The 1,153,433-nt window shown below is 35.7% G+C and overlaps 3 protein-coding genes and 1 pseudogene across 4 annotated transcripts; 1 reads left to right on the top strand and 3 right to left on the bottom strand.

Moving 5' to 3' along the window:
- Positions 1-59,009: 59,009 nt before the first annotated feature.
- On the bottom strand, positions 59,010-59,624 carry LOC145665122 (uncharacterized). The gene has a single exon (XM_081732398.1). It carries the CDS (start codon positions 59,622-59,624, stop codon positions 59,010-59,012), a length of 615 nt encoding a protein of 204 aa, XP_081588524.1.
- A 441,192-nt stretch (positions 59,625-500,816) lies between these two features.
- On the bottom strand, positions 500,817-1,023,598 carry LOC145664063 (kin of IRRE-like protein 3). 2 transcript variants are annotated; one of them, XM_081730403.1, is made up of 13 exons: positions 1,023,469-1,023,598; positions 857,119-857,327; positions 818,129-818,239; positions 769,406-769,609; positions 765,464-765,609; positions 739,971-740,115; positions 701,744-701,874; positions 650,089-650,248; positions 571,445-571,738; positions 538,016-538,312; positions 523,097-523,360; positions 516,678-516,820; positions 500,817-512,268 (listed from the first exon to the last, which is right to left on the bottom strand). In XM_081730403.1, the coding sequence occupies exons 1-13, from the start codon at positions 1,023,555-1,023,557 to the stop codon at positions 512,113-512,115; spliced, it is 2,349 nt and encodes a 782-aa protein (XP_081586529.1). In that variant the 5' UTR covers positions 1,023,558-1,023,598; the 3' UTR covers positions 500,817-512,112. The 2 variants fall into 2 exon arrangements, with proteins under 2 accessions (XP_081586529.1, XP_081586530.1); XM_081730404.1 differs by lacking the exon at positions 538,016-538,312.
- On the top strand, positions 725,850-727,857 carry LOC145664410 (cullin-3-A pseudogene; annotated as a pseudogene).
- Positions 1,023,599-1,088,107: 64,509 nt separating the features above from the next.
- On the bottom strand, positions 1,088,108-1,091,233 carry LOC145665121 (uncharacterized). Its single transcript, XM_081732397.1, has 2 exons — positions 1,090,685-1,091,233; positions 1,088,108-1,089,493 (listed from the first exon to the last, which is right to left on the bottom strand). The coding sequence occupies exons 1-2, from the start codon at positions 1,091,231-1,091,233 to the stop codon at positions 1,088,108-1,088,110; spliced, it is 1,935 nt and encodes a 644-aa protein (XP_081588523.1).
- Between the last annotated feature and the right edge of the window lie 62,200 nt (positions 1,091,234-1,153,433).

Genomic DNA, 1,153,433 nt, shown 5'->3' with positions numbered 1-1,153,433 from the left:
CATATGGAGGGGAAATCAATGTCGGAAAATCGAAAGTCATGAGCGTATCCGTGGAAACGTGCTTTTACGGGACAGTGTAGAACAAAGAGATCTTAAGAAATCTATCATTTCACATATCTAGAAAGTATCTTGACGAGAGATTCTTACTGCACCGAAGACACGAGTCAGCAGTTGCAGTAGACAAAGTTGTATTCAATAAGAAAAGATCACTCTTAAGTAGCAGGCTTAATATTGGGCTAAGGAAGAACTTGGTCAAATGCTACATATGGAGTATTGGACTGTATGGTTCAGAGACTTTGAACATTGCGGAAGTTAGAAAAGAAATATTTAGAGAGTTTCCAAATATAGTGTTGGAGAAGATGGAGAAGATAAGATGGACGGAAAGAAGATGTTTCAAAACGGGTAGGGAAGAAGAGGACACTTTTAGCCAGCATTCTTCTTAGGAAGTCCAAGTGGATTCGACACTTCTGGCGAAGAAATTGTCTTCTTCATTCCGCCATAGATGGAAAATTGGAAGGAAAGCGGTGAGTGAAAAAAGAACACAACTGATCGATGATTTGAAAAATAAAAGAAAATATTGGGAGGTAAATGAGGAAGTTGAAGATCGAGAAACGTTTCCAGGCTCGAAACTAAGAAAGAAAAACTCATTAGACCCAGGACCTGTCAAGAGACAGTATACTTTAATGATGATGATTAATAATAATAATAATAATAATAATAATAATAATAATAATAATAATAATAATAATAATAATAATAATAATAATACTTATTATTATTATTATTATTATTATTATTATTATTATTATTATTATTATTATTATTATTATTATTATTATTATTATTATTATTATTATTATTATTATTCAAAAATAGTATTAGTGTTAAACTGAAAAAGTTTCAAAGATGGAACCAATCGAAATGTAATAATGAACAATATTGCGTAGTAAGAGAAAACAAGATTAAACAACAAGAACAGTAGACAACATATTGTTCTAAATTTTCCTGTTCAATCTGATATAAACACACAACTAAAGATGAAAACTTTAAAATTATTCTCGCTGATCTAGTGGTTAGTACACGTACTTTCGATACGAGAAGTCTGTGGTTCGATTCCCGGTGAAAAACCATTGAATGAGTTAAGGTGGTTCAGATCCCAATTCGCCTGTTCTGTCCGATAACTCCGATACTGAAAGAGGACTAAACACCCATCTATTAATCAATCTCGCCTCATTAATAAAATATATTGAGCCCAAAATCTCTCATCAGTCAACAATTCTGACTCGTTTTTTTTTTTTTTTTTGGTTCTATCTCAGCTTCCTAAGGAAAATGATGATGTGAAATCTGTAATATAGATTAACCTTGATCAGCTAGTTACTTAAAAGCGTTTATAATTTTTCATTCTTGAAATTATTTAATATTTTGCATTTCTTTTTCACCAAGATTGTGTCAGACCTTGATCTATTTATAGATGGTACTGATGACTTTCCTTTTTGCAACCGAAAGAACGCCAAAATAAATGATTGGATATTGCAGATTTTTGAGCATTATTTCTTTTTTAAGAGAGAGCAGAAAGTAATCACTGTATTCAGAGCAACAATAACATATTCTCTTAAACATTTTCAATTAACTCTCCCAACCAAGAGAAACATTAAATTATAAACTCTTTTATAAGTGTTGCACAATCGAAATTCCCATATCTGAATTTCTTGACAGAAGGAGAGTAACATATTTTTATTTATAATACAAAGGTCATATTATTGTAATTGATGTAACGTGAGAATTGTCAGAGCATTTCTTTTTTTAATTTTGACCTGTATCTATGCGATTTTAGAAATGTGTAAAACAAGTAATTACTACACTTGTGTTATTCACAGAATGAGGTGTGAACACACAATTTATCCACGCTTATTTTTTTTTTCAACCTTCAAACAGTAAATCTCATATACTGGTTTTAATTTGTGGCTTAAAAATTTAAACTTGTTTGCTTTGTATATGCTGTCGATTGATTTATCCTATTAACTTATGTATATACAATGCACATGTTTGTGAGTACAAATTCTGAGTAAGAAGCGTATGTAAATACCTCTTTTCTTTGGCGAGTAGGACGCTTTTAATGAACTAGCCTTATACACTTTCTTATGTATTCAGTTTTTACCGTATAGATCGAAGACAGAATGAATTTTTTATACTTTTCTTCTTTGCTTAAAGCTTTCTTTTAGCTCTGTCCTAACGTAAAAATCTTGTTGAGTAAATCTAAAGGGGATTTCCTTTTTGAGAACGAACCTATATCCCCTTTTTGCTTAGGAGATTTCCTAGTAACAGAGAATCCTAGCCTCTGCTTAAAGCTTAGGATAAAGCACCTGTTAGAAGTAATCTAAAGTCTGATCACGTTTTGTGCATCGTGATTGGTACGTCTCCGACAATGGTTACTTTCCTCTAGGTACCTAGTATATTTTCTGCCTTCCTTTCGCTTTCAAAGGTTTTTTTCTTTTTTCCTTTCTTCCAATGCGAGTTCATCCAATAACCGCAAAAGAGGAGCGAAATCTTCTAACGCTGACCCTTTTCAAGAAGGAATGCTGCCATTCATTTTGCCTAAAGGTAGGAAAATGGCTTTACGCCATGGAACCTTCGACAGATTTCTTTCTTTCTTTTTCTGCGGAAGCTTTTCGAAGATAGCTGACACTTTACAGGATTGGCTGCCTTCAATGTCCAAATCTGTTAAGTAGCATTTCACTCTTGTTCTCAAGGAGATACCGTGTATAGACACAATGTATTAACCACCAACAGGGAGTGTTATATACAGTTGTGTATGAAACAAAAATATACGTATAGACATACTTAATGTATTTCGTGCATTTGGAGGAGTGAAATCCAAAAGTGACTTTTAAGGCAAGTACAGTGTTTGAACACAATTTTGTTTAATTTCCTAATGTACGTTTAGAGATACAATGAGAAGTCTCAACTTTTGAGAAATATAAAAGTTCAAACGTAAATTCTGCAAATGAAGGCCATTTCTAATTGTACTCCACAATATGCACTCTAGGCTAGAAATGAGCAATGAAACTGAAAGATTTTGAAAGATATGGTTGGAATGAAAGTGTGGAAGGAGTGTGGGAGGATCTTAAAATAAAAGCAACTTCTGCTCGGTGTTGATAGAATTCTTTGAACAACTAAAGGGTGTCACTTAAAGAACGCAACTTTTGAAATACTCGCAATTTAGATTCTAGTAAGTTGGCAGCACTGAACATTACACGATCTTCGTCTGTTGTCTTTGTTGTTAATAGTCACTTAGAACCGAATAGCACATGATCGTCATCTATTCTCTATGCGGGTAGAAAATGAAGCGGTTCACGAACTGACAACTATGCCGGTCACTGGATGCTCTGCATCTTGTGGTTTACTCTCTACTATACATTTGTACCTTCTGCAGTCTTTTTTTGTTGTTGTTGTTGTTGTACATTTGTTCGTTTCATTGTACGGATTCCATAATTTCTCAATTTTAGAGCCACATATCTCCCTTATTTATCAAACATTGATAACACACCTTTTGCTTATTTTCTTTCACGTTTCTTGCTAATTGTTTTTATGTCATAAAATGGTATAAGTTCTATTTGAAAACCTATAACTTTGTGGTGGGGTAGCAACACTGCTTATGTGACACTACTGCCGTGGTCTTGGTCACTTGTCCCCTTTCCATAGGTGTTAGATTACCTGCACACATTTTTCATTTTCGGCCTTTTTCCGGCGTTTTTGGGGTATAACTCGGCACAGCCTCATACGACCACAGTTTGGTATGTGTATTATAGGTAGCAGGGAAACGAGGCATTTCCGCATCGAGTGACTATCACCGCGATGATTAGGGATGCACAAATAGTCGGGGTACCAATTTTCATAAGTATCTAGCTGTCACGGTTCACATACGTTCCTTGTTAGCATAGTATATTTCGGTTACTACATAAAGGGCAGGTATGTAATAACCTTAATATCCTGAGTACGGCATTGTCCCCATAAAATAATTCCTGTGCCTGGCCCTGTTTTCACTATTTGAATTGTTGTTATTTTTCTGGGTGATAGTAATGCAAGCAGTGATCATCCTAAGCAATGAATCGCAAATGAAAATTGTCCACAGCATGTTTAAACAATCTTCAATTATTCAATGACGTGATGTACTGAGTTTAAAAGACAGGTGTGGGACTTGGGCGGAGGTGAAATCTTTCATAAATGAAGTCTATCTTTTAGAATGTGATCGAATTGCTACTGTGATATGGGTCAGTCTATCGGTTGAGTTGAGTTGATTTTATGCCAGGCTATATGAGACGTGGATCTACTGATTAACGTGAAATCTGAACCACATAAGTTCCCGTCGGGAATCGAACCCGAGTCTCCGCGCGTACGCTAACCGCTTAGCCACGAAGGAGCTCCAGTCTATCTGTTACATAATGAATTTTGCAAGTATCAGGGTAATGTTTTCCTTAGATCTACTACTTGATGGTTTCACTGACCTTGAGTCATTTCTAATAATCTCCGTACCATGCTTGAATTCTTCTATTCTTTTTATTGTGGATACATCTAAGGAATTGACACGATTGATTTGAATGCACCACACTGATATTTTTTTTTTTTACAAGTGTAGGTTCTTCATGGTGTCCCTGTATTAAATTGTTTCAATTCCCCAAATTTCAGAAATCTGAACCCCCTTGACAAGAAAAACGAAATTTCATAGAATCATCAAAGTGGCACATGTCACTAACAAAGATTCTGTTCTAGTTTATTTGTTTGTGTTATGCTATATATATACAGTAGAGCGTCGATTATCTCAAGTAATTGGGGGACATGGGTGTTCGGAAAAATGGTGTGTTCGGATAATCGAACTGTACATGTTTATTTGCCAAAAAGAAGTACTGTACAGGGGGGGGGGCGCAAACCTTCAAACTGCGCGGAGCGGCACGCCTCAACTCTAAGCTGGCGCAGCTGTTGCTGTGAACAGCTTTGATACTGCCGCTACTTTTACAGCCAGTGCCAAACCGACAGAAGTGTGCTGATTGTTGAAACACAGCGACTGGCGGCTTGGCCGGTCAGCAGCGCCTTATGAAGGCTCCATTAGAAGCAATGTTCCGCCAGCGGTGGCTCAGTGCGGCGACTACTGTGGGAAACTTGGTTTGGGAGTGAGGGTAATGATGGACGGTAGGGTGGGAGAGTAACAGGTGCGAGCGAGTACACAGTTCGGTTAAGCGGTCGTTCGGTTGACCGACGTTCGGATAATCGACGCTCTACTGTATACATACATATATATATATATATATATATATATATATATATATATATATATATATATATATATATATATATATATATATAGAGAGAGAGAGAGAGAGAGATGTATATGTAGATATATATCAGTCAATCCTTGTATGTATAAGCGACTGCGCTTGTGCGTCGGCTTTCTGCCCCTCTGCCCCTTATTGCAAAAAAAAAAAAAAAAAAATCCTTCGGTCTCCCTATTCAACATAGCCTACATATAGGTAGTTAATTCTATTTCGTATACTGTAAAGGAGAATAAAAAATAGAGGGAAATTTGTGGATTCTGATATAAAGATGACTCCTTGAAATAACGCTTCAAGCAAAATAACGCCATCCGGAAAGTATATTACACTAGCAGCGTTCACCCCGCTTCGCTGCGGTCACCCCGGAACGCAATAAACGTTGTTACTTAGATAATTTTTACTTTTTCGCTTTCAAGTGATATGATAAAAAACCATAGAAGATTGCATTAAATGTTAACATTATATCGCCTGTCATTTATGTTAACCCGCCCCGCTTCGCTGCGGTCACCCCGGAACGCAATAAACTTTGTTACTTAGATAATTTTTACTTTTTCGCTTTCAAGTGATTGCAGTAAATGTTAACATTATAGCGCCTGTCATTTATGTTAACCCGCCGAGTGACACGGTCATGCGGGTTGCATATAAATACGTTTATTTTTACCTATGATGATCTAACAAAGGATTTGTACGTTATGGACACTTGAATGGTCAATTATCTCAAGACACTGGTAATTAAAAATTAAAGTGATATGATAAAAACCATCTAGGGTCCAAATCCTAATAACCCCCCAAAAATAAAAGAAATTGGTTCAGCCGTATTAGCGTGATGAGGGAACAAAGGATTTGTACGTTCTCTTTTATATATATAGATTATCTATATTCGGATTTCAAGAAGACATGGTTAATACTCTTGTTCTTCTTTGAATGCATACAGTTCTTGGTAATAATATTTATTGTCTCGGTGACACTCTGCTCTAATAAGAGGTTTTCTTTTATTTTGCTTGTTATGTTTGTGAAAGAAGGCGAGAAGAAAATAGCTGTTTGTATGATTTACGCTCTGTCTCAAGCACCATTGTTGTGAATTTGGAAGTTGTATTTGGATAACCTCATATTAACAGTCTCAATCTCAAAAAATAAATAAGTAAATGAAAAGCTAAATTTTCAAGTGAAAGATTTGTGCTTGAGTTAGGATAATACACCAATATTCTAAGTATTCTTGAGCAGAAACTAATTCTATATCAGAGGGACAATGTTGCATACTCTATAATTTATTAATTCTCTGAATAAGAATATGAAATTACTGTTCTTTTGTTCAGGGTAAGTTTTTAATTTAACTCTGTGCAAACGGTCTTTAAAATACCGTGTTTTCCCCTCAGCAGTCGGAGAATTTAAGATGTTTTTCGCACTTCGTGTAAGTTTTTCTAGACGCATTTCTGAAAACTAAAAATCTTACTCTTTTTAAGTGTACAAAATTTCTTATACTTACAACACTTGTTCTAACACCAATTTTGAAATATTTTTCGTTAACACGTTTTGCAAATAAAAGCAAGAGATGCAAAATTATAGGTATTAGAACTTAACTTATTATACATGTATTGACAATAAATAATACAGAAATAGTTGTTGAAAGATATCTTAAAACATGAACATATAGCTAGTTTACTGTCTACTAGCTGAGCCTCCGTTGTCTATTCAGTGCATCGTTCTGTTATGACCATAAATCTCTTTTCCATTGTGCATGTCTCCTTGCTCACACAAGTAAAGGATAGGAGACTCACAAAGGAAGCGAATTGCTAAGTATAGATATTGCAGTGAATTTGTAGCAAATTTGTAGAAGTATCACGATATCAAGTGGATTTTTTTCCCTAATAAATCAATATCCGCCCGAATACGCCTCATTGCGTCTCTTGGGGCCTTTGAAGTTGCCAGCATGCAATAGGTGTTGCTATTCAGATTTAAGTAAAATGCCTGCAATATCCGTCAACTCACCATACATAACTTCTCTACTGGTTGCCTAACACCATAGTTTCGGCCTGCAACAATGTTAATCTTATGGGCCCAAAACGGCCCTTAAAATGTTGAATAAAACAATAACCACACGGTTTTTGAATATTTGCATGAGTACTAGACAATCTACCCAAAATTTGGAATTGATCAGTGAAAACTGCGCGTTTCTACCACTTGTGGTTTTCGAGATCTCATTGTCGAAAGGATTGGAGAGAAACATATAAGCCTAGCATTTTAACCTTTTGACTACTATTTTTTTTAATGTGAATATTCTTTTATATGTGCAACAACTTTAATGTGGGATATTCCTGATATCTGTACACTGTTTTGGAAACTAAATACAGCCTTCTGAGTATTTTTTTAAAGAATTTATTATAACAAATTCCTAACGATGATTAAATTTATCTTATGTGACACATGTATCCCGTTGGTAGTCAAAAGTTTAATATATAGGGGAGAGGTCGGCAGCGATCACCCAAGAAAAATGGGTTATTACGTAGTTTCATTTGCAAAATATGTTAAAACAAATTTGTAAATATATACTCCAATCCTTCTACAATAAGTGTGTAAAATAAAAAGAGGATCATTCTTTCAGTTCGGGAACACGATTGAAAACAACTCAAATTGTTACTTTTGTCGCCATTCCCATCACATGTTGGTAATGGCGAGCACAGTACAAGCTTAATAAACACACATAGTTCCATAGGCATTTTTTTTGTTGTTGTTAAACTGCACCTTCGAAAGACTGAGAAACGTCAACTAAATGTTTTATTGACGTTTCCTTTTCAAAGAAATATCACAGATATATCCACGTGGTGAGTCCACATCAGTACAGTCAGCATGCACCCACGATGCACAAAGGTCACACTGAAACCAAACTTTCAGTGTTTGACTCAAGTAGGCGTATTACTTATCTTAGGTTTAGCCTCTTTTATAATTTTTGGCTGGAGAAGTATTCCAAAAGTTTGTTCGGAATGGCGATAACCATGATGATAAACCGATCACGTTGATCGGCATTCCCAACATTGCGCCATTTTGAAAATTGAGCTGGTTATATTGTAAAACGAAGTTTATTTGAAATATAACTATGTGTGGTGCATTAGACGTAAATATAACTTTTTATAAATCTTAGTAACTTCAAGATTTTACAACTTAAAATTGTTCCTATCGTGAGTTGAAATATGCAGATCCTTATAAGAGAATCAACAAAAACAAGTTTCAGCACGCTGTAGACTTCAGTCTTCTCTGACATCTTCCTCGACAATACACAAGAAACCTTGCTACAAGAGGCAGATGGAAGCACTAATTTGACTTCTTATCGGGTCACGCAAGAGGGCAAAGTGGACTGATCGCCATTCACTTCCTGTCCCCTAGATTAGAAAATTATCAGACACGGAATTCTTGAAAAGAAGTTCCAAAATTTGACCAGCATCCATTATCAATAACATAAACGTGAAATTTTGTGCTGAAGTAAGCTTCTCTTGTAAAGAAAAAAAATCTCTGTTATCAAGTGTGTCAAATTTGAACAAAGTCGTGTCAATAAAAGTGCACAGGCGGACTATGCACAATCCTCGTCTGGAGAATGTTAAAGTCCTACGATAATGGCACTTGGAGTTTCGGTGGCTCAGTGATATAGCGTTCACTTCTTGTGTATGAGGTCACTGATTCGATCCCAGCTCGCGCGAAGTGAACTTTGTGCTTGGGTTTCCTCGGGGTTCTACTTTCTTCATTCCACCATTTCACTCATTTCTCAACATCAACGTCTCCTTTAACCTAGCCAGCGTATTCGTGGGACGTAAAACTCAGATTTCATTTCATTTGTTTAAGGCACTTATATTAACATAAACAAAGGATTAATGAAAGTAAATCATTACAGAAATTGTGGTGGAATGAGAGTGTGGGAGGAAGCTGGAGAATATCAAGAAGATCCCACGAAAATAATAAGTGGTGCTGATAAAGTAATTGCCAGAGCAACAATTTCGCGTAATTAAGATATTTTACTTGGGATATCTTTCCTCCTTACTCCTAAAAATTGAAAGAATCTTACCTGTAGTCCAACATTGTCTTCCTGTGTCCCTCTCTAGTTCTACCTATAGTCTTAAATACATTACATAAAGTCCTTATAAAAGGAGACCAGCGGTCTACGTGTCAAACTGCATGGTCCGAATTTTGAACACTATTCTTTAAAATGAAATGTTCTGCACATATTAAATTACCTCTTATTCTAATCCGCTAAAGTAAAAGCGCTTTAGTGAAATTCCTTTGGGGTTGCAACATTGATAGTTTTAAGAAAGGGAACATTTCTATAGTCTGCCGTTGACAGAATATTGAGAATCAGATGAAAGAGTTTTAGGATGACTAAGTAGAAATACTTTTATTTTCCGACAAGTAATAATACAAGTCTTCTGCCAAGAGATGGCAGCACGTCTCTGGAACATAGCTGAATACAATGTAATTAACATGGAACAAAAGCACATCATTTTCTTCGTATACTTCCTTGTATTAACAACCCATGTCTTGGCTTTCAACGCATTAATGCACTACGACACAGTCTTGCTTATTTCTGTTGTGCATTTTTGACACGTGCTGGCAGCACCATCAGTATTTTCTTCTACAAAATGGTGTCTAATGGCAGTGACGTGAATTCCTCACCCCATAATCTCGAGAAGCGACTGTTTTAATGCGATGAGGGTGGTTGGGAGATACCAAATAAACAAAACAAGACTTTAAAGTTGGTTTCATGTAATACGATGGAATTTCTGAATGTGAGTAGTTTGTAATTTTGTCAGGTCTTTCATTCAAATGTAATACGTTCGTAATAAGAAGTATTTTCGTGACATCTTGCGGTAGTTTATGCAAGAAGAATATTAATGACTTGTGAAAGTAATTTAATAACAAAAAAAATGGAAGTTATTTAGATTATACTTGGTGGTATTGTATCTAGTCTTCTAGAGTAAAGGATAAGAGTGTTTTGAGAAACAGGGTAATCTTTTTTTGAAAAAAATACTTCTTGTAGGATACAATTTGATGTAAGTAGTAACAATAGAGTTTTAATGAGATCCTGCAATATGCGGGGCATAGTTCTTCTATGTGTTGGACTATTTAAACCTTCGAATATATATAGAATACATATATATATAGAATACATATACGTATCATATCTATAGCGTGATTTCAGATTTTGACAGGGGGTGAAGAAGGAGTTTTCACGTTTTTTTTATTAGTATCTTAGGTTCAGGGGTAAAAGTGGATCTGAAAAGGTAGGGGGACTGTAGGTAGCGGCATGACGTCACGCTGTTCCCCTGCCTATCTTTGCCCACTGTAACGTTTTGGGAACTGGGGGACGCTGTACATACTTTTTGGAGATGGGGGACGACATTCCCTATGTTCCCCCTCACTTTTACCCCTTCTTAGGTTACAATTCATTGAGAACCATGTATTTCTCAAACTCAGGAAGGGATAATTGGAGCCCGCGCTCCCCAAATGACGCCCATGATACGTATACATGATCACATACATAGCTACACGAACACTTCTAGAATTTATTGAACAAATACAATTAATTTGTCCACAGTAGTATGGAAATTATAACTGGTGTATGAGTGAGGAGGTCTAGGGGGGCCCAGCCCCCCTAAAATTATCACGACAGGTTTGCAATTGAACTATAATATGGTGATGAACTATCATATGGTTGGATCGGGCCCCCTAACTTCACCCCCCCCCCCCTAGATTTTTGGGCTGGCTACGGGCCTGTGAGTGAGATAAGTAAGCAAATTCTTACTCTCGTATGCTTTCTCCTCATATTTTCACTCAAGTTGATTTCTCAAACACTGTTTATATTTGTAGCATGTCTAATGCTGGATTTAGGTTTGATGGAGCCCAGAGCTATTCAAGGTATCAGGACACTTTATATTTCGAGCTTTCTTTTTCAGCGACATAATGTTGCCTTTTTTGGTTTGAATATATCCTATATGGTAATTTATGGACCTAATAAATATCTAAATATGTTTACACGTAAAATATATTTCGTTAACTTACATATTGATCAATTTACAACATTTTATAATCTTACAACGTTTTCAATGCATTGCAAAAGTTCTGTAGAAACACAACATACAGACTCATAATCTAGTCTCTGGAAGCTTGTTATAAGATGATACAATAGAAAATGTAAATATATTATGCAAACTACCAATAATTATATATAGCATTATTAATATGATATTATGTTATGTATACAATGCAATTGTAGTTAATGGAATATATAAATATAACACTAATACCACCATAGTAGTCTACATTGTTCATTGAATGTAGACCTTGGTACCTTGTTCTACTGACTTCGTTGGTGTTAGTTGAGTTGAGTTGATTTTAGTTTAGCGTCCCTTTCAGCAGCGAGGCTATATGAGACGTGGACCTACTGATTAAAGTGGAATCCGAACCACAAGAGCTCCGGCCGGGAATTGAACACGGATCTCCCACTCATTGGTGTTAATAATATGTCATATTCATATAAATTATTCCCCTTCAATTTGAAACGAAGAATTCCGTCTAACATCTTTCCTTTCAGAGGTCCCGATCGGACAAAATTAAACTACCGCTAATTTTACAGTTTTTCTATAATATCTTCAGAATACATAAAGGTAATCAAGAAGTGGAAATACAGTGGGCTATAAAATATTATTTTGCATAAGATGCCGTTATCACGACTCACCCATCTTCTTTCGCTGTGCAGCTATTTATAGATTCGCAAATAAGTGCCGAATTCATAAACAGCTGCAAAGCTTAAGCAGATAGGCGAGTCATGATAACAGTATATCATGCAAAATAATATTGTGTAACCCACTTCTTTCCACATTTCGAGATATTACAGAAAAATTATAAAATTAGCGGTAATTTAATTTCGTCCCAATGAAGCTCCTTGCTGATCTCCTCTGTTTCCTTTTGTTCAACACTCCATTCCATGCTTCAATATAGAAAAATATATGTGGAGGCCGCACCATTTCTAATTTCAAGCTGTTTCTGTTCAGTTTGGTAAATTTTTAAACGTTTCCAGGGACCCAATGTCAACTCCTATATTTTTGTTAATAGGTAAATACAGTCTGAATATTATCCAGGGTTGGTAAGTACTGCCTGAAGCTCAACACCGCTCTCAATTCACCGTGTGAGCTTTAGCAAGGTCATGTTACTAAAGTAATTCAAAATTTAATGCAACCCTCGAAAATTAAACAAGATGTCATATACGACGCGAATTCCCTGGAAACAGAGGCGAATCTACGAAGTAAAAACTACTGGCGGAGGTAACCAGACCACTAACTGTTATAGGTATATCGTGAGTTTACTATAAACTTTCAAAAATATGTAAGTAATAGCTTCAATTAGTGTTGTCATTCAAGAAACCGGGACTTAGACCCCTGCGGCTCCGTGCTAGTTTCCCTCTGGTTGGAAATAATCAAAATATCGTTGAAAAATATCAGTGTTGCAATACAATCATTATAAGACCTATAAATGTACATATCTTATTTCTACTGTGACGTGAAAACATGGTTCCTTACCTTGCTTTGTACTAACTAGTGTCGATCGTCTAATGTATTCAGACTGCTGTATACTAACTTACACAAAATAAATTCACGTGGGCAGTTCTGAACGTAATAATTGAAAAAATAATGTTAAAACATACGAACGAACGTCTCATATGCCTAGAACGAATTGATCAAATCACTATGATCCATGCTCCTATTCTTGCCTTTCGTGACTCATTATTGGCACTCAATAGACCACAGTATGAAATCCATACCAAAACTAGCAATTCTGAATGTTGTGGAAATACTTCTGCACTCTATTTCTCATACATACGTACAGCGAAATATCTGTAACTTTGTGATATCAAAAATATTGCTGCTTAGGGCTGTAATTCATTTGTATTTTTTTCTATTATTTCCCCAGCATGTCGTTTCATGTCTTCTTATTACGCATTTACTATTACCCGATTCAATTTCTTGTCAAATTGCAAAAAGAGTACGTGAAAGAGTAGCAGTAGAGTTCTATCCACATACAAGTACAAGGTACCATATCACTTATATTGTGAAGTGTTATTAAAGTAGCTGGGAAACGGGGTCCCCGTTACAGACGGGGCTCTGAAAGACGGGCCCCATTACAAGTGGGGCTAGGAAACAGGGACCCCATTACAAGCAGGGCTGAGAAACGAGGGTTCCATTAGAAGCGGAGCTGGGTAACACAAGTTCCATTGCAAGCAGGTTGGGAAACAGGACCTCATTTCTTGCTTCATAGAAGCCAAGTACATAACAGTACGGAACACCGTTGTTGTATGGACATTTTATCTTATTTGCTTTTTCCTATTTTATTAATATTACAACTAGATTTCCTTTAAATTTTTGGTGCTTCCAAGAGAATGGGGCCAAAAGCTATAGCTTTGTTTAGCTTGTACGTAAATCAGGCACTGTATCCAGTGGCGTATTCAGGATTTTGTTTCGGGGGGACTATGCACAACACGTGAATAAGCACTCATATTCCTCCTTCCGGGTGCCGACAAATTTTACTGAAGTTGTGCATATAACAAATTTACTTCGAGGGGGCTTGACCCCGATAGCCCCTTAATACGCCACTGAGTATACTTAAACTATCTTCCTCGTTTTTTTCTTAGATTATTGATTCGTATGAGAAGAAGCTTGCTTTATTCTTTCATTATATGATTTTTTTCTAATGTGACGTAGAACTTCAGTTTAAAATCGAATCCAAACCACTGCAATGCGTTTAAAGTAATCTCACCGGATATTGAACCCATGATCACGTGAGCTGAAATCGTGTACGGGAGTTAATAGATGAGCGTAGGAGATTGGACAGTTTTTGAAATCCTCGTTGTTAATATCAAAGAAATTAAAAGTTATAATAATAATAATAATAATAATAATAATAATAATAATAATAATAATAATAATAATAATAATAATAATAATAATAATAATAATATGAAGGTGACCAAGAAAGTTCTGTCTCCTTTGTAGAGGTCTGTGTTATTAGGGGGGCGCGGTGGCTCAGTGGTGGAACGTTCACTTCTGGTGCGTGGGATCTCTGGTTTGATCCCAGCTCGCGCCAAGTGAATTTTGTGGTAGACAAACGCTGTGTACGTGGGTCTTCTCGGGTTCTTCCGTTTCCTCCCACTTTATTCATTCCACCAATGCATTCATTTCTCATCATTATTGCCTCCTTTAGGCTTGTGGGGCGTAAAATTAAAAAAAAAATAATAATATTATTACATTTTAAAATAAAATAAACAGTGGCGGATCTACGCCAGGGCTGGGGGGCCTAGGCCCCCTGGTTTTTCAGTGACAAAATTCCTTAAGCTATTATTTATATATTTTTGAAAGTTTATATATACCTACCATAATCTGGATACAGGCTGCCCCTCCCCCCAGTTTTTACCTTCTAGATCCGCCACTGAAAATAAAGCACAATTTACATCTTATTGTACCTATTATGTTGATGTGGACTCTGGTCGCTAACTAAGGTTTCAAAATAAGCTTCCCAGGGAATTAATTTTCGTGAAAAATTACAAATTAACGGATAAGTGAAAGAACTTACACTGGTATACACTTACACATTACTTCGTAAACGCTGCTACCAAATATTATGAAGTAACAGTGTAATTTCACATTTTGGTTGGAAGTAGGTAGGAAGGAAAGCAAGATCCTCCACCGATATGGTTAGAGTATTAAGTTTTTTCATAACTATTGATTAAAATAGGAGCGTCAATTGTTCCCAATGCTCTCCCCAAATGACGCCGCTGTTATGCATACATGAAAATTGAGATATGTTAAGAGTCTTCATCCCGGCGAAATTAAAATACCGCTAATTTTACAGTAATTATGTGATATCTTCAAATAGATAAAACATAATCGAAATGTGGAACAAGAGCGCCCTAGACAATAATATTTTGCATGAGAAACCGTTATCACGACTCACTTATCTGCTTTCGATTTCGAGCCATTTTGAAAATCGGCATTTATTTTCGCGTTTCTAAACAGCTGAAAACGGAAAGCCACTAGGTGACTTGTGATAACGGTACCTCACGCAAAATAATATTGTCTAGGGCGCTCTTGTTCCATATTTCAATTATATTTTATCTCTTTGAAGATATCACATAATTACTGTAAAATTAGTGGTATTTTAATTTCGCCGGGATGAAGACTCTTAAGTGGGTGAGTGACATACATCGCGCGAGATATATAAATAATTACGGTTGCTTACAAACAAGAGCTGAGGTTGTCTCGTTGCAAAAAGATATCGTGAAAGTAATGTCTCGTCTCGGAAAATGTTTGTTCCTATTGGAACAGTTATGTCTCATTTCGCTTATGAAACAAGAGTTGAAATTGTCTCGTTGCGAAAAGATGTTGTGAGAGTAATGTTCCGTCTCGGAAAATGTAGCTGTTTCTATTAGAGCCTCGTCTCGCCTGTGAGACAAGAGTTGGCCGTCCCATTGCCAAAAGATGTCATGAGAGTGATGTCTGTTCTAGGAAAGTGTTCCTGTTTCTATTAAAAGAACTGTGTCTCGTTTTGCCTATCAGACAGGAGTTGAGGTTGTTTCGTTGCGAAAAGACATCGTGAAATTGATGTCTCGTATCGGAAAACGTACGTGTCTCTATTGGAAGAACTGTGTCTCGTATTGCCTATGAGACAAGAGATGAGACTGTCTTGTTGGAAAAAGATCGTGAAAATAATGTGTCGGAAAATGCACCTTTTCCTATCGGAAGAGAAGTGTTTCGTTTCGTATCTCTTCTCGAAAATTCTGTATTCGTATTAAATTCTGGTTAGCAACCCTACTGATACACTGTAACCAATAACCGTGAAAATAAGTGTCTCCTACCATGAAAAATATACGGTTTACCGTTTTTCTAAAATAATGATAGGAGACCGTTTTCCTGTCAGATGCTTGTGTCGGGCATGCGCATTGGAGAGAAAAAGCACATGTTCGAAGCGAGGATTGATGGCGCGTAGATTCGGATGTGTTGTGCTTTGTTTTGTTTTGTTTCTTTCTTTTGTTTGTTTGTGTGTGTGTGTTTAGTGTGTGGTTTTCTGGTGTGATATATGCAGTAGGCCTACTATTGTTGAAGATATCCTGGAAATTCAACATTAAGGAAAGTAATGTATGGGAAAGCACCATGTTAATATTTGAACTTTGTTCGGCGACAAACAAAACTTGAGTTGGCTATCGTGGCAAGCAGATCACTCCAAAGTGCAACGATTCGAAACCAAAAAGTTGCTGGATGTATAAACTAGTCTTATGATAATGTAGCCAACTACGAGTGGTGATGAAGCTAGAATCAGAATCACAATGTTGATATACTTTTTTTTTTAATTTTTTTTAGGGAAAGTGCTACGTAGTTTACCCTACTTAATACAGCATTACATAAATTGTGTTGCATCAACTGGAATTTTTTGTTACAGAAATAAAAGTATACTGTCACTCATGTGTGCCCGAAGGAGGGGCAGCGGGTCGCTCCCTAGCTAATGAAAACGTATTAAATTTCTTAATACAAATAAAAAAATATCAAATGTAATAGGGTATATAGTAACCATTGAGATGAGTCCCCTAGAAAATTTTCATCGGGCGCCCATGCTCTCATTATTTTTTCTGGATAAATGAATTGTTAGATTTGAAAAATATTCCTATACATGTTTTTATCTTTAATTTTGTTCTGAGTACCTATAATCTGTTCTGGTGTTTTGTTAATACATTTGAGCGTTTAATAAATATGGAAGTTTGGTGACTTTTTTTTTTTTAAAGCATTGATGCCACTGTTACATAATTATGCAAACACGTATCTATTGATTTTGGATAGCAGATACTGGACACCGTAAGTAGTGTTGTGAGAAGTCATATAGTTTTACACTTGTTTAGTCGTGCTTGTGGTCATTCTAAGCTATGTTGTCGGGTGCCTTCTTAGTTATCTGAAACGTAATAATGGGACTAATCGAATGAATCGCTGATTAGAATATTTGAGGCCTATTAGTCTATTGGTACTCATAGCGAAAATACATGCAATAAAGCTAGTCTTAACACTGCAACAGAATATCGATTTATGAATATCTTAAAAGGACATGGGCTTGTTCCAACCATATCTTCAAAGCGTGCGAGAACTCAGCCATAAAATTCAAGAAGTGTTTTTTTTCTTTTTTTCTTTGTGTGTGTGTGTGTGTGTGTGTGTGTGTGTGTGTGTGTGTGTCATATCGAATCCTCTTCTAGTGTTCTGTTCAATACATGACAAAATTGGTAATTTTGAAAAGGAAAAGCAATGTATGTTCAAGATGATACCGAACAAGGGTTCGATATTACAAACTAAGAATTAATTTCAACTTTTATTCTTATGGATATTATGCACGTCGTAGGTGCAACGCTTGTTTCGTTCACTTTTGTGTTTTCTTTAGTTAAGTAGTCTTTAACACCAGTGGACCAGTGTGCACTCTAGTTGCATCCATCCAGGAAAAATTATTGCTAGCCAGTGTGTGTACTGATACAGTTTCCAGCAATTCGATGAAAATTGGGTCAATATATACAGATGCCCAGCAATAATTATTACTGGATCTAGCAAGAGGGCATGCTAGACCGGCAACACCTCTAGATAGGGAATCGGTGTGATAATTACCGTAAATCTTGTACGGTAATAACACACCTATGCTTTTTTTTTTTAAAAAAAAAAAAGTCCCCTAAATATTACGGTAAATTACCGTACGGTAAAATGTACGGTACCAAATTTGTTTCTAAACACGGTCAGTATTATTTTGCTTCTAAATATATGGTCTGTCGTTTTTATGAAAAAACGGTGGTCCGTAAAATTTAGGGTAATCCGATGGCAGCGAGAGTAATCGCTCAGTAAATTTAAGGTGAAATTTTTACAATTCAAACAACGGAAGCATCCGTAAATATATGATCACTAGCAGCGTTCACCCCGCTTCGCTGCGGTCACCCCGGAACGCAATAAACTTTGTTACTTAGATAATTTTTACTTTTTCGCTTTCAAATTGCAGTAAATGTTAAAATTATAGCGCCTGTCATTTATGTTAACCCGCCGAGTCACATGGTCATGCGGGTTGCATATAAATACGTTTATTTTTACCTATGATGAACTAATAACAAAGGATTTGTACGTATGGACACTTGAATGGTCAATTATCTCAAGACACTGGTAATTAAAAATTAAAGTGATATGATAAAAACCATCTAGGGTCCAAATCCTAATAACCCCCCAAAAATGAAAGAAATTGGTTCAGCCGTATTAGCGTGATGAGTTCACAAAGGATTTGTGCGTTCTCTTTTATATATATAGATATATCAATGAATATATTTGATATATGATCCTTGTGGGTTAGCAATAATCTCACAGAATCTCACAGGGAGACAAACATGTGTTCGTTGTATGTTCTATGGTAGTAATGAAGACTCAAGGCAGTATAAAATGAATCTGTATATTCAGTAGGGCACATGTTGGTGTGTAAAATGGTGGCCTCTCAAACAAGGAAAAACCTGAGTGGGTGTAAGATTTGTTGGAGCAAGTACTCAGCACTGCCAGTATGCTAGGTGCATGGAAAGCAAATACGTACAATATGACGAAAGGATAAAGAACTTGTCCTTTATACAAGACATCAGAGAAAGCCGATAATTGATTGATAAGTAGAGGTTTAGGGAGGATATCAGCAGCTATGTAATTTCTCTTCGTCAGAAGAAAGGAAATAGTGAACGAATACTAAGTATCGATAAGAGAACCGGTAAACGCTGAAGACAGTTTTCATTAACTGCCGTGGAACTAATGACATAACTGACTGCAGCACTTTTCACAGTGTAACGCGAGCTGTAAACTTTTCTATTTTATTCAAATGTACAACTCACTACTGTCAACGCAGCAGCGCAAAAAAAGTAACATACGGTCCCCGATAATTGGAAGAAACTAATATTGTGGGATGAATTATGTTTCTCTTTGTTTCCTATAGACCAGCTTGATGTATACAATGGCATCTTTTATTTAATATTATTTAAACCAGAGATTAAGGAGTCCAGAGAAGGAGTTAAATGTCATCCTGATGGTCCTTAAACCACCACTCAACAAATTTCACTGTTTTGATGGATTGTCAACCTGGAATCATGAGTCGTTGCTAGAGAAGATTTGCACCATTGAATATACCTGGTATCACTGCACATAATTATTTGTAGGAATTTCATTTTTAAGGAGTTCGGTTATACAGGGTGTTTCGAAGCAACACCGACAACGTTTGGGAGGTGATTCCTCACACCAAGACAAGACAAAAAAATGTATACCAACCTGGGTGCACAAATGTCTCCTTTCGGAGTTATAAGCTGTCAAAAATATGAAAAAAGATCTTTAGAGGTTCATAGCTCCAAAACTATGGGACCTACCGTAGTCGGGTCAAGACTTCGCTTATGAACTAATGTGCGCTATATAAAAATGCATTGGCTACGGGCATACAATTTGAAGTACTTACAAACTACCTCAATAAAAATTGTTGCGGAAGTACCGCAGAATTCTGAAACACGAATATTTGAGCACATACTAGTTTCTAAGTGAAGTCTTGACCCGACTACAGTAGGTCCCACAGTATTGGAGCTATGGACTTTTTCAGTTTATTTTTTTTTTCATGTTTTCGGCAGCCTATAACTCCGAAACAAAGCATTTGTGCACCTAGGTTGGTCTATACTTTTTCGTATCTTGGTATCAGGAATCCCTCCAAAGCGTTGTCGGTGTGGTTTTGAAGCACCCTGTATATAAACTCCATTATATAGAGTTCTTAACTTCTTGAACTCCAATTTAAGAAAATTATAATCAATTATAAATGCTTCACATTTCAATTTATTAAAATGTGAAATTATTTACATGTGACTACAGTTCGTTCCAAGGATGTTATAAATAGAAGATCTACCCATATGTATCTTCATCCTATTAAATCGATGAAGCCAAAAAACAACCGAGCATCGGCACGTCTGATTGGCTACTCTCGTATCTGCCATCGTCTGATTGGCTATTTTCGTTTCCGCCATGATTGTTGGCTCAAAACATTGCGATCTTATTGGGCAGAGTGGGCAGAGTAGGGGTGGCGAAACTGTGACGTGTGGCTTCAAGGTTTTGTTGTAAGGGCAGATCCTCTATTTTATAAGATCCTTGGTTCGTTCCTACATAAGAATGAACTACAGTGTTTATAACATTTAGAGAACATATTGGAAATGCTTATATCAACTACTAGGCACAAATTAACACGAAAACACATATTGGAGGTCACTCCATGCAGTGAACTACGAGTGGGTTTTTTAATTTGTTGCATCGATGAATGAATGAATTAAACTTTAGCTTTCCTTTCAGCAGTGAGATTATATGAAATAAGAAGCCTAAGCTTAAACATGGAATCCGAATGACATAAGTTACCACCAGGAATCGAATGAGGGTTTCCGCCCCGTTGTCCCCCGCTAACCATATAGGTACTAGGAAGCTGAGGAGTCAGGAAAAGAATACGATCAAATTGAAATTATCTTAATTCTAAGACAGTGATCCTTTGTTTCTTCAGTGGCCCCGGGTAGCGTAGTCGCTAACACTCTCGCCTTCTGTGCGAGCGCTCCCGGGTTCGATTCCCGGTGGGGTCACTCGGTCGAAAAAGTGTAAAACGCTCCTACATAAGCCACCCTGAATGAGATTTTATTGGGTTTTCCTCATTCACACCAGGCAAATGCCGGGATGGTACCTAACTTATAGGTCCCAGGCCGCTTCCTTCCTTCCCCAATCCTTTCTTCCTTCCGTTTTCCCGGATAGCGTGATCGCCGAGGGACATCATCCCTCAAATCGTGAAGGGCTAAATGGTCATAGATGCCGGAAGCCCAGAAATCTAAATCCTAAATCCTTTGTTTCTTCATTCCACATAATAACGACACCTAAATAAAAATAAAATCACACACTGAAAATTGTTCGAAATATTTGTGTATTTTAGTCCGAGCAATATTTGACGCATTTAAAAAGAAATCTGTGGAACAATTTGACAATAAGACCTTATTTTGAATTTAGAATTGTCAAACTATCTGGAATTGTAAATTTCAAATAGTAGCAACAGAAAACAACAATATAGTGAACTTGCTACCATTGGACTCAACATGTATCTATTTCTGTGTATGTTTCAGATAACTTTTCGCAAAATGCGTCTAACTTCAATGAAACTTGGTACAAAGTTTTCTGCAAGCTTTTTGAAAATAATATGATGATTTGAAGTTTAAAATCCTTGAATCTTCAGCGGCAAAAGAAACGGTAAAACGAAGCTCATGTTACAAGTTTGTGCATATAATGATTTGGGAATGGTATCAAACGTTTTCTATAATCTTGGCGTAGCTAGTCAATGGTCATTGTTGGATTCAAGATGGTGGTCAGAATACACCCACCCAGGAGCGTCATTTCAGATTTTGCTTGGGGGGAACCCCTTGATATTAGTAAAATTTCACGTTTTCACTGATTTACTACTATTCTATTGATAAAATCTATATACATCTCAAACTCAGGGGGGCAAATGCCCCTCCCTGCCCCCCGTAAATGACGCCCCTGCACCCACCATGCCGTGCACGTGTTCCATAGGGGAGAGTCGGGAGATTAAGCAGGACGTGAGAGAAGAAATATATCGCGTAGAATACGCTATGTTGCCCTCCTACAGTATAGAGACACACGTTATTCTGCAGGAAATTTTCCGCACAAAGTGTACAGATAAGGTCGCGGAACAAGAAGTAGTGCTCATTAATCACGGTTCCCTGAATAAACACCAGAGCCGAGCGGGAAATGTGGCCTATTGCAGAATATATTGCAGAATACTGGTATAGTGATTACGAAAATGAAATTAAATGAAATATTTCAGTTTAACATCCCACAATTATGCCCTTTAAGTTAAGGGAGACCGATGTATAATCCAAGCGAATGATGATGGAAGAATTGGTGGAATAAGAAAGTGGGAGGAAACGGGAGTACCCCGAGAAAACACAGAGACAGATATTGTCCACTACAAACTTACTTGGCGGGGTATCGAACCCCACACACCAGAGATAAGCGGCCTACCACTCAGCCACCGTGCTATAGTGACTAGGAGTACATGATTGATTCTGTATAGTTAATTTGCATTGCGAACGGTATTGTTCAACTATACGTCTAAGGAGTATACACGTAAAAAGGAAAGTTCCCAATCTCACATTCCTTGCATCACACTAATTGCTAATACTAAAGAATCACACTAATAAGTCTCGCTACGTGAGCAACTTCCTTCCTGAAGCCTGTACAGATACATCCTAGTCTGTAGGCAAATTATTCAACTCAGTGTTGAATTCAGACATTTTCACTCGGGGGGGGGGAATGTCAACTCCTCGGGGGGAGGGTTGTTTTTCTGTATTTTTGCAAGAAAGCAGCATATTTAACAATTCCATTCACATGCACATCTTACCTAATATTGAGATTAATTACTGATAAATATTCAATGTCAAATCATTTCATTATATCTAAAACATTAAATAAAGACTGGCAAAAATGTTTTGGACTAAACTTTAACTGCTATTTAGAGTAGCTATTGTTATTATTTCCTATATTCAGTAGTTACTGTTTGTTACTAATACAGAAGTTTTTTTTTAAAAAAAAAAGATTTAAATTAACTCAAATATTTTTTGTCCTAAAACAAACATACATAGGAATATCTCAACAAAAAGTTGTCATTCTTTCTCACACTTCTGATTCTAAATCAAGCATATTACCCTTGGTTTCTGCACTGCAATAGTTTAGTTTACGAAATATTCAGTAGGATTAGTGCCATGTCGTGCAAAATCAGCTCTTGGCGCGAGAGTATACGACTGCACCCCCGTATATATGAGTGAGGTCGACAGACCAGCCGCGAAAGGTGAGAAAATTTTAAAAAGTAAACCCTGCTTTTCCTTGATTTTGAGCACTTTTTATTAATTTTTTTCTTTCATTTTATATATGTGCACATGCCCACGTATGCACATTTGTTTCATTCCTCTTTTTTTCTTTCCTTCTTTTCTTTTCCTCCCGAATTTTGCGCCCCTTACTCCGGCGCCCGGGGCCGTCGCCCCTTACTCCCCATGGCGCCGCACTGAGCAGGATCTTCATCACCTTCAATAGCAATCTTTCACTTATATACTACTATTATATTGATAAATTCTATATAAATCTCTTACCCAGGAGGGATAACTGTTCCTCCCTGATCCCTCTAAATGATGCCCCCTGAATCTCACCCTTTAACTGACTTTTTTTTTTAAGTAAAGCAAAGTGTGTTTACTTTAACAATCGTAAAACACATTTACGTCTGTTACTTCCGATGCGAGAAATGGGATTTAGGTGCTCTATTTCAAATAATGCAAGAACTGTACATTTTCAAGAACTGAAGTCTGCTGACATCAGAGATCATATGGAATGATCGAAAGATCTTCCCTATCTTTCCTTTCCTATCTCAATCTGTGTTAGTGCTATCTACTAATATATAATATAGGGCGAGAGTATAGTACCTACTAAAATACAAACCTTTCTTCAACAGTTAAGGTGAATCACTAGGTGTTCCCAGTGCTATGCTAAACGCTGCTTAAATAGTGTGGTGTTGCCAGATAGTGTCGAATATTTACTGAAGCCAGATAATAAAGGAAGTAATCATGAAATTCTGTTTGGATACTTAATTGAGAAATTAGTTCTCGACATTTACCGCAATTCCGCTTCTCGAACTGCAACGCTAGAATCCAGGAATTTTCTTATTGTGACTACTACAGTAAACGTACAAATTTGCAACAACACGTTATGGCGTTCTGCGCAAGTTTCGTCTCAGAATCTATTTCCTTAAATGTAAATTAATATTTTAATAAAACATGAAACATAACACGAAAAACTTTCAGACAATATATTTGTTTCGTAATAAGATCCTTACTTTAAAATACTTTACACATACAAATAAACATTTCGTAAAACAGAGCACTTCTTGTAAGATCATAATGCAAGTCATCTTGTGTGCTCATTGTAAAACGAATCAAATATTTTCTTTTATTTATTACATTTTTCGATATCAGGAGACACAACCAAATGAATCCGTGTCTTGTGCTGTAGCTGAAACATTAGTCTATCATATAGTACAATATTTATAATATGTAACGTTTCATTGCGCAGTAGTTAAGGCAATGAGCTAAAATATGTACTGACTTCCGGGTAGTAATCCACCTTAACAATTTCATGTTCTGTCAAACTCGGTCATAGCGTTAAGAAATAAAAGTTTTTATGATTATTTGGAATTCTATCTTAGATGTTACATGTTTAATATTTATATAGAATGGGTCTGTGTCATTTATATATTTTATGAATGATCGGATTTCATCTGCACGTGCACGGAAAGAAAAGCAAAATTTTGGGTGAAGTGATTTCTACATTTTGCGACTGAAATTTTTTGAGTTTCTCCGGGGGAATGAATTTTTTCGGGGGGGAGATTCCCCCTCGGGCTACCCCCTGAATTCATCCCTGATTCAACTTCGAAACTTCATTGTTCCAATTTAGTTATTTAAAATTGGGAGAAGGGCTATAACCTATTTAGATTTAACATTCCTGTAACGGCAAGGTAAATAGTGTGCACTCTAAAAAACGAAAGTTTTAGTCAACAATTAGAGTCTTTAATCAAGGACGAATTTTAATCTAGTGAACAGTGGCCGAAGGCTGGGGTGCAGCCATTAGAAATAATAATATAGTTTAAACTGATTTAAGCGTAGTACCGTGCGTTTTCCATGGGGCTTACGAAAACAGAAAAGATTTGAAAACGTTTTTCTTTCTCCTACTTAGCATAACTGCATTAGATACATATTAATAAACTGCATAACATATGTTGATTTTTTGAGGCTTTTTAATTTGGAGAAGGGAATTATGCTCGATTCTAACATGATGAAATATGCGAATTCATGTTTGCGATTATTCTTAGCGTATTTACTAAACCTATTCTTCGTGTCGGATATATTCAGCCAAAGCTATTTGACCTCGTAAATCATAACGCATAGAAATATCGGTTTAAATCCGTTTCCATGTGCGTTTAATTTCACATATAAAACCACAAGGGTGCTATTTTCACTAATATGATCATTCCTCTTATGACCCACCCACTAACTACGAAGATGGATATACTTAATAACCGAATTGATTACCTGCGGGTTCTCTATTACCCTTATTATCATCGTTTGTGTACAGGACATTAAGGGGTGTGTTGTGAGAGTAGTTGATGAAGTGCAATGAGTGTACGGGGCATTAGTGGACAGGCAAGATAATACGAAGCTATAGAATGTTATTAGGGTTTGGAAAGTAACAACTATTAATACACAACATAGAGAGATGATGGTCTTCATTCGAGTAAGGATATGATTCACTCTCCAAATATATTTATTTTGTTTATTTATTTAATTTTCATACTGAAAGTACAACTACTCGGACGATATCGGTAAATTAACATGTATATACACAGTGTTTCGAAATAACATCGACAACATTTGGGAGGTAATTCCTGACACCAAGCTAAGACGAAAAGTATAGATCAACCTGGGGGCAGAAATTCATCCTTTCGGAGTTATAGGTTGCCGAAAACACGAAAAAAATAAAATTTAAAGATATATAGCTAGCCGAGTCAAGACTTCACTAAGGAACTAATATGAGCGCTGTCCAAAAATACATGCTTCAGAATTCTAAGGTACTCACGCAACAATTTTTGTACCTCTATAAAAATTGTTCCGGAAGTACCGCGGGATTTTGAAACATTGATATTTGGATGTGGAACATACAAGTTTCTAAGTGAAATCTTGACCCAACTACGGTAGATCCCATACTGTTGGAGATATGGATCTTTAAAATTCATTTTCTCATGTCTTCGGCAGCCTACAACTCCGAAAGAAACCATTTGTTCATCCAGATTGGTCTATACTTTTCGTCTTAGCTTGGTGTCAGGAATCGTCTCCCATACGTTGTAGGTATTGTTTTCAAACACCCTGTATATTCCATACCCTTCGACATGGCGTGCTGACTCTAAATTGAAATTATCTGTCAATTTTAGCTTACAATATTATTTATCATTGCACACATTCTACAGCAGTATATATTTGCCCTCGTCGATTGGTCTACTGCATGGACACACCCATGCTGGGGATCCACCGGGTTACGATCATCCTCCAAACCTATGTAACTTTACATACATTTCAACATTTTCTTAGTAAAGCTGTACTTGTTTAGCACAAAAATGATAGGGTTTTCACTTCAGCGTCTACTTCAGAAGCGAGACTATATGAGACGTGGATTCCGAACCATCTGAGCTTCTGTCGAGAAATAAACCTAAAAGTGCTAAAAGTGCATACGCTAACCGCTTAATCATAAAAAAGCTTGGTAGAAAAACGATGATGTAGCATAAAGATTTCATCGTTTGCAATGTCTTTCGTTATGAAAACAATTTAGTTTTATTAACTTTTTTTCTGAAAACAAGTGCCAGTACTTAACTATTAATCAATCATCTTTTCAGGCGAAGATTAATACCGGTTCAATACTGCATAGACATTGTGTCTTGTAGTATCGTGCCCCCTAACTTTTAGACCTCTTCCAAATAAAAATTTACTAATCTCACTTTTTCGAAAATTACGCAAAGGAATTTATCTTTATCCATTTCATTTTGTTCAGCTCGGTGTAGTCTATGGGTTTGATAAATATTTTACCTTTAGTCAAAGTTATATTTAAACAAAAATTAATTAAAAATTAAGAGTTATATATTCACACCACATTAACTTGACACCTAGTCTTCCGTTTCGGGCGCTGCTATTGGCTGAAGGAATTCCACTCTCTTTCGCTAAGGCTCTCTCGCTTGACAACTGCTGACCCCTTATTGGCTCAACGCGTGGGTATGAGCTTTAGCTCGCATTTTTTTCCACGGCTCCAGACATTTTGGCAACACAATAGTCTGCTTTTGGACTATTTTATCATTAACAATACTGAATACCGTCACCTTGCTAGCGTTATAATTAAAAGCTTGTGAGGGATATATTCGAGCATCAGTTTAATCTTTGTAGTTGGTATATTTATAGTACATCAATTATTAGTGTAAGAAAAAAAAATATTTTTTGTGATATCGCATTTTATAGCCATAAATTAGCAAAACTTGCGGTAGAAATATGCTGCTTGATTTCACAATATAATTGTATAAGTAGGTAATCAAAATATATCGGGATCTAACCTCTCATATTTGTAGTATAGAAGAAATATGAAATTGCAATGTGCGTTCTTTACTACTTGTTGCTTCATAAATAAGACATCATGAACTGAAGTACTATGTGAAGCAGTGCTGAAAGTGATTATAGAAGTGTCGCTAAGCTATATCAGACATGTCATGTGTTTCTATAGCATTGAAGTGTATCTTCCACGATCGTCATTAATGTGTATACCCACCGTCGCTGATACGCCTACTCCGTACAGACGAACCCCGCTCCACTGTTGCGCTCCTGCCCTGGCTCTGTTAGATAGCATTCACGTTTTCTAGTGGAAACCTAGCACAATATATTATGCCCTGTAGTTTTTTATACGACATGTCCACACGCCGTGCTTCTACCCAACCCTCCTTAAGTCAATCTTCACCCATTCATGGAACTCCTCTTAAACAGTTTTTAAGATAGGAAAATGAATTTACTGCTAAAAGAAATTCATTTTTCATGAATATAAATACTCCCACATTAAGATGAGTAGTATTGTGTTTTTATCGACTTTCTCGCATGAAGATTTCCATTGTCCAGTGTCACTTTATTCAGATCAGCGGCGTGCCGTCAAGGGGACTAGGGGACTAGGCTAGTCCCCTGGAATTTTAATTAAAGTATTTTGTGATAAATATATACCAAAGAAAACGAAAACATTGTTTGTATTTCTCTATTTTTGTAAAATAACGCTATTTCAATTGTTCTGACACAACTATAGTCAGCGCCCGTGTGCTGGGTGCGACAGCGAAGTGGAGATCGGAAACGCTCGGGTTTTAATCGGCTTTTCTCGGGGAAGGGAACAGGGTCCAGTCAGCTAGTCCTCATATTATGTTGTCTAAGCTCTAAGCATGGGCGTTCTGTCGTAAGCGAATTTAATGCTCGTTTGCTTTTTACAGTTAATAGTCTTAACGCTATTAAATTTACAGTATTAATCTTGACACTTTAAGAAATCTAGTGAAGTGTGAACTTTTTAGATTATCAATATATTTTGAAAATGACTCAAAGAATAAAGTACGGAAGGGGACTCGTTTGAGAAAGCGAGTCCCTTGCAGCAAAGCCATGGCGCAAGCAGTGATATTACTTCAATTGGTATAGGAGACAGTAGGGGCGGGGATCGGCCGTTTCAGTCTTGTATTCTGGACCATTGAATTCCTTAATTTTCAAGAAATGCAGCAAATAATAACCAGTAGTAGGACAACTCCAAGCATTTCCATTTAGACAAAAATGAAAGATTATATACATAATATCAAAACGGATTATTTTGCTTCTTCAAAATAGTTAACTGCATGTAAGACAAGAAACAAACTGTATTGCTGGCCTTGTACTCTGTTCCACATAGAAAAGAACGTGTGGAATAATGATGGCTTTTGTGACATGAACAATTTTCACAAACCCAAGTTGCGCCAAGAAAAATGTTATTCACACCTGTCCACAATAACTAAATTGAAAACTTTCGGGAAACCAGAATTGATTTTTAATTGAGTAAGCAATGCAGAAGTTGATTCAAACCGAGAACTAATAAACCGATTGATTTATTCCTCTTCTTTTATGTCTAAACAAGAGCTATCATTTAGAAGTCATAACAAACAGGAAGATTCTGTCAATTAGGGAAATTATATTGAAGTAATTCCATTACTTTTTAAGTACGACACTAAATGGACTTTCAGAGGCGCCTGAAGAAAATTTTCTAGGGAGGGGCCCATCTCCATGGTTGCTATGTTGCGTCTGGTATTTCTGGTATTTAATATACGTGGTTTGCTATATTACGTATACATTTTCGTGAGCCAGAGGAAGGTCCGGGCCCCACCCTACCCTCTCATTCGGGCGCCCATGTTGACTTGTCATCTTCACAGCATGGGACTGTTTAAAGGAACGTCAAACAGAATTCAGAATTATATTATTAAATGTGTTTGGTGAGTAATTCTGGATAAAATTAAGACCGAAATAAACAATACACTTCTTACAGCAATAATGTTGGACAAAACTACGGACATCGCAAAGATCTCTCAACATTCAATCGGTACGTGACAGACGACAATTCATGAAAGACATTTGGTTTGCAGATGTTACTAGTGATTGCACTGCGACTGCTCTAAGTGAGCATGCTTTCCAAATTCTCTCTCATTTTAATTGTAAGCAAAAGCTTGTAGCACTAGGCTATGGATGGAGCTGCCACATTTTCTGGACATTTGAACGGTCTACAATCTTTTGTGAAAAGGTGTTTGAGTGCACTCACCATACACTGCTATCATCACAGACTCAATCTCGTTGTTCCACAGTATGTTAATCACATCAAGGAATGTAAAATATATATATATATATATATATATATATATATATATATATATATATATATATATATATATATATATATTTAGAATAAATGGCATTCCAAATTTCTTTTCATATTCATCGAAACGCTATAACGCGCTTGCTGAATCAGAAGTAACTAAGCGATTTCCAACGGTTGCCACTATAAGATGGAATTACAATTCCAAAATTGTGAATATAGTAAATGAAAATCAAATAGAACTCTTACGGTGTTTTGAGAATATTGTAGAAGATTCAGATAATTGCGACACCGAAGCTTTCATGGTTACAAAAAAGAAAAAAAGAAAAAAATGTGAGAGTTATCATTGAAAGATTTCGATTTTGCATTTCTCCGTACGGATATACTATTCAACATTCTTTAAAGTAAAACCTTGGATGTGAAATATTGCATCCAAAAAGTACAAAAGATGGTATCTCAACTTAGAAATGCAAGAAACGATTTTGAAGACTTATAGAAAAGTAGATTTGGATGACAACGGGAACCTTCTAATAAAAGACGTAAAGTAGATGACTCAACAGATTCAGAAATTAAATATGTGCGTATCTTCAATGACATTATTGATACTGTGATTTCAAGATATCAGTGAGTTACAATTTCTTGAGTTGTTAGATTTAAAGAATTTTCAGTGCTTGAAATCTCGATTTCCTGATTGCTTATTTTTGACCCTTAAATCAATTTACGGGAGTTTTCTTTTTAATTTTAACAATTTGCGGAGTGAATTAATATAGGTTTAGAGACTCTTAGATTTTTCAAATAAAACTGTGACTGAAATTATCCATTTCTTGAAAGAAAGAGGCTTGGTAGAAGAAGCGTTTACAGAAACATATAAATCGTGTTATTTGGTGTCAACAATACTACTCAGGACCTCCACTCTACAGCACACATTCTCTTCGAACCTAGTCCCCTGTGAGAAAAGTCACGGCACGCCACTGATTCAGATGAATGGAATTAATGATTGGTGTAGGCTATACGACATGGACAGTGTTAGTACCGTTAAAAGTTTGGCATTAATGACATCTTAGTTCAGCAGGTGACACCTTAAGCTGTTGAGACAATTTCCTATTTGAATTCAATTGTATCTTTACTTGCTATGTAGTTTTATCAACGCGTATATGTCTTTTAATGTTTTCCGTTACCTCACATGTGCTCAGAAGTTGCTAAAAGTCTCTCATCGTTTGTTTGAATATTTTATAGCTACATAACCTGTATATTTAATTTTCTCTTTAGGGATATTTTGTTTTTCCATACAGCGGTATTGTTTCTGTTGAGTGAACAACTTGAGTTTTAGCAATGATGAAATCACGGAAATTTGTTACTCAAGTGAGAAATTCTGGGACAATAAAGTTGTGCCCACCAGGTTCCTAACTCCTCATCCTAACTAGTGTATGAAATACAGTGAAACCTCTGTAAAACGGACAGCCGTGGAGAATAAAAGATTGTCCGCTATAGAGAGGTGTCAATAATTCCTTTCGTAAATTAGTAATCAATGTAATATCCAAATAGAAAAATAATTGCAGGAATCATGTATTTACGAATATTACCAAAATGATGCTGAACCTGAATTATCCTCTGTCGTTCAATACTCCATGTTCTAGACACAACATGGAAATAAGATGTTATAGTTTTCTGCACTTTACACTTATCACTACTTACTACGTTTACAGTATGTTCCTTTAATTTGTGGGTTAATAGCAGTCCAGTAGTGTCTGTTTTTAGACAATATACGTACCCGAGGGCAGAAGATACTAAATTTGTCTTTTGCTTGGTCAGAGATTCCAGAGGAACAGTAGAATAACGTGTCATCTCAGACGGCAGGCAACTGTCAATCATTTTTGTGTCTAAAACAGGTTGAGTGTGAGTGAAATGCAAGCAAAGTACATGAGGGTGTTGTTAAACAGATAATGCTTCGTCTGGATTGCTGAGTAGACAGTTGAGGCGGCAAAATATTGTCACAATGCTTCCTTGATGACACATGTATGAATTACTAAAAATGTATTTTTACTGTATTTTTCAACTTGTTTCTAGAGAAAGTGTCCTAATACAGAGGTAAATATTACCTATAAAAGACAGAAAATACTGTCCGTGTCCATACTAGAGAGTGTCCGTTTTAGAGAGGTTTAACAATATGATTTTTCCTATTACAGTGTTTGGGGATTACAAAATATGTCCGTTACGGGAGGTGTCCGCTTTATAGAGGTGTCCGTTAGTAGAGGTTTCACTGTAATACAAAAAATCAGTGATTGTTATAATTCGATACAAACAAAATGTTAAGAGTGCATGGTATGCACAATGCAGCCACAGAGTAGAAACTTGAAAGTTGTACGCAATATCGTGTGTCATGTCTCCTGTTGGAAAAAATATAAAAATATATCCATGTTCAGTGAAGTCTAATGGTGAGAAGAACGAATCGATTCTAGGAATAATACATTGTAGCACTTTTTCATACATACCTCTCCTAGCACCAACACGGATTTGCTGTTGGAATCCACTATGGATATCATGTGACGATATGCAAAGTGACCACTCCTGCACTGTGTCTTTTTACCGACTACACTGCGGCAGTATTTAAACAGACTTTGTGGAGAAAATGGGTACAATAGTAGTCAAAAAGTGTTCTGTGCTTACCCCAAAAAGCGCTAATTCTCGAAACTTTGTTCAAATAGTTCCTGGCAATAACTTTGAAATCAAATTTATATTTTTTGCAGACGTAGTTGGACATATCTGGGACAAAATTGGAAAACAGAGTTATAACATGGTAACTTCATTTTAGCCTAATAATAACATCATATAAGAGCATGATATGCAATTACTTCACTATTGAGGTCCTCATTTTATTCTTAAAACACGTAACCGAAATCAACTTTTAAATTTATTATTTGTGAAGTAGTAGTACTTCAGAGGTAGGCAGCAGACAATTAACTACCAGCCGTTACTTTTCGAACTTAGTCGTTGGACAGAGTTAAGAGTAGCCAATCAGCGAACTCAGTGAAACCGAAAAACAATCGAGCATCGTCTGAGCTGGCACGTCTGATTGGCTACTCTCGTTTAAGCCATGATTGTTGGCTCGAAACATTCCGATCTTAGTGGCGCAGAGTGGGCAGGGTAGGCGTGGCAAAGCTGTGACGTATAGCTTGACGAATTTGTTGTATGGGCAGATCCTCTATTTTATAACATCCTTGACATTATATAATGAAATTATATCACTTGTCGACTTCATTTGTCTTTTTTTCTTGTCGGTCAGAGTCGGGGGTCTTCCACTGGCTATGCCTTAGCTTGGTTTCAGGGTCATTTCTGTAACACCAACTTTCATCGCCTGTAATGAACTTCTCCAAAAGGTTTGGGTCACTTTCAATCTGATTTTTTCAGTCCCGGCTCAAATCCAGATAAGTGTTTATTTTAATTATGTGTAATTAGACGAGGAACTAACTTAGCGACAACCCGTCTCACTTGCAAATCCTCAATTGAAATCCGGTGGTACGAGATCCAAATCACTCCTGTCTGTTCTGAAATTTAGTTGATCGTGAAACGACGATTCTAGTTGATTTTTGTCAGATTGTTTCAATGTAATCGTCATTTCGAGATTATGAATACGTTTCAGCAGGAGCATGATTGTCGACACTCATCTACCACGTTTAAAAGACCCAAACCAATGGAAAACTTCTGATTGACTTATAACATCCTTCTTAAAGGCCTGGTGAAGCATATGGTAAGCTGCCGTTGGTGATAATTCAACCAAGAAGCAAAATTTCAAACTCATTTTGTTCTTTTAAATCTGCCGTAACGATTTCACAGGTGGCAAACGAGAATATTTGAAAAAAAAAAACACTACTATCATCAAATGTTAACCCTCTACGCAGACGCAGCTTGGGCAACTATGCCTAGGAACAGTTCAATCCAGTTTCTTTTGGGTCCTTCCTCGTAACATTGCACAAGGATTTCTAAAGGAGCAGCGATGTAAAGTCGCGAGAGTTGCTCACGGACTCCATGAACCTCGAGTACAATATTTGAGAGAGCAAACACGTTCAAACACAAGAACAAAATAAGCCTATAGCGAGTGAGATATCGAGCACGAGCCCCAAAGAGAGTAATGAGCATGATCTGCACGAGTAAGTGGTATCCCCGTTAACAGTGAGCACTCGTCCTTTGGCGAATTCGATCCTAGTGAAGTAAATGGCTGTGAATTCAGATATATCATTTATGCCTTATTGAGAATAGCGCGCCCGAGCTCAGGCGAGTTCAAATATGAGCCTATGAGCATGAACCTTTTTAAGGATAGTAAGCCTGAGCGAAAAGACTAAAGAAGAAGTTGAGGGAAACGTATTTTGTTGTGAGAATATGTGTCATTATTATTATTTTGCGCTATCACTTTCTGCTGAATACAAATATATATTAAAATATTAGTAATGAACGAAGTTACTTTAATTATGATCAACATTAACAATCAAGTGTTGCAATGCAGACAATAGTTGTCCGTGACCATGCTTTCTTTTGCAAGTACTATGTGGCTCAGCAGTCCCAGCCCTATCTGCTGATGTAGTGGCTAACGCTAGGTCGTTTCGTGTACGTGATCTGTGGTTCTATTTCCACTGGAAAGGCTCTTGAAGTGTCACGTGATTTTTCTTTATTTCTGTGTTACCGTTCTTTGAGTCTCAAAGCTAAAAAAGAAACAATAATTAGATATTTTGTGAAAATGGTAAAGGTTTTTTGAAACATTTATTTTTTGTAAAGAAAAAAAGAAAGACAAATCGGTAGAGTGTGCAACTCTTGTCCATTTGGTTCTGGTTCAATTCCGGATCTCACTTTTTCATGTGTAATTTGTATTATTTTAACAATATTTTTTAATGGCTCTATGTGAAACAAGATTTGATACGTGCCAGATAGGTGCCCGAAAGGCAAACAAGTCATCAAGTGTTGTTCGTTGAGTATCAGTAATGTGTAAAGCAAGGATACGTATCCGGAGATGCATGCACACATTATGCAGTTCACATGACAACAATGGATTATGAAACTAATGCGAATTAGAGGAAATACCTTAACATTTCCTTTCTTTTCTCCCTTTTTTTCTTTTTCTTGCATTTGACAGATTTCGATGTATGTACTTTAGCTGGCCTTTGATATGTTCAACCGATTTGTTCAATTTTGGTGACCATTGATAAGCTCAGCAGATTTTATATCTCTTGTTATGCTCGTGTTAGCATATCTGTTAGAACGGATGCAATTATATTCGTTTTTCACTGTTTAAGGTGATTTAAATCTTGTATTTTCTGAGCATACGCTAGATTGTTTACAGAGCTCCTTCGTGGCTAAGCGGTTAGCGTACGCGCCTTTGGCGTGGGAGACCCGGGTTCGATTCCCGGTGGGAGCTCATGTGGTTCGGATCCCACGTTAATCAGTAGGTCCACGTCTCATATAGCCTCGCTGCTGAACGGGACGTAAAACTCAAAATCAAAACTCAGCTAGATTGTTTACATTCCTCCAAAGGAAAGATCTCAATGACGTCAGCTCAAGGCTACGAGAAAGCCAAGCACCTAGTCCTCCTCTGTGGATTGATCTGCTACGAAAACGTCTACCCATAACTTTCCTTTCAAGGTACTTTCTGCTTCTTTAAATTGTTTCAGTCAATCACGAATAACCTTATCTGTTGTTAGGGATCTCCCACACTCACGACAAAATATTGTAAAATTTCTTGGGTAGAGCAATAAAATTTAATCGGGATTTGGACTTTCCCTTCCCCTTTTTATTACAAAAAGTTTTATGTACACAAATTATAATAAGTATTCCTCTAATATTTAGGTAAGATTAGATAGGAGCCCAATGACCAAGCGTCGTGGGCTTTGAGGTGAGGTACTCTCGGTGACCAAGCGTCGTGAGAGGGGTGTAGATTAGGTATCTCTCTCTCGGTGACCAAGCGTCGTGAGAGGGGTTTTAGGTGTTTCGATCAATCCGGGAAGATTGATGTTGGTCGAGGTGTGCAGGTCCTTTTTATCCTGTCTTGTCGGCTTCCTTCGTTGATTCTTGTCCTTCCGACTGTTGGCGATGGTGATCGACTCCTCTTCGGGACCGGGTCTGTTTTTATTTATTTCTAACACATGTAGTTCACACGTGGTTATTGCCTGGTACGGCAACGTGGGGATCCTTACACCCCCGGGGCGTAGAAAAAATAAGCCACTGGATTATTTTTTGTTTGTGCCATCATGTGGAATCTGCATATTGGGCACAGTATACACTGTAAATGCACTATAACACTGAAACACAAAATAAAGTTAAAAAGCACTGGTCACTCATATCACTGTTTGAGATATTATCACATAAAGAAAGTTTAAATGAAAGTTGAAGTTGGAGCACTGACAGTTTGTCCTCTTAATCTAAGCGGGATCCGTATAATACGTCATCTCCCTCAAAGGAGACGCTGTCGAAGCTCTGGAGATTACAGTTAATATGTATAACTACGCCACTGATGGTAATGTTCGTAGTATATGTTATGAAGTTCGCATGTCATATGGTGCTATTATATAAAAGGTTTCAAATATTGGTCTAGTTCTGGCTAGTACTAGTTAATTGATGACAGAACACACTTAGAGAACGCTTAAAGGCATTACATTGATAAATGTAGTCACGCTGGAAAAAAGGTTGCCAATCAAAAGTCCTGATTTTCTTAACACTCTGTACATGTAAGTTAATATGTTAGTGACGTTATATGATACGCAGCAGGGAAGCGAAGATAAGAATGTTGTAGCTGGCCTTGTGAAGTTCTTCGCTCGAAGCGGAAAGAAAATGCTGGCTTGCAATTTTGTTCACTGAAAGAAATTGTATGTATGGATGCTTGTTTATATGACAGAATGCAGGTTGGTTAGGAATTATGAGTGAAAAAAAAGACAAGGGTTCGCTTGCGATTTGAATACTAAGGTTGGTACTAGATTTGGTCACTTCAAATAGTTGTATCAGATGGTGTATCTTGTTTTCTTCTATTCCATGTTTTATTTCTTTTCTCGCTTTTTTTTGTATGTCGCGGAAACATGAAGAGTGCGCTTCGCATGTCGCACGTGTATATCTGCTGGGATGATGATAATCTTGGTTTTCTCTCTTCTTATCTTCTCTTTCCTTCTTCCTAGCTTGTGCGTTCGTCATCATTATCATTATATATATATTCTTCGGCGGCATGAAATGGCTTAATCCTGTCGATGGAAATATTCTGTTCTCTCTCTCTGAAATTGTGGGGCATGCGAACTCGATAGAGATTATTGTAGCTGGTCCGCAGTATCTATCGGTCCATTGTGATGACTCTCCAATTCTTCGAAAGGGAAAGTAAATGAGTACTTTATCTCCAGTGTGAAAAGTTTGTTGTTTATGTCTTTTATCAAAATCGTTCTTTTGTTGTTCGTGAGCCTTCAGTAAGTTATGCCGTATCTTTTCCCGAAGTTTTACGAGTTGGTCCCGTTCAAGCTGTAGCTGAGTGGTAATCTGTAGTCTACAATCGCTGATTGTCCTGGGTTCATATCCAAACATGAGAAAGAAGCTGGATTTCTTCGTTCCTAATTGAGCGAAACTATTTAAACCAAAAGTAATATGAGATAATAATTTTGGCCATATTTCGTGATTTTGTTAGACGAAAAATTTTAAGGAATTCTGCAGTGTTTTGTTCATAACTTCGACTAATCCTTTGTCCTGATGGTTGAAAGCAGGGCAAAACTTATATTCAAAGTTATATATCTCTGCTAGTTTTTGAAGTTTCTTCGCTCTGTGCACAGGATGTCTGTCCAGATGAAGGAAACGAAAGGCGCCGAATTTCAGAATTATTTCTTCCAATAAGAACTGTTCAATTGTGTCTGTTGTAATCCCATTAACAGCCTTTGTCACTATATAACGTATACTTGTTTCGATGGCGTCTAAGACATATTTTGGTTTCCCTTCTTCGTGCGGATAGGGACCTAAGTCGTCAAACATCCATCTTTCTCCTATATGGCCTATCGAGTGGTGCAGAAGTTCTCCCTGTCGTTTTCTGGGTAGTTTTTTCAAGAGTTGGCAGTCCCTACAGTTCTTGATTCTGAATGCCAAGTATGATTTCATATTTGGCATGTAGTATTTATTAGGGACAGTTTTATATGTCTTTGAAAACCCAAAATGGGGAGCTGACGGGTGTTTATAAATAGACTCGAACCAATGTCCTGCCAAGCTTTTCGGGATGCACAAAAGATGAAGTAACCCAAGTTCAGAATGTTTTTGTGTACGATACAATATGTTGTCTTTTAATTGAAAATATTTGGCTGCCCTCGTGGTGGAACTTTTTGCTGGTTCTCCCCCTTCTAAAACTGTTATAATATCAGCGTATGCGTTATCCTTACGCTGCTCTTCTCGTAAGTTCTTCAAAGTTCCTGAGTATTCTATTTGGAGAATGGGTTCCTCTAGAGAATTGGATCTGTATGCATGTAGATCTTCAATTGCCTGATGTGGGTCCATGGGTTCTGAAGTATCACTGCTATTCTGCTCTAAGCGGCTGATGATATCAGCCGGATGTTTCTTTCCTTCGATGTGACAGGTATCGAAATTATAGTCAGCTAAGAAAAGTCTATAGCGAGTGTATTTTCCTACTCTGTCTGGGTGAGTACGTAAAGTAGTTAGACTTTTTGCGTCTGTAAACAATTTAAATTTACGATTGAGAAAGAAATATCTAAATTTGCGTAAAGCATATATAATAGCGTATAGTTCTTTCTGCCAGACTGAGCTCTTGGTCTCAGTTTTTGTGAGACGTCTGCTACAATAGGAATCAATTCTTTCTTCGTTAGTTTTGGGGTCATAACAGGCTAATAGCCCTCCGATCTGGTGAGAGGATGCATCTGTGTATAGCCTTATCTCTAGCTTTTCGTCGAAATGATAGAGAGATGGGGGATTCAAAATGTCTTCTTTCAACTTCTCAAATAATTCGTCATGTTTTCCTGTCCATTTAAATTTGGCATTTTAGTAAGAAGCTGCTGGAAAGGTTCTATCTTGGTCGTGTAGTCCTTGATATGACTTCGTACATAAGAGCATAGGCCAATAAAGCTCTTAAGTATGCGTTTGGTAGTCGTTTTTTTTAAAATTCTTGATCTTCTTTGCGACTTTTGGTGAGATGCTTATCTTCTCTCCGGATACAAGGAATCCTAGTACTGGGAGTTCTCTATATAAGAGGTGCGTCTTCTTGGGGTTGGCTCGGAAGTCGTATTTCCTTAATTTTTGGAATAAAAGCTCCAAATCTGAAAGTTGTTGTTCCCACGTATAAGAACCGATTACGATGTCATCTGCAAAATTGGTTATGTGTTTTGGTAAGCCGTCTAATAGCATTTTTATTACTATAGTTAAAGATTGGGAAGAGGAACAATGACCCATTACGCATCTAAGGAATTTATAACTTTTGCGTGTATGATTTACCTCAAAAGTCATGTATTTAGTGCTTTTTGGATGCAATTTTATCTGAAAATACGACTGAGAAATGTAAACGTTGAGAATAGGTTTTTCCCTTTTAAAACCTGCAAAACGTCCTCTGTATTTTGAAATGGTATCCTTAAGTATTTTGTATAACTATTACATGCCTGGAGATTCAACACAAGCCTGAAAACTGAACTGTTTGGCTTTTTGATCGCAATTAAAGGCGAGGAGAAATTACTAGTCTGTGTCTCCGTTATGATTTTGCCATCTAACAGCTGTTGTATCTGCTTATCAATTTGATCTCTTATCCCTAATGGAATCGGTGGGGAACGGTGATGGAATGACGCACTTTTATCTATACGAATTTTGTGTTCATATCCTTTAAAATAGCCTATATCCTCTGGGCTGTATGGAAACACATCCTGTATTTGTACAATAAGTTGGTTACAGCTATGCGCTGGTATTCCGGTAAATCCGGATTTATATAAAAAATGTTAATGTTAAAAGTTTTAGCAGTTTGTCTTAATCTTTCCTTTATCCCCTCTTGAGTACGAAATTGGTGCACTTTCTTTTCGTCTTCTTCTATTCTAAACAAAAATTCTTCTACGCGCTCCTCTGTATACGCCTCTGGTGTACCATTATTTAGCGTTATTATTCGTGCCGTGGGATTGGAAATTAGTAACGTAAGGTCGTTACTCGGTACTCTCATGGTCATTGCCTGTAAGCCGTATCGGTCTAATAATGATTGTAGTGGAGTAATATAAAATGCAGCGTCATGAATTGTTTCTCTTTGAATCGATACAGGGAAGTACAAATGTGATTTCGCCGGAATCGTAACTTTACTTGCTGTGGTAACGTTTGCATTCCTTTGCAAGTGCAAAGAGTGCGTAGTGTCTCGTGACATTTCTTCCGATTCTTGTTTTTCCATTGGAAACGTAGGTTTCCTAGGTTTTCTATATAATGATATGGATTTATTCTCCAAGTCTATTTGAGAGAAAAGTCTTGTGAGAATGTCATTCCCAAAAATCGGATTAAAGTCAGCATCTATGATGAGGAAGTAATGTGAGAAGGTGATGGTGCAAATTTTAAATGGCGATGGAAGTGCAGAAAGTAACGATTGCGAATAACTAGGAGCAGGTTGGGTGTGATGCACAGTAGAAGTTGGCTGTTGTACATAGGTTGGCAAGTATGACATAGGATTCGTTTGGCTATGAAAGTCGTTCACAGGAAATGTTGAGAGCCGGTTAGGTTGGCCGATTAAAGAATGGATTGTCTGTGACTATTCTACATAATTCCTCTTTTGCATGAGATCTTGAGCTTTTTCCAATTCATGGAGTCGATCCTGCAGCCGCTGGATTGTTCTAAAGGACTCTAACGCTATCTTTTGCAGCAAATTTCTTTGTAGTTCTAACGAAAGAAAATGAATTTTCTGTTCCTCTGAAGACTCTGGCATCAGCTGTCTGATAGCCCTTAATTTCCTTAAGAAATATGAATCGACCGATTCATTTTCGCTTTGTTGAATTTGGAAAATTTCTAATTCCGGCTTATACGCTGGTAAATTTGGGGGGGACAGAGAAATTAATTTGGTATTCAGTTGTTCGTAACTTAGTGTGTCGAATTGATTCAGATTTTGCAATTGAAAGACAAAGTCGAGAGCTACGTTCTGTAGATACATAGGAAGAATTTCTTTCTTCTTTTCGGGGTCCAAGCCTGAAGTAAAACCAAATGATCAAACAGCATGAAAAATCGATCGGGGTTGCCTGTACTGTGATCAGAATATCTAGTTAAGTGAGGAATATTAAGAGGTATACGGGAGCCTGATTCTGCCATATTATTATCACATTCTTTATATGTATTTTCCCAGTCGGCAGATCTAGTTGTCGGCATAAATACCTGCCCGCCTGTAACGAATCAATCTACCGTTAAGAGTAATGAGAGTATTTATGACAATACGGATACTCTCTGCTTTTAATAACATTTACACTGTATTGTGAACAAGTCTTTAAGTCTGTGTTTTCGTTAATAAAAAGAGCGCCCCGAGAGGAAAGTCCTTTTAATGTCTGTAAATACCCGCGCCTCCACCATGTAAAATTTCTTGGGTAGAGCAATAAAATGTAATCGGGATTTGGACTTTCCCTTCACCTTTTTATTACAAAAAGTTTTATGTACACAAATTATAATAAGTATTCCTCTAATATTTACGTAAGATTAGATAGGAGCCCGGTGACCAAGCGTCGTGGGCTTTGAGGTGAGGTACTCTCGGTGACCAAGCGTCATGAGAGGGGTGTAGATTAGGTATCTCTCTCTCGGTGACCGTGCGTCGTGAGAAAGAGGAAAGGAACCCGGTGACCAAGCGTCGTGGGTATAAGGATAGGTACCTCTCGGTGACCAAGCGTCGTGAGAGGGGTTTTAGGTGTTTCGATCAATCCGGGAAGATTGATGTTGGTCGAGGTGTGCAGGTCCTTTTTATCCTGTCTTGTCGGCTTCCTTCGTTGATTCTCGTCCTTCCGACTGTTGGCGATGGTGATCGATTCCTCTTCGGGACCGGGTCTGTTTGTTTTTATTTATTTCTAACACATGTAGTTCACACGTGGTTATTGCCTGGTACGGCAACGTGGGGATCCGTGGGGAATATAGAGATGTATATACTATATGTCGTATGCTTATATTATAAATACCCACCAGCCAAAACGTAAGGACCTTTCCAATATCTTATATGTTCACTTTTGGCTTACAGGATAGCAGTAATGAGATTTGGCAAGGAAACAATGAAGCCTTGTTAGGTGGGTGTAGGCATGTTACACATCTGCGCACACAAGACACTTAGTTCCTATATATTGCGTGGCAAGGAGGGCGATGAGTTCGAATCTGACGTTCAATGATATAAAAAAGATATTCATTTCGGTAAGTCATTATTGCAATTGAAATTCATTACGTGCGCATTGAACCACTGCACATTAACATTGGTGTTGCGATCCTGCTGAAAGAAGCTTTCTCATCTGGAAAGTTGGCTGACACGAATGGGTGTACGTTATCAGGAATGACATGCCAAAAGGTAGGATCTATTATGTTTCCCTCAACACACACTACTGGGTCCATGAATAACGATGTGTGAAAGGGGTGAATCATAATGAAACGACTACCGTTCTATCTTCGCCCTATTGTGCACCCAGAAGACGAAGTCTTACCAGCCCATAGATGTGACGAAGGCAATATGGTGCTTGATTGAACAAGTAGCGTTGTGCCATTGTTTGGCAGTCCAATACGAAGAGCACGTGCTCATTATATTCGTAATTGACGAAGCGTCCGGTTTACATTGGTACACTTGCGGCACGTCGGGTTCGGAGGCCCATGTCTAATAGTGTTCGGAAAACTGTGTGCTCTGACACACTCGTGCTTTGTTCACTCTTAAAATATGCTGTTAATTACAATAGAATATATGACCTTTAATGTTTTATTAACCTCGACAGTCTATGACGCGCATCTTGTTTAATGATCCGAGGCCGCCCCACGCCTTGTTGTTTGGTGCTAGTTTAATGGTCCTTCTCCCACCTTGGGTGACCAGAGCAATGCTGCTGAGATGTATATGGGACGTAAGTTTTATTCATTGTTAGATTGCAAATGGGTAATTAATTTAAGATTATTGGAGGAGGAAACAAACAGTGAAACTAGCTAATATAACAGCTGAAAATATTCAAAAATCTTGCATAAGAAATAAAAAGATGTACAAAAATTAACGATTTACTCCTATTTTTGAAATAAATGATGAGAGATTATGACAAATTTTAGAAAGCATCCTTACATAAGTGGTTTAATCAGAGACTATCGCTTTCTTATTCAGGTCCATAACAAATTGTTAGTTTCCCAACTCAAATACCGTATGGCTACAGTCGGTTCAAAATCCAACGATAAGTTGAAATAACATGTAGAGATACTTAAAAATGATCAGGATCGTACCGAAGTACAAGGTCACTAAGAATAGTGGAAATAGCACTTAAAATATTTCAATTATTATAGATTAATTTTATATATTTGATTATCATTGCATATTTTAAAAAGAGATATTGTTCTAGTTCTGTACTCTACAGTTTTGCCGAGATTTCTATACAAGATAATTCCTTAGGTGTTCATTTGATCGATTCTTTACACATGAGCTCAGAAATTAGTAAGTAGAAGTAGTGTCTGAGATGGAATACCTACCAAATCTTAAGTCATCCTTTCCATTATTGAATGGCTAATTTTACAAGTTAGGTAACTTCAATTAATGACAAACCGTGTCTAATTATACCTGGAACCGCCAATGCGCCGCTACCTTGCATTTTGCCGTTTAATATGTGCGCAGGTATGCAACATTGCAAATGTCTGATACGTTGCGCTGTATCCGAGATGCTCGTTCCCAATTAGCTGGACATCACAATCTGGCTCGTACCAAACTCTGACGTATGGCTGCCCTTTTCTATTCGATGAACAGGCAGAACATTGACTGATGAAGTGAAATCTCTGTTACTGTCTGGCTAGCATTTCTTCTCTACCATGTGACTGTCATGTCTGCTCAACAACTTGGTTCAAAAAGTAGCGGATAGTCTCACGAACTGACTGATGATTTTTATAAAGATTTGTCTTTTAAGACTTGTTATATTGGTGCCTACCTCAGAGCTATTACCACGCAAATAACAAACTTAAAATTTGGAGACGGTTTCGTGTTCTAAGAATAAGCCATAGCTTGGAAAAGTAATTTGGAATTAGGTTTTATATTATATTATAATTAGGTCAAAATGAAGATACCGTATAAACCTTGTGTTCTTCAACTTTATCCTAGATATGTGTAACTAAGGCTATGTCTGCAAAAATATAAATTTGATTTCAGTTATTGTCAAGAAGTGTTTAAAATATATCTTATTTCAAGAAAGTTTCCAGAATTAACACTTTCTGGATAAGCACACAAAACTTTATGACTATTGTTTTACCTATTTTCTTCACAAAATCTGTTTTTAAAGTGTTTAAATACTCTTACGTTTTGCAATGTAGTCGGCGACATGATACACTGCAAGTTCGATCACTGCATATTGCCACATCTAAGAGAAAATCCGTTTAGTGGTATGATGAGGTATGTATCAGACAGTGCTGCAATCTAGTATTCCATGAATCGATTCACTTTTATCACCGCTAGACATCGTACAACACGGTTATATTCAGTGGTGGATCTAGAAGCTAATAACTGGGGGCAGCCAGACCCTAGAATATGATAGGTATATCGTGAATGTACTATAAACTTTAAAAAAATATATGTAAATAACCTAATAGCTTAAATTGTTTTCGTCCCATGAAAAACTGGAAGCCTAGGCCCCCAACAATAGCCTAGATCTGCTATTGGCTATATTGTTATTTTATAAATAGATGATAGATACATGATACCCATTAGTATTACAATTTTCAAGTTTCTGATCTCTTTCTGCATTGTACTATGCCCTTTACACTACGTCTGCATCGAAATATATCAGTCACTGATTTCCAGGTTTTACCATATGTTTATTAGCATGTAGAACCTCTTTTCTGTTCTACTTAATTATCCCGTTCTTTTGGGTGGGTGACTTACAACGCTTTTTTGCATTTGAGTAATCATTTTACACTTTAAGTCCAATAGAGCAGTCAAAAAATTTTCAAAGAAACACTCAAATATATAGGTTATGTAGTTGTAAAATATTTAAACAAACATTCAGAGACTTCCAACAACTTCTGGTCATATGTAAGGTAATGAAAAATATTAAAAGACATAAACTGTTTCTAAAACTAGGTGGTCAGTAAAGACGTGAAGAGTTAAGAGGAAAAAGTATGTTCACAGTTTAAAGTGTCACCTTTTACACTTAAATATCATTAACGCGATCAAAATGATACTTGTTCTTTGATGTTTATACTGTCCACGTGATACTTCAAAACGTATTAGAAATACCATTAGCGTTTAACGGTAAGAAAACTGTCCAAAATGTCTTCTAGTTCTGTACCAATCATAAGATTTCATTCGTCTAAGTAAATGATACTGGCGAGTGGAAATCTTCATGAGATGAACTCGATAAAGACTGAATGCTTTCCCATTTTATTGTGGCATATTTATATTCATACGAAATAGGTTTCTTTTAGCATTGAATGCACTTTAGTGCCTTAGAAAGTGATTCTTAAAGGATGATTTGCTATAATGGTTCACATTGACTTAGGGAGGATTGAGTATAAACACAGTGTGTGGATATACTGCATAAAAACTACAGGGCATAAATAACAAATCAACTTAAAAACACACACACAAAAAAAACTTGCATGAGGTATCACCTATAAAGCACAAATTCTATGTAAGCGGCTCACATTTTAAGTGCAATAGGGGGAGGGTACAAACGTGAGTTCGTCTGTAGCAAGCAGGCGTATCAGCGAAGGTGGGTATACGCATTAATGAGGATAGTGTATGAAACATTTCAAAGGCATAAAACACATAACGTGTGTGGTACAGCTTAGCGACATTTCCGTAATCATTTCACATAGCACTTCAGTTACTCTTGCACTTGGTACATTTTACACAATATTGCATGAAGTACTTCGTAGGTATGTTCCGCTCAAAACGTCCACTAGCAACAAATATCCTTGCTGGTTCACTCCCTTATACTACAAAATTAAAACACTAAGATTTTAAGAAATGGAAACGAAGTCATTAAATATCAGATTATCACTTATCTTACAAGTAAACCTTACGTTTGGGTGAATCGAGTTGCTGACTGAGATACATATGAGAAAGTAGTACTAAATGTGGTCAGTATTTCAGTGAAGTTGTAGGTGCGAAGCTCCAGGGGTTTAGGAGATACAGCCACCAGAACATCACATGGAAGTACAGAATAGTCTTCATACAGTTGGAGGTAAAAGCTCTGTAAGACCTCTTGTAACGACAAAAGGTGAATAACAAATATATGGGTACATATTAGGACTAGGGGGAAGTCATATAGTAAAGGTATACCTGACGGTGGCCATCTTGAAATCCGCCATTTTGAATTAAGGTTAAGTCTTTAAAATAGGAATAGGGTCATGTGATACATGATTTAAGGCGCAAATTTAATCAGAAGAACAATGGTGACGTTAATTTTGATTTACGCGCAATTGGTAAAAAGTTACAGGGAAATTAAATATTGTTGCAGCATATGTATTAGTTCTTTACCCCACCTTGTAAATTTTGTGTTAATGATAATAATTAAATAAAAAGCAGGTGGATAAATATTAGGTCTATGGTAAGAGTTGTCTTGATGGCGGCCATGTTAAAATCCTCCATTTTGAATCAGATAAATGTTTTAAAGAAAATGCATAACATTGACACCTTTTTAATAGCAAATTTTACCATAAATCCAACGGTATAACCATTTTTGCTTTATCATTAATCAGCATTTGTTATTGCATAAACAAGTTTCTAATTTAAGGAAAAATGACCAAAGTGGAATTGTCATAATTGAACATGGGTCTTTCTTCCAGAAAAGTCCTCAATTAGTACAATCAATATGTAGTTCAGAAAAGAGTGCATGACTTGGACAAATGCTTTGCACACAGTGAGCACACCTGACATAGGCAATCGAGTTACACTTGACACATAATATGTCGTTAACAATTCCGTCAAAGCAGTAGTCGTAAGGAGCGATCCAACGTCCAGGTTCTTCATTCAAATATCCAGCCTGATTGAAAACGAATCGAATGGTAAAATTGTCTATTAATAAGGTGTCATTGTTATGCGTTTTGTTTAAATCTTTTGTCTGATTCAAAATGGCGGGTGTGAACATGGCCGCCATCAAGACAACTCTTACCATAGACCTAATATTTATCCACCTGCTTTTTATTTAATTATTATCATTAACACAAAATTTACAAGGTAGGGTAAAGGACTAATACATATGCTGCAACAATATTTAATTTCCCTGTAACTTTTTAGCAATTGCGCGTAAATCAAAATTAACGTCACCATTGTTCTTCTGATTAAATTTGCGCCTTGAATCATGTATCACATGACCCTATTCCTATTTTAAAAACTTAACCTTAATTCAAAATGGCGGATTTCAAGATGGCCGCCGTCAGGTATACCCTTACTATATGACTTCCCCCTAGTCCTAATATGTACCCATATATTTGTTATTCACCTTTTGTCGTTACAAGAGGTCTTACAGAGCTTTTACCTCCAATTCTATGAAGACTATTCTGTACTTCCATGAGATGTTATGGTGGCTGTATCTCCTAAACCACTGAAGCTTCGCACCTACAACTTCACTGAAATACTGACCACATTTAGTACTACTTTCTCATATGTATCTCAGCCAGCAACTCGATTCACCCAAACGTAAGGTTTACTTGTTAGTTTAATAGACTTCGTAATGAAGTTAAAAAAGACACAGCAAGCGCTTATAATGACTTTGTTAAGATAGCTGAGAGCAACATAATGGCAAACCTTGGTACTTTCTGGAATTTTATTAAAAGTTAAACGAAACATGTTTCTACTGAGTAAATTTAACCCAATGGAAATGATGAAGTCGCTAAATATATTTTCGCATCTCATTTTCAGTCAATTTACAAGCAAAATCGGGCTAAATATAATATTGAAAAAGTCCTACATCTAAATTTAAAGTATGAGTTATTGATCACATTTGTTCTTTCTACAGTGAGTATGGAAAACGTTAAAAAAGCCGTTAAGAATTTGAAACCAAAGAAGTCCCATGATCCTGATCTCATCCCGCCTTATTTAATCAAAGGTTGTGGTGAGATTCTAAAAAAAAATAGTTTATTGTAATCTCTACTTTTCCAGACAGATGGAAAATAGCAATTATAGGTCCAATTCTGAAATCGGGATAAATAATTATAGACCAATATCTATTTTATTCTCATTCGCTAAAAGTATGAAAATATTATAAATGAAGGGATAATGAATCTTGTTCGCCCTGCCATTTCAGCACATCAGCATGTTTTCCTAAAGAGCAGGTCAACTACAATAAACTTGGTCATAATTGATCTTATATCTTCTATGCTTGATAAAGGCGGTCAAACAGACTTGATATACAGGGTGTTATTGAACTATACCGACAAACTTTAAAAGGTGATTCCTCACATCAAAATAAGAGAAAAAGTTCATATGGACCCATGGTGAAAAATGCATAGTTTCAGAGCTAGGGCTGTCCAAAATCGCGGAAAAGCCAAATTTCAAGAGGCCCTATTTCAAATTTGAGAGACTGTGGATGGCGGTCCTTATCAGTGTAAAGGGAGTCACGCATACGCAATCCAAAAATGCATATTTCATTAGTGTTCAATAGAAATACGGATTATTCCCTGCAGAGTGAAATTCCCAGACATGCCATCAACCGAAGTTTGGGATATGCTCTGAATTTATGATTGGTCCAAATTAGGCAAACGATAAGCCTTGATAGTAGTGAACATGGAATCCTTTAGCACGATGTCGGAAGTGTTAAGGATCGTCAGCAGCACAATCTCTCATACATCATACGTTATTCCGAACACAAAACATGGAGTTGCCGGTTTCTAACACTTCTGCCTTGTCTGCGAAGCATTGGATGTTCATTGTTGTCAAGGTTTACCTCCTGCCTTCTTTGGACCCTTCTTCAAATCAGGATATGTCTGAAAACTCTATTGAAAATATATCTGAGAATTACACCCTGTAGGGAATAGTCTTTACACCTATTGACAATTGATGAAATATTCACTTTTGGATTGTGTATGCTTGGCTTCCTTTACGCTAATAAGGACTACCATCCACAGTCTCTCGAATTCGAGATAGGACCTCTTGAAATTTGTCTTTTTCAGGATTTTGGATAGCTCTAGCTCTGAAACTGAGCACTTTTCGCCATAGGTCTATATGAACCTCTTCTCTTATTTTGATGTGAGGAATGACCTCTTAAAGTTTGTCGGTATAGTTTATTAACACCCTATATATAGATTTAAGTAAAATATTTGCAACGGTGGATCATGATGTACTATTGAGTAAACTTCACTCCTTCAACTTTTACGAGCCATCATTACAGCTAATAACCTTATAATTGAGCAATCGTAAAGAAGCAGTGCTTTACAAAGATTTTGTCTCAGAGGCGAAGATGATAAATTATGGAGTTCAGAAAGGATCGGATCTAGGTTCGCTATTGTTCCTATTATTTACTAATGTTTTGCTATAGTGTGTTAAGATATGCGACAAATTGCTGTTTGCTTATGACCTAAAAATCTATTTGCCAATAACATCTGAACGTGACTACGAAAGGCTGCAAGATGATCCTAATAATATAAATGAATGGTGCTAAGAAAATGGTCTCAGGTTAAATATAAACAAATGTATATATATGACATTTACAAATCGAAGACATCATTATACATTTCCATACTCGATAGAAGGAACTCCACTTAAGAAAAGAGAATCAGTGAAAGATCTTAGTGTAACCTATGATAGCTGCTTGTCATTTAAAATACGCGTTAGAAATATAAATAACGAAGGATACAGAAACATAGGTTTGGTAGTAAGAATGGGTAGCGACTTACATACGATGCATGAGTTTAAGACATTGTACAAATCTTTCGTGAGGTCGAAATTAGAATATGCCAGCCAAATGTGGAACTCGAATCATGTTACCTACACAAAAGAGATAGAGATGCTACAAAATGAATTCTTAAGATACATATCTCATTTATAAGCAGACATGTCACTACCTTAAATTTGATTTGTCTGCTTTCCTAGTAGCAAATTTTCATTTTGAAAGGAAGGGGAAATATTCTTAATGTATTATTATTTTTTTTAATTCAAAATCATTAAAAATGAGATAGATTGTTCACACCTAACGGATGAGATTAAAACTTCAGGTTCCTACCTTAAGAACGAGGCTAGCAAACACGGATTTCTTTTTGTCAGAAAGTCAGTACAAATTTACTAATGAAGTCTCCTATGTGGAGTATATGTGAGTGTTATATGAGGTACAGCAAAGTAAATAAACGTCTAGAGATTCCTATTGTGCCTGTAAATGATTTCCGAGCTGAACTGTTGAACCCGTTAGAACACTATACAGAATACAATAATTAACCCCTGAAGGCCTGTTGTATTCTTCAATAAATTAACAATACTTTTTCTTTGAGAATACTATGTGATAAACAGTTCAATTTCCATTTTATACTCTACCATATTATAAGTCTGAGAGGTTAGATAACAATATATTTTGATTATCTTCTTATAGAATCTGATTGTGAAATCAAGTAACATGTTACTACCGTAAGATTTATAAATTTATGCCACAAATAAACTGGGATGTCACAAAACACTTACTTTCTTTTGTAAAACTAATAAATTGTTGTTGTACGATAACTGTGCCATCTAGTGAGATGAAATAAAGTACCATTTCTCAAGCATTTAATCATAACATCAGCAAGTTATGCTTCCTAGTCTGGTTAATGATACATAGCTCTTAAGGGATCCGGGGTTTTGGGGGTATTTTTTAGACTTTCAGTCAAGCAGCTACTGCACCGTCACTATTTATTCTATGATCATGGTTCATACTTCATTCTCTTCAGAATACAGCTGGCTTTTAAATGGTACTACCTTCATGCTCATACCATATACCAGGAGACAGAAAAATGATGTCAAAAGGAAACTTTCGGGGAATTTTTTTCTCACACTTTGAGCCCCTCTGGAGCAGCCCTGTGTAAAGTAGAGATCTCAAAAAAATCTGATAAATAGTACGTGGCATACTGAATGAGTGTGCTAAATTTCAAGTTTCCATCTTGAATACTAAGGGCGGGAGAAATTTTATCAAGAATTCCTACAATGCACCAATTTAACGCAAAACACCATGATCTCGGGTAAAAAAAAAATCCTGACACATCTCTATTTACCCTAGGACTATAATCCGCCAATCATTCTCTTTAGAATAGAACTGCCTTTCAGCCGGTACCATTCACATGTCTTCATCATGTATCTAAGGCGGGAAAATCCCGAAAAAAGTATTTTTTGGTAAAATATATCCCTTTTTTCAACTTTTTGCCCCTCTGGATCCCTCCTGCTTTAACGCAGAAATCTGAAAAAAATCTGGTAAATACTACTCGGCGGACTGAATGTTTGTGCAAAATTTCAATCTTCTACGTGCAAAAATAAGCCCGCCAAAAATAATGAACATAGGCATAATAAAAGAAAATATATTTTAGAATTATGACGTCATCACTTCCTATATCTCGATGCAGGAAGGTGTGAAACCATACGTAAGGTCTTCTACAATGCCTCTGGACTTGAAAAAAAAAAACGGACGAAAAAGCTCAAATAGAAGAATTATAACGCAATGTACCATGACACAGCCGTATGGTACAAATTGTACCATCGGATCCCCAAAGGGATAGTCCAAAAGCAGATAACTCTTAACCTTTAACTAATTTTGGTTTTACTATAATATTGTCTAAAGGCAGTACACATATTAACCAATAAATTCCATTCAGCGGAACAAAATGAAATCCTTAAAGATAAATTGCCTTGTGTAATTTTCGAGAAAATGGAGTAAAATAAATTTTACATAGCGCTAAAATAGTTATTCGAAAAGCGCGCCGGTTTTGTTACATCAAATTACATAATTGTATTGTTTTCAAACACTGACTAAATTCATAAGCATGTTCATCACATATTCCGATTTCAGGTAGGGCGAATGCATCTGGCACAGGGGCGGACGAAAGCAAAATTTTCACCCGTATAAAGTTTGGCGCCCCCTAGTGCTAGCCTATATTTGGAGTATGTTTAGTACAAGGGGTCCAGAAGCACGTAAAAAAACACAAAATTTACAAGAGAAATGAATGATGCAAGTACTTAGACGTAACATAGGGTAACCAAATCTAATCTAACCTATCATACACTAACCTAAGCTAACCTGAAGTAACCTAAACTAACCTAATATTAGTAGAAATAAGAGAAATTCGATCATTTTTTTTTTGGAAAATTATGCGGGATCCCTACACTAATATAACATAAAATAAACTAACCTAACCTACCCTAAATTAACCGATTGTGAACAGAAATTACCAAAATTGTAACATTTTTTAGAGAAAAAAGCTGGACCCCTTCTGCTAAACATAGACCCTATATTTTACATTTTATTACAGTGATTTTAATATTTTAAACCCATTTTTCCAAAAAGAAAAAAATAATATTAAAATACTCTCCATTTGTCGATACATCCCACTAATACTATGAAACTCTTTTCTGATGGAAGAATGGAAAAAGATGATGTAAATGACTCTACCTTGCAAGAATATAAACTAAAATGTCCGTAGAAAACACGACATAAAATTTATTTTTGCGCCCCCTGACTGTGGCGCGCAGGCAGTCGACCGGGTTCCCCGGCCCGTTTGTCCCCCCTGGTCTGGCATATGACCTCCTCTACTGCGCTGGCATTCAATAACTCTTTCCGTGAAATTCGCTATGACTGCCTGCCAAGTTTCCACTTGGATTTCGCCGACGACTTGTCAAATTTCTTCCTTTAATTCACAGATGGAACGGGGTTTATTGGCAGACACTGATAACTTAAAAGTACCCCAAAGATGGAGATCATACTGGAGAATTCACTGTACTGAAACACATCCTATGCCCAATTCTTGAGAACGGCAAGGAACAGATTTCATGGGACTAACAGCCAGACTGTCACGAACCACCGCAATGTTCTGCTCAGAACGACCACTACGACGACTTTTAATGTTCACCGTTGAACCCGTTTCAATGAACATTTTGATGAGTCTACGAACTGTTGATTCACTGAGTGACTCATTTGGTCCTAGAACCGCGCGAAGTCGCCTGACAGTTGCTGCATAACTTTCTCCGTTCTTATAAAAAAAGTTTTCACAATTAGCTCACGTTGCGCTAAGGTAAACTGATCCATGGCTAGACACAGACTGAAGAAATGCTTGAAATTCGGACTAAGGCTACAATCTGAATATTTGTAATTAGAGCAACAATACAAAAGAATGTCGGTAACCGAGAAAGAAACAATTGCCAGACGATCCAAAATCGGCGTGCTTTTTGAAGAACCCTGTATGTGTTGTTCCTCGGAGAAATCGTCAATCAATACAAACGTCAATAAAACCCGGAGAAACCGATTACAATTGTCAATCATTCGTCTAATGTATGTTCACGGTTATTCATAATAAATGCACTATAATTTGTGTAAAGATGTTTGTTCTCCTCTAGAGATTATTAGCGTTTCTCCTCTCACTTTACGTAAGAGACTGGAACATTCGTAGTTTTATTTCGTTAAACACTTCCAGCCTGAGATTTTTATGACACATTTTGTATAAGAACAAACAGTGGTCGAAGAGATAGCATTAAGAAGTTATTATTTCAATTTACGAATTCCAGAATGCGGATATTTAGGATTTTGGCAATTTCGTAATTGCAGAAAGTGAAAATCCCATTATCTAAAATATGAAATATGGCACAAATTTAATAGGATTGCAGTAAAGAATTCGTCCACACTTTCACTAATTCAGTAATGGAAATAAATTCAAATATTTTTATTGCCAGTTCAAAGATTTCCTATATCGAGACTCCGGCGTTTCAGAATATTACATTTTTAATACAACATTTTCAACGGATATGAATATCATTGTCACCGAACACCTGAAATTCAAAGTCATCTTCCTTCAGAATGGGATTGTGTGTGTGTCCATGTAAGCTCACTGCTAGCGCATGGGATTCCCAATAGTAAAGTGTTGAGTTCCTTATTGGAATTGGACAAAAATATGAAACAAGAAGTAGTTGCTACGAGAAACATTTTCAGAAAAGTTTAGGTTGCCCTAAAAGGGCTGTTTTGGGAGTTAAGGTTAGGACACTTGTACTGAGTTAGGACACTTGGGAGTTGAGGTTAGGACACCAAGAACCCTCTGCATTTATTACACTTCCTTTCTTCTGGGCATGAAATCTATTGGATGGTCGACAAATCTGTCTCCTTACTCTACCTCCAGCCGTGACTCGGAAATAAAATCCCACAGATCACCCCAAGTTCGTGATGGATCTAACTTAGGCGAACTGTCACTTAGAGTAAGCTTCACCTCTATCCAGACGTTGTCCATAGGATTGAGGTCTGCTCCATGAGCTGACCAGTTAAGGCTGCCATGCGATCCCTTCCTGAACCACGCGGGAAATATGTATAGGGGAATGAACTTACTTGAACTGAATGATGCTAGAGGCTAAAGTATTCGTACTGTTAGCACCATGATGTTATTCACGATGTGTAAGTACTGAGCACTTCCCAAATGCCCTTCAATTCAATGAGGCTGTCCTGCATTGTGTCTGGAAATCCAACTCCAACATGAAATAGATACATGGCCACTGTGATAGCAAGCAGCCACATATCCAAGGTCATATCGGATGCCTCTCAGACGGTACACAAAACTGTGCCCTCTCATTCGATGTTGTGAGTAAAGGATCCAAATTTGCATGTACCGTACAAATAGAAAAGATTGGCAACTTAACTTTGCCTTGCTTCTACAATATCAATAGTTAATTTTCAATTGGAAAGCTTTATATTATGCATGTCGTTTCTCTGAGTTATTTTTCATTTATTCAGATAATTTTATTTAATAATAACTCAGAAAGAATTTTTATATAGCTTTATATAGTAGATTTTACTAACATGTACATGCACACTAACTTATATAACTCATATGATGAATAGGTCATGGAAAATATTTGAATCAATTTCCTCTTGGAATATTTACTTCAGTGAAAGTTTAATCCAAAAACTACGTAAAGTGCTCTACTTTGACACAAATATTGATGCATTCTTCCCCCACCAAATATTACTTTAATATAATTGATATGACTAAAACGCTTAGCTTGAAGTGATCACTACCTACCTTTCAAAAGTCATTGAAAACTAAAACTATGAATTTGAAGAAAATAAAGTAATTTTAACATCTTGTTCTTCAACTCATTTCCTCGTCGTCTGCGGATGGAGATGAACTGTCACTATTCATTTCAGTGACTCCGAAACCTATGGATTACACACTAGTATAAGTTATTTTGCATTATTTTTACGTGTCTCTTCCCAACATATCTCTTAAGGCATCTTACAATCACTTCTTTCAAGATTTAGTCATAGTCTATGTGTACTAAGTTTGGTTAAGGTTGCTTCAGACGTTCCGGAGTTACACTGAAACATACATTTATACATATAATTCCAAATATTTATAGATATCCCAGAAATGTCTTTCGTCCTGCTCCTATAGAATCCCAATTCAGTTTACACGCTCGTTCATGCATAAACTTGGGAGTGAATGTCTTCAATGAGAATAACCTAAAGCTAGATGAATCCGAACTAGGTATTCTATACTAATCTCAGTCATTCGAGATATTTTATTTTTCATTTCTTCTCACCTCCATGCAGAAGGCGGCTGAAGTTGGACTTTAACGCTCTCGAGAATGTAATTATTAATCTTAGCGAGATCTAGAACGATGGATTCGAAGTCAATTTTTATTATTTTTACATGTAAATCCCTTCCCACTACCTTTGGGTGGCTATTGCTGTGTAAACATAGACTTAAATGATATTGGTAGAGTTATAATGATTACTGCGCATGGGAAAAGAAATCAACGTGATCACCAATCTCGGTAATCGAACTTGGAATCCTTTCAGCACCCGTGCACTGACCGCTTCGGTAATGTAAACCTGAATTTTTACAAAGCGATTTGTACACATTTTTTGTACAAATTGTTATGCGATTCAAAATGTGACGACGCCTTTCATCTATTTAGACGCCGTGGTGCAGTGTAAAAAAAAACCACACAAAATTATTAAAAAGTAGACATTATAATGGAATTTGGGTAATTGCTTTAGAAATACGAAAAACGTGGTGACGATAGAGATATCAAAATTTTAATGTATTTTGCACAAATTTCACTAATTCCACTAGTACACCAAAACTTATAATGATTTTGTTCAAAATTTTACTAGAGTATCCAATATAGTTGTATCACTTACACCAAAATCTGATTTAATAATCCATCGATGAATCATGATAATTAATGTTATATGTTCCCTTGGATCACACGTTACCATATCTTTTTACACATATTTTCTTAATTTTAAAATTCATTCAGATCACACTTTTGGTATTTAGTAAAATTCTTCATTATTACTAGAATTATTACATAGTCAGTCAAATTAGGAATTGAAATTGCGAACTACACTCGTAATTTTATAACACGAAAATGCCTCGAAAGACTATTCAGATACAACTCCTATTAAACCTCAATTGATTTCACTAGTCACTTTTCAGAAAATACTATGAATACTTATCCATATGATGTTGAACATATAACAAATCACCAAATTATATAGATGTTAAAGACAAAGTCCTATAGTTTCTCTGAAAATTGCACCATTTTCGACGCTTAACAAGAGCATGTGCTCTCCGACTGTATTTCAATTTTCCAATGACCACAAGGTCTTCGGTTAACTACCTCCAGAACAACACTAGTTCCTATTCTTACCACACATTCGAAGTGGCGCTAATATTAAGTGTTTTTTTTTTCAAAAGAATTTTAATCTTACAACATACTACAAAACAAAACCAAGCTTTGTTCCAAAATCACCACAAACAATCACAATAAAACATTACATTTGAAGTTATGAATTAAGCAGTTATTGTAGATAACACATTCTACAACGAACTATGCACATAACGTGTATATAAAAATGTGAATTAAATACACACATTGTCTAATTTACTATACCTGTATTATTCGTATTCTTAGCTTTCTACATATTTATACAAAGCTTTAAAATGTAAATGAAAAAATTAAGAAAAGAAGAATTTAACACGACGCACAACGCAGGACTATGCGTTAAACCACCATCTTGTAGAATAAATATCACTCTTTACATTTTTCTCACGAAGCCCTGCGAAAGGGTCTAGAACCCAGGCGTAAAATGAAGTCTCAAACCCCTCATAACATACGAAGTTTTATTCATTTCGTTTGCTCATGTATTCTCATTGGCTCGATCATTATCATGACGCAGGGACGTAACCACAGTTCTGAGTTTGGGAGGGCCATATTTGCCTCCATATTATATATATATATATATATATAGTGTACTCCGGATAATTTGCAGACTCTTTCCCGCTCAACCGCAGTGTAAATTTACATTCAATACCTTCTTGTAAAACAATTAAAACAAAGTATTATGTTGCAAAACCCAGCAATGGGGGAGCCTCCTCCTAGCCTCTGAGTCGAATCAAACTTTCAATTTTGTCTTAGTTGGTTGCAAAAAGGGCATTCGCATAGATTGTTAACTGTTAGTTCCTCAAGCCGATTATAAGGCTCTAATGAGTCTAAGGGCTGGAGAACCTCGCAATTTTAACGAAGATGACGCCCGGCCCCCAAAGTTACTGATCTTATACTATTGTTACTGTTCGTTTAGCGTTTAAGAAATAGCCTGTAAATGGATTTAAAAAATAACTTTTTTTTTAGAAGTATGAATAATTTCAGTTTACTGTGGATATTCTTTTTTTCATTTAGAGGAAAGTACCCAAATTTCGCCCACTTTTTTTTTCTAATTTGCATATCTCTTGTTCTTAAAGCTATGAGAATTAAACAAATATTGCTACATATTATACACACTTTTACCTAAATACTCATGACACGTAAAAGTTAATCTAGGCAATATTCTTGAAGAAATTATTTATTATGTACATGAACACGAAAATAGTGATTTGGGAAAAGCTCTCCAAATTTCGCCCACTACATTTGTCCATATTCTTCAAGTGTAAAACTAAACTAAACAGAAATATTACATCTTTAAACATCAAATTAAAAATAGGAACATATCAACTAATCAATACAAGTCATTCTTCACAAAAATGAAACATGCTGTATTGTATTTATGCTGTTTCTTTCTTCAAAAGAGACATTCAAAAATCAGAGATTTATTTTGTTCGCTGGAAGCTCTTGGGAGACAAACCCCTAGTTAGACGTACCAAGGCAAGATTGGCAAGTAAAATAAGGATCTTTGGCTGCATACCCAGCGCATTCTTCATAAAACCAGATGTGACATTTTGAGCATGCAACCCAGGGTTCTCCTTTTTTGTCCTCAGAATAAAATTGTCTGCAAATAGGACATTCTGTATCATATTCACTGCCAGTCTCGCTATCTGTTGAACTGGATGTGTAGCTGCAATTAGACTTATCATCTTCGCTGTCACTGCTAGACGACGTGTCACAGAGAACACGTCGCCTAGCTTTCCTTCCACACAACTTTTTCTTTATTTGTTTTGGTGTTTTCGTAGGTCTTTTGCCAGGTAGTAATTTAATCGTCTTATTCGAGTGCTCCGTTAAACTTTCTTTGTGGGGAGTTCCTGTCACAAGAAATGCTTCAGAATCGTTAGAACGTCAAAGGTGCAGGGTCCTCACAGGCAGTCTCAGGGATTGTATCTAACACGGATGCATCTTCTGTGAAAATTGTTGGTTGACATGGAAAAATACCGGTTTTTCGAAATGCATTAACTGCATTTTCGATTGTTGCAGCTCGTGCGTAAGCAGTATACAACACTGATGATACCTGAATATGCATCATGTTCGACCTGGATGAGATTTTAACCATGATTCCACACCTTAAGCATAGTGAGTTTTGAGTGGACCCATAAAACCAACATCGAGATGTTGCAGTTTATGGGTGGAATGGGGCGTTAAGCAAACAATTATTACCCCGTTGTTGCGAGCTTTATCGATGACCGAGATATTTCTTGTATGAGAATAATGACCATCGAGTATGAACATGACTGGATCTTCTCTAGAAGGTTTCACTATTGAGATGAAGTGTTCTAGCCACTGTGTAAAAGATTCACATTGAATCCACCTAGACACATGACATGCTGCAATTGACCCTGGGGGAGCCCCATCCATCAATTCTGCTTTCATATTCTTTCTGGGAAACACAAGCATAGGAGGCACATACTGTCCGGATGCACTCATGCACGTTACCACTGTTATTAGCGCACCTTTTTCTGCGGAAGATAAACTGGCAACTTGCCTTTTCCGTTTGAGACCAACAACTTTACTAGTTTTGTGTTGCACAATCGTTATTCCTGTTTCGTCCACGTTCAACAGTTTATTTGGTGAAAAGTTTACTTTAGACAACTCCGGTTCTAGCACAGAAAAAAATTTACTCACATTTTCACGAATGAACCCACGAACTCTAGCGGCTGAAATTTGTTGCTGTTTCCTCATTGATAAGTTCGGGTGTCGGCGAAGAAACAGTTTCAGCCACTTTTTTCCCTGCAGCTCCTTTCTCTTCCGGGAATGGGTGTTTCAATCTGTTTCTTATTGCTAACTGATAAGCTGGCCGCCTTACGCCCCTTGCACTTACACCATAAAATGTATTCTCCATCAGCAGGCAGTAGGAGACTAACTCATCTTCTACTTCTTTTGGCAACACTGGTTTCCTTCCAATGCTAGCGTCCATGTGGTTTCGTCCATTGTCATTCACATAATCCTTCAGTGTCGACCGAGGAATTTTAAATACTTTCGAAGCTTTAAATACTTTAAATACTTTAAATACTTTCTACAGAAATTTGTGTCCTATTTTCGCTTATGCGAAATTAGGAATCACCAAGTGGGCGAAATTAGGGTCTTGTGTGCACGAAACCATCGACCTCCATAGCGCAGCTTCGCACTTCTTTCCAGCCAAAGTATCACTATATATGATATTTCATCTATTACTTATTAGAAATATTAATTTGTAATAGAAAAAACAACTTACGTTTAAAATCTGGTTCCTTAGAAGAACAAATCCTCAAGAAAACTCCACACGAGGAAAACAAATACTTTTCGTCGCTATGTACGCACAACACACGCCACGCTCTTGACTCTCTCACAGATTACTGTGTAGGATTACTGTTCCACGTGGCACGTAGTCGATAGAGTTGCCAACTTATAACAATTGAAAACTCCTGTTGGGCGAAATTAGGCTACTAGGCGAAATTTTGTGACTTTCCTCTATTGTCCTCTATTGATAAAAAATTGTAACATATAATTTTAAATAAATATTTGATGGGACCAAGCCAAGATTTGGGGAGGTCGATGCCCCCTCGTGCACCCCTTACCTACGTCCCTGTCATGACGTATGATAAAGGTACGTTATCGGAATAGTTTTCACGAGGTGAGGTTTCAGACGTGAACAAAGAGTGCAATGTAACTTAAAATAAAGGAAAACGAAGAAATGAAACGAAATGCACTTTTTAAAGTCCAATGAATAAAATAAAATGAATATTCTCAACATTTGTTCATAATAAACATCACTACAAAATGGCTACGAAGGGCTTGAATAAGAAAGTTCAGTCTGGACCACTAAAAATGTATTAGGAAAGAAACCACTTAAAAAACAAAATAAATTGCTCACTAAGTTTTCCATCCGCAGTACACATCATAGTGTCAATAATTAATTTAGGAACCACAAAACTATGGATTTAGTACTAATATCGGTTGTTTTTTATTATTTTTTTCATGTCATCGTTCCCTACCACCAGCAGTACCATTGCGGATTGAACTGAACTCAGATTTTAAACTGCATAGTGTGTGTCGATATTCATGTCGGCGATCCCGAAAACTATGGACTCTACACTAATATTAGTTATTTTTGGTCATTTTCATATGTCTCAACTTCCCAAAAGTTTAGGAGTGCTAGAAGTGTTTTTACCCCAGCTGGAAACTTACCTTGGACGTCAGGACTTCAGGACTTACCACGGTCAGCAAAATTGTTACCAATCTATTTAAGGTACCAAACAACTATGTATTCGTCAATACTCTTCGCCGTTTTAAATATTTTTCATGTCACCCCCTTACTCCTGTTAGGTGTTTCATTGGGTCTTACCCTTACCGGAGATCTGTACTTATCCCGACAGTACTCTTTTCCAGACTATAAGTAATACGTGTAGGACGTAGGATTTACATTTGATGAGGCTCTAATCTATTAAAGGTAATGGAGGCCCTTTTTGTGTTGAGCTCTTCTTTATATACGACCAATTGACTGCACTCCAGTCCTCAGCTGTATGCTACATGTTGCCATACAAACAATCCACGCAGAACATAGGTACACCTATATACAAAGATGAGCAAACTAGTGATGTATATTAGTTAGAAGCTAGCAAGAGGGGCCCAATTACTTTCTTTCAATTATCGATCCTCGTAGCCAAGCGTGCTAGCGCAACATGCTAGTAATAAAAATCGTTTTTTCCTTTCAATTTTTTTAGGGTCCCCGATACAGAGAGCTGCCCTAAGCTATAGCTTGTTTAGATTATATGTAAATGCGACACTGAAAATACTATTTAGAAAGAGTTGATGACATCTTTGTAGAATAGATAGCTCCGCGGAAGCTAAAGCAACATTTTACACGTAGAAGCCACACGGTGTTGCTGAATATGTAATGTCATCAAGAGAAAACTGTCTTTTTTACGCTTCTTCTAATTCTACATTTATCTAGTAGCGTTTGGAAGTAATTCAGTAAGATTAGATATTTTAACACTACATTGCCTGCTTCGGGTTTCATTTATAATGAAATTAAAATCGCGTATTATTGGCTCAGTTAGAATTTCTGTTTTGTTCTTGCTGATCACATGTTAAAGAAACAACAATCGAAAAGAATTTTTATTTGCACGAAAAGTTGGTATACATGCGAGATGCGTCAGACCAGTGCTTCTCAACAAGCGTACCGCAGAACTTTTAAGATCATGCAAATGAAGATGAAAATTATCCTACATGTTAAAATAATGTGACTTAATTACGCAGTTGAAGAAAATACCCCAAAGGGAAATAATATTTTCGACAGATGGCCAAGACTAGTCATTAATGAAAAAGTTGAAAAAGTTCGTGTTGTCAAAAGGCAAGTTAGATCCAGGATACACAGAGAAAAATCCGTTCTCCGGACAGTGGTATATTGTACAAATATAAGAAATCCGCTTGCCTACTATAGAAATCAGTACGGAGCATACGTTATCCGTATGCTACATAGGCACTGCCCTTAGATGTTACAGCATGCCGTTGCAGGATGTCTGACATCTAACAGTTTTCCGTATATCACATGCAGATACTTATGTTACCTTCGTCAACTATATGTTATATACGTCCATTTGTATGTGATATCCTGACCGCCTACATTGTTTCATGCAGAAAGTACGTATAGATGGAACACTTATACAGAAAGTATTATAAAACATGCGTTTTCAGTTATACGTCTGCTGTACGTTAAGTCCAAAAACTACAGGAATTACGCATGTAACCTATCTTTTTAAGTACGCCACCTACATTTTTTCTCAGTGCAGACTGCTACTTAGAGCTACTTTTAAGAGCTCCACATTCTGGGATTTGTTTTATTTATATATAAAATAAGAAAGTTTCCTCTTCTCGGGGGGAGATCGCCTCGCTCGCCTCCCCCACGGATCAGCCCCTGCCAACATGGACGTAATAGATGGTATATGTGGGTACAAGGCTTATATCCACAGAATATTTTTACTATACAGTGTACGCTCACCTTAAATTTACGAAAAAATTAGCATATAACGTTTGGGCATATGTTATATTTTAGAAAGCGGTCGAGCGTAAACCGATTGATAACCGTTGATTTAGACCAATTAAAATATCGTGAAATGGTTTACCAAATAGATTTTATTACAAATTTCTAAAAATGAAATTAGACCCCCCTAATTGTAATTTTAAATTTTACAGAAAAAGGTAATGCTGAAGAAAATTAAAGAAAGGAAAAAATACAATGAAAGAAGAACAATCTATATCTTGAGTACGTGAATTATGTTTAATTTTTCTATCCAATTTTTCCACTTATCGTTAATTTGTCTTTTTCTATATAAGAAAAAGATTAAAGTCAATTTGTTTGCAGACATGTCTCTTCTTGCCTACACTTGGGCTCAAATGTTATTACCAGCGTCACCAATCAGTTTAAGGACTACGAAAACTAATTATTTGAAACTAAGATTGGTCGTTTTTAATTATTTTTACATATCATCTCCTTTCCCGATCCCAACCGCTTTCCGTCTGGAAAAGCGAATTGGGATGAAATGTCATAGAAACTGTCACAGCGATCCCGAAACATTTGAAATGAACACTAATTTCAGACATTTTGCACATGTCATTTTTCACACACATATCTCCACGACAATCTCAGCTAATGTGAAACTTCAAGGACCTCTTGAGCGTCACTATTCATCTCAACGATCCGATAGCTACGATTTGACACTAACACCTGTCTGGTGAAATTGAGGGGGGGGGGGCGACATGAAAAAACTTCCATCAGCATTACCAGTCGCCAGACTCAAATTCGAGGTTTCCCAGTTGTAAAGGTACAACGTTGACCATAAGAGTACACCGTCTTGTATCTCTGAATATCAGAGCTATTTACGTCTTCCTGCAAACAACGTCTAAACGTTTTATATCTAAGCAGTGTCTTTTGTCAGCAAACGAACTTCAATGTAACATTTTGAGAACACGATAATTTTTTTCTACTAATCCTTTGAGTGTTTGCTCTGAATATTGACACTAGATTGTACTTATGAGCCCAAAACACCACATTAATACTTCGAGCTGTGCTTTGTACACAAAACTAATTTAACTTAAGCAGCTGTAACTAAATAAAATTGGCATTACAATAGAACAGAATATTATATCGTCGGTCATAAAATTGTGGAAATACTTTTAATTCCTTTTCTAAAAGTCTCCATAAATATTATGTAATAGCTCAGTTTATTAAAGTGCTGAGAAAAAACAATAGATATTTTTTTTCGTTGTTTAGTGGATTGTTTTGAATATAGAGGTATTGCATGCACCTTTTGATATTAACTAGCAGCGATCATAGTGTTTAAACTCGCTCTGAGTAGCCCCAGAACTGAAGATTAAAATTTTCGTTCAACATCTTACATCCTTCTGTTGTTACCTCCACTTCACTTCATCATTTATTATTATTTGTATTACATGCCATGCTAAAACCCTTCTGATCTATACGAAAATAAAAATTCAATGAAAAAAATAAAATCCCGATACTCATCTTCAAATAGATATACAAGTAAGTTCATTCTCATAGCTCCAGAGAAGGTGTTACTTTTTGCGGCCTGCCCATTTTCGGATGGGAATGAAACTGCACTTTAAAAAATATCCACTCAATCAATTTCAACAAAATATAGATTATAAGTTTGCATGTTTTATTGGTAGACTTTTAAGGCTTGACTTAAACATGTACGCACTTAAAACAACCATAGGTAATTGTCTGATAAATAATGTTGGATAGTGCGGAGCAAGGTACAATGCGAGAGACAATACGATAGGATAAATCTCTCCAAGTTCCAAGGATTAGCTACAATGCATAAAATGGAACGTACAGCCATTTATAATCCTTAATATAATTGTGCTTACAAAGGGCCAAGGTGGCTTAGTGGTGTTTTCCCCGCTAGTCTAGTGGGTAGCACGTTCGCCTTTGACGTACGGAGTCCCAGGTTCGATTTCCGGTGGGAAAGCCTTTCAAATTTTAACTGTACTCGATAATTCTGTACTCATGTTCCTGTCGTTCTAAATTACTGGAAAAACAAGTTAAGTGAAACAAGTAAAAACTCGCTAATATTCTGAAAAATAAAAAAGTGTTAGAGCATTCACCTCCGGGTGCGTGGGGTTCCTGGTTCGATCTGAGCTCGCGCTTAGTTGGTTTTGTGGTGGACAAATACCGTGTTCTTGAGTTTTCTGGGGGTTCTCTCGTTTCTTCCCACTTAATTCATTCCACAATTTCATTCATTTCTCATCATCATCTTCCCCTTTAGCCAGCCGACATAATCGTGGGACGTAAAACTGAAAGATTTCATTTCATTTCTTACAAGTGTTTATGGGTTTCATTCATATCACAGTTTTATAAGTACTTGGTATTGAATAATTATTTTTGTTAGTTGACGTTACATGTAAACATTACATTACGTTACGTCCGCGCTATGACTCATAAGCTAAAGCAGAGAGATTAATGAGGACGAAAGACTACGTGAAAAGTCAGAAAAAATCAAAAGTCAAATGACAGTGCACCATATTTTTTTTCCTTTGGCTGTGTTCTTGAGCGTATTATATACTGTAAGAACTAAAATAGGTTACGTTACGTTTCCGAAAAAAAAAACTCTAGTCCTAATAATATTTCTGAAATTACTCTCATATCCTTAACTCCTATAACAAATTGTGTACGCCTTCCAAGCACATCACTTTTACCATTTAGAAATAGCACTATCTCCAATCACACATGTTTATTCAGTACTCTTTTCGTACAATTCTTTACACTAACTTACCAAGTGAAATCTGACGTTCTTTAAGACACTTTCTTTGTTCGGTTCTCCCACAAAAGCATTCAAATGCTGTATCATTTAATAACACGTCTACATAACCATAAACAACAAACATTTCTCTTCTTAAATCAATAATTGTTCATTTGTCCTTTTAACAAATAAATTCAGTGTCACTGTAAGCGAGCTATTTCTCGCTATTATACATTTTATATCCATTGATTGTCCATTTCTTCCACGTTAATATTTCTTGAGTGGCATATAAGCAAAAGGAAATGAAAATGAAATGAAATCTTTGAGTTTTACGTCCCACGCTTATGCCGGAAGGCTAAAGGAGACGGTGATGATGAGAGATGAGTGAAGTGGTGGAATGAAGAAAGTGGGAGGAAATAGGACAACCCCGAGAAAACACGCGAGCACGGTGTTTGTCTACCACAAAGTTCACTTGGCGGAGCTGGGATCGAACCCAGGACCCCAATTACCAGAGGTGAACGCTCTACTACTGAGCCACTGCGCCCCCTATAAGCAAAAGGAGACAAACAATTAATGAAATCAATTCGTTATGATTGCAATTGAAGTACTTCAGTTTAACGTCCCACGTTTATGCACATAGATTTAAGGGAGAGACAGGATTAACACAAGGGAATGAAAATTGATTAATGGGTGAGATGACAATTGGGAGGAAACTAGAGTATCCCCAAACGATATTCTCCATCAAACTTATTTGACAGGGTATGAACCAAGGACCCTGTGCAAAAGAAGTAAGCGTTTTACCTCTGGGCTATCGTGCTCTCAGTTTATTATGATTGAATTCATGGCGGAAAATGTAGGAGGAAAGTGGAAACCACGGAGAAAACACATGAAGACGTTATTCTTCACTACAATCTTTCATAGCCTGGGATAGAACGACAGACCTCCTAACATCGAGTATTGTAATGTTTAGGGAAATTTTGAAACGCCTGAAGTTTGGGGATTTTTTTGTATACCATTTCTCTCAACATACATTACCTTAATGAACTTTAAAATGTAGTATTTTCTCCTTCAAATTTGACAGCTATGATGAAGGCAAGGCTCCTAGCTATAGATATGCTACATTGACTTGATCCCTAGTCTTCCGTTGCAAGCGCTGCTATCGGCTGAAGGAATTCCACTCGCTTTCTCCCGCATAGCAACAGCTGAACCCTTATTGGCTCAACGTGTGGGTGTGTCAGCGTTAGTTAGCATTTTTTCCACGGCTCAAGACATTTTGGCACCACAATAATAATGATGAAACTGAATGAAGAATCTATAAGATTAAATTAATGACCCATTCTCTCATTAGTAAATCTTTAAAACTCTTGAAAGTAGAACCTTAAAATCTTCCAGAAATGATCTCATTGTACCCAAATTCCATTATTTTAGATGGAAGTTTGGGAGATTCTACTCCGAAAAGGTGAAAATCAAGTCCTGAAAGTTAAAACATCAGATCTCCGAAACTATTAGACGTGAAACTTCGATCTTTTTAATAAATATTCCCCATGTAACCTGTGCTAACGATGACATGACAGTTTTACGAAATGTGGTCCTAAAACATGAAAATGGTTGAGAGTGTATGTAACTTGTTTTGCATCAACAACTATTCTGAAACCCAAAAGATTTTAACCGTGTTATATAATTATGAGTAGTTTCAAGTACTCTACAGAAACGTTATTTCCCTTAAATCAAACATATGACATTCTTCTAGTTATTTTATAATGGGGATTAGATGAAAAAATCGTAATGGAAAGTACAAATTGGTACTGGTTTCTGTAAATCAAAGTCTTCGTATTATATTCATTGATCACTTTGTATATGACAAATATTTTGTATTTTAGAACTTTCTGGATTATAATTGTAAACTGTTTAGTTCATTTCATTCATTTTTCAACAAAATCATTGTCAAGCATTACAAAATCAAACATACCGTACGCGCTCAACACAATTCATCTGATTCAGGGGTAAAAGTGAGGTGGAACGATCGGGTATGTAGTCTCCCCACTTCCAATTGCCTCCACTTCCTAAAATAATATAATGGGCAAAGATAGGCACGGACCACGTTGTGCTGCAATGCCTCCTCCTACCGTTTCAGATCCATTCTTACCACTCATCTAATGTGCGCTAAACTTGGGATGGAGATATCCCTTAACTTGTTTAATAAGTATATAAAATATCTTCCTGAGTAAATATTTGATTCTCGATGAATTTGTCACGAAAATTCGCAATTGGACGTATCAAATTTTCGTAAAACACATCACTAATTGTCGGTAAGAAGAGAAGTTAGAATATATATTAAACGAACTTCTTAGATGTTAAGTAAAATGCAGTGTGACTTTACGAAAAGATTTATCAAGGAAGGGCGAATTTATACTGTCAGACTAATTTCTACTTATTCAAGTAATACTGACAGCTGAAAGGCTAAGAGAGAAAGATTTCGATATTACACACAACTGTTGATCCGGCCAGAGAGTTATTGAAAGAATAGCGATACGGATTATAAATAGTACAATGTACTCAATAGGGCACTAACAAAAAGAAATAATAATTTTAGTTGATGTTAGTTAATCACGTTTTATGTGAAAAGGAAATATTTAATTTCTATGGCTCAAGTAATTCTGCCCTCTATTAATCAGTATACGTATATTTGCATACAAGAATGAGTTCTTATTTTGTTTATTTTTATTTTATTATTATTATTATTATTATTATTATTATTATTATTATTATTATTATTATTATTATTAATATTATTATTATTATTATTATTATTATTATTATTATTATTATTATTATTATTATTATTATTTGCTAGTGTGACTGTTTGGTGAAGGATTTGAACTAACAGTCAATTTCGTCTCTGGCACCAATAAGTGTAGATATGCAACTGTATACAACAAGAATAGGAGAGTGTTGTACAAAATTTGGTACTCAGATGTAGTACCGGTATTGCAACACTATTCCAACCGTTTCTAAGCACCCTACTTTTAAGGCACCATCACTCCACTTTTTGAGCGCTTTTAAGACACCTTATACCTACACGTAATAGACTGAAATAGTGTGACGTCATATCCGTCTGGTTGCCATGGTGATCGTAGTTTTATTTTCTAAACGACATGGCTTAAGAACCTTAGTACAAAGCGAAAACAGGGACGTGTTAACTTTCGGATTGCAAACACTAGAGTAAAAGAAACACTTATATATGTTTAATATAAGTTCCAACAAATGAAATTACGAAAACATAGAAAAGGTAAGCAATTAGGTAAATAATATGTTAAAATGTCAAATGTTGAAAGTGAAATTTTCCCCTGATATCGCAGATTTTGTGATTTATACCTTTTGGAGATTACGTTAAGTGTCAAAATATAATTAGCTTATTTATTATCGAATATTAAATTTAAATAATTCTGGGAAATTTTATTTACTACCATCAGTATCACACATTACATTCCAAACGTGTAGGTCTATAGAAATAGTGTTTGAATCTTATGCTGAACCACTCATAATTAGATGTTTTCTTGTACTGTCAGTGTATATTTTTAAAGTAAGTAGGAAATATAAGGAAATATCTAATACATGTTAACCAATCAGACATTGGTCCAGATTGAAAATTCTTAGAACGCATATGATGACAAGCTTCGTGGTTTTTTTTTTTTTTTTTTAGTTAATTGATTGCTTGTTTCTTTATTTTGTAGCCACTGTAACTATGCACTCATATTTTAAACGATGGACGTCAAATATCGAAATGCGCCAATATAATTAACATTATTTTCAAACTAGACAATTATTTTTCCTTGTAGACGAATCGTATATTTGTAATATTTTCATTGTGCCGACAGCTGATCAATCTGTACCTTAGAGTTTTTAAATTGCGTATAGTTGCTTTTGTTCATTGTACATTATGTGGTAATGGCGCTGGCATTACTTACGCAATTTCTATCTTATCAGATTACCTAGAAATGTGGACCCTGTAGAAAAAGGTTCCTTATATGTTTCTTCGTCAATTACTAGATTTCACTCGTTAATTTTCTAAATAATGGGCAAATATTTTTAATCTGTATCTTTTCCTGCCAACTTTACTTTGTCCTCAAAATATTCTAAAATTATTATTAACTGCGTGTTCTTATTAACAGTATACTTCATATTATTCCTATAGCTTCATGCATTTGCTTAGAAAAAGCATGGCGATCACCATGGTAACGAAGAGGACATGACGACATCACTATTTCAGTCTATTATAAATATTTATGAGAATGATAACACTGCTCGACAAAATGAGGCTTTTTGACTGTTTTTGATTTGATACCTGATTTTATATAATTTGAAATTGCTAGTTACGAAAATGATGATAGTTTTTTTCATCACGTCAGGTTTTTTTTTTTCACAATTCGGGAAACGTAATTGCGTAAATTGTGCTATTTACACAGGAACGCTGCTAATATAGAGTAACATTACGTCTATATGTTTCTAACAAAGGAACATAATTTTGGTTAATAACTAATCTGAACATCGATATTCTAAATTATTTAGGTCATTGATAAAAAAATTACATCATTTTTGTCTCTGCCTTTCACTTGCAAACTCCTAAACCTAGACTTCCTTTTGTGAGTAGTTCGTGAAACTTCACGCACCAACGTCTAACAATAATCCGCTAACATTGTTGTACTCCAACGTCTCTGATAGCGGCATTCAATTGCTTTGATGTTCTGGTGAGAAATCTTCAATCATGTTCTTCACTTAAATCATCCAAGTTAGAAAGAAAGCTGTTTAAATGTGAATACAGAAAATGAATATCAAGACTTATGTTGCACCAAAGTTTTAAACTTCTGGCCTGTATATTGTTCTCAAGGAAATTATGACACACGTCCCTGAATGCACTCCATGCTTCCCTTTCAGCACTTGTCATACAATATTCAAAGTCTGAGTTCCTAAACAACTTTCTGATCTGAGGACAAATGAATGTTGCTTCTTTTAACTTAGCACTTGAAAGTTCTGGGAATTTTGTCACTAGATACTGGAAGCACTGCCCATTTTCAGAACTTTGACAAATTGTTTCATTAGGTCCAATTTAATATGAAAAGGTGGTAATATGACTTTTGAAGAGTCTACGAGGAAGACGTTTTCTCTACAATTTTACTTCCTATAGTTCGGCTCTCCTTGACTAGCCAATCAGTTTGAGAACAGTGTTTATCACGTTCTCTCCTGTCTCATTTGCAATTGTGGCACGGATATTTGGTGTACCATTGCTGCAGTCCAAGAAGTATACATATCACCTTTAGGTCGCCGCACAATAACCACTGATAATCCTCATATTTAATTTTTTCAAAGTATTTCCATATTTTCGTAAGTCTCCTTTAAATATACAGAACGAACAATGCGTAGAGAGGGTTGTTGGTTGCTGTTGTGAAGAAACACACCTTTTAAACTTCACTTGTTGGAATCGATGAAAAGTCTCCATTTGTCTCCATTATATTCATCCTCTGTGAGTTTTATAATGAGATTTCTGACCTCCTTGCAAAAAACTAAGTTTTCGTCAGGAGGATAGTATTGTACAAATTCTTTCTCACGATATCTAAAATATGAACATGGTGTCTCTGAAGCCAATGGATTCTTTTCACTAAGCCTTGAGCCTAAGAGTTCCGCTGCTTGCTTGAACAGAAGAACAGACTCAAGTCTCGCAGTAAATCGTTGAACTCGGGTTGTGTAAATAATTTCGGCTCAGCAGTTATTCGCTGCCGTACATCTCATCACTACATTCAGTGCTACTAGAAGCAGAATCTGTAGACAGTATTTCTTGCAGCGAATTAGGTACTGAAATACCGGGACCATGTGGTACAGGTCGTAATGCAGATGGCAGGTTTGGATATGTAAGGCTTTGTTTGTTTTTAGCGGTAAAACCCTTAACCTTACACAAACAGAAATAACAATCATTACTATGATTTTTGCTTCACGCCATATTTTTGGTATTCCGAAACATAGAGATTTCTTACCTTTTATCCAGTTCCATTTAGATTGAACAACAAATAGCATAGTTAGACACAACAAAACATATGGCGGCCCGTAGTTCTCGCAATCACAGCTTACACAAAGCTGTAATTGCGTTCCCGATGTGTAACGCGTTATGATATCATTCAGTGCTACCAGATACTTTACATATTTTTTAATGTTAACAGAATAAGTAAACTGCACATTTTTATTACAAATTCAAAGGTAATCAGAAGGATATAGCATCGAAAGTATCTTTTTATATTTGTAATTATAATCAGTACTTCTTCCGAAATATATACTTATACGAGAATTTTCCTCTCCCCGCCCCCTCTATTTTAAGTAAACTGTTCGTAATAGAGTAAAACTAAAGTTTTGGATTCCTCAGGTCAAAAACATTTAAAAAACGTTAATAATTTCCAAACTCCAATATCCGTAGAGAGTTATGTAATCTGAGCTTTTAACACATGTATTAACTTCTTACTTCAGATAAAATAGATACTGTTCGTTATTTCTTGCGCAAAATTATAAGAGCTGGTAACATGCTGCATGAAACAAAAGAAATGTGCCACTAAGATGAAAATTTTAAGAAAGTACTGTATTTTGTTGTACACTTATCTTTACTTTATATCTTACAAATCACTTTTAACCATAGTCTCTGTATATTGTCTCATTAATTAAGTCAGCCACCTAGAAGCAAAATTTTCCGTCTTTATAATAATAAAACACTAGAACAGTGTTTTCCAATCAGTGGTAATTTCAAAATATTTTATTGATTAAGAAAATTTTCTCCAGGACGGTGGAGTAATTGCAGTACAATGCTGGTGGAGGAGGAAGTAGTGTTACGAAAATACTGAGAATCTACATTGAGTAGGATATAGGGTCTCCAGGGGAAATTTTACCCCCCGTCAGTCCCCTGAAATCATCATTGTTTCCAACAGGGATCCGCACGAGTCGATATTTAAGCCTGTCTCGACTCGTCTCGAGAAAATGTTGTCTCGACTCAAGAATATGTTTCTGTCTCGACTTGTGTCTTGACTCGACAGTTCCTGTCTCGACTCGACGAATTCTAGACTTTACGTCTCGAAATTCGAGTCGAGACAAAATATATCAGTTAAAATATACGCATACATCAGCCAGACCATTACGACTTCCAGACCAGCCAGACCATTACATGTAGGAAGTCGCGAGTAGACAAAGGGAAGCACGAGGTCGTACCAGCGAGCGAAAGACAGAAGGGCTCATATATTTCAATTCCCTGAATACTATTAACTGGCTTCAAGAAGGAACAAAGATTCACAGATCTTTTTCTAGAAAAAATGGAAAAGAAAATATAAAACTCTGATTTTCTATAAACCTATACATATACTATTTCGTATCTTTTAAATTTCATGTCAACTCATTTTTAAGACAGAAAAGTAAATATTTCGGCTCATCAAAAAGGTATCGGTACGATGCGTACCACCAGACTATATATATATATATATATATATATATATATATATATATATATATATATATATATATATATAATTTCATTCCCCTACCCCCAAGTTGTGGGGCTGAATTTGGATTTAAACGACCGAAAGTGTAACTGCTCATCTTAGCGGCATCGGAAATGTCACTGTTCATTTCGGCGAAACCGAAAATTATGGATTTGACATTAATATTCGTCATTTTCCCCTCTCCCCTTCCCTCAATTGTACCTTCAAAGTGAAATGATAAAAATCATCCCCAACATCATCTACGTTGAAAATTTTATCGAGGTCGGTCTGATGATTCAAGAGTTATTAAGTTACAAACATAGTCACTTTCATTTTGATATGTAGGGTCTAATAGATAACCTGTTGCACTAGAAAACATGTAAGCCTAGGGTCAGTCCTTAAAGTAGAAGGACTGATTTTTTCTTTTCTTTTTACAGATTTGGCGATTACTCCACCTGTTGTTGGTTGAGGTGGGTCTAAGGAAAGACAGGAAGCAGCGCCAGTCGGCTGCCAGCCATTGCAGGGTAAAGATTGCTCGTCATCGTAACCTCTGCGAGTGACCCTCGTCACTCTGCGTCATGGCCAATCTTTTGGAACAGCGTTACGCCATCAAATTTTGCGTGAAGCTCGGTAAAACTGGGAAAGAGACTCATGAAATGATGAAGAGGGCGTACGGTGATAACGCCATTGGAAATCGAGTGTGTTTGAGGGGCACAAGCTGTTTAGGGAGGGGAGAGAAGAAGTTGAAGACGCTCCACGGTCAGGACAACCTTCGAGCTCCAAAAGGGAGAAAAATGTTGCAAGAGTGAAGAAGTTGCTGGACAGTGACCGAAGATTAACTGTTCGCATGATTGCCGATGAACTTGGCATTGCTAAAACCCAAGTTCACGAAACTGTGCACAAACAATTGCAAATGAGGAAAATATGTGCAAAGTTGGTGCCGCGAGTGCTAACAGGCAAAACAAAAGGACGTTCGCAAATGGATCTGCCAGGACCTTCTCGAAGAAGTGAGTGAAAATACAAACTTATTAGACAATATGGTGACTGGGGACGAGACGTGGACGTTTGAGTATGGCCCTGCGACCAAACGTCAAAGCGCGGAATGGCACACCCGAAATTCCCCACGCCCCAAAACGGCGCGCATGGCGAAATCAAAAGTGAAAAGCATGCTCATTTGCTTTTTCAATTCACAAGGAGTCCTGGCGACTGCATCATGACAATGCGCCGAGCCACACAGCCTTCCGAGTGGTGGCGTATCTGGCCCAACATAACATTGCAACCTTGCCTCAGCCACCCTACAGTCCCGACCTTGCTCCACCAGACTTTTTCCTCTTCCCCCGCCTCAAAACCACCCTGAAAGGGCATCATCACCGCTCGGTGGAAGCATTACAACAGGCCGTGACGAGGCAGCTGAACAGCATTCCAGTTTCCGCCTTCCAGGAAGCGTATGAAAACTGGAAATCCCGCTGGCAGTGTAACGAAAATACTGAGGTGTGTGGATATAGGAGGATCATATTTCGAAGAATATTGAGCGTAAGTGTTATTTCTGTCAATATCTTATTTTTAATTGACTCAGTCCTACTACTTTAAGGACTGACCCTGTAAGTGTCTATATTAGAATATTAAATAATAGTAATTATATGTTTTAGTGTATTAATATTAGTGAAAGTTGCCTACTACTCTTTCTCTTACGGAGTAATTTAGTTAAAATTAACAAAACCTCACCAGATCAAAGAGCATATTAGGAACTCAGTTTTATTCGAGAGACTTATTTGCTGTAACAGAAACACTTCATGATGGTAGGCTTGTACGTAACTGTAAAAGTTCTGTAATTAATGCACAAGTACGAATAAACGACATAACAGAAATGAATGCAGACTATTAATTTTCAACTAGCTGAACCTGCGCTCTCTACACAGCACATCATTCACATATGAGCATGAATCTCCATGTCATTCCTTATATCAATACATGTCCATTTACAGATATAAGTGAAGGACGTCTTCATAAAAATCGGCAAGTGTTATCATAAAGGGGAAATTTTTTCGATTATTTTTTTCAATACCTCACACCGTTCCCAGTTCTGGTTTTAATGTCTATAGTAATTCATATGTGACCAGTGTTTTCTTTCTTTTTGCATAGAATATGTAATAAGTAAATAAATTACACGCACAATTCATTACGTCAGTGATATACGGTGTTCATTGGGCAAAACACTTCAAACAATGAAGATTCATCTTAGACTGGAGGAATGGTTATCCTTCGTTTTAATTATCATTTGCCCATGAAACAAACACCTAAGAGATAAACAACCCCTATATACAACTATGTGATGTTGGAATATACATAACTCGTAGGGTATAACGCATTACATTTTTTTAAAAAAAATTCAGTACTTCCAGTGCTAAAAATGGAATAATGAACTAATGGCCATGTTTTTCTTAAGTATTCAATTAGAACTGGACAATTTTTTCCAAAACTTGGACTCGACCAGTGAAAACGACACATTTCTAGCACTCTAGGATTTCTACATCTCATTGTCGAAAGGATTGGAGACAAATATATTAACTATTCTGTGGAGAAAAACATATAAACCTAGTATTTTAATATATAGATAATATTGGAATAGTTTTATTTTTGAGTGCTTTTTCTTAATATTGGAAATATTGAAATTTCTGAACTTATATTTTTCATGCGTTTGAAAAAATCCATTACTAGTAAAATTATTCTAATATAAACATTTTTATTTTTTTAAATTTTGCAATTTTTCCGGAAAGAAATAGAAAAAAAAAAGTTTTTTACCAACAAGTTCAAAATGTCCGGAAATCTTACAACACTAGTTCAGACAAACTTGTACTTTACCTAGCATTAATGTCTGATGTTAGTCCCGACACAGTTCGCTGCCTGTCCTGTTTTACCAGTCTGCCCAGCCTATGACGTCCAATATCTGTAATGAGGTGGGATGCGCCGAACCCCTCGACGTTTGGACGTCGTTTTCATTGGTTTCGCCACGTAAGACACTCACCCCAGCGCTGCTCAAACACCCGACAAGTCCTGCAGATTCCGAAATTCTCCGAGTGTTGCAGAGTCTTTCCGACTTTTACAAAATAATATTAAAAATTATAGAGGTCTCGACTCGACTCGTGTCTCGACTGGAAAATTCGAGTCGAGAAAGACGTTCGTCTCGACTTGTCTCGAGTTTTACAAAGTGTGTCTCGAAGTCGAGTCGATATTCGAGACATGTATCGACTCGTGCTCATCTCTAGTTCCCAATAACTTCAGAATGTATATATACAGTTTTTATTTTTTTTTATTTTTAAGGTAAGCTGCGGATCCTACATCTTTAGAATTTGCAATATGGATAGTAGCAGTTGCTGTTGAGACATTACACTTCTTAAGTTTATGTTACAAGAATATGACTTAAATTAAGTACAAGAAGTTGGATGCTACGATAAAAATCCCATATCTTTTCGTTTCTGGCAATCTTTCCACATTTGGTTTTACGTTTTCTACTTTCAGCCTTAAATCAAATTCAACATCGAGACAAATTTTATGTTTATCAGAAAACAAATATTTAAAATGAGTTTACAAAGATATGTACTACAAATTAGAACTAGGTGTTTCAATGCCTCTTCAACTATTGAGCTGTACTCACAGAATATCTTCACCCAATATTGATCAGATGTACCTCATTTGGAAAAAAAAAAACTTTAAGTGGGCAATTTCAAGTAATATTAACAAGTCAATCTTGCCTCTTCTTAGACAAAACCAGGGGCGGATCCATGTCCCCCTCTAGAAGAAAAAACTTACTTATTTTATATATAAATAAAACCCATCCAGAGTTTGGAGCTCTTAAAAGTAGCTCTAAGTAGCAGTATTACAACAAATCGTCCCTCCCCAGATGTCGGTCGTGGATCCGCCCCTGGACAAAACTTTTATACCACATACTCCAAAGGATTTTATATCTAAATTTTAAGAATCTGATAGATAGATAATCTCTGAATCTAGTCTTTAAATCATTTAGGCCCTAAATGATGACATGCAGAGTCGTAGCTAGGGGGAACAAATGGGGCGGGGGCCATGGCCACGCTGACTACAACAGGGCACTGAAAGACCATAAGAAAGAAAAAAGTACTGGGAAATAGTAAACGACAAGACGCCTCGTTAAAGTATTGGCACTCTGTTAAAGCAATATTGTTGTCTGTCTGCAAAGAAATAAATTTGGAAAAAATTCCTCGCTCGCAATTCAACCGTTTCAGTAAGAGTCACAAAAAAGTTTCTACTTATTACTTAATGAAAGTTACTATATATGATTTGTTAGTGACGATGCGATATACAAGATGCCAAGTAATGACTTATAGTGTACGCAGGAGAGTCCTCAAAATAGAAAACGGTCAAAGTCTGAAATACGTGTTCAGCGTTTTGATGGTGATGAGTTTGCTTAGTTAATCATGCTTTTCTATCTAAACGGGTTAATCACGATGGAGGGAATGAAGGTATGAAAGTGAGAGGTGCGCGGGGATACTAAAAGTGAAGGTAAACAAGGGGAATAATAACATTTTCGAACTTGTAGAATAGGGACTTAAGCGGAACTTAACCCAACGAATGTCGTCCTTTTCAAAGACTGATGGATCAGTGACCTTTTTTATTCCATTGACATAAAAAATGCTTCCAATTCGAAGGAATTTATTGGGATCATTTATCCATCAACTACTTGTACCGCCGGGATATTTTTTTCTGTGCATACATATCTAGTTACGTTTTATCTATCTATATACCTACAAACATAATATAAACATATATGTTTACGTGTGTGTGTGTGTGTAAGTGTGAGTGTATTTTTAATATGTTAATAATAACTAACCTTAAATTCAGAACTTTCATTTAAGAAATTAAGAAATTACTATAATTTGAAACATATGTAATAGCCAAACTATATTTTGGATTTTAAAGACAAATATTAAATACATTTCTTCACCTTCATCGATCAATGTTGAGAAATTCGCAAAGATGGCGCTTTTGGAATTTCCATTATATTTAACTATATATATATATATATATATATATATATATATATATATATATATATATATATATATATATATATATATAACGTAAACAGCTAACTACTCTATGACCTATGGTACCAGGAGATTCAATGCTGCTTTCATAAAACTTCTCCAAAGACTTCTGTCATTACCCAACTTAATCCAGTTTCTACTTTGTATTCCTATTTCTTCGAGATACATATTAGTATTGTCCTCTCATCTGCGCCTAGGTCTGCCCAATAGACGTTTTCCGATTGGCTTTCCGGTCAAAACTTTGAAAGCTTTCCTACTTTCTTCCATTAGGAAGCGTTCCTCTTGAGTCCGAATATTTTCAAATACTTTCTCTCAGCGTTCTTCCCGTAAAGTAACCGACCATGTTTCTCAACCATACAGAAGAGCAGGCAAGATCATCGTTTCATCTATATTAAGATTCAAATTCCGCGGAGATTTTGAACTGAATAGTAACGCGAATTCCTTGCATATGTAACCACCCTGAGTTCGGGTCGCTGTTCGGGCTCCCATTTATTTGTGACCATTTCAATTCGTGTAATATGGTCGCTATTTGTGGTTCGTGGTCCTACCAATAAGTATTCTCCTCAGGCCTGAACTTACCTGAATAGGACGATGGAGGACCTCTCCAAGAATAGTTACAAACTGTTTCCGAATCGCTCGCCGGTCTCAATGATGAGATGAGCATTAGGCGCCGAGAGGTTCGGGTGTCTCGCCTCGAAAACCTCACGGACGATCAGACGGTCATCCAGACCATAACGCACACAAACATGACTCACACAAACAACGAAAACACACTAGATTAAATAACACCATACTTATTTATTAGAACACTATTATGTTAAAAAAGAAAATAACAAAGAAGTAACACAATATTGAACACAGAATATGTATAATGATTTTCATCACTAAAATCACACTTTGCCTTTTTATGCAATGTAGCCCTTTATATATATATATATATATATATATATATATATATATATATACATGAGATTATAATTCAGATTTCACTGCAAATGCTTCTCTCACAGCATTGATGCACTTGGGGGATTAGCACTGGGGAAAAGTTGTCGGGACGATCTTGCGTAGGAATTAAGTTGCTGCGCCAAACAATCCTGAAGCGTAAAGATGAGTTTTCAGCAAATTAAAAAGAGAAAGTAGAATGCTGATGTCGGAGGGCGCGTGTATAACTTGCATGTACGCACAAGGTCTGCAGACCTGGGACTTCACTAGTTGGGGGTAGCCGTAAGAAAACGTCCTTCACCGGCTAATAGCTTGTGCCCCTTAACACAAATTAATACTTGATTCCCAACGCAACATGCGTGGTGGCTGCATACAGCACCGGAGTCAAGCTCCCTGAGCACCAAAGCTCAAGGTACGGGCTGCAGTGGTCGATTAAAGAGGGTTGCAGTTCATTTAAAAAATCACTCAGTTAACTCACCTGTATGCACATACAAACAGAATACGGAAAATAATTTATGTTAATTTTAGTCAACTGCCTTCAATGCACTAGACACGGCGATAACTCTGGCGTGAGAAAGTACAGATAACGAGCTGCGAAACAACGCAGTTGGTGCCACTTTGGTCACTGGAACATCTGGTCAGCCCCTATTTCTCTAATCTACTGCAATATTTCCATAAGCGATTAAATAAAACACTTAATTCAGTCCCCAATAACTATAGAATATATACTGTGTATATAATAAGTCAGGGAGAGACACTGAAATCGTTTGTCACTAACTGAAATGTTTTCACCAAATGCAATGTTTTAAATATATATATGAAAAAATGATGAAAGACGTCTTTGTCCAATTGTGTGGGAAGGAAGCAATTCCAACCGAAGAAAGAACTTATATGCGTCGCAGAATAAAGTACAAATCGAAAATAATAATCACTGTCTTTACGAAATATACAGAGTGTCCACAAAAAGTATATTTCTATAACCTGGTTATTTCTATAACCTGGTGGCGGTTATACATAAGTCGACATTTAATTACCTTCTGGGTATGCTTTTCGTTTGTTAATATTGATTGTAGGTACTTGAAAGTATCCACTTTATCGAAAGTATTATTTTATACTTTGATGCATCCATAATTTGCAGTTTTACGATCCGGACGAACTTCCATGTAGCCTATTTCGTTTCTTCTGCATTTACTTCAAAACATGCAAGCGTTTCATAAGGCCTCTGCATTTCTTTGTATTGTTCTCCTATCATTTCCTCAGATTTACATCATCAGTATATGTCATAACCTGGCGAGTACCATTCAGTTCTAGCCATTGGTTGCTATATTTGTTTCTCATTGTAGTGTGCTTCAGAACAAAGTTGAATAATAAGGGTGATAATGCATTTCCTTGTTTCAGGCCTTTCTCGACGTGGAAGACTGTGGACAAGAATTTTCCTACTCACACTTTACTTTGAGATTCATTTAAATACATCTTAATTAATCGAACTAGCTATTTCAGTATTCCAAATTCAACAAGAATACCATCTTAAACCTAATAAATAGTTGATGTACCGGGGTATTATATTCCCATTTCTTTTCGAATATTTGTCAAATTGTAAATATCTGGGCGATAGTTGATTGATTTTGTCTAAACCAACACTGATAAACTTTAATAATTTCATCTGCATATGGGATCAATCTTGCTAATATAATTTTGGAGAGAATTTTATGGGGTGTTGGCAGAAGAGAAATGCTTCGATAATTAATACAATCCGCTTTGCCATATTTCTTGTTAATTGAAACAACCCTCTTGGCCCACGGTCTATTAAGCTTTACAATGTTTAAGTGCTGGGCTGAAATTCCTACAGAAGGAACTTGCATATGCAGGAAAAGGCAGTAAACATGCTGAACACATTAGACCAGTGATTGCCAAAATGGCGATCGGGAGATACTAGTAGCTCGTGGGGACATTCACGATAGATCGCGTTGACGCTCCGCTTGTCTAGCTTTAATTCCTCCACTTAGCTGACGGTAATGATAGGGGGCGCTGACGACAATAACTGCTTTTTCCTCCCGCGCAACTGCCATTGTCAGTCTTATCTTACAGTTGATTGTATACGCGTGAGGTTGTGTACGTTACGTTTTTCGTGTGTATATTAGACATTTTCTAAACGTTACGTTTTTCGTGTGTATATTAGACATTTGCTAATCGTTACGTTTCTCGTGTGTATATTAGACATTTGCTAAACGTTACGTTTCTCGTGTGTATGTTAGACATTTGCTAAGTTGGATAGTTTGATTTAATATTTACTAGAAATGTAAGTTTATAGGCAACAAACAAATGTATGATTTTTTTTTTAAAAATGGTTGGTAGTACTTTTGGTTGGTAGATCACAGTAGGATTTAAAAAGTGATATGAAATGAAAATTTTAAATTTTACGTCCCACGTTTATGCCGCCTAGGTTAAAGGAGAAGATGATGAGAAATTAAAGAAATGGTGGGATGAAGAAAGTGTTAGGAAACGGGAAAGCCCCGAGAAAACCTACGCAAACCATGTTTGTCAAGCACAAAGTTCACTTGGCAGGAGCTGGGATCTTACCAAGAATCCCATGCACTAGGTGTGAACGCTCTACCACTGAGCCACCGCGACCCCGATTTAAAAGAACGATTCGGTAGCTCAAAAGCTTCATAAGTTTAGCAATCACTGCATTAGACCAGCGAAAACACTCTCAAGAACAGTATACACTATCATCATATCTTTAGTAAACATTCAAGGAAAAATGAGAAAGGAGAAAATAAAAGAAAATAAAGCTTGTATTTTAAATATAAAAATAAAAATAGCTTCTCAATTCGAAGTTCTTCCACCTACGGTAATTTATAGCGTTACTTTAAAGACAAAACACGATAAGAATGTTATTGATTACAGGACAAGTTCCTCTGAAGAGCCTTTTAAATTACTCCTGGGTCCGATTCCCGGCGGGAGCTCATGTGGTTGGGATTCCACGTTAATCAGTAGGTCCACGTCTCATATAGCCTTGCTGCTGAACGGGACGTAAAACTCAAAGTCAACTCAACTCATCTCTTTTAAATTACTGACAAATTCCTTGAGTTTCCAGATCGCAGCTATTAAAACAATAATATTTTATTAGTTTCTGTGTCTAGTCCTAGTTCAACCAATAATTTCAGAACTTCGCAACTAAATAATATATTAACTAATAAATAAAAACTTGATTTAGGTAGTCCATCCAAAGGAAGGGGTAAGCAACCATTTTTGGTTCTTGACATTGATGACTATAGAGTAGAAACTGTGATAGAAGCGAGAAGCAGTTTTCTCCAGTCGATTAAGCGTTTCAAGGATTTATTTCGTCTCTATTCTTAACCATTAAAATCCTCTATTCAAACCGGAAGTGACGAAAGTCAAACAATTCTATTTTAACGTTGATTGATAAGGTGTAACGAAGTTATTAGATAGTTAGATGCTGTTGTTTTGCATTCAGTCCAGCTTTCCAAGAATATATATCACATCTCCACTCTAATGTCTCTACTAAAACTGGAAGTTATAGAAATTTATTCCCATTTCCGGTTTCAATATTTATTTTGGGAAAAATCACGTCATACAAACCAAACTCTTTCACGTGGTTGTAAGCTAAATGTAATCCTTAGCGGAAATCACCAAATTCATATAACGACACTTATTCAAAATAAAGTTATGCGATAAACCACCAATACATATATATAGAACGTCGTTACTCAAAGTTCCTCAGTTTTAAGTTTCATACAAGCAAGGCTACGAAAACCTCCATAAAACACTTTTACACATTGCATTTTAAATATTACCTTTTATTATGGTACATCACAAATAAAATAACTTCACTCGTTAAATTAGGCATGTAGTTTACATAAGATGAATCCGGAATTATACCTTATTTATTCTTCGTTGCTATGACAACGAATCTCTATTATAACAAAACAGCAAGGTATATCAACTGCAAAGAAATTACATCTATATATCCCTTTTTCTTTCATATACTTCTTCCTTTTCTTAAATAGCTTGTGTATAATTTAAAAGTATATTCTGCCCACAAATACAAATAAAGGTTGAAATACAAGTATCGTTATATGGTTTGCAAAAGACACTACCTAACCCGACTGAGGGTTTCATGTGAGATAGGGTGCATATGACTTGAGTACATGTGTGGTTAATATTAAAACTACAACTGTTGCTGGTTTTTAACGATGTTTCTTTAAGATGAGACATGTGGCTCTGAGTTGGCAGGAAGTATGTGAAGCTGGTGTCAAAATTGAATGCAGAAGACTACATCGAAATGATGTTAAGTGCTCAAGAGATAAGATGAAGAATTATGGTAAACGTGGACAGGTATGATCATTGGCACAAAACTATTTTTAAATATTAATCCCAGCCTGTTTAATGGCGGCCATTTTTGTTGTGCACCTCATGCCATTTCCAGATAATAACATAAACTGATTTATCTTAAGACTCGATTATTCCAAAATAATACAACAAACAATTTTCTTGAGCATTTTTCTTCCTTAGTTTTATCTCTAAGTAGAAAACTTAAATCGAACCCTACTAGGGGAAAATTGAGCAGTAAATTTAGTAACAAAACTTAACAATGTCCAATTTTTAGAGTTTATAATGATGGGATGAAACATATAAGTTGTGTTATGTTACACGTACATATGATACTCACTGTAACTACAGTAACTACACTGAGTGCGTGTACTGATGCGTGCGTTATATGTTGTAATTCTTTTAAAATTTGAAATTTTATAATCTTTGCAGTTTGAAATATTTCACTGGTAAGGCGTGGAATAAAGATATTCTTTTTACACAACATAAATCTATAGAAGGAAAAACTATAGTAAAAGTCAAGTATTATATGTCACGTGAAAGAAGTTATGAATTTTTAAAAGTTGGACTATTAATGTGAATTCGTTCGTTAACTAAATGTCAAATGAGGGCTCATTCCCCTTTTGTTAATTTCCATTATGGCTACCAACCGGACCGTACTAATTAACTTATTATGTCAATTTTATATTATCCATTGGCGGCAGATGAATTCCCGTTTTACCTACTCCCGTTCCGCCTACACTTAATCGACGAGGGATATTTAGTGTTTGGGGAATTTTCTTACAATGATTTATTAAGAAGATTCATATCGCAACCTAAACAACAGCTCTGACGTGATTGGTTATGATTCAAGCCAATCACGTTTCACAAGTGCATCACTTCAAGAATGGCTCCCATTCTTTAGCGATTCACTCCAGGAAATATAAAGTCATTTGTACGGATTCATAAAAAAACTCATTTTTGAATTAAGCTAAAACAGGGGTAAATATGAAAAATTATAATAACTAGACTTGCATTGTGGTTAACAGATAACAATTTGTTTTCCATGATAAAACTTTGATTGTAACCATGTTTCATATAGTTTCATAAGGGTCGAGAGTTTATATTATGGCACTCAAGTGCAGAAAATATGTAGGGGAAAGTCGGATAAAATCGGGTAGGTGTTAAAACCGGGACCTGAGTTTTCTGGCTATATTTGTGCCACTATCTGTGGGCCAACGCATGAAATTAGTTGCAAACAGCCGCAATGTCATTCCTAGTTTAAGAGAAATCTGAGTAAGTGGCTCCTTTGTCGTTGGCGATGTGTTGAAGACTATGTAGAAAACTTGATTTGCTCCCATCGATAATATACTGTTGTCCGTAACCACTGGAAGATTGACTTATGTAAATATACAACACATAATAATAACTCTTCCTGCTATTATTTCATGCCTTGAATAAGGATTTTTGTGCTCTTTGAGAGATGCTAGGCTTGTAGTTCTGAATAATGGCGCAGTAGGATAAAGCCGTTACATCAACGGTCGGATAGAACCAGATAGTACAGTGTAAATCTGAGATGGTTAGATACAGTGTGTTAACTGTAAAGGATTGGCACACAAAGCTTGTAGCAATGTGGACGAATATGATGAAACTTTTATTTGTGAGTTTGTTCTTAGATTTAACAAAATCGTGACCTAAAGTTATTTTTTCTATGTTATTGGTCTAATATAATTTAGCCCTCTATAGTTTCCGTACATTTTAAGCTCACGTATTTTTCCAGTTGTATTTATTCTTACTGTACTAGTTCTTGAAGTAATTACATATTTTTCTTGTAAAAGAAAAGTTTTTAATAATTATTTTATGTTTACCCGGTTATGTCCGACCTGGTCCGACATAACCGGGTTTTTGCATACCCTTTAAAAATGTTTTGCACTCGAAAGTTAGCACCTTTTTTCCACTAAAATAGACATTTTTGTGTCAATACAAATCTATTTAGCATTTGAAAACTAATTCAAGCTATAATAACCATAGACCTATAGATGCTGAGGAACAAGCAAAAACATTTTGGGTCCCAGTTTTGTCCGACTTTCCTTATATGTAAGTCTGATGAATATTAAATTTGACCAACGTGATTAGGCGTAAATTAAAAGTGCATAAAGTATGAACAAACAATTTGTGATGTATATCAAACAGGGACTCATCAGAGCTGTAACGAAACATTTGGACATGGATTAATCTAGTATTGCCTGTTTCTACAAGAGAATGTTCTCTTTAATACTAGAAATTAAACAAAAAGTGCGTTTGTTCCTCATACAATGAAACCTAAATTTAGCCATAAAATTACCTGAACACTGGTTAATGCCCTTACGCTTCGATAGTTACTATTATTGGACCTTATTGTTCATATTTGCCAAAAGATGTCTGTAAAGTATTTCATAGAATATTTAAAATAAATGCCGAAAACGTTACTCAGAGTTAACGCCAAAGACATAAGCTTGTAAAAACTAGGTAATTTCTGTTAAATATACAGTTAAACAATTTATATGTATATATATAATTTCTCCATTCTTTTGTCTCTGTTTAGTGACTCCCCAAGCAATGTGCTTAATTTGGAAACTTTAAAATAAAGGTAAAGAATGTTACTTTCAAACTCAGATATTTTTTCGCTTGAATCGTTGGGATATTTTTAATTTATCATATTACGTTGGGTCAACAAACAGTAATCGACCGAATTGGATTGCAAAGAATTTGCGTCGTTAATTTGAAGAAATATGTGTCGAACACCGTGCTCTGTTATAATCGGATTAGGTTAATTTATCAAAACATTCATTAAAGCAATTTCTTTTAAATTTTAATATAAAATATGATAGATTGTGCAGTTGTCGACCGCACAAAAACTACGTTCGACCACTACGTATACCGGGAGTCGACCAGGATCAGCAAGTTACAGAAGTGCGGAGTTAATTTTAGAATTGATGTGAAACGTTTGCATAGAGCTACCGTAACCAACAGAAGTCTTTTAGTAAATATAGTACGAAGTAGTTGTATTGTACTTGACCAATATGTGCAAGTTATAGCTAAATGTATGCAGGTAATTTGTGAAGTTGAACGAAAAACTACAAATGTAACTGAAAATATTACAAATAACAATTTTACCTTTGTGCCAGAGACACAAAGGTCCCTTAAAGTGAATATATGTGTAAATCTAGCTATTTCATAGGGCCATATTAACTCACTAGAAAATCTTCATCGCCTGTTGTCGCATACTTTCCCTATATAGAAACCCGTTAAGCAATGAGTCTTCGTATTGCTCAGCAGTACCAGCTTCCAATGAATTCTGAGAATGCATTGGAGATGTGTTTGCAATTTTTCGCAAAGGACCCTGTGTGGGCAGTTGCAATATATGGTTGGCATTGGCGTATAAAGCGTACATACTAATGCTATTCTCAGAACAAATTATCTGTACGTCAATAAGGAAAAGCAGAGAACCTCGCGTTTACTTGATCAAAACGTTGTCAATACATTCATAGAATTCCTCAGATTTCATCCACTCTGAATCAAATAATCCTATGTCTTATTCCTTTTTCTTCTAGTAAAATATTTACCAAATCTTTAGGTGCTTCACATAAATGGGACCATATCATAGTTGTTAAAATACACTGCACCATTGAATTCAGCGGATTGTGAGTCCAATCTTTCACTTCCAAAACTACCCCATTTCATAGACATAATTAAAAAATGAAAACTTCAAGTTTTACGTCCCACGTTATGCCGGCTAGGATAAAGGAGACGGTGATGATGGGAAATGAATGAAATGGTTGAATGAAAAAGTGGGAGAAAATGGGAGAACCCCGAGGAAACTCATCTGCACGGTGTTTGTCCACCACAAAGTCCACAGGGCGCTAGCTGGTATAGAACCAGGGACCTCAAGCACAGGAGTTGAACGCTCTACCACTGAGCCACCGCGCTCCCGACTAGACATAATTAAAGATATGCTTCGTTGGCGTTAAGGATTCTTTCTGAATCTTGCAACAAATCTGCATAATTAACACTATTTATATACTCTTTCAGTTCTTTAAACCAACATATAACTACAGTTTTTGTAAATCACGTAGGACGTGCTTTGGATACTGTTTACGCTGTTCTCAAAGTCATTCTTGAGTCAGTCTAAGAAATGCATGGTATCAGCGAGCGCCAGATATTCCCGTTTGGTTAATTTACTGAATTGTGTTGAATGGTAAACGTAAATCGTCCTTCCTTGTGAAGCCGAGTTTCGCCACTGATATTAGCCATTCAGCAAGCTTATTCTCCTTTCTTTGGACCATACTGATTTCGATCCCATTTGTCGACTTACTGGACACTGGACACACCACTTACCGAGTAATGTTCTTCTGGCCACATCGTAGGTTGCTGAAGCTTTACGCACACTCGTGTTTCTTGATCGTATAGTAATGTAGAGCATCATACAAAGCATTCTTACTATATCTGAGTAGTTGTTTCTCAATTGGAGCTCCAGGTAGTCCTATCTTAAAATAGTCTACCTGTAAACTATAAACTAAAACATAATTGGACACATGCCATATTATGTAAACTAACTACATCAAGAGGGTTACAATAATCGTGTGGAGGTTGGCCACTTACATTTGTCAGACTTGCAAATGAGAAAACAAGATTGGGAACCTATAGCCTTTGGTCTAAGAAATTAAAATGTAATAATTAATTGGAAAAGTGCCTTCATAGTCCGGATAAGTTTCTTTCTCACTCTTAGCAACTTTAGTAGTGGATCTATATTCTGCAAGGAGAGAAAACTTGACATTCTTCAGAATTTAAAATCAGAGAAGTGAAAGCCAAGTGTGAATAGAGCATACAGGATGAGCACTTTACACGTAATAGTAATGATACTCTCTCTGTTCTGCAGTTTTGTAAATTTTATAGCTCTGTTCAAAGTTATCCAAATTCATTTTATACCACTCTCTTACTACAAATATTACTATTTTCCAAAGTCGACCACCTATAGTCGACCTCCCCGGTCGTCTACTGTTTCCTTTGCTTTAATTTTATACTTCTGCTATGTAAACAGCATATTGACTGCAGACATTCAAAGTTGATTTGAAAACCTACAAAATCATAGTAGGCGACGACAGTTGTCGACTATAGAAAAATGGTCATTTGCAAGAATATAGTAGTCGACCACCATATTGTTTACCTCAAAGTAAACAAATGTCCTCATTTTTGAATATAATACTAAATCACTAATCCCATAGAAGATTCTTAAAACGCTAAGTTTGAATAAGTTCTTACCTTATTTCCATAATTACCTTTTCCCCACCTCTCGTCAGGATTATGGATAGTTTTGATTCTTCTCTAATTCTTCAGCGTTCTGCTATGGTCTCTCACACACATTGCCGCGATCCAGTCGAATGGTGACGAATCAGTCAATACAAGTTTGCAGCGATATTAGGCAATGTCTAAAATTTTTACCAAGTCATTAACTGTAATTCACCAATGAATAATTCTGATCTTACGAACTTAACTTTTCCAAGCTGTCTACTACTAGCCTAGGTCGACCATAGGCGGTTCCACCCTTTACGTGGAAATATTGCAATTTTGCAGTTCTCAAGTATGGAGAGATGATTTAGATGAACTGGAAAATTATTGTATGCATGTCCCTGTTTTACCGAATAAGTTGTTCGAGTTGTATCTCATCCTCATAACCCTTATAAGTTCTAGCTTCTTAAAGGTAAATTATAGACTTTCAGTCATGCAGGTACATTATCATCCCTATGTATCTTAGGATCATGTTTTGTGCCTGATTCTCTTTAGAATTGAATAGCCTTTAAAACGGTACCATTTACATTTACTTATCATATCCCTAAGGCGGTAAAATGTGAGAGAAATTGAGACTTTTCTTTGAATTTTTCTTAAAATTTTAAGCCTCTCTCTGGCCCCCCTTCCTGTGTTAACGCAGAGACCTGAAAAAATCAGATAACTACTATCAGTAGAATGAGTGTTTGTGCCAAATTTAGGTCAGGTTTCATTAAACGTGTCAATTGTATATCGTAAGTTACTGTAGAACAAGCTAACCGACAGATACATAAAAGCGTCTTCTATTTGCTGATAGAAGCTCACTCGCGATTGAGTAATATTAAGTTACACAATATGTTGTATACTGTCGTGTAGTCGAATGATTAGCACAAGTGACATTCAATGCATATAATTCGTAGCAGGTTCAATTCACAATAGAAAAGATAATTTCCGTCGGTTGAGAAACTAAATCATTTTGATTACAACAAAAGACGTAGAAAAGTATGTTATGAAACATTGTCAGCAAAAATCTCTCCCCTTAATATCGAATATACAAGAACTAAGTAACATGTTAATATTCCATATATATATATATATATATATATATATATATATATATATATATATATATATATATATATATATATATATAACGATTTCAGTATTAATTTCTGTAATTTATCAAAAATTTCTGTAAATAATAATACTGAACCTAAACCACAGAACTTTCTGTTGAAGCAGATTTATTCCGGCAGTTAACGAGATAGGAGATTTAAGTATTGATTTTAAAAAAATGGTAATACATAATTCTTACCACTTAAATAAAGTGAACTATAGTGTTTTCCGTGTAAAGTAAAAATAAAAACAAAACTTTAGGCTTCTTATCCATCACGTATGTACTCGAATTATTAAAATATCCTGGAAATACTTGTCCAGTTCCAAATTTTAGGGAGATGATTTGCACGTACTGGACCACTATTGCATGTGTATCCTGCTAAATAATCAAAGAAGATTGAGTTGGTGCTTGAAAATAACTTATTCTTACAATCCAGTTTCCGGAACAAATACTGCTTCTTATAGTTTCTGATGTTCCCTGGTGGTTTAACAATCTCTTTTATTTAAAAGAAAGACAAATTGAAGTTCTAGAGAGGATAAAAAGCTGCTAGAATTACAAGTCAATTATATTTGTTGTCACAGACAACTGTTACAGCTTATGTTTACGTTGAAAAATGAACCTTCGTAAGAATATTCTCTCAGATATTAAGTATATAATATGACATACTACAATCCACAGCCAAATATGCTTTCATATGCCGAGGATGGTGGCCTACTAAAATGCGTGGCCCAAAGGGGTCTGTGAGTGCCTAAGTACGAGCCCGTGCCTTCTAGGCAAGCATCTCACAAGGAATAAACCCTGTGGAATAATTGACTATTAAACGTTTCCGGTACCAATTCACTCATAATTCGGCCGGTACACCCGGAAGTGTCAGTGTAGTCTCTAATTTAGAATTTTCAAATAAAAAAAATTATCTGACCCATCAGAAACTGAGAAGAGTTTCGAGGAAAGTATGGAAACCTAAAGTTAATAACTAGAAAAAATCTAGCAGGATTTGCCAAAATTTAAAAAAAAAAAACTTTAAATAAAATAAATTTGGTGAGAGTAACTTGTTTGCCAAATCTTACTAGTAGCACGCACTCCGCAAGGGTGCCAACCTTGAGGTATAAACTAATTTCCAACACTATATACTAGAAATAAAAGAAGTGAAAAATCATGGGTATTAGCACGTTCTGGTACAGTAATACGCGTTTATACTGTAATAGATCTTCTATATTATTCGATCCTGTCTACTTCGTCACCTCTGCGGCCAATAGTGAACTTAGTTTAGACAGGTGATGTGGAAAAAAATAAAGTTGCAGAGTAGTATCGCAAAAGTAAACTGAATGAGTGTTTTTTAAGTTGTATCAATTCTGCAGACGGTTATTCTATTCTTTGATTGACTCGAAAATATCCGGAATCATTTCGAATATCTCATATGACTATTATGTATATTGTCAGGCCAATTGATCAGTTAACTGGTATATTTACTATTGAATGTGGAGCCACGAAGTAAAAATATTTTTATTTTTAAGTATTACACTATCCTCATACAAAATTCGAACGTGATAATTAATGCACTAAGAATTTGTCAATATATATACACAATCAATACCTTGTAGCAAACTTTACCACTGGGCACATATACACATGAGCGTCCTACTATTTATTCATACTCTCTACTATGCACATCTATATATTAATAATATTATCATTACTCACTTATTCATTTACATATTTATTTTTTGTCTACGACGTCGATTTATTTTCAGACACCCCATACTGTATCATTATGCTCAAGACAGTTCAAAGCAGTCTTACTATCTATCTTAAAATCAGCAAATTATCATAATACATTAACTAACACGTGTGATTTTATATGAATTGAATATGAAATTCTTTCACAACAAACTATAGTATATTTCACTTCACGGCTTCGAATTTACTTTGTATGCAATGAGAATTCAATGTTCTGATATATAGCATGCAACTATATATCAGAAAATGATAACAATGCAATTGCTCACAGAAAGTAACGAGAAGAGAGGATTCATGGCCTGGCAATAATAATAATAATAATAATAATAATAATAACAATAATAATAATAATAATAATAATAATAATAATAATAATAATAATAATAATAATAATAATAATAATAATAATGTCATATAGACGATACTTCGAGTTACTAAGTAGAAACGCAAAGTTTCATATTCTTAATAATTTGATTACTAGGCTACATAAATTATCGTGCTTTTCCGGAAAATTAATTTACGATATGCGTTATCTAGAAATCCATTCTTATGGACCTAAACTAATATTTACAGTAAAAGAAGTGTCATTTCTGAGTTGACCAGGTCACTAAATATTGGAGTAACAAATCACTAGCGGCGAATAATTCTCAACTAGGTAGGGATGGTACCGAGACGCACTTTTATGTACCGAGACGAGACCGAGACCGAGACGGACTTTTACATACCGAGACGAGACCGAGACCGAGACAGACCTTTATAAATCGAGACGAGACCATGGTCAGTCTCGAAAGTCTCGGTCTCGTCTCGAATATTAATAGTTATTTTGCCTTTACTCAAAATTTGTTTCGCTGCTTTATGAGATAATATGGGAACGGTTGACTGATGTACAGTAGCGTATTTAGGGGATAGGTATCGGTCTCAAGCCCTTCCCGAAATAAATTTGTAATCATTTTTTCGCATTGGACGTACAACACAAATGTTTCTTACCCGTTCCTCAAGCCTCTCCCGAAACAAAATCCACTGCTGTTCTATATAATCTCCTCTCTCTCTCTCTCTCTCTCTCTCTCTCTATATATATATATATATATATATATATATATATATATATAGATATAGATATAGATATAGATATAGATATATATAGATATATATACAGGCGCGGATCCAGGATATGATCAAGGGAGGGGCTAAACCATACTTTGCCTCTTTATCCAGTGTAAAGCAGGATTGAAGCTCATTTTATTCAGTATACGAGGTGTGACACACACACACACACAAAAAACGAGACTAAGTGTGTAGCTTGAAAACAGAGTGGAGTTGACAACAACTGTTTTGCTGACGTCATCCCACACACCTCCTCCATCCATGCGGCCAGTTTCGTCTTAGCCGATCACGCCAGTACGGAGTACTGCGTCATTGAGTGAACACGTGCAACTGCATTCTGGCGGAAAAATGTCTAATGTAAAAACCGACAACGACAACGAATCAACAAGTTTCTTGTGAAACTAAGATATTTGTTGGAATTTGTTGTAACACGTAATGATACATGGATTTTTACCTATGATCCAGAAAGTAAGGGCCAGTCGATGCAGTGGAAGTCTCCAGGATTCCCAAGACCCAAAAAGCACGCATATCAAAATCAAAATTCAAGGCAATGTTAATTGTCTTATTCGACATTAATGGAATTGTAATGATTGAGTGAGTTCCCAGTGGTCAGACTGTTAATCAAAACTACTACATTGAAGTACTAAAAAGACTTCGTTGAAAATTAGGAAAAAAGGCGACAGTTGTGGAGTGATGGATGGCTGTTGCACCAGGACAATGCAACACGGCCCTATCTGTCTAGTAGTTTCTGACCAGCAAAACAAATTCTGTGATGGGGCATCCTCTTTATTCACCTGATTTGGTTCTATGCGACTTTTTTTTTATTTCCTAAAGTAAAATCTTGCTTAAAGGGAACCCATGTTACCTCAGTTCAAGAGGTTCAGGCAAAACCGGAGAATATCCTGAAAGACCTTCCAAAAACCTCATTCCAGAACTGTTACCAGCAAAGACAGCCCCGAATGCAGAAGTGATTGAATGCTGAAGGGGACTACTCTAAAAGTGATAATGTCACAGAGAACTGATTCTGTAAGTACAATGATTTATTGAACCAATCTCGTTTCTTTTGTGTCACACCTCGTATACCTGAGCGTTAAGGGGAGATATAGTCCCTATAGCCCTTCCCTTGGATCCGCGCCTATATATTGCAAGGTACGTCTTGCAACCTTGCTGATATTATATTCAAATATAAATGATATAATTTAAATATTGCTCTATTTAATAATTGTGTTTAATTATAGGTTAGAAATCCAGGCCTGGATTATATTAATTTATTGGTATATATATATCTATTCATTTATTTTATTATTATTAGTGTAAGGAAATATTTAATCAATTTATGTTGTATATTTATGTATATATATATTAGAGCATAATCCCCTATTATTTAAGAATTAACCATATTATTATTTACAGTTTAGCTAGTTCTATCGTTGCTTTTTTCCATGCTAACTTTCTCTCTTAGAAGCCTGTCGAGGAGGCTAGCTGCTAAATCCATTGTATTTCAGTCTCCCTTACTGGGAATTTTCCATTCTAGAAGTTGGCGCTAAAAAACTTTCTAAAGAATTTTTGTTGCTTTTTTTTTAGCAGGTCAAAACGTATAAAAAGGCTGCCTCCCCTATCTTCGTGGCTGTGCGTTTTGAGGATTCCTGAATGCAGGATCTTGGCCAGCCAGTCCGCTGCACTGTAAGAGAATAGTGCAGTTTGGAGAGAGTCCCCTCTAGTTAGAGACTGTATGTAGAGAGAATAGTGATTCTACTACATTACAGATGCCCGCTTAAGGAATTGAGCTTTGGCCGTTTAGATAGGATATTCAAATGATAGGGATTTAGGAAATAAGTTCTTATTTTTAGATGCTTAATCCTACGCCTATAACAGAGGCTATTGGATTACTATTGCTTGTTTAGAATGGGAGTATATAAGCTTCCTAAGGGTCTATGGCGGAGGTGAATGACGCACGTATAGACTCAAGGTTTTGGTTCCGTCCTAGTGGTGGAGGAACATTAATTTTAAAATCCAAATGCGTTTGGGTTCGATCCCTGCTTATGTAATTATAGCATAATTAGGTGCTGTAAGAGATTAGAGATTTCTCACTGCAACTTTCATTTAAGAGAGTGTTAGAGTGAGTATTTAACCAAATTCCTTTATTTCCTTGAGCGAAAGGAAATTTAGAGCCGTGAGCAAAGGCTGACAATCCTATCCCTAAAACCAACCTATCCTATATGATTATTTGCTTAAGCTAGATAGAATCCTTTTGTGGACTTATCTTGGAGTCCCAGAGACAGGTTTAGGCCAGACAGTGACCTATGAGTCAAGGTCCCGTCTTTAAAAGCAAGGAGTACGGTCCAGAAATAACTGAATTCTGTAAACCGTATTTCCACAGGTCCCTGCTATAATAGAGAGTAATTTGATTAATAAGGAAATTAGGATTTCTAGAGTTTAGATTAAAATACTTCCTTTCTCCATTAGTTATTGGGGAAGGGTAAGAAGGAAGATAGAGTGCATATAGGGCGGAGTGGCGTCCTGAGATAAAGTTAGTACCCTACCTTTAAATTAGAGAATTCTATTTGTAAATAAACGAATAATCTCCTAGTTAATTTCTCGAAAAATTCATTTAATATTCTTTGATATGACCCATATACCCTAGACATTACGAGCAAGTACTTTGTAAGGACGTAGATAGAAAGTTATGAATATTTAGAGAGTTGTTATCGTAAATTATACGGAACTGATATTCATACTTGGAAGATTATTAGCCTAAGAGAATAGGAGGAAAAAATTTTTTTTTTACCTTCCAATATAAACAAGCAGTGTTACCAACACAAAATAAAGTTGTATTTTCTCAAATTCCACTATGTAAGGTATTACCTATTTCTAATTTAGATATTAAATAAAACCACAATACCACATACATTATTCAGTGTAACAAAGGACAATACAGTATCACTAACATCAACATTTTGGAGATCTCTAATAACTCAAATAGCATAGACGGTGCAATGCGCATCATTTGCATCTTAGCGTCAACTACTATGATCATGGTATAATAATGTATTTCGAGTGAATGAAGGAAAAAAGTTCCAAGAAATGAACATTTTAACTTTTTCTAAAGACTTTACTTCGAAAACGTAATGACATATCACGTCTCATCATGTAGATGCTTCCAAAAGACTTAAGTGATCATAATATAATTTACAAAAATTGTTATTTCAAACCGTTTCAGAGATACCAAATACATGGACAGTGATTGTTTTATTGCTTAAAATAACGCATTTGTGTTAAGTTTTTATAATGATTGTTGTTTTAGTTTGCTTCTATAACATTACAACAATAGTTTTTGGTTGTTTTAATTACAAGTTGCAGTTCCATTATTTTAAGCAGTGTTGCCAACTTAAATAAATTGCTAAATATTATTCTAAATATAGTGCAAATAACGTAACTAAGCTGCAAAATATTTTAATAACTCGTAATTTACTGTATGGCGCAAGAATGGTTTCGAAAGTCTTTGCGCTATTTATAATGTTAATGTCAAAGTTTTCGTTCGAGCAATACATGTAAATGCAAATTGTAACTGAAATTAAATGTAACCGATAACTTCTCAGTAACACTAGTTGTTCTCCTAAGCCTTAGGCCTGATGTACACAAAACCATGCTTAATTAAAAGTTCTAAATACACCCTAGTTACATTTCACTTGTTTTAGTTTGACCACCGAAATTCGTACAGCGAAAAACCAATTTGATCCTTCATATTGCAGCTAAACTACGAAAATTAATACAAAAGAAAACTAAAAAGTTAAGAATCACTTGTTTTGACGGGACAGAGAAAATAGATACATAGCTCGAATTACCTATATACATACATAATATTTATGTCCATGTTTCGCAAGTAATTTTCAAGCAATATAAAATTTCAGCATAATGAACGCATGATTAGTTTTCTCGAATAAAGATCACATGCACCGCTGAGAAAAATTAAATGAAATCTTTGAGTTTTTCGTCCCACGATTATGCCGGTTAGGATAAAGGAGACGGTGATGATGAGTAATGAATGAAATGGTGGAATGAAGAAAGTGGGAGGAAACGGGAGAACCCCGAGGAAACCCACGCACACGTTGTTTGTCCACCACAAAGTTCACTTGGTGGGGATTGGAATCGAACCCGGGACCCCAAGCACCAGAGGTGAACGCTCTACCACTAAGCCACCGCGGCCCCATGCATCGCTGAGAACTCAGAAATAAGCTTAATCTATGTTACGGCACTGGATATATGCTTATATAATACATTACGACCTTATAAACTTGCATAAGAAACAAAATGTTCTTAAAGTGAGACGTGAACTATACGAAACATAAGACTTTGAATCTAACTTGTTTGGTGATCCAACCCAAGACCACAGATAGCAAAGATGAGTGCCATAGCTCCCACCATAAGGTTAAGGAAGTGCCTGTTTTAAAGTGTTAATTAAATACTGAGATGTGAAACGGTAATAAAGGAATTGATCAATTTGAAACAAAGTATATGGTAGTAATAATTTACTCTATTTGTTACGATAATGAACGTTATATTCTGTTTTTAAAATGACAATCAAAGCAGAGTGTTTGGGTAATAACTGAAAAATTTTAAAATTTCAATTTCGGTACGATTAAATACATTCGTGCTGCTATGTGTTGCGTTATGCGTTAGAAGGTATTGAACAATTCTGATTCAAAGGAAATAAATAAACTACTGTATAGTACTGGACTTAATTTAATAAAGTTTAATTGTATAGGCAGTACTGAGGCTATTTGAGACAAAGTCTATTGTTGAAAGTCAAATATGAGTTACTATTAGGGTTTTATCCCAGGTATGATATGCCCACTGATGATTGAAACCGGAACACACGCATGGAAAGCATTAGCGCTAGCAAATTAGCTACGAAGAAGTACATCATACCATAATTCTTTCAATAATGAAGGCAAAGTAAGAACCGGAAAGGATAGACTGTACGATAATAATACTTTCACAATTTTAATTTCATACTATTTATTTCGAGACTTTCGAGACGAGACTCGAGACGAGACCGAGACTTGGCCTTCGAGACCGAGACCGAGATCGAGACAAGCATATGTTGACCGGGACGAGACCAAGACGGCGATTTTTGACACAAGGCGAGATCGAGACCGAGACCGCTACTTATCAACCGAGACGAGACCGAGACTGTACAAAGTCTCGTCTCGTCTCGTCTCGATACCATCCCTACAACTAGGACGAGACGGCGTTAGTAGTATGAAAACAACCCTTGCACTACTAATCACATTTTGAACTCTCATCGTTAAATATAAGCAACATATTACGTAGTTACGGTAGAGAATTAACTATAACTTTTAATTATGGATCAATGCACTTACTACAAGGGACCAAAGGAAATAAATAATCAATCAACAATACACTATCCCTGAATAAATAATTCATACTTTTACTGACATGTTACTACAGTCAAAATTCTACATAATACACACACACATGCACGCCACATACTACATAATCTAAGTAACTTATTTGAACACATATTATTCTATACCTTAAATCATGTTATCACACGAATTCATTATATGTACACTGACTTACTATTTTCATCAATCTAAATCGGCTCTATGAACTGAGAAAAAGAGACTGAATGATCAGAGCCCATTGGCCCTACTACTGATTAGATCATGGTTTTGAAGTACTTTTAATTCCCCAGGAAGGACATATTAAAACTGCTAATGGTAAGGGTCCCTTTCGTGAAGGGAAAAGAACCCTAACAAAAAATCGTTCAACCCATCTCTGTTGGAAGCTTTGGCCAATTCAGGAGTAAGTGAGAGCCTCTGCTAGCGTTTACACTGACATAATAAAAATCATCCTAACTACAACGAAATCATATACCGCCACGTTAATAGTAGAAAAAAAAATCACACTTACTACATATACAAACAAAAGCTATATTAGGACAGGCCTATCGCAACCTAACAGAAAAATTATCTAGGATAACAGGAGTTATCTAAAGGAAAACATTAATCTTCATACAATTTTGAAATGGTTCACACACTGCGACGAATCCTGTTTATAGCTATCTGTAGATGCACGAACATAGCATCCCTGACTTCAACTTAATATATTATTATTTTCTGTCTGTTTTAAAATGCAAACTCCAATTGTCTTGGTACTCTGTAGGCTCCCAACGGATTTGTTTCTTAAATGAGGGTTTTACCTTATATTACTACATTTTTTGTCTAGAAATCCCAGTATATCTCTGCAGCACACGAGCAGGATGTCGTTTGATCCGGTCCCAGGCATAGAATGAAAAGAATCGCACCTTAGTACTATCGTTTCAGAAATAGTTCCCATCATAACAAAGAGTTTTGGCGCTGGAAATAATATAATATTAATAGAACCCTGGGTAAACACTGGATGAAACAGGATTTTGGGAGGATATGGGCATCTCAGAGGGACGAAGGGGGTCTAAATTGTTCTGCCAAATATCAGATTGGTGGATAATTTCAAGAATTTCTGTCCAATTGCGGGCCTATGTTCTCATATAGCAGTAAGGTGTATAATTTTAAGACTCATCCATTTGAAATGCCTATATACAGGGTTTATAATAAAATAAAGTATAAATAAAGATATTGTTCTCCGAAATATAATTACTATTATATTATTCAAAGCTTCCACATTGACTTAGGTTTAAATAAAGAACTAATGAATAACTACATGAACCGAAAAATATATTTTGAAAAATCGTATAGTACAATACGTTCAAAAATATTGGGCCCCTCCAAAAAAAATCATTACATGACTGTAATAGTACATTACAATTCCTTACTACTTGCTACAGGTTTCATACACCACTCTGCTTGCCCACCGCTCTGTGGAGATCCTGTTCTACAGCTGTTAAGTCTTGGACTACCTTTTCTCTATCCAGCATTGGAGGAAGTTATATTGTAGTATTTCTGTAAATACTGTTGTATTTTATTAAAATATTTTTTATAATAAACAGATAGTGGGAGTATTTACGGACTCTGATTTACTCAACTTAGCTCTACCTACCCTGCAAACGGAAGAACTTTTGTAACACAGAGGTGTTTCCTACTCAGTGTTAACTGATTATCCCCCTTATGGACACTATTTTGCATACAAATTGAATAATTTCGAGTATTGCTTTTGTCTTCTTTAAAATACAAAACAGATGCGTGAACAGTTGCATGGTAATTGACCCATTGATATACAGTAGGTCGTCGCTAATCCGAACGTCAAAAATCCAAACGCAGTCCCCAGCAGCTAGTGACAATACACTAATTCAATTTGTGTAAAGTCAGTATTTTTCAAAAGCTTATTCATATGTTATTGTTTGTCATACATATTTTCATTTTCATTTTCTCTTAGAACTATACAAGTTAAGTTTTAAGTGTGAGTTACAAGAACAGTGTAATTTAGCGTACGAGCTGATTCTTCAAACATTAAATGGATCAAGGGCCCCCCCCCCCCCGCAAAGCTCATGCGACCCCCTCATTGTATTTATAAATTTACAATATTTGACATAATTTGAATGTAATTTGTCTTAAAATCCTCATATATGCTTTCTGCATCTGAATGTCCCCTCCCCCAAATTTACAGAGAAATCGATATCCTTGCCTGTGATCCTAGTTAGTTCGGATTTTCGACTTCCTATTTTATATGTGGACTACAAAACTAAAATTGTAAGCAAAATCGGCCAAGGTTATGCATTCTTCATTCTTAGTACTTTCTTTCTTTAATTGTGGAAACATTATGGTGATTTTTGAAGTCTTCTAACTTTTCAATTGGTGATTCAAGATACTCAGTTTGTGGTTTAATTATGGTCATCGTCTCTGCCGAGTCCGTTGTCAATTATTCTTCAATTCTATGTTGTGATGGAAATCTCTTTCAGTCTGAGCACTTTACAAACTTATTCACTTATGGTGTTGTCTAGGATTTATACATACAAATTCACATATGCTATTCTGATTTTAGATATAACTTGTGAACTCTACATGAACAAGAACTATTTCATATTTTTTTTCCTTTTCCTTCTAACAAGTTACTTCCTAAGACTAATATCATAAATGAGAGGAGTGATTACAAAAGGAAAATTTCGTCCAAAGCTTTTCCCGGAGGAAGAGTTCCTAGCATCGCTGCTACGTTCCCTCTTTGCACCACCATACTTATTCTTTGTATAAGATAGGATGAAGCTCGGGTGTCTCCTGTGTTAATAGTTATGCGGTGTCCAATTTCCTTAATGAAGTTTAGACCTTCCTGACCCCAGGACCCACAAGTTTCGATGGCTATGGTGACGAAGTGGTATTTGTCCAAGAGGTTGTTATATTTTCGTCTCTTTTCATGTTCCCTGCGAGTTGCAACCGTCCCAGCTTTTGTGGAAGATGAAGGGAGATTAGAAGGGGCTAGGGTATCTGTACAAGTAAAATCCCATATTAAAGCCTTCCCTCGTTTCCAAGGCACCAAAGACATTCCGTCAGGTCTCTTGCCATCAGAGCGACTACACCCCATTGGCTCTCTCACGGAAGGCGTTCCAGAGGAGATGAGGGCTCTCATAATGAGATCGTTAACAGTGGAGTGTCGAGAGTATCTGCCAGCACTGTGAACGCATGATAGACCATGTATACCTTTCTTATCCACTAAACTTCCGCAAGCCGGGCACTGGTGTTGTTCACAGACATCTGCTCCCAAACGTAACGCACAAGCGATTCGAAAACTTTCGTCGGGAAGATGTAGCCCTAGGGATGAAGATGGGGTAGCTTGTAACCAGGCCCCTGCTTCAGGAGAAGAAGTAGCAAGAAGACGTGCCTTATCTTCAGGATTGGTGGAGGACTGAAGAATAGAAGGTAATCTGGAGTTTGTAAGAGGAGCGTCCCATGAAGTTTGAAAACTTCTCTTATCAAATTCAGGTAGATCGAGTCCGCCGCACGATATCCACTGGGAGATACAATCATTTATCTCAGCTTCTGAATCCTGATGAATATCCTGGCGAAGAAGAGAAGTGATCAAAGGCATAGAGCTATACATGGATGAAAGGAAAGATGGAGTGGCCAAGTCAAGGGCTCGACGAATTCCTAGACCTCCGTGATCCACAGGGAGAGATGCTTGTAGCCATGAGTTGTCTGTGAGAGAACAGTTGAGAAGAGATTCTAGGCCAAGTCGGATGGATTCATCATATTGTTCCAGAAGATCTGTCTCATGCCAGGATGGAGAACTACGAAGGAAATATAACATCTAGGAATGGCTAATGAGGCCCGTAGGAGATAAAAAGCTGAGTGGGTAGACATCTTAGATAGGCGAGTGAAGAAGAGATCTAATTTAGATATCTTGTCCAATAACAAAATGCGTCGAGTATCAGTGTGTAGTGCGGCACCTAAAAGGGAGGCTCTGTCGGATGATATAAGTTGAATTCCTGGTGCAACTTCGTTGAAAAGGGAGTAAAGGGTGTTAGCCTGCTCGTTTGAGACTCCCAAGAAACCGACTTCACATTTGCAGAAATTGAGCTGTAATCCAATGTCACGAGATTGAGTACGAATCTTTGACAAAGCTTCGAGGACATCTTCCTTGTCTCCAGCTATAGTCCCATCGTCGAGGTACCAAATGTTTAATTCAGTATTGATATTTCTGACAATAGATTGAAGTGTTAGCGCAAATAAAGCAGGTCCTAGGGGGTCGCCTTGTTGAACACCTCGCTGGGAGAGTATGATATCTTCACCAAAAAATAGATGACTAGGCTGTGAGTAACACTGATGTATGAAGTTGTATATATAAGGGAAGTGCGTTTTTACGGCTGTAAGCATAGAGTTTCTGTTGATTTCGTTGAATGCATTCCGGAAATCTAGTTTCAAGAAAATTTTCTCTTGTTTGTGGGGATGAGAATAATACAGTCGGGCGACATGGGCTGTAACCTCTGAGCCATGAGGAACGCACACTCCCAACTGATGTGGTGACAAGAAAGTAGATAACGGTTCCCTAATTCTTTGGCATACTATCTTAGCTGAAAGCCGTCTCCAAACGTTACCGACAGCGATGGGGCGTATATCACCACCTTTCTTCCTTAACGCTATAAGCGACGCTCCGAAAAATAGTGGTCTAATTTCTGTAGGTACTTTTCCAGTGAGGATTATGTGAAGAAAATCACTGATAGTGCTTAACAGACGGTCTCTAGAATCGATGTCCTGGCACATCAGAAGGTCCCTGAGAATGGAAGGGCGTAAACTGTCCATACCTCCTGCAGAGCCGGAAGAGAAGGATCGAAGAGCTTTCTGTACTTCTTTGACAGAAATTCTAGGGACGGCTGGAGCGTTGTCGATGAGTGCAGGGGGTATGAAAGTATGACTGTGTGCAGGGTGTTTGTTGCGTAATGCATCTAGCACTGTAGCTTCCGGAGGCGCCAAAGTGTCATCAGAGATGAGAAGTCTTACTGCTCCATGGACATCGCCATCGGAAAGTTTGTTCTCGATAACCTTGATGTTGAAGGAAATTGGGTCTGTCACACGGCGAGGTTTGGAGGGTCGTTGGTGGCGATAAAGAAGGGCATCGCAGCGAGAATTAGTTCAACATATGATTCTTTGTTTCACCCATGTAGTGAGATTGGACACTTTGTTCGTTCTTGTTGGTAAACAAAGTGTTACGTAGGGGAAGAAGAAGAGTTCCTCCCACGATTGCAAGTTATTACTAGATATAATATTCTGCAGAAGTTGACAGAGGGAGTCAGCTAACGCTGGTCTAGCTCCTCGAGGAACTCTACGAAGAATAGGAGTTATGGACTTGAGTTTTACGAGGAGGTTATTGCATGCTTCAACTGACATCTCGTTGGAGCTAACATTACAGTTGTTCAAGGCAGTGTGTGAAGTAGAATTGTGTGAAGAAGGTGAATGCATGGTAGTGACATTGGACGATGAGGGTTTGGCTTTGGCACTAGTGAGATGGCACTTACTGTTGTGGATTGCTAGGCCTCTTGCATTGAGTAATTGTTTGTTACACTGAGAACACACTGAATCATTATGTACAGATGCACCAGCAGTATTGAAATTATTAATGTCCGGATCATCTTTATAGTTCAATGACACAGAGTGGTCGACATTGTCGGGCATGGCGCTACTATCGTGTCCGGTCGACATATTAAACAAATGGTAGGTAAAGTAAACAAACATTCATGTTTGAAACGGTTTAACAATAGAAGAATATATTTTAAACTTCTATTTCATATACACACAATTCACTACCATTGTTAGGAGTAACGTATTTGAAACGTTATTATGGCTGAAGAAAGCAGTAAATTAAAAGTTAAATCAGTTTCTGAGAATTATTGGAAACGAGGATTTCACTAAAGCAATCCTGAGATGTTCACGCACGTTTTGACACCACACTCGCGAAATTAAACAAGGTTTTTCCCGCAGTAAGCTGTGAATCTTTACGAACATCATTAAAATTAGAACTTGCAAATTCAACAATATCTAGATATGATTCCCAATTTGAAGTGCATTCTAAGAGAATGCTGAGATTCACTTCCAGATATTTCTAATGAAAAGCTTTTATACTGTCACTTATGTCACTTATGGAATCGTTCCTGTCAGCGAATGTGCAGATATATGATTTACCATATGTGCATTTTCGTAATTTAATTACGTCAATGAATATTAAGTATACCGTGTTCTCTTTCTATTTTATACGATTTTAACACTTTATATTATTTTTATTTCTGATTGACTATTTATTTTATTTAACTTACAAAATTAGCTTTTTATTTGATTGTTGTAAGTCTATTATAAATTGTAAGTAATTCTATAGTAAAATACAAATAACAAATTAAAACCCTGCCATCTGTTATTCAAGTTCATATTTAGTATTTAGTTCACAAGGAAACGGTTGTAAAGAGCGTATATATGAGTTATCGTTGCATTATTTTTTTTTTTTTTTAGAATTCATAACTTTGTTCACAGTAATATATCAAATCTGAATATTTTAGTCTAGTTTTCAAAGTAGCTTTTTTTTTACTCCATGTGCCACGAGATATATATCATACTTCAAACTTTGCAAAAATTACCGAAAATTTGACAAATTATTAACGTTATAAATGACGTACGTGTAAGTTTTCTTATTCTATCTTAGTGAGTATAGTACCATATGTAGGCCTAATTATAATTTTAAAAACGTTGATATTTCACCCCCTTCATTCTAAACTTCAGCTCTAAAAAGTGGATGTTATTAAATTTTGATACTAAAGCTAAGGAGAATTGTAATTTAATTTACGATATTCTTGCTCAGAGACAAACTTAAAGAAGAAGAAAAAGTATTGAAGAAAATGGTGTTTGTTACAATATATACAAACACCATTTCTACATCTACGCATGCATGGACATTTCTACATCTACGCATGCATGGCATATACAGTCAAATAGTGCCAGGAGTTACCAACAGATAGGACAAAGCACCCTATAAAGCACGCACATCGACATTCCTTGATTTTTCCCCTTTCCCTTCATTTTGCAAATCACATGGTTTAGAGACGAAGCATGGTTCCACTTATTCGGCTATGTGAACTCTCAGAACAGGTGCATGTGCGCATTAAAAAATCTACAACATCGAATTGAGATATAGGTCCCTGCCCTCAAAATTGGAGTATGGTATGCTGTGTCGACATCGCGGATAGCGGGACCCATTTTTTGAGGGGACAATGAATACAGCTTATTATATAGAATGTGTCCAATAATTGGACGACATTGAGCTAAAGGAAGGGCATTATCAGCACGATAGGGCCACAGGTTATACGTCTCATTAAAAAAAAAGTTAAATAAAATTATTGAGTTTTACGTCCCAAGGTTATGCCGGCTAGTCTAAAGGAGACGGTGATGATGAGAGATGAATTAAATGGCGGAATGAAGAAAGTGAGAAGAAACAGGAGAACCCCGAGGAAACCCACGCACACGGTATTTATCTACCACAAAGTTCACTTGGCGGGGGCTGAGATCGAACACGCCTCATTAAAGTATGGTCTTTATCAACAGTTACTTTAGTCAGCATATGGTTTCTAATAACCCTTAGCCACCGATATCTCCTAATCTAATGTTCTCATGTTACTTAATATGGAGTTATCTAAAGAGTCATGTGTACCGTGATAATCCACGAACACTGGATTGCCTGCGAGTTAATATCAAAAAAGAAGTTGGAAACACCGGAATATATTTCGGGTTACTGCAGCGGAAATGGAGAAGGGATTCGACTGTGCCTAAGGGAACATGGATTTCTCTTACAACATCTTATTTACAGCTAACAAATAAGTAATTACCATCCTCCTACATAATATTTTCATGCTTCCAGCGTTATTTGCAATACTAAAATTGAATAGTTTTTTACAGATATTATGAACGAATGGAAGCCCCCAGTTCTAAAACAAAATCGAAAAAAAACGCTATTTCAGCGGTTTTCTGGATACCACACTCCTTCCTTACAGTAGGCAATAGTACAATAGATGGATAAAAGTAATAAAGTAACAATCGTTCTGCGCCATTTACAACAAACTGCATTAAAATTGAAGAATTTTTACAAATGTTATGACCAAATTAATTCTACCTATTCTAAAGAATCATTCTGTAGAATAGGTCTGTACATAACAATGATGTACGTTCAGAAATTATCAAGTGGAACTAAATTATTCAGTAGTCTCCAGTAATTAGGGGTAAAAGTGAGGAGGAACGCTAGAGGATGTCGTTATCCTAGTTCCAAAAATTATCTATGGCGTCTCTCTAGTTCATAAAAAAATTACAATGTGCAAAGATAGGCACGGAGGACGGGGAGACGTCACGCGTCCCCCTACCTTTTCAGATCCACTTTTACCTCTGCCTCTATCACTAAGCTTCAATACTCAGTGATAGTTTTATTTCAAGAAAGAGAAATGAACACGTATTCTAGCATTTTCCACTAAGTGAGTAGACAATGTAATGAGTATTGAATATTAATTTATGGAAAGTAACCGATTCTCATGATCTTAGTTATATCTTTAATGGTATTTTAAATATTTCGGTTGACCTGTAACTGTACAAATGACATTTTTCCTCTTATAGTGTTACGTCCACGACTATGCTTTAGATGGCTCCAAGATGGTAAATGAAAGTAAGCACTTGTGATAGAATAGGTTAACTTAACCTATTCTATCACAAGTGCTGACTTTTATTTAGGAATGTAGGAGGAAACGGAAGAATCCTGGGAGAACTCATGGAGACAATGTTGCCCATCACAAATTCACATGACCTGGGGTCAAACCAGGAATTCTCACACTAGAGGTAAGCGCTCTAACACTGAACCACCGTGTCCCAATTTTAGATCTGCTGCATCTTTAAAATGATTATTATAATATTTTAACCCTCCCTACTGATGAAGTGGCCTCGCTCTACAGTGAGCTCAAGCCTTTGGTGTACAGGGTTCCATGGTCAATTCCAGTGTGGGAGTTTGAAATGCATCACGTTAGTCCGAATTCCATCTTAAACTGAAGGAAGGCCGGCTGAAGATTTTATAAGCACCCTCACGCTCCATATAGTTGTCAAATTCTTTTTGTTTAGATAGTAAATTAATATTGTTTGTAAAACATAGCTGAATTCGTGTATTATCAGGGAACTAAATTTTATTCATCTCACAACTGAGAGTTTAGAAAGTCACCAATTTCACATAATTAAAATCGAATATTATTTAATTTGTGCTTAAGAAAGTTCAGCATTATATTGTCGCTGTCGTGAACAGCATACTTGGAAAAAATCACAATTCAGTAAAGAAAACGTAAAATGAGATTTTCTAAACAGTCCCAAAGATGTTGTTGAGTTTGGCCCCATTATCGGAGATTATTTTATAGATCCAAAACTCATTGACTAGACGGTGTCAAAGGACCAATAACAATAATAAGCATGTAACCTGAGTGTTATGTGAACGTGTAATGTCATGATGTAAATGATGAAGTGAAGTGCAGGTAACAGACCACAAGGACGTAGGATGTTAGATGGAACGATGGTGTTAATCTTCTGCTTTGGGGCTACTCAGAGCGTGTTTAGATACTTGAAGCCCTGTTATTTAACGAGAAAGGGGTGTATTGATGAAGTTATATGCAATGAATGCAGGGATTGCGACAAAACATGCGACGATGGAGCTTATAGAGAGCAGCAGTCTTATCACGTTCGTGGATAGCAAGAAGTTGATCTATTGGTGAATAAGCAAAACGTGATAAAGCTGTTTGTTTTAAGAGTTTATGCAGAATCGGGTGAGCGTCTGATGTGCAGCGTTGACTGTAGCGAAAGCGGAGGTTGTACAGATGACAAAAGTGTTGCTATCGTTGTGCTACAATAAATCTCGGGAGTCGGAGTGTTTGGCAGCAATGAATAAGCAATGCGTAAGACATGACGTTAAAGGACCTGTAGCTTGACATAAAGGTTTGTGGATCTGTTAACCAGGCGACATGGCCATGCGTAAGAGTAGGAAGAACAGAAACTTTATGTGTATAAAGAACGAGTTTGATGGTAAGACCCAATTAATACCTTTCAAATTCCATATCAAGTTAATTCGACGGTAAATATTAGCTTGTAAATTGAAAAGCTGGGTGTTCCAAGAGAGACGTTTTTCGAGAGTGACATCAAGGTACTTCATACTATTTCGCAAAGGTATTGGTGGGCCTAGTAAGGTATAAAAATTACGGATTTCGTGCTAAGAGATACTTGTTTTGAGTCCATGTCTAAATATCGTCATTTGTATTTTTAGATGGATTTATTAAAGTTTTCATTTTTAAAAAACTGACAAATTTATCGATTTTGGTTGCAATGCTGCGTTTATTCTATCTTTTGAGCAACACAAAGGGAGATATGCCGTATCATCAGCAAATTGAAGTTTATAAATTGCTGGTTCTTATATTGGCATATCAGCAAGATATATTATGTATACTAGTGGTGACAAACTGAACCTTGAGGTACAGCGACCTGTGGGATGAAGTGACGTGATTGTGAATTATTTATTTGTATAAAAGCTGATCAATTATGAAAAGGCGGTAATTTGAACATATGGTAATGATAGAATCCAGATTGATTTGAAGAGAGGCTCTTGGTGTCAGACTGTGTCAAATGAGCGCTCTATATCAAAGGAAATGACAGATGGCAACCGTATATTGAAATGGTTAAAAATATAACTAGATAGTTTTAACAATTGAACAGTAGTGTGAAATAGGTCTAAAGCCTGCTTGAGTTGATGGAAGATGTGAGTGAACAAGGGGATTGGAATGGAGTCGATTTGTCAAGTATTTTGATGAATAGTTTGGTAAAACTGATTGGCCGATATAGTAAGTAAGTATGAGTGATTCCGGACAGTCGCTGAATCCGTACATCTTAAGCTTACGATAATACTGTTCTTCGCATCTGTAATGTGGAGAATTGTATACAGTTGAGTGCTGAGTAGGAAGTGCTAAGAGTACGGTAGTTTCGACGGTGGGGGAAATAAGAAGAAAAAGGTAGGTTCGTGCACGTTTTCTGACTTGATGTAACTTTTAAGTGGAATATGTTAAGGTTTTATACAGAAATAGTTGTCAGCAAACGGTTAAGTAAGATATATATCGAACCAAAGACCCTATTTTACTCGTTGCATGTTCTAAGAATTCCATGACTTTACGCGCACCTGAACAACGCGTGAACAAGTTTATGATACTCAAATTGGGTGACTCCTTACACTTAGGGAAGGATGAATCCGTACAAATTTACTACGTTAAGGTGAATCCAGACAATGTGATTAATCGACTATGAAAATTCAGAACACTGTATTCCTTTTCTATTGCGATCCCTGTAGTGAGATTACAACTACAGTATGTCACTGACAATGCATCGCACAAAACATCAAACTGAAAATGCAGTGCAAGACAATTATGTTTCGTTTCTTCGGCTCCATATTCTCCAAATATAGTTTGTGGTTGTGAAGTGAGCAAAATTGCAATAAAGTTATTAGTGTGTTGACTAACATCTTATTATCCAACTACAAGAAAACACTCAATGGATTTTTATCAGTGAGGGCAGGAGACACAGCAAGGAAGCTGAAAAAACACAAGTAAATCTGTAGAGGTATTTGTTATGCTAACGTTAAATAATTTGCTAACGTTTTCAAACCATTATTTCTAAGCGCTACAAAGTGTAAAACAGTAAAGTACAAATAATAGAACCATAGCGCCAGTCCATACTCTTTTCTACAACAAAATATCAACAAGAAAAATATTTTCGAAAAAAGTCCTGTATTTCCGTACTGTTGCATGCTGACGTCACGGCGAACTCCACTGACGTGTCTAAGTCAAGTTGGAAGACGGGCCGGTGATGTCACGCGTTTCTCGAGGAGTGGAGGGAAGGTTCTCACCTTCAGTGGAGTTCGCCGTGGCTTAGTGCACTGTACTAAATGTCCTGTCAGGAAGCATCACGTTACAGAATCTGATGGCAGAATTGAGAATGTCTTTTAGAAGGGATCGTCACATTCTCCACGATATTCTTCAGTACCGGAAAGTTTGTTCACAATGGGTTCCACGCAAGGATAGGACTTTTATTGGAAGGAATCTTCAAACTAATCCCACGATGCGACAAGAGCCTTAACCGATATGGAGGGCATGTCGAAAAATACCCTAATGTATATATGTACTATCTGTTGACTATGTTGGTTGTATGAAGTAATATACACATGTTTCACTGCAGACTTTGTAACCTTATTTTTTGATCACTCCTAGTATTAGGCCGATGTATTAACGGAGACAACAACAGAATCAATGATACTGCAACGGCGCGAATTCAATAAATAACTAGTGTTGTCAGATCTGGAGATTAAAAGATACTGAAACAAGAATTGAACTAGTATCAAAAATGGTAGTTTTAATAGAACTATTGTCCATTATGAATAGTATGTTTAAACAAATAGAAGTTTTGTTTTATTATATAAAACAAATAATAATTTATGATTTCTGATATGGAAATATGAAAGTAGCACATTCTTAAGGATTATTGCCTGCAAGTAATTAAAAGTAGCCCAAAAAATATTATTGTCGCTCAATTTGAAATTTTCGGAGCTCGGGCACTTAAACAATAGCACAATCCGCTATTTATAGCTCAATTTTTCAGCACTCGGCGTGTCTCATGTGGCGTGATGAATCAACGATAACGGTACATAGAAACACCTACTCAGAATACATAAACATCTGAACTAGTGTTGCCTCAGCCGTAGTAGCTCTGAAGTGGGCTGAAAAATAGTACCAAATTGAAAGAAAAAGGGCTGAATTCATTATTTTATACCAGGGTAATACACGGCTCTATAACAGGAAACTAAAAGAGGTAAAGTTCTAAAACACTCCCTCTCTCCCTCTTCCAAGAGTCCAAATCAAGAAAGTGTCCATTTTAAAAATATCCAAATAGGAGGACCCCGAACAACCGCGGAAGTAGATGAAACTTTTTTTTTATAAGTAGGATGTATAACAGAGGATAAAATTAAAAGGAGAAACAGTTATCTTCGGTGTGCATTGTAAGGAAACCAAACGAGCTTCTATTTCAAAGTTACCAATAAAGCAAAACTGTATTATGGCCATATATGAAAAAATAGTCTTTAAAAAAAATTAAGAAATCAATCATCTCCGAGTTTGTGTGTTAAAAGTACGTTATAATAAAATATTAAAATGTGAATTGGTTCACCTTATTCTCGCTTATTTCACAACCGAAGTTGGATAATAGAGTGTAACAAGTATATAAAGTAAGAAAACTGACATTTGTAGAAAATGTAAAACCGGTTCAGGGCCCTAGAACCTTCCCTGATATACATCACAATACACTATTAATAATTTTAAGTCTAACACATAAAATCACAATATCTATATGTATACAAGACTACAAGAGAAACAGAACATACTAATCACATGCAAAATTTTCTAAAGCTATCGGTATAGCTTTTTATGAAACAGGCAGGATACCGAATCCCAGAAAAAATACAAAATTCGAGAATGAATGTTCAACAGCAATTTTTAAAAGTCCAACACACAGTATGAGTAATGTGAGCTGTAGGAAAAGTCTTACTGACATTTTTGAAAATGTGACAAGTTTTTGTTAAATGGTGCTGAATTGAGTAGAATTGTACCAACTTTCTCACGAAACGGGCTGAAAACGCCAGCGTTGTACCAACGGGCCGGAGAATGACAAAGAGGGCTGAAGTTGGTATAATTGTACTAAGTATGGCAACAGTGCTGAACATTTAACAAGAGAGAGGCCATCATCAAGTTTATTAATGGTGATATTAATTAATGGTGGTATTACACCGGTTATATTTCATTAAAAGGAAAAGTACAATAACGTGATGACTCAGCAATAAAACACTCACTCACGCTCAAAAACTTACAAATTTTCCTAAGTACATGTAAAATGATTAGACATATTAAAGCCCAATTTTGTTCTTGATGGCATTACATGTTCTGCAACAGCACGTGTGTACTCAAGTGTTAAAATTGTTTTACCACTCGGATATCCATCTATCTTATGTGAGTGTCATAATACATTTCCAAATATGATTTTAATTCTTTTTGTTAACATTATTCACTTGGCAATTAATAAGGAGAGAGAAAAATAGAAATTGAGAAATTGGAGTGTTGTATAATAGAACCAAGAAAGAAAGAATGATACTGGAGGGAAGAGGAACCGTTTACGATATAACAACACAAAACTCAGGTTTATATTTTACGTGGATTCTAAAATATAGTTCGGATTGGAATTTTGGATTACGGACAAAATAACATTGCCCTGTGGAAAGTTGCACAGAGTGAACTATGAAGGATTGGTGTCATATTATATTCTTATCCTTACACATTGTTACCAAGAGGTGAAAATATGACAGAATATACCTACTCCCACGGTAAAATTACGCAAGCATGTTCTTACCTTCTGGAAAAAATGTGATACTGTAATGTTAAGCATAGGCACAAATCTGTCTTCAACATTGGGGGGGACGGGGACGGGTAAGACGTTCCCATATATATATATATAAGCGATGTTCAAAATATTTATGAAGTTGAAAAACAATGCTGTGAAGGATCACGGGAGCAGAATTGTCTTCAGTGACGAATTTAGGAGGCTATCGGGCTCATTCTCCCATCGAAATAATTTGTTAGTTTTACGCATTCCACGTACAACAATAATCCTTCTGACCATTTCTAAGAATGTCATTGACTTTCCATTTTCTTATGCTTTTTGTTCCGAAATAATACTGTATTTGTCAAATTTCATTCCATGTAAGAACTGCGGCCTTAATTGTTCTTTCTGTCATCCTTTCTATTTTTCTGTTTCTTTTTCTTGACGTTACTACTTTCATTTCGCCTATCATACTTCATCGACCGTTGTCAGTTGTGATTCAAGTTGGTCGTCATCAGTAACACCAAAACTAAGAGGAGTTGATAAGCGAAACTAGTGTTCCACACCAACATGCGCGGATATCAACATGACAGGACTTTAGTTATTATAACAAAGGAACAATTATATCGTTTAGTTATTTTTAAAAGAAGGAAATGTTTGAATTAAAGAAAATCAAAACGGGGGAATAATTAGCCCGGGAAATTAGGGCGGCCAAGAGGATGCTTTCTTTTTCTTGTATGAATAGAATAAAGGGTTAGATTCACTTCTAAATTTTTGTATCATATCATAGCCTATAGGATTTATCGATCTGTAATTCTTGCAATTATAACTTCAATTTACGCATAAATTAAAATATATTTAATTTTCAAACTCAGGTGGGCAAATACCCACTTCCTTCCTTGTGTTGGGCATAGCCCTCGAAAGAAAATCCTAAATACGCCATTGGTTTTCTTCAACATTGAAAGATGGGCAGATTTGAGGCTTATTCTAGATAAGGGAAATGAAACTCATATTACGGTAGATGAATCTGATCAACTGTTGTAGAATATATTATATATTAGGTAATGTAGATGAAGTAGTAGTACATATCAGTATTACAAAGAAACATCCTCTCTCAAAAGAAAAATTGGGACACGCGAAAATACATAGGAACAAACCATGGTTCGAACTAGCAGAGAAGAGAAAACAGGCAAAATTACGTTGGCTACAAAAGCCGAATGAAATAACTACACAAAATTTCGTAGACATCAGGCGAGGAACTTCCCAAACTTTTAGAACAAAGAAACGCGATATTTTGAAAGCTAAAATTTAGGAACTTCAAGATAATAGTAAAAATAAAAACATTCGGGACATGTATAAAGGGATCAACGAATTTAAGAAAGGCTATCAACCTCGTTCTTATATATGAAAGAAAGCTGATGGAACAGTTCTCACCGATACAGATAACATTTTAAATAGATGGAAAGATTTCTTTGACGATTTGCTTAACAAGCAGTCAAAAACTAATGTGAGTGGACAAGGAAGATACACACCGCAGAACCATATATTCCAGAACCCAATCGAATAGAAGTAAAAATCGCTATAAAGAAATTAAAGAAACACAAATCTCGGGTGCAAACGAAATTTCGGCTGAGTTACTTTTAGCTGGAGGCAAAAAATTGTGGAACAAGATACACAAACTCATTCTCCTTATCTACAACAAGGAAGAATTGCCTCAAGAGTGGGAAGAATCAATGATTGTTCCAATCCACAAGAAAGGCGACAAAACTGACTGTAATAATTACCGAGGAATTTCTTTTCTGTTAACATCCTATTAAAAATCCTTTCAAACATTCTATTAGCAAGATTGACCCCATACGCAGATGAAATTTTTGGAGATTATCAGTGTTGATTTAGTCGAAATCGATCAACCATCGACCAAATATTTACCATTCGCCAAATACTCGAAAACAAGCGGGAATACAGTAGTCTGGTACATCAACTATTTATTGATTTTAGAAAGGCTTATAACTCGGTTAGGAGAGAAACATTATACAACGTTCTTACAGAATTTGGAATACCGAAAAAGCTAATTAGATCAATTAAGGCATGTTTAAATAAATCTCAAAGTAAAGTCCGAGTAGGAAAATTTTTTGCCACGAGCTTTCACGTTAAGAATGGCCTGAAACAAGAAGATGCGTTGTCGCCATTATTATTCAACTTTGTCCTGGAATACGCTATAAGGAAATACAAAGATAGCAACCAGGGTCTAGAGCTGAACGTTATTCACCAGGTTATGCGTACGCTGATTATGTAAATCTAGTAGGGAATGATAGGAGAAAAATAGAAAGAAATGCAGAGGTCTTATTAGACGCGCTTCCAAGGACATGGGTTTAGAAGTAAATGCAGAGAAAACTAAATACATGGAAGAGCGTCGGGACCGTAATACGGCAAATTATGCATGTGTTAAAATATTAAATAACACTTTTGATAAAGTGGATACTTTCAAATATCTAGGATCAATATTAACAGACGAAAATCATATTCACGAAGAAATTAAATGTCGACTAAAAACAGGGGATTCGTGTTATTATTCAGTTCAAAACCTCTTCTCGTCGCGAATTCTGTCGAGGGATTTGAAGTTTAAAATGTAAAAAACGATAATCATACCTGTTGTTCTGTATGGTTTCGAAACACGGTCGCTTACTGAGTGCAGAGCATAGACTGTAAACAAGATCCCGAGAGAAATATTCGGACCAAGAGGAACGGGAATGGGGAATGGTGGAAACTTCATAACGACGAACTACGTAAATTATACGGCTTACCAAACATTGTTAAGGTCATCAAATCTAGGAGGCTTAGGTGGGCAGGACATGTAGCCAGGATGGAAGAAAGTAGGAACGCTCAAATAATTCCAATCGGAAAACGACTATTAAGAAGACCTAGGCGCAGATGGGAAGACAATACTAAGATGGATCTCGCAAAGTAGAACCTGAATCCAGTTGGCTAAGAATAGAAGAACGCGGCATTGAACCTCCGGGCCTAGTTAGCTTACGAAGCATGAGTAGATGCCTAGGCTGATACTACAAATAGATTAAATTCCCACTTACTGAAAAGATGGGTTCTACTGACATTGTATAGTCTATATACTCTTCGTGTGCTAGGGCCTAGGGGAGAGGAGGAGATAAGATTTCATATCAGGTTACGTCACGCACAGTCGTACGCCTTCATTTTCATTAAAAATGGAAAAGCCAAGAGAAACAAATTTCATCTCACTTTCCTTTGTGGCAGTCGGACACAACTCATCAGAGTTATCTGCAAAAAGCACGTTTCAAATCGGATTATTGGGAGAGCCTCCAGTTCCAATGTTGGGGGGGACATGTCTCCCCATTTCCCCGGAATTTGTGCCCGTACCACAGCTGAGACAACTTTCCAGCATGAGGAGAGGGGCATATCCTCCTCTGGCATTTATTACAATTTGTGCCCAAGTAGCGAAAGTGGAATTAATACATATTGACGAGACTACTAAACGCACTACAGCACGAAGTTCAGTTTGAAATACTAAAGAATACGATTCTTTTTTTTTTTTAGAATGGGGTAATGTTAGAAGTTTGTTCGCACTTAAAGCTTCATAACACTTTGTAGATTGCATGTAAATTCTGAAAACCGTATGAATCATGCGAGGAGAGTAGTTTTCCTTCGAAGTGAAAAGCAAGGAAATTTGTTCCGATAAAAATTTTAATCGTTCTACTAGGGTCTCATCGTCTTTTAATAAAGTGTCTTTTAAATTTTGAATCTTGGATTAAAAAAAAAAAAACATTCCACTGATTCTAAAGAAAGGAGGTCACTTTCGTCAAGGAAATTATTCATTATTTGCTTCAAACAGTTCCATTTCTTAAGCAACAACTCCGATCCAAGAACACCACCTAATTCTTCATAACTAATTGGATTATCATTCAAATATGCAGATACTTTTAAATCCCTTTCTACGTTTAAATAAAACTCAACTGTCACAGAAATAAAATTGTAGCGTACATAACAAGTTTATCATTAAAGATCTTGTACCCAACAGCTCTTCATTCGCATTCCGTTTTTGACAACTTGTCACCAATTCCCTCCACTAATTGTTCGTAAGTTAATATTGTTTTCTTAAGACCTCGTTTTCTGCTAATTGGTTTCTTTTTTCAATTCCTAAAGATCTGTCATAGGGATTGTTCTTTTTAAAGGTGTTTTTGTTTGGTAGATATGAAGCAAGTCTACTAAAAATAGTCAGCACAGATCCAGCTTTCAAACGTGGTTTGTCATTTACAAAATGCTGCAAGTCACCTTTGGAAACAACGTAAGAAACTTCATTTAAAATGCAGTCCGGTTCAAAATGTTTGACACACAAAATACTTGATACGGAAAGGCTTCATTTTTTCATGGGATATTACGGACCCACACTTCACGTAATGCATCCTCTCTAGGAAATGAAAAAATACGACACGTATTCACAAACATGGCCTTTTATCGAATAATTACTTTTGCAGCCCAGAGCTCATGTTCCCGGCATTTTTGGAATGGTCAGTGAACCAAATATATCTCATCCCTGTCCTCGTGACTTATGCTGGTCGACCGTCTCCAAGAAGGACCGGGGACGGCATACTTTCCTCTACCAAGTTCCCGGCTTCAGGGGAGTTCGTCAAGACTAAGCATAAACCAAACTATCAGATAAGTCCACTTAGTATAGTCCGTTACTTCCCACAGTGTTTTTCTCAAAACAAGCTTGATTACAAGACTATGACACAAGTCCCTGATAACTGTTCTACTTATAAAACAAGTACATCTCAGTCCATGAGTAACGTTAATATGCAAACTTCGAAACATTTTAGAATTACCAGTGAAGACTTGGAGGGAACACTACGTTGTTTTAAAGAGAAAGCAAGATAGTATTGACCTACGTATTACAAGACAGGTTCCTCAGAACAGTATCAATGTTTTCCTTTCAGTCTGCATAATGCAATTATTAATGAATAGTTTCCATTGCATGTTAGTACAACAGTCAACACTAATTTTGATCAAAATAAATTTTCAGATCTCCCACAACCAAGTACTACAACAGACACAAATATTGTAGAATCCGAAGAAATTTTGACGTTCACCAAGTCAAAATCGCCTCACCTGAAAATCATTATAAAACTTAAACCAATTGTTAGTGCTACGTTACTGTTGGTTAATAGTACAAGCATAACCATAGTAGTTTTACGCACAGAAAGTTATTAACAATTAAACTTGCGATTCTCTGGCTTGACGTGAAGCAAAAGTCGCTACTTTTACAAACACGCTTTTCGAAAATAAAATCAGTGTCAATTGTTAGTGCTATGTTAGTGCTTACATAGTCTAGGGTCATTAGTAGAAAAGTATCTATTGTTAAATTTGATTGGCGCAGGATTTTCAAAAGATTTTGAAAGATTTAAAATTATTTTTGACACTATTTTAACATTAATTAGTTTGAAAAGTTTTGAATTACAGTCATGACTCCTAGTATAACATGATTGATGAAAATTTCTTAGAACTTGAAACCTGATATTTAGTTATTCCAATTGATTAATATGCAATATCAAAAATTTGATACTTTTCAACTTTAGGAACAAACCATAATCTGTCATTTGTGTAAATTTATCCCTGATGCTATTCGATTGGCTGATAAGTTTCAATTGTTTTTGGAAATTTTTTTAATCACATTTTTTTTAAATGTTTAACGTCTTTGTTTAAACTTTTCATGTTTGAAAAAGTTTGCACTTATTGAAAAATGTTCATAATTTTTAATTTAACTTCTTAGTTTAAATATTCTATACACTTACTGAAAATTTTGAACATTTTTGATATAAAATTTTTAGTTTGACATTTTGGTTAAAAATGTTGCAGTTAATAAAAATTGTAGCTTACTAAAAACATTAACAAGTGAAAGAAAAATATTTGTTAAGAAGTGGAAGAAAAGGTTGTTGTTGAATAAAAAGTTGTAGTATCATAATACACAAGAATTGTATCATCATGATGCAATCATACATATCAGAATAAATTTATGCAACGATAGTAAAATTGCATCACATCCATTTATAATACCTTTTATTTCCTTTTAGTTGTACTTAAAATGAAAATTATTTAATATTAAAATAGTAATTTTATTTCTTCTCTCTATAAACATATACCGTATATAAACTGGTTGGTTATTGTTACTGTTGACTACATACATCCATTCCGGATAAATAATTTTGATAACGTTTATACAGCTTATTTTGCTCTTCTTTTGTTTTTAGCGTTTGCCCGTTTATTGTTAGCGCATAATTGTAATCCGAATTGAAGTCTTACCAAATCTATGCCAATATCTATAGAGGAAAATATATGCCTTTATTGTCACAACTCATTGATTGTGGATTGGCAATCAATTATACATATGTGTGTGTCTACGAACAGTGCCTACAGACTTTGTATAGTTTATATGAATGTTGTACGAGATATAGTACACATTTTTCAAAAATAGTACTTTTTCAGAAATATTATTCTCTTGCAATACTACAACAGAACGTTTCACACTCTCTAATAAACTTGTTCCACTCAGATAGTGATAGGCACACAACATTACAAGACATATTCATTGCACTTTTCTTACGTAAGTACCCTTTCTCTTATCAACTATTTTATACGAAACACCGCTTTACTGTTTATGCCTAATAATTTTGCAATTGTTACATCAAGTTCACCATGAAACTCATAGTTAATATGGCCTACTAGATTAAGAAAGGTTTTGGCTTACCCAGTCTCTAATTAATGGTTCATACGAGGTGAAATGTATGGTATACCGGGAATCGCAGGCTTCGTTTTCACTGTATTCACTGAAACTAATGGGACAATAGATAAATAGGAATTGTTAGTAAGCTTTAACTTTAACGGTACTATTCATCTGGAAACTATGAAATATTTGTGAGTGATGTCGCCTTGTGCATAACGCAAGTGTACGTGAACAACCAAATATTGTGTACTGTTTGTTGCTCTTTAAGATATGTAATAATATTTAGAATATTATTAGATTGTATTTTCGTTTCTATTCTCAGCTTCCTTTACCCCTTGCGTTTATGTATTTCACGTTCCCAACAGAGCAGCGAGCGTGATAGACTGCTCTGTGTGTAGTAAAGAAAGGGAGCGCGGGTAGCTAAGGGAAAGAACGTCGGTCTCCTGACGTTAAAATAAAGATTTTGAACGAGAAGCGTTGACAGTTATTATTGACTAATTTCCAGTAATGTGGCGCTTTAAACAGGATCCAAAACTGAATTGCAATTTAAAATTGAAGAATATAGTAGTATATAACTCATCACTTCAATCAGTTATCTCCATTTCTTCTTATCTCAATTTCTTGTAATGAAAATAATCTAAGGGAACAAACAAAATCATGGCTTTCCGAGGTCGTACCTAGGGGAATGGCAAGTTTAGAAGAAGACGAGTTTGTTTTCTGCAGTAAAGTACGTTCTGCTCTTACATTTCTAAAATACTACTACTACTAGTACTACTACTACTACTACTGCTACTAATAATAATAATAATAATAATAATAATAATAATAATAATAATAAACGAGGATTGGTTTTCTCTTCTTTTTGCGGGGAGGCTGAACTTACTTCGGAGATTGTACTTTACCCACAGAAACATTATTTTCTTAGTGTATTTCAAATCAATCAATTAATTGCTTTGCAACCAATTAATCAGTCATGAAATATTTCTAACCCCTTCGGATACGTACTTGTTACAATCTTTAGTCGTAAGCTTGGTTTTCTAAATATAAACAAATTAACCATGAATGTTCTAGCGGTTTATGGTCATCACAAACAGACAGACACAGTGCATGGCACTCAGCGACACAGGGGGTCATGGAAGCAAATATATCCATGAGTGAGTGCACTGGTATGTCACATTGTCGAAAAAATATCACTGATGTTGTTATTCAGGGAAGAGAACAGGAGGTAATTTGACAGAAGTAGGTCCAGTGACTATGGTAAAAAGCACTGTGTCTACTAAGTGAATGATATCCCTGTTTTTTGGTTGCTTTTTTTTGAACAAATGGTATCAGGAATATTCGAGATCCAATGCTGGCTTCCTCTGCTACAATGCATTTTGTACTAGTGCAATTACTGCGGGTACGAGTTCCCAGTGATTACTTGGCCTGGTGGTAGTAGCTCATAATGTCCTACTTGGTTACTAGTCCACCAGACACAGAGAATGAAATTACGTGTGTGCAGTGATAGCCTTGAGGTGTGAAGCGTATCGTCACGAGGCAATATCCAATGTCTGGTTCCCTTGGAAATATCATACTCGGCCCACTTGCTATTCGTTAACTCTTAATCAAATATGGGTGCGTAGACATCAACTACAAACAAGATGTCTCTAGTTGTTATTTGTTCTCTATCGACGATATGAGGAGTATCCATTTACTCAAAATGTACACCTTCTCTATGCAGTACAGACAAGTCTTGACTGTTTCTTTGCAAACCTGGAAGTGTGCGACTAATTCAATTCATGTTTGACTGCTATCACCCCTGTGGCTGCCTTTAGGGCCTGGCATTCCAAGGTCTATGGTCTCCTATTGCATGGTTCGTCACAAACTTTCAAATCTCCTGACCTAAGCTTCTTATACCCATAGCAGTGAGTTCATTCACGGCATACTTCTCAAATGCCTGACATATTTGAGGACTTGATACGGCTGCTGAAAGGCCACATTAATGTCTTACAGCAAACATTAAACAGGAAACAAGGAGCCGTTTTGTTCTCCATTTCTTTACTATACTGGACAAGCTGAGATTTCTTGTGCCTACAACGTACGTGTATTGGCGCAGCTGAATAGTCAAACAAAACCCCCATCGCTTTTCGTGAGTGTAAGTCACTTCGTGTCATCTCTGTAAGCACTGCATCAAATGGAAAATCAAATTATTTTGGTTACCTTGTATACATTTAAGAACATACAATTCCGTACAAGCTCCCTCTATCGTACGGGGATCACCAAGTTATTATTGCGTAGTAATGCATTTTGTATTGATATAGTATATGTACAATTTACCGAAGTTCATTATTTTTTAAGGCAAAATTCCACATCAGACTCATATATTTAGAATCCACGTAACGTGTACAGTGCGAAGAGCCTAAAGATTTTCGCTATTATACTATAAACAGTTCCTACTCTAAAATATTATTTGTTATTTCTGTTTTCTCTACCGCTTCATTGCTTTCATTTTCATTTTTTTTTATTCCCACTTCATTCTTGTAATTTCGATAATATAACCATTTGGAAAAAATCAATGATAGATATGTTGGGTAGATGGCTCCATAAACATTGAAGCAAATTTTATATTTAGGTATAAAAGTGGTTTCACGAAAGATAGAGTGCCACAAAAACTACTCTTTAGCTTTATTAACAATTTCCATATGTCTAGAATATACCTGGAGTTACTATGGTAGAACGTCTAACCGCTGTTTCACTTTATTATTTCATTTTCCTTTGGAAATAAATTAGACGCGTAAGTGTGTGTTGCTTTCGATAATGGGTTAATCAACTCTCCATTAAGTTGCCATAATGAAAAAAGTGCCTAGAAGGGGAAATTTTGCACATATAAATAACCGGCTTGAGTTAAGCAATGCTGTGTTTGGAAGTTGGGTTCAACTCCTATATGTAAAAGGAGTAGATTGTGCTCGACAACGCAATACACATTCAGGACCCGTTAAACCATCGAAAACACTCTCAAGTACAGTATACAATGTTGTAGTATCTTTAGTAAATATCCACGGAAAAATGAGAAAGAAGAATAAAAGGTAAAATTTTTAATAAAAAATAACAAAACAAAAATATCATCTGATTTCGAAGTTCTTCCACCTGCGGTAGTTTATAGTATTACATTAAAAACAAAACAATATAGAAATGTTATTGATTCCAGGGCAAGTTCCTCTGAAGAGTATTTTAAATTGCCGCTTTTTTTTAATTTTCAGATCACAACTCTTAATAGAAGTATTTTCCATGTCTTGTCCTAGTTCTACCAATATTTTCAGAAATCCTTAACTAAATAATATTATATTAACTAATAAATAAAAAAAATGTTCAAAGCATAGAATCATCATGTAGCAGATAACTATAAATTATAAATACCTCTCAACAACTGAACTTTGAAATCCGCCATGTCTAACCGAGGTAGCTGTTACGAAATTAGTGGAATCTAAAGCTAACCATCTCAAAGACATATTTGCATAGATAGTCGTAATTTTTATTTTATGTGAATATTTATTCTAGTTTCCATATTATTTGAGGAAAAACACACCAATCAATCCAGACTCTTTCTGGTGGTTTGCAAGTGACACTAGAGAATTTACGTTGAGTGCCCAACAGTTAAGATGAATATGACAATGGATAAGCATAAATATTGGTAGTACATAGCCCTTTTTTTAAAGAAAAAATAATCCCAACCTATTTGTTAGTGGCAGACATTTTTGTTGAGCACCGTGTGCTATTTAGTGACTTTCCAGACGCTAGCATAAACTTGTTTACTTTAGGACTGTGTTATTCTAAACAATACATCAAATATAATTTTCTTGAGCATTCATTTTCTATAATTTTATCTCTCAGTAAAAGAAATCTTAATTGAACCCTAATATGTGAAAGTCATTCTCATTGTTTAGTAACAAAATTAAACAAGATCCACTTTTTAGAGTTATTCAAGTTTATAGTGAAATGGTTGGACTACCGAACTTGTTTTATATTACACTTACATATGTTAATATACCCATATAGCTGGAGTAATGTGCTTACTACATTTTTGTGATTCTTTTAAATTTGAAATTTTGTAGATATCTTTGGTATAAGGCATGGAAAAAGATAATTGTTTTACACAACTATATTGGTAGTGACTTTTGAAATTGATAAATATTGGTAATTTATTTGTAAATATTAAAAATGCAAAATTCGATAACGCTCAAACGAGTTGGAGCCTTATCAATACTAAGCGGATTTCTCCATAGTTTACAAATATAACTGAGGGATCTTGTATAATATGTATGAAAATTTACAAATTGAGACCCAAGGATGAAAGAGAAGAATAAATTGTCAATAAACAACAATTTAAAATTGCACAAAATTAACGGATTCTATCAAATATAGAGCCATTAACAGAATTAAAAAGGTACCTCGTTTTCTCCATTCATTTTTCTTCCTTCATTTTCATGATTACATCATCAGTAACTTTCTCCACTGGAGGTTATCTTTCATTTAGCAGCATCCAACTGGAGCTCAGCCTTGTAAATGGAATATTTTAAGAAGTGTAAAGGGTGAGATGGAGAAACGAACACGGACCGGATGATTAGGAAAATACAACGCTAACCCCTCATCTAAAACGTTACTTATTCCATCTCGCCTAAATAAAGAGCCTTTTCTGCTCGCTCAAAACAGTAGTTTGTAAATAGTCAAATTGATGGCAAAACATAGGAATATGTAATTGAGGACTCAGAGAGAATTATATTATTATATTCAGTAAATTATCAACATTACAGATTGTTTCAAAACAAAATACATAATTCATTATTTTGAGTCAAATACGGCGCGTATATTATACTCGTAAACAAATTAAAGACGAATCAATCGCAGTGTACTGGTGACATCTAAGGAGAATGCAATGCTACGGAATTCGGTCTTAGCGACCCTTCCTGCTGAGATTGTCCAGCTACTCCCGGATGTGGAATTTTTTTGCAAGGTTGCCAGTTTTATATCTAAATTTCTTTCTAGAAATCACAATTTAAGGAAACAAAAAAGATGCAAGTGATGGAATAAATATTAAATGGTTAGAATGTAATGACGTAATTACATAATTTAATAAAGATATAAAGTACTTTCAATTACACCAAAAGCTGAATCCATTATATGAACTACCTAATCCTTAATAGCCTATGGTTTTATTCTTCAGTTTCTATTTATATGTTTAACCTTGATATGCTAATTTCGTTAAAATATAGGAATGTCATGTTTAAGATGGAGATAACTCTTTTCGAAATTATCTTTGTCGTTAGCTCAATTTACTTTCTTAAGCAATGCTCATCGTAATTAATCGTTATTACGAATGAGAGGGAAACGTCTCAGCCTGTGACTAATGCCAATTCTTAATAATTTATAGACATGTTTAGATACCAATAGATATCGTTATCTTGCAATATACTTGCATATAAAACTTTTATATATGGCCCCGCGTAGCGTAGTCGCTAACGCTCTTCGGTGCGAGCGGGCACGGGTTCGATTCCTGATTAGGGCATTCGCTCTAAAAAGTGTTAAACGCATTTTCAGGGCAGCCACCCTGAAGGAGGTTTTCCTGGGAGTTTCCTCATTCACACCAGGCAAATGCCGGAGTGGTACCTAACTTGTAGGTCCCAAGCCGCTTACTTCCTTCTCTTTCTTCGGATAATGTGCTAGAAGAGGAACGTAATTCTTCAAAATTTGACGGGATAATTGGGCTTAGATGCCGAAAGTCCAGAAATCTAAATCCTATAAGACTATTATGACGATTTAATTGCAATTTAAAAACAATAGTGTTTCAAGTTGATCATTTGAAAATAGGACAAGCTCTGTCATCATACTTAGATTGGAGCATTAATACTCGTATTTGTGGATTTCTATAGAAATATATTGTGAGGATGTAATTACAACTCTTAACTGAAATATCTCAATTTCAGTATTGAAACTGTATAAAAATAATGAATTTTATGGTTTGCTGTTTATTATTAAGATAAGGGCTGTAATTATATTTAGATCTGAACATTAATTTTCGTGTAACCGCTAGTGGATAAAATTAAAAGGTTAAATGTTAACAATTGGAACGTACAGTTAAGCAATTTTAACTTATAGCGTACAGTAACCCGAAGGCTTCTGGAGGAGGGACAACTAGTAATAAAAAATCTTTAAGCTTTCCTTAAATACCGAATAGCTGGCCGAATACCTAGCACGGGCCAGTGGTGCGCATGGTCCTGGGTTCGATTTCCGGAGGGAGAGCATTGATATCTAAATGCACTTCAATTGTTTGGATTCCAGTTTAAATTGTTGCTTCATACCCTGGTACTGAAAACAAAATATTTTACTTTAACGTCCCACGATTATGCTCATTCTTTTAAGGAAGACGAATGATCAAGGCAAATGAATGATTTAATAATTTGTGGAATTAGAAAATGAGAGGAAACAGGAGTAGCCCGTGAAAATCGACGGACACGATGTTGTCCACCATAAGCTTACTTTTTCGGGAATCAAACCAGGGATCCAATATACCAGATTGAAGCGCTCTGCCACTGAACCACCGTACCTCCTTCCGCTACTGAAAAGGAACACTAAAAGCCGCTAATAAAAAGTTATTTACACTGTAAAAAACTAATAAAACATGAGAAATTATTTTAGGAGGAAGTATATTAGGACTTTATATCAAGGCGCTAATATCAGTATTCACCGATTTATTAGTTAAAACCGGTCTAAACCAAAATACTTGAGTACTCTCTAATAGTAATAAGAAAAGTCGTTTGAGTCGATAATGAATGCTGGTTTTGAGAAGCACACTTTTAGTGTACTGATGCAAGGTAAATTGGTGTATAATTTCATTTTCTGCCTAGATATTAAAGTATCAAGACTGGAAAATATGCCAAGTAATTTTTCATCACTTTTAAAACAATATCTTTAGATACTCCGTGGGATTCAAGTAATATTAAACTAGAGAGAAATGCGTAACGTATTTATTCTCAAATAAAATATTTTCATTAATAAGATTTCAACCGTTTTTCCACTTCATTTGAAAGATTAAGACGGAATTTGTCTGCTCGTTAGCTGCTGTGTGGTCATGTGTAAGGTGTCACTGAAGCTTGTTTAACAGCATATCTTCCCTCAAATGATTGAAAGGGTTCACTATTTTTCCTTGGTTTTCCACACAAACATGGAATTTACCATATACCTGGCAACTCCGAAAAATATTGTCTCTTTAGACACTCATAAACTATCCTGACAGTTTTTGCGAGAGCAACAACTAAACCATCCGTTCCCCACTTCCTCACTCCTAACTGGTTTTCTTCTCCGATGCCAACTATAGTAATCATGGTTCAGTGGCCATACGTTCGTGAGACTTCGTGCTAGTAACATTCTCTCCCTCGCTTACCGTTTGTGTTGTAACAACAAGTGACGAAATTAGTTTCTTACTGTGTTAATATCCTAATGTGATATTTAAGTTTTTCTTAGTGTTTTGATCTGCATACTTTTCTTTTCGAAGTGATATTTGTGGCCGTTGTACGACGAAAATTCAACATGAGTTGCTTGCGTGAGAATATCTTACGTATCGATTTTGATCAAGTAAGTCACATGCCTACTTCAATTTTTATACAGGAAGGGATACAAAACACATTCAAATTAACAACTGGTCAAATCCATAGTATAGAAGTGGATTACATAGGGAAACTACTTTATATTAAGCTATTCAACAATGTGTTGATTGATCGAATACCCTCTTCAACTAATGCTGAATTCATATACACCGATAGTGACACGGAAGATTTACTTCCTATTGATCTCGCTGACAACAATTTAAAGTAGTTAAGGTGTCTTTGTGCACCATGGAACTTAATAATAAACAGTTATCACGTTTTTTTCCTCCTCACGCTGAAATACAGTCAATCCTAAACGAGCAGTATTCTGCGGACCATGTATAAGCCACCCGTACTGGACGAAAATTAATTAAAATGAATGTTAAACAAAATATTCCTTATTTTATAACAGTGTGTGGTTTACGGCTATTTTCTAGTTACTCAGGACAAATCCAAACTTGCGCGTTGTGCAATTCACAGGACCATTTTGTTCAAGAGTGTCCCCGTAACAAATGTCCGCAATTCAAAGTTAATCCACAAGTTCGACGTTTCCTACCGCCACCACTTCGTATACTTCACAATCTTTCGCATGAAAAGGAATCTTTGCATACTCATAACTACACGGAGTTTGCTTTACTTATTTTTACTCGTCCTGGTACTTCTTCCAGTCATGATATTCCAGCAGTTGAAACATCCCACGATCGTGTCATTCGCCCCGACCCACCTATTGAAGGAGTTCGTTCTACTAACCCGGAAGTTCTTGCCCCTCTGGAAACTACTGCAGTACCTCCATATAATCCTGATCGCAAGGCCGAGGAAATTACTCAGGAAGGACAACCTGCTCAGATAGGTGACCAACAGTTAGTTCATGATATAAAAGTTGATTCGAGTTCTCCCATGGACCATGATAATCAATCTGATGTAAACTTGGTAACAGACTTACACATAATTCATGACATGAATGTAGTACCATCTACCTGTCAGAATGCCAGTGAATCTTATCACAGTGCCCCTGTATACGAAAAACGTAAACTTTCCAAAATAAAGGCAAATGTTAGTGGAGCTTAAAATAATTTTCAAGAATGCCGTAAAAAAGATATTACCCAAGTTTCAGATGCACGAACGCTGGCCGCTTTGAAAACGTTGAAATCTGATACCCCCATTGGGGACGACTCAAAAATTTTCCTTGTTATATTGTGGTCTCTATTTCAACCATTTCTGAAGTGTTTACCATTTCGTTTAACTCTGTTTTTGTTTATGTTTATCTTCATGTATAGTTTTAGTTTTGTCACCATTAACATAAATGGATTTACATCCCCTGTTAAACAAGAAGCGTTAAAAGATTTTATTTGCAAAGCAGATATTGATGTGTTGTTCGCTCAAGAAGTGGCTTTCAAGGGTATGGTAATATAACAGCTACCAGGTTATAGAAGGATTTTTTGTGGACGCTCTGTATATTTCGTAAAGACAGTGATTATTATTTCCGATTTATACTTTTTTCTGCGACGCATATAAGTTCTTTCTTCGGTGGGAATTGCTTCTTTCCCAAGAAATTGGACAAAGAAGTCTTTCATCGCTTTTTCATATATATACTTAAAACATTGCTTTTGGTCAGAACATTTCAGGTAGTGACGAACCATTTCAGTGTTTCCCCCTGATTTATTATATGCACAGTATATATTCTATAGTTATTGGGAACTGAATTAAGTGCTTTCTTTAATCGCTTATGAAACATTGCAATAGATTAGAGAAATACAGACTGACCAGATGTTCCAGTGACCAAAATGGCACCAATTGCGTTGTATTGTAGCTCGTTATCTGTATTTTCTCACGCCAGAGTTATCGCCGTGTCTAGTGCATTATAGGAAGTTGACTAAAATTAACACAAATTATTTTCCGTATTCTGCTTGTATGTGCATACAGGTGAGTTAACTGAGTAATTTTTGGAATGAGCTGCCAACCCTCTTCAGTCGACCATTGCAGCAAGTACTTGAGCTTTGGTGCTCAGGGAGTTTGACTCCGATATTGTACGCAGCCACCACGCACGTTGCGTTGGAAATTAAGTATTAATTTATGTTAAGGGGCACAAGCTATTAGCCGGTGAAGGATGTTTTCTTAAGGCTAGCCCCAACTAGTGAAGTCCCAGGTCCACGAACCTTGTGTGTTTAAAAAGTTATACACGCGCCCTCCAACATTAGCATTCTACTTCTTTTTTATTTTGCAGAAAAATCACCTTTACGCTTCAGGATTGTTCGGCGTCGCAACTGGATTCATCGTGGGACGATTCAGACAACTATTCCTCAGTCCTAATCCCCCAAGGGTTGTAATGCGCCGCTTTTATCGATCTGTACCTGGCGTATTACATTTTGAGAAAAGTAGTGACATGCATTCTGTTCTGCACCATAAATATACATATAAAAAGAATAATATTCTCGAATCGATAAAATATAAACAAAGTGTGAAAGTAGATATTGAAAGTTTGAAGATTATTAAAGTGAATGTATAAAATAAAGGAAACCCCTCATCGTTAAATGTGATTTTGAACTATAAAAGCGATATCAGGTAATATATATATTTAGGTGTGAATTTTGTTAAGTAAAGGAAATAAAACAAACATGAAGTGCTAAAAAGGAATTTGTTTGGGGGAGACTTTTCTCTTCCCACATCTGTCTGCCAAATTCAAAATCATGGAATAATAAAATGTAATATACAGCTTTCAAAATCTTACGTTTTAATCAAAACTAGTCAACATGTTATATTTTGGTATTCTAAACAACCTCAACGAAAATTCAGACATATAATACCGTGCTGCTAAATGGCCTAAATTTACAAACTTCAATTTGGAATTTTTAATGATGCTGTTTTATTTATGTTGCTTAGAATGTATTATAATTTTATTGAGAATAATCCACAAATGCATTATAGTACATACGCCGTCCTTGTCCGGAATATAAAGCAATGTGGCAGAAGCTTATTTAAACTAAGGAAGAAAGAATTAGTAACATATAAAGAAATGAGAAGAACAAGTATTTAAAGTTGATGCAATATATATATATATATATATATATATATATATATGTTTCAAAAGAGAATTAATTATAAAGAATTATTATAAAATGATGGAAAATATGTCAAGTATATGTATTAATGATGGTATTTGCCACTTAGCTGCATATGATATTTACTTCGACAGGACGCGCTGTAAATATACTTACAGTCAAAACTAAATACAAAGCTAGAAGTGAATTTGTCATACGATATACTGCTTCTATATTATTATGGTTAAAACTTAAAACCTTCAGTACATAATTTATACATATAATTATAACGAAATAAAGTCTCTAAATTAAATTATTTAAATTTTGAGGTTATTAAGATTATTCTTAGAAACTAATGTCCAGATATACGGTATAATGTTATGTCAATGTTCTATTTGGTTACGTAGAAATTCTGATCGCATAAAACTTGTTCTGATGTTGCCCTTCACATTACCTCTTGAACCTTGGTTTTCATTCTGGTTGATTTTCCCGAACCATTACATGTTTGGGTGGCGATTCCGATGTGCCGGGCCAAAGTCTTGGCTTAGTTCCTGGAAATACGTGGTAAGTGCGTTTTCATGGTATAGCTGAGCCTATGACAAAATTTTACTTAGTTATAATTACTTTGAACTGTTATTTGTTGTTGTATTGCAGAGGATTGATGGGTACCTGATAACATCTTTATGCGTCGACGCACAACAAACCTGCTATGACAATACAATGTTATTTATAGAATTCTAATCAATTAAATACTAGCATTTTGTTTTGCAATTTATTTTTCATCAAATCTTCCCTATACAATGTAAACATTGTATAGCCAGGATTAAGAATAACTATTACAGTAAAACGGTTAATCACAGCCGCGATATAAATTGAGCACTACAGGGTGTCAATGGTATGAGAGAAGCATTTGTCGTGAAATCTGAATTATAATCCCATATATATATATATATATATATATATATATATATATATATATATATATATATATATATATATATATATATAAAGGGCTATATTGCCTTAAAAGGGCAAAGTGTGATTTCTGTGACGAAAATTATTATACATATTCAGTGTTCAGTGTTGTGTTCATTCCTCTTCGCTATTTTTTATATAATAGTATTCTAATAAATAAGTATAGTGTTATTTAATACAGTGTGTTTTCGTTGTTTGTATGAGTGATGTTTGTGTGCGTTATGGCCTGGATGACCGTCTGATCGTCCGTGAGGTTTTCGAGACGAGACACCCGAACCTCTCGGCGCCTAATGCTCATCTCATTATTGAGACCGACGAGCGATTTGGAAACAGTTTGTAATCTCTTCTTGGAGAGGTCCTTCATTGTCCTGTCCAATTAAGTTCAAGTATCAGGAAGATACTTATTGGTAGGATCACGAACCACGAACAGCGACCAGATTACTCGGATTGGTTACAAATAAATGTTCACTAAAATAGAGACCTCGAACTCAGAATGGTTACAAGTAAATGGCCCCCTAGAAACAGCGAAACGAATTGAAATGGTTATAAATAAATGGCCGCCCGAACAGCTACTTGACACCCGGGCGATTTCAAATAAATGGCACCAGAACAGGGACTCGAACTCCAATTGGTTACAAATAAATGGCAGCCCGAAAAGCGACCCGAACACTCGGGCGGTTACAAATAAATGGCGCCCGAACAGGGACAGAATTGAAATGGTTATAAATAAATGGCCGCCCGAACAGCGACTTGACACCCGGGCGATTACAGTAATTTATCAAATCATGCATGCTACGCTTTTTTTACGAAGAATGGGCTAGGTACAGATATCATCTATCGTAGTGATCTAGAGTTTAAGGAGGTTAATGATCACCCAAATGAACAAATCTTCGTTGGGAAGCTTTAACACATCAAATTATATAATATTTATGTCCCATCTGGTTCTCACCAAAAGCGAGAGAAGCATAATTTCTTCAACACTGACGTAGCAAGGTTTTATTTAATGGTACCAACCCTTGTATATTAGGTGGAGATTATAATTCCGTTTTACAGCCTATTGATCAGACTCCGAACTTTTCTCCTGAACTCTAGCGAATAGTAGACACATATATTCTAAGTGATGTGTGGTGTCACTTTCGACCCATTGACCCAGGTATCTCATTTCACATGTCAAAATCATCCAGTCGCTTGGACCGTTTTTACATAAGTCGCCAACTGCTTGCACAAGTTTGAAATGTTACTCTCGAACCTGTCTTTTATAGCCATCACTATGCTCTTATTACTAAAATAGCCCTACCAGTGTCAAAACGTTTGAGAAGTAGTCCCCTGTGGTATCTTAACACTTCTATACTTATGGACCTTAAATATTAGCATTTAATTTGAGAGTAATAGAGGATCTTGTTTCCGTTAATATCACGCTATCATGACAAACTTATGTATTTTTGGGACAAGGAGTTAAACCGAAATTTTGATCCATACGTAAGCAATATTGTATCCAGATGAACTAGGCATACAATACTCAATACAACTATTACTCGCGCCTACTCAAAGAATACAAGAACAGATGCGAGGCCGTCTGGTAAGGTCTCAAATACAAGAAATCAAAGCCCATCTATTGCCATTGCATAAACCACGAATACTCGTTTTTTGTTTGAAGAAAAATTGCCACGGAACAGACTAGCATTGTACAATTTAAAAAAGAACGATTCAGAGAAAAACAAAAGTTGATCTCTTCCATTAAGAGCAAGAATGACCAAATTTATAAAGGTTTGCAGGTACTTTCCGAATTTGTTCAGCATTATAAGAAAATGTATTCAGCACCTCATTTAACGAATGTTGATGAATCTCTTTCAGATTTTATTCCATCAGTCCTACATGTTAGTGCTCAAGAGTATATAAACAAATCCCTTTACCATCGATGAAATTGAGACTTCCATTAGATTAGGAAAATGTGGGAAATCTACAGGAATTGACTATCTTCCATTAGAATTTTATCTTAGTTTCATTGATATTCTTGCCCTCTTTATCACGGATCACTTCATTGAATATTGAGAAAATTTTATTTTAAAGAGAATATCTCTCTACAGGTATTACTGTTTTAATACCTGAAAAGCCTAACTCTACGTCTATTGATAACTGTCGACCGATCAGTCTTTTATGTACAGATTTAAAAATCTTAACCCGATCTCTAGCGCTTCGTATGAACAATTATATAGAAGAGTTATTTAGTTCCTGTGAGTATGGCCATGAACGCTATGCTTTACTTTATGAAGCTTTAGCTAACGTAAGAGATATTTTAGCCTATGATGAGAGTGCCGTCACCGCCCCTATGGCCATTTCATCCCACGATTTCTCAAAATCTCTCGACAGGGTATCACACGACTATATCTTTAAAGTTCTCGACAAATTTGGATTTAATAGCACTTTTCTGTCCATGCTTCAGGGAGTGTATCACAACAGAATAACTAACTTAAAAATCAATGGTAATCTAAGCTCCGTTATATCTTTGTGTACTGAAATTCTCCAAGATAACACCATGTCCAGTATTTTATTTAGTCTTTCAATCGCACGTCTAATATACGCGGCGCAGACCAAACTCAATGGCATCAAAATTAACCACGCTTCCATTTCAGTCGCGAGCTACTTAGATGATGTACACTCATGTCAAAAGTGATTGTCGCACATCTATAACTGTCTTCGTGTAAGCAGATAATTTGATAATTATTTTGCAGGATACTTTTAATACTGATACTTTGTGTATAATCCGAAAATGTATAATTGTGGTAAGTTTCATAGAAAAAGTATTATAAATACGAAAATTAGAATGAGTAAAATAAAATGTTGCTAAATGGATATGAAAATTTTATTTTCGTTTTATGGTTGTTATTTACTGTTTTTTGACATAAAATTTGCCACATGCATGTCTTTGTCGACTATACACATACTAACATTATAAAAGTACCAGGTGAATTCGTTATCAAATTATATTCCTACAACAACATATTTATACACATGCGACAATAATTTTGGACATGAGTGTACATTCAATGTGAACAGTATTACCACTATCGATGATATTCAGTCTTTTAGACACATATAAAAGTATTTCAGGAGCAAGATTAAATACACAAAAAACAAAACTCCTCTGTATTCATCCAAAATTCCAGGATCAAAACAGTGCGTACTACACGGCTGTTAATTCAGTCAAAAATCCTGTGTATTGAATGGTTTCAATAAAATCCAACAAACCATTACTTTCAATTATGATATAATAGCACGCAAAATACGTGGTATTCTAATACGACATAAACCTCGCATTTTGAACATGATTAGTATAAATTTCTTTCTTAAAAATACTTTCAGCCTTTTGTGGTTTGTTTGTTCTATTTTTCCTCTTCCCCTACAAACATACAAATTAATCACTAATCAAGCTTTGTTCTTTCTGTGGTATAATAAAGTGGTTCTCATTTCACGTGAACAACTCATGAAATCCCCGCCACATGGTGGCATTCCAAGATAAAGCGATGCTATCTCAAGCACTACTATTGAAAAGAAACATATATTTGCGAAAGATACGAACAGTGTACCTGGTAATGTTATCTCCGGGGTGAAAAGTTGTCGGCCTGACAATGAAAGACTGCGAATTCCTGTTCAAAAATATTTTTTTCAACTTCATCTCCTTTAACTTCAATATACTTGGTCCAGCGTTTCTCCAACATCAGTATTCCTTCCCGAAAGTAAGAGATGGAAAGTTGTGCAAATAGTCATTCCCGACACCCTCAACCTCTTCATTCGATGTGAAGCGCTTCCCAGAAAGAAATGTCTTTAAGTTTGGGAATAGATAGAAGTCCGATTGTGCCAAATCAGGAGAATATGGGGGATGGCCGAGTAAATCGTGCCCCAAATCCCGCAGTTTTCCCATCGCCAATGCACCCTTGAGCACAGGTGCGTTGTTCTGGTGAAAGATGATTTTCTTCCTCTTCAAGCCTGGTCTCTTCTCGCGAATTTTGGCATCCAGCTGGTCAAGAAGTTTGGAGTAATATTCGTCTGTAATTGTTCTCCCTTATTCAAGGTAATCAATTAACAGGATCCCTTTTGCATCTCAGAACACACTGGCCATTATCTTTCCGGTCAATACGATCGTCTTCATCGCTAAACTACCATCTTCCACCCACCGCTTGGCCTGCTGTTTCATTTCTGGCGTGTTGAACCTGTTTCTCATCTATTGTCACAAATCGTCGCATAAAATCGGTCGTATCCCTTTTGAATCGGTCCAAAGATTGCTGCGAAAATCCTTTTCGCATTTGCTTGTGGTCGGCCATCAGCAAATGAGGCACTCACCTTGCGCAGAGCTTTCACATCCCTAGCTTTTTGTACAAGGTATTTTTTCATCCGTTCCTCCGACATCAACACACTCTCAGCTACCTCACTCATCTACACACGCCTGTCCTTGAACACTATATCATGAGCTTTTTCGATTGTTTCCGGTTTGGTTGGGGTTTTGGCCTTCGTTTTCGTGGATCATCTTCGAGGGAAATGCGACTACGTTTAAATTCAGCTGCCCACATTTTAACGATTGACATGGAAGAAGCAGAGTACCCGAAAACTTTTGTCAATTCGGAACTTTTGTCAACTTTTGTTAATCCATCGAAAAGGAAAACAATTGATTTCCGCACTATATTCAAGTTTTTTCAGAACTAACGTGCAAGACGTCTAACTGCAGCAATACCTGCACACAAAGTGCTTCAGAGAACAAGTTGACACTTGTTATACGAACAACTGAAAAGCACATCCAGGCAGGAACAATACAATTTTGTTGATTGGAGTGCCATCTCTGGGTCAGACCGAGAACTTTCAGCCCGCCCTCGTATAAGTAAGATTTGTCTCTCGTCTCCATACTACATTACGGCTACCAATGTTCTTATTTATATCGTGCTTTTAAATATTTTCCTAAAGCAAAAAATAATAGTGTAATTTGGATCGCTGTATATACCCTTCTATATGTGGTTACCACACATCGAACGTATCATATCAATGTGTATTCGTCTTTTCTCCGATACCATTTGCAGAAAATTCTTGTGCAGTATAACAAAAACGTTTTACAAATTATTTGGTTGATTTAGATTCATTAACTAGTATCGTAAACATTTCTCGTCTTATATCGTTTCGTCGTGTATGTCCACTCTTTAAGTAACAATTATCTTATATGCTATTTTGTTCCTTTGTACTTCGGAGCTCATTATATTTATTATGGTATGTATACAAAATTGCACATAAGTAGATCCTCAAATTAAAGAGATCTGCATATCCAGACTCCTAACTATGAAAACATTTCCGATCACTCCAACCCCAATCATTTCACTAATTCAACGTGTTGTTTATAAGCTATTAGGACGTACAATCGAATGTAATTTATGCTAAAACGACTTTTATACATTGCAAGACCTGTAACATCCAGATATACACCATAAACGTATAATCGTAATTACATACGTGTGAAACAGAAAACCACTTTACACAAAAGCCAAAAGAGGCGCTGTAAAGCTTACTTAATTGCTGAGCGGTTTGTCAATAGTAAGTCAATCGGAAGTTTATGTGTTCAAACCCAGTAGGAAGTATTCTTTTTTTCAAAGTGTGTAATATTTTCATCAGAGGACTCTGAACATTTCTTTCAATACGTCTTTGGTAACTATTTTTATTTCATATAAATTATTAAGGTATCCTCGTCGCCAGAAGTGCCTTTACATCGCAGTGACGGATATGTGACCGCGCAGTACTCCAAGGAAGGGATGGTTGTATAAGAATTTTTGATTATTTTTGAAGAGTTTTTATTTTGACTAAAGAATTAACATAGTTATAGGGAGTGAAGACACAGATTTGAAGCATCAGTGCACGAAAAGATTCGTATTCTCAGTTTTCCTAATTATTGTTTATATGTTAAGTTAAACATCACGATATGTATCACTGATATCGCAGATCGTATTATTTTGTAAAATCGTGTCTGTAACCTATTGTCAAAACATTCATCTTCAGACATGATGTAGAGAGAAGAGAAAGAGATAAGACATCTGTAATATATGTATATGTGACTCAATAAGTAATTGTAGAAATTAGTTAAAGGACACGTAAGAGAGCGAAAAGGAGGTCTAGAAGTCTGAACTTTTTAGAAACGTCCTAGATAGGTGAAAATATAGTTAAAAATTGCAGAAGGTATCATGTAATTTATCTTTCTTTTCTTATATCCTAGTATACTTTTTCTTTCACATCCGAACATCTCTATTCAGAATTACGAGATAAAGGTGAAGAGAGAAACATTTCCATCTCAAGAATTGTATCAGAAAAAAATCTTTTGACTTAGAAAAGATTCGAACTCGCAACCCTTGAATCCAAGAGTGTGCGCTCTACCGATTGAGCTAACAATTGCTGTTGCAGAAACCTGATTTCTACAACTACCGGTTGCTGAATGGTGTGTATTAACGAAATTGACCGAGGTAATTGCTTCATATAGCTATTGCAATAATAATAATAATAATAATAATAATAATAATAATAATAATAATAATAATAATAATAATAATAATAATAATAATAATAAAGAGGAAGAAGAAGAAGAAGAAGAAGAACAGAATTTAAAAAGTCGCATTGTTAAAAGTTTGGTGTGCGAAGTTAGTCCTAATATGATATTATATTTATTATATATAATAAATGTAAGCGTGGTTTATTCGTGCGTGCTACTCAAACTGCGCAACTCACTACCGTAGTCTCATAAGGGTTGTACGCATATGGTACAGTAGCCTTGTGTCCCCCAACCGTGAAGAAAGTTTCGGTTTGAACCTATGCGTGTCCTAAGAGGAAGGAGGAGATTCAAAGAAAGAGAAGTGGTTTAGAAATTATGCAAAAATAGAATATCTCACGAGGTGAGGTGATATAGAGTTCAGCGTGTCTTTCAGCTGTGACTCTATACAAGGTGTGCATCTACGACTTAACGTGGAACCCGAACCACACGACTCCTGCCGGGAATCGAAACCCGTATGATCTCTAGCTCAATCATGAGAGACACACAAGCGACATTTCAAATATAGTTGCAAATTTTGGGGTAAATATTCAAACAATTTTATTTGGTTTTCGATCTTGCAAAGTATAATTTCCTCTAGATTGGGCAAGCGCCCCCTCTTACCCCCTTAATGGGAGCCCCTGGAGACACAGGGACATGCAAAAATAATCGAAAATAAACGATATTAATGTTAAATCCATAGCTTTTGAGTACATGAATTATGAAACCTTCTATATCGTTCACATCAAAGTTTAGCATTATCGGCATTGAGGTTTAATGGGAAGGGTGAAAATTTAATAATTCTTAATTGAAAGATAGGAGTGTCTATTCTATAGTTTTCGGGGTTGCTGAAATTAATAATTACACTCCCGATACCATTAAAGCGCAAAGCTTTACTCTTTCGTTAGCAGGAAGGTTATTCATTTACTTAACTCAGGAGACCTTAAAGTTAAGAATATGAAACTCGATGCATGCATTTCTAATTCAAAATTATTAGATACGTATTGTAGCTTAGACTTTTTAGGGAAGGGAAGGGTCAATTTATGCAATGATTTCCTTCACATTCGAATAAAATACTGTTCCATTATATTGCGAAAACTCATTTCGAGTAGTGTCATTGCTAATAGTATTCCGTATTTGTTAAGACCCCTACTCATTTATAACAGAATCTCACTTTTCCTGTGACGAGAGTAACACCTAAGCAAGCACTCAGTAAAGTAAATGCCATTAAAATCTATATTCATAGGAAAGTGGTGCAAATGCAGTTGAGCTCTTTGGCAATCTTTAGCATGGAAAGCGAAAAAAGCCACCACATTGATATTGGAAAAGTAGCTAATGAATTCCTCCCCGAAAAAGATCACTCGCACATTTATTTTACAGATGGTGGTTTATAGCTATACGTAAGTTTGTTGAAATTGCTCCATAGTTGTGGGGGCGAGACACTGATGCCATCCGTAATAAGAGGGGAAGTGGCATGTAAAAGTACTCAATATGAACAATATTAATATCGAAATCGTTATGGTATTAGTTTTCGTGGTCTCAGATGAATAGTGACGCTGTCGATGTTGCTTAAGTTCAAGTTAAGCCTTGGTTGGCATGGAGGTCAAAGTGGGAGGTTGACAGGCTAAATAAATAAATAAATAAATTAAATTAAATCGTAAACATCCTTTATTTGTGTCGAATATATATTTTTCGGGATCTCTGACATAAACGGTAATATTCCAGATGTGGTATATGACCAAGGTTGGCCCCATTCGCATGCGGTTTCAGAGGAGAGAACCGGTGAAGATTTCAGAACAGTTCCTTTGACTTAAGTTTCAATACACTGAGAGTGAGGAGTGGTAATACACAAATACTGGTGTCACATCCGGACCTATCAGAGGTATGATTTCTGGGGAACTGTCGTTGCTCCAGGGAGGCATTACCCCATGATCAGTCCCTAAAATTCTTACTGCTTTACAGGAGCGTAGGCAGGAATTTATTTCAGTGATCGAAAGCATTTTTAGGGTTAAATTGTTCAGATGATAATGTATACGTATTATTCGTTTGAAATCCCTCTGTAATTTTTTTCTGATTCAAAACTTTCTCTCTCTCTCTCTCTCTCTCTCTCTCTCTCTATATATATATATATATATATATATATATATATATATATATATATATAAACAGTAACAGGATCGGTTGTAGACATTTTGTAAGTGTAAATAAACAATATTTAGTCGCCCTCACCTAAATGATAATAAAAGATTAGAATGGACAAAAATTTTTCAGATAAATGTTACAATTTCAAATTTTTCAATATATAATAATTCAGTCTTCCTGTAAGTATTAAAGGAAAATGGCGAAATTTAACCTAATTAACTGTGGATGAATCATGACCAAAGTTCCAATTTTAATAATTTATATATTTTTTTATTAAATAAGCACACGAAACAACGAAAATGTATACCTAAGATGAATTTTGACAAATATAGTTGAAACATAAAAGTCGAAATAGAATAAAACTCATGAGTTTCAAGTCTAAGATTATCACAAGTTTGATTTTGACAAAGAGATATCCTCTTACACTTCATTAAAAGCATATTTAAATAGTGTTTTCTAGTGATACAAATATGGTAATTAGCTTAATTTCTCGTTTTCTTTGTTAGTGAAAAGTTCATGTTATAAAGACACTTTTCTGGTTTTCAATTTGGCAAAGTCTCTTATTATTGCATCAATATAAATTTCATTCAGAATGTAATTTTCAATGGCCATCAAAGCTAGTCCATTTAATCATTCTTGAGATACACTTGATTTCAAATAATTCTTTATTAATTTTAGTTAAACTAGTTTAATACACAACAAATGACAAAAGTGTCTGTCTTAATTGATATTTAATTTGTCCTCGATCCAGTGGCAGAACTTTAAAATCAGGTTCTTTCGCAAAAATTCTTTTCAGGGCCCCTTAGTCCTATAGAACAATTCAATTCTTTCATGTTTTTTCCAACATAGACGTACGAAATCAGGCAGAAACACAATGTAAACACAAGCAAAGATGCACCCAAGATTTATCTTTGGGGTCCGAAGATTTTTCGGATTAGCCTATAAATGCAAATAATTTTGTGTATCTGCCCCTGACATTGTGCTAATTGGGGGATCCAGACTCTCAGACTACCTGTGTAGTGTTTCGTCTACACATATTTTTAGGGGGACATTTTCCCCCGGGAGGAGATCAAAATAATACGTCTGTAATATAATAATAAATAAGAGAATAGCAGCAGTGGCCCTCTGATTACTAAGTGTACCCCCCGGAAGATTTTTTCTGAAAGGAACACTGCACCTATTAGGGATGCCCACGAGACAAGATGTGTAGCTGTCTCGTCTCGAAAATGTGCTATAAAAGTGATGTCTCGACTCGGAAAATGTATATTTCTCTATTGGAAGAACCGTGTCTCGACTCGAATTTTTTCTGGAAAATCCTGTCTCGGCTCGTCTCGTGCGCATTTCTAGCACCTATGTCGGTGCATCCCTGAACACAAGTAACTAATAATCAAAACTCTACTTTGCATTAGAATTATTACTAATTTAAAATATCGCTCCGTCTAAATTTAATACCAGAGAATGGATTAATAATTACTGTTATACTGTTATAATTAAAAAAAAGCATTGTATACGCTGCTATGATTGGAAGTGAGGGTACTGAAAAAAACTACTTGTCATCCAAATGACCTTTCATCGCTTTCAATTATATCCTTTCAAGTTATATACTTATATGCCGCGTGAAAACTAATTGTATTCAAATATATTTTGAAATACATGAAATTTAATTCAGACCTGTAACCGAAATGACCGTATCGTACCATTTTAATTCAACAATTAAATTACTGCAATCAGGTAAAATAACCTTACAGTTTCAAAAGAATGTCGACCTGCAAATGCTTCGTTAACAGTGACTAGTATTGACAAGTCCCCACCTCAACATTTGTATGATTTTGTCCAGAACGCGAAGAAAACCTTGCAGAGCCTTCGGTTGCATCTTATCTTCTTTCATGTTTTGTAGCTTTCTTTTCCGATAAAATGGTCACTTGGTTTTATATCGTTGCTCATTATTATTACATGAAAAACTAAGTACTATTAAAAAGTGAAAGCGCACATCATTATAAATTAAAAAAATAAAACAAAAACGAAACGACTTAGGATAGAAATGAAAATCTTGACGAATCACAAATGAACCAATAGATATTAACAAAGTGAGCATTAAGCAATGGTCAGCGATTTGAGCCATTAGGAACTTAAATTAAAATTTCCCTCAGAAATGATTTTTAAAAAATCCATTTGTACCGCCCGTCTTTTCTTAGTATTCGCTCCACTCCCTGGGCGAATGTATAAGAAAAGCCTACTTGCTTGCATGGGGGCCCAAAGAATTTTTAGGGGGTCATCTCCCTGAACCGGGAGACTCTCAATTACGAAGCGTCAACACCAACCAGTAACCTACGTTCGCTCAGTAAATGTCATCAAATTACTTTTCTGTAATTATTTTTCAAAAATGTTTATTATTTTCATGAAGCAAAGAGTGCATCTTCTACTTGGGTTGAGAACCATATCTACTATACTTCTAACAGTTAACTAATAGTTGATGTTCATTATTTCTATCGATTTTCTACGTGTACTGAGTTATTTCAATTTTTTATGTTTTCCCTTCCGGTTAAGACAATGATTAGAAATGAAGGCTCCTCATCTTATACAAATCTTGATCATTGTAACATTTTTTTAGTCAAAATTCTGAATTATTGAAAATATTTAAATTAGTTAGAATGAAGAGGATAACACTAAGAACCATGGTTAGAAAAAAAGAAACATTGTTTTTTAACGAATTGATAAAATCAAGCTTTTTCAAAACATAAAAAAATACTGTATGTTATGGGATGATCATGGAAAAAGTAAAAATAGCCATCGAGGACACACTAACCAACTACTGTACGCAGATAAGTCAAGGTTCGTTAACTTGGTTTGACGTACGTATATGAAGAAACCACTAACAGAAAATAGCTGATAGCTTTACGCCTAAATATTATAGCGACCTCGAAACTATGAACTCTACATTAACATCGGTTGTCGTTTTGGATCATTTTATATGTAACTTCCATTGCCCCAAGGTATGCAAGGTGTCTTACCCCTTATCCCAATGCATGAAAAGCAAATAATATTTTCGCAAACAGCCAGGGACAGGGAGGAACAGAACGCACACAGCTCGCTGTATAGCTTTAGGGCAAATACCTAAAGGCATAAGCAATAGGCCACTTGACCAAGAGCAATGTTGGTAAACGTAAGACAACGTAAGCCCACGCGCAGCCTGTCTCTTCGCGTGACATTACCTTCGACACAAAATTACTGACCGTTCGAAAAAGATAACATTGTTCCGCTCTCAGAGTCAGGTTTTAATTGCATTTGTGTTAAAGAAATGAAATGAAATCTTTAAGTTTTACTCCCCACGGTTATGCCGGTTAGGCTAAAGAAGACGGTGATGATGAGTAATGAATGAAATGAAGAAAGTGGGAGGAAATGGGAGAACCCCGAGGAAACCCTCCCACACGGTTTTCGTCCGCCACAAAGTTCAATTAGTGGGGCTGGGATCGAACCCGAGGCCCCAAGAACTAGAGGTGAAAGCTCTGCCACTGAGCCACCGCGGCCCTAAAGGAAAAGAAAAGAAAAGCGCACCCAAGACAATATCTCTAGAGTTGTGGAGAAACTTGTCCAAATAGACTTTTCTTTTTATTTACATTTAAAAAGAAATAAAATATATTTCCATGATGGAATAAAATTCCACTAATATAACTAAATTAGAAATAGCAAAGACAGCTGAAAGTAAGGATAAAGCAGTAATTTCACATCAGGTTCCAAAGAGAATAGACAGCAGCAAGCGAGTAAGCAAACAACAGTGTTACTCCTCCTGTGGTCCTGTCCCGAGCATGTATCAAAGGTGACGTCATTGCATGAGTATGAAGGAAATAGTTCAGTGATGAACTTACCAAGCCAGTAAATACTATTTACGTCACAGAGTCCGACACTCTATGAAGTGCCTTTTATCTATACAGGATTATGCGCGATCAACATTATAACTGTTATATTTTTCATTCTCTGTTGCAAGAAAATATCGCAAAATTACATAAACGGTCTGGTAGTTTTAGTTAGAACGATCCGTCAAGTGGAGGTGGGGTAAGTTCTCAAACATTTAAATATACGACGTCTTATATACTGTAGGTGCAGTACGCAACCAGTTACTAGAGAACAAACCCCGAAGTAGGACTGGTATCAAAACTAGACAATACGAGACTATTTACAGTATTACCTAGTCTCCTTTCAACCGACAAATAGCGGTTTCAGTCTCGTCTCGATAGTTTCGAAATAAATTGTGTGAAATTATTCCACACTAAATTCGACAGTAGATATAATAAAATATACCTTCGATAGTACTCCCTATTGCTTCAGAATATATAATGGGTGCACCATTTTCTACTAGATAAAGTATGAATTAGCAATGCATACAACATTCAAAAATACATATATCTGTTTAAATTAAATATACTAATTGTTTCTTAAATTATTTATTACTAATTGAAATACCCGGCGTTGCACGGGAAGAATAGGTTTATATTTCAAAGATATATTTGAGATTAGTTTTCCCAGTAGAATACACATTTGAATCGGAATGAAATAGTACGAATCCATTTCCAGCAGGAGCAAAAGAATCAACTTGCCGCTAACGAAGAATAAAAACATGGGCTTTTATGGTATCGGGGGTGACATTATTTACTTCAGCGATCCGGAAAACTATTGAATAAACACTCACATCTTTCAATTAGGAATTTTTAGGACCTCAAAAGCTATGGATTTAACATTAATATCGTTCAGTTTCGATTATTTTTACATGTCCCTGTGTCTCCCATGATAGAGCTAGAGGTGATACGGGTTACGATTCCCGGCAGGAGTCGTGTGGTTCGGGTTCCACGTTAAGTCGTAGATGCACATCTTGTATAGAGCCACAGCTGAAAGACACGCTGAACTCTATATCACCTCACCTCGTGAGATATTCTATTTTTGCATAATTTCTAAACCACTTTTCTTTCTTTGAATCTCCTCCTTCCTCTTAGGGCACGCATAGGTTCAAACCGAAATTTTCTTCATGGTTGTGGGACACAAGGCTACTGTACCATACGCGTACAACTTTGAATAGCACGCACGAATAAACCACGCTTACATTTATTAGATAATAAATAAAATCTCATATTACGACTAACTTCGCACACCAAACTTTTAACAATGCGACTTTTTAAATTCTGTTCTTCTTCTTCTTCTTCCTCTTTATTATTATTATTATTATTATTATTATTATTATTATTATTATTATTATTATTATTATTATTATTATTATTATTATTATTATTGCAATAGCTATATGAAGCAATTACCTCGGCCAATTTCATTAATACACACCATTCAGCAACCGGTAGTTGTAGAAATCAGGTTTCTGCAACAGCAATTGTTAGCTCAATCGATAGAGCGCACACTCTTGGATTCAAGGGTTGCGAGTTCGTATCTTTTCTAAGTCAAAAGATTTTTTTCTGATACAATTCTTGAGATGGAAATGTTTCTCTCTTCACCTTTATCTCGTAATTCTGAATAGAGATGTTTGGATGTGAAAGAAAAAGTATACTAGGATATAAGAAAAGAAAGCTAAAATACATGATACCTTCTGCAATTTTTAACTATATTTTCACCTATCTAGGACGTTTCTAAAAAGTTCAGACTTCCAGACCTCCTTTTCGCTCTCTTACGTGTCCTTTAACTAATTTCTACAATTACTTATTGAAATAAATGAAATGAAATCTTTGAGTGTTACGTCCCACGGTTATGCCGGTTAGGCTAAAGGAGACGGTGATGATGAGAGATGAGTGAAATGGTGGAATGAAGAAAGTGGGAGGAAACGGGAGAACCCCGAGAAAACCCACGAGCACGGTGTTTGTCCACCACAAAATTCACTTGGCGGGGGCTGGGATCGAACCCGGGACCCCAAGCACCAGAGGTAGACGCTCTACCACTGAGCCACCGCGCCTCCCACAATTACTTATTGAGTCACATATACATATATTACAGATGTCTTATCTCTTTCTCTTCTCTCTACATCTTCACTGGAGATGAATATTTTGATAATAGATTAGAGACACGATTTTACAAAATAATAGATCTGCGATATCAGTGATACATATTGTGGTGTTTAACTTAACATATAAAACAATAAATAGTAAAACTGAGAATACGAATCTTTTCGTGCACTGATGCTTCAAATCTGTGTCTTCACTCCCTATAACTATGTTAATTCTTTAGTCAAAATAAAAACTCTTCAAAAATAATCAAAAATTCTTATACAACCATCCCTTCCTTGGAGTACTGCGCGGTCACATATCTGTCACTGCGATGTAAAGGCACTTCTGGCGACGAGGATACCTTAATAATTTATATGGCCCACTGTACACAACAGCTCTGACGTGGTTGGTTGTAATTCAAGCCAAACTATATGTCACTAACAGATTCAGAAGTGCACCACTTGAAGAACGACTCTCGTTCATACGCAATTAAATCTTCGAAATGATGATTCACTTTGGAAAAGTAATAATTAATTCTTCAATACACACATAAGCAGGAACAAGTAGGAAGAGTAATAACACTAGTTAACAAATTTGAACTTTTTGTTTGTTACATGAGAAAAATCACCTGATCTTAAAGGAACTTTTTGCGCTGAATTTGAATATGCACCCGGTTTCTCTCCGTCACGTACAGTTTTCCCGTAACAGAGAGATTTTCGGGAAATTCCCTCAAAAATTTCCCTTTTTCAGATATTTTATTCCCCTAGCTCCTGTCCCCTTACATATAGTAACATAGAAATAATACCTAAGTATGACTTGATTTATATTTAATAAACCCTAAAAGTTTCGTAAAAATCGCTTTGTTCTTTCTAGAGAAATAAATATATTTGTATGTATACTGTGTGCACTGTTTATTGCACCTGATAGTAATGCTTTCAGATCTCCTGAGTTGGGGTAAAAACGATTTGCTTTATTACTACAAACACAGACATAAAAATGAATAATTACAATAGTCAACAACACACTTGTATTGTTCTCTGTAAATTAGAAACGTGTATAAAAATAGAATGTACTTCCAACGGATATTTTTTTAAACGTACAGTATATGTATATCTTAATACATATATATATAATTATCCAAGTTTTTTCGTTTTGTTCATGAAATGGTTCATGAAATCCGCAATTAGACCTATTCCGCACGGGGATGAACTTCCACTTCCCGAGCCCCTACCAACTGGGAAGAGATATGGCCAAAAGACTCTTATGATGATCATGACCTTGATGAACCATCGACATCAACATGTACATCCAAGGATCCAACGTTCATCCCTGACTGTGTTCGCGAGCCACATTTCATCCGGCAATGTGAACTTAATGATCTAGTCCGTGATTTGCACCTGACAAAACAAGAGGCGGAACTTCCGGGATCAAGGCTCCAGCAGTGGAACTTATTGGATGCAGAAACGAACATGTCAGTGTACAGGAAAAGGCATGTTCAATTTTCAAGCTATTCCTCAATGCAAGATAATGTGTGCGTATGTACGGATATAAATGGGTTGATGGCGGAGCTAGGAATTCCTTACGTTCCAGAAGAATGGAGGTTATTTATCGACGCGTCAAAGGTCAGTCTTAAAGCTGTCCTTTTACATAATGGAAATAAAAAAAACCTTCTATACCACTTGCGCACTCAGTGAAGATTAAGGAATCCTATGACCCCATGTCAACTTTGCTAAATCTTATAAATTGCAAGGACCATTGTTGGCAAATATGTTGTGATCTCAAGGTAGTTGGTATTTTATTAGGACTGCAGTGCGGTTACACGAAGTACCAATGTTTTTTATGTTTATGGGATAGCCGAGCTGATGACAAACACTATGAAGTGAAGGAATGGGAACCTAGAGTGAATTACGTACCTGGAGAATGCAACGTCAAATACGCTCCTTTGGTAGATCCTAATAAGATATTACTACCGCCACTTCATATCAAGTTAGGACTTATGAAAAACTTTGTCAAAGCCATGGACACATCTGGTGAAGGTTTCAAGTATTTGCGAGATAATTTCCCTAACCTGAGTGATGCTAGGATTTCAGCGGGAGTGTTTATTGGTCAACAAATTAGGAAATTAATGCTTGATGATAGCTTTGACAGCAAGTTAAACAGTGCTGAGCTAGCAGCCTGGACAGCATTTAAGTGTGTTGTGCGCAACTTTCTGGGCAATAACAAAGCTGAGAGTTACACAGAAATCGTACAGGACATGATACAGAAATACAAAGAGTTGGGTTGTAGGATGTCTTTAAAAATCCACTTTTTGCACTCCCACCTCAGCTTCTTTCCTGCTAACCTAGGTGCTCTCAGCGACGAACAGGGGGAAAGATTCCACCAAGATATAATGGCAATGGAGAAAAGGTACCAGGGACGATGGGATCCTTCAATGATGGGGGACTATTGTTGGGGTCTTGTTAGAGAATGCAACATTTCTTACAAAAGAAGGAAGTAGTGTACGTTTTTGTAACCCAATGGAAGTTTAATATATATTGATAGAGTTTTGAGTGTCTTTTCATGACCTTTTGGTACATTTGTATTATTGTTTATTGTAAATTGTCACACTTGTAAATTATATTGTATTATATTTTATATATGTGTTTGTGGTAATAAAGCAAAACGTTTTACCTCAACTTAAGAGATCTGAAAGCATTACTAGGCTATAAGGTGCAATAAACAGTACACACAGTATACATACAAACATATTTATTTCTCTAGAAAGAATAAAGCGATTATTACGAAACTTGGAGGGTTTGTTAAATATGAATCAAAGTATACTTAGGTATAATTTCTATGTTAGTATATGCAAGGGGACAAGATCTTGGGGTGTAAAATAAACGAAAAGGGAAATTTTTGAGGGATTTTCCCGAAAATCCCTCTGTTACGGGAAAATCGTACGTGATGGAGAAAAACCGAGTGCATATTCGAATTCAGCGCAAAAAGTTCCTTTAAGAACAGGTATTTCCTTTTATATAATAAAACCTTTGTTAACTAGTGTAATAGTTACAGCTGGAATTTGGTTAACTCATAAGAATTTAGTCCTATGTGATTTGGCGTAAATTGAAAGTACATAACACTTATATTACTAAACAGGATTGATCACAGCAGTAACGAAACATTACGATACGGATTAGAAGTATTGCCTATATCTACATGAACATTTTCTTTCTGAAACGAGAATCTAAACAAAGAATGTGTTTATTATTTATACAATGAAACTGAAAGTTACTCATAAAATTACTTGAATACGAGTCAATACACTACTCTTCTTTAGTTTGTTACTGTCATAAGACTTTCTTATTTATTGTTGCGAACAGATGTCTGTAAAATATTTTATCGAGTATTGAAAATAAATGTGGAAAATGTTCCTCACAGTCAACACAAAAATTATACCGTTATGAAAACCCAGTAAATTTCTATGAAATATAACGCAAAAGTACTTATATTTGTATAATTTTTCTAATTTTTTGTTCCTGCTTGACGTCTCTCCAAGAAAAGGGGTAATTAGGAAATATCAAAAGAAAGGTGCAGTATGTTACTTTAATAACTTTTTCACTTAAATATTTGGCTTTGTGTTTAGTTATCACGTTATGTATATGCGGAAACACTGTAATCACGTTCTCAAGTTTGGGAAGATGAGTCGGAGGTACTGACTTACTATCGTGTGTGTGTTCCTGCTGAAGAATCATAGATGATTACTCATTCTTGACACCACCTCATCATCATAATCCAATTTCCAAAATGAATATTGTTTCCCATAGTTTTTGATATTTTTCCACATTTATTAGTTTATTCATTGCGTATTATTTAAGAAATTAAAAACATAATTATCAGAATGTCCACCTTTTTAGTTACGAAGAGGACCAATTGAAGTTAAGGTTTAATTTTTCTACTTTTCCTTAAATGATTTTCAGTCTCAGCCAATAGGGTTCTTTTTAAACATGAAAAATTTTCACGTTATGTTTCACTAAAAGCTAGAGTTGTATTCCTGCAGAAGAAGCTAAACGACAGATACCGTACGTAAAGTGTCTTCAAATGGCTGGTAGAAGTTCACTCGTGCTTGTTCAATAATTTCGAGTTCTAAATTTTTTAAAAATAAATTTAATCTTTTAATTTAACTATCCGCGATTAATGCCATTTAGACTAAGGGAGACGATGATTAAAGCAAGTGAATGATGATGGAAGAGATGGGTAGAATGAAAAAGTGGAGGAAACGGGAGTCTTTCGAGAAAACCCACGAACTCTATATTGTCACCACAAATTGGTCGGGAAAAATTCGTGTTCTAAAGATAAATATTAAAGGAGTAACATTAAAAGGAAATGAAACCTTTTCAGTTTTACGTCGATTAGTTATGCCGGCAATGCTAAAGGAGACGGTGATGATGAGAAATGAATGAAGAAAGTGGGAGAAAACGGGATAACCCCTTGAAAACCAACGCACACGGTGTATGTCCACCACGAAGTTTTCTTGACGCAAGCTGCGATCGAACCAGGACTCAATGCTCCAGAGGTGAACATAAGGATGTTATAAAATAGAGGATTTGCCCATACAACAAAATCGTGAAGCCATACGTCACAGCTTCGCCACACCTACTCTGCCCACTCCGCGCCACCAAAATCTCAACGTTTTGAGCCAACATTCATGGCGGAAACGAGAGTAGCCAATAAGACGTGCCGGATCAGACGATGCTCGATTTTTTTTGAGTTCATATGTTGAAGATACGTATGGGCAGATCCTCTATTTTATAACATCCTTGGGTGAACACTCTATCACTGAGCCACTTCAAGGAGTAGTATTGAGTTACAAAATACAACCATATCGTGTATCATTGCTTTAGATTGCGTTAGATTACTTTCATTTTTATAACTTGGTTTTCGGCAACGATGCATAAAAATACACAATCTATCGTGTAGAAGAAAAAGAAGAAAAGAAATTATGTTGTTGATTTTACATAGAAAGAAATACACTTTGTAAAGAAAAAATAGCGACACTTCCTCGGATATGGTTTTTACAACATACATTAACCAATATGAGTTTTTACATGAATTGCTGATAATATTACAATGCATATTTTTAATGAGCAGTTCATTCTTAATACTTGTGCCGCAGTTTCAGGTTTTTTATATGCATATAATGAATTTATATGCATATATTAGTAGCAATGTGTGTTTTCAGCAAAAACAGCTGTGGGAAGAACTATACATAAAAGTATGAAAGATCAACAATAATAGCGCAAACCAAAAAAAGTAATTTCTTAAGAGTAAGGTATATTGTGTAGATCATTGAGAGGTACAATACATGAAACTAGGTTTCGTATATGGACCATGGGCTTTAGTAATAGTCGAGGCCTTTTGTTGACAAGGCTATTGCAAAATGCAACCTTGATTTCATGGAATCACAACCAGATTATCTGTTCCGTGAGTTCCATTCTATCTGAGATGGTTGTCTATTGAGTCTTCTACTCATATTGACCCAAATTTTACAATTGGATTCATGTCAAGTGAGTTTGGAGGCCACGTGAGTCTTAGAATATTCATCTTCTTGCACCACGTATTAATGATTTTCGCTCGGTGACATGAAGCATTAACGTCCTGGAAAACGAAGTAGTCCATATTTTCTTTGGAAAAGTTTTCTTTAGCTGTTGTAAGAATTTTACGTACCAGAATTTGAAGACGTTTTTGTGTATCAAATGACTCTTCACATATATCCATTGTTCTGACGTCTTTGGCGGTAAGCAAGCCCATACCATCACTCAGTAACTGAATATTTGCATCTCTTAAACAAAATCCGTATGAAGTTCCTCGTTCATTCGTATCCATAACTTCACACCACTATCGTTTTCCACTATTCTAAAGACTTCAACGGAGAAAACAACATGCTTCCAGTTGTCATAAGTCCAAGTAGCATATCGCCTCACAAACCTACGTGTTGAAATCTTCTGTGTTTTTGTCAGTTTCGACTTTCCAGTCGTTTTTTTCTTCGTAATATCCTCTTCATACAGTTAAGATAATACAGTTGTACGAGTTACTGCCGTTTCAAGATCATCTCAAATTATAGGAACGATTTTTGGGGAAGACATTCCTTAATTCTGCACTACTATTGATTTTATTTGGCTATCTACTCTGGGTGATGGTTTTTTTTTGCTATCACAATGTTGAGAAAGGGAAGATTTCTTATACTATTTTTGCTTCTAAATTACTCTTTCTGCGGTCGAATGGTGGATTTTGAGTATTCCAGCCATGTCCCTTAGAGATGTAACTTAGCTGTGCAAAGCAAGAATTATGTCTTGTTCACGTGGCGACAAGTTACAATTCTTACCTATCATACTTGTTTACAGCCCACATGTAGCAACAATTTCATACAAAAACAACGCTGCACAACAACAATATTGCCACTTGACACTGTTCAAATTATGACAAAGCAGAGAACAATCACAAAATGCTAATTACCTGGGCCTACACATCACAAATGCAATGCAGAATTCTCTCTCCAATAACTTAGGAGACGTTCTCAGGTGCCATCTGGTGAGAATATTACTGATACATAAATAATTAGTAACCGCCGTTGTACACCATAGGTGTCACAGATAATGCAAATGAACTATCACACTCATAATTTTCTTCTATTCCTCTTCTAGTCGGCTGCAACTATGGTTTTCTGTGTAAGTTACCTTGAGAATTGAGGTGTCGCTATTTTTTCTTTACAGAGTGTAAGATTTAATCTTAATAGTTAAAAAATATATGTTGGTTTTATAGATGTAATCTGTATTGATAGTTGTCATAACATCATACAGTTGCTTGTTTAAAGACGTTACTATGACAACTGAAAAAGAGAAGAATAATTAATGGATTCTTGACAATAAAAAGGTAATAGTGATATAAGTGGTCTTGCCTGATTTTTATGTGATTTGACCGTGTTGATATATTTTAAGAATTACACGGACTGTAGGCTAAAATATAAAAATGTTTATTATAAAAATATGTTATATATTGTCGTGTAGTTGAATGATTAGAGCACTTGATTTTTGAATGCATATACGCACGTAATTCGTTGCAGCTTCGATTTACAATAGAGAAGAAAATTTTCCGGGGATAAAAGAGCGAAATTATTTTGACTTGAAATAAAAACGTAGGAAAGTTATATTATGTTTGGAACATTCTCAGCAAAACCTCTTCCCTTAATCGAATATGCATTGCCTAAGTGATATATATCCACATAAACCACTTGAATGTCAATTTTTGTAATTTATTTTAAAATTTCTGTAGCTATAATACTCCTAAACCTGAAACACGGAAATTTCTATTGAAGAAGACTTATAGGATAGGACTCTAGGGAATATAACATTTAAGTACTGATTATATTATATATATTTAATTTTGTTTACATAATTATCATTTAGAAAGTAAGCTAATTTCAGTGTAAAGTAAGAGTAAAAAAGACCTTTAAGTTTGTTATCCATCTATATGTTCAATAATTAAATTTTAATTGCTATTTTCACACATAGGTATAACAAGAATTCTGTTGAAATAAAAATCAACGTATTGCTCATCAGTAAAAAGAAAATACTAAGAAATATTAACCTATTAGTCTTGGTTACAAAATTAAGTGAACTTTTTGCTAATACGAATGACCGTTAAAGAACATACCTATTTCTTCAGATTGCCCTTGTGCCATGTTATATGTGATCTGCCTGTTGCTGCTATAAATTGAAGAAGTGATATTTGTGTTACAATATTTTGGATATGTATCCACATATAATTGCTGGCAGACTACCTAATGGCATTCTAACTCCTGCAAGACAATAACATCATACATACGCATCATTGCTCTCCAGTCTGAGGTTTTCAACCTCTGTCAAACATCATAGACACGTGGAACTGTGTCATTTCTTTGTAAAATCCAGGATACAATTTGACAAACACAATGTTGTATTTTGAAGAGCACATAATTACATTTTGTAAAACGCCATGAAATTTATAGTTTATTATCCCTTTGACTCGTATATACATTTTAATATAGTTTTAAATATTCCGATGTGTGACAATTTCTCCTTATGTGACAAGAAGATAGATATTACGTTTAATATTTTCTTATCAGAAATAGTACAATTTCTCTACATTGAGGACTTGATCCCCTGCTGTTCTTTACCAGCTGGCTTCACTTACTTCACGCTTTGTTATGGCTCTATTACGTTGGAGGCATTCTCGCCATGTCACGAGTGAGAGAAATGTTTCTCACAAGAAAACGTCACGTTCGGTTGAATCGAGTTGCTGCCCAAGATATATATAATGGAGTAGTACTAAGTGGGCTCAATATGTAAGAGAAGGTTTAGGTGAAAAACTCAAATGGTTTAGGAGATGGAGCCACTAGAACCTCACATGTTACAGTACATTAATGTTGCAGTTGAGGTACATGTTACAGTCGTAATAGATAATAAGAAATATAAGAGAGATGTCTTATTGCCTCTAAACTAGATCATGTTCGTCCTTCCAGCATGTTTAAGTGATAAAACATAAGAGAAAATTGTTTGTTTTGCATATCCAAAGTAATTTTGTTATTGCATAGAAAAGTTACCAATTACTACAATCAATATGCAGTTTATAAAAGAGTGCGTGCTCCGCACAAATTCTCTACTCACATTGAGCACACTTGACAAACACAATCCGGTCGCACTTGAAACATTTGTCGTTCTTAATTCTGTCAAAGCAGGCCCGTGCTGGCCCACCGGGACACCGGGACGTGTCCCGGTGCGCCCTCCGAAATATCACATTATAAATAAAGGTACAAGTTTTTAGTAATAAATTCTTACAGTTTTATTGGTAAAGAACCCGTGAAAGGTCCAGTGCGCCCTTTACATTAGGCGCCCTTCCGAGACCACATCAAAGATGAACGATGTTATTTACTCTTCTGTATAGCACAGTTTTCTACAATAAATACACACAGTTACTGTTGGCGAAGAACCCCTGAAAGGCACAGTGTGCCCTTTACATAAGACGAGCTACGAAACATCACATTATAGATAAGTAGTTTTAGTTATCTTGTATACCAGCTTTGTTTAATAAATCCTAATACTGACTGGTAGTACAGAACCTGTGAAGAATACAAGGCGCCCTTTACACAAGATGTACTGCGAAGTATCACATTATTTTTTTTATTTTATTCTTCTGTATTTCAGTTTTGTATTATAAATTCATACAGTTGCTATTGGCAGAGAGCAGGTAAAGAGTATAATCTAACTAACTAACTAACTCTATGGCTTATGGAACCCGGAGGTTCAATGCCGCGTTCACAAAAGCTCTCCACTGACTTCTATTCTTAGCTAACTACATCCAGTTTCTATTTTGTATTCCAATCTCTGCGAGATCCGTCTTAGTATTGTCCTCTCATCTGCGCCTAGGTCTTCCTAATGGTCGTTTTCCGATTGGTCTTCCAGTCAAGACTTTGAAAGCGTTTCTACTTTCTTTCATTCTAGCTACATGACCTGCCCATCTAAGCCACCTAGACTTGACGACCCTAACAATGTTGGGTAAACCGTATAAATTATATAGTTCCTCGTTATGAAGTTTCCGCCGTTCCCCATTCCCGTTCCTCTTGGGTCCGAATATTCTTCTCAGGATCTTGTTCTCAAATACTTTTATACCTATAAAACGAAACAATGTGATACATCAAGAATAGTTCGAATGGTCAAATGTACGATGCATTTATGTAATACTACACTGACACTAGTCTCTAATTTACGATTTCTACGGCATCGAAGCTTTCACACTCTTAATATGCATCCATATATCCGAGCATATTGATTGATCCTGTGTGTTTTAAAGCAGTGTTCGGATAATCAGTACCTGTTGTATTTCTGAAATAAAGCTGTATTAATTTCCGTAAAATGTAGTTTTCTTGTCACCACGGCACGGCGCGTCCTCAGGTTGTGGATCGAGGAGAAGGCCTCTGAGATATAGAGGTTAGCTGTGAATATACTGAGTAAGCAGTCGCGGACAGACAAGGGGTGATAATCCAGCTTGAGAATTTGGTGTGAGGCTAACAACCTCATCCATTTAAAAAAAAAAGGATTTTCAGATAAGTTCGCAGAATCCTCGGATCAGAACTGACAACTTGGCACGAACTCCGCAAAGTAAAATCGATTTGAGATTTGGAATATAAAATATAAGAAGTCTCTATAGGACAGGCGCGTTAAAATTTGTAAAAAATGAGTTTAGAAATAGAGGTTGGACCTAGTGGGATATCATGAGGAAGTTAGATGAGAAGGAAATGGAGGAGTCAAGTAGGGAAATTTTACGTTCTTTTACGGGGAACAAATTAAAAATTACCAACTAGAAACAGGGCTTTCCGTTCACAAACGAATACGTAATATCAGCAATTACATAGGTTGAATTTATTAATGATATATTTTCTCTTAAGGGTCGATGGTGTAATATTATTATTTTAAATGCACATACTCCAACAGAAAATAAGGATGGCGTTTTAAAAAATACAGTTTTTACGAAAGAATAGAAGGGGTATTTGATCATATCCTGCAATACCATATGAAAATTCTGTTATGCGGTTTCAATGCGAAGGTAGGACCAGAGGGTATTTTCAAACCGATTATAGGGAATAAATGTTTGCATAAGGAAGGTTGTAACAACGGCGTTAGACTCGTGAACTGTGCAATATCCAGAAATCTTATCGTGAAGATTACAAAATTCCAACAAGCGACATTCATAAATATACTTGGACCTCATAAGATGGAAAAACACATATTCAAACTGATCATGTTTTACTAGACAGAAAGAACAGTCTAGCACAACTAATGGTCGGTCGTTCAGAGGAGTTGATTGTGATAGTAAGAGAGAGACTATCGTTGAATAAAGGAAATATTCAATATCTGAAAACGGTGCGGTATTTTTTTTAAATAGAGGAGAGTAAGGTGAGAGGGGAGACAGATTGAAGTGTCGAATAGATTCTCAGTTTTATAAGGTTTGGAGTGCACTAGTGTTGATACTTGGTTGAAATTAGAGATAACATTAAAATTTCAGCAAAAGAAATACTGGAGCACGCAGAAATATGTAGGAACAAACCATGGTTCAACCAGGAATGTACTAAAGTAGCAGAGAAGAGAAAGCAGAAGAAACTGCGTTGGCTAGAAAATCCAAACGAAATAACTGCATAAAATTTCATTGTCATCTGGCAGAAAACTTCTAAAACTTTTAGAACAAAGAAACGCGACTTTTGAAAGTTAAAATCGATTAACGTGAAGATAATAGTGAAAACAAAAACATTCGATATATGTATAAATGCATCAGCGAACTTAAGAAGGGCTATCAACTTCGTGCTTATATATTAAAGAAACCTAAAGGAACAGTTCTCACTGAAACAGATAGCATCTTAAATAGATGGAAAAATTTCTTTGACGATTTGCTTAACACATAGCCAAAAACAAATACGCGTGGAGAAAGTGAAATGCATGCAGCAGAACCGTATATTTCAGAACCTAAACAGACAGAAATACAAATCGCTATTTAAAAATAAATAAAGAAATAAACACACATCTCCGGGTGTAGACGAAATTCTGGTTGACTTAATTTTAGCTGGAGGGGAAAAATTGTAGAGGAAGATACACAAATTCATTCTCATTATCTGGAACAAGGAGGAATTACCACAAGAGTGAAGAGAATTAATCATTGTTCCAGTTCAGAAGAAAAGTAACAAAACAGATTTAATAATTATCGAGGCATTTATCTTCTGTCAACATCCAATAAATCCTCTTAAACTTTGTATTAGCAAGATTGACTCCATACGCAGATGAAATTATTGGAGATTATCAGAGCGGATTTAGGTAAAATCGATCAACTATCGACCAGATATTTAACATTCGACTAATACTTGAAAAGAAATGAGAGAATACATCATCCTGGTACATCAATTATTGACTTTAGTCTCTGGTAGGAGGGAAACATTGTACAACATGCTTACAGAATTTGCAATACCGAAAAAGGTAGAATAATTAAGATATGTTTAAATGAATCCCGAAGTAAAGTTCGAGTAGAAAAGTTCTTGTTCACGAGCTTTCACGTTGAGAATGACCTGAAACAAGGAGATGCGTTGTCGTCATAATTATTTAACTTTGTTCTGGAGAACACTTTAAGTTAAATCAAAGACAGCAATCAGGTACTAGAGCTGAATTGTATTTGCCAGGTTATAGCGTATGCTGATGATGTAAATTTAATAGGGAATGATAGAACAATAGAAAGGAATGCAGAAATCTTAATTAACGCTTGCAGGGATATAGGCTTAAAAGTAAATGCAGAGGAAACTAAATAAATGGAAGTTTGTCGGGATCGTAATACTGCATTTTATGGATGCGTTAAAATACCAAATAATATTTTCTTTCGAGAAATTGATACTTTCAAATATTATTAAAACACCAAAGCCATAATCACTAAAAAAAATGATGTCAACTGAAAGCAGGGATTTCGTGCTATTATTCTGTTAAAAATCTTTTGTTGTCGCTAATTCTGTTGAGGAATTTGTAGCTCAAAATATAAAACGATAATCATGTCTGTTATGCTGTATGGTTGCGAAACATGGCCACTGACTCTGAGGAAAAATCGCAGACTGAAAGTATTTGAAAACAAGATTCTTAAACCAATATTCGAACTCCAAAAGGAACGGGAATGGAGAAAGGCGGAAACTTCATAACGAGGAACTCCATAATTTTATAAAGTTTACCAAACATTGTTAGGGTCATCAAGTCTAGGAGGCTCAAATGGTCAGGTTATGTAGCCAGAATGAAAGAAATTAGAAGCGCTTTCGAAGTTGTAACTGGAAATCCAAATAGGAAAATGACCGTTAGGAAGACCGAGGCGCAGATGGGAGGACAATATTAAAATGGTTCTCGCAGAGATTGAAATATAAAGTAGAAACTGGGTTTAGTTTTCTAAGGATAGAAATCAATGGAGAGCTTTTTTAAACGCGGCAATGAGCCTCCTGCGTCCATAGGCGTGCTATATTAAGTTGTTAATACATTTAGCTTCTTTTTATTTGACAGAAATGTTATTACAGGAAGTAAAAAGTTTTTCTGTAGTAAAGAGGATTTCGATTCGAGGTTAGCTATTTACGTTAATACTAAAACAAATTTGGTGGGGATTTTGATATAAAATGGCACCCATACTTTCTTTCAAAGTTTCTCTCTCTCTCTCTCTCTCTCTCTCTCTCTATCTCTCTATCTATCTATCTATCTATCTATCTATCTATCTACCCTTTTGTATGGGCGCCGTTTTAGTAGATTTGTCCACCGCCCTCATTAGTATCCCATCACGGCCCTGCGTCAAAGCAGTAATCGTAATGAACAATCCAACTTTCAGGCTTCTCATTCAAGTATCCAGTATAATGGAAGGCAAATTGAATCATGCTGCAAAAACAAGGAGCACTGAACTGGTAAAATGTGAACGACTGAAGTTATATGAATCTACCACGATGTCAAATATTCACTTTACTTCCTTTTATGGGTGTATCAGTGTTGAAGTGTTTGTATGGAAGGAAGAAGTGAACATCCAGAGGCTGAATCATGCCACTACATCCATCAGGTATCAATCGTTTGATCAATGCAAAGCCATCTGGCACACACTGTGACGAAAGACTGTAATCTTTGTTTGCAAATAATGAATCAAGTAACAAGAAGACTTTCTTCCCATCACTTGGAATGCTTTTCCACACGACGTCCGAATAGAAAATCTTAAGATACTGATTGTTCATGTTTGCTTCTAATCAACAAACGAGACTAGATTATATTAGACGAATAGGCTGGCTTCACTGCAAAGAACCTACCGTTTCCTTTCAACCATCAACATATATTGGAAGCAGAATTTCTTTCTCCTCCATGGACACAACCGTCATTATCATGTAGGAATGAGACGCCGCATTCACATATCCCACTGTTGTTCTGATCTTCACTGATCCTTTCCCCCTCAACTTCCGGTGCAAATGCAATTCCTTCTTGAAGCGACTTTAATCAACATTGAAGATATTTGCAGATAGAATGTCATCAGTGATCATAAGATCACGTACTAAAATAGACAATGACATGTATCTCCATGTGACCTTCTAATAGCTGTATCTCCTAAGCTCTTTGAGATTTGCACCTAAAACTTCCCTGGCTTATTGACTACACTTAGTACTACTCTATTATATATCTGGGTGTGAGAAGTAAGGTAGTATAAGTCAGAAAATGTTAATTTCACAGGAGAAGCGAAAAAGTGTTTTCAAGACAATATTTTGTTGAATTGCTTCGATTGTCTATTGATGGAAAAATTGTTCACCTCCTGCGTTCCAGTTTCCACGTCTCAAAACATACCTAGTGTTCCTCGTACTAATGTAAGTAAGAAAAATATGATTTCGGCCAAAACGTGACCTGGCATATTTTACCCCTCAGCCACAGATATGTTGTATTCTCAGAAAATCAGACAAGGTTATACATTCTTCGTCAGCAGTACTTTCTTTCTTTTTCTTTTCTTTCGGAAGGTCATCATGAGTTGCTGAAATATTATGGTGACTTCTGAAGTCTTCTAGCCTTTCAATCAGCGTTTAAAAATACTCAACTTGTGATTTCGTTATTGTCATCGTCTCTGCGATGTTTGTTGTCAATTGCTTTTTAATTCTATATTGTGAGGTAAATCTCTTCAACATTCGTTGAACATTTCACTAATGCTTTCTTTGTCTGAGCACTTTACAAACTTACTTATCACGCGTTAATAAAACTGTTCCTGTACAGGTTTCTGATGAAATTGCAAATAATTTACCATATGTGCATATTCGTCATTTAATTATGACAATTAGTTACATGTTTTCTGTGTGCTCTTTCTATTTTATACAATTTTTAACACTTAATTTTATTTTTGTTTGTAACGGATGACTTACTTTATTTAACCTAGAAAATTGGCCTTTTATTTGAATGCTGTGAGCTTATTATAGGTTCTAATTCGATCAATATTAAAATAGAAATAATCAATTAAAACAGTGTCCTCTATTATTCAAGTTGATATTTAGTATATAGTTCAAAGAGAAATTGTTGAGAATAGTGTGAACATGAATTTCCCTTGCACCTTTTCAAAATTCTTAACTTTATTCAGAGTAAAATATTAAATTTGAAATTTTAAGTCCTTTTTGGTTTATATAGATGTATATTATTTTAAATAAATATAGCCTTTTTGTTTCATGTCCCACCATAGCAACTTTAAACTTCACCAAGCTTTCGGTTGTTTTTTAAAAAATAATAAATTGTAATTATTTTCTCCTATTAGTGTTTAAATAAGGATATCTTTGCTGAGAGAAAATTAAAGAAGAATAGTGCTAAAATAAATTATGTTTGTTACAATGTTTTAGTTTTTAATAATGTAGTTCATATCGGTTGAGAATGCTCCAAGAGCATTGCCGGAACGAACCTAAAAAGAATTAATTTTTTATTAACTTCTGTAGGCTTTATATCAACTACTCTATGTACTTTATTATTATACTCATTAAATATTTCTTGTAATATATCTTTCCATTTATAACTTTCCATTTATAGTACTAAATGTTTTCAAGGTGTTTTGTTTAAGAGTTCTGTTAAAACGTTCTACGATATGTTGCTTTCCGAAGTCACACTTTCTAAATGGTGGGTTCAAAATTGAAAAATTCGCAAAATATCATCTTTCTATGACTTCCCGAGACATTTAAATTTTAAATTTTCTCTCGGAATATGAACTCTCTTGGCCACTATCTGGGGAACGGTGGAGAGTGGCCATCGGTTACTATTTGATACGAAATATTCACCATCCTATTAGGTATGGATCGATACCAATATCATATTTCTAGGACTTACGGTTCCAGTGATATGGCTCCTTAAATCTCCAGAAATCGGAACATTTTTGGTCAATATCTCGGGAATGGTAAGAGTGACGGGAAAAGTTCCATCACTGCTTTGAGTTAGTCTTTGACGCTCTATCAAGTGGAGGTGTCAAAATTGAAAAATTCGAAAGTGACAAACACACACGCACACACACCAAGGTAGAGAGTTCAGTAAGGAACTACGTGACCTAAACTCGAACTCCTAATTTGAGAGTTTGAAAGTCAGAGCTCTACTCAGTTAGCTAATGACTGACTGCTTTGACAGAATAATATCTAATGGCGCTTGTTTCAGTTCAGGAATCTACCATGACCGGTTCGCTGGACATTCTTCCAAATCTTAAGGGTGCGCGTGGTTTATTACATTCGCCCCAGTCTCTTTATTTAAGAATATAAACTGATTATACTGAACAAGCATATGTTTTGCTGTCATAAATCAAAGATTGAAATAGGTGTAAATAAAGCTCTAATTATTATATAAAAGTACACAAGTATATATTCCATGTAAAACACAATATAATACAGTAACTAAACATCCTGATGACGAGTAACACCCGCATAATAATAATAATAATAATAATAATAATAATAATAATAATAATAATAATAATAATAATAATAATAATAATAATAAACACATTTAAAAACCAATATAATTTACATTCATGAAATTGAGAATTTTTAAATCATTTTATAACACTCCTTTACCATGAATATGAAAATTTTGATTGAAACCAAATCTTACTTCCAAAGCAAAACGTAAAACTAATATCAGTCGTCTAGAACTAAAATAAAATATCTGAACTTAGAAAGAACACGCGTAGAATAAAAACTAAGGAAAAACTATTTTTTTTACCAATATCTGGGAACGATGGCCAGTTGGCCAGTGGCCACCGGTTTCCATTTGGTACCAAAATGTTCACCATCCTCTTAGATATTGAGCAACACCAACATGACCTTTGCATGACTTACAGTTGCCGAGATATTGGTCCTAAAATAGTTCGAAATCGGAAAATATCTGATCAATATCTCGGAAACAAGTGGCCAGTTGGACAATGGTCAGTGGTTATTCTTTGCTACCAAAGTGTTTAGCATCGTCTTAGATATTGGCCAACATTAATATCACCTCTCTATGACTTACGGTTCCTGAGATATGGCTCCTTAAATCTCCCGAAATCGGAATTTTTGGGCAGCATCTAGGGAACTGTAAGTATGACATGAACAATTCGATCACTTTCTCAGATAGCTTTTGATACTCTATTGGATGGAGGGGTCAAAATGGAAAAATTCGCAAATAACAGACAGACAGATACATGCACGCATACACGCACGCACACACACAGACATAGAGAATACTGTAACGAACTTTTTAATTCTGGAGAATTCTTGGGAAATCTTTAGACACGATGAGCAGTAGTGGGATTTCTACCTGAGACCTAGCGATTACGAAGCTACGACGTAAATTAATAATAATCAATAACCCTTTCGTGCCTGTCAGTATCAGCGGTTTATACGCGTTTCTGGGTACAAAATATAAGTAGCAAATTTTAAGTGTGAAATACGATTTTTAGCTTTGAAAGGACCATCAAGACAACATAAATAAATTCTTTCCTCCGTTATTTGCGTGTTTTCTCTTTTTGTTGGATTTGATTGATTATAGAGGGAAGTAAGGTAATTAAAATTTCTTGTTTAAATATAGATAGACATTTCGCGCATAAAGAGATGCTTGTCTTCCGTAGATGAACCGAAATAAAATTTGTACTGCAGTTGATTGTAGAATTTATTTAATCGCTGTGATGTTTTAAAGGTACTTTTAATAATTTTTAAATATCTCGGCATATGTATTATAGTTCTCATGTTTATTTTGATACTGCTAAGCGTTTCAATGAGTTCTGTATTTCCCAGTATACCGATTAACGTTTTTTCAAACATCGCTTGCTCCGAAAATGTGTTTGATCTAATCCGGGATGTACTTGAACCTGAACCCACAAAGAGAATGTGATGTATATATTTCCTGAAAGCTTGTGTCAAGGTATGATCAAAACCGGTTACCAAAATTTGGAAGGTCTCAAGCATTCCGCTTGGGTGCAGCACTTTACTTATTTTTATTAAAATCTTTAAGCGTGTCTATAAAGTCCATTGCAACCCCGAAAAATCTGAAACGTTGAGACAGATATGAAAACAGAAAAACATGTCTTTGATCATTTCAAAAGTACAACCTATCAAAATAAAAGAAATTGTCCCAGACGGGGGCCAACTCAAATTTTTTAAATGGAAAGGGGGGTCAACTTCCATATTGTATGAAAGTTGATGTTAAATGAAATAAGATAAATCAAGTCTAACGGTGGGTCAAAATATCAACACAATCTTCATTGAAAAGTCTATGCTCACTCCTATTAATCTAAAACGGCGAGACAGGTATAAAACAAAAAAGTAAAAACTAAAATGTTTAAATATACTTGTGTTGACATTTTGACCCAACGCCATTTTGCACAGGTTTATCATCAAGAGTCGAGACTTGTTTCATCCTTCACTTCACATCTGGTTTCATACGATACGCAAGTTGAGCACCTTTCCCACTTTAACGTTTTGAATTGGACCCCATCTGGGACCATCTTGGAGAGAACCTGGAACATTTTTTACTTTGAATCATTATACTTTTGAAATAATAACATATCCTTGTTTTTGTTTTTACACCTATCCCACAGTTTCAGATTAATGCGAGTGGTCATAGACTTTGTCATGAAGATTGTGTTGATATTTTGACCTGCCACTATTTTGCACAGCCTTATCGTAGAAAGTTGAGACTTGATTTATCTTCTTCCATTTAATACCAGCTTTCATACGATTTGGAAGTTGGCTCCCCTTTTTATTTAAACATTTTGAGTTGGACCCCGTCTGGGACCCTGCGGGGAACCCTGGGACAATTTCTTTTACTTTGATAGGTTGTACTTTTGAAATGATCAAAGACATGTTTTTCTGTTTTCATATCTGTCTCACCGTTTCAGATTTTTCGGGGTTGCAATGGACTTTATAGACACACTTAAAGACTTTAATAAAAACGAGTAAAGTGCTGCCCGCAAGTGAAGTGCATAAGACCCCCCAATTTTGGTAACCGGTTTTGATCTTACTGCGACCCAGGCTTTCAGTATATATATAAATCACCCCCACCTTGTAGGTTCAGGTTCAAGTACATCCCTAGTAAGTGACCATAATTATTTTTGTAGTTTGCGCATCTGTGAATAATAAATGTCAAAGTATGTAGAAGAGACAATATGATGGATCAAATCTTCTGAAATCCTGACTGTCCAGGCGTCTTTTATAACTTTCATTCACACCACAGTTATATATATTTTTAGGTAATAAGTACTACCCTGTAAGTGTACATTACGTAATACCTTTTGAAACACTTTTTATTGTATATGAAGAACAAGCTTATAAAAATATTTAAGATATATTTTGGAATTTTTCTTTCCCGCAAGGATGGGTATTATAATCAGCATAACTACCATCACGGAAGATTAATATTTTCTGAGATTCATTTGAAACGGAGTAGACGTTACTATTTGTGGGAACTTTAAACTCCCTTCCCCCCATGTAATACATGTTTAAAAGTGAAAAATTAAAAGAACGGGTCAAATACACTGTAAACTTCTAGTATTTCAAAAACTTTTTAAAATTGTTATACAATTATCTTACATTAGACATTTTATAAATGTAAAAAGGGAAATTCAATTGCCTTTTCTTTTACCATTAGAAGTGCATTCTATGGGACTTGACTCCAATTATTTCTGAGAGGTTTTCTTTTAATGTTTTATTTTCTAATACGAGAGATCCTGAGATACAGTATTCTATTTGACGCATAAAGTTTGAACTCATTCTTTCTTAGGAGAAGCATTTTAATCAAAGCAGCATGATAAAAACGCAGTACTCGATAGATATTTACTATTTTGTTTTGAAAATTCAGTTCAAATATTTCAATAGTTGAATTACTACTATAGCGGATGAATATTCAAACTAACTTGCAAACGTATTCAGCTTTATATAAAATATACCATTTTGGTATTTTGTGTATACAGGATGATTTTGTTTTAGAGCGAGTGGATTTCATTTGGTCATAACATCTGTAAAAATCTGCAATTTCAAAGCAAGTCTGTTGCAAATGACGCGGCAAAGATGAACATTTTACGCAGTATTGTTGGGGTAGTGCCCATTGTATGTAGACTTTAGTAACCTGAAAACTGTAAAAATGACGTGTTTCTTGAGTTTTAAGAACGAGTAGATTTCATTCAGTTATAAAGTCTATAAAAATGACCAATTTAAATGAGATATGTTGCAAATGATGCAGGAAGGGTACGAAGTTTATGTCCTATTTGCTATGGTAGTAAACAGAGTAGGTAAGCAACGTGGTAATGGAAAAACCTCCAAAATGCTTTAGCTCTTTAGAGCAAAAAAGATGGAAGTCCTGACCGAAAAAAAGTTTTAGCGTCTAGTAACATCAGTAAATGACAGAAACATTTTCACGTTCAGATTTTAGGACGAGCCGCGTTCATTATAGCTGACGGGATAAGCAGTTCAGACCGGTTTCTCAGTGAAATCTAACGTCCGTAATGTTGTATGTCTTGACTTTAATTCTTTATCATGTTATATATTTTTAAAGAACGTGTGTTTTTAGTGAAACCTAACTGGGAAACTGATTCTATCATTGGTACGCACCACCTTATAAGCGAGAGTTTGGTGTATGTCCACCTAAACGGAACACAGTATTTGCTATGAGAAAGAAACTGAATGCAACTAGGTCACTTCTTAGTGAAAAAGGTAAGCATCGATCATGACGTGAATGTATTGTTACTGACAGTATTTCTTCCAGATCTGTTTTTCGGGAGCATTGCCACCTCCCCGGAGCTCTGAGAGTACCCCCCCCAGGAGAAGACTAAAACAATACGTCTATAATATAATAATAAATAGAATACTGTAGTATCAACAGTGTCTCCCCGGGGAAGACCAAAATAATACGTCTATAATTTAATAATAAATAGAATAGTATCAACAGTGCCCTCGAAATAACAACTGTGCCCCCCAGAACATTGTTTCTGAAAGAAACACTGGTTACTGATGTGTCGGCACGTAGCCTTAGAACACCAAGAAAGTCTCTCCAGCGTAATATCGGGAGACAGAATACAGCTACTCTATATGCCGGTAAGCTACCACGGCAGCACGATTTCAATCTTAAGAAATAACTGCTGTTCAGGAATTGAGTTACCCAGATCAAGATAAGCAGGATACCTACAACCAATAGTTCGTTACGCTTATCCCACACACTTTGCAAATCAGACGTGCAAATTTGGTCCCGAGATTTCTTGATCTTACGTCCCCAAATTACGTTATATGAAATTTGTGTAAAGGATTGTGTGTACTGGGATTGCCCATTAATACTGGAACGCTTTCAAGCTAACTTCAGAAGAGAAAGTAGAAACATTACCCACAAGATACTGTGCGCTGTAGCGAACATGGAGCAACGGTTTTGTTCGACAGTTCCTTGGGAAAATAGAGGTCTTATCCAACATCTGATTTAAAGGTAAGTAATTACCATTATTCCTGTATTACATTTTCATGCTTGCGGTGTTATTCGCCACAAATCACACTAAAATTGAACATATTTTACACATATTATGACCGAATGGAATCCACCCATTGGGTTCTACAAAAAGTCAAAAAAATATACTCCATTTCGTGTGAAAAAATACTTGGTTATCCGGTTACCACATTGCTGCATAGACTGGACACTAACACAATAGATAAATAAAAATAATAAAGTATCATTCTTCTTATGCAATTTACAATAAATTATATTAAAATTACACAATATTGCGGATGTTATGACTAAATTAAACCCGTTTTGTAAAAAGTCACAGGCCTATTTATAACAATGATGCAAGTTTAGTAATTACAAAGTGAAACCAAATTATTCTCTTGTAACCACTAGGTTTCAATATGCAAAGATAGTATTTTTTAAAACAAAAAGAACACGTGTTCATGTTTCTTTTCCTTTTAAGTTTGTAGTCAAAGTAATAGGAAATGACACGAGAAGGTACCGCAAGTTGTTGCTAAAATCTCATTTCCACATAGCACATCTGATAGAGCATCATGAGTAATGAAAATGAGCAAAATTTAACGTGATATGGACCAGAAGGATAAAAGCTAAAAGTCTTTTAAATTTGAATATCCAAAAAAATTATATCATGCAATTATGCACGTTTAAAGTGAATATCTTGAAAACCGTTAAAGCAATCAAACCAGAAGTTGCAGAAGCCAGAAGAATCAAGCCAGCAGAATATAATGAGAACAAAAAGCTATCGAAAGCTATAAACAGTGTTGCCATAGGTGAACCAGTGTTACCAACACAGCATAAAATACTTTGTTTCAAATAGCACCATATACAAATGTGCCAATTTAAAATGCGCTATTATCTCTAAACATAACAGGGAAACGTAATGATACAGTATTGAGCACTGTTGGAGCTACGTGTGCTGAAAGTGTACAATGGAGAGGTCTGATATGTGGCAATAGAGGTTAATAAGGAAATGCATTAGAGAAAAGAGAAGGATCTGCATTACACTTCTGTAATACCGGTGAATAAACAGACAACTCGCGAAAACAAAATGTTACACGTGAGGAAAACACGTGTTTTATAATTCTGTAAACAAGTTCTCCAGATTATCTTATCAATATGTGGAATAGTATTTTCTTGGTTTATGTGTTTCGTGTTAAGTGACATATTCTATTACCTCCTCTCCTACATACCATATGATTATGTTCGTACGCTGTAATATTACCATATTCACCTTAGAAGTATACACTCGCCCTGGAAATCCTGGAAAACCTGGAAATGTCGAATTGATTTTGTCCTGGAGACATCCTGGAAATATCCTTTAAAATGCATTTCTGTCCTTGACATTTGCAGAAGTAATGAATGCCATATTTTTCATAATTATAATGAAGATTTTATTTATTGCTATTTTTGTTTGCTATTCCTATTTTTGTGCTGATGCATGTGTGAGTAGTTGGTGGGCTGTCTTTCTCCCAACAATGTGGTTGGCTGGGAGAATTCTCTTCTTATTTCATCCACTAGTCTCTCAACCCATTCTAGGATGTCTTCACTATCACTATCCTCCAGAAACTGTGTTTTGTACCAGTATCAATACTCCATAATCGGTCTATTTTCGCAGCAGTACTTACTCTTCAGTAAAAATTTCATATGAACGCTATTTGTGACAAGGTCATAAAACAAGAGTAAAGAGTTAAGTGAAAATATATAGCAGCTGCAGAGAAAGAAAAGGAAATTGATGGGAACAAGCGAAACTTCGGAGACTGAAGCAAACCAGTTTGCACATGAAGCAGAGCAGAAGTCTTGCTTTACTTTATTGACAAAGTCAAATGCTATCCGTAAAGCAGCTTCGCTAAAGAAGAAAGAGATTATGTCTATAGATGAGGAAATCACAGAACTTCATACTCAGTTGTGAAACTTGTAATATAATTTCTTTTCCCCTAATTATATGTCATACTATCACACAATGAAGATGCCATGAACGAAAAATATAATTTTTGTTTTTTGTAAATTTGTTTAGTACACAATTAAAATGTAATATAGAAAGAATGAAAATACATGTGCTGGATGTTTGTGAATTAGGTGGCTATAAGGGGGAGTTGAAAGAAAAAGCCCATTACGCTCCGCTTTGAGTAACAGTATTTACATTAATATTCATAGCATAAGCTACTGTACTTTTCATTTCACTGTTGTGAGTTTTGAGCGTACAGTTGCAATCCTGTTACATTTCCCTGTGTCGAAGTCCTGGAAAGTGGGTGATTTGTCCTGGAAATGCCCTGGATTTTTTGGGTAAAGATAGTTGGAACCCCGAATATAATTATTGAACTACTAACTCATTTCGTTTTTAGTCGGCCCGGTTAGCCGTGCTGTCTAGAAGGCTAGACAACCGACATATTATAACGTATTCAGCCGATGCGTCCCTGCTAAAAAGCACGTCAATGCCAGTTATCCGTGCTGGTTTACCTATGATATAATCAAAAAAATCAAACGGAAATCTTACCACCGTAAAAAGTGGAAAGAGGGGCTAAATAATATTTCATACCATCATGAACAGTTCCTGAAACTACGAAAAGAAATTAAATCAGAAATTTCGAGAGCGTACAAGGTATTTATTTCACATTCTGAATTTACTGTAAAAAAAGACCCACGGCAGTTCTGGTAAAGTAAAACCAAGCATCTTTCGTCAGATTCTCTAACATATAATGGTAACGAATTAAAACATAACAAAGAGATTTCTGAGGCATTCGCACATTATTTTCAGTCGGTATATAGTAGTGTACCCGCTAAATACGACACAGATTATCTAATAACAAATAATTCGGAATGTAGTATATTAGACATCTTTCATATAAAGGAAATAGAATTAGAAGAAATTCAGCAGGCTATTAAAGCGCTGAAACCCAAAACATCTTGTAGTATAGAGGACATTCCACCGTATGTGGTGAAGGGCTGTTTAGATATATTCAAGCATCCACTCCACATTATCTTTAATATGTCCATTAAAACCAATATATTTCCGAATAAATGGAAAGAAGGTCTCATTTGCCCTATTCCTAAATCTGGAAACAGGAATGAGATAGAGAACTTCAGACCCGTAGCCATCCTATCTCCCTTTGCAAAAGTTCTTGAAACCATATTATACAACAGAATTTTAAACCATGTTAAGCCTGTCATATCTGAACATCAACACGGATTTTTAAGGAATAAATCCACAACAACCAATCTAGCAATAATAACGGATTACATAGCAAGAGAGTTAGACAAAGGCGGTCAAGTGGACGTCATTTATACGGATTTCAGTAAGGCTTTCGACAGAGTTGACCATGACGTGCTACTACAGAAATTGGTATCTTTCAATTTTTCTAAACGAGCAATAGAGTACTTCGCTTCCTACTTGTGCGATCGAGATCAAGCTGTCTCTTACAAGGGGTATATTACCATGAAATTTATCACATTATCAGGTGTTCCTCAACTATCCCATTTAGGTCCGCTATTATTTCTTCTTGTAATTAATGATATCTCAACCTATGTTAAAAACTCTCATTTTCTGTTGTTTGCCGATGATCTCAAATTATATTCTAAAATAAGCACAATAGATGACTGCACACAACTCGAGCAGGATTTACAGGGTGTTGGGCAATGGTGTGCCAAAAACAAACTTTCATTGAATATCTCTAAATGCAAGTCTTTATCGTTCTCAAGGAAAGAAAATCCCATCAATCATCTGTATATAATTAATGGCATATCTCTGTGTAAACAAAATTCAGTTAAAGATTTAGGAGTAATTTTTGATTCAAAATTGACTTTCTCTCTTCACATTGATGCAATCTCTAACGCTGCATTCAGAAATCTCGGTTTTATCTATAGAATGGGTAAAGAGTTTAGAAACGAGTCAACATTCATTAAACTTTATAATTTGTACGTAAGGTCCCGATTAGAATATGCGTGCGTTATTTGGACACCGAATGTAAATAAATACTTACAAGCTATAGAAAACATACAATTTAAATTTCTAAAAATGCTTACGTACAAGAAAACAGCTTTCTATCCCAAACAGATTCCCTACGTGGACTTAGTAAGGAGTTTGAATTTCCTAACGTTGACGAATCGACGAAAGATGTTTGATTTACTATTTTTATATAAAGTATTAAATAATAAAATTGACTGTTCAGAGCTACTCACGAAAATATATCTGAGTGTACCAACAGGCAGAACAAGACCAGGGAATACTGGTATATTTTTCTGTGAAAGGGCACGAACAAATATTCTCAATAAATCTCCGCTGTGGAGAATGTGTGACTCCTACAATGAATTAAGTCATAAAACTGATGTATTAGATATATTCAGTATGTCAGAATATGTATTTAGAAACAGGATTATTACCGAGTACCGGTACCTGATACTCGCAGTGCATTGATTAATTGTACGGGTAAAAGTATATATGTATATGTGTGTATTATACGACACTATAATTAGGCATTAAGCCTGTTGTGTTGTTTTCTAAATAAATAAATAAATAAATAAATATTAGGGATCGTGGGTTCCAATCCCGCCTCGAATGTTTTTATTGAACTTTTCATCTTAAATTTCCTTGTTATCTGTCTCTTTCATACTGGTTAGGATCCCAATTTACACTATAGGTTCCGTTCTTTAGAGCTTCGGAACTGACACAAGATGTAAAAATGACATCACTTAATTTCGTGTTTGAAATGTTCAATATTTTGCGACACTGATAACATTTTGCTATGTTATACTATCGGGGTTATGCATTTGAACTAAATCCATGTATGAGATCCAGGTTCCTTTATTCTGTTGTCACATATCAGACTTTTCCATTGTACATTTTCAGCACACGGTAGCTCCTGCAGTGTTCAACACTGTATCTTTACACTTCACTGTTATGTTTAGTGATAATAGTACATTTTAAATCTCTGCATATTTGTATAAGGTGCTATTTGAAACAAAATATTTTTATGCTGAGTAACACTTGTCAACCTATGGCAACACTTTTTGTAGTTTTCGATAGAGTATTTTGTTTGCATCACATTGTGCAACTTTTGTTTTGATTACTTTAACGGTTGTCAAGATATTTACTTTAATCTTGCATAATTCAATGATATAATTATTTGGATATTCAAATTTGAAGCCCCTAGCTCCTATCCTTCTGCATAGCACCTTAAATTTTGCTCATGTTCATTTCTCATGATGCTCTATCAGATGTGCTATGTGACAATCAGATTTTAGCGACAACTTGTTGGACCTTCCCGTGTGATAATTAATTTATGAAAAGTGACCTATACCCATAATCTTAGTTAAACCCTGAATTACATTTGCAATACACCATTTGGATTGACTTGTAAATGCAGAAATGATATTTTTCTTCTTATAGTGTTATATCGCACGATTATGTTCTGTAGGCTACAAGAGATTGATTGTCAACGGAAGTAAGTACTTAAGAATGTAGGTGAAATTGGAATAACTCATGGACACAATTGTATCCAACACAAACTCGCGTGGCCTGAGAGCGAACCGGGAACTCTCGCACTAGAGGTGAGCCCACTAACACTAAATCACCGTGTACCCATTTTTTGATATATTGGGAGTTTAAAATGGTTATTAGATATCTTACCCCTTCACACTGATGAAGTAGCCCACTGTAGGGAGCCCATACCTCTGGTGTACAGAATTCCGTAATCGATTGCTTTACAGTAGTCCGAATTCCATCTTAAACTGAAGGAGGGCAGCTCGAAGATTTGATGAGCACCCACACAATAGCTTCTTGCAGCTGCCAAATTCTCTTTGTTTAGGTAATAAAGTTGTTGAAATATCGCCGAATTTCTGTATTAGCAAGGAACTAAACTTTATTCTTGTCACAAGAGAATGTTTAGTAAACCTTTAATGTTATTAGAGACTTAAAACTTTAATTTATTTAATTTAAGCTACGAAAGTCTAGGTTTGTTTTTCCGCTGTCGTGAACAACATACTTGAAGAAAATCACAATTCAATAAAGAAAACGTAAAAGAGTTTTTTTCTTAACAAACCCAATGTTTTTTCGAGATTGGTCCCATTATGGGAGACTATTTTATGGCTCCAAAATCCGTAGTCTAGGCGGTATCAAAGGACCAAAAGCAATAACAAACATGCAACATGATCGTTATGTGAATGTATAATGCCATAATATAAATTATGTAGTGAAGTGCAGGTAACAAAACATGGCGACAGTAAATGTGAAGATGATGTTATAGGGAGCAGCAGTATTATCATTTTTGGGATAGCAAGAACATGATCTATTGGTGAATAAGCATTGGTAAAGCTGGTGTCTGCTCTAAGAGTTCATGAAGAATCGGATAAGCGTCCGCTATGCGGTGTTGAATGTAGCGAAAGCGGAGGCTGTACAGATTACATAAGAATGCTAATATTGTTGTACGACGGCAGATCTCGGGAGTCGGAGTATGTGGCAGCGATGAATAAGCAAGGCGTAAGACATTCCAGGACCTGTTGTCATAAAAGTTTTGTGGAGCTGATAACCAGGCATGTCTATGTGTAGGAATAGAGCTAACAAAATCTTTATATTTATAAAGACTGAGTTTGGTACTGGTTTTGCAATTAGTGCCTTTCAAACCGCGTGACTAGTTAACCCGAAAGCGAATATTAGCTTGTAATTAGAAAGGTGGGCGTTCCAAGAGAGATGTTTATGGAAAGTAACACCAAGGCACTTCACACTATTTTGTGACTGTATTGGCGAGATTAGTAATCTAAGGTGTAAACGTTACTTATTTCGTGTTAACCAATACTTGCTGGGTTTAAGTCCAAATAGCGTCATTTGTGTTTTAGGTCCATTTAATAATTTCTATCTAGAATATCAACTGACAAGTTCATCAATTGTGGTTCCAATGCTACGTTTATTCTATCTACTGAGGAGCATAAAGCGGCATATGCTGCATCATCAGTGTAAAGATTTTTGCTTCTGCACTGTAAATCAAAAAGGTGTAACTTTACACCAAAAAGGTGGCAGCATTTAGGTTCCACCTCAAGGTGTAAGTGAAGGGTGTAAAGTTTCCACCGGCTGATTTGTTACACCCCAAAGGTGTACAGTATCGAGTTCGCACAACTACACCCACGAGGTGTAAGGTTGCACACAAAAGTGTTAACTAACACTTGTAAGGTGCTACCTAACACTTTATAAGTGTAATGAACCTGCAAATTTTGCCGCCAAACTATCACCCCTTGGGTGTAAACAAACACCTTTGAGGAGTAACTTCACTGCCTTCACTTACACCCTTAGGTGGAACCTAAATGCTGCCACCTTTGAGGTGTAATTGACAAGCTGGAAGGTGTAACTCAAAAGGAAGGTGTAACATTACACCTTAGGGTGAAACAATTTTTTCTTGTTTCACCCTAGTTACACCTTAGGGTGTAAATGCTTCCACGCGAAAGGTGTAATGGAATGTGCTCCCACCGAAGGTGTAAGATATCACCTTTCAGGTGCTCCCCCTTCGTACAGGTGAATGCTGGTTGCATAACGTTACCTGCAATGTATTGTGTTGATCTGTATATTGCTTTACATGCAGTGCACATGATAAGGCGTGGAGGCCTGTAGTCTCTAAAAATTGGGTTCAATTGGCAGATTTAATCAAGAGTAGCAAGCATGAAAGCTTATGCAACTTTTCAGGTCGAACTACTGACTAAACCATTTCTCATGATGGGCTGTTTTCACTTTGTCTTTACTTGTTGGTGTGTTTTTCCTCAAACACGAAGAAGAAAACAAAATTTGAAGCACTAGTCCATCATGCGAAATCATGTAGTCAGCAGGTACATATAAAAAGTTGCATAGCCTTTCACGTATACTACTCTTGATTAAATCCGCCAATTGCACCCAATTTTTTAGAGACTACAGGCCTCCACGCCTTATCGTGTGCACTGCATGTAAAGCAATATACAAATCAACACAATACACTGCAGGTAACGTTATGCAAATAGCACATACCTACGGGAAGGGGAAGCACCTGAAAGGTGATATCTTACACCTTCGGTGGGAGCATATTCCATTACACTTTGACAAAGTCTTGATTACAAGTGAAAATACATACAATAAACGTACATCATTTACTATTCTACAAGTTGTACACTTTTAACAAAATGAAGAAAAAAATTTGTTATACATAAAGTTATTTCGTTTATTTCACTTAACTAAACATTACATTTACATACATGGAGTACAAACTATAGAAGAAATATATTAGTAACCTACAAGGAAATATGACAGGATTCCCACTTTTGTGGCGACCGAAAATTTTCTGCCTTTTCCTTGTCACAATTTACAAGTTTTCAGGTGTATACAGGGTGTTACATTAATACGTATACAAAAAATGAATGTTAGATACTGGATGTGAAAACAAGCAAAATAATAATAATAATAATAATAATAATAATAATAATAATAATAATAATAATAATAATAATAATAATAATAATAAACTGTTCTTGAACTTTGAACAAAATCTACGTTTCAGAGATATATGCTTATAAAAGGGTGGGAAATGAATTTCAGAGGCCTATATTTCAAATATCATCCAACGTAGAAAGAAGTGCAGCTTAACAAATCACTTACAAAATCATAAATGTTTTATTTTAAAAATACGTTTCAAAACTGTGCGATGCGTGCGCAAGGGATTCCCCAGAGCTATGATGAACCAATGAAATTTACTGTTGGTTCGTCAAGTTCTTTCCTTGCGCACGTACCGCACAATTTCGAAACATCCATTTCTTAAACAGAACAGGTTAAAATTCAGGTAAAATAGTACTTACATTGCAAACAAATTGCCGAAGCTATCGAGAAATTCTTTGAACTTTATAAATATAGACGGTGCACACAGAACGGAAAACAAAATGGCGGTCATGGCGAGGCCCCCCCCCAAAAAGATATATATGCCTTCTTAAGTGATTTAATAAGCCACACTTTCTACGCTGGATAAATAGTACTTCAAATAAATAGTACTATTTATCCGTGACCTTCCTGACATTTGGTAGAATAGTCCTTGACTTTCATGGCAAGTGTTGGATGACGATACATAAATAAGGAATAAATAACGGTGAATATTTATATATGAGAACATTTAGAGACAAACAGTAATCAATTGCTCATACTTACATTCCACTTACCACCCATATAAATCTGAGTAACGTTCCATACTGTGATCATTAATGGTTGCTAAGCCGAAATTGGCGTAGCTACAATTAATGTTAGAAAAAATATGTTTTATAAAATTTCCCTGACTTTCCCTGATTTCAAGTCATTTTCCCTGACTTTCCTGGCCACTAGGAACCCTGCATAAATATTAACTTATGGAGGTTTTTAACATTTTTGTTATCTCTGACAATTTTAGATTTAGCATTTGTCGTTTTATTAACTACACAGGTTTAAATATATGCTGGAAGATCTTTGCTGAACCAGCTTAATACAGTAAAATTTTCCAGGATGTCTGTCGGCTTTGAAACCTGCTGTTGCATCGAGCATATTCAGCAAAACCCAGCAAGCTTCCATAATAATTCCAGCTTGAATTCTTGATGAAACCAGCAACGTATTTTAACCTGGTATAGCTTCTATTTTTCCCCGAGGTTACGGAAAGCCGACACGGCTTCTTTTATTTCCAAAGAAAGCCTTACACCACTGCAAATAGTTTGTTCAACCACCGCAATCAAAAGTGATTCCCTTATTTGTTTGATGAACTAAATAAAAGAGACACTAAAAGCTGAAACAGGGCTGCGGCCTTCGAGATTCGAAATATGCACCCCGTGGCCCCGTAGTCCTGAGAAGTTAGCCATCATAGGTTTAAACTCTTTTTAAATAGTTTATACCAAAAACTAGGGCAACAAATAGTGTGAACTTCAGGCTCACATTTCTCTATATCTGAAAGCCAATCCATCTAGGTTGATTGTATCTAATTTTCGAATTTTAGTCAGAAGATTCCGGATTCGAAACCCAGTGGGCTACAAAATTTCTAAGGTGAAAACTGGGATCAGATGGTATTTAAGCAGTAAGTTCCCTTTCCCCAACCCGCGGTCAAATAAGGGTGTTAAGCCTAAACAAACCAATCGATATCAAACTATATATATCTGCTTGCCTAGATACTTATTATTTCAGAGAGAAGCCAAAGCTAACTGTGCTTAAATATACAGGGTGGGCATGAAGTCCGCTGCCATCCCCTAAAAGAGATGTCAAAACGAGAATATACGCATTTCTTCATTTCTATACCGTAAAACGTATCGAGGTAACAAAATTTGCCCCAGAGTTCCGCGGATTGTTCCAGGCAAGGTTCAACTATAGAATTTTCAAATGACAAGAGGAGCCATCGTTTACAAGGAAAAAGAAAGAAGATGGAACAATTCCCGGAATCTAAAATCAAAATTAATGCAATGTTAGAAAATTTGAGGAAAAGTTGCGAAGAGTACAGGATGAAAGAAAAAGCTACGGCGAAGATAACTGCGCCTATTTTAAAATCAGAGGGAAAATCTAAGAACAACTAACTTGTTTCCAGTATCTAAATACTGCCTCGAGTCTCTACGCTAGTTCTGTAGCCAACTGGTGGAAGATCAAAATCTCAACACAGTTTTCGGTAAAGTCTATGGCCAATCCTCTAAATGCGAAACGGTGAAACGGATAGAAAAACAGAAACAAAGTGTATCATCATTAAGAAGGAAAATACCTTGCTTTAAGGGTAAGAAGTTTTGAAGTTTTGAAGGGTAAGAAGTTCATATATTTTTTGAATTACGTAAAACAGTGGTGATAGTTTTACCTAACTCCGTTTTGCATAGAAATGAAATCTTTCAGTTTTACGTACCACGCTTATACCGGTTAGGCTAAAGGAGACGCTGATTATGAAAAATGAATGAAATGGTGGAGTGAAAAAAGTGGGAGGAAACGGGACAACTCCGAGAAAACCCACGAGCACGGTGTTTGTCCACCACAAAGTCTACACGGCGCGACCTGGGATCGAACCAGGGACTCCAAGTACCGGAAGTGAATGCATTACCACTGAGAAACCGCGAACTCATCTATTTTGCATAAAGCATGACGTTGAGACTCGATTCTTATTTCTTATTCTATTAGAGTATTTCAATAACAAAACGGCTTGCATAAGTTTTTTAAAGTATCAACCTTGAGAAGAACGAAGTTTGTCTTCCTCTCTTACCTCAGTGCTCAAAGATACCGGTGATGAAACAATTTGCCACAAATCACGCGGACATTTCTTACACCAATTCATGAAGAAGATGAGTGCCAATATTAGGTACCTAAATTCAAGATTAACAACAACAAGAACAAAAAGGCACCCAACCTTTTACAACCATACGAAGCACAGTTTAATACTTAAACTTGAAAAAAAACAAAAAAACAATTGGTTGATGACGATTGCCTTTGTCTTTGAATTTCATATGTGGATAACAATACAGGGCTTTTCAGGTAGAGGAGGGAGAGGGTGAGATTTTATTAAAGACGATCGTACGTCTGATATGTTTGTACTATAGTCAAATTGTGCTTATGGGTTAAACTCAATCCTCTGAAATCAATCGACAAATTAATACGTATTACAGACACAAAGATAACATTAGGTTCCCAAGTTTAAAAATTATATTGTATGTTAAAACAATAAAATTAATTCTTTCCATTTGAGACACAGAATGTGAAAGAAATTGTAAATTTATTATGTGTTGAAGCAACTACACTTACCCTTACACAATCCACACTCTGATGTTTTATCAATACTTTTATTCCATATTTACCAAAATGCTGGATTTCAATAATAATCCTAAAAGAAAGATGTACTATAATCAAGTTTGACTAGTCAATCCCGACAGACAAGCTATCCAATCCCATAGCCTTTTTGAAAAAATAAAGGAAAATTTCTCCTTCACCTCCTTTTCCCTCAAAGAATTCACATTCATAGAAAAAATGTAATGAAAATTCGTTAGTTTAACTTCCCATGCTTATGCTCTTTATGATGGAGAAGACAGATGTTTAGCAGGTAAAGGATTCTAAAATTAAGTTTTGGTTCTCACTTGGAATTCAACCCAGAACCACGTACAGCAGAGGCACATGCGCTAGCCGATAGTCCAACGGCGAGGACTTCCACAGTTCTCAAGTGGAAACGTATCTGAATCCTTCCCTGGCTAAAACAAGAGAAAATAATTTGTTAACCGATAAATGTATACTTAAAACAAACTCAAGCATAGTGAGCCTTAAATTGATTTAAACTTACAGTTACAAGATATTGTGTAAGTCTCTAAGTTATCAAACACTAAAGCAATCTTTTAGTAATTGATATCGTCGGTGCTGTGTTTTACGGGTTGCTCCTGTTTTATAATGAACTCGAATAATACGAAATATTTTTTTTTACCCAATCTGCTTTAGATAGTGGTGTAGTTTTGGCGCACCACATTTTGAAAGATTTACAGGTAAAATTTAATACTTTGTATGAAAAGATATATTTATAAGGAACATATTTCTGCAGGCGACAAAATTTTATGCAAAGTAATACACCTGTAGTTTAGGTTTACAAATGTAGGGGTACTAGTGTACAATCATTACAAGGGTCTTAAGGTGGATAAAATAAGTGAGTGCATATGAGAGATTACTCCATTAAATGTTATTTTCCACTTGCGGTGTATTCTGCACAATGTACAGAAGCAGTATTTTATGTTTGCAAGTGGAACGTTACTAGTATGAAACCATAATAATTGCTATTGAAATTCATATATTTGCCAAAACCCATTTCTTTTTCACTATCTTCGCTTACGCGTATACACACCAGCACTGACGCGCCTGCTCCCTTCGTACACATCGCGCAGGCACACCAGCTTCACCGTACCCTGACTCGGTTACATAGCATTCGTGCTTTTTAGTGACCACCTATCACAGGTTGGTTTATGCTTTTGCATTGTAGTTCTTGTGCTATACATCCGGAAACTGTATTTATAAGCAAATCGAAAAATAATTGTAATCTTTCAACAATTATTTCTGGTGGCCTCCTTGAATTTTATCTGCGCAAATTGAGATATTTTCATGTCGCCCAGCACAAATCTTTTAGGAAACAATAGGGAGGATATTGGTGAAAGAAGTATATTTTTTCAACAATTAATTCGATTGGTGCGTCAAACGTAAACTCGCAAGGTGCTTAATACATGGTAGTATCTCACTTACGTAAGTTTTACGTTGTTCTTAAATTGGTAATTTCCATGCATATGTCATCATACACAATAGTTCTGCATTACTACAGGAATGATGAACCATTCCTCCATTTAATAACAACTATATAATTTATGGCGTTCTATATTAAACGCAAACAGATTGGGCTACTTATAACATGTAGGCCTAAACTGCAACCTTTAAAAAGAGTTAGATACACTGCAGAGTGAAACTCTTTCTCCCGTTATTTAGTTTCGTCACCACTGTTTTTATCGACGCAGAAATTCACAGAAAATGATAGAAAAAATACGCATTTCATGCTATACACTAACATACAGGTAGGTTGCAGAGCGAGCGTTAGCGAGTGAAGGCGGGTTAGAGCCCCGCAGGATACGTTGTTTTCTGCCTTTATTACAACTCAGTGGGAAGGGGGACCTGTGTTCTAGAACCTTGCCTACTAAACTTGCTACCTGAAATAATAAGCCTACCTGTGGCAATGTTCTTCCCAGTGTTACTGATATGTTATTTGGCAGTAATGCCAAGCGAAGTCATGTATGAAAGATGTTTGTTTAACAGCAATATAGAACCATCCCATTGTAGTCGTTGTGCTCAAGGTTCAAAGCAGAGAAAAGTGCATCTCGTGTTCCAAGCTTTGCAAATTAAATATAACAACGTCTATTCCAGCTGTGAATGCACCATGCAAGAGTTGTTTCAATATACCGTAACATTCTTAAAAAATGTTAATCACAATGGTACTAACATTATCAAATGCTATATTTTACCTGTAATGTTGTATTTCTTTTCCAAAAGCGCGTATGATACACGCAAAAAAAAATATGTAATTCAAGTCAGTTTCCGGCACTACGTGAATCAACCTTTCATACTAATTTCTTACACCGCACTATATTATTTACACTTGTCCTATATTTCGTTTGAAGACCAACGTTAAAAATATTTATATTTGAAAAGAATACTATATTTGCATACCTGACTATAATATATACTTACCAGAGTAATAAAACGAATAATGTGAACTTCCTGATTGAGCAGTTTACACCTCTGCGTAATCGTTTACATCCTAGCCTACTAACTTTACACCCTTTTCAAAGGGTGTAAAGTAAAACCTTATGCTTGCCTTACACCTGTATGTGGAACTTGAACACCGAAAGGGTGTATACGTGACACCTAAGGGAGTTTTATTCACAAAAACACCTCATAGGTGCTACATCACACCTAAAATGGGTACTTTGGGGTGTTTTATTACACCATACGATTTACAGTGTGGTATTGGCATATCAGCAACATATAAGATTGTAGTAGTGATGACATATAATAGTGCTTATTCTACCTTGATGTACTCCTGCCCCTAGGATGAAGTAACGTGATTGTGCCTGATTTTTTGTAGGAAAATTGATCGATTATGAAGAAAATTAGTTATAAGTCGAACTATAATAATGTTAGAATCATGAGTAATTTGAAGAGAAGTACTTGGTGCCAGACTGTGCAAATGAGCGCTCAGGATCAAAGCTAATAAGGAGAAATGACTGCTTTTTATTGAAGTGGTTAACAAGAAAGCTCGATAGTTTTAACAGTTGGTCAGTTGGGACGGTCTAAAGCCTGTTTGTGTTGAAGGAAGATGAGAGTGAACAACGAGATTGGAATGGAGTCCCAATGTTTTGCTCAATACATGGTAAGACTGATTGGCCGATAAAAGACGTTGTTAGTAGGATCCTTACGGGATCTTAAGAAAACGACGATGTTAACAAGCTTCCATAAAGTAGGAAAGAAGCCGATAGTGAGTATAACCGTGTACATAGCAAGAATAACATGAAAAGCTGTTGGTGGCTGACAAAGTTGGTTATAAGTCATAGTATGTGTCCTGTCAAGTGATAACAGTTATTGTTAAGATAAACAAGATGAAACGAAGATACAGAATATATGTCGTAAGGACAAAGAATAGAAAGATTATAAAAAGATTATATGAATTAGTAAGAATCAAAAAAGATTATTGTTAAAATATTTAAGAACAAGCATACGATTAAATAAAAGAATAAAGAATTCGGGTTTATATAAGGGTGAACATATGATTTTGATTTGTGGTGCATTATGATTACGGATGGTTTAAGATAAGTATAATTTCAAGCTAACTAACACTATTAAATCCCTTTAGAAAGTAGAATTTTACATTGTTTAAAATAGCAGTTAGTATAATCGTGTACAACATAGCAAGGGTAACATTAAAACCTGTCGGTACCTGGCGAAATTGGTTATAAGTCAAGGTGTGTATTTGACTGGAGCTGTATTTGGGCGACCAACAATATCAGTACACATGATTGGGTTTTTGAGTGGTTGAGTCGGATCTACAGAATGGTTAATAACTGGTGTGAATAATGTCGTACAGGTTTGCAAATGCTGCTAATATGTCGATATGTTGGATGAGTATGTAGCAGAATAGAATGAGGACCGAAGATGTCCTCGAAGTGATTGACGATCACTGCTGCCTATTCTACCTCGGTGACAGGTATAGTATCAACCTGAATTATATAGTGCGATATGTGCTTCTAATAGGTAAGGCGTTTGAATAAGTTCCAAAATTTCGTGGAGTTTGTTTCATTGTGTAATTGATTACAAGAAGTTATTTAGTTCTGTCATTTTCGAGGGATGATAAAATGTTTGATCATGCGCTGGCGTTGACGATGAAACAGTAGAATGTGAAGATGGTTTGTCTTCTTATATTCGTCTAAATAGCCATGAGAACCGTGAAAAAGTGTGATGGCGTTAGAAGGAAAATTAAGTCGATGAAGATACCACCTACTTTTTGGAACTGCGTACTCTATAAAGTTAATGATGATAATTCTTTACAATATCACAGAACATACTAAACAGAAAAAGCGATCAAATATACATAACTTTACAATGATACACAACACACTAAAATTCATACTTACTTGTTAGTTTATGTTTCGCATGAAAGATTACCTTCCTGGGAAAAGAAAGTGTAAGGAATAAGCTACATGCTGGAAAGGTACAGCTTTCTCAAGACCATACTAATTTTAATATTCACATATACATGCGTTTTCATCCTGCACATTACCTTTAACCTTATCTGTAACATGTTACCTCACTAATTAAGATGGCCATCTAGTGATAATTTTTTTTGCACTCTTTATAAGAAGACAGCAGCAATTAGTGTCGTCTCAATTGCTAGTTCTATGGTGTACTTCCTCTTCATGTCTTGTTGTGAAGACGTTACCTCTCTATCTTAAAACAAAAATAAACTACGAGGATATAAGTTATTTTGTTAGCATAACTTGTCACTTGTAGTAGCTTCTTAGATACTAAACTATCGGTATCTATGGAGTTTGGATACATTACACAGCTTTTTCCTCTTTATCTGTATATTATTCAAGTAATATTATACTTCTCTTTTGTAATTCAGAGTAATCTCAAGAATAATTAGTTTCTTCTCATAGCAAATATATTACTAAAGACACATTTTTGGATTTAGGCGGCCAGAATTTTTTGAGTGAAAATTTCTTAATTTCTTGACATACAGTACTTACATTATCTTTTGTTGGTACGTATTAGGATCGGTTACTTTAGGTTGTTAGGTTAACTTAGTACTGGATCCCATAATCCAAACCAATACTTTATTAATTTTAATACTTCCAGAAAATGCAGTCGGAGAAATATTCTAACGACAAATAATTGTTAATATCTGTTCAATATTTTGTATCTGTTTATGTTGTAGATTACTTATACAGAGGGTATTGTGATGTTTTTTTGTTTCTTTTATGTTAATTTTACGACAAATGAAGATATATTACAACGTATTATCATTGGGACAAATATCCGTTTCATTTTATAGACATATCGAAACATAGAAACACAACCCATTCATTAATTTATGGGAAGCGTCCTCTTGCTTATCATCTGAGCTGTATTCTTATTATATATGTATTATGAATACTTGTTTGATTTATGTGTGATTGCTGCAAACATCTCACAAGGGAAGATCCCACAAGCTGTCGCTCAAATCTGATTGCCACATAATACAACTGATTGTCTCTCTGATTGAACCTCACGAGAAATGAAAATGAACAAAATTCAAGGTGCTATGGACCACAAAGATAGGTCCTACGAGTTTCAATACCTGAATATCCAAAAATATTATGACATGAAAATATATGTTTTAAGTAAATATGTTGAAAACCGTTAAAGCAATCAAAGCAAAAGGTGCAGAGTCTTAAGACAACTTACCATGACTATACAAAACACTATACGAAAACCGAAAAAGGTTTGATATTTACTATACTTCCGATTTCAATACTGATTTCCGTAGAACAAAAAGGTACAGAATATAGAGGTGCAGTTTTATTGAAACCAATTCAACTTCCCAAGATTAGGTTCTATCTTCTTCCTTAACTCTCTATTGAATTCGGTATTAATTATAATTAAGCATTTTCGGTTTCAATATTTATCGCCATAGAACACAAATGGTAACAGATAGCAACAAGCCGTGGTTTTGTCATCGATTTTGAGTCTTAAGAGTATGTTCCATTACAACTCGCAGCACACTATCCAAAACGGAAATAGAAGTTAATTTATTACTACTTTCGATTTAGGTACTGATTTCCGTAGACCAAACGCGGTAAGAGAGATCGAGATGTTGTGTTTTGCAATCGATTCAGTTTTCGAGGAGTGGGTTCTATTGCATCCTTTAACCATCTATTCAATCTGAAAGTGGTTCAAATTAACGATTTCCTTTTTTAACCTTTATTACTATAGAATAAAATCAGTAAGACACAACAAGTAAGAACATTTTGATATGGATTCTGTGTCCAAAGTACAGGTTCTAGCTTTGATCTTACCACTTTATTGCAACCATCAGTAATGGATATAGTACTTCAAGTTTCAGTATTGAATCCCCCTAGTTTGGAAATCTACTATATTCTCCATTATGAAATGAAATTTTGTTATAAGAAAGGAAAGCCTACAGATGAAGTTCAAGATAAAATCTTGGTTTTACATCAATCGTTTCTTTGCTAGTCAGATATAGTCTTATTAAGAAAGTGTTCATATAAACTTATGCTGATTTACATAGTTATTTGAGAAGGTCCCGCTCCCACTGGACTCAATACATTGAGGTGCCTCTACTACAACAGCAACACCAAAAGCATTTACTACTGAAGCTTCTTCTTCTACTACTACTACTACTAGCGTTATATTTTACATATAAATAATGGCCAAAAAGAATTAAATTATTAATTAAAATCAATTAGCACCTACAATAACATGGATGGAATTGGTCAAATCTTGTACTGGAATGCATCATCCTGCAGGGCGTCATTTAGGGGGGCAGGGAGGACAATTGCCCCACCTGCGTTTAAGATCTATATAGATTTTATCAATAGAATAGTAGAAAATCAGTGAAAAACGCGTAATTATGCTTATATGTAAATGTCTCCCCCCAAGAAAAATCTGAAATGACGCTCATGATCATCCTGGTATTCGCCTGCTGGAAATAAGGGAAAATGGTTTATAATTTATTGTAACTCTCTCCTTATTTCAAGTGGGTGTGGCATATGCTGTTCAATATTAATAAAACAAATGCGTACGTAACATTCAAATATAATTACTAAAAAGTGTGTATATCCAAATTGGAAACAAAAAAAATGAAATGGAATACTTACAAGAAAATTATCTCTCACACAAAGATTAATATTTCTTATGAAATCCCTTATTCTTTAACTCTTTTATCCTTTGTGGCATCCTATGCACGAGTTTAGCACATGTTGCCTTCAATTCAGCATCGTAATACCTCAAATTGATGATCTCCTTGATCAATTGAAGTTTGGTTCTAATGTGCTTCTTCCCTAGCTTTTCTTTCATGAAACGCCACAAGTTTTCAATCTGGTTCATATCAGGACTAGTGCCTGACCACGGAAGAACGCTAACTTCGTTGTCCTCGACGAATTTTGTCACAGCTTTGGCCTGGTGGAATGGGGCTCCATCATGTATAAAGATGAATTGTACATCATCAAACCAGGGTGCAGTCTGGAAAAGAAGTTCTTCTTGAAGAACTTGTAGATATTGGTCGTGCTTCATTGTTCTCTCTACTATATATAGTCTTCCAGGCCTGAAGACAGAGATCACACCCCAGACCATGACTGAAGTAGGATACTTCACGGTTTATTAAAGACATTTCAATTTGAATTCCTCCCAGGTCAACGAATATTGTGAACATTCATCAGACACAAAGATACATGATTCATCACTGAAACACACTATTCTCCAATCGTCAGCAGTCCAATATTCTAGGCCTCGTGCCCACTCGAGGAGCATCCTTGCCATCTAACTTTTGTTTTCTTTCATGACCGTGTACTTTTATTCCCTCGGCACAAGGAATCCTTCGAACACTTTCAGGCCAAATGTCTGCGCCATACTCAGACATTTTTATGCTTAAGTCTATTAGAAGTTGCACTTCTGTTTCCCAGAGTCAATCTTTTTAGTTTTCTGATACCTCTTAGCGACAGCTTTGTTTTTCGCCCATACTTCCCACCCCTATTCTGGCTCTTGTTCGTTTTAACAAAGATTCTACTCACAGACTTTTGTTCTATCCCAACTCTACTAGCAATGTATTGCCGTGTATATCTTATTTCCACCTGAAGTATTTTGTTAACTGCCATTTTACGCGAAGAGAGGTCTTTTGCTTTTCCCATTATGCTGCAATTACAGGACTATGCAGAATAAAATATTGATACACGATACACGATCATTTAAACTGGCCCATTCGAACTGTTGAACGCGTTGAATGTCGTTAACTTTTTACGACAGCAACCACAACACTTCAGACTGTAGCTTGTTTATGTGAACCACATTAGCTATCTACAACTGAAACACCACTTTCAGAATTCCACCCACCCCCACCCTCACTAATACCATCTGCTGTTCATCGGTGATATCACCACCTCAACTGTACCGTAAACAAATGAAGGATCCTATATTGGTGGTGGTTTTAGAACTCTAAAATTAGGACTCCTACATCAATTTTGCATTTCTTGTGCTTGAATCTAATACTTTGAATACATCTGTACACTTTTAGTATCCATGTAAAATATACATTCCAAGGATCCTACATTTTTGTCACTACTATATCATAAAACGTTCCTCTTCTCTCCGGTAGAATTTATTCTTTCTGGCTTCTTCAGCACTTCAATGCTTCTACACAGTGGTCCGGAAGTGGACCTAACCCCCTTTAGCTTCAACAGTATAGTGTTAGTTATGGTAGAATGTCTGTACAGAGTTACCTTAAAGTCGTAAAAGTCTTAAGAGTAATAAATATCCGTGTGATCATCATCCATGTCGTAACACATCTGAGTTCTGCGTCAAGTTCTCGCAGATGTTATGCCTAGATACTCCGAAGTCACGAGGGTGAAGGCGTATTCCAAAGCTGCTCTTAATTCCTGGGTTGTATGATATCGAGTGTTTCTTACTTATAGCTTTATGAAACTCCAGAGAACATTGTCTGGTGTCGTCAGATCAGGACTTCGTAGGAGTACACAATTAGGGGTACGCCCACTTCCGGGACACGCTAGCATTATGTGTTTAACCATTTGGAAAGATGTGATGCAAATGTAGGATAGATGCCTACCTGAGCAATGAAGCAAATTAGGTCTAAATACACATATAGTATTGCTGATCGTGTAGCACTATCAACAAAAAGAATACGTGTTTTAATATGTTTATTTACTTTCCACGTTTCTAGAATAATTTGTAAGTTTCGACCGTCAGTAGATTTTTCTTGCCTCTAAATCATTTGTGTATTTCAATTTTACTTTGAATGAAATCAAAAGGGTGTAACGTTACTTGTGTACTTCTGTTTTTCAGCCCCGTGATGTTTTTTGATTGTTATCGTGTGCCTACTTGTCTTTAAGTATGACTTTTCTTAATGTCGACCCAAAATTACATAATGTAATATGTTTATGTGTTGAGTTCATGATTTTGAGTTTAGTATATTTTTCAACAGCTTGACTAAATGAAACGTGATTCTACAGCTTAACGAGAGATCCGAAACACATTAGCTCGGCAGAAATCGAACAAGGATATTCTATGACAAATTAGCATACACTAAAATCTTAGCCACGTAGAAGCTTTGACTCTTTTATGTGATACCTTTAAAATGTAAATAGTCATGTTTTAGAACCTTTCAATTTGTATATTGCGAAGAATTCTTCTTCTTTTTTATGATTATATCCAATATTGCTTACTTCTATTGTCCCAGACACTTACAAGTAGACCTCACCACTTCGCCGTTGCGTTAGCAAAAGGAAACAACTACTGTCCTTGAGTAGGGTTGAATATAAGATATTGACAAAAATTTTAGCTGCTAATGAGCACTAGAAATATGGGAAAACGAAATAGAAACACGAATGTAGGAAAGGCATCTACAATATAATAAGATAGTTGCAACACCGATATTTTTTCGAAATAGATGGAGGAACAATAGTTATGACTTCAACTATGTAAATCGAGTTAGGAGGGATGTTTTTATATCATTCCAGATCATGGCCGCCATCTTGAAATCCGCCATATTGGATCGACATCAACTTTCTCAAATAGAAAGAGGGCCATGTAAGGCACCAAACAACAATGATTTCTTCCACTCAATCTCATACACTAATTAGTTTGCCCATATCTAGAACTGTTTACAACTTAGAGTTCTTTCAATGTTGAAAAATTCGTTGTTTGTAGCAGATAACAGATAAGTACAGTGGCAATGACTATAGCTCCAGAGACAGCATTCTTACAGAACAAAATTACGGCAATGCAAGAAATGAAAGTCCTCAGCATTCATAAAGTGGTTCTGATCTCACCACTTCGTGTGTGCGTTTGTAGATTCAAACAGAAACTATAAGCAGTTGGGGCAGCACGATGAAGAGAATAGCAATATTGGTTGCCAATGGCATTCCTGGTCGTAGCAGCCACGGTATAAGGTAGCAGCTTACGTGCATCGTGTACCATTCTACAGCGACAAACTCTTTGTAAGGAGACAAGTGCAGGAAATATATTACTCTCTCTGTGAGTTCTACCCGCGAACTTGGAAGTGTTTGAGAAATAGTTATTTCGTTTATTGCATTAAGCCTGTAATTCTGTGAGGTGCGTGCGTGTGTGTGTGTTAGGTAGAGTGTGTGCAGGCAACAATTATAGACTAGAAAACGACACACCATGGCGCTAAATAAGGCAAACATTGCTATGTACCTCCTGCAGCAGTTACAGACATTACGGTTCAAGCAGAATGCAACAAATGCATCAGAACAGGAAAGACTAATCGCAGATGACATAATTAGATTCCTAGCAGACAAAGAATTGGAATTCGAAATGGAATATACTCTGAATATTCTAGAGGAGGCACATCATGAGATAAACAATCAAGAAGCTAGTGTGGAAGCGGAATGGTATGTGAATTGCTATTGGTCGAATACAGGGAGCAGAAATTCACATATCTGAGAATTATTTAATAATGAAGAGGTGCGAAGTACAATAGCTCCACCTGGGAAATCAGTGGGAGTGTGACAATTTCCAAAGGGTACCACCGGCATATTTCAAACTTTGAATGTATTTTTTTAGACAATACAAAACATTGGCGTACTATATGTGATTATGCAATAAAGGAGGAACATTTCTATTCAAAACTGCATGACAGAGATACTCTTGTCACTCTGCATTCCCTTGTGTACAATCAATTTCAGTCTCCTTGCTTCACAGGAATGATTCAGTAAGCATTTGTAAATCAGTATATATTGATGAGCCGATCGAATGGTTCGAAGTCCCGAAGAAGCACGCTTTCAATATTCCCGCCATTAACTTTTGTGATATTTGTGACGCTTCATTTTTTATTAGGTGCTCATGGTACTCTGCAAAATTCTGTGTTGACCATTTTATGAATGCTGAGGACTTTCATTTCTTGCATTGCCGTAATTTTGTCCAGTAAGAATGCTATCTTTCGAGCTATATTCATTGTCACTATAGTTATCTGTTATCTGCTACAAACAACGAATTTTTCAACATTGAAAAAATTTTAAGTTGTAAACAGTTCTAGATATGGACAAACTAATTAGTGTATGAGATTGGGTGGAAAAAATCATTGTTGTTTGATACCTCACATGGCCCTCTTTCTATTTGAAAAAGTTGACGTCGATCCAATATGGCGGATTTCACGATGGCGGCCATGATCTGGAATGCCATAAAAACATCCCTCCTAACTCGATTTACATAGTTGAAGTCATAACTATTCCGAAAAAATATCGGTCTTGCAACTATCAAATTATATTGTTCATTCGTGTTCCCACATTCGTGTTTCTATTTAGTTTTCCGATATTTCTAGTGCTCATTAGCACCTAAAATTTTTGTCAATATCTTATATTCAACCCTACTCTAGGACAGTAGTTTTTTCCTTTTGCTAACGCAACGGCGAAGTGGTGAGGTCTACTTGTTAGTCTTTTTTTTTTAGATTATTTTTGTGTAACTATTTTAATGTTTACGTGTACAGTGTGAATAGTATAAACGTTAAAAATTCAAGCAACATTACCTTTAATGACATTTAAAATAGAATAGGTGCTTCATAAACTCTAAAATATACTTTACATGCTGCTTTGTGGCTTTCATGGAAAAATAAATAAATCAACAGGAAGATTGAATTTAATACTTTTCAACTTGTCGTATAAACGTATTCGAAGTTTACTCATTTTCTTCTTGAAGAGTTTGAAGTATATATTACTTATATTTTCGTATTTCACGTTTAGGTTCTAAATAAAAATTTCTTCGTCGTTAAGTACGTTAAGTACGAAATCGTCGTTAAGGGAGTAGGGGGAGCTTGCCCCAAAAGTTACCACTTTCTCAACAAGTTGGCAAATTAAAATTCTAGTTGGCAATTTGAAGAATGCAATTTAGTTCAATTGACTTATTTAGTTTAACATTGTCTTAGGTACATTTTCTTTGTTTCTGTAATTATTATCAGTTCTTTTATAGACTTGGCATAAATTTTGTGTAGTTTCCTGTCTTGAAATAAATTGATATATTCGTTTAAAGCTTCTTTCCTTGTTGCAAGTGATCACATTTCACTTTTGTTCATTTGATATTCCTAAACATTTTGAAGAACCGTTAATGAAAAACCTAGAAATTGTACCAGTGACAACAGCAGAATAGAGGTGGCGTGCAAAATTAAAACAAAGACAGACAGAAGAGGCTTTTCGGTGGCAGGTAGAGCATTGGACCGCAGAAGCATTTAATACAAGAGCGTATACAACAGGCAGATTGTGGAGATTAATAAGAATTGATATTAATAAAACAAGAATAAGGCAGTGACTGGTTGTATAAACTTTTTACTATGTATGGCAGGTGCAAAAGTGAGGGGGAATACGGCGAGCATCGTCCTCCCACCTCCAAAAAATATGTACGCCGTCCGCCCAATCCCTAAAAATTACAATGGGTAAAGATAGACCAAGGATGGCTTGGCAACATGTCCCTACCTACTATCCCCCTACCTTTTCTTATCCAGTTTTACTCTTGCTGTTAGTATGTAAATTTGACAAATTTAAGTTTCTTTCTAATAGTAAAATTTCAAAGGGAAGTAGATTTTGATACTAGAGTGAATATAATGTCTAACCATGTCTGCTTTGTTTCTGAATAGACTTTTCGCTTTGAAACAAAAGGTGATCATAATAATACAGACGACAATAGCAGCTTATTTCAGTGCTATTTTGCAGTGGTACTTTCTATTTACATTGTTTTTCGAGTAGAGTTGTTAGCGGAGCTGAACAAAAGTGTTTTGGGAATGGTATAACAGTAGGTTTCTAGGGGTGTTGTTCATTGGGGAAAAGCTAGAACAGAGTCAAGTCATTTCGTCGCTTCCGCTGTGAACCTAAGTGCTAGATTCCAAAAGTCACATTTGTGGGTTCCAAACAATATGTCTTCTGGATGAAGGTATAGACCGGTGGGTGTTTCACTTCACTTTCATACAAATGTGTTGCCTTTCTACCTTATTTTTAATCTTGCAATTGCTTCTTACGGAAGTTAAACAAACATTGCAATTCCTCCTTTCTTTATAGTATTTATAAGGCAAAACATTCCGTAACCATTGTATTTTACTTAAGGGCCGCAACTATGGGGGAGAAATGGAAGCACGTGCCCCTGACGCCTAAAAGGGAGGTTATATAGAAAATATTAGTATTTTCCTTACAGGTATTTAACACTTTTCATCAGAGTGCGAAATCATAAAATCGAAGTTGGAGGATACTAGAGGACTGAAGAGAGAGGATAGACAAAAACAAAAGCTCTGCGCACGTTTACACTTCAAAGTTTCGATGTAGAAAGTTCGCGTATTTGGGCATCCGTAAGTAGTAAACTATGCAAAATTAGGTATTACGAGTATGCCGCCCACCACTACTTCACATAATAATTAAATATGAAATACACTTTGTTTATATATGAATTATTGCAATTATTTTGCAAACTTCTGACATTATTTGACTGTATCCCCAAGCAAGATTTTTGTGAGAGGAATTTTGTCAAAAATATTTAGTAAGGGGAATTTCCCTGTCCACGAAGGATTTTACACACTGTTTTTTTTTTCATAAATTCCACTATTTCAATTCGATAATTAATAAGGAATTTAATGTAGAATCATATCTCATATATTAAAATATGTATTATAATGTATTTTTTCTTCTTTAATCACACACATTATTCATTTTGGTACAAAGACATTCACTCAGGTGTTTCCTCCTTCTCTGCCAGAACCTTGTTCCGCACTCAACCCAAGAAATTCCCGCAGTTTACCAAACCAACCTCATAATATGAATTAGATGAGCTAAGGAATTATTTTTGTGCAATATTATTACGTTGGGAACAACACTCAGTTTTACGACGCTGTTAACTACAGGGAGAGGCTATAAGATTTTTGATTTAGTTTAACGTCCCACATTTATGCCGGATAGGCTAAAGGAGACGTGGACCTACTGAATATAGTGAAATGCGAACCATTTTGGTCCTTCAATGCTCTCTCATCGGGAATCGGACTCGGAACCCGAAGCGACAAAGGTTCGCGTTCTAGCCACTAAACTAGTGGGGAGGGCAAGATTGTTTGTTGGTGGCGATTCAAAGGTGGGTGTATGTTATAAAAATGTAAAAGTACGTCAGAAAGTACAGAAATAGTCCCAGGGAATATTAAATATATGCACAATAGAACTTTTATATTTTTCATTCATAATTCAATTCAATATTATCCCCACAATGTCGTCATGGGTTCAGATTGATTCATAATTTGGGGGTCAGCATCAAGGACATTTGCCCTCGTCCCAGTAAAAACTGCCGAGATAGTTGGATTGCCAAATAAAAGTCAAGTATTTAATATGCAACATGAAATATAAAAAGCCAAAACAAAGCATTTCAGACGGTGCATTTTCTTTAATGGAGAACGTATGGAGAAATACTTAAAAAATCAAGTCTTTTATTGCGCAATTATCTTCAGTTGCACTGCATTTAGTATTTTCACATTTAACTATTTGTTGAATGTATCGGTTAATTTTCGAAGAAATAAAGCGATACATAATTTTCACTGACTACAATTGCTTCGTCAAACCACACTTAGCATAAACGGAATCAGCAGGGTTACTAAACATTCCCTCCAAGCATTGTTGTTACTTGTAATCGACAAACTAAATAAACATCCAGGTTCTTTTCTCGAGCAGCCTCTTTATCGCATTATTGCTAAAATCAAAGTATGTCGCTACATATGATTTTCGAAACACTTGGCATTTTTTTCTTTTTATCAAGACTTTACAATTTCAAGTTTAATCTCCCCCCAATCTTGTAGTGCTCGCTACGCCAATAATTACCAGCCACCAGATTCAAATTTGAGACTTTCCAATTTCAAAACTAGAACATTGACCATTAGTCTACATCGTTTTGTACCTGAGTGTCAGAGCTATTTATGTCTTCCTGCGTACAAAGTATTACCTTTTATGTCTAACAAGTAAGAAGTATTATTTTTGTCGACAAATAGACTTCAATGTAACATTTTGAGAACAATAAATTCTTTCCTATTAACCCTTAATTAGTCGCATGCGGAATTTTGTTCCGCACTTTTACATTTCTCTTTCTGTTTTCCTTACTTTCCATCGTATGCTTTTGAACTTTTGTCTAGCTGTCTTTTAAAGTTTCATGATTAAACAACAATACATATTTGAATTGTTGCCCAAGCCACTGGTGAACATTTTGTTATTTATTTTGGAGTGATGCAGTTTGCGGAGCAAAGTTCCGCGCGCGACTAAATAAGTTACCCTTTTTTTCTCCTACAAATTCTACGCTTTCTTTCAGTTTATTGTTTTTAGCCGACAACAATTAAGCGATTCGGTGACTACGAAACATATCACAAGCAAACGCCACCACCACTATTTTTTAAAATTTATTTTACAAAAATATATTTTCAGGTACAGTTCATTTGTAAGCAACTGAAGTTATAAGCGGTTTATATGTGCATTGTGCGCTCTGAAAATAAATACATAGAGAAGAGAGTCAGTCTTTTCTTTCAAAATGGATCATCATGAACGTGATGTGGACAGAATTAGAAACATGTTGCTGGAAGTTCTGGCTGAAGACGACAATTTAGATGTTCCGGATATGGAAGATGGTGATGAAGAAGATATCATTGAAGAAAGCGACCATATCTCTGCCATTGAAGAATTAGAAGATGAAGGTGAAGTGTTGCCACAAGCAGATCATGTGGAATCACTCTCAAATACTACTGCACGGGGACCATATCTTCTAGGAAAGGACAATGTCACTAAATGGTACGCACATGCTCCGCGGCAATTTATACGAAGAAAAAGTCAGAATATTTTGACCCATTTACCAGGAGTCAAAGAACATGCTAAAGAAGCGAAAACGCCGAGCGAATGTTGGAGTTTGTTCTTTAGTACGTCTATGCTGGAGAGAATCGTTGAATATACAAACCAGTGGATTGAAACACATAGGGACGCTTATAGCAGAGAAAGAGATGCTCAAAATACTAATATAACAGAAGTAAAGGCCTTGCTGGGCCTTCTGTATCTTGCAGGAGGACTGAACTTGCAGGAGGAGGATAATTAGCCAATAGCATAAAATAACTTAAGACGACTATTAAAACAAATATTTTAACCTAAAATTAAATAAAAATTTAAAAAAAAAACAAATATTACACGAGTTTTACTATGTAGTTATTATGCGGAACAAAATTCCGCACGCGACTAATTAAGTAAGTTTTTTCACGCGACTAGTTAAGGGTTAATCCTTTCAGTATTACCTCTGAACGTTGACACTAGATTGTGCTCATGAGAACAAAACACTACTTTAAAATAATTAACAATGTACGAATTCCATTTGTGTGGAAGTAAACTTACGTAGATAACGTTGTTGTGACTTTTCGTTTACTTTCCATGTTAATTTTTAAAACAATTTGGGATATTTTAAAATAGAGTATCATTGGGATAAATATTTCTTTATAATACAACACAATTGGTGAAAGAAAGTAGGTCATCTAAGGAATAATGAAGAAGAAGAATGTTGTGACTTTGTGTGAATCATGGGAGGGGAAGTAAAATGTGGACGCCATCTTATTTCAAACCAATTAAAATGTCAATGTTCTCTGTGAGCAATTACAACCTTTCTTTTGCATATTCGAGAAACGACCTTTCGTGGTCCACTCTATGCAACTTCCAGAAATTTATTATTTTTTTCATAACCCAAAATTTCATCCGATCTATTCTTTTAGGCCTACATAAAGTGTACAATCCGTAGATAGCAAACTTTTTTTTTTAATATTTATTTTCTCTGCTTTACCAGCACCTCAATGCATATATTTTCCTCTTTGTATTCCTTATTACTATTATAAAAATATTTTGCAAGTATAACTGAAATAAGCATGTGATATAAAGCTAAAACACCAAACTGTATTGAGTAAATTCCGAAAACTTCGAGATGCATATACAGGAGTTAAAAGTGTTAGATAGTGTATTTCTTCTGCTGTCCGAGCTGCATCTTCAGCAAACTAATCGTGTACTATGTGTATATTTTCACTTTGTGTTTGTAGAGCTATCTACCCTACGTGGATGTCATCAATTCTTTCCAAATGATGTTTGTTATACTCAATAAAAACAAAACATTCAGAACTTACACCATTTGGAAAGAATTGATGACATCCACTTTGGAAAGATAGCTCAAGAAACACTGAGAGAAAATTAATATACAGTACACAATTCGTTTGCCAGACGAATCGTACTGTCAGCAAGAAAATACATAATTTAACACTTTTGATTACTAAATAATGTGCCTAGAAGTTTTCGGAACATACTCAGCCTAGTTTGGTGTTTAACCTACGTATCACATGCTTATTTCAGTTTTAATTACAAAGAAATTGATTACGTGTGTTCGCGCGAGTTAAAAGAATAGTCAGTAGCTAACTACTTTTTGATAGTGATGGGCAAACCGATTCACTTCTGAGATCGCCGCTCAATAGTTCGTTCACTAAAATGAATCGATTCATTTGAACGACTCAGTGATTCACTTATATTTTTACAACGGGGAGAGGGGTAAGTTAAAAACTGAAATTGTATTATCAGATTAAATGCATTACATAAAATGAATTTAAAAGGTATAACTCCAATTTTAGATTACAAGCATAATGCTATTATCAAATTTAACTTTAAAAAATCACAGGAAGTTACACTTTTAAACTAATGCAAATTACAATTAGTAGATGTAACACACAATAATGCAATTCAGATACAAAATATATATACAAATTAGATCAAATAAAATTACTATTAATAAGTGTGAAAGTACGTCACAAATGCAAAGAAGCTATACGCAAATTACAGCCTAAACGAATCAAAATACGGAATGCAAAATATTACAATTTTAAACTCAATGGTATAGCAATACAATTTTAGAATTACTGCAAAATTGTTACAACTTTAAATTCATTGCCAAAAAATATTATAATTTTATTACAACATCGTGAGGAACTAAATTTTTCCTAAAAATGTCGGCGACCATATCCCCCTTAGAATACACATTTTAATCAAAGTAACGAGTTCCCTGTGGCTAAGCGGTTAGCGCACGCGCCTTTGGCGTGGGAGATCCGGCGTTCGATTCCCGGTGGGAGTTCATGTGGTTCGGGTTGCACGTTTTCAGTAGGTCCACGGTTCGGGTTTCACGGTTTCCACGTCTCATATAGCCTCGCTGCTGAAATAAAATTAGGTATTTTAGTTAAATGGCAAATGATTAAGCCCTGTAGGCTAAGGAAGACGATGATTAAAGCAACTGAATGATGATGGAAGAATTGGTGGAATGAGAAAGTGGAAGGAAACAACGTACTTGAGAAAACCCACTGACATGATGTCCACCACGAACTAACTTGGCCGGGGAGCGAAACAGGGACCCCACACACCAGAGATAAGCGCTTTATCACTGAGCTACAGTGCCTCGCTACTTAAAAGGACACTAAACTCAAAGCCAAATCAAATCATGCCCGTAGCCAGCCCAAAATGTAGAGGGGCTCGGTGGATGTTAGGGAGTGGGATCCAACCATATTAAAGTTCATCACCATATTATAGGTCATTTGCAAGCCTACGGTGAAAATTTTAGGGGGACTGTAAAAATTTAGATGTGGCCAGGCCCCCGTGCCCCCCGTGGATACGGACCTGAATCAAATCAAAGTAACATGATAAAAACTGAATTCGAAGTAGGTGTTAATAACTATCAAAAAATTAATTTTAAACGGTTCAACTGTTTTACCTTGGCGTGATTACAAGATTCTTGTCATTTTTATATAATAGACTTATTTTGTCAATAACATAACATTGCGTTTTAAGAACTGTTATAAGTAGAGAAAACCTTAACAAAGGTCATCAGTCCCATCCATCCCAACCCGGTATGCTTCCATAAAATTCAGTTATGTTTTTAGGTACAACTTACGGGAAATACGTTTTGAATTTTGTACATCACAGTCTAAAAATTTTCATATAGGTCTATATTATAAAAGTATCTTAAAATACCCTTAAGTAGACCTTCGTTATTTAAGCTGAAATTACCTTTTGCAAAGAAAATAATGAATTAAGACAATCATTATCAATTCTCTACTATTATAAAATATATTTAAAATTTACTGTAGTTAATTATTACGACTTTATTTGAATTGCATATGCTCATTTTAACATACCATTTCCCTTAAGAATTGTATAACACATACTTTTGTTTAAAACTAACAGTTGCACAATATTGATGTGCAAATAAACGCAGTGACTAATCTCTACTACTAGTGCGCTCTCGTTTTCATTAATTTCTCAACTGAATATTCAATTGTGTATTTAATTGTGTATTCAATTGTGTATTGTGTATTGCAAGAGCGGATCCAGCGAACAGGAAAGAACCGGCTCTTTCGGGCTTTTACGTACTTGACCTACTCCCCTATTCTGCAGATTCGATTTTAATTGATAGTTAAAAGTTTACGCTTTATATGTAAATATCAATGTGAGTCCAACTGCCACATCAAAGCGCTAAACATTTAAATTGTTGGTACTCTTTTTAATTTATTCATGTCAGAGGTGCAAATGCATTAAGGCAACGCACATTTGCCGACCTCAACTGAAGAGGCGCTGGCCATAGTGAGAAAAAGCGAAACTACCCCTTAAAAAACAGCAACTAACTGAATCAACCAACAAGTTTAAAAAGCAAGACGGCGGTTCGCGAGTGAGCGACGTACAAGATTCACGTTCTCCAAACATTGTCACTCCTAAAGAATCGTCCCTTCTAGAGAACAGTGGTTCAAAAAGAACCATGACTCCTGAAGACCCACGACTCCCGAAGAATCACGATTCCCGAAGTACCACGCCTCCCGAAGAACAACGACTCTCGAAGAGTAACGACTTTCGAAGAATCTTTGCTCATTTCTAGTGAACAACGTCTCACTCACACATCCAAAAGATTTAGTCAGAAGAGTCGGCTCACTCGCGAGCGATACATCACTACCTTTTGATAATATTCTGTGATGATAGTGTGTTAAAAGTATATATCTAATTTGAGGTCAAAGTGAAACTCCGGAAATGATTTCAGGGGTAAATTTTTTTTCTTAAAAAGCTTGTATTTGCTCGAAATAGTATTACACAGGCAATATTATTCAGATTAGTTGTTCATAACAGAGTGCTGCGAAATTTTCGAGAGAATATGAAAGGGGTCGTCCACATATTACGTAACTCGGCAAAGGGGGGAAGGTGTTCGGCCTTGCGTTACGAAATGTGACAATTGTTAGGAAGGGGTTATGTTCCCGTTACATAACGAATATTTGTTGCTGTAATTTTTATTTTTATTCTCAGGTTTATACGCAATATTTTAAACAAATAATTTTATTCAGTTCTTTTCTTTCCTTTAAATAAATAAAGAAATATGTGTATTGGTTTGGGAAATTGCGAACATATAACCTATATTAATTGAATCATGCGGAAGGGATTTGAATACTTTACTGGACACCAGCATGACTAGTGACGAACACTTCCTGCATTACAATACAATAAAACTCCGTTTTATGACTATCACAGCATTGCACTTACGGCAAAGGCTTTTCTGAAATTAGTTGTTAGTGATCGTAACCACCGCATGAAAAATGCCCTCGGGTTCCCACTCGTATCGCTATTTCTAAGGATATTATTTAAAACTTCAGATTTGAATCATTACCCCACTCTGTTCTTCGAAGGGATTTCGCATGTGAAACAGAAGAAAGTATTTTTCGTAATATTATATTTTCCGCGATTTGGAGCAAAACAAAATATTAAAAATTTAATTCGTGTAATATTCCTCTCGTACTGAATTTTTGTACTTTTGGATTTGAATATTTCTGGACAATTTTTTCATTTGCATTCTGGTACTAATTTAGGACTATTTAAAAAGGGGTAAACTGAAATACAGAGTCCAAAGGAAATGCTCGGAAACTTGTTCCAAAAAATGTCCCTGCTCCTTCAAGTGTACAGTAACTTCGAAATTTCTTTGCGTCAAGAAAGAGAATTTCTTTGCATCGTCGACACTGGCGAACTTCAAATGCACGAAGCATTCTGGATCCCGGAAAATGAGGCCAATATCAGTTACTTAGATTCTGTTTCATCTGCGGAGGTCCGGGTTCGATTTCCGGCGGGACCTTATGTAGTTCGGATCCTACGTTGATCAATAGGTCCACGTCTCATATAGCCTCGCTGCTTAACGGGACGTTAAACTCAAAATCAACTCAACTCTGTTTCATCTGCATTTATCCGGCAGTATTTTCTTCTTACAAATCATCGATGACCTGGAAGGATGGATGCGATCTCCTTGAGAAAACAACAGTATGCAATTTCAAGAATTAAAACTGGGTAATTAAACAATCATATGAGATTAAAATAGTATTACGATCTACAATTTTCTAACACTTTGATTTGTTAACGAGAAACAATTCAAATAGCCATCCACAGAGGTATATTCAGAATACAAATATTTTGTAATAAAAAAGTTGTGAAAATACCCCGCAAAATAAGCAAAATTGATGAATAAAAAAATAAAAAAATACGTAACAAATGGAGAAGGGGTTCCTTCTTGCGATACGAAGTGTGACAAGGAGGAGGGAGAAGAAAAATTGTAAAAACTAGCGTTATATAATATGTGGATGGCCCCAAAGTGATCGAGAAAAAATAAAATCAATTATAAAATTAAAAACAAAGAAAATATTAAAAAGACAAAAATATTTACTCCTTATACATTCAGGTATAAACACAAATAACCAACCACGTTATCTGGAACTTATTTCGGGAGAGGTCTAAAGCTTTTTGGAAGTACAAATTAAATACAATAATAAATACAATAATAATAAGTCATTTTACAGTTTTTAAATTCCTTCCTGAAATTACATTAAATGTATAGACAGGTCAGGGTTTCAGGATAAGTCTAGATCCGCAGGACTAATGCACCTGCTGTGTACGTCCCTGATTAACTAATGAAAAAAGTTCAGCTTATGTTTGCTACTTGTGTGTTAGAGTGCCGCGCGTACACTCAACAAAGGAGGCTATGCTGTAACGAAAAGCAGGTTGAGAAGCTCTGCTTTATATTAATTAAATAACTATAAAATGTACAATATTAACATATTTCATAAACGTCTGCTGGGAAATAAAGAAAGGAAAGACAACAAGTAAAGCTTTTAAAAGAAACAATACAATAATAAAAGAAAAATTTACCACTTCAAACCAAAGTTCTTCCAATTGTGGGATATTATAATATTGCATTAAAGATGAAGTTAGATAATAGTGCAATATTGAATACAGGGTAAATTTCTCTGATAAGTATGCAAGTTGCCACCATATCTCATGTTCCTTGAACGCAATTATTATTATAATATCCACTTGCTTTTAATTAAGAAGTTTGGATAATCAAAATTCCTTTGTAAATGGCGTGCCATACAAAACGGAACTTTTGAAATGCGTGTCATTTCTGTTCTAGTAAGTTCAGGGCCGGATTTCCCAATAGGCCCGGTAGGCCCGGGCCTATGGGCGCAAGCTCCCAGGGGGCGCACGGCCGAGAGAAAAAAAATAAAAAATATCTAAAACTAAAAATAAATAGCCATAACTTAACATATTTTTTGAATTGATTTTAAAAAATCAGGCTAATAAAGCATTCTGATTTTAAAGTTCATTGGAACAAATAACTGTTGGTAAAGTTAAACTATTTTTCAACATTATGCATCAACTTCGTTACAACATTGATCTCAAACACGGCAGAACTGGCTGTAATTGTTTAATAAAGGTTTTTTAGGAAAGTAACTTTAACCAGACTAAGGGGCGGAAAAAATTATTGGGCCTAGGGGCGCCAAAAATGCTAAATCCGGCCCTGAGTAAGTTGGTAAGAATGGCGTGGTTCACGACGGATCACCATGTTGTCATGGTGAAAACTTATTACAAATGTGGGGGGGATGTTATGCAGGCAGAGACTGCTCGCAAACTTCGTGGAATATTTGGTCAAGGTTCAGTGCTGCCAAACTACTAGACATTAATGTTGGGAATTTCAATAGTTGTGTTTTTATGGGACATTTACCCAGTATGTCCATCTGTTCTGAAGAAAAAAAAAATCCAGAACTGGTTAATACATCACCACCAATTTTGTTCTGAATATGAATCACCACCACGTAAATGAAACCAGACTTGACTTGCTACATTTTTTAAAAAACAATCATGCATTGTAGAAATAATTCATTACCCCTTCCCTCCCGCAATGTCAGTGACAAGCATACTTTATTTTGTCTCTGTGTTATTCATTGATTTGTGTTCGTTTTCCTGTTTGTGTTTGTATGTTGTTTTTTTTTTTTTCATTCTTCACTTGTAGTATTTGTGTGTGTGTTTTGTTAAAAGTGCCAGTTCCTTTTCTTTTTTATCATCTTAATGTATACCTCTACTTTTTGTTGTATATCACCATATCTTTTGGACTTAACTGATTGTATCTTTTTTTTGTATAACTGAATGTATTTCCTTGACAAGGGTGAGGTGATAGAGCAGCAAGATGCTGAACCTCGCCCGCTTGAATAAAGCCTTTTCCAATTCAATCAATTCAATTTTGTAGTTTATGTTCAGAACAAAATCCTTGCAAATTCTTTCTGAAGTACATTAAAATTATTTGCTTTTATGATGATTTTTTTTTTCATTTTAATTTGTATGAATGAAATATTTTCTTTTAGTAACGTGTTCATAATATCATGTCTCTTGCAATCATTGTGCATGATGTAAGTTGTTTAAAGTATATACTTAATATTACGATTACATATGCTGAGAATATTTATTACAGTAATTTATCCTTAACCTTGGACCCGGATTTGAACCTGTTTCTCTTGTGTTTAAGTCAGCCGTGTTACCAAGTGAGCTAGGGCAACCCAACGTATCATTATACAGTAGTACAGGTATATTTTACTTTGTCACAGCACAATTCGTTATGATAGTTTTCATAAAAGATTTTAATTAAAAGAAAATCAATCAAAAATATCGAGACTCCCCTGAAAACATATAACACATCCCGCCATTGATATGCACCCACATAAATTTGGGGAAGTCAGTGCCGTTGACTTCCTTAATATCACTATGCATGTATTGAATGCTCTATATAGGTTACATTTTTTCTAGAATGCACGAAGTGTGCAGCAATCTTTTATTATTACTACCCATCAACTGTGCTCTCGATACATGAATAAAGTCTCGGAGCTCGAAGCCCCACAGCATACAGTTACTGCTAGAAGCAGAAAACCCACTACGAGCTCTGACGTCATGCGCGCAACAGCCAGAATGAGAGGGTTTCGTTTCTCATGACGTCATACCAAACTAACGCCACCTTAAACTCACATATCTACCGAAATACCAAAATTTAATCTAAAATCTTTGGAGGGATGTTTTGAATGGACATTTTCTCCTATAAGGCATGTAAAAATGACGTTTTTGATCGTAGTGGAGATCTGAATTTTCTGACTTTCGAGTTAGATGAATTCCCTCAATTTCCCAGTTTACTAGGCCGGAGGGAACCCTGTTAAATACAGAGAGGTGGTAACTTGTTGCAAATTTCCTTATGGTTAACATAAAAATGTAAAACAAATACAGAAGGATCTCTCTGGTTACCTCCATATTGAGAGACAAAAATTCCACCAACCTCCCACACACGAACACTGATACATTTACCTCATTTTGATGTGGTTTTCTATTAATCAGTTTGAGCGTCACTTTTGATGCGACTAGTTTAAATGGCAATACGATCCATGCGAACTTACCACTGGAGGACAGTATGCAGAACTACTCAACCTAAAGGCTACTTTTATATAGGACTATAATATTATTTTATTCTGATTGCATGTAAAATTACATATTTCATGCCTAAGGTTATTGTCCAGGATTCAATCAACTTCCTCCGAACAACTCTTTTGGATCCGATAGTGACAGGCCACTTAACATATTTTTATTTCATATTTTGTGTCCTACTCTGTATAATTTCATTAATATTCTCTTCGTTCCCCAATATTTCATATCTGATTAGCAAGCCGGAAGCCAGCCCAAAAATTTAGGGGGGGGCCGGCTGAAGTTAGGGGGGACCGATCCAAGAATATTATAGTTAATCACCATATTATAGTTCATTTGCAAGAGTACCGTGAAAATTTTAGAGGGGGCCAGCAAAATTTAGGGGGGCCGGCCCTAATAGACCCCTCCCTGGATACGGGCCTGCTGATCAGTATTTTTAGAATCCAATAAAAGTTACACTGCGAATATCCTCAAACTTTCTTACTGATTTCTTGTAAATAATTCCTCTTATTTCCAGTATTATTTACTCTTTCTGTTTTTCCCGACATTTTAATTATTCTGTTTCCCTCTCGCATTGTATTCTGTTTTTAGTATTAGTTCTTATGGACATGATATAAAAATATTAGGTATGTAAGCAAAATTTGGAATTAGATTATGATATTTATGCACAATATATGTCTCTGCGAACACTGAAGAAAATTTTATATTCATTTATACTTGTAGCATTACAAAACACATAGCGTAGCCAACAAAAACGTTATGAAATTTAAAATGTCTTATAATCTTTTGTGCGCATAGAAACTTTTGGAAACTACTAAGTGCGATTGTTACTTTACCACTATGTCAGCTGATTATTAGAGCGTTTCATGCAAGAAAATGAACAAGGCGTCATTCTTGCTTTAGATACATACAATCATTGTCTGACATCTATTAAATTATATCGCTGGTCCAAGTAAAGCTCTAGATTTTTTTACAGGGTTTGAAATTTCTTTAATAGCATGGACATATATCACTAGAGGTACATTTGGCTGTGGCTGTGTCAACTACGTTGGTTTTTGACCAAAACGGGTCCATTAATTGTAGTGCGAAATCTTCAATTCGAATTTTAAGTAGCTCAGAATTTTGTTCAATTTTTGTCCAACCAAAAAAAAAAATTACCATTCAAATTCACAAATTAGGGCCATTTCAAAATTAAGCCATTTCGATCATTTGTAGTGTGACATCTTCAAATTAGAATTTTAAATAGCTCAGAATTTTATATTATTTTCCTTCCTTTTTGTACCACAAAGCATAAAATTGTAACATTTAAATAAACAAACGAAGAACACTCTAGAATTTAGGGGACACATTTATTTATTGTTGCGCAACCTGAAACTTGCATATTGACCTACTCAGAATTTTGTACTGTTATGGTTTTCCTATAGAACTCGAAAATCAAGGAATGTCAGGAAACACACACACACAATATATATATATATATATATATATATATATATATATACTAGCAGCGTTCACCCCGCTTCGCTGCGGTCACCCCGGAACGCAATAAACTTTGTTACTTAGATAATTTTTACTTTTTCGCTTTCAAGTGATATGATAAAAACCATAGAAGATTGCAGTAAATGTTAACATTATATCGCCTGTCATTTATGTTAACCCGCCCCGCTTCGCTGCGGTCACCCCCGAACGCAATAAACTTTGTTACTTAGATAATTTTTACTTTTTCGCTTTCAAGTGATATGATAAAAACCATTATAACGCCTGTCATTTATGTTAACCCGCCGAGTGACACGGTCATGCGGGTTGCATATAAATACGTTTATTTTTATACCTATGATGAACTAACAAAGGATTTGTACGTAATGGACACCTGAATGGTCAATTATCTCAAGACACTGGTAATTGAAAATTAAAGTGATATGATAAAAACCATCTAGGGTCCAAATCCTAATAACCCCCCAAAAATAAAAGAAATTGGTTCAGCCGTATTAGCGTGATGAGCGGACAAAGGATTTGTACGTTCTCTTTTATATATATATATATATACTAGCAGCGTTCACCCCGCTTCGCTGCGGTCACCCCGGAACGCAATAAACTTTGTTACTTAGATAATTTTTACTTTTTCGCTTTCAAGTGATATGATAAAAACCATAGAAGATTGCACTAATGTTAACATTATATCGCCTGTCATTTATGTTAACCCGCCCCGCTTCGCTGCGGTCACCCCAACCCGCCCCGCTTCGCTGCGGTCATCCCGGAACGCAATAAACTTTGTTACTTAGATAATTTTTACTTTTTCGCTTTCAAGTGATTTATAGCGCCTGTCAGTTATGTTAACCCGCCGAGTCACAGGGTCATGCGGGTTGCATATAAATACGTTTATTTTTATACCTATGATGAACTAATAACAAAGGATTTGTACGTATGGACACCTGAATGGTCAATTATCTCAAGACACTGGTAATTGAAAATTAAAGTGATATGATAAAAACCATCTAGGGTCCACATCCTAACAACCCCCCAAAAATGAAAGAAATCGGTTCAGCCGTATTAGCGTGATGAGCGAACAAAGGATTTTTTGTACGTATTGACACCTGATTGGTCAATTATCTCAAGACACTGGTAATTGAAAATTAAAGTGATATGATAAAAACCATCTAGGGTCCAAATCCTAACAACCCCCCAAAAATGAAAGAAATCGGTTCAGCCGTATTAGCGTGATGAGCGGACAAAGGATTTTGTGCGTTCTCTTTTATATATATATATATATATATATATTGTACGTATACAATGTATTGTGTGTGTGTGTATGTGAAAGCGGTTCAAGTTGAGAGCCTCTTTCTCACTAAATCCGATTAAAAGTTCGTATATCAGCTCAGAACATTAGAGACGCGACACTGTGTTTATATTACCGGATTCAAGATGCTGTAACTGAACTGATTTCAAAGTTAGGAACCTAACCACAAATGACGGCCCAACACACCTTGATATAACTTAATGCATCGGTAACCTGCTATCCTATATTGTTTCGTAGCATGGTCTCTAAATCCCAAATACCCCTATTACTGCAAAGGTGCCTAAATTTTCGAGAACAGCCTCTCTTTTCACTATTATTAAAAACTTATCAATTATTCCTTGATATCAAATTCATTTCAGATCAAAAAACAGAGTCTATCATTTGATCTTGACAGTTTATTGCAGCGTTTCCCAACGTTTTTCAAGTTGCGGCACACTACAGGTGTAACTTGAATTCTCGCGGCACACCCATATATATATATATATATATATATATATATATATATATATATATATATATATATATATATATATATATATATATAATTGCTATTATTATTTGTAATTATAAAATACCGTGGTATTTTTATGTGATTACTGATCTCCTTCTTACAGAGAAAAAATCTCGATCACTGATTTTCCCCCGTGGTAAATCATTATGCTTATTTTTCATTCTAATTTTAAAATAGAAAACAATTGCAATGAAATATATTAAACTCGGGTTTTTAAAAATCCACTTTCTCTTTTGAAAACTGTATATAACCTTTCACTAAAAGGGAAGATCACTAAATAAGAAACAAATAAACAAATCTCCTACACTTTTAAAACACAAATGTAGGTAATTTGTATGCATGTTTGCTTTGTTGAATTTATTGAATGATATGTTAAAATTTCAAGTTACGAAATAGTCTGCAACAATAAAGAAACAATAATGGTCATCACAATGATAAATACGTTTTTCAACATTAAAAATATACAGAAAAGTAAAGCAGTATGAAACTTAAAATTGTAGTTTAGTAGAGGTTCATAGTAATGTGAACTACAAATATACATTTTCCCCTATATCTTGGAATTTGGTTCCTATAGAATTAATAATTTGTTTCGATTTCCTCGCGGCACACCAGCGGCCCATTCGCGGCACACTGGTGTGCCGCGGCACAGCGGTTGGGAAACGCTGGTTTATTGCAACTAGTACTAATAAGATGTACCATTGTACTTCAAGCTTGAGTATTGAATACCTATAGTTTGGAAATTTACTATAGTCTCCATTGTGAAATGAAATTAATTTGTTATAAGAAAGGAAAACCTACAGATGAAGTTCAAGACAAAATCTTTGCTCTAGATCAATCATTTCTTTACTAGACAAGTATAATTTTATTAAGAAAGTGTTCACATAAACATAAGGCAAGTTACGTAGTATTTTTGAGAAGGGTCCGCGCCCATACTGAACTCGCTGCATTGAGGTGTCTCTACTAAAGCAGGAACACCAACAAAAATTCCTACTGCAACTACTACTACTATTATTACTGATGTATCTACATATTTTATAAATAATGGCCGAAGAGAATTAAATTCTGATATTTTTTATATATATATATTTTGACAAACTTTCAGATTCAACCTGCCAGACCAGTTTCCACCAATCAACTATAATAACATCTATAAAATAAGGATAGGATTGGTCATTGCTTGTATTGGAATGCATCATCCCGGTATTCGCCTTGATTAAACGAGGAAAAAAGAATGGTAATTTTTAGCGGGGATAAGCAGATCTTGGTTGCGAACCTACAACGCAGGTTCGCAACCAGTTTTTTTTTTGTTTTTTACTAGGAAGCGAGTCCGATTTTCTAAGGGGGGGGGGGGAATTGCCCAATACTACAAGACAACTACGTCTATGTAGTATTGATAGAAATAGTAAACACTTCTGACCAGAGTATATACACTTGTTTATTAAAAACTAAATTACAGTGTAACGGTTTCGACAACTCCGTTACGTTACAAAATGAAATGAAATCTTTGAGTTTTACGTCCCACGGTTATGCCGGTTAGGCTAAAGAAGACGGTGATGATGAGTAATGAATGAAATGGTGGAATGAAGAGTGTGGGAGGAAACGGGAGAACCCCGAGAAAACCGACGCACACGGTGTTTACCGTTACATTACACTGTAATTTAGTTTTTAATAAACAAGTGTATATAATCTGGTCAGAAGTGTTTATTATTTCTTTACCGAGTTCCACAGTCGTGATGAATAAAGTATTTTTAACTACTATCACCTACATTCTCGCTAAAGATGATAGAATTAGATTGGTTCTTAATAATATAGAGTACAAATGAAGATTAATTTCGATCCTTTAGACCAGTGGTCGCCAAACGTATAAAGTTTCTGAACTACCGTAACTACTCTGAGTTACCAACCGAAAGCACTAACAACTTTTTTTTTTTAAAAATAATCTTACATTTTTTTATGCCTGTAAACTTACATTACTAGTAAATTAGAAATCAAACCATCGAAGTTGGCAAATCTCTAATAAACATGCGAAAAATATAACATGCACAATCCCATGCGTATACAATCAATTGTAAGATGAGGCTGACAATGGCAATTGCGCGGGAAAAAGAAGCAGTTGTTGTCATCAGCGCCCCCTATCACTACCGTAAGCTCAGTGGACGGATCAAAGTTAGACAACTGGAGCATTAACGCCATCGTAGATACCTCACGAGCTACTAGTAGCTCGCGATCGATGATTTGGCGGTCACTGCTTTAGGCTATGTAAATCATTTCTCTGCTATAACAAAAGAGTCCCCTATATTTTATTAAGAAACAAAACAAATGTCTATCTAGTAACGGAATTTGAAGAGACAAGTACCCGATACACCCCTTCCCTTGGTTACGCCCTGTTACAACATTAACCATTAGTCTACATCTTCTCATGCCTGGTAACATCAAAACTCATCACGTCTTCTTGTATACAGAAAAGAAGATTTTTTATAGGAAAAAATATTTTGATTTTATTAGTTAAAGTAATATCTATAGAACATAAATTTCCTTTCTCGTTCTTAATTGCATTTCCTCCTCCTTGTTATAACTGATTGACACTAGAGGCCATTAACTTAAGTAAGATAACTTGTTGCCTTACAGATGTATATCCAGGACAAAATTGATCATTGTCTTCTATTCGTGAAACTAAATAAACTTTTGTGAAAGCTGACTGGATAATTTATTTATTATTTTATCATTATGAAGACACATTTATTTATTTCCCCATATTTCGGTAGTTTCTTTGTAATATTAAAGATTATTCCAATAGAAAATTTAACGTGATATTTAATGTTACATATTTCAAAATATAGTCGATAGTAAAGTGTATCTGAACTACATTAATTCTCTCCTTAAGCAGGAGCTGTTAATAGTAAGAAAATTGATTATTGGGTTACGTGCAGCAGATGGTGGCCCCAAAATATATACTTTACGAAGAAATCAACATCATCAGACGAAATTTCAGCATGAGAGTAACAAAAAAAGGTAATAAAGATCATCAGTGCAAGGTGATTAAATAGAAAATAGACAGAAGTCAAATTTTGGACTACAAGTCAAATTTTGGACTATGTACTGACGGAATAGTAGGTAAACAGACAATAGAGCATATGGCGAAATGAGTCAATAATTTTAATGAAATCTCAATTTATGGGGACATAAATTTGTAAAAAAAAAACAGCTTAGAATTATGTTATTTCATTTCGCAATAAGATTATATAGTCACCAGCAGAAGTATCTCCCTCCTGAGAACTCTAATTCCTTTCCTCGGTGTCCTGAACGCCAGTTGTGGAAACGCCTGAACAGATGCAACCCAACTTACATGAAAGTTTTGTCGACACTGACAGCATTTGGTAGCACTGAGCCAGTTGTTTATGCAAGTAAAATTGTAAAGTAGGTGACGAACGAAACATTTCTCCATTCTGAGATGAATCTCGATGGTGCAGGGCCTGTTTCCAAATGAACACCATATATCAATCTCAATATTGTTGTCTATGTAATGTAATATTTCATTATATGCTGTATGTTCAAGGAAATAAAAACACTGACAACCCATGAATCAGAAAAAGCTTGAAAGTAGACGAAAATATTAATTGTAGAACAACTGCAGGAAATAAACTTTTAAATCATTGCCTCCATTGACAGACTTTCTCCAATTCTCCTCAGTCCAACATCTTTTTCTTTCTGAAGAGGAGAAGATTTTGCTTGTCATAGTGAGTATGTATTGAAATTGAAATTCAAGCAATTGAAAGAAATTGAACGTTGCTGGAATCGAACCAGGGACAGTGGGCATCAACTATCACATCCATTTTCAAATTATTCTTTATAGAGCATAAATAGTATTAACATTTTTTTTTCGGATTGAATTCAGACCCGCGAGCAGAGCCGTGACAATCTACGATAGAAGACACCATGGCCACATACTGACTGTTTGAAAGTCATTTTATTTATTGCTGAATATTTAATGTAACCTTTTATTTACTTTGTGTATGTAAAATACGCACATTATAACATTTCAGCTTAGTAACAAACTCATTTTAATTCCTTCTTCTACTATTAAGATGTAAAGTCTGGTCAACATATATGAAAGCATTTGAATATTAAAATGGCTAACACAGGTCGCATTCTACAATACACAACGTTTTGCAAATACCCAGCTTAGGATCGACCTTAGCACCCAGAAATGCAAAAGAATTACGGAAACGACGGCACGGTGGAACTAACTATGAATACTATATCAATGAGTTGAATACGAACACTTTATGAGTAGTATGACTTTGCTAAAATCGAAAGACTTAGTTGGCTAATTGGATTTATTTTAATTGTGTTATCCATTCATTGTACTATCAGAAAGAAAACCCTTCCTCTACTAAAGGTTCCAAGGACAGAAGGCCCCTCAGAACCAATCGGTGTCCCATGTATAAAGGAGTGGCATCGAGAAAGTCTGTTCTGACAGACTGTAAAATGAAAGACGAAGATCAGAAAAAAACTATTACTATAAACTTGGTTTTCAACATGTGCACCAACCATCTTGAGGCATTTGTAATAATATAACACAATGTTTTGTATGCTTTGTCAAACAAGTCTGCCGCTGAAGATGGGAACTTGATGTTACAACTGGCAGCTCATTTGTGCTGTTCATAAGCTCTCCGGCCAGAACGTAATTCTATGTGCAGTGGAGGAAGAAGTGGAAGTCGCTAGAAACGAATTCGGTGGTGTAGAGATATAGTGAAAAATACCTAAACCATATTGCTGCAGAATAGCCAGTGAGAATCTAGCTATGTGGGGATGTGTGTTATCATGTAATAACGTTTCCTCTTATCTCAATATTCTAAGTCTCTGATTTTGGATCACCTTACACAGGTGCCGCAAAGTGTCATAATAACGTTGCAGAGTGATGGTATCCCTGCGGTTAGAACTGGCCTAGGAGGATATCTTGATGGTTTGAGAAGATCATAACATCTTCCGGAGAGACCATGTTCGTTTGAATTGGACCTTGACGGTTGTTAACGTTAAGTTTCCTGTACATAAAGTGTGGTGTTACGTATAATACCCATGTTTTGTCATCGGTGCGGAAGCTAGTCAAGCTCCTGGTAACAACGCAGCAGAAGATCAAAGTAGACGCTAAACAGTTCTTCTTGTGCCTCGCTCTCAGTTGCTTTGGCACCCATTGTGCATATAACTTGCGAAACTGCAGTCGCTTGTTGACGATTTCGTGAAGAGCGAACGGTAGATTTGTGGACATTGAAGGTTCAGACATTTTGAGTCGCTTCTTAAAATATATATATTTGCTGCACTCTCTCTACTAAGTAAGCCAACCATAAAATAATCCGACCACTACGTTGTTCATCGTGCATATTGCAATGGCCTGCTGTGAATTTTATGTATCATCCTCTGAAAACACTTTTACTCATGATGTCACGAAACTGCACGTGAATCTTTGATCCTCAGAACATCTTAGCGTGGATAAACCTAACTACTAGGCACACTTCGCACTCAACCGTGAACTGCACGCACAAATGTAGACCGTACCACAAATCTCTAGCCACTGATTCCACTCAGTTTCACTCACACCAGGTTTTGGCTACCTGTTCCCCCTCCTTCTGTACAAGCGCGTAACGGTTTGACCACTCCTGCCGTCTTGGAATTCTTTAGAAACTTAGTTTTTGGATGCGTGTCGTATATGTGAAAGTATGTCTACATTTTCTGACATCAGATCTTCGTACGGAAGTGAGTCACCTACAGTCACCATACTTTCTACACAGATAAACCCTCACATCTTCTAATCGTTTTTTCTCTCGTTCAAGTTACAGATCTTTGAATTAATTTGCATAACATTCTTCTTCCTATGTAAAGAACGGAGATTTCTGCTAAGAACGGAGATTTCAAAGAGAACCGCTGATATGGTTTCTACCAAGAAAATCAATGTCAAGATGTGGAAACCATGTTTTTATTGCTATGAAACTGAATATACTTGTCGAAAAACTAATGATCAGAAAAGGGAAAAATAAGTGCATATTATGAAGAGGTTGTAGAATACAGAAAAGAATCTTGTGCTCGAAATTGGGTATTTCAGAGAGAAATCCAACGAAACATAAAATATTTGCCAAGAAATATTGTGATAAACTGCTTCCTGATTAATAGACTTGATGTATCGGAAGGACGTTTCATATTACTATGTTATTTTCAGTTTTTGCTTGTATATAATTGAAGAGAAAACATTTTTCTAATCTTTTCAACACCAAAACATTATTACATTCAACCTGAGGATAATTTTTAGAAATCGCAATACCACTTTGCTACAAAGTACAGCAGCGATGTGAGTTCATATTTTCTACGGAAAATAGAAGATCTATCGCTTTAGAGATCAAAATAGAGCTGAAATTAGTATCGTGTAATCGAATCTAGAAATAATCACTGTACTTCTTTATTTAATGTCCATACTGAATCAGATGCGAATCCAGGACTTCTGGGGGGAGGGGGCGATTGGTTGTAATACTGCTACTTGGAGCTACTTTTAAAAGCTCCAAACTCTGGAACGGGTTATATTTATATTTAAAATAAGAAAGTTTCCTTTTCTGAGTGGGGCGATTGCCCCGATCGCCAGCCCCTGGATCCGCCACTGTACTGAATGTATAAGCTCTCTCGGCTTGTTCATTGGCTACGGCGCGGTGCCTTTTTCTTCTTTCGGCGTGAATTTTGTTAAATTATTGTTCTGCAATGTTATATTCTATCACATTACAAACATGACGTGAGTAGGTTGACTCAGGAATTCCCATGTACCCTACTTGAGTGTCTTCTATTCTTCCCAAAAGATATTTAAGTTCTTAATGTTTTGTTTATATTTGTTATAGAATGCAGTTGAGAAGACTTGGGAATTCATGATGTTAGATAGCTCTGCAAACACTGAGAGAATATTTAGGAACAGTACACAATTCGTTTGCCAAACATATAGTACCGACAGCAGGAGAAGTACATGATTTAACTATTTTGTAACTGTATAATGCGCCAAGTAGTTTTCGGAAAATACTCATCCCAGTTTGTTGTTTTACATGCATATCACGTGCTTATTTCAGCTTTACTTACAAAGAAATTGAACACGTGTGTTCTCACGGTTCTAAAGACAGTGTTTTGCAACAGCCTGGTAATATTCTTAGATAATAATATAGGTAGGTTAATATCAAATTTGAGGTCAAAGTCAACCTGCGGAAATCCACTCAGGGCTTAAAAATTCCCTTAAAAAGAAGTTACACTTGCTCGAAATAGTATTACACATGAAATATTATTTAGATTAGTTGTTCATAACAGGTGTGCCGCCAGATTTTCGACAGAATGTGAAAGTGATCATGAATTTTTTTTAAAAAAAATCAATTATAAAATTAAAATTAAATACAAAGAAGAAGAAAATATTTTAAAGGTCAAAATTATTTACTGAATAGATGATCATTTTGTGAAGAGTATTAACCAGGAACGTAATCAGGAATTTATTTCGGGAGGAATCAAAATCTTTTGGAGAGTCTACATTCAATATGAGGATAAGTTGCGTTAAAATTTGTAAATATCTTCTCGAACTACACTAAAAATATAGAAAGATCGGAATGAGTCCAGATCCGCAGGACCAATCCCCCCGCTGTGTACGTCATTGATTAACTAATCAAAAAAAAGTTCATCTTATGTTTTTCACTCGTTCATACACTCAATAAAGGAAACTAAACCAAAAACAGGTTGGCAACCACTGGTTTATATCAATAAAACAACTATAAAATGTAGAATATTAACATTTCTCTAAAGGATGTGAAATGAAATGAAATGAAATTTTTTAGTTTTACGTCCCACGTGGGTGGGAGGAAACGGGAGAACCCGGAGAAAACCCATGCACACTTTGGTTGTCCACCACAGTTCACTTGGTCTAATAGATGTCTCCGGGAAACTGAAGAAGGGGAAGAAATAACGAATGCAGCTTTTAAAAAATATAATAATAATAATAATAATAATAATAATAATAATAATAATAATAATAATAATAATAATAATAATAATAATAATAATAATAATAATGATAGTAAAGACAAGTATACCTTTTCAAAGCACAGTTCTAACAGTTACGCAATATAATACCGGTAAATATTGCTTTAAAGATGAAGCGAGATAATAGTGCAGTATTTAAATACAGAAGTTCCTCTGATAAGTCTGCAAGTTGCCACCAAATTTCTTAAGTTTACAGAACGTTATTATTATTATTATTATTATTATTATTATTATTATTATTATTATTATTGGTATTATTATTATTATTATTATTATTATTATTATTAATAATAATAATCTACAAGCTACTAATTAAGATGAATGGTTTTAGTCCAGTCAAATTAAACAAAAAATAGCTAAACCCGAAAAAAAAATCATAACCTGAAATTTTGCACATGCCTTTGGGAAGGTGTATATAACAACATACTAAAAGTCTTGAAATATCTGGTGAGGGTTTTTTCCGCCATATTGGAAAATGGCCGATACACAGTGGTTTTTAAAAGTGGTTCTCACGTTAATAGCAATAACTTACGTTGTATTTGCACTATTGATGTAATTTTTAATTCATTAGAATAACAAAGGATTACGCTTACAGACACTTACCAGTGTACCACACACATAGGGGAAGTAACGGAGGTAGCTTTTAAAAATCCCAACCTTTCCCTTTCTGCGATTACTTTTTCTTAATCACTTGACAATCGCGTCCCCTGGGAGTAGCACTTAAATTTACATTAAGTACAACATAATACACACGATATAACACCCAAGTTTCATTGAAATCATAGTGATAGAATCGGAATAACAAATAAAGCTTCGTTAAGTACTAATTCTTGACTACGCATAGAGCGAATAAGGCGTTCTGTCAAGCTACATTCCCCAACTGTTATCTTTACTTCTTCAGTTGACACATTTCATGAGAAGTTCCTTGCGAATCTACATTTATTGAAATACTTTCTACGCATCTCATGGCTGTTGTCACTAGTGTTCTTCATGCCTTTGGGGATGCAGATACCCCCATTGTGCATACAGCAATAGAACTCTCTCAAACGGACACATATAGTATCAATTATTGGGGGAGATATTGATCTTCTTGTACTTTTGGCCTCATTAACAAGTGAGGAAATATAAAAACAACGAGGAAAATTCTGTCGCTTTTTTGTAGCTCTGTGTTCAATTGTAACTCGCACCGTGAGTTGAACACAAATGAAGATAGGTTATTATTATTATTATTATTATTATTATTATTATTATTATTATTATTATTATTATTATTATTATTATTATTTGCGTACTTTCCAACTTGCATGCCGAAATTACTGCATATGTTTTTATTTCTGTAATTTTTCCTGGACTGCATGTTATTTCGTTTATAAGTGGAAACTAATTTGTCTTCAGGTCGTCGAATAAATAAGTATCGTTATACACTTTGCTGTAAATAACCTTGCAAGAAGAAGTCGATTCGTTCCAAAGATCAGAGCTGGTTTGTAATACCTGGGTTTCATTTGCAAGAGTATGGTGGTGTAGGGGTAACATAATGAACTTATAAATAATTCAGCTTTCTAGCGTAGGTTCAAATCCAGTTCACGCCAAAGTTGACTTTTTCAGAAAGTGATTGCGAAGAATCGACTTCTCATACTAGACGAGCAATGCTTAAGAATGTGGAAGCAAACACCTGTATCATGATAGAGACAATTTACGAATATGGGTTGGGAAAAGTCAATTGAATTTCCAGGACATATCAAACATATCATTGATCTGCAATATACACTCTTATCATTCTCAGAAAGAAGCAATACACCATTTGTTAAGTAAAGTTTGGGTAAAGCAATCGGTGGTAAAGTGATATACCTCTAAATGGAAATCTCGGTTCGATTCCCTATCAGGTAGAATGATTTTTTCGCATAGAATAATGACTGCAAACGGAGATGCATCTTCTATTAGGGAGCTCACAAGGCATCACTGGCGATAATTCGAATACACAGTGTGTGCGTTCTATATGATACACTGTAATGATAAGTATGTGCCATATTGATATTCATCCCCTCTCTCTCTCTCTCTCTCTTTCTAGACGTTTCCCTATCCTGTCTTCGCATCTTTGTACTAAATCCTCCGCGCAACGTTGACATTTCATTTTCTTCCAGTTTATCTGTCCATAGCGTGGACTTAAGGTGAAACTAATCTAATTTGGCCCAGTGTTCTTAGTCGCCACCGCAGCAATCGCTACGGAAAATTAAAAAATATGTTGTCCGGGAACGTAGTCGCGAAGATAAATGCCGACAGTGAACATATTTGGATTACTTTATACAGATAAACTTATCATATGTTATTTATTAGCTAATTAATTCAAAAGTAAACAGAAACATACAATTACTATTAAAATAATATATGACTGTGAATTTTATGAAATTTTATATTGCTTTCGATTATTCATGAACATACTAAAACATGAAACACACAAGAGTAATATCATATCTAACTGCAGTAAGTAGCAGGTAATTGACAACAGTAATTTATATATATAAATATGGCTAAATAGGACAGATTGTGGGCTTATTGCACGCAGTAGCATTTTTCTTTATTTAATGTGCTTAGATTTAGCTATAGTATGTTAACGCATATTTGCACAGTAGCGTAGGATATTAAGTATATAGTAATGCTAGATGCTTCACGTAGTTTATGTACAATTAGTAGTAAATATAGTATCTTCTGTCGAATATTATATATTTGTAACTACATTTGTTATGTCTCATCTTCGTTTCAGGTATCCCATCCTCAACATACTATGCTGTTTAACCACGACTTGTAAGTATTCTTTTTATTTATTTACCATTTATATCCTTTCTTTTATTTATATTCTATTATTTTACTTTTATCAACTCATTTATTATTATCAATTGTATTTTATATATCTTCGCCGTACTTAATTACATATATGTATATATTCCTTTATTTATTTATTTATTTATATCTCGCCGTATCCTTTTATTAATTGAATTTCTTAATGTCGTGTTACAGGTTAATGCAGCTAACTCAGGTGATACGCTGAAGTAAGAATTATGTAACTACAGAAGACAGAAGTAAGAAGTCGACAGAAATGTACATAAGAAGCAGATATATTGATTATTATCGCTCTAATGCGTATTTAGATTGCAATTGCTACGTGCATATTATAGTAAACAGAAATTAGCTAAATTTGTATGCCACAATCTTTGTCAGTGCCATCATTTTTTTTAACTGCAGATTATACTAAACAGTAAGATTCAAATAAATGTGAATAAGTAACAGGATTGAACGAGGTATTCAGTCACAGCAAATTTAGTTGATCTGTTGATCGAGATAAGTATATAATTTACCTCATTTTACGAGTGGATAGCAGATAAGAGGAGGGAATGAAGATTCCACTCCCCGAACCGGTGACTTCTTCAATGATACATAATTTTTGTTATCATCATCTCACGAAATATATGAATAACAATGAGTAACATTGAATATACCTTGAAGTTGATTTTACTTTCAACAGCTGTCTAATGTTTAGCCCTCTGGATATACATATACAAATTCAAACAATAGTAGACTGTCTGACTGCAAAATACATGTAAATTCCTCAGAATTTTGGTTAAATTCTTACCTTCACTTTTTACGTTTTTCGTTTTATATTTTTTAAATTCAAATTCAAGATGGTTTATATTTTCGATGCTATATTATTTTTCTTCTTTTTCTTGTGTCGCAATTTATTTCCATAGCGCTATTCGCTTTTCAGTTCATGAAATCTTAATAAATAATGAAAAATATTGAAATAATCACATATAAACATTGAATAAATTGAATAAAAATGAAGAATTAACATTTTAGTAAGATACATTATATTAGAAAATTTTAGTTGTAGTGTCGACAATGACGGATCACTACATCTTTCACTTCTTCCCTCTCTCACACACACAGACACGCACTTCATGTGCGTATGCGTGTCCAAAGGTTAAAACGGAGCAAGAATATCTAATTAACTGGGAACCTCGGCGTTGTGTTTTTCAGTGCTGGTTATCTCTGACAGAAATACAGTTTACATGCAAGGAAATAAGTCAAATCTAATTTTTATCCTCTGGATTACCGAGTCTCTGTCGAATTACTGGGTCACTACAAGTTTGAATCCTCGACCAGTGGTGGTCTATAACTTTACCAACAACATTCGACTGGCACGATGATCCGTTTGAGCTGTAGCGTGATCATTCTATCTGTGCAAATTACATTACATCCGCCAGAGAGGAAATCGATGCTGCATGATCGGAACAGATAAATCTTCGGAAAAGACTAGAAAATTGTAATCTCTTTGGTTATTTGAGAAGAAAATTTTATTTATAGTAGCTCGAGACAACATTTGTTTCCATCTTATAATTGAATGTGTGTTTCTTACGTTTAAATTTGAAACATGCTACATCTATGAGAAACATGAAGTTTTCTTTTCCACCATTTGTAACTTTTCATTACTATACAGTTTGGACTTTTAATATAAGGCATTTCGGATAGAAATTTAGCACTAAAATAGCACTCTTCAATCTTCTCTTTCTTTCTTTATTTTGTTATCTTTTCTTTTCGTGTTTTTTGTGTTAAGTTTACATTAGTAGTCTGAAATGGAGGATATGATCAATGCTACCTACTGGGTTTATTAGGCTGTATTTTGGATCAGTACCTCCAATGAACACTACCGAATTTGCAATCTAACCACGCGGAAACATAACATGTGTGTTAAACTTTTGACATTACCATAGATGTGTCTCGAAGATTTACAATGCTACTGGAAATCGAGCATGCTATTCTTTATGAAAGTGACTTAATGAATGTTAAGCATCCTCTATATATTCGAATAGTTCTGAAAAATTGTAAAAACAAGCGTTATTTCTGTATTACTGTTGAATGTTTGGAAACGGAACTTTATAGAGTTAGACTCTTTGCTTACTACCTTTGAATTACACATTTTTATGTTCTCCCTTTTTTCCTTCTTCGCGACTCTTTTGTCTCTCTCTCTCTCTCTGCCTCATTTCTGAATCTCTGTGTAATAGACACCTATTGGTTTCAATTTTTCATTCTTTGTGTTTCGTTTTCTCCCTACATCATATTATGAATCTTCTTTCCCCTCGGTTTCGTTATTTCATTTTATCGAAACTAATACATGTGTAGTTTGAAATAATTATTGCTCTCATGTTGTTAGCTAATTTTAGTATAGGAGAGAAGAAAGGAGGAGAGAGAGGGGGCCTGTTTACCAGACACGATTATGGCATAAGAAGGTGTATATTCGGTGGCCTAACTTTTCGGCGTTAGCTGTCGCAATTTTTTTATGCGGATTGTACATATCCAAATGAAAAAAATTGAAAATAACTCAACGTTAAAATTGAACCGGCGGGTTTAGAAACAATGTGAGTCCAAAATAAGCCATTTTGAGGTAAAGGCGAAAATAACACTAACGATGTAGTACTACAAGTTGTAATGAAGAGCAGTACAATTTGCAAGACCTCGCACGTTATAGCATAATGCTGTAATGTCGACTGTAGATTTGTGGCATTAACAACGAAAGTTCTTTCTTCAAATACCTCAAAATGCGTTTTGTGGACTAGTAGTGTTTTTCCACTCACCGATCCAATTCAATTTTCTATATTTCTGCCCTTTTCCGTAAGTAAATACCGTATTATTCAACAATGGCCTACTTGCTTTCGGCTTTTGTCTATGAAAGCGCCGAGCTTCTCAACTCGCTAATGTGACAGATATAAACAGTAGATTTCTTCAGTTGGTGTAAAGCTGAAACGTGGAAGAACGCAGTTTAGGTGAGTAAACATTTCATATTTTTTATTTTTCTTTATTTAAGATTATTTCTGTCAATCCAGTTTCTTTCTGAATTTGTACACACTTTGTTATTCTTTTTGACGGTATTTACTTAGAGAAAAGGGCAGAAATAGAGAACATTTAATTGAATCGGTGAGTGGAAAAACACTACCAGCGCACAAAACGCATTTTGAAATATTTGAAGAAAGAACTTTCGTTTGTTAATGCAACAAATGTACAGTTGACATTATAGCGTTCTGCTATAACGTGCGAGGCCTTGCAAATTATACTGTTTTTCATAACTTCAAGTTCTACGTCTTTAGTGTTACTTTTGACTTTATCTCAAAATAGCTTATTTTGGACTCACACTGTTTCCCCAATAGCCGATTCCATTTTAACGTTATTTCCGAAAGTTCTTTCTTTATTTGGATATGCACAACCAGAATTCTAAATACACATAAATACAAATGAATAAACACATAATACTAATTAATGGGCATGTAAAAAGTACACATTACGGGGCCTATCTTGCGAACAACATAGCCCCCAAATGTCATCCTCTCTTTCTCGAAAACTATCAGGGTACAAACATTTTTTTTTCTGCACAAACGGTACAAACGATTTGGTTTCGAATGGTGTATTTCAATTTTTGTGCTGTGATACGAGGGGCTATATATGCCTGAAGATATCCTCCCGAAATGTCATCCCCTCTTTCTCTAAAACTATCAGGGTACAAACAAAACTTTTTTCGGTATAGTACAGTAAAATTAGGCAGAAAAACACCTAAACCCGGGCACCCCCAAAAAAACAAAGGTTTGACTGTTCCAAATTATTTATTACCCTTTACTCTAAGTGTGATAAAAAGTCTCCGCAGAAATAGTGTCGGGTTTGGGAGAGGGATGGGATAGAAGGAAAGAAATTAGAATTTTTTTTTTGTTAAGGATACAGTTACATTTTTGCTCCACATGTGTCTCCAAATTACAAAATCTCGATATTTCCTCTGCGTATTATTAATTTTTTAAATCAACATGCATAATTATTATTTTAAGATTAATGTTTAAAAAATGTAAACGACATTCTCTTGTGTATTTACTTTACCTTTTACATTTAAAACCTATTTTGTCTTCTAAACAAAGCCACACTGATCAAGTATAAGAAGTAGTATTACCGGTAGTTGTTTCATAACAGTTTTGACTTGCTACCTTGTGTGGATAAAGGTGGTAAACTTATTCGGTTAACTCAAAAAGGGAGAGAGAATAATAGAGTGTAGTGGAATTAAGCAAGATGGTGTGAAGGAAAAATTCGAAAAGAAACCAGTGTTGGAAGTGCATAAGGAGTGTCGAAGGCACTACACTTTAAAACCCAAGCCACCGCCAACAGTTCCAAATCCTGAGCTTAAACTCCCCGTGCTCCATTCGACTTCAAAACACAGTGTTTCTTGTGTGGTCGCCAATGTGTAGACGTATCGAAATGCAGATATCCATACCAAGAAGAAGGAGTGAGGTACAGACAGTTGAGTTGATAAAAGGTATGAAGACGCAATATGAAGAAATTGCGCTTGGGGACGAGAAGAACTTCTCAGACTTAGCAATGTCATTGACCTAGTCCAATGTGATAATAGGTACCATAGGTATTGTTTGTTAAGATTCAAAGTGGAAGGCTCAAGTAAACCTGGAGAGCAAGCAACTAGAGGCGGATCAATAGCATACTCTGAAAGAGCTGCAGCATTTGATAAATAATGTCAATATTTAATTGAGAATGATGAATGCCAGTACACGTTGAAGGATCTGAACGCTATGTATAACGAACTGAACCCTAACGTGGAATCATACGATGTCAGACACACCGAAAAGAAAATTGATCTGGCGTTTTGGTTCCAACATGTAACAGATCTTCCCGGAAGAAGGACCGTAATTTGCTTCAGTGGAACAGCATCCAGGATCCTGTCGGACGTCTGGTACCAAAATCGGCAAGCTGTTGAAAAAGATGATGAATTGAGAGTGATCAAAACTGCAGCAGCAATAATTCGACGAACACTGAAATCTCAAGCTTATGATTGTTCTCAGTTTCTAACTCTTGAGCAAATTCAAACGGGAAGTCCAGATCTTATTCCAGAATTACTGAGGACACTGCTTTATGAAATCATTAAGCCTACCAGGATAACAGAAGAAAATAAAAAAAGTACTGAACGGAAAACAATCGCTATTGCTCATTCCATAATTGCAGTTTCTCGACCAAAATCATTTGTGTCCCCTGTTCAATTTGGTACAGCAGTATTCCTTCACAGTAAGTTTGGGTCCAGGCTCTTACTGGCAAATATGGGGTTCTGTTCTTCTTATAACGAAACATTAAAATTCGAAAGGTCAGTTACCAATGAGGACAAATTAAACATAAATCAGGGCTATGTTCAGTATATCTTTGATAATGCTGATTAAAATGTACATACTGTGGATGGCCATGCCACTTTTCATTCCATGGGTGATGTACTGTGTGTGACACCTGAATCTGTACTCAGTGTTGACACCTGTGTACCTCGGAGGAAAGTCAGAACAAAAGAAATTGAACACAGTGGGTTAACAGAATTACAGATATACAAACGTCCAGATACATCTGGGTATACACGTATAACTGCTTTAAATTTGAAAGTGATGCAAATTAAACCATTATCAGCTATTATCACCCACACTTTGAATATGTTTTTGTTGTCTGGTATTTGGCTTAATGGTTCATGTACCGATAGTAGGCCTGGTTGGAGTGGTTGTATGGAAAGGTTGCATGCTGGACAACCGTATGAAACATCAGCAGTTTTGGCTCTTCCATTTGTGAATTTAGCACCCTCAAACCCTTTAACTATTTACACCTTTCTCCTTTATGCTGCTCAGAAAGGTGCTAAACAGGATAAGGCTTGCACGATGGCTACGTTCGATCAACCATTATATGCCAAGGCTCGGGAAATTGTAACTACAGCCCCTCTCAGTAGCCCTCTGAATTCACTATTCATTCGCCTCGGAGGGTTTCACTTTCTCCTTTCTTTTATAGGATTAGTAGGTCACATAATGGCTGGAAGTGGTTTGGAAGAGTTGTGGAGTCAAGTATACGCAAAAAACAACATTCCGCAAATGATGCAGGGGAAATCATATTCCAGATCTATCCGTGCTTTGTTCCTAACCCAAGAAGCCCTTATGACAGTTTTCATTGAGACACACAATCCTGATGTTAACAAGGAAGATTTAAAGGCAATCTATTCGCAATTAACTTCTTGGATAATAGGTGTTGATGAGATAGTGAGATCTAGCTACTGCAGTCAAGAATTTGGCAAATATTTTAGATGAGCAGCTGCAGAATTTCAAGGAACGGGGTAGAACACAAAAATTGTGGATTCAATTCATAGAAATGGTACATCTTATCAAGATGTTCATAAAAGCAGAGAGAACTGGAGATTTTTACCTCCATCTTCACTGTGTGCAGCAAATACTGCCTATTTTCCATGCCATAGGACATTTCAATTATGCGAAATCAGCGCATGTGTACTTGCAAGATTGACTACAGCTACTGAGTATATTACCCGAAGAAGAGTTCGACAAATTTATCACCAGAGGATTCATCACCATTCGCCGAAGTAACAAATTTTGGTGCGGTGTTTGGACCGATATGACCATCGAATAAGTGTTAATGCGGACGATGAAAAGCAGCGGTGGGCTGACTGGTGGCAGAGGAGTTACTGCATCAACTATCGTTACTTGGATGAAGTCGATGCCTGCTAGCTCCAGAATCGTAGAGGCAGTTGAGAGATTTGCATCTATTAATTATGCTTCCTCAGAGCAACACGTAGAGTTACGTGATGCGAACCAGAATCTAAATGCCAAGTACCTAAAAGTTTTAATAACTTGGCTTCGACTGCACAACCCTTTCCTCAGATTTTTTTTCCATACAGTAAACTCTAATTATCCTTGTAATTGGGTGGGGCGGCAAACTTATACCGTACAGTGCGCAAAATGGACAACAAAGAACACATCTACACGAAATTTCTTTTGGACAATTTAATCGATCATTTGAAAACAGACACATATTATGTGCAGCTACAATGCAAAGTGTACCTCTTCTTAATGTCAAATTGAATTGAAATTTACAGTAGAACCTCTACAAATAACATTATTAATATCTAAAGAGACAAGGTTATTGATTTACTTTCTCATAAAAAAAAGTCCACTGTCTTTGTTTTAAAGTGTTAAAATACCTTTTCCTTTTAATGATTTTATTTTCCTACGAAGATTTTCTTCAGTAAAGAAGATCGCAGATAATCGTGAGTTTACTGTATTTGTTTTATAGGTGTATATTTAGATTAGATGTCAAGGATTTTATATTAAAGTATTGCTTATACTATGAATATGCTTTTGATCAACAATATTATCATTTTTCTAAACTAATTTAAACAACTCATACCAACCCCCCGCCCTCCTTTCTCCCCTCCAAAACCCGACAGTCTTTTGGCGGATACTTTTTACCACATTTAAAGTAAAGTGTAATGAACAATGTGGAACACTCAAACCTTTGTTTTTTTGGATGCCCGGGTTCGGAGCTAATTTTACTGTACTAGTAGAAACGATTTGCTTTCTGATTTGGTGTATTTCAATTTTTATGCTGTGTTACAGGGGCTATATTAGTGCCAAGATAGCCCCCCAGTAGACCTCTCAACTAATCCTATAAGCAAAATGATAGAAACGAATATATTTTCGGTACAAACGTGGTACGAACGAATGACCTAGTCATTGTTTCAATTTTCTAAAGTCGGGGGGCTATCTTGCCATACGTCTTGATAGCATTAATTTTTTACTATGCAGATTGTTTCGCTTAAATATCATGAATATTTGGTTAAATGACATTGAAAATTTACAGTTGTTTGTATTTTTCTGTATAGGCAGAGCTTTAAGCAGCATATTTGACACTTGCACCATGTAAAGAACAATGGGTTATGTTTTCTTTAATATTTCACTTAAATAGTTTTTTTTAGCTTATGAATGTTCTTAAAACATTGCTGGAGCACAAGTACAGCCATCTACTCTCGATCTTTTAAAAGTTATTCACGATGTATTCCAACTCACAAAGATCAGATTTGGGTGGTTTCATCAATATCATTTACACTTTTTAACCAAAATCCAGCTGAATTTAAGTTTGGTCCAGGGAGATGTCAACATTTAACACATCTAACATAATACACTTCTATTGCATTGAATTAACCCAACCAATAATTACTTAAACGGAAAAGATAACAAGTAAACTACTCTCATTGTTAATAATATGGTTTCTGGTCTTTATGATCTGAAAAAGTAGGAACTAAATATTCATTCCATTAACTTGTAACAGAAATCCCCATTTAGCAACACTATTTCAATAACAATAATAATAATATATATTTCATAGGCTCGAAATATTTCATAGAATCTTCAATAAATGCCACTAGTATAACAATACCTGAAGAATTAAATTACTACTCACATCTAAAAAGTATCCAATTATGGACTCTTTTCCTTGGAATTTGATTTATTCCTTGTTTTCTATCCCAGTAAGAGATCGTTGTAGTTCTGATCCAGCGTTAAGCTTTAGACCCATCTCATGTAATCGTGGTGCTGAGAGGGAAGCTAAACTCAAATTTAATTCATGTTTCCAATGTTGATCTAGACTTTCAAAAATTCTTTCTAGTTTTGCTTTAGAATATCTTGAATCACGTTACAAGAAGGATAAGGAGTTAAAGAAGTGGTTATAGACCATAATTTGGAGTAGATACCATATACGTTTCTGCTCAAGTCAGTCGAGGATATTACTATACGACTGTAAGTACCCTTGCAGAATGTTGACACTTATGGGGAATTTTAACATTTGTGCATATGTGAACTTCTAGCATGGTAATAGAGTCATACCAACCTGCTGTGCAATATATACCGGTATCTTGTTTAATTAAAACTGATCAATCAGTATCAAAATCATGATATATTTCTAATAGCTTGTTATTTCCTAATTAATAAGAATGAAACAAGAGCTACCCACCAACATCTGTTTAAAACGCCTTGCACTCTAATAAACAGCTGGTATTAAATAAGATCTCTATTTAAAGCCAAAGCACTAAAATTTCCAATATACAGTAGTATATCCCTAAAATCTTACGACCTCCCGAACTAAATTTTCCTGTGTACGTCCTCTGTGATAGTAGTCCCTTTAAGCTGATAGGAAGTGTAAGAAAGACCATATTGAATATATGATTGCAGAAAAGAAACAAATATATTTAAAACAGTGATCATTGTTTCTTCTTATTAACTAAAGCATTTAGTGCATATTCGCACGTCATCACAAAGTGATTGAAACCACAATAACGCGTCAAAGTTCTACAAATTAATCTTTGCTGTCGTTTTCTGTTTTATTTTAGTTCATCTAGATAAGACCGAGGAGTAGCACACGATTCTTTTAAAGTGTAATATATAAGTGAATTATGTCTGCATTAACATACGGTACTGCATGAAATAATACGCACTAAAAATATGCACCAAACATCCTGACTACCACGCGCATCTCTCACTCACTCGGAGACTATGCACCAATATACACCATAACATAGTTCTCTACCAATTGATTCCACATAGCTGTGCTTGCTTCATCCTACTCCTGTAAAAGCGCGTCCTGGCCTGCCCACTTCTGCCATCTAGGGACACTTTCGGAACTTACTTTCTGGACCCATCTCGTATATATAGAAGAATGTCTGCATTTCTCTATCATTTTTTTATAGAAGGGAGTCACCTAGTCATCATATTTTGTACATAAATAGACCCTTAAAATTTCGGACTGAAGGAGGAATTGAGGGTCAAAATATATAAAAGTACGTAGTTTATGTGTACAGTGTACCATACTATCTATGTGTTAAGCCAATCAATCGCTTTTCCTCTCGTTCAAGTCCCAATATATTTCGAGTGATTTTTTTCCATTAATCTTATTCTTTCCGTGCGAAAAACAGACATTTCTGCAACTGTATATTGATATTTTATATATTACCTCAAACTAACTCGTAGGCATGGCTGCTGGCAAGAAAATCAGTGTCAGGATGTGGAAATCATGTGCAACTTTGCTGTGAAAGTGAATATATTTGTCGGGGAACTAAAGTTATCGCCTAATAGTCGTGCCTAATAGTGGATTATGGACCGTGCACGTAGCCGATTACGGGTCGTTAAAATGTCAAGTAATATTTTGCTTTCGACTAGGACTCATCCAAATATCTAGGATCGACATTAATAGTCCAAAACCATATCCGAGAAGAAATTCAATATCAACTGAAAGCAGGTAATTCATGAAAATTATTCAATCCAAACTCTTTTGTCTTCGCGAATTCTATCGAACTTGTATCTTAAAATATATAAAATCTATAATTATGTCCGTTCTACTATATAGCTGCAAAACATGGGCGCTTATTTTGAGGAAAGAATGGCCTACAAAGGAAAAGTACTTGAAAATGAAATTCTGGGGCGAAAACTCGAACCTAACAGTAACAGAAATGCAACATGGCTGAAATTTCATAACGAAGAAGTGCATAATTTATACAATTTACCTTACATTGTTAGGGTCATTAAGTCTAGCAAGCTCAAGTGGAGTTGTGATGTTAGCAGTAGGGAATAAACTAGGAACTATTTCAAAATTTTAACTAGAGATACTACCCGAAAATGCCATTAGGAAAATCCAGGCTCAGATGAGAAAATAAAATTAAGATGGATTTGGCACAAATATGAATACAAAGTAGAAATCAGGCGCAGTTGGCTCAGGGCAGAATTCAATGTAGAGCTTTTGTAAATGGTACATTGAACGCTTACATAGGTCATAGGCCATAGAGTTAGTTAAATGATTTTCTAGTAACGTTATTCTTGTTGAAGTTTGTTAAAGTATTACCTTCTTTTTCATGAAGTTTACTACTAGATAGTTATTGGCAAAGTAGTTTATTAGTCGAAATTAGGATTAGGTACCTAACATAAAGCATGTAATAGGAACATGTGTATACCGCATAAAAGAGCGGTATGTATGTCGTGAATTTTTTTTCAATTAATAATGAAAACGGAAGGGGTAGTAAGTTTATACCACTTGCAGTTTTTATACAAAGATTAGAATGGAATTAGAACATATTCTTGGGAAAGGTAATTAATTGCAGAAAACCGCTTGTATCTATCTCTTGTAGTAGTTTTCACTCTATAACAGTGGTAACGTGGTGAACGAAATTCCAATTGAAAATACAGTAACTTTCAAGACTGAAAATCAATGTATCTTTTTTTAAAAGGAAATTCTCTTAATAAACAATGTTCTCAAATGTGGGGTCACTAATATGAGGAACGAAATTCTTTCTGTTTTTCCATAATTGCACTGAAATCCGGAATAACTTTTGTCACCATTAATCTTAGGTCCAATTCCAGATTAAGACGACTTCGCTTTCAGGCTTTAATATTGCAAAGAGTAGAAAAGGTCTGTTCACCTAAATAAGTGGTAGGGAAACGCATCAAATGTTCCAATGCCTTTTTAAACATCTCTTCATACTCACAGGGCAGAAATGAACCACTGATTGGAAAAAGGGAATAAGTACAATTTTTTGCGATTTTAACCTGAGATAGCAGATGTGTTCCTTTAAGATAGTTGCATCGTTGAGTAGAAAATTGGAATGTTTGGGCAACTCTATGTGACCAATGTAGAAGACAAAATCTCTCGCTGATTAGAAAAAGGGAATAACTACGTTTCTTATTTCTTTCTTACAGTCACTAGAGGACACGACCACAACTGTGAGACTGTGTGTAAGTAGACAACCACCAGAGCCCTCTGCTTTCGTTACGATACTTCGCCTTCTTTTTGGATTGCACAATCTATGGAGAACTTTTTGCTCCAATCAGTTACAGATTTACATGTTTTCAGTGATACAAGTGGTGGTCAAAACTGTAATCATTCAATGACATGAATGTTTTTCAGCCTGACCGTATCATAACGGTTCCCACTATACACCAATATTTGCCTGTCAAAGGTCACAGTTTTTACCATGTGACCGAAATTTTGCTGTAATCAAACCAGAACTCAAACGACACAATCGCATTTATTTACCAGCACAGTATAACCATATGATTACGAATGCAACAAATACTGATCCTCCATTTCAGGTTTACGAAGTTGTCAATGAAGAAATCTTAGATTTTAAACATTGGTACGCTTTAGAAATCTTCAGGTAGCATTGTGGACAAAACAGTGAAATTCCAAGTAAGTAAATAGAGACACTGTTTACAAAGCAGAATCTCCAGGTTATGTCCAAGCTCATAAGTTTATCAATGGACTAAGAACTGATATTTTTTGATTACTCAAAAGTAATGTCACAAACGTTGCACTGCCAACGTCAAAGGCATACGATTGGCAAGTCTCGATCAATCAGAAAAAGATCAACGATTCTTCACAAATCATCAAATACATACCTGACCAATACAAACAGTTTTATAGGATGATTTGTTCATGGAAAACCACTGGTCAAGAAACTGTAGAAGAAGAAGATGCAGACGGATAGGACCCTATGTAAACCCATTCTACTGTGACAACGTATTTTGCTACGTATTTTGTTCAGTTGTCTATTGTATTACTTTTCTTCCTGTACGAATAACATGTGCTGTACAGAAAAACGAACGGTGACAATAAAAGTGTTAGAAGCCTAATATGCGTGATAGTTCGAATACATATATCCAAGATTAACATACAACATTGCATTCAACATGTACATTTTCATAGCTTTCTATCAAACTGCACATTACATACCCTACACACAATTACAATTGCACCCAACTTTAATTGATTGGAAAAAGGGAATATTTTTTCTATTTTTAAGCTTTTCTAACCAACTCCAGGGCTGCAATACAAGATACTTCTTGTTGTCTTAGTGTTTGTTAGTTGTTTTGCTACAAGTAATCAATTATACACTTTTTGCAACAAATACAAACAACGCCTCTAGAAGGTTTTTTTTAGCGTTATTGAAAACTTAGGTCTGATGCACTTATTCCCTTTTTCCAATCAGTGATTCAAATTTAGTAAAGTAGGAAAACATTTAAATTTACAAACCTAAGTATAATTTCTAATTGGTATCTTTTTAGTAACTGAAAAAAATAATATTTCTTGCAAAATAGCTGTGAGTTGCATTTTGTTATAACACATTTCAATTTTTAGGCGTAGCGGACCCCCTGGCTACGACCCACGGACCCCCAGGGGTCCGCGTACCTCACTTTGAGAACAACTTATCTATAACAATTAACGTTGAGATCAGAGCCTTTGAGTTCTCCTCTTCCTCTGTGAATAGAGAGATTGGAACGGAGATGGAATATATTCTTGGAAAGATTAATAATTTACAGAAAATCCTTTCTCGTTACGTGTTATGGATTTTGTGATCAATGTTACAACCAGAAGCGGTTGATTACCATAATTTCAGATTATAATAGAGTTAAGGATGGAATTAGAAATATTATCTCTTACCATTTTTCCTGTATCCCTTATCATACTATTATCTCTTACCATTTTTGCTGTATAGTGATCAACGTCAATATCGTAAGTGGTTGATTTCTATCACTTCCGGTTTCAGTGCAGAAGTAAGGTTGATGTTAAAATATATTCGTCTGACGCTAATTCGATTACAGAAAACTATTTTTCAAACACACACCCACACATACATATATATATATATATATATATATATATATATATATATATATATACGTTGTTTATTTCTGTTTTTATTCTATAAAGATCAGCTTTAAGGCGGAGAGTAGTTGATTTCTGCCACTTATAATTTTAGTAGTGGGACCAGGGGACCAACCACGGGTCCGGATGTCCTCAAAAATTGTAACTCGACATACTTTTGTCACTGGCTTAATAAAACTATAATTGAGGCCTATTCCGGAAGAAGGGCACATAGACCGTTTTCGTGAATGGAGAAAAGGAGCCTTAAAAATTTTATTAGAATATATAATAATAACATAAGCTTGCAAATACCTGTTACAGGTTTTCTTAATATAAAGGACCTGTTTGTCTAATAAATAGCTTGCATTAAATGAAAATATTATTTTACTTTAAATATTTATAAACATATTTGTATAAAATGTTATGTGCCCTTTTTCCGAAAATCCTTGTTGGTTGAAGAAATAGCAAACTATTAATGCATCACAATAATGTCTTTATTCTAAATAAAGCAAATATAAGCTATTACCCATGGCAATAGATGTATTATGATTTAGTCCTGTTCATACTCATTCAATATATATTCAATCCAGTTGTTGTCTTCAGCTGAGAAGAACTTCATTATAGACCGACCATCTTTCTATTTCTGTTCGCTCACTCCAACAAAACTGGCAGGCTTAGGGTCAATATCACTCAATTCTTCGATATTAGTTTTTGAAAGATAAGATGATGTTGGCATGTTGACATGCTGTGTGACGTAATAAAACACAGCAGAACGACTGATACAGTGTACTTTATCATTACATATTACATAATGGTGTAGTTTGAAGTTTTTGATGATGAGTTGGAACGAGAGAAAGGATCAAGAGCTGAGTCCCAATTCTTAATCAAATCTTTATCCATTGTCAGTTCAAAAGGAGATAGATTATGTCCACAGGTAACAATGGCTTCTAACTATGGCTTAGCAGATCCGATTCGCTCCAAGTTTTTTATTTTGTTTAGAACAAATCCGAAGTTGTGGTCGCAATGACTAAACGAGTGTCCACGCACAGGATATAAAAATATTATTTCCACTTTATGAACTTTAGCCAACCAAGAACAACATTTTGTTATTGTAGTGTTTCTGGTTTGTCCACCTGTAGCATCTGACAACAATACTACTGTTCTTAGTTCTGAAACTTACTGAGGTTCTTTTATAAATGGTCAAATAAAAAAAGAAGCTACTGCTGCTAGGTCTGAACTCAGCTGTGCGACAAAACAGTAGTGCAAATCTTACAAAGACAATATCACCAGTCCGCCAAAAATAAAGATATCTAAATGAAATTTTCACACCACCTACAGTATAACATGGCGGTTCGTTTTCAATGATTTCCGGAAAAAGGGCACATAGGCCTATGTGCCCTTCTTCCGGAATAGGCCTCAATTGTTTAACCCATCGATACTTTTGATTAGAACTAAAGATTTTACCTTACCCATCACAACTATTTCTTTTCTGATAAAAACTATCTAATTTTATCATTTTTCACGAGACTATAGGTGTTACTACTTAAGTATAACTTATAGAGCTTTTTTTCCTCTAGAAAAACGCCTGTTTGATACTATATAAACATAGGTTTTGTATTATTGAACCTTCCACATACTTTGGACCTCCCCCAACAAAAATCTGGGTGCGCAACTGGTTGGGACTCTTAGTCGATTGTAGTGAATCGTTTCATTGGATCTTCGCTACATAGTGGGTAAACGTAGAACACCAGAAATGGCTTGTTTCTACCAATTTTGGTTTCAGTACTTCCTACATTAACGAATTTGATTCCTCACCTTGCCCCTGCAAATCTTCACCAAATTTGCTGGTGTTTTGCCAATCAGTTCTTGACCTTTTTCTCTCCCGGACAGATGAACGGACAGGGTAAATATAAAGGGTGTCCCATAAAGAACACAAGTTTTGAAATGCTTACCATTTGTGTTCTAGTATGTTGGCAGTACTTAACGTTGTAAAAAAAACACTCCACTTAGTTTGGGAATCCACATATGACGATCATGCGCTATTATGCTTCAATGCTGCCACCTTATTAGAAAAAATGTCGGACATTTCAAAATTAGCTCTCTTTATGGAGCACACTTTATAAAGGAGCTTTTCTAAACCAAACTTCTTAATTAATAGCATGTGGATAATATAAGAATAATCGCGTTCAGAGAACGCAAGAGATTTGGTGGCAACTTGCAGATTTATCAGAGGAATATGCCCCATATTTAATAGCGAACTATTATCTCGCTTCTTCTTTAAAGAAATATAACCTATAATATCCCATAATTGGAAGAACGTTGTCTTGAAGTGGTATATTTATTATTATTATTATTATTATTATTATTATTATTATTATTATTATTATTATTATTATTATTATTATTATTATTATTATTATTATTATTAAGAAAGCTTTACTCATTGTTTTTACCTTTCTTTACTTCCCCGTAAACGTCAATTACAGAAATATAAATAATAATGTTGGTACATTTTTAGTTGTTTAATTGGTGTAAACCAGTGGTTTTCAACCTGCTTTTGGTTACAACATAGCTACCTTTCTTGAGTGTACGCGTGGCACTCTAACGTATTACATGGAAACACAACCACAATCCTTTAAAAAGTTACAATTAGAGACTTGCGCAGTGGGTGGGTTGGTCCTGGTACTCTGGACTCATCATGAAGTAACAATCTTTCTATAAATTTAATGTAATTATAGAGATAAATTTACAAATTTTAATATAACTTATCCTCATATTAAATTTGGATCCCCCAAAAACTTGGAATCCCTCAAGAAATGAATTCATGATTACGTACCTGGTTACTAATATTCATTCCTGAACGTTTTTGGAGTAAATAGGTTTTTCCTTTAAAACATTCTTTTCAGTTTCATAATTTATTTTCTTTAGTTTTTATATGTTGACTTTCACGTTGTCTTGAAAGTATCCGCGATGCCTGTTTTGAACCACTGATCTAAAGAATGTTGAATGTGTGTTAATTTTTGTAACTTCCTTTTAAGGGAATTTCTAACCCACGAGAGAAGTTTCGGAGGTTAACTGTGACCAGCAATGCATACATATTTAATGTATCTATAAAGAAGAAAAATTCATTTAGTAAGCGAATAAAACATAACATAACAGAAGGCATTTCATTCCCGTCATGCGACGGGCGGGCCGTAGACGGTTACGCCGTCTCTGTGGCCAGAGTAATTACGGAAACTGTTGAAGCAACAGAAGATCGATGGTTAAGAGGATGTGATTAAAGCTGGAGGAAGATGTTATTCAGCCTTATATGGTCAGCTACGGTGGATAAGTAACCATTTGAGTAAGTGTAAATTAGAAATTATGTGGGATAGATGGATGGATGGCTATGATAGATTCGGCGGTCCGGGTTATAATCAGCCGTCTGCGCCTCTCTTTCATAGATAGCCAGGAGATGATCCAGAGGAGGATATGCACGGCGAGGAAGTGCAGGTGCCTGGTCCAGAAGTTCGGCAAGAATTGGGTGGTTAGTATTGATATGCTGGGTGATATAGCGGGTCCGGAGGCGATAAATGTGGTTTAGAAGTAACGGCATAGATGTTTGCTGGTAAACAAGTGCAGTGGGTGTGCGAACTGGTAGTGAATAGGCAATGCGAATGGCGCGGCGTTCCAGAACTTGGAGGCGATCATAATAGAATTTACAGGCGGATAGCCAGGCTAGATGGCCGTAGGTGATTACGGGACGAACGAAAACCTTATATGTATAAAGTAGGAGTGCGGAATCTAAGCCCCAGGTAGTGCCCTTCAACCGACTCAGTAAATATAAGCGCTGGCGGACGGTTTGCTCCAAAGTTCGAAGGTGGAATCGCCACGTCAGATGGCTGTCAAAATGTACACCCAGGTATTTCAGACTATTGCTTAGAGGTATGGTGGAGTCCAGGACGGTGATATGGAGGCGGTCCGGATTGCGTGTAGGGCAATATTTGTTTTTATTTGGTCCGAAGAGCGTCATCTGTGTTTTGGTTGGGTTGATCTTTAGTTTCCACTTTAAGCACCAGGCGATGAGAGTATCTATGGCTGTTTGTAAATGAGTGGAGATGCGGTCCACCGATGACCCCAATGCAAGATAAGCGGTGTCATCTGCGTATTGAAGCGCATGCACCGGTGGTGGTGGGATCGGCATATCCGAAACATATAATATATATAAGAGTGGAGATAGAACTGACCCCTGAGGTACCCCAGCTCGTAGTGGGAAATGAGTGGACTGTGCACCGTTGATATTGATAAAGGCCAGCCTGTCAGATAGAAAATTTGCTATGAGACGGACATATGTGAGAGGTAAGAGCCGTTGAAGTTTGTAAAGTAACCCTTCATGCCACACTGTATCGAAAGCCCGTTCAATATCAAATGAGATCAGGACCGCCGGAAGATGCTTGTTGTAGTGGTTGATGAGGAGTGAAGAAAGTTTGAGCAACTGGTCCGATGTAGCAAAAAAGGGCCTAAAGCCGGCTTGTGAAAGCGGAAGGATGTTGTGGCGTTGAATATAAACATGGAAGTAAGCGAATACCTACAGACTCAATTTATTTGCAAGTAAAACTGAAATAAACACGTGATGCAGATGTAAAATGCCAAACTGTGTGTGAGTAAGTTACGAAAGCTTCTAGGTAAACACAAAGTAATCAAAAGTTTTCAAGCGCGTATTTTTGTTGCTGACGGCATTACATCTTTGGCAAAAGAGTTTTCTACTAAATGAAAAGTTTTACTCATTCTCTGTAGAGCTATCTATTCTACGTGTGTGTCACCAATTCTTCCAAAATAATGCTGAAGTTCTCAATGTTTTGTTTATATTCTCCATTGTTACAACTAAACATCAAAACAGAATAAAAGGAGATAGGAAAACAAAGCAGTCAAATACTGAGAAAGCAGAAAAAGTTAAGGCTTAAGTTTAGAGTTGCCCCTCCAGTCTGAAGTTGCCCTTGGACTTTGCAACATACAAAAAACAGTGCTTAAAGTATTAAACATTGTTACATTTCAATTAATTTCAGTACTCCGTGTGTTTCACAAAAATTTAAAAGGTTTTCTTCATTATTTTTGCGCATCCGTTACACCTGTTCGCCATATTCGCCATATTTTACAACTACCATGCTGCTGAAACCTTCCGTAATGCTTCCGCATCCGGCAAATAGTTCTAACTTCCACATATCTTTTCTCGTATTAAACATAACTCTCCTGCCGAACTTACATTCCTAAACATCAAATAAACACTTCAAATTATCATTTCTTACCTCATTTCTCCTGTAAATTTTCCTGATTTTTATAAAAAGCGGAGGGGTTACTCTAAACTTAACCCAAAGTTTATAATATAGAACATCACTACCAGGCCGGTAGCCAGCCCAAAAATGTAGGGGGGGGGACGATTCAACCATATTATAGTTCATTTGCAAGCCTACCGTGAAAATTTTAGGGGGACAGCAAAAATTTAGGAGACGGCTTCCCTAGACCCCCCTGGATACGGGTCTGCTTACTACAATATACCAAAGAATACTTGTGCGAATCTACGGATTGTACACTTTATGTAGAATCTAAAAGCATGGATCGTATATGAAATTTTGGGTTACGAACAAAATAACAACAAATTTCGGGAGTGCACAGAGTGGATCAAGAAATCTCGTCTCCTGAACATGGAAAAGAAAGGTTGTAACTGCGCACAGGCAACATTAGCATTTAAACTTGTCTGAGGGAGGGTAACATCCGTATTGTACTTCAAGAACACATCTTTGATTTTATACAAAATGCAATAGTTTCGTACATTTTCTCTGGAAAATATTCTTCATACATTTTGATTGTATCTTCCAAATCAAAACTATCATCAATTTCTGGACTAGTATAGTTTGGTTCTTGGGGAAGATTTGGTGCAAAGTTGAAAATTAAAAGAAATGGAATTAGTTGAATCAAATCTTGAGCCTTGAAGGAAATAATACAAGTTTTTTTCACATATCAAAAATCACATTACCTTTACCTTGTTGTTGTGTTCTACTGAAAATTATTTGTTTCGACAGAAAATAGTTGCTGTCTCCCCTTCACTTCCACTACTTAAGTCAATATCTGAGTCGTCTAATCCATCGTAAAGTGCATCAACTACGGAGGAAGATACCGTTTGGTGCAAGATCGTGAAGGACGGCCTACGAAACAAAAGAAAGTACTAAAAATATAATGAATACTAAAATCTATTCGCACAAGTATAGTGAATCCTGCAAAATCGAAGAATAAAGAGTCGTATCATGAAAGAAGAAGAAAAATGAGATAGAAATTTGAGTTTTTTCTATGTTGCATATATACGTCACCCAGTGGATTATTAATAAATATAGTAGTGTGCAAATCCCAATGTACTCCATATATTACATGGTTGTATATTAAATACAATACGAGCAAATGAAGGTCTAAGGCAATGCAGTCAATACAGTACATCGTACAACACAACGCATGAAGTCCTCACGTACTGCATGCAATACCTCCTAATTAATAACACAATATCTCCGATTTAAAAAACGCAATTGAGATATGAAGTACACACGACTAAATTATTGTTTTCTGACAACATATGCATATGAAATCAACTGATTTGAAGAAACTATGAGAGAGCAAAAGTAAATTTACCTGACGAAGTTGACGCCTTGTTCGCCTCCATGTCGACCACAACATTCACTGCTTCACTAACCAGGAAGCAAATGCAGAGAAGTCAAAAGCACAGTTGCCACTTCGAAAACATTCCATCCACTGGTGACAGCATAAGAATTACTATCGTTTTACTTTTTGCTGAGTTGATATATAGCATTGACTGAAACTGTATGCAATAAAAGAGGACCCAGGAGGATAAACCATATTGGCATGAGGAAGGCATGCCCAAAAATGATTTCAAAAGTGCTCACTGACGGCCAAGAGTCACGCTGCGTTGAAACGTGCCACGAAAACCTCGACATGTACAAACGTGATCGAAAATTGCCGATATAATAGAGCATGTTCTTTGTAATCAGTCTTTATCATAGTAACAGTTTCCGTGGTGGTTTCGCAGAGTTTCACGCAAAACTTTATCGCAAATCTTTGTTCTAACTAATGCTGCAATACAACCCTACCGGGCAGCCCGTCGTCACTCTCCGGATGCTCGGAGCACACTGAGTGACAGAGCGCTGCTTAACTGGGTTTTCCCTCTACCAGTTTCAACCCGTTAGTCAGCGCTCCGACGTACAGTAGGGTCACAATAAATTCACTGACTAGAGGACATACCTTGTGATCGTGGGACCTTAAGCTGAAAAATTTCGTTTCATTCGTTTCTCAGGACAAATTTAATACTAATGGTGACAACGTTCATTTTTGTTTGAGGTCATTCTGAACTTGAAAGCTCGTGGACAATCATTTTTCTCCTCGAACTTTACTTTTGCTTTCATTTCAACCTTAATTAATCTAACAATTTTTTAGTATATCACTGTTGGTAACAATATGATATTATGTTGTCTTCCTAAGTCGTAGATATTTCTGAAATCAATAAATAATTAATGTGGTGAGCTGTTATATTCACATGTCTTTGAGGATTTAAGCAAAATCAGTCATTATCGTTCAAAAATTTACATATCATATCAATAATAACAAACAGATCCTTCAAGTCCAACCAGTGCGTCTGACACGAATTTTGGCGAATCTAAACAAACTATAGCTATCTTAATCATTAATTAACATAAAAGTTTCAATGTATTTGTACTTTTTACTAATTCCAGAATATTTTTTTCATGGGATAAAAGGGTGTTAAAGAAGAATGAGATTTAAATTTACACCAAAATATTTAATAATATATATTAAATGTTCGTATTACCTACCTATATGTCTACGCACTTTAAACTAGCGAATTTTTACACATCGAACAGAAAGATATTAAATCGCCACTCACATTTAGACTCAACCTTATCAGTCATCTAATCTTTTGTTTATTCCTCAACAAAAGAAGTTTGTTTATTGTTTATTTATTTGTTGTCAACCTCTTCTAATCTTTTGTTTATCTATTCATTCATCTTTCAGATACGGTATGCAAAGCCAACTAACACTGCAACCATACTAATAAAGTCAACTAATATCTACATCATTGAGTGTTAGCTAGAATTTGTATTGAAAGACATAATTTTGGAATTTTCCTGGTGAAATTGAGACAAATCCTGCGAAACTGTTCGTCAAGATAACTAGAGACCAGATTCAAATCTGAGACCTTGCAATTGCAAAGATACAACATTAAGCATTAGTTTAGGTCCTCTTGTGTTTTTCTGTATAAGAAATATCCAGTCTGTTTGTACATAAAGGTCTAAACAACATTTGTGGCTCCCAAAGAATTTTTTATTTAGTTTTGATAGAATCATAAAACCCCAGGAAACGTTCTTTTCTGCTTGTGTTTGATTGCTTCCAATGGATATTGTAGCGTGTTGACACTAGAGGGCAATCATATGACAAAGATTCCTCATTAAAACGCAAACTTACGTTTTGTACAAAAGAGTCATGTAACTTTGTAGATGTGGTTACATAAAATTTACCAAGCAACGGAATTTAATATTGTATTAGTAGTCTATTAAGTTGTGGAGTTAACTTTTGTCTTTCTAAAAGTGGTCGTTAAGAATTTTGTAGTATTAAAGCTTAATAAAGTGACGAGAAGCATTTCAGCTGACTTCAATCGTATTCGAAATTTTAAATATGCAACTTGCTGTAATATTATTATACGGTTAAATCTGAACTTTAGCCATATATGTACATTAAAAAAACATATTTTTCTCGTAAGCAACATTGGGGAATGAGGATTAATTTTGAACGTGGGAGATAATAAGAAAACTCGAAATTCTCAAGCTTTCTATGAATTAAATGTGACGTGAATTCCATTTTCAGATGTTTAACCAACAGTAGTTACAGGTTTCATTCATGTCAAAGCTGTACAAGTGTTTGTTAACGAATGTTTGTTCTTGCAAGTCAATATTATAAGCAATGTAAATTTACCAATACAAGCCTCCCTGTTAAGAGTACGCATATGACTTTTAAGACTATGTCTGGCGTTATTAACCCGGCACCGGGCGCGTGGTTACTAGGAACGCAAGTGGGCGCGTGGTGAGATTTTCTCTCACCTATGAAAGTAATGGAAAAATCCCTCTTATTAACACAGTTTAAGATTTAATTGTGAATTTTATTGTAAATTTACAACTTTAGAATATTTTAGTCATATATGCAGGGTATTTTACATTATTGATTGATATCACTACACAATAAAAAAATCAATAATTTTCCAACACTGAATAATACAGTAAAGCTACAGAATCACAAGAAACAAACAAATGAACAAAATGTTAAACAGTTTATTCAAACCGAGCAAAATCCTCTCGGAATGTGGCAGTTATCACTCACTGCCTTCATGTTGTTCACGCCCTCGGCACCTGCAACAGAGAACAGCTGGTGTGTGCAACTTGCACACTGGGACAAGACAGTCTGCACAACATTTTTTGGTGTATCGATTTTTCTTCCTGGGACAGAAGCCACATTTCCTTTTATCACTATTCCCTGCTCTTGCCTCGGAGTGCACAGGTGCTGGAGAGTCACCCAGGATCCTTCTTATATGTGATCGCAAAAGTGTAGGCAAGCATGGTATTGTTGCTCTTCTAGTGAGGTATGGCTTGCAGAGTTCCATTACTAACTTTTTCTGATAGAGTCTTCTTGCGTCAGCATTTTCACAGTTAAATCTATATATGATGTAGCTGTTTAGAGCACCAATATCAAGGAGAGTGTAGAAGATACGTAACGGCCACCTGTTGGTTTTCCTTGCAACTGTGTAGAGACTCTTCAGTCCATCCACACAGTCTACACCACTCTTCGTCATATTATAAAATGTAATGATTTCCGGTTTAGCCTGCTCCTTTGTTTCTTCATCAATGTGTTCTCCTTCATGTATTGTGGAGAGTAGTAGCATATTTTTTCTTCTGTTTGACACATATGAACAAAATAACATATCTTCTCCATGAGCGAACATGCTTGAAAATGCCGGTCTTCCCTTTACTCAGGAACTCAACCGGAATCTGAGGTTTGTTACTTCTTAGAGTTCCAACCAGTGTTAAGCCGTGATTCTTTAGAAGATCTAGCGCTAAAGGAACTGATGTGAAGAAATTGTCTGTTGTCACATTTCTGCCAGATTTAGTAATGAGTTCGATGAGACGTTTGACAACTGCGTGCGCACTGTTGTCCTGAACATATGGTCCTCGCGGCTGTTGTGTTCCCGGATAAATCTCCATTTTCATTGTGTAGTAGACATGTGCGTCTACTAAGGAATATATTTTAATGCCATATTTTGCCGGTTTATTTGGCATGTAACATCGAAAAGAGCATCTTCCCTTGAAAGATTCAAGCATTTAATCAATAGTTACATGTTCATGTGGTGTCCAGTAGGCCGCACATTTCAATACGAATTCTTCAAATAATGCCGTATTGGAGCTAAATTGTCTTTTTCTTTTCTCTGCTGGCTGGTGTTGATGTCATCAAAACGCAGGGCGCGTAGAAGCATACGAAACTGTTTCTGAGACATGACCAAACGAAACAATTTTGGAGCTGTTCCGTCAGTTGCCCATAAGTCCTCCAGATTTAAACGAGAACTCTTCATCATACCCGATAAGTACAGCAAACCTAATATAGCTAACATTTCTTCATAATCAGTGTTACGAATATCTCTTTCACGTGTTATTCCTATACGAATTTCTGCTAATTTTAGATTCGTATATTCCACAATTTGTTTTATAGTGTCTTCAGGGAAAAATAAATGCCATGCTTCCATTGGCGATTTTACATTTCGTGCTTGTCCTCTGACACCTGGTAAATGTCTCACGAGATTTCTATGCCTAGTTTTATGTGTCGTGTTTCTGGAGTGAACATTCCACGTTGTAACTCCATCTTTCGCTGTATATATAGGTCTATCTCTCACAACGTGGTCAGAATTTACAACATCGGGTTCTGTTTCTATTCCCGAAAACTCACTTCCACTACTTTGTTCAACTTGGTCAAAGTTATCCCCTTCATTGTCACTGCAACTGTCCATTATTTCACTTGCACTTTCATCTGCGTCTTCCCTTATGTTCATATCCCTTTCCACCTCATCCATCCATTGTAACACTTTTTGTGCAGTTTTGTCATCCATAGTTTAATATATTTACCTACAGTCAATGTATTTGTAGTATTCAACACTGCCAGATATAGTAACGTAACAGGGCGCAAGGTGAGATAAAATCTCACTGAATTGCAAAGCTTCTAACAATGCACTGCTAACAAAAACAACGATTCTTCATCAACAAGCTGTAGTTGCAGATTGAAGCTAAAAATAGTTAACTTGGAATACATAGAAGGATATACACGTGCGCATAACCATTGCGCAGTAGTACATGGGGAAAGCAAGGAGTGAGGGATTGCCTCACCACGCGCCCAGTGCCGGGTTAAGTATTCATGTGTCTCGATGGGAATAGACTCATCAATAGATATCACCAATAACAATAGAATCTTCAATAGATATCATTAATAACAATAGACAAATCAATAAATATCAACAAATCACATCAATAGGTATCATTAATAACAATAGACATATCAATATATATCATCAAGTCACATCAATAGATATCATTAATAACAATAGACATATCAATAGATATCATCAATGACAATAGACAAATCAATAAATCTCATCAAGTCACTTCAATAGATATCATCAATAACAATAGACAAATCAATAAATATCATCAAGTCACATCAATAGATATCATTAATAATAATAGACATATCAATAGATATCATCAATAACAATAAATGCCTTCTGCTATTTATCAGTGATTATTTTATTTATTTACATCTACAATATTTAGGGTCTACATCTTTTCTAGTAGAATGAGAACTATACATCATCATTGGCAACGAAAAGTATGCCTTTTAGAGCTAAAGATTTTAGCCCCGCACTATGGCCACCGTCATTTCAGTTCTCTCTGAAACTATCTGTTATTTGTTGGTGCGTATGTAACAGTGTACCTTGCATTTTTTTAAAGCACATTTAAAAATTTTCTCGGCACAAATTAATTTATCTGGCTACGACCATATTTTAAAGCTATACAAGTTAAGTTTTATGTGTTCTTTTCTTCAATAATTCTTCATAACAATCTTCCTTGTAGCAACTAAATTTGTTTAGCTTGATGTCACCAATTCATATCTATGTATATATATGTCTCATCTTAGCACAATGTTATAGTTGAACACAGTTAATCATAACCATAAGTTAAAACTCATTAACTATTATTTTGCTATGTTATAATGAAAAGCTGCTTAAAATGCACTTTACTGACAGTTTTATCTTTATATTATTACGGATTATTTACCAATGATCCGTTCATTTTATATATCTTAATTCATGAAAACACTACCATCATTCTCCCTAAATGTGCTGCATGTTGACCATACGAATGTTTAGTATATTGACAGTTTATCTGGTATAAGCAACATTGAGACAACCGCAAGTTGAACGAAATTTTGTCATCTTGTTTAAATTGAAGTAAAAAAGTGGTATTTTCTATGTTACAGGACTGATTGATGATGCAGTCTCCATCACCAAAGGAACTGGTTTACATAGCCATATTAAATATTGATATAATGAAAATACTATTTTGTATAATATGAAACTATCTGTATATCTTTCGTTTTGGAAACTATTCTTGAAACAGTAGAAAATGAGGCATTGATTAGTTATATGAAAAAGAAATCCTTTGTTACAATCCGATTTAATTTTACGTGTGATTAGCGTCATGCATTGAAGGATTTGAAGCATTTTTAGATATTATCCACGGCTTTTATTGAAAGAACCAATAAACGACTTTACTGCACGGTTATCCAAACATATTATGAGAAAATCGTAAACAAAATGTTTAATATTCTAGCGTACCTTGTTTTCTGCTATTCTGTGGACACACTCACGAAAACTTTGTGGCTTTCTTTTATGAATATAGGAATCAGTCGTCGATAACATAATGAAAATGTTTATCAATGCAAAAGTTATAGCAAAACGTTAATCAAAGCTTTAGTACGACGCTAACCACACGTAAATCTGTTTCCATGTGAGGCCCAATGTATCTTATAGTAAGCTTGTCACCTGTCTTAACCGTACGCGTTCTGTTGCAAAGAGATGAAAATTTCGAGTGGAAGAAAAAAGACTGTCATGTATATCTACTAGAATTTAATGGCTTCTAGTGTTCTGTGTCGTACAGTATACGAAGAACGTGTGGGAATTACAATATCTTATGAGCTTATAAAGTATCTCTAACAGTCATGTGTAGCTAAGAGGTGACATGCTTACATGAGAAAGGGAAGATTTTGTCATGTGTTAAATTTTTAGTGGCTTATAGTGTTGCTGTGGCGTCTAGCATGGGAGGAAAGTATGGGAATTAGAATACAACAGGATTTCTTGAAATATCTTTAACCCACAATCTTTGCCAAGAGATGACCACTCTATGTGGTGAAGGAAAATCTCTTTTATATTATTCAGTGGGTTATAATGTTCCTCTCGTATATAGTGTAAGAGAAACGTATGGGGTTAAGAATAGATAGAAGTTCTTGAAATATCTCTAACCCGTTATCTGATGAAAAAATATGTCCGTTTTGTATGAAAAACGGAAGAGTTTGAAATGCAATAATATTTTATTGGTTTTAGTTTTCGTTTGTCGTAAAGGATGGAAGAAACGTGTGAGTATAGAAATATGATTGGACTTTTTATATACGTTTAACTCGTTGTCTGTTGTAAAGAGCTAGCCGTTTTGTAATTTAAAGATAGAAGATTTTGTTATGTACTTTGTATGTTGTGGGTTTTAGTGATCATCTGGCTTATAGTGAAGGGGAAACGCGTGAGGTAAAAATATGATGGGAGTTAATTAATATGTCTAACCCGCCATATATTGCCAAGAGATAATCTTTCTATATGAATAAGGGAAGATTTTGCCAAGTGCTAATATTTTGTGGATTTTAATGTTGCTCAGACGTATTGTATGGGAGAAATGTGTATGAGTATGAATATGATAAAATTGCCTTGAATATCTGTAATAAAGGTGTAGCAGTTGGTTTTATTTGGCCCTTTCCTACATTGCTGGACACACAGTCGTTTTGAGTTGTATAATTATTTTAACATTCTGGCGATTGGTTATATAAATAAATATATTTTGGTTTCACAGTAAGTAGAAAAAAAAACATAGTTTCGCATTTTACTTCAACCTGTTTGAGATCACGAGTCGTAGTTTCTAATAATATATGTAGATAATGTGGTTCTTAACGATTCAATCCTATTTTAGATTTTAACTTTCTGTTTGTAATGTAAAATATCATTATCGCATTTTTACCAGGAGGTAAGAATATCCTGAAGTAATTTTACTGAAAGGATAGGAATATGCTGCCATATTTTGAACTCCTGGTAAAAATATGAAGTGATAAGAATACAATATGACACCGGGCTTCGATAGCCCACTCTGTGCAACTTTCCACAAGCCAATGTTATTCTGTCCACCTGGCCCAAATCCCGGAGGAGGTGAGCGGGACATGTGTCCTCCAATCTTGGAACTGGGGGTACGATCACTGGGATCACTGGGAACTGGGGGGATCACTGTCCCCTCAATAATCCGATTTGAAATCTGTTATTTAAGGAGAAATGAGATGATTTGTGTCCGATTTTCACAAAGGAAAGTGAGGAAATATTGATGTTCCCCCAGAATAACCTAAAATTTGCCCGCCTCCAATGTTGAAGATAACTCTGCTCCCCTGATCCTCCACAAGATTGTTTTTCAACTTTATAATTATTTTGAACATCGCTTACTAAAGGATTATGATAACGCTCTTACCCATCCCCCCAATGTTGAAGACAGATTTGCGCCGCTGTAACCCGAAATTTCACATCCATATATTTTTAGAATCCACGTAAATCATACACCCCCATAGATCCTAAATTTTTTGTCACTAATTTTGTGTTAATTTCCTCTTCTCTCCAGCGTCATTTCTTCCTTCTTGGTCCATTCGAGCAGACAATGTTAGCAAATAGAAAATTTATAGGTAAAACACGATGTAAAACGTTTTTTGTGGAGGAACGAAATCGTGGATGTAAGTAATTACTGTCAGTACGCAGCATATTTTAATGAATTTTGAGTGATAGTGAAAGTATTGTATCTGTAAGTGAGATCTTCCACTATCCTAGTTTGTGCGTATACTCCCCGCCGCTGATGCATCTGTTTCCTACGGACGAACCCCTACTACCGCTCAGGCTCCCCTGCCCTGAGTCGGTTAGATAGCATTCATGCTTTTTAATGACCACCTACCATAAATGGATTCGTGTGTTATGCACTGTAATTTTTATCCCATAATCCTCACTGTATTTATACTGAAGTCAGTCTGCAATTAGTAAAAGAGCTCCCCATTTCGTGCATGCTCTGCTAAAAGAAATACAAAACTCTCTAACTTGAAAACGAAAGAAATGAGTCAAAATTTGGTAGAACCGTCTGCTCTAGTAATGCCTTCTTTCTACGTTTTACAATACCGCAACGCTTCTACTTTCCTCTCTCCTCATTAATTGCAAAAAAAAAAAAAAAAGCAATGTTAACATTAAGAATTTCTCCAATACCATTTGGAAAAATCTTATGATATTTACGTAGTATAGATGGTTCTCCGAGCAGCAAAGCAATTTTATCGCTTTGGTACACCTGTGATGTTACTGAACATGTAATGCCGTCAACAACAAAAATACACACTTTAATACTTCTCTCCATTTTATATGTGCCTAGAAGAATGTGTAAATCGTTGAAAGTAAGTAACTCATTTATTAGTGAATTATCAGGTAACTTCAAGTTTGCTTTCAATGAAATGTAAACGGTGTGTTAACATCAATCATAAAATTTATGTTATGTCCTTTTCCTTACATAATGTCAAGTTGTTTACAGGTTATGAATAGATATTTCTCAGTACGATTTCCGTTATAGTTGATTCATCGAACCACATGAGCTCCCGAACCGTGCTGCCAGATTGGGTTATAAGCAGCAGATTGTTTTATTGTCTACGTGCCCTTGCTCCTAAAATTTCAAATTGAACGACACGCTACATTTTGGGCTTGTTTTAATTATTTGTAGGCTATAATTCTTAAGAAGTGCTAATATATGAAATAATAAAATATCCATAGTTTTACATAATAAGTTGAAACTTCTGGTTGTTAAGTATTTTATTCATAATGAACAATAGTTTTAGTAAAACTAACATTTTTGATACTAGTTTAATTCTTGTTTCATGACTTTTCATGTACAGATCGGACAACACTAGACTTTTGTTACGTTTGCGCTGCTGCAGTATCATTGTCCGTGTTATTGTCTCAGTTAATGCATATGCCTAATGCGAGGAATAATCAGAAATTAATTTTACATAGCCTGCAGTGGAAAGTGTATATATAATTTCATACAACCAACAGATATTACAAACAATACGTTATTTTCTGTGAATGCATAGCCTTCATATCAGTTGAGTCACTTGTCGCATTGTGGGATGAGTTTTAAGATTCCCTACTGATAAAAGTACTATCCTTGTGTGAAACCCATCGAGAACAAACTTTTCGTTACTGCAGAATATGGTGCACAATGTGAAGAACGCATTCCGAATGACATTCCCAATTTTGCTATCATCGTGCACAATGTGAAGAACGCATTCCGAATGACATTTCCAATTTTGCTATCATCGTGCAAGATGTGAAGAACGCATTCCGAATGACATTCCTAATTCTGCCATCATCGTGCACGATGTGAAGAACGCATTCCGAATGACATTCCCAAATCTGCCATCATCGTGCACAATGTGAAGAACGCATTCCGAATGACATTCCCAATTCTGCCATCAAATGCCTTAATGTGATCCTCCTGTTGTATTGAATCAGCTTCTCTACGCGAGTTGTGTTCAAACCTGTTAGTGGCGTGCTGGGACGGTCACTGCGCTTCTCGTCGGTGATATTTCTCTACGAGCCGCAAACTTTCGATGTTATTCTGCGGCCTGCTAACGACACATTACAGTCTCCCTGTGAACCTCTACTAGCTGCCGGTTAATTTCAACCACGGTTACATGTTTCGCCCACAGAAATCGAATAACTGAGTAGACTTTTTTTAGTGAGATTAGTTATCCAAATAAGTCATCGTTTGTGCTTAGCTACAGCTAGCGTTGTAGGTGGTGGGTACGACAAATATATGTACCACAAATATAGCATTTATATACATGGCCTAGTTTCGCACCCTAACAGTCATTTGTTTCTATCGTCACTTGGGTCATACATCTGTAATGTTCTGGCCAAGTCGAAAGAGCACGCGGTTAGTAATAAAAAGGTTGGTGGTTTTCGCTCAACCTAGGGTAGCCCTACTTTTTTTTACTTGTTTAAAGTGTTGTTTAGACTCACCTTAATGTAAACACATACGCATATAAGCGATTTAACATATTCTTGGGGAGTCATTTTGTGGTTCATTGACGCTTACGGCAAGGGGAACATACTAGGCACCTTCCCCAGGTACATAGGCATGTGCCTAGGGGCGGACATAGACCCTGACTATCATTTACTATCCTTGTGATTTCTCTCTCAGAGATACATAAGGCACATACTGGACATATTCCCATGTACCTGAGGGAACATGATAGGCATATATGGTACATGCTATGCAATTGTATTATTAGGGTAGGCAGAAAGTCAAATTTGGAAATGCTGACTTTTTGAAATAGAACTAGATGGTAAACATCTTGTAGCACAAATTTTTAAAGACTATTTGTTCTTAGGATGGTGAATGCCAGCAATATTTATAGTAAACAAACGGCGAACATTAGGTCAATTAATATACGGATGGTATTTTATCAAGTGAATAATGAAATATGAGATAAACCAACAAAAACCAGAGGTGTGTAAGAATACACTAAAACGTTATTTATGATTCACTTTTTGTTCCATATTTTATTCTGCCCACAGTTCGGTCAATACGATTAGGTACTTTAATTTTTATATGTAATTGCAAATTCTAATAACTTCATACCTTGAAAATTAGGCAATTTAAATGCATAGCACAGCTAACTTTATATTCTCAAAAATCCATGATTGTAGCAACACGAAACAAACAATTATCTTTAATTACAGCACCTACCATTACCTGAATATCTTTCTATCTCAACATATATTCTACATTTTTCTTCTTCTTCATAAGATATTGTGCAATTTTAAGCATTGTTGCCCAAAATAGCTACAATTAAAAATGGAAGTAATTTATATATCAGATATACAATATCGTTATATATATGGCTCCCGATGAGGACTTCTTAAATTTATTACAATTTAAGAAAGAACCATGGACCATTACATATCTTACATACGTGGTTACCTTACTTTCCGAATAGCTCTCACAAATATAAATTATATATATATATATTAATTTCATTTTGTTTTAACAATAATCTTACATTCACTTAATAATCAATTTCATTTTAATTTTATATTATCGACGTAGAGGACTTATTCAAAATACGATCCTTTTGCTGATTATTTAGGTCCTAAAATAGATTTTTTAATTCAAAATTTTCGGAGCTCATAGACAAAATAAATTAAAGTTTATTGGAGTGTTACATAAGGTATTTCTTCCATTTGGGCATAATTAAGATCATTATAAAAGATTTTGAAAGCTCAATATTGACAAGTGAAGCGAATTACAAAGAAATCATAACGATATTCAAAGCGAAACAAAACAAGGTTTGATTAATATCATTAAAAAAGAATAATACATATAAGAAATTTTATACTAAGAATTAGCAAACTTTTGATGGGTTAGAATACAGTATAACATATTTTGTTTGTTAAAGCATAATAGGAAGCATAACTTTGATAGGCACTATTAGTATTCATTTACATTAAGAACATTATTTATACCATCTGTATAGAATTCAAACAAAGTACGAATGGCAAATGAAATCAATACGATATTTAAAGGGAAATAAAACAAATATCAGTTGAATATATTTTTTCGGACGTCACAACATTAGCTTAAGTTATATTACCAAAGGATTGGATTAGGTTGCATTGAATGGTGCAATCTTGTATATTATGAATTCCCCCATTTCTTTGGATTCTATTTTGAGAATTTATGCCACCAATGAAATTGTTACGAAATCCATTTCGAGAAAAATTAGAAGTACTGTTTACCTGATTTCTAAATATTGTACGATTACTATTTCTATTTCTTCTGAAATTAGGTTCGGTTCTATTACCGATATAATTGAATCTATCATCACCTCTTACTACTAGGTGATGAATTAGGACTACATTCTTCACACACATTGATATTTTGGGTTGGAAGGTGATTGGCTTGGGTTCGGTTGTTATTAGTTTGGTTTGAATTAGTATTACTTTGCACCATTGATTGATTTTCAAAATTTTGTACTATCATAATTAGATGATTGAAATTATCACATTATGCAGAAATCAATATTTACTGCAATCTAAAAGGTAACAATATCCGGATTGATGCTATGATTCGTGATTCCTGTTGGTATAGATTAATTAATTTCAACTCATTATATACGGAAGTCACAAAATCAGTAAGATTCTTAATTTTGGGATCATACCGTCTGTTTCGAACCGAAGCGTCTCGGTTTGCCAACATAAAATCATTCTCAAAATTGGAAAGCCATGCGTTCTTAAAATGTAAATAATTGCGTAAACTCCCCCTGATTGCTTTGAGCCAAACAGAACAGGGTGGTCTTAAAACGTGTGGTAAGATCGTAAGAAATTTAGACTTGTCTACCCGAATTAAATTGAATTCTTCTTCGAACTTTTCTAAACATACACTCGCAGGTATGTCTTCTGAGATTCCACTAAATTTTGTTAAAGATCTTACTTCACTAAATCTAAAATGGTGATGATTATGAGACTGTTTCATATGATTAGATTTTATATATCTGATTTTCCGGCGATGTGATAAATACGATCTTCTTTCTTCTTTCCTTGTGCTAGAAGGACTATCATCCCTCTCAGTACCGCTTTTCAGTATATCACTTTCTTCCAAAGCTAATCTGGGTTCATTCGGCCTATGATCACTATTGGAGATTTGATCAGGATTATCATTTTTGGTAATGATTCTTTCCTTGATAGCAGTGATGGCCACCCCCTTTATGTCCATGACGCACCCCCCCCTCAATTGCCTATCCGTAGGTGTTCTTCCATGAAAAAAATCTTTTCGATTAATTTTTACACCCTCTCAAACATATTTATATAGATTTTTAACCCCCCAAATAATTCAATGACGCAGTTTGCGTCTTGCCCCCCCTTGTGGGCACCCCTGTTGATAGTGTTTATCTCTTCCTGTAATATTTTATTTTGGTTGCTATGCTCATTACCTTGGGTTTCAACCACTCAATTGTAAATCTCTATAATTTGTTCCATCCTACAGTCGGTTCGTTCCAGTTTAATGTTCGTTTGCTGCGTAATTTGTTCAAATTTGTTATGTACTTCTTGAAACCTAATATTCAGTTGCTCAAATTTAGTATTCATTTGCTGGGTAATTTGTTCAAATTTGCTATTCATTTGCTGAAATCCAGTATCCATCTGTTGTGTTTGCTGAGTCAATTGTTCAAATTTAATATTCATTTGCTGTGACAAGGATTGACCTAGCTGTTTTATAAGGTCAGCCACATTCGTTGATGTATCCGATCCTGGTGTTCCAACATCACCAACTTCATTATTATTACTTTCGACACTGGGTAAATCCATTTTAATATTCCAATAAGTTTTCCTTTTACTTCTCAGTAAAGTGTACTCCGTGTTGACGGTTATTTATGAGATAGCTTACTTTACTTCACACAAATTTCAAGGTTCCCTGGCGGAAAACACTATCTAAAACGTTATTTATGATTCACTTTTTGTTCCATATTTTATTCTGCCCACAGTTCGAGTAAGTCAACACGATTAGGTACTTTAATTTTTATATGTAATTGCAAATTCTAATAACTGCATACCTTGAAAATTAGGCACATCAAATTTATAGCACAACTAACTTTTTATTCTCAAAAATCCATGAATGATAATCTTTTTGTTATCATAGCAACACGAATTAAACAATTATCTTTAGTTACAGCACCTATCACTACTTGAATATCGTTCTATCTCAACATATATTCTACAGTTTTCTTCTTCTTCATAACATATTGTGTACTTTTAAGCACCGTTGTACAAATTAGTTACAAATAAAAATGGAAGAAATTTATAAATCAGATATACAATATCGTTGTAACACCTCACTACAGAAATGAAGAAAGAAAAATATTTCTGTCTCCAAGAATGCATACACCACCAACTGCACCAACATCTATAAAAAACATAAAGAAATTAACAAAAAAATAAACAGTCTGGGAAAATCACGTGAACACTGCACTGGATGAATCGTAGGAAAGAAAGCACATAGCATCAAAAGAAAAAAAGAAAATAAATCACGTGGATGTTGAGTACTGGTATCACTACCCAAGAACATACTAACAGCAGGTTCTGTAACAGCACATTAATCACGAGACTCTACTGACGTAGAAAGTGTGTTACAAAACATATCAGAGTCAAGGTCACCACCACCTATATTTATCTCCGGATCGTCACACAGTCTTGGGTTACTTGGTTGCCACTGTTTTATTTGAAATCACTTTTCGTTTTTTTCATAGTGTCCTCCTGACTTGATTTCCAGGAACTCTAGTCAGGGGTGAAAAAGATTGTCAGTAGTTGTTGTTGGGTTCTTGCTTAGAAGGACAGTTGAGGACAATGGGATATCTGAAGGTGAGCAGTGTCCAGTTTAATATAATTACAGAAATCGTCGTTGTGTAATTGGATAGCAATCACTTAGTTCATAAGATCAAGAAAGTGCTCACTTTATCAAATATTTAGTTCCGCCGGAGATGGTCGTAATGGACGGAAATTCTTGTCAAATTCATATTTTAACGTGTTTTGTCGAATAGTATTCATGACATCGTACGACCTAACACAATTTACAGTATATAAGACTTAGACAGTCCTACTCACAGGACCACTAAAACTGAAGAAAAACAATTGAAAGCACATACGATGCTAACACGGAGCTCTCATAATCACCTCTACTCACCTTGAAAAAAAGACGGTGAGCTAACACTGAGCCACTGCCCCTCCCCCGCATAGGAAGAGAGTAGATGGCTTCAATGTAGAAACTTTTGCGTTGGTGGTGAATTGTTTCACGGTGTTCCGCATTTCCTCGTCTCAGACGAGAAAACTTTGTAGAGTCTTTTTCACGGATCAAAGATGTGGGAGTTACATGGAAATATAGCAGGGCTTTATGGACTTTTAGGGATTTTCCATCTAAATGTTGTGAGCAGAATGAGCTTGTTCTTGTCCATTAATTATCTGATCTGAAGGAATCCATATTTTATCCAATCGTACTAAACAATTTTCACCAACTCAGAAATCAGCAGCCGATACCATTTTTCTATAAGTGCAAATGGAAAATCACAATCTATCGGTAAACATATGTTCTCACTTTCATTAGATACAAATTATTAGGCTTCAGCCAGTCTTCTTTTCACTTGGGCAACCCTTATATTCATAGACCTGAAACACTTCATACAGTCTTCACATAGATAACCTAAGGAATAAAGAAATACAGATAAATCACTTATTTTTGGTTTCATCATCTTCTTCTTGGCTTTCCATTCTTCCTTATTCTGATTCCCACTAGTAGCTTATATGGTTCTGATCACTTCTTAAGCGGTAGATTTACCTCATATAATCTAGGTACTATAAAGAGTTCTAAACGCGAATTCAATAATTTTTCCCTATCTTTACACTGTTTAGTTCTTTTTAGGTTTTCTTCCTTAGATCTTGTATCACGCAATACGTAGTTTAACGGAATTGCATTAGTCGTAGGGACTCTTTAAGTGCGTTTTTGGTGCACATACATGAGTTCCCTCTGAAGTCAGTGGAAGATATCTGAAATGATTGCAAGAACTGGAGGACAATATTGGGGTTTTGTAGAATGTTGGCACTTGTGCATACGTGATCTATTAGCACTACCATTCTTCTATGCAATGTACAGTATTTTTCATTATGATTGGTCAATCAAAATGAAAGTTATTTAATATTTCTCACAGCAAGTTGAATATCATTAACTATATATATTAGGTTGGATCAAAAAAATTTTTTTTTCGAAATCGATAACGGCTCATACGTGAAAATTTGCCACCCATAACAGTAGTTCACTGTTTTTTTCTTTTTTTTTACATTTTTCGGACAATGTCTTCATCCCCATCTGAAAATGATTGGACTTCAGACGGTAACGCCTTCTCTTGGGTCATGTAGAATATAAAAAAGTCTCATATATATATTAGGGCGGATCCAAAAATCTTTCTTTTTTCGAAATCGGTAACGGCTCACACGGGAAATGTTGCCCTCCCATAACAGTAGTTCACTATTTTTTTTTTTTTTTTTTACATTTTTCGGACAAAGTCTTTCGGATGCCTCAATCGGTCTAAAGTTTTGGAAAATTCAACATAGCCAACACGCATTACACAGTATGTAGACAATCTGTTTTATCTTCAAATACGGTTCGGAAGTAACATATTTCACCACATAATCGTTCTTCAACTTCTTGTGTTGTACTGACATCACCAATATGTGCAGTTCTTTAATTATTTTAACCATAATATGGTTTAAAATATCCCAGACCTCAAAAGTGGAGGTCACTGCACGTCGTGCTTCGCTCACTCGCCTACCCAGTAGACAACAGATATTTTGTTAAGGTCTAAAATTTAGATGACGAAGTATTGTTTCGACTCAAAAGTAGGTATTCTTTTTCCCTGGATAGCAGTCTTGCTCGAATGAAGCCGTCTTTTTCTTAAAATCCATATTTCTTCTCGGACGCTACAGTAACTTCGTGTATCATCGTTTCAACTGCCTGGGTATGACATGGAAATTGCGTTATGGACTTAGCAGCGATTACTGCACTTTTGATGTTCTTTTCAACTTCTTACAATGTAAGTGCTTTAGTCAAGGGCGGATCGGTGACTTTCACGGAGGACCAGCTTATCATATAATAGTTTTCACTTTCAAAGTTAATGTTAGGTACGACAATCTCTCAAATGGATTTCTTGGGTGACATGGCGCAGGCCTTTTTCATTCGCCTCCATCCAAGAGTCCGAACAACTGTAGAAGAGTCGATACTCATAGTCAGCAACATATTTTCAGGATGTGCGAAAAAGTCATTTGTTTGGAGCACCGAAAAGACTATTTTGTTCAGGTTATCCGGTAAAATTGCATACGAAAGCTGCCCGATCTTCCACTCGTGTCGCGCCCTTCACTGCAAGAAGGATGCCGTCGAATCGCGAGCCACATCGTTGCGTAGACCTTCACAATGAATTTGCCAAGCCAAAATAAAAAAGGACTAGGCGACTCTTTGCTTATGTAAAGGAACAGAATGCGCCATGTCGCTGTCATCTATTGGGAATGACTCACGCTAAATATATACGAAGGTCAAATATATGCGAAAATCTAATATGGCGGCATCATCATAGAAAACAATCGATCCTAAGTTTTATGATACTGAACATAGCACTAATTTTCTTTCTATGAGGTATCATCAGCACTAATTTAGCCCTAATTTTTTGACATAATTTACAAAATTAGTGCTGTTAAATAAACACCAAAATAACAACAACAACAAAAAAAAGATCTGGGTGGGGTTAGCGTAAACTTAGACTCACACTAAACGCATTGAGATTAAACCTGTATACAAAGTTAGTGTTAAATTAGTGCTGACAATAGCGCATGAAAAGAAAATTAGAGCCATTATCAGAAGGCCAAATATATTCGAAAATATTTAGTGGCAGCATCATTAAAGAAAACAATCGATCCTCATTTTTATGATAGTATTATAAAAATGAGGATCGATTGTTTTTCTTTGATGATGCTGCCATATTAGATTTTCGAATATATTTGGCCTTCTGATAATGGCCATATTAGATTATATATGCATTATCGTTAGGATCTCGATTGTTTTCTATGATGATACCGCCCTATTAGTTTTTCGAATATATTTGGCCTTTTGATAATGGCAATAATTATCTTTTTGTGCCTTATCGTTAGCACCTCGTGCTGGGTGGGCGGAGCATGACGTGCAGTGACCTCCACGTTTTGAGCTCTGTGATATTTTAAACCATTTTATGGCTAAAATAAGCAAAGAACTTCACATATTGGTGATGTCAGTACAACACAAGAAGTTGAAGAACGATTACGTGGTGAAATATGCTACTTCCGAACCCAATTGGAAGATAAAACAGATTGTCTACATACTGTGTAATGCTTGTTGCCTATGTTGAATTTTCCAAAACTTTAGGCCGCTTGCGACACCAGAAGACATTGTCCGAAAAATGTGATAAAAATCAGTGTACTACTGTTATGGGTGGGTAACTTTTCCTGTGTGTGCCGTTATCGATTTCAAAAAAAGTTTTTTTGGGATTCGCCTTAATATATATATATATATATATATATATATATATATATATATTGAGATTTTTTATATTCTACATGACCCAAGGGAAGGCGTTACAGTCTGAGATCCAATCATTTTCAGATGGGAATGAAATTTCATTTTAAATAAAGGGCTTCTTTAGTATGAAAGCATATCTTTAAAATATTTAAAATAATGAAAATTATATATTGTCTATATTACAATATAAGAATATAAACAAAATATTAAAAACTTAAGCACCATTTAAGAAGAATTAATAACATCCATGTATGATAGATAGCTTCACAAACACTGAGTGATTACTTACATATCGTACACAATAGATTTGGGGAAGATATAGTGCTCTCTGCAGGGAAAATACTCGCTTTAACATTTTTGGTTACTTTCTATGTACCTAGAAGTTTTCTTAACTTACTCGGCACAGTTTGGTGTCTTTCCATTATAGCACGTGCTTATTCCAGTTTTACTTTCAAATAAATTGAGTACGTGTGTTTTCATCAATTAAGAAAAGTTGTTTGGTTTTTTTTAAACGCAAAGGTAAAAATAATACGTTGGAAATAATTCAAATGATCGATCAAAACTTTTTCACGTGGGTTAGAAATTGTGTTAACAAGAAGTTGCATTTGCACGAGAAAGTACTACATATCAGTGTTGCCAATTTGGGGGAAAAGTCGCTAAATCTAGGTGATTTGCATTCCAGGATAGCGACAAAAAATAATTTTTCCGATTAGCGACTTTTTTGGTGATTTTGGAATGACGATTTGGCGACTTATTTACAAATCTAGCGACTTTTGTACTGCGAGCAACTTATCATAAAATAAGTAGTATTAGCATGAATCATTTCAGATATATATATGTTTACTTTCCCTTTGCTTATTTGAATCAGTGCAGATGTGGACGAGCTGGGAAAGTACATAACATTTATCTCTATATTCCCGCTTTGATATCTGTTATCTCTTACCTTCTAACGGGGACCAAATCCAGCTTTTAATGTCCTTTAGTTTACAAAGCTTCCGTTTAGAGGCACAAATAATTCATTAACGATAGCAAACAGATTATCTGTAGAAGCGTGAATAGAAGTGAAATATGATTTTTCCTAGACCTTGAATTTTGTTCTTTTCTCTAAGTTGAATCAAATTTGATCACAAAGTTTTATATATATATAAGTGAAATTATTGTTAGTTATACATGACCAGGGTCAGATCTAGGATTTTCTGATGGGGGTGCACCAATAACTACCAGTACATTTGAATTCAGTTGGATTTTTTTTAAATGCCTTTAAATCTCTAGTGTGAGTGAGGAAATGCCCTGGAAATGCTAAGTGTCTGTTCTCTGTAAATCATATTCTTTCAACTTTTAGAAAATTGATTTAAACTATCGATTTAGCAAAACTTCCCTTTGTTTTAAGACCAAACGGAAACATGACAGCAGAAATTTTCGGAAAGTGTTGCTATTTTCACTGTTACCTTCTCACTTTGTGTTGTGTATATTTACAACGAAGGGGTGTGTGCACGTGCACCTTTGCATCCCCCTAAATCCGGCACTGATATGAGTCTTTCATATACGTTCTTTAAGCGTATATATATATATATATATATATATATATATATATATATATATATATATATATATATAGTATAGAAATGGCAAAACTCCACGAAATTTTTTAGCGACTTTTCACCCAAAATTGGAGTCATTTCATCTCCTATTTAGCGACTTTTTGTATCAACTTGTTGGCAACACTGCTACATATACAAGATTGTTTAGATCAGTGGTTCAAAACAGGTATACCGCAAGATTTTTGAGGTTATGTGAGTGAACGCGAAAAAATGAAGAAAATCATTCATAAAATTGAGAACAGGAGATATTACATACATCTACATGTACACACATTACTATTAGATATATGTATGAAGCTATTATGTATGCATGTATTACTGACATGAGAAGATAAATCATTATAAATAATCTATAACAATAGACACATCATTAGATATCAATAAAAACAAATACTTCAATAGATGTCTGCGATAACAATAGCCACATCAATAAATATCATCAATGACAATAGATACATGAATATATATCGTCAATGACAATTGATACATCAATAGGTAACATCAATAGCAACAGATACATGAATAAATGTAATCAATAACAATAGATACATCAATAGACATCGTCAATGACAATAGATACATCAATAGATATCGATAACAATACTCACATTAATACATATAATCAATAACAATAGATACATCAATAGATATCGTCAATGACAATAGATATCATCAATAACAATAAACACAGCAATAGATTCATCAATAGAAATAATCATCAACAATATTCACATCAATAGATATTATCAATAACAATAGATGTCATCGATAACAACAGGCACATGAATTGGTATAAAAATAGCGATAAATACATTCTGCTATTTATCATTGATGATTTATTTAATTATTTCCATACCTTTTCTAGTAGAATGAAAATGAAATGAAATCTTTGAGATTTACGTCCCACAGGTATGCCGGTTAGGCTAAAGGAGACGCTGATGATGAGAGATGAGTGAAATGGTGGAATGAAGAAAGTGGGAGGAAACGGGAGAACCCCGAGAAAACTCACGAGCACGATGTTTGTCCACCACAAAGTTCACTTGGCGAGGCTGGGATCGAACCCGGGACCCCAAGCACCAGAGGAGAACGCTCTACCACTGAGCCACCGCACCCCCTCTAGTAGAATGGGAAATATCCATTGTCATTTGCAACGAAGAGCGTGCCTTTTAAAGGTTGAACCGTGCCCTATGGCCATAGTCAGTTCAGTTACCACTGAATCTCTTGGTTACTTGATGGTGCTTATTTAAAAGTGTATCGCGTATTTGTTTAAGCACATTTAAATATTATCTCCACACAAATGGAGATAATATTTAAATGTGCTTAAATTCTTCATAAAAATCTTTCTTGAAGTAACTAATTTTGTTGAGCTTGAGGTCACCGATTGGTTGACATATATGTCATCTTTCCAAAGTATTATAGTTGAACATAGTTTAAAATTTAAGCATTAATCATAATAATGGTTTAAACCTTATTAACTGTTGTCTTGTTATGTCATAATGAAAATGCTCTTTTGTGCTAGTGTTATCTTTATAGTCTAACAGACCATTTAGCAATGAACAGATAAAGTAAATTGTTTCATTTTATATTTTTTGATTCACGAAAACACAAATTATTCCTCCTAAGTGTGCTTGATGGTGGCTGTACGAACATTAAATAATTAACATGGATTTAGTATGTTGACACTAGATGTTGCATAAGAAGCCTTTAGCCGACCGCAACTTGAGCGAGGTTTTGCCATCTTGTTCAGGTTGAAGTAAGAAGTGGAATTTGCTATGTTACGGGAATATTCTTATCACAAAGCAACTGGTTAATACAGGCATATTAAATTCTGATATACTGAAAATACAATTTTATGTAATCTCAAAATAGGTGTATATATATATATATATATATATATATATATATATATATATATATATATATATATATATATTTGACTTTGGAAACATTTTCTGAAACAGTTGGACACAGTAGAGGATGAAGTGTTGAATATACATTTTTGATAATTTATGAAATAAAAATAATAGATCACATTCAGAAACAATTTATATGTGATTAACGTCATGCTAAGGATTTGGTTATCACATGATTATAATTTCTGTATTCAGAAACACTTTTTTGATATTTATTCACGATTTTCATCGGAAGATGCAACCGACGACTTGTCACAGGAATGCCCAAATACATTATGTAAAACATCCATAATATAGCAAGGTCAGTGGCGTATTTAGGGGGGGCTTCCGGGCTTAAGCCCCCCCCCACGAAATCTTACTTACTATAGTAAAGTATATGAAATATCTTGCAGAATTTTCACATTTTCAGGCAAAGCCCTCCCCGAAAGTTAGCAAAGCCCCCCGAAAGAAAGTCGTAAATACGCCACTGAGCAAGGTATTTGTTAATATTCTAGTGTACCTTGTCCTCTGTGAATGTTAGGACAATCCTGCGAAATCGTTCTTGCTTGCCTCTGTAGCTAAATATAAGAATCAGTCGTCGATAATATAACGAAAATGTTCATCAAAATGCAAATTATAGTAACACGTTAATCTAATCCTTATTCCGATGTGGATCAGGCCAGTACCCGGCCCAAAACTGTAGGGAGGGCCTGGTAGAAATTAGGGGGCCAGACCCAACTATATTATAGTTCATCACCATATTATAGTTTATTTGCAAGCCTACCGTGAAAATTTTAGGGGGCCAGTGAAAATTTAGGGGCGGGGGCGGCCCACCCTAGCCTCCCCGTGGATACGGGCCTGATGTGAATCACACGTAAATTCCTTTCTATTTAAGGCTCAATATATCTTAGCCAGATCTGCTGTCTGGAGGCTAACGTATCATTTCGTAACTCATTCGCTATTTTAATTGTACGATTCCATTATTTATTTGGCTATCATGGAATCAAAGAGGAATATTCACTACAGGAATGCTTTGTATGATGGGTAACATAGTTAATACTCGAGAAAATTGGTATGATTGTTTTTGGTTGAAGGGACGTAGGCAGGAATTTATTTCGTGGATCTACTTTTAATATGAGGATAAATTATATTAAAATTTCTAAAATTATCATCAAAATATGACTAAATTTACAGAAGAGTCAGATTTCGGGAGGTGTGAATCTCCTTAGTCGGTGTCTATCTGGTAACATGAACTAAAAGTGCATAAAACTGAATAAAAGATACAGGTAATATATTGGACTACTCCATGGGACTACTCTTGCTACTTAATTCTATCGGAGTAACTTTTTCTCAAAATGTACGTAACAATGACCGTTAATCTTCCAGAAATAAATATATTTCAACGACATTCTTATTTACTCCTAGCTGATCTGGTGGAAACATAAAGTATTTAAATTGTGTAATTGTGTGTTTAAATTGTGTAGGACTTATTTGATTGGCCCTAAGCTACAAGCGAAGTTTACTTTATCCTAACGTCACGTACATAAGAAAGTGGTCATTATGACTCATGAAAAGCGTTGGATACTTAGCATGCAAAGTTAGTCAAGCAGCAAATGTTAGGGTGCCAAAGACACAGATATGGGTCAACTATAAACTACACTAGTTTTTATAAAAGAAGAATTGTGTACGGCTTACCGTTGTAGCGTTATAGGATAACGAACTTGTAAGTAGGTAAATAAATTTGTGCTCTCACTGTGTTTTATTTATGTATCGGTGTACTTCTTTCTCGTAACATGAAGATGGACAAGAGCTTACAATAAGTATCTTGGTTATTGTGTAAAATTATAATGAGATTAAGTTTATGTCCATCTTTTCGAAAACAAAACATGAGGATTTATACGTACCCTTATTATTTTGGTAATCCCAACGAGGTCTCTATTAATTAGCATTTGGAACAGTTTTGAAACCATCTTTGGAACATTTTTTCCTGCTGTACGTATTGTCTGATACTGTGAAGCTATTTTTATACAATATATATAGAAATAGTGCATTTTTACAACTTTGATTTCTCTTAGCAAGATTATAATGTAACTGTAGGCTCCAAAACTCAATGAGAGCTTACCGAAACACTTATCTTCCTTTCGTCTGTTAAGTAGGAACATCATTTCTAATACTCATTTTGTAATAGTTTATGCAAAGAGTACGGTTCCTTATGATCGTAGTTGTATCTCTAGTTGTAATTATATACTGCCAGTGGCGTATTTAGGATCTCGTTTCCGGAGAGGCGTGAGCACCACTAAGAAGCGTTTGTGTTGTACGTATAATGCGAAAAAATAGTAATTAAATTATTTCGGGGTGGGAGGTTTGAGCCCGATAGGCACCCCCTAAATACGCCACTGTATACTGCAATATTCTACATGTGCTGTCTATAAACAACTTCAGACGACAATCACGGAGAAGAAGCAATAGACAATCGTCAACAATCATCAAATAACAAGATAAATGAAGTCAACAACATTTCAGGATAAAAGAAGACACAGCACTGCAGAAGGCATCAGGTTGCCCCGATTGATTGTCCACCTCATCACTCTCAAGGACGTTCGTCTTTGAGAGCTTACCCTGCTTGGACGTCTGGTTCTCGCCATTATCTCACCACTCTCTGGGAAGCCTGGTATTTGAACGCTTTTTTTGACTTGGACGCCTGGTTCTGGCGATTACCTCACCACTCTATGCGACGCCTGGTTTTGAAAGTTTTTTGCACTTGGACACCTGGTTCTCGTGATTACCTCACAACTTTCTAGAGCGCTTAGTCTTTGAGCTTCACCCCTTTCTCTAGGATTCAAGACTCCTGGTTCTCTCACCATCTCACCAACAAACCCACCAAGCATCTAAGGACAGTATCGGAGATTATAATTATTATTACAGTATATAGGAGGAATTTTATAATGAAAGGTGATTGAGAAAGTCCAAAAATACCCAAGTGCCATTTTTTATGCTCTGCTATAAAGATAACTTTATAGCCTCACCAGGTTACATAAGTAATTTTTGTAGACGCTCTGTACATTTTTGAAAAAAACGAAAGTTATTCTTCAATTTATACTTGAGTTTTGCGACGGAAATAATTTCTTTCTTCGATTGGAGGTGCTAGTAAACCGATTTCTCTTCCACAAATTAAAACAAAAACTCTTCAATCCTTCACTCATACATATACGTGAAACGTTATTTTCACTGTCAAAAAATTTTAGTGAGTAACAAAAACCACATTCATTTTCTAAACTATATATATATCGTATTTTTATTACTTGGATCCTCAATGTTTCTTCCTTACTCACTAATATGCAAAAATTACGTTCTGTAGTTATTTGGAACTAAATTAATTGTTTTCTTCAATTATTTATGGAAATATTGGCAGGCCAGAGCAAAGCAGGTGTTTAAACAACTCACCAGCACCAACCATATCATTCAGTCCGTTTTTATCTCCACGTTCTCACAACGAGTTATTGTATTTTTCTGCATTGTGGCCAGTAAACTGTAAATTAACGCAATTTTTTCACATTCATTTAATTTGCGTATCCATATAGGTGACTTAACCTGATTACATTTTAAAATAAACTGCCAACATTAACCAGTCGATCAACCCAACTCACATCTTAAACACCTCAACTCTGGAAACTTTCCCCACGCGCCAATATAGCCAGCACATTCGTTGAATTCGCAATAGAATTAAGTAAAGGGGCACACATCTTGTGACCGCTCAAGAACTGGTATGGCGGCTAGCCCCCACTTACTAGGGATGATTCCATATCGGGACCAAGTACCTGGGGAGAACCTATATATAGTCTGAAAGCTCTTGCTATAAGTAGTACGAAACTGTTTTCAAATTGTGGGCAAACCCGCAACTTTACACTATAAGGGGCCGGTTTGTTGGTGTTTGTGACCCCATGTATGGCATATTCTACAGAATAAAAATCAATGTTACGCATAAGTACCTGAAGCCACCATGTTCCTTTTTGGCTCATTGCTAGAACGTGACTCGGACAAGTGTTTGATAATATCACCTTGCTCCCAGACACACCCATTTGGTCAGTGTTACCAACGAACTATAAATACAATGTGGAAGATGGTTTCCATACCACTGGATGTATTGTAAAATTTGAAAAATGAAAAGAGAAAGATCCCGGTGGTGTTCGTTTGTAGCGCCAGATTTTTGTAATAATAAAAGTAAAAAAAAATTAGACAGCGGGTTTTGGGTTCACATTCCGTCTGTCACTATTTATTCCTTGTGCACCACCGTTAAAGTCTCCGTTCCCCGAATTAAAATGGTTTGTGACTCGATAAGGATTGGTCTCACGGTTTGGAAATCCTATTTCCCCGCGGTGTCCCAGGGCTTTAGGGAAATAAGATCCCTCTAAAACCGTGTAAGCAAATGAGAATTGATATTATTCGCATACGTATCCTGAATTCACATGTTGCAACGCTGAAAGAGAATTTTGCTCTAATGTTTGGTTTGTGTGGACGAACTAGACTGACTTTCACTGACTTTCTAAATGGACTGAATGATAATAGTAGTAATAAGAATAAAACCAGAAAATAAACGAATATCTAGAATTTAAAATTTAGTTGAAAATTCTGAAAATCAGTCTAATCCCCACTATAATCGAGAAATGCTTATATTGCCTAATTTGCCTAACAGATCCTTTGGAAACCAATGACATGCTTAAGGTTAGGGATACAACTTGTTTATTAAAGAAAAAGCTTACGAATTTGGTTAACAATGTAATAAAAAAAATTTTAATGAGCAAACGAAAACAACAACAAAAAAATGTTTTCTAAAAAATTTAAGCAGGCCGAAAGTTAACATTGACTTTTGAGTTTTTTGACAACAAATGTTCAGAATAGGGCATAAGGCCTTAAACAAAAAGAAATCAATTTAAGTAAATTACATTTGAGCTTTCTTTCTTGAACTATGTAGTGAATGAATTGTTATTATTAACCTGACACAAATAAACAAACTGTGGAATTGATGTTCATAACTAGTGCTAGATGCAATCTTACATTGTTTACATTTTATATGGAGCTTTCCTGATTTACATAGATATCATACCAAACTGGTTTAATTACAATTTTGCATTTGAGAAATATCTAATTATTTGACATTGTATGCTAAGTATATAGTTTACGTTGATCAGCTGATATGTTTTGACTATAACCTTTTTAATATTTACGAAATTAAGATATTATATAGCTTGATGGAATTTGAATGTAACTACCTATATCTTATTTGGGTGAAAACTAAATATTGGGATGATTTAAAATAAGTAAAACGAGTTAAAGTAATTGGAAGTAAGATGAAGTAACTTGAAATAAAAAAAAAAGTTGAGAAACAAGTCATGACCTTGATTTGAGATTCGTGGGAAGTATGAAAGAAACATAGAATGATTAAAAGGAGTTAAGAAAACCTACTGCCTGACTGCTAACCATTTCTAATTATTTAAATTAATAACTGAGAATGAAAACAAGTACACTAAATATGCAATTTGACATTTACCTAACAAGAATACACCATCAAATACATAAAATTAATGAGTGTAGCATTACTATTTGGTTATGCATAAAGGCTACATATATATACACATATTAACACCAGTAGAAGATCAATAGACACCAACATATATAGATATATATAAAAATCATAAGTAAATACATGCATGCACACATAAAAATCAAATGACATATGAATATAAACAATAAATGTCAAGACGTCTCTCGAGATTTTTAACCTGAATATATTGAGTTTTAGTGATTTTCTCTCTCTCATTAGTAAGATTGGTATACGGCCGGACCTTTTCATGTATTCGTCTAGTTTATGCGCATAAACGTCTGATCGCTCGATTTTTAGAGGATCAGACTGACGTTATAATTGCGGCTTTACTTAGCCTACTTCGTGTTTTTCCATCCGTATTCTATCTGACTGAAATAATGTCGGTTCCGCTTTCTTTACGGATTATGTATGTCTAACCAAGAAAATGATTAATTGCGAGACTAGTCGCATATACATCATAGTTACTAATTAATCCTTTAGCTCTCTTACTTAAAATATTTTTGTTGAGACATTACAATATTATTTATTAGAGTTTTACTAGCGTATAGATCGAAATAGATTCATTTAGTGCGTTCACTTCTATGCAAAATTACTTTACAAACACAATAATCTTTGGACAATTGGAGCAATGTCTTGAATATATTTTCTAGTAATACCTATAATGCCTTGTTCAAAATTATCTTAAAATTCTAATATTACATGTCCATAGCGCAGATGATGCATGTTCGCTTCATACCAACTTCAACATAGTAGAATGCATACTTCCTTCATGACAAATTTCACAGTTCGAGTCGTTAAAGGTCTACAACCTGTTATTCGATCTACTTTTAAATTAACTTTCTTTATATGTTATTAAAAAAAATTAAGTGACGAATAGAGTACTGACATAAACTACTATCTTTTTCATAAAAACAACGACATATTCACTAAAGTTACAGAATATATATATATATAAGTATCATTGTAAAAAAAAGTATCTCTATTTTCAATGAGCCTTGCTCAAAAAGAAAGAAAAAAAAAAGAATTCTAATGTTTAGTAATCATAGTTCGAGTTGGAGAATCTTGCGTTAACAGTTTTCAAATAGTTCCGACTTTTATATCGCGAACGTCTTGCATTTTATTTAATGCCGAAAATTTCCCTTTTAGCATCAACAAAAAAATAATTTGGATGGGTCCTACCTTTCGCCGTACACACTGCTCTCACCACCATAGATCTGATCACACACATACAGATGTCCCTGCGTTTGTTGGCTTCCTTCTTTCTTGAGAAGTGTCCTGGATCCGGAGTTCCTCTCTTCGATTCCTGCTGTGTCCTCCTCTTAAACTGGAAGGGGCGTCGCTCTTGGGCGTCTCCTGATCCATCAAGGTGGGGCTTCTGTTGTTCCATCTCTGATAGGATGCACTCTCACTAACAGCACTTTCAAACGTCACACTGCACCAACATCACTCTCGATGTTAGAAGTGTAGTGTTACACGGATAAATAGTATTTATTGTTTTTAAGTATTGTGTATAATACTTCAAAACTGATTGTGTATGATTAAAACTAGTCCAAGTGCTTTCGGTGCGTATGTAGGTCGTCCTAATTGTCTGTAATAGCTCGTGAATATGTTTATAAGTACGAGATTCTGTCACTCAAAAAAAAAAAATGTTTGTAAGCGTTTCGCGATCTATATATATTAGCAGCGTTAAAAAAGTTTATGTATATATGTTTATATATAAATATATTTTGAAGAAGATCAATGTGTAACTTATTATGCTTGGGAAAGATTGCAACTTCGTACACTCGGCTTCGGTAAGTTTAGCCGCACATTATTATTATGAGATTAACTTTTGATTATAAATGTAGTGTGTGTGTAAGTTCCGGGTATGTTTTTGTGTTGCGGTGGTACGATGTTTCCCGGTGAAGAATTATTTTACGACTGACTTGGAGTTTTGAATCTTTAACCTGCCGATCTTTTTGGATACGCCTCTAACGGTGTCTTCAATTTCGTCTCTGCTCTCTTATTCGTTAACTTATTTTGGTGTCCTAAATTTTGATTCTCTTGGTCTCCGCCTATTTACGGTGTTCGGGCGTCGCTTCTCCAACGTACGTGTTTTCTTCAAATTTCACATGTTATATCGAAAATTTTTATGAGGGTTGATTTGGCACCTAGTTGTCTCGTGCGTGGTCTTGGACCATTTCACAGTTCTATGTTAAAATTTTATCTTGGTTCTGCGTGGCGACATATGGTCTATGCTGTGATTTTGACAAATTCGCAGAGATTATATTTCCACTTGGATTCTATTCAACGTGTTCAGACTTTATTATTTTTCTCAATTTCACAAAAAGATGCTAAAAGCTGTTTTGTTCTTCTTTCTTGGGTTCACGCCGGGTACTCTGTTGTGTGTGGTCTTCTACGTATGTGGCTAGGCAGTGGTATTAAGAGACAATAGAAGGGTCTTTTAACTGTCCTCGCCGCACGGACAGGTATACAGAAAAAAAATAAAACATGTTACTTCTCGGATAGTAAGGAAAAGTAGAGAATGTCCTTTGCCTCTTTAAACAAACAAAAATGAAAATGAAAATTATATTCACTAATGTTCCTAATTATACGCAAAATTGAATTTAAAAGATTTATTTAAAAATTTAATAAAAATGGTAATGATGCAACTGTCACAGTTATCCCCCTCCTAAAATGGAGCAGATGATGCAACTTAGTTGAAGCAGATCTCCATCCTAAGAGAAACTTTGTGATTGACATTGCATCATGAATTCTAAGTGCAAATTGAACATTACATAAAAATCCGAACCCTAATCAGAAATTTCAAAGTTCACAAAGGTATTCTGAAGTACATGAAAATCTTATCCCTAATTTTGACGTTTATAGAAAAGTTGAAGTACATAAAAATCCGAACCCTGATTGATTTTACTTCGTGTGCTCTGATCTTCAGTGAGGATGATAGGTCTCAGGTATCGAGTTTGTGGTCAGTTCAAGCTGCTGGACACAAGCTTATGAGGCATGTTTTAAATAATATATGACATTATTTCTAATTATCTCTTGGAGTTTTTTTTAATGTTCTTTCTTCTGGTCTCCATCATCGCAGGTGTAATAATTGGAACTCTTCGTTATTTTATCTGCGCGGGATACGACTTCTTACTTTTCTTCCAAAGTGCTGGCTGCCCTAGGTAACAAAACAACAAAACAATAATATTATATCATCTTCAGCGTCTGGGATCATCGGGAAAGAGAGCATTGGTTACAGAGGGTGGCATGGAGCTTCAATTTCTCCATGTGCGAGGGCAAAGCCACTGCTCGCACTTCTGCTTTTATTTTTCGGCCATGATTCTTCTTCAGTAACACAACTTTAAAATATAGGGAGAGTAAAATGATTATGGCAAAGTTCCATGTCGCGAACATCTAATTGTGGGAACTTGCAAACATCTTGGTGGAATTGTCATCTGCTCGCAGCTCGTAGCTCACTATTCTTTGGCTCGGCGCGTTTTCGCAGGTATCATCACCAAGGGGAAGGGGTGCGTTGAGTCTCTGCTCTAAACGCAAAACTCCACTTCAGAGAGCTCAAATCGGGAATCCTTCTCTACCGATTGCTCTGTATATAGGCACTTTTTCGTGCATAACAAAAATTATATCTCCTGGGCCGGTTTTAATGCTGGGTTGCGCACATTGGTGAACGTCTTTTTCCAATCTTCCTCTGTAATTTTTATTGCCTCACATCCGGTATCTGAAATAAAGTTAAAGTAAATACGCTGGTAAACAATTTCACTTCTGGGCATGATGCATCCATATAATTCATCTTCTTATTCTTTATGTTTATCTTCTAGGGTTAGCCACTTGGATAAGAGATGCAGGTACATTCAAATGCGCTGTGCCATAGACAAAATTCTCTTATATTTCTTTCATCAGTTTTCCGCTAAATTTTCTTCTCCGCGCTGATGTTTCAGTTTTCAATTCTTCTTTTCTTGCATTATCTTCTTGCAATTCTTCTTCTTTACTTCTTGCATGCAATCATTCTATTACTGTGCTTCCATTTGTTTTCATGCCATTGTGTATTTGAGGTTGTTTTCTATCAAGCTGTCACGTGACCTTGACTCGAACCTGGACCGTTGGAGTCAGTTTTTAGTAAACAAATGTCATGGCCGGGTGAATGGTGACAATGCCGGTACCATTCTTGTCATTTTCAAGGTTTTCCTCTCTATCATCTGGGTACCTCCAATTGTTATTACTCACTTCTTGAGTTCTCACCACTTTGATAGGAGCAATCATTGTATCGCCTTGGTCATTTTTACATCGTGCGTTTACCTTGTGTTCTCCTCTCCTGGTACCTTCATCCTGAACGGTAATACATTGCGGATTTGCTTCGTTCTCCCAGTTATCATCGCTCATCTCTTGTGTTTCATTTGGTCTGACTTGACTGTGAATCTTTTGTCGGTCACATGGACTTCTCTGGCTGTTGTAACTTATCCATGAATCTTTTTCTTCGAAATCAAGTACTCCTTTTCCTTCTACATTTCTGGAGTCTTCTGCCCCTTTTCTCCGTGCCGTCAGGTGATTATTCCTCCTGTAATAGTTATGGCTGCGTTGCCATCCCGGACGTTTGTTGTGGAAACATTTCAATCTTGCATCTTTGTGCCGTATTGGCTGTATTCTTGCCTTCCCAGGGACCATTCTTCCACGCAGTTTGCGTTTAATCTTGAATTTCGGAGTGTTCAAAGCGTTGGAAACGCTTGTGCTTATCTCTGCAGGTGGGTCAGTCTGTTTGGCCTCCTGGTGTGTATCTTTCACAATTTCTTCGGATGGAGGTTCCTCCAAGATAATTTCTTTCGGTTCACTCCTTTCTACTATTTGATTGTGTTGTTCTCGTTCTGGAATAACCTCAGCGTCTTGCAGATTTTCTTCCTGACGTGGTTCTTCTCGAATCTCATCTGTCTCATTTTGCTTCTCTCTGAGCTCTTCTCGCTTTTCTCGTTCTCTCCTCATTTTTTGTATGTTCTCGTTAATCTTCCTGTTTAGTCTTCTTATTTCTTCTTGGTGCTCATCTAACTTTTCGTTTATTTTTTTAAAGTGTTGGTCGAACATCTTGTTCAGGTCTTTGCAGAATTTCTGCAACATGACCATCATCTCTGCGTGTGTGGGGCCTCTATTGGAAGCATCTGGCTGTCCTCCAGTCACCATTTTGCTCCCTTATCGCTTGTGTCTGAGTACGCAGTCTCTGTATCTGAAACTAAAAATATACGGCTTTTGTGCCGAATTATTTTTGCACACACATTAAAGAATAAAAAGTATTTACTGCTTAATAAATTAATTTTTAAAAACAGTATTCTTGCAGTATACAAATGAAATATTAAGTTTCGTCGTTTATAATTGTTCACACACACAACACGTTTTACGTTATTTACTTATTTATTTATGAAATAAGCCTGAGTGTACGATCTTTTGCAATAATTCCAAAGCATAGTAATTCACACTTTAAATCATCTTATCTTAAAATTTACTAAATGCTATACTTAATCTACATTGGTGTTGATACATTTCTAGCTTAATCCTATACATACTGAAAGTTCAAATGATAAACGAATATATGCATACCTTAAATATAAACTAATAGAAGAAAAGTTATTTCTATGTAAATATATATATATATATATATATATATATATATATAAATGACTATTTTATAAATATATGGATGGTAACAGGTTCGATTTGATTTTAGCAACTTGTAGTTATTATCCTATTTCTATTTTCCTCACCTGGTTACCTTATTTTTCTTCTTTTTCTTCTTTTCCTTGTTCAATCACCCATTTTCAATACAAATAAATTTTGCAACTTGAATATTCTCTATTGCTAGCCCAACGTAAACATAACTTACATTCTTCTGGCTGAAAAAGAAATGAAATTGGAGGGGAAAAGAACGTTGATCGTTCCTAGAAGTACTGTTCAACTTCCGTTGAATTTAGTTCGATTCCAAGGCTCATTATGTAGCCGATAATAATCTTAGCAAGTAGTTACTTTTTTTTTTTAAACCCTTCAATGGTAATCGAGTTATTTGAAGTGTATTCGTCGAGACTGTAAAGTAATTATCGTGTCTGACAATTAATTATCGCATCTAAAAATAAGTTATCGAATCTGAAAGTTAATTATCGGGTTTAAAAATTAATTATCGAGTTCGAAAATTAATTATCGGGTTTAAAAATAAATTATCGAGTCTAAAAATTAACTATCGAGTTCGAAAGTTAACAATCGAGTTTGAACGTAAATTATCGAGTTTGAGAATGAATTATCGTGTCTGAGCATAAATTATCGAGTCTAAAAATTAACTATCGGGTTCGAAAGTTAACAATCGAGTCCCTGTTCGGGCGCCATATTTGTAAAATTTGAAAAATGAAAAGAGAAAGATCCCGGTGGTGTTCGTTTGTAGCGCCAGATTTTTGTAATAATAAAAGTAAAAAAAAATTAGACAGCAGGTTTTGGGTTCACATTCCGTCTGTCACTATTTATTCCTTGTGCACCACCGTTAAAGTCTCCGTTCCCCGAATTAAAATGGTTTGTGACTCGATAAGGATTGGTCTCACGGTTTGGAAATCCTATTTCCCCGCGGTGTCCCAGGGCTTTAGGGAAATAAGATCCCTCTAAAACCGTGTAAGCAAATGAGAATTGATATTATTCGCATACGTATCCTGAATTCACATGCTGCAACGCTGAAAGAGAATTTTGCTCTAATGTTTGGTTTGTGTGGACGAACTAGACTGACTTTCACTGACTTTCCAAATGGACTGAATGATAATAGTAGTAATAAGAATAAAACCAGAAAATAAACGAATATCTAGAATTTAAAATTTAGTTGAAAATTCTGAAAATCAGTCTAATCCCCACTATAATCGAGAAATGCTTATATTGCCTAATTTGCCTAACAGATCCTTCGGAAACCAATGACATGCTTAAGGTTAGGGATACAACTTGTTTATTAAAGAAAAAGCTTACGAATTTGGTTAACAATGTAATAAAAAAATTTTAATGAGCAAACGAAAACAACAACAAAAAAATGTTTTCTAAAAAATTTAAGCAGGCCGAAAGTTAACATTGACTTTTGAGTTTTTTGACAACAAATGTTCAGAATAGGGCATAAGGCCTTAAACAAAAAGAAATCAATTTAAGTAAATTACATTTGAGCTTTCTTTCTTGAACTATGTAGTGAATGAATTGTTATCATTAACCTGACACAAATAAACAAACTGTGGAATTGATGTTCATAACTAGTGCTAGATGCAATCTTACATTGTTTACATTTTATATGGAGCTTTCCTGATTTACATAGATATCATACCAAACTGGTTTAATTACAATTTTGCATTTGAGAAATATCTAATTATTTGACATTGTATGCTAAGTATATAGTTTACGTTGATCAGCTGATATGTTTTGACTATAACCTTTTTAATATTTACGAAATTAAGATATTATATAGCTTGATGGAATTTGAATGTAACTACCTATATCTTATTTGGGTGAAAACTAAATATTGGGATGATTTAAAATAAGTAAAACGAGTTAAAGTAATTGGAAGTAAGATGAAGTAACTTGAAATAAAAAAAAATAAGTTGAGAAACAAGTCATGACCTTGATTTGAGATTCGTGGGAAGTATGAAAGAAACATAGAATGATTAAAAGGAGTTAAGAAAACCTACTGCCTGACTGCTAACCATTTCTAATTATTTAAATTAATAACTGAGAATGAAAACAAGTACACTAAATATGCAATTTGACATTTACCTAACAAGAATACACCATCAAATACATAAAATTAATGAGTGTAGCATTACTATTTGGTTATGCATAAAGGCTACATATATATACACATATTAACACCAGTAGAAGATCAATAGACACCAACATATATAGATATATATAAAAATCATAAGTAAATACATGCATGCGCACATAAAAATCAAATGACATATGAATATAAATAATAAATGTCAAGACGTCTCTCGAGATTTTTAACCTGAATATATTGAGTTTTAGTGATTTTCTCTCTCTCATTAATAAGATTGGTATACGGCCGGACCTTTTCATGTATTCGTCTAGTTTATGCGCATAAACGTCTGATCGCTCGATTTTTAGAGGATCAGACTGACGTTATAATTGCGGCTTTACTTAGCCTACTTCGTGTTTTTCCATCCGTATTCTATCTGACTGAAATAATGTCGGTTCCGCTTTCTTTACGGATTATGTATGTCTAACCAAGAAAATGATTAATTGCGAGACTAGTCGCATATACATCATAGTTACTAATTAATCCTTTAGCTCTCTTACTTAAAATATTTTTGTTGAGACATTACAATATTATTTATTAGAGTTTTACTAGCGTATAGATCGAAATAGATTCATTTAGTGCGTTCACTTCTATGCAAAATTACTTTACAAACACAATAATCTTTGGACAATTGGAGCAATGTCTTGAATATATTTTCTAGTAATACCTATAATGCCTTGTTCAAAATTATCTTAAAATTCTAATATTACATGTCCATAGCGCAGATGATGCATGTTCGCTTCATACCAACTTCAACATAGTAGAATGCATACTTCCTTCATGACAAATTTCACAGTTCGAGTCGTTAAAGGTCTACAACCTGTCATTCGATCTACTTTTAAATTAACTTTCTTTATATGTTATTAAAAATTCTAAGTGACGAATAGAGTACTGACATAAACTACTATCTTTTTCATAAAAACAACGACATATTCACTAAAGTTGCAGAATATATATATATATAAGTATCATTGTAAAAAAAAGTATCTCTATTTTCAATGAGCCTTGCTCAAAAAGAAAGAAAAAAAAAGAATTCTAATGTTTAGTAATCATAGTTCGAGTTGGAGAATCTTGCGTTAACAGTTTTCAAATAGTTCCGACTTTTATATCGCGAACGTCTTGCATTTTATTCAATGCCGAAAATTTCCCTTTTAGCATCAACAAAAAAATAATTTGGATGGGTCCTACCTTTCGCCGTACACACTGCTCTCACCACCATAGATCTGATCACACACATACAGATGTCCCTGCGTTTGTTGGCTTCCTTCTTTCTTGAGAAGTGTCCTGGATCCGGAGTTCCTCTCTTCGATTCCTGCCGTGTCCTCCTCTTAAACTGGAAGGGGCGTCGCTCTTGGGCGTCTCCTGATCCATCAAGGTGGGGCTTCTGTTGTTCCATCTCTGATAGGATGCACTCTCACTAACAGCACTTTCAAACGTCACACTGCACCAACATCACTCTCGGTGTTAGAAGTGTAGTGTTACACGGATAAATAGTATTTATTGTTTTTAAGTATTGTGTATAATACTTCAAAACTGATTGTGTATGATTAAAACTAGTCCAAGTGCTTTCGGTGCGTATGTAGGTCGTCCTAATTGTCTGTAATAGCTCGTGAATATGTTTATAAGTACGAGATTCTGTCACTCAAAAAAAAAAAAATGTTTGTAAGCGTTTCGCGATCTATATATATTAGCAGCGTTAAAAAAGTTTATGTATATATGTTTATATATAAATATATTTTGAAGAAGATCAATGTGTAACTTATTATGCTTGGGAAAGATTGCAACTTCGTACACTCGGCTTCGGTAAGTTTAGCCGCACATTATTATTATGAGATTAACTTTTGATTATAAATGTAGTGTGTGTGTAAGTTCCGGGTATGTTTTTGTGTTGCGGTGGTACGATGTTTCCCGGTGAAGAATTATTTTACGACTGACTTGGAGTTTTGAATCTTTAACCTGCCGATCTTTTTGGATACGCCTCTAACGGTGTCTTCAATTTCGTCTCTGCTCTCTTATTCGTTAACTTATTTTGGTGTCCTAAATTTTGATTCTCTTGGTCTCCGCCTATTTACGGTGTTCGGGCGTCGCTTCTCCAACGTACGTGTTTTCTTCAAATTTCACATGTTATATCGAAAATTTTTATGAGGGTTGATTTGGCACCTAGTTGTCTCGTGCGTGGTCTTGGACCATTTCACAGTTCTATGTTAAAATTTTATCTTGGTTCTGCGTGGCGACATATGGTCTATGTTGTGATTTTGACAAATTCGCAGAGATTATATTTCCACTTGGATTCTATTCAACGTGTTCAGACTTTATTATTTTTCTCAATTTCACAAAAAGATGCTAAAAGCTGTTTTGTTCTTCTTTCTTGGGTTCACGCCGGGTACTCTGTTGTGTGTGGTCTTCTACGTATGTGGCTAGGCAGTGGTATTAAGAGACAATAGAAGGGTCTTTTAACTGTCCTCGCCGCACGGACAGGTATACAGAAAAAAAATAAAACATGTTACTTCTCGGATAGTAAGGAAAAATAGAGAATGTCCTTTGCCTCTTTAAACAAACAAAAATGAAAATGAAAATTATATTCACTAATGTTCCTAATTATACGCAAAATTGAATTTAAAAGATGTATTTAAAAATTTAATAAAAATGGTAATGATGCAACTGTCACAGTATATCCATGAAACGTGGGATAAACATCATTCGCCATTAGAGAAAATATACTGTGGACATATTCCTCTCCCAAGTACCCCAGTTTGTCAATGTTGAAAACCAATTATAAAATGAGAAGTTGTAAAGCAGGTTCCGTACGATGAGACGTTTATACACCAAGCGTGACAGAAATATCACACGACACTGTAGCATAAAGGCATTGAGTGTTACCGTGTTCCAACCATTCTAGGTTGTCAGTGTTATATACATCCAGTGGTACAGAAACCATCTACCACATTGTATTTATAGTTCGTTGACAACACTGACCAAATGGATATGTCTGGGTGCAAAGTGATATTATCAAACACTTGCTCGAGTCATGTTGTAGCAATGAACTAAAAAGGAACATGATTGCTTCAGGCGCTTACGCATAACATTCAATTTTATTCTGTCGAATATACCATACATAGGGTCAAAAACGCCAACAAACTGGCCCCTTATAGGGTCAAGTTGCGGGTTTGTCCGTGATTTGAAAACGGTTTCGTTCTTCTCATAGCTAGATCTTTCAGACGATATATAGGTTTTCACCAGGTACTTGGTCCCGATATGGAATCATCCCTAGTTAGTGAAATCCCGGGTCCGCAGACCTAGTGCGTATAATTAGTTAACGGGCCTACCAATGTCCTAATTATGCAGTGCAACTGTCTGCGTTCATTCTGCCGGATACTACTATTAACTTTTTACGGATTCTTCTCGCAGCAGCCAGGAACTTACATCGTGGGATTACGTTAGTGTTTCCCCACAGTGTTAACCTCACGTGCATTATTTATTGGTGCAAAAAAGTGTTTGTGGTAAACTCCCAAATATAAAGTTTCATCCACGTATATGTGTAATAAAAAAGCAAAAGTCTATAATCGTGAAATGTGAAGTGTAGTTTTATATCAGTGGAAATAGTTAAGTGTTTACGTCTATATCTGTATTTAGTGTTGTAATTGTTTTCTTCTACGTATTTTTATACATAGTGCATTTAATAAAATAAACATAGTGTTTTATTTAATGTATTTTTGTTGCATATATAAATAATAGTTTTTTATGGGCCGTGGTCTGAGCAATCATCTAAACGTCCATGAAGATTTCAAAACAAAATACCCAAACCTCTCACTGATTATGCTCATCTCACTGTTAAAACCAGAGGGCAATCCGGTAAAAGTTCTATAATCCAATTTTATCCGCTCCAAATGTCTGAAGTAATTGAACGATAATATTTTGATAAGTCAAATACAAAATCTGGACCGGGCTAAATATTTGAGAAACTGTCAATGCAGTCTATCCAAAATCAACTGGGATCAATGTTGGTGGGAGAGAGGAAACATTATGACGTGCTAAAGATGGTTGTCCGCCATCTTGGTGGCCCCCATCTTGGAATCTGCTTGTTTATTTTAAAAGGCAACATGGACTTGTGACATTAAACAACAAACTAGTTAGAAGAGAAACCAACGGTAAGGTTATTTCTCCAAACCCTGCTACGGTTTTGGAGTTGTTAATACATTTAGGATATATTATGTGTGAAATGCTGTAAAATGTGCTGTGCGAAGAATATTAGTAGTTAAGAGAAGGATATTAGTGGTTAAGAGAAGGATATTAGTAGTTTCGAATTGAAGGATAAAGATAAAGTACAAAACAAGTTTTGTGACATCTCACATTATGTAGTCTTTAATAACCTGAAAGGGAGAGAGAGTTAACACAAATAAGACAATTACAATCACATGACATGTTTAGCATGCCCACCGTTCTGTTCTATGCACATCGTTAACCGTGCGACCCATTCATTCTGCAAAGCATAGTTGTTGATATTTGTTCACGGGCCGAAATGATCCTCCTTTTCAGGTAGCCAATGCCATTAACTTTACATTGGTAGACAATAGCTTTAAATTATCCCCAAAGATAGAAATCCAATTGAGTTTATTTAGGGAACCTTTCTGGCCACTCAAGCGGTCCATACTAATCTATCCAGCAACTGGGAGAGGGTTCATTGAGCCATCGATTACATTACGACGGTAATGCGGCTTTGACCCATCTTGTTGCCACTATTGATGAAATCAACCTTCCTCGTTCAATAAAAGTGACATAACAGTGTTGTCAAGCATATTTGCATATTGTGCAGCATCCAAGGTCCCAGCAATAAAAATAAGTCCAATAGATCCCATCAATGGAAAGAGATCCAATAAGTTTTTCGTCCCATATTCCACACCACACCATTACCCTACCTGCACGTTGCATCTTTGATGCATCTGTCTAATCAAGATTTGTATTAGTCTAGTACCGAACATTTTGCCCAGTACCTAGAAATCCTAAGGTAATTTTTTTTTAATCTGCAACGGTTTTCAACTTGTGAGTGGATTTAGGATAGACTATGTTATGAATTAGACTTAATTTTGTTATGTGTGGAACATTGTATAAACGGGAACCGACTGTCTCGTTACTTTTTCTTGTAGGTAGGACAGGTTAACATGAGAGCAAAGAACCGAAATTATCCTTTACGCTGGAGGACGCAGATCAGCAATAATAACGAGCGTCTTCAAAGAGCGACATCTTAATCGCAAGCTGTTGACAGACAGTGCTGTACGAAAACTAATCCGCAAATACAGGCCAACGAGAAATGTTGACGATTTACATCGATAAAGACGACCAGGAAATGCAACTGATCCAGACACATCACCAGCTATGTTGGATGTATTGGTGAAAAGTCCTACGAAGAGTGTGGGATGTCTATCAAGTGAACATAATGTCAAAAGTCTTCAAAGAATATTAAAATGGGAAAAGTGGCACTCTTAATAATTACAGTTGAAACAAAAACTATCAGAGGATGATTCTGATATATCAATGAAATTTTGTGAGTAAGCGTTGGCTGAGATAGCTCGTGACCCAGTATTTCCTTTTAATATTGTTTTTAATAATGAGGCAAATTTCTATGTAACAGGTGAGATTAACAACCACAATGTCCAGTACTGGACTAATACAAATCTTAATTGGATATATGCATCAAAGATGCAAGGTGTAGGTAAGATAATGGTGTGATGTGGAATGGGGCGAAAAACTTATTGGACCTGGTTTCATTGATGGGACCTTGGATGCTACACAATATAGGGATATGCTTGAAAACACTGTTATGCCACTTTTATTCAACGAGGAAGGTTGATTTCATCAATATAGGCAACAAGATGGGGCACCGCCGCATTACGGTCGTAATGTAATCGATTGTTCAATGAACACTCTCCCAGTTGCTGGATAGATTAGTATGGACCAAATTTCACAAAATTAAATCCCCACGTTAAGCGGGTTTGCATATCCAGGCTCCTAACTATGAAAACATTTACGCTCAGTCCAACCTCAATCATTTCACGAATTCAACCTGTTTTACGTATGTTATTAGGACATAATATCGATTGTGATTTATTCTAAAAACACTTTTATACATTGCAAGAGCTGTAACGTCCAAATATTTACTGAGAACTCATAGTAGTATCGGAATAACAAAAGCGAGTATGGAACAGTAAACTCCTTTCACAAAAGGCAAAAGAAGGTGTTCAAAGGCATACAAAACGGTCGAGTGGTTTGGGTCGATACACTATCAATCACATGGTTGTGTGTTCAAACCCGGGAGCAAGTTGTTTCTTTTTTAAGTGTCTTCCTATTTTCATCCGGAGGCTGAAAATATTTCTTTGAGTAACTCATTGAAAACTTCTTTTGTTTCAAATTCGATTAGAACGGAACATTATATGAATTGCGAATCTTAAATCCATAGCTATATATATATATATATATATATATATATATATATATATATATATATATATATATATATATATATGAAGTATACTCACTACTCCATTATCCTCCGATTTGTAACGAAAATCTATTTATAAACACTGGTGACTTCAGAAAATTATCCTCGGGGGGAATTTCAATATGCGGGTGGAGGGCAAACATTGGTAGTCCACATTGAGCACGATCGAATATATGGTCCTGAAGGCGGAAATTTCTTAGCTCGAGAGGGGTCTCAAATTCTCCCTCAGATCACATCCTGAAAGCATCATTGCTTAAAAGCTTTTCGTAACAAATATAATATTACACTTGTTTCTCGTTCTACATTTAGAATTGGTAAAATCATAACTTATAGAGGATTATAATAAAAGCATAAAAATTACAATACCAATCATGTATAAATAAATTATCCTGTAAGTTACCAACTTTGGGTCAGATTAAAACTCAAAAATATTTGTTTTCGGATTGCACTTAGAAGTAAGTCCTCACTATATAATCCTCATTGGAAAGCCATGTATAACTCTAATTAATTAATCAATATTTATACAAATATTTTTTTTTATTTTACTATTTTTACTATTCAATATTATATACACTTCATTTCCAAAATCAAAATCTCGAAAATGTATATTGTACGAGTGCAGATTCGCAAATAAATGATTATTTATCATATATATTGGTCCCTATTCGAAATTCTATTTAATCGAATCCGACAAGAACACAGACAGAAACATCGAGAACAGGTGAAAAAGAGAGAGAAAAAAGTGCTGTGTCCCGGCGGGGACTCGAAATTAGCTCGAATGGTGCTTTATAAGCCGAACGCCTTAGACCACTCGGCTATGGTAACAACTAGTGATTGTAGCAAAGGCTTCGAGTAGTAGTTCTTATTACAGAATAACATTTTCTATTGCCTAAAATTTAAACTTAATTTACTTTGATATAGTATATCTATTAATTTGTTTCATGAACACGTTTTCGTTACTTTGATGAATGATGTATGTTGTTGATACAGATTCTATTACACGTTCTTTCGTAAATATTATAGAAAGTATCAGGGTTATTTATGATTTTTTATGGAAATTGACTGGCGCATGCGCAGTACACAGACAGTTCAATTGGAAGGCGAGGAAGGAAATGCTAACACACTGTTAGAATGTTTCATCGCTGTGAAGTATAAAGAACAGCTAAAATGTATTTTACGCTTGTCATTGCGTAAAGAATCACCAGGTTAATGTTTGTCCAAGTTCTCACTGATCAACTGGACTCATGAAAAATAATTAATATTGTCATTACTGCACAATATGAAGAATAAAGAACGTAAATTACACCACATTATTCTCGAATTCGAACCTAGCTAAGGAACTATAAACAAAATGTGATTTATTCATTCGAATTGAGATAATTCAATGAAACTAGAAATTACACTTTCAAAAGGAAAAACATCGTTAAAAAGACAATAATACTTTTATCCGAGATGTGAAATAAAGTTATTAATTAACTGAAATGAAAGTAATATTGGGCATGATATAGAGTAAGAAAAAAAGTAAACGTATTCTTAGAAACGTTCAAAGTAAATTCACAAATACTTTTTGAAGATATACTACTCTTCCTTAACGTTTTAACGAACTAAAAAGTAAACAAGCAAAGGAAAAGAATGAAGAACTGAAGTATTACTCTTGAAAAAATATAATAAATAAATGAAACTTAAATAAATGTTTACACAAAAAATAACACACTAGTACTTCGTGTAATCACCTCCAGAGTCAATAACTTCTTGAAGTCTGGAGGGGATACTAGATACAAGTCTCGATTCCCGGCGGGAGCTCATGTGGTTCGGATTCCACGTTAATCAGTAGGTCCACGTCTCATATAGCCTCGCTGCTGAACGGGACGCTAAACTAAAATCAACTCAACTAGATACAAGTCTCGAGCAATACGACGATGTGTCTCGAAAATGTTGCCACAGTTCCATAACTTGATTTTGAAGAGACTTTCGGTCTTTGTCTTCACGTCTCTCTTCCCATTCTTGCACCATGTAGGCCCACAGATAGAGGGGGCCACTCAATACAAATTAACTCTGGATGTTCACTTAGCCACTCTCGTGTTTGCCGGGAAGTGTGAATAGCACTGTTGTCATGCATAAATATATATTCTTCCTGTTCGGGGAAGTTTCTTTCTAAGGACGGTAACAACGTATTTTCGAGGATTCAGCTGTTTACTGCTGTTCATTCTCTCAGGCACCGCAACCAAATCTCCAGGACCAGCAGCCGTCATGTATCCCCAAAAGTGTGCTGATATTCGTCCTGAACAAGAAGTTCTGATAATATTTTGTTCAGCATACCTGGTTCCGCGCGGTCTATACAATATAACTCTGCCTTGTTGGTTAGACTTGAAAACCTCGTCAGTCCAGATGACTAAGCCCCAGTATGACTGAGGTTGGGTTATGTTATTCTGTGCCCATTCCATTCGTCTGGCCTTGTGAGTTTCAGTCAGGAAAGTCTTCCTAGCGAGTCTTGAACAGTGTAAACCAGCCCCCAATAATCTTCTTCTTATTGTTTCGTGAGAACAATTATATTCTCTGGCTTTGTCCAAGAGGATTGACGTGTGGCGTAGAGGTCTGTTTATTACTTCTGTAACTAAAGCTTGATCTTGACTGCAGTTGTCACTTTTGGCCTTCCACTTCTTGACCGAGACCTGAATCATTCACCACCTTCTTCATGTCGCTGAACCCATTTCTTGACCGTTTTCTTGTCACATCCCAGATCTCTACCAATCTGAGGCACAGTTTGTCCCATTTTTGCTCGGCCTATGATTTCTCCTCTCAGAGCAACAGACAGTTCTCCACAACCTTTAGAGCGAGGCATTTTCAGAACCTGTTAGAAATTTGCGTTCTGGCGTGTATGACAAATGTCGGTAAAGTGCATCTTTCTGTTTCTACTGCGCATGCACCAGTCAATTTTCATGAAAGATCATAAGTAATCCTGACAATTGTTGTAATATTTATGAACGAATACGTAAAGAACCTATATTAACAACATCATTAGTCAAAGTAAAGAATACCGTAAACATAAAACAATTTCAACAGACTATTACATCAGGCCAAAATAGGCTTAAACTTAAGAGAATACAAAATAAATTTCATACTGTAACAAAAGATTGAACATGAAACACGCTTACTACATTTTCAGCTTGTCACATTAGCCGAGTGGACTAAGGCATTCAGCTAGAGATTCTGAGGCACCATTCAAGAGTAGTTTGAATCCCACCACAGTACAATTTGGTTTTACCTCTTTTTCACGTTTCTGTTTGTGATCCTGTCGGATTCTATTAAATATAATTTCGTAATACGCTAAAATATACGTAATATTTAAAATTCTTAACCTCCCATTTTTACATTTTTCAAGCTCAATTGAGAAGAAAGAGGGAAAATGAAAGTACAAAGATTTACAATAATTACTTAGCATTTACTGTCATTGTAATTAGGGATATTTTATTTATGAAAATGTATAATGAACTAAAGATATATTTAGTAGGTCACATGTCTCCATTTTTCGATTCTAACTTGAAAGTTACAGTTTAGGCGGTGACATATCAAAGACCCAGGGGGTTGAGGGGGTTGTAACCCCTCCCATTGAAACTTTTATATTCTATTGAAATAAAAAGTGTTTCAGTTTATAATCTTGGAAAAGCAACAATCACTGTGTGTGGAGGACGGTTTATTTATACTACGATTTATACTACGAATATCCAAATGTGTAGAAGATGTGACTGGATATTGTGCATAATCATTCAAGAAATATAACACAACGAAGGGACTTCGCAAACCCTTCACGCCACCCCAGGAGGAGGAAGTGCGTCCCGCCGTCCCTCGGTTGGGAACTATTGCTTGCGAGGGAAACATTCTAACAGTGTGTTAGCATTTCCTTCCTCGCCTTCCAATTGAACTGTCTGTGTACTGCGCATGCGCCAGTCAATTTCCATAAAAAATCATAAATAACCCTGATACTTTCTATAATATTTACGAAAGAACGTGTAATAGAATCTGTATCAACAACATACATCATTCATCAAAGTAACGAAAACGTGTTCATGAAACAAATTAATAGATATACTATATCAAAGTAAATTAAGTTTAAATTTTAGGCAATAGAAAATGTTATTCTGTAATAAGAACTACTACTCGAAGCCTTTGCTACAATCACTAGTTGTTACCATAGCCGAGTGGTCTAAGGCGTTCGGCTTATAAAGCACCATTCGAGCTAATTTCGAGTCCCCGCCGGGGCACAGCACTTTTTTCTCTCTCTTTTTCACCTGTTCTCGATGTTTCTGTCTGTGTTCTTGTCGGATTCGATTAAATAGAATTTCGAATAGGGACCAATATATATGATAAATAATCATTTATTTGCGAATCTGCACTCGTACAATATACATTTTCGAGATTTTGATTTTGGAAATGAAGTGTATATAATATTGAATAGTAAAAATAGTAAAATAAAAAAAATATTTGTATAAATATTGATTAATTAATTAGAGTTATACATGGCTTTCCAATGAGGATTATATAGAGAGGACTTACTTCTAAGTGCAATCCGAAAACAAATATTTTTGAGTTTTAATCTGACCCAAAGTTGGTAACTTACAAGATAATTTATTTATACATGATTGGTATTGTATTTTTTATGCTTTTATTATAATCCTCTATAAGTTATGATTTTACCAATTCTAAATGTAGAACGAGAAACAAGTGTAATATTATATTTGTTACGAAAAGCTTTTAAGCAATGATGCTTTCAGGATGTGATCTGAGGGAGAATTTGAGACCCCTCTCGAGCTAAGAAATTTCCGCCTTCAGGACCATATATTCGATCGTGCTCAATGTGGACTACCAATGTTTGCCCTCCACCCGCATATTGAAATTCCCTCCGAGGATAATTTTCTGAAGTCACCAGTGTTTATAAATAGATTTTCGTTACAAATCGGAGGATAATGGAGTAGTGAGTATACTTTTTTTTTTTTTTTTTTTTTTTTAGCTGTGGATTTAAGATTCGCAATTCATATAATGTTCCGTTCTAATCGAATTTGAAACAAAAGAAGTTTTCAATGAGTTACTCAAAGAAATATTTTCAGCCTCCGGATGAAAATAGGAAGACACTTAAAAAAGAAACAACTTGCTCTCGGGTTTGAACACACAACCATGTGATTGATAGTGTATCGACCCAAACCACTCGACCGTTTTGTATGCCTTTGAACTCCTTCTTTTGCCTTTTGTGAAAGGAGTTTACTGTTCCATACTCGCTTTTGTTATTCCGATACTACTATGAGTTCTCAGTAAATATTTGGACGTTACAGCTCTTGCAATGTATAAAAGTGTTTTTAGAATAAATCACAATCGATATTATGTCCTAATAACATACGTAAAACAGGTTGAATTCGTGAAATGATTGAGGTTGGAGTGAGCGTAAATGTTTTCATAGTTAGGAGCCTGGATATGCAAACCCGCTTAACGTGGGGATTTAATTTTGTGAAATTTGGGACCACTTGAGTGGCCAGCAAGGTTCCCCGAGTTAACTCAATTGGATTTCTATTTTTGGGGACACTTTAAAGCTATTATCTACCAATGTAAAAGTAATGGCATTTGCTACCTGAAAAGGAGAATCATTATGGCTTGTGAATAAATATTAAGAAATATGCTTTGCAGAGTGCGCAAACACTCAGTTCGCATCAAGCCGCCGTCGAGTCAACACGGGTGCTCTGGTGCTTCCACAGTGTACTATAGCCTATAGTATCGTAGACCATATATACGTTAAGTGTATTTCATAGCTCTGATTACTATATCAAAGCAAAACTACTGAAGTAGGAGTTATACTCCGTACTCTCAATTATTGCCGTTTCGGCGTAGTGTCGGTGTATCAGTGCAAACGTGAATATGGAATATAAAAAAGATCTTCAATTTAAACTAGAATTTGACAAGAAGTTCCGTGCAGTTCGACCAGTTCCCTTGGAAATCTACCATTGGATGAACTCCACTTTCCCAGGTATTTTTGATCACATCAGTGCCATGCAGTTAAATAGTGAAAATTTTTGTATTTTTCTAAAATTCAAAACGCAACAGGAATACGATGACTTTGCAGCTCATGCCCCTAGTGAGGTACCATTCACTCATTCAAATAAGGAAGTGAGTTTTGTTCGAATTATTTCCGCAGCAGATCCGACTACCCTCCTTCGTGTGTTTGAGTATCCTATCGAGGCACCGAACAACTTATTGAGTGAGGCTCTTAGTGCATATGGTTCAGTGATTAAAATAGAAGATCAGGAATGGGCCCCTCCTTATCCCCCTGGTATTAAAACTGGAACTCGCCATGTACATATTAAACTGACATCTCATGTGCCATCCCGACTTCTAGTCCATGGTTATAAAGTAGGAGTATCATACAGTGGACAACCGATTACATGTTTCCGATGCCAAAGCTCTATGCATACCGTAGCGAACTGTGTACTGAAACGGGGGGCTCAACCCCGAGGGGCAACGAGTGTAATCCCGACCACTTCTCCGTCAATTCCTCGCATGACAGAACTCGGAAAAGTGACTCCTAAGACATCCTACAAATTAGCCCCACCTGTCATTTCTACGAAATCTGGTAACCAAGAAGATGATCTTGAGCATCGACCCTCGGTTCCGGACCCAAAGGAGTTCCCTGCACTTACAATAACGTCTCTTGAGAAAGCAAAGGACGATACCCAACTTCCCAGTAAACGAGTGCCTTTATCGCCTACATCGGAGGCCTCCGGCATACGAGTAGAGCAGCATATCACCTCACACAACATGGAGGTTGAACCACATCCCTCACCAGTTGAGGATAGTGAGATCCCGAAAGAGACACAGGAAGAGCATCTTGAACCCTTTGAAAGCGAGTTTCTCCAGCATGAGACACAAGGAATTAAATTTAGCGATGTTATTTCTAAACAAAAAAGACGCAAATTATCCCGGAAGGAAGAACTGAATTCTCACTTGGAAGGCAGCCAAGTCTCTCTGTCTTGCGATCGAGACCCACGGACTCGCCTACAGCAGGTGTTTGAAACAGATACATAAGGTATTGGTCTTCAAGGTCAATGGATACGAATTCACCCCAAGTAGTGTGGTGTGTGCCTCCGTTGGTTTGTTTTTTTTTTCTCTACGTCACGTGTGTACAACACAAGTGCCCTCCGATTCTAATAGTGCAAGAGTGCAGAGTGGAACAGCGGTATTTATCACGTATACAAACAGGAAATCCTTGAGTGTTAGTTGTGTTTAAATCTACCATTGCCGTATGGTTATAATTTCACCTGCAGCACTTATATTCATAAACATCTATCATGGATTTTGTAAGTTATTTTTTGCTTCACTTCTTAGTTTTAAGACTCATATTAACTTTGAGTAGCATAAACTTACGTAGATATCGACATTGCAGAGAAGTGTTATACTACGAAATTTTCCTCTATATGACTGTGATAAACTCTTTATCCTTTCTCACGATAAATTTAAATCGCGCAAGTAGTGACGATAAAAAAGCATATTTAAACCAATTTCTCGTATGTCATAAACCGGATGTAGTTTGTGTGCAAGAACTTATACATGATTCATTTCACAATATGATGGACTATGATGTGTTTGCTAATTTAGGACCCACCACTGGAGTAGGGATGTTTATCAGAAAAGGATTGGGGCATACCAATCTTACTCTCTCCCCTGACGGACGTATTATTCATTGTGTCATACAGGGGCACCTGGTCGTCGGACTATATGCTCCTTCTGGCTATACAGCTAAGAAGGAACGGGCTGAATTTTATGGCCAAAGTTTGCCACAATTCCTGCCTCCTAATATTTCTCGTATGGTAATCATGGCTGATTGGAATACCACTGAAACCAGTGCAGATTCAATTCCGCCCACCCCCCCTTGTCCCGCATTTTTGGAATTTTTGCGGGCTTATCACTTACGGGATGTAGTCATTGTTTCCAATTCACCGAGGACCTATACCCATTGTACTTCACATTCGAAAAGTAGGATTGACAAAATATACGTAACTCCTGACTTATTTCACACTATTATTGACGTACAGACTATTATACCATCTTTCAGCGATCATGCAGCGATCAAGCTCCACATAAAAACAGATCAACCCTTGCCAGCCCTTAGCAGGCGAGGATACTGGAAGTTAAATACATCCTTACTTCACCACGACGGTTATCGGGAGGAACTGGAACAACAATATTCCTATTGGGAAAGGATGCAACAATATTTTCCAGATCTCGCCTCTTGGTGGACGACATTTCTTAAACCTAAGATCGCTCGGTTCTTCCAAGGTAAAGGACACGAAACACGACACGATCGGCAGTTGATGTTTGAATTCCTCTATGAAGCATTGCGTCAGGCATGGTGTGCGGCCCCCTCACTACAGAATAAACGCACAGTGCAACAGCTCAAACTACGACTCCAAAATCTCCAGGCTCCCACACTCATGCCTTCTTTTATTAATGAGACCACATATTATAGGCTTGCCCAGGAAACTGTCACTATTTACGACGTTGCACGTCTATTGCACCGGCGGAAACAGGCTACAATAGTAGCTTTCCGACTCCCGAATGGTGATATGACTAGTGATTCGATTCAGATCCTAAATGTTTTCCGTGAGCATTACCATAAATTAGTACAACCCCGACCTTCTGACACCAATGTTACAACTCAGTTTTTGTCGATTATTCCCAAACTGATTACGGAGGAAGAGGGTCGTGATCTCATGCGCCCCATAACTTCTCAGGAAATATGGATGGCCCTCCAGGCAACAAAAGGAAAGGGCGCGCCAGGATATGAAGGTCTGCCGTACGCGTTCTATAAACAATACTGGACTTTTCTTTCCGATACCCTAGTCAAGTTATTTAATACATATTTACAGGGAGGCCCCATCCGCGGTAACGTCGGAATCACAATCTTTATCCCGAAATCTGCCACTTCCCAGACTGTACAGGAGTACCGACCCATCACTTTACTGCCTACCGATTTGAAACTTTTTACCAAAATTCTGACGGCACGTTTAAAACCCATATTGCAAAAGTATATTAGTCCATATCAGGCAGCCACCCACCCCAAATATAACATCTATTATGTGTTACGTTCGTTACGGGATTTTATAGCGTACGTGCAAACTCGGCGCATTAAAGCGGGGGTCCTTGGCATAGATTTTTCTTCCGCATATGACTGCGTTGATCACGGGTTTCTTCTTCAAACTTTAGACGCTTGGGGATTTCCTCCTGCATTTCAACAAGTCATAAGACAACTATACCAATCGGCCCAATGTCGAGTACAGATCAACGGTCATCTTTCTGACATATTTGCTCTGCAACGCGGATTACGGCAAGGTGATAGCATCTCGACGAGCCTCTTTGTGATAGTTCTAGATACCTATCTCCGGGCTCTGGCTAACATTACCTCTCCCGGTATACCGGAATACCATCAATTACACGTCTTCGGATTTGCGGATGACGTAACCTTAATAGGAACTACGCCCAAAGATATGCTCACCGCCATCCGCATAACTGACGAGTTCACCCAGTGCTCCGGCTTGGCATACAATAAACACAAGACCAAACTCCTGTCATTTCACGGATTCTCCCTACCCTCTTTACCTGATTCACGCTCTCACATTCCCACGGTTGATGTTTTAACAGTACTCGGCATAACTTTTCATAGCGATGTACGCAAACAAATGGATGCTGTCTGGCGTCCTATAGTTCTTCAGATTAAGCAGCTGCTATACTTACAACGGTTCCGAGGTCTGCATATCATACATAAGGTCCAATATCTTAACCAGTATGTTGCTGCTAAACTTTGGTACTACGCGCGTATCTTTCCCCTCCCTTCTGTTTACGCTCGCCAAATTGAATCTGTATTTATGTGGTTTCTTTGGCGGGGCTACTACTTCCGCCTCCGCCACAACACTATTTATCTTCCTCGCAGCGAAGGGGGCCTTGGACTCGTAAACATTCGTCTTAAAAGTCAAGTTCTATACATGCTAGATGCGTATCAAGACGTTGAGCCCCACATGGACTATACACGGGTGTGGATCGAATGTTTCTGGCCCGAATACTCCCAACCAAGGAATCCGCCTTTCTGCAGATTTGGCAAATTATGTCCTACCTATGTCACCAATCTTGTTCAAGCATGGACATATTCTGGTGCGCTTGCTTCCCCTACTACATATACTCACCAAACCTTATACCAGCAATTGTGGAGAGCGTCACTTGTAGATGTGAGAGTCCGGGTACAGGATATGTTCCCCAATAAACAATGGCGCCATATTTGGCAAAATCTAAGAACCAATGTCCTCCCTTTGCACACACAAGCGGTATGGACGACCATAGTTCATCAACTGCCTGCCACACAAGAACGACTTCTGCGCATTGGACGTACCACAACCCTCACCTGCAAATATTGTGGCCACTCCGACACACTATCTCATCGCTACATGTCATGTTCAGGTGCCGATATTATTTGGAACCTCCTCCTTCGTATGTTGAGCTTGATCTGCCGTACACCTGTTTCTTTATTTACAGTCGATCTCCTATTCTTTCCTGCATTTCAGTATTACCCAAAAACCAAACATAATACGGTCCTCTGGTTAGTTGGTACCACATTGTTATATGTTCATCATTCCATGCCGTGGAATGATGAATGCTTATATTTCGATTTTCTACAACGGGAACGCCGCAAATATTTTTCAGTCGATCTTGAAAGACAATCTTTCAGTGGTTTTTTGCAAGCAGCTCTGTCCCACCTGTCGGGAAAGACCGGGAGGCCATGAATTGTGCTTGTGAACATTTTCCTTGTTATGCATAACCATTATCATCGTACAGCGGAGTAAGTTTGCTCAGAATCACATCTTGGACTCTCTTCCCAGTGGTCGGTCCTAGATTACGCCTATATTGTCTCCATGTAATTTTGCTATGTAATATTAGTGACAGAGTACAATAAATATTCAGTGGTCTAAGGCGTTCGGCTTATAAAGCACCATTCGAGCTAATTTCGAGTCCCCGCCGGGGCACAGCACTTTTTTCTCTCTCTTTTTCACCTGTTCTCGATGTTTCTGTCTGTGTTCTTGTCGGATTCGATTAAATAGAATTTCGAATAGGGACCAATATATATGATAAATAATCATTTATTTGCGAATCTGCACTCGTACAATATACATTTTCGAGATTTTGATTTTGGAAATGAAGTGTATATAATATTGAATAGTAAAAATAGTAAAATAAAAAAAATATTTGTATAAATATTGATTAATTAATTAGAGTTATACATGGCTTTCCAATGAGGATTATATAGAGAGGACTTACTTCTAAGTGCAATCCGAAAACAAATATTTTTGAGTTTTAATCTGACCCAAAGTTGGTAACTTACAAGATAATTTATTTATACATGATTGGTATTGTATTTTTTATGCTTTTATTATAATCCTCTATAAGTTATGATTTTACCAATTCTAAATGTAGAACGAGAAACAAGTGTAATATTATATTTGTTACGAAAAGCTTTTAAGCAATGATGCTTTCAGGATGTGATCTGAGGGAGAATTTGAGACCCCTCTCGAGCTAAGAAATTTCCGCCTTCAGGACCATATATTCGATCGTGCTCAATGTGGACTACCAATGTTTGCCCTCCACCCGCATATTGAAATTCCCTCCGAGGATAATTTTCTGAAGTCACCAGTGTTTATAAATAGATTTTCGTTACAAATCGGAGGATAATGGAGTAGTGAGTATACTTTTTTTTTTTTTTTTTTTTTTTTTTTTTTTTTTTTTAGCTGTGGATTTAAGATTCGCAATTCATATAATGTTCCGTTCTAATCGAATTTGAAACAAAAGAAGTTTTCAATGAGTTACTCAAAGAAATATTTTCAGCCTCCGGATGAAAATAGGAAGACACTTAAAAAAGAAACAACTTGCTCTCGGGTTTGAACACACAACCATGTGATTGATAGTGTATCGACCCAAACCACTCGACCGTTTTGTATGCCTTTGAACTCCTTCTTTTGCCTTTTGTGAAAGGAGTTTACTGTTCCATACTCGCTTTTGTTATTCCGATACTACTATGAGTTCTCAGTAAATATTTGGACGTTACAGCTCTTGCAATGTATAAAAGTGTTTTTAGAATAAATCACAATCGATATTATGTCCTAATAACATACGTAAAACAGGTTGAATTCGTGAAATGATTGAGGTTGGAGTGAGCGTAAATGTTTTCATAGTTAGGAGCCTGGATATGCAAACCCGCTTAACGTGGGGATTTAATTTTGTGAAATTTGGGACCACTTGAGTGGCCAGCAAGGTTCCCCGAGTTAACTCAATTGGATTTCTATTTTTGGGGACACTTTAAAGCTATTATCTACCAATGTAAAAGTAATGGCATTTGCTACCTGAAAAGGAGAATCATTATGGCTTGTGAATAAATATTAAGAAATATGCTTTGCAGAGTGCGCAAACACTGGGTCGCACGCTTAAGAATGTTCATAGAACAGAACGGTGGATATGCTGAACATGTCAGGTGATTGTATTTGTCGTATGTGTGTTAGCTCTCTCTTTTCCTGGTTATTAAATAATACGTAATGTGTGATTTGAAAGCTTGTTTTTTACATTATCCTTCAATTCGAAACTTCGCACAGCACATTTCAGAGCATTTCACACATAACATATCCTAAATCTATTAACAACTCCAAAACCGTTCCAGGATTGGAAAAATAACCTTACCGTTGATTTTATCTTCGAACGAGGTTGTTCTTTAATATGTTACACGACCATGTTGTCATTTAAAATAAACAAGCTGAGTCCAAGATGGGGCCAGCAAGATGTTGATCGGCAAACTTAAGAAAATCATAATGTTTCCCCCCTCCCACCAACATTGATCCCAATTGACTTTTGGATCGAATGTATTTACAGTTTCTCAAATATTCAGCCTGGTCCAGATTTTGTATTTCACTTAACAAAATATTATCTTTCAATTACTTGGAACATTTGAACATTTTCCAATATGGCGAACGAAGAAGTTATGAGATTTTAGTATGTCATTTTTAATAATCTTTATCAATATCTATGTCAAATTTTAACTTGTTGATAATTACATCCTAAGTTCAATAAAATTTTAAATCAGTTTGACAGTAGTTCTCGAAATTTTATAATTTAGAGCTAAACATTTCTAAAAGTATGCGTTTTATGAAACATTGTTTCCCTATAAAAATATTGTTTTATCTATGTTCTATAAAACGACACTAAGTTTATCTCTTTATGTTCAACCATAGCGAAGATATTGCTAATTTTATTCTGGTATTGTTCATGTGATACTTCTAGCGGCCATTTTCCAATATGGCGGCAAAGGTCAAGTGGAATTCCAAAGGACTTTTGGTATGTTGTTTAGAACATCATTCCCAACTTCTCTACCAATTTTCACCTTCTTACTAATTTGTTCCTTTCTTCATCATAATTTGAGCTTCATTTACTGCACTAAAAATTTTATCGTAATACTAGCTACGTCCGCCTGTCTGAAATGAAAAATGAAATGAAATCTTTGAGTTTTACGTCCCACGGCTTTGCCGGTTAGGCTAAAGGAGACGGTGATGATGAATAGTAATTAAATGGTGGAACGAAGAAAGTGGGAGGAAAGGGAGAACCACAAGAAAACCCACGCACACGGTGTTCGTCCACCACAAAGTTCACTTGGCGGGGGCTGGGATTGAACCCGAGACCCCAAGCACCAGAGGTGAACGCTCTACCTCTGAGCCACCGCGCCCCCCGTCCGCCTGTCTGTTGGCAGCTATCAGAGTGAAAGCGGTTAGAGTGGCAGCTATCAGAGCGGTTAGAGAACATTTCCAGATTCAACTTTGTTTGAGATAGAAAAACGAACAAAAAAAACTTTAGCAGACAGCGGCTTATGTTTGGTATCGCTTCAGCGTCTTAAAAATGATGCCATCTTCACTTACATGTCTCTGCTAAAACCGGAATTGTTAACAATTAACTACTTCTTCTTGTTTCACTAATAATCATCATAAAACAAGATTGGAAAACATAGCGGCAAGCGGTTTTTGGAAATTGTTTATTGTCCAAACACTGGGTTTAATTTCCTCTGTTAATCCTTTCTTCGAAACGAAAGTGGTAGAAATTAACTATTTGCAGTTTCAACGTTGATTAACATAGATCAAAACCCGTAAGGAATAGCGACAAGAGGTTCTTTGGAGCCAAATCCCTCTTGCCATTTGAAACGTTTGAATTGGACCCCGTCTGTGACCCTGCGGGGGACCCTGGGGCAAACTTTTTTTTATCTCAAAAAGGTGCCCTTGAAAATAGCGGTATATGTGCTCACCAAGTGTTCCATTTACCGAACCGTTTGCAAACAAATGGCCCAGTTCAAACTATTCTGCCAGCTAATAGCTTTCCCATTACAAAATATATTGTAACTCACGATATCCTGACTGGTGGCACGTATAACTTTGGAATTCGTCTAGTTATAACATACCAAATGCAAGCACAATTGTCTTATTCGGATGTCAGCGGAGCCAGTTCGTGACCTCCCTTGTAAGGACTTCTCTTCAAATTACTGCTCATTATACCATTATAGTACGTTCGATTTATAGCCGCTCTGCTTTTGTACAAATAAATCAGGCACAATCCCAACACTTCATCCTAAAGAAAGGAGTTTTTCAAGGTTCTGTTGTGTCACCACTACTATATATCCTATATCTTGCTAACATGACCATACCAGAACAACCCATTTATGCACTATGGTTTACTGATGATCAGCATATCTCGCTTTATGTTCTTCAGTGGAACGAATAAACGCAACAACCGTATATATATATATATATATATATATATATATATATATATATATATATATACGGTTATCTATATATAGCATCCCACCAGGAAAGGGTCATATTTTAAGGAATGATAGTGTGGGTCATGACAAGCAATCACTTGAGATATCGATAAAAAAACATTCTATTTTGTACACATTTCTTCGAAGTAGCTCCGGAACTAATGAAGATATCAGAGTCTTTCAGAAACAGGTAGGTAACACATGTAATAGGCATTAGATAAACATCATATTCGTTACTCTTACAGATCCCAGTATCCCAGAATTCATATTCAATTTTCTATATGCCTATTTAAATTTATATCTGCCAATTAAATTGAAACAATTCAAAGTTATTTGTTTTCACAACTATGCAAGCAAGCGGGAAAAGTACAGAGCTGTCTTCACAACTTTGTTTGCCTTTTTTTTATCACTATTGGTTAAGTCATGCGTTATGTACTATAACAAACGGTTCTGCGAACTCGAAATACGTATTTTAACAACCAGTTCTAGCGAACAGGCTGAATAGCACCACTGCTTACAACCACATACACAACACAAAAGGTCTACCGTCACACATCTATACCAACACTCTTACCACATCTGTACAGTCTTCCTCTCGTTATATTCAACATTATATAGCAGACCTCATCCAATTGTCCATGAACTCTTAGACCAGAAGTCAGCACTACCACGTTACGCATATTCACAGTTAGGTCAATTTTTGTTATTCATGAACATAATCAGGCCACCGTTCACTATAACCCCCGTCGTTCTGTATATATTATCGCCATCCATTCATCCATTGTACATAATTTCACGAATGAACTTCCTAGTTTTTAACTAACAGGACTCCAAGTGTCTAAACCCTCTCTGAGTAGCCTCAGAGCAGAAGGTTCACAAGATCGTCGCAACAAACAACATATATACTGTACTGTTACCCGCACTTCATTACATCATATACTGTGTATTACATACCATGCTTAGGTCACCTTCTTCTGTATGCCTAACCAGATAAATGTATCACTAAATAAATAAATTGAGAAAGACGTCTCCTAATGATATTACCAACAAATGAATGCTCATGGCCATAGGGAAGGCGTTACCCTCTATGCCTCGGCCAATCTTCGGATGGAAATGAAATTGCATATTTAAACAAATTGAGCCAGTAGTCAATTTAGGGATATTCTTCAATGTTATCCTGTATTCACTAGATATTTATGCATTCTGAGTAGTTGTCTACATGTAAGATTTTCCTTGATTTTATTTATTTAAACCCCAAAATTCTATAATGTGAGACGTTTGTGTGTTGATTTGATTTGATTTCGAGGATAGCATCTTTTTCAGCAGCTTGGCTGTGAGACGTGGAACTACATCTTAACGTGCGATTCCATCCACATGAGCTGCGATGAAGATCGAATTTGGGTCTCCCACGAAACAGGAGAGTACACTAACCGCTTAGCCACGAGATAACTTTCACTAGTTTTTGTGATACACTTACAATGTAAATAGTACAATTTTAGAATCTTTCAGTTTCTATGCCGTGAATAATTTCTTTCCTTCGTTCTGATTTTGTCCAATATAGCTTACTTTTGCTGTCTCCAACACTCCCCCATTTTTTGCACATTATTTTAATACATTTATTTCAATATTTATGTGGAGAATGTGAGCATTTCAAAGTTAAGTACTTAGGCAATATTTGTGAGAAGTTAATGGGTGACTTTAAGTAGAAACAGATGCTCCGTAAACTTTAAAAGATAATTTAATGCTCACTTGTGATTTGTGGGAAATGTAATTCCATCAACAGTAAAATTGTATTTAATAATTTTCGTCACCTCGACTAAAAGTTACTCAGCTTCATTAGAACTTTACTCGTTTTTTTTCTTGTAGAGTTTTAACTAATTATATACAATTTATATGTCTGTATTTTGCGCTTAGGTTCTGAGAAAAAGCTTCTCTCATTGTCTACTAAGAGATTGTTAACAGGAAAGAAGGCATAGGCTTCTGAAGAACACCTGATCGGAAGTTTAAATGGAGGTGTTTGCTTAGGGAGTTTGGTGCTCAATAGGAGCTGTGTGCTGCTTGAAAGTTTAAATGGAGCTGAGTGCTCAGGGAGCTTAGTGCTCTACAGAAGCCATGTGCTCAGAAATAAAGTGAGCACGAAAAGGCTCAATAGCCTCTTTTGACCTCACTCTGCTTCTGAGCACACGGCTCCTATTGAGCACTAAGCTGCCTAAGCAAACAGCTCCATTTAAACTTCTGAACAATACCCAACTGTTCTCCGAAATGAGACCATATTGCACTTGTGCCAAAAGATAGTACGTTTATTAAATTCTTCATTTCGTTTAAGATAAGGTAACCATTTTAAAAATCAGACCACTTCGTTAGTACTTGTCAGTAAACACACTGAGGGAAGAAAAATGGATTTGTATTTAAATTAATAAAATAGCATTTCAAAGCGCAGCAGTTCTAACTATAGTAGAATATAGATTGTTTCGTTTTTGTGGTGGTTGTAAGACTAATACAATACAGGAGTTACGAACCCTACTATTAAATTAAAGTTACCACCTCTCTCATGATTTTCAACTTTATTGATGAACTAGTATTAACGCAATTTAGTTTCCACATTATTATACAGAACCTTCAAAATAAGAGGAAACACCAAAACAGCGACAGCTAGACATGTATTTAGGTGTATAAGGTATAGTTTTACAGGATATATAGGGTACATACCACTTAACTATATGGTTTTACTAAATATACCATACAATATACGACCTAAATGATTTGTCTCGCTTCAATTTTATCACTTAAATAAATATCATTCTCTCTTCATTAGAAAGGCTGAATATTCGCAGATATATTTCACTCCATTCTAATTAGCTGAGTAAATTATCTTTACATTTTGCTTCGGAAACGAAGCAATTCTAATTTACGTGTGCTTTGAACCGTGACCTGGCCTTAAATACAGAACACTAAGCACAAACTGACATGCAGATAAGTCATCATGTGGCTGTTTCCTCCCACAGTATTTTCCCTCGAAAGAAAGGTTGATTACAAGACTATGACATAAGTTTCTGCAAACTGTCCTATTTATAAAACAAATACATCTCAGTTCATGAGTAACGCTAATACACAAACTTCAAAACATTTTAGAGTTACCATCGAAGACTTGGAGGAATCAAGTAGGTTGTTTTATAAAGAAAGCAAGGCAATATTGAACTATGTATTACAGAACAAGTACCTTAGAACAGTCTGTAATTTGACAGAAATAGTCTCTATAATGCTACTACTAATTTCTAGGTTCCATTAATTGCACGTTAGTGCATCAGTCAGTACTAGTTTGATCAACATAAATTATCATATCTTCCACGCCTAATTACCAACGCTGACACGATTTTGTTTTGTAGAATCTAAAGACATCTTGACGTTTATCAAGTCACAATCGCCAGACTTAATATTCAGATAGTAGTAGGATTTGTATAAAACTTATATAAATCCTTAGTGCTATGTTAGTGTTGGTTAGTGCTACAGAAATAACGTTATTATTCTTACCTGAGAAAAATGTAGGTTGCGTACTTAAAAAGATAGGTTACATGCGTAATTCCTGTAGTTTTTGGACTTAACGTACAGCAGATGTATAATTGAAAATGCATGTTTTATGATACTTTCGGTACGTAGTTTCCGTATGAAACAATATAAGTGGTCAGAATCTCACATACAAATGGACGTATATAATATATAGCTGAGGAATGTAGCATAAGTATATGCATGTGATATACGGAAAACTGTTAGATATCAGACATCCTGCAACGGCATGATGTAACATCTAAGGACAGTGCGTATGTAGCATACGGATAACGTATGCTCCATACTGAATTTTGTAGTAAGAAAGAGGATTCCCTTATATTTGTACAATATACCTCTACCCTGAGAACGGATTTTTCTCAGTGTACGTACAGAAAGTTATTAACACATTACAGTTGCGATTCTGGCTTGACGTGGCAGGAAAGTTCGGCACTTTTACAAACACGCTTTGCGACAATATAAAGAGTGTCAATCATTAGTGTTTACATAGCCTAGGGTCGTTAGTAGAAAAATATTTATTGTGAAATTTGGTTGGGTTTTCAAAAGATTTTCAAAGGATTATCAAAAGATTTTGAAACTTTTAAAATTATTTTGGACACTATTTTAACATTAATTTGTTGGAAGTTTTTGAAATTTATAATTGGAAATGTGATTCGTAGTCAAACATCATTAGTGAACATTTCTTTGAACTTGAAAACCGAATTTTAATTATTAAAACTGACTAATATGCAAAAATAAAATTTGATACTTTTAAACTTTAGAAACAAACCATAATCTAAGGACCATTTGTGGAAATTTAACCCTTGTAGAAATCGATTGGCTGATCGGTTTAAAACGTTTTCCATGAATTTTTTTTTATTTAAAATTTTTAAATCACTGTTTTAAAATATTTTGTTTAATATCTTTGTTTAAATTTTCAGGTTTGAAAATGTATGCATTGATTGAAATTTTTTCGAGAATTTTTGATTAAACTTTTTATCGCAAAAATAATTTATGCACTTATTGAAAAATTTGAACATGTTTGATTGAAATTTTTAGCTTGCCATTTTTGTTGGAAAATGTTTCAATCAATAAAAAAAATGTAGCTTATTAAAAACATTATTGAATTGAATTGAATATAAAAAAAGGCTTTATTCAAGCGGGTGAGGTTCAGCATATTGCTGCTCTACCACCTAACCCTTATCAAGGAAATAATTCAGTTTACAAAAAAGATACAATCATTTAAATACAAAAGATATGGTGATATACAACAAAAAGTACAGGTATACATTAAGATGATAAAAAAAGAGATATGACCAAAAAAAGAAATAGGCCTACACATTAACAAGTGTAAGAAAAAAAACATTTTTAAGAAATCGGAATAGAGTTGAACAAAAAGTTCTGGTAATATAGTATACAAGAATTACATCATCACGATGCAATCATACATGTCAGAATAAGTTATGCAACGATAACAGAATTGTATCACATCCATTTATAATTGCTTTTGTTTCATTTTAGTTGCACTTAAAATGAAAATAATTTAATAAGAAATAAAACACTGATTCTATTTTCACTTTCTATAAACATTTATGCACTGACTCGTTATCATTACTGTTGAACGGATACATCCATCCTAAATGGCGTTCCAAGTTCGGGAAGATGATAAAAAATCATACAAATGCATCATTGTTCTTCAGTGTCAATTATTCAACCATCTCTCAGCCAACCACTGTTCATCATAAACGTGTATCACTGTCTCATTTGTTGATGAAGTCCAGGTCACAATTTGACCAACACAACGTTCTTTTGAATGTTCGTTTTCTATTTTACATAGCAGCAAATTACGCCCTGAATAACATCATGAAATTGATATCTTTTTGTTATTTTGACTCGCATGCATTTTACAAATCTGGTTTTAATTGTTTCTATATTTGTGATAATTTCTTCTTGTGTGACCTTTATGATTTTCTTTGCAGAAGTAGTACATTTTCTGTGCAGTGAGTTCAAGTTCTTTCCATCTCGCTTGACTTACTACATGCTTTGTTGTGCTTGCTACTCCATCACAAGCATTCTCGCCATTTCACGAGGGGAGAAAATGTCACTCAGGTTATAATCCAAATCTGTTATGTGGTTGCTAACGTTTGAATTTCGTTTTTCTATTATTATAGTGGCTCCCACTTCGATCCGAACAGTAAATAGTCCTTTAACTTTAAACAAATTCTCTTTTATTCAATTAACATTAGTTAGAAACATATGAACAACTTGCGGCTATGTTCTAATAATTCGTTTTGGATAGAAATTGAATGATTCCCAATTTTCTTTTTGTCTTCTTGAAAACATAAGACAAATGAGTGACTGTTGCATGGTCATTAACACACTAATATCCTTGATCACTGATTTCCTCGGACTACAAACGTAAAATTCTCACAAGGGAAAGACATGAACGTGTCATCTCGACATCCGAATCCAACCAAGTCCATTCGATGAACATAACAAAGATACGTTCATGCACAAAAAATTAGGTGGCCTCAACAACGAAGAAAGTCACTGGGGCACATTAACCATGTTAGTATAAACATACTCGTAGACTCTAAGTGAAATAGCTATTGCATCAACACTGTTCATTAGAAAGTTATGGTCTTTTACATGAAACAAGCAGTCCAGAGGTGGTATGTATTGGGGCCTATAATGTAACTGAACAGGGAAAATTGGAAGAATGTCGGACAAATTCTCTCCAGAAATCTCTCCCATCAACTTTCGCCCCCTCTCAAGTGGCCCCAGGTAAAAGCACACAATCCACATGTTTCTCAAAAAATATAATATGAAATAAGAAATATGTGTACCATGTTTTGTATTGATAGATGGAATAGGTATGAGGTGAAAGCCTATATTGATATTTCAGCATTTTTTTCTTATATCCATTATGAGCCCCAATGCGTAGCATCTCTGGAAAGCGTGTTTCATGCTGAAGAAAATGAACTTTAAACCATGACTTTCCAATGAACAGTATTGATGCAATAGCTATTTCACTGTGAGTATAAAATTTTCTTTATACTAACATGGTTAATGGGCTTACTCCGTTGTCCATGGCACCTAATTTTTTGTGCATGCACATATCTTTGTTACGTTTGTCGAATGGATTAGGTTTGATTTAATGTTTGGATATGTTCATGTGTCCGTTCCTTGTCAGCAAAATAAGCCAAGGTTATTTATTCTTCGTCAGCAGTACTTTCTTTCCTTTCAGAAGATTACCGTGAGTTGTTGAAACATTGTGCTGACTTTTGAACTCCTCTAGCTTTTCAATCAGTGATTCAAAATTCCCAGCTTGTTGTTTCATTAGTGTCACCATCTCAGCCTGGTCTGTTGTAAATTATTTTTTTTTATCTATGTTTTGATGCAAATATCTCTCTGATTCTTTGAACATTTTAATAAGCTTTCTTTGCCTCGAGCACTTTAGACACAAAATTACCATGCAATAATAAAACTGCTCCTGTACAATCAGCAACAAAAGCTTTTACCGTTTGGTAAATTTTAGTTTGGTAATAAGGGTTGTATAACTCTAACGTATAGAAAATTACATTCGTTTTAGTTTACTGAAAAATGTACGCAAATTGTCCTCCGATTATGAAGTTATTTACGAACCTGATTCCATCAAACGGAAAGAACTATTGTTGTTCACTGTACTGCAAGCTAGTAATGAAAGTCTAGAGATATGATAATTTAATTTCTGTTCTTATTCTCAGTTCAATTATGGAAATCTGTTTTATTTTTCTATTTTCTTTACTATTTTAATACTTTATTTTAATTTTATTTTCTGTTGATTATTAACTAATGTAACTTACAGTATTTGCTATTTTATTCGAATACTATAAGCTTATTATAAGTTGTAAGTCACTCAATATTAAAATACAAATAACAAACTAAATCAGTGTTATCTATCATTCAAGTTCATATTTAGTATTTAGTTCAGAAAGAAAAGGTTGACAATAGCCTAAACATTAGTTTTCCTTGCATTTTTTGAGAATTTATAACATTGTCCATAGTAAAATATCAAAGCTGAATTTATTAGTCTATTCATCACTTATGTAGACATAGATTATTTTTTAAAAAATACCTTTTTATTGCATGTACCACCAGATATTTCAAACTTCAAACTTAAAAAAAAAAATAGAAAATTTAAAAGATTCATAAAAATTATAGGAAGTGTCTATTAGTGTTCTTATTCTAACTATAGTGAGTACAGTACATTATATAACTTTGATATTTAACCCCTTCATTACAAAACTTTAGCTCCAAATAGTGTACTTTGTTAAATTTTCATACTAAACTTACGGAGCAATTTTTCCCTATTAGGATCCAATTTAGGATAATCTTCCTGAGAGTCGAAATTAAAAAGAAATATTGTTGAAGAAATAGTGCTTTGGATTTCTTAATCAGTCCTAACCATGGGCGCCCGAAGAATATTTTCTATGCGACCATCTCCCTGATTTCTATATTACGTTTCGTGTTTATATTAAGAACATCTTAAGAAATTTAATATTTTCGTGAGCCAAACAGGTACGGCCACCTGCCCCCCTTCTGTTGCCTATAATCCTAAGATATAAAAACTTCCGCTAATGTCTGCAAAATCACTAAATAATACGCAGTACTGAATAAAAATTGCCACACCTAGCATACAAGTTGTGATTAAAATTTTTTAAATCCAGTGTATGTGGTAGTAGTATTAGAAAATCAAAATGGTCAAACAACCCTAATTGAATCACTTCATATGGATTGATTCATTAACAATCAACTAACATCTACTGCAATGGGAAAGGAGTTAGTCAAGACCTGTATTGAAAGGTATAATTTCTACATTCGTCTAATGTAATTCAGGAAAACTCTTGGGAAATTTTTAGACACGATGAACAGCCCTGGGATTTCCGTACGGGACTTAGCGATTAAGAAGCTACGATGTAAATCATTAATCTACGAACCCTTTGGTGTCTGCCAGTATCACACCTTTATAGGTGCTTTTGAGTATAAAATATACGCAGCAATTTTTACATCTGAAATGCAATTTTCAACTATCTTCGAAAGTAGCATCGTGACAACGAAATAAATTCCTTCTTCCGTTAATTCTTTGTGTGTTCTCTCTTCACATTCTAATTGATTGACGCTAGAGAGTAGTAACACAATTAAAATTCTTTGTTTAATTGTAGGTCTACATTTTGTGTAGAAGAGATGCTTGTCTTAACTAAGTTATATTAAATATAACAAATGTGGTAACTAAGTGCATAATTTATTTAATGGCTGGAACGTTATAGAGAATTTTTTAAAAATATCAAATATCTCGCTAAAGATAAACTAGGTATCATGCTTATTTCGATGCTGATATGAATTTCTATAATTTTTGTCAATTTCATCCACCCCAATATATTCCTATGAAAATATGTCTCATTTAAATAACCTTGATTATTTTTGTACGTAACAGAAGTTTGTATGAAGGAGACAATATGAGAGTTCAAAACTTCTGAAAATCTATCCAACCGTGCTAACGGCTTTCATTCACGTTACAGTTATGCAAGCGTTTGGTAATAAATAATTCTTTAATTCTTTTGGGCATTTTACAAACATAAAAATTGAAAATAAATTGCTCCTTCTTTTTCCATTAGAAGTGCATTCTAAAGGAGTCGATTCGAATTATTTCGAATGAGAAGTTTTTTGTTTCCTAGCACGAAAGATCTTAAAATATATACTATTAAACACATAGACATTGAACTCTTACTTTCCTAGAAGAAGCGTTTTAATGAAAGCGATATGATAAAAACTCAGTACTAGATAGATATTTATTATTGTTCAAAACTCACTTCAAATCCTTCAATAGTATGGATTTCTATAGCCGATAATATACAAACTAGCAAATTTACAAATATGTATCCAGCTTTATATGAAATACACGATTTCGAAATTACATTGTGTATTTAGGGATATCGTTTCAGAACGGGGAATTTCATTCGGTCATAACATATGTAAAGATCAAAAATTTTAATGCAGTTTGTTGCAAATGGTAGAAAAGATGAAAATTTTATCTACTATTCCTTGCGGTAGTGTCTGTTGTATGTAGCAATATAGTAACCAGAAAACCGTTACGTAGCCGTGTTGTTTTAAAAAAAAATCAGAACGGGTAGATTTCAGTTTGTTATAACGTCTGTAAAAATGTCCAACTTTAATGCGAGTTCTTGCAAATGGTGCAGGAAGAATGAAAATTTCATGTCATATTTGTTGTGGTCAAGCAATGTAGTAATCGGAAAATCTGCTAAAATACTTCAGCTTTTATACAGTGCGTTCCACGAATAATACTAAGGTTAGTCTCCTGAATAAACTAAGGCATATATAAACATGAAACCTTTTGTAACCTTCAAGGGATGTAAAGACAACATTATTCTGATAAGGAGAATCCCCAAGGAGAAGGTCCTAAGGGAATTGCGGGGGGTAACTACAAAATTTTAAATAGCAACCCCCACCGTGTCGTACCTCGTTTGAAAGGTAAGCACATGTAGAGACCAGTTTTGGAAACTACATGTCGCTAGCATGTCTCTATCCAATATATCAGCCATCCGTAAGTATGGTCGAAGTACGTTCCACCCATAATACTAAGGCCCGTCTCCTGAAGAAACCAAAGCAGATACGATAAAAGCATGACATCTTTTGTAACCTTGAAGGCACGCAAAACACAGCAATATACTGAAAAGGAAAAACTCCAATGAGGACGCTAAAGAGGTTAGGAGGGGTAACTACGAGTACTTCGACCATACTTACGGATGGCCGCCATAATGGATAGAGACACGATAGCGACATGAAGTTTCCACAATAAGTCTCTACACGTGATTACCTTTCAAAGGATATACCACACGGTGGGGGTTGTTATTTAAAAGTTTGTAATTGCCGCCCTAACCCCCGCCCGTAGGTACCGCCCATAAAAAGTTTCATGTTTCTACCTGCCTTAGTTTCTTCAGGAAATGAGGCTTAGTGTTATTCGTGAAACGCACTGTGTAGCGAAAAGATGGAGTCCTGATGTAAAACATTTTAGCGCCTGGCAACGTGGGTAAATGACAGAAACATTTTCACGTTGACATGTCACTACGAGACGCGTTGTCAAAGTCTGACGAGATAAGCAGTTCACATCGTTTTCTTAGTAAAAGCTAACGTAGGTACTGTTATGAGGTGCCATACAGTTTGGAACAACGTGTATATTTAGTGAAAACGTACTGGTAAACTTATTTCATCGTTGCCAAGCAACGGTCCTACCAGCAGGAGTATGGTGTATGTGAACCTAAGTGGAACACAGTGTTGGCTATGGTAAGGAAGCTGGGCCGCTTCTTAGTGAAAGAGGAAAGGATCAATCGCTACGTAAAAATGTTTTTACTGATGTCGCGACCTGTCATATTAGGTCACCAAAAAGTCTCTCCAGCACAATGCGAGGAGACAGAATACAGTACTCTATGTTTCAAAAAGCTACCAAGGCAGCACAATTTCGATCTTACAAAGTAACTGATGTTACTGAAATTGCGTTACCCAGATCAAGATAAGCGGATTGCCTACAGTCAATGGTTCATTACGCTTATCCCAGACACTTTGCAAATCATACAATTTACAAACGAAGGATGGTTCCACTTGTTTAGCTTCGTGAGCTCTCAGAACTTGCGTATGTGAGCATGAGAAAATTACACACCGTAGGCTAATTGAGATACTGCTTATGCTGTCAAAATCGGAGTTAGGGTGCTGTGTCCACAACACAAATAATGGGGCAATTTTTTTCGAAAGGACAGTGAATATAGCTCGTTGTATGTTTTAATTGAATTTGTGTAAAAACTGGACGAGATGAGCAAACAGAAAGTTATTATCAGCACGATAAGGACATGCCACACGTCGCATGGAAATATGGGCCTTATCAGCAAGTACTTAGATAATCGAATTAATTCTTATAACTTGTGACATCCCGATGTCTTGTGATATTACTCCCTTTGATTACATAGTAACGAGTTATCTGGAAGGTCATATGTACCGTGATAACCCCCGAACACTGGAACACTTACGAGTTAACATCGAAAGAGTAATCGGTAACATCATCCAGAATACATTGCAGGCTACTGCAGCGAACATGGAGCAGCGGTTCAACTGTGCCTAAGAGGAGGCGAAATTCTCTTGCAAAATCTGACTTACAGCTAAGTAATTACCATCCCCAGGGCCGGCCTTAAGCCGATTGGACCGATTGCTCTCAATCGGGCCCCGCGCAAGTGGTTTCTACTCTACTTTTCATTCTAATGTGCTCTGCACTGCCGCTTTAACAGCGTGTTAGGCCCCAGAGCAAACAAGTGTTGTGTGGTCCCTATGACTAAATTTTGCTCCTAATACATATAATTAATACATGGGGGGTCCTCCAGCCAAGTAAGTAGCTATGATACTGTTAAGATGGCTCTGCTACTCAAGTACACACAACAACATATTGCAATAGAGGTTCATCCATGAAGTCCACAAGGGAGGGTATGGCTTTTCCTTAACAAGTAAATGAATAGTGTGTATTAAGTTTCCGAGAATGAACAAATATTTTCTCAATTTAACGCTGCAGTAGTTTCTTTATTTTATTTATTTATTTATTTATTTTGTGTTTACAACTTCTGTTGTAAAAATAGATACTATGTCCAGGGAGTATTCTGCACACCTGCAATATTCCTAACACTACCCCAAATTTCCTTACACACACACACACACACTCACACACAAACACACCTGGGCGTAAAAATATTGTTTCCTTTGACTTTGAACACTCGTTACATTATTATTATGGCTGCAAACACTCTTTCATTTTGAACTCCCCACTAAGTAAACGTTCGTGGCGTTCTTACTAATTATGTCATGTGATACTACTGTGAATACCGAGATGATATCAAATAAATTAGTCTCAATGTGACTTCTTTGCATATCCTTTCTCTTATTATAGCTATATTAAAAATACAAAACCAAAGGACAAACTTTACCCTTTGCTGCGAAAAATGTTTTATTTATTTATTTATTTATTTATTTATTTTTGGAAAAATCAGAAGAAACGAATGTATACGAAAGTGTACCGAATAGGTGGCTGCTTATAAAGATTTGTCTTCTAACTCAAATAATCCACTGGAAAATATGTCATCCATCTTCCATCAGTTCCTTAAAGTTTCTGATCGCCTCATCACTATTTCATTTTCTCTGCAGTCGATAACGATTTCAAGCTGTCCTGACTTGAATTATTTCAAAAAGATATAACTGTTAATAAATCTTTGAATGAACGAATTAATATCATTGTGCATTTCATTATGTCTCACAAATATAAACTTATTGAAACATAGACTTCGCCATTAAATTCTCGTAAAACTTTTAGCACAGTTTGATATAGTGCATGATTGTTTCCTATTTTAAAAGCGAGATACAAGATGGCCGACTTCAAGATGACGGTCATGATAAGTATACCTTCAACTCGTAAATGTCTACTTCCCCCCAGTGTCGGTTAATGTCTTTTTGTTTTTCATTCCCTTTCCCCATTTTTAAAATACTCTAAAATGAAATTTTCAAACTTGAATCATATTGTTGACGCTTATTCTGATCAATCAGGTTTTTGGCCACTACCCCCTGTAGTTTCAGAATACAGGGTAATAAAAAATTTACAAATTATGTTTTTTTCTACAACCTTGTTAGTTCCAATTGAGCTCCCTTAAATATTGAGCTAGAGAGAAAAATATACCATTTGCAAGAGGAAAGAATAGTCTACAAGATATGTCAGGAACATTTATTTGAAAATCAAATACAATTTTCCGGGAAATCCGAGGATCAGCGATATCTCAGAAAACCTCAACATGATTTCCTTAAAATTGGGTACCAGTGTAGCTCCATATGTCCAGTATAAGTGTGCCAAATGACAACTTGAATCAAGAATGGACCTCGAATCTACAGTGATTTTCGTGTGACCATGTCGAAAGACACACCTAGAGTGTCAATGTGGTAACTTGCCAATTTGTCAGTACTGATAAAGTAAGGTGTAACTCCTAGCATTAATGTTTTCTGTGCAATTTGTTATTCAGTAATCTTGTGGGGATCTTTGGAACATTTCATTATCAATCGTAGTACATTGCATTGACCGAAATATGTGATACAGCTCGACATATTTCTGGAACCCGTAGATTTCACCCTGTGGTACCTTTGTCTAAAAGAAAGGCCGCAATGAGGCAATGTTCTTCTAAATAATTCTTTAAGAAAGAGTTTGCAATTGCAGCAGATGGTTCACAAGCTGACATTACCATTGACAGAATCAAGGGCTTTGTTACTTGCACCTCTGAAGAATTGCTTGAGTTCTGCATGTCGACGAAACACATGAAACAGCAACGTTGTGTTTTATGAGACCTCATGGACCAGCACCTTCCTTTGAATATCCAAATATACTAGATCAGTTGTCACTGCCTGCTTGTGAGCTTCTGACATCACCTCTCTTTTTGATCCCATAACTGCAATTGAAGGAACATATACGCTCAGCAACAAGATGGAAGAAGCCAGTCGATTGCTTCAACACAGGCACCACTGATATTGATCACTTCCAGCAAGTCAGTAATAGCAAATATTTCTTACATTTTACTTCACCAGTATTGACAAATTAACAAGCTGCTACATTGGCTGCTCAGGTGTGTCTCCTGTATCATTGTAGACTCCAGGTCCATTTATGGTCCAATGCCGGACAAATGGAGATACTTTGGTACCCAATTTTAAGGAAATCAAATTCACACTTTCTAAGATATCACGGGTCTAGGTCAAAACCCCCACATCCAAAACCCCCACACTCAAGAAATGTCAAAACACCCACACAAACGGTCATAAACCCCACACAAATGGACAAATCTCCCAAACGCACGAACGGTTAAAACCCCCACAGCCAAAACCCCCACACTCAAGAAATGTCAAAACGCCCACACGACGGTCTTAACCCCCACACAAATGGACAAATCTCCCAAAAGCACGAACGGTCAAAACCCCCACAGCCAAAACTCCCACACACAAGAAATGTCAAAACGCCCACACAATCGGTCATAATCCCCACATAAATGGACAAAACTTCCACTCTGAAATGATCGTCATTTCACTTCTTTGTTGTGGCTCTTTATGACGCCCAAGAAGAATAGTTGCAACATCAGTTTAAGTGGAATAAAAAATGTTATTAAAAAGTACAAGGGCAATACATGAGTATGGGTGTTTTGTCAATTTGTGTGGCAGTTGTGACTATTTCTGCATGTGGGAGTTTTGTCCATTTGTGTGGGGGTTTTGTCCATTTATGTGGGGATTGTGACCGTTGCTATGTGTGGCTGTTTTGTCCATTTGTGTGGGAGTTTTGACCGTTGGAGGTTATGACCGACTACCAGTGTGGGGTTTTTGGCTGTGGGGGTTATGACCGTTCGTGTATTTAGGAGATTGGTTCATTTGTGTGGGGGTTATGACCGATCGTGTGGGCGTTTTGACATTTCTTGAGTGTGGGGGTTTTGGCTGTGGGGGTTTTGACCGTTCGTGCGTTTGGGAGATTTGTCCATTTGTGTGGGGCTTATGACCGATCGTGTGGCGTTTTGACATTTCTTGAGTGTGGGGGTTTTGGCTGTGGGGGTTTTGACCGGTTCCCGATATCACTGATCCCCGGATTTCCCTGAAAATGGTATTTGATTTTCAAATAAATGTTGCTGTCATATCTTGTAGACTATTCTTTATTCTCCCAAATGGTATATTATTTTTCTCTCTAGCTCAATATTTACGAGAGATATGACCAATTGAAGATAGCAAGGCTCTACAAAAACCGTCAAATTTGTCAACTTTTTACTACCCTATACTCTGAAACTACGGGGGGTACAGGATTAATATTTGGTGCATGATCATCTCTTATAGGGACCTACATGTACACCAAGTTTCACCGAAATCTGACACGATGAGGTTTTGGGCTTGGTTGATTTCACATAGAATGACCCGGCAGTCTTTATGAACGGAAGCACTTTAAATTTTGCTTATGCTCGTTTCTTGATATTCCACACTTCTCTGTCGAGTTTGGTTAAGAAACTAGATTTCGACATCGATAAGTTTATTTGCAAGGGAAGAAAACCAAGAAATAGTGGTACAGAACCTTCTTGAAAAATTGAGAGGCCAAGGGTGAAATATGCATTTTAAAATTCACTTTCTGCATTTGCATTTGAGTTTTTCTAAGAAAAATTAGCTGCTATGAGCAAGGGTAACAGTGCATCTGGAAAGGTGGGGGGGGCGGTAGGTAGCGGCATGACGTCATGCCGTTCCCCTTGCCTATCTTTGCCCATTGTAATTTTTTTAGGAATTGGGAGGACGCTGTACACTTTTTCGTGGTGAGGGGAAGGCGTTCCCTCCCGCATTCCCCCGAACGTTTACCCCTGGCTATAAGTAATGAATAGGATGTGCGTTGTCACCAGAAAATTATGCAGATGGAAATATGTTTTAAACAAAAATATTTATAAACACTAGATCAGCAAGGAGAGCCCTATATATATATATATATATATATATATATATATATATATATATATATATATAGGCTCTACAGACCTTGGTGCAAGTTACTTGTAAATCTGGGGCCCAGCGAAAAGCTCCCAATCGGGCCAAGCACCACCTAAAGCCGGCCCCGATCATCCCCCTGCATAACATTTTAATGTTTCCCTTCGTTATTTGAAACAAATCGCTCTAAAATCGAATAGTTTTTACATATGTTATGACTGAATGAGAAAAACCCATTCTAAAACAAAATCGGAGAAGTACGCCATTTTAGTGGTTTTCCGTTACCTCATTGTTTGCATACACTAGGCATTAACACAATGGACAATAGATAAACGTATTATGTTTTGTTCGCCATTTACAACAAACTCTCTTAAAATTGCACAATTTTTACAGCTGTTTTGACCGAATTAAATCTACCCATTCTAAATATATATATATATATATATATATATATATATATATATATATATATATATATATATATATATCACCCTGTAGTATAGGTCTGTTTATAACAATGACGCACGTTAAAAATTATGCAATAGAACTAAATTATTCACTAGTCTCCTGTAACATTAGACTTCAATACTCAATGATAGTACAATTTAAAGAAAGAAAACAAAAGAACACATTCTTCCTTTTTTTAATAAGTGAATAAACAATGTAATATGTATTGAACATTAATTTATGAAAAGAGATCTATCCCTATGATCTTAGTAATATCTTTAATTGCATTTGAAATATTTTGATTGCCTTGTAAGTGTAAGTGATTGTCTTATACAAATATTTTCCTCTTATAGTTCTGTTGGCTACAAAAGGTTGATGGTCATTCTTCTAATAGAGTAACTGCTTCTAATAGAGTAGGTTACATAAGAATGTAGGTGGAAACGGGAGAACCCTGAAAGAACATGTGAACACAATATTCTCTATCTTAAACTCACAAGGCCTGGATTGCTACAGAGCAAACCAGAAACTCTCGCACTAGTGGTGGGAGCCAACGTCGCCCCAATTTTCATTCTATGGGATATTTAAAATGGTTATTAGAGTATGTTATCCAACCCCACTAATAAAATAGCCTCATACAACACGCCTTTGGTATAAATGATTCCATGGTCGATCCCAATGTGGGAGTTTGTAATGCATCCGAACTCAATTTTAAATTCAACGAGTGCCGGTCAAATATTTTGTTTGTTCCCAGACAAATTTCATCCTCTCTGCTGTTGCCAAATTCGTTGTTTTTAATAGTGAAATAATTCTGGGACAATGTTTAGCACAAAGGGGTACAACTATTTTTCTCTGAAAATATTAACATTTCGGTACTTTCTGTTCATATTACGTTTAGGTTAGTTCAGGTTACTTTGGATTAGGTTAGGTTAGTTTATGATAGATTATGTTAGTGTAGTTAAGGGTCAAGCATAATATTCGAAAAAATAGTAGAATTTCGCTTATTTTTATTAATATTTGTTTAGTTTAGTTAGTTCAGGTTAATTTAAGTTAGTTTAGTTTAGTTTAGATTTAGTTATGTTATGTTAGGTCTCAGTACTTGCACCTTCCATTCCCCCATAAATTTCGTATTTTTACGTACCTCTAGACCACTTCTGCGAAACATTTGCCCAATTCTGTAGTTACAATGTGGCAAAATTCCTGTATTATCAAGTTACTACACTTTATTCTTGTCCCAACTGAGAGTTTAGAAAGTCAATAATTTCAAATGCTATTTAATTTAAGATCGAGAATACTTAGGATTATTTTGTCGATGTCAGAAATTGCAAACATGAAGTAAATCGAAATTGAATGAAGAAAACGTATTTTATTTTACAGCTCCCTATGATTTGGTAGTGGTTAAACCAACCCTGGGACCAGTGTTGCCAGAGCAGCCAGTTGGAAAAGCAGGAGATTCGAAGACAAAAAACAGGAGATAGCAGTAGACACATACAGTGGTGGCGTTTGAATGTAAATACAGGGGGGCAATAAAATTTGCCATTATTAAGGGGGCATTAGTCAAAACAAGCAGTCCAGAATTCATTTCCGATGAACTACGTTGAGCAAATGAAAGGGAAAAGTCCCGATTTATATTAATATTATTTGATACACACATATGTGAAGTAAAACGTAGTGAAAAATCAAAGTGGAGTGGGAAAATGTCTTTTCATGCACGTAGCGATAACGTAGCTGTGTTGTGCACTCACACGTGATCGTAGCGTTAGACGATTTCTTGCTGACGATCGTGGAGAAACGATCTAAGCCACTCTTCCAACCCAAGTACCAATCTAAACAACGCTCACTTGTAAATCTTCCAGAAAGTCATAAAAACGCTAACCATAATGCATATAAAAGATGACGTACAGTTGTATTCTTTGGATTCATATTATATACAGTAAAGTTCTATAACTATACGCTCTATAGAGCTTTGTGTATTATAACAGAGAAATTTCGTCTTTTTATATGAAGAAACATTGAAAATTCAATATTAATAATAATATATTTCTTTAACTTCTCGAGGTAAGGAAAAAGCAGGAGATTGTTTACTTTCCATTTTCTTTCGCAGTAGATCAGTAGAACGTAGAAAAAGCAGGAGATCTGCAAAATCAGTAGATCTGGCAACACTGCCTGGGACATTATGTCATAGATCCAAAACTCATAGCCTCGGCAGCGATAAAGGAGCATAACCGATACTAAACAATCTGGACGCTATATGAATGTAAAATATAACTCAATCTACTGAACTACGAAGTTATGTTTTGAGTAAAACGTAAACATATTAATATAAGTATACTTTTACTACATGTTTTGTCGGAAGTATTAAATTTCAGGAAAAACAAAATGTAAGTGATAATCAACATGGCAGAAAGATACAGCTTTTTCGAGTCTGTACAATTTTTATTATTCACATGTACGTGTTTTTATCCTGCAAACCATTATAAATCTTATTTCTAACATTTTATCTTATCAATTAGGATGACCATCTAGTGACAATTTTTCTCACTCTTTATAAGGAGACTGCACAAGGGAATGCTTTCTCCTCAATTGAATTTTGTGGTCTTCTGTCTGGTTATCAAGTCTATTTCTCTTTCTTCAAAAAGATGAACGGATATTGGATCGTTTTGTAGAATAACTCGTCTCTTTAAATAGCTTCATAGCTGCTAAACTAACGATATGTACAGCGGTGGACACTTCTAAATGGTACACCTTAGCCGTAAATCTCCATATGGCTGTACCATTTAGAAGTGTTGCCCGCTGTACCAACTTTAGAAACGGTATAAAGTTCTTAATCTTTATCTGAATATTATTGAAGTAATATATACTTCTCTTTTGTAATTCTCAGTACTTTCAAGAAAAAAAATTCTCATCACTGGGATATTGTCAAATTTATTTTTTGCCGAAAATGCAGTCAGAGACGCATTATAACAACAGATAATTGTTAAAATCTATTTAATGTGTGAATGGCATATATCTGTGTTGAAGAACACATACAGAGTATTGTGATAGTTTTTCTTTTCTCTTATGTTAATTTTAAAACATTTCTGGATATATTACAATAGATAATCAATGGGACTAATATCAAATTTCACTTTATTGAAATATCAAAACACTGAAATACAATACATATTTAATCTATTTGAAGCTTCCTCTCACTTATAATCCGAGTAGAACTCTTATTATATATGTGTTACTCGTTTGATTTATCGAGCGATCCCGGTTTCGATTCCCGATGGGGTCACTCGGTCGAAAAAGTGTATCATGCTTTTTTCATACCAACCACCCTGAATGAGGATTTCTAAGGTTATCCTCATTCACATCAGGCAAATTCGGAGGTGGTACCTAACTTATAGGTCCCAGGCCGCTTCCTTCCTTCCCCAATCCTTTCTTCCTTCCCTTTCCCCGGATTGTGTGCTCGTCGAGAGACGTCATCCCTCAAATCGTGACTGGCTAAATGGCCTTAGATGCCGAATACCCATAAATCTAAATCCTAAATCGTTTGATTTACCTGTGGATACAGCAAACATCACAGCACAACAAACCAAGAAACAGCTCGGCAGTATTATCATTTTCTGGTCACATTGTAAAGTAATGAAGAAAATTACTCCTACCTTCAGTGTCGAAACTTTATTCAATGAATAACCACATAAACAGAGCTGCAGCGACTACATAAAGGAAACGCGGTGATTCGTCAAATAGGTAATATATATGTGTTAAAGCTTTCACAAACGAACCAATAATAGCTATACCTTTGTTGTGCTTAAAATTAATTATATAATATGTAGTGTTATTTTTTTATTAGTTTTAAGCTTTTTAGTGCATGTTATGTGCATGCTAAGCTTGTAACCAAAATACGATATGATATAACGATTCTTATACGCAAGGGAAGGCGGCATATGGAAAGAAACTGACGAAAGGTACGGTATTTTTGCCATCTACTATGATTAAAAGCCTATCATAATGTAATAAAGTGCTTCGTAAGTGGTTTCGATTATCGTCACAATTTATCGTAGCGTCCATGACATCGCGGCCACTTCAGCTTAGATTAAGGAAGGAAAATCACGTAGGCAAAAAATAAAATTTTATCCCTACAAAGTAAAGGAAACAAATTATTTAATATTCCAGTTATTATATACAGCTTGTTTCCAGTATATGTAAGCCCAATGAACTCAACAGATAACTACGAAAATAACTGGTGACAGATGCAGAAGCACCTGATGTGTCTCACCTGGTTGCGAAATATTGCTCGGCAATGTAGTTTCCATTGCAGAAGGCTCCGTTAGAGTTCCACGAGGGTTGTCTTGTTCCATTCTTATTTCGCAGCTTTTCAGAGTCCTGTTATAGTTACCGCATGTCTAAAGCCCTTTATTAGACAGTCCGAACCCAAGAAAAGTAGATTGAACTCATTTGGAGACTTCACAGGTATCTCGTTGAAAGGTATGGGCTGTATTCCAGTAGCCTTCTTCGTATAGCGTTTTCAGTGCACAACGGAATCAAGTGTCTGGGTCCTTTTAGATATATTCATTTTTAAAATGTTAGTCTAAATCTCTTTTGTTCTGAAAAGACTAATGTTCTAATATTGTAAATAATTCTTCTATTGCAAAAACTATTGTTAATTCTTCCTTATATTTAAGATTACGGTAAAAGCTTTGTGTCTTTTTTCTCACAAGCTTTGTGTCCCTTATGACCTAATTTTTCTGTATTCTGGTGGGATTTTGAAACGTCTGATAAAACATTGTCCTATTGGATGTGCACTATACTGATATTGTTTGCGTATGTTTATGGAAGCTTCTGCTTATAGATTGGTCTCAAAATCTAGTCCGAGTTAATATTGCAGTTCAACTTATTCCTGCATATCTTGCATTGTTAACAGTAGCTTCTAAATACCACGAATTCTTTTCAGAGAGCACCTTTGCATGGTTGAATCCCGTTTTGTAAAGCGTTTCACTCTTTGTCTCTGTATGCGACGATCCTTGATCTGCTGCAGGCGAAAAGGAACATCCTCTCTTTACCCAGTGTAGTGATGTACTTCCATGTGTCAGTAACCAGATACCGGTTGAACAGATCCTGAGCCTGAGTGGACAGGCATTTACAACAGATTCACTTGTGCGCCGTATTTCTACCATTTCGTGAATGCTGCTTCTTGCTAGAACTGGATGATTAGGAAAACCGTTTCTGAATAATTCCCATGTACGCTTAAAACAATGAATGCGTACGTACAACTCTACATTGCACTCTGCTATTGAAATATTACGGTCGTTTCTACAACATTACTCACTTTCTTGATAGCTCAACATAATTAACAAAGGAAATTACGTCATCTGGGAAATGTGAAGGGGAAATGGCATCTGACTGAATGTGTATGAGTCATAGTTGGGGAAGTTATTTCCAGTTAGTTAGGCAATAGTATAACTTGGCAAAATAGATAATAGTATACTTCGTTTTCTGCTAATGTTTGGGCAGACCTGCGAAAATGTTGTGTTTTTCGTCTATCAATATAGAAATACTTCGGTAATAAATGAAAATGTTCATCAATACAAAAATTAAAGTGTTACTTTAGTCAAATTTTTAGTAGGACGCTAACCACACGTAAATTTGTTTCCGTCTAAGGCACAATACATCTTATGGTGGGCTTGCCAGCTGAAGACTATGGTATTGCATGTAAGTATGGGAAAATTGAAAGTTTAAAAATTGTATCGTGCCTCCCCCCATGTTGTTTCAACTGGCAAAATCCGAATGCATACCAAATTTTATATCATTTGGTGATGATTTGACCCCCGTCCAACAACGATTAACTATTTACTTAACTTAAACCTATATCCATATGAACATTAAATATCTTGAAATTATAGATTTTCATTTTTTACTTTAGATTCCATTTTCAAGTGAAAAGATTTTTACGATAGGAGAGGATTTTTGCTTCAATTTTCTTAATTTTGTTTTTGCAATGACACTTTTAGTGAGATGTATTGGTTTTGTAATAGCATCGGAAACTTTAAAAACATATTCCTAAAAAAGAAAAGTATTTTCGTGCGTAATTCCTCTCACTTGTTGAGAAGTCTTGGATTAGTTTTCACAGCCCGTTCCGACAGATCATTCGCCACTTTGACATGCCGCATATATATATGTATCAGCTTCTTTGTAATCGGGATCATTGTGCCACTCACTAACAGGTTTCCCCAGCCAGTCGGCGTCAATTCCCATACTGTGGAACAAAGACCAGGATTTAAGCCCAATAAGGGATGATATTTTTATATTTTGGCTAAGAATAGGAAACATTGGATGGCATCTTTCAAACTTTTTTGGCCGAGGAATTCGGAGCAATGTTCGAGCAATCTGTTGTCGTTTTGAAGAGGAAAGTTTGTTCGAAAATAGAGTGAACACAGCACATTCTTTGGTTAAATACCAAAAATGCCTTTCCATGGCTTTTATGGCTGCATTTGCTACTTGTGGATCATACTTGCAATAATTGTTCAAGTCTTGCCATAGCTTGAAATCATTATACGCTGCATCGGCCCCAATGGATGAAGAGAGCCACTTGACAACGTAGAATAGGTCATTAAATTTACATAGGGCATTAAGTTTACTAATCATGTCCTTGTCATATCCTGCTTGAGCACTGAAAGCAAACATCTTTGCAGGATACAAAATGGATGACATCCACCGATCATGATGCGCTGCTTCTGGTCTCAGCCAGTGTATTCCTCTTTCAGGTGCCTCACCCAGAAGTATTAACATCAATTCAGCACATTCCGGTAGACATCACAAGGTAGAAAGTTATTTTCATTAGAAGTAGACAGTATTCTCTTGAGTGCTTTTTTAGAATTTTTCATAGTGAGTTTCAGACTCCTGTCTTTGATTTCCAGGGTCCTAAAACCAACTTCTGTGTTAATAGTTGACCAAATAGAGTCTCTGAATTGAATAAACTCGGAGTTTTCAGGATCTGATTTTGCACCAATCAATTCCTTGTGAACAGAACTTAGGATTGTTTCATATATATGATGCCGACAAGCTAACATAAATAATTTGTTGTCAAAGAGGTTTTCCAACCGAACACAAGCTCCACTTTTCCATCCTGAGTTCGAAGCTGTAGTGTCAAAAATAAGGGATCTTACATTATATGAAACGTTGCACTCATTTGCAAGGGAAAACGTAGCTCTTGGTTGTTCTTCAGCTGTTGTGTTTGTAATTACTGGAATACCAAGAATTGTGCCTTCTTCACAGCCTGGGAGACCAGATACAAGAATCGCTAATCTTTCTTTGTTTTCTTTTTGATGTCTGGAACCAATTTACCATCCCAATGTAGTGTTGAGTGCTTCGGTGCTATGAACGTAGTCTTAATTGTTTACGCTCAAGATTTCCTAACTTCTTTATCTGTTGTCCATGTGCTTTTAATTGAAAGAGTAGCTTTTTCCAGTGGAACTTCTCCTTCTGTAAGAATTGCTACCATGAATGCTGTTCGTTGACCACTTGACAGATTAAGTCTGTTCCCCGTAGTTGATATGATATGACTTGTAAATGGATTTCTGAGTAGTTTCAAATCAATCAATGCACTTTTTCTACGAACAGTAACTGTACCAGCTTCGCCATTGCTTGTTGATGGAAATACAAACAGAGGATCGTCAGTTGGTTCAGGTTCAACTCCCAAGCTTTCCGAATCACTTGAATCAAGCCTATCGATCTCATCAAGTTCCAGGATGGTACTTGTGCTTATCTTTGTTGAAGCTTATTCTTGGCGACGCTTCTCACTCGCAGCACGCTCAATTTCCTTTTCATGGTGAGATAATTTCCTCATAACTTTCGCAAAATATGTCTTATCAAGATCACCTAACTCTATTTTCCGACATGTTCGTTGATCTTCTAAGAAGTGCACATCTTCCAGAACCATTTTCCTAGTTCTACATCTGTCATGTTCGATAATAGAAATACCATTGTCGTGAGCTATTACAAAGAGTAGACGAAGAGATTTGAGAAAGCTTTCGCACTCAGCGTGGAAGTTCTTTCTTGTTTTATGTTTCCGCAGATTCTCGTATTGCACAATTAATTTGTTGAGTTTTGCTTTGGAACGTCCCGATTTGATAGCAGTGACAGGAATGCCAGAAAGTTCCCAAAATTGCTCAGTCTTCAGAATAACGTGTTTTATAACATCATCTCTTGTATCTTTCTGCATAGTGGGCAGTTGAGATCCTTTTCTCGGGGTCAAATCTTGCAATAAATTATCTAAGAACCATGCTTCAGACATTTGTTTGTTATCCTGTCGAAGCACTGGTCGGTCTGGTGTCCGGAGGTGGTCCTTTTTCCATACTTTTACTAATTTCTGCCTTGGTTATAATCTGTAAAGAAAAAAGCAAAAACATTTAAAAAGTTACTTCGTGTTAGGGGGCACAATATGGTAAAGGGCACAATTTTTTCCAATACCCTACTGGAGACTCACCTATCATTTCATAACTAACTTACTCTATCTTAATCACATGTTGTATGTTGCCAAGAGATGAAGGTTTTGCTTGGAAAAGGAAATGCTTTATCATGTATTAAATTTTAAGGGCTTCTAGTGTTCCTGTGTCGTACAGTGTATGAGCAACATGTGGGAATTACAATATGATAGAAGCTTTTAAAGTATACCTAACCGTCAGGTATAGCTAAGACATGCTTACATTAAAAAGGAAAAAAATTAGTCATATGCTAAATCTTTAGTTACTTTTAGTGTTCGTCCGAGAAGAGAAACGCGTTGGCGTAAAAAAAATATGGGAGCCTTAAAATATCTCTAACCCTCTATGTATTGCCAAGAAATGACCTTTCGGTATGAAGAAGGGATTTTTTTCCAAATGGTAATATTTTGTGAGTTTCAGTGTTCCTCGGGTATAAAATGGGAGAAACGTGCAAGGGCATGAATATGTTTTTGAAACATGCCTAACCCAATATTTATTGCCGAAAGATGGCCGTTCTGTTTGAAAGAGGAAAGATTTTGTCATGTACTGAATTAGGCTTGGAAACCATACGATAATTGATGGTGATATACTATAATTTAAGCTTTAAAGGGGTATAAGATAATGCTCTTGCGATAAGAGGGGAATATATGATCATTTTGAAAGGTACATTCTTTTCTGTTTTCGAATGTGCAAATTATTAAACATAACCTGAGGTTTCAAACAAGCCCTTTTGAAATCTCAGGTTATGTTTAATAATTTGCACATTCGAAAACAGAAAAGAATGTACCTTTCAAAATGATAATATATTCCCCTCTTATTGCAAGAGCATTATCTTATACCCCTTTAAAGCACCACAGATCAACTGCTAAAGCTCTCGAGCCTCCTGACCAACCACTTCAATAAAAGACTACCTTCTGTCCTCATGTCATTTGACATTGAGCGAACATTCGATACGGTATGGCATCAAGGTCTTCTTTTTAAACTCCTACATCTTCTTCCTCTACCGTACGTCCGCCTCATAGCAAATTTCCTCCATCAACGCCCAGCTTTTATACAAATCAACCAGGCTCAGTCTCACCATTTTGTTCTTCGTGCTGGGGTGCCACAAGGTTCCGTGCTCTCCCCCTTACTCTATATTTTATATGTTGCAGATATGCCACAACCTCGGCCGCCCATCCATGCACTCCAATTTGCTGACGACACAGCGTATCTCGCCTTGTGCTCTTCTGTGGATCGTATAAACACTACTCTCCAACCAGCAATCGATCAGTTGGTCACCTGGTGTCTAAAGTGGAAACTCAAACTGAACCCCGTCAAAACCCAAATGGCCTTATTCGCCCGTAACCGCAACAAATTTTGTCCGACACGAAATCCTGAGCGTCTCCATCTTACGCTTCTCGATTCACCGTTGACCTTGTCCAACAGTGTGAAATATCTCGGCGTCATTTTTGATAAACATCTCACCTGGAGAGCCCAACTTTCTCAGTTACAAACTAAAATTCGACGCCGAATAAATTTGTTACGAAGCCTCTGCGGCACCAACTGGGGTCTCAACACCAGGCTCCTTCTCCATACGTATAAGGTCTTTGTCCGCCCAGCTCTTACCCATGGTCATATTGCTTTGTTGTCCGCTCCACAGCACTTCTACAGCAAATTGCAAGTCCTGGAACGTCATGCTCTACGCACCGCTTATTTCTTACCGGCAAATACTCCTACTAGGGAGGTCTATCGGCACACCACCATACCCACGCTTTTACAACATCTTTATCGTCTTCGCACTCGCTATATACAGAGCCGTATAGCTGAGGCACATCCAATTCTCGGTGCTCTGCTCGATCAGACTCCTGCACGACCAAGGCATGCCTATCCACCAGTCGACCATCTACTTGCACGTCATGAACTTGAACAGGCCACGGCAACCTATAACCCACGTCGTCGCATCTATCAAAGCCATCTGCATATCTATCGTCCATAATCTCTCCTACTCTGCACTTCATCCACAACATCTAACGATATAACGATGATCGTACATCACCACAATCAATAGCTTCCTGTATCCCATCTATAATCAGGCGCTTCTAACAATTCTGTTTTTTCTCCTGGCCCCGGAGAAGGCGTTACCTTCTGTGGCCCGCCCAGTTTCGACTGGGAATGAAATTGCAGTTTAAAAAAAAAGCCCTTTTGATTATAGTCGGCTGGAGGAAAACTCTGAATCATTCAAATTTCAGTATTCTTACGAGATAATCAAAGGTGAATCTCTGAGAAAAGTGGTCATTCGTAAGTTACCAATAGACACTGAAGTGGATAATATTCAGACAGATCTGAAAAATAGAGGATACCCTGTTATTACAGTGCAACAACTAAGAGAACGTAGAGGGAAATGTTTTCCTCTATTTTTAGTTACTCTCTAGAAGACAGCTCATGCATAATCTATTTACCAACTTGACTACATTGAATTCTACCGAATTTCAATGGAACCTTACAGACCGAAGACGTTTATACAATGCTATAGCTGTCAACGCTTTGGACACGCCCAAGCCTATTGTTATGCTAGTCCTAGATGTCTCAAATGTGCTGAAGGACATGAAACTTACGAATGTCCTAACATGTCATCAGATTTTCCCGCTAAATGCGCAAATTGTGCAGGAGATCACTGAGGAAACTACCGAGGATGCCCAGTTCTCCATAAACTATTGTGAAGACGTACTACTCAACAGAAATTACCATCTAAAGTTGATTTTCCTGCCTTAAAGTCTGACTCACCTGCTGTGCCTCCACTGGGCTTCTCTGCCTAAGAAACCAACTAGTTTCACTTCTAAAGACGACACTCTGATAATGAACCTAGCTTAACAGAAACAAGCTTACCAGAACTTCTGACCATCCTTAGCGATCCACAGGTCTTCAAACTTCTTCAAGCGTTTCGACGCAGACTTCCACGTCTTCAAAAAGCAACACATGCCTTAACCAAATTATCGATACTTTCTGAAATTATGGATGACAGTACAGAACGTACGCCTTAAGGACATTTTACGATTGCATTCAGGACCACCACTGTTATGTGGGCCACTTCAGATAACCACCATTGGCTGCCTCAGGAAACAATCATGAACAGTGCCACTTGTTCTTCGTATAAATACTCCAACTCACCACCTATAAATATAACTGACAAATTCGTCAAGAAGGTGCGACAGTCGCCCTTCCACATCAAATCATATGCGCTTAATTCATATGCTTTCACACCTCAAATAGGAGACAAGGGATCCAGAAGGAAACCCGGTACTCCCTACCTATAAACCCGTCAGATACAAGAGAGAGAGAGAGAGAGAGAGAGAGAGAGAGAGTCATTATTTCTAAAACCAATCAATAACGATTTGAGAATTGACAAATGACAACCTTCCGCCCATCCTTTAAATTTAATTACTTTTACTGGAGAGCAGAGCCGTAGCTAGAGATTTCGGAGCCCGGGACGAAATAGAATTCGGCGCTCTCCTACACTCATCATACCAAATTTTTGCCTCCATCCTTTTTTTGGAGATAAGAGAAGCAACTTTTGTTGTTATGTTATGCTGAAATTTTATCAACCTGCTTGGACAGACCATTGCAACAGCCAAAAACAATCCTTATGTATTCTTTTCCAAGTAAGAGCTGTTTTCAGGAGGCTTTTTTGGACATGTTAAACTTCACGAAACTACCGTTGGCTGTTGCATACAAATCTGCTTGGAGAACAGTCTCTACAACGTTTCATACTAACGACAAGAAATGAAATTTCAATGCATTAAAAACTATCTGCTTTTAAAATGTTCGAAATGGGTGTCAGCATTAATTTCTAGTAATAATTGGAAACTTTTTGTATAATTATTCTGCATATGACCATACAAATAGCATTTTAATTTTAATTCGTTTAATACCAGCAATTAAACGGGTTGAATATCTTAATGATAAACTTCCTTTTATTACTCTTAAGAATCGGTGGTGTGATATTATTGTTTTAAATATGCATGCCCCAAAAGAAGATAAGAATGGCGGTATAAAATACGTAGTAGAACGGGTATTTGACCAACTCCCGTGATACCGTAGGAAAATTCTATTAGAGGATTTCAATGCGAAGGTAGGACGAGAGGATATTTTCAAACTGATTATAGAGAATGAAAGTCTGCATAACGAAAATTATGGCAACGGTGTTAGACCAGTGAAGTTTGCAACATCCAAAAATCTTATCGTGAAGAATACAAAATTCTCACACCGCGATGTTCATAAACACACATGGACCAAATGGAAGAACACACAATCAAATTGATCACGTTTTAATAGATAGAAAAAGACAGTCTTACATAATTAATGTTCGGTCGTTCAGAAGACCTGACTTTGACACTGATCATTATCTGGTAGCAGAGGCAAGAGAAAGATTATAGTTGAATAAAGGAAATATCCAACATCTAAAAAAGAACAGGTTTAGATAAAAGAAATTAGAAGAGAACCATGCTAGAGGAAAATACCAGATCGATGTGTCGAATAGGTTCTCGGTCTTAGAAGGTTTTGAGAGCACTAGTGTGCAGGATTTTAGGGTTCAAATTATTGATAGCATTAAAATTTCAGCAAGAAAAAAATTGGGGCACGCGGAATACCCAGGAACAAACCGTGGTTTGACCAGGAATGACCAAACTAGCGGAGAAATGAAAGCAGGCAAAACTGCGTTGGCTACAGATTCCGAACTATATAACTACACTGAATTTCGTTGATTAGATGGGAAACTTCCAAAATGTATAGAACAAAGAAAACGGGAATTATTGAAAGCAAAAATTAATGAACTTAAAGACAACAGTAAAAAAGTCCCGACATCTATAAGGGCATCAACGAATTTAAGAAAGAATATGAACCTCACAAATATAATTTAAAGAGAGGTGACGGAACAATCCTCACTAATACAGATAACATCCTGAATAGATGAAAAAATTTGTTTGACGATTTGCTTAACACTCAGTCAAAAACTAATGTTCGTGCAGAAAGAGAAATGCACAAGCTGAACCATATATTCCAGATCCTAGCCGAACGGAAGAAGAAATCACTATAAAGAAATTAAAGAAACACTAATTGCGCATTTTCTTCTGTCAACATCCAATAAAATCCTCTCAAACATGCTATCAGCAAGTTTGGTCCCGCACGCAAGTGAAATTATTGGAGACTATCAATGTAGATTTAGACGAAATCAATCAACTATTGACAAGATATCTACAATTTAACAAATACCCCAAATAAAATGCTATACAGTACCCCGGTACATAAGTTATTTATTGATTTTAGAAAGGCTTACGATTCTATTAAGAGGGAAACATTGTACAACACTTTTGCAGAATTTGGAATATCGAAAAAGCTAATTAGAATAATTAAGATAGGTTTAAATGTATCCCAAAATAAAGTCCGAGTAGAAAATTTCTTGGCAACGGAATACCACGTCGAATATGGTCTGAAACAAGGAGATGTGTTGTTGACATTATTATTTAACTTTATTGTGGTGTATGCTATATGGAAAATCAAAGATAGCATCCAAGGCTTAGAGTTGAATAGTTTCCATCAGGTTATGGCGTACGCGGATGATGCAAATCTGGTAGGAGATGTAGGAGAACAATAGAAAGAAATGCAGAGGCCTTATTAAACGCTTACAAGTTTAGAAGTAAGTGCAGAAAACCTAAATATATGGAAGTTTGCTGGGATCGGAGTACTGCAAATTATGGATATTTTAAGTATCAAATAATACCTTCAATAAAATTGATACTTTCAAGTATCTAGGATCAATGTTAACAGACCAAAATCATATCCACAAAGAAATTAAATATTGACTGAAAGCAGGGAATTTGTGTTACTATTTAGTTTAAAATCTTTTGTCGTCGAGAATTCTGTCGAGGGATTTGAAGTTTAAAATATATAAAACGATAATTATCTCTGTTGTTCAGTACGCTTGCGAAACATGGCCGCTTACTGTGAGGGAAGAACGTAGACGGAAAGTATTTGAGAATAAGATCTTGAGACGAATATTCGGACTGAAGAGGAACGGGAATAGAAAATGGAGGAAACTTCATAACGAAGAACTACATAATTTACACTCTTTGCCAAACATTGTTAGATTTATTAAATCTAGGAGCTCAGGTGGGCAAGTTATGTAGCGAGAATAGATGTAAGTAAGAAAATTTTCAAACTTGCTCGAAATCCAATCGGAAAACGTACATTAGGAAGAGCTAAGCCAATGGGAAGACAATATTAAGACGGATCTCGCAGAAATAGGAATACAAAGATGAAGCTGGATCCAGTTAGTTGAGGATAAGTTAATGGAGAGACTTTATTAACACGGAATTGAACATCCGTATTTGATAGGTCATAGAGTTAGTTCTTTTACGATACACACACACACACACACACACACACAGGGGGTGCGGTGGCTCAGTGGTAGAGCGTTCACCTCTGGTGCTTGGGGTCCCGGGTTCGATCCCAGCCCCCGCCAAGTGAACTTTGTGGTGGACAAACACCGTGCTCGTGGGTTTTCTCGGGGTACTCCCGTTTCCTCCCACTTACTTCATTCCACCATTTCACTCATCTCTCATAATCACCGTCTCCTTTAGCCTAACCGGCATAACCGTGGGACGTAAAACTTAAAGATTTCATTTCATTTTCACACACACACACACACACACACACACATATATATATATATATATATATATATATATATATATATATATATATATATATATATATATATATATATATAAAACTAACTAACTCTATGGCCTATGGAACCCAGAGGTTCAATGCCCCCGTTCACAAAAGCTCTCCACTGACTTATATCCTTAGCTAATTGGATCCAGTTTCTACTTTGTATTCCTATCTCTGCGAGATCCATCTTAATATTATCCTCCCATCTGTGCCTAGGTCTTCCTAATGGTCGTTTTCCGATTGGTCTTCCAGTCAAGACATTGAAAGTGTCTCTACTTTCTTCCATTCTAGCTACATGACCCGCCCATCTAAGCCTCCTAGACTTTACGACCCTAACAATGTTGGGTAAACCATATAAATTATGTAGTGCCTCGTTATGAAGTTTTCCCCATTCTCCCATTCTCGTTCCTCTTGGGTCCGAATATTCGTCTCCGGATCTTGTTCTCAAATACTTTCAGTCTATGTTCTTCCCTAAGAGTAAGTGGCCATGTTTCGCAGCCATACAGAACTACAGGCATGATTATCCTTTTGTATATTTTAAGTTTCAAATTCCTCGACAGAATTCGCGACGACAAGAGATTTTGAACCGAATAGTAACACGAGTTCTTTGCTTTTAGTCGACATTTAATTTCTCCGTGAATATGAATTTCCTCTGTTAATATTGATCCTAGATATTTGAAAGTATCCACTTTATCAAAAGTATTATTTAATAATTTAACGCATCCATAATTTGCTGTACTCCGGTCCCGACGCACTTCCATGTATTTAGTTTTCTCTGCATTTACTTCTAAACCCATGTCTCTGCAAGCGTTTAATAAGATCTCTGTATTTCTTCAATTGTTCTCCTATCATCTCCTATTAAACTTACATCATCAGCATATGCCATAACCTGGTGAATACCGTTCAACTGTAGGCCCTGGTTGCTATCTTTGATTTTCCTTATAGCGTATTCCAGCACAAAGTTAAATAATAATGGCGACAACACATCTCCTTGTTTCAGGCCATTTTCCACGTGAAAGCTCGTGGACAAAAATTTTCCTACCCGGACTTTACTTTGGGATTCATTTACACATATCTTAGTAGTAGTAGGCCCCCGCGTATATCTAGTCGAGTCAGCAAAAATTTTCTCGATTCTGATTGGCTGAGAGAGGTCACGTGACATTAGGCCCCGCCCACGCGGGAAATTCAAATTTTTCAGGTCACGTGGTATGACGTCATGAGTCACCCCGCGGGGAAATCCCTCACTCTCTTTTATGACCGGGATTTTTGAAATTTGTTCCCTTTTATGACTAAGATGAGTGATTCTGATTGGTTGACAGCTGTCACGTGATCTTAGACCCCTGGGATATTTGAAAATTCGTTCCCTTTTACGGTAAGATGAATGTTTTGGTACCACGATGTTGATTGGCTGATAGAGGTCACGTGATCTTAGGCTTTGGGACTTTTTTTAAAAAATGTTCTCTTTTACGGGTAAGATGAGTGCTTTGATACCTTGAATTTGATTGGTTGATAGCGGTCACGTGATCTTAGACTCTAGGATATTTCAAATTTGGATATCCTCTTTGATGAGTACTTTGCTACCTCGATTCTGATTGGCTGATAGAGGTTACATGATCTTAGACCCGCTACACGGTGAACAGGTCACATGGTATGACGTCATGTTTTACCGTTGCAGGGAAATTCATCACTCGGGATTTTTGAAATTCGTTTTTTTTACGGGTAAGATGAGTGCTTTGGTACCTGAGGTCACGTGATCTTAGGTCCTAGGATTTTTTAAATTATGGTATCAATTTTGATGTTTACTTTGATACTACGATACTGATTGGCTGATAGAGGTCACATGATTTTAGACCCGCCACACAGTGAACAGGTTACATGGTATAACGTGGGGAAATTCCTCACTCATTTGTTTTATTTTATGTGTAAGATGAATGTTTTGGTACCTCAATTTTGATTGGCGGATAGAAGTCACATGATCTTAGCCCCAGCCCATGCGGGAAATTCAGAGTGATATGATGGCGATCCACCCTTGACCAGGGATTTTAGAATTACGTTCCCTTTTATTGTTACTGTACTGAAGTTCATCTTAAATATTATCGTTTCCTTTTATGTGCAAGATGCCTGTTACCTTGTATGTTTACGTATGAAGATCCTGTACTTGAATTAGCGTGTCTCTAAAAGGATACATTTATTCTCTAATGATGAAAGAGGGTTCCGTTCTTGTCGCATGTAGATTTCTTATAACACATTGTTGTGAGTTTAAGCGATTTATTGCACAGTAAGCGCTTCATTAATGGAAACAGTGTTGCCAGATTTTTTCTTACCTAAACTGCTCCGATTCTTTTCGAAACGGTTCCGCAGAGTGCAAGAAATTTTAAACTAAAATGTTTTCGAACTAAAAAAAATTTGTAACTAAAAAATTTTAAAACAAAAAATTTTCAAACAAAAAATTTTCGAACTAAAAATTTTGAAACAAAAAAGTATCAAACAAAAAATTTTCGAACTAAAAATTTTGAAACAAAAATTTCAAAAAAATTTCGAACTAAAAAATTTAAACAAATTTTTCGAACAAAAAAATATTTTAAACAAAAAAAACTTTCGAACTAAATTTTCAAACCAAAAAAATTTCGAACTAAAAATTTTAAAAAAATTTCGAACCAATTTTTAAAAACAAGTTTTGAACTAAAGTTGTAAACCACATCTAAAAATTTTCAAATCCAAATTTTTCGAACTAAATTAAAAACCAAATTTTGGACACTAAAAAATTCTTTAATTAATTTTTCAAACTAATCATGTAAACCAAATCTTGGATATATTTTCCACCTTAAATTTTCAAGATTACCATTTATTTGAAAACAAGTGTTCAGGGTTTCAAGAAATAATAAAACATATTTTTTTTCAACTTGTTGTATTTTAACGAAAGGTATGTGCTCTTCTCATACAATTTATTAACATAATAAATACAGGATCTAGTTTAATGAATATGTTGGACGTGTCATCATCTTCGAATGTTGTAGACGTATCCTGTAAAGAAAAAGAAGAAACAATGGATTACTTTTTGAATTTCTTTTTTTTCTGAAACAATAAAAACGAGTCAATATTGATAAGAGAGAAATAAAACTTACTCGTAAATGATGGATCTGTTTAGGCTCATCTTCCTCCTCGGGTACGAGATGACAGCTTTTCTACCACTGATGTTGGTTTACGAACTCTTCTGGGTACTGCATTTTCTTGGTGTTGCTGCTTTATGGTAAAGGTTCCCCGTTGAAATATGAGATTCTGCATTTCTTCCACTGATGGTGTTGGTGATGGTTTATGAACTCTTCTGGGTACTGCGTTTTTTTTCTTCTTGGTGTTGGTTTTGTGATTAAGGAGTGGAAAAAAAGGAAAAGGAAAAAAGAAATGACGGCCTTATTGGGTGTTTACAGTTTTTTCTTCATCTTCTTCTTTTTCCAGTTCCATCTTCTGTTTTTTAACATACCCGTACGGAACCGTATCGTAGGAATTGAGTTCTTTAAATCGACGTTTTGTGTATCGGATGCTGTACATTTTTTCTTCCTTTCGTGTGACGATGGTATGGTCTTTAGTCCTGCATATCTTATGGGGGATAGTGATGGTGACTTGTCCACGGCATTGATTTGTTATCATTTCTTTTAGCGTATTGAAATTTAATTGTTGTCCTGCATTGTAGTTTAATGTAAATCCTCTAATTTTACATATGTAGCTGGTGACGTTGGTATCCGGATTGTATATTTCTAGGCTGTAGTTTTTTGGTCCTCCACTGACAAATGTCTTGATGTATGCTCGTGGTCCGTAAGATTCCATCTCATTCGATAAGCATCCCAAGTACGTTGAAGGTTCAATGGTTGGCTCCCCGGGCTTTTCTGTAAAAATCACAGAATCCGTGTCGAAATATAAAACACGTTCCTGCAACATTTCCAGGTACTTGTACAGTTCCAGACGTGCCTGACATGTTGTAAATGCACCTAACACGACATTGGTGTTTCGGTTTTGAACAGGCACATGTTCATTGTACTCCCAGAATGCATACAACATCGTATCATTGATGGGTACAATTTGATGGAGTTTAATGTCGGGGGAAGTGAGTTTTTCATAAAATTCTTCCGGCCGATCAATAATTGTGGTCTGGCTAAAGTTTGAACGCTGACAAAGCTTTCCCCATAATGAGTTCACACAAAGCTTAGATAAACTTCTTCGTGCAGGATTATTTTCAATTTTGGACGGATCCAATGCAATACCTTCACGCTCCAGGACGGTTTGTATGAATTTTGATTTGTCTTCTTCGGTGACACAGGAACTGGACCAGCCAGACGCTTCCATTTTTGATTTCAAAAATGTATTGATATATTCCGTGAACAAGCCACCTGTTTTCGTGATGGGATCATATTGTTCAATGTCATAATCCCAAATTTCAAAAATTTCCACTGGTTGATATCCTAATTCTACTGCTTTCTGTATTTCATATGATACCCATGTTCCAGTGAGGCATCGCTCCTGGTCGTTGTGTGTACACGTTGCTGTAGGGTCTGGGTTCATTTCTTCGGCACACGCAGCACACAGTGGAAAGAGTAGTTTCTTGTTACATCGGTAAGGCAGGAGACCATGATAAAGATGGCGACTTGGTAATATCGACATTTTGATTAGACCATTGACTTTATTTATTGGTGGTATATTTTCATCACCCTGTAGATAAATTCGTGGATGCCCTACAGGGTATTTAGCACACTTATTTATGTAAGGATAAAGCGAGACAATATCGAAATATTTTATTACTTCTCCTGCTTTTTCGTCGACTTGGTGGTACAATTTCACGCAATTGGTCCTTCCTCCAAAAAAGCTATCTCTTGGATTTAATGGTCTGCGGTTCATGTACGGGTGATTCTTCAGATACGTCGCCATTGCAGGATTTTGTTTTAAGAACTGATTAAATTCGCACTCCCACATTTCATGTACAATGTACCCCAATTCACGCAGTCTTGCATTTTTGCGTTGCGTTCGTTCATAACGGAATTCCATGGTGTCTTCTGGATTGCTGTAGATGGGCTGATTACGGCCTGTAGTAAAACATACTTTACACCCGTGATAAAAACAGCCGGCATGCTCGTAGACGTGCTCCTCTAACGTCTCAAGATCTTGGTAGTAGCCATCAACATGGAATCCCGCAATAAACACTTCTTTTTGTCGGGCCGCATGTAAGATTTGTTTTTCTTCGGTTTTTTTCAATGTAGGCCAGCCATTGCATTGCAGCGATCGATTGGGTACTTCTCCATCGATAGCCATGTGCCGGTAGAATTCCAATGGTGTTGGGTTTGAGGAAATTCCGGCGGAATACTAAATTGGAAGCACTGGCAATCGTGATCGTCTCCAAGAAGGGATTCACTTTGGTTTCTGCTTCAAATGACGTCATAAACGAAACGCATGCTTGTCGCAGTACATTGACATCTTGAATACAATACTTGAGAATTTCTTTCTGAAAATCAAACGTGTCATTACGATGATCGTTGTACCAATGCATGAACTTGTTTCTGTCTTCGACGGCCATTTCATTTGCACCATAATACTTCGTTTCTGGAAGTGGTCCAATATACGATTGATTCTCCTTGGTGTTGAAGAAATGCGGGAAGTAGCCTTTGGTTGCGGGTAAATTGAACGCTTTTGACAATTTACTTAATGCCATAGGTAGGAAGTTCAAAGAGTCAATGAACGTCAGATTATTCAATGTTAAACTCAGTATCTTGGTTCCATTTAATATGACGTCAGGTCTCCATTGGCATTGTTCTACCATGGTCTTTAGGATAAAATGTCCATCGTATCCCTTCGCGTTGTGCGCGACACAGAAAATCCTATTTATATTGGGACGACGTTCCCGCAAGTACTGGAGAAAATTATAAACTGGATCCTCTCCTTGGAAAATATGCTGGCGCTGACCACACGTACTGCAAGACTGCTGGATATTATTGTTTTCAACACATGCATAACATACTTGTTGTGCAACCAATAAATTTGGAATGTGTACATACGTATTATCGCCAATATTCGTGTCCTGCATAGATTCTATATCATAGAATATCAATAAGGCTTTCTTTGCGTGCATGAGTGAAGGAACACCAGGTTTCAAACATTGTCGATCAGGAAGCATAAAACATTGATGTGATCCCGGAACAATCTTCTTACAAACATTGCAAAAGATCTCATTACAATCATGAATGCGTTCTCCACTTCGTACAAAGGAATATACTCTGTAGCATCTAGTACATTGCTTCACCATTTTGCATACAGGTTCCCCATGATGATATACAATATTACGATGATTGTTAAAACATTCTTCGCCGTAAAATTGACGATTGCAGTCGTTGCATAATACCGGCGTTTGGTTCTTGTCGCATAGAGGTCTCTGTAAACATTTGGAGCATGTTACAGGACAATTTTTCACATGCTCATTACGTTTACTATACTTTTTATGGCACGCTTCACAGTAGAACTTGGTTGCAAAACAAGCAGTTAAAGATTGAATGATGTCAAAGTGGCCAGCCAAACAAATCAAATTTATGGGAGTGCGATTTTCATCGTTGGGCCCCTCGTACATGAAGTCATGACCTGAAAAACTAGTATACACTGTAATTTTATATTCTTTGAGGTATGACTGGAATTGTCGAATTTCATTTACACTGGCACCATGATCCAAATTGACTCCTGCATTTGAACATAACGCATCAACTTCATCGTCCACAATACATTTCGATTGATATTGATACTGCTTATGTCGTTTTACATCTACATTCTTGTATTTTTTCAGGCCAATAGCAATAACAAGGGCGTACGCCAAACACCTCGAATCTTGATTTTTTACACGTACAATCCCTCGCTTGATTCGTAACAATTCTTCATTTTGAAGTACTCCTTGCCGCATACCGCCGCCGTAGCCACGTGGAATATCCACACGATGAAAATGAACGGTAAATGGTTCGTGCAGGAGAAATGCATTGTTACTTTGTAATACTCTTTCGAACGAGGCCCACATCGTTTCCAGTGATAGGTTTCGTGCTTGGCGAAAACTCACCCAAAATGGCTTATTCGTGTTGCGTGGCGATATTACTGATAAACCAACCATCGCCTCATCATCGACATTGACTAACAAATGGTCCAGCATTGCTTGGAAACTATTATGCACGTATTGGATAATATCGGTTCCTACGGGTGGTGCGTTGAATTGAATTTCGAGCATTCTGCCTTCAATGTTAAATCGTCTATAATGACGAGTGATTTCATTGCGAACAGTAAAACCCGATTCGGCCATGGTTAACAAAGGGGAAAACAAACAAACAGGTACAATTGCGATAAATGTGTAAGGGAAAAAAGGAATTGAGCAGCGTGAATTTACTACAAAAGAAAAGAAGAAAGAAAAATCTTAATCACCTGATAAACAGGAAATCATAACATTCATGATAAATAATTAACTAAGTAATTCATGTAAAGGTCCTAAGTTTGATTCCCTGTCGGTGACGTTCAGAATCTCATTATGAAAGCACGTGTACTAGAAATCAAAGTTTTTTTTAAATAATTATGTTACTGAAATGAGTGTTTTATTGCTGTCAAACTCGAGACCATTACATCAGCATTTAACTGACCTATCATTCTATAGTGATAAAAAGAATGCATGAAATGAATGAATGTTTTAACAGTGCTGAGATGTGACAAAGTACGCGTAAGCATTTTTTTCCACTCACAACGACCTTTAAATGATGCGTTTGCAAGTTGAAGAGACTCATCGAACATTAACGATACCCATGCGTAATTGTCAAAACAAAATCTGTATAGTGTATTTTTTTATTATTGTGACTAAGCGGTTAGCGTACATGGTTCGGACGTGGAAGGCCCTGGTTCAATCCTCGGCGGGTTTGCTTTCCACGTCGGGGGCATGTCAAGCCTTTTCTGTAATTTAATATTCTCATGCGTTATCATACATTCTTTTCAAAACTAAGCTAAATGACTGACGTACACACCTCATAATACATAAACGTACATAAATCTTCTATAATGTCGAGTGATTTCATTACAAACAGTAAAACCCGATTCGGCCATGGTTAAAAATGAAAACAAACAAACAGGTACGGTAAAACAAATATGTAATGGGAAAAAAGGAATTGTGCAGCGTGAATTTACTACAAAAGAAAAGAAGAAAGAAAAATCTTAATCACCTGATAAACAGGAAATCATAACATTCATGATAAATTCTTAACTAAGCAATTCATGTAAAGGTCCTGAGTTTGATTCCTGGCGGTGTCGCTCAGAATCTCCTTATGAAAGCACGTGTACTAGAAATCAAAGTTTTTTAAAAAATAATTATGTTACTGAAATGAGTGTTTTATTGCTGTCAAACTCGAAACACTTACATCAGCATGTAACTGACCTACCATTCTATAGTGATAAAAAGAATGCATGAATGAATGAATGTTTCAACAGTACTGAGATGTGACAAAGTACGCGTAAGCATTTTTTCTACTCACAACGACCTTTAAATGATGCGTTTGCAAATTGAAGAGATTCACCAACCATTAACGTAACACATACGTAATTGTCGAAACAAAATCTGTATAGCGTAAATCTTTTAACCACATATTCATGCACTCTTTTTTATTTAAGCGGTTAGCGTACATGCTTCGGATGTGGAAGGCCCTGGTTCAATCCTCGGTGGGGTTTGCTTTCACACATCGGATCACTGTCAAGCCTTTTCTGAAATTTAATATTCTCACGCGTTATCATACATTCTTTTCAAAACTAAGTTAAATGATTGACGTACAAACCTCTGGCCTTGGTTCAATCCCGGGCGGTTGCTCGAATATCACGTTAAGCTGAAGGGGACGCTAATGCTTTCAAAGGGAATCGAACCATATTATTCTCAGGCATAGTTTCTGAAATTTTGTAATGTATTCTTTTCAAAACTAAGCGTACACATTTTTCTGTCCATGGTTCAATTCCCGACGGGTGCTCGCTAAAGGGACGCTAAACCATATCATTTATCGTGCTTACTTCTAATGTGTGGGGGTCCTGATTCGTACTCCAACTTTCCCATTCCACTAATTTCTTCATAGTCTAAATATTTCGTACTAAAAGTAAAACAGTGTATTCGTGATCCGCCCACAAATATAAAATAAAAATGATTTTCGAATCTTGTGTGAAAAATAAAATCTCACTGAACTTACCTCAAATTCAATGAACAAAAAGTCGGTGCAGTAAAGCTTCTTAAATGAAGACACTTTTAAAAAACAAACCTTCTCACTCGATAGTTGAGAGCGGTGTAGGATTTGAAAAATGAAATTTAGATTTTTATTTAGGTCGCTGCGAAAACGATGTCATCATCAACCAATCAGAAACGAGGAAATTTATAAAATGACATCACAACGAACCAATCAAAACGCTCGCTGCTTTTGTCATGAATCACGAACCAAAACGATGTGTAACAATCGATCGTGACGTCATTCACGTTACTCAATAGTTACAACATCTAGTATCGCAATTCCGATGCCAATTCCCTTCTGCCAGGATCATGTCACTACTTGTCGTAACTGTGACGACATTTCATTTTCCTCATATTCCATACGAGAATGTCAATGTTTGCTTTTCTCATGAATCATGCTGACACGTTCGTAGTAAAACAAAAGTAATGCGATCCGCTGACGTTTGCATTTTCAATCATATGTGCTTCTATGTCAACACAAAAAAAAGTCTATCAGCATTTTATTTTAATCCACGAACGGAAGCGTTACACTGTCAGATTTATTTTCTTAAAGTATAAGTGTATCCTTTTCAAGGACCATGGTTCGAAACCCACCAAGTGCGATTAAAACCGAATTCATTCATAGCTAAACGGTTAGCATACACATCTTCGGTTTGAAAGACCTGAGTTCGATTCCTGGAGAAACATTTCTTAGGATTTTTCTAAAACTTGGTTTAAATTTCTAGTTCGAAAATTTTAAAAGTTTAGTTCGATAATAAGTTTGATTTGAAAATTTTTAGATGTGATTTACATCTTTAGTTCGAAACTTTGGTTTTTAAAAATGTTTTAGTTCGACAAAATTTTGTTTCAATTTTTTTTAGTTCGAAATTTTTTTTGGGTTCGAAAATTTTTTGTTTGAAACTTTTTTGTTTCAAAATTTTTAGTTCGAAAATTTTTTGTTTCAAAATTTTTGTTTGAAAATTTTTTAGTTACAAATTTTTTTTAGTTCGAAAAAATTTTAGTTTAAAATTTCTTGCACTCTGCGGAACCGTTTCGAAAAGAATCGGAGCAGTTTAGGTAAGAAAAAATCTGGCAACACTGTTTCCATTAATGAAGCGCTTACTGTGCAATAAATCGCTTAAACTCACAACAATGTGTTATAAGAAATCTACATGCGACAAGAACGGAACCCTCTTTCATCATTAGAGAATAAATGTATCCTTTTAGAGACACGCTAATTCAAGTACAGGATCTTCATACGTAAACATACAAGGTAACAGACATCTTGCACATAAAAGGAAACGATAATATTTAAGATGAACTTCAGTACAGTAACAATAAAAGGGAACGTAATTCTAAAATCCCTGGTCAAGGGTGGATCGCCATCATATCACTCTGAATTTCCCGCATGGGCTGGGGCTAAGATCATGTGACTTCTATCCGCCAATCAAAATTGAGGTACCAAAACATTCATCTTACACATAAAATAAAATAAATGAGTGAGGAATTTCCCCACGTTATACCATGTAACCTGTTCACTGTGTGGCGGGTCTAAAATCATGTGACCTCTATCAGCCAATCAGTATCGTAGTATCAAAGTAAACATCAAAATTGATACCATAATTTAAAAAATCCTAGGACCTAAGATCACGTGACCTCAGGTACCAAAGTACTCATCTTACCCGTAAAAAAAAAACGAATTTCAAAAATCCCGAGTGATGAATTTCCCTGCAAGGGTAAAACATGACGTCATACCATGTGACCTGTTCACCGTGTAGCGGGTCTAAGATCATGTAACCTCTATCAGCCAATCAGAATCGAGGTAGCAAAGTACTCATCAAAGAGGATATCCAAATTTGAAATATCCTAGAGTCTAAGATCACGTGACCGCTATCAACCAATCAAATTCAAGGTATCAAAGCACTCATCTTACCCGTAAAAGAGAACATTTTTTAAAAAAAGTCCCAAAGCCTAAGATCACGTGACCTCTATCAGCCAATCAACATCGTGGTACCAAAACATTCATCTTACCGTAAAAGGGAACGAATTTTCAAATATCCCAGGGGTCTAAGATCACGTGACAGCTGTCAACCAATCAGAATCACTCATCTTAGTCATAAAAGGGAACAAATTTCAAAAATCCCGGTCATAAAAGAGAGTGAGGGATTTCCCCGCGGGGTGACTCATGACGTCATACCACGTGTCCTGAAAAATTTGAATTTCCCGCGTGGGCGGGGCCTAATGTCACGTGACCTCTCTCAGCCAATCAGAATCGAGAAAATTTTTGCTGACTCAACTAGATATACGCGGGGGCCTACTACTTTAGTTAATCTAATTAGCTTTCTCGGTATTCCAAGTTCTGCAAGAACGTTGTATAATGTTTCTCTCCTAACCGAGTCGTATGCCTTTCTAAAATCAATAAATAGTTGATGTACCGGGGTATCGTATTCCCACTTTTTTTCGAGTATTTGGCGAATGGTAAATATTTGGTCGATAGTTGATCGATTTCGTCTAAATCCGCACTGATAATCTCTAATAATTTCATCTGCGTATGGGGTCAATCTTGCTAACAGAATATTTGAAAGAATTTTATAGGATGTTGACAGAAGAGAAATGCCTCGATAATTATTACAGTCAGTTTTGTCGCCTTTCTTGCGGATTGGAACAATAATTGATTCTTTCCACTCTTGTGGCAATTCTTCCTTGTTCCAGATAAGGAGAATGAGTTTGTGTATCTTGTTCCACAATTTTTCGCTTCCAGCTAAAATTAACTCAGCCGGAATTTCATCTACACCCGGAGATTTGTGTTTCTTTAATTTCTTTATAGCGGTTTCTACTTCTATTCGGTTGGGTTCTGGAATATACGGTTCTGCGGTATGTATCTCCTTTTCTCCATGCACACTAGTTTGTGGTTGCGTGTTAAGTAAATCGTCAAAGAAATTTTTCCATCTATTTAAGATGCTGTCTATATCAGTGAGAACTGTACCGTCAGATTTCTTTAATATATAAGCACGAGGTTGATAGCCTTTCTTAAATTCGTTGATTCTCTTATTCATGTCCCGTATATTTTTATTTTTACTATTATCTTCAAGTTCCTTAATTTTAGCTTTCAGAAAATCGCGTTTCTTTGTTCTAAAAGTTTTGGAAGTTTCCCGCCTGATATCTGCGGAATTGTGTGTAGTCATTTCATTCGGATTTTGTAGCCAGCGTAATTTTGCCTCTTTTCTCTTCTCTGCTAGTTTTATGTATTCCTGGTCGAACCATGGTTTGTTCCTACGTACTTCTGCGTGTCTCAATTTTTCTTTTGCTGAAATTTTAATGCTATCTTTAATTTCAATCCAGGTATCCTCAACACTAGTGCACTCCGAATCTTCTAAAGCCGAGAATATATTCGAAACTTCAATCTGGTATTCCTCTCTTACCTGGCTCTCTTCTAATTTCTTTAAATTGAATCTCTCCGTTTTCGGACAATGAATATCACCTTTATTCAACGATAACCTCTCTCGTATTATCGCTGCTACCAGGTAGTGGTCAGGGTCACAATCAGCCCCTCTAAACGACTGGACATCAATTATGCTAGATTGCCTTCTCCTATCTACTAAAACGTGATCAATTTGATTATGTGTTTTCCCGTCTGGTGATGTCCAAGTGTATTTATGAACGTCGCGATGTGGGAATTTTGTACTCTTCACGATTAGGTTTTTGGATGTTGCAAAGTTCACGAGTCTAACACCGTTGTCATTACTTTCCTTATGCAGACTTTCGTTCCCTATAATCGGTTTGAAAATATCTTCTCGTCCTACCTTCGCATTGAAATCCCCTAATAGAATTTTCATATGGTATCGCGGGAGTTGGTCAAATATCCGTTCCACTTCTTCGTAAAAACTGTTTTTTATATCGTCATCCTTATCTTTAGTTGGGGCATGTATATTTAAAACAATAATATCACACCACCGTCTCTTAAGAGTAATAAAAGAAAGTCTGTCAGTAACAAATTCAACCCGTTTAATTGCTGGTAATATACGTTTATGAACGAAAAACCCTGTTCCTAACCGGTGATTTTTATTTCCTTTCCCGTAAAAGAACGTAAAATTTCCGGAATTCACAGATCCATTTCCTTCCCACCTAATTTCCTGAACTCCTACTACGTCCATCCTGTATTTCTCTAACTCCCTCGTTACGGATATATGTATATATTGTGAAATATAACAAAAATTCAGAAGGAGCCTTCTTTGTGAATTTCTAAATATTGATCAATGTAGGTGAAGAATATGTGTAGTGTTTGTATTTAAAATCGGAAATAAATTTTTTATACTACGTATGTTTGAAATTATAGTATGAAAGTTCTTAATGAATGAAAGTTCTGAATTTAAAGTTACTTATTTTTAATTAACATATTAAAATACACTAACTCACGTTCACACACATATATAATGTTTCGTATGTATGTAGATAGATAAAACAGAACTAGTCACATATGCACAGAAAAAATATCCTGGCAATACAAGTAGTTGATGGTAGAAATAATCCCAATAAATTTCTTCAAATTGGATTTATTTCATATGTCAATGAAATAAAGAAAAAATTACTGGTAATGATCAGTCTTTGAAAGAGACAAAATTACTTGGTTTAAGTTCTGACCTTTTAAAACCCTTATTCTACAAGGTCGAAAATGTTATTATTACCCTTGTTTACGTGCATTTTTAATATTCCCGCGCAAACAATAGTTTGCATGTGTCTCTTCACTCGTCTTATTTTGATACCTTCATTCTCAGCAAAGTGATTAATCCGATTGAGTAAAAAGCGTGATTAACTACGCAAACTGATCATCGCATCGCTGAACACGTATTTCAGACTTTGACCATTTCCGATTTTGAAACCGCTCCTGGGTACACAGTAAGTCATTACTCGGCACTTTGTGTATCATATTGTCATTAACAAATCAAATAATAAGTAAAAACTTACTTGTGACTCTGATTGAAACTTATGAATTGCGAGCGGAGCGAGCAAGAAAATTATTAACGAATTTCTTTCTTTGCAAACCGACAACAATATTGATTTAATAGGGCGCCGATACTTATGCGGAGCGCTGCGTCGTTTGCTCTTTTCCAACACTTTTTCCTTTCTTCTTGCTCGTTCTGTGCCCCCACAACCGCTCAGAGCGCCCCCTCTAGCTACGGCTCTGCTGGGGAGTGAAAATATTGTTCATCACATCGCCGAAAAAAATTTATGAAGACAGTGGCGCCAATTTGGAGTTTGAAACTAAAGATTACTAGATAAGTTTATTATGTATGATTGTTATTATTAGTAGTACTATACTTGTTTCCACAATTACCATGTGCATAACGAATATATGATTGTTTTGTAATACTGTATATGATAAGTTTAAAGACGAACATCGATAATTTTGTTCTGAGAAGTTGTTAACTCTGTATTGAACTTTATTTAGCCCATCATGTATATGAGGATGTCGTTTCCTCGACGAGCACACTATCCGATTAAGGGGAGGAAAAATGAATTAGGGAACGGAGGAAGCGGCCTGGGACGACCTATATACTAGATACCATTCCGACATTTGCCTGGAGTGAATGAGGAAAACCCAGGAGAAAACTCACTCAAAATGGCAGACCTAAAAAAGCTGTTATACTTTTTCGACCGAGTGCCCTCACCGGGAATCGAACCAGGGACTGCTCGCACGGACGATGACTATGCCACGCAGGGGGAGTGTAATGAACTTCAGTAGCTTTTGATTTTCCCTTTCCGTATAGTATAGGAGAAAGATGTGGGTGGTAAGAATATGATGGGATTTCTTTAAATATCAAATGAACATGTGGAAATTTATTTTATTTGGCTATTTCTGAGAATGGTGGATATAGTTTTGAGTTTTATACTTATATTAACCTTATGGCAATTGGTTATATAAGTAAATATATTTAGGTTTCACAGTTAAAAAAAAAAACAACATGTTTTTACATTTTACTTCAACCCGTTTGAGATCGAGATTCGTCATTTGTAATAATGTATGTGATAATGTGTTTTTTTTTAACGATTTAATCCTATTTAAAATTGCACTACCACATTTTTACCAGGAGGAAATAATTTGCTGACGTAATATTACCGTCAGAGTAGGAATATGCTGCCATATTTTAACCACCTGTTAAAAATGTATAGGGATAAGAGTATGTACTATGACGTCAAGCTTCCATAGCCCGCTTTGTGCAACTTTCCACAATTCATTGTTATTCTGTCCGCATCTCAAAATTCCAATCCGTCAGAGGCGGACCTAGAAGGTAAAAAGTTGGGGGGAGGAGACAAGCAGAACCCAGACTATGATAGGGATATCAAATGTTTGCAATAAACTCTCAAAAATATAGGTCTATAAATAATAGTTTAAATTATTACTGTCCTTAAAAGAACTGGTGGACCTAGGCACTCCTGGCCCGGCCTTAATCCGCCAGTGCAATCCGACCTATATGTTTAGACTCCACGTAAATATACACTTCAAGGATCCTAAATTTGGGTTAAGTGCTCTATCACCGGACCTATTTTAGGAAATTTACCGGGTCAATTGGAGAATTCATTTAATTTTGTGAGGAAGAATGAGTGAAAGTCAGGTAAGGGGAATAGTAAAAGTTAAGAAAGTGGTTGTTTTTGTTGGTAATATTTAAATGTTGTAAGCGACACTGTATGTGGAGACGGATGGACTATTCGCGGAGAGGTACACTTCTCGGTATAGTGGCGCGAAAGACAATGTGGAAATGGCACGTGTATGTCAAGGGTGTGACATATTATGTGTCTGTCATATAGTACTATTCAAAAATAACGAGCGTCAGTCAAGAAAATGCTGTACACGATTTTCTTCTTGAAATTGCAAATGTTTACAAGCCTCAGTTTTGAAGCTGACTTTTAACTCAACATCAATGTATTTCTACTCAGTGTATAGAGGCTTTATTTTATGTTTACAAGTAAAGCGTTACTAGTATAAAACAGGGTTTGCCCAACTGGGCCCAGCCCGAAAAAACCCACCGGGTTTTTTCGGGTTGGACCCACCTGAAAAAAACCCATCTTAAAACCCACCTGGGTTTTTGACTTTTTTGTTAGTGTATTATTGGTACAACTAAGGTGATCACATTGAAAGTTATTTTTATCAGATTTTAAACTTTCTTTGGGCGAATTATATGCTTTCATGTTAAGACAGACAACAGTATTCAACATAAGAGCTTTATAAATCTGTAAATGCACTGAATAAATAAATAAATAAATAAATAAATAAATAAAACCCTCACCTTAGCTTGACATAATTGAAGAACAAATTAATGTGTGGATTATGCTTATAGCCTATTTGAAGTAAAGTAAGCGATTGTATATTTTAGAAAATACTTTCCATGAATAGTGTGTTTCCTGACTCGGCACCGCCGAGGGACGTTATCCCTCATACGTTGACGGGTTTAAGGTCATAGGTGCCGGTACTAACAGTAAATATGTAAAGTAAATACACTAGTAAAACTATTAGTATTATTTCTTACCTTTGATGGTAACAAAAGTATTCAGTAAAATTTGGTTTTACAACAACAGTTAAGTTCAGTCATTTGTTGCTAGCCTTCAAATAAGCATTCTATAGAATCAACACTAGCAATAACGTAAAAATTCTTGTCAATATTAAGAAGCTTAATGCTCGGAGCTCCGAAGACTACGTAACGCTTACTATTTCAAGTGCTGCATTCAAACTTCAGTATTAATGGAAGTTTCAATGTACAGTAAAGCAAGCTGCATTTTCAGGGAAAACCCGTCGTGAAAGAAGTGTTCGGGAAATTCCCGCAGTTGAAACCCAAAAGCATCGAAAGTGAATACTTCAACAATAAAACTATTTATTTTACGCTGGAGGATATTTCATTTCATTTTAGACATTTTGAACCATTTACTTTATAAAATATGAATTATAGGCCTCTTTGTTAATTGTTTTAAATTAATTTTCGGAAAAGAACGGTCGTGCAACAAGTGCTCGGGTAATTCCCGTAGTTGAATGCACAAAACATCGAAAGTGAACTTCAAAAATAAGACCACTTATTTTACGTTGAAAAATATTTAAGACATTTTGATGAATTATGTCTTTGTTTTAAATTAATATAGCTATTTGGTATTCATATTTGACGAACGTCACTGAGGCTCCTAGGATGACTCGATCTACATTTGTTCGTTTGTCTGCCTTTACCACACAGTGTTCAACTTTCGGTCTTCTAAATTTCCAGGATACAAACCAGACACACTCTAAATTTTCTGTTTAGATTTTGGCAGCATACCAACGTAAAATTACGAAATGGCGCTTTAAAAAGAAATAGCTGATTTCCACTGGCGAAAATCCTGGGGGGATAATGGGGACATGTCTCTTACAATCTTGGAACTGTGCCCCTCAAAAATCCGATTGGAAATGTGTCTTTTAGGAAGAAATGTGATGATTTGTGTCCAACTGTCACAAAGGAAAGTGAGATGAAATTGATACCTCCCAGAATAAGCCTCAAATCTGACCGCCTCCCAATGTTGAAGACAACTCTACTCCCCTACCCATGTTGTCCCGGGGTCCATACAAGGGACATAAAGTATGACGATATTATTATTACTTTACAACTTTAAAATCAGACTGGCAACATTGAGAACTGTTTACAGGAAATGATCATATTGGGATCATCCCTTGTAAACAGTGTTCAATGTTGCCAGTCGGATTTTAAAGTTATAAAGCAATAATAATGTCGTCATATTTTTTGTCCCCTGTGGAGGACGCCGGGACCGACATGGGTAATCCTCCCCAGCATTGTGTTTCGCCTTCATAAATATTATGTACATCGCATATATATATATATATATATATATATATATATATATATATATATATATATATATATATATACTGTCTTACCCGTCCCCCCAATGTTGAAGACAAATTTGCGCCGCTGCTGATATCTACGCTACAAAGCGCACTTTTAGGTCTTTCAAGTTGAAATTTTCAAAGTAGAAGCACGAGAGACTAAATTAGCTGTATATATTTTGGCGGCATAAAATTTCAAAATGGCGGCATTTTTTTCAAAACAGCAGTGAATAGAAAGTTGTTGCAAGTTGTGACAATGACACTCATAAAATGTAAATCATATTTTAACATTTTTACCCCAAAGAGATTGATATATTTCGAAATAACCCAATTAAACCCGAAAAAAACCAATAAAACCCGAAAATACCCGAAAAAACCCACATGGGCCCTGGTGAGTTGGGTTTTTTCAAAAATACCCGGTTTTTTTCAAACCCTGGTAAAAAACCATGACAAGTGCTATTGAAATTTGTATGATTTTCAAAACACACATGTTTACACTATCCTCATTTACGCGAATGTCCACCGTCGCTGACGCGCCTGCTCCCTTCGGACCCACCCCGGTGCTACTACGCGGGCTTACCGACTTCGCCCTGCCCTAAGTCGGTTAGATATCATTCGTGCTTTTAGTGGACAAGTAGAAGTACAGTACAGGTTGGTTTGTGGTTTGTGCAGTGTAGTTTTTATGCCCCTAACGTAATTTAACGTAATCTAACGTAACTTAATCTAATCCAACCAAATATAACCGAATGCGGTACATTTTGGTACTTTCTTATTTTCAAATTGGTCCGGCGACACAGCACTAATATTGGTCCGGCGATATACACTATAAATTATGTGTCGCTATATCGTAAAGAGTTCCTCTTCTCCCCAGTATTATTTGTTCGTTCTATGTTCTACAACACTCCATTTTCCGCTTCTATCTTCCTCTCTCCTTATTAATTGTAAAGTGAATAATGTTAACCTGAATACTTTAAACACAATTTGGAAAAATCTTATGGTATACACGTAGGATAGATAGCATCTCAAGCAATGAAACAGTTTTAACATCTTGATACACACATGGTGTTGGTTAACATGTAATAACATAAACCAGAAAAATAAGAGCTTTTAATTTTTCTTATAATGTTAAATGTGACTAGAAGAACATATAAATTGTTGAAAGTAAGTAACTCTTTTATCGCTGTATTACGAAGTTATTTCAGCTTACGCATGAAAGAAATATAAAGAGTGTGACGATAACAGTAATCAATTTACAATTTTGAAAATTTTTACAAATAGCAGAACCGCAATTGAAAATTAACTACATTTGCATATGTACCGGATTGTCCAGTAAAAGGTTTCGTTCGTACCGGTCTCAAAATCGAAAAATTCACGTGAGCATAGCGGGAGTACTTATAAATTTCTACAAATTTTAAGTTCTTTTCTGTACGAATCGTTTATACCGGATTGTACCGTAAATTTTCGTTTGTACCGGCGTCAAATCCTAAAAGATCGAAAAATAAAGTGGTCCTCCTAAGTTCACGTCAACTTAAGACTTTTAACTAGTTTCTTAAGTTTGGAAAATATGTGAATTCTAATAATAATTATACAAATATTTAATCGACACAGAACACAAACCAAACTTTACATACAAGTACATTTAAAAAATAAGACCTGTTTTTCATCGATCGTTTAAAATGCTTAAATAGTGTGTCTTACTTAAAGTGCAGATAATACATAATCCTAAAATAAAGCAAAATACATATACACAGCAAATACAAAATAAATTCACATCTAGAAATTTTCAGTTACGTCAACAGTTTTATCAACTATTTACCATTTAAAAAAAAGAAAGAGACAACGGCGTTAAGCAAACTTTTAAAAAATAATTATCATACCTTTAGAACGTACTTCAAAATCCAAATTCTTTCAAAATGTAAGAGAATGTACAAAAAAAAAAAAAAAAAAAAAAAAACAATTCACGCAAACATATTTTATAATATTTCTTACAACAGAAACATTAGTTATTCGTTACACTCGTATTTTAAGGTAAGCATTCATGTCATTTTTATCGTTTATTAAAAGTCTTAATCATACTCTAAAATAAAAATTCTACTTCATCTTAGCAATCCTACTTTTACATAAAAACAAAAACTATTTAATTTGGGATTCAAAATGTTTTTCAATTCCGATCACTACATTAAACTCAAATGTTAGTTGTCAACTTCAATAAAAAAAATGGATGATTCCAATAATTTTAATCGATCGGACTTAAGTTTTTACGAGTGTGTTAAAAATATAAATTAAACCTTAATGGAAGAGAATTGCCAAGGGTACTTTTTTAATGCGAATATCAAGCACTTAGAACTTCGAATTGAACACTGCAAATACACTATTAATTCTATTGAAACACTGAATTAATATCACCATATACACACTATCTGTTAACATTCATCTGTACATAAATTGTATACAACTAACTAACTAAGTATGGCCTATGGGACCTGGTGGTTCAATGCCGCGTTCATGCCAACTGGATCAATTTTGTACTTTCTATTCCTATTTCTGTACAGAAATAGAGGTGGAATATATTGAACTCGTTTTATTGAGTAAGACTAACAAGTTTTTGAATTTTTCGTAATGCAGACTTGCTAGAATTTTAAAAGATGAATCAATCTCTCGTACTTTTACGGTTTAATACTTTTCATTTGTAATGTTTAATATGTATTATTGTATTTGTTTGAAGTTATATCGTCCCCATATGCCAACGCAGTGAATTAAGACATTCCTCATTTTGAGGTTTAAAAATAATAATATAGAAGTACACAGTTAACGGATCAACTCTAAGTTTCTAGAACAATATAGCAGAGTGAAAACATTTTTAAATAGAACTAACAGCACGTTTGTAGGTAACGCGGACGAATTTAGAAAAGTGAAAACAAAAACAATTCCAGTTCCGTGAAATGAAAGTATTATAAAAACCGTAGACAATGCAGTCTAGGTGTGCAGATAATCTATCAACCTCCTAGTTACCACTCTTGCTTCGTAGAAAAGTGACATTGGGAAGGAGTAGTTCTGTTACTGATGGCAATGGAAGTAAAGACACTGTAAGTACGCTCGCATAGAGCTCTGTTAGTGACTCTGGTGAAAAATACACATAGACAGTCCTGACATGTAAGACGAGAATGTGAACCCTTCAATTATCTTGTAAATATCATTCATTTAATAAGATCTTTTGGTAATGGTTTATCTTATATGCACTTTGTTATATATTGTTGTAATAAATTAGTTTTCTTCATGTAAAGCCTATAAAAGTGAATTTCTAACTCTATACTACCTGCCCTATGGCATTCAATCAATCATATTATTTTTTAAAGATTTGTTAGAATGTACAGCATTCCATATTAAAAAACGGTTTTAGAAAACGAAACTTACAGAACATTAGTGAATAAGATAGTGAAATGTTTTTTTCAGAAAACAGACAAAATAGTGATGCTTCATACACATATTCAATCCTGAAGTCCTGAAAAACTACAAAAAGCATTTTCATGAATTAAGAATTAGAGATAAGATATATCCTAAAATTTCGATAACCATGTTTATAATTGTTGTAATATTCAAAAATATTTTTCTTCTAAATATATTTTTCTTCTTTCATTTCAAGAAGCACATTTAGAAACGAGTGTGAACTTAGCAGGACCACTTTTGAAAATTATAAATGTTTGCACACCATACGTTTGTACTGCGTTTGTACCGGTTTGTACCGTAAAAATTTTCGTTTGTACCGGTCTCAAATTCGAAAAAATCGAAAAATAAAGTGGTCCTGCTAAGTTCACATGAACTTAGCATGCCCACTGATAAATTTCTACAAATTTGATGATTTTTCTGTACGATTCGTTTGTACTGCGTTTGTACCGGATTGTACCATAAAAATTTTCGTTTGTACCGGTCTCAAATTCGACAAAATCGAAAAATTAATGGTCCTTCTAAATTCACGTGAACACTGATAAATTTATACGAATTTGAAGATTTTTCTGTACGATTCGTTTGTACTGCGTTTGTACCGGTTTGTACCGTAAAAATTTTCGTTTGTACCGGTCTCAAATTCGAAAAAATCGAAAAATAAAGTGGTCCTGCTAAGTTCACGTGAACTTAGCAGGACCACTGATAAATTTCTACAAATTTGATGATTTTTCTGTACGATTCGTGTGTACTGCGTTTGTACCGGATTGTACCGTAAAAATTTTCGTTTGTACCGGTCTCAAATTCGAAAAAAAGGGTCTTGCTAAGTTCACTTGAACTTAGCAGGACCACTGATAAATTTCTACAAATTTGATGATTTTTCTGTACGATTCGTTTGTACTGCGTTTGTACCGGATTGTACCGTAAAAATTTTCGTTTGTACCGGTCCCAAATTCGAAAAAATCGAAAAATAAAGTGGTCTTGGTAAGTTCACGTGAACTTAGCAGGACCACTGATAAATTTCTACAAATTTGATGATTTTTCTGTACGATTCGTTTGTACTGCGTTTGTACCGGATTGTACCGTAAAAATTTTCGTTTGTACCGGTATCAAAATTGGAAAAAATCGAAAAACAAAGTGGTCCTGCTAAGTTCACGTGAACATAGCAGAACCACTGATAAATTTCTACAAATTTGATGATTTTTCTGTACGATTCGTTTGTACTGCGTTTGTACCGGATTGTACCGTAAAAATTTTCGTTTGTACCGGTCTCAAATTCGAAAAAATCGAAAAATAAAGTGGTCCTGCTAAGTTCACGTGAACATAGCAGGACCAGAATACACATTTCTGCAAATCTTAAGATTTGTCTGTTTGAATCGTTTGTTCTACGTTTGTACCGGACTGTACCGTAAAAAATTTCGTTTGTACCGGTCCCAAATTCAAAAAAATCGAAAAATAAAGTGGTCCTGCTAAGTTCACATGAACTTAGCATGACCACTGATAAATTTCTACAAATTTGATGATTTTTCTGTACGATTCGTTTGTACTGCGTTTGTACCGGATTGTACCATAAAACTTTTCGTTTGTACCGGTCTCAAATTCGACAAAATCGAAAAATTAATGGTCCTTCTAAATTCACGTGAACACTGATAAATTTATACGAATTTGAAGATTTTCCTTAACAAATCGTTGGTAGTGAGTTTGTACCGGATTGTACCTTAAAAATTTTCATTTGTTCCGGTCTGAAATTCGAAAAAATCGAAAAACAATGTGGTCCTGCTACGTTCACGTGAACGTATCAGGACAAGAATACAAACTTCTAGAAATCTGAGGATTTTTTCTTAACAAATCGTTTGTAGTGCGTTTGTACCGGATTGTACCGTAAAAAGTTTCGTTTGTATCGGCGTGAAATTCAAAAACTCGGAAAGGAAAGTGTTCTGCTAAGACAAAATGAGACATTCGTGTAATAGTTTTTGAAACAATTTTCATTATATTCTATTGCATTATCTGTTGCTAAAACGCTAGGTGTCAAACTATGGTACGAATTTAAAGATTAATTAATAATGTGTCGCTCGCGATTGAGCCGAATCTTTTGACTACTTTTTTGGATGAGTGAGTTTGTCGTCTCTGACTAGGAATGATCGACTGTTCTTTATGAGTCGTGTTTCTTCGTGATTCGTGTATTTTCAGGAGTCGTAGTTTCTAAGGAGACGTGGTTCTTCTAGGGTTATGGTGTCTGGCAGTCAGGTTTCTTTATGAGTACGGGTTTTGAGGAAGACACGGTAGTTTGGGATTGACAATATTTGTAGCATATAAATGTTGTACAGTCAGTAACAATATTAAGTATAGATTGGAGCTTTTTTTCTTTATACTGGTCCCTCCAACCTATACCTTAAATTTATCTAACTGAATGTTGCTAATTCGCGAATCGCCTCTTGCTTCTCGATCTTCGTGGTCCAATCAGTTGCTTTTTTTGGAAAGGTGGTTTCAATGATTCGTGCGCCTTCTCAGCAGTGTAGGCAGATTGGGCTACAAGAAGCGGATTGGGCAATTATTGATCCAAAAGTTCCTGCCAAAATTTCAAATTGGGCGACCCATTACGTTCTCGGCTACTTGCAATTATCTGCCAGTTTAACTCAAAAAAATACTCTACTTTCTTATTTTTATATTTGGAATCACAAATTTACATTATACAATAAAAATTTTCTTTGTTTAGTATCCTATTCACAATGAACAATAGTTTTACTGAAACTAAAACGTTTGATACTAGATCAATTCTTGTTTTAGTAGATTTTAACCTCAAGATCTTACAAGACCAGTGTTTTGTTGACTTTGGGCTGTAGAAGTATCACTGACCGTGTTTCTGTCTCAGTTAATGCTCAACCTAATCACCAACCTCACGTGAACTTAGCAGGATCACTTTATTTTTCGATTTCTTCGAATTTCAGACCGGTACAAACGAAAATTTTTACGGTACAATCCAGTACAAACGCCGTACAAACCAATCGTACAGAAAAATCATCAAATTTGTAGAAATTTATCAGTGGTCCTGCTAATTTCACTACTTTATTTTTCGATTTTTTCGAATTTGAGACCGGTACAAACGAAAATTATTACGGTACAAACCGGTACAAACGAAAATTATTACGGTACAATACGGTACAAACGCAGTACAAACGAATCGTACAGAGAAATCATCAAATTTGTAGAAATTTATCAGCGGTCCTGCTAAGTTCACGGGAACTTAGCAAGGCCACTTTATTTTTCGATTTTTTCGAATTTGTGACCGGAACAAACCAAAATTTTTACGGTACAATCCGGTACAAACGTAGAACAAACGACTCAAACAGAGAAATATTAAGATTTGCAGAAGTTTGTATTCTGGTCCTGCTATGTTCACGTGAACTTAGCAGGACCACATTATTTTTCGATTTTTTCGAATTTGAGACCGGTACAAACGAAAATTTTTACGGTACAATCCGTTACAAACGCAGTACAAACGAATCGTACAGAAAAATCATCAAATTTGTAGAAATTTATCAGTGGTCCTGCTTAGTTCACGTGAACTTAGCAGGGCCACTTTATTTTTCATTTTTTTCGAATTTGGGACCGGTACAAACGAAATTTTTTACGGTACAATCCGGTACAAACGTTGAACAAACGACTCAAACAGAGAAATCTTAAGATTTGCAGAAGTTTGTATTCTGTTCCTGCTATGTTCACGTGAACTTAGCAGGACCACTTTATTTTTCGATTTTTTCGAATTTGAGACAGGTACAAACGAAAATTTTTACGGTACAATCCGGTACAAACGCAGTACAAACGAATCGTACAGAAAAATCATCAAATTTGTAGAAATTTATCAGTGGTCCTGTCAAGTTCACGTGAACTTAGCAAGACTACTTTATTTTTCGATTTTTTCGAATTTGAGGCCGGTACAAACGAAAATTTTTACGGTACAATCCGGTACAAACGCAGTACAAACGAATCGTACAGAAAAATCATCAAATTTGTAGAAATTTATCAGTGGTCCTGCTAAGTTCACGTGAACTTAGCAGGACCACTTTATTTTTCGATTTTTTCGAATTTGAGACCGATACAAACGAAAATTTTTACGGTACAATCCGGTACAAACGTAGAACAAACGACTCAAACAGAGAAATCTTAAGATTTGCAGAAGTTTGTATTCTGGTCATGCTATGTTCACGTGAACTTAGCAGGACCACTTTATTTTTCGATTTTTTCGAATTTGAGACCGGTAAAAACGAAATTTTTTACGGTACAATCCGGTACAAACGCAGTACAAACGAATCGTACAGAAAAATCATCAAATTTGGAGAAATTTATCAGTGGTCCTGCCAAGTTCACGTGAACTTAGCAGGACCACTTTATTTTTTGATTTTTTCGAATTTGGGACCTGTACAAACGAAAATTTTTACGGTACAATCCGGTACAAACGTAGAACAAACGATTCAAACAGAGAAATCTTAAGAATTGCAGAAATTTGTAATCTGGTCCTGCTAAGTTCACGCGAACTTAGCAGGACCACTTTATTTTTCGATTTTTTTGAATTTGAGGCCGGTACAAACGAAAATTTTTACGGTACAATCCGGTACAAACGCAGTACAAACGATCGTACAGAAAAATCATCAAATTTGTAGAAATTTATCAGTGGTCCTGCTTAGTTCACGTGAACTTAGCAGGGCCACTTTATTTTTCATTTTTTTCGAATTTGGGACCGGTACAAACGAAATTTTTTACGGTACAATCCGGTACAAACGTTGAACAAACGAATCAAACAGAGAAATCTTAAGATTTGCAGAAGTTTGTATTCTGGTCCTGCTATGTTCACGTGAACCTAGCAGGACCACTTTATTTTTCGATTTTTTCGAATTTGAGACAGGTACAAACGAAAATTTTTACGGTACAATCCGGTACAAACGCAGTACAAACGAATCGTACAGAAAAATCATCAAATTTGTAGAAATTTATCAGTGGTCCTGTCAAGTTCACGTGAACTTAGCAAGACTACTTTATTTTTCGATTTTTTCGAATTTGAGGCCGGTACAAACGAAAATTTTTACGGTACAATCCGGTACAAACGCAGTACAAACGAATCGTACAGAAAAATCATCAAATTTGTAGAAATTTATCAGTGGTCCTGCTAAGTTCACGTGAACTTAGCAGGACCACTTTATTTTTCGATTTTTTCGAATTTGAGACCGATACAAACGAAAATTTTTACGGTACAATCCGGTACAAACGTAGAACAAACGACTCAAACAGAGAAATCTTAAGATTTGCAGAAGTTTGTATTCTGGTCATGCTATGTTCACGTGAACTTAGCAGGACCACTTTATTTTTCGATTTTTTCGAATTTGAGACCGGTAAAAACGAAATTTTTTACGGTACAATCCGGTACAAACGCAGTACAAACGAATCGTACAGAAAAATCATCAAATTTGGAGAAATTTATCAGTGGTCCTGCCAAGTTCACGTGAACTTAGCAGGACCACTTTATTTTTTGATTTTTTCGAATTTGGGACCTGTACAAACGAAAATTTTTACGGTACAATCCGGTACAAACGTAGAACAAACGATTCAAACAGAGAAATCTTAAGAATTGCAGAAATTTGTAATCTGGTCCTGCTAAGTTCACGCGAACTTAGCAGGACCACTTTATTTTTCGATTTTTTTGAATTTGAGGCCGGTACAAACGAAAATTTTTACGGTACAATCCGGTACAAACGCAGTACAAACGATCGTACAGAAAAATCATCAAATTTGTAGAAATTTATCAGTGGTCCTGCTTAGTTCACGTGAACTTAGCAGGGCCACTTTATTTTTCATTTTTTTCGAATTTGGGACCGGTACAAACGAAATTTTTTACGGTACAATCCGGTACAAACGTTGAACAAACGAATCAAACAGAGAAATCTTAAGATTTGCAGAAGTTTGTATTCTGGTCCTGCTATGTTCACGTGAACCTAGCAGGACCACTTTATTTTTCGATTTTTTCAAATTTGAGACCGGTACAAACGAAAATTTTTACGGTACAATCCGGTACAAACGCAGTACAAACGAATCGTGCAGAAAAATCATCACATTTGTAGAAATTTATCAGTTGTCCTGCTAAGTTCACGCGAACTTAGCAGGACCACTTTATTTTTCGATTTTTTTGAATTTGAGGCCGGTACAAACGAAAATTTTTACGGTACAATCCGGTACAAACGCAGTACAAACGATCGTACAGAAAAATCATCAAATTTGTAGAAATTTATCAGTGGTCCTGCTTAGTTCACGTGAACTTAGCAGGGCCACTTTATTTTTCATTTTTTTCGAATTTGGGACCGGTACAAACGAAATTTTTTACGGTACAATCCGGTACAAACGTTGAACAAACGAATCAAACAGAGAAATCTTAAGATTTGCAGAAGTTTGTATTCTGGTCCTGCTATGTTCACGTGAACTTAGCAGGACCACTTTATTTTTCGATTTTTTCAAATTTGAGACCGGTACAAACGAAAATTTTTACGGTACAATCCGGTACAAACGCAGTACAAACGAATCGTGCAGAAAAATCATCACATTTGTAGAAATTTATCAGTTGTCCTGCTAAGTTCACGTGAACTTAGCAAGACTACTTTATTTTTCGATTTTTTCGAATTTGAGGCGGGTACAAACGAAAATTTTTACGGTACAATCCGGTACAAACGCAGTACAAACGAATCGTACAGAAAAATCATCAAATTTGTAGAAATTTATCAGTGGTCCTGCTAAGTTCACGTGAACTTAGCAGGACCACTTTATTTTTCGATTTTTTCGAATTTGAGACCGATACAAACGAAAATTTTTACGGTACAATCCGGTACAAACGTAGAACAAACGACTCAAACAGAGAAATCTTAAGATTTGCAGAAGTTTGTATTCTGGTCCTGCTATGTTCACGTGAACTTAGCAGGACCACTTTATTTTTCGATTTTTTCGAATTTGAGACCGGTAAAAACGAAAATTTTTACGGTACAATCCGGTACAAACGCAGTACAAACGAATCGTACAGAAAAATCATCAAATTTGTAGAAATTTATCAGTGGTCCTGCTTAGTTCACGTGAACTTAGCAGGGCCACTTTATTTTTCATTTTTTTCGAATTTGGGACCGGTACAAACGAAATTTTTTACGGTACAATCCGGTACAAACGTTGAACAAACGACTCAAACAGAGAAATCTTAAGATTTGCAGAAGTTTGTATTCTGGTCCTGCTATGTTCACGTGAACTTAGCAGGACCACTTTATTTTTCGATTTTTTCGAATTTGAGACCGGTAAAAACGAAAATTTTTACGGTACAATCCGGTACAAACGCAGTACAAACGAATCGTGCAGAAAAATCATCAAATTTGTAGAAATTTATCAGTTGTCCTGCTAAGTTCACGTGAACTTAGCAAGACTACTTTATTTTTCGATTTTTTCGAATTTGAGGCCGGTACAAACGAAAATTTTTACAGTACAATCCGGTACAAACGCAGTACAAACGAATCGTACAGAAAAATCATCAAATTTGTAGAAATTTATCAGTGGTCCTGCTAAGTTCACGTGAACTTAGCAGGACCACTTTATTTTTCGATTTTTTCGAATTTGAGACCGATACAAACGAAAATTTTTACGGTACAATCCGGTACAAACGTAGAACAAACGACTCAAACAGAGAAATCTTAAGATTTGCAGAAGTTTGTATTCTGGTCCTGCTATGTTCACGTGAACTTAGCAGGACCACTTTATTTTTCGATTTTTTCGAATTTGAGACCGGTAAAAACGAAAATTTTTACGGTACAATCCGGTACAAACGCAGTACAAACGAATCGTACAGAAAAATCATCAAATTTGTAGAAATTTATCAGTTGTCCTGCTAAGTTCACGTGAACTTAGCAAGACTACTTTATTTTTCGATTTTTTCGAATTTGAGGCCGGTACAAACGAAAATTTTTACGGTACAATCCGGTACAAACGCAGTACAAACGAATCGTACAGAAAAATCATCAAATTTGTAGAAATTTATCAGTTGTCCTGCTAAGTTCACGTGAACTTAGCAAGACTACTTTATTTTTCGATTTTTTCGAATTTGAGGCCGGTACAAACGAAAATTTTTACGGTACAATCCGGTACAAACGCAGTACAAACGAATCGTACAGAAAAATCATCAAATTTGTAGAAATTTATCAGTGGTCCTGCTAAGTTCACGTGAACTTAGCTGGACCACTTTATTTTTCGATTTTTTCGAATTTGAGACCGATACAAACGAAAATTTTTACGGTACAATCCGGTACAAACGTAGAACAAACGACTCAAACAGAGAAATCTTAAGATTTGCAGAAGTTTGTATTCTGGTCCTGCTATGTTCACGTGAACTTAGCAGGACCACTTTATTTTTCGATTTTTTCGAATTTGAGACCGGTAAAAACGAAAATTTTTACGGTACAATCCGGTACAAACGCAGTACAAACGAATCGTACAGAAAAATCATCAAATTTGGAGAAATTTATCAGTGGTCCTGTCAAGTTCACGTGAACTTAGCAGGACCACTTTATTTTTCGATTTTTTCGAATTTGGGACCTGTACAAACGAAAATTTTTACGGTACAATCCGGTACAAACGTAGTACAAACGAATCGTACAGAAAAATCATCAAATTTGTAGAAATTTATCAGTGGTCCTGCTAAGTTCACGTGAACTTAGCAGGACCACTTAATTTTTCGATTTTTTCGAATTTGAGACCGATACAAACGAAAATTTTTACGGTACAATCCGGTACAAACGCAGTACAAACGAATGGTGTGGAAACATTTATAATTTTCAAAAGTGGTCCTGCTAAGTTCACACTCGTCATTTAGAAATCTTTTTGTTTAATTTAAATAGGACAAAACTGATTCGTCAATTATGTTCAACAGTAAATTAATAATTGAGCACGAGCACTTGTGTCAAATGAAACAGTTTTCATACCAGTTCTCGCGCTCCCAACGACCCATGAAATCTGTAATTATAACACACATAATGTCCTTTGTTGAGATCATTTACACACTGTTCTACTCTCTCTATATTTAATTGATTTAACCGTTACACTGCCTAGGCATAAGGGACTATGGGGATTAAAGTGGCCACTGCAGAGGAAGACTAACAGTAATTTATTATACTGCCATCTAGGAGTGACACTTCTAAATGTCAGCCACGTCAACGGTTTGGGGGTGGCAAGAGGGTACTTTGTATACACGAAATTAAAATAGCAAATGTATGAGAAATACTTACGGGTAACTCTCAAACTTAAGAGTACACGGGATAAGATTAACCGCCAAATTCAGAAAAGGCAGGATCAGTGACGTATTTACAGAGGGGCTTCCGGATTTAAGCCCCCCCCCCGAAATCTTACTTACTATAGTAAAGTATATGAAATATCTTGCAGAATTTTCACATTTTCAGGCAAAGCCCTCCCCGAAACAAAATCGTAAATACGCCATTGGACAGGATACTGCTATTTATTTTACTGCCATCTAGAACGACATTCTGGTTCCATACCGCTTTCTAAAGTACCTATCTTAGATTTATTCTCTTGCTACTTATATCGAGTGTTAAATGTGAATCTTTTTTCTTTTATTTTCTGTGTATAAGTTCTTCAATTTAGTTTACGGATATTGTTTGCACTTTAAGTAATACATCCCATTAAGCATAGTCGATATAAAAACAGGCCTTACTTTTACAATATAAATTAAGTTGTTTTGTGTTTTGTATCTAATTTTTATGTAATTATTATTGGAATATTTATATTATTAACATTTAAGGAAATTTGTCAATAGTCCTGCTACTCTCAATTGAACTTAGCAGGACCATTTTATTATAGGGCTTTCCCGAATTTGAAACCGGTACAAAAGACAATTTCTACGGTACAATCCGGTACAAACGTAGTAGAAACGATTCGCAGAGAAAAAAATCTTCAAATTTGTAGTAATTTATCAGTGGTCCTGCTATATTCACGTGAACTTAGCAGGACCACTTTATTTTTCGATTTTTTCGAATCTGAGACCGGTACATACGAAACCTTCTACGGTACAATCCGGGAAAAATTTAGTACAAACGATTCCTACAGAAAAAAAAATTCAGATTTCTAGAAAATGTGTATTCTGGTCCTGCTAAGTTCACGTAAACTTAGCAAGACCACATTATTTTTTTATTTTTTTTATTTTTTTCGAATTTGAGGCCGGTTCAAACGAAAACTTTTACGGTACATACTTTTACAAACGCAGTATAAAAGTGTGGAATGCAAATATTTATAGTTTTTAAAAATGATCATGCTAAGTTACAAGAGAGATAATAAAGAACACAAATGAAGAATAAGTTGAATCCTTTAGATAATATCAATCTTTTTTCTGTTAAAACAAATAGGTTTGCTATATTTTATTAAGAAACTAAACAAACATCTATCCAATTACGAAATTTGAAAAAGATTACCTTCCCTTCCCTACTACAACGTAAAGATTCTTATGTCTGCTAGAATCAGAGCTCTCCATGACTTCTTGCACAAAAAGAAGTAAATTTTTATGGGAAAAAATATTTCCATTTTATGAGTTAAAATAATAGCTATACAATGTAAATTTCCTTTTTCGTTGTTCTCTTTTTGTTTCACCAAATTGGTACTGGAGGCTACCAACGCAAATATGATAACTTATTGCCACTCAGATATACACTCTGGACAGAAGGGACAAATTACCTTATACCAATAAAGTTAAATAAATTTTTGTTTGAAGCTAACTGGATAATTTATTTATTACTCTAATATTGTGAAGATACATTTATTTATTTCCCAGTATTTCGGTAGCTTCTTCGAACAATTCAAAATTATTTTAACAGAAACATTGCAATATGTTAAAACAATTTGATTATTTGTCACTAGCAGTCTATATAAACGTAATATTTAATGTTACGTATTTCAAATATAGCTAATAGGGAAGTGTATCCGAGGCACATAACGCTAATTCTCTTCTTAATCAGAAACTGCAAATAGTAAAAAAAAAATGAACTTTAGGTTAACTGCACAAAGATGGCGGTACCGAAATATAAATTACGCAGAAATCAACATCATCACAGGAAATATCAGAATGGGAGTAACTAAAAAGTTTATAAACATCATCCGTGTAAGATGATTAAATGGAAAATAGACGGAAGTTAAATTCTGGACTATATCAGTTCATGTATTGACGCAATATTAGTTAAACAGATAATAGAGCATATGGCGAAATGAGACAAAGTTTTTGATGCTATGTCATTTTATGGGGAGACACATTTGTGAAGTCAGCGAAGAATTATGTTGTTTGACTTCGAAATAAGATTGTGCAGTCACCAGCAGAAGTATCTCCCTCCTGAGAGTCCTAATACTTTTTCTTGGTGTTCAGAACATTTGTAGTGTTGGAAACGCCTGAACAGACGTAACCCAACTTCCATGAAATTTGTTTCGACACTGACTGCATTTGTAGCACTGATCCAGGTGTTTATGCAATTAAAATTTTAGAGTAGGTAGGAAATGAAACAGTTCTCCATTTGTAATGAATCTCTATAGTTTCGAACTGTACAATCAATATCATATATTAATCTCAATATTCCTGTGTATGTAATGTATTATTTCATTATATACTGTATATTCAAACAAATAAAAACATATGCTTAAAAATAGATGGAAATATCAAATGTAGATCAACTGCTGGAATTAAGTTTGTAAATGATTGTCTCCATAAAGTTTCTCCAATTCTCCTCATTCCAACATTTTTTCTTTCTGTAGAAGAGAAGATCTTGCTTTTCACACTGATTATAGATTAAAATTTAAACACTTGCAAAATATAGATGTTGCTGGAATCGAACCAGAGGCAGTGGGTATCAACTACCACATCCATTTTCAATTTTATTCTTTATAAAACATAAATAGTAATTAACATTTTTTCGAACTGGATTCAGACCCCCGAACAGAGCCATGACAATTGATGGTGGAAGATACCGTGGTCGCACACCAACTGTTTGAGAGCCATATTATTTATTACTGAATACTTAATTTATCCTTTTATTGATTTTGTGTATGTAAAAGAAGTACATTATAATATTTCAGATTAGTAACAAACTCATTTTAATTTCTTCTTCTGTTATTAAGATGCAAAGTCTGGTCAACATATATGAAAGCATATATGAAAGCATTGAATATTGAAACGACTAACACAGGTCGCATTATACAATACACAATATGTTGCATATAGCCAGCTTAGCCTGGACCTTAGCATCCAGAAACAGAATTATGGAAACGACGGTGGAACTAACCATGAATACTATACCAATGAGTTGATTATGAAAACTTTATGAGTAGTATGCCTTTGCTAAAATCGAAAGATCTAGTTGGCTAATTGGATTTATCTTAATGGTGTTCTCCATTCATTGCACCATGAGAAAGCAAACCCTTTCTCTACTAAAGGTACCATGAACAGAAGGCTCCACAGAAGCAAGCGGTATCCCATGTATATAGGAGTGGCATCGAGAGAGCACGTTCTGACAGACTATAAAATGAAAGACAAACAGAAAAAAATATTACTATGAACTTACTAATATTTAACATAATTTTCAACATATGCGCTATGCATCTTAAAGCATTTACAGTATGATAATACTAGGTTTTTTATGCAACTCTAACCATTACGACTCTGCAATCCACTAAAGGAATAATTAACACTTCTGACTATAGAGTATAACATTTATTGCCACTAAAATACAGTGTAACGGTTTCGACAACTTAACGTTATCTTCATCAGACAATAACATCTTTTCTGTGTGATATAGTTAGTGTCTGATAAAGATAACGTTAAGTTGTCGAAACCGTTACACTGTAGGAAGTTAGTCACCAAGGAAAATATGAAGAAGAATCGTGTGACTTAGTCATGGGAGGGGAAGTACAATGTGGATGTCACCTTCCCTTAGAAAAATTTAAATGCCAATGTTCCCTGTATGCTATTAGAACCTTTCTTTTTCATATTCGACAGACAAGCTTTCGTGCTCTACTCTATGCAACTTTCCGAAATTCATTGTGATTTTGTTCGTAACCTAAAATTTTATATTTTCAGAATTCATTTAATTAAAATCCACATAAAATGTGCACTGCATAGGTTCTCTGCTTTTGTTGCCGTATCGTAGCAAGTTTCTTTATAATTTATTTTGCTTTACCAGTATTTTGTGTACTAAAACTGTTTAACCTCATTTTTGATTAGTGTAAGCACACGTACTCAATTTGTTTGAAAGTAAAACTGAATTAAGAAGGGAATATAAAGCTTAAACACCAAATTATATTGAGTAAGTTCCGAATTCTTCAAGACACATATACGGTCTATAAAAGTGTTAAATAGTGTACTTTTTCTGTTGACAGAACTACATCTTTGGCAAACAATTTGTATAGTATATATACATTTTCACTCTGTGTTCGCAGAGCTATCTACCCTATATAAATGTCATGAATTCTTCCCAAATGGTGCTTAAGTTCTTAATGTTTCGCTCATATTTGCTGTAATATCCATAGTACAAACAACACGTTACGGAACTTAAGCACATTTCAATAGAATTGATGACATCCACGAGTGATAGATAGCTCCCCAAACACTGTGTGGATATTTACATTTATTACACAATTGGTTTGGCGAAGGTATAGTTTCTTCAGCAGGAAAAATAATCGATTTAAAACTTTTGATTATTTTAGGAGCCTTGAAGTTTTCGATATCTATTCAAAAGAGTTTGATGTGTTAGCTTCATATCACGTACTTACTTGAGGTTTACTTGGAAAGAAATTGAGTACATGCGTTCACACGAATCAAGTGATTAGTTGACTAGTCCACTTGTTAATTCTCTTTGATAACAGTACGTGTTACCTGAAGTGCTGATCAGCTCAGAAATCCTCTTCAAAGGAAGTAGCATTTAAAGGAAAAAGTACTACACATACAAGATGATTTAGATCAGTCGTTCAAAACTAATTTGCCGCGATCCTCTTGAATCAAAGTGAAAATGAACTTGTCAAAAAAAAGAAAGGAAATCCATTATAAAATTGAAAAGAGATCAAGAATTCATTTTAAATATCAAAACTATTTACTCCTGAGATGTTGAGGAATAAGCACAAATAACCAAGCAAATCTGGAATTTATTTCGAAATGGGTAAAAAAAAAATCTTTGGTAGAGTCCACAATCAAAATAAGGATAAAAGATATCAAAAACTTTAAATTCGTTTCCGAAATTACACTACACGTGTAGAAAGATCGGGGTTTCGGGGTGGGTCCAGACCCGCTGGACCAACTGACCCACCGCGTGCATCCCTGATTGTAACCAATTAAAAAATTTAGCTTATGTTTACCACTCGTGCGTTAGAGTTCCGCGCTTATACTCAACAAAAGAGTCACTGCTGTAACCAAAAGAGGTTGAAAACTACTGCTTTAGACCAATTAAATAATTAAAATATTAACATCTATTTAATAAACGTGTACGGGAAACTAAAGAATGGAAAAACAATGAATAAAGTTTAAAAAAATATAATAATAATAATAATTGGAAATATGTTTACTGGAAGCAAACAGCATTACAGCCACAAGTGTCCCAAACGAAAAAAAGTGCCCTTACAAGTATAGGGCGCATGCAAATAGTATTAACAATATAAGTCTACAACTGTTCATACAAAAATAGGTGAAATGTATAAAATATTAATTCAGAAAAAAATAGTATTAAAAATTCAGTATCTGTTACAAACTGGGAAATACAAAAATTACAATAGTAAAATATAAGCATAATTAACATGCATATAGGGAAGTTATGCCATATAGAATAAGTATACAGTATAAAATACAAAAATAGATTATTTACCGTATAGTTGGAACAGTTTACAAAATATTAAAAGAAAACAGTTCAGAAAGATACTATATAGTTGCTATTACAGGTTGAAAATTAATATTTCTAAGTTTAACGCATCAAGTAAAATACAGTGATTCATAAGGCTAGTAATAATGACGAAAATCAAATGAGCATACAAAAAAGTTTACAGATGACAAAAAAATCAAGACTAAGAGAAAAAAAAGTGCAGTATACATAGAAAAGAAGAACTTAAGCATAGAACAAGAGAAAAGATGATAGGAAAATAATAGACGAGAGAATAAAAAAACTAACAAAACATAAAAAGGACTTTCAAATGGCACCTTACAAGTTAACTAATAATAATATATAAATGTTTATTCGCTAGGAAACAGCATACAACCACAAGTGAGCCAAAAGAAAGAAAGGAGAAAAAGCGCATGTAATACTAATACATCATAAGAATATACATAGGGTAATATATTGTAATATAGAAATACAAATGAAGCACAAATATTAAAAAAAAACAATATAACAATATATAAATAAAAAAGCAGAAAATTACTGGATATAAAAATGAAGGTTATAATAAAAAAGACAAATGATTGCTCCATAACACTTAGAAAAAAATAAAACTCACGAAGTAATACTTTACAAAAACGACCTCCAGATATACCAAAATATAAGAAACAAACAAATAAATTAAAAAATAATTTTCTCACCTTCTTGAAACTCTTATGAAACAAATCAAGAACCGGCGAAAAATTATTAGCTGTTTCTATACTTTTATATATTGAAGACCTTATTAAATATTTACTAATAAACGGAACAAATTTTCTAATGTTCCTGCGAGAAATTTTTAAAGAGAAAAAGTTCTCCAGAACAAAATCACCATGCAGAATTACATGAAAAAATTTCAAGTCAAAGAGCCGACGCCTGTCAGGCAGAAGGGTAAGATTAAGATCCACCCTTACGTCTGACAAGCTCGCTCCTCCTATTTCCTTAAACTTCCATTTTAACCAGGCTAGGAATGAATTTTGAACTGATTCAATCGAAGAACTAAAATATTTTGCTTCACTATTCTAAATTACCGTACAATATTCAAGATGAGACCTAACATTGCACATATAGAGAATTTTGCAGGTGTTGATATTAGTAAAGTTTCGACATAACCATTTGAACATTGTTAAATTTCTCCTAGCTTTGGAGATTGCAACCTCGAGATTTTTCTGAAAAAGCAATTTTTCATCTAATATTACTCCTAAATCTCTAACATGCTTAACGAATTGTTTGCGTTTTATTAAAGTTCAGGGTTAGGGAGTTCTCTTCGGACCATTTCACTATGATATATGTATTTTGTGCACGGTAACTTCATTTTGTTTGGACTTCATTTGACTAAAAATTTTGATATCATCAGCATATTTACAAGTTAAATCAAACACAAATGTCATTAATATACAGCAAAAACAATAGAGGACTAAGATTAGAACCCAGGGGTACCCAGGAGGTATTACTATGAATAGCAGACAATTTCCCTTTATATTTTACCACAAATTTCCTATCATTTAAATGTGAAATCAACCAATCAATAATACAGTTAGGCAAGTTATATCTTTTCAATTTATTTATCAATAAGTGATGTGGTAATTTATCAAATGTCTTAGCAAAGTCCAAGTAAATAGCGGCAACTTGTCCACCATCCCAAATAACTTGAAGCGTATAATGCATAAGACTTGCTAAATTAGTTATTACAGATTTACCAGCCATAAATCTATGTTGGTTTATATTAATTTCAATCTTTACTTTACTATAAACATATTTATAGATTATTTTCTCAAAGATTTTCGGAATTATCTTCATTACAGAGATTGGTCAAAAATCATTAATAGACTTTCCATTGGTTTTAGGTATGGGTGTTATAGAAGCTATTCTCCATACATGAGGATAATTACAAGTGGATAAACACGAATTATACAAAGAAGACAATATTGGTGCAACTATTTCACCTATTCCCTTAATAATGAAAGCTGGAATACCATCTATCCCACTGACGATTTAATCTTTAAAATTCTGATAGCTTCCAACACATGTCGAGTAGTAATTTCTGGGGGTTTACCTTAACCGAATTCTATAGATGAAAATTGATTTTTAGTGGCACTGACCGACAAGGTCTGAAAGACTGATGAAAAATAGTTAGCAAACTTTTCAGGCAACATACTGTCATCAGTCAACAAAACATCATTGTCAATAATACCAGATATTACCTTATTTTTTGAACCATTTACATATTTCTAAAATTGTTCAGGGGCAGTTGTAAGATCATTTTCTCATTTACAAAAATAAATTTGCCTCTCCACATTTAACTGAGTTTTGAAAGCTCTTCTACAATTACAAAAGACTTCTACAATCACTTTCACATTGAGAAATTTTGTATTTTTTATGAGCCTGATTTTTTACATTCCACAAAGAAATCAGTTTTAGAATACCATAAGGGAAATTTAGACCTTTTAGGTCTAGATTTAGGAATATTACACTCCATCACAGGTTTAATAACTTCCTCTAGTTTGCAAGCTACTAAATTGAGATCATTACCTATCAATATATTACACCAATCAGCATTAGCAATTTGAAAATACAAGGATAAATTTTAGCATATAAAAATCCTTCAGTGGATTCATATACTTTACAAACACTGGATAAAAATACTTTAGTTACAATTGAATAATGGTGTACATGAGGAGCCACCATATACTCATCGTGTCTTTCCGACACTAGAGATGCGTTAGTTAAAACTAAGCCTAAATCCTATACTGCTGGTTCAACGCGTAGATTCATATTATCCAAAAAAAAGTTGACAATAACTGAAACCTGACTTTAGAGTAACAGTGTATCCCTGGTAAGGATTCTTTATTTAACCAATCTATTATATATATATTAAAATCTCCGAAGATTAATACATCATTTTATAACAGGTTAAGTTTGGTGGAGATACAATTTAGCCGATGCCGATAATAATAATAATAATAATAATAATAATAATAATAATAATAATAATAATAATAATAATAATAATAATAATAATAATAGAAAAATATACCATTTCAAATCAAAGCTCTTCCAATTATGGGATATTATAATATTTCTTTAAAGAGGAAGCGAGATAATATTACACTATTGAGTACAGGGCATGTTGTTCTGATAAGTCTGCAAGTTGTACCAAACTTCTTGAGTTCCCAGAGCTTCATTATTACATAATATCCACACGCTATTAATTAAGAAATTTGATTCCATCCGAGATACAAACGGAAAATCAATAATTGATTTATAAATCATCACCAAATTTAATCAGAATCTAGAAGTTCGAAGTTACTAATCGAGTTCGTTGTGATAGGCTATGCTGTAACCGGAAGTGCTAGAAATCAGCCATTTCCGGTTTTAACGTTTATCACTAGAGAACAAAAACTGTAAGAGATAGCAAGAAGCTATTTACTGTAATCGACTAAGCGTCCCTAGAATAAATTTCATCTCCGTTCCTAACTCTCTACTAAAATCATAAATGACAGAAATCTCTTCGTTTTAAAGCTCAGTTTTATAGAATAAAAACAGGGATATATATATAGTGGCGTATTTACGATTTTGTTTCGGGAGGGGCTTTGCTAACTTTCGGGGGGGGGGCTATGCCTGGAAATGTGAAAATTCTGCACGATATTTCATTTACTTTACTATACTAAGTAAGATTTCGGGGGGGCTTAAGCCCGGAAGCCACCCCCTAAATACGCCACTGTATATATATATACTGTTGTTTCCTGTAATTGAATAAACGTCTCGAGAATAATTTTTTGAACACCACACTGAGCTCTCGACTAAAACAGGAAGTGTTAGAAATCATCCAGTTAGGGTTTTTACGTTGATCACTATAGATCGAAAACGGTGCTAGATGCCAAGAATAGTTTCCTATATTCTGGGAAGAATACTAACGAAGGAAGGGCGCGATGTCATTCAGAGATAATTGCACGAAACTTGGTGTAGCAGTAGGTAATGGGAATATGAAAAAAATGTGTGGAACCATTCGTTCGCAGGCGTTCGGAATCACAAATGATGGACCCTACATTTCAGAAGAAGTATGTCCTGTCCATCAAATACTGATTGGAAGAACCCTTTGCTCGTTGTTGCAATCAATCCAGAAGAACATACAATAAAGTAGAATGAAAACAGAAAAGAGGAGATGTACAGAAAATGGGCCAATGTTCGTCCTCAGTCCCACGGGGCGAATGCCGGGATACTAAATCTATCAACTGCCCTGTCCTTGGCATAACTAATTAGCTTCATTAAATTATTAAAAAAATAAAGAAAATATATACAGAAATTAATCTTGGGCGTCGCCAGAATTTTTCCAAAAACGGGGTCGAAATGAAGTTGCTTTATTTCTTCACACTATAAGATGCTGTCAGTACGCGAGTATTAAATGTTTGAACCTACCAATATTAACCGATTTCATTTGTAACGGTGTTTGGTACCAATGACGTGGCGCCCACCAAAATTAAAGTATTGTGTGTTTATGAGGCTAATTTAAATACATATTTCGGGATTAGTGATGTTTAAAACGAGTACGACTGTGGGACGGCCATAAAAATAACCGTTTGAACACGTAAAAGACTGTTCATTAACACAACCATTGTATGGAAATAAGTATTTAAAGATTTTTGGATTGTCTAAACTTGATCGCTGCCCACTTAGCTTAAAAATCGTATTCCACGAAGTGTGTGACAACTACCAAGCCAGAACTATTGCTACTCATGCAAAACACAATATCTTTGAATATACCTTTATTTTTAATCTTTCCGTATATCTCTTATTATTGTCTTATATGTATAATCTTCTATGAACACACATAAATATCTTAGATCATAACCTTAAATCTTCTTTCTTCATATCTTTATAATCTTTCTTGTAATCTTAATCATAATCCATCTAACATCAAACTGTCTCATATCTATATCAATCTACGGTATATCTATTTTCACATGCTACTACTCATTTTCCTTGGTAACAGAAAGTAACCTATTTATGAACACTTTGTGCCCAAATCATCTTCCAACAACCATGTTAACGCAAAGGCTAAAGGAAATATTTGAATTTGATCTACTCAGCACTAGAAAGCAGACAGAAACAGCCTTGTAAGAACGGCGTTCAAGACTCCAAATATAACTCCCACATGTTTCACAAACACTGCATTTTAATAGAGTGGACACAAAATGAACATGAGAGTTTCACTTCTGTTGCCTAACATACATGAGACAGAACGTCTTCACTATCTACACACATGTCATATTCGTAGATTTAGCTTCCAAATTAATCTCAACAAGATTAGAAAATATCGTAGTTAACCTTAATACACCGCACAATTAGTAATGTACCTTTTTTACATAATGAAACAGTTTCTAACACAAAAATTAAAAATATAACAGGCACACAGTACAAGGAACTCTATTCAAAAAATAAATATGCAAAACAACAACATACATTCACTTTGAAACAGACGAGACTGCTCTTTTAAAAATTTATTTCAATTCCTCTTTATAGAGATCAGGTGGGTAATGGCAAGGGCAGTTGATAATTTAGTATCCGGGTATTCGCCTAGTGGGACTGAGGGCGGACATTGGCCCATTTTCTGTTCAGCTCACCTTTTCTGTTTTCATTCTACTTTATTTATATTCTCCTGCATTGGCCGCAACAGGGAGCAATATCTGATGGACAGGTCATACTTCTTCCGAAATATAGGACCCATTATTTCTGATTTCTAACGATTGCGAAACGAATGCTTCCACACGTTCTTTTCTATTCCCATTTCCTACTTCTACACCAAATATGGTGCAATTGTCTCTGAGTGACATCGCGCCCTTCCCTCGTAAGAACATTTTTCATTTCCACTCTTAACTCTTTACTATAACTTGAAATGATAGAAATTAACTCCTTCCGGTTGGAACGTTTATCTAAAAGCCATAACAGATAACAAGCAGTAGTTTGCTGAAAGTTGTTAAGCTTCTTTCCAATACATTCCATTTCAATTCAATTCTCTCTATTCCAAGCGGAAGCAGATGAAATAAGCCACTTTCGGTTTCAACTTCGCCTGTTACAGAGTAAAAGCGCTGAGAGATAGCTAGAAGCGAGATTTTGAAATCAATTATGTTTTCCAGGAATATATTCCAAATTAGAGTCTAGTCTCTCCATTACAACTGGAAGTGGTATAAATTTACTACTACTTCCAGTTTCAATATCAATTAAGAGTATATCGCGACATTACAAACCAAATGTCGAATAATATCGTTCACGTGGTATAGAACTGATACTGCTACTTGGTTCATGTTAGGTATCTAATCCTATTTTCAACTAATAAATTACTTAATTCTCAACTAAATGATAATAACTATATAGTAATAACTTCATGAAAAAAGTACGTAATAATTTAACAAACTTCAGCAAGGATAAAGTAACTAGAAAATAATCTAACTAACCCTATGATCTATGTAAAGGTCAATGGCCATTCACAAAAGCTGCCCATTCAATTCTGTCCTGAGAGCCAACTTCACCTAGCTTCTACTTTGTTAACCTTTTTTGTGAGAAATCCATCCTAATATTGTCGTCTCGTCCGAGATTGGGTATTCTTAATGGTGTTTTTTGCGACTGGATTTCCACTTACAATTTCGAAGCGTTCCTACCTTCTTTACTTCAGGCTGCATCACTATCCCACCTGAGCTTTATAGTCTTAATAACACTATCAGTGTGAGGTAAATGGTATATGTACTTCTTCCGTATGAAGTTTCCGGTGTTTCCGCATCCCCTTACCTCTTGAGTTTGAATATCCGCCTCTGGATTTCGTTTTCGAGCACCTGTATATTCAGTTTGTGTTCTTCCCTCAAACTAAGCGTCCATGTTTTGCAACCATGCAGTACCACAGGCATAATTATAATTTTATATATTTTCAGCTTCAAGGCCTTCAGCAGAATCGCAAAGAGAAAAACTTTGAACTGAACGATTTTCACGACTTACTTGGTTTTAATTGACACTGAATTTCTTCTTTAGATAAGGTTTTGAACTATTAATGCCAATCTTAGACATTTCACAGTGTCTTACTGTTAATCAAAAGTACAATATTACTTGACATTAGTCACAATGAATTTCTATGTGCATGGTTTCCTATGTATTTGATCCCAAAATCACTTCCCTGTTGGTGTTTAATAAAACATCTGCATTTCTTACTATTGTTTTCGTATCACCTATTTATCAGGCACATAAAAACAGCATAAAACATAACCTGATGAGTGCCATTCCCTGTAAGCCTTGGTTGCCATCTTTAAATTTTCTCAGAACAATCTCTTAGGTTTTCCACGGTTTTCTCATTTCCTCCCACATTTTTATTCCACTAACTTTCCATCAACATTCACTTCCTTTAATCATCATCTCCCTCGTATAAAGGGCATAATCGTGGGAAAGGTAAATGATTTCATTGCATTTCTTCCTCAGGATAAATTTAATGCATCTTAAATGAATGGTGACAACGCATCTTTTTGTTTCAGGACATTCTGGACTCCGAAGCTCATGAACAATTATTTTCCTCCTGGAACCTTACTTTGGACTCCATTTAAACACAACTTAATTTATCTACCATATCTTTTAGTATATCACGTTCCTAACAGTATTATACGATGGTTTCCTCCTAACCAAGTCGTAGAGTATTTCTGAGAAAAATCTGGAATACTAATTAACTGAATATATATATATATATATATATATATATTTGTGTATGTGTGTACTTTGTACTAATTCCAGAACATTCTATTCATTTGGAAAGAATTGTTGATAAAGAAAGAAAAAACTTTTTAGTAGATTAAATTGTACAGCAACCAACAAAAGTATTTCCCAATTAAGTGCACTAAATCCATTACTTGGGGTTCAGGCCATTTGCAGTTCTAAGAATACCTGGACACATGCAATCCAACTTACGCGAACTTTTCTCGACACTAACAGCAGTTGGGAGTCCTGACCCAGGTGTTTATGCAGCTAAAATTTTAAAGTAGGTGACTAACGGAACAGTTCTCCATTCTGAGATGAGTATGTTTCAGAGCGTGTTGTCCAATAAAAACCATATATTATTCTCAATATTAGTGTGTATGTAATGTATTATTTCGTTATATACTATATATACAGACAAATAAAAATGAATCAGAAAGTGCTTGAAAATAGATGATAGTATCAAATTTAGATCAACTGCTGGAAATAAATTTATAAATGATTGCCTCCATTGACAGACCTTGTCCAATTCTCCTAATTTCATCATCTTTTCTCTTTCTTAAGAGGAGAAGATCTTGCTTATAACACTCAGTATGCATTGAGATTGAAATTGAAACATTTTTAAAAAGTTTCGACCTGACCAGAATTTGAACCCAGGTCTGCCGAATAAAAGTTCAATGCGCTAAACATTTAACTACTGCGTCGCTTTAACTTTCACTCGAACTTTTAACTAGTTAAAATCGTCGCTTGTAAGACTATATACAAGATATTAATGCTCGTATAAGGAGACGTTCCATATGTGTCCCAATGACTTCCTTACTCGAGATTTCCTTCTTTAACTCAAAAACAAGTTATATAGAACTTTGTCAATGACGAAAATATCATAAAACGTTCTTCAAGGTGAGACTACCACATAGTTTTTAACAATAGTTCCAGATTTACATTACTATCCTTGCTCACCTTAACTTGTAATTTCCAGAAAAGAAAAGAAGGCAGACATTATTTTCTCATTCTTTGAATTGTATCAACATGTGTAGAAACAGAATACTCTATTTGCATCTTTCGTAATTACTAGTTTATTTTCTTATCTTTTTATAAGGATTTTTTGGCACATTACTGCCAATAGAGTGGTGAAGCCCATTGGGGTTTCAAATCACTCTCAAGAGCAAGATCGGAATTTTAAATGTCCTCGGTATTTCAATGTTCGTATCCCTGTCGTGTTTGGAATAAGTCGAAAGGACGTGATGTGCCACTGACAAATAGTACCACGGTTGGGACGAATTAAAAAAAAGGGGGGCAAAGTATGAAACTAGTATGTCAGAGAGCCAGGTTCGAAATTCCATCGTGGCAATTATTTTCTTTATTGGAAGGTATTGTTTAAGTAATTGGTATTTCTTTATAATAATAATAATAATAATAATAATAATAATAATAATAATAATAATTATTATTATTATTATTATTATTATTATTATTATTATTATTACTATTATTATTATTCGAAGGTTGAGACTTGGATACATATTTTATATTATATGAAATTTTTGATTGAATTTAAAGTTGTCTTGTTGGTATGGAACGTATTTGAAATGGTGAATTTCTTAAAACCCCATTAATACTTTTAACAGTAGTAGAAGGAGTAGTTGAAACTTTCAAGTACTGGGAAACCACAACATTTGTCTTTTATCTCTGGTATCTTTTACCTATACTAACAATATGCCTTACGTATTCACCAATTGTTCGCTAAAGACATTACTTTCCCAGACAGTACGAATCAAGGTTAATATGGATGACGTTATCTTAAAGTTGTGTTTCGAAGTTGATTTTTCTATTGCGAGTGCGACCGAGAAAAACTGATAATTTTCCATATTAGCACCAAAAGTTAGGGTAAACGTTCCTACCCGCCTTCGTTCAATGTTGAAATAATAACAAATTTAAAGAAAAAAGATCGCATTAGACGTAAGTTTAAAAAATCTAAGCGTTACTCTCATTACATGCACTTTGTAGATATTAGGAAACAAATTAAGTGTAGCATTGAATTAGCTTTACGAAATTATAATCATCAGTGATATTTTCCATAAGTAGAAGCTTTGCCTTGTTATAATTAAATATAAACTAATTATTTGATGAGCAAAACTATATATTTTCATTAAAATTCAACACTTGTTACAGTTTCGCCAACTAACTCTTTGGCTTCATCAGGCAATATGTGATACAGTATAACTGTACAATCGTATATACATACAACAGCTAAGATATCTTTCTTCTGATTGGCTACTGGCAGCAGTAAATCCCTTTTAATTATACTTATTTGAAAATTTCTAAATAGATGCATCGTCTTACATGCAACGAATGTAACTAGTTAAAAGTTCGAGTGAAAGCTAAAGTGACCTAGGTAAGTGGTTAGCGCATTGAACTTCTATTCGGCGCATCTGTTGGAGTCCTACGTGGCTAAGCGGTTAGCGTATGCCCCTTTGGCGCAGGAGACCCGGGTTCGATTCCCGGCGGGAGCTCATGTGGTTCGGATACCACGTTAATCAGTATGTCCACATCTCATATAGCCCCGCTGCTGAACTGGACGATAAACTCAAAATCAACTCAACTCGGCGCATCTGTTTTCAAATCCGGCCAGGTTGACTCTTTTTCAAATATTTCAATTTCAATATATGCTCAGTATAACAAGCAAGATCTCTTCAGAAAGAAAAAGATGTTGGAATGAGGGGAATTGCAGACGGTTTGTCAATGGAAACAATGATTTACAAAGTTATTTCCAGCAGTTGTTCTAAATTTGATATTTTCATCTACTTTTAAGCATTTTCTGATTCATGCGTGGTCAGTGTTTTTCTTTCTTTGAACATACAGTATATAATAAATTAATACTTTACATACTTAGCAATATTGAGATTATTATATGATGTTCATTGGACAACACGCTCTGAACCATAGAGATTTATCACAGAATGGAGACACGTTTTGTGCGTCATCTACTTACAATTTTACTTGCATAAATACCTCATTGCTACCAACTGCTGTCCATGTCGAGAAAATTTACTTGTCAGTTGGATTGAATCTGGTCAGGCGTTTTACAAATTGCAAATTATCTGGATCCCAAGTAATGGAATTAGAGCACTTAGGTGGGAGAACTTTTCTGGTGGCTGTACTACATGAATATATAGTACAACTCGTCTCGGCTAGTCCGCTATTCCGGTTGATCCGACCGTGCTCGAGCCGAAATTGTCCCATGTCTTCAGTGATTCACAAGTCCCAATTGTCGTTTACTGCCTTCGCGGCGTTGTTGTTTACTCGCTGTTACCACATATCGGCTTTAGTGTTCCTTCATCTTCTGCATTGTTTCTTTCATTGTATGTGTTTACTGTACTGTACTGTGCACTTTTTAGTGCTTATTGTTCGTTTGTGTTTACTGTAGAGAACAATACAGTCATTTTTGAGTTCAGAGATTGCTTATTTTAATGTAAATCTCTATTTTCCTGTATTTTCTGTAGTTACTTTTTTCGTTCCGCCCATACCTCAGTCCCAAAGTTGACGGATTGGAGGGGTCCCACTGTATTTAATATTATATTCTAAATGTTCATATTATATACGTAAATCTAACTGTTATGCTATAACACTTTGAATTAGCGAAATTTCTACATATCGAACACAGTAATATTAAATTGTCACTCAAATTTATACGTAACTTTATCAGCAGACAAGGGCGCCCATGTTGTGGTTTTCAAAGGCGGGGCAAATATAAACGACATTTCAAAAATAGTTTCAAATTTTGAAGTAACTATTGTAAAAATTCTATTGGGTTTTCGATATTCCAAATTACAATTTCCTCTAGGGGCAAGCGCATCACCTTTCCCCTCTGATGGGCGCCCTTGTCAGGGGATCTAATGTTTTGTTTATTTATTCATTGGTCTTGCAGATACGGTTTGCTAAGCCAATTAACATTGCACCCAATACCATTAAAAGACATCTAATATCTGCACCAATGGGACAAAAGGAGAAATGGAATAGCTTAGAGCGTGTATTAGAAGGCATATTTCCGGAATTTATGTGCTGAAATTGAGGAAAACAACGTGGAAAATCTTCCGTCGATATAACCAGCCACCAAATTCGAATCCAAGACCTCCCATTTGAAAAGCTAGTTTACGATGTTTTTTGTCTCTCAGTATACTTGTACACACAATTTAAGCAGCAATTTCTATGTCAGTTAAAGGATTTTTGTTTATATTTGAAAGTAACACCTTGAAAAGACAAAAAAGCAGTCTGTTATGCTGGCTTCAGAACATTGTACCCAGTTGACACTAGAGGGTAATCACGTGACATTAAGATCCCATATTATAGTGCAGACAGAGTCTCGTTTCAAAGAGACATTTAGGTTACGTAGATGTTATTGTATAAAATTTGTGTAAGAACTAAATAATGCACGTAGTAGTTTACTGTAAAATTGTGAAAATATCTTTAACTCATTTTAAATGTCTCATTTGGTATTTGGCAGTAGTAAATATTATTAAAGTGCCAGAATTCATGTGGATCTAGGTTGAGGTTACTAAATATATAGAGAGAGTGTAACAAAAAGGTATGGCAATATTTCAACAGTGGGTTCCGCACAGGTAGACAGTGTTGCCACACTTGGTACAATTGTACCAAATTCAGCCCTTTTTGTCATTCAACGGCCCGTTGGTACCACGCTGGCATTTTCAGCCCCTTTTGTGAAAAAGTTGGTACTATTCTACCTAATTTAACACCACTTAACAAACACTTGTCACATTTTCAAAAGAGTCAGTAAGACTTTTCCAACATCTCAAGTTACTCATACTGTGTGTTGGATTCTTAAAAAATGCTGTTTTTAAAAAAGTACGTTCTATGTTACTCCTTCAGTCTTGAAATAAGCGAGAATAAGGGGAGATGATTTATATTTTAATATTTTATTATGACGTATTGTTTACACACGAACTCGGAGATGATTGCTTTGCTCCTCATTTTATTTATATATAGTTTTCATAATGGCTATAATACCGTTTTGGTTTATTGGTCACTTTCAAATAGAACTGCGTTTGGTTTCCTTACAATATATACCGTAGACGATAACTGTTTTCCCTTTTAATTTGCGGCCTCTGTTATATTTTCTACATGCGAGAAAAGTTTCATCTACTTCCACGGTTGTTTTGTTTCCTCCTATTTGGCTGTTTTCAAACAGTAATTTTTGAAGAAAGCACTTACAGTAGGACGTCAATAATCCGAACGTCAAAAATCCTAACGCGGTCCCTAGGAGCTTTTTACATTTTGTCTTAGCACTAGCGATAAACAAAGAATGGGATTGTCCGTCGGCGTTGGGTGAAGCCAGCGTTTTTACAAAAGCTCCTTCATATGTAATTGTTGGTCATATATATTTTTATTTTCCTTTAGGCCTTTACAAGTTAAGTTTTAAGTGTGAGTTACAAGAACAGTGTAATTTAGTGTACGAACCGGTTCTTCTGACACATTAAATGTAGGCCTAAGCAGCCTTACGTACAGTATTGTAATTACTGTATGTACTGTATAACTACTGTGTCGGTAAAAGAGCATACCATACAGTATATTTAAGCCTAAATAGCATTTTCTTGTTCATTTTCAAAAAATCCGAACAATTTGAAAATCCGAATTATCTGTGGTCCCGATTTTCGACTTCCTACTCTACTTGATTTGGACTCTTGGAAGATGGCGGGGGGTGGGGGAAAGAATGTTCTAGAACTTTACCTTTTTAGTTTCGTGTTATAGAGCCATGTATTAAACTGGTATAAAATAATGAATTCAGCCCCTTTTGTTTCAATTTGGTACTATTTTTGAGCCCGCTCTAGAGCTAGGACTGTGGCAACACTGCAGGTAGACAACCAAAAAGGTTTATATAGCCATTAGTCAGAAAATGCATTCTTACAGAGGTACGGACATTGAGCCGTCAGATGCTGTGAAATAGTCACATTCTGGTCGTCTCTTAATGTAACACAATTTAAACCTCAATAGTAGGGTCCCTAATTAAGATAGAAAGGTAATTTTGATATCAATGTATTTCTGAAGGAGAAGCTTTACGTCGATATGTATTTCATGTATGTGGGGTATCATGTATGGATGGAGAGGGTAAATACGTGTTTTTTGTTTGTTTTTTTGCATCAGGATTTTGGGGATGGCATTCCTTTCCCCTTGGGGGTAAACTCATAAAAATTGGTGTGTGAAGCATTGAAGTAGTCCACCGCTAATACCCCTGTTTGTGCACGACCCTCCCGGGAGAGTAATGCTCCCGGAGGTACGTTGTTTTCGCGCGCTACTCTAGCCAGCTGTTTTACGCGCTATCCTAGCCAGTTGTTTTAAATTGGTCACAAAATTTATATCATGGAGTACAAGGGGAACAAAACGAGCCCTGCGGGGCTTCTAACCCGTTCCTTCTACTACTACTACTTATCTGCGCAAAAGAAAGTAAATAACTTTTTTTGTATTATTTCCATATTATTTTAATTTAAAAAGTGTTATAAAAATGTTAAAAAAAACTTTCCTCTGGCCGGGTTTGAACTCACGCCAAAAGAGATTTTCGTTACTAGCATATAGCGCTAGTCCACTCGGCCACGAAGGCCGACGTTAATAAGCGTTTGATTTCTGATATCTGAATGCAACGTGGCAAGACATGAATAATGCCAACCAATCAGAAGTGTGTTTTTCGTTCCTACTTCCGGGAGCATTACTCTCCTGAGCTAGTCCTGTTTGTGCACTTGTTGCTTATGAGGGAGGACGGTGGATGGCAAATTTGGGCATGTTTTTGAGTCTCACTTTTTGACGTAAATTACATTTTTTTTTCAGGACGGCTCCATATAAGACTTCTATGAATGTGGAAGGAAATGCACAAATGTTACTTCGTTGGATTCTGCATTCCATAAGCTTTCCAGCGATGTATGGGATAATCGTGCTAATTAAGGGTGTCACCATGACCCCCAACTTGAGAATCTACGATTTTTTTTCAAATCTCTACAACCACGAACACAAAATGTTGTGCATCGTCAGAGCCAAGAATGCAAGTTGGCATCATCAAGTCACACCCTTGGGGTACCATGTAGTGAACTACTTTATTGCTTCACATACTAAATTTCATGAGTGTACCGTATGAGTATCCTCCCCCGTTCACCGTAGTACCCTCCACATACATGAAATATATATCAGTCAAAAGCTTCGTTCTTCAGAAACACATTGATACCAAAATTACCTTCTTAGCTTAATTAGGGGTGAGCTAGTGAGGTTTAAATTAAGTTACATTAACCAGAATGTGACTATTTCACAGCATCAGACGGCTCAATGACCGTAACTGTGTAACGATGCATTTCTTGACATATGGTCATATGAACTTTTTTGCTTGTCTACCAATGAGGAATCTAACCCTGAAATTTTACCGTACCTTTTTCTTACACCCTGTATATATATATATATATATATATATATATATATATATATATATATATATATATATATATATAAAGAGCTATACGTTTCTAGTCTACAAATTTCGGTAATGAGGATTAAGTTCCAAAGCGGGAGATAATTCGAGAACTCGAATTTCTGAAGTTTAAGAAGCGTAAAATATTACGTCAAGTCCATTTTCAGTTCTCACCCAACTGTCCTTATAGCTTTTGTTGATGATAAAATTAGACAAGTGTTTAAAGATTATTTGTTTTAGCAAGTTTATATTGCAAAGCGATATAAACTACTCAATATATGTGTCCCTGCTACGAGTATGCACATCAGTATTAGCAGTATGTATGGCGCTATTAAACATTCATGTGTCACCATTAGGAAAAGAGACATCAATATACACGTCAATAACACTAGACATATCAATAGATATCGTCAACAACACTGGACATATCAATAGATATCGTCAATAACACTAGACATATCAATATATATCGTCAATAACACTAGACATATCAATAGATATCGTCAATAACACTAGACATACCAATAGATATCGTCAATATCACTAGACATATCAATAGATATCGCCATTAACACTGGACATATCAATAGATATCATCAATAACAATACACATATCAATAAAAATCATAAATAATAAACACATCAATATATATAATCAATAACAATATATATCAATAACAATAGAGAAGTACGATGGTTTAGTGGTTGAGTGCTTACTTCTGGTGCTTGGGGTTCCTGGTTTGATCCCGGCCAAGTAAGTTTGTGGTGGACAAGATCGTATCTCTGTGTTTTCTAGGGATACTTCCATTACTTCTCACTCTCTAATTTCACCAGTTCTTCCCTCTACATTCACTTGCTATAATCATTGTCTCCCTCAGCCGAAAAGAGCATCATCGTCGAACGTTAAACTAAAAAATGTCATTTTTTCAGTAACAATATACACATCAATAGAATCAATAACAATAGATACATCAATGGATATAATTGATAATCACATTAATAGATATTATCAATAAGAATAGACGCATCAATAGATTTTATCAATAACAATAGACACACCAATATATGTATTACCAATAACAATAAGAGTATGTAAGAGTGTACCGCGTAATTGTCAGAACATTTATATACGGTATTATCTCGACACAAGCAACTTTGTATTGTTGTTACCTTGCTTGAAGTTACTTATTCTGTGTTTTCGTGAACAACTAAAGCATAAAACTCTTCTCTGACGAAACTCATTTTGTTAAGCTTGATGTCACCAATTGGTCGATACGTGTCCCATCTTTGCATAGTATTGTGGTTGAACATAGTTTAAAGTTTAAGCGTTAATCATAACAATGGATTATATGTCACTAGATGTTGTCTTACTATGTCATAATGAAAAATTGTTTTAAATTCTGTTTAGTACCGGCACCAGTTTTATCTTTACAATGTGAGGGAACATTTAACAACAAATCTTTAAAGTAAATGGTCTCATTTCATATTTATTTAATTCATGAAAACGCTACCACGATTCCTCCTAAATTTGCTGCATATATTAGGAGTACGGACGTTAAATAATTAACATATGTATAGTAGCTTATATTGACAGTATGAGGCTAGATATGGCACAAGTAGGCCTGACCCGATCCTGTTTGAACGATATATTTCCATCGTATTTAGGAAGTGGTAGTGTTATTTTCTATGTTAGACGGCTACTTGATGATGTAGTCTCCATATGCTTATTACCAAGCCATATCAAATGTTGATTGATATAATAAAAATACCATTTAGTGTAATCTGAAAATATCTGTATGCCTTTGACTTTGGAAACATTTCCTGAAACAGTAGAGGATGAAGCATTGAATACATATTGAGTTCAGTTGATTTTGAGTTTATCGTCCCTTTTAGCAGGCAATATGAGACGTGGACCTATGATTAACGTGGAATCCTAACCACATGAGTTTCCGCCGGGAATCGAACCGAATAGATATTGATAATTTATGAGATAAAAATAATCCTGGGTCACACTCCGAAACGATTTTACGTGTGATTAGCGTCTGGCTAAAGATTTGAAGCACGTTTTAGATATTATCCACGACTTGTATTCGAAGAACCAACCAATCAGTGATTTTATCGCAGAATTATCCAAATAGATCATAAGAAACTCGTAAAGACAGCAAGGTGTTTAATATTCTAGTGTACTTCGTTTCCTGCTAATGTTTGGGCAGACCTGTAAAAATGTTGCGTTTTTTCTCTGTCAATATAGGAATAAATCAAAATGTCCATCTTTCAGATCTTTAGTACGATGCTAATCTCACGTACATTCGTTTCTATTTAAGGCCCAATATATCTTATGGTAAGCCTACCACCTGGAGACTAACCTATCATTTCATAACTTACTTACTCAATCCTAACCATACGTTTCCTGTTGCAAAGCGATGAATGTTTTGCGTGGAAATTAAAATACTTTGTCGTGTACTAAACTTTAATAGCTTCTAGTGTTCCTGTGTCGTACAGTGTAGGAGGAATGTGTGGGAATTACAATATGATAGAAGCTTTTAAAGTATCTCTAACCGTCATGTATAGCTAAGAGGTGGCATGCTTATATGAAAAAGAAAAAATGTAGCCATATGCTAAGTTTTTAGTGGCCTTTAGCGTTCCTGTTGCTAGCATGGGAAGAAAATATGGGACTTAAAATACGACAGGATTTCTTGAAGTATTTTTAACCCACAATCTATTGACAAGAGATGACCACTCTATATGTAAAAGGAAAAGCTCTTCCATGTACTAATATATAGTTGGTTATAGTGTCCCTTTGGCATATAGTAGAAACAAACGTGAGGGGTTAAGAATAGATACAATTTTTTGAAACATCTCTAACCCGTCGTTTGTTCCTCTTCTTTCAAGTATCATTCATTCTTTTTAGGTTCTACAACAGTATTTTTTCCACTTCTATTTTCCTCTTTCCGCATTAATTAAGTGAACGATGTTAACATGAAGATCTTAAACAGCATTTAGAAGAATCTTATTGTGTCTACGTAAGATAGATAGCTCCCAGAGCAATGAAGCAATTTTATCACTTTGACACACACGTTGTTTCACTGAACATGTAATGATATCAACAAGAAAAATACGTGCTTTAATATTTCTCACCATTTTAAATATGGCTAGAAGAATATATAGTTTTTGAGTGTGAGTAATTGTTTTATCGTTGTATCATCAGGTTATTTACATTTTACTTTCAGAGAAATCTAAAGTTTGCGATGATAGCATAATGATCTTAGTGATACCGTAAGCTTTGGTGTATTCACGTAAGATTCTCGTTATTGTTGATTAATCGAACCACATGAGCTCTCTCCCAATACTGCCAGATATGGCTATAAATAGCGAATTGTGGATTGCTTGAGTGCCTTCGCTCCGAAAATTTCAAATTGAGTGACATACTCAGGCTGTAATTCTTATGAACGTGGTAATTTCTTGTTTTCATACATGAAACCACAAATTATTTGTTTTATATAATAGAATAAAACTCGTGTTTCTTAAGTATTCTATTCATAAGCTTTAGAGCATTAAAGAGGAAGCGAGATAATAGTGCACTATTGAATACAGGGCATACTCCTCTGATAAGTCTGCCAGTTGCTACGATATGCGACTATTTTTATAAAATCTACTTGCTATTAAGAGTGGCCGGGGCTAGGGGGCTTAGGCCCTCCAGTTTTTTTTGAAACACGAAAAAAATTAAGTATTTATTTATATATTTTTGAAAATTTATAGTAAACTCATGATGTGTCCATCATAGTCTGGGTTCTGGCTGCCCCCCCAGTTTTCCCTTCTAGATACGCCACTGGCTATTAATATTAAGAAGTTTATCAAACTTCCTTTATATATATATCCTGTCTGTCCATACGTTCGGCAGGCAGAAAATCAAGAACTGATTGATAAGTCGGAATGTAGAGGAAAGAATTCGAGTCCATAGATGTAGGCGGTACCGAAACTGGAAATGGCAGAAATATGCCATTTCCAGTTATAACTTTTATCACTAGAGAGTAAACACGGTAAAAGATAGCGAGAGTCGATTTACAGCAGTCGACTAAGCGTGGAAACATAATGTTTCATCTGCATCCTTAACTCTCTTCTAAAATCGTTAAGTGGCAGAAATAAACGAATCTCTGCTTTAAATCTCACTTTTATAGAATAAAGGACAGGAATGTATACTAAGAAAAAGTTTCTTGTGATCGAATAAGCGTCTCAAGAATACATGTAACACCACCCTTAACTCTTCTTTGAAACTGGAAGTGATAAATCAACCAGTCACGGTTTTTACGTTTATCACTACAGGATGAAAACAGTAATAGATGTATAGCAAGAAACAGTTTCTTGAAATACACTAAGCGCCCTAAGAAAACGTTTTATTTCCATGAATTACTCTCTGCTATAACCTGAAATGGCAGAAATCAACCACTTCCCGTTTCAACGTTGATTGTTATAGATTAAAAACTGTAAAAGACCGCAAGAAAACGGTTTTCTGAAATGAATTACGCCTCTCAAAAATATATTCCAACTCCATTCTAATCTTTCTGTTAAAACTGGAAGTGATAGAAATTCACTATCGTTTCCGCTTTCAATATGTGACGCTGAATCCAAAAATATGGTTACATTGCTCTTTATTGAAGGGATTGAGAATGCTATTTTGGATTAATATGCATTATAAATGACATTTTCTCTCTCTTGACTTGCTACAAGCTAGCAACAGAAACAGGAAATACGTAAAACTTTCTGAAAGTGACTAATGTTGCTTTAGCTGCGCAATTTTGTAGGAAGTTTACTTGTCGAAGATTACTCATAGTCATCCTACAGGATACATAATCATGATTTTGGCAACGTGACACCGCATTAATATGTTGAAATTGGTTATATAGATATGAATCTATAGATAAGTCTAGAGATCACGCCATTTAATTCTTCCGGCTGTGACAGTACACGTATGTACATGTGTGTCACGCCACGTATTTTGGGTGCGGCAGTCTCTAAGAGCCAATCAAAATTCAAAAGAGCAATAAGTTTCCATATTTGTGGAGATGATAAAACGGATGTACTGACGGATGTGAGGCTTGGGTGTGACCCTCGAGAATAATATAAAAGAACCTCAAGGTCTCAAACGGGTGTGGAGAAGTTCACAAGTTCCGGTGCAAAGGTGCTGAGGTTCGAGACGTCGATTGTGACCAGACAGAATCATCGTCAAAGTTTCTAAGAGTTACAAGAATACTACCATAAGGTATGTATAATTCCTTGTTGCATCATAAAATTCAAGTTTAGAGATGTCATGCGGTACTTCAAAATGAATTGTGTACCTACCATAAAACTTTCAAGGTTAAGAACTGTTGTCACATACTTGTATTTCATCTTCCGTTTCTTCTAACTTAAATATTTCAATCTCTAGCCTGTCAATCAATATATATATATTAATGCACCTAGCTGTCCTTGTACTATCAGATATTCCATTACTTTTGTTGAATCACTAAATCAAGTGTTGTTATATATTACCATTTTAGCTATGTAATAAACTTACTTTTTATAAATAATGTTGTCATTCCCCTAGATTAAACCACTTTTCCCATGAAAATCATGGTGTAATTCAATTATAATTCTTTGTGACATCCGCTACAGAATCAGCGTGAGCAGATCTCTATATTATGGTGGAATAAAACGAGCTAAATAATTAAAAAGAGTCTGCACATCGCCACAAATATTAATTGAGAAAATATTGCTACATACAAACCAAACTCCTTCACGTGGTATACAAGTCACACTGCTACTTGCTTCATGTTAGTTATCTAATCCTAATTTGGACTAATAAAGTACTAAATTACGAACTAAATTATATTAACTATGTAGTAATAACTTCATCAAAAAAAAAAAAAAGTATCAGACCTCAACAAGAAAATTGAATTAGAAAATAATCTAACTAACTCTATGTCCTATGGGCATATGTAAAGGTCACAAGAGCTCTCCATTGCATTTTGTCCTGAGCGAACCTCAAATAATTTCTTTTGTTCTAAGTATCTATTTGTATAAAATCCACTTTAATATTGTTCTCTCATCTGAGCTTGGGCCTTCCTAATGGTCATTTTCTTATTCAATTTTCAGTTAAAATTTTGAAAGCGTTCCTACCTTCTTTCCTCGTTGTAATACCACCATTTCACTTGGGCGGTTTAAACTTAATGACCCTAACAATGTGAGATAAATGGTGTAAGTTATACCATTCTTCCTTATGAAATTTCCGCCATTCTGCATTCCCGCCCCTCTTGGGTTCGAATATTCGTTTCAAAATTTCATTTTCAAATACGTTCCATTTGTACTCTTCCCTCAAAGTAATCGCCCGTGTTCTACAACCATGCACTACAGCAGGTAGAGTTATATATAGCTATATAGATTTTAAGCTTCAAGCTCTTCAACAGAATTCAGAAAGACAAAAAAAAAAAAATAAATAAATAAACTGAATAATTTTCACGAATTACCTGCTTTTAGTTGACATTGATTTATTTCTTGTGTATGATTTTGGACTATTAATGTCGATTTTAGATATTTGACAAGTACATATAACTTTAGCTTTTAACGTAGGGATACCCATAATCAGCAGTATTAGTCACAACAAATTTCCATTTTCTTTGTGTCCTTTGTATTTGCTCTTAACCGCATATCCTTGTTAGTGTTAAAAAAAATCTGTATTTCTTTCTATTGTTCTCATACCTAATTTTTCTTATTAAATTCTTATTAAATAAAAAATAAGATTAGGATTTAGATTTCTGAGGTTTCGGCATCTATGGCCATTTAGCCCCTCACGTATGAGGGGTGACTCCCTAGACGAACACACAACCCGGAGAAAGGGAAGCAAGGAAGGATTGGAGAGGGAATGAAGCAGCCTGGAACCTATAACTGAGGAACCACTCCGGCATTTGCCTGGTGTGAATAAGGAAAACCCAGGAAAACCTTATTCAGGATTGCTGGCCTGACAAAGATGTTGATACCTTTTCGGACCGAGTGTTCCCACTGGGAATCGAACCCGGGACCGCTCGCACCGAAGGTGAGAGCTTTAGTGACTACGCTACGCGGGACCACTACTGACGTAAGAAGCCAAACCCATAACCTGGTGAGTGGCATTCAGGTTTAGTCAATAAAATGAAATGAAATGAAATATTTAAGTTTTACGTCCCACAGCTATGCCGGGTAGGCTAAAGGAGACAATGATGAAGATAAATCAATGAAATGGTGGAATGAAGAAAGTGGGAGGAAACGGGAGAAGCCCGAGGAAACCAAGGCACACCGTGTTTGTCCACTACAAGGTTCACTTGGTGGGAGTATTGTTTAAGCCCGGGACCACATGCACCAAAGTTGATCGTTACACCACTGAGACACCACAGCCCCTGTGTAGACAATGGTTGATATATTTAACTCTCCTCAGAACAAAATTTAATAATGATGGCGACATTCCATCTTTTAGTTTCAGGCCATTCTCAACTTGAAAGCTCGCGAACAACTATTCTCCGCCTTCGATTTTACTTAGTCTTTCACTTAGTTTATCTAACACAGAGACACAACTTAGTTAGTCTAACTTACTTCTTTTTGGTATACCTCATTCAGCAACAATATTGTACGGAATCATGTTGTAAGTCTTATGATATTCTGAAATCAATGAATAATTAATGTTGTAATGTGTTTTATTCACATTTCTTTAAAGATTTAGGCGATATCGTCAATTATTGAGCAAACAATTCACCTAAGATATCAATAATAACTAACCTTCACCAAAATAAGGTTTTAGATCCTTTAAGTGTAAGTGCTGCACCTGAAACGACTTCGGTCGAATATAAAGAAATCTTAACTACTTCAAATATTTTTTATTAATTAACACGAAAGTTTAAATCTATGGCTACTTACGTAAAAATTAAAAAAAAAAAAAAAGAATGTTGAAGAAGGTACAGTAGAGAAAGTAATCTCTTCTGTAGGTTGAAACTTACTACATCCAGGGCTGGATTTAGCATTTTGGCGCCCCTAGGCCCATATTTTTTCCGCCCCCTGGTCTGGTTAAAGTTACTTTCCTAAAAACCTTTATTTAAAAAATTATATCAGGCCTATATGTTAATTGCTTAAACACAATTCCACGATGCAATTTTATCTTTAACTTTACCAACAATTATTTGTTCCAATGAACTTCAAAATCAGAACGCTTTATTAGCCTGATTTTTAAAAATCAATTCAAAAAGTATGTTATGGCTATTTATTTTTATTTCTAAATATTTTTTATTTTTTTCTCTCGGCCTACCGGGCCTATTGAGAAATCCGGCCCTAACTACATCCAATGGTAAATGTCAAGGGGAACGCGGACGCACGCCGTCTCCCCACTTTCTGAAAATATCTGTGACGTTCCCCTCAATTTCTAAAAGAAATTACACTGGACAAAGGTAGACATGGGAAACAGCGTGACGTCATGCGTCCTCTACCTTTTCAGATCTATTTTTACCCCTGACTACATAGAAATATTAAACATTATACCGTATTCTAAATGTTCATATTATATATATATATATATATCACCTGTCACAATATGACACTGTGAATTAACGAAATTTCTACATATCGAACAGAGAAATATTAAATTCGCAGTCACATTAGACTCAGTTTTATCAGTAGATCCATTTTTTCTTTACTTATTCATTCACCTTTCAGATACAGTTTGGAAAGTCTATTAACACAGCAGCCATATCAATAATAGTCACCTAATATCTACACCAATGGGAGAAGAGGTGAAAGGGAGTTAGATCTTGTATTAGAAGGCATCTTTCCGGAATTTTACTGATGACATTTGAGGAAAACCGTGCGATAACTTGCGTTAAGATAACCAGCCACCACATTCGATTCTAAGATCTCCCAATTGCAAAGCCAGTCTACGTCGTTCTGTGTCTCTCAGTATATTTGCATATAATATCTAAGCAGCAATTTTTATGTCAGCCAAACGATTTTTATTTATCTTTGAAAGTATTATCTTGAAAACACAAGAAATTTTCTTTCTTTTGTGCTAGTTTTTGTTTCATCTGGACACTGAATCCAGTTGACACTAGAGAGCTATCTTGAGATGTTAATATCCCACATTAAAGTGCCGACATACATCTCGTTCCGAAGAGACATTTAGCTTATGTAATTGTTATCATATAAAATTTCCATAGCAACTGAATTAAGTAAATATTAGTTTTCTGTAAAGTTGTAGGATTATCTTTAACTCTTTTCAAAATTTTCATTCAGTATTTTGGAGTAGTGAGGCTTATTAAACTGCCGAGAAACGTTGCGATTAATTTCGACTTAGTGGTTGGTCGTTTACGAATCGTTATGCTTTCTTCACTAGCCAGCAGATTTTGATATTGAGGATTAAACTTGCATGGTATAGATTTCGAGAACTCGAAATTCGGAAGATTACGATGCATAAAATGTTACGACAGGTCCATTATCAGTTCTTACCAACTGTGCTTATATCTTTTATTGAAGATAAAGTTATATGTTTGGTTACGAATATTTGTTCCAGAAAATTTATATTAAAACCTATATAAACTTACCAATATATGCGTCCCTGATAATGGTACACATATTACTATTAGTAATATATATGGAGCTATTAAGTATTCATGTTTCAGTGATATGAGAAGATAAATCAATATAAAAAAATCAATAACATTAGACACATCAAAAGTGTCTTCGACAACAATAGCCAGACCTATAGAAATTGTCAACGACAATAGATACATCAATAGATGAGGTACATTTTCGTACACCGTTTCGATTTTCAAATTAGTCCGGCGATACAGCACTTAATGCCAAATTTAATACTGTATAAGAAAAAATTATATTAACATTTTTAAAATTACCTCTAAAATATAGCTAAATGTACATAAGAGTTGAAATTTTGGAGGGGTCTAAAGCCCGAAGGCCACTGCCTACGTACGTCCCTGTCTGTCCGGTAAAGTGAACTAAAAACGCATTAAGATGAATAAATTGTAAAAGATATATTGGACTAATTTTGCTGCTTAATTCTATTGAAACAGATTTTTATCAAAATGTACGTAATAATGATCGATTATCTTTCAGAATTTAATACTTTTTAATGACACTCTTATTTACTCCTATCGGGTCTGGTGCGAACATAAAGTATCTGAATCGTGTAATTTTTATATTAGTAGATTTCACTTGGTGATATATCCTATGACATCAAGTTGTGTCGATTCCAACTTAATTATTATTCAAATCGTTTTATAGATAGATAAAGTAAGAAAATACAGTTTTATTTGTGAGTGTGTGTGAGAGAGAGAGAAAGATAAAGAAAGAAATCATTTCCAAATAATTTGAAGAGTCCCTAAGTTATTAGCGACTTCTCTTTATACTAACGCTACGTACATAAGAAAGTGATCATTACTACTCGTAAAGAGTGTTGGCTACTTAACATGCGAAGTTAGTCAAGTAGCAAATGTTAGGGTGCCGAAGGCACAGGTAGGAGTAACTACCATATTTGATAAACTTTGAAGTTTTGTACTGTTTAAAGTTTTAGCACCATAACGGATTTGTAACAGTTGTCGCATTACATAGTAATATTATTTCAACATTGTACTTTAAAAGTAGTCTTAATTTCTAATAAATTTATTAAATGTTACTCTTTGTAAAATATGTTAGAATTTAGCAGTAAAATTTCGAGATTTGAGTTAGTTTCTTCACTTAGCATAGAATATGCAGGAGTAGAGTATGGGAATTCAGTAGTAGGAGTATATAGGAGTTAGTATATTAAGTAAGGGAATTTATTACATAAAGTTGCCACTAAAAGATATACACTTCAGCGCAAGTGCGCCGATCCTGAGGGGCCCAGGGCCCCCCAAAGTTCATGTATGTCCCCGCATTATATTTGTAAATTTACAATATTTGGCATAGTCTCAATGCAGTTTTTCTTAAAATCCTCCGCCGTTGCTTCAGCGTACTGTTATATCAATTTAGAAATTAATTTACCTAGTCGAATATCGTTTTCGATACTACATATAGTGTAAAAATATGTTAATTTTCTTTCACAATTACCCAGATCTCATAGAGTTACTGGCAAGACAAAAAGTAAAATGAACGAAATTCTGTCAAATCAATACGTTTATTTAATTTTGCGGCCCCGAGCAATGTTTTTCTTTCTTTACGTCTGCAACTTTTGTTGTAACAGAAAGCGCGCTATTTATATTTAAATTCCATAAAATGTGGTTAATTTGGTAAGTGTTTAGCATAATTAGAAATTAGGGAAAGTAGCCAGTTTTTTTTCAGTTTAAGAACTGGCTGAGAAAATTAGAACCAAGCTTCCGTTTCGTAAATAGGAGCAAAATTAAACAATCCTAGCACTACGTATTGAGATATATCCCCTCATTTCTGTTTTATATGTTACCTGAATAACACTAAGGTCACTTTGGGACAAGTCATGTTTTCAATTCTGTATTGCAAGATGCAGTTGAGCTGACTTACGAAAGTCCGTTAATCAAAAGAAGGCTAATATATTTTTCTTGCTTGATGTGAATCCCTAAGACATTCTGGGCTGTTATGTTTTTCTTGCACCTATAAAAATAATTGCGTTCAGATTGATAATAGCCATGCAAATTAATCTCAATGAAAATGCTGTATTGTAGGCTAGTAAAACAAAGTAGAGTTGAGTTGATTTGCAATTTTAACGTCAATTTCAGCAGCGAGGTTATATGAGACGAGACCTACTGATTCACATTGGAATCCGTACCATATGACCTCCCGCCGGAAATCAACCTCGGGACTCCCACGCCAAAGACGCGTAGGGCTAACCGCTTAGCCACGAAGGAGCTCTAGAACAAACTAGAGTTTTTTTGTCAGGTTAGTAGGTTAGATTAAAGTAGTTTAGGTTAGGCTTGTTGAAAAGAATAGCGTAGGTGTGGTTAGTAGAGTTTGAAAGATCGGGTTAGTAGGATAGGGTAAATTGGGTTAGCAGTGTAAGGTACATTAATTTAGTAGAATACGTTATGTTAGTAGAGAAGGTTAGATTTCTTTAGTAGGGAAGAATAAGCAAGGTTAGTAGAAGGAAGTATATAAGGTTAGGTTAATGATTATATGTTGCATTTACAAGTATCTGAGTATGGATTTCGCACTGATACGAGTTCCTATCGGACTTGAAACGATTTCAAAGTAGTAACATTACATTTGTAAACATATATTGCAGGTTTTGTAACCTGTAGAAATACTCTGTCGGAAAACAAAATATCAAATAGGCTCCCTTTCATATGCACACAACTAACTGTTTAGAAACTTTCTAGCTGTTATAACGACTCCGGATTATATTTTTAAGTATAAAAAACAGCTATACTACTATGGGCAGAAAAACTCGCCTGCCGGAAATTAATATCCAAAAATATATTATTTGTTATATATTGCTCATTTTAACAGTAAAATTGGCATTTTAGACAGATTATTGTAAATTTGCATCGGTATAGCAGCCTTAAAAATTAAAAAAATAAAAAAAGTAAAGGAAAGAAATGTTTGACATTTTTTAGTTATACTTTGCCCTACGTTGCAAAGAATCAGTAATTAATAACGTTAAACGTTGTACATACTAAACATACAGTATGTATATATTCTGATTATTCGTAATCATATATTTTCGTAGTTGAGAAGTCAGTTAACTCTTGTCAGGCTCTTGTTTACTTCAAGCCTTTAAGTGTATACAACTACTTGCATTCAAATCTATGCTGTACGTGACTACTATTACCCCTACGGATTTTTGCCATCTTGATGGTAGTCTTCAATTTGGAAACGATTCCTTTTTCTTTCGTGATTAATGGAGCTATAGGCTTAGTAGCTAACTTTCTAAATATGTGCATTTCTTTCCTTTTTCTCCGATTGAAACGGCAAAGATTATTTACGTCGGTAAGGAACATAACATGTGTGTGTTCATTTGGAAAATGTCACGCGTTGTTTAGATGAACAATAAATAATTACAGTAAAATAGATAGTCATCCCGATTAGGACAAAATGAAGTCATAAAGAGCTGGATATCTGCTCAACGAAACGGGACCACAATCATGAGAACCGATTAAGGGAATGTCAAGTTATAGCAAGAAAATGTGTGTATCTGGTGTTATCTTATTTTAAAAAAATGGAGCAAAGAGCCAATATTTAATTTTCCTTCAACCTAGGTAAAACGGAATAGAATATTCCTGGAATCCATTGTAAATGATGATAAGACTTGGTGCTTCAAGTAGGACCCGCAAACAAAACCGCAAAGTGCTACGTGAAAGTCTCTAGGTTCTGCAAAAGCGAAAAAATTGCGATGACAATGTTGATTTGTTTCTATGATGACAAATGTATTATATTTCGGGAAATCATTTCACAGGGCCAAACTGTTAATGGTGAGTAGTATCTGAGTTATGGAGTATTTGTTAGCGAATCGTTTTCGTTAGGTTCGAGTATCGAGCGCCAGGCAGTTTTTTCTTTATTGCATGACAATGCACCATGTCACTAAACCGTTGCTGTTCGTAACATTTTGGCTAAAAAAAGATATCTCTCTGCTTCCACATCCTCCGTATTCGCCTGATTTGTAGCCGTGTGACTATTTCCTATTCCAAGAATTAAAATTTGTTAGGAAAGGGACATCTTATGACAATGTTACGCATGTCCAGTCTGCCGTAACAAGGGTCATTAAGACGATTGTGAAAAGGAACATTAAAAACTCTATGCTAACATTGGTTGAACGCGTCCAACGGTATATTGATGCGGAAGGAATGAAAAGAAATACAGTTAGTAAAATACCTAAACCCTGTTCGGCCTAACTTCTAAACTGCGATAAACAAAGACAGGAGAAACTAAATCTCGCTGATTTGCTGTTGGTCTACAGACACTTATACTCCTTCGCAAGGTAGTTCATATGATTTCATTGTTGCTTTTACTATGAAGCCCCATATAAAACTGCTACCTTATTATAAATGACAAAAATATAATACGGATTATCTAATAAAACTGCAATCAAGTGTGGTTAATGAAACAATAGAAATAAACACTAAGCATGCGCAATAATTATGGCGCCAATTCAACTGTGGACGCGTGTTCTGCTTTCAAGCCTGAACGACAGCTGACATGAATCCCGGTTCCGCGAGTGTTTTTGTGAAACACCAAGGCCAACCTTTACTCACTAACAAGTAAGCAACAATTGTTTTCCAGCGAAATTCAAATATATATATATATTTTTAATCTTTCGATTTTTTTCTTCTTTCTTTTCTCCTGCTGCTGTAAGATCTGGACAACACGAGACAGTATTGTCAAAATGCACGTGTATAATTTGCTCCTCCCCGTGGGGAGTGGGAGTGATACATCACTAGCCAATCGTATTTGTGACAAGCGGAAAGATACAAATATTTTGTTTACTGGAGTTTAGGGCTTACGCTGAACAGGGAATAGTTTATCTGTATAATTTTAAAAAGTTCCGTTATTTTTTCGTCATACTGTATTGTACTATATAACAACATTTTGTCTCTAACGAATAAGCTGCCTGATGAAGTAGACGGTCGTAAGCGTAAATAAAATCAAGATACAGTTATCCTGTTCGTAGTGAAGCTGAATATAATAATTGTCATAAAGCATTAGTTAATTGTATATTACGAAAACTTTTCAATTGTTCAATTCATAGGTGATATGTGTATGGCTTGTCTGCATTAACTCAAGATGACGTCTAATGCAAAATTATGCATGGTGTGGTATATACTTCTTCAACTTTACACTTATGTGTATCCGAAGGCTCTGTAGCCCTGAACGAGTAGGCTATATGAACGAGAAACCACATTGATTTGAAATAAATCTCCTGAAACCTGATGCAATGTTTTAGATGTTGTACAGCTTGCTATCTTTCTGTCGTAAACTATGACCTGGCAGGTCTCAAATTGTGAAAGTTGAGCTGCATTCGAGGCGAATAATACTTATCTCCTCCTGCTATATGTTAACGAGCACGAAAATAAATAAATTTGTGACCTGGCTGTCCTTTAACCTTGTAAAGGGCTAATTCTTTCTCGTAACATGAAGATGGGCAAGAGCATACAAAATTTATCTTGTTTAATGTATAATATCATAATGAAATTTACAACAAAATATTTATCTTCATTGTTACGAAAACAAAGTTGAATATTTATAGTCAGCCATATTATTTTGATCAGCTTAACGAGATCTCTGTCAATTAGTATTTCTCTCATCGTTGGAACTTTTGACTGCTGTACGGTAACAATATTGACTAATTTAATACGCTTAACGTTAGAACTTAGCAATTAAACTATAGTTTTCTCTTAACAAGATTCTAATGTAACACTAAGCTCCAAAAATCCAATGAGAGCTTACCAAAACACGTTTCCTCCTTTCGCCTGTTAAGTAGAAATATCCTTTTTAATACTCATTTTGTAATAGTTTGTGCAAAGAGTATGGCTCCTTATTATGGTAGTTGTGCATTTAGTTGCACTCTACTTATACATTGAAATATTCTACATGTGCTCCTAACACTATGTGTTGTCTATAAACAACTTTAGATGACAATCACGAAGAAGACGCCGTAAACCATCGTCAAGAATCGTCAAATAACAAGATCAATAAAGTCAGCAATCGTCAAATAACAAAATCAATAAAGTCAGCAATCGTCAAATAACAAGATCAATAAAGTCAGCAATCGTCAAATAACAAGATCAATGAAGTCAGCAACATTTCACCACAAAAGAAGCCACAGCACAGTAGAAGGATCAGTCATCATAGATTGATCGTCAACCTCGCCATTCTTTACGATGCTTAGTCTTTCAGAGATACCTTACTTGGACGCCTGGTCCTCGTAAACAATTCGCCACTCTCTAAGACGCTTAGTATTTGAGAGATACTTCACTTGCACTCCTGCCCTCTTAAACACTTCGCCACTCTATAGGATGCTTGGTCTTTTAGTTTTATACTCTTCTCTATACATTATTCGGCGTAAGCTCTAAACTGCGATAAACAAAGCCACGTGAAACTAAGACCCGTTACACAGTCACGCGGAGCTCCGCGCGCGGAGTCCCGCGTGGCAAGATTGTTCTATTGATTCTTATGGGTGCATACATAGTCACGCGGAGGCCTCCGTGTGGCCCTATCCGCGCTCCGCGAGGCAGATAAGGCCATTGAGCAAATGGGTGCTTACATAGTCAAGCGGAACTCCGCGCGCGGAGCAGCCACTTCTCTTTAAAATTTAAAAAGAAACGTGCATGGTAGCAAAAGCAAAATGCAAATTGATCCAGATTTCTTTTCTTATTTTTTATAGTGAGTTGCTAAATAATATTTTATACTGTTCTATAATACCATTTTCATATTGTTTAGTGTTATTTTTAATTTAGCTATATTGTCTTCGTTTAATTGGAACTTTCAATTAATGTCTTTGCTTAATTGGAACTGTACATGTGGTGCCTCTAATATACCACTGTTAACAGTACGTGACTATTGTAATTTTTCTACTTTCTTTCAACAAATTTCAGTTTCAGTTTCAATTATCAGGGCGGTTAAATTAACACCATGTTAATGGGATCCCTCTTGTGAGGAACACAAAAAGCGTGACATTCGTGAACAGGCATGGAACAAGATATGTAAAAGATTTTTTTTTTTTGTAAAAATGAAGGTATGGACAATGAAAAAAGATAAATTGAGGCTAATAATTTATCTCTACTATTAAATAGTTGATTGGATGTGAAGTTCTAACCAAATGTACAAACATAGGTTATTTTCATTTGTTAAAAAACAGTATCTGTTAAGTGCTGTATTTTAAGAGCGTGCATATGAATTTTATTGAAATTGCATTTTTATAATTTCGATGGATTTTTTTTTCAATTAGGTCATCGAATGACTGAATTGACGTACGGAAATTATTGAAGTACTTCTCGTCTTCTCGCAAATCTATATACACAGACGTAAAGCTCCCTTAAAACTTTTTTGAGAAACTAAGGGATAAATCTTGAGACATTTATTTTTCTGGGTTTTTCGTTTTCTCTTCTTACAGAAATATTAAGATGCCACTATTGTCGTTTCGAACTTTTTATGTTGACTCGCAACACTGACTGAGAAGAATCCTGTATATAATCACGTGACGCGTAGCGCGTAGCTACGGATGACTGTGTAAGCACACACGCGTAGTGCGGAGGGCGGAAGACGGGACGCGGAGCGCGGAGCTCCGCTTGACTGTGTAACGGGCCTAAATGTCGCTGATTTGCTGTTGTCCTACCGACGCTTGTACTCCTCCGCAAAATAGTTCATGTGATTGCATTATTACTTTTACTATGAAGCTTCATATAAAACTGCTATATGATTATAAATGACAAAAATATAATACGGATTATCTAACAATACTGCAATCGAATGTGGCTAATGAAACAATAGAAATAAACACTAAGCATGCACAGTAATTATGGCGCCAACTCAACTGTGGACGGGTGTTCTGCTTTTAAAGTCTGAAAGATGACTGACATCAATCATGGTTCCGCGAGTGTTGTGGTGAAACACCAACAATGCAAACCTTTACTCACTAAGCAACTATTGTTTACGAGCGAAATTCAAATACATTTTTTTTAAATCTTTGGAGTTCCTTTCTTTCTTTTCTGCTGCTCCTGTAAGATCTGGACAACACATGACAGCATTGTCAAAATGCACGTGTATCATTTGCTCCTACCAGTGGGGAGTGGGAGTGATACATCACTAGCCAATCGTATTTCTGACAAGCGGAAGGATACAAATATTTTGTTTATCGGAGTTTAGAGCTTACGGTGAACAATGTATAGGATGCAGGATCTTTGAATCTCTAAACCACCTAACATCTAAGGACTTAGTGTTAGAGACTGTAATTTTTATTACAATACATACTTGGAATTTTATAATGGAAAGTGATTGTGAAAATCCAAAAATTCCGGTGTATCATATTTTTAGGTCTACTTTAAAGATAATTTTAGAATATATTGACAGTACCTGCAACTCGACTGGCGATTTTTCTTATGTTTTCCATCTCGTACTCTGTAACCTTAAAGACGATTGATTAGTGTTAGTGATAGTTGTTATAGAATGGATGAAATAAAAAATGGAAGGAAAGTGGTGGTGGTAAATGGAAGAACCTAGATCAGATTCATAAGTACAATTGTCCGCAACAAAATCACATGGACCTGTATGAAATCAAGTACTTATCGAACCAGAGAAGAGAGCTTTACTACTGAACTACCATTTATAGAATGGTTGTATTTCTAAATGTTATATATATATGCTATATTTTGTTAATTTTTCTTAATGTCTTGTAAATTAATGGAGATGGCCATTAAGAAGATCAAGCGATTGTGGTCAAATTGGCGGGAAAATAATGGACGTTGAAACGACAGAACCCAAAAACTATACTTCAACGCGTTATTGTCGATGTTGCTGTCCACTTCAAACTCAGCCTGAAATCGAACGAGGGACTCCAACTTCGAAGATAAGGAACTCATTACTGAACCACTATCATCCCACGTTCCTTGTGATGTTTTTCATATATATTATACATTGTAGTTACAGTACTAATATTTTAAAATAAATGATCATCTAAAGCAGGGATGCAAATAATCACTCGCCCGGGGCGAGTGGTTATCGACGCGGACGAGTTTTTAATATCACTATTAAAATACTGAAGGTAAATAAATTATTTCCTTTGTGGGATGTGGGCTAGCAAAATTTTGTTGCTTATTTGCATCCCTGATCTAAACGTTTTACTAATGGAAAAGAAAGCATGCTTCAATGCTATAAATTATTTACTTTAGTTAAAATTAAAAATTTTAGAACCGTCACCGTACGCTAGTTTGAAAGTTTACCGTATATCTCGTGAAAGATAAAAAAATTATACTCGTGAAAGGAAACACAAAAGGCAACTAATATATAGTTAAAATTCAGTTCTTAAGCTCATGTTATCTTCTATTACGTAACTGCCTTATTTCCTATTCTACAAATCACGTTTAATCCTATCTACGCAATGTTTAATCATCATTCAAATCACCCATCTACTGTAGAGATGTTTTTCTCATTGATCCAAACTATGCTACATTTAAGTAAGTCTTACACTCTTATCGTAGGACTAGCTATGTCTGCCTATCTGTTGGCAGCTATCTGAGTGAAAACGATTCGAGATACCGATTCGGAATGGATTCAATGTAAAAAAGTATCTATTCAAACAGCCAGTGGTACAATAACATTTCCACTTTCAACTTTGTTGGCAATAGAAAAATGAAAAAAAAGTTAGCAGACAGCGGCTTGTGTTTGTAATTGCTTCAGTGTCTTAAATATTATATCATTTTCATTTGCAACTCTCTATTAAAACCGGAAGCGTTAATAATATACTACTTCCCCTGGTTTCACTAATTATCATTATAAAACAAGAATGGTAAGACAGCGTCAAAGCGGTTTTTGGAATCTGTTTAGGGTTCCAACACTGGAATCTATTTTTCTTCTATTAATCCTCTCTACGAAACGAAAGTACTAGAAGTTAACCATTTTCGGTTTCCACGTTGTTTGCCATAGAGCAAAACATGTTAGGGATAGGGACAAGAGGTTCTTTGGAACCGAACTCCAGAAATAGGTTCCATTTACTTCCTTAAACATTGCTGAAACCGAACGTGGCAAATATTAACATTTTTTAGTTTTAATTCCAAGTGTTAATTACCGAAGACAAAAACGAAAGTGGATAGCGATAGGCGATATTTTAGGAATGGATTAAGTATCTCGAGAAAAGATATAATTTTACTCATGTCTGTCTATTACGAATGCAGTTTTCACTAGTGATCTGTATAGAGCAACAACTGTAAGAGTGAGTGACAAATGTTTTTAAACATGGATTCAGCGTTACTTACAGTACGTTATATATAATCTGTTAATCCCATATTCAAACCAGGAATGGTAAAAATAACACTTACTTTTACAACGAGAATCGTCAGAGAGAGAAGAAATATACTGCGTTAAGTGACTTCCTGTAATCGATTCTGCGTCCCAAAAACATATGCCATTTTCAATTTTACCCTTCTACTAAAACCTGAAGAATTAAAATTTAACAATTTCAGGTTTCAACGTAGAACTAAGACGATAATAGACAACGAGAAGTATTTTTATATGGTTTAGTGTTGCAAGACTGTTCGTCTTGGACATTATTCCCCTTTTACGTAATATTTATCCGGATAAACTCATCTCCAAATAGATATTATTAATAAACTAAAATTATTATTGAATGTAAAATTATAATTAAATGTTACATTATGAACTGAAGATTATTAAGGTTCGATCTTTTCAATTATACATGGCCAAAGGAACAGGTTGAAACTGGTATTCAAGACGAACTAGGGGAACTTGTATTAAGATGTAACCTACTTAGTGATGGTTGTATTATCTCAAATGAAACTTGGTGGAAGCACTACAGTATATATGAGTGATGATACTGCAATTAATTCTCTGGGGATGCGTTTTGCTGGTTATAAGAATTAGATTTAAAAAAATAATAAAACCAAATTAGAAGGCAAAGTAGTCAGTACTTAATATCCTCCTAGTTTTGGGTGTCATCTGGCCTATAGTATAGGAGAAACGGTGTGATACTATAGGAATTTCAAATTCGTTGTCTCCTATTGCAAGTAGTTCACTGTTTCGATCCCAGTTCCTTCCTAGTTGGTTTTGTAGTGTACCAACATTGTGTGAGTTCTTCTACCACCAATATCATTTTCGTGATTACACCATTATCATCTATCTTATCATCACTATCTTATTTAGCCTTCGTGCATAATCGTGAGACGTTAAACGAAAAAATGATAACTCACAATCTGTTGGAAAGAGACGATCGCTTGCTGTGCAAAAGGAGATAATTGGTCATGTATTAAGATTTACCAGCTTCCGATATTCATCTGACATTAAGGATAGAAGATATGCTTGGGGTAAGAATATCATAGAAGTTTTCGAAGTATCTTTAACTCAGCATATTTTACGAAGATATAATATTTCTTTATACACAATGTAAATTTTTTCTGTATTATTAAATTTAAAGGTATTTCTCCGAGGGATAGGATACGAGCAATATTTGAGGGATAAAAATATTGTAGCAGTTTATGAGATATTTGTAACCTGACATATTTTTACTGGGAGGTATAGGTCTGATGCCATTCATAATCTTATCCCCCGTAAAATGCTGATAAGTAAACTTGTTGAACAAGGCAACCCACTTATCCAAACTGTCACTTGGGCTGCATACGTTTACTGTCAATTATTTGAGTAATCGGAGGTGGTGGTTTTTAGGGTAGCGAACACCTGCCTTTACAATTCGTTTCAGTCCTTATTTCTATACGTGTTCATTCGTCCAGGTATTCATCTGTTCGTTATCTTTCAGTGTATTGTACGATAACTCTCATGAGAAATATCTAAAAAATGGAATGATTTCCTTTGTTTAATGTTACACGGTAATGCATTTAAGCTAAACGAGACGACTGATAATTGGATGTATGCCTTAAGTTATTGTGAATTTTCCCACCGGAAATCAAATTCAGAATTATGTTTTTTAGAGACACGCGCTGAGAAAGAAGGCTACGGAAATATTCTGAATAGTGAAGAGTGGTATGTATATTTCTTAAAACTTCTGAAATATGTCTGTTATTAATTGATGTAATTCATAAAATGTTAGAGTGAAAATGGGTGAAAATCATCTGATGTTTCACCTATACCGAAGAATTTATTCTAGACAATGTGGTAGATATTCGATTTTTACAGAAGATAGTTTATTGTTACTTTAGTGCATTTTGATCATAACTGGATTACGGCACATATTTTTGCCAGATATTGCAATCGTCTCGAATACTTGGATTATAATGTTAACAGTAAATTTTATTATAATTTTGACATATTTTGGGTTTAAGTTTATTGATACAATCAAACAATTATCAATGATTGTTGTAAAAGTTAGTGAAAATTAAAACTATGTTACCTCTTTCCTTTCAGAAGTTAAAAGTTCTGTTCCAGAGCTATTTTCTTAGAAAATTTAAAACATAATTCAATAAAGCATTCCAGGGATATCTAACATAATCTACTGCTTGGTTGTGAAGTGTCAATAGTAGAAAAAAATTGGATTAATTCTAAATACAATGCCTATGTTCTGTAAAATTCGGTACTAATACTAGTTTAAACTTAAACGTCATCGTGAGTGCGAGTATTCATATCTACGACCTCAAATCTGTCGATTACACATTGTTATCAGATTACGTCTTGTAATAAAATGTAGCGAATTTAATGTTACTTTGATGTATAGTGTGGAGAAACATGTGAGGGGAAGGAATACGATAGAAACTTTTTAACAGTATCCGACCTGTCATCTGTTGGAAAGAGATTAATTTTTGTAAGGCAAAAACAAAATGAAATATGAATTTCCTGTCCCACGGTTATGCCGGCTAGGTTAAAGGACACGGTGATGGTGAGAAATGAAAGAAATGGTTCACTCGAGCCGATAGTCTGGAGGAAAAACCCTACTTTTGGACCAAACCAAAAATTTCAGTATGTCAAATGTTTTTCAGCGGTTTTTACCTCGTTTGAGGGTGCTGAATCTAAATATGTCGGGTGTACAAATATACACCTTGAGCATTTTGAGTAATTCAAGATGGCGGCCAATATGGCGACTGTAAAAGTGATAGGAATTTTTGAATATTTTATCAAGATGGGTATCAAATTTTGTTTTTTGGATTGCAGATTCCAATAATAATATCAAAAATGTTATGAAATGGATACAAATCGAGATATTAAATATGGCGCCCAATATGGCTGCTGCAAAAGTAGTTTATGCTGTCATTTCTGAAACCTATTTTTGAAAAACAAAATATTTACTGACATGAGCAATAAAAAGTCGTAGGGTTCGTATATCCAAAAGTAGGGTTTTTCCTCCAGACTATATCTATAAGGACCGAAAGAAGCTCCAATGCCTCAATCACATTCAATGCGTACCATCTCTGAAGATATTGGCCACACAGACCATTTCACTGGCAAAAGCAAGAGAAGTAGATTATGAATTCATTTTGAAAATTATAACCGATCCCTCAACACCAGAGTATAACGGTTTTAACACGCAACAAGCGCGCGAAATGGGCTGGAAGTTAAAAGCACCGACAGTTTCAACGTATATGCCTATTGTTGATATGACACCATCTGACCCGTCCACTGTGATGACAACTATGGTTGAAGCTATCAAAAGGACACATCAAGCAGGACAGAAGTACACCATTCTCATTCTAGATCAACAGCTATACCGTGTGGCAGTGAATGTCATTTGGGAATATCCTGAACGATTCAAGGACGTTATGCTACGACTAGGTGGCATGCACTTGCTAATGAGTTTCGTTGGAAGCATCGGAACATTAGTGTCTGGTAGTGGCCTACAACAAATAATGGACCCTGCTTTTGGAGGTACCAGCAGAATGTTGGCAGGTAAAACGTTTCCTCAGAATGTGATAGCATTAATTCTTGTTGTTGAAGAGTTATTTCGACCACTTATCTCCAGTATACGTATTCAGAACTATGATGATATGATAGCATTACTGAAAGAAAGGGCAAACTTTGGTTGGTGTTGTCATTAAACCTGTTTTATTACGATGCTTTACGTACGTGTAGAGAGAGAAAGTGATTTTCTGTTGCATTTAGTTGCTGTAAGGTTGATGTTACCAAATTTTTTTCTGTTGGTCACGTTAATTACGCTAGATATGGTCTTCTTTATCTGTGGTCAATGGAGCGACTTCCAAGTGAAATTCTAAAACGAATTATGAAAGGCGAACATGTTCTGCGTCACAAACTAGGTATCTGGAATGCTATATGGTCAGATATGTTCATTGAGAATACATTTATGCGTTATGGCCATGGACCAAGAGGAATAATCGGACTTACACTAAATCCATCAACAGAGAAGCGCTGGGCTTTCAGCCTTCACATCTGCAGTCGTTTAGTAAATGACATTTATGCATTTGGACGAGATATGGAAATAACTACGCATAAGGAAGAATTGCCATCTCGAGTAAAAGGAGATGCTGCAGACCGAATTAAGTTAAAGGAAAAGCTGTCTCATTGTATAGATCCTCTGAATACCGATGATCACCCCAAAACTATTGTGAATATTTTGACAGGGAAAATTTGTTCCCACAAAGTGAATGTTGATAATGCTGGTGAGATTGGTGAGAAGGCGTTCTGTTCTTACGAAGAAAAACTAGCAACTGGTTTTCACGATCACGGTTCGTAATGTTTCCTGCGATGACGTCAAAAGAACAGCTACTATTGGTGTCATTCACACAGAACTCTTGTACACGCGTGCAATGTATCTCACATCTACAAGAGATATTGATGCTAAAGGAGTGATTTCATATGAGCTTGTCGCAGTCCCCACATCTTTGTTTGATGAATACGGGTCTCCCAGGTTCTGCAAAAGTAAGTCAAAACTGAAACAAATATTACAGGTAGAGAAGTCTATGAGATCGTACAAGCACGAAGATGCTATCATACTTGATGGTTGTGCTGTTTTGTGGGTGTTCAACTGGCCATCTAACAGAACTGTCCTTGACTTCATAAATTTGTATCGGTCATATGTGCTTGAAACATTGAACAATGAAACGTGTATCTGGTATTTGACAAATAAAAGGAGCACAACACCAAAGAAGGAATAAGAAGCGTCAGAACAGGGTCAACATGTAGCATGTATCATAAATTGTCTTTCAACACGTCCTTGCCCTCCCAACAAGTTGTGCTGAATGTTACGAAGAATAAGGTACAACTAGTACAGCTAAACTGCAAGTTCTAATGACAGAAGGGTTGATATCAGATTCCACCAAAAGCCTATTCATCACTGGACCAGAAGATGTTACAACAGAAATAACTGCTGATTGTATCAAGGAACGTCCCGATATGAAAAACACTCACGAAGAGGCTGATGTCATAATTATCACACAAGTAGTGATGGTAGCGAATCAGCTGGACAGAAATTGTACAATAAATGTAATTAGTAATTACACGGATGTTCTTCTCCTCCTGATGCACCACTACGACACAGAAAACTTACTTGTAACATTTTTATAGAGGCAACTCAAAGCCAGAGAGGAGTTATTGACATTGGATTGTCTGTGTCCAACCACCGTGATATTGTTTCAAACTTACTAGCACTTCATTCTCTTTCTGGCTGCAATGCAGTTCCTACTCTTTATGGCATTGGAAAACAGAAGGCAATGAAAGTACTACAAAGTGGGAAGGAGCTTCAAAAGCATGGAAATAATACATCACTACTTGAAGATGTAATTCAGGAGACAGCTGAGTGTATAGCTTGTTGCTATGGTAGTAGGATAACTGTCAATACAATGTCAGATGTCAGAAGAGATGTCTGGCTGAAGAAATTGTGCAAGAAGACTGTCATGCATATGCCGAAATTGAAGAGCTTGCCACCAACTACGGAGACATTCTCTGAAAATGTAAAGAGAGCTCATTTCCAGGCTTGTATTTGGAAACAAGCAGATAAACCAGACCCACCAGACATGGATCCGACACATTTTGGGTGGTATCGTGATGAGTTGAACAAAACATTGGAACCAGTTACTGTACCACCGGGAACTGTGATGGCATCGAAAAACATCTTGAAGATGGTGAGTTGCGACTGTTCTTCTGAAAACTTGTGTAAAGGACGTTGTGGCTGTGTGGCAAATCATAATAGTTGCACTGACTTCTGCAATTGTGAAGCCTCTAAACGATGCCAGAATATCTTCACACGTCAAAATACTAGGAATCTTGAAGACGAAAACATGGATACTTCTTTTAACGAAGTCTGATAAGTGACTGATCTGTGATATTACTATTTATTATTTTGCTGCGGAGTAACATAGAAACGTCGGCATTTTGTATTGTAAATGTACATTTTTCGCATTGATTTGGCCAGCAACATAACTCTTGATTAAGAAAACGTCCAGAAAAAAATATAAGAAAATCTTCAAACCTAAGCTTGTGTTGTTTGTTTTCTTTTGCACACAGAAAGGAATGATTTTGTAAATAAATATAGAGAAGCCCAAAATGTGGAAAAATGTTCTGGAGCGCAAACAAGGTGAGTTGCAGTGACAAAGAAAGCATCAACTTCCAATCCAAAATTTCACTGTATCAGATATTGTTCTAAATATGTACCTAGCTCGAGGGTCGCGCATCTAAATATTCCATATTGAATATATTGATTTCTATCAATTTCATAAGATTTTTGAAGTAACTATTGAAATCTGCAACCAAAAAAAAAAAATCGATACCCATGTCAATACAATACTCCAAAAGTATTCTTGTTAATTTTACGGCCGCCATATTGTGTTTCATATTGAATATATCGATTTGTATCAATTTCATAACATTTTTGACATTATTATTAGAATCTGCAAACCAAAAAACATATAATTTGATACCCATCCTGATAAAATATTACAAAAATATTCCTATCACTTTTACAGCCGCCATCTTGAATTACTCAAAACGCTCAAGGTGTACATTTGTACACCCGGCACATTCAGATTCAGCACCCTCAAATTAGGTAAAAGCCACCGAGAAAAATTAAACACACTGAAGTTTTTAGTTTCGATGGATTTCCTCCAGACTACAACGGCTCTACCGAAAACAAAATTTATAAAATACGATGTAAAACACTTTTCGTATGTCAGTCAATATCATATTGAAATACATTTTCTATGGTAGTGACCGTATTCTAAGTGTAACTATTTACTGAAGCGGAAATCAGAAGAATACAAGAATGCGAAGAAAGTGAAAATAAACGGCGGGAATTTTCTGTTCGTGTTACCAGTGTACGTTTGCGATGGATGTAATGCTAACATACAGTTTTATTACAAAGAATTGTGCAATAGAGAGTGTCATATTATAAAGTTTTCGCAGCCTCATGGTAAAACGTAAAATCAACTGTGAGGAAAAGAAGTAAAGATTCAGAACTGAAGCAATACATACACCTTTTTCTGTCGTAAAGGTAAAAAAGGAAGACAGTGAAACACACGTGTATCAGCTGCGAAAGGTACTGTTTTTTGAAGGATCGAAATTAGCTGTATAGAAATTATTAGCATTTTTAATACATTGGTGCATTTCTCCATATCCAAGATATACAATAGTAAAAAATGAATTGGATATAACGTCACCAACTGTTAGTGACTGGAGCTCGTATTGTAGGGAATTGTGTGTGTGTGTGCGGACTGGACATTTCGAAATTCACAATTAATAGGTGGACATGGAAAAGTAGTTGAGATAGATGAAGCAAAGTTTGGAAAAAGGAAATTTAACAAAGGTAGGCGCGTGGAAAGACAGTGGGTGGGTCGTGCTGTGCAGAGAGACGATAAAGCAAAATTCTTCTTGGTTTCTGTAGAGAGTCGAACGAAGGAATCATTACTATCTGTGATAAAGCAGAAAACAAATCCTGGTACGACAATAGTTTTTGATTGTTGAAAAGAATACGATTGCCTTAATTACAACGGTATGTTGTATTCTTTATTGTATACTTGTATTTTCTTCGAGCAATAGTTGGTTTACAAATAAGTACAAACCAGTTTATTTTATAAAGGAAGAAAAAGAAGAAAATAATAGGGTAAATGTGCCAATAGTCGTCACTTTTTGATTGGAACTTTGCCTTTTACTTCATAACTTTTAACAGATACAGGTGAATGCTTAAATTGTACATTGGTTCTAATATTTGTAGCTTATTGTGTGATACAGGATCATTACCTTTGATATAAAACACATAGAACAAAGTTTACAATTAAAACAATCCAAACATGCGAAAAATGCCTATAGTCGTCACAAAAATTCTCAAAGTCGTCACCTTAAACTTCCAGTGTTCGTCACTCTTACAAATTCTTATAGTTCAAGCTTATGCAAGTATTAACGCTTAAGATGAGTAGTTAGCATGTAAAAGACGGTCAATATCATCATCACTATCACGCACATCGAAACAATTTTCGCACATAAGTTCCACATCTGAATCAGAATCATCCACACCTGGGAAAAGTTCTTTGTGTGATTTGCTAATACAATTAGCGTGAAAGATTTTGTTGCATTTGATACATGTAGGGTTATCAGTAAGTATTACTAACTCATTACACTTGGCACATAACTAAGATTCATTGCGTGGCTTTGTAATTGTTGTTTTCTTTCTTGTTTCAGATTCAAGTCTTTTTCGTTTTCTTGCTTCTTGAGAGAGAGATTTTTCTCTTTTCTCAGCTTCCTTTTTCTCATAGAATTGCTTCCATTCACCAGACGAAACAGCTGATGGGAACTTCTGAGTTGATCTTCTGGTTTTCTTGCGTTCCACCTCTCTTGGCCACCAGAGATGTTTCTTAAACGGAGAAGGAACAGCGACTTGTGACTTGACAAGACAATCTCCATTAGAACTGCCTTCCTTCACGAGAGTTTGCGACGGTTTAGTTAATTTTGGCTCACTTCCCACACTCGCAGACACAGAATCTTTGAGCAGATGATTGCTTATTTCTGCTTTCTTCTTAATTGATTCCCAGATATTGTAGAGCATTTGGTCTTCAGGGTCGATAGTAGATTTTCCTCCCAAGACGTCGTTAAATTTAACAACTGTATCATGACCGATTTCATTCTGTAAAACATTAAGAGCCGTGTGATATTCTTCGATACTATACTTCTTTGAGATGGTGCTTTGATGTTCGATAGTTTCTCCCCGTGTGTGGTGATCCAAACATTTCGAATAATCAACTGCATCTACATTTAAATGGGCAAGTTCACACATCCGAAAGCTATTCTGTATCGTCTCCGGTGTGGCTTTGGTTTTTACAACGTCCACTAGAATTGGTGCAAAATCTTCTTTGATCACTGTTCGATTTGGATTAAGCTTCTGCCAGTCATAAGCAGATATCCTTCAATGTTGTTTTATTGGTTTATAAACCCCTACATCTGCAGGCTGGATTATATGTGTGGCATTTGGATGAAGAGCATAAAGAACAATTCCATTCTTGCTGCAAAAATCAGAACACTCTTTGGTAATGTGAGATTTATGTCCATCAATGAAATATAGAAAGGGAAGTCTGCTAGTTTCTTTTAAGTAGGAATACAAAATATTTGCAATGTATTCAAAAAACACATCTGACTTCATCCATCCAGATTCAGAGAGTTATATTCTCCACGATGCCGGAACGGATTCACAAACTTCTTTAGGTGGCTTAATGTAAGGGTAGACAATCATTCCCGGTAAAACTTCTTCATACGCAGAAAATGAGCACATAACTGTAATGGTTTCCATATCGTTTCCGTGTTTTCTTTCATAAAAGTTTCTCCACCCTTTTATTCCAATAACAGTTCCACTTTTGGGCTATAGTTGGAAATTTGTTTCATCCCCATTTCCAACTTTCCTTGTGTCACTAAACTCTTCCACTAATTTCTCACCCTGTAAGAATTCCTTTAGTTTTTCAAACCAGTTCCGAAGACTAGGTTCAGAAACTTCAGCTCTTCCGGTAGTTACGGACGCTGCAGTTCGCAGGCTGAGAATCGGATGTCGTTGTAGGAAAAGCTGAAAAAGAAACTGGGTTTATTAGTTAACTACTTAAATGACAAACGATATGAATCAAAACTTATCTTTGCACGTGTAACAAAACTTATTACTACACGACAATTTGTCCCACTTCCTGGTTGTAACTGTACAACTAAAGTCCTAGCTAGTGGGACGAAATACCTATAGTAAAATTTTTTACGTGTGGAAGGATGCGTTTTAATTCATACTGTTTTTAATAACATGAGCAGAGTTAATTTTCGAAATTTTATCAGATATTAACTCAATCATACGCAGAGAGGGCTTGTAAAGTATTTTATAATGTTACGGTCAAGCTAACAATGAATTGAAACAAACTTTCGTCACTCAAAAATTGAAAAAATGGCGAGGTAATAGGAACATTTTTGAAATGGAAATTAAGACATTTGTCCAGACGCAAATTGTGCACCTAAGAAAGTTACATCAAGTGGGACGAAATATACTGTAATATTTTGTTTACACATGATACTGTTAGTTTTAATCCATTCTGTTTACTAATAAAGTGAGCAGCATTAAGTTTGGAAATTTCATCAAATTTGCAATTAGTTAATCAAGAATAGAAATAAAACCTGGCATTACTTACTTTGTACCATTTTTCACCAGGTCTCCCCTCTGCAAAAGGTGACTTCCGACCATCTGATTTAATTATTTTCTGCACGGTATCCAGGAGATCGTGCTTTTTCCTTGGAAATCCTTTGTTTGCAAGATCTACCAACCATTTAACAACAATGTCCTCTTCTTGTGGTGAGAGTACAGTTTTTGGTCCCATTTTTCTTTGTTCAGACACTTTTCCACTAACTTTATCTGATAACATCATTCGAGGAACACCAAAAATTGCAGCAGCCTTCTTGATACTCATAGACTTTGACCGTACTTCAGAAATGGCTTTGTGCATCGCATCTTCAGAATATTGTAAAATCTTCCGTCTTTTGGTATTTTCGTTCATAGTTACAGCACGAAAATACCATAGTTACCTGAAAATATAGAAAAAAGAATATTAATATCGTAGGTAAGAAAAAGTCAGGTTCTAAGACGTTTCATCATCTGCCAATAGCTCATAGATAAGCGAGGTAAGATCTTTAAATAAAACGATAGTTAAATTCAAAATTCTGGTACTAATGAAAACATGGCAAAATGAAAGTTAATTTGTTTTTCTTAAAATATTATCTCGTTATAAGACAATTTTATATTTTTACATTTGAAAATCAGTTACAGATATGAAACTTCTATAGTTTAGTCACCCCGGAGAGGAAAGAAGGCAAAATTATCCAAAAGAAATAAATTATTCCTAATTACTCTGTAGTCGTCACCCACTCAACCAGTGTTCGTCACCCCTATGACGCCCTTTGGAAGGATACAAGATATTGGCCCCAAAATTTTGTAGCTGATACCTTCAACCCCAACAAAAAATTTAAAATGATTTTGAAGCTTCTACTAATATGTTCGTTAAAAAACCCAGTCTTCGGCATATCTGACGAAGTAAGGAAGATCACAAATTTTCTTAAACCTATAGTCGTCACCCCACTGTATTTTTTTAAAATATGAATTTCAAAGACAAATACATGGTAAACATTTAAAAGAGACTTAGGTTGATAAAAATATATAATTATCTTACCTTTTAGAGCTTCAACTGCGCCGTCCTCGGCTGTTTTTCAACCAGCAGCAATAAGTTTTTTAATTTTCCAAAAACTGCAATTAGCACCCAAAACAACAGCCTTTGCACTTCAACTGAAAACAGAAAACAAGACGCCCGACTCGGTGTTAACGCAAGGCGGGCTAAAAACTAAAGCCATAGACGTTAGAGATTAGCCAGCTTGTATTCGTATAACCATGACTTACGCCATCTTATGAACGAATTAATTTGGCCATGACGACCATTGGGGGTATGACGAGAATAGGCGCATTCACCCTATAAGATTAATATAGGTATTTTCAAATAAATAATTGAAGGTGAATAGGTAACTTAGAATGACGAATAGGTGGTTGTCATAGTAACGAACAAGAATATAATGTTAGGTAATGATAGTTTCGCTGTTACATTGTAAAGTGAGTTAATGTTTATGAAGCTTCAAAAGGTAATAAAATATTTAACAAGGTAATTTAATAATCAGTCAATTTTAATATCTAACGAACCAGTGAGTGAGTTTGTTACATAATGATGAAGGATTCATTAATCTACGAGCCAATCATTCTGCGGAATTTGTGTCAAGAGTAGCAAATGGTGAACCTTATCAGAAGAACGTACTATTGATGGAATTGAACCAAATTTTAGTGCATACATAGTGTAAATAATAAAAGTGGAGGAATGTTCATTACTCAATCCCACCGTTAGTAAAAAGGAAAGATCATTTCTAATGTTACTTATCCAAATATGTGTTCAAGCAATCTCCAGCAAAGTCGACATTTGTCCATGAATTTCTCCTCGCAACGGACCATTTGTATTCGGAAAAGCAGTGATGCCATTTTGAATATTTTTTGTGTGGGGGACCCATACTGTGGAATGTACCGAGTACTGTAAATTTTTCAACACATAATTTTCGGTATATGTATTAAATCCATTTGTTCTTTACTCAAACCAAAATTAATGTGGGAGCTTCGGAATAATCTAGGAAGAATTACATTTCAGGAATAATTTCTTTATTTATACATTATTTCATTATAAACTCTGTATATGGGCATTTCAAATGAATAATTATTGAAATTATACATCTTAATGCGATACAAAAACATAGGTCACAATTGGACAGAAATGTTTGAGATTGCCCACCAATTCGAGATTTGTTAGAATAATTTAAACTCGTTTCGTCCCTCTGAGGTTCCCATATCCTCCCAAAATTCAGTTTCATCCAGTTTTATTATTTTTCATTTGCTTTGTAATTTCCGCCGCCAAAATTCTTTACTCTGATTGAAACTATATTTCTGACGCTCTAGTTTTATGGCCCGTCTTCGTTTGTTCTGTTTCGGCCATGCTGAGAATTAGACCACGTCAGTTTTCCTCCTGAAAAATTTTGGATTTTCGAGGAGAAAGCCGTAGAATCCAGGTAATGATGTGCATAAAATAAGAAATAAACTCGTTTGAAGGGGAACGGAGATCTGAACTGTTAAATTAAGCAGTGAAATCAATCAGAACAGTTAAATTATAGAATTCTGTTCATCGGACGCCATGTTGACGAATACAGATAGTGATGGACAGGAGTCATAGTGCAGTGCATCATTTGTAAGCTTTAAGTTATCTTGAATTAAGTTTCGAGGTTTAGGACGTCCTCTCCACTTCCTAAACTTTCTTGTTAGGTTACGATAGGCCTGTCCTTATACAGCTTTTATCTGTGTACGTAGTAAATGTAATTTTTTTTACATGGCGCTTGGTGTAGGTTTCTGTGTGGTTGAATTAATTATTATTATGTTAGTGTAAGTTAGCACAGGTACTCCCATTTATTCCTAAATTGTCCATGGCTTCCAACGGAAATGGGTTAAGTGCTTTCCATTGAGATTCCTTTCCCCTTCAGGGAAGGAACATTCTTTTTCATTGATGCTTTCAATATGTCTCTCCTGGGGCATTGACAATGTTCTTAAAATTGAAAAAAAATGGTTTAGTTAATAGAAGGTCTACTAGGCTCTGATTATTCCGTTCCCCTTTCCAGTTCACAGAGCCGATTGTCGATGTGGTGAAATTTATCGATTTGTTTGATTTACATATAGTTGCGTTGTGTAATAATATGGATACGTATGTATAGTGATATGTGTCGGTATGTGTTTTCTTAGTTCAGTGTGATATAGCATGCATATGCGTAATTCAATATGGTAGCAGTGATGCGTGTGTGCATGTAAAATTAATATATTAAAGGACACTGTATTTTTGCTCATTGATTATTCATCTCTTTTGGTCCTTCGTAATAAGTACATTGACTCATAATGATAATCTATAGTAATTTCGTACCGTCGCCTCATGATATACCACGTATAGTTAGCTTCACATACAATACAAAGCGTGTTTAGTAGTGCAAGGTTTATTTTCATACTGCCATCGCCATCTAGCAATAGTTGAAAAACTACTCGCCGCTAGGGTTTTGCTAATCCGAGACTTAAGAATCTAGTCTACTTGAAATTTACCCTTCTTTTGCAATTATTAATGCATATATAGCAGTTCTGGTCCATATGAATAGATACGTAGACGGATTACATTAATAATTAGCTTCTCTGAAAAGCACAATACGTTTTCTAGTTTCATAACTAAATGATTAATAAAATTAAACTTCAAGTTTATTTTTGAACCGAAATTTGCCAATATAGCACTATTCTGTCGTCAGACTCCAGTTTCAAATTCTCTCTCTTCGTTACGTGCTGTGAAGAATCTCACTGTTGTCGGTTTTAAAATATAATTGCATTTGATTAAGAGGATAGTCCATGATATTGAATTTTCATTGCATATAAAAATAATATGAAGCTGTGGAGCGTAAGTGTACTGTGGTTTGTACTGAAAGAACCTAGCCTTAGTTCATACGAATTCCTACGGGTTGATCAGTGTGCGATAGTTTAGATAGTGGTTCATTGATTTTAATATATGTAGAATAAGACTACTTTGAACAGTCTTGGGACAAAATTGTAGAGCAGCATGTCTATAAAAGAATTTGTTATAGAATGTGAATAAAAATAAATTGATAATAAAAGTGATAATATATAGTAAGTGAATAAATAATAGGACACCTGTGAAACTACGTTTCCAGTAGTATTTTTTGCCACAAGATATTGCTTATTTTTATATAATGATGATTATTTCGAGCACTGACTATTACGTCAGCATTTAATATGAGAGAGTGTGGTTTGAGAAAATAATGGATTATATTTTCACTTTGTAGCTTACCATTCAATCGCAATAGTGCATACTAACTCTTGAGTCTGATCGGATGACATGAGTAGTATCTATGTGGCAAATGAGTTCGAACAATTTCCAGGTAAGTACAGAACAGAATAACTGTTATTCCCAAATATTATAGTTTAAATATTCGCGTTCAGTTGCACACTTGTAATAATACTCTACAACTTTGAATTTTTTCCCACGTTACCTGATTACGCCAAGTTCATTACTGTTCGCAGAAGTGACGAAGTGGATAGGATTGAATAATAATATAGTAAATTTATTACAGTAGAATCTCGTATTTCCGTACCAAAGTGTTGATGTCCCCCCAAATATTTTATTTCCCTTACTTTTTGAACTTGGTAGCGATTGAAATTAAATGACACCACAAGATTAGCGCCCTTGTGGATTTGGGAGCTACTAGTAAGATTTGTGAGACAACTTACTAGTACAAAATTTATTTCATTTTTTAAATTTTGGCAAATTCCTGTTAGAATGTTTCTATTTATTGACTTTGATCTAGTTTTTCTTACTTTACTCGTAACTCTTCTCAATTTTTGAGGGGTCGCACATTTTTTTTATTTAGAAATTCTAAATTAGAGACCACACATATTTTCCCGTGGGGCGTGAGTCTCAAAGGTGTCTGCCGGATACGGCGCGAACTAGGATTTTCACAAAGCCTATGTCTTTGTGGAAATCCCACTCAGGACAGACTAGTCGTGAGCTTGGATATATATATATATATTTAGGCCACTCATTTAGTAACCATCTGTTTCGGCATATAAAAGTATATTTGGCTGTTAATTGTCATATGTCTAAATTCGACCACTTATGTTTGTAGTTTTAGTGTCTTAGCTTATTCTTTGTCGCGGCACTGTTTTCTTCTCTAGCTAAACTTCTATCTTCTCCTCTCTAAGAATTTTTTTTTTTTAATTTTCAACCTTCCCCCGAGTTTTGAACTTGACAAATATCAACCATTTAAATTATATAATTTGAACCTGAATTTTTCGACTGAGATGTTTCAAGACATGATTCGTGGAGGTATTTGTTGATGTCGAATATCAAGGAACCGTTTTCCATCACAATTTGACCCACCGCGATAGTTCAGTATAAGGTTGAATTTTTGCTGTGTTTCTTTTATTGTTATCCATTTAAAATTCTCCCTCCTAATATTGTTATCCATTTATTGTTATCCATTCCTTCTACTATTCGTATCTCTACTTTTGTTTCCATTGATTATAATAGAGATGAATGTTGTATAGTTATTTGCGCTCATAAGTATTACAAAGATTTTAGAGCCATTTATATGTATAATTTCTGTATTTACGTGCTTGCCTTGCACTCTACATGCCCACTCTTTTAAAATGGTTTGGGAATAGAAATGTTTATCATTATGAGCGGCTAAGCAGTTGTATAGTCGGATTTTTTTATGTGAAGTGTTGCAACCTGAAACTTTTATTAATCGGGGTTATTGATTTGAAAGAATAAATGATAATTCAGTATATATATGTTGAGATATAAATACATGTTGAATATAAATGTGATATTAAAATAAAATGTATGTTGTTGATTTACGTAGTTAAATATGTGTAAAGAGTCTCTGTACCTACCTCGAACGGTCATTGGTTGCCATAGTTTTGAAATATTCGACGAATATAGAATTTGAACTCGGTGTTTATCACCGCATGTTATTTATTTTCTTTAAGCTTTATAACATGGTGAATTGACATGTAAATATTAACATCGTCTGTTATTATACTAACTGCACGTGACATGAAATTAAGGCAGTTTATCGTAACCCTAATTTATTATTAAATCTACCCACAAGTTCATAAACCTGGAATCTTCCTGTACAGTTACATTTCCATTTCACTCACCATATACCAATCCTCGAACATAAATGGTGCTCCGCTTCATTAATGGTGATTTCGATACGAAAACAAAAGCCCCTTGAACTCAAGAAAATTGTCGCTTCCTCTATAGTGTGCCAATATAACTATAATTGTGTGCACCTAATGTGATACAAGGTGGTAGTGATTCAAGGTGCTAGTAAATGGACGGGATAATAAATAGAATAACCAAGTGACGTAGTCACTGTGAAATTAGTGACAAAACTTAATTTTCCTTAATCACTGAGAATGAAAAGATTTATAAATAAATAAGTTTACAAACTGAATATGTGTTGTTCACATATTATAAGAACTATAAATATTTTGTTTAATGTCTTTGTTAAAATTTTCAGGTTCAGAAGTGTTTGCACTCATTGAAAAGTTTTCATTTTTTTTTTAATTTAACTTCTCAGTTTAAATATTATATTCACTCATTGAAAATTTTGAACATTTTTGGTAAAAAAAAATTATTTTGATATTTTTTGTTTAAAAATATTGCAATCAATAAAAATGTATAGCTTATTGAAAACATTAGCAATTGTAAGAAAAAAATGCTTGTTAATAAATCGGAACAATTTAGAACAAAAGATGTTCTGGTAACATAGTACACAAGAATTGCAGAATCATGATATTCTTATACATGCCAGAATATAATAATCCAATTATAGCAGAGTTGCATCACATCCGTTAATAATTGCTTTTATTTCCTTTTAGTTGTACTTAGAATGAAAATAATTTAATTAAAATTAAAATTAAAATGGTGATTTTATTTTCATTTTCTATAAACATATACATGGGTTGGTTAGAATTACTGTTGACCACATATATCCATCTCCGATAAATAATTTAGTTTACGTTTATACAGTTTATTTTGCTCCTCTTGTACTGGTTTGTTTTTAGCGTATAATTTTAACTCGAATTGAAGTTTCAACAAATCTATGTCAATATCTATAAAGGAAAATGAACGTCTTCATTGTCACAATGCATTGATTGTGGAATGTATCAATACATGTGTGTATATAGGAACAGTGACTACAAACTTTATACAGTTTACATAAATGTAATACGAGATGTAGTACACATTTTTCAAACTAGTTCTTTTTTAGAAATATTATTCTCTTGCAACACTTCAACTGAATGTTTCACACTCTCTAATAAACTTGTTCCACTCAGCTTGTGAGAGGTACATAATATTACAGTACCCCACTTTTCTTACGTAGAAGTACCAATCTCTCAAAAAGTATTATACGCAGCACCACTTCACTGTTTATGCCTAATTATTTTACATTGTTATATCTAGTTCACCATGAAAGTTCACTAATATGAACAATTAGAATAAGGAATGGTTTTTGTTCTCCAATTGCAACACCAAAAATATTGGTTTGTCCAGTTAAATTACAGGTTCATATGAGGTGAAACGTTTCAATGTATTCACTAAATAGTAGTTGGCAAATAGGAATTATTTGTGAACTTTAACTTTAGCAGTACTATTCATCTGAAACCTATGAACTTTTTGTTTATTTATTTATTCTTCAAATATAATACTTCAGATATGGCTTACAAGACCAAATTACACTCCAATAAAAAATAACGTTTCATCTTTACAATGGGAAAAGTGAAAGGGAGTTGCTCAAAGCCTGTATTGAAACACATCATTCCGGATGCTTTCTAGTGCATTTGGGAGAGAACACTGAGGAAACTTCCGTCAGTATTTCCAGTGATCAGAGCCCGAGAGTAGAACCCGAGACCTCCCAATTTCATAGTCAGTACGCTAACCCTCCTTGTCTCCCAGTATCGGATATATCTACGTTTCCTTGCGCATAAAATCTAAGCTAAATATAATTTTTTTTTGTCTGCAAAAGAGTGTTTGAAAGTAGTAGTGGCAACAAGACAAATTTTGTTTCCTACTGATCCTTTAAGTGCTTTGTCTGGACGTTGTGTCTAGTTGAGGCTAAAGGGTACATATATGACTAAGATCCCATGTTAAAGTGCAGAGTTATGTCTTCTGCAGATGGGTCATTTACTTTAAGCAGTTGTAGTTATGTAAAAATTGGAAAACAGCTGAATTGGGTAATGTGTTTGTTGGCCATAAAATTGTGGAGATATCTCTAATTCTTAGTAAAATTCTCTATAAATATCAATAGCTTATATAAAAGTTCGACAGAAATGAAAGAAAATGATAATGGGGAATGAAATTAAATTCCCTCGATGGTGCCCTTTAAGTTAAGAGAGGCAGATGATTAAGGCAAGTAAATGATGATTGATGAATGGGTGGAATGGGAATGTTGGAGAAAACGGAAGTACCTCAAGAAAGTACACGCACACGATGTTGCCCATCGCAAGCTTACTTGGTCGGAGATAAAACTAGGAATCCCACACACACTTGAGGTAAGAACATTTTAAAGCACGATTTGTTACAATACTTATGTACTCAAAAAAGCAATACGTATTTGTGTGGTAAGCACATTTGGGCAAAGTGGCCGAAGGTCCAATAGGAGAGATAAAGAAAATAGGCCAATCAACTTCAAATTCTCCAGATTACATGCAGTGCATAAAGTGACAAGTGCAATCATTTTTAAAATCTTTCTTACGACTTCTATTAATGACAAAATTATGCAAGTGTTTGTTAATGAATCATGCAAGTTAACATTACAAGTAATGTAGGCATCACTTTTAGGACTAGGCCTAGGTATTATTACTGTTAGGTTAACATATAGAATGAGTATTAAGAATTCCTGCTTCCCCTTAGAAGAACACATGTAACAAAATATACAACCATTTACCCTGTCTTTTGGTGTGTCTGTGTCCGTTCGCCCCTCCTTGAGACAAAAATCCCGCAAGAACACCTGATAGATCGCTATCAATTTCGGCAAGAATAGGCTATAGAAGGGTCAGAAGTTATGAATCAAGTGTGCTTGTTCATCAGAATACCAAAAAGTGGAATAAGTCAATCATTTCCGGTTTTAACGTTGATCACTATAGAGCGAACAAAATCATGGATTCTTTACTGTAATCAGTTAAGCATTGCAAGAAAATATTTTATCTCCATCACTAATCTGAAATGATACAATTTGACTGTAACTTCGGCCTTAATAATGACCTACATAGATCAAAAACGATATGACATAGTAGGAAACATTCTTTTTAATCGATTTAGCGTAATATCATACATATTATACTCTCTCCTAATGCATTCGTACCAAAATTGGCAAAAACAAGCCACTTCCAATTTTAACGTTGATCATTGTAAAATAAAAACAATAAGCTTTCCAGTCTGTCCAGTGGGAAAGGTTATCTAATGAATAGCAAAAAGACTGGATGCTATCGACTGGAAGGTTACGACACTGTCTATTGATGTATATACTCCGTGAGTCTATCCATGCATTGAATCGATCTTGGAACATGGAACTCCTATTTCGGAATTGCTTCCAAACTGTCGGTCGAAGGATTTTAGATGTCTGTAAGGGTGTCGAAAAGCCCTCTTTTCTTCGCCAATTTCAGTTTCGGATATCTCTTAGAAACAGTCCGTTTTTATGAGAATATTCATATCCGATCTATGGTATTAGATTCCACATAAAATGTACACTCGGGTAATTCTTAAATGTTTTTCATGTTATACCGGTATCGTAATAAGTTTATTTTTTATTTATTTTTCTGCTTTATCAGCATTTCGCTGCTTTTGTTCTCCTTTCTCCTTTTATTTTCCTTTGGTACTTTGTTGTAGTAATGATAATATATAAACAAAATATTAAAACCTTAAGGATCATTTACAAAGAATTCATGATATTTACGTAGGATAGATAGCTCCGCAAAAGCTGAGTAAAATTTTACATTTAGCATATAACTGATTTGCCAAAGTTCTAATGCTGTAAGCAGGAAAAATATCCGCTTTAGCACTTTTAATCACATTCTATGCACCTAGAAGTTTTGTTAATTTACTCAACATAGTTTGGTGTTTTTACCTCTATATCACGTGTTTATTTTCTTTCTACTTTCAAACAAATTGAGTGTATGTATTTTCTAAATCAAGAGAAAAATTGTAGTTATTCGTTGCTCTGCTAATAGTATGCAAGAAATAATTCAAATTACCGATCAGAGCTTGTCTCAGGAGTTAGTAATTCTCTTAAAAAGAAGTTGCATTTGCATGAAAAAGTAGGGGAGAGGAAGGGAATGGCGATCAGCCCTCTTACGTGACCCGAAAAGTCAAACTAGTGCTGCCATCTGCCTCTTGTAGCAAGGTTTCTTGTGTATTGTCAAGGAAGTTGTCATAGAAGACTGAAATCTACAGCGTGCTGAAACTTGTATTTGTTGATTTTCTTATAAGGATCTGCATATTTGAACTCACGTTACGTACAATTTTAAGTTGTAAGATCTTGAAATTACTAAGATTTATAAAAACGTTTTATTTACGTTTAATGCACGACACAGTTATATTTCAAATAAACTACGTTTTACAGTATAACTAGCTGAATTTTCAAAATGGCGAAATGTTGGGAAAGCCGATCAACGTGATCGGCTTTTCCATCATGGTGATCGCCATTCCTAACAAACATTTGGAATACTTCTCCAGCCAAAAATTATAAAAGAGGCTAGACCTAAGATAGGTAATACGCCTACTTGAGTCAAACACTGAAACTTTGGTATCGGTGTAACCTTTGTGGATCGTGGGTGCATGCTGACTGTACTGTTGTGGACTGACCACATGGATATATCTGTGACGTGTCTTTGAAAAAAAGTCATTAAAACATTCAGTTGACATTTCTCAGTCTTTCGAAGGCACAGAGTAGAAAAAAACTTGAACTGCCTATGAAACTATGTGTGTTTATTAAGCTTGTACTGTGATCTTCATTGCCAACATGTGATGGGAATGGCGACCAAAATAGCAATTTGAGTTTTTTCCATCGTGTTCCCGAACTGAAAGAATGATCCTCTTTTTATTTTACACACTTATTGTAGAAGGATTGGAGTACGTATTTACTAATTTGTTTCAATACATTTTGCCAATAAAACTACGTAATAACTCATTTTTCTTAGGTGATCGTCATTACCCACCTCTCCCCTACTATACATACAAGATTGTTTAGATCAGTGGTTCAAAACAGATATGTACCAAGATTTTCGACGCAATGTGAAAATGAACCTTAAAAAAATAAAAATTAAACCATTCATAAAATTGAAAAAACAAAATATTTTAAATAAAAAAGAAACATTTTCTCCCTAGACGTTCAGCAACAAACACAAATAACTAAACACGTAATTTGGAATTTATTTCGGGAGGGGTCCAAATTCAATATACAGAAAAGTTATATTAGCCTTTCTAAATTCCTCCCTAAAATTACACTAAATGTATAGAAAGATCGAGATTTTGTAATGAGTCCGAACCCAAGGACTAACTCACACACTGTTTACGTCCCTGATTCAGGGGTAAAAATGAGGGGTGACGCTGGGGAACGCCGTCACCCCACCTCCAAAAATATGTAAGGCGTCCCTCCAGTCCCTAAAATATTACAATGGGAAAAGATATGTAGGGGTACGGCGTGACATCATGCCTCTAGATAAAGTCCCCCTACCTTTTACCCCTGCCCTGATTTTAACTAATGAAAGCACTTGAGCTTTTGTTTCCAACTCGTGCGTTAAAGTGTTGCACGTACAGTCAACAAAAGAAGCTATACTGGAACCAAAAACAGGTAGAGAACAACTGGTTTAGACCAATGAAGTAACTTTAAAATGTACAATATTAACATTTCTTTAATAAAAGTGTTCGCGAAACTGAAGAAAGGAAGAAAAACAACTAACGAAGTTTTTTTTTTAATAAATAATCATAATAAAAGCAAAATATATCACTTCATAGCAAAGTTCTTACAGCAATGACAGACTATAATATTGCTTTAAAGAGGCAGCAAGATAATAATGCACTATCGAATACGGGGCATGTTCCTTTGATAAGTCTATAAGTTGCTACCAAATTTCTTCAGTTCCTGGAAAGCTACTTATACTATCAACATATTATTAATTAGGAACTTTAGTTTCTACTTTCTATATTTACCCTAACCGTGCAGATGTTAGGAAGACAAAACATCAAGGACTGATTGATAAATCGTAATGTAGAGAGGCAAGGTTAGGAATCGAGTTCGGTGTTGTAGACGGTAACGCGGTAAAAAAATAAGTCATTTCCTGTTTTTATGTTTATCACTATACATTAAAAACGGTGAAAGATGGTGAGAAGTGATTTATTGCCATCGACTAAGCGTCCTAAGAATGCGTTTCATCTCCACCCTTAACTCTCTACATACCAATGTGTAAGTGGCAGAAATCAACCACTCTCCTTTATTTAAAGCAGACCTTTATAGGATAAAAGCAAGAATATATACTGGGAAATAGTTTCCTGTAAAGAATGAACGTTTCTGAATACATATTAACATCCCCTTAGCTTTCCAATAAAACCAGAAATAATAGAAATCAACAGCTTCCTTTCGTAACATTGATAATAAAAAAAAACATAATAAGAAAACGGAAAGCAGTTTACTGTAAAGTATTAAGCTTCTCAACAATACATTATATCTCCGTTCTAATCTCTCTCTATTCATAGCGGAAGTAGAAGAAATGAACCACTTCCGGTTTTAATTTTGCCTGTTAGAGGACAAAAACGGAGAGAGATAGCGAGGAGCTATTTTCGAAAATCAATTACACTTCTCAAGAAAAAATTCCAACTCCATTCTATTAAAACTGGAAGTGATAGAAATGTACTTCCATTTCCAGTTTCAATATTAATGGAGAAAATTTGGCGACATTCAAACCAAACTTCTTTAAGCGGTATACACATAACACTACTACTTGTTTCATGTTCGGTATGTAGTCCTATTTCGACTAATAAATTACTAAATTCTGAACTAATTTGTAATAACTATGTAGTAAAAACTTCATGAAAAATAAAGAAATAGTTTAACGAACTTCAGCAAGAATAACGTAACTACGCAATCATCAAAATAAATTTGACTTATGACCTATGTAAAGGTCCAATGCCGCATTCAGAAAAACTCTCGATAGCATTCTCTCCTGAGGCAACCGTACATAGTTTCTTCTTTCTTAGTTCTAATTTATGCGAAATCCATCTTGTTAATATTGTGTGTTAATATTGTTCTCCCATCTCAGCTTGGGTCTTCCTAATGAATTTTCTCTAATTGGATTTCCAGGTAAAATTTTGGAAAGTGTTCCTACTTTCTTCCATTCTCGCTGTATCAACACCACTCTTCAGCTTTCTAGACTTAATGACCCAAACAATTTGAGATAAATGATAAAATTATGCACTTTTTCTTTGTGAAGTTTCCGTTATGCTGCATCCCGTTCCCTTGGTTTCGAATATTCGCCTCAGAATTTTATTTTCAAGTACTTTTCGTTTGAATTTTTCCTTCAAGGTAAGTACCCATGTTTTCCAACCATGCAATACAACAGGCATAACTATACTTTTATAAATTTTGATCTTCAAATTCTTGGACAGAATTCGCGAAAACACAAGAGTGTGTACTGAACAATTTTCACGAACTACCTGCTTTCAGTTGATATTGAATTTATTCTTGGATGTGGTGTTGCCCTCTTAATGTTGCTCTTAGACTTTTGAAAAAGTCTTACGAGGGAACCTATCCAAGTGTAACTCTGACATCGAGTTGAGACTATGGCCGTTGGATACCTTGTCCCAAAAGAACATAACACGAAAAGGGATACATCCTCGATCGCAACCGTTGCGAAGATATGAGCGTGAAAAGTTAGAAATTGAACTCCATACTATACATTACAAAGTGATATTCCGGGTCAGATTTTTCGGAAACGGTCGGGTAAGGAAACTCAGCGAATACATATGAAATTAGTGTGGGGAGCCCAGCACCTTTTGAATTAAACCTGTGTGTCCCCGGGGCACTCGCAGGGTTCCAGGCGGGGTCCAACTCAAAATTTGCTAATAGAACCTGGGGTCAAGTAGCATATTGTATGAAAGCTATTGTTAAATAAAAGAACAAATCTCAACTCTCTACAATAACCCTGTGCAAACGGACAACTAGTCAAAACGTCAATACAACCCACATCAGAAAATCTATGATCCACTTCTAAATCCGTTAGGTTCCGACAATAACAAAACAGAAAAACACGTTTAAAAGTGCAAGGTATTGACGTAAAGCAAATTGCTGCAGCGTCTCTCTCTCTCAAAAGCATCCTCCGATATATTTTATTTCTGCAGCATTATTCCATGTTTCTTCAGCCCCACTCCTCTCCAAGTTGCCTCACAGCTTCAAGGTCACTCCTATTCGTCTTTACTATCATGTTTCTTGTTCAGCAAATCCTCCGATAGAAATTTTACTGTGCAATATGTGAATCTGGGGTCCCGAGGCGCGAAGCATATACCGTTGCCTTTTGACCTTCTTACCCTTCACAACAGTTGCGATTGACAATATATACTTTCTCTTCTAGGACACGAAATCCAATGGCCATGGTTATTCTATGGTCCATTGGTCATTCGAAGTCACACTTATACTTGGATAATTTCCGTTATGAGACTCTGTGAGAGACTGCAGTAATTTGCTTTACTTCAATATCTTGCACTTTTAAACGTTTTTTCTGCTTTGTTATTATCGCAACTTAACGGATTTATAAGCGTGGCCATAGATTTTCTGATGTAGGTTGTATTGACATTTTGACCAGCTGCCCGTTGGTACAGTGTTATCGTAGAGAGTTAAGATTTTTTGTATCTTCTTTTATTTAACAATTACTTTCATACAGTATTCTAGTTAACCCCAGGTTCTATTTGCAAATTTTGAGTTGGACCTCGCCTGGGACCCTGCGAGTGTCCCGGGGACACACATTTGTAATTCAAATGGTGCTGGGCTCCCCACACTAATTTGATATGTATTCGCTGAGTTTCTTTACAGACGGTTTCCGAAAAATCTGACCCGGAATCTGACTTTGTAATGTATAGTCTGCAGCTCAATTTCTAACTTTTCACGCTTATATCTCCGCAACGGTTTCGATCGAGGATGTATCCTTTTTCGTGTTATGTTCGTTTGGGACAAGGTATCCAACGGCCATAGTCTAGACTCGAAGTCAGAGTTACAGTTGGATAGATTCCCTCGTTAGTCGAAATTACAATATTGTTTGATAGTTTAACGTATCCAAAATCTGTAGTATTGGTCATGATGAATTTCCATCTGTTTAGTTTCCTCTTTATTTGCTTCTAAACCCAAGCCCCTGCTGAGTTTAAAAGATCACGTTTTTTTTCGTATCATATACATCGAATCACAAAAGTAACTCCTCCCATAAGCGTTCTAATTCCATTCCTTGGGGTCCAGGTAATTTCCAGTTGTTAGAACGCCTAGACTGATGCAATCCAACTCACACGTAACTTTTCTCTGCACTGACAGAAGTTGGTAGCACTGATCCAGGTCTTTATGCAAGTAAAAGTGTGAGTAGATGACGCAAGAAACATTCCTCCATTCTGAAATGAATCGCTCTGGTTCAGAGCGTGTTGTCCATTCAACACCATATATTAATCTCAATATTGCCGTATATGTGATATATTATTTCATTATATACTATATATTCAACGAAATTAAATCAATGATCACACAGGAATCAGAAAATGCTTGAAAGTAGACGAAAGTATCAAATCTAGAACAACTGCTGGGAAAAAGTTTGTAAATTACAATCTCCATTGAAAAAACCTTCTCCAACTCTCCTTATTCCAACATCCTTTCCTTTCTAGGGAGGAAAAGATCTTGTTTGTAGCACTGAGTATGCATTGAAATTGAAATTGAAACATTTGAAAAAGTTTCAGCCGGGCCGGGATGTGCACCTGGCTCTAACAAATAGAAGTTCAATGCGCTAACCACTCATCTACCGCGCCACATCATCTTCCACCCAAACTAATACCTAGTTAAAATCGTTTCATGGATGAATATACACAAGATACTAATGCTTATGTAAGTATCATAATGACTTACTTGATATTTCCTTGTTTAACTCAAAAACAAGTTATATATACGTTCCTCAATGAAGAAAATATCACGAAACGTTCTTCAAGTTGAAGCTACGTCATCGATTTTAGGGATGATCCCGATATACATTGCATTTCTTATTTGCCATAACTTTTAATTTCCAAAGACGAAAAGAGGAAAGACATTATTTCATATTCTTTGAACTGTATCAACACGTGTAGAAATAGATAGTTCTAGGTTTAAGTTCCATAACTACTAGTTTATTTTCTTATATCCATATGAGGAATTTGTGGCAAATTGAACCGCTGGCAGCAGCCGAGTGATCTCGGGCGTTCGGCTTCTGATCATGAGGAGCAATCCACTAGGGGTTCGAATTCCTCTGAAGAGCAAGGTGGGAATTTTAAGTGTCCTCATTATTTCTGTGTTTTTGTCCCTGTAGTGTTTGGAAAATGGCGAAAGGACATGAGGTGCCAGTGGCGAACAATACCCTGGTTGAAGCGATTTGTTTTTAAAAATGTGAAACTAAACAATTCCCATTTCAGCTACATAAAATCAAATCCCGTCGTGGCAATTATTAATTTATCTGCATGGGAAGGTAATGTTTATGTAATTGTATTGTAATTCTATTATTCCTTTATTATTATTATTATTATTATTATTATTATTATTATTATTATTATTATTAGTATTATTAGTATTAGTATTACCACAGAAGGAAAGAAAAAGTAACGTAGTCGAAGCTATTCATAGGAACAGAGAAGACATACAGTATGTCAGATGTTTCTTAAGTTTAGATATAAACGCAATGATATTATTACGTTTATGGATTTACAAATAGAATTATCATTTTATGACAACAAGAAATGAAATATATATGTAGGTATATATAGGTAGAAATGATTTGACATCTTAAATAGGATCATTCTCGTGTTTAGAGTTATAAATTCGATCGCTATTTGCAATTTTTGCAGAGCTGGGAACAATTCCTAGGAACTCATCTTTGGCCCATACTACAGCCCTTATGCATTCATCAATTCTTGCCCAAACAAGTTACTTTCCCAGAAAATACGAATCAAGATTGATATGGGTGACGTAATTTGGTCGACGTTGTTGGCATTTCATCTGTGAAGGGCGCTTTACTACTGTGCTACCATTTATAAAAAGGTTGAATTTCTGAATGTTGTATAAACTGTATTTTGTTAACTTTTCTTAATATATTCTGAAATAATGGAGATGACCATTAAGAAGAACAAGTGATTGTTGTCAAATTGGTGGGAAAATAATGGAGGATGAAACGATAGAACTAAGAAACAACACTCCAACATATTGTTGTTGTTGTTGTCCACTTCAAACTCACACGGCCTAACGAGGGACTCCAACTTTGGAGATAAACAATTTACCACTGAGCTACTATCATCCCATGTTTCTTGTGAAGTTTTTCATATACATTATACATTGTAGTTACAGTATTAGTATTTTAAAATAAAAAACATCAAAACGTATTACTAATGGCCGAAAAAGCACGCTTCACTGCTGTAACTTTGTTACTTTAGTTAAAATGAAAATGTTACAAGCGGGATTTAGTTTAGTTTTCGTGAGAAATAAGAGCATGCTGGTGAAAAGGACATAGGAGGGAATTAATATTCAGTTATGGTTCAGTTCCTAAGTTCATATTATCTTCTATTGCATATACCTTTTTATTTTCCATCCCACGAATCACTTTAAATCCTATTCGCACAATGTTGAATCATCATCCAAATCACTCCTGTAGAGGATTTTTCTTGTGTTCTGTTTTATGCAAACTGCTACAATTAAGTATCGTAAGTCTTACAGTCTTATCGTACAAATCGCTATGTCTGCCTGTCTGTTGGCAGTTGTCAGAATGAAAACGGTTAGACATATTGAGAAGGGCTTTCTGGAGTCGATTCAGTGTCAAAAGTATCTATTCAAACAGCCAATGGTTCAATAACATTTACAGTTTCAACTCTGTTCGCCATAGAAAAACGTAAAAATGTTAGCACATAGCGGTTTGTGTTTAGAATCTTTCAATTTCTTAAAAACAATATCATTTTTACTTGCATATCTCTACTAAAACAGGAAACGTTAAAATTATTATACTACTACTTCCGGTTTCACTAATTATCATCATAAAACAAGAATGGTAAGACATAGTGGCAAGCGTTTTTTGGAATTTGTTCAGGGTCCTAACACTGAATTCTATTGCTTCTATTAATCCTCTCTTCGAAACGAAACTGCTAGAATTTAACCATTTTCGGTTTCCACGTTGTTTGTCATAGAGCAAAACATGTTAGGGATAGGGACAAGAGGTTCTTTGGAACCGAACTAAAGGAATAGGTTCCATTTACTTCGTTAAACGCTGCTCAAACCGAACGTGGCAAATATTAACATTTTTTAGTTTCAATTCTCAGTGTTTATTACCGAAGACAAAAACGGTAGTAGATAGCGATACGCAATATTTTAGAAATGGATTTAGTATCTCGAGTAAAGATACAATTTTATTCATATTTATCTGTTACCATTGTCGTTTCCACTAGTGATCTGTATAGAGCAACAACTGTAAGAGAGAGCGACAAATGTTTTTAAATATCGATTCAGCGTTACTTGCAGTATGTTATATATAATCTGTTAATTCCATATCCAAACCAGGAATGGTAAAAATAACATTTATTTTTACCACGAGAATCGTCAGAGAGAGAAGAAATATATAGCGTTAAGTGACTTTATGGAATCGATTCTGCGTCCCAAACACATATGCCATTTTCAACTTTACCCTTCTACTAAAACATGAAGTACTACAATTTAACAATTTCAGGTTTCAACGTAGAACGAAGACGATAATAGACAATGGGAAGCATTTTTTATATGGTTCAGTGTTGCAAGACTGTTCGTCTCGGACTTTATTCCTCTTTTACTTAATATTTAACCGGAGAAACAAATCTCCAAATAAATATTATTAATAAACTAAAATTGTAATTAAATGTTACATTATTAACTGGAGATTATTAACGTTCGATCTTTTCAATTAGACGCGGTCCAAGGAACAGGTTCAAACTGGTATTCAAGACGAACTAGGGGAACTTTTATTAAGATGTAAACTACTTAGTGATGGTTGTGTATTATCTCAAATGAACTTCGTGAAAGCACTACAGTATATATGAGTGATGATACTGCAATGAATTCTCCGGGGATGGCTTTTGCTAGTTATAAAAATTAGACTTCAAGGACTAATGAAACCAAATTAAAAGGCAAAGTAATCAGTACTTAATATCCTCCTAGTTTTGGTTATCATGTGACTTATAGTATAGGAGAAACTGTGTGATACTATAGGAATTTCGAAATATATTTTTTGTCTCCTGTTGTGTAGGTCACTGTTTCGATCTCAGTTCCTTCCTATTTGACGTTGTGTTGTACCAACATTGTGTGCTTGGGTTTTCTCAGAGTTCTTCTACCACTAATATCATTTTCGTGATTACACCATTATCATCTATCTGATCATCACTATCTTATTTACCCTTCGTGCATAATCGTGAGACGTTAAACAAAAAATGATGTCGGAAAGAGAAGATCGGTTGCTATGCAAAAGCAAATACTTAGTCATATATTAATATTTACCAGCTTCCGATATTCATCTGACATTTAGTATAGAAGATATGCTTGGGGGTAAGAATATCATAGAAATTATCGAAGTATCTTTAACTCACCATATTTTATATAGATGTGATCACTTTTATACAAAAGGTAAGAGTTTTCTCTATCATTAAATTTAAAGGTTTTAGTATTTCTCCGATGCACACTATATGAGAAATATTTGAGTGGTAAAAATATTGCAGAAGTTTATGCGATATTTGTAATTCGTCATATTTTTACAGGGAGATAGAGATGTAATGTCATAATCTTACCTTCCGTAAAAATGTTATAAATAAACTTGCATCAATAAGGAAACCCGCATATCCAAACTGCCATTTGGCTGCATATAGTTACTGTCAATTATTTGAGTAATCGAAGGTGGTGATTTTTAGGGTACCAACCATCTAGAGCTTTTACAATTCGATTCAATCCGTATTTCTGTATATGTTCATTCGTCCAGGTGTTCATCTGCTCGTTATCTTTTAGTGTATTACATAATAACATTCATGTGACCCTTTAAACTAAACGAGACGGAAGGTAATTGGATGTATGCCTGTAAATTATTGTGCTTCCTCACCGGAAATCAAACCCAGGACTATGTATATCAGAAGCACACGTGCTGGTGTAATGAGATCATCAAAATATTCTGTAATGGTGAAGTGTGGTATGTGTATTCCTCCAAACTTCTAAAAAAAAAAGTCTGTTATTAAATGTTGTCATTCATAAAATAAAGAGTAAAAAGTGGATGAAAATCACACGATGTTTTACTTATACAGAATTTACTGTTAGGCAAGGTGACAGATATTCGATTTTTACAGAAGATAGTGTATTGTTTCGTACTGTATATTTAGTGTATTCTGATCATTCCCACATCTGTTGCATTACGGCGCATATTCTTTCCAAATATTACAATAATTTCGAATACCTGGATTATAACATTAATAGTTACTCTTTATTATATTTTTGACATAATTTGTGGTTTAATTTTATTGATGTTATCAAATAATTACCAATGGTTGATGTAAAATTTAGTGTACATGTACATTTTCTTGGTCTCTCTTCTCTTTTGATTTCAACGTTCTGTTCCAGGATTATCTTCTTAAACATATAACACATAACTTCATAAGGCATTCGAGGAATATTCAATGTAATCTACTGTTTGGATTTGAAATGTGTTAATTACAAGGATGTGAATCATTTCATCAATTTTACATATGTACGTTCTGTAAAGTAGATAAAATACTAATTAAAACTCAAATGGCCTTTGAATGTCAATATTCATCACAGTGATCCTGAAAAGTATCGATTATGCACTATTATCGGATTACGTCATTTATTAGAATGAGTGGATTTTACTGTTACTTTGATATATAGTATGGAAGAAACGTACGAAGAAATGGAATATGATAGTTAAAAAGCTTCTGTCTCCAGCCTGTCATGTGTTGCAAAGAAATGAAATTTTTATATGATAAAGGAAAGACATTGCCATGTAATTAAATGTACTGGCTTCTAGTGTTCCTATGCAGTGTCGGATTTACGTAGAGCTAAACAAGCTATAGCTTAGGGCCCCACTCGGTTTTTGGTCCAAAACGTTCAAAGAAAAATCTTATTGCAATGTAATTTCAAAATCACAAGAAAAAGCAAATAATGTAAAAAGTACATACAACAACGGTGTTTTGTATTGTTATGTACTAGGCGTTTATGAAGCAATAGGGCTCTATTTCTCTGGCCCACTTGTCATGAGGCTCCTGTTATCCAACCTCACTTATAATGGAGCCCACGTTTCCCAGCCCTGTTTTAATGGGTCCTTGTTTCCCTTTAGATATTCATTAGCTCCATATATTAGCATATAGCATATATGCAAACCAAATAAACGGCGACCGTTTGTCGCTGAAAAAGAAAGCTTGACTCTAAAGAGCTCCTTTCAATAGCTTAGAGTCTCAACAAACCTAAATCCGGCACTGTTCCTGTGCCATATAGTACAGGAGAAACGTGTGAGAATTAGAATATTATAGAAGTTTTGTTTTAAATAAAATGTCTCTAAACTTAATGTTTTGCTAAGAAATGACATTTTTACGTGAAAAAGAAAAGATGTGTCACACAAAATTTTAGTGACTCATAATGTTTCTGTGGTGTATAGATTGCGAGAAAGGTATGCGAGCTTAGGATATTAAAAGATTTCTTGAAATACTACTAAACAACAATCTATTGCCTAGGTAACTGTTTTATATCCGAGAGAAAATACTTTTTAATACACTAATATTCAGTGTTTAAAGAAAAAGTAGTTGTGGTAAGAATATAATAAAAGTTTCTGAAATATCTATAACCCATGATCTGTTTCAAAGAGAAGACCGTTTTGAATGAAATACAAATTGTCATGTATTAAAGTTTGGTAGCTTTTAGTGTTCCTCTTCCGTCTAATGAAGAAACGCGAAGGAGGTAAGAATACTACGAGAGTTTTAAATATCTCTAACCTAACATGTATTGCCAAGAGACGACCGTTCTGTATGAAAAAGGGTAGATTTTGCCACGTATTAATATTTTATGGATTTTAGGATTTCTCAGGTGTATAGTATGGAAGAAACGTGTGATCTAAGCCGCCATCTATTGCCAAGAGATGATCATTCTGTATGAAGGATGAAATATTTTGTCATGTACTCCAACTTTTGTAGCTTTCAGAATTTCCTGGAAGTAAAATATAGGAGAAATGTGTGAGAGGCACGGGCGCCCATCAGGGGGAGCAAGATGGGACGCTTGGCCCCCTAGAGGAAATTGTACTTCGGAATATAGAAAACCCAATAGAAATTTTACATTAGTTACAGCAAAATTTGAACCTATATTTGAAATGTCCCCCCCCCCCTTGGAAACCACAATATGGGCGCCCTTGGTGAGAGGTAACAGTTTGAATTAATATATGTAGATAGTTTGGGTCAAAACGAATCAATACTATTTTAGATTATTACTTACTCTCTATAATGTGAAATTGCAGTATGACAATTTTACCTAGTGGTAAAGATGCGTTGACACCTTTGCTGTCATATTCTGACCTACCGTAAAAACATCCTGTCATATTTTATCCTCCTGGTAAAAATATGAAGGGTAAGACAAAGACTTGACATCGGACTTTTGTGGTCCAATCTGTGCAACGTCTAACAATTCAATGTTATTCAGTCCATAACCAGGGGTAAAAGTGGATCTGAAAAGGTAAGAGGATGCATGACGTCACGCCGTCAACCGTCTTACCGATCTTTGTCCATTGTAATTTCTTTACTAAGTGGGGGAACGCCATAGTTTTTGGAAATGGGGAAACGACGTCCACAGCGTTTCCCCTCACTTTTACCCCTGTCCGTGCCCCAAAATTCCACATCTGACCAATATTTTTGGAATTCACATAAAATATAAACCTTAAAGATTCTGAAGTTTTGTTGCTATATCGTAAACAGTTTCTCTTTCCTCCAGTATAATTTATTCTTTCTGGGTTCTCCAACACACTAATGCTTCTATTTTCCTCTTTATTAATTGCTACAGGGACAATATTAGCACTAAGAATTTAAACAATTTGACAATGATATCAATATGTTATAAGTTGATTGTTCACCCAAATCTGTATTATGATTACTACGTAGGATAGATAGCTCCCTACGCAATGAACAAAATATAACATTTTAGTACATAAGTGATGATGCTGAACATGTAGTGTTGACAAAAAGAAAAATATACGCTATAACGTTTCTCATCATTTTGCATGTACTTAGAAGAATTTGTAACCTGTTGAGCGTGAGTAGATGTTTAACTTTATATCACCAGGTTATTTCAGTTCTTCTTTCAATGAAATATACAGGATATGGTGGGGTCTATGGAGAAAAGTTTTTGAGGTTGCTTAAACATTTCGAGACCCCAACAAATTATCCAATAAAACTGAGTACGAAATTCCGGAATTTCCATCAAAGTGTAGCTAACACTCTCTGATTCAGGTGATGACACTATACGTACCGCTGATACAGAGAAAGCAACAGCTTTCGGTAAACATTTTCAGTACATCTTTACCCCTCATTATACTCCGGTACTTGTCCAGTTCATCGATTCACGAATAGGATTGTAATCCTGAATGACAATTATTCACACCATCCATAGATCATCACCTTTTCCGACACACTCTATCACTGCACCAATCATAAGTACTGATACTGTCCATGCTCTCCATAATTGCCGAAGTATATAACCAACTTTGCCGGACATCGAAAGCTTTTCATGTTATTCTGGCTCTGTTATATACGGCTATACTGTTATATACCGGCTTTAATCTTTCTGTATAATCAGAGTGTTCTATTTATATAAGGGAAATAATTCTCAAGGGTAAACGGTCAAATTAATGTGTCCCAGCTGCACTGTCTGCTTGCCGGACACCAACACATCTCGCTACACTGAGAAAAATCCGTTCACGGGACAGCGGTATATTCTACAAATAAACGGAATCCTTTTGCTTACACAGAAATCAGTACCGTCAAATGGGGTGAATAGAAACATGGGGGTGAATAGAAACAAAACTTCCAGATTGGTTTTGGATTTATCTGGACAATAAATTAATGAAGAAAACTGAAATTTCTTAACATAGTCTTATACGGTAAAGTGTTCCGGGCAGAGACAAAATGTTTTACTGAGTTGGAAACACTGAGGTAGACGGCAGTAGCATTAATGTGTTACTGAAATCTTACACGGTATTTTAGCGCTCCTCAAACTTTCTTGGTAAGTATGACATTTTCATATTTGTTGCATTTGAACATATGACTATTTTGTAGTTTGTTGTTTCATTTACTGACGTTCATAGTAAAAGATTTCCTTTTGTAAATTATTTTTAATCAAAATTTAACTTTACTGGCATACTGTTATGATTTTTAATTAGTGGGGTGAATAGAAACACTCCTTTCCTGGGAGTGGAAAATTCTTGAGGAGCGGAAAAAAGGACAGGAATGAATCAACAATCTCTAAGAACAAATTTCCAAGTGTTCTGAAAAAAAAAAAATGTGTGACAAACTGAAGGAGGAAAATATCAGGGCTGGATTTGAAAAGTGGAATTTTTCCCCTTTGTCGAGACCAAATACTGAGGATGCTGCCAAAAAGAAACAATGAACGAGAAGAAACAGAACAGCAAAAGGCATCTCAGACTGTAAACCGTTCCCTTATGGATCTTCTCAAGAGCAAGAGAGAAGACGAAAAAATTAAACAAGGAAAGAAGAGAGTACTAATAGATGTTTCTGGTAAGAGTTTTGGTTTGTTTTCTGAAAATGATGCATTTTCATCAAATCACAACGAAACTCAACCTACCCTTGTATTGTCGGAAGAGGAGAAAGACAACACTCCAGAAGACAACATTCCAGACGATCACGAACTAGATGATGGATTTCTAAAGCTGGTAATTTTGCTGTGGTAAAGGTTTATGAGAAGCTAAACCTCGATGAGACTATTCACTACCCAAGTGTGAAAATGTGAACATGATGGATATGTGGGAGTGTTTTATAAGAAAGCACATAAACAATGAAATTTTCGGAAACTTCTGAAGAATCGTTCTTTCTACATGAGGATATTGTTACGAAACTGTTGGGTTTTATTAGGAGTTCGTGAGCAGGCTTTAAGTATATGATAAGTTTCGGGCTCCTTCGTGGCTAAGAGGTTTTCCTTTGGCGTGGGAGACCCGGGTTCGATTCCCGGCGGGAGGTCATGTGGTTCTGATTTCACGTTAATCAGTAGGTCCACGTCTCATAGCCTCGCTGCTGAATGGGACGTTAACCTCAAAATCAACTCAACTCATGATAACTCAACTGATGATAAGTTTCTCTGGTGATTTCAGTGGTTTAAATCTTATTGAAATATCATCAAAACTGTATGGTCGTTTGTACCTATATTGTGCATTGTATTGTTTTATAAGTTTGTAACTTATGTAATGCTGGTCTTATTGAACTTATATCTTGCAGGTATCAAATAAATAGTTCGTTTCAACAAATACGCTTTTTCTTTTTACCTTTTCAATAGTATAAAAGAAACAACAATAAAAATAAAGTAATTGTTTCTATTCACCCCTACCCATGGAGTGAATAGAAACATTAAGAAAAATCAAGGTGAAGAAAAGTGGAGTTGATAAATTAATATGGCGTTTACTGAACTTCATTAGCATATTAAGACCTTTTTCTTGGAATAATCTGATACGCGAAATCTTTAACATCAGCAGACTTATATACTCATATAGCCAAAAATGTGTTTCTATTCACCCCATTTGACGGTACGGATCATACGTTATCTGTATGCTACATAGGCACTGCCCTTAGATGTTACATCATGCTGTTGCAGGATGTCTGACATCTAACAGTTTTCCGTATATCACATGCATAAACTTGTTACATTCATCAGCTATATGTTATAAACGTCAATTTGTATGTTACATTCTGACCGCCTATATTGTTTTATACGGAAAGTACTATAGATAGAACACTTATACGGAAAGTATTAAAATACATGCGTTTTCAGTTATACGTCTGCTGTACGTTAAGTCCAAAAACTACAGGAATTACGCATGTAACCTATCTTTTTAAGTGCGGCACCTGCATTTTTTTTCTCAGTAGGTAGTTTGATAATTTAAAACTACACTAATATGACGGTTGAATCGAAACTTTCATAATAGAACAAAAGCTAAACAAATTTACATTTAAGCATTGATATTTACATAACTGAATGTTGGTTGGTAATATAAAAATTGCTTAATGTAAACGTTATCATGCACCTTTTAATCACCATCATAGGTATTCTTTCATTATTGGCAGATGACTTGCGGCAACAGAAGATTCCATGCTTCACGGTCTCCCGCTAAGCCCTTCGTCTTCACGTACAATTTTTCTATTTTGATATCGACCTCTAATTGTAGGCTACTTCTCCCTCTCTTTTCGGACTCCATACCCTCTATCATGTCCCTCATGATACAATTCCTTCTTAGCCAATGTCCCAAACATTTTGTCTTCCTTTTCTTAATAATATCTAAAGCTATTCTTTCTTCTCCACCAATTCTAAGACCCACAAGACCCAGCTAATTCTCTTCGTTCTTCTCCATACCCACATTTTGAAAGCTTTCTGTCGTTTTACATAATTTTTGCTTAATGTCCGTCTTTCTGACTAATACAGTACAATACTGCACACGATGCGTGTTATGAGACTTTTTCTCAACTCTCTATTCAAAGTCCCAGAAAACACTATTTTCTTCCATCTAAAGGCTACTTTTGGCATTCCTATCCGTGCTAGGGGTGAGGTGGCTCAGTGGTAGAGCGTTCACCTCTGGTACTTGGGGTCCCGGGTTCGATCCCAGCCCCCGCCAAGTGAACTTTTGGGTGGACAAACACCGTGTGCGTGGGTTTTCTCGGGGTTCTCCCGTTTCCTCCCACTTTCTTCATTCCACCATATCATTCATTAGTCATCATCACCGTCTCCTTTAGCCTACCCGGCATAAACGTGGGACTTAAAACTCAAAGATTTCATTTCATTTTTTCCTACCCTTGCTTTTATTTCACAGTCACACTTCATATCATCACCAATAATACTACCCAGGTATTGAAAGATAGTCACCTGATCGATTTTCTCCCTTCTTACTTCTATATTTGACACCAACCTCTTCGTTCCAATCACCATAGCTTTTGCGGTTCTAACCAGAGCTTATGAAGAGGCAGGATTTTAAACTATAGCGTGTAGCATACCGAAATATTGTGAACAACAATTGGTCATCATTATATTTAAAAATTGAGTCAAAGTACTTGTCTTTCTTTTCTTTGAAATTTCTTGCTAGAAATATCAAATTAAAGAAAAAAAAGCTTTCATTCAATTTCGTAGAAGCTATCGAAAAACGGTTGTTAATAAATATTTTTAGCTTAATGTGTACCAACTAGTTCTAAGATTTCGAAGGTATCATATTTAGAATATTTGAAGATATCATCGTGGTATCTGACTCTAGAAACCGAGAGGAAGAAGGCCTGAGAAGACTTTAGTCTGAATGAACAGTAGGTGGATTTCTATCCATAACCTCTCAGGGTTTGGTTGGAAAACTGCAATATTCAACATTACTCTGTTCCGTGTTTTATCTGTCAATGTCAGACTTCAGTATGTGTCCTTGTATACTATAATACACAAGTAGAATTTTTATAGGGAAAATAATTGTCCCTTATGTTTAAGAGCAGTCTCTGGAGAACATAAGAAATTTCCTTTTCCATTGTACTTGTCTTTTTCTCTGTATATTGTACACAATTTATGTTAGATGGTGCAGATATAAATAAGTTCACTTCTTAGCTTCTAGATCTACATCTCGTTTAGGAGAGACGCTTGTCTTATATGAATAGAGATAAACAAAATTAGTTAGCTATAGGAGTTGATTATATAATTATTTTATTAACCGAAATGTGAAGGTACCTTTAATTCTTTCCAAATATCTCAGTGACTTTCTGCAAGAATAGAGATTATTTTAACGCAAGAAACATACATCTGATAGGTTACGTTTTCTAAACAGAATCTGTTCTAATTTCTCGTTATTATACAAGGTGATTTACACAAAATACCGTGGATTTCATTTGGCAGTACAATTTGTAACTAAGTCCAATTTTCATGAGATTTGTGACAAATTATCAAGATTTGTGGAATTACGTTTACTGGTCTAAATTCATCAGGGTTAAAATCGATCAGTTCTCAAGAGAAACAGCAAATATTCTCCAGTATGCCTTTCAATTGGAATGAGGTGCGGTGGGTTGGATTTTTGAGTTTCCTTCGCTAAATGCAACCTTGCCAGGTCAATAAGCAAAAAAAAAAAAAAAAAAAGCCGTTGTATTGGAAATTGTGCTGTACAGATCTGTGCTACTGTGTGGGTATGATTAGGACACAGTGAGAATAGTATACCCTTTGGAGAAACATGAGTTGATCGTTAAATTATTTTGGAGAACGGAATCTGTTGTTACTACGTAAAGGACATTTAGAAACAAATTTGTCTCACGTTTTGCCCCAAACAGGAACATAATATGGTCAATAGTGAATCAATTGTAGGAAACAGGATTACTTCTGAGTGTGACAGAGAAGCATCGGACCCTGCAGGCGGGTGTTGTGGAAGATGTCAATTATCAATTCCTTAAGTCGCCCAAGAAATCTCTCAGTCGTTTGTTGCAAGAAACCGGCTATGGCTGTCCAACATATGATTTGTGAGTGTTACCACTAACACTTAATTTGTATTTTCACTAACACTTGATTTTTATTCTGTAATTTCGCTTCAAAAATCCGAAACCTCATTCCAGTTGTAAGGTACACTGGCGAATATTTGCTGTTATTCTTGAGGCATGGTCGATATCACCCCGGATGAATTCAAACCAGTAAACATTATCACGTAAATCTTCTATCCTTCCTTGATCATTTAATACAAACCGCATGAAAATCGGGCTTCAGTTAGAGATTCTAGACCCAAATGAAATCCGTGAGTTTTAAAATATCACTCTGTAATTGAGATATTATTGGGTACAAAAATGTATCTCATCTAAAAACCAATATTATTCCTGTATTTGACAATTGCGAATGATAAGATGCAAGGTATATAATGGATGAAAATTTTAGAAATTCTCAAGGTTAAAGTGAATAAAATGCCACCTTAAGTCTTTTGAAAGCTGTACACAATCTTTTAAAGCTCTGCTTGTGACTTTCATCCATGTCACAATTATACAAGCTTTTGCCGATAAATGATTCCTGTTGGTGTACGATATGTAATACTACCTGAAGTTTTCATTCACACATATAAAGAATAGGTTTATATTAAATGCTTGAGAGATTGGAATTTTTCTTAAATTCAAGGAAGATAATTATAAGTGGAATAAAATAATAAAAACTTGGCTCCACGCGAGTGTTAAATATATTCACACATTCGATTGAAACGGTATAGCTGTTATTCTTTGTCGAAAATTTAATTCTGTTTCCTTCCTTTAAGCCAACCCTCGTATTTTGGCAGTATCTCTAAGGAAACTAAAGATATTTTTCTATTTATTTTTATTATTTAATTTTGCGTCCCACATTATGTTCTGAAAACTTACGGAGATTGATTAGTGAAAGTGTATATTTGCAATAGAATTGGTGAAATGAGAATCTAGGAGAGATACAGGATACCCCAGACAAAAACCACGGACACAATGTTCTTCACAACTAAGTCATATTACTTGGAATCAAACCTTAAACTTCTCGTGTCAGAGATTAGCGTCTTACTACGGAATCACCGTGGTTTCTTCTGATGTAATTGTAAATTGTGATGTAAGTTATAGAAGACTTTATTATCAATGAGAATAATTAATTGATAGAATGGTGTCGGAAAATGTAGGAGGAAACGGTAGAGCTAAGATAAAGCATACGAACACGTAGTTGTCCACCACTAACTCACATGGACTGGGTCCAAAGGATAAACCATTCACATCAGAATTGTATATTTATCACTGAGCTACCGTGATACCATTTTTACTGTGTTATGTTTACTATAGATCCTACGTTGCATTTAGTTAATATTTTTTTTCAAATTAATATCCCGATGTAGGCTTACTGATTACTGAAGAACAGACACTCAATACTAATGGTGGAAAATGTTGCATATATGCTATATCCTTTAACGCAGTTAATGTCTTCGTTATTTCTTAATTTATTCCTCACGGGAAGTCTAACTTACTGGAGAAAGATTATACATGGAATAGCTGACGTACATGTTAGATTCTCTTTTAAGTCCTCGCTATATTCTGTTGCATACCCGCATTTATTTTCTATGCCACAGTCCACTTTTTAATCGTATCCTTTCCATATTACGGCATCAATCGAAGCAGCCACCTAGTGACCTAATTTTCCTTTTCTTTAGAAGAAAATATAAGGCAGTACTAGCCGTTGTTTTCTCTTCATCTTTGTTCCCAGATATACTCCTTCGTCTTTCTGTCTGGCTATCTAAACTCTACTTACCTTCTACTGAGAAGAGTGTGGTTCATTGGGCAGAATAACTTATCTGCTTCAGGCTCGTAGTCAGCCCAAAAATGTAGGGAGGAGTGGTAGAAGTTGGGGGGAGGGATCCAACCATATTATAGTTAATTTGCGAGCCTACAATGAACATTTTAGGGGGGCAGTAAAAATTTAGGGATGCGAGGTCCTCAATCCCCCGTGGATACAGGAATGATCCGCTTGTAATATCTTCTTACATGCGAAACTAGCGATATCTAAAGAGTTTAAATATGAAAATAGTTCATTTTGAAATAACCTGAACATCAATTAATTAGTTTGGTTTGGTAATTTTCAGCATTCTTAAGATTAGTTTCTCCTCATCACTGGTTAATTATTTGACCTACGGTTTGCAAAAAACAGTCGGAGAAACGTTAAAATGACAGACAATAGTTAATTCCAGTTTAACACACGGATGTTATCTGTTTGCGCTCAAGTAAACTTATAGAAATATTTTCTGATGAGGTTTCATTTTCTTTATATACCGTATATAATCTTGATTTTACGACAATTTGGGATACTTTACGGTTGATCATTATTGCCACAAAGTTTCTTGGGTTAAGTCCAGTAAGTGGACCCCCCAACTTAAAAGTATTGCGAAGAAACTGGAAGAATTGTACGAAATTTGAGCATCAGATAAACAAAAGACGTAATAAAGATCAACAGTTCACCGTATGATGACTACGGGGAAAAAAATAAAAAAAAATAAATTTTTGAGTTTTAGGTCCCACAGTTCGGCCGGCTAGGCTAAAGGAGATGGTGATGATGAGAGATGAGTCAAATGGTGGAATGAAATAAGTGGGAGGAAACGGGAGAACCCCGAGGAAACTCAGGCACATGGTGTTTATCCACCACAAAGTTCACTTGGCGGGAGCAGGGTTTGAACCCGGGACCCCAAGCACTACCACTGAGCCACCGCGGCTCCTAGGATAAAAGTGAAGTTTAATCTTGGACTATAACAGCGATCACAAAAAGCGGGCGGCAAATCTACCAATCTAGCTTCCCATTGTTTGTTTTGATTAAATTGTAGAATTTGCTAAATGAATCAGACAAAATAATAATAATAATAATAATAATAATAATAATAATAATAATAATAATAATAATAATAATAATAATAATACGACTTATTAGGAAACAATAAATGCTTCCTGTAAACTAAACATTTTAACTGTAATTAAAGATAAGAGATTTCTCCTAAAAGCTTATAATAAGTAATATATATGTGTAACTAATTTACTGAAATTAAACATTTTAATTATAATTAATGAGTTTCATGTAGGTGTAACTTTCCACTGACAATTGAGGATCAAATTTACTAATGGAAATTATCACCAGAGACTTCAAATCACCCTAAGTTAACTTGGGTCAGTAATTATAATTATTATTTGTATATTTCGTTTTTTTTTTTTTTAATTTTGCTCACACAGATAAGTATATGGAAAGTGGAAAAAATGGCACGAGCAAATTTATGCAATTGATCAAACTGTGTGAGTAAAAAGACATATACAATTCCAGCAATGATAAATTTAAATATTTTTTTTCTTTGAAACAATCTCCCTAAAATTCTCACATATTGTAAATACCACATTTACGCTGATGATTTTCAGTTATATGCTTCTTTTCCCCAACAAGATATTAATAATGCGATTGAGAAAATAAATACCGAGTTAAACAAAATCAGTGACTGGTCTACGGCTCATGGGTTAAAATTAAATGCAACAAAATCGCAGTGCATCTTAATTGGCTCCCAAAGAACTCTTTCTTCTATTAATATCTATCAGCTCCCAAATATAAAATTGTCCAATACTGTTATTCCATTCTCTACAACTGTCAAAAATTTGGGAGTCATACTAAATCAACATCTCTCCTGGTCAGATCAAATAAATGGAGTTTGTAAGAGAGCATTTGGTGCCCTGCATACGTTAAATCGACTAAGAAATTTCTTACCAATATCTTTGAAGATCAAACTTGTCAAGGTACTGGTGTTCCCACATCTTGACTATTGCGACTCAGTCTATTCTGATCTAACAGAAAATCAATCAAAGCGCTTGCAAAGAGTCCAAAATGCCTGCATTAGATTTATTTTCAATATAACTTACAGGGAACATCTCACATCTTTTTATAAAAAACTGTCATGGCTGACGGTAGCTGGAAGAAGAAATTTACATAATCTTACCCTATTGTACAAAATACTGACTACGTCAGAACCATCGTATCTAGCCCGTAGATTTTTATATTTATCTGACTTTCATACTAGAAGCACAAGATCACAAGATAATTTCTTGCTCTCCATACCCAGTCACAATTCTGATTCATACTCAAAATCCTTCACAGTAAGTACTACACGCCTCTGGAACAGTTTACCTCAATTAACACACAACGTTTCCACAGTTGCCAAATTTAAAAAATCTGTAAATTCCCTTCTCTTAAGTAAAGATAAGGATACTGGTAGCACATGAGGCATCTTCGTTTTACCAGACTATTAATAACCCACTTATGAACACACAACCAATAGGTAACCTATGCTAATTTGTACAGCTTATATATTCATACTTCTTTTACCGCTATAGGCAATATGCAATTTAGGTTTTCTCCATGTTATTTTGTTTCCTCTATTGTATGTTATTTTCAATTTTTGTTTTTGAAGTGTTTAACCATTTTTTTATTTTAAGTAGTATATTCTCTTTTTATGTGGTTCAGTACTTTTCTTATTGTAATTGTTAATATTTTCTATATATTGGTGCTTTTTTTTGAAAAAAAAATACATAATGTATGCACGTGGTTAAGTGCTCGGAGAAGGCTGCAGAGCCTTAACTTCGCCACGTAAAAGAAGTCATAAATAAATAAAAATAAATAAATAAATCACTACATTGCAAATCTATCATTTCCGTTTGAAGTTATGGGAAAAGGGCTTCAAGGTCCTATAAATAAACACAGGACTTAAGGCTTTTGCAGCCATAACATTTGGGTTGGGAGACATACAAAATAATACAAAGATATCATATAATATACTTAACACATAATATACATAGCATGAGGAGAAAATGTAAGACACGTATAAAGAAGGATGATAAATCAAGAAGAGATGGTTAAAAATATAATTTGAATTACTAATCAGATGCAGAAGGAAATAATTTAAACACTAGGCCAAAGTAGTATCGATTTGTATGACGATGGGGGTGAGAGATGAGATGAGGTGGAAAACACACCACAACACATAGGAAATGTTAATTGGACACATGAGAGTATCTTCTTGCCTAGGGTCGGCTCTAGGCTATGATATGGACAAGGGGGAGCCCATGTTAGTGATAGATGAAAATAACTATGCAGTTGATGGAGTTAAGAAGGGATGATGAAAATGAGTATGAAAATCATGCAGGAGATTTAAGTCTGGGTGATTCGGTGGCAGTGTGTAACAATACAGGGTAAATAATAATGACAATGACGTAGGCATATATCGAGAGAGCGTGGGATAAACTGCTAAATGGTGCATGGCATCTATAAGAAGAGAATGATGATCGTGGTAACGTTTAGTAAGATAAGTGAGTCTGAGGTTTTCGATATGGTACTGTAATGTAGGGAATGTGATAAGACTGTAAAGATGTTGGGTAGGGCTGGGTAATTTGATTCTATGTGTAATTCGGAAGGCATGACGTTCAAGTATTAGGAGTTTGTGGTAAAAACTGGTTGGGGCAGATACCCAGGCTGTGTGGCCGTGTGTGAGAGTTGGGCGGAGATATGCTTTATAAGTAGTGAGAACAGTGACTGGTTTTAAACCCCAAGTAGTGCCAGTTAAACGTTTCAGTAAATTTAAACGATCGTATGCTTTACAAGTGATTGATGCCAGGTGCTGCTTCCAAGTTAGATGTCGATCGAATGTTACACCTAGATATGTTGCTGTCTTACTGGCTTGTATGGAAACCTTGTCGACTTGAATGGATAATCTATTGCAGAGCTTAGCTTAGCTTAGCTTAGCTTGAAAGTGTGGTTTTGTGTCGAGTATCGGACAAAAGTCCCTGACTCGATGACAGCTATAGAAAAGAAAATGATTAGACCTGTGGGGGGTGAGTTAGAATATGAGATACGACGACGTCATGTGACCTTCAGCTGCAACTGTCGCAGTGAGGGGGAGAGTGTGGGTAAAGAGTTATGCTACAACCGTGGCGTCCTGTAAGTTCGTCGGTGTGTATGCGCTGTGCCAATGGCTGCTATAGCGGGGTTGACGTGGCGGGGAAGGTTGGCCCAAAAACGAGTATGGTGTTGATGTAACACGTCCCGGATAGGATATATGTTTAAGTCCTCTAAAAGTTGACGATTGCGCGTATATCGGTCATGGCCTGTTATGATACGAGCTGCCCTGGTTTGCACACTCTCGACCGTGCGCAAGTGACTGAGTGCCGCATGTTGCCATGCTGGACATGCGTAGGTGATTGTGGACAAAATTACCATTTTAAAGACGTGGAGTCTTGTTTCATGACTTAAGGCACTGCAACGCAGAATAGTATAGAGGGCAGACAATTTTCGAAGGGCTCGGTGTTTAATGTCCCTGATATGAAGACCAAAAGTAAGGCCTCTATCTAATATAACTCCCAAGTATTTAGCATGCAGACGGTGCGGAACTTCAATGTTGTCATAGTATAAACGATGGATGGCTCTGCTGCGTCTTTTGCTATAGCAGACTGCAACGCTCTTATCCGCGTTGATTTTTAGGCGCCAGATGGTAGCCCAACGTTGAAAGACATTGAGTTGGCGCTGCATGTAGTGGTAGGAAAGACGAAGATTGCTGCTGTTCGTAAAGAAAGCAGTGTCATCGGCGTATGTTGCAGGAAAAAAAGTGTGGCACAATGGGTAAGTCTGCGGTGTATAAGGTGTAAAGCAGAGGCGAAAGAACCGCGCCTTGAGGCACACCAGCTTGAATTGGTTTGAGAGCAGACTTGGTCCGTCCCACAGAGACATGGAAAAAGCGATGAAAGAGGTATGAAGTGAGGAGTTTGAGATAAGGTAAAGAGAAGCCTTGTAAGCGAAGTTTATAAATGAGGCCTGGTAACCACACTTTATCAAACGCCTTCGAAATATCAAGGTATACACCCACAACTTATTGTCGTCGATTAAAAGAGGTAGTCAGGTGGTCGACTACCCTCACTAATTGGCTTGTTGTGCTGTGGTTAGCACGAAAACCAAATTGATGGTGGGGGAGTATATCCAGAGTGGTGACGTGCTCGTGAAGTCGGGCGAGAAGTACTCGTTCGAAGAGTTTGCTCACATGAGATAATAGGCTAATTGGTCTATAGTTTTCTGGGAGAGTCGGATTTTTACCTGGTTTAGGGAGAAGAATGACTTTCGCTTCTTTCCAAGCACGGGGAAAATAGCAAACATGAAGGATGCCTGTAAATAAAGCAGCAAGATAGAGGAGTAGCTTCCGTGTCCCATGTTTCAGTAGTTCTGGGCGGATCTGATCAACTCCAGGCGCTTTCTTGTTGGGCAAGTGACAAATTTGACGCTCAACTTCTCTTGGTGTTACGACCTCAGGCAGGGGAAGTATTGGTTGAAAATGGAGCATGCGCATGGTGGCCCGAACGTCCTGCTGAATGTGAGGAGCGACAGGAGTCGCATTAGGTGTAAACTGGCGCTCTAGAGATGCAGCAAATAGGTCTGCTTGCCCTTGGTCGTCATGTATGACCCCATGCGGACCTTGCAGTATTTGAGTTTGACGAGAAGTCTCTCGGCGCTGGAAAAGGCGGGAATACTGCCAGATTTTAGTGTCATTAAGTGTGACCCCACGAAAAAGTGTCTCCCAGTACTGCTCGGTTTGTCGTCTAGTGATGGTCTTGATTTTGCGGCTTAAGGTGTTCCATAGTGTTTTGTAGAGTGGATGTCTAGTGCGCTGCCAAGTACTTCGAGCCCAGCGTTTGAGATGGATATAAAGACGAAGTAATGGAGAGTCACATTGTGGATCGGACTGCGAGTCAGGAATAATTGATGTGCTGAGGGAGTCAGCCGTACGTAGAGCAAGTGTGAGATGGGCGACCGCCTGATCAATTTCCGCAGGAGAATTTGGACGAGCGGCTATGTCGAGCAAAGAGTTTAATTCCTGCTTATAGACATTCCAGTTCGTAGTTCGGGAGATATGAGCGGGTGCAGGACGGGATATATGACGATGCGAAATTTTGAAAAGGACCGGATCATGATCTGAGTCCAGTGCTGAGATCACGTAAGGACGTGTAGCTAAGATGGTATCTTTGCTTAGAACTATGTCCAACACATCCGGTTCTCCACCTGCTTTAGGATGGTGAGTTGGATCAGGTGGCCCATAGGCAATGAATGGAGATGTGTGCAGATACCGGTGTAATATTCGTCCGTTTTCGTTGGAACGTCTGGAGTGCCATTCCCCATGTTTTGCATTGAAGTCCCCTGCCAATATGATTTTGGGGCCCAAAGTCGAGATGGCGTCGAAATCATTGGGATCTAAGTCATGTGCTGGAGAACGGTAGCCCGTGACCAATATGAGAGGAATCCCGGGGAGGAAGACTTCTATAGCAAGAGCTTCTAGTGTGTGTAACGGGGGTAAAAGGAGTTGTCTAGCCTTGAAACTTCGTTTCAGAGCAATCAGTAATCCTCCTTTCCGTCCTTGAACTCGATCGAGACGAAATAATTGGTAGTTTGGCAGTCTCCAGTGTGTAACCTGGGCAGTGAAGTGAGTTTCCTGTATGAGTATGATATCTACCTGGTGTTCTGCTAGAAAACGGATTAGGAGACGCTTCTGGTCGGTAAGACCATCTGCATTCCAGGTGACAACAGTTATGGTGTGATGAACGAGTGGTTGGTTAGAAGCAGCCATCAGCAATCAAGTCAGCGAATGTCTCTATGACGACAGCAGCCTTAGACGCAGGATCCGTGGCTTCCCGAAGTCTAGTAAATCCCTTCTTGAGATGAGAGATAATGCGGCCAAAGTTGAAGGTTTTGATGTAAGTGAGGAGTGAGTGGAGATTAAAGTCATTAACGGATGGTGTAGACGCACTATCTGGTGTGCTCGACGTAGAGGGAGCATCCTGATTTGGTGGTGGAGGACGGTCGCTGCGAGGTGCCTTATCGTCCAGTGAAGTTGATACAGTAGGACCGGAGCTGCGGCTAGAAGGAGTTGATTTCTTGAGAGCATCTGAGTAAGAGCGAAAGACGGGACAACCGCGATAATTGGCTGGATGGTCCCCTCCGCAGTTTGCACAGGTTGCTGGCGTGGATGCATCTGGTTTGGCACAGGCTTTTGTAAAATGACTTTGCCCACACTTGACACACTTAGGTTGAGCTTTGCAAGTGTCCTGTGAATGACCAAGGCGTTGGCACCGGTAACACTGCAGAACACTCGGCGGTCGATACGGCTCAAGTGTAACTTTATAATGAAGCAATGCTGATATGTTGTAGATCTCTTGTATATTTGGAGTTTTCTCGAGGGAGATGAGAAAAAGGGGCATGGGAACCCTATCTCCACCAGTGGGGCCCCGACGAGACATTTGATGAATCGTGAGTGGCTTAAAGCCTAAGGTGAACAGTTCAGACTGAAGGTCAACGACGTCTGTATCAATGGGCAATTTGCGAACGACAACCTTTAGGGGTCGGTCACTTTTGGCGATGCCAGTAGCGTATTCAGTTTTCGTCTGTCCGCAGTAGTTTTTTATAGTTGTGAAGTCGTCCCTAGAAGATACCTGAATCACGATACGTTCTTTGTTATGCCGAACCTGAGGCGATTCTCTGAGGGTCTTGGAAAGGCTTTTGGTAAAGTTGTAAGTGTTTTTGATGCCGTAAATGTAAATAGGAGGTGGTTTAATCTCTTTGGTGCTTTTGGGCCGTGGCTCTATCACAGGAGACTCGTCAGCTGTGAGAGTAGAGAGAGGCTCAAATCGGTTGCTCATCGGTAAAGCAGGGAAGTCTGATAAATGTTGTTGGCTCAGTGTGGACTCCAAGGACGAGCGACGTCGCTTGGGTGTAGTAAACAGGGTAAAGTCCATGGCATTGTCCTGTGGTGGAGCAAGGGATGGAACGTCTGTCGTCGACCGGTTAGTCGAGGATGATCGTGACTTGGCAGTAGCGCCGGAGGTGGAGGGCCGCCCCAGCGGAACAAGGAAGTCCTCAGGCCGGTATTGAGATCGGCTGACTATCTTCGTTGGGATTTTGGTCTTCTTTTTCGAGATGACTGGCTTGGACGTAGCCATCATAGGAGCTCAGATGACGAGTGAAGCTGAGATGTCAAATGTATAAGCTACCCTCCGAAGAGGAGAGTAACTTAAGAAATCGTTTAGCCAATAGAAATTGCAAGGTCGTCAACAGATAATATCAATGTGGTGCGTTAACCTCCGTGGAGGTATTAAATATAATTCGACGGTTGTTTCCTCAGCCTCAAAGAGGCAAGTAATCCAACCGTATGTACGAAGATCGCGACTAAAATAAACCAATGGGGATGAATACCTAAGTGACTTGGTTATTTTTCTCCGCCAGCTACGGATACCCTATTTTTTTACCTGGTTAGAGATTCCAGGTGGCCAGTTCTCATTGCAGAGCACGAGAGCTTTTGCAACTTATTGTACTTAAAGACACCTTTACTCAGTGGTTTCATGTATTTTTACTTCCTCAACCTGTTAACCGAAAAGGAATCTTTGTGTGGTGTGCATTTTACTGTGTAAACAGAAGAGTCAAAGTAACCTCTGGTCAATAGGATAAAGAATCAGGCACAAGAAGTTTCATTTTCGTCCGTTAGATGTCAAGGATGTTTGCTGTCATCTAACGGCAAGATTTGTAACTTCTTCTATCTTTGTAAAAAAAAAAATCAAAAGTAGTGAGAAAACAAGTAGCCGTTACTCGTTAAAATGTTCACGGAATGACGCTGTTAATGAATTCCGGCGAGATAATTGCTTAAACGAAATGTTGCCAAAGAAAAATTCAAAAAGTAGTATTCGTTCAAGAGTTACCGTGAGAACTTACGGGAGATATGCATTAACATTAAAATAGGGTCTACTATACGTCTCACTGACATCATCCGTATAGACGTTTGCACAAGAAAAATGCGGCACTTGGCGGGAAAAATTTTCGTTACCTGTATCTATGGCATTATGGGGCATAATGTTCCTTCGCGAGTACACTACCCGGGGGACTGGAAAAGGAAGAAAGGAATGCGAAAAGGAAGGAATAAAGCAACATGGGACCTGTATGTTAGGTACCATCCCGGCATTTGCCCGAATGAGGAAAAATCTTACTCAGGAAGGCTGGCCTGAAAACCTTAACTGAGTGTTCTCATCGGAAATCGAACCTAAAACCACTTCAGCCATAGGCAAGTAATCAAATTAACTACATATTAAGCCTTGTCAGTATGAACTTTTGCCGGAAATAGATAGCCATTAAGTTCAATAAAACTTAAATAAGCTCCTGTAAACAGTGAAAAAACTAAGCACTAATAATTTCTACTTTGTACGGTAGATATCAACTACTATAGGTTGCTTACTGCCATCTAACGTTGAGATGTGTAACTTCTACTAAATTTGATTCAATAGTAGCAACTGGAATATGAATACCTACTACTAAAGTTAACGTTACCCCTATGACGAATTGAGTTCATTTATTAAAAGTCTTTATAATGTTAATCGCTCTTTCTGTATGAATGTAAACAGAATGTAAATATTCGCCTATGATCAAAATTCATTGTGTAGAATGAATTATGCGGGAAAGTCGCTATCACCCAGGGACATGCTAATGGATTGATTTCATTATCGCTCTCGGCCGAGATAATTGATACTATTGCGAAAAATTAATTCAGAAATTCGCTTTTGTTCATTAGTTATCGTGTAGAGTAACTGACGTAAAGTTACAATATTGTTAATTCCGACTTATGTGATCCTAATAAGTGCTTCAGATTTACGTGATCCTAGTAACTGTTGTGACTTACGTGATCCCAATAACTGTTTGTGACTTACTTGATCCTAATAACTGTTTGCGATTTGCGTGATCCTAATAACTGTTTACGACTTACTTGATCCCAATAACTGTTGCGACGTACGTGATCCTAATAACTGTTTGCAACTTACGTGATCCTAACAACTGTTTACGACTTACGTGATCCTAATAACTTTGCACGAGTAAATTATGATACGCAGCTGACAAATTACAGAGCAAATAAATAGCCAATAAGCCAAATATAACTTACAATGCTGGATTTCTAGTTCTTAATAAAGTGTTACTTAAAATACATAGATATAGAAACACAATACTGTAGATGTATTGGTTTTTGGTAGCATATCGTATTGGTTTTTAAACTATCTTTGTAATGTTGCCATTGTACTGTACTATGTTTCAAATTGTTATTCTATTCTTATGTTACAAATTGTTAAAATGTTTCAGTGTAAAATGGCCTATTGCTGTATCTGAAACCTATTATAAATGAATAAATATTTAATTAATGACATGGTGACATCACAAAGTGACACTTATAGGTCACTTACTCCAATGGAAGGATGCTATTTTTTTAAAAAAAAAAATGTCGTTTCTAGCAATAGATAGCCAGGCTAATTACCTCGGCCGAGTTCGTTAACAGAGTCAATCCATTATTAACTTAGTGGGTGACGTCGACTTTTAATAATGATTATTATCTATAGCCCATATTATCGTATGTATATAAAAGTATTTTGATTTTTTTTTTTTTTTTTTTTTTTTTGTGATAGGTAGCTAGGGAAATTAATTCTCCGAGTCAATCCACCAACGTATTAACATATAATGGCGACTTTAACTATTGCTACCTATAGGCCATGCACAATTCCTTGGGACATGTGATAGCCGACGGACTTTATCCGTCATACATGACGGCCTCACATGACCATAGATGCCAAAAGCCCAGAAATCTATTTCCTAATTCTAACAACGTATGCCCATAAAGTAACCGAACTCCCTTTAAAATGTTACTGTAGTGCAATATTGTAAATACTAAGCTTCCTATCAGTTTGTCTGCTTAAATTGGTTTGATTTAGTTTGTATCTGGTTAAGCGTGCGACAAATACATGTATTTTGAAGATCAAAACTCCCTTGAACGTCAAGAAATTAGAAAAATATGGAGAAACTTCTTGCCCTAGTGAGAGCTGATAGTCAAGTAAGCACACACCAATTATCACCCATGCTTCAGATAAACAAAGGAAGATTTAGATTAATGTTTAACCAAGGACTTGAAGATGAGAAAAATGTGTGTTTGATTTGCAAAATCCCTCGCATTTTTTGACAGAACAACAAAAACATTATAAGAAAGACCACTCTGAGTGTTTGGTGACTACTGCAGTATGATATAACAATTTCCTAAATTCTATCATGATAAGCGACGAAGCTTGGCGCTAAACAGTGTCATTAGAAGACTTCACACTACATGCACCTGTCGCGCTCTTCCCCAGATATAAACTGAATAAAGCCGTGTAAACAATTGCTAATAGGAAGCTTAGACAAAGATCTTTCCAGTATTGTAATACAACGTTAACGTAGTTAAGGAAGTTGGTTGTCTTCTATAAAAGTTTAGATAATTTATTAGCACAAATTGAAACTAATACATCAAGATGCTGTAATAATTCGTGAAACTCTGTTAGTAAGTGCGAGACCATGTTCGTGTTCATTATCCTCCCGCATGGTCTACTCCTAAAGCTGTGGTGTAAGCAAGCCCATAGTTACGCCCGGATTGCAGAGTCCGGGGACAGTGCTGCATTTAAAAAAAAAATCAAGTAAATATCCATGGTATGCAGAAAAGAGAAATTTAAAGAAAGTCTCGACTGAAATTAATTTGGTCCAAGTTACAACGAAGTTTACTCGTTAATAAGCTATTGGTGCTAGAACGAGCTGATTTGCTATTACTTATTAGCTGCCAATGTAATCGTGTTCTGTACGCCTCTCCCTCTTAGGGTAAAGACTACCGAAGAGACTTTGCGATTGAGGTCGAGGTTTAAGTCGCGGTCTCTACAGCGATGTCTAGGTCGCGATAGATGAAGGGTTCACGTAGCGAGAAGGTCGCACCCTCGCTGTAAGTTCTCAGTTTCAGGAGAAACATTATTGTGACGCATGTGAAATTATTCCGTCGGTGCACAAAATCCACAGCGAAATATTTTTAAATAGAAAGAACCAAAGAAGTTCATACATAGGGATGAACACGAGACGAGATATGAGAAATGCCAAAGTCTCGTCTCTTGTTTCGCAAAAATATTTGAGTCTCGTCTCTTCTCCGTCTCTATCAAAGACTTTTAATTTTTTTTCAGTTTTCTGTGAAGAGATGCCCTCTTTCAGCACTCAGGCGAGAAATCATTTCTCAGTAATATATATATATATATAGAGAGAGAGAGACTATATATATATATATATATATATATATATATATATATATATATATATATATATATATATATATATATATAAACAAATTTGTCTTCAGGTTTCGAGTTCGAGGTGGGGGGTATCAACTTCAGCAAATGAAGTTTCGGCACTGCAATTCCATTATTCGGCGTTCCCTCCGTATGGATACGCGCCTGTCTTTACAGGTATTTCTTTACCTTATATCAGTAACGAATTTAGGAGAAATTCTTTTTTTTTTTTTTTTATTAATCTCGGAATTGGGAGGTGGAAGGAGTGGAGTTTTTAAGCATTGATATCATTAACAGTAGCTTCTATTTTTTCTTTTTCTTTCTTTCTTTTTTTTTTTTTTTTTTTTTTTTTTTTTTTTTTTTTTTTAGAAATTCCACAATTTACGGACTTCAGCCCGAAAGTCCCCTCCCTGTGACCGCCTCCGCCTTATATAATAATAAGCTACAGTATAAGTCTCAAGTAAATATGAATAACTTACCTGACACTCCCATTTCAGTAGCTATTTTCTTCTATTAGCAAGTTAAAACGTGCCTATTATGATGTTGTTTGTGTCTCTTATCCCATATTATTGGAACATTCCTTACTAGTTCAATTAATATGTCTTTCATAATCAAATTTAATAGTGTAGCAAAACCTCTAGAGCATAGACACATTCCTCTGCAGACAAAATTCTAAACAAATGAATACTTTATTCTGTGGAGCTTTTTAGGAAGAACCAATTGTTCACAAGAGCCACAGCGATGCTTTCGCTGAACATCGATGTAGAAACAAACTCGGTTGTTTATATTGCGAACACTAATTCACCCTCGGGGTCGACCTCTAGGTCGTGATGTAGCGTACATCTTCGGCATGCGCTTATCAATTTGAATCCTTATGTTTTTGCCAGTATCGAAGTAGCGACCGCGACTTAAACCTCCCCCGACCTCGATCGCGAGGTCTCTTCGGTATGTCTTTGCTATTAGTGGTTCAATGAAAGCGAACTCGTACTCAATTCAAGACTATTGTTTAAGTCTCTCTACTCAATATAAACCAGTGTTTCTTCCAGACCGATTTTTGGGGGGCATTGCCCCACCAGGCACGTAGCCAAGGGGGGTCCATGGCGTCCGGACCCCCCCTTCGAGAACAGAAATGAAAAAAATAAGGAAAGATGAAAAATGAAATGAGAAAAAGAAGGATCGCGTTAAAAAAATTTAAAAATCAAGAAGCTTTCGGTTACTATTTCTTTTGGAATACATGTTGGCGAGGTGAGCGAGGTATCCTGGAAGAGTAAGGTAATTTGATATTTCTAGAAAAGTTACGGAATTCTCAGATTTTCTAGAAGAGTTACGGAATTATCAGAATTTCTGCTACTAGTCAGGGGGATTTCAAGAGAGATTTCAAGCTTCCGAAAGTATACTAACGTTGTGTAACAACGTGGACACTTTTTATCATAAATTTTCGTTATCGTATCCTTGCGGTATCAAACATGTTATTTCAAAAACAATTTTCTACTGCTCCTTTAACCTGCCATTGGAACAGACAGTAGTTGACGGAATAACAAAAACAAAAATTTATATGGAAAGAAAGTTCTGTTAACATTTGATTCAACAGAGAAAGGAACGCAGATATTGTAAAATATTTTACAAGACATTATTGAGTATGTACTTTTTATAATACTGAATACGTACTTTTTATAATAGTTGGGGTCATAATGAAGGAAAATTGTTATATTTGAATGAACAGAGAAAGGATGTAAACATTGTAAAATCTTTTTCAGCATTTTTTTTATTATTTTACTCGAGATTTCTCATGGTTTGTTATTAAAATACTTATCAACATATCCTCATTTTATTCTCCTAACAAACCAAAAATGCTGATAGTAAATAGTTTAGATTAATCTAGCTCCTGGGCATTCAGAATTTCATGTCACGCCCCCCCCCCCCCCCGTTACTAAATTCTTGCTGAAGGAATCAATATATGTTCCAGTAAAATAGTTTAGAATGATTGAGCCCCTGTTGTGATGACCATAGTATTTCATGTCACGGACCCCCCCCTTCACGAAATCCTGGCTACGTGCCTGGCCCCACGGAGCTCTAAGAGTGCCCCCCGGAGGAGATAATACGTTTTTAATATGATAATAAATAGAATGGTTCCAGCAATACCACGAACTCCACACATTAGAGGTGAGGACTCTACAACTGACGCGTCCCTACTTCGTATCCCTGTCCTATTAGATTAAGTAGACTATTGTAAAATTGATCATGGAGAAAGCTGGAACAAATTAGAAAGTGACTAGTACGCGTGTCTTTGATTTAAACGGCCCCACGTTCGATTCCTGGTGTTTCGGATTCCACTTTAAACAGTAGGTCCTTGTCTCATATAGTTTCAGCGCCGGAAAGGGATGCTGAAACTCATCCAGCCAACTGTTCGGAACATGATAGAAAGTTTTTGACAGTAATATTATTGCATCTTTCTTTTTGTTAATCAGTTACTTTTACTATTACAGAAGCGCCCTCTGATATATGCCATTTTCGATCATTTTTGTATATCTCCTCCACCTTCCCAAGTTCTGGGTCAAAATTTGGATATAAACGGCATCGGAAGTGTCACTATTGATCTCAGCAAACCAGAAAACTATGGATTCGGTTCTATAATTTGCACCGTCAAAGAGACGTGATAAAAACCATCCTAGGCCTAACCTCATCTATATTGAAATTTTGATCGAGATCGGTTCGGTGGTTTAAGAGCTATGAAAACATAAATATAGTCACTTTTCATTCTCTTCTAGTATAAAGAGAGTTCAGTAATTTATCATTCACTAAATTAAACTCGTAAGTTTGGGTGTTGGCTTTATAATATAGTGATCTCTGTTGTCTCTTCTTGATTCTCATGCACAGAGAGTAACATTCACAAAACGTTCGAAGTAAAACGAAAAACTTCCGTTGCTAGTCTCGTGGATATGGTCTCTAGAGGATTTTTCTCCCAACGTCCTAGTGGAGATGCTAGAAATGCGAGAGTACTTGAAAATAGATGGACGAGCTACAAAGGAAAAAAAACTTTCTAGATGTGTGTATGTGTTAGTGTCGGTGCATTCTATCCGTATGAGAAAACGATGAGATGGAGAAAGGGAGAGAGAGAGAGGGGACAAACTATCGTATCCATCCTATAGATACCTTCCACACTCTCCCCGAACCACTTCAGGACACTTTTTGATGGTCTATCGGGAAGCCATCAGAAGCGTTAGTGGTTAGAGGCTGAAGATTCCTTTCGTTTTTTTTTTTTCCTGTGTGCAGTAAGTAGCAGAGTAGTGGTTGTGGTGCCTACTGAATCAGAAGTTGTGAAGATAGGATCAAAAGTGAGGCTCTTCCTCGCCAACGAAGGAAAGAAGACCTCGATCAACCTTCAGATATTGAAAGTGGTTTCCAACAACACCAAGGGAAGTGAAGGTGCTCCTTCTGCTACGGAATACACTTACATAACTTATATATGCATTTTCGCTTCACTAGAGAAAAGTACACTATAATTTAAGTACATCTTAAACGTTTTTTAGTCAAATATAATAATGTGAAAATTTCAAATAAATTACTCTTTCTTATAACTAGGGGTATGGAGAAAATAGAGGTAAAGATGGAGCAAAACAAAATGGTAAGTTTACTGAAAGTAATTGTTTCTACAACTTCAAATTTGTTAATTATGGACGCTTGTAATATGAGCCCCTCCGGCTGGTCTAGATGATCTTGAATTCAGTTTCTGGTGGGACAGTAATAATAAAAATTAACGCATTTCGGTGCTTCGGATTCCACCTTAAAATGTAGATTAACGTCCCATATCGGTTAGGTGCTCAAAAGGGACACTAACCTTCAAGAAACAAACAATTGAAGACAACTAAAAATGATTCAGTGGTAGAGCAGTCACTTTTGGTGTTAACGGCTTTCCGGTTCGCTCTCAGGCCGAGAGATGTTACGGGGCACGTGGCTCAATGATAGAGCGTTTACGTCCAGTTAGGTCTCCAGCCAACTAATTTTGTGGTGGACAAGATCGTGCCCGTGGCTTTTCTCGGGACACTCCCACATTCCTCCCACATTTCATTCCACCATCATTTACTTGCCAAAATCATCCTTCCCCCTTAGCCTATGGTTACAGTGGATCCGACTTTCACCGATTTTTTTAGTCTGACATACTCTGACGACATCGGTGAAATAAAACAAATGCATTCAGAGAAGTGTCAGACTGGCGTCGACATGGTCTGGCGACTACGGCCGACTTCTACTGAAAACTGATCGAAAACAAATTATTTTGTTTTTATCGTCAGACTACGCCAGACTAGCGGGTGGTTTACAACTCATCGCAAGTATTGAGACTCTCATTCTTCTTCTGCTGCTGATATACATTTTCGAAAATTACTTTGCTTCTCTATGCGTCCTCGGATCCTCTGTAAGATGTGCCAAAATATATCCTGTTCCATTCTGAAGTACTGGGAAAACTGTGGCTGCTCCATCAACTTTGGAAATAGCGTGTGAAACTCGCCATGCTTCTCTCTTTCTTGAAAAATAGTTTACACATTCACTACTATCTTCCTCTAAAAGTAATAGTTTTAACACATAATTTTATAATAGCAGCAATTCCTCGTCCATACTGTATTCCACAAGAAGACAGACTGACAACGGGTCCGTTGCAGTGTGACCAAGCAGTCGGCAGACGCTAACGCTAGCCTATGGACGGGGAATTGCTGCTATTAGAAAATCCTGTGTTAAAAATATTACTTTTAGAGGAAGATAGAAGTGAATATGTAAATACTATTTTTCAAGAGAGAGAGAAATATACTATGACTAATTTCACACGCTATTTCCAAAATTGGCGGAGCAGCCACAAAAGTCTTTTCAGTACCTCAGAATATAACAGGATACATTTAGGCACATCTTACAGAGGATCCGAAGACGCATAGAGAAGCAAAGTAATTTTCGAAAATGTATATCAGCAGCAGAAGAAGAATGGGAGTCTCAATACTTGCGATGAGTTGTAAACCACCCGCTAGTCTGACGTAGTCTGACGACAAAAACAAAATAATTTGTTTTCGATCAGTGGTCAGTAGAAGTCGACCGTAGTCGCCAGACCATGTCGGCGCCAGTCTGACATTTCATTTTGTCTCTGAGTTTTTCCAGTGTTTCCCATTTCCTTCTCCATTCTCATTCTACCATTTTTTTAAAAAAATCATTCATCATTTGCCTCCTTTAGACTGAAGAGCATAACCATGCAAAACCATGCATAACGATGCAAAATTAGAAATTTAATGCCATTTCATTAAGAGTCATTTTACAAATTTGCATTATATCCAATGTAAAGATTTCGGCATCTTCTATTGATATCTATGTGTCGTAAATTTGAAAATATTTAGTCATAAGAGATAAAGCAATTTTACATATTTTACATGAAATTCAGATTGTAACACGTTTAAATGACGGAGTAGACATGTGTCGTTAAGCTATATGTACATAAATGTTATTTTCTAGGTTTTATATTTATTATTCTCTTTGCTAATGGCTAAAATAATAATAATTTACAAATATATTTTCTAATATTCACCAATGTAGCGTACAGAAACTTAATCTAACAAGGAACGGACATGAACGTGCCATTGGGACATCCGAATCAAACCTAGTCCATTCGATAAACATAACAAAGATATGTTCATGCACAAAAGATTAGGTGCCATGGACAACGGAGTAAGTCTCTGGGGCTCTTTAACCTATTAGTATAAAGAAAATCGTAGACTCGCAGTGAAGTAGCTATTGCATCAACACTGTGCATTGGAACGTCATGGTTTATAGTTCGTTCCCTTCAGCATGAAAAAAGCTTTCCAAAGGTGCTATGTATTGACACCTATAACGTACTGAAGAGGAAAAAATCAGGATAATGTCAGGAAAATTTTCTCCAAAAATCCCTCCCATGAAATTTGGCCTCCCTCTAGAGTGGCCCCGGGTAAAAGCACACAATCCAAAGGTATCCGGAAAATATTATAGGGGTTAGGAAATGGGTGTGCCAGGTTTATTTTTGATAGACGGCCTTGGTATGAGGGGAAAAGGTATATACTAATACCTTTACATGCGAAACCGAATTTATGATCTGACCTATAAAAAAGAACATAATAGAAAAAATATAAACATAGTACTATTATTCTTGATACCAGATTTGTACCACATTCTCTGTATAATAAATCAAGCGTTTTAATCGGAAACTATGCTACAGTTGTATTGGTATAAACCCACGTTATCCACCAATACACCCAGCCATGACCTTTTGGTCTATATTCAGTTCGTACAGAGTCATACTATATATTTTCCCTTGTTTTAAGGATATACCTCGTATTCATATAAATGCTTTTCAGGTACATTGAATTGTGTACTCCTCCCAATGTGCGAATTACCAGCGGGAATGAGGCGGAAATCCCCTTCTGAATTATTTGGATGGCTCCCGTAAGTTTTGAGCTTAACCATGTTAAATTTCTCCTCGGATGTGCACTTTACCTTCCTCTAAAATGTCCTATTATTCGCACACTGACTCCTACCGGCTCCGGCGTCGCATCAGAGGAAGCACAACTTCACAATAGAGCTTTTTTGGAAGACATTTTTGCGACTTATCAACAATTTCCCTCTCCACAGAACAGAGCGTTTTGTATACAACATTTCCCTTCATACCTATTCCGTCTGTCGGAAAGAAACTTCGTACACCCATTACCTAACCCCTATAGTATTTTTCTGGATAAATTTTCATTGTGTGCTTTTATTCGGGGCCACTCCAGAGGGAGGCAAAATTTCATGGGAGGGATTTTTAGAGAGAATTTTCTTGACTTTATTCCAATTCTCCCTGTATATTTGCACGTACATTATATGCAAAAATACATAGCACCTCTGGAAAGCTTGTTTCATAATAAAGAGAATGAAGTTTAAACCATGACTTTCTAATGAACAGTGTTGATACAATAGCTATTTCACTGCGAGTCTACGATTTTCTTTATACTAGCAGTTTAATGGGCACCAGGGAGTTTGTCTGTTTTCCATGGCACCTAACTTTTTGTGTATGAACATATCTTTGTTATGTTTATGGAATGAACTATATTTCATTTGAATGTCAGGATGACACGTTCATGTCCGTTCCTTGTAAGTTAGTTTTAAACTTATATCACAAGTTATTAAACATTTAGTTTAAATGTTATTCTTAACCTCTAAATTTCATGTTTGTATTTGATTCATTTGTTTTTTTGAATGTTAATACGAGGAACCGTATTGGGAAATCATGATAATGCTGGTGAATGTGGCTGATAGTAAATGATAGGTGAAGACAGAAAATGCTTTGAAGATTTCATTTCTTTTCGCTCAAGAATTCTCCTTAGTTTAATTTAGTGGCTGGGGCTCAGGTGTGTTTTACATCCAATGATGGTCTAAGGCAATACCCTTCTCTTTTTTTTTTAACCTCTACTTCGCTTGCTGAGTATTACAGAAAGTGTAGGACGTAGGGGAGTGGGACGAGAAATGTGGAATTGCTGAAGTATCTTGGCAGCAGCCAAAGAAACAAGTATATCTCTTTTTCTCTAGTTCTCTATAAGTGGATGAAAACGAAAAGAGTGTACTAAATTCGGTCACGGAGAAATCGAACAGTTTAAAAGCTGTAGAATAGGTCTCTAAATTTTTTTGTATTGCTCTTTAACTGACTTACATTCGCACATATACGTACAAAAGAAAGAAATAAGAAGATGATTATGCTTTCAGTACATATATCTTGTTAAAACTGTAGGTAAGTAAACATCCATAATCAGAATAACAAAAAATAATAAACAAGAATAACGCACAATAATCAGCACACTACGTTCAGGATATATATATAGGCCCTATACCAGGGTAGACCATTTATCATGATACGCATTTGAAACTTTTATACTAATAAATAAAAAGTACTGCAATTTTGTACGAAGCAAAAAACATCAGCATGGGAATATTGTCTACATACTCTACAATATCATCAGTTTTACAGTGTATTCCCACGGTAGGGTGTACAGGAATTCATTTGATAATAATGGGGCGGCAGTGGCTCAGTGGTAGAACGTTCACTACTGGTGCATGGGGTCTCGAGTTCAATCCCAGCTCCCGCCAAATGAACTTTGTGGTGGACAAACACCGTCTGCGTGGGTTGCCTCTGGGTACTCCCGTTTTCTTCATTCCACCATTTCATTTATTTCTCATAATCACCGTCTGCTTTAGCCTAGCCAGCATAGCTGTGGGACGTAAAACTCAAATATTTCATTTCAATTTTTCATTTGATAATAAACAGAAGAACCCGATTTCTAAGTGAAAATAATTGGAATGAAGGCAATTAGATACATTTCCAAGAAGTAGAAAAAGCGAAGGATATGGTTGAATCTTCCTTAACCACAAATTAGTTGTTTCAGTGAAGAAATAAGCATAAATAATAAGGTTGAGAGCATAAGATTCGTCTTTTCTGCCTAACTGTGAATACAATGTCGGAAAAGAGCTTATTATCGAGAATCTTAGCGGTTTGCTAGTTCAACTTCCGCCTGGGCTAATAGCCTGCTATACTGAGGGCAGTAACGAGTGTGACGCCAGGCATGTCACTGTCTTGATGAATAGAATAAACAACTGACATACGTGCTTGCAGTATAGGAAATCAATTGAAGATTTCCCTCGTTCGATATAAACAATTCAAACTTCTCGTAATGTCCTCAATATGGGAAAGAGTTCTGTTTATTTTTAACAAAGAGAGTCTTTCTTTAAAGTTCTGTAGTGGGCAGCTCATTGCTCTGTTATACTTGTGAAATAAATGTTCAAAGTCCTTTCTGATATAATTACGGAACTCATAAATGCTCTATTATGAGACTAGATAATAACACCGACTAAGCAAATATGGAAAATAAGGTTGTTAGCTATGAATAAGAAATATATATTTTACTTACATTCTGTGTCTCAAGGTGATTCTTTACACAAACAGCAGAGAAAAGTCAAGATGAAATACTGCTGCTGGCATCCTTACTAACTTTTCCGAAAACGCTGCAGTGATAAAACTATTGTTTCTGCTATAATTAGTTGATTCGCACCTTGCACTTAGATTAAGAAACATTTTTCCAGAAACTGTTGTAAAGTATTTCATCTAGCCTTAGTATGCCTCGAATCTTCGCAAAGTAAAGTTAGGGAACATAGTTTAGGGTCAGAGTCGGATTTAGTTTTGGTGGGGTCCTAAGCTATTGAAGGTAATGGGGTCTTTTTATGTGTCCAGATGAATGTACGTGTCCTATATACAGAAATGAAGAATAAAAATATTTTAAAAGTTAGCCTAGCAGAAGGGTGCCCATTACTTATACCATAGGACTTGAAAAACAGGAAGCACTGTTGTTATATTCAGTGGTGGATCTAGAAGGAAAAAACTGGGGGGGAGGGCAGCCAGACCCCAGACTTTGATAGATACATAATGAGTTTACTATAAACTTTCAAAAATATTCGTCATACAAAAAACTGGGGGGAGGTGCTAGGCCTCCCCGGCCCGGGCTATATCAGCCACTGGCTATATGTAGATTTTATCTTTTTCATTGTTTCTCTTATATTTTGGAAATGAAAATCCAGTTTTTCCTTTATTTTTGGGGCCCCAAGAGAGTGGGGCCCTAAGCTCTAGCTTGTTTAGCCTATACGTAAATCTGGCACTGAGTAGGGTAGCATATGGGAGGTAGACTCAGAAGCAATTCGAACCGCCCATTCCGTCGTGTTTTCAGTACTTATCATATTTCACGAAGATCAAGCGAATCGAGACTGGCAGACCAATATTATCGTCCTCGCATTGTAGCCTCGAGCAATGAATGCAGGTAGCAAGTATGTAAAGTGTTACGAGATCTCCTTTAATTCCAACTTGGATTAGATTCTTTATTCAAAATTCATCTTTCACTTAATTCGATTTGTGAAATTTACAATTTTTATTACTTTTTTTCCCTAACTTCTACTGTTAGCCAGATTTGGTTCGAATTGGTTTTTGTTTGTTTGTCTTTAACGTCCCAAGATTATGCCTGAGCGGCTAAGGGAGACATGAACCTACTGATTATAGCGGAATCCGAACCACTTTTTTCGTTCAACTGTACCCCCACCAGGAATCGGACACGGAACCACGCACACCAAGGGCAAGCGTGCTAGCCACTAGGCCAAGCGGAAGTCCGAGATTTGGTTCGAATCCTCATTTTCGACGAACTAAACTTTAATAACGCTCAACGAAAGGGCAATGGTAGCCTTCTTCTTTTCCCAAGTGTGTGATGGAAATGACGGATCACAGGGATTATAACTTTCAACCAAGGAAACAGAGGTTTTATATTGGATTATGGTGTTGTCAGAAAAATAGCAAGTCATGGAATAAAATAGTACATGCGTGAACTCGTAAGGTTATTTTTAAATTTCGACTTTAGATGTCTCCTTTCTTTTCACCTTCAAATGCTCAATAACTTTTAGACAATCTGACATTCCCAACACCAAAGCATTAAATTTGAAATTTACTTGCTTAACGAATTAATTATTTATTTCATCATATCTTCATGTTTAAAAAATATCTCAGACCAAGTTTCGAACTCTCAATCTTCAAGTTTCGTTAGTTCTTTATGAAGACTCAGTGCCTCATTCCGCTTGCTATCGTCAATACAAGTATACCTTGCAGCTAGGTTTCTAGGTTTTCGAGGACAGGAGTTTACCATGCTTTATACGCATTCACAAATGTATCGAACTCATATATAATGTTATTACTACAAGTGAGTGATGACGGCTTTTGCAATTAATTACACGTCAACTCAGCGATTAGCAAACGAGAAGTTAGTATTGAAGCAGTGAACAGTTAGTTAAGGTGATATAGGAAATGGAACATTTAAGGGAAAAAAAACAGATATGTAGCAAACTTCATTTGATGGATTGTACGCTAAAAACGATATGGAAATAAGATGTCGCAAATTACATGACAATAAAAAAGGAAGCAAAGGCCATAGGCTTGATCAAGTTATAGAATACTTTATCATTCGTCACCTTGAATACTTGATATTTTCATATTACACATCACGGTTATTCGTTCATAACAATACTATTTTTAAAATCATTTGGTGACATTATAACCAAGTTCAACCTGTATTTGTATATCGGCGTATTTCGCATTCTATGGCGTTTCTAGGGGGGGCTATCGGACTGAAGCTTCCCTCCGAAATAAATCTGTTAGTTTTTCGAATTTCAAGTACAACAATAATCCTTCTTACTATTTCTAAGAATTTTATTGACTTTCCATTGTTTATGCTCTTTGTTCAGAGATAACACTATAATGTGAAATTTCATTCCATGTAAGAACTGCATTATTTTTTTCTTCCTTTCGTCCATTCTACTCTTCTGTTTCTTTTTCTTAGTTGCTCTTTCTTTCGTTTCTCCTATCATACTTTCGACCGTTGTTAGTTGTGATTCAAATCGGCCGTCGCCAGTAACATCAAAACTAAAGTGAGCTGATAAGCGAAAACAGGTATTCCACACCAATTTGCACGGATACCAACATAACCGGACTTTACTTTTTATAGCAAAGAAATATTTACATGGTTTAGTTATAGAGAAGGGTAAATATTTGAATTAAAGAAAATCAAAGGGGGAGGGAAATAAGTAATCTTTGAAATTAGGTAGGACAAGAGGATGATTCCTTTTTCTTCTAAGAATAGAATAAAAGGTTAGATTCACTGCTAAAGTTTTGTGTGTATCATATCACATAAGAGTCACCAGTCTGAAATTCTTGCCATGAAAATTTAAATTTATGCATAAATTAAAATATATTTAATTCTCAAACTCAGGTGGACAATTTCCCGCTCTGCTTACTCGTGTTGTGTATATTCCTCGAAACAAAATCCGATATACGCCACTGTTCGCACTATATGCTTACCATGAATTAACAACGACTGTTTGCAGCAAATCTGCCAGTCAATCCTTGGAATTTTACTTGAAAATTCAAATTAAATTCACAATGCTCTAGTAACAACAAAAATGTCAGAAATTGAGCCCTGGTCCACGCGCATCCTAGAACATTCACACGCGTATTTGGATACGTGAAGGCATGGTTACCTTATATTATACCCTTTAGAAAGTACACATTCCCAGTGAGTGCATCTCTCACGGTGTGGAAGGAAACTCGAAAAGAGAGCTGCGGAAAGAGGAAGAACTTTAAAGACTTAGCGGCTTATCTTCCCTCTCCTAAGTAAGCATGTAAGTAAGTAAGTTTCTCAGAAGTGATGTAAGATTTAATAATATGCAAATTTTCTTCTCCCAACGAGCTAGACTTGTTTTAAACCACAACGGCCGCCCACCTCATCATACAACATATATTAAATTTCACATAGTTTCTCCTTCTGCCGCAAACACACTTAGCAGGACAGAGATATTATAAAGCGTTGTCGGCTGCGTTAGCAGAGAATATTGTAAATCAGTTCCCATACCGCGGATTTCTTTCTCCTTTTTCTTCTAAAGGTGAAAATGGAGCTGCATGATGCAAAATAGAACCCTTAAAGATTCTGTGAACAAAAAAGTGAAAGAAATAACTATGTCTTTCTACCCAGTATATTGCCCAACAGACATGATTAAATTGGCTTTATTAAATGTAATAAACTCTTATGTCTGCAATGGGGATTAATCCAACATTTCTACAGTAAATATGTATATTTCATTATCTAACTAGCTTTGCCATCTAGCAGTGTTATTTTACTTTTTATCACAGTATCAATTAAGATGTTTTCAGTATCAAAGATTCAATGAAATCCAGAACTTAAAACCTAATATTCCTGATACTAGTAAACGCGTTTCGCTGTTAATTTGAAGGATAGATTTGCATAGTGGCTAATAACAAATTAGAAAATGTTCACGAATTTATTTTTGAACTATTCTTAACATTTTATACATACGCGTTCTCAGTGGCGTACCTACAATGGAGCGAGTGGAGCAGTTGCTCCAGGGCGCACAGCAAAAGGGTGCAAGGGCGAAAATAAAGAATAACTATTCCTTATGCAAAGATCATTTGATAACATTTCAAAGGGTATGCTACAGCTATTACCAGTTAACTGGTAACAGCCGGTACCGGGGGCGGATCCAGGAATTTTTGAGGGAGGGCGCAGGTCTAAAAAATAAGCTTGAGGCATCTTTCCATATTTGGTTCGTTAACCAAAAATGTGGCCTGCAGTGCTTAATAATACGTATTTATCTCCGCCATTCTGTAGGCGGTATTGAGGAACGCCATGTTGTTCAACACGAGAGAATCCACGATTACCATGAAAAAGAAAATCAGTTTTTATTATCATTGTTTTTATTATTGTATTATTTTTTTATTATTATCGTTATTCTTTTATGAAATTCGATTAAGGACAGTAAACCATTTTTAATTTAATTTCCTATTAACATAATTCATATTAGTATATGGCGATAACTTAGGAAAAAATAAGTAAAAACTTTAGGTTTCTTAATAAAAATAACTTTGTATACTTAGATACTTAGAGTATATATATAACGCAGCATCAGCATCTGAAATGCATGGAGCAGGGTTCGGGTATGAGTAAATCGATGATCGATCGATCCAGGGTGCAGTAAAACAAGTTACGCCACGCTAAGAAAAGTTCGTTCTCCGGACAGCAGTATATTGTACAGTCACGAACATTAATAAATGGAGGTTGGAGCCATAAGAAATAATGGCTCCAACTTCCATTTATTAATGTTCGTGACTGTACAAATATATGGAATCCTCTTGCTTACTACAGAAATCAGTATGGAGCATACGTTATCCGTATGCTACATAGGCACTGTCCTCAGATGTTACATAATGCCGTTGCAGGATATCTGATATCTAACAGTCTTCCTTATATTGCATATATATTTAATATATGTAGTTTATCTTCGTCAACTATATGTTATACACATCCATTTGTATGTGAGATCCAGACCGCCTACATTGTTTTATACGGAAAGTACGTACAGATGGAACATTTATACAGAAAGTATTATAAAACATGCGTTTTCAGTTATACGTTTGCTGTACGTTATGTCCAAAAGCTACAGGATTTACTAATGTAACATACCATTTTACGCACGCTACATATAATGTTTTTTTTTATCAGTGTACCGCTTAAAACATGGAATATTTAAATGAAATGAAAACCGATGATAAGAGGCCTACATTATGAAAATACTTCTTCACGAGCATTAAAATACTACATATATACGTATCTCTGCATGTTTAATGGTTCTGGCTTACATTTCTCTGTGCTCATGGTTTCGTATCATTAGATGCTCCATCTTCTCAATTCATCGCTCATCGCAGTTCATCATCCAAGGGAGACGTTCCTTCTCCTATGACCCACTTGCTGTATCTACACTGTCAAGGTTAACTTTCTCTATGACAATGAACTTGGTTTCAGGTCACAGTAAACCACCACGCTTCTATGTTTACAAACACTTGTGTAGTGATTCACCAAAGTGAAAGTGATACTAAATACACCCAATTTCAGTGTCTCTGTTTCAAGTTACATTGACTATATACAGTGAACACTCACTTTTTCCGTACTCTTTATTGAAATATTAAAAAAAAAGTTTATTGCTGTCTTTTTAAATTTGATGCCTCTGCATTCAAATAAGAGAACAATCATAGCAGAAGAGGCTATGTTATGTTTAATTAATTATTGAAATATTAAAAACAAAAAAACTTTGTATATGAGTGTACAATTAAGAACATTTCATTAGTGTTGTACTGAAGAAAATAACGTTAGATGTCACAAGTCAAAAACTTTCAAAGAAAAACCCACAATGAAAATAAGTTAGAAGAACTGATTACATACAAGTTGTTTGTCACATTTTCACTCTCTCAAACTAGTACAAAAGCTTGAAAATTGAAACTATTGAGGAATCATTCATTCATTCTCTTCCGTCATCTTGCGACTTGCAATTGGACTTTGAAGCTTCGACGATGATGGTCTACATGGAGCTGAGAGAGAGAGACCTCCTAACGTAAAATGTAAGTTCTAAACCTTTTGAATAATCAAGTCTATTTGAAGAAGTAATTTCTTCTGGCAGTCTCCTGCTAGGCCTCAATGTTAACAGCTCTTAAAGCAGAATTTATCATTGATAAATGAATTAATATTGTAATACTTTGCAGACTTCTTGAGCTAACTTAATATTTGATATTTGATAGTATCATGTCTGCATATATGTAATAACGATATAGAAATCTTTGTAATAAACACGTATTTTGAATTTCTTTCCTTTCACATATACTACCAATTATCATTTAATTGTTATCTTGAGTAAAAGGATACTAACCACTATACGCAATTATTTCTAAGACTAATTAGCATTTAATCAGTAGACAAACAGTATGTAGATTTGTATGTAAGATCACCAATAAATTAAACTCTAAATTAAACAGTAGAAATAACCATAAATGACTGATATTAGTGCCTAATCTATTGTTTTCGGTGATGCTAAGATTAATAGTCACACTTCCGATATCGATAAAGTATAAGTTCAGTCTCCATCTGTAGAAGGGAGAAGAGTTGACAAATAAAATATCAGAAATGACTTAGATTAGTGTAGAATTTAAAGTTTTAGGGGTCAGGGCTGACACGTTTGAAATTACTTTTGGAACCTAGTACCCACATCAAGCTGAGATTTTTAAACATATTAAATTGATGAAAGGGCTCATATTGTGTGAGTACAGAGTTTGAAAATTTAAATCAAAAGAGGTATATCGTCTGTATTTTTAGGAAAATAATCACTCAACACCTTACATTGCTAGGCCTATTAGTAAATGCAAAATACAGTAGAGCGTCGATTATCCGAAGTAATTGGAGGACATGGGTGTTCGGAAAACTGGTTTGTTCGGATAATCGAAATGTACTGTACTGTACTGTACTGCACTGTACTGGACTGGACTTCTACAGCCAGTGCCAAACCGACAGAAGTGTGCTGATTTTTGAAACACAGCGACTGGCGGCTTGGCCGGTCAGCAGCGCCTTATGAAGGCCCCATTAGAAGCAATGTTCCGCCAGCGGTGGTTCAGTGCGGCGACTACTGTGGGAAACTTGGTTTGGGAGTGAGGGGGATGATGGACGGTAGGGTGGGAGAGTAACAGGTGCGAGCGAGTACACAGTTCGGTTAAGCGGTCGTTCGGTTGACCGACGTTCGGATAATCGACGCTCTACTGTAATCCTATAAAAAGTTACAAAAGTTTGATAGTTGTAAGCGATGGTGTACAATTGGGAAAAAAAGTTAAAAGTCATGGTTAAAGTACAAAAATATAATATTATGGTAAACACCAAAACTACACATTACACCAGTTCTATTTTTAAACATACCTAATATTTACTAAGATGATTATTTGAAAAAAGTTTTAAAGTGTGACAGTTGTCACTTCAGAATAGGGATGGCAAAAATTTTCCGAAATCGGAAATTTCACTTTCCGGATTTTTTTCGAATTCGGAAGTTATCATTACACTATCATTGAAATATTATGTTCTAAGGGGGAAGAGCGAAATATTTCCATCAGCTCATTTTCTCCGTGAGAAGAATGAACATTTTAGCTAGTATAGCCATAAAACAAGGGATCTGTATTCACTACATATTTTGTTATGCAACCGTCAACACCTTGAAGGTTTTACTGGTTACATAGAACAACGGGGAACCACAATTAAGTGGTTGTTGCTAAGCTAGCTAGATGTTTTCTTCAATAATGATCAGTATTAATTGATCCAATCAGAAGAGCAGAGATTAAGGGTAATAACCAGAGGGTCACCAAACAATTGATTATTGACATTCAAAGCCTGGAGCTGCTATCAGGTAATTTGATCAGCATAGTGCGAGTGTTCAAATAATGCATTATGGATTACTTGTATAGGTAATATGTATTGTTTGCCTTACGTATGTTGATATAAAGATTAAGATCCATTGCATGTACATAATTTAGCTTTAAGATAATATGAATGTGAATAATTTCAAAATAGTTCGAGGTAAGAATTCTATCTAATTCTTTCCATTCTTTGTATTTATAATAAGTTATATAAGCTCCTTAAATGATATTTATATCCTTGTTATAGAAAATAACATGTGTATTTCATTATCCGACTCGTACAGAGGAACATAGGGGCTCAGTGACAGAGCGCTTACATCTGGAGCACGGAGTCCCTGGTTCGATCCCCGGCCACGTAAAGTTGAGGTGAATAACGTTGTGTCTGTGGGTTTTCTCGATATACTCCCGTTTCCTCCACCAATTCTTTCATCATCTTTTGCCTGTCTGAATTATCTGTCTATCCGAGCCTAAAAGGTATAATCGTGCGACGTTAACTTGAAAGAATTTCTAACTCATACTGCCGTCTGTGAATATTATCCCCTTTTTTTCTGTAGCTAGAAAGACAAAAGCCATGATGATTGGAACGAAGGGGTCTGTGTCAAATATAAAAGTAGGAGGGGAGAAAATAGAACAAGTGAATAGTTTTCGATATCTGGGTAGTATTCTTAGTAATAAAATTAAGTGCGAACGTGAAATAAAAGCAAGGATAGGAATGGGGAAAAAAGCCTTTAGAAGGAAGAAAAGTCTGTTTTGTGGGGCCTTGAATAAAGAGTTGAGAAAAAAGACTCATAAAATGCTTTGTGTGGAGTGTTGTACTGTATGGGGCAGAAACGTGGACAGTACGTAAAGGTGATGAAATAGACTGGAATCCTTCGAAATGTGGGTGTGGAGAAGAATGGAAAGAAATTAGTTAGGTCGAGCGGAAAACGAATGAGAGAGTGTTAGAAATGGTGGGTGAGAAAAGAACACTTTTAGATATTATTAGGAAGAGGAAGAGAAACTGTTTGGGACATTGCCTAAGAAGAGATTGTATGAGGGACGTCCTAGAGGGTATGGTGGTGGGAAAGAGAGGGAGGGGGCGAAGGAGACTACAATTCATAGATGATATAAAATCAGAAAGATCACACGTGAAGACGAAGAGGTTAGCGGAGGACCGTGGAGCATGGAAGCTTCTCAGCTGAGGCAAGTGACCTGCCAATAAAGGCACAATACCTATGATGATGATGATTTTCTGTAGCAAAACCCAAACTATCGCTTAACTCAGTATGAAGTGCTTTTCCGTTAAAAAAAAAGAAAACTTGATTTAGGGGGCGTTCAAATCTATTGTGTCCCCTGACTGAAAACTAATTATTGGGCATCAAATAATTTGTTGTAGGCCTTATATCTGGAGAAGTACATATAATGTAGCCAAACCCAAACTATCAATTAACTCAGTATGATGTCTTTAAAAAAAAAAAAAAAAAACTCGATTTAGGGTCCGTTCAAAAATTTTGTGACCCCTAATCCAAAAGCTAATTATTGGAAAACATGACAATCTTTTGATTCATTTTTTTAATTATCATTCAGCGTTGCCAGACTCATAGTTCGGAATTATTCCAAAACCTGATCGAAATTATGCTAGATTCGGCCAAATTATGCTAGATCCTCATAATTACTAATTCAGGAGTTTTAAAAGGGAAAAAAACGAAGTTGAGATACGATAACGTAACTTAAAATACACAGAGCGCAAGAATACGTGGATAGAACTCAATACTTCACGCAACAAAGCTTTAACTCAATAAACTAATGCAGCCGTTGCCAGACTCAATGGCGTATATATCGTATAAATGAATGCAAAGTGTTCGTTCACATATTTAAAAAATATATATATATATATCTCGCAGCATAAGCGGAGTTGGGAATTGTCTGCTGGAGGGCAGATTTTTGGTTAGTCTCGGACCTTTCATTTCAGGAATAATGATGGTCATGAAGTCAGAAATGAAGATGGTAAAGTTGTCAAAAAGTTGGAGAATGGCTCCCATAGCTTCGCTCATGTCTCGCAGTTAAAGGATTAGAAAATCCTGGGTGGAGCCAAAAAAAAAGAAAAAAAGAAAGAAAAAGCCCAAAGCCGTTTCTAACTTCGGAAAATAATACTGCCTGTATGGTTTACCGACTGTATGAATCAATGGGAGAGTGTACATTTCTGCCGTTCTTTTTCTTCCCACGACCAACTTCTTTCACATCTCCAGGTTTTACGGCTTTTTGATAAACTTGCTCAAATTATGCTAGATTTGGACAGGATGCTGAAAGCAAGATGCTAGATGCTAAAGATATGCAAATTATGCTAGATCTCGCATCATTATGCTAGATCTGGCAACGCTGTTATCATTCCTAAGTTTCTTTTTTTTTGCATAAGAACTTTTGATCAATTAGAAAAACTACTTTGCCCGAGAATTTTTGATAGTGGGAAATAAATCTGAAAAAAGTTTAAATATTATTAGCAAAATTCGAAATATAGCTCCACGCCCATTTTGTCACTAACAGTTGTTCAATAGCCATATGTAATTAATTTTCAAAGTCTCTTCAATGTGCTAGAGGCAAAGGTAGAAGTTCAAAATTATCCAGGTAAAACTAGGGAGATTCAGCATGAAAATTCACTGTAAATATGATTATATACTTGTTAGTTGTCTCTTTTAATCTTTAAATAGCGTGGATTTCTGAAATAAATATTCTAACACCTTGCATATAATCTGTAGTCGACATTTTCGAGATTACTCGTTATATTATAGTATTTATTATCTCAGCAACATCTTGTAGTATTTTGTTAAATAATCAATATGTAATATTCTTCCACATGAACATATAACAAGTAAGTTTCGTTGCACGTCGAGAAAATATTTATACTTCCACAAAATACATGGGTGGTCAATGTTTCAACCAAAAAGGAATCAATAGTGGAAGAAAACAGAGGATATGGAACTTACTACTCAACACTGAACATTCTAAAACAAATATTATAATGGAACCCCGGCAGGCCCGTAGCCAGATCGAAAATGTAGCGGGGGCCCGGTGAAAGTTAGGGGGGTCCGATCCAAAAATATTATAGTTCATCCCATATTATAGTTCACTTGCAAGCCTAATGTGAAAATTTTAGAGGGGGCAGTAAAAATTTAGGAGGGCGGCCCCCCTAGACCCCCCTGGATACGGGCCTGAACACCGGACATGGAACTGAGACATTCAACGCCAAATTTAGAAATCCTTTCCATCGACCTCATTTCTTAGCCAACTGCATCCAGTTTCTACATTTTTGTAAACCATGAAGTCGTGAAACACATTTTAACACTAGTTTCCGAAACCATAGACAGAAGCGAAGTTGTGAATATACTGTGCATACTTGATGTAAAACTATTATTGCTACAAATTAACTAACTAACTAACTCTATGGATTATGGAATCCGGAGATTCAATGCTGCGTTCACAAAAGTTCTCCACTGACTTCTGACCATAGCAAAATGGATCTAATTTCTACTCTGTATCCCTATTTCTGCGGTATCCATCTTAATATTGTCGTCCCATCTACGCCCAGGTGTTGCTAGTGGTCTTAATTTTGAAACTGTTCCTACTTCCTTCCATTCTGGGTACAAGACCTCTACCGCATGAACCTCCTAGATTTGATGACTCTAACAATGTTAGGTAAACGTTATAAATTATGAAAGTCCTTGTTGGGAAGTTTCCTCCAGTCCCAATTCCCGTTCCTCTTGAGCCCGAATATTCAACTCTGGATTATATTTCTCAAAATACTTTCAGTCTGTGTTCTTTTCTTAAAGTAAGAGGCCATGATTCGCAACCATACGGCATACGCGAATATTAAACCTTTATCCACACAATAATTCCTCGCAAATTCTTACCGTTTCTGTTGCAGGAAACGCCAATATTAAAACTGACAAGGAAAGATTGATACAACTCTGGTCCATTTCAATCTAATAGAGGGATTAAAGGGAAGATTGCATTCATTTTTCTTACTCTAAATTCATATAAAAAGCCATTTCTATCAACTCATTACCGCTTTTCCCTATTCGAATCAATATTGAAACCGGAGGATTCCAGTGGATTACAGCCACTTCCGGCTTCAGTATTGTGATATGAACCGAGAAAAAATACAGCAACTTGAATTTTCCACATGTGAAATTTGGGCTCACAAGAATTTCAACATACTTATAGGATTCCAGTTCGCGCTTTACCAAACTAAGCCCACTGTTAACGGAAATATATTTTGTACTGATAGGGCGGCAGCGCCATGTTAAATTATTTTCAGTTCTTTAGGAATTGGTGTTATGGCCCATTTTAGTCATATGCTTCACTAGTTAAATTGTTAATTAATATATGTTAATACTTGACACAAATAGATCAAGATGTACTTTTTCGTTACATTTAAGACTTATTTTTAAAGAGGTGAACGTATTCCATGCTTCCGTTATATATTTATTCCTCTTCGTATCATATCACAGAGTAAGTAGGTTTTGCCTTGAAGGAAGTCCTCTCTCTAACGGTGCGAAGATTAAATGGGAACAATTGCTTCTGCCTATCCCCCACAAATTATGACACTATAGAGAAAGATTTCCCTTGAGAATGCAACAGTAAAAGAATGCTTTGTTATATTGGACGTTTTTTGCTCTACTGCAATTAAGACCGAAACCAGAAATGATAAATTTCCAGAACCTCCGTTTGAATCGAGGTCGTAAGGGACCGTTTTTGCTCTACTGCAATTAAGAATGAAACCAGAAATGATAAATTTCCAGAACCTCTGTTTCTATAGAGGGGGTATGTGACCGTTTTGGCTCTATTACAATTAAGGTTGAGAGCTCCCTCGTGCCTAAGCAGTCAGCATACGCGTCTTTGGCGTGGACGACTCGGGTTCGATTCCCGGCGGAGACTCATGTGGTTCGGATTCCACGCTAATCAGTAGGTCCACGTCTCATATAGCCTCGCTGCTGAAAGGGACGGTAAACTAAAAATCAATCAATCAATACAATTAAGATTGAAACCAGAAATGGAACATTTCTACAACCTCCATTAGAATATAAGGGGTAAGGGACCGTTTTGGCTCTACTGCATTTAATATTGAACCAGAGTAGGTAAGAGACTTGTTTGCTCTATTACATTTAATATTGAATCAGAAATGATAAATTTCCAGAACCTCTGTTTGAACAGAGTAGGTAAGAGACTTGTTTGCTCTATTACATTTAATATTGAACCAGAAATGATAAATTTCCAGAACCTCTGTTTGAATATAGGGGTTTAAGAGACTGCTTTTGCTCTACTGCAATTAAGATTTAAAGCAGAAATGATAAATTTCCACAACTTCCGTTTGAATCGAGGTCGTAAGGGACTGTTTTTGTTCTATGCAATTAAGATTGAAACCAGATATGATAAATTTTCACAACTTCCCTTTGAAGAGGTATTCTTAGAATGCTGAGCTCATATCGGAAAACAGTTTCTCTCTATCACTTTCCGTTTTGCTCTGGTACTTGTCAACATACAGACAAACAGACGCAGCTGTCTTATGACACTTTCCATACTTACATGTAGCATCGCTTAGAAACATAGCAAATTTAGGTTACTACTATCAAAACGAGGGGCCGCGGTGGCTCAGTGGTAGAGCGTTCACCTCTGGTGCTTGGGGTCCCGGGTTCGATCCCAACCCCCGCCAAGTGAACTTTGTGGTGGACAAACACCGTGCGCGTGGGTTTTCTCGGGGTTCTCCCGTTTCCTCCCACTTTCTTCATTCCTCCATTTCCTTCATTACTCATCATCACCGTCTCCTTTAGCCTAACTGGCATAACCGTGGGACGTAAAACTCAAAGATTTCATTTCATTTTTACTATCAAAACGTGGAGATTAATGTTTGCTTTCTAAATTTGAATGAGTATATCGTGCCAAACATATTTTAATTGATTTTCAACTGCCTTATATACGTATAGAGACAGATTAAGATAATTGATGGGCGATTTGGGGATATTTCTTTACATTTCCTTGATATTATCTTTTACATCAAGTAATACAATCAATACTACCATACGGATATCTTTATTATCCAGATTCCCCCATTTACGAAGTGCAAACAGCCTGAGTAAAGAATTGTTACGCTTTGAGTGACAGATTCTCAACAACGGAAATTAAATTCCATCCCTACTAGTGATCGAACTGAGCACTTCAGTTGGTGAGGAAATTCGAGTATAAATTGGTGATTATGCAGTCGGATTACTGCCCAGTGTTTTAAAATTCTTAGTAAAGACATTCAAGCGAGCACGGGTAAAATCTGGAGGTAGGTAATTATTTATCAATTTTGGCATCGGGACTTGTTTTTTGCATATCAGGTATATTCTGATAAATCCTGAATAACTCATATGAATTCTGAACCACATGACTCAGGTAGTACATGACTTTCTTAAATGTTAGGCCTATCTTCTTATAGTTATTATCCTATGGTAATGAGTATTGAAACCGGAACTAGTAGTAAATTTGGAACACTATCGGTTCTGATTAAGTGTTTCGAATAGTCTTCATGTGTTATCTTGAGACACTGAATCGTTTGCAGAAAACGCTTCTCGCTATCTATTTATAGCTTTTTAAGGCGATAAACTTCGAAATCTGAATTGGTTAAGTAGAACCACTTTCGGTTTGACTAGTGTTTCAACCTAGAATACGGAACCTATTCTTGGGACGAGGAATCGATTGCAAGAAAACCGCTACTTGGTATCTTTTATCGTTTCGGGCTTTGGAATTCAGCATTGAAATCGGAAATAATGGTAAACTGTAACCATTTCAATTTTTCGTAAAGTGTTGTGAATAGTCATGATACGTTATCTTGAGACGCTGAATAGCATTATTTGCAAACGACCAGTTTACGCTATCTATGATACCGTTTCGATTCTCTGGCGATAAACGTTGCAACGGGAAATGGTTAATATGAACCACTTTTGGTTTGAATATAGCATTAACGTAGAAGATGAAACCTATTCTTGGGACGCTGAATCAATTTCAAAAACCCGCTTCCCGATACCTCTCTGATATTTGTCGACAGACAGAGGGATGGACAAGACTGTTGTACAGCGGTGGACACTTCTAAATGGTACACCTTAGCCGTAAATTTCCATATGGCTGTACCATTTAGAAGTGTCCACCGCTGTACAAGTCCTCCGACACTTATAAATAGCATAGTTTGGAAGTCTAAAAGCATATACAGTATAGACAATCCAAAGTTTTTGAAGATGCTCTAGTTTTACAGCTACTATAGCTAACAGCTAAAGTACAGACTAACTTCTTTTTAAAATAATGTTTACTCACTGTTTTAAAATAGTATTGTGATTGTGTGTTCTATGAAAGAATCGTTAAAAAATTTTAGTTGACAATTACAGCATATAGTCAAATATAAATACAATTGAGTTTGGTTACAGCAACTTCGGTAACTGCGACTCGTCGTCTATTACGTCAAATATTCAGTAGGTGCAAATAATTCCTTATAATGCAAATGAGTTTATACCATACGTAGTACGGCATTCTCAAATACACCAAACTCTTCTACAACATATCACAAACTCGTATCTGTAATATCGGCTTAATTGAGTGTTCAAGTCATTAATCATTTCCAACCTTCCATGCGTGACACTAATAACACACATCTAGGTACAACGACTCCATAATAACAACTCTATTTTCATTTCTTTGCTCCCTTTGGTGTCGTTATAACTAAGTTGAACCGTATTTAAAACACATAGCCATACCATGTGTACACCACGCGAAGGAGTTTGGTTTGAATTGCGTGATATTTTTTTCAATTAATATTGAAACCAAAAGAATTGCAAATTTCTACCACTTCCTGGTTTTAACAGAGATCTTAGAGTGAAAATTGAAATATACACTTGGGATGCTTAATTGATTGCAGAAAACCACTTGCCACTATCTACCACCTTTATCACTGTATAGCGATTAACTTTAATACCGGAAATGGTTGATTTCCACTACTTCCGATTTGAATAGGGACTTAATATATAAGACTGTACTTATTCTTAGTACGCTAAATTCAAAATCTTTCCATTTAATGTCCCACAATTATGCATTTTAAGCTAAGGGATATGATGATTAAGCCAAATGAATGATGATGATGGAATAATTGCTGGAATGAAAACGTGGGAGGAAACGGAAGTACCCCGAGAAAACCCACGGACACCATGTTGTCCATCTGTAACTTACTTGGCAGGGGATCGAATCAGAGACCCCACACACCAGAGATAAGCGCTCTACCACTGAGCCACCGTGGCTCCCAGCACTCTAAATTGAGTCCAAAAACAGTTTCGGCCAATCTTTGTTTAGCTTTTGCCCTAAGTAGATCAATATTGAAACAGGAAGTTTTAGTGGATTTATCTCTCTTTCAGTTTCAGTAAAAAGTTAAGAATGGTACTGAAAGTTATTTTTGGAACGCTTAATCGATTGCAGAAACCGGCTTCTTGCTATCTATTACCGTTTATATCTTTCTTGCTATGGACGTTAAAAAGACAAATGGTTGTATAATGCCTCCATCAACGAACTCGATTTCTTAAGAGTCTTCATCCCGGCGAAATTAAAATACCGCTAATTTTACAGTAATTATGAGATATCTTCAAATAGATAAAAGATAATCGAAATGTGGAACAAGAGCGCCCTAGATAATATTATTTTACATGAGATACCGTTATCACGACTCACTTATCTGCTCTCGATTTCGAGCCATTTTGAAAATCGGCATTTATTTTCGCGTTTCTAAGCAGCTGAAAACGGAAAACCACTAGGTGACTTGTGATAACGGTTCCTCACGCAAAATAATATTGTCTAGGGCGCTCTTGTTCCATATTTCAATTATCTTTTATCTATTTGAAGATATCACATAATTACTGTAAAATTAGCGGTATTTTAATTTCGCCGGGATGAAGACTTAATTTTCATCCCGAACACTCTGGCCAAAATTGATGATGATCCATCAAATAGGTCTTGAGATTATTTTTCTTTCGGATGGATAAATAATTTTTACGTCTAAGGAGTTTTGATTATCGAGAAAACAAAAGTATAATCATAATTACTGAAGGGAAAAATATGTTAATTTATAGTTTCCTGTATATGATAAATATATTCAGTGTCTACATTTACGAGGGGGATCCAAAAGAGACTGGATTGAAAGAGCGCCGCCATTGCTAGGTGTAGTCGAGAATTCTCCAGCTAGGTGGGTTTAGTAGAGACTTTTCAAAATCAATTGACCAAGCGGCGTCTCCGTACGAGGTTAACGTTTGTTCGTATTATTGTTTTTCTCAACTGTTCTCGTTTGGCGCCTACGAAATCGTTATGAAAGATTCAAAGGAACAAACGGTGTGTTTCAAATTTTGCTTCCTACTTGGAAAATCGGAAATGAAAACTTACAAAATGCTTCAACAGGCTCTCAAGAAGGACACTATGAACGCACACAATTTTTTGCAGTGGTTTAGATATTTTAAGTGTGATGAGAATAGTGTTGAAGATCATGCTCGTTCTGTGTGCTCTTCATCATTCCAAAATGACGAAAATATCGAAAAAAACTGCCCAAAAATCAACGAAGATCCTCTTTTCATGATGGATGATATTTCAAAGCAGACATGAGTGAGTTGGAGCTCGTGTTTGCGTGAGGTTTTGCAAATGAGAAGTGTTGACGGTAAGTTTGTTTCTCACTTGCTCACACAGGATCAAAAACACTCGTCTCAATTTGAGCCAGGACTTGAAAAATCAGGTTGAAAGTGATCCAAACTTTTTTGACCAACATGATGACAGTTTCCGAGAATTAAACATCTAAAATATGTAGAGGCTGTAAAGAGAACTTCGCAGAGCGCACTGGATGATATAAAAGTTGAGGAGATCCAGAGTAGGGATGGCCACATTTTCAGGAAAAACGGAAAACGGAAAATATTTTTTCCGGAAACCGGAAAATTGAAAACGGAAAACGGAAAATTTTCCGGAAAACGGAAACGGAAAATTTTCCGGAAAACGGAAGACGGAAAATTTTCCGGAAAACGGAAGACGGAAAATTTTCCGGAAAACTGAAGACGGAACATTTTCCGGAAATGGCCATCGCTATTCCAGAGGTGCTTCAAATAGTGGGAAAGAAGACTGAAGTAATTAATCGCGTTTAATGAAGAGTACTTTGAAGGAGACTGAAAGAATTTTGTAAAAATCTTAATAAATTATTTTTTTAGAACAAAAATCCGGTTTCTTTTGGGTCCTCCCTCATAACTGATCCTCTTATTTAAATACGCCTTTGCCGTTGATCTTACTTATTTAGCAATATGACCGACCAAACTAATGGCAATCATCTTGTGCAGATATGTTTGTCAACGTATAAGTTGATGGACACAAGAGTCTCATTACGTGAAATTTATTGTTGCGAATTACGTACCACGATTTCATTAGGAGATAGGTACGTACATTCATTAGTCACACTAACCGTAGTGTCTAGCAGTAAAAAGAAATTACAAACTAATCTAGTAAATCTGATTAGAAGCACTTAGCGTAGACTTTATAACAAATAACTTATCTTGTCTTGTAATTTTCAATAAATCATCTTAATGTCTACTTCACTGTATTAATGTATATCATTTTGGAACTTAAATTACGCAATAATTTATACTATTAATTTAGCTTCAAAATACTCCGTTTAATAGGTATAACATGTACTAACAAAGCAGTATATTAAAACAAGCAATGACGGATGTAGCCCGGGGCCGAAGACTAGGTTCCCCAGTTTTAAGTGATAAAAATAATTGAAGCTATTATTTATAGATATACTATTTTTGAAAGTTTGACACTTATAATATACTTATCATAGTATGGGTTCTGGCTGCACCTCCCCAACTTTTTACCTTCTAGATCCGCCTTTGAAAACAAGTTACTTAGGAACAGAGATGGTCACTTTTCCTAACTCTCCCTCACCCTCACCCTCAATTGACGCCCCTCACCCTCACACTCCATCACACTCACCCTCCATTGACGCCCCCACACTCACCCTCCCTCACACTCACCCTCCATTGACGCCCCCCACACTCACCCTCCATTGACGGCCTCCCCTCATCCTCTCTCACACTCACCCTCCATTGACGCCCTCACACTCATCCTCCATTGACGCTCCCACACTCAACCTCCATTGACGGCCTCCCCTCATCCTCCATTGACGGCCTCCCCTCATCCTCCCTCACACTCACCCTCCGTTGACGCCCTCACACTCACCTTCTCTCACACTCACCCTCCATTGACGCCCTCACACACCCTCCTTCACACTCACCCTCAATTACTTTATCGCCCTCACTCTCCAACCCCCTCAACCTCAACTACTAAAATGAGGGTGAAGTGAGGGTGAGGGCGGCCCCCATGAGGGCAAAATGAGGGGAGGATAACCATCTCTGCTTAGGAAAACATTTCTGTACGCGATACCTGCACATATACTGACAAAATACATTTTACTCTACTTTTATTTACGATACACTAACTCATATTATTAGGGTACATGTCTTTTATATTAGTGTTCCCGAGATCCATTCCCAATATTAGAGTAACAGAAATTTTTGTTTCTATTGGATTGATTGAGTTTCATATCCCTTTTTAATATTGACACTATATGAGACGGGACTTATTCCCTGAAGTGCAATGCGAACCACTACTTGGGTTTGTACAATATAGACCACAATAAGGCTCAATATTATAAACGTTAATAACTCCGTATACGAAACACGTACACTGAGAAAAAAATCTGTTATTCGGACAGCGATATATTGTACAAATATATGGATTTCTTATGTTTACTACGGAAATCTGTACGGAATATACGTTATCCTGATTCTACATACCTACTGCCTTTCTCCCACTTAGATGTTAGATCATGCAACTGCAAAATGTCTGACATTTAACTGTCTTCGGCATATTACATACCTGTAAGTGTGTTACATAGGTCAACTGTTGCTATGTTTTTTACGTCCATTTGTATGTGAGATCCAGGCCGCTTATACAGTTCTTTCTCTCGCACGGAAATTATGTTTATCAGGAACACTTATACGGAATGTACGCATAAAACATACATTTTAGTTATACGTTTGTTGCAGGATGTAAGAAAGATTGTGCGTTTAATCCAGAAGCTACAGAATTTACGCATGCAACCTACGTTTTTACGTACGCCATATTTTTTTCTCAGTGTACAGTAATAGTACATTGTTCATTAAATTCAGGAACCAAAAATGTTTGTTTTTGTTTTCTGGTAGCATACACGTAATATCACACAAGATGTACAGTGTAGAGAAATGTGTTTCCATTGTGGAAAAGTGTATTATCTGTCACAAAAGAAAATGCATGTTTTTCCCAGAATAGTACCTTTTGCCCCTTACTATGAGAATGAAATCGGTACGTCTTCCTTTCTACTACCTTGCGAGTTAATTTTAAAAAATTAAAGATCTTAAAGAGTAATCCCTAACTCAATAAATAGATAAAACTTTCTCTTTGCAGTTCACACAAGACACTAATGAAATATCATAGAACTTAATAAAAAGAAGAAAATAAAACTGCGTCTTTTCACAGCTTGAAACTTATGGCCATCAATTACATATTCACAGAAAGAACATGTATTCTGCCACATGTTATTCCGGGGCTCATTGGGTCCATACAGGACTCCTATCTACACAACCGGTATCCGATCTTCGTCGTCATTTGTACGTTGTGACGAGCTGTAATTGTTCAAGCATAAATGGACCTTGTCGCGCAACCGCCGCTTTGATGATGTCATTTTATTGTGAAAATGGACATTTTTAAAGGTTGGTAGCGTATTTTTCTGGAGTATTTTCTCCATAGAAATAAGCCATAAAATACAATTGACAAGCAAGTGCAACCTACAAGCCATCTAGCCGCCGATGTAGTTTTTCTGGCCAGCCCCAGTGCGGTTATTAGGTATGAAGGAAGCGAATTTTCTTAAATAGATATATTGCAACATTCTACATTGTTTCCTGACTTACCTAGAGCTCCTCTTCGTGAAACGTGCATACTTAACACCCTACATACCTTGTCGGTCATTGGTCTAACTCCTTTTTTGATTTCAGGTGTAGCATTGAATTTTCAAACCTTCGTTAATACTAATATTAATACTAATACTAGTAATTCTCTCCAGTTTATATTTATTTCCAGTAAAATTTCTACATAGATTCAATAGCGTGATTTCAAATCTTGTCAAGAGAGGGGGGTAAGATTGCCTTCCAAGACAAGAGTTCATCATCACCTTCTCTTTTAGCCTAACCGGCATAATCGTGGGCCGTAAAACTCAAAGATTTCATTTTCATTTTCCAAGACAAAAGTTTCACGTGTTTCATTATTATATTACTATAACATTTATTGAAAAAATTCTTAAACTCAGAGGAGAAAATTACCACGCTCCGGATTGTAGTGCAGTATTATTATTTTCTTTACACGCTCTGTTAGTTAATCATTTTGTGTTTCTTGATTTATCGCCTCATTGTTACAACATTCTTAATTTTCTGTAACTAGCTTGTGTCCTCTTACTCGCTCTTTACGCCTCCTCCTCAGTTTGAGAACCACTGGTTTCGATATATACTAGAAAGACTTGATACCTACGAACTTTTCGCGAAATGACACTCCGATTTGAAGTTGTGTATGCAATTACCGTTAACCATCTTCACTAAATAAACTCTAAGATTCTGATTTGTTTCCTGTAGTGTTATTAACTGCATTCTAAATCGATTAAGTGCCTGTTTAATATATGAAATGAAAAAATATGGAATTTCATGTGCTGATTACACGCCAAAGGAAAAAAAAATCTTTAAGTTTTACGTCCCACGGTTATGCCGGTTAGGCTAAAGGAGACGGTGATAATGAGTGATGAATGAAATGGTGGAATGAAGAAAGTGGGAGGAAACGGGAGAACCCCGAGAAAACCCACGCACACGGTGTTTGTCCACCACAAAGTTCACTTGGCAGGGGCTGGGATCGAACCCGGGACCCTAAGCACCTCCCGCCAAAGGAGCCTAAGTATGCTTTTATTTGCTCCACTGGGAAGCAATATTCCCATTAGGTCTGAGTCTTTTTTCACTACGGAAATGGGAATTGCGCTAGAGAAATTATTTCTTTTCTTTGTTTGGTTGTTTTGAGTCTGTGTTGGGTAACATGGAGGAGGTATCGTCCCATCACTTGTAGAAAAAATTGGCCCACGAAAGGTAGAAAAAAAAGGCATTACGCAGATCCTTCTCGGTCTGATAGAAATGATTTATAAGTAGTTGTAGAATTTCGTTTTGCTTGTACGAAAATATAAGTTACTGAACATTCGAGTTGTTCAAAGGATATTGTAATTGAGAAAATGGTCAATAAAATTCATGATATTACGCTCAAAGATCGAGAAGTGAAAAAATAAGTGATGCGGCAAATATGTTAACATTCCAGTCAGACGTGGTTTTAATATTCTTGATGCATTTTGTGATATGAAAAAAGCTGTATGTAAGATAGGTATTGCGATTTCCCACAGTTGACCAAAAGCGAAATCGCATGAACGTTTCGAGAAGGTAACGCGAGAACAATCGCATAGCATTGTTTGTGAAACGTTGATTACTTTAGCACCAACCGGTAAACAATGAGCACTCGCTCCAAAAAGACAAAACGATTCCACGAGGTTTGCAAAAATTATGATAACTATTTTATTTATTTATTAAGTTTTTTTAGGATTTCTATTACATAATTTTAATCGGGCTAGCTTGGAAATGTAAAAGCTATTGCAGGCCAGTACTACGTCTCAACATTAGATCGATTTTTTCCTAAGAATTTGTAAAAAGTTTCATTTTTGTTTTGCTAAGAAAAAATCCCCTTCACCAGAACTATGTTATGGAAAACATCCATGGGCGCCGATCCCGGGTGCCCCCCCCCAAAGCTCATGTGCCCCCTTACTGTATTTGTAAATTTACAATATTTGACACATGCAATTTGTTTTAAAATCCTCATATATGCTTTCTGCATCTGAATGCTCCCCTCCCAAATTTACAGAGAAATCGGCGCCCTTGAACACATCCTTTGTAATTATGATCTCCTCACACAAGAGGGTCCCACAAGTTGTCGCTAAAATCTAAATTGTCACATAGCATATCTGATAGAGCATCATGAGAAATGAAAATAAGCAAAATTTAAGGTGCTATAGGCCAGAAGGATAGGAGCTACGGGGATTTAAAATTTGAATATCCAAAGAATTACATCATGGAATTATGTACGTTTAAAGTAAATATCTTGAAAACTGTTAAAGCAATCGAAACAAAGTTGCACAATATAATGAGAACAAAATGCCCTATCGAAAACCATAAACAGTGTTGCCACAGACGAAGCAGTGTTCCCAACTCAGCATAAAATATTTTGTTTGAAATAGCACCATATGCAAGTGTACACAGATTTAAAATGCACTATTATCACTAAACATAACAGTGAATTGTAGTGGTACAGTGCTGCACACTATTGGAGATACGTGTGCTGAAAATGTACAATGGAGAAGTCTGATATGTGGCAACAGATGGTAATAAAGGAATCTGGGTCTCATACTATGAATTTAGTTGAAATGCATAACACAGATAATATAATATAGCAAAATGCCAACAGTCACAAAATATTGATGCATTTGAAAAACGAAATTGAGTGATGCCATTTTTACGTCCTGTGTCAGCTCCGAAGCTATGTAGAAGTGCAAAGTGGGATCCGAATCGCTATGAAAGAGAAAGATAACAATGAAATGTAAGGTGAAAAGTACAACAAAAACATGTCCGGGGCGGGATTGAAACCCGCGATGCTTAATATGTCGGGTGCCTAGCCTTCTAGACCACACCGCTATCCGGTCCGACTAAAATTGAAATAAGGTAGTAATAAAATAATTATATTTCCAATGTGAATATGGTAATATTACAGTATACAAACATAATCATATGGTATGTAGGAGAGAAAGTAAAAGAATATGTCACTTAACACGAAAGACACAAACCAAGAAAGTACTTCTCCAAATGTTGATAAAATAACCTGCAGATCCAGTTTACAAAATTAGAAAACACGTTTCTTTCCTCGCGTATATCATTTTGTTTTCGCGAGTTGTCTGCTCATTCATCGGGGTTACAGAAATATATTGGAAAACCCTCACTTTTGACAAATAGATTCCTTTACTACCCTTTGTTCCCACATATCAGACTTCTCCATTGTACATTTTCAGCACATGTAGCTCTAACAGTGTGCAACACTGTATCACTACACTTCACTGTTATGTTTAGTGATAATAGTGCATTTTAAATCTGTGCAAACTTGTATATGGTGCTATTTATAATAAAATATTTTAATATTAAGTTGGCAACACTGCTTCACCTATGGCAACACTGTTTATGGTTTTCGATAGGACATTTTGTTCTCATTATATTGTGCAACTTTTGTTTTGAGTGCTTTAATAGTTTTCAAGATATTTACTTTAAACGCACATAATTCCGTGATATAATTTTTTGAATATTCAAAATTTGAAGCCCCTTAGTTCCTATCCTTCTGGTCCATAACACCTTAAATTTTGCTCATGTTCATTTCTCATGATGCTCTATCAGATGTGCTATGTAGCAATCAGATTTTAGCGACAACTTGTGGGACCCTCCCGTGTCAGAGGTTTAGTCCAGTATTTTGGCTTGACTGCTTCTGTTGTTAAGAAAATTATAGACGTATCTAATGATGGTTGTTGGAATGTTCCTGTTGACCAACTTGACCAGCAGATCGTTGTTCCACATTGCTAACTGTTCTTCTTAGGTCTAAATATATTGCTCTACCTCTCGAATGTCGCTGTTATGTCCCGTCTGATATTCGGACCAATTGATCGCTCGTATCATGATTTAGAATTAATCCATCTTGGCAAGGGCAGGGTTGGCTGTTTTCAGCTAGGTAAGTGTGGAAATGATTAATATTTTTTTAACAGTGTTGATGATATAAAGTACAGTAGATGTCCATGTGAGGAGCTTATAGTTTTCGGATTTTTTACCTTCCCCACTTTTGGAATCATAACACTGGTCGGCATGAAAATCCTCCCACGAGGGTAAAAGGGTGTACCGCATAGATTTCGAGACGCTGATTACGAATATCTCATCGAGAAAGTTCCAGCACGTAAGTCTTTTTTTTTTTCTTTTTTTTTTTTTTTTTTTTTTTTGCCGGGGTGCTGTTTCCATAATTGACAGGAAAATCGTATTTTTCATATTTAATATGCGTTTTCCGTGTTTGGAGTGCATAATTCTGAATTTTTATCTTAATCCAAGAACTGTTACTAGGCTATATCTCAGGAACATTCTTTTCTCTAGCTCACGACCCCCCACAAACGTACCCCCTCCCCTTGGGTTGCAAAGATTTATTGTCGTTCCACATTTCATACACTAAAACCTAGGCGTTATTGACGGAGAATGGTTTCGTAATCAATTTGCGATCATTCATCGCCTTCCTTTTGTCTAGACAACAGACAGATTGTTGAAAAAAGGCGTCAAGATATACACCACGTTGTCGCGTGAAACAAATATTTCAGTTTCGAGTTGATCTTCGTGTTAGAAGGTGGTGTTACGCTGTGTCTGTGTATACCGTAGATAAAAATATTTCTGCGTTAAATTTGACGTTTGTGTTAAACGAACATGCCGAGAACTTGCAACAATTCGACAGATTCATTCTGCTACATATCTGGGGAAGTTATTTTCAAGGGACAAAGTAGGCCATTGTCACTGTTCCTGAAGACAGCCTACCATCTGTAGTTCGGGTGTAAAATCGGCGACCAGGATCGCGTTTGGGCTCCGAAACAAATTTGTAACTCGTATGCGCGCACTCTCACAGGATGGTTGAAGGTACACATAAATCGATAACGTTCGCCGTACCTATGGTTTGGCGCGAGCCCCATGATCATGTTTCAGACTGTTACTTCTGCCTGACTAATATAAAAGTTTCTCAAAAAACATGAAGCATAAAATACAGTATCCTAACTTGGATTCCGCGAGGAGACCTGTAAAACATGATGTTTGTCTGCCTGTACCCGTACCACCAGATTCATATACCCTGTGGATTGTTTCATCCGATGAAGAACCTGCTGCTTGTGAGGATGTTGCACAATCTTCGAGTACACAGTCAGATCCCAATTACGCTCCAATACCTGTCACTAATGAACCACATGTCTGAACCACACTAATGAACCACAAGAGCTGAAAGATCTGATCAGAGACTTAAACCTTCCCAAGTCTAAGGCCCTTTTGCTTGCATCGCGACTTCAACAAATGGAATCTACTAAACCAACGATTCAATGGAATCTACTAAACCAAGATGTGAATATATCGATGTGTAGGAAAAGAGAGTTGAGCCTAGTTCCTAATTGTATAAAGGATGGTGATTTGGTGTATTGCAGTGACATTCCATCGCTTATGGGACAACTGAAGTTGAACTACAACACTGAAGATTGGAGGCTATTCGTAGATTCCTCTAGGATAACTCCCAAGGCAGTGTTACTACACAATGGCAATAAAAAGCCAGCCATCCCCATTGCTCATGCTGTACATATGAAAGAAACATACGAGAACATGCGAAACCTATTGCAGAAAATAAAGTACGAACAGTTCCAGTGGTCTGTATGCGCTGACCTTGAGGTTATTGCCATCCTCACCGGTTTACAAGGAGGTTACACAAAGCACTGCTGCTTCTTGTGTCATTGAGATAGTCGAGCCAAAGATGAGTACACCCTCACAAAATGGCCGCCAAGGAAGTAACTGGTCCCAGGGGAGATGAACGTGGCTAATGAACGTCTTGTGGATCCCTACAAAATATTCTTATCACCCCTTCATATCAAATTAGGGCTCATGAAGATCTTCGTCAAAGCTCTGAACCGGGATGGCGAAGCATTTAATCATCTCAGAAAACTATTCCCAAGACTAAGCGAGGCCAAGGTGAAAGAAGGTGTTTTTACGGGACCTCAAATCAGAGACGTTTTTAAAGATACTACATTTTCTTATAAGCTTAATGAAGTGGAAAGTGAGGCTTGGGAGGCCTTTCGAGAAGTGTGCAGAAACTTTCTAGGAAATCATAAGTCACCTTATTACAAAGACATTGTGGGTAGGTTAATTACTTCATTTCGTAACATGGGATGTAATATGTTCCTAAAGTTACACTTCCTGCATTGCCAATTGTACTTCTTTCCTGAAATGTACAGCTTGGGGAAAGTCTCTGACGAACACGGGGAAAGGTTTACCCCCTGTTCATTCGGAAAGCGATCTGCGGACCCTCTTGCAATGATATCTGAAATTTCACATGGTATTTAAAAAATATACTAATTACTAAAAAAGTATACTGACAAGAAAAAGATTGAGAAAAATAATGCAATAAGTAATTTGTTCCAAGGATACATGATTGTTTCGTAGTGAAGGAAATTTCAGTTGAAAATGCAGTAACTTTCAAGACAGATTTTTTAAAAAGAAAATCCTCTTGATAAACAATGTTCTCAAATGCGGGGTCACTAATTTGGGGAATGAAATTCTTCCAGTTTTTCCATAATTGTATTGAAATCTCAAATAAATTTTGTCACCATCAATCTTAGGTCCTATTCCACATTGAGATGATTTCGCTTTAATTTTTTAATATTGCAAAGAGCAGAAAAGATCTACTCATATAACTATAAAGTGGTAGGGAAAAGCATCAACCATTAAAATACCTTTTTAGACAACTCTTCATACTCACAGCGCACACGCAAAAAAAGTTATAAAGTTCATTTTCTTTGAAAACGTCTTTCCATGAAGTATCGCAGGATAGTTTCAATAGCTGTTCTTGTTCTATGTTAGACAGATTCATACCTTGTATGTCATGGATTTCTACATTAGTGAAAGGAATTTTAATCCAACCATTACCAGGTTGTGGACAGGGAAATATTCTGTAAAACTTGGAGCTAATGCTAATGTAACAATATAACTGTACAACGTAAAGCCTCAAATAACAGTCCAATAAAAAAGTAAACTTTCTTATATTCCTGTATTTATGGGCCAAAGGTTGCATTCACTTCGTCAATGTAGGTGTCCGGCAAGTAGTCTAGGAAAACCTGTGCCTCCGGGATGTCGGGTGCATCGTCTTGTATACATGGAAATGCATCAGGAATGTCTTCAAGAGGAACAAGTGGAAGTGCATTTGCTCTCCTAAACTATTTCCTCTTATCAAAATCAGATTTATTAAGTGGAGCAAAGTCAATATGTTGTATCTTTCTCCATATAGATTGGGTAAAATGAAACTAACAAAGCGTAATATCGCTTTCTGGAATCTTTCTCTTTCAGCATTTATTGCAACTTGTTAAATATCAGTCATAAATTCTTGCACACGATTTTGAAAGGAACAATATCAATCATAAATTCTTGCACACGAAACTGGAAGCAACAATATCAGTCACAAATTCTTGCACACGAAACTGGAAGCAACAATATCAGTCATAAATTCTTGCACATGAAACTGGAAGCAACAAGATCAGTCATAAATTCTTGCACACGATACTGGAAGCAACGATCTTCAGCTTTCTTTCTTGATTTGCTGAAGCAAGGATGTGTACAATGACTGACTTTTGCTTTGCAATAAGCAGAAGAGGAGTGGAAAAAATGTCCGAAATACTTTCCGTGAAATGTAATAACTATAAAAATAGACGTGGACAAATGTTAAATGTTCAATCCATCATTATCTTTTTGTTTCTTTCACTTTACAGAAATTCCCTTTTACTTTACGATGTGCCGATATACGCAGTCATCTTGTCTTTCTCACTAATTTATGAAATAATTTGTTTGTTACTTACAATTTGTATATGTGATTACAATATTACGATGGAATCAATTTCTCATAATATGAAAGACAAATATCGGCCTACTTCTGGTACAGTACAGGCATATATATATATAGGCTATACCATGTATAGGGTGGACCATTTATTATGACAAGGCCTTCTAACTTTTAAATTGACTAACTTTCAAAACAACGCTTGAATTTAGTACAATGCAAATATCGGCAGGAGGAAATCGTTTGGCATACTTGGCATACTCTGTGATACAGGAGGTTAACACTGTTGCCAACCCAACCTAATGTTGTGTTTATTCAAATGACACTATGCTAAGTTATGAAATACTTTTAATCAACATGTAAAACTAAACTTACAATACCAAGCTTGGCATGCAGTGTTGCAAATTAAGGACTACAGTATGATCACTGTCGACTAAATGGCATGACTATGAACACGATCGGTGTTCTAATAAGCTTTCCGCAGTTCAATTTTGAACAAGCTGTGAACCAGTGAATGTGTACAGGAGAACCGCTATGAATATAGCCCGTAGTTCATTTGCAATAAGAGTGTGAAGCAGAGGACAGGCTCCTGAATAAGCGTTCCACGACGTGATAAGCCCATTGGTCTCCCAGAATGAACCAAACTTCTTCCTAGTTTAGTAATATCTAAAGAAGTTTGCATAAAATGAATACGTAGTTTTTTTTACTGAACAATGAGCGATAAAACCGATTATATTACAAACAATTGAACATTTCGATATTTGTTTTTGTTGCAAAGTAAGTTATGATTTTATTTTAAGTTCCAGTTTAAATTTGTAATGTTTCTTAACTGATCTTAGGAATTTTACGTGATGAATATATTTTTCAGTCTATTTTGATCTCTTCAAATAAAAGAGATTTAATTTACGACTATATTCCAAGGCATCTTGTTGCACTAACTGTTACAGTGGTAAAACTGTTTGGGCGCAATCTATACTTCACTAAGGAAAGCATTCTCAATTTCATCGAAATATAATCCTAATGTAAATATATTTGCTAAATATCCTTTTCTTTCTTTTGCTTACGTTCTTGAGGGTGACAGATAGACCCAGGGGCTGCTAAATATGCGATTCGAACTGGCATTGGTCGCTGGAATGAAGTGTGACGTCACGCGGAAGAGAGGAAATCGCGTTTTCTGCTTTTAGCATACACTTTTTTGTATACTCCGAGTATGTTCTAACTTCATTTGATTGTTGAAACTGCATAGAGACAAAAATATTACTAATTCTAACACTACAAATACGCAGTGTAAATTGCTTTATAATAAATATATATTAATGCTATCATCCATTCATTGTTATTGTTTTATGAATATTGATAGGAAATGTTAGTGATAATTCTAATTGCACCCCTGAGAAGAAGTTACAGAACCCGGAAAGAATTTATTGATTTTCCTTGCATTGTGTTTCTTCATAGTTTGGGCTTTATTTTTTAAGGTTGAGATTGCTCAAATAAATGTTCTTGTTTTTACATATGTTTCTACTATATTTTGGGTTTATTTTGCGGAAAATGTGCCCGAACAAAATTCGTAAGCGCGGGTGCCAGGAGGCTAATAATTGCAAGTCTCATTAAAGGATCTGAACCAGAACACGACTAAGCTCGAGCCTGAATGAAGGGTGTGAGCCCAAGCAAAAATGAGCACAAGCCCTACTAACGCCAATGAGCTCGAGTCCCACTGAATGTTGAAGTCTGAGCACAAGTAACCGCTTGCCTGAAAAAGATCAGAGAGCACGAGCTCCAAGGAACCTAGTTGGTGCAAGCCTCATTGAAATATATGAGCCCGGGCCAAATAAGCACGAGCTTCAACGAAAATAATGAGCACGATCCCACTAAAGGTAATGAACCCGAGCACACATTAGTGAAAACCGCGCTGGTAGCAGAGAGCTCGAATTATTTTGATGGTACTGAGATCGAGTCCAGCTGACGGAAGTGAGCCAACACGAGTGAGCACGAGTCCAATGCAGATTAGTGTACCCGAACCCAAGCAAGTGTGTGACTGAAGGAGACGAGAGCGTGAGTTCCAAGGAGCCTAGTGAGTTCGAACCTCATTAAAGAATGTGAGTCCTAGACCAAGTAAGCGTGAGACTCAACGAGAATAAATAACGCGAATCCCACTGAAAATAAGGAACCCGAGCCCATATTAACGTACACTGGTGTCAGTGAGCTCGAGCCCAGTTGACGGAAGATATCACGCGCGAGTGAGCAAGAATCTAATTAAGATTAGTGACCCCGAACCTAACTAATCGCGTGCTATCTCGAAATAGATTAGGGTGCGCGATCTCCAAGTGAGAGTGAGCCTCACTGGAAGATGCGAGACCGAGACCGAGTAAACGCGAGCCTCATTGAAGGATATGAACCCGAGCTTAAGTAAGAGCGAGCCTTAACGAGAATAGTGAACGCTTTCCCCACTGAAAGTAATAAACTCATTGCCACTGAGGTCATTGAGCACGAGGTCATTAATGGTAGTGACCCTTACTCTAGTTCAAATTAGTAAGCCCGAGCTTTATTGACTGTAGTGAGCCCAAACCCAATAAACGTGTACCCCAATGAAATTAAAATGAAAATGAAATGAAATGAAATCTTTAAGTTTTACGTCCCACAGTTATGCCGGTTAGGCTAAAGGAGACGGTGATTATGAGAAATGAATGAAATGGTGAAATGAAGAAAGTGGGAATAATTGGGAGAACCCCGAGAAACCCACGAGCACGGTGTTTGTCCACCACAAAGTCTATACGGCGCGAGCTGGGATCGAACCGGGGATCCCAAGCACCGGAGGTGAACGCTCTACCACTGAGCCACCGCGCCTCCCCCCCCCCCCCAATGAAATTAGTGAGCACGAGCCTCCAGCAGTCTAGTGAGTGTGATCAGAGTCGGATTTAGGGGGTGCACCGGTGCACGTGCACCCCTTCGTTGTAAATATACACTATCTAAAATGAGAAGCTAGCAGTGAGAATAACAACACCTTCCGAAACTTTCTGCCATTATTTTTCGGTTTGGGGCTTAAGAGAAAGCAAAGCTTTGCAAAAGCAATATTTTAAGTCGATTTTCTGAAAGTTGAAGGAAAAGGATTCACCAAGCAAAACGATGTAGCATTTGTCAAGTAGGACAGGAAACAGAAGCTAGAAAGAGAGAACATTTTTCCTGCATATCACTTGCGACCCTCTTTAAAATACCCTCCGCCCCGTTCTATGTATCAGCGTTGTCAAGGGTAAAGAATATTGTAATGTGACTAAAGCATTTTTGGTGAAGGGCGATTAATATTTCATTGGTTTTGGCTTAATATTTTGTAAACCTTGTTATATTAAATGCAAATAAAAATTCAATCCCCAGTCTGGTGCTGTAGGTCATTCACACATGCGAAGAAATCAAGGAAGTCTCATAATAATTTAAAACTATGTCTAGTTAAAACATTCTTCTAAATAGGAAATATAAAAATATGTTATGCTGCAATGTATCAAGGAAATAATAAGACTTCCTACTTCACGTTATGAAGTAACTCTAAAAATGTAATGGTAAGCGGAAGAAATGTCGTTACCAAAACGAGGAAGAAAAGGTAGGTGGACGAAAAAGAGTAGGGAACTAGAGGGAGTTCTGAAGTGACCGTCTGACTGGAAGGATCGACATCTCAAAAATTTTACTCGTCAAAGTCTGGGTGAGTACAATGCTGGTTATTAATTGATATCACACTTTATTTATTCGACCTTCTCTCAAAATTCTTTTAATTCTTATAATATCTTCAAAATTCATTATGACAGTTATTATAAATTTTAACGTAAGGCCTCAGCACCAGACTTTGGGTAATATTCTGATCTGATATATCTACTTTTATTTCTACAATCTAATTTATCCATCTTAACTAATTATTTGCTCTACCTAAAATTTAATGGTTAAGTTTATTATAAGAAAACTCTTTAAATTGCCCCCATGCTATTATGGTTATTAATACATTGAGTTGTGTGTGGATGAAATTGTATATGTCAACGTCCGGATTTCGGTCCAATATGTTGGCATATGTTAATATTGTCGCATGTCACTTTGAAGAGTTTCAGTGTAACAGAGTTTCAGGGTCATAAATTGTGTTAATTTACACATAATGTCACGTGCTAAAGTATAAGATTTCTTTAATAACCCCCAAGGTCATACTTCCAGTCCGTCACAGGGAATATTGTTTTCCTCAATATCATTATTTTGAAAATTTTTCAAAACTGGAATTTAACATAAACGTAGTAGAACTCTTCAGGTTTCTTTGTTATTACAACGCTTTATAAATAAACTTATTACCCACTTTATGGCTATTTGTGACATTTTTTTGTATTCATTTATTTTATAAAAGTTTACAAAATGCTAAAGTGTCTTGCGCTAGAAAAAAATAGCACTGTGTAATAATTCTAACGTGAAAATGACTGACCAATTAGTATTTCTTGGGATAAAAATAGCTTTTAAAAGATTATATAAAAGCGTACCCTCTACATCCAAACATTTTTAATTTTCTTGAACATAGCAGCAGTGGTTTATCATTTCGATGTGTAAAAATGGATGTAGTTAAATTTAGATTGAAGTTGCACCCTCCGGTTGTGACGTAATGTCAAATGGCAATTAGTTCACTTTGCACGTGCTATTTTACTGGTAAAAAATGGTTTACTTATGTTATGAAACATAGCTAAGCGAGCGAAGAGGGTAGAAGCCTCGTAGGGTTCGTTTTATTCCACATTTGCCCCCATGATAATACCACGTAACTACCTTACGCTCGGGTGGTCCAATTTCGATGTAAATCTAACCTCACCCGTGTAATATTTATCTTTCAACCATAAATTTCCTCTCAATAAAAAATGGTAAATCATTACTTCAGAGGTATTATAACGCTAGTAATATTCTTTTCTATTTAAAAGATTTTAAATTGTATAGGGTGTGCCATTAAAAGCGGCAGATTTAATACCTTAGTTAAATACTGTGTATTAATAATATAGGAAACATTTTTACTTCTTTACAACGGATAAATATTCCAATTTAAGAGTGGAAGATCACATCCAGTGTATGTCTTCCACTACTTCTGCGGCAGTACCTCATCTTCTCGATTTCTTTTACACATACTTGTTCATTTGTGTAGCTGATAATCCATTCAGTTGACTCCTTGAGTTCTCTCACTGTTTGGACTTTTGACATTTCAGAGGACCCAAAAGAAACAGTAGGAAAGAATACATTCATGTGACCTATCTGGCAAAGTATGGTCATCACTTCAGAAGAGGATTCGGGCTGAGAATTTCTCACGCACGAAGACAAGCATCTCATGGGAGGTAGCATCATCTTGTTGAAACCACTTGAATTCTATACCAATTTTGTTGAAATGCAGCTATGAAAGAGCGATAACAATATTATGTTACCGTTCTCCATTAATTGTCACGGTATTTTCATTCTAATATTGAATTGGAAGTGCAGCCCTATTACCCCATTAGCGCAAAATCCATTGTTCATCGTTTCTTGTTCAACAGTGTAATTAAGTGAGTCACAAGACATGTTCGTAAAACAATTTTGCTTAAACAAACTTGGAGTTCTTAAATTGAAACATTGAAGCGTTGTTATGGTTTTAAAATATTTATCATTCTACTTAAAATATGTATTGTTTTAAGCATATGAAATCAATCGCTTTTGTTGAGACATTCTTTAGTTTTGTAGGTCCAAAGAGCATATTTGTATATGAGAATATAAATATAAACTCTTAGCAGTGTTTATAATATGTAACTACAAAATGATTATTTAATTTGAGAATGCCTGTATTGCAGAGAAAGTTTTTTGGATGTTATGCGTGTACAGTCAGAAATAATATTAAGTATAGGTTGGAGCTATCATTTCATACTTCTCCAAACCTATACTTAATATTACTTATGTATAGTGGAGAGGTGGAGTAATTCATCACACACAGTGCCGTTCTGGCAGTTTGTAATTATGGACGAAAAAACAACTGTGAAGTGTTGGTGTGAAAGTTCTCTATTCGAAGTTGGAGCAGTATGTATGGTAATGATTGAAGTGCGCCGTGTAATAAATAGGAAGTAATGACGTTTGAATACGTTACACTCTTGTACGTTACCACTTGATGTATTACAGCATGAGAGAACACGCCTTTCTGAACAATATGATCGCCATGGACTAAACCTCGATGGGATCACGCAAACCAGAATTCAACGATATTTCTGCAAACAGTACTCCGTTTACTTGTCTCTCAAGAGAGAACAAACAGACCTCTCCCAAGAACTCTGAAAGCTGAAAATATGCTTATAGTGGTGTATAATGTGGAGGGTTCCATATTCCAACATACGGTTTCTCCAGGTCACATGGAGTCGCATATATTATTCTTGAACTTAGAACATTTTATTCGTTCTGCTTTATGAAGGAAATGGCAACAGTTCCATACTTGTCAGACCATTCTACTGTAAAACTACGTTTGATGTCATAATGTTGCTGTTGTGGACAACTTTCTTCAACGACAGGGATGGGAGATCTTTGTACATACCTCATAATCCCAAAGTGTGAGCTTTTGTGATCATTGTCTAATCTCTTATCTGAAGGAAACACATAGAGGTTAGCACGTTCACATCACAGACGACCCTCTGCACACATTAGGGCGCTCGTTCGTGAATTAAACACAGAACTGCCACTTATGTCCAAAGTCTTATATCGGTGTGACAATTGGCCATGAATATGTATAGTAATTGCATTGTAAACGTTTGTACGCTCTATAATATAGGATTTGTACTGTGTGTGTGTGTGTGTTGTCATGACTTGCTTTTAAACCGTTCTAGTAATAGCTATTCTTTTCTAATATGTCTAACTGACAAATTTATTACTAGATAGCGACTTTTAAGGTGCAGCATCTCTCCAAACATGTAGAATTTTGTATCCAGAGTTAAAGATATTTATTTCGGGGCTTAAAAGAAGCGAAATGAAAACAATTTGTTACACCGTTCCCGTTCAATTAAAACATTTCCTCCTCTTTCTCCTCTTTGTTTCCTTAGCATCTTTTTCCTCCTTTTATTACCCCTTTTGGACAAAGTCAAATTTGATTTTTCAACTTCAACTGAAATTCCTTTCCGTATGACAGCAGGATACATATGAACCATTGGTTTCCATTAATGCTTTTCAGACGTTTCCCATGATTCACATTACGTCTATTCAGTGGAGCTCTACAGGCATTCCTCATATCCAACATTTGACCTTAATCCCTCTACTCGTTTCAAAATGAACATGTCGTTTGTAGACATTTCCTAAGTTCTATTTTCGCACCTCACTTATCTCCCACTCTGTATACGGTCTGCCACTAAAAACCCTCTTTTTCTCTGTTTCTTTTGGTACTGAATCCAGTGCTAGCAATCATTTTCAGCAATTGAATTTACCAAATCGAAACGTTCCCTTGTCAGCATACAAGGCTCTCCTGAGCTCCAACTGACAAAATCATAGTTGGAGAACACAGGCATAACCAAATTCAAGAAAAAATGCATAATTAAATTCAACAAATTCCTTGAAACGCAGTAACTCTGTGTCTATTTCTGTAAGGTATCTTTTTCTATTGTTGAATAATGTTCATGTTTCTGATTTGCTCCTAAATAAATGCATTTTATTTCTGTAAAGTAAGGGGTTTTCTTCTATTCTTGAATAAAGAATGTTCATGCCACTGTTTTGCACCTATATGAATGCATTTTATGAGCACCGTTTAAAATACATTCTCAGTACATTCCAGGGTCGTACTCACGCGGCGACCACTCCCAAAAACTCTTAACATACATTTGTCAAGGGCGCCGATCCTGGGGGGATATGGGGGCCCGGGCCCCTCCAAAGCTCATATGGGCTCCCTGCATTGTATCTATGAATATACAATATTTGACATAATTTGAATGCAATTTGTTTTATAATAATCATATATGTCTTCTGTATCTGAATGGGCTTCCCAAAGCTTCTAGAGAAATCGGCGCTCTTGACATTTGTACACCTTTTTTTTTAAAATAAAAATATTTTTTGGCAGATAAATGATTGATGAAACCTAAAGATTTCGTTTTATATTTCATCTGTACTCTTTCTTTCCCTGTTTTCTTATTAGAATATAGGTGGAAGGACATAAAAAATTACAAATCGTCTTTCCGAGTACATAGTAACATGAGTTCAATACTACATAGACTCCCCTCTCAAAAAACTGTGGACTCCTCCCAACAAAAAATTTTTGGTGTCTACCTGGTACCTTTCTTTTCCTTTTTTCGGATTATAACTTTCCACTTTATACTCCGGTCCTTAATTATAACATTGAGCCCTTAATAGAAAAATTACTTGTAGTCAGTGATGTACTCAGAATTTTTTTTCCGTGATATCTTGTTCAAGTGGGGTTTAAACCTCGAAACTCGCCTTGCATACGCTGCTTATTGTAATGACCGAGGGCTGGGGTTAAATTCCAAAGTTGATCATGTGTTTGCAGCAGAATGTTGAAAAATTTAGCGCGAAGAAATGGGTAATACGCTCGGTTGTGTGCTTGGTAATGTGTAAGGAGAGTGGAAATTGTGTTTATTTATTATATACACTTATAAACATGGTACTATACGGCAAGCGGAAGGAACTACTTAGCGCAAGGTTATCGTATGGTTTGATTGTAGAAAAGTAACTAATATTTGTATTCTGAATATGGCTGCACGTACTGCGAAGTTGTAACACAGTTTGGGAAACAATATGGTGATAATTAAAAAATCTTTTGAAACTGAGAAAATCCTGGTTAATAAATCTAACATCAAACTACAGGTGGAGGAAGATATACTTTTCAATGTGACGGTAAGACACATGGTAAAAGATGCAACTGAAAGGAAAGCAGCAATAAAGCTGCTCTTTGAACATGCTCAATTATGTCCAACTAACCTAACTTAACTTAATCTAATGCGTTTTGTCGAAAACCAGACGCACGACTAACTTCGGAATAAATGCCGAAGGCCAAAATTATTCCCATGTTTATAAATTGTCAAGCATCAGTGCAACAAAAAAAAAAACGCATGTCTTTCAGGGGGGTCCAGGGGAGCGATCTCCCCCCAGAAGAAGGAACTTTCTTATTATATATATAAAAATAAAACCCATCCCAGAGCTCTTAAAAGTAGCTCTAAGTATCAGTATTAAAACCCACCGCTCCCTCAGAAGTCCGTCCTGTATCCGCCCCTGATGTCCTATCCAGCACACTGAAATAGTAAATTTCCCTTCCAAAGGGAAGTTTACTTTCAATTGGCAACACTGTTTGATGGTGTAATATTCTTCCTTTAATTCGTCGATATCTTTTGGAAGAATGCAGTGACTTAAATAAAATAACAAAGGTTAAACTAAAAGACGAATTCTCTTTTACTCGTTTGCAGCACATTCAAATACCAAATTTTCCTTCCGAAGAGAAATTTATCTTCAATTGCAAACCCTCTGTGATGGTGTAACGTTCTTGCTTTATTTCGTTGATAACTCTTGAAATAACTCAGTGACTTAAGCAAAATAATAAAGGTTAAACTAAAAGTCAAATTCCCTTTTATCCCTTTGCAGCACCTTCAAATACCAAATTTCCCTTCCTAAGAAAAATTTACTTTCAATTGGCAATACTGTGTGCAGTGTTTCTTCCAGACATATTTTTTGGCGGGCACTGCCCCCCGGAGCTCTGAGAGTGCCCCCACGGAGGAGACAAAAATAATACATGTTTTTATATAATAATAAATAGAATAGTACCAGCAGTGCTCCCCCGTAACATTTTTTTTTTCTGAAAGAACGACTGACTGTGATGATGTGATGTTCTTTCTTTATTTCGTCGATGACTTTTGAAATAACGCCAGTGACTTAAACAAAATAATAAAGGTTAAAACTAAAAGTCGAATTCCCTTTTACTCCTTTGCAGCACATTCCAATACCAAATTTCCCTTCCAAAGGAAAATTTTATCTTCAATTTCTAACACTGTGTGATGGCGAAACGTTCTTCCTTTATTTCGTCGATAACTTCCAAAATAACGCACTGACTTAAGCAAAATAATAAAGGTAAAACTAAAAATACATAAAATTTGTTCAAGAAATCTTTGTTTCATTTTTCTTTATCAGATATTTTTTGACAAATAATAAACACATTTTATATTGTCATTATTATCTTTGCAAGTCTAATGAATGAGATTTTTTTCCTTAAACAAATTAAATAGAAATACAGTTTTTTCTTTCCAATATTTCATTTTTTTAAACTACATTTGTTATTAAAACATCGATATGTCTTTATTCTAACCAAAGTATACAAAATCTACACTGTACAATGAGGGCTTGAGAAATTTTTAGACAACAATGCCCATGCATATTAGCAAAAGGGAACAGTGTCATTCATACAAGAAGCTGTCAACAGCAGTAATTCAAATAATCATAGTATACAACAAATAATACAATGTTACATACATAAATACATTTCTTTCTTCATAGATAGCACATATTGTCATATAAATATTTAATTCTATTAATATATTTAAATGTTTTTACCTAATTGTAGTCATTTATTTGATTGCGTTAGTAAAACTCAGACAAATGCGTATTCACTTCATAGGATATTGATGTAATTTAAGAATATAATTGGGATATTTAGTAGATATGTACCGTTCTCTGTTCAAAACGTTGAACTTTCATTGTTAAGATTTCTGGTCATTATTTTCATTTAAAAAAATTCATTAAGTTTGAATGCATTTTTATAAATATGTCAAAAGCTAATGTTACATAAGATTTCGTGAAGTTCTCTTTTTTTTATTGATGCAATGTAGGTGAACCCTGTTTGTGAGAATATATTATTTTTTTCCTGCAATGAACATAGTTAGGCCTTTCAATAGTTTGTGCGTCTGTTACTTATAGGCTAAGTCTAAATTTGTTACTTAACATACCTACGTTTACTTCAACACTTCATTCTGTAAGCTTGTTTTTTCAGAATGTATAATTTGGGAGAAAATTTTTGATACATGATACTTCAAATAAATAATATTAACGTAATTTAATAATAACAATGCGTATAATTTGTTCCATCTCGATCATATGAATTAACAAATGATTATTTAAGTCCATTCTCTTTCAAAATTAAACACATGATAAGTTGGTCAGACGCAGTCTGTAGCCTAAAGTTCCTAGACAGCCATGTTTTCCGGGGATAATCTCCAAATTTTGAAAAGAAATCTCTATTAATTGTTTTTTTTTTAAATTGTTATCATAGTAATATAAACAAGTGTCAAAAAATTCATTGAAAAAATCTGTAATGATACCGTATCCAGCACAGAATTTTAAAGTTGGTGAAGGTAATATTGAATTTAAGTGGCATACTTAAAACTTATTGTATAGTCGATTTCTTCTATACATGTGCAGTTTGTATACAAATGATACCCTCTTCTACATGTGGTGTCTAGTGCTTTAAATAAGTCATTGTTCGCGGGAACTTGTGGAAAACACCACCGGTAACTAAATGGCCAACCAGAACCCTTATTTCCAGCACTTAACAGACGCTCGTCAAGTGCACATGGACTACTTAGTTGCCACAGTTCCACAAGCTGCCCTTTCCGTCAGTGATTAGAAAATTGCTGTTTAACACACACACACACACACACATATATATATATATATATATATATATATATATATATATTACTCGATTCTAGCAAAATATGGAGGCCTGACATCTGTTTCGCATTAACGATGGTATTCGGAGAGAGAGTGAAAAACAGACTGAAACACAGTGGGTGCTGCAGCATTGCAATCATGCAAATGCAGTCAAAAGAGCAATGGGGGGAGGAAGAGATATTGTTGTAAAATCCAGCAGAGGAAGTTCAAAGAGTTTACCGAACTGTCCATGTATAGAAGAAATCGACTATACCGTGCGTGTTGTACATTTGTATCAGCGAATGATTTGGAAGTTGATTAGACAGCCGAATTTAGATGCGTAAGTAGAGCAACTAATAAGTAAATAGCTTCAGGAATCATGTTTTCTTAATCTAGTATTTTAAAATAATATTTCCATTTATAACTAGAACTTGAATACATAAATAATTATAATAATATAGTTTAAATTCCTTATAATCAACTGGAATGAAAGTTAAAATCCTACTTTTACTTCTGGTTAGCTGTCCAACTATTATCGACAATCGTGGGAAATCAACGTAACTTACATTTCCAGTCCCCGTGAGCGAAGTACACAGTAGGAGGTACGTTTGTTGATGACAATGTATTTGCTGTTTATTCGAATGCAATTGCGGTATAGACCGTTTGGATGCCAAGGGTGTAACTCCAAAATTGATTTTTTTTCAGGAAAGAACTTGAAAGTTTAATATCTCATGAAATTTCATACTTTCCATGGTTGCAACCAAAAATATAATTATGCAATTTATTTCCTAATGCTAATAAGGAATAATATTCTGTTGATACGTTTTACAAGAGGTGTTCAAGTTCAAAGGTCTTTCCTGGAAAATTTTAATTTCTTGGAGTTATGTCACTTGCAATCCAAGCGGTCCGTATATCTATATATTAATTTCTAATATAATTTTAATCCATGTAAAATCAATTGCTAACATAGTGGAGCAATTTTTTAAAATAATATTGGTATTTATTAAATTCAATAAATGCACTTAATATATCCCAGTTCTCTCAGATATAATTTTTTTCTGATTGTAAGCGGATCGCTCAATGGGGTAACTCTTACAGCATTTGCCGATAAAGCGCCGCGCCGTGGGGTTTGAACATAAAAAAAGCACACAGTAAACGCTCGAAGCATCCTCTAATATTTTTGCTTTATTATATATATTTATTTCAATCAATTAGACGATTATGCTGTCTCTTCTATTGAGAGTTTTATTATGTATTACATTTGAAAGAATGCTTATGTTGTCATTCTGGCGATAATAAGTGAAATGACTGTTTGTATTTTTGACCATTATAAAATGATTCTATGGATTCTGACACGCTATGATTATCCTGTTTGCGAATCTTATCGTATAACATGTATTGTGGAGAGCTACATTCTGACTGAAATATTTTTTTTTCTATTATGACAAGAAAATGTTGTATCTTAATCCATTTGTTTCTTAACTGATTTGAAAGATGATGTTGTAAAGTATTATTTTGACGTGAAAAAAAAATTAATGAGAGTTTATCATTTCATTATTAAATTCTTTTGAATTTTTTATGTAATAAAACGCTCTTTTACATGAATTTGTTATGTTCTCTATAGTATTGATTCTTTATTGTTTTGATGAAATTAAACATTGGCCAAACTAGGAAAAGGCAATATTAATCTCTTCTTCAAAGAACTTTTTGAAATGTGACTAAATTGAGATGGTGCGTAATTCCAGTTTCGAACATGCATCTTTCATTAAAATGTAGACTAATAATGATTTAAAGGTAAGATTTATTAAATATTCCTTGAGTTTAATATTAAGAAACATCAGTACGATTTATATATTTTATTAATATTCGCAAATCTGTTAATAGTACCTTTTTGATACATTTTACGCACAAGAGCTTCGATATGTCTTGGACCTTTAGATATGCCTTACAGTCGATCTGTCTTTACCAAAAAACATATTTGATAAGTTTAATACGTAATTTATAATATTGACTTTATAGTTATTTAGAGAACATTACGTATCTAACTAGAACATTTCACTAGAAATTTAAATATGCTTCATTTTAAATGTGTACAGAAAAGTTATTTGAGTAAATTCTTGTTAGTTGTTTTTTTTAATGTACTGAAATTAATTATTCTGAAAAATATGTTATCTCTAAATTTATAAATTTTACGTGAAAAGATATTTATTTTTCTTTAGTCTTAAAATATATATTAATTAACTACTTATCACTAGGTATATCATTATGATAACGATATGTTATTATTATTGTTATTTTAGTCATTTATTACGTACTTAAAAATATAATATTTACAATAACTTTTTTTTTTTAATTTAAACTTCAGAAAACTAAAACTTACGGTGATGAAAAAAATTAAAACAAAATTTGGTGGTGGTTTGGCTCACTTCTGCACTATGTAGACTGAGCAAAATGCAGTTTTTATATTAATGTCTTATCAATGAATAAAGGTACAGTCAAGCAACTGTCTATAAAAGTTAAGAAGGATCCTGTCGTTATTAAAATACGTAAGCCACATGATACCTTAGTGAACACATTGGTTTATGCAAAATTGCAAAGTTAGTGAAGACATGTCTTTGTTTGAAGTTAAGCATCAGCGTCCGTTTTCAGGACCATGGCTATATGAGACAAGGGTGTACAGTTTAAAATCCGAGTCCTGTGGTTTTTCCACTGAGAATCGAATCTGAGATCCTATATACGCATATTACCCACTAAACCAGCGTAAAGCTACGACTATTGTCTTAATACTTTCCGTTGGTCTAATGAATAACATATGTGCCTTGGTGTAAATTGTCCCGGGTTCGAATACCGACGGGAGAGTATTGAACGCATTACAGTGGATTTGATTCATTTCAAACTGAAGATTCATGACTCATATAGCTTCGGTGCTGAAAAAAGACACTATATTTCAAGGAACAAAGGAACAAATAAACTATTATACTTTCAATGGACAGAAGAGAGCTTTTCGAGATAACTTCGATTTACTATAATGCTAGATACATATTAGCACCCCTTAACCAAAAGATTATTTATTTTCTCAATCCTTCCGTTCTCTTGGTCTCAACCGGGAGCTCACTAGAAGCCCAAAGAGTTTTGTTTGTATCTTTCCAGGTTACCTCAAGAGACAGGAATTTCTGCACCTACTTTATTGATTACAAATTGAGATGACGAATTGATATTCAGAATAGCACTAAATTGGACATTATTTTTTATCCAGAAATGCCAATACAAATTATCCATTTAAGCAGATATGCTCTACTCAGCGGCGTATTTAGGATTTTGTTTCGGAGAGCTATGCACAACACGGGGAAGAAGAAGCGGCAATTGCTTCCTGAGTTTGTGAATTAAATATATTTTAATGGCAAGAGTAGCAGACTGGTGAATCTTATGTGATATGATAAACACAAATAATTAGCAGTGAATCTAAGTTTTTACTTATGCATAGAAGGAAAAGGAAACATTCTTTTGGCCTGTCTAATTTTTCGGACTACTTATTGCCTTCCCTCTTGATATTCTTAACTTCAAACATTTACATTTCTTTATAACTGAAACGATGTAAATATTCCTTTGCTAGTCCCGTTATGTTGATATCCTTACAAATTGCTGTGAACACCAGATTCACTTATCAGCTCCTCTCAGTTTTGATGTTACTGACGACAGCCGACTTGAATCACAACTAACAACGGTCGAACGTATGATAGGAGAAACGAAAGAAAGTAACAACTAAGAAAAAGAAACAAATTAGTATAATGGATGAAAGACAGAAAAAACGCAGTTCTTACATGGAATGTAATTGAGAAATACAATACTATTTTTGAACAAAGAGCATACGAAAATGGAAAGTCAATGAAATTCTTAGAAATGGTATTAATGATTATTGTTGTATGTGAAATGCGAAAAACTAACAAATTTATTTCTGGGGGTCTCGAGACGGTAGCACCTTAAATACACAATTAGCTCTACCTATAAATTTCTCAATGTACAATTAGAAAGATATTTTAAATATTGTTCAGAATAGGTGTAACTCTAAATGAATAGTAAAACAAACAATGCCCCAAACTTTAAAAGTCATAGATTTTATACTTAAAATCTGACATACAAGATTTTTATTGTTTGACCTATTAGAAAATTAAGATGGCGCAATAACCTTGAGCTTTCAAAAGAAAATAAAGTGTTAAGATTTTCTCTTATTAATTACGTGGGTGTGCCATTGAAAATAAAGAAATTATTTCATTGTGTTTCCGTAAATAACAGTAGGACAAATTGTCGATAAAGTAAGATTTGTGTAAGAAAGTTGATGCAACACACACTTGTCTATTTGTACAAAAGGGAAATATTAAAGGAAATGTTTTGTTAAAGTCAGTGGTAGACGGATAATTTAAGTTTATTCGAGTTTGAGAAGAAAACAAATGATTTTAACCGTTTGTTTCCTTTTTTTTTTTTTTTAAATTTTGGTTTAACGGTTTAACCTGTACAAGGATAGAAATGACGAAGACTAATAAAATGATGTGAAAGTGAAAGAGAAAAAGAAAACCTCAAATGAACCCGCGCTCACCATGTTTGTCCATCATAAAGCTCACTAGGGCTTGAAGATTTGATTTCACATTAAAGACATAACTGTTCTTATGATCTGAACCTTTATCGCGCTTTGATTATAAACTGTTTGTAATCGACTATCTACAAAAAATGAATATGTCGCTTATTACTGAGAATTATACTTACCAATTTTTTTACTTGCCAAATTTATTTACGTTCATATGCGTAACCTAAGAAAATGACGAGGAACTGACTTCGAACCAATGCAACCATAGGCACCGAAACACCATGGGTGCTCTTGGATTCAAACACCCAGCCATGCATATAGAAATTTATGTCCGGAGGTGTCCAACGCGTTGTGGCAGACAAACTCAATATTAGGATATATTGTATTTAAAATTGTAAAATAACCACTACAATTAGACAGAAAAGTCGAAATTTTTAAGAGGGGGGACCCTACGTACGACCATGCAAGCACCCATTAGAATGTTTAATGGGAGCAACACAATAATTCAATTTTTGTGTTGAAATTAACGTCTTAATGTACAAATTTTAAGCACAAAGAAGTTTCAATTTTAACGTATTTTGTTTTATTACTCAATTGAAAAAAATCACTTAAGAACATTATAAATGACGATGATAACATTGATTGTTGGCAACTCAACAATTATATGTATCTAGTGTTCGAAGGTTTCCTTAAGAAAATTTCCTTCAACTGACTACAATTTTCCCTTTTTCTTATAAATTTTCCTCTAGTTTGTTGAGTGTCAAATTCCTTTGGCAGGAGTTATGTGATAATATTAATTTAGCTTTATTAAAAGAAGTGCCAACCACATTTGTTTTATTCATTTGCTTTTACTTCTATTTTTTATTGTTTCCTTGTTCATTTTTTTAAACAAAATAATACACACAAATACAACCAGTCAACACAATGAAATGAAATCTTTAAATTCAACGTTCTACAATTATACGGCTATGCTAAAGGAGACGGTAATGATGAGAAATAATGAAATGGTGGAAACAAAGAAAGTGGGGAGGGCGGAAACGGGAGAACCCGAAAAGACCCACGCACACGGTGTTTATCCACCATAAACCTCACTTGGCACGAGCTAGGATTGAACCAATTTCCTCATGCACCAGAGGTACATCCAGTGCACCAAATGGGTACAAATTGTGCTACTTTGAACAGACATACGGGCACACGCATACAATCTACTGCTATTGCATTGGTTTATTTCTGAAGAACAAAGAAAAATTTAAGCATTTATATTAACCAATCAGTCACTACTAAAATTTCCCAGGATTTTCACTTTTTGTTAAGTTTACCTATGAAATTTCTCTAGGTTAGGGAAATTTCCTTCAAACTACGAACAGTGCATATATCTGAAAATTCTTTAAAGTACATAGTAATATAACTAGTATATTCATGCTCTCAATCGGACAATTACTTATGGAACTTGTAAAAACAAACAAGAAAATGCATTTCAATAATCAAAATAAACGCAAAAAAAAAAAAAAAAAAATACTGGAACACTAGTTGGTGTATGTAAACAATTGTTTATATTTTACGGACTTTGTTATTAGTCCGAGTTGCAGACCAAAATAAACTGGAATGCTGAACGGAGATTATAGTGGTATCTACCGGAAAGGTACGTAAACAACGACTTTAACAGCACTACCTGGCGGAAACAAATAGAAACATAGGAAACCGAGTATAATCGTCCTTTTTTAAAACATGTAAGGTTAAGAAAGAAGTTATCACGAGTATAATCGGTATTTTATATTTTCAATAAAATTAAACACCCGTGTAATCTCGGGTTTTTCTGTTACGAGGTTAATTTCAAAACCACACTTCCATGCTGTTGATAAAATGCATGTGACGAGACGCCAACTGAGGTAGGGACACATGTGCATTGTAACAATATATAGGGTGTATCCAAAGTAATACATTTCAATATAAGAAAATGAGTAAGGATACGGAAAATTAGAATGAGAGAAAACTGTTGAAAATATAAAGTTTTTTCAATTTAAAATGATGGAAATTTTCCAATAGCATCATCCATTAGGGCTCCATACAGTAAGCTTAAGTGTTCTCTGTTCGGTGAAGAAACAACTAATGTTACAAGTTCGATGGTCTCTTTTGGATAATTACAGTATCAAAAACACGACATTGTTGGGAAAATGATTTGAGATGTTCTATATTCCTAAACAGATCCACGCGCACGTTCATCACATCATTTTTGCGTTCTCTTACATTCGTTCGAACAGCTTACTGACCTATGAAGTTTGCTATTCATTTAATAAGGCATCTTAAAATAGGGTAGTGTGGACACCAAGCGGGAGAAAAATCCGTCTCTTTAGATTGAAAACCAACAACTTTTCTCTATTTTCATTTTTGTCATATCTTTACTCATAAAGGAATTGATCTATGGCCCAAGAGTTTTGATTCACTCGGTATGATATTAATCTATATGAAGATATCACATAATTACTGTAAAATTAGCTTTATTTTAATTTCGCCGGGATGAAGACTCTTAAGAAGAAAGCTTAATATTAGACACTTATTGTAGTACTATCGCACAGTACTCTAACAAAGAGTCTGAGAAACACTGTAACGGAAAAATTAATTCGTATAGAGTACACACATAATACAGTACAAACGAAGTTTAATATTTTCGATATTTTAGAAACGACACTACGAATAGCACTGTTTCCAACAAATTTATCTTTCAAACAATCCAAAACTATTATCCGTTTATCTTGATCGAATAAACTGTAACACATAGATTATTCTTTTATTTTCCAGATGTATTATAAGACCAGATGTATTATAAGATGTATTATTCTTTTATTTTCCAGATGTATAATTATATGTATTTATATACTGCAAAAAATAATCATATACAGGACAATTCAAAATGATGGACCAGATTTCAGAAATTTGACTTGTGAAACCTAATTAGACATATGTTATTGTGAGACATGTGCTTAGAAAGGAAAAATATCATCACAAGTGTTATGTGTGAGCACCTTGCGTAACACGGCTCATATAAAGACGATAGTCTGTCTCCTCTAAACCTTTTGTAGTGTGTTGCGTAGGTCAACATCAGCAATTCATTTGGTGCTGACTCTTTAGCAGTAGCAAGTGCGGACAACACATGGAAACTAAACTTAGAGGGCCTTATGCAGAGTCGTTCTGACGCGTATTTGGTGTCATACTAAAGAGTTCAAGTAACATATGTTTCCTGCAATAGTCAGGCTTTTAGTATGACTCTAATCATACGTCGAAACAACTCTGCATAAGGCGGAGAAAGTTTAACCTTTTGAAACGCATATGTTGCAATGTTATATGTTTGTTAGATTTCCCAGAATAAAGTTCTGAAATCGAGTCCATCATTTTGACTTGTCCTGTATTAATAACTACGCTTTAAACATATTTTAATTAAGAAGAGACTATAGAATAACAGTTAACATTTTATCTTAGTAACCTAGACTCCATGAGTATGCCATCTTCGACCCAATAATGGGCCGCATATATGATCGATGGGCAATTGTCAGAGATATATTAAGCAGATAATTCCTCATGGCCAATATTTTGATTTCGAATCTGCTGCTAGTAATCCTAATTGATATTTACTTGAATATTGATACAAAGATAGCCCCCAGCGGATGAGATGAATTTCGTATCAGTATGGCAACATCCAATCATGTATTTAGAAGAAAATTGAATGTACCACGGTAAGACGAAATCTCGAAATTTAGACGCTGTTCAATATATTTCCAAAATTTATTCTCTCTTCAGTTGGTTTATGGTATACAATAACCAGATACTGGTTATATTCGGAATGTATTTAAAAGAAAGAACTAAAATTAAAAAATATTAAACATATTCTTAATAGATCCTTACCAGTTGCAGCTTCTCGTATGAATGACACTAGAAATTTACGAATATGGCATTATCAAACTGATCATATGAAAACCTGTTTCTTTCTTCCATTTTCCTGTCTATATGTAAGAACAGGTGTCTTTTTCATAAGTACACTGTTGCTTTAAATGTATTCAACATGAAAACTGAAATTGTTGGTTTATTTATATTACGGTACATATTGAAATATTTAATTTGTTAAATTTTTCACGCACAAACGCATACAACAGCATTTTCTGATTCTTCTTTGCTTCTTGTTCCGTACAAATCACCAAGATCTGTTACAAACAAACAAACAAACAAACAAACAAACAAGAAAAATAACTAATTTTATCTCTTCCTTTTCTTGTTTCTTGTGTAAGTCTTGATGCCACCAAAACTGCTTTGCGCCACAGCACATATGAAAAACAGAAGCCCACGGACGCTCGCGCACATACATACGTACACATACTATATTGTACCCAATATTCTCGCAAACATCCATACAACCAGAGGGGGATACGTTGAACATTCAACAGAAAACATGTTATTGTATTATCAGAGATCGAATCGTTATTATGTTTTAATTTTCAAATAAAATTTTCTTCTTTTTTAAAATTCTGAAAACAATATCCACCTGTCATTTATTTTTCAGGTAACACATTTTTGTCACTCGGAAACAATGTACAATCTATCTGGGCTTATTATTTTGTTTTCACTTTTCAAATTTAACATAAAAAAAGATAGATCAACAGCTCCGCAACAATATTGTAAGTTTAGCATTTATTTGGCTATTTGGAAATTTATCTTTCATGTATTTGTTTATTTTATTTATTGTTACCCTCACATTATGTTATCATTGCCATCTCAAAAATATTTTTCCAACTGTATCAGTCGATATGTTTCCACTATAAAAACAAAATCACTCGCTATGCAAAACGCATCACAATATTGTAATAATACATTAGATTTTCACGTCTTGTATAATAACTTTTATTCCGTTAATAATATTAATAATTAGGTACTTTGTACTTTTTTGAAAAAAGGAATTTTCATTTTTTACATATGTATAATAAATACGCACTCCCGCACAACATATACACTTTTAAACGCAATAATATACGTACGCACATTCATTCCCGAACACATAAAATAACGCACTCTTTCACACGCAAAAGCACTGATGCGTACGTCCAAGTCAGTGCCATACACACTATCTATAATTATCTTGTTTTCTTTTTTATTTCTTTATTTGTTCTAAATAGTTTACCTATACACAACTCTCTGGAATTTGGTTAGACATAAGTTTTTCCTTTATTAAAACACCATTTAATTCAAAATTGTTCGTGTTTTTATCTTCTCTGCTTCTGCTACGGGTTAGTGTCCCCTGACGGTCTGACGTCAAACTACACATCTCTGGCGGCATCTGCAAAATATCGAAAAAGAGAATAAATGGAATATTGTTATATTTATAAAGTTAGAGAGATTAACTATTCTATCTAAATTTAGATGTGTAATTGGCAAAGACGGCTTGGGTTTTCTCTATACACGAGTAAAAAGAAGAAAAACAAAGCAACAAATTAAAGGGAGCAGGAATATATATATATATATATATATATATATATATATATATATATATATATATATATATATATATATATATATATATATATATATAAGACTTTTGAAAATCTAATAAAAATTTCCAGTTAATAAACAAATTTCGTACTAGAGATTTGTTTTGAAGCTGGAATACGAGGCAGTCCCAAATGTTTGAAATACCAAATTAAAATTTAACAAGTGCACACCAGACTCTGAAATGACATTCTGTGGAATTATTACGGAAAGTTAAGAAAAGTCATGTTGACAAATTATGAAAGAGCTCGCTCGGAAAGTGAAACAGTAGTTATCCCTTGTTGTCGTGTCATATTACGTCACAAAAATGACGCATGTGAACCTCGGTGGGCACATCTTAAAACAACCTATATTTCATTTACGAAAAATGCTAGTGAGTGGTCTTAAAAAGCAATCAGTGCAATTGTTTCGGTCTATTTTTAATATTTTAGTTTCATTTGTGACGAACTTATGGACACCGCATCAGTTTCGTTACTTTCGGATAATAATAATAATAATAATAATAATAATAATAATAATAATAATAATAATAATAATAATAATAATAATAATAATAATAATAATATAACGAAAGAGTAAAAATAAATACACCCATGTCCTTCAAAGAGAACACGTTACCAAGAATATCATACCCTATAAGCATTTTAGCCAAAATCCAATATGGTGGTTTTCAAACTGGTAGCTGATGTCTTCATATTCTCTATGTTTTGCCCCTTTACAACGTCAAACATGTAGATTTCAACATTAGATTTTTTTACAAATTTTAATTCTATTTGAATGTTTCAACAATCTTACGGTAGCTCAATAATAACGCTCACCTCTGATGTTAGACATGCTTGCTCTGATCCGAGGCATGCCATTTTTTTCAGAAAGTCATTGTTGATAATTTAATCATCGACCAATGATAATGGATAACCAAAAAATACAGGAAGACAGGGAATGAAAATATTCGACGAAAATGGGCTACAAAATTTGATACATCTTCACCAAGTAGACTACGCAATAAATTTGATGAAATTGACTCTATCTGTATTGCACCAAAGAGTGGTCCACTGGTCACTATAATGGACAAGCACAATGAAATGTTAGTTGCACAGGCATTTGCCTAAACCAAAAAATAAAATATAATAAAATAAAATAAAGGGCGAGAGTTTCCCGTAGATCTTTGGGCTTCTGATTCAACGTTTCGGTTTGAAATGTATCAGCCAAGATTCACTTCATGGATTATTAGAGGGTGATTCCAATCGTCAATTACAATTCTGCAAGGTAATGTAGAATACAGAAAAAACTAGATGATGGAATCATTCGAAATGTGTCTTCGCCAGACGTAGCAAATTTTAAACTTCCAGATGCACTTAATAGGTATAACTGTGTACAAAAAAAGGCCCCATATAACACTTGAACGACAATTGAATTAATCTGGTGTTACAGGTTGGGCAAGCGTTTCATGTAAAATGTCCTTGCGTGTATCTTCTGTAATGGAACTCTTACTCACGGCCTATGCCTTAAATGAACACTGGGAGGGACGGGACGGTGGCTCAGTGGTAGAGTGTTCTTACTTCTGATGCATGGGGTTTCTAGTTCGATTCCCGGCGAAGTAAATTTTTGGTGGACAACTGGGTTTTCTCGGGGTACTTCCGTTTCCTCTCACTTTCTCATTCCACCAACTCTTCCATCATCATTCACTTGCTTTAATCATCGTCTCCCTTGGCCTAACAGGCATAGTCGTCGGACGTTAAACTCAAAGACTTCAAAGACTTTTAACTGGGCACTGCAATTTCACAATTACAACAATAACATGATAATGATGACCTTTATTTACGGCAAGATGGAGCTCCTCCCCACCATGCGCTGTAACAGTGGGTGAGTTTCTTGATAACGAATTACGCACCGTTGGATAGGTTGATGAAGCCCAGCTGAATGGCCACAACGATCACCAGATAACAAAAGCTATTTCTTAGGGTTGTTGTCAAAGATGAAAGAATATTGAGTAAATGGCGCACTAATTTTACAGGAGAAATGGATCAAGAAATGAATAAAATAAAATAATTTGTGCCATTTCTTGTGCCTGAGTGCAGAAACTAGACTGTAGGAATGTATAAATACTGAAGTCCGGCACTTTGAGTATCTCTGAGATTGTACTTAATTGTAATTCATATATCATTTTGATTATGATCTCATAAAGATATTGTTTTTTATGATCAAAAACTCATATAAAAAACAAGAATCCTTATAACTATATGCCTAGTTTTCCGCTATTCTGTATGAGAGAAGTTTTGAGTGAGTGACTGACTGATCAACATATAGACTACTCAAGCTAGAAACTTCAAATTTGGACAGTGTACAGAATTTGTGACGTAAGAAATCAGAAAGGAATGACTTTTCGAAATCCGGCGTGGAATGAAGGAAATTGGGATTAAATTATTATATTAAAATATCCATATCTCAGAATCTTTTAAAGTAAAAAATACAATTTGAGATTTGGACTTCTGATTTAAAGTAATTAAATACGATTATCAGCGTTCTTTAGTGTTCCCCTTGGAAGGGAAGAAAAAAGGCTAGAGGTTGCAATTGTTATAATAAAATGGCTATATCTCGAAACCTCTCAAGATAATTGGATTTGATTTGATTTTCTGTTTAGCATCCTTTTCAGCAGTAAGGCTACATGAGACGTGAACCCACAGCTTAAAGTAGAATCCGAACCACATGAGCTCCCGCCTGGAATAGAATCATTGTCTCCCAATACAAAGGCGCGTACGCTAACCGCTTAGCCAAGAGGAAGTTCTCCTCAAGGTTAAAGACATGAAATTTCGTATTTAGATTTTCCATCTAAAATAATCAAATATGTGTTTCAGCGGTTTTATATATACCACATAAGTGAAATTAGTGAATTTCTTAAAGAACAATTTATTACAAAGTTATAACTGGTAAGGAACATAACATATATATCGTCTAGAAGGAAAGAAAAAGGTGGAAATTTAAAAAATGGATGGAAAAAGCTATAAGATGGACATATCTTAAAAACTCTTGATAGACATGCGAGAAGCATGGTGGCAACGTAAGGAGTATTTAAACTGGTCATTATGTATTTCTGATTGCCTGAGCACGACTGTCCATTATTCAGAAGGTAGTCATTAATTCATCAGGAGTCACAGCGTAAATTTTCCTCCGCAAATGCTACATTGCAGTTGTCTAGTAGTCTACAGCATTTAATGATATCCATTTGCATTCAAGTGGTAGTTAAACTCCGCGCAAGCGACACGATTGTTAATTTTTTTCATGCTGGTATTAGAAGTTGGGCCGAGTGGTGCCATCCTTCTAGAACTAGTTAAGTTACTGGTCATCTAACTGATTGACACATTCACGAGAAATTCCCATGTAAACTTCTGTGTCCAGTGTTATGTCGCAAAATGAGGCCAACAATGTGATGCCTTGGCTTTGTTTCCACACAAGCGTTATAAAGAGATGCTGGTTGCAACGTGTGAACGCGTGGCTTGCAAGCAGCGAAAAGTTGGAGAAATACGAATTATCAAAGACTTCCGAAAATGCATTGACAAACTGCTTGAATTAGTGAATAATAATTCATATTGCTCTCTTTGTTGAGGCGTTGCACTTCTTGCAAAGCAGTATCATAATACATGTCATTTGAAGTAACGCTGCATGCTTCTCATATATCATGGCACGACTGTAACAAATTACGTTATAATATGAGTGATAATTTCACTTTTATAAGTAAAACTATGGGCGAGCAAAATCCCTCTGAAAAAGTGTATGGTGGTACAACTGATATATGTGAAGTGTATGTGGATTCATATTGGAAATCAATATAAAATAGTAAGAAATTTTATTTTTTTAATGATTTGTTTTCAGAAGATCTGCACAAATACTATTTTGAAGAAATATAGAATGTTCACTTCTAATTTACTAGTGTGGGGAATATAATAATTTCATGAATAATATTTACTCTTTCAAAATGAAAACCACCCTTGAATTTATCAGTAGTATGGGAGAGAAAGATTCTATTTCCGATGAGTGCTTAAGAGTGTGATGGAGTGCGGATCTAATGTTAAGCTACCGCTACATACCTCTTTTAACCTCGTTGTTAAAATAAGACACTAAACTTCAATAATTAACTAAGAAAATGTGTTAAAATAGAAAAGCATTAATATTTAGTGTTAAAATCCTTACTAATATACTTACAAAAGTCCCTGAGAGACGTTCTACTTTGGGCTGCAGGGAAGATGGTTCCGTCGCACGAATGATGGTGGTTTGGAAATTACAATCAAAACAGGAAGGTTTCTCAAACAACAGCTCGCTACGATCTACCGATTCTACAGCCAGATCTGAAATCAAAAACACATGCAATATAGAACTTGTGAGATTTAAGAAGAACCAACAGTATTTTAAAAAAAATCAATTTCACAGTACAGAATATGAAAATAACAACAACAAATGTCCTTTCTGTTTATCAAAAAAATTAAGTTGAGTTTTCTCTTCCTAAGGCACAACATAGCTGTTGTCTTCGCAGCCCGTTGTTTTATATGAAACGTATTTTTCGTGTTTCTTTGGGAAGAACACAGATTTTAATGAACTCTATTTTCTAGCAGTCTTTTCCACTTGGAGGTCCGCAAAATCCTTATAAATTACTGGTTTTACGAAATTGAGTTCGTTATAATTCCCATTATAGTCTGAGTCAATGACAGCTGACGCAATGGTTTATCTACGTGTAACCAGTTCAGCCCGCAACAGACAGTGTTGAATCGTGGATGCGCACAAGTCCACACCCACTATAGTACTCTACCGTAGAGTTAATACTCTGAACAAAACTGTATGGTCCGTTACGTTCATGCGGACAAGATGGTGGTTATTCCTTGGTGTGGTCACATTGCGTGGACCCACTCTCTACAGTGTACGGTTCTCTTCTATACATCGTTTACACACATGCACCATTTTCGTAACAGCATGCTCTGTACGAGCTGAAATGTAACGGTATCACGTATCTGTTTCCCGCAGATTGATCATTCTGTCCCTTTCGAACACATTCAAACACTGATAGTAGGCCTTTTTGACGTTGACTAGACTTACAGACATTTTCTTTTACGTTTCCACTTCGTTCGATGATTCTTCACTGACTGAGTGTAACGTAGCAATACCACTAGCGAAAGCGCAACGCTAATACAAGAGGGAACACTGCTGAGTCTCACGCATCCGCCATTTATTCCTAAACTTAACCACTTATCGTTAGCATATTGTTCTACTCATCCTCCAATTTTGGCATAATTCGGATCATTCTTTCTGAGTGTTGTAATTTTTACACACGGTAGTGTTTAAGCGCGAGATTAAGAACCTTTTTGATAATACATTTATGCCATTACACATGTGCCAAATATTTTTATTTTTCTTATTATCTTCAACTTCAATGATTTTAACTTTCAAAAAATTCCATTTCTTTGTTCTTAAACCTGTTGCAAGCTTCCCGCTTGATGACAACATAAGTTTGTGTTGTCCTATCGTTCTCTTTTGTAGCCAAAGAGGTTTAGCTTGTTTTTCTCTTCGCTGCTAGTTTAATGTAATTCTGGTTGACCATGATTTATTCCTATGCATTTTTCGAGTACCCCAAAGTTTCTTTTGCTAAAATTTTAATGTCATATCTAATTTCAACTCAACTATTCTCAACACTAGTGCATTCGAAATCAACTAAAACCGAGCATCTATTCGACACTTTACTTTAGTATTTCCCACACGCCGAACCCTCCACTGATCTCCGTTTTCAGACGCTGAATACCACCGATCTTTAAGAGTAATAAAAGAAAATCTATCATTTACTTATTCCACATATTTAATTGGTGACGATATACTACTTGCTTGTATTGTAGTAGTACGACTACAGTACACACACACACACACACACACACACACATATATATATATAAATGCTTGCTTCACAACTGCAATACGGTTTTATAAAATACAACATAGTGAATTTCTTAAAAGAACAATTTGTTACAAAGTTATAACTGCTAAGGAACATAATTCACCAAGTTATGATGTAACTAACATCTGCGGATCGTAAATCCAGACAGTAGTAAATCATGTAGATAAATCCAAATATTTTAAAATAAACGTACTGTAGTTTGAGAAATGTCAATGCATATTGCTTTTCAAATGACATTATATTAAGTTATTACAATATTCTAAATGTTGGGTCAAAATTTTACATCAATCAATTACTCTACAATGTATAACCACTCCAATGACTTTGCTAATAATTCTGCAGGAGTTGCACATAACCAACAAAACTTGTTCTATTAATTCATGAGTCTTGCACAATAGAGTAATATAAGCATGTGAATCGTGCGGCAAGTGGCAGCAGGTATGCCGACAGATAGCAACATAATTCATTGACACGAGATTGACTGTCAGTGAATTATGTTGTCTCACCAACCGCGTTATATCTAAAAGGCTGTGGGACCCAAGATTCTCCATTCTAAGCAACCCATGACACGAAATTGTCCTATAGTTTCTTTGTGAACCATGTTTTCTCAAATGGTTGTGATACCCAAGATCATCCGTTCTAAGCAGCCCATGATACAAAATTGACTTATAGCCTCTTTGCCAACCATGTTTTCTCTAAAAGGTTGTCGTTCCTAGGATCATTCATTCTGAGCAGGCCATGACACGAAACCGACCTACAGCCTCTTTGCCAACTGCGTTATCCCTAAAAGGTTGTGCTGCCCACAATTCTCCACTCTGAGCAGCCCATGACACGAAATTGACTTATAACCTCTTTACCAACCACGTTTTCTCAAAAAGGTTGTGTTACCCATGATTATCAATTTTAAGCAGCCCATGACACGAAATTGACTTATAGCCTCTTTGCCAACCATGTTTTCTCTAAAACGTTGTGGTACCCAAGATAATCTATTCTGAGCAGCCCATGACACGAAATTGATTTATAACCTCTTTGCCAACCACGTTTTCTCTAAAACGTTGTGGTACCCAAGATAATCTATTCTGAGCAGCCCATGACACGAAATTGATTTATAGCCTCTTTGCCAACCACGTTCTCTGTAAAAGGTTTTATGTGGTTCTCCTGCTAAATGCTAAAGTCTCATTAGATTGTTTGTTTTCTTGAAAAAAGTTATCCACACGCAAGCAAGTGGAGTAAATTTGGAACCCCTGACAACATTACCATAACTTTGACGTCACTTGTAAGCAACAAAATATAATAAATCAATTATTTATTTATTTATGTTAGTTTACCTTTTTCATTCATCTTTCTTTCTATTACATTGTTTTCATCAACATGTTATTCTAACTATATAAATATTGAAAGTAATTATACTATGATCATTTGTGTTTAATACTTCTTCCCAATGCCATTGTTCAGGTACTCTAAAATGATCAAACAATACACTGTAGGCTATATTATTATTAAACTGTATTATTAACCTTTTAGCTTTCCATAATTATAATTATCAACACTGACAAAATGCAAAGTGTTGTTGTTTATAAGCATTGCCAGAATAAATACAGCTTAAATAACATGAGTGACGCACACACACACACACACAATCACATAAATACAGTTTATATTGAATTATTGTTGTAACAATTAATTAAGCACTGAAAATGACTGTAAAAGTCCTTTATTACCTGTTCTAACTAGAATCAGTTGTTTAATCTCCAAATGCTTGACGTACTAACATTAAACAAACAAACATTTAATGCAAAAACATTGCGTATTTTAGATAGATCGCGCATCATTAGACATTCTTTGTGATACAATATTTTGTTTTGCATGCAATGATTCCTTTCTTTTTAAGAAAGGAAAAAAATAAAATGAAATTTATTTGAAACATTTTTGAAAAAAAATACAGATATTGTGAGAAAAAATAACGTTAACACCTACCTTTTTAGGCTTCCAAACTATATGCTATGCATAAATAGACGAAATCCTACATATCAACTATAACTGTTTGTCCGCCTATCTGTCTGTCAACATGCATTAATGGCAAAAAGGGTAATTATTTTGTCCGCCTATCTGTCTGTTAACAAGTATTATGGCAGAAAGGGGTAATTAGCTTGTCCGCCTATCTGTATGTCAACAGGCATTACGGCAAAAAAAGGGTAACTAGTTCCTCGGTCCATCTGTCTGTCAACAAGCATTGTGGCAAAAAGGGGTAATTAGTTTGTCTGCCTATCTATCTGTCAACAGGCATTACGGCAAAAAAGTAATTAGTTTGTCCGTCTATTGTCTGTCAACAGGTATTACGTCGAAAAAGGGTAATTAGCCTGTCCGTTTATCTGTCTGTCAACAGGCATGATGGCAAACCGACAAATGTTATATACAAAAAATACTTTACATAGTGCAATCTTGAATAAAGATTGTTTTGGTTTAACACGCTTTTAAGGGGATTGGTTTACTTAAACTCTTATATACGTATTTTCCCTATGAGTGTGTCCGTCCATCCATCCGGTAGACAAAATATCTCAAGAAATACTTGATGGATCATAACAAAATTTATTCAGAATTGATACGAACTAAGTTCGTTTCTGGGAGGCGATATTCAAACCAGAACTTGGTTGAAATAATCCAAGTTATTAATTATATGGACAAACATCAGTTTGGGAGACGAATTGCCATGAAAAGATACATAATGAAGCATAGTTTAACGGTCGATCCACACACAAGCACATGTCGCTTGGCAACTCAAATAAATTTTTTCTAAAGTACAGTTTGTTATTACTTTTGCCAACTGAGGTTTATCTGCAAACAGCACGTCTTGTTATCGCACAAAATGATAACAAAAGAGGCCAAAAGATAATTCATTCTGTGGCAACACTTGTTACGTAATCCACGTGGCGACAAGGTTTGGCATCGGATTGCCATAAATGATAAAAAGTAAATCTTTCAGCTGATATGCGTCGTTACCAGGGCTCCAGGGATATTACCAACTTTCCAAAGGCGTAAGTTTGGAACAAAAGTCATATTGTACATTAGGTGGAATATTGAAGGTTCATTCCTCATTCCAGGCGTTCGTGCTTTGGATATAAACTAAACACCGAATAATTACAGAGGGTTTCCATCAATAACTAGAATGTACAGTTTCATATCCACAACTCCGTGAAGCACCGGTCAATGGCAGTTATACAGAAATTCCAGAAATTGTACGAATTTGGATTGGTAAAAAAAAAAGAAAGAAAAAACTCGTATACATCCCAGACCCTATCTATTTAGATAATACTTTGTTTCACATCTTTGCACATTTCCTACAAGAATCATACTTGAAACATTTGACTATGTGGAGTGCGGAATTAGCGAATTTTTCGTATCCGATTCTAACGAATAGTAATGCAGTAATGCTGCGGTTCTTCCCAACAAAATGGACATAAGTTTGCAGAATAAGGCTCCAACTGCAAGTGCAATAAGGCTCCAATGTTTGATATAGTATCAGTGTTGTACACAAGAACCATAGGAACTTATAACGTGTTCACCCTATCTTATATGATTTTAGAAACAATAGTATTATTATATCGGCTGTACCAAAGGCGATGGACTACACCGCCGATGGTTCACTTACACCAAAGACTAAAAGGAGTTCTTTGTGTGTAGGCTACCTCCTCGAAAATCCTCAAAAATTGTTTCAAGAGGTAATCAAACCTCTTCGATTTTATATTGGTTGCTTACCTGTTCTTCTGTGTGGCATCTCAAGGTAGAGTTAAGAGTCTTCATCCCGGCGAAATTAAAATACCGCTAATTTTACAGTAATTATGTGATATCTTCAAATAGATAAAAGATAATCGAAATGTGGAACAAGAGCGTCCTAGACAATATCATTTTACATGAGATACCGTTATCACGACTCACTTATCTGCTTTCGATTTCGAGCCATTTTGAAAATCGGCATTTATTTTTGCGTTTCTAAACAGCTGAAAACGGAAAGCCACTAGGTGACTTGTGATAACGGTACCTCACGCAAAATAATATTGTCTAGGGCGCTCTTGTTCCATATTTCAATTATCTTTTATCTATTTGAAGATATAACATAATTACTGTAAAATTAGTGGTATTTTAATTTCGCCGGGATGAAGACTCTTAAGGTACTAAAGCTATAACAATACTTTTCCTCCGCAGTCACCATGTTTGTAAATAGGTAACATAAATAATCACATAGAGAATAATGCAATCACAAAATTAAAAGGAATATACAATGGAACGAACAAACGAAACCAGTTAGCAACCATAATTAATGCTACTATATTTCTGCTCCTGATGTTGAAACTTGGATCTCAGCTGCAACTTTCAGTGTTTTTTCTCAGTTCAAAGCACGAACATTATGTTGTTCAGTGATGGTCCATTACGTATATTCTATTTAATTTTGTGTCTTTGTTTATTAATAGTTTGTCTGACGCAGTTAGTCACCTAACTCAGCTTAATATAGCCACATACAGCCAAACTATGTGAAGAGTCAAATGCTTTCATCATATCAGTAGGTTATACTTGTAACTATATAGAGATCTTTATGAAACTAAGGGTGGCCAACAAAGACAGATCTCACAACAAAATTGAAGCAGATGGTATTTAGTAGAGAAAACATTTAACAATGTCTACATACCGTATGGCGTGCTGAGTATATCGGGTTGCCTGTCTTCTCCACAGCTATCAGCACTAGGTACTGTTTTCAAAGGATACGAAACTACATAATGGTCATGATTGATGTCCACATGACATGCCTTTTTCTCTGGAGGAGCTTGCCTGCGCCTGCGCACTGCCAATACTACTACCAACACGATTGACAGAAAAGTTAATAGAGCACCAACCAGTAGCGCTACCAACGGTAGAACACTGAGGGAATCCGAGTTCTCTGCCGAAACTGATTCTGAAAAGAAAGAGAGAAAAATATCCAAAAGAAGTCTTCCGACCTAGTACGAGATTCATTTATATTAACGTTTATATTAAGTACTTGTCTACAGTAAAAAAAAAAAAAACGAAATCTTTCAGTTTAACGATTCACAATTATGCTCTTAATTTTAATGCATCTGTTTTACAGTAAATTGTGTACGTATGAAGGTATCAATGAACCAAAAGTTGTTTCACTCGCTCTCGGCTCTTGATTTTCCCTTATACAAATTATATAATGGTAATAATGTAACGAAATTTGCTACAGATATACCTTGGTATGTGATAAGCATGCTGACGTTATTCATTGGAGATGTCGCCACATCTTAGTACAAGGTGATCAGACGTCCCGTTTTAGCCGGGACAGTCCCTTTTTTCAACCGTTGTCCCGTTTTTTTCTGATTCTCAAACGGGACGCCTAAATGTCCCGTTTTTAAGCAAAAATGACCCATGTGTCCCGTAATTATTAATCAAAATATAAATGGTCAATGCAAATTCCACACTTTTCCGTACCAACACTCATTGGGAAGGTTCAGTCGTGTATGGAACTTCTGAATGTTCAAATGGGAATTCAGTGTTCTGTGGTTTAAGTGGGAATTTAATGGATTCTGAATATTCAAGAAGTTAGAAGCATTGTTGGGTAGTACTTAAATTAGAAACACTGTGTTATCTCTCTTACTTGTGTATTTTGTAAATTGAAAACACTACTGAGTCCCAATATCTCTCTTACTTGTGTATTTTGTAAATTGAAAACACTACTGAGTCCCAAAATGCAATCTGAAAGTCAGATATTTACTTCCCCCCTCGTCGATTCGTATGCGTCCCGTTTTTGCAAGTAAAAATTCTGGTCACCTTGTCTTAGTAGTTTTTGCATAGGTATGTGGGTGTGTATGGATATTCTGGTATTCATCTTTTAAACCCACTTGAAAATGGAATTCATAAGGTTTTACTCCACCGAAGCTTTTATTAGGGGACACACTGAAAGGAAATATAAATTCCAACATCGTAAAGGCTAACAAGGAATCGTAAAACAATGTTAGGCGGAAAATTGGCTTGTAGTCACTGATTTACATTGGTGGCTATCTTCTGTACGATGGAAAGATTCAAGCGAAAATCAGAAGCTTAGAGCGAGTGAAATAACCTGTATAATGCTGGTTTAGTGTAGAATATAGTTATAGTTTGAAATCAAAAGTATGGAGTCTGTGACGTCAAAATTTGATGAACTTGGAAGCTTGTTATAGGTTAACATAACATTCTAATAACATTATTACAACAATTGATTACTGCTGTCTTCCGCGATTGACGATATGATGGTTTGTAACAAGTTTTACCTATGGCCGCTAACTGTTTTAAATCATTGAAGTGGGGTTAGAGAAATCTAACAATGGCATACGGAAAGTCAGTTCTTGAGGAAAGTACGTCGGCAAAAATTACAATTTTATCCCTACAAACTAAAGAGAGAGAAAAATATCTAATGTAGTAATTTTTGTATGCAACCTTCTAAAACTGTATGAAGATTTCTTTTTTTTAGTATGTGGTGGTTTGCGTTCTTTCAAGAACCGCCATTGGGCAAACACTAGTTTTCAACTAAGTATTTAACAAGATAAAAAAAGCCCATTTTTATTTACGCGATAGTAGTTCTTATAATAATTTCCATGAAACGGTTAACAAACATAAGTAAGTAAACATAAGTATTGTAGTGTAAGTAAAGCTGGGATGTAAACCTAGAATAGAATTTTAAAATAACATATTGGAGAAAGTCTTGTAAATATTATTGGTTCTGACCAGTGAGATAAATTATATTTTATTCGAGATATTTGTGCCTTTGGGTTTGCTTCTACAAATACAAAAGTAAATCAATATATAGAATCATGTGTTCTAAACACGTAACTAGCGTCTGCATGAAAATAAAGCTTAACCTTCAACAACGTAGAAATAACAGCTAGGGAAAAATGTATAAAATATGTCATGTAAATTTACAATAGAAATCTTACATGCATGAGGTAGTGACCAAAAAGATCTAGAAGTAAATAGATTTCTCTAGCGTGAAAACAATCCAGACTTAAGTCATTCTAAATAATTATGATTTATTCTCACAATTTATACATCGTAGTTAACGAAATTGTACAACATGGTACCTTACTTAAAAGTGTAAGAAGGCACTATACCAAAGCTCGCCGTCTGTCAAGATACATAAAGTTATCAGCAAAGTGAAGAGTTGCAAATAAATAGAGAAAAAACTGTCCCATCAAACATACACGACAGGGATGGGACCAACCAAATTTTCATAAACTAAGGGAAATTTCCCCAACATACAGAAATTCAACAACAAAAATTTTAAAAATTAGGGGGAAAAGTTGAGTGGAACTTCATTCCATCCTAATGTTCACAATCTGAAAGAAATTCTACATCTGATATCCAAATTTACAAAATGGTGGAAAACGATGAGTAAGGCCTTAACTCAATGTTGGTAGACTGAGAGAAATTTCGTATTGTATGGAATTTGATAACTAAATTCATCAAAAGAAGAGAAAAGGCCAGTGAGACCACAACCACAGACTGAAAGAATTTTTTTATATACAAGTTTATTTGATAACATTATTAGCAAATAGGGGGGAAAAGGAAACTTCAAGGCAAAATGGTAAACATCCAGCGGAACAAACAAGTTAATTTGTTGACCGAATTTTATGCCCCGTTATCCTCCTAATTTCTATTGAGAAGAACCGATACTTAAATCCTATTTAGTTCCGTTGAAAAACTCATTTTTTGAGGTCCTGACAAATGACTAACAGTTCTTTCACCAGTACTCTGTTTCAGGATAGTAATATCGAGAGAGAGGACAGATCATAGGAATTACATAAGATCAAATACCACATATTACATAAGTATATACAGTATTTTTTAAAAATGGCTTTCGTGGTTAGAGTTGTCTTCTGCACCTACAACAAACATTAAGGAAACCTTATGTAAAAGATTTCCTTTTATTTTATTGGTATATCCATGGAACACGTTAGATATGTTTTACAACCATTTTATTTCGAATATTTTTAGCATATAACGAAATAGTTAGCATCTTGTTGTGAGTACGAGTAAGCCATTGTTAGGTAAACGACCACTATTTTCAATCTAGGAAAAATTTAGCAATAAAATAGAAGGTTCTCTTTTCTGTCGTTGGTAAGAAATTTGAGTGAGAAAATGTACGAACACTGTCTTAACCATGGCTCTCTAAGTCTCTCCTGACACAGTTGGAAAGATTAGAAGTGATATATATTTGGCGTTTATCATTAGGTATGAGACGAAAGAAATTTCTCTATATAAAAGGAATTCTGGCTGACTGACTAACTGATTAACATCCGGCCCAAACCCTCTTAAGATAAGGGATGATCTTGCGATTATTGTAATAAGATATATTATATATATGCCCATTAATCTAAAATAATTAGATGCATTTTTCATTTTCAGCGTTTTTAGATACTTAGAATGGAATAAAATCGGGGTAGGAGTGCTTCCATAAGATGCTCATAGAAGACGTATGAATTTATTACTCAAGTTAAGGTGAAGAAGGAAGAAACGAAAAGTATCGCCTACAATAACAAGTGAAGGTATCAAGGTATTGCCTACACTAACAAGGAAGAATTTTCGAGTGTGAGAAATTAGAAAAAACTGTTGAAAAAGAATAGCCTTTATTGATGCATGCTAAAGAGACTTATAAAATTCCACCATTGAAGGTGGAGAAATTATAGAGCTCTGAATTATGTTGGAGATTTGGAGAAGTTATTTTGCTAGTTTTGAGTTAGTAAATATTTCCATAATAGTAAATATTTCCATATAATTGGTCGTGTGCTTTATGTTGGAGTTGTCCCAGGTACGATTTCCGGTAGGTCTACCGGTCTCGAAAAGAAACCGGTAATATTTCGAGATCCAACTTTAAACTGTAGTTCCTATTTCATGTAACCTTGTATTGAGAAGATAGTTGAAGAACAATAAAATAATTACCTATTTACCTACTCCTCTTACTTACGATTATTTACAATTAATGATTTCTAGAACAATATAATACACATTCCACATGTATAAAGGGCAATTACCTCGCCAAATAGCATTAAACCTCAAGTTTGTGGCTTATACACGTGACTGATAAGAAAGACGTATATTTGGCAACACACCATTTCCATCATAGATATTTTGCCATTATCGGCAGGTCAGCTGCCGCTGGTACTTTTTGTATTTGAAGATAAGTCACATTTGAGTTGATAGGTGAAAAGTTGTCTACCATTCAGTTAAATGAAACTAGTTAAAAGTTTTTATAACTTCTACGGAAGAATTTCATGCAAAAGAACTATGTAGCTACATTGTTCGCGTTAAACTACAAGTTAAGGCGGCAGACTACTAAATATTTTTGAAAAACTAATATTTTTTTCTTTTGCCCCTTTTTCGTAAGTGGAAAGAGGTAATAAAATGTAACTTCCCACAATAATAGATAATGTTATTCTACACCAGACAATACGAATCGGAAAAATTTTCACTGTTGCCATCCATAGAAATTACAGTGTGACCAGAATTTGAATTACTCAAAAATCTAGGTTAAGGCAACGACTAGAAAAATGAACTCAACGGTAATTGGTGACTTATCATGCTGTCTATGTTCCTCGTTTACTACTTTTTAAATAATATTTCTATTTATTTAATAAAACTTACATAAATTATTTCAAAATAAATAAGTTATTACAAAATAAATAGAAACATTATTTTAAAAATAGTAAACAAGGAACATAGACAGCATGATAAGTCATCAACTACTGTTGAGTTCATTTTTCTAGTCGCTGCCTTAACCTATATTTTTGAGTAATTCAAATTCTGGTCACACTGTAATTTCTGTGGATGGCAACACTGAAAATTCTTCCGATTCCTATTTTCTGGTGTAGAATAACATTATATATTATTGTGGTAAGTTACATTTTATTACCTCTTTTCACTTACGAAAAACGGGCAAAAGAAAAATTATTAGTTTTTCAAAAATATTTAGTAGTCTGCCCGCTTAAACAATTTCCTTATTACGCTAGTTGCAGCTAATGTGTTGTTTCTTCTAAAATTACTGAAAAATTATGAAGTGATACATAAAGGAATGCAGGTGAAATATGAAATCTCTTCTGAAATTGGGAACACGTAAGCTCAGTGGTAGAGCGCTTACCTCTGGTGCGTGGAGTCCCTGGTTCGATCCCGGTAAAGTTAATTTGTAGTGGACAACATCGTGCACGTTACTTGTCTCGGAGTTTTCCTTTTTCTCCTACATTCTTGTTCCACCAATTGTCCAATCATCATTCACTCGAATTAATCATCCGTCCCCATTAGTCTAAAAGCCATAATTGTGGAGCGTTAAACTAAAAGATTTCATTTAATTTTCTGAAATTCGCCCCTTCAAAAAAAAAAAAAAAAATACATAGCACGACTTCTAAATAGTTGCATGTATATTTATGTGACTTGTTCATGGTATGTGTACATATATGCGGCTCGTAGATGTATATAATGTTTCCGCGTATATACGTATGTGCATTTCGTAAGTATACGAGCTTGATGTATGTTTGCTGCCTCTGCATAGTACGCATGTGGTTTATTCATAGGTATATGTTCATATATGCGACTCATACATGGATATATATTCATGTTTGCGGCTTTCACACACACGCACACACACACACACACACACACACACACACACACATATATATATATATATATATATATATATATATATATATATATATATGCGCATGAAGTGTGCCATTTATATAGAGAGTGTTTCAAAACAACACCGACAACGTTTGAAAGGTGATTCCTGACACCAAGATAAGACAAAAAGTATAGGTAAACCTGGGTGCACAAATGCTTCCTTTTGGAGTTATAGACTGCCAAAACATATAAAAATGAACTTTAAAGGTCCATAGCTCCAAAACTATGGGACCTACCGTAGTCGGGTCAAGACTTCACTCAGAAACTAACACGTGCCATTTCTAAAAATACATGTTTCAGAATCCTAAGATACTCACGAAGCAATTTTTATAGAAGAGGTTTGGCTACGGTAACATAATTTGAAGTACTCTCCAATTGCCTCTATAAAAATTGCTGCAGAAGTACAGCAGGATTCTGAACATGGATATTTCGATAGAGCACATACTAGTTCCTAAGTGAAGTTTTGATCCGACTACGGTAGGTCCCATAGTTTTGGAGCTATGGGCCTTTAAGGTCCATTTTTCATGTTTTCGGCATCCTATAACTGCGAAAGGAAGCATTTGTGCACCCAGGATGGTCTATACATTTTGTCTTATCTTGGTGTCAGGAATCACCTCCCAAACATTGTCGGTGTTGTTTTGAAACACCCTGTATAATTGCGTCTAGATATATTGAACTTATCCATTCTCATGCGTGGATATGTGAAGTATGCTTCTTTATTTAAACACGCTATACAAGATTATCGCTTTCCACTACGCTACCTGTCACTTCCAAGACAATAGTGAAAACATTAAATACAAAAAAAAAAGTTAATAGTATATAAAGAGAACAAAATAGTATCTACAAAACGCGTATAAATTAATTATGATTTATTAGTAAGTCTTTTGTTTTAAGTCATAAATCTTGATGTCCTCCTATGACGTCTCAAATTTCTTATAAAATATGTTAAGAATAACTATAAAAACATTTAATAACATTATATAAATGTTATATTACTAACTTTCAAAATATATATAATTTTTAATTGCTATTGGAATATTTAAGAAAAATAGAAAAAAACATAAAAGTTAATTTAGTAATGGGAAGAAAAACGAAAATGTGAATAGGGATTGTGAAAGGAATATATTTTATAAGCTGAATGGGAAGCTAAGAGAAAAGAAAATATAATATAAATGAGGTAATGAAAAGAAAGGTAAAATTAAAAGTGAATGTTTTAAGAGAAAAAATAAGGAAAAGAAAGGGAAGAATGCGAATCTTAGTAATTGGGAAAGAAAAGGGAGAAAGTAAATAGTAGTAGTAAATGGAAAAGAAGAGTGAATGGGGCAGTTGAGAGAAAAGAAAAGTAGATAGGGAGTAGAAAAAAGAGAAAGAAGAAAACTGAATTATACTGAAAAGAAATTAAAAGAGGATAGAAAAAAAGAAAGTAAATAGTAGTAGCGAAGAGAAAAGAAGTTTGTGAAGTACTTAAGAGGAAAGAAAAGAAATAGTGAATGAAGTAGTGATAAAAAGGAGAAAAGTAAGAAATAATAGTGGATAATATTGAAAAGAAAATAAAATCAAAGGAAATATGAATAGTGTGGAATAATGAAATATGAGTAGTGAAAGGGGAAAAAACTCAGTGAAGTAGATAAGAGAAACAAGTGAATTGGATAGTGAAAAGAAAAGACAAGTAAAGTAAATAGTACTGAGAAGATAATAAAAGAAAAACCGGAAAAGTAAAGAGAACGAGGTATTGAAAACACTTAAATTCCCATATAAAAAATATGTATATATCATTAGCCTAATTAATTCTATATGAAATATTTATATACAAATTATTTCGTACGTAGGTAGAAATTTGAGATTTTAATCACGGTACCCAAGAGAGCGTAACACAATATATAATTACTTACAGTAAAATAATACATTGGTAGACCTCATTACACACTGAGCAGTACATAATATAGAACTAAATGATCTCATTAACTGTCATGGTATCAATGTTAATTATAGTTATTTTTGAAAATGATAATTATTCCACCCTAAAGTTATACACGCTTAATGTGGGAGAGAAACTCATTTTATTATTAGAATGGTCTCTTTATTTCAATAAATTGTGAATGTGTGTGTGTGTGTGTGTGAATGTAGCACCGTATGTATTTAAATACTGTTTGTGAATGGTTGGCATTATTACTTTTAATTTTTTTTTTAACTAATAGTACACATATCCATTGAGATTACAGAGTTTGAAAAGTCATATAAAACGGAGCTATTCATTTATTCTTTCCCATGTTTTCAAATTCTAATTAACTAAATTAATTACTATAAAGTTAATGCAAGTCGTGTATTTAATTAATTCAGTGTTTGGTTATGTTAAATTAGATGTATTTTTATACGTGAAATTTGCATAATCATGATTAGTTTGAGATCTATTGATAGTTCATGATACCTGTTGAAATACTTTTTATAATACGAAATGAGCTTTAATTCAAGCGATTAAAATACGTTTAATATTGAGCTACTGCGGAAGTTCGCATTTCCTTTGTCGTCTATGTTGAACCATTTAATATGGTATCTCCTGTTCACATATAAGGCTATTCCCGAAATACACTTCCACTTTCAACCTTACGGATTGGTACTGATGTTCTATATATGCCTGTACAGGAGATCATGGTTCAACTTCTGGCTGAAGCTCAAGTGGCTCGAATCAAGTATCAAATCGTATGTCTCATATAATCTTAATCCTAAGAAACAAGGTAAACTAAATCAATCAATCATCTGAAACTTTTAATTGGATATGCCTTTCGTTAAAGCAACTTTTAACCAGTTTAGATCTCACAATACAGAAAATTATTCGATTTCCATTGCACCCAATTTGGATTGCCTCTGCCAGCTATGGAAAGACGTATGTGCTTGCTACCGTAAGCAGAAGTTGTGTTTGTAGTTGTAGATTTGTGAGTGTAACTATTCTATCGGCCTTGTTTCCATTCTGTACTAATACACAATAACACAATGAGCAAGGCTATGTGATAATATGTAAAAAAAAAAAAAACACTATCACGTAACAGTTTCAACACAATAACTGTGTCTTCATCAGACTTCCACTCCTTCTCTTGAAGTCTGAAGTCTGATGAATACACAATTATTGTGTTGAAACTGTTACGTGATAGTGTCTTTTACATATTATCACATAGCCTTGCTCAGTGTGTTATTGTGTATTTGTGAGTGTCATAAAATGGCGCCTAAATTAAACGGTTACTGCGAAGGACAAACAATTACCCTTTTGGTACTCGCTTTCCCTACGTACGACAGTGTCACTGATACGGAAACACTGTCAGGATAATTAATTCACACTCGAGGTTACTACCCCAAGAGCTGTTGTGACTCGTTACCTAAACCAAGAGTTCGGTGCGAAACTATTTCCCACGAAAATCACCAAGGGGGAAGCTTTCATGAAAGTCCCAGCACTGCAAGGGGTCCACCGATTGGCATGTTACGAAAATCAACCGACTAAAAGTGGATTAGACCTGTGCTTCCATTTGCCACTTTCAACTGTTGGAGTAGGTATTCGTAAGTGGCTCAGAGTGAGATGCGTAAGAAACGCTTGCGTACACCACCTATAGTATAATGGATGAGTCATATTTCCACTCACTACTGATTGTCACATTCGGGCGCTGATATACCATGACAGCGATGCCATAGGTCGCTGCAAACATTGTTTGCCATTACTGAGTAAAGGGAGTCTAAGGTTGTTATAGTTTTCAGTTGTGCGAGAAATTTGCCGTTGCGCAAGGTAGGTAGAAACGGGAAAATTGGTGAAAAGCATATTTAGAGTTATATATATTATAATAACTTAGCGGCACAAAATTTCAAAGTACTCAATCCTCCCATTGGCAGTTATTAGAATATGTGATCAGCACTTCGCCAGTCCAATTGTTACCGTTGATGCTGGTGTCCTTGACCGCATCTAGGATCTCGCAAACCTATTCATTTTAAGTAGTTCTTCAATAGTTTTCGTGACACTGTTAGGAATCATATCATATCGCTTTCTATAGGTATAACACATCTAAAGCATAGGTTAACTTGACACTTCATTCACCTAACCAGTTATCTTATACAATTATGACCAATAATGAATAAGATTTGTGTGTGGCATTTTAGGCAGAACAACAATCATTATTTCGCCTAAAATAGCGGACTTCTCTGTCATGGCAGCATAACAATTGGTTAGGGGAAACGATACGATCCGCAACTGAATTCTCACTGACCAGCCGGTAGACAAGAGTGTATATGGTGTCGGTACATACTAATACAGTAATCATATAATTGAGCATGTATTGGATTTTTTTTGGCGTTTAGATCACCAAGCTGCAAAATAATCACATGAACTTCGTGTGATTCTAACACAGTACTAACGTCCATTTAGGTCCGTTTTCAGCATTAAAGTTGAAACTTATGAAGTCATGGTTTACACTTCTTTTTCAACAAATATTAATTATTCTTCTGCCTGTGTATAAAACTTTTGTATACACAAAGAGAGAGAAGAGAGAGAGAGGGAAGAATTCATAATAAAACAAGTGTACAGAGTGAATAACAATTGGGGAAACTTGCTTTAAATAAATGAATCAATACAGAAAGTGAAAACGTGGTATATTGAAACATACATACAAACAAACAAATACGCGAACTGCAAACAAAAGCAGATACCAGGAAAGAGAAGAGAGACGGGAGGGATGGAGGAGAGAAAAAGCAGTCAAGTCAACATGTGATAACATATTTTCGTCATGAACACCATAAATCTTCGAATGAAACACTTTCGGAACACTAGTCCAGTTACAGCTAATTTCCATATTGATGAATCGTGTTTCAGCAGCTGAATACTAAACAACGTTCTGAACATGCTGGATTATATTGTTTTCTACATGCCTACTAAAAAAAGAAGGGAAAAATTGGGAAAATGAAGGTGTTTGAACACAAATTCAATCACTACAATCAGTACTTCTCTGGGATAAATTGCTTTAATTTTTTTTTTTTTCAATTAGAAACATTCATATATTCAATTCAAACATTTAGAAAGGGAATGAGCTTTTGTGATACTTGAAACCACCTTAATTCTTTTAAAATCTCTTCTTTTGAAATAGCGGATTATAAAAAGGATTATAAAAAATTTGCTAACGTTATGAGAAAGTCGTCGTTAATCGAGGTTGTGTGTACTTTTGCCTTATAATTGTGATATTTCGATGATTATTCTAATACTTAAGCATTGAAATTACCGTCGCCGAAAATCTTCATTAAAAGTATTCAGGGGTGGATCCAGGGGAGCAATCTCCCTCCCCCAGAAGAGGACACTTTTTCTTATTTTATATATAAACAAAACCCATACCAGAGTTTGGAACTCTTAAAAGTAGCTCTAAGTGGCAGTATTATAACCCCCCCCCCCAGAAGTCGGTCCTGGATCCGCCCCTGAAGGTATTCGATACGTTAATCTTATCAAAGTTTCAGATTTTAGTGAAAAATTAAACGGTATCCAATACTTAGACTGTCCTTGCTTTACTACCTCGATTTATAAAAGTGAATTATTTTTTCTGGTTTATCGATTTCAAATCTATTGAAATGTCTCTTTCTAGGGAAAAAAAGTAGCTTGTTACGTATAAGCTACAATTTTATTCTGTATAATTTTAATACTGAATAATTAAATATAATTAAGGAAATGTCATAACGAAAATTCCGGTTCGTTTCAAGAAAATGGGCAAATAATTCCCCATACAAGTCAATGAAATATATATATATATAAGTAGGTACTTAACGACGTTAAAGGCAATAATAATCACAAATAAAGTAAAATGTGAGATAGATATTGTATTTGCAGAATATAATTATCCATACTAACAACTATCTCAGAGATCTCTTGAGAAAAATCTATTATTATTATTATTATTATTATTATTATTATTATTATTATTATTATTATTATTATTATTATTATTATTATTATTATTATTATTTCGTTACAAGCTGAGGAAAGAAAGCTTTTCTCAGTTTGTAGCGGTATAATTCTAATTTCTGCCAATGTAACTTTCATCAAAGGGTCCCCACCTTACTTTTTCAATTTTTTTTATACGATAATAAGCCAGAAAAACCTGTTCAACAATTTACGACGTCCTAATTTTGAGCATTCAATTTTTTGCGCTTCATGAAAGATATGATAAAAGCTCGTTCATTTCACAGAATTTCACAGAATCTGGTTTTCTTTCAAGAATGTCAGTAGCAACAACAAAGACAATTTATCCCATTCATGTGATTTTAGTTAACAATATTTTACGTTGTTTTAGGCTTTTCTAGATATAGAAAGGTTTGTGACTTGAAATAATCCCTACAAACGATTTTTTAATTTTTTTTTATTTTATTACTTTTCCTTTGAAATCTTTGAGTTTTACGTCCCACATTTATGCCGGTTAGGCTAAAGGAGACGGTATTACTTTTCCTTATTTTAATTTGAATTAATTACTAAACTAGATTCTACATATGTAGAAACTAAGTCTGCCGTACTTTTGTAGTGAATTAACTCATTCAGTATTAATTTTTCAGTATTGAGGCTGAATGAAATTGGGCCAATAGTTTAACACGCAATGTGAACCTGATATTTTGTTACCGGGAATCTAACTTGAGATCATGCATACAATAAATGCTCAGCTATTCGAAAGTCCTTATAGTTTTGTGCTGTACAATAATGAAGGTGCGAAGTATAAATGGAAATTGATTATTGGATTAATACCACGAAAACGCGAACAAAAATGGTTATTACCCAGAATCTTTCAAGAACTGAAATTATTCCACATTCAAACTTTATGCTAGCTTCCAAAACACGATGATAAAATTAAATTACGAGAAGTCTAAAAGAAGGAGGGTTTTCGAACAGGGCTTTATGGAGAAAACTCATCAGGAACATCCACCTCACACAAGTGGTAAAAGACAGAGAGAAAGAAGGAAATAATTAAGGACTAAAATGATATATTATATTAATCATTCGCCAGTAATTTGAGAGATTACTTAATACTTCACAATTCAAATAACGTGACCTAAGACGAAACCTTGTGGTACTCTTTCACTGACAGTTATTGCTTGTGGTATATAACCAGTTGTATTGCTAGATGTAATATTGCTTCGAAAATGTAGCGTTCACCATAGTAATGCAGCTTAATTGTCAACTTTTTGTTTAACTATTTTGAAGACGTTTAAAATTGATTCATATCAATGAACGAGCAACAATTAAGCTAAAATATGTAAAACTCATTATACATAAAAAGATTACACAAAACAAAGGGGAGAAATTACAGTATATCTAATACTATTCAAAATTATTTACATAAATTGCCATTTAGGTCTGCTGCAATAAATCTAACAAAATGTTATAAAATGTATTTTATAATCATTCTACACAAATATTAAAATTCATAATAAAATGAACAGTTCTAAATATATAATTCTTGAAGTATATATATTTATATCACAAAATTCCACATGCGTTGCAAAACTAACTTATTGAAATTAAATTAACTATCAAACACACAAACATTTATACAAGTTCCATTAACATATGTATTAAAATTATATTAAGGTAACATATAAACATATGTTATTAAAAAGCCGCTCAGAAGCACTTGTATTTTCTGCACTTCCTACAGACACACACACACACACATACGCACATGACATAAACATAAATTGTAAAAATAAAGATAATTTAATAAAATAACTATAGTTTAGATCAAATATTTTCAGATGGTAATTATAATTATAAATTAAAAAATAACTAAATTAAGTGTAATACTCCATGGAATAAAATATAAAATGTTTATTATATTTTAATGTTATTTTAAACGTAATCGAAAAACTTTCTTTATTGTATTAGTTCCTTGGCAACTACCTGGACAATATCATATATATTCTAGAATATTCTCATATACCTGTATACCAATAATTTTACAAAAAAAAAAAAAAAAAAACTTATCACCCATTTATTTCTAAAAGCAAAATTAAAATAGATGTTAATGGTAAAGGAAAATATTCTTTGGCTCTGTCATAGATCTCAACACTATGCCTCAGTTTTCTTCGACTCAATCCCGCTACTTTGTCATATATGTTTGATTAGAGTCCTTTCGCAGTTAAGGGTTCTGTAGTTCTATCTCCGCCAGTGAATACTGCTTACTCGCAGCAAAATTATGGAATTTCATATCGGATTACAATATATTGTTTTTCAGCTGACCAAGGCAAATTATAATAACACGAATTTCTTTAGCTAATAATTGAATTTAGGTTAATTCGTGATAAATTCATTCGTGATAAATTATCTATTAGTATGTTATAGATAGTAAGCTAATCTGGCTCAGAGTAATGATTATGAAATATGCTCTTTTGTAGACACTTACTAAAGTGCTTACTCTGTCAAAATCAAAATGTATGAATCTGCAATATTAAGATGATGAAAATGCGAACAATATTATTTCAATTTGAGTATTCAATTTTGTTATTATTACTTCATTGTCATGTCTCGGATTTAGCAATAAGAGTGTTTAAGAGGTACACTTTTCCTCATTTCGATTACTCTTTTCAAAGTATGCCGTCCTGATAGGATATATCTCCATCTTACTACGTAACAAATAAAAAACATTTTTCTGAAATTTACTAAGAACATGCAATAAAATGTTGAACTACAAAGACATTTCATATTTATAGGGTCTGCTTTGGGAGTTTCTAATGTACAAATGTGAGCAATGTTTGGAAACTTTGATTTTAGTTAAATTTGGGACCAATTTTTGTCCATGTATTGTTATCTTGAAAGATCGCGTTTGATTGATTGGTAAGCGCTATATAAAAAGTAGTATAATTATTTATAATATATGTTGTTAGAAGGTTATATTGTTACCTGTTCGTTTTTCGGCATCCTTCAGAGCTATGTCTTCAAGAATTGTCGCTTCGCTCCGACCTTTAGGATTGACAGCATACAACACCATTCGGAAAGTTGCTCCGAATGGAAGGCCTCCGAGGTAAAATACAGGAAGTTCGCTGGAGATATTGTGTAGGCTCTTCATTGAACGAGAATCATACACTTCCAAGACGAAGTGTTGTGTAAGACCACCGTCATGCCCTGCCACACATTCGACCTCCAACGAGTCAGCAGTCTGGTTGAATAGCGTGCAGTTGCGAAGAGAGGACGGCTTCACTGTGTATACATACATAGAAAGCGAATATCATCCTCATGGTTTGGGTACAACTCGATAAAAACTTACCTGATCAGTTCCTAATGTTTAAGGAGGCATCATATTTTCGGTTCATATTGTGTTTCGATACTCAAAGTTGTTCTTTGCATTGATACGAAGGATCTACTATTTCAGTTTTGCATGGAGCTTTTTTAAAATCTACCGAAGTGAAACTGGTTAAACTGGAATCGCATTTCCATATATCATGCAACTGACTATCTAAACATCTACAGAAGATTGTGGCTGAAAGAATATGCGAAACCAAATACCCGGTCTTGATCGATATCATAATTTTATGGTATATGCCCATCTTAATGTTGAGCCCTTGTATCTGACAAGTAGTTTACTGTCCCAGATCTTGTTGTTGTTGAGGACTCACCACGTTGATGCTGGACTTGTGCAATATAACGAATGTGTTAGATTTCCAACTAAAGATCTAGATACAAATAACAATGAAATTAATTATTTACTCTAACCCGATAGAAATCTTTAACTTGAAGGCAGCACTCCTCCAGAGCCGAAGCATCTGTCGTAATGTATTTTTATTTTAGTCCCCCTTAATTAAGAAACTAATCAGGTAAGCGTTTTAATATATGTAAAACTACTACATATCTAAAACAAAACTATACAAGGTAAACTATATCCAGTAATCTTAATAAACATCTGTGCCCTTGTATATGTATTTTTTAAAAGTTACTAACTCAAAAATTTTCATTTGTCTGTTGGGATGTACGAAAGTAATATTAATAACCAATCAATATTAATTTTAAAACAAAACAAATAATTAATTATCACATTCGTATCAAGGATTTCATACTGTCTACTTATTGGACTCGTACACATCCTAGGCAACATGGAAAAAATATTTAAGTTATATGGCTAGCATTCTGTACTTCATTATCCCAATGCCAACAAACAATGAAACCAAATACATAGAAACGAAATTATATATATAATTTAAATATAAATGCATGCTATTTCTTTTAAATCTAAAATCAAATTCCACGATGCGTCATGCAAAATATTCATTTTGAGCATATGAAGCAGCCATGGCCACAAAACAACGACTAAACCTCAAATTAGATCACATAGTTTTCAAAACAATAGAAAACAATACACGACATGATTCGAAACTCATTGTTTGTTTTCTGTATGAATCATTGTGTGGGCGGACTATGATATTAATTATCTATAGGTGGAAATAGGTTGACAATTTGGGATCACTATTTCTTGCTTTGTATTGGCACCATATCGTATTGTTATGACTTGTTATGGTGATGAAAATACAATCAGACGGTAAGGAAACAAATAACGTTGTGTACTTCATAATGCTAATTTTAGTGTATACTACTCTTCATTGAGCTCAAAATAACTTAACTGCTTCGTTTACACTTTGTATCTTCACGGTACGCAAGGTATTACTCTAGATTACATATGACAAAAAAAAAAAGTATTTTCTGTTACAGGATAACACGATGGCAATAAAAATTTTCGTGAGTAGGGAAACTATATTATCTTGGCTGTAGATTAGTTAGTAAGGTGGGGTTAGGTTAGGTTTCGTTTGTGTCGTTCTTTAACCGACAGGGACGGATTAAGATGGTCTTAGCGGGCTGTAGATCATCCGGGCCTTCAGGTGGGTAGGGGCCTCAAGTCTGATCAAAATCTGAACTGATTGTCTAAAAAAGAATCATACAAGTACAATCACCATCATAAGATAAAATATCACCAAAAATATGAAACGAACTTCTTCGTTTGTTACATGGACCCTCTTAATAAATTAGTATAAATCAGCTTTTAAAAGGACGATCGAATATAATGTATGAGATTCTTGATTGTTGTTGAATAGAAGTGTTCAGCATTCTCATGTAATTATTAGAATATCCAGTCCCACTCCGACAGAAAAATTAGGTCATTGCGAAGATGCACAATAGGTTATGTTCCTTTGATCTACTGTACATTAATGTTTAATCCTTACATTTGGGGTCGCTGAGATGAATACTGACACTTCCAATTCCGTGTAAGTTTCGCCCCCCTTAACATCACTAGGGAGTGGGAAGAGAGTGATAAGCAAACGTGATAGAAAACTATCTATATCAGTGTCAAGCCATAGTTTTAGAGTCATGGAGATGAGTAGCCATACTGGAGATAAATTTCAAGTCCAAATTCAGTCCCCATTAACAAGGGGTGGGTGAGAAAAGGTAAAAAGTAAAACGTCTTAGATAACTGAGATTACTGTCGAATCCATCAGGATCCTCCGTCAATTGCTGTATTTTCGAGGTCGCATAGCTCTTGAGTCCAATCTCGATTACATTTAACTCCATGCTTAGTCAAGATTGGGCATGCTAGGCGGGTTGGGAAGATTGAGGGGCAATGCCGAAGGGGTTGCTTATCTTTATATACTCTACTTATTTTTTTCTTGACAAGGCAAAGCTAAAGGCGTTGCTTGTACATTTGTCTATATATAACGATTAGGTATGAATATGTTCCATCATAACTTTGAAACGTATGGAGTTATTGAACTAAACTTGGTAGACGGATGACTTACAATCCGAGAAACATTGCTGTCTGGTAAAACATTCCTAGCTCTACTAGGAGGACTCTATTAAAACTTAACCGTGCCGTACCAATTAGTGTCGTGGTCCACGAAGTTTCTTTTCAGATTTTTACATCTTGAAATTCACAAATGAAGTGCCATGGCTGTGCTGTTTCCATGCCGTGCACATAAGGACTTCCTTGAAGAACCTCGTCGTGGCTCGTAGGCAAAAATTCTTCGGCTTTCTTCGGAACATACGAAGTGACACGAAGTTTACCAGAAATCAAATGTACCGTGTTATGCAAAAATGAACTAAGCGCCAAACTTTGAAAATCCATGTAAATGCGACAATTTGTTTCTGATAAGCATTAGAACGATTTGCACAATCGAAAAGAGAGGAAAACCAACACCTTTCCAGAAAAAGAAACATAATTTCACTACTGATTACGGCTACATTAATGCTGGACATCAACCTTTATACGTAATTTTCTTAAAAGTATGAAAGTGGCGCTTAGTTCGTTTTCGCAGGACATGGTACAAATCTTCTCTAGTGTGACTGGTGTAGAAAGCAGTAGCGGCAAGGCACGGCGTATCATGTGTGAATTGCACGAATGAAGTATGTCAGAGAAACGACATCCTATGTATGAATCAGCTTTTAGCCTACCAGATCTTTCGATTTCAAGAATGACATGTTAAGTATAAAGTTTTGATCATTATTATGATCATATATTGATGATCAGTAATGGGATCGTTCAAACACCTCTCTAGCTCTTTTGTCTTTAATGACCAGCCTAAGCCAGCTATCAGCAGGATATTCGAGCAGAGTGTAAGTGTCTCGAGGAGATACACAACCCTTTTAAAACGGGTTTAATACTTGCATTTTAACAATAGGAGAAAAGGGGTGAAACCAAGTTTTTTTTTTTTACTAATCTGAATTTCTATTATCCACAAGTCTAACATACGCAAATGGAATAACAGGCTGATTTAAGTATTCAGTGAAACCTAATATGAGATTCAAACTCCCTATTAACACTTGCTCCGGTACGTTGCACGTTTCAACGATGATTACACTCTCCTAGCATAACGAAAATGATCAAGCGTTTGAATGAAAATTATTCCACTGAAAATAATAAGATTCCATTAAGATATAATCGTACTCGATATCGTAATGTGAAGATTTAACTGTCATACTTATTTACATTGATTCAGAATTTCCAGAAACTTAGATCTTAAAGGTTGGCAAAAAAAAAAAAAAAATGTAATTGAAAATCAATAGATTATCGTCAAGATGCTCTGAGTTCTGTTTCCATTTCAAAGTTATTCTTTGTATCTATTCGATGATTTTATCTAATGTCTAACATACATGCTACATTCTCTGAAACAATAAACAGCTTTATCTATGATGCTAAATGTAAAACCAAACTATTCCTTTATACATAATTCAATATTCCCAATCTACAAGGTGATATTTTTTTTTCTCTTCTGTTTTTCCGCACACGGTTATGCCATCGCCACGGAAAGGAAATTTACATGTAAATTTTTGGTTAAATCTTATTTATTATATGGAAATATATATGACTTTACTTAAAAGAGGTAATTTATTATAATCACTCAGAATAGTAACAGAATGTAAACAACATGAAAAAATGTGCAGAATATTATAGTAAAACGTAAGAAAATGGATTGAAAAACTTCATTGAAACATATAGTAGAATTCGTCATATGCTATTGATAGAACTGGAAGGTCAAATTGAAAAATAACGAAAGTTTCAAAGTTATGGTTGTTACCTCCAAACGTAAGCATAAGATAGTATAGTCTCGATAACGCTCTTGGTTTTGGTGTGAGTGGTCACGAATCTGATTCGCGGTGGGGATACTAGACCGAAAATGTGTAAAAGCATTTCAACACCAGTCATTCTGAGTGAGGTCTTTCCTAAGTTACCCTCATTCATACAACCAGGCAAATGCTGGGATGGTACCTAAAATAATGGACCCAGGACGCTTCTTTCCGTCCTTCTTTCTTTCTTCCTCCACAATTGCCCTGGTAACATGATCGCCGAAGGGCGTCTTTCCTCATACGTGACAGACTAGCATTTCCATAGATACAAAAACCCTAAAATATTTAGTTCACATTCCTAATCCTAGTAAATATACGGGAACTCATAATTTCATTTCAGATCCTAGTTTTTGGATGCTTCGAAATGATGCGTAGTTGGCGGGAAAATAATGTTCCAGCAGTTTAAATAAGTTGGACTAGAGAATTTTAATGTTTTATGCCAGTTGTACAGAATTATGTTCCTAAATTTGAAGTTGTTTCTTGATCTAATTGTATTACCATTAATCCAAAATGCCAAAGAAACTTATCGTAAGTGTTAATTCGAGCAGAGTGTAAGTGTCTCGAGATACACAACGCATCAAATTTAATAGATTGGTATTTTATCTTTAACATTTTGATCTCCACGTACAATGTCTAAAATATGGCGAAGAACACTACAGGAAGGTCGGTGAACAAGATTTTTCAAAGAGATTGTACTTCGATCTAAGTAACTAATTGCAATACGTAAACATTTATAAATTTCCTTTTTGCTTATTGCTAGATTCCGTGTCTCAATTCCGCGAATCTCTTCTTTTGAAATTTTCCATAGATCCATGAAGCTAATCTGCCTGACTTCCTTTAGAAAAGTAATTCAACTTATTTCCTTTACTACACAGCTTTGATAAAAATAAATAAATAAATAAATAAATAAAAGTCCCATCCTTATTATAAAGGAAAACATATCAATGTGTGAGTAACACTAATTCACAAATTACAAAACATTTTAAGAGTTCACAGTTTGGCTAATAGATGTCGCTAGTGGCTCAGGTTCCTACCTAGTATCAAGAGATGTCGCTAGTGCGCAGGAAACTTGCAAATGAGTCAAAAACTTGAGGGGACAACTGTTTTCTTCCTTGTTTACAAAATAAAATATCAATTTATATTGTCGTTTAGCCTGTATTAGCAGTCTGAAATTATGAATCATTAATTTACCATGTGGAACTTTGGGCTCCTTCGTGGCTAAGCGGCTAGTGTACGCGCCTTTGGCATGGGAGACCCGGGTTCGATTCCAGGCGGGAGCTCATGTGGTTGGGATTCCACGTTAATCAGTAGGTCCCGCCTCATATAGCCTCGCTGCTGAAAGGGACGTTAGACTAAAGATCAACCAACCAACCATGTCGAACTTTGGATTCACTGACCAGTAGTTAAGTGCCTAACTATAATTGATTGCTATGTATTTTCGTTCTTTATCAGTAATAATGGAGACCCGGTTGGATCACTGGTAGGAAGTTCATCTCTGGGGCGTGAAATCCCTGGTGCGATCCTAACTCGGGCCAAGTAAACTTTGTAGTGGACAAAGACGGTGTGCGTGGGTTTTCTCAAGGTTTTCCCGTTTCCTCCCAATTTATTCATTCCATTCATTTCTTATCATCACTGTCTCCTTTTGCCTAGCCGGCCTAACCTTGGAATGTAAAACTGAAAGACATCATTTCATTTTTATCAGTAATGAGCAGAGCCCGGATCTTGTTGACAAGTCAACTTTTTTCTGTTACGCATAGGACAAGGCAAGTTCAAATAAAAACGTTATCCATCAACTCTAGGTTCTAAAAATATAGTTTTTTAGGGTCAACTTTTGGTCACTTTTTGCTGTTTTGAAATTTCAGGTCATTTTTTTAATATTTTAAGGTAACTTTTAGGTCACTTATGGTCTTTTTATTCTGTTTTTCTACATAAGGAAATCTTTAAATGAACACGGTTTACGAATGTGGAAAAGACGAAACTGAATAATCTCTTTTCTTACTTCCTGACTGTTGGAGTGAAAAAACTGCATTCTTTAAAAGCTAATGAAAACTAAGCTGTAGCTGGTTAACGAAAGGTGAGGGTTGGTAGGTGGCCAAACAGATAGTTTTGGGTTATTGACCACAAAGAGTGTGATCATGTGAATAACTAAAAATGGATTAGAAGGCGTACAAGGGTTTTAAACATGTTTCTATCTATTATTTTCATGTAGTCTAAACTTGCTAAATTTTATTGTTTAAGAGTGCTTCCTAGTTTCATTCAGGAGTGAATTGACGCTTTCAATACGTACAATGCCGTACAATGGACTGAAATAAATGATCAATGGACTGCAACTAAGTGAAACAAAACTTTTTGAATATGAGTGAGAAATGTTAATTAAAAATCCAATGGATATTAAAAAATGTCAATGTTTAATGAAATAAAAGTTTGAGAAAACGTAAGTTTTAAGGTCAATTTTTGTGATTTTTAGGGTCATTTTACAGGAATTTTAGTGTCATTTTATAGGTCACTTTATAAAATTTTTTAGGTCAACAAGATCCGGGCCCTGGTAATGAGGCTAAATAAGACAAGCACTACAGTTTAAAATGAAATTTGAATCAGTGTATAGCATTGGGAAACGAACCTGTGCCCTTGAGCACAAAGGCGCTAGCCACTAGACTACCAAAAGGGCTAAAAGTATCTATCCGTTCCTTCCGTCATATCCGGAACTTAATACTATTCGGAAATATATTGGAAATAATACAGTGGGTATAAGGACAGGATACTCCTCATACGAATATTCCTCATATTTAAAAAAAATGATGATATGCAAACAGAAATAAGGAGAGCAATAAGCAATATTCATGGATGGTAGATGTAATAAAGGGAATTTATAGCCATGGTTCTCAACAAGAATAAGATGAGCTAAGTTAGTAGAATTTATACAAACAAAATTTCAGCGCTGAAAGGACATAAATTAATCTTTTACAATGAACGTAACTGGGTTATGACAGAACATTTCAGAGCTATACGACTACTAAACGCTGTCAGTCAATTTCCATACAGAGCAAAGAACGCTCGTTGCTACGGTCCCAGCAGCAGGAAGACATGGCTTTGAGTTGTAACGTATATTGAATTCAAATGTAAGGACGTTTGATTCTAGCAGAAAAGAAAAAGGAAATTGATGCTACGGGTTGCGAAAGTAGCCACAATAATGAAATAGTCTGAAATGAATGTATGCAACTTAGAAAATCCCTATTGATCTACCAGCTTAAATATAGCATGCAAAACAGAAATTCTTTCTGATAAACACGAAATATCAGAAATAACTCGCATAACGCGTTTTAGGATAATACAGATTTAGCTCTAACACGGCATTCATTATTACACATATTTATAAATTGCTAATGGATTTGCTAATTCAAATTTTAAGAAAATAAACTAAATAACAGCAGTAAACAGCACGTATTTATGAATGTGTAGACTGAAATATTGTATGTCTTGCCGAGTATTGGTTTATACTAAGGTGATACTAACTGCAACTGAATAATGGGATTACTGTGCTTCAGTTGTAGGCGCTCACCTTTGCTGGGGAAGGTTTGGTTCTGTTTGGTCTGAGGGTATGTATGTTTGAGCTGGATAACGTCATGTTCGTGAGTTTTCTCAGGGTTCTCCTGGTTCCTTGCACATTCCCATTCCACCAGTTCCGTTCGTAATCAGTTAACTTTCATTAAATAATCAGGTATTATTTGTCTAGAGAGCATAAACCTTGAATGTAAAACTGGGAAAAAATTATTTTTCGTGTACATGTAAGGAAATAAACTATCTACTATATTCTGTTTTACATCTTTGGTACGAATTGTTTCAAAGGATTTTCTGTAGTATTTAGTTTATATACAAGGAGCGCTTAAAACATACTGATTTATTTTTAAATTGTGAATCAATGGCTGCAGATTCTGTATTTCGGATACTGTGCTAACCTAGTGGCATATATTGGTAAAATACCTACTTCTGAGTTCCATCCTATGCGTAACTTGTCAACTAACTATCAATTGAGTGGTATCGCACATTAACAGCTACTGAGATTAACGGAAAATCAACAGTGAAGGATTTGTAGGAAGAATGCCTGGGTAAAATTACGGATAAAACTGAGAAAAAACGTTCCCGTAAGCATTTCAAATGTTTAGTCAAGCTACAAGGGTGCCTGTCTGAGCCGAACGCAGTGCTATGGTTAGTTTGAATGTTTTAAGGAAGGCAGAAGTTTGGTTGACGAATATACAATGACTGAAATACCTTCCATGTCAACATACGATCAAAATGTTAAAATTGAGCACATTGTAATTAGTGCAATTTGGCACGGTGGCTCAGTGGTAAAGCTCTTACCTCTGGTGTGTGGGGTCCCTGGTTCGATACCCGGCCAAATAAGTTTGTGATAAACAACATCCTCTCCTTGGGTTTTAACGGGGTACTCCCCTTTCCTTCCACATTCTCATTCCATCATTTTTCTATCACCATTCAATTGCTGTCATCTTTGTCTCCCTTAGCCTAAAACGACATAATCATGGGGTGTTAAACTGAAATATTTCATTTCACTTTTTGAACGTGAAACTGAAAGAGTTCCTTAGTGGCTGAGCGGTTGGCCTCTATACACTATACACTGTCCGTTCTGAAAGTACCGTAACTGTCCGCAGAATTGCGAGAGAATCGGTCGAGGGTGCGGTTAAGTATAGCCAGGTAGCAGTGCGAAGCTTAACCTCCGAAACAAGGCCCCACTCAGTTACCTGAGAGCAGTGGTTGAGGAGCTACATCATTCGTGTTGAGTACATCGAAAGAACAGCGCTAAGCTGTAAAATTTTGTGTTAAATTAAAAAAAAACTTTAAGGAGACTTTAATCTTGCTACGGGAGGCTTACGGCGAGGAAGTGGTGCCTCGCAAACAAGTTTACACTTGGCACATGGCGTTCAAGGAAGGACGGGAGGTAGTCGACCACGAACAACGCTCAAGAAGGCTGTCCACATCAAAAACGTAGGAAAATGAAGTCCGTCTGAATGCTCTTTTAGGCAACGACAGGCATTAAGGTCTCCAAGTGATTGCAGAAAAGGTGGGACCGAGGAAAACGTAAGGTTTTGAAATTGTTACTAAAACTTGAACATAGGAAAAATTTGTGCAAAATTGATTTCGAAGATTTTAACGAACGAGCAAATGCAGGGTCTTGTGCAAATTACCCAAAAAATTGTGAAACGAGTGGACGGTGCGAAACTTTTCTTGGCCGAGTGATAACAGGAGATGAAACCTGGCTATTCGAGTACAACACCAAATGCAAGAGACAAAGTTCAGAGTGACACACTCCCGCGTCCTCTCGCCAAAACAAGGCCCGGATGTCCAAATCAAAGATGAAAGCAATTCTGATTGTCTTTTGGGACTAGAAACGGGTCGTGCACAAAGGGTTTGTACCTACTGGGACAACCATCAGCTTACTACAAAACAGTGTTTCAGCGTCTCCGGCAGAGAGTCCAGCGTGTCCGTTCTGACATCGCCAACAGGTAGGCCCTTCACCACGACAACACGTCGCTCACACAGCACTGTTGGTAGGTTTCTGGTCAAGGTACGCGTGGTGACGCTGTCTCAAACTCTTTACAGCCCGAACTTGGCACCGGAAGAATTTTTGTTTCCCAAGGTAGAAAGGGTGCTTAAGGGGAAGTATTTCGCGTCAACTCAAGAGGTTCAAGCCACCACGACAGCTACATTAAGGAGAATGTCAGTCAAGGACTTCCAGGACTGCTTACAACAGTGGAAAAGGCGCTATACTAACTGTATTTTGGGTCAAGGCCTAGTTTGAAGATATTGACAGCAGTTGTAACTGCCATCAAGAAATTGTTTGCAAATAAGTAAGTCCGAATATTTTCACAACGGACATTTTAGACTAAGATCGTGCTTAAGTAAAAGCTGTAATTCTTATCGTAACAATAAATTGCAAACCTTGTTGATGTTCAGTATCGCCACTGTCTGTTTTCAGATAATTAAATTGAAGCAATATACAGGGTGATTCAAAAGTTCCGTACTACAGCTTATAAAACGAAAATGTGTGTAGCTTGCAGAAATTGTACTTGTAGATACACCTTAGGTAGAGAGGAACCAATATGGTGCATGTCACGTGAACTGCCACAATCTTGCTGTCCGACATTTTGCATCTCAATCGAAAAGTTTAAGCTGGAAAGGGATCATGTTATTTATGAAAAGGGTTAGAATTTAAGAGAAAGTCGATACTAATAGCGTAAACAAATTCACCGTAACTGTAATAACTTTGAAGTTGTAATCTCATTAAACATTTATCCCTTATTTCCAGGTGCTGAACCATTCAATTAGCCAAATATGATCACATTGACATTGGCAAGATGAGGGGTGGTAGCAGTTGTCGTGCTGTTAGCTCCTGATGTCAATGAAAGTCATCCTCAACATGTTCCAGTTTCTCACGTTGCAGTGGCACAGTTACTGAGTTCCAATCTAAATACTGTTATTGCCTTGTCCTACTTTGAAATGTATAAATTGAAATAATCCAGCTTTTGATTTGCAATTAGGTCGTTACGATAGTTTCAAATCTGTAAATTTCATGCACACAAGCGGGAGCTAATGACATCAGCCAGACAGGTCGTTCATGCAATGTCATCTATTGCTTTGAGTGTGTAGGGTGAAACAAGGAGAGTCGCCGCACACATGATAGATTGCGCACCTCTTCTTGTTTTGGTAGTTGTTGACAGAGCGCGGTCGGATGTGCAAAGTAGAACCGTAAGAGACTTACAGTAAAAGTGAAGTACAAAGCAATATGTTTTTCTTTCATACTTTTTTTCCATCTTACAGTAAAATCGTATTTCACGGTAAATGACTACATTATTATGAGTGGCTGAGATTTACAGCAGCAGTAAGTTCTGCTCGGATGGTTATTAGTCTAGTTTAGTCATCTTGGTTCACGGTGAACGAGCCACGAGATGAAGCGTCTCCCCCGCAGAAGAGATTCAGAAATTTAGTACGTTTCATATTGAAGACACATGCCTCACGGAATGAATTTAGGTCTATGATTTTAGATGAATTATGAAACATTGCGATACGTTATAAAAAATTATAGGATACGTTATGTTGCATAGGAAAACTAAATGCATATGTTTATACATTTGTTACGTAGTTTTATTTAATTATTTCTACTTCTATTTTAAACAATAATTATGAAGATAATAAAATACATTTCGTTTTTCCATTTATGTTAGTTGTAATTGAAAATGCAGATTGTTTACAAAAGAAAAGCAGGGGTAGAACCCCGTGGACAGTGGGATCAAGAGAGGTCGAAAAAAGCAATTGTAAGGATACTGGCAGGAGATATTTCCTTTCGAGAAGCTAAATGTACTATCGGGTACTAGCACGAACTATTAAACGAAGTATGGGCACGGGCAAAATGGACGCCCCCAACTATAGCCCTATATGCAATATGAAATATTGAAAGGCCCAACTTAACGGAGACACTAAGTACAATTTGCACGTTGCATTAAGAAATTGGCCTAAGAAATCACTAATAAAGTGCCTTTTTTTCACACAGTCTTTGACCATGAAACGAAGAAGGCTCGTAAGACACGTCAAAAACGTTGGTGATACTGGATTTTGCCCAGATAAGAAGGCTGTTAGGAGACTAGCCTTTCAATTTGGCGTTGATTTAAATATGAAATGGGAATTTAGCGGCGACAAAAAAAATTGCTAGTTTTTGAATGACTTTTGTCTTTTCTGAGTCAACATCCTGAGCCGAGCATTCGCAAAGCAGAGGGTCTGTCTATGACAAGGTTAAGGGGTTTAACCAGAGGAGCACCAGTAAAGCTTCCTGATCTAGAAGAAAACTTAACAAAATATAACCTTGAGGACAAGCCACAAAATATAGATGGGACCGAGGTAGAACTGATAAACACAGTTGGTCAAATCGTGGCAAAATAGATGAAAAGGAAGTGAACAAAATAACTACTGTCCACAAAGGAGAAAACAATAAGCTTGTTGCGCCTTTTTTGGCAGATGGAACATTTCATCCCCCTCCAGTAATCTACAGTTTCAAGTTGGAGATCCTCCAGGATTCAAAGTGTATATATATCAGAAAACTAGGTCTAATAGTTGCATATTTTACATGTGGTTTCGTGAATTGTTTTTGAAAGTACCTGGACGTAAATTATAATAGTCGATGAACACTGTTCACACGTTTGTTTCCATTTCTCTTCATACGCTAGATGGATAGAACGATGTTACGTTAGTCTGTCTAGCCTCACACTACTCATGCTTTACAACCATTAGATAAACCTTTCATTGGTCCTTTTAAATGTTACTTTAAAGTAACATGATATGAGCACCATTCTGACTGCAAGCTAGCGCGGATTCAGATCGGGCTGCCATTTTGTGAGACGTCAAAAAAAAAAAAAAAAGTCTGCTTCTTTGGGAAACTGCAAAAGTGTTTCTGATCTTCAGGAATTTTCCTTCTGAATAGATCTGCTCTTCTAGACTACTTTTTTTTTATTTCAGGAAATTTGCAACCTACACCTATTCCAATATTAGCTCTTCTTAACCACAAACTAGATCTAATGCTACAGGATCTTCTCAGTTCGAACCATAAAGCTGTCGTAGCAAGGATAGCATCGGGCCTCAAATACTGCAATTCTTCTCAAAACTTTCAGTTGTCCCAAAACTCACAGAAATAAAATCAAGAAAAAGTTGTGGTACAATAGCATTAATCTTCGGTGAAAACATAGACAAACTAAAAACAAAGGTTTAATGGAATAAACCTTCAAAACTTTCACAACAATTAGGGCTACGCCTCGCAAGAGAACAAAAGAGTGGAAAAGTTGTTCAAAGTAAGGATAAAAGTAAAGGTTTCAACTTTGATTTTGTATCTGAGAGTCACAACGAATTTACTTTGCATAGCAACAATGATACACCTAGCTCAATTGCAAAACATAAATCCTGTAAAATCAGGAAGACTAGCCATGATAAAGAAACAGATAGTTTCAAGGAGCATGGTGAAATTCATCAAGAAACCTACAAAGCATGTGATCAGTTGTACTGTACTAGATGCAAATTGTAGTTGCACAATATCTGTACAACTATTAATATATTTTGTATCGATTATGGTCAGAAAATCAGCAAATGCAAATACAATTTTGTATTCAGCCCATCAAGACAGAAAAAGAAGAAGTTTTGTATGCAGGCCGCCACCATTATTTGTTTTGTAAGGCCTATAGATCTGAATGTTACTCTACTACTTGTGTAGACTACAATAATATTTAAACAGATAGCCTTGGTTTATTAACGTCCTTTGATTTTAATTTTGTTTGGGATTCTGGTGAAACTGGACTAAATTTAATCTACTGCCTTACTTTTCGATTTGTATTTTCCAGTAAAATATGGCCTCAACTTCTGAACATTGCATATGGTTTTCTAATTTAATTTTTACTTTTCAACTACAGTTTACGTACCCTACCTTAGACAAATAATAAAAACACACATAAACTTTACTTTTCTCTGAACTTTATTACTTACGGAAAGGCTCGATAATCCAAGTATAGAATGCACAAAATTTTAGTCTATAAATTTTATAACGCGCTGCGTATCATTCTTGTACAGGATAGGCGTCGCGATGTAATGTAAAACCAAAAAAAAGAAAAAAAAAATGATCCAACACCTAAGTGACGGTTAATCAAAATATAATTGCCGTTATGATTGTCAAAAACGTGATTAGTGTCCGTATTAACTAAATACTACTTTAAGTATCACAGGGCTTAGAATACTTATTTTTTAAAAACTGCGTCATCTTCCGCTATTTTACTCTACTAGTAGGAATTTGCGACACAGACTGGTATCTTTTCTGTTATCAATAATTAAATATATGAATTTGATTTTTATATATAAATTGCAATAGGTTATCACGGTACGAGGTTATTGAAAAGCATTCAGAAGGTGTTTCACGTTATATTGAAAACAAATATCAAAGGCATATACAGGGTTAATAGCAGTTGAGCTCTAATAAAAAATGAAGTCATTGGGGGCAAAGTGATAAATGCTAAGAAAACTTAGAATTTAAAACACAATGATTGTTTGCAGTTTCTAAGTCAACTTACTGATTAAAACCAGCAGTCTCACTGATGTGTGTAATCGACATGTCACTGAATTCTGGTATACACAATAGACAGGTGCACATAAGGTAAGTGGACAATTTCAGTCATATACGCTAAGCCAGGGCGAAACATTTCCTGTCGCCAGGTCGCCATTGGCGACTAAAAATTTAAAGGTGGCGACCAGTGTTCAGTAGGAATGGTTTCTGCCTATACTGACAGGGGTAAGAATGGTTTCTGCTTCACATAAAAATGATTGTCACTGACATGAGTGAGAGACATTTCCAATTCAAAATATTCAGATTGACTATCCTGAATCTAATTGTCTGGTTTTGAAATTTTATGCCCTGACGTAATATCTTTCTTTGTCAAACCAAAGGCCTTGGGGGAGGGGGAGAGAATGGTCATAATTTGTACGTGAGAGATATTGGCAACCATCATTTTTGGATTGGCGAGTGCGTCTGACTGAAATTTTGCGCCCTGCGCTAAGCAACACCCATCAGTAGTACGGGACGAGAAAAAAGCTGCTGCCATAGTGTTATTCAGGGAGGGTTTCGATATAATTAGATACATTGAAAATTTCAATTGCATCTTAGAAACAATTAAAGTCCCAAAATTTAAAAAAATGTAACTTGTAAACAGTGGCGTATTTAGGGAGCTATCCGGCTCCCCATCCGAAAAAATAATGTTAGTTTTTCGCATTCCACGAATAACAATAATTCTTCTTACCATTTCTAAGAATTTAATTGACTTTCCATTTTCTTATGCCTTTTGTTAAGAAAAAACGAAAATTTGGTTTTTATTTTTCTTAAGGGAAATTTCAAAATTTTTTCACACCTTTAGTTTTCAAGGTATCAGATTGAAACTTTTCATACGAATTGTATATACTTTCAGGTATTTGTCAAATTTTTTTGAGATCCCTACGTAAAACCGGGTCCGGGCATGAGGGGCGCGAAGTTTACCGAGGGGGTGTTTTTCAGAAAAAAATCCGTTTTTTCCCGATTTTTCCGGTTCAAGTATATGATACATACATGTGAGTAGCATCGTTGGAAATGGCTAGTAATACTAATGAAAATAATTTTTGAACCATGACTCTAGACTAAACAGTAATGACGCAGTAAATTTATATATATATATATGTATAGAGAGAGAGCCTAAATTCAGAATTTCAATATTTTTCCCGAACTTTGTTTTCAAGATACAAGATTGAAGTTTTGCACATGTATTATATATGTAACAAAGTATTTTTAGAAAAAAAAAATATTAGATCCCTATGTCAACCCAGGCCTAGGCCAGAGAGGCAAAATATTTTGGTTGGATTTTCAAAAATACTTCCCGTTTCTCCTGTTTCCAGTTCAGGTGTATGATACGGACATGTGAGTAATACTGTTGGAAAGAGCTTATGGCGTTTCAGCCATGACTCTAGGTCAAATAGGAATGACGCAGTACATTTTTGAAGTATTTTTTATACATATATGAAAACATAGGTGACTTTCACACTTTTAAAAATTTCTCCCGATCTCAGTTTTCGACATACAAGAAAGAAATTTAGCACATGTATTATGTGCATAACAGCTTATTTAAAGAAAATCAGATCCCTACGTTAACCTAGGCCCCAGCCAAAGGGGCAAAAAAAAAATTTTTTTTTGAAAAATCTGATTTTTAAAAATTTTCTTATTTCTGGTGTATAATACGGCCAAGAGAGTGGTACGGTTGGAAAGTGTGATCTATCCTGAAAACAACGAGGTATGAATCATGATCCTACGATTAATAGTAAGGAAGCAGTAGCTTCTTTGAGTGAAAGTCTAAAATTTACCTCAAAAAGTGGACATCCTTAAAGGATTAACCCTGTTAGTATAAAGAAAATCGTAAACTCGAAATGAAATAGCTATTGAATGAACATTATTCATTGAAAAGTCATGGTTTATAGGTTCATTCTCTTCAGCATGAAACAAGCTTTCCAAACATGATATGTATTGGGGCCCATAACGTACTTGAACAGGGAAAATTGGGAGAGTGTCGGGAAAATTCTCTCCAGAAATTCCTCCCATCAACTTTGGACCCCTCTGGAGAGGCCTCGGGTAAAAGTACACAATCCAAATGTATCTCGAAAAATAATATAGCGAATAAGAAATGTGTGTAAAAGTTTTGTATTGATAGAGGGAATAGGTATGAGGGGAAAGCGTGTATTAGACCCTATTATTATACAACCTTTTCTCTCATATCTTGGATAAGCTTGCATATGTGCATTATTTTTATTCATATTAGTTTCATTTTTTTGTATATAGTTTAGTGGTTTAGTGAATCTTTGGGATTCTTTTAGTGATTTTTTGGTGAGTTGTAGTGAATTGTGTTTGCATTGGCTGCCAACAGTTCCTTCAGTGTTCTATTCAAGTTGTGTCTGTGCATTCGACAATATGCTGTGAAGTGCAACTAGGCAAGCATATTCATTCATAGTTTTAGAAAAGCATATTTATTCATAGTTTTTAGAAAAAAAACACTCATGTTAATTAATATACAAGGTTTACACTTTCTTAACAGTGTTTTAGAGTGCTACTCAGTTTATGTGTGACCGAAGACAAAGTATGATGGCTTAGCAAGCAACCATATGGTTTAGCTAACAAGCAAGCAACAATTACTGCAGAAAGAAGTTAAGATAAGTAATTCATTGTACTAATCTTTAAGTATTATATCATTATATTAACATATGAACTATTATATTAACATGTTATATTTATCATATTAACGCATGTACTTTTGAATAAAAATTGAAGCAAGTAACATCTAAAACATTCGTTAAGTTTTATTTCTCGGGTCGGGTTAATGGACTCTAGGGTCTTCCTCTGTTGTCCATGGCACCTAATATTTTGTGAACATGTCTTTGTTATGTTTATCAAATGGATTAGGTTTGGTTCGGATGTCCGGATGACAAGTTCATGCCCGTTCCTCTTTAGGTAAGTATTGCCGATCATGTAGATGACTTTCGAAAAAGGACAAGATCATAATATGCCGTTTAGAAGTTGTTTAAGAACTTTCCAAGATTAAAAAAAAATGGTCCATAGATTAGTTTCGAACGGGACATGCCTCTAAAACAATGAAAGTGATACGATCTAAAATTAGAAAGTGTTAATTCTGCAGCTTAAGAGATATTGTTATAATAATGAACAGTGCAGTAGTAGCTCTAATAGTGTTTATGTTAACACCAATATAGAGAATATTAATGTATTTAGCTTTTATCGTAAATAAATTTCTTCAAAATTTTAAGGATTTTCCACCAAAAAATATTTACTAGAGTATGCAGCAATACGTGAAACCAGCCATCCAGCCAGCCTATCACGCCATCCTATCACCAGATCTGAACGAAAGACGTGGCTTCACATTTTCTTCTTAAATAGTTTATTTATAATATAATAAAATGTCAAGTTTAATGGTAGGAAAAATCAAGCATTTACAGAGACATCTACTGGTTAAGTTTAATCTTTATCAACATGTAGAAGAACCTATGGAAATTCCCTTTTCATAATCGTATACTACGCGTACTGTATATACTGTACCTATAACTGGAAAAGAAATTAAAATAAGGATATTACAGCCTTCATTATATATATATATATATATATATATATATATATATATATATATATATATATATATATACTCTGTGCGTTAACAGCTGGGAAAGAAAATAGATACGAGAGTTCTGATCACGAGAAACAAAAGAAAAATAACAAAAATGTGGTTTGCACTGGGGAAAGGAAATGGGTTTCTTTATTACTTGCGTTGCTTCTCGTATTTCTTTTGTTTTCGTTCCATGTCCAGTCTATATTTTTTCCCCTTGCCTCTTTATTGAACTTCAACTACGTGAACTACGAAACTACAGCATTCAGTGTTGCCAGCTGCCACTGATAATTTCTATTCTTACAATATTTTGTTTCTCAACTTAACATGAGCCATAATAAATACTTTCTATTATATATCACTTACCTATCAAGTTCAGTTGAAAAAAAGAGATGGCACATTTGTTCATTATAAATGATGGATACGTTAATTATATTAATCATGGAATTTCTTATGCAAATTGACCCTGTAATACAGTTCTCTGCATAATGTGAAATAGTGTGGTGAGGAGCAGAGGCGGATCTAGACCTAGGCGGGGAGGCCTTGGCCCCCATTACATTTTTGAAAGTTTATAGTAAATTCATGATATACTGTACCTATCATAATCTGGGTTCTGGTTGCCCCCTCCCCCAGTTTTTACCTTCTAGATCCGCCCCTGATCAGGACCATCTTGTACTCTAAGGGTTGATCTTGTATGTTGGTATTTAAAGCTGTCACCTACACCGGCGTTAAGCCTATATTAGAGTTTGGAACCCAATTTCATAATAAGTGCCCCATTCTGGATAACATCGATGTTAGGTAAGAATTGATAACACAAAGTCTCAAAAGCCCAACTCCAAAAAATAGATTGTCTTCCAGAAACAATCGAACTTTTAGACACATTAATTATGTATTTTTTAAAGTATGAATGGCTTTCTTTATTTAGAAAACACATCAGCTAAAAATGGAGACAGTTTTCTTGGAAGGGAGCTTTCTAAATTGGTCTTTGCCATAGCTTGGTAAACCTGGTTATTTTACCAGATAGAGTGTTGTGGTTAACGACTACTAGAACTAGCTACTTAGCATCAGTTCAGCGTTCATTTTGAAGAAGTGACTGTAATAAATAACCTTTATTATAATCACATTTGAATACTTTACAAGTGTAAGGTACGAGCCCCTACACTAAGCTTTCTAGCTAACATTCCTAAATTTAAACTATGTAAACCTTTAACTATAGTGACTGAGAAGACTCCTGAAGCCTAGGCTCTACAGCAATCACAGAAATACTTTGTCTCACGTGTGATACCGTCGAGATTCGGTACATTTCGTCGAGCTGAGTTCCGAACGCACAGTTGAGAAAACGTTAACAGAATTGCACCAACAATGTTGGTGAAGTTAGAAGACATGGCGAACGAGTGACAAGTAAACAGCAGTTAAAGAATCATAACACGAACACTAACAATTATTCGAATTTGACTGCAACAACAATACTAGCAAAAATATAAAATAAGGATAATAATAATTACAAAACAAAACTTAACGTCAATCCTACAACACTGTAACTTTAGGAGGTGCTCTCCATATAGTGCAAGAGTAGGGATGGCCACAAAGTTCCGCTTCTTGGAGATCCGGTTTTCAGAACCGGTTCCGGAACTGGTTCCAGACCTGGATAAGAAAACCCGGTTCCAGATCCGGATCTTAGGAACCGGTTCCAGACCTGGATCCGAAAGCCCCCAAAGACCCGTAAAGGAAGCACAAAGTTCACCTTCAAAACACTGCAAAGAGGACCACGCGTTTTTGTCCTTCCTGCCCAGACCCACTTGTGCCCCCCCAGAAAATATTTTTGGTCCACCAGTGGGTGTTTAGCCAAATGGGTTCGCCAGTTACCCAATTTGTTTAGCCAAATGAGACAAGCGGCCGCTGCCTGGGCGCCTGCCTATCGCTTCCAGCATTTCATGTAGCATACTGTTCACATCCTGCCAGCAGCTCGGGTTTAGCGTAGGGATGGCCACAAAGTTCCGGTTCCGGTAGACTTGGAGATCCGGTTTTCAGAACCGGTTCCGGATCAGGTTCCAGGCCTGGATCTGAAAAACCTGTTCCGGATCCTGATATACTAGAACCGGATCCGTTCAGAGCCGACCGGTTCTGGCTATCCCTACGTAAGAGACAAAACTGACTAAATTTCATGGATAGGGGCTGACGACTGGGACACATCACCCCTTTCTATTGTGTAATGAAATCGACACGTCCAGGTCAAGCTTCACTATTCCATGCAACCTCTGTGTTAGTGAACTATTTATTTGTAATACATGAACAAAATCATCTTAGTCATTTATGAGAAATATGTACAGAGTGAGAAAAATACTCTCAAGAGTAAACAACCCTTCTGAGCAGATTTTCCAATATATATATATATATATATATATATATATATATATATATATATATATATATATATATATATATATATATATATATATATATATATATATATATATATATATATATATATATAAGAGAGAGAGAGTATTTGTTAATGACATTTTGATTTGTGAAATATAAACCAAATCGATATAGTAATTTTTGAGAAATTCATTTTTATTTATTTATTTATTTATTTTAACAGAAGAAACACTGACCACAGCTTAAAACCCACTTTATTTAAAATAATCAATCCAAAGCCATGGATAGTCTTATTATCTATTTTGTGTGCATGCCCTACATTTAATTACGAGAATAAAAGAAAATTCAATCCCTTCCCATCAGGAGAACTTTATATATATTAAAAAAAGTTAAGTTTAAAGTTTAGTTTGACAAGGTATGGCCTCCAGCAAATAGGAGACGGGTGAAAAGGCGGGCAAGAACCCAAAATTAACATTTTCGGATGCGGAAAAAGGGACTTTGAAACGAATAGATTCGTTTAAACTTTGAATTCGATATTTTTACCGATTACTATACATTTTTCTCTCTTATAGACGCACGAAAAAATATGAGTTTTTAGACTTATGAAATTATATATATATATATATATATATATATATATATATATATATATATATATATATATATATATAATTATTATATACAGGGTGTCCCAAAAGCAATGGCGAAGAATGAAACCACAGACTCCTGATACCAAAACAAGCAAAAAAAAAATTTGTATGACATATAGTCCGAAAATGGACAGGGGCGGAGGTAGACAGCTTCGAATGTGGGGGGAAAGGAACTTCACACCTGCCTATCGGAATAATAGGAAATGCACAAAGCCGGGTCAGAATTACATAAAAATCATCGGCTTGACATGTTAAATGCATGTAAAAAAGGTTGACATAAGTGTGCAAGGGACTCCCCACACATCGTCTGAAGATTCCCGGAATGACTTTCCGCCATGGCCAATGCAACGTTGAAGTGAAGATGGACAAAATACAGTACAAAAGTTATTGTTATCCATGAATGACAACCAAATGGTAATCAAAGTGCACTTAGGATGGTTGTACTAACTTCAGAGACAGTGTGAGAATTGAAAGATACTTTACAAGGAGGATGAAGTGTACATCCGAAAAAATTAATATGGATAAATTCAAAACTTACCGAAAACATACAGTTCTACAGAGGGAGATTTCCCTCTCATCCTCCCTGATTTCTGGGTATTTCTCAACACCTTTCCTAGCTTCTATCATTATTCTGGTAGATAGGTGTAAAGTTTTTTTCCCCCACTTTCGGAGCTGTCAAGCTGTGCCCATTAACATCCGGACTGTACATAATATAAACTTTTTTTGCTTGTTTTGGTGTCAGAAATGTGTGGTTTCATTTTTTACTATTACTTTTGGGACACCGTGTATATACTATATATTTAAAATTTCATAATGTTTTCTTCTGTTGTTTTCGTGTCTTTCTCACTTTCAAACCACTACGGTGCTGAACTTTACGAAACGCACTCTAATTTTGCTTGCGGTGGGGACACTCGGTCGAAAAAATGTAAAAAGCTTTATCAGCATAACCATCCTGAATGAGGTTTTTCCTTATTCACACCAGGGAAACGCTGGGATGATACCTAACATACAGGTCCCAGGTCGCTTCATTCTTTTCTCAATCGTTTCCTCGGATAGTGTGATCCTCAAGGGACGTCATCCTTCATACGTGACGGGCTAACATGGTCGCAGGGGCGGATCCAGGGGGGCGATCGGGGCGATCGCCCCCCGCCAGAAGAGGAAACTTTCTTATTTTATATATAAAAAAATCCATAAAATGTTTAGAGCTCTTAAAAGTAGCTTTAAGTAGCAGTATTACTACCGACCGCCCCCCCCCCACCAGAAGTCCGTCCTGGATCCGCCCCTGCATGGTCGTCGATGCCGATAGTCCAGAAATATAATTCCTAATCCTAATCCTAATACTCACTTTGCCTGCAAGCATCTAGTAATGGGTAACAGATATGACTGTCATCATGCTGTCCCACAAAGAACTGTGCATCCTCTAAATCAAATGCAGCAGGAAACTGTACCTCATCCATTGTATCTCCCAATAGTTATCCTAATGACTACCACCTCTTCCAGCGTCTTGATCACTTCTTGGAAGAGAAGATATCTCTTGATGATTGGGCGATGGAAAATGCAGTTAAGGACTTATTTCGCATCGCAGACCAGAGTGTTATTTTCGGGGAGGGGGGACAGTGGTTCAGTGGTAGAGAGTTTTCCTCTGGTGCATGGATATCCTTGGTTCGATTTTCGGCCAAGTAAGTTTGTAGCGGACAACATTGTGTCAATTGATTTTTTCGGGGGTAGTTCCGTTTCCTCCCACTTTCTCATTACACCAAATTTCCCATCATCATTCACTTGCCATAACCAACGTCTCCCTTAGCTTAAAAGGCACATTAAACTGAAAGATTTCAATCCCGATTGTTATTTCGCGACGAAATACCATCGCTGCCTCAATAATGATAAAGGTGTCTGGTTGGAGTTGGCGACTATATTGATTAACCACGTACTATAGCTTTCATTCTTTTGCCCTTTGAAAAATGACACACTTTGGGAGGACATACCATCGTATAACCTGGAGGTTTTCCATAATTCAATAATTTATATCCTTATAAATAATCCCGCATGCTGTTTCATTTTAAAATAATGTAGAAATTTACAAATTCAAATTACTTAAAATTCAAATTACATAAAGATTTGCGGAAAGAACCAATTATACAATCTTAGGTTATTTATGTAGACCATGAAACGTGTACAAAACCAGCTGAAGTCTTGCATTAGCTTTTATTACTATTGTATGTGGAATGTTAAATGACTTTCTTGTTTGTCATGAGCAGCCATGAATTCCAGAAACAAATCAGATCGTTTTTAACCCTCTTGCATCATACTATTTAGTTTCGCAAGACATGCATTGAACAATGATACCACCTTTTTTAGTTTAATGTTCCACTATTATGGACCAGGTCTACGGGAGATACTGAGATGGACGATAATGAGGGAATGGAAAAGTGGAAGGAAACGGACACATTCTTTGTGACTTTTAAATATTCAACATATTTTATGACATTTGTAGTAGCGTATCTAGAATGCATTTAACATAGCGGGTAGTCAGGAGTCCACTAAAGTTGTTAGGATGCTAAAAGACACATATAAGACGCTATAAGACGCTTTGACACTTTGAGAGCTATATGTTAAGACACTTTGAGAGGTTAACACTAACGTCCCTTATATAGAGAATTCAGTTGGTACATCATTATGACATTTGGGACACCCAAGGTTCGAAACTCAAGTTTATTTTCAGGATTTTCTGGTAAAGTGACAGAGTTCCATTATACAATATATGGTCAGTTTCTTTCTTCCTTCATTCTAATATAGCAAACGATCATTTAAATAAAGTAAAATTCTTTTTAACATTCACATATAACCGAACATACATACGAGTTGCTTTGCAGAAGACCATGGTAAGAGCCACTTTTACAATGAAGTTGAGTTAGTAGGTCGAGTGGGTTGTGATCGAGCCACAGAAGAGTATATAGGTATTTTAATTTTGGAAATGTACCTACAGATGGGAGGAAAAGCTTGTTTGTTTATCATTACATTACATTGCATGGAAATATTGAATTTCTTTTTCTAGTTTACTCGAAAGTAGGAAAATGTAACATACCATTGTCATTCCTCAAGCCGCTCATGTATATATTTGCATAAATCACAAAATAGTTTTATAAAGAACATTAAATATATTAAAATAGTTTTATAGACTCATTATTGTAAAGGAATTATTTCTAGTACTGAACTTAAATTTGGTACCTTAAGAATTTTATCTATAGCTTCTACTGCCTTTCAATAAAATAACTCTGAGTGTTTGATAGGGTCATCAAGTCTAGGAGGCTCAAGTGGGTAGGTCATGTAGGGAGAATGGAAGAAAGTAGGAACGCTTTCAAATTTTAGCTGGAAGTCCAATCGGGAAACGACCATTAGGGAGACGTACGCGCTGATGGAAGAACAATATTAAGATGGCAGTAATAGGAATACGTAGTTGAAACTAATCCCAGTTGGCTAAGGATGGAAGTCAATGGATTTTTTTTGTGAACTCCGCATTTAAACTACGGGTTCCATAGGCCATAGAGTTTAGTATTTGATAGATGGAACGTACGTAGCCCTTGTGCCCTAGGGATATGGACTTCCTCGAGCGAAATCCCGAATTTTCTGGAAATGTATTCTCATTTAGGGAAGATTTCACAAATTTTAACATAATTTCTCTTCTTCATATTAAATTTAGGTGCCACGGTGAATCAGTGGTAGAGCGTTCAACTCTGGTACATTGGCGTTCAACTCTGGTGCATTGGCATTCACCTCTGGTTCGATCCGAGCTCGAGATGAACTTAACGATTTCATTTCATTTTTGATATTAAATTTTTGATCCTCTTAAAAGCTGTGGACCATTCTGAATGAAATTCCTGCACGCCTGCCTGTTTGGTAGAACATTTTATTTATTTATTTATTGTCGATTTGTACTATGTTTTTCAGAATTTTAATGACCATTATTGAGAAGGGAAAGAAGAAGTTTCCGAATAGTGAGAGCTGGCCTCCTGGCTACCTCTATAGCCCTGCCACTGAGCTTATACTTAAAAAGAAGGAAAAGAAAAATGTGAACATGATTTGTGAAAAATGTGATATGGCAACGCTGTCCACAAACCGATTATTTCTTTACAATATCTCCCTGCGGAGATAGGTTTAACTAGCTTTAATAGAGAACATCCCAAAAGCCGACGTAAATGGTTAGGAAGAAACGAAAGAGAAATAACCATTTGACGAAAAGCGTAAGAATTTCATGACAAGAGAGAGAGAGTCTGTAGTTGTTTTCAGCTTCCGCTTAGACATTTACGATTGGTCTGGTGAGCGTAGAAACATAAGCTTGGGAGGGGATGGGCGAAGGAGAAGAGAGAGAGATATCACAGTTTTCTATTGGTTATATCTTTTTCAATTAAGGATGTTCAGTTTTCTATTGGTTATATCTTTTTCAATTAAGGATGTTGACCATTCGTGGCATTAACGACGAAAATTCCATATAGAGATAGAAATGATTCGTTTTATCTTCTTTGTAGAAGGTAATTTCCCATCTTTTTAGTATTTTCCTAAAATGCTATTATATTTCCTTTATGTTATTTTATAGGTGGAAAGTATCTCTATACATACTGTATGCTTCTGGTACATTTTACGAGTTCTTTAAGCAAATACTATTTCTAAGAAGATTAGACTAATAAATTAAATTACTAAATAGGACAACATAAACTTTATCATTGGATATACCAAACTTCCCAAGAATTCTGTTTCTGTACATATTCATAAGTAATATACAAATATACGTACATATATAGTTTAATACAAAGGGACCCTGGTGCATGGAATCCGGTTACGATTCTCAGTAAGAGAGACTTGAAATGTATTACAATTTTCCATTCTACACTATTGATCCGTGTCTCATACAACCTCGGTGGTGGAATTGTCGCAAAAACTCCAATTCAGCCACACAGAGAAAAAAACGCATGTGATGTACCTGAAAAAGTAGATTACATGCGTAAATCCTACAGCTTTTGGACTTAACTTACGACTGTAGGCAGCATCGTGCAAAAAACGTATGCTTTATAGTACTTTACGTATGAATGTTTCATATATAGGTACTTTCCGTATGAAACAAAATAAATGTATATAGGTGGTCAGGACCTCAGTTACAGATGGACGTATGTAACATATAGCTGGCGTATGTAATATAAGGAAGACTTTTAAGTGTCAGACATCCTGTAGTGGCATGAGGATATATACTTATCATGCTCTTTCTGAGTTTAGTTGATTTTGAGTTTAACGTCCCTTTCAGCAGCGAGGCTATATGAGAAGGGAGCTACTGATTAACGTACAATCCGAACCACATGAGCTCCCACCGAGAATCGAACCCAGATCTCCCTCGCCAAACGTACTCTTTTGTTCGACTGATATAATTATACCTCATTTTTAGATTAAATTGTTTCAACTACACGGTAATATAGGTTTAACAGATTCAGAAAATTAATAATAATAATAATAGTAATAATAGAAAACCGGAACACTTGGCACTCGTCGCAAATAATTTTACAATTCATCTAGCGAATATATGCGTAACCTTCGATTCTCCATCCAAGGTCGGAAGATTGTCGAATATTGAAACATGGAATTTACTACAGAGCTATCAGTTAGAAAAATATGAAATTACATTGCTATTATGCTATATAACTACGAGCCATAAATTTGATGTTTTATTTTTTTATAAAAAATAATAAATTTGTATCCCGTTGTTAATTTCCTCGGAACACCGGATGACTGACCGAAAAAAGGGACAATTCTGTTAAAAACGAGATGTCTTGTCACCCTATTCTAATATTGTAGAAATGTTTCCATTTGTATCCAATTTGACCCGTGTGAAACTATGATGCACTTATATGCCACGTATTATTTTCCTAAAAAAGCTATTCTTGTATAATGTCATGGAAAGCAGTTTCATTTCGAGTAAACTATGTTCGGGCAGAGTAGCTTAGCGCATTTCAAGTAAACTATGACGCGAAAGGTAGGGTTAGCTTAGCGGTAGAACGCTCGCCAAAGTGCGAGATGTCCCAGGTTCATTCCCTGGTCAGGTGATTTTTTTTCCTTTGGATAACACAATTTTCGTGGTATTTCTCGAGATTCATCACTTTCCAAGTTCCTCCCGCACTTTCGTTCTACGAAAAATCTTTCACTATTATTCGCTTTCGTTTATCACGTCTCCTTTAACGTAAAAGGCATAATCATGGGAAACAAAATTCAAAATTTCACATTATTTGTCAAATAATTACATGTCATTATTATTTTCAGAAGGTAAAATAATAATAAAAACACAAAATGTATACTTTAAATGGTTATCTTGCTAAAATGTTCTTCGCATACGGTATATTTATATACGTATTTACAGTGTCGTATTTAGAGGGAGCTTCCGGGCTTAAGCCCCCCACCCCCCCGAAATCTTACTTACTATAGTAAAGTATATGAAATATCTTGCAGAATTTTCACATTTTCAGGAAAAGCCCCTCCCCCCGAAAGTTAGCAAAGCCCCCCCCTGAAACAAAATCGTAAATACGCCACTGCTTATTTATAATATGATTAAGTAAAAACATGTCGTACCGGAGCAGTGTGCACTTTTGCTACGAGTAAGTTCGGAACAAACTATTATTGTTTGCCACTTTTTGCCACTTATATATGGCGGAATGTGTTTTTGGATCTAGGGACTTCTCAAGGTTTAGATAAAAGATCGTAATATGTTTATATTCTTAACGTGTTCCACAATTCCTGACTAAGAGTCACTCTAAAACCAGTGTTGCATGTAAGATATAATAGAACACTGCTCTCCTTCAAATTAAGAAGAAAAAAATCTATGGAAATACAGCATTACTTACTACGTATAATATATCTATAATTTCAGAATAATAAGAAAGAAAAATATGTTCATCCTTCTAAAACAAAACTTGGCTAATAGCAGTTCGAACAGCTCGTCAGGACTCTCGGTTCTGATTGGTACTGTTACGTGCTTACCACGTGACTAAGGACAGCTAATCAGAGTTAAGTAACTTGAAAAACTGTCTATACTACTACGCTTCTACATTGAATCATTCAAAAATGCAAAATTGAAATCGGTATCTTCATAGTACATTAATTAGTATCGTTTTATTCTTTATCCTTTAATATTGTGGCATGGGATGTCGTGAATAGGTCGCATAGTGAAAACATAAGTTTACGTATATTGCAAGTAAATTTCATTATATTCCTATTTCACACTTATTTTAACCATTAATCTAGAATGAAGTACAATCAAAATATTACAATTGCTCGTACTTAAAATTCAAATAATAATAATAATAATAATAATAATAATAATAATAATAATAATAATATATCGAATATTTGTAAAATCATATTATACCCAATTAGTTATGTGTATACAGGCTTTGCTAATCTGTGTCACAATATTTTGGAAGCATATACCTCACATCAAACTATGGACCTTTAAAGTTCATTTTTTTCACGTTTTCGGCACTCTGTAATTACGAAACTATACACTCGACTACACGTCCATATTGCTAAAACCTTAAAAATAGGTTCGCAATCTACCTTAAACGGGACCGGTTTTGTGACGTAAAAGGCAGTTAGAAACTTCCGGAGGCATATTAAACGGAGACCTTTTGTCTGAGTTGCAAACCCCAAACCATTCTCATACATGAAATTACTGAATGGCCTTGACGTCCAATCAGTTCCTCCAAGAAGTAATTTAAATTAATGCAAGTCTTGGGGGCGTAGATATCGTAGCTCAGAATTAATTAGAAACATGGGAGTAGAAATTCAAAGATAAAATTCGATAACACAGAAATAATTTAGAATAAGAATTTAATGAACTGATCTCGCATAAATGAATAATCACAGAGCATGGTATGGACAGGTATGACTTAAAGACTAGAGAAGACAATGCATAATCACTTACTTTTGGTAACGGTGAGCAGAACCTCTGATGGACAGAATGACAGAGTAACAAAACTAATGATGAATGATCTGACTCGCAGAGTTTCGACGTCAAAATAGAACTTCTCATACCCGGAAGAGAATCCGGTAGTATTTATATGATTTTTCCGTCATGTCAACATTCTTGCACATTCTTTCTGAGTCTTCCAGTTCTAGAAGTCATAGCCGGTCATTTGCATTGTAGAAGTCAAGGCACTCTTAATTTTCCATTGGATTATGACTCCTAAAGAATATTCAAACTGCCTCCACTTCATACAGTGCCTATTTTATACACATTTTAAAATTAAATTAAATATTTTGTTTGATTACACATTGTGGTACACAATAATATGAACTTTTTGTCTTAATTTGGTGTAAAGAATCTATTTCCAAAATATTCTGAAAATTTTTGTAATACTCTGTACAATACGAAACACTACATATACGTAATAAGCACAAGTAGAGACCTAAGTTCACTGGACGTCTTTCAGTCACCAAAGTCCTACACTTGGCCGCGGGACATTCAGGATCGTAATCGATAATTTAAAAATGTAATGGAAATATCCACGACATTTCCCTTTGATTTCAATACGATGTGTCTGTCATGAGACAACATATGAATGTCCGAAAGTCTTCCTGTAAATATCTCGCGAAGAAACCACAATTGACTCCACAGGGATCCCCCGTGAAGTCCAATTTCTAGCACATAAGTGGATGTCAATGCTTCCAGAGGATTTGCTCTGGAAGTCCCAAGAATAGGCCTGTGCTTATGTTAGCTAATTCAAAGTACCAAGACAACTAGCGTCAACATCTAATGAATACAATCCTTTAGGTTATTTTTGGTGGCACAAATAATTTCTCATGTTGTGTCATGTTTTAATTAGGATCACGCTAATGGGCCTTATAAAGTGTAATGTTAGTATGTTAGTGCGTCCGTCCAATACTCGCACAATAACAATTGATCTAAAGAGAGATTTTGAACTATATTTTTGCGAAGTTAACTAAAGTGATTATCTCCGTCGACTTCGTTAATAGAATCGATCTGATATCATATTCAAGTATAACGGGACTTTAACAGTGACTATCTATCCTGTTTAAAATCTATAACATTTCCTAGCTCCTATGCAACCTACACAGTAGTCTAGTAATGTTGGTTGCCTATGACGAAAACGATATGTAATTTCTCTTACTCAAATTGTCTCGGCCGACTTTACTCATGAGTCAATCCGTTAAACATCTTCACGGGTAATAGAATTTTAACGGTGGCTATTTATATCCCGTTTAAAATCTATAACATTCCCTAGCTTCTATGTAACCTGCACACTAGCTAAGAAATATTGATTGCGAATAATGAAAAGGATATGAAGCTTCACTTCCTACAATTATCTAGAACGAATTTGTTAATTGAGTTAATACGTTAACATCTTCACAGATAGTTGGACTTTCACGGTGGCTACTTATATCCCGTTTAAAATCTATAACATTTCTAATCTCCTATGCAACCTGCAGAGTAGCAAAGAAATGTTGGTTGCAAGTAATAAAAATACTATGCAGACTTTCCTACTGCAATTATCTCGGCCGAATTCATCGTTAAAATTCTTATGGGTAACAGTGAGCATTGATATTCCATTTTGTACTATGAAAATAGCGGTGTGTAAGTTTAGAATGCCAGAATTTACATATCATGCCGTTAGTTAAGAGCAATATTTCTCTAGCGGTTGGTATCTACCGGACAAACTGAAATTTCTGAGCGTAACCTTCTTTACTGCCTTCAAAGAGTTTACTGTTTCTGCCGAGTCGCGGCATTCCTGTTCTTTTTGCCAAATGGATATACACCAAGCACAATATGTCTGTCTTTCTCTAACTTCATATTCTACGGCTCTTTCAATTTTTTTTTAAAGTTCAAACATTTGTTCAAGGTTAACATACTTGGTTCTACATAAGAGGTAGACCTGGCCCATAATCTAAGGACGTTTGCCAAAATTGACCTGCAGAATGTTCTAAGCTGTGCGGATGCCACACGAGAGATTGTCGTTTCGCAAGTCTTAATTTATGGCTGTATATTTAAACTCTTATGTATCTTGAGTTTTCAGAAATGTTCGATTTGATTTGTTTGTCTGAATTATGCATTAAAAACCTTCCTACCAAAATCACAAGCAAATGTCTGTAGCTGGAAATATGGCATACGTTCAATTCTGTGTTAACGACATCACTGCACTGAGTACAATGACATTTTTTCCTGATTTTCCAGACCATGAACTTTAATATCTCTTAATTCAGATGTCTAGAAATATGCTAATTTATTATATAGAATCAATTTTAGTAAAGATGAGAGGCTCATTTGATTTAAAAAAACGAACTAATAAAATCTGTTTCCAAAAAATCACAGAAAGTAAAAATAACCTCTTTCGCGACAAGTTATCAGTGGCACGCCAGAGTACACGAATATCCTCCCAGACTTGTAATGTAATTCAAGTAATAGAAAAGTATCCTTTTCGCTATACAAAAAAGCTGTTTTCCAAAACAGTTCTCTGCTCCTCTGTTTGACCTCTTCAAGAAATTAAAGCTAACTTCTTCACTACAGATCATAAAAGTTGATTTTAAGTTTAACGTCCCTTTCAGCAGCGAGGCTGTATGAGTACATGTCATGAAATACAATGGTTGTATGTGGAGGTAAATGCTGCAAAATGTTTCTACTTCAGTGGACTTTGTGGTGGACAAACACCGTGCTCGTGGGTCTTCTCGGGGTTCTCCCGTTTCCTCCCCCTTTCTTCATTCCACCATTTCATTCATCTATCATCACCGTCTCCTTTAGCCTAACCGACATAATCGTGGGACGTAAAACTTAAATATTTCATTTAATTAATTTTTGTTTCTACTTCAGCACTCATTGAGATTATAGGAAAATCAGAAGCAAACTCAGTCATATTTACCTTCGTAGGTACTCATTTTAAAGATTCTCTGAGAAACTCAGTCATATTGGAACGAGAGAAATGTAGCACCGCTAATCGAACCTAGGCCAAGACAAATAATAGTTTTGCAACTTACCCACTGCACTCTAAATATTTCAGTAGAAGTGTAGTAAGTCTAATTTTACGAGAAATCAATTTAAATTGATATTTCCAGTGTGGTTCTTACTATACTGCAATTAATACTACTTGTTCTTTCTGACATCTCGCTGCGCGCATGTGATGCTCAATGCTGTGTTGCCAGTTTTTGAGTCGGGTATCGAAACGTGAAATTATTCTCTGCAAGTAAATCTCAGTTATATAAAATTAAATGATACAAAAGAGAACTAAAAAGACTGCTCTCAATAACCAGCAGATCCACTATTCAAGTTGACATTCGACAAAAACAATCTGGATTTGTATATTTTCAAATTGGCAACGTTTCGGAAAGGGTGGAATGTTTACCATTGCAGAGCGAGAGAAATGAGCCACTAATAATTTCTCAACGTGCTGTTGCCATAAAAACAGTTCTTGCTTGATTGTTGAAACCAAGGATGTTATAAAATAGAGGATCTGCCCATACGTATCTTCATCATATGAACTCAATGAAGCCCAAAAAACAACCGAGCATCGTCTAAACCCACACCTCTGATTGGCTACTCTCGCTTCCGCCATGATTGTTGGCTCGAAACATTGCGATCTTAGTGGCGCGGAGTGGGCAGAGTAGGTGTGGCGAAGCTGTGACGTATGGCTTCACGATTTTGTTGTATGGGCAGATCCTCTATTTTCTAACATCCTTGGTTAAAACCACGTGCAAGAAGGAAAAAACAAAGGAAAGGAACTGTCAGAAGGAACAAGTTGCATCAAATGGACTGTAGAATACGAGCCAACATTAGTGTTATAAAATGGCGCGCCAATAATGCAACGTTAAAACATCGTATTGTCAAAAAGCACAAGAAAAGAGCTCGATTTATCATGATATACATTTTATATATATATATAAAATAACAAAATATAATCCTATCGCATAACTAAGTTTACCTGCAGGGACTACCTGAAACACGCAAGGAGTCTTCTGATAACCTATGACATTGCTACCCCAACACGAAAGGGTCCCATAATCGTGATCTGTCTCGGGTGTGTATGTCAAGGTGCTTGTTGTTCCATTACTGATGTATCTTGTAGGCAATACTTCTGTATTTTCACCAGAATTATTGAATTTCCATCGAAAACTAACATCTGTTGGGTCTGCCATAACTTCACATTTCACGTAGATCTGTTCGGCCAACGATGCTCCAATAATTACTACGTCATCTACTTTGCATACCGGGGAAACTGTAACAAAAGAAAATAGCGTATAAGTAAATTGATACACTAACAACACTGTGCTTTATTATCTATGGTATCTATTTTAGGTTAACATATTGCCACTAATTATATATACACACGGCTTTCATCAGGAAATACACCCTTACTACTTTCGAATGTCTTTTTTTTTTTTTTTTTTTAAGTTGAGTTGCATTTCTCGGCGCATATTTATTTTAGGGGGGCTTTACCATTTTGCCTCTGAATACAACGCTATGGCGTCCAAATATTTGGGTAAACAACTACAGAACAGAAAATACAAACCAAACTGTTTTATTCGGACATTTGAAAACTTAAGTTCTATCTAACCGAGTCAGGAGAGGACCAGCGTGGTAGAGCAGTAGTGCATCATAGGGAGCAGTCTCATCAGCAAGGTTTTTAAAAAAATACATATTTCTTCCCTTACTTTTTGAAGGAATATTGTCTTATATAAGAAGATTATGAAGTTACTTTGTATTGGAACATTGGCTTCACTTAACACTTGAGTTGGTTTCCTTACGTTTTATCACGTGGTTACAAGCATGCAATTTGAATTACGTCATAGAACATTATTTCGCATATCAGATGTAAAATTTCCATATATTTTGATGTAAAAATACGTATTTCTCTCGTAAATTTTACAAATCTATGCTAATCTAAATTAGGGTAGCATTTTATGTTCTACAATACAGTAATCCTGTAAATATACACCGGAAATAAAGTATTAATACTAATTGTAAATAAACTAATTATACTATATTTGCAAGATGTTTTCTTTTAAATACACTTTTTATTTCCTATGTTTGTAAATAACAGCAATGCCTTAACCTTTGCCTTAAGAATATCTGTCTCCCCGCTTGCTCCCACAAGAAATTAAAGCAGGCGTCGTCACTGGATAGATGGCAACCCTAGCCATGCCGTAAGGTTCGTACATTTCTGGTATTTTACATGATTTTATTATGAGCTTGTGTCTTGGAATTAGGATAAAATCCTTCGGGACGCAAAATCGTCACGTAATATGTGTATTTGTGTTCAACACTCTCGTTCTTAAATTTAAAACATGTAATCGCCAAGAAATAGATAAGAAGTGCCATTGCTAGAAAAATGCCACTAGCAGATAAGTTGATAACCGACATGATATGACACTGCTTAAATATCAATCAGATTAGTTCATATGACTTTTAAATGCTAAGAAGAATGTGTGATCTCACATACAATATAAGAACTAATATTTCCTTATTATAGCATGTAAATGTAAAAGAAATGTGTTATTCAAATCGAAAGTGTATGGCATTTACTTATCAATATAGGAATCTTAAATCTCTACTGTACCGGTAACCTTGAAGAAATATCAATACAATTTAACTTATATAACTTAATTAATGAAAAATTAAATGTTTGGGTGATATCTTACACCAGAAATCGAAGTGCAAAAGTTTATATATATATATATATATATATATATATATATATATATATATATAAATTTGTTACGAAGTTTTTGTAGATTGACACTCTGCCAACATTACGTTAACAAAAGTGATGAAAGAGGTTTGAAAGAGTACTCATACCCTATTAAAGCTTGCATATGCGCTACATGATATAGTTATCTTCCTGCCCAGAAGACTACTTAAAATTTAAAAATGGCATTGTACTTATCATTGAAGACCTCGGTGCAAAAAGGGGACACCTCCAATTGTACATTTGGTTCAGGATTGAAAGAAAAATGTTTTTAAAAAATTAATATTTGTACATTAGCCTCTGAGCGATTTGTAAAGAGAGGTGCTACTATAGGGATAAAACATTTCTTTACAAAATGTTTGGAGGCTAAAGTACAAATAGTGAATGTTAAACAGTTTTTCTTTCAATCCTGAACCAAATGTACAATTGGAGTTGTCTCCTTCTTGCACCGACGTTTTCCATTTTTGTGACCAATTGCAGGTTAAAGAATCAAAGGAAACATGTATAAGTTTAATGAAATTTACGAAAGAGGCGGATAAGCAGGTAAAAACACAATAATAAGCCGCCAAGTATTGTATCGACACAAGTATAAGCCGCCAAGGGAACTGATCCTGGGGGCCAAGGGGGCTCGCCCCCCTCCAAAGCTCACGTGGGACCCCCTATTGTATTTATTAGTGTACAATATTTGGCACAATTTGAGTACAATTTGTCTTAAAATCTTCATATATATATATACCTTCTGCATCTGAATGACACCCCCCCCCCCCGAATTTACAGAGAAATCGGTGCTCTTGTAAGAAGCACATTTTTATACAAGTTTCACTTGTAAGCAATAAGATGCGTCTTATATTCGCGACTCTACAAAAATGATATTGTATACTACTAAAAATGTGCAGATTTCTCATTTTGAAATAACGATAATGCAACAATATGCTAGCGTTATAGAATCTGGTCGCATTGTTGATACTGTAGGGTTACCCAACAATAATATGGACAAATCTGTGAACATTATTCATAACGTCCTCCTTGAGTTTACAATTAAGATTATATCGGTTGTATCCCTAAACTTGTACCATTCATTTCTGCTGAAGTGGATCTACTGATTTGTCGCTAATATGAACGATCGTGCAGAGAAGAAAGTAATATTAAGTTGAGGATAAATTAAAATATGTATCTCCCTAAATGTTTATAAAATGTGTATCATGCTTACTGCACCAATGAGATCATGTCAAGAATTGCCGTAGCCAAAGAAGTATTCGACAATAAAAGATCACTCCTAACATGCAGGCTCAATATTGGACATATGGAGCATTTGACTGTATGGTTCAGAAGACTTGGACATTACAGAAACTAGTAAAGAAATATTTAGAGAGCTTCAAAATGTGGTGTTGAAGGAAGATGGAGAAGATAAAATAGACAGAGAGAATAAAAGATGGTTTAAAACGTATAGGAGAGAAGAGGACACTTCTAGACAGCATCCTTCATAGAAAGCCCAATTGGATTGGGCACATTTTACGAAGGAATTGTCTTCTTCATATCGCCATAGAAGAAGAGATGGAAGGAAAGCGAGGAATAGGAAGAAGAAGAATGCTACGGGTCGATGATTTGAAAAATAGAAGAAAGTGTTGGGAGTTAAAATAGGAAGCTAAAGATCGAGAAACATTTCTGGGTCCAAATCTAAGATTTAAAAAAAATAGTGCGAGGACCTGCCGAAAGACAGAATACTTAATAATAATGATAATATCCCTAAGTATATTTTCCTCAATCTGCTACTAAATGACTATTTGCATTTTCTTTCCTTTTCTTGGCTTACTCGAGTATCATCTTTTATTATTATTATTATTATTATTATTATTATTATTATTATTATTATTATTATTATTATTATTATTATTATTACAGCTCCTCCAAATTTTAAAGTGTTTCATATTTATAAATGAGGCTTATATTTGGGCAAATACAGTATATTGTCGACATGTATTACAACTCACCTATTCTTGCTTCAATAAACGTACCGGTAATTTGTCATTCTTATAATATGTAGAGGTAATATAAACAAGTATATTAACATAATTTACTTACATAACTAAACTTGATTTTTAAATTATATTTTTGTTTTATAATATAATTAAGATAATATTATTCTATCTTTAGTCGTTACATTAGAATTCCCTTCGAGAAGAATGGGTAAAGAGAGAGAATGAGGGAGAGGGGGTAAAGAAAACAATAGAACAGCTTTCCCCTGTTACCAAGGAAACTAATGCTTTGCTTGTTCAAGATTTAGCTCTGGGTTCTCTTTTGTAATGTGTTTGTGTTTCTAAAGTCTACACATGATTCTCTCGATTTCACCAGACACATTTTTTCTCTCTTTTGCTTTTAACGCTCTCGTTAAATGGAAACAAATAAGAAAGAGTTTTCGGAACAATATCCTAATGAAAGTACGTAGGTGGTTCCACGACGGAAACAGAGAAAGAAACAAAATACTTACAAAACAAAAAGGATGTTTTAGTAATGACAAGGAATTCTTTTCTGTGAATTCTCGGCATCTTTCTTTGAAAATAGTGTTCTAATTTATAAATTCGGACATCCAAGCTATGCTGTGTGCAGTATAAGTGTTAATAGTCTTAAAGAATGAAACGAAGTGAAATTACTAGCTTAATGTCATACGAAATGTCCGTTAGGCTTAAGTAGACTGGCTCACCGTGGACTTAATTACGAGCACAGTATAATGAACGATACGGTGGAAAGAGAATGGGAGAAGAAACGGAAGCATCATGAGTGGATCTACCAATGATTACGTCGCACCACAAATGAAAACTCTACCATTAAGCTATGAGGTTGCCAACCTTCTGGTATTTTACCGGACAGCTCAGTTTTGACCTCCTCATTCGGTCCCCTGTATGACATCAATACTGTATGTTAAATATTCTATAATTTTTCCTCTTACTAGTCATATTTATTTTTCAAGTGTATTTGTGCATGCCATAAATATATTGCCAATTATATTTCCTTTTCTGTTTTAAATACAATGTACCATTATTGATGGTAGACTACAAAAATTACATGTGCCGACTTAACCAAATCTAGAATAAATAAGTTTAGTGAAGTTTAAAAGTAACTAAAGTTATTAAGTTCGAACTCCGGATCGCTAAATTTTATGTGAAGTAATCAGTTCCCAGGGCCGAATTAAGGGAAGGGCTTAGGGAGGCTATAACCCTGGGCCTCCACACTGATGAAAATCTCAACTGGATATCTAAAAAGAATCATGAAGATACAATCATTATCATAAAATAAAATATGACCAAAAATATAAAACATATTCCCTTAACTTTTCTACTGTACTTTTACAGAAATGTATTAGGTGAAGTCAAGAGGTGCCACATATTTTTTGCTAGCCCCGGGCTTCCAGATTGGTTAACCCAGCTCTGCCAGTTTTAGGTTATTCACATTTTTGACCAGCGATGATGTCACAATCCTAAGAGTACACGTACTCCAGATCAGAGATGGTCATCCTCCCTCATTTTGCCCTCATGTGGGCCGCCCTCACCCTCACTTCACCCTCATTTTAGTAGTTGAGGGTGAGGGCGTTGGAGGGTGAGGGCGATAAAGGAATTGAGGGTGAGTGTGAGGGCGTCAATGGAGGGTAAGTGTGAGGGCGTCAATGGAGGGTGAGTGTGATGGAGGGTGAGGGGGCGTCAATTGAGGGTGAGGGTGAGGGAGGATTAGGAAAAATGACCATCTCTGCTCCAGAAGGGTGTCTGGTATCTCCATTTCACAAAAGTCGGCAACCCTACTGAAGTACCGTTTAATCTTGCAATCTGTCATGTTTATTTATGACCGCGCTTATGTCCTTTGGTGTAAAACAGACAGATGATTTATGACAGGGAATGATTGTTGGAAAATTGGTAGAATAAAAACGTTGGAGGAAATGGGAGAACCTCGAAATGATTCACATACACGACATTGTGAACTAGGGATCCCTCACATTCGATGTGAGCACTCTTTTATGAGACACCGTGCCTACCTTCTTACGAAATGACTTTATTCGTCTATCGACAGGTATCAGAATAAAATATGTAAGAGATAGCAAGGTATATGGGTGCAGCGTCCCAACAATTGATTCAAAATGCTTCATTATGTTTCCAATGAAATCTAAAGTGATAGAGATCTGAAACTATTTGTGAGGATACTGGCTTATATGTAGACCAATGAACTACAACGGAGATAGAATAATGGTCATATTAAATGCGATAGTGATAAATAACATTGCAAATGAATGAAGGTAGAACGTGAAAATTTTTCGTCACCAAAGGTCTCGGACACACAATGGCAAGTTTACAAGACAGGACAAGACGAGTCGACGAATAAGTTTTTTTTTTTTTTTCTCCACTCGTGAATTTTGTGACGCATTTCGATTCCCGAATAATTCTTTCTCGTCTTGTCTTAATTCTCGAAATATTTTTTCTCGCCTCAACTTGAGATTTTTATTTTGTCACGGTTTCTAAATGTATGTAGAAATGTTATACCTTGATTCCTTTCTTAATTTCACCTAGAAATTCTCAAAATTATTCCACATAACTAGGTGTCTACGAAGGGTGTAATATAGCATTTCAACCATATTATAACTGGAGTTTACTGTTTAATGACTTTCTTCATTACCTTTGTACATTTTACCTATTTAGAGTTTCTGTACTAGGCATTAGGTAACACTAAAACAGTGTTTGAGATCTAAGAATTGGATTAACTAGTGATCCTCACATGACTAGTGAGACTTACCGTCTCCACTCAAACTTACAAAATGTCCTTTTCGAGACGAGAAATGTCTAATCCCTTGAGTAACACTATTAACAAAAGACTACCCTTGCTTACTCAATTCCAAAACAATTCACAATTAAATAAGGAAACTGAATCCTATAGCATTTATTCTAATTTTTTTTACTCCTTTTGTATATTTCACTTCTAGCTTGTCATTAGCCAGGGTTACTAACTATTGAAAATGGAAATTCCTGGAGCATGTACACTGTTAAGATTGTGATATAATTGCCCGTCAACAATATAAACAACCTGAAAGTGGTTACTTCACATAAAATTGAGAGATTCGAATTTAATACATTTAGTTATTTTTGAAGCAGGGCCGTAGCCAGCCCGAAAACGTAGAGGGTCCCGGTGAAAGTTAGGGGCGGCCCAATCCAAAAATATTAGTTCATCTCATATTATAGTTCATTTGCATGCCTACCATGAAAATTTTAGAGGGGAACAGTAAAAATTTAGGGGGGCCCGACCCCCTTAGACCCCCTGGATATGGGCCTGCTTTGGAGTATTTATTAAACTTATATATTCCAGTTTTGGTTGAGTCGGCACATGCAATTTTTGTAGTCTACCATCAATAATACATCATATTTAAAACAGAAAAGCAAATATAATTGGCAATATAATTATGGCATCCCCAAAATATACTTGAAAAATAAATCTTACCAGCTTCGCTGGGGCTGGTAATGCCTAATAATGCCTATATACTTTTACTGGACATGTATGCATTTTTTAATTGGAAGATGTAGCTGAAGATGAAGCAGTCTTAGGTACGCTCTTGGAAATGTACTTTTGTTAACTTTTAGCAGTTTTGATAAGTTCAGTAAATATTCCTGCCTTCAACTCTTCAGCAAATTTCGCTCACGGCAGGTCGATATCAAAGAGAATTATAAGCTCTGTTTTAGCCATATTCATCGCCAAACGATTCCTTTCGTCACTCAAAAATAATCTGAATTGAACAGAGATTAGGACTAAAAAGAAGGAAAATTACCGGACATTTAACGTCCGGTTTTGAAATCGTACCGGACACCGGACAAGGAGGTCAAAAACCGAACTGCACGCTAATATACCGGACGGTTGGCAACTTTATCACTAGCTGTAATGCTTGATCTTCACACAGGAAAATTAGATTTATACAAAATATTTCAAAGATATATTTAAACCTCTTTTCTACCCTAGGATGCGCATTTGAATTTAAATAAAGTGGTAAAGAGAAAAAAAAACTTTAAAATCTATTTCTGTCTAGGATACATATTTCAAACAAAGGTTAATGATAAAAACCAGGATCAAGCCAAGTGCTAAATTCCCAAATAATTTCAAATGGTTGTAGGAACCTTATTTTTAATTTTTCCTAGAGTGTTAATTGTTTTTTATAATATTATAATATTTTGTTACAATTTCGTATTTTGATAATGTTTATTATAGTTTTCCATTCTCAGTTTGTGTCAATTAGTTAGTCATGTTATTCAGTGGCGTAGGGAAGAGGTCTGACAATGTACTTTGGTACTTTGATGTTTGTAATTTTTTATATATTTTTTTGTTTGTAATTTTTCTATATGTACCTATAACAGCACTTGCTCCCCCTCCCAAAACACACATCCTGGCTACACTACTGATGTTAATATTTAACCTGGTTATATGTGAGCTTGGTGATACTAATGATCAAATTTGTTACCCATTAAAATGCATATAATATAAATGCCGGATTTACTGGGGTGCACAGGTGCACGTGCACCGCCCTTTGTTGTAAATGCATACTGTCTAAAATGACAAACTACCAGTGAAATTAGCAACACTTTCCGAAACGTTCTCTCTTCATGTTTCCGTTTGGGCTTAAAAGAAAGCAGAATTTTGCAAAAGCAATAGTTTATGTCGATTTTCTGAGAGGTAAACCAAAAGGATTCCAAACTAAATAATGTTCCTCATTCACACCACAAATGCCTGAAGGCATCAAAAACATTCAAACTTAATTCAAATGTACGGGTAGTTATTGGTGCACCCCCGTCAGAAAATCCTGGATCCGACCATATATATATATATATTAGGGTGGTTCACAAAACAAGAAAGCGTTTACCTGTGGTGCGTGGTTCGAACCGCGGCCAAGTAAGTTTGTGAAATGAAATGAATGAAATTTTTAGTTTTACGTCCCACGCTTATGCCGGTTAGGCTAAAGGAAACGGTGATGATGAGAGATGAGTGAAATGGTGGAATGAAGAAAGTGGGAGGAAACGGAAGAACCCCGAGAAAACCCACGGGCACGGTGTTTGTCCACCACAAAGTCCACACGGCGCGAGCTGGGATCGAACCAGGGACCTCAATCACCGAAGGTGAATGCTCTACCACTCACAAAACAAGAGTAACAGTGGTCGAGGGTCCACAAGGCTTATATGTTTCCTTTCTAATGTATAGAAATAACTAACGAAATTTCAGCACAATTAAGTAATATTTACAGGTCGGTATTTGTATTGTATTCTCAACTTACAAAAGCACTTCCTTCAGTGGAGCGGGAACATTTTTACGATGGATTTCAACCAATCAAAGACTAATCTGCTTCTGTTCCTAGTCTTTTGTGAAAGGCTTAATTATAATTTTGGATAAAACTTATACAGTACCTCTTTCAGCAACATCATCTTCACAGTTATTTGTTTTATAATTCACAAACTTCTTGGAAAAAGGGATTATCTCGCCATTTAGTGATCATAATGAAAGCTACGAACTTATATCTATCCGGTTATTACCACAGCTACAGTGTTAAATTACATTATAGTCTTGACACGTATAATGTAGTTACAGAGATGTAGTGGGGTATATACCCATTACCCATCTAATATTTTTATAGTGCAGCATATCTTTACCTTAAATTTACGAATGAACGAGCATATACGGAGAAAAAAGTGATCTCTAGGCTGGGGTATTTATATTTATTTTTATTTCAAATTATAGTAGCAATCTTTGAGTTTAACGTCCCACGAATATGCCTTTTTGACTAAGGGAGACGATGATTATAGCAAGTGAATGATGATGGAAGAATGGGTGGAATGAGAAAGTGGGAGAATCTGTGAGTACTTCGAGAAGACCCCACGGACACAATGTTGTCCACCACAAACTTACTTCCTCTGGTGCATCGGGTCCCGGGTTCAAACCCTGCTCCCGCCAAGTGAACTTTGTGGTGGACAAACACCGTGTGCGTGGGTTTCCTCGGAGTTCTCCCGTTTCTTTCCACTTTCTTCATTCCACCATTTCATTCATTTCTCATCTTCACCGTCTCCTTTAGCCTTGCCGGCATAACCGTGGGACGTAAAACTCAAAAATTTCTTTCATTTCATTTCACAAACTTACTTGGCCGCGGTTCGAACCACGTACCACAGGTAATCGCTCAACCACTGAGCCTCTTTGCCCCCCTTTCTAAATTTGAGACCCCATGTACGAATATATTTTAATGTAAATTCCATTGGTTTCTGCGTCGTCAAGTTTTGTACAAAAAATACAAGTAACAATTTGTCCAAGTATGGCCACTTGTACTATTGGTAAGAGCGCTAGTTCTTTGTAAACGTAAAAACTGTAACGTTTTCTACAGTTTACTTTAGGAGAAACAACATACAGTAGACATGTGCAGGAATAAGGATAAGAAAGTAGGACGTGTATGTAACATTTCTTAATACACGATGAAAAGAAGAAAGGATGTCGTTCATAACAATTGGCAGATCTGAATTTTCAATCTGTATCCGTGTCGTGACGAATAGCTACGTTCTCGTATTGTTGTTACTCTCCCATCCCTATGGTTGCTTTCTCTCCCCTACACACACACACTTCTCTTCGTATTCTTTTTCTTTCTGATCGCATTCGCCGTCTTTTCTGTTGCTGAGTGTCCACAGCTGCTTGGAGACAGGACCAAGCCTGAGTCTGACGTCCCGTTGACAAATGCGGAACGGCACACGCACGAAACACTTCGCTCCTCTGGTCCAAGAACAACTGGACATCAATCTTGATTTGGGCTTTGCTTCTGCAGGGGAACGCACGAGAGGCGAATTCTCAAGTGGCACAACACAACCCATGTCCTGGTTACTCTTTCAACCGGCTAATATGCAGGGTACACAAAAAGTTTCACTTCTTATCATGTATTCTTTTTACTAAGGTAACAAGATTTGTTAAGAACCTTTCTGAAGAAACTTGCTATCTAAAGAATCCCTGACGGTTTAAAACATGACAACAAGATTTAAGGTACGTATCATAATGTATGACTTGACAGAAACATGGTTTGTAGCTAACTCAAGTAATACTAATGTAACTGGACACAATAAGATTCACAGTGTTCCATTTTGAAATTGATGGATACTGAATGTGTATCCACGTGCAATCTTCTCGAAGAAAAGTATATTTATATTAGCCAAAATACTACTGTTGTTTTTTTTTGGGGGGGGGGTGTTAATCTAATCAAAAGTTCAAGCTGATAAGTTGAACCATGTAAGTTGTAGTATATATCTAATGCATAATTGTCAAGTACCAGGCCCGCAACTACAGGGGGCTAAGTGGGACTGTCCCCCCTAAACTTTTAGTGGTTCCCCAGTCCTCAATACAAATTTCTATTATTAATTCAAAAAAACACAATTTAGATACTTGTAAGATCATTTTTGGCGACTTGTCCCCCCCCCCCACAAACCCCTGTGGCTGGTTGCGGGGATGTTAAGGACCCTGATTTGTCTCAGGGACCTACTTCCTTCCAACTTTGTCAAGAGTATGTTTGGACTAGGTGCAAGCCTCATCGTCTGCTTTAAAGAAATGTATAAATAAGAAAGGCATTCCATGGACCACTAGGTTGTTCGTAACCTATAGTAACCCATGAGACGAGACATACAGTAGCTCTTACAATACAAATTGATACACTTACCGAGACGCGGTTATCGTACTTGCCTTTGGCGTGGGAGACTCGGGTTCGACTCCCGACAGACGTTCATTTGGTTCAGATTCCACGTTAGTCAGTAGGTCCCGTCTCATATAGCCTCAGTGCTGAAAGGGACGGTAAACTCAAAATCACTCAAATTTCCGAGACATGATATCGACACGGTACCTTTTCTTCGAGACAAGTTAGTCTCAACTTTTTTCTAGTGTGGTTTCAAGTACGGTCCCTGGTGGGACAACATTGAACGCATTACGGTTTTTCGGATTACACCTCGTATAGCCTCTGCCCTGAAAAGGTTCGCTATTCTTCAAAACACAAACAAAATAAATAGTTTATTTTGTAATGTCGATAGCAATAAACACAAATAGTCCCATGTAACTTCTTTTTGTAGGTGCATTAAAGTGTTCTGATGGTAGCAACAATGCTTGTGAACTCTTAGCATGATTAAACAAGCAACTTGATCGGATACTTTAGTTATTTCCAAGCAATCGATGTGTAGGTAGAAGCACAGCAATCGCAATGAGAGACACTACACCAAAGGAGAGAAGGGACATAACATAGGAAAATGCAATAAACAAATGTCAATATACGAGTTGTCATAAATTTAAAAGTAGCATGACTGGAAAACTATCAATCTTATTTTTCACTCTCACCACTATTTTTACGAATGCCAAATTTCCTCTTTGCTCCTTGTTTTCTTCGTTTATTTTACAGAGAATGGGAGTAGGTTCTTTGACGGCACAAATTATCTATTTAATAGTTGGAAATTACTGGAATATGCAAAGCTGAGCTATTCTACTCAAAGGCGAGCTCGCATCGTTGTCACCAGTGTTTTTTCGGAAACAATGTTCCGAGGGGGGGGGGGCACTACTGATACTATTCTATTTCTTATTATATTAGAGACGTATTATTTTGGTCTGCTCGGGGAGGCACTTTCAGAGCTCCGGGGGGGGGGGCAGTGTCCCCTCCAAAACAGGTCTGGAAGAAACACTGGTTGTCACCTAAGTTATAACTGATCGTATTGGTTGTCGCTCATAGTTTACAAATGACTTAAGAATTGAAGACCTCGGGGGGAAATAATGATAATCCTCAAAATCGTGAAAAATGAGTGAAACAGCCTACTCTACTTGACGCCGGTGGATCTATTATCCATCGAAGAATTGCCGAGTTTGGTTAATAGATGAAAGAGATATGTTCAATTCGCAATATAACATACCACATGCACTGGCAGTACAAAAATGATAACCAACAATTCAAACATGGCGGAGTGCCAAGAAAGACGCAAGACTACAGCTAAGATGAGTGCATATTTTGAAAAGATATCAAATGATAGTATCGAAGTTCTTAGGAGTGACGATACCATAAAGGACCCAGATTTTGTTGTTAAGTCTGCCTCTGGTTCAAGTGATGAAGAAAATGAGAAACACGTATGTTTATAATAGTTCAGCTGTTATGTATGTCATAAACATTGTGAAACTATGAGGGTTATAATTGTTTTCGTACAAATTATTATTTTCTTTATTGCTTGGTGCAAATTCAGGTTTGTGTTTTTATGTGAATATGAGCAAAGTATTCTATTTACGACATAGACATTTAAAATACGCTCATTGCTAACTAACTTATCATCGATAAATAAGTAACTATAGTACTTGCATTAGGATAAATAATATCATATTTGGTCTAGGAATTAATTCGTGCGGTTGGTACGCACACATTGAAGCTGTAGTACAAACACAAAATACATAAATACCTTAAGAAAAATATTGTCCATCGCTAGCCACCACTTTCGCCCATCTGTCAGGCAATGTACGGATTCCGTGGCGAAAGAAGTCCTCATCCTTGGAAGCGATCCAGTCAGAGACCCATGTTTCGATATCTTCTGAAGAAGTAAACCGCTGTCCAATCAAATCGTTGTTCATGCAATCGAACAAGTAGTAGTCCGAAGGAGCAACGTCTGGTGAATACGGCGGGTGGGGTAAAACTTCCCATCCGACATTTTCTAAATAGGTTTTGACCGGTTTTGCGACATGTGGGCGAGCGTTATCATGTTGAACAATAAGTTTATCATGTCTGTTCTCCCATTCTGGTCGTGTTCTGGCCAGAGCTTGCTTCAAACGCATTAATTGTCGTCGATAACGTTCTCCATTCATAGTTTCACCCGGTTGCAGCAGCTCATAGTACACCACACCTTTCATATCCCACCATATGCACAGCATAACCTTTGCACAGTGAATATCTCGTTTTGGTTGTGATGGACCTGGTTCACCTGGTTTCACCCAGGCCTTTTTTCGTTTAGGGTTCTCGTAATGGATCCACTTCTCATCACCCGTAATAATTCGATGCAGAAACCCCTTTCTGCTCTGTCGTTGAAGCAGCAATTCGCAAATGGTTTTTCGTCTTTCAACGTCTCTGTCTTTCAATTCATGTGGAACCCAATGTGACATCTTTTGAATCATTCCCATGGCTTTCAAGCGTTTGGAGACTGTTGTTTGATCAACGCCTAATGCTGCTGCAAGTTGTTCCTGCGTTTGACACGAATCCTGCTCGAGCAATGCTGTCAATTCTTTGTCTTGAAATTTTTTTGGCTGTCCAGCTCACTCTTGGTCTGCCAAGCCGAAATCACCACTTCTAAACCGTGCAAACCACTTCTGACACGTTCGCTCAGCTAGAGCATGGTCACCATACACTTCCACCAAAATACGATGACTTTCAGTCGCACTTTTCTGCATGTTAAAGTAATGCAGCAGGACACCCCGCAAAAACACTTTATCAGGCACAAATTGCGCCATGTTCACTTAACTACAAACTGGTGTTGTTGACGCTTTAATCCACTGCCCTATACTACGAACGATACGCGATGACAGGGGTTTGCAACACATGTGTGGATACACGGAACTGTGGGACGCTCCGTTCGTTGCGCCATCTCTTGTCCACCCGCACGAATTAATTCCTAGACCAAATATAACATGGCCATGTCTTTTGAATGTATCTTATCTTGAAGCGTTAATGATTTCAATAAACGCGTGTTTGCACGTATATCAAAGTTTATTTAAGTTTGGTAAGGTTATAGTGATGATAACAAGATAAGTGCTAATTTAAACACCTAAAGAATAGTCCAAAATTCCAAGGTGTCTTTACAGGAAATTGCTGTTGTTGTTATGTTATAATGTTCTAATTTTATTGCCCTAAAAAGTAATAACCCTCATTTTTTGTTATAGTTATATATTGTTATTTACAAAACGTATATTTATTTGCGCTAAAATACTTCGTCTAGTTTTTACGAAAAGCAAGTCAAAACACGATAGTTTATGAGGGTTAATGTATGTTTTTCTTACAGCTTTCTCAATAGTATCACTACGTACCCAAACTTTTAATGTCTTGTATCTCAAAATTCAATGTGGGATATCATTATTTATCCCCAATGTTTTCAATTACTCGAAGAAGCCTTTTTTTAAGCATAGACTAACAGCATTTTACTTGGGTTAGCCGTGCTTGATGAAATCTGATATTCGACTTTAGGAATCACGCTATGAGAACTGAAAGGCACCACTTAATTATCAACCCATACTTGTTCGAGTAAATGTTTGGCATGAAGAAACCAATGAAAAGTAAATAATTAATAAATCCTGGGATAAAAAGAACATAAATGTACATTAGAATAAGCTATTATAACTCAGTATTGGGTGCTAATAACTATCCACTTATTTCTCATACTTTCGGAAGGCCTGTGATACTGAATTCATATAGATGCATTGATTATTATGTCTTCCATATATTTTCTACACTTACAAGGAGATTTACGGAAGTGTCACTCACCGATTGGAACGAAACTCTACATACTTGTAGAACATCGAAAAGTAATCTACATACATTTTTCTGTTTCGGCAATGGTGAAGATTTAAGGGTAAAAACCACCCTTTGAACGTTAGGGGTGGTCTCTAAGCATAGACCGGAAATAACAATTTAATTCAGAAGAAAACATACTGCCAGGGAAATTTTAGGACAGCTGATTCAGAATCTGACGTCAAAATTACAAACTTCAAAATGGTGGATCCAATATAGCGATTACAATTATAAAATATCTTCTGGTTTGAAATTCTCTGGAGTTAGCCAAGAACAATTATAGTTGGCAGAGATTACTGTCAGGAGGTTGAAGACCAATTTGGAAGCCCTTTCTGTACTTCTTTTAATGGGATGCTTGATTAAAGAGAGTCTCTGCACCTCTCACTATAGCGTTTTACAGAGACACAAACAGTAGAAAATGTGGCACACTCAATAAACCTATGACTCACAGCTACACCATACAGTCTTTAATTTCTGATGGAGTTCTGTTATGACCGTTGTTAATTATTTCGCAGGAACAGATGACCCTATAGCCCAAAACAACCTCTTTTAATCTGAAAATGTCCTTGTTAAAGCATCATATTCAGGAAAATTAACATCAGGTCTCGTGAGATCATGGTTTCAAGAAGTTTTTCTTTCACCGTCCAATGTAAAGTCTATTTTGTTATTAGATTCGTAGAGTGCTGACAATTAATCAACTTTTCAACCTATTTTACGAACAAAAGAGTACCTTAAAAAAAGAAACCATTCGGCACTAACAACTGGTAGGATTCAGTCTCTTGATGTGATCGTCTTTAGGCCGTGTAAAACTTCTTGAGACATTTTACTGATATTGTCCTCTACAACTATAACATTTATTTATATCTCCGTAATAAAATAATTTAGATCCAAATCACTGATTCATAATCAATTTTCTCTTCCCAGATTTGCAAATCTTATTAGATATGCTTGATACAAAAACAGTTATTTGGAAGAAGATCGTGTTGCATTTTGCGATTTATCACAGTTATTGTTGTAATAAGGTGAGCTTGGTGTATGCAATGTTTATGCATCACACACTTTTTTTTTAACGAAATATTATTATTGTGAAGCGTTTTCTCAATAAATTGATAATTATAACAATTGAGGATATGTGAAGTTCTGACATAGTGAGAGGCGAGGGGACTCACTATACGTAAGCACCCCGAATAGGGAGAGGTGTAGAGACTCACTTTAATCAAGCATTAAAATAAAGGGGTTTCAAATCAATGGAAAGGGATTTGAAATCGGTCTGCAACCTTCTGCAACCCCTGCTAATATTGTTCTTGGCTAACTGCACAGAATTTCAAACCAGCAAACATTTTGTAATTGTAATCACTTTATTAGATCCGCCATTTTAAATTTTGTATTTTGACGTTAGATTCTGAATCAGCTGTCCTAAACTCTCCCTGGCAGTATGTTTTCTTCTAAATTAAATTGTTGTTTTCGGTCTATGCTTAGAGACCACCCCTAACGTTCAAAGAGTGGTTTCCACCCTTCAATCTTCACCATTACCGAAACAAAAAAATACGTGTCGATTATTTTTCGATGTTCTACAAGTATGCAAAATTTCATTCAAATCAGTGAGTGATACTTCCGTAAATCTCCTAGTTAGTAAACGAAATACATATATATTTACATTGCAAGATCAAAACCATCTAAAAATATTCAATTTTCTGATGTTACATAATTATGATATAATTATGTGTAATTCATTATATACAGAGTCATCATGATATTTGAAAATTATGTGAGCTTTCGCAAGAGGTTTAAGGGATTTGACAAGGAAATATTATGCTCTCTATATATGTTTCACTATTATTTGGTATACACGCAACGAGTACTCAAGTAGTACTTAAAATTGTATCTTCATACCCAACTTATTTTATAAAATCCATTATGCCGGTACCTGAGGATTGTGAAATGTGGATATTAAATAAAATGCATACTATTTCGTGTATATTTCCTTCAACCCCTCGGAATAGGTTGCGTGATGTTATATGATGAGTCATTACAGCGGATATCTTTAGAGCGAAGTTCAACGACATTAACTACTATTTGAAGTAAAAGAAGCCCATCATTCTGAACAAGCCGTATAAACCAAACGCGCTGGATACAGTAGGAATCAAATCATACTAGACTATGACACATACAGGAGGTCGTGTTACCAGTACCACACTTCAGCCGTTTATATTCATCAAGTTTCTTCAAGCACCTATTTTACAGAGACTATGTTAATCCTTGAGCTGCAATGGAAGAATATTACAACGATAAAAAAATATTCCCGGTCCTGCTGCTGAGGATCAAACCCACGTAGATGCCTTACTGACTACGCCAAAGCAATTCATCTACTCTACAAATACTATAGGTAAATATAAATAAACATATCTATAATCATTCTAGTAACTCCAAGATGATCGAATTTGAGAGGGTGTTCATCAAATGGGCTTTTTTCGCTTACCAATACAAATCGATTGCGCATAGCTTTTTTTTTTTTTTAAAAAAAAGAAAAGAATAAATAGAAAAAAAACTTTCGTAAGTGGTGTTAAATCAATATCCATTAGCTAATAAAGGAAATTCAAAACGGAAGGGCCACAGAATTTACCCCACAAGTATGTGTTTGCTCAACTTCACTCAAATTTCTCCTATGAATTAATTGAAAGTGAGACCCATCGAACATGTTGAAGTGTTTGTTTCGAAGTACGTGAGAAGTGGTCACTGAGGGTATGTGTATGCAAATGTGTGCATATATATATATATATATATATATATATATATATATATATATATATATATATATGCGTGTATGTTGTAAACAACATTGCCATGGATCAACACTTGACAATGGACATTCACACACGTACCCTACCTCATTTTATCTCATTCATTTTCACACATCCCTATATACGCGAGAGGGAAAACACACGCATTTAACGACTAAATCCATTCGACAACACCTGTTCGAGTAGCTTTTCTCTATCTTCTATTAACAATACTTAGTTTGTTTTAAAAGATCTTTCTTAAATCGTATTCAATTTTGTATTAAACCTATCTCTAACACAATGAGTTACCGCCCTACAACCCCCATGAGAGACGACAACACTTACTCGTCGTGTGTATGCTGTTCAAAACACAAGCGTAATATTCATCAATGCACATACAAGATGTATGCAGCGTTGCAGCGTGTATATATATATATATATATATATATATATATATATATATATATATATATATATATACGTGTGTGTGTGAATACGTGAGAGTAATCCATTTTAAGTACTCAACTCACCCATTTAGACTCTGGACGAGAGGGGAATGCTCCATCGGATCCATACGTTTTATACTAGGGCTTTTGGATTAATCATTTGCCATGGACATCACAGAAGGACGCTCACTGACGTTTCAATACAGGCATTAAAGGAAGCTTTGCTTTAGAGCACCCTATAATGTCCTTTATTCTTGTCTGAGTATTTTGTCACTGTGATCCTTTTTTAATCAGCGTAATAATAAAGCTGGTTCACATCAATAACATTAGATACTCATACCCATACGATTTTCCTACTTCACTACATATTTCTCCCATTGGACGCCATAGTTTTCGTATGTGCAGTTTCCATTTGGTACCACACATATACACATACCCATACTTATATCATTCTATTGATGCCATTGAACATGTATGCTCTCAAAGAGAGGGGGTAAAGCATTGAACAGGTTTGTCGTTTCTTTTCTTTTTTTTTTTTTTTAACTATCTTGTGAGATTTAAGTTCTTTTGTTCATTCGTAATTCCCAAATCCATGAGGAAACCTCAAAAAGGGCATATTCGATTATTGTAAAATGGAAGTAGTACTGCTATTACATCTGGCATTCAACTAAATACTCAAATTCTTCATTTGTTGTATATATATGTATATGTATTGCAAATATGTAAATAAAGTATACGTATATACAACCTACTAAAAGTCTGCTAGTTTCATATCCGTGCTAGCGTTAATTCATAAAAGAGCGTCTGTCGATAATACTACAAAGAGCATATAGTATGATCGGGTGTGTGTATGTGCGTATATATAATCCATTACATGTATATAAAATGAACAATACATACGTTTTTGGCAACAAAACAATTTAGAACTTACGGATTAAAAAAATTATTTAAAAAGTAATTGGGATATCACGTATTTATATCCAAAATGGATGAACAAGCAGAGCTAATTATACAAAACGGAACATATCTAGCTGAAGTACACGTTCCAATAGAAGATTACTCTTAGATTTCAGTATACTGTCACTAATACAGCCTTTTCACCAATCCAGCCAGAGCGCTAATAGATTTTCGAAATCAAATTCCTCATCAACGGCATAAAAATTTCCGTTACTTAATTAAATTTTCCCATGTTTGTAGATATGGAGAGAATTTGTTGGGTCGAGCAGAAAACTAATGAGAAAATGTTAGAACTGGTGGGGAGAAATGAAGAATTGTAGATATTATTAAGAAGAGGAAGAGAAACTGGTTGGGACTTTGACGAAGAAGGAACTGTATCATAAAGGACATGCTGGAAGGTATGGTAGTAGGAAAGAGAGCGAGAGGGAGAAGGAGAGTATAATTAATGGACGATATCAAAACACAAAAATCGTATGTGAAGACGAAGAGGTTAGCGAAATACTGTAGAGCGTGGAAACTTCTCAGTTGTGGTACGTGCCCTGCCAATACCATGATGATGATGATGATGTTTATAGATGATAATGGACAATAATATACTTCAATGTTTCTTGATTGGAAATGGTAGCGGGTTACAATTGAAGACCGGCAGTTGTGGTAAAATACGATATTTTGCCATTTTAAAAATATCTCGAGTAAATGTTTTTGTTCTGATCATTTGCTATGTTTGCCATTTTATGGTTGTAACTTTCTAGAAATGTTGTTCATCTTACTACAAGTCGCATTGTTTGTCGTTATCGTGTAATGCAGATTGTTAGTGAAATGTAAAATTTAACTCTCCTCAGTGGACAACCTTTGATGGCGAACCAAATACATGAAAAGCATAGTTGATGTTACTGTGAATCCTAAGTAGATGCTCTGTGGACAACCTAAAGAAAATTATTATCATTATGGTACAATCATAACGGACCCTATAGTGTATGTTATTTAGCTTGGTTGCTTTATCAAGTACAGTGTTCAAGGATATACCTATTATTTAGTTATATTTACAACTAACGCATTTAATCGATTTAGCATTCTAGAAATATATATAGCCTACTATATTCTATCTTTACCATCTATTCAAACCAGAAGTAGCAGAAATCAATTATAATAGTTGAATAGTTAAACTTCAAACTTGGTTATAGGAACCAAAATATTTAGTTGTTCATATAGTTTATGTTCCAATACATCTAGTTAATTTAAGTATTATGCGTTTATTTATTTCTTTTCTCACAGAAATCTCGAAACAAAGGCATTGGTAACCAATGTACTGGCCACGTATGACTCACAAGGAGACTTACGGAAGTGTCGATCACCAATTTGAATAAAGCTTTGCACACTTGTAGAACATCAAAAAATAATGGACTCGTATTTTCTTGTTTCGGCAATGAAAACCACCCTTTGAACATTAGGTGTGACCTCTAACCTTAGACCATTTAATTTAGAAGAAAACATACTGCCAGTGGCTGTTAGGACAGCTGATTCAGAATCTGACGTCAAAATTACAAAATTCAAAATGGCGGATCCAATATAGTGATTACAATTACAAAATGTATTCTGGTTTGAAATTATCTGCAGTTAGCCAAGAACAATTATAGTTGATAGAGATTACTGCGAGGAGGTTGCAGACCAATTTGAAATTATGGATGGATGACTAATTTATGGATGGATATCCATCAAACTTTGATGGATAACTTGAGATAGTCTGCACAGCGCAATGGTAGAGAATCTTCAGAGTTATTTATTGCTGATGCAAACAAAATACTTAAATGACAGTACACTGCACTACAGATAAATTGAGTATTGAAAACTTAGTTAAAATTCTATCCTGAAAATTCTGCAAAATGCACAACACAGCAGGAAAATAACATTAAAGTGTTCCCAGTTTTCTAATGGTAACAACTTTAAAGCATCGATCAGACAACAATAAATTGTAGCTTCAAATAAATCAGGGGAAAAGTCATATATAAACAAATAGTTATTGTTTTTGTTTGAAGTGACGGCTTTGTTGTCGTTGGTTGGTGTACTCTGTATGTGTGAGGAATGGAGTGAGGGTATATGTTATGGTATGGGACTTTGTTTGTCCTACAGTGGTCAAGGAAGGCGAGGGCGAGGAGAGAAGATAACACGGGTATTTGTGGTCGTGATTTACCTACCACCACTAGGGTTTAACCGGACGTGACGTGGGGCAACAAAACGTACGTATACATGTTGTTTGTCTGTCAGTTTGCACAAGCGTCCACCAGTGGCGGCGGCGGGGGGATAGGAAGGTGGGGAGGAAATAGGAGAAAATAAAAGTGGGGGATTGAAACAGTGGGTGGTGGACAGAAAGGGGGAAAGAAAAATATACTCAACAGTCCATCCCTGTGTGGTAGCAGTGGTGGTGGGTGGGTGTATGTGTGTTTGTGTGTTTCCATCATGACAGACGTCTCGGCCAGGAGGTAATCCAGTCAGAAAGCGATTGTGGATGGACACAAGTCGCAAAGCAGCTGTTCTAAGAGGGGAAAAAAGGAGATTACACTGGTTTGAAAAGCGAAGCTGACTGACTGTGTCATGAGCAGAATTACTCGCCAACGACGAAATAGAAGAAATATTCGTCTTGTCCAACATTGTTACATGGTTATGACTCAATTCCAAATTGCTACTAGCAATACTTTGACATGGACAAACTGTTCTTGATATTTCGCGGCACAGAAGAATAAGAAGGGGGCTACTAGAAGAATTCTTCATTGACGTCACTCATATGCCCACTAGCATTTTTATAACAGGTAAAATTAAAACAAAATCAGCAGAAGAAAAATATTGGTCAAGATCTCCTGTCAGAAGTGTAACTTAACAAAGTTTTCATAAAAAAGAAATAACTATCATATTTTCTCCAATCTTTCCATCCGGGATAGATTAATTCCCATTGGCAAGTAACATAATGTTACGTATTAGATATGTTAAAGGTCACCGTTTGAAACAAACTTTATTTTAACATTCTTTTAGTATTACTTCTACTATTCCTACTACTACAAATGATAATTTTAGTTAATTTAATTAAAATTTTAATATTCAAAGAGCTAGAAACTCAGTAAATACCAAAAACAAATGAATAAATAAACGAAAGACACAAAATTGTTAAGCATCTAGTTGGTGTTGGTTAAATTTCATCGTCTCATTATAGCACCGACAATACAATTTGTATATGATAAATGGACTATGGTCATAGCCGCCCTCAATGGGGTTCAAGAAGGACAGTTTCTCTCCTGGGATATTTCGTACGGTGTTCAGTTCTTAAGACATACTATAATACTTAATATAGTTATATTAAACTAGCCGAAATTTCCGTTCACCGTACGGGGAGAATAAGGCTTATGGAAAGCATTTGAAAGGGAAAATTGAGTAAAATAACTAAATAACAATTAGATGCATCTTCCTCCTTATCCCTATCAATATGAGCGAAATAAATAAATAAATAAATAAATAAAATAACAATTAGATACATCTTCCTCCTTATTCCTGTCAATATGAGCAAAATAAATAAAAAGCGATTTCCGGGCTATTTGAAGTTCCCTTTCTTTCTGTAAATTTGCGCTTAAATGTTATCCGGACTGTCACCTATCAGATTAGAGTTCTATGGCGGCTAATCGGGTCTGAAAATGGACTTAAGAGTCATATCACTGCGAAATTAAAATACCGCTAATTTTACAGTAATTACGTGATGTCTTCAAATAGATAAAAGCTAATCGAAAAGTGGAACAATACCTCAGTAGACAATGTTATTGTGCATGAGGTACCGTTATCACGAATCATCTAGTAGCTTTCCGTGTGCAGTTATTTAGAAATGCGAAAATAAATGCAGATTTTCTAAATGGCTGGAAATCGAAAGCAGATAAGTGACTTGTCGTGATAATGGAATCTCACGTAAAATAATATTGTCTATGGAGGTCTTGTTTCACTTTTCTTTTATCTTTTATCTATTTGAAAATAACACATAATTACTGTAAAATTAGCGGTATTTTAATTTCGTAGTGATGGAGCCTCTTAAACGGCATGGGATTGTAATGATCGAGCCTCTTAAACGGCATGGGATTGTAACTACTTATCTCAGCAAACTATGGACTCGACATTAATAGCAGTTACTTATACACATCCCACTTCTCCTCCATAGGGTTTCTGGAGTGTCTTACTTCCACATTTTTTAAAAAGTTCTTTGTGTGTGACTAGTTTTGTTGAAATTTATTCAAGCGTTCCAGAGTTATGCTAAAATAGAAACAGATATATACATACATATTTAATATAATGATTGATGCCTCCCTGTAAAAGAAAATTTTCAAAAGCTCTCTGGTTATAGCTCGCTTATTTCAAACGTATTATACCAAGTTTGCGCTGTTGGAAAGATGAATTTTCAGGAACTCCGAGACACGGGTCCACTTATTTTAAATGAAAAATGTACAGATTTTTTTTTTTACGTGAGAGTGGGAAATATCTGGTGAAATAAGCATTGAATAAAAAAAATTGAAAAAAGATAAGCTTGAACTGTCACATTTGAATTTTCTAAATACACGCCGAATGCAGAGCCATCTTTCACGAGTTTTCACTGAATCCAGCCTCATCTACCACAAACCGAGAAAAGTTTCGAATATATTCGCTGTAGAATCTGAATCTGTAATAAAGATGGGGTCCCATTTAAGTTTTTGAAGTTGCCCTTACTTCATTAGCAAAAGGGGTTGCAAATTTTATCAAAGATAAACTTCCCCTCTCCAAAATAATATATTTTTATTTCGGACAGTTATTTCGTAAGATGCCTATTTCTTGAGTTATTTTGCAGCCAGAAGTTGAAAAATTCACGTTTCTTCTTCCTAAGTTAACAGGAACGTGAGATACTAAATTTTTCGCATAAATGATGAATCCCCTTGCTACCATAAGATATTTTAATGAAAGTGTCATTACAGAGATATAAGTTAGGCCATGGTCCGCTCATGTCTTAAAAATAATCAAAATCGGTCTAAAATAAATTTGCTGACAAAAATATATTTATTTAAGGGGGACAAGGTGGCTCAGTATTAGAGCGATTACTTCTGGCGCATGGGGTCCCTGATTCGATCGCCGTCCAATTAAGTTTGTGATTGATTGCTTCTAGTTTAGCGTCCCTTTCAGCAGCGAGGCTATATGAGACGTGGACCTACTGATTAACGTGGAATCCGAACCACATGAGCTCCCGCCCGAAATCGAACCCGGGTCTCCCACGCCAAAGGCACGTACGCTAACCGCTTAGCCACGAAGGAGCTCAATTAAGTTTGTGGTGGACAACACTGCGTCCCCAGATTTTCTCTGGTTACCTCCATTTCCTCTCTCATCCTCATTCCACCAAGTCTTCCATCATAATTCACTTGTCTTAACCATTCGCCTTCCTTAGCCTAAAGGGTATAATTGTGAGACGGTAAACTGAAAGATTTCACTTCATCTTCAATTTTTCTACCTAATCAACGTGTTGATTTCAACTAAAGAAAATTCATATTTGTGAGTCCGTAGAGAGGATGAAGATACATATCGTATGCATCTTATATATATAAAAATTAACCCCCCCCCCAAAAAAAAAGAATTTAATAAAATGAAAATAAATCAATCAGGGTGAGTAACAGCTTCTCCTAAAGAAGTCCAGAGAATAACTGCCATGCACAAAAAGCATTCGAATAGAACCCGAAAGCCAAATTGCTTTCTGGAGAATTATTATTATGTGAGAGAAAAGAGAGAGAGAGATAAGTACAGACAGACAGAGATATAAAGAAAGAAACGCTATCCTCCCCCCCACCACCATCTTCCATTTCTATTTCCCTCCCTTTCCTGTCTCTCGTCTCATTCCATTCTTCCGCTTAAGTAAACTTTAATGGCCAGATTTACACAATTGACAGATATTTCGATAACCGAGAACTGAAGAATACTTTCATCTTTTATCTACTACGCCTATATATATACCTCTTCACCCCATTTGACTTTCTATATCTCCCTCTCACCACTATAAAAATCGTTCTTCTGTTCTCCTCATCTTTCGTTTCTATTGTGAAAGCCTTCATTGAAACAGACTCAGGTGACTACTTACAACCAGAGTAATGAAAAGGAAGAGATTTTCTATCATCTTTTTTAGTATTATTATTGTTATTGTTATTATTATTATTATTATTATATAAAGACGGTAGATAATATTGAAGACGAAGACGAATACTACGACACGAGGAGTGAGATTGGATGTGGAAGTTGGTGGTGGTTTAACAAATTTTGACGTCAGTCGCTTGATGAGTTTCGATTGGTTTTCGCACCATTGTGCAGAAGCAAGGATCTGTTGCTTTTGTTTTTAGCATTGTTTTCACTGTCAACTCCTGTCATAAGCTTACACATAGATTTTCTATTAGGTTCCTGTAAGGAGAAATGTTATGCCCAAAGTAATGAGGGTGTGCAGACGTTTTGAAACAATACATACAATATATCGGTTCCTAACACAAATGGAGTTTTGGAATTATTGTTCCTCAAATGAAAACAATAGAATTTATTTTCTTATAAACTAGCACAAATTGCTTTTTTCTTTTTTCTTTTCTTTTTCTTTCTTTTTCTTTTTCATTTTATTTTTTTTTTCACCGGGAGAATAGGATTTTTGGGAAGTATTTGAGCCTCTTTCTACCTTAGGAAATCTATAAAGCCAACACTAATATTTGTCGCTTTGGACATTTTTTCTGTATGCCACTCCTTAGGGGGGTTTCATACTCACAGAAATCAGTTTAACATCCAACGATTATGCCCTTAAGGGTAAAGAAGACGTTGATTGAAGCACATAAATGATGATGGAAAAATTGATAGAATGAGAATGTGGCAGGAAACAGGAATAACCCGAGAAAACCCACGGAAACGATGTTGACCACCACAAAACTTACTTGACTGGGAAACGATCCAGAGACTCTACGCACCAGAGGCAAGCGCTTTACCACTGCGCCACCGTGCTTTTCTTTATGCTCACAGTATGGCATCGGGAATGTCACTGTTCATCTACCCTGGCAACGACAATGTATTCGACAACAATGTGGGCCGTTCCTGATTATTTATACATGTTGCCTCCTTTGCATCTCCCTAAGATGCTAGATATGTATATATCCACATTAATTATTTCCAGATTGTATGTTATATGTGTAACAAGTTTAGGAAATTGCTGTACGTGTTCCAGAATTATGTTGGAACGTACAAACATACATATATTAATGTATGTAATATATACATAATATGACCCCTTAATCCTTTCAAAAACGCTTTACCATGTGTCCGTTTACATTTAATGAGGAGATTGTGTACCGAGTGTCATGCTTCCAGCTTGAGGGATTCGTGAGGTACTTAATTTTTTGCATAAATTATGAACCCCTGTTCCCTTCTTAGGATACGGATTTTCTGGTATCAACCCAGCTCAGGCGGTAATAGCTATATCCAAAAATCCATTTTAATCGATTCAGCCTTTTCCACGTGGTTCAATAACAAACAAGATCATTTTCATTTTTATACATAATAGATACAAAAATATTGAAATTTTAATTTAGATCCGAGACAACCTTTTTTATTTTAATGTTTCGTTTAATGTCATATGTCATGTCATGTTCGCTAAAGAAAACGGACGAATTTTAGTTTCTGCTTTATATCTCTATGCAACACATTGTTTTGAAGGTCAGAACTTACTATTAGGCCGGCCGCGTATCAACCGCGAGGAAGGCCAGCCAAGTCGAGGTAAACGGAGGCTGAAGAGCTTGTGAAGAGAGAACCTTGAGTGCATTGACTAGACGTGTCAATCACAGCGTTGGAGAAATCTTTGTCTAATAAATGCTCGAGTGGGCATGCATTGCGAGGTTTCATTACTTTACTCACAGTACTGAACTTCAACTCGGCTCTCCTCTTTGGTGGTCAATGTATAGCCAACCTTAACGTGAGTTCCGAAACATGATTAGGCCTTGAATCTCGTGCAGTTGTCGAGTACATAGTCTACCATAAAAGATCAGCCCTCATATTATGGTCTGTTCCTCACTACGGTGTATCTTCTCCAGAAGATATGGATTAGAGGCGAAAGAGGAATGATATTTACAAGTACTGAAATACGGAAACGGAAGTATCTGAACATAACCCACTGATACGATGTTTTTCACCAAAAATTCACATGGTTTGGAAACGAATCAGTAGCTTCTTACTTATATCATAGTAAATCAAACTCTGCACCATGGCTCCGTAATGCAAATTAGCTGCCTTATAGAGGCGGTGCGAAATTTGAACAAAGTTTCATTTAAAAAAAAATAGTATTTAACCTGAATTGATTTCTAGCAAAACCATACTTTTACTAATAAAAAGTGTCAGTCAACTATCAACATAGCACAGCAAATGAAGGTGGCTATATCTAATTAAATTCCAGATTTTGTTATTTTATGTTATCTTCTGAAAACATGTAGAACCTATCAGTTTGGTGTGAATGAAATGCCAGATTCAGATACGTCATTTCGAAAGAGACAAAAATATAGAATGCGAAAATTACAAATTGACAAACTAATTGGGAACAGGGCGTTAATTCGCCCTTCCTGAACTAAGTGCAATGCTGATATTTTGGAAGCTTTCTGTGCAGAATGTCGAATTTTAATTCTAAAGGAAAAATCATTCACAAGTGTGTTCTCCATGGTGCACTTTTATAGGACCCTGTTCAACAACTCACTACTTACTGATTATCTGGGCACTGCACTGCAGCCTGTTTGCTGGACGTACACAGAGTTTGTAGGTGTACAGAGTTTGTGGTGTTAGTTGTGTAAAATTAATCCATGCCCGTGTTATGTTCGTGAGGTGAGCTTCCAAGCAGTCAGCAAATCGAACAATTCATTATCAGAATTTAATACTTCAAAATTTTTCAAAAAAGTGTTCGTGAATTTAAAATATGTTTCCTTTTAAATGTATATAAATTTATATGCACCAATATACCTTTTATTTATACGTAGGTATACATGTCTTAGCAGTGGCGTATTTAGGATTTTGTTTCGGGGGAGGCTATGAACAACACATGGATAAGCATTTAGATTTTTCCTTTTGGGTACAGACACATTTTAATGAAGTTTTGGATATTACAAATTTATTTCGGGAAGTCTTAAGTCCACCCCCCTAAATACGCCACTGTGTCTTAGATACGTCCAGGGCATGAAAAATGCTGATGGAAAATCTGAGTCCACAGCTTAGCTTTTTAAAATTTGTTTACGTTACCTTTCAGTAGTTGAACTTCTATGTTCTTAGATGTGTTTTTAAAAAATCATAATAAATTCAAATGAAATTCATTTTTTTTAACGTAGAACCTCAATTATATTGTACTGAATTAAGGTTATTCATATTTTTTGTGTTTGTGTGTTTAATATTTAGTAACATTTTATTTTTGCTTCCAGATTAAGAATGAAATGTGTGGTATCAAATACGGAAACACAGGATTTGAAATAATCCTGATTGACAAATTATTTTAGCATGCTGGTGAGAAAAAAAATACTTGTGTTCCAAGTCTGAATCATGTGTGACAGAAGATGGGTGAAATTTCAAAATCAGACAACATTTGTGTTAGAATTGAACTGTTTATACCAATAACTAAACTGCAAGCTCAAAACAAGTATGGATGTCTACATATCAAATTGGATTTCTATCAAAGAGCTTGAGTTAGAAAGAAACGTTGCGTCCCTTAATACTAATATGTTCTTCTGATCTATGATGCCGTCGAAAGATCGTTGGACACCAAAGGAGCCGTAAATGGAAAGATGTTAGAATCATTGCAGAGAATTGTTATAGGAAATGTGGGATTACAAGCTACACTAACTTATCTTATAAGTCGTATGCGTAGGCCAGTCACAAGGGCATTATCGGAAAAGTGTATACTATCAATCACTGGAATTCTGCCACTGTTACATACCGGTAATGTTTGTCATTTGCCGTTATCGTTAGGAGGGGCAAGAAAAGACTGATCTACGTTCCCCTTCAATAATATCACTTCAGATATTGCTCTACGAAGAAGAAAGTTGATTTTCTTAATCTGCAAACCAGACTACTTAGTTATCATCAATGGCGGCTTTTGCAGGAAGTCATATGGGAAAATAAAGATATTTTATCGCTAAGGGAAGAAAGCTTAATAGAGCTTCAGGACGCTAGATACACTAGAGAGTCTTTATAAGGAATCTATCGATGCGATCTACCTCAAGGGCCGCTACTGATTACCATATTTCCAATTGCTTAAATGAAGTGAAATGCAGTATATAGTTCAAATTACTTGTAGGACTTTCTTCTGAAAGTTGAAGAAGATTATTATAATTCAGAAGTAAGAATATACAATTTTTCTTAGTTTTTTTTTCTAATATATATCTAACGTTTTAATTCCAGCTCTTCCAAAGAATTAGGTACGCTTAAAGCCAGAGATTTGTACAGTAGGTATTTTATGAAATTACGTAAGATCATTTGATGGTGTAAGGTCAACCCAGCCTCCCAGAGGTCAAATATCAGAATTTGAATGGAGATGAATCAGTCTTTTTTATTTGGGTGACCGCGTCTGGTTATAGAACCGCGATTTTACAATCTGAGAAAAACAGAGGGAAACACAATGAGCAATGGAGGGGAAGCGATAATTTTGTGGATGGACTAAGCAAGTATTGCTAGTCTCCGTGTACTCATTGATCCACAAGCAACGTGACTGCAAAATATGAAAAGTAATATGACTGCAAAATACGAGAAGTAATATGACTGCAAAGTATAACAAGTAATATTACTGCAAAATATGACAAGTAATATGACTGCAAAATGTGACAAGCAATATGACTGAAAAATATAACAAGTAATATGACTACCCTACCAGACATTCTCGTTTGTCAATTACTATTGGCTTTTATCACTGTCGAGTTACCTGCTAGCTCGTATGGTTGACTGAGATGACGAGCAGAAAACTGTGACGTCACAGGACATTCGTTACGGAATAATAAGTCCTAAATGTTATTTTACTTAAGAGCATCCACTTTATAAATCAAGTAGATACTTAATACTTCAGAAAATTTCAGTTTAACTTCCCACTTTTATGCCTTTTAGACTAAGGGAGACAGATGATTAAAGCAAGTGAATGATGATGGAAGAATTGGTGTAATGGGAAAGTGGAAGGAAACGGGAGTACCCCGAGAAAATCCACGAACACGATGTTGTCTACCACAAACTTTTTTGGATGCAGATCGAACCAGGGAGTCTACACACCAGATGTAAGCACTCTACCATTGAGTCACCTTGAGCCCCCGTGTTTCAGAATGATGCTTCTTCTATCAAATCAACGGTTTATACATATCAGGAATTTTTAAACGGTCATTTGATGAGTTTATCTCTGATAAGTTGTGAACCAATTGAAATAAAGCTTAAAAACTTTTTTTTTTTTTTTTTTTTTTTTTTTTTTTTTTTTTTACAAAAATTCCGTAATTTAACTCGATTCAGAGAAATTTTGTAAACACTTAAGTCTGAAATCTTTTATCCTTGATGTTTTTGCATATGGTTGTACCTCTCTGCCGTGAAATTACTTAGTTGATAAACAAATGAAAGTCGTGAATGGTAATAGAACACAAAGCAATGTTTAAGGGATGTGAAAGACTTGGGTAAATACTATCGGCGAAATTGATATAGAAGCAACAAAAGAATAATTAAGGGTGCATAGATTTGCATGAGGGTATTTTCAAAAGTTTCCGGCTAAAAGATCGCGTCACTGATAAATAAGGCGTTCATGGCATGTGGTGCCACTTATGAATTTAGCAATGTATCAGTTTCAACTTTCTAGCTGCATCAGTTCGTTCGAGGCATTTATTTGAGTTGGTCAATGTATATTGGGCTCGCCAATGTATAGAGTTGGCCAATGTATATATGGCAATGTTCCAGTCCACATAACCGTTGTTTCCAAGGTTACAGTGTTAATACTAGGCTGTAGGGTAGGTCCTGAGTCTTCTCGAAGCCAGAGTCTTTAATTCTAACTTTGGCAACAATAGCTGTGTGGACTCGAGTATTGCTTTGCAGTATGCGATCTCAAAGCATAGCGTCTGATTCAAATGACTGTGGCTAACGCTCGCGCCGAAGGGGCCACTCGGTCGAAAAAGTGTAAAAAGAGATTTTTCAGGCCAGCCACGCTGCATGAGGTTTTCCTGGGTTTTCCTCATTCACACCAGGCAAATGCCGGGTGGTACCTAACTTATAGGTCCCAGGCCGCTTCCTTCCTTCCCCAATCCTTTCTTCCTTCCCTTTCCCCGGATTGTGTGCTCGCCGAGGGACGTCATCCCTCAAAAACGTGACGGGCTAAATGGCCTTGGATGCCGAAAGCCCAGAAATCTAAACTTCCCCTCTTAACCCCCCCTCAAATGACTGTGTTCAGCGAACTGACGAAGCTAGATAGTTCTATCTGATACACTATATCATCCATAGATGGCACTATATGTGATTAACATCTTATTATCAGTGACGCAATATTTCAGTGTAAGAACAGAGAGTTTTGAAAATATCCTCATATATGAAAAAACAGATACACACATCTTTTTTTTTTTTTTAAAAAAAAAGATGGAAGCTAAAAGTAGAAAAACAAAGTACAACACAGCAATGAACATTAAAATTTCAGTTTCATATCCCACGTCTTGTGCTGTAGGCTAAAGGAGAGGGACTATTAACACAAAAGTGAATAATTACATTACAAAATGTTGGAATGACAATGTGAGAGGAAACATTGATGTTGTTCAACACAAACTCACATGCTGTGGGACAAGCATCATAGACTCCAGGCATAAAAATTAAGGGCTTTATCACTGAGCCAGCAAGCCCCACACAGGGCCAAAGATAAACAATTAGTTCAAGCAAAATGGCTTTTAGTATTCTACTTGGTTTTGATTTTTTAAATATTTTTCTTAGATTCCACATTATTTTTATTAGCCTCTGACTTTTTTATTTTAATTTAATTTACTTATGAATTCATGCATTTTTGTGAATGTATTATGTTAAGTCTGCAAACTATGTATGAACACGCAATTAATACAAGACGCAAAGATGTGATGATTGAGATGTCTTTATAATTAATATAACCCAGTGTGATAACACGCGACGAATTTATATTAACTTCAGGATTATTTTGAGTTTCGACGTTCATCGTTAATGCGATTGACAGAGCACGGTTTTTTGCATCAACTACTGTTTCCAATGTAGCGCTCTATAGTGTCTCAAGACATATTAGATGCAAAATTACTGTGTAACCATACAGTAATTGTTGGGCTAGGGAGTTGCATTCGTTGTGCGAATCCTAAGGTATAATGTAAAATTCAAGCCTGCCGAAGAATTCAACACTAGCATGGATCCAAGGTCAATAGCCAAATGCCAAACGTTTACGAAGAAAGGCCTTATATATTTTAATGACGGTATCGGTTTATAATCTTCAAGTAATTCCCGGTAATAACTTCAAAAGATTAATTCTGATAGTTGATAAGACATACCTTTAAGAGTCTTCATCCCGGCGAAATTAAAATACCGCTAATTTTACAGTAATTATCTGATATCTTCAAATAGATAAAAGATAATCGAAATGTGGAACAAGAGCACCCTAGACAATATTATTTTACATGAGAAACCGTTATCACGACTCACTTATCTGCTTTCGATTTCGAGTCATTTTGAAAATCGGCATATATTTTCGCGTTTCTAAACAGCTGAAAACGGAAAGCCGCTAGGTGACTTGTGATAACGATACCTCACGCAAAATAATATTGTCTAGGGCGCTCTTGTTCCATACTTCAATTATCTTTTATCTATTTGAAGATATCACATAATTACTGTAAAATTAGCGGTATTTTAATTTCGCCGGGATGAAGACTCTTAACTGCCCTACGAGAGATAAGGTGGACGTTTTGAATATCTAGTAGAGTGTTATTTTGTCCTATGATTAGTGTAATACTACCTTGATCAAAATGTTCCCGGATTCAGCACCATATGGCGCTCTCTGTCACCTGATTTGACCTTTTCTTTTTCTGTGGGTTGCCACACCTGTCAGTGATATTCCCTCCTAATTTCAACATCCTATTTTTCCATTTGTGTAAGTGAAACAGTGTTGAGTACATCTGTTGGGGTGTATGTTTCGATTTTTGCAATGGAGTTCATTTTGCAACAACTTTGTGTATTAAATTTTGCATTAAAAACGAATTCAATGGTGCACAAGCCTTGTAAATGTTGGAAAAGTGTTTCGGCAATGATGGTCTAAACAAAACAGCGGTTTACCAGTGGCGAGCACCCATGAGCCAAAACCGAAAAAAAAAAAAACCGACGTTTTCAGTCGAAAAAGGTGATGCTGAGGGTTTTCATGGATTACAACGGTGTTGTACATCACAAATTTCTGCCAGAAAGGCAGACAGTCAACAAGGGATATTATTTGGGCGTTATAAAGCGTTTGCGTGAAGCAATCCGTCTAAAAAGAAAAGATCTCTGGAAAAACAATTCGTGAATTTTGTACCACGACAACGGATCGTCCGTCGACCAATGCTATCGTTACACGCGAGTTTCTCAACAGAAACGTAAAGAATACCATTCCGCAGCCACCGAATTCACTAGATTTAGCTCCATGCAACATTTTCCCGTTTGATCAACTCAATAAGCCATTACGGGGAACGCGTTTTAGCAGCCAAAAAGAGATAATACGAAAATCGAAGACGGTTCTTGATGGACATACCGAAAATCGATTACTACAAATGTTCTGAAAACTGAATCAAGCGCTAACATAAGTGTGTTGCAGTCGATGGGGACTACTTCGAAGGGGACAACATCAATTTTCAGGAATAAACTTGTATTTTTATATTTCTGAATAGTTCCGGGAACTTTTTGATCAAGGTAGTATTTAAAGATATTCTAAAAAGATAAATTATTGACGCAAGGTAACACAGAGAAGAGTAAAAAAACAAATTAGCGCTTGTATTCTAGACAATGTGCTAGATGTATGTTGGTCTGGGTCGTGGTGTAATTTAATAAATGGATGTGAACAAGCCGAAAGAGAAAGAAAGAAGGTTTATGGCCGTGATTTTCTTTTATTTTTGAAGCTAGGGTATTGGTTTACTATACGATTTTAAAATAACATATAGCTATGGTATAATCTTATCAGACTTCCTCGTTCTTCATCTATTGGTCACATATTCTTAATGTAGTATCGAAAGACTACCTTTATGTATATATATATATATATATATATATATATATGCTTTGTGGTAGCACCAAATTCTTTGCCTCTAGTTTAAAGAGACACAAATACCTACATGGTTCCACAAAGTATGAAACCTTATAAAATTCAAAGCTGTATTATAATAGATACAAAATTATAAGGATCTTTTCTGTTCATTATGTGGTCCCGACTGAGGTTTCTCGTTGGACAACAAAAAGACCTATTAAAGGGATCAAGAACGTCTATCAAATCCGTTCTTTTGGTCCTTTTCTACGTATTCTGGAAAATCTAAAATAAGTCTTTGAGGAAACCCTAACAATGTTTTTCCGTTGAACTGTGGGTAATGATCTCCATGATTGGATCTTCTTTCCTTTTGTTTTGAAGTCAACCTATTGTGGAAACAAGTTCCGCAACATTGTTACTAGACTGAAAACCTTTTTCCTGGTAGACTATATTAAGAACACTTCTTTGGATGCTAACGTTTCCTTCTTTAAGTCAACAGTTTTATACATGCTACGAGGTTACTTTATGAATATAGATGAAGAATTGCTACCAAGATACAATACAGGCGGTTCTACTCGCTACTTAGCGGTCTTTTTATAGATGACTTGAACAATAATGAGGTATTATTATTATTATTAAGTATTCTGCCTGTTGGCAGGTCCTGGAACTTGAGTTTTTTATTTACTTTTAGGTTTGTGCCTGGAAAGGGTTCTTCCACGTTTCTCTATCTTCAGCTTCCTCTTTTAATTCTCAATATTTTCTTCTATTTTTCAAATCAAAGATAAGTTGTGTTTTTCTTCCTATTCCTCGCTTTCCTTCCATCTTTCCTTTTATGGGGGTATGAAGAAAATAATTTCTTCCCCATATGTGTCCTCAAATTGGCCTTAATACGAAGGATATTGGGTAAAAGTGTTCACTTTTCTCCTATTCCTTTTAAAACATCTTCGTTTGTGACTCTCTCTGTGTTCATTTTATCTTCTCAATCATTCTCCAACACCACATTTCGAAGTTCTAAATATTTCTTTTCTAACTTCCGTAACGTCGAAGTCTCTGAACCATACAGTTCTATACTCGATACATAGTACTTGACCAACTTTCTCCTTAGTCCAATAGTTAAGAGTGATATTTTCTTGTTGAATGTTTCTTTGGCTATGGCAATTCTTGACCTCATCTGTTTGGTAAAGTAAGCATCTCTCATCAAAAGACTTCCTAGGTACGGGTACTTGAAACTATCGACCCCTTAACGTTATCTTTGTTCTACTCTGATCCGTAAGGCGCGTTTCCCTGGAACATTCTCTTGACTTTCGATTTTTCAATGTTGATTTCCATTCCATTTTGTAGTTTCTCAGTGTCCATTATTTTGTCATTCATCTCCTGCAGTCTTTCTTCGCTTCTAGCTATAATAACTGTATAATCTAAATACCTGATCTTGTTAATGATCTGCCCTCCAACCTTGAAATCTCCACTTCAAATTAATGCTTCATTCATTAGACGTACTCTATAAATATTGAATAATTATCTTATTAACTATATGAGATAGAAGCGTTGGCATAGGTTAGGTAGCAAGACATCTTTCGACATCCAGATGGGATTGAAAATGGCGCACCTTATGTTTAAAGATCCTGAACAGTATTAATGATGTGTACTGAGACGCGTCGAATCAGAATTTACGAGACCAGATTCGAGATAAGAGAAAGCTTCTATAGAAACATACCATTCTCGTAATTTTCACATCTCATTTTTGATATGAGACAACCTGATTCCTCGTCTCGTGAGCGTATACACGTAGCTAAACAGAATGCACAGAGAATAATCTTAGTTCCAGAAACACTTGTTCGGGAGGGTAGGGACAAAACAAGAATGTGATGGTGCAATACTAAAATATGTGAAATCTGAATCGGAATTATTTATTAAAATGTTCTTCGGAAGAGTAACATGTAATGACAATTTATTTTATCTTATTTCTGGGGAGAGATGATAAATTCCAGGTGGAAGTAAGTCTGAAAGAAACAGGCAAACGCAAGAATATGCCTGGAAAATACCTACTCAGAAATGGCATGAATTTCAGGGATACTTTTTGTTAATATATGTTTATTTCTTTTGTGTTAAACTCAATCTTTGAGACAGCTCGATGTGAAATAACCAAGAAGAGTCAGCTCTTGCATATGTTGATCCCGAAGCCTCTTGTGAAATAAGTGTGACCAAACTCCTCAATTTTAGATTTATACTGATCCTTTTTAATCTATCCTACTGAAAAAAAAAAGTTTATGGGATATTTTAGAATGGACCAGTTGATCGTAGAAAATGTCTTTTGTTCTTTTGTAAACTTACATGATAATCAGCAGTAAACCACTTTGTTTTTGTCCCTTGTTGTTTAGCATTTAGTCTATATTGAGAGTCCACACTTTTATCATTTTCTAGAATCTAGACCTGGAATATTTCAACCAGCTTGTTCTGAGTTTTTAGCAATTTGGACCTTTTTTTCAATCCAATGTTATGTCACCATTTCTTCTCTTGGTAGCCCTTCCCGCTGGTCTAGTGGCTAGAGCACGCGCCTTTATTACGAGGGAATTCGGTTGTGATTGTCGGTGGTAATGATCCTCAAATTTGAACGCATTACAGCTGTTTGGATAATACCTTAAACTGTGGATTCATGTCTTATATAGTGAAATACTAGTGTTATTTCTTCTATATAACTTTGTCCACACTTCCGCTGAATCAATCGTTCACATTCCACGTTCAATTCAAGTTTCGTTACAATATGCACATTATTGAACTACTTAGAAAAATGAAGATTGTTGGGTATAAAAGGGAATGGAATATTCTATATCAGAACTTGCCAAACGGTTGGTTGTTATTGACTAGTGGATTACCGCTGAATGTCGGGTAGATCACAATTTTATTTTTAAGAAAAAGGGACCTTTTATTTGAAAATGAGTCTAACAGATCCACCAATTTCAACTTTCTTAAATTGTGCTTTATCTATAGTTGAGATAAAGTGATTTTGAATAAAGGGGCCAATACAGCGTTTTCATCAAAAATGGAAACACTATTTCTCTCTTGTTAAATCAAAGGGTAAACGAAGGTATTTGTTGTGCAACTCTTGTGTGCCTCTGATAAAGCAAAGCGATCTTGGAAGGCATTCTTCTATTTTGCCAAACCATAAATTCGATTTTCCTTTTAGTGTAATAACAGTGATATAATTAACTGTACATAGTAGATCGACCAAGATTTCACAACCTGCGTAGACCATTTAATCAAAATGTTTTAAATGAACGAGATAGTTTATTAAAAGGTCTAATCACTGCAATATTAAAATACCGCTAATTTTACAGTAATTATGTGATATCTTCAAATAGAAAAATTATAATCGAAATGTGGAACAAGAGCGCTCTAAGCAATATTATTTTGAATGAGATAGGAATACTGTTATCACGACTTACCTAGTAGCTTTCCGTTTGCAGCCATTTAAAAATGAGCAAATAAAAGCCGATTTTCTAAATGGCTGGAAATCGAAAGCAGATAAGTGAGTCGTGATAAGGGTATCTAATGTAAAATAATATTGTCTAGCGAGGTCTTGTTCCATTTTTCGATAATCTTTTATCTATTTGAAGATATTACATAATTACTGTAAAATTAGCGGTATTTTAATTTCGCCGTGATGGATCCTCCTAACCATATTATATCACCTGTCAACTTTTCTTCTGTCTGAGATAACGTAAACGTTGTGTTCCAGTTTATGAAGGATTTTAGTAGAAAGATGGACCATGCATACCATAGCGATCTGTACATTAACTTATACTGGCTACTACAGCATAATTCGCCTACAGTCGCCTCTAGACGAATTAAAGGTAGCATCGTAGCATTTATCCTCCCCATACCACGAGGAAAAGACATATAACTTCCGCTATTTTGTCCATGGAATAGTATAATGGGAGTTTCACAACATTCCGTCGAAGAACTTTTACATTGTCAGGGCATGGAAACTAGCCTAGTTCTTGGTTGGTTATGGGAGCGTCCCTTTTAAGCACTGAGGCCATATGACACGTGAACCTACAGTTTAAGATGAAATGTGAACTAGAACAATGCTTCCAAATTTCAATACTCTCTCTCACCAAGAAGTGAACACGGGACCCAGTGTACTGAAGGTGCATGCGCTAAACAACTAGACCAGCAGTGGGGCTTGGCGGAGTTCTTCTTATGTTTTTTGTTCCTTGAAATATACTAAGAAGAAATCCTTACCCTTAAAAGAAATATCCTTAGAATATTTCTTTTATAGTTGAAGTGGATTACATACACTCTCATTGAAATTGTAATACTGCCATAATTGCCTATCTGAATAATGAATGTAATGGTCTAGAGATGAACTCAAGTTTCATATTCTGTATAGATGTCACCGTCGAAGGTATAACTTACATTGCATTGTTTACGAACACATTTCCTTCCTAATAGATTATATTTTCTTCCTGATGATCATAATGAATTCCTACACTAACACCTGGACCCGGATTAATGGACTATTCCAAACTAGGCTATACTTTGAGACCGGAAACAACACTATTTCCCAAAAATATAACGTAACAATTTCAAATATATTTCTACTTCCTGAATCTATGTTAGTATAGAAAATTTTATTCCACATTTAAATCGGTATTGTGGACTTTGGTGTAAGTTTCAAGTACCAAATTGTCGTTGATCCAGCGCTCAGTCATAGCTACAGTACCTTTTCGAATAAGAATAAGGGGAATTTTTATTGTTGTTTCATCGATGTCAACAAAATTCTTTATGAGCAGGAAGTAAGCTAAATGACGATTGGATAAAAGTGAAATCAATGTTAATTGTCAAATTTTGTTGTTGGAAAGTGTATGTTAGTGTGAAAGTGATTTATGTAGTAACTTGCGAATCTCAATGAATGTAAATTATACTCTGTTTTTTTTTTAAACCAATGAACAGAAGAAAGTAAATTACTTGGATCTAAACGAGAAACGGCCAATTTCTAAAACGTCTCACATGGAATAATTGGAGAATCAAGTTTGTCTAGTTTCATTACATTCAGTCAGTGGCGTATTTTGTTTCGGGGAGGGCTTTACTAACTTTCGGGGGGGGGGGGCTTTGCCTGAAAATGTGAAAATTCTGCAAGATATTTCATATACTTTACTATAGTAAGTAAGATTTCGGGGGGGAGGACTTAAGCCCGGAAGCCCCCCCTAAATACGCCACTGCATTCAGTAGTACTCACAGTGGCGTATTTACGATTTGGTTTCGGGGGGGCTTTGCTAACTTTCGGGGGGGGGGCTTTGCCTGAAAATGTGAAAATTCTGCAAGATATTACTTTACTATAGTAAGTAAGATTTCGGGGGGCTTAAGCCCGGAAGCCCCCCTAAATACGCCACTGAGTACTCATATGGCACAAAATCGTGATGGAACAACAACAAAATAGGCTTGTTTTCATCAACAGTTGCAATATATATATATATATATTGAGGGAACTTTTTTCAGAAATATAGAAGATAGGAATTTACCCGAATACTGAAAAAGAAAGTAAGTGACCTACAGTAGTTTCAAATTTCATATTAAAAAAAAAAATTCTAAAATTTTGTAATTAATATAGAGCGTGAGAAATTTAAATGTAAAATGGGAACTTTTGCGTTTTAAGGTGGGATTTTATAAGGTTCCAGGTTGGTATCACTGGCAGCTACACAAATTATCATTGTTCAACTTACCTTTGTACGGCAGGATCGCTCGAAAAAGTAAAAGGCTAATCTATAATGCAGAAACGCCCATGTAGGAGAGAAATTCATTCATTCTGCAATATATAACGAGCGAGAGAGGGAGCTGAATATGCCGGTCCGTCTTATCTCCCTCTCACTCGCCCTATCGTTAGGAGTTCTAGCATATGTACCGTCTGAGTTAATTTGTTTAATTAGCATAATCTCGTATTCCAACTACTGGTAAAACAATCAGAAACCAAGCCACTAGAAATCAACGAATTAATCGAAACAACTTTTTTTTTATCGACATCATTTCTCCTAACTAAAATTAAATCATCAAAAACACCACAAGCGTATTTAGAAGGAGCTACAAACCTCTTACATCATAAACAACATAATTTCTAGAAAAGACACACACGGTGAATCAGTAGTAGAGCGTTTACGTCTGGTGTGTGAGGTCTCTAATTCGATCCCCGGCCAAGTAATTAAGTTTGTGCTGGGACAACAATATGTTCGTGGGTTTTCTCGGGGTACTACCGTTTCCTCCTACTTTCTCATTTCACCAATATTTCCATCATATTTCATTTGCTTTAATCATCGTCCCCTTTAGCCTAAAGGACATATACGTGGGACGTTAAACTGATAATTTCTGAAAAGACTAAAAATACAATACACGAAGTAGACCAAACGTAAAACACACAATGCAAGATAACAAAGTATGGAAAATGTTAAAAGAAGGAAGAACATCACAACAGAAAAGAACGTAAAATAGTAACAACAAGAAATAACTAGCGAAAACACGATATAATCAAGAGCACAAAATAAATAAGTACACGAAACAAAAAAACAAGAACACAAAATAACAAAAAAGCAAGAGCAAGAAATAACAAAAGCACAAAATAACAAGAAACGTCACAGATTTATTACCAACGATCATACCGAAAAAGAACACAATGACGAGTAATGATTACACTCCACAAAAAAGAGGTACACGATGATCACAAAGCTACAATGAAGAACAAAACGACCTCTAGTCAGCTGCTGCCAAGACTGAAATCAAGAACAAACACACGAAAACACCAAATTAATATAGTAGCCAACGACTAACACCTTTCTTCCGCGGAAGAAAGTTAAACATTGCCAGATCAAGGACGGACTTCTGGGGGCAGTGGGTTGTAATACTGTTACTTAGAGCTACTTTTAAGAGCTGCAAACTCTGGGATGGGTTTTATTTTTATATAAAATAAGAAAGATTCCTGTTCTCGTGGGGGGGGATGTAATCGTCCCGATCATCCCCACTGGATCCGCCACTGCCGTTAAACTAGGCTAAACTCTTACGTCGATACTAGAGACAACACTGAAGGTTGTGTATCATCTCAGTGAAACCAGGCACGAACAAAGTTTTAACCACACATCCTATGATTAATTATAAAGCTACATGTCTTCTTCCCCGTTACTTTTTATGCGGACTAATGTAAGAGAAAAAAAATGTGTTCTACCCAAAATATCATACAAACGAAAGAAGTAATATTAACAAATAAGGTTAACGTAAGTTAAATGTATTGTTAATAAAAATATATGACAGAATTTTTTTCATTTTATTCCAATACACTTTGTATGGAGAAGTAGTTAAAATAAATAGGCCTAAATTAAACTTAAGATATTCGTTAGATTTTCCCATTAGATGAACATGGGCCTTTATGTATTCTTATAGACAACCACTTAGTTTCTATCTTATCTGAAGCTGGGTTAGTGCTGGTTTTGTATGTTGCTGAGAGACACTGTTGGAATAAAGAAGACCCCACCAGTATGTTAATGGAACTTTTCTATTTCTTTAAAAAAATATGCAGTAGCATATATACTTTCTTCCGGCGTTAGTGCTTGTTTCTGTATTGTACATTATGTAGGGAAAATTTGACTTTACCTTGATTAAATTAACATATTGCTTAAAGAGCCGATGTATGAATACGAAGAGGTCTTTTCCGAAATTGACAGTAAAAATTATGAATATACACATACAGTCAGTGACCACAATTCAAGTTCCAAGGAAAAATGATCCGACAGTGAAAGTGAAAATGATTAAGATTGCACATACAGCTAGTGATCACAATTTCAGTTCTGAAGAATGATCCGACAGTGACAGTGAAAATGATGAAGGACCACATACTGCCAGTTACGCAATTCACGTTCAGAGGAAGAATGATCCGATAGTGACAGTGAAAATGATGAAGATGTACACTTATGTCCAAAATTATTGTTGCGTGTCTATAAATATGTTATTATAGGAATAAAGTTTGATAACGAATTCGCCAGGTATTTCTTATAATGTTAGTACCGGTATGTGTATAATTGGCAAAGACATGTATGTGGCAAATTTTATGTCAAAAGAGCAGTAAATAAGAACAATGAAACAAAAATAAAACTTTCTTGTCCATTTAGCAACATTTTATTTCACTCATTCTAATTTTTGTATTTATAATTCTTTTCCTATGAAATATTCCACAAATATACATTTCCCGATTATACACAGTGTCAGTATTAAAAATACCCTGCAAAATCATTATCAAATTACATTCTAACAAGAAGACAGTTATAGATATGTGACAATCATTTTGGACATGAGTGTATATACAGCCAGTTGTTATTCTACTAAAAGTAAGTGCATCAAATGATAGACAAATTTTCAATATCCACTCGTACCAACTGCGTTTGAGGGCTACAAAATGGAAGACGCCAATATTGATGATCAGAAACCTGTGTGTACTTGATCACAAATCATGTAGGCCCTATCCAGACCAGAGACAGTGAAAGGTCCTCGCGAACTAACAGCAGTAGATTGCACATTGAGATGCGAAGACGTAACAGACGCCGTTGAGGAAATATGGATGGAACTGTAGCACAAGGAATAAAGATATGCAATCAATAATTTGTTTATCAAACTAAATCACAAATTTCTCTCTCAGAAGAACGAAAAAGTTGCTTGCGCCATCTGTTCTCCAGAGTATATTTTATGTCTTCTACAGACGGAGTTACATGTTTGAGAGTGCATTATAAAGACTACGAAATACTATTTTTATGGAAGCAACTGTACTCTCAACACAACAATTTTATCATATTTTGCTCTAAAATCGCTCCTTGATATTTAGTCTAAATATACATAATTGCACATAATGTGAATGATACAAAACCCATACAAGTTTGAGTATGTTTGAGTATGCACATTATTTCTGGTAAAATAGAGAATAAATTGTATTAAGTATACTCGAATTTATGCATTTTGGGCAAGAAATGGAAAAGTATTTACAACAACAACTGAGCACAACAACGTTCTTTAAAACAGGGGACATCAAGTAATAAATTTAGAATTGTTGTTCGGTCAAGGAGCCCCTACTAGTACGTAAACTTAGCACAGTTAAGGGATGTTCAAACTTCACAAGAAACCAACTTGAATCAGAGAATTATCGGTGCATTTTTTAAACTGCTTTCCTTGTTCAGAATTAAATTGTTCCTGGAATATAAAATTAATTATATACACTCTAAAGTGAATTTAAAAAAAAAAAATTAAACGTTCACAGATTATCCTCGAATCAGAGATATGATTTGTTCTTGAATAAAATTTGAATACTAGTCTTTTAAAATTCATTGAAATATTGTCGTTTCATAATGAAATACATTAGAAATGTGCGGGTAACATGCTGGCACCTATCGATGAGAGGAGGATTCTATCTTTAAACTCAACAATGCCTATAGCATCAGAAATCTCATAGATTGTACTTCGACCTCTGACGTTTACATACGTAAAAACAAGATAGATAACAAAAACATAGGACTAACGTTCAACAAAGAAACACATTTTGCAATTAGAGGCAAATAAAGTACGATGTATAAAAATTCTAGGTGATATTGCTTTATCAAAATTAGCTGTAAGGAACTGACGATCACGGAGTCTTAATACAGAACATAGAATAAAAATGAGACTAAAGGTGTTTCTGCATGGAATGGCGTTCCTACAAACAGGTCAGAGATGTGAATGTTTTCGCATAATTTTCATTCCGCGCCAGTGTTGCCAGATCATAAAATGGAGAAGTAGAAAGTTTGTGCTCTAAAAGTAGCAGATTTGAACTAACTATCTGTAGCCCAAACTAAAAATGAATTATTCTGCGACTATACGCTTTTACTAATCATATAACTATATATAATCGATTTAATGAAAATACCTAGAGTTAAAAATACGTCAGATGTCTGGATTGGCAATGATCAGCCGGTGACCGCAGTTTCGGACTGTTGTCATTGGGGGGGGGGGTTAGGGCTAAAGTCCATACTTCATTAGAAACAGTAGAACTAGAGTGTGCAATGAACTGGCCAAATGGTGATTCCTCATGTTTTAAATTTATTTTCTAAATTCTTTATCTGGGAGCAATGAATTTTGTAAGTTTTCATTGTAATTCCATTTACTCAGTATGTTAATATGGATAATACAATAACACAATTAAGTTAGCTCTTCTCTAGCTGACTCAATGGATTGAATCAACTAAAAGTTATTGCCTGGTAACTACGTCGACGATTATTGTAAAGTGTGTAATTTGTGTTTTCTACTTTTCGCTGAGGTTTTAGCTTCGCACTTTGAATTCCTCAGAAAGTACAACTCAGGATTTGGAGGTGAATTTCCCAGCGTGTGAGGTCCTCGACTCTCAAACGTTTTGACTCATGTGACGTCACGAGCATGATGTTAGGAGGAGGTGAGTTATGGAACCATGGGAGTGACCATATTTGGTATTGAGGAAATCAGGAGGTGTGGTTTGAGGCCTCAGTCCGGGAAACAAAACTGGATGGTGAGTGCATGGTGGAAAGACTACAAGGTGGTTGCATGCGCATGTCCCCTGGAGCGCTGTCGTGGCTGTGACGTCATCTGGTTTGCAAGAGACAACGGGAAAAGGCGCGGCTTTAAGTGACAAGTGGAAATTCTTTGCTACTTTGTTCTTTTAAATGATATCGAGAATGCCGAACTGTGCAGTGTACGGCTGTATTAATTTTTATAGAAAAACTAAGGGAACTAATATAAAATACTTTAGATTTCCTCAAAAAGAGGGGGAATGTCTCCAGAAATGGATTTTAGCTTGCAGGCGACAGGACAAAATAAACCTAAAATGTGGTAAGTTTTACATAAAAGTAATAAATAAATGCAATGTTAAATGAAATTATAAAAAAGCGATTTCATTAAAGCGGTTTCTTTTTAGTATTAATAGTATGTAATAATAGTATATAGGGCTACAGTAGCTTGTGTTGATTCTGCATACAGAAATCCAATAGTACGATTTAAAAAGACGAACTTTGAGGCAAGACCCGGATTCGAAATCATGAGGGAGGGGAACATACAGAGGTGATCATTTCTATCATCATTTCCTTCCACATAAGATATTGAGACAAAATTTTCCCCACAGAGGCAGGCATGTAACTCGAGAAGGGAGGCACGATGATCTAGGAGGCTTACCTCTCTCGAGTTAGGCAAATGGAGAGCATTGAACGCGTTAAAGTAGTTCAGGTCCCATTTCATTCTGGAGGTCTGCATTCCCTGTAGCCTCGGTGGTAAAACGGGACGTTGCACTTCAAATTTACTAACGAATGGAAGGTTCGTAATAACGATTAACGGTTACAAAGATATATAACAATGTATCAGATCAAGACATGTATCCACCTACCATGTCAGGGCGACATTGTCGGGACATTTTTACACTCAGATTTTGAAATTTTTGTTCATTTTAATCATAACTTTGAATAATTATATATACATATTTAGGGACCCCCTCCAGAATTACAAAATTAAGAATGACTTTAGTAAATTTAAAAATATGATAGATTCTCAACCAATCAAGGAAGCACGGTGGCTCAGTGGCAGAAGGCTCACCTCTGGTGCAAGGGGTACTGGTCCGCTTCTCGGTCAAGTGAGTTTGTGGTGGACAACATCGTGTCCGTGAGTTTCTCGGGGTACTTCCTCATTCTCATTCCACCAAATTCCACATAATCATTCACTTGCATTTGTCTTATGTCTTCTTTAGTCCACGGGACAGAAAAGAGAAAACTTATCAAGAAAATTAAGAAAATTATGTAATTTTATGGTTTCTATGTTTTCTAGTCTAGCTGTAACACCCGTACATCGTCTTCACCTACGCCTAGTACTTTGTTTCTTGCTTGAAATAGTCAAGTTGCAATTTCTTTGTTTGAAGTGCTTTGTATATACATATTTATTTCTATATATTTTTAGAACACAATAGTCTATGTAACGTTTTATTTCCTACAAATGTTTAATAATACAGTTTGTTATGGCGTAAATTTTGACACTAATATTCAGAGAACTGTCAGTTTCACCAAACCTTTTGTTTAAATACAAATTCTATAAATAAGCGATCAGCGATTTGAAATAAGATGATTTTTTTTTATAAATCAAAAATAAAAACGATGTTTAAAATATTAAATACGTGCGTCCCTGCTCAATAAAATTTTTAACTTCCCCTGAAATTCTGACGAAACTTATGTGGGAGCAACCTCTTTAAAAAAAAAAAAAAAAAAAAAAAAAAACTCTTAAGAAAATGTAGTGATTAATATTGGCTTGTTCAAGCTTCAAAGTTGTTTAATATGAACTGATATTGCTGTTTCTTTTGCTATTGTAAATATCTTCCTTTGAATTCACTTAGCTTAAGCATTGATTACATTACGTTTATATAATTATTGTTTGTACTAAAATTTTTACTTCGTTGAAGATCACTATAAATAGAAGAGAAGTTTGCGTGTAAGATACCAGCGAGCAAGCGCTTGTTAAAAGTTCATCTGACTCGCTGGCCACGTCTGCGACCAATATGACGTCATGCGCCAGAGCGACAAGAATGTAGCACTGCATTGCATCCACCTTGTAGTCTTGCCACCATGGGTGCGTCTTTCTCGGGGTACTTCGTTTGGGGTTGTAAGAACAGCAACCAGAAGGAGAGAGAGGCGAGAATGGAGTTTGAACCATTGATGAAGGTACAGCAAATACGTCGAAACATTAAGTGACTACGCCAGACTTATTACTAAAATTCTAATTTTACCTTTCCTTATCTGCACCACTTTTAAAAAGCAAATTTGTGTACGAGTTATGATTTCCCACATGCTTTAGTTGTAGAGTTATCTTTCAGATGAAATTTACTTTCATATTCCAGCGTAAATTGCTGGTGGTGGAGAAGGTACCCCAAAATCTAGTCATCTATCGGTCTCATAATGACCAAAGCGATAGATGATATCAAGCTAAACATAACTACTATTTAGTCATGTTTCATGATGGAGATGCTTTAGGTTTGATCTCTGTAGTACCTGTGCAGCTGGGTTAAAAAAATTGGCGTTTTCACTTTTTTGTTCTGACTACATTTATTTGGAGATTATTTTTATATGTTGCGTTACTTTGCTGAGGACAATGTGTTTTTACCTGATTTTTGTGATGATTTAGATGCTACTGAATTTTTTGAGCCGATTATTACATCATCTCCGGGTCGCATACATTTTACGCGACAATGTTTTGATAAAATTAAAAAGCAATTACAGTTTACGCATTCGCTTTCGAATATTGACACTGTATCTTCATTAGATTCTGACAGGTTTGAGTTTACTGTAGACATGGCTGTTGGGAGAAAATCAGGATAATATTGGTATTTTGAGTCATATTCTTCGGCCAGAACCATTTTTTGGGCGTATGGGCGATGATATTGCTCCCCATATCGATCAATTTGGAGTATTGCCTCAAGTAAACAATTGGACAGACGTAAAGAAAAAATGGATTCTGGGTTCGCTTTTAAAGGGGCCAGCAGCCTATTGGTTTGACACTACGTCAAAACAAGCAGATTTTCCGGAGTTGTCATACAAGCAGTTTAAACAGAAGTTAACAGCTGCTTTCAAAGACGCGCTTTTGCATCAACTTACAGAACAGGAAATGCGGATGCGAGAACAAAATGATGGAGAGAGTATTCTATCATACGTTTACGCCAAGCGTAATTTAATTTTGCGTAACGATAAGGACGCGCCAGTAGCTAAGCAAGTGCAGTTAATAATCGATGGATTATCTCCAGAGTATATGAGATTGGCAATAAAAAAAGCAATATGTTACTGTTGAAGCTTTAGTGCAAGATTTGTTGGATGAGGAGAAGGCGCGCGTGTTGTTGGAAAGAAAAGCAATTTAGAAGCTGATTAAGAAAAATCCGTTATTAGCAAATTCTCAATTAATGCAATGTAATCCGCCTGAGAATACTCAAATTCAATCGGCTTCTGTTCCGCAAAGTCAGCTTTCCCACGCTGTAGTACGGACTTTGCCTTCTCAAGCTACGAATGCACAGGAAACTGATCAGGTTAAAGATCAGCTTTCTGCTATACAAAAGCAATTAACGCAATTGTCTTTGCAAGCAGAAAATAAGAGAACAGATTATCAACGTTCGTTTTCGAGACGTAATACTAATAACAACAATACTAATAACAATTATGGACTAATTATGATAGACGGGGTAATGGCCAACGGTTTCAGCAAATCGTTCCCGAGGTGGTCAGAACAACAATGCAGGGAACAGGACACAGCAGAGGAGTCCTATTATTTGTCATAAATGTAGAAAAGAAAACCATATTGCCACCCACTGTAGAAGTAATTTAAACTGATCAATAGAGTTGATGACGCAGGGCCATCAGCTCTTCAACGTCTTAAAGTCCCTATTCAGATTGATCGTGCGCTCCCTCATGTTAATTTTACTATCAATGGGAGAGTCCTTTATTATTGGATTCGGGATCTCAAGTGTCTTGTATTGGTCAGGCCATGGTCCCGCGTTTTGCTAAAGTTCAAGCAACGCATAGTTTTTTGAAAGGCGTGACAGGGAATACTTTGTTAACAAGATAGCTTTGGTTCGATTCAAGCTTGGATCTCAAGTTTTTTGCCATCCTTTTCGGGTTATTTCAGGTTTTTTGGGCAGGGCAGGATTTTTTATTAGCACATAAGGCAAATTTGAATATACATTATTTATATTTGGAAGTTACGCGGTGTGGTAGGATTCCTAAATTCACTCTGCCCACGGACAGTACAGTTAATTCTGTGTCTAACGAATTTGCAACGCTCGTATCTCCTGTGTATAAGGTTTTTTCGTCTGTTTGGTTGTCCCCACGTTCGCGAACATGTGTTAAAGTGAAGAAATGTTTTGATTTATTGGGAAATAGAGATTATTTGGTAACTAATAAGTTCGTAGTGGGTGCTGTACATGTTTTATTAAGAGATACTGCAGTTGACAGCGTAAATTCACACATTTGAGTTTCGAATCCTACTGACAAGCAATTTTTACTGTGGAAGAATAAAGTTTTAGAGCATGCTGTTCTGAATAGGGAGGAACATTTTTGTAGTAATGTTACAGAAGATACTGGTCTTCAAAAGAGTCAATCTGGTAAATTTGATTGTACCAGGGTGGGTGTGAACCCTGAACTCTCTGAACATGAAAGACAACGATTTTATGATTTAGTTACGGAGTATAGAGATGTGTTTAGTTGGTCCCCGGACGATTTTTCAAAGGCACAGGACTATGTTCACGAATTTCAGCTAAAAGACCCAGTATATATCCGCCAGTTTCCCATCCCGTTCCATCTTCGGGATGCTGTTCACGAGCAAGTTGAACAATTACTTAAACAAAACGTCATTCGTCCTATGAGCTACATTTCCCACATGCTTTAGTTGTAGAGTTATCTTTCAGAAGAAATTTGCTTTCATATTCCAGCGTAAATTGCTGGTGGTGGAGAAGGTACCCCAAAATCTAGTCATCTATCGGTCTCATAATGACCAAAGGGATAGATGAAATCAAGCTAAACATAACTGCTATTTAGGCATGTTTCAATAATGTTACTTTTGTATTAATGCAAGAAACACGTCGTTCTTTTTTTATGAACATCTTTTATTTGCAACTAGACATTTTTGCAAACTATGCAATTCATAAATTTTGGGAGTATTAAATCACAAATCTAAATTCATCTGTTTGTTTGGAGACAGGTAACAGAGCAAAAGTGGTAGGGTGTAATGACAAGCGGATCCCAAACACTCACTGAAAACGCAACTGATAGGTTTTTTTTATTGAAAACGCAAGTGGTAGGTTTTTATCACTTTTGGCTTTGCATATTAATCTCCATAAAGCAACAATGGTACGAGATAGCGAAAAATGGTTCCTTTACCTGGATTTTGTCGTCTAAATTGTTCTTACATTTATGTTGTTATTACTTTATTAAAACTGGAAGTGGTAGACTAAACCAATTCTGCCTTGAACATTATATTTTTGTAGAGTAATTAAAAGACAATACATAAGAAGAAATACTTTTTGAATACGGATTCTGCGTCCTCCTTCGACATTGTTACATTATTGAAATCAGAAGTAATGAAACCTATTACTCTTGGTTTACGTGAAGGAATAAGAACGGAATGCCAAAACCGTGTGAAGGATCCATTTCAAGCTGTTCCTGACAATTTTTATCTTTAAAGAGATCAATATTTAACCTAAAAGTGTTAAAAACCTACCACTCTTCCCTTTTGACTAAATGAGTGAGAAAGAAGCTGGAACTACACTTTGGACGTCCAAATAATGTGGACAAGTTATTTCTAGTTGTCTCTTATTGTTTTAGGGATCAATATTGAAGCCGGAAGTGATAGAAAATGCTACTTCTGGTTTCAATAAAAGAAGAAGGGTGAAAATGCAATGTGGGATGTTGAAACAAATGTAAGGAAAAGAAAGAAAAAGTAGCTCGATACCTACAATCTGTTAAATCTGGTTTCAGTATTAAACCCATAGTAAAGAAGGGAAAACTAGTTCTATGTCTACGATCTATCAAATCTGGTCTCAATATTCACTACCCATAGTAAAGTAAGAAAAAGTACCTCTATATTTACGATCTATCAAATCTGGTTTCAATATTAAATACCCATAGTAAAGAAACAAAAATACATCTATATCTACGACCTATCAAATCTGGTTTAAATTTTAATACCCATAGTAAGGAAAGAAAAATACATCTCTATCTACGATCTATCAAATCTAGTTACAATATTAAATACCCATTGTAAGGAAAGAAAAATACATCTATATCTACGATCTATCAAATCTGGTTTCAATATTAAATACCCATTGTAAGGAAAGAAAAATAAATCTATGTCTACGATCTATCAAATCTGATTTCAATATAAAAATTCCCATAGTAAAGAAAGAAAAAGTAGCTCTATATCTACGATGCGTTAAATCTGGTTTCGATATAAGGTAGCGTGTTGTTTGCTACGGCGTTGTTTGCCACGACTCGATTTTTGTATTGTTTGCCACGATTTTGCCACAGTCCGATCTTATCAGGTCTGGTTATTGTGGAGATAAACACACACTTGGAGTGAAAGAAAGGGTTGCCAGGCACTTTTATTTCTGATTCCCTGGAACAAGTGGTAAGTGTTCTCGCCTTTGGAACGAGAGAGGTTTCATTAGACTCGCTGCTGAAAGAGAACATTAAGCTCCAAACAAATGAACACAAAAAATCATTAACATCACAATAGCTAAGTAAATTGAGAGCCCTATAATTGATTTTTCTCTTTAAACGGATTTCTTAACATCATCTTCTGTTACATAATGTTTTGCTTGTTAAGAAGATATGTTAAGCCGGCTTTTTTTTATTCGTCAAGTCAAGGATGGAACAAACAACACCTCAGATACGTTTTGGAACCGGATGGTCAATTTGGCCGCGTTAAGGGAGGCGGAGGGCCGTGACTTTGTTTCTTAAAGCAAATTTTAAAAAATGTTCACGCCTTTAGTTTTCAAGATATCAGATTGAAATTTTGCATTAGATTGTGCTCACCTTTGAGTATTTCTCAGATTTTTTACATCCCTACCTGAACCGGGGCCCGAGCCAAGGGGCGCAACTAATCCGAGGGGGAGATTTTTCAGAAAAAAATACGGTTTTTCCCGATTTTCCCATTTCTGGTGTATAATATGGACAAGCGAGTGGTACCGTTGGAAAGGATGCTCTATTCTTAAAAAAAAAAAAAAAAAAAAAAACTAGGTATGAATCATGATTTTACAATAAATAGTAAGGACGCTGTAGCTCTTTGAAAGTGTAAAATTTATCTCAAAAAGTGGAAATTCTAAAAGAGTTTAAACATAAATTAATAATCAATTGAGTACCGTCTAATGTTAAATGACCAAAAATATAAATACACAAAAATGGCTTACGCTCAAAGTCAGAAATGGAAAATTCAGATATAATTTAAATTTTGAGAATAAACTAAAACACTCCTAAAATTCGTTTGGAGAGCTATGTTTAATGAATACTCAAAACTATGGTTACGGAATAGAACTAGTAAGCCAATACCGTGTTTCGGACCGTTTGTACTGTATGTATTTTGTTTATAAATACATACAATAATATAGCTATTGTTATAATAACTCTATTTGTTATAATATAGTAACATAGTAATATGTTATAATATAGTTATCGGGCAACCCTCACCTTATGAGTCCATTTTGTATAACTCTTCACGATTATGATGTAAGATAAATCAGAGAGAACAATACCGTGGCAAACAACGCGTAATCATATTAAATACCCATAGTAAAGAAAGGAAAAGTGACTCTATATCTACGATCTATCAAATCTGGTTTCAATTTAAATACCCATTTTACGGATAGTCTAACGTAGTTTGACAACGTGAAACGAGACATTCTTTTGAAAAAAATAAAGAAATTTTAACAGAGCTCCATTCTGTATCACATATGGCAGGAGATGACGTAATGTAAAACCAGGTAATTTAAATTGAAATTCATATTGTCATTACTCTGAAGCTTCACTTGAAAAAGTAAAAAAATAAGAGGAAAAAATATCTTCAGTGTCTCTGTGTGTAACGGTAACGTTTTCAACCAGCGAGGTAACAGTGTGGACGAAACAGAAACAAAACAAGGAAAAAAGAAACGCACTGCGCGACAGCGTATACGTATGCTTTCCGCGCTTGAAAGTACGTTTCATCTTAAATCACTCAAGCGGGATAAAGGTACGGGAAAAAATGGAAAACTACATCCATCTGTCATTAACATATTTCATATATATGAATCCGAGAGAGAAAAGACGATTTCGCATTTTCAGAAGAGAGAGCATTATGAAAAACACCTTTATATAATCGCATGAATGTTGAATGGATTTTTTATTTATTATCTCCAAATTTAACGTATCGGTTTTGTTATTATTGTTATTATTTTAAATTTGATAATCTCCGAAGGATAAGTGAGTTTCGTTTCAGATATGTGATACTACAGTCGACTTCCAAACTACAGAGTTTCAATATCCTAAACAGAAATGATACACATTTTCAGCAGTTCTAATTTGAATAAACGTATAAGAAGGGATATGGAATCTACTCTTGGACACTGAATTCACATTAATATTGTGTTATATATATATATATATATATATAAACAATATTAGAAACCGGAGCAGATATATATTTCAATTTCAATACATAGATAAAAGCAGAGGTTCAATCTATTCTTGACGACAGTCAATTTATGCATATACAGGGTGCTCTGGAAATAAACCGAAAACTTCGTATACGTGTTCTGAACGTCAACGAAAGAGAAAATTTATCTGCGACTTTCATTGTAAACGCCTATTTACGTAGATTTAATGTTACGGATAAGGCTAAAAGTCGAAGATAAGATTGTTTCTTGTATTGAGGACCTAAGCCACTAATTACATTAAATTGATCCCATCTCCGTAATTAGACGTTTCAGACCTTTTCTCTTATTGAGATCGTAAACACCTATGCGAAATTTGTCGGTTTATTCCCGGACGCCTTGTATATTTTCTTGTTATCTAGTACTACTTTGGCTCTATGAGGACCAATCTTGAAGCCAAAATTCGTAGTGGATTTGTGTCACTTCCGGTTTCGGTAGAGGAATTAGAGCTGAAAGTTATCCTATTCTGGTATCACTAACTCTATGCCGGAAACAGTTTCTATCTATCAATCACCGTTTTTGCTCTTTCGGAATATTTATTGAAACCGCAAGTTTTAGTAAATTTCCAATCTTAGTAGAGAGATACCATGTGTTCTTGAAACATTCAATTGTTATATATATATAACAGGTTCTAGCTATCGGGATTTTCCACAATTCTGGTCTGGCATCCAAAAACACCCTATCTCCCATCGTGTGATAATACATTGTTAAGGGTATATCAAACAAAAGGTTGTTACCACTCGTTAGTACACAACAGCCGAACTTACAGAAGGTATTCGAAATGCACTACTACAATTACTATAAAAATTTTGCAGGGACTTTCACAGCGTAGTTGGAAGCAAAATTTTCTGTTATGAAAAGGACTTGATTACCCACAGACTTTGTAATAATGTTTTGTCTGTAGCATCGTTCAGTGGCGGATCCACGGGGATAGTGATGAGAAAAAATTCTCTCCCCCACACAAAGGCCATTTTTTATCGGTCTATATATAAAATATTGCAATATTTTATTCAGATTTGATGTACAACCCGGTATATCGAGCCTACATTAATGCTCTAGAAGGCGATCCGTCCATCCAAATTATTAATCTGAAGGCGGAATTGCCTAAGATTGATAGTATCTTCCGTTATACACTGCTCATTTTCAATATACAAACATCCAAATCCAAACCGTACATTGAGGGCAATATGAGACTTTTAACTCTCCTTGTAGAGTCTGGAAAATACGCTATTTAATCAGTATCGTATGACATTACAAACGAAGGAACAACACCAAAAGATTTTATCTAGAATTCATAGCCACCCTGTGTAATGATGACCAAGTTAACTTCCAATCATATCAGTGAAGAAAGGTAGAAATCAAGCCAATTGATTGGATCAAACGCGTATTAATAATCTACAAAATATTTAATTTTCCCATAAACTATAATAATATCTTGTTACTGTCACTGTAAATAGTATGATATACGGTAATAATTCAATATCCATATGTCAGCTGTCTCCCCATGCTCTTAACACTATATCCACACACTACACTATGAGTACTCTCATGTACGCATTATCACACACACACACTTTTACAACGTATCAGAAATTCGATTTAGGATTATACGTGTGCGAGAAATGTGTGAGGACGAGGGAGTTAACGAATATCATAAATTATGCACGTGTGAACCACAGAATTACGTGAAAAAAAGGCATAGTGTAAAAAAAATAATGAAAAGCAGATCTAAGCTGGATTGATATTTCATTAGTTTGGGAAACAGTGTCAATTTCAGAGTTATAAATAATCATTTCCGAAGGTTTAAAAATGTTTTGAAATATAGATTATGATATTAGAAGTGAATTGACACTTATAGCTGGTGATAAATTTTCATCAAGATTAAGAGAGATTATTTATTGATTTACTCTTCACTCTCTTTATTTAGAGATTTTTTTTTTTAAAAAAAATAGATAGCAATCAATACATTGTCGAAAAGTTACTTCTATAAGTTCACTGAACTCTGAGTACCGGTAAGTGATTTCAATTTTGAATGTAGTGCTGCGAGTGGAATGCAGTAACTAGGTTTAAGGTTGGGCAGTTTGTGCTCTATAATTTAAAGGACACAAGTGATGTACATAAAGAATAGTATTGGATTTGGAGTGTAGTGTTCGTTTCACTATTGATGCTATACAGGGTCTTACAAATACGTGTCACAATACTTTCCTCACATTAAAATAAGAAAAAAGTTCATATGAACCTGTGATCAAAAGTGGATAGTTTCGGAGTTAAACAGTGCCGACAACGTGAAACAAGTGAACTTTAACCCTTATCCGGGCAAGACATTTTTGTAACGTAAACGGGCAACCGGGCCCTGTGAGGTCCAGTATATATTTTAAGTGCAGAATACACAAAATCAATGCCTATTGTCACTTACTGTTTAGACTAGTCTAGAATGTACCGGTATATATTTTTGTCAAGTAGCGAAACTTCGTGTCACGGTTTTTTAAGCCGCCAAGCAGAATAGCAAATCCGGTCCAGACATTTTTGTAACGTAAACGGGCAACCGGGGCCTGTCAGACCCAGTATATATTTTAAGTGCAGAACACTCAAAATTCAATGTCTCTTGCCGCATACTGTTCCGACTAAAGGTTACAACAGTCACGTGTTCAATATATAATTATGTGACAATTTGATCTAATATTTGACAGGAATTTCACTAAAGTTATACGGTGCCTCCTAGGCCCCGGTTACGTCAGAAAAAGATTTTCAAATTAAAAAAGAAAAAAAAACATTAGCTTTAGCAACTCGGTATGTTCATGATTTTAACTTCGACGAAAGATAGAAGAATTCAGTATTTTATGTCTTCAAAATATGTATGGTTATTGAGAAACTGTAGAAAAATGAAGCTACTGGGCCTGGGAGGCCCCGGTTGCCCGGATAAGGGTTAAAAGTTCATAGCTCCATTACTATGGGACTTATCATAGATCTGAGGAACTGGTATGTGAACTATCCAAATATACATGTTTAAGAAGGCTTCAGTACTTACATATCAATTTTTAGAGAGGTAGGTGGAGACTGATCAAGTACTCCCAACAATCTTTCTAAAAATGATTGTGCAAGTACAGGAGGTTCTGAAAGATGGATATTTGGATAGTTTACATACTTCTTTCTCAGTGATACCTTGATCCGACTAGTATCGGTCCTATAGTAGTGAAACTATGAACCTTTAAAGTTTATTTTTTCACGTTTTGGACACATTATAGCTACGAAACTAAGCACTTCCGACTACAGGTCCACGTGAACTTTTTTCTTATTTTGATCTCAGGAATCTATTCCAAAAATATTGTGAGTTCGGTTTCTGGCGGAGTTCATGTGGTTCGGATTTCATATTAATAAGTGCGTCGCGTCTCATATAGCTTCGCTGCTGAAAGGGACGTTAAACTCAAAATCAATTCAACTCAACTCCCAAAATATGTTGACAAACTTTTGTAATACCCTCGTCGAGACACAGATCTACAGTTTAACGTGAAATTCAACCCATCGTAATGCCTTCAAATTCACAGGATTTTTCATCAAGAATCGAACCCGGTACTACACTGTATGTGTACCAAAGGGAAGCAAAGTAGGGCTACCGGATTTAAACCCGCTTTTACAAAGTATTACAGAAAAAATAAAAAAAAATCATTTTGGGAAATGTATACTACACATAGTGCCCATGTGTAAAGTGATAACAACTTTGAATCTCTTCTCTTCATGAAATTCTATGTATGCCACTATGTATTCTATGTATTCTATGTATGAGATGATGTCAAATGAATGATGAAATGACTGTAAGGTAGGTGTGACTAACCGAAAACACGCACACTGCTAGTGACAGGTGTGAAATTTTCACGTACACAATATAGTATTTTCACTTCCAGTAGTAAATTGTGCGACAACATTAACGACTGGTCTATTTGCTAGAGCACGCGCCTTTGGTGCCATGTACTTCCGGAATAGATACCTGGTGGATGAGAACATTACCGTTGTTCAGATTTCCCCTTCGTTACTGTCTATAATATTCCCAGTTACATCTGGCAAGATAGCCCCCCCCCCCCGACTTTAGAAAATTGAAACAATGACTAGGTCATTTGTTTGTACTACCTTTGTACCGTTTGTACTGAAAACATTTTAGTTTGTACCATTTTCCTGATAGGGTTACTTCTGAGGTCAACTGGGGGGGGGGGGTCGTTTCATAGCACAAATCGAAAGCAAATCGTTTGTACCGGTTCTACCGAAAAAAAGTTTTGTTTGTACCCTGATAGTTTTCGAGAAAGAGGAGATGACATTTGAGGGGGCCATCTTGGCACCAAGATAGCCCCCCCCCCCCAGTTGACCTCTCAAGTAACGCTATAAGAAAAATGTTACAAACGAAAATATTTTCGGTACAAACGGTACGAACGTAGTATAAACGAATGACCTAGTCATTGGTTCAATTTTTTAAAGTCGGCGAGCTATCTTGCCAGACGTTCCTAGTTGGTTCTACGTTCTATCCAATTTTTCTATTCATCTCAAATAATTCGCATGTTCGCATTTCGAAAGTCTCTGCCCAATTTTAGTGAATAATAACTATGATTGTGATTATACCGTCTAGTTCAAAATAAATGGGACTAATAGAAAAGCTACTTCGGATTGTTTACATGCGTTTATTACGGGAATGTCGATGTAACATAGAAAGGAACTTCTTTCAAGTTCTTTTAAGAACACATTAAACTTAATTACAAGTAATCGCGGATGTTCAATGAGGATTCTGGAGATATCTAAACTTAACGACACTCTAGGCCAGTTATCGCCAATTAGTTCAGAGTTACGGACAATCTTTATATTTTTAAGGCAATCAATGGATCCATCTTTTTATATTTTGTTTTTCCGTGTAGGGGTTTCAATTGAGAAGTAGGTATAAATATTCTAATTAAATTATTAACCTTTACCTATGTACTAAGCATAGCCAGTATAATAGGCAAAATTTCAAGGAAAATGGGGGAGGAGTTAAGTAGTCAGTTGCATATCCTTTCATATAAGTATGATTTTCTATATGTTTATTTTTGCATCTTGGGGATACAGTGGCTCAGTGGTAGAAGGCTTACCACTGATGCGTGGGGCCCTTGGTTCAATCCCCGGCCGAGTAAGTTTGTGGTGGACAACATCTTGTTCTTGGGTTTTCTCGGAGGAAGACCTGTTTCCCCCCACGTACTTATTCTACCTATTCTTCCATAGTCATTCATTTTCCAGTCTCCCTTACCCTAACCTGCATAACTTTGAGACTTAAACGGAAATATTTCATAGTATCTTGCTCAAGAGCGGTTCAAAACCCAGAATGAAACCTTCCCTTGCGTGTGTCATTGCGACATACAGTATATACCCGAATTTAGAACATGGAGAACATCGTACTTATTTTAGTTTTGGAGAATGCTTTCCACATCTAGTTCACGAAAGCCACATAGGCAGATTGAATCACTTAGTCGCCTACAGTATGAGCCTCCCCTCCTTTGAAAATGAGCTTTGCAATGCCCTAGGAGGTAAACACTGCAATATCTCGAGCATTCACATCAAAACTTTTTTTTAGAATTCTTTCCTTTTCTTAAACTCAGTGTTTTTTTTTTAAATTCAAAACTTCTAGCAAGGTACTTTTGCTCTAAATGTTAATTTCCAAATGTTCCCTAAGCTGGTTTCATAGATTTATTAGCATATGGATCAAACCATAAAATACCAGTAGCGTACGCAGAAGTCTGTGAAGAGGGGTTCAAGCTCTCAACGTCATATATAGGGTCTAATATCAGGCATACGTTTGAATACTTATCTCCAAATGTTAAATGCATATTTTTGTGTGATACTTTGCTCGAGGAAGTTAAAACCCGGTTATCCCTTGCGTACACCATTGTAAAAAAACACACGGTGTTTGGCTACAAAAGTGAACATCGTTTAATTTCAATTAAATAATACATAATTACCGTAATTACGTATTTTATTTGAAAAAGCAAATACACTGATAAAATAGTACTTGGTCAGGAATATCAAATTTGTTTGGTCAGAGCATTTGGTCACTTTATTTGCTTAGTTTAACCAAAATTTGCTCATTTATCCCAAACGTGTTTGGTCATTATTAACACTATAATCTTTGGTTAGAACACTTGGTTGATTAATTTTGTTATGTCAACCAAATCTTAAGTTATTTGGTTTCCCTGACCAAAATATTTAGTTACAAGCTCACGTGTGTCTACTTGACTTCAGAGTAATCACGAGAAGCAAGTGGCAGCTGGACTATCGAAACGGTTAGTGCTTAAACGTGACATTGTTTTGTATGCGTAGCAGAATCCGAAGAAAAAAAAAATAACTATGACACATAAGAAAAGTGACTATCTGTTTCGCTGCGGAGAATGTAATCCACATATTAAGAAGATGGGAATTACTGCAGCTAATCTACTTGTTTCCAGGTATCCTTACTTTCTTTCGTGCGTATTACTTTAATGTGTATTGGTTATTTTAATAGCCGTAAATTTGCACGAGAAAAACGAGTGAAAATAATTGTTCGTATTATGGGATATGTACAGTACTTTCATCCAACCTACCCGTAATATTTCCATATGTACTAACTTTCCATTTGCATATTTAAGAATTTCTTGTTTTGTTATATTTTTGTTAGAAAAAAATCTATAACTTATATGATAACCATCATCAGTGGCGTATTTACGATTTTGTTTCGGGGGGGCTTTGCCTGTAAATGTGAAAATTCTGCAAGATATTTCATATACTTTACTATAGTAAGTAAGATTTCGGGGAGGGCTTAAGCCCGGAAGCTCCCCCCTAAATACGCCATTGACCATCATATTATCTTCAGTTTAGTATTTCTAACCAAAGTATTTGGTAATTTCTACCAAATATTTTGGTAAATCAAGTTTGGTATAGGACATTCGGTTAAATTCGTTAAATGCAGATTTAGCATTTACATCAAACGTATTTAGTTCCAAGAACCCAACCTGGATCATTTTAACCAACATTTTGATATTCTCAACCAAATAGTAAATATTTGTTAGGTAACCAAATACTAGAGGTTTTTTCATCTAAACAAACCGTAACCAAATGATTTCATGAAGGTGAATATACGTTTGGTTGCCGCTATATTAACCAAACGATTTGGTCACCAGCACCAGTTTTTTTTGGTCAATCTGACCAAACCTTTTTTTAGTGTAGTTTTTAATTATGATTGCATTTGAGTAAAACGTTACAAACAACTTTCTGTAGACTATAGATGAATGTGATAAAAGCATGAAGAGACTACGTATTAACAAGCAGTTGTACTGTTTATGTCACAAGCAACCGATAGTAAAAGTTGATCATACACTTGCCTATAAAGTTTGCCAAATTGGCGTAAACGTTGATACATCTAAATATTTATCAACATAGTTCAGGACAGATTTTTTTTTTAAAAAAGAATTTGTTCAGTATTACTCTACAGATGGCTTACTTGGCGATAATGCATACTTTCAATAGTATTTTATTTCTGTTTCTACTGACAGATCGCTAATGTTAGAATGTTTTGCCCTTGCTAGTGGGTAGCTTACACAGCGACTCGTTCTTAAAATTCAGAATGTTATAAATTATGAGAAATAAATAATTCCAGGGACCCCAGAGGTCCTTGGACAACCACATGAGTAAGATCGTTCTAGTGGACTGCCTACTAGTAAATATCTAGTGCAAAAAAATTGTTCCGTTTCACCAGTCTGAAAACATTGATACTGATACATTGTTTTTCACATTTTATGAAAGTATGTTTCTGAATACCGATTACCGTAAAACTTTTGCCGTAAGACTTTGACATTTAGGGTTACTTTGACATAGAGCGGGGCTACTTTGACAGATGAGCAATTCGTGGTTCCTGTGAGAATTGTTGCATATACTTTCATAGATAAAGGCTGATATGATGTCCACGGTGCGAATTGCCGGAGGGGATGAGGGATTTCTCCCATTGTATTTCTACCCCCTCTCAATATCCTTCCTGTCCCCCAATATATAATATAAGGACTTCTAGAAGGAAGCCTACAAAGGAAGATAGAAGGCTATGACGAAAACATCTGTGCCATTTGTATGTGTGACTATCGAAAGTACAAGGGTAGAAGAGAATGGATTCAATGTGTCCTGTGCAAAAAATGGGTGTGTGGGTTTTGTAATGGTGGATCAAAAAATCCTCAGTATGCTTGTTACGACTGTGATGTTGACAACTAAGGTTTTTCTTTTCATTGTTACATGTAAAGATAACATACCGGTACATGTGTAATTATGTTAAAAGTAAAGTAAAGTAAAAAAAATAAAGTAGAGTAAAAAATAAAGTAACAATATAAGGTGAAGCACCGTGTATGTTCAAAGTAAAAGATGTTAAAAGTAAAGCTTTAGAAAAACTTGTATAGCGGTGTATAATGATGTAACACAACAAAATAAAGATTTCGTGCTCATCAAGTATACAGCATTCCGTACCTTACACATGACCAAAACAGTGTTTTATAAACTTTACATAAATTCCATGTCAAAATAACCCCATACGTTGAGTAACTTTGACCTTATGCAGCAAATACATAAGATGTCAAAGTAGCCCCACCCCCGGGGCTACTTTGACCGGTATTTCTTAATATATTCCCGCCTAAACTTACTTGTAGAGACTTAGGTTTAGTAGTGGATGTGACAGCCTAGATACCTATTGTTATGATGAGAATAGTATTATTCATTGGTTGAAGAAAGTGTCCCGTGTACACATCTAAACTAGTCCAAAACCTGTCAAAGTAGCCCCGTTTTACGGTACCTGTCTAGTTCTACGCTTTACAAGTATACAGTAAACCATCTTCATCGCTAATACCGCCGTTTCACATACTGGTGCTGTTAGTAAAAATTATGAAAATGGCAGGTCCTTCAGTGCAAATTAAACTTGGACAGCTCATCTTCCACGTTACGTCTGTATTTATAGAACAAATTTGTTATATCAATCACTCATGACTTCTGTAACTTCTCAAAGAGAAATACAGGATGGACGTAGTAGGAGTTCAGGAAGTTAGGTGGGAAAGAAATGGATCTGTGAATTCCGGAAATTTTACGTTCTTTTACGGGGAAGGAAATAAAAATCACCAGTTAGGAACAGGCTTTTTCATTCATAAACGGATATTACCAGCAATTAAACGGGTTGAATTTGTTACTGACAGACTTTCTTTTATTACTCTTAAGGAACGGTGGTGCGATATTGTTGTTTTAAATGTACATGCCCCAACTGATGATATAAAAGACAGATTTTACGAAGAAGTGGAATGGATATTTGACCAACTCCCGCAATACCGTATGAAAATTCTATTAGGGGATTTCAATGCGAAGGTAGGACGAGAGAATATTTTCAAGCCGATTATAGGGAACGAAAGTCTACATAAGGACAGTAATGACAACGGTGTTAGACTCATGAATTTTGTAATATCCAAAAACCTAATCGTGAAGAGTACAAAATTCCCACATCGCGACGTTCATAAATACACTTGGACATCACCAGACGGAAAACACATAATCAAATTGATCACGTTTTAGTAGATAGAAGAAGACAATCTAGCATAGTTGATGTCCGGTCGTTTAGAGGGGCTGATTGTGACACTGACCACTACCTGGTAGCAGCGATAATACGAGAGAGGTTATCGTTGAATAAAGGTAATATACATTATCCGAAAACGGAGAGATTCAATTTAAAGAAATTAGAAGAGAGCCAGGTAAGAAAGAAATACCAGATTGAAGTTTCGAATAGATTCTCGGTTTTAGAAGATTTGGAGTGCACTAGTGTTGAGGATACCTGGATTGAAATTAGAGATAGCATTAAAATTTCAGCAAAAGAAAACTTGGGACACGCAGAAATACGTAGGAGCAAACCATGGTTTGACCAGGAATGCATTAAACTAACAGAGAAGAGAAAACAGGCAAAATTACTCTGGCTACAAAATCTGAATGAAATTACACAAAATTTCGCAGATATCAGGCGGGAAACTTCCAAAACGTTTAGAACAAAGAAACGCGATTTTTTGAAAGCTAAAATTAAGGAACTTGAAGATAATAGTAAAAATGAAAACATTCGGACATGTATAAGGGGATCAGTGGATTTAAGAATGGCTATCAACCTTGTGCTTATATATTAAAGAAATCTGACGGTTCTCAATGATACGGATAGCATCTTAAATAGATGGAAAGATTTCTTTGAGGATTTGCTTAACACGCAACCAAAAACTAGTGTGCGTGGAGAAAAGGAGATACACACCGCAGAACCGTATAAACAAGAACTCAACCGAATAGAAGTAGAAACCGCTATAAATAAATTAAAGAAACACAAATCTCCGGGTGTAGATGAAATTCCGGCTGAGTTAATTTTAGCTGGAGGCGAAAAATTGTGGAACAAGTTACACAAACTCATTCTCCTTATCTGCAACAAGGAAGAATTGCCACAAGAGTGGAAAGAATCAATCATTGTTCCAATTCACAAGAAAGGCGATAAAACTGACTGTAATAATTATCGAGGTATTTCTCTTCTGTCAACATCCTATAGAATTCTTTCAAATATTCTATTAGCAAGACTGACCCATACGCAGATGAAATTATTAGAGAATATCAGTGCGGATTTAGACGAAATCGATCAGATATCGACCAAATATTTACAATTCGTCAAATACTCGAAAAAAGTGGGAGTACAATACCCCGGTACATCAACTATTTATTTGATTTGATTTGATTTTAGAAAGGCGTATGACTTGGCTAGGAGAGAAACATTATACAACGTTCTTACAGAACTTGGAATACCGAGAAAGCTAATTAGATTAATTAAGATATGTTTAAATGAAGCCCAAAGTAAAGTCCGGGTAGGAAAGTTTTTGTTCACGAGCTTTCACGTCGAAAATGGCCTGAAACAAGGAGATGCGTTGTCGCCAATATTATTCAACATTATCCTGGAATACGCTATAAGGAAAATCAAAGATAGCAACCTGGACCTAGAGCTGAACGGTATTCACCGGGTTATGGCATATGCTGATGATGTAAATTTAATAGGGGTTGATAGGAGAACAATAGAAAGAAATGGAGAGATCTTATTAAACGCTTGCAGGAACATGGATTTAAAAGTAAATGCAGAGAAAACTAAATACATGGAAGTGCCTCAGGACCGTAATACGGCAAATTATGGATGCGTTAAAATATAAAATAATACTTTAGATAAAGTGGATAGTTTCAAATATCTACGATCAATATTAACAGAGGAAAATCATATTTACGGAGAAATTAAATGTCGACTAAAAGCAGGGAATTCGTGTTACTATTCGGTTCAAAATCTCTTGTCGTCGCGAATTCCGTCGAGGAATTTGAAGCTTAAAATATACAAAATGATAATCATGCCTGTTGTTCTGTATGGTTACGAAACATGGTCACTTACTCTGAGGGAAGAACATAGACTGAAAGTATTTGAGAACAGAATCCTGAGAAGAATATTCGGACCCAAGAGGAACGGGAATGGGGAACGGTGGAAACTTCATAATGAGGAACTACATAAGTTATATGGCTTACCAAAACATTGTTAGGGTCGTCAAGTCTAGGAGGCTTAGGGGGGCGGGTCATGTAGCTAGAATGGAAGAAAGTAGAAACGCTTTCAAAATCTTGACTGGAAGACCAATCGGAAAACGACCATTAGGAAGACCTACGCGCAGATGGGAGGACAATATTAAGATGGATCTCGCAGAGATAGGAATACAAAGTAGAAACTGGATGCAGTTAGCTAAGGATAGAAGTCAGTGGGGAGCTTGTGTGAACGCTGCATTGAACCTCCGGGTTCCAGGTAGAGATGCAAAAAAGCCGGCTTTTTTGAATCGATGGTTTTTTTCACATAAAAAGCCGGCTTTTTTGAAAAAAAAACCGAGAATTTTGGAAATTTTGGCTTTTTTCATTTTCATGATTTTTCTATCCAAAGAGCTTTCTTATAGTATATTCTATAGTTAGATAAGATTTCCACGACCTGAATGCCATATTTAGCTCTGTAATTCACCATCAAGATGGATGGAGCACATATTTTACGAATTAAAGCTAACATGAAGAATGTAGTATTTGAGGGCAATTTTACAGGTTATTTAACTTTATTTTAACTTTTGAGTTATCGAAATTTTTTTTCCTTCTCTAGATCATTTTAGTTTGTCATCCGTGTTTCATTTCTAAGAGCTTAGTACTCCAGCTTCTAGCACGAAAGTTAAACTTACGTTTTTCTATATATCCGTCAAAGCATACGTTTTTCAATATGTCCGTCAAACCGTATTTGCACATTTCTGTTATACTGTAGTTGTGCAATGATTTAGCAATAATTTTCCAGATACAACCCTGAATACCAATTTATACAAATAATCAATAGCGGATTTAGAAAAGTACTTTGGGAGGGGTTTCTCTAATTGTTTCGTTTTCTAAAAAGTCCTAATTTTATTTGGGAGGTGCTTGAAGTTTATGAGTACAGGCATAACTAATATTTCGTTTCGTTTATATGTTTAGCAATAATCTTCCGGATACAACCTTGAAGATCATTTTATACTGAGAATCAGTGGCGAATTTAAAAAAGTGTTTTGGGAGGGGTTTTTTTACTACTAATGTTTAGTTTTTCTAAACATTCGTAATTTTTATTTGACGGGAGCTTAAAGTTTATTAGTAAAGGCATAACTAATAGATATTTCGTTCGTTTTAGACATTCCACAACTTTGGAGAACAGGCTTCAGTCCGAAAGACCGATCCTCTAACCTTCGCAAAACCGTCACTGCTGGTAATTAGTAATAATAACGATTTAAAAACAATAAGAAAGGAAGTCGGCCAACTCCTACACTCCTAGTCGGCCAGTACACGCACTATTTCTACATTCTCAGATGGAATGAAGGAAGGCTTTGTCAGAATGGTCGAATGCTGGGTTGAATCCCGGACTTCCCGATAGAAGCGCAAAAGCCAACCACTCAGTCACGTTTGTTGTGCAGTTGTATTTAGCTTAACTTAAATATATTCCGTAGTTTTTTTTTTTTTTGTTTTTTGTTCCGTAATGATATGTTGAATCCCTCTTGTTAAAAATTCAGAAAACTTGAGGACTGGGTAAACCGTGATGGTGGTCAAGGGCGCCCATGTTATGGTTTCCAAGGAGGGGAAGTATAAGCGACGTTTCAAAAATAGTTTCAAATTTTGCTGTAACTAATGTAAAAATCCTATTGGATTTTCAATATTCTGAAGTACATTTTCCTCTAGGGGGGGCAAGCGCCCCCTTAACCCCCCTGATGGGCGCCCTTGATGGTGGTTATAAAAAACTTGACTGTAGAATTTCAAGAATATACAGAACCATGTGCAGCCTTTAATTGTATCATACAAATCTAAGTATTTCTCTTATGTTTTACTTTAATTTTATTTTGTTTCAAAAAGAGGGTATGGACTATTTTGAAGTAAAAATACTACATACAATTTTGCTATAGTTATTTGTGTATTTTTTGAAAGAAGTTTTTACTCTTAGGGTTGGCTCGTTTACACCAGCTGTTTTTTTTAAATAACTGGTTTAAACTATAATAAAAAAAATTAAAAGAACAAAAATGCGAATCGTGTGAACTTCATAGTGACGTTTCACATGTCAAACCATCTGCATTAGTCTTATTTCCTTTTCACCTTTTAATCAAGGTGTCCCATGTTCAATTGTCGGTCGAACCACAACCCTTCTTTCATGTGTAAACCAAGTACTCTTTCGGATGTCACTTTAAGCGAAAGTCTTCTCCTTGATAACCTTGGTATTACGTAAGGATGTTAAGCCTAAACATACAAAACGGAACCAAATTATATATTTCTGCATGCCTGTTGTTTTATAAAGAAGCGAAGGTTGCTTAAATATATTGATTAAAATTGGTAAAATTTATCGATTGCCTACTTAGCTTCCAACATTAGCTTGGATTGGACTTTCAATGATACCTACATACTAAATTTGTAATTTAATACCTCAGTTTTAGAAAAATAAACACACTGCTGAACAAGACTGCACTTATTTAATATAAAAACAAATTTACACGTGACGTTTCGATCTTCTATCCAAGATCCTCATCAGACGTACACTCACGTCTGATGAGGATCTTGGATAGAAGATCGAAACGTCACGTGTAAATTTGTTTTTATATTAAATAAGTGCAGTCTTGTTCAGCAGTGTGTTTATTTTTCTGATTTTATTCGCAAGACGTTGACTATGATTGTGTGTCACTCAGTTTTAGCGTACTGATTATAATACGTTGACCTTTAAATTTTACATGCAAATTAAATTTTACAGGATTTTCCCGTTATTGTTTTACATTTAAAAGAATGACGGGATTTTCCCGATGGCTAGGGTGGGAGTTTCTCAATTTAAGAAATTTAATGACCGGACTTCTTTAAGCTTATGGGACCTCTTCCAGCATAACCCCGTTGTTGAATAATAACACCAAGGCGAAACAAACTTATTTCTGTGAATATGTAATACAAATACATAAAGCAAAATATCTAAATCAAAAAACCTGGTTTAAACCCCAAAAAAGCCTGGTTTAAACTGCCCCCCCAAAACGGGTTTTTGGCATTTTCAGAAACAACGATGGTTCTTGCCAACTCTGCTTACTTTTGTATATAGGAGGTTAAAATATGTTTATTATACACATTGGTTAATCCTTTGGAATTCATAATGTAAAAATGTTGAAGTAAAATTGTTTAAAATATCTTTTCGAAATTCATGGTTTACTTTCGAGGTTTTATATTCTTATCGGCATCAACCACTAATTAAATGACTTTCTGTGTTATAGAGAAGCGAAACAAAGTCTGCTTTATCGATTTAAAGCAGAATTTTGAAAAAAGCCCAAAATTTCCCAAGCAAAAAAGCAAAGCAGAAAAAACCGAGTTTTTTTTCCAAAAAAGCGGTTTTTTTCCGAGCCCTTGCATCTCTAGTTCCAGGAGTCATATATATATATATATATATATATATATATATATATATATATATATATATATATACAGGGTGTCCAATATACAATGCAACCCGGAGTTTTTGATAGTGGAACTTTTGAACCTGAAGCGATACACGAATAATGGTAATACCAAAATGAAGCCTTGTTCATGAATATATTTTTAAATTTGCAAGCAACGATTGAAGTACACTAGAAATCACACAGTGTTGTGGGATATAACCGAAGCTGTAAATCAATTTTTTTTGCAAAATATGTAAATTGACTCATAACTCATACGTATAAATGTTCTGTCGTTAATTTTCAGTTTGTTTAGTAGGAGTAGCCTGGAAACAATAGAGCAGGAAAAATAATTTTTCATTTCCATCGATAACTGATCGGATGAGGTCTCTGTAAGGGGGAACAAAGGAAATCGTAGTTTCCATAAATTAACACTCTGAATTGGCAACTATGCTGATGTTTCAGTGCATCAAAAGGCGTTTTAAGGATCTGTCTACATTATGCTATTCCTGAAAACAATGAAAAACAAACTTTGAAATTATCATGATAAAACGTTTACTTACATGCATCCGGCAACACTGCTACTATAAGAAATGAGTTACCAGCTCTACAGTAATGCTGGGAGTATCCCCTGTTTTGATTCAAAAACTGGTTCACACGTTTCACCAGGTTGGCAGCAACTTTACGAAGATTAGAAGTGTTAATATTCTCAATGGCACTGCAAATGTTCGTTTCCAGGTCTTGAATAGTTCGAGAATTGCTCTTGTATACCTCTTTTCTAAATAGCCCCATAGAAATGAATAGCAGTGTTGTCGGGTGCATGTAAGTAAAAGTTTTATCATAATAATTTCAAAGCTTCTTTTTCATTGTTTTCAGGAATTGCATAATGTAGACAGATCCTTAACACACCTTTTGATGCACTGAAACATCAGCAGAGTTGCAAATTCCGAGTGTTAATTTATGAAAACTACGATTTCCTTAGTTTCCCCTTACAGAAACCTCATCCGATTAGTTATCGTTGGAAATGATTTTTTTTCTGCTCCATAGTTTCCAAGCTATTCCTACTAAACAAACTAAAAATTAACGTCAGAACATCCATACGTATGAGTTATGAGTCAATTTACATGTTTTCAAAAAAAATGATTTACAGCTTCGGTTACATCTGGCAACACTGTGTGGTTCCTAATGTACTTCAATCGTTGCTTCCTACTTTAAAAATATACGCATGAACAAGGCTTCATTTTGGTATAACCATTATTCGTGTATTACTTCAGGTTCAAAAGTTCTACTATCCCAAACTCCGGGTTGCATTGTATATTGGACACCCTGTATATATATATATATTGTACAGGGTGTTAATTAACTTCATTTGATAAGTTTACGAGGATATTCTTATACCGACCAAAAGAGGCGGTTCATATTGCTACTCCGAAAACCACAATTTTGATTTACCTAGTAAGTTCTGAAACTGTCAATTTGACGCTCTGGATTTTCGATTAGGTTTAAATAATAAAATGTATTTAAAAACGTATGACACAACGGTAGAGCGTTCACCTCTGGTGCTTGGTGTCCCTGGCTCGATCCCAGCTCACGACGTGTGGACTTTGTGGTGGACAAATACCGTGCTCGTGGGTTTTTCTCGGGATTCTCCCGTTTCCTCCCACTTTCTTTATTCCACTATTTCATTCATTTCTTATTATCACCATCTCCTTTAGCCTAACCGGCATAATCGTGGAACGTAAAAATAAAACTATTGTTAACTTTAATAAAAAGTGGTTTGGAAACGGCCAGTTCTAGGCGCTTGGAAAGAACAAACACACGTGACATAGTACGAATCTTACCTAAAATTTAATATAGACAAGCAAAACGGGTAATTTTTATACGCAGTTCAGTGAATATATGAAATGTGCTTTCATCAACAGTGCTGCCGGAAATATATTTTTCAGTAAGTGTAATATTTTTTTTCTATTTTAAATTACATTTTTGAGTACAGTAAAACATAGTGAGAAGAAAACAATATGTTATCTAATTACAGGAACATGCTCACGCGTATAATGAACGTAGTACTTTCGCAAACAGTTCACGTCCACTAATTGTTATTGATTCCTTGCAACGCGTGCATTACTTGTGATAGTTTTGATTAATTTTGCTGAACACTTGTCACACACAGTGTTTTTTATAAACACTATATTTATGCCGGTTTTGTTTCTTCGCCAGACAACATAGTGAGACAATGAATCTGAAACACATGGCATGATCAAAAAGCAATAGAACCCAACCCATGATATTTAAACCCAGGGTGGAGCCAGGACAATTTTAGATCTGCTTATCTTCTGCTAAGATACTATATACCTCATCCACTACCGGAATCAACGACTCGTGTTATCTGCCCGTCCGAGAGAGGTATGAACATTTTACTCAACAGGATACCCCTTTGTACAGTCATCTTTACTAGAAAGCAGCGACTCTGATTTCTGTATAACTTTGGGAGGTGTTTTTTCTAGTAATGATAAAAGCATATATATCCATATCCTGGTGTGCTCAATGAAATTTTGGAGGTATAGACCCAGGCCTGTATCCACGGGGGAGCTAGGGAGAGCCGGGCCCCTCTAAAGTTTTACTGGCCCCCTAAAATTTTCACTTTAGGCTTGCAAATAAACTATGATATGGTGATGAAGTATAGTATGATTGGATCGGGTCCCCCCTAACTTCTACCTCGCCCCCCCTAAATTTTTGGGCTGGCTACGAGCCTGTACAACGCTACGAGCCGATATTCTCCACATCGGGAATCAAATCCTGGATCCAGACTCGGAAATTAAATATTCAGCACCACCTCGTTTCATTTTTAAGTAGGAGCATTTGAAATTAGATTCACCAAGTACGACTCAATTTTAAAAATATGTTCATTTAGTTACTCGTTCAATTCAATTCAGACTTAAGATTGAACAATAGGTGTTACACCTTAATTAAAAAACTCCTTTGATGCGGTGACTTTCCCTTTTAGTTATCAGTAGAAATACGCACACATGTACTGAAATATGTAGACAAATAGAGTTATTTGAAACAAAAAGTTTCACTTCTTCTGAGAGCAAAACGAAGCTGATTATTAACTCGTAATAATTTAATAACGAATGTGACATGCAAAGATTTGGCGCCATCTCCTCTTCTATTGTTAAATACGAACGTTGCAATTAGTTTCAGAAGACTGAGAGTAGCTACTAGTTATAACTGCAAAGTTTTCCAGCAAATTCAAAGTGAATTACGAATATATTTTACCATTTGCAAACAACTAAAACTTAACCGATTCTATACAAGCAACACTTTCGACTTAACGGTATTGAATATGCAGAAAGTGGGTTATCAAATAATACTAGCAAATAGAAAACAGTGAAAGTTACCAGATTAATAACGAATGTGAATTTAACAGGACCACTTCTGAAAATTATAAATATTTGCATACCATACATTTGTACTGCGTTAGTACCGGTGTGTACCGTAAAACAATTTCGTTTGTACCGGTCTCAAAATCGAAAAAAAATCGAAAAATAAAATGGTCCTGCTAAGTTCACGTGAACATAGCAGGACCACTGATAAATTAATACAAATTTGAAGATTTTTCTGTACTAATCATTTGTACTGCGTTTGTACCGGATTGTACCGTAAACATTTTCGTTTGTACCAATCTCAAATTCGAAAAACATCGAAAAATAAAGTGGTCCTGCTGAACTTAGTAGGACCAAGATACAAATTTCTACAAATCTGAAACTTTTTCGTTACGGATCATTTGTACTGCGCTTGTACCGGATTGTACCGTAAAAGGTTTCGTTTATTAAAGGTCTCAAATTCGAAGAAATCGGAAAATAAAGTGGTCCTAATAGGTTCACATGAACGTAGCAGGAACACTGATAAATTTCTACAAATTTTAAGACTTTTCTGTACGAATCGTTTGTACCGGATTGTACTGTAAAAATGTTTAATTATACCGGTCACAAATTCGAAAAAATCGAAAAATAAAGTGGTCTTGCTATGTTCACGTGAAAGCAGTGGGTACTTATCAAGTCCTCGCAGAAGTTCGTAGAAGTCTAGGAAAAGAAGGAATATACGTATATCTTAAGCGATATAGTGAAAAAGTTGTCGGAGCAGAATACACCGGATGAATGGAAAAAAATATACTACTGCAGGACTAAATTATAAAAGTAAATAGAAAGTACAAGACCGAAACTTACAGCAAAAATGTAATTATTTCCTTACACCATGAGCATCTCTGAAACAATATCTAAAGGATGGACAGAAGAGACGGCGTTTAGAGAGGAACGGTTTGCTACATGCCAGGAAGAGGAGCAATTTACGTGATCATTGCATTGAGACAGTTGATAAAATGATATCGGAAAACGCAAGCGGAATTGCACTTCATTTAATAGGCTTGAAGAAAAGTGTCCGAAAGGGTGCGCAGACATGAACTACACCAATGTAAAAGAGAGAAGGAGGTTTCTCAAAAGTAGATCTATATACAGCTGGTAAGGGACATGTAAGAGGGAGCAGATATCCCAGGTAAAGAGTAGTAGTATATAACAGAAGATTTCCTTGTAGAAGTTGGTATTTATCAGAATCAGCTCAAGCTAATATTTGTTCAATTTGGTAATGAGTGTGTTTGCAAGAGAAGTAAACGATAAAGCCCCATGCACTATATTGTTTGCGAGTGATGTCGTTATATGCGTAACATCCAAATAAGAAGTAGAAGAAAAACATGTAGAATGTAGAAGGGTGTCGGAAAAAAAGAGTTGAGTTGAGTTGATTTTGAGTTTTACGTCCCGTTCAGCAGCGAGGCTATATGAGACGTGGACCTACTGATTCACGCGGAATCCGAACGACATGAGCTCCCACCGGGAATCGATCCCGGGTCTCCCACGCCAAAGGCGCGTACGCTAACCGCTTACCCACGAAGGAATTCGGTTGGAAAAGAGAGACATGAAGAGAAGTAAAAGAAATACAGAAAATATGATACTCAATAAAGAGGACTGGAGCTTCGTATGGCTACAAAGAGAGAGGCTACTATCTACCGCGACCTCGAAATGTAACTATCTTGGATCGTACCTCGACAGGGATGGTGGGTTGTAGACAGGAATCCAACACAGAATACAGTGTCGTTAGCTAAGCTAGAAAAGAATGAGTGGGGAGCTGTGTGACGAAAAAGTACGTTGCAGGATAAAAGGCTGTATATATAAAACGGTATTAAGACTAACAATGACGTTCAGTAGTAAAACCTGGACAATCAGAACTGCGCAGGAAAAAAATATAGAAGTGACGTAGATGACAATGTTGAAATGGATGTGTGGTGTGACGAGAAAAATATAATAAGGTATAATTATAAAAGAGGCACTGTTAAGGTAGGACCCTTGAGTTAATAGTTTCAATAATGGAGGCTGATATGGCTACTACATGTAGAACGAACAAATGACGACTCTGTGGAAAACAGAATTGGAAAGCTGAAGATAATGGAGAATAGATGATCTCCAGGATAAATTACAGTAGAGGAAAAGAATTTGAAGACTGGAACACCGACTGCATATAAACATGAGAGGACACGGAGACAAGGAGTATTGTAATTGCATTATTTGATCTCAGAAATTTTGGAATTTTGTGAAGATCACAAGCTAGAGTGAAAAAAAAAGTGGAGCTTAGAGCGCACTATGGGATAGGACATAGAACAAATAAATTAACAATATTTATTTCACCTCGAGAGAAGTCAAGTTTAGACTAAGATTGTTCTATACTTCCAATGTTAAATTGCAATGAAACACTGCACCGAACCAGAAATGAAACAATCAGCTATTATTTAAAATATTCAGAACAATCGTTGACATACAAACTAACGTATTCATATATAAACTTGATATACGCTATTATACTATCCCTTGATCTAGTAGCTAACGCGCGCGACTTTCCAACACAATGTTTACATTTTATGTTTTACTTCATTATTTCACACAATAGTTATGGAGAGCAAAGCCTATAGTTAACGTTAGTTTCGTATATGGTAGGCGCGCAGATCATCTTTGCCTCAATCCGATACAACTCCGATGCTTCCACATTGAACACATTTCAGTAGTTAATGTTCCACCTAAAGCTAGAGACATACCTCTCTAGCAACATCAATCAACGTATATTCTTGTGGTTATTTTTGTCACAGACTCATTGAAATTTTACTCAGATTCTGTGACAACACGCTTATAATTGATTTATTGTTAACTTTATTACAAAACATACTGTGTTCATTTCTTTAATTTAAGAAAAGTGGAAAATCCAATAAGAAATATTGTGAAATATATCTCTCCACTCATGAAGTACGTAAATAGCCATTAACAGAGACATAAATCAAACGAGGCTACATTTCAATGACATGTTTACATAATATATATTCATCAATGTATTAATTCCACATGTGTATGTAGGAGAAATTCAGGATTCTATAATGAGTTGTCTGTACTATTTGAATCAATACAGATGATGGATATTTACTTACGACAAAGTGTGAATATTTGTACAAGTATCTATCACTTAAATGAGTCTAAAACTGAAATAGAATGTACGCAATATTGAACTAAGTTTGCTTACTCTAATTTCTAAAAAACTATACCATATTGTGTTGTAGTTAATATTGAGACATTTATTTAAGAGATATGAAAAATCGTCTGAGTCTTTTTTAAAAAAATGGTAATCAAAAACTTATTCTCAATTATAAACTACCCGCTTCTAGATTTTCCTACAAAATTTACTTATAACATATTAGATGAGTTTTAATCAAATATTGATTACTCTAATGAATTATAAACAAAATCGTTACGTTCTGTTTGTAGAAATTTGCATATTCAAGTTCATCCTTCAGTAAACTACCCACAATTTTGGAGATCGTCTACCAGATATCGTCTAATAAAAAATTCTCTAAAGAGCATGCATTTTCGTGTGCGTGTGTTGTTTCTGATTTTTAACCCGGAACGCTTCCTTTTAAGACTGAATAGAGAAAATCTTTGAGTTTTAAGTCCCACGGTTATGCCGGCTAGGTTAAAGGAGACGGTGATAATGAGAAATGAATGAAATGGTTGAATGAAGAAAGTAGGGGAAACAAGAGAACCCTGAGAAAACCCGTTGTTTGTCCACCACAAAGTTCACTTGGCGCGAGCTGGGATCAACACACTAGAGGTGAACGCTCTATCACTGAGCCACTGCGGCCTCCTTTAGCCTAAGAGTATAATCATGGAACGTTGCATTACTAGATATTAATTCATTAATTTATTTCGAACCGCATTAGCCTACTGAGAAATGAACTTCTACGAAAGACAAAGACACTAATAAAAATCGGTGAATTTAAAAAGAACATTTCACAGAATGCCTTACTTTCAGAAACCGGTAAACAAAACCACTTATCAGAAATGCCATTGTTTATACAAAAATATTTGTATGGGATATCCATAGAGTAATGTTAAATCTTTTAATCCCCGAAATTATATATATGTTTACTACTAGTGGCAATGACATCACGCATTCTTAAAGCTTTTGCTTGCAAGAATGGCAATAGCGATGTTCACACAAGTATACTACGAAATATATTGATTTAAATCACCTTTGTATGTCTTACATACTGTTTTATGGTATACAACATCTGTCATGTAAATAAGTCTTATTACCTCCGTCTCTAAATAAAATTGTCAAAGGCTACTTTGATATTAAGGTAACTTCGATAAATAAGGCTATGTATTCAACATATTGCTGTGGTATTCAGGTGGTTTTATTTCAAAAACTTGTAAACTTTACGTGGGCAAGAAAGAAAACCTTTTGCTATATTCAATGAGGAAATAGAAGCATTACGTGCATAAGAACAACAACAATGTGCCAGAAATTTGAGTGAATGCGGGAAGATATAAAACTATTGGGGGAATTCAATTTAAACCAATGAATGTATGCACGAATATAATAATTTTAACAGTTTTGCATTTTTGTTTTATGTGGCATTACATATTCGTTAGATGCCTTTCTGGGGTAGAAGTTTCTGGGAGTGCTGTCAGTTTCTTGTAGTGTAGTTTCATCTGCATTGTAAATTAGATTTGCGTTGTTGTAAGTTCTAAGTATCAAGTGTATTCTATAGCAAATACAATCAGACTCTAGTAAAGCCATTCACTGTTGCTACCAGGGACGTAGGCAGGAATTTATTTTGGGGGTCCAAATTTAATATAATGACAGTAAAATTACACCTAAAATTATACTAAATCTACAGAAAAGTCGGAAGGTCTGGTTCCAGATCCTACCCTCTGCGTACGTCCCTGATTGCTATGTGGAATCACACGAGTTCTCTATACTTTAATTTTCCTTCTTTCTAAAGACCAGGTAACTTATCATAAATACATAAAACTTGTGTTTTTCTAGGTCTATCACCACTAAATGAATATGCTAAGGCATCCTCTTGGCTTACTCTGTATCCGGTCTCATAAACATCTTTTCTGGCTATAACAAATCTAACATTATATAAATGAATTATTCTATTTCTAGTTTCCAGGACTATACCTAACTGCAATCAAGTTTATAAATGGTTTTAGGTGCTTTATCCAATCTCTAAAAGTCCGACGGATGATATTAAACGTACATGCAAAACAGGTATTTTTCATACCTTGCTGGATGACCGTCGGAGTTAGTCGTAAATCACTTTTAGACCATCTGGTCGAATAATTTCATAGTTTCTTGTCATCTAGAAAAGGCCAATATGAGACGTCGCACATCTTACAGCCAGTGCGGCACAAAAGAATACATTATCGACATTAGTATCATTTTATAAAGCATTTAAATGGAGTGACATTTGTTATCGACGTTATTGGCGCGTTATTTCCTGAATCAACAAATATATGCTTCGACTAGACTTTCTAAAGCTAACAGAGTAGCTTTTCTTTATGGTCTACTTTTCCATAACTATCACTCTATTGACATATACCGTTAACAATATTTAGAATTTAATGTTTCATAACAGGAAGCTTATTTTTTTCCTGCGATGAAAATTTGTACGCTTTTTCCACTGATACCCGGCTACTCCGTCTATACTCTCTAATTCCCTCTCCCCCAAAATGATGCCTGACTTGCCACTTTTCTTGTATACACAGACAGAAAATTCCATTCCATACAGCCCAAACATGAGTGATCGATTTAAGAAACTTGTGTTCATGCTAGCAGGGTGCAAAGTTTTAAATTGCATTATTATTATTATTATTATTATTATTATTATTATTATTATTATTATTATTATTATTATTATTATTATTATTATTATTATTATTATTATTATTATTTCCACTGGCGTTATTTCGTAATTCAATAACGAAACCAACAAACCAACAGTGTATTGATGAATATATGGATGAATATATAGATAGTAAGTACACAGTGCAACACTATATCAAACATGTTGGGGCAAATCTGTGCCAAATGTATTATTTACTAATTTTCCTTACTGCAAAAAAGCTAGTAGGAAATATCAAAGAGCACAGGTGTATTCGTTTCAACTACATTGGCAAAATTTATATTCAATTATTATTAACCACTATATAATTAGCAGCGAAATTAAACTTAAAAGAATTATATTAGAAAAGAAGTATTAAAAGAAATGTACTTACATTTGACACGTAACCGCACTTGGTTGCTTGGCTCTTCACCTTGCGTATTGGCACCTAAACACGTGTAAATTCCTGCATTATGCCTTGTTACTCCTTGTAATACTAAACTCTGAGTGCTCATTATGACACCCAATGACATATTTTGTACCAACACATGGCCCTGCAAAACATACAAAATGTAATGATTTATTATTTATTATTTACATTTACGAAGCCAAGATATACATATAGTATAAATACAATTAAATGCTATGTTCAGTGCACAAGGGAATCAAGTCCACTTTGGGTCAATTGGGACGTATATTATCTTAGAGATCTCTATCTGATAATCCTTTCAGAGCTTAAGAGATTCACCTCGAAATACATGAATATAAGTACCATACAGTATTTAAGAGTATTACAAACTGTACGTTTCATTTCCCATAACTTTCGTAATTTGAACGTGATTCTTTTGTGCTCTGAACTCCCTAAATATAACTTAGTGTGTTACCACATGATTTTTTTAAAAATTTTATCTATCCCAGGAGAACGTTTGTATAATTTACTTTCATGAAACAGTTTTCTTTAGCCTCACAACGCAAAACACGTTACCATCGTTCATGAAACAACTACCTAGGTATGAGATGAGACACCTGAAATGCTAGTTAACCTCGAGTTCCTATTGAAAATTTTAATAACTGGCAAGTAGGCAACCTGCAGTAGTAGAGTGTGTTGTTGGTTGCATAATATTTCAGGTGATGTAAGATTCTGCCGAGAAATCGTTTTAACTTGCAAGTTATCTGGGCTCAAGCATTAAGGGTCTTCACTACAGCGAAATTAAACTACCGCTAATTTTAGAGTTTTACTGTAATATCTTCAAAACAAACAAAAATATTCGAAAAGTAGAAACGTAGTGAACTAGACAATACGATTTTGTATGTCATACCGTTATCACAACTTATCTATTTGATTTCGTTTTGAAACTGTAGATAGATTTAGCATTTTTTGCGGGTTCTGTAAATAGCGGCATACCAAAAGCAAATAGGTGAATTGTGGTAAAGATATCACATGCAAAGTCGTATTTTCTAGTTCACTACGTTTCTGCTTTTCGAATATTTTTATTTGTTTTGAAGATATTACAGAAAACTCTAAAATTAGCGGTAGTTTAATTTCGCTATAGTGAAGACTCTTAAGACAGGCTCATTTCATTTCATTTCGGTCCCTCTTCAGATTCCTTCTTCAAAGTTTTAGACCTTTAAGCTAAATTGCTTGTGTCATGTAATTAAAGATGTAATTAATAATGATATTGATTAAATCCTGAGAATCTAAGATAATTTTGAATTGTTATTTTAATCTAAGAATTAATATATGAGTTCATTTGTCAAATTGAATAAATTTGAATTGTTCTTCTTGCTTAGATCCAGCATTTGGTTTCTCTGTTTTTGTTGTCGATAATGACTATTCGGGCAACCAACTTTATGTTTTATGTGTCTGCAAATTACACGTATGCTTTATTCTCTTAAATTAAGCTTTATTATCCTTTTTTCCTAGATTTTGCCCTTATTATCATGTTTCCACAATAATACATTTTATTTCACTCTCTTCTATTACATACGACCATTAAGAAAACCTAGGTGCAGATGGGAGGAAAATATTAAGATGGACTCCGCAGAAATAGAAATACAAAGTAGAAACTGAATCCAGTTAGTTAAGGATTGAAGTCAACGGAGAGCTGTAGTGAACGTGGCATTGAATCTTTGGGTTTCATAAGCTATAGAGATAGTTAGTTAGCTATTATATGTACACACTCTTTATTTTGTTCACGTTTCTATTAATAAATGCAGGAATTTAACTCCCTAAGCATGAAACTATCAATAAAGCATTCGTTTTGTATTAGAATCTAAGACAAAAAAACTTATGTCAAATTGGAAACAAATCGCACTTAATATTCACTAATGGACAGTTCAAGTGATATTTAACACAATTCACATTCCTTTATAGTTCAAACACTTCCTTTTACTGTTTAACAATCTTCTTCACTGTCCTCATTAACGGTATCAGTGTTACTGTTAACTATCCGATCACAAGCTAGGCGAAAATGAAACTCGGGGTTTTGCTCTTTAAACGAAGACCTGCGTAGATTGAAAATCCAACTGAGAAAAGTGGAAAAGCTCCTCTCGATTGAAGCAGTAGATCAAGGTACCATTAATACTTCATGCCCAAGGTTCTCGAATTTGGGATCTTATTTGACTATTTCCTCTGAACGAAAAAGGTAGAACCGTTAGGAATTTCATTGTAAAGAATTACATGATACATAGATAGTATATTCACCTGAGAGAAACCTTTAAATTTCGTCTCCAACCCTTCTGTAACCATATTTGAATGTTCATGGGATGCATACACTATTCTTGCATCCAAACTTTGGCAGCAACATGATGTCCACTCATATAATTTGCAAACGTTTTACAAACGTTATGCCTTGAATTTCTAGAATTTCCAGGACTGATGACAGAATAAGTCATACATGACTTGCATCAATATTTTCAGTTTCTAAAAGTTCAACCTATTTACAGATGGGGTCCTTAATTTCAGCTATGATGCTAGATACATATGTAAAGGCAACAGACAACTTATTTCCATTGTCTTCGACTTAATTGACTTTTTCTTTTATAAAATCAAAATATTTTATTTGTGTGTTGTACACATAGATATCTCTCTGAAATTTAAACCGGACGTATTTTGTTTGTAACAGCGTTGTGGTATTTTGCACGTATCCATACTGTTTATGCAATTGTTAGAAAACAATATTAATTTTGGATTCAATCTTCAATATTCAGAAGGCACCTGTAATAAAATCACATAAAAACTGATCGTTAAATGCATTTAAATACTTTTGCTTCTGCATAGCTTGCTGGTGAAATCGTATTTAACAATAACGACAGTTATTATCGTTCTACGAAACTGTAAGTGCTACTTGAACTCTAGTTAGTCCGTTAACATTTTTGTCATATAAAAAGTATGTGACAGCTATTAAGCATTTCTTCCATTTAAATGAAACTTAAGAACTTGTATTTCCAAGTTGTTGCCCATCTCATCGAAGAGTTCTCTAGTTGTCTTCCATGTATCTGAGTTAAAACGTTCCTTATTAAAGTTATTAGCCTTTTGGACCTTGACTTTGAAAATGAAGAAATTGGCCTAATAAAATGAAGAAATTCGAGAATAAAACTTTCCCCTCAAGTTCTTTAATGTACGTTGGATTGGTGAGTTCTTCTGTAGCGCCGTGACCGTAGATATTTCAAACAGTGGTGAGTCTGTAATAACATCCAACTATTTCTGATACTAAATACAATGTTGCAATAGTAATAACAATAATAATTGTAATAGGAAATGAAAGCTTTAACGCCCAACACATATGACGTTTAGACTAAAGTAGCGGATTGTTGATGAAAGGAAATAACACAAATAGTAAAATGATAATGTTGGAGGAAACAGAGGAACCTCGAGAAATCCCACGGACAGGATGTTTAAATACCTATTTCTCGTAGTTCCCCAAAATAGAAACTTTGAAGTGAATTACTTAGCAACTTCTCGACAAAATAAATTGTTAAACCTAAATGATGTTGATGCGACTTTATTTGGAGAAAGGTGATGTTTAAGAATATTTTATGAATCAAAAAGGACTTATTCAGTGCCTTCCAAAGGCAAAAAAAAAAAAAAAGTACCGGCAACAAAACTGGTGTTGAGAAAATAGATCTTTTTGTCTAACTATAACACAGCAATCTAACAGACACGCTAATACGTCACCAATATTATAAATTAGGCATTCTGCTTTTGTCAGTGGGTGCCACATGAACGTATGATTTGCTTGCTGTCAATAACAAAAGTTTGGTCAAACTTGCTAATACGGCTTTATAGATATGCACACCCTGGATGCAAAGTAACCTAGGTTCAAAAATAAACCAGTTGAGAATGGTCCAAGAGCATTGCCTGAAGGAACTTAAAAAGAATTATTTTTTCTTATTAACTTCTACAGGCTTTATAACAGTAGTTCTATGTACTTTATTATTATTATACTCATTAAACAATTCTTGTAATACATATAGGCCTATATCTATTTATAATTTCCTTGAGTACTAAATTTTTTCACATGTTTTGTTTACGAGTTCTGTTAAAACGTTCTACGATATGATGTTTTACGAAGACACATGCTCAAAATAGAGGACTGAGAATTGAAAAATTCGCGAAGTATCATCTCTCTATGACTTACGATTCCCGAGATATAGCTCCTTAAATCTCCCAAAGTCGAGATTTGTTTACCAATATTTCGGCAACGGGTAGAGTGACGTGAAAAGCTTCATAATTTCTTTCATATACTTTTTGATGCTGTATCTAATGGAGAGTTCAAAATTAAAAAAAAAAAATCGCAAATACATACACATAGACATAGAGAATTCAGTAATGAATTTTTTAAGTTCGATGAAAATGATTAATGCCTTTATTTACTTCTATACATGACTATCTTCTAAAAATTAATTTTGTAAGCAATAAAATATAAAACCGTAAAGTTCCTAGTTTTAGTTTTGGTTGTCAAGATAATAGAAATGTGAATTGTTCATGAGATGCTGAACTCCAAATTTCTTTCCTGGAAAATTTCAATTTTACACATAGGTCGAATAGCATCTAAGCTGTCCATATATAACAGTTTAAAAGTTTGTAATAGTCTAAAGAATTACGTTGAAACTTTCTAATTTTTGCGCAAAGTATTAGTATTTATTTGTACAACTTTTCATAGTATATAATTTTATTACTATTTTTTGCTTTTTCTATTTATTTATCTTTATTTTTCTAACAGCAACAGAAAGTAAAAGTAATGGTGGATGGGAATTTTTTTTTTTTGCTGCTGTCTTTCTTGAAAACACAATTACTAGCAAAAATTCTGAAGCGAAGCAGAACAGCAATTGATTTGGCATTTCGATTGAACTTGAAAAGACGTATGATTGCCCTGTAGCAGAGAGGGTATGGGAGGAGGAAGAGGTAGTCAGTGTCCTCTGCTTCAGACGTGCCCAGTGAACCAGACGGGAGAAGCGGGTCGAATTGCTTCTATTCTGTCCTCCTCTCTCTCTCCTCCCCCCCTCCCGCAGACCTCTAACTCTACCTCTTTTCAACCCTTCCATCACAGATCCACAAAATTCTGACATCTCCGGAAAGTACAGACAGGAGCATGTCACTGCTGGAGACGCATCATTTCACATTTCCTTAGTTTTATGTTGTTATAACGTCTATGTTAGTATGTCTGTTGCCAGTGATTTTCTCAAACAAATATTGTTCTTTCCCCCTACCTATCCAATGCACTGGTTTCGTTTAAAACATTCCACTTGCCAATAGCAAAATTGCAAATAAGAATGAAGAGGAAACTAGATGTACATCAACTGTATGGAGAAACACACCTCATCCCAAAACATGTATGACTTTGTAAATGTATAATGTTTTACACAGAACATAACGCTCCATCTCAACAATCTCATCAACAATCCATTTTCCTGGATCTGGCATTAACAAAAAAAACCTGCCTCTTGTATGAATCTTCTGTTGGTGTTACGATATTTCTAATTCTGTCTTCTGTGGAATAAAAGTTATAAATGGGAACATTTATATGTTTCATTGTCTAAGTCAGTGGTTCTCAACCAATGGGTCGCGACACACTGTTGTGTCACGTAGTCTGTTAAAGTGTGTTGCGAAATTTTAGAATTTAAAAATAATTAAGAATTTAATAATAATTAGTTAAAATCGAAACAGACTGTACCAGCCACCTCCAACGGCAGCAGCGATATATAGAGTCATTATAAAAATTAATTGGTTTCCGCTGTTATATTATTATTATTATTATTTATAATAAAATATCAAACAAATATGTCGCGATATCCCGGATGTTCAGTAATGTGTCGTAAGTCATAAAAAGTTGAGAACTACTGGCCTAAATATCAAATCAAATTCATTTAATTCTTGGTTAGTCTATCTGAGGTACATTGTATAAAAGTAGCCAAGTACGCAGGAATTTATGGGGATTCAAAGCTTTTTCGGGAGGAGGAAACGTATCAATTCAATATAATAATATAAGGATAAGATATTTTTAAAAATTGTAAAATCACCAATACAATTAGAATAAAAGAAAAGTCGGGATTTTGGGGGATTTGAACCCCAGAACACACCCCTTGCGTATGTCCCTGTGTTAAGTGTTAAGGAGAACGTTGAATACCTGCGCGTTCTTTATTTCTCTCTTCGATTCATACAGGAATTATTCTTTTCTTCTCTCAGAGAAAGAAAGAAAGAAAGAAAGAAAGAAAGAAAGAAAGAAAGAAAGAAAGAAAGAAAGAAAGAAAGAAAGAAAGAAAGAAAGAAAGTGAACGAGACAGAGAGGAAAAGTACCAAATATGGAATACCATTTTATTTTTGGAATACGTCTTACATATTAAAACCTAACAGAATACGCGTTCTTCGCAAAGGAAGAATACGTTTCATTTTCGACAAAAGTACTAACGTTGGCTGAATTTAGCTTTGAACGGCATCTGAAGTGTCACTGTCCGTCTCAGCTACGACGAAAACTATGGATTAGACACTAATATCGGTTATTTTCGATCATTTTTAAATGTCTCCTCTGCCCTCCCCTAAATTGTATAGTCAATGTGAATGATAAAAAACCATCCCAGGCCCAAATTTCATTTATGTGGCAAATTTGAACGAGATTGGTCTCGTGGTTCAAGAGTTATTAAGTTTTCTTTTATATATACATATCTCCCTCCTCTCCCTCTTTCCAACGTTATAGCATTAGTGTGAAATAATAACGTCCCTCCCAGGTCCAGACCTCCTCTATGTAGAAAATTTGATCGATATCGGTTTAGTGGTTCAAGAGTTATTAAGTTTTAAGCATAGTCATTTTCATTTTTAAAAATATACATATGTATAGAACAAAGAAAGAACATAAAATGTTCATATAGACGTTTGCATAGCTGGGATGAACTACAAGAGTTCACTTTAAAGTTCGATTGTTTGTTACATAATTGAGTTTTGCATGCGAAATTGTGCCGCAAAATTGTGTACCTAATTAGTAATTACATGAGCATGAGTTGGAAACGTTAAATGTTTGAACTATTAGGCACAAAAATCACAAATGTACACCTTGTCTCAAAAAGGTTGAGCGCATTCTTTATTGCTGTTTCGAGGCAAAAATTTTCTAAGTCCAACTTCGGGTATCTTCGGGAAAAAGTAAACCAGGTTCGAACCTCGAAGCCAACCTTTGCAATCGGGAAAAATCTTGCAGATGTGTTTTTCTTCTTTTAAATATAATAAGACTTGTTACCAATTATATATAAAAAAGCAACATTGATTGAAATACTTAATGATACAATATTTCGAAACTGTATTAATGCCAGCACATGCTTGTTTGTCATTTTGCTCTCCATATTTAATGGAATATTTAGATACGTAAACGAATCTTTCCATATGTAAAAGAATGGTTAAAGTTAAGACATAGAACATTATTCTCTCCTGAGTACTAAAATAAAAGTTAAAGTAGAACAAAAACAGCGTTTGCAGTGGATATGAATGTAATTATTATCTTAAATACAGCTATATATCGCTAGAAGTATTATTCGTGGAGCGCTTGTGATAGCTCAGTGGTACGCCGTTGGATTTCAAATCGTAAGGTCGAGGGTTTTATTCTCATCTGAGTCAATTTTTTTTTTATGAAATTCTATTTTCCGCAATGCATGAAAAATTATATAAAATAATTACATTAAAATACGTCAGTTGTATATATATAACATACAATCATTGCAGAACAAAGTGATTATTATGTTTAAAATATAACAGGTGTTCACAGTACGTTGGTATTCTATGATATATGTGAATGTTAAATACAAATTAAGAAAATAATATCATCGCAATGAATAAATTATGTAGTGTATTTATTTGGAGCTATTTGTCATCGGAAGTTACTTCTGAATTTTCTCATTACAGCAAGTGATTTACGCTTTCTGAAAGGTAAAGAGACTATTCTGGTATAAACAGAAATTATTATACAAACTCCAATCTTCGTTACAGACACAAAACTCCCGATCCCCAAAACTATGTAAACAGGAAATTTACGAACACGAAGTCATGTCTAAGAGACTTATTTATACTCGAGAAAGAAGGCAGAATAGGATTTCTTTCCAAAGGATTTCAGTTCAATAATCTGCAAGGCTTTTGTATATGGATGTGGTCCCTTTCTCTCCGCCAATATATATAAAGCAAAAGCGATCGATATTAGTGTCGAATCCATAGTTCTCGTTGTTGCAGAAATTAATAATTACAACTCCGAAAGCGTTAAAGTCCAAATTTAACTCTCATCGTAAAGCTCCTTTGTGGTTAAGCGTATAGCGTACACGCTTTCGGTGTGGGAGACCCAGATTCGGCCCCCAGCGAGAGCTCATGTAGTTCGCGTTAATTAGTAAGTCTACGTCTCATATAGCCTCACTGCTGACGGGACGTTAAACTCAAAATCAATTCAATTGATTCAAAACCCATTATTATGGCGGGCGATAAAGGATGAAAAATAAAATGTCTCAAGTGACTGAGATTAGTGTCAAATCCATGGTTTGAGTTCGTGACACTTACAAACACAATGTCATTTAATGCCACGTTTTGGTATGAGCGACTATGCCTCCTGGATTTTGAATTTACAGGAGCAACATCAAAAGCATTGCTCACACAGCTCTAAATGTTTTGATGTATGTATACGTGTATATTCCAGCGAAACTCCGGAATGTCTGGAGCAAATTTTACCTACCATGGGAGACATATTACTTTCAATCTAAGGAAAAAATATTGTGAAATTCAGATACCTCAAGGGATTGAAGTTGGAAGAGTGGCATGTAAAAATAGTGTAAAATGACTGATTGTAGAGTGTTATCCATTGTTTTCTCGGTCGTTGAGATGAGTAGTGAGGCACTCAATGGCGTTATATCCAAATTCATCCCCATCTTTACAGGATGAGGGGCTTGGAGATATGATTAATAAAATGTAAAAACTTACTTAAATATTTGTCGAAGTAATAGTTTTCTGGGGTCGCGAAAGCGTTTCTAATAACTTTGGAATGAAGTTTGTAACCACTTCAAGATGGGCTCTTTAATCATATCAATTTCTCACCTTAAGAAGAAATTACCATCTCAACTAGTATATGTATCAAGCTAGCCTTCGCAATCGAGAAAAAATTGTGTAGATGTATGTTTCGTCTTTTAAATGATATACTAAATGTAAAATCAGAGATTGAGTTGGTCGGTGGGTCAAATGGGTCAAGATTTATGAGTGGGTCAGTGGATCGTAGGTCAGCAAGGCGTGACCCACTGCGAAACACCATCACTGTGACTCACACTGACCCATTGACCCACCAACCCAATCTGCTCAGTGCCTTCTAGATAGCATTTTCTGAACACTGGCAACTTTGTCTACGTTTTACTTTCAAGACCTCCATTTTTCTTCTTTTTTTCATTTGGTTGTAATGAAGAAAGAAGTTCAGGCTCTTTTGGATTTTGATATTTCCAGTTGTAACAATGGCAATAGGACTTACTGCTTGGCTTTTGAGATGCAGGCTATGAGTTTTTAGAGGAGCTAACTACTGGAAAAAATTGGTTTATTACAAATATAACCTCTTAAGTCAGTAGAGAAAATGGCGTGGATAATGGATCAAACTTAATGACGATGTATTTTAGTGGGTCGGAGTTGGTCACAATGGTTCAGAGTTGTTTATAGTTGGTGGTGGGTCAGAGTGGGTCATAGTGGGTGAATGGGTCACGTTGGGTGTTGAGTCATTGTGGGTCACGATGTGTAGTGGGTCAGTATTTTGTGGATCAAGGTTTCATTGACCCACACCATCTCTTGTCAACATTGCACTAAAGAGGAGAGTTTCCGAAGGTGCGCGTCGGCGATTTTCTCAAATTTTGCACATAGATAGTACCCCACCAGAAAGCAATAAATCTCGAAACGGTTCACAGTACCATCTCACAGAACTCGAGATAGAGGGATTTGTTTGATTGGCTAAATTAAGACCTCAATAATTTATCCTTCTGCAAGCGAGATTTTCTTCATCGATTCCATGGCGAAGTCAGAAGAATATGCGGCAAGTAAACTTAAGGTTGAAGGTTCGTGCCCACCTTGGGATACTTTCTTTTTTCCCCTAGTGTTTTTTACACTCACCTGAATATAAACAAATCAAGCATATGGGCGATTTAACATATTTTGGGGGAGAAATTTTGTGGTTCGTTGGCGTTTCGTTGAGTCTCTGCCGCTGGTGGTATAATTTTCAAAACTGAAGTGGGGCCACCACGGATCGTAGCTGCGGGATCACCAACTTTTGGCGAAATGTCGCCAGTTGCGCATCGGTGGTCCACTGACGCTTACGACATGGGGGCTTGTATCTGAAAACTAAGAGAATAAAGAAGCATGGTATCCATGAAGCCCGTTGACACTAATAAAAGTCTGAAACGATGAAACAGATGTCAACACCGGAAAACATGTATTTTATAATTTCAAAGGTACCCCGTGTCGAGGAAAAAGATTTGCCCCAAGGTTCCCCGGTGGGTCTCAGGAGGGGTGCAACTCAAAATTTGAAAATGGTAAGGGGAATCAAGTAGTATGTCATTTAAAAGTATTACTAAAATTTTTAAAAAAATGGTAAGAGTCCCGAGTCTTTATGCTAACTTGTGCAAAATAGCGAGCGTTCAAGATGGTAATAAATCCTTCATTGAAAACTCCTTGACCACCTCTACAAATGTGAAACTGTGAAACTATCCAGAAGAGGTAAACACTTGTCTTACCATTGCAAAAGTATAATACACCAAGGTAAAACAAGAAGCGACCCATTATGGGTTTATTACATCACTAATATTAAATTCTACGTTCCACGATTGTGTCTTTAAGCTAAAGGACAGGGTGATTGCGAATTATGAAATTAATGGTAGAATATAGAATTGACCCACAACCAACTATGAACCACTCTGAACCATTGTGACCAACTCCGACCCACCAACGTAATCAACTCTGACCCATGATCCACGTCCTTCTCTCCATTGACTAAAGAGGCTACACTTGAAATAAAACAAGACTGTGAATTTTTCACTTATCGGAGTTTGAATTCCTACCGTCAATCGCTCAAGCACCGCTCTGTTACAAAATCGGTGGATCTGACCTTTACGATATACAATGGTAAAGTGTTTCTCATCTTCCAAATTAAGATGAATTTAAATTTATCATATATAATTATTTCTTTCTTGGCTTACATATACATTTCAGTAGAAAACAGGATGAAATTTGAAAGTATCAAATCAAGATAAAGTAGACCAACGTAAGAAGAAAAGAAAGAAAAACTAGTTTTCCATATAATTAAGCATGCCGTACTAATTTAAAATGCTCATGAAATTAAGCTTGGAATACAAATGTTATGTCTATTTTTCTCACAACTTTATGGTTTGATTGCCTTATGCTCTGAACGATCCATATATTAAACACCAGCTTCAGCAATTATTATATTAGAAAGCAGTGGGTATAAAATGCAAAGGACTGTAGTTTTCATTCCTCAATTAGTTTCTTAACTAATATCAATCGTTTTCGATAATTTTTACAAATCAACCCACCACCATTTTCCAATATATAGAAAATCCCCCCCCCCCCCCGCTCATAAAATACATTTTTTTAAATGCCAGGACACGTTCTGTTTATTTTTAGTAAAGAGTTGTATACTGAATTTAAGCTCTCTAAGTTGAACGGCTTGTAAGATACTTAGTTTTTCGCAAAAATTCGGACACCTACTCCCCACTAAGGATATGTGTTATAATGAAAGTGATATGCGTATGATAACTTCCCAGTTGGGATTGGGGCCTGATTATATACCAAATGTCATTTCATTTGACTTTGCAATTTGATGGTGATAATCACGCAGACATAGTTACTTTCAGTTTTTTATACTAGGTATAATAATTCATATATTACAGGTGATTCAAAATTTTTTTCCAGCAGTTAGCTCCTCTAAAAGCCCATAAGCTGTATCTCAAAATTGAACTCCTATTGCTATTGGCACTCTTACAATTGCAAATATCAAAATCCAAAAATGCCTGAGCTTTTTTCATTAGAAATGGAGATTCAGAAGAAGAAAAATGGAGATATTGAAAGTAAAACGTACACAAGCTCACCAGTGTTCAGAAGATGCTGTCTACAATGCGCAGAACAGAATGGGACGGTGGGTAGTTGGGGGTCGTTTCGTCCAAAGGATTTTCGTCCAGAGACATTTAGCCCAAACTCATTTGGTCCAGGGACATTTGGTCCAAAGGGCAATTTCTCCAAAGAACATTTTGTCCAAAAGACAATTGGTCCAAAGGACATTTCGTCCAAAAGACATTTGGTCCAAAGGACATTTCGTCCAAAACACAATTGGTTTAAAGAACATTTCGTCCAAAGAACATTTCGTCCAAAAGCCAATTGGTCCAAAGGACATTTCGTCCAAAAGCCAATTGGTCCAAAGAACATTTCGTCCAAAGGATTTTCGTCCAGAGACATTTAGTCCAAACACATTTGGTCCAGGGACATTTCGTCCAAAACACAATTGGTGCTAAAGACAATTGGTCCAAAGAACATTTCGTCCAAAACACAATTGGTCCAAAAGATATTTGGTCCAAAGGGCATTTCGTCCAAAAGACAATTGGTCCAAGGGACATTTCGTCCAGAGATGTTTAGTTCAAAGCACATTTCGTCCAAAGAACATTTGGTCCGGTAACGCTTGGGGGTCAAGGGTTTGCTTCTATTAGAAGAGTAAAAGTGATGCATATAACATTATGACTCACAAGTAATACCTCCCAAGTGTAGCACTCCGATTTTGAAAAAATAGGCAGGTAGATACTACACACAAAATAAACGAATACGTGTTTTTCTGCGGAAAAGTGGTTTTAGGGGGGCAAAAGCCCCTACTCAAAATTTTGAAAGTTGACGCCCGAAAGGCAAGAAGAGGTGGACCGAAATGAACGAAATTGTGCACAGATATTGCAGACGTAAAATGAGGGAATACGTGTTTCGTATTTTACTGGAAAAAATGGTTACGTGGGGCACAGACCCCTCCAAACCTTTGATCACGAAATATCAAAAGTACTAATAACAGTATGTCAGATGTGTGTAAACATGAAGAATTGCAACGAAACTTTGAGTAGGGACAATACGCAAAAAATAAATAAATATGTTTTTTTATTTTCTGCGAAAGAACGGTTTTAGGGGGCAAAAGCCCCCATCCAAAAGTTTGAAACTTGAGGCCCGAAAGGTCACAAGAAATGAACCAAAGTGAATGAAATTGTGCAGAGATATTGTAGACATAAAATCAGGGAATACTGGTTTCGTATTTTCCTGAAAAAAAGAAAAAGGTTTGGGTGGGACACAGACCCCTACAAAACTTTGATCGTGAAACATCAAAAGTGCGAATAACAGTATGTCAGAAGTGCTTAAAGGACATGAAGAATTGGAACGACATATTGTGTAGGGACAATACGCAAAAAATAAACTAATGCGAGTTTATTTTCTGAGGAAAAACGGTTTTAAGGGACAAAATCCCTCACCAAAAATTTTGAAATTTGAGGCCTAAAAGGCAAGAAGAAGTGTACAGAATTGAATGAAACTGTGCACAGATATTGTAGACGTAAATTGAGGTAATTGGGTTTCGTATTTTCCTTAAAAAAAAAAAAAAAAAAAAACGGTTGCGTATATCACGGACCTTTTAAACTGTTGATTACGAAATGTCAAAAGTGCAAATAATTATACGTCAGAGGTTCTTAAAGAGTATGGAGAATTGCAACGAAACCTCGTATAGGGACAATTCGCAAAACAATAAACGAAACGTGTTTTAATTTGTGCGGAAAACAGTGTTGGGGCCTAGGCCTTCTCCGCAAAAAAGTAAATATTACCGTAATAGCGCAGGAAGTAGTGGACCAAAGCAAATGAAATTGTGGGTAGACATTTTATGGACCCTATGTAAAATAAGGTCTTTCGTGTTTCTGAAATATCCCATCCGTTTTGCTTCAAATTTGGCACATCAACAGCAAACAGGAAATTAATCGACACGTGTTTTTGTTTATGCGGGAAAACATTATAAGGGTTAAAGGTGCCTCCTGAAATGCTATAAAATACACTATACTGTTTGTGCTTGTTGTTGATCTGCCAAATTTGAAGAAATCAGATGGAGAAACTTGTGAAACACGAAAGGCATTATTTTATGTATCCAATATCTACATACAATTTCATTCACTTCGGTCCACTTCTTCTTGGCTTTCGGGCTTCAACTTTCAAAACTTTGGGTGGGAGTTTTTGCACCCTATAACCCTTTTTTCGCAGAAAATAAAAAACCCGTGTTCATTTATTTTTTGCATATTGTCCATACACAAAGTTTCGTTGCAATTCTTCATGTAAATTTAGGCACTTCTTCATGTAAATTTAGGCACTCTGTTACTAGCACTTTTGATATTTCATGAGCAAAGGTTTGGAGGGTTCCGCGCCCCACCCAATCATTCTTTCTAGACAAACACGAAACCCGTATTTCCTCATTTTTCGTCTACAATATTTGTGCACGATTTCATTCATTTCGGTCCACTTCTTCTTGCCTTTCGGGCGACAACTTTCAAAATTTTGGGTGGGGCTTTTGCCCCCTAAAACCGTTTTTCCGCAGAAAATAAAAAAAGTATTTACTTATTTTATGTGTAGTATCTGCCTGCCAAATTTTTATCAAAATTGGAGTGTTACACTTGGGAAGTGTTACTTGTGTAGCTTCTTATTTCTAAAGGAAATTTTGAAATAGAGATTTATTCCGCAATTTTCTTTTCGAAAAAACAAACATATGTTGAGATATTCAGAAAAAACGTAAACGCCTGAAAACTAAATGGCCACCTTTCTTTCCTTTCATTAATAATTTTACAAAAATACAGTTTTAGCTTCGCAGAAATACAGTTGTAGCTTCGTTGGTTAAGGAATTCACCTCCCAAAATAATAAACAACCCTTTGAAGAGCATACTCCCTCTTCATTTGCGGACAACATTGCCTCCGCATGGTCATGTGAATCTTGTATTTGGTTTGAGACTTTGCAATGGATATCTTAAATGTACTGTGCTGTACCGAGAAAATTAATATGAAAGCAAAAGTATATACTATATTTGCATAAGGAGTAACACTGAAATAAAAATACAAGACAAGTTAACAATTCTGGTTTGTCATACAACTCACTAATTATGTAGAAACGTCTGCCGAAGTTACACACTATCAATAGTCTACAAATAGAAACCAGACTTGTGGTTAACCTGAAAAGATACGTATATTCTAAACGAAATGTTCCAACTTTCATCTTATATTTGTCAATCACTTTTCACAATGTTGCAGCCAAGAATGTGACTGTTTAAGAGTATTATCTTTGGACACTAAGAATATATTTCACACATGTGTATTTTTCTATTCTCAGTATTTCTTCAAAGATACTTGACACATAATTTTTCACTTTTCTAACACAAGGGTTTGAATACCTAATATTTAACTTACTCAAATTTAAACTCCATTAATTTTAGTTACCGGTACTTATTTTAGAACTATTTCATTCACAACATGAAAATTTTAGATGTCATGTTAGCAGTTATTACAGCAACATACTTCACACTACAACCTTTCCCTCACTCCTGTTGTTCGGCCATGTTGTTTTCAGGCATTTACGTTTTTCTGAATATCTCAGCATTATTTGTTCTATCAAAATGAAAATTGCGGAATAAATCTCTATTTCAAATTTCCTTTAGAAATAAGAAGCTACTGAGTCATAATGTTATATGAATCACTTTTACTCTTCTAATAGAAACAAACCCTTGACCCCCAAGCGTTACCGGACCAAATGTTCCTTGGACGAAATGTGCTTTGAACTAAACATCCCTGGACGAAATGTCCTTTGGACCAATTCTCCTTTAGACGAAATGTCCTTTGGACCAATTGTATTTTGGACGAAATGTCATTTGGACGAATTGTCCTTTGGACCAAATGTCTTTGGATTAAATGTCTTTGGACGAAATGTTCTTTGGACGAAATATCTTTGGACTAAAAGGGTGGCCACCGGGTGGGCCAGTGTGAGTCACGGTGAGTGGTGTTTCGCAGTAGGTCACGTCCTTTTGACCCACGATCCACTGATCCACTCACAAATCTTGACTCATTTCACCCACTTACCAACCGACCCACTGACCCACTCCATCTTTGATTTTAACATGTCTTGTTTCATTTAAAAGACGAAACATACATCCACATAATTTTTTCATCAATTGCGAAGGTTGGCTTAATATCATAATTTTAATGGTAATTTCTTCTTAAGGTGAGAAATTGATATGATTAAAAAGCCCATCTTGACGTGGGTACAAATTACCTTCCAAAGTTATTAGAAACGCTTTCTCACCCCGAAAACTATGAATTCGACAAATATTTAAGTAATTTTTGAGATTTTATTTTTAGCTCTCCCAGGCCATCATCCTGTGAAGATGGGGATGAATTTGGATGTAACCTCCATTGGGAGCATCACTATCCATCTCAACGACCGAAAAAAATATGGATAAAACACTAAGATCAGTCGTTTTACATTATTTTTACATGTCACACCTCCCAACTTCCATAACTTCATACTACTACAATATTTTCTTCTTAGATTGAAAGTAATATGTCCCCCAAGTTTGGTAAAGGTTGTCCCAGACATTCCAGAACTACGCTCTCCTTATTAGATGTGCTGGGGGATCTTACTCTTACTGGAAGTTGAACTTAAAGTTAAAGGTCATCAGAACTGCTCCCAATGAACTTGGCGACCACGAAAGATATGGATTGTATACTAACATTGGTTATTTTCAATTATTTCTACATGTCACAAATTTCACAAACTCATTCATTGTGTTAATGAGGGCTTAACTTACATGGCATCTGAAGTTCCAATCTTTACCTAAGAGACCCCCAAAATTATAGATTCGACACTAATGTAGGTCTTTTTTTATAATTTTGATGTCAGTCCCTTTCATTCCTCCTAGGACAGCAAACGGATACTGCCACTGCTAGGACTAAATTTGATCTTAAATGGCATTAAAATTGCTACCAATTAATTTAGGGAACAGTGCTGCATTTAGAAGCTCGGCGTCCCTACGCACTTTTGTTCTCGGCGCCCCCAATAACTGAACATTTCTCCGTCCCTTGATCCCTAACTTACAAATAAAACTTAATTCGAATATGTTTAATTAGTGAATTTATTGCAGTTAAATACCACTCACTAGATGCTACAGCTACAATTACATAACAAAAAATAAACGGGAAACATGTTCTAAATTATTTTCAGATTTCTTACGCTATCATTAAATATATTAGAATAGTAAAAGAGGACTGCTCATGAAATAGTATATTTGCTCTCGATTTTTTTAACTTTTTCATACGAAAAAAATTAAAATTTTAAACTTTGCGCTCTTCAAATATGTTGCCCTCTAGGCACGGGCCTAGTTGGACTAATGGGAAATGAGGCACTGAAAACTTACGTTTCGACTCTAATATTGGTTGATTTCGATATTTTTTTGTCGCTACGTAACCACCCTGGGTGCTAATGGGAGCTTGATTGGACTTGAATTGAAAGTAGAACTGTTTACCTAAGCGACCACGAAACTATGGATTCGATACTAATATCGATCCTTTTGTAGCATTTTTGATATATGTATATCCCGACAGTACTTTTTTCCAGATTGTAAGAAATATGGTTAAAATTGCTCTAGACATATCAGAATTATGTCGAAACACACACATACATCCACTTTCATATATATAAATACAGAGTGAGCGAGCGAGAAAGTGAGAGAGAGCGACCAAAGGCATCACCACTTCCACATTGCAAAAGCACATATCAGGTATTGAATTGAAAATCTATGTAAAGACCTTCTGCTGTGGCATGCTTCATAAGAACAATTCCAGTCTGCTCACGTGACCTTTGGGGTTCATGAATTTCTTGCGAGCGTTCCGACTTTGGATTCTCTGTTTATACCCTCTTTTTATGCCTCGGATAATTTTTCAAGAATATCAATGACATGCTGTAATACGAATGTTCAGAAGAAACCCCTATATGACAAATAGCTGCAAATAAATACACTACATAATTTATTTATTGCAATGATATTATTTTCTTAATTTGTATTTAACATTCACATATATCATAGAATACCAACGTACTGTGAACACCTGTTATATTTTAAACATAATAATCACTATGTTCTGCAATGATTATATGTTATATATATACAACTGACGTATTTTAATGTAATTATTTTATATAATTTTTCATGCATTGCGGAAAATAGAATTTCATAAAAAAAATTGACTCAGATGAGAATAAAACCCTCGACCTTACGATTTGAAACCCAACGGCGTACCACTGAGCTAACACAAGCACTCCTCGAATAATACTTCTAGCGATATATAATGGTATTTAAGATAATAATTACATTCATATCCACTGCAAACGCTGTTTTTGTTCTACTTTGACTTTTATTTTAGTACTCAGGAGAGAATAATGTTCTATGTCTTAACTTTAACCATTCTTTTACATATGGAAAGATTCGTTTACGTATCTAAATGTTCCATTAAGTATGGAGAGCAAAATGACAAACAAGCATGTGCTGGCATTAATACAGTTTCGAAATATTGTATCATTAAGTATTTCAATCAATGTTGCTTTTGTATATATAATTGGTAACAAGTCTTATTATATTTAAAAGAAGAAAAACACATCTGCAAGATTTTTCCCGATTGCAAAGGTTGGCTTCAAGGTTCGAACCTGGTTTACTTTTTCCCGAAGATACCCGAAGTTGGACTTAGAAAATTTTTGCCTCGAAACAGCAATAAAGAATGCGCTCAACCTTTTTGAGACAAGGTGTACATCTCTTTCTCAACTCTTGAACAGTCAACGTGACTCCAGCCATTGCACAAAATACATTAAACCTACTGTTCTCCTTGAGTATCTTCACTGAAGAGTCTACCACAGAATACACAACGGATATCTCTATCTTCAATCGCTTCTCTCGTATCCATTGGTATAACGGAATCATATCACTACTGTCGCACATTAAGCTAATTCTGACACTAGTGTCGAAGGATTCAGAAAAATAATTGTTTCTTTTTCTCTTTGAAGTTGCTTCTCTACGTTTTGATGTATTAGAAAGATCACTACAAGTACGAAGGTCAGATATGTTTTCATCATTCCCTTTACAGCCCTGCCCCAAAAATTCATTTCTTTCCTTTACCACCTTATAAAGTAGCTTGCATCGAAGCATTTCAACAACAATGAGGTTTTCAAGACATAAGTTCTGTACTAGCTGCACTCCCAGATGTACGAACTTTTGCACAGAGGGTATACGAAGCTCGTGTCATTACCAAAATGTGTGGAGGCCTGGTGATTACGTCGAAAGATAATCATGGTATGTACTTGTATATCAATCACAATACATTTCTTCTGTCATCAATTTGTCTGTGAAACGTAAGTCTATTTTCAAGTGATATGTTAAGTTTCAAAAATGTAGCTTTAGGTAGGCGTTAGTGGAGGCGTGAGTTTGAAACAGAACCTTATACAATCTAGAGAATTTTACGGCTTTGTAACATGTTTGACACGCATCGTACCAATTGTAATGTGCACCGAGAAAGGTTTACAAAATTTAGTACAAATCCTTCTTTCTCATCTGTGGCTCTAGAAACGTTTGGAACTTATTTGGGCTCTTGCAGTAACCACACAGGTGCAGGAAAATTTTTATTATTCTTTATTGTAATATGTATTAAACTTGTAATATATAAATAAGTTTATCAGTGACACACAATATAGAACTATGCTCCTACAAACGTTTTCAACAATTTAGAGCATTTTCTGTAACTTTAGAGATGCAGGAAATATACATGTAATTATACAGGGCAGTAATTATACAGATAATTATGCTTTATTGTAATATACTTGTAATGTATAAATAAGTTGATCAGTAACACTCAATTATGTTCCTCAGAAAATTTGTAACTACTTGGAGCAGCTTCAGCAACTTTACAGGTGCAAGAAACTTCTTTTATTAGGATATGTATTACACTTATAATATACTGTTATGTTTATTCGTAACATGTAGTAACATTGAGAGAAAAAGAGCTGATTTTTATTCTAGCAGCAGAGAGGTAAAATTTAGCAATATTCTGTGTCACATACAAGATTTTTTGTACCAGCCCTACAACGATCGGAGGATCCCATAGTGAACACCATTAGAATGTAGTGGTCTTTTACCATGATTTAGAGCACTTATGGAGGCCGTGCCCGCGGCCATTGGGCCTATTTAATAGATTGGTCTCGCCAAAGGAGGCACTCAGCTTTTAGTTGCTCCTTCTTTGGAGTTACATCCTCGTGCATTGAACCGTCATAAATCTGTCCCTTGACCTTGACTCGTTTTGGCGAAGTAACCCTTATTCTGTAACGGTGTGGGATATGCCCACTGCGCGGAAAGACCGAAGTCCTGAATGCCTACCAATTACCTTCTGGTGAAGGCGGACTGCTAGCTAGTCAGTCCTCCCATGTTCTGCAGGCATGGTGCTCGAGGGTTTGGAAGCGAGCTCACCTCCTGCCTATGCTCGCCGTTACCCAAATTCCTAAGATTGTCTCCTATGAGTTACCGAATCCGACTATATGATCATGGTCCGGTAGAGTCCAGCCTAATCGGAGAGCCTCAGGCAATGACCTAAGGGGTTTGTTCAATCCCGGCCTCCTTACCTCCTTATAGGACACTGGCACTACCAAGGAATATGCATTGTATGCTTATTCTCCATTAAAAAAGAATCACTTACGCTATAGTACGAGCTTTGCACTTAAGTCACGATGCTCCTTACTATCCTTTGTACAGTATAAGGGAAGGGTCACAGAACCCGGTATTCAAATGTTCCTTGAACTAGTCACATACTGCTGCTGCTGCTGCTGGTACATAGAGGTTTGTTGCTTACCAAATACCAATTTGTACAGCCGCAAAAAGACTGAGATCACGTATGCTATCCATCGGCACTTGCAAGGTACAGAAAATCGTTGTGTACGGACACTACATGGCCTATAGAAGTTGAGCCAAAGGATGAATTTTCTAGGATTGTAGTCCTCTATCGTGGTAGGAGCAGCATGAGAGGAAGGTCATCTGTAACTGGAATCTACGGATTTTCCTTTTGAGCGGGTTTAATTTTTCTCTCCACGTAGAAAAGTTTGTAACCATTTTGAAGACGTTCACTAATTATACGGGTGCATAAGAAAGGAATTATTAAGATTATCAATGACACAAAATGTAAGTAGAGTTTTCAGTTGTTAAAGTGAGTATAGGATGACAAATCTTTATTGTATTCATAAAAAGACAAAAGCCATGGTGATTGGAACGAAACGGTTTGTGTCAAAAATAGAAATAGGAGGAAAGAAAATAGAACAAGTTTCTAGTTTTCGATACCTGGGTAGTATTATTAATGATGATGTAAAATGTAAAGATGAAATGAAAGAAAGGATAGAAATGGCGAAAGAAGCCTTTAGGAGGAAGAAAATACTATTTTGTGGGACCTTGAATAAAGAGTTGAGAAAAGAAAGCCTCATAAAATGCTTCGTGTGGAGTGTCGTATGGTATGAGTCAGAAATATGGACATTACGCCAAAGTTATGAAAAACGAGTGTGTAACGATATATTTGTTATTTTCAGTGTAACTCTAAATATCTTTTACTATACTTCTGGGCAATGTGTATGTAATTTTAAAATATGCACTAACTAGTTAAAAGAAGAAGGAGATACGAAAAAAAGAAATAGAATCAAAATTAATTTTAATATGTTAATTTGATGAGTTTTGTTCTTAGGTTGTCATGACGACGAATAATCAATAAATTATTATTCCAGAACCATCTTAAGGAAGGGATATGCACACAATCTTTTAAAGTGCATTTATTTTAGTGATTATGTGCCATAAAATAAAGGAAATGTTCAAAAGCAAATCAACAGAATTGTTTTATGTGATTTCATATCATTGCTTATATAAAAAGAACGAACTGAGGACCTGTCGTTATATAAAAATTTGGTGGTCCTCTTTTCAGGATCATTTATCGTTATACGTTGAACGCTTTTGAAATGTGGGTGTTCAGAAGAATGGAGAGATTTAGCTGGGTCGAGCAGAAAACGAATGAAAGGGAGTTAGGAATGATGAGGGAAAAAAAACAACGATTTTGGATATTATTAAGAAGAGCAAGAGAAACTGGTTGGGACATTGGCTAAGATGAAACTGTATCATAGTGGACGTACCAGAGCTTATGGTAGTAGGAAAGAGAGAGAAGGAGAAGGAGACTACAATTAATGGACGATATCGAAACAGAAAAATCGTACGTGAAGACGATATTTGCGGAATACGATGGAGCATGGAAGCTTCTTAGCAGCTGTGGCAAGTGATTTGCCAATAATGACAGAGTACAAATTATATATATATATATATATATATATATATATATATATATATATATATATATATAGATATATAGATATAGATATAGATATAGATATAGATAGATAGATAGATAGATAGATAAGATAAGAATTCAGCTGTAAACTAAGTTGAGTATGTTTTAATGTGTAAAGTACAATATATTAACTAACGTGACATTTATAATGTGTAGTGCTCTGATAGCATAGGCCGTGATGTCTAGGTATAATATTAAAATATATTTCATGGTTTATTGGAAATGTGCTTAAACATACAATATAAATTGATCTATTACACGGAAATTCACCTAAATTTCCTTTTTTATATATATAAACTGAATGTGAGACTGAAATATCTTTTTTTTTTTTTTTGTACATGAGACATTTATTTTCGAATTGAGACCCAAAACCCATTTTCGCCTAGATTCTACCTTCGTTCAATTCTCTCTGTCGCCTTGTCATTTCTCCCCCTCCTTTTCCCTCCAGAGGGAATCCGAGAGCTTTTGATGTTTAGGTAGCTATTGGGACAACTGCCAGGAATTCTAAATCCTCCATCTTTTTACACAAAGTTCTTTATTTCTTTTCCTCTTGTTCTCTTTCTTTTCCTATCTACCTCGTTCTTTCTTCAGGAGAATGTAGAGACCATGTGAATATGGAGTTGGCAACCGTCTGAAATTCTCCTCTCAATGGACTTCTTGAAAGATGTCTACGTGGTGTATTATTCTCTCTGTCGGGTCTCCATTCTCTTCTATCTATTCTATGGGCATGTCGTGTTGATGAGCCACCTTAATGACATTTTACCAAAACTTAATTGTCCAGATAATGAAGAGAGATCTTCAGAATAGTTTGTTTTTTCCTTTTCATAACTACCCATCCGAGTATGGCAAATTAGCTATTATATAAGGATAATGGGGAATTTTTTTTAAAAATATAATGATCAAGTTAAAGTACTTATATTTTTTCTTTTTTCTTTTTTGACTTAAAACCGTGTTAAAAAATTCTTTCTTACAATTTACTCGTCTCTGACTGCTTAACCCTGAGTTGAACTTCCAAAATGTTTTATGCCATTTCTACACAGGATTTCGGAAACTTTCTCTGTCGCACGAGGAAAGTTCTTTGTTGAGATTTCAGAAGAATTCAGACATTTTAAATGCATTATAAAACCATGTTAAAGTTTTAGACTACTAAACAACTCTTCTTAAAATCATGATAAAGTTCAAGACTTACTTTGGAACACTTTAAAAAAATTTCTAGTCTACTTTTTAGCACATTAAAATTCGCATTAAAGCTCTAGCTAACTCGACAACACATTTACAAAATTGTGTTAATGTTTTAGAGTATTTTTGAATGTTTTATAATATCCGTGTTAAAATCTAGAAAAGTTGTCAATGTTTTACAAAATTGGGTTAAAGATATAGAGTGTTTTAAAACTCTGTCTTTACAATGGATTTCTTGAAACATATCTGCGTGGTGTATTATTTCTAAGTCAGCCTCTTGTCTCTTCGATATCTGCTACGTGCATATTGTGTTACTCAGCTATGTTAATACTGTACCAGATAATGAAGAAAGATCTTAAGAAATGTTTGTTTTTTTCTTCTCATCACTATACACGTGGGTATGGCTGATTAGTTATTATTTAGACAATGGAGATCTTGTCTTGGAAACCTTGTCACAAAATCTTGTCAAAGTTCTTTCTGATGATTTTACAGGAAATGTGAAGGTTCTAGACTACTTTTCAACAGTTTACACAGTCGAGTCGGAAAAAAATGAAATGAAATCTTTAAGCCCCGATATTATACGGGCTAGGCTAAAGGAGACAGTGATGATGAGAAATAAATGAAATGCTGGGATGAAGAAAATGGGAGCAAACGGAAGAAACCTGAGAAAACCCACTTACACGGCGTTTGTCCACCACAAAGCTCACTTGCCGCGAACTGTGATCGAACCAAGGGCCCTATGTACCAGAGATGAACGCTCTCCCACCGAGCAACCACGGCCCAAAGCTCGAGTTGAAGATATAGAATACTTACCATCGGTTTACAAAACAGTGTTAAAGTGTTAGACTAGTTTTCAATTCTTTAGAAATTGTATTAAAATTCTAGACTATTTTGAATGATGTATAAAAATCGTCTTAAAATTGTAGACTGCTTTTCAATGTTTTTGAAAGTCATGGTAACATTATATACTATTTTATAACGCTTTGAATACCCGTATGAGAGTTCTAGACTACTATTCAACACTTTAAAAGTTGTGTTCTAAAGTAGTTCACGCCTATTTTGCTGTATATTTGTGAATTATGGTCGCTTACTCTGAAGGAGGAACGCAGACTGAAAATATTTGGGAATAAAATTGGGAATAAAAGTATTTGGGAGACGAATATTCGGACCCAAAAGGAACGGGATTGGAGAATGGCGGAAATTCCATAGCGAAGAACTGCATAATTTATACGGTTTACCGAACATTGTTAGAGTCATAAAGTCTAGGATGCTCAGATGGGCAGGTCATGTGGCCAGAATGGAAAAATGTAGGAATGCTTTCAAAGTTTTGACTGGAAATTCAATCGGAAAACGTCCATCAGGAAGACCTAGGCGCGGATGGGAGGAGAGTATTAAGATGGATCTCACAGAAATAGGATGAACAAAGTAGAAAAATCGTTTAGTTAGCTAAGGACAGAAGTCGATGCAGAGGTTTTCTGAACGAGACATTGAATCTCCGGGTTCCATAGATCATAGAGTTAATTAGTTCTAAAATAGTAAGACTACTTTTCAATGTTTTACCAAATCATATCAAAATTCTAAATCCTTTTTGAACAAGATCGTATAAACGCATTTTCAACATTTTACACTCTTCAACTCTTTACAAAATTGTATTATAGTTCTAGACTATTTTGTAGCTCTTTATAAAATTGTATAAATTCTAGGCTATTTTGTAGCTCTTTATAAAATTGTATTAAAGTTCTAGGCTATTTTGCACCTCTTTATAAAATTGTATTAAATTTCTAGGCTATTTTACAGCTCTTTATAAAATTGTATTAAAGTTCTAGGCTATTTTGCAGCTCTTTATAACATTGTAATAAAGTTCTAGGCTATTTTACAGCTCTTTATAAAATTGTATTAAAGTTGTAGGCTATTTTACAGGTCTTTATAAAATTGTATTAAAGCTCTAAGCTATTTTGCAGCTCTTTATAAAATTGTGTTAAAATTCTAGGCTATTTTACAGCTCTTTATAAAATTGTATTAAAGTTCTAGGCTATTTTACAGCTCTTTATAAAATTGTATTAAAGTTCTAGGCTATTTTACAGCTCTTTATAAATTTATATTAAAGTTCTAGGCTATTTTACAGCTCTTTATAAAATTGTATTAAATATCTAGACTGCTTTTTACCGCTTTCGAAAATTGTGTTGGTATTGTAGAATACATTTCAAAAGCTTTGCGAAACCACATGAAAGTCTATAAAATAACGTTAAAGTTTATCAGTAATATTATATATAATTGCTGCAATTCTATAATAATGTATCAACACTTATAAAGTGTATTTTGTAGCATTTTAATGGGAGTTAAAGTTCTACTGTCTGGCTCAAATCTTTAAGCATTTTCAACGCGTGTCTTATTTACAAAACTTAATGAAAAACGCGAGGTTACCTAATACTCATTATTAACATTTACCATTGAACAAGCTTCGCTTTAGTAGACTTAAATCCGATTAAAACTATTCCCTGAGCAAAATAATACGTTTACAATAAAAATCAATACCAAGAATAACATAATTTGACAGTAGTATTATTTACACTCAAAAACATCTTTGTTCCTAGAATGTTAGTTTATATCTTGGAAAAAAGAAAATCGTTTTTAAATATTTAAAGGAGAAAGGCATGATTCTTCGAATAGTGGTTTGCTATTTTATTGTAAGATGGGTTTTTGATATACAAGTCAACCTAAACCACTGTTTATTTTTTTCATCTTCTCAGTTTGAAACTTTTACTTCGTACTCCCTTCTGTGTTTCACAAAAGAAACGTTTCACGTTTTACTTATACACGGAAAGGAAATGAAATCCAACAATGTCGCTCTTACGCACCATTGGCTTTAGCCAAACGTCAAGAGGTTTGAGCCGGACCATCGCCGGCTACGATCCCTTAGCGCCTTCCCAAATAGCAGAGACAAGCGAACACGGCCTAGTTCCTTTAGGAGCCGCTGTGGCGCTAGTTACGTGCACCAATATCTTCTCTGTGTAGCAGGCAAATGAAACGGCTAGCTATAACAGGAAAATAATTCTTAAGTCCCCCCCCCCCCATATAGTATCACAAAAACTAAACTGTTTTTAAAATTTAATACAATTAGTATTGATTAATTAAGAATAAAAAATAATACAAACACACCGACAAAAAATCCTTTACAAATTACAAACGAGGCACTTTCCCAGATAATGGCTTGGCATTTTGAAATTTTGTATGTTCAAAATATCCTGTTTCAACATCTGCTATGTTCTTCAGCAACACTGAAACTATTACATCGCAAATTTTTACACTTAATTTGAATGAATGATTGTCCGAAAAGAGGTACTGCAAATACTAAACGTGTTGCAGAAAGGAAACAATATAGGCGGAAAGAGTTTCCGAAATTCGGGTATTCACAAACCGATGGGCCTTTTCAACAACGTGAATCACCCACACTAGTTCTTTTGTAGGATAGCACATTACGTTTCGACTGTCTTGTTTATATATCAAATTCATAAGCGTGGAATTATATTTGTTCTGACTGATAAGTTTGTGACATGAGGCACAATCTATACTTTGAATAATTTTCCGATCTACAAAACTTCGTAAGAAAACAGTAGAAGCTAATTTCACTGTTCCTGATAAGATGTCTGAAAAGAAAACCATAAATGGGAACATTAAAGAATTATACAAATTGTGACAATAGTAGTGAACAATAGGCTAAAATGTTATGAATTGACTAATTTCTTAAAAATGTTGAGTTGACTAATTTCTTGGTGTGTATATAGTGTGTACAGTCTGAATTGTTAAGGATTGGATTTCATTTGCGTTATGATTTAACTGAATTTCACTTTTAGTTTACACTTTAATGAATGTGTCTATTTTTCTCCTAGTGCAAAATGGTTATATTTTTTCCCTGGCATTATCGTATTAGTAGGTTTCATATGGTAAATTGACAGAAATACATAAATATATTTCTACAACACTGGATCTTTGTATATTATCTGCTTTATAAGATATAAATAGGAGTCTACGAATATATTACTACGATATTTCACAAAAGTAAATAAAATCATTTTATCTAGATAAATATTACGGAAATTTGGGATTACCACTGGCACACCAAATACTGGGATAGTATCTGAAATAAAGGCTCTGGGTTCTTCTTCTATTCCATTAGCAAGGGCATCAATCTTGGGAAGCTTTGGAGGCCGGGCCCCCCGAAGTTTAAATTGGCTCCCCTAATTGGAGGGGGGAGAGGAATGCTAAGTTGAAGTAGGTTCTCCAGTTTCTACAGTACATGGTAATTCGTTTTCCTGTTCTACTAAAGCGTATCTGCCGTAGGGCTCCCCCAAAGTTACACAGAAATCGGCACTCCCCCTTAAGCTGAAGGTTTTGGATCTATTTTTTTTCTTTAGAAAAGAACCAATCTACGCATAGATCCCATTACTACTCAGAAACATAAATAAATAAAATTAATTACACAAGTAAAAAAAACATTTACTAGGATCAATATGAAGACCAGTCAACAATTCTGTAACTGGTATGGGGATATATGCTTCAGAATCAGGAAAGTGACTAGGAATGTGTATTTTCCTTAGAAATATTAGTAGAATTTGCGGTGGAAGGCAGAGATAGTAATCAAGTTTTTAAAATTCGATTTATTGTACACAATGCCTCTGCTAACCTACATATCATTGTTCCCAGAGATACTGCAAGTATTATGCAACTATAGTGCCTACATACACCACGTGACTTTTTTTTTTTAGCAAGGAGAAAAATTACGTAAAACACAACACTCTGGGTTCCCATATGTCTCGGATTTTAAGGGACAGTCCCTTATTTTATGATTTTGTCCCGCATCCCAGGGAGTTTCGATACGGGGCAGCAAAAGTCCCGTATTTTGCCCAAATGACAAATTTATCTCAGACAACGACTTTAAAGCCCGCAATTTTTAATGAGTCGTCATGAGCCTGGCCAGTAAATGGCAAGTGCTATTTCAGAAAAGCTCAGACTTGCCAAATTTATTTAAAGTCGTCCCCTTTTGCCTAAGGATCCCACCGTCAAATTCATTTGTGAAAATAGTTTTCTCACATATGAATTTCAAATGGACTGACACAGAAATATGTGTTTCTGCCCAGTTGATGACAGCTGAGTTTTTCGACAGCCTAAAGAAAAATCCAAACTTCAAAAATTTTATCAGTACAGTTAAGTCAAGCGTGAAGTAGGATTTTTGAAATAGTTTAGATTACGTAAATTCAATGTTTTAAAAGTAAGATTTACCTATTTTTTCTTAGATCTATATTAGCTCTTTGTGTTAGTTCATACTTTTGTATTCCTTTCAGTCTAAAATGATTACTTTTTTATTTGATGCCTGGCTCATTTTCTACCACTAGATTATATTTATTAAAACCCTTCCCGTTAATACTCATTGAAACTAGTCAACCCATCCCTTATTTAGACTATTTTTATTTGGCAATCCTGACCACACTACACTTGTCTAAATCCACTCAGACTTATGTGACAGACAACCTGTCCTTCTGTTTAGTGCACGTTAGTTGCGCCACAACGGCCGAAAGGTCAACTATGCTCTGTACGCTAAACCTCATGTTACGAGAGAGATATGGTAAGGCGCTAAGAGATCGTAGCCGGCGATGGCCGGACTATAAGACATTTGCTGGTTATAATAGAAAAGCTTGTAAAATATCTGACTATTCTGTAACTATTAGAGACATGTTTGAAATCTATAGCATATCATTTAACAAATATATTTAAATTCTAAACTTTTCTCTTGTTGCTTTACAATAGCAAATTAAACTTTTCGCAAGAGAAATTAAGCAGTGTCCTGTCTCCTCTGATACGTTATAAATGAAAATTGTAATTTTTAATTTAGTATTCCAATGATTACTTGTATACCATTTACGCTAAGGGAGAAAAATTATAATAAAGATTAATCGTTAAAAAGTAATGGGTAGAATGAGAAAGTGGAAGGACAGAGGGCAATCCTAAGAAACACTCACGAACAAGATGTTATCCATCAAAATCCCACATGACCTGCTGTCGTAACAAGGACCACTCGCCCCGCAGGGGTAAAAATGAGGGAAAACTTGGGGAGACGCCATTCCCCAACTCCCAGAAAATATCTATGGTGTGTGCCTCCAGTTCCTAAAAATTACAATGAAGAAAGAGAGGCAAGGGGGACGGTATGACATCATACGTCTTCTTCCTTTTCAGATCCACTTTTACCGCTGATGAGATGGTAGGTATTTTAAGATCTTTTCGAATTTATTCAACTCTTCCTTACACTGCCCAACTGCTGCAGGACTCAACAGGGACACGAACACAGAAACATCTAGCAGAACTACAAACGCCCATGCTGTTCAGTGGAACGCGAACAAACGATGACTTGGACCTTGCGATCAGAAAGCGAACGCCAGAGACAACTTGCCTATTGTTACTGAGACAGCATGCCTCCTATTAAAAAAAATAGTGAAATCCCAATTCTCTCTCTCGGTCCCGAAAAAAATGGTGCGGGCGGAGTTTTAATTGAATAAGAAAATGTCCTGTTTCTTCGAGGATAAATTCAACTGCTTCAACTTCAAGATTTGTAATGGGTATTACTTTTCTTATTAATATTGGAATGCTAAATGTTTAAGTTTAAGTAAAATGTAAGGAATAAAACTTGAATATATATTAATTAAAAACTACGCGATATAGACTAAATTGATCTGATACACTGCATTAATATTTCTGTAATAAGTATTATAAACATTTAGTTAAACAACATTTTCTGTCTGTACTATTTACTGATTAATAAAAATCGTTTCCGTAAAATTTAAAAATGTCACTTTAAAAAAAATAATGATAACGACAGCCATTCTAGAAATACAAGTTATAACATCTGAAAGTTTTAAGAAGCATATCAAAATTTTACAATTCTATATATCAGTCCAGTGTAGTTAGAGTTCGTTACCAAAATTATTCAGGTTCTAAGAGGCTAAGCCGAATTTAGCTTTCCGCGAAGTGAACAACAACGAAAAAAGCAGTTTTCTTTGGAAGTAGTTAAATACATAATGAAAAACACAACATTGGATTTACACAACAATAAAACGAACGCATTTCAAAACAAATAACAATATCCCTTAAGTCATCTCTAATAATTGTTTAGAATCTCCCGACACACGCTTTCACAAGATCGTCCAATAAGTCCTTAGAAAAAGATGTAATAATAATAATAATAATAATAATTTTGGGTAGACATTTAATTTTTGAACATAATCTCCTTCTAGGTCGACCCATTCTTCCCAGCGTTTCTCCAAATTATTTGTCATCCAGAAAATAGGATTTCGGAAGATCTTCAAAATAAGCATCTGCTTGGGCAATGGCCTCTTCGTTCGACGTGAATCGTTTACCGCCGGGCCATTTTTTCAAGTTTGGAAATAAAAAAAGTCACTGGAAGCCAAATCTGGTGAATAAAGTGGATGTTGTAATAATTCAAATTTCAATTCCATAATTTTCGCCATTGAAACTGTGCAGGTGTGCATCCGTGTATTTCTTGATGGAAGTGAACTTTTATCTTTGCCAAATGAAGACGTTTTTATTGATATCTTCTCTCAACCGTTGCAATAACGACGCATAATACTCTGCATTTATCAGTTTGCCATTTCTCCAGGTAACTGACGTAGATGATTCCGCATGCATCACAAACAACTGTGGGCATCACCTTGTAGGCCGATTTCATCGCCTTTGCATTCTTCGGAGCTTACTCGCCTTTAAAAATCATACTGTTTCGACTGTTCCTTTGTTTCTGGAGTGCAGTGGTGTATCCATGTCTCGTCCACTGATATGTATCGCCGCAGATACTCGTCAGCATTGCGACAAAAAAAGTACCAAACTAGCCTCTGAACCGATACGCGGGACTCATCTTGCCGAGATGTTTTCAAATCTAATTTTTCTTGAAAAATTGAAAACATTGTATCTTATAATGTGCATGTGGCCTCCCACTATTTCGAACACTTTGATTCCTTATTACTCAAAAGCATATAGTGGATTTTGTCAATCATCTAGGAGGAAGTTTCTTCAACTGGACGTGAACATTTTAGAGGAAGCCAGCAAAAGTTTAGGGGATCCCGGCCCCCTAGACCCCCGTGGATCCGTCCTGTTTCTCGAGCGAAACTCTCAAATTCACATTATGTTAATTTCTTAAGAATTATAATCACTATAGCCGGATACTATGCGAAATTTCCTGTTAACATAATGTTTACGCTCGATATGATTTCATTTGCATTACAACCGATTTATACCTTATTCTTTTTTTCAAGTGATAGTTGTGTGGTTTAGTTTTATTAGGCATCGAAAGCTAAAACCAAATTACAAAAGTATCTACTAGAAATTCTCTTAGTATTTAGTTTTTTTTTTTTAACAGTACTAGTGGAAAAAGTGATTGAATCACTATTGACATACCAAATTAATAGTTATCAAAATTTAAAAAAGAGGGTCTTTGATATTTGTTAATTTGCGATCTTTTATTAACTAGATTAAAATAAAATTAAAAGTAGGTGGCAGGTAATTAGCGATTGTTACATAACAGAACAGGTTCACATTTCAAGTTCTTGAGCAGTCTGAATGAATAGAAGATGTTTAAGTAGAAGATTTTGAACTGGGCAAAATTAATTTCAAGAAACTGTCTGAATGAATAGAAGATGTTTAAGTAGAAGATTTTGAACTGGGCAAAATTAATTTCAAGAAACTGTCCGAATGAATAGAAGATGTTTAAGTAGAAGATTTTGAACTGGGCAAAATTAATTTCAAGAAACTGTCCGAATGAATAGAAGATGTTTAAGTAGAAGATTTTGAACTGGGCAAAATTAATTTCAAGAAACTGTCCGAATGAATAGAAGATGTTTAAGTAGAAGATTTTGAACTGGGCAAAATTAATTTCAAGAAACTGTCTGAATGAATAGAAGATGTTTAAGTAGAAGATTTTGAACTGGGTAAAATTAATTTCAAGAAACTGTCTGAATGAATAGAAGATGTTTAAGTAGAAGATTTTGAACTGGGCAAAATTAATTTCAAGAAACTAAGAGAGCAGAATATTTGCAGTTATAATCTCTATGTGTTGTATTTCCCCAATTTAATTTTTAAGCACTGTACATAAAAGTATCCCTATCCTGTTTACATACATATATAATTTGTGGTGGTATAACATTTTGTTCGAATATGCATTATCATAAATATGCAATCTATTTGTTACTTCATATAGAATTTTTCCTCATGTTTGGTTCCTTCTTATATTATAAAGGATAGATTGGCCGTTGAGCTGCAGTATTTGTTTCTATGGGTTTTTATATATTGCAATGTTCTGTAGGTAGGGTCTTAAATAATGTAATGGAATTTCAAGCTTTCGCCCTTTTATTGTAAACAGAATCTCATATTTTTTTATTAAGTTCTTATGTCTTTAAATGTTTCCAATGTAGTACAAAGTTCCTCGGCACATGATGTGACCTCAGAATAAAGGATATTTGTCTTGGCCTTAGACGGGATCAGTAGCTCATAACAGCCCCAGGAGTAGGTATTATAGGATTTTGCGTGGGAAGCCCAGGTTCGAGTGCCGACGCGAGCTCACGTGCAGTGCCACATTTACGTATAAGCTAAACAAGCTATAGCTTAGGGCTCCACTCACTTGGGGGCCAATAAATGTAAACAAAAAACTTTGTAATGAAATTTCCAAATAACAAGACCCCATTTCAAATGAGACCCCTGTTGTCCTACCCGCTTACAATAGAGCCCTCGTTTCCCAGCCCTGCTTGCAATGGGCCATTGTTTCAGTTTAGATATCCATTAGGTCCATAAATTAACATATAGCATAATATATTCAAACCTAAAAAAACGGCGACATTGTGTCGCTGAAAAAGAAAGCTTAACATATAAAGGGCCCCCTAAATCTTGATGTATAAAGAGCCTCTTTCAGTAGCTTAGTGCCTCATGAAACCTAAATCCGTCACTTTTCATATGGTTCGGATTCCACGTTAATTACTAGATCCTGTCTCATATAGCCTCGATACCCTGAAAGGGACGTTAAACTCAAAATCAACTCAACTCATTATAGGATATCTCCGTCGTTCATAGCAGATCAGGAGATGGTTCTAAAGGAAGTCTTTGCAGCCCATAGTGGCTTCGGAAGAAGGTTTTAGTAGATGACCGATCAGCACTGAACTGATAATTTCCTCGTCTCATTGCCCTCTTTTATAGCCATCTTCTTGGAGGGAGGATTCATGGAGGGGCAATCGACTCTATTCGTAGTTCTCCGAATCCTCTTCGTTTTTTACCAAAGGTGTAATCTCCTTCCGTTGTCTGCCACTGTTTCTTTATAATTATAAAAAAACATGTGTTTGTAGTGAGAACTTCTAGTTTGCAGTGCGTGTAGGTACGGATCCTTACAATATAAATAACTGACAAATATCCCAAGTGTTGTTGAGGACATTAGCTTGCACTCTTTGTTTTGTATCTTTAATATAGAACTCAGCTGAACTCGTAAACTAGTATGAAATTCGAATAGAGAAGCTCATATGGGCACCCCACACCGTTTTCTTCCCTTCAACGTCTAATATTTTTTAAAAAACTGATATACATGTTTGATTATTTTGCATGAAAAATTAAGCATACAAAGTCTAGCAAAAGTCTAGCTGAAGCATCGTAATATCAGGAAGTACTCCAAAGACCAAAGAGGTAGTTACCGGAAAGTGCCGGGTAAGGATTACAGTATATGTCGGGCATGTCATCAGTCGATGTCATTAAGTACCTGAACGTGTTCTTGCGTTTTTCGAGCCCAACAAATTTTACCGTTTCCTTGTTAAAGCAGGGCTTGCTTTCGGTTCACCAATGCAGTTATCACCCAAACTTCGGCCTACTCCTCACACATTATTGGTGTTTAGTATATCGAAATAAGGATTATAAACGTACATATGATGACCTTTACAAAACGTATCACCATTACTGAACTAACAGTCGCACCAACATGATTATTTTTTTGGGGCTAAAACTATAGTTCATGCTCTTTCCATCAGAAGAAATTTCCGTCCTGCTGAAAATATAATTACTCTAATTTATAGAAAAACATAGTATGACTTTTGGGATGTCACGTCCTGCCGGAAGAACGTTGTGCGTTCTAAGATTGACCCTGGGGAGGACGAACATTGACTGAACTACGACATTTTTACAACCTGCAAGAAATTTCTAGAACGATTTTGTGTGCTTCGGTTTACTACATCTTCTCCTCTCGCATGATGAATATTTTGAGAAGTTGCATCAAAGGTATGCCTGGTTCGAACTCATGCAGTGACAGTTTACGTATCAGACGTTGTTGATCACTCACCATCATTGCTATTAAAAACTGATTGAAGATACTAATGGAGTGGAAACCTCTGTGTTAAATAGTCCGCTTATCACATCAGCTCTTGGTTTAATTTGACCTATTACTAAAAGTCGATCATGGCGTTATTTGAGTTGTAGAAATATTGCAAGACATGTTGCTCATCTATATACTTAAACTTTTAATACCCCTTCATGTAAATAACGGAACAGAAAAGAAAAAACTGGCACAGGAACTCAATATTTATAAAGTACTCATGCTTCTTCGCGATGTTTTTATTTCGACCAGTCTCACGCTTTCACAAGGGCTCCGAGGCAAGTCCTTTCGAGACGATTTTCGTTTTGAGAATTTAGTGGTTTTCCCTTTCAAGAAGAAAGCAGTATTCCATTTCTTTGGTCTTGATCAATCATGGGTGACAAATAAATTTACATGACTACCCGGAAAGAAGGGTTAACGAGGACAACTGTCTGTCCCTGGGTTTTTGAACAGGTTTTATTTTTCGAAATAGACATCGAAACATATAGAAAAAGGTGATAGAAAGAAGAGATTTAAAAAAAACGATATTATTGTCATATCTATAGTTTATGGTGTCATTGAGATGAATAGTAACCTTCCGATGCCGTTTCAGTCTCAAGTTTAGCTTCTATTAGCACCCATAGAAGGAAAATAGAGACATGTAAAAAGAATGGAAACCGACAAATATTGGTGTCGAATTCATAGTTTTCGAAATCTTTAAGTTGACTGATGACAATTCCGATGCCTTTCAAGTCCAAAAAATGAAATGAAATCTTTGAATTTTTCGTCCCAGTGTTATGTCGGATAGGCTAAAGGAGACGATGATGATGAGTAACGAATGAAATGGTGGAATGAAGAAAGTGGGAAGAAACGGGAGAACCCCGAGGAAACCCATGCACACGGCGTTTGTCCACCAGAAAGTTTACTTGGCGGGGGTTGGGATCGAACCCGGGACCCCATTTTAAGTCCAAGTATAACGCCTAGTAGGGGTAAGTCCCCCTAGGATACCTAGGAGGAGTGAAAGCGGTTACATATAAAATGATCGAAACTAACCATTTTAGTGTCGTATCCATGGTTTCCAGGGTCGCTGACCTGAATAGTAACATTCAAGGTTAAGCTTAAGTCCAAGTTCAGTCCCTATTACCATCGCTCCGGTGCTTGGGGTCCCTGGTTCGATCCCAGCACGCACCTTGTGGATTTTTTGGTGGGTAAACACCGTGCTCGTGGGTTTTCTCGGGGTTCTCCCGTTTCTTCCCACTTTCTTCATTCCACCATTTCATTCGTTACTCATCATCATCGTCTCCTTTAGCCTATCCGACATAACACTGGGACGAAAAATTCAAAGATTTCATTTTTTCCTATTACCATCGCTGGGTGAAATAGTGACATGCATAAATAATCGAAAACGATATATATTAGTGTCGAAAAGATAAAGATTTTTTGATGTTGCTGACATGAATTGTCACAATCTGATTCCGTTAAAATCTAAGTTCAGGTTCCATCGATATGGGGGTGCACAAGGGAGAGAAATAAAATGTTCCAAACTACCGAAAACGGTCGAATCCGTAGAGTTTGAGGTTCTAAAGCTATTAGGTGCCAAATTAAAGCAAGAACGTACATGTCATCTGGATTGGTTATTTAGAAAGAGAAGTCCAAAGCGATAGCGACGGCCAGCACCATGAAATCTCATATTTACAATAAGGTGTCCTACGATGTTTTGTTTCAGGCTAATATGCGAACAAAAATGTGAAATATACTTTGACAAAATACATCGCGGCACGCATTATTCCATACAGAAGAGACCGCAGTGCTGACCGGTCACTACCACTTTGAACTTCCCGCTGAAGCATTTCGTATCTACTCTTGTGAAAACTTACCCTCGGCCTACTTTACATCCACCTTGAAATCAGAGCATATGTGAAACTTCTGTTGAGAGTATGTCTGGGAATTATACAACTGTGGGGTATCCATTGAACACCTATTGCTCATTAATGAAATGTTCATTTTGGATTATGTATGTGTGACTTTCTTTAAGGTGATATCTTCCACCACTCTACGATTTCTCGAATTCGAAATAACATATGCTAAACTTTAAAAAAATGAAATTAAATCTTTAAGTTTTACGTCCCACGTATATGCCGGTTAGGCTAAAGAAGACGGTGATGATGAGAGATGAGTGAAATAGTGGAATGAAGAAAGTGGGAGGAAACGGGAGAACCCAGAGAAAACCCACGAGCATGGTGTTTGTCCACCACAGTGCTAAAATTTAGTTTTTCCAGTATTGGAATCAGCCCTAGCTCTGAAACTATGCACCTTTTCTCATGTGATCAAAGACATTTCTCTCTTATTATAATAGTATCAGGAATTAGTTCTTAGGATCTGTCCGTATAGTTCATTAACATGGTCAGAAAGTAACTATGCAGTTCATAACTTTCCGTATTTTATTTTATTTTCCATAAACCACTTTAAACAACTGAAATTAACTCGAAGCTAAACTTTAATGTCATGGACGTCAAATAGGGTTCAAATATGGTTCAAATATCTTAAACAATTGACAATGTTGTATTACTAATTGACGGTCATCACTTAGCACACCACAACATGCCACTGCATAGTTACTTTCTGAACACCCGGTATATAAAATATATGGTTGTGTGTGTATGAATGTATATTCCAGCTTAACTCTGGAACGCTTGGATCAATCTCAACTAAAATTGGTAGATATATTACATTCCATATGAAGAAAAGATGTTGTAGGAATAAGTCATCCGAAGGAGTAACTTGTAAAGCAATCCTCCCACTTTCTCATTCCAGAAATTGTACCATCATCCCACTTGGAATATCATCATTTCCCTTACCCTAAAGGGCATTAACGTGGAATGTTACGGTAAACTGAGGTTTAAACTTTTACAATACTAATCACAAAATGAAGTTTCTTCCCTATACCTTCCATATGGATATATAGTAATTACATGGCAATTGAACATTGAAACATTATCAAGAATTATTAAGAATTATACGGGGTGTTACAAAAAGTCATAATATTTTGATAACAGATTCTTCACATCAACATAGAAAAAAAAATCTTTCATATGGACCTGTGCTCAAAAAGACTATAGTTTCGGAGTTATAGGGTGCCGAATACGTGAAATAAGTGCACTTTAAAAGTGTATAGCTCCAGTACTATGGTATCTATCGTAGTCGGGTCAAGAAATTATTGAGAAAATGGCATGTGAACTATCCAAAATACCCATGCTTAAGAATGCTCCAGTACTTGCACACCAAGTTTTAGAGGGGTAGGTGGAGAGTGATCAAGTACTCCCAAACAACCTCTCTAAAAATGATTGTACAAATACCGGAGGTTCTGAAAGATGGATATTTTAATAATTCACATACTAGTTCCTCAATGGTGTATTCACCAGACTATGATCAGTCCTATAATGGTGGAATTATGGATATTTGAATTTCATTTTTTTGCATGTTTTCAGCACTCTGTAACTACGAACGTATGCACTTTCGGCCACAGATTTATATGATTTTGTTTTTCTTATTTTGATGTGAGTAATCAATGCACAAAATATTATGAGAATTTTTTGTAACATACTGTATATTGTTAATCTTGAAATTGAATCAGTTGTCTACACTCGCTCTCTCTCCCCCCAAAAGAAGATAAATCCACATTTTCCTTTTTAAAAAAATCCAGATCATTTTTAGTACCAGCAAAATAGGACACGTCCGGGTGAAAGAGAACACTTCGTAACTCTAGAACTGGTTTGACTACAACTAAAATAGAGTACCATAATTGAAGAAAGTGTCTTCCGAAACTGGTCTCCTATATTCGATATAAGTATTGGGAAGTTTACGATATGTTAAGTTCTGAAAATTAGAAAGGGTTTTGTACACTTGTTGTTTATTTGTCTGTCGACCACTTCCTTTATTAGAAGAAGAAGAACATTTCATAGGACATATTTTCATATCAGAAGCAAACCAGTATCCACCATTGTTTTTTTTCTCTTTCCTTCTTTCTGAACTATTTCCGTTAAAGAGAAATAAAGGTTATTTACCATTTTTGGGCTTTCTCTCCAAAGATTTGTCACTGCACTATTTTCTGATTGGAAATTCCAGCGGACAGTTTTCTGCGTTCTTCCGCATGTATCAATTTGCGCAAAATCCCTTTTGGGCTGACAAGATACAAATATATGAGTGTGTATTTCTGCATTTTAGGATATATTGCAAAGTTTAGAAACTGTAAAAAAAAAAAAAAAAAAAAAAAAAAAAAAAAAAAAAAAACCGCACTACATCGTTTATTCTTAGATTCTTTCCGAATTGCAGAGCTATCCACGGAATTGTTCTATCCTCGAAGCAAATCTTTTCTTTTCGGTCTTAGTAAAGAAATCAGTTGAGACAACCCTGCGGTCGTATAGGAAACTTTATGTTTCACCTCTGTCTACAGAAATGCATATAGATATATATAAATTTGTTTGTTCATGTGGTAGGGGTCATGTACGGGTAATATAGTATATACGGTTACGTCACATTTGTACGTATCCAAGACAAAATCTCAAACAACCAATGGTCAGCGGAAACCGCCGCCAGCCGTGTTAGAACCAAACTACGGAGAGATACACACACATATATATACGTACAAGCACAGAAAGACACAACTGCCAAGGAAAAACGTAATATTTTACGGCACGTATCGTACCGAAAAATAAGGGAACGTGTGGAGATATAAAATGTGTGAGGCCTGAATAAAGAGAATGGGCCAAAAACGTACAGAAAAGGTTTTAAACGGAAGCGTATTTTGTCTAGTGGGCGAAGACACACACTCACACATACACACACACAAAAAAAAAAAAAAAAAAGACAGGGGGCGGGGTATGAACTAAAAGATTGGTAAACGGGATGAGGATAGTGGATATAAGAGGGGGGAAGGGAACAGTAAGGCTTGCCGTAATTTTAGAGAAACGCGTCCCCAGGGTGGCATATTTCAGATCGCTGTCGTCGTTTCCACCATTAACGCTGTGGCTATGGATAGTTAGCCTTCCCGGACAAGCTTACTACTACTACTCTAGGAGACAAGGAGCGGCAGGGAGGGTGTGGAGAGGTGCAGGGACAACAGAATGAGGTAATACGTGTGGTAGATCTGCAGCGAAGCAATGCATTATCGTGCATTTTCAACAAAACCACGCAACACGCGAACGACGACGTGCTTTGCTTCTTTCGTTCTGTGCGGGCGAAAGACTCTGTCGTATTTTTGCTGTCGAAGTTTTTTCACGCTTGGCAGATTTTTGAGTTCAAGCGAGGAAGGGAAGGAAAGATGAATTATTTCTCTACGTTGCTGACTGTTATTTGGGAAATATGCAAGCTCTTTACTTCTTTTCAGTAGCGGAGTGCTACATCGTTTCCGTAAAGATAATGGAGTTCATATGTAATCTTAAAAGATTTAAAGATTAAAGATCTCTTCCGAAGGTCTGTAATAAAACTGAAGTATTATACTAACTACTTTTTCGCATTTTTTTTAAAAAAAATAAGGATATTAACATATAATTGATTTCTTAAATATCAGTACGGTATTTGCGTTTATCAATGCTTAAACAGATCATGGATGTTGCCATACGTGACTCAGAAACTTCCAACTTATCACTCAACAGGGTCCTCATGCTTCGTCGTGCACAAATGGAGAATCGTGACTCTGCTAATGTAATTTTAACCAACATGACGCTCTCTATGCTAAACCTTCCTCGTGCGTTCTTATATGTGCATGCAAATCTCAAAGCATTGCACAGAAATATAACTGCAAGAGTTATCAGAAAATATGTGCGGGAGACTAATAGAAAATAAAACTTCTATGTTTTACGTACAAAGGATATCGAAGTTGAAGTGAGCAAGCCACGTAACCAACACCAAAAGTATCCCAGGCATAAGCAAACTTATGGCCCAATCATAATTATGTATTATAGCATTAAGTAGTAGTGACATATTTCTGTAATAATGCTATAATTTCAAATGATTTTGGGTTTCCGAGTCTGTCCCCGTCAAACTCTGTCTGAGAATACAGGACTCAAATACGAGTAAATGAACTGAAATCTTAACTCAAGTGAGAGAATTGACTGAGATTCGTGCCATAAATGATGTTCATTCGTCAATTTTTATTAAAAAATAGTATATATATATCTTTCACAGAACTGGAACAGAACTTCAGAATATTCCCCATATTTCATGTTGTAACTAAACCTGTTTCCGAAGCAAATGAACTAAACTCATAAATTTAGTATTAGTGCCTTTGTGACTAACAAATATATTATCTGTAAAGATTGTTTCAGTATTGAGTGCTGATTGGACACTTGTCTCTGAAAAAAACTCGAATAGTGGTTTGGATTCCACAGGGACAACATCCAGTATCATATGAAGCGTCTAAAGCACAAAGGAAACAAGTCCAATTCCCGAAGTTTAAGAGAAAGAGACATAAAATCCCTAACTTAACATAGGAAAGTTAACATTGTTTTTGTCTTAACACTATAAGAATTACTTACAATCTATCTAGACATGAATCATTTATCTCTAGACATGAATTTCTAGACATGAATCATTTACGCTCTGACAGGAGTTTCTAGACATTCATATCTAGACATGATTCATTTACGCTCTGACAGGAGTTTCTAGAAATTCGTATCTAGACATGATTCATTTACGCTCTGACAGGAGTTTCTAGACATTCATATCTAGACATGAATCATTTACGCTCTGACAGGAGTTTGTAGACATGAATCATTTACGCTCTGACAGGAGTTTCTAGACATTCATATCTAGACATGATTCATTTACGCTCTGACAGGAGTTTCTAGACATGAGTATGTAGACATGAATCATTTACGCTCTGACAGGAGTTTCTAGACATTCATATCTAGACATGATTCATTTACGCTCTGACAGGAGTTTCTAGAAATTCGTATCTAGACATGATTCATTTACGCTCTGACAGGAGTTTCTAGACATTCATATCTAGACATGAATCATTTACGCTCTGACAGGAGTTTGTAGACATGAATCATTTACGCTCTGACAGGAGTTTCTAGACATTCATATCTAGACATGATTCATTTACGCTCTGACAGGAGTTTCTAGACATGAGTATGTAGACATGAATCATTTACGCTATGACAGGAGTTTCTAGACATGAATATCTAGACATGAATCATTTACGCTCTGACAGGAGTTTCAGGTATAGATCACAAAGATTAAATGTGTTCAAAATTGCCCAAATTAGACTTACACACTGAATGCAGCATAATGGTCTCGGTGTTCAAAAGAAGCGTTAAACCTCAAATAAACAATCCAAAATTAATATTTTAAGATGTTTCGGATAATAATATAATTTATTCTTTCTTTTTAGTTATAATTTCTTCCTCATATAGCATATAACAAAAAATAGTTTACTTAATAACAAGAATTGAAAACTGTTATTTACCTCGAGGCCGCGGTGGCTCGGTGGTAGAGTATTCATCTCTGGCGCGTGGAGTCTCCTTTATCCTAGCCGGCATAACTATGAGGTTTAAACTGAAATATTTTATTTCGTTTCATTTTGTTATTTACCTCTTGAACATTTCTTGTGATGAGTATTCAATAAATCAATAATATATCAGTAACAAAATCAAAAATACGGTATAATTCCATTGCAAAAGTCCAAGAAAATTATACTACTGATGAAGAGGATATTTTTGTACGAAGTTAAACCATTGAGTTTAAAAAGTATGTAATGCCACCACACACACACTCCTTCTTTTAATAATTTTCTTAGACTCCAAAGCAAACCTTACCTAAAATCTTGATAATTTTGACACAGATTCTCAATGGTAAACTTCGTTTCTTAGGTGTTCAATATTTGTTCAACATCAGAGCTATTTGAGACACTGATACACAGCTTAACTTAAAGATTTGACGCACGTATTTCTAGCATAATACTTGAGCAGTGGCGTACTTAGTGGGTGGCTTCCGGGCTTAAGCCCCTCTCGCGAACTTTTTCTTTCTGTATTAAAGTAAATGAAACATAAATTAAAAGCAAATTCTGACCAAAGCATATATTAACTAATAAATGATAGCGTTACAGTTTCGGCAAATTAACTTTGCCTTCATCAGACACATTATGAAATACAATTTCCAAGATTACAGCTTGTATACTTCTTAAAATGATGAGTGATGAAGGGGTTGTATATAGAATTAAATGCAAAGAATGTGATATGAGTTATATAGGAGAAACAGGAAAGAGGTTACAAGAAAGGCTTAAACAGCACAGGGACGACGTTAGATTGAAGAGAGATAGTAACTCTATAGGGGCTGAAAAAGTAGAAAAAAAAGCTTTATAAGAAAATGGAAAGAGGCAGAATGGATAAGAAAGGAAGGAAGCGAGAAACTTATGAATCGGAATAGGGGACTAAATATACATGATGTATGGAGGAAGATATTGGATAAGACACAGAAGAAAAAAGAGGTAAAAGCAAATGTATTGAACAGCGGATAGACAATTAAATTTATTTTTTCAAAAGTTAAAGTTATTCATTAAGAATACACAGCTGTGCCAATTAAAAGTTTAGCTCTTAAGTGAAAGTTGATCATTAAAATTTGCAAAAGGAAAGGACGAATATGATTGGTTCATGGAATGACCTCCTCTCATTTTAAGAAGTATATAAGCTGTAATCTTAGAAATTGTATTTCATAATGTGTCTGATGAAGGAAATGTAATTTGCCGAAACTGTAACGCTATTATTTTTTAAGTTAATATATGCTTAGGCCAGAATTTTTCTTTTAATTTATACAAGAATTTCCAAAGCTAGAATGAGTAGTATTCAAATGAAACATCTTGCAGAATTTTCACATTTCCAGAAATAAAGTTAGCTAAGCTCCTCCGAAACAAAATCGTAAATACGCCACTGCATTTGAGGTTCTGTTCAATCCGCTAAACGACGTGCACATATGGGTGGAAAGAAAAGTATTTCTGGAAATGTGAGAATATGAGAGAAGAGCAGAGACGATTGTGACTGAATTTGATACTTTGCCACCATCACATATAATAATTATGAAATTACACTACAAGTTTGAGAAGAAAGGAACTGTGCGATATGAAGAAGAGACGGTATGGTAGGAAGAAATCAGAAGCGAACCAAAGAGAGATGGAAGCAATGTTATAAACTTTTCACATTATCTCAGGAACCCATACGGCAAGCTTTCGAGTGAATCATGTGTGAAAAAATCAAGTGTATCACCGTATTTTGAAAGAAGCAAAGTGGAGAACCTACGGTCCCAAGTTACTTCACGCAATTAATGAAGACAATCCAGATAGGTGACTCCAATTTGGTGAATGGAATTGCAATAATGTACAGTTCACTGTTTTCAATGTTTGGTCTGATGAGGTAATTTTAAATTGAATGGAACTATTAATCACCCCAAATGCATGTAGTGAGCGACAAATAACCCCCAACGTTATGGAAGAACGAGCTGTTAATCCTTCTGGGTTATCAGTGTTGTGTGACAAGTCTGTCTGAGGACTTATCGGGCCATTTATTTTTATTAAAGAACAGTGACAGGTATGGACTAACTTAACATGCTTCAGGAACAAAGTTGTCTTAGCTGTTGATCAACTGTGTCCAGATAAAGAATCGTTTTCAAAAAGATTGCGCACCGTCACATTACCATCGATATGCGGAAATTCCTGGATGAAACATTTGTTGAGAGGTGGATTGGCCCTTACGAGAAAGTGTAAGAGTATCCACTTCATGTGAATCCATTAAAATAGAAGCCATATCATATGTTTGTCGGTCTGTTTCACAACGTTGACGACAATGCATTGCTGTCAATGGAGAACATTGAACTAAATAGATCATCAGTAATGTTTTGAATATCTTTATGATTTAAAAATCATATTTTGCTTATTTTGGTTCGAGTTATTAAAGTTCATAGATTGTAAACCCCTTTTTAGGACATCCTGATAGGAAAGTGTTTGAAATCTTTAAGTTCACGGCCCCTAAATATGTCGGCTAGGCTAAAGGAGACGGTGATGATAAGAAATGAATGAAATGAAGAAAATGTGAGGGAACGGGAGAACCCCGAGAAAACCCACGCACACGGTGCATGTTCTCTACTTTGCGTGAGCTGGGATCGAACCAAGAACCCCATGAACCAGAGGTGAACGCTCTACATCTGAACCATCGTGGCCCTCCCATAGCAAAGTGTTTATATATATAGCTTAAATCTTAGAAATGGTGCGAGGTATTGCAAAAATAAAAAATAAATAAATAAATAAATAAATAAATAAATAAATAATAATAATAATAATAATAATAATAATAATAATAATAATAATAATAATAATAATAATAATAATAATAATAATCGAACAAAATCTTCCATTCATGTATCCCTTGCAGACTTTTATCAATATGTCTTTCACTTGTGTCTGTAAAGGACATGTACAGATATTGTGAGGAATGACAAGTAGATTCATGGTCATAGGTGAATGATGGGCTGTGTAGAGAGCGCAGGTTCAGCTAGTATTTTTTTTTAATACCACATTTCCTTATTGTAATATAAAGGCGGCAGATATTAAGGAAAATAAGAATTTGGATAATTTTGTTTCAGCGATTAGCATTTTTTCACTAGAATTTAATAAAACAGGAAAAGATGATTTACAACTAATCTGATGATGAAATTTTAACGCAAGAAACCAGTGGTGGATATAGAAGGTAAAAACTGGGGGGAGGAGCAGGCAGAACCCAGACTATGATAAGTATATCATGAGTTTACTATAATTTTTCAAAAATATATAAATAATAGCTTAAATTATTTTTGTTGTTCTAAAAACTGGAGGGCGTAGGGTTCCCGGCCCCAGGCTAGATCCTCCATTGCATTTAGCTGGAAATAAATCAGATTAACCCCGTTATTCTTACTGCCTTAAAGTCGAAGAATAGAGGAGAAATGCAAGGAACATTCGTTGAGAAAGTATTTTTGCAGTAGTTGCCCCCCCTCCCCCCCAAAGAAACTGAATCGATTGAAACTTAGTTCGATGGGAAAGACGTTTATGGACTAACAAAAGTTATGGAACGTGAATCTGCGGACATTTGTCAATTAACCAAAGGTCGTACTCTACGCCCGAAGATACAAGATTTGGAAAGATAGAGAGAGCTTTGGTGCGCCTTCCGTATTACTAAGTTTACATTTCATCCTTCTTAGTAGAATCCTTGAAATAGACTAAAAACTTGAGTTAGCTGTTGTCTCGCTTTTCATTTCGCCGAAGCAGAAGGTAGAGAGTGAATTACTACCTCTATTGGAGTAGATGACTTCATCCTAAGGGCTATATTTACCATAGTGGGCCGAAAAACGAAAACGAAAGTGCTACGTTGTTGCAGGTAATGAGTTTTCAGAAAGTTTCTCAGAGCCACAGAGAATTTGTCTCGATTGTATCCTTCACTTATTAGCTAGTTTTCCTTACAAATATTTTTTCCTTACAGACGAACAAAGAGATGTGCAGAAGTCAGGGCTGGAAAATGAACCGTTTGTTGTGAAAACCCTCCGGACCGGTTCCTAAATCGGTTCTGGGTTGTGGCTGTTGTTCAATAACCGGTTTAGGAACCATTCCTTTTTCAGGGAGTAGTTTTCGAACCGGTTCCGAGATGTTAAGGTCAGAGAGGAGAGGTTCTTGAACCGGTTCTGAGACTTTTAGAAAATGCAGAACCGGTTCTGAGATATTAGGAAAAGGTCGAAACCGGTTCTACGAGCGGTTCTGAGTTTCGGCTGTTGTTCAAGAACCGGTTCACGAACCGTTTTTATATGAAGTGTTTACCGGCCCAGCTCTGAGAGTTAAGATAGGAACGTTTCTTCAACCTATTCTGATACGATAGGAAAACGTCAAATCGGTTCTGACAGCAGTTCTTACATGTTTGGGAAATATCGAAAAAGAATATGAGCCCAATGATACTGATACTAGGCTTTATACACTTATTGAGTGATAGCGCTTATTTTTAATATTCCATTGAATGAAGTTTGTCTTATATTGATATTATGCATCTGAAAAGCAATTCTTTGCTTTATTATATTTTACTTATTTCTTTCCTTTCTTTCTTTTTGTAATATACATTCATGTATTATCTCGATATGATCTTACATTAGAGGTTTATCATAAATTTATCTTTCTCAAATTAATGTGCTTTTTCTCGATAATATTGTGAATTTAATGTTTGTTTACAAACAGTAGTCTTTTGTTTCACTTTTCAGATCTGGTACAAACACCGGTCCTTTATTCTTCTGACTTCTTAGAAAGAACATCAGAACCGGTTCTAGATTTTTCTTACATTTAAAAAAACGGGTCAACTTTTACCTTACACAAGACTAACACAAGACTAACGCTCTGTAATTTCTTGACATCTCAGGATCGGTTCTGGTCTTTTCTTCATATTCCAGAACCGGCTCCACAACCAATTCCTAATAAACCAAACAGGTTCTTGAACCGGTTCTTGCACCATGGTCAAAACGCTGAACCGGTTTTGAGAGCGGTTAAGTGTAGGAAATATGCTGGATTGGTTGAAGGAGCGGTTCTTAAAGTTCACAAAGCAATGGAACCGACACTGGTAGAGGTTTCTAAAGTTAACAAAACAATAGGACCGGTTCTGGGAGCGGTTCTTAAATTCAACAAAACAATGAAACCGGTTCTGGAACAGGTTCTAACTTTATCATGGGTTCTCGGTTCCTGAGCCAGTTCTGGAACAAACAGACCGGTTCCTTTTCAACCCTGGCAGAAGTGCTTTGCGGGTACGTATCGTGCACAAGCACAATAGCGTTAGTCAATCCCCTTGTGTTATTTGAAGTATAACGTTAAAATTCCAATCAACTTCAACCACCAATGACTGAAGCCAATAGCATTGTTAAAGGAATTATTATTTAGAGAGCGTTTACTCTGAATTCAATCATGTGTATTATTATTATTTAACATTTGCATTTTTTACTCTTTCTTATTGAGTTTTCGTCCATGTGCGCCCCTAGGATCGGCCCTATTGGGAAATCTGGCCCTGAGTATATATTTACATTGTTTTCGTAAGTGTAGCAGCACAAGACAGGGAGTGTGTCATTTCATTGCACTACATGAGAAGGTCGAACTTTCTTTTCTAGTTTACAGGAGAGTTAGAAAATAGTACATACCATAAATGTTCTCTCGAGCCGTTCTTTTATCATTTTAGTGCAAAGAATACCTGAGACTCTCTTCCAGCTCTTCTATTCTATCTTAAATATGTACTCTATTTCTGCTTCTAAACTCCCATCCTTGTTAGCAGTGCAACCTAGATATTTAAATAAAATTAATGTCTTTAGATTCTGTCTTTTATGTACAGCGTGGTCTGGAAGTGGGCGTACCCCTAATTGATGTTTTCTGACGGTTTTAGGTTTTGCTCACATTTGTTTGGTAACATTGTTTGGCATTGCCTGGTAATATTGCTTCGCATTGTCTGGCAACGTTGCTATCCATCTTCATTTGTTTTCATCCTTGTGACTCCGGAGTATCTCCGCAAAGCATCTGTGAGAACTTGTAAAACTCAACTACGTTACGATATGGATGATGATCATATCAATGTTTGTGACTCTTAAGACTTCAAGGTAACTGTGTATAAGCATTCTATCATAACTAACACTATACTATTGAAACTAAAGAGAGGTACGCTCACTTCCGGATCATCCTATATGTTTTCCCATACTGAATTTTATTCTTCTATCCTCCAAAGCTCTTCTCTACTCCTCTATTTTTTCTTCTAACTCTTCTCTGTTGGCATTAGATAAGTCAATGTCATCTTCAAACAGCGTACATTAAGATGATACGCCTTTACTACTTCCAGAGAGGACATCCCTATCTAGATGTTATGTAAGGACTCAACGAATATATTGAAGTAATTGGACTAAAATAGGTATCCAGTTTGTGAGGCCTACACTGCTCTTGATCTTTGTTCTAGTTTCTTCATACGTATCTTGGGCGTGGCGATTATACTTCTCTACTTCTAGCATCTCCAGATCTCTTGTTGCAATAGTCTGTCATTAGCTTTCTCCAGGTCGTTAAACTCTACATGTAATTCTTTATACTTTTCCTTGTATTCCTTGTTGATTGTGTATTTAACGTTCCACAACTATACACCGAGGCTAAGGGAGACGGTGATGATGAAATAAGTGATAGTGTTGGAATGAAGGAAGTGGAAGAAAATGGGAAAATCCCGAGAAAACACATCCATACATTCTTTGTTCACCACAACGCTCAATTGAAGCGCATTGGGATCGAACCAGGGAAACCACGAACCAGAGATGAGTGTTCTACCACTGAGACACAGCGTTCCTATTTTTAATAGTTTGCCTAAATGCAAGAAACGCTTGTTTTTCCCAACCTGGCATGAGTCCGAATTATTCCTCTCCAACTGATGTCTCCTCGCGACACTCTCTCAATGATTATTTTCTAAATCTTCATTCTATGCGACATCAGCTTAATATTTCAATGCTTATTGCAATCTTAAATATCACCTTTCTTGAAAACTGGTATCATTAAATTATCTCTCGATTCTTTGGATATTTTTTATTTGGCCAATACATCTTGCATAAAATTTAACAACATATCTACCTCTCTTCGCTAAGGTATTTCTCTACTTAAAGAGGTATTTCACCCGATCCAGTTGCTTTGTTCTGCGGTTTTTCATTTTGTGTAGCACAAATATTACTTCCTATTTTCCTGTGTTCTCTGTAATTCCTTGGTTTGGTACACCATCTTCTAAGATTATTCTCTAGTCTTCTTTTAATTTAATCTCTTTACATAGTAGTCAACCCATTATTTGATTTTAAATTCTTCCTGTAGTACTTCCACTTATTCGTTGTTTATGTGTATAATATTAGAGAAAATATTTTCTTGCTTTGACTGATGCCCTGTTTATTAGCTGGTTATTGAGTAGATAATGTGATATTACGTTCCTTGGAGCTTAATGTTATTTAGTATGCTTCTACTTGTTTCATACTATTTGTTAACATCATAATAATTAATTATTTGGAACTCAACAATATACTAACTACAGTCTGTGCTCCTATTTATAGTTAATATTTTTCTTATATAAAAGAAGTACCGCGGCTTTCAAAGATATACGCGTAGGCATTATGTTATCAATAAAACAATAAATATTTTTACTATAGGATTAGGATTAGGTATTAGGGATTAGGAATTAGATTTCTTGGTTTTCGGCATCTTGGCCATGTTAGACCGTTACGTATGAGGGATAATGTCCCTCAGCGATCACTCTATTCGAGGAAAGGAAAAATGGTTGTACTAGTATATAGATATGATCTATTGAGGAAACGAGATGCTTAGACCACTCTGTACTTTCTACATAGAATACTAGGTCATTACAAGACTCACTGTTCATATTCTTCGCTTATCATATCTATTTTTCATCGAAAAATGAAATAAAAATACTTAATACTGTAGATATCGTATGAATGTTGAAAACATTACTGCCAGTAACATAAAAACAGAATAGCTTAAACTTGACTGTATGGATGCGCAAGAGGCAAGCATTGAGACGGTCTCGTCTCGAAACTTGTATCGTTTCTATTGTGAAAGCTCTGTCTAGTTTTGTCTCGTCTTTCTCGCGACCCTAATTGCCTATAAGTCCGTGAAATTACTTTATTTGGAACAAAAGATCCAAAATGTTTCAATCAAAAATTTTCTTGTACGCCTTCTATCTGCACATAGTGTAGCCAAACCCAACTATCAGTTAACTCAGTATGATGTCCTTATTCCGAAAAAAATTACGAAAAGTCGACTTAAGCCATGAGCATTATATGAGGTACTCACGTTATTTCTATGTGAGGCCATGAGCACCATATATGATGCTCATGCTTGATATCACAAATTACTAACCTATTCAAGTTCTTGAGAATCATATATGGTGCTCATTGCCCCAAATCACTGTGAGACCATGAGCATGACATAGGGTGCTCGGCTCCCATTGGTACATTTTCGGGAGAAGCAAAATATCGCGACAAAAATTAGACATGACTATCCATAATCGAGCCAAAGGTAAGAAGAAATTTATAGCCTCCTGGGACCAGTACCTGAAATCACCTTGGCAGTCAACCTGTTAAGAACCGTTCAAACGTTTTTTGATCCCTGATTCAAAAACTAATTATTAGCCAAGATCGCAATTTTTTGACCGACTTTTTAGGATCATTTCTTAAAACCTCGTAGCAAGTGTAATTTGATATACATGATCACACATTCATGTCCTGGTTTAATCAGAACTGCTACTGATACCAGCTCAAGATTAATCATACGTCATAAACAATTTCCGAATTTCGGTTTAAGTTTCACTATAATACTCAGCACGAGTCTTGTCCGTCATAATCTTGGTGTTACAAAGACCATAAACGAACACTATAAAAATATATATGGACTATGGATAAATTTTACTAGGATTCTACTAGTTAACATTTTTAAAAATATCATGTACTTACGTTATGCAGCCATGTTATTTTGTGCTCCTTCGGGTTGGCTCGGATGTGACACTCGAAGTAAACATCGTCATTTTCCTTAATATCATTAGGGTTAAGGGTGCTACCCAATCGGAGAGTAACCACGGGTGGAACTGAAACGACACCGAGAAATATACAACTTGTATGAGTCACCTGAATAAACTCAAAATAAATGCTTTAAAAATATATATATATTTGCATCTGCAAGATTTTGTAGGTGTTGTAATAGAATAATTTTAACATAAAGACAATGTGTATTAGTGGAAGGATATAAGTTAATAAAATGTAATGTTCCACTTCGAGAATGATTTCAACATGTTTCACGACCGGACCCGCAACAAAATTTTTGCATGATATGAAGACATCATAATCTAGAAAATGAGGAAGATAACTTGAATAAAATGTAACCTGAAAACGATTATGCGCAGAAAGTAAAAAATCTTGTTATACAACGCTGACCACTAAAATTACAACTGCATAAGGCACAATGTGAAAAGCATGACAGCAGTGATAATTTAAAGGGTTTAGTGTGGGTGAAAAATTTACTACTTCCCAGAGCTCCGATAATGATTAACGTAGACTATTAGCAGTACTACTTTTACCTTTCATATCCGAAAGAACACCTGCAACAATCTTCTAAAATAACCACTATATGGGGAAATAGTGACATGATTCATGTCTACTTATAACAACAACACATCGAAGAATAGAGAAGCACAATGTCGTTACTAGAAATGGGTTCGCTCGAGGTTAGTTTATCCCGATGGGTTAAGTATTACTTGTTGACACAGTGGTAGTAATATTAGCAGGTTTTCACCTTTGCAGGAAAGCTGAAACCTTGTCGAGACTGAAAATTATTCTTCAGTGAAATTGGGACTTTTTGTTGGACAGAATGCTATAGTGATTTCAATGTGAAATCAACAACTCTAAATTTTAAGGATCCAAACTGCCGAAGTCCATTGAAGACCGATAATATAATCCTGTATGAGATGTACATTTACATCATGAAAATTCGCATAAAAATGTAAAGCCTTTCATATCGATTAATGCCTACATGACGTTTCGATATCTTCTGAAGTGTCGAAAAATTTATTTACGGTATCCCATTGCTGCATCTTCCTTTAACTGTGTGATAGATGTATGTAACTGCTGTTATGCCGAGAATAACTAAAAACTGGCGAGTAAGATCACATCCTCTTCTCTTCGTAAATTCTATTTCTGTATACAGCACCACGATGATGCCATCATCCACATCTCACGGTATCCTAATAGCAAACTGTGCCTAGCATGCAATCTGGAGCACAGTATCTATCCGACAAAAAGCGCTATTCCATGAAATGAACTTAAATTTAATCCCCCTTTTATTTTGGGTGTTGATCAGCATTGTTACGTCGTTGATGTAATTGAATGTGCTATTCTGGTCTCACTTCTGAAAATCTAAAACCTGTTGTTGTACTTTTGCAGTTATTCAATAGAGCAAAATTAGAACACGAGAATGTGACAGCGTATGCAGCACGAACTCTCGATAACTCCTGGATGGTCAAAAGAATTAACTGATTCTTTTGAATTCCCTTCCTTGACTAATGACTCATTTATTGTCTGGTTCATGATGTAACAATGACACACACATCCGAAACCTCCTTCCCGCAGCAACAGAAAATGAACTTTAGCAGTGCATCAAAAGTGCATGGCTTGCTATTACTCCAAGAGGTATCCAAAGATTCTATTTCTGTATGTATCGTCATGTAGCAAAAGACACCGATATGCATGTTCGCTGCACGCGATTTGACATCCGTACGATTTGTTATACTCTTAAGGAGTATTAGCATGTCCCAGTGAGCCGTAAATCGTCTCTATTTAGTGCCACGTCTCTATTTAGTCACATAAAGTGCCATGGTTACATTCTTAGCTCATTCTCACCTCTGCATAAGTTAAGTGATGTGAGGGATTCATAAAATATTCAGTTTTACCATAACTTTTAATAAATGAGTAGTTCAAAGGTTAAGTTTACATGAAAATAGTCTGTAGGCAGTAAAGACAGATGATAATCTCAGCAGAATTATTGGGGAAGACATGGTGAAATAGTCTAAATGAGTCAGATGATAATTTCAAGAGAATGGTAATGTAAAATTTAGTAAAGCAGCCTGTAGACTATTAGAACCGGATGATAATTTCAAGAAAATGATAATGGAATACTAAGTGAACAAGAGTATCATAAAGGAAGTGATAGTTATACTTATAAAATGAAATAAATTTAAATTTTACTTCCCAACCTATGTCTTTCAGGCTAAATGAGATAATAAATAAAAGTGAATGTATTAATGGAATAATTAGTTGAATAAGAATTTGTTGATTGATTGATTGATTGAATAAGGTTTAATCAGGACGTCAGCATCGATGCCATTTGTCCCCGTCACGATCAACATGACTGCTCAAACACGAACTGCAGTAAATCAAATTTAAAAGCGAACATATCAAAATATATCAAAGAGAAAAGCTGCCGAATAGATATAAAAGCCTCAAAGAAGAAATAAAATAATAAATATATGAGAATAACAAATGTATAACAATAACAATAAATAGTAAAGAAAACATTGAAAAGTAGGAATAAAAGATGAAAGCGCAGAAACAATAAATAAAAGAGGAAAGGACTAAAAAGCTCAGAGCATGTGGGCAATATTACAAGCGTGCCAAAAGCAAGTACACGCCCAACAGTATCAGTATCATTGCTCAATGGACGGTAAAGTGTAAATGGCAGTTCGTCACATTCTCTGAGATCTGAATATTCAAAACATTCGAGGAGAATGTGCCGAATACTCGGTGGTACAACACTTCCTCACAATACGGACGATTCAAACCATGCAGCAAATAACTATGCGTCACATGAGAGTGCCCAGTAGACGCGTCAGGAACATTTCATGTCGAAGACAAGCGCGAGAGGATGTGTGCCACTCTCCAAGGAGTGGCTTAACTACATGAAGTTTATTTTTATTTGCTTGGTCCCAACATGGTAGCCAATCAGAGCTGACCAAGATATATAAATAGGAAAGAGGAAGGCTATGCTTCAATACAACCTTGACTAATACTTGGCAGCTGTGTCAGCACATTCTGTTCCCCAAATGCCAACGTGACCCGACAGACAGTAGACAACGACGACACAACTCTGCTGCTGTAGTTGATGACATCTCACAAGAATGTCTTGAACGAGGTCGTGCTTACTGAAGGAATAAGCATATATGATTAAATGCGAGAACCAAGAGAAATACCCAAAACACAATACTGTTCAGCACAAAGTCGCGAAGCCGATGATCGAGTAAGGGACTCATCTCACTAAAAATGATCGCTCTACTTCTGAGCCACCGTGCCCTTGGTTACTAGCAGATGACGTGTGATGTCTTTTAACTCCTAACAGTAACGCACATACTGCTTAAGAATGACGTGCTGCTATTTGTAAATATCATCTAAACATTTTCTTTTGCCTATTTGAACATAAAAGAGAGTATTTGACAATAAAGAGATGAAGGAAACAGGCTCAGTTACAAGATGCATATGTCAATACTAGACGCTTCACGCCTAAATTGGGCTTGAATTTCTTTTTAGTTCCCAATTCAAGTTTTTTTTTCTAACTCTTCTATTTTCTCTCTTTCTCTCCCTCTCTATTCCCAGGCTCCTCTTTTTCCGTTTCTATAAAAATCGTTCAGCTTCGTAAAAACCGCCGTAAAATCAAAGAAAAAAAAGAGAAAACGAATAAAAATTATGATATTGAACAAATGGGAAACCAAGCAAAAGAAGAAAAGGGACAAATAAAATATGAGAAAGGAAAAACTGGAGCTATTTTGTTACAATCCAATGTGTTCCGAAGCTCCTATTCCATGGTTCAATGCACCAAATTGTGACTTAAAAATGAATCTATTGTAAGCGTTAGAGTTCTTTTTCTCTTTCTTCTTTCTAAGGAAAGAACTTCCTTGCATACCTTCACATTTAGTAGGTTCCTATTGAATTTTTGGAGCAACTCTGACAGCGGAAAATTGTTGAATATTTTTACATGAATTGGGTTGTAAGTACGAATTCTATTGTCGACTAATAATACTTCATCCTTTAGAACGTTAAGAAATATTTACGTTTATATTGGTGCATTTAGCCTACATGAAAAATATGCATACTTGTTATCCATGTTCAGTTCCCGTTTGTTTGTTCATGGAAGTTTAGCGTCTCGTTTCACCACATAGGATATGAAATTAAATGAAATGTGTGCCGGCTAGGATGAAGGAGACAATGGTGATGAGAAATGAATGAAATGGTGGAATAAAGAAAGTGGGAGGAAACGGGAGAACCCTGAGAAAAACCGCGCACACTGTGTTTGGTCGCCACCAAGCTCACTTGAAACGAGCTGGGATCGAACCAAGGACCTTATGCACCAGAGGTGGACACTTTACCACTGAGTCACCGTAACCTCTACCGCATAGGCTATATAGTAATTCTTTGACCTACAGCTTAGAGTAGAGCAAACTTACAGAATGCGTTCAATTTCTAATGCTCTCTCATCGAGAATCGAAACCGGAACCATTTTCACCAAAACGTACGTGATAGTCACTATATTAGATGGGAATTCGATTCCCGTTGGGACCAAAGAATTATAGCGTTGATCAGCAATGAGTCTTGAGGGAAGCCATATTCATAAACATAAGATTTTATCTACGTAATGTAAAGCAATAAATTCCTTAAATATGTACTAATTTTTGCATACAGCTTATAGCAGGTATGTGCAAGTTGGAACAGGAGGCTGACCAGTCACAGAGGACTTATTGGCGTCGATGGCAGCATAATGCCACGTATAACACTTTCATAAGAATCGAATGTCCAGATTTAATGGAGAATAGTAACTTCATAGGAACACACACACACACACACACACACACACACACACACACACACACACACACACACACACATACAAAGCCTGTTATAACGGTAACCAAAATACTTAAGACTAAAGAAAAGGAGGTAAAATTATGTATTTATCATTCTAGTCGATCATTTCATTCTTTAAGTTCTGAATTAGTTTCTCATTGTTCTTTGGTATACTGTACGTTCCAATGTGGATATTTTCCAAGGTGAACATGAGTTATCCAGGAAATAGTTTATAATTCAGTTTAAGATCACGTAAGAAGTATATTTTCAATAAGGATTCAGGCGAGCTAGATGAAAGAGTTCATTGGGCCTAGACTGAAGCAGGTCCCGCGGTTGCACATGACTAGCTTATAGCGACAAATTATGAACCGATCATTTTAGTTTGTGATATGTAGTTTTCTTAACGATGTGAGTCTCTCAAAAGTCGCCATTAAGGCTGGCCTAATATCGAGTTCTAATTCAACAATTACCTGAGTTACACGTTAAGAAGCCAAATTTGTGCAAGGATATCTCAGAACATCACTTTAAACTTAGAAGTACTTGCGCCGATGCTCGAGATAAAGTATACCCATGCGTCAAGTTAACCTAGATAGTAGTGCTATCCACAGACGAGAGGAGATAGTTTTCGTGCCGACAAGCGGGACGAGACAGGGCTCTTCTAACAGAAACAGCTGTATATTTCGAGAGAAGAATGCACTTTCAGAAAACCTTATCGATACAAGACAGTTGCTAATCTTTTCTTGTGGGTAGCACTAATTCTGTGTGTCAGTAGCCGTTTACAAGTTAACATTTCACATTATTGTTTTCTTGACACCATATTATATCATACTAAATATGAATCCTCGAATGCTCTCTTGATACAATTTCCCTCAATATTAAGCAGAGTTATTATAACGTTTTGTGAGAACTCTATTCTTTCATCACGAGCGTTTCTCAGGTTTTCACATTTAGAATAGAAAGCTGTCAGAGAAAGCTGTGAGTAAAGTTAGATCACGGAGTCGCAGTGATCAGTGGCTTGACAAACCTAGTGTTGTTCACAGTGTTGTCTTATTAGGTGTTCGCCAGGCAGTAAAGAGTACATTTATTTTCTCTAACTCACCCTCCATTATCAAGCAGAGTGCTTTTTATTATTAAATACCGGTGTAGTATACACATGTAGTGATTTTTACAAGTCAATTAACATCTTCTAGACATAAAGAACTCTGACATTTTATATTAAGAAGTTAGTCTTCCCTAAATACGTACACAAAGTTAACTGGGACAAGCTAGGATTTGTTTTTCGAGGGGAATACAGCAGGTTCTAAGTGATTCCTGAATTTTTTTTGGAGGGGACAGGAAGACTGAAGCACAGATTTGGAGGGGGAACAAAGACGCGTGCACGGAGCCCAGTGTTGCGATTCCTGGTTGGATATACTTGAAATTAAGAATTACAATAGTTCGATTTCATCTTAAATCACAGATGTGAGTCTCACATAGTCTCAGTGATCAAATGGGACGTTACAGATCCAACGAACAAACGCAATCACGAGTATACAAACACCTTTACTTACGCCTTTACATAATCTAATCTAAAACACAGTTATTAACGCACATTTCATAACTTTATTAAGTACAGTACATATAAAATATATTATTAAAACAACACTTAACATACATATATTAAATATTATAGTAGGTGAGTGACGAAATATACTGTTTTCAATGTATTTATAAAAACTGAATCTTATTCGAAAATCAGGGAGGAGAGAGCTTCATGGTCGTTCTTAGCTAATCCTACGGATGGCCATGGTCTCGTTAATTGGCCTCTGAAAAATTTGAACTTAACTAATATGGCTGTTCAAGTAGCTTTCTTTTCTACATTCTTCTTATTATTAACATAGTGCTCTGACTCCATCTCAAGAATGGGTAAAACTTAAATTCATATTGGGGGGCGTGGTGGCTCAGTAGTGGAGTGTTCCCCTCCGGTGCTTGGGGTCCCTGGTTCCATCCCAGCTCGCGCCGTGTGGATTTTGCGGTGGACAAACACAGTGCTTGTGGGTTTTCTCGGGATCTCCCGTTTCCTACCACTTTCTTCATTCCACCATTTCACTCATCTCTCATGATCATCGTCTCCTTTAGCCTAACCGGCATAACCTTAAAGATTTCATTTCATTTTATTTAAATTCATATTCGAAGTGTTAAAGATAACCTATACTTACGCTGTCTGTTAAGTATTGCTATTTCTCATGCTGTTCATTAAAGATTGTCTATTATTTCTGTCACTGACGCGGCATAGAAAAGAAAACATGTAAGAGTGGATTTGTCTACCAAATTGGAATTCTTAAATGAATATGAAAAAATATCTTCTAGGAAAGCCATTGATACTGAGTACTGAACAGGATGTGTAATGTAAATATATATACAAATAGTAAGTGCAGCCACCGCATAGTGAAGTCGCTGACGCTCTTACCTTAGGTGGGAATGGTCCCGAGTTCGATTCCCAGTGGGGACACTTGGTTGAAAAGCTTTTAAAGTCCAGCCATCCTGAGTGAGGTTTCCCCGAGGTTTTCTCATTCACACCAGACAAATTCCGGGATGGCAACTAACAAAATGGTCCTAGACCGATTCGTTCCTTCCTTAATTAGGCAGTGTGATCGCCGAGAGAGTCATAGCTTACATGTAACGTGTTAACGCGGCCATAGATATAGAAAACCCGGAAATCTCATTCCAAATCCTAATCCTAAACAATATTTGTAGTTTGGAGGGAAATTTCCCTAATCTAGGGAAATTACATAGATAAGTTTTGCAAAAGGAAAAAAAAACTCAAAAACGTGAAAATTCATGGAAATTCTTGCTCTGACTGATTGACCAACATAATTGTTTACTTTTTTTTCTTTTTTCAGAAATGAACCAATACAATAGCAATAGTTTGTGTGTCTTGAAAATAGCATTATTTGCACCCATTGTTTTCAGGATGTATTTGTATGCATTATTTTGTTTAAAAAAGTGCAGTAAAACTTTAAAAAGGAACAAAAAACAAATAAACTAAGCAAATGTGGGTGGCACTTTCTTTAATATATCTAAATTAATCTTATCACAAAAATTTTGTTATAATTATTGGACACTCAATAAACTAGAAAAATCTGGTAAGAAAAGGGAAAATTTTAGGTTAGTCGAGGAAAATTTTCTTAAAGGAAACCTACGAGCACTGAGTTAAGCTATCACATTAATCCAGCCCTTTCGTTCATTCGCTAACTCCTCTAGTGCAAGGAATGGCCGACGAAACAAACAATTCATGTGTTCTTTTAAGATTCGTGCAAATTATAATCTGGGATGATAGATAGTCTAATGCAAAAATGATATCTATCAGCTTTACGTCCCACAGTTATTTCCTTTAGGCTAAGGAACACGATGATTAAAATACGTGAACGATGATGGAAGCATTAGTGGAATGAGAATGTGGAAGGAAACGGGAGTACCCCGAGAAAACCCATGTCCACAATCTTGATCTTCACAAAGTTACTTGACGGGGGATCGAACCAGAGATCCGCCGCACCAGAAATGAAATCCTTAAGTTTTACGTTCCACGGTTATGACAGGTAGGTTAAAAAAGATGGTGATGATGAGAGATGAGTAAAAATGGTGGAATGAAGAAAGTGGGAGGAAACGGGAGAACCCCGAGAAAACCCACGAGTACGGTGTTTATTCACCACAAAGTCCCCACGGCGCGAGCTGGGATCGAACCAGGGACCCCAAGCAGCGGAGGTGAACGCTCTACCAGTGAGCCACCGCGCCCCCCTCGCACGCATCAGAGATAAGTGTTTTACTACTTAGACACCACCGTGTTCCCGGTACTCTAATACAATTTCCGAAAAAAAATGAAATCCTTAAGTTTTACGTTCCACGGTTATGACAGGTAGGTTAAAAAAGATGGTGATGATGAGAGATGAGTAAAAATGGTGGAATGAAGAAAGTGGGAGGAAACGGGAGAACCCCGAGAAAACCCACGAGTACGGTGTTTATTCACCACAAAGTCCCCACGGCGCGAGCTGGGATCGAACCAGGGACCCCAAGCAGCGGAGGTGAACGCTCTACCAGTGAGCCACCGCGCCCCCTCGCACGCATCAGAGATAAGTGTTTTACTACTTAGACACCACCGTGTTCCCGGTACTCTAATACAATTTCCGAAAAAAAAAATAAAGATGATTTTACTCTATATTTGAAACTAGTTTTCCTTAAGTATATACAGGCTAGTTTCTACTTGGATTTTTTTAAAGAAAATCGTTCATTCATTTGTGCCTTCTCTAACACAATCACATATATACTTGAGTTATTTTTTAATATTTCGTATTGCTTCTCCTTTTTTTCTTAATCCATATTCTTTCATCTAGTTAAAATGATCACGCAGTCGGTTTCTTTTATGAAGAAAATAAAAATTAAAGCCTTCTTCCTTTCTTTTTTTCACTCATCTTTCATTATTTATCAAAGAAAAAATGAAATAAAGAAAAAGGAAAAGAAATGAATTTCTTTTGCAGTTAAGGAAGACTAAAAGAAAGAAAAAATAGTGGAAATGGAGGGAAGATTTCAATTAATTCAAAAAAAAGAAAAAGAGAAAAATATGAACGTCTTAGAATTAAAAATGCAAAATGAACCGTACGAGAGGTAATGTGGATTGCCAACCCTTCATTTCGTTATTTTCAATTCTAGCCCTGCTCTCTCTTCATTTCATTCAGAAAGAAAGGAATGAATCGTTCTTCTGTGAAGAGAAGAAAGGGTCGGGCTGTTGCTGCTTATCTAATGAATTCTTAATAGAAATAAAAAGGTCTTTCTTTTTTTTTCTCTCTAGACTTTAAATGTGAATTTTATAAAGATACAAAAAAATATAGCTGTAGAAAAAGCACTAGCAAGTTGAGAACATTCCTAGGAATACTCTTTGTTTCTTGGTACTTCAGCTAACAGAAAATCATGACCTGTTCAATTGCGCAAATGTTCAACTCGATTGTATCTTGTCAGTATACCGCTCATTATACTGATTACGTCTTGTGATCGCATCACTATCTGATCTCATCAACTCCAAGGTTACATGCGGTGATCTACAGCTATACAGTATAGATTGTATAGAAGTTGTCCGCATCCAGTATAGAAGCTGTCCGCTAAGATTTCTATTACATGTACTGTGAGCAAAAATTTCAAATTGCTTATACTGTCTTTCAAAGACTGACTATTCATTATGCTGTCTATTAAATATTGGATAATGCTTAAATTATATGTTAAAATTTGACTCCTTTATGCGATTTTTCAAAAATTACCTATTATATATACTATTTGTTTATAATTGCTATAACTGATGCTATTGTAATGTATGATACAGACGGTACACGAGTTTTGTTTATCTCTCACCTTTTTATTACAAAAGTTTTCTCTGTACACTATGGTATAAATGAGTAGTTTCCTTTAAGTAATAAATCTTTCTCTATCAGGTTGAAACTCCTGCCTGTGCCAGCGCGGAGATCCTTGAGGTTGATGGTTAGGAACCTCCTGCTGAAAGTAGCGCGAAGGTGGGTTGGTCTCCTGCCCAGTGGAGCGCGAAAACGAAAGGAACCAACTGCCTAGTGCAGCTCGGAGGTGGGATAGTGTCTCCTGCCAGTGCAGAACGGAGACGAAAGGAATTTCCTTCCTGTAGTAATGTGGAAATTGGTTAATGCTTCCTGCCCAGTGCAGCGCGGAGATGTGGTAGGAACCTCTTGTCCAGTGCAGTACAGAACTAAGATTAGGGAGTATCTAATGTCCGAGCAGTGCGAAGAGAAATATAGGAATGATCAGTTCGAACTCGATGTGCTCTTTTATACCCGATTTTGGGGTGAACTCTATGCAGGGGTTGTAGGGGTCCTCCGTGGCTCTCCGTGATTTATCATTTTCCCTCAAAGACAGCATATGTCAGCTGCTTGAAGATCCTCGTGGCGAATCGCATCTTGTTGCTTACAAATATGAGGAGGTATTGCATTATATATTAAAGATTGCTACCATTTATGCTGTCTGTTTAAAATTGCAAATATGTATGGTATCTGTTATAGATAGCTATTGTTTTATATGTTTCTTAAAAGATTGCTATTACTTATGCTGTCTGTAATAGATTGGTATTACTATTTATGCTATCTATTAAAGACTATCTATTACCTATGTTGTCTATTAAAGACTGTATAGGGTATTTCAAAACAACGCCGACAACGTTTGGGAGATGATTCCTGGCACCAAGATAGACTAAGATTGGTCCAGAAATCTATCATTTCGGAGTTATAAGCTGTCCAAAACATGAAGAAATGATCTTTAAAAGTCCATAACTCTAACACTATGGTACCTACCGTAGTCGGGTCAAGACTTCACTTACGAATTAATACGTGCGCTATCCAAAAATACATGTTTCAGAATCTTAAGGTACTCACGCAATTGTTTCTATAGAGGAAATTTGGCTACGAGCATATAGTTTGAAGTGTTCACAAACTAACTAACTAACTCTATGGCCTATGGAACCCGGAGGTTCAATGCTGTGTTTACAAAAGCTCTCCACTGACTTCTATCCTTAGCTAACTGCATCCAGTTTCTACTTTGTATTCCAATCTCTCAGAGATCTATCTTAATATTGTCCTCCAATCTGCGCCTAGGTCTTCCTAATGGTCGTTTTCCAATTGGTCTTGCAATCAAGACTTTGAAAGCGTTTCTACGTTCTTCCATTCTAGCTACATGACCCACCCACCTAAGCCTCCTAGACTTGACGACCCTAACAATGTTGTGTAAACCATATAAATTATGTAGTTCCTCGTTATGAAGTTTCCGCCATTCTCCATTCCCGTTCCTCTTGGGTCCGAATATTCGTCTCAGGATCTTGTTCTCAAATACTTTAAGTCTATGTTCTTTCCTAAGAGTAAGTTACCATGTTTCGCAACCATACAGAACAACAGGAATTTTGCAACCATACAGGTATTCACAAACTACCTCTATAAAAATTGCGGCGGAAGTACCGAAGAATTCTGAAACATGGATATTTGGATAAGGCACATACCAGTTCCTAAATAAAGTCTTGACTTCACTACGGCAGGTCCCATAGTATTGGAGACAGTGGCGTATTTAGGAGGCGGCTATTAGGCTCAACCCCCCTCCCGAAATTCCACGTACAACAATAATCCTTCTTACCACTTCTAAGGAAAAATATAAGTGCTTATTCACGTGTTCTGCATAGCCCCTCCCAATACAAAATCATAAATACACCACTGATTGGAGTTATGTACCTTTAAAGTAATTTTTTATGCTTTCGGCACCCTATAACCCTGAGAGGGAGCATTTGTGCACCCAGGTTGGTCTATACTTTTTGTCTTATCTTAGCGTAAGGAATCACCTCCCAAACGTTGTTGGTGTTGTTTTGAAACATCCTGTATATTATTTATCTTGCGTATTGAAGATTGAAAATTACTTATGCTCAACAATATGTTAACGATTATTATTTGTTAGAAATTGTCTATTACCTATGGATCTCTATTATTTGTTAAAGATTAGCATTACTTGTGCTTTTTTCGTAAGATTGATGTTACTTACGCTGTCTGTTAAAGAATGATATAATACTTGTACTGTGAAATAAAGATTCTGTAGTACTTATGCTGTCCGTTAAATGTAGCTATTACTTACAATAAATGTTAAAGGTTACAATATATGTGTTTTATGAGTGTTACAATATTACCTATAATATATGAGTTTAAATTAAGGTTACAATATATGTGTTTTATGTGTTTACAATATGTGTGTTACAATATTACCTACAATATATTTGTTTAAATTAAGGTTACATATATGTGTTTTATGTGTTTACAATATGTGTGTTACAATATTACCTACAGTATATGTGCTTAAATTAAGGTTACAATATATGTGTTTTATGTGTTTACAATTTGTGTTACAATACTACCTACAATATGTGTGTTTTATGTGATTACAATATGTGTGTTACAATATTACCAACAATATATGTGTTTAAATTAAGGTTACAATATATGTGTTTTATGTGTTTACAATTTGTGTTACAATATTACCTACAATATGTGTGTTTTATGTGTTTACAATATGTGTGTTACAATATTACCTAAAATATTTGTGTTTAAATTAAGGTTACAATATAATGTGTTTTATGTGTTTACAATATGTGTGTTACAATATTACCTACAGTATATGTGTTTAAGTTAAGGTTACAATATAATGTGTTTTATGTGTTTACAATATGTGTGTTACAATATTACCTACAATATATGTGTTTAATGTGTTTACAATATGTGTGTTACAATATTACCTACAATATATGTGTTTCAATTAAGGTTACAATATATGTGTTTTATGTGTTTACAATATGTGTGTTACAATATTATCTACAATATATGTGTTTAATGTGTTTACAATATGTGTGTTACAATATTACCTAAAATATATGTGTTTCAATTAAGGTTACAATATATGTGTTTACAATATGTGTGTTACAATATTACCTACAATATATGTGTTTAAATTATCACTGTGGGGAGGGCATGCTGGCTCTGTGGTAGAGCGCTCACCTTTCGTGCGTGGGGTCCCTGGTACGATCCCCGGCCAAGTAGGATTGTGGTGGACATCACCCTTGGTTTACTCTTAGTACTCCCGTTTCCTCCTACATAATCATTCCACCAATTCTTTCATTAACATTCACTTATCTTAATCACCCATCTCCCTTAGCCTAACTGGCATACTCGTGGGAAGAAGTTAACCTGAAAGATTTACATTATCGCTGTATCCTTATATTGTATATAATTTACGTTGTATGTTAAGGGGCAGACTACTAAATATCTTTCAAAAGCTAACAATTTTTCTTTTCCCCATTTTTTGTAAGTGAAAATAGATAATGAAATGTACCCCAATAATAGATATTGCTATTCTACGCCCGAAAATACAAATCTGAAGAGTTTTCAGTGTTTCTATAGATATTACAGTGTGACCAGAATTTGAATTACCCAGAAATCTAGGTTAAGACAGCGACTAGAAAAATGAAATCAACGGTAATTGATGACTTATCAAGGTGTCTTTGTTCCTTGTTATCTACTTTTTAAATAGTAATTGTATTTGTTTTGTAACAACTTATTTATTTTGTAAATCTTTATTACAAAATAAATACAAATATTATTTAAAAAAGTAAGAAACAAGGAACATAGCCAGCATTATAAGTCATCAGTTACCGTTGAGTTCATTTTTCTAGTTGTTGCCTTAACCTATTTTTTGGGGTAAATCAAATTCTGGTCACACCGCAATTTCTATGAATGGCACCACTGAAAATTCTTCCGATTTATATTTTCGGGCGTAGAATAGCATTATCTATTATTGGGGTAAGTTACATTTCATTATCTCTTTTCACTTACGAAAAACAGGCAAAAGAAAAAGTGTTAGCTTTTGAGGCGAAGGGTCACTCTGGCTTCTCCACTAAGTCCCATGGGCCAATACCTACTCAAATACCAATATACAGCGCCTTCTGTAAGGAGCGGTGAAATTACGCAAAAAGTCAATTATGCTTGTTAGTCGAAGTATAGAAAGTCGTTTTATAGCGAATATTCTGGAAAGTTATGCTGCATGATCGCTTGTCTGGATACTTCGAGTATTTTCAAGTGTTTACGAATATGTTCTACGCATCGAGGACGTGTGATATAAATACGGTAATAACGGAATGAGTTCGGAGCGACAAATGCGATGTGAAAATCGAGAAATAGTGCGAAAAATAGTAAAAATACAGTGTGTTTAATTATTGTGACTAGATAAAGATAGTGCATTCCATTTATTTAGAATCCTCGTTTGTAGTGGTCTTAATTAGTATTACTTTTATTTGAAGGTACGTGCGTTTAGTGTGAATTTGTATAAATATGGAAAACAAACGAATGGTAGATAGTGAATGCTGAACATTTAAAGAATAAAGAGGATATCTATTTCGTGATTGAATCAAGTAATAAGAATAAGGCAGACATCACTATGAGACTATACATTCTCAGAATTACTCCAAATTTACAGAAAGCCTACAGTTAGAAACATATGAATCTTTGAAAAGCGAGTCTAAATTTCAGCAATTGTTTTTACGAAAGTAAATACTGAATAAGAAGAAGCATCAAATGCTAGTTTCAGCGTGGCTCATTCAATAGCGAAACATGAGAAACAATTTACGACTGCGAATTAATCAAGGATTGAATGATTGCAGCGGCAAAAGGAATGTGTCCAGAAAAAAAAAGATGACCCGAGACATCATTCTATGCCTTGGATGGGAAACATTATTGTATCAGCCATACTCCCCGTACACTGCACCGTCCGATTATCACCTGTTTCATTCCTTGGACAATCACCTTAGAGGATGCCAGTTCAAATCCCTAGTAGAGATACAAAATGCACTTGATATCTTCTTCGCTTCACGGTCCACCAGTTCTATTGCGATAGAATCCATGGCATTCCAGAACGTTGGCAGAAGGTCGTCGATGCTGATGGGGGCTATTTTTAATCTTCCAGATGTGTCTTACGAGGCATATCGATGTTCGAAGGTGGTGGGTGAAAAAGCGACAGAAATTCCTTGGTTGCCTTTATATTAACTTACTTGCCTAAAAATAAGATTGGTTGCTTTGGCCCTGGATTGGTCAAAAAATGTTTCAGATTCTGCTCAAGTATTACTTTTTATTGAGTGATAGATATGCGTAAAAATTATGAAGTGTATGAAGGGATTCTTGACACTCATAAAGTTTACGATACGACCACTGAAAAAGATATTTTTGAAACGAGTTGAAAATACTGTTCAGAAAAATAATCTTCAATGTAAAAAATAAGTATATCTCTACTGATGGTGGCAAAACATGTGTGGAAAAAATAAACCTGTCATTCCTCAAGCATTAAAGGCCATAGTGGATCGAAACTGTTAATAGTAAATTATTACATTATACATCAACAATCTTTTTAGAGGCAGTTATGTTAACTTGTTAATTATAACCAGATCAGATTAGCTTAATTATCAATTTCGCAAGTTTGTTTAAGAAATTGGAGAAAATAACTTATCATATTATACTGCAGTACGCTGGTTTAGCTGCGGAAAAGTTCTAACGAAATTTTTTAAGCATCGAACAATAATCAAAATTTTCTTGAATGAAAGGAATCGTCGTCTGGGTAAGTTACACAACAATGTATGGTTATGAAAGTCAGCATTTCACACATATTTTACAAAACGTATGAATGATCTAAATTTAAAATTGTAAGGGAGAAACAACCTAATTTCTGATTTATACACTCACCTTGTCATTTCAACAAAAAATTGTTTTAGGGGGCCGCGATGTCTCAGTGATAAAGCGTTCAACTCTGGTGCATAGGGCCCCTGGTTCAATCCCTGCCCGCGCCAAGTGAAATTTGTGGTGGACAAACACCGTGTGCGTGATTTTTTTCGGGGTTCTCCTACTTTCTTCATTCCACCATTTCATTTTTTTCTCATCATCACCGTTTCCTTTAGCCTAGCCAGCATAACCATGGGACGTAAAAATCAAAGATTTCATTTCAAAAAATTGTTTTATTTCAATCCCAATTGAAAGAAAAAACTTTAGCGGATTTTAATACATGCCAACATTCTGTCAACGAATTAAAACTACATTTTCAGTAGATTTTACAATTGAAGCTTTAAGTGCTTTGAAAACAAATTTTGAGTACTGTTTTCAGATTCTGATGCAATTGCAAACGATATCAAGATTTTTCAAAACCATTTTAATTCCGACATAGAAGTGCTTTGCCCTAGAACTTCAAATGGAAATGATTGATTGCAGGATGGCGATATTTTTAAACAAAAATTATTTAAATTCATCATTGCTGGAATTTTATAAGAGTCTTCTTTTCGCAGTTTGATCAGTTACACACATTTGCTTGTGACACTCTTTTCACTTTCGCAACTATCTGTGTCAAAAAAATCCAAAATGAAATATATAAAAATATATACAATATATATATATATATATATATATATATATATATATATATATATATATATATATATATATATATATATATATACAAATTCAAGTTAACTGATTGTATTTCAGGTTGCTACTGATAATTTTCACTAAGCAAACTTGATCCTAACAGTAAACTATTGTCAGTAGAAATTTACAGCTACATAAACCTCATGCCACTTATTGTAAGTTTTTAGAATACATCTCATATCTTTAATTGCAACTAAAATGTTAATTCATTATGTATATCAATTAATGTGTCATAACTGATCGTACAAAACTATCTATTATTTTAATTAACGTAACTAAATGTATTTAATAGTCTAAAAATAAACTGTTTCGGGCCGTATTGGTGATACTTGCGGCCGGGTGTTGTCCCGCGGATCTAGTTAGAAAACCCCAGATGTAGATTAAAAAATATTATACTATTTATTTTATCTGTTAATGATTGTTATCACTTGCTATATGTTAAAGATTGCTGTTAGTTATGGAAGATTGATTATTATTTATGTTGCCCGTTAAAAATTGGCTATTACCTACAGTACAATGTATGTTAAGTAATGCCTATCACTTATGTTATTTGTTGGATAAAAATAGTAATTAAGACTACAAGTATATTATTAGAAGGCCAGCAATTAATTTCGCGATTGTAGAAAAAAACGTTATCCATTGATTTTAAGAAATATTTATTTTAAGTACTTCCAGAATTTACGTAACTTTCAATCTTAAACTAATGTTCAATATGGTTGTTTTTTATATTTTTTCCTTTGTTTTTGTACTAAATAGCCATTAATTATTTTATTTTATTTTTCCGAGAAATGGATTTGACTAATCCCCAAACTTAACCACGAAAGGATAGTTCAGAAAACCACCATAGTTTTACGTGTTTGCTGGGAAAATTATATGCTCTTGAATAAAAAGGAATAGAGAGACCTTAGCGTCAGCATATACAGGGTGAACGGTAACTACGTGGATAAACTTGGACAGATGATAGTACATCTGAAAAGAAGAGGCAACAGCTTAGGAACATTACATCGTAGAGAGTGCGGTTAAAAACGTTACTTAGAAAGTCATATCTACTCTATTGACAAATGCATGTTTGAAAACGCAGTTATGCGTGCGCACGGAATTCCCCAAAGGAACAGAGGGATTCCTGGACATGCTGTAAAGGAAATAAGTGTTACACGTTGTTAATCCCGTGCGTACACGTAGCTGCGTTTTCAAACATGCATTTTTCAATAGAGTAGGTATGACTTTCCAAGTGACGTTTGTAACCGCACTCCCTACGATGCATTGTTTCTAAGCTTTTGGCCTCTGAAGTTCATGTTCACACGCTTTCGACACTGTCACTCCTAAACGGGACGGAATTTACCGAATGTTCACTAGAACTTTTTTGCTACTTTTTAGATGTACTATCACCCGTCCAAGTTTGTCCACGTAGTTAGTATTCACCTTGTATAATTTTTTGTATTTTTTTCATAGACGGTAAAAGGCATCAATAACTTAAAGGAAAAGAAAGCATTAGAAAGTTGTCATAACTAGTATACATATCAGTTGTAACTACTTTTGCATCTAACACAATACGTTGCCGATTGCTCCAAATTCTGCAGTTCAAATAAATATTGCACATTCTGCATTTTAAATAAATAAATATTGCCTTACGCTGAACACCAAACTTTGGTTTTAATTAAACACTACTCTAACACTTCAAAACTATTTCTTGAGATTAAACAATAGGAGGATGTACTATACAGTCATGTAACCTTTACAGTAGCAACCGAACTGTTAAATTATTTTATAAATTGAAAACAGTGTCGCAGAAAGCACTGCAGGTTCTTAAAATGTTCGGCGATATACAATTTGCATTAGAATCTTAATTTTTATGTAAGCTATTTTGTCATTATAAATATTTATTTGAATAACTTTACTCAACATCCTATCATTAAGTGTACGTATTTCACATAGTAACATTAAAAATGTGTTCTTCATTTAATGGCTCGAAAGTTTTAGTAATTTCAAGATTTCATAAAATAATTTCCAGTTCATCTATTTGGAACGTTAATCATACTAACACAGTAAGAGTCAATTCAGGAACATACGGTGTTCACATATGTATCCATACATTATTACTTGCTTTATTTTCTTAAGTGAACCAGGTTTTCTTGTGGTCCTTAGGAACCATAAGCCATAGGTGAATAAAATCAATTTACCTCTTTAAAAATACGGATTTATTTGCAGTGAATAATTTACTCTCACAATTTTGTGTAAGACTTAGAACAATTCTAGACAAAATAATCAACTAATGATTTTCTAAGTTTGTAAAGGATCTGCAGTGCCACCTATCATGTCCTTCTCTATCAAAGGAAATACCTACGATTAAATGACTTGGTGAATTGATAGGGTGTATTCAGACCAGTAGCGTCATTTTAGAGTTGGCTTGGGGGGGTGCAAGGGCTCTTGATATAAGTAAACTTTTGCGTTTTTCACTGGCATACTACTATTCTATTGATAAAATCTCTATAAATCTCAAACTCAGGGGGCAAATGCCCCTCCCTGCCCCTCTAAATGACACCCCTGATTCAGACTATCATTTTTTGAGATTTTTAAGTACAAAAGCAATCACTCGAAAACTGACCACACGTTCTGAAACAAAGCTTTAAGCGATCCCTATCACATCTTTTTTTTTTTTCACTCAGAAGACCATTAGAGGTCTAAATTGCAAAGTAATTACATTCCTGTTCCAATGAATTATTCTTGTGAAACGTACATTTCATATTATAGTTGTTTATTTTATTCACTAAAAGTCAGTCAAAACACATATGAAATAAAATGAAGCATATAATTGAATGATTTGAAATATAATATTAAATTTGATTGGAAGAAAAGTATGGATAACTTATTTTCTGTTTTAATATTTAATACATTTTTGAAGCTTTAACTAGTATTTATATACTTTTTACGTTACGTAACGTAAAGTAACATTACGTTACGTAATCTTTACGATTGTAACGTTACGAAATATTTAGTGTTTCCCTTATCACGTAATCTTATCACACTTAACTTTTAAGATTTAATAAACGAACTTCCTTATGACCAGCAAGTGAAGCAAGTAAATCGGTCATATTAATAAGAGCGCCCCTATTATTACTAAATAATCATTGAGAACATTCATACATTAGTTCACGGTCTTTTTTAATAACTAAAACTTATGTTTAATCATCAATTTGGAAATTAAAATAAGATTATTTTTATGTTAATTACTTTTCACTTTGAAAACGTTATTAAAACATGAAAATATTAAAATTATCAAGTTTAATATGAATGTTTGTTGTACTTCAAGTATAGGTTGCCATATTATTCATTAAGATTTTTAGAAAAAAAGGAAGATACTTAATAAAATGGTTAAGCGTTACCCACTAACATATAATATACACAATTTTTATAGAGGTAGTTGGTGAGTACTTCAAATTATATGCCGATAGTCAAGCTCCCTCTATAAAAATTGTTGCGTGAGTGCAGCAGGATTCTCAAAAATGGATTCTTGGATAAGGCACATATTAGTTCCTAAGTGAAGTCTCTACCCGACTAAGGTACGACCCACAGTTTTGGAGCTATGGACCTTTAAAGTTCATTTTTTTTATGTTTTCGGCAGCCTATAATTTCGAAAGGAAGCATTTGTTCACCTGGGTTCGTCTATACTTTTGGTCTTATCTTGATGTCAGGAATTACCTCCCAAACGTTGTCGGTGTTGTTTTCAAACACTATATATATTCGCTATATATAACACTATAGATTTTTTGCAGTGAAAGATGTCACCTTGTGACACCGAATTCTATACACAGTTATTTACCAGATCTAAGTGTACATGAAGCATTTTTTTTTTTTTTTACCGATTTTCGACTCGGGCAAGGGAGTAAACTACGATAGGTTCAAAATGGAACCGCAAAAGGAGAGGGTAAATACTAGGGAAGGCAGGCATTAGAGGTGATGAATTGAAGTTTAGCATACTCTTCAGGTGTAAGATGTTCACCTTCAGTTTAATGGGGGATCTGATCCACATACACTGCTACCGTTAATTAAACTTTGGTCTCCCATGACAAAAGTGCATACTATACCCATATTGCCAGGAGGGAGCTCTCGCCAGGTATTAGTGTAAAGTCAATAGTTTTCGGGATCGCTGAGACGAATAGTAACATTCTCAACGACATCCAAATCTACTATTAGCTTTCATTGTGATCTTGTGGGGCTGTAAAATAATATGTCTAGAAAAACCTATATTTTTGTCGACTGCATAGTTTTCGCGGTCGCTGAGAGAATAGTGACATTCTTGATGCCGTACCATTCCTTGTTTAGCCTCCATCGTCATCGGGGTAGAGGCAGGCCCGTATCCAAGGGGGGGTCTAGGGGAGTCCTAAATTTTTGCTGGCCCTTCCCAAAATTTTCACGGTAGGATTGCAAATAAACTATAATATGGTTGGATCGCCCCCCCACTTCTACCGCCCCCTTACATTTTTGGGCTGGCTACCGGCCTGGGTGGAGGATAAAATAACATGTCCAAAATAACAGATGTTAGTGATGAACACATAGTCTTCGGGGTTGCTGAGATGAATAGTGACGCTCAAAATGCTGTTCATGTCCAAATTTAGTTCCCAACATCTAAACCAGAGGGAAGCTCAAAATGACCGATATTAGCGTCGAATATTTTTGAGGATCGACAAGGTGAGTTGGTGAGTTTTTAATTTCTTTCTACCTTATTTTCTTAAAAATTAAAAACTGAATTACCAAACATACTTTAGCTTCTTATTTAACTCTTCGGATTCGTACTAAATTCGGCTGAGACATGAACACAGATACATCGAGGACGTTAAAAGTGTCCCTGCTCTTCAAAAATACTTTGAAATATACCAGGAGTTTCGCCCTTTGACTAGGGGCAGGAGTTTTTCGCAAGTTGCGAAATCGCGAAAGTTTTCCGACAAAGTCAGAGTTGGTTTTTCAACGAACTACGTCAGATTGAGTAAGGAAATAAGTATTTTGAAGTCGCGACAAAATACGACATTTTGAGCAAAATATGCCGCAAAACGCGACAAATTGCGATTTTTTTAAAAAAAGAAAACGTTAGTTTCAGTTGTTAAAATACAGGAATAAAAAGTAGAATTTTTCAAGCAACGTTTTCTTTCGCAACTGGCAATGCTGATTACTTCTAACTTCTGTTTTAAGTTCATAGCTTTAGTTGTGGAATGTGGGACATTCAATGTCGTTAAAACAATAGAAATCCTCACTTCGGTGTTTTTGTGGAATACGTACGCTAAAAGAGTTCATAATTTTAAAAATGATGAATAAAAAGGGGACGGAACAAGATCGTGCAAGTGAAGCTTGTACGTAAGTGATATCCAAACGTTAATGTGTAAATTCTGTATCTCACGCATTGAATGAAAAAAAAAATACTGTACAAAACAAATAAAGTCGGCAGGACATAAACGTACCAGAGACAGTTGATCGTGGAGCAAGCAGTGGGAAGGGACAAATTACGTTGGAATGCACAGAAGGCAAAAGCAGAAAAGATTTAGTTCATAAATAAGACTACCGAGATGTTGCTGAAATTCAATATACGCACAGAAAAAGTTGAGCACTCTGCATTTCGTGCGTTGTTTATTTAGATAAAAATAAAATAAAATAAAAAACTTGTGACAAAAGAAAAGTAATATATTGTTAGTAACTGCTAAAGAATAACGTCATTGTCCTAAGTAGTATTAATGTTTATTACTTATATTGGGTCTATATTAGAGTTTGTATATTAGAGCTTGTAAAATAATTCACTTGAGCGACAAAATAAGAAATTTTATATATCAAAATGCGACAAAAAACAAAATTTTTAATTTCAAATGCGAAATGTTCAATTTCAAATTGCGAAAAACTCCTGCCCCTATCTATGACCAACAGCCTAATGCCTCAACAATGCCAAACAAACAAGGTTCATGTTTTCCTACATGGTCGCTTTACCTACTCATTGACGAATACTCACCTTCTGTCACGAGAGAGCATTTATTTCCAGTTGCTCTTCTCATTAAATTTTTCTGAGTGGAACGGGATTTATAAAGTTGTAAACGTTCATATGATCGCTCTACAGAGTTTAAAGTTCTGTGTCTTTTATATTTCAAATATTTTGAAATAATCTGCTGTATAAAGGAAGGAAAGCAAAATCATTTTTAAGTGTATTCTGTAGTCCTAATTGAGCTTTTAATCGATAAAAGTAGCATAATTCATTCACGAGCGCATAATTCATTCAGGAGTTGCGCATACTTATCTTACATCATTGTGAATGTTAAGAGGGGTGGCGGTCCCCTAAGGACTTGCGCGAAACTTCTCAAATTTATCATTCTCCGCCCAAAAATGGTCATTCTCCTCTCCCCCAAATTTATCCTGCCCAAAAGTTGTCATTCTCCTCTCCCCTAAATTTATCCTGCTCAAAAGTTGTCATTCTCCTCTCCCCTAAATTTATCCTGCCCAAAAGTTGTCATTCTCTTCTCCCCCAAATTTATCATTCTCTGCCCAAAACGTGGTCATTCTCCTCTCCCCCAAATCTATCATCCTCTACCGAAAGTAGTCTTTCTCCTCTCCATCAAATTTACAATTCTCTGCTCAAATGTGGTCATTTCCCTTCGAACGATACTTGTATTTATACTTGTATTTCAATCCTTACTTGTATTTGTGGGCAGAATTCACTTTTAAATTATGCACAAGCTGTTTAAGAAAGGAAGAAAAAGAATATTAAAAAAAGAAAACAAGGATATAGATGTAATTTCTCTTTCAGTTGTTTTACGTTGCTATTTTGTTAATATAGTAATTTGACGATGTGAAATTGGTTGTTATAGTAACAAAAAATAAATAACGCATAATTGCGGATCTACGAGGGGGGACCCCAAAAAAAACGGGAATTGTGCTGCAGTGGGGAGGGAGAGTGGGGGAACCCATTGTTGTACCAATTGTCCGTTACGATTACGTCACCTGCGTCAGTGTGCGAAGTTGTGTCGCTGTGAGTGCATCGGTTCGCTCTTGAGAGTTTGTTTAGTAAACCAACTTTTTACAGTTCGGCGAAAACGTGATGGCAGATTATCGAGGCGGCTGTGAAATTTGATTTCCTGTTGGGGAAATCGGCCGCGGAAACTACTGTAATGCTGAAGACTGCTTATGGGGATGCTGCTCTAAGTAAAACCAGAGTATACGAGTGGTTTGCACGTTTTAAAAATGGAGAACTGTCAATTGAAGACCAACCCCGTTCAGAACGCCCCTCAACGGCAAGAACTGACGAAAACGTCGAAACAATCAATGCCCTCGTTCGTGAAGACCGTCACCGAACCATTAATCAACTCTGTGAGATGTCTGAAATATCGTGGAGTTCAATTCAGAGGATTTTATCAGAAGATTTGCACATGAGAAGGGTTGCAGCCAAATTTGTCCCTCGCCTTCTCACAGACGAGCAAAAGGAGCGTCGACTTGAGGCATGTGTTGAACTTCAAAATCAGCTCAAAGAGGACTCTGACTTTTTTGCCAAGGTGATTATTGATGATGAATCGTGGTGCTATGGCTATGACCCCGAATCAAAGCAGCAATCAAGCCAGTGGAGGAGGTTTTGCCACTGTGGAGGAGGTAAAACAAAAATCGCTGGAGGTCATAAAGAAGATCCCGATAAGTGATTTTCAAAACTGTTTTGAACAATGGAAGGATCGCTTGCAGAAATGCGTTGCGGTCCATGGACAATACTTTGAAGGTGCTGAAAATTTGGTGTAAAAATATTGAGAAGTAACCAAGTTACGACGAATTTCCCGTTGTTTTGGGTCCCCCCTCGTATCGTGTGAACACTATATGTACAATTTTTAAGGTGTGAAAAAGTTTAATGTGTCACATCCTACAATAAAAGGTAATATCATGATGACTGCCTCGGACTTCGAATATTTCCTCAATTTGAACCCTAAATCACCACAATATCTTCACTCTTCATTGACAAGTTAAAGAAAGGCGTGAAAGGGATGACTGAACAAGAAATCGAAAATATTTTAGACAAAACGATGGTTCTCTTCAGCTTTTTGGAGGAGAAGGATGTGTTCGAACTGTACTATAAACAGCATTTAGCTAAACGATTGCTACTCAATAAGTCTGTCAGTGATGATAGGGGAAAAAATAGGATCTCTAAGTTGAAGGCTGAATGCGGTTGCCAATTTACATCAAAATTAGAAGGAATGTTCAAAGACATGACAGTTTCAAATATCATTATGGACGAATTTAAAGAACACGTTTTAACATCACGAACAAATTTGCATGGCGTGGACGTGAGTATAAGAGTACTTACGACAGGTTTTTGGCCCACACAAAGCGCAACTCCTAGGTGCAGTATTCTATCAGCTCCACGAAATGCTTTCGAAGCTTTTCGAAGGTTTTACCTGGCAAAACACAATGGAAGGCAGCTTACCCTTCAACCTCAACTAGGTTCGGCTGACTTAAACACCGTGTTTTATGGTTTTCATAAAGAAGAAGGGGAAGGATGGAGCTAGTTCTTCGACAGGCATGCAACTAGTTTCACAGCCAAGTAACGGTCCTAGAAAACACATAATACAAGTTTCTACGTACCAGATGTGTGTACTCATGTTGTTTAATACCAGGGACAAACTGACGTACGAGGAAATCCAGAGTGAAACAGGTATTCCAGAAAGAGATTTGATACGTGCCTTGCAGTCATTAGCCATGGGTAAAGCCACAAAAAGATTTCTTATTAAGAATTCTAAAACAAAGGACATTGAACCAACTCATGTGTTATTTGTAAATGATTCGTTCACATCAAAGCTACATAGAGTGAAAATCCAGACGGTAGCAGCCAAAGGAGAGTCAGAACCAGAGAGAAGAGAAATGCGTAACAAAGTTGACGAAGACAGAAAACACGAAATAGAAGCAGCGATTGTTAGGATAATGAAAGCCAGAAAACGAGTGCCGTATAATGTGTTAGTAGCAGAAGTCACAGAGCAATTAAAGAGCCGTTACCTTCCATCCCCAGTCATCATCGAAAAGAGGATAGAAGGCCTCATTGAAAGAGAAATTACATCTATATCCTTTTTTTCATATTCTTCTTCCTTTCTTAAACAGCTTGTGCATAATTTAAAAGTGAATTCTACCCACAAATACAAGTAAGGATTGAAATACAAGTATAAATACAAGTATCGTTGTATCCTCTCCCCCAAATTTATCACTCTCTGACCAAAAGTGACCATTCTTCTCTCCCCTCAAATTTATCATGCTCTGTCCAAAAGTGGTCATTCTCGACTCCCCAAAATTTACTATTTTCACTGCAAATTTGCAATTCTTCCTCGAAATTTCTCATTCTTGTTTCCAACCTTTAACCAATCTCCAGATTGGTTGTAGCATTCTTGATGAGATATTGTATCTCCTCAGATTATCTCATCGAAGCAATCTGTGCTCTAAAACTTGCCTCTTGGTACCCTTGAATCTTTAGTCCTCCTGCCGAATCTACTACTATAATTAGTAGTAAAATATATTAGTACACAGCTAAGGCATTACCAAATAATAGTTACATTGTTAAACAAAATTACATCAAAGTACAGGCACATATTCACTCAATCCTCGATCCCCAAAATAATGTGACCACTTTCTTCTACTGTAATTGGAATATTCAACACAAAAAACTTAACACGTTACCGGATTAAGTCACAGGATACATTTCGCTATGACTTTATTCCTTTATTTTTTCAGAACGTGATAGATTATATTATCAAATCCGGTTTTAATATTATTTTCAATAGAGCAAAAGCAGTAAGAGATAGTGAACAATAGATTCAGCGTCCAAGTAACAGATTTTATCTTTTGTCTTATCAATCTATTGCAACCAGTACTTATAGAGGTGCTCAAGGGCGCCCATGTTATAGTTTCCAAAGGGGGCAAGTATAAGCGACATTTCAAATAGAGTTTTAAATTTTGCGATAACTATTCTAAAAATGCTATTAGGTTTTCAATTTTCCGAAGTACAATTTCCTCTAGGAGGCTAGCGCCCCACCTTGCGCCCCCCGGATGGGCGCCCTTGGATGTGCTACTATAAGTTTGAATATTGTATTCACATAGTCTGTAAGTCTCCCGTAATTCCACGACCTCAATTAAATCTCACTTTTTGTTTCTTTCATAATGCCACATACATAAGTTTTGTCACAAGCGTGGCACAAATGACCACCGAGATTCCGTCTGCTATATTACTTCACAGACTTTGATTTGACATTCGTTTCGCTGTTTAAATTTTAGTTGGGTCACTCCAACTTGATATTATTTTTAAAAAAGTTACAACTGTGCGATTGTAAATCAATATCGAAAAATAGTTATAGAAACATTATTAAAAACGAAACGATAATACGTTTTGAACCAGAAGTGTAATATCAGGTTTTGCTACGGTGTGAAAGCACAAGATGGTTCACTGACATGAGAGATTAACTTTTTTATTTGGTATATTAGAGTACAAGGTATTAAAAAGCATGTATTACTGAACTCTGAGGAAGGGGTAATTGTCCCTTTCACTTTATTCACAATAAATGCTCTTGTGTACAGAGACTTGTTTTAATCAAAATCATTACTTTTAATTTTACATAAGTTATAGAAAAATGTAATAAAATCTGTTCATAAAATTTTCATATTAGTAAGTGATCACAGTCACGTTGCAAATGATTGTAAACAGCTGACTTTGTGCGTTTAGCGTCCAGGCATAAACCGAGTGTGCATATAGCGTAACTAACTGAATTAGCCTGTATTCACACCTGAAGAATAAGGTTTAAAGAATTTAGATTAAAACCAGAAATTTGAATACTTTAGAAATGTCCTCTTTCCCTCTTTAGAAGCGGAAGTTTCAGGAACCCTGAACCACAGTAAGTTATTTCTAATGGCAAGTTTATACAATCCAGTTTTATCTCTCTATTTCCAGGAGTTTAAGATATACTTTTTTTGTTGGTTAATTAGAAAAAAAAATGAAACTTCTTTACGACCACTTAGCATAGGTTTTGATTTAAAACATTATATATATTTACCTCTTCTCTTCTCACCCACAAAAGCGAACTTTTCGAACAATCTGAAACACCTGTTCAATTATTGTTTTGTTAAGGAGTCCATATGCCGAGTTTTATTTTTTATGACTACTTTTCATAGATACTGCAAATATTTATTATTATTATTATTATTATTATTATTATTATTATTATTATTATTATTATTATTATTATTATTATTATTATTATTAAAGATATCAGTAAAAATAGTGAAACGTTAATAGTATTGAGAATGAAGAATTAGGAATTATGTTAGCCTGGCGGTCATACTGCTCTCCCTGACTTCCCTCGGCGATCACACTGCCCGGGGAATGAGAGAGGATGGGAGGAACCGACTTGGAACCATTATGTGAAGTATCGTTCTGGCGTTTGAGTGGTGTGAATGAGGAAATACTAAAGTAAAAACTTCACTTAACACGCTGATCTGAAAAAGACTTTTATACCTTTCCAATCGGTGTCCCTACCAGGAATTGAATTCGGGTCGGTCGCATCCAATGATATTATATTGAGATCACATATTATTCAACACCCTTGGGATGTTGAATTCATACAGATAAATGGAAATACTGTAAGTCTCGAATCTAAGGCCTTTTCGGCGACTCCACACAGGAAACCTATACATCAATTAATTTGTCTTGATGAAATAAACCGATTGATACGAAAAGTGTACACTTCCAATTACTTCGTCGTTAATGCATCGATAATGCATTCAATTGAGGTTTACCAATATTAGCCTAACGCTTCTTCTAACACTAAACTAATCACGAATAACTAAACCGAGTTGTAGCTCAGTGGTAGAGCGTTCTTGTGCATGAGATCCTTGGTTTGATCCCAGCTCGCGCCATGTGCACTTTGTGGTGGACAAACCTAGCCTAGACAGCATAATCGTGGGACGTAAAACTCCAAGATTTCATTTCATTTTCTCCTTCGTTAGCTACACTAATACTTACTTCGCTCTGTTTGGATATGCGCTTCTGACCAGATCGTGGAAGTCTTCGTATACGTAAGATCAAAAGTACATTTAACTTAAAATCCGTTGCGCATTAATACGAAAGCATTACATCAACTGTAATTGAAGTGAGAAAGGGAACGGTAACAATAAATTGGAGGAGAAAACGATTGTTCTGAACTTTGGAAGGAGATATTTTGCGTCCGATATTTACTAGGTAATTTTTGCTTCTTTGGTGACCTCCTACGAGGTTACCATCTCCATTATCGCGATTATTTCAGGACCTGGTATGTATACGCTTTAGAACTCCTGGAGTAATTTTAACCAAACTTGGTACATATATATCACCTTACACAACAAAGAGGACTGTTTGATAAAACACCTCTATCACGCAATAGGGAAGAGTAGGAGAGGGAAATATATAAAAATGACCTGAAACGACCGATATTAGTGAGAAATCCATATTTTCGTGATCCATGAGCTGATTGGTGATATTCCATGTGCCTTATGTCCAAGTTCAGCCCCCAGCAATAATAAGACCTAATAGCATAACAAACAAGACCAAGAAGGATGATAATGGAAAATAATCACAAACGGCCGATATCATTCTCGTATCCGAAGTTTTCGATTTCGCTGAGAAGAACAGTGACACTTCCGAACCTGTTTAAATCCAAATTCAGTCCTGTTTATTACTTCTGAGGGAAGGGGCGGAAAATGGGGGCATGTATAAATAATTGAAAATGACCGATATTAGTTTCGAATCTATACTTTTCGAGGTCTCTAAGTTGATTGATGACAATTTTAGTAGTATTTAAGTTCACGGTTAGCTCTCAGTTTTCGTAAGACATCCCTAGCACTCCTAGGAGGATGGAAGATGGAAATATATCTAAATTACAGAAAACGACCGATATTAGTGTCTAATCCATAGTTTTCGGGGCCGATTAAGTAAATAGTAGGCTGGATCGAAATAAAATTATTTTTTCGAAATTGATTTTGAGATAGGGCTATTTTTGTGTGTTTTTACCTCAATATCAAGTAAAAAATCTTAAATCGATTGGTGACATACTTCAGGTGAGGACTTGGCTCTCATTGCTTTTAAAAAAAATAATTTATAGCTTTTTCACATTTTTTTAAAAAAATATACGTGTGATATTCGTTTAGCGGTAGCAATATATTTTTTTTTTTTTTTGGTTTCTTACTCCCTTAGCACGTAGAAAAAATTCAGTTCGACAGGTCATATCGTTCAGGTAATGACTTAACTCTAAAAATACGTTAAAACGTGTTAAAAGTTGAGAACATTCGATAATATACCACAAACATTCATGTCAATGTTTTCCTCTTGTTTTACGGTAACAATTACCAAAAGAAGGCAGTGAAAGGCTTTTTAAAATTAACAATGTCTGCATCACGCACGAGTAATCACAAATAATCCACTGGTGGTTAGGAAGGGAGTGATGCATTAAAGTTAAAGGTTGAAGTGTACGCAAAGTTTATGCAAATCATAATTCATTTTTTTGTTTATTTCCCATTTGCCGTTTTAATATTTTTTGGCATTAATACTTTTACAGCTCCGCTAATTTCTAAACTTTAGTAACTACATATTTAGAAATAACCCAGAACTCACTACGAAGAGGTGTCTGCAAAGCGAGTTCCACCCGCCCACCCGCGTGCCTTTATCAAGCTGGTAGGTTACTGTCTATTAAGTCTAGTGTCTACTGCTGATTAGCCTTCTAGTCAGACTTTAATGAGAAGTTTGACATGTGCTGCCGTGTTTTAATGTAGCCTGAAAGTACTCATGTCGTGCCTGCAGTCCACACACAGAAGGTGCCACCTCAGTTACTAATTTTATCATTCTCTCCACATTCTGTGTGCGACAGAGAAAAGAATTAATTTCTTCTGATGTCATTACTGCAGTTTTAATATTGTCCTTTTTGACATTCTTTGGGACTTCAAATTCTCGAACAGTTGTAGCGCTATATGTTCGAGTTTTCAAAATTCTTCGCCTCCCCAACCGTCACTTGTGAGCATTGGCGTATTTGGGCGGGGGCTTCCGGGCTTAAGCCCCCCGAAATCTTGCTTATTATAGTAAAGTATATAAAATATCTTGCAGAATTTTCACATTTTCAGGCAAAGCCGCCCCGAAAGTTATCAAAGCCCTTCCCCCGAAACAAAATAGTAAATACGCCACTGCTTGTGGGCTTCGTCGTCACTAATCAAAGCAAGTAGGTGGTTCTCCGGATGATTGAAGTAAGTATATGAACTTAGACGCCACGTCCTAAGTTGATATGGTTGACTGACAGAGCCCGTTCTTCCCAAACATTTGACCTTAGAGGAGAAAAAGGAGAATATTACAACTGCAGCAATGAATGGCATCTGAAGAAATTAAGTATTTTCCCTGTTACACACAGAACGTGGAGAGAATGATAAAATTAGTGACTGAGGCTGCATGTTCTGTGTGTGGACGGCAAACATGACATGAGTTCGTTCTGGCTACATTAAAATCACGCCAGCACATGTCAAACTTCTCACTAAAGTCTGACTAGAAGGCTAATCAGCAGTAGACACTAGAGTTAATAGATAGTGTCCTACCAGCTTGATAAAGGTACGCGGGTGGAACTAGCTTTGCAGCCATCTCTTCGTGGTGAGTTCTGGGTTATTTCTAAATATGTATTAACTACAGTTTAAAAATAAACGAAGAGCTGTAAAAGTATTTCCTTCTTAAAAATTGAATGTCAAAAAACATTAAAACGACAAAAGAAAAACAAACACAAAAATGAATCATGATTTGCAGAAGCTTTGCGTACACTTCAACCTTTAATTTTACTACGCCACTCCCTTGCTCCCGCCAGTGGATTATTTGTGATTTCTCGTGCGTAATGCAGCCATTGTTACTTTTAAAAAGCCTTTCACTGCCTTTTTTTGGTAATTGTTAACGTAAAACAAGAGGAAAACATTGACATGACCTCTGGGTATATTATCGAATTTTCTCAAATGTTAATATATTTTAATGTATTTTATTGTCAAGTCGTAACCTGAACGATATGACGTATCGAACTGAAATTTTTCTACATGCTAAGGGAGCAAGGAAACAAAAAAATGAATATCACATGTTTATTTTTTTTTAAATATGAAAAGCTACGAATCATCCCTTTTTTAAAAAAGCATGAGAGCCAATTCGTCACCTGAAGGACGTCACCAATCGACTTACGATTTTTTTTACGTGACATTGATGTAACAATACACAAAACTAGCTCTATCGCAAAATCAATTTCGAAAAAAGTGTTGTTTTTTTTTCGATCCACACTAGAGTGACACTCCCATTTATGAACGATTTAATCCCCCATTAGCACTCGGTGGAGTGTATTAGTGGCAACGACAGGTATTAGTTTGGAAGCATTAGTTTTTAGCGTCGTTAACTAGTGGCAATCCTGATTTCGGCTAAGTCAAAGTTCCGATCCCCTAAGCCTTCCTAAGGGAGTGGGAACTTAAGACATAAAAGTAAAATAGATCGATATTAGTGTCAAACCATAATTTGCACGGTCACTTTAGATTTTAAAAAATTGCACTTTAGATGTCTCTTGAGTTCAAGTTCAGCCCTCATTAGCAGCCTAGGGGATGAAGTTGTCAGATGATGGAAATTAGTGACGCATCAATAGCCTTCGAGATCCTTAAGTTCATTGGTGTCACTTCAAATGATCTGTCAGTGCAAGTCTAGCCTTCAACAGAAATAAGACTCCTTAACATGGCCAGGAAGAGTGTAACGAGTTAATGTATAAAATTAAAGAAAACTACAGATATTAGCGTAAACCCATTGTCTGGACCTGAATGGTGATATTACAAAAGATAATAAAACAACCGGTATTAGTATCTGATCCATAGATTTCGAGGTTCCTGTGTTAATTGATGACACTTCAGTATTGCTCCTAATGTGGTAGGAAGGGGTTGGCATAACACAGTGCAACAATGAAAAAACTTTTTTTCATAAAATTAGGTGTTCCTTATGTATTTCGACCTCCTGAATTTGAAAAAAGACACTTAAAACATCCTATCACTCAATGTTTTGGCACAAAACGTGTACTTCGTCAATATTGATAACACATATTGAAATATTACATATAGGGACTATATATGGAACTCGAATCATGCTGAAGTACAATATAAGCTTAAAACAACAAAATATTGATATATGCACGTAATGAACAGATGCATATAGAGAATGTACTAGAAAACATGCATTAAGCTCGTTTATTTCATGCTTTCTTAGTGGTTATGGCTGGTCCCTTCTTATTCTTTTATGCGGCATTTCCGGGTGCTCACGGTGAAGCATCCACACGTAGTCGCCCATCATCCGAACATTCCCCAACTGCCCTGGTATCGTCGTTTCATGTCATTAATATCCTGATGGAATCTTTCACCCTGTTCCTCACTTACAGTACCCAGATTTGGAGGGGAAAAAGTCAAGATGCGAATGTAAAAGATGTAACTTTAAATTCATTGAGCATCTCAGCATTTTGAATTTCATCAGCATGTTCTCAGCTATGTCGATATAATCTGGGCTACGATTGTTTGCCACGAAGTTTTGAATCACACACTTAAAGACAGTCCAGGATTCTCGCTCCACGGCATTCATTGAATGAAGGAAACCTTCATTCAGTATTAGTTTGCGAATATCGGACCAGTAAACACACCTTCTTTCAACTTAGCATCTGATAGATTGGGCAACTTGTTACATAGACATTTGAAACAGTTGCTACACTTAGGTAATGCCTTGACACATTGCTTCATTATGCCTAATTTGATGTGCAGAGGTGGCAAGAATATTCTGTCTCTCTCCATTAGAGGGTCATACTTGATATTTTTGTCCCCTGGAATCAATTCCAATCTTTGGGGGCCACTGTTTTCGCTCCCAATGCTTGTCACGAGCCCGACTATACCATTCACAGATGAAACACAGGAACTTGGTATATCCTAATTGTTGTCCTAGAAGCATACCCAACACTTTCAAATCACCACACACCATCCAATTGTGACCTTCATAATGTATGGTAGTAAGCAGCACCTTCATGTTGACATATGTTTGGTTCAGGTGCACAGAATGGCCGACAGGTATTGAGACGTACATATAACCATTGTGCAGCAGAACTGTCTTCCGGCTTCGAAGTTGATAGGCATGCACGCCCGTATCCACGGGGGGTCTATGGGCCGGGCTCCCCTTAAATGTTTGCTGGCCTCTCTAAAATGTTCATGGAAGGCTTGCAAATGAACTATAATACGGTGATAAACTCTAACATGGTCGGATGGGGCCCGTCTAACTTCTACCGCTCCCCCCCCCTACATTTTTGGGCTGGCTATCGGCCTGTAGGTATGACATAAAAATAATGCGAAATGACTGATATTAGTGTGTAATTTGTAGTTTTCGGTGTCACTGAAATGAATAGTGAATTTCCCAATGTCGTTTAAGTCCAAATTCAACTCCAATGTTATAGGTTGGGGGAGAGGTGAAAAATAAAATGTCAAAATCGACTGATATTATTTCTAGTATGTAATTCATAATTTTAGGAGTCGGGGAAACGTGTCACATGTTTGAAATAACTTTTGGAACATAGATAGTGCCCACTTCATGGTGGGTTCTTTAATTATACCAGTTTGATTAAAAGTGTATTCTGTGGGGGTAGGATTTTTCAATATTTATAGCCAAAGTAGGGTATCTTCTATATTTTTATCATTAGCTTTCATTGAAAAAAAAATTCTGGGAAAGGGGATCCAAATATTTCCCTTAAACCTATTCGCCCCTAATGAGAACGGATATTTCAAATTTCACACTAACAACGTAAGTATCAACTAGACTGTATTTTTGTCTGTATTTTTAAAATATAGTAAGTAGAGTAAGACAGTAAGTAATGTAGTAAGTATAGATTGCTTACTTTTTCAAAAGACAAAAATGTGTCTGCAGGAATGAAAACATAGAAATTAGGTATATAATAATCATATATCATAACATACTGTATATCATAATTACATATATGTTGTAGATATATCGTAACATATGGTCGCTACAACATTATTGTGTGACATAACATTGATTTAAAGTTACTTACGTTATTTCTACAATTAACGCTGTGTGGTGTCTAATAACATGTTCATTGTTCTGATTACTAGGTGTGCTTTATATACATACATTTTAAACTGTTAAAAATAAATATTTAGCATTACTTGATATGCTATTAGTATCTTATGTCTTTAGTTCGAGTTAGGCTGTTAGGTATCACAAACGGAGATTTTGATGTTGAAACTTACATTTTCTACCTGATTCTTTTCAGAATAATATCAATAATTCACTTGAAAGTCTCTGAACTTGTACAAATTTAAAGTGGTAGATATTGATAAGAATACTATCTACAGAATGTTTCTCTTTCGCGAAACAGTGCATTAATTTATAGGGAATAACTCGATATGCATATCATTAGGGAGGTTCCAAAAGATTAACATCTGCTGTAAAATTTTTACCCGCCGTTTGGCTAGTTGGACATTTATCACAGAGCGGTAATTCCCGAATAAACCGAATCTTTCATCACCCTTTAGTAGAGACCTGCACGGGCCGAATTTTTAGTCCCGAGCCCAATCCAGCCCGAATGTACCTAGGCACGGCCTGGGCCCGATAAATTTTAAAAGTTTCATTTTGTAACATTTTTCACGCGCACACTTCTTCAACGTTTGCCTTTATTCTAATTATCGTTTACCGAAAGTCAATAATTTTAAAAGAATTGCAATTAATCGGCCCAAGCCCGGCCCGGCCCACATAAATAACAGAGTTGGCCCGCCCAATCCCGGCCGGGAAGGGTTTCGGGCCGAGCCCGGCCTGTGCAAGTCTCTACTCTTTAGACCATGAAGACAAGTAAAAGCCCTTTGACACAATTCCTTTGTTTTTTTCCTTCACTACAATTCAATACTTCAAGTCAATATTACGTTCCACGACATTTTTTTCCCTCTAGTTTGACTACTCTGCACGGAAATAACTTACCATTCTATTGCATCTTTCAAAAATAGATTTTCTTCGTTTTTCGTTTTTATTATATTAAATATTTTCATTATTACCGCTTCTTGTACCTCCTTAATGTCACTAAAACAGGCTTCTTTAAACCAGTCGATGTTGAATAGGGAACAGAACAATGAAGTCGAGGTTCAGTACTATGACCAATGTAATAAAATCTCGTATTGCACATTCACTCGAGCATATATTACACAAAGACCTCTCTAACATTGTTACTGAGACACACAGCCAATACAGCCAGGCCTCTCTCTTTGTATCCTATTTTGCTTACGCTTGACTGGCTGTCTTCTGTTCAGTAAAGGGCTTTGCTGTTACAGCTGGAAATAGTTTTAGGTGTTGGAACTTTTTTATCATTATAGCTTTTATGCCGACAGGTGGTATCCATACAACGATGGAGGTAGGCAGGCCCGTGAATGATCAAGCCCTCTCAGGCATGTATGGAACTTCCGGATTATGTGGGACTCTGCGGACCTGTGGTCAAACCGTTGGATTCGGTAGCTGGTGTTTGTGCTGGCGAGAGGTAAGCTTTCCTTATAACGCTCGAGCGCCATGTCTGCAGAGCATGGAAGCGGAACCTGACTTTTTAGCAGAGCTGACTCGACCAGTATTGAAGTGGTAGGTACTAAGGATTTTGGTCTAGCAGCGTAGTAGGCGTATCTCACTCCCTGGGTATGAGCATGGGCTCGCATTGCTGATGCAAATCAAAGCGGGAGGGACAGACCTTGAAGATGCACTTTGTTCACGAGAGACAGTCAACTACGGAGAAAACATAAGCTGGATGATATCCGGTGCCAGCCAAATCTAAAATAGGACGACCGGCCGACATATGGAATACGTGATGGTAGACCACTCAATCTCTTATGTTTATTTTATATTCTATGCCCTCCACACGAGTACGTTCTATCACTTCATTTTTACACGAAACTTAACGCCTTTGAACTGTTTTCTTTCGCTTTCGTAATTCAGGCAGCATTTGTTATTTGCATACATAATAACAGGATAATTACGCCCTGATTCGCACGCGTATGACTGTCAGCTGTTAGTAATAGTAGTAATTGTAATAGCTGTTGCTCTGCTTTCGGAACAACACTTCGACATTCTCAATAGAAAGAACGATCGTCCTAAACCTAGTTATTTTCAAAAATTAACATGACTTGTTAGAACCTGTGTTGCCGTAGAAAGGGAATGGACTTCTGTCGCGTCAATATAGAATTGTGCAGCTACTCTAATTGAACCATTACAGGGATCTCAGTTTGTGATTTAAAAAAAAATAGACTTAGGAAGTTTGTAAAATTACCGATTAAAAAAATGCGGATCTTAAAAGTTTGGTTGAACAGATTTCTTCGCAATATCTTCTTGAAAGTTTCATACTTTGTAAAAAAAAAAAAAAAAAAATAGTTTTCTGGTTATTGACATTTACGCATAACCATATTTTTAAAGTAATACCGAATTTACGTATAATACAATTCAGTTTGGGAAAGCAACGGGCACTTGAAAAAAATTTAGCAAAACAAAGCCGTTAAAATTCCAGTTGAAGAGTAAGGGGAAAAAAGAAGGAATGTCACAAAACTGCATTTTCGAGAAAACTGCGATTTAATATTGAAAACCGCATAAGAAGAATAGGGTTAGTTACATCTTTTGCCCCTTTTTACATGGACATTTTTACATCTACGTATGCATGGCATATACAATCAAATAGTACCAAGAGTCACCAACAGATAGGACAAAGCACCCGATAAAGCACACACATGGACATTCCTTGTTTTTTCCCCTTACCCTTCAGTTGATTTTATAGAAAATAAAACAATCGTACTTAAAGAAAATAAAACAATTCTACTTCATTTAAATCAATGAAAAAATATGGTGGAAGTGCTCAATACCCTTAATAATATCATTTAACATTTTGCTAATACAGGCAACGATATGTTCCCATAATTGTAACAAAAGTTAATAATATAATGTTTGCTTTGGCCAGATTTTATATGTATACCATAATTATATATATATAAATATTCCAAAACTGCCGCTGCTTTTATGTTGAACATTCCAGTTCATGTTGAACATTTATAAATTAGGAATTGACGCTATTTAGTGTTAAAAATACAAATTTCTTCCAAAATCTAGTCATAGTTTGCATTAGACAAGAAAAAAATATTTATTTAAAAAAGGAATGAACATATTAGTTCTCACTTTATTAACTTACAGACCACGTTTAATTTCCACGAATCTTCAACAGCCGACTCTCTTATTCGTGGGTTCTCAGCTCTACAAGTCAGATGCCTGTCGCCATCTTCTGGTGTTGGGATGAACATGAGAGTGCTGATGGTGACAGTCTCATTTCCGCTTTCCTGAAACAGACAAGAGATGGTTTCTCAGTTGGACCTGTCACTCTACTAGGGTCTCTATGTCTCCCCTTGGCCAGCCCCTTTGTTGTCGTCATTTCATGCTGTACTTCATACACTATCCCACGCCCTTACGCTTACTGCACCTTTTCATATAGTTTTTTTTTTCTTCATATTTTGTTAGCTGGAGACATGTAGTGTAGAAAAGAAGATATGCTTTCGGGAAAGAAAAGCCCACAGAGTGAAAAAGGGAAAGAATACATAAAGGAAGATAGAACTTTTTAACCAAACTTTTTTTTTTTTTTTTTTGCTCTTAACTTCTAAAGAGGAAACTACGAAAGAATTTTACGAAAAAAAAATAAAGAAAAAAGATAAGGGAAATACTTATACTTCATTTCGACATTATATAGAAAGATAAGTACAATAAGGGTATTACTCGAGCAGACGGTTGTACGAAATTTTCAAGTTACACATCTCTTACATTTTCAAGTTAGGTTAGTGCTTTGTGTATTTCTTTTAGCAGAGCATGCACTAAATGAGCTCGATAGCTACTTGCAGATTGACTTCACGAGGGCTGAGAAAATACAGTGTGGACATATGGCGTAAAAACTACAGTACGTAACATACGAGGCAACTTGTGCTAGGTGTCCACTATAAAGCACAAATGCTATCTAACCGATTCAGAGCAGAAGAGCAGCAGGGAGGCCCGAGCGGTAGTGACGAATGCGTCTGTTGGGAGTAAGCACGTCAGCGTCGGGGAGTATACGCATAAACGAGAGTAGTGGAAGTACCCACTTGCACATACAATACTTTCACTATCACTCAAAATTCATTTCAATATGCTGTGCACTGACATTTATATTCACACGCTCATTCCTTTACAAAAATGTTTCACACCGTATTTTACCTATAAATTGTATATTTGGTAGAACCATCTGCTCGAGTGAATCACAATACTCAAAGTTTAAGAACATCGCAAACAGATGGGAGTACTTTTGCTAATATTTTGTTCACGTAAGTTCGTAGGCGAACAAAAATATTTGCGTGAATATCATTTGGGGATAGTGTTAATTATACTGCATATAGTATTGCCTATAGCTAAAAATAAAAACTAATATCAATTCAATGCTAGTTACTTAAGTATTTATTATACTTATTAATGAATGCAAGATAATGTACAGCAATGTATCTTCTCTTATTTCATTGTATCGCCTAAGAACCCGTTATATTACGCATGATATAGCTGTCTCATCATATCATCGCCGAACTGTTAAATTAGACCCCTAGTATCACTCGTTATGGTTATTTTCCACTGAACCATCTTTCAATGTACAAAAGAGAAAGCAATTCAGTTTACCATAATCGCAAGCGTCGAATATTTCATGGTCATCCGTATACGGTTGGATTTGATTTCGTCCAAAGATATTTCGTCCAGACATTTAATCCAAACACATTTGGTCCAAAGGACATTCCGTCCAAAAGACAATTGGTCCAAGGGACATTTCGTCCACCAGGGATGTTTAGTTCAAAGCACATTTCGTCCAAATCACATTTGGTCCGGTAATGCTTGGGGGTCCGGGGTTTGTTTCTATTAGAAGAGTAAAAGTAATGCATATAACATTATGACTCAGTAGTTTCTTATGTCTAAAGCAAATTTGAAATAAAGATTTATTCCGCAATTTTCATTTCGATAGAACAAATATATGCTGAGATATTCAGGAAAACGTAAACGCCTGAAAACAAAATGGCCACCTTTCTTTGCATGCATTAATAATTTTACAAAAATACAGTTTTAGCTTCGCAGAAATACAGTTGTAGCTTCGTTGGTAAAGGAATTCAACTCCTCCCGAAATTATAAACAACCCTTTGAAGAGCAAGCTCCCTCTTCATTTGAGGACAGCATTGTCTCTGCATGGTCATTTGAATCTTCCATTTGGTTTGAGACTTTGCAATGGATATTTTAACTGTACTGTACTGTACTGAGAAAATTAATATGAAAGCCAAAATATATACTGTATTTGCATGAGGAGTAACACTGAAATAAAAATACAAAACAAGTTAACAATTCTGGTTTGTAATACAACTCACTAATTATGTAGAAACGTCTGCCGAAGTTACACACTATCAATAGTCTACGAATAGAAACCAGACTTGTGGTTAACCTGAAAAGATACGTATATTCTACACGAAATGTTCCAACTTTCATCTTATATTTGTCAATCACTTTTCACAATGTTGCAGCCAAGAATGTGACTGTTTAAGAGTATTGTCTTTGGATACTAAGAATATATTTCACATATGTGTATTTTTCTATTCTCAGTATTTCTTCAAAGAAACTTGACACATTATTTTTCACTTTTCTAACATAAGGGTTTGAATACCTAATATTTAACTTACTCAAATTTAAACTCCATTAATTTTAGTTACCTGTTCTTATTTTTAAATTATTTCATTCACAACATTAAAATTTTAGATGTCATGTTAGCAGTTATTGCAGCAACATACTTCACACTCGAACCATTCCCTCATTCCTGTTGTTCGGCCATTTTGTTTTCAGGGGTTTACGTTTTTCCCAGAATATATTTGTTCTATCGAAATGAAAGACAAATGACTATTCAAATTTCGGAATGAATCACTAGAGGAAAATTTTGAAGCGGTGGGGAAACTGCAGTAATCGAAAATAAAGAGAGAACTTAAGAAAACTAAAAACCAAGACATTAATAAAATAGTGTAGGAATGGTTTGATAGCGTCAGACCCAAAACTCACAGCATATGGGGCCCTATATTATAGAAATACGCTAAAACGGTAGCTAAAAGTGAGTAAAACTGAATTCAAAGCATCTAATAGATGGTTAGAAAGTTTCCCCAAAAGACAGTAGATGGATTTTAACGAATTTTGTATTGAATCGTGTAATGTAAATAGTGAAACATTTGATGAATTGCTTGTTAAATTAATCGAAGGACATGAAATTGAATTGTACTTCTTTCAGGAAATGTTTACGTCCACTAAGCGGAAACCTGACTTGAACGGAAATTTTTGCGAGTCCTGTTCAATTCCGCTAAAGACAGGTTTCACTGTATATACTAAGCCTGTTTACCATCTACATACATAACGTTACTCTTTCAAACTTTACTGTGACCAAAGAGAAGGCGGCACCTTCTGCGGCCTGCCCTTTTTCTAACGGGTATGAGACACAGTAGTGTAAGAAAAAGATAATGTGTACGTTAAAAGCCTTCAACGTTATTATTTAATTTTAATAACTGCATGCTAAAACTATTTTGTTTATTTCACAGCAAACCAAAACAACATTATACATAATCAAATACGGTGAAGTTCTTTCCCCTAGTCGCAGCCTTAACTTAGATTTTAGGGGAATTGTAATTCTGGCAACACTGTAATTTCTATGGATGGCAACAGTGAAAATTCTTCAGGTTCATATTTTCAGTTGTAGAATAGCATTATCTACGATTGTGGTAAGTTGCATTTTATCATCTCCTTTCACTTATGAGTAAATAAGCAAAAGAAAAATGGAAAATTTTCTATTATTTTTAGTAAGAAAGTCTCTTAAGGCATTGAATTCAGTTCACTGTTTGTCAAACAACCTAACTGTAGTAATTATATCTCTAACGTTAGTACTTGTAGAAGGATGTGAGATTATTATTACTTGTCACGCTTGATAGCGATTGGTCTTCAATCAAAATAATCATTAAATTTCTACTTTTTAATAACAAACATTACAAATCTCCATGCATGATGTTATCAAAATCACAGGCGCTTTATATATAGGTGCTCACCCAACCATTTCTATTATTGAGCCTAATGTATATATCTACATTAAAGTTCACACCACATTCTATTTACTTAATAGAGATCACAATAACAATTGCGAGAATACAAAGAACCGGAAACGAAGAACGTCTTTGTCAGCATCGACAATGGCAGATATATATAAATGTCGAACTTAGATCAGCGCCTGCAATAAACTAAATAACGAAGCGTCACCGAGATGATGTTAGAAAACATTCATGAATTCACGAGCAGAAGAACTGAAATGCCGTATCCTCTATTGGACAATGATATCCCTCTATTTACGGACCTAAATAAGACTAGCATTTTTGCAAAACATATTACCAATAGTCTTTACGCCTCCAATACCTTATAATCCTCATGACGTTTCTTCCATTCCACTTCTATAATCATCGCTCTCAACACGTAATTGATCTGGACTATCCTCTTACAGGACCAATCACTACTCATCAACTTCAACATACACCTAATGAGAAATGCAATGCTGTACCAGACACCGATCATATTTCCTACCAGCTTATAAAAGAAGCTCTTTGCTTACGTTACTTGTTGCACTATACAACTTTACTCCCATCACCGAGAGTTATCCTATGAAATGGAAAGTACCGAAAATCTGCATCTTCCTTAAAAATCATAAACCAGCAAACTCTGTGATTTCGTATCGCCCAATACAGCTAACAACAAGTGGCGCAAATCTGTCTTCAATATTGGGGGGACGGGTAAGACCGTTGCCATATTATATTTTTTTTCTAAACAATGTTCAAAATATTTATGAAGTTGAAAAACAATGCTGTGGAGTATCAGAGTTTTCAACATTGGGAGGCGGGCAGACTTGAGGCTTATTCTGGGGGGACATCAATTTAATTGCACTTTCCTTTGTGACAATTGGACACAAATTATCATATTTCTCCCCGAAAAAACATTTCAAATTAGATTATTGGGGGGACAGTCCCCCCTCAGTTCCAAGATTGGAGGAGACATGCCCATTCATCCCCCCGGGATTTGGGCCAGTGCTAACAACAGTCTTCAGTAAGCTCCTTCAGAAACTCCTTGCCCATTGAGTACGTTCACATATCCAAGAGCAAAAATTATTGCAAGAAGTAGGTTATCAAACCAGCCTTTACCATTAACTATCAGCTACTTCGACTCTCTACTAATCCCCCCAAAAATATAACAAAGGCTTGCCCTGTTGCCTTGTATTAATGGATCTCGAAAAGCTTTCGATAAAGTATGTCAGTATGGGCTTATTTGAAATGTTGCAGAAGCTAAACCCAGTAGGGGATCGAGAAGGTAAAAATGGGGGGCAGCCAGAACCCAGGCTATGGTAACTATGTCATGAGTTTACTATAAACTTTCAAAAATATATAAATAATAGCTTAAATTATTTTCGTCACTCAAAAACTGGGGGGCTACGCTTCCCGGCCTTGGCCTAGATCCGCCACTGGCTAAACTTGGCAATCTTCTACCCACATTTTATATGTTATTTTTTAGCTAATCGCAAGATGTTCTTTATCACACAATATTTTCCATATTGTGGTGTTCCACAGAGTTTTGCTCTTAGTACACTCTTATATGCGTAATGTAGTCTCTGGTATTTCTAAATACAAGAACAACGTTTTCCTATTTCAATACGCCGATAGTATGGCATTTTAAACTCTTGGTTAAGATTATTACCAGATCAACACAACGTTGCAATCCGCTGTTAGTGAATTTATATAATGGTGCACTGTCACTAGCGACAAAATTATTCTATTTACTCCCGAAACACCACTCTAAGTTCATCGCAATACACAAAAGCTCAAACTCATTTTTGTAGATAGTTCTCTTGAACCAACACATATAGCAACATAAATAGGAGTTGTTTTTGACTCTAAAGTAAATTGGAAGATAAAAAAAAAAAAGTGATATTGGAATAACAGGAACAACAAAAGTTGTTGTAATTGATGTGATAGTAACTCTGTCTATAATATGATGAAAAGTAACAAAAGAACAAAAGTAGTAGTAATTCAAGTACTCTGTTTATAATAAAATGAAAGGTGATCAGATACAAACACAAAAGTACTCTGTCTATAATACAATAAAAGGTGACCAGAAACAAAGAAACACAAAGTACTCTGTCTATAGTAAAATGTAAGGTGACCAAATACAAAGAAACACAGAAGTACTCTGTCTATAATAAAATGAAAGGTGATCAGATACAAAGAAACATAGAAGTTCTCTGTCTATAATAAAATAAAGGGTGATCAGATACAAAGAAACACACAAATATTCTGTCTATAATAAAATGAAAGGTGATGCAAAGATACACAAAAGTAGCAAAAATTGAAATAAAAGGTAATTTGTCTATATTATAAGCTAGACAGTATAGGAAATACGAAAGACAGATGTAGTAGTAACAAGTGATGAAAAGACTCTCTAACTGAAGTTCAAATGAAGGAAATAGAATTCGAAGATTAGGAGCCTAAATATTATTAATGAAAATAGTAAAACGTATGAGATAGAAGGTGTGCTCGAAAGATACGACGAATAATTTTATTAAAAACGAAGTAATAAGCATACAATTAATTTGATTTAATCTCCTTCAAAGTATTGTCGTTGGCGCTTTCGAATGCACTTGAGCCAACGTTGAATCCATAACTAGAAGCATTTATGGAAGGCTTCTTTTGGAAGGACTTTCCACTGCTCTCTCTGGCCCTCTCAATGTAAGGAATAGCGTCAAAACGTTTTCCTTTATGCACGATTTTAATTTTGAGGAAGATCCAGAAATCGAATGGTGCAGCCCAAAACTCGAATATCAAAAGCAAGGTGTAGAGAAAGCCATTTGCCTATTTAATCGGCGGCTAAAATGCTTTTCACGGCCCCGTACGAGATGTTGAGTTCTTCGAAAAGCTCTAGAACAATCATTCGCCCGTTTGAACAAATCATCGGTGCCAATTTTTGCACGTTTTCATCTGTTTTTGACGTGGAAGGACATCTCGATAGTTGCTCATTTTCAACCGATTTCTTGCCACTTTTCTATCACTCGTGCCACTTGTAAACAGTCTTAAATGCCACCGCTTCATAGCCATACACTAATTTTGACATTTCGTGAGCTTCTTTGTGTTAAACCTGTACTAGTAACTGTTTACAACCTGTATAAGACTTTACTTTCATACTTTTATTACGACACTAATTATACATATTAATCCCACATAACATAATCTTTGACCAATACTTTACTCAGTACTCTTTTTTATATAAGTAACCTCCTTACAACTGAATCATCTACAAACCTCTACGACAAGATCCTTGTTTCTTAAAAATCACAAACCAAACATTCACCTAACAACGACTTTTTCTTTTTCTTTTACAACTAGTCTCTTATTATTCTTTAAACACTTTTATCCCGAGCTACTCCCAACAATCCTCCCGGGTATCCTTAAAAACAAACAGTACTTATACATTTTTTACTTTAACTTTATTCGACCTTTGTCCCTTTCTTCGACCTTGGCCTTGTATTTACTCTTTTTAGCCTCTGTTCTATCTGATTAACTTTATCCCACCATGCTTGAACCATTTTCTGCCAACATCCTAATTCATTAAGAACAAATTGAAAAACCTCTTCTCTCAAGTTTAAAATCTGTCTTTCCACAATCCTAATCTCTTGATTCTTTAATGACTTGACTTTTTTATATTTTTTCTGATACGCTTCTCCCTGTCTTCTGTCCTTGCACTGTTCTTCTTCTAAGCTATCGGAACCAAGAAGGACCTCTTCTTCCGAATCTATTAGTGAGTTGTATCTACTAGTACTTGCTTGTAACCTATCTACTTTATATTTCATCTTATCTTTGTATTTAGGCAATCTCCTTTTCCTTTCAGGCGTATCTTTACATTTAACTGCCTTATCCTTACTGTGATTACTCAATAGATCTGTTTCTCGGTTAGGTTTCCTTTTGTATACATCATTGAAATTATCCAATCTCTCCATTGATGGCCTTTCCTGTGGAACATCAACTGAAGATTGATAATGTAGTGTTTCTAATGTTAAAACTTGATATAAATCTTGTACATTATCTTGATCTAATATTCTAGGTGTTTTCTCATCATACAGATTCTGTTTCTCAATCTCTGGTACTTTATCGGTATCATATTCCTTTAAATGAAGTTCATTAATTTCACCCTCCAAAGTCTGTACCACACACGCAGTCGCAAAATGATGAAGACCGGTGCACTTAAAACATCTCTTTCCGTAAGCTGGACACCCTCCTTTAGAATGAGAGCGTAAACAACTCTTGCAATAATTCCTTCTACCATCATTTTTGCTAGCTGAGTCCGAAGACGAAGAATAAGTAGAAGTACGTCTGGGACTTTCAGGTAAACTACTACTATTTGTTGTACGTCCCAATCTTCCTTGGAATTTCTTTGAACTCTTAGACCAGCGTGATTGCACTAGATTAACTTGATGTTGTGCTTGATCAGATACACTATTAAACAAGGCCATTTGTTCTTCTGTTCTTTCCACAGCCGTAGCAATATCAATAGCCTGTTGAAATGTTAGTGTGCTTGATGTTAATATCTGCCGTCTGGCAATGTTGCTTTTCATACCAAAAACAAATTGATCCCTTAAAGAATGATCTAAACAGGAGTTAAAATCACAGTAACTTGCTTGCTTCTTTAAAGCCATCACAAATTGTGCTACAGTTTGATATTCTTGTTGTCTGATGTTATGAAATTTAAAACGTTCTGCTATCTGATTGGTTTTCACTCCGTAATGCTGAAGCATCAGTTCTTTTAAATCCGCATACGTTTTTTGTGCCGGTTTTAAAGGAGCACATAAATTTCTTAATTCTTCATAAGCTTGTAAACCTATAACAGCAAGAAAAGTGGAAAGTTTTCTGTCTTCTGGTAGAGCTGAAGAAAGTGCCACCTGCTCAAATCTTTCGATATAAACTTGAATTCTGCCAGTCTCAATATCAAACGGTTCAAAATTGTTAAAAGAAGCCATTTTTATCAATCAAATGCCAAGTGTAATCCTACCGACTGCGCCAATTGTTAAACCTGTACTAGTAACTGTTTACAACCTGTATAAGACTTTACTTTCATACTTTTATTACGACACTAATTATACATATTAATCCCACATAACATAATCTTTGACCAATACTTTACTCAGTACTCTTTTTTATATAAGTAACCTCCTTACAACTGAATCATCTACAAACCTCTACGACAAGATCCTTGTTTCTTAAAAATCACAAACCAAACATTCACCTAACAACGACTTTTTCTTTTTCTTTTACAACTAGTCTCTTATTATTCTTTAAACACTTTTATCCCGAGCTACTCCCAACACTTTGGCACTTCTTTGCATCTTAGAACAAAATTTAATGTCGGTGCTCGATAGACACTCTTAACATGTCCTCACTTTTCTGCCTCTGGAAACCAACTAACACGTTACAACTAGTTCAAACTCGACACTGACTCTACCGAAGGTTTAGGCTACTGAACTTACTGGTTGAAATGGATACAGCCTCAATAGATGACACTGCGAAACTACATTTACCGTTCTTTTTGATTACATCTTGTATTTGACTCTATGAAGATTAAACAAGAAGCACGAGGAGACGAGCTAGCACTTATTTTTGCCCTTTTGGAGTCACGTAACTACATCAATGATTTTAGCTATTTGTTTTAAATTGTTATTTTCCTACATAATTGCACGGTACAGTTGGAACTAGCAAAATATAGTATAATAGCTCTATTTCTCAATAATATATACATTTGACATAACGACATCTTCATCTTAGGTGAGTTTAATAGTATGTCATTTATATGTCATTAAGGTTACTTTAAATTAAAAGAAACTAGACACATAGAACACTGCCTATTTGATAAGAAAGTAGACCTATATGGACTTGAGCTTTTGAAATATGTTTACGTCTAGTGCGTATGCAAGCCTAATGTAGATCCAATTCCGTATTTAATTGTATTAGACTAACACTCACAAAATGTTAAGCACTTCAATATTCTCGTATGTCAAGCAGTTCGTTTACGTGGTAGTTCTTTTATTATAATATATATATATATATATATATATATATATATATATATATATATACTCTTATATAAAATTTATATTTTGCATATTTGTATCAAACTCTTGCCTTTAATATGTGAGTTTTCGCTTATTTGCTTTGCCTCACTATCATGATCCGCTTTGCCTGACCATTGAGGCAAAGCGAGAAATTCCAATGGTTCAGTTATTACGTAATATCACTTATGTATATGAGATTCTCATTATTCTTATAGAATCAGTTGAAAATTTAGTAATCATAAAATATTTCCTCAAAGTTTTAGTATCCTTGTCCTAATTTTAGTTGTTACTTGAGGCTGTTGAAGTTAACTGGTTCGCTTTGCCATCCTTTCCCCTACAGTACCTGGGTTAATTCAATTATTATGAAATTGATGTAGTAATGTTTTTTAAAAAAGAAATAGACTTTTTATTCTTGATCCTTTTCAGTATTCTCAAATAAGCAAAAAAGAAAAAAAGAAAAAAAGAAAAAAAATACTGTGATTTTTAGAAATTGGTGAGGGTGCAGATACACTACATTATAATATTTTCGTATATACGCAATAGTAAACATTTAAATATTAATATTATTTAACTCATAAAATGCTTCGTGTGGAGTATCGTATTATATAGGTCAGAAACATGGACATTATGCGAAACGACGGGAAACAATTGGAAGCTTTCAAAATGTGAGTGTGGAGAAGAATGGAGCTAGTTAGCTGGGTCAAGCGGAAAACAAATGAGAGGGTGTTAGAAATGGTAGGGGAGAAAGGAATAATTTTATATATTATTAAGAAGAGGTAGAGAAACTATTTGGGACATTGGATAAGAAGGAACTACATCATGAACAGAGTTGCAAACTTTCCTTAAGAAAAACCGGGGAAAAATCACTAGGTATAAGCAATATATGCAACAAATTCAAACCAAAACAAATGCAATTTATTTAATATAAATAAAGTTTAGAGAGAAAACTATATAGAATTTTTTTTATCACAAATGAGTCCATAATATTGTTAAGGAATTACTGACAAAAAATATTTATTAAAATCAAGTTCTATTTTTTTTTTGACTATCATTATACAAAGACTTTCGCCCAGTAAAATATTAATTAACTTTGAAAATCGATAAACCGGTATAATATGCGTCCCGATGAGTATCCGGTCGGGACGCGGAACAAATAAGTCGGAAATCGGTACAGTCCCGACAGAATCGGGACGGTTGGCAACTCTAATCATGAGAGACGTGCTAAAGGGTATGGTGAGAGGAAAGAGAGGGAGAGGGCGAAGAAAACTACAATTATTGGAAAATATCAAAACGGAAAAACCATACGTGAAGACGAAAAGGTTAGCGGAAGACCGTGGAACATAGAAGCTTCTCACTTGAGTAAGTGACCTGCCAATAACGGCAGAATACTTATAATGATAATTATTATTTTAAATACATCGATATTAACTTGGATACCCGAACCGTCCGCCTTAACGAAATCCCGAACGAGCTTTTGTTTTTATAGATTTAGAACTAATGGTTCCTTGAGCCATAATAAGTGTCAATTGCAATATTTTGAACCATTGATGACTAAATCTTGGACCGACATCCTAATTGGGCCCGCGAATATGTCACACCCGAAATGCGAATGAAAATGAAAAATTATGTGCGAGCTCTCTCTTTTCTTTTTAAACTTCGTGTGTATCAGCAAATGTATATCTAGCCACTGTAATATACCCGAAGCGAGGCTTTGACTATTAACGAAATAATATTTCTCTATTATCTTGCTTCCCAATTTCATACTACAGATTATTAGTATTGGATTGATTTTTTAGAGGAATACGTAATTAAACAGGCAGATTCATAGTTCTTTTTTTTCAGTTGAAGGTAACTCAGATCCTAATTGGCCCGGATAGACTGAACAAGATGCACAATACGTAGAATAGAACAAATACTTACAAAACGTATTACGCCCATGAATCAAATCGCCATGTTACGGGGAAAGAAAATGGATAATGGCTCCCAATTTCAAGTAATGATTTTATTTTATTCTAGCTCGCAATGCGCTATAAGATGTTCTTTACTATATTAGATTTTCAACATTAGAATTGAAGTATTATGAGTTTGCCTTACATTACTTCTTTAAGGGTTTCTGTTTTTTGGAAAGATTACTTCCAGTTTTCCGCCATTTTACTGGAAAAAAATTAAGCGACTTGGGAGAAGAAAATGGTAAATGCCATTTTCTAAGTCTCTAGTAAACTAGAGAAGAAAGATCAACATACCAATGGAATGCAATGCAATGACACATACTAAACAAGCTTTTTCCTGCTGTATGCAGGTACAGTTCCGAACTTAAATTACCTACATAATATTCTGTGGATTGATTCCAACCCGTCCCCATTTTATAACTTAATTTCTCCTGAAGTAGCGCTTATAATTGTGTTCCCCTGAGCCGCTCCTCTACTGTAAAAGCATGTGCCTGTTAATGCATGTGCCGTCACTGTACTTTATTATCTATGGAAAGACTATACAGACTTAGCCTAAACGATTCATCGGGTTTCAAAGCACTGTTTTGTGTAACACAAGTATACGGCATACAAAGACGGGTAATACATTTAAAGTTAGATACACTCACAAAGTTTTTGCTGTCACAGCAGCAGTCCTGCAGCTCTTTCAGCATTATTAGCATTGGGGTTACATAATCTTTGTTCTTGACATAACCCCAGAGGAAGAAATTACCTGACGTGAGATATGGCGACCTGGAGGGTAATGGCAACATAGGAACATCACCCAGTCCAGGCAGTTTTCTGTTGAGAGTGGGCGGACAAGTGTCCTCCAGTGCTTTTCCCTTTACACAGACAACCAGTATCACGAAATTGGCGAAACCAACACAAAATGTACAGCTGCAGCTTTTCCATATTTGTGTATGAATGCACACTGAGTGCTTGTAACTGACGAATACTTCGCATATTCTAATACACAAAAACTCTTCTCTTGTATTGCCACCATCTTGTAGAGTGCCATCACCATCATGCTATCTATCGTGCATGCGAGCCACGAGGCGGGCTTTTAAAACTTGGTGAGTGTATCTACCTTTTAATGTGTCATCCGTCTTTACACGTCGTGTATTTGTCATTAAACAGGGTATTAAAACCCGATGAATCATTTAGGCTAAACATGTATTGCTAAATTTGTCGGTATTAATAGAGAGTGTGCAAATTGTACATCGAGACAATAACTAGGTTGCTTATGTCGGTATTAATAGAGAGTGTGCAAATTGTACATCGAGACAGTAACTAGGTTGTTTATGTCAGTATTAATAGAGAGTGTGCAAATTGTACATCGAGACAATAACTAGGTTGCTTATGTCGGTATTAATAGAGAGTGTGCAAATTGTACATCGAGACAATAACTAGGTTGCTTATCTCGGTATTAATAGAAAGTGTGCAAATTGTACATCGAGGCAATAACTAGGTTGCTTATTATTAGTATAATTTACACGAAAATCCATTTTCGTCCGAAGTACCCCCAAAAAGTTAAATCAAAATATTATGGCTTATTCCTTAAGTACAACAGTTATAAAATTACGTTCAGTTTCTTTTCAATGTTTCAGTTTAAGCCGGAATCACTAAAGAAACAAAGAAGATTTCACTCACTGAACATTTCCACACATATTTAAGCACCATTAACAACATTTACAACAAAATTGGAGCAATTCAAGCAGTTTCAGGAACTTTTTGGCATGTTGTTTGTCCTTCATAAAATGACATCCTTTCGTTTTATTTTCCATTAAACTTGGACAATAGCTATAACTCTGTTAGCAATAATAAACAATATTTTGAACGCGATAACAAATAAGTTATTCAGAATAAAAAAAGTTTCTCCATGAAAAGAATAACGAGATAACAGTATTGATCGTAAAGAGAAGAAATGCCTAGTAAGAATATTTTGTTTTCAAAAACTTTCATTAGTGAATTGCTGTAATAGTAATACAATCTAAACCATTATTAGTCCCAAAGAACATCTTTTTCCTAACGTTCCTTCATAAAAGTTAATAAGAGCATAAAAGTGCTTTTCAGCAGGAACTGAAGGCCTCAGCAGTGAAGTGATATCGATGCATGGATTTTATGTTTGATAGTTTTGTTTCATCTAGAAGGAGCAGTAAGGGAATGCCTCCACTAGGTTCAAAAGAGATTGTGGGGCAGTTTTCCGAAATATGTAAACGAATTCGATTCGATTGCTTCTACTAGTTCCAATCTGAAAATTGTAAAGACCGACAAAAATATATGAATGCGAAGAGTTTTCCATGCAATTCCTCCAAATACGAATTTTCAAACATTAACTAACTAACTAACTCTATGGCCTATGAAACCCGGAGGTTCAGTGCCGCGTTCACAAAAACTCTCCACTGACTTCTATCCTTAGCTAATTGCATCCAGTTTCTACTTTGTATTCCTATCTCTGCGAAAACCATCTTAATATTATCCTCCCATCTGCGACTAGGTCTTCCTAATGGTCGTTTTTCTATGGGTCTACCAGTCAAGACTTTGAAAGCGTTTCTACTTTCTTCCATTCTAGCTACATGACCTGCCCACCTAAGCCTCCTAGACTTGACGACCCTAACAATGTTGGGTAGACCGTATAAACTATGTAGTTCCTCGTTATGAAGGTTCCGCCATTCCCCATTCTCGTTCCTCTTGGGTCCGAATATTCTTCTCAGGATCCTGTTCTCAAATACTTTCAGTCTATGTTCTTCCCTCAGAGTAAGCGACCATGTTTCGCAACCATACAGAACAACATGCATGATTATCGTTTTATATATTTTAAGCTTCAAATTCCTCGACAGAATTCGCGACGACAAGAGATTTTGAACCGAGTAGTAACACGAATTCCCTGCTTTTAGTCGACATTTAATTTCTTCGTGAATATGATTTTCGTCTGTTAATATTGATCCTAAATATTTGAAAGTATCCACTTTATCAAAAGCATTATTTAATATTTTAACGCCTCCACAATTTGCCGTATTACGGTCCCGACGCACTTCCATGTATTTAGTTTTCTCTGCATTTACTTCTAAACCCATGTCCCTGCAAGCGTTTAATAAGATCTCTGCATTTATTTCTACTGTTCTCCTATTCTCCCCTATTAAATTTACATCATCAGCATATGCCATAACCTGGTGAATGCCGTTCAACTCTAGGCCCTGGTTGCTATCTTTGATTTTCCTTATGGCGTATTCCAGCACAAAGTTAAATAATAATGGCGACAACGCATCTCCTTGTTTCAGGCCATTTTCGACGTGGAAGCTCGTGGACAAAAATTTTCCTACCCGGACTTTACTTTGGGATTCACTTAAACATATCTTAATTAATCTAATTAGCTTTCTCGGTATTCCAAGTTCTGTAAGAACGTTGTATAATGTTTCTCTCCTAACCGAGTCGTAGGCCTTTCTAAAATCAATAAATAGTTGATGTACCGGGGTATTGTATTCCCACTTCTTTTCGAGTATTTGGCGAATGGTAAATATTTGGTCGATAGTTGATCGATTTCGTCTAAATCCGCACTGATAATCTCCAATAATTTCATCTGCGTATGGGGTCAATCTTGCTAACAGAATATTTGAAAGGATTTTATAGGATGTTGACAGAAGAGAAATGCCTCGATAATTCTTACAGTCAGTTTTGTCGCCTTTCTTGTGAATTGGAACAATAATTGACTCTTTCCACTCTTGTGGCAATTCTTCCTTGTTCCAGATAAGGAGAATGAGTTTGTATATCTTGTTCCACAATTTTTCGCCTCCAGCTAAAATTAGATTTTGATATTTAAAAGAGGGACGTAGTTCACATTTCATACAATTTCAAATCCAGTGAAGCCAGTTGAGTTTGCATGTCCATTCGATTTTAAAATCCTTTTCGTTTTCGAGAGCGTAACCTCAATCAAAAACACAGAGGGTATATCAAAAATTCAGATTTATAACGCGATTTTCCTGAAAATTTTGAAAATATGATAAGTTGGTTTAAAGAGTGATCAACAGGTTAAAGCCTTTCATGAGGATGAAACAGTGACATACACTTTGACGATTGCGCATGAAGTTGTTCTTTATTGACATTTTACCGAATCGTTATTATAGGTATATATTTGATTTACAGACGAATCAACATATTTAATTTTCTGTAGAGTAAAATTAGATAAGTATACTGTCTTCTACGCGGAGTTGCATTTTGCTGAAAAAAAAATATGAGAAATTTAAAGTTTATTTCAACACGATAGATAATTCGGATCGCCTAGAAAAGTTAACGAGTTTGTTCCATCTGGTTGCTATTTGAGAAGTAGAGATCTGTTTCGAAAATCATTTCACATAAGTATTAACTGGGTTAATGAGCCTACCCAAGGGTAGCTTGGCCAAGATCAGATGACTTCTGTGGCTACTGTGCGAAAACTACAGACTGCCTATGATATTTCTTTTATACTCTTTCTTTTCTTTTAGGAAATCAATTAAATCGATTTAGAATCGATTTATCTCTACGCTTAAGTTTAGTACACATAGCTCTAAGCTAAATTAATAACGAATACTTAGTCCATTAGTTCAATTCTGTATCTTATGTTCTTACTGTGATTCTTTCCATTTCCTTATAATATTCTTCCTCTACATTTCTGTATTTACATATTTCTTGTCTCTTTCATGTTTAGTTTCTCTTGTATATTTACAAACTGAAATTTTTCCATTGTCTCTAACGTCATCTTTATGTTATTTAATCCTTCCCTCTAACCTATCCTCTTTCGCATTTATAAGTAAACATTTTACATTCTTTACTTTTAATTCTTTACACTACTCTTTTCTCGCTTTGTTATATCTCTTTCTTTTTTCTTCTTCCCTTTCATAACTCCTATATCCTTTTCTGCATGGTCAGGTTTTCTCAACAGCTTCTTAAAGATTTCTGTTTACTCTGTAATGATTTTTAATCTAAACCACCTTTTATTTTATTCCTCCTCTTTTTCTACTCTGTTTCCATTTCTTGACCCTGTTTACTTGTTCTACTTTTCCAATTCTTCTTTATGTATCCATTTCTAGCTAGCAAACTATGGAGCTTTTCTATACCTTTTTCTAATGTCATCCTTGATAACTCTCAGTCTTTTCCCCACGTTACAAATGAAGATTTTTCTAGTCCTTTCATCTACAACACTCCTTCTGCAGAAATTAGACAATAGCTTCGAGTTCTTTCATGACAATTTTGTTTTAATATTTCCTCCTTTCTCCTTTATCTTCATAAACAAAACGTTGTTTAAGCCTTCTTTCCCATTTCTGAACTTATTTATGATTCCTAAACTGTCGTCCATATATCTACAGAACATAATTAATTACCCTCCATAATTTTCTTTTTCACTTACTGTTGTGCTCCCTCACGGCTATACGAATAACCTACGCATCTTGCTGCCCGGAAGACACGAGTTTGATTCCCAGCCACAGCTCATGTGGTACGGGTCCCACGTTAATATCTAAATTCACGTCTCATATAGTCTCGCTGCCGAACGGGCCACTGAACTAAAATCATCTTTATTCACTATTTTCTTTCCTCCATTACACACTCTTACTGTAGCGGGCTTATTGGTGATCCTATACTCAGTCCTTCTATTATCCCAACTAATTTCTCTCCTATATTACACATATTGTTGTCCCATACTATTTTAGGACTTTTAGCACTTTTTATTTCTCTCACTTTCATATTGTTTTCTTCCTTCGTTTCTTCTTCCATAGCATTTAAAATATTCGGAAACGTCTCTTTAATATATATGGTAACCATAAATGTGTGCTTTTTTATTTCATTTTCCTACTTAATCTATCATTCCCTTGACTTCCTCTATATTCTTTGTATTACTGCTTTCCAACTCTACTCTTGTTTCTTCTGATATTTTCTTTATTTCTTCTTCTAAAAGTTTAAAGATATTCTTTCTGCAGTTTAACACTGATCTTAGCTTCGCTTCTTTCCTCTTTCCTATGTATATATATACAATGTTTTAATACTGTGCATCTTCTATCTTTGTGTTCACGTCATAAGCAGATAATCGGTCTGCTGCTTATGACGCTTAGCAGTTTCAGTTCAGAAAAAATGTAAGCTGCTTGAACAATGTAATACACATATTGAATCTAGTTAATAAATTATCATTGTATGTCGACACTTTTTCTACTTTATCTCGTACACAATACCAGCATTTCTTTATGTCTGTCAAGATTATTTTATGTCTGCCAACACTGCGAAGGGTTCTTCTTCCTTTGCGCCTAGAAACTTCCACTAGTCCTGCTTTCTGCTTTCATGTTTTTCTAGAGTTTATTTTCTGTATATTGTTTGTCTGTAGCATGTCTTATAAAGCCTTGCTGCTCACAAACAACATGAAGACAAATTAAATTATCAATACTAAAGACAATGATGTTTCCTGTTTAATGCATAATCGTAACCGAGTTCAAGCTTCTGTTAGTGCCAAAATGATTTAGATGTTAAAACTTCTCCTACAAATGGCGACTGATGAATATTCAATGAAGGCAATTAAATTTGGTTTATCAATTATTATTTTTTTCTGTTTCATAAGTAGGTATGCAACATTTGCAACCACAATGTTATTTATCTTTCCTCTCGTTAACCATTTAATACACGTATTAATTTTCTTCAATTGCTTTTTGGTCCTGTATGTAATTAGTAGGTTAATGTACTAAATACATAATAATATAATTTTATGTATGTTTTTTACGTGAGTGATATCAAATTATATGGTTGATGACACTTGATACCATAGTGTTACACTTGCAAAACCAAAGTTTGGTGCTACTATTATTCTAAATCGTGTGGTGTGGAAGATTGTGAAGCAATTGTTTTATGTTACACACAAGTTTACTCAGTACTTTTCAAAAATCATCCTTGTCTGTGAGCCACAACTAGGTCCCTTGCAACTTAATCGATTTTCGATTAGGAGCATACAATGCACTACTTGGTTCATTCGAAACATCCATCAATGGAACACTAGAGATGCTGTCATTGGTTCCGGATCTTTTTCTCCTGCACTTCTTATTCCAGCTCTGTACTGGGTCTCTCTATCTTTCTGATGTTACCGATTCACTATGATGGCCATTGGCATCACTGGTGCCGATTTCCAGTAGAGCCTACGAAGAGGGCTTTCAGATCTATCGGATATCATCTAAATAAGATTTTAATGAGGATTTTATTATTAGAAATATGTAGGTCCAAGCACATCTAAGGGGAGCAAGTTCTCTCAGAAACTAGGACCAGCCTCCATGATTGGCATCAAAATACCATTTTAGGATAAACAGATCTCATAGGGTGGGACTCCCTTCCGACTACATGGTTAACGTGTGCATCTGTAGATAGGGAGACGTGGTCCAATTCCAGGTGGACGTTGATGTTCTTCGTATCCCACCCTGAACAGTTGGTCGAGCTTTGATATATCCTAGCTGCTCCAAAGGGACTTTACATGACAACACAACCTATTTTCAAAGACCTGAGTTCGATTTCCGGTAGAATTTCGTGTGGTTTTAACAACACGTTGAATTGTAGACCTATCTTTCATACACAGTCTTCGTGTTGAAAAAGACATTGGATTACAAACCAACCAGCTAACCAAGATCTAGAAGTTCCATTACATTTATGTAATTGTTTTACACACTTATCCTCATTCGAGATTGCACTTATCAGCAAATCAATCTAACCTTGATGGAGTTAAATTTCCCTAGATTAAACCTGGACTATATTGATGAGATAGACGACTCCAGAGCAGAGGGGACAAAAGAAAAGGTCATTTATCTTTCATTGTTCATTGCATTAGATTTCATGAAGACAAACAAAAACAAAGGTTTCGATAAGCAGTAACATTCGTTTATCATTCTCGCCTAGATCTAAACACCATTACCATTATTTTTTGCTCTCTCACACACACACACACATACATACATACATAAAATAAAATAATAGCACTAAAAAAGTAAACTTTCTCGACGTTACGACGTAAACTTTCTCCTTCATCAAGTCATGCTTCATTTATATGCCATCAAATTTGAGACAGTAGCGCTGTAATCTGACAAAAACAAACTTCTTTCTGGAAGTGATAACAAACAATAATTCCGACGAAAAACTAAAGTTTTTCCACGGAAAAGAAACAGACAAAGAAAGAAAGAAATGGACCATAGACGAGAAAAAAACAGTTTCTTTAGGGTAATTTCTCTCAGCGATTTGATGTCTGCAAAAAAATATAGGAAATGATGAAAAAAAAAATAGTACGAAAGTTTGACATTTTCTCTACCATCAAGACATTCCTTCTCTGACGACCTATCTTTTTTATTTCTTTTTTTAATGCTTTATTCTACAAAGTGAAAGGAGAGGGAGAGACAGAAAGATCAGAAAAAGTGTTATTTTCGTGAGAGAAGGTAGAAAACTTTAACAGTAATGGCCCGACCCCCGTCTCCACCAAAAAAAAAAAGTTCGTTTTCACTCAAACTCGTGCACACACACACACACACACACACACACATATATATATATATATATATATATATATATATATATATATATATATATATACAAACACACAAACAAAACGAGGATGTTTATCTTGTGCGAATGTGTCCAAAAGTCGTATAACTCATCTCAGAAGGCATTTATCACATTTTTTTTCATTTCTCTCTGTGGAGGTACTAGTCATCAAAGTGATAATTTGTCCCTGAGGGGAAATCTTCTTGCTTGCTTGCTTGACTCTTTCCACCGATATGCAACGCTGGTTCACGGTCACGTTGGCAATATACATAATTGTAATAGGTTAGTACGGTAAACTTACTTTTCCTTCAATAGAACCTAATTTTTTAAAAAAAGAGATCTGTAGCTATGTTTATACGTGTTTGAGAATAACAAATAACAATGAGTAATTTTTTTCTCGTAGCCATTGATAGGGTAACCCTTTGGGTGCTCTTGCCCAGACCCTTCACCATAGGAGGAAAGCGTTAGTCCCTTCAGAAAAAGTGACAACTTTACTATCTCTAAGTCATTCCTGAGTTTGAAAATATTTAGAAATGAGGTACAACATTTTTACAAGTGCTTGCTACTAGTGTCACGAATTACATTCGAAGCCGGATATCATTATCGTAGATATGAAAATTCAAAGTATTGTAATATATTATTCTCACTACAACATTGATCTTATAATTTACTTTCGCCCTAGACCATACAGATCGACGAAACGGCCATGATCATTGATAATAATTTTGAAATCACAATCTTACTGTCTTAACAGATAATCTCTTCAGTGATTATAAAGTCTTAAGACAATGGCGGTAAAGTTCAGTGATGAAACAAAGTAAACTGCTGAATTTAGGAAATATAACTTTCGTTATGGTGTGACCAAAATGTGATTATGGAAATAATTCTCCATTACGGAAGACAAAAAAATAGCACGGAAAGAGTGGCATTCCAGAGATATTCAGAGATCCTTGATGTATTTACAAAATTTTTAGAAACCCGTAAAAACAGATTGGTTACTATGAAACGAATATAATCTTGAATTTAATGTTTCGTGATTACGGCGAATGATAAACTTTACTTGTTGCGTTGACCGCTAAGGTAGAAAGAAAGCACTACATGGAAGAATTACACCGAGCACATATGCTTAAGATTTTTCACCTAGTGAACGAGTTTTTTTTTTTTATTAAGCGCGTCAAAAGACACTCTGAATGATTCAGCGTCAACTTCTCCTAAAGACCCATTACCCAAGTGACTCTGAAACAGAGGTATTGATTGTGAAGTGATGATGTTGAGCTGAGAATGTCTGAGTAAACAGGACATGAAAGTGTGCAGCACAAAGTCACATGATCAAAGTGACTCAACGGAAATTCGTACAACTTTCGTGCTCTAACTATTTAGAACCAATAACTACGAAAAAATGGTACCATTATGGTATGCTATTATAGTTCAACCTATAGAAATAATACATTTTATAGTTTAATATTTGTCATAGAAAACTAGGGTGTGTTTAAACTAATCTATTTTTTATTAAAGAAATATAAAAATAAATTTTTCGTATTATACACACACATATAAATTAATATATATATATATATATATATATATATATATATATATATATATATATATATATATATATATATATATATATATAGTTTTAACTTTATTTTTGTGATCTTTTTAAAGAAATAGATTGGTTTTCAACATATCCTAATTTTCTATACCAAATATTCATCTATAAGATGTATTATTTCATAGTCCGATATGCATGTATGGGCCACGTTCACGCTCATAATACGTACAGACACACACGTACACACAGAGATTTCCTTCAGGGACAAATTATTACTTTGATGGCTAACTGTCAAATATTGTATGGTAAATGGAGGAACTTGAACTTTCTTTGTAACAAGTTTCATAGCAGTTCTATCAGCTATTGATTATCATGAGTCGCACTCTGATGAGGCAGGCACTTATATTGAAGAGACAAACAACAGGAAGAAAAAAATATTCAGGTACTGATTGTACACTAGCTCTCCACGTAATGAAGAGACTTCAAAACAGTACAGCGGAAGATTAAAAAAAAAATAGCATATATGCAAAACACTGTTTTAAAATGTTTGAAAATGGTGATATTCATGCGAAGCATATGTTGTAAACGTTTGGAAATGTTTACAGATGCGTATCACATATTGTGATCGTTTAAAACTGGTGGCGAACGTGTGTAACACATTTTGGAAATATTTAAAAAAGGGCGAAAAATATGTGTAGTACTTTTGTATGAATATTGAAAAGATTCATAAGTAGAATATTTTGTAAATATTTGGAAATGAGACATACATTTGAAGCCTTATTTCTGTCATTTTATAGGTTTACTATATGTATAAATTTTGTGTTCGTTGTTAATTTAAGATGAATTTTTTCGCTTGTCCCTAATTGAAGTAGTTTCCGCTAGGGGACCAGTGAAGGAAAAAATGTCGGATTGAGATCGACTTCCCACTCCCAACAGTGTTTATTGTTTTCACCTATCGAAAAGTGTGCAAACGCGAAATGGTTTCGTACTCATTTCACGACAAAGTGAGCACTGTCTGATAAATAATACATAAACAGTATGGAAAGTTGAAATGGGGGGAGTAACAACGTGTGGATAGTTTCATTGCATTTTGCTCAATGAGATCAATTGAATGGATTGTCTCAGCTTTAGACACTTTTCTTCATTAAACACCAATAATATTAAAGAATTATATATATTTTACACTTCTGTGTTCCTACATTTTCACATTCATTCTCGTTCAAGAATTAGCGGGCCATAGAAGGAAACATCCTTACATTTGTCAAAGATGTTGGCGATAAAGAGAAATAAAATTGAAGAAAAACTAAATATAGTTTGCGAACGGTATAATTAATTATTTATTCTTCGAAGGAAAACAATTAGAAAGGGACGGCAAACCTACAATTTATGAGATAAAAGTAGATAAATGCATAAAAAATACAGTACAGAAGCAAAGAGACTAAGCATAAATCTCTGAATAGAAACAAAGGTTTTGATCGAGGCGCAGTGGGTCAGTGATAGGCTGCTAACTTACTTGTAGTAAGATGAGTCCTTAGTTTGATCCCAGATTAAGTAAGGTCTTGAAAAACGAGATCGCGTGGCCGTGAATTTCATCGAGGTTATCTCGTTTCCTCTCACATCGTAACTGGCATAATCGTGGGACGTTAAACTAAGTATATTATTTTAGAGGTATTAATCACAATGTTAACAAATTGAAAGTAGGCCTACTTAAACACAAAATCCTAAGACTAATATTCGAATCCAAGAGGGACGGAAATGGTAAAGTGGAAATTTAATACGTTTACGTAATATTGTTAGTGTTGTTAGCCTAGGAAGCTAAAGTGAGCAAGTCATATAGACAGAAATGGGGAAATTAGAAATGCTTTCAAAATTGTAACTGGAATCCCAATCCTTTAAAGACCACTAGGAATGCCTAGGCACAGATAGGAGGACGATATTAAGATGGCTCTTGCAGAAATAGGAATACAAAGTAGAAACTAATCCAAATGGATAAGGACAGAAAGCAATGAAGAGCTTTTGTGAATGCTGCATTGACCATAGAGTTACTTAATCTTTTGCCCTAGGCCAACTGAGGATGAGTATAGACAAGTAAGTGACATAAAAACAAGAAATAGAAGGAAATGTCTGGTGAATAATAAACCTCAGTTAGGAAATGTCTGGTGAATAATAAACTTCAATTATTATAATAACAACTTTCAATGTTATTTTTACCGGACTTGACAATACCGGTAATTCACAGTTAAATGGTAGTCACTTAATGAAGAGTACCCCATCACAAAATCGTTCTCTTGCTATCAGATGACGTACCTTGTCACTTAAAACTTTTGGATGAACAACCTATTTAGGAAATCAGGAACTCTATTCGGGAAGCAGACTGATCCATTCTATGGGCTTGCTGACAGTTTTCCTATCTCAGTTTTTTTTATCCATTCTATAATCTTTAACTACTTTTAATTTATAAGCATTAATTGTTTTTTCTGATTTATCCGACGTATCTGTTTATTGAATTACATTAAATTATATATATAAGCTATGGCGAAAGAGGCTAATTACTTTCTGTGTTACAATTGGCATAACTAGGATATTTGCTGATGAGAATGGTCCCTTACTTCGGAGAATTAAAAGGTCCTTCCAGCGACCACGTATCAACAGAGTTCTTAGGGAAAAGCGGGCTTTCCTGACCCTCATCGCGTTACGTCTATGTGTCGCACTTACTTCTACCTCTTTGAGTAGTACATTCTTATTAGATTCTGGTACAGTCCGCAGCAAGAAACCTGCAACATGAGCATGTAAGTTTATTGTGAAACTACGCCTAACAGCGCAAGGAATCAACATAACGTCTAAGTGGCACGAATCACGCCAGGGGAAACCTCGGCATCCTTCCCTGCACATTTATTTTGGAACAAAAGACTTCGTCATTTCACAATAAACTTACATGCTCATGTTGCAGGTTTTTTACTGCGGACTGTACCACACAACTATTTTGTTCATTCTTTCCCAGACCAATTTTCGACCATCTCTAGTCACTGTCCATTGCCTTTTCTAATGTCTACTTTGATACCCTGTCTAATACAATACTTCACAGAGAACATTTAACTGCAGTAACATGATATTGTACAATGTTTCCAGTTAGAAGTGGTATATATTTTTGTATTTAAGTATTTAGATTTGTTCACAAAACTTAATCACTATTGATCGTTATTTGATTTTTTTTCTCATTCAAACGAAAACTATTGTTGCTTTAGAATGTACACTTGGAATCTGTGATATAGGGTTATTAACTAACTTGTTATATTCAAGAAACCGTTAAGTTCATTGGAAAACATAGAAACTGTCAAAAATTCCCCATCTAGGGATTCTTTTCGAAAACGTCTTTACTGTTAATGTATTACGGATCTTTTGATAAAAACCATACTTACCGTCGCTTGCCTTAACCTCTTGGTTCCTTTCTGCCACGTCACTGTAGCTGGAGGGCGGGACCCATGCGTCTCACACACTATTTCATACTGTTTATTGGCTAAAAGCACCTTTGGTTTCGAAAGGAGTCTTACACTCAATGGCCTCACTGTAAAAGAAACACAGAGCCAAATAAGAATATCTGAAGCTTCTACTATTTTATTGTTATATAATAACGTTGTTTTATCCAGCTATTGATATACTTACCGTAATCTATTTTGCAAAAATAAATTCATATTTTTAATGTGACAGTGTACCATATATCTGATATACTGTATATGATATGTACCATGTATGATATGTATGATATCTGATATGTACGATATATTTGACAGTGATACATATATCTGTGCATATACCATGTATATAAAAATGAACGTGACTATATTTATACCTTGAACCACCTGACGGATCTCGATTAAATTTTCGACATTAATGAGGTTCGGGGCCGGCATGTTTTCTAACATTTCATTTTGACGGTGAAGCTTAGGGGTGGAGGAGGGGAATATATATATAAAAAATAATCGAAAATGACCTACGTTAGTACCGAATCCATAGTTTTTGAGGTCGCTGAGATGAACAGCGACACTTCCTATGCCGTTGAAATGCAAATTCAGCCCACAATAGTAATATTTTTGATTTTCCATTATATTTTCTTTGTTTTTATCGATTTGATAGTGCTTCAGGAATAGTAAAAAGTCATTAACTTACGGAACATATTACTTATTTTTCTTATTTTATCCCATCAAAGCGAATAATTTACGCTAGTATCAAGATAAAATGTAATATTATGTTAGAATTGAATTCTGTAAATTATTTGCAAATATAGATATTTTTTAAGTTGAGTCGAGTTGATTTTGAGTTTAACGTCCCTTTCAGCAGCGAGGCTATATGAGACGAGACCTACTGATTCACGTGGAATCCGAACCACATGAGCTCCCGCCCGTATGCTAACCGCTTAGACAAGAAGGAGCTCAGAATAGATATTTTTGAGCAACAGTTTGGTGATTAAGATTATACATACCTGTGAAGAAAATATGCTTATTATTATTATTATTATTATTATTATTATTATTATTATTATTATTATTATTATTATTATTATTATTATTATTATTATTATTATTAAGATGTATGATTGCAATGTCAACTTTTTTGTCTAATACTAAACCATCCCATCCTCTTTAACGCAAATAATGAATATTCCTACATCACGGATAAGAGTCACGAGCTCCTTAGTTTGTTTTTAAAAAGAAATACGAATAATTTTCCTTGAAGTGATCAAACTGGAACTTTCTGCTCATCCACAGAAAGTTTTAATGGTGTATTTGGGCTAGGAGCTCTGAATTAACGCATAATTCGTCGTTGATTTGTAAAATTAAGCGCCTGTGACATGACATTATAAAATGAACCTTGCGTCACAAATCAACCATAAGTTTTGAGGAGCTCTGTAGGAGAGTCATGGAAACAGCTCTTCGGAAAAGTGTTTGCACCATGCAAATGAACACCATAATCGTTTGGATGACTCCTCGCTATCAACAAGGTGAAAAGTGGACTCCTGGGATAATACCAACCAACAAGGATTGCCGTCTGAAGATGTGCATGTCTCTGAGTGTATGAAATAACCTGGAATGTCTCTTGCATCGAATTATCCATTTTAATAAGCAGTGGATCTGTTGTTACAATTGTAAACAGTCAGGACAGTACAATAATAGTCGGTTAGATTGTGAACAATGTCTACATGTGTAGAATGGTTCCAAAAATATACCTCCACAAACACAAAATATTGTTGCCGATAATGCTTGTTTATTACCTAGATGATTCATCATGTCTTTCCAAGTTAAGATGAAATTATCACATGCAGATCGTTACAAAGCCATACTCAATCAGGCATCACGAGTTTGTCTGCAAGTACCCAGCAGTAGTCAACAGACATTATACCTTCATGTTGCTGGAAAATCCTTGTCCACATGTTACATAAATAATGGTGCAGACCATCCATGTGTTACAGTGTGAAGCCTTTTTGTCTCCTATGGTATTCTTCTGATGTATTTCCTACCGACTAAGACTTTCCGATCCCTTTTCAGTAAGAAAAAGACCTCCCTGATAACTAGGCAGTGTGACATACGGCTGAGGATTTCTTCACATCAGAGATTCCACACTCCCTATGTCACGGAATCGAATCGTCGGCTTAGCAATGGAAAAGAGTGTGGTAGCAGACGCAGACTTTTTTTATTACCTACAAACCTATTGTGGTTTTCACATTTTTCACTTTGAAAGTGATACACTCCCTTAGGAAATTTCAATTGCACTCACTCCATATTATAATTACCATACAAAAACTTACTAAAGATAAACGTATATGCCGTTTCATAATTATGGTTATAATATAAATTCGAAACTGTTAGATGTTTTAGATAAATTTACACAGTTATGGTATAGTTATTACTGGTACAGTCTAAATATGTGATATATACACTTCCTTTTGGTTGTATTATCTACCTCTAATTGTGGGATTAACAAATAATTTCTGCAATATTTGTGTAGGGTTCCAGGTTTTCTTTCATTTCTGTACAAAAACATGCAAGAGGTGAACATTTTATTAATTTCAACCGAAAATAATTGAGCTGAAATAGTGCTCGGGGAACCGGATTTCGATCAAATGTTTCTGAAAACATTTCTGTGCTAGGTAAAAGTTTCGTTACTAGAAGCGTGCAGATCATTCAACAATAAAAAAACATTCCTAAAATATATTTTAAACATCATTCCTTACGCAGTGTTACAAATTTAACTGTTTTCACATGGTGTTTAGTTAGATAACTTGAGTTTAATAACTTTTACAATCAAAACTGCTCCAATATCATGACTAAAAAACAGAACCACAATGTATTTTACACAAGTTTAGTAGCTTGATCTTGCGCCAGAAACCGGAATTCTGGAGATTTCGTCTTGCTATAGCTAAAATAATCTAGTAAATAGTTAGCAAACGAGAATTTTGAGTATACGTTTGGCGCTTATGTTGTACTTTTCGTGCTGTGCTAGAACAATATAGCGCTACTGACATGTACTCATCATTACCATGAACAGAGAGTTGTGTTTCCCTTGTCAATGGAGCCAGCAAAGCGTGTTGTAAATATTTCAAGTATGGATTTGAAGCTGAAAGTATTTATTTTGAGAGTAGATAGAAGAGTAACAGGTGCTAACCACTTCTGATTATCCGCGGAGTTAGACGGCGCTGAAATCCCGGGTTTATTCGTAAAATTGTCCTAAAAAAAAGGACCCTCAACACGAAAACGCCTTTGAACAATATTTGTTTACACGTATAATTATGACTTACTAACAATAGTTTTCTGTAGTTACATGTTTGTCGGTTTATTTTTTTACCAAAAAAAACTTCAAACTAAAATTGGACAACTCTGTACTCTCTTCTTTTTCCATTTTTCTTTTATTTGTGTTTGAACCTCTTGTTTTTAACAGTATTTGCCATAAAGAATTTTAAACAATCTGTTTTAATACTATAATGTATCATCGGTAAGAAAGAAAAAAGAAAGGTCGAGGATAATGAACAGTATGTTCAGTAAAACTATGCCATATTTTACTAGCTTTATTGCAAAATTCTGGTAGATATAAATTTATCTCAAATTTGAAACGGGTTCAACCATTTTAAGATATATTCTGTGTCATTTAGCTATTTTCTGAAAGCACTTGTTGGCAACAACTTTTACAATCATTGTTTTTCATTGTTTCATTTATCTCATTTAGTCCACAGGACAATTCCTGGACTGTTAAATTAAAAAAATCATTTTTTTTAATTCAAATTTTAATTGAATTGAATTTTATTTATTTACGAAACAAACCAAGTCAAACACATTAGTATAAACACAAAATCTTAATGTGATACTTACAATAGAGGTCCACCCTGACTACTTTCTCTGCAGGAATGATTAGCTTCGTATTACTCGCTTGGCACTTAAATGTTGAATTGAGATGTTTCCTTGTAATATTTTTCACTTGAATTTTGTTGATTACTACGTCATGCCTTTGGTCCACTAAATATCCCTCAACCAACCTCTCGTTGATAAACCATGAAACTGTAGGTGGAGGTTTTCCTGTAACAAAAGAGAAGTTATTTATTATATTGTCCATATTGAACACTGTATGTCACAGTGCATAAAGAATTCGCAAAATAATTTGAATGGTTTTCCAAAAAATAACAAGACAATTCAGTAGAGACGCAATAGTATATAATATTTTATCTGACAGTCCATGATGTTTTAATTGGACCTTATAATTAATGCCATTACGTTATCTATACATGTATTTCAATGTATACTTGAAGATTATAATGTCCTAATCATGTAACTCGAAATGTTGAATCTAGGTTTTTAAGGAAACAAGGATATAAAGGTACGCATGCACAATTTGAAAATGAAGTTCTCACACTAAAGTGAAAAATATTCCCATTAGGAAGATGATGCCTCTTCTTTATGTACAACTCTTGCTCGTTGTATATATATCAGAATGTACAACTCTTGCTCGTTGGTATATATATCAGAATGTACAACTCTTGCTCGTTGGTATATATATATCAGAATGTACAACTCTTGCTCGTTGGTATATATATCAGAATGTACAACTCTTGCTCGTTGGTATATATATCAGAATGTACAACTCTTGCTCGTTGGTATATATATCAGAATGTATAACTCTTGCTCGTTGGTACAACGACTGGAAGCTGTTGCGGAAGTCATCATCTTGGATGCTCCATGTCCTTAAACATATAGCCCTTGAGAATGACTAAACTTTGGAAACAGGACATTGCCTACTGGACTAAAAATTTGCCGAATATTTTTGATGGCCTACGACAGTGACCTGTCGCAAAACTGCCTGTGACCTTTTGCGACAGGTCACTGGTAATGTTACAATTGTATATGGGTCAGTGTATAGGACAATACTACAATTGCAAGAACTGAATATGTGAATAATTGTAGTCAAAAACGGATCATTTGCTGAACACGTTGCTTCAACACCTCTAGACAAAGGCTGGCATTGATGCTTTGACCTTCTGTAACGACAGAGTCTTTGTATCCTCATGAAAGAAAATTTATGTTACTCAAATATTTTTTTTTAAAAAAAAAAGAAAAAACAATGAATCATGTCCGGGAACATTCTGCTGTAAGTCGTGAGTTTCCATGCCTAGTTCTTCTAGTAGACCTATTAGTACATACAACGTGGATGGAGTTTTTAGCTTCATGTTAAAAGAAGAGCTTCTGCGCAGCACGTAGTACTGTTCAACTACACTGCTTGGCTGATGGTCGCAATGTCTTGAAACTTACTCTAGTCAGTTCACAGACACGTGCGCTCGTGACTCTTTTGTTGTTCCAGTGATAAGTTGCATTGTCTGATCACAAGAGAAAAAGTCACTTTGAGTACTTTATTGGTGAACTATGACACATTTACTATCCTTCGGAACACGTTAGCTATTCCCCAAATTCCAGAAAACGTAAAGTTTACATCATCCCTTTCCTCTGGTCAATTGGCTAGGGCACGGTGCATGAAGTCCCCATTTTGATTTCCGTAGGAGAGTTTTAAAGCTTTACCTTACAACCTTAAAAAATTTCCCATGTTACATACAGCCTCGGAGCCGAAAAGGGACGCTAAACTTGTACTATCATCTCAACATTGTCTGTTTATCCACTGACTATAATCACACAAGTCATCAGTACAAACTTGATCTTTTATAATATTTATAGTCTATATTAATGCATAACTAATCTCTGCATGTGGAGCATTCAGAGTTCACGGGAATAAATTACAATTATCGAAGTTAGGAGAAAAGAAACATACATGTATAGGACATGGTTAAGTACATGGAAAAATACAATTGTTTTCTTAAGTTATAAGAGTTATTTGAGGCGCCTAGTATCAAAATCCGCAACATCCACTTCGCTTAGTTTCGAGTAATATCGCAAAACCTGCAGTGAATCTCCATATACACGCGTACAAAGTCCCATATTTGAACTAGTATTTTAGTATGAAATATTAAGCTTTTAAACAAAATTCTGTTTCCATGGAATTCCTTTAGATCGAACATATAACAAGCGATATATATAACTGAATTTCGGTTTAAAATGGATTTGGGAGCTTTTCATACAAGGCGCCCAGGCCCGTGCTGGCCCACTGGGACACCGGGACGTGTCCCGGTGCGCCTTCCGAAATATCACACTATAAATAATGGTACAAGTTTTTAGTAATAAATTCTTACAGTTTTATTGGCAAAGAACCCGTGAAAGGTGCAGTGCCCCTTTACATTAGGCGCCCTTCCGAGACCACATCAAAGATGAACGATTTTATTTACTCTTCTGTATACCACAGTTCTGTACAATAAATACACACATTTACTGTTGGCGAAGAACCCGTGAAAGGCGCAGTGCGCCCTTTACATAAGGCGCCCTACGAAACATCACATTATAGATAAGTAGTTTTAGTTATCCTGTATACCAGCTTTGTTTAATAAATTCAAATACTTACTGGTAGTGCAGAACCTGTGAAGAATACAAGGCGCCCTTTACATACGATGCCCTGCGAAATATCACATTTTTATTTTATTTTATTCTTCTGTATTTCAGTTTTGTATTATAAATTCATACAGTTGCTATTGGCAGAGAACAGGTAAAGAGTATAATCACTTACAAAAATATTATAAAGTTATATAGTTATAAAACGAAACAATGTGATACATCAAGAATAGTTCGGATAGTCAAACGTACGATGCATTTATGTAATGCTATACTGACACTAGTCTCTAATTTACGATTTTTACGGCATCGAAGCTTTCACAGTCCTAATATGCATCCATATATTCGAGCATATTGATTGTTCCTGTGTGTTTTAAAGCAGTGTTCGGATAATCAGTACCTGTTGTATTTCTGAAATATAGCTGTATTAATTTCCGTAAAATGTGGTCTTCCTGTCACCACGGCACGGCGTGTCCTCAGGTTGTGGATCGAGGAGAAGGCCTCTGGGATATAGAGGTTACCTGCGAATATACTGAGTAAGTAGTCGCGGACAGACAAGGGGTGATAATCCAGCTTGAGAATTTGGTGTGAGGCTAACAACCTCATCCTGTAAAAAAAAAAAAAAAAAAAAAAGGATTGTTTAGATAAGTTCACAAAATCCTCGGATCAGAACTGATGACTTGGCACGAATTCCGCAACGTAAAATCGACATAAGATTTGGAACATGAAATGTAAGAAGTCTCTATAGGGCAGGCGCGTTAAAATTTGTAAAAAAAATGAGCTTAGAAATAGAGGTTGGACCTAGTGGGATATCAGGAAGTTAGATGAGAAGGAAATGGAGGAGTTAAGTCGGGAAATTTTACGTTCTTTTACGGGTAACAAATTAAAAATTACCAACTTGAAACAGGGCTTTCCGTTCACAAACGAATCAGCAATTACATAGGTAGAATTTGTTAATGATATACTTTCTTTTACTTCTCTTAAGGGTCGGTGGTGTAATATTATTTTAAATGCACATGCACCAACAGAAAATAAGGATGACGATTAAATAAATACAGTTTTTATGAAAGAATAGAACGGGTATTTGATCATCTCCTGCAATACCATATGAAAATTCTGTTAGACGATTTCAATGCGAAGGTAGGACCAGAGGGTATTTTCAAACCGATTATAGGGAATAAATATTTGTATACGGAAGGTTGTGACAATGGCGTTAGTCTCGTGAACTGTGCAATATCCAGAAACCTTATCGTGAAGATTACAAAATTCCAACATTGCTACATTCATAAACATACTCGGACTTCATCAGATGGAAAAACACATATTCAAACTGATCATGTTTTAGTAGACAAAAAAGAACAGTCTAGCACAACTGATGTTCGGTCGTTCAGAGGAGTTGATTGTGATAGTAAGAGAGAGACTATCGTTAAATAAAGGAAATATTCAATATCTGAAAACGAAGCGGTTTAATTTTTTTAAAATAGAGGAGTCAGATTGAAGTGTCGAATAGATTCTCGGTTTTAGAAGGTTCGGAGTGCACTAGTGTTCAAGATACTTGGTTGAAATTAGAGATAACATTAAAATTTCAGCAAACGAAATATTAGAGCACGCAGAAATACGTAGGAACAAACCATGGTTCAACCAGGAATGTACTCAAGTAGCAGAGAAGAGAAAACTTGGCTACAAAATCCGAACGAAATAACTACATAAAATTTCATTGTCATCTGGCAGAAAACTTCTAAAACTTTAAAAACAAAGAAACGAAACTTTTGAAAGTTTTGAAGATAATAGTGAAAACAAAAACATTCGGGGCATGTATAAATGCATCAACGAACTTAAGAAGGGCTATCAACTTCGTTCCTATATACTAAAGAAACCTAAAGGAACAGTTCTCACTGATACAGATAGCATCTTAAATAAATGGAAAGATTTCTTTGACGATTTGCTTAACACATAGCCAGAAACTTATGCGCGTGGAGAAAGTGAAATGCATGCAGCATAACTGTATATTCCAGAACCTAACCAGACAGAAATAGAAATCGCTATTAAAAAAAAAAATAAACACACATCTCCGGGTGTAGACGATATTCTGGGTGACTTAATTTTAGCTGGAGGGGAAAAATTGTAGACCAAGATACTCAAACTCATTCTCATTATCTGGAACAAGGAGGAATTACCACAAGATTGAAGAGAATCAATCATAGTTCCAGTTCAGAAGAAAACCAACAAAACAGATTTAATAGTTATCGAGACATTTCTCTTCTGTCAACATCCAACAAATCCTCTTAAACATTGTATTAGCAAGATTGACTCCATACGCAGATGATATTATTGGAGATTATCAGAACGGATTTAGGTAAAATCGATCAATTATCGACCAGATATTTACCATTCGACTAATACTTGAAAAGAAATGAGAGAATACAACATCCTGGCACATCAATTATTGACTTTAGACTCTGGTATGAGGGAAGCATTGTACAACATGCTTACAGAATTTGCAATACCGAAAAAGGTAGATTAATTAAGATATGTTTAAATGAATCCCAAAGTAAGGTTCGAGTAGACAAATTCTTGTTCACGAGCTTTCACGTTGAGAATGACCTGAAACAAGGAGATGCGTTGTCGTCATTATTATTTAACTTTGTTCTGGAGAACACTATAAGGAAAATCAATTATAGCAATCAGGTCCTAGAGCTGAATTGTATTTGCCAGGTTATGGTGTATGCTGATGATGTAAATTTAATAAATAATGATAGAATGATAGAAAGGAATGCAGAAATCTTAACGCTTGCAAGGATATAGGCTTAAAAGTAAATGCAGAGAAAATTGAATAAATGGAAGTTTGTCGGGATCGTAATACTGTACTTTATTGATGCGTTAAAATACCAAATAATATTTTCTTTCGACATATCTAGGATCATTATTAACAGACCAAAACCATAATCACTAAAAAAATTGATGTCAACTGAAAGCAGGGATTTCAGTTAAAAATCTTTTGTTGTCGGTAATTCTGTTGAGAAATGTGTAGCTCAAAATATAAAACAGTAATCATGCCTGTTGTGCTGTATGGTTGCGAAACATGGTAACTGACTGAAGGAAAATCGCAGACTGAAAGTATTTGAAAACAAGATTCTTAAACCAATATTCGAACTCCAAAATGAACGTGAATGGGGAAAGGCGATAACTTCACAAGGAGGAACTGCATAATTTTATCCCGTTTATCAAACACTGTTAGGGTCATCAAGTCTAGGAGGCTCAAATGCTCATTTTATGTAGCCAGAATGGAAGAAATTAGAAACGCTTTTGAAGTTGTAACTGGAAATCCAAACAGGAAAATGACCGTTAGGAAGACCGAGGCGCAGATGGGAGGACAATATTAAAATGGTTCTCGCAGAGATTGAAATATAAAATAGAAACTGGGTTCAGTTTTGAAAGGACAGAAATCAGTGGAGAGCTTTTGTAAACGCGGCAATGAGCCTCCTGCGTCCATAAGCGTGCTATATTAAGTTGTTGATACGCTTAGCTTCTTTTAAGTTGACAAATGTTATTACAGGAACTAAAAAGTTTTTCTGTGGTAAAGAGGATTTCGATTCGAGGTTAGGTATTTACGTTAATATTAAAACAAATTTGGTGGTGATTTTGATATAAAATGGCACCCATACTCTTTCAAAGTCTCTCTCTCTTCTCTCTCTCTCTCTCTCTCTCTCTCTCTCTATATATATATATATATATATATATATATATATATATATATATATATATATATATATATATATATATATATATATTCCCGTTTGTATGGGCGCCCTTTTAGTAGACTTGTCCACCGCCTTCATTAGTATCCTAGCACGGCCCTGAAGGCGCCTCATTTATAATATCTGGATATGAATCTGAAAGGCCGAAATTCGAACATTTTTGGCCAATATCTGGGGAACGGTGACCAGTTGGCCAATGGCAACCGGTTACTATTTGGTACCAAAGTGTTTAACATCCTTAAGTATTGATCAACAACAATATTATCTGTCTATGACTTACGGTTCCCGAGACAAGGCTCTTTAAATCTCTCGAAATCGATAATATCTCGGAAACGGTAACAGTGACGCGAAAAATTTCATCACTTCCTTGGGACAGTTTTTGATGCTGCGTTGAATGAAGGGCTCAAAATTGAAAAATTCGCAAATAGCACACACACACACACACATATAGAAAATTCAGTAACGAACCTTTTAACTTCGTTGACTATAAATAAGACACTTAGTTATCTACTTTTAAACAATTTCCTCCACGCGTTTGCAACCATCCTTTTTAAAGCGAGTTATAGAACACCCTGTATGTGACCACCAAAATACACAGTGAAAAAGAAGAGAAAGAAAGAGTGAAGTAGAAAGCCTGGTGTGTGATAGGAAGTGATTATGGAAGAAAAATATGTTAAAGAAAACTTTGGAAGAACTAAGCTAGAAGAAAAGAAGGCGAGGTAAACGAGTAAGGGGAAGAAAATATGAAGAGCTAATTTTTTATCGCAGAAAAATTTAGCGACCACTTAAGAAAAAAAAAGAGAATAAGCTCATTTTTTTCAAGGACCTGTTCTTTAACAAAGACGCTCTTTTAGTTCACCTGTGCACAAGAGAAAGCACCGACGAATGGGGTACTTTACCTTACTTTCAACTACAAAAAGCAATTTCATATTATGATAGAAAACAAGGGGTTCTTCTCCCCCATACTATATTTTAAGTTGTGGTTATATGGACGTGTCCCTTCTTTTAAGTACTGCTTGTCTGTATTATTATAATACATAAACCCTAAATTAAGGAGCATATTACCGACAAGACCTTAAGTCTTAAATTTCTTTGCTTCTTTTACTGTTCCTAGTAACCATAAATTAGTTTTTTTTTTTTTAACGCAACTTTATTCTTCTATGGATTCTTTGTCCTTAATTCAATGACTGAAATACTTAAATACAATTGGAGTTATATATTAATTTCCATGTTTGAAGTTATTGAAAATAGCATTAGGCAGATGCTTTATTAATAAAAATTCAAGTAATTCAAAATATTGAAAACCAACAAGTTACATTAGAGCGTTGAGGTCATTAATGAAAACACGATACGAGTATAAAAATTCAAGTAATTCAAAATATTGAAAACCAACAAGTTACATTAGAGTGTTGAGGTCATTAATGAAAATACGATAGGAGTATAAATATTCAAGTGATTCAAAATATTGAAAACCAACAAGTTACAGTAGAGCGTTGAGGTCATTAATGAAAATATGATACGAGTATAAATATTCAACCACAATCAAGTAAGACCTGGAATATATGGACGCTGTTAATGCGGCGTTAGAAAAACGGACTATACGGATTGTAAATATGGAATCAATATATCAAAGCCTCTTTTCCAATAGCTTAGAATAGTCAGGAGAAGACAGATCATAGATGTAATTTCTTACTTAACAGTTTATTTTTTTTTTTTACATTTGCTGTACAGTTCATAAACAAATAACCAAACTGGTTTAGTAGAAAAGAAATTATCAATAATTACTACTGCAATTAACACTTTATTGCACACGAAATAATTTTGGTCGTGTTGAATTTATTTTTCTTCTTTCTTTCTTTATGCATTACGTATATAATTACAAATAATATTCAATAATATGATTTGTTTTATGTTTTTACTTATGGGGTATCAAGTTACAGGATAGATGTCATGATTGTATTACACTAGTGAAAACATAGTTTAGTGTCAATATCAGCAGAAACCATGTGGTATGGAAGATTGTGAAACAATGACTTTTTTTAATGTTAAGAGAACAAAAAAAGGTTTTGTGAAAAAAATTACAAGTAACAAACGTGCACGTTTTGTGCTTTCTATATGCTCTTTGACGCTCTCTGACACTCTCTGTCCGACCTATGCCATTAGACAAAAACTGTGTAGTAGAAAGCTTAAGTCCATTGGTGCCGGCGGTTAACATGGCATCCACGTGAGCTATTCGCTAATATACACATTTTAAGAATATCATTATTATTGTTATTGTTATTGATTCACTATGTTGCCAATTGGGATCAAAATACATTTTAGAGTTAAAGACTAACTAACTAACTAACTCTATGGCCTATGGAACCCGGAGGTTCAATGCCACGTTCACAAAAGCTCTCCACTGACTTCTATTCTTAGCTAATTGGATCCAGTTTCTACTTTGTATTCCTATCTCTGCGAGATCCATCTTAATATTGTCCTCCCATCTGCGCCTAGGTCTTCCTAATGGTCGCTTTCCGATTGGTCTTCCAGTCAAGACTTTGAAAGCGTTTCTACTTTCTTCCATTCTAGCTACATGACCTGCCCACCTAAGCCTCCTAGACTTGACGACCCTAACAATGTTGGGTAAACCGTATAAATTATGTAGTATAAACACAAAAAATTTAATTTAATTTAATTTAATTGCAACTAAAAATTTAATAAGGGTCATACAAATTTCCATTTTTCCCTGATTTTCTCATAAAACTATGCATAAGAATGTATCCTCAGACATCACGTTTCATTAAGTTCATTGCTGTCTATTCATTGGTACAACTCTTATTTTTCGATATTTTATTCTTCGTAACATAATAATGAAAGATATAATGCTTAGAGTTTTTGATAGGAATATGCTCAACGTTTTCAAAAATATGTAGTATATTCATCCCCGTATAAATTCGTTCTTTCCTAAATTTATGGTAAATGTACGGTGGACTATAAAACATTAGGTGGGTATGAGCCTCATCACTACTAGTAACATTATACGAGTTATTTAGCATAATTATTTGTTAATCTTTTTGCAGGATAAGCTTCGTAATATAAAATATTATCAATACTCCTGAGTAAAAATTCACAAATCACAAATAGAATAGTCTACGTTATTTTTACTGTACTATTGGCACATTTATTACTATTTTCTTAAATTATTACATATACAGGTCGAAGAGGATATAAAATATTTTATATTTACTATATAAATCTCCGTTTACCAATCGTGGTCGCAAAATCTCCGTTCACATTTTTATATAATAAGATAGAAGATTCATACAGCTTATTTACTTTATATTGATTATAAATATTAAAAATAAATTTTAATATGATAATTGTAAACATCTCATTTGAAATTTTGTGAATCCTATAATTTTAGATCAATGAAATTCAAGCTAAGCATTGCAAATAAAATTGCGTTTGACTGTAACTCGACTTATTTTTTACATAAAATTCTATGAAATTTATGCAAATCTGCGGGTAGTTGGGGTCCAATCTATTAATAGTTAATTTGAGGCTTACCGTCGACCTGTTAAACATTAAATAAATGAGTTTTTTTGTAATAAGATTTGCTAAAATCACTCAGGGACAATTTCTCCCGTAATCGGAAAGTCCATTACAGGTCTTCCTACTCAAAGAACATAATCGTCTATTTTTAGAACATAAATTAACTACCTCAAATAAGCATATATCACATTGTCATTTCGTGTTTAGTGCTTCAAAGCATTATTAAGAAGTGTGGATGCAATGTGGTCAATACGGTATGCGGGCTCATGCAGAGTGTTCCGTTTGTGAAAAAGTTGTTGATATGTATATTTGTTCATAGCTGTAACAAACCTATGGTTTATTTTCAAATATCTGATATGTATTTTTCTTGGTATGGGAAAATTCACAAGCTGGAAAAAAAGGCTGTATATAAGTTACTATTCAACCAATCCTTCAACTGTGCCATAGCCCCAAACTTTTATTAATTAATTTGTTTTCTGAGAACATTTAGAAATTCACTTTGTTATATACTAGCTTATATGCCTGAATTCCAAATGGGCAGAATAAGTTTATGGAAAATGCTTTAACCCTACTGTAGAATATGCATTTTAATGAAACCACAATGATATATTTCCCTCAAAGACTCTATTTTTAGCAGAAAATTTTATGTCCTAACCGTATGTTATTTGATGACAGTGATATGATAAAAGCCAATCTTTACGTACTAAGTATGCTTCAAAATGCATTACAATCATATCAGCCACTTTCTAGTGATGCGATCACAACCAACAGACATTATCTATTTGAATGTGATTAAAAATATAGACAAAAATTATTAACATCGCCTTCCTCAAAACCAGGAAATTTAGAACTTATAGCTCGCTGGGACATGTGACCGGTTATTTTTAATGAAGAATGTATACAAAGAATTTCACCTACCTAACAATTGCAGCTCGTGAGATAGGCATTTTTTTTGCACAAAGTTTGAATTTCCTTGAGGAATGCACTTAATCAAGGAAGTGGTAAACATCCATTACGAAATAGGTGATAAATATTTTTTTTTAAAGTCTGTTCAAATAATTCAATCACACACAACATCAATTTATTTTTTATATATTTAGATAAAAAGATGTTAAGTTTCTGTTAAGTATCTATAAAAAGTAGTTAGTTTACATCAAATCTTAAAGCTTAATTGCGAATAAGTCAATGGTATTCCTTTACTTCGTCAATTCCTGTCATTCTTCGTGCATCTAAAGCTACTTATACACTACAAAATTTTTTATTTATTCCATTTTGTCACATTAGTTAACGTACACCACACCGGTACTTATTTATTCCATTTTCTTACATTTTATTTATGTATTTATCAATCACCAGATACAGCTCAGATGCCATTTTAAACCGGATATCTAACAACAACAATAACAATGGAAAGGATTTGGGAAGGGATCGGAGGGAGGGCTTGTTTAATAGGTACCATCCCGGCATTTGCCTGGTAGGACTGAGGGAAACCCTGGAAAATCTCAGTCAGGATGGTCGGCAACGGGATTCGAACCAACGACTTCCCGAATGCGAAGCCAACGCTCTACCATTTGAGCTACATTATCATTTCTCCTAACTTTCTCATAGCTATAGTATGTGGTTAGCATACACTACTAGCTATTTATTTATTTCATTTTGATAGAATATCACCTCCCCTAATTTCCTCGTGGCTATAGTATATGATTATTGTACACTACAGTTTTTTTATTCTATTTTCATACGTTACTCATGGCTATAGTATACTGTTCGCGTATACTACCTGGATATTTACTCATTTCATTTTCCCACATCATCATCTACGTGGCTATTGAATATGGTTAGACTTCACTACCCTGATACTTAATTAGTCCATTTTCTCACATAATCATCCCCCCTTAATTAACTAGTGGAACACTAGCTTAATACTTATTTATTCCTTCATCCCGCAACATCTTCCCTCTGGTTATAGTATATAGTTAGAGTACACTACTCAGATACGAATTTATTTCATTTCCCCACATTATCAGCTCGCCTAACTTCCTCATTCCTATAGTATATCGTCAGCGTTCACTGTCCGATAGTTATTCATTCCATTTCCTTACATCATTTTATATGTGGTTAGAGTATGTAGTTAACGTACACTACCCCAATATTTATTTATTTATTCGATTTTCCAACATTATCAGCCGACGTAATTTGCTCGTTGCTATAATATATCATTAGTGTACATTATCCCAAAAGTTATTTATTCCACTTTCCCGCAGCATCCTTGCCGTGGCTATATTATATTCTTAATTTACACTCTCCCAATCCTTATTAATTAAATTTTCTCAAATCTTCACATCCTCTAATTTCCTCCCACCATAGTATATAGTTACTGGATACTACCCTTATTATTGTTAGCACGCTACATTAACATGAACATTTTATATAAGAAAGAAGGACGCATTAAATTAAGCTTCCAGCCTCAGATTTTCATCCACTTCATTAGATGTATTTGCTTCACTCTTTGGAGTCTATTGGTGTACTTGTTAAGAAAGGACACTAATAGTATTTGCATTATAATATTTAACGATGTATTTTATATACGTAGATACAGTGTACAAATAAATAAATATATTTTTCAAATTGGATGAAATCTACTATTAGTGGCAACGAGTACGTACTTTAAAGCGGCATGAAAATTCCCTTTTCTTCTCGAATTTTTCGAAAACTAAGTTCAAGCACATCACTTTAATTACCTAAATGTCGTTTATCGATTTATTTATTGCTCACAATTGCACAATAATATACTTAAACAAAAATTAGAAGCTTATGAGTTAATCACAATTTTAAGAAACATGTTCTAATGTCCTATGTTCTTGTATTTACAAACACTCAAAATGTGCTTATGTTTACAAACACCCAACATGTGCTTCTATTTATAAACAACCAGGTGCACTTTACCAGGTGTACTTTACCAGCTGCAGACGACGAAGACAACAGTGACATAATCAGTCACATGATGACGAGGGAACAGCAGCGCCACCGCCATACTGAAGCGGTTATATAACCAAGAAGATTCTATAGTCAGCTATTAGTTTCAGCTGGTTAATCTCTCCTTTAGCTTGCCCAGAGCTCTGGGAGATACCCAACACAAGCTTCTAGTTTGCTTCGGAACTCTAGACTTTCCTTCCTCCCGTTTAGCTAGCTTCGAAACTCTAGACTTTCCTTCCTCCCATTTAGCTAGCTTCGGAACTCTAGACTTTCCTTCCTCTCGTTTAGCTAGCTTCAGAACTCTAGACTTTCCTTCCTCCCGTTTAGCTAGCTTCGGAACTCTAGACTTTTCTTCCTCCCGTTTAGCTATCTTTGGAACTCTAGACTTTCCTTCCTCCCGTTTAGCTAGCTTCGGAACTCTAGACTTTCCTTCCTCCTATTTAGCTAGCTTCGGAACTCTAGACTTTCCTTCCTCTCGTTTAGCTAGCTTCAGAACTCTAGACTTTCCTTCCTCCCGGTTAGCTAGCTTCGGAACTCTAGACTTTCCTTCCTCCCGTTTAGCTAGCTTTGGAACTCTAGACTTTCCTTCCTCCCGTTTAGCTAGCTTCGGAACTCTAGACTTTCCTTCCTCCCGTTTAGCTAGCTTTAGAACTCTAGACTTTCCTTCCTCCCATTTAGCTAGCTTTGGAACTCTAGACTTTCCTTCCTCCCGTTTAGCTAGCTTCGGAACACTAGACTTTCCTTCCTCCTATTTAGCTTGCTTCGAAGCTCTGTGGAGATCCTGAGCTGGTTTGGGTACAAAACCTCGCGGCGACAACCTCGCGGACCAAAACCTCACCTGGCCAAAACCTCGCCTCCCAAAACCTCGCAGCCCAAAATCTCGCCGGGCCGAAACCTCGCCTGGACAAATCTCGCCGCCCAAAACCTCGCGGGACAAAATCTCGCCAGGCCAAAACCCCGCCTGGCCAAAACCTCGCCGCCCAAATGTCGCGGGACAAAATCTCGCGGGGCCAAAACCTCGCCCGGTCAAAACCTCGCCACCCAAAAACTCGCGGGCCAAAATCTCGCCGGGCCAAAACCTCGCCTTGCCAAAACCTCGCGCCCAAAAATATCGCCATACCCAAAATCTCGCCTCGTTGTAATGATCTCGCGACACAGAATCTCGCCTGGTCTAAATTAAGCGAGACGTAGTGTCGCCTGGGAAGAAATGTCGTCAGGATAAAACTTCTTCACGACGATTTCTTCAATGTAGAATGTTCTATCGCCAGATTTACAAAACTTATTAGGTTTTGAAACTTGACATTTTGTATAAATCTTCTTGCTCCACAAGGGCACAAACTCCAGATAAGACAATATTTTGCGAAATGCATGCCCTAAGGAGGAATGGAATGGAAGGCCTTGAATGAATTTTGCCGTTCTCCAGATCTAAAAAACTACTAAGCATAGAACCTTTACGTTTTGGTACAAATCTTCTCCTTGTACCATAAGAAGGTATGTTGCAAAATGCTCCTCGTAAGGGAGTGTTGAAGTTTGGATAATTCTTGAGCGTTGGCTTGATCTCAGGACCCACGAGGTTTTGGCGGCGAGGTTTTGGCCACGCGATGTTTTGGGTGGCGAGGTTTGGGCCCGGCGAGATTTTGGGAGGCGAGGTTTTTGCCACGCGAGTTTTTGGGCGGCGAGGTTTTGGCCACGCGAGGTTTTGTTCGGCGAGGTTTTGGCCACTCGAGGTTTTGGCCCGCGAGGTTTGGGGCGGCGAGGTTTTGGCCGGCGAGATTTTTGGCGGCGATGTTTCGGCCGCGAGATTTTGTCCGTATTTCCCTGAGCTAGGCTACTTGGGCCTCGGGTCACCATTCTCTACTTTATAATAGAAAAATTACATTCTTGTAGTATTTCTGTAATATGTTGTTTATAGAGGTTTTTATAAATAAAACTGATAATGGGAAATGATTCCGAACTGAAATTTGCTCTTTGCTCCTACATAAATAGAACTTTACAATATCCTTAATTATACTATTTATTATGGTCTTGCTAATATCATAATAAATAGTTTAATGATAGTATATGTCAGTATCGGTTTATCATAATGTGTTGCGATGTGGTTACAGTATAAATTGTTAAGTTTACAAAGAATTTTTTATGGACTTTCTAAAAAAAAAACTACGTAGGTGTCGCAGTGACTGAGTGGTAGAGAGTTCACATCGGTGTATAGGATCCCTGATTCGATCCCAACTCGCTCCAAGTAAACTTTGTGATCTACAAACACCGTATATCTGGGTTTTCTAGGAGTTCTTCCGTTCCCTCCCATTTTATTCAGCCCTCATTCCATTCGTTGCTCATCATCACAGTTTGCTTTAGCCTAGCCGGCATAAGCGTAGGACGTAAAACTCAAAAGATTTTATTGCATTTCATGTCACAAAAACTACGTCAGTAAGAGTTGGCAATTAATCTAATCTTCGTTAGATACTCATATTATTGTAAAATTTCTTGTTGCTTTAATGATGTATTAAAATAACACGACAGCTTTTTCATCAGGAATAAAGCATAGTTTCGTCTAAAATATGACAATTGCATATATTATATCTGTGGAAAACAGAAAATAATGGTTTCAAAAACCTACAATTTGAACATTTCTATCGTAATATTAATATTCGCTGCCAAACGGTTTTTTTGACACACTTTAGCGCTCAAAAATTTTCTGAGTTTTGTTCTTTTGATTTAATGAATACTAAAATTTGAATCCCCATACCACAGAGACCTCCCTTGGATGTCCTACGTACGCCAATCACAGGATATTGACAAATTAAGGAATGTCTTTCGGTAAAAATAGTACCTCTAGTAGAGTGGTATTGAATTCTACCTGGAGTGTGCATATTCCCAAAAGTATGCTACGACATTTTAGTGGCTACGTAATATTATGTAAATAATATATTACTATTTACCTTTGACTTTCAGAATAGGCTTTGTACGTTAATGCTTGGGTTATGGTAGGCAGGCCATTAGCCAGCCCAAAAATGTAGGAGGGGGGGTAGAAGTTAGGGGGCGATCCAACCATGTTATACTTCATTACCACATTATAGTTCATTTGCAAGCCTATCGTAAAAATTTTAGGAGGTCAATAAAAATTTAGGGGGCGCCCCCTAGATCCCCGTGGATACTGGCCTGATGGTAGGGCAGAGTAGCGTAAATGAGGTTAGGTTAGGTTAGTTTAGTGTCGGTAAGTTTCCATATTCCTCGACCTATTCGTCACCATTTAATCCGATTATACTACTGTATAATATACTGAGGTACCACTGAATTAGGGACGAACCTAGCAATGTGCATTTTGTGAATTTGCTGTCCTATGTACGGACTTGCTAGGATATATTTTGCTAGAAATGTGACCCTCGTAATGCAATTAATAGTGCGATTTATACATCTTCGATTGAGGATAAATACGGTAATATGCATGTGACAGGTATTAAATTTCAGAATTTTTTTCTATAAATAGGATGTTCTTGTTAAACAGTGTCAATGGTATGGTGAAAGTACACGGATAGTTTAAAAGGAAGAGTAATGAGGTGTACAGGAGGAAATAAAGAGCCATGAAGATCAATATCTTATAATACTCAGCAGTGTCATACGTAGCCAGTGTCACCAAACCTTAGCTGAGGTATCCATTCTACTGAATAACGGGTACAATCTATCAGTAGATGAACTATACATGCATACTTTATGTGTGCAGCCCATGCTTCAGAACGCCATGGTCCACTACAATACAAGTTCTTATTCTACACCACTTTGTCACTTTGGGCCACAGAACACTGCGACAGTACCATCGATGTTTGGGAAAGACTGAGTGGAGTTACGAACTTCGATACGGATTGCAATCACGCTGGTGGCTAGTTACGAATATCGACCACTGAAACCATGGATCAAAAGTGCAAGCTTGGAACTGTACAAGATTACTACGATTCCGTGTTGACTTAAAATGTTCTTTTCTGGTAATGTTTGGGTTCTATAATGCATGCATATATCACGCAACCGTACTATATTGAAGTACGTGTAACTCAAGGATCTCCCCATACGTATATTTATCATATGATCTCAATGAAGCCAAAAAATCAACAGAGCATCGTCTAAACCGGCACGTCTGATTGGCTGCTCTTGCTTCCGCCATGTTTGTTGGCTGGAAGCATTGCGATCTTAGTGGCATGGAATGGGCAGAATAGGTGTGGCGAAGCTGTGACGTATGGCTTCATGATTTTGTCGTATGGGCAGATCCTCTATTTTGATAACATCCTTGAGCGATCAGCAGGACAAATGTTCCTGTCACAGATCCTGCTTGGCTACCACCTGGGTTGAAGAGCATTGCATTTAGATCTCCCTGCTGAAATGAGCACTTAGATTTAAGTCCCATTGAACTCCTCTGGAAGAAAAGAATTATACAATCAGATTATCCATCACCATCGTTATTAAGTAATTTATGGAAAATTCATGAAAAACATTTGACTAAGTATTGCCTGCGGACCACTTCTGTAGACTTGCTGGGAAAAATGTCTTGTTGTGTGGCAACCGTGTGAAGGCTAAACTCTTTGTTTTTCAGGTATCCTTAATTCAGTGTCATTTTAATGTATTTGTTCCATTATAACTGAAACACATTTCTATTAAACTTAGAGGATCATTCTCATGTTTCTAGTAAAACTGGATTATTTAATTAATAAATAATAAATTATGCAATTTCTCGTATTACGTTCTTTATTTTTGATAAAGTTCCCTATAATCTGAACCAAGGGTAGCACAAATCTGGAAATACATCCGTTGATTTTGAAATTAGCGCCCCTTTCAGTAGCGAGGTTATATGAGACGTAGACCTACAGCTTAACGTAGGATTTGAACCACCTGAACTCTCGCCAGGAATCGAAACCATATCTTCCACACCAGAGATATACGCTTCAGTAGAAAGTTATTATTACGGATAAGCGAAACAAAAGATCAAAACATTGGTCTTGTAAACATCTTGTGTAAAATAGCATGCCCCCTTATGTGCAGGAAACGAGATTACGTAGGGATCCTGGGGGACATTTCTAAGTTCATTTCAGGATAATCATAGGAGATTTTAACATTAATATACAGCCATGTGATGGGCATATTGCATTCAAATTCAGAAGAAGTACTGTATATATTTAAATTATTATAAACGTTTTTTTCTGCGAGCCTCAATATCCCTAGATATAAATAGCTACGAGACCTACAACTTTTCCCAACTTCCGAGATGTTGTGATATATGGGAAGTGTTTTGTACAGCTTTTTCAGGAAGGGTTGTAATCCGGAATTGCAGTGAGTTCTGTAAACTACCGAGTCATTAATTTTAATGTAAATCTGGATCAACAATGTTTCACACGCTACTCAAATTAGTGACAGTTTTCCATTGAGACGCGAGGAAGTAGTAGATAATTCAAATATATTGTATATACATTTGAGCAATTCTTCTATGTGTAATAAACAGTGGTATACTGTGTAATTCCGATGAGACGTTTAAAATTATCGCCTAGTTCCTTAAAGTCCAGAAGGTATAATGTCGTTTCCCGCGCTTGGATCTGTTCGTCACTGGGGGTGTGGTAAGAGGACAACCAATCACCACCCTTCAGATTTGCCAAACTTGCTCATCGCAAGGTCATTCAGTTTCTATTTTCGCGCACAGTATCGACTCTCAAGTGTTAATGTCCGCTTATTTTCGATGGTGCGCATTAGAGTGACGTGATATAGTGTGTGCGTGTGCTTTAAGTTTTGTTCCCTTTTTGTTTGATACATTTGTAGTAAGTGAATTGATAGTTTTTGCCTCTCGGAATGGAAGGCATCACTATTCTTTTTACAGGAACGTTGTGCTTCGTATTTTTGTTGGTTTGGGGGGGGGAGTATGGCGTGGAAGAACTCTCCGCTCCGACGCACGAGAAAGTATGTAAAAATTTATAACTGTTCTTCAATTTGAGTTTGATGCTGCTCGGAACAATATATAATTTCTTTCCGTTAGTTCGGTGATAGACAGAACATCAAGTGCAATAGGTTTGTCCCCCACTTGTATTAGGACAATTCTTGAACAAAAAAAAAATAAGCAGATAGCTCTCCGTTACACACTCCAGACAAAAAAAAAAAGAAAAGAAAGAAGCCTCTGCAAAGCCAAATATAGATGTTTTTGATGAAGGTGTGTTGTGGCGTCTTAGTTTGAGAATGTACAGCGAAAAAAAAATCCAAGCATGGAGGAAATCCATGCGAGGACAAAAGCTGAAATAAATTTTAGTGGGAAGCTTTAGTCTCTCCGTAAAAGTGTCAAAAACATAGGTTTTCAATACAAGAAAAAAAGCAGATAACGGCAGAAAGTGGAAATAAAATACTGAATTGCTGAACAAGAGTGTACTATTCATCAAAATAAATACTTTATATGTTACGTTTCGATCTTCTAGCCAAGATCCTCATCAGACATACACTCTCTGAGGACCTAACCAAGATCCTCATGAGACATACACTTTCTGAGGACCTAACCAAGATCCTCATTAGACATACACTCTCTGAGGACCTAACCAAGATCCTCGTCAGACATACACTCTCTGAGGACCTAACCAAAATCCTCATCAGACATACACTCTCTGAGGACCTAACCAAGATCATCATGAGACATACACTTTCTGAGGACCTAACCAAGATCCTCATTAGACATACACTCTCTGAGGACCTAACCAAAATCCTCATTAGACATACACTCTCTGAGGACCTAACCAAGATCCTCATCAGACATACACTCTCTGAGGACCTAACCAAGGTCCTCATCAGAATGTATGTCTGATGAAGATCTTGGTTAGAACATTGAAACGTAACATGTAAAGTATTTACTTTTATGAATAGTACAGTCTTGTTCAGCAGTTCCATATTTTATTTCTCTTCTTATTTGCAAGACGTGCAGCAATGTTGTGTTGTCTGCAGAAAGTGTTTGATCGAAAGGAAATACATCATATTTCACAGATGTCAATATCTTCGTAAAATCAAACAAGCGAAGTAGGAGGAAAAGCATATAGTATACCTCGATGAAACATGGGTGAACACACCACGCACAGGGAAAAATGTGCGTTACAGACAACAATAAACCTTCCCTAAAAAATACCAATAGAGAAAAGCAAACGATTATTGTAGTTCATGCGGGGGCTTCCACCCGGTTTGGTTGAAAATGGACCCTTGATTTTTCTTTCGAAATCTACGAAAGACTATAATGAAGAAATGGATGCTGATAGGTTCAGGTAATGGTTTGAATTTTAATTACTACCGAACATTCCACCGAGTTCAGTGATAGTCAGGACAATGCAGCTATACATTCGCGCAAAATAAACAACCTCCCTCGTCTAGCGCAAGGAAAGCAGAAATGCAAGAATGGTTAGCGCGACACAATATCCCATTCGAGGAATAACATGTTACGGACTTTATGTATAATATGATTAGAGAAAACAGAGAAAAATTTGTAAAATTTAAAATAGACACTCTTGCATAGACACGGGCACTAAAACTCCCTCCCTACCACTGTTACTTATATCCAATTGAACTTATATTGGCTCAGAATAAAGAGTACGTAGCACAACATAATAGTGTGTTCATAAAATCAGGGGTACAAGATTTATTCCATGAAGCAGCTAAAACTATTACCCCAAGCGCGAGTGCACATGTGATAAAAATTTAACAATTCTACTGGCAACAGGATGCATTGGAAGACCGCATTGTAGAAGAACTCGTCATTGACCTTTCGTCAGATAGAGAGCTGGAACCAGAAGATGTGACGGAAGCGAAGACAGTAATTATTTGTATGGTACCCAGAATCTGTCATAACAGGTAATTATTATTTTTTTTTATTTTGGCACCGGAGAAGGCTCAGTTTACGGTACACATTTCTTGTGAAAAATATCCTGGGTTCGACCACAATCCATTCCTTGTGAATCCCCGGTGAATCAGCACTGTGCACGAGAAAATACCTTTTCCTTATATTTCAGAATGATTCTATCGTGTACATGTATCATGTCCATCGTCTTCCTTACTCTATATCTACACAGCACAACTCAGTAAGTTAATAAAATAAATAAAATTAACATCACGAGAGACAAAGACCAATGGGAACACTGGTGGAGTCAGAAAGTATCGAGGAAAGAAAAAACACACTCATTCATTAAAATTTCACATGGTTTGTCAGTACACAGGCCCGTATCCAGGGGGGTCTAGGGAAGCCGCCCCCCAAAAAATTTTTACTGGCCCCCTCTAAAATTTTCACAGTAGGCTTGCAAATGAACTATAATATGATGATAAACTTTAATATTTTTGGATCGGGTCCCCCCTAACTTTCACCGGCCTCCCCTACATTTTCGGGTTTGCTATGGGCCTGTCGGTACATGAAGTTATTATAATATAATTATTATTATTTTATTCTGCTTTGAAGTGGTAATTGGAAATTGAGTACTATTTCAACTATACTAAATAAAACAGTCGAATCTTAAATGTAGTTTTCTTTTTCTTAAATACTCAAGGGAAGGAAAATAGAAAAGTCAAAATTATCTACTGCGCTCAGCGAGCCAAGAGTAACCAAGCTGGCAACTCCGCAAAAACGTCACTACAACTTTTCGCGGAAAGCAAACGACGCTTTACCTTCCGTACTATAAATTTTGTAAATATTTTAAAAAAACAAACGGTTGAGATTCCTATTTCCATTTCAAAATGAACAAATTTGCATCTTTTTTATTGCTTCTTTCATACTTAAACACACGGAAACGGAAAGTGAATCATAGAATTATATCTAGTTATAAACTATAATATTTTTTTTTAGTTAAATTGTGAAGAAGAAATAGTTGAAAGTAACGACTATTAACATTAAATCTAGGATATTCAAGGGTGCCCATAAAGGGGAAAATTTGAGACAAATGGAAACTTCTTGGCATTTCAAATTTTTTTCTTAAAATAAAAATACTTTTAAATACGTTTCATAGAGGTCATTAATTATCTGGGGAAAGAAAATAACAAAACTTCGATTTATTTTCACTGACACCTGAAAGGCAATATAAAATCAAAAGTTTAAATGGCTTGTGTATAGCCCGCTCTCCCCAATTCTTTGTCACCGGAACTGGGGGAGTCACTACTACTACTACTTTACTACTACTACTACTAAGTACTACTTTACTACTACTACTATTACTACTTTACTACTACTACTACCTTACTACTAGTACTGCTACTACTACTACTACTACTACTACTACTACTACTTACATCGAGAAGAGAACCCAACCAACCTCTGCAGGGCTTCTAACCCGTTGCTACTACTAGTACTACTACTGCTATTGCTACTAACTACCACTACTACTACTAATACTACTACTAGTACTACTACTACTACTACTTATACTAAAGCTTCCTTACCACAAGATTTACATCTTAAATCTTTATAACATGCGATTCCGATTCATTATGAACTAATATGAATCGTTAGAATCACTATGATTCGTTAAAAATCACTGGGGGGAGCGGACGATACTCAATCCGTTTAAATAATATTTTAAGTGCCGTTGTATAGTTCGACGTTATGATAAGAAATTTTAGTTACGGTTATCTCTTGACAATTCAGTAAAACAACGAATAGTTTGTCTTATAATCAGTACAGTATCTTAAGACAAAGCGAGTTTAATTTTGCTCACATTGAACTGCACTCGTAAATTAAAAATATGCAAGCTTCTCATGTAAACTCCAACTATTTTCTTGTACTGGGCTTTGTAGTAACTAAACCGCTAATTACATCAAACTGGTCTGTATTTTGTAGTAAATGTTACTAAATCGTCTTGCAGTATGTACTTGCATTAACTTCCTTTAATAAAGAATGATTCCGTGGAGTGCTGTTTCTTGAAGGAAATCACGTCGGTAAAAATTACAATTCTATACGTGCAAACTAAGGGATTTATTAGGATTTTAGATTTCTGGGCTTTCGACATCTAAGGCCATTTAACCCTTCACGATTTGAGGGATGACGTCACTCGGCGAGCACACAATCCGGGGAAAGGGAAGGAAGGAAGGATTGGGGAAGGAAGGAAGCAGCCTGGGACCTATAAGTTAGGTACCACTCCGGCATTTGATTGGTGTGAATGAGGAAAGCCCAGGAAAACGAGCTAAAAGAAGGAATGTTACCTAATGTCCTAATTATTGTATACAAGCTAACAAGGGACGTATGCAAACCGTGACAGCTAGATATTTATGAAAATTGCTACCCTGGCTAATTGTGGATCGCTAATCATCGTAGGTATAGTCATTCAGTGCGCAAATGCGTTGTTTACCCGCTACGTATAATACATATACCAAGAAGTGATCGGTGAGTGCCGAGTTACACGTTAAAAAAAAAAAAAAAAAAACAGAAAAAGGCAGTAAATGAAAAATGTGTGCAGGTAACCTGCTACCTACGGAAGGGTGGGTGACAAGTGACCAAGAACACGACAGTACTGTCACACGAACAGTGTTGTCATCCTAACACAAACTTATAGTTTTTTATATTAAAAAAATTAGAACGTATACGTACCAATTTATGACATTAAAACAATTGCCATTAAACGTCAAAAGGAAATAAGAAAAAGGCGGATTATCTGTGTTGCTACATAGGGAGTTTTGAAGCTCTACAGTTGAGAAATTATGGGGATCCGTACAGAGAAACGAACCAATGTACAACAACAACAAAACTGTAGAAGGAGCAAACGTACAGTAGAGAGTAAACTACAACATACACAGCATCCGGTGACTAACGGGCTAGATACAAGATCTAGCCAAACTACGACACATGTTAGAGTAGCCGTAGAAAGAAGAAGTCCCATGTGACATAATGCGGAAATGTGAACAGAAAGTTTTCCTATAGCGCAGCAGTTCCAATGGCGTTTGTGTGGAATCAATATCTCGAACCGTTCCCGATAGCTAATACAAAATGAACTGTCTTGGGGTTGCAGCACTGCATAAAATCATTCATGTCTTCCAAACCACAGAAACGACGGCGTAGAGCCTGAAAAGAGTACAGAAAAGCTGTGGCACGAAAAGTAACAAATCCGTGACAAGAAAGTACGTAAGAATCAGTTCGCAAAGATTAATGACCTGTGATAGATGTCAGTCGAGATTATAGAAAACGTTACCATATGAGACAACAATGAAGACAAAACACACTGCATTCAGTTTACCAGTAATATAAAAACACAAAGTATTTTAACATAATACACCAATACATACAACAGAAAAGCCATAGGTAGTATGGCAAATAAGTACATTTCTTACTCTAGCTGCACACTCGATATGACGTATCATGCCCGTTAGTCACTGGATCCTATGAATGCTATGTTTTACTCCCCACTGTACATTTGATCCTTCTGCACTCTTGTTGTTCTTGTACATTAGTTCGTTTCATTATACGAACCACATTATTTCTCAAATTCAGAGACTCATATCTCTCTTACATAGCAACACTGATAACCTATCTTTTGCTTTTCTTTCACGTTTTATGCCAATTGTTTTAATGTTGTAAAATTGTACGTTCTATTTTAAAAATTATAAGTTTATGTTGGGATGGCAACACTGCTTGTGTGACACTACTCCGTGTTCTTGGTTACTTGTCTCCCTCCCGTAGTTATCAGGTTACCTATGCACACATTTTTCATTTTCTGCCTTTTTTCCGGAATTTCGGGTGTATAACTGGGCACACTCTCACCCGGTCTCCGCTTGGTATATGTATTATACATAGCGGATAAACAACGCATTTCCACACCGAGTGACTATCACCATGATGATTAGAGATTCACAGCTAGTCAGAGTACAAATTTTCATAAATATCTAGCTGTCGCGGTTCGCATACGTCCCTTGTAAGTAAATAAATTTAACTACTTTTCTAGTTGTTATATACAAACTAATTCAAAAATCTTACCAAATGACGTAATTGTCGTATACAAATTAAGGGAAGGAAACTTACCTAATGTCTTGATTGTAGGATACAAAGTAAGGGAAGGAAACTTACCTATGTCCTAATTATTGTATATATGCTAAGTAAATAAATATAAGTACTTTCCTACTTGTTAAATACAAGGTAATTGAAAAAACTTACCAAGTGATGTAATTGTTGTATACAAGTTAACGGAAGAAATTTACTCAATGGCCTAATTGTTGTATACAAACTAAGGGAAGAAAACTTACCTAATGTCCGAATTCTTGTATACAAGGGAAGAAAACTTGCCTAATGTCCTAATTATAGTCAGAAAGCTAATTTTAAAATTCCACTACTTTCCTACTGGTTTGAAGAAAACTTACCAAATGACGTAATTGTTGTACACAAGATAAGCGAAGAAAACTTACTTAATGTCCTAATTGTTGCATACAAACTAAGGAATAAAACTTACCTAATGTCCTAATTATTGTAGACAAGGGAAGAAAACTTGCCTAATGTCCTAATTATAGTCAGAAAGCTAATTAAAGAAATGCAGCTAATTTCCTACTTGTTATATACAAGCTAAATTGAAGAAAACTTACCAAATGACGTAATTGTTGTACACAAGATAAGGGAAGAAAACTTACTTAATATCCTAATTGTTGGATACAAACTACAGGAAGAAAACTTACCCGATGTTCTAATTGTTGTGTATAAGCTAAGGGAATATAACTTACTTAGTGTCCTAATTGTTAGATGCAAGATAAGGGAGAAAACGTACCCAATGTCCTAATTGTTGTATACAAACTACAGGAAGAAAACTTACCCGATGTCCTAATTGTTGCGCATAAGCTACGGAAATATAACTTACCTAATGTCCTAATTGTTAGATGGAAGCTAAGGGAAGAAAACGTACCTAATATCCTTTTTGACCGATAGAAGATAAAAGAAGAAAACTTATCCAATGTCCGAATTCTTGTATACAAACTAAGGGAAGAAAACTTACCTAATGTCCTAATTATTGTATACAAGTTAAATAAATAAATTTAAATAGTTTCCGACTTATGTAAAGCTAATTGAAGAAAGCTTAACTAAATTCCTAATTGTTGCATGCAAGCTAAGGGAATAAAACTTACCTAATGTCCGAATTCCTGTATACAAGGGAAGAAAACTTACTTAATGTCCTAATTGTTGTATACAAACTAAGGGAAGAAAACTTACTTAATGTCCTAATTGTTGTATAGAAATTAAGGGAAGAAAACTTACCTAATGTCCTAATTATTGTATACAAGTTAAATAAATAAATTTAAATAGTTTCCGACTTATGTAAAGCTAATTGAAGAAAGCTTAACTAAATTCCTAATTGTTGCATACAAGCTAAGGGAATAAAACTTACCTAATGTCCGAATTGTTGTATAAAAACTAAGGGAAGAAAAATTACTTAATGTCCTAATTGTTATATACAAACTAAGGAAAGAAAACTTACATAATGTTCTAATTGTTGAATAGAAGTCAACGGAAGAAAACTTACCTAATGTCCTGATTGTTGCATCTAAGCTAAGGGAAGAATATTTACCTAATGTCTTAATTCTTCTATTCAAGAATTAGGGCATTAGCTAAATTTCCTTCCCTTACTTTACAGCAATAAAGTTGTAATTTTACTGACGTGATTTCCTTCAAGAGCCGCCGTTGGCGGGTCTTTATTGAGCTTAATTGGAATTGTAACGTAACAAACCGAGAAAGGAAAATGTTTTATCTTCCATCTTTCAGCTCAACTACAATCTCCTTTCCCCACCATAAAAAAAGAAAGAAAATTTAAAAAAAAGAAATACAAATCTTGTTTCTTTATCTGTTCGTTCTTAAATTACAGATTTTTCGTGTCTTTTCTTCCTCTGTAGTTCTTCTCGCTTGTCTTCTTTCGAATAGCTCTCGCCAGAAGCAGTACCACTTTCGGTTCATTTAATACTACATTCTCTCCCCCTTTCCGTTTTCCTTCCTCCACGTCTCGTCTCCTCTCATTCTTCATCTTCGTTTCCTTGTCTGTTTCAAACCCATTCTCCTTCCCCCACCACTACCGTCACCCTGTCGTGCCGTCAAGTTCCGTGAAAATCACGTGAGACTGACTTTTTACCCGCTAGGGGTCTCTGGTGTGTCTGTCCATCCGCTGCACCTTGTTAAGGTTCCATTCTCGTGACAGTTGACGAACGTTTAACGGATGACTTCAGGCATCGCGGGGTTAAGATGAATGTGCACAGCGAGGTTTTTTTGAAACTTTTTTTTTTCAAAAGTGTATTTTGTCTTTTCTAGACAGACCAAAGAATGTATTTTTTTTTTTTTAAAAAAAGGGTAAAACAAAATAGTTCCATGCTTTTAATATCTCATTTTTTAAAAAATATTTTGATTCCGAGATTTGAAAAAGGATTCATAATAGTAATTATGAAGACAAGCTGTTTCATTTTCCTCATGTAATAAAATAGAAGAAACTTTATACACAGGATATATATATATATATATATATATATATATATATATATATATATATATATATATATATATATATATATCACAAGGAAATACATTCATCATTCTGTACTCGTTTCCTTGCATTGCACGCAATTATCAGCTTGCTCTTCTTTACTTCACTTAAAATTAATATATTTCGGTGTTCCATTTTTCCTTAAATTGTATAGAAGAGATAGAACCAGCTGCAAGACCTATATTGAAATACGTTTTATTAAGATATAAGAAGAATGAATAGAATATAATTTCATGGATAATAATAAGCATACCACAATCAGCACTGAATATCAGTGATAGTGCAACTTCATAGCCCAGGCAGAAATTCAGAGCTACAAAATCTCATTTCCCAACCCCATACCTCCGTTCACGCACAATGTGTTTACCAGCATTTCCACATTACCACTTTTCAGACTCCGTGCATTCGAAGCCCCGTAGAAGCATTTAAATCATTCCCCCTATCCAGGAAAATGTTATTGAAAAAATGAAATTTTTAAGTTTTACATCCCACGGTTATGCCGGTTAGGCTAAAGGAGACGGTGATGATGAAAGATGAATGAAATGGTGGAATGAAGAAAGTGGGAGGAAACGGGAGAACTCCGAGAAAACCCACGCACACGAAGTTTGTCCACCACAAAGTTCACTTGGCGGGAGCAGGGTTTGAATCCGGGACCCCAAGCACCAGAGGTGAACGCTCTACCACTGAGCCACCGCGGCCCCAGGAAAATCTTATGAATAAGCACTTGTACCTATGAAGAGGAAATGTTCTTATAGCAATCTGCAATTTGCCGTTTACAAGCCTTAAAAAAAACTATAGTTTTCGTTGTCTATATTCCCCCTCTCCAAAGAATTTTTAATAACGTCGTTCCCAATATCTATTTGTATTCTGCTACATATTCATATATAGTAGTTTCATTCAGCCAGTTCGCTGGAACAAGTTATTAAGAGTGTACCTTTACCTCTTGATCCAGTTCTTACGAAGAAAATAATTCTCTAATACTGTTTTTGAAAAAACAATATACAAAATATCGGTATAAAGATAACATATGACTAAACCGTACTCACTATTACTAATATGATTGGAATAATAATATTCATATAGTAATAATATTAATAATAAGTCGAATTCTAATACTGATCATAGAATCGGTTGTTAAATGATTTGAATAATGCGTTGAAAGTACTTCTTTGTGGTTGTATGGTTAGCGTACTTATATCTGGTGCTAGAGACCCGGGTTTAATTTCTAGCGTAGCTAATGTAGTTTGGACACCAAGTTAAGCTTTAGGTCTACATATCATATAGTCTCACTGCTGAAAGGAAGGCTAATCTCTAGTCAACCAAACCAAATCATAGTCTTAAAATCCAAGTATAATACAGAAAAACACAATAACAAACAAAAACAGAGAGCGATGTCAGACATCACATATAGCAGTCATTTCGTACTGAATACTCTGTGATGGCATAGGTTTCAGCTCCGCTTTCGAGTAATCCACACAAAGAGGAGAAGTAGCAAGCTGGAAAACTGACGATGAAGAAGAACATTGATTACAGGCAAACAAGAACATCAAAAGTGAAATCGGTGGATTTGCAGGGATACTATATTTGTGAATCCATGACTACACACCACACACAAACTCCCAACATTTGCTTGTTCAAATTCTAATATCTCACTACCTCTTTCATTTCGCAACATATTTTTCTCATATATTTCTCTTACTCTAAAAGTATTTCTACATCACATTTTATTCATTTGGAAATGGCTGATTCAGAGAACGGATGTCCTAAAGTAAAATTTCCAAATCATATTCTGTCACCATCGAAATAATTATCTAGTCTATTACCCAACTTGAAGCCAATGAAAAGAATCAAAGATCATATGAATACGGCAATTGGACCCGTCAATATAAAAATACGTCATTACAAATCACTTCCAACAACATTATTGGTCAAACTTCCAGAGCTCTATTGACTTAATACTGTATTAATCTATGTTATAGATTATCTCCTATCTTTTTAAACACTCTCAAACACAACCCCACTAAAAATCAAGCAAATCAAGGAGCAAATCAGGCAACTTAGAAAATCTATTTTCCTCACAAACATTGTCCCCAAGACAATGATGAAAACATTACTCAATCAATTTCCCAAATTATACCTGAACAAGCAGGATTTAGGTTACAACTTTCTACAATACACCAGTTATTAAGTATCTTCAAAAGTTTCCGGAAAAGTCTTATTTTTAGATATAATTATGGGGAAATATTTACGAATTTAAGTGTAGCTTTTGACTAAACGTGGTTCTATGTCCTGTTTGAAAAATTACTGCACTTAAGCTACCAAATAAACTAATGAGTAAGATTATCAATGGATAATCAACTAACTAACACCATTACCATTTACCAAGGTTTTCTACCTGTTCTAAGTTAAAGATACACCAAAATATCATGACAGCCGCCCAGAAGACATAACAGGATACACCGGCAAAAATCCATTCTCTGGACAGCGATATATTGTAGAAATATACGGAATCCTCCTGCTTACTAAGCTTAGAACTTACTCAATCTACCAACTAAAAAGAAACATTAAAAACAAAAAGTCCACGTCACTACAAATAACTGATACAGTTCTCACGACAACCAATCATAAGACGCTGTCTTCATAAGCTGAAAAGTCATTCTTCTTATCTTCTCTTTACGTCACTGCTGCAGAATTATTGTAATCTTCTCCACTTTCACTTTCCTTTTTGCCATAGGTAAAATATCATCTTAAACTAGACATCCCATTTTCCTTATAGCAAGAAAGTCAACCAATGTCTTCCATCGATTGATTACAGATAATTGTTACCTTCAACGAAATGGATATTGCAAGGATCCTTACACTCACGTACTATAAGACACATATTTTTACTATAAACATGTGTTTCCATGTTTTGTAAACAAATAGTGGCAGACAACAGAAGGAAACTACACTTTCAGGAAGAAACGAAGGGGACACGGAGGGACACGAAGAAAACCGACAACCCTTCACAGGCTCTCCCTCCAAAAGACGACTATAAAAGGGGACGCCGGGTCTAAGAAGTCATCAGTGTTTTTACTGATCATCCATTTACAATACCTACTCCGAAGGCCGCTATGAGCAACGAAGACAACTTACAGTGTCTAATCCTGAGACCGCTATGGGCTACGGAGTCACCAACTCGTCTGAGACTGCTTTGGGCTACGGAGACACCTACCTATCTACCCAAGGCAATATTATACGCGCACGGGGGAGAGGACGTTTTATCCAACACTGTAAACATTCATTTAGAGTGATAGAGTAAGCATACATTTAGAGGAAGATTTAATTGAGACTTGGTATGATAATTATATACGGCATTTTCATAATAAAAAGGTTAAGGACTAAATTTCCGTATACGTTCTTGACTCTACCTACAGAATATTTCAATATGTTTGGATTCTGGTTTCTTCTTCGTAGTTTATATAATGTTCTTCTGATCTTCCTTTTTCCTATATATTTCCTTAGGAATGTTGAAAATCCATCTAGCCTAGGAGAACATTGCTTGGATTTAAGCAGTTATAGCTAGCATGCGTAAATGATTCTAATTTCTTACTGATTGTTACTCCTTGGAATTCATAGATTTTTTGCATTTAGAATCTTCTAAGAGGTAAACCTTTTTTTTTTTTTTTTTTTTTTTTTTTTTTTTTTTTTTTAGAGTAGTGTTGGTTAGATCAGGAGCAACTCAGGGTTTTTGATGGCTAGGTCGATGGTGATGCGAATGAATTCTCATAGTGAAGCGACAACTATCAGACTCGCCCATGTTGTGTTTGATAGCCATGCACTTCTGATTCACTGCCTGGCAAGTACCACCATGTGTGACTTATTTTCCTTTCGGCTTAAAATGCTCAAAGCTAAAGAGGACATTATGTACTGGCATATCCGTCTATATCATAGATCTTTCTAAAGTTTTTAGCTTCACATTAAATGTAGTTGTAATTTTCTTCTCCGATCTTTGCTCACTAGTTCTTCTTCTATATCTAACTCAACTAATATTTATCATCCTTCTTTTCCCTTCCTTTCTTTCGGCCAATCGCCATTTAATAGAAAGAGGTAAAAAAACAAACAAAAAAAAAACAGCTGAGCTCAGGTCTCTTGTGCCGATTCTCACCTTCTTGAGCGAAAAACGAACGAAAAATGGGAGGTTCATTTTATTTTAGAAAAAAGAAAAGAAATGGGGAGGAGAAAAGAGATCAAGAAGATGAATCGGAAGCGTTTGTTACAAAGAACATTTCTCTTAATCGTCGTATTCTTCAGAAGTCACGTATACTTAATCTTTGAATCATTCTGTTCTTCGTATGTTGTGAACGATCGATTAGGCAATATGTTCCTTCGCTCTACCCAAAAGAGCAAGGATGGAAAATCGCCATTTCTTGGAATAGAGAGGTTGAATGTTTTTTTTAAAGATTTCTAGAAGTTTTTTTTTTTTTTTTTAAGTTAATTCACCAGTAATCATGAATTATTCTACAAATTTTATGGATCCTAAACATTTCTTACATAGATCTTGCTGGTTGAAGTCGTGCTAACCTTTTCGCTTCCAGTTGAAACACACATATTCCACTGACATTTTCAGAATGATGCCGTTGGATTTTCATTATATACAGGGTGTCCCAAAAGTAATGGCAAAAAATGAAACCACAAATGCCTGACACCAAAACAAGACAAAAAGTATGTATGACGTATAGTCCGAAAGTTTACAAGTAGGGAGCTAGACAGCTCTGAAAGTGGGGGGAAGGAGCTTCACATTTGCCTACCGGAATAAAGATAGCAGCTAGGAAGGGGCTTCGGAAAAACATAAATTTCATATCGACTTTTTATGTTAAACGCATATTACAAAACTGCGCCAGAGATTCTCCATAAGTCACGTAGGGATTTAGCAAACCGTTTAATTACTCCTGCTGTACAGATATTCAGTGAATCAATACATGAAGTATGCGGAATCTCTAGCGCAGTTATGTAACATGCTTATAACAGCTCAAGGTGATACGGTATTTGTGACTTTCTAAAGCCCATTCCTAGCTCCTATCATTTTTCCAGTAGGCAGGTGTGAAGTTTTTTCCCCCACTTTTGGAGCTATCTAGCTCCACCCGTATCCACTTTCGGACTACATGTCATATACACTTTTTGTAGTGTTTGGTGCCAGGGATCTGTGGTATCATTTTTTGCCATTACTTTTGAGACACCTGTATTTTTCTTTTACGACAACATATGCGACTAGTTCTCTCATGAGGGGCACGGTGGCTTCGTCATAAAGGACTCATGTCTGGTGCAAGAGGTCCATGGTTAGATTACAGTCCACGTGAGTTTGTGGAGGACAACATCGTGTCTGAGGTAGTTCTTCCGTCTCTTCTTACTTTCTCTCCCCACGAAATATGTCATAGTCATTCACTTCCATCAAAAATCTCTTCCCTTTAATCTAAAGTAGATAAACGTGGGACGTTAAACTAGAAACATCATTGGAATTATCATGTTCTTGATATATCTGATTCTTTGATTCTTATTTCTATCGATAGGTACAGTCCGCAGAAAAAAAAACCCTGCAACATGAGCATGTAAGTTTATTGTGAAACGACGAAATATTTTGCTCCAAAATAAGTGTGCAGGGAGAACGCCGAGGTTTCTCCTGGCGTGATTCGTGCCACTTAGAAGTTATATTGATTCCCTGAGCTGTTAGGCATAGTTTCACAATAAACTTACAAGTTCATGTTGCAGGTCTTTTTGCTGCCGACTGTACCACTGCAGCGATTGGTTTTGCTATTCTGTCTTGAGTCATACAGGATTCGTTCTGTCTTTTTTCTCTAATTCAGGAAAGCAAAAGGAAACAAAAAAATAAAGGAACATTTGCATTTTTTTTTAACTGTTGAGCAAGAATAGGAGACACGAAAGTATGGTGATAGTGAAAAAAATCAAATCTGAGATTTTAAAGATGTTTATTTACCTATATATATATAAACTAAACGCAATGTTAACTTGAGAGCCAGATCACAAGCGCATTACTACATGTTGGCGCGCGAACCTTTTCACAGAAAAGCCTTAGTGTTGTGTGTGTGTGTGTATGGTTTAGTTCTTAATCGCCAGTTGTTTCGACTGGCGCTGCTCTGGATCTCAGGTGATATGCACGGAGCTGTGATTTCTCGTCCTTTTCCTGCCGCTAACGAAAAATATGTTTCTTGGCCTTGAAGACACGACAATAGTAATACATGTATTGGAAATTCGCATGTGATGTATTTGCAATCCTCACAAGTAAAACGCGAAAGCATGAATACCATTTTGTTTATTCATTTTGATTGATTAAGGCAAGAAAGGCTAAGAAATGAAGTTATCTTCATATGTCTTACCTGGAAGAGGTCAATTATAAACAGAGAAAAACGAGCAACCACCCTCGCACATAATAAATTAAAAATCCGATCTTTTTTTTTTTTTTTCCTCAAAGCACCGCAACTCTACGTTGGCAGTGAGTAAAGTAGCAGGGACCCGGCAACAATTATATCAGTTCCTTCAAGTTTTGTCTGCATATTTTTCGCTTAGTCGAGAGTACACGTTAATGACAATTTACTTCGCTTGACTTTGAAGAGGTTTCCTTCTCTCGTGTTTGCGGTAATACTGAGAAAATGATAATTTGGATTCATTCATGTTTTTTTTCAATTTCGCGCTCAACACTCTTCATGGTATCAGTTTCACTACACCCACACTAACGCACGCGCGCAGATGATATTTGGCAGAACATGTTACCATATGCACAAAATTTGCACAAGTAAAACGTGAGTCCCGTTCTTTCTTTTGTTTAATTTACTAGCAGGTAAAGAAATTTCTTAAACGGTAGCCACTCTAATTAATTTTTATATATAAAAAATATTAAGCCATTTACCATGTACTGTGGACGATTTCCAACATTGAAAAATCAACTCATTTTACTGGTCTTGTTTCTGATAGAAGATTTTTCAAGTTTATAATCTTGCAACACTTGCAAAAGACTCGCATCTTAGCTGCCGGTGTTTTACTCCATTCTTTCTTTCTCTCTTTCCGATTCTGAATCGTGACGTCTTTTTCATAAACAGTTACTAATCAATCTAGTATCTTTTATTTTAAATATTTGTTTCTGTATTGACATGTTTATATACTTACACTCAATTAGCTCTTTTTGAATTGATCTCCTAAGTAATGATTTTCGTGTGTAATGTGAAGAACTATGTAACGTGCGCTGATTGGCCCGAATTGAAGCTGCTTATCTCGGTTGTCAGGATAAGGTTGCGGCGGAGAGGGCATTCCGTTCAACGTACCTAAGCCAAATTTAAAACTTAAGGCGTTTATAAGATTCTCTCGAGTTATTATTTTAATTTTCTTTCTACGATTAAGGATAGTTTTCTAAAAGTAGAAATTGAAATTTGAAATTGGCATAAGTCTCTGTAGGAAAGAAACCGAATGCATACTTTGTTATTGGGAGTGATATTTTTCCGGACGATTTCCTTGAAAAATGTTTCGACTGAATTTGTTCATATTTGCTTAATAATCTGACAATATGATATCACCAGTGGCGTATTTAGGGGGGGGGGTTCCGGGCTTAAGCCCTCCCCGAAATCTTACTATAGTAAACTATATGAAATATCTTGCAGAATTTTCACATTTTCAGGCAAATCCCCCCCCGAAAGTTAGCAAAGCCCTCCCCGGAACAAAATCGTAAATACGCCACTGGATATCACCACGCATTTGTCTCGAAAACAAAAAACACACAGAGCAGTTTATTGTTGAGGAGAGTTATTTTCGGCCAATTCAGATGATTTTATCCATGATTCATTAATATATGCTTTATTAATAACCGAGCAATATGACATAGCTCATGTTCAATGAAAAAAGTTCACAAGAGGTACAATTTATTGGGGGGTGAGTTTTTCTCGGACGATTCTCATAAAACGACCCAGTCAATTTTGTACGTATTCTGTAAATAAATATTTCGTTAACAATTCTACAACACTGGTTAAGTCTTTTTACATGAATAAATCCAAAAGGGGTATCTTTCTCACAGGGCCGTCGCGTGGGCAAGGCGACCGGGGCAATTGCCCTGGACACCGCTACCAGGGGGGGGGAGCCGGAACGACAAATCAACAAATTTCAAGAAATTCAGATTATGTTGGTAAATGATTTTTTTTTTTTAAAAAAAAAAAGTTAATTCAGATATTTTAATAATTATCAGGCCACGGTTAAGTAAAATTACCGGTAATGTAAACATCGTATAGGATTATTCAATTGGAACTCTCTCCAGGCCTCTGTGAGAAGAGTTTTATCTTGGAAAACTGAGCGAGATCTGCTATTACTTACTTCTGATCCGTATGACAGTTTGGTACAAACTGAAGAAACTTCAGTAGAATTCAATAACATTTCTTTATTCCTATTTCGTCCGAGAAATACCACAATTACTGCAATACTCCAATTACCTACTTATTTTGACACCACTTCATAATAACCGGTTAGCATTACAAATAGAACTTCGCACGTACTTTCCAATCAATAACAGAATAAATATCTTTTCAGTCCTTCTATTCTGCACAAACCTCATACAACAACTGTGTCTATTAACAATCAAGAAAGTAACCATGGAGGGGATTCAAGGATCCCTCTCCACTAAAATGGGAAAAAGTAATCTTAATAAAATTCAAATTTTAGGCTACCCTGTTTTAAAAAGGCATTACAATGGCATTTTCAGGCTTAATTGTTAACATAAATGTTCGAGGGGTATTGATGGACACCGTGTGTTCGAGGAGGAGGGGCTTTAATATTTGTATCATTATTTGCATATTTTATGCTATTCTTATGTCGATGTATATCAAATTCAAATTAAACAAGTATAGCACTCTACTTCAATAATTCAAAACCACGTTTTCATTAACTTTTAATGTTTTAACTACAAAAGCCATTCACTTTAAATCATTGACATAATACCAACTTCTTTTATCTTACATTATTATCTTGCGTTCCATATTTAAATCTAGAAGTAAAGAATATATTCTGGTTGTTTTTCATAGCACACTGGGGAGGGGGTCCTGGGAATTCTCGCCCCGGGCGCTGAGAACTCACGCGACGGCCCTGCTTTCTGAAAATATAATTTGGTACGTATTCCCTAAATAAATGTTTCAGTGATAACAGTAGTATAACATGATTTAGTTTAAGAAATTGGAGCGAGAAAGTATAGCGCGGTAGTCCGTACCTTTAATTTATTTCTTAAGAAGCCGTGAGAAGCCATACTTATATAACATAAATTGCAGAGAAGAGAAAGCTAAAGGAAATTATATGTATCACCCAACCATAGTAATTTGATTTTTGGCAGAATTGGACGCAGAAACGTGCCACAACAAAATGTTATATAGTCAAAAGAAAAGAAATGACTAGATCTATGAACTATCAAAAATAGATGTGAATGTAATGTTTCTAAGCTTCTAAGAAGTGCAGAGGCTCTAGTAACTTTACTTAATTAGACATAAGTAATTGCGATCAATCTGTAGTTATATAATAAACTCCTGTCCGAAATTGAGCCAGGGACCACATGCAGCTTGTGTACACAATTAAACTAACTATAGACGCATAAAGTTAGCAAATGGTTACAAAACGGATATATAGTAAAAAAAATGGGGGGAAAAGAAAAAGAAAAAAAGAAATGAAAAGGAAATCTCTTTTCAGTGTTACGCAACGGCGGGCTTAATGGTGCAATTTGCGCCCATGAGACTTTTGTTCATGACATGTACGAAAATGGCACCATCCAATTTTAGTTATAAAGTAATGATGATGTTTAAGAATACTATGAAGGAGAACTTATATTAATAACATTTAAAAATCATTGTTATAGCAAAGAATGCATTCCCTTTAAATACAAAAGACAAAACTGTTTTGGGAGGTGTAAGCGGACTCAACATATTTAATAGGATGGGGACATCGGTTATAACTAGTTGTTTAAAAGAATAATTGCAACTTTAAGGGAATTGTGCCCAAAAACTTACGGGAGGAAGGTGAGAGAAGATAAACATCATTATCTCTGTTTTATAGTTGGCTGGTTTAGGTTTTAGTGTTTTCGTTTTAGATCCAAGGCTTTGCGAGACGTGGACGCACATGAGATGCGAACCACATGAACTTACATTTGAACTTAAATCTAGATCTTCGTGCACCAAAACCACTAAACTTTCAAGAAGGGAGATTACACTATCCGTTAGCAATGATGTTCCAATGTAGATATGTATACTCATGTCCAAAATTATTTTCGCATGTCTATAAATATTCCTATGTTGTTGTAGGAATATAATTTGATAACGAACTCGCCAGGTATTTCTGATAATGTTAGTATGTGTATAATCGGCAAAGATATGTATGTGGCAAATTTCATGTCAAAAGAGCAGTAAATAAAAACAATAAAACGAAAATAAAACTTTATTGTCCATTCAGCAACATTTTGTTTTACTCATTCTAATTTTCGTATTTACAGTTCTTTTCCTATGAAATTTGCCACAAATGTACATTTCCCGATTATACACATAGTATCAGTATTAAAAGTACCCTGCAAAGTCATTATCAAATTATATTCTTACAAGAAGACAGTTATAGATATGCGACAATCATTTTGGACATGAGTGTACATATTCCCTAGAAGTTCCTGGCGTTTCATGTATGCACTGAGAAATATCACCATGTTATAACATTATCACAGTGGTTCTTGACGTACAACAGGAACATACTTAATCTCTGTGAAGAATAAAGTTAAATAATCCTTTCCACGGCCAATTTCAGCCCACAACTTTGACTTTCATTAAATTTTCTATTTCATTTATTCCGCATATGCTTTAAAAAGATATATTTTTACAAAATACTCTCATCATTCGTTTCATTTAACATCCTTTCCCATCCAGTCGCTTTCGCAGATAAATTTTCCATTCGAGTTTCTATGTAATGAACGTTCAATTTACGCTGTATACAATGCATAAAGAATTGTGGTTTTTAAAACAGCATGAATATTTTTGATTACACGCGGTACACCGAAGCAATCATGTGTCAAAATGTGTGCAAATGAATACCACTTAAAATGAAATCCAGTATATATATATATATATATATATATATATATATATATATATATATATATATATATATATATATATGGATGTGGCTTGTTGCTAAGCAACAACATATAACTGACAAAAAGTGGTAACTGAAAGTTAAAATGATATAAGACCTCCACATCTGTGTGTGGTCTTGAAACAAAAACTGAGTAATTTCAATGTTTCGAACACTTTACAATTAAGTACTTTCCATGACGGTATAAAAAATATAATTGGATACAAAACGTTGATAATACTTGAAGAATCATTTAACCGTAAGCTACCAACAACATATTCCATTCCAAAGAGATATTTTCTACATTTGGTAAACAAGTGTTTCTTTGATTCTCTCTTATAATGTTGTTGAATTTTGTGCACTTTCATTTTCTATATATTAAAAAAAATCATTTCAAATGTAGTTTAATCACGCATAAAAATTCATATCTCGCTGCATTAACATAACAATTAATATCAACAAGATTGTTAGATCAGTCTATCACTCTATCATCAATCCAGACGCAAAACACTACCAATGTTGATCGCGGTGACTCAATGGCGTGGGAGACCCGGGTTCGATTCCCGACGGGAGCTCATGTGGTTCGGATTCCACGTTAATCAGTAGGTCCACGTCTCATATAGCCTCGCTGCTGAACGGGACGCTAAACTAAAATTAACTCAACTCAACTCAGTGGTAAAGCGTTTACCTCTAGTGCAGAGGGTCCTTGGTTCGATCCCAGCTCGCCCCCAAGTGGAATTTGTGGTGGACAAGCGCTGTGTGTGGGTTTCCTCTGGGTTCTCTCGCTTCCTCTATCGTTTTTCATTAAACCAGTTATTCATTTCTCATCATCACCGTCTTCTTTTGCCTAGCAGGCATAATCATGGGACGTAAAACAAAGATTTCATTTTTTTTTTTTTTTTTACCAACACTGATTTAAGTTTTGGTAGAATATTTTAATTAAAGGTAAACTGAAAAGAAAGCTAAATATGTATGACAGAAGTCACGAAAATGTCACTTCTGTCCCACTCTCCTGCTCACCCCTTCTCACTTCTACGAATTTGGACTTAAACGGCATCACGTGTGTAACTATTTAGATATCTCAGCGATTCCAACATCTATGAATTGGGCACTAATATTGTTTTTTCGATTATTTTCACATCTGAACTTCTCACCTAGCTCTCGATTCCCATGTCGAAAATTACCAATGTAATATCAAAATCCTTGCAAGACCTGGAGTCGATAATCATACCAAGTAATATCATAATTTGTTCAGTAGTTATTGAATAGTTAGATTACACACAAAGTCACAATCGCTTTTATATGAGAGTTTATAAATAGATATTTCATTTAAAATGATGTACAGTAGAGCGTCGATTATCCGAAGTAATTGGGGGACATGGGTGTTCGGAAAACTGGTTTGTTCAGATAATTGAACTGTACTGTACTATACTGCACTGTACTGGACTGTACTTCTACAGCCAGTGCCAAACAGACAGAAGTGTGCTGATTGTTGAAACACAGCGACTGGCGGCTTGGCCGGTCAGCAGCGCCTTATGAAGGCTCCATTAGAAGCAATGTTCCGCCAGCGGTGGCTCAGTGCGGCGACTACTGTGGGAAACTTGGTTTGGGAGTGAAAGGGGTGATGGACGGTAGGGTGGGAGAGTAAAAGGTGCGAGCGAGTACACAGTTCGGTTAAGCGGTCGTTCGGTTGACCAACGTTCGGCGACGCTCTACTGTAATACGGTAAGTCATTCTTCTGGAGTAGTTTGCTCTTGGGATTGGGGTCTTTTTTCTGCTAAAATGACTCAGATGACTTGGATCGTATTTTATTAATAAATATCTCATTAAAAATCCTATAATATAAATATATAAAAGAGTAAATGCTAGGCAAAGTTCACTAGGCACCTGATCTCCAAATTATTATGCATAGTGCCTTTAAAGTTTCTATAAATATTACCCTTATACTACAGAGTATAGATAAGATGAGATTTTAGGAAACAACATTATTTAAAAAAAATACTTTTCCATATTCTTTGTTCCACTTGTACGGGAATCTGGCATCCTGCTAGCTTGTAGTAATTCATTTCTCACCAAATTTTCACCATGAGTAGTTTACTCTGAGCTGTGATTTTTTTTGTAGAAATTCTTATACGTTTTTTTCATTTTAGATACAACGAAATACTTCAGCAATTATGGCAATATGACGCGCTTTAATTTATGACATAAAAGAAAGTTTCGTGTGGCATTCCTTATCATTTATTAGAAATCATATATATGCTTTACCCCCTCTTGCCCCCACACATGACACTTATACCAAAAACAGCACATTCGTGGCTAAGTGGTTAGCGTACGGCGTGAGGCGTTTGGCGTGAGGGACCCGGGTTCGATTCCCGGCAGGAGCTCATATGGTTAGGATTCCACGTTAATCAGTAGATCCTCGCTGTTGAAAGGACGTTAAACTGAAAATCAACTCAACTCAAACTTTACCAAGGGATCTACAACCACGATGTAATAAAATTACTACATGTAATAACAATGCTGTAATACCAGACCAGATTGCTAATGAAAGAATTATTAAAGCACTAATGTGTTGTTCTTCATAGGTCCATGATGCATCTCCCCAAAATTCTGACACATTAATCTGGAAACACACTACTTGCTTTTAAACTTCCTTAAGGCTTTTAAACTCCAATAAACTTGTCTTTCACCCCGCGAGGCCTTGTAAATTGTAATTTCTTGTATTGTTTTGTGTGTTAATGATTAGTTGAGATGCTATAACTTTTTTTCTTGACTTGCAAAACTTTAACATCGCATTCTTAATAATAATTTTCCTAAAGAACATCCTTGTTCAATGGTAAGTTTTATTGAAACTCCTATTTTTCAATAACGGACATAGTTTGCTTACATATTTTAACTGATTGTTCGAAATGTAATGATCGTCTAACGACGTAGTAAGTTATGTGTGTTTTTAGATGAATCATCGTCCAAATTGTATGTATTGTAAGAGGAAATCCAACCTGATGTTGTATTCAATTACAGTCGTCAATATTTTCACTCTTCACCTATTTCTTTGTCAAGGGCATTGCAGCTTCTAACTTTTTGTCTTAAATCGTCTACTTAATGTTTTAGATTTCCTTTGCCTAATATCTCGTTTTAAATTATACTCACATGTTCATGTTGTAGGCCAGTCCAGAGGTCTTTTACGAAAAGACTAACCAGTTCTATGGCTTATTGAAACCAGAGGTTCAATGCCGCGTACACAAAAGCTCTCCATTGACTTCTATCCTTAGTCAACTGGATACAGTGTCTAATTTGTATTCCTAGTTTTGTGAGACCCATCTTAATATATGTTCTCCCATCTGCATCTAAATCTTCCCAAAACTTCGAAAGCGTTCCTACTTTCTTCCATTCTGGCTTCATGACCTGCCCACCGGAGCCTCTTACATAAACTTTACAAATTTAATGAAAACTACTCTATATGTACACCCATTTTAGGCGTCATTGTAGAACTATTCGTGATATGCGGTATTTCATGTTAAGCATTAAATCGTGAAGCGTTGGAGCCAGTGGTGCACATTCTCCATAGTCCATGAAGCAGAGGCCTCTCCCGGGCTAACCCTAGCTACGGGGCTTAACTCTAGGTACACCCTCATATATTCTCCGTGCTGTAAAGGAAAGCTTATTTTTTAAAAAAAACTGAAAAGAACCAATTGCATCAAACCATCTAAATACTAAATAGATTTTTCTTGATGCAGGAATGAAATTACTGCTATTATTTACGCATTACAAATTTTTATGCTCTAGAGAAAAATGTCAATTCAATATGAAATCATTTTCAGAAACTTTTGCGATGAATTACCAAAATATTTCCTTAGCTCAGTACTACAGTCACTTTTACTTTTATCATCCTTTATCCTTTAAAGATTTATTTTTTCGTAACGTTTTTACCTTTAAGCCCTTTGCATGTTTTTCTTAATACATTTCACTTAATTACCAGCTAACAAAAGAAGAGTAAAAAGAAGTCTGAGGATTAAAAGCGTGAAGAACACGTACTAATAGGCCAAACAGAAAGAAAAGTGAAAAAGAGACACTAACGTAATACATAATACATCACATGAGGCTTGGAGCACGTAATCTAATATCCTCGGTACAAGAGATCTTGCAGACTACACTCCTCCGACGTCAGATTAACCTAGTCACCTTCTGTGAAGAAGTCTCGAGTGGATTATATATTATCAGGAAGTAAGGCAAGTTCAAAACCAAGAGAGAGAGAGGAATGATTCGTTGCTAAGAAACAGACGGAGAAACAATGAGAAAGAAGTGCTAAGGTCTCGCCATTTCTCCCAATTGAGGCTACAAATCACTTTCGTCCTTTTTTTCTCTCTCTTTTCGCCTTGTCTCGTGCGGGTCGACGTAAGAATTGGAAAATACTCCTTTTTTCTTTCATGGACTCTCTTCGTCCTTTCACAGTAAGAGGAAAAAAAGATACAGAAGCTTGAAAGAAGAGAATAATTCATGGATTTAAAAAAGTAGAAATTGAATTTTATTTTATGGTACGGAATTTTAAAGTAAATATACCTCATCATTAGGCAGAAGTGAAATATTTGTATCTTTATTGAAGTTGAGTGTCCCTTTTCAGCACTGAGGCTATATGAGACGTGATCCTACAGTTTAAGATAGAATCTGAATCACTGTAATTGGTTCATTTTTCTTAACGTTCTATCACCGGGAATCGAACCCGGAGCCACGCATAATCAAGACCAACGCGCTAGCTGCTAGATCTGTGAGAAATGGATATATATAATGAGATAAAATACGAGTATGGCGTTCCATAGTTATGCCCATGGTTATGCCTATGGAAATTTGAGGAGAGGGACAAAGCATTCATTGGCAAAATTATTGAAAGGGTGGTCCTATGTATTCTAGGTCATTGCCCCAGGCCAGGGACCATGGGTCCTGAGCCAGAGATCAAGGGGCTCTAACGTACCCTCAGCAGACGTATGTCAAGCATATTAAAACAGAAATTCTTAAATTCGCAGCTTGTTCGATTGCTACATGTAGCCAGATATTGCTGTAGGACTTGGCCAAGGGTACAATGACCGTATTGAAATTTATTTTGGAAAATTAACACATAAATCCAATTTGCATTCGGAACTCAACTAAAAGACATTAAATTTAGTCCCACAAGAGAGTGAAGAAGGTCTAGCAATTCTATTATCTTGTCCATTGGAGGCAAAAGAGTAATTGCTTTGGCGTACGAAGGCTGCAGAAATAGTATCTGGTTGTGTTTAGGTGGTGGTGCGGTGAAGCTGAGTCTGACGCCGGAGGTCCAACTCTATTCGAAAGAACAGAGAACAAAGTCACTGAGAAACGTATCTTACATTGTGTTTAGTGATTGGGTTACTTGTTTGCATATATTCAAACTTCCAGTTTATATAGAAAGTTAAGAGAGAAGGTGGTACTTATTCTTGGAATGCTAAATAGGTTCCGAAAATACTGCTTCTCGCTATTTCTTATGGGTTTTGCTTTATGGAGATCAATATTGAAACAAAAAATTGTAGTAGATTTACATCACTTCTACTTCTAGTAGATAGTTAAGGACGCAGAAGAGAGATTTGGGACGCTTACTTGATTGGTGGAAATCGCTTCTCGCTATCTACTATCGTTTTCTTTCTATCTTGATCAACGTTAAAGCTTGATATGGTCGTCTTCTACCACTTTTGGTGTATTAATTATTTCCATTAATGAACTCAATTTCTAATTTTTAACCCTTTAAATTTTGACCAAAACTGTCTTCCGGACGGAGAACAGACTGGATAAATATAAATTGGATTTTTTGTAAAAATTAAAACTCCTTAAAAATTAAAACTACGTGGATTCAATATTTGCACTCGCATCGTTCTATTTTCGAAACTAAATAGTTTGCCATTTTACTTATTTAATACATTATTACTATTGTAATCAGTAATTGTATCACTAAAATATTCCAGAAAATAATGTTACAAGAGGTATTTTTGGTTTCTATTTGTCCAACATTAAGTTTAGGAAGGATAGCAACTTCTCGTACTAGTTGTATGTGTTTCAAACTACCCATTCCTGGTGGAAAGTCCTTGAGCAAGGTGGACAACCCAAACTCACATAGGTACATGTTCTGGTCCTACACTACCATACAAAATCGTTAGTTTTGTCAATTTCTAAAATTTAAGAAGTTGTCCTATGCACCCTCAAAAATTTGAGGAGAGAACCAAAATACTCATTACCAATATTTAGAGAGTGTGTACACATGTACACATGTACACCCTATGTACACATAGGTCATTGCTCAGGTCCATTGACCATGTGTATTTTAGGGGCTCAAGGGCATAAAAGTATCCTGAACAGGCGTACGGTGATACAAATTACATCATAAACTATAGGTCCACATCTCATATAGCCTCGATACTGGAAAGCAAGAACAAACTCCAACAAATAACCAATCAAAGTACTACGGTTCTAAATCTTAGAAAGTCTGAGCTGCACAAACCTTCTTGGGTATAATAACTTCTCACAGAATATACCATTCCTCGAGACTTGGATTGTGGGACAAAGTTAAATACGAGTATATTGTTTCAAGTACACTTTACACCTTCCTTTTTTTAAAGAAGCAACTGAATCCAGAGGTCTATTAAACAGATCTTCACATAGGAACAATTCAACTTTGATTGAGGACTTAATACCTTTTCTTTGACAATTAACTGATTGTGACGATTTGCTGTGGTAAGTGATTATCAACTGTTATATGATCATTCGAATTTGGTAATAGTTATATTTCATTGAACTATAAATAACGTTGCCATGTCTCTGTATTTAATATGCGTGTCCATATCGTAGTCTTAAAAAAAGTAACAAAATGTCCATATTTATGTTTTATATTCAGAAAATAGAATAATTAGTTATTATATCCTTACCACCAGGGGTAAACATGAAACTGAAAATGTAGGGGAACTTTTGACGTCACTCCGTCCCCCGTGCTTATCGTTGCCCATTGAGTTTCTTTAGGAAGTGAAGGGACGCCATATATATTTTTTGGAAGTGGGGGTACGACGTCCCCCGCGCTTCCCTTAACTTTTACCCCTGCACCGTTTATATGTTCGTCAAGGAAAATAGCAAGAGTTCTGTATACTTTGAGTTTAAAGATTACAAAGCCGCACCGATAGATAACGAAACAGACTCTGTGGTCTCTGTCAAACCACAGCAGAGGGCTTGTCTTGAGTTTACGAACATTGGAGAGATTTTGAGCGAGAAGAAACAATATTGTGATTTCTCACAATTTATTTCTCTAAAAATATAGTGTAACTACTAGGTATTAGCAACTTGTTTACCCTCAACCGTCTGGGATAATGAGCTGAATTTATTTTCATGCAAAGAAATCATCTAATAAGAACTTTGATTCAACCTATATTATATAATAAGTTTGAGTAGCCATAAATATGTTACCTATGGACTAAGAACATACGTAATACTCTGCAAACACAGTCACATAGAATATGGAAAATACCTATTTCCTTTGATGTAATATGTACAGTCACCACTAAGCAGGGACACTCTAAAACCACCTGATATTCAACTGGCATCAATAACTTTAGAAAGAGCGAGCGAACGAACAGAAACCATGAATTTACCTATCCAATAGGATAAGCAGGAAGTCTACCATAAGCTATTTTGTCCTATGACTCAAGGAAGAGAATTGCAAGCAAATAGAGAAGCTAAGTTATTCTGAAACGAACACCACAAGTAGCGTCATCACAATGACATAAAGAAACATAAACGAAAGGATATTGTTTAGACTAGCCATTATTATCGTCTGTTGAGAAAGTTAAGATGTTAATAGAGTCGAAGTGGAGATGCACATGTTGGAAATATTTAAAGGGAAGAAAAGCCAAGTACAGATTTGGATGCACTAAAGAAAGAACGCATTTTTTAAAAAATATATATTTTATGGTCTTCTTTTAGGAATTGATGGAAAGGAAGAAAATAGCTTGAAAGATGGTTTGAACAGACGTAAGTAGAAATTTCTCTTCATATTCGTACTTCTATTCTAGTTATTACTTTCTTGTTAGTCTGTTGATGTAATTGATGTTCAAGTTTGAAATGAATTCTCAGAAAACCAAGTCCAAAATGAACTTGAAATGAAATGAATTTTTTCAGTTTTATGCCCCGGTTATGCGGTAGGCTAAAGGAGACAGTGATGATGACAAATGTATGAAGTGGTAGAATAGAGAAAATAAGAGAAAACGAGAGAACATCGAGTAGACAACTCCCACATAGTGTTTGTCAGGCATAAAATCCACTTGGTGCAAACGGGGATCGAACCAGAAACCCTACTCATCAACTATGGACGCTCTACCATTGAGACACCGCAGTCCTTGTCGCCTTAAGCAACAGACAGTTAATCTGTTCGTCAAAAGTTCCAGCGGTCAGTCTCAGTCTCTTCTGTGGTATTATCTACTCTGCTTATACAGAAAACCATTATTAATAGAGTAAGCAAAAGACCAGTTTAGAACAGACAATGAAGGCCCAAAGGCTGTATGTAAAGGCTCCGTTTTTTTTATTGGATTCGGCATTCAAGGCTATGATGAAGCCATCACCAAACTATAGCCCTTTTACTTCCTCATATTCTCTCAGGTATCTACTTTAAAGAGATTGGGTGAAACACAGAACTACAGCAGAACAAAAGGAAAAAATTCCCGACACTACCTAGAATCGAACTAGGGCCTCTTAGGTTACAGCTTTACTCCTTACCCACTATACTCCCAATTTCTCAAGAGATGATACTTATTAATGTTGTCCAGGATGCAAGAAATCGAAATTGCTCCTAAAACGACATGACAGTCGGGACAAAAAGTACACTCTTTAATTCGAGACGAGACAAGAAACATGTCATTTCTCGTCTTGTTCTCAAGACGAGAATTTCAGCAGCCTTGTGGACAGAACTAGTTCATACAAGTCTTAGATCTCAGAGCTGCTTTAATGTTACATGATTTACAGTACAAAAACTATAAATAAATTGACTATAGTTGTACAAATACAATGAAATGCCTTTATCAACATTTAAAAATAAACAAGTAATTACATAATGCATCTACTCCAATAATAAATATAGTTTAAATGTAATTACAAATCATTCCCTTCGTGGACCTGTCGTGACGCGAAAGCGTTCTGATAGCTTCTAGATGAATTTTTTTAAAAAATAAATTGATTATATATGCATATATATAAATTTACAAAACGAATCGAGAAAATTAGTTTCGAAAATCGAGACGAGAAGTGAATTATTCTCCTAGAATCAAGAAGAGATCAGTCTTTTACAAAACCTCACGAGACAAAACGAGAAAACTCTTATTTTTGATCTCGTCTCTAATCATGAGTAACATGAATTCTTATTTCGAGCACAAAATCTTCAGGTCAAGAACAATGAACCAGATTATTATTGTAAGGCACAAGTATTAAGGGAAACCTGTTTTCTTTTAATGAAATACCTTTCAATTTATTTTTTTTAAGATTGTAGCCGTACAAAATAGTAGTATGCTTTCCTGTGTTATTCTATGCGTATCGAAAGAAAAAGTACTCAGTCATACTTTCGCGTACGGTTTCGTGACATAGCATATTGAAGAATAAGTACTCAGTCGTACTTTCTCGTATAGTTACCTGACACAGCGTATTAAAAAGCAAGTACTCAGCTTACTATCTAGTACGGTTAAGTGACACAGCGTATTAGATACCAAGTACTCAGCCGTACTATCTCGTACTGCTGCCTGGCACAGCGTACTGAAGAACAAGTACTAAGCCGTACTGTCTCGTACGGATCCGTGACACAGCGTATTGAAGAACAAGTAGTCAGCCGTACTCGTATAGTTCCCTGACACAGCGTACTAAAGAGCAAATACTAAGCCGTACTCTCTCGGATGATTTCTTGAATACAAAATTAGTAACTTTGAAACGATCTAGTAATTTTAATTTTCTTTTACGTAGAGAAACAAGTACATTTCTGGATTAAACAAAGTATTTCAGCTGCACAATTTATTCAGAAGTTTCTATCGAAAACACTTGATGTTCTAATTTTAGCAAGTTACTTAACATAGAAGTTCGATCTGTATAATAAAGAAGTCAATGAAATATAACCATCCGGAATGGGAGAGTTGCTCTCTCCCACTACCACTAGAATTCGTAACTATTGTTAAGGAAAAGTGACCTGTAAGTATGCTACCTACCTCCACGCACTTCACAGGTGAGCGTCAGGCTGGAACCTTCCGTAAGAGGACCAACTATCCTATCTACTTCTCTACCATTAGTTTCGTATATAATAGGAGTTTTTGGCGGTTCTGAAAAAACAAAGAAAAATAAAGGTTTGTTATCAAATATGTTTAAGAAATGAAACATTCTTAACATAAAATTGCATTTTAAATAAATATCAAAGTGCATACAGTACTTCCCTAATGATTGGTATTCCTTGATACAATAACATTGTGTTTCAGACGCAAAATATAGTTTCGTTCCATGCTGCTAGGACTTGAACAAAGTGCACTTAAATAGATATAAGAGACACGTACTTTTCAACATTCTTGGATAAAGTGGCATTTAAATAGTTTTTGTGTTTCTTTAATTATGGCATTTTTAGTTATCTCAGTTAATTTTGTTTTCTGAACAGGTTTCAAGTTTATATAAAGGACTATTCAATCGTTTTATAGCACGAATTCTAATATTATCTTGTCTAGTTGCTTGCATGTTTCTTTGGTGGAACACATTGCCTGAGCTTCTTTGTAGCTAAGTAGAGTGCGCACTATTGGCGTGGGAGACCCAAGTTCGATTTCAAGTTAATGAGGAGGACCACGTCTCATATCGCCTTACTGCTGAAAGGGATGTTAAAATCAATTCAACTGAAGAACATTGACATTTCAGCAATGAATAAAAATGACAATCGAAGATAATGCTGAGAGCTTCTTAATTCCTTGATAGAGATCTTTAACTCCTTCGAACTTATGGAGAATGGTTTTGTTACTTGCGGTTCTTTCGTTTCTGTGAAGCAAATTTGTCTACGTTTAAATGAACATACTGAACTAGTTCGCTGTAAAGTCAGTTCAACAAACGTCCGGCCCTTCACAGAGATAGGAATGCATCAATCATAGAGCTGCAAATGCCGAACAACAGCCAACAACCGAATATAGCCTACAATCAAAGAAGCGAAAACTTAGTTCAAAACTATCAACACCAGCCACACCATTACTCTACTACTCACCACACCACTACACACCACTACTCACTCAGATCTCAAGCCTATCGTCAACTCAGCCACACATAAACTCAAAACAGACAGTAGTAAACGGATTTCCATTACGTTCGTAATGTTGTGCCAAGAGGACTCCATACCTAAATTGAAAATCACCTTATTTAGTACAGCGTAAACTATTTTACGAAAAAAAAAAACTTACTGCTCATGTTCAAATTAGAAAATTTACAATCAAAATATCTCAGTTTGGCATTCTAGAATTTTGTAAGTGAATTCTGATATTTTTAACGAATAATCCTCCTACAATGTGATAACTAGTATTTCTAAAGGAAAATAGCCACTAACTCGTTCGTTCACCAAAAATTTTACCCTGAAGTGTTCTTGTTCGAACGTCTTCAAATCCAGCCAAGCTGAATTTTGGCCTTCATTGAACAAGAGATTCAAGTTCATTTTCGTCATTTCAAATATATCTTATACTTAAGATCTCTATCTGAAGCTCCTTTCAGTGCTTAAGAATTCATGTCTAGATATTGTAAATAACTCTTATATTATGTAAAATAAAGACAGTGTGCACTTTTCCTTGTATTGAACGGAGTGTACAAACTTCACGTCTTTTTTCTCTCAATTTAGTAACCGGACTTGAATTCCTTGTACACTGAACATCGTAATTCACATTCATGGAAATTCACTGGACTTTGCAAACAATACATAAGTATTCCTTTTCAATCCTCTAGATCGAATGAAATTATTTAAACTGACTTTTCTCTTACTGCAAACTTTCCTCAAATTAGTGACAAATTTTCCCTCAGCAAACGGTTATGATGGGAAATGCGTGATGTGATATTGTTTTGTTCTGACGTCTTCTTGAGTATTTTTGGAGTAGAGAAGCTTGTTCTGTAATCAGAATACTTTGCAGCGGATCTTAGCTTAACTTTACATTCTGACTAAAATAATTCTAAATGTATTGTTGTGATATTAATTCGTGTGTGGTCATAAATATTGTAGCATTTCCGAGATTTTTTTTTAGATCATTATAAGAGAAAGGGACATGGCATCTGGAGTCTCTTTGGGATGCGGCCCTCATTATCGACCAAATTGTATGAACATTTTGAACAATATGTGTGTTATTTTTTTAGAAAATAACAAAACACAAATACTGTATGTCTTTAGTTCTAGTACTGGCGTACGGAAACCCCTCTTCAGCAAGATATTATGTAAAAGTCATTATATTTATATATATATATATATATATATATATATATATATATATATATATATATATATATATATATGATTGATTGAACATACCTTAATGAGATTCTGAATAGACAGCTGAATATTAGATGTAACATATGAGAAGTTAGAAAATTTTCTCGTTCATTAAATACATCAAATATCCCATAATTCACCTTTTATAATAAAAATAGTATTTGGAGTTAAATAATTGTGTTTAATTCTAAAACCATTTCAAGATTCCAATAAAAGTGATGATTTTCATTTATCTTTTGTAAAATATGAGTTTTAGGAAAAGTGAACTTTATTTCTGCAGGCTTGAGAGGTTTGAGAAAAATGCTTGTAAATTACTTTTGATAGCAAATATTTTGCTCTTTCAAATTAGTCCATTTCATTTTATTTCTTAAATTTATTAGTTTTTATTTTTTTAAGAAATTAGACAAACAATTTAATAAAGATGTCACTTCTTCCGAGACTTTCGCAAGATAGCATCCTTAACTCAAGTCGGGCCAGCAATAACTTTTAGTATGTTGATGAGGAAGACAATTAGAAATCTATATATTGAAATGCTAGTTTATATATTTGTGATCAAGAAAAGTTTGGGTTGAGTTGATTTGGAGTTTAACGTTCCTGTCAGCAGCGAGGCTATATGAGACGGGACCTACTGATTAACGTAGAATCCGAACCATATGAGCTCTCGCCGGGAATCGTACCCGGGTATCCCATGAAGAAAAGTTTATATGTTTGTAGTCAATTTTTTCGACAATGAGATCTCGAAAACCACAAGCTGTAGAAACGTGCCGTTGTCACTGGTAGATTCCAAATTTTGTGTAGATTTGCCAGTTCTCATTCAAATTTTCAAAAAATCTTGTCTTTATTTTTCTATTCCACATTTTAGGTGTCATTCTGGTCCTACCAGTTTAATATTAAACTAGGTTGGTATGCAACCAGTACGTATAGCGGGTTGATAGACAATTCAGGCGCTTGCTTTATTCTGAATGACAAAATCTATTGCAAGTTGAAAACTTCGAAGGCTTGTGAACTTACAATAGGGCGTACTCGGGTATGGAATTATAAGGAAAAAACACTTGCCTTTGATATCATCTATTGCCTATCCAAGTTTGGCACAAAGTCACCTCAACATTCTATATATTAAAATACTACATTTATATGTGTGTCTACAGAAACTCACTTCCTTTGAGAGTTTTTTGTCTTTTATTTGTGTCTGTAAATGGACTTTTATAGATATATTGAGAAGTGTGAAGGAGATTCGCATTCATATTAGAACGGTGCCCTGTGTACATAGTGAAGTTTTTCAGCTATTCCTATCAAAAACGTTACTAATTTACGCTCCTGAAAATCTTCAATTACAGTAAGACTTCCCAAGTGTGTCTTGTCACTAGGAGAGGAAATAAGGACGTTGAAACGAAACGTGATAGCCTCGGCAAACCCTACGAGGGCAGAATTTAATCCATCATAAACTCACATGCCTGGAATCGATCCAGGAATCCCTCGTATCAAAAGCGTAAATGTATTCTCAAGTATCATATAGTCGAATAATGTTTTCAAAAAAATTATCTTCATGTGTAGCTTTACTTCAAACAAACTTAAGTAAAGTACTTGATTTCTAGTTGGAGGTAGTGGCGGAATTTGATGGAAGTCATATCGGTAAAAAATCAAATTTAATAGCTAGTGACGAAGTTAGTTCTTACTGACAAAATTTTAATTCTTATGCTGATGTGGCTTCTCAAAGTTATTATTTGTTTTTTGAAGTTAAACGTCACTTTTCAGCATCAAGACTATATGAGACATGGACCTCAAGTTTAAGATGGAATCCAAACCAACCGTAATGTGTTCAAATTTGAAAGCTTCCCCAACCAGGAATCGAACTCAGGACCACATGCAGCAAAGTCACATGTGTTTGCCACTAGACAACCGGGAAGGTCTTTAATAATCCTTAAGATCAGCTACCAATAGGAGAATAGACACAAGTGGACGCCCTTTTGTTACGTCACTTCCCATAAATACTTCAATTACGCTATTAAAATTTACTACTTGCATCAAAAGCGAAGACATGGTAGTTTATGGAGAAGTTGTAGCAGAAGGTAATTCTTTGAAGCAAAAAGTACAAAAATAAAAAAATTAAAACTTTTTCGTTTTGCCTTTTGTGCAACAAGTTGGCAACCCTTCTTTTATTCAAGTCTGCGAAAATTAAGGAATTTCAAGCTTGACGGGCGCCAGTAATGAAGACAGGAAAATCTTGTTTACAGGCTGATGGTTCCATTCCACAGTCTTCGCTTTCTTTTGCTCTCTTTCTTCCTCAACAATTATAAATAGCAGGTGCCTTGCCTTGTGAGAAACCACTGATGGAAGAACAGAAGAAGCGAAGCGACGTCATGGAAATTGGACACAAGACGTTAATGAGAATAGGTTTTAAGGAGTTAGCTAAAAATAAGGGAGAAAAAGAAAAGGATTGTAGCCAATATTTATACACTGATTGGTTTACGAAATACGTTCCGTGTTGGAGATAGGCATTAACATCGAATTTTGCATAAATAAAAGCTTCTATTGTGTTATCTGGAACACTATCTTACCAGAGATATGTCATTTCCTCCGGTTCTTGTAAGTACATAGATCTTACGACTATAGACAAATAGTTTATATAGGGTATTACAAAAATATGTCACAAAAATAGATTCCTCACATCAAAATAAGGATAAAAATTTCCTGACACATCCCTAATTACCCTAGGACTATAATCCGCCAATCATTCTCTTCAGAATAGAACTGCCTTTCAGACGGTATGACTCACGTGTCTCCATCATGTATCTAAGGCGGGAAAATCCCGAACAAAGGGATTTTTTGGGTCTAAAAATCCCTTTTTTCAACTTTTAGCCCCTCTGGACCCCCCTGTTTTAACGCAGAGATCTGAAAAAAATCTGATAAATACTACTAGATATGCTGAATATTTATGCACAATTTCAATCTTCTAGGTACAAAAGTAAGCCCGCTAAAAATATATATACCGACAATGTAACATTTTCCTGTATACAGAAGGATATTTTGTAAAAATTCCCTGAGAATTCCCTAATTACCCTAGGGTCATGTTTCGCCCATCATTCTCTTCAGAATAAAATTGCCTTTCAGACAGTATGGCTCACGTGTCTCCATTATGTATCTAAGGCGGGAAAATCCCGAAAAAAGGGATTTTTGGGGTAAAAATTTCTCTTTTTTAACGCTTTGCCCCTCTGGATCCCCCCTGTTTTAACTCAGAAATAAAAAAATCTGGTAAATACTACTCAGTAAACTGAATGTTTGTGCAAAATTTCAATCTTCTACGTGCAAAAATAAGTCCGCCAAAAAATAATGAACATAGGCTTAATAAATGAAAATATATATTTTAGAATTATGACGTCATCACCTCCTATGTCTGGACCCAGGAAGGTGTGAAACCATACGTAACGTGTTCTACAACGCCTCTGGACTTGAAAAACAAACAAAAATAAACGGACGAAAAAGCTCAAATAGGAGAGTTATAACGCAATGTACCATGAAACACCCGTATGGTACAAATTGTACCATAGGCTGCCCAAAGGGTTAAATAAACTAATATCATTTTCCAAACTTTTCTTATGGGTCAGAAATTTGGGTCTGCAGCTTATAACATTATAATTGTTGGGGGTGAAAATAAACTGTACTTTTCGTATGGAAAAACGGCTTCAGTTAAAGTTCTAAAATATGCGATATTTAAATTATTCGAATCTTTCTGAGTGTAAGTCGCAATAGGCACAACATCCGCAAAGCTGTTATTAAGGTTTAAATGGGGTTTCCTACTAACTAATCTTTATAATTTCATTAGATTCGCTTCCAATTAAAGGTCACTTTCGTTTGACAAATCATCAAAAATTGAAGTTGTTTAAGATGATTAATATATTAAAATAGTTGGGTAATTAAATTATTAGATGACTGAATTATTCAAAAATGGATATTTAATCCACCCATGAACAGAAGGTAAGGATCACCATGGATTAGTGACACACGAATGAAGACAGAATACCAGTGACGATCTGGGAAAACGAATGTGAGAGAGATATCCAGGAAGTACTATTAAAATTTACACTATTATTATATGTGAAGGGAATATGATACAGAATGCAGCAAATGGCGACTTTAAGGCACTTACCTTTTTAGAGTTTATCCTGTCTATTTATATTGGGTCCGTTTGACAACGTCATACAGAAATGTTTTGTATTCGGATTGATGACTCAAGCGGATAAAGACATTGTACACCTTGGTCCCATATTACAGTTGAAGACAGTCATAGCTCCTATGGTAATACAGCCCACTGTCTCACGTACACCCATCTAAAGTCCTCCAGGTTTCCGAGTGGTAGATTTCAGGTTGGAACTAGATGTCCCATGGCGTTCAAGACACCATCAATCGGATTTAGAACCAAAAAGGGTAAAGCCCCTTCATTGTGTGATATCCTTGTAATCCAAATACTCTTCCACACGTGAGTCTTGTGTTGGTGGTCATTATCATCCATTAGACGAAACCTAGGACCATATAAACTGACCATATTGTTGCAGACTAACATCCCGATGGATTGTATATCCCACAGTATCCTGCAGAAATGTATGCAGCCTAGTTCATATCGTTATCAAGATGCTATTACAACGACTCACCAAGGGTAGTCGTCAACCTGGTTCGATCGATGATATATGAATCTTGAATCTTGAGTGGTAGCAACTGTTTGCATGTAAAAATATCTTTAATAATTATATATACTATTATTCTCACCTTTTCTATAAGAATTATAAAGTCGATGAACGGTAATAAAATGGTTTATTAGTTGATACACTTTATAATATATTTTCATTCAAACTGTCATGCACACAGACATGATGATTAGGTATCCATCAACAACAACATAGCAACTAATTACATAATACTATCCCATAATATATTATTTTTACATATATTAAAAACATTCTTCTTTTGTTATTTTTACATTAACATTATATTAGGTATAGTGCCTGTGTATGAGCACTTTCTGCCTAAGGTGCAGGTAATTATTAAACTATCCAAAGTATTTCGTTATATAAAATGTCGCCCGACAATTGGACTGAATATAAAAGTCATAAGCGAGCTTGGCTTTTATCTTCAAGAACCACTGGTCCGTTTACAATAATGATCTTACATTACATATGTCCATCACATTTTGATCGCCCCTCGTATGTATCTTCATTACATATATATAGATACATTTATAACAAATCTTTCATTTCATTAATACTTATTTTTGACAATAAAGTTTCAACACAAATTAATATAATGAAAACAATTTTTGTGTTTAATCAATCATGAATTAAATTATAATCCTTCACGTTAATAAGAAAGAATTAAAATCATTGGAAACTTATCGTTGGTTAATGAAAATGAAAGAAAATAAAATTGACTAAAAATCAAAAATTAAACATAACCTACGTTCGAATGACCAAAAGGAAGAAAATAAATCTATTTTTACATAAACAGAAGACACCCTTTTGTTATTATTATTTTTTTCAGTCTTCTTCATTCCTATTTATTTGAGCAAGAATGTCAGGCGCAACTAACTCTTTCACTAGATGCATCCATTTTTCCTTTGTATACTGAGTAGGTTTCCAAACCTTTAACTCATCTATATTACGAAGTCTACTATGGGTTTGTCTGTTTTAACTTTAAAAGAATAAACAAAATCCTTGCAACGCCCAGGACGTTCTGAAAAGACATTTTTATGTTTATATAGGATATTCTTAAAGTCAGCTTTTACTGTATTATCTGTAAAATCAAGACTGCTTTCGAGTGATTTAACACGTTCAGAAAACAATACATCGTCTTTTAAATCCACCAAATTTTGTGTGTCTTCCATTCGTTGATCATTTAATTTACCACTTTCTGCACTAACAGAAACATTATTCACTACATGAGAAATATTATTATATTGACAAGCAATATTATCTAATTTTGGAAGCAGTTTCTGAACGATTTCCTGAGGTATACCAGGTATGGTCAACGTTTGGTTTTTAAAATCAAGCATGACACGTAATTGAGATAATAAATCTAAACCCATAATTAATTTCTCGTTAAGTTCCTTTATTACTAGAATAGGGATTGATATTTCAAAATCTTGAATAGTTATTGTCACACGAGTAATTCCAGCTACTCTCTTTTTATGTTTACCGGTAAAATCAACTATAATAAGGTTCTCAGCCTTTTGTAGCTTAGGATTCGAATAATTACTAGTAATTGCTTTCCACAATGAATACGATAATAGAGAGGCATTTGCTCCTGTATCAAGTAAAGCTTCAGTACTTAACCCATTGACTTTAATAGGTATTTTAGCTGTACTATATGATTTTAAAAATACAAAATTTTCTTCAATATTAAAACCATCATTGACAGTATCATCTTCGAACCAACAACGATTTACAACAGGTATAAATTGGTACTGACATCTATTAATTGCTATTTCCGAATAATTATTTACAGAGACGTCATGTGAAAGATCATTTTCATCATTAACATGAACATGTAAATTGGAAGATAAATGTTCATAAGAATTATCACTTAAATTTGTAGATAAATGTTCATGAGAATCTAAAGCTGATATGGGTTTAACCCCTACCACATCAGCCGCAATTAGTTTAAATTCATACTCGTGTATGGTTCCAATAAAGTACATTGTACAGCACAATCATGATTATGTCCCGTATTACTGTTCTGTACAGGAATTACTTCGATACCTGGATCTTGATGCGAAGTGCCATCTCTTGTTCTCCAATTACGTCTATCCACGTAGTTTGCTGTATTCCTGGAATTTCGCCATACATTCCGTCTATTTTTAAACCTATTTTGATTATATGGTCTAACATAAGGATTGCTACGATTAATTAGGTTAGGCGGATTCCCTACATAACTTTGCCTATTTTGCTCGTTTTGATTGCTAGAATTTACTCGGCTTAGGTTGTGTTCCGTATCGTTCACACTTCTGATATTTAGATTCCGAACAGGTACAAAATGATCTGAATTATTCTTATTTTTACCCCCTCCTACTTGTTGATTCAAAGCATGGTATTGAGTTTCATAGCATTGGACAAGCATTAATAAATGATTGAAACTCATACACTGTGTAGAGAACAAGATCTGTTGTAACTTAAATGGGAGCAAATTTCGAATCGATGCTATTATTCTAGATTCCGATTGCAAGGGATTAACGACTTTTAATTCGTTGTATGTATTTACAACAAACTCTACAACAGATTTGTGCAAACGAGGATTGAAATGTTGATTTCTAATGGTGGCATCTCGATTTGCAAGCAAAAAGTCATTTTCATAATTCGCGATCAATGCCGCTTTGAATTCCTCATATGTATTGATGTGATCACGTACTGCTTTAAACCATAAAGAACATGGTGGGAGTAATACATGAGGGATTAATTTCATATATTGTGATCTATCTATACTCATTATATTGCATTCGTCCTGAAATTTTTCCAGGAAAGAAGTAGCGTTTTCATTACATTTACCACTGAATTTACTCATAGCCCGTATTTCACTCATCTTAACACTTAACTTTACCTTTCTTTTATCATTCCGTGTACTTATTGAATGACAATTCCTATCCATGACGTGATATGTCGTTGCACCATCCCTTTTCCGCCCATCTGTACTCTTCGGATGAATTTCTTCCAAAATAATATCCTCATCAGACACAGGTGAAGGCGAAGTCATCTCTGGTGAGTGGGGAAACTCCAAGCGCTCACTACCCATATTATTGTGGTATGTGTTGTCCTTAACCTGTAGCGTCCTAATTTCTTCCTGTAGAGTAGCTATCAATTGCGTATTTGCACGTATGTTGTTAGAATTATTGATGACCTGAATCTTTTGCTGTTGAACAGAAGATTCTATTACTTCTAAATCCTTTTTTACATCACTGATTTCTTGGATTTGGTGGTTGTGCTTATCCTGACAATCCTCAGATATTCTTTTTAACTTTTCCTCGAACTGCGAGGTGATGTGATTTATCGCCTGGACAATTGACTGTTTCGTTTCATCGGACTTCTGTTCCATTTGTCTACTTAATTCCTTGTATTGCTTGTTAGATTCTTCAGACTTCTGTTCTATCTTCTGTTCTATCGTCTGCTTCAATTCCTCGTATTGCTTATTGGATTCTTCAGACTTCTGCTCTATCGTCTGCTTTAGCTCGGTAGACATCTGAATCAATTGTCGCTGTAAGGCTAGCAAGATTCGGTCTTCTGATGTCATTCCTGGTGCTACACTATGTTCACCGTTGTCACTATTATTGGATTCATTCTCCATTGCTTCACCGTTCATTTTTCTTATAATTATTCTACCATTTCTTAGTCTTGTGAAATTTGTATTCATTAACCTTATTACAAAAGTAAATTCACCCTTACTTTGCTTCGGGATATGAATTTATGAAAAGTCCCGGGTGAGGTAAACCAAATTTTTAGCTAATCCCGGTGTGAAGGCACCAAAATTTTTACAACGACTCACCAAGGGTAGTCGTCAACCTGGTTCGATCGATGATATATGAATCTTGAATCTTGAGTGGTAGCAACTGTTTGCATGTAAAAATATCTTTAATAATTATATATACTATTATTCTCACCTTTTCTATAAGAATTATAAAGTCGATGAACGGTAATAAAATGGTTTATTAGTTGATACACTTTATAATATATTTTCATTCAAACTGTCATGCACACAGACATGATGATTAGGTATCCATCAACAACAACATAGCAACTAATTACATAATACTATCCCATAATATATTATTTTTACATATATTAAAAACATTCTTCTTTTGTTATTTTTACATTAACATTATATTAGGTATAGTGCCTGTGTATGAGCACTTTCTGCCTAAGGTGCAGGTAATTATTAAACTATCCAAAGTATTTCGTTATACTATCCAGACTATAAATCCAACACCACTATAAAAATCTTGTTCCTCAAAATCGGCAGTGCATAATGTGGACCACGGTTCCGTTATGAATACCTGGAACATAGCGATGCCATGTGTGTGAAGTGGTCACCATAATCCTCGGTTATAATTCGAATTGAATATGTCTGGAACGTCCTTGGAGATTCACCACTGAGACTTTGGGTGATCTCCGACGGGTTTTTGTGCAAGAAAGGGATGTATATACAATAGGAGCTGACGGCTAACATTTTGGGAACATATTATAGAACCTGTGCAGCAGATCGGGTGATTAAACCCGATGCTAAACGTCTCTGGCTTTCTCACACTTTACCGATAAGAAATCGACAAAATGAAAACCGTAGGCTAGCATCGGTGCCCTGTCATCATTTATATGTCACTTTCCCATATTTTCTTACAAAACTTCTGGTCAAGTAGATACTGAGAATACAATTTTGGGTTTTATTAGTTAAAAATCTAATTTAATTTAATTATTCAATTATTTTATTATTTGCGTATCTTAAACAACTTCACCTTTCTATGATGTGAGAAATCAAAGTGGTATTTAATTACAAACGACCATATTGAAGTTATAATGATTGGTTGGTAGGAAACACTGTACACGGGCTTTCTGGTTTTTGTCCTTAGTATGACTTATATTCAGAAAGACATGAAGATTCGGAATATTGCACTTTTAACAAATGTAACAGAAGTGATTTTTCTACAAGAAAAGTGCGGAGTCTTTTATACACTATAAATTAAGTATTGAAAATATTAGTTCATATGATATCGCTTTGTAAATACTATCTGACTTACTTCCTACATTTTCTTAATTGTCTTTAAGGTTCTTTTTTTAAGCCTTCTTTTTCAGTTAGTTAAAATCAGCTTTTCGGACCCCGGTGTTCCATTTGTTTCTGTCTTGTGTTATATCCGCTGTGACGCCACACTGCATCATATCATTCTTAGTGTTGACCTAGTTTTCTCTATCTGCATCGTTGAATCTCTCAGTGTAACATTTGTGTTTATCACTAATATAGATTTAAAATGTTTAATATAGGTTTATTTGTACTTTTAGATTACAAAATTATATATTATTTATACGCAAAGAAAGCATTAATATTGTATCAACTTGCCCCAGTATTAATGTCATCTTGCCCTAGTACGTGGGGTAAGATGATATTTTTAAAATAGCTGTTAAGATAAAATATTCCTCGGTAACCACTGGGGGAACATCAATATCTCTTTGTTTGTTTTTACTAGTGTGAAGTAGCTGTGTCTTAGATGTGAAGTATCCATGAGATAATTGTGTAAACTCCTAACTTAATTCGCTAAATTCCATTATTTTATTAAATTGCATTATCAAGGACAGAATCATGAACTTTTGAAAATTCATCAGAAAAAAACATTGATTAAGATTGTACATTTTCAGACAGCTTTTGTACCGTTGGAGAATAACCAGTTCCATAAGTCAAGAGTATCATTCTCTTGCTTTATCACCGCAGATACATCAAGCTTAAGTTGAGACTAGTGGAATGAAGGTGTAGGAGAACATCATCGTAAAGACGCATTATCGACGCCCCTTGCAGATCAACAGGACAGAGATCCAGATGTTGACTGTCTCCAGCTTATCCAGGCTCCTCCAGAGAAAAACATTCATCGTTCCAAATGACCAGGACGACGTCAGCCTCGTTGGATCTATGAGGCTAGTGCTCATTTCTTTATCTCAGTTAAAACCTTTCTCTTTCTCTTACCTTTTCCACAACTAGTCATTTTTCAAAATTAGAAACATTTGAATTTTATTCAAATTCAACCACAATTTTACAGTTAAGTACCGTGTTGTGTATCAGTTTAATCCCCATTTGGTTGTGTTCCTTTGATAAATATTCTGAGCTACAACTGATGGCACAGCTCCGGCACATTAGAAATACCAATTTTTCAGTCGGTATAAAAAGCTGCGACTTGCAATGGATAGTACTTTCACCATGTGATAATAAATAACAACTGTATCATCTTGTCCCGTCTTACCCTATATTACATTGTTTCTAATTTACCCTCAAGCAGTGATGCCACCAGGATTTTTTCCATGGAGAAGGGGGCAAAGACGACAAGACTGACACGCGAAATAAGTCGTGAATACATACAAACTTCGATGAAGGTGTGCCCATAGTACTTCAAATATAAAACAATAGTTATTTAACATATGTCCTTATTAAGTAAATGTATCAGTATTAACTATAGTACTATAATATTTAATATAAAAATATATTAAGTAGTCTAGTATGTGAGTGACCAAATTAGTATATACTTCCAAGACTTGTACACTTTTCGAAACTCCAAGGGGGTTTCAGCTAGTCTCCTTCCCCCTCCCCCTTTGAGCAGCCAAGCTCTGAAGCACCCAATTTTGTTCTCTGGATGATATCTAACGATTTTATATGTTTTTTTCTTTGCACAATGTTATAAATTACCAAAAATTAAAGTTTTACTGATAATTACATTTTTGAGCCACATCTAATGTAGCCCACAAGCCACACCATACTGTGTACTATTGTGTTACTAGTATCATAATGCAAACCTTTGATGAGGCTATAAGTCAGTATCAGTATCATGTTTATTGGTGATCTGGTTAAAGCATAATATCAATTTTTAGGTTTTTTTCAAAAAATTAGTATTTTTTGTTTATTTTCGCGAAATTTGCAATCACGCAAATTATTTTATATGGACATGTGTCATATGTAGAGAAGCAACTGTATCATGATGAACGTGTTAAAAGAGTATGATGGACGGAAAGAGAAGAAGAAGAAGAAGAAGAAGAAGAAGAAGAAGAAGAGGAGGAAGAAGAAGGAGACTACAGTTCGATGGAGAAATCGTACGTAAGGACGAAGCGGTTGGGTACCTGAAGAACGTGGAGCATGGATAGTTCTTAGTTACTGCAAGCGACCTGCCAATAATGGCAGAATACTTATGATGATGTTGATGATGGTTACCAGTTTGTTCAGATTATTAATGTTGGAGTACGTTTCACCTTTAGACTTGTCCTTTAAAGGCTAATATGAATATGAGTCAACATATTTTTTTTTTAAATAGAGGTAGAAAATTTTTAATTATGAAAGAAATATTAATTTTAGAGAAAATTTATAATAGTACCTTTGAAAATAGAAATGTCAGTAGTCTCTAGTATTTAGATCGTTTATTATGATTTACGTAAAGTTTTAGTTATAACCCGAAATAACTACTTCTAAGACATAAAAAATTACGCTTAACGAGTTCGATTTTCAGCTAGGATTGTACGTTTATGAAATAATGTCAACCAGTACTACGTTATTTATGCAATTACCTAAGAGTGGTGAGAAATAATAAGAACGTTAACATAATTTTGAAAATAAACAGTGAAAATGACCGATAAATGTGTACGTAATGAGGTATAGTCTACAACGATACGTGTATTTACTTATATTTTATGCTTGTATTTCAATATCTTTGGGGCAGAATGTACTTTAAAATGATGCACAAGCTATATTAGAAAAGGAAGAAGAAACATGTACAGATAAAGGATATATATGTATATATAGATGTAATTGTAGTTATTTTGCTGTTGATACGTTGCTAGAGAGATTCCTTATCATAGCAACGAAATATAAATAATATATAATTCCGGAGCCATCTTGCGGAAAATATATCTACAACTTTTAAGGAGTGTACTTGTTTAATTTGTTACGTGCCAAATAAAAAAAAATGTAATATCTATATGAAGTGTGTAGAATGGTTTTTGATGAAACAGTAACCTTGTAGTTATATAAATATACACGAACTGTAGACTTTCACGTCTTATAATTTTTGGTGGTACTCACCGCAGGATTGCCGTTATAAGTCTAAATAAAAAAGAAACAGCAATAAACTGATGCTGAAACAGGAGGTTATAGCAATTGGCTAACTGTGAGTAGGTAAAATTAGGCATTACGAATATATACAATCCAACATAGCATAGGTGTTGTTTTGGTTGCCTAATCATTCTATCAAATGGCTGGAAGTTACACATTTTGGTATATTTTCTTCACTGAGTGACTGAACTCAAACTGGAAGGCAAGAAAGAAGTATTGTCGGCCCAGACACAGAAATAAAGCTTTTTTGTTTGTTTGTTTGTTTGTTTTGGTATAAAATTTTGCTTACATATCATTTTCCGTTCGAGAATCATCTTTTGAGCTTCAGATATTCTATTATAACCCAATATGAGCTCAGTTTAGAAAATTAATCTAATCTCAAATATATAAGCTATACTTATAAAAATAAAGAAAAGACCATTACATTGTATGTTGCTTTTTAGTCTAGAAAAAGGTTGAATTGTTTGAAATGACATTTTGAACATAATTAGTACTCTGGTTGAGCTGTGCTATATTTATCATTTCAGTTTGAATGAAGTGTGTATTGTAAGTGGGAAGAATTGTGTTTAAATAAACCTTTCAAATACTTTACATAAATCTCACTTTTTCCGTGCGTCAGTCTTTTATTATTTTTTTTTTTTTAAATAAAAGATCCGATTTGAAAGTATTGAAGGAAGAAGAAAGAAAATGTACGATGGATCAATTTATTTCAAGATTTATCTACTTGTTCTATCTCGTGGTATTTACAGTTATGAACATCTGTGCTATAACTTGCTGTTTATACGTGATTTAATACACACATTAAGCACGACTTCATATATTCTCATAGTGCCAAATCCTCCTTGAAAGTAGCTGGAAGAACTCGCTTATCTTCGTAGGGAAATTTCTCATCTTTTTTTTTCTTGTGTGTAGTCCCATAAACTCTCCTCTCTCGTATAAGAAACTTAATCCTTCCCATTCCGAGATCTTTTTCCGTTTTTTTTTTAAGGTCTCTCCTTTTTTGGTTTATTCTCCTCACAAAATCTTCATTTTACCTCTCATTTTCTTGTTTTTTTCTTTGCCTATCTTTTTTACACTTCTTTCACATGCTAGTTATTCGACATCAGAGTAGCCATCTTTGGCAATTTATCATTGCTAACTATTCATCTATGTAACTTTTTTTTAAAAAAAATAAAGAAGCACAATTGGTTTGTAAACTATAATTGACAATAACCAAAGAGAAATAAAATGAAATCTTTAAATGTTACTTCCCAGGAGTATGCTGGATAGGCTTAAGGAGACGGTGATAATGAGAAATGAATAAGACGGTGGAATGAAGAAAGTGCAAAGAAACGGAAGAACACCGAGAAAAAACACGCACGCGGTGTTTGCTCACCCCGCAGTTCACTACACGCGAGCTGAGATCGAACCAAGGACCCATGCACCAGATGTGAACGCTCTACCACTGAGCCACCGCTTTCCCCAATAACCAAAAAGAGACAAGGCTAGGATGTAGTGACGATAAACAATGCTGAAATAGATGTAATTTCTTTACCCTGAGGTAATTGCCCATCTCATACGCTGATACCTGGGTTCTTTTAAACTAGCACGTAGTTACTAACTGTACGACTTGACAATAATGTGCTTTGTTAAAAATGGCCAGTATGATCCTAGACATTCTTCCGAAGAGAAAGTGTATATGGCAATTTTAAAACACTGGATCGGAGGTCACCTACCAGTTATACCTACTGGAAGAGGGAACTTCCTTTCTAAATAGAAATCTGCTACTATCTCCACTGTGTTACTTCGTTAGAACTAACAGAACGGTATTATGAAGAAGATATTCAAAGACTGTAGGCCTACTGTTATTGAACTAATATGTTAGTATTATGTATGAATCCAATACTTCATAATTCTGTACCTAAGTTATCTTAATTATTTCCATAATCAATAACATTTTTCTAACCAAGGACATGAGGTCAAGAATTGCCATAGCCAAAGAAGCATTCAACAAGAAAAGATCACTCTTCACCAATAGTCTTAATAAGGAAGGAAGGAATTATTCCAAGTCCTACATATGGAGTACTGGGTTTTTTTGGGTTAAGACTTGGACATTACGGAAATTAGAGAAGAAATATCAGAGAGCTTCAAAATGTGGTGTTGGAGGAAGATGGAGAAGATAAAATGGATAAAAAGAGTAACAAACGAAAATGTTTTAAAACGAATAGGAGAAAAAAGGACGCTTGTATCCACCATCCTTCGTAGAAAGTCCAAGTGAATAGGACACATCTTGCGAAGAAATTGTCTTCTTCATACCGCCATAGAAAGAAAGATGGAAGGAAGCGAGGAATAGGAAAAAGAAGAACACAACTGATCGATGATTTGGAAAATAGTAGAAAATATGGGAGTTAAAAGAGGATGCTGAAAATCGAGAAACATGGTAAAAAAAAAAAAAAAAAAAACATTTCCAGGACCAAACTGAAAATTAGGAAGAGAAAAACCTTTATTAATCCCAGGACCTGCCAGATGGCAGAATACCTAGTAATAATTATCTATAACATTACTGGATATTCTCTCATCTACATAATCCATCTCATCACATACCACAAATACAACTTCTCAAACTTCTCTTTAAATGCAATTCTAACTTAACTTTTAAAACCTACTACATTCTTCCAATCTTTCATAAAACAATCTGATCGCACAGACTCACAGCTTACCACAGTATTTTGACATGCCCAGCCCCCAAGGTACAACTCAGTACCCAACACACTATCTGTGCAAAGCGTTAAGATATATAAATTAAAATCTTTCTATTGATGTCAGGAAACGTTCAGAGTGAAATATACCGAATACCATCTTATGACCACCACCTGGCAGAACACAATCCATTTGTTGGATCCTCTGGGGAAAGGGGCTATAATGTCTATAATATATTTATGGTTCAGGTACCACCTGCAGTACTCAAACCAAATATTGCTGCAATGCTCTCATTCAAGAGTTGCACAAAGATTTGTGGGTGAAGAATTTAGTTATTTTCGAGTTCACATTTTTCCACAACAAGGTAATCATCACGCTAAAGACTGAAACGCTGTTGTAATTCCTTGGGGAGTATAAATGACACCCGACCACTGCTCTATTTGAAGAGTGACAGTCAGTCTATGACGCACAGTCAGCGACAAAAGCTTTCTTTCTTTCGTTTAGTAAAATTTATTTTCGGAATAACGATCGAACGTATACAGTTTCATCGAGTTTCAAGGCTGGAACGTAGAGAAAATTTCATTCTTTTTAATTTACTGAAAACTGTATGCAAATTGTCCATCAATTCTAAAGTTATATACGAAGCCTAATTTCATCAAACGGAAAGATCTTTTGTCCCTAAGTGTACATAGAAACAATACCAAAACAATACATGTTGCTTAAATTTTAAAATGTTCTCTACACCTTGCTTTTATTTCAAATTGATGTTTGAAAACAATTTGTAATATTATCATTTACGAAATTTTTATAATTTTCGCATCATTTAATCATTAAGAAATTGTCTTCCATTTAAGAACATTAATTATATTATATGAAAGGTTTATGGTTCCTTTATGGATTGCTTTTAAGTTTTCTAATTTCTATTATGGTTCGTGCATGTGTGAGTGTGTTTAAAATTTATAAAATACCTCAAGCATAATGATTTTATCTTAAAATACCTCATAAAGGTAAATTAAATAATGAAACAATGAACTATTATAAGCTTGACACACTTTAACGACCATTTTAATATATTAATGTTCCTTCTCTATTCTTTTTATACGTTTTCTTCTTTTTATTCTTTTATTTTGTTTTATATTTTCTTTCTTTCAGTTCCATTTCTTTGTGTTTCTAAGTTTCAACGTACTATAGTAGTTTCTATGATTCTAGTCTTGGAAGTTTCTGTATGCATTGTAAAAGAGGACTATTTTAAGGATATGAAGAAAAGTAAAAGTTTCAGAAACTTTATTCATTAAGATCGTAAAAAGGTTTACCGAGAAAAATGGTCTACTGCCACCACTTATTTTCCTAGAAAAAGAAGGGAGAGAATGGCGAACCTTGTGGTACACCTGTTTTTTTTTTTTTTCAAAGATATTCATATATATAAACTTCAGGCAACTGAGGGCGGTACCTCATAATGACACGTAAAAAGTGACGCTTCCCTTCATTGTCCTCTGAGAATAACATAAAAAACAGCAATGGATAACGGTTATTCACCGTCATCTTCTTGTGTTTATTTATTACACGTAAAATATATAAGGACGTTTTGTTTCTGTTAATATATACTATGACTTTTTCCTCTTTTTTTCTTTAAAGAACACCCATTCTTAGTTGAAAATTTCTTCTTTATTGTGTCACCAAACTTCGTCATTGGACGAAATCAAACGACCAATAGATAAAAAGTTAGTGAACGATGTAGATTTTAATTTAACACTTAATTGTCTCTTTGTAAGTGAGTTTCGTGAATGTAATTTTTTTTAAGGAAAAGTTTATGAAAGGACTCTTATATTAAATTTAAAAAAAATTGCCCTCTTTTTAAATGTGTTCCATTCTTTGTAATTTTACTTTATCCATTATTTCCTTCTTCCTTTTCTTTCTCTTTTTCTTCTTTTTCGGTGTATCTTGTCCAGTATGAGAGAAGAAAAAAACAGGATATAAATACTGTTAGAAACCTTAATAATAGTAGCAAGATTAGCATTTTTAACTTTCTTTTGTTAATAAACGATATATTCTATATATTCTTCTAGAACGCACCCACAGGGAGAAATGGTTCATCGGGTCGACATCTAAAATCCTTCGTACTGGACTACCATTTGAACAGTCAGGACCCGAAGTTTTTTTCCGTTTAACGAAATTTAGTTTCGTGAATAACTTCACAATAGAAGGACAATTTGAATACAGTTTTCAATAAATTGAAAAGAATGTAATTTTCTATACGATCCAGTTTTGAGTTGATTCCGAGTTTAACATCCCTTGCAGCAGCGAGACTACATGAAACGGGACCTACTGATTAACGTGGACTCCAAACCATATGAGCTCCTATCGGGAATCGAATCCGGGTCTCCCACACAAAAGGGGCGTACGGGGTTCCAGCCTTGAAACTATATGAAACTGTGTACATTCCACCGTTATTCCCAAAATAAATGCTACTAAATGGAAAAAAAAACTTTTGTCCCTGACTGTACATTCTTAACATAACTACAATTATTTAACAGAGAAATTATTTATGTAGCATAAAGATTTCATTTTACATTTTTTCTGTATCTTTCTTCCCATATAAAAATAATCTAGTTATATCAGATTTTTAATTTTTTTTTTCGAATGCAGAATAACACAGGTTTAATACTACATAGACGTACTGGACATCCCCCCCCCAAAAAAAACTTTCAGACTCTTCCCAACAAAAATTTCGTGGTGCGCCTTCTGATCCTTACCATTATTATAAGTGTTTGTACCACAATTTCATTGAGCGGGGCGCGGTGGCTCACTGGTAGAGCGATTACCTCTGGTGCGTGTTGTCCTTGGTTCGATCCCTACCCAAGTAAATGAAGTGTATGGTGGACAACATCGCCTCCATGGTTTTCTCGGGGTACTACCGTTTCCTCCCACTTTCTCATTCCACAAATTCCTCTATCATCATTCACTTGCTTTAATCATAGTCTCCCTTAGCGCAAAGGACATAAACGTAGGACGTTAAACGGAAAAATTTCATTTTTTTTTAATTTTTAGCATTTCATTGAACTTTGTCCTTTTATGTAGATAACAACAGTTGAATGTTATTTGTCATCCTAGTGTGCAGCTCTCAATTTCAATAAACGTTGCAGAGAGAAGAAGAAAAAGACGTAAAACTTGTTATTGATAAACACTAGTGTCACCGAGGAGACAAAAAATAATGGTTTTCCCGTATTTTCTTGTTTTACCTCGATTCTCAAAGAATTGTTTCTGGTCTTGTTTCGTAAATGTATCTACACATTTTTTTTTCCATGGCGTTTTTCTTAATTTTATCTTCAGTTTTCAGTTAAGTTGAAATTATACTGGAAACATTTCAAAGATTTCGTCTTGAGAACAAAACGAAAATTGTCATCTTTCTAGTATTCACGTCTCAAATTTAAAATTGTGTGATCTCGTTCTCGAGGTGAGAAATTTCTCATCTTATGGAAATTATTAGAAACAATAGTGCTGAAATCTCAACAGGAACATTAAAGGTGTGTTTGATGGTTTTGCACATATAGAATCGTGTATCCATGTAAATTGTACATGTCAACACGTATTTATTGCACTCTCCTTCCTTGTTACCTTCGCTTCTTTTCTCTAATCGATTGCTTTTATTCTCTCTACCATCGTGAAAGCATGCTCCTACGTCATAAACTGGGTAGCTGGAAGGTGCCAACAAGTATTTATTACATTCTTCTACCTTTTCACATTTCCTCTTATTCTCTACTTGACTCTGTAGATTCTGAGATTGTCAAAGTATGCTCCTACGTCATAAACTGGGTAGCTGGAGGGTGTAAACATGTATTTATTGCATTCTCCTACATCATCACCTTCTCTCATGTTTTCTAATCGTTTGTTCTATTTTCTCTACGATCGTGAAAGCATGCTTCTATGTCATAAATTGAGTAGCTGGAAGGTGCAAACAAGTACTTATTGCATTCTTTTAACTCTTCGCCTTTCCTCCTTTTCTCTACTTGATTGTCTCTCCTCTTTCTGATATCGTGTAAGCATACTCCTAGGTCATAAATGCCAACATGTATTTATTGTAGGAAAAAGCAACATAACTTTCTTGATTACCTTTATATTACCGTTTCTGCTCTAAAGTATTGTGTATTAACCTGGGGATCGCCAACCCAGGGTGGTCGTGACGATAAGCGGAAGGTTAAAGAACTCACCAAATTTGATTTTAATCCATTTGCTTTTAGGGAAGTTATTATATCCATTATATAAAAGAAATGGATTCTACTATTGTAGAAATAGATGGGTATCATGTGATCTCCAAAATAAGAATATTAAAAATCCTACTCAAGCTTATTACGAACCAGAAATTATAAGGCGGTCGCTTTCAAAAGGATGTGATAAAATGGGAGTCGTGATAGAAATTAGGTTGAGAACCACTGCTCTAATGTGATCAACATAAAAATGGTTGGATTCCATTATAATTGGTTTGCATATCACCTCCAAAAGTGAATTTGGTTCCCAATATTTGACTCTCTACCACCTGACGAAATTTGGTAGTGACCCATGAAATAGTTCCTGTGATATTTTTCGTTTCCCGGACGGACGCATGGACAGCATAATTATATATGAGGATTTTGGTAAACAATACTACCTAAAACTTGAGTTTACATGTATGTCATTGATACGTATTGACGCCCTTCTATTATGTTATAATCATTCGTTTTCACAACAAAAACTACGTGGGATTCAGACCGCGATTTTTCTGCCTTTCTTCTGTATATTTTAATGCTGTTGAAGACAATCACCCACTTGGCGCCATCTCGTGTCGAGTTAACGGTAAATTGCTTGAACAAAATCTTAACGATTCATTGAACTTCTTGCGTGTAACATAATTGCAACGTTCTGTTATGTAATTAGCGATTTTAATATGAACTGAAATTATAGAGTTGAATTCTCTTAAGCTAAAGAAACTCTCCTCAATTTACGTCTGGAAAAGGATATTAGAACAATTATTTTGTGGTCCAGACGTCCTAATTTGGAGCATATATAGAATTTGTAATTAGGTATAATTGACATGCAAAATATCTAGTTACAAATAACCACAAAGTAATGCATGTTATCATGTTATTTAGCTAAAGCCGTAATGGTGTCACGAACTTCTTCGTTCGTTTTCGTTCGTCATAATTTTGGAGTTTCCAAAATATTTTTCTCCTCCGATTCTCAGAAATCAGTAACCTTCAAGTAAGAATAACACTGGAAATGCTGGAAGTAACATGTAGCCAATTTTATGAGCAAAGCAAGTAGCAGTGTCACAGAGTACCTAAATTTATATACGAAGCGTATCCAGAAAGTAAGTTTCCCACGCTTCCCATAGATAGGAAAACCGTATGTTGCGTGAAGCGACTGCATGCACATGAGAGAGTAGGGTCCTAGGATGGCGCAAGGCGTAAGGTTGTAATACTGCTACTTAGAACTATTTTTAAGAGCTTCAAATTCTGGGATGGGTTTCATATATATATATAAAATAAGAAAGCTCCCTATTCTGGGGGGGATGCGAAAATCCCGATCGCCCCTCCTGGATCCGCCCCTGGCTCCAGCGGAACTTCTCTATTGCTCTCAGTAATATCGCTGCAGTGGTTGAAGATGTACATTCCTATTCCAGCTCCGACGATGGATTACAATCAGGGCTATGCCCTGTGCATTCAAAAACTTTTATCACTGCTCGCACTTCACACGCGACAGGAGCTGGAATAGGAACATCTATTTTCGGCCACCGTCACGACGCTATTGAGAGCACTAGGGAAGTTCCGCTGGAGCCAGGGGCAGATCCAGGAGGGGCGATCGGGATTTTCGCCTTCCCCCCAGAAGAGGGAGCTTTCTTATTTTATATATATAAATGAAACCCATCCCAGAATTTGGAGCTCTTAAAAATAGCTCTAAGTAGCAGTATTACAACCCTACGCCCCCCCCCAGTAGTTCGTTCTGGATCCACCCCTGTCTGAAGCATACGCCATGCTAAGAACTTACTCTCTCACGTGCATTCAGTCGCTTCTCGCAACATGGGTTTCCTAGCTACGGGAAAGTTACTTTCTGGATGCGTCGTGTAGTTTGTTTTGTCTCAGTTTACACAAAATCAAAATTAAAGATTTGAATTTTTGTATTTCAGCTCACCCTCAATTCCCCACTCAGAAAATTTAATATCAACGAATATTTGAAAAATGGAAATATATAAGTATTTACAATTGTCAAACAGAAAGCCTTCTAACTTCATTTTAGTGTTAACTAGCAGAATGAACGTTCATGACACGGGGAGAATATATTTCATTTTAGACATAAAAGGCACACACACACACACAAAAAAAAAAAACTGTCACCAATCAACATAGGGGGTCCAAAAGCTATGAATTCGACACTAACTTACGTCATTTTCAATTATTTTTTTTATGTCACAATGCTCCTTTATGAGTACTAATGGGGGCTGAATTGGATATAAACGGTATCGTAAGTGTCACTGTTCATCCTAGCGATCACGAAAACTATGGATTCGGCACTAATATCGGTCGTTTTCGATCGTTTATATATATATATATATATATATATATATATATATATATATATATATATTCCCCTCCCAAGTTTCGGGTCTGAATTTGAATTTAAACAGCATCGGAAGTTTCACTGTTCATCTCAGCGACCACGAAAACTATAGATTCTACACTAATATAGGTCATTTTCGATTATTTGTAAATATCTCCTCCACCCCTCCTCCTTCCCTAAGTTGCACCGTCAAAGTGAAATGATAAAAGCCATCCCAGGCCCGAACCTCATCTATTTTGAAAATTTGATTGAGATCGATCGGATGGTTCAAGAGTTATGAACTCACAAATATAGTCACTTTCTTTGATAGATTTTCTCGAACAGAGTAGGATAGACTGTGCATCCTGAACATTATACTAACCCTGTAAACTTATGAGCACAATGGTTACTCTATCAAGCAATGACGGTATCCACAATTACTCTTATGGGAAAATAAGGGGTATCAATTTTTGATTGTCCCTATCTTGAGATTAACTGGGTAGAACATCTCATCTACAGACTGGATTCCTTACTTTTGATCTTCTATTTTGTGGCAAATGCTGATGATCTATCAAGTAGTTCCTGAGGTTTTGTGCCTCCCCAGACGGCCACACAAAGTAAAACAAAGTAAATATATGAGTGAGAATTTCTTAAGTAACTGTCGCTTGGGGTCCAGTGTTCGATCCCCAGCCAAGTAAGTATGTGGCAGACAACATCGTGTCTATAGATTTTCTCGGAGTATTCCCTTTTCTCCCACGTTCTCATTCCACCAACTCTTCCATTATCGTTCACTTGCTTTAATCATCGTCTCCCTTAGCCTAAAGAGCATAAGGTATATTAAGGTTAAATACGGTATTTTCTAATCTTGTTGACACTAATTTTGGAAGCTAACTATACGAGCATGACATGTGTGTAGACAGTGAAGATGTTCTGTCTCATGTGTGCTAGGCAACAGAAGTGAAACACTCATGTTCATTTTGTGTTTACAATATTAAAGTGCACTGTTTGTGAAACATGCGTGAGTTAGTCTATATTTGTAGTCTTGAACGCAGTTGTTACGAGACTGTTTCTGTCCAATACATTTCGCTGCCTTCTAGTGGTGAGTAGATCAAATTCAAATATTTACTTTATCCTTTGCGCTAACATAGTTGTGTTAATGAACAGTCTTGTATGAATTCAAACGGCTATTTTTGTTATAGCCGTCTACAGTCATACCCATTTTAAACATCACTAATCCCGAAATATATATTTAAATTTGCCTCACAAACACATCATACTTTAATTTTTGTTCGGGTCCACGTCATAGATATCAAACACCCTTACAAATGAAATCGATTAATATTAGTGGGTTTAAATATTTAATACTTCCGTACTGATAGCATCTTATAGTGTGAAGAAATTCAGCAACTTCATTTCAACTCCTTCACTGGGAAACTTCTGGCGACGCCCATGATTAATACATATAGGTATATATATATACTTGAGTTTTAATATAACTTCATTAAGCTAACTAGTGATGCATACCCAATTGGTAACCTGCAAGGGCAGGGCAAGTGATAGATTTAGTATCCTGGTATGCGTCTGGTGGGCCTGAGGGCGGACATGACGCATTTTCTGTTCAGTTCATATTTTGTGTTCTCATTCTACTTCATTTAACTTCTGCATTGCCTGCAACAGAGAGCAAAGGCTCCGTCCCATTAATATCGGATTGACACGCCATATTTCTTCAGAACTATAGGGCCCATTATATCTGATTCCGAAAGCCTCCGTAATGAATGCTTCCACATGTTCTTTTCTATTCCCATTACCTACTCCTACACCAAGTTTAGTGCATTTATATCTGAGTGACATCACGCCGTTCTCTCGTTAAACTGTTATGATTTCGCATCCTGGCTTGTAGGCATCTTTCTTAACAGTCGCTGCCCCTTCTTTACCCTGACTTCCCCTCTCTTCGCTCAACTTGCTGACCCTCAACCCTCACTCTCAACTAATATTGATCTACTTATCGTCACCTACTTTTGCTCTTAATTCAATAATTCTTCCTCGACCTTTCTCAACCTCACATAATTATTATTACGCTCATCATCAAATTCAATCTCAAATGAAAGTGATGCTTCACTGCTTTTTCTTGTGGGAATCAGAGCTATCGGCATACAATATATATATCACAATAAACTAATTTACATTAGTAAGTTTATACTTTATGATTTTCTTTTAAAGGTTCAAAATTCCTTTTGTAGCAAACATGAACAGGTAAAAATATGCATAAGTTATGAGCTTTGTATGCACTTAGTGTCGCTATTTTATAAACTCACAATAATGGTTAGCGTTATCATATGACAGACTATGAAAAAGAGGACATTTCTAAATTCTTTTCAAATGTTTTATATCACTCAACAGATATGCGAGGAATATACCTAATTGTTTATCACGAGGAAAAGTCAAAGAGTAAAGGGATCTCAAAAAAGGTACATTTATTCTAATGATTGAAACCTGAAAATTACATTATTTTTCTACCTGCACTTGAACGCACATTTTCCAGCGTTTCACAAGATTTTCTTTTTTGATTCTGTCGAAAAAAAAAGGGTTTTTTGGTTGTACCTGTAACCAATTTTGCACCGCATCAATGACTAGATGAAGGTTGACGTTTAAATTTCTTAACTTCTGGTGCTGATGGATGTTTCCAATCCATGCTCGTACCCTTACTTTCCGGGTTGTGATGATACGCCCAAGTTCCATCTACAGTAATGATTTGCTGTAAAAATCCATCTCCCTCGCGACGATTACGGATTAAGTGTTTACGAGAGATTTTCAATCTTTGTGCCTTATTCTTCGAGATAAACAGCTGTCACCATACTTCACTTCACATTCGATGAATAATTTCCGCACTTTTCGCAAACAAAAAGAGAATATCTGCCCTCATTTCCTCCTTGGTGCAGATCGACAATGGATCTGCCATGTTTAACAGTCTGCTACACTCCAACGACTAACGTGGGAATAAGTGCTACGTTGCATAGAAGTATTGCAGACGACAAAAATTCAGCGCTAGATACTAGCAATATTACCAAACCCTAGTACGAGAAATTGCAAAAGTCTCTGTATCTTTTGACTCTTGTAGATTTCAGCAGTTTGACATGGAGTTCGCTAAGTTTTGTACTTTCATGCAATGTTGCCAGACGTTGTTTATTGCTTTAATTAACTAATTTCTTTTTGTAGGTACTTCTGTACGAACCATAACCTTCAGCAATGGTAAACCATCACGCAATAAATTTTCAATAGGGCTTAAGTCCGGCGAATTATCAGGCCAAGAAGGTGATTATAGCTACCTCTTGCATGATGACAATGGATATAATCATCTGTAAAAATAAAGGGTTCACCGTTGAATAAATTTCATCCTGAAGGTATCACTTTAGCCTGAAGAGTCATTTTGTAAGTTTTTACATTAACAACACCATCACAAATGTGGATTCTACTGTCGCCACTGGAAAACAACATCCTCAAATCATAACACTTATAGGGTACTTCGAGGTTTTAACAGTACACACAGGACTGAGTGCTTCAACAGACTTGCTATACATCTTGACATGTGAATTATTTCCATAAATGCTGATTTTTGTCTCATCACTGAACAGTATTTTGCGTCATTGTTCACTAGTCCAATCCTTGTAAGTTTTGCTCTCTGCACATGCATTGTACGTTGTTTTTGTGTTAAGCATGACTTTTTAACAACCCTATGTGAACGTAAACCCATGAATGTCAACTTACTTCTCACTGTACGTGAAGGAACATTGATACTAGATGCTTCATGCCCACTCGCTGCAAGATCTTGTAATGACTAAAATCTGTAAGACAGAATCATTGCAATGCATTGGTCTGCCTAAGAGAGGATTCCACTTTTTGACATCTGCCAATTCAACCACTTTTATGCACTCCGCCTCAAGAATCTTAGTGAAATTAGTTTAGAAGTAAATGGAGAAAAAACTAAATGCATGGGAGTTCGCCATGACCTTAATACTGCAATTTGCGGGTTAGTTAAGAGATCGAATTTAATACTTTCGACGAAGTGGATAGCTTCAAATATCTAAGATCAACATTAACAGACCAAAACCTTATCCACGAAGAAATTAAATGTCGATTGAAAGCAAAAAAAAACTCATTATTGTTATTTTCAAAATCCCTTGTTTTCGCTAATTCGATCGAAGAATTTAAATCTTAAAGCACACAAACCGATAATTATGTAAGTTGTGCTGTATGGTTGCAGAGCTTGATCGCTTACATTGACGAAAGAACGTAGACTAAAAGTATTTGAGAATAAGATCCTGAGGCGAATATTTGAACCCTGCAGGAACGGAGATGAAGAATGGTGAAAGCTTTATAACGATGAACTTCATAATTTTAACCGTTTATCTAACATCGTTACGATCATTAAGTCCAGGACGTTCAAGTGGGGAGGTCATGTAGAAAGAATGGAATAAATAGAAATGTTTTAAAAGCTTTAATTGGAAATCCAATTGGGAAAAAGACCATTAGGCAGATCTAGGCGCAGATAAGAGAACAATATAAATATGGATCTCGCAGAAATAGCAATACAAAGTAGAAAGTGAATCCAGTTGGCTAAGGACAGAAGTCAATGGAATGCTTCTGCGAAATTGAACCTCCGAGTACCTGAGATCATAAAGTTAAGCCCAGTTTAAATTGCTTTTTTCCCAAAATCACATCTATATTGTTATATCCTAAATGTATAGGATTTGGTTTCATATACTTATTACCAGGTCCGCAACCAGAGGGAGGGCTAGGGGGCCTGGCCCCCCTAAACTTGTCGTGTCCCCTCCAGATCTCAGTATAAAAATCACAATTTAGATATTTGTAAGAAAATTTTTAATGACTTGGCTCCTCTAACATATTCATGGTCTCCCAAACCTCTATGCAGGGCCATAACTTGTAAGGGCAGGGGACAACTGCCCCCCAGGGAAGCTCCCTGCCGTTCGAGGGGGCCTAGTTTAAGACAAAATTTTCATAATCCATGTACGATTCGAGCATGAAATTATAAACGAAGCGTCAAACAGGTTCACTACAGTACATAAACAAAACAGCACACAAAAGGTAAATAAAACAAAAATGAGTTGTGGGCCCATTTCAGTAATATATATATATATATATATATATATATATATATATATATATATATATATATATATATATATATATATATATATATATATATATATATACTATTAGGTGCCCTTGAAATAATATTTATTCGGATGGCTTTGGCTTTGAGATTTGTCAATATTGTTCCCTTAATTGCCATGTATGGAACGGGCCCAGGGACGTGCGAGAGGGCACACACACACACCACAAAGAGTAAGAAAAAGATGGAAAGAAGGTGCCTATTTTCGAATTTTGCGGGAGAGTCCAAAACAACTTTTTGAAGGGGGCCCAAATATTAATGATTGTTCCCCAGAAAAAAAATTAACTTACGTCGCTGCCTCTGTGGCTGGTTTCGGGCCTGTTTATTATAATGAAATTACTCTGGCTCGTCATAAGTAGATACAGTATGTTTTTTCGTTTTCACCGGAACCCACAAGAACGAATTCAATTCCGGAAGAATCCCTTCCAAGCCTGGAAAAGTAGCAATCTTTCACTCAACACATATGCATTTGAAAACACACCCAAAGGAATACATTTCCATGATTTCCTGTAATAGTGTATCCGGTGTTTATTGGCCAATGAAAAGGTAATAAGTCTGATTTGAGGGATGAAGTTCGCATCTAGTAATTAAAGTGCGAGTACGTGCTATTTTGGAACTATTTTTTTGTTCTTAATTGTTACAAAGTTTGGAAAAGAAAAAATCGTCAACATCATTTCACATTTAAATTACATTATGTTCTTAAAATCTCATTTACTTGCAGTTATACACACAAGCTTTGCCTTAAGAGCGTTTTACGATCTTCTCTCTGTGAGTAAGAAAACATGAGAGTTCCATTCAATTAATGGTAATTCCAAAAGCACGATACTCTCGTCTGCGAACAGCAATAACTTGCTAGATTTGATGTTAAAATCTAGCAATAAGAAGAAGAATTTAAAGAATCCTAAAATAATCGTTGCGTTCGTATGTAAAGAACAAAACTAAAACTTAAAGGAAACGGCTTTTAAAGAAATTCAACAGATGGCAGTGAGAGGCTTGATTTTGGTTTGTATTCGTTTGGTCGTTAAACTTATGCAACAGCCATAAAATAAGTTTAAAACTTTTAAATATCTTTGGAAGCTTTCTTTAATCAAAATACCTTTTATTCTTTCTGTGTACTTCACTCAAGTAATAATGAACATATTTAAATAAAATCAAGGTAAGACTTGAGGTAATGCGTGAACATTACTTAAAATCATCAATTAAGCGTAGGTTCGGAACTATCACTTAAGAGTCTTCATCCCGGCAAAATTAAAATACCGCTAATTTTACAGTAATTATGTGATATCTTCAAATAGATAAAAGATAATCGAAATGTGGAACAAGAGCGCCCTAGACAATATTATTTTACATGAGATACCGTTATCACAACTCACTTATCTGCTTTCGATTTCGAGCCATTTTGAAAATCGGCATTTATTTTCGCGTTTCTAAACAGCTGAAAACGGAAAGCCACTAGGTGACTTGTGATAACGGTACCTCACGCAAAATAATATTGTCTAGGGCGCTATTGATTCATATTTCAATTATCTTTTATCTATTTGAAGATATCACAAAATTTTGTAAAATTAGCGGTATTTTAATTTCGCCGGGATGAAGACTCTTAACAATATTGCCAGATTGAGCTACAATTAGCGGATTGGGTGACTTTTTAAGTGTCCTCGTTATTCAATTTTAAATTGGGCGACACGCTCCTTTTGGGCTACTTTTGAATTATCTGCAGGCTCTAACTCTTAAGGGTCCTCACTACAGCGAAATTAAACTACCGCTAATTTAAGCGTTTTTCTGCAATATCTTCAAAACAAATAAAAAATATTGAAAATCAGAAACGTAGTAAACTAGACAATACGATTTTCCATGTGATACCTTTAAAACAATTCACCTATCTGTTTTTGGTATACCGCTATTTACAGAACCCGCACAAATGCTAAATCTATCTTCAGTTCCAAATCGAAAACAGATAGGTGAATTCTCCTTTAGCCTCACCGGCATAACCGTGGGACGTAAAACTCAAACAGATAGGTGAATTGTGGTAAAGGTATCACATGAAAAATCGTATTGTCTAGTTTACTACGTTTCTGCTTTTAGAATATTTTTATTTGTTTTGAAGATATTGCACAAAAAACTCTAAAATTAGCGGTAGTTTAATTTCGCTTGAGTGAAGACCCTTTAAAATACACTACTTTCTTATTTTTACATATGAAATTACAATTTATACAATAAAACTTCTGTTTGCTGAATATTATGTTCACGAGGATCAATAGTTTTAATAAAACTAACATGTTCAATACTAGTTTAGTTCATGCTTTAGTACTTTTTAATCTCCAGATTTGACAACACTATTCTTTTGTTGATTTTATGCTGTTGCAGTATCACTGACAGTGTTGAAGTCTCAGGAATGCATAGGCCTAATACATGCACGCAGTTATGTAAACGTGAACATCGCAGATTTAATTGTCCTACTATATTATTCATATTATTATAACGACTAAATGGGGATAAAATAAAAAAACTTCAAAAAATTTATGGCTCCTAGATAAAGAATTTAGAGAATGAATTGAAAAAGTGTGGAATATCAGTGAAAACTCATAGCATAAAGGTTGTAAAGTGTATTTAAGAACCTACAAAGCTGACTTAAGCAAACATGTCTCCTTGAAAATCAAAAAGGTCGCCCATTATATGCTATCACCGTCTACCCAGTTAATTCCACACTGTAGTTCTACTGCTCCTGATGTATAATAGTAAGTAGTTTGCCCCAACACATCAGCGCCAACAGACTGAACTGCGGTTGCCTTTTGACCGTTGCCAACCCAGACATCTGACATTTCCAACTCCAGGTCTTTCTATTAAATCGATATATGTGATTAGTAAAAGTGTATATCTGCAAAATAATTCATTTTTACGTTTGGGCTACAAATAGTTCAGCCTCACAACTTTTTGATCTTCAAATCTGGCAACACTGTCACTTAACTCAGTATGATGTGCTTATTCCATAGAAAATATAGAAACTCGATTTAGGAGCCATTGAAAAATTTTTTGGTCCCTGATCCAAGATCCAATAAATTTCAATATTTTTTTTTTCTTATTTCTCTTATATCTGGAGAACTATATATAGTGTAATCAAGCTCAAACTATCACTTAACTCAGGATGATGTGCTAATTCCGTATAAAATATGAGAACTCGATTTAGAGGTAGTTCAAAACTTTTGTGGCTCCTGATTCAAAAACTAATTATTTATTAGCCAAGATCACAATCTTTTGATGCATCTTTTGGGATCATTCCCAAAATTCTTGGCCAAGATCGCAATATTCTGTATTTTTAAATGAGAGTTTTTTTTCCCTAAGAATTAAACTTTCCACAAGCCTACAAAATTATGAATGTATAATATGGTCGAAATTGAGAAGACAAAAAATTTAGGAGTGCACAATTTAGTCACCCATTGCTATTGGTAGTCTGATAACATACTTCCTACATCGAAGCACCTAACTATGAGAAGGAACTAAGCACGAATGAAGAATGTTTTTTCTTTGTGTGTGTGAGTGAGAGTGTGTGTGTGTGTGTGAAGTTGATCTAATATTGGAAATTGGAAATTCGTGCATTTGTGGTGTAAACTGTAAACATGTCTCTAAGGTAACTAACGCATAGTCAAAGTCTAAAACTGAACTGCGGTTTTCGTTTGATTTTACTATTTTCCCCCGATTGTAGTGGTATAATACATTGTATGTAATTTACCATCATGCAAACGTGATAGTGAAATTTTAAACTGTGATGATTTCTTCCTTTTTTGTTTGTTTTAGAAAGCAATTTAGCTGCACGAGAAGGCATTCCACTATATCACAAACTTTTAACTACTCGTCCATTGTAGTAAAGGTTCCAATATGTCAGAAGACCTAGCGCATACTCTTATATTGGAGATTTCCTGTTCATCATCAACTTTTACACAAATCAACATAGAACAATTTTGCTTCGAAATTATTTCAAATAATTGTAAGTAATCCTATGATTTCCTTCTAAGTTAACGTATCTTCGAGTGCGTTGTATTTCTGTTAAGTAGCCTAAATCTAGCTACTACTCTACGCATACAGAATGAGAATACTGTTAGTGCCAAACGACTTACGGTCTAATTGGAAAACGTCGAGTGTTGCACAGTAGCTAGCTAATCTGCATAGCCCTACGTCTAACCTATACACTATCATTTTATCAACACTTGTGGTCAATTTAGAAGCTAATTTTGTTAGTCTACAATAGATAATGAATAGAGTATAATTCAGTCTGTTGTATACGCGGCCTCGAAACCTATATAAGATGGTTCGGAAGTGGGCGTACCCCTAATTAGTGTTTTCTGACAGTTTTAGGTTTTACCCACATTTGTTTGGTAACATTACCTGGCATTGTCTGGCAACATTGCTATCCATAATCATTTGTTTTCTGCTTGGGAACAGTTATTGCCTGAATCAGACGTTTCCTGGGCGCTTGATTGCAAGAGGTTGTGCATCTTCACCAGCTCCCTTTGCCTGGCATTCAAGAAGTCCTGATTTGAGGACACTAGATAATGCTCTCTTAGGTTCCATAAAGCAACAAGTAAGAAACATTCGATATCACACAACGCAGGAATTACGAGCAGCTGTGGAACACGCCTTCACCTTCGTGAGTCCGGAGTATCTCAAAACAACTGCGAGAATTTGGCGCAGAATTCAGCTGTGTTGCGACATGGGTGGTGATCATACCGATGTTTATGACTTAAGACTTCAAGGTAGCTGAGTACAGACATTCTACCATAACTAACACTATACTGTTGAAACTAAAGGGGTGGGTACACCCACTTCCAGAGCAACCTGTAGTGTCATTTTAAGATTTTCTCAAGGAAGATTGTAAAATGTTCATGTTTATCATTACTATATTAGTATAATGCTTTAATAATTTACAAAAAGGCATTGTGTCTCGAACCCAGGGGTAAATTGCCTTTCTTCCCTTCCCCAAATAACTGCCTTGCTAATGCGATTGCTTAAATGTAAACAAAGGTTTCAGTAAATAACTAACTAACTAACTAACTAACTAACTAACTCTATGGCCTATGGAACCCGTAGGTTCAGTGCCGCGTTCACAAAAGCTCTCCACTGACTTCTATCCTTAGCTAATTGGATCCAGTTTCTACTTTGTATTCCTATTTCTGCGAGATCCATCTTAATATTATCCTCCCATCTGCGCCTAGGTCTTCCTAATGGTCGTTTTCCTATGGGTCTACCAGTCAAGACTTTGAAAGCGTTTCTACTTTCTTCCATTCTAGCTACATGACCTGCCCACCTAAGCCTCCTAGACTTGACGACCCTAACAATGTTGGGTAAACCGTATAAAATATGTAGTTCCTCGTTATGAAGCTTCCGCCATTCCCCATTCTCGTTCCTCTTGGGTCCGGATATTCTTCTCAGGATCCTGTTCTCAAATACTTTCAGTCTATGTTCTTCCCTCAGAGTAAGCGACCATGTTTCGCAACCATACAGAACAACAGGCATGATTATCGTTTTATATATTTTAAGCTTCAAATTCCTCGACAGAACTCGCGACGACAAGAGATTTTGAACCGAATAGTAACACGAATTCCCTGCTTTTAGTCGACATTTAATTTCTTCGTGAATATGATTTTCGTCTGTTAACATTGATCCTAAATATTTGAAAGTATCCACTTTTTCAAAAGTATTATTTAATATTTTAACGCCTCCACAATTTGCCGTATTACGGTCCCGACGCACTTCCATGTATTTAGTTTTCTCTGCATTTACTTCTAAACCCATGTCCCTGCAAGCGTTTAATAATATCTCTGCATTTATTTCTACTGTTCTCCTATCCCCTATTAAATTTACATCATCAGCATGTGCCATAACCTGGTGAATGCCGTTCAACTCTAGGCCCTGGTTGCTATCTTTGATTTTTCTTATGGCGTATTCCAGCACAAAGTTAAATAATAAAGGCGACAACGCATCTCCTTGTTTCAGGCCATTTTCGACGTGGAAGCTCGCGGACAAAAATTTTCCTACCCGGACTTTACTTTGGGATTCACTTAAACATATCTTAATTAATCTAATTAGCTTTCTCGGTATTCCAAGCTCTGTAAGAACTTGTATAATGTTTCTCTCCTAACAGAGTCGTAAGCCTTTCTGAAATCAATAAATAGTTGATGTACCGGGGTATTGTATTCCCACTTCTTTTCGAGTATTTGGCGAATGGTAAATATTTGGTCGATAGTTGATCGATTTCGTCTAAATCCGCACTGATAATCTCCAATAATTTCATCTGCGTATGGGATCAGTCTTGCTAATAGAATATTTGAAAGGATTTTATAGGATGTTGACTGAAGAGAAATGCCTCGATAATTATTACAGTCAGTTTTGTCGCCTTTCTTGTGAATTGGAACAATGATTGACTCTTTCCACTCTTGTGGCAATTCTTCCTTGTTCCAGATAAGGAGAATGAGTTTGTGTATCTTGTTCCACAATTTTTCGCCTCCAGCTAAAATTAACTCAGCCGGAATTTCATCTACACCCGGAGATTTGTGTTTCTTTAATTTCTTTATAGCGGCTTCCACTTCTATTCGATTGGGTTCTGAAATATACGGTTCTGCGGTGTGTATCTCCTTTTCTCCACGCACATTAGTTTTTGGCTGCGTGTTCAGCAAATCGTCAAAGAAATCTTTCCATCTATTTAAGAGGCTATCCGTATCAGTGAGAACTGTTCCGTCAGATTTCTTTAATATATAAGCACGAGGTTGATAGCCTTTCTTAAATTCGCTGATCCCCTTATACATGTCCCGAATATTTTTATTTTTACTATTATCTTCAAGTTCCTTAATTTTAGCTTTCAAAAAATCCCGTTTCTTTGTTCTAAAAGTTTTGGAAGTTTCCCGCCTGATATCTGCGAAATTTTGTGAAGTTATTTCATTCGGATTTTGTAGCCACCGTAATTTTGCCTGTTTTCTCTTCTCTGCTAGTTTAATGCATTCTTGGTCGAACCATGGTTTGTTCCTACGTATTTCCGCGTGTCCCAATTTTTCTATTGCTGAACTTTTAATGCTATCTCTAATTTCAATCCAAGTACCCTCAACACTAGTGCACTCCGAGTCTTCTAAAACCGAGAATCTATTCGAAACTTCAATCTGGTATTCCTCTCTTACCTGGCTCTCTTCTAATTTCTTTAAATTAAATCTCTCCGTTTTCAGACATTGAGTATTACATTTATTCAACGATAATCTCTCCCGTATTATCGCTGCTACCAGGTAGTGATCAGTGTCACAATCAGCCCCTCTAAACGACCGGACGTCAATTATGCTAGATTGTCTTCTTCTATCTACTAAAACGTGATCAATTTGATTATGTGTTTTTCCGTCTGGTGATGTCCAAGTGTATTTATGAACGTCGCGATGTGGGAATTTTGTACTCTTCACGATTAGGTTTATGGATGTTGCAAAGTTCACGAGTCTAACACCGTTGTCATTACTTTCCTTATGCAAACTTTCGTTCCCTATAATCGGTTTGAAAATATCCTCTCGTCCTACTTTCGCATTGAAATCCCCTAATAGAATTTTCATATGGTATCGCGGGAGTTGGTCAAATATCCGTTCCACTTCTTCGTAAAAACTATCTTTTATATCGTCACCCTTATCTTCAGTTGGGACATGTACATTTAAAACAATAATATCACACCACCGTCCCTTAAGAGTAATAAAAGAAAGTCTGTCAGTAACAAATTCAACCCGTTTAATTGCTGGTAATATTCGTTTGTGAACGAAAAACCCTGTTCCTAACTGGTGATTTTTATTTCCTTCCCCGTAAAAGAACGTAAAATTTCCGGAATTCTCAGATCCATTTCCTTCCCACCTAACTTCCTGAACTCCTACTAAGTCCATCCTGTATTTCTCTAACTCACTCGTTACAGATTTTAACGCGCCTGCCCTATAAAGACTTCTAATATTCCATGTTCCATGTTCAGTAAATAAATATAGAATATAAATTTAAAAAATATAAATAAAAATCTTATTTTACGTAGCTCGCAAGTTAAATGTAAAAATGTTATATGTTAATCTCTTCGATGAAAACTTTATTATCATAGTTATTCTTGATATGGACTCTTTTATCTGAAGGATATCAGACCCATGCCGAGTATACATCCAAAAGATTGCATCTCTAGACACACTTTCGGAGGACAGACGAATATTTTTATTAGATGCGTCTTCAAATGCTCTTTCCAATTTACCACAGAATCGTCTTCGGAGCGCTTAAAAAAAAAAAAAAAAAAAAAAAAAAAAAAACTCGTTCCTCAGTACAGAAGTTAAAGTGTGAAAAAGTTCTAAATGATAATTGTTTAGAATATCAGTGGATAATCACGTACAAAACCTCCATTTTTAGCTTGAAATTAAGATCTTTAAGAGACAAAACAGTATCAACATGGAATTACTTTAGCTCTTTTTTTCTCGATAAAATTGGAAAACGTTTCAAAGAGAGACGGGTAGGTACATAGACGCTCCTTCCAATAAAAGAGAGGCAAAAAGATGACAGTATATAGATATATACAGAGAATTCTAACACCAGCTTATCTTTTGCCCTAAGAAGTCCACACAGACACGATTATGATTCTACCTCTGGTGCATGCGTCCTTAGTTCGATCCCAGCTCGCACCAGTGAGCTTTGTGGTGGACAAAGACAGTGTACGTGAGTTTCGTTGGGGTTCTTCCGTTTCCTCTCACTTTCTTCATTCCACCATTTTACTCATTTCTCGTCGTCACTGTCTCCTTTAGCCCAGCCGGCATAATCGTGGGATGGAAAATTTAAAGATTTTACGATTATGATTCTACATCCGTAGACATATGTTGTATTGCAGGAAGAATTACATAGATCTTGTGAAATATTATTAGTATAGTGCCTCCGTTGTAGAAGACGGGTCTTTGATTCCCGGTAGAATCTCTTGTGGTTTTCGTTCCATGCTAACTTATATGTTTACGGTTATTCACGAGATGACATAGGATTTTCATGATAAGAGATGACATCTTCCAATTGAAGGAAATGCAAATTCCGAGAAAAGATACCACTTTGATGACACGTTTCTGAGACGAGATTTACTCAACTCTTCTCTCGTAAGAAAACTCAACTCTTCTCTATATTCACGTTTTGTATAACCTCGCTCGTGAAACGGACTATAAACTTTAAACTGATGAGACATACAAAAAAAAAAAAAACTTGATTTCCTTTCATTTGACACGAAAGTTATTGAGAAAAATTATTTATGGGATAGTAAACTAATCATTTAGAAACTAGGAAAAAGGTTCGTTAGGCCTATATATCCTATTATTTGCAAAATTTGAATGAAACGTAATACATCTTATCTGTACACGTTTGTTTTTATTACTTTGTTTTTTTTTTTTTTTAAGTCTAAATACTGTACTTACCAATTACTGTGAGGTTAATTTGGAAGTTCCTGGTTGGAGAGTTTCGGAAATCCACTCTACACCTGTAGACGCCTTCGTCTTGCGGTTGTACAGTTTCTAACGTAAGATGTGCAGGTTCGGACGCCGTTCGGAAATACGCCCGTGGACCAAAAGCATTGGTTTCCGACCAATGAAGTGCTTCGTTAAACGCTCGTCCTCGCACGTCAAAGCTGAAAAAACAAAAACCATGTAGATAGGATTAGCATTTAATAAGTAAGAGTATTAATTTTATTAAATTCGCCAGAAAATATGCAACTATATTATTATTATTATTATTATTATTATTATTATTATTATTATTATTATTATTATTATTATTATTATTATTATTATTATTATATAGTAGTATTATTAGTGTGCAATAAAATATTATAAGATAATACGCATATTTGCCTGTTGATACATCTCATTGAGTTCAAAAAACTAATGTACATATATGTCTGTTGATTATATCTCATTGAGTTCAACAACGTAATATGCGTATGCCTGTTGATACATTTCATTGAGTTCAACAAACTAATATACGTATATGCTTGTTGATACATCTCATTGAGCTCAACAAACAAATATACATATATGCCTGTTGATTATATCTCATTGAGTTCTAAAATATATAGGTATGTCTGTTGATACACCTCACTGAGTTCAATAAACTAATGCACGTATATGCCTGTTGATATATCTCATTGAGTTCAACAATGTAATATGCGTATGCCTGTTGATACATCTCATTGACTTCAACAAACTAATATACGTATATGCCTCTTGATACACCTCATTGAGTTCAACAAACCAATATACATATAGGCCTGTTGATTATATCTGATTGAGTTCAACAACGTAATATGCGTATGCCTGTTGATATATATCATTGAGTTCAACAAAGTATTATATGTATATACCTGTTGATATATCTCATTTAGTTCAACAAACTAATATACATATATATCTGCTGACATATCTCATTTAGTTTCACAAAGTAATATACGTGTATGCCTGTTAATAGATCTCATTGAGCTCATCTCACCTCTCCCTTTACATATATAGCGCAATCTTTACATAATGGACCAAGGTCACACGTACAACGTCACGAACTCCGTTCATGTTGATAATACAGGTGGAGCTGCGAAGTAAGTCAAAAGCCAATGTATTTTTGAACAAGGTTGTGTGAAAGTACAGCACGGAAAACAATCAAATGTGTTTTCATTTACTAGTTCAAACGGGGACATTCAGCACATCTTGCCGCGAAAAGTATCAATATTGCGTTTGTGTCAAGAGGGATGAATTAACGCAACATATGCTATTGGTTTGTCAAATTTCGCGTTGGTGTAATAGTATTTATAAAAATTAGCTCCATGGCCACGGAACAACAGCGTGTACTGTTGTGTGGAGGAATGATTTTAGTCTCTGCAGTTATCAACGCGCGTCAACTTTTAACATTGTTTACGTTATTGCTGTGGGAAGAGTTTGCAGAAACAGCAAATAGTGATTTTGACACTTTGGCGTTAAGATATTGGTACTACAAACATAGAACGGAGAGTTATTTGCTCATATACAAGTGATTAGTCAGTGGAGATTTAAAAAATGTGAAAATTTGATGTGAAATATTGCAATATCATTGCGAGAACTTAAAGGATCTAGCAAGAGAAGTTAGGGCGAAAGCACTCATCTACTGAGAAACTAAACAAACCATTTGAAAAACCAATTCATGCTGACTACAAGCAGCTAATGAAATTTATGTACGGTTGAGAAATGTTTGAAAGATTAAACTTTATATACACGATTTGCATACGATTTGTACAACCATTTGATATGTTTGGATTCCGACCAATCAAAGACTGTGACAGGAGATTTGTATAAAGTATGAAACTTCTTCATTCGGACGTTATGATGTACCAACGAAACAATGAAATAAAGTTCGTGTTCATGCTAATAAATCAGTTCCAATTACCGCTATACATTGGATTGTTTCAATTTGGGCTCCACAAGGTAGGTTATCTAACATATTATGTACTTTTCGAATCGACTGTCTAATTTGCTTTTCGCTTTGGTTATGCGAACTTTTCCCATAACGGATGCAACGCAATTTCCCATATAAAATGTTCATGGTGCAAGGAAGTCTAATTTCTTCATAGAACAGAAGAGCAATAGTGATCAATTATCGTCTCTAACCTATCATTATTGTGAACAGTATAATGACTAATTTTAACTAACAAACCCGTTAGTTATTGCAAAACATTTTTTTCCTGTTACTTCCAATAGATTGTAATTCGTATGTCAATATTCACTGCTAATAATGTTGTACTTAACGCATTTACATGCACATATACTCATTTTTTGTTACATAAACTTCCAAGTTGAATCTCTCGAATAGTTCTCAATGGTACAGGAATTTTATTAGCGTGTTGCAATCAGCATGAATTGGTCCTTCAAATGATATGCTTAGTTTCTCTGCAGGCCAGTGCTTTCTCACGAACTTCCCTTGTTAGTTCTTTTTGAGGTGCAGTTTTGAGTGAAAAGAAACGGTTTATGATTATCATTGCTGTATAGGTTTTACTGAATTGTACTGAATGTCTTTGTTATACACTAGAAACCCAATGATATGCCCGAGTATGATAAGCATGACATTTTTGCGCAGCCACAAAGCGATAAAGAAACCCTATACATGCTCCGAAGGATGATTATGCGATTCTTTCTTTTGTATGAATCCTTCCTTTGTAAGTGGTACAGACTCTTGTTCAAAATGGACACTTTGAATGAATCTCTGGGTAAGTCTTGCATTGTATAACAAAGATCTATCCTTAGCAAATTCTTCTATTCTTCTATTGTTAACTTACATATCCTTAGCATATGTAAGTTAACAATAATAATCGTTTGGAAAATTATAATGACATAACATAAAGAAACAAATAGGAGATACAGTTTAAAATATTCTAACATCGTTCATGTCGAAGTGAGTCGACGATAAGTAAGGAATAATATTATAGCCAAGAGACCATTTAAGTTTTCGCCATCACCTGACTCGGTCGGGTATCAAGGGAGTCTTTACACTAACTCCATACCTTTAAGGGATGCTTATAAACTGGAAGGGATATGTATAAGAGAGAGAGGGAAGTGGGATTTACATATATGAATGGTTAGAGAAACTATATTTTCTTTCCCTTACTCTCAACATCTATTCCTATCCTCTTTTTGTACACAAGCGTCCATAGAAGGAGGGGAAAGAAAGCATAAACGATAAGATATTTGGAAACAAGTGAGGAATTATGCATAGCAATGACTTCTGGGAGCTATACTGCAGTTGTTTTCAAGGCTTATGCAGAAGAACAGCCATGGATAGCTAGTCTTCTTCCCAACTTGGTAACAGTATCAGATATTTCTTTTTTGTCATAAAGTGTATCAACTTCGGTCTATAAATGTGTTCCTTATTTTAGAAAGGGAAAAGTATGAGCAGAATAGGGAGAGCGTTTTATTATAGTAGTACGAACGTAAGATCATGAAAGATTTACCCTCCAAAAAATCTGTTTCACCACACTAAGAAATCGAAAATGGTCCTTGGGTTTACTTTTATTATAGCCAATCAAAATATGGAGTTTGAAACTTCTAGTAAAGTTTACAGTACTTCCACAAATCGGAGACAAAAACGTAACATTCCTCTCATGAACTGTTATCAATATCAAGGTGAAATAGATTGGTTCTCGTAAAAAAAGGACTCTGCTCTGTTTTTGGTGCGGAGGGCTTGGGCTTGATTCTAGATGGGATTTTGTTTCAGTGTTAAAGTATAATAGAAACTGCCAGGAGACTTTTACCTTGTTAAACATCGTGCATTTCATCTGTTGTTTTGTTCAGGTACAAGTATGAAGACGTAAATAAACCACCTTTCTTCTTTAAGTGTTATAATGAAAAGACTAATTGGGTATATTTTTGCAGCAATTTACATCGCTGCTGATGTTAAAGATAGACCTTTCTCCATATGCTAACTCTTCAACTATTCTATATTATCACTTTTACATTATTTTATAAGAATTTTATAACTAATACATGTATGTATGACATAATTTATGCAAGTATGCCAGAAAGCGTCCGTTGTATATGCTATCAGTGTTTTGATGTCATGTGCAAAGGATATTGGCGGGAGAAAATAATTATCATAAACCATATAAAAACCATAGCATCTGACGCTCTTCAGCGTCCTACGCAATGAACGCGTTAACAGATAGTAACTTACTAGGTCTGTTACTATTGATCATAAATGGCGCACTTTGTAGCGCCATAAAGATTCGATTTTTGTGTATTTTGTCCAAAACAACGTATGACAATTTACTTTCACAATGTTATTATCTTCACTTCAATGAGGTCTATTGGTTGGTGTATGTGTAATCAAGTAATGCAGTGCTAAAATATTTAGTAGGTATGCTTTCAACCAGGCTAGCACCCATTTTTTTTTCTTTTTTATTGGGAGGGGTAGAAAGTTTTGGGCGCTCGAGTACTACAAGACACTACGCGAGTGTAGTATTGAACCTCTGTTACTCTACACACGAAAAACGATAAGTAATTGTCAAGTATTGCCAACTATTCTAAGCAGAAATGATAGAACCAGATTGCTTCGTTAGGAAAGAAAGAGTACAAATATACGATCAAAATTTTCAGGATACATCAATCATGTATCTGCTGAATAAGTATGGTTTTATTAAGAAACTGTACAAATATATGTCGAATTACCAGGTTTGGGGCATTCCGAATCCGATGGACCCCCGTGAGCGCCCCCTTGCCCTCAACCATTTTCAAGGGTGTAGCATATACCCACCCCCAATATAAGGTCATTTGTGCGTAAATTTAAGGTACATATACTCTGAGATATATAAAAAATAGTACCAGTAAGTGGAAATACGATATATACTTCCGTATAAGCTACATTAAACTCCAGGTCTCATCTTTAGTGATTACTTTTCATTAAATCCTAGTACTAATGCAGGCTTATTCATAGAATATTCAGAAGACAATGCAAATGAAAAGTTTAGAATTACTTTATTTTGTCCTTCAGAAGGGATTTTAGAAAATGCTGAAACATCTTTTCGCTTAATTTCTATGAGTTTGTGTAACGAATTGCATACCCTGTGCTTAAATGAACTCTTACAGCGAATCTGAATATGAAATAGGAAAGTGGAATATTTTACAAAAATTCTCATTTAGAAGTGTTATTTTCCGAAACGCTGAAACATGTTTACTTTTAGTGAAGAGTTTGCATGCCAAATTTAGTGCAAAGCAGAATGAAGTCCAGTTTTTGACCTACCCACGTAATTACACTAATATTTAAGAGATCAGTCTGAAGTTCATTTTAGACTTGAAAAGATTCATGTCCAGATATTTCAAGTAATTGTTATACTGTAAAAGTTAGTGTCAATTGTTCTATATTCTTAACCGAACAGTGATTTTTACTTTTTGTTGGTAATTGGACTTAATTCTCTTGTGCTCTGAACGTTTCATATCCTGAATTTTGCAACTATGTTCCTAGGTATTAAGCATTTCCTGAGATTGCATATTCAAAAAATGAATCGAAAAGTAGAATTATCCCTCGGATTTCAAAAGAAAAGGATTTAACATTTGTTTGGTTCTTTTCAATGAGAAGTTTATATGACAAATTTTATCTCGCTAACATATTAGGGTCCCGTGAAATATTCTATTCACAACACAATTGCGAGATATATTGATATAATCAAATACGTACTGATAAACGAAATGTGACTATGTAACAAAGATTAGCATTTTTGTAACAAAGATTAGCATTTTCTTTGAGGTTCATAAACAGCCGAAAATTTTCTTGACCTCTACCTCTCTTCATATAAAAGACTAGTAGTTATGGAATTCAGGTCTTCATTTTAAACTTACTCCTTGGTTTAACCCTCCAATATCCTCCTCCCTTAGAGTAAGACTATGCTTCTATCATCAATTATAGTTGTTTAAATTGAAATTGCTAGTTGCAACAGATTTAAGATGTACCCTTTAATTTTTGTGTCTATTCTTCTCCTCTGAGATTCCAATAATACGGTTGCTTATTATGGTACAGCTCCGTTTTCAGACTCTAACTTTTCTTCCAGCATTTACATAATATTACACTTAAAAATAATTTACCAGTGCTACACTTTTAAACTACGCAAATTTAATATTGAAACCAGAAGTCGCAACTAGAATTCTACATTTTCTGATCTTATTAGATAAGGAACATTAGGAACACTGACTCCATTCCGAAAATTCCTTTACCACTATCGACTACTGTTATGATTCTATGGTAGTCAAAGTTAATTATTCACCTAATCCACTTCCGGTTTGAATAGAAAGTTAAGAGAAATGATAGAGCCTATTCTCGAAACATCTCAATCCATACCAGAAACTCAGTTTTCGTTATCTTTAAACATTTTTACTCAATTGAGATCAATATTGAAACCGGAAATAGAAGATTTCTGCCACTTCCGGTTTTGGTAGAGAGATAAATGTGAGCGGAAAGCCTATTATTGTGATTATTCGTCTGAATCGATTTCAAAAACTTGCTGCTCAATAACTAATATTGTTCTCGTCCTTTAGTGAACATTGGCTTCTACGACTTCCGGTATGAATACAGGTAATTAGTAATTGACAATAAGTAATTGTGAAATACTCCCACCTATATTTTCAGGCAGAAATCATAGAATTAGAATGTTTTTATAGGACGAAGAGTGCAATATCAAATTTTCATCCTACATCAATCATTTCTCTGTCAAACAAGATTGAGAAAGTTTACAAATGTATTTTCAGTTAGGAAATTTTTGGAGGGAATCCGGACCCGGTGCCCCTCACCCCCGTGGGTTGTTTGCTTCTGCAACAGACAAAGAGACTCACATAGAAGTTGAAAAAGCTCTGTGAGATGAGAAATAAAGTTATCTCGTCTCCTTTTATAAATCCCATGAGTTCTTCTTCTTAAATGTCATCTGGAGGTTGTCAAAATTCTTCTGGGTCGTACGATATCCACGAAAGCGTGTAATATAATAACATTTCAATATTTCATTTTTGCTCTCATATTTATTACTAACACAATACCCGTTCCTCGCACGTACCCACATTCCTTATAGGCACGCCAAAACCCAAAATCAATTCAAAACAAGTCTTAACTTGTGGAACTAGTGTTGTTCTCGAGACACGCAAAATTTCTCGTCTCGAAAAAGGGACAAAATTTATAATTTTCTCGTCTCGTCTCGAAAAAGGGACGAAATTTATAATTTTCTCGTCTAGTCTCGAAAAAGGGACTAAATTTATAATTTTCTCGTCTCGCCTCGAAAAAGGGACGAAATTTATAATTTTCTCGTCTCGTCTCGAATTTTGAAAATTTGCTACTCGCTTCGTCTTGTGTGTAACACTATAATGCACAGAAAATACTTGGAAATCCAATACTTAGTAAATATATATTTAAACGTGTGAAACCACATAGTGTTTGAAAACATGTTGTCCCAAGAGGTTCTTATTTTCGATACCTTTTATTTTATTTATTTATTTTTTTTGAAAAAAAAAGTACTTTTGAAACTTTATAAGAAGTAGAAAAAAAGAAAAGAAAATACTTGAGCTAAAAACGAAAAAGCGGACCCAGCCGAAGGTAAACGTAAGGCATGTAACTGAGTTTGGATGCTTGGGTGCGTCTCATAATGTTGAAAAGGGACTTGTATTAGTCCCCAGAGAACCGGAAACTCTTCCTTTGCCCTTTCCTATCCTTTTCCTTCAGGTCCCTTCCATGAGGCGTAAAACTTTGACCGGAGTTGTATTGGAGAAGGATCCTCTTGTAAAAAGTATAAAGAAAAAATCGAAGTACTAAAGGCATCAACCGTAAAGGAAAAAAAACTTATACTTTTTTTGTTTGTTTTTACTTCTGCCTGTTTTCGTGTTTCAGTAGAACATAACACTACTTTTTCCAGTGTCTACTCTCATTCCCTAGCCGTTCATCCCACTAAACTTCTGCCTACTTACTTCACGTTACATTAACCTCCACTACCGTCATATTTCAATACTAGAACATAATACTCCTCGAACTACTGAACGTACATAAGGTAAAATATACCTTCATTACATTGTAGAACAACAATATTCCTGGAAGGCCTCTAGTTAAAATAGCTATGCATGCTGTATAAGGTACTTAGAAGTTATCTTTAATATAATATAGAGTCCGGAATCTTGTTGCATATGTATTTAAACTAAATGCTACACAAGTTATTAGCATATAATAATAAACATAAAATTGTCAAAGATGAGTCATGTATATTAATTGAAACAACTTAACGAAATGAAAATGAAATGAAATGAAATCTTTGAGCTTAACGTCTTACTATTATCCCCGTTAGACTTGTTAAAGATAAGTCATGTTTATTAATTGAAACAACTTAACGAAATTAAAATGAAATGAAATGAAATCTTAAAGCTTAACGTCTTACTATTATCCCCGTTAGACTTGTTAAAGATAAGTCATGTTTATTAATTGAAACAACTTAACGAAATTAAAATGAAACGAAATGAAATCTTAGAGCTTAACGTCTTACTATTATCCCCGTTAGACTTGTCAAAGATGAGTCATGTATATTAACTGAAACAACTTAATGAAATGAAATGAAATCTTTGAGCTTAACGTCTTACTATTATTCCCGTTAGACTTGTTAAAGATAAGTCATGTTTATTAATTGAAACAACTTAACGAAATTAAAATGAAACGAAATGAAATCTTAGAGCTTAACGTCTTACTATTATCCCCGTTAGTCTTGTCAAAGATGAGTCATGTATATTAACTGAAACAACTTAATGAAATGAAATGAAATCTTTGAGCTTAACGTCTTACTATTATCCCCGTTAGACTTGTTAAAGATAAGTCATGTTTATTAATTGAAACAACTTAACGAAATTAAAATGAAACGAAATGTAATCTTAGAGCTTAACGTCTTACTATTATCCCCGTTAGTCTTGTCAAAGATGAGTCATGTATATTAACTGAAACAACTTAATGAAATGAAAAGAAATCTTTGAGCTTAACGTCTTACTATTATTCCCGTTAGACTTGTTAAAGATAAGTCATGTTTATTAATTGAAACAACTTAACGAAATTAAAATGAAACGAAATGAAATCTTAGAGCTTAACGTCTTACTATTATCCCCGTTAGTCTTGTCAAAGATGAGTCATGTATATTAACTGAAATAACTTAATGAAATGAAATGAAATCTTTGAGCTTAACGTCTTACTATTATCCCCGTTAGACTTGTTAAAGATGAAAATGAAATGAAATCTTTAAGTTTTACGTCCCACGGTTATGCCGGTTAGGCTAAAGGAGACGGTGATGATGAGTAATGAATGAAATGGTGGAATGAAGAAAGTGGGAGGAAACGGGAGAACCCCGAGAAAACCCACGCACACGGTGTTTGTCCACCACAAAGTTCACTTGGCGGGGGCTGGGATCGAACCCGGGACCCCAAGCACCAGAGGCGAACGCTCTACCACTGAGCCACCGCGGCCCCTTGTTAAAGATGAGTCATGTATATTAATTGAAACAACTTAACGAAATGAAAATGAAATGAAATGAAATCTTAGAGCTTAACGTCTTACTATTATCCCCGTTAGACTTGTCAAAGATGAGTCATGTATATTAACTGAAACAACTTAATGAAATGAAATGAAATCTTTGAGCTTAACGTCTTACTATTATCCCCGTTAGGCTTGTCAAAGATGAGTCATGTATATTAATTGAAACAACTTGACGAAATGAAAATGAAATGAAATGAAATCTTAGAGCTTAACGTCTTACTATTATCCCTGTTAGGCTAAGAAAGCCGATGATTAAAGCAAATGAATTATAATGGAAAAATTGGTGGGATCAGAAACTGGGAGTATCCCGACAAAACTCACGAGCACAATATTGTGCATCAAAAATTATTTGGGCGGGGGGCGCGGTGGCTCAGTGGTAGAGCTTTCACCTCCGATGCTTGGGGTCCCTGGTTCGTGTGGACTTTGTCGTAGACAAACACCATGCTCGTGGGCTTTCTCGAGATTCTCCCGTTTCCTCCCACTCTCTTCATTCCGCTATTTCATTCATCTCTCATCATCACTGTCTCCTTTAGCCTTACCGGCATATTCGTGGGACGTAAAACTTAAAGATTTCATTTCATTTCATAAAACAGATCAGAATCTCACTTATGTTTCAAGTTATGTGGTTTTATAATGCTTTTTCCTTTATCACGTTCATATTTGAAGACCTGAATTGTGGAACATTCCAAGTCAACCAGAGCACTTTTCTGATTTTAGAAGAAAGACAAGATTATACTTGGCATGCTATTCTGTTAAGTTGAAATTATTTTTTATATATATATTTTTAAAAAGGTTTTGATTTGGATTTACGTATTATACAAGTGAATAGCTCTTAAAACATAGATACTAATACAGAAAACAAAAAATGCAAAATACTAATAAAAAGAGTGGACTTGGGATGTTATGCAATTCAGGTCTTCACTTATGCTTAGAGAAATGTAATGGTTATTTCCTTTGTTCTAAGAACTTTATCTAGAGAGAGTATTAGCTCTCATAATAGCTGAAGAGGCATTCATAGTCGAGACTTATATGATACGCAGCTTTTACAATACCTGTAAAAAAAGGAAAAAGAGAAAGAAAAACCTTCACAGATAAATTGAATAAAGTTCCGCTTATGTAGTGTGCCCTAAAGAAACTCTTAAGTGCACAATCCACAACCAACTGTATACAACTTATACGGATGTAATTGGCAGGACGTAAAAATTGTATTGAGTGTTTTGGTGGTTATTTCTAGCACTTGCTATAATAGAACCACCCACGATCGGATAATGGTAATAACTACATTGTAACTTCATTGTTTTTTATTCGTTTCTTTTGCTTTTCTTTTGCGACTGGGCCTTTTCTATTTGTACGTACCAGTCTGTATAATTAACTGTAAGTACACTCTTAATTTTATATATATATATATATATATATATATATATATATATATATATATATATATATATATATATATATATCATAGTAAAAGGATTGATGAAGCTCTACCTTAAGTTTACAAAAGAAAATTCTCGTAAACTACGCATGGGAGTTTAAATTCACCCATGTCATTCAACTTAGCTTGAAGTGATCTATCAATTGGAATATGCTTCTCTTTAAATAGGCTTTTTTCGTTAGCCTATGCACTTGAAATTCTTGTTCCATGTTTTTTTTCTGTTTTCTTGGAAATTTTGGATTTCTTAGGCTTGTCTGTAAATGTTCGACGCAGAGTTTGATTTTTGACTACGCAAAAGAAGGCAACCTGACTAGAGCCGCAGAACTCAGACGGGCTTCAAAAGAAAGGAAAATAATAATTTGGAAAATATTTTTTTTTTCTAAATTATTATTGTAACTTTCACGTTTTTGTTTTGTTTGGAATTTTTCAAGATTGTTATCATTATTATAAAATAACAAATCAAATGTCAAAATACTTAAAACTGGTCAGAAATCGTTGAGTGACGTCGTCTACTATACAGCTAAATCTAAAGATACCATTATATTGTAATGTAATATATTGCTTCTGTATACAAACAACGTCATGTACTCTTATTTGTAAACATTACTACATGGATTTACTACACAACACGTGAGATTACTACGAGCAGTAGATGACGGACCACTGGCACCTCCTACGAAGCACACGACCAGAGATGATCATTTTTCCTAACCCTCCCTCACCCTCACCCTCAATTGACGCCCCTCATCCTCCATTGACGCCCTCCCCTCACCCTCTCTCACACTCACCCTCCATTGACATCCTCACACTCAACCTCCATTGACGCCCTCCCCTCACCCTCCCTCACACTCACTTTCCATTGACGTCCTCACACTCACCCTCCCTCACACTCACCCTCCATTGACGCCCTCACACTCATCTTCCCTCACACTCACCCTTCATTGACGCTCTCACACTCACCCTCAATTACTTTATCGCCCTCACCCTCCAACATCCTCACCCTCAAAAAATGAGGGTGAGGTGAGAGTGAGGGCGGCCCTCATGACTGCAAAATGAGGTAGGATGACCATCTCTGCACACGACAACAGAACAGCAGCAGCGCCACCGCCACCCTCAATGCCTATAAATTGGATAGCAATCAGCGGAACAGTACCGGTACCAGTTCTCTAGTGTCCCTCCTACGCCTACTGCTTATCTTGGAGCATTAGGAGTAACCTACCCCCAAAGCCTCTAGTCTGCTTTGAGGGACTCTTGGCTATTCTTGTCCTACTGTATTAGTCTGCTTCGGGACTCTGTTCAGATTCCTACCACAGTTGCTTAGCTTACTTCAGGATTTTGTGACTTCTAACCCCTTCATTGCTTGCTTAGGAACATTGGGGTTTCTTACGCCACTGTACTTAGCCTATCTCGGGGCTCTGTGGAGATTCTGTCCGCGACATACGGTCAAGGACTACCAAATTTCTACCTGACAAATTACAGGAAAACACTTTTGTATTATTTTCAGTAAATACTGTTATTATAGTATTTTTTTTATAAATAAACTGGGGAGTCGATTCCTTAACTTAATTTTATTAAACGTAGCTCTACCTACCAAGAGATTTTACAATATACTGAAAAGTAAAGGTACTGTCACTCACTCTGTCGTTAACTGAAAACCATTAAAGATATGCTGGGACGATTTCACTAGTGAACAGCTAATCATTGGATGGATGTAATGGCAGGTGAGGGCCCTTTGATTATAAATTGCTTTGTGTCGCAATATGCCTAAATCCGCCACTAGTTCCATTGGTTCTGAAGATTTAAAGTTCCTATTTTAATTCGTTGAAACGATATTTAAAGAGAAAAAAGTCATTTTGTTACTATATATACTTACGAAAAATCGTAAGACAGCAAAACAATTTAAAGAGAAAACTGAATTTCATTGCAGAAAATTTTCTTCTTCATCCAACTTGGATTACGTCCAATGGTACTGACTTCTGTATCACTTTTTAGGAAAGGATATTCAGATTTGTCAGGTATAACAATAATTCAATGAACATTTTTAATATAAAGGTAACCAACAAAGTTCTGTCGCTCTTTGTGTAGGTCTGTGTTCAATTGGTCCTCAAACCGTGATTTGAATAAGGCGAAGGTCAGTTGTTGGTGTGGATACATCCAACATACTACCAGGTTGTGGCAGTTCAGATACACCGTGAACTTGCGTAAGAACAAAATGAAAATGAGAAATTCACAGAGCGTCATGTATGCTGTAGCGGAAAAACGCCACTGTAGTGGGACGGAAAATATGCCAGTCCATTGGTGAGGGTATTGTTACTACGTGCAGAGTGCAGCAGTGGTTTAACAAGTTCAAGGACAGTGACGAAACAATACCTAAGAGGATGGTGATCAGTTTGGTGCCAAATAGTAACCAATGGCCACTAGCTAACTGGCCACCGTTCCTCAGATGTTGACCAAAAAAGTTCGGATTTCGGGAGATTTAAGGATCCATATCTCGGGAACCATAAGTCATAGAGAGATAATACTTTGCGAATTTTTCAATCTTGAGTCCTCCATTTTGAGCATGTGTCTTCATAAAACAACATATCGTAAACCATTTTAACAGAACTCTTAATAAAACATGTGGAAAAATTTAATATTCAAGGAAATTAACAAGAATTGTTTAATGAGTATAATAATAAAGTACATAGAACAATTTATATAAAACCTGTAGAAGTTAATAAGAGAAATTAATTGTTTTTAAGTTCGTTCTGGCGATTTGCTTGGAGCATTCTAAACTGGTTAATTCTTCCATGTCACATCTGGCAGTGCAAGTCAAGAAAGAAATATATTAGTAGTATTTATTTTTAAAAAATTTTCAGTCCTTTACAATGCAAATCAAAGAGGTAGAAATGTCATGGTTTATCATTGTCTGTTAACAAAATTATGTTTCGGTTAATAAAAAATTAATATCTTTTAATGAAAGAAAATTGAATAATAACTATACACTATTTTAAATCATATTATAGAAAATTATCCTACAAGTTAATAATAGTATATATCACCGTCATATTTTAAATAGGAGACTTGCTTCCCTTAATGGCGTATTATCAAAGCACGTTCAACTATCACATTCGCCGTCCATGCTTTCACAACTCATATTATTATTATTGTTACTATCTATCAGTAAGTAAAATTTTTAAAAAACAGGCTTTAATATCCTACATAATGATTTATGACTACTTTTTTTTATAAGGGGGGAAATCTTTTTTTGATTCTCAACATAGTAAAGGTAATACTACATCTATTATATTTTTCTCTTCTTCTTCTTTTTTTAGCTTTAACGCTAGGTTCCTGTAGAGTAGGAACAATTCACTGCTTGCTTTTTTTTTTTTAAAAAAAAATAGTATGACATTTATCACATGGGATGAGGTAGCCTTTTATAGCTAGAGCGTATGTATGTGGTGTGTATTATATGTATGTGTGTGACCAATCTACCAGGCCTTATTACATGGAACCAAGTAGACGAAGTGCTCTAATAAAACCAGTGCAATGAGTCTAATTTATAGAGCTTTGCATAAGCGTATGGGAAAAAACCGAACGGACACTATATATATGAAGATATTATATATATATATAATATCTTCATATGTAATATGTATTTTTTTTTTACCTCTGTTTTAGCCTATTACAATTCCCAAGCATGTTAATCCCAACCAGTTCTTTATACATTTCTTTCTTTTTTTTCTATAAAACAAAATCTTGCTGTGCATTTCGTTCCCTTCCTTGTCTAAAGCCACTATGCGTTAAGTAATAAAAAAAAAGTGTATATATATTTATCCTGCCTGTAAATGTGGAATACTTATAATAGCCAAAGATAGGAAATTCGGATAGTACGTAAACAGGCTAACAAAGCACCGGGATAAAAACGTGATCATTTTTCTGGGAAGAAGAGAGAGAGAAAGACGGAGCGGGGGGGGGGGGGTTAGATTCCATTATAGCGATTTCTTTTGTGTAAAATAAAAATAAATAACTGACCATAGCTATGTTTCTCTAAAACTAAAGAAAAAAAAAAGATATCTAACACTGGTTCTTAACCATTGATGTATATATGGTCACGTACTAAAACATTGTGTAAGCTATATAAATGGGGATACTGTAGTTGAGGATATCGTGTTAACAAAAATGACCACCTTAAAAAATAAAAATAAAAAAGTTAATTTTGTTTCACATTGTCAAACTATGCACCGATATTAGATGACTACTATATACTATCGACATCAAACATCGGAGCTCGGAAGACAGTTGAGTTGAGTTGATTTTGAGTTTAACGTCCCTATCAGCAGCGAGGCTATATGACATGGGACCTACTGATTAACGTGGAACACAAAGCATATGAGCTCCCATCAGGAATCAAATCCGAGTCGTGTTTACCCTTCCAGTTTAATAGTGAGATAAAAACAGAAATGGAGTCTATTGTTTACATTATGATTTCATATTAAATGGAATTTCTTGCTATTGGTTCAAGAAGGGGATACGGTCGCTGAGTGGTAGAACGCTTATCTCTTATTCGTGGATTCCCTGGTTCGATCCCCGTCCAAGTTTGTGGTAGACAACATCGTGTCGTTTTTTTTTTTTTTGTTTTTTTTTAAGGAGTACTACGTTTCCCTTCCACATTATCGCTTGCCTTAATCATCCGTACCCCTTAGCCAGACGGGCATAACGTAGAACGTTAACTAAAGGATTTCATATCATTTTTCATATCGTTTCTGCTCTATGAAAATCCAACATAGAATTCGCGATTGGTTAAATCTACCATTTTCCTTTTCAATATAAAAATCAAGGTAGATAAAATCTTTTCTTGAGTTTTAAAAAATTAACTTTAAAAATGAAATATACATTGAAAGATAAACTGCTCTTCGAATTTGCTCAATGAATTGTATTTTTTTTAAAAAAAACGCATTAAAAATTAAATTCATATTTATGGACCAAGACACAGTGAAGTTCTATGGATACATTATTATGTCGCTGAAACAAATGTATGTGTGGTGCAACGCAGTCGCAATTGGTTGGAGGACTGTGGCAGATTATGACAGAAGTGGCAGACAACCACGTACTGTCCAACGCACCATTACACATATCACAAAGTTTCAACACGAAAATTCTTGACCACCCTTCGTATAGCCCTGATTTAGCTCCTTTCAACTACCATTTGTTTGGACCTCTAAACAAACACCTTTATGAGTACCGTTTCGATACACTGGAAGACGAACAATAGGTAACCTGATTACGGAACCTGTAGCTACATTTCTTTGCAAAGTGCATGGATGATTTGGTGTCACATTAAAATGCATGTTTGGACCACAATGGTTCTTTTTCATACACCTTTATATATATGTTTTTCGAAACGATACTGACAACGTTTGGGAGATGATTACTAATATCAAGATAATTTTAAAAAGTCAATATGAAACCATGGGGAAAAGTGCATGGCTTTACAGCTAGAACTCATTAAAATTGTTGGACAGCTACATTGCAACACGCATTATTTCGAACAAAAGAAACCGTGGAATGGCGGTCCATATCAGTGTAAAGAAAGCTATATATATATGCCTTCCAAAAAAAAAAAAAAAAGAAAGAAAGAAAGAAAAGAAAACATTTTAGTAATGTGTATTGTTTGCACAAGGGAACCCCGCCGTGGCCGGTCCCAAGCCCGTGCTGAGAAAGGGGGAGGGACCCCCGTGATTTGGCCGCTCTCGTACTGTTTTTCGGGAGCGGTGCCTATGCGGGGGAGATAGGGTGACACTGGTACCCTGCTCGCTGCCGGTACTTTAACTGCCATATGGCAGCGGGTGGCACGCGGTGTCAACAACCTACCGGCAGAGGTGAGCTTTCGGGGAGCATCCTCTAAAATGGGCGACTAACTCGTGCCATTGAATCTGGGAGAGTACGTGTGACCCCATCACGTCCTCAGTGGGGTAGGTAGCTTCGGCTGCCGTACCTACCGGCGGGGGTGAGCCCTTGGGTATTTCCCGAAATGGGCAACTAAGCCGTGCCCTTGGTGCGGGAGAAAAGGCTGCGTGGTACCCCAACACGCTAAAAAGAGTGGGTAGTTGGTGTGCCCTGGATGGGCGGATCCAACGCCCTACCGGGAGGATGATGTAGGTACTGCCCTCAAAGAGAGTGTAATGCGTTTTCTTGGCTCCGGGATGAGATACCTAGTATCCTAACGCATACTCGTACCTCAGGAGCGCTGAGGAAGTGGGTCCCTCCTTCGTCCCAGTAGTGTGAGCTGGGTGCAGGAGCCACGACCCTACCAGGTGAGCCGCCGCTCCCAAATGGCCATTATCTTTAAAGGTAGACAGTCTACATCAGCCATTGGGTCTGGTAATGTACGGTCACCCCTCCCGTAAGAAGAGGTAGTTCAGTATTGTTTGGACGACCCTACCGAAGGAAGGGTGTGGGTGTCCCTTCTAATGGTGGCTTACATGTACCATTGGGATTAGGACAGGTAGCCTCGCTACAACGTGTACGTGGTACCTAAACACGTTAAAAATAGGTAGCCCCGTATTGCTTGGGCGGGCCTACCAAGGGAGACACGGCTCCCAAATGACAATGTCTGCCTTGAGCAAACGGTCTACATCAGTCATTGGCTCTGGTAATGTACGGTGTACCTCTACCGTAATTAGATGAAGTCTCGTATTGTTTGGACGACCCTACGGGGGGGAGGAGTGTTGGACTCCTTCCTGCAGTGGGACCAAACGGAGGTGGGGGAGGGGCCAATCCCAGGAATCTGGGTAACGGTTCTGATCTGCCAAAGGGAGGAACTCTGTGGGATATGGGCCGGCACCAAACTCAAATGGTGACTCAACATGTACCATTGGGTCCGGGATGAGATACGTGAATATCTCGACGTGTGCGTGGTACCTCTACACGACAAGGCGGTTGCCAGTTGAACGATAAAGGTAGGCAGGGCCGGGATTGAACAAGCCCCCTCGGGCATTGCCTGGGCCCCCGGATTAGGTTGGACTCTGCCGGGCTGTGGTCATATCGTGGGATTCGGTAGCTTGTGGGAGCCAATCCCAGGAATCTGGGTAACGGTGAACACGGGCGGGAGGTGAGCTTGCGTTTTAACGCTCGGGCGCCATGCCTGCAGTGCGTGGTAGGACTGACTCGCTAGCAGTCTGCCTCAACCAGTAGGTTACTGGTAGGCACTCAGGACTTCGGTCTGGCCGCGCAGTGGGCGTATCCCACTCCCTCAGAGAATGGGGGTTACATCGCTTCGGCGAGTCAGAATTAGGGGACAAATTCTGACGGTGCACTGCGTGCACGAGGATCTATAACGTATATTGAGGAACTACGAGCGGGGTGCGACACATGTTAGATGTACCCGTCCATTAAATAGACCGAACGGTCACGGGCATGCTCCCCATGCATGAAATTAAGCGTGGCATAGTAGACCACTAGCTCCTAATGTTTGCACAAGGGTTTTCCTACACAGCATAATTTCCATAGGTGCTCATAACATAATTCTCAGAAGTGCTCTAATTTAAAAGATGGGTCCAAAGTAGGTAATTTCTTTTGCAGCAGTGATTTCCTAATGTGTTAGCGAGAAGTCTGAAATAATAGAGTACGCTAGCTCCACGGTTAGTCCTGTTTGAAAAACTGTCTGGTGTATTATTTGACATGTATACGTATAGAAACATGAAATCTACCCTGGAACAATACATCTCAGCGATCGCCCCCCAGAAGAGGAAACTTTCTTATTTTATATATATAAATAAAACCCATCCCAAAGTTTGGAGCCATTAAAAGTAGCAGTATGACAACCCACCGTCCCCCAAAAGTCGGTCCTGGATCCGCAACTGCTCAGTAATGTATCCTTCCCATACTTTTGGACAGTCTTAGCAGTGAAACTAAGATGAAATAGTTCTCCATAGGTCCAACAGACTTTTTTGTTATCTCGGTGAAAGAAATCACCTCCCAAACGTAATTGTTTTGAAATACCCTCGGTATATGTATACACGCTAACTGAAATGCGAGTTCTTTGTATCAGAAGTGGATCTAGAAGATGAAAACTGGGGTAGCAGCCAGAATGCAGACTAGTAGGTAATGAGATTACTAAAAACTTCCAAAAACATATAATTAAAATAGCTTAAGTTATTTTTGTCACTAAAAACTGAGATGCCTAGACCCCTCCCCGGTCTCGGCTAGATCCACCACACTGCTTTGTACGGACAGAAAGGTTTATGGAAAGTATTTTAACCTCTCTCCCTTTAAGATACGCTTCCTCACCCCTTCTCAACGTCATTCCGATGGGGCTAAACTTGCACTCAAACAGCATCGGTTATACCACTATTCATCTCATCGACCACGAAAACTATGAAATCGTTAATAATATTGGTCTTTTTTGCTTATTTTTACACGTCGTCAGTTTTAATCAACATGCCGATGACGAATGAATTGGACTTAAATGACATCAGAAATGTCACTATTCATCTCAGAAACTATGGATAGAATACTAATATCGCTTGTATTCTGTTATTTTCACACGATGGGAGATATGAACTGCTTATTCCGATGGGGGGTATGAATTTTAACAGGATCAAAAGTGATACAAGTTATCTCAATAACCTCGAAAACCATATATTCTTCACTAATACTGGGGCCAAGGTGGCTCAGTGGTAGAGCGTTCACCTTTGGTGCTTGGGATCCCGGGTTCGATTCCAGCCCGAACTTTGTGGTGGACAAACACCGTGTGCGTGGGTTTCCTCGGGGTTCTCCCGTTTCCTCGCTCGTTCTTCATTCCACCATTTCATACATTACTCATCATCACCCTCTCCTTTAGCCTATCCGGCATAATCGTGGGACGTAAAACTGAAAACAATTCATTTCATTTTTCTTCACTAATATTGGTCATTTTCATTTATTTAGACATGTCACCAATTTCACGCTCACTTCTTACTCGCATCAGCTTATATATATATAAAAATTTAATTCAAATTGTAAGTTACATATTATTTTTCTGACACATTCCATTCAAAATTTGACGTATATTAATTGTACCGTACGTGAAACAATTATTTACTCGTAGATATTTCACTCTGTATTTCATTAAATCATTTATTTTATAACTTAAACATTCCAGTACATAGGCAAACAAGAGTGTTTTTAACCACCTAACAACAAACCGAAATAAGAGTTATTCTTCACGACTAATATTCAAAAAGTGTTCTGCTGAATTGATACAGTTGTCTTAAGTTATGAATAGGCGCAAAGAGTATTTTATATAATAAACGAAAGAAGATTCCTTTGTGAATTGTATCAAATAGCTGTATATCTGGTCTGTTTTCAGTTATATTTTTATGATGATCATCTTATGAAGACAACATATGACGTTACAAGAAGATTTTGTGTTAAATATGTAAAGCATGAAGTGGGAGAAAATACATTTTGTACATAACAGAAACTTCCACAGCTGTCCATCTTGATTTACCTTTAAGGATTATACTTCGCATTAAATGTTCAGTATATTTTCAGACGGATTAAGTTTCGAATGATTGTTGGTATTCAAGTCCAAATAAGTCTGCGTCTGCCAACTTGGGGAGTGGCCCCGCGTAGCTTAATTCGTAACGTTCTCGTCCTTGGTGGAAGCGGTCCCGTGTTCGATTTCCGGTGAAGACACTCGTCTGAAAAGCTGTAATAGCTTTTTCAAGCCTGCAATCTATAGTGAGTTTTTTCTTGGGCTTTCTTCATTCACACCAGGCAAATGCCGAGATAGTAAATAACATACATTTCCCAAATCGATTCTTCTCTTCCACATTCCTTTCATCCTTCTCCCTTCCCCGGGAAGTGTCCTCGTCAATACCGTGCCGTGAAGGGGAGGATGGGGCGACGGCACCAGGCGCAGAAGTAAAGGGGCGCAAAATTCGGGAGAAAATGTAAAGTAAAATGGAAAATGGAAGGGACAAGTTATAAAAAGTGCTCAAAATCAAGGAAAAGCAGTGTTTATTTTTGAAAATTTTCTCATTTCGCGGCTAGTTTATCGATCTCACTCATATGTATGGAGGCGCCGCTGCCATACTCTCGCCCCAGGCGCTGACTTTCTACGGCACGGCACTAGTCCTCGTCGAGGGACCGAGGGACGCCATCTCTCATATGTATATGGCGATCTTAGGACCATAGATACTTATAATAATAAAAGAAGCGCACACACACACACACACACACATTTATATATATATATAGGGTGTCTCAAGTGTTCTCTGACAAAGGGTAACTCTGTTATTATCAGAGTTACAACAAAATGTTGGAAGTTTTTTTTTTTTTTTTTTTTTTAATCGGACGAGCCATTTGGGCTGTTTATTCCTTATGCGCCCAATGTTAAATGAAAATGCAATGTTGCCATTTACAACGAAAGTAAATGAAGTTAGTGTTTGAAATGGGGGCTGGTCGACCGACATGCTGGCGTAGAAGACAGTGACTTTAATTTACTTATTTTATATTGTGGGTCCACATAAACGGCAACGCTGCATTTTCATTTTAACATTGGACGCATAAAGAGTGTACAGTCCACACGGCTCGTCTGATTTAAAAAATTCCTTCCCTTTAGATTGAATATTCTAGTGAGGAACAAGACAATATTGAAGTATTTTCAATCACTCACAAGAGACGTATGCCAACCATGATAGCTAGATATTTATGAAAATCGATAATCATCGTGATGATAGTCATTTGATGCGGAAATGCCTTGTTTACTTTCTTCTATGATACATAATATCAAGCAGTGACCAAGTGAGGCTGTGCCGAGTTATACCCCAAAAACGACGGAAAATGGTAGAAAATGAAAAATGTATACAGGTAACCTGACACCTACGGAGGGGGACACATGACCTAGAACACGCCAGTAGTGTCACGCAAGTAGTGTTGCCATCCCAGCACATCTTATTGTTTTTTTTTTTTTAAATAGAAAGGATACAATTTATGGCATTAAAACAATTGGCATAAAAGGTGAAAAAAATAAACAAAAGGTTGGTTATCAGTGTTGCCAAATAAGGAAGATATGAGGCTGTAAAATTGAGAAATTATGGGGTTCGTACAGAGAAACGAACGAATGTACAACGTTCTTTTTAAGAAAGGTTGACAAATGACAAACTTTTTGCCACTGAAATAACCTAATTAAGTGGTGAAGTGAAAATGTTTTGCGCCAGTTAATTTTCTGATAGAATACTTACGAAAAGTGTTTTAATTATTAGAAAGACGTTTATTTTTATGATTTATGTTCATAATTGCGATTTGAATTGGATGAAAAGTACCACAGTGGAAGTAGGACATCTGCAAATATTTAATATGACAATAGGAAGTACCATTCCATATCCATTTCAATTTTACTTCAAATTTTTATCTTACTTCATCTTGTTTTGTAAGAATTCCCAAAATTTCAATTTATTGTGTTCACATCTTGAAGACTATTAAACGTCTCGCAATTCTGCACAAGAACACATAAAAAGTATTATTTCACTACATCGTTTTTAAGTAATTTGTACGGCTGAAATTATTTTTTCCGAAAACAATAAAAAAAGACAGACACAGAAACCACAGAGATGACATGGGTTTATAAAAACTTGACTCATGACCCACTGACCCACCATCCACCATGACCCACTCTCATACACGACCCACCTTGACCCACTACCCATCGTGACTCACTCTGATCCACGACTAGCCATGACTCACTATTATCCACTCCGACCTATCATCGACTATGACCCACTCTGACCCACCAGTCATCAAAAGCCATCCTCTATTCTGACCTATGATCCACGCTCTCCTCTCCATTGAATAACTGTTTACTTGTAATAAAACAAGGCTTTGAAATTATCAGTAATTAGAGTTTGAATTTCTACGGTCAATCGCTCAAGTACCATTCTATTACCGGGCGATCTAACCTTCGCGATATAAAATAGTAAAGTGTTTGCCATGGGCCATATTACGATGAATTTCAATTTAATTATCATATATAATTATTTCCTTGTTGAATTACTTTCCATTGGAAAATAGAATGGAATTTGGAAGTCTAAAATCGAGGTAAAGTACATCGACGTAACGAAAGAAACAGTGTATAATCGACTGAGTCTAGAAAGCCACGTAGTAAATCCTATTGCTACTATTATAATTAGAAATATCAATATCTAAAAGTGCCTGAAGTTTGTTTTGACTTAGATACATTCATCTAAGGTAAGTAAATACTGTAGAAACAAATGAAAAAGAAAGAAAAACGGAGGCCTTGAAAGTAAATCGTAGGCAAATTCAACAATGTGCAGAAGATGCTGTCTACAATGCACTGAGTAGAGTGGGTAGATGGGTTATATTATGTCAGTTGATAAGAGTGGGTCATGAAGTGTCAATGGGTCAGAATGGATCAGAGTGGGTCACGTCCTGTTGACCCACTTACCCACTTCATTTCTGGAAACCAGATATAGATATATCAAGCTGTTAACGGGAAGCATAAGTCAATGCTTCATTCAATTCTCAAGAGATGGCAGTGCATGTTCTAGTAATAAAGGCATCAGCTACTTTGTTCCGAAAACAAAAAAATATGGCTTAGACCATTGTAAGTTTAATCTGTCCATTTGTGCAAAGTAACACGATATTCCATAATTTCTAGTGTATTATTATTATTATTATTATTATTATTATTATTATTATTATTATTATTATTATTATTATTATTATTATTATTATTATTATTATTATTATTATTATTATTATTATTATTTAGAGGAGTTGTTGCAGATATCTAAAAAAATATTTTTGATCTTCCAGAAGGCTTTCTTCACTTTTAACTTTTGGTTTGGAAGTTTCTTTTTTTTTAATGAATATTAACTTAATAAAAAGAAACGTTAGGTTCTTATGCAGTGAAGCATTCTCAGCTAGTTAAGTAAACACTTATATACACTAACTTCTCTGTTCATATAAGCTAAAATGTTATTAATAGGGATTGATTAAACTTAGGCCCGTAGATAGTCGAAAGCCATTATAATCCCTCTCTCTCTCTATCTCTCTCTGTCTTTCTGTCTCTCTCTCTCTCTGTATGTGGAACGTTAGTGGAATAGATTCTCTCTGTCTCTTTCTCTCTAAGAAAACTTTTTTTTTTAATGGTGTAAGAGTGGGAAGGGGTTTCTCATATTTATGACGCTCTAAGCTGAAACCAAATGGCCGTGCGAGTGGTTCGTTGTGGAGAAGGAGATTAAAGTTTAATTGGGGGACGTGACAAAGCATGCATATTAACCGAAAGTGACTAGACGCCGTAGCCAAGCAAGTAAGCAAGGAACCTGCCATTCGACGCACGCTTAGCCCAGCTAGCAATATAGCTACGGCCCCTCCAAGATGCAAAGGAAGACTTACCGGAGAAATACATATAAATCCGCTCTTTTGCTCCTCATCGTTGCAGCCAATAGAGGAGTATTCACACTTATCGACTTGATGCTAAAATATTAGGTCAATTACTATCTGTGTGAACAAGCCTTCTGTTACCATTAATATTTTTTTGCCTCTTGCTGCATTCTAGGGTAAAATAAATTATACATAAATGCTTGCCGTGAATAGGTTTACCACCGTTTCGTATGTCTAAAACACGACACACTTATCGCACACGTGGATATCTCCGATATTCCTCATACCAAAATTTGTACATCATACAAGTTGTTAAGAACAGTAGAAAAAAATACATATCTATGATTGAAAATAGCAATGAAATTTAATCCAAAAACATACAAAACAAAAGTATCATGGTATAACTTTATAGGTGGTTAGTTGAACAGAAGTTACGAAGAATTGAGCTGATACCTTCAAAGACTTAGAGGCAATTTCAAAATAAATGCGAAAAATTTTAGAGATAGAACAATATCAATATCTCAACAAGTGATAAGGAGCTCTCTAGTCGGTAAGCAGCCAGCCTACGCACTTTTAGTGCGGTAGACATGGGTTCGATTCCCGGAGGGGTATTATGTGGTTTGGATCCCATGTTAAACTGAATATCCACGTCTCACATAGCCTCGCTGCTGAAATGACGCTACATGTTAAGAATCGAATCAAATCAAATTGATAGGTATAGGCACGCATCGCGAGTCGTAATACACTAATGCCATTTGCATATGTATTGTTAAATGATGTGGCTAATTTTGTGTTCCGAAATATAATGTCGTTCTTAGGAGTAATTTGGAACACTCAAACTTCTTCTAACTCAGGATGTCCCGCCTAGTTCGTCCATAACAGCTCTAACTATGAAATCTATGGCTTTACTACAGAGATGTATTTGTAAAAGTCGTAATTACATAAGTATTCAGAATTGAGAGAAAGTATTATTATTATTATTCATAATAATAATAAGAATAATAATAAAATAATATATCATTCTCAAAATGGATCACTTTCGAAGGAGTTTCAACAATCACTAACCAGAGGCGGATCTAGACTGGGATCGGGGGGCCAAGGCCCCCAGTTTTTTGTGTCAATTAATTGATGTTATTATTTATAAATATTTTTGAAAGTCATGATATATCTATCATAGTTTGGGCTTTTGTTGGTCCCCCAGTTTTACCTTCTGGATCCGCCTCTAGCATTAGTGCCGTGCCTCAGGGAGCGAATGGCACTACGGCCCCGGACACCGAAATAAGGGGGCGTAAAATTCGGGAAGAAATGCATATGCATATATAAAATGAAAGGGAATAGTAATAAAAGTGTCGGAATCAAGACAAAACAGGGTTTATTTTTGAAAATTTTCTTATTCTTCGTGCCAACCATGGGGGCGTTTCGCGGCTGGTCTGTCGACCTCACTGATTTGTACGGGAGCGCCGTCGTATACTCTTACCCCATTTTAGGGTATCATGGCTCTCCACAAATCTATCGGTCTCTAATATGGCAATCAAACTGCTTCTGGACCAAAGGTGGATGGACGACACGGTTGTCTTTCTCCGGTATTTGTCACTCCATCCGCTTCGAGCACGAAGGTGGTCAAGCGGAAGGATACTGGCAATCGGCAGCGGACCATCTACGGCAGCTCTACCGATTCAACAACTTCAAATGTCTTCACCATGTCTAGGTCTCCACGAAACACATAATTGTATGCTGATACTATCAAACAGCCTCGACATCAGTCTAAGAAGCAACACAGAGACGACATTTCAGGAAATTCTGATATGGACGCAGCCGATGATAATAGCAATACAACCACTCTAAACTCGGAAACAACTCTCACCATAATCGGCCTCATAATCGCCACATTATACATTCATTCGTTCTTCAAAATTATGACACGAAGTACAGCAATGAGAAATTCACCACATTACAATTCAGGAAATATCTACGAAGCATTCCACTAACAGAAGTAATTAAGACGCGTAACGGTTACATCTTAAAGATCATAGATCCGCAGTTTGCTATCACAAGGTCAGAAACAAGGTCTCGTATGCGATCTTCGGAATAAACAACACTCTTACATCTCTCTCCTCTACACGTTAGAAACAAGTACCACGACCTAAGGGCTAAACGTCCACCATATGTGTCTTTTGTCATCCGGGGGGTTGAGCCAAAATATTCCGACAACGAAATTCATGAAGAGCTTCAACACGACACAATTCATAAAGTCATCCGCGTACGTAACAATCAAGGAACAGCTTTCAAGGTACTCATTCTCATCTCTCCACAAGATACGATGGATGCATTACTCACTACTGGCGCATACACCTATAAACGTCGCCACAGGGTTGAACCTTTACGCTCTCCAGCTCCTATTCCTGTGAAATACAAAAACTCTCAAATCTACAATGGCCACGACACGGTTAATTGCAAAAATCCGCCAGTCTGTGGACATACCACAGGACCACATCCTACGCGCCTCTACACCAATCTTCAACAGCCGCCTAAATGCCCCAATTGCCATGAATAACATAGGCCTATAGATATAAATGAAAGAATAAACCTCATTCTGATCAACAACATCCTGATTTAGTCGTACCGCTCCGGATGCCAGACTTCTCACCTAAAAGCGATCCCCAAACCAAAGATCGAGTTACCATTCAGCAACTTCTTCAATTTCTCACGCTCACCCTACAAAACATTCATCCATTTCAACCCAATAATATCTTACAACAACTTACCAAAGCTGCTAAATCTGTCTTCAATGTCAATTTCTACGCAACCTATACCACCAATTTTCATACAAGAAACTGTTTAACGTTCCCGTCATCATGGATTTAGTCTTTCTTTTCACGAATATTCGCTCCTTACCTACCAACAAAAACTTTTTCGAAACACTGTTACTCGAAGAGCACGCATTTGTATTTTTGCTGAATGAGACCTTTCTCACAAAATCTACCATATGTAATATTCCTCGCTACACACTCGTTCGCCATGACAAAACAGATCCCGCCTTACAGACCAACGGCAGAGTAGTAATTGGCTTTCGCAATCACATACCACATCACCATCACATTTGTCCTGTTCCACTCCTCCGTATCATCATTACATTGTACTTCAAGTCAATTATAATCACTTTTGCCACTAGCTACATTAGACCAGGCAAGCCCATCCCACTTGATTTTTTCAGTCATATTTCTAATATCTATAAACATGACATTATTCTTGCCGATATCAATTTTCATAGTCAATTTTCTTGCCGATACCATATAACCACTCACACCATAGGCATAATACGTACTCCCCTTCCTGCTTTTAGGGCCGTAACAAATACCAATCCCGACATCTCCATCATCTGAAATACATTCACCGCTAACAGTACTATCACAGTCCTTGATCTTCGTGGTAGTGACCACGCCCCGATCAAACTTTCATATCATTTTGGCACCTCTTGTTCGCATACTGCCCCTTTACCTCTTGAAATGCCTCGCTTTGATAAAGACAACTGGAATCAATATCGCACATACTTTACCAATGCTGTCGCAGATCTCAACCCTCCTACATCGTCTGACGAGTTACATGTTCACGTTTCTCCAATCACTTCTGAGATCACCCGTGCATCTGAATTGTACATCTCAACTTCTAGTTCCACTCCATACCAAACTACATTGCCTCCACACTACCTAGCGCAGATCAAACGCTCTGGTCAAGTATATCGTGAATACGTCCGGATACGAAATCCCGAAGTTCTACGCCTTCACAATCAGCTCCAACGTTCCGTAAAAAAACTATATTGAAGCGTACAAAATGCGCCAATGGATTAAAACTTGAAACACTCTCGCCGACACAGCACATCCACCACGTTACTGGAAGCGCTTCAATGCGCTTTGTAGTGAATTCAGTAAAACCTCTTACCCACTCACTCATTAATAACAGTCAAGCCGCTTCTGATCAGGACAAGGCCAATGCTTTTGCCGACTACCTCCAAGACATCATTACCCCTCAACTCTCCGATCATATATTTCGTCACCCAGTAGATAAAGTCAGCACAGCGACTCTAACCTAATGTCAATCATACATTGCCGCTGAGTGAAATCACTTCTCCTATCACTGTTGTCGATATCACTTCTTTTGTCCAGACTAAAAGGAACTTTACCCCAGGTTTTGATTCAATCACATATGGCCATATCAAGGAAATCCCTCCATCACTCCTCCTTTCATTAGCTTCGATCTTTACTTTCATCCTCCGTATAGGTTTGTTCCCTGCTGAATGAAAGATGTCTAAAACGCTCATGTTCCCAAAACCAAATAAACCACCCAGCACCGTATATTCCTAGAGCCCTATACAACTGACTTCAACCTTTAGCAAAATAATTGAACGCATTCTCGTCAATAGGCTTCATCCTTATCTCCATGCACGCAATCACATCTCATCTTAGCAAGCCGGTTTCCGCCTGTCATACTCCATCAATGATAAGCTCCAAGTGTTAAGCACCCTTCTCACAAATCATTATAACTCTAAGAAACCCATCTTTTCTTGAGCTTTTTGACTTATAAAAAGCATTTGACAAAGTCTGATATCCAAACTCATCACACTTAAAATACCTACACCATACATCTGTTTTATCTATCACTTTTTTGAATGCCGCATTACCTATGTTCATATTAACAATCATTTGTCTCATCCAATATTTCTATATTCTGGCGTCCCTCAAGGATCAGCTTTGTCCCCCTTACTCTACTTGTTGTTTGTTTCCGACTTCCCGACTTTTCCCGCAGACGTACATGTATTCCAGTATTCCGAAGATACCGCCTTCCTCGCTCTGAGCCGCACCATCAGACACATTAACCTATTATTACAAGAATTAATTGATCGTTTGTCTGAGTGGTGTCGAAAATGGAAACTCACTACAAATGCTTTAAAAACACAGGCCATCGTATTTCTCCACCGAAATCCATCACTGCTCTCTGTCTCTCTCTAAATTCAGAATTCTCAAATTCGTCCCAGCAAAACAATAATCATCTGAACTACGTTAAAACTAAAGTCTATAACTGTCTCAATCTCCTAAAACGACTGACTGGCACGACATGGGGGCTTAAGTCGCACATCGTTCTCAATACTTATAAGGTTTTTCTTCGTCTCATATTTACCTATGGATTCATTGCCTGTATATCAGCTCGAATCTCCTACTACTTCAAACTGCAATGCCCTTATTATCGCTCATCGTATTTTTCTTCCTAGTCCGAATCGCTACTTGTATTCTCTCATAACATTTCTTACATTGCTTTATCACATTCAATCTCTTAGCCAAAACTTCATCACCATTCACTACCAACAAGAACAATTACTGCTTTTTGAAACCATTCATTACCTCGCTCTTTCTTCTGTTCGATCACGATACTACCATCTCCCTCTCAATTTACTCTTTACACTTTATTGCTATACTTTACCCCTAATCGTCCAGACTTCACACTTCTGCAAGATCACCGCCTTCATGCCCATCTCCCTCATCACAGCACAGACATTGGCCTACCGACGCCCACTGATGATGAATTTAGTGTAAGTCCGATTATTCCTCCTGGTCTATGGCCATAATGCATATATGTATTCTCAATGAACATGTCTGACCGTATAGCATCCCAAATACCTGGTTTGTGACGCAGAACATGTTCGCCTTTCATAAATCGTTCTAGTATTTTACTTGGGGAAGTCGCTCCATTGACAGATTTATGGAGTATAACTACTATTTTGGTAAAACTAAATGCATAACATTTTCTTTTAAATATCTCTTATTTCATTTCTGATATATTTTTCCTAAATTCTATGAAAATGCTGCCATCTCCGAGCTCAAAATTAACATATTTACAACTTATTATTACTCATGTCAGTAAATATTTTTTTCAAAAATAGGTTTCAGAAATGACAACATAAACTTCTTTTCCAGCCGTCATATTAGGCGCCATATTGAATATCTCGATTTGTATCAATTTCGTAATATTTTTCACATTATTATTGGAATCTGCAGCCCAAAAGCATATATATATTGATACCCATCTTGATAAAATATACAAAAATATTCCTATTACTTTTACAGCCGCCATATTGGCCGCCATCTTGAATTACTCAAAATACTAAAGGTGTACATTTGTACACCCGGCAGATTCAGATTCAGCACCCTCAAATGAGGTAAAAACTGCTGGAGAACATTTGATACACTAAAATTTTTGGTTTGGTCCAAAAGTAGGGTTTTCCCTCCAGACTATATACAATAGACTTCAGGAACATCGGGCGGTAAAGAAGCATTATGAGAACCATATGGGTTCAAGAACTTTCAGATCTGCATTCGAGTTAATGTAATAACCATAGTTTATATCTCAAGATTTATAAGCAAGGATTTTTTTTAAGTTTAAATTTCAGTTATTTTTAAATATATAATAGATTTAGCCAGGAGTGAAATTGGATCGAAAAAGCTGGAGGGACGGAATATATTTTTTGGATGTAGGGAATGCCGTCCTCCTGTGTTCCCCCTCACTTTTAACACCTGGATATAGCACAATACGTTAATAATTAAGAAAATAAGTTCAATTTAATATTATACTTGTATTTAAGAACTTGTTTACTTCCCTTTTATTTTAAAAAAAAAAATAGATAATTCTATTCAATTTCTAATTGTGAATCTCTATTTATTTCTTGTCTTCGTATATACTAATATTTATATTTTTCTGTTCCTATTCAGACAACTCCGTAGATACCTGGAAAAAACTGAAAATCCAAGTGGTCTACGGCCTGTATAAACATTTTAAAGATGCATATATTATAACAGTATATAATAATAGAGTAACTTATTAAACCAATAAACAACTGAACATCATAAATATGAAACTTTAAAACACATGAAACTATAGAAACAGTAAAGAATACAAATATAATCTTGTAATTAGTCACGAAATGGTTTATTACAAAACTGTCATTGGAAAAATTTTCCAGTTTGAATATTGGATCCGACTTCAGGTTTAGTATTGGGTGAGTTGACTTTGAGTTTAGCATCCCTTTCAGCAGCGAGGCTATATGAGAAGTTGACCTACTGATTAACGTGGAATCCGAACCACCTCAACTCCTACCAGATTCGATCCCGGGTTTTGCACGCCTCAGGCGCGTACGCTAACCGCTTAGCTACAAGGGAGCTCAGAATATTGGATCCTGATAATTAAGACGTCTATCACAGTTTCAGAAGGTGAAAAGAAAACATATTCACTGTTATAGCTGTTTTTGTTTGCTTTTAAGGTTTGAGATTTTGTTTTGTACACTTATAAAATATGGGGGTTATGAAAACCATTGGTACCTTAAAGCGTGAGGTCTGAATTTAAGACCAGAACTTGAACCCGTTCTAGTTGACGTATGGGCAAGCCTTACTCTGGCCATTTCATTTAATGAACCGTTCAATGAACCGATTCGTAACGAAGACAGAAAAAAAAATGTACCTTGCGGGGATCTAACCCGTCTTCACTCGCTAACGCTCGCCCGGCAATACTATGTGAATTAAAGTTTGGTACAGAAAGGAAGCAACCTAGCTACTAACCTATGTATATAAGCTAAGAGGTAAGTTCTCAAAACCGGAACCGAAAAATCACATCACTGAATCGAAGAATCGGAAAAAAAAAATGAATAAAATGGCCAAAGTAAAGACTTATCGAAGTATGCACAACCCATCATGTATAAGCCTCATAATATCAGTCATCCTCCACTATACTAACTCTCCTTTGAGAGGGAGGCGCGTTGGCTCAGTGGTGGAGCGTTCACCTCCGGTGCTTGGGGTCCTTGCTTCGATCCCAGCTCGCGCCGTGTGGTCTTTGTGGTGGGCAAACACCGTGCTCGTGGGTTTTCTCGGTGTTCTCCCGTCTCCTCCCACTTTCTTCTTTCCACCATTTCATTCATCCTTCTTCATCATCGTCTCCTTTAGCTTAACCGGCATAACTGTGAGACGTAAAACTTAAAGATCTTCTCCTTTGGGAGGGATGGATTAAAGAATCGTCTCACTGGAGACAGCACTCGATTTTCTTTTTTCTAATCTTTTAATTGTTTTTAATTTTCTTGAGCTTTGCCTTACAGTAAAACAGGTCCTTAAATATATCCAGACGAACCAGGTATTTTACATAGTCGGTGATCACTTACATAGCATACTATGTTAAAAAAAAAAGGAACATGGGCTATTTTTAAAATGGAAAATATGCTCATTTCAATTTCTTCAACGGCTACCGTAAATAAGGAGATTAACGATTGAACCAGATATAGTTGATTACTATCACTTCCTTTTGAATTACGGATTATAGGGACAGATGGAATCTCTTTTTAGGAAGTTGAATTGATATTAATAAGGTGATAAGGTGATCACACAATAAGGTGATCAACGATTAAACCGGAAAAAATAAAGAAAACTAGTAAAAGCTTTTTTTAAAAAATGATAATTATATCTTAAATAAGTTACCCTGCATTCTTAATCAACGAACTCAGTCAGTTCGTTACGAATTTTCTGTGTGTGTCTCTGTTATTTGCGAATTTTTCAATTTTGAGCCCCCCATTCGATACCGCATCAAAAACTATCTGAGAAAGTGTTGGTATTTTTCGCGTCTCTCTTACCGTTCCCGAGATATTGGCGAAACAAGTTTCGATTTCGAGACATTTACGGAGCCATATCTCGGGAGTCGTAAGTCAAAGAGAGATGATATTAGTGTTGATTAATATCTAAGAAGATGAAGATTTTGGTAACTGGTGGCCACTGGCCAATTGGCCATCGTTCCGCAGATATGGGCCAAAATTGTTCGGATTTCCGGGGATTTAAGAACCCATTTCTACAAACCGTAGGCCATTTGGAGATGACATTTTAGTAGTTTCTAGATTTTGATCCCTCCATTTTGAGCATGTGTCTTCATAAAACAACACATCGTAGAACGTTTTAACAGAACTCTTAAACAAAACATATGGAAAATATTTAGTACTCAAGGAAATTATAAACGGATGGATATATTACAAGAATTGTTTAATGAGTATTATAATAAAATACATAGAACAATTGGTACAAAGCCTGTAGAAGTTAATAAGAAAAAAATAATTATTTTTAAGTTCGTTCTGGCAATGCTCTTGGAGCATTCTCAGCTGGTTTTATTTTACAATTGCTCCTTAAAAATCTTCAAAATTCTAATTGCATTTCTGATTCTACGAACAAATAAGGAAATCTTGTATCTACGATAATACCAATAGCAACGAAAGAAGAAAATATTTAAATAAAACTCTAATAATTAAGTGTACTCAGGAAAATCAAAGACATTAAGGAAACAGGAAAACATGAAATTCTCAAGTTAATTAGTTTCTCATTTCATTTGGAGAAAAGCATATCAACCAATGAACGAAAACAAAACAACAACATAAACAAGATCCAATAAATAAACACTAATAATATTAATTTATATAACACAAGAAGTTTCAGGTAGGGAAAGGTTTTCTTTCAGTTTGAAGCAAGATCTGGGGGGGTTTGAACACAACTAGAAGGAAACTCAGTGCGTGAACGAACAGGTATATATCTAATTTTTGAACAAGAGAATGAACGCATGTAATTAAAACGCCGTCAAACATTTACTGCAATAATGAAATGCCTACGTAGATAAGTCCCTTAGAGGTACAACGAGTCAACTCAAGCGTATCAACTTGTTTGTTGTGCAGCAGTTCTCATTAGAATGTGTAAGCAATTTTCGGAGTGTTGTGTTGGTTGGTACACGGTATACGTATATGTTATAAAAGAAGATACAAAAAGAAAAAAGAGAAAATACTAGCAGAGAGAGAGAGGGAGAGAATCTAGTTGTTACGGAAGAAACTTGTCGCTGCGCAGTTGCCAAAGGCAAAACTGTTTCTAGAAAAGCGTGAAATACGAACGAGGTCTATGATTGTTGAAGGTGAAGATTGAATTAAATACTACACGACGAAACAAGAAAGCAAAGTTGATATATTTTTGAGAAGCCATTGCATGGAAGATTACGACAAAGTTAACAAAAAACTACTATTTCTTTTCCTTATATATATCTATATCTATATCTAGGAAATGTGGAAGAGAAACGGAGAAGAAAAATTATAAATAAGTAGTTGAAAATGAGCTCTCTACATAGCGCATTATTCACATATCAGCATGAAGCACCTTGTCATTCCTCATAACATTTGTACATGTCCATTTAGAGACACAAGTGAAAGACGTCTTCATAAAAATCGGCAAGGGGTAACACAAAAGAGAGATTTCTTCTGTTATTTTTTCAATATCACGCACCATTTCCAAGATTGAGCCTACTTCCGGTTGGAGTTTCTAATTCATGTATGATCAATGTTTTCTTTCTTCTTGCATGCAGTATGTAATAAGCATATACATTACATACACAATCAATTATAATGTGAGTGGTATATGGTGTTCATTGGGCAAAACACTCCAAACAATAAAGATTCATCTTAGACTGGAGAAATGGTTATCCTCTGTTTTTAATTATCATTTGGGCATGAAACAAACGCCTGTGAGATATATAACCCCTGTATTCAACTATGCCGTGTTGGAATGTATAACTCGTAGGATATGGCGTTTTTAATTTTAACATTTCCAGTGCACCCCTAAAACATGTAATAAGGAAATAACTGTCATGTTTTATTTGTTTTTTTAATATTCAATTAGAACTGGACAATCTACACAAAATTTGGAATCGACCATCCTAATGGCACGTTTCTAGTACTTGTGGTTTTCGAGACGTCATTGTCAAAAGATTGGAGACAAACATATAAACCTAGCATTTTAATGGATAGACTACCGGTAGCTGAACCTGCGCTCTCTACACAGCGCATCATTCGCATATAAGCATAAATCTCCTTCTCATTCCTTACAACATATGTAAATGTCCCTTTACAGACACCATTGAAAGACGTCTTGATAAAAAAAAATCGGCAAGGGGTATCATAAAGGGGAGATTTTTTCGATTATTTTTTTCTCAATATCTCGCACCGTTTGCAAAATTTGAGCCTACTTCCGGTTGGAGTTTCTAATTCATGTATGACCAGTGTTTTCTTTCTTCTTGCATGCAGTATATAATAAGCAAATACATTACAAATACAACTAATTATAATGTCAGTTATATATTGTGTTCATTGGGCAAAACACTCAAAAATAAAGATTTATCTTAGACTGGAGAAATGGCTATCCTTCCTTTTCCATTATTATTTCTCCATGAAACAAATGCCTGAGACATATACAACCCCAATATACACCAATGTGGTGTTGGAATGTATAACGCATAGGATATGATGCTTTAGTTTTTTTTTAATTTCAACGCTTCCAGTATACCCAAAAAAAAATGTAATAAAGAAATAATGACCATGTTTTTAAAATATTCAATTAGAACTGGACACCCTACGCAAAATTTCCAATCGACCAGTGAAAACGTCATTTTTCTAGAGCCTGTAGTTTCCGAGATCTCGTTGTCGAAAGGATTGACCACAAATATACAAACGTCCCCAACATATAGTTTAAAAGAACTCGGAAGATGGAAGCACGATTCACATGCATTGATTTTAGAGAAGTACAAATACTTAAAATGTTTGTCTCTGTTAAACGTGAAATCACACATAACCGTAAATAAAAGATTTGACAGCTAAAGTTATAGGTTGGAGCTCAGGCGCTTTTAATTGCTTTTGTAGCGTTTTAATAGATAGGTAGGGAATATTAACGATATAGATACACTGTAAGGGTTTAAGTAAAATTATAATGAATGACTGGCAAAATTCCTGCCATAAAATTGTTATTCTATCACAATCCAGCAATCAACGATAGATTTAATACTACTTGATTGATTGATTGTTGAAAATTTATTTTAAACAATGTCATACATAAATACTTAACACATAAATAATGTCTTATAAATTGGCTGTCCGTTCGTCTGTTTATGTGTCGACAAGTATCAGACCAAAAATGGTAACAGCTAGCAAGAAGTGTCATTTTTACTGGTTTCACTATTTAGAATTTTAGATTTCTGGGATTTTGGTATCTGTGGGCATTTAGCCCGTCATAGGGAAGGAAGACAGGGTTGGGGGAAGAAGAAAGCGGCCTTGTGATGCAATTAGGTACAACCCCGGTACTTGCTTGGTGTGAATGAGAAAAAGAAACAGGAAAACATTCAGGATGACTGGCCTGTAAAAGCTTTTTATTTTTCCACCGGGAGTAGAACTCGGGACCGCTCTCACTGAAGTCGAGAGCGTTAGCGACTACGCTACGCGGCGCCACTCAAAATATATGTTTGTGTAAATTTAAATTCTCTGAGATTATATAACCGATTTCTCCAATTTCCACCTAAGGAACTACATAGGGGTCTACCAAAAAGGTCTATTTTTTAGTTACTGCAGCATCCATGTGAAATATTTAAACAAAATTTCGAAGATCTACGTCTAATAATTTCGGAGATCTGAAGTACAACAATAAACTTTCAAGCCATAATTCTTCCCTTTTATGTGTCAATATTGGCAAATGCCCTGTTATGTACAGCCTAGGGTACAAGGAGATTATTTTTTAAGAAATTTCAAAATTAAATGTCTGCCTAACAGTTACTAAGATCTAGTGATGAGTATATTCAATTTTCATATTACAATTTTTTTTTATTAAGTAAAACACAATTAGAATCACTGATATCGAGATACATTCACATCCACTTACTTAGCTTGAAGAAAGTGCTTCTGTGATATAAAGAAATATGGAATATAAGGCGTTTCATTAGCATATTTATTTAAACATAATATGGGGACAAGAAAGTTACCTATCCCAGAAGAAAGTAACATCGACCTTGGGAGAAGTTAGAAAAGACAGTTTGAGAGACAAAGAGTGATCATCAGTGGAGTAGCAGCAGTTAAAGGAAATGAGTACTTTAACATTTTTCCAGTTGCGGTTCCTTTCCCCAGTTGCGTGGCAGTTGATACAATATGAAAAGTAAAAAGTGTCGAAGACAGAATACCGTCCGTCAAAATATCGTCTAGAAACATCATCATCATAGGTATTTTGCCATTATTGACAGGTCGTTTGCCGCAACTGAGAAGCTTCCACGCTCCACAGTCTTCTTTTAGCCCCTTCATCTTCACGTGCGACTCTTCTGCTTTGATATCGTTCATTAATTGTAATCTCATTCAGCCTCCCCTCTCTTTCCTGCCACTATACCCTCTAGAACGTCCCTCATGTTAGATTGTCTTCTTAACCAATGTCTCAACCAGCTTCTCTTCCTCTTCTTAACAATATATAAAATTGTTTTTTCTCTATAATTTCTAAGACCGTCTTGTTCGTTTTCCGCTCGACCCACCTAATTCTCTCCATTCTTCTTCACATCCACATTTCGAAATCTTCCAGTCGTTTTTCATCATTTTTGCGTACTGTCCATTTTTCTGGCCCATACAGCACAATACTCCAAACGAAGCATTTTATAAGTCTTTTTCACAACTCTTTATTCAAAATCTCACAAAATACTATTTTCTTCCTCCTAAAGGCTTCTTTCACCATTCCTTTCCTTCCTTTTATTTCCCATCCACACTTCATATCATTACTAATAATATACCCAGGTTTCGTCAAGAAAATATAGATTTATTCTCTGTTTCAGCGGTGTCTCTGTTCACATTGAGTAATATTTATTACCTTGAGAACCATACTATATCTAAACAATAACTCACGAACAATGAAAAATAATTGAATAGTACTTTGTTTTTAAAACATTTCTTAAATTCTTACTTTTCCTTGCCTTGCCTTTTCCTTGTACATTCATTTTCAATATATCTTCCGAGATGACTCCTGAACGCTAAATTGCTAGAAGCTAGAAATTGGCTAATAAATAGCCTTCCTAAAATATATTTTCTACGCTGTTGTTATATCTGAATTTGAATCTGAGACATGCTGTCGATAATACTACACATTTAACCCCTTTTATGATATCAAACCAACAGAGAGTGTGGCTAGAGTGTGGACCTTTGAATCCAGGGTTTGACTCCCGGTGAGGGATCTTTACAATTATTATAGTGGTTCGAATTCTACTTTAAACCGTACATCCACATCTCGTATTGCCTTGGTGAAGCATGTAAATATATGCACTGGGAACCAGTCGTTAGTAATAAGAAATTAATCATGGATCGAAAAGGTAAGATAGGCAAATATCCTCAGGAGAATAAAGTCAATGTAGTGACAATGAATCGATTGTATTGCAAGAAGAAAAAATGATAGGTGGACAAAAGCAATCCTTGATTAGATTTCAAGAAACAAGGAGAGACCTAAACAAGATGGTATGATGAAATCAAGAAGCACTTAAGACGATTCTAAAAAAAAAAAAAAAAGATCCAGAGACATCTCTCAAGCAATGGATTACCGCTGGTTCACTACATTAAATGTATTTTATTTTTCAGAATATTAATGAGATGCTTTCCTCGCTTTTTCAATTCAACTTGACAAAGTCAGTCTATTTGGAATGAAAGTCATTTTGATTAGTCTATTTGGAATTAAAGTCATTTTGATTAGGCTATTTAGAATTAAAGTCATTTTGATTAGTCTATTTGGAATTAAGGTCATTTTGATTAGTCTATTTGGAATTAAAGTCATTTTGATTAGTCTATTTGGAATTAAAGTCATTTTGATTAGTCTATTTGCAATTAAAGTCATTTTGATTAGTCTATTTGGAATTAAAGTCATTTTGATTAGTTAATTCTTTAATAAACTTGGTATATCTTGTTTCTATGGTAAATGGATTGCTTAGTTGGTTTGAAATTTTACATTCCTTCAGTATCAAGACTCTATGAAAGTAGACCTACAGTTTCATGTGGAATCCAAACAACATGAACTACCAGCGGGAATCGAACCCAATTTCTAAGACTAATCATGTAGCCAAAAAGGAATTCTGTAAAGATAAATAGAAAAATTAGAAATGATTATGACAATACTAGTCAATATACAGAAACATCATGTTACACAAATACACTTTTCCTAGCAAGCAGAACTTGCACTTGAGATTTTGTATTGTGTTAACCGGCTTTGCGTTTGAAACACTAAACTAAAAACATTTCAGGTTATGAAGAAATATTGTGCCAAGATTTTTTCAATGTAATTACTTAATAAACTCAGAAAGGTGTACACTGTACAAAGTTGAGATTATTTTCACATAACTTCTCTATTCATACCAGACTCTCCCGGCATCTGAACGCTCTGAATGAACTTCGTTTATTCGGAGTTTAAAATCATGCTCTATGGACTTCAAAGTGGTGATCCGGTGGTTTCTGATGCAGGGGTAAAAGTGCGGGGGAACGCGTGGCTTCTGATCTCTCACCTCGAAAATATATGTATGGCGTCCCCCAGTTCCTAAAAAATTTCAATGGGTAAATATAGCGTCGCGTCATGCCGCGTCGTGGCGTCATGCCGCTACCTACCGTCCCCTCCTTTTCAAAATTCACTTTTACCCATGTTCTGATGTACAAAACTACCACAGGGCGAATTGAAAGTAAACAGAACTCACTAAAGCAATGACCATTATATGAAGAAAATAATGAATAATGAATGTGTTTGTGTCCTACAGATGAATTACTCCCAGAACTGTAATCGGCTGCACTATTCAGGACTCAGTAAACATAAGAATATTATTGAATGACACACAATCTGCTGTTCGTAAATGTTTTAAAGAAACCAAGAGTGTTACTGTGAAGCGAGGGGCCCACGTCGGTTGCCCGGTTTGCTCTATGTAAAGGCCACCACTAAAGTTGAGTTTAAGTTACAACTATAATAAAGCAAAGCAAGTAAAATTAAGCAGGGTTCAATATATATAGGGTAATTTTGTGCAGTGATGCTAACTCGTGGGGAAAATTCAATTTTGTGGGATTGGATTTGGATTTGACAATTTTTACAATTTTTTGAGTAGGGATAAAGAGAATTTTCGTCAAACTTAGCACCATATATGAGATTCTTCATATAGCGGGGTGTAGGCTAACGACGCTTGAATAAACTCGGAATCAGTGCTAATTTCAAATTTTGTTGTTGGACGCAGGAACTTGTGAATCAAAAAAAAAAGTACCAAAAAACGTAAATTGTGCTGTGGAGTTTAAAAAATCACGAATGGAAGGAAGTAAATTCCCGAATAAGAAACAGCCAATCTCTAAAACGTCCAATATGAAATAACTGGAAAATGAAGTTTGCCTAGTTTTATTACATTTAGTACAAGATTATAGTCTAAAAGAGTCTAAGTCCTAAATTCTGGTAACATAATGTACTTGTTTTCATCATCAATTTTAATACTCTTTTAGTTCAGGAAAATACTTATTAGGAGCTTAAATCCGCATTTACGAATAATTCACTCAAATATTGAAGAAAGTAAGTGATATACAGAAGTTTCAATTTTCATACTTTATACATTTTGAAAATTTGAAATTAGTATAGCGCGTGGGAAATTTAAGAGCAAAATGGGAATTTATGCCTCTCGAGATGGGATTTTTAGAAGACTCCAGGTTGGCATCACTGGTCTTATGTTGTGTACGTAACTGTTAGTTTATTCGCTACGATAATAATCATTAGTGGTGGGTCTAACCTGAAACCGTTCTTTGAGTGACAAAAATAATAATTTTCATCTATTATTTTTATATATTTGAAAGATTCTAGTGAACTCATAATCCGAGTTCTGGCTGCTCCCCTAGTTTTAACCTTCTAGCTTCTCCACTGTTGCTAGGGTTCATGCTGTAATCAGGAAGTCACTCGAGCTGAGAGATACTAAACGACTTGGATAGAAAAAGCGAATGTGTCATCTGAGCATGAACTTGCTGAAAGTTCCTTTCCAAGTGGTCTTTCTCTGTGAGTGGTAAAGCTGTCATTGAATATGCCCTTCGGCAAAATGTAAGAAGAGTTGGCTATGTACGTTTGATTTTTGATGTAGAAGTGAAACAGTTTTGCTTACAGTGTATCCAATATTGTTTCAGATAATGTATTATATTGGAAAACAGAATTCACTCTTAAAGCAAAAGATTTTAGAAAGGAAAACTACAGAGAGCTATAGAGGAAGAGAAGACAAAGTGAATATATGAAGCAAAGCGAATAACGTAATTTACAGTCAATTGAATATAGATGGGAGGAAATGATTGACCAAATTTGTGACGTCACTATTGGAAGAAGAGAAGGACGTTAATGCCTAATGTTCACATGTTGTTTCCACGAGAGAGAAGAAGAAAAGAAATTACACATTTTGCTAGAAAAATTCACAAGGTAAGGTTTTCTAAATCTCTTCCTATTATGCTGTGGAATGTTTGCGAGCATAGCATGCATGAATAGTGTGGGATCCTACCTTCGTTATCATATTTGGAAGTAATAGTAACTACCCACTCCATATGTTCTAGATAATCTTTTGTTTCATGCGGCAGTGTGGGGCAAAGATAATAATTTTAGAAGGAACAAAACGAATAGGGATTCACTGTCAAAAAATCTCTACAAAAGAAGAGTGCGAAGAAGTACAGCAAGTCCAATAAGTCTACCGAAGCAGGTACTACTGCATTTTCCTTGAAGGAACTACCAGAAAAAAAAAGAAGGAAATGTCGCGATCAAGATATTTCTGCAAGAAAAAATACTTTTGCTGCTTCTATAGATATATCAAATACATCTGGAATTACAAAGAAATAATCACTTCCAAAATTTTCAGAAGAAGACGATAATTACTAGTCCAAAGTTTGTCATGTATATTATACACACCCATCTACCAAAAACTGGATCGAATGCTCTATTTGTCTATCATGGTTTCACGAAAATTGCACTGATTATGAGTTTAAAGACATTTACGTTTGTGACCTGTGCAAACCAAGCAAGTGATGTGATGTTCTAAGCTCTAATTTGTTTTCTTCAGTTTGTTTGCTGCTAAACAGATTGTTGTCATTAACGTTACTTTAGATTAAAAGAAACTAGACACTGGCTATTTGATAAGAAATTAAACCTGTATGGACTTGAGCTCTTTAAATATGTTTAGATCTAGTGTGTATGCAAGCCTAGTATAGATCCAATTCCGCATTTAATTGTATTAGACTAACATTCACAAAATGTTAAGCACTTCAGTATTCTATAAATATATATCAAGCATTTCGTTTAGGTAGTAATTCTTTTATTGTACCTTTATATATATATATATATATATATATATATATATATATATATATATATATAGATAGATAGATAGATAGATAGATAGATAGATAGATAGATAGATATAGATAGATAGATAGATAGATAGATAGATAGATAGATAGATAGATAGATAGATAGATAGATAGATAGATAGATAGATAGATAGATAGATAGATCGATAGATATAGATATATACTTATGTAAAATTTATATTTTGTATATTTGTACTAAACTCTGGCCTTTAATATGTAAGATTTCGCATTCACTTTGCCCCACTATCATGATCCGCTTTGCCCGACCATTGGAGCAAAGCGAATAAATTGCAATAGGTCAGTTATTACGTAATATCACTTATGTATATGAGATTATCATTATTCTTATATTATCATTTGGAAGTTTACTAATCGTAAAATATTTCCTCGAAGTTTTAGTTTCCTTGTCCTAATTTTAGTTGTCACTTGAGGCTGTTGAAGTTAACTGGTTCGCTTTGCCCTTCTTTCCCCTACAGTAGATATAGTAGTTCAGCCGTAATGCATTAAGGGGAATATAAAAATTAAGCGAACCAGTAAGTCAACACTGAAAAATCAGAGCTCCCACTGGGTATCGAACTCTGGACCACACGTTCCAACAATACTATATTTAGTGATGGTATTGTGACGAGACAAGATATCATATATTCTCGGTTTTGTCTTGATTCTTTTTAGTTTCTTTTTTTTTTTTTTTTTTGTTCATTCTTGACTAGAGATTTACTATAGGTCATGTACTCCTTGAAAGTTAAGTGCCTAACGCTCTATATATGTGTGTGTTTGCGGATTCAGTTCTCAATAGGCGTACCAAAGCTCGAATAAAACCCAACTAATGATCCACAATTTCCTTTAAGGAATAAATTTTGTCTCATATAGTCTCAGCATTGCCTATACAATTCAATTCTAATCAAACAACAGTCAACTCCAATACTACTGTTTGTATCTTCCCTTTTAAATTTATGTTGTTTCATCCCACATACCAGATAACGCAATTCTTAGCAGTAAAAGTGCATTTAATCCGACCGAAATTTAAATTTTGCTATTACTCATTTATTATCCGTTACAATCGTCTTTGACAGATGTGTTTACCAGAGAAAATCATGCACATTATCTTAATGCTTTTCAGTTTCTGTTAATATCGAGGTCATGGAAGTATAAAAGCTGTACTGCACCTGGGCCTGATCCAAATGAAGTGCGTACCTGTACCTTCAACTTTCGAGAACTTCACTATAAAAAATTACGGTCACATTTATTACTGACTGATTACTGTCAATTCTGGCTGCCAAACAATTACCCTAAAATTTACGGTATCAGTGTTAAAGTTATGGTAATAGGGCATAAACACGAGCTTTTTATGGCCTATAATCATAATTTTTACAGTAATAGGGTAAATTTTGGAGTAATCAGTTGGCCGCTAGAATTGACGGTAATCGGTCAGTAAATGTGACCGTAATTGTTAAAGTTTTGTTCTGAAATACGATTTCTAAATTAAAGATAGAAATTAAAGATATTACCAAGTAAATATAAGAATAAATTTCCTAATTTCGTGGCTGTAGAAAAGTCTATTTAAGAATGAAGTAATACTAGTTTAACTGTTCCTTATTTTTATTATTGTTTATTTATTTTGGCAGAAGTGAAATTCTTCTATGCAATTCTACAAGCAGGAAAACAATTTTGAATTATAGATTATAACATTGGTTCCCAACCTTTTTTAATCAATGACACAACTTTTGAATACCATGATATAGCAACACACTTGTTTCATTTTCAACAACAATAATAATAATAATAACAATAAGAATAAGAATAAGAATAAGAATAAGAATAAGAATAAGAATAAGAATAATAATAAAAATAATAATAATAATAATAATAATAATAATAATAATAATAATAATAATAATAATAATAATAATAATAATAATAATAATAGTAGTAATAATAATATAAATTATAAATAATATAAGTCAATACGTTTGTATAAAATAGTGACACTATGTATTTACGCAAGTTTTACGATGCAAACGAGTTTTTTTTAATATCATTATTATTTATTTCAAAGGTAAGTAAATGATTTCTATTCTGAGATGTAGGCTAGTAGCTTTTTTCTTCGGCTAGTAAAAATTTGTTTGTTTATTTGCATCTCTGTTGTACACCATCAGTTTTTAGGATTGCAACAAATTAAAACATTTCAATTTTCTCGAAAATGACGCATCATGTTTTATACTCATCCATAATATGAATAATATGAGTTCAGTGAATTAGATTTATCAATTAGTATATGTCTCATTCGGGTAAATTATGCGTTAAACGCTTATGGTATTGTAGAATTCAAGATAATGCATATATTTGTAGCGTTTCCCCTCTTTTGTTTTTCGCTCAACATAAAATGAATTAAATAAAACCAACACGGCTTTAAATATAGCTTTTCCTTGTTTGGTGAAAATTTTATTAAATATTACATATACAGTATATACGCATTACTAAAACAATAACGTAACCGTATTTTGATACATATACACACTAGAACCAATATCAATATTAAACATAGTAGAGTATTTATGAAAGAAAAGCAGATATATATGTGTTATATATTATATTTCTTTATTTTCTTTATTTACGGGAATAATGAGTTGTTCTCTCAAATGCAATATTTTTACATAATGTAAACTTTTAACTCGATAGAGCATATAATACTCGAGAATAATGTGCTTTGTTCTGACTAATTATTCATCAACGTTATTTGGAATATAATGCAGAACAAATACAATTCATGTATAAATGACGCATAAAACACAGGATAAACCATTATTTTTCTCCACTAAGCATTTATTTTCTATGTTGCTCAAAAGTAATTCTTGATTTCCGTTGAATTCTTTTGTATGAGGAAGTTTTCGAGGCTTTTTATGTTACTTTATATCCAATCAAGGAATACTTTCGTCCATCAATTATTGATTTTTGTGCATTGCCATTTCGACGCATTTACTTGTATTTGTACAACAAAACCCATCTTTACTGTCATTTTTCCTATCAGTGTTAGTTTTTTTCCTATCTTCTGCTGATGACTCGTAGCATGCTTCATTATGTAGTACACTGACTTTGTATATGCATCTGATTTTGTTAGCATGTATATATACGTATACTGTATATCCAGGGCCGCCCATAGGGGGGGTGTATGGCGCAAGCTGCGCCATTGAGAAAAATTTCGGGGGGAATTTTACTCTACTTTCGAACTAGCAATTTTACTGTCAGAATAGCATTAAAACACGATTTTGAGAAGCTAATTTTCAAAAATTTTCCGGGGTGAACCCCCGTACCCCCTGCTTCAATACTCGATGAATGAAGTACCGCGCGAGTAGCCGTATGAAAGGAAAGGTTGGTTCGTTTTAAGAGAGAAGGACCGTCCACAGGAGGGATGCATGGCGCAAGTTGTGCCATCGAGAAAAAAATTGGGGAAGAATTTTACTCTAATGTCGAATAAGTAATTTAGCTGTCGTCAGAATAACATTGGAACACGATGCGATTTTTTTTTTTAAACTCGAGAATGAATCCCCCTACCTTCTGCTTAGAAACTCTATGAATGTAGTACCGCGCAAGTTGCTATATGAAAGGATAGGCTGGTCGGTTTATCGCTTTGTGTAGGTAATTTACTCATTTTCTGCTGGGAGCATTTATTTATTTCTTATTTATACCATGTACGATACTTAATAAGTAATGCTGTTCAATTGCTACATGATGTATAATAAATGAATTAATGATAATATTTTGTATAGTTTTCTGTTTGTGCGATTACATTTTCCAGGGCCTGCAGTAAACTGAAAACAAGCTCAAAAGTGGCATCACTTTGGGGGGGGGGAGTGCGCCATCAGCTTTGGGGGGGATGGGCACCCCTGTGTATATCAAAGCAGACAAAACATATTCTTTGAAAATTTTGTTTCAGGCAGATTAGCATTTTATTTTTTTAATTGTTCCTTCTGAATGCACTCCAATCTAGATCTACATTAATACGTTTCTTAATTTCTTCTTTAATTTTGCCATTTATGGCATTTCCCATTCTTGCCATGAGCTTTTAGATAGACGTGCCTTATGTATTTTTATCTTCTTATTCCATGTTTTCAACTTAAATCCTTGAATTTCTTGTGAGGCTTTTCAACATCAGTTTCATTTTCTTAATACTGTGTTTCAACTCGACTTCTTCCTTCTCATCAAATTAAGCTCTCTTATTATATATATATTGCACCTCTATGTAGTTGTCAGCAAAGATAACACATGCATACATACAGTGTTATTATATTTAACGAGGTAAAAAAAAAAAAAAAAAAGAGGTAACGCGTTCGCTAAAGGATTTACTTACAGAATGTAAATACGTATAAATATTCCTTTATATTTTGAATGAGCTTGTTCACTTGCTGACTATGTTACTCAACTTTAAAGATGATTTAGCTATCTTTGATGTCATTGATGGGTATGTTATAGCTGTCTCTTTCATGTGCAGTAACAGTCGTCCGTATTTTAAATTAGGTTTAAGTGTTATATACATATATATTATATAATATATATAATATAATATATATAATATATATAATATATATAATATATTATATATTATTTGCGATCGACAGTTACAAATACTTGCAAAAAACATATATGCAATGTTCGAAAACAATTCTTGTAGCCTAGGTGCCAGTTCTGAGGACCAGGTGTCAAAACCCAACATGATACAATTTGTTTTAGTCTCAGATTATAGTTACTGGTTTAAATCGTACAGACTTATGTCAGTCTTCACGCTGTCGCTCAAACATAACAGCAATTGAACGCAGTACAAATAAAGTTTTACATATGAACACTATGTTTACATATCTTGTATTTTAAGGTCTGAAACAAAAATTGTCTAGTGTTCAGGATGGATCAAAACATTCTAATAATAATAGATCATTCATCTCAAGGTTTAAGGTATTTGGAAACGTTGAACTCTACGTTAAATATAAATTTGCTTTAAAACTTCATAAAAATTAGAACTACTTACACGTAAACATTTAAAAACTACGCGACAAATTCATATTTTAAGTCGATATGGCAACAGGGCGACCAGAAGTTTTTGACCCATATATATATATATATATATATATATATATATATATATATATATATATATATATATATATATATATATATATATATATATATATATATATATATATATATCGACAAACAGATAGCTACACAAAAATACATAGATATATAGAGAGGAACTCTTACCTCCGGGGAAATGGTGGCTCAATGATAGATCTCTGTTTTGATCCCCGGCTAAGTAAATTTGTAGTGTATAATATTGTGTTCGTGGATTTTATCGGAGTACTTCCGTTTCCTCCCACACCCTCATTCCACCAATTCTCCCACCATTATTCATTTGTCTAAATCGTCCGTCTCCCTTAGCCTAACAGGCATTATCATGGTACGTTAAACTGAGAAGTTTCATTTCATTTCATTTGCTTATTAGCTCTATAATCCTGACAACGTAAGCAGCAACATTTCAAGCATAGAGACTACGTTAATATATATACGTGTCGCCTTATTGTTCTCTACAAATTAATTTAACACTGGCATATCGATGGCAACATTTTCATGTGACGTTATAATATAGACTCCCATAGAGTTCGCATGTATTGATCGAAATCCTAATCATCATATAAGGAAGCATATTCGTTCTCTAACTTCGATATGACCTATGTATCTCTATGTAATAAGCACCTTCTCTTACGTATATTGTCATGGACCATTATCAATCACGGTGTAACCAAGAGTATCGTATTCAGTGATGGCTTTTGAGGGTGTCACATAGATAGAAACTTAAATTCCATCGCTACAAGCTGGAATAATATAGCTTGACAAGTGTAGTGCTTGTGTGAGTAAAATTAAATTGTGTAAAAAAGAAATAACTTAGGCACAAACACAAATCTACATAAATCAATCTCTTAACAGAAAATATGAAGTATGTCAGTTTCAACTCTGAAAGATGGCTGATTTCAACGGTTGTTCTAGTAATAAAGGAAACCAGCTGTTTTGTTTACCGATAAAGTGGTGTAAGCTAAACAAGTGTGTAGATGCGGGTCGCCAGTTCTATTAGCTCAGATATTAGTTTATAATTTGTAAACAAATTATCACAGAATCTCAAACAAAGGGGTGTCGATGAAACTGAGAACTGGTTACTCCCACGCAACTGTTATAATAAAAAGATTATGTTTTAATGCATAAATGAAACTCAAACATTTGAAATGAATAAAATAGTGAATAGATCAGGTACAGCTAAGGATAGAAGTCAGTGGAGAGCTTTTGTAAACGCGGCATTGAACCTCCGGGTTCCATAGGCCATAGAGTTAGTTAGTTAGTTATAGATCAGGTAGAAGGTGAAAGAGGGAGAAAAAGAAATTTAACTATAAGGATAGGAATGAACACTTGAATTAGTTATTCCTGATCCTTGATAACATCGTGGGCGTGAAGAATGATTACTCGAAGCACTTTCCGACTGGCAATTAAAAATCCAAATGGAGTTCACGATTGGATTCTTATCCCGTCAAATGTATTTTAGGCGACAGCCTCTTGCTTCCAATTGAGTTGGAATTGTGTTCTCCCAGTTCTTGTCCAACACTTGACTTCTGATCCACGACTAGTCACTTGAAATGTGTCTCCAATAGTTTTGTTAAGCAAGGACATTGACGTTGGAGATTATTCAACTAGAATTCTCATATCTAAAGGAATATTATATTATAGTAAAAAGAACACTAGTCTTTTGTTTATTGGCTAATTTACACAATTGACAATGTAGATTCATAGTCAAATATTCTTGAGGCTAACTAACTAACTAATCTATGGCCTATAGAACCCGGAGGTTCAATAACACGTTCACAAAAGCTCTCCACTGACTTCTATCCTTAGCCAACTGCATCCAGTTTCTACTTTGTATTCCTATTTCTGCGAGATCCATGTTAATATTGTTCTCACACCTGCGCAAAGGTCTTCCTAATGGTCGTTTTCCGGTTGGTCTTTCAGTTAAAGCTTTGAAAGCGTTCCTACTTTCTTCCATACTGGCTACATGACCTGCCCACCTGAGCTTCCTGGACTTGATGACCCTAACAATGTTTCGTAAACAATAAAAAAATATGCGTTATGAAGTTTCTACCATTCTCCACTCCCATTCCTCTTGGGTCCGAATATTCGTCTCAGGATCTTGTTCTCAAATATTTTCAGTCTACGCTCTTCGCTCAGAATAAGTGACCATGTTTCGTAACGGTACAGAACAACAGGCATGATTATCGTTTTATATATTTTAAGGTTCAAATTCCTCAACAAAACACTTTGAACTGAATAATAATACGAATTTCCTACTTTTAGTTGAGATTTACTTTCTTCGTGAATATGGTTTTGATTTGCTAATATTGATCCTAGACATTTAAAAGCATTTACTTTACCAAAAGCATTATTTGATATCTTAACGCATCCATAATTTGCCGTATTACGATCCTTAAAAACTGTCTGAATTAATGAATTTAATAAAATTTAAAGTGATTTCATTTTAACAATGATTTGAATAATCCAGTGACTTGTAATTGTTTTGTATTCACGACTCAATATAGTTGTACTGTGTACAAGAAAATGGTGGACACTGCACAGAAGAAAATGTGATTTATACAACTTTAATTTTTACCCTATGCAGCTTTCTGAAGTTGTACGAAGTTTTCTTATCTTGTAGTCATAGAATTCAGATTTTCAGCAACGTGACTTCCCTCAAGAACCGCCTCTGATCGTATTGTTTTTTCACTGTAACTCTACATATGTTAATAAGTAAGCATAATAGATTTTGGAAATGAAAGAAACGTTTCTATAATTTAAATTTACTTTTTTTTTCTTAAAAAAGGAATGATTTTCTATTTTATCAAAGAAAACAAGTTGAAAAACGAAAACAAAAAATATGTAACGAAACCATTTACCTAATACATCTTAAAAGGTTTAAATCTGGTTACTTGTATAAAGATTTCCGCCTTCTAATCTCGGTTTTTGTGTCACTTATTTGCTAACGTAAGAGATTAACCAAAATACCATTAATATAAGACAACAACAAGACAGAATAATATCTTCAGCTTTTGAAGACAAAACCAAAAAGAACAAGAAACAAAATACTTAAGATCGTGATAAAATTAATTTAAGTACTAGAATTAAACTGTGAAAGGAGAAGAAAAATATCAGAAAAAAATGGTAGAAAAGAGAAAACGAAGAGCCTTGTGTGTTCTTTTATCTTAGATTTTTAGTTTCCTTTATTTCTTGAAGATATTCTGTCTTCGTTAAAAAAATCTCCAGCTAAAGATCTTTCAGCGGCAAAGAAAACGGCAAGATCAGTGTAGACAACCCTATTTCGTCTTTTTATTCTTCTTCTTCTTCCTCTTCTTCTTTCTCTCTCTCCCTCTCTGCCTTCCTTTTATGTTGCCGGCATTAAGGGAAAATTTTCAGGAGGAAATTTATTTAAGCATCAGCGTCATTAAGACAGATGTCCTTCCCGGAGGGAGCTTTCGTATAAAAGGAATTCTGACACTGCAGAAAGTGAAATTTTAAGAACCCCCCTCTAAGTAAGATCGTGGAACATTGAGTTAAATGGGCGATAAGTTTTAAGGCACGAGAAAATGTCGGCTTGAATTTTCTTCCTCTTCTTGCGTATAACATACTTACGTAATACAAGGGCTACAAGATACAACACCATTAGTATAGAAGACGATATGATGAATATGAGTACCACGTATAACCATTAAGAGAATTGAAAGTATGTTTCTAAAAAATGGAAAAATGAAAAAAAAAAAGTTCGTTCTTCACAACTTCATCTCCCTACTTAAAGTTGCTGTCTGACAACCACAACTATCATCCACAAGCTGTGTACACGATAGAAACTTCTTCGTTGAGTTTTGAGCAGTAACAAATTTTGAATGCTACTCAAGTATTAGTTGAACTATAAAACGGAGCAGTTTATAGTAATCTCTTCGCCGTAATGTGGTTTTATACGAAGGAAGAAACTGTTTTCTTTTCCTTTTTAAGTAAACCTAAGTTGTTTTTTTCCTATGTCTGTCTAGAAGTGTATAAAATTGCCCAATAAAACTCGAAATAAATAAGTTTTATATATATTTTGCGTTTCTACTGAAGAAAGATTCGATGCGATTCGTCAAATTTATATTTAACCTCATATCCTTTCTGTCTACCATTAAATTATTTCAATTTGATTCAATAATACGGCTTTTTTTTTTTTTAAATACAAAGTCATTGTTCCTTATATTTGAAGTAGATTAAGTCGGAACCATTGCCATGTTTCTGAAATCCAACTTTCTTGCAGGTTGGGGGACACGAAGGCTCAGTGCTAGAGCTCTTACCTCTAGTGGATGGGATCCCTGGTTTGCTCTCAGTATCTCAAGAGCATATACAGATATTAAATCTCTGTATATTATTCGAACTCGTGGCTAAACTTGATTAGTTACTTGGAAGTAATAACTTTACATATAATATTAATGTTGTCTGGTTCGAATCGTGCTTAGGAGACGTAAGTGCTATATTTTTCAAAGGTGCAGTGGACTAGATTTATATATATATAAAATAAAAACCAGGTGTGTCAACATCCAGCGCATTTGTCATGTTTACAAATGAAATGACATGTTTAAGGCTGAAGGAGATGGATGATTAATATGTAAATGATTGTGAAGGAATTGGTGGAATGCGAATGTGGAAGGCAAGAGGAAAACGCCGAGAAAATCCATAAGTACGAAGTAGTCCACCACAAACTCACATGACTCGTGTGTTAAATTTTTAAGACAATGTGTTTCCTTAGTAAGCATTGCAAGCGGGCATTGTGTATACATGAATATTATAATTGGGAATTAGTCTAATATAGAGTTTCTCAACTTGGGGATCGCAAAGATAAGCGGAAGAGGTGGATATAATTAGAATCTAATACCGGAAAAGGTATTTAAATATTATTTTGAATTTTGTTGTGATAGACATATTTTTATTTTTATACATTCTGTAAAGAGCAACAAAGAATAGGTCTACTAAACACTTTCAACAGGTTCAGAGTTGTTTAAAAATCCATTTAAATGAAAGAGGTACGATATGAAACTAATAAGAACTGCATACTGAAATGCCAGAAAAATACAAGTGCAACAAAAATCTGCATATTGGAATACAATTAAATTTGTAAACTACTGAGATACCTGAGCAGGGTGTGATTCAGACCGGAAACCAGCCACAAATGTTTGGGGGCATGGATATGTTAGGATCTGCCAAGTCATTAAAAATTCTCCTCTAAATTGTTTTTTCTATTAATAATAATATTTTGTATTGATTTCTGGAGGGGCCACGAAAATTTAAGGGGGCAGACCCCTCTAGCCCCCTTTGGTTGCAGGCCTTGTGTGATTTCACTAGTGCGGCAATATTCTGGTACAAACCAGAAATTATAAAGGGGTCACTGGATAGAGGATGTGATAAAATGGGGATCGTGTTAGGAATTAGGTTGAGAAACACTGGTCCAATAAATGCTTTACGACTGTGAAATGGGTTTTGAAACTCTGAGATGAGACAAAGTATAATTCTTTACGATATGACTTATTTCAAAGTTTTAAGACCATGACCATATAACTTCTACGGTGATGTATTAAAAATGCGTATTAAGTGCGTTTCATTTCACAGTGAAACTACGGTAATGTTCTAAAGTATTCGAATTCAACACTTAAACTTGAAGCAGTACATCTATAACTACTGGTTGTAAGATCAAAGATAGAATATGTTCCTCAGACTCTCAGTCCATAATAATAATAATAATAATAATAATAATAATAATAATAATAATAATAATAATAATAATAATAATAATAATAATAATAATAATAATAATAACATTACTTGCTAACTGGTTTTGTTCTAGGATAAAGAATGCAATCGGAAATTGTATATTAGAACCACTTTCGGTTTGAATAGAAGGTTAACGGAAAAGATGGAAGGTACTCTTGGGATGCTGAATCGATTGTAAAAAAAATGCATGTCGATATCTCTGACCGTTTTAGCTTTTTGATAGTCATTATTTAAACCAGAAGTATTGGTAAATTTCATCCACATTCGGTTTTTGTAGAATGACCCCGGGTGTTGATTGTACCTACTTTTGAGACCCTGAATAGATTGGAGACAACCGCTTATCGATATCTAATACTATTAAAACCGTAATTGGCTAATTTGAACCACTTCCGATTCGAAAAGAGGATAATGAAGAGGTTAATGAAGAAGATGAAACCTATTCTTAGAGCAGTTAATCAATTACAAAAAACAATATCTTTGGTTGTTTTTGCTCTGTGGAAATCAGTCTGAGTGATTCAGTATTGAAACCAGAGTTAATATTGAATATGAACCACTTCTGGTTCAAGTAGAGTATTGGGAATAGTCATAACACGTTACCTTAAGACGCTGAATCGTTTGAAAAGAAAATTGCTTCTCGTTGTCTGTTATCGATTCCGTTCTATGGCAAATAAACGTTGAAATCAGAACAACGGAAGTGCGATGATTGGCCATACAATTTGTAAGTTTTTTTTCACTCAGGATTTTACAACAAGATTGTACACATTATACCAACGTGGTCAGTAACTTCACAAATAGTTAAACGACAATTTTCATTAACTACAGCGCGCACAATCTCAAAATGCTGGTTGTCTTGTGGCTTGGAAGGTTATCCAGTCCTTGAACCTTCGGCAACCGACCTTCTGATCTCCGTAAGACGCCTAAATCAATCATTCATAACACAGCATCCGACTCGTGCTGTTATTCTCCTATGCTTGGTTAAACATTTGGAATATTTCTGTGAAATTTATTCTCCAGTTTTATCCTCCAAATTTCACACAGACTCGCTGTTCCTCCAAGTCTTTCATTACTGCTTTTTTTCACTAATCTGACAAGTGGCTTAAGCACAACGTCACTCAATGTGTTGTCGCTCGATAACTAACGCATAAATTGGAACCCAATAAACTAGGAATGCAATGGATGTACCCGATTGCAATGAAATGAGCTGAGCGAGCTTAAACTACGTAATCATTCCTGGCCATTATGCAATAATAAATGCCATTTTTAATTGTTGACAAAAATATTGCGTGAAAACTTTTTCCCCATGTTAAGTCTATGCAAGCGTTTTTCGGTGATTATTCCTTGATGGTACATCGGATTTTTGATTTCGACCTATGTTGTCACTTAGCACGACATACTCTATCAGCGTGCTAAGTTTGGTTGAGATCGGCCAAACGGTCTAGGAGGAAGCGTTTTTCGGTGATTATTCCTCGATGGTACATCGGATTTTTGATTTCGACCTATGTTGTCACTCAGCACGACATACTCTATCAGCGTGCTAAGTTTGGTTGAGATCGGCCAAACGGTCTAGGAGGAGTTCGCGGACAACCAAACGGCTAACCCGAGTATAAGAGCTTCGCTTCGCTCAGCTCAATAACTATGTTTTACCAAGATATGCCATTATGTGTGCGCGGTAGTCGGAGTGCACCACCTGCAGCCGTTGACTCACATTTAAGAAGATCCGTAATTTTAAACACACCTCGTTCACACACACACACACACACATACACACACACACACACACACACGTATATATATGCAGTTACGTGGAGTTACGTTTCGAAAACGGAGTTACGTTTCTCTGGTTCTCATACGACGATATACAGTATATGTAATAGTTCAAGAATTATAAATGCTGTTTCAATAAGACGGTAAACACAGACAAGGACGCCGATTTCTCTGTAAATTTGGGGAGGGGCATTCAGATGCAGAAAGTATATATATGAAGATTTTAAGACAAATTGTACTCAAATTATTCCAAATATTGCATATTCATAAATACAATAGGGGCCCCACATTAGCTTTGTGGGGCGGGCCCCCTCGGCCCCTCCAGGATAGGCGCCCTTGAACACAGACAAGACATGACAATGCCAGGTTCAATAACACTAAAATGACACCAAGAGAGACTTTCAGATTTGTCTATAATCCAAGCAAAGAAAAATCCAATTCTTGGACTTACGTTCCTTTTGTTCTCATATGACGATAAGATGTGCATTTTAAAAAAATAATACATGAATTAGAACAATATATTTGTAATATATTTGTTACTTACGGTAATGACTTGGTGATAATATATAACTTGAGAAATTAATACTAAGAGAGAAGGCTTTATGATAAGCACCATAAGGTGTCTTGTTTGATAACATGTAGGATTTTGCAATGATAGTTATACAAAGTTTGTGTACGTGAAGTTATGAGCCATAGATAGAAACACATTTAGTAGATTCAAAGTTATTTGAGAGAATACACAAACTGCTGTGTCCATCACTGCAAAATTGCTTCCGTTGATGACCACAAGTGTGCGCCTAAGATGGCCACACTAATAGTTTAATATCTTTCCTACATTACGATCGGAAGGAACAAACGCAGTGTCTGAAAAAGTAACAAGATAATTAATTCTATTCAGATCCATTGCACAACAACACAACAACGTTGTTTTCATTAACATAGAAGATAGAAAACATATTTAATGTACTTATTTGAGTAAATTGTTTGCAATAAATAAAAATTCATTTGTAAGAGTTTAATTAAATAATTCATTCTTCTAACTTCCTCCTATACAATGCAATTAACCACGGCTATACGTAAAAAGACTGAAATGTAGCTGTAAGAGGATCGAAATTGAATTAGATTTGGCGGACATAGTTTCAGTAACTAAAATTATGAATAGATACTATGTCTGTAGGTTAGCTGTCGATATAATTTACTGGTTATCAAAGCAGTCATTACAAAAATACGTATTATGTTTTTGTCGTTCGGCCGTATGATTGAGCACAGGTTTCATGTATCCAGGTAGTACAGAAGCTACATTGAATCTAGTCTGTGTGATCACCAGAGACATAATCATAATAATAAAGATTACACTGTCCGCAAAAATCTTCGTCAAGTGCCTTTGGCACATGTAGAAGGCCCAACCTTAGACATGTCTGATTGAGGTTTCGAAGTTAGGTTGAATTTGAGTTTAGCGTCCCGTTCAGTACCGGTTCCACAGCTTAATTTAGGATCTGAACCACATAAGCTTCCACCAGGATTCGAACCCCGATCTCTCATACCAAAGGCGCGAACGCTATCCAAACAGCCACCACGGAGCTCATATTTCGAAAGTTTTAGTAAAAGTAACTCTACATTCCTGTCGATAAAGAGCATGGAGCTTCTGTGGTCATCAAAGGAACTCAAGTGTGTAGCAATCATTGGAAATCATGCCTGTTTACTTCATCATCCACCCACCAGAGGGCAGATAAGTCCAACAAGAAAGCTATCACGTTTTTATTACCACCGATAGAGAAGACCGAAGTGACCCTAATCGCATATCTGTACATGTATGTCGCATATATATGTGTGTGTGTGTGTGTGTTTTAGTAAGAACTCATACATCTGTACATGTATATCCTTTTAAATAACAAAGTGTAAAAAGATGCATATTTCTGAAATGAGAGTTAGTACTTATATTTCAACGATGAAAACTGCGCCACGAAATTCTCGTGACATTTTACGTTGCCACGACACACAACTAGCGACCTTATGTCATCTAATGTTATAAAATTGAAATGTTTGTGACTCTTAATTTCTTGAACCTCTCGACCGATCTCAATCAAATTTTCAATATACACGTGTAATTCGGTCCTGGGACTTTTTTTTTTTAGTATTCACTTTGATGGTAGAACTTAGGGGAGGGGAGAAGTAAAACTTAATAACTCTTGAACCACCCGACCGATTTCGATCAAACTTTCAATATAGATAAGGTTTGGGCCTGAGATGATTTTCATCATTTCACTTTGTTGGTGCAACATAGAGGGGGTGGAGGGGAAAAATATTTTTTAAAAATGGGAACGAAAGTGACCATCTTTGTGACTTCATGACTTTTCAACCACCCGACCGATCTCAATCAACTTTGCAACATAGATGAGGTTCGGACCTGGCATGGGTTTTATGGAAGAGAAAGAGATATGAAAATGATCGAAAATGACCGTTAATACTGTCGAATAAATAGTTTTCAGTGTCGCTGAGACGGACAGCGATACTTCCGATGTCGTTTTGAATCAATGCCACTACAATCAAAAACAGCATATTTCACCGGTACCAAAACACATGAGATAAGGAATTGTGCACTTAAAATTTTTATTTTAACCCATGAGGTAGGTAATCGATGCAAGTTACAGCTAAAATTACATGCTTGTTTCCATCATAATGATCCTACATATAATTAATATCATATTTCTAATCTAAGTATACCGTTATACATTTCTTAAAATGAGATATTTGGTTTGTGTATTTATGAGCTGTTTTAAGGTAATATATTACGAATGAAACAAGTGATTTAGGCGAACCCTTTTTTTTTATGCATAAAACAATTCTTTAGAAAGTCATTGTATTCATAAGAGAAGTTTCAAGTATAAATAATGAGTTGGTAATAAAAAATCAAGCGAAAAGTCATTTTTTATTAGGACGAAGAATAAAAATAATGATTCTCTAAGTAATACAGTTTCTTTCTTTCTTTTCTTTGTTCTAAGCGACCTGTTTGCGCCTGCTAAGTTAATGGATTTACAGGTTCATTCTTCGCGGGGCTACACACGTTTGGACCAACTCCAGAGAAAAAGGCCTATTATATGGCTAAACTAAAAGAAGTCTCAGGAGTGGGCCCTTCTGGAACACCAAGACAATAATCTCCCCCCTCTCAATACAGACATCATAAATTTCAAGTAAAGAGCGAGGGGAAGGCCATTTAAAGTTTAATTTCTTTTCTTTCCTCCGTTTTTTCTTTATTCTCATAGCCTTTTCTTTTCTTCTGGAGAGAAATTCAATGTTGCCAGATACATTCAATTTCTTAGCCCGAAGAAGATATATTTTTTTTTTTTTAAATGTTGAAAGCTACTAGGAAGAAACAATATATATATATATTAGTTTAACACTATACGAGGTTAAGTTAAATGGTGATTATGATGAGCAGGATCGAAATGGTGGAATGAAGAAAGTGTTATAATCTTCGAAGAATATTGAGGAAACCCATATACATGGTATTTGTCCACAACAATCTCAGCAGCTTCATACCAGATTTTGCTTGCGGGGAGGGCAATGTTCTGCACCGAGAAACATGTTCCATACTTATTAGTATATTCGTATACAATTGAAATTATGTATTACTTAAACTCAGGGCAATTACAGACTGTCCTCCCCAAATGACGCCCCTGCACAAATCTCATTTAGCACAAACTAGAAATTCCACGTACCAAAGGCGAGCGCTCTATCATTGTGCCTTTTATCCGCAATGAGAATTTCAATTTTAAAAAATCAGTATTTCCTAACTACCTAGCGCAAATAACAACCATTGGATAGTTTGCTTTTATTTTCATTTTCATATATCACTCTCATAATACATCTGTTTCAACTCAGTACACACAACGCGTATTAAAATAAAATATTAACTAGCATATTTGATAATACACAAGGGGCGCGGTGGCTCAGTGGTAGAGCGCTCCGGTATTTGGGGTCCCTGGTTCGATCCCAGCTCGCGCCGTGTGGACTTGGTGGTGGACAAACACCGTGCTGGTGGGTTTTCTCGAGGTTCTCCCGTTTCCTCCCACTTTCTTGATTCCACCATTTCATTCATTTCTCATCATCACCGTCTCCTTTAGCCAAACCGGCATAATCGTGGGACGTAAAACTTAAAGATTTCATTTCATTTTTTTTTTTTTGATAATATACGTTGTGTGGTTTTCTTCACCATTTCAATATCTGATAACCAACAATTCAGTACTTCCCAGATCCTCCATAATACTAAAAAAAAAAAGTGTACTATATCACAAATTCTTACATATTGTATTCACTGCCCAGATATCTATATTAGCTATTTTTTAAAAAAAAGGCCTATAGCTCAACTCCTAACTTAGGAACACAATCGAAAATTCCATGTAAAACAAAAAGCAGTCAACTTAGCGTAACAGCCCACTTATGAACTTAAGCCTGCTCCAGCGCCACCTGTTAGCGACCGGCTGAATTATATACAGCCTAGCAGCGAGTATGTGGTTAGCGCGCTGCAACGCCTGTCTATGACTGGTGAATCAGGAGCTTTCTAGATCTAGTGGCCGTCACGTCTTATTTTCACATGGCTCCCCAGTTTGCCTCACGACGTTGGGAGGACGTCGAAAATTGGGAAGCACGGCTGGAATCAAACCCTGGACCACGCGGACATAAATCCAACACTATAACCACTGGACTACAGTGTCTCCTTGAAAACTCCATGTAAGTTTTATAAACTGATATAAACAATTGTGAAATAGAAACATCTTTAAAATACACATAAAATAAGTGGCTAGTACACATCACAAATAACACTTTCTGCCCATAAAACTGATACACTGTCGTTAATTTCATATTGCAATACCAACATCAAGTACAACAGGGGAATAATTTTTTGGCATTTGCTTAACATATGAATGAAGAAGAAAAACAAGAATAGGAAGGAGAGGAATCTTTAGAGAAAAATGTGACTTTTGGATAGCATTCAATAAAGAATTACAAAAGATATTCATAAAATATTTTACGGAAAAATATTGTACTGTATATAGAAGAGATATATTACGAAATAAGATAAAAAGAAAGGGAAAAACTTGAAAACCCACCAAATTCTTTCGAACTAGGCGAATAAAGTGTAATAAAGAAATCTATAAAAGAATTAATTGCATATTATATCATATTTATATATAACTAATTAAATCTATTGCCTATGGAGTCCGGAGGTTCAATGCCGCGTTCACTAAAGTTCTCCATTGACTTCTTATCCTTTGCCAACTGGACCCAGTTTCTACTTTGCATTCCTATTTCTGCGAGGTCCATCTTAATATGTCCTCCCATCTGTACCTACGTCTTCCTAATGGCCGTTTTCCGATTGGACGTACAGTTAAAACTTTGAAAGCATTCCTACTTTCTTCCATTGTGGCTACATGACTTGCGCACCTGAGCCTTTATTTTTTTTAATTAAAAATGTATCAAAATTATTAGCAACATAATTTTGTGTTTGACTTTTTAAGTACTTAATGTATACCCATAATGGACTCTACATCCCCAGTTGTAGGTAGATTAGGTTTGAGTACAAGTAGGTAGATTAGGTTTGAAGATTTAAAATAGAACTGGAGAAGGTACAGTTTGCTCTAATAAGGCACCAATTCCTATAAGCCCTGCTCTTTTGTTACTGCATAGAATGCCAATATTAGAATCCCCAATTGTTACTAACTGTTCAATACGTAATTGCGAATCTGGTGAATGGTATTGAAATACGATGGTGAAGCTTTGTAATTGTCAAAAGCTGTTAAAAACTGATAAAATATACAGCCAAAATTCTGCTTCATATCTGAAGAAACTAGTACCAACCAGTACAATAACAATTTCATTTTATGTACGTAACAGTAGGTGCACAAAATGGCAAATACTCAGTGCGGTAACTGCAAACAGTAACTGCTCCTCTATAATCACAAGGGTTTAGAACCATTTAACACGTCTGATAGGGTTGTTATCATAGTGCTCCGTCTCTTGTAATGTTTGTTGTTCGGCGGTGGGTTTATATAGGTGTATGAACAAGAGTTGTTTGAATGACCTTTCGTCACGTAATGGATGTATGTATGCCATGTTTACACGAGATCTCTGCAGTTCAAGCTAATCCACCCACCCACTCTTGCTTGACTCCTGTTTCACCATATCAAGTGCCTGTTTGACTTTCATGTTTTACAGAAGAAAATCCCGTTGATTATCTACTGCATGGAGGTAAAGCCGAGGCAAGTCAAGCCAAGAAGGGTAATTTGTACAGAAAATGACTCTTTCTAGATTGATAACGCGTGTGGAAGAAAGCTTTGTGGGTAAAACCTTACCACTAGTTACGTTAATAAATGTCATGATTTTACCACAAAGAAGCAAAAGAATGCTTCTGTGATATTTCTTTCTAGTTTCCCAATTCTGTTCTGTATTTGTTTATTCTTCTGAATAAATATTACCAGCATCGTTTAGGACGTATGCATATAGGTGTATTGTGCCTTTTCATACTAAAGAATTTGTAAAAATATAATTTACAGCTTTTCTACATCATGAACACAGAATTTGTATGTAGAAAGAGGGGTTATTGGTTACCTGTGCAATACTTCCAATGTAAAACAGAAATATGACTTACAAATATGGCAGCATAGGCGTAGCCACATCCTTTAATATGGCTACGCATAAAGATAATTAAAGACCGCTTATCTTTTCACTATAATGTTCTCATGTGCTTATTTTATTGTATTTTAAGAGGATTAAAATAGGATAAATTGTTATTTCAAGAAACTGGAGAGACACAAGTAACATATTTCTAGAATGCACGACAAAGTAAGAAAAAAGAAGAGAAATCCCTTTATTAGAATATCCATAGCCCACAGCTATGGCTATAAAAGATCAGACAGCTGTAACAGAACCTCGTCACGCACAGAGAAAAATCCGTTCTTCGGACAGCGGTATATTGTACAAATATACGGTATCCTCTTGCTTACTATAGAAATCAGTACGGAGCATACGTTATCCGTATGCTACATAGGCACTGCCCTTAGATGTTACATCATGCCGTTGCAGGATATCTGACATCTAACACTTTTCCGTATATCACATGCATATACTTACGTTACCTTCGTCAGCTATATGTTATATACGTCCTTTTGTATGTGAGATCTGACCGCCTATATTGTTTCATACGGAAAGTACGTATAGATGGAACACTTATACAAAAAGTATTATAAACCATGCGCTTTCAGTTATACGTCTGCTGTACGTTAAGTCCAAAAACTACAGGAATTACGCATGTAACCTATCTTTTTAAGTACGCCACCTACATTTTTTTTCTCAGTGCCGAAGCAACAAATTTAGGATAAACTTATAGCGTTGAAAGGCTCGGAATACGAAAGCTTCCTAATAACAAAATAATTTCTACCGTTGATAAAAGAAAAATACGCAACTATCTGCGTTACTCTTATAAACATTGGTAAAGCTTAGGTTTCAAAATCAAGAGTAGTGCAGTGTTCCGCCCTATATCATCACCGTTGATCAACTCTACCCAACGATGTGTTCCCTCTGTAGTTTTATTCCAAGGCATCTGTCATTGCATTCGTAGTTAAATGAATCGAAGGTAAGCTGATGCAATACACAACTTGGAAGATGACGTCAAATAAGGTGATCTTTAGGAATACGGAACAAGGAACAATCTGTATGTTTATTCATTAAGAAATTCATAAAAGGAAAAGTGAACACAAAAATATTTTTTAATATCTGAACGTGCAAATGAACTGTAGATCGTTCTGAAATACATGGAAATTCAATATATAACTAGCTCAACCTGCGCTCTCTACATAGCGCATCATTCACATATGAGCATGAATCTCCGTGTCATTCTTCACAACATCTGCACATGTCCCTTCACAGACATCAGTGAAGGACGTCTTGATAAACAAAAAATCGGCAAAGGGTACCATATAGGGGAGATTTTTTCAATATCTCGCAAAGTTTGCAAGACTGAGCCTACTTCCGGTTGGAGATTCTAATTCATGTATGATCTGTGTTTTCTTTCTTCTTGCATGCATTATGTAATAAGCAAATACATTACATACACAATTAATTATAATGCCAGTGAGATGTGATGTTCATTGGACAAAACACTCCAAACAATAAAGATTCATCTTAAACTGGAGAAATGCTTATCCTTCGTTTTTCATTATCACTTGGTCATGAAACCAACACTTGAAGGATATACAACCCCTGTATACAACTATGTTGTATTAGAATGTATAACTCGTAGATTATGATGCTTTACTTTTGTAAAATTTCAACACTTCCAGTATACCCCTAAAAATGTAATAAAGAAATAAAGACCAGGTTTTATTCTTAAATATTCAATTAGAAATGGAGAATCTACACAATATTTGGAATCTACCAGCGAAAACGGCACGTTTCTAGCACTTGTGGATTACGAGACCTCATTTTCGGAAGGAGTGGAGACAAACATATGAACTTTTCTTTGGAGACAAACATAAAATATCAATCTGATTATGAAAATTCATTGTCCATGATTTCAAATATATAATGATTATCATTTCCACAAAATTTCAATCCAATATATCACGTCTAAAACTTATTATTATTATTATTATTATTATTATTATTATTATTATTATTATTATTATTATTATTATTATTATTATTATTATTATTATTATTATTATTTAAATTACATCATTCATCGTGATTTAAATAATACAAGATATCTTCACAGCAGTAAGATAAGTTACATATCCTTGAGGCATAGGCAACCAACATTGATTTGATGCCGTGCAGGTTGCATACAAACTTGAAGATTTTAAACGAGATATGAATTTATCACTGTTAATGTCACAGTTACTCATGAAATATCACAGTTAACAAACTTGCGCGAGATAATCACTCTTCCTGTCTATTACAAAATAAATAAGAAGACTTAAAAAATTGACTTCGTTCAAGGGTTATCGTGTCAATAAAGGGGAGATGACGTACTAACAGTACATTCTTATCAGCGCCACTGCAGGATCCCGACAAAACTAATGACATTTCTTGAAGAACCAACACCAACGGCATTTCCAAGAAGGTAAAAATTTTATCGTTCTTGATAAAAATATATAAAAGCCCCTACCCTATTCATTACCCAAGGTTCCAAGACTCAAAAGCTAATACGTGGGTCCAGTCATTACCCTTCGGGTCAACGTCATAATGGTAAGTATTGACGGAGGCCCAAAGGGCAGCTAAGAGGGTAACAAGGTAAGTATTACCCGCGGCACCGGGTAAGTATAATCCTTTGGCAATAATTCTGTTTCAGATTATAAGGGAGCCCGATATCTGGTACCGGACCGCGACAACCGCGTTACCACCTAGTGGGGAAAGAACCCGTGGTGAACCGTCATAAAATCACTGACCCGCCCGTCAGCGATTGGATGGCGACAGTAATCACGGGCAATTTCCACACCAAGATGAAGAGTTTTCCACATGGGGCTGTGGGCGGACAGCCCCATGTGGAGACTACGGCCCTGAAGATTATTTTTTTAAAAAAGTTGTAGCATACGAAGTTTTGGTGTAGGGGGTACAGGTTCGGTGGAATAATAAACAACAGTATTTTATTTTATTAGGTTGGATTGTTTATTTATTTATTGTATATTTATAAAAGTACATTGTTGTGTAGCAGAATGTGTCCATTGTTGTCTTCTGTAAACTGTGGTACGGGACATACAGATACTCCTAACAATGAAAGGCATATTCCTTAAAGTGACTCTCATACCACTTATAATAGACATAATCTTATTTCGTATAAATAGAAATATAATTGCAAACTACAGTAAAGATTAATTAAAATTTAATGTCTTTGCAAAAATAGTACGTAAAACTATGGGTAAAATTTTTCAAGGAACAATCATCAAAGACTTTTGCTATATCAAACAAATGTATTCCTATTTCTATTAGTTTTAAAGTTTTTTTTCTACATATGATCTTGTTTGCCATTTCTGATAGTTATACGTAGTAAACAAGTTTTTTGTTTGTAATTTATGATATGTCTTTTAGAAATCAGAGATGGCTAAACAGATTATAATAAAAATCCACTTCCGACAGAGAATAAGAGTTTTTTTTTTAAATAAAAAGAAGGAAAGGACAAATAGTGAAAAATAGAGAATATGACGTTGAAATAGAGGAAATGAAGTTTTACTGTGTCCGGTAACTGGATACTCAGAGAGAAAGAATGAGCTGAACCGTAAACGAAACTGCTTTTTTTTTGTTTCCTTTATATATATCTCTCTCTTCACCTCTCTCCCCATACAATATATATTTTTTCTAATAAAAATCTTTTTTTCTATGATTTTCTTTCTGGCTTCCAACTTTACCCTCCCAACTCATCCTAGGATTCGTTCATAAATCTCAATTGCTTCCTCTCTTGCTTTATCTTCTCATCTAGTTTCTCCTTTCCAATTCATTCTCTTTATCCAGTATTTTCTCCAATTCTAATAGAGTCATTGTGCCCCCCAGAAGAATTTAAGACCAGGTTCCGACCATATTTTGGTTTTGCCTTACTCACCCCCTTTTGGTTCCTCTATCTATTCACCCTTCTTCAATTTCCGTGTCTATTTGTGTGTGTATGTGTGTACCTCTTTTTTATTTTCTTTTTCTCTCTTCTCTCTTCCTCGTTCAAAGTTGAAACCACTCGACCTTTTCTTCCTTCTTTTTTTTTTCTTCCTCTCTGCTGCCCTGTGGAGTATCTAGTGGCTGGATGGACACACTCAACAGTTGAGGGCTGTGAAAGTAGAAGCTATTTTTCTTTCTTCTCAACTTGGACAGTAATTGTTCAGAATGGTCAAGTTCTGCGTTAGCTAACCGACTAAAGATGGAATGGAGAGTTTCACTTCTATATTTATTTCCCTCCCTCTCCCTCCCTCTTTCTCTCTCTCTCTCTACTATGCTCTTTTGTTTCATTTTCTCCTCTTCCTCCCTCCACACACTAAACGAAAGGATGCTTAAAATCAGTGTTGCCACACAAAATTTGTGAAGTTATTTGGTTCTAATGAAAAAAAAAAAACGCTTGTATTTTTTTTTAAATGAAGCTACTCTATTCGCAATTCATTATCGTGATGGGGGATAATGTTCGTTCTACTTTTGTTGTAGATGCCCTCATCAACCTTTCAATCAATCAATCAATATTTTCCAAATGCACGACATTGGATTATGTATTGTTGACCAATCACTTTCTTAACTTCTTCAATAATGTCAGTAGGTGTATATTCGCACATCATACCATGAATTTGTTTTACCCTTAAACCAAAAAGACACCGTACAATTAGTTTTAATTCCTGGCTTCTTCCACAATAATTGCACAATATACATTATTGTGCTCTGTTATACATTTGCGTTAATGCAGTCAGTAACGGCCTAAGCATTTTCTTTTTTGAGGACGCGTGTGTTGCTCTACTAGTCAATTAAACTGTGAAGTTTCGTGTAGGTAATTATTATAATGAGCAGTATTGCAAAATATACAAATATCATGAATAGAGTAAGTAGGCGGTGGTTCAATCGTAGAATTTTATAACTCTGATGCGAAAGGAACCAAATTCGATCCAAGGTCATGAGATTTTGTGGTGGACAACATCATTTTCGTGATTTTCCCCATTTTTTCACGTATTCACAATCCGTTGACTTTTTTTTTTTTTAAGAAAATGGAATGAAATCTTTATGTTTTACGTCCCATGATTATGCCAGTTAGGCTAAAGGAGGTGATGATGATGACAAATGAATGAAATGGTGCAATGAAGAAAGTGGAAGGAAAGGGAATACCCCGAGAAAACCCACGCACACTGTGTTTGTCCACCACAAAGTTTACTTGGTGTGAGCTAGGATCGAACCAGGGACCTCATGCACCGGAAGTGAACGCTCTACCACTGAGCCACCACGACCCTTGTCATTTTAAAATTCAATATATATAAGGTGTTCATTTATTATGTAGCCAAAACCCAGTGGTGAGATCCTCACACCTAAACAATAAAAAAATGTTCATATGAATATAGGGTGAAAAACGCATTGCTTCAAAGTTAGGAGATGCCGAAATCGAGAAAACTGTTACTTTGACGCTACCTAGCTGGAAAACTATGAGAGATATCAAATGCGGTTAAAGAAATATTAGGGGAACTAGTACACTCTCTATATAAATACCTATGTTTCAGAGTTTAGTTGTAACGGTGCACATGATTTTAGAGAGAGAGTTGGAAGAGCGGAACCTATACCGCAGCTCCTTCTGTAAAATCACTCGAAGTGTTCGAGACATTCCAAGTGTTTGATACTCTCGAAATGTTCGAGAATTTCGACGTGTTCGAGACTCTCAAAATATTCCAGAAACTCGAAGTGTTCGAGGCACTCGAAGTATTCGGGACATTCGAAACGTTAGAAACATTCGTCGAGTTCGAGACACTTGAACTGTTCTAGAGTCTCGAATCTCTTGAAATCAGCTTAATATGATTACATTTATCAAGTCGTTTGTGTATTTTGAAAAGTTCGAGATTATCGGAGTGTTTGGAAGAAACAATGCAATCTAGGGTATCTATACGCAGGGTATTCATTTTAAAAGCTGCCTCCCTTGAATTGAAGTGAAAGAAAAGTTTCTTCCCACAGATCTTTAAGACCAATGTTTATGTACTGTACAAGACTTAAACGAAAGAGAGAGAGAGAGAGAGAAAACATGCATCACCCGAACGGGATTGGAATCCAGACAGCACTAGTCTACAAACCCTCACTTTGCCGATTGCGCCAACAACAGAGCAGGCAGAGAAAGGAGAATTTTGCATCTCGTTTCTAGGGTTTAAATTAAAGTTCGTAATGAAAACAGTTTCGGATACAGGTAAAGCTTGAAAGAAGTTCTATAAGACTCAAAACTTCTTGAAATTCGGTTTCAAAAATTTATTATCTGGCATTCGAAACCCTTCGAACATTTGAGATTGTTGAAATTCCGTGTAATCTCTAAACTTCATGTATCATTGAAAACAAATCTTATGATTTGTGTGTGTGTGAAGCTCCCTATTATAAATCGCGCTGTTTGTTTGTGTGTGTGTGTCGTCCGACGATGACTTTCAAACGCTTATTCAATTTTGATTAAACTTACTGTAAAATGTTTCCCTTTGCTTGCGTCATACACCTATTGTTTCTGGTTGCCTTACGTCAAGGGATTTCCCTTGAATTCAAGTATTTGCTCCTACTTTGAGTTTATTCGTGCACAGCAAGAAATGAAGTGTTGAAACAACACAAAATGACCACCAATTCAGCGTGTTACTTGCGTGTCAATTCAACACCTAGCACATCGCCTGCAGAGCATATGAGAAATACCTCGTTACTGGCTGTGGATACTTGCATTGTTTTTTATTGTTTGGTATACGTAAAGCTGTGTGAATATATTTTGGATTTATTTCAAAAAACTAATAACATTCTATGTTTTCTGTAATCGGTCACAATAATATTGTTGTAAACCTGTGAATCATCTGACAACAGTTACACAGATAGCAGTGCTTCCATCTATTTTCTTTATCTTGCATTCTTGTGTCTTAGCACGTATGAAAAGAAGATGGCAGAACAGTTGTCTATGTAACTATTGTCAGACGATTCACAGGTTTACAACAATATTATTATGACCGATTACAGAAAACATAGAACATTATTCGTTACTTGGCTAAGTGACAAATATATCTCGCAAAGCTTTTCTCACATTAAACGATAAATATCAATGCAAATTCTCTCAGGTAGTAAGAATTTATTTCTGATATGCTCGAAAGGCGATGTGCTTGGTGCCGAATTAACACAAATGACACGCTAAAGTGGTAGTTATTTTGTGTTGTATTAACACCTTAATTTTTACAGTGTGATGTTGCAATTATTACTAATATTACTGTTTTCTCACTGTTAATATTACTGTTACTTCTATCACTACTACCACTACACAAATATTTTACTGTCATCTTTGCGTCTGACGTTTAATACGCAAGAGTAGTATATTTTAGCTTATTTCTCTTCTTTGTGGACTCATTGTATTGAATAGGGTATGTCAAGTCAAGTAGGTAGAATCTACAACAAATTATGAAACATGTTTTAAAATACTTTAAAGTTATACAACCGAATTAAATTTTAACTACAATCAAGAAAGACCAATACTGGGATGGTAACAAAACTAAATTTCATTAGATTACCAAAGATCTCTTTTGACCAAATACTTGCTGATTGTGAGTGAAAAATAAGCTAGGGCCGTCCTTCCACCAGTATTCGCATTTTCTTTTCTGTGACCATCCTTGTTTGGCCGCCATTTTCTTCTTTGTTGCCATTTTGAAATGCCTACGATCAGTGCTACAGTAATACGTAACGAAACGAAACCGGGATTCGAGACCACTATTTTATTTTTAGCGCGCCTTTCTATGGCCGAAATTTTCTTTTATTACGCCATCTTGAAATGTCTATGACTAAGTACCGCGCAGTAATGGGACACATTCCCGCCTGTGAAAAAAAAGTTCGCTGAACCACGATTTTTGCCGTTTTCGAACACTTCTTTTAACTCGATGGCACCACGCCTCATGAAAGTATATGCCTGTAGCCTGTAGGTGACTAAAGTTAGTAATCGAGCAACGAAACATTCGATTCGGTTCATCAGTTTAGAATATTAGCGCCACGGCTAAAGTTTAGATTTCTTAAACAACAAATAAATTCTATGAAACGTTGATGTGCAGTTTAAGGGGGAATCTCAACTGGCGTAAAGCATACTAATTACAATTCTCACATACCGGGAATCGAACTCGGGACTACTTATAACAAAGGCTCGCGCAGCTAGCCTTTAGACCAACAGAAAAGCAGTGGCGGATCTTGTCCGGAGCCTGGGGCCTAGACCTCCCAGTTTTTTGAGTAAAAAAGAATAATTTAAATTGCATTTATATAGTAAACTCATGATATACCTATTATAGTCTGGGTTTTGGATACTCCTCCCTCAGTTTTTACCTTCTAGATCAGCGTTTCCCAACCGGTGTGCCGCGGCACACTGGTGTATCGCGAATGGGCCGCTGGTGTGCCGCGAAGAATTCGAAGCAAAATTACTAATTCTCTAGCATTCAAATTGCAACACAGGGAAAAATTGTATTTCACATTACTATGAATCTACAATTTTAAGTTTCATACTGTTATTTTTCTGTACATTTTTAATGTTGAAAAAAGTATTTGTTATCATTCTTATAACCATTGTTGTTTCTTTATTATTCTTTATAGTTGGCCATTGTTGCAGACTATTTCGTAACTTGAAATTTTAAAATACAATTCAATACTTTCGACAAAGAAAACGTGCATACAAATTACATACATTTGTGTTTTGAAAGAACAAGTAATTTGCTTATTCGTTCGTTATTTAGTGATCTTCCTTCTTAGTGCAAGGTTGGATACAGCTTTCGAAAAAGAAAGTGTATTTCCTAAAAACGTGGGTCCTATAACGCATTGCAAGTGTCTTATGTTTTTAAATTAGAACTAATAATAAGCATAAGGATTTACCATTGGGGGAAACCAGTGATCAAGCTTTCTTCTTTGTGAGAAGGAGATCAGTGATCATAGAAAAAAACATCCGGTATTTTATATTTAAAATAATAATAATAATAATAATAATAATAATAATAATAATAATATCTATATGAGTGTGCCGGGAGAATTCAAGTTACACCTGAACTGTGCCGCAAGTAGAAAAAGTTTGTTAAACGCTATTCTAGATCCACCCTAGAAAAAGCTTGGAAACTTTCGAGGTCATACTCGAATTCATACATACTGGAAGGCATAATTTATCTCTTATTAAAACATGATTTATAGGTACTTTAAGATCGATCCTTGAAAAAAAAATAATAGTAATAGTAACAAAAATACTTTCTTCTAGCGTAAAAAAATAAGTTTCAAGTATTCATAGAAAAAGCAAGTAACAAGTAATCATTTAAAAAAAACTAAGTACAAACAAGGAAACGAGCAAACAAACAAAAAGTCTGATCTCATTACGGAAAAAAGAGGATCAACAAAATAGAGTAACAACTAAAACACCAGAGCTGAAGCTTTTTGAAGCGTGCATTTACGTTCGGTCTCTTCTTGCTTTCTTGCCCGCTATACAAAATCCCCCCTGCACCAGTTGTTTTCATATATACCACATAGTACTCAAGGGAATGAGATGCTACATACGAAACACACACACACACATTAAGCATATATTCAAGGAAGTAGACCTGTATTAAATACACACACACACACACTCGCTCACATACTAGCATATCTCTTCCCAGTTCAGCCTCTCGACAAAAGGTACCGAAAGCTAAAGAGAGGGAGGGAGAGTGAGTGAGAGAGAGAGAGAGAAATAATTTTCTCGGAAACTGGGTAATATAGAATATAATAAGCTAACACTTTAAGCCACACACACACACTCCAAACAAAGACAAACAACGAACCATTATCACAAGTTATAGTTAGCGGGAAATTCAAGTACGTGTTTCCCGTTATTGTATAATAATAGCAAAACATAATTGTATTGTTAGCAAAACACAGCATTAATACAGTACGCCGTTGTGATACTGTACCATCATTTTTTCTCGCTAAATTAAAAAGCATTCTTTTTAAAATACTCAACTCTTTTTTCTACCTACATGAGTTATCTGATTTAAATACTGAATTAAGGTCGATTTTGTACATCGTTAAATCAGTAAATTTTGAAACATTGGAATTTTCAAAAAGTTAATTTCAACATAAATGGTACTAAGTTCAGAAGTATAGAGCTCATCTCCAGTACAACGAGTTCCTGGGTCAAACCCAAGTTTTATAAACTTTTTATGAATAACATCGTCTCCATGGATTTTCCACAATTTCCCCCCTTTCCTCCCGCATTTTCATCCCATCATTACTTTCATAATCATTCCATTTCATTAATCACCCATATCCTTGAGCCTGCACGTTGTATCCATGGGATGTTTGTAAATTCATATAAATTTATTTATATTACTCACAGAGCTGGCTTTTGCTATCACTTTGTAGCAAAATAGATTACGATTTTTTTTCTTAAACTTATAGTAATTTGTATTGAATGTGATTTCCATTAGTGATGTTTCAGACATCCGATTTGAAATAAAATTCCTGCTTAATACGTAACAGCATATCGAAAACGTCCTAAGAAGCTGAATACCGGTTTCAACGAAACATTTATGCCACTCGTAAATGGTAGGCCTATTGGGAGGACTTTTTCCTCACTCGGTACGAAAATTTCGTTGCACAATCATTGCAGATCTCGACTTTTTTTAAAACCAAAAACACACAGCATACTCGGGGCCAAAAAAGACAGTCATCTTAAATCCAATGTCGCTAGAGCTAATGGTAGTGCTATTGGGTACTATGCACTAAGTAAGTCAAAATGTAATATATTTTGCAACAAAATGACAACAGAGTCAGGTGTATAAGTAGTTTCAATAAATTTATATGAATTTACAAAGTTTTATATTCCGTTCCAAACCACTTCGTACATCATGTTGACTTTCGATCAAGTGTATTGTGTATGTTTTACTAAGTGATTAGCGAATCTATTTTCCGTGCGTGTTGTTCCAGAATCGATTTCCGGTGAAGCACTTCTCTTAGATCAAACGTGGATAGTGTGCAGTGCCGGACTGGCCACGTTGGCTATTTGGCGATCGCCAAGGGCCCGAGGCCCAAGGAGTCAGCAGGGATCATAAGGCACACGACCTCAAGGCCTTGGTCGAATTTTAGAGATCGCAAATGCTTTCTTAAGTCTTGCGGAAGCCTAAGTTCGTCTTTCCGAAAGTAGTCTTCTCTGGCCTTCCTTGGTCATATCAGTACTGCCCCGTGAACCGGTAAAACTTCGTACTTAGCAAAGGCCCTTCTAGACCGTAACGGCCCCTTACGTTCTAAGCAGGGACGTACGCAGGAATTTATTTCAGGAGGGGTTTAAAGCGTTTCGGGGGGTCCAAATACAATTTGAGGCTAAATTATATGAAAATTTCTAAAATTGTCCCTAAACGTAGACTACACTTACAAAAAGTTGGGATTTCAGGGGGGTCCGGACCCCCAGGACCCACCCCTTGCGTACGCCCCTGGTTCTAAGATAAGTCAAAACCATTTGTTTCCTTTACTTTTTATGTTTACAGAAAAAGATTTATTCCAGAAAACTGATAAAAAAATAATTGATTTGATTGCCTTATGAAGTGAAGAACTGCTTAAAAAAATCTGTCAAAGTAACTGAAGCAACTTTACGATTACGTTTGTCTCACAGCATTATTGTAACTTTCTTTGGGATCTGTTTTGTACTACATACATTTATTCAATACAGAAAGTATGATTTTGTCACTTTGCATGTGTTGCAACTGACGTGCTAAAAGTTTATATATATAAACTTAACACGTCAGTATAATATAGTGGGCCTTTAAGAACTCGGGGCCAAAGGCCCTCAACTTGGCAGTCTGACACTAATAATGTGTACTACTCTACTTCAAGCATTGGTTCTGTAGTGCTGTTTATTTCAGCTTTTGGACTACACACTGACTAAAAATAAAAAGTTAGATCACATATTCATTCCGTTCGGTAAAATTTATTTTGGTAACAACGTTGGTATGGTTGGAACGCACAACGTTGGTATGATTGGAACGTACAACGTTGGTATGATTAGAACGTGCAACATTGGTATGATTGGAACGTACAACGTTCGTATGATTGGAACGTACAACATTGGTATGATTGGAACGGTTGAACGTTGGTATGATTGGAACGTACAGAAAATTACATTCGTTTTAATTTACTGAAAACTGTACTCAAATGGTTCTTCCATTCTGAAGTTACTTACGAAACTAATTTCATCGAATGGAAAGAACTTTACAAGCTTGACGAAGCTTAGCATATACGTACAAGATGACTACTATAGAACGTTAAAAAAAAATCTTTTTTCACAATTCTGGTTATGAGTTAATGGGAATCCAATTTCGGGATTTTGGGCAGTGCATATAAATAATATACTATTCGTATAATTCAGTCGATTTCAAACACACTTATAACGGTAACCAAGGAAGTTCTGTATCTTTTTCACCCACCACCTGCGAACATCGATATGGCACCTAAGACGTACCTAGAAAATCAAAAATAGTCCAAATCAGCATCGATAACCTTCTGCCAACGTTCTGGAAGGCTACGGATTCCATCGCAGTAGAACTTGGTGGGTTTAGAAGCGAAGAAAATATCAACTGCATTTTGCACCTCTACTAGCGCTTTGAAATGGCTTCCTGTAAGGTGATTGTCAAAAGAATGGAACACGTGATAATCGGACGGTGCAATATCCGAGAAGTATGGCGAATGCAATAGTGTTTCCCATTAAGAACATATAATGTTGTCCCGGGTCATCCTAGTAATGTGGAGCTTAGCATTGTCCTGTAACAGAAGGACTCCTTTTCGATTCATATGTGCTGGTCCGAAGTTCTGAGTTTTTCATGAACATGACTAACCTGCTGACAGTACACAGCTGCATTGATGCTCTCACCAGCTTCTAGCAGTTTCCCATGCACGATGCCGCGAGCAGTCCATTAAACACAGACAAGGACCTTCTTCTGGTGCAGTGCTGGTTTCGGCTGTTTTGGAACCGCTTCATGGGAAGCTAACCAATTATTATGGCGCCGTGGAGTTTTATACAGGACTCACTTCTCATCACATGTCAACACCCTGTCCAGCATTTCCCAGACAAGACAGCAAAGAAACAGATATTTGCTCACATTACCTTCTGGCCCGGAGTCAAATCCTGTGGGAGCCGTAGACTCAACTTATAGTGCTTCCCAAGTAGATGGAGGTGCTGCCGAATGATTTCTCCACTCCACTGAATTTTAGTCTCAGTTCCTTACCCGTCTGGCCACTGTTCGCCTCAATTGCTGCCTGAAGATCTTCATTTTGTACATGTTTTGGTCTTCTGGCACGTGGTGCGTCTTCGAGTGTTTCGTCACCGTCCTTAAACTTGTTAAACCACCGCTACATTGTCCATGTAGTCACGACGCCCTCACCAAAGTCCTGGCATATCTTACGCCCCTCTACAGCAGCGTTTGACCTCAGTTTAAACTCGTACAGCATACACGGTATGTGGAGGTCTCATGTTCATTCTCTCCTTAGGCAAGTTCACGGAGTAACTGAACTGCTACAACCAGGTAGTATGTTGGATATACCCACACCGACAACTGACTTTCGCTTTATCTCCATTCGCATTCAACTCACGGTGTGAGAGCCAATTCAACACAAAGCTCCACAAAATACGACAGAACTTTCTTGGTTACTTTTATTGTATCATTGTAGACTTCTATTTAACGTTAGTGAGCATATGAAATATTCTTTCTGTGCAGACCATTCTTTCCTCAGTTATTTTCCACCAAATTTAACTTTTCGACTTAGTCAAACTTTCAAAAAGAAATTTACTAGTGTTTGAAACAAGAAATATTAGAGCCATCAGCTGCAGGCAGTTTTTAATGGATAAATTTTATCCTAACGAGCAAAGGGAAGTAAGTATCAGGCAGCATACGAAAGCTCTGTACAAGTATATCAGTTACATCACTTCCTTTGCAGTTACATTTTTTTTTTTTTTTTTTTACCTATGTGACTGTTCAACAGCCGCCACTAAGAACAATCAATCTAATATATAAAAATAAAAGTCAGTTTATGTTTGTTTGTCAGTTTATGTTTGTTTGTCAGTCAGACTATGTTTGTGACTTTTTATCTCTTGTACCACACGACCGATCTCAATCAAATTTTCAACATAAATGATATTCTAGCCTGGAATAGTTTCTATTATTTTACTTTGATGGTACAACTTAGTGAAGGGTGGGATTATTAAAAATGCTCGAAAATGACCGATTTTAGTGTCGAATCCATAGTTTTCTAGGTCGCTGAGATGAATAGTGGTCCTTCTGATTAAATTTAAATCCAAATTCATCCCCGCAACTTTGGGGAAGGGTAAATATATAAAAATGATCGAAAATGGCCGATATTAGAGCCGAATTCAAGCTTTCGGGATCACTGAGATGAACACTGACACATCCAATGCCTTTTAAATCCAAATTTTGCCCAACAATAATGATACTTAATTTTTATTTATGTAGATTACTTACAGATTTATTTATATAGATTACCTACTAGCCCGATGTTGTCCACCACAAACTTACCTTGCGGGGGATCAAACCAGGGATCCCATACACCAGAGGTTAGTACTCTTCCACTGAGCCACCGTGCCCCAGCTACTTAGTTGACTAAAAATTTTAATCAATTTTAACGCTACTTTCTTGAACTATATTTTCCTTAACGATATATTTTATCACGTACTTTCTTTCTTACAACGTTTCAACCAGTTGTCCTCGTCTCCGTATTGTATCATATGTTATACTGTCTCCTCTTACTACTATTCCCAACACCTTTTCATCTATGGGGGCGCGGTGGCTCAGTGGTAGAGCGTTCACCTCCGGTTCTTGGGGTGTTTGGTTCGATCCCAGCTCGCGCCGTGTGGACTTTGTGGTGGACAAACACCGTGCTCGTGGGTTTTCTCGGGGTTCTCCCGTTTCCTCCCACTTTCTTTATTCCACCATTTCACTCATCAGTCATCACCGTCTCCTTTAGCCTAACCGGCATAACCGTGAAACGTAAAAAACCTTTTCATCTACCTTATCTCTCAATCTTAGCTAGTTTCCTTCGTTAAGTAGCAAACTGTTTGTATTGTTGTTTGTTTGCGGGACACAAGTGGTTCAGTAATAGAATGGATATCTCTGGTGCGTGAGGTTCCAAGTTCGATCCCAGTTCGCGTCCAACGGGTTTTGTGATGGACAAACACCGTGTTCTTTGATTTTCTTGGAGTTCTCTCGTTTCTTTCTATTTTCTTCATTCCAACATTGCATTCATTTCTCATCACTACTGTCTCCCTTTAAGCATAGCCGGTATAAGCGTGGGACAAAAAAATTGAAAAATTTCATTTTATTTCATATTATTGTTTGTATTCTGTTAACAATGACATACAACTCCTAACAACTAAGCGGTTAGCGTACGCGCCTTTGGCGTGGAAGACCCGGGTTCGATTCCCAGCGGGAGCTCATGGTGTTCGAATTCCATGAGAATTAGTAGGTCCTGTCTCATATAGCCTAGTTGCTGAAAGGAACGTCGACTCAGGAACCCCTAACAATGACATACTCATGCTATTTATAAAGTACACGTAGATACGCTTCAATATATTTTATGTAACATGTCGGAAGCCACTGTTAGCTGGTGTCAGTGTTAAACAATGTAAGAATAGACATATTTTATGTTGTCCGTTTCACTCTCATATCGTAAGTTGTATGCCAACCTGAACAAATACCAGACTAATAACAGGAAAAAAAATCTTGTTGGTAGTATATTATATCAATTTTCTACCACGCTTACGGGAGTTCTACAAGAAGACTCTTTAGAATAACTCAAAAGCATCTGGCCCTAGTTTTAGCACCGCTTCTTCTATTACTAATACTAATACTAATACTAGCAGTAGTACTGTTTTCTTTTAGAGAAGAAAGTTTCTCAAGATGAAAGAGGGAAAAATCAAGGAAAAGAGAAAAAAAGAAAGGACTTCTGGAACTGACGGTACCAGAGGACTTAGCTAAAACTTTTGTACGTGAAAAGGACCTCCGGAAACTGTGTTAGACTTGCTGAAAAGGAAAGTAGACACACAGATACACACACACAAATAGAAAGAAAGAGAGAAAGAGAGAGAGAGAGAGAGAGAGAGAGAGAGAGAACTAAGGACTAAAGGATTTCGAAGTAAGTGTGGTGAGAAAAGGGCTGGTTTTAGGATATGGAAAATTTGTCACAAAGAAGAGTGCTTTCTGGTCGGAAATGTAAGCAAGAAATGGATGAAAACAAGGAACGAACTGGGAAAGCGCTAAAAGCAGATGGTGTGTGTCTTGTGTTTTAAGACGAAAATCTAACATGGAATAAAATTAGACCTAGTATATACGAAATGTGAATTCGAAACAATATTGCAAGAAACAGCTACACCTATTCCTTACTACCGCTCACTACATAGTAAAATTATGCTTTTTATATTAACTTTAGAATGCGTAATCTAATGGAGATATTGTTAAACATATCTCGCCATGGGACCACGAGAAAAATGTCTTCAAACTTGTTTTCTGCTTGTTTGCTTTCTGCTAAAATACTAATAAAAAATAAAATATACAAATAAGAAATGGTAACGTTTATACTCTGGTCGGATATCTCAGACCCCAAGCAAGCCACACTGTGAAAAGCCACACTTGTTTCTGTTCCTCATATGATATACTTCACGCCAAACTATGTTTAAACAAGGAGACAACCTCATTTATTGGGCACCTTTAAATTTAGAGCAGGACATATAACAGTTGGAGTCTGACATCCCACCAAAATAGATAAAGGTTAAGCATACGTGTACACATATGAACACATAATTATATAAACTTATATTTACCTGTCTTAAAAAAAGTCAATGTCTCGTCAACTTTTGCACAGTTTTATTTTAAATTTCATTTTATTGTTAGGGGGCCGCGGTGGCTCAGTGGTAGAGCGTTCACCACTGGTGCTTGGGGTCCCGGGTTCAATGCCAACTCCCGCCAAGTGAACTTTGTGGTGGACAAACACCGTGTGCGTGGGTTTTCTCGTGGTTCTCCCGTTTCCTCTCACTTTCTTCATTCCACCATTTCATTCATTTCTCATAATCACCGTCTCCTTTAGCCTAACCGACATAGTCGTGGGACGTAAAACTCCAAGATTTCATTTCATTTCATTTTCATGTTATTGTTTATAAGTAAATGCAGAGACAACTAAATACGTGGAAGTTCGTCGGGATCGTAATACAGTCCGTATAGATATGTTTCGATAAAGTGGATAGTTTCAAATATCTAGGATCAATATTAGGCATATCCACGAAGAAATTAAACGTCGATTGAAAGCAGAAAATTCGTGTTATTATTCAGCAAAATATGTTTTGCCGTCCCGAATTTTATCGAGGAATTTAAAGCTTAAAATATATAAAACGATAATCACGAGTGTTGTACTGTATAGTTGGGAAACATGGTCGCTTGCTCTAAGGTATAAACATAGACTGAAAGTATTTGCGAACAAGAAACTGAGACAAATATTCGGACTCAAGAGGGACGGGAACGGGTAATGTTGGAAACTTCATAACGAGGAATTGCATCTATTATACGGTTTACCAAACATTGTTAGAGTCATTAAGTGTAGGAGGCTCAGATAGACAAAATGAAAGAAAGTAGGAAAGTTTTGACTGAAAATTCAATCGAGAAAAGACCATTAGGAAGTCCTACTCGCAGATGAGAGGATAATATTAAGATGGATCTCACAGAAATAGGAATACAAAGTAGATATTGGATCTAGTTAGCTAAGGACAGAAGTCAATGGAGAGTGTTTATGAACGCAGCAATCAACCTCCGGGTTCCATTGGCCATAGAATTAGTGGTTTTCTTATTTATTCCTTAGTTGTCTTAATTATCGGCTTTTGCAAGAACTATGCTTCCAAGGAATTGTATTTAGGCTTTAAACAAGATTTGTTTCTAAAAAAATATGTTTTATCAATAATATTTGAGATATAAATAAATTAATATTCTAAGTCTGAGGTAATTTCTCTGCCTGCTTTATGGGTAAATATTCTTTATAATAGTTTTATTGGATTCCAGCTTCCCAAATTAGAGTAAAAAGAGCAATTATAAATTTAACCAAGCGTGGAGACTTTTACCACTGGTATGAGCAAATAGTTCTTTGGGAAGAAGTATAACTGTACAAAAATAGCAATTTCCACAAATAACATCAATTCCCACAATATCCAACATGCCATCCATCATAATACAATAAGTGAAATACAAGTACGTACTACCAAAAACCTATCTAATTCGCCTATATAAAGTTTCAGAAAAACACGAAAAACTCACTCAACAAGCTCAAATACCTTTCTGTCCATTGAAGTTGTAGTTACTATCAAAGCATTTACACTGACAAATATGATTTTTGCTGGAATTCATTCTACTACGCATCTTAATTTTGAAATTTTCAACATCGTGAAAGCAAAAATAGCATTTGCTGACGAACATTAACCCACAAATGAAAGCTATGCAGCAAGTTTATCTTAAGTAATAGATTTATAATATGCATATGATAGCCCTTATTGTATTCAAGGCATTTGTCTGATATGTCTTAATCTGTAACAAAAGATACGTTGTTTCGTATATTGGAAATTGTCAACTTCTGATTTTAAATGGTAACTGGGAATCAATAGTTTTATTTTATCATTTTCTGATCTTAATATTCGAATTTCGAATTCTAAATATTTAACGAATTTAAAGCTTACAAATCATAACTTTTGAGCTGGAGGCTTATTAAAAAAGAATATCATTTACTGGAGTCACTACACTTCCATTTTTTTCTCTCAAAAATGGAAGTTTTGTGTTTAAAAGAAAAAAGGTATCAGGATAGAAATCAGTCGTTTTGTATATTTTCTGATCATAACATTCTCATTGCATCGTCGAGGATGCTTGCTGATAAGTGAACATAGCAGTAATGAAACATAAGCTAATGTTATTAATCCTGTGTTGACAAAACGTTGAAGTAAGTATATTTACAATTTGGCTGCTTGTGTTCCAAGTTCCTTAAGTCCTAAATGAACTAATGTTTCCATTCACTTATATATATGGGGTTCCTGTCACCATGGCATGGCGCGTCCTCAGGTTGCGGATCGAGGAGAAGGCCTCTAGACATAGAGGTTAGCTGTGAATATACTGAATAAGCAGTCACGGACAGACAAGGGTTGATCCTCCAGCTTGGGGATTTGGTATGGGGCTATCAACCTCATCCTGTAAAAAAAAGACTTGTTCAGAAATATTCACAAAAAGCCTCGGACAAGGACTGATAACTTGGCAGGACCTCAGGAAAAGAAAATGGACATGAGATTTGGAACATGGAATATTAGAAGTCTTTATAGGGCAGGCGCGTTAAAATCCGTAACGAGTGAGTTAGAGAAATACAGGATGGACCTAGTAGGAGTTCAGGAAGTTAGATGGGAAGGAAATGGGTCTGTGAATTCCGGAAATTTTACGTTCTTTTACGGGGAAGGAAATAAAAATCACGTTAGGAACAGGGTTTTTCGTTCACAAACGAATATTACCAGCAATTAAACGGGTTGAATTTATTATTGACAGACTTTCTTTTATTACTCTTAAGGGACGGTGGTGTGATATTATTGTTTTAAATGTACATGGCCCAACTGAAGATAATGATGATGATATAAAAGACAGTTTTTACGAAGAAGTGGAACGGATATTTGACCAACTCCCGCGATACCATATGAAAATTCTATTAAGGGATTTCAATGCGAAGGTAGGACGAGAATATATTTTCAAACCGATTATAGGAAACGAAAGTCTGCATAAGGAAAGTAATGTCAACGGTGTTAGACTCGTGAGCTTTTTAACATCCAAAAACCTAATCGTGAAGAGTACAAGATTCCCACATTGCGAATTTCATAAATACACTTGGACATCACCAGACGGAAAAAACACATAATCAAATTGATCACGTTTCAGTAGATAGAAGAAGGCAATATAGCACAATTGATGTCCGGTCGTTTAGAGGGGCTGATTGTGACACTGATCACTATCTGGTAGCAGCGATAATACGAGAGAGATAATCGTTGAATAAAGCTAATATTCATTGTCCGAAAACGGAGAGATTCAATTTAAAGAAATTAGAAGAGAGTCAGGTAAGAGAGGAATACCAGATTGAAGTTTCGAATAGATTCTCGGCTTTAGAAGATTCGGAGTGCGCTAGCGTTGAGGATGCCTAGATTGAAATTAGAGATAGCATTAAAAAGTTCAGCAAAAGAAAAATTGGGACACGCGGAAATATGTAGGAACAAACCATGGTTCGACCAGGAATGCATGAAACTAGCAGAGAAGAGAAAACAGGCAAAATTACGGTGGCTACAAAATCCGAATGAAATAACTACACAAAATTTCGCAGATATCAGGCGGCAAACTTCCAAAACTTTTAGAACAAAGAAACGCGATTTTCTGAAAGCTAAAATTAAGAAACTTGAAGATAATAGTAAAAGTAAAAACATCCGGGACATGAATAAGGGGATCAGCGAATTTAAGAAAGGCTATCAACCTCGTGCTTATGTATTAAAGAAATCTGACGGTACAGCTCTCACTGATACGGATAGCATCTTAAATAGATGGAAAGATTTCTTTGACGATTTGCTTAACACGCAACCAAAAACTAGTGTGCGTGGAGAAAAGAAGATACATATCGTAGAACCGTATATTCCAGAACCCAACCGAATAGAAGTAGAAATCGCTATAAAGAAATTAAAGAAACACAAATCTCCGGGTGTAGATGAAATTCCGGCTGAGTTAATTTTAGCTGGAGGCGAAAAATTGTGGAACAAGATACACAAACTCATTCTCCTTATCTACAACAAGGAAGAATTGCCACAAGAGTGGAAAGAATCAATCACTGTTCCAATTCACAAGAAAGGCGACAAAACTGACTGTAATAATTATCGAGGCATTTCTCTTCTGTCAACATCCTATAAAATCCTTTCAAATATTCTATTAGCAAGATTGACCCACTAAGCAGATGAAATTATTGGAGATTGTCAGTGCGGATTTAGACGAAATTGATCAACTATCGACCAAATATTTATCATTCGCCAAATACTCGAAAAAAAGTGGGAATACAATAACCCAGTACATCAACTATTTATTGATTTTAGAAAGGCGTACGACTCGGTGAGAAGAGAAACATTATATACAACGTTCTTACAGAACTTAGAATACCGAGAAAGCTAATTAGATTAATTAAGATATGTTTAAATGAATCCCAAAGTAAAGTCCGGGTAGGAATTTTTTTGTCCACGAGCTTTCACGTCGAAAATGGCTTGAAACAAGGAGATGCGTTGTCGTCATTATTATTTAGCTTTGTTCTGGAATACGCTATAAGGAAAATCAAAGATAACAACCAGGGCCTAGAGTTGAACGCTTTATCAGGTTATGGCATATGGTGATGATGTAAATTTAATAGGGGATGATAGGAGAAAAATAGAAAGAAATGCAGAGATCTTATTAAACGCTTGCAGGGACATGGGTTTAGAAGTAAATGCAGAGAAAACTAAATACATGGAAGTGCGTCGGGACCGTAATACAGCAAATTATAAATGTGTTAAAATATTTAATAATACTTTTAATAAAGTGGATAGTTTCAAATATCTAGGATCAATATTAACAGAAGAAAATCATATCCACGAAGAAATTAAATATCGACTAAAAGCAGGGAATTCGTGTTATTATTCGGTTCAAAATCTCTTGTCGTCGCGAATTCTGTCGAGGAATGTGAAGCTTAAAACATACAAAACGATAATCATGCCTGTTGTTCTGTATGGTTGCGAAACATGGTCGCTTACTCTGAGGGAAGAACATACTATAGACTGAAAGTATTTGAGAACAAGATCCTGAGACGAATATTCGGAACCAAGAGGAACGGAAATGGGAAATGGCGGAAACTTCATAACGAGAAACTACATAATTTATATGGTTTATCCAACATTGTTAGGGTCGTCAAGTCTAGGAGGCTTAGGTGGGCGGGTCATGTAGCTAGAATGGAAGAAAATAGAAACGCTTTCAACGCCTTGACTGGAAGACCAATCGGAAAACGACCATTAGGAAGACCTAGGCGCAGATGGGAGGACAATATTAAGATGGATCTCGCAGAGATTGGAATACAAAGTAAAAACTGGTTGCAGTTAGCTAAGGATAGAAGTCAGTGGAGAGCTTTTGTGAACGCGGCATTGAACCTCCGGGTTCCATAGGCCATAGAGTTAGTTAGTTAGTTATATATATGGCTACCTTCTTTAAAATATATTTATAAACAGTAAATTATAAAACTATAATCTTTATATTTAACAGTTTTGGTTGCCAACATAACAAAAATATGAATTGTTCGTTCAACATAAACTTCAAATTTTCAACCTTGGAGTTAAGCCACTTGGGATCCAGTGAGTCCAATTCAACAAGTAATCTAACAGTATATTACAATTTTATTACAATAGTTCGCCTTTCTGTACAATAAATACGTGAATACGGTATAAGCAACGTCGCGAAAGTTTGTTATTGTATATGTATTATGGACTTATCAAACCCAATTACTATATTCTGTACCAATGAAACCAAATATACAACCATACACCCATCGTATGTCAAATGGAGTCCTCCGCGGACTACATATTGGTTTCAACTTCTACCTTCCAAATTCTTAACAATAATAGCAACGAAGAAAGACTATTACGCTAACTCTTATAGCAACGCCGTTTGAAGATTTCTCAGCAATATCTGGTAATAGTTATAGTACAAATAGACGATAAGAATTATTGTACAGGGCATTTTTATACTTCTGCTTGCATAGACATAAAATATTAATTTAAACTTTCGAATGTACTTAAATAGTTTATCTTCTTATTTTAACCCTTTAAAGTCTCGTTTTAACTTAATCGTTTAAAAAAAAAAAAAGCTTCTCTATTTCAAATAATCAAAACGGAAGTCGTCAGATGGAAAGTTGAGTTGATTTTGAGTTTAACGTCCCGTTCAGCAGCGAGACTATATGAGACGTGGACCTACTGATTAACGTGGAATCCGAACCACATGAGCTCCCGCCGGGAATCGAACCCGGGTCTCCCACGCCAAAGGCGCGTACGCTAACCGCTTAGCCAAGGAGGAGCTCAGATGGAAAGTTGTAGTATTAATAATGCAATTTTGTTTCCTTCTTCTATACCGAATGTTTTCCATTATAGCATTTTAGTATAAGAATAACAAAAGAAGTTAAATGTTACAGTTTAACTACTCACTATTATGCTCTTTATGCTAAGGGAGATCGAATTAAGGCAAGTGAATGATGATGGTAAAATACGTAGAATCAGAATGTGGGAGGAAACGGGAGTACCATTAAAATGAAATGAAATCTTTAAGTTTTACTTTCCACCTTTATACCGGCTAGGCTAAAAATGACGGTGATTGTAAGAAATGAATGAAATGCTGGAATGAAGAAAGTGGGAGGAAACGGGAGAACCCCGAGAAAACCCACCGAGCAACCGCGGCCCCAGGGAGTACCATGAGAAAACTCACAAATACGATGTTGTCAATCACAAACTTACTTAGTTGTGGATCGAACCTGGGACTTCACGTAACAGAGGTGAGCGCCCTCCACTAAGCGACAGTACTCCACTAAAATAAGAAATAACACGATAATATATTTGACTGTTGGCAGGGGTTATAATCTTCCTCAAGGGCTTGAGTGTAACCATTGAATATTTTTCATTCTCCCTCCAAATTTAACTTTTTACTCCTCTAAATTTTTTATTCTGCCCCTCAAATGTTCCTTTCTCTCATCAAATTTACCATTCTGCCCCTCAAATAATCCTTTCTCTCTACAATTTTCCATTCTGCCCCTCAATGTTTCTTTTTCTTTCCAAGTTTACCATTCTGGCCCTCAAATTACCCTTTCTCTCTCCAAATTTATCATCTGTCCCTCAAAAGATTCTTTAACTCCCAAAATTTACAATTCTGCCTCTCAATATTTCTTTCTCTCTTCAAATTTACCATTCTGCCCCTAAAATAATCCTTTCTCTCTCCAATTTTCCATTCTGCTTCTCAATGTTTCTTTTTCTCCCCAAGTTTACCATTATGCCCTTCAAATGATCCTTTCTCTCTCAAAATTCACCATCTGCCCTCAAATGACCCTTTTTCTCAACAAATTTACCAATCTGCCCTTCAAATGATTCTTTCTCTCTCAAAATTCACCATCTGCCCTCAAATGATCCTTTTTCTCAACAAATTTACCATTCTGCCCTTCAAATGATCCTTTCTCTCTCAAAATTCACCATCTGCCCTCAAATGATCCTTTTTCTCAACAAATTTACCATTTTGCCCTTCAAATGGCACTTTCTCTCTCAAAATTCACCATCTGCCCTCAAATGATCCTTTTTCTCCCCAAATTTACCATTCTGTCCCTCAAATGATCCTTTTTCTCCCCAAATTTACCATTCTGCCCCTCAAATGATCCTTTTTCTCCCCAAATTTACCATTCTGCCCCTCAATATTTCTTTCCCTCTTCAAGTTTATCGTTCTGTCCCTCAAATGTTCCTTTCTCTCTCCAAATTTACTATTACCATTTTCAATGAAAAACTACGTTTTCCCTACATGTTCTCATGGGCGCAAACTACTCCCTAAAAAACCTTCCTGTGGGCGCCTCTGTCCGTAGGAACATAGAAACTGAAACGGTGAAAATTATTTCCGACATTTCTAAGGCTTTCTCTCTGCTTTTTTTCAACTCGCCACGTTGATTATTTCTTTCTTCTCGATACCAACGTAGAAGAAAAGGGAACCGATAAATTCTGATTGAAAATATTAAAATGTATACTACTATGCTTTTATTTCAGGAAGTTCATATCGTCGTTTTAGTTTCCTTAAGGTGAAATCAGCGAAATATTCACTGTAAAAGTAGAATTTACTATGTTACTCACATTGTAATATAAAAGTAAATAAATTCAGTGTATTATTAGTTCCTTAACTTGAGCGTATGATAACCCATATTCATAAAATATATTTTTTTTAAAAAAAAGCAAAATCTTATTCTATCTTGGGCTACGCAATAGATACAGAGAAATCTCTTTTCAAGATTATTACTACGCACTTTGTTCAAAGTACTACTTAAACAAATATGCCTTACTTTTATATGCAATAACATGCAAGATGCAATGAGTGTAAATAAAGAAAAAGAAAAGGTAGAAAGAAAGAAATGAAAAGAAAATGTAAAATAATATTGAGAAAAAAGAATATCTTTCGCCATATTACGAATTTTTTTCATATGATAAAAAAATTAAAGCGAAAGGGAGATAAAAAAGCTTCTTAGCCATCTTAAAAATAACTTGGTAGGTTATGAAGGGTAAAGAAATTACTGCCAAAATTGCCGCTAGAAGGAGACACCTGCCGTCTGTTCCCATAAGATTATGAAAATGCAAGAAGCATGGAAAAAAGAAGGATATAAAAGTCTATTGCGGGTTAGAAGGAAAAGATGGTAATAGAAGACACCAAAACGAAAATAGAAGACGATGGGGGAAAAAACTAGGGAGAAAACCCGTTAGAGACGGTGAGGTGGTGCGGAAAGTAAAGATCTCCAAAAACTACGAAATAAGAAAAAAATAAAAATAAGAAAAAAAAAGCACGGAGAAGGTAAAGGCTTATAAAAGCCTATTAAATATGCATGGTATGTTATACAAGAATACATTTATATTTCACTATGTGTTCTCTTCTTCTTTTTTCTTTATCTTCACTTTTTCGTACTTCACCTAAACTACACACAGCTTCTTGATCACGTGGTCATAATTCACTTGTCACAGCAAGGTCCGTAGGATGAGATGGTGAACGAGCCGCCCCTGGTTGATTCGCTCTGCTTGCCAAGACAGACACCCATTAACATAACCCTCACATCACACTTCTTCTACATTATTTCTGTCTTTTTTTTCCTTTCTTCCAACCTTACCTTCTAAATACTAAAAGCTAAAGACCAGAAAAAAAAAAACGTGCTGGGAAAAATGAAAGTAGTTTGTGATGCGCTGAATATGTATATTGTGCGAGAAGAAAACAGGTCTGTGGGGTACGGAAATCATATTACACACTTGCGCATATGTTCGTAGCACGTTCTTAATGCCTGTTCCAGAGAGAGAAAGAAACAAGAAAGTAAGATCCATAAAGGATCTTAATAGTGTTTTATATTGTTAAAGAAAGGACGCAGTAACATACAAAATATATAATTTAAGCCAGGTTAATATTATTCTACTTATCAAATAGACTTATGACAATTTGTATTCTGAGTTTCTATGAGCCACGTAAATACATTATTTTCCCCAAAAAATACTTTACTCTGTTATGTCGTTAAAGTTAATGGCTCTAAAAAATTTGATTTGTTTTTGAGTTATAGAGTCCCTTTTAACAATGAGGGTATACCTATGACACGTGAAACTACAGCTTAACTTGAAATCAAAATCACGTGAGCATCTACCGAGATAGTGACTTTAAAGATTTAACGAAATCAATTAACCTTTTTTGGGACTGAAAATGCTATCAGAATTTTGTTTACATAGGCGAAGGACTTTAAAATAAGGATGTCACTACTTATGCTATCGCTTGCCTGTATCATTAATTGAATGAATATAGTATGAAGTTTTGGGTGGTTGGTATATAAAGGCTAAAATGTTAAACGCAAAGAATTAGAGCTTTTAATTAAGCATGATTTTACATACTTGACACACAAACTTTTAAAAAAAATCGTTAAGTGTAAAGAACTTGAACTTTTAATTAAGCATGATTTTACATGCTTGATACACGAACTATAGGAAAAATCGTTAAATGTAAAGAATTTGAACTTTTAATTAAGCATGATTTTACATGCTTGATACACAAACTATAGGAAAAATCGTTAAGTGTAAAGAATTAGAACTTTTAATTAAGCATGATTTTACATGCTTGACACAAACTTTAAAAAAAAAATAGTTGAATATAAAGAATTAAAGCTTTCAATTAAGCATGATTTTTACATGCTAGACACACAAACTTTAGAAAAGGGTAGTTAAATGTAGAAAAAATGAGAGATTTTAATTAAGCATTATTTTACATGACTGGTACGCAAACTTTAATACACAATAGTTAAAAATAAGTAATTGGAGCTTTTAATTAAGCATGGTTTTAATCTATAACATACAACATGCCAAAGGATCAGACTTAATAATATGTTTCAATAATGATTTGACTCAAAGTAAAAAGACCTAAACTCAATTATATTGTTTATGTTTCGAAGGAAATAAAACAAAACAAACAAAGAAACCCTTTTTTAAATGATCACAAAGAGTTTATTGATTTAAAATAAGCTCAAAATCATCTGACAACATCTCTTTATTTGTTTATTCTTGTTCTACGTTATTGAACTTATCAATAAATAATTATTACAAGGTTCATTGCTGCCTTTATTGCAACAAAAACGATTAAATGTTATAAAATATTACAAAGCGACATGTTTAGTTTCAAGAAAAATAAGCCCAAATTTATTAGAACTATAAAAACCCAGAACAAGTAGGGCATTTAAAACAGGTATTCGTGGGTTTTATTAGCAACACATTGATTCAATTATCTATAGCAGGTGGAAAATATGAGAACCAATCTAAAATTACGTTAAAACATTCGTATGTATAGCTAGATGAATGTTTTAAAGTTATTACATACCTCATTTATATAGGAAATAAACTTCGTTTTAATATGATGATACGAAAAACTGAATAAAAACACTGCAGTAGGTTTTACACTGTTTTAAATGACAAGTAAAAATAACAAATTCTATTATTCTTTTTCTTGTTTTTTTTTAATTATGAGTTTTCTTTGTAAGTTTTTTTTTTAAATCTATATACAGTTGTATGTTAGTTTAACTCTTGTCCGTGTAATGCATGGTTGCAGATATATCTAGAGGTATGAAAATAAATGGTTGAATAACATGCAAAATGCCTACGGTAATGGTTTTTAAAAAAAGAAAGAAAAATGTTTACCTTGAAATCTTTTTAGTGAAGTGACACGAGTCACATCTAGAAAACATACATATTAAAGAAAACCTGGAGTCATAATTAAAAATTATGATTATTAATAACACTAATTGAAAAAAAAATATATATACATGAATTTAAAGTAAATTATCACCTCAAGCTGCAAATAGCATGATATACAGCAATTTACATAATGCAATAGCGATGTATTATTTTTTACATATTGAGTTGAATTATTAAAAATAAAGAATTTTAATTAGTATTTGTACTTCCTTACCATCTGTACCCAAGTAGCCAGTATTTTTCTAATCACTGAATTTGTCCCTATTTATAGAATCCGGAAAATGAGGTTTAAATTTTACTTCTTTTATTTAAAACACATTTAGGATATGTGAATTGGTTGTATCCAAAATGTATTGCCATGAAAGTTTGCCTTCGAAGCATTTAAAGTAAGCTTGAAGCTTTCTGCATAATATGCACTCATATGTGAGACTTTTAATTAATGATTAACATGTATAATTGAATTGTTGTCCAATATTTAAATATACTGACTTTCCGAGGATACACTGCACATAAAACGTAAAGAAATTTACCAAAGTACAAAAGGGAGACATCATATAAACCTATCACACATATAACAACGCAGAGCATGCCATATTTGTATAAATGTATAGTAGCGTGAGTTACACGTCATAAATGCAGAAAAAAATCAAAACATTCATACTTCACAAACACTACAAGACTCACTGGTGGCACCAAATAGTGGTTTAATATGAGGTATAGTCATCCGGAAGAACCACACATGCTTGACACCGACGCTCCATGACAATGCCTACCTAGACCAGTACGCCATTACCACCATATAGAACTCTTTCCATAATTTTTATGGGATAAAAGCATGTTTCCTGTTTTGCACCAGAACACTGTGCAATGGGAATGGCTCTGGGAACTGTATGAAGATTCATATGTGAAGTTTACGCGGATCCATTCAATGTGAATTCATTGGTGATGTTAGGGCACAACTATAAACGAGCTCTTTGGTATGTTGGACTCAGTGTAACACTTGTTGCTAGTCGGATATACAGACCACAAGCCTCAGTCTCCGGTACACTTTTTGGCGAGACAGTACCGTTACAATCACTGAGAATACTACATCTCTGCTGACAATTTGGCGCGTCTATAATCACAATTACTGAGACTGCTACGTCTCTGCTAACAGTTTGGCACGACTATCATCACAATCACTGAGACTGCTACATCTCTGCTGACAGTTGTCTTGCAGGCATGGTCCGGTTGAGACGCACAGTTATGGTCAGATATCGTTCTTGTCGTGTAATTGTCACACACGATTGAACTTCACACGAAACTTACGGCAGACATCTCCAATGTCGATAAAGTCTTTCTACAAGGTGAACACACTTCGTGCAACAATGATGGTTGGTGCTAGTGTTGTCTGTGTGTTACCTCATTCCAAACCAGTGATGGCGCGATTCTTGGTAAATGCGTCCAAATGAAAGTCTTTGTCTTGTCACATTTAACCCAGTAGTGCCCTCCACTCACTGCAATAGACCTGTACAGAATGCGGACACTTCGGTTCTAACAACTACTAATGATCGATTTCTTCCCATTGACTGCTATGCTGACTCTTGGCCTGCTCGGTGCAATGCACCTCACAAGCAATACAATCCGTTCGTCACATTTCCCCTGCTTGATACACTTTCTCCACTCATTACATTCTACTTTTCTCATTATGCTTAAGTTTCAGATACCAGTATATTTTACGGTATAGTGGATGACTATGCAGTGAAGAGGATAAAAAGTAAGGAGACAACTCCTGGGAAACCACCAGGACTTATATTTGGGGCATTAAGGACTAGAGATGCAAGGACTCGGAAAAAAACCGGCTTTTTTGGAAAAAAACTCGGCTTTTCTGCTTCGCTTTTTTGCTTGGGAAATTTTGGGCTTTTTTTTTTTTGAAAATTTTGCTTTAAACATACTTTATTTCGCTTCTCTACAACAACAACAACAACAAAAAACTCATTTAATCAGTGATTGATGCAGATAATAATATGAAACCCCGAAAATAAACTATGAATCTCAAAAAGATTTTTTTAAAATTGTAAACATATTTACATTATGAATTCCAAATGATTAACCAATATATGTAATAATATTTTAACCTCTTATATACAATAAGTACTTTAAAAAATGATACACAAATAACTAGCAAAATTGTATGTAGTATGTTTACTTTAAAATATCACACACCCTCTTTTTGAAGCAAAATAAAGAAAAACATGAGAGAAATCTGCACATCAAGAGCTTCGTTTCGGGTGGTTCTGTACATTCTTGAAATTTTTCAGTTAAGTTTTAACTTTCATATACATTGTATGAATATTTCGAACAAATTTTTCACTAATTGATCACATACGTAATAATCTGTAACCACCTATCAGGTGCTTCGAATCTACAAAATCAATAAAGCTCCAAATTCTGTAATAAACTAACTATACCTTAAGCTTGTTCAGAATCAGGAAAGTATCGAATTTTCTGTTTATGTATGGTATACATAATAGACGGTTCATCTGAGCGTGTGGTTTCCTAGGCTGTAGAATGTATAACCACCATCACGGTTTACCCAGTGCTGAAGGTTTCTGAATTTTTAACAAGAAAATTCAACATATCGTTACGAAACTTTTTTTAATAAAAAAGAAAAACTATGGAATACATTTAAAAAGAGTAGAAGAATCAATCACTGTTCCAATTTACAAGAAAGTTAACAAAATTGATTGTAATAATTATCGAGGCATTTCTCTTAACATTCTATTAATGATTGACCCCATACGCAGATGAAATTATTGGAGATTATCAGTGTGGATTTAGTCGAAATCGACCAGATATTTACCATTCGACAAATACTCGAAAAGAAGTGGGAATATATTACCCAGTATATCAACTGTTTATTGATTTTAGAAAGGCATTCAACTCGGTTATGAGGGAAACATTGTACAACATTCTTACAGAATTTGGAATACCGAAAAAGCCTAGATTTCTTAAGTGTTTAAATGAATCACTGAGTAAAGACCGAGTAGAAAAATGCAAGCTTCCAGGTCGGGATTGGCCTGAAACAAGGATATGCGTTATCGCAGTTATTATTCAGCTTTGTTCCGGAGTACACTATAAGAAAAATCAAAGATAGGAACCAGGGCCTAGAGTTGAATGGTAGTCACATGCTGATGATGTAAATCTGATAGAAGAACAATCGAAAGAAATGCAGAGGCCTTATTAAACGCTTGCAGGGACATGAGTAAATGCAGTGAAATCTAAATACAAGGAAGTTCACAAGGATCGTTTCGACAAAGTGGATACTTTCAAATATCTTGAATCAGTATTACCAGACCAAAATCATACCCACAAAGAAATTAAATGTCGACTGAATTAATGAAATTCTTGTTATTATTCAGTTCAAAATATTTTGTCGTCGCAAATTTTGTCAAGGAATTTAAAGCTTAAAATATATAAAATGATAATCATGCCTGTTATGATTTATGGTTGTGAAACATTGTCGCTTACGCTGAGGGAAGAACGCAAACTGAAATTATTTGAGAATAAAATTCTGAGACGAATATTTGGACCCAAGAGAAATGGGAATGGGGAATGGCGGAAACTTCATGAGGAACTACAAAATTTATACGGTTTAACAAACATCGTTAGAATCATCAAGTTTGGGAGGCTCAGGTGGGCAGGTCATGTAGCCAGAATGGAAGAAAGTAGGAACGCTTTCAAAGTTTTAACTGGAAATCCCATCGGAAAACTTCCATTAGGAAAATCTAGGCCCAGATGAGGGGACAATGGATCTAGAAAAAATAGGAATGCAGAGTAGAAACTGAATTGAATTGGATAAGGACAGAAGTCAATGGAGAGCTTTTGTGGCCATAGAGAAAGAGAGAGTTAAGCACAACTGCACAACAAACATGAGTGAGTGGTTAGCTTTCGCGCTTCTATCCTGAAGTCCGGGATTCAATCCCGCATTCGATCATTTTGACAAAAGATTTTCTTAATTCCATCTGTGAATGTAGAGATAGTGCGTGTACTGTGAGTCCTGTCCGACTTCCTTTGTAATTGTTTTTAAATCTTTGTTATTTCTAATTACCAGCAGTGATGGATTTGCGAATAGCGTTAGGCTGGGGATGTATTTCGGATTGAAGCCTCTACCCAGAAATTACGGAATTTCTAAAACAAACTAAATATTAGTTTTGCCTTTACTCATAAACTTCAAGCTGTCCTCAAATAAAAATATTAGGAATTTATAGAAAAAAATAAGCATTAATAAGAAAAGCCCCTCCCAAAATACTTTTCTAAATCCGCCACTGATCATCAGTATAAAATGGTCTTCAATGTTGCACTGGAAGATTATTGCTGAATATACAAACGCAACGAAATATTTGTTATGCCTGTGCCCATAAACTTAAGCTCCTCTTAAATAAAAGTTAGGATTAAAAAAAAAAAAGAAAAACATTATTCAGAAAAAACCCTCCCAAATATTTTTCTAAATCCGATATTGATTATTTCTATCAAATGCTATTCAAGGTTGTGTCCGGAAGATTATTGTTAAATCATTGCACAGCTACAGTAACAGAAATGTAGAAGTACGCTCTGACAGATATATTGAAAAACGTACGCTCTGATAAATATATTGAAAAACATAAGTTTAATTATGTGCTAGAAGCTAGAGTACTAAGCTCTAAGAAGTGAAACACGGATGACTAAAATGAAATTATCTAGAGAAGAAAAAATATCGATAATTCAGAAGTTAAAATAAAGTTAAATAACTTCTAAAATTGCCCTCAAATACTACGTACTTTGTGTTTACTTTAATTCATAAACAATGTGCTCCATCCATCATGATGGTGAATTCCACAGCGAAATATGGCATTTAGATCATGGAATCTTATTTAACTTTAGAGTATACTATAAGAAAGCCATTTAAACAGAAAAATCATGAAAATGAAAAAAGCCAAAATTTCCAAAATTCTCGTTTTTTTTTTTAAAAAAAAACGGCTTTTTATGTGCAAAAAACCATCGATTCAAAAAAGCCGGATTTTTTGCATCTCTATTAAGGACACAAAAGACTTAATTCAAGTTACCAAAATTGTGAAAAAAAGAGAGATAAAGTTTGTGTGTTCTGTTTAAATACATAGAAAATTGAACATTTTAAGGACTTTTTACAATACCTGGGCAATTTTTTTAAAGCATTGGAGCTAACTTCAAGTAAAAAAATTAAATATGTCCAAAATAACAAAAGTGGATTTCGATCCTCTATGTACCGAGCACCTTATTTAATGCTTCCATATCAAAATTCACGTAATGAGACTAAGGACTTATGAATATCGTGATCGAAAAGCGTGCAATACTAAATGTAAATCAATAGTACGTTAAGAGTTTAATACCAATATACCATTTGGGGCTGGTGTGGCTCAGTGGTAGAGCTTGCATCTGGTGAATGGAGCCTCTGGTTTGATCCCAGATCGAGTCTACTAGAATTTATGAAGAACAAAATCTGTGTGCGTAGATTCTCTTGTAAGTTATTCTGTTTCTTCTCATTTTCCTCATTCCACCATATCATTCATTTTCATCATTACAATACCACCATTTTTCTTAAGCTCAGTAAATAACGTGGAACGTTAAACTCGAAAATTATATTATTTCAAACGCATCTAAAATGTATTTAGACATTTCGTATAAGAAGTCTCTAGTCAGAAATTTTACTGTATAGAGCAAGCGATTTTAATTTCACATCCTAAAATTATTGTAAACTGTAGAGATCTACCACTTTCGTTTCGAATAGAATGATAAGACAAAGATGGCACCCACCCAGAATCCTGAATGAATTCGAAAAATATATCATGCTTTGCTATCTTACAATTTTTACTCGTTAGGAAACAATATTGAAAATGGAAGAGGTTGAATCTTCTGCTTCCGGTACCCGTAGAGAGATTGATTCTATTTTTGGAACACTGAATTCATACCAGGAAATTACCCTTTTTGCTTTGTCTTATCATTCAAGCTCTAATATGAATCAATATGTGTTTCACAACTCCTTGATTAAAGAGACTGACAACATCCGAGATGAAACATGCTCTTGAGACGTTAAATCCATATAAAAGGAATCGGTTCTAGCAGTTACTTCTCGTTTTCATTCTGACTCATATCAGTCAATAGACGAACCATGAGATGAAGGGAGTTGTTCAACAGCATTTATATGAATCATTGTGGATGTTGTGTTTAGATTTGACGGTTAATTTTGAAGAAACGATCAAGTTCATTGCTTAAAATATTCAACCATCTTACATGTATAACATATTTAATATCATGCATGAAATTGTGGTATTGAATCTAGATATTGAGTGGTACTGGGTTTGATTCCCGGTATGGACGCTCGGTCGAAAAGCGTAACAGCTTTCTCAGGCATGCCATCCTCATTGTTATGACATCCTCGTGATTTTCCTCATTCCTTTTCACCAGGCAAATGCCACAATGGTACCTAAGATTTAGGTCACGGGCCGGTACTTATCTTCCCCATTCCTTTTTTTCTTACCCCTTTCCCAGGTAGTGTGATCACCGAGGAATATCAACCATCATACGTGACAGGCTTAAGGCCATAGATACCGATAATGCCCGCAGGACTCAATAAATACAATCGAATCTAGATGCTGGAAAACCCGGAACCAGTGAAGTGATCCTGTATTTTAGCCCTCTTGGGGGTGATGATAGTGTGATGGGGAACGGTCTATGCTGTTTGGGTTAATCTTGTATGCTACACTCTGCACCAACCAACTTTATCAGATTCAAACCCCGGTCATGGTTCGAAGTTGGCGTTAAGCCTGTCTCTCATATCCTTGCTGAGCATAAGGACACAAAACAAAAACTTAGAACTCCATTTCAACTCGATGCTCCAAAATCCTCTCATCGATTAACCAAGTAAGTTACGGAAAATTGTACATCGGTGCGTTTTTCTTCTTTTCTTATGGCTACACTGCAACCATCAACTAAATCAACGTGTTCCTTACATCAAAACAAGAAAAGAATATATATTTATCTTAATAAAGTCCAAAATAAACTTTTCCATTATTTCAATGTAAGAAACATGTTGACTCACTTTGTTTGTTGGTCGTTGCAGCGTAGCCAATCTGGCGTCATTATTACTAAAACTGCCTAAAAGTTTGCTTATATCTCGGAAACTAGACACTTCTCAGCAAAGTGCGAGATAAATGTTTATCTTGTTTTGATGTGAGGAACATGTGTGTGAAATTTGTCAGTTTACTCCCAAAACATTATATATAATTCAATAGTCTTATGTTTCAGATATTTAAAATTGAGCATATTAATCATAGTAACTATTAAATTTAGATCAAGCGTTCAAAAATGTATTTTTCCATAATAGAGACTCTTTGCAAAAAGGCGGAAGATTCTTTTTGTACCAAAAGTTCATAATAGGTAACAGTGATACCCTACAGTGACGGACCTTACATACCATTGTTTGCCTTCGAAAAGATATACTAAAATGCTTGCCTGGTTGCACGCCACCACGAAAAAAAAAAAACGTAATTTCTTCTTTCACTGATTTGCATGTCACATACATAGGAGCTACTTTACTTGATAATTTATACCACTTTATAAAAGGAGTACAGGTCTATATCAACTTCCGCCTTCCACCAAAATAATGTCCTTTCAACAAAAAAGAGAATGCATTCTTTGATACGATGAATTTATATATGAAAAAGTTATTCATCTTAAGTGGTCCTTTAGAGTTAGCGTTCATAAAAGCATCGTTATAGTATAATTAAGAGTTCTTAAAAACATCATTATAATATTATTAAGCGTTCCTAAAAGAATCATTATAATATAATTAAGCGTTCCTAAAAGCATCATTATAATATAATTAAGCGTTCTTAAAAGCATGATTATAGTATAATTCAGAGTTCTTAAAAGCATCTTTATAGTATAATTAAGTTTTCTTAAAAGCACTATTATAGTATAATTAAGCGTTCTTAAAAGCATCATTATAATATAATTAAGCGTTCCTAAAAGAATCATTATAATATAATTAAGCGTTCCTAAAACCATTATTATAATATAATTAAGCGTTCTTAAAAGCATGATTATAGTATAATTCAGAGTTCTTAAAAGCATCTTTATAGTATAATTAAGTTTTCTTAAAAGCACTATTATAGTATAATTAAGCGTTCTTAAAAGCACTATTATAGTATAATTAAACGTTCTTAAAAGCATCATTATATTATAATTAAGTGTTCTTAAAGGCATCATTATGGTATAATTAAAGTTCGGTTGTGCTATTTTCAATGAAAATTTATGTCCTCTCAAAAATTCTCATGGGGTGAACTTGCACCCTGAACGACACCTATGAACACCACTGATTATAGCATGCTGCTCTTAAACTTTTGACTGCTATTGTACATACATGCACGCTGGAGTTTTCGTAGTAATTAGGAAACAACCTCGCATCTAGACGGGAATTGTCTGCACGCACGAGTGTCCATATGAATCATGAAATTTATTAGTAAAAACCTGTTTCTCTATATTATTCTCTCGCGCCAGTATATGTGTGTGTCATACATGACACATTCTTTGACGCTTTAGCAGCGAGAAAGATGAGAGTTAGATGGAACAGACACACACACACACAACAATCGTACCAAATATTCTTCCCTCATATATTCTCCACCAAGGGAGAATTATTACATAACGCTTTCTCTCATATTACTACGACTTTTAACAGACACAAAACTCACATCGTCTGTCACCAGACACAATGTTTTACACACATGCGACACGGGCTAACAGATTAACTCAGATTGGAATGAAAATTCCAGGGTTAATCAGCCAAAGGCTTTTGTTGTTTGTTCAACCAAAAATTTCAAACATGATGTTTTTAGCTTGCTGCTTTTATGCTGTTTGTCGTTTTTATTTTTCTCTCTCTCTCTCTCTCTATCCCTTTTTCTCCCTATTTCTCATTAGTTTGTTGTTGGTTCAGAAAACGTGCAACGTTTCACAGACTACTAGCCCTGTACAATAAAAATGAAAAATATATTTTAACAAAAGCAAAAGTGTAGTGCATTTGTTTTCACTTCTATTATTTTATGATTATGCTATTACATGGCATTCGCTACAACTAAATATCTAGACTTATATTGTAATGTATTTTGTAGTTGCAATATCATGTTAGCAAATAGAGTATTACCAAACGTATTTACGAATTACAAACCATCTATAATCTGTACTATTATATGAATGTATCATATTGTTATGGGCAGATATACTATGTAATATTATTGCAAAATGGTATAATAGTATTAAGAAATAACAAATAACGCTGTGAACATTGGAATGTAAGACAAAAACGATTTGAATGAATAACTTTGATTTCCTCAACCGGTAGTAATATCACAATGGGTTTCACTTTCAATACACAGCAGTAAAAGCAATACTGCGAAACTACTGCTAATTCATATTGCAAGGTTCAGTAACCTACATATACTATGAACACGTGTTTTCGCGATTTGTAAAAAAAATAGTGGCAGACGACAAAAGAAAACCACACCTACTGGAAGATACGAAGAGGACACGGAGAACCACAAAGAACTCCGACAACTCCTTCACAAGTTCTCACTTCAAAAAATGGCTCTAAAAGAGCATGTCAAGACCAAGAAGTCATTAATGCCCTGTACTGATCACAACCTACAATATCTACTCCCAGGCTGCTTTGAACTACGGAGACACTGATCATGTCTAAGTCCGCTTTGCGTTGGTACCCTATCAACCAGAGGCCACGTACCGGTAGTATGCCGAGGGAGCCCTCTTTATCCTTATTGAAAGTACTTACTTCAAAGTAATTACAGACTTGGAGAGAACATTTTAATTGAGACTTTGTATAATAATTATATACGGCATTTTGTAACAAATGGCGAAGGGCTAAATCCTGTGTACTTTATTAACTCTACCTACAGGATATTACGTTATTTAGTATGATCGTAGACTGTAAAGTAGAGTAATATAGAGCTTTAGAAGTTTTAATCCCTGCTTTGACAATATATTGTTCAAAAACACTTACCATATTAATATATGTATTCAAATACCGGAAATTATATATACTTGGGAGTTTAAACTCTCTCTTGACAAATTTCTACGTACGCCATTGATCCGATACATACCACAATGGGGAATTTCGTAGATTGTCCAGAGCCGAGCCGAGATAGTTTTCGTTCAGAAATAGACGAGACGGAGGTCTTCCAATCAAAACAGACAAATTTGTGACAATTGAGACCACATGTTGTGACGTCACAGACTAACCAGTTGAAAACGATTTATCTAAAGAATCCAAGCCCGGTAACAACTATAGAGAATGTATAAATTCCAAAAGTGAACAACTTTGCAATGATCATTTTACAACGCTAGTTACAAATCTTCCACAGATTGTTATTTATTTCGAGGGTAGATGTTTCTACAATCAATTCTCTATCATCAGAGTCGACGATAAAGCTTCGATTACCACTGCTTCACGAGTAGTAGATTTATTTACCCGGTGAATTTATGGCCCAGTCCTACTTGAAACTTGTTTTCTTAATAAGCTTGGTTCTAAGCTAACGGTGCTATGAATGCAGAAACGATAGAGTATTTTTTTCTTTCTGTTGGGTGATTTCATTCAGATTTGTCACACGTTTTGTAATTGTATGAAAACTGCTTCATATAAGTATTTTAATCATAAAACAATTGGTTAAATCACAGACCACAAATACAATACTTGTATGTTTCATCTGACTGCGTGATCTACTCTTTTTTTTTAATTTCATGCAGTACAGGAGGTTTTGTCTTTCAGTTTAGCGTGCTACGAACAAGGGCGTCCATTAGGGGGGATAGAGGGTGCTTGCGCCCTCTAGAAAAAATGGTACTTTATAAGATCGAAAACCCAATAGAATTTTTAGAATAGATCGAAAACCCACCAAATTTGGAACTATATTTTTTATGTAGTTTACTTATACTTCCCCCCTTTGGAAACCACAATATGGGCGCCCTTGCTTACGACTGTGCACCGATCACGGTGGTAACGAAATGGACGAATTGATGGAATGAAGAAAGTATGCGGCAATGGGAGAGAAGTCCGATACGATTTACTCAAACGATGCTTTGTCTACCACACAACCTAAATATCGCGAGCTAGGATCGAACCAGGGACCCTACTCCACCACCAAATTTGAGTGCCGTACCACTGAGCCACTGTCGCCATTATAATATACCTGAACTGAGATTTTTTTACTGTGATTTCTTTTGGTTACTGAGCTCATTCAACAGTATAAGGTAGTCCGCGAACTCCTCGGTGTCCGTGGAACAAATTTAGAGGGTCCGTGACATTATTTACATAACTTATATAATAGAAGATAGAAGATATAAGTAATGCTATGGATATGTATGTACATATAATATATATTTATATCCAGTGGTGTCAATCAAACTATTTAACAATCGGTTCTCTGCGTAATTTAATAAGATTATTTAGTATTAATATTAGTACATGATTATATTATTCGTATTTGTTGTAATGGCCTAGTAATAGTGAACAAAAAGAAAGATGGTTTCTTGTTTATATTGAGATTTTGTATGTTTATTTTCACTATGAAAACAAAAGTAGATGATGATGATGATATTATTATTATTATTATTATTATTATTATTATTATTATTATTATTATTATTATTATTATTATTATTATTATTATTATTATTATTATTTTTATTATTATTATGCCTTCGATAAACTTCCTTATGATATGTTAATTAAGAAACTTAACTCATGTGATCTATCACCAACCTTTATTAGATGGTTTATTTCATACTTAACTTGTAGAAGATTTGTTGTAAAATATAAAGGTCATATTTCTGATGTATATAATATTTTTTCTGGTGTTCCTCAGGGATCTAATTTAGGTCCACTTTTGTTTCTTTTGTTTGTCAATGACCTTAAAGAAAATATCGATTTGTCAATTTCTCATGTATGCTGATGAAAATGTACTGAAAATTTACCGTACTATAAATGATGCTAGTGATTGTCCTAAATTACAAGATAACATTGATATCATTCTTAATTGGTCGAAGACTAACGCTTTACCTTTGAATTTCAAAAAACGTTCATGGTGTCTTTTACCTTGAAAACAAATCCTGTTTATTATAACTATGTGGTTGAAAATTCTTGGTTAAAAAGCTTGTTTCTGTAGAAGATCTGGGTGTCACTTTTGATGCTAAATAAACATCTGAAGAATATAGTTTCCAGAGCGAGAAGGAATCTGGGAATCACAAAATGGATCTCTAGAGACTTCTTCAATTTAAAAACCTGTTTAATTTCATATTATGCAAATGTTAGAAGTCAATTAGAATATTGCACTAGTGTTTGGAACAAAAGAACACAGTATTTTCAAAGAGATATAGAAGTAGTACAAAGCCTGTTTCTTTCATGGCTAAAATGGAAATTTAAGTTTCTATCAGTAAAAACTTATGATGAAATTAGGTATCACCTTGGTCTATTAAAATTATCTGAAAGAAGAACTTTATTTGATTTTAAACTGCTTCATAATATTTTATTTGGTAAGTTGTCACTGATTGAGGCCGTTAGTCTTGGTATTCCTAATATGGCTGGGAATACCTATATATAAATGCCTGTTAAATGCAAACAACTATTCCCATGTCATTGATTTTTTAATACCTGATTTTCTTTCTATCAAAAGAAAGTTTATAGCTTATCATTTATCATAACCACAATTTCATTACTGTCTGGGCATGTCCGTGCTTGTGCATGTCTGAGCATAATTTTATAATTTATTGTAATCTTAGTTGTGTTTCATATGATATGTCCGTTATTTGCTATTGGATGTAATTTTTATTTTTCACTCTATACTATTGCATGTAAGATTGTTTTTGTGTTTATGTACCCTACTTGGAATTGTAAAGGGACTTTTAGTCTGTAATTTCCAATTATACAATGTCATTTTTATTATTATTATTATTATTATTATTATTATTATTATTATTATTATTAATATTATTATTATTATTATTATTATTATTATTATTATTATTATTATTACTGGATCTAGAGAGAAGAAAAAGGTTTGGGCGAAGCGGTACAGAGTAAATGCCACTACTGCTTATAGCTGTGATCGCCAAACCGTCGATCAGGAACTAGTAGTAGCTTGCGAGAACATTTTCGGTAGATCACGTTAACGCTTCGGTTGGCTAACCTTGATTCCTTCACTGAGCTGACGCTAACAACAGGGAGCGCTGACGACAACAACTGTTATTGTCAGCCTCATCTCACAGTTGTTGCACGTGTGGGGTTGTGCCTGTTATGTTTCTCATATGTATATTAGACATTTGCTAGCTTGGATAATTTTATTTCATATTTATTAGAAATGTAAGTGCACCCTGTGGGCGGGGGAGCAAGGAAATTGGAAGTTCAACCGCAAGTTGGTTCTTATTTTGTCCTGCCCTTATAAGTTGCTATATAACAATTCAATGTATTGTTGGTATGTATTGCATACTTTAATACTGTTAAAATGGTTACATACCAATTAGACACAAGATCTGATACATTTTCGACTTAAGCTTTTAAAACAAATATAAGATTTTTTTTACTTGATAGTTCTTTTCGTTGGTAGCTTAGTGTAGGATAGGATTCAAAAACGGTACAGTAGCTCAGAAACTTGATAAGTTTGGCGACTACTAGCTTATAGAATAAATAAAGACTTGTAATTTAATTGTTGTCAAAATTGCTATCCATCTCTCTACTACAACTGATACGCAGATACCAGAACTTTAAAATGTGGGATCTGTACCTTCCATTAAAACTAATATCAAAGGTCCCCAACTCTGAAGTAATTGGAAACCACTTATTCCACTACAAATGAAACAATAAACAGGATACGTAAGATATAATAAATATTAAGAAAATGTAGGAATTACTTATATCCCTGGGGCGGGGGAGCAAGGAAATTGGAAATTGAACCGTAAGTTGGTTCTTATTTTGTCCTGCCCTTATAAATTACTATATAACCATTCAATGCATTGTTGGTATTCATTGCATTCTTTTATACTGTTAAAATGGTTACATACCAATTACGCACAAGATCTGATACATTTTCGATTTAAGCTTTTAAAATCAGCAATGCGCTTATAAATTGCCCATTCTTGATTTAGAAAGCTTAAGCCGCAAATGTATCAGATCCTTGCCTGATTGGTATACAACCCTTTAAGCAGCATAAAAGAATGGGTTGCATATCAAAAAGGCGTTGAATGATTCTATATTTTCTTCGTTAATTACGGGTATGCCCATGCGTCTTATCATCAAAATTCTAGTGCAAGTTACTGTTCGTTTGTTTAGTTCCAGTCCATCGTTCTTTTTTTTAGCACTGACATTATATGAGACAAATTATGACGATTGCACAAATTTGTAAGATTGACGGTACCTATGGATTAACGGGTGTTCCAAACGGAACTCGAACTTGTGCCAACAACTAGAATGTGTTTGTTTTATCTTGGCACGCTTCCCGACAGTGCACTTGGTTGGTTTTTAAAGTACTTTCTACTAGCACTCCCGTGAACGTTTTAATCCAATGGGCGTCTTATTAGTTTTGTCGTGTAGGTGACGTTAGTTGTCAGCCAGCCCATCAAATGAGGTCATTGCTGTTTAGCGGGTATTAGAGTTGCTTAAATGCCATACGCGAAAAAATGTGTTGCAGTAACTTGTGAATGGTTTGGCGTCTTGCTTTGTCTTCTAGAGCATTGAACTAGCGGCGTGGCAAGAACGCGTTGCAGACAGGTCCATCCTTTAGGCGGGCCAAGATAAAACAAACGTACTCTAGATGCAAGAACGCAAACCTCTCAGACATGAGAAAACACCAAAATATTTACCTTCAAGCAAACCGTAAAAAATACACTAAAATATATAAAGCGTATGTTTTACAAATACATGAAATTATTAAGTAATAGCAAAGTAGTGAACATTTTTTTTCTGTTCAAGCCTTCAAATGCTATTCAACCTAATGTTAATGCTCATAGAACTTCTGTACCTGTAAACTCGAGTTAATTTTATCTTATGAGTTGTTCATATCGATGTCTCAAAAACTTACACAGTCTAAAAAAAGACACTGAGGTGCTCCTTTGTGGCTAAGCGGTTAGCGTACGCGCCTTTAGCGTGAGAGAGGCGGGTTCGATCCCGGCGGGAGCTCATGTGGTTCGGATTCCACGTTAATCAGTAGGTCCACGTCTCATATAGCCTCGCTGCTGAACGGGACGTTAAACTCAAGATCAATTCAATTCAATTCAAAAGACACTGAACAGCATTTTACCTCTTGGCCCGCCAATCTTAGTCCAAAGTATGAAAATGAACCATGTTGAAATCAGAGTTTCACTTGTGGTCCTAATACAACCACCAGTATTGCGCTTTTGATCCAAGAGTAATATTTACCTTCAATAAGAATCCAGTTTTATAAGTTTTAAAAATGGACTTCATAAAAATGCTACAATTTACTAAAAGTATTATAAATGCGTATAGTAGCAGATTTCTCTATGTCTGCTAGCAAGTTTGACTTACAAACAGACAAAATAATCAAATGATTTCCTGGTATTTTAACATTTAAAAAAATCTATCAAGAAAATATAAAACATGTGTGCTTGAATGTAGGAGACAAAGTCGTCCGCAATTTTCATTATTAGATAGAAAAAAAATAATTACCGAAGGATCAAGATAAATACAATAAATGAAATTCTGCTTCCTACAAAACACTTTAATTTTGAGGAACAAGAAATATTTATTTATTTTTTTTATCAGCGGTGCAAGGAGTCGTTGGCAAGTTAAAAAGAAGAGAAACATCTGCTATGACATAACGATCAACTAAAATAAAATATTTCTTAGCCTCTTTTAGAGAAACAATTATATTAGGCCCACATTCCACCTCACAACCAAATCAAAAGAGCTTTTCTTTGGTCGCAGTGAATTGAGCTACATCTGAACATAAATTTGAATATATATATATATATATATATATATATATATATATATATATATATATATATATATTTAATATTATATATATATATTTAAAAAAACGTTTTTGTGGACTGAGAGTTGTACTAGAGAGCTGAGCTATCCGCGCCTGCCTTGAGTTCTAGCAGTAACAACAAAATAGTGAATGTTTTTCACTTATTGCTGAGCAGGTGAACTGAGCAGGTGACAGAAAATTTGTAAACAAACAGAAAGGAAAATTGTTGTAGCAAACTACAAAGTGTTTTTATGAAGTAATAACAAGTTAATTGTCATTATTGGTGGATGTAAGATGACTAGAAATTTACTTTCATACCTTACTTCTTTTTGTTAAATGTTTGCAATAACCAAAAACTCTCAAGTACGTTACTAAAAATTACCAATGGACTTGAACAAATATTTTTTGCAAACGAAGCTACTATGTTACTGACAAAAAAACTGAAACCTACATTGAACGCTGCCTATAATACATTAACAAGCTCTATATGTGTAAAGACAATACACTAATGTAACATAGCAAATAGCATACCTGTACACGAAAAGGGAAAAAATTTTGAAACCCCTACATGTGTATCAAAACAAGCATTGTATTTAAAGTTGTTTCATATTATTTCAGATAAATTTCTCATTTATGTGCATTTGTATGAAAGTATTAGTATATTTTGAATTGTACTATGTAAAAGGACTTTTGCCAGTGATTAGTGTGTTATAAAATAAGGAAACATTACAGTGAATGTAAATTTCTCTTTAGGATGAATGTATAGTGTCATTGATATAAATGAGTGCTGAACGCATCTAAAAATGTATAGGTTTATTTTTATACATTAGTTTAATATATACTTCACAAAAATAATAATTTACAGGCGATTTGTATATGGAAAAATTGCGGTCATTGTGCTTTACCTCAAATCATGTCGCAACAGTTCATGCTTAAAAAATAGGCGCATTTTTATACTGAAATACTGCGGCATTGTTCGGAAACAACATCTAGGTCATAGGACATATATTGTCTTCTAAAATAGAGACATAATTAGGACTACTGATGTGACTGATAATCGTTAGCCCAGGATACACTGAAAATCAGGATATTTCGGCCTACAGCATCACAGAACAATGTTTTATGGGTAGGCAGATACATTGAGGATCATACAGTTCTTTGGGTTTTCTTTACACAGTAACACGGCCCATGGCTTTAAATTAGGTGAACGTTGATTCATCCGATGTTGTCACACGTTTCAAATCGTCCCCTGTTAATGATGCGTGTTCGCCGCACTAGTGGTACCATTTTAAATTGTCTCTCACATTCAATCCTACCTCGTATGCCCATGTCATGTAACTCGCAGCAGACAGTGATTCTCGGCACAAGCTGTGGGATGTCCTGTTTAAGTTCTTCCTTCATTTACAACGCGGGTATGAGTGCGGGGTAATAAACATATATTGTGCAAAATGGCCTTGTTTTGTAGTAAGCAAATCCAACCTAACTCAATATTTCACATTAGTCCAAAAAGGTGGTTTTCTATTCAAATCTAATCCAATCATGACCAAGTGGTAAATGTGGGTGCTCCAGTGTTTAATTCCTGATGATAGTGGTTGTCTAAGATCTAAACCTGTGTGATAGCTCAAATCTCCAATATGATCGGACAGGGCCCTTTGACATTTTCTTAAGTCAGTGTTTGTCTCCTCATTCCAAGTCAAACTTTCATCGCTGTTTCTTCTCTTCCTTGCTTATAGGACAGACTTGAAAAGACATCTTGATAGAAATATCCTACAAACCTAATTTACCATTCTTTAATAGTACTTCTAAATTCACGAGGAAAGATCTATAAAGTTAGATGAGAACACACAATGCGTATGTTAGTTGAGGCGACCTTATCAAAGTTTACTTCTTACTTCAGTTTGGAACTCACTTTTACATGCAGGTCTCGTTCGATATACTTTGGTTACTGAAGGGGTCTTGGTAAATCAGTGGTAGAGCAGTCACCTCTGGTGCGGCAGGTTAAAGTTTCTGTGAGTTTGCGGCAATCCCGTAGCCAGAACACGAAAACGGACAGAGTGAGGATTTTTTTGTGTGGGATTGACTTGAGTTTACCTTACATTTATACATACATATCATCATACAAACAACTGAAAGGTGTAGAGGAACATGAATGTACTCACAGCGAAGGCTCAGCCTTTCTGGTCACCTTTACCTACTCAAACCTGTCTTTTGGACCTGGTTCTGTGGTTTCTCGGACTTCTACTGTTTTCTCCCGCATGCTTATTACATCAATTATTGACGTACATTTTCAATGATCATTTGCTTTATTTAGACTACAAAGCATAATTGTTGTACATGAAATAAACAAATTTGATATTACTACTGGGTGCTGAAAATGGATTCATGAATATTCGTAATGCTACTTTGCTCCTCTAGATGGCACTACTAGGATCATATTGAGTCTTTGATCGCACGAAACAGACTGTATATCATTTCTAGCTTATAGTGACCGATACGACTCGTGAATCCTGGGCTCTACATTTAGATCTGCTTTCCCTCAGATGTGATGCATCGGAAGAATTGGGAACGATTCGTGGATCTGCGTTCCGAATATACACTTGAGAATAAGTGAAACAACAAAAGTGCACCATAAACGTTGTCAAACTTAGAGAACATGGCTAAAAAACCGAAAAGAAAAGCAATACTTTTAAACAAACTGTGTCATTTACAATTATTCGAATTAAACAATAACAATAATAATACACCGTGAGCATAAAATACTGCCCTGATTAGAAAAAATATTACGGAATAACCGTTGGACAGAATAATGTAAATTCTGGTCCGTTACATGGGTTAGTATTACAAGGTTTTTTAAAAGACCAATAGATGGCATTAGTGCTACCCAAGAGTGACGCAGTACGTTATTTGGCGCGCGCGGGTTAGTTGGCGAAATGGCATCGAAGCAGGAGAAAGCGCAATGCATGCTGTGGTATCACGAAAGCAAATCGCCCATCAGTGTTCAGCGTAAGTTTGTAACTTCGTAGGACCGCAGCCCTCCGGATGTGAAATCAATAAAGCGATGGTACGAAAGATTTAAAGCAATAGGCAGCGTTGTTTATCTTCCGAGAAGTGGCAGGCCTAGTGTGAGTGAGGCAAGTGTTGATCGTGTTCGGCAAACGTTTCAGCTACCAAGGGGGCACACGTTGAAGTGGTCTAATGTAAGTGGTCTTAAGAAAACTTGTAATACTAACCTGTGTAACTGACCAGTATTTACATTGTTATGTCAAATGGTTCTTCTGTAATACATTTTTGTAATCAGGGCGATATTTTGTGCTCACCCTGTAGATTAAATATAAAATAACGACAACAACAATAACAATAAAATGAAATTTAGTGGTGATTCGATAGCAGTGAACCCTCAGGAGATGTTCCTGGTATAGCGCAAGAGTCAACATTAACAAAATTTTATGTGTGGGGGTTGACGACCGGAATACATACACTTTCGCGTTCTATTGGATGCTGCAATTGGTACATCTGGGTTAAGCTTCACGACTCGTTACGACCATCATAGTTCTTCCTATTTATTGTTTGTTTTTTGAAGATCAGTGCTTCTATTCTAGTACAGGTGCTATATGAGACTGAGATGAAATACAACCCACCATAATGCGTTCAAATTCCAATTCTGTACCACAGAGAATCGAACCGTTAAAACTGTACCCAAAAGGTTGACGCGATAGCCACCAGACCATCAACAAGAGCCGATACTTATTTCTATATTACGATAAGTAGTTTAAGAAGCTTTACACTACTATCCTATAGTTCCTTAACATATTCATAAAGTATAGGTAGAAGCTACGTTGCAGTGTGTCTCCCTTGTTCTACTTAACAATTAGTCTCCTTTCCTTGGCTGGTTTCGCCTCTTCACGGTGCAGGAACAAAGGAGGAACATTGGAGTATAACTATACAAAGACCATGCGAAAGTTTTGCTTCTCTTTTAAACTCGCGAGGAAACTTTCAGCAAATAAACGACACAGGAAAACAGAGAGTAGACACACTACTGAGATACACGTAACGATCTTCCTAGTTACAAACTCTTGTATCCCAAAGTTCAAAAGGTTGTCTCAGCAGTTACTGTTTTCAATGAGTATGTATAATATTAAATTTTGTTAAGAAACGTTTAATGAGAGAGTTGTGCAAAGTTGTTCATTTTATTCAAGAAAATATCTATAAAGTAAGGGGAAAACCTTACTGTAAAATAGTCTATTTCATACAAAGTACTAATAAGTAAAGGTCCATACAGTTGTCGCGTAAATTCGATGTCAACGACGATTGAGCACGAAAAGTAAAAGGCACCACTTAAATTTGGGTTGCTATGAACTATAGGGAGTATTACGGGCAGAATAGGGACAGAATCTGTTTTAAATTAGCGCACATGCCGTTGTTATATATATAAAAAAGAAGAAAATTCTAGAAGAAAGCTTGACTTGTTAGAAGTTTGTGAATTATGATTTGTGATACGTAATCGGATCATGGAATGATATTTATGTTCAAGATGTAACATGTAATAATAATTAATAGTTAAGCATATAGTAAAAATTGAAACGTTGCCTTAAAATGATATTTAGGTTATGAATTTTTAGCATTGCTGAAGTATAACACTTTGGCGCAATCGGTAGGATTGTAGTAAACGCTAGCAGAGCCATGTTTAGGGATTCTGTTTATGTTTATTTAAAATGTAATGAACAAATGATCAAGTTTTTACTTGATACGGGAGCAGCTGTTTCTGCTATAGGTAATAAATCACCTTTGTTAAAAAACGCTTTGATCGAAATTTTTCGTCGTTGTTTGAATAATGCTGACAGATCACCTATTAACACTATGGGAAATTGTAAGGTTACTGTAGAACACAAGAAATACAAGGATTGTTTGTTAGTAATGATAGTAAAACAAGATCCATTCCATTCGATCTTAGGCAGAACTTGGTTAGATGAGTTAGAACCACAATAGAGTAGTCAATTGATAAATATGTTTAGTACTACAGATGATCTAAGAAAGATTGAGGGAGAAAATAGTCAATCTGTAAATGTATTGAAAGAGCAATTATTGAAGCAATTTGAAGAGGTTTTCAAAGGATCTATTGATGTACCAATTAAAGATTTTAAAGTAAGCATTCCTGTTAAACAAGGTGCTACGCCTATATTTAGAAAAGCGTACGATATACCATGCGCATTACAAAGCCAAGTAAAAGACGAATTGGATGAATTATGTAAAGCTGGAGTTTTAAAGAAAATTACAGAAACAGATTGGGGTACACGTATGGTAATAGCCAAAAAAATGGTACTATAAGATTGTGTTTAGACTTCAAAAGGACCCTTAATTTAGTTACTGAAAAAATAAGTCATCCTTTACCAAAAATACAAGATGTACTCAATAAGCTAACTTCAGCCAATTACTTTGTGTTATTAGATCTGAAACAAGGCTATTTACAACTCGAAGTGCAGGAACATTTTTACAGTTAATGATGGTGAAATTTGAATATTTTGCAACGAGTGAAAGTAAGCAAAGCACAAGTAATGTACCAAAACCATAAGAAGGACAGCAAGGATTATGAAAGGCCATAAAAATGTTACCATCTAGAACTCAGTGCTGCCAACTCAGTTGAAAGTTAATATGTCAGAAATAGCACACTAAAATAGAAATTCGAACACCGAGAAAATGCATATTACAAGACACAATAAGAAAGACTGTGTGGAAAGGGTGATCTATGTTCATGAATGCGAGCACATAAGATGAAAGGAAGTTGATCACGTGAGTCTCTGTGGCATTCCTTTGTAAATTCTGTTCCTAAACAATATTTGAAAGTGGTTTGGAATGCCCGAGATGTTTACGGGAATAACCACATTTGAAAAACGCAAAGCTAATCAAACTTTTGAATCGCCTTGCGCAAAAGTGATAACAGACAAATGACTGAAGACGGAGAAAGTTCTCGCGTTGTCCCACGTTAATGCTGCATGAGAAGACCGATGTATCGGTGATGAACTTAACCACGAGTTTTGAATAGACGAAACGAGAACACGTCAACAGGTTGTACAAGGCTTATCTACCTCGTAGGAATCAACTTCCTATAGAACTCAACACCGCCAGAAACGGTCACGTTTTAAAAATCATCATCCTCGTCTGTGCTGCCCAGGAGTCAACAAGAAGCAAAACACTATCCTTAGCTTGCAAAACAGCCACGAGGTTTGATGAAGATTTACAATTTTGAATTTTGCCTTTTTCTCTGATCTACTTGCACATGCTTTCGCATTAGGGAATTCAGCGACCATGCTCGCTGATAAGTGACCGAAACGAAAACATACATATGTGGAAGTAGTGTACCATCCATTCCGACCATCGATATTATCAGATATGATTGTGTCTTGGCTGCGATTGAACCAATGGCACCAAAGGGTGTTTAGCTGCTCTTAATGACAAGAATTTTGCCAGAATGTAAGTTTCTTATCAACTCTGGATCTGATCTATTAATGACATTCTGTGAAGTAAAATAGTGCTCCGTAATGAAATACTTAATTCATTAACAAATCTGAGTCGGTTGTTTGAACACCAACAGTATCACCGTCGAATATCGTACCAAGAAATTTATATGTAATCCTGCCTGCAATTTTTAATTTTTGTTTGAAGCGTTTAACCCATAATTTGAATGCTGTGAATGATATGATTGTATGTAGATTAAGTTATTTCTTAATATTTATCGCGCAGATGCGTATCGTGAGGTCATGAATAATTGCATATTGTTGTCTTATTACGATGAAATACTCAAGTACAACATTATAAAGTCGTAATTGTGACGAATGCTGGCTTGTGAAGCGATGTGAGCATTTTTCCAAATTTGTGCAAGACTATCTTATTTGGTCTAATGTCACATTAATCTAGCAAGTTTCACCTGTTTCAAGTATTTCCATTAATTTGGTAAGAATCTGTACAATAGTCATCCATTGGACAACGCCCGATTTTGATTTAGATTCCATACGGATGATTGCAAGACGAGGGAAGAGGTTTTCCCTGGTGGTCTCTTTTTCAAGAACCCTATATACGTGTATAATTCCTATAAAACAGTGAAAGCAAACATCTACCTACTTACTAAAATCAAATATAATACTTCACTACGTTCTAGAAGCAGCTATTTTACATGTTTTGACTCAATTAAAAAAAATAAACGGTTTAACATGGAGTAATCACAACCGAAAATTGCGATCTGTTACAGAATAAGTACAACAAAACTACTCGTTGTAAGCATTAAAATATAAAATGACACAGAAAATACATACAAGAAAGAAGATGCAAAGACATACAACATAATTTGCTCCAGACCTTTTCGTACGGTGTGTATACACTAGGATAGAGATAGTTAAGAAATACAGGTTTATATATAAACAAGTGATAGCTACTTATGTCAGAGTTTAGTCATCACTTTTCTTTAATCGTTTTTCAAAGTTAAAAGTTTTGTATTGCTAAGTATATGAGTATGTGTGTTGGGAAGGGGGGGGGGGGAGTGAGCGTTGTCCTTTCTTGACATGAATATCGACGTACTAGACAGCCAAGAGATATACATACTGTGTTCACCGGCTGTTACTTGACCCTATCGGATGTCCATGACTAGACAACTATTGTGTATTGATTTATCATAACAATGTTTTATTAATTCATTTAAAGATCGTAAATATCAAGGGACTAGACGTTACATTGTTTATCTGTGCTGTATAAAATATGATACCAATAGAAGAACCAAAAATGAAAACAAAAAGTAATACGTGTTTCACATATGAATATTACAATTTTTAATACAATAACTAATAGATTTTTGCTTGTGTTTCTTTTAATATTCTAGAAGGATCCTCTGTAATTGTTGAAGTGTTTATTTAAATCAGAAGTTTATGAACTTTTTCAGACTTTCAAAGATTACATCTCCGATTTCCAAACTTTCGTGCAATACAAAGGACAATATTATTAGAAACCTATAGCCAACTACTGTACCCATAGGCGCCGACTTGAAGAAAATGTTGGGGGGTCCAAACAATGAATAAATATATATCATCGTATTCAACCGTTTTCAATTAACTGCTTGATTGAAGGCCCCCTTTCAACTCCAAATCTCGGGGGGGCGCGGTGGTTTAGTGGCAGAGCGCTCACCTCCGTTGTTTCGGGTCCCTGGTTCGATCCCAGCTCGAGCCGTGTGGACTTTGTGATGGACAAACACCGTGCTCGTGGGTTTTCTCGGGGTTCTCCCGTTTCCTCCCACTATCTTCATTCCACCATGTAACTCATTACTCATAATCACCGTCTCCTTTAGCCTAACCGCCATAATTGTGGGACGTAAAACTCAAAGATTTCATTTCATTTTTCCAAATCTCGTTCCGCTACTCCGCTACAAAACTCACATTGCATTGATCTTCACTTGCCAGATGTTGCCAGAGTGCTGGTTGAAGCTTCAGTGCTCTATTCAATACCATTCTGAAAACGACCTTTTCTATCGAATAAGAAGGCTGTAGGGATGGCCACGAGACACTTCGAGCGAGTTTTTTCTTTGAAACTCGACTCGACTCGCAACAGATATATCGACTCGAGAATTCGGTTCGAAAAATTTCCTCCAACTCGACTCGAATTCAGGTCGAATTTCGAGTCAAGTCGAGCCAAAACAAGCCAAATGGAGCTAAATTTTGTGTAGTTTCAAGTACTCTCTTCAACTATCCTACATAGACAGTATAATTAATATCAGTGATACTACTGCTACTACAACTCTTATTATTATTATTATTATTATTATTATTATTATTATTATTATTATTATTATTATTATTATTATTATTATTATTATAACATCGTGTATAAACATGAAAGATAGGTAATTTGTATCTGAATACCAAAAACTAGTTGACTGCGAACCTCGGAAGTCGTGAAGTCTAGGAGGCAAGGACATCGTTCATGAGATTCTGGATTTGAGTTCCGGAGAAGCAAGGATTTGGCTCTAGCTACAAATTGTTAAAAGTTATAGGGTGCTGGCCAAACATAATAAAAACTGCTCGGCTCGTGTTTAGTGTTGTCGGCCTGGGTGAGCCCATCTAAGCCGATGGCTCATCCCAACCAAGCCGGCTCCAGCTGATGGCTTACCCAAACCGAGCCGAACAGAGCTGATAGCTCAGTTGGGGCGAATCGATGGCTCATCCCAACCATGCCGGTTCGAGCTTTTTGCTCCGTTGAACCGAGCCTATCAGATTACAACACTACCCGGGATGGGCTTCTGTTTAGCCTCAAAAATTCGACCTTGCAGGTCTCAGTCTTGATGGTAAGAATTACAGTATATACTTAAATTGGTGCTAACGACATTTGAGGCCTCGTTATAAAATCCTTTGTCATCTCGTTATCGAGACGGAACTAGGTGCGAGCAGTGTCCCCTCTCATGAGCAACACTAAAAGTATTCCACTTTATCACTTACATTTCTCATGGCTTTCGCTTTCCAGTCTAATCATGCCATGATTTTAAAACGAGCTGAACGAGTGAGCCAAAACTCGAGTCGACTCGAAATTCGACCTAAACAACAGTGACTCGGTTCGGAACTCGACTCAAGAAAATTACGTTTGACTCGACTCGGAACTCGACTCGTGCCCATCCCTAGAAGGCTGTTCCTAACGTTGAATTAAAGGAAGGACGAAATTTACGACAGAAATTATTGCTAGTCTTTGATAATTATTCCTAGGCCGGATTATATTGAAGGGGCGAGAACCCCATCTGTAAATATTGGGGGGGCCAAAAGTGTCCTGCCCCCCCAAAGTCGGCGCCTATGACTGTACCTGTCTAGAGTAATATATTTTCACCACTATCACATGAAGCATCATTTAGTATTTTGATTTTAAACAGCGGTGTAACTTCGAATAATCTTCAATATTTGGCTCACTAGAAAACTATGGATTTGGACCCAGAAGAATATGAAATATGAATTTGAGTTCCCAATAATTTAAAACACTTTTAATATTTCTAGTGGTATCAGTTTTCCTTTTACCGAAGTAGGCCTACGGTCCATACTCGGTTCAAAAAGTGTGAAAGCTTTTGCAGGTCAACAATCCTGAGTGAGTTTTTTTTTTTTTTTTTGAGTTTTTCTCATCATACCTGGCAAATGCCAGGATGGTACCTAACGAAACAGGTTGCTTAATTCCTTCCCTTTCTTCGGATAGTGTGAGGACATCATCCCTCATACTTGACGAGCTTAATATAGCCATAGATGCCGAAATCACAGAAATCTAATTCCTAATTCTAATCCTGAAGTATGGCCCAGATTACATTATAAAGGGGAAGGGGGGGAAAACAAGGAATGTCCTTGTGTGTGCTTCTTCGGGTGTTTTGTTTTATCTGTTGGTGACTCTTGGTACTATTTGACTGTATATGCCAGGCATGCGTAGATGTAGAAATATCCATGTAAAAGGGGCAAAAAATTTTACTAACCCTATTCTTTTCAAGCTGTTTTCAATATTAAAACACCGTTTTCTCGAAAATGCAATTTTGTGCAATTCCTTCTTATTTCCCTTACCCTTCATTTATACTTCATCTTAGAGAAATGCACTTTGTTCAGATGATACGGCAGCAGAAGCACCTTAAATTATTTTCCGTTCTTTTAAAAATGTTATGGCGGCCCATTCTGTGTAAAGTTAAATTGATAGTACAATATTTAACAGAATTTAATGTCTTGAGAAATATATATTACTTCTGTGAACCTAATAGAAGATTATTAACGGAAATAAGCCCAGATCACATTTTTATTCGTTTAAGATATATTATGATTATTATTATTTGGGGAACGTCATTTAAACATTCACGTTTGTATCATACCGTATAGAGTAAGTAGCTTTTATCCTGAAGTGCCTTCTCCCCTTCGAACGGCGAGACGCTTAAATGGGAGGCCGATTTTGCTCGCACTGTGATCTTAGAACACCCTGAGAAAATTGAAAACTTATTCTCTTTTTCTTCTTTTTGTGGGTAAGAGTACAGAACTGCTTAATGAAAAGTGGGTGACCATAAAATTTGACCAAGTCTGCACATGGGATCCTGGATTTAGATTTCTGGGCTTTCGGCACCTATGGTCATATTAGCGTGTCACGTTTGAGGGATGACGTCCTTCGGCGAGAGCACTATCCGGGGAAAGGGAAGGAAGGAACACGCCTGGAACCTACATGTTAGGTACCACCCCGGCATTTGCCTGGTGTGAGTGAGGAAAACCCAGGAAAACCTCAGTTCAGGATGGCTGGCCTGGAAAGGCATTTTACACTTTTTCGACCGAGTGTACCAACTAGTAATAACAGGACTACTCACATGATATTCTGGTCAGATTGGCAGGCTTCCGTTTTCCTATCCTAACTAACTAACTAACTAACTCTATGGCCTATGGAATCCGCAGGTTCATTGCCGCGTTCACTAAAGCTCTCCACTGACTTCTATCCTCAGCTAATTGCATCCAGTTTCTACTTTGTATTCCTATCTTAGCGAGATCCATCTTAATATTGTCCTCCCATCTGCGCCTAGGTCTTCCTAATGGTCGTTTTCCGATGGATCTTCCAGTCAAGACTTTGAAAGCGTTTCTATTTTCTTCCATTCTAGCTACATGACCTGCCCACCTAAGCCTCCTAGACTTCACGACCCTACAATGTTGGGTAAACCGTATAAACTATGTAGTTCCTCGTTAAGAAGTTTCCGCCATTCCCCATTCTCGTTCTTCTTGGGTCCGAATATTCTTCTCAGGATCCTGTTCTCAAATACTTTCAGTCTATGTTCTTCCCTCAGAGTAAGTGACCAAGTTTCGCAGCCATACAGAACAACAGGCATGATTATCGTTTTATATATGAATACGAATAATGTCATCCAACAAATTACGAATCTTTTCAGCATAATGAGATATTACACAACTCCTTACACACCTTATAAGCAATCCTACATGGTTCAACAAGATAACTGAAACATACCTGGAACATCGGTCATCGAACTCGGAAACACTCTTACTAACATTTAGTCCATATGGAAAACTCACATAACCTTCGCAGAAAATCGTATTTTTCTATTGAGAATGAAGACGAGTCTACATATATACCGTACAATAATAACTGTATTAGTTATGACTATATATATATATATATACATATATATGATGGTGCGTACAGTTAGAAAGAGATAGAGATAATTCCATATCGAACCGGTTGAAGTTTCAACTCAAAACCTCACATAAATGTGTCAAATTAATTTATAACTACATCGCAAACAGGGCTTTGCTAGATAAAAGAAATAATTCATAAAATAATTGCTCGTCGATCCGATGGATTTACTGGCTTTGTGACATTTATTTCAGTTGACCTGTATTAGACGATTTTAATGATATAAATTTTACTCCCCCTTCTTTTTCTCCAACCTCTGCTCCTTCCCCCATTCCTGCATTGGTGTTTGATTAATACTATTCGAACCTGAGCAAAAATGTGTTTTTAAAACACAGGTCCATGGCTATGGTATAGCAACATCCGACGCAGAACAAGAAAATATAAGGAAAAATCGTGAAGAGTTATAGGAGCAAAATAAATGCTAGAAACACAAAAGCATTGGTGAACGGGATGAAGCGGGCTGTTTCAAAACTAGAAGGAGGAGATGAGAAGATGAGTAAAATGCTTACATTTTTTTTATAATGCGATCCAAAGTTAGCTACCTTTTACAGGGTTACGCCCTGTTTTAGGGAAGTGCTGTGAGGAGACTAAGGTTTGAAGGTCGAGAGGTGGTCTAAGTGCTATTATTACCTCTTTATTCGTTGAGTTGCAAGATTTAAGGAACTTTGCGTTCCTTAACATTTAGCGTGGAGAAGGAACGTTCACAGTTGACATATATTTATACATTGATGAATAATTAGACATACAATCTTTAGTTATTATGAATTTTAAAAAAATAATAAAAATAAAAATAATAATGAAACTGAAAAGTGAGGCTTTCAATACTGAGGAAGTGATAGAAACAGCATACATAATAAAAAAGAACTATAACATATATGAAAGGGGCATAGGGCCTATTGTGTGAAATAAGGAAATATAGAAACGATGTGTAATTTAAGATACGATTCTGTAGTGATTTAATGATAGAGATGAAGGATGAAGTGAGGTGCAATGCACAAGACAACACAATGGATTAAATGTTAATAGACGCATGTGGTTATCTTCTTGCCTAGGGGGACTCTAGGCTATGATGTAAGACGATGGAAACCCAAGTTAGTACAAAGGAAATCACTGTGCGTAAAATGCTGTAAAAATGAGGGAAAGATGAGTATGAATACTGTAATCATTTAGAAGTAAAAGCGTGGGATAATATGGTTACATATTTCCGGTTCCTAGGTACAGCGTAACAAGAGAAGACATACCGTGAGAAAGTTTAAAGAAATCCAGATTTGAAAGTACAAAGGGAGCGTTTAAGAAGAATAAAATAATTGTTCTGAGCCATTCAATAAGGTATTTTTTTAAATATTTATTTTCATTCCCATTCGAAGATGTGCGAGCTGTAGAAAGTAACGCCTTCTCTGGGACAATGAACATTCATTTATTGGTAGTATAATTGGGAGATGATAAATAAAATATCTCCCGTGTGCAATATAGGGGTACAAAATAAGTATTTCTGTATACCGCAAAGAGTGAATCAGCGGTAAGAACATCTTTTGCTTACAGTGCAATTACTCCACATCAACATTTTAGGAGTACGTTTCTTTTACTTTATTCCTACCTCAAGAATAAAGAAAAAAAGGAGCACACTCCTAAACATTTTATTTCGATTAATTGTACCCTATGGAAAACAAGTCCTTAAAAGCTGATTAAGTTGCTAGGTCGCGCATCTTTGATGTGCGGTGGTTTGCATTCGATTCCCAGTAGCAGAGCATTGAATGCATTTCGATGGTTTGATTTACCATTCGTTTTTACAACCGTAATGTAATTATAGCTCTACTACCAGGAATCGAATCCAGGACACTTGCATTGAAAACATACGGTCTAACTACTAGACCAACACGAAGTGTTGCAATAGTTCGGATTTCCCTTAAAGTGTATGTCTCATATAGTATTACTGCTGTAATTACTGTGACATCAATGAAAGAGCTTGAGATACCACATTTGTGTGTGAAATTTTGCTACAAACTTGGCAACACATCTACAGAGACACTTCAATTGCTTTTCAATTCATTCAGTTCTCCCCATTCAGAAAAAGCACGCTCAAATAGCAAGGTGACGTTGCTTGTGTTTTTTGATTGGAAAGGTATTCTCCATCATGAATTTGTATCAGTTCTAACAGTTGTAACAGTTCTACCAGGACATTTTAATGCAGGTTGAGAGATGTTGTGCCCAAGAAGAGGAATGAACGGCGGGAAAACCAAACTTGGATGGTGCACTATTGTCACTGATAATGCTCCATTAAAAATGAAATGGAATACTTCAGTTTTACGTTCCACGGTTATGCCGGTTAGGCTAAAGGAGACGGTGATGATGAAAAATGAATGGAATGGTGGAATGAAGAAAGTGGGAGGAAACAGGATATCCCCGAGAAAACCCATGAGCATGGTATTGTCCACCACAAAGTCCAAACGGCGCGAGGTGGGATCGAACCAGGGACCCCAAGCACCGGAGGTGAACTCTCTACTACTGAGCCACCGCGTCCTCGAAAATGCACTATGCCAATTCTATTGCAAAATGCAGAATTAAGAAAATAGCTTCTGGTCAAATGTTATTGTACGGGGTAACGGATGAACTAAGTCACCGTTACTCCCTAAGATATTAACGGATGGACTTCATTAAAAACTTGACCGAGATAGTTGCTCTAGTTATCTACTGAAGAAAACGTAATTAAGAAACTCGCTTTCGTTCAAGAGTTTCGTACTAGAATTTCAATCGCGCACGCGCCTTTGGCTCGGGAGTCCCGGGTTCGATTCCCGGCGGGGGCTTATGTGATTCGGATTCCACGTTAATCAGTAGGTCCACGTCTCACATAGCCTCGCTGCTAAAAGGGACGCTAAACTGCAATTCAACTCAACTCTAGAATTTCAATCCTATAGTCCGACTTGCATGATTCTAATAAATATCTGTAAAGAACTTTGAAAGTCCCACTTGTGTAATTCTAATAAACATCAGCTGAGTATACAGAACTTTGATAGTCTTACTTGCGTAATTCTAATAAACATCGGCAAAGGATACAGAACTTTGAAAGTCTCACTTGCGAAATTCTAATAAATATCGGCAAAGGTTATAGAACTTTGAAAGTCCCATTTGCGTGATTCTAATAAATATCGGCAAAACATACAGAACTTTGAAAGTCCCACTTGCGTCATTCTAAAAAATATCGGCAAAGGATACAGAACTTTGAAACTCCTACTTGCGTGATTCTAAAAAATATTGGCTGAGGAAACAGAACTTCGGAAATCCCACTTTCATGATTCGAATTGACTCTGTCTCATTACCATTCTTGCCTGAGTTTATTATTTATTTGTGGAAATTTAGCATTTCTTTTCAGTGTAGAGGCTATATCGCACGTGCACCTACAGTTTAAGATGGAATACCAAACGTACTAATGAGTTCAAATTGCAATGATTTGTCGTCGTTAATCGAATCTGGGACCACTTGTGCGGGTATTTGTGCTAACCAATAGACCATCCTAGAAAGCTTTTACTGAGTTTAGCCGCTCATTTTGTATAGGTGTGCATCACTCGACGAATACCTTTAAATCTGATATACTTAATACGATTGAAATTTGATACCCAAAGTTGAATTAGGCTTTTGTACCAAATAACTGAATCTTTGGTGTGAGCGGCCCCTGGTTCGATTTCAGGTGGGGACATTCGATTGAAAAATGGTAAACCCTTTTTTTCAGGCCAGCCATCCTGAGTGAGGTTTCCCTGGATTTTTCTCATTTACACCAGGCAAATACCGGGATAGTACCTAAGATCCAGATCCGATGTCGTTTCCTTCCCTTTCCTCGGATAGTGTGATCACCGAGGGACGTCATCCCTGATACGTCACGGGCTAACAAGGTTATAGATGAGGAATGATCAGAAATCTAATTCCTAATCCTAGTTAAATAACTGAAATTTTAATCCTTCTACAACAGTAGACCTTATGATATTTCAATCATTTGATAGAGCTTGAATTCGATAATTTTCTTATCAAACAGAAACCAAGTTGAAAAATTACTTCTATTTTTTTTAAAAAAAAAAGGAAAAAAGAAGAGTAGCAATACTTATCACTTACATCAACGTATTTTACAAGAAAAAATTGAGTTAAGGTGAACAAGAAGACGAAAATAGACTTTAAAAAGTTCTTAAATCAAAATCCAGAGATTTCTAATCCCACTCAAAAGTAGTTGACTGTTATCAGAGAACTAATTATAAAAGTTTGATGGAAAAGAATATCGACGAAACTGCTTGCTGCCTATATTTTTTTGAAGTAGTTAAGAAATATGGATTTTCTTTTTACCTTTTTTTTTTGCTTCCCATTTCTCCTTTAGAAATCTTTTTTTTTTTTTTTTTTTTTTTTTTGCATGACAAATTTCGTTCTATTTCTTGACCTCGAATCTCACCTATTGCTGCTGAGAAAATTACAAGTGAAAAGAAAGAACAGGTGTCGTATTCAACATTTCATTTCTGAAATTATCTCTTCTTCACAGCAATTTTATTTCTACAACTTTCTGTTTCTTTGGTTCTTTCTTTACGTCTCATCTTACTCTTACTTTCTGATTTGTAAGTAGTGGTGTTACAAGTTGAAAATTAACCCTTCGACAACCAAATACTGTACGTCGCTTTAACGCCAAAGAACGTGGAGAGAGTAATCTCACCGCATTATGTAGGGATAGATGATGTAGTGCGAATCTTAACAGTTTTTTGGTGGAATCGAAAGCTTAACGCTACACTTCATGATATTGTCTCTGTGGGTAAAAAATGTATATAATCAATTGCCTAAGAAGAAATTGTATCATGAGGGACGTGCAAGAGGGTATGGTGGCACGAAAGAGAGGGTGGGGGCGAAGGAGGCTATAATTATTGGATGATATAAAAGCAGAAAGATCATACGTAAAAACGAAGAGGTTAGCAGAGGATCGTAGAGCATTGAAGCTTCTCAGCTGCGGAAAGTGACCTGCCAATGAGGGCAGAATATCTATGACGATGATTAGTGGGAGTTTTTGTTTCCTTTTTAGTTTCAATAGAGTTGCTGTTTTATATTATAAGAACAGTTACAACAATTTCTAAAACTTTTTTTGCCACATATTTTGTCCCTTTACCGCTTAAAAGCAGAATTTTTAGAAACGCGGAGACACATTCCGTCAATTTTCGGAAACACTGAGGAGTTTATATTCCGAGTTTCATCATTTTTCCACTTGGGATACCAATTTTAATCAAAGTGTCACAATAAAAATATTGTTCGAGGTAGGTACCAACTAGTCTCAAAATTCATTTCTAAACCTTCAACTGTTTTTTGTGATGTGATCGCAAGCAAGATTACTTTCATTTCTATATATATTTCCTTTCGTATGGTACACTGTATAAACACGCTTTTTGAACTGTGAGATTTATAACGTTGCTTTTGATAACCCCTTACCGCATGCCGTGCCGTATATGGCACATCCCCTTTTTCACCTTAGGTCTTGTCTGATTTATCAAGGGCTGTTTCGTATGCTGAGTGAGATATTGACGTGTATGAATAACATATTTTAGTGTCATCTAGCATGTTCTTTGTGAGTTGTATTAGACGGGTAAACGTTGACATGTGGTTTCTGTGAAGTAGTGGATTTTTGACAGTGAAAATAATTTTTTGGCGAAACATTGTGAGCACTTTTCAGAACAAAAAAAAAATACATGCAACATAAGTACTTTGAGATGTATTTCCAATAATACGATCTTTATTTTGTATGTTCGTATTGGAGGAATATGGAAAAAACGTATGTGCCATATATGTCACACCATGCGTTTACAGGTACTTTTATGTTCTTGAAGTGCAGAAATGACAACTACTATAGTCGTTCTGCAATGCTGTTACAGCAATAGATCCAGGGCTTTTTTTTTCTTATGGACGTTCATCAGTAGCTGTTAGAAAACTTCCAAATAGTAAAGACAGTGCCGAAGATGAATCAGTACTAGATCCAAGAAATGCCAATATTTTGTTATCGGACTCGGATGAAGATTCTGTTGCTCCTTCCCCTGAGAGGATCGTCATACCCATGTTTGATTTTAACAAAAGAAACACTGACCAAAGCTTAAAACCCACTTTATTTTAAATTGTAATTTGTAACGGTTTCGGATATCTAACATATTTTTCTTCAGACACTATCGAACATAAATGAAAATACAGACATACACGTATATATATAGTCATTGTTATGACAAAGTTTAAATTCTTTACCAGTCATATATATAGTCATTATCAAAAAGTTTAAATTCTTTTAACAGACATATATATAGTCACTGTTATACTTTTTTTCTTTTTTCTTCTATTTGCTGAGGCCTTCAGCCAATCCCGTAAGTCTTCTTGTTCACTTTCCAACTAATCACGTTCCGCTATTTTTGGTTCTTGCAAGGGCCTTTTTTTCTTCTTCTTCTTGTCTATGCTATTCAAAATTCCTTGCCGTAATTCATTAATAAGTAAGCCTCCTGTGCAGTTCATCAGTTTATGTCTTCCTACCTTCTTTATTCAATCTGCTTCTTTCCACTTTCTTATTATCATTCTTTTCTCCATCTCCAATACTTCCGTCTTTTTCCAATTAATTCCGTGATTCGTCTCCTTAACATGTTTGTATATGGCATTGGTATCTTTCTTCCTCCTAACATCATCTAACATGTCTTATACTTTCTTTCCTTCTCTTTCCTACATATGACATATCGCAGTCAATTTTGATAATGCAATAAAGTCAGATGCTGGTGATATCCCTCTCTGCCTCATAAATAATTCTCAGGATAGGTGGTCTAAGTCATCGAGCTATTTGAAAAATATCAAGCGGAGACCTAGAAACATGGCAAAGTCCCAAGAAGATGTAAAACTTCAAGGTCCTCAGGATTTACCTGAATAAATAAAACAGCTATAAACGCCAATTCAAGATTTCAAGTACTTTTTCATTTATGAGATTCTTCATTACGCAGTTGAACAGTCAAAGTTATATCCAATGCAATTTTGGCCAACAAATGACTACAAATGAACTTGAACAGCTTGTTGTGTGGTTTCCTTTATGTCAATCATTCAATTCGCAGCTACTAGACATTACTGGAACGGAAGGCTTGGTCATGATGCGGTAAATCAGGTGATGTGTTGTGATCCGTTTGAAGAGATCAAACAATTTATTCACTTCAATGCCAATTCAACTTTTATTCCTGCAGGAGAACTTGCCCATGGCATACTTCATAAGATTATTCCTTTTCTTGAACAGATACGAGAACGTTTGATAGAAGTCTTGAAAGAAGAATTCTTGGCAGTGGATGAACAAATCACTTACATAAAGTGTAGATCATCGATAAAACAATATAACGCAAAGAAACCTCATAAGTAGGGTTATAAAGCATTTGTTCTCAGTGGAATTTCAGGTTTCAGTTATGATTTCGAAATATTTACTGGGGCTCAAAGTAATGTTGTCCCTACTGGAGCTCCAGACTTAGGCGATATTAGTAACGTTGATGTTTGGTTGACTCAGTCTGTACCTCGAAATATTCTCCACAAAATATTCTTCGAAATTGATATCCTTAGAATTGTGTCCCTGCGCACTTCTAGGAAAGTTTATATTATTGCATAGTGTGCCATCCTTATGGCATGTACTTATTTCCCGTCGGAATTAAGTGAAAAATCGAAAATTCACGTTTTAATTCATTTTTCAATTTCCCATATGAGGATTTTTAATATTTATTATTATTATTATTATTATTATTATTATTATTATTATTATTATTATTATTATTATTATTATTATTATTATTATTATTATTATTATGCTAAAAGAAAAAGATCATGCGGAAAGGGATTAAAGGATTGCATTTATTTGATATTTGAGGGCTATTAGAATTGGGGAGTATACCGTTGAAGGATTATAGTCTTGAAGGGAGTTGAGGGATTTTAGACTTGAGTTCTTATTCGAACAAAGTTAAAGAGACGTGAGAATTAAAGGACACATCATACCAATATGTTTTATACAGATATATTAACAGTAAACAAACTCTCAGCCTTAAAAAATATTCCTTGCAAGAAACCGAGTTGGTATTTTCTTTGCATTTTCTTCATAAAATCATGTAGCTTCCATTAAAAAAAAATAAAATAAAATATCTTTTTGCTTATTTTGGGACTCCGAGATTTAACAACGAAACAAATTTCATTTTCCTTTTATTCGTTCATTCCACTCGTCTCCTTTTGTTCTTTCATTCTCCTTTCCGCATCTTTTCTTGTATCCTTCTCACACTTGCTTGCATTTCTCTCTTGTCTGGTATATTTCGTATACGAGTAGAGTTGCTGTTTCTTCTTCTTCTTTTTTTCCTCTTGCTTTCACAGGGTCTATTTTTTCTCCTTTTTTTCTCCGTTTTTGCTGGTGGATTGCCCGGTGCTGTTTTTATTTGCATGAGGAACGACAGCTTTCCCCACAAGCATAACGCTGCCTCCAACCAACTTATCAACATGTCTATTGCACCCACGGGATGCGCTCTAGGTCAGCTCAATGTAAGAAGGAAAAATTTTTCCCATTTCCAAGAGTTTGTGTGTGTGTATATATATATTTTTCTTTCAAGGTTTTCATCGTTTGCATTTCTGTATGCACTACTTTTAGGATGCGCTCCCTACTTTCATATTACTATATGCAGTATTTTACTTTGTTAAAAATATCAAAAAATAGTTAGGAACATTTCATCATTAAAAAACATTCAATACAAATAAAAATGAAAGTGATTATGTTTGTCTCTTAATAATTCTTGAAGCACCCAAGCGATCTCAATCAAAATTTTCAGCATAGATAAGGGATGTCTTTTACCACTTCATTTTGACGGTGCAACTTAGGGATGGGAGCGCGAAAGATACATAAAAATGACCGAAAATGAACGATATTAGTGTCGAATCCATAGCTTTCCAGGTCGCTGAGATGAACAGTGACACTTCCGATGCCGTTTAAATCCAAATTCAGCCCAGCAACTTGAGGCTATTGCTACTCATACGACCAAATTTATGTGGCAATTTCTCAAGTTGAAAATCTTGAAAATGTATATGTTCTGGTTGAAGAATGCAAGATAAAAAAAAACGTCGTCTATCAGAGACCGCTTCAGTAATATAAAAAGTGACTGATTAACGGAACATATTACTTTTTTTCTTATTTTAACCCAGAGAATCAGATATTGACGCTGGTAATAATAATAATAATAATAATAATAATAATAATAATAATAATAATAATAATAATAATAATAATAAACAGACGATAACAGACCTTAATTGGGAGAAGTTTTCATAATCTTTTGAAATTATTGCTTTAAAACACATGGCTCATTTGTTGTATTTACTTTATTAATGTGTGTGTAGTTCGCAAAGATGAGCATTTGATTATGCTAATTCAAATGACTTTCAGTCATACTTTTAATGTTGTTGTACCGGGATTGTTACACAAATTTCAAGCCTTACCAAGAAATATTAGAACTAGACACAAATAATACTTTTAGGCTACATTTATTGAACCTTCCTATGACGTCGTACCAAATTTGGTATTAATGTTAATATTGTCACAGGTCCAGAAAGACAGAAGAACGAGCAAACTATTATCAAATTAAGAAATTGAAGGCGAGAGCTGTTATTGAATATCTTCATAACGGAGCTTTAAAGCCGCAGAAGACACATACGGAGATGGGTCTACTTTAGGCGATATTGCCCCTTTATATGCCACAGTGAAGAAATAAGCAGCTGAATTTGAGAGGGAATAGACCCCCATTGAAGGTGACACTCGATTACGTAGATCAGTGGAAGCATTAACTCAGGAGGAAATTGACGAACTGTATGAAATGGTCATGAATGATCCGTGAATGACCATCAAGCAGATTGCTGAGACAGTGGACTTGTCTTCTGCAAGCTTTGACTGAATTATTACTCAGCATCAGGTATGAGAAAGGTTTCCGTTGGATGTGTGTCAAAACTTTTGACACCTAATCAAAAGCTCACCAGACCAACATTTCAAAGGACAAATTTCATCTCTTCCGGACAAGTCCAGATGACTTTCGCAGTCGATTCATAACAGTAGATGAGTCCACCATTACCAACAAGAGTCCAAACAAAGTTCAAAGCAGTGGAAATACCTTCTACTCCCTGCTCGGAAGAAGTGGAAGTCAGTGCTCTCAGCTGGAAAAGTGATGGCTACAGTTTTCTGCGATTTGGAAGGGCTAGTGATAGTGAAGTATCTTCCAAAAAGGGTACACAATGGCTTAGCAGTACTATGCAGATCTTCTACGACACGTGTGCGATAATATTCGGCAGAAACATCGTTGAAAACTGACAGCAGGTGTGGTTCGTCATGAATATTTCTCTAACTACAAGTCATTCATCGCAGTGTCAGCAATTCGCGATTGCGGCTACGGATTCGTTCCCCACACACATTATTCGCCTGATTGGCACCTCTGACTTCCGTCTTATTCCAAACATTGATAATGACATCATGTATGCCATTGATGAAATTTTACATGCCATCGACAAATCATTTTTTTTTTTACAAAAGCATTAACACACTTGAACATCGATGGGCAAAATATATTTAATTTTCAGGGGGACTATGTTGAAAAGTAATACCATCCATAAACACGATAATGGTCCGTTCATAGGTAGGCCTACAACTTTCGTAACAACCCTCGTATTTCTTAATACTTAGTCATTTTAAAATATTCTAAAATACTGTAACATTTAATACTTGATAGTTACTGATTGAAAATACTTAAAATACAATTACTCAAATTTATTTATTACTTAAATGTATCATTATCATTATCATCATCATATATTCTACCATATATAAGTGAGGGTTTGGTATATTTATTCTGAATTCGTTTTGTACTTACTGCTTCAAGTTAATGTTTGTAAGATAAAAGTCAATTTCGTCTTAATTCTTTTTAAGAGTGTTTTGTGTGTGTGTGTGGCATTATACTGAAAGAAAAGATATATATTCATAATCCTTTGATAATCTGCTGCTGAATGAAGATTAAACTGTAGTTCCAATTTACACTATTTATTCAGGGCTGTCTTAGCGCGCGGGCACGATGAGTACCTGACTGGGATCACCATGTTAATCAGTGTATACCAAGTGACTTGTCATAAGTAAAAATCTACTACACAGTATTCTAGTCTAGTATAAACTATAAAATAATATTGGATGCAATTCTTGTGTTATAAATGAACATTATGATTTATCTCTATTGTAATACCTTTGGGTTAGTATTACGATCAGATCTGCCATAATATCACTTCGTAATTCATGGTTGTCATAGGGATCCCAGGGCACTGGTTAACCTAACTAACTCTATGACCTATGGAACCTGAAGAGTCAATGCCGTATTCACAAAAGCTCTCCATTGACTTCTGAATATTATCTTCCCATCTGCGCTTAATCTTCCTAATGGTCGTTTCTCGATTGGATTTCCAGTTATAACTTTGAAAGCGTTTCTACTTTTATCCATTCTGGCTACATTTCTTGCCCATCTAAGCCTCCTATATTTGATAACCCTAACAATGTTTGGTGAAGGATATAAATTATTTAGTATACTGGTTAACCTAGGGGTATGTAATGCTGTTAACCTAACACTGATTGTAGTACGATGTCATTTTTAAAACTAGGGTAGATGAGATGTGCACCGTTTATTCCTATTTTCTTATGGTTGGGAAACGCCAGACAATTTCAAGTACCTTTTTGAACTGGCACAAATTTGAATTTCCTTCTAGTTATTAACATATCTCCTATTTATTTCTTTTCCAAGTGTATCTGATTATCATTGTGTAAAATGACAACCACGTTTATCAATAAATATATCAGTAAAAAAGAAAGCGTTTCTTACTGTCGTCAAAATTTTTCAATTGTTTTGCAAGATTCAGGTACAGTATAATCATGTTTACTTATGCTCCATAAGAAGCGACTTTATCTCCAAAACATGATAGCTAGAAATATAGTACGAACTGACTTTATCACACAGCATTTTCAATGTCTGAGAAAGCAAAAGATACCATACAAGATACTGGTTTTAGTCATTTCCAAAACATGATCGCTACAAATATAATACGAACTGACTTTATTACACAGCCTTTTCAATGTTTGCGAATGCAATAGATACCATACAAGATACTGGTTTTAGTCATTTCCAAAACATGATCGCCACAAATATAGTACGGACTGACTTTATCATACAGCCTTTTCAATGTTTGCAAATGCAATAGCTACTATACAAGATATTGGTTTTAGCCATTTCCAAAACATGATCTCTACAAATATAGTACAGACTGACTTTATTACACAGCTTTTTTAATGTTTGCAAATGCAATAGCTACTATACAAGATATTGGTTTTAGCCATTTCCAAAACATGATCACCACAAATATAGTACGGACTGACTATATTACACATCCATTTCAATGTTTGAGAATACAATAGCTACCATACAAGATACTGGTTTTAGCCCTAAATATTATTCTGTGTCAAGTACTCAATGACACAATTTCTAGGGCAGTGCATATATGGCGATAACAAGTAAGGACGCACTAGAACTACGTAGTTTTTGTGGGCCAATAACTACGATGAAAAACTAACATCTGTTGGAGTCTAATATTTATAAATTTATTGTGTTGTTCTAAAAGAAGTAAAGGAATCTCATACTTTTCTGAAAATTGAGTGCAATTGGAGAAAGTTTTGCTTTCAACTGTAATGAGTGTTTATACACACTATATATTACTTGCATTAACTAGCCAAAATTCGACAAGCAGAGCATATAGAGCAATCAAAAAAAGAATATAAAAATATTAACTGCAGTGGTGACAATATTGATCCCTGAGGTACACCAATTTCAAATTATTATATAATGTATAAATTTAGTTTCGCGTATAAAATGCAATTTATTCTGCTTCGTATATATGTACATATATTGCTAACATAATTGTTGTTATTGTTGTACATCTGATGTAATCTGTGGATGTGTCTGTACATATCAATTAGCCACTTCTACTTCCCCCCTCTCTCTTTATTTCTCTCTCTCTCTCTCTCTCTCTCTCTCTCTCTCTCTCTCTCTGCCCTCGTACAATATATTAAAAACTGAGAATTGGATCCCGATGGCAGTACACGGTCAACAGCTGTTTTGCATGTGTCGCACAGAACCGGAAAATGAAATAAGAGACCCCGAGTAAAACAATCTGTAACAAACATTTTGGTCAATAAATTGCCTCTTGTATTCATTTAACAACAGTTATTCAATTAACGCATAGGTAATAATATTGTATCTACATAGACAGAGAAAGAGCAGAAAAACTAACTAGTGCTATCGATACCAGTACATACTATCCAATTATAAAGCTATCCATCAAACAATTGAATTTAAAAGACTGGTTTTGTCAATAAACCAATAACTATTATACATTCAAATGGAAAACAAAACGAGCTGTTTTCAGATACGTTACATTATTGAATTAAATACTAGGTTTGGCATCGTGTTAGCATGGTAATTGAATCTTATTGTCCATGATATAACAAGGTAATAGAAAATAAGGCATTTTCAGAGCGAGTTAAAAAGATATATGGAGAAGTGTCGCTAAAATGTCACTAAAATACTGTATAGAAATGATTTGAATATATTTTATTGTATTTATGACCTTGATTTTCATTACTGGAATAACTAAGTGGAAAAATATTTCACTTTTTGATTTAGTCGATACTTTTCAGAGCAGTAAGCATAGTCATAGAAAAAATCGACTAAAGGCTAGGTACAAGGTTTTTCCTGGCCATCACTGGAAAGCATATATTTTTTCACGCGATACTCTGGCCAACTGTTTTTAAGTTGGTCACAAAAAAATGGGTGAGTTTAGACTTAACATCGAACTTGTACCACCCGAGCGAGACGTAATGTCATATGGTATTATCATGTGGGCAAAGGTGGAATAAAACGAGCCCTGCGGGGTTTCTAACACCCTTCGCTCGCTGACGCTCGCTCAGCTCTGTTTTGTAACATACTTAAATAACTTTTTATGCATTATATATTACGTGCAAGGATAAATGAGCATTAGTTTCATCTTATTTTAGTGATAAAATGTTTTAATGAAAATTAAAAGCTAAAAAAAGTTTCTTGGGCCGGGTTTAAACCCAGGCCAAAAGCGATTGACATTACTAGGTCGTTTGCTATCATGCCCCTTTTTTTTTTAGAAAAAAAATAGCAACCGATTATACTTCAGTTTCCTGAACATCTGAGTTTCCTCATATACAAGGTTTATTTAACCTTTACCAAATTCAGAGGGACACGAACACACACATATCCAGGACACTTAAAATTCCAAAAGCTCTCCCACCGGGAATTTAACCCGTGAACCCGTACACTAAAGGCGTACTCGGCCACGAGGACTGACAGCATCTGGCGTTTGATTTATGCTATATGTATACTACGTGGCGAGAAACAGACAACTTCAACCAATCAGTACAGTGTATATAGCTCCTATGACTAGGGTCCAACACGATTAAAATATATGCGGCTGAGAGTGGCATCCATTTTCCAAAATGGTTACTTTGTAAGGCTATGTGTTGGTGTAAGTGAGGCACAAAGTGTCCACACAGAAGCAATATTAGTGTCTATTTACATGTTCACTGAAATAGTTTTCAAACTTATCATACACATGCTTGAGTGACCAAAGCCACTATTTTCCAAGATGAACGCATCGAAACACTTTGAGTCGATATAAATTTACGCTACAAAAGTCTACCAAAGAGTCCTACTATAGCGATAGTAATGTCTATTTATATATTTATGAGGGGTGAGTTGATTGAAATAAGACTTATGCATAATTGCTGTAACCGCTATTTTAAATATGTCCACACTATAATGCTAAGTGTATTTGTAAACCCGAAAGAAAAAAAAAAGTCGTAGAAGTGTTCAATTAGTGTCCACTTGTAAGTTTTCGAGGTGGATAAGTTGATTAAAATGGTTTCTAAATCCTTCCCAAAACTCTCATTTGCCAAGATCAATGTATCTCGAGTCCACTCGTAGCTTTCCCAGCAAGTTCAGTAATACCATGTCCATGTGAAGGGAACCGATCATTAGAACAACCTTTTCGTCTCTATAGTGATCAAATTATCCCCATTGAAGCTGTTTCCAATAGCGCAAGTTAGTTGGTCTGCCAGGATTACTGGTATCTCTACACTGTTCAGCTGTGATGTTGTAGGTTATGTACGACTCATTTTGTTACATCTTGGTATGGTGTAACTTTCAATGAGCGTGAGAGACAAGCTTTCGTCCCATTGCGTACTAGCATTTTTTTCAACATTTGTCTTGTCAATAGTATAATGAAGATGCTGCACAATGGCTATAGTGGAAGCATGGATACGGATTATGATGGAATAGCGATCGCGAAAGTAACAAGTGCATATGACACTACGAGAGACTGACCATTCTATTATCTTGAATTTTTGGAAGAATACGTTATTGACACCTAATGTTACTTGTTGAATTATTCCATATGACATACAGATTCCTAACTGCTTTAGATTATATATGATATTCCTTTCCCTGGTAATATTATGTAACATGAGCCCTACATGTAGAGGATACGGGACTTCACGCTTTAAAGAATAGCCTGTTCTTCTACACCCGGGTTTCTTTATTTCTTTACTGTTGAATAGTATTAGTTGGACTATTGAATGAACTGCTAACCATGTTATCTTCTTCGTTTGATAATACAGGCATTTTTGTTTTGCCTCTCAATAACTATACATATGAAACTGAGTAAAATGATTATTGAGGTTGGAACCACGTGTGCTGGAGTGAATCCTGTACGAAAATTTGCTTGAAGTTTGAGGTAATTGCTGAATAATTTTCTACGTAAAATTGGTATTCTATGTGCTAAACATGTGTATTCACTGAAATCATTGAAAGTTCACACATTTTCAATTGGCATCGCTGACATTCCTCTCAAAACACAATATCACTTGTATTACTTGTGTCAATTCTCAGTTCGCGAAAGACTGTTACACCGGTAGCTAATTAGTTTCTAGGCACCGATTCCATACTTACAGGACTCTTTTATTCCAAATTTTTACCCATAGATAACACTACAGTAAGGTCATGTTAAAAAATGGCGCTTTACAGCACCAAAGAATTCGTCTGACAGTTTCGAAAACTACTCCAATCAACACTCAGTGACTTTAAAAATTTATAAATAGACATCAATATCACTATTGTAGAACACTTCCATGTGATTTACTTCCACTCGAAGCAGTTCCGGCGTGTCCTTATTAAAAAAAGGGTGCTTTGGCCACTCAAGCATGCGCCTCACAGGTTTAAAAGATATTCCCATTAACACACCGACCTTAAATAACCTATAAAGAGACACTGCTATTGCTCCTGTTGAACACTTTGTACTTGATTTATACTTAACACATAGCATTACTGAGTGGCCATCTAAAAAATGTCAACTACATCCATCCGTGGAAAGGGAAAAACCTGTATTTCGGTCCTTTTCGATTTCTCACGACCTATACTTACTGCCCTGAAAAGTGCAGACAAGTATTCGGAAGTGAAATATCTTTCCAATTTCAAAGGTCACTTTTCACGAGGCTGTTTGAAAAAGTTCCTGGTCTGACACTGAAATGTTCCCACTTGAAATAAGCCATTCATAGCATATATTCCCACCTATGGGTGAAACAACGTATCAGTTACCTCAGTGCTCGTAGTTTGAGATAAATTTTGTAGATAAATTTAGTAAAAAGGGAACAACGAAAAGTTTCCATTCGACATGAAAATAAAGGAAAATTCTCGTGTTGACTAATTGACCAATGTCAATGCTTAAATGTTTCTTTGTTCTTCAGAAATAAGCCAATACAATAGCAATAGTTGTTGAGTGTGATGTGTGTGTTTGTGTTCAATCTAGAATAATTTGCACCCATCGTTGACTGTGTATTTTTGGTTAAAAAAATAAGGAAAAAGTAAAAAAAATAGAAGTAAATAAATAAAACAAATGTTGTTGGAACTTCCTTTAATTTAGTTAAATAAATTTCATCACATAACTTCTTTCCTAGAAATTGGATACTTAACAAACTAGGGAAAATTTTATAAGAAAAGGGAAACTTTTGTGTCAGTCGAGGGAATTTTTTCTTAAGAAAACCTACGAATATTGAGTTACATCTGTTTAACTGCATCACTTCGTTGGAGGCAGTCATTTAAACTATTTATTATGACACAGTGTTCTTAGTTAATAACTAGAAATATGACAAACGGAGGAACGATGGTTCAGTAGAAGAATCTTGCTAAGAACTTTGGTGTTTAGGGTTACTGGTTCGATAAAAGACCAAGTGAGTTTGAGGTAAACAATATCTTGAACTTAGGTTTCCTCGGAGTTCTCCCATTACCTCTCACCATATCATCCTACTGATTATTTCATAATCAAATTACCTTCCGTCAATCATACGTCTTTTTTAACCTACAGTGTATAACCATGAATGTAATAGTACAAATTTCATTTATAACGGCCACAGTTCGTATATTTATATAAACAAGGCTACTGATTTATCAAAATCCATTTTGCACACTGCATCAAGATATTACCTTTTATTGTAGTAGAAAACAAGTTAAAGAAATACACTCTTTAAAAATCGTACATATAAGTTTCACGAAATGGATTCTTTCTTATGCATTATTTATTTTTCGTTGCTATGACAACTAAAACTTACATCGTCGAATCACTATTATAACAAAATATAATCGCATAACAACCAGAAAAGAAATTACATCTATTTCTATTTTCATATTATTCTTCTTCGTGTTTTGAACAGCTTATGCATAATTTAAAAGTACATTTTGCCCACAAATACAAATAAAGATATAATAAAGATGTTAGAATACAAGTATCGTTGTATGTGGCGCCTGAACAATAGGACCTTTTCTTTTCTAAAAATAAAAAAAGAGAAGTTCTGGACCGTTAACTATTACATACTAATTACTTAAGTTTTTGAATGACTCTCGTATATATAAAAATTACAATTCATATAATCACATATATTTTACTTTTACATCAATATTATTTTCACGTTTTATCTTAATTCTCTTAATTAATTTCATTTCAAATATTTATACACTTCAACGTCGATAACAGAAGGTACATTTAGATAACGGCATAGAAGTTTCTTTTGGGGCCATTGCTACGTGTTATAAGTTGAAGATTAACAAAATCTATGTTATTTTATCGGACAAAACTAAGAAGATTGTGAAAACAATATCATTATGACATTTACATAATTGCTCTTTTAAACAAGAAAGGATCAAATAAATGATATACTCAAACAAAATACAAATTAAAATTGAAATATCGACAATATCCAGAACAAAACACGATAATTAACATCACAACAAAAACTAATGTTACGGTTGGAACGAAAGTTCTTATCAAGATCGTAAATGTACGGATTGTTCCATTTGTTGATTCATTGAATTATCTTCATAGAATTCAAATGAAGTAGAAATAATAATGGTATTTACAGTGAAATAAAACAAAAATCAATTGAATATATTCTTCTCGGACGCCTTAGCCTTAGCTTAAGTTATGTTACAATAGGATTGAGTTACGTTACACTACGTAGCGCAATCTTGTGTACAGTCTTGTCTATTACGTACTTCCAGGCCCGTATCCAGGGGGATCTAGGGGGGCCAGGTCCCCCTAAATTTTTACTGGCCCCCTCTAAAATTTTCACGGTAGATTTGCAAATGAACTATAATATGGGATAAACTAATATTTTTGGATCGCCCCCCCTAACTTCCACCGCCCCCCCCCCTACATTTTCGGGCTGGCTACGGGCCTGCATACTTCATCGGTATTCCGATTTCTATATTGAGAATTCCTGCCACCTGTGAGTCTATTAGGAAATCGATTTCGTGAAAACGTGTTACGATTACTAATTCTATTTCTATTCCTATAATTAGGTTCGGTTCGAGTACCGGTAAAATTTAAATCATTTGTTCTCCCATTAGAATGAAAACTAATTTTATTTCGCACATCTAAAATACCCTCTTGTTAAACATTAATATTACGGACAGAGGCATAATTCACGTGGCTACGATTAGAGTTAGCCTGCCCTCTATTGTTATTTTGCATCATAGATTGGTTTTCAAAATTTTGAACAATCATAATCAGATGGTTGAAGTTAACGCACTGAGCCGAAATTTGTTGTAACTTAAAAGGCAATAAAATACGTATGGATGCTATTATCCTAGATTCAGGTTGGAAAGGATTAATTGATTTCAACTCATTATAAGCTGATATTACAAAGTCAGTAATACTCCGGTCCAGTTTAGGATGATAATGCCTATTACGAATTAATGCATCCCTATTAGCTAACATAAAGTCATTTTCAAAGTTGGATAATAACGCATTCTTAAAATCAGAGCAATTACGCAGGTTAACTTTGATAGCCTTAAACCAAGTTGAACAGGGAGGTAATAAAACGTGTGGCAGAATTTTTAAGAATTTAGATTCATCCATCCCCATAAGATCACATTCATCTTCGAATTTCTCTATAAATGTACTAGCTGGTATATCATCAGATCTTCCACTAAACTTTGTAAGTGATTTAATTTCACTTGCACGGAAAAATTTACCTCTGTTCCTATCCTTCCTCTGTCGGGAATTCACAGGATTTCTTCCACGCTGCGAGGAACGATTGGTTCTTCGACGCTGGCCCACACTAACCTCACTATCACTCCTTATCGAAGATTCAGATGAATCATTTTCTTTCACGTTCATTGGATGATGATACTGGGTTGCCTGCATAATGTTAGTGAGAACTGTATCGCCGTTTGCATGAGCATTGACATGATTCTCATTAACAGCAACAAGACTTTCTTTGATGGAATTCACTTCCTCTTGCAACTCTGTAATCTGGTTATTATGTTCACTTATTTGGGTGGTGTGATCATTAACTATAGTTTCTATCACTTCAACGGAATTTTGCACTTCAGTAAATCTACGTATAACCTGTCCCATTTTAATGTCACATTGTTCAATCCGTTGATTTGTCTGATTAATCTGTTCTGATAAATGTTGACTGTTAATGTCGATCTTACTGTCGAGTTGTTTCAATTGTTCCATCAGCTGATTCATTTGTTCCGTTTGTTGATTCAGTCGGTCCAGTGTTGCCAGATTTACTGATTTTGCAGGAGATCTCCTGCTTTCTCTACGTTCTACCGATCTACTGCGAAAGAAAACGAAAAGTGAACAATCTCCTGCTTTTTTCTTACTTCGAGAAGTTGAAGATTATTAATATTGAATTTTCAATGTTTCCTCACATAAAAAGATGAAATTTCTCTGTTATAATACACAAAGTTCTGTGGAGCGTATAGTTAGGAGAGTTTTACTATATATAATATGAATGCAAAGAATACAACTGTACGTCATCTTCTATAAGATTCGTCTATATTCTGACTTTCTGTAAGGTTTACAAGTAAGTGTTGTTTAGATTGTGACTTGGGTTGGAAGAGTGGCTTAGATCATTTCTTCACGATCGTCAGCAAGAACTCGTCTTACTCCACGCTCACGTGTGACTGTACCATATAGCTATGTGCATGAAAAAACATTTTCCCACTCCACTTTGCTCTTTCACTACGTTTTACTTCACATACGTGTGTATCAAATAATATTAATATAAACCGGGACTTTCCCTTTTATTTGCCCAACGTCGTTCATCGGAAATGAATTCTGGACTGTTTGTTTTGACTACTGCCCCCTTACTACTGGAAATTTTATTGCCTTCCCCCGGATTTACATTCAAACGCCACCACTGTATGTATCTACTGCTTTCTCCTGTTTTTTATCTTCGAATCTCCTGCTTTTCCAACTGATTGATCTGGCAACAGTGAGTCGGTCATCAAAATCTTGCCTCAGTTCTTGCTTTAATTGTCCCATCTGCTGTTTAATTAGATTGGCTAGGTCAGAGTAACTTCATCTCTACATTGTCATTTGATTCAGTTGTATTTTCAATATATAAAAAAAATCTGCCATTCCTTAATAAAGTATACTCCGTTTGGATTTTTTTTTTTTTTTAGCAAAATCACAACGTAGCCTTAAAATCAATCTGTAATCCTGGAGTTTATTATCTAGGAGATTGTTTACTTAACTTCACACAAATCTCCTAAAATCCTGAGGCAGTAAACACGAATTTATATAACGGCCACAGTTCGTATATTTATATAAACAAGGCTACTGATTTATCAAAATCCATTTTGCACACTGCATCAAGATATTACCTTTTATTGTAGTACAAAACAAGTTTAACAAATACACTCTTTAAAAATCATACATGTAAGTTTCACGAGATGAACCTTCAGTTATGTATTATTTATTTTTCGTTGCTATGACAACTAAAACTCACATCGTCGAATCATTATTATAACAAAATATAATCGCATAACAACCAGGAAAGAAATTATATTTATTTATCTTTCCATATTCTTCTTCTTCCTTTTTTGAACAGCTTGTGCATAATTTTAAAAGTGCATTTTGCCCACAACTACAAATAAAGATATTATAAAGATGTTAGAATGCAAGTACCGTTGTACATTAATTTAGGCTGCGACAAGTTTCAACTTGAAAGAAGACCACTAACAGCTAAGAAATCTTAATAAACGATAGTAATAATAATAAACTAGAAAGGAAATTCCTTTTTAAAAAAATCTTCAATTCTCAAGTTAACACATTTTCTTTCAAATAAACACTACACCTCATGTGGCATTCAATCGTTTATTTCATAATTTATTTCACTGACGCACGTCTGAAGATTTTTCTTTTGGAAATAGAGCCGTAAAAAACATCTCCAGCAGAAGTCAAACTGAATTTTCCAGTAACCAAGATGTTCCTTTATTGATCTCCTGTCATTGGAACATTAAAGATAAATATTCTAAGAGTGATGGTGTAAGTTAGACGCCAGACACAGTGTTACCAGAAACTTTATTATTGTTTACTTAGAAAAGAAAGAAAAGTTTGAACAGTAGTTCTGTCTTTTTTCAAGTTCATAAGAAAAAAAGAATGCTTTCGATTCAGGGATGTAAGAAGATTAATCGCTTCCTAATTGCAAGAATCAAGATCCAACCAATAGCTTTTCCGTGTTTTGGGTCAGAAAGCATAAAAAGAAATGTAAGAAAAACAGAAAAAAAGGCATGGGTCAGAAGAGGTGAAGAAGGGTTGGGGAGTAGAAGAGGTGAAACGGATGTAGGGAGCTATGAAAGAAACCCGATAAAGGCTTCACAACACATACTTCTCCAGTGCCATGACCAAGCTTCCCTGTCTGAACGTCTCTTGAAACCCGGATCACATTCTTCAGGTTTACCTAACACATCGTGTTTTTCTTTTTCTCCCACTCCAGATCTGCTGTAACAGTATTGCAAACTTCTAATAATAAAATATAAAATGTGGGACTAATATAATTTTGAATCTTTAAAAATAATAATATACTAGTGGCATTTATGTGGGTTTTGTGATTAATATAAATATACGAGTTAAGATTGTAGAAACTATTGGGTTTTCAATTAAGATTTGCCATGGTCTCATAACGATAGAGTAAGGAATACTTAATACGGGTAACTATACTCTATTAGATGCTATTGGACCTTATATGGTTGTTGGCGAGAACTCAGATACTTTTTTTTTTGTTGAGAGGGGTCCAAAGTATCTGAGGAAAGGGTCCAATACATCTATCTAGTAGTACTCCTGTTCCGTTGTTTGTGTTATTCTCCATCCGAAAAGATGATAAGTAATCGTTAAATACAGCAATCTGTATTCTAAGAAAATCTGATAGAGCTAAATTATTTTTATAATGATAGGAAGGGTACAGATGAGGTGTAAAATTCGAATATTTAAACTATATCACGTTAAGATAGTGTACAGTTGTTAGTCGGGTTACGGAGTTTTGGCGAGGTGTACAGCGCCCCTGTATAGTTGTAATTATATTACATCCATTCGCCCACTCGCTACTTTCCACAATAACTGTTTAACGAAAGGACATTTTTGCAACATACAGCAGGGATGATTATCTCTGAAAAGGTCGCTATTGGAGTAAATCCGTTAATATCTTCAGAGGTAACGGAAAATTTAACGCTGGCTAAGTGAAGATAATCCGTTAATTACTTCACGGATAACGGTGACTTCGACTGTGGCTAAATAGAGTCAATCCGTTAACATCTTCACGGACAATAGTGACTTCGACGGTGGCTAAATAGAGTCAATACGTTAACATCTTCACGGATAACGGTGACTTCGACGGTGGCTAAATAGAGTCAATCCGTTAACATCTTCACGGACAATAGTGACTTCGACGGTGGCTAAATAGAGTCAATCCGTTAACATCTTCACGGATAATAGTGACTTCGACGGTGGCTGAATAGAGTCAATCCGTTAACATCTTCACGGATAATAGTGACTTCGACGGTGGCTAAATAGAGTCAATCCGTTAACATCTTCACGGATACTAGTGACTTCGATGGTGGTGGCTGAATAGAGTCAATCCGTTAACATCGTCACGGATAATAGTGACTTCGACGGTGGCTAAATAGAGTCAATCCGTTAACATCTTCACGGGTAACGGTGAATATCCATATCTCATACATGGAATACAAATTGCTTCAACTACAAGCATAGAATCAGTCATAAAAGTCCAGAGTTTATTAATTATGTTTTTGTCTTATTCAGGAAGAGATTACATAAGGTATTAACATCAGAAATGACATTTATCTTCATATAAATTTAAGTGGTTAAAGATGAGTTTTATAAGTGAATAATAATTGTACTAACATTGTATAAGGGTAGTGGGAAGAACACGAAATTTTTGGGGGCGAAATTAATCCTCACATCAAAACATGAAAAAAAATGCTTAATTACAGTGACTAGTATTTGCATCCGAGGTGCAAACCCCGAGCGTGGGGAAAAACAGAATGCATGAAAATTAAGTAACTCATCCCAAAGGAAAACGTTAATCAATCATAAAATTTTAAAATTTCAATTTGTAAAGTTCAGTCAAAGTTCATATTATATTGTTTTAAACGCATGAATTATTTTCACACGCTACCATATCCAATTGGTTTTAAGATAGTCACAAGGAAACAAGTAAGGTTAGATTCACATCGAAGTTGCACAACCCAAGTGTGACGTAATGTCACGTGGTATTATCATGGGGGAAATGTGGAATAAAATGAACCCTGCGAAGCTTCTAACCCCTTCGCTCGCTTACGCTCGCTCAGCTATGTTTCATGACGTAAGTAAATAACTTTTTATGCATTATATTTGGTCTAGGAATTAATTCGTGCTGTTGGTACGCACACATTGAAGCTGTAGTACAAACACAAAATACATAAATACCTTAAGAAAAATATTGTCCATCGCTAGCCACCACTTTCGCCCATCTGTCAGGCAATGTACGGATTCCGTGGCGAAAGAAGTCCTCATCCTTGGAAGCGATCCAGTCAGAGACGCATGTTTCGATATCTTCTGAAGAAGTAAACCGCTGTCCAATCAAATCGTTGTTCATGCAATCGAACAAGTAGTAGTCCGAAGGAGCAACGTCTGGTAAACACGGCGGGTGGGGTAAAACTTCCCATCCGACATTTTTTAAATAGGTTTTGACCGGTTTTGCGACATGTGGGCGAGCGTTATCATGTTGAACAATAAGTTTATCATGTCTGTTCTCCCATTCTGGTCGTGTTCTGGCCAGAGCTTGCTTCAAACGCATTAATTGTCGTCGATAACGTTCTCCATTCATAGTTTCACCCGGTTGCAGCAGCTCATAGTACACCACACCTTTCATATCCCACCATATGCACAGCATAACAGCACAGTGAATATCTCGTTTTGGTTGTGATGGACCTGGTTCACCTGGTTTCACCCAGGCCTTTTTTCGTTTAGGGTTCTCGTAATGGATCCACTTCTCATCACCCGTAATAATTCGATGCAGAAACCCCTTTCTGCTCTGTCGTTGAAGCAGCAATTCGCAAATGGTTTTTCGTCTTTCAACGTCTCTGTCTTTCAATTCATGTGGAACCTAATGTGACATCTTTTGAATCATTCCCATGGCTTTCAAGCGTTTGGAGACTGTTGTTTGATCAACGCCTAATGCTGCTGCAAGTTGTTCCTGCGTTTGACACGAATCCTGCTCGAGCAATGCTGTCAATTCTTCGTCTTGAAATTTTTTTGGCTGTCCAGCTCGCTCTTGGTTTGCCAAGCCGAAATCACCACTTCTAAACCGTGCAAACCACTTCTGACACGTTCGCTCAGCTAGAGCATGGTCACCATACACTTCCACCAAAGTACGATGACTTTCAGTCGCACTTTTCTGCATGTTAAAGTAATGCAGCAGGACACCCCGCAAAAATACTTTATCAGGCACAAATTGCGCCATGTTCACTTAACTACAAACTGGTGTTGTTGACGCTTTAATCCACTGCCCTATACTACGAACGATACGCGATGACAGGGGTTTGCAACACATGTGTGGATACACGGAACTGTGGGACGCTCCGTTCGTTGCGCCATCTCTTGTCCACCCGCACGAATTAATTCCTAGACCAAATATATTACGTACAAGAGCAAATTAGTATTATTTTCATCTTATTTTAACGATGAAAGTGTCACGAAAATATTTTAAAAAATAAAAAAACTTTCCTTGGAATGGGTTTGAACCCACACCAAAAGCGATCTTCCTTACTTGCCCGTTCACTAGCATGCTCGCTTACAAGGACAGATATCATCTGGCGTTTGATTTGTGCTGTATGTATGCTACGTGGCGAGAAACGGATAACTTCAACCAATCAGAATCGTGTATATATCTTCTATGGCTAGGGCCGAGCGTGATTAAAATATGCGCATTTTAAACAGGTAGGCATATTAATTTGTTACTAAGTTTCATCCAAGAAGATTTATTTGTGTTTGTATTGAACGTCTTTAAACATCTCGAATGATATGAAGCACTGAGTCTATTATTAAAGAGGGCTCTGGATCAAGGATGGACTCTGATTTCGGTGCAAGATTGGTCGTGACAATCAAGTCACTTCCCGACCATATTAAGCCTCTAAGAAAGCTGAATTGCAAGAACCAAACCGCGGGACCGGCCCTGCTGCGTCACTACAGAGTTCAAGGGAATATAAATATACGAGCATGTAAGCAGAAATATCTACACCTACGGGGTTTTCTAAAGGGTGTCCCATAAAGAAACGTCCGCCATTTCTGTTCTTCTAAGGTGGCAGTACTGAACGTTACACGATTTTCATCCGTTTTCTTTGTGGTTATTAGTCACGGAGCGCCGAATAACGCATGATCGTCTTCTGTTTTCTGTACGGGTAGAAATGAAGCATTTCAGAACGGAACAGTGTGTTGTCACAATGATAACTTACTGCCCATTTGGTGAATGTTGTGCAGAGATTTGTGTGAGTACCAGCGGCGCAAAATCTGTCTTCAACATCGGGGGGCGGGGGACAAGTAAGACCCTTTTTTTTTAATTAAGCGATGCTCAAAATAATTGGGATTGGGATTCAGGCAGATTTGAGGCCGATTCTGGTCGGACATCAATTTCATCTCACTTTTCTTTGTGGCAATCAGACACAAATCATCACATTTTTCCCAAATGTCCCATTTCAAATTGGATTATTGGTGGGACAGTACCCCCCAGTTCCAAGATTGGAGGGGACATGTCCCCCTCATCCACCCGGGATTTGCGCCAGAGGTGAGTACTTACTGCAAACACAACAGATGAAAATCGTGTAAAGTTCAGTGCTGCCAACTTACTAGAATAGAAATGGTGTGCATTTCAAAAATTGCGCTCTTTAGGGGCTGCCCTTTAGAAAGATAGGAACAGAGACAGAAACTATTATTCCTTTTCAAATAATACTTCTCGCAATTTGTTTACAGTTTTCTTTTAGTTTTATGATGGTTAGTATTGAAACCGAGAATTGCAGGATTTCTAATACTTCTGAATAAGAACATGGTCGTTTGCAGCGCGGTGCCATTTGCTTCTCTGGATTTTCGAAAGGTCTTTAGTTCTTGGTAATACATGACAAAACATACTAATTTGATTACTATCGCTTTCGGCTGTTCCGAATTGTTCAGTAAGGATATGGAACATACTATGGATATATGGACACTGAATATATATATATTTTTATAAAATCTCACAATTTTTGCCATTTTTTACTCTGATACTAACTAACAGAGGAATGAACGTAACATATGGGTACAGCTGTACCTGGGGTTTCCTGGTTCATTTTCAGCCCGCATCAATTAAACTTTGTGGTGGACAAATACCGTGTGTGTGTGTGTTTTCTTTTGGATTCTACCATTTCTTCCCACTTTTTTCACATCATTATCATCACCTCATTATTACTGTCTTCCTTAGCCTTTGTGTATAATCGTGCGACGTGAAACTAAAATTGTTTTCCCGCTTAAAATCCTCATTTACATTATTTTCTTCTAAATATTAAAGCTTTAACTATTAACTACAAAGGGCATAGAGATACAGAAGTACCATCTTTATAGTGACCGGCATGTAGCAGGGCAGCTCAAGGTCACTGCAAAAGCAGACGAATTCCGAACAGCGATTCTGCTGTCAATTACCTTTCCAATAACAGGCAGTGATGCCAGTCCTACGCAATTATTCCAGCAGCCAATGACAAAAAGTACAGTCAATCATAGAGGTATTATTAATAACAGATAAAAAAAAGAATCCTTATAGTAGAAATAATAAAAATGAATTAATAATGGCATGTGTGCGTGTATTTCTGGCTTAAAATTTATTTTGAGATTGAAGTACATCATTTCATTCAAAATCATGGCATTTATATTTTATAATCTATAATTGAATACGGGAAAATACGTAATACATTTAAATTTTATTACAACTATCCGGAAAAATAACACAATTTGAAGTAAATAACACTGTATATCTTTAGTTTAACATGGAGAATAGCACTAACTTGTCGTGAAGAACATCTCCTTTGAGCAGAAAATAAACGAAAATTTCGCGTCCCTACATTAAGCAATACTGTGTAAAATGAACGTAATTCCAGTATATGAGTGACAATATTTTCACGTATTAACTAGAATGTTATGTTTGTGTTTTATACACAGACGCATACCTCATAACTCAGACACGGCAACGTACAGTCTGCAGTGCAAAGTAGTTAACTACCCTGCCAACCCTGCAACAGAATAATGTGGAACCTCGCCTCGGCTAGCACATTGTGACCTTGAGCAGCCATGCTAGTAAGTGCCGGTGACTATACCAATTTACAACCTAGACCAGCGTTTCCCAACCTTTTTCAACTTGCGGCACACTACGGGTGTAACTTGAATTCTCGCGGCACACTCATAGATATTATTATTATTATTATTATTATTATTATTATTATTATTATTATTATTATTATTATTATTATTATTATTATTATTATTTCCAAATATAAAATACCATGGTAATTTTTTCTGTGATTAGTGACCATCTTCTCACAGAGATGAAAGCTCGATTACTAGTTTTCCCCTATGCTCAGGGACGTACTCAGGGAGTGAGTGGGTCCTGGTGTCCGGACCCCCTCCCCGAAAGTTCGAGTTTTGTATAGATTTAGCCTAAGTTTAGGGGCAATTTTAGTAATTTTAATATAAAATACCCCCATATTGAGTTTGGACCCCTCGAAATTAATTCCTGCATACGCTACTACCTATGCTAATTCATTATGCTTATTTTTTTTATTTTAATTTTAAAATAGAAAACAATTAGGACTCAGATTTTTAAAAATGCCCTTTCTGTTTCGGAAACTGTATCCAACCTTTCCCTAAGAACGAAGATCACTAAATAACGAACGAACAAACAAATGTCTTGTACTTTTACCTTTGCTGTTTTAACCAAATCCGGTGCATATTATTGCAGTCACACAGCTTGCGATGCGTCGAAGTCAAAACACAGCTGTTGAACAAAGTGTTGTTCTGTCATTCACGTGCGAATGAGTGTTCTACGAAGTTCACTTGATGCGTACCATACAAGTGCTTCCATTTCTCGGTGTTAGTATGACTCTCAATTGAAGCGTAACATAGCAGCTAACCGTGGAAATGTGTACGAGCAGAAATACTGTCTGCTACACGGTAATAGATGTAGAATAATATATTACAATTACAGTAATTTTTTCCATGGTAGTAATTCATAGGGGCATAGTAATGTGAAATACAAATATATACATTTTTTTTCCTATGTCTTGTAATTTGGTTGCTATAGAATTAATAATTTTGTTTCGATTTCCTAGCGGCACACCAGCGGTCCATCGCGGCACACCGGTTGGGAAACGCTGTCCTAGACCTTTTACTTTGATTCCCCTTATCGCTGTAGAAACCAGTCTCTACGTAAACATTTATTTTCTAAACACGATATAGGTTTGAAAGTTTTTTAAACCAGCAATTTATATTTACTGCTGTGCCAAATAGAAATTTTAAGTAAGGTACACTTACAAGATACAATTTCGTTAAGTGTTTATTTTTATAAATATGATTCAGTGACTATTTAAATTACATCACTTTTATATTTTGTCAACACATCGCAGCAAATTGGAAACTTTGCTGCAAGATTTGGGAGAAAATAAGTGACATCTCTTATTCCATTTGCTAAGTCTATAATTCAAAGATTTTTTTTTTTTACATGGAGCAACACATTTTAATCCTTAAATTGTAAGACAGCCATAAAATATGTAACGTAAGTTTTATTGACATACTCTATGACAGTGATATAAAAACTACGGGTCCCGATTCCTAGTAAGTAGAGATGAAACTTTTATGGAACAATTTTGATATTTTGTAGCATTAATTATCACAATTTTCGCATTTATTTTGTTAAATATAGTACAAGATTTTTTTTAAATATGGTAGACCTACTTGTAAACATTATACTGTACAGTGTGGCCCAAAAGTAGGTATACAGAACCATATGACCTGATCATTGCATTTTATATAATTTCTTATTGTTTTCCATCAGGTAGACTTAGTTTCTTTATTATTTGTTCTTAATGTATTTTTAATTTTAATTTAAGCTCGGAACAGCTGAAGCAAAGAAACGAATAAACTAGAATGTTATATTTGATTAAAGCAGGGGTGTATACCTATTTTTATGCCACCTTGTATTTTTGGTAGTAACTTGTATCTAATACAAAATGATGATATACTTTGATTAGGGGCACATTCTAGTTAGTATATTTACTGAAATATAGAAATTAATGCAAAAAATTTGAAAATTTCCTCTAACCTCATCCTTGGTTAAAGGATAGCATGCACCAAGACATTACCAATTCTTCTTTTTAGTATAGGAGTCGCGGTAGCTCCGTGGTAGAGCGTTCACCTCTGGTGGTTGGGGTTCCGGGTTCGATCCCAGCCCCCGCCAAGTGAACTTTGTGGTGGACAAACACCGCGTGTGTGGGTTTCCTCGGGGTTGTCCCGTTTCCTCCCACTTTCTTCATTCCAACATTTCATTCATTACTCATTATCACCGTATCCTTTAGCCTAACCGGCATAATCGTGGGACGTAAAACTCAAAGATTTTCTTTTAAGTTTGTTCTTGTGTCAGAAACCATAACATTATGCTTGGAAAATAATCTCTTGGCATCAACATTCGAGACTGGCAAACAGTGCCTCATTTGGGTTTGATGGGGCTCTAAGTTATTGAAGGTAATGGGGCCTTTCATATATATATATATATATATATATATATATATATATATATATATATATATATATATATATATATATATATAGCTTTCTTTTTTCACCGACAAAATGTCTCCAATCTTGGGGTTTGAATATATGCTATATGGTAATTTATGGACGTAATAAATATCTAAATGTGTGTACACATCAAATATACATTTTATTAGCTTACATATTGATCAGTTTACAACATTTACAACACATTGCAAAATTATTTAGAAACAAAATACAAACTCATAATCTAGTCTCTTGAAACCTGCTATAACATGAAATAATCAGAGGTCAATATATTACTAAACTGTTAATAATTATACAGGGCAACACAAAATGATGGACTCAATTTCAGAAAGTTATTCAGTGAAATCTGATAAACTACAGTAGAGCGTCGATTATCCGAACGTCGGTCAACCGAACGACCGCTTAACCGAACTGTGTTCTCGCTCGCACCTGTTACTCTCCCACCCTACGGTCCATCATCCCCCTCACTCCCAAACCAAGTTTCCCACAGTAGTCGCCGCACTGAGCCACCGCTGGCGGAACATTGCTTCTAATGGGGCCTTCATAAGGCGCTGCTGACCGGCCAAGCCGCCAGTCGCTGTGTTTCAACAATCAGCACACTTCTGTCGGTTTGGCACTGGTTGTAGAATTAGCGGCAGTATCAAAGCTGTTCACAGCAACAGCTGCACCAGCTTAGAGTTGAGGCGTGCCGCTCCGCGCATGGCAAATAAACATGTACAGTTCGATTATCCGAACAAACCAGTTTTCCGAACACCCATGTCCCCCAATTACTTCGGATAATCGGCGCTCTACTGTACTTATATTATTGTGAGACATGCACTTCGGAAGGTTAACTTGCGAAGTTTAGTTTCCACCCAATGTCTCCACTTGTTACCATTAGAAGTCAGCTGCGAGCTGTTAAGGAAAATGGCGTTGAATGGAAGACAAAGATCTTTCTGTGTGCTTTATTATCACATGTAAACAATCCTGTGATTAGTGTACACATGACTTGGCTCCATGTGATTTCTTCATGTGGGGTTTTGTAAAGGATCATGTCTACGTAGTACCAACACTTCCAACAACAAATTGAATGGCTTACATGCGCGCATCACAGCAGCCATCGCTGATATTGACCGCAACAGGGGCGTCATTTAGGGGGGGGCAGGGAGGGGCATTTGCCCCCCTGAGTTTGAGATGTATATAGATTTTATCAATAGTAGTAAATCAGTGAAAAACGCGAAATTTTACTTATATCAAGGGGTCTTGCCCCCCCCCCAAGCAAAATCTGAAATGACGCTCCTGGACCGCAACATGCTGGGAAAGGTTTGGCAGGAGAGAGACTATGGGCTTGATGTGTGCCGTATTACGTGAGTTGCTCACATAGAGCATTTGTGAATATGTTCCGAGAGAACTTCGACAGTTTACCTTTCATAGGACATGATTTACAATAACATATGTTTGTTAGATTTCACACAATAAATTTCTGAAATCAGGTCCATCATTTTGACTTTCACTGTATATAGCATTATTAATTGCCCTTATATCATAAGCTACACACAATACAATTGTAGTTAATAGAATGCATTTATATAATATCAATATCACCATAGTAGTGAAGACTGTTCATTGGGACAACAGACTTTTATAGAGCCGCAATAAATGCGGAATCTATAAATAGTTGCAAAGTGAAAGCAGATTGGTGAGTCATAGTAAAAGTATCTCATGTAAAATAATATTGTCTAGCCCACTGCGTTTCCACTTTCCGATTACTTTTGTCTATTTCGAAGATATATCATGAAAACTGTACAATTAGCTGTAGTTTAATTTCGTCCCAATTTAGCCCCTTGCAGATCTCTGCTTCCTTCTGCGCCAACTATGATCAAAGCTCCACTCCATCCACTTTTATACGTAGAGGTCGCAACATTTCTAAATTCAAGTTGTTTCTATTCAGGTTTTTTGATAAAGTTTCAAACGTTTCCAGAGATTCGATGTAGATAAATACAGTCTGAATATCATCCAGGGTTAGTAAGTATTGCCTGAAGCCCCATTCCACTTTCAGCCAATCGTGTGAGTTGTTTCAGCTCAAATTACTAGGGTAACTCAGCCCAAATGCAACCTCCGAAGATTAAACAAGTTGTAGTAAGACGCAACTTCGCTGAAAAATCACCAAAATATCGTTGAGAAACATCTCTGTTAGACTAAAATGATTGTAAAACCTATAAATACTATGCGTAGCTTCTTTTTACTGCGACCTGAAAAGATTTAGGTATTTTACCTTCCTATGTAGTAACTAGCGCCGATAGGTCTAACACATTCAGACTGCTGCATATTAACTTTTATACAAGATAAATTCACTTGTGTAGTTCTGAACACAACAAAACATAACAAAATACAGTGTGCTGTTAAATATAAAAAGGAACAAAGATGCCTAAAACAAATGATTCATGCTCCTCTTATTTCCTTTAGCGAACCATTATTGACACTACACAGATCAATATGAAAATGAGTGGCAAGTGGATAGTAACTCTGAATATTATAAAAATACTTCTTGTTACTACTCCAAACATGTACAGCGAAATATCTATAATTTCGCGATTTAAAAAGTATCGCCGCTTAGGGCTGTAATTTGACTATTATTTCGCCAGCTTGTTGTTTTATATCTTCTTCTTAATGAACCCACTGTGACCAATCCTAATTTCTTGTCGTATTCCAGAGTACGAGAAAGGGCAGCATTAGAGTTTTATTAGCTTACAAGTACAAGGTACGTTACCACTTATGCTGTGAAGTTTTATTAAAGTAGCTAAATGTAATGGCTGGGAAATAAGGTCCCCATTACAAACATAACTCTGAAACAGGGGCCCTATTAAAAGCAGGACTGGGAAACAGGTGCCCCATTACATACAAGGCTAGGAAATAGTTGCCCCATTACATGCAGAGCTGGAGAACGGGACCCCATTATAAGAAAAGTTGGAAAATAGGGTCCTCATTACAAGCGGGGATTTAAATAGAGGCTTCATTACAAGCGGAGCTAGGAAATAGAGACCCCATTTCAAGCAGAGCTTAGGAACGGAGGAGGTCCAATTATAGGCGAAGCTGGACAACAGAAGTCTCATTAGAAACGAGGCCCTCATTACTTGCTTCATAAAAGCCTAGTGCATAACAAAACAAAATACCTTTGTTGTATGTGCGTTTTGACTTATTTTCTTTCTCTCATTATTTGGAAATTATTTAACAACCAATTTTTGTCTTTATTTTTTTTTTGGGGGGGGGGGCTTCAAGAGAGTAGGGTCCTAAACTAAAGCTTGTTTAGCTTATACGTAAATCCGACACTGCTGGCAACCATATTGAACATAACGACCTGACAGCAAAAGACCTGTGGTTAACAGTCAACTTCTTTATCCTGGTCCTCACTGTTGAGAACTTCAATAAGCTTACTTTCAAATTCACGGTAAGCAACCAACAGATCATGAACATTTTCATCACAAAACACTGTCAACGATTTAAACAACAGTTCAGTTTTGATGATGTCTTCATCTTTATGAAGTGAAACAGTTTCTGGATCAAATAACTTGCAGAACTTTTCCCAAACCCTCCTAACAAAATTGTCACCACTTGCTTGCGTGTAATTTTGTATCTTCATCAGTACTTAAATAATATTGGAAATGCGCTTTCTAGTTATTATTAGCCATAATTAGCAAGAATTCCACTTTTTCGTTTTCATTCGCATGTATCGCAAGTAATGTCAAATTTCGCAAAAAAATTCGCGATAATATAAGTGTGACTTTTGGCTCTGAAACGAAAAGTTAAAGGTATCCTGAAACACATACTCATTTTTTTTTAACGTTTCGCACATATCGCATTAGAGAAGAAGTTTCGTTTCTACTAATATGATTGCACTTATACGGGCACTGATTGCAAATTATATTGGCCCGTCTAAGGTAACTTTTAGGCTTGTCTTTTTGAAAACAAAAATAGTTTTATTGTCACTGCTCTGATCACCATTATATCTCTAAAAGAGGCTACTTTCTTTTGTATACTAAATCATGGAGACTTCAAATGGCACGTTCCCCTGTCTTTGATACTTCTTATTATTCCAATTGCAGAGGAACAGAGAATAGTCTTTTATGTATTTTTCTTATAATAATTGTATTACACATTATTTTCGCAATAATCATAAAGATTATGAATGAAAAATAATAAAATGGTTTAGAGTTGCTTCGTTCTTTAGGGGCAACTTTAAAGCATTAGAAAAATTACAGAAGAAATTAGGTAAGGAATAATGTTTTGGTATTCTTATGTGATGTTTAGGTGTGAAAAGTTAGCAGTAACGCTATATTTAATACGAGGAAACATATGTAGAAGTTGGTAGTATTTGTAAGAAGCAGAAAGCTTTGGTGAGAAGTTTCGATGATTCAGAAACATGGTAGTCGTTTAGGATGGCGAATCGGTGCGTTGGATATGATATTTCCGCGTTGAGTTTTACAGTATTATGTAAAAATAATTTAAAAAAAGAATCTTTTAAATTTTTGTGAAGTCCACTGATTACTGAATTTGAGTTGAGTTGATTTTTAGTTTAACGTCCCGTTCAGCAGCGAGGCTCCATGAGACGTGGACATAATGATTAACGTGGAAAACGAACCACATGATCGCCCACTGGGAATATTATTGAATTTGAGAACACAGTGTAGAAAGTATGGGAAGGCAGTGAAATACAACCAGCCTATAGCATAGAGAATCGGTGCGTTGGATGTATTGAAAGAGTAATGGGCAAGTCTTTACTTTGACTAGAACATTCACTGGAATCTAACCTAACCTAACATAAACTGAACTGAACTAACATAAGTGAAAACCAGCTTCTATGATAACCGGTTTCAGTCACTGTTCTAATCTAACTAAAGTCTTACCTGGTAACCTAACCTAACCTAACCTAACCTAAGGTAATCTAGCTTAGCCTAATTTTTTTTACTGCTTTTTAGTAGGTTTGAAACTGGAGAGGCACCTCTAAAGTGAAGCAGATATAACTAAATAACGTGTATTTCTAACATGTTTGCCCTCCCCATTGGTCTAAAGGCTAGCACGCGCGCTTTTGATCCCAGGTTCAATTGGTGGTGCCAAACATTAAAATTTGAAAGTAATACAGTGCTTTGGCTTTACTTTGCAGATTCCATCCTCTTTCAGCAGCAAGGCTATATGACACGTGGACCTACACCTAAAGATGGGATCCGAACCACATGAGATCCCGCCGGAATCGAAGCCAGGTTTTCCATGACAAAGTCGCGACCACTAACCGCTTAGCCACCAGGGCGGTCGGGGAATCAGTCCTGTCCTGCCACTCATCATGTACCTGTTCAATGGGATTTATGGCCGGTGTAACTCCCAAGAAGTATCCTCTGGTATAAAATACCTAGACATGAAGTTCGTACCAAGAAAACACCTAATCTGATAAAGCAGAATTAGTACCTTAGAAATTTTTACACCTTCCTCCCTTTATCTAACAAGTACAAGTTAGCACTACGTCAAGGATGTCTTAATGTTTATGCAACACAAAAACATTAAACAGGGAGATGCTTGATGTCTTGGTAATTTATACCTCTCCTCCACATTCCAACAAATTCAAGTAGGTACCGGGTTTCGATCTAAATGCATTTCAATCACCGAACTAAGTTAACGTAAGGCGAATCTCTTCTAATCTGTAATGAATGTAATAAATATCTCTATCACAGAATGAATCTTCCCCTTTCATACTTGTCATACTAAACAACCAGAAAACAAATAAATTGCAAAGTAAAGAGAAAAATGGAAAAGGAAGGGAAAGAAAGGAAGTAAAGAAGATAAAGACTTGAAAAAATATTCGAAGAAAACACTAGTGTCAAGACACTTGACTACCAACTTCGACAACCAGAAAATCAACAAGAAAAATGTATTTGAGACCGACTGGTGTTCAAAAATATTGCATATCATGAAATGCATTTTTTTCTCCTCGTGTTATACCTATAAACTTACTCAATGCTAATTCTAATTTATCATTTCAATAATCAATTTGTATTTTTCCCATTCGGTTTGGTACTTAATGTAGAAAATCTACTTCCTTCTCAGAACCTGCATTTAGGTGGAAATATATCTATTAATTGCATAAGCTCCTTTTCCGATTTCAAGGAAAATGAAACACACGCACACACACAAAAACCTAAAAAATAAGAGCATGTAGGCGCCTTTCGCCGAATGGAACTACAACGTGGGGGATTTATCTTGAAATGTAGCCGTTACCATTTCAGTAGTACAACTGAAATCTACTTTCTGTAACTACGTGTATCAAACTATAAGATATTTAAGATACAAATAGATTTGGAAACGTTGAATCAGGACTAAAACGAAATTAAATAGCAAATATTAGTAGTAAACAAAAAAAGTTTGGAGAAACCATTTGAGATGGACAAAATCCTAATTGCATTTAGTAATAATAAAGATAAAGAAATAGAGAAAAATTTAATTGAAATAAGCAACTTAATTTTATATTATGAGCAATATAAATAAAATTATTATCTCTTCACTGATGTCCTCGGAATTTCAGTTTTTCTACCATTAAAATTGCAGGTTACTACAACTGGCCATCCTATTCTCACTCTAATGATTTTGTGTCTTAATCTACTTACATTTAATAAAAGTCCCAAGACTTTAATTCAAAAGCAACAGTCGGTCATACAGAAGAGTAAGTGGCTACCCTGCCCCTGCTCTATTGATTTAGAGACATCCTTTGATAAATGATCTGAAACCATCATCTCTGAAGAAAAGTCAGTCATAGAGGACAGTAAATGACTACTCTATCATTGTTCTAGTGATTTAGCGATTCAGTCTATGTACGTAAGATACACTGAGAAAAATACGTTGTGCGGAAAGCGTTATAGTGCACACATATACGGAATCTATATGTTTAGTATGGAAATCTGTGCAGAGCGTATGGTTATCCGTATGCTACTACCTACGTACTGCTCTTATCCCGGTTAGATGCTACATCATGCCGTTGCAGAATGTCCAGTGGCGTATTTACGATTTTTTTCGGGGAGGCTTTGCCTGAAAATGTGATAATTCTGCAAGATATTTCATATACTTTACTATAGTAAGTAAGATTTCGGGAGGCTTAAGCCCGGAAGCCCCCTAAATACGCCACTATATTAAATACGTATATGAATAGGGACATACGTCAGCTACATGTTATATACGTCCATCTGTATATGAGATCTTGACCGCCTATATAGAGATTTTTCTTTCGTAAGGAAAATTCCTTTTTTGGGAACATTATACAGAAAGTACGTATAAAACATACGTTTTCAGTTGTACGTTTGCTGCAGGACGTTATAAAGGTAACCACGAAAGTTCTGTCGCTTTTTTGAGGTCTGTGTTTAATTGGCAGTGACACCGTAAGTTGAATGCGAAAGGAGATAAGGCAAAGGGAAGTTGTTGGTGTGGGTATATTCAACATACTACCTGGTTGAGGCAGTTCAGTTACACCATGAACTTGAGTAACGACAGAGTGAACATGAGACCTCCACAGAGCGCCATAAGGGCGTGTATATTGTACGAGTTCAAACTGGGGTCAAACGCCGCTGCAGTGGGGCGGAAGATATGTCAGGTCTTTGGTGAGGTGTCGTGACTACGCCGATAGTGCAGCATTGGTTTAACAAGTTTAAGGACGGTGACGAAACACTCAAAGTCGCACCACGTGCCGAAAGACCAAAATATGTACAAAAGGAAGATTTTCAGGCATCAATTGATGCGAACAGTGGCCAGACATGTAAGAAACTGGGACTACAATTCAGTGTGAGTAGCACTACAAGTTGAGTCGATGGGTCCCACATGATTTTACTCCGGGCCAGAAGGCAACGCGAGCAGACACCTGTGTTTCTTTGCTGTCTCGTCTGAGGAAGAAGCCATTTCTGGACAGGGGGTTGACATGTGATGAGAAGTGCTTCCTGTAAGAAGCTCCACGGTGCCTTCATCATTGGTTTGCATCCCATGAACTGCCAAAACCAGCACTGCACTAGAATATGGTCCTCTTGTGTGTTTGGTGGACTGCTTGCGGCATCGTACATCGGCTATCAGCTGGTCAGAGCATCAATGCGAATGTGTACTGTCAGCACTTGAGCCATGTTCAAGGAATATTCAAAACGCTGGAGACAATACTTCTGAATCACAAAGACAACCTCATGTTACATGACAACGCTAAGCTCCACATGGCTAGGATGAGCCGGGACACCATTCTACGCCTTGGATGGGAAACACTATTGGTCCCGCCATACTCCCTGGACACTGCACCGTCCAATTATCAGCTGTTCCATTTCTTGGACAATCACCTTAGAGGACGCCAATTCAAATCCCTAGTAGAGGTGAAAATTGCACTTGATATATTCTTCGCTTCACGGTCCACCAAGTTCTACCGCGATGGATTTCATGGCCTTCCATAACGTTGGCAGAGAACTGTCAATGTTGATGGGGACTATTTTTGATCTTCCAGATACGTCTTAGGTGACATATCGGTGTTCGAAGGTGGTGGATGAAAAACCGAGAACTTTCTTGGTTACCTTTATACATAGGGTAGTACGTTAAGTAAAAAAACTACAGGATTTACGCATGTAACCTTCGCTTTAACGTACGCCATATACTTTTTTCTCAGTGTAACAAACTGTAATCCCCCTTCGAGAATAATAATAAATAACACAAGCCTAATAAATGAGAACAAAATAATATTTTAACTTCTAACCAGCAGACATAAGCATGCTTGTGGATGTCACGAACCGATTAACACTGAAGTTTTCCATATACGTCGGCTGAAGTTCGGTTCCCGGAGGAAGGCAGATTATATTATTATTATTATTATTATTATTATTATTATTATTATTATTATTATTATTATTACTAGTAGTAGTAGTAGTAGTAGTAGTAGCTCTATCAAGTATTCTGAGACATTTGACGAATTTGTTGAAGTTAAGGGATATCGATCTCCGGTTACAGAAGCAGAAATTATAATCATCCACTCATTACTAGTTAAATGCGGGGCCGCGGTCTCTCACCAGAGTGTTCATCTCTGGTGCATGGGGTCCTTGGGTGTATCCCAGTTCGCGCCAATTGAGCTTTGTGCTGGACAAACAACGTGTGCGTGGATCTTCTTAGGGTTTTCCCGTTTTCTTCCACTTTTTTCATTCCACCATTTCATTCATTTCTTATCATCACCGTCTCCTTTAGCGTAACTGGCATAATCGTTAACACAAAATTTAAAAAAAAAATCAGTTTATTTCATTTTATATTTGCGACATTCGCCAACCATGTCCATTCACGGAATGCTTAGTTAGGAAGTTCTGTAAGCACAAACTAATTTCACCCAGTGCTCCAATTTAACATATTTTCAACAACTTAAAAAGCTTTTTAATAAATTATCTATGTCTGCCTTTGTTTGTTTGTGTGTGTATTATTTGCGAAGTTTTCAATTTTGAGCTCCGCATTCGATGAAACATTAAAAACTATCTCAAAGAAGTAATGGAATTTTTCACGTCGTTCTTACCGTTCCCGAGATATTGATAAAAATAAAAGTTCCGATTTCAGGAGATTTAAGGAGTCTTATCTCGGAAACCGTAAGTCAGAGAGAGATGATATTGATGTTGATCAATATCTAAGAGGATGGTGAACATTTGGTATCAAATGGTAACTGGTGACTACTGGTCAACTGGCCACCGTCCCCAGATATTAGCCAAAATTTCAGATTTCTGGAGATTTGAGGAGCCATATTTCGGGAGATGATATTCGTGTTGATCAATCCCAGTTATTGATTCAATAATTATTTTGTCATTAGTTATTTTAAATTTAATCAAATAAATTTAATATGAAATTTCATTCAAATTTCGAGAAAAAAAAATAATTCTTTTAAATTCGTTCTGGCAATGTTTTTCGAGCATTTTCTACTGGTTTCTCATTAAATTTACCATTTGTTAGGAAACAATGATATTTATCAATGATACATTTGTTGCACATTATCTTTAAATATCCGAAATATCTTTAAATATCTCATGATCAACCAATTTGAATTGATGTTTTTAAAAAATAAGTAAACGAGTAAAGCCACAAAATAGCAAGATGGAAACCCTCGAGTTTACAAAAGTCGTTCTAGAATCTGGAACCAGATTTCCCTGGCCCCTTTGACCCTAACATCTTTTGTTGTTCTTTTTTTTTACTTATTTTTTTCTATTCCTCTAGCATCCCAAGCAACCAATTGGATTGGGTTCTCGAAGAAAGAAAAACCTAGTAAAGAACGTCAATACCCATACATCCCTTCCAATAGCTTAACATGGCCAGGCTAGTTTTGGTGGTAGCTGATCCCAACCGACAACCAGGAAGCGTTCTCTCTTTTTTTTTTTTTTTTTTTTCCTTTCTTCAGTCTTAGTAGAGAGAGAAGGAAAAGGAAAAAAAACAAAAGAAAAACACCAGCACCAACAACAACATCGAAGAGGCTTTATCACTTTCCGTTGTGTTGATGGCTCCCGAACCAAATCTCACCTAATTCCTTCATCATTGTCAGCAGTTGGAACAAAGTGGAGATAACGGATAAAGAGATAAACCACAAAGCTAAAATGGAGAAGAAAGGAAGAAGAAGAAGAAGAAAAGAATCAAAGCGAAATGAGAAAAGAATGTGCCGCTAGGAATGGGAGAAAAGGGAAAGCTAAAAGAATGTTTGGAAAGGTAAAAAAAAAGGAAGAAGAGTGGAAACAATCAAGAGAATTTGGCAAAGGAAAAAATTAGAAAAAATAAAAAACGAAAAGTAGCTAACAAGTTTGATTTGATTTGGAAAATCCATTCGAACGGTTGAGTTATTGCAGAATATATATATATATATATATATATAAAGTATTGCCTTTCGTTACAGATGAAATGCAGACAATATGTCGGGAAGAATGTGCTGTGGATAAGGAACAGGAAAAATATTCAGTTTTTTAGTTGAATATATCGATAAATACAGTGCAATGTAAATCCGAGTGATCTATCTTTTACATTATTTATGTATTAATTAATTTATTTAGTTTCATCTTCTCATCATTTAGCAATTTCACTATGTTTCATAAAAATCGGATTTTTTAAATGTGCAATTTCATTCCCATCTGAAGATGTACAGGCCGCGGAACGTAACGCCTTTTCTTGGGACCATGAGTATTCATTTATTTATAGCTTCACTTGAAGATGGGTAACAGGATTTATTTATTTATTTATTGATGTGTTTGACTGTCTACTATACAAAAATACAGAACAATACAAAATAAAACAAGAAAATTCTTCCTACAACACCCAATGAAGCGCTGAAGTGCCGATGTGCTGAAAATGCTTCTTGACTCTACGGTAATAGTTCAGAGAAGAAATCCTGAGGATAGAAAATTTGCTGAGCAAATCTGAGATGACTTTCAGCTTTGACATGTAGGTGCGTAACGTGTGCACTATGTTGGTCAGTTTTAAATCCTTCAGAAGTTGAAGAAGTTCTTTAATAGTTTGCATGATGTCTTCAGGGGATGAGTTATCATCAGAAGACGTCTTCGATGTTGAAGCTGCAATAATGAGTGATATATAGGCCATGGGTGCCGATCCTGGGGCTCATGTGGGTCCCCCTTATTGTATTTAAGAATATACAATATTTGACATAATTTGAATGTAATTTGTCTTAAAATCCTTATATATGCCTTCTGCATCTGAATGTCCCCCCCCCCCCCCCCGCAAATTTACAGAAAAATCTGCGCCCTTGATGTAGGCAAGGTCTTGAAGTGAATGTAGCTATGGTGTCTTGAAGAGGTGCTGAATGTGAGATTGTGCTTGCTGATGTTGTTTTCCTTTTTGCTTGTAAAATTCGTTATATTCGCGGACATCCACTATAATTATCAGGATGAGCACCTTTACAGTTGACACATTTTGCTGGCGTGTCTCTGGTCTTCTTCTCGCATTGGAACGTCCAATCAGAGTCGGTGTACTTTTACGAAAGTAAAGTGGAACATGTTTATATTTAAAATCAAGAGTCGTTAAATTCATTTCCTCATTGACTGATTTCGACACACGTCCCCCACCTAAAAAAAAGGCATCAATCTTGTATCAAAATCGATTTTTATAATGAAAATTACTGCCAATCCTGCTTTAAAAAGGGGTGCGACATAGAATATTTCCCTCATTATTGACTAATTTTAATTCAGTGCAGTGAGTATCACTGAACAATTTAAACGGAAATCTCTGCAATATTAAGAGTCCCTATCACTGTGAAATTAAAATACCGCTAATTTTACAGTAATTATGTGATATCTTCAAATAGATAAAAACATAATCGAAAAGTGGATCAAGACCTCCCTAGATGATGTTATTTGGCATAAGATACCGTTATCATGAGTCACCTAGTAGCTTTCCGTTTGCAGTTATTTAGAAACGCGAAAATAAATGCCGATTTTCTAAATGTCTGGAAATCTAAAGCAGATAAATGAGTCATGATAATTTTGTTTATTTTTCTTTTCCTTTATTTGTACATAGGAATTAATGTCCATAATCGCTTGAAATTTTTTTTAACAAAATCATTTGTTCGTTTTAATTGGGGAGGAGCGGGACTGTAAATACGTTATAGAGCCTTTGTGAATTTATATGTATATTAAATGTGTATTGATGAATAGACCTCCTTTATGATACCACAGTCTCTCAAATCTCAAATTGGAAAATAGTATTTTAATATATATTCCAAAACTTCACTAATTAATAACAGTATCGACAGAATGTAAAGCCGTAATAAAATTGGAAATACAAATATATTCTACGTCCCTGCTAGCGGTCACATCTAATTATATATTTTTTTAAAGCTTAAAATTCTAATTAGAGATTAAAAAAGATTTTTTTTTTAATATGGGCGAAGCTGTTATACTGTTACAGGTCTATGATTAGCACGCGTTCATTTTTGTTTGATTATAGAAGTTTATCTTCCCTTTTCAGTACTGAAACCATACGAAACGAAAACATACACTCTAAAGAGCGATCCGAAAGACTGCAATGCTTTTCATATTCTCAAACGGGAATCGATACTAAGACACTAGTCACTAGACTATCCGGAAATATGTATCCACGAGAAAAGACATTCCGAGACAAGACGAGAAACATTTCCGAGATGAGTGTCAAGACGAGACTAGAAATTTCTACGAGACGAGACATTTCGAGACGAGCAAATACCTTTTTAAATTCGAGACAAGAAACAAGATAATTCTCGTCTCATTTCGAGGCGAGATTAGAAATTTCTCATGACGAGACATTTCAAGACGAGGAAGTATCTTTTTAAAATTCGAGACGAGACCAGAAACATGAGAACTCTCGTCTCATTTTGGAGATGAGACTAGAAATTTGACGTGACAAATCATTTCGAGACGAGGAAAAACCTTCTTTAAAAAAATGAGACGAGACAAGAAATGTGACAATTCTCGACTTATTTTCAAGACTAGTAACGAGACAAGTCTAGAAATTTTACAAGACAAGACATTTCGAGATGAGGAAGTACCGTTTTTTAAAATTCGAGATAAGACTAGAAAAATAATAAATCTCGTCTCATTTTCGAGACAAGTATAGGGTTAAAGCTAAAAATTTCACGAGTCTACAACACTAGTTCACCCAAAGTTTAAAATCTCAAACATTGTTTTAGTTACCTAATTCATAGTATAAAATCCTTTAAAGTGATGGAGTAATTGTACGAACATAATGAAGACCATTTATCAAAGTTTAAAGATACGCAGGACCACGTATATCCCAATACTCTATATGGTTAAAATATTGTTATATCACACCGTATACGAACGTCTCGTGACGCGGAAGAACTCTAGTTACTTCTCAGTGATATTAAGGAGAGAAATCAAGTTATAACTTTCGTTCAAAAATTCGTTAAAAACGAAAGGAGAAAGAATCCTTCGAAAATCGAGAAGAGGCGATATATATATATAAATTCGTCGCTGAGCCTCGAAGAACCGCTATGTGACATTTTTGTCGAAAAAGAGTTATGAGGTGCAAATAAACAAAGCTGTCAGGTAGAGTCCCATATAATGTGATAAGTGAATATTCAATTGTTTCGCCACAACAATAAAAAAAAATAACAGATTGAAATTAAAAACTTCGGGTTCTCATCACGTATGTATTGATTAATTTATACAAATCCTCTATGTGATTATAAAGGCGAAAGAGACAAACTGACATGTGCTAAGGAAACACAGAAATAGTAATATAATATTTGCAAAACCAAATTTATTACATTTTTCAAGTGTTTCCGTGTATTTGGCAAAATTTTAACGAGTTTGGAATGTTTTTTTTTCCTTCTCCTGAAGAGTTGTGGTTTTAACTAGTGGTGGGCACAAAAACCGGTTTTTCGGTTTTTAGAAAAAACGAAACCGGTTTCTGAAAATTTTCAAAAAATACGGTTTCGGTTTTTCACTGAAACCAGTTTCGGTTTTCTTCAAACCCGGTTCAGTTGTCTCCGAAACCGGTTTCGGTTTTCTTCAAACCCGGATCGGTTTTCTCCGAATCCGGTTTTGGTTTTCTTCAAAACTGGTTCGGTTTTCTCCGAAACCGGTTATCGCTTTTCTCCAAAACCGGTTCGGTTTTTCACCTGATCCAGTTTCGGTTTTCTTCAAAACCGATTTCGGTTTTTTTCCAAAATTTGTTCTATTTCTGACCAGAATGGCGTTTCATTGTCCGGAAATCGAATCAATTTCCACAGAAATAATTTTATGTGTTTTCGAAAGGTTTTCACCGAAACCAGTTTCGGAGAAAACCGAAATGTCGTTTTTTTGGGGTTTCGGTTTTATAAAAACCGGTTATGCCCATCCCTAGTTTTAACACAGTGATTCTTCGAGGCGATATATTGTCTCATCTTGTCTCGTGGGCATCACTAGCGGATACTTTCAACTTTAAATTTCTAAGAGTGTAGAACAGTTGGTTCTTTAGTAAGAGTTTTGTGTCTCTTCTTGACCATTAGTCTTGAAAACTGAAACGAAATGCATTTTTTTTTTAGTTTAAAGTCCCACGATTATTTCCTTTAGGCTAACGGTAACGGAATATCAAGGTAAATGTATTACGATGGAAGAATTGGTGGAATGAGAATGTGGAACGAAACGAGAGTATCCCGAAAACATCAACGGATACAATGTTGTCCACCAGAAACTTCCTAGGACGGGAATCAAACGAGAGGCCCCTGCACCAAAGATGAGCGTTCTACCATAGAGCCACCGTACCCCTACGAACTTAGTACAGAAAGTATTAACTCGGAATTAAGTTTGAGGTAGAGACCTGCACGGGCCGGGCTTGGGCGGGCCGACTCTGTTATTTCTTTGGGCCGGGCCGGGTTTGGGCGGGCCGACACTGTTATTTCTTCAGGTCGGGCGGGCTGGGGCCGATCAATTGCAATTCTTTAATAATTATTGACTTTCGTTAAAATAATAATTGGAACAAAGCCAAAAGTTGAAGAAGTGTGTCCGTGAAAAATGTTACAAAGAATGCAATAGCTATTTACAGTTTATGTTGCTTAGCGGCTCCACTTTCACCATAGAGGATTGCAGGCATTATGCGGTAAATTGAGCTCTGACCTTGACCTTCACTGAACTCAAAATATAAAAAGAAGGGGTGGGAATGTTTTGCCTGTCGCTAAACAATATTGCCATCTTCACTTTATGCTAAAAATCAATTAAGTTAGATTTTTGTTACAGGGAATGCAGTTTTTGTTCTCTCGATGACAGGCAAAGTTCTAGGAGGCAATGGTGCCATTCGGGAGGCAAGCGTCAGGTTGTGTACCAGAGTTTAGAAAATGTTTCTGAGAGAGGTCAAATTTAGTACTAAATTTTGAGAAGGATTCGGGCTCCAGCTATTTTTTTTTAATTTATCGGGCCGGGGTCGAGCCAAAAACTTTTAAAATTTATCGGGGCCGGGCCGGGCTTGGGCCAAGAATTTTTAAAAACTTATCGGGCCGGGCCGGGCTCGGGCCGAAATTCTCCAAAACTTTTCGGGCCCGGGCTGGGCCGGGCCTAAGTACGTTCGGGCTGGATTGGGCTCTGGCCGAAAAATTCGGCCCGTGCAGGTCTCTAGTTTGAGGTAAGAGCCATCATTGGTAGTTAAACCCGAGACCGCGCATTAGCCACTAATTCTCAAAAGTGCACCTCTAATTGAAATATTTTCCTTATAGAACATTTATTTTAAAAATAATAATGGGAGTGAAACTGCTTGATCATTAGAAAAAGAATGAAATTTTTTAGTAATGAAAAGACAATTCTTATTGTAAATTTCTTTCTCTCAAGAGAAAAAAAATGTGAATATTCAATTCGTCCCCTTGCAAAGAAAATCTTTTCTGTTACATACACTGTGTATATGAGATGTGATCTATTTCTTAAAGATGGTTTAATTTTAAGAAAAACTTTTTCTCAGATAGAGTATACTCGCATAAAATTATGTAAAATTAGATTTCAGTTACTACATGGATTTTTAGGCTAAGACACATCTAACAGAGACACTGTCTACCTTTGAAGTACGCCAACGGGACATTTCAACTTTTAACACAGACTCAAAATATATATTTATTATATCTTAATGATATAACTTAAAAAAAAAAAAAAGAATCGTGCATACCGTGAAGCAATATAAACTTCAATGGTTGAATAGCCACTTGAAGCCATTTTGTGTATACAACTATTGTCATCAGTAGAATACAGAACATAGATGTTTAATCTTGCAAGCTTTTGGATTTTCCGCTAAAATCAGTTTGAAGATTTGAAACCATGGGATACACGAGCATATTAAACCAGTTTCTATTATTCTGGTGGTGACAATATCGTGTCGTGAGAAGGACAAGCGGGGCGACGGACCCGGGCGCAAAGTAAGGAGGCGCAAAATTTCGGGAGAGAAAAAAGGGGGAAAATATAGGAAAAATAACTTGCAATATATATATGGGGCGCCGTCGTTTACTCTCGCCCTGGGCGCTGATTTTACACGGCACGGTACTGGATGGGGACAAATTGTCGAACCGGGTTTTTGGAATGGATTAAGTTCAAATCCCAAGGTGTAACTGTATTAGCAAGTAGGTACTTTACTTTCTTAATTTTTTTTATTCCTACAACACATTTTTTCATGGAATTCTATTAGTCTAGAAAGGCATCAAATTCTTGAGTATAAAATCCCCAAGACATTAATCGTATTATTATACTTCGTGCATCAACTTACCTGTAAAGTGGTTTCCCGGCAGACTCCCTGAACCAAAGAACCATGTAGACCTTGTCTCCTCGAAGGAGTGGCGTGATATCACAAGGCATGTCGGCACTACGACCCACTACGGCATCCACACGGACTGTTGTCACTGAAAGTAACAGAAAATAATGTTATAAAAACAGAAATAGTTGCATATTTGCAAATAAAGTATCTAGGTATATAGTGTGTTCGGAAAAAGATTACGCAAATAGAAATTCATTTAATAAAAACTACATGAAATGAGAAAAAAAATCTTTGTTCAAATATTTAAGTCTCATTTTCCTTGTTTATGAAATGTTGTCAAGTAATACAATTCTTGAATATTTGTTTTACTCTGTGCATCGTGCATAATGCAATGTGTTTTACTCTGTGCATTGTTTTATCTATGCAAGTCAAAAAGGAACCTTGGACATTTGAATGTAACACTTAAGATACGGTTATGCCGAAATTTTTCCTATTTCCTTCTTTCCTTTTCAATTTTCCTAATGCGAAAAAAACCCGTTATCCTTTACAGTGTGGTATTTTTATTACAAGGTTAACAATCAATTTTCCTCAATCAGAGGTAAATCAGGGTTGGCAACAAAACCGTTCAAAGTCTTATACTGTTCTGGTAGTAACAGAATTTTTGCGCTAAAGAGAACACCACCTATAAACCTTTTCTAAATGTCACTGAGCAAGCAAATTCGTTTTTTGTCTGTGATAGCCAATCATGCACAGTGTTCACATGATCGTCCACTAAAGAAAAAAACGATATTTTTTTTTAAAAAAAAGAAAGGAGATATAAACCTTGATCCAGCAAGGCTGTATTACCGGGTTGCATTTAAAACAACGTGTTTGTTTTAGTTTTTCCATCAAATTGAAAGAGGAAAAGGAAAAAACGAAATAGGAAACTTTCGATATAACCGTATCTTAAGGAATCTGCATTTTTCTTGACAATTTCAAATATAGTGTAGTTTTATATAGAATAAAATTATGAAAGGATTACAACATTTATAAATTACTGAGCAGCCTGTAAAATCACCTCTAAGAGAAGAAAACAAAGCTTCCAGTTAAACACTTGTAAGATTTGCCCGCGAGTATGTCTGATGAATTGCAAAAGCTCTATTTTCCTAATGAAATTAAGCATATCAGCAATGCTATTGCTGTCAATAGGCACTAATAAACACACACTTCGTTTTGGACGACCTAATTATGGTATTTTTGGAAATAGTAACGTAATTTCAGGTCTTTATAAGCAAGGGAGGCAAGATAGTCCACCGACATATGAGTTTCAAGTTTTTTTTTTTATGGTATATTAGTATGCAATTTATTGAAGTATAGTTTCCCAAGCTCAGGGGTGGAATTTCCTTCCTGCTTTCCTGAACTGATGACCATTGTTGGAAGTTAAAAGAGAAAGATTATTCTTTTTAAAAAAGAAGAAAAAGAAAAACCTATATAAATTCAAAATTACGATGAAATTAAATGTTCAAGGTATTTACTACTTCTCTATTGAATATATGCTTGACTGTATCTTATCATGTTTTCAGAAACTTTGAGTCAAATTATTGCATCAATATTTCAAAATTCCTTAATTTAGTCATTCACACTCAGAATTAGACACAGCACATCATTAGACTATAAGAGCATTAAAATTTAATTATTTTTCAGAAATTAAAGATGAATAGGGGAGCAAAGTTACCAGTAATAGCAAAAACAAAGTTAATCTAGAACTTCGATTTGGTTGTATGATTAGCGTAAGCGTCTTTGGTGCTAAGACCATGGTTCGATTCCCGGGAGGAGTTCATGTGGTTTCTGCATATCTTTTAACTGAAGGTCCACGTCTCACATGGCATTGGTACTGAAAGAAGCGCTAAATTTCAATTTAGCCAACTAAAATTAATCTAAACATAATCTAAGCTAACCTAAGCTACAAAAATTAGCTAAACTAACTTAGAAAACTACGAAGCTAATATACCCATAACTTAGGTAATCTGAAAGGAAGAAATTGACAACACTTGGTTTTATGTACTCTTTAAAGTAAATCTAAGCTAAGGATGAGAGACTGCGCGCAAGATACAACATCCCAAGATGTGTTTTGTAATTATTTCAAGAAAGGACACAGTTTTGGTGATTTTCTTAAGGAAAGACTTACAGAAAACCCAAATGCGTAATATATGTACCGTTCCTACGTATATCAACTGTATTGCTGCTTAATGACAAGTTATTTTGTTACACGAATTCAACGTATCTTTCACAAATGCATATTCGTGGTCGAGCGGTAAACACGCGTGATTTCAATTAGCATGGTTACTGTTTCGTTAGGCGGTCGGATAAATGTCTCGGAAGCAATTATTGTAGTTTTGATTCTAATCCAATCTCAGATAGCCTCAGCACTGAAGAGGGACGATAAAGTCCGATCAATTAACAAGCTATATCTCCATGGAAACTATGGCATGGGAAACCATTGTCGAACTGAAAATCTAAACTGGGACAACCACACAAAGGATACAGGTGAATGTACGTCGCTGATGTTGGTTTCTGCTATGTTTTTATTTCAAGTTCGATTAGCAATAATAGCAGTTTAGCGGAAACAGCACTAAAAAAACCTTCTAAGAATAAAAGATAGCAGATAACTTCTCTTATAGTTACACTTTTGATCTAATTACTAGGTATATCAAATCCAACCAAGTCTCGCATCAACTTTGGAGTAACATGTACGTTACGCACTCAGGCGTCATTCCATTTCTCCAGCCAGACAGCTAAATAAACAACCTGTCTACATCTCTTCTTTCATTACAAAAATAATAATAAAATGAAAATAGTTTTGTTTTTCAAAAAAAGTAAACAAAAACAACGGTCTGTGGATTGGCCATCCCTCTTTTTTTATATGTCGTGTCTAATTTGCCGTATAGTGGTAATGAGTCGCAGTGGTTGAATATACATATGTATACGTATACATATTATAAATACGTTCATAAACGTTATATGCAATTCGCTTTTGTGTCTGCATCCGTTCTTAACTTGCTGCTGGCCCACTTAATTTTAACGTCATATTATATAACAACGCATGTCAACACAAACATTATGGTGTGCACCCTTGATGTTTATTATTGCAAATAAAAATGTATCCACGGGAGATATTTAAAAAAAATAGCGTAGAGAAAGAATAATAATTTGCATAAATAAATGTTGAAGGTTTTCCCTATACAAATTTCCAATTGAAAAACATTGTTAGGGAAAAAACGTCCGTTTAACAAATTTTGTTTGTGATCTCGTATCTTCTTTCTTCTGCTACAGTTTTAATAGTTATCTCTACTTTTCGTTCTTTGCTTCACGTTTCCTTTTTATTTTTCTATTTTTTAATTTCTATAGTTTCCTCTTTATATGCTTTGTACTCTTCCCTTGTTATTTTCTTTCTTTTTCCTATTCCTTTCGTCACTGGTTATCTCTACATGATTTCTGTTCTTCATTTCTCATTTTCTTCATCCCTTTCCTATTTAATAATTAGCTCAGCTTTCTGTTTTTCGCCTCATATATTCTTATTTTTATTTCTTCCTCTATTAGTAATTGATGCAAAAATCTTTCACATTTTCTTCTCATTTACCATTAGTTATTTCTTTTAAATAATTAGGGGTCTACTTTTTTTTTTTTTTTTTTTTTACGTTTTCCATACTTACCTCACAATTTCTTCGTATTTCTTATCCCATTCTTCAAATAGTATTATCTGCAACCTTTCCTACCATTCTATCAAATTGTCTTCTTATTTCTTTGAACTGTCTTTCAATCATTGCTTTTCTGTGTTATACACGGTGTTTCAAAGCAACACCGACAACGTTTGGGAGGTGATTCCTGACATCAAGATAAGGCGAAAAGTATAGACCAACCTGGACGCACAAATGCTTCCTTTCGGAGTTATTATAGGCTTCCGAAAACATGAAAAAAATGAATTTTAAACATCTATAGCTCCGAAACTATGGGACCTACAGTAGTCGGGTCAAGACTTTAGTTAGGAACTAGTATGTGCCCTATCCAAATATCCATGTTTCAGAATCCTGCAGTACTTCCGTGACAATTTTTATAGAGGTGGTTTGTGAGTACTTCAAACTATAAGACCGTAGACAAACTCCCTCTTCAAAACTTGTTGTGTGAGTACCTTAGGGTTCTGAGACATTTATTTTTGGATAGCTCACATACGTGAAGTCTCCTAATTGAAGTTTTGACCCGACTACGGTATTCCGATTAAAGTGAAGTCTTGACCGGTTAAAATAAACTTTAAAGGCCCGTAATTTCGGAGGTATGAGCCTTTAAAGTTCATCTTTTCATGTTTTCGGCAGCCTATAACTCCGAAAGGAAGCATTTGTGCACCCAGGTTGGTCTATACTTTTCCTCTTATCTTGATGTCAGGAATCACCTCCCAAACGTTGTCGGTGTTGCTTTGAAACACCCTGTATATATTTAGTTTCCTTGTGTTCTTGGTCTATCATATTTCTTCTTTCAATACTAGTGTCTGCATGATTTATATTCTATGCTCACAATATGTTATGTACTTTCGTTCAACAGTTAATTTCCTTGCATTCTATCCTTCGTCTTGCATTTTCTTATTATTATTATTTCAAAACTATGTCTGCATAATTTTCAGTATTCTTCGTTTCATACTTTTATTCAATTTAATAAGTTAAATTTAGATGGTATAACCATTTTTATTATTAAGGAAAGGAACTGAACTAAATACAACTTAAACAAGTTCTTTGTACATTAAAATTCAAGATATGCAAGTACAGGCAAATATTATTCATTCAAAATTCCCAATACAGTAGTATGTGACCAAGGCGACGGTACTCAGTCGAAAAAGTGTAACAGCTTTTTCAGGCTAGCAGTTTTTTTTCTGGGTTTCCCTCATTCATACCAGGCAAATGCCGGGATGGTACCTAACGTAATAGTTCTAGGTCGCTTCCTTCCTTCCCCAGTCCTTTCTTCCTTCCCTTTTATTTCATCGAATCGTGTTCTCGACGAGGAACGTCATTCCTCATGTACGTGACGGTCTGAATGGTCTTAGATGCCGAAAAACTGGAATTGTAAATCCTAATTTCCTTTCTTTGTATCAAATATTCTTATTTTCTGGACTTCCTTTCCACCGTTTCTTTTCTGTGTGACATATATTCATTTCCCTTCGTGTTTTTCCTATACTCTATTTCTTCTTTCAATGTTAGTGTCTGCACGATTTTTATTCTTTGTTCACAATATTCTCTGTTCTTTCGTTCAACAGTTAAATATTCATACATTCTATCCTCACCTCACATTTTCTTCTGATCACTTCAAAACTACAGTGTGCGGCAGAAGCAACTAAGCAGTTTTAAGGAGCAATAAAAAGTAAATCTGGATATATAGAGAAAAAATGTTTTTATTTTCTAAATTAGTACAATATACCATTTTACATTCATTTAGTTTTGAAAATAATGTCCTTAAGATGGCAGCCGTTAGCATCAATATATTGTTGTAGACGATCCCTGAAGTTTCGAGCAGCTCTTGCACACATATCGCGGGGTATGGCATTCACTTTGTCAATAATCCGCTGTTTTAACTCTGGTAGGGTATGAGGGCAGTTTTTGAAAACCTTTTCCTTCAGATATCCCCAAAGAAAATAGTCACAAATGTTCAAATCTGGTGACTGCGGTCTGAAATCCCCAATGCAACAGCATGTCGTCGAGCAGAACGTTGCGGCGATTGTTGAACTGCTGTTCTCACTCGCTGCACATTTTCTGTCGTTCTGATGGATCTGCTTCGGTCATGTGTATCTATTCTTAGTGTGCTATCAGTTTCCTCCAACTGCCGAACTCAGGACCGAATTGTATTTGCATTAGGAACGGCATTGTTGCATGGAATGTTGAACTGTCGCCGAAAAGCTCGTTGTGTAGCGATCACAGATCTGTTGTTTTCATAATAAGCGCGTACGGCAAAACTATGATGTGCACCGGTCCAGACCATATTAACTACTGAAATGGGGTCAACGACTGAACAAAGGCAGACCACGTGCAACTGCCTACCTCCACCACAGCTCTCGCGGTAATCGATAGAAACTGCTTGGTCGGTTCTGCCGCACCCTGTATATCTGCATAATTTTCAGTATTCTTTGTTTCAAGACTTGTTCTATTTAATAGATTAGATTTAGGAACAACCATATTTATTATGCAGGAAAGAAATTGAACTAAATACAAATTAAACAAGTTGTTAGTAGATTAGAATTCAAAATATTCAAGTGCAGGCAAATATTATTCATTTAAATATCCTAATACACTAGTATGTGAATTTAACAAGAATACAATATAATATAATTCCAATTACATGTCCAGAATCTAATATAATAACTGTTACAAAACAAAGTGAAGATAAGAAATAGTATTTATATTGGTACTATTCCTAATTATTATTTTTTTTTCATTCTTTCTCTCAATGGCAATCTTTACATTATCTATTACTTTTCATCTTGTTCTTCTTCACTTATCATTGCATAATTTATGTTCTTTGCTTTCCTTTTAATTTTGCACTGTATTTATTATCTGTCTTTCTTTCAGTTGCATTTCTGCATGTTCCTTCCTGTTTCTCTTAATGTGTTCTCTTTCTGTTGTGTATTCATTCTAACATTTCTTTATACGGCAACTTACTTAATAAACTTAAATGTACATGTGTTGATAATAATAATATATGTAAATCGAATATTTAATATAGGACCACGATTTTAACAGCTCAGTAAGAAAATATCTCCCTACAAATCAGGCACGTAGCCAGGATTTCGTGAAGGACGGGTCCGCGACATGAAATACTGTGGTCATTACACCAGGGGCTCGATCACTCTAAACTATTTTAGTGGAACATATATTGGTTCGTTTAGCCAGGATTTCGTAACGGGGGGTGGGGGTGACATGAAATTCTAAAGGCCCAGGAGCTTGATCAATCTAAACTACTTTACTATCAACATATATTGGTTTGTTAGGACAATAAAATTAGGATAACTTGGTAAGTATTTTAAAATCTCGAGTAACATAATAGTAAAAAAACACATTGGAAAAGATTTTACAATATTTACGTCCTTCCTCTGTGTATTCAAATATAACAATTTTCTTTCATTATGTCCTCAACTATTATAAAAAGTGCATATTCACTATTACAAAAAGTATTTCAATAATGTAGAAAGTATTTCAATAATGTCTTGTAAAATATTTTACAATATCTGCGTTCCTTTCTCTGTCGAATCAAATGCTAATAGAATTTTCTTTCCACATAAATTTTTGTTCTTATTATTCCGTCAACTACTGTCGGTTCGAAGTGACAAGTTAAAGAAGCAGTCAAAAATTGTTTTTCAAATAACATGTTTGATTCTGCAAGGATGCGATGACGAAAAATTATGATAAAAATGTCCACGCTGTTACTCAACGGCACTATGCATTCGGAAGCTTGAAATCTCCCTGTCTAGTAGCAGAAATTCTGAGAATTCTGTAACTTTTCTAGAAATTTCAAATTCCCTGACTCTTCCAGGATATCTTGCTCACCTCGCCACCATCTATTGCAAATAATTCAAATCTCCTCATAAGAAAGAGTAACCAAAAGTTTCCTGTAGTTTTTATTTTTTTATTTTTAACGCTGATCCTTCTTTTTTCATTTCATTTTGTTTCATCTTTCCTTCATTTTTTTCATTTCTGGTCTCGAAGGGGGAGGTCCGGACCCCCCCCCTTGGCTACGTGCCTGCTACAAATGACAAAAACAAAATTCTACTTAAAATAAAAAAAAAATACTATTTACTATTCTTTCGCAATTGCAAATCTGACTTACCATAAATTAATCAACTTATAATTCAGAAGATATGTTTCACGTTCATTTTTATATACATGAAAAATCTATTATTGCTACTAGTTTTTTTTTTAAACTAATTTCTCATGGTTTGAAAATACACTGAAGAATTCTTATGAAATATATCCCAAAATGTAAGGAAATTATTTAGCTAAATACAAAAGTAAAATTGTGTAGTAACTACGTTAATCTTTATTCACAGCAAATTATATCTACGGGCATTTTAAAAGATAACGAAAGTGTGTAACGAACTTCTAATGACAGCTAATATGGTTTAATTTACATTTCTTTTAATAGCCGTGGTTATAATTGAGTTTCAATAGTTACGTAATTAGCAAATTTTAAGTAAAATTAATTTCGCAGTTTCACACTAGGTTGAACTTGGATGTTTACACGCATAGTTTATGAAATATTAAATTGTTATTTTCTCTACGTGCAACGTTAATATAATACCAAATCCAAAATACGATAATAGTCTTGCATGCGTTCTACAAATAACATACATCACTATTTTACTCTAATATTGGACCGTACCTAAATAGAATTTTCCTTCCTCCATGTTCACTCTGGAATTATTATTTAAATGATTATATTTTCTGACCAGACTATGCATTTCTTTATTAAAAATAAATTATTTCGTAACAGTTTCCATAACATAACGTTATCTTCCTCAGACGTTAATATGTATGTAATAAACGAATGTATTAGAAAAAAGTGAGGATTTTGCCGACCCCCGATGAATAAGCAGACAACTCGCGAAAACAAAATAATACGCCCGAGGAAAGAAACACGTGTTTTCTAATTCTGTAAACTAGTTCTCCAGATTATCTTATCAACATTTGGAAGAGTACTTTCTTGGTTTATGTCTTTCGTGTTAAGTGACATATTCTTTTACTTCCTCTCCTACACATCATATGATTATGTTACTGTACACTGTAATATTTCCATTATTCACATTGGAAATATAATTATTTTATTACTACCTTATTTCGTTTTTAGTCGTCCCGGATGGCCGTGTGGTCTACATGGTTAGACAACCAACATATTATGGAGCGCGGTTCCTAATCCCACCTCGGACATGTTTTTGTTGTACTTTTCACCTTACAATTCATTGTTATCTTTCTCTTTCAATGTGGTTCGGATCCTACTTTACACTATAGGTCCCGTTCTATATAGCTTCGGAGCTGACACAGGATCACTCAATTTCGTATTTCAAATTCATCAACATTTTGTGACACTGCTGACATTTTGCTATGTTATACTATCAGTGATATACATTTGAACTAAATTCATAGTGTGAGATCCAGATTCCTTTATTACCATCTGATAACACATATCAGACTTCTCTTTTGTACATTTTCAACACACGTAACTCCAACAGTGTGCAACACTGTACCACTACACGTCACTGTTATGTTTAGTGATAATAGTGCAATTTAAATCTGTGCATCTTGTATATGACGCTATTTCAAACAAAATATTTTTATGCTGAGTTGGTAACACTGCTTCACTTATGGCAACATTGTTTATTGTTTTCGATAGGTCATTTTGTTCTCAATGCATTGTGCAACTTTTGTTTTGATTGCTTTAATGGTTTTCAAGATATTTACTTTAAACGTACATAATTATATGATATAATTCTTTCGATATTCAAATTTTGAAGCCCCGTAGCTCCTATCCTTCTGGTCCATAGCATCTTGAATTTTGCTCATTTTCATTTCTCATGATGCTCTATCAGATGTGCTATGTAGCAATCAGATTTGAGCGACAACTTGTGGGAGCTTTCGTGTCAGATTTCCGAATTACGTAGTGGGAATTCCCTGTAATTGAGACATTGAAGATTTTAGAAAAGGAAAATTATGTGTTGAATCTGTTTAAAGAAAAAGGTTAGTCAAGACTTTTTGAAAGATGTAAAAAAACTAAAGAAGGCCATTGTTTGCTACTTATACTCCTGCATAAACTTATACTTTTATCTGAATTATGCTGTCATGAAGACTTTTTACTTTCTGACAATCACAGTTGTCAACATGTTCCAGTTTAAGTGGAAATTGATCCTTTAAAAGTTATGGGTAAAGAAAAGTGCATGATATTTTCATGCACAAAAATGAATAAATTCGATTTCATTTTTTCCAACAAACGTAGTGACCATCGATCATTTTGACTTTTCTCTACATTATGAAAACGTTCAACGAGTGGCGTATTTAAGGGAGGCTACCGGGCTTAAGCCTCCGAATGTTTTTTACTATATTAAAATAAATGAAATATCTTGCCTAATTTTCACATTTCCAGGACCAAAGGTATCAAATCCAAATCACCTACCACCCGAAACAAAATTGTAAGTACGTCACTGTGTTCATCGTTTGTTTCGAATTATATAAAACCTACAATTTTATAATTAAGGTTAAATTTTCTACAGTTGTTAAAATTTCCAATCAATTCTCTGTTTCCGAAGCCCCCTTCTCTATACTTCCCTTCAATGAGAGCTGGAGAAAATGACGGAATAGGCGACTCTATACGGAAGAGATGTAGGAAGGGCAGTGAACCGGGTCTTCCTACGTGTTAGAAGGGTGATGAAGTAAATTTTCTCCTGGAAACTTGTCTGCAATAAGGAACCTCTCTGCCTGTTCTCATCGTTTCTACATCATTTCTTTTTATTTCGTTTTTTTAAGACTTCTTTCTTTTCGTCCTACTTAGTTTCTTACTCTACCATCCCCCATTACCTTCCAGTATACATCTACCCAATCTTTCTCCTACTCTTCACTGAGAAAAAAAACTCCGAAAGCGTCCTCTCCTTTCCTTCGTACCAATCCAATTACTATCTCACAGGTCTGATGCTTGGCTGCTTGCTATCTTTTTTTTTATTCTATCTCGCCTTCTAGTAAGTTTTTTTCACTCTTTCATATATTTGCCCCACCTTCCCCTCCTCTTTTCCCTGTATTTCCCATCCACTCGTTCCTTTTCCCGAGTGTTTTTCCCTCCTTTACCACTGAGTCGAAGGCCTTTGCTAAGTCAATGATATCTCACAAGAAGCATATTCTTCAGGTTTTCAGGACACGTTCATAGCCCAAGAGAAAGAGAGAAAAATAAAAGAGAGAAGGAAAGAAAGAATGTAGTATTCTCAGTAGAAGGAGTAGTAAGAAGAAGGGCGAAACCAGAGGTGTAGAGAAGCGAGAGGAGACCAAAAAATTACGAAGAGTGTGTTGTACTGTATGGAAACAGTGGAAGATGCTGAGTGTTAAAAAGGTAGAACCATTTTCTAGAAAATGGATCGATGTCATAGGCTAGAAATTCGTGCTCTAAATTCCCAATAAAACGATTCCGTTTTCCTTTTTCTTTCTTTTTTTTAATTTGCCCGTCTCGAGAAGTACACTCTCTGTTCTACTTTTTCTTTTCATTCTATTCTACGAACTTTTTATTTCTTTGTAGACTTCATTTCTTTACTCGCTTCGTTTATTCTGTTTATTTTCGTTAACTTTCTATCTTTTCATTTCAGTGTAATCAGTTAACCAATACTCTCCCTAAGTTTCTTTTTCTCAAATAATGTTTTCAATATTGTTTAGAATCTTTGTTTTAGCATAAGTATGAAGATCAATTTTTATTAGATTGAACATCAAAATTAATAATACTTTATGGCAAATGGAGAAAGTAACCAATTGTATATAATATCAATTTCTCTATATTTGTGAATTCGATGATATACAGAGAACAAAAAATAATGTACGACTGGACCTTAATTCGAACCAGGATCTCCGGTTTACAGTAACGATGTCTCAACCACTATGTTGATAATAGTTCATGTTTCATGAATCTATGTATTAGTGCGATCCGTGTGATCTGAGTGTTTCACCATCAACTTGATGATTGATGTGTTTTGCTATCAGTACATTACAACACGACTAGAATAAAATTTCTTCTCTAAAAGATTGCATGTAAACCTGAGAATAAAAATAAAAATTACAGCAAAAAAGCTATATGTGTTACGTAATGAAGGCATAAAACACCTCCTTTCCTCTTGTCACACTTCGTAACGCAGGTCTGATCCCCTCTCTCCCTCTTCCGCGTTAATAATATGTAAACTACCCCTTTACACGAATCTAACTGCACTAGGACTACCATGCGGTGGAATTAGAAACTTTAAGCGTTCCACTACTTTGTGTTTTGAAGCGTTATGCTCAAAGTGAAATCCTACCTCAAAGTCCAACGCTTTGACTCCAATTTGGAAATTCAACAAGTTGAGTCTAGGCGTTTAAGCAAATTACTAATGAAAATATCCACAGGGACATCCAGCAATTATATAGCCGTGCACCTAAGAGTGTGGATTTTGAAAAGAACAACATCAAAGACTAAGGTTAATTTGTTAAGCCAATTTGAAATATTAATAGACATACTGTGTATATTTACGGCAATTTGAACAAACAGTCTGCTTAAGTATCGTAGTGTACAAGGATGATTGAGAAAGTAATGCCTCCAAGTCCATTACTGAGCCAATAGTATTGCAAACATTCTGAACTGTTTATCATTAATGTACTGACACTTAGGCTGTAGAATGTCACTTGTTTCATCTTTCTATCTCTTCTCGTTACAGAGTAATGGAGCAACCAATAGCATCCAGTGGTGACATTCGGTTCGAAGAACAGGCTGTCATTGAACGCGGAAGGTTATGCGCCCAGGACTTCCCTTCATTGCCGACTTCAAGTCGTGGATACACTATTACGAAACGAAAACGAAGTTTTAGTCGATGGAGTACCGCCACATGTCCTCTGCCTCTCAAAAAAATTCAAACTTGTCCCATCTGCTGGTAAAGTGTTGTTGACATTTTGCCTCACCCTGACTATAGTCCAGATCTTGCGCCCTGCGACTTTTGAATCTTCCCCATACTTAAGGGCCAAAGCCACAGTTGTGACGCAGAGGTGGAGGTAGCAGTTCAGAAATGCTGTCGCCAGCAACCACCACAACTTTTTCTCTGCGGCTTGAGAAACCTTGTTTCGCGTTGACACAAGTGTGTTGACATTGCAAGCTATCTACTAATACCTGTATCGCTGCTATCTATTAAACGCCGATAACGGTATCACCTTGCAGGTGTTACTTTCAGAATCACCCTCGTATTATATATAGAGACATGTTTCTTAATATCTCACAAATTGTTTCTTTCCTAATTTTTCTGTTACAGTTTACTTCCAAGGGTTTAGTTACAAATCAATCATCGCAGTAATCTTAGTAAATACTAAGAAAATTTACAATTCTCTTTCATGTGAGAAATGAGGTATATAATGCAATGGAATATCATTGTAATATTTCTAGGATTTTTCCTTCTATCATCTTTCTATGACACTTACTTTAACTGCATATCAAAGCTTATATTCTTTCTTTGAAGCCAATTTTATTGGAAAATTACAGGATTGGAAGGAGAGGGGAAAAAATCACAAAGAGATTAGGACAATAGATCACGTGACCGTAACCAATTTTTGTATTTGATATTCGAAGCTAATATCAGTGGTGAGTAATTCATATTTCTTTCAAAATGTCTTCCATATCCCCCCTTTTTTCCTTCTAATGAGACAGGGAAGGAGAGTCTCCCGAGATTCTCAATCACGAAACATGGACACACAATAAGTAGCAATAATCTTTTTTTTTTTTTTAAGAATGTTTATCGAGAACCGTCATTTATCGTGTTTTCTTGACAAAGGAGAAAGATTGATGTGTCGTTTATTATGCGCTATAGGAAATCTGACCAGACCATTTTTTTTATAACATCGAATGACGTTTCTTTGAAATGTGATACAAACATGTTTAATGTAACAGTGCTTTTGGGGGGAAAAAACTTACAAACGAGCTTTAGTTACTGGCTGTCAACTTTTTCCTTGCTTGATTACACTTTTACGTACAAAGGAGGAAAGTATCTGTGTATGTAGACGATAAGATTACAGATATTTAGCATAAGCTGAAAGTTAGACATCGAAAATATTTGCTGACATTTTTGCTAGCTCGCCTACTTAGATTAATCCCCTTAGCCACTAACGCAGCTAGAAGGAAGCTTAGAGGCCATATCTCTCTATATTTACAACACCTTCTTAAGTGTTACTTTAGGTTGTGTTAGGAGTGACGTAATGCTAGAGTTTTTAGTAGTTACACGGTCGAACTTCTTTCAAAAAATATAGTGTGTATCTAGTCCCGTATATGCTTGTTTTCTCGTAAATTTAAGGTAAATATAAGCTGGAATATAAAATTGCTATGTGGGTACACGTTGTATGGTCCCATATATGCCCCATTATATTCCTGATGCTGGAGGTAATGTTGACTAAAGCTATCAGAGTAATTCGGAAAATAAGTTTCCCTTGACGGATATGGTTAGGGATGTTTATACGAGACAAGTAACATACCGCGAAAGTAAAGACAAACATTAATTTATATCTTTTCCACATAAGAACAAAGGACGTTGATACAATTGTCATACGGTTTTGAAATCTCTTTTAAGCAACGGAAGAACTCCTGTGTGTTTCCAAGTTCTCTACTGACCTTATCGATTGTAACGCTAATACCATTTCATTTAAATGCTCGATAATCTCCTCTCCATCGATTCATTGATGTCCAAAGAGCTCTCGGCGTGTTCATCACGTGATCACGCCCATTTAACATGGCATGTAGACTATACACTTCTATGAGCCAGTTACGGAGTTCACCATCCTACGTCCTACGGAACTATTCCTATCGCATATCCGCTTGCACTCTCTTTGATCACAAATTCCAAATACGTTTTCTCTCCATACTTTCCTAACAGAGAATGGGTCGCTCATCTGGACTTTCTACCAGCAATGCGAAACTGCCATCTACAGGATCTTTTCCGCATATCACGAAGTGAGGGATGACGGCTCTCGTGTTGATTTTATGTGTTCTATTGATTTCCTATTTCTTTGTAAAAACAGAAGAAACTTATTTTCCGACGTCACCTCAGAATTCTCGATTAAAGAACCAAAAGTAACTAAATTCGACTAAGGTCTTAATTGTGATCGAAGTCGATAATTAAGTGGGAACCATATAACTGGATAGAGAAAGAAGCAAAGCTCCAATTCAAGGGATGGATAAGTTTAATGAAATAGGGAACACGTTCGTATGAACCCCATTTGAGGATAGCGAACGTGAGAACAATGTGGATAGTTAACGTGACATTCAGCAAGCACGAGGCCGATGTGAACAGTAAACGTTACATTGAGCGTGCGCGAGGCCGATGTAATTAGTAAACGTGACATTGAGCGAATGCAAGGCCGATGTGGATAGTGAACGTGACATTGAGCCAGCGCGAGGCCGATGTGAATAGTGAACGTTGTCATTGAGTGAGTGCGAGGCCGATGGAGATGGCGAACGTGACATTCAGTGAGCGAGAGGCCGATGTGGATAATGAACGTGCCATTGAACGAGCGCAAGACTTATGAAAATACCGAGTCCGACCTCAAGCTAGCGTGAATTACATTGAGACTGTAAGCGCAGGTCTTATTCAGTGGTGCCAACAATACTTTTGCGAAGTCTCTACAACCAAGTTTAAATGACTCTACTTTTCACCAAAAATTCCCTACGGGAATATTAGTACTGACGGTGAGCATATGATCATACATTACAAATGTAACTATACACAATTTCGCTGCATAAAATAATATACCATACGTATATACACACAAGGTGTTTTAAAACAACACAAACAACATGTGGAAGGTGAGTCCTGAAACCGAGGTAAGACATAAAGTATAGACCAACCTAGGTGCACAAATACTTCTTTTCGGAATTATAGGAAGCCGAAAACATGAAAAAAATGAACTTTAGAGGTTCATAGGTCCAAAAGTATGGGACCTACCGTAGTCGGATCAAGACTTCACCTAGGAACTAATATGTGCCCTATCTAAAAATTCATGTTTCAGAATCCTAAGGTACTCACGCAATAATTTTTAAGAGAGAGTTTGGCTACGGGCAAACAATTTGAAGTACTCACAATCTACCTCTATAAAAATTGTTGCGGAAGTACCACAGGATTCTGAAACACGGATATTTGGATAGGGTACATACTTTTAAGTGAAGTCTTGACTCGACAACGGTAGGTCCCTTACTTTTTGAGAAACAAAAGAATTTAGTAAACTTCTTAAATATCCTGAATAACCCTGTAAGATTTACTTCTCAATAAATTTGGGAGCATAAACATCCTTTTTTCCGCACATAATGGGTTCATGGACAATATTTCATTTGAAACATTCCATCGTTCGAAACAGAATGCCGTTCTAACCACAAAATTTGGATGGTTAGAACTTTGTCCAGAAAATTTATATCGTGAATTTCCCTACTTGTAAAAATGTTTTGCTTGCAAACAAGATTGGGAAATATTTTTTCACGACATCACTAAATAAGGTATCGGAATGGTGTTTGCAGGAAACATTAACAATACTCCGGCGTATTTTGTGTGGTATGTTTGGGTTATGTGTTTTTACCTGAAGCCGCTCTAAAAGGATCCAAACGTCTAAAATAAAGAATTTTTCGGAGAAATTTCGCGTTTTTCCCAAAATTCCCCTTTTACGTACTTTATCGGGACATAAACAATATTGTATTTGAATGATTGCACCATTCTAAAGAGATTGGCATAAGAATCGTAAAATTTGGATGGATAGTACTCTCTCAAGGACTTTTAGATCATAATGGTCTCTGGTCCCTATTAATATATATTTTCTAGTTTCAACTAGGATTGGGAAATATTTTTCCCACGTCACTATATTTAAGATATCATAATCATATTTGGTAATAACATTACCAATAAATATAGGTATTTTTCAGTGTACAAAGTGATGCCGTACTCTTATCTGTGGTCGCTCTGGAGGTCCCCAAACTTCAAAAAAGGTTATCTTTTCCTGCTAAATTTCCCGATTTCTCCCAAATTTCCCTTTTCTCATACGTCATGCGGACATGCGTAATTATGCAGCTGAAAGACTGTTTTATTGTTAAGAGAATGCGATATTAATGATTAAATTCGGCTGAGTAGTAGTGAAGCAATAGCTATTTAGAAAAGGTAATACCGTGGCTCATGGCGGCCATCTTGGATGGCCGCCATTTTGGTGTTCTACACGGATTCCGAAGTGGATCTTCGGCTCAAATATTATATTTTGACATAAACTATAACCACAAAAAGTGGCATATTCCAATCAAAAAGATCAGCATTTTTTGGGGTACCCAACGTACTATCGAAGTTGCACCATCCGAGCGTGACGTAATATCACATGGTACTATCATGGGGCCAAAAGTGGAACAAAACGAGTAATGCGGGACTTCTTACCTCCTTCGCTCGCTGACGCTCCCTCAACTATGATTCGTAACTTACGTAAATCACTATCTTATCAATAAAGTTGTGTGTGCAAAGTGGACTAATTACCACGTGACATTACGTCACGACCGAATGGTGCAACTCTGATGTAAATTTAACTACATTCTGTAAAGCTTAGTGACATTGACCAATTAATTAGCAGCATGATGGTGAATTGTACTTTTCCACTCATTAAGTTTCGTTTCTTTTAAGTTCCTACGTTTTCTACCAATTTATGAAATCCATCCTTAGAGTTTAACAAAAAATTCTAAATCTCTCTTTGTTTATGGCCGTGTCCTTATAATTGGCAACATTGGCCTCATTAATAGTGAGCCTTCGCTCACACCACCGTGAGCGAGCTGTAATTTCAAAATGGACATTTCTAAACCGAAATAATACACCCCATAAGGACTGATAGCCTATTAGACGACGTGAGTTTAAAAATGTGGTTCATAGATCCATTACCACTCGCATAATGCCTTATACTTGCCAATCCTCTATCTCGACCATAAATGCTTATACTTATACGTGGCGTATTTACGATTTCGTTTTCGGGGAGGACTTTGCTAACTTTCGGGGGGAGGGTGGGCTTTGCCTGAAAATGTGAAAATTCTGCAAGGTATTTCATATACTTTACTATAGTAAGTAAAATTTCAGGGGTGGCTTAAGCCCGGAAGCCCCCCTCCTAAATACGCCACTGCTTATACATATGTTATAAAACAGCATTTCATGAACAATTCTATAACGTAGTTTCAGTTCATTTTCAAAGGAAAAAGATTCAGAAACAGCCATTTTCTCTTCTGAGGTAAGATGTGTAGGAGAATTTTGTGGGGGGGGGGGAAATGAGACGATTTTATTCAGAATTCATAAATAAGTAGTTCAGTAACAGGTCCGCAACCAGCCGCAGAGAGGGCCACGAATATGTCTGGATGGGGGCCAAGTCATTAAACATTCTCTTACTAATAGCTAAATTGTGTTTTTATATTAATAATAGCATTATGTGTAAAGGACTGGAGGGGGCACGAAAAGATTTGGGGGCCAGGCCCACTAGCCCCCCCTCTAGTTTCGAGGCTGTTCAGTAATACTAGTGTAACTTCAGACTTTGCCGTGGGGCTACCGGTGTAGGCAAGATCGGTCACCGACATAAAAAAAGTTTGACGTTTATCATTAGTATATTAGTGTACACACTATTAGAAAGCATATGATTCTCATACCTAGATTTACCTTCCATAAATGGCGCCCCTGTCCAGTAACAATTACAGCATGTCATGCTTTCATTTAAGAATAGGAGCGAAGAAGTTTGGTGCGGTAGCCCGTACATTTGTTTTTGCACTGATAGTTTTCTTTTTGATACTGTTCTGCCTCTTTCAGGGTATTATTTTCCCAAAGAATTTTGTTTACAGTTAAATTTCTATATAATATGTTAAGCTGTGTTAAGTTGATGATACACCATCGCAAAGAAAATTGATTCTTGTCTGTTGTAACATAAAATAATATCTGAGTTCCTTAATATGCGGGGTTAGAGACCAGCAAGCTTCAACTTGCTATTTACACAGCGAACCAGGGTAAAAGTGGATATCAAAAGGTAGGGGGATGCATGACTATCTTTTCCCATTGATTTTTTTAGAAAGCGGGGGGCGCCACAGATATTTCTGGAAGTAGGGGATAACGTCCTCCGCGTTCCCTCTCACTTTTACCCCCTGTCCCAACTGGTAAATAGCACTACTTACAGGAACTTCTGGAATATTTTGCCCCTAAACAATGCTGCTGTTTCCTTCTGGTTTATCATTCAATGCTGTTATTATCATCATTTAGCTAATTGGAGAGCATTACGAGGAACGATCGAAAAAAAAAAAAGAAACGATTACAAAGTCTATTATGGTTTATGTCTCAGACATAACTGGAAGATGAACACACCTGATGATAGAGGACCCTCAATACTGGTTCTCGATGTAATTACAGTTTTCGTTTAATCGCTTATCACAACGGCAGATAAAGTTTTCTATACCATTTGGATAGATATCCACGTAAAGTTCTCGTAGCCACTGTAAGGCAGCGGTTTTAACTTAATCACATGCAGGATAGTGGTGGCCAGCCATATTTTTTACTCTATAACACTAACAGGTAAAAGGTGAAAAACACTGGAACTTGGTCAAGGCAGTACAAGGAGTGCTCTAGTCAATAAAAGCGTAACGTCAGTGATTGAAATACTAGGTCTACCGCTGTGTAAAGGGTTTTCATTAACGATATTGGTCCATCTTTCTTTTTTTAGGCACGACACCACTTCCATACATATTGCTTTCAAATGTAGACCTCCCAATGTATCTCTACAAACTGAATATGAATGTTAACAGGTGTATGTTTTTGGCCCACAGGAACCGCACTCTTGACCTCACTTCTACTCGACCAATTTTCCCAGACAAGTAATCATTTTTAATGTCCGCTTCTCGGGTGTACATGATCAGCAGGAGCTGATTAAGGGCGGAGCCAATGAAGCCCAGGCTCCGGGGCCCCCCAAAAATTCCTCTCTTTAATACTAAAATATAACAATCAACTTATTATATGAGAGGCTTCAGACTCATGCTAATTTTTTTTCCCCGCTCGCGGTATCGCTAGAGTTAAAGTCTTCTTCCACCAGCGTCTTCACGATACTTATTTTGTGAGGGAGTGAGCTATTTTGGGCCTCTATTACAAACAAAATTATTAGTTTGTGAGTTCTCCGTGTTTCGATAAGCCTATGAGGCTGTGGAAGGCAGCAAAGAAAATTTATGTGCTGGAATTATTCGTAAAGTAGGGCCCAATTGGAATAGTCGGCTCCAGGGCTCGAAAACCTTAATCCACCCTGATGATGAGAATCCGAAGTCTTCAAACCTGTACCAACACAGATATGTTGGTAATCTGCAAATAAGTTTTCGTTAAGTTACAGTGTATAACATAAAAGTCTTATAGTTTGTAACCTATTTTTTCGATCGGTTCTTCATATTTTGTGTGGTGTTTACAACAGGCTTTTTTTGTATAAAAAAAAACTGTAATTACTCTGTTATTAGGTAGGTTCTTTGTAGTTCTTTCTGTTATTAGGTAGGTGTGGTCTTTACAACAGGCTTTCAAAGTCTTGACTGGAAGACCAATCGAAAAACGACCATTAGGAAGACCTAGGCGCAGATGGGAGGACAATATTAAGATGTATCTAGCAGAGATAGGAATACAAAGTAGAAACTGGATCCAGTTGGCTGAGGATAGAAGTCAGTAGAGAGCTTTTGTGAACGCGGCATTGAACCTCCGGGTTCCATAGGCCATAGAGTTAGTTAGTTAGTTATTAGGAAGGTTTAGCAAATATATAGTTACTTAATAAGGCGATACTACTTTAGAATATCGAGGTTAAAACTCAAGAAATAGCTTCAGTTATACAATTTCATACTTTTTTTTAACCTTTAACGCATATTTATTCTTTGAAAGATGCTAAAGAGCTCCTATGTAAATAGAGTAAGGATTTAAATTTTTTAATAGACCTAATCACTGCGAAATTAAAATACCGCCAATTTTAGAGTAATTATGTGATATCTTCAAATAGATAACAGATTATCGAAATATGGAACAAGAGTACCCTAGACAATATAATTTTGCATGAGATACAGTTATCACAAGTCACCTAGTAGCTTTCCGTTTGCAGCCATTTAGAAACGCGAAAATAAATGCCAATTTTCTAAATGGCTGGAAATCAAAAGTAGATGAGTCGTGATAACGGTATCTCATGTAAAATAATATTGTCTAGCAAGGTCTTGTTCCACTTTTCGATTATCTTTTATCTATTTGAAGATATTATACAGTTACTGTAAAATTAGCAGTATTTTAATTTCACCTTGATATGGCCCTCTGAATATCGTTTTCAGTAATTTCTTTCTCATGAGTTTCTTTCGTTCTACAATGGAAGCAGAGCAAAATGTGAGACTCCACTTTTATTAATGTTCCACTTTTCGCAATTTTCATCCTCTCTCCTGCACTTAATTCCATCGTACTAAAATGTTACCATGAAATTTTAAAAAAAAAGTTAAAAAATAAACAAAAGTAAAAAATATTTACTGCATTTCCCGAAGAGAAATGACTGCTTTAAGTATCTAGGTTGTGTTTACAATTAAGCTAAGAAAACATTGATATGAACGTATTTTATAGCCTAAAATAACAAATTAATGAAGTAGTGACATCTACGGTACGCCACATACAATCGAATCTATTATTTTTTTTTTAAATGTAAGAAATAATTAAAATCTAAAATCATGTTAACCATGAAAAATGGATGATCAAGAATCACATTCATCTTCATGCTGTAAAAAGTTGGTAAATCACTTTTGAGAGTTGAGAAATATAATATCACGACTTTTCTTTTAAAAGTTTTGATCTGATCTACGATTTCCACACGATATCTGAGAAACATTGGGTAATATTAGTGAAACAATCTGCAATAATTAAAAGGTTCGTGGTTTATGATGCGTGTGGAGATACTGTAGCAATGATGCTGTCCTTGATAGTTGTTCATTTTTTTATTATTATTATTGCTCAATACTTCTTAATTAGTTATATCCTTCAGAGAACTTTATTTCATTTTTAAAAAGTAAGAAGGCAAAAACTTCGGTTGCTCTATTTCAAAAATATTCACCCACTTGTTAAAATAAAGTCTTTTCGAAGTTATACATTTTCACATAACTTTCACTTCACTAATAAGTGTTTCTGGTACGTAATTCTTTAGTCTTGTCAGATATAGTTCTTAGTTGAGTGAGTAAAGTTAACATTTATTTTCAATTAGCAGAATACCTATAGCAAAGGAAGAATATGTTTCAGTTTGGACATAAACCGATGAATTTGGATTTACACTGCATCGGAAGTGTCACCATTCGTCTCAGCGACACAGAAAAGAACGAATTCGACACGAATGTTGGTCATATTCGATCATGAGTTTATATACATAAATCTCCCCCTCCTTCAAGTTCCAGGGCTGAATTTGGATTTAAACGGAATCGGAAGTGTCACTGATCATCTCAGCGACCCAGAAAACTATGGATTCGACACTAATATCAATCATTTTCGATCATTTTTAAATGTATCCCTCTCCCCCTAACCTAAGTTACACCAGCAAAGAAATGATTATAACCATTTTAGGTCTGAATCTCATCTATGTGGCAAATTTGATCGAGACTGGTCGCGTAGTCCCAGAGTTCTTAATTTTTGTTTACTTTTATATGTTCCTTCCCCCTCCTCTATGCTTTACAGTCAAACTGAAATGACGAACACCATCCCAGGTCCGAACCTCATCTATGTTAAAAATTTTATCGAAATCGGTTGGATGGTTCATGAGGTAGAAGTCACAAACATGGTCACTTTCATTTTTATATATATAGAAAATAGAGATACGATATTTTCACATCAATTCATACAACAAATTTTCAATAGATGTCGCATTTTTGGTAATGCAAATTTGTCATTCAGTAGATTATTTTACAAGTTCTAAAATAAAGGAAACACATAACAATTCATTTTAGTTCTAAATTGTAACTTTCCTGAGGTCCAGTTCATATAAATAGTGTAATACAAAATTGCTTGAGACTTAGACAAATATACTAGGGCCACATAAACAATAGGACAAATTTACAATGACCATTTTGCGTGACAATGCAATGTAATAATACCTGAATTATGTGAATAATAATGTACATCCTGTTTAGTTCTCGTTCTACTACGACTGAAAGGCACTCTTGGGTCACGTTTGCCAGTAGATAATTCTCAAAAGACTCAAAATTACTTTCTCAAAGAAAAGAGCATACAAAACTCATTTCTGGTTAGTGTCTTAAATTTTGAATGACCTTGCCATTCTCGAACGACATTCGGATTTAACGTCAGTTTACAGTCTGTCGTTCCATAATTACTGTAGACTTGAAAGTGTTAAGGATCTTTCGCTCATGTCAATGGTACAAATTCTGAAGCTTGGATATTTTTAAAATTAAACTTTGTAATTCTGTTCAATGAGATGAGTTTAGTTGATTTTGAGTTTAAAGTCCCTTTCAGCAGCAAGGCTATGTGAGACGGAACCTACCGTACTGATTAACGTGAAATCCGAACCCCATGAGCTCCGGATTCCACGTTAATCAGTAGGTTCCGTCTCATATAGCCTCTCTGCTGAAAGGGACGTTAAACTCAAAATCAACTAAACTATAATTGTGTTCAAATTGGATGCGCTGAATCATATGGCATAATGTTTGAACACATCCATCCATAGAGTCTGGAGAAAGCCCAAGTGCTTGAGCGCAATCACGCTCAACTTTATCATCCCCTTCCTTCTCGAAGAGACGTAGTAAAGGGACACTAGCGTTATTTTAAGTTCTGCTTGGGAGGGGGTAAGATCCTGTAATGTTAGTAAAGTTCTATGTTTCATGGTAGTATATTGTAATCGTATTGATTAAAATGCATATAAATCTCAAATGCAACGGACAATTCCCTCCTAGAGCCTGGCAGAGGCGGATTTAGAAGGTAAAAACTGGGGGGGGGAATAGTCAGAACCCAGACTATGGTAAGTAGTCTATATCATGGTTGCTATAACTTTTCAAAAATGTATAAATAATAGCTTAAATTATTTTTATCACTCAGATAACTGGGGGGCCTAGCCGCCCCCCATCTCCGGGTTAGATCCACCACAGTGCAAAACCGAGATAACGTATTTGTAAACTACATTTTTTTTTCAGTTTCGAAACATTTTTTCCGTTCTGAAAATGATCAACCTCTAATTAAAGTTTGATTATTAATATTTTCAATGAAAATCCCTTCCCTCGTTTCAAAGTCGCTATAGCTCAACCTATTTTCTAAAACCCATTTGTGGGCACCCCAGAAAAAATAATCTTTCTTGGATACTTATATTCGTTTGTAACTAAACTTTGAGGTCAATTGTCTCCTGTCGAATATGTTTAACAACAGTGCACGGAGTTTCCTTCCTCAACTTAGTATATAAAAGCTCAATTATGAAAATGATTGTATAGTATATATATATTATACATATGGAATATATAATATAGAATTCGTTCAAAACATGGTCATGTTGCTTCATTTTGTACAGAAATACAATTAGATTACTTCATTAAAATTAACGATACTGTCAATTGATTAAGTATGCAATCTTCCTTCATTCTTATCACTAATATCAATTTCAAGTATAATAAGAGCACGTCCCTTATCTCCAAGAAGACACACATCATATTTTATGAAAATCTGACCTTTTAAAATATATTATTTTAAACTGAAACTATGCCATAGAAAATCGAGGAAAATGTACTGTCTAATAACGGACCACTTCAAATCCAACCAGTTCATACGACTGGAAATCACCAGATAATTTTTCGTCATATTTGACTAAAGCCGATTATTTTCACAAAAGTTATGATACAATGCTTTTTTAAAAAAAAAAATCGTGGGCAGAACTAGGGTGTTAAAATAAGTTCTCATATTTGACTGACTTCAAACTCGAGGTAATGGGAATTGTGTGAAAACTCCAACAAACGTATATTGTGTTAAAATCAAATAATTTTTATGAAAGTTATGAAACATATTAAAATATTTTCTCATATTTATAAACAAGAACATGTGCTTCTCCGCGAGAATAATCAAACAGTCAATGGATGCTGTTTCCGAAGAAGTACGAGGACAACGCGGAGATTCACGAAGAGACTCCTCCATAGGCTTAGCATCCAAATTCGACTATAAAAGAGCATGCCAATTGGCAAAAGACATCAGTTCTACCTGATCATTCCTTCTTTCTCTTCGCGCTGCTCTGGGCGAGAAAGAATCCCTAATGTACCCAATCTTTGCGCTATATTGGGCAGGAGATATTACCCACTTTGGTATTGTATAAGAGCGCAGAATATTAGAAAAAAAAAAACATTTTCTTCTTATTTGTATCTTGTCAGATTGACATTTCATTTGCTTTCACTCATAGAATTCAATTATTGTAAAGCAAAATTCACTCACAAGTTCATTTCTCAAACTGTGATGCTAGCTTCAAAACTCATTAAAACTTAGTGTGGTTTTGTCAGTGGCGGATCCAAGGGGGTGGATCGGGGCAATTCCCTCTCCCCCTTCCAGAAGAGGAAACTTTCTTATTTTATATATAAATAAAGTCCATCTCAAAGTATGGAGCTCTTAAAAGTAGCTCTAAATAGCAGTATTACAACCCACCGCCCCCAGAAGTTCATCTAGGATCCGCCCCTGACTCTTGTCCGGTTTTGGTAAAGTATTTGATTCGATCGAAATGAAATGAAATTAAATATTTTTCTTTACTTTTACCTCCCATGATGATGCTCTTTAGGCTAAAGAATACAGGCGTTTAATGAAAACATAATAATTGCAAATGAATTAGTGGAATAACAAATAGGAGAGCCTGGAGAAGAACGAAGGAACACTCATATGGCCTGAGCACGAACCAGGTCCCTCGTCCTCCAGCACTAAAAATGAAAGGTAAGCTATATTTGTGAAAACCTATTCAGCTCTTTGTGGTACTGTTAAAGGACTTATCCGGTTACAATGATGTGAACCGACTTTGGGGGAGATGGTTGAAATTCAGCTCAAATGTAGAAGAGACTATGGATTCTATATCATAAAAGTCAATTGTCTTTAAATGGAAAGAACATAGCAAAAAAAAAAAAAAAAAAAAAAAACATGAAACATTAACATTAATGTCAAAGGAAAGTCAATAAAAAATAATTCACCGCAGTCTAACACCTCAGACTAGTCTATTATAAGTATTTCATCGGTTACAATTGAGTCACATCTACCTTCCTAGTGCAATTAGATAGAAACAAAGAGGATAGTAAACAGCTCACGTTCTTGTTTATTCTGCGTAATCACTGCGAAATTAAAATACTGCTAATCTTACAGTAATTATGTGATATCTTCAAATAGATAAAAGATAATCGAAATGTGGAAAAAGAACGCCCTAGACAATATTATTTTGTGTGAAGTACCGTTATCACGAGTCACCTAGTAGCTTTCCGTTTGCAGACATTTAGAAACGCGAAAATAAATGCCTATATTCTAAATGGCCGGAAATCAAAAGCAGTAAGTTAGTTGTGATAACAGTACCTCATGTAAAATAATAATGTCTAGGTCGCTCTTGTTCCACTTTTTGATTATCATTTATCTATTTGAAGATATCACATAATTACTGTAAAATTAGCGGTATTTTAATTTCGTCGTGATTATTCACAAATATAAAAATTTATTGTTTTTAAAAATGAATTAATCGGTTTTGCATTGCTGTAAATTTAACCTCCAATAGTGATCTTTTATTAATTCCAAAAAAAAAAAAAAAAAACTTTCGTTCTTTTCTTTTCTTGTTATGTTCGTGGAACTCCATACTGTTTAACCTTAACTTCAAGTTTTTCTTTCTTTCTTTCTTTCTTTCTTTCTTTCTTTGCTTCTTCGATATTTCGTTTTCCCCATCCACACACACTTCAGATAGGATTAATTAAAAGTTTTTCTTCATTTTGCTAAACCTTTAATGAATTTTAAGTGAATATTTTGTGACTTTGGAGGAATACAAGATTCACGATTACCTTGGAAAAAATATATATTCCGAAAGAAAAAAAAGAGTATGTAAAAGAAAGATTTAATTTTCCTAGGGAAGGTAGTTTAAAGCAGTTACCATTTTTATGGATTATTCTTCATTTAAAAAAATTCATAACAGGATTTTTTTTTAAAAAATCCTATAGTGAAAAAAGCAGAAAGGCACTGATTTTTATATAAAGTAAATTTAAAAAAACACAAAAAAATGAAATGAAGCGAAATCTATAATTTTTGTGTCTATTTTCTTCTTTATGCTAGGCGAAATAGATGATTAATAAATTGTGACTGATTTTGAAATAATTTGTGAAATGAGAATATTTGAGGAACTGAGAAATCTTGAAGAAAACTCATGGCTGCAATTGAAATTACCAGTAAATGAAATCTTCAAGTTTTACGTCCCGCGATTACGCCGGCTAGGCAAAAGGAGGCGGTGATGATGGGAAATGAATGAAATGTTGGAATGAAGGAAGTGGGAGAACCCCGAAAAAAAACCATGAACATGGTGTTTATCCACACAAAGTTAACTTGGCGCGAGTTGTAATAGAACCAGGCATCCCATGCACCATCAGGGCTGCAATTGTCACCACTGCAATGTCACATGGCCCTGGGATTGAACCAGTGACCCCTCGTACATGAGGTGAGAGTTCTAAAACTGAGCCTCCATGTCTCTAAACTTAGGTTTTTCTCATAAGGCAATATTTTATAAATAAGTTGTAGTTAGAAGCTTGTTATGGACTATAAGAATTTGCTGTAAAATTACAACGAAATCATTCGCAAAGGTATATGTTATCAAACGAATGTTGTAAAATTACAAAACAGTACGATATAAATAGTAATTACTTATTTTTTAACAAATTCCCAGCTACAACATATGATAACAAGTTCATGAATCGTGGAGCTAAAATTTATGGTGGAATCGAAACCAACATAATGCATCCAAATTTCAAGCCTATTCCACCCGGAATTGAACCCTGGACCCAACCTGCACGCTAGCCAGAGGTCCTGTCACGCCTACTAAAGAAGTTTCGATGTGTCTCCCAAATAGCAACTTACTCGTACTCTTGGGTCCGGGAGAGAGTGCGATGCACCTCAGCATGACATTGAATGCTTTGGAAGGTAGACAAGGCCAGAATAAACAAGTCCTCTCTGGAAATTAAGGGGATCAGAGACTTGGGTTTGTATCTACCGGGCTGTGGTCATACTATGGGATTCGGTACTTTGGTGTTTGGGTACCAAGAGAGGAGGTAAGCAAGCCTTAACTACTGGGTGCCAACAATGCAAATTCTAGTAGAGTTTTATTCGCTGGAGGAGTATAGTCGACCAATAGGTGTAGCTGGGATATTGGCGTTTGTTTGTTCGTTTGTTTGCTTGTTCGTTTGTTTTTCAAAATGAGCGTATTCCATTAAACTATTTTGCGATATGGATTATTTTTCTTAAAGCATCCCATTGAGAACACATACTTTTTAAAGAAACAACCACTATTTCTTATATTACCGTGGCCGGTTTAAAACTATCAGATACCGATCTAGAATGTTCAATGGGAAAACTTTGTTGTAAGCACTTCCTCAAACATGTGCTCTTGGGTTGTTGAAACGAGCCCTTGGTTATGGATGATTTACAGTCTCCGAAGAGCCTGAAAGGAGTAGATGGACTAATCTAGTCATGACTGTACTTTTCAATGAAATCTCCGTTGCCAAATAATAGTTCTTATTCAAGACCATTAGAAAATATAAAGTATCTCCGACAACGTGAAAGACCACTTCAAATTAATATAAATAAGAAGACCTATTTATATAGCTCTTAAAAATTAAGTTCAAACATAAATTATTTAGTGTATGAAATTTTACGCATTTTGCACCCACTTCTTTGTTAACGTATTTTATATGTTATTTCTTTCTGTAACGAGTTGCTAGCGAAATCTGGTGTAAAGGGATCTCTCACCTCTCTCCAACCATGTTAGCTACGTGTTGGCCATCTGTGGAGAAACAATTTGAGTTATTGTGTCTGTTTCCCCCTGACAGGAAGACGGATTGCCAGCTCTAGATTAACAGAAGTTTTGCTGACGATGAAATTTTTCTGCTCCAGTCAGACTCAACAAAAATAATATACAAGAAAAAAAATAAAACTTACTCGATGAAAGGAACGAAACAAATACCTACTATAAGAAAGTTGTAGAAAAACGAAAAAAAAGTAAAACTGAAATTTGTAGACTGCTTTATGCAATTTCATCAGTTGATAAAGGAGACCATAAGAAAGTATTTTAAGTCTAATTTTATTAATTTATAACCTCGGAGAAAGATACTTGCATGTAAGAGGCCTAATCACTGCGAAATTAAAATACCGCTAAATTTACAGTAATTATGGATAACTTGAAATAGATTAAAAATAATCGAAAAGTGGAACCAGTGGGCACTAGACAATATTATTTTGCATGAGGTACCGTTATCACGAGTCACCTAGTAGCTTTCAGTTTGCAGCCATTTAGAAACGCGAAAATAAATGCCGATTTTTAAAATGGCTGGAAATCGAAAGTAGATAAGTGAGTCTGTGATAATGGTACCTCATGCAAAATAATATTGTCTAGAGAGCTCTTGTTCCACTTTTCGATTATCTATTTTAAGATATCACATAATTACTGTAAAATTAGTGGTATTTTAATTTCGCCGTAATAGTGTATCTTAACTATTTGTAATGCCCGTTATTGAAACGAGGAGATTGATTCATGGAAAATGTCTGAAACCTATTTCCGGCATTTCTGTTGTATCGCCGGACCACAAGAAATTTTAAAAAAGTAACAAAATGCACTAAATTAGGTTAGGTTAGCTTAGTTTATTACAATTCGAATCAGTTTTTGCTACTTACATTGAATGTCACATACCCTTTTTCTGCACTGAAATTATGTTCCTCTTCTTTTCCCTAGTTTCAATTTGCTTCCACGCTTACGACAAAGTGTTTGCCTATTCAGTATGCCGTGTCTTTTACATAATTTCAACAACTGATACTCGTTGTTTTTGTATAATTTAGGAAAACTGAAACACGGTGTGTCAAAGCCTCGACATATACGCGCCATTTTGACACTGCCTTTCCCTCTAATAAATGATAACAAGTATACTTCTCTGATAAATAGTTATTTCCGCCTTCACATGTAGTGCCGCGTACAACATCAAGAACAACCACCTTTCTAATTTTAACTATTCACCTCACTTGACTTTCAAATACTCTTCCTCACAAACCAGAATAAATTCTGCAATTTACCTGGTAAATTTCCTATAGTTACTCTGGCGATATATCAATTCACCCCTTTCCAATTAAGATATCAATTTCAATGAAAGTGTATTGAAAAATCTTACCACATGCTCTACTTGACATAAATATTGACCTCTCCTCTCCGCCTTAGGATACGCTATTTAATCAGTCAGTTAATAAAAACTCAGGTTGAGATAAGTAGTAACTAACGGATCATCCGTTATCCCGTGATAGATCACAAACAAAAAAAAAGTTCGATGTCAATGTGCCGAAAAAGACATAGAAAGCACCAGGGCCGTAACTTTTGGGTGGGGTACGGAGGGAAGCTCACGGCCGTTCGAGAGACGCCATTCTAAGACAAAATTTTCTTACTCCATATATGATGCGACGATGAAATTATTAATGAAGCATCAAAGAGGTACACTACATTACATCAACAAAACAGCACACAAAAGGTCAATAAAACAAAAATGACTCATGGGTCCATTTCAGTAAAAAACGTCTACTATTAGGGGCTCTAGAAATAATATTTATTCGAATGGCTTTGAAGTTTGTCAATATTGTCCCCTTTATTAATTTGTTATGTATGGATTAGGCCCAGGGACGTAACTAATGGGCCCATAGTCCTTGCCGTGCAGGAGGGACCACAGGCTCCGGGGGCCATAAAGAGTAAAGGAAAAATAGAAAGAGGGACCCAAAAATTAGAAAAATAACTTTTCTAGGGGGCCCAAATACGCTTATTAATGCTTGCCCCCCAGAAAAATCTAAGTTACGGCGCTGGAAATCACCTCTTCTCCAGGGGTAAAGAGAGGGGGAACGCAGGTGAACGCCATTCCCCTACTTCCAATAATATCTACGGTGTCACTCACTTCCTAAAAATTACAGTGGGCAAAGATAGGTACGGGGGACGGCTTGACGCCATGCGTCCACAGTTACCCCTGCTTCACCACTAAAAACGAAATTTCAGAGAACGCATGTACACGTGGCTGCTTACTTGTAATGAGTTCATATACCGAGTTTAATCTTGATACCTCGAGAAGTTCATGAGATTCTTTATTTTCCACATAATTTTTGAAACCCTTAGAATATGCCAGAGCCTCATATCCACGGAGAGCACGGGAGGCCTGCCTCCTAAAATGTTCACAGCAGGATTGCAAATGAACTATAATATGGTTGGATCGGGCCTTCCCTAACTTCTACCGGGTTTCAATACATTTTTGGGCTGGCTACGGGCCTGATATGCTATTAAACCAAAGTGACATAATAAAAAAAATATATAGCTCTAGGTAGGTACTAAGAATCAAAATGCATTCAAAACTGTGCATAGTCCCTTGATGTGATCACAATCAATCAGTTATATATATATATATATATATATATATATATATATATATATATATATATATATATATCATATTAGCCTTAACAAAGCAAACTGTTCTTAGGAATTATAAGAACTACTATGTAGTCAGCTGCAAGATATAATAAAACGTTATTTATAGAATACTAGGGTTGAGATAGGAAGGTTGAGACAAATACAATGCCAGTCAAAATGATAGACGCGATTTCAGAAGTTTAGTTTATGTGATCTCTAATAAACATATAGACATGCGCATTGAAAATGTTAACTTCCAAAGTTTAGTTTCCACGCAGTGTTTCCACTTTCTACCACTAGGAGTCAGCAGTGAGCATGAAATGAATTGTTATTATTGACCACAACATGGTACAAGAAGATTGGCAGGAGATCGGGTTGTTGTGTTGCGTGTTACGCAAAGTTGCTCACATTGAACTCTTGTAATATGTTTGAAGCAAACTTTGACAATTTATATGTCTCACCACATGTCTCACAATAACATACAGAACATTTCCCAATTCCTGGGAAACGTTCCATTTATTTATTGTACCTATATCGTAATTGTATTGTAAATTTGTATTTGTAATGAACACCGCATGAAAAACTAATATTGTGATAAAGTGAAAATATAACAATTCTTTATTTCGTTAAAATACTTTGAAAGGAGGAGAAAATACTTTGAAAGGAGGGGAAAATACTTTGAAAGGAGGAGAAAATACTTTGAAAGGAGGAGAAAATACTTTGAAAGGAGGGGAAAATACTTTGAAAGGAGGAGAATCCTTAGCGTTCTCCTTTGATCGCTGAAAATCATAATATCAACTTTCATCAGTTCATATATGTGTAATACAATGTTTTATCATACCTTCACTATTTTTCAATATTTACATAGTGCCATCATATATAAACAATATGGGCTAATACAAAATATCTCCTGTAGGTTTTCGATTACACAAAATTACAAAGTTTTACTGATTTAACATACTAAAATAATTGAGTTGAATTTCAGTTTAGCGTCCCTTTCAGGAGCGAGGCTATGTGAGACGTGGACCTACTGATTAACGTGGAATCCGAACCACATGAGCTCCCGCCGGGAATCGAACCCGGGTCTCCCGCGCCAAAGACGCGTACGCTAACCGCTTAGCCACGGAGGAGCTCCATACTAAAATAAATACTTTCTTTCAAGATAATAAACATTTATTCAAAATATTCATGTAATATACAAGTTTGTGTAATTGTTCTTGCAAATAAAAAAAACGAAAAAACTTTCACAATAAATTTAAAAAGAAAAAGAGCATAACAAATATTAATATTTAAAAGCTGCTAAGATATTGGGTTAACTACAACCTAAAATAAGGAATGTATTTCACTTCATTTCGGACAACTGCGAATTGAATCCTAGATGCAAATCCACACAAACTTTGATGCGGATATATATTACTGGATTCGTTTCTTTAATATTACATTACATCGAGATAGTGTCTCTCGCTTTGACATTGTTTCTGTATTTAACTTACTCTAGATAGCAGATGCTGACAAAGGTTTAGGATTTGAAGTGCTCTATTAGAAGTTTCATTTGCCTCATGCTTTTAATTTTCAGGATTGAAAAACTTAGTAGTACAAAGCCTGTTTAAAAAGGTTTGAATTTCTTTTAACTTGTTCTAAGCAGTAGGATTTTTACAATTAAGGACTCACATGTACTTGTGTTCTCTTGAGTCTTTTACGTAAAGATACTTAAAATTGTAAACGCAGGAAATAAGATTTATGAAGGTTTAATATGCTGAGTAATTAAGCACTCGGAAGAAAAGGAAACATTTTGCGCTTCTTAAGAGTCTTCATCACGGCGAAATTAAAATGCCACTAATTTTACAGTAATTATGTGATATCTTCAAATAGATAAAATATAATTGAAATATGGACCAAGAGCGCCCTAGACAATATTATTTTGCATGAGATACCGTTACCACAAGTCACCTAGTAGCTTTCCGTTTTCAGCCGTTTAGAAACGCGAAAATAAATGCCGATTTTCAAAATGGCTCGAAATCGAAAGCAGATAAGTGAGTCGTGATAACGGTTTCTCATGTAAAATAATATTGTCTAGGGCGCTCTTGTTCCACATTTCGATTATCTTTTACCTATTTGAAGATATCACATAATTACTGTAAAATTAGCGGTATTTTAATTTCGCCGGGATGAAGGCTCTTAACTACTGTTGTATATACATTCCTAAAGAAACTGTGTAATAAGATGGTTTCATGTTAAACTTTTAATAGTATCCGGAATATTGTACTCGTACTTTATCTGTAAAGTCAATCCTATGATCTTTAGTCCAGTTTGGTTTAGCTACTCTGTTCTACCAAACCAACAAACGTAATTTTTTGAGGAAACATTTTCCTAAGTCTGTATAGCGGATGCAAAACAATAAAATAACTCTTTGTCCATATTTTCCTTTCTTCATTTTTTTTAAAAATATTTTTACGGAGTTTTGTTTATCAAAACTTCTTCGTATACGAGTTCTTACCTTGTTTATCCGTCTCTCCGTCCGGGAGAAAAAATCTCAAGAACAACTTATCAATAATAACCAAATTTAATGAAAATATAGACTATCGTAAGTTAGGAACAGATTTATTTTCTAGAGCTGGTACTCAAATCGGAAGTGGCGAGAAATTAAGCATTTCCGGTTTTAAAGTTGATAGCTATAAAGCAAAAACGGAAATAGATACAGAGATGCTGATTTCTATAATATAGTAAGCGCCCTGAGAATACATTAAAACTCTCTATCTTTCAGGCTGTAGTAAAACCGGAAGTGACAAAAATTAAGTACAACATCATCTTACAATGTTGATTTACATAGATCGAAAGCGATAAGAGATAGTAAGAAGCCGTTTCTTGAACTCGATTTGGCGTTTTAAGGATAGGTACCATCTTCTGTCTTAACACACTATTCAAACCAGAAATTGCTAAAATTAGCCACTTCAGGTTATAAAGGTTGTTCGCTTTAGAATAGAAACCGTAATAGATAGCGAGAAGCGATTTACTGTAATGTATTGAAGCGGCCTAAAAATGTATTCGAACTCTATTCTAATCCCTTTTCTAATATAGGAAGTGATACAAATCAACCACTTCCGGTTCTTTTATCGTTATAAAGTGAAAACAAGTAATGGATATCTAGAAGCGGTTTTCTGCAATCGATCAATTGTCCAAAGAATATATTCTATTCTCGCTCTACGATCTCTATTAAAACTGGAAGTGGAATAAAATCAAATACTTCCGGTTTTAACGTTGATCGATATGGAGTAATCGATAATCGAACTGGTAATCGGTAATATAAAGGGGGAAGTGATTTCCTGCAATCGATTTGGCATCTCAACAATACCTGCTGTTTCCATTCTTCGTATCTACTAAAACCGGAAATTGTAAAAAAAAAAAAAAAAAAAAAAAAAACATCTACTACGATTTCCGGTTTTAATATTGATCTATGTCCATAGACAAGGAGAAGCGGTTTTATGGAATCGATTTATAGTTCTAAGCATATGCACTATCTTCTATTTTAGTCCCTATTCAAACCAGAAGTGGCAGAAACGATCTACTTCCGGTTTTAGAGTTGATTCTTATAGATCGAAAACGGTAGTACACGGTAGCCCAAAAGCAAATATACACCCCTGCATTGATCAAGTATAATATTCTAGCTTAAAGATATATTTGCTTCGGCTGTTCCGAGCTTAAGATATAAGTAAAAGGACATTATGCAAAAATAATAAAGAAACTATGGATAACAATAAGAAATTATATAAAATGCAGTGAGCTAATTAGTATGGAACTGTATACCTAGTTTTTGGCCACCCTATAGATAGACAGAAGCTGTTTTCTGCTATTAATTAAGCTTTCCAAGAATGTATTTCACTTCCACTCTTAATTTCTCTTCTAAAACTAAAGTGGTAAAAATCTAGATCTACCGCCTTCAAAATTAATTTAGAAAATATCATACCTAAGAAACCAAACTTTTTTCATGAGATGTATGATACATGTGGCACTGCTAATTACTTAATACCATAGCAATTTCTAATTAGCAAACATACATATGTTAAAGATTCGTAGACATCTTCATAACACTTATAAAGTTATGTACAAAAATACCATCACATATTACTTATAGTTTTGTGGTTACATATGATATACAACCTTATATATATATATATATATATATATATATATATATATATATATATATATATATATATATATATATATATATATATATATATATATATAATGTACACGATACACTAAGCACAGCTAACGTTGCGAAAATTTTCCACTTGGCCGCTTACACGTGACAAATGACAAAGTCCCGGCGTTCAGACGACCATTAACGCACAGGAAAACAAATTGCTATCAAAATAGCGTGCTTCAATTTCAAGAGGAAAAATTTAGGAGGGGTCAGAGGAAAGCGAACGAGAGAGAGAGAGAGAGAGAGAGAGAGAGAGTTATAGAAAGAGACAGAAAAAAGCAGCTATGTTCGTGACAAATGATACAAAATCCTAAAATGAAGTACGAACCAGACACACGTAACAGTCCTTGAGACATAAAAAAAAAAAATAGTGCGACTACTGAACCAAAAATAGATCTGTCAATTATTTTCCAGGATAATAATAATCGAGAAGTATCTACATATCCTTAGTAGTGCATAAAAAACATGAACATCTTTGTAGGTGTCTGTCATCATATTTTAATATAGAAAAGACTCATCAAATTTTGTACACAGGTATATCTTCACTAAGCCTAAGCGCTTTAAAGCCTTTTATTTTCGATTTTCGACTACAAGTGGTAGTGGAAAGTAACACATTCTGGAAGTTAAAAAGTATCCTTCAGGTTAGACAACCCATGCTACTATAAAGTGTTGCAGGTTGCATGCTGTTCAGGAAATTCTGCTAGATCTTGATAAATGTTAGGTGCTGGAAGTTCTTACGAAGATTGAGTTGGAATGGAAAGATCGAAGACTCATAAGGAACTTATGTATGAACCAACAATTAATTGTTAGAATAGGCAAGGATATGTTAGAGGAGACTGCAATTGGGGAGGGGGTTCGAGTGATGTTATCTCTCGCCCACATTATTTAATATCTATCTAGAAAAGGTAGTGAAAATGACCGTACATAATGAAGACGACATTTCGCTAGGAGGCAAAATGATTAGGTGTATACGGTTTGCAGATGATATGGTGCTTATTGTGAAATCTAAAAAGGAAACAATAACATGTTAGGAAAGTCGAGGAGGGGCTGTGAAGAATATGGGATGAAAATAAATGTTAGAAAGACAAAAGGAATGGTGATTGGAACTAAGAGGCCAGTGTCAAATATAGTAGTAGGAGGGGAGGAAATAGAACAGATGACTAGTTTTCGATATCTGAGTAATAATTTTAGTGATGATATGAAGTGTGAATGTAAAATAAAAGAAAGTATAGGAATGGCGAAGGAAGTCCTTCGGAAGAAAAAAGACTATTTTGTGGGGTCTTGAATATAAAGTTTAAAAAAAGACCCATAAAATGCTTCGTCTGGAGTATTGTACTGTATCGGACAGAAGTATGGACGAGAAACGACGCAAAAATGACGAGAAATGACTAGAAACTTTGGAAATGTAGATGTAGAAAACAATGGATAGAATTAGTTGGGTTCGACGGAAAGCGAATGAGAAATGGGTTGGGAGAAAAGAACAATTTTATGATATTATTAAGAAGAGAAACTGGTTGAGACATTGTCTAAGTATGGACTGTATCATAAGGGACATGCTGGAGGATGTGGTGGCAGAAACGAGGGGGAAGAACGAAGAGGACTACAATTAATGGACAATATCAAAAAAGAGAAATCGTACATGAAAACAGAGAGGCTAGTTAAAGAGAGTGGAGCATGCAAGCTTCTCAGTTGTGGCACGTGACCTGCCAATATTTGCAGAATACCTATGGCGATAATGACTTCGTAGATCACTAAATTCATAAGCTTAACAAGTCTAGGAATACAAGCAACAAGGATTTATAGATATTATCCGCCTTTACTGGTAGACAGTTCAGTCTTATAAATACTGCGGTTTATCCCAAACTCAGGAACTGCTATGCACCGCGATTCCCAGCTAATCACGTCTTGAACTAATAATACTCTCTATTGTAGATCTTTTCCCCCCTCCTTACTTCTTACGCATTAATATTTAGCAAATATCTCAAGATGCATTTCTTTCTCGATCAATGTCTCTAGTAACTTCTCTTCTTCGTTTTAATTCATACTATTAATATTATTTTCTTCCTTACCATTTGCAATACTTCATAGTCAGCCTTTGACGTGGTAAACCTGGCTTCGATTCCTGGTGGGAGCTCATGTGATTCAGATTCCACGTTAATCAGTAGGTACCGTCTCATATATATGTCCTCTCTGCTGAACGGGACGTTAAACTCAAAATCAGCTCAACTCAACTTCATAGTCAATTTTCAGTTTGACCCAGGCAAATTTTCTTCATTATTTTCCGCGCCTATATTTCAAACGTATTAAGCCTTTTTAAGTAGAATTTTAGGGTATTCACAAAAGTATAACGTTCTCGGACACAGTGTTTAATCCTTGGGTGCTTCAATGTAACTGGACAATTTTTAAAGATAGAAGATTCAGTTGGTGAAAGCTTCCCGCCATTTGTTGCTGCTTCAAATATATCTTTTAACCGGTTTTCCTAAGATGGTGGTCATTTAATAGTAACATGCTTAATGCATTTTAGAATACATTTGGTTTGAGAGCGTATGACATGTTCAATCGCCGTTTGATGTTAAATGATCTCAACTTATGCAGAATTACTTATCAAAATCAAATGATAAAAGATGATGTCGAAACAAATGCTGTGTTCAAAATTTCATTTCAAACGTTTCGTTTGCTTTGTTGCGAAAAAGTGTATAGAGCATTGATTTCGTTTTTGTTAAATAATCATAATAATTTGATAGTAGCATCTTTAACCCAATTATCCAGTTCTATATTCTCTGATTTTTAAAAGTCCTTATTACGAATAGATTAATTTAATATTACTTAATAATCCATAACTATGTTTCATTATTTATGTTATTACAATACAACTTTTGGTAAAGAAAATATTCAATAAATTGGATTGGTTGATAGCGAAACTCAATATTGAAGTGACTCACTGTGACGTGACCCATATAAAAGTGTTTTCTTCCATATTAAAATTGTTGTCAGAAGAGCAAATAAAATCGTTACGTGCTGAATTGATGTTTGAAATTACATGCGAAAAGTAAGCAAGACTCTTATCACGAAATATACCATATTTATTGTTAACGTACTTTTGGTTGCTTTCTTTTCTTTTCTTTTCTTTTTTTGTATCTTCCTTTACGGAAAGAACGTTAAAAAAAGAAAACAAGAAAAGGAAATTCTCAGAAGAAGTGAGGGAGAAAAGAAGTCAGCAATCAGAATATCGCGTTGAATTTTTCATACATGGCTGCCCGGTAATGATTTCTTAGCTTTATTGCAGTTCACCCACACTCCTCACTCTGTCCTATTCGTCTTATTACCTGCTCTAGTTTCATTCTAAATGCTTTCCGTTACCTCTTTCGTCCCGCGGTTCCCTCCTTTTTTTTTTAAGGCTTAAGGAAATATAATGAGGTGTATCCTAGCAACAATCAGGTAAAAAAAAAAAAAAGAAAGAAAGTATAGAAGAATAAAGGCACAAGGAAGCGGTTGGACCCTTTTTAAAAAAAAGTCCCAATCACTTACTAAATTATTGTGCAATTGGCTGAAAATGGTTCTTGGTTTATTATTTAAAGAAAATGTATGAGGGAACTAGATATTGCGATTGTGCTTGTAGCGTCCATATTTCTTCTGTTATATTTTCTTAATAGAGGCCAATACCGTAACCACTTCATTTCCGTTTCAACAATGTGTTTCGTTTCCTAAACAACAAGAGAAAGAAGAAAAATTACTTTCAAATTGAAAATAAATAGACAAGTTTGGAAATAGTACTTCGAAACGTAGTTTCTCATAAATAATCACCGTGTCTTCTATAGTAGATAGTGATGGATTCGAGACCTCGAGAAATCTCGCCTCGTCTCGCATTTTTGCGAGACGGGAAGCCGAGACGAGAAGTCAGATATTTTTGTGAGACGAAACGAAAGACGTGAAGTCCAGTCTCGCGAAACTTCACGCATTCTCGCATAATTACAGATAATTTTCAGGAATTTCAATTTCATAGCGCTTGCTCCCGGACTATCGTAACCATCGACGCTTAAATCTTTAATTTTTACTTATTTTCCTCTATTGGCATTCTTCTTCATTTCCTCCGTAAGGACCTAGTGCGCAAGGGCGCCGATTTATCTGTAAATTTGGGGGGAGAGGACCCATTCAGATGCAGAAGGCATATATATGAAGATTTCAAGACAAATTGCACTCAAATTATGCCAAATATTGTATATTCATAAATACAATAGGGGGACCCACCGGCGCCCTATGACGCACAAACACGAGAGTGATTTTCATTTTTTTTCTTTTTTACAGAATGATTATACTCCTGATATCTATTATCACGGCTGTAACTGTAATTACTCTTCTTATTTATACGTGCCTGGTTTATAAAAGGATTCATTTTCGATTAAATGTACATAGTCCCAAAAACGGAAATTTCACTACTCCACGAAATAATAATATCAGAACCACAATCACCCACCGTTGTAAATACTGTATATTCAACAAACTTCCAACAATAGGTGGACTAGAATGAAAAATGAAATTTTTAAGTTTTACGTCCCACAGTATTAGTATATAGAACCAGGTGCTTCGAAACAAACACCAGAAGGATGCTGTCACACCGATGGAACACGAAGACGACACGAACAGATACGAAGGGTATCCCTTCGACCCCTTCACCGGCTGCGAGTCCAAAAACTGGAGATATAAACGTACACCTAGAGACAGAAGTCATCAGTTGTTAACTGGTCATATCCTACCTATCTTTCCAAGCTGCAACGGACAAAAGAGACTCCTATAACCTTACAACTAAGTTGCAACGGGCAAGAGATACCCTCTCCATCTCCGAGCTGCAACGAGTAGGAGATACCAACCGTATCTCTGAGCTGCTACTGGTAAGAGGTTCTTTCAGAATAAGCTGCAACTGGCAGGGTCAGTATTAACCAGGAAATCCCAAACCTTCGAACTACAACGGTTAGGAGATCAACTTATAGAGGAAAAGAACTTTTAGGGACTTACTTATTTGTAATTTTGTGTACAAATAGTATAAACATCTTTTATAATAAAAAAAAGTTGAGGGAAAAAAACGTGTACTGTTAGTCTACCGAATATTACAATATATTCATAGATAGTAACAACAAAGGAGAAAGGGATTATGAAAAATGGGACAGGTTTCCCGAGTTAAAGTGAAAATCGTGGTGGTGAAAGTGTCTGCGTATTAATGTGTTGTGGGGTTGTTTTAGATTAATTTACAATAAAATATTAATGCTGTCCCTCCCACGAAAAATCCTAAGTCACGGCACGGGCGATAGACTCACGTCTCATATAGCCTCGCTTCTGAAAGGTACGCTAAACTCTAATTAATCAATCAATGACCTAAAGAAAACCACACAAATGACATATGGTGTACAACATCGTTAAACTTTAATATTAGTATTGAAATTAAAGGAAGTCTTTTAGTTGGACTCGTTCGTGGCTAAGCGGTTAGCGAGCTTATTTTTGGCGCTAGAGACCCGGGTTTGATTCCTGGCGGCAGCTCATGTGGTTTGGATTCCGTGTTAATCAGTAAGTCCACTTCTTCTAGAGCCTCGCCGCTAAACGGGACGTCAAACTCAACTCAACTCAACTCTCTTCTCAGTTTTACGTCCTACAATTATGCCGGCTAGGCTAAAAGTGACGGTGATGATGAGAAATGAATGCAAAGATGGAATGAATAAAGTGGGAAGAAAAGGAAACCCACTCATACGGTGTTTGTCCACCACAAATTCCACTTGGTGCAAGCTGGAATCGAACCAGGAACCAGAGGTGAACGCTCCATCACTGAGCTACCGCTGCCATAGTATTATCATTGTTGAATGTAAGTAGAAACAACTCAACTGTATTACCTAATCTTTTTACATTCTTCCTTCTTTCTTCGCTTTTTTTCATTATAGAGTTTTCTGTGTAAGAGAGCAAAAGTTTTTTTTCTTTTCTTTTCCTTTTATCTGAAAGGGAGAAACAAAAGAGTCATCATGTCACGTCTATTTTCTTTCTGCAACTACAAAGTAAAAAGAAAAGAATAGAAATATCTGATTGTGTCTCCGTATCCCCCTCGTAACGGAAATTGAGAACGAGTGACACTGGTTGGATCACAACGAATAACACACAAGAATAGAGGAAAAGTATAAAGCGGAAGCAGGGTTGGAAATTGCACTGTAATTTCTGTTAGTTGAAGTGTAAGCAAAGATGGTAAGTTAATTATATCAGTAAATGGTCTCTATATGGTTCAAATAATTTTCCATTCTGTAAGTAGTATGCACGCCAATATTAAAGGAGAAACAATAATAAATAAATCTAGTAGTTAACAGTATATTTTATACTTTAAACTATCCTCTGCATAGGGACCACACTGGCTCAGTGGTGGAGCGTTCAGCTCTAGTGTGTGGGGTCCTTGGTTCGATCCCAGCTGTCGCCAAGTGAGCTTTGTGGTGAACAAACATCGTATGCGTGGGTTTTCTCAGGTTTCTCCCTTTTTCTCCCACTTTCTTCTTTCCACCATTTCATTCATTTCTCATCATCACCATCTATTTTAGCCTAGCCAGTATGTGCGTAAAACTTTCATTTCATTTCGTGTTATAAGTATCGAAAGTATTATAGGACTGCTATATGCATCTGCCTCTCTGTCAAACAAGTATCACAGTAAAAGCCGTAAGAGGTCGAGAAACCTATCTCTTTATTCAATTCAGCGATAGGGATGCGCACGAGACGAGTCGAGACAGGATTTTCCTGTCAAACGTCGAGTCGAGACACGGCTCTTTCAATAGAGAAATATACATTTTTCGAGTCGAGACATCACTTTTACAGCACATTTTCGAGACGAGATAGCCACAAGTCTTGTCTCGTGCGCATCCCTATTCATCGTCCCAAACAGAGGTTTTATTTCCCCTGTTACTAGTCTATTTAAATCTGACGTGGTTAAAATTAACTATCTCCGATTTCATTGTTTATCGCCATAGAATGAAAACGATAATAGATAGCAACTGGCGGCATTTTTTTCTTTGCTATTGAATCAGCATCTCAAAATAACATACCATCAGTATCCGAAACATTGTACCAAAACCAGAAGTCGTTAAATTTGCTAGTATTTTCCTTTTCAGTACTGATTTCCATAGAGCAAATACCTTAACGAGAAGTTTGTTTTCTGAACCGATTCAGGTTTTGAAAAATAGGTTCTATCTCTTCCGTTAATTTCTTATTTAAACCCCTAGAAACAGTGTTCCCAACAACCTCTGAAGAACATAGGCTAGATTGTCTTCAGAAATAAGCATTTTTACGCAAAAAATGACTAGATTTTGAATTGCTAATCTAAACCCTTATTGTACATTTTAAACCTATTTTGTGTGTGCGCCTAGAATTATAAGTGAGTTAGGCGTATAGTAAAATTTCAAATGTTGAATTTTATTCGCTGAAGACTAACAACCAACATACATGACTTTATATTACAATAAAATCCGTCAACAGATCATCTGATTTGTGAAAATCAAAATACATATTATCAGCTGAATTGAAGAAAGTCATCATCGATGACGTCGCAGCCAGCCGAGGCTCTGGAACTCGATGCACCATTCAAGGGCGCCGATTTCTCTGTAAATTTGGGGGGGGGGCATTCAGATGCAGAAGGTATATATATATGAGGATGTTAAGACAAATTGCATTCAAATTATGCCAAATATTGTATACTCATAAATACAATAGGGGCCCACATGAGCTTTGGGGGGCCCGGGCCCCCCAGAATCAGCACCCTTGGTACCATCGTTGTATTGTGCATTAGTTATGTTTGTGTAGATTGTTCCAATATTTACTAGCACTTCTTTTGGCAGGTCATAGTCCTTAAAAAAAAAAACTTCTAATTTCTCCGTACATCCACATAATAATCATGATAGCATTAAGAGTTTTCAAGCTAATGAGGTATCGTATTTGTTTTATTTAATAAACAAAAACAATTTCAAAACCTGGAAATGTCGGCAATTTACTAGTACTTCCGGTTTCAATACTGGTTTTCAGAGAGTGAAAATAGTAAAATATATCGGATGAGTTTTGTTAAATACAATAAATAAAGTTTTGTTAAATACAATACACTAAATAAATTTGTTAAATACAAAAATATTAGAGTTTTTAAACCACGATTAATAAATTAACCACGATTTTAACTAGTGTGCAGCAAATCAAAAGCTCTGAACAAGGGCGCCCATGTTGTGGTCTCCAGGGGGGGGGGCAAGTATAAGCGACGTTTCAAATATAGTTTCAAGTTTTGCTGTAACTAATGTAAAAATTCTATTGGTTTTCAATATTCCCAAGTACAATTTCCTCTTAGGAGGGGCAAGCGCCCCACCTTGCCCCCCCGCTGATGTTCGCCCTTGGCTGTGAAGGAACACGTGAACATGCTCCAATTAGATCTCTAGTCCTACATGTCACGAAGAGTTATGTTCCACTACGTTGTTGTAAAGAGGATGCTTTCTTCCTTTGTACTGAGGATATGCTCTCCTACCCTACAATATCAGAATTACTGTACCGAAATCCGTTAACTCTTAATTTCTGCATACATTTTAAATTACTATTTTGTTAAACAAGAGAAAGCACTGTATTACCTTATTTTTAAAAACTTCTCTGGATGCATTCAGTTTAATTAATTACATTAGACAAAAAGTATTTTCTATCTGTACCAAATAGACGAATTATTCCTGTAGGGTACAGAGGGCGCAAACATAAATTAGTTTTTCCTTATTTTGTGTTTCGAAGTCGTATTATTTTTGAAGATCGACAAAGCATACACAAATGCAATATAGATCAACTTTTATTGTAACATTTTCAGGTTTCAAAATTTACTTTGAAGAAAGAAACCTTGAATTTAAAATTTCAATTCTTATTTTAAGATAGACATTTCTTATCTTTAAAAAAATCATTTTAGTAAGCTCTAATAACATTTATTCTATTTTATTTTATTTTGGATACATGATTTGTAACTAATTGTGAAGCACGAGCAAGTCTTGATGTTTGATTGTCGAAACATGCTGTAAGTATTTAACTTTTCAAATGAACATAGAAACTTTGTTGACGCAGTTGAGAATGAAGAAGGAAGTTGAATGAATCCTCTCCGACATAAAGAAGCACCGTTCCATAAAAAATAAAACTATGACAACTTTAACCATTTAGACAATTGAAAGGTGTGATTTCTGGCAAACATTTCAGATAATTTTCTTATATCTTTTTGAGAATTATTACCGCAGTATTACATAGCATAAAGCATCACTCCTTATCTATTATAATATTTCTCGCTAACACAAATATTATTGTTCAGATACCTGTACAGGACAGGTAGACAATTCTATAAGAAAAAATGAAATGAAATGAAATCTTTAAGTTTTACGTTCCACGCTTATGCCGGTTAGGCTAAAGGAGACAGTGATGATGAGAGATGAGTGAAATGGTGGAATGAAGAAAGTGGTAGGAAACGGGAGAACCCCGAGGAAACCCACGAGCACTGTGTTTGTCCACCACAAAGTCCACACGGCGCGATCTGGGATCGAAGCAGGGACCCCAAGCACCGGAGGTGAACGCTCTACCACTGAGCCACCGCGCCCACCAGTTCTATAAGACTTACCTTACTTATTTTAGTTATTATTAACAAGAGGAAGAGAAATTGGCTATGACATTGACAAAAAACAACTGTATCATGCAGGACGTGCTACAGGATATGGTGGCAGGAAACGAAGGGAGGGAGTGAAATAGATTACAATTAATGGACGAAATCAAAATAGAAAAATCGTATGTGAAAACGATGAAGTTAGGGGAAGATTGTGGAACATGGGAGCTTCTCAGTTGTGGCGAGTGACCTGCCAATAATGGCAAAATGCCTATGATGATGATGATGATGACTTGTGTGTAGCACAGTTTAAGAGAATTTCTTTTCTTATTCGTATTAGAGAAACATTTTTTTTTAACCTTTAAGCTTCTGACTGAGTAGTAGAGCTTTGGAATTACGGGTCCCTGATTCGATTCCAAATGAATTCGTCGTAGTCAATATCATATCCTAAGTTTTCTCGAACTACATGCGTTTCCTTCCACTCTTTCATTCCACCAATTGTATCTTAATCTTTCACTTTCGTTAATAATTTGTCCATTTTAGCCTTCCTTTAGCCTAAAGAACATAATCGTGCGTCATGAAAGCTGAAAGATTTATTTAAAAAAAAAAAAGTATCTTTGTTACGAATCAGAATCATACATCTTTAGAAGAAAACACATTTGATTTAAAAAAGGATTTTTAAAATAAGTTTATTACTCAAATTTAAGAAATTATTTTTATCAATATGAAAATATATTTTCGCACAATGGTATTTTATACATTGAACAAAACGACCAATCCTGTAAAGAAACGAAAAAGATTACTGCATTTCGCAAAAGAACATTCCACCTAAGGTCAGGATTTTCCTGAGAACTTCACCATAGTTTCCACGCTTCAACCATCTTTGTTTTTTCTCTGGTTTTAGGTTTCCCCTCCACCTTCATATCATAATCCCCGCCCCCTTTTAAAACTACTTGTTTAGCGAAACATGTAATGGTAATCAATGCTGCCGTTATGAGGGTCGTATAAAGTTCCTCAATATCGTGAAGAGACAGGTGTTGTGCGAAACCACAAGAAGTATTGGGGAAGGAGAGAGAGCCAGAGAAAGTTAAGAGATAGTGAAAGGGATGAAGAGAAAGGAAGACGAGGAGGAGCTTTCAAAGCTCTGCATACAGTATGCAGAATGTTTTAAAAGTTTCTTAACTGTTATAGATTTAATTTTTCTCATACAAGTTTATTTAGTGCCGTGAGAACTGAAGTGTTTATGTACTTTTTAACCTCCTCAGATTAAATTTTAACTATTTATTTATTGTTGGTGTTATAATTCAGACAAGCATAATAAAAAATACACAGAAATGGTATAGAAAAATAAATGGAAAATGTATATTTGTTTATAGCAAACAAATGTATACAGATACAAATAGCTATTTATGGAAACCAATACGGGCACGAATAAATATTTATAGTAAGTAATATACAAACAGGAATGGGTATAAAATATACAAAGAAGAATAATAAGAACAAGAATATGACAAATAATACAGACAAAAATAAATATAAAATGCAAAGATAAGAATAACTATTTACGGCAATTAATGCAGATAACAATAAATATAAAATATACATATAACGGTAGTTATTTATGGCAACTAATACACATAAAAATAAATATAAAATATATATCTAATGGTAGTTATTTATGACAACTAATACAAATAACAATAAATATAAAATCTATAGATAACAGTAGTTATTTACGGCAAGTAACCCAGATAATAAATATATAATATACTGAAAATAATAACTAGTTATAACAAGTAATACATACAAGAGTAAATACAACATATACAATGATAAATTAGTTATGCCAAATACTACAGACAAGAATAGATATTTATGACAAATCATACGAATGTGTCTGAAAGATGTAATATGTCCAAAAATGACCTGAATAGTGAATTTAATTTCCTTATACACTGAACGCGCCATATCACCCTATGTTACTATGTTACTCCTTCTGAACTGCTGTCAATAAACATTAAAAAAACTTCTATTTACTGTCGTCTCTAGCTCTAGCTTATAATTTCACTTGTGATCTCAAATGTTAACTTCGTTTCTTTGTCCTCATCACTAGGACTAACCTTGATGGTTCACTTTTAATTTAAACATTTCTTGTGGGAAGCGCTGACGTCCGATGAGTATGATCTCTGGTTTGATCTGTCAAGTGGGTTCCGTGGCAGTTTCCGTCAAGTGAGTTTTGTAATAGACACACATCGTGTGTGGGGGCTTTTCTGGGGTTTTCCCATTTCATCCTACATTCGTTATTCTATCATTATCATTTACCTTATCACCATAGCCTTCCTTAGTCACGATACATAATCATGAAACGTGTTTAGCACCCAGAGTTTCTTTTTCACATTTCGCATCCGGACTATACCAAACGTGGAAACCGAATCACACGACCTTCTACTTGAAATCGAACGCATTTATTTCGTGCCGAAAGAGTGAATACTAACTTTATACCCACGAGGAATTTAATTTCTATGTTAACCTTTGCACTGATGCCTACTTCCCTAATGAAACTTCCTTCAATCAAATCAATGTTTTCCTTTCAGTGGCTCAGTGGAAGATACTGGCTCACTCATGAATCGATCATGCAATCATTTAGTCCCAGGTCAGCTGAGTTGGTAGAATTCCCTCAGAATTCTGTTTCCTTCCCCATCCTCATTCTACCAATTAGTTGATAACCATTCACTTCAATTAATCATGCCCCTCCTTTTGCCTAAAGGGCATATACATGGGAAAAAGTACCAGGACAGAATATTTACATTGTATGTTTAGGCAAAATGTAATCGAGAGTACAAGAGTACGACTGGACCAAGAAGAGGTGGTAATGACGAAGAAATTCAAGTATTTGGGATCAATACTGCAGAAACATACAGGAATACAAGATGTAAACAGGAGAATTAGCAGGTGTTGGACAAAATGGGGAGAAGCGACAGGGTAGTATTGTGTGACATCCTAAGTCCAAGAAGATCTGCCATATACAGAGCGGAATGTTGGAGGAGGAAGAGACAGGAACAGAACTTGCATGTTGTGAAGATGAAGAGGCTGCGGTGGATGTGTGGAGTGACGTGGAAGACAAAATTAAGAATGAAGTGATCTCAAGAACAGTAAAAGTTAGATTAGTAATACAAAAAATTGCTAAGAAAGTAGACTGAGATGATTTGGGAATGTAAGAGGAAGACATTTGAAATACGTAGTTCACCGAGTGGATGCTATAAAACTACATTGGAAACTAGCCCGAGGCCAACCATAGAAGAACTGTGGAGACTGTGTTAAGCACGATATGGCCCAATGTGGTGTCACAGCGGATATGATACAAGATAGAAACAGATGGAGAAAAGCAATCTAAAAGGCCGACACCAGCTAAGTAGGTAAAAAAAAAAAAAAAAAAAAGACTTAGAAGAAACATTCTGGCTTCTTCATGGTCAAGTGGGTAAAGTCCATACTTTTTCCACCCTTGATCTCGTAAACAATATGGTTCCTTTACTCATGGCATCGTTATTGAAGAGATATATTAAGCTGCAATCTACAAACAAAAACCCAGGCTTGTTAATCTCCATGAATTAGGAAACAACTACTGCTGAAAAATGTTGGAATAGTTCAGTCAATAGGTTCTCGCATGATTAACTAGTAATTACTGTTATAACCAGTATATTAATGCATCATTATGTTTTTATCTGAAACAGCTGTATTGTATATTGACTTGATTTAATTCAAATTACTATACATTAGTTGTTCTTTCCATGTATTCGCCTTGCTGTACCCAATAGACTGGCATGGCATCGTGCTTTGGGAGCCCCGAATTCGATTCCCGGTGAAGTTGTTGCACTTCTTCAAGTTACAATTCTAAGTTTCTTTTTTTAAAGTTTCTTTTTTTTATTTCAACTATCTAAAAGATAAGATTTTGTATCCTAAGAAAATGTCAATTTAAATAGTATCTTAATTTCTTCATCCCCTTTCTACACTCCCTAAGGACTAAAGATATTTAGTTTTGGCAAATTTTCTGTCGATTAGTCCCGAAACGCTACAATCATGCCAAATCTCATCATTGTAGCCCTTCACAAAATGTCCAATAAATTGGGGGGGGGGATAGAAAATGTCCCATATTAATAATATGGGGAAGTTTTTCAATTAGCCTTAAAACCCACTAAAGTTGTTTTTTTTTTTTTAATTTCGGTGATCTACTTAGGAACGCTAACAAAAACGTACAAGAATACTGGATATCAAGTTTTTATCACAATTTCAAGCGCTTAAAACATGAGATTATAAGTCCTAAAGAAAGATAAACTTAAATAAGATGAGGAATTTCTTCATTCCCCTTTAAACTCTCTACAATTAAAAAAATATATATCCACTTTCGGCAATTTTTCTGTCAGCTTCAAAAAAACTACAATCATGCTAAATTTCAACTTTCCATATCAACAGTGTGTTGGGAAACAGATTTTGCAAGGAAAAAAAATTGATAAGATAATTTAATATGTGCTAAGAAGACGAACTATTAAAATGTTTTGTTTAAATAACTTGGCCTAAGGGACAAGATAAACAAATGAACAAGGCCTCTTAATTGTTTGAGGAGTAATAAAGTGGGGAATATAAGGAGGATACAGGCTGGCAAAAGAAAAGGACGGAAACAGCCAAAGACGAGGGGAAAATTCAGTCATGTGGGTGAGAGGACACCTAACATTTATATAAAACTTTTTTCTTTTTGTAAAATCTTAGTTTAAAAAAATCTAAGCCAAGTAAGGTCTCTCGTGTATAATATTTTGTAATTACAAAATTTACCTTATTTCAATGTAATTTTATTATGTTTTTGCATTTTCATATAATCTCTCTCAGTGTTAATAAAGTTTGCTTATTCAAGTATTCCTCCCAGTTCTTTTACTTACTTGCACAAAAAAAAAAAATAAAAACCATTATTTTTAAATTAACAGCGGTAAATACTCAACACTGCCGATATTATAACATTCTTACAATTTTATTAATCATGGCTCCCCTGGCGGGATCGGCAGTGTTGAGTATCCACCGCTGTCAATTCAAAATTAATGGTTCTTATGTCTTCTCTGTGGAAGTAAGTAAAAGAACCTGGACTAATACTTGAGTAAGCAAACTTTATTAACACTGAGAGAGATTATATGAAAATGCAAAAACACAATAAAATTTCATTGAAATAAAGTAAATTTCGTAATCACAAAATATTATACACGAGAGACCTTACTTGGCTCAGATTCTTCTCCAACTAAGATTTTACAAAGAGAAAAAGGTCTTACATGAATGTTAGGTGTCCTCTCACCCACATGACTGAATTTTCCCCTCGTCTTTGGCTGCTTCCGTCCTCCCTTTTGCCAGCCTGTATCCTCCTTATATCTTCCCTCTTTATCACACTTAATTATATTTCTAATAATTACGAACTCTCTCTTGTCCCTTAGGCAAGGTTCTTTTATAAAAAAAAAAAAAAAATTAATAGTTCTTTTTCTTAGCACATATTAAATTATCTTATCATTTTTTTTTTCTTGCAAAATCTGTTTCCCAACACATTCCCCCACTATATCAGTACATAACTCGAACAACACCTTTTTGTGTGTGTCGGCTTTATCCTTTTTCCTTGCAAAATCTGTCCTGGCAGTGAGCCACTTAACACTGTCACAGAATGTATTAGATTCAAAATAATGTGAATCATGCTTTTTAAAAAAATAATAAAAAAAAAGGAATTCATAAAGGAATAAACGAGAATAGGAATCACAATTCACATTCACAACATCGCACTGTATCACTATATAACGATGTTCTACACTGCACCACAATTTCCATGAACACAAGAATATGGCATGACTCAGTCCTCCAGTCCGCTGAAGGGGGGATAGACTGTCGCCCATTGGGGGTGAAAATTTCCGGGTGCTCGTCACCTGGACCTCCTCATCTTTAATACACTCCGCCTGAGGAAGGAGTATAACAACCCGTTGTTGCCTTGAAGTACCATGATAGTCCATTGGTAAGTCTGTTTCTATGAAAAATCACTACACGAGCTTGGCAGTAGGTTGAATGGGTGTGGGAACCATCTTCTTCTTTGGAGTTTTGGAGGAGACGTCTGCGTCATCCAGCATGGAGAATAGAACGGAAGCAGAATCCAGCATGGAGAATCGAACCAATGTGCACCATCCTGTGCGGCTTTTTTTTTAGTACGAAAAACAAATGTTGAGAGTACCAAGGTTAATTATGTTAGTACAATATGAACAAAAACGAAAAACACAGGCGATAGTTTGAGATAAATAAGCAAGTTTATAATTATGTTAGTATTATACGATTGAAAACGAGAGACGCAGGCAGTAGTTTGAGATAAATAATTAAGTCAACTGTGAGCGATTGTGTATAAGAAAAGATGTACACTAGCAATTAAACACTATGCTAAACTGATAACAAAATTATTACAAAAATTTGAAAATAATTCGATATTGTTTTTTATGACACAGAGAAAAACAACATATCTATTTGGCATGTTACATGATAGCATATGTTTGCCTCAGGAGCTATGTACCATAAGTCAAAAAAAAAAATATTAAAGAAACAAAAATCAAATAAATTGTATTAAGTCAAAAAAAATAAACATTAAAATAAATTGTATCAAATCAATGACTAAAGGAACAGTAAATTATCAAATCAAATTAAGAGTGCAATTAAACGAATGGTTGCAATCTCTTATTGACCCAATTGACAATATTTTATTAATGAAACAACTGACTTACAATGGTAGTATAGTGGATATTTTTGTAACAATATAAATTATTTGACAGTGAGCATCCAAGAGTACTGAATTTACAACCAGACATAGTATGTCAAATTAATTGTATAACAGATCATTATAATTTTACTCAATGCTTAACCAAACAAAAATAAGCTAAATATTTAAACATTCAAATCTGCCTGTCACTTTCAGAGACCTCCTAATTTCATGTCACATGCAAAATAGACAGTTAAAGTTCTCTGTAGTCATACATTACCTTATTGCATATTTCTCTTGGTCTTGGCCGGACAATGGTCTTTCTTGCGGCATTTGTAATTTCGTATAAACCATTTCATTGCGATTCTGGATACAGGACCCAGAATGCAGAATCCAAAATCCGGAATGAATTTTTAGTTGCAAACTTGGTCATTTTATATGGACTATTGTCACTGTTTGCTTTAATTATTTTTCCTTTTAACTTTGCCAAAAGCCAACATAAAAATTTACAAAATCTTAGGAAAGTCCTAATTACATTTTTTTGACAAAATATTGTTGTTTTCTAATGATGGAAAAATAAGTATTTTTGAATTTTAATTTGCCCTGAGGTTTGCTTTCATCTTTTTCATGATTTTATCCGAATTGTTAATTACTACTGACAAGCAATGTTATTTGACTACAGATGATTCTTGACTATTTTGCTTCTGCTTTCAACGATTTCTTGATTACAAGTACTGTCCTTGTGAGTTTTTAAAAATAATGTGATGCATGTATCCAAAAGTTAAAATATTACAGAAAACTTAGTTCCATCTTCACCTACCAAATTGCCATTATAATTTTTATGAAAAAATGATTTTTTAAATTCTCAGTTCATGGTTTCATTACAACAGGAAGTACCAGTTATTTTACGTCAATGAGTTCATGTAGTTTTATATATAGTCAGAATGTCAGAATAGTTGAAAAGTGTCTATTTTTTATGTATTTACCAAAGAACATAGATATTAGGAAGTACTAGGAACACAAATTATTTTCGAAGAACGTGCATGACTAAATGTATTTTTTTTAAAGAAAATAATGGTAAAATAGCCACAATTAAAAACTACAATTAACAGAGAAAACTGAGTCATTCTCTTCTGTTCATTAACAACTTCATATGATGTTTAGTAATTTGTTATTACAGATGTAAAAGAAACAAAAAGAGACTATGTACATTAAACTTTTACATAATAACCTGTCTCTATAATAAACTTCTATTTCAACCGCTAAATTCAACCACTACATGTAAGCACCCACACTCTTTTACTTCCTCCTACATAAACTAACAGAGACACATCGCATGATCAAAGTCATCTGCTCTTTTCTTTCAACTCGTGGGAAAAGTTGTGTATGTAGGGCAACAGAGACAGGCTTTTGACATGGGGACAAATTGAACATGGTAGGCCATTATGATAATTAACCTCCGACTAAGTGACTAAATTTTCAACAATCTACGATGACAGGGTACTTTTTTGTCTCTTTCTCCCCCCTCCTCTCTCTCTATCTCTGTCTCTCTCTTCTGCATAAAACCACACCAAGCAACCCCCATTAAGTACCCGCAAATGGATGGAACAATTAATCTGCGAAATATTAGATCAAGGAACACCAATTTACACATCTTACTATTTTCTGACGTCAAAATATATTTTCTCCATCGTTACGTGTTTCAACTTGACAACGTTTCATGAATATGTTTTTCATTGTCGTTAATACTGGCACTAATATTTTAAACAAGTAAAGTTCTTATTCAGTATTTAATAAGATTAAATGTATTTAACTTCTAATTTAATGTTTACATGTGTATGAATATACAGGGAGCGGAAAAAGTCCCGGAACGGTCCAATATCTGGCGAAATATGCAGATCAGTAAAACAAACAAAAACACGCGGTAAATAGTTGTTTAAAAAAAAGCTATCCAATGATACCAGACGCAACTCTCTATCCTCACACCTTTTTGGGTACGAGGTAACTTCAAAAATTGAAATGGGAACCCCTATTTCCTATTGCAGATTGGGATTCTCAAGAAAAATGAGACAGGGATTTTATCCAGAACTGAAAACAGTGCTTTCACACATTGCGCTTGAATCAACACATAGAAAAGGAGGGGCAGGGTTGGCAAAAACCATGTTTTTTATTGAATAAATCAAAAAAATGTCTATTTGGTTTTAACCTGGTTTTTCTTGGTTTAAACCAGGTTGTTTTAGTTTAAATAATTTGCTATATGTATTTATATTACCTATGGACAGAAATAAGTTTGTTTCGTCTTGCTGTTATTATGCAACAACAGGGTTATGTTGGAAGGGGTCTTATAAGCTTAAAGCTGGATAAAAACAGCTTTCTGGCTTACATCCGAGAGAAATTGTCCTCCATTTGGACTCGAAATCGGGACTAATTGGCCACAAATGCAATGAGTCTGCCGACTCACTCAGGAAGGACTCCTAATAAAAATACGTTGTACTGATCTTTACATACTTGTTAATATAATTGTCAAAAGTCATCTCAGGACAAAAAGATAAATAGTTGCACAAGCAAAACCATTATACAGAATTACATATAAATCGGGAAACTCCCGTGTTAGCCATTGGGAAAATCCTGTTATTGCTTTGCATGTAAACTCTAAGGTCAACGTATCATAATCAGTACGCTAAAACTGAGGTATTAAATTCCAAATTTAGTAAGTAGATATCGTTCAATAAAATTAAAACGAAGTCCAATCCAAGCTAATGTTGGAAGCTACGTAGGCAGTCAATAAATTTTGCCAATATCTATCAATATATTTAGGCAACCTTTGCTTCTTTATAAAACAACAAGCATTCAGGCAAGCAAAAACATATAATTTGGCTTCGTTTCGTATGTTTAGGCTTAACATCTCTATGTAATATGGAGGTTATAAAGAAAACTTTCGCTTTAAAGTGACATACAAACCGCTACTTGGTTTACACATGAAAGAAGAATTGTGGTTCGACCGAGAATTGAACATGGGACACCTTGATTAAAAGGTGAAAAGGAGATAAAACTAATGCAGATGGTTTGATATCTTGAAACGTCACCATGAAGTTCACACGATTTAAGGCATTTTTAGTTCTTTTTTTCTTTCTGGTCTAAACCATTTAAAAAAAAAAACAGCTGGTTTAATCAAGGTTTAAACCAGCCAACCCTGAGGAGGGGTAACAAAATATTATGAAAATGCGAATCATCTGTTCTGTTCTCTGTGGCCATATGATTAACGTGCGGAGTCAGAGGTCCTGAGTTCGATCCTCGCTCAAGGTAACATATTTTCCTTTTGTTATTTTCCCATATAATAAATCCATACGTTTTAACTTCAATTAGTGCTTTATTCAAGTTACATACAATATAAATTTGGATAATTGTTTCGCAAATTAGCTTTATGAAGTGGTTCTAATAATAGGGTTATTAGGGCTAGAGTTCACTGGGTTATTTACAACAAAAGCAAACCATTTTTGTCGCAATTTGTATTTTCTTACAAGTTAATAAATTATGGACAAATACATTACTTTTATCGAAGTTAAAATGTATGAATTTATGATTTTAGTACAAAAACACACATGAAGTGTTACTTTGCGCGGGAATCGAACTCAGGAGCTCTCAGTCCAGTACGCTACCCGTATGGTCAAACTTTACGGGAGTGACATTTCACATTTTCATAACATTTTGGTAACCACCTTTTTTGTGTGTGTCGATTCAAGTGCCATCCGTGAAGGCACTGTTTTCAATTTTTGGTCAAATCACTATCCCTTTTGCTGGAGAATGCAAATGTGCAATAAGAAATAGGGGCTCTTATTTAAAATTTAAAATTTTACCCCGTGCTCTCGAAGGGGTGGAGATACGGGTTGCGTTTGGTATCATTGGATAGATTTTTTCCAAAACTATTTGTTCGTGTTTTTGTTTGTTTTACTGATCTGTATATTTCGCAAGATATTGGACAAGTTCCGGGACTTTCCCCACACCTTGTAGTTCTTCCAAACTGATTGATTGCGTAAACAAATATTACTGAAGCAAGACCTTGGCATATATTCATATGCATTCAATGCATACTTTATGATTTTTTTTCTATTAAATTATTTATTTGTTTACTTATTTCGTTGCACGCAGTGTTGCCAACAAGTTGATACAAAAAGTCGCTAAATAGGAGGTGAAATGACTACAATTTTGGGTGAAAAGTCGCTAAAAAATTTTTTATGGAATTTTGCCTCTTTATATATATATACGTGATCCATTCAAGCCATAGTACTATCTACGCTACGCTACAAGAACGTATATGAAAGATTCATATAATTAACAATAATTTCCTTTTTATATATTTTTAACTTTATGATCAATTTTGCTTCAACGAAATCAAAGATGAGTTTAGAAAAATTAAATGTCTAGAAAGAATCTTACTTCACTTCTACTCACGTTTCTACAGATAATCTGTTTGCTATCGGTAAATGTATTATTTGTGCGTCTAAACAGAAGCTCTGTAAACTAAAGGACATTAAAAGCTGGAGTTGGTTCCCATTAGAAGGTAAGAGATAACAGCAATCAAAGTGGGAATATAGAGATAAATGTTTCCTACCTCGTCAACATCTACACTGAGTCAAATAAGCAAAAGGAAAATAAACATATATATGAACTGATTCGAGTTAATAGTACTTATTTTAGGACAAGTTGTTCGCAGCACAAAAGTCGCTAGATTTGTAGGTAAGTCGCCAAATCGTCATTCCAAAATCACCAAAAAAAGTCGCCAATCGGAAAAAATATTTTTTGTCGCTATCCTGGAAGGCGAATCCCCTAGATTTAGCGACTTTTCCCCCAAATTGGCAACACTGGTTGCACGCTTTCAGGTCATATTTTGTGTTATGAACTTAATGAAAATATTTCCTTATTTAATTCTTTACATGTATTAAGTAAATATTCTAGGGAATTCATTATATAATATTTTACTTGTTTTGTTAACCACTGTCAGTTAGGTGAATTTTCAATCAAGTAATTTATTTCTTTATTTCATTTGGTATACGTAACAAGGAATAGTTTATAAAATGCTTTTTCCCCGCCATGAAGTCTTTTATTACATTCTTTCTTTCATAATATGCATTCAAGGAATTTCGAGTTGTTTTGAAATAAATTAATTGTGCCATTGCTTGACTTTTCTTTGAATTCAAGAAATTTGCGGGATTCTGTATTTCTTTGTTTCTTTTGTTATAGATATTAGAGAAATATTCAATTAAATAAGTTGTTCGAATTAAATAATTTATTTTATTTAGTTCTTTTGTCATAGTCATTCAAAACATATTTTATAAAAGGTATTATTTATTTATTTATTTATTTACTTGGTTGTTATACGTGTTCAAGAAATATTTAATGATGATCTAAATTATTAACTTTTTTATTTCTTTTATTATAGATAGAAACTATAAATGAGGAAATACTTGTATTGGAGTATTCTGACAGAAATTCAGAACATCAGAACTGAGTTTGTTCTTGAGTTACCTAAACTAAGCAATGTATTACTTACTTCCTACGCAGTAATATATTTTTTTAAAGGAATTTGGTTTGGTAAAAGCTTTTTTTATATATGCTTACCTTGTCTCATCGTGTGTCCGTCCGAGAGACACAACATCTCCTTTGTATATTTACCTTTCTCGCCGTGTGTTCGTTTGAGAGATACAAAAGCTTCTTTATTTATTTACCTTGTTTTACCGTGTGTCTGTTTTAAAGACATAACATCTTCTTTACATATTTACTCTGTATCGCCGTGTATTCGTTCCAGAGACACAAAATCTCCTTGATATATTTACCCTGCCTTCTCGTGTGTCTGTTCGAGAGACACAAAATCTTTCTATATTTACCCTGTCTCCTCGTGTGTCCGTTCGAGAGATACAATATCTTCTTTATATAATTTCCATGTTTCGTTGTGTGTCCATCTGTGAGACAAAAATCTTTATATGTTTACCCTGTCTCACCGTGCGTCTGTTGGAAAGACATAAAATCTTCATAATATATTTACCCTCTTTCGCCGTGTGTTCGTTTGAGAGATACAAAAGCTTCTTTATATATTTACCCTGTCTCCCCGTGTGTTCGATCGAGAGACACAAAATTTTTTTTATTTATTTACCCTGTTCCGCCATGTGTATGTCCGAGAAACACAAAATCTCCTTTCTATATATACCCTGTCTCCTCGTGTGTCCGTTCGAGAGACACAATATCTTCTTTATACAATTTCCCTACTTCGTCGTCTGTCCATCTGTGAGACAAAAATCTTTATATATTTACCCTTTCTCACCGTGCGTCTGTTGGAAAGACATACAATCTTTTTAATATATTTACCCTCTCTCGCCGTGTGTTCGTTTGAGAGATACAAAAGCTTCTTTATGTATTTACCCTGTCTCCCCGTTTGTTCGTTCGAGAGACTCAAAATTTCTTTTAATTACTTACCGTGCTCCGCCCTTGTCACTCCGAGAGATACAAAATATTCTTTATATATTTCCCTTGTTTCACGGTGTGTCTGTTGAGGTACAAATTTTTCTATATTTACCCTGTCTCCTCTTGTGTCCGTTCGAGAGACACAACATCTTCTTTATATAATTTCTCTGTTTCGCCGTGTGTCCATCTGTGAGACAAAAATCTTTATATATTTACCCTTTCTCACCGTGCGTCTGTTGGAAAGACATACAATCTTTTTAATATATTTACCCTCTCTCGTTCGAGAAGCACAAAATCTTTATAACTTATATTTTCCTTGTTTCTCCGTGTGTTCATTCGAGAGACACAAAATCTCCTTTATATATTAATCCCGTTTCCCCGTGGATCTGGCCGAGAGACATAAAATCTCAAGAACTGTTTGACGGATCACCATCAATTTTGGCCACGATCTAGAAGGACAAAAGTTGGGAATTAGCTTATTGCTGGAGGTAATATGCAATGTGGAAATGGTTGAAAAGGAAGTGCAACGTTGTTATGATGTGTATATACTGAATATGTCAAAAGAGGAAATATACCGTCAAGTAGCATATCGTATCTATTACTGTCTAGCTGTGATCCACATAATTCTAAGCACCACTTATAATATAGACTACATATAATAAAATGTTAGAAAAGTTCATATGTTTATGGCCATTTCTTTCGACAGTGAGTTTTTAGGAACCATAGATTCTAGAAAGATGCCGTTTCCACTGATCAATTGCAAATTTTGTGTAGATTGTCCAGTTCTAATTGAATATTTTTAAAAAAGGTGGCTGTTATTTCTTTATTATAGTTTTGGGGGTACACCGGAAGTGTTGAAATTAAAAAAAAATCATATTCTACGAGTTATACTTTCCAACACCACATATTTGTATACAGCGGTTGCACTGTATATCTTTCAGACGTTTGTTTCATGGTCAAATAATGATAAATGAAGCATATCCATTTCTCTGGTCTAACAAGGGACGTATGCGAACCGTGACAGCTAGATATGTATAATTTTTTTAGCCTGACTAAATGTGGATCGCTAATCATCGTGGTATTAGTCGCTTAGTGCGGAAATGCCTCCCCGGTAAAGATAAAACGTATACCAAGCAGTGACCGGGTGAGGGTGTGCCGAGTTATATCCCAAAAATGCCGGAAAAAGGTAGAGAATGAAAATTGTGTACATCTAACCTGATACCTACAGGAGGGGAACATGTGCCATAGAACATGGCAATACTATCACACAAACAGTGTTACCATCCCAACAGAAACTTATAGTTTTTCAAATAGAATGTATTTCATTTTATGGCATTAAAACAATTTGCAAAAAAAACGTAAAGAAAATAAGCATGAGGTAAATTACCACTGTTGCCAAATAAGGAAGATATGAGGCTCTAAAGTTTAGAAATTATGGGGTTCGTACAGAGAAACGAATAAATGTACGACAACAACAAAACTTCAGAGGGAACAGATGTACAACAGGGAGTAAACCTCACCACGCACAGTGTCCGGTGATTAACGGGTTTGATACAGGATTCACTCCAAAAGGGGACATGTTAGAGTAGCCGTAGAAAGAAATCCCATGTGACATAATGCGGAAAGGTGAAGAGCAAACCTTCCTGTAGCCCATCAATTCCAATGGCGTTTGTGTGGAATCGATATCTCGAACCGTTCACGAGAGCTATAAAACGAACTGTCTTGGGGTTACAACACTGCATAAAATCCTGCATGTATTCCAAACCACAGAAACGACAGCGTAGCCCCTGAAAAGAATGCAGAAAGCTGGGGCACTAAAGGTAACAGATCTGTGACAAGAAAGTGCGTCAGAATCGATTCGCAAAGATTATGACCTGTGATAGGTGTCAGCCGAGAGTATAGGAAATGTTAGCACGTGAAACAACGATGAAGATAAAACACATTGCATTCAGGTTAACAGTAATATACAGGCGCAAAATATTTTAACATAATGCGCCAATACATACAACAGAAAAGTCGTAGATAGTATGGAAAATATCTCATCCTAGATGCACACTTGATATGCCATATTAAGCACATTAGCTACTGGATGTTGTGCATGGTCTGGTGTACTCCCTACAGTACATTCTTCCTTCCGCAGTCTTCCTGTTGTTGTAATTGTTCGTTTCGTTGCACGGACACTATAATTTCTCACCTCTAGTGCTTCATATCTCCCTCATTTGGCAACAATGATAACCCACCTTTTCCTTATTTCCTTTCACGTTTTATGCCAATTGTTTTAATGTCATAAAATGGTATACGTTCTAATTTTAAAAACTACAAGTTTGTGTTGGGATGGCAATACTGTTTGTGTTACAGTACTGCCGTATTCTTGGTTACGTGTCCCCCTTGCGTAGGTATCATATTAGCTGCATATATTTTTCATTTTCTACATTTTTTCCGGCGTTTCTGGGGTATAACTCGGCACAGTCTGACCCGGTCATTGCTTGGTACATGTATAAACGTAGCGGGGTAAACAAGACACTTCCGCACCGAGTGACTATCACCATGATAATTAGCGATCCACAGTTAGTCAGGGTACCAATTTTCATAAATATCTAGCTATCACGGTTCGCATACGTCCCTTGTAAGACGAATCTTTATTGTTTGGAGTGTTTTGCCCAATGAACACCATATATCACTGACATTATAATAATTGTGTGTGTAATGTATTTGTTTATTATATACTGCATGCAAAAAAGAAACAAAACACTGATCATACATGAATTAGAAACCCCAACGGGAAGTAGGCTTAAATCTTCGAAACGGTACGAGATATTTAAAAAATAATCGAAAAATCTCCCCTTATGGTACCCCTTATCGATTTTTATCAAGACGTCTTTCACTTGTGTCTGTAAACAGACATGTATAGTACATATGTTGTAAGGAATGACAAAGGAGATTTATGCTCATATGTGAATGATGCGCTGTGTAGAGAAGTGCAGGTTCAGCTACTATTACATGAAATAAATAGAGAATTAATAAAAAGAAATCGTGTAAGAAAGAATTGTTATTATGTTAATAGTTTGTTTACCTCTATTATTTTCTATTCTTGCTATTTTCTTTTACTTTGGTACATTTTACCCGCTTCAATGGGCACAAAGCCTATTCAAGTTCTCTTTTTCTTCCTTCTCTCTCTCTCTCCTTTCAACGTTATGCATTTTTCCTCTCTGTTGCTCAACTCTTTCCAACCGTACGCTTTTTTCTTCTTCGTTTCTTAAAAGAACTCCTAACGTTTTCTGTTCTGTTGCTTTCCTTGGGTTTCTGTATCTTCAGCGAACCTTCAAACACGATTTTACCTGTCAGAAAGTACCCAGAAACTTTTGCTTGCACACAGAGAGAGAGAGAGAGAGAAAGGAAAGTTAAAAAAAAAGAAAAAGAAATTTAAGGAGAAAAAAATACTATATTTTTCTTGCTTAGCAGAAGTGGTTATGGATGTGCTCGTTATCGCCTGTCGACTGCAGATATTTCAAACTAGTAGCACTAGGGGGTGTGCGCCGCGTATTCTTTTACCTTAAGTTTCTACTTTACACAAAGTTTGGAGTTTGGGAATAACTTCGTGTGCTTCTTTCCGTAAATATTTTTTCTTCCGTGTTCTTTCTTCTAAAATAAGCGAACATTTCATCATCCCTTTTTCAATGCTTCGTGTGATATTTTTTAACGTTGGGAAAAAAAAGAATCTCAAAATATGTGGACGTGAATTGTATAGCAAAATAACTTAGGAAGTACAACGTATTTAATCAATTTTCTCATATATAATGCCTACGCAAAACCTTTGCTCCATGAATATCCTCATTTTAGGAGTAATATTCCTTCACTATTAGAAGAATGTGTGTCACTGTTAGAATAATTCTGTCTGTTACAAGAGTATATGTCACTTTTATAATAAATTATGTCACTGTTAGAAGAATGTGTGTCACTTTCAGAATTATTCTGTCAGTGTTAGAAGAATGTCTCTCGGTGTTAGGAATGTATATAACACAGTTAGCAAAATGTATGTCTCTGTTAGAAGAATGTTGCACTGTTAGATTAATTCTGTCACCTTCAGAAGAATGTGTCACTCTTAGAATAGTTATGTCACTGTTAGAAGAATTTATGTCACTGTTAGAAGAATTTGTGTCACTGTTAGAATAATTCTGTCACATTTAGCAGAATGTGTCATTCAGAATAATCCTGTCACTGTTAGAATAATTCTTTCACTATTGGAAGAATTTGTGTCACTTTTAGAATAATTCTCTCACTGTTAGAAGAATGTTTCTCACTGTTAGAAGAATATGTATCACTGTTAGAAGAATGGGTGTCAGTGTTAGAAAAAGTCTGCCACTGCTGGAAGAATGTGTGCTACTTCTGTATGTTTGTTGCTGTTAGGAGACTTGTTATTGTTAGGAGAATTTGTATCACTGTTAGGGTACGTATATCACTCTTAGAGGAATGTGTGTCAGTGTTAGAAGAATGCTATCACAGTTAGAAGAATGTGTGCTACTGTTAGGAATATGGGTGTCATTGTTAAGAGTATGTTCGGTATCATTTAAAAGAATGTGTGTCACTGACAGGAATATTGCGTCACTGCTAGAAGTATATGTGTCACTGCTAGGAGTATATGTGTCACTGACAGGAGTATATGTGACACTGCTAGAAGTATATGTGTCACTGCTAGGACCATGTATGCTACTGCTAGGAATATATGTGTCACTGACAGGAGAATATGTGTCACTGACAGGATTATATGTGTCACTGACAGGATTATATGTGTCACTGGTAGAAGTATATGTGTCACTGTTAGGAGTATATGTGTCACTGCTAGGAGTATATGTGTCACTGCTAGGAGTATGTGTGTCACTGCTAGTATTATATGTATCACTGCTAGGAGTATATGTGTCACTGCTAGGAGTATTTCTATCATTGCTAGAAGTATTTGTCACTGCTAGAAGTACTATACGATTATTAGGGGTATGAGTGTCACTGTTAGGAATGTGAGTGTCACTGTTTGGAGTATGAGTAACACTGTTAGGAGTAGGTATGTCACTGTTAAGAATAAATGTGTCACTGTTAGAAATATATGTGTCTGTTTGGGGCATGTATGCCACTTCTAGAAGAATATATGTTAGTGTTAAAAGAATGTGTGTCGCTGCTAGGAATATGTATGTCACTGTTAGGAGAATGTGTGTTACTGTTAAGACTATGCATGACACTGCTACGAGTGTTTGTGTCACCTATAGCCCTTTACTCATAAAATATTTGCGCTTGATATTACACAGGTGAATGTAAATAATAGTGACTAATAGTTATTTTTATTTCTATAGTATCAACTTACAGGGTTAATGCAAGTTACTATATTAGTGCTATACTAGTGGAAACAAAGTTTGGTGCCCATCTCAACAGAAATTATGTGGTATGTAAGATTGTGAACAATTAACTTCTTATGTAAGTGATGATGTATGAAGGGGTGATATGTTTATGTACTTTATTTACAAATCACACATATCACATCCAAAGCTAATGAACTGTATGATTAAACCCATTTTACTGATTCACCCAGATATCATGAAGGAACGAGAAATAAGACTTGACGAATATTTTAGATGTTACTTGCTTCAATTCTTATTTAAAGGTACATGTGTTAATATGATAAATATAACATGCTTTGTTCATATGTTAATATACTGATATAATACTTAAATATTAGTACAATGAATTACTTATCTTAACATCTTTCTGCTGTAATCGTTGCTTGCTGCTAGCTAAACCACATGTTGCTTGCTAACCATCATACTTTGTCTTCGATCACACATAAACTGAGTAGCACTCTAAAACACTGTTAAGAACATGTAAATCTTGTCTATGAATGAACATGTGTTTCTCTAAAGACTATGAATAAATATGTTTTTCTAAAACTATGAATGAATATGTTTGCCTAGTTGCACTTCACAACACATTGTCGAATGCCCAGACACAACTTGAATAGCACACTGAAGGCACTGTTGCCAGCCAATGCCAACACGACTCACTAAAACTCACCAGAAAAATCACTAAAAGAATCACAAAGAATTCACTAAACCACTAAACTATATACAAAAAATGAAACTAATATGAATAAAAATAATGCACATATGCAAGCTTATCTATCCTCCCCCTCCTTGATTGGACACAATCAATTAATATTCTAGGGGTAAAGGAATTAGCTTAGCAACACTACGCCGAAAAATGCCACTTTTACACTTCACAGTTGCCACTCGCACTAAATTATCACTGCCCGGATGAACTTCTTCAATCACACTTAACTTCCACACTTGAGGAGGAACGTTGTCTTCTTTCAACAATACGACCATGCCCGGTTGTAGATTAGGCTGAGCTGACTTCCATTTTCTTCTTTGTTGTAACTGGTTGAGGTAATCCCTTGACCAACGTTTCCAAATATGCTGCTTCATTTGTTGAATCCGTTGCCATCTTCCTAATCTGTTGATAGGTACGTCCAGTAGATCTGGTTCCGGAAGGCTGAGAAGTGTAGCTCCCATCAAAAAATGTCCTGGACTGAGATACATTGGATCTGTAGGATCGTTGGAAATGGCTGTCAATGGTCTTGAATTTAGAATGGCTTCAATTTGAATAAGTAACGTGTTCAACTCTTCGTATGTCAGACTTGCAGTTCCTGCTACACGCCGTAGGTGGTACTTCATGGATTTTATTGAACTTTCCCATGACCCCATGTGAGGAGATCTGGCAGGAATGAATTTCCATTCTAAACCTTCTTGAGCTGAGTATTCCAGGATGTCCTTTCGGTTAGTCTTAGATTCAAAAAATTGTTGCAATTCTCGATTGGCGCCAACAAAGTTTGAACCATTGTCGCTACAGATAGATAAGCATTTTCCTCGCCTAGCAATAAATCTCTTCAATGCTGCGATGAAGGCTTGAGAACTTAAGTCTGAAACTATTTCTATGTGAACTGCTCTAGTGGCTAAACAGATGAACAACGCTGCATAGACTTTCATTTGAATTTTGCTGCGAATCGTGGGCTTGACATAAAAGAATCCTGCGTAGTCCACTCCTACGTGTACAAATGGTCTTGCTTCATTTACTCTTTCCTTGGGTAAGTGTCCCATTAACTGTGATGAACTTGTTGATCTCCACTTGAAACAAACCAAACAATTGTGTACTATTGCCTTGACCGTCTTCTTAGCTCTTGGAATCCAATATCTGGTACGCAAAGATGCAATAAGAAGCTGTGGTCCTGCATGAAGCAACCTTTTATGTTCTTCTTTGACTATCAGGTGGGTGAAATGATGTCCTGCAGGTAAGATGAATTGGTGCTTGTTGTCGTACTCCAAGTTTGAATGTTCCAATCTTCCTCCTACTCTTAGCATTCCTTCCGTGTCCAGAAATGGAAAAAGATCCTTGATTGGGCTCTTTGTTGAAACTTCCATTTGTTGCTGCAAGTTCAATATTTCTTGATGATAGGTAGTATGTTGTACTATCTTGATACATCTGTGTAACGCTAAACGAAGTTCCGGAGCGTCAAGACTATCGGTTCTTCTTTCTGATTTCTTGGAAAGATAATTATGTTTGAATCGCAAACAATATGCTACTACTCTCAACATTTTGTTTAACGATGAATACCTTTTCATAAAGCTTGTTTCATGAACTGCCACCAAACTTATCATGACTTTCTTCTCTTCTGGAATATTAACTGGCTCATTTTGTTCTTGACATGGCCATTCTGCTGTGTGAAGAAACTCTGGACCATGCCACCATTCTCGAGACTGAATAAGAGTATTGGGATCCGCTCCTCGACTAACTATGTCTGCCGCATTTTCTTTACTAGGCACGTGGTGCCATTGATTGATTGATGTGATTCTCTGAATTTGAGCCACCCTGTTGGATACAAATGTCTTCCAACGATTGGGAGGTGATTTGATCCATGACAAAACTATCGTCGAGTCTGTCCACAGGTGTATACCACTGACCTCTATATTCAATATGGATAGCGTTTTGTCTATTAGCTTCGAAAGTAACAGTGCTCCACATAATTCCAATCTAGGCAAAGTTTGCTTCTTCAGTGGTGCAACCTTCGACTTTGAACAAAGTAAATTGACTTCAATGTTTCCTTGTTCGTCTGTAGCCCTGATGTACACTACTGCTCCAAAATTTTCTTCACTTGCATCGCAAAAACCATGTAATTGAATTTCCTTAACGTTCTCCGAAGACATTACGTTTCTTGTAATTTGTATCTTCGCCATCGCAGGTAACCAAGACATTAATTGATTCCACTCAACTTGTAGGACTGTGTCTAATGGATCATTCCAATCCATCCCTGTCTTCCACAACTTCTGTAAGAAATTCTTGTCTTTGATGACAATTGGAGCGATTAGACCTAATGGATCGAAGATAGATGACACTATACTGACGACTTGTCTTTTTGTCATTGCAACATTACTTTCTGGTGCAGTTCCGTGTTTACAAATTTTGTTCGAAATTATAAGTTTGTCTGTTAATGGAATCCATGCTATTCCTAAAGTCTTAACACCGTCTTGCTGACCAAGTATGATTGGCTGTTGGTTTTCCCTGAAGTCTTCAGGAACTCCTTGAAGTACTTCTTCTTTGTTAGAACCCCATTTACAAAGCTTGAAACCTGCTCTGCTTAAAATATTAATAAGATCCTTCTGTAGTTCTAAGGCCTTTGACACGTTTGGTACTGATTTTAACACATCATCAATGTAGAAATTGTGTTTTATTACTTCTGCTGCTTCTGGAAATTTCTTGGAATTTTCCTCCGCTATTTGCTTCAGACATCTTGTTGCCAAGAAGGACGCTGACGAAGTCCCGTACGTCACTGTTTGTAACTCATACGACTGGATCGGTTCTTCTACTGAATTTCTCCAAAGGATGCGTTGTAAACACTTGTCCTCATCATGAATTAATATTTGGCGGTACATTTTCTCTAAGTCTGCTGTAAATGCAACTGGATACAACCGAAACCTTAAAATAATGGAGTACAAGTCATCTTGAACAATTGGCCCAACTTGAAGAATGTCATTCAATGATTTGCCATTAGACGTTTTTGCACTTGCATCAAAAACCACTCTTAATTTAGTTGTTGTACTGTCCATCTTGAATACAGGATGATGTGGAAGATAACAACTGCTGCTGCTGTTCACGTCTTCTTCTGTAACTTTTCGCATGTGACCCAAACTTAAATACTCATCCATGAAGGCGGCATATTGTTTATGAAACTCAGGATTTTGTAGCAATCTTCTTTCAAGCTGCTTAAATCTTTGTAGTGCCATGTTGTAAGACTTTCCTAAAGCTGCATTCTCTTCCTTCTTTGGTAATTTGACAATAAATCTTCCATCTCCATTTCTGGTTGTATTCTTTAAAAAATGTTTCTCACAATTTTCTTCTTCCGGCGTGTAAATCTTAGTCTGAAGATCTTCGAGTTCCCAGAATTTTCTCAATTGTGTATCCAAGTCTGTCTCCATCTGAGCAAAACATGAAATTACCGACTGGTTGGCTTCTTCGGGTATTGAAGGCATATTTCCGACGACAACGTATCCTAGCTTCGTTTCCTGCAAAACTGGATAATGTCCATTTCTAGTCTTCTGGCCTGGCTCGAGGAGACTGTAGAATAACCCCGCACCTATAAGCATGTCTACTGACGACGAGCGATGAAAATTTGGATCGGCTAAGCAAATATCCTTTGGCAAGTTCCAATTACTGTAATCGATATCCTTAGAAGGTATGCAACCTGTAATGTTTGGCAATACTAAACAATTGACCACTGCATTAAAATCACATGTTCTTGAATAAATATGAACTTCAACACTGTGCTGAGCTTCGGAGGTTACAGAATTGATACCTCTAATGGGAACACGATTTTTCGTTTTCTTGAGACCTAATCTATGAACTAAAGCTTCGCTTACAAAATTCGATTGAGACGCTGCATCTAATAACACTCTGCATTGTTGAAAACGACCTTTAGTGTCTGTTACGTTAACTAACGCTGTTGCTAATAAGACTTGCTGACCATAATTAATCCTAAATGAGCAATAAGAGTCCTGTGGTTGAACCTTAACCTGATTCTGTTCCTTAACTTTAGGTACGTTAGTATTATTGTTATTTGTTTTGCTTGAACTGTCTTTGTTAGTAGCCTCCTGAGTAGTATCTTCATGCAACAGTGTATTATGCTTAAAATTACATTTCTTACAAGTACTTGATTTGCATGCCTTTACTTGATGTTTATTACCTAAGCAATTAAAACACAGTTTATTTTGCTTCACGAGCTCCTTTCTTTGATTAATGTTGGCACTCAGAAATTCTGGGCAGCGAAAAACAGCATGCGTTTCTTTGCTACGGCAAATATTACATGCATTTGGAAGCACAGTAACAAACGAATTCACTCGACTGTTATTCTTTCTTTTTGCTTTGGAATCTACACTTTTGTTGTCATAAGTACTTTCAGATTGAGTAGGACGAATGTTTTCTAACATTTGACAACGACCTTCTAAAAATGAAAATAATTCCGATAACGATGGAAAGGAGTCATTACTTTGCTCAGCTTCCCATTCCCTTTTGCTTGTCGAATCAAGTTTTTCTACTAAACGTTGTGTTAGGAGTACGTCATGCAAAGGTTTGTCCAAATTCAATGCTTCAAGGGCTTGAAAATTACTACGTGCAGTATTTACAAATTGTCTAATGTCTTTAGCGTTTTCTTTCATTACTGGCTTGATATTGAGCAACCCTCGTACATATGTCGAAGCTATCAACCGTTTGTTTTCGTAGCGTTCAACAAGAAGCTTCCATGCGATTTCGTAATTTACTTCTACCGTTGGCAGATTTGCTATTAATGTAAACGCTTCTCCCTTGAGTGATGTGCGCAAATATTGAAACTTACAAACTGTACTTAATGATTCGTTATTGTGAATAAGGGAAATGAAAATGTCCTTAAAGGGCGACCACTCCTCGTATTTACCGCAAAATGTGGGCAAGGAAATTTTAGGCAATTGTACTGAACTACTACTAGAATTTCCAGCTTTGTTATTTGCTGTCCCTGAATCCGTTTTTTGTTCTAAACTATCAATAAATTCTTGTAGCTTAACCTTTGAATCATAATACAGTTCCTCGAATGTAATTCTGTGCGTTTCTTGTTCACCCGTCTCATCCAAGAGCTCTATTTCTGACTGTATCTCATCAAACTTAATAAAAACCCCTTCAAGTGCAACTAGCCTTGTTCTTGCTTCCTGTATGCTAGGTTTATTTTCATTCTGTAGTTTTTGAAGAAATGTCTGTATTCTTGTTGCCTGACCTTTGACCGAAGCACGTTTCTTAATTAATTGACCCAACTGCACTTCTGCCATTGTTTCAGTCCTTCTTTTTTAACTACACAAACCGCTGACAATATATTTTACTTTTCACTTCTGAGTGACCTACAAACGTGTAACCTTGAATTCAGCTGGGTTGAATGCACACACACCACTATACTGATATGAACAGTTCTGTCCAGCCTATGACAGCCAGCACCCACACAAACACACACATGAGAACAAACAATGCAGTCACGTTTCTCGTTCTGATATCCGTGGACGGAGGACCAAAAAAATGATGATGTATGAAGGGGTGATATGTTTATGTACTTTATTTACAAATCACACATATCACATCCAAAGCTAATGAACTGTATGATTAAACCCATTTTACTGATTCACCCAGATATCATGAAGGAACGAGAAATAAGACTTGACGAATATTTTAGATGTTACTTGCTTCAATTCTTATTTAAAGGTACATGTGTTAATATGATAAATATAACATGCTTTGTTCATATGTTAATATACTGATATAATACTTAAATATTAGTACAATGAATTACTTATCTTAACATCTTTCTGCTGTAATCGTTGCTTGCTGCTAGCTAAACCACATGTTGCTTGCTAACCATCATACTTTGTCTTCGATCACACATAAACTGAGTAGCACTCTAAAACACTGTTAAGAACATGTAAATCTTGTCTATGAATGAACATGTGTTTCTCTAAAGACTATGAATAAATATGTTTTTCTAAAACTATGAATGAATATGTTTGCCTAGTTGCACTTCACAACACATTGTCGAATGCCCAGACACAACTTGAATAGCACACTGAAGGCACTGTTGCCAGCCAATGCCAACACGACTCACTAAAACTCACCAGAAAAATCACTAAAAGAATCACAAAGAATTCACTAAACCACTAAACTATATACAAAAAATGAAACTAATATGAATAAAAATAATGCACATATGCAAGCTTATCTAGTAAGAAAGAAAGAAAACTAACTAGCTTCAAATGTCAGCTGTCAAATAATGTTAGGTCTGAACCACTGTGACTCATATACGGTGTGACTTGGGATACTAATGTTATCTCGAGCGCAAGGGGCTCAATACTTTTCAGAATACTTCATAGTAACTAATTTTTGTGTTCCATGTAGCGAATTTGATAGTGCGTATGTATTCGCTTCAATTCTCAGCAGCAGTAAGTAATTTTACTACTTGATTCAGCGCTATAAGGTAATTGCCGGCTACTTTACTTAATAAATAGACAATTTTGTTTCAGAAAGCTAGAACAGTGTTTAATGAAACCGATGTACTGGCTATACATCACAAAAATAAAATGTCTTGGAGAAACAGAAACCATTGCAGGCTGCAGTGTGTTAAAAATTAACAGCTGTAATGTAGGTACTTCACTCGTTATCTATTTAATACCTGTAATTCATAGTCTTTCGCCACATACCTACTCTCCCCCATTTTACGTTTTATATTGATCCGTATATTTCAATCGTATCATTCCTCTCCGTATATCTTCTTCTGCTATTCTCTATATAGTTATAATAATGTTACTCCTTGATATTTCATAATGTGTCTAATCATCCTGTTTCCTCAGCAAGCTCCTATGTTCTAATAACTCCAATACTCTCTCATTTGATACCTTATCCGCTCTCTAAAGTTCAATACGATGTTCTCTTACCATGCACAACACTCTCTCATTTGATACCTTATCTACTATCTAATGTTCAACGTCAAGATGTTGTGCCATGTCAATACTTTTATATCTGAAACCTTGTCTACTATCTAATGTCCAACATCATGTTATTCTACCATGTCCAATACTCTTATATTTGATAACTTATCCACCATCTAATGTCAACATCATGTTATCCTACTATGTCCAATACTCTTTCATTTTATATTTTATCCACTATCTAATGTTCAACATCATTTTGCCCGACCATGTCCAGTACGCTTTCATTTGATGCCTTGTCCACTATCTAATGTTCAACATCACGTTATCCAACAATGTCCAATACTCTTTCTACCTTATCCACTATCTAATGTTCAACATAATAATGTCCTACCATGTCCAATACTCTTTCATCAGATACCTTATCCACTATCTAGTGTTCAACGTCATGGTATCCTACCATGTCCGATATTCTGTTATTTGATATCTTATCCACTACCTAATGTTCAACATGATTAATCTTACCATGTCCAATACTCTTTCATTTTAGACCTTATCCACTATCTAAAGTTCAACATCATGTTACGCAACCATGTCCAGTACGCTTTCAGTTGATACCTTATTCACTATCTAATGTTCAACATCATGTTATCCTACCATCTCCAATACTGTTTTATTTGATACCTTATCCACTATCTAATGTTTGACATCATGTTATTCTAACATAACGAATACTCTTTCATCTGATACCTTGTCCACTATCTAATGTTCAACATTATGTTACCTACCATGTCCAATACTCTTTCAGTTGATACCTTATCCAACTATCTAATGTTCAACCTTATTGTGTTGCACTATGTCCAGTACTGTTTCATTTGATACCTTGTCCACTATCTAATGTTCAACATCAGGTTATGCTACCATCTCCAATACTCTTTCACCTGATATCATATCCATTATCTAATTTTCAACATTATGTTATCTACTATCTCCAATACTCTTTCATTTGATACCTTATCCATCTATCTATCTAATGTTCAACCTTATGGTGTTGCACTATGTCCAATACTGTTTCATTTGATACCTTATTCACTATCTAATGTTCAATATCATGTAATCCTACCATGTCCAATGCTCTGTCATTTCATACCTTATCTACCTAGGTACTATCTAATGGCAACATCGTGTTATTCTACCATGTCCAATACTCTTTCATCAGATACCTTATCCACTATCTAGTGTTCAACGTCATGGTACCCTACCATGTCCGATATTCTTTTATTTGATATCTTATCCACTACCTAATGTTCAACATGATTAATCTTACCATGTCCAATACTCTTTCATTTTAGACCCTATCCACTATCTAGTGAACATCATGTTACACAACCATGTCCAGTACGCTTTCAGTTGATACCTTATTCACTATCTAATGTTCAACATCATGTTATCCTACCATCTCCAATACTCTTTCATTTGATACCTTATCCATCTATCTAATGTTCAATCTTATTGTATTGTACTATGTCCAATACTATTTCATTTCATACCTTATCCACTACCTAATGTTCAATATCATGTAATCTTACCATGTCCAATACTCTGTCATTTCATACCTTATCTACCTAGGTACTATCTAATGGCAACATCATGTTATTCTACCATGTCCAATACTCTTTCATCTGATACCTTATCCACTATCTAATGTTGAACATCATGGTATCCTACCATGTCCAATATTCTTTCATTTGATACCTTATCCACCTATCTAATGTTCAACATCATGTTATCCTATCATGTCTAATATTTTTTTTGTTTGATAACTTATCCACCATCTAATGTTCAACACCAAGTTATCGTACCGTGTCCATTACTCTTTCATTTGATACCATATCCACCTACCTAATTTTGAACATTCTTCTATAGCAGCACACTTCGAAGGCTTTCAATTTCCGCTTTTCCTTTTCTTCTAGGACTCTATGCCTCACACATATATAACATCCACTCTATACATATGTTTTTATCAGCTCTTTCTTGATATTAATATCGATGTTTTCGATTAGACGTCACTGTTTTCCTTCGAATATCTATATGTTAATTATTCTGGATTTTATATCTTGCTTGCTCTGTTATCACTTGCTGCTTTATTTCCTAAGTAACAGGATTAGTGCACTTCTTTTTACAAAGTAATGACCTTGTTTCATCTTTAGTTTTCTTCTTGTTTCTTTTCGTACGCACCTAATCATTTTCGTCTTGCTCTTGTTGATTTTCATGTTGTATTTGCAGCTAACCATATGTTACTTTTCATTTGCCTTCAATTTATGTTCTGTCTTCCAATAACACAATATTGCTTGCAAATATAAGAATGTGTCTTTTCTGTCCATTAACAGTAATTCGTATGTCTGGAGTGACTTCAATTTTTTTCATAGCTTCTTAAGTGTAAAGGTTAAACATCTTGATTGATCTCCTTCTGAATTAAGCTACTCCTCTCTCTCACACACACATAAATTGTTGCCTTCTGTTCTTTGCATATTATTCTAGAAAAGTCAATTCTGGAACTAATTTGCGAAGGTCCAAACAGGGTGACATTATTTGTTGGTCTACACAGAAGTGCAGAAGCTGGAAGCTAATTGCATAGACCAAAAAAGACAAATCAGCATTTTCAGTGCTTGATACCAGTCCAAACTAACCATAGTCAAATGATATAGTTGTTTAGTTCCCAAATTTCAAGGACAGCAAATAACATGAAGGCCCAGGTACTGTACTTAAGTATTTTTTCTTCCTCTTCTTCTTCTCCTATTCTACCTTCTACCCTTTTAGTCTGTCATTGACATAAATGTTTTATGTTTTATTTTGCATGTTAGGCATAGATCACAACAAATTTTCTAAGCTTTAAAGTCCTAGTTATTGAGGAGTGATCTCTCTATCTCCCCTGTCCTTTGATTTACGTAGAGCTCACCTTTCCAGGGTGCAGGGCTCTGCGTTGGTTCAATAGTAGAGGGTTCGTCTGTGGTGCATAGGGTCTGGTTCAATCCCAGCTCGTACAAAATAGATATTGTGGCGGACCAACACCTTGTGTGTGGATTTTGTTGAAGTTTCTCGGATTCCTCCCAATTTATTTACTCCACTATTTCATAAATTATTATCATCACCATGTTCTTTAGCTTGGGTGCATAAGCATAGGACATTAAACACTCTATGTAATTTCCTTCGGTGCACAGTATTTCGTGTCTTATCCTTCACATTAACTAACGACTTACCCAGACGGCCATTTTAACTATTTTGTTTCAGTACAAATTAAGAATGTAGGGTCAGGTGCGCATCCACGCGGGGATCCACTGGGTCTAGAGCCCCCTTCCCCAAAACGTCTTAACTCGACATACATTTATGCACTTAATTAATTAATTTTAATTGATTCACAGAGAAATTATTTGATACTGCATGATTTTTTTTCCCACTTGATCTGCACTCTTTCTTTTTTTATATATAAATGATTCAGTTCTATATTTTTTTCTGATAATATAAATGGCAATACTTAAAAACTACGTATCATCTTTTCGGCTGTAAAATAACATCGAGTCAATACAATGTAGACGTAGCGGTATATGACATTGGACTCCCCTCCAGCACTAGGACCCCTCCCAACAAAAAATTCTGAATCCTCCCTCGTATAGGGTATAACTTATGTAACGGTGGAACTCATTGTAATGTAACATTAAAACTCTTTACTACGAGTAGCATTTTGGGCACCGAAGTTTCCGGGCAAAAAGCGACGAAGCCATCTTTAGTCTGTTACTTGCGATAACGTACCATCTCCATAAATAGCTCAAATTTCTTCATGGGTATGGACAGCAGCATTTGCGTCTTTATAAGAATGAAATTGTAAAATGTAACGCAAACTTTCAGAAAAAAAAACTCATTTTCAAAGCGCAACACCTGACATCTGTTGATAAGAATTCCAACACAGTGAGAAGAAACCATTGTACAAACAGCGATATATTGGTATATTGTACAAATATACGGTATACTTATGTTTACTACAGAAATCAGTACGGATAATACCTTATCCATATGCTACATGCGCACTGCCCTTAGATGTTACATCATACCGTTGCAGGATGTCTGGCATCTAACAGTCTTCCGTATATTACATACGTATACGTATGTTACGCCCATTTGTATGTGAGCTCCTGGCCGCCTATATACTGTTCTTTCTGTCGTACGGAAAGTATGTTTATTCTGAAGATACGCATAAAAGATACTTCTTCAGTTATACATTTGCTGTACGTTACGTCCAAGAACTACAGGATTTACTCATGTAACAGACGTTTTTACGTACGCTACATATGTTTTTGTTTTCTCAGTGCATTTTTTAATATCTATTAGCTTCAACTGTCTGCAATAAAATGACGTTAAGCCTGACACCGTGTGACTAATATATCGTAAAATTTGGTTCACTAACGCCATATGGTGCGCAAAGTGCTCAATGCTTTTGTAAAACTACTCGATATTACCTATAATCAATAATCCAAATTCTGTGACCTTTGGTATATTGAACCTAATCAAGTATAACTTAAACTTATTCCTGAAACCTGAAGATACAAATCAATCAACATAGGTATAATTGAATTCATCATTAGGTTTCTGTATCCTAAAAGTAAGAGATATATCCTGCAATAATTATGTAGCACATTTCAACATACAACACTATACATATTAAATTCTCTCCTCAAGTATTTCCTTTCAGAGTATCTATTAATGTTTTCCATTAACATGAGCAAACAAGCGAGAAGTGAATATAATGGATCCTCCCAGTCGTTATAATATATTGTACAAACACACGGTGGCAGTGAAAATAAATCAGGCAGAGTTCTTACCCTTTTTCCTCTCTCCTTATTTATTTCGGATCATTTTTTTTTTTTTTGTAAGTTTGTATTCCTCTCTCTCTCTCTCACACACACACACACACAGTATCTGTACGGCTTACCAGCATCACACTACTCTAGTATTTTATAGCTTCATCTTCTGGTTGTGTCTTATATGCTATCAGCATACGTGACCTCATCGAAAAGAGTACGGTCATATTTCACGCCTAAGTTTTGCATCAAGATTCACGGGGGTAGAATTCATCTCCACACACACACACACACACACACAAAGATACCCTTTCCCCACGCCACTGTTCTCTATACTTCCAACCTTACACGCAGAGGTAAGGAAGCGAGACACAGAAAGAGAGAAAGAGAGAGAGAGAAAAGGAGATGGGTGTGGATAATATGGTGAATGTAGCAAAGAAGCTAGGGCAAGTGAAGGTTGAACGAAGAGCAAGCGAAAGAGAACTATATAAGTGAAGGAACTTACTTCTTTATGTGTGTGTGTGTGTGTGTGTGTGCGCGCGCGTTTCTTTCTTAAAAATGAAATCAAAGCTTGAGAGAGGAAGGGTGCGGTCTTAACAAGACTCAAATATTGGCATTAGTGACTGCCTGCGTGATCACGGAACCCATTATTACCTTTTCCACTGCATATTCTTAAGGCCAATCTACACCATAAAAGATCTTGTACAAGATCTTGTAGCTGTCATAAAAAAAATCTTGAAACCCTACCATATTTCCCCGTGTACACATAGTCTTGATAGGGTCATAAAACATTTTTTCCATCTTGCAAGAAGTTCAACAGTGTCCAACTTTTTGGGCCGTCTTGCTTGCTACCTGCTATCGCCCTCCCGCTGACATAAAAGAAAATCCAGTTGCGCCGCTTACGAAACAACGGTTTCTTTTGGGCTGGAGGGGGAAGAGCCAAAATACACATTTTTACGACTGCCAGGGAAAACAAGTGTCTCTTCTTTTGTTAACAGCTCGGTTCCATGAAGTAGGCATCGAAATAATTTAGCTTCCTCACAGATATGAAAATAGCATACTGAATTCAGGATGGTACTGCAAGCTAAATTCTGTAATCATAGCAGCTTTAATCGAAGTTATTATCTTTCATAATTACTAATTTTCATAATAATAATAATAATAATAATGTTTTTTCCGATAAAGTGATTGTCACCAAATAATATTATATATATATATATATATATATATATATATATATATATATATATATATATATATATATATATATATATATATAATGGATTAAATGGAAATTTGAACCGATGTACATAGTTTTCAGGGTTGTACTTGAGCAGAAATCCTTAGGTTTTGCAATTATTCTAATTATGCCTATATTTTGATTGTAGATAGAAGCTGCGGTGCCTCAGTGGTAGAGCGTTCACCTCCGTTGCTTGGGGTATCTGGTTCGATCCCAGCTCGCGCCGTGTGGACTTTGTGGTGGACAAACACCATGCTCCTGAGTTTTCTCGGGGTTCTCCCGTTTCCTCCCACTTTTTTCATTCCACCATTTCATTCATATCTCACAGTCTCCTTTAGCCTAACCATAACCGTGGGACGTAAAACTTAAAGATTTCATTTCATTTTTTCGCAATAATTCTGTAAGAAGAATAACTCTCTTTTAGTTTTATCATAAATTTTAGATGTTATTCTACTTGTTCTTCTTGGAAAAATAACTAGATACTATTCTCTTATTAGGAGCGTTATTCACATCTATATCAGTAAAAATGAATGTGATTAAAGAAAAAGAAAAAAAAGAAAGAAAGCTAACTGCATAGAAATTGATAATTGACTGACTCAGTTGCAAGTAAACCGTTTGACATTATAGCTGAAACAAAGATAAAACAAACTTACTTCGGTCTAGTATCAAGTCATTTCAATTGTATTGTTTTCCAGTAGTTCACCTCCAACATGCTAAAGCTCGCAGTCAGGGGCGGCTTTAGGATTTTAATTTTGGGTAGGTCCGCTCCTCGCGTATGGATACATATGCACATTCGATTGATTAATGACAATAGGAAATTATTTTTACAGTAGTTGTTGATGCTGTTTATTAAATAATTATTTACCATTAATAGAAAAAGTGAAAATATATTTACTTTTTATTATATCTTTTAGTGTTTATATATTTTCAGTTTTATATATTTTTGGGTAGCCCCGTGTCTACCCGCTAAAATCGACACTGCTCGCAGTACGTAAAAGGTTCCACAGTTCACAGCCTCAAGACATGTTTGGCCATATATTAAGCAAACAATGCAAAAGGATGCGTAAGACGGCCCTGATCCCCCATTATCTGACCCTATGATTTGATTGAACTACAAAAAAACATACAAGTATTTTGATACTGATATTGATATTTTGTATTGCTGCTATTTACATTGACAATATAAATATGAAAATCAAAGTATATATGATACTATTGCATATAGTATAGAATTATGTGTACACTGAGAAAAATCCGTTATTCGGACAGCGGTATGTTGTACAAATATATGGAATCCTTACGATTAGTACGGAAATCTGTACGGAGCATACGTTATCCATATACTACATAGTTACTGCCTTTTTCTCATTTCGACATTATATCATGTCGCTGCAGGGTGTCTGACATCTAACAAACTTCCGTATACTACACATGTATACGTATATTATATACGTCAGCTATATATTTCATACATCCATCTGTATGTGAGATTCTGACCGCCTATAGACAGTTGTTTCTTTCATCATGAGTGACGTCATTGAACAAAGAACAACTGTCGTTTTCTTGCGAGTCGGTTTATGCATATCGTATCATGGCATGGGAGGTCGTAACACCCCTCATTCTATATCTTCTACTTCGTGCTGTTAATACTTTACTACGCAACACGCTCTTATTAGTTTATTATAAGCTTCATATATTTACTAACTACCGAACGATATTTGTAGCCTCGGGCATTAAATTGGTGAATAATAATAATAATAATAATAATAATAATAATAATAATAATAATAATAATAATAATATGATGATGATGATGATGAGTCATTTACTGAACGAGGTTTGTTTACAACTAAAAAGAACAAAGGAAGGAAACAAAAGCCTGAGTAAGTACAACAGTTATTATAACATCAATTAAATATTCCTTTAATTACCGATTACTTTAGTATAACTCGCTTTAAGTTTAATATATTAGTAACATGTTAACGTGACTTATGGTTGATGATGAGATAGGTGATAATGGTTGAATAAAGTTGGATGCAACAGGAGAATCCCAAGCACACAGTGTTTGTCCACCAAAAGCTCACTTGACAGTGGCTGAAATTGACCTATGGACCAAACGCGTAAGAGTTGAGCGCTCTATTGGGTCCAAGTGCTTTTCGTGAAACACTGTGAAGGGAGGGAATCAATTTTGTGAAGATAGGCGAATAGCACAGAGAGTTGAGGCACCAAATGTGATGGAGGGGGAGTTACTATCAGTCAACTTCACTTAGTTTTACTATGCATGCAGATTCACTAGCTTATCTGACCTACTTTTAAGCGCGTAACGTTTCAGTTTTGGATGTTCGAAATCTGAAAATATCGTGTTGATAGGTTTTCGCCATAAATACTTTCAATATAGAAAAGTAATTCACGTGAAATATATTTACGACGTTAGAAGGTCCGTGGCATTATTTACATCTCATAGTTTATAAAAGGTATAAATAATACAATGTATATATGTACTGTATGCTGTAGACTTATAACATGAATAAAGGTTTGCAATTTTATTAATAGAGGCCGCGATGGCTCAGTGGTAGAACATTTACCTCTGGTGCATGGGGTTCTTGGTTTGATCCCAACTCGCGCCACGTGAGCTTTCTGGAGGACAAATATCGTGTGCATGTTTTTTCTCGGGATTCTCTCGTTTCCTCACACTTTCTTCATTTCACCATTTCATTCATTTCTCTTCATCACTGCCTCTTTTAGCCTAGCCAGCATAACCGTGGGATGTAAAACTTAGAGATTTCATTTTATTTCATTTTTGGAGTAGTGACTTCGACTTTATTCAGCGGAAAGTCAAAGTTTGGTTTGGAAAAAATCATCGAAATTAATTTTATTTCTTCGGAAAATTCGATTACGCCGTTTTAGTGTTTTAAGTTCTTCTAATGTCCTTTTAACACGCAACCACTTAGTTATGTTACTGCATGTAAAGTATTGCTTAAATTGGAGCTTTTGTACAGGGCAACTGTAGTTGCTTCCTCTAAAACTATAGTTGCTTCCTCTATTATTAAATAATGAGTTACATAGCCCTATTTTAGATATCGTATTTGAGACAAGAGATTCAATTTCCAGTAATTCTTTCACAGAAATATTATCATATAGGAAATTTTGTCACGGTTATTTTTCACCTTTGTTGAACTAAATAGAGGCAAAGCATAAGCGTCTTTAAATATAGCCTTATGGAGCTATTGAGAAGTGAAACATGGATGGTGGACGGCGTTTTTTCACTGGTTCCTTAAAAAAAATCACGTATATGTTATTTGAGGTAAGACTTCCTTTACTAGGTGTAGGCCTACGCCTTAATGCACTGCAACACACAAAATTCATATGAAGAACTGTTTCGTGTGGTGGTGCATCAGTGCAATGAATTTAGTGAATATCCAGACCCTGTAACTGTGGTTATGGATTTCAAGATAGAGGAAATGCGGCTGTAAAAGCAACTTTTGGAAATTCAAGTCGTATACACCGTTGAGTTTTTCATCTGACTCAGTCAACATGAAGGAAGGTCCAAGAGCTTGGACTCACAGAACGGTACAAGAGCAATGAAAATATTCGTCTATTTTGCGAGAAAACGAATGGATTGGCATTTCTTCTCATAGCAGATGTGCATCAATTAATACAAGAGAATTCAGAGGAAGAGCTGGAACTTCTGAACTATTTTGATAGTACTACGTGTCCGGCGCGTATTGCCGTGTTAAAGCTTGGTCTGGGAATATTCGCTTACGTAATGTGCCCCTTCTATATTCCCCAGACACTTGGAATGTTCACCAAGCCACCCTGAACAGCAACTAGGACAAATAATATTTGTGAATCGTGGAACTAGAAATTTCATCATTTGGTAGGAATGTCCCACCCAACTATTTGGAAGTTTATTCATGGAATTCAACAAGTTGAAGAAACGGTTTCAACTGCGCTTCATCAAGATGCTGTGGGTCAACCACCAAAAGAGAAAATTGGAAGAGTGTTTCAGATTTTGCAGAAACGACTCCAGTCTTTGTGCATAACGTATAACACTGGAACTAAATGTTTGAAAAATTTTTGCTTGTTGTTTCTTATAATGATATGAATAATAGAAAGTGGACATGTAAAACACTTATTGCATTATAAATAGTTATATTTTGTTTGCTATTTTCTGTTCTGAACTTTTGATATTGGCAAAACCTACCATTTGTAAATAGTGATATGTAAATCCATTAGCAGCCCATTTTTCCTGTGCTTTTAACATTTGCTGTACCTGACATTATGGTTTTCATTGCTGTTTGTTCTTGCGTCGAGTATCCGGGACTTCGATTTTCCAGAGTCGAATACCAACTGAATTGTTTTCCAAGTTTGATTAACCCTGGAAGTCCAAGCTTTTTTTTTTTTTTTTTTTTTTGGTCTCAAGTAGGTCCAACAAGGGAGGCTACTCGAACCCACAGAATAAAAGTGAGATTTTTTATAGTTTGGTTGAAAAAGAAAAAAAAAACTTTGTATGGTACTGGTACTGCATAGTGTATTTGGAAATAGAGTGTAAACCCAAGTTAAGTCAAGTCGTGAGTGGGAACCTTTCATCCTTCGTGGGGATGATATATCATTATCTTATTAACTTAGAGTATTCTAGATTTCATCAAAATAAAAGAATTCTTATTATCGGATTTCCGAAGAGAAAATAAAAATGTAATAAATGTATGACCGTGTTTATTTCAACTTGAGTTCCCAGTCACGACCCCCTTTTTCAGTTTTTATTTTTAAAAGGAGAAAGAAGGAGATAAAGGAAAAGAAGAAGAAGAAGAAAAAAAGGAAAATGGAAGAAGGTAAAAGAGGGAGAGTAAGAAGATGGAGGAAAGAGAAAATCTGTTATTGGTTAATTTAGGGGATATGGTAAAAGGAGTTGAAAAGTTGTCGAATTGAAATTGATTTCAATGATTATTCAGTAATGATTTGGTATTCGATGGTCGAGATAGCCACATGTCGACTCACACACACCGGACCTAGCACCAGGCATCACTAATATCTTCGTTACCATATACCCTAGCGCGTTCACTCTTTTTTTCCCCCTAAGATTACGTAGTACAAATACGATTCAGTACAATTTATAGCTGGAAGTAACTGGTTAGGGGATATTTGTAAAAATCGAGACCTCCTCCCTCTGGAAGCGTTTACGGTATCACTCATATCTTCGTTATCGTACAGTCTGGCTTGTTTGTTCGTTTTTCATTTTATTTCTAAGACTACTTCTACAAAGAAGGTTCACTAAGATTTTTAACAGGGAGTAACGGTTTGGGAGATATTTGTAAGATGAATCGTGAAAACACCTGCTCGCATCGTGAAACACGGGCCAACAGAGCTGGCATGGCGTAACAACTGACTCGTTATCCCATCCCCCTTCTCTGATATTACACTTGTCTCACTTTTAGATGTGATTTAATTAATGGATAGAATAGAAACGTTCGTAATATATCATCTTTTGATGTTAAAATATACTTTCAAAAATAATCAAACACAAGCAGATTTCTAATCCTGAGAGAAATCCATATTCCATGAGGAGTAAAATATATAAATTAGTTCCTAACGAGCGCTTGTTTAAAGGCTGTAGGAAAATATATATATATAAAACTTCTTTCAAAAGGAAGATTCTGGGTGCGTTCGCCACTCCTCAGTGCCGCCTCTAGAAGGGTGGAGATAAATACGAATTATGAAGCACTGCAGTCCACACTTTTAGTTAGCGAACCAAATATCGAAAAATGTTTCAAGTTTATTTTTCAAACCTGCCCGCCCCCTCAAAAATTCCTGGATCCGCCTCCGGTATCGGCTGTTGCCAATTAATTGCTAATAGTCATAGCGTACCTTTTGAAATGATTTCAAACGTTCTTTGCATAAAGTCCGTTCGCACATGCACCCTTTTACTGTGCGCCCTGGAGCGACTGTTCCACTCGCTCCATTGTAGTTACACCACTGGCCCAGGTCATACTAATATACTAAAAAATGTGATATTTGGAAGAAAAATCATTTTAATATGATAGCAAGGAATCAGAAAGGATTTTAAATTAAAATACGAACTCAAATGGGGAAGCGGTAATGGGTGTTCAAATGTTTTACCGAGAGTATTTTAGAAATCCCTTAAGTAAGGGACGTGAAACTCGGCATATCAACTCCTTGTTATAAATAACTGAACACATGCTGCAGCGTTGTCAAAAATTTCGATGTTGAAGAGGGAATGAAGCCCAATTTCTTTAATATTTCAAATTTTGCGATTCTTTGTTTAGAAAAAGGTCAAATGTAAGGATTTTTTTAAATTGGAGATGTGTAATTCTGTATTTGAACTCTTAATTAAAAATAGTGAATATCTGAAAGCCACATAAATGTGAAGAAAAATACAATATATAGATAGACTTCATTCAGGTGATTCAGGTAAACCCATTTGTCATCCAGGCAGAACCCTGTAATGAGAAGGTTCACTATTTGTCCACTAGAGCGCAGTGCTGCATGGGTGGAAATGTCTTTCTTGCTTTCAAGAAGTTGATATGTGTAGACAGTAAATAGAAAGATTGGGTTTCAAGATTTTTTTATGACAGCTACAAGATCTTGTACAAGATCTTTTATGGTGTAGATTGGCCTTTAGCTTCTTTTTCCTCCTTCAGTTCATTATTATGTATGTTATGTATATGTACACAAACTGTAAGTGTGTTTGTGTTGAGAAATCCGGAAGTACACCTCCTATTCTTTCTTCTCTCTCTCTCTCTCTCTCTCTTGGCAACTTTCTTTTCTATCTACCAAACTCAAAGAAACCTCGCTTCACTAATGTTTGAAAAAAAAATCTCGTACGTACAAACATCCAGCTAGAGTAATATTAATTACTATAGAGCAAATATAGCCCCGTAGTCTATCTTGTAAGGTCAAATGTAACTAACTTAAAGATCTTATGTACGTATATATAAAATCACACACACACACACACTTGTTTGTTTAGTACTTGCTCACTTTGTGAGTTTAATGTATGCAGTTGCTTCTAATAAAGTATTACGTTATTTTTCACGAAGTAGCAAGTCTTTCTTCATTGGCCAAAGAAAGTAAAAAGAACAAACTGTATAAACAAGATTATGTATAGCTTTTTACACTCTTTGAATCTTTTTAAAAAACGTGTACTGTTGTAACATTTAGGGCTTAGGATTATTTAATAGATTAGGCTGATTATAATTCTCTTTTTTTCTTTTTTTTAATATTGAGGTTACAAGTAGTACTCTAATCTCGGCCAGTAGAAACTCAGGCCCATAGCCAGTCCAAAAATGTCTGATTTTTAAATACACTCGAATCTCAATAAAAACGAGCACGTGAGAATATTATAGTGAGAGAGTGGGTCACTATCCCGGGGCCTATGGACCTAGGACCCCAGTTTTTTAAGTGACAAAAATCATTTGAGCTATTATTTACTTGATAGTTCATAGTAAACTCATGATATACCTATCATAGTATGGGGTCTGGCTATCCCCCCCCCCAAGTTTTTACATTCTACATCCGACACTGCTTTATGCACACTTATGAAAAGTTCTGGCTACACATGTGAGTCAGGAGGACGCTGAGAAAATCAACTAACACTATGTTAACCACCACAAACTCGCATGGCATAGTATGGAACTAGGGACTGCTTCCACTAGAGATGAGCGCTTCACCACGCAGCCACATGCTCTCTTGCATTTTCTTTTTCCTTTTCTTTCTTTTCTTTTTTTTTTTAACGAATAGTATATTCAGAAATTATCAAAGCTTGCTGGCGTAAACTTCCGAGCAGTCGTTCTTTCAGAAAAAAAAAAAAATGTTCCGGGGGACACACTTAGTATTCCGGGGAGGCACTCCTGGTATTATTCTATTTATTATTATATTGCAGACGTATTATTTTGATCTCCTCCGGGGGTCACTCTCAGAGCTCCGGGGAGGAGGTAGCAGTGCTCTCCAAAAAACAAGTCTCGGAGAAACACTGCTCCCGAGATTTTGCCTAAAAATAACGTAAAATACTTCCTCTACATACAGCTTATTGAAAGTGCAAACTGAATTCGTGTTAACCTTGTATATACAACAAACTCTGTGTTCTATTCAGTAAAGCATTTTCTCATAAGCCTGACACGAGCAAGCTAATGAAACCATTATTAATTTAATGTAACGTGCAATTGTTTATTTACCTTGTCATTACTATGCAAATATTATTATAGCAATAACTTAGTGATTGATAAACATTTGAACTGCTTTTGCTTGAATGCTATGAATGTCCTAGAACAACTGTGTGCTATAAATATAACTTGTTTTTTGATTTTGTTATTGTTTTGACTCTTCATAAATATTAACTAGTAAACTGCGAGCAATTGAATTTCAAGGAACGATAAGCTTTTAAGTCTATTAGAATCCTAGATCAAGAGGTATAGGCCTACAAGAGGCATCAAAATACACATCTATCTTATTAAACATTTCTTTGATTTGACATTATTGTTTTAATGTGACTGAGGACAAAACTGAGACTGAAAATATTTGCGAACAATATTCTGAGACGAATATTCGGACCCAAGAGGATGGGAATGGGGAACGGCTGAGACTTCATAACGAGTAACTGCACAATTCAAACCATTTACCAAACATTGTTAGGATCATCAAGTCTAGGAGGTTCAGGTTGGCAGATCATGTAGCCAGAATGGAAGAAAGTAGGAACGCTTTCACAGTCTTAACTGGAAATTCAATTGGAAAACGACCATTAGGAAGACCTTGCCGCAGATGGGAGGACAATATTAAGATTGATCTCGCAGAAATAGGAAAACTAAGTACAAACTGAATTCAGTTGGCTAAGGACAGAAGTCAATAGAGTGCTTCTGTGAACTCTGCATTGAACCTCTGCGTTCTATAGGCCATAGACTTATAGTTAGCATTAATGTGACTTGCTTAACGTCTAAAATTCATATCCAAAATAATAATAATAATAATAATAAGTTAGCCTGTTCAAGGGTAGATATCACTCGTTAATTTGGTTCTACTGGACTTATCAATAAATACTATGTCATTTTATACGTCTAACATAGCAAAACTATTAATGACAAAGTTGTTGAAACGTCCATTACGGAAAGAAACAAAATGAAAAAAAGTATTTTTCACTTGAAAATCGCTGCTCATTTAAAGGTCTTTTTCGTGATGCTTCTTCATTTTTGAGAGGACAGACAAACTTTGCGTAACGATATATTGATGTGAAGTTTAAAGGTGAGTCATCTTTCGTCCAATTCTTTATTCCACGAGCTGAGATCCATTTAAGGTTACGTCTTGAATATATTAGCCATTTTTTTTTAAAGTTCAAACAAGATAGTGTAAAACTGAATGTACCATATAGGTAGTGATTTGTTCTCTCGTGTGGAATTCTTATAAAGCACGTCTTTAAGTATTATATTTGAAATTACTATGCATTTCTCTATTTTGATAAGCTTTTCAACTACGCAAGTTTTTTTTTTTTTCAATTTACAATATGAGGAAAGCAGAGAGCAACACAATGAATACCAAGGGCGCCGATTTTGGGGGGCCAGAGGCCTCCACAAAGTGCCCCTCTCATTGTATATATGAATATACAATATTTTGCATAATTTGAATGCAATTTGTCTTAAAATCCTCATATATGCCTTCTGCATCTGAGTGTGTTCCCAAACTTTCAGAGAAATCGGCGCCCTTCATGAGTACATGAAAGAAACGAAATGAGGAAGGAAAATTCAATAACCAAGGCAGTATACCTGTATTCAGAGACCCACGAGTAATATTGACTAGATATTGATGCTGTTATTTGCTTGTAGGGGACATGGTGTCTCTGTGGTAGAGCGCTTGTTTACCTCTGGTACGTGGGGTTCCTGATTTCAATCCCTTGTCACGTAACTTTGGGGTGGACAGCATTGTGTCTCTCGGAGAATACTCCCCTCTCCTTCTTCATTCTCATTCCACCAATTATTCCATCATAATTAACTTGCTTTAATCATCGACTCCCTTAGTGTAAAGAGCGTAATCTTAGGACGTTATATTGAAAGATTTCATTACATTATACAGAACATTCTGTATTCAGGGGTAAACGTAGATCTTTAAAGGTAGGGGGCGCATAACGTCACTCCGTCCCCTGTGCCTATCTTTACCCATTGTAATTTTTTAGAAAGTGGAAGGACACACGGGTGCCGATTCCAGGGGGGCTGGGGTGCTTGGGCCAACCAAAGCTCATGTAGGCCCCGCATTGTATTTACCAATATACAATATTTGAATTTGCCTTAAAATCCTCATATATATCTTCTGCATCTGAATGGACCCCCCCCCAAATTTACAGAGAAATCGGCGCCCTTGGAAAGACACCATAGATATTTTCCGGAAGTGAGGGAACGTCGTCCCGCACCTCCCCTCACTATTGCCCCTGATTACATTCACCTGTCTTTTTGCAAACATCACTTTGCCTGCTAGATCCTTCCCCTCTCCATGCGGTTTACTGTAAAGGGAAGCAAAAAAGTAACATCACAGAGAAATTACTTTGATATGACCGAACTACAGAGTACTGTTGACAGTAAGGCAAGTACGAAACGTCCTGAAAAGATCTCAGGACACCGAACGGTTAAAGAACGAATACTTACCAAAAGAAAAGAAAGAAAAAGTTTTAAAAAGATTGAAAACGCGGGACTGAAAGGTTTTAGCCAAAACGACGGACATGGTGTTGCCTCACTTGCCGGCAAAAATCTCTTTTATACACACAGAAACCTACAGACACACACGTTCAGCACCGGCTAAGGAATGTTGTAGGAAAGAAGTTGAGTCGGATCACACGAAGAAATCGGATAGAAACAGGGGATGAAAATAAACCAATACGACAGAAGGATAAAACGGGGGAAAAGCGAAAGGAACGCAAAAAAAAAAAAAAAAGACGTTTTCTGCGCGGAAGAGCATCAAATCCCTCTAGGTCCATTTTCGAAGTTTTAGGAGCTCCGTGTTGTCGATTTTCATGGACGTATAGGAAAACAACATACGGGCTGTAACTTCCTACGTGCGCGTGCTTTTTTGCAACACTTGCTTTCAAGCTGAAATGAAAAGAAAGTGTAAACAGATATAGGAATTGGTATTTGGGAGGATTTCTTCAACATCCTTCTATTTTCCTGTTTCTACTTACATCACTTTATATATATATATATATATATATATATATATATATATATATATATATATATATATATATATATATATATATATATAAAAGCAAAACAGACCGCATCCAAACCAACTTTTTTCCTCTTCAGAAGAAATTTCTAAACATTCAAAAGATTACGATATATTTTACTATCAGTGGATGACAGGATTTTGACTAATTTATGTAAGTTGCTATCAAAAAATGTATTGACGCCTATTTTTCGAAAAGGAATTGGTCTTACATCAGTAAGTTCAGATAGACAATAACTATTGATATTAGTGTTGTATCGCCGAACCAATTTGAAAATCGAAAAAAGTACGAAAATGTACTGTATTCGGTTGTATTTGATTGTATTATATTAAGTTACATTACATTAGGCGTGCAGTATTACTATACGATCCATAGTGTAAGTAGTACTAGGAAAAAGAATAGTAGTACGTGGAGACCCGCTAATCCTAACTAATTGCAATCGAACCATGTTCGGATTAGTTGATTGTCCGAATTAGCCATAATAACAGTAAAATCGCGGTTTGAACCGGGTGAACGGGTCTACTGTGTTGAAATACATAGCGAATAGTATTTCAAAACGACGTTTTCTGACTACAGTATATGTACTGTACTGGAAAAATATTTAAAATGTTGGGAAAAACTTGATGCCTTTATTTTTCCACATACACGCAGACCCAGCACTTGACCCAGCACTACGATACCTAGAACAATAGGCTACTGTTAAACCTGCCGAAATAATGCTTATGGAAAGATGACGAAACAACACGTCGTCCAATAGACTCTCTTCACTACAATAAAAGATAATAACTGAGCTAATGTCATGTAACAAGTAATACTAGCACGGTACTATGGTACTATGGTAGATACTAGTACAATACTAGTACTGTACACTACAAGTATTGTACGTTCAGTTTTATGTTACAGTACAGTGACCTACTTATTCTACTGCATTACTGCATTTCACTCATACTAAGCCTGTAAGTTTCAATGTTGTACAGTACGTACACTAAATTCTATTTCAAAGTTTGTGTAATTGTCGTAACGTGGCTTAAGGCCTATATCAGGTATTAAAGAAAAAACTGTGTTTAACGAAAGTTTACTTTGCTTTTTACGAAAAGATGCAACCATTTTCATCTTTTTACTTATTACACTAATGCCACATTGACTTGATCCCTAGTCTTCCGTTGCAAGCGCTGTTATCGGTTGAAGGAATTCCACTCGCTTTCTTTCGCTTAGCAATAGTTGAACCCTTATTGGCTCAACGCGTGGGTGTGTGAGGGTGTGAGCTTTAGTTCGCATTTTTGCCACGGCTCAAGACATCTTGGCAGCACAATAGTTCCCTAAAACTGCGTATTTTCGCCACAAGAAAAATAAATAAATAAATAAATAAAAATTTCCCCCCTTATCTGTTCGGATTAAACGTGTTCGGATTACCGAGACTCCACTATAGTAGTAGTAGTAGTAGGAATGGGTTATAAGCCCTGCAGCGGTTGGTTGGGTTCTATTCTAGACATGAAATGGGCAAATTAAAGACTTACTCAATTTCTTCTGTACATTTTACAATCTATGGATTCGTATAGTAAAACAAGTATACCTTTCCGCGAAATAGTCCATCCGCCTCCACATACAATGCCGCTTACAGCGTCAAAAACAGCCAACAAATACAATCACTTTCTTAACTTTTACTATTCCCCTTACCTGACTTCCCCTCATTCTTCCTCTCAAACTTACAATAAATTCTCCAATTAACTCGGTAAATTTCCTAAACTTGGTCTAGCGATACAGCACTTAACCCCTCTGTTTGGACTGAATACTGATCATACAGCTTTCGTATAAAAAGTATTTAAAAATTACAGAATTACAGATTCAAGTACAGCTTTCGTTTTTGTTTTCAGTTCTGCTCTTAAGCTCCGAAGGACAATCGGGACTTAAAATGAAATAAAATCTTTCAGTTTTACGTCCCACGTTTAGAGATGCAAGGACTCGAAAAAAAAACGGCTTTTTTGGGAAAAAAACTCGGTTTTTTCTGCTTCGCTTTTTTGCTTGGGAAATTTTGGGCTTTTTTGAAAATTTTGCTTTAAACTGATAAAGCAGACTTTGTTTCGCTTCTCTACAAGAAAAAAAACTGGTTTAATTAGTGGTTGATGCAAATAATAATATGAAACCTCGAAAATAAACCATGAATTGCAAAAAGATTTTTTTATAAGTTCTTAACATATTTACATTATGAATTCCAAAGGATTAACCAATATATGTAATAATATTTTAACCTCTTATATACAATAAGTACATAAAAATGATACACAAATAACTATCAAAATTTTATGTAGTATTTTTACTTCAAAATATAACACACCCTCTTTTTGAAGCAAAATAAAGGAAAACGAGAGAAATCTGCACATCAAGAGCTTCGTTTCGGGTGGTTCTGTATATTCTTGAAATTTTTCAGTTAAATTTTAACTTTCATATACATTGTTTGAATATTTCGAACAAATTTTTCACTGATTGATCACATACGTAATAATCTGTTACCACGTATCAGGTGCTTCGGATCTGCAAAATCGGCAAAGCTCCAAATTCTGTAATGCACTGACTGTTCCTTAAGCTTGTTCAGAATCGGGAAAGTATCGAATTTTATGTTCATGGATCATATACGTAATAGGCAGTTCATCTGAGCGTATGGTTTCCTAGGCTGTAGAATAAATAACCACCATCACGGGTTACCCAGTCCTGAAGGTTTCTGAATTTTTAACAAGAAAATTCAACATATCGATACGAAACTTTTATTTATTTGTTTATTTATTATTATTTTTTTACAAAAAAGAAAAACTATGGAATATATTTAAAAAGAGTGGAAGAATCAGTCACTGTTCCAGTTCACAAGAAAGATGACAAAATTGATTGTAATAATTATCGAGGCATTTCTCTTAACATTCTATTAATAAGATTGACCACATACGAAGATGAAATTATTGGAGATTGTCAGTGTGGATTTAGTCGAAATCGATTAGATATTTACCATTCGACAAATACTCGAAAAGAAATGGGAATATATTACCCAGTACATCAACTTTTTTTCTTACAGAATTTGGAATACCGAAAAAGCTAGATTTATTAAGTGTTTAAATGAATCTCAGAATAAAGTCCGAGTAGAAAAATGCGAGCTTCCACGTCGAGATTAGCCTGAAACAAGGATATGCGTTATCGCAGTTATTATTCAGCTTTGTTCCGGAGTGCGCAATAAGAAAAATAAAAGATAGAAACCAGGGCCTAGAGTTGACTGGTATTCACCAGGTTATGGTGTATGCTAATGATGTAAATCTGATAGAAGAACAATCGAAAGAAATGCAGAGGCCTTATTAAACGCTTGCAGGGACATGAGTAAATGCAGAGAAATCTAAATACAATGAAGTTCACAAGGATCGTAATACGGCAAATTATGAATGCGTTAAAATATCAATTAATACTTTCGACACGGTGGATACTTTCAAATATGTTGGATCACTATTACCAGACGAAATCGTATCTACAAAGAAATTAAATGTCGACTGAAATCAGGAAATTCAATGTTATTATTCAGTTCCAAATATTTTTTGTCGCGAATTCTGTGAAGGAATTTAAAGCTTAAAATATATAAAATGATAATCATGCCTGTTATGCTTTATGGTTGTGAAACATGGTCGCTTACGCTGAGGGAAGAACGCAGGCTGAAATTATTTGAGAATAAAATTCTGGGACGAATATTTGGACCCAAGAGGAACGGGAATGGGGAATGGCGGAAACTTCATAGGGAACAAATACATAATTTATACGGTTTACCAAACATCGTTCGAGTCATCAAGTCTAGGAGGTTCAGGTGGGCAGGTCATGTAGCCAGAATGGAAGAAAGTAGGAACGCTTTCAAAGTTTTAACTGGAAATCCAAACGGGAAACGTCCATTAGGAAAACCTAGGCCCAGATGGGAGGACAATATTAAGATGGATCTAGCAGAAATAGGAATACAGAGTAGAAACTGGATTGAATTGGATAAGGGGGATACGGACAAAATCTCGCGGCCGAAACCTCGCCGCCCAAAATCTCGCCTGCTCAAAACCTCGCGGACCAAAATCTCGCTTGGCTAAAACCTTGCGGAATGAAACCTTTCCTTAAAATTTACCCAATGAGTTTGCTAATATGCAATTCTATATTATTATTATTATTATTACTAATAATAATAATAAAAAAAAGAAGAAGAAAATACAAAATATCGTGAGCGTGGGCTTTCTTGGGTTATTCCAGTTTCCTCCTACTTTCTTCGTTCTATCATTTCCTTCATCCTGATCATCTGCGTCTCCTTTAACCTACAAAACATAATCGAGGGATGTAAAAATTCAGATATTATTTCATACTTTCATAAATATTATTAGATTTTGTTAGAATTTCCTAAGGTCAGCGTCAAAGTAAAGAAAAAAAACATCCCAGGTTCAAACCTCATGTATGTTGCAAATTTGATCGAGACCAATCGAGTGGTTCAAGAGTTATTAAGTCACAAACGCAGCCACTTTCATTGTTATGTATTTCTATATGTCTCCACCTTCCCCTCCCTCTTCCCGTCCAAGTGAAATGATAAAAACCATCCCAGGCTCTAACTTGATTTGTGTGGCAAATTAGATCGAGATTGGTCTCGTGGTTCAAGAGTTATTAAGTTTTATTTATATTTAAATTTATCCCCCTCCTCTTCGTTCTGCCGCCAAAATGAAATTCTAAAATACATCTCGCACAAACATCATCTATGTTGAAAATTTCATCGAGATCGGTCGAGTGGCTCAAGAGATATGATATCAAAAAAATATTCATTTTCATGTTTATATAGGATAGATTTTCAAAGCACGCGTTAGAATTTTTCTCCTCATTATTTAAAATGCAATTATGCGTTATTACAAAATATATACAAACAGCAATAGAGCATTCAACATGGAAGAAATCGTCGTGACGACGTTTTATACTGACGACATTTCCTCCAGGCGAGATTACGTCCTGTGTAGTTTAGACCATGCGTGATTCTGTGTCCCGAGATCAGGACCGCGAGATTTTGAGACGTGAGGTTTTGGCCGGCGAGATTTTAGCCCGCAGGTTTTGGATAGGCGAGGTTTTGGCCGGCGAGATTTTAGCCCGCAGGTTTTGGATAGGCGAGGTTTCGGCCCGGCGAGATTTTGGGCCGCGAGGTTTTGTACCCAAACCTGGATAAGGACAGAAGTCAATGGAGAGCTTTTGTCCTAGAGAGAGAGAGAATACATTTAAGTTAAGCACAACTGCACAACAAACATGAGTGAGTGGTTAGCTTTCGCGCTTCTATCGTGAAGTCTGGGATTCAACCCCGCATTGGAAAATTTTGACAAAAGTTTTTCTTAATTCCATCTGTGAATGTAGAGATAGTGCGTGTATGGTGAGTCCTGGCCGACTTCCTTTCTAATCTTCTTTAAATCTTTGTTATTACTAATTACCAGCAGTGATGGATTTTCGAAGAGGGTTAGGGTAGGGATATCTTTCGGATTGAAGCCTCTACCCCGAAATTACGGAATTTCTAAAACAAACTAAATATTAGTTTTGCCTTTACTCATAAACTTCAAACTGTCTTAAAAAAAAATTAGGAATTTTTAGAAAAACTAAGCATTAATAAGAAAAGCACATCCCAAAATACTTTTCTAAATCCGCCACTGATTATGGTCTTCAAAGTTGTATCTGGAAGATTACAGCTGAATATACAAACGAAACGAACTATTTGTTATGCCTGTACTCATAAACTTATGCTCCTCTTAAATCAAAGTTAAGATTTTTTAGAAAAACCAAACATTATTCAGAAAAACCCTCCCAAATATTTTTCTAAATCCAATATTGATTATTTCTATCAAATGATATTCAAGCTTGTGTCAGGAAGATTATTGTTAAATCATTGCACAACTACAGTATAACGGAAATGTGGAAGTACGCTTGTACGAATATATTGAAAAATATTCGCTCTGACGGATATATTAAGAAACATAAGTTTAATTATGTGCTAGAAGCTAGAGTACTAAGCTTTAAGAAGTGAAACACGGATGACTAAAAAGAAATGATCTAGAGAAGAAAAAATGCCGATAATTCAGAAGTTAAAATCAAGTTAAATAGCTTCTAAAATTGCCCTCAAATACTACGTATTTTATTTGTACTTTAATTCATAAACCATGTGCTCCATCCATCATGATGGTGAATTCCAGAGCGAAATATGGCATTCAGGTCATGGAATCTTACTGAACTTTAGATTATACTATAAGAAAGCTATTTAAACAGAAAAATCATGAAAATGAAAAAAAGCCAAAATTTCCAAAATTCTCTTTTTTTTTCCCAAAAAAAATCCGGCTTTTTATGTGCAAAAAACCATCGATTCAAAAAAGCCGGCTTTTTTGCATCTCTACCCACGGTTATGCCTGTTAGGCTAAAGGAGACGGTGATGATGAGAAATGAATTAAATGGTGGAATGAAGAAAGTGGGAGGAAACGGGAGAACGCCGAGGAAACCCACGAGCACGGTGTTTGTCCACCACAAAGTCCACACGGCGCGAGCTGGGATCGAACCAGGGACCCCAAGACCGGAGGTGGGCGCTCTACTACTGAGCCACCGCGCTCCCCCTTCCCTAATCGGGATTTGAATCTGGTTTAACTGCCGAGTCCACAGTACATCAATTTTGCACAGTATAGCCAGCTCCCCACCAGGCGAGACAGCTACCTTACAGCAGTGATGCCAATCTGAAACTTAAAAAAAAAAAAAAAATCTCGAGGGGCAGAAATTCCCATTTTGTTCGTGAATTTCCCACGCTATATTAATAGCAAAAAAAAAAAAAAAAAAAAAGAGTAACTTTAGAGTTGAGTTGAGTTGATTTTAGTTTAGCGTCCCTTTCAGCAGCGAGGTTATATGAGACGTGGACCTACTGATTAACGTGGAATCCGAACCACAAGAGCTCCCGCCGGGAATCGAACCCGGGTCTCCCACGCCAAGAGTAACTTTAGAAAACGTGGACTGTATATATCAGTCTTTTTTTTTCAATATATGAGTGAATGGTCTAAAGTTCTGATCGTCTAATTTTATCAAACAGCTTATGAACATATATTTTCCTTAACTGAAAAAGACAATTGAAAATGCTGATGAAAATACGTATATCTTATTACGAATTTACTATTTCCATCACGATTTTTTCAAGCCAAGATCTTCCACTGAACGTGGCAAACTTCATTCTTCAGTCATTTCTTATGGAACGTTTTGGAGGCTAACGTTCCTCGTTTGACCTTCTTCCGTTATTTCTGTTCTTACTTTCATTTTTCTTCTTTTTTATATACCAGAATATAATTAACGTTTTCTTGGAACTTTTTTTTTTTTTTGAGATTCACAAGTAACTCCATAAATCACTTCAACACTAATGTGTCGAAGTGCACATTAGCACTTATTGACATGCATTGAAGAGCACTAATGCATTTTATACTGACAAAATTTGACAATTAACATTAATTTCACGTGTATTGATGGCCCATTGGTCAATTTTGTCGGTGTCAACGGAATATATGAAAAATTCTGCCAATTATTACGAAAATTCCCCTTATCCCATTTCGAGAAATATAAAAAAATCCCAAAATATGGGATTTTCCCCACGGGTTGGCATCACTATCTTACAGTACCACAGTCCCAGCTCTAGGGCTTTCAGAAATGAACAGAGGTCAAATTCATATCTTCATGTAGTATTGAAGAACTCGTGGTCCTTTCAGCATATATTGGACAAATAAGACGATAAATTTCAGCTGCAAACACATTAAAAGCGCTCTAAAGTCATAACTGAGTGTAATTCACATGTGTGGGTGTTTCGGTTTTCTTGAACATCGTTGTAACTCATTGTGAAGCTTGTGCGGTTTTGCTTACATTGATGAGTATCCTTGCCTTGCACGTAGATATAAGAATTTCAGAAATATGTTTATTGTGATTGTAATGGAGCTCCTTAATTTTGCGGGTGTGCTTCCTATTTTTTTAAAATATTGTCTTCGATATGCGTAGCGGCAGGTTAATGTTTCATATTGGCGAGTACATATCATATTATGCATTTCTTGCAAATAACCTTTTTCTATTTTGGTTATGCTGCACTACTACATCCAATAATTTAAATGTATTCTTCTTCTTCTTCTTAATAATAATAATAATAATAATAATAATAATAATATTGAGAATTATGGATACTTCACAATAACAAATAATACTTTCGACAAAGTGGATACTTTCAAATATCTAGGATCAATATTAACAAATCAAAATCAAGATCCACAAAGAAATTAAATGTTGGCTAAAAGCAGGGAATTCGTGTTATTACTCAATACGAAATCTTTTGTCTATGCAAATTCTGTCGAGAAATTTTTAAAGTTTAAAATATATAAAACGATAATCATGCTTGTTGTGCTTTTATGATTGCGAAATAAGGTCGTTTACTCCGAGGGAAGAACGCAGACTGGAAGTATTTTGGAATAAGACAGTAAGGAGAATATTCAGGCCTCAAAGGAACGGGAATGGGAAATTGCAAGAACTTCATAATGGGAAACTGCACTATTTATACCATAAACCAAACATTGTTAGGGTCATCAAATTTCATCAAATTTAAGAGGCTCAGGTGGACAGGTCATGCAGCCAGATTGAAAGAAAGTAGAGACACTTTCAAGATTTTGTCTGGAAATCAAATCGGAAAACGACCATTAGGAAGACCTAGGCGCAAATGAGAGGACAATATTAACGTATGGCAAGATAGCCCCCTACTTTAGAAAATTGAAACAATGACTAGGTCATTCGTTTGTACTACGTTTGTACCGTTTGTACCGAAAATATTTTCGTTTGTACCATTTTCGTTATAGGGGTACCTGAGAGGTCAACTGGGGGGGGCTATCTTGGCGCCAAGATAGCCCCCCGGTATCAGAGCACAAAAAATTGGAAGACACCATTCGAAAGCAAATCGTTTGTACCGTTTGTACCGAAAAGAGTTTTGTTTGTACCCTGATAGTTTTCGAGAAAGAGGGGATGATTTTTTGGGCGTGGGGCTATCTTGGCGCCAAGATAGCCCCCCCGTATCACAGCACAAAAAATTGGAATACACCATTCGAAAGCATATCGTTTGTACCGTTTGTACCGAAAAAAGTTTTGTTTGTACCTTGATAATTTTCAAGAAAGAGTGGATGGCGTTTGGGAGGCTATCTTGTACGCAAGATTGGCCCCCTAATATGTACTTTTTCCATGCCCATTAATAAGTATTATGTGTCTATTCATTTGAATTTATGTGAATTTAGATCTCTTGATGTACATATCCAAATGAAAAGAAGCACTTGTTGGGAATAACGCAACGTTAAAACTGAATCAGCGAGTGGGAAAACAGTGTGAGTTCAAAATAAGCCATTTTCAGTTAAAGGCGAAAATAACACTAAAGATGTAGAACTACAAGTTGTAATGAAGAGCAGTACAATTTGGAAGACCTCGCACGTTATAACAGAATGCTATAATGTCGACTGTACATTTGTGGCATTAACAAACGAAAGTTCTTTCTTCAAATATCTCAAAATGCGTTTTGTGCACTAGTAGTGTTTTTCCGCTCAACGATTCAATTAAATTTAATCTATTTGTGCCCTTTTCCGTAAATAAATACCGTAAAAAGCATAACGAAGTGTGTACAAATTCAGAAAGAAACTGGATTTACAGAAATAATCTTAAACAAAGAAAACTAAAAGATGAAATGTTTGCTCACCTAAACTGCTTCCTTCCACGTTTCAGCTTTACACCAACTGAAAAAATTAGCTGTTTATATCTGTCACATTAACGGCTCGAGAAGTTTGCCGCTTTCATAGACAATAGACGAAAGCAAATAGGCCATTGCTGAATAATACGTAGTTACTTAAGGAAAAGGGCAGAAGTAGAGAAAATTTAATTGAATCGGTGAGTGGAAAACTACTATAGTCCACAAAACGCATTTTGAGATATTTGAAAAAATAACTTTCGTTAGTTAATGCCACAAATGTACAGTCGACATTATAGCATTCTGTTATAACGTGCAAGGTCTTGCAAATTGCACTGCTCTTCATTACAACTTGTAGTACTACATCTTTAGTGTTATTTTTGCCTTTACTTCAAAATGGTTTATTTTGGACTCACACTGTTTTCCCACTCGCCGATTCAATTCTAACGTTGAGTTATTACTGAAAAATTGATTTTTTTTATTTTGATATGCAGAACCAGAATTCTAAATACACATCAATTCACATGGATAAACATATGATACTTATTAATGGACATGGAAAAAGTATACATTAGGGGGCCTATCTTGCGTACAAGATAGCCCCCAAATTTCATCCCCTGTTTCTCGAGAACTATCAAGGTACAAACAAAACTTTTTTCGGTACAAACGGTACAAACGATTTTCTTTCGAATGGTGTATTCCAATTTTTTGTGCTGTGATACGGGGAGGCTATCTTGGCGCCAAGATAGCCCCCCCAGTCGACCTCTCAAGTAACCCTATAAGGAAAATGGTACAAACGAAAATATTTTCGGTACAAACGGTACAAACGTAGTACAAAGGAATGACCTAGTCATTGTTTCAATTTTCTAAAGTGGGGGGGGGGCTATCTTGCCATACGTCAATATTAAGGTGGATCTCGCAGAAATAAGAATACAAAGTAGAAACTGGAATCGATTGGCTAAAGACAGAAGTCAATGGGGAGCTTTTGTGAACGCGACATTCTACCTCTTGTTTGTATAGGCCATAGAATTAATTAGTTAATAATAATAATAATAATAATAATAATAATAATAATAATAATAATAATAATAATAATAATAATAATAATAATAATAATAATAATAATAATGTTTCATTCATACGCAGTGTGGAACTTTACCTCCACCAATTCCTTCAGCTATCCTTAGAGTGCTCTGAATGGGATGGGGCGTTTCTACTTTTTCATATTTTTTTCAAGAGACTTGCATGTTTGTATAAATGTAGATTCCATGTTCCTAACACAGGCCTACTTCATTTCGGGTTTTGGTAAGTTCACTTTCTGTGATGATGTCATTTCTAAGTTGTTTTTTTTTAAATGAACTATTATATTTCTGGAATGTTTTAACAGATTTTTATTTTCTGCTTCTTGACAAATTTCCCCTTTGTAGGAGAACTTTCCTGAACCTACCTAAAGAATAACTTTAAGAAAGTTAAATATATTTTTAATAATACACTGTGATCCCATTGCTTTAGAAATGTGCTAATATATAATTATGTTTATTGATACTAATGTTATATTTCCTTATTGTTTTGTTAATACAAAATGACTCATAGTAGCAGTATAGATATTTTATATACACTGAAATAAGAGAAAATTCAGGCTAAGATCGTGAAATTTCATAAGGATAACACACTCTGGCTGTATCAGTGTTACTATGTGTTGGTCTGAACGTGTGTAAGGTTACACACGAGGCCGGAATGAGGACAGTATTCTGCAGCTAAGAAATTCCCTTATACCCCGTTTACTGATTTGTGCGCAGAATGCTTTTTCCCACGACGCGTTCAAATTCGTACACTTGGCGCAAAGGAGTATGGGTTTTTGGGAGGAAAGGGAAGACGCAAACACACACGAACGTACATACACACACACAAGCGGAAATCCCTACGGAAATGTTACCAGTGGGAGATTTTCGTCCACGTCAGCAAATGAAGAGAGACAAGTCGCTGTGGGCAACAATCCACTTCCCACGGTCTCTTTTCATCCCCCTCCCTCTCATACCCCGTGTACACCACTTTAATCTCAGTCTCTCTCTTATACTTTCTTTCTTTCTTTCTTTCTCTTTCGCTTTGGCCAGCCACGAGTTTAACTTCTTCCTAACATTCTTCTTCTTTAATATGTTGCTTTAACAGAATAAAAAAAATTGATGCTAGGCGAATATACATCTCAAACAGTTGTTTTCAATCGACGGATAAAATTTTAGGTCCTTGCAGGGTGAAGCAAGGAGAACAAATCCTCATCCCTGGATTTTCAAATAGTAGGTTTATTAAATTCTTCGAAATACATGCTTAATCATACTAAATATTATACTATAGTACTTATTATATTTATTATAATTATTTGATATAAGTAGAGCTCTCGGGGCTATATGGGTAGAATACGGCAGAGATTAGGCGCGGGAGATCTGGGTTCAATTTCCGGCAGGAGCTCAGTGGTTCGAATCCCACACAAAACTGAAGGTCCACGTCTGACATAATCTCGTTGCTGAAGCGGACACTAAACTAAAATCAAATCAAAATCAGTTCAATGTACGCCAATATTAGTATATTAGTGTTTTATGAAGAATTGTGTATAAGAGTCTATCAAGTTAATTGTATATTGGTGACTGAGCCTCTGTGTCGATCTTCTGTCTTCTCTAGGGAAGAAAATGCTACAGTCACCCCACAGTCAGAAAATGCTACAGTAACATAATTCTTCTATTGTCAACTCTAGATTGATAAGGCAAGTTGAACAACTACATTCTCCAAACCGTCGCATGGGAACCAGAGGAACGTAACTGCAGCAATGCGGTTTTCGATTTTTTCATGTTTGGACATAATTTTGAAAGTTCCACTTAGTGTAAATAAAACGGAACACCATCTATTCTACTTGTCGATCATCTGTTGTAATGTAGCTCAATTACCATCCTATTAAAAACACATCTTTCTAAGCAAATAATGTTTGTCCTCTTGCCTTTCAACCTACGAAAATGGAGTTACGTTCCTCTGGTTCTCACGCGACAATATGGAAGGCTCATTCAATATATAAAGGGAAATATATTGTTTTGCCGTGTATGCATTTTTAATGAATGCAGCAAAACAACCACATTGCTTTTTTAACTATTGTTCATGCTCCATAGTTGGACGTACTTAACCCAGCTTTTGACATGCTCACTAATTCCACATGTGTGCCCGTGTTAACCATTCATCAGAGGTGAACCCACGAGGGGGGTCAACCGTGTTCGAACTCCTCCAAAACTTCCTAACTGAACATACATTCTGAGGCGGATCCAGGGGGGCGATCGCCCCCAAAAGAAGAAACTTTCTTATTTTTTATTTATAAATAAAACCCATTCCAGAGTTTGGAGCTCTTAAAAGTAGCTCTAAGTATTACAACCCACCGCCTCCAAAAAGTCCATCCTGAATCTGTAAAACTGTACTTTTTTTAAATAGAGAAATGTTGGATGTAGCATGAAAATTTGATCTAGTTCTATAATTTTATTTTCTGAAAATGTAGTAAGGAGAATTTTACAATTACGTATCGTCTTCTCGATTGCAGAATAATGCCCGTTCAATATTACATAGACGTAGTGGTTTTTAGTATTGGACACCCCCCATCCCACCAAGAAACTTGGACCCCTCGTAACAAAAATTTCTAGCATGAGTGCAAGCCTGTCACTCATGCACATCTGGATGGAATACCTTGAAACTCGATTTGCTTGATGTATTCCTTAATTGGGTCAAAGGTATGGAAATGTGAACCCGATTTTCATCTGCAGTGACCATACGATGAAGAAATACATCTCTGTCAGCTTCATCATGGCGGCTTAAAAGTTCCCTACATGTATTAACATGTCTCACTTTTATTTCCGGTGTCAAACGTTTCGGAACTCACTTCGCACATGCGTTGCTGAACCTCAGTGCATCATGAATGATATCGTGGACTGTTTCTATACTTATCCTCTTCAATCCTGGGATTTTTTTTTTGGTCTTAAATTTCTGGTGTTAATATATATTTAATATAGACCCTAAATGATCGTAAAATGACCCCAAAATTTTAATGCTTACGGTGGGTTACGATTAATCCCATGACCCCTCCTGTATTGGGCATTCAAGTTTACAGGTTTACTGTACTATCCACGAAAGTACAACTATTCCTCTTACACAGTGTTTCTTCCAACCTGTTTTGGGGGGAGGCACTGGCCCCCCTGGAGGAGACCAAAATAATATCCATAATATAATAAGAAATAGAATAGTATCAGCAGTGCCCCCCACCGAATACCAAGTGTGCCCCCCCTTCCCGAACATTGTTTCTGAACTGCTCTTACATATGTATACATATTTTTTTTATAATTAATTAAACTTATCTTCAGTATTCAAGGAACAACTCGAACTAAAAATAAAGGTTCTTACCTACACCTTCCCGCTGAAATTCCCTTCTTTTTGACTATGACAACTTTTCTACAAGACAAAAATTAAAAAAAAAGAAAGAAATGTTTGTAACTCGGGTTGATAGCTAAAAAGAACAACAGTGCTTTCCCAAAATCATATGCGAGAGAACTGACGTACGAATTTAGTTTACACAATTCTATTTATTAGAAAAGCTTCCCTCCCTGTGAAGGTCAACGACTTGCTTTTCCCTTCTGCAGTAGTAAGGGAAGTAGGGGAGTTTCCTATCAGGTTCCATGAAACAGACTTTGGTAAATCAATCTATATGTAACTTCACACGATAACTCTTGAACAGATACGAATTTTATAATTCTGTTTTTTGCAATGTATAGCAAGAGCAATTATCTAGACCGAATTCGTTAATGAGAAATATCATAATTTCTGTTTTATAAATCTATAACATTTGACAATTTAAAAGCCATATGTAAACAACGTTATTCTTTTCGAAAACTGTGTGTCTCACGAAAACAATCACTTCAATATAAAATAATCAGGATGGCCACAAAGTTCCGGTTCCGCGGAACCGTTTCTCGGAGATCCGGTTTTCAGAACCGGTTCCAGACCTGGATCCGAAAACTCGGTTTCAGAACAGGATCTAAGGAACCGGTTCGAGATCAGGATCTGAAAACCCGGTTCCAGAACCGGATCTTAGGAACCGGTTCCAGACCTTGATCAGAAAGCCCCCAAAGACCCGTAAAGGAGGCACAAAGTTCACCTTCAAAACACTGCAAAGAGGACCATGCGCTTGTGCACTCCCCGCCCAGACCCGCTTGTGCCCACAGAAAAAAACTTGGTCCACCAGTGGGTGTTTAGCCAAATGAGTTGGCCAGTTTGCCTGTTTAGCCAATGAGTTTGTCAGTTACCCAGTTTATTTAGCCAAATAAGACAAGCGGCCGAGGAACCCGTTCTTGAAGATCCGGTTTTCAGAACCGGTTCCGGAACCGGTTCCAGACCTGGATCCGAAAACCCGGTTTCAGAACCGGATCTTGGGAATTGGTTCCAGACTTGGATCCGGAAAACCGGTTTCAGACCTGGATCCGAAAAACCGTTTCCGGAACCGGGTCTTCTAGAACCGGATCTGTTCAGACCCGAGACCCGGTTCCACCAGGAATCGGTTCTGGCCATCCCCAATATAAAACCGCCACTAAAGCAAACACAGCAAGCTATATCCAGTAATAGATTTAATATCCGAAGAATGTCTAGCATTGTAATCATTACCCCTACACCACTTTGGGATTCTCGTGATCTCTCGTAGGTTCTCAACGTGAAAGGAAATTTACTTATCTACGTTCAGTATATGTAACAAATTCGTTAACATGATAAGAAGAGTATTATTACTATTTGTTCATCGTAACATATTTATAATATGTATTTAGAATAATATATCTGTGTGGTGTGTTTCGTGTCTACAAACGATGTCTGTGATTGGGATTTTTCATGCAATTTGACCATTTACTCGTCGCTATTACCTCAAAATAATCGACCCAACACAACAAAACTTTATTTTTACTCTCTTTCTGACACACACGCTACAAACTGCAAGTAATATTTTAGATGTTAATAGCTCAACTTTTCCTCCCTTCTCCTTCGTGTACGAGTAACTTCATCACAGAGTATTCTGAATTGTTTTGTTTATCTTTCAGTGAAACATCCTACTCTAAATGCATATGGAAATAGGTTGTAGATATGTAACTATAGGTATAATTATTACTCTCTTTTTAAACTCTCTTTGATTAAAGAAAGAAATTCCTTATTCAAAAGATACATCATTCTTTACGTGTGCTTGTAATATCCTATGATGAATAGAAAGTAATGGTACTTAAGACTTTTTATTAGGAGGACGCAGAAGGACCTATAAGATTATAATTGTGTCTATTAGTGCGTACGATAACTCCTGAACAAAAGCGAATTTTCAAATTTTCTTTGATGCAATAGACATCTGGAGCGATTATCTAGGAAAAGTTCATTAATAAAGTCAATCTGTTAACATGTCCACGGGGAATGTAGAGTATTCCCTGTTAAAATTTATAACATTCCCTGGTTTCTATGCTCTGTAGGTGGCTTGTTGCTTACAACTAAAGGATATAGAATTTTATGGCCCTCTTTACTGCGTACCACAGTTTATTTATTATCTTTTCACGATGAATGAAGAATAGTGGCTAAGCCATAATTTACTTATTATCTATCTCCGACGAGTGTAGTATAGTGACTAAGCTATAATTTATTTATTATCTATTTACGACGAATTAAGAATAGTGACTAAGCTATAATTTATTTATTATCTATCTCCGACGATCGTAGAATAGTGACCAAGCTATAATCTATAATGTATTTATTATCTGTCTCCGACGAATTAAGAATAGTGACTAAGCTATAATTTATTTATTATTTATCTCCGACGAGCGTAGAATAGTGACTAAGCTATAATTTATTTATTATTTATCTCCGACGATCGTAGAATAGTGACCAAGCTATAATCTATAATATATTTATTATCTGTCTCCGACGAATTTAAAAATAGTGACTAAGCTATAATTTATTTATTATCTATCTCCGACGATCGTAGAATAGTGACCAAGCTATAATCTATAATGTATTTATTATCTGTCTCCGACGAATTAAGAATAGTGACTAAGCTAAAATTTAGTTATTATTTATATCCGACGAGCGTAGAATAGTGACTAAGCTATAATTTATTTATTATTTATCTCCGATGATCGTAGAATAGTGACCAAGCTATAATCTATAATATATTTATTATCTGTCTCCGACGAATTAAGAATAGTGACTAAGCTGTAATTTATTTATTAACTAACTCCGACGAGTGTAGAATAGTGGCTAAGCTATAATTTATTTATCATCAATCTCCGACGAATGTAGAATAGTGGCTAAGCCGTAATTTCTTTATTATCTATCTCTGGCGAATATAGAATAGTGGCTAAACCGTAATTTATTTATTATTTATTTCCGACGAATTAAGAATAGTGACTAAGCTATAATTTATTTATTAACTAACTCCGACGAGTGTAGAATAGTGGCTAAGCTTTAATTTATTTAGTATCTATCTACGATGAATGTAGAATAGTGACTAAGCCATTATTTATTTATTATCTATTTAGGACGAATGTAGAATAGTGGCTAAGCCATAATTTATTTATTATCTATTTTCGACAAATGTAGAAAACTGGCTAAGTAAAGTGAAAAACAAGAAGACAATATTAGCAACACTAGACGTTCTTGAGGCATCCCACAGTTCCCAAATCTGTTCCGAGACACTGAAATCGGCAGTAGACACTATAATGATAAATGAAAATATCTACGGGAGTTTTCTTGAGTGTTAATGGATTGTACCTGTTATAGGACAGTATTTGGGTGTTCAAAAGTAGGCCTCTGTCTTTATCCCACCAAAGCCGGAAAATATTCTCCAGGAAGCCTTGTTTCCAGGATATAAGTGACACCTAAATTTACACTTGTATATCAACCTGACGGTCAATTATAAAACTACAACGTCTCGTAGAGTCATGTGTGGAGCATCCAAGGGCAACTTTTTGTTATGTGAAATATTAGTAATAAAATAAGAAAAGGAATTGATTATGGCATTGTTTGGGAATAAGTTGTTTTCTAGAGAGATGTAGTAAAATGTATGGTGGAAAGAAGAGGGTGTTGCAGAGCAAGATTAATTGACAAGGATAATAAAATGCAATAAAATGTTAGCCGAAGACATCAATCCATAAAATCACAAATTACAGTAAGTGACTCACCACTGATTGCAAAATAGCTACGAAGAAACTGTGGACAGTATTATAGTTTATACAGTTAGTGTAAACAAGAATAAGAATAGAATAGTTATAACTTTTTATAACCGATGTCTCATTAGACACAAAATTTGTATCATTAAGATGTAATGCACAAAGTGAGATACAGCATTACATTTCTACCACAAATGTTTAGGCATCTTGCAAAAGAATGTTAAAATCGTACGTTTACGTCAAATTTAAAGTATTCTGTAAATGTATTACAATTTAAATATATTATACCTTATTAGTACAATTTTACATATTTTATTTGGATTAAAATTTATTATTCACATCAGTTTGAAAATTGGACTATTTCGAATACGACTGACGAAACAGAATCATAACATGTAAGGTAAGCATAAAGGATTTCTCCTGTAGTTTAATATAAAATAACATATTGTAAGGTATTACATATTTCTCTGTCAAAACTAATAACTTTTTGCACATTCTTATGGTAATGAATAGTAAATACAATAAAAAATTTAAATAAACAATAATTACATTTAACAGATACGTGCATTCGACTGAAATGTTTATTCTTTGAATAAGCCTACTTTTCGCTTCGTTCCTTTCTGCAAATTGCTTAATATATATTTGGAAGAGATTTGAAAACCAGAAACAACAATATGATAACTGCCTATATAATAAATATGAATTGTTTTTATGTACACATGTACTATTATTGAGATAATTTTAATAACGGCCTCACTATCGTGATAGGTGCTATTGGTTTGCTATATTATACTTCATCCCTCAATAATATTATACAAGTATGCCCTCTAATTTGCAGTCGTAGAAAGGTAGAGCTTTGTACGATTTTTAAAATTTGATCTGTGGCTGCCTGTAGACAAGAGAAGGGATTCGGACAACCGTTCTTGTGCTCCGAGCTAGTAAACTTACCGTCTGTTCTATCTCATGAACTACGAGTAAATTTTACAGGAAGCAAAACATAGTAACACCCATCTGTAATGTCTTACAGTTTCTGGATTAATACGATGTTCCACTGCTCCCTTGATCGGCATGTTTACCTGATCTCTCGTCGATGGAACACGCCTGGTTCAAGATTGTATGCTGCTTTGCACATCAGAAACCTTCACTAACTAATGTACTTGAGACGCATAGCTGGTTTTACCCCAAGAGGATATCCAAGGTCTCATTTTTTCTATTCATATGCCATTTTGGACACCGATCAGGCATCTACGCGCTTTTGATCTTCGGACACTCTGTGAGTTTCTTGCGGTGCTGCCACAAATCGAAAAGTGTAAACTATACACACTTGTTTCTTAAGCTTTCTGTCACATTTGGAGCTATTCCTTCTTTTTCTTGGTGATAGTTCTGGGTTCTATTCTTGATGCACTGAGAAAAATACGTTATCGAGACAGTAGTATATTGTACAAATATACGGGATCCTTATGTTTGCTACAGAAATCAGTACGGAGCATACGTTATTCATGCAGCTTTGTTTTCCGCTCCCGTTGCAGGATGTCTGACATTTAACAGTCTTCCATACATTACATACGTATACGTATGTACATACGTCAGCTATATATTATATACGTCCACGTGTATGTGAGATCCTGACCGAATAAGATGTCACAAGAACACCCAGATATAGATATTCTTAGTTACAAACAAAATTTTCATTCTCGATAAATTGGTTGTATTCTGTATATCGTGCTATCTGTATTTTAACGTATATTTTGCTTTCATATTATTATTTTATTATATGTGTATTTTAGAGTGTACTACGATAGAATTGAGGTCATATTAGTATGTTATTATATGTGTAGTTTAAAGTAGGCATTTGCCTGTTGTTTATGCAAAATAAATAAATAAATAAATACTTCATATGCCATTATGTATATGAAATTATACGGAAATAATGTATAAAATATACTTTTTTCAGTTATACGTTTGTTGTACGTTAAGTCCAAAAATTATAGGATTTACTCACGTAACCTACGTTTCTACGTACACTACATATGTTTTTCTCTCACTGTGGGCAGGGGCAGATTAAAGCTTTGGCGGCCCTGGAACCGCTATTTCAAGTGGGCCCTATGTTAGGAATAATTCCAGTCCATACATTTTTTTGCTGCATTCCACAACCTCATAGGCTTATTGAAACACCGAGAACTATGGTGTAATATTTTAATGTGTTCTAAGTTAACCATAATTAGTTTAATGCATTCATTATTAACAGTTAAATGCACGTATACTGAAGTGTAACACATAAATGCCAAATACAAGCCAAATGGTCATCAGTCCCTGTAAAAACACTAATAGAGTAAAGGAGATTTGGAAAACCTCCTGGATTTGCTCTAAGTAATGAGAGATATTTCAGAGGAAGTGTCACAAGCTAATAATTTGGTTTGTAATAGAGGCCCAAAATAGCTCACTCCGTCATAAAATACGTATCGTGAAGATGCTAGTGGAAGAAGACTTAATTTCACCAAGACCGCGAGTGTAGCGAGCGGAAAAAATAGCATGAGTTTGAAGCCTATAGTATAATAAGTTGACTGCTATAGTTTAGTATCAAAGAGAGGGATTTTGGGGTCTCCCGGAGCCTGGGCTGCACTGGCTCCGCCCTTAATCCTCTCCTGACTGAGGGAGATCATTATATATTTTATAATTATTCGAAGTCTGTCTTAATCTGTAGGTCCTCATCTCATATAGCCTCTCTCGGAGCTGAAAAAGAACGCTGGATTTCAACAAACAAACAAACAAGTAAACTACTCCTCTTGGTATCTCAACGCAATGTCCAGCAGTGTATAATGTGCTGCATAGAAGTTTTTTCAATGTAGAAAATAGTTTGAAAAATTATTGTTTTAATTAGTAGAACATCTCTTGACTGTCTGTGTTATTATTGGGGGAGTGAATAGGGCCGCTCATAAGGCCTATGGAAAAGATACATTTTCAAAAATATCCATTTATTTGGGTTCTTTCAAATTTCAAATTCCCGACAGCGGCAAAATAATTATCAGTTTCTATACTAGATTAAATTCAATACGATTGGATTATAAATAATATAATTTAGCAAGTGTCTAAACACATTTCGACGACAAAAATAAATTTTAGGGCATTGGTAGCACTTGGCTATCATTATATATATATATATAAAAGAAGTTGACACTAGTAGATTCCATGAAATTTTTCTGCGAGTCCACGAAATACATGGGTGCCAATATTAATGGAAGCAATACCGATTTCTGCGTTTCTTTGGGGAGCCTGTTCATTTACATAGTATATCGGAAAAATAACGAAACTTTTTAAATTAAAAAAAAGCGAGTTAGGCATTTTACCAGCTGTAGTTCTTTTTATTCAAAACACATTCCTTCCAATCAATATATCACTGAGCACGTTCAACCAATGCTAATATTGAATTTTTAATGTCCTTTATCAGAATCACTTCAATGCTCCTCGTCACGGCAGATTGTACGTGTGTAACATTGTCATAAAATGTTCCTTTCATGGCCAATTTTAATTCTGGGAATGGGAAATAGTCACATGGCGATAAATCAGGCGAATATGGAAGATGTGGATTCACGGTGATTTGTTTTTTAGCCCAAAAGATCACAAACTGCGACGGTTCTGTGACATGATGCATTGTCGTGTCGGGATCAACTGCTTGACGCTTGATATTCGGGCCTTACCTGAACGATTCCACAAACGCTCCCTAACACCTAGATAATATTCAACATTAACAGTTTAACCCTGTGGAACGAATTTCCGAAATATAATACTTTTGGAATCGTAAAAACAAATCAACATTGTCTTTTCACGTGGCTTTTGAAAACGCAATATTTTCTCATTCAGAGAATCGGGATTTTCATGTAGCACTTTGGCGTTTTATTTGCCGGTCGTACTAAAATCACCGAGTTTCGTTACCAGTTACAATTGATTCCAGGAATGTTCTGTTCCGTTTGATTGTTTTAATCAGATCCTTACAATGTGTATCGGGAGGAAGTTTTTGGTCGTCAGTTAAGCTGTGCGAAACAAATCGAGCATAGATTTTTTGTTTCTTTAAATCCTTTCTCAAAATTTCGTAAATCATGTCTTTCATCGTATTTAATTCCTCCGGAACAATGGATGTTTTCCATACTGTAGTTGATATAAGCATCTAAAGGATTTTAAATCACTATATGGTTATTGGCGTCTTTATGGGGGCTACCGGACTCAAGCCTCCCCCCTCCGTAACAAGTTAGTCCTTTTTCGCATTCCACATACAGCATTAATCCTTACCATTTCTAAGAATTTCATTGACTTTCCACTTTCTTACACTCTTTGTTCAGAATTTATTTGTCAAATTTCATCTTTTCACAGTTGTTACTTTATTCGTTTTTTCTATCATACTTTCAACCGTTGTCAGTTGTGATTAAAGTCGGCCGTCGTCAGTAACACCAAAATCAAGAGGAACACAGTAACATGCACAGATATCAACATCACGGAACTTTCGTTATTTTGGCAAAGGGACATTTACATCATTTAGTTATAAAGAACCAACCTTATAAAGAACTGTCCAACCTTGGTTCCGATTGGTTTCCTTCGTCAATGTAGTTATATACAAGTTGAATAAAGTACAATCTCTGGATGTGTCCTATCCCTGAAAAGTAAATTAGGTACCATGTATCGGAAGTGGATGACTAGAACTGCCCAGTTCTAGTGTTGATGGCTTTCTCTTGTCAAAACTAATTGATCTATAGAAGGCTACATGTGTACAGACGCTGCGAATCCTGGAAACAAAAGGAAAAAAATCCCATTTCGCCAGAATTAGTAATATGACAGTGTTGTCCATAGTAACTGCATAGTGTTACTCCTTAACACGAGTGCCTATCCTGCGAATCCAAGGGTTCCGCAAAGTATTAGTGAGCCTCCTCAGGATCTTGATACGTGGCTTGGGTTGTTGCTTCTATATCTGATAACAGAACACATACACAATATGTCGAAAAAATAATGGAACTTTTTTTCTTTACAGATAACCACAAGCTCCTATAATCAGAAAGCTGGATAACTACTGAACAAAACGAGACCACAGTCATGAGAACCGATTAACGGAGTGTCAAGCTAAAGCAAGAAAATTCAGTGTGTCTGGTGTCATCTAGTCACAAAGGCACGATAGAGCAAAAAGCCAATATTAAATTTTGTAAAACAATTACAAAAACATTGGAAATGACGAAACAAGTATATGGGAATGAGTACTTATCTCTTACACCTGTGGTCGAGTGGTATACACAATTCCGGGATGATCGTAAGTTCTTGGAAGACGACCCAAAGCCAGGCAGACCGAAAAAGAAAAATCGCGATGAGTTGGTGGAACAAGTGCGTGAAATAATCGCCCTCGATGCGCATTCGACGGTGAGATGGCGGAGGAATTAAATACAATGAAAGACATGATTTACGAAATTTTGAGAAAGGATTTAAAGAAACAAAAAATCTATGCTCGATTTGTTTCGCACAGCTTAACTGACGACCAAAAACTTCCTCCCGATACACATTGTAAGGATCTGATTAAAACAACCAAACGGAACAGAACATTCCTGGAATCAATTGTAACTGGTAACGAAACTCGGTGATTTTAGTACGACCGGCAAATAAAACGCCAAAGTGCTACATGAAAATCCCGATTCTCTGAAAGAGAAAATATTGCGTTTTCAAAAGCCACGTGAAAAGACAATGTTGATTTGTTTTTACGATTCCAAAAGTATTATATTTCGGAAATTCGTTCCACAGGGTTAAACTGTTAATGTTGAATATTATCTAGGTGTTAGGGAGCGTTTGTGGAATCGTTCAGGTAAGGCCCGAATATCAAGCGTCAAGCAGTTGATCCCGACACGACAATGCATCATGTCACAGAACCGTCGCAGTTTGTGATCTTTTGGGCTAAAAAACAAATCACCGTGAATCCACATCTTCCATATTCGCCTGATTTATCGCCATGTGACTATTTCCCATTCCCAAAATTAAAATTGGCCATGAAAGGAACATTTTATGACAATGTTACACACGTACAATCTGCCGTGACGAGGAGCATTGAAGTGATTCTGATAAAGGACATTAAAAATTCAATATTAGCATTGGTTGAACGTGCTCAGTGATATATTGATGGGAAGGAATGTGTTTTGAATAAAAAGAACTACAGCTGGTAAAATGCCTAACTCGCTTTTTTTTTAATTTAAAAGGTTTCGTTATTTTTCCGATATACTATGTAAATGAACAGGCTCCCCAAAGAAACGCAGAAATCGGTATTGCTTCCATTAATATTGGCACCCATGTATTTCGTGGACTCGCAGAAAAATTTCATGGAATCTACTAGTGTCAACTTCTTTTATATATATATATAATGATAGCCAAGTGCTACCAATGCCCTAAAATTTATTTTTGTCGTCGAAATGTGTTTAGACACTTGCTAAATTATATTATTTATAATCCAATCGTATTGAATTTAATCTAGTATAGAAACTGATAATTATTTTGCCGCTGTCGGGAATTTGAAATTTGAAAGAACCCAAATAAATGGATATTTTTGAAAATGTATCTTTTCCATAGGCCTTATGAGCGGCCCTATTCACTCCCCCAATAATAACACAGACAGTCAAGAGATGTTCTACTAATTAAAACAATAATTTTTCAAACTATTTTCTACATTGAAAAAACTTCTATGCAGCACATTATACACTGCTGGACATTGCGTTGAGATACCAAGAGGAGTAGTTTACTTGTTTGTTTGTTTGTTGAAATCCAGCGTTCTTTTTCAGCTCCGAGAGAGGCTATATGAGATGAGGACCTACAGATTAAGACAGACTTCGAATAATTATAAAATATATAATGATCTCCCTCAGTCAGGAGAGGATTAAGGGCGGAGCCAGTGCAGCCCAGGCTCCGGGAGACCCCAAAATCCCTCTCTTTGATACTAAACTATAGCAGTCAACTTATTATACTATAGGCTTCAAACTCATGCTATTTTTTCCGCTCGCTACACTCGCGGTCTTGGTGAAATTAAGTCTTCTTCCACTAGCATCTTCACGATACGTATTTTATGACGGAGTGAGCTATTTTGGGCCTCTATTACAAACCAAATTATTAGCTTGTGACACTTCCTCTGAAATATCTCTCATTACTTAGAGCAAATCCAGGAGGTTTTCCAAATCTCCTTTACTCTATTAGTGTTTTTACAGGGACTGATGACCATTTGGCTTGTATTTGGCATTTATGTGTTACACTGCAGTATATCAGCATTTAACTGTTAATAATGAATGCATTAAACGAATTATTGTAAACTCGGAGCACATTAAAATATTACAGCATATTCTCGGTGTTTCAATAAGCCTATGAAGTTGTAGAATGCAGCAAAAAAATTTATGCTTTGGAATTATTCGTAACATGGGCCCCCTTAAAATAGTCGGTTTTAGGGCCCCAAAATTCTTAATCCGCCCCTGCCTACAGTGTGAGAAAGACGGTGGTGGTGTACGTAGAAACGTGGGTTACGTGAGTAAGTCCTATAATTTTTGGAGTTAACGTGCAGTAAACATATAACTGATAAAGTATATTTTATACATACTTTCCGTATAAGTGTTCTTAATAAATGTACTTTCCGTACGAACAAACTCACAGTATCCAGAGGTCAATAGCACATGGGTGCTTGATGGGTGTCCAGAATAGCGGTCAGGATCTCACGTACACATGGGTGTAAATAATATGTAGCTGGCGTATGCAATATATGTATACGTATGTAATGTATGGAAGACTGTTAAATGTCAGACATCCTGCAACGGTATGGTATAACATCTGGGCGGAAAACAAAGCTATACGTACCTAACATATGAATAACGTATACTCCGTACTGATTTCTGTAGCAAACATAAGGATCCTGTATATTTGTACAATATACTACTGTCTGGATAACGGATTTTTCTCAGTGCATCAAGAATTGAACCCAGAACTATCACCAAGAAAAAGAAGGAATAGCTCCAAATGTGACAGAAAGCTTAAGAAACAAGTGTGTATAGTTTACACTTTTCGATTTGTGGCAGCACCGCAAGAAACTCACAGAGTGTCCAAAGATGAAAAGCGCATAAGTGCCTGATCGGTGTGCAAAATGGCATATGAAGTATAGAAAAAATGAGATCTTGGATATCCTCTTGGGGTACCACAAGCTATGCGTCTCAAGTGCATTGTCATGGATCATCAATTTTAGTTAGTGAAGGTTCCTGATGTGCAAATCAGCATACAATCTTGAACCAGGCGTGTTCAATCGACGAGAGATCAGGTGAACATGCCGACCAAAGGAGCAGTGGAACATTGTATTAATCCAGGAACTGTAAGACATTATAGATGGCTGTTACTATGATTTGCTTCCTGTGAAATTTACTCGTAGTTCATGAGATAGAACAGACGGTAAGTTTACTAGCTCGGAGCACAAGAACGGTTTTCCGAATCCCTTCTTTTGACTGCAGGCAGCCACGGATCAATTTTAAAAATCGTACAAACTTCTACCTTTCCAAGACTGCAAATTACTGGGCATACTTGTATAATACAATTGAGGGATGAAGTATAATATAGCAAACCAATAGGACCTAACATGAGAGTGATTCCGTTATTAAAATTATCTCAATAATAGTACATGTGTACATAAACAATAACAATCCATATTTATTATATAGGCAGTTATCACTTTGCTGTTTCTGGTTTTCAAATCTCTTCCAAATATATATTAAGCAATTTGCAGAAATGAACGAAGCGAAAAGTAGGCTTATTCAGAGAACAAAACATTTCAGTCGAATGCACGTATCTGTTAAATGTGATTATTGCTTAATTAATTTTTTTATTGTATTTATTATTGATTATCCTAAGAATGTACAAAAAGTTATTGGTCATGACGGAGAAATAAATAATACCTTACAATACGTTGCTTACCTTACATGTTATGATTCTTTTTCGGCAGTCGTATTCGGAAAAATCAAATTTTCAAACTGATGTGAATAATAAATTTTAATCCAAATAAAATATGTAAAATTGTACTAATAAGGTATAATATATTTAAATTGTAATACATTTACAGAATACTTTAAATTTGACGTAAACGTACGATTTTAACATTCTTTTGCAAGATGCCTAAACATTTGTGGTAGAAATGTAATGCTGTATCTCACTTTGTGCATTAAATCTTAATGATACAAATTTTGTGTCTAATGAGACATCGGTTATAAAAAGTTATAACTATTCTATTCTTATTCTTGTTTACACTAACTGTATAAACTATAATACTGTCCACAGTTTCTTCGTAGCTATTTTGCAATCAGTGGTGAGTCACTTACTGTAATTTGTGATTTTATGGATTGATGTCTTCGGCTAACATTTTATTGCATTTTATTACCCTTGTCAATTAATCTTGCTCTGCAACACCCTCTTCTTTCCACCATACATTTTACTACATCTCTCTAGAAAACAACTTATTCCCAAACAATGCCATAATCAATTCCTTTTCTTATTTTATTACTAATATTTCACATAACAAAAAGTTGCCCTTGGATGCTCCACACATGACTCTACGAGACGTTATAGTTTTATAATTGACCGTCAGGTTGATATACAAGTGTAAATTTAGGTGTCCACTTATGTCCTGGAAACAAGGCTTTCTGGAGGATATTTTCCGGCTTTTTGTGGGATAAAGACAGAGGCCTACTTTCGAACACCCAAATACTGTCCTACAACAGGCATAATCCATTAACATTCAAGAGAACTCCCGTAGATATTTTCATTTATCATTATAGTCTCTACTGCCGATTTCAGTACCTCGGAACAGGTTTGGGAACTGTGGGATGCCTCAAGAACGTCTAGTATTGGTAATATTGTCTTCTTGTTTTTCACTTTACTTAGCCAATTTTCTGCATTTGTCGAAAATAGATAATAAATAAATTATGGCTTAGTCAGTATTCTACATTCGTCGTAAATAGATAATAAATAAATTATGGTTTAACTACTATTCTACATGCGTCGGAGATTGGTGATAAATAAATTATAGCTTGTCACTATTCTACACTCGTCGGAGATAGATAATAAATAAATAATAGCTTAGTCACTATTCTACAGTTGTCTGAGATAGATAATAAATTAATTATAGCTTAGTCATTATTCTACACTCGTCGGAGATAGACAATAAATAAATTATAGATTACAGCTTAGTCACTATTCTACGCTCGTCGGAGATAGTTAATAAACAAATTATAGATAGAGGTCTGCGCGGATACAAAATATCGCATCCGCATCCGTACCGCATCCGTAACATCTCTATCCGCATCCGCATCCGCAACATCTCTATCCGTACCTGCATCCGCATCCGCAGCTAATGAGGTAGCAAATATATACAACTTACATATTCTATAATACACGTAGTTTTCTGAATCAAACGGAACAATATATTATATCAGTTTCCTCGTGATCAAATACAAGCTACGATAAATGAAATGAAATATAAACCGTGCAGATACAAATTAGAAATTAATGAACGATTTATGTATTTACCCAAGATCTTCAAATGGAGATATCGGACAAAAATAATGCCACGTAGGTAATATCCCCTCAATCGACTAATTTTACAGCACGTCACTAAGTTTTTAAACTTCATTATCATCAACTTCATCAACACAAAGGCGAAATAGAAATAATCGTTATTAAGAAATAAAAATTAATCACAGGACCGCAAACACATCCAAATATTCCGAACTGACACTAGCACCAGGAAACCAAACGCGCCTCTATTTCAAAGTGACCAATAAACCAAAACGGTATTATGGCCATATATGACAACATATATACACGACGAGGAACAAATCAATCATCTCCGAGTTCATGTGCAAACAGTAGGCCTACGTTATAATAAAATATAAAAATATAAATTATTGCACCTTATTCTCGCTTATTCCACGACCGACGGAGGATAATAAACTGTAAGAAGAATATAAGGTAAGTAAACTGACATTCGTAAAAAATGTAAAACAGGTCGAGGGTCCTAGAACCTTCCCTAAAATATTTCACAACACATTATTAATAAATGGTGCCGAATTGGATAGAATTGAACCAACTTTTTCACAAAAGGGGCTGAAAATGCTAGCATGGTACCAACGGTCCGATGAATGACCAAAAGGGCTGAATTTGGTACAATTGTACCAAGTGTGGCAAAACTGCTTAGAAACGGTTTCTCGATCGACTAGTAACTTTTGCGTGACTTCTTCTTCTTCTGGTATCTGACAGGTTTCCTGGTGGGAGTACCGGCTTCTTAATTAGGAACCCTTGCCTCCTACTTCAACTGAAAAGGCATATGAATTAAATGCATGTGAGATGATATCGAAGGGCAACTGTCGCATCTTCGTTGTAGTATCTGAAGTGTTACGATGATGGAGAATGAGGGTGATCTGAATGATTGGTGATTTTAACGAGAAGTCGCTGGTGATTGGCTGTTGATCTTGCCCATTGCTGTAACTTGATTGGCTGGCACTTATCCAATGATGTTCGTTGGAGTGGCCCTCGTAAGGGTGTGGTCCTGATTAACTTTATACTAATCTAAATAATGTCTGCAATAATTTCGATGAGAATCATAGATTTCATAAATGTATCATTGGCTTGACGTATTTCTGGCAATTTCTTCTTAACTGCTTGCAAAAATGTTGTTAGCTTTTGATCCTTAAATATTTGAAACATTTCCTTTAAAGATGAACTTGATTCTTCGGTGGTGGGTTGCTGGGGCCGGACGCTAGGCCTGGCTGGGGGGTCCTTAGATGTAAGTTGTTTCGCATAGGAATTTTTCTTGACTGAAATAGATGGTATGGATGGATCTTTAGAAGGATTTAATGGTGGAAAATCTTTTGTTAGCTTGGCTGGTTTAGCTTTGGTGCGTCCTTCAGTATAACGTTTGATGACTGGGCAACCATGAAAGTTTGCTCGGTGATTTTTACCACAATTAGAACAACAATAATGTTGATCTTTATTAATTGTACATTGATAAGTGAGATTATCTTTAGCACAAATCATGCATTTTAGAGAGGCATGACAGAAGGAGTGGGTATGCCCAAGTCGTTGACACTGGTAACACTGAGTGAAGTCTTTTGCTTTATGTGCTTCTACAATAACTTTGTAGAATTCAAGGTACGTTAACTTAAAAATGTCCTTGGACGTCTTGGTCTTGGCGAGTGTTATAAGAAATAACGGTAATGGAGTTTTATTTCTTCCTGTTCAATTGTTGAACATTAATTAGTTCACATCCTCTGTTAGCCTCCAATCAGAAGTCCATACAAGACACCTATTTTCGACCTGCAAAACGCACCAGAAAACCCACTACTCCGCCAGTGCCGAAACCTGTTTCTACTGTAAATAAATTTGCGGCCCTGTCAAGTACCATTCAAGATGAAACGACGATGGGTATAGTGGAAAATTCTCCATCCAATAGAGAACCTTGCCAGGAATCGTCACGCAGATGAATCAAGACTTTCTATATATATGATTACCCTAAAGACAAAGCATACAAACTTACGTCATGGTACTTCGTCTCTATGTAAAGATATACCTTATTGTGCTATTATGAAAACAGGCATGAAATTTCAATGCCAAAATCAGGAAGATTATCAAGCCCTCGAAAATTTTTGTTAAGAACACCCTTCAACACCACACTTGAAAGCAATGATACTGAACCTACCTTTAGATACTCTGCGTGATTCTCTCTCTCTCTCTTGTATGTGACATTTTTCCATGTGGGAGTACCGGGTTCCTGCTGGATCCCTTACCTCCTATCTGTGCTGTAAGGGCATGTGAAGTAGTAGCATTGGTATGTATTGTCTAAGGGCGATTGTCGCACCTTGATGACGTATTTGCTGTTTGCCTGAAGGAGGAACGAGATTGGCTAGTTTTAAGTTCTTCGGAGTTGGTGATTGGTTGTCATCTTGTCCTATCGGTGGTGTCTGGAGTGGCCCTCATAAGGGTGTGGTCCTGTATAGCGATTGTGGGGCGGTTAGTCCTGAAGATCATCTAAGATTTCGCAGAAGATGATAAGTTTGCTGAATTTATCAGGAGTTGTTTTGAGTTGGTGATAACGTCTTTGGATGGCTGGAAGTAGTCTATGAAGTTGCAATTCCTGTAACAGTTGAAGTAGATCGTGCCAATTAACTGCAGGTTCTGGTGTGGGAGATGGTGTCTGAATTGGCGACGTCTTGAATTTTGCACTAATTTTATCAGCATAGGATGGTTGTGGCGTCTTCTTGGGTACAGGTTGCAGTATAGAATCTGACGAGAGAGGGGGAAATCTTGAGTTGTGGGTAGCTTCTCCTGGGTGGATCTTCTTGATAATATTCGGTGGATGGTTGGGCATTTTGAATAATTCGTAGGATGGTTACCTCCGCAATTGGGGCATTTCACTGCATCGTCTTGAAGTCTGCGCGTACATTCATAAGTGGGATGGCCTCCTGCGCACTTAACACACCGGGGATTAGCGAAACATGAAGATTGGGTGTGCCCAAGACGCTGACAGCGATAGCATTGGACATAGGGGCCTTTGAATGGTTCAATCTTTATTTTGTAGAATTCGAGATATTCCAGGTTAAAGATACTTTTTATATTGGGCGTCCTTAGAAGGTTACTAGGAAGAGAGGATAGAGGGTCTCACCTCGTCACAGTTTTAAATATTTAATTTCGAAATCTTCCTGCAGAAGCTAATATCATATTTCAAAAAAACGTCATGTTAAAATAAATTGTTTTAATTTTGCTTATTTCTGCCGGGTGATATTATATACACGTTAGAAAAGCTTATCAAAACCTGAATATTGACACAGCTTGTCCACACTTTGCCTTGTACTTTAGAACCAATTGTATGTACATCTGTTATCAAACTTTTACGGTAAAATTATATTTAATTAAGGTTTGTGTGAAACATCTTGCTCATACACACATGCCTAAATTTGTATTAAGGTTAGAAGCAGGGGTAAAAGTAAGAGGGAACTTGGACGAATGTAGTTCCCCACTTCCAAAAGATATATATGGTATCCCCCTACTTCGTAAAAAAAAACGGCTATGTTTAGTAGAAGGGGTCCAGCTCTTTTTTCTAAAAAAAAAAAAAGTTACAATTTTGGTAATTTCTGTTCACATTAGGTTAGGAAAATCATATGGAATGAAATCTTTGAGTTTTACGCCCCACGATTATGCCGGCTACGCTAAAAGAGACAGTGATAAGAAATGAATGAAATGGTGGAATGAAGAAAGTGGGAGGAAATCCACGCACACGTTGTTTGTCCACCACAAAGTTCACTTGGCGCGAGCAGGGATCGAACCATAGACCCCATGCACCAGAGGTGAACGCCCGACCACTGAGCCACCGCGGCCCAAGGTTAGGTTAGGTTATGTTAGTTTATGTTATATTATGTTAGTGTAGGGGTCCAGCATAATTCCCCCTTCCAAAAAATGATAGAATTTCGCTTATTTCTACTAATATTAAGTTGTTTACATTAGGTTTGGTTAAGTTACGCCTAAGTACTTGCATCATCCATTTCTCCTGTAAAATTTTTTTACGGGCTTCTGGACCCCTTCTGCTAAACATGCTCCAAAAATATATAATGGGAAATGAAAGGCACGGGGACGCCGTGACGTCAAACGTCCCCTTACCTTTTCAGATCCATTCTTACTCTTGGTTAGAAGGTATATAACTTATGGATTTAAAATATTATTATTATTATAACATAGGCTTCTGTCAGTACTTAAAGAACAGTACTACACCAATGAACACTTCAATTACCTTAATATGTATTTCGTATTAGGAAAGACTAGCTTATGTCTGCTAGTGCAAAATCCTTGAGGAATACTGTAGATGGAAATTTCTACTTAATTACGGTAATGCTCTTGGACTAAAACTCAACCCGTTATGGGAGAAGAATAAAGTGAGACGATTGTCAAAGTTTGAAAATTAATTGCAGTAATTTATAGGTAATTAATATGCAAGGTAAAGCGGGGAGCACAGTGTGTGAGAGGTATAACGCATCCCTCTGGGGCGTGGGGCTCTGATTCAATCCTGGGTCAAATATGTTTGTGGTGGACTACATCGTACTCATGGGTTTCTTCGGGGTACTCTCGTTTGATTCCACTTACTCATTTTGTCAATTCTTCCATCATCATATACTTGCCTAAATCATCCATCTACCTTAGCCTAGTTAAAGATTTAATTTCATTTTTTTGCAATGTAGAGCATTATAAAGTGAATAAGAATATAGCTAATTAAACCAGTTCTAATCTTTCGTAGTGAATCATGTACCCGAGAAGAATTGTATCTGCTATTCTCCATTATTCACATTATATTCTTCTTTACTATAGTAGAAGTGTATGCAATCTCATGCAATTTGAGAATTATGGCCATTTGAATACGTGAACTCCAGTCGAATAGCTTTTTCTTGGGGATCAAAAGATCCAATATATTTCAACAAACACTTTCTTGTAGGAGTTATATCTCAAGAAGTACACATAGTGTAGCCAAACGCAAATTATAAGTTAACTCAGTATGATGTGCTTATTCCGTAGAAAAAATGAAAACTCAATTTAGGGATCGTTCCAAACATTTGTGGCCATTGACCCAAAAATTAATTATTGGCCAAGATCTCAATCTTTTGATCCATTTTTGGTTTCCCCAAAATTCTTGTTTCACAGTCATGCTTATCCAGTCCCAGTACGACTATGATACTTTCTCCCTCTGGTTCACTTCTTCTTCTCTTTGCTTAATGAGATAATTACATCAAAGTACAGACATTCATCCCCGTGGTATCATATTGAGGAAAAGGGAACGCCAAGAATTTTCACCAACACAAGCAGTTTTACGTTTTTCTTTTAGTATATGACTAAGCTATCGATTAAAAATTCGTGTATGTCTTGATTCGGCGCGATTACAAGATTTCCTAAGTTGACCACGCATCATGAGAAAATTAAAGAACTCGTTTATTAAAAAAAAAGGAAATATCTTATCATATCGTTTATACGCTTCAGTGGGTATTTATTAGGTAATTAAATCAATATCTTATCATTAGTTGGTTGTTACCAAGTATATTGTTCCAGCATCTCACCTATATGAAACGTGAAAATACAGCTTCAACTGGCATTCAAATTACATGCGTTCAATGGAACCCGAGTCTTCCACACTAAAGACGGTAGCGCTAGCCATTTAAAAAAGATCCTATAATCATTTGATTTTAAGTAGGTTACCTGTTAAAGTGAAGTGTTACTTAGAGTACGGATAATAAGAACTAGGGATGGCCAGAACCGGTTCCTGCTGGAACCGATTTTCGGCTCTGAATGTATCCAGTTATAGAAGATCCGGTTCCTGAACCAGTTTTCGGATCAAGGTCTGGAACCGGGTTCTCGGATCCAGGTGTGGAACTGGTTCCCAAGATCCGGTTCTGGAACCGGGTTTTCGGATCCAAGTCTGAAATATGTTCTGAAAACCGGATCTCTAATAACCGGTTCCTCGCAGAACCAGTTCTGCCGGAACCGGAACTTTGTGGCCATCCCTAATAAGAACACGAACACAGTGGATCGTGTCTTGTGGTCTTCTGTTGTCGAAAGAAACAGACCACTCATTTACGACCCCCGTCCTTTCAGGCAGAATGGAACTCAGATTCATTATTATAAATGTTAGTGAAAAGCGAGTTAAACAAGATATTATTGCTGCTAGAATTACATTTAGGGTCTCCTTTCAGCTCTGAGGCTGTATGATATGTGGCCTTACAGTTGAAGCTGGAATCCTAACTGCCGTAATGTTTTCAAATTTCAATACCAGAAATCGAACCCAGGATCATGTGCATCAAAGATGCACGCGCTGCCCACTCTACCAGCAGGAAGTACACAACTATTTTTTAGTTACACTGTATATTATGTATGTAGGTTCATATACAATTATACAACTTTGAAATTTCATCATAATAACCATAAATTATCATTATTTGTTGACCAGTTCTGTTAAATTAACTCAGCACAGAATAAGTTCAACAACAGATTTCTCAATCTGAATTGGTAATCATCGAATTTTTGAACCTATGTAATTGGTAAATTAATCCACTGTCTATCGAAGGTAACATACTTTTCAGTACACTTGTCTGAATCCGAATGAAAATTAAAGAAAACCGAAATTTAAGTTTTACGTCCCACAGTTATGTCGGCTAGGCTAATGAAGACGGTGTTTATGAAAAAGGAATGAAATGGTGGAGTGAAAGTGGGAGGAAAAGGAAGAACCCCGAGAAACTCACCCACGGTGTTTGTCCACTATTCGCGAGCTGGTGCCGAACCAGGACCCCACGCGCCAGAGGTAAACGCTATACTACTAAGCCACTACGGCCCTATTTACCCGAATGACTAGCAAGTGTGATTTTGGTACCCGTGATCCCCGGCAGGAGCACAAAATTTCAATGCTGATCGAACATTGCGAGGCATTTTAAAAATGACTCGAATTAAAATGTATAGAACTGTATATTACGAGACTAGAAATAGCATTAATAAATCTAATTGTGCTAACCTAACATTATTTGCCCATACGTGCTGTAGTGCTAGTGTTATATATCTTGAGTCTGGGATATGGCTCCATCCAACTGTTAAGGAAGTGTTTTCAAAATGATCCATTATTTTTATAATTATTTTTATTATTATTTGTTTATCAAATTGCCCGTAGTAAATGCTTTACTACATCTATGAGTGTGTTTTACAGGAAGGTAAAAGTCGATAATTGTGTTAGCTCGGTTTTGTTTATTGATTATTTCTAAGTTGAGAGCTCCATCGTCACAATATAGTTAGCGTGCTCGTTTCGTTGCAAAAGAACCAGATTCAATTCCCGATGAGACTTCATGTAGTTCGGATCCCAAGTTAAGCTGTAAATCAACGTCTTATACAGCCTCACTGTGGAAAGGGCTGCTAAACTAAAATCTAATCTTTCTAACTGCAAGTCGAGTAATTTCCAAGTTGATATCACAGTTGATATTCTTATAGTATAATATCATTCGTTTCTCACAGGAGTGGTTCTGAAAGGATAGTTTGTTCGCGATTCAGGCGATTTTCTTCCTGTTTCTTAAACGAATATTTCATTAACCACTATTCGATATGGCATAAAACATTTCTTCTGGGCAAAATCATGAGCATTTGAGTTTGTAGTTCACAAACAGTGTCCGTAGGTTTTCTCAGGAATCCCACATTTTTCCTACATTCTCATCCCAAAAATTTCTTACATAATCATTTTAACTAACTAATGTATGTCCTATAGAACCCGGAGGTTCAATGCACCCTTTACAAAAGCTTTCTGTTGACTTCGGTTCTCAGCCAACTGGATCTAGTATTTGCTTTGTATTTGTATTTCTGCAAGATCCATCTTACGCTAACACCCCCTACCTTCGGTGTCAGCGGCCTCGGTTCGATTCCCGGTGGGGGCACTCGGTCGAAAAAATGTAAAAAGTTTTTCAGTCCAGTCATCCTGAATGAGGATGTCCTGGGTTTTTCTCATTCACCCCAGCAAATGCGGGGATGGTATCTAACATATAGGTCCCAGCAGGGGTAAAAGTGGATCTGCAAAGGTAGTGGAATGCATGACGGCACGCCGTCCCCCATACCTATCTTTGCCTATGGTCCTTTTTTTAGAAATTGGAGGACGCCACATATATTTTGCGGAAGCGGAGGGACGGCGTTCTCCTGCGTTTCCTCCCAGTTTTACTCCTGGGTCCCAGGTCGCTTCCTTCCTTTCCCAATTCTCTCTTCCTTCCCTTTCCCCGAATAGTGTACTCACCTAGGGGCGTCATTCCTCATACGTGACGGGCTAACATGGCCATAGATGCCGAAATCCCAGAAACCTGAATCCTAAATCTTAAGATTCATCTTAATATTGTCCTTCCATCTGCGCCTAGGTTTTCTTAATGGTCTTTGTCCGGTTGGCCTTCCAGTTAAAATTCATTCTGGTTACATGATCTACCCATCCAAGCCTCATAGACGTAATAGCCTTAACAATCTTAGGTAAAAAGTATAAATTATGGAGTTTCTCGTTTTAAAGTTTCTGCCTATCCCCATTCAGGTCTATTTTGGTTCGAAATTTTGCCTTGGGATTTTATTCTCAAATACGTTCGGTCTGTGTTCTTCCCTCCAAGTATAGGATATCATTTTCCGCAACCATACACCTCAACAGAAATAATTAACAATATTATTATTAATAAAAGAAGATGCAGAAAGCAAAATTTAATTTGCTAAATATGTTTACCTTTATTATTATTATTATTATTATTATTATTATTATTATTATTATTATTATTATTATTATTATTATTATTATTATTATTATTATTATTATTATTATTTGCTGTTGTCTAAATGCTTTTGAAAGCACCACTAATAACTTTAAATTAAATATTGAATCATTAGGTAAACATATTTTTCCTCCTTTCTTTACAATTTCAATTTATTAGTACTGACTAAATACCATAATACAGTACAAACTCCAGCACTAAATAGCTTTTTTTTTTTTTTTATCTATTTTGAATATTCCGAATGGGGAACTCAATGTCAAATTCTGTAAAGGATCAAGAAAATTGGCAACAAATAATAATATTAAACAGACAGCAAAGAAAATTAAAGAATGGATATTGATTTTAGTGTCTACTTTCTTTCATATCACTCACACATTACCGTCTCTGGGAAGAAAATGTCAAAAATGATATATTTCTTCCCTTCAATCAAAAATACATTTGCATTTGCCTTTGCGATACCAAACAAAGCGTGTTTGTCTACACTCATTTTTTTTGGTCTTCTTTCCCAGTTATGTATATGTGCATTTCTGTGATTTCCGAACAGCTTATTGTTGTTGTTGCTATGGTTCTCATGTACCTACCTCTAACTCGTCCACCCCCCGAACCCCACCTAAACAAATACATATGCAAACTTCCCGTATAGCCATCATATTAACCGTACTATGTACTGAAAGTATAAGAGAGGTTGGCATGTACAGGGGAAAGGGGGGGGACTTGTACATACCTTTTTCCTCCCCATTTAACAATCCGTCACTGCTGCTGCGTGCCATACGTCAAAATCTGACAGGGTAATTCCGGATGGCCTTGTGTTTGCAATGAAACCATGCTGCTGGTACCGTCCGTAATAAAGGTTTCTTTAGTCAATTCTTTTGAAGCGGATTTTTCCCACTCCTATCTTTTGTCTTGTGTGTATATATACACCACTCTTGCACTATATAATCAATACATAAATATAATATCTATATATATTTATGGATGTACAAAACAGTACACCGTTTTACTTATAATTATGATTTATTAATTGTATTTACAAGTTATTTTTTTAAATCTAAATAAAATATAAGTACACAAATAGATAACAGCAATGGACTTTGTGCTGTTAATCTAAAGAACAGTGGCGGGTCTAGAAGGTAAAAACGGTTGGCAGCCAGAACCCAGAGTATGGTAGGTAGTATATCATGAGTTTATTATAAACTTTAAAAAAATAAATACATAAATAATAATAGCTTAAATTAATTTTTTGACTCAAGAAACTAGTGGAACTAACCGGCCCCAGGGTTAGTTCCGCCACTGGTAAAAAAACAACTCATTCCCAAAAGTGATCGCTAAATCACCTTCCTTATCAAGATAATAACAGTATTATACCTGTGGGTCAAGTTAACTCAGTAGTAAAGAGCTTCCCTTCGGTGTAAGAAGTCCCGGGTTCGATCCCGGGACATGAGAGTTTGTACTGGTTAACATTGTGTCCATAGGTTTTCTGAGGCTCTGTCACCTCCCACTACATTCTCATTCTACGAATTATTTCATGTTTTTTTTTTTATTTCGTTGGTTTTGTATTTTTTAAATCTGTTATGCTCTTTAGCTTAGAGGGTATAACGGTGGGATCTAAAATTTAGATTTTCTTTTTACTGTAGTACGAGACGCATTTCAAAAGAAAGGGCCAATATTTTATTATAACCGACTGGCAATAGTGATCGGATCACGCTTGCGCAGTAACATCACTTGGTTCATTGGCTATTAAACAACTATAGTTTCGCCAGTCATCTGTTTGTTTTCGTGTGTGCTGGAGCGTGTTAAAATGGCTGCGCGCATACACAATCCCGCCAGGTGTGAGGTCCGCTCTGTGATTAGATTTCTTCATGCCAAAGGACAAAGTGCTGCTGAAATTTATAGAGAATTGTGTGCAGTGTACGGCGACAGTGTAATGAGTGAAGGAAAGGTACGGCAATGGTGTTGTGCATTGAAAGAAGGCCGACGACGAAGAGAAGAGTGGAAGACCAAGCAACTGACGACTTGGTGCAGCGAGTTAATGAAAAAGTTAAAGAAAATCGTCGCTTCACCATTACCAAGTGACTATCACCTCTTTCTATACCTAAAAAAAAAAAAAAAAAAAAAAAAAAAAAAGTGGCTTTCATCTCAACTATTTGAAGAAACTTATAAATTGAAAACGGCAGTGTTGAAGTGACTGAACTCCCAGGCGGCGAACTTCTATGCAGAGGGTATAAAAAAAAAAAAAAAAACTTGTGCCACGGTATAGAAAGTGCTTGGAAAATAATGGTGACCACGTTGAAAAATAAAGTGGGTATGTACTTGTTTTTACCCAATAAAACAATGTTGCTAAACGTACTTACCTGTTTCCAATTAAATATCGGCGCTTTCTTTTCAAATGCGCCTCGTACTTTTACTTTTAGAGAAAAACAATAGTATCATTTCAGATTTTCTTTCGGGAGGGAGGGGCGTGGTGAGACAGGCCTCTCTACAAATATAAATAGAATTTCTGTTTTGTCATTAATATGTTGAAATAAGTATTATATAATGCTATTGATTAATCACACGTATATATTTCAAATTAAGAGGGCCTGACTCTACTAACAACGGCTCTGAGAATTCCCACTTCCTATAGAAGTTCATTTTATTATGACTATTATAATACGTAGGCATATTGTAAATATCTGCAGAAGATACGTTAGAATAAAATAATTTTAAGAATTTTCCCTAAAACATACAATATTTATGTAAATTTTTATTTCCTACATTTGAAAATTGAATCAACAGTTTTGATAAGGTCATGACTCAGAGAAGTAAAGTTACGAAAAAATTAAAAAAAAAACTATATATTTTTTTCAAAATCCTGATAGACATGAAATAATCGACATTAGTTTGAAAAAGTATAGCTTTCTTGTGATTGTACGAAATTAACAACTTATAATGAGCAATTGGTGTTCCAAAATAAATAAATAAATTAATTAATAAATAAATAAATAAATAAATAAAACGATGGACTAAAACAAATTCTAAATTTTCTGACTCATGGCCTTTTCAAAACTACTGATTCAATCATGTTTTCCTAAAATTGTCATGACGCACGTTGCGTCATACTAGTGGGTACTCCAAACCAAGGATATACAGGTAGCTCCTAGAATCTTAAGTAAATGAAGTGAAAAAAGGTTTTACGCCCCAAATTTAAGTTTTTTTTAATGTCGAAATAGACTGATGATTGATCCAAAAGTATGTAATGGAAAAGAGAAATAAATATCAAAGTGCGCAATATCTGTTGAATACGATGGATGAATACCAGGCGAATTGTATGAGTTTTGTTTGGTCATCAAAGAAACAAATTGATTTTGTGCTGTGCTAATGGAAGGCATTTTGTAACTAATTTCGGACGTTTTTCATCGTCCATTGCTTTGCCTTGATCCAATTATGAGTAGTACTCGTTGGAAATAATCTTTTGACATGTTATTGTATAAACGGCTACCATAGACATGTATAGATTTACAGGACACGCCATTATCAGTATATATAAGAGATGTTAGATTCTTCTTATTAGACGGGGGCCGCGGTGGCTCAGTGGCAGAGCGTTCACATCTGGTGCATGGGATCTCTAGATCGATCCCAGCTCGCGGCAAGTGATCTTTGTGGTGGACAAACACCGTGTGCGCGGGTTTTCTCGGTGTTCTCCCGTCTCCTCCCACTTTGTTTATTCCACCATTTCATTCATTTCTCATAATCACCGTTCCTTTAGCCTAACCGGCATTTGCATGAGACGTAAGACTCAAAGATTTCATTTCATTTCATTTCTTCTTATTAGACGATGTTAAATATTTATCGTCTGTACAGTGCTCGAAATAAAAATGGGATGAATTGCCTTTGT

The sequence above is a fragment of the Thermobia domestica genome, chromosome 11 (genome assembly GCF_964235325.1).
Source record: "Thermobia domestica chromosome 11, izTheDome1.hap1.1, whole genome shotgun sequence".
NCBI classification, from domain to species: Eukaryota; Metazoa; Arthropoda; class Insecta; order Zygentoma; family Lepismatidae; genus Thermobia; species Thermobia domestica.
The sequence above is the reverse complement of the archived record's forward strand: the minus strand, read 5'-3'. Positions and strand labels throughout refer to the sequence as shown.

Bases quoted from the DNA above. Each gene is read 5' to 3' on its own strand.
- LOC145665122 (XM_081732398.1), bottom strand. From the start codon at position 59,624: ATGAGGAAACAGCAACAAATTTCAGCCGCTAGAGTTCGTGGGTTCATT.
- LOC145664063 (XM_081730403.1), bottom strand. From the start codon at position 1,023,557: ATGCCTTGTGATATCACGCCACTCCTTCGAGGAGACAAGGTCTACATG. The intron at 769,610-818,128 runs GTAGGTAGCATA...CTTTTGTTACAG, and splicing joins CACCTGTGAAGTGCGTGGAG to GAAAACCTCCACCTACAGTT. The intron at 765,610-769,405 runs GTAAGTATCACA...TTTCTTTTACAG, and splicing joins AGTCAGGGTGGACCTCTATT to TGAGGCCATTGAGTGTAAGA.
- LOC145665121 (XM_081732397.1), bottom strand. From the start codon at position 1,091,233: ATGGCACTACAAAGATTTAAGCAGCTTGAAAGAAGATTGCTACAAAAT. The intron at 1,089,494-1,090,684 runs GTAATAAAACAC...TATCTTTCCAAG, and splicing joins AATTTCCAGAAGCAGCAGAA to AAATCAGAAAGAAGAACCGA.